Source organism: Carcharhinus amblyrhynchos, chromosome 19 (genome assembly GCF_965287045.1).
Source record: "Carcharhinus amblyrhynchos chromosome 19, sCarAmb.v2.hapA, whole genome shotgun sequence".
Classification (NCBI taxonomy): Eukaryota; Metazoa; Chordata; class Chondrichthyes; order Carcharhiniformes; family Carcharhinidae; genus Carcharhinus; species Carcharhinus amblyrhynchos.
In genome coordinates, this window is record NC_137342.1 from 30,487,052 (window position 1) to 31,603,539 (window position 1,116,488).

At 40.7% G+C, this 1,116,488-nt stretch overlaps 6 protein-coding genes, 1 long non-coding RNA gene and 1 pseudogene across 22 annotated transcripts; 3 read left to right on the forward strand and 5 right to left on the reverse strand.

The window, feature by feature from the left end:
- Positions 1-1,288: 1,288 nt before the first annotated feature.
- On the forward strand, positions 1,289-13,265 carry LOC145355642 (T-kininogen 2-like). 2 transcript variants are annotated; one of them, XM_080207885.1, is made up of 6 exons: positions 1,289-1,362; positions 4,957-5,062; positions 5,559-5,716; positions 7,604-7,714; positions 7,863-7,976; positions 13,045-13,265. In XM_080207885.1, exons 1-6 carry the CDS (start codon positions 1,300-1,302, stop codon positions 13,258-13,260), a joined length of 768 nt encoding a protein of 255 aa, XP_080064011.1. In that variant the 5' UTR covers positions 1,289-1,299; the 3' UTR covers positions 13,261-13,265. The 2 variants fall into 2 exon arrangements, with proteins under 2 accessions (XP_080064011.1, XP_080064012.1); XM_080207886.1 differs by lacking the exon at positions 7,863-7,976.
- Positions 13,266-14,830: 1,565 nt separating this feature from the next.
- reln (reelin) lies at positions 14,831-333,600 on the reverse strand. 2 transcript variants are annotated; one of them, XM_080207461.1, is made up of 64 exons: positions 333,153-333,600; positions 307,165-307,275; positions 267,216-267,351; positions 236,665-236,735; positions 225,463-225,495; positions 222,162-222,240; positions 218,456-218,552; positions 210,198-210,249; positions 201,832-201,928; positions 201,126-201,366; positions 190,921-191,066; positions 185,896-186,047; positions 185,024-185,136; positions 182,877-183,085; positions 181,831-181,959; positions 180,958-181,067; positions 179,920-179,986; positions 176,432-176,665; positions 172,492-172,653; positions 162,739-162,975; positions 150,446-150,638; positions 147,777-147,889; positions 145,886-146,023; positions 145,119-145,305; positions 142,948-143,153; positions 142,113-142,284; positions 132,101-132,295; positions 119,188-119,423; positions 116,760-116,917; positions 114,197-114,404; positions 112,936-113,012; positions 111,608-111,766; positions 103,789-103,977; positions 103,252-103,525; positions 99,359-99,499; positions 91,950-92,127; positions 88,868-88,952; positions 84,884-85,066; positions 83,506-83,677; positions 81,634-81,736; positions 79,939-80,165; positions 77,726-77,946; positions 75,892-76,039; positions 72,851-73,109; positions 70,779-71,028; positions 66,941-67,109; positions 60,978-61,118; positions 56,094-56,271; positions 53,618-53,811; positions 51,432-51,685; positions 47,533-47,696; positions 43,514-43,728; positions 41,306-41,483; positions 36,180-36,355; positions 34,257-34,363; positions 32,515-32,757; positions 31,271-31,446; positions 28,342-28,415; positions 26,108-26,269; positions 24,577-24,734; positions 22,273-22,492; positions 20,908-21,105; positions 16,378-16,476; positions 14,831-16,146 (listed from the first exon to the last, which is right to left on the reverse strand). In XM_080207461.1, the coding sequence occupies exons 1-64, from the start codon at positions 333,379-333,381 to the stop codon at positions 16,050-16,052; spliced, it is 10,380 nt and encodes a 3,459-aa protein (XP_080063587.1). In that variant the 5' UTR covers positions 333,382-333,600; the 3' UTR covers positions 14,831-16,049. The 2 variants fall into 2 exon arrangements, with proteins under 2 accessions (XP_080063587.1, XP_080063588.1); XM_080207462.1 differs by lacking the exons at positions 307,165-307,275; positions 333,153-333,600 and adding an exon at positions 275,768-275,848.
- A 15,562-nt stretch (positions 333,601-349,162) lies between these two features.
- Positions 349,163-452,754, reverse strand: orc5 (origin recognition complex, subunit 5). 4 transcript variants are annotated; one of them, XM_080207470.1, is made up of 15 exons: positions 452,720-452,754; positions 447,047-447,195; positions 442,217-442,309; positions 436,807-437,010; positions 434,911-434,985; positions 420,343-420,454; positions 416,407-416,537; positions 408,679-408,727; positions 404,885-404,975; positions 402,659-402,711; positions 400,936-401,048; positions 397,938-397,985; positions 392,056-392,166; positions 357,002-357,114; positions 349,163-349,625 (listed from the first exon to the last, which is right to left on the reverse strand). In XM_080207470.1, exons 2-15 carry the CDS (start codon positions 447,155-447,157, stop codon positions 349,580-349,582), a joined length of 1,350 nt encoding a protein of 449 aa, XP_080063596.1. In that variant the 5' UTR covers positions 447,158-447,195; positions 452,720-452,754; the 3' UTR covers positions 349,163-349,579. The 4 variants fall into 4 exon arrangements, with proteins under 4 accessions (XP_080063596.1, XP_080063595.1, XP_080063597.1 ...); XM_080207469.1 differs by lacking the exon at positions 452,720-452,754 and adding an exon at positions 452,630-452,665; XM_080207471.1 differs by lacking the exon at positions 452,720-452,754 and adding an exon at positions 452,545-452,655.
- LOC145355613 (protein LZIC pseudogene) lies at positions 448,279-452,746 on the reverse strand (annotated as a pseudogene).
- Positions 452,755-472,110: 19,356 nt separating the features above from the next.
- lhfpl3 (LHFPL tetraspan subfamily member 3) lies at positions 472,111-765,758 on the forward strand. Of its 3 annotated transcripts, XR_013888978.1 has the most exons (5): positions 472,111-472,859; positions 685,362-685,598; positions 746,347-746,432; positions 755,038-755,064; positions 764,943-765,758. XR_013888978.1 is itself a non-coding variant. In XM_080207483.1 (4 exons), exons 1-3 carry the CDS (start codon positions 472,457-472,459, stop codon positions 755,052-755,054), a joined length of 657 nt encoding a protein of 218 aa, XP_080063609.1. In that variant the 5' UTR covers positions 472,112-472,456; the 3' UTR covers positions 755,055-755,064; positions 764,943-765,758. The 3 variants fall into 3 exon arrangements, 2 of the variants coding, with proteins under 2 accessions (XP_080063608.1, XP_080063609.1); XM_080207483.1 differs by lacking the exon at positions 746,347-746,432 and having other exon boundaries at positions 472,112-472,859; XM_080207482.1 differs by lacking the exons at positions 746,347-746,432; positions 755,038-755,064; positions 764,943-765,758 and adding an exon at positions 752,584-753,826.
- On the reverse strand, positions 761,345-783,158 carry LOC145355414 (uncharacterized). Its single transcript, XR_013888979.1, has 3 exons — positions 783,052-783,158; positions 767,061-769,127; positions 761,345-766,127 (listed from the first exon to the last, which is right to left on the reverse strand). It is a non-coding gene; the product is annotated as an uncharacterized LOC145355414 (long non-coding RNA).
- An 87-nt stretch (positions 783,159-783,245) lies between these two features.
- On the forward strand, positions 783,246-890,665 carry kmt2e (lysine (K)-specific methyltransferase 2E). 5 transcript variants are annotated; one of them, XM_080207486.1, is made up of 28 exons: positions 783,246-783,544; positions 804,844-805,028; positions 820,766-820,970; positions 825,358-825,472; positions 828,450-828,679; positions 829,764-829,844; positions 829,937-829,995; positions 840,812-840,880; positions 842,486-842,658; positions 851,271-851,309; positions 852,919-853,158; positions 854,771-854,901; positions 856,175-856,292; positions 857,223-857,332; positions 860,346-860,610; positions 860,763-860,861; positions 863,076-863,237; positions 869,830-870,198; positions 871,050-871,295; positions 871,985-872,138; positions 874,462-874,715; positions 876,220-876,276; positions 879,109-879,672; positions 879,883-880,208; positions 884,406-884,494; positions 885,520-885,663; positions 887,127-887,227; positions 887,421-890,665. In XM_080207486.1, exons 3-28 carry the CDS (start codon positions 820,894-820,896, stop codon positions 889,257-889,259), a joined length of 6,111 nt encoding a protein of 2,036 aa, XP_080063612.1. In that variant the 5' UTR covers positions 783,246-783,544; positions 804,844-805,028; positions 820,766-820,893; the 3' UTR covers positions 889,260-890,665. The 5 variants fall into 5 exon arrangements, with proteins under 5 accessions (XP_080063612.1, XP_080063616.1, XP_080063615.1 ...); XM_080207490.1 differs by lacking the exon at positions 887,421-890,665 and adding an exon at positions 886,203-886,287 and having other exon boundaries at positions 887,127-887,211; XM_080207489.1 differs by lacking the exon at positions 860,763-860,861 and having other exon boundaries at positions 887,421-890,664.
- Positions 890,666-912,021: 21,356 nt separating this feature from the next.
- On the reverse strand, positions 912,022-1,112,715 carry LOC145355416 (SRSF protein kinase 2-like). Of its 5 annotated transcripts, none has more exons than XM_080207491.1 (17): positions 1,111,850-1,112,715; positions 1,111,567-1,111,627; positions 1,000,488-1,000,627; positions 996,355-996,463; positions 978,464-978,551; positions 972,488-972,575; positions 970,014-970,120; positions 967,593-967,758; positions 959,944-959,969; positions 950,241-950,478; positions 948,674-949,159; positions 936,525-936,625; positions 933,739-933,846; positions 928,756-928,825; positions 925,189-925,281; positions 924,507-924,599; positions 912,022-913,832 (listed from the first exon to the last, which is right to left on the reverse strand). In XM_080207491.1, exons 1-17 carry the CDS (start codon positions 1,111,863-1,111,865, stop codon positions 913,648-913,650), a joined length of 2,175 nt encoding a protein of 724 aa, XP_080063617.1. In that variant the 5' UTR covers positions 1,111,866-1,112,715; the 3' UTR covers positions 912,022-913,647. The 5 variants fall into 5 exon arrangements, with proteins under 5 accessions (XP_080063617.1, XP_080063619.1, XP_080063618.1 ...); XM_080207493.1 differs by lacking the exon at positions 1,111,850-1,112,715 and adding an exon at positions 1,024,898-1,024,961; XM_080207492.1 differs by lacking the exons at positions 1,111,567-1,111,627; positions 1,111,850-1,112,715 and adding exons at positions 1,024,898-1,024,961; positions 1,025,088-1,025,173.
- Between the last annotated feature and the right edge of the window lie 3,773 nt (positions 1,112,716-1,116,488).

Consider the following 1,116,488-nt stretch of genomic DNA (forward strand, 5'->3'; position numbering starts at 1 on the left):
AGTTTTTCGCCCCGTAAGTAATAGTCCTTCCTACCATTCTTCCTACCAAAGTGGACCACCTCGCACTTGCCAACATTAAATTCCATTTGCCATTTCCTGGCCCATTCGCCCAGCCTATCTAGATCCTTCTGCAGACTCTCCACACCCTCCGCACAATTTGCCGTTCCCCTAATCTTGGTGTCATCAGCAAATTTCGACACCCTACACTCGGTTCCCTCCTCCAGATCATCTATATAAATGGTAAAAAGCTGAGGCCCCAGCACCGACCCCTGGGGCACTCCACTAGTCACCATCCGCCAATCCGAATAGCACCCGTTGACCCCCACTCTCTGCCTCCTATTTAACAACCAATCCTCTATCCACGCTAACACCCTACCCCCAACTCCATGTCCCTCGACCTTCTGCAATAACCTCTTGTGAGGCACTTTGTCAAACGCCTTCTGAAAATCTAGAAAGACCACATCCACCGGCTCTCCTCTATCCACCGCCCTAGACACATCCTCATAGAACTCCAGTAAATTTGTCAGACACGACTTCCCTTTAATGAAACCGTGCTGCGTCTGCTCTATCAAGCAATTCCCTTCAAGATGCCTCGCAATTTCCTCCTTAATGACAGATTCTAACATTTTACCTACCACAGATGTTAAACTAACCGGTCTATAATTCCCCGCCTTTTGCCTGGCACCTTTCTTAAACAACGGCGTAACATTAACCGTTTTCCAATCATCCGGCACTTCCCCGGAATCCAGCGACGTTTGGAAAATAACCTGGTGTTATAAATTGGAGGCATTGTAGGAATTGGGAGCCACCTACGTCAGGGAGCACAGGGTGATAGGTGATCAGTGTTGGTGCAGGTAAAGATAAAGACATCAGAATTTTACACTGTTTAAATGTCCTCACGTTCAGACAATAAGCTGACACTAAAAGCTAAATCTTTGTGGGATGCCTATAGCTGGGCGTTGGACACATAGACTGGAGCTCTGTCACCTTGCCTGCCATGGAATTGGAGCAGGCAAGGGTCCAACAATGGAGATCTCCATTGATCTCGGGCGTGAATTTCCAGTCTCACCCGAGCAAGCCCGTAAGATCCTGCCCACTGATTCCAGTGAGTGAAAAATCAGTCACCACACCGTGTTTTTGCAATCCCTGCTGGCAGTGTGAGAGAGTCCATTCCTGACGCACAAATCCAATTGCTCAGACTTGACTTCATAGGAGATAAAAAGAGCTGACGTCTCTGATTTGCTTTTTCAGGTGATAATAGGAGAGAGATACTGGGTGCATTTTCAAATTCAGGAGACAATGTGTCGAGAGGACAAAAATGAGCTTTCGTCTGATTGTCCACTTAAAGCCAAGAATGAAGCAGTAAGTTAATGTTCATTAACACACGCAAAGCTGCTGAAGATGAAGAGGAATTTATATTTAATCAGCTGTGAATAAGTAATAAGCAGCGCATTATATCAGTTGAAAGAAAATAGGATGGGCTAGCCAGCATTGTAGCTATCAGCAGTAAACATGCAAATGCTGAATGATTCTTTTAAATGTTACTGCACCCATCAGAGAATAAGAAAAATGCTGTTCTAAATGTGATTCACTCTGAAGGTTACTTTTGACAATACAATACAAGCATTCATGCAATTCATCATTGGGAAATCAGTCAGTCCAGGATTTCTCAGACAAATATCACTTTTAACTTTTCAACTCACACACTGCAAGATGATTCATGTTTCTGTAATATTCAGATATCAAGAGTAGCTTTGTTACTAAACTGAACAGATTCAATCATCTAAAAGCAAACATTGGCACTGCATATTTGCATGGGGATGTATGTAGAGCCATGTAATGCCATGCTCACCAAGAACTCCAATGTTGACCGCAACAAATTCTCTGTGGTCAAGAGAGTCTGTCCCTAATGAGCCTTATAATGACAGGTGCGACATCCCATGGCATAGAGGCCAGAAGTCTAGCTGAAGCCTTCCAAACTTCCAATTCCACAACCTCTACTACTCAGAAGGACAGGGGCAGCACATACATGAGAACACCAGCATCTGTGTTCCCCTACAAGCTACACATCATCCTGTGTTGGAACTATATTGCCATGCTTTCACTATTGCTGGTCCAAATCCTGGAACTCCCTTTCCTAACAGCATTGTGGGTGTACCTACAACACTTTGTAACAATCCAAGAAAGCAGCCCACTGCCATCTACTCAAGGGAAATCAGGGATGGGCAACAAATGCTGGCCTAGCCAGTGATATACACATCCCATGAAAGAATATAACAAAAACCTGCTGTTGTCCAATAGCAGTAACACCATCCCTAGAAAGGAGATTTCTGTATGTCAAAATAAAACTTTAAAAAATGACCTTTGAATATTCATGTATCTGGAACATAATGATCATCTTGGTCCTGATTTGGTCTTCATGTGTCTTTTGGCACATAGGTACATCTGGTATGCAAGCAAATATCCGCTGACTGCCAGCAGGAATTCTTTGTGTGTGGGGACCAAGGCCCCACTCACTCTCCATGCCCTCAGTCTTTATCCTATCCTGCCAAGAGGGCAGGGAGAGGCCCTGCCCTTAATAAGCCATCCCAGAAATCCAACACACCCAGCTCCGGGCCTAGTTTCAGTCCCTTCCAGAGACTTGCCAATTTCCAATGGGAGTACACATTCTCTCTTCTTACCTATTCTTTCCGTTCCATATTTATTTTCACCTTAATCTCAGTTTATTCCAAACTAATGTACTTTCTATTCTATACATTTAAATTAACTTTAAATCAATCCCATTTATCTGTTCCTTCTGCCTTCCCACCATCCACTTTGCAGGTGAATTCCACGTTAAAATTAAATCATACCCTCTGACAGTAAACTATCTCCTAAGGTTTTCTTCAGCTGAAGATAATGTTTCAAAATTGATGCTGCTATGCCTCTGTGGAAATGAGGTGTAATTAGAAATGCTACTGATGGTTGAGTTAACTTGTCTGTTGTGCTGACAGATCATCCCTGCCCAAAGCAGCAAATCTGTCTCCATACTCTTAGTTCAGACACCCTGGGCAGAATTTAATGCAACATTACCTCAATGAGTTTCATGGTGAGGGGCCATGGCGGAGGATGTGGAAAAGTCAGAATGCCCAAAGGTGGAGACTGATGGCAGAATGAAACAACTGTAGGAAAGTGGCAAAGTGGCACACCCATTCGAATGGACCAGGAAGCCAACTAAGATGGTTAAGAAGGCAATTAAGAAAGATTTACAAGCTGCTGAACAAATTAAACACACCCATTTCGGATTAAGAGGTGAACTTGGGACTGTCTCGTCCCCTACAGAGAAAGATAGTGGTCTTGAAGTGAGGTGGCTTTCTGAAGTGGGTGTTTAGCCATTTTGAAGATGCTTTACAGAGGAGCACAGAAGGAGTTCAAAACAGACTAAGGATCACAGATTGGAGAGGAGGGATTGGCGATTGATACAGGAAGGAGGGCATACATTGGCACCTTAAATCTGAGGCAGCAGTTAGTGAAAGAGCTTATATCAGACCCATGGTAATCACAAATGATTTTGGCTGGGTACATGAGGGGTGGAGGACCAGTGCTGAGGGAGATGTCTCCAAACCCTAGAGCTACCATTCTTGAAGAGGCAAGAGTAGGAAAAAGGCCATTCCTAATATGTAAGTGGATGGGCCCTCATTGGTCAGCTGCTATGTGGTTGTGGTCACCTGGGTCCTTCCTACCTGCTTGGGACTCCTGCCAAACCACACACACATGCCCACACCATCATTCAATTGAATGATGGTGTATCTGCATGAATACCTTGTGTGCACTAGGGTTCCAGCATTGCACATGGCACAGTTCATTGAAATGTTTGGTTTCCATCTTTTTGCAAGAGACACAGATTTGAAATTTTCAAATAACACCAACCACCTTTTTTGCTAACCTTTGTTAAGCACATGCTGCTTCTAAAACACATTTGGATAGTTTTGTGTCCAGAGTTGCTAGCTGCTGTTTTGTAACTAGATGGGTTAAAAGAATAAGTGAGAAGCTTCACTAAACAGTAGTGGACTCACCAACATTAAGGCCATTTAAATGATCATTGGATAAACATATGGATGATATTGGAATAGTGTAGGTTAGATGGGCTTTAGATTGGTTTCACAGGTCGGCGCAACATTGAGGGCTGAAGGGCCTGTACTGCACTGTAATGTTCTATGTTCTAAATATATTTTGGGTTGCAGCACTTGTGCCTCATTTTTCATCACTGTTTTTCTGGTGACACAGAGGTTCTCGCGTTGTGTCAGTTATTGTCCCCTGAAGTACTCCTGGAACCAGTCAGTTTGCCAGCAGTAATTCCCCTTTCTGAGGAGGCAATTGATGGCATGCCTGAGAAGTTAGGCTGTCTGAGAGCTGCTCTGTGACCACCTGCTGATGCCCATCAACCATAATCTGCAAAGAGTTCACCATATTGCATCTGCACAGATGATCGGCCTCTCAAGATAGGTTTTTACACCAATGGCACAGGTCAATGTGAAGGACTTGATCAACCATTATCTGCTATTTCTCAGAAGCAACCTTGTCATACAGTAGAGACAATAGACTTTCTATGGAGCTTTACCAAGATTTTTCCAGAAGATAATTTTTAAAAATGATGTTTCTTTTCAACAAAAAAATGAATATGTTCTAGTTTCCAGAAAGGAAACTATTTGTGCACAGAATGATTAGCGCAGTTGGGTTGAGCTGAATTGCCAGTTTCCATGTTGTCATTTGATCTGACTTATTATTGTCACGTGTATTGGGATACAGTGAAAAGTATTGCTTCTTGTGCACTATAGACAAAATATACCATTCATAGCGTACACTGGGGAGAAGGAAAGGAGAGGGCGCAGAATATAGTGTTACAGTCGTAGCTAGGGTGTAGAGAAAGATCAGCTTAATATCTATGTAACGCTGTGTTCTGTGTACATTGCCAAGGTGCTGGGAGACTGCTATGCAGAAACTCTGTTTCCAGTTGGTGAAACTAAAGGTCAGCTGAGAGGATTACCCGAATGTCAGCTATTCCAGCTGATAGTGGATGAAGGTAACATGCAACAATAAAGAAATATTTTTCCTTTCAGACAGGTATTTTCCCTTTAGTGCAAACTTTGAATATCAATAATAACTTTATATATAATTAGAAAATTCAGCCATCATTTCCCCCCTCCTCCACGTAGGTCTACAAACACCCTTTCCCAGGTTCAGATGTTAAAGGAAATTGCTGAGCTGCAAAGTAGCAGATGTTTAGGACTGTCACACAGTAATGTATGAGAAATCTATACATACAATAAATATGATGTGTGTCCTGGCACACTCACATGTTAAAGTGTTATATTTGAAAGTATCATATATGCAAAATGCCTTTAATACTTGCATCTGATTAGCTCACATCATATTAGTAAAACAGGAGCAAGTTATCCTAGCGTATGAAAAAAGCACTGGCCCATCTAGCCTGTTTCGTAATGATGTGCCTTTAAGGGTAAAGAATTATTATTTTTTCAAATTATCAATACACTTTTAATGCAAGTTTTGTTTTCTAGATGGTGATGGGCTGTCATGTGCTGGTTGCCTTCTGCCCTTGCAGACTAATGACCCCAGAGTTTACAGGACTGTGGAGCATGCCATTTCTACATTCAATGACAACAGTGGGCAGCTTTACAAATTTGCTTTGGCTCGAGTTCTCTCAGCAGAACATGAGGTAAAGCATGTAGCTGTGCATTTGACCTTGACTTTATCATTGACTTACTTACAGATCAGTGAACACAAATCTGACTGTGTAAATAAACTTCAAAATTCCCCAACAAGATCATTGGGTTGATATTTTTTATAATATGGCCCTCAGATGTAAAGACACTTAAAGTGCTGGCTACATGGCTCGTATTATGTAGAAATTCACAAATACTCAGAAAGCTTTAATGACTAGAGTATCTGTGTTCAATAGTTAATCAACTTTGAAGGAAGTTGTCTCTATTATGGAGGATTTGCTATCTTTATTGATTTTTGAATGTTAATGGTTAACTGCAAACGTAGAAAGGTGTAGGCTGGAATCTTATCACCCTTCACGCCAGTGGGATTTTCCCATCTGCAACAGTGAATGGAGATTTCGCTGGTCACCAAATTCTCCCGACCTCGTTGCAGCGGGAGTGGGACATGAACAGACGGTAAGATTGCGCCTGTAGTATTAAGCACACTTCCCATTATATAAATCCTATCTAGTATTTGATGTATAGACCTTGTTTTAGTAAATAGCATAGCTGGAATGTTCTGGCCATTCACGCCCCATCACCACTATAAGTGAGGAAGAGAATTTGGCAGTCAGTCAAATCTCTGTTCACTGCAGCGGGATCAGAGAATCCTGCCGTTGTGAACAGGCAGAAAGTTCAGGCCATGCATATCTTTGACTTCTATAAACATTGTCAAAGGAAACTTTGTAATATGACTTATGCCAATCCATCCCAATGCACATCACAGGGACTTTAGGAATGCCAGTAAACATCTAGACAACCAAAAATTGAGCAGAAGCGGAAAATTATTACAAGCAAAGGGAAATAAATTCCTTAGTCTTTAAAGTTATTGCAGATACTCTGATAAGGCATTAGAATCTCATTACTGTTCCTGTATGAATCTTCTCACTGTGAATTGATAGGGTGTCATACCTAAGTCCGCTCTTGTCATGATCAGAGAGCCACCCACATACATTACCTTCAACAGTTCTGCAATCAGAAACAAAAATTATAGCAATTTGCCCCTTGCCTATGCTATGGCTGCAACCCAACTAAGTTCTGTTAACCTAATGCAGAGCAAGGATTCAGTCTGAACCTTCAGTGTTTGCTTGGCTCTTTGTCAATCGCAGTGGACAGGATTTTCTGATTTCTGACAGAGTGGCACATCATTTGGTAAAATAGGAGGGGAATTCGCTGGCCCCAGAGGTGGCTTCCTCCACCATATTTTTAGCCAACCATGCAAAAAAAAGTTAAAGGGCGGGTTCCAGATTTAATACTGGCAGCACTGGGGTGTCTGACTGAGTGGCCCCCCACGGAAACAGAACTTTCACCCATGCCACGCACACACACCCCCCACATACCCTTGCACTGCCTGGGCTTGGCCCCCTCACCCCCCGGAATCAATCGGGGAAATCCCATCGATGCAAATTGTGTTTTCAGTCTCTAGCAAGATTTTGCACAACCCCCCAACATTTTGCAACCCCCCTCCCCCACCCCACTCATCACTATTTACACCCGCAACAAGCAGGGGCACAAATCCCAGCCACCGCTTTCACTCATTGAACCAGAGTTTAAGGAACAACAATTTTATTCATACAGCAGAATTTAAAACTGCGTAGTCCAGCTGATTTCAAGTAACAATATAATAAAATCTATAACCTCTTCTAACTAATTGGAAGCTTATCTGACAACATAATGCAGCAACAAACAGTTCAAACTCAAGCTAGGAATAAGGTATTTATCTTTCAAGACATGCATGCAATAATGAGAAAAGTCACATGAGCCGATATTAAACTACAGCTAATGATATTTCAATAATAATCTTTGAAACATATTTCACTTCTGCATTCTTGTATTCATAGATTTCTGCAGGGGAGATCATCACTCTGAATTTTACACTTATTGAGACCACCTGCCTGAACAATAATGACACAGCACAAGACACGTGTGGACCAAAGATTCCTGCCACAGCAGTTAAGTAGCTTGCCCTGTGGGTTGTACTGCTGATTATTGAATTTTGTATTTGTTAACAAGGATTGTTATTTCAAAGAGAATTTGACGATTCACATTAAAATCTCTAGTCAATGTCAACCTCTGTTCTGAAATACTTATTTTGTGTAGGGCTCAGCTGTCTGTTTAACCAAGCAAAACTATGACATCTTTGGAGAACTGTTATACCACAGATTAATGTGCAATATGACTCAAGATTGGATAATGTATGCAATTGACGTCACGGTAAGCACCAATCTATTCAATGCAATACATCATATTTATGTGTTTCCCTCACAGTTACATCCAGTGGCTCAACTGGTTAAAGTAATAATCACCATGTGGACCAGGAGAATCCTGAGTTTGATCCCCAGTTTGTGTTCAGTTAGCTGTTCTCAGCAGGATGTTAGTTGGGACTCTACAGTTGGACTTTGCAACCTTTGGTTTGAGTTGGCAATTGGCTTGCAGTCCATTCCTGATCATTGTCTAGTAAGCCCTCTGGAAATGTACCTCTATGAACAATGATTAAGGTAGGATCAATCCTATCTGTGATGTACACCATATCCCCCAATAAAGTCAAAATCAAACAATGGAGAAAAATTGAATTCAGAATTTCGCCAGCTATAGATAGAATAGCAATATCCCAGTAGCTTCACCACTCAGATTTTGCTCTGTTCTTATATAACTCGAGGATGATTGGATCCTTTAGGTCAGGCTTGTCCATCATATAGCTGGCGATGCCCCTCGATGTGAGCCTTGGGGGCCATTTTTCAAAACCCCATTCAAATGGTGGAGTTAGAATGGATGATTCAGGAATTAGTGCTCCTCCAATCATAAGCTGCTTCTCCCCTATGTTTTCTGCTGTTAGGCTCACTAGTGAACATCAGCAGCAATGAGTTCAGGATTTGGGGGAACAATGTGAGGCGAATAGTGTGCGAGGGAATAGTCCTGGTGAAATATTGTGACAAGGAGCACGCTGAGAGAACAGTGTGACAGGGAGTGAGGACAGGGAACAGTGTGACAGGGAGTGAGGACAGGGAACAGTGTGACAGGGAGTGAGGACAGGGAACAGTGTGACAGGGAGTGAGGACAGGGAACAGTGTGACAGGGAGTGAGGACAGGGAACAGTGTGACAGGGAGTGAGGACAGGGAACAGTGTGACAGGGAGTGAGGACAGGGAACAGTGTGACAGGGAGTGAGGACAGGGAACAGTGTGACAGGGAGTGAGGACAGGGAACAGTGTGACAGGGAGTGAGGACAGGGAACAGTGTGACAGGGAGTGAGGACAGGGAACAGTGTGACAGGGAGTGAGGACAGGGAACAGTGTGACAGGGAGTGAGGACAGGGAACAGTATGCCAGGGAGAGGGGACAGGCAACAGTATGCCAGGGAGAGGGGACAGGCAACAGTATGCCAGGGAGAGGGGACAGGCAACAGTGAGCAGGGGAGAACATAAAAACATAAGAAATAGGAGCAGGAGTAGGCCATCTAGCCCCTCGAGCCTGCCCCACCATTCAATAAGATCACGGCTGATCTGTCATGGCTCAGTTCCACATTCTCGCCCTCTCCCCATAACCCTTAATCCCCTTGCCCTTCCTTGAGCCCAAGGAACAGTGTGCTGGGAACTGAGGACAGGAACGGTGTGCCGGAGAGTGGGACAGTGAACTGTCTGCTGGGGAGTGAGGACAGGGAACAGTGTGCATGGGAGTGAGGACAGGGAACAGTGTGCTGGGAAGTGGGCCCAGGGAACAGTGTGCTGGGGAACGAGCCCAAGGAACAGTATGCCGGGAAGTGGGCCCAGGGAACAGCGTGCCGGGAAGTGAGGACAGAGAACAGTGGGACAGTGAACTGTCTGCTGGGGAATGAGGACAGGGAGCAGTGGGCCCAGGGAACAGTGTGCCAGGGAGTGAGGACAGGAACAGTGTGTTGGGTAGTGGGCCCAGGGAACAGTGTGCTGGGGAACGAGCCCAAGGAACAGTATGCCGGGGAGTGGACCCAGGGAATAGTGTGCCGGGAAGTGGGCACAGGGAACAGTGCCGGGGAGTGGGCCCAGGGAACAGTGCCGGGGAGTGGGCCCAGGGAACAGTGTTCCGATTGAGTGGGCTTGGGGCATTGGGGGAGGGGTGTGTGAGAACATATGCACCTGTACGTGAGAGTGAGAGAGTGTGTGCCTGTGCACAGAAGTGAGTGTGCAAGATTAGATGAGCATGTGCCTGTGCATGGTAATGAGTGTGCATATGAGTGGGTGAACATGTGCCTGTGTGCAGGAGTAAGTGAGTCTGCGTGAGAGTGAGTCTGTATCTCTGTGCTGGAGTATGAGAGAGTGTGTGTTTGTGTGTCAGGAGTTTGTGTGTGATTGTGTGTCGGTCTTACTCTCAGCCTCAGGCTTCTCACTCACCACCAAACACCAACACATGTACACACGCACACGCACACACACACACACTCTCAGTGGGTGAGCACCCTGTGTCTGGGAGTGAGCCTGACACACACACACACACACACACACACACACACACACACACACACACACACACACACTGACCGTCTCACATCCTGGTCACTTTTACTAATTACTTTGGTTTAAACAACTTATTGCTATGACATTGCTTTAACTTTGTTCAGCAGTAGTTTTTTTTTAGTACCTTAAGTATTTTTGAAAATTCAGTTTAATTATGTACAGAACCTTATCGTTCTAAAATTTCCTCATTGGTCCCTTGAGTGAGGAACGAATGGCGATGTGATAGTTTTGCACTAACACACAACGTGTATTTATGTAACATCTTTAATACAATAAACTGTCCCAAGGTGCTACAAAGAAGCATTATGAGGTTTGCTAGATACCTGGAATGAGTGGGTTTTCTTATGGGAAAAAGTTGCACAGACTGGACTTGTTTCCACTGGAGTTTAGAAGAGTGAGGGGTGTCTCGATTGACGTGTATAAGATCCTGAACAGTCTCCACAAGGTGAACGTGGAAAAAATATTTTGTTGTGTGGGTGAATCCAGAACTAGGGATCGCTGTTTTAAAATTAGGGGTCACCCTTTAAAACAGAAATGTTTTTTTTTTCTCTGACGGTTGTGTGGCTCTGGAACTGTCTGCTCACAAAGTGATGGGGAGGGGGGTGGTCATTGAATATATTTAAGCTGAGGCAGATAGAACCTTGTTTGGCAATTAGTTTTAAGGAGCATCTTAAAGGAGGAAAGAGAGATGGAGAGATTTAGGGAGGGAATTCCAGAGACTAGGCAGCTGAAAGTACATTAAAGGTTGTGGAGACTGTACTAATATTGTAAAAATGTCATTTAAGATAATGTTTCTTGGTATCTCAATAATTCAAATATGCCATTGTTATTCTCTAGACTTGACTATCCCAATGCACTACAGCGAGCCTCTCATCTTCTATCTTCCATAAATCTAAAATGCTACAGCCCATTTCCTAACCCACATCAACTCCCATTCAGCTCAGTTCTTGCTGACCCTTTTGGCTACCAGTCCGGCAGTACATTGATTTTAAAATTCTGGTTTTTGTGTTTGAACCCCTCAGTGGTCGTCCCTCTCCCTAACATTTGTAACCTCATCATCCAGCTCTACAACATTCCAGATATCTGTGCTCCTCCAATTCTAGTCTCTGGCAACATTCCTGATTTTAATCACTCCATCATTGATGGCTGTGACATCATCTGTTAAAGTCTTAAGCTCCTGGATTCCGTCCCTAAATCTGAATCTCTCCATCTCTCTTTCCTCCTTCAGATGCTCCTTAAAAACTACATCTTTGACCAAGTTTTTGGTTATTGACCCTCATATAACCTTATACGGCTCCATGTCACATTTTTTGTTTGATAACACTGGTTATCATGGAAGGTGCTATATAAATGCAAGCGGTTGTTATGATCAAGATAAGAGTAATCAAACTGTCCCAGGGTGGTGAATTACGCTGTACAAATGCAAGTATTTTTTTATTTCCTTAGTTGCTCTCCCAACTTTCAAACTATACATTTATCATCACAGAATCCCTACAGTGCAGAAGGAAGCCATTCGGCCCATCCTGTCTGTACCGACCACAATTCCACCCAGGCCCTATTCCCGTAACCCCACACATTTACCCTGCTAATCCTATGACACTAGGGATAATTTATCATGGCCAATCAACCTAACCTGCACATCTCTGGATTGTGGGAGGAAACCGGAGCACCCGGAGAAAACCCACGCAGACACAGGGAGAATGTGCAAACTCCACACAGACTGTGACTCGAGGCTGGAATTGAACCTGGTTCCCTGGCGCTGTGAGACAGCAGTGCTAGTCACTGTGCAACCCTATCATATATTAGGAAGTGATTCTGAAATGGTAAACATATTTAGGACAGAATTACAGAACTTCTCCCTCTTAATTTCTCCTAATGGCACTTTTGCACAGTGAGCTGTATTGACGTTGAACTCACTGCACAAGAGGGTGATGGAAATCAAAACAACCAGTGACTTCAAAAAGAAATTGGATGGGCACTTGAAGGAAATAAACTTTCAGGGCTATAAGGATCAATTGGAGGAGTGGGACTGACTGGAAAATTCTGTGGCGAGCCAGGATATACTTGAAGAGCCAAATCGCCTCTTTCTGTGCCATAAATGACTTTAAGATTAATCTTAATTTGTACTTTGGAACCTAAAGAGCTGCAATTTACTTTGTTATTGCAGTCAGTGGTGAGTAGTGTAAACTGTAAACACCAGTTGAGATGATTAAGTATACGGGGTAATTGTAATGGTGAAAACTATTCACTAAGCCTGCCAATTATCCAGCAGTGGCATCTGACCCAGATCACGATGAGATTGTGAGGCGATATCTGTAATCAAAGATACTGTGAAGGATTCCCTGTACATAGTAAATTGATAAAAAATAGCAGTCCATTTTTTACTGACTAACCTGGATCTGAAAATAGTCAAGCAATTCATCATTTTCAAACTTACCTCACAATTAACCTCCAGTTAATATCCAGATGTCCTACTTCAGCAAGTAAACTTTCTGGCATTAGAAGTCTGAAATATAGTGGCAGCAGCATAATACATTATATATTAGGTGGCATAATGAAATTCTTGTTATGAGACAATAAGGCATTATATGCCTTAGCTTGAGCAATGCCACAGCTGATTCAATAATTGTTCTATTGATATCCCAGTGTTGTCATTAAAGAAGTCAGGAATTGCACATCATACTTCGTGGCTACTCCACTGAAGCATACACTTTCCTGATATGAAGGTAAATTATTAAGCTTCAGGAATGCAATTCTGAAAAATCTCATGTACTTATTGATTTTGTGTCTTCAGGAAGTGTTCCGAAATGAAACAGATTCCTTAGGATTGCAGCCTGAGATGCCAGGAACATTTGAACCCACAGTGAACTCCCCTGTTGAGCCTACAATTGAATACCCAACTGAATCAGTCGCTGAGCCTCAAAACCCAGAAGAAATGATGAGCTTGGTGAATGAAGCTAAGCCCAGTATATCAACTGAAATCAACAAATCTGATCTGTTAGATGAGTAAGGACAAGGTGTACACCTTCCAAAAGAGCTGTCAATTATGTTTATTTTCAACCACATCTTTTGGTCTGATTTTGATTTTTGTTCTGATGGTGGTATATATCAATAAAATGCAATCCTCATGGTATCAATCCTAATTGCTTACAGTTTTCTAACCATCTGATACTGTATAAACACAAATAAAATCTGCTAGAAATAGGCAGCAAGTCTAGAGCAGCTAAAAAGAGGAAAATACATTAATATTTTCTATATCGACCCTTTAAAAATCTAGAATATCTCAATGAAACCAACAAGTAGAATTAGACCACACACTACCTGGATGATTTATGGCCTCATGGAATGAAAATAATTATTGTTTGTGCAGCTCGAATTGTGGATTGTAATGCTGGAGAATAAATGCGTATTGCAGTCAATGACCATTAAACCTCAGCACGAAATTGAAAAGATTAAAATCCAGTGCAGTACCTCAACTTAAACAAAACATTATCTGATAACTGAAAAGTACTCTTCTTTAAACATGCTGGGATAGAATTTGGCACCCTCCCAATCTTTCACTGTAATTTTGGAACAGAGATTTGCTGGGTACAATGGGTGTAAGGGGATATGGGCCAAATACAGGCAATTGGAATTAGCTTAGCGGCTTTTAAAAAAAAGGTAGCGTGGCCAAGTTGGGCCAAGGGACCTGTTTCTGTGTTGTAAACAGCTATGATTCTATTGGCAGAATTCCTGATGAAATGGAGTAAATGGTTATTAATACCATTGCATTGACTTTTTTGCTGAACTACTGCCGAAATGCTGGTTGGCGGGCAGGGTAACCCATGCAGAAGTTCACCTTTAGTATCTTCCATTATAGCTTCATTATAGCATGTACCAAACATCTCTTCAGTTTAGGACTAGTGTGAAACAATGAACTGCCACAGTTCAAAAGTCAGAACAAGATTCATTGGTATAAGGACTGGTTGGTCACCCTGTTGCCAATCCATTAGGGTTGGCCTGGAGGCTCCAGGAATTGAAAATTAATCTCCAGATGTGCAACCTCAGAGAAAAATCATCAGACCATTGAAAAAAAGATAGTTTATTTTTGTCATTTTCTTTCACGATTTCTATTCACTAGATATTGAAAATAGGCAAAAGGTCTGTGTAGCTGACAGTCAAACATCATCCAATTAAGTGAATGGGACGGTCGCTCCAATTGGTGTAGGATGGCAGTACATCACAAGAGTGCGTGTGCTGGCCGACTAATGACAAGAACCTGGAGCAAGTCATATAATGAGACCGCCAGGAATACATTTAATCACATTTGGCAACACTTGTGTGTGCTGTAATACCAATCTAATCAATCAGGAGGAAAACATATTCTGATTTGGAATGACAGTAATAGGTTTTGGCGTTTTATAATCCAGTGCTCTGTTCTGAAATGATATACCATTTTGGTGAGTTTGCATTTACATAATATCTTTCCTAACTTCAGTTCCAAAGCATTTTACAGCCAATGAAGTACTTTTGAAGTATAGTAACTGTTGTAAAAAAGGAAAACTGCAAGAAAAACAATCTCAGTGTAATATTGATTGTATCTTTATTGAAAGTATGTTTGGATCTATCTCAGTAAATAACACTGTGATATATTAACTCACTCCATCTAGTTTTAGGTAACATTACACTGCAGTTATAACTATACTGGGTAAGTACAATACTCTTACTCAAAAGTTACAAACATGAACCAGTTGTTAATCAGTAGAAACAAATTCAAAATAATACACAAATAACACCAAGCTGTCATATCGAATAAGCATCATCACAAAAGAATTGTTGCAAGAGGACACGAGTGGCAGCTAGGAATTACATCAAAACCGTTAGTGTTTAATCAGAAAAATGCACATCTAAACTGCAACACAGTGTTAGCTGTAATGCTGTTAAAGGCTTTAAATGGCAAACCATTAAGAGTCACAAAAATCACCATCTTACTGTGTCTCCAAATTCTGAAGTTGTCATTCTTTGTTGAACATAAGTTAAATACAGTTTTTTTTTGTGGTTTTGTTAACTTTTTTTGATTATAGAAAGCAAAGACAACTATTGTTTGGCTTTTCAAATATACAGACAGAAATAGGCCATTTGCCTCAATTTTTGCTTTGAAATGTTGTTAGCCATGGCAAATCTACCTCTTCAGTACCATTCTTTCACAGTCCCTAAATCCCCTACTACTCTCAAGTAAATACACAATTTGTTTTTAAACATTTCAATTGATTTTGTATCTATGGTCGTCTGGAACAGTGCATTCCACATTGTTACATCTTTTGTGTGAAACAGCTTTCCTGTTGGTTCACTTTTAACTGGCTCAGTTTGAATTTTAACCTTTGTTCTAGATTCTCTATTAGGGGGAATGCATGATTTCCTATCTAACCTGCCAATTCCCTTATTTTAAACATATTAAACATACATTTCACACATTTGTATGTGATGAGCACCATTTGATATTGTTTGTGTTATTGTGTCACTATCCTATGAAGATTGATACACTGCAAAGTAAATTGTGCTTTTACATTTGCTTACAATACTATTACAGTAACTGACATTGCAACACATCACGTAGTACACAGCCACAAAGAATAAACGACAATACATCTCGGAATGTAAGCCACTTCATTTATTAATTCACAGTGTGTAATAGATGTTGTATTCTTGTAGTCTTCATACTAATTTATTATATCCCTATATCTGATATTGGCCCCTTATGAGAAACAGTGCTTTGTTTATTAGGATCATGAGTCATGACAGATGTATGCCTGTAATTCTTTACAGGTTTCGTCTGAGGGATCTCCGTCTTCTGCTGTAGTAATGCCTGAGTGTATGTTGCCTTGAGAAGTTCATCATGTAGTTTTGCTTACGAGTCCTACAATGAAAGAATAAAACAATGAAGCTGAATAAAGTCATAAAATGACACCAAAGAGCTCCGATAACCAACTTTCCAACTTACGCAGACTTCACTTTCAGTAAAATCTGGCTGATGGGTTTTCTTGAAGCTCCTCAGAATTTGCAAAATTAATCATAGTTTGTGACTATACTGGGAGAAAATGAGTACTGATAAATCATCCCTTTTACAACAGCGCACACAGATACTCACAGAACCACTTCTACGTGATCCAGAGCCCACTGGTCACGGCCTGCTCCATTATGACGTGGCTGCCACCACCGTAGCTGAACACCTTTAACTCGTGCCTCCCTATAGTAATAAATTTCAAGAAGTTAGCTGTTGAATTGATTGGTGGTCATTTTGTATGTTAAGCTTTAAGAAACTGTGATTTCCTTTGTAATGTATATACTATCTGTAAAAGGTATAATAAATCCCTTTGTCTCAGGTGAGATGGCATTTCTGTACAAGATTGGGGATCTCTAAGGCTTCATAAGGAAGCAAATACTTCCTAATAATATCAGCAGGGCTGTCCATGACTGCATCCTAGGATTTATACAAATTTATGCTTTTTTAGTGTGATCACTAGACACATTGAAAAAAAAACTTCCTGATTTTGTTCAATTTAGCAAGAGATTTTTCCACAAATACAAGTTCGTGCAGTACTATTTCCCTATCACTGGGTGGTGCAACTGCACTTTATGCAGTTCCTGAGTCTTTGATGAACAAAATCAAAATAGAATCAAATGCAGTTGTGGATTGGAGGAACAGGATCCACCCTCTCATGGACCTGAAAAGCGGTATATCAGCATTAATCACAACAAATTGGTATTGTATGCTGTTCCTGCAGATTCGATATCCATGAAAACTCTGGTTTCAACTCATTTTTCCTTTCCATACAATAACATATCTGTGCAAACCACAGAGATGCAGCAATGCATACCACATGATCAAACACGAACCACAAGACAAATCAGACGCTACACGCTACAGAAAGAGAGTGAAGAATCATATGAAGACTCATTTCTTTTAGCATATCTGCACAACTACACTATTTCCCTTCCTGAGCTGATTATCAGCCCATTGAACTGTATTATGAATACTCCTTTTTTGGCCAACATGCTCTGATATTGGACTTGAATCTGGAGCTTTTGATTCAGAGGTAGTGGTGCTACCACTGTGCCGCACGACTTCCAGACCCATCCATACTTCCATGATTAGCAAAATGGTTGTTCTTTGTCTTATCATTAGTTTGATGTGTCAATCAAACAGCAAAGTCAGGGTGAAAATTAGGATTCAATTACAGGGCAAAGAAGTTTTGTTCATTCTGATCTGATTTAAGGTAAGGGACAGGAGATTTAGAGCGGATGTGAGGGAAAAACCTTTTTACCCAAAGGGTGGTGGGAGTCTGGAATTCATTGCCGGAAAGTTTGGTGGAGACAGAAAACCTCATTACAAAGTATTTAGATGTGCACTTGCGACGCCAAGGGATACAAGGCTATGGGCCAGTTGCTGGAAAATGGGATTAGAATAGGTAGTTCGATTGGCGAAAACACAATGGACCAATGGGCCTTTTTCTGTGCTTCATACATCACTCTCAAGAGTTCTTCTTTTGAGCCCCAAAACATCCAGCTGGCTGCCATATCATTTAAGGTTCCCCCATAATGGCCTCCCCACAACTGCCTTCCCCATGCTTTCTCCAGTGTTATTTGCTGGTTGGCACAGTGTGAGAGTAGTTGATTGGTTGTCCCGTCCCCACCCCCCTGTAATTGGTGAGCTGCTGTGAGGTGCCCACTTGGAGCCCATAACTTGCCCCTAAACCCTTCTTTGTCAACCTCAAAATAGAGACCAATAATTGGCTACTTAAGAGCTTCTATTGGGGAAAGGGTGGCTGCCTTAAACCTTGCCCAGCCCATGTAAACTTTTGACTGGCCAGGGGCAGGTGGGAGGGCAGCGAGAAAACCACTAGGGAGTTTTATAGATCCCCCCCACTTCCAAACCTGATGGCAGGGAGCTTCTGCCTGAAGATACCACTCTGCTCCAGCATTTTCACAACATGTAATGAAATAATTCTTCCTTCCCTTCTCCAGCATGAGAGTAAATCAATCTGTGTACAACTTCCCATTCTAACGTAGCTTTGGCCTTTTCAACAGGTGGGTCTGTCGATGAGAGAGTATCTCACCTGTCTCAAATGTCTTTAATATGCAGTTCAGGATCCTCTGCCAGTTATCACAGTCTGATGAAAGCAATTTTCAGGTAAAACTGGGTGGAAAGTGTATTGTGCCATCCTGTCTATTTCCACCAGGTTTAACCAGGAGCCATTTAAAGGATGCTGGCAAGTACTCAAAGAATAGTTCATGAAACTGCAAGTTCTTTTAATGGGTTCAGGAGAAGGAGTGCATCTCTTGAGCCCTCAAAACAGTCCAGCTGGCTGCCGTATCATTTAAGGTTCCCCCATAATGGCTTCCCCACAACTACTTTCCCCAAGCTTCCTCCGGTGTTATTTACTGGTTGGCACAGTGTGGGAGTGATTGACTGGTTGCCCCCCTGTAACTGGTGAGCTATTGTGAGGTGCCCATTTGGAGCCCATAACTTGCCAACGGCACATTAATGAGGTCTCAAAATGGCTGAGCTCTTGGCTAACACTAGCAGGTTGCCAGCCCATATTGGGTGCAACTGAAATTGTGTCCTCTAATTCTTCTGTCTAAATTGATGAACAGAGGAACATATATTATTTCCCCTCTCCCACTGTGATCACCCCATCCCAATGTGACCAGTATAATAAGCCTGATGCTGTTTATCCATCAGCCCTGTGCTCTCTGATTTACACTATCCCCAAGTTAAGCAACACCTTGATTTTAAAATTCACATCCTTGTTTCCAAATCCCTCCACAGCCTCACCCCTCTCTATGTCTGTATCCTCCAGCAGCCTAATTACCCTCCAAAATATCATGCTTTTCCAATTCTGGTCTCCTGCGCACCCACGATTTTAATCATTCCATTATTGGAGCCATGTCAATGGCTACATTGGCCCAAAGCTCTGCAGTTCTTTTCCTACTTCTCTTTCCTTTTTTAAGATTTTTCTTAAGACCTATTGCTTTGACTGAGAAAAATCTGGCATATCCCCTTATGTGAGTTAGTGTGAAATACTGTTTGATAACGTTACAGTGAAACAACTCATATATTTACTATGCTGAAGACGCTCTATACATAAGGGGACATGGAGCATAGCCTCAGGATAAGGGGCCAATCATTTAGAACTGAGGTGAGGAGAAATTACTTCACTCCAAAGGTTCTGAATCTTGTTAATTCTCTACCTGAGAGGATTGTGGATGTGTCGTTATTGAATACATTTAAGGATGGGATAGATTCTTGGCGGGGGGGGGGATGATTCTCCCCAAAAAATTCTAAGTGTCGAATTCACATAAAATTGGAGTAAATCACACTGGTTTTTTCAGCAGGAGTTTCAAAATGAATCTCCCACATTCTGTGCGCTACACAGTGCACTAGTGTGAATGACGTGAAAAATCCAGGGGTAGAGCCTATTCCCAGTGAAGAGACTGAAATCAGTGTGCTGAGGGGGTCATCATGCCTGTGCCGATCTCTGGGAGATTGCTAAAAAGTCCTCCCAGCATAGATGTTGCTGACCTCAACCCCCCAGGCACATTGCTGGCCTAATCCTTCAGGGAATCAAGAAATATGGAGAGCAGGCAGGAAAGTAAAAGTAAAACCCAAAATTAGCCATGTTCATACCGAATGATGGAGCAGACCCGACGGGTCATATGATCAACTCTGCTCCTGTTTCTTGTGAGAGGACGAGTTAATAGATTGAAAAGGTCAGAATTGGATCTTTTCAGATAAGATAAGCTCCATTTCTCGACGTGTGGCATTTTACTTTTGGTCAAACAATAACTTGTATACTGAAGTTTAGAAAAATCCTACAGCGACAGTTGTTAATGAAATGATTTCCTTGCACACAATGAAGGATTTGTTTACAACATCAGCAACTTCCACTTCATTGATAGTTACAGTGGGGTGAGAACTGCTTTGGCTACTATGTGCAGTACTGGAAGTACATTCTGGATGATTTTCTGTGTTGCTTATTTCTGGAAGGATACATTTATAGTATTGCTGGGATTGCCCAACAATTCAGCATGACTGCTATGATTCTCACCATAGAAAGCATCCTTTCTGCATGTATCACAGCTTGGTATGGCTCCTGTTCTGATCAAGACCACAAAAAACTACCCAGGGTTGTGAAAGTAGCCCAGTCCATCACGCAAACCAGCCTCTCATCCATTGGCTCCGTCTACACCTCAGAAAAGCCGCCAGAATAATCAAGGACTCTACGTACTCTCTTCCAACAGGAAAAAGATACAAAAGTCTGAGAACACATATCAACTGACTCAAGAACAGCTTCTTCCCTGCTGCTATCAGACTTTTGAGTGAACCTACCATACATTAAACTTATCTTTCTCTACGCCCTATCTGTGACTGAAACACTATATTCTGCACCTCCTCCTTTCCTTCTGCCCAATGTACTCTATGAACAGTATGTTTTTGTCTGTTTGGTGTGCAAGATACAATACATGTAACACTAAATCAAATCAAATTCCCAATGGCATTGATAATTGTACCAATAGAGGAATTCTGAGTCCAGTATAACTGATACTACAGAATGACATCTTCTTATTTATGTTAGGCTTTTGAAAGATTTCTCAGCTCTGAAGATTATATACTTACAGAGGGACATTGTAAGATATTCTCTGGGCATGTACGAAATCCTTAGGTTGGTGCTGAGCTATAACATGCCATGTAATGCCTCCGTTCAGACTGTACTGTAGCAGAATGGCCTTGTCTGCAATGTTAGGGTCTGTCAGATCGGCATTGCAGCTCACTGTCTGTGATGTACTGCCAATCTGCAGTACAAACATGATTTTGCTAAAGAGAAAAGAGATTTTGTGTTTAGAAAATGTAGCGTCAAAACTAATAAATTAGAATAGCTAAGCTCAGAACAGCTAAGATTCAGTCCCAGGAAATGCTCAAGCGATTTTATAGAGATTAAGTTTTATAAAGAGAAAAGGAAGTCTGGCAGGATCACATTTTGTCCAAAGAGTTTTCATTTTTGTTAAAATAGAGAAAGTGATCCAGTTTCTCGCAGCGTTTTCAGTAACGTTTTTGAATCTTTTACACATCAGGCTGTTCTGATGATGTTGCTGTACCTGGAAGATACAAAGCAGTTATCTGCACTTTAGTGGGATTTGCAAACTTGAACCAGCATACGAGGTGATCTGGCACCAGGTGGCCTTTGGAAATATCTTACTGGACTGCAAGAGGGCAATTTACCAATGGCAGGGATCCAGTGCCCAGGCTGGTGTAATGATCCACCCTCAGCCAAAGTGGCAGGAGCCAGCCCGAGATGAAGAATTTCATCCATCAGGGAGTAGTAGCCTGAAGGAAGTGAGACTTTTCATGACAGTTCTCTGCTCTGGCTGGAAATTTGTTTTGCAAATTTATCTTCATGTAGGTAGACCTAATTCCTTAATCATCAATATTTCCATCATACAATTTACGATTCAATGATATACTCTTTCTTAACTGTTTGCAGTGTAGTTGGGCTTTAACTGACACTATTGCTCCTTCGATGTCATACACAAGAATGATTTTTAAAAAATTTTCTTAAAATCATAAGCTATTAACGGGTAGCATGGACGCACAGCACCAGGGACTCAGGTTCGATTCCCAACTTAGGTTACTGTCTTGTGTAGAGTTTGCACATTCTCCACGTGTCTGTGTGGATTTCCTCTGGATGCTCCAGTCTCCTCCCATAAACATGCAGGTTAGGTGACTGGCCATGCTAAATTGTCCCTTATTGTCGGCAGGACTTGCTATGGTAAATGCATGGGGTTATGGGGATAGGGCCTGGATGAGATTGTGGTCAGTACAGACCCAATGGACCGAATGGCTTCCTTCTGCACTGTAGGGGTTCTATGATTAATCATAGGAAATGTGGCATTGAAAGGTTTTCAATGGTGAAGAACAGAGAGGCTCTTTGCCTTTTCAGCAATGCTAAGCTCAATTCTCAGCTATTTCCTGAAAAACATGTACCTTGCCCTGGTCAGATCCAGAAGTTTGGTTACAGCCTGTCTCATCTGACAGCCATTGAAGTATAGTGACTCCCCGTGGGCATAGGGTGCCAGCTGACCACATCCACTGCCAATAGCCCCTCCTTGAATCACCTGCCAGTTTATTTCTGTAACACGCGGAGACTCAAAGTTGTCCTTGATGTAACTGGGCAGGTCATTGATTGGAACCGAACAGTCATCTCCTGCATAACAAAGATAAGCAGCTGTTAGGTAAAACTGAAAGAAAATGAAGGGGTTATATTTTTTCCAAGAGAATTTTTTTTAAAAGATTATTTTTAAAGTTAAAGTGGTAATGAATACACAGTTTCAACTATAATCTGCCCATCTGCAGCAATGGTAAATGTTGAGTTTTTATTTGGTCTTTAGTACTGTTCGTAACTTTTTTGGAATTTGTAGATGAAAGTAAACCAAGGGAAATTTAGTTTGCCTTCTACAATTCTGGTAGTTGCATGGAACAACAATAAAGAAGTTGTTGACAAGTTACAGCAATTATTATCAATTATTTTACAACACACTAAGGCATGGGAAACCTTCTGTGAGGAAAGGCTTTGCAAACCGTGGGTAGGATTTTCCGGCCTTGCTTGCCCCAAGGCTGGAAAATCACGTCCGAGGTCAACAGACCTTGGCATGGTCCATGTCCCACCTGCGACAATTCCCGTGGCAGGTGAGATGAGAAAATTTCGACTCATATGTTTGAAGACACGTTCCTTTAAATCTTGCTACACTCGCCACGTGTCAGGTCTCCAATTACTCATACATTTCATCCCAAAGTATTACTTTCTGAAAGATAGCAATTAGTTTGCATTTAAATGAATTAGTACTTCCACTGGGGATCTGGTGCCAGAGATTTAACGCTTCCTTACTGAAATAATAGGGATGGTTTTAATCCCTTAAAATGGGTGGTTTCGGGTCAGTTGGGAGATTAAAAAGTTCAAGATCTGAAATTGAAAGTAAATGTGCTTCAGACTTCCTCAATTCCAGAATTAACGGAGGTAGAAAGAAGAACTGGTAACCGATCCTTTATCAGGAGGCACGTCAGTCATTGAGACTTTTGAAGGAAGTTGCATGCTTCTTATTCCAAACAGGTTTCCCTGTTTTTCATTAAATTTATGTTGACCAGGTTAGCATAGGATCATCATAGAATCACTACAGTGCAGAAGTAGGCCATTCAGCCCATCTGCGGAATTTTGGAAACTCAGCAGATATAGAAGGCCAGGCATATTGGCTAGATTTGATGATTAACTTCTTATTGGCCAGGAAAAGCAGGGCTGTTTCCTTGAGACCCAACATGCTAATGAGTATAAACCTTCAAACCTTGATGACTTCCCGAGATCATCGCCAGCAATCTATCCGATTGCCCAGCTCCACAATCTCCTCTAATAGCTCTTTAGACTCCCTCCAGTCACTCCTAGAGCCCACCCTGATCTCTAATGCCCCCTCCAGTACCTTTTAGATCTCTGATCCTCCAGGCTCTGAGTACCCCACTCTGATTTCTCCATGAACCCCTGTCCTTTCAACTTCATTGTTCGCTCCCAAACTGCCACCATTGATTTTTGATCCCCAACTCCTGGTCCCTGTCTCTCCCCCACTGATCTCCATTCCAATAACCAAAAAACTTATCGGGTCCTCAGCTACAGCTTTTCCCTGGAAAATCAGACTGGTTATCCGTGCAGGATTTGCTTTTCGAAAACACATGCACAATGTAGAGTTTGATAACTCTTCCTTTCACCCGGCAAATATCAGGACCAATGTTTTCCTTGATCTACAGGTCTCTGCTGCTTCCTCACTTCCTATTATGTAGCTCCTAAATCATAGAATCCCTACAGTGCAGAAAGAAACCAATCAACCCACTGGCAGCAGTCAGCCAGGCCCTTCCCCTGATGCTAAGGGGCAATTTATCATGGCCAATCCACTTAACCCACACATTTTGGTGCGTGGGAGGAAATCAAGGCACCCAGGGGAAACCCACGCAGACATAGGGAGAACGTGCAAACTCCATACAGTCACCCAAGGCTGGAATTGAATCTCGGTCCCTGTGAGGTAGCAGTGCTTACCACTGTGCCACCATGCCACCCTAATCTCCTCTGGACTCTTTCACTTCTTCAGTGCTTCCTACTACATCTTTTTTCAGAATAAGAGTCTTGTGCAGAACAGCTACTAGGGTTTTAAATGAATCCAGTGGTGACATTGTCACCCAGATGTCAGATACTTCCTCCTTTGGCGGCATTGAACTGGTTCATTTTAAATAGCAAAGTTAGAGGCGTACCTTGATAACCTTCATCACAAATACAGACTGTTCCAGTTCTACAGTATCCATGTCCACTGCAGAGCCTGGTACAGGATTCTCCAATGTATACATTGTCAATTCCCCAGCTTTGTTTCTCTGTGATGCCCTCCTTCTGAATCCACCGGAACTGAGTCGCACTGAAAACAGAATCATCAAGATTTATTTAATTGGTTCATTGGTTGAACAAGTAACTAGCATTTGACTTGGTTCTGGGGAATGAAACAGAGCAAGCTGACAAGTTAAACTCACGGAAGTATTTGGGGACCCGTTTAAGATACAATAGAAGAAAAGGGAAATAAAAAGTGCGTATTGATTGGGAAAAAAGGCAGTCTATAATGAGATAAAGAAGGGATTTTGTCGTTGGACAGTGGATGGAAAGCCAAAAACAAAGACAGGATAAGCCAGGAAATCCTAGGCTAATTAATCTTATTTCACTGCCGGGAAATGTACTAGAATTAATAATGAATGATCAAACTTTTAAAGCATTTGGAAGAAAGTCAAGTTAACCAGGACCACTCAACACAGAGTTCAAAAAGGCAGATTATACCGGACCGTACCTTATTGAAGTCTTTGAAAAGTAACAGAGTAAACAAGAGAAATGCAATGGGTGAAGTTTAAATGGATTTTGAAATCTGTGCGATAGACGAGCACATAAGAGACCTATGATAACAATCGGAATCAAGGGGAATACAGTCACATGGATTGATGACAGAAAGCAAAGTGAAACATTAAGTAGGATCTGTACTGGGGCTTCTGGCCTTTACAATATTCATAAATGATCCATAAACAGGAATTCAGGACAAAGGCCTGTGGTGGCATGGCGGCACAGTGGTTAGCGCTGCTGCTTTATAGCACCAGGGACCTGGGTTTGATTCCTGGTTTGGGTCACTGTCTGTGTGGAGTTGGCACATTCTCCCCATGTCTGCATGGGTTTCCTCCGGGTGCTTCAGTTTCCTCCCACATTCTGAAAGATGTGCTGGTTATGTGCATTGACCTGAACAGGCGACTGTGGCAACTAGGGGAATTTCACAGTAACTTTGCAGTGTTAATGTAAGCTTTACTTGTGACTAATAAATAAACTTTAAGGCAAAATGTTGCAGATGCTGGAATCTAAAACCAAAACAGAATCAATGCTCTGACGAAGGGTCATCCAGACTTGAAATATTGGCTTTATTCTTTCTTCACAGATGCTGCCGGAGCTACTGAATTTCTCCAGCATTTTCTGTTTTGGTTACAGAAATTCAGGGACAATGCTGAAATTTACTAGTGATACTTAATTGGGAAACGTAACAACTTGCACTCAACAACATAAAACTATGGAAGGACATAGGCAAGCTAGTTTGATGAGTAGAAATGTGGCAGTGTTTAACTGGAGCAAATTGCAACTTGGATATTAGACCCGCACCTGACATCTCTCATCCTTTTAAGATCTAAAAAATTAGATGAAAAGCTAAGGGAAACTGTGAGAATAAAACGGGGAGGAGCAACCATTCCCCTTGCTGAACTGTACCTGGATGCAACATATTCCGGTAATTGGATGGTGACCCTGTTCCAACTGGAGCAATTGACGGAACTGTAAATGCTGGCTTCATGGAACTGGAATGGAGAGCAGCCAATGTTGCTGCTCGTTGAAGGAAGACACTCTGTTTGCACAAGTGACCAGGAGTCCTTCCTGCAAAAATAAACAGAAAGCCTCAACTGATTAAAGACAGAGACATGAATTGATTAGAAATGCTCAGCAGGGTCATGTTCTGCAGTCTTCATGGTGAGTAGGTGAGGCCCAGGATGTGGACAGAGAGGGTTGGTATGTCAGTGGAAATTCCAGCAGTGGGAGGAGGCAGCCTGCACAGGCGCTAGATCTTTTGGGGGTGGACACTGGATGTTAAAAGGAAGCTGCTGATGGAGGGGCCCCCACCTGCTTCCCACCTAAGGTTTGAATATGGTTAATTTTCAGACTCCCACCCTGCCCCTGAACTTGCCTCACCCGCCTGAAAATTGAGGCTGGGTGGGAAATGGCCTTTAAGAGGTTAATAATCAGCCACGTCCCTTACACCCCCCTCACCCTGGTCTCTGCATCAAGAACCCCCTAAAGCCTCATCTCTCCTCCTTGCTGTGAGACCCATTGTGCTCTCATCTAATCCTGGACTTTGGGACTGAGAACCTGGCACTTCTTGTATTCTCAGCCCTGGCCCCTGCTGGGAGAAGTCTCACAACACCAGGTTAAAGTCCAACAGGTTTATTTAGTAGTAAACGCCACTAGCTTTTGGAACGCTGTTTCTTCATCAGGTGAGTGGAGAGTTCCTGGCGAAGGAACAGCATTCCAAAAGCGAGTGGCATTTACTACCAAATAAACCTGTTGGACTTTAACCTGGTGTTGTGAGGCTTCTTACTGTGTTTACCCCAGTCCAACGCCGGCATCTCCACACCATGCTGGGAGCACAGAGCTGCCAGCCAATCAGATTAACCAGCTGCTCTGTGACGTGCAACTTACATCATTTACTCAGCCCCAAATCTCACCTCCAGCCAATGAATGCTCCTCAGAGTATTTACTGGCTGCCGGGCTGCTGTGATTAGTAAGGGGGCATTCCTTTCCTGATTTTTCAGAAAGAAACTCCACCATCCAGTAAACTCTGCCTCATAGAAATTCCTGACAAATACAATTATGATGGCTCTCTCATTCAGTTGTTAGAATGATGCACTATTTTATATGGATGGCACAGTGGTTAGGACTGCTGCCTCACTGTGCCAGGGATCCGGGAAACAAACACTTTATTCACATATAATCCATTTTTTGTGGCTCGCTGATAGGCAAAATGTACGAGTGACATATTTACTTACGTTTGAACTTCAAAACCTTGTTGATGAAAAGAACTTAAACATTCTTGAAATGTTACGATATTTACAAAGAAATATGAAACTTCTCATGCAATTGATAAACGAATGAATATGTTGTGGTAATACAGACAGCATGGTGGCAAAGTGGTTAGCACTGCTGCCTGACAGTACCAGGGACCCAGGTTCAATTCTGGCCTTGGATGACTATGTGGAATTTGTATGTTCTTCCCACGTCTATGTGGAAATCCTCCGGATGCTCCAGTTTTCTCCCACAGTCCAAAGATGTGCATGCTAGGTTGATTGGTCATACTAAATTGACCCTTTGCGTCAGGGGAATTAGCAGGGTCAGGGCCTGGGTGGGATTGCTGTTGGTGCAGGCTCTATGGGCTGAATGGGCTTTTTCTGCACTGCAGGGATTTTATGATTCTATGAATTTTGCTCACCCAGTTCTCTGAAGTTCCTTTACAAACTGTTACAATCGGGCAACAGAAGGGGAAGGTAAGCTTTTTTACTCTTAAGGTGGGAACTGGTTCTATCTTTCAACAATCAATGGATGGACATATAGCCATAAAAAATCATTCTGTAATACCAACATTTCATGCACCATATATCTTAAAGACACGCATTGCTCTCGTAGTGCAGATGCTATAGAATAAAATGGTGCCTACTCGTGAAAGTTGGGGGCAGGAGTACCAGCTTACAGGAATCACACTCCTGCACACTGAGTATTAGAAATCACAGCATGTGTTTTTTGCAACATAATGGTGAGGCTTTATATCCTAAGTTGCTGAGTTTTTGGACCTGCTCCCATTTGCAAAGTTTACCCATTTTGCTGAATTCACTCAAAGTTGATGGTAATGGCCTTTGTAGCAAATATGCCCATAAGCCTCTCTTGAGATTGCCACTTACCTTGGATCCTTACTGTATTCCAGCAGTACAGGCTGCAGATCCCCACAAGAATCAGCTTCACAACCGACTACAATCTGAAAACATATTAGAGAAGATAAACACAAGGAAAGATCCATTTAATGAATGTACAAGTATATACTTTGTGCTTGATTCCGACTTTGAAAATATGGCAATGTTGTTTCTTTGTCCCTACAACTAAACTAATAGTTTGATGGTCTAATTGATTGTCAGAATGAGTAGGATTCAGTAAAAGAAGATGGGATAGATCGATTGTATTGTTTGAAGAAAACACTCTGAGTGAAAACTGAATGTTTCTCCATTTGACAGATTTCAGAATCAGCCAAATGAGTTGAATGTTCTTTGGTGATTTGTATATTCTTATATCTCTTTCATTCAGCCTTTTACTGTTGCTTGTGTGTTGTACACTTTAGGAGCTTCTTCACCTCACTGAATCTATCCAATGGGATAGATCTAAAGTTTAAAGTTTACTTTTTGGTGTCACAAGTAGGCTGAAGTTAAGACTGCAGTGAAGCTATCAAATGGAGAAACATTCAGTTTCTGCCCAGGGCATTTTCTTCGAACCGTGCGATGTTAATCAGCAGAAACCCTAAAGAAACAACATTATTGGCCATGAGCTAAAAACAGTTGTTTCCATTGTTTCTCTGAGGTTCCATGCTTGCCTACCTAAGTTATGGCAGGAAATAGGAAGAACACTGTGCCAATATATTACTTCAAGATATTTGCCCTGGGGACAACGGAAGACTGTGGGGCATAACCTAAACAGTCTTAATATAAGGGAGTGTTATGATCCTTCACCCTACATTCTAACAATCTCTCATCAATTCTAGTCTTGCAATTTTTCATTTATCTTGTCTCTTATCCTCTCAAAGTTTATCTTGTCCATAATACCCATTTCCTGTTCCCTTGATCCCAATCTCACTCATCTCCTAACTAGCTTCTTCCCATCACTTAACCCTTCCATCCCACCCAACTCCATCCCTAGGCACTGTTCTTTCTAGGCAGTTTACCCAATATAGATTCTATTCTTCCCAAAGCATCACATCCGAAAGACGTGCTCGATAGATGCTTTGGCCACACTAAATTCTCCATCAATGTACCTGAACAGGCGCTGCAGTGTAGCAACTTAGGGATTTTCACAGTAATTACATTGCAGTGTTAATGTAAGCCTACTTGCAACACTAATAAATAAACTTTAACTTTAAAAGCTTTGAGCTTTAAAAAAAACTTTTAAAATAAACCAACTTCAGTTGAAGTCATAAATAACCCTCTGTGACAGCCTTGTATCATCACTCTTCCTCAGTCTTCCTACTGGAATTTGATATTGCTGACCATGCAACACTTCTCCACTGTCTAGTTCCACAGGACTTCTCCTTTCTTGGTTCCATTCATACCTATCTGAAGGCAGCTACTGCATCTTCATCAATGGCTTCTCTTCCCCTCCCTTCTCTGCACTATCAGTTCCTGGGTACCTTTGTGGTGCCACTCCTGGTTTGAATGGTCATTGGATGAAACTGGCAGCCAACCAAACCAAATCTACGTAAACACACCAATGTGCTCCACTTCCTTTCATCGCGACTTTCTTTCCCATCACTTGTAACATAGTTCTCCTGTCCAACTGCCTAGATCCTAAATCAATATTGAAAAATAAATTCTGTCTGTGTGTACACTCAACTAACACTCATTCATTTAAAAAAAAAACTGAAGGAACCAATAGAGAATCTCATTTGTGGTTCTTTAGAGAAACTGCCATCACAACAGAAGAGCAAATGGACAGGCAAAAAAATTACCAATGTCGATTACAAGGCAGCTCCTCTTAAAACAAACTATTCTGTCCAGACATTATGCACTCATCAATCATGAAGGAAGCAGTAGTGACATTGCTAAGATTTTCACTCACCCCCTATGTAGATTTGTCAGAAATTGGAACAGAGACAGAGGGAAGGGACTAACCTAACTATATTCCTTAAAATTTGTCAGAAAACAGACCTGGAAACCAGATGCAATGCATAGGAAAAACTTTTCAGCATTTTAACAGATCCGAAGGGCACTCATTTGGAAAAGTGTGTCTTGTAAAGGACAATCACCATGGATTCAGGTAACAGGTTACATTTAACTAAACTGCTTGAATATGCTAATTAAAAATTAGAATTAAGTACAGAAGTCAAGGCAGAACTTTTCTTTACACAATGAGTAACATGCATCACTGAAGATATGAATCTCTAAAGGTAATTTCTGTGAAGTAAGTTTGGAAGGATGAGAGGTGAATTCTTTGAAATGCATAACATTCATAAGATTCTTTAATGTGGTAGATGCTGAGAGGCTCTTTCCCTGGTTGGATTCTCTAAACTATAGGTCATAGCCTCAGGGTAATTTAAATTGAGATGAGGTGAGGAGAGGGTTGTGAATCTTTGAAGTTCTTTACAGAGGGCTGTGGCAACTCAGCATTGAATACATCCAGGACTGAGATCAATAGACTTTTAGATGAAAATAAAATCAAGGAACATGGGGTAGAAAAGTGGCACAGCCATAAAAATTCAGCCATGATCTTATTGAATCGCAGAGCAGGTTTAAGTGGCCTACTGTGTGCTGATATATATTATGGTTAGGGAACACAAACACAAGTGAATTCCAGAGAAAACTATGTTTTCAAGAGCGAGACAATGTTGAAAGGGAGAAAGAGAGAGATTGATAGTATTGAGATCAGTGGAAAGGGGATGGAGTAGGAGTGCCTGATGATCTTTTCATTTACAAATACTGTTTTATATTCCAGATACACAATATGTAATTCTTTTGGGACATTTGGGTTATGAAGACTGATTTACAGTGAATGTTATGGAGCCTGATTTTCAGTGGTGCCTTAGTATAACTGAGGTAGAAGAAGTATGAAATGACCCAAACAGAATCTTACTCTGAACTGTAGTATGTATCCTGGTGCTACAATCAGTTCTCGTGAGGCCAGGAAATTGTGTGTCTTATCTTTCTTCTTGTTTGGCCAATAGAGATGGAATGAAGGATTGCCACAGAAACCTGCTGTACGAACAGCATTTGGGTAGAAAATCCAGTTTTCATCATGGTTAACACCTTCTGTAGGGGAAAAGAAGGTCTTTAGGAGCAGAATAATAAAGCAGCCATTGATGTTTTATAGTTTAACAGCAATTTCCCTATTGCCCCAGCCATTCAAGGATAGGGAATATGTACCAATTATGTGATCAAAGCTCAGTTTAAGTTTCCCTGCCAGCACAAAGGAAGCCCACAGTGCAGTGAGTTGATTGCCTGCTAATTTGCAGATTACTTTACTTGAATAATTATTCATAGCTGTCTGTTCAACTTTGACATTTTGCAGGAAGCCAGGCCTGACGGGAATGTGAAAAAATCTTCTCAAATTTAAAGGGAAACTGGATGATTAAAGAGTAAGTGCCTACATGGAGGAGGACGATAGATATTGTTTTATCTTTTATAAAGCATCAAAATATATTTTATCTTTACCAGTCATTATCGAGGTTAGGCAGGTAAAAAAGTGGCAGGCAGAATGTGAAGGTGCAAAACGGTGTCTTTGACCAAGTGTCAGAGTGACGCAACAATTTGAACCATACTTAAGTGGATAATACTCTGTAAACATGAGCCCAGGATTTGGGATATGATGCAGAAACGTTCACTTTCAGAAAACTGGCAAGAACGATCCGAGAATACATACTACAATTTATTCCATGTTTACCCATGTCAAGCCTTCACACAACATTGCAGTTCTCTCATTGTATTTCATGTGCATCCATACTTCAAGTAAGGCATGCATATGTCTGTGATATATCATACTGGGCAAAATGCTTTTAACTTACAAAGTGATTGCCCCAGCCATTCAAGGATAGGGAAATCCTGCCCTCAGCTGTAGAATGATTGAGCCTGTAATAAGTGACAGAGTTGCGCTCCCATTTGGTACACTTGTACTCTGCAATGCCAGTGCTGAGCACATAAAAAGGCTAATTCTCGGATTTTCCAACCATCCTGTGCTTGTTAACATAAGTGATGGGCACTGGGCTCTACAAAACTTTCCTTGCACAGTTCATATCATCTGTTAAATCGTGACCAAACCCTCCCATTTACAATTCTTAACTGTCATCAGCACTATTTACCAAACCAATGTTTCCATCTTACCATCATCAAACGAATCCATTAGTTGGCTTGGGTTGATCTCAGATCCTCCAATTAAGATGTTGTCCAGTGCCCACTGAGCACGCTCTTTGCTTGCCACCATCAGGCCTTTGAGAACAGCAAAGGGCTGCCACCATCGCAGGCGAGTTGTGTTGGTGTGAGCTTCCTCTGGGAGAAGGACATAATCTTGGCGCACAGAAATATATTTCTGATAATCCATTTCATGAAGCAGGTTCCAGGTGATTCCTACAGTCATGAGAAATTAGTTAGTACCAGAATTCATTATTTCACCAGAAATGTGGCACAGTGGTTAGCACTGCTGCCTCACAGCGTCAGGAACCTGGGTTTGATTCTGGCCCTGGGTGACTCTCTGTGTGGAGTTTGCATGTTCTCCCTGTGTCTGCGTGGGTTTCCTCCGGGTTCTCCGGTTTTCTGGCACAGTCCAAAGATGTGCAGGCAAGGTGTATTGTCCATGGTAAATGTGAGGGGTTACAGTGATTGGTTGGGCACAGGAGTGGGCCTGGATGGGATATTCTTTCAGAAAGTCGATGCAGACTCAATGGGCTGAATGGCCTCCTTCTGCACTGTAGGAATTCCATGATTCTATGAAAGGTTTATCTTAAAGTTCATGATGGAGGTAGTTTTAATCAATGGCCGTTCGTGCCACTGGGATTTTCTGGACCTACCAATGGCGTACCCCGCTATGGACTGGGGTGCAGTCAATGGAAAATCCCATTGACAGTGACAGAAACTCAATATCCCACTGCTGGCCAATGGCGCAGCACCTCCTCCCGTGAGAAACACGCTGCGGGAAGACCAGAGAATTCCCCAATCTCTTTGCCTAATGGTGACTATGGTTGGAATCTTTCCACAAAATTTTACAGTAATCAGTCCAATGAGACTATGCTGATGTTTATGCTTCAGATGAACCTGCTCTCATCTTACTCCAACTCACCCCATCAGCAACTCTTTGATTATCTTTTCCCTAATGGACTTGTCTATTGCAAGGATATGAGTGGAGTATTTGAGAATGTGTGCACATGCTTCAGTAAAATGCTGCCATTTTGATAGTATTCAGTTACCATCATCAAACAAATCCATTAGTTGGCACAGAAATGTGTGAAGAAAATAACTATTCTGTTAAAGAAGTGGGATTAGGGAACAGTTCAGGGAAAATATTGCAAAGTGTTGAGATTGAAATGAATGGTGACATTTAAGTCTGAGATCAATTCATATTCTCACTGTTAAAACATTTACATTTGGGTGTTTAATAGTTATTTCTAACTGTTATAAGCTCCTCAATGGGCAGTTACAGTTTTACAACATTTAGAGTTAGAATGTGCTCAGAATAAAGTCCCAGCAACCAGTTTGCTGATTGAATCTTTTCAGCACTCTTTTGGCTAGTTGGAATAACTATTTCCTATTTGCCTTAAATAAAATGAGACTCTGGCACAGCAAAGTTGAATGTTATGGAATATGATGAAAATAAAGTACAAAGTATGGGTCAGTGGTGACAGTGTAAAGCAGAGAGAACACAGAAGGGATGGAATGCTCTCTGAATGCTCCCTAACCAGAATTGTAGCTACTACCTCAGGAAATTACTGAGTTACCACACTTTGTGGTCAGCATCTCTCTCCTTTCCCTTCTGATCTGCTTGTCTTGTTAATTAGTCTGATTTAAAACATCATTTTGACATGGTTAGGAGGCAGCTAATTAGTGTCACAAAAATAGAGAATAAGCCTCACCTCCATCAGTGGAGTAGTCCAACAAAACCCCTTCCTTCCTACAAGTTGGCTGATGACACGTGGTCATGTTGCTCTCACTGCCTATTCTGGCCCAATATTGCACAAATCTGTGAATACAAGACCAGCATTAATGTATACCTGAAATTGTAAAGGTGCCACTAACATACTTCTAAATAGCAGAAAAGTATTTATTGGCACCAAACAGAAATTTATTATTTAAAGGGAGCACAAAGCTTTTTTCTTGGGATAATCCAACCCAGCACTTTGAGATTTCACACAATCAAGGCACTACACCTAGAACAGTTTATCAGAAAATTATCTTGACATTTCCGAAACAGGACCTGGAAGTCACAGTTGGATTTTCTGGTCTTGTTGTGATGAGTCCCACCGCAGGAGATTTCAGACCCCTGTCTAAAGTCCACTGATTTTCAGGACTAGATGGTCCCAGCAATGGGCAGGAATGGATAATCCCACCCATGATGTGACTGCAAAAGAGCAAGGTGGCTGTGCTGCAACTGACTTAGATTCACAGTTTGCTTGTTACCCCCGCTCCAGACCTTTTTAGAGTCCATGGGGTCACATGTTAGGCAGCTATCTGTGTCAATGAGGGTGCCCATAGAAGCAGTGCAAAATGCACCATCAGATAGCCATCTGGAGCTGCTCGTCTCCTTACGGAAAGGTGGATCTGTACCCTAGAGTTGACCCTTTTGTAAAAGGAAATGATTCAGAGAAATTGCCATTCAGTTATTGGACCATAAGAAACCTGCCATGGAAGCCTCCATAAGCTCAACATCTGCGTGAAAAATGACCCAATCTTCTTGCCTGATTTTCAAGTAATTTTCTTCTGCCCAGGTGATTATTTCTTCCCGACTGTAGGGCAGAAAGGAGGTTGGAGCTTTAGGAATTCTACTGGGAGAAGCATTCTCACCAAGCCTGCCTTCCAATCATGGCACAAGTCACTTATCGGGTAGATCAGGATTTCCCAATCAAGCCACAGAACCTATTGTGATCTCCCAAGAGCATAGGGAAACCTCATGCATTCTCATAATCTCTATGCCTCTTTTTTGCTGCGAAATAGATGCAAACACAGAAATCAAATGCAAACAAGTCGTTTCTAGCTCAATCTCCGCATATATTAGAAATTAGGAAGAGGAGCACAGTCACAAATACATTCAACAGCAATGTGGACCCATCACATTAATCACTGGCCAAGCCATCATCTCATGGCCAGTTAACATTATCTCCTGGAAGTGGTAACCAGTTCAGAGTGGGTAATCTAAACAGTGCTTTTATTTAAAAATATTTAAGTTTTATCTTTTGACATTTTTAATAGGAGAAATAATGCTAGAAAGCTGATACTCATATTGGATCAAGGCACCTCTCTCTCCCTCACACATACCCAGGCACACACACAGGACACCAGTTTGGGTACCCCAAATTGGAGTAGATGAAAATTCAGACCCATTGGAAACTCTTGCTGATTCCTCTTTCAGGCAGAGTAAGTTTCCCTTATCTGTGCTTGGGCATAGGTAATCATTGGAATGGGGAGCACAAGAGGCTCAATTGTCAAACTTACTCACCCGGTTCTCAGCTCAGGTCATTATTTGTATCAATCACAGGAGGGAAAGATCATTCACTGTCAGCATCAAGAATTCTCAGCTCAGGAACAGTAAATATTGATGGAGAACAAACCTCTCTTTAGTCTCTAATGTAAAACGAGAACTATCTATTACAGCAGTGAAACATTTTTCTATTCCTCAAATGAACAATATTTTGGCCCCTCGAACGGTGTTGCTAGTTAAGTGCCATGTAATATTAAATTAGGGCCAGTTTTGTGATCCCAAAGGTGAAAGTCAATGACTGACTGACTGAAGTAAAGAATTACCTTTTTGACTCGACCAAATTAAATAGAGTTTGACTTACTTTGTACCCCGGAGATCGAGGTCTGCAGTTATTGCCTGCCTCATGCCTGCTCCACTGAAATAGAGAGGCAAATCTTCCACCAGCACACCACAATCTGTGCAAGCCTTTCCACCTTCCAGAGAAATCCACAAGTCTGATTTCAAGGCAACAGTCTCAAAACGTTCCTTCAATGAGGTCTGTAATGTATTAGACAAACAATCATTAAATGATTTGATTTATTATTGTCACATGTATTAGCATACAGTGAAAAATATTGTTTCTTTCATACCATACAGACAGAGCATACCATTCATAGAGAAGGAAAGGAGAGTGCAGAATGTAGTGTTACAGTCATAGCTAGGGTGTAGAGAAAGATCAACTTAATGCAAGGTAGGTCCATTCAAGGAAAGAAGCTGTTCTTGACCTGGTTGGTATGTGACCTCAGATTTTTGTATCTTTCTCCTGACAGAAGAAGGTGGAAGAGAGAATGTCCGGGGTGCGTGGCATCCTTAATTATGCTGGTTGCTTTGCCGAGGCAGCAGGAAGTGTAGACAGAGTCAGTGGATGGGAGGCTGGTGTGTGTGGTGGATTGGGCTATATTCACGACCTTTTGTAGTTTCATGGGTTTAAATAGGTCAAAGGCGGTGCAATTTTCCCATTTCCAACTCAGGCAAGTACCCAACTAAGTGGAAAAAAAAGTTTAAGCAGGTTTTATTTTCCTTCCATTTTCCCTTTCCCTAATTTGCATGGGCTGTGTGGCACTGGGAACTAAGAGAATTTCTCTCAGTCTTTAGCTGATGCTGCTCTATGACTGGCTGCTGGGAATAAGGTGACAGCGTTTCATATCAACTTCCCTCCTCTTTGGAAGTGCCCTGCCTCTGCTTGCCACCTCCCCACAATCAGATGTGTGAGATTGGTAGCCTAATGTGGAGGACTTAAAGACACAAATGCCTGTAGAGCTACTCAGATTGCAACATATTGGAACTCCATGTTCTGCCATCATACTGTGCCTCTTCTAGTTACTGCTTTGCCTCTATTCCTCAAATGTGACAATCCAATAATTTATTGAGTTCAGCATTTCATGATGAATTTGATATTGGTTCACTAAAACCTTAGAATAAAACTACCACTAAAGATATTTTAGGTAAAAGTAAATGTCAAATTCTAAGGAACCAACTGATTGTTTAGCAGTAACTGATGCATAATAATCACAAACTCCCAGCACATTAAGCTGTCACAACAGATATCATGGTTTGTACTCTTTGCCCCTCTAGAGATTTGCTGAGTAGAGCTCCATGCAGATTGGCAGCACTCCAGTGTCTTAACGTTTTCCCTACGTGAGCTTTGACAGTCAGCCCCGGCAGCATTTTGTGTCTACAAAATCTATCTTGTTTTCAGCCACTGTCCTACATCTTTCCACAGAGGTTACTGGTCAGTGACCAGGAGTGGGGAGGTTAGCCCAGATGCTCCTTCCAAACACTGCTGTGATTGAGATCAGCTACTCAGCAGAGACAAGAAATATAATCTTCTGGCCTGATACCAGTCTACAAAATTATGAGGCACAGATAGGGTGGATAGTCAGAGGCTTTTATCCAGGGTTGAAAGGCCAATTATAAGAGGGCACAGATTTAAGGCGAGAGGGGATATGTTTTAAGGGAGACATGCAAGGAAACTTCTTCACACAGTGTGTGTGCAATGCACAGAGTGCCTGTAATGCACTGCCAGTGGAGGTGGTTGAAGCAGGCACGTTAACAATGTTTAAAGAGTATCTAATTAATTAATTAAACTAATTAGGGGGGGGAGGGTGCGAGGGTAGGTGACCTTACGAGGTCTAAAGTTAAGGAGAGGGTACAGGTAAGGGAAGAGGCCGAGGATGTCCCAATAATAGAGGGAGTAGGGGGCGTGAGTATGGTTGGTGGCGTTCTGGCAAATAGGGTCCAGGTGAAGGCTGGGATGAAAGCGCTGTATCTGAATGCACGAAGCATTCGGAATAAAGTGGATGAGCTGGTGGCGCAGATCGACACAAATGGATATGATCTGGTGGCCATTACAGAGACGTGGCTGCAAGGTGACAGGGACTGGGAGATGAATGTCCAAGGGTATCAAGTGTTTAGGAAGGATAGGCAGGAGGAAAGGGGGGGGGCGTAGCTCTGCTGATTAAGGATAGTATCAAGGTGGTAGCAAGGGATGATATTGGAGCCAAGGAGCAGAACGTGGAATCGTTGTGGGTGGAGATTAGGAACAGCAAAGGGAGGAAGACGCTAGTGGGTGTCGTCTATAGGCCCCCGAATAATGATCTGGAGGTGGGGCGGGCTGTTAACGCGCAAATAAGTGCGGCGTGCAGGAATGGGACGGCCGTAGTTATGGGAGATTTCAATCTGCATATTGATTGGTCGACCCATGTTGGACATGGTGGGCTCGAGGAGGAGTTCTTGGAATGCTGCCGGGATAATTTCCTTGAACAGTGTGTGTTGGAGCTGACGAGGGAGCAAGCTATCTTGGATCTGGTGCTATGTAATGAGGCGGGTAGAATTAGGGACCTTGCGGTGAAGGATCCTCTTGGAGAGAGTGATCATTGTATGGTGGAGTTTCTGGTGCAGATGGAGGAGGAGAAAGTGGGTTCCCAGACACGCGTCCTTTGTTTGAATAGAGGGGAGTACGGTAGGATGAGAGAAGAATTGGCGAATGTGGACTGGGGGAGTGCATTGGAGGGAGGGTCTGCTGAGGAGCAGTGGAGGATCTTTAAGGAGATCTTTCTTGGTGCTCAGCAGAAATTTATTCCGATGGTCAAAAAGGACTGTAGGAGGAGAGGTAATAAGCCGTGGATAACAAAGGAGGTGAAGGAAAGTGTTAAATTAAAAGCGGAGGAATTTAGAGTAGCTAAGAGTGTTGGGCGAGAAGAGGATTGGGAGAGGTTTAAATGTCAACAAAGATTGACAAAGAAGTTGATAAAGGAGGGTAGGAGAAACTATGAAGCTGGGCTAGCGCTTAATATAAAAAAGGATAGCAAGAGTTTTTATAAATATATAAAAAGGAAGAGGCTGGCTTGGGTGAACGTTGGTCCTTTAGAGGATGAGAAAGGGGACCTAGTGGTAGGGGATGGGGATATGGCTAAGGTATTGAATAACATTTTTGTTTCTGTCTTCACGGAGGAGGACGTGAATAATTTGCCGGGTGTTAGCGATGGAAAGGTGGTAGGACTGGAGGGTCTTAATGACATTACTGTTACTAGAGAGGCGGTGCTCGACAGACTGGAGGGGCTGATTGTGGACAAGTCCCCAGGACCGGATGGAATGCATCCGAGGGTTCTGAAAGAAATGGCGGAGGTTATAGTGGATGCCTTGGTGGTTATTTTCCAGACGTCGCTGGATTCCGGGGAAGTGCCGGAAGATTGGAAAACGGCTAATGTTACGCCGTTGTTTAAGAAGGGTGCCAGGCAAAAGGCAGGGAATTATAGGCCGGTTAGTTTAACGTCTGTGGTAGGTAAAATGTTAGAATCCGTCATTAAGGAGGAAATTGCGAGGCATCTTGAAGGGAATTGCTTGATAGAGCAGACGCAGCACGGTTTCATTAAAGGGAAGTCGTGTCTGACAAATTTACTGGAGTTCTATGAGGATGTGTCTAGGGCGGTGGATAGAGGAGAGCCGGTGGATGTGGTCTTTCTGGATTTTCAGAAGGCGTTTGACAAAGTACCTCATAAGAGGTTATTGCAGAAGGTCAGGGGACTTGGAGTTGGGGGTAAGGTGTTAGCGTGGATAGAGGATTGGTTGTCAAACAGGAGGCAGAGAGTGGGGGTCAACGGGTGCTATTCGGATTGGCGGATGGTGACTAGTGGAGTGCCCCAGGGGTCGGTGATGGGGCCTCAGCTTTTTACCATTTATATAGATGATCTGGAGGAGGGAACCGAGTGTAGGGTGTCGAAATTTGCGGATGACACCAAGATTGGGGGAACGGCAAATTGTGCGGAGGGTGTGGAGAGTCTGCAGAAGGATCTAGATAGGCTGGGCTAATGGGCTAGGAAATGGCAAATGGAATTTAATGTTGGCAAGTGTGAGGTGGTCCACTTTGGTAGGAAGAATGGTAGGAAGGACTATTACTTACGTGGCGAAAAACTGCAGCAGGCGACGGTGCAGAGGGACCTCGGGGTCCTTGTGCATGAGTCGCAAAAACCCAGCTTGCAGGTGCAGCAGGTGGTCAGGAAGGCGAATGGGATGCTGGCCTTCATAGCGAAGGGGATTGAATATAAAAGTAGGGAGGTCTTGCTGCAGCTGTATAGGGCATTGGTGAGGCCGCAGCTGGAGTACTGTGTGCAGTTTTGGGCGCCGCACCTGCGCAAAGATATTTTGGCCTTGGAGGGAGTGCAGAGGAGGTTTACTAGTGAATCTCTGGAATTCTCTACCCGTTGAAGTGGTGGAGGATGCCTCGCTAAATATTTTCAAGAAGCGGGTTGATGGGTTTTTGATAAGAGAGGAGATTAAGGGTTATGGGGAGAGGGCCGGAAGGTGGAACTGAGCCACGACAGATCAGCCATGATCTTATTGAATGGCGGGGCAGGCTCGAAGGGCCAGATGGCCTACTCCTGCTCCTATTTCTTATGTTCTTAATAGACACATGAATGGGAGGCAGAGGGATAGAAACCGCATATTGCCGCAGGCTCGGTGGGCCAAAGTGTCTGTTCCTGTGATGTATTTTTTTTGTACAGCTTAAAACAATATCAGTCAATGCTTTTATCAATGAATTAATTAGGCAAGTTATGTCAAAATATTTTTTAGCAGATAATGGCTCAATATTTCATCACATTGTGATCACGGATTAACGTTGAGGAAGGAACATAATTATTTGGACAAGTGCAAATCAAAAGTAAGCATTGTTCACTGAAGAAACAGTTGTCCCATACAATCTTATGCTAATAGCCAAGGAGTTTTGTTTGTTAAATTTATTGTGAATCCAAATAATAAGAGCCACACAGAGCGAATGGCATTCATTCATAAAAATGGAAAATCATGTTTAGTTGGGCTGTGAATGATCACGTTAACTAGCTCCACTCCATTACTCATGATCCCTAAAAAATGCAATGTCTGCGAGTTTTCCAATAAATATTCTGCCCAATTTGAGATCTTAGGAAATCTCACGTAATCCAATAATACCTTCAGCGGCCGACTCAAGTAGCAATTTGACCCAGTAAAGCCAGGATCACAGAAGCACTGTTTGTTCAGACAGTCTCCATGTCCTCCACAATTGTCTGGGCAAGCAGGTCCCACATAGAAATTATCGATCGCCCACTGGATATCTGAATACTTCTGATAGAACCGGAATCTCACAGGACTGGAACAAAATAGCATGAGTTAGTTTTAATTCACCCGGAATCTGCACAAGAGTCTCCACACTCCAGAATGATAATTGTATGAAAATGCCAATGAGAACACAACTGATCAAGGACAGGATACAAATATATTAATAAAAGCATTTTGCTTTTCCACTTAAATTGATCGTGATGAAGGGTCATCTGGACTCAAAACGTTCGCTCTGTTCTCCCTCCACAGATGCTGTCAGATCTGCTGAGATTTTCCAGCATTTTCTGTTTTTGTTTCAGAATCCAGCATCCGCAGTAATCTGCTTTTACATTAACTCGATAATGTGTTTTTCGGTCTGCATTCTTTCTCAGCTGCAGAAATTACCCAGCAGTTCGAGACATTAAAAAAGTACAGCAGACTCTCCTCTGCTGCTTTCAGGGCCTATTTATTATTGGTTCAGATGGAAGTGACATAATTCCATTGCTTAGAGTAATATGGAGTCTGTTCTACTGCCACAGACGAATGATTCACTCATTCACTTGGCTGAAAGATGATTTAAAGCATCGTATGTACAGTGGACAATTTCAGGCACCTCCTTAGGCCAGTGCTGTTAACCTTAAAGGAACCAATCACTGAGTACTGACCTTTCAGACTTCAAAAGTCTACATAAAGCGGCTTACCATCAGATCCATCCATCTAATACTGGTTAGATTCAAGTGGGAACAGAAAGGGTACTGCAGATATTTAATGTCCTTCATGATGACTGGAGAATCAATTCAAAGTTTGTTCAGATTAAACTTCCACTTTTATATTTTTCATTTACATTTGTGAAGTTTGGTTTCAAACAATGCAGTTTAGCCTCTCCAGCCACATATTGGTGTTCAATTAAAGACACACTTTATGCATGTAAATTATTCTGCCATTGCATTTTGCAAAGGGAGCTAAGATCATCAGAGGCACAGTGATTAGCATTGCTGCCTCACACCGTTAGGGGACCTGGGTTCGACTCTGGCCTTGGATCACTGTCTGTTTGAAGTTTGCATGTTCTCTCCATGTCTATGTGGATTTCCTCCAGGTGTTCCATTTTCCTCCCACAGTCAAAAGATGCGCGGGTTAGCTGGATTGGCCATGCTAAATTGCCCCTTGGTGTTCCAAGATGTGTAGATTAGGGGGATTAGCAGGGTAAATACATGGGGTTCCGGGGATAAGGCCTGAGTAAATTGCTCTGTCAAAGCATTGGTGCAGACTCAATGGGCCGTACTTTGGGATTTTATGAATTAGCACTATCAAGATCAAAGGTTAATTTTTTAAAATGGAAGATAACCCAGACCCAGATGGGGAAAGGAGGAAGCAGAGAAAGTGAGATTGAGTGAGAGGAAGGGAAGGGAGATATGAGGGTGGAATGGGGAGTAGTGGTTAGAGAAGGAAGAGGAGAATTGGATAAACTAGATGACAAAAGGTAGAGGACAAGAAGTGGTTGTGGGGGAGTGAGTTGTATTTCTGCCACGGTTCAGATTTTACCTGGGAAAGGGGTTGGGGAGCTAGGCTCCCCTTCATGTAATCAGTTTGTCTTGTTATAATGGAGATGTGTAGAGATCTCCATTACTCTCTATAGACAAGGATTTTAATTCCTAATTTCTTGTGGGATGGGTAGGAGACATAGGCTCTTGTGATCTCAGGGTGCAGATTGACATCTGAGTTTAGCAGAAATTTTCCCTTCTCTCCAGTGAACTTGGAACTTCAGCTTTGATGGGGGAATTGGTTATGGTGAGCAGGTCAAGATGGAACTTGCAATTGGGGGCGCGGTTAGGGGTGTGGGCTGAGAAGATGGGTTGGGGCAATGTTCAACCATCAAAGTTTAATTGAGAGGGAGCAGGGAGCATGGTGCAGTCAGGTTAGAATTTGAATATTGAATAAATACACGTGCACCCATTTAGGAAGTCTGTAGTTAACAGTAATGGTACTCAAAAAGGAAGAAATATATCTTTGACAAGTCCAGATTTCCACCAAATTGAGAAGCAACTGAGTGAGATCACTTCACTACAAAAGCTCTTTACTCACTTGCCCAGTAGATTTTCTGGCAATGGATAAATGACTCTTTTCCACTCCTTCGCAGGGAAGAATACAGATGGCTGTGAGATATCGCCAGAGCACTGCGGGTCAGCTGGTAGACACTGTGGCACCAAGTAATGCCAGTTAACCCCAAAGTCTGTGGAATACTGAACATGAACCTGATTCTGAATGATCTTTTCGGTGGTTTTACAGCCCACTGATATCTGGAAAAATGGAATAAATTCCATTAGCAAGGAATTTCCACTTATTACAGTGTTTACCATAATCAAAATGACATTTCAATTAGATTGCAAAGTGAAGGACTGGCTCTTGGAAAAGAGCCAGAGCATTGCTGGACATTGATTAACTTGAGTCTGCAGTGATAATGTGAGTTGATAATTTAAATTACCATTGTACCCCCACCTCAGGGCTCCTCAGGCAAACTCTCTCCTTCCACAGCATCTGCCTTGATATAAGCGTGGAATACACCTTTCAGGTCTGAGGCGCTCACGCTGGCCATGCATTTAGGGGGAGATCTGCTTTGCCACACTTGCTTAGGTTTAATTACAGAACTATGATGTGGGTTGACATGGAGTGTATATAGCAGCACTGGGGGCCTTTTCTAGGGCCTGCTTGGTTCCTTCACCATTGCCTCCCACCCAACTCTGTGCTTCCCACCCCACTCTCTCTCACGGCTACTGCCATATCACAGGATCCAGAATTCATGTTCAGTTCACCGGGGAGCTTCTAGGTGATGAACATGTGCTTGACCGTCTAATTTCAGAGAAGCCTGAGGCCCAATTTTGCTGGGGTCTCAGAAATCCCTGTTCCAGTGAGGGGTTTATTTCCTCTGCCCAGGTTAGTGCTATGCAATGTCTACCCCAGTATTCTGAAACATTAAGCACATGGCCAACAACATCAAGGAAAAGCACTTTAGTTTCTCATATTTTTAGCCCCAGTGTTTTCATTGATGAGAAACCCTGGTTCATGACTGTCAACTTTGCTAAGTTATTGCACTTGAGTCAGAAGATTGTGTTCAAGCCTCACACCAGGGACCAAGATGCAATCTTTGCCGACACTCCAGTGCAGTACAAAGGGAATGCAGCAGTGTCAGTGGAAACATCTTTCAGCTGAGATGTTGAACTGAGTGTCCAGCTCCAGCAACTCACGCCATATAAAATATGCCAAAGAAGAGTTTCCCTAGAGTATTAGCCATATTTCTCTTTCAACAAACACCATCGCAAACAGGATCATCAAACATTCATCTTATTTACTATTATTATTTATTTTCATTAGTGTTACAAGTATACTAAAATGTGAAGAAGTGATTGCTGCTGTGTTACCTAGACAACAAAGGTGACTTCATTTGAAAAGTTGATTACAACAGTTTGGGATGTCCTAAGGACATGGTAGGGTTTTACCGAGAAGCAAGCTTTTCCTTCCATCTCCTATCTTAAGAAACAAATATTTTAAAAACTGTACAATGATTTGTGGCTAGTAATGTTTGCATGGAGTTTGCCCTTTGAAATGCTCTAAAATTACTGAGAAATTTCTTTTGGGTTCAAGTTTCCTGTTTAGGTTGTTCTAAACTGTTTCTGTAATGAGACTGTTATTGGCCTGCTCTCTTGTGCTAATGTATACTTTAAATTTTTCAAAACACTTAAATAAAAAGAAACTGTGTAAGATTTTACTTCTAATCCTTTATTGTGACTGTTCTGATCGTATATTTGAATTTCTCTAAACCCCAGAACTATTGCTATTTCACACTGAATGGGATTGGTTTTTTTGTAATGACATCAGCCTTTTTTAAAATGTATATGAGGTTCAACCATTTCCAAAGGAGAAATTTAGTTTGAAAATGACAAAGGCCACTATTTCTGCAAAGGAAGCATTAATCTTTTGAAAATAAAGTTGAAAAACAAAATGACAAAGTGTTTGTCTCGTTTAAACCCAGTAGCAGTGGCACTGTTTTCAACTGTAAAAAAAGAGATATGAAATACCAATGTGATAACTAAATATCAATATTAATTGGTGTGTATGTTAGGAATCCCAGCCTGTTAACAATTCCAGCTCTATACTGAAACAGCTTCAGCTAGCCTTGAACAGAGAATCCAAACGTCGCTGGATTCTGGGGAAGTGCCGGAACATTGGAAAACGGCTAATGTTACGCCGTTGTTTAAGAAGGGTGGCAGGCAAAAGGCGGGGAATTATAGGCCGGTTAGTTTAACGTCTGTTGTAGGAAAAATGTTAGAATCCGTGATCAAGGAGAAAATAGTGAGGCATCTTGAGGAGAATTGTTTGACAGAGCAGACGCAGCACGGTTTCATTAAGGGGAAGTCGTGTCTGACGAATTTATTGGAGTTCTATGAGGATGTGTCTAGGGCAGTGGATAGAGGAGAGCCGGTGGATGTGGTGTTTCTTGATTTTCAGAAGGCGTTTGACAAGGTGCCTCACAAGAGGTTATTACAGAAGGTCAGGGGGCATGGAGTTGGGGGTAGGGTGTTAGCGTGGATAGAGGATTGGCTGTCAAACAGGAGGCAGAGAGTGGGGGTCAATGGGTGCTATTCGGATTGGCGGTTGGTGACTAGTGGAGTGCCCCAGGGGTCGGTGATGGGGCCTCAGCTATTTACCATTTATATAGATGATCTGGAGGAGGGAACCGAGTGTATGGTGTCGAAATTTGCTGATGACACCAAGATTGGTGGAACGGCAAATTGTGTGGAGGGTGTGGAGAGTCTGCAGAAGGATCTAGATAGGCTGGGCGAATGGGCCAGAACTGGTAAATGGAATTTAATGTTGGCAAATGTGAGGTTGTCTACTTTGGTAGGAATAATGGTAGGAAGGACTATTACTTACGTGGCGAAAAACTGCAGCATGCGACGGTGCAGAGGGACCTCGGGGTCCTTGTGCATGAGTCGCAAAAACCCAGCCTGCAGGTGCAGCAGGTGGTCAGGAAGGCGAATGGGATGCTGGCCTTCATAGTGAGGGGGATTGAATATAAAAGTAGGGAGGTCTTGCTGCAGCTGTATAGGGCACTGGTGAGGCCGCAGCTGGAGTACTATGTGCAGTTTTGGTCGCCGCACCTACGCAAGGATATTTTGGCCTTGGAGGGAGTGCAGAGGAGGTTTACTAGGCTGATTCTGGAGTTGAGGGGGTTGAACTATGAGGAGAGGCTGAATAAACTAGGCTTGTACTCGTTAGAGTTTAGAGGAATGAGGGGAGATCTCATTGAGACGTATAAGATGTTGAATGGGATGGATAGGATAGAGGTGGAGAGGATCTTCCTGCTCAGAAAGGACAGTAGGACTAGAGGGCATAGCCTCAAGATAAAGGGGGGGGCGGTTTAGAACGGAGTTGAGGAGGAACTTCTGCACTCAAAGGGTGGTGAATCTCTGGAATTATCTGCCTGTTGAAGTGGTGGAGGCTGCCTCACTCAATATTTTTAAGACGCGGGTTGATAGGTTTTTGATAGGCAAGGGGATTAAGGGTTATGGGGAGAGGGCGGGAATGTGGAACTGAGCCACGACAGATCAGCCATGATCTTATTGAATGGCGGGGCAGGCTCGAGGGGCTAGATGGCCTACTCCTGCTCCTATTTCTTATGTTCTTATGAATCAGAAATAAAAACTTAAGATGCTGAAAATTGTCAACTTTTGAATAAGAAATGTAAGTTAACAGTGGTCATTAGGCTATTAATCGACAAAGGACTCAGCTAAAATGCTAACCAATTTGCTCTGAGGCATTGACTAATTCATTTTGTTACATTCTTGTTCTATTTCAGAATACCCTGCAAACTAGAGGAACACAAACATCCCAAAATGTGGACAATTCACCTGTTCCTTAGCACTGTGTTGAAGTATCAGGTCAAATTACATTAGTTCAAGAACACAGCTTTACAAATCAGCCAAACTTAAATGGGTATCTGAACACTAAATCTTTTGCTCTTCTATTCCTTTTAAAGTTTTGAATACAACACACTGAAATATTATATTCATTTTTACTTTTAAGGATGGAACGAAAGGCTTTACCTTGAACTGCACAATCCAGTCCTCACTGGGTGTTAGGTCATGTGTTGTTGCATCAACCTCTCGACCATCATGAGTACCACAGAGCATCACCCCATCAGGGGAGTCGCAGAATCTTTCCACAGAGCACTCATCATGAAACATCCAGTACTTGTTTAGTTTATAAGCTGCAAGTATATTCAGTTTCCAAAACAAATGCACATTTTAGTGAAATATCACTACCAGCATACACCAAACATTTTACACAGGAATCCATCCTGATAACCTCCTAGCAATAAATTGAGTTGTCATCGCAACTCAGATATCAATTGGATAGCTTTTGTGTACCATACATCTATGGATTCTTACAATAAGACCATAAGATGTAGCAGCAGAAATAGGCCATTCGGCCTATTCAGTCTACGCCACCATTCAATGCGATTATGACTGATCTGATGTAATAATCCTCAACTCTACTTTCCCGCCCTTTACCTTTGATTCCCTTACTGATTAAAAATCTCAAACACACCTAACGAGCCAGCCTCTCTGTGGTAAAGAATTCAACAGATTCTCAACCATCTGAGAGAAGAAATTCCTCCTCATCTCTGTCTTAAGTGGGTGACCCCCTTACTCTGAGATTATGTCTTCTGGTCCGGGACTCGCTCACAACCTCTCAGCATCTACCTGTGTCTTATTCTTCTAAATTCCAATGAATACTGGCCCAACCTACTCAATCACTCCTCAAAAGAAAATCCCTTCATAGCCAGGATCAAGCTAGTGAACCTTCTCTGGACTGCCTCTAATGACAGTATATCTTACCTTAGATAAGGGGACCAAAACCGTTCATAGTATTCCACCTGTGGTCTAACTTGGGCCTTATATAGTTGTAGCAAAACTTCTTTATTTTTATACTCCATTCCCTTTGAAATAAACGGCCAAAATACCATTGGCTGTGCCTGTTAACTGCTGAACTTGCACGTTAAATGTTAGTGATTTATGCACAAGAACTCTCAAATCTCTCGGTGCTGCAGCTTTCTGCTGTCTCTCTCCATTTAAATAATACTCAGCTCCTTTAGTCTTCCTCTCAAAATGGATAATTTCACATTTTCCTACGTTATGCTCCTCCTGCCAAATTTTTGCCCACTTTAAGAGTGATAAGTCTCTTCTTACCTACTAATGAAAGAATGTTAATCATATTATTTAACATCTTAGTATGGCTGGATCTGATGTACCTTTGTAATGTGATAGGAAAGACAAAACATTGTATAGCAGCTGAGGTCACTAAATATTTGACTGTAACCAAGATGCTATCAATATTGGTCTCATGACTATAATTAAAAGCTTGTGTCAGTAATAGAACTGTGAGAAGAATTTTGTAAATCTGGGGTAGGCCAGCAACTCGAGACTTGTGTCAGGATCTCAAGCCAGCCGTCACTTGAAGTTTGTGTCTGGGTCACAGGACTATAATTCAGAGTTTATGTCTGTATTAAAGACTATAACTGGAAGCTTGTGTCTGGGTCATAGGGTTGTAACTGAAAGCTTGTGAATGTTCTAACACCAACCAGACAGCAGGCTATATTATTGTGGTATTGAGCAATGAGATTAATTAATGACCTCTTAGTGGAGGCACCCCTAGGTAGTAGTGATCATAACGTGACTGAATTTTATGTTCAGTTCGAGGGAGAGAAGTGTCATTCTAAGACTAGTATTTTAAACTTAAATAAAGGCAATTATGAGGGAATGAAAGCAGAGTTAGCTGAAGTGATCTGGCAAATTAGGTTAAGGGACAGGTCAGTAGAGATGCAGTGGCAGACATTTAAGAGAATAGTTCGGAACACACAGAATAGATAGTTTTCAACGAGAAAGGGAAATTCCAAGGTGAGGACCCATCATCAGTGGTTAACTAAAAAAGTCAGAGAGTATCAAACTTAAAGAAAAAGCATACAGTTGTGCAAAGATGGGTAGCAGGTCAGAAGATTGGACAGAACAGAAAAAAATACAAAGAATGGCCAAAAGATTGATAGGGATCAAAAGTAAGAGCATGAGAGAAAGTTAGCTAGAAATATAAAGACAGACAGTAAGAGGTTCTATAGTTATTTTAAAAAAAAGTTAACAAAGTGAGTGAGTGTCTGATAGAAAGTGAGTCCAGGGAATTAATAATGGAAAATACGGAGATGGCAGATGAATTGAACAGATATTTTCACAATAGAGGATACAAATAACATATAGTATACTGTGTAAATTGTGAGAGATTGCAGAGTTGTGGGATGCACAGAGGCCTAGTGAATGAATTCTAAAAGGTTAGTGTGCAGCTACACAAATAATTAGGAAATTATTATGAGGTGAATTAAATACAAAAGTAGGGAGGTTATGCTTCAGTTATACAGGTCACTGGTGAGACCACATCTCAACTAATGATATAGTATTTAATGAAGGATGTAAATGCATTAGAAGCAGTTCAGACAAGGTTTAAACTAATACCTAGAATGGGTAGGTTGTCTCATGAGGAAAGGTTGACAGGCTAGGCTTGTATCTGCTGTCGTTTATATGAGTAAGAAGTGACTTGATTGAAATGTATAAGGACCTGGGGGTGTTAATGGTTGATGTGGAGAGGATGTTTCCTCTTGTGGGGGAATCTAGAACTTTTATAAAATAAGTAGTTGTCCAGTTAGGATAAGATGAGGGAATTTGTTTTTCTCTCAGAGTGTTGAAAGTCTTTGGAACTCTCTTCCTCAAAAGGCGGTGGATGCGGAGTCATTGAATATCTTAAAGGCAGAGGTAGAAAATATTCTTCACAAACAAAGGGATGAAAGGTTATTGGGGGTAGTGGGAAATTGGAGTTGAGGCTAAAATCAGATATGCCATGTTTTTATTGAATGGTGGAGCAGGCTCGAAGAGTTGAGTGGCCTATTCCTGCTCCTAATTCATATATCTGTATGTGTGTGGGTCACAGGACTGCTATTAGGGTCCTGTATCTGGGTCACAGGCTGCTTTTGGCATCTTTGTCTGAGTCACAGGAAGTCTTGTTTCTGAAAGCCTGAGTCTGGGTTACACTGGAGGTCTTGTGCTGCAGTGGGATAGAGTCCCTGCCTCTGAGCCAGAAGCTCCAGGTGGGAAGATCCTGACGCCCAAAGAAGGTGCGTTGATAATGCAGCCAAATTGGTTGGGTATCAACTTGCAAATCCTTCCAACACATGCCAATGTCAGGCAGTAAGAGAGGGAGAGACTTTGGGTCAGCCATGCGATGGAAAGAAAGTTAGAGCCTCTATCATCAGCACCCACAGTTCCAGACTACAAAACATGCGGGTAAAAGTGTATGTTGCCACGGCAACTTCAATTCTGAGTGAATGCTAAAACCAAACCTGACACATCTGGATCACAGGACCGTAATTAGAAGCTGATATCTGGGTCCCAGGATTGTAATTAGGAGATTGTATCTGGGGTTCACAGTGCCGTAATTAGCCTGAATCTTTATCTTGAGGCTATAACAGGAAACATGTATAACTGGTTCTCTGCAGTGGAAAAAAGGCTGCTTTCTAGTTTTACATTATATAAATCACTGCTTGACCAAGTTTGTGTTATGGAGTTTGAGGGTGTAACATGTAATAATGGTAGCCGTTAGTTTGCAGTTTCATCGTAGTTTTAACATTTAAAATTATGATTGCTATAAGAAATCACTAAGGACAGGCAACCTTAAATTTGAAAATAATTGGTCTTTAAAGTCAGTTTAATATCGGTGCTTCCGGTTCTAGTTAAATACGATCACACTGATTTAGGACCATTAACTGGTCTGCTGTCCCAAAGCAGAATATTCCGACCTTCAGGCAGTCATACGTGAAGCTTTCTAATTAAACATTATTCTCGAAGAGCAGACTGCCATTTTCAGCATTTTATTGACTATTGGTGACTGGAATATCATTTACCTGTGGGTCTTTCTTCAAATAGGTCGAAGATGATCCTGCCAACAGGTCCACTATCAGCAGGACTCCGGTCATGTGGTGGGACAGGAGTACTGCTGAATGTATCCAGCATGAAGGTTCTCTCGCCGGCTGTCCCAGATATCAATACGTTGTCAATAGCCCAGTCGCTCTGCTCATGTCCATTATGGGTAGGTTGCCACCAACGGAAACGAGTACCAACAACTTTGGCCTCAGGTGGTAGAAGAATACTCACAAAGCTACAAACAAACCACAAGTAGAGTAGAAATAGTTGGTTCTGACATTTTTCAAAGTGATAGTGTGGGCACTCCTAAGGTAGAATCATTGAACCAGCAGTTGCGGACAAATTTGATTAAATGTCAGTCATCATCAGCCAAATGATTCATTATTCAGTCCAAACCTGCTAGTAAGGAGTTAATTCCCCCTTTCACACAAAACAATTTCTTCAAAATCACTATTAATTGAGATTCTCCTGACCAACAACTCTTGATATCACAAGGGCAGATTAGGAGCAGTGATGCAAAGACCCCTCTTTCAGGGAATGAGGCAAAAAGGTCTGGAGGTTAATTAAAGCAGTTTTGTTCCAATACCCCCTAACAATTGATTTAATTGACACAGTGGAAAAGTTCTGTGCATTCAGAGAAAAATATAACCTAAGAGTGGGGCAAGTATCTGAATTTACCCAGATCATTTTAAAAAAATAGTCCAAAGGTGCATACCAGTTGACAATGGCATCTTGCAAAAACTGCATTGCAAACATTTGTGCTTGATGCCTGTTACTTTCAATATTGAATTGGGCCTTTCAGAGCAGGTTGTAGTGGACCCCAAGTGAAACTCTAAATTGCTCAGTTTGAGGACCATACCCTTTGAATGACTTAAAATGAAACAGACTCAACTGCTGGAATTTTACCACCTTGCCTGCCCAAGGCTCATAAGATTCCGCTCGAGGCCAACGGAGAATGCCATTCTGCGAGCCTCACCCGCCCTGATTCTGGGGTGGGCGATGTGGTGAAATTTCAGCCAACAACATTGATACTTGTTTTGCATTTAGAAATTTCTAAGGAAGTTGGTGTTTATTTTACGAGTTCAGGAGAATAATAACAAAAGAATTCCAGATCATTCATAGGACAAAGAAAACTAAGAGGAGATTTGATAGAGGTGTTTAATACCACAAAAGATTAAGCTGGAGTACATCAGACAAACAGTTTGCAATGGCTGAAGGATCGATTAGAGGGCCCAGATTTAAGATAACTGACTAAACAGCCAAATCTTTTTTACCTCATCAGTGGTTAGGATTTGGAACGTACTGTCTGATCAGGTGGCAGGAACACATTCAATAGTAGCCCCCAAAATGAAACTGAATAAATACTTGGAATACAAATTACGGAGCAAAAGGGAAAAAGTGAGGAAATGGGAGTAACTGGATCAATCTTTGCAGGAACTATGAAATTTTGATGGGCCAGGTGGCCTCTATCTGTGCTGCACTACTCTACAATTGCCAGTTTAAAAATTCTTTCCCTGAAAAATGACAAAACTTAACACTTGTGTGGCACGGTAGCACAGTGGTTAGCACTGCTGCTTCAGAATGCCAGGGACTTGGGTTCGATTCCCGGCTTGGATCACTGTCTGTTTGGAGTTCGCATGTTCTCCCAGTGTCTGTGTGGGTTTTCTGTGGTTTGCTCCAACATTCTGAACGACGTGCTGGTTCGGTACATTGGCCCGAACAGGTGCCGGGCTGTGGCAACTAGGGGAATTGCATGATAACTTCATTGCGGTGTTAATGTGAGCCTTACTTGTGACTAATAAATAAATTTTAACTTTTTAATTCAAATTTCTATTCTAGGCGCCTTAATATTATGAAAAGAGTAACAAGCAAAAGACCTTCAAACATGAACAGATGCTAATTTCATCTTCATGGTTCTCTCCTCAATACTAAACTTGGAGCATAAATCAGCTATAAAGGCTCAAACCATTATTTCCTCCAGGGAGTTTCACTAACCTGCCAGATGAGGCCCTATTTCCAAATTCCGGTTGCATTTACACTGCCTGTGTAGCACAGTATTTAAAATTGTACATGCAGCCTCTGTCTTAGACATTGCTTAACAAACATCCAGCAAATCCTTAGCCATTAAGGAAGTTATATCTGGCATTCAAGCCCTTGAGTCACTTACGAAGGTTTATTGTACTGATCAAAGAAGATTTCCATCAAGATGTTCCATGTGATGCCTCCGTTAACAGAATAATCCAGGAAGACTCCCTGATTACGGTTGCTAGGAGGAACAAGGCAGCCATACATGAAGTAGAACTGGATAAACTCAGCATCCACGAGGTCCAAATCCACTGTCACCAACTGACGACTGCAACCCTAAGGCAAAAGAATAATTTAGTCAGAAGCAGATTTTGCTTGCGTTCGAGGATTTTTGGATGCTGCTTTGTCTCTGCATCACACACATTCAAAACTTAATAGAAAGCAAAGTGATTATGTTATTTGGTAGGAGAGCCTGCAAACAAGGATCAACTTGAAAGCACTTTCATCCATTGAGAATTTAGAGTCATTTTTGATCTTTAGGTTCTCCATTCTGTAATATTTATTAACCAGAAGCATAGTGTCGAATTGGACGGGGTTTATGTTTGAAAAGTCAATAGGGTAACCAGGCTGTCTTTTAAGGCTTTGGTAGTGTATCATTGTTGTGTTTGAGAAAACTACTCCTTCAATGGAGTTCATTTGAAGCATTTGACATTGCAACTGGATTCTGATCAAAGTGTTGAACTTTATTTTAACTTATGTTTTTCTAAAATTTCCAATTCTGTAAATAAACTAATGGTCACCTCAAGAAACTGGCCTAAGTGAGAAGCTGGTACACTGACCATTCTGCACCAGACTTTGAATTGCTAAGTATTGAATTCTGCCTTCCCATCTTTGTCAATAAAATGAGAGAGTTGTGTAAAGGCCATTGCTGAGGTACTATCAAGTTGGTGTTGGTACAATTCCAAAAGGTATGGCACAAACACAACAAAAACTAAATTACAAAGAAAAGCCCACCAGCCGTGCTTTATTGTGAAGGGAACATTCATTAACAAGTGCGTTGCAAGATGCGCGAAGTACATGTGCACATTGCAAGGTGCTAACAATAACTTGCACTGTGCAAGTCAGAGAGAATTAGAACAGGGCAATTTCCTCGTTTACATGGGCTGAATTCCAAAGTGCATCCAGTCCAGGGTAAGAATCGGCGGAATACAAATTTCCCATTGATCCCCAATGTTTGGGTTCATTTTAAACCTGCTTGTTTGTTTATTTAGGCCAAAGCATTGTGTGATTTCAAGAATAAATTAGATATAACTCTTGGGTATAAAGAGATCAAGGGATATGGTGGGGGAGTCAGGATATTGAATTTGATGATCAGTCCTGATCAAAGTGAATGGTGGAGCAAGCTCGAAGGGCTGAAAAGTCTACTCCTGATTCTGGTTTCTATGTTTCTTATTTTATTTCATTGCTATACAGACAAGGTTCGTTCAGCTATTAAAATGCAAAATGACAAAGCAAAGCCAAACATCAGGAAATTCAATACAAGCCTCAGCCAATCCAGGAAAATACTTGGCTCATGTTCCTTCCTCTCTCTGTGCGATGCAGGATTATTCTGACATTAATATTTTATTCAAATGATGCTGCCACAAAGGCAGACCTTTAGAAAGATCTACATTGTCATTCTTTACATTTCATTCACCTCAGGCTGTTTCATAAAACACCCTGAGGAGCACAACACTAGAGTTAGTAACTGTTTAATGCCACACTGGCAAAATATTGACTCTTAAATTACAGAGTTGTGAGTAAAGGCTTGAAGGCAAATCAATTCTGTTTATTAGTGGTGGTCAGTGGAGGGGGGCGGGATGGGGGAGAGGGTGATGAGGAAAATCTAACAATCGATTTTTTTTACACTGAATTGGTGATGTGCTGTGAAGTTTGTGTGTGAGCAGCAGAAATGAACTAGAAAATCAATTCATCCCCTCGCAGGCAGGATTCTGACGCCCCCTGCACAGCCAAGAGGGATTTTATGTCGAGAATGATTTGAACTTGACCCAATGTTTAAAGGTGCCCTTTTTCAAGAAAGCATCTCTGGATAATGAAGAAGAATTGGAACTTCACCTGCTTCTTTGCCATTTTCTATCCCAGAAGGACTGAAGTCATTATAATGCTGACATTTGGTAATTTAACACCAAGCAGAGTGGTGTAGTGTTGGTGAAAGAGCATCCAGAGGATATGAGGTTAAAGTTGAAGGTACATAATGTCACATGATTGGGGCTCCAGTGATGCCAGCAATTTTTCTGCCAGCAGAACTGAAGCAAATTTTTTTACTTCACATTTCATAGAATCCCTGTGCAGAGTGAGGCCTTTCGGTCCATCGAGTCTGCACCAACTCTCTGATACAGTATTTTAACCAAGCCCTCTCTCCTGCCCTATCCCTCTAATCCCACACAGTTCCCATGGCTAATCCGTCTAATTTACACATCCTTGGACAATTTACAGTAACCAATCCATCTAACCTGCACACCTTTGGACTACCTACATAACATGTAGGTGTATGTGGATACCTACATAAAATGCAAACATACTGAAAGTCAGTAGCTTGATGGCAACAATATACTTACTCCACTGAAGTGAAGAGCCATTCCAGAGGCCACAACTCCACAGACAGTGCTGAGTTTGCCACCATTTACCATCAGCCAATTGTTGCTGGAGGGGGAGCGGTTGAAGTTGTCTTTTAGCTGTCGAGGTAAACTTGTTTCTGGCTCATCGCAGTAAACCCCATTCCAATGCTCATCACAGCTGAGGTCAAGAGAAAGCCATTAAATATAGCAAAATTGTAAAGACAGAGGGGGCTGAAACACAGGAAGAATTACAGATGTGAAGAAAAGTAACAATTTTCCAAAGAAAAGCTATCTTTTAAACTCTGAGCATGGGCATGAAAAACTAACTAGTATATTCTTGTATCCAGTAAAATGTCATTCAAAATTCAAGCCTCTCACTGTTAGTAAATTCTGGAACAGTGAGAGTTGGTGAAAGCGATTGGGCGTATGCTGTTGGGTTACTGATATCACTAAGTCACTTTTTCTAAGCTTTGATAACAAATGATAATTAATTTTGGCATCAACAAAATGCCCTTTTTTGGTTTACCTTGTCTTTACTCCTATGCTTGGTAGTTTGTGCACAATTGTACATTATCTAAATTTCTCAATTGCAGAAACATGAAGAAATAAATGTGAGTGGACCTGGATTTAGTGGTGCTGTGAGGTTAAAGACAGTGCGAGGGCACAACAATAGCACCCCACCCTAGTTTCCCCAAAATACCATTTCAATGCAGAATTTCATTACAACTGGCCAGGGATGAAACAGAAATGGTCAAGCTTCAAGATTTTTTTGGTGTCCAGATCAACAACAACCTGTCCTGGTTCCCCTCATGCCAACACTATAGTTAAGAAAGCTGACCAATACCTCTACTTTCTCAGAGGACTAAGGAAATTTGGTGTGTCAGCTATGACTCTCACCAACTTTTACAAACGCACCATAGAAAGCATTCTTTCTGGTTGTATCACAGCTTGGTATGGCTTCTGCTCTGTCCAAGGCTGCAAGAAACTACAAAGAGTCGTGAATGTAGCCCAATCCATCACGCAAACCAGCCTCCTGTCTATTGACTCTGTCTACACTTCGCCTCGGCAAAGCAGCCAGCATAATTAAGGACACCACACACCCTGGACATTCTCTCTTCCACCTTCTTCCATCGGGAAAAAGATACAAAAGTCTGAGGTCACATACCAACTGACTCAAGAACAGCTTCTTCTGCACTCATTCTGCACTCTTGTTTCCTTCTCTATGTATAGTATGCTTTGTCTGTAGTATGCAAGAAACAATACTTTTCACTGTATACTAACACATGTGACAATAATAAATCAAATCAATATCAAGCTGAGATCAAGAGCACTCAAAGACGATTCAGAACCGACAAATCTTCAGGTTTAATTCTGCCAATATTGGCAAAATGAAATAAAAACAGAAAGTGCTGGAAATATTCAGCAGATCTTGCAATATATGTGGGGAGAAAAATAGAGTTAAAGTTTTGAGTCCAATATGACTTTACTTCAGAAAATTAAAATACTGCATGGCGGAAATCCCACTACAACTGGATTGATGAAGTTTTTTTATTTATATCCAGTTCAATCAAAGCCCAATTCAAAGTCTCAGCAAATGAGACATTCCCGATCCAAGCTGACAAGATAGGGCTCTCACCTTCTGTCTTGGGCTTGATCTACATGATCCAAGCTGATTGGAGCAGGCATTGCACCTCCTCCAAGGTTTGATCTCATTTGCATCTTAGCCAAAAGGCCAAGATGTGCTTTTAAAAATTGCTTCAAATGAAGCTAAAATGTAACCTAATAACTTCAACTAAGTACAGCATGTCAATACTACACTTGATCTTAGTCAAAAAGGCCGAGAAGCCGTTACAACAGCTGAGTAGGGCTAGTGTTGCCAATTGCAATACCAGGATTTTTCATCACAGCCTCCTCCAGCCACTTCGCCTTCACACTCCCGCTATTTGCTATTGGTCGCCAGACACTTGCATTCTTCCCATGCCAACTGGAAAACAGTTAAACTCTTCAATTCCCAATCAGCTATAGCTTGATTGTTTTTATTTAATCAATCAGCCTCTTTTCCCCATCTTTTTACAACTAATATGTGTTTAAAGAAAGCCAAAAACAACACAGTTTACTATAATGCCCTCTTGATTTTTTGCCTGATTTACAGCAGTGTCCTGGAGATTAGTCCTTAATTCCTGTTAACACTAGGACAAGCGCTGAGGGTTGGCAATCCTAAACCAGAACAAGTCCATGAAAATTGTTGGCCATTGTTCTAGCACTCTATCTGGTATTGATGACAAAGCTTTTCAGGCTTGCTAACGGGAGAAGCTTGGCACACTGACATCCATGAAGTGGAGATGCTGGCGTTGGACTGGGGTAAACACAGTAAGAAGTCTGACAACACCAGGTTTAAGTCTGGTGTTAAGTCTTAAACCTGATGTTGTCAGACTTCTTACACTGACATCCAGCCAGCTCAGAGGAGTCAGTATGGCTTTATAAAGTTTAAAAAAACATGAAAATCAAAGATACAAAACTTACTAAAGAAACTCTGGTATCACCTACTGAAAATATTTAAGAACTAAAAATTGTTCTTGTCTCTTTTCTGCCAGTGACAGCCGGATACTTTACACAGAACTACAGAACATACAGCACATTCTTCTCATTACTAGTTTTTTGATGGCCTGATCCATAAAACCATTCTCCCTTCTCCAAACCAAATGTTCCAATGCTACTTTTATAATGTTCCAATGTTACTTGGGTCTCACAGCAAAATGAACATAGAAACAGCTTGACAGCAGAAGTCCAAAATTGATTTAGATCATCTACAATCCAGGTAGTCACATGATACATTGTTGGAGCTGCTAACTAATCATAGCAAACAATCTAAATCAATTGCTCTCAAACTTGTGATTTGAGGAAGACTTCAGTGATGGGGAGTTTTTTTGAACCACAAGTACCTCTACACCCTAGGTATGACTGTGACACTACATGCTGCCCCTTCTCTTTTCCTTCTCTATGTACTTTGTATAGCACGCAAGAAACAATACTTTTCACTGTATATTAAATGTGACAATAATAAATCAAATCAAATCACCCATTCCTTGCAAGCATGCTACACTTACTATACTCTTTGGGCACAAGTTGTTCATGCCACACTCCCGTTGCAGTGAGGTCAGAGAATTTGGAGGCCAGCCAAATCCCCGGTCACTGCAACAGGATGGGAAAATCCCACCGGTGTGATAAGATTTTGGCCACCATGTCTCAGATTACTCACATACAATGTGCCAAACTATTAATTTCTGAGGGAAATCAGTGTAATTTGCAAGGATCAGTACCAACTGCTAGCACAGTGACCCAAGGGATTGTTTTACAGGTTAATTAAAATAATTTTTCTGCACATTAGTTTTGAATTTTTCCACTTCAAGTGCAGGCGGTGACACAGTGGTTAGCACTGCTGCCTCACAGTGCCAGGGATCTGGGTTCAATTCCCAGCTTGGGTCACTGTCTGTGCGGAGTCTGCACATTCTCCCCATGTCTGGGTGGGTTTCCTCAGGGTGCTCTGGCTTCCTCCCACAATCCAAAAGATGTGCAGGTTAGGTGCACTGGCCATGCTAAATTCTCCCTCAGTGTACCTGAATGGGTAGTGGAATGTGGCAACTAAGAGACTTTCATAGTAACTTTATTGCAGTGTTAATATAAGCCTATTTCTGACACTAATAAAAAAAATTGTGTTTGTTCCCTGGTTCTAATGTTTGGGGCATGGTGAAACAGTTCGTCATGGCCAACATTATCAAATTCCTCTGGAATCTTAACAACAATATCATTCCACATCTTATCAGTGAGAACATGCCTAATTTGCAAAGTCACTCCTCATAATCCAAATGCTCGGTTTCCACAAACCTCGCAGGTTGCTCTCTTTTTTATCCGTAATAGCCGCAACCTCCTTTCTTCATTGTGATGACCAGAGCTGTACAGAAAGGATGGGCAGAATTTTACATCCACCCCCACCCGCCAGGGCAGACTGGCAAGTGAGTGCCATGCAAAGTGAATGGAAAGTGCCTTTCCCAGTGCCCCCCTGCCCGCACCTGGGCTTATCACAATTTTAGGTGTGGTAGGGGAGGCATCGGCTGGCTCACCCACTCTTGGGCCAAGCGAGGCCTTGATTGAAGTTAGCTAATGCCCACATAAGGGCCTCTTACTCCCAACTTCAATTTTCCATGGTGGGCGGAGACGGGAGCTAAGTTTACAATCCGTCAGGGCTCACTGCTCAGGTCATTAGCTGGAAAAGGGGGGAAAGGTGGGGTCTTTACTTACATCCCTCAAAGAAAAACAAAATGTTAGATTAAAAGGGCCTTCCCTTCATGAATCAATATTGGCCATCTTATACAATTCTGTTTCTATTCAGAGGCTCATTGACTTAAAGATTTCCACAACTTTATGGATGTACCTGGACTGTAGCTTCCTGGGCCACTTTTGCTTCCTTTTTCATAAAAAGGAGTAATATCAATTTTCCTCCAATCCCCACCTTTTGGGTGGTTTGTGCAGAATTCCTGTCAGATTCTCCCTGATTTCTTTAAGGATCTTCGGGTGCATTTATTTTGGCCAGTGAGATAAGATTACACGGCAATCAGACTCCCGAGACTATAACTCTTGGGAAGATGATTCTGATGTGATCAGGACTCACCCCAGATCTTGTCACAGTTAGAGGATTCCTACACTTAACTTTATTGACTTCTCCCTGCTGATGATTTTAGTGAATACAGGTTTACTTTGGTGATGCTGCAAATTTCATCAGACATGTGTATGAGGAGCTAGTGATATTAGCACTATAGTAATACAAAAGCCACTCCAGATTAATGTTTCAGATCAATTAGAAAAACAGTGAAGTCTTTCACTTACATGCAGGAACCACGTGAGCATCTTCCATGACCAGTGCACATGTCCACACAACTGTCCCCAATGTAAAGATTGTCTATGGCCCATGTCTGCTGCTTCTCAAAGGGTGCTGGCTGATACCATCGGAAACGGGTAGCTTGCGACCTTTGGGATACACATTGTTTACAGAGTCAAATACAAATATCATCATTCAGTAATGACACAATAAAACTTCTCAGTTGCTGCTGTTTATAATACTGAATAATGGATATTATCTGTCACAAATATATAGTTATGATATTACAGATTTCATAAAAGCTAATTTTTCTTTTAAATGGACAAAGGAGTCTTAAAAAACAGTTGCCAAAATTCATCTGACCTTTCACAAATATGATGCATGTCAAGTTTCTAGAAGGTTCCAGGCGGATTGCAAATAGAAATACCCAGCACGCGAAGACATTTGAAATTCAACATGCATTTTCACAAGGGTAAAAGAAACTCATTGACAACAGCTTCCCTGGGGATGTGAATAGCAATTTTCTATCTCACCAAACCTGGAAGAATGGGAGCCATTCAATTTAATGACCAAGACATTTTAAAGATGAACTACCTTGGCCAAAAGACAGTGGATGGGTCCATGTCCCAGACACGAGCTAATCTAATATCTAATATGGAAGCATGTTTCGACAGTTTGGGACAGCAGCCATTTTGAACTGTATAAAATCTGGCTGAAAACAGCCATTTTATGTAGAACCTCAGGAAGAACTCAGAGAGATATCATCTGACAGAGTTCTTAGCCAAGGTGGGGAAGAAAGGAGGGAGATATTCAGAAATCTATCGCTGCTCTGATGAAAGAGTCCAAGTAATTTGCAAGTGCAGTAACTTCAAAACTAGCGAGGAACGAGAAACCTTTTCTTTCTCTCTCTTAAAAACCTGCAGAGTTTACCTACAAAGGCAACCTCTAACTTTTTTTTTACAGAAGCTATTGCAGCTGCTGAACAAACCACTTCAACTTTACCCCCTCAATCTAGAACAAGAACAAAGAACAAAGAACAACCCAGCACGGGAAACAGGCCCTTCGGCCCAACGAGCCCGCGCTGCCGCATCCTCCTACACCTACCCTGCCCTGCGTGTCTGCGAGTGGACAATCTAGACAAGTAATCCTGCAATTGCAAGCTAGGGACCTGTAATGATATCTAAAAGGCCGAATTGAGTTTCGCCTTTATAAGTATCTTTTATCCCTATTTGTATTTAATCTTTGTATGCATTTAATTAGTAACTTTGTTACTTTTACTTAAATGACTTACAGCAATGTTTTGTAATAAATTAACCTTTATTTAGTCTAAGACAAAAGCTTTACTGCTGCTTATTTTTAAACGGAACCACTCAAGTTAGAAGGAGGCTTCATGCAAATTCTGAGTTTGGACCACATAGTCGTGACACTACCTTCCACTGTACTGGGAGGAATTGAAAACAGGCAGACAATCTGCATGGCAAAGCTGAAAGCCAAGTTATGCTCTTGGCCTGTCTCAGTTTCCCAGCACATTAGAGTGAAGGAGTGATCTATTACTACTATCATTCTATTATGACTATCTTTTTTGCTGTATACTGCTACTCTGAGTCACTAACTTGCCTTTCTACACTTTGTAGCTGCCGAAGTTCCCTTCATAGTAACAGAATTAGAACGAGAAAGCTTACTATTGCACTAGGAAGGCTGACAGTGGGGAAAGGGGTGAAAGGGGTTAATTATTAGAAAACGTAGTGATGGAATCCTCAAGTGGGTGCAAACATTAATGAAAAGTTATCTATTTCAGTGTAAGCTACATCCACAAAATAACCATCTGTGAATTAATGCCTTTATCAGTAAATTGAACCAAAATACTGGGAACCAAGCAGATTGGCCAGCTTGCTGAAATCTGTAAAAATAGGCAAAGGAAATTTGAATCATATTATATTAAAAATTACTGGTTTCGAAAAAGCAACTTTAAATTGTTTTCAAATGATATCAAACCCTGTAAACCTGGGAAAGATGCCGATGCACTGGATATTCTGATATATATATTTAGTTTGATTTTAGCTGCTGGTGGGAGCAGATGGCAATGTTTCAAGGCAATGTGAGTCCGAGCTCTGGCAGAGCAGGGGAGGATACCAGGCTATCAGAGGTGGAAGCTTCTCTCTCTGGAGCAGGAGTGCTCCTGTGGGCCCCACAAGGCAATGTTTCTCTCAATTTACCAAGATAGATGTTGCTGACTTCCTGATAGGTTCACCATGATCATCGCAGGGATCAATTTATATTTAAAAATGAAGTTCCACTGGTGTTTGGCAGGAACCTCAATCGCTGCTGAAGAAAGTGGCATTAAAATCCAAGAGGTAATAACATTGGGGGAATGGAGCAGTTCCATTTTAATCACCAATCTGCTCTGCTCCTGTCAATCAGGAGAATTTTATTCATCTGCAATGAATCTAGATTGGTCTAGAATTAAAGTAGCAGATATTCAGCAAAACTGAAATAAGGGCATACTACACTAGGTGCACAACTGTTTTAACCTGTGAATTTTGTTTCGAGCTTAAACTTTGCTTGAAAACGGTAAAAAAAGAAACATCTGGACCAGAAGTCTCCATGCTCTGCTGCTGCTAGCAAGACCAGGTTTTAGTCCAACCTATTTATTTGATAATATACTCACAAGCTTTCGGGTTAGTCCCTTCGTCAGGTGAATGGAGAGTTCTGGCCTCAGACAGAGCATATAAAGCACAGACAGTTTAGAGATTACTGATTAGAATGCAAATCCTTACACCTAACCTGCTGTTCAAGACCTGAAGTGGCTGATAATGTGAGTGGAAGGAGCACTGATCACAGTTTAAAGAGATGTGTATTGTCTCCAGACAGTACAGTAAGTGAGGTTTTGCAAACCCAGGCAAGTCACGGGGGTTACAGATAGTGCGACATGAACCCAAGATCCCTGTTGAGACCGTCCTTATGTGTGCGGAACTTGGCTATCAGTCTCTGCTCAGCGACTCTGCGCTGTCGTGTGTCGTGAAGGCCGCCTTGGAGAATGCTTACCCGAAGGTCAGAGGCTGAATGCCCGTGACCACTGAAGTGTTCGCCAACAGGAAGGGAACAGTCTTGCCTGGTGACTGTCGAGCGATGTTCATTCATCCGTTGTCGTAGCGTCTGCATGGTCTCCCCAATGTACCATGCTTCGGGACATCCTTTCTTGCAACGTATCAGGTAGACAATGTTGGCCGAGTTGCAAGAGTATTTACCATGTACCTGGTGGATGGTATTCTCACGTGTGATGATGGTATCCATGTCGATGATCCGGCATGTCTTGCAGAGGTTGCTGTGGCAGGGTTGTGTGGCATTGTGGTCACTGTTCTCCTGAAGGCTGGGTAGTTTGCTGCGAACAATGGTCTGTTTGAGGTTGTGTGGTTGTCTGAAAGCAAGAAGTGGGGGTGTGGGGATAGCCCTGGCGAGATGTTCGTCTTCATCAATGATATGTTGAAGACTCCGGAGAAGATGTCGTAGCTTCTCCGCTCCGGGGAAGTACTGGACGACGAAGGGTACTCTGTCCACTGTGTCCCGTGTTTGCCTTCTGAGGAGATCGGTGCGGTTTTTCGCTGTGGCGCATCGGAACTGCCGATCTATGAGTCGAGCACCATATCCTGTTCTTATGAGGGCATCTTTCAGGGTCTGGAGGTGTCTGTCACGATCCTCCTCATCTGAGCAAATCCTGTGTATACGGAGGGCTTGTCCATAGGGAATGGCTTCTTTAACATGTTTAGGGTGGAAACTGGAGAAGTGGAGCATTGTGAGATTGTCTCTGGGCTTGCGGTACAGTGAGGTGCTGAGGTGACCGTCCTTAATGGAGATGCGTGTGTCCAAGAATGCAACTGATTCTGGGGAATAGTCCATGGTGAGTCTGATGGTGGGGTGGAATTTGTTGATATCATCATATAGTTGTTTCAGTGATTGTTCACCATGAGGCCAAAGGAAGAAAATGTCATCGATGTATCTAGTGTATAGCATCGGTTGAAGATTCTGTGCAGTGGAGAAGTCTTGTTCGAACCTGTGCATGAAGATGTTGGCATATTGAGGTGCAAATTTGGTCCCCATGGCTGTTCCATGTGTCTGGATGAAAAACTGGTTGTTGAAGGTGAAGGCATTGTGGTCCAGGATAAAGCGGATGAGTTGTAAAATTGCATCTGGAAACTGGCAGTTGTCAGCATTGAGTACTGAGGCAGTCGCAGCAATGCCATTGTTGTGGGGGATGTTGGTGTAGAGTGCTGAGACATCCATTGTGACGAGGAGTGTCCCTGGTTCAACTGCTCTGTGTGTGCTGAGTTTCAGTAGGAAGTCCGTAGTGTCGCGACAAAAGCTGGGGGTTCTTTGTACAATGGGTTTCAGGATGCCCTCGACGTAGCCGGAGAGGTTCTCACACAGAGTTCCATTGCCCGATACGATGGGACGGCCAGGTGTGTTTGCCTTGTGTATCTTTGGGAGGCAGTAGAGATCTCCAATGCGGGGAGTACGTGGAATGAGAGCACGGAGGGTGCTCTGAAGGTCCGGATCAAAGGTCTTGATCAGATTGTTGAGTTGACGAGTGTGTTCTTTGGTCAGATCTGTGGGTAGTTGTCTGTAGTGTTCCTCATTGTTTAGTTGTCGGTACACTTCTTTACAGTAATCCGTTCTGTTCAGTATGACGATGGCCCCTCCTTTGCTGGTTTGATGACAATGTTGCGGTTTGTCTTGAGAGCGTGGATGGCGTTGCGTTGTGCTTGGGTGATGTTTGGGGCTGTCTTGTGAGTGCGGCTGATGAATCTGGTGTTAACTATCTGTAACCCCCGTGACTTGCCTGGGTTTGCAAAACCTCACTTACTGTACTGTCTGGAGACAATACACATCTCTTTAAACTGTGATCCTTCCACTCACATTATCAGCCACTTCAGGTCTTGAACAGCAGGTTAGGTGTAAGGATTCGCATTCTAATCAGTAATCTCTAAACTGTCTGTGCTTTATATGCTCTGTCTGAGGCCAGAACTCTCCATTCACCTGACGAAGGGACTAACCCGAAAGCTTGTGAGTATATTATCAAATAAATCGGTTGGACTAAAACCTGGTGTTGTCAGACTTTTCACTGTGTTTACGCCAGTCCGACGCCGGCATACCCACATCATGGCTGCTAGCAAGGACAGAGAATTTGACACTCAGACAAATATCCGTTTACTGCAACAGGATCAGAGAATCCCAGCTGCAGGCAAGGTCGGAGAATCTGGCCTCTGGTCAGTGAATCAGGTATGAAAAACAGAAAGTCAGTGCTTTGTAGTACTCATGTCAATCACTAGGTGACACTGTTTCCTGCACATTTTCTGCCAATAAAATGGATAGACAAACAGGAGTCTGTGGGAGGGAGTAGAGAGGTGAAAGTACTTCATCAACTTGTGATCATTGTGGACACTTGCATCTCTCTGATATCTTGCCTGGATCAAATTTATTTATGTGCGTGTCTGAACAGTGATTGTGGACTTGATGCAGGATTTGATCCGTGTGGGTGATTATAACTCAGTCTGATTGTGTCCTGATATACAGAACACAGCTCATTTACAGAAACGAGGGAGATGGCTTTTCCTTGTTTCTCGAGGGAATCTGGTCCAGGGGAGCTGCAGTGGGGGACTGGGGATGACTTTCCCTGTGGGAATTGTAGATCAGAGGGTGATTTTGACAGGGAACCTTGGCTGATTTTGTCTTTGTTGAAATATTTAAACAGGTAGTTTTTTTTTAAAGTGAAATTTTGATTGTTTGTTAAAAATTGAAACATGTTTCAAGTCCAGAATGTAATCACTTCTCTTTTGATTCCATCTCACCTGCCCACTCTATCATCCACTCACCTGACAAACAGCAGACATGTAAATTAGAATTATTTGTTTCTTTTTTTAATGCAAAATCGTTTGGAAGCTTTGTAAACTGAAAGGTGCAGTGTTAAGGTTACCTGGTGTAAGGTGGCAATGGAAGTGTGAGTCTGGTCCACTTGTTGAAAGTGTCTGACACCAGAACCCGCTGTAGATGGTATTTGTTACATTCCACGTTCGTTGGCAGACAGTCCGTCAGTACAGGTTGCCAGGTTAGCCCAAGGTCCACCGAGTATTGAAGTTCCACAGCTGAATGAACAGAACAGATTCAAATATTCATGTCCAATGTGCTTTACCCCTGAACCTTCTGTTCTATCTAAACCAGCTGACTGTCCCAATGCTCACTAATTCAGGTGTGTATACACAGGTGCTGACCCATTGAGCTTCTAACCGGCCATTGTCCTTCCTGAGCCTCCACTTGAAGATAGATACCAATCTTGTAGATATCACCATTTTGTTGCTAATCCTTTCTGTTGAAAGAATGCCTGAATAAAAATGGCACCCACCTGACCAATTTCCCCACCACAGCCAAAATTAAATAAATAAACTAGTAAGGAGCCGCTGCATTTACCTTCCAGTGCCCATGTAACTCTCAGCATGATGTAACTCAATCACCTATGGGATAGAGCTTGAAATTATCATAGAATCATAGAACCCTACACTGCAGAAGGAGGCCATTCGGTCCATCAAGACTGCATCACAATTCCACCCAGGCCCAATCCCCATAATCCCAAACATTTATTCTAGCTAGCCCCCTGACACGAAGGGGCAATTTAGCATGGCTGATCCACCTAACCCACTCATCTTTGGACTGTGGGAGGAAACTGGAGCACCCAGAGGAAACCCACGCAGACGCGGGGAGAACATGCAAACTCCACATAGACAGTGACCCAAACCGGGAATTGAACTCAGGCAACTGGCGCTGTGAGGCAGCAGTACTAACCACTGTGCCACCGTGTCACCCCTAATTAGCTGTGGGGCGTCTGTCAAAGGATTTTATTTTGCTGGAAGACTTGGCAACGAACCTAGACTATAGTTATAATTTAATATTCACAAAGGGTTTTCAAGAGCTGATGGCAATGTGTAAAGTAAAACTACCAACTTGACTGACTAATCTGCTCCGTTGTTTTCTAGTTGGGAATTGGGTTGGGAATGGATGAATACTTGAGAGATTTCCTTGATTAGCTTTGGAGATTGGGGAATAATTCTGAACTTTTCCTGAGAAGATTAAAAGGCTGATTCCCCCTCCCAGTTAAGGTGTGGCACTCGCAGGGATGTGCTGTCTGAATTTGCGGGAGTACAACCCATGACGTTTCATCCTTTGATGTCAATGAATGGAAAACGATTGGCTCAAAATTGTTCCCTGCAAACACAGCTCCCTGCTGAGGGAGTGCTGAATTAGCTTTTATATTGTGTGATAGATGCTACAATAGCAAAGGCTGTACACCACCTGGGGGAGGAATGGCCTTTCTAAACAGATCGGCCATCTTTTATTTAATGCCCAATTTACTGGATACCATATTTTGTAGATCACTACTGATTAATAAATTTGCTGACAAAATAGTCAATAGTCGTACACTATATGACTCCATAAAAAGAGGAATAAGTGAAACCTGTCCATAGCGACTGTCGTAGAGCCAGATCTAACATATCCATGAATATGTTAATAACTTTATTCTAACTCTTGGATAGAGCAAATATGAACCTATATTAGTATATGCTGAATTTGATTTCCTCTTCCATGGCTGGCATGAGTCTCAGAGTTGCTGAGCTTTAAGATATCAGGGTTGAATGTTGTACATATTTTATAGGATTAATTCTATGATCCTAGATTCACCAAACAAGTCACAGAGAGGCAACGTGAAATCTAGAAAGGGCTATATTTTGCATTCCTGGAGTCAGTGTGAAACACATCAGCTCAGTCAGTTTATACATTTTGGAGGAAACCTGATGTGGGGTCAGAAATCATTTGAATCATTTGACAGATAAGCTTAAAGGGACTGACTAATTTTGAACATTATGCTGCATGATAATTTGTGTGTTTATAATGCAGTATTTGACTATAGGGCTCAGTTCTTAAAAGATAAGTCATCATTAATTTGGCCAATGTTGTATAAATGTTCAGATGCATTAGAGTATTTTATTCAGTAGATAAAGTGCTCTTCTGCATTCAACAGTATTCAGAATCTAATACTGATATGTCATCTGGACTCCGTGTTTTGAGTTTTTTTTTTACATTGATTTGAAATTGAGACTACTATTGAACTTAAAGTGGCTGAACAGGTGCGTGACTTCTTTGATTGAAAGACCATCTCTTGGATTTTTAAAAAGAAGCAGATAAACTTGAAAAACTCCATTTTGTTGAGCTCTAGAGGGATTGTTTATTTAGTTATGCAATGAAAACTCATAATGCATGTCTGTTGAGTTCCAAATCCACTCATGGATTTACTCCAGCAGGGGTTGTTTGTACACATAACTGTGCACCACCATTCACAACTGTCATCATAGAATCATAGAAACCCTACAGTACAGAAAGAGGCCATTCGGCCATTCTGCACCAACCACAATCCCACCCAGGCCCTACCCCCATATCCCTACACATTTTACCCACTAATCCCTCTAACCTACACATCTCAGGACACTAAGGGGCAATTTTAGCATGGCCAATCAACCTAACCCGCACATCTTTGGACTGTGGGAGGAAACCAGAGCACCGGAGGAAAATCATGCAGAAACAAGGAGAATGTGCAAACTCCAAACAGACAGTGGCCCAAGCCGGGAATTGAACCCAGGTTCCTGGAGCTGTGAAGCAGCAGTGCTAACCACTGTGCTACCGTGTATATGGTGGGACTGCAGAACTTAGAGCTAATCTGTTGGTTGAGGGATCGCTTAGCTTTATCTGTGACTTGCTGCTTATGCTGATTGGCATGCAAGTACTCTTGTTTTGTAGCTTCGGCAGGTTTACACCTCATTTTTAGATATGGCTGGTGTTGCTCCTGGAATGCCCTCGTGCACTCTCCATTGAAGCAGATCCTCTAGCTTGGTAGTAATGATAGAGTATGAGGTATGCCAGGCCATGAGGTTACAGATTGTGGTTGGTGGCCCACAGTGCCTCATGTTGCCCAGTCTTGAGTTGTTACAGCTGTTCAAAATCTATTTATTTCAAGAAGAAATTAAACACAGCTCTTGGGGCTAATGGAATCAAGCAGTGTGGGGAGAAAGCAGGATAGAGGATCTGGATACTAAATTTGATGATCAGCCATGATCAAAATGAATGATGGAGCAGGCTTGAAGAGCCAAAAGGCCTATGCCTGCTTCTATTTTCTACATAATACAGCCAAGGATAGCGTGGAGCACTTTGTTAGACTGAGATTTCTTTGAACAGCTGATAATATTAAAGCTTTTTGAAGATATTTTTGAATGGCTCTATTTTGAGCACTTAAGGGGAGTTGGAATGGATGCTTGTATACTTTGTTATTTCACGAGCATTTCAAGGACTTGCTAATGATATTAGAGAGCTCACAAGTTCTATCCATGGTGGATACTAGGTGAGTGTGTATGGACGAGGCATGAAAGTGGCAGGGGTGATATGATGCATTATGGAGTGGGGCATGAGGGATTGGGTTGAGCCAAGAAAGACGAGGGCTAGTCAACTCTATTCCCATCTCAGGCATGCATGTGGAGGCAGTAGTGTAACTCCAGACTACCCCCGAATCCCTTAGGGTGAAAATTACATAGGCAGAACTTGCAAACATGACATCAACAAATGGCCCGGCTTGAGATTCCTGAGCTAAAGACAAAAATCCAGCCCAGCACCTTCAGGCTTGGGTAGGTCAGGGTTCCAGCCCAGCCCATCCCAGCTAAGCAGAGCCCCAAGAATCTTGGGGCCTGAATTCTTTGAATCAAAGAATCACTTACCATAACAAGAGTCTGTGACAGAGCAGGAAGCAGCAAAATCAAACTGCAGGAAAGAGTCCTCATTTACCACCACATCAGTGGAGATAACGTAACGGGTGTAAGCCTTCTCAATGAATACCAAGGCATCCCCATTCGAGCCACAGACAGGCATCTTTGTGCCTCCTGGGTGGAGCAGCCACTTCCTGTTATCCAATGTATTGAAGTTATCTTCAATCACTGTGTTACCAGTAATGCTCCCCCCAATCACAATCTGATTTTTTTTTGAAGAGACAGAAGAGCAAAGAGGAAAAAAATTAGACACAAAGAAATAATATCATTGAGGCAAGACATTGTGCTAAAAACATTCAGCCTAACTTCATAGAATCTCTACATTGCAGAAGGAGTCCATTCAACACATTGAGTCTGCACCGATGACAATCCTACCCAGGCCCAATCTGAGACAGAGGCTGTAAGGTATGATGAGGTGACTATGACTCAGGCCATTGCTTGACTAGTCTGTGAGACAGTTCTCCCAATTTTGGTATAACTTTACAGGATTGACAGAGGAGACTGCGGCTTTCAAATTCCCAGGTCAGTACCAGCTGGTCTATCCAGTTTTTTCCCTTCTTCAAGTTTTCTGGTGCAGTTTGATACAATTGAATAACATACTTAACCCTTTGAGAGGTAAACCACATTGTTGTGAAACTAGGGGCTGGGGAAGGAGGTGAGATTTCCTGAAGAATAAACAGATTTTTTTTAGCATAATCTGGCTACACCATAAGAAATGGGAACAGGAGTAGGCTGTTTGGCCCCTCGAGCCTGCTCCATCATTCAACAGGATCATGGCTGATCTGACATTCCTCACATCCACTTTCCTACCCTTTCCCAATAACCCTTGTTTAGTTTCTGATCCAACACTGGCATCTACCTGGCAATATGGAACATTGCTCAGATATGTCCTGTGCAATAAAAGCAGGAGAAATCCCACCTGGCCAATTAACCGCATTGAAGGGTTGGTGCAGATTTGATGGGCCAAATGGACTCCTTTTACATTGTAGGTATTTTAAAAGTGGAATGTTTGCTGATGATTGTACAATGTTCAGCACCATTCGCAACTCATCAGATATTGAAGCAGTCCATGTCCTAATGCAGAATGACTTGGATAATAACCAGGTTTGGGCTGTCAGGTGGAAAGTACTGTGACTACAGGACTATGTCAGAGGCTTGGAATCCTACAGCTAGTAACTCATCTACTGACTCCCCAAAGCCTGTCCACCATCTACAAGGCATAAGTCAGGAGTGAGATGGAATACTCTCCCCTTGCTTGAATGAGTGCAGTTCCAACAACATCAAGAAGCTTAGCACCATCCAGGGAAAAGCAGCCCTCTTAAGCGACACATCCACAACAATTCACTTCCTCCACTACCGACAAACAGTGACAGCAGTGTGTACAATTTACAAGATGCACGCAGAAGCTTGGCCAGGTTTCTTAGATAGCACCTTCCAAACCCATGACCACTACCATCTAAAAGGACAAGAGCTGCAGACACATGGGAACGCCACCACCTGGAAGTTCCCCTGCCAGTCACTCACCATCCTGACTTGGAAATATAACGCCATTCCTTCATTGTCACTGGGTGAAAATCCTCGAACTCCCTCCCTACCAGCATTGCGGTGCATCTACACCAAAGGGATTGCAACAGTTCAAGAAGGCAGCTCACCATCTTCATAAGGGAAATTAGGGATGAGCAATAAATAATACCCCAGCTCGTGATGGCTACATCTCGTAAGTGAGTTTCAGAAAATAATTAATTGAATTTAAATTCCTCCAGCAGCTATGTTGGGATTTGAAGCGAGTCTCCAGAATATTAATTCAGGTCTCTGGATTACTAGACCAATAACATTATCAGCCCCTTAATAAAAGCGGTCATTGAGTAGCCTTCAAGAGCAGAAATTCTGGCTATTATTTATTCTCCTTATCCTTATGGGTAATGAGCAACTACCTAATTTCTCACAACATTTAGACTAAAACCCTTGTCCACATCTGTTTGCCACAATTCTCTGAGCAGTGATTTTTAGATGCGAAGTCTCACCTCATCGATGGCCCAGGGACTATAAAAATGCCCATCTTCAGATGGCTGCCACCAACGCAGACGGGTGGAAGAGGACCGAGCCTTGAGTGGGATCTCAAGTGCAATGTATCGACCCACATTGCTTGAGTTGCTGAAGAGGAATTCCTGGAGAACGCCCCAGCTGAGGCCCCCGTTCAGTGAGTACTGTAAAAGCATAGGTTGGCTCCTGGGGTCTGGGGATGCTTTCCCACAACCCAGTCTCAGGAAGAACTGGACAAACCTGAATACAGAAATAATAGGAAATAAAACTAATAAAACTATCATCTGACATTTCATTAAGTTATAAAATAGGATGGCACAGGAGGCCATTTAGCTCATTCACACTGGATCAACGCTTTAGGAGAACAATTTAATAATGTCCACTTCCTTGATCTTGCTCCAAATCCCTGCAATTGTTTTTTTCCCTTACAGTATTTATTCAATTTCCTTTTTAAAGTTACTACTAAATCTGTTTCCACCACCTTAAATTTGGAATGCAGTGCATTCCAAATCCTAACCATTTGTATAAAAAAGTAAATCCATACGCCAACTTCGCAAGACCAATCTTAAAACATCTTTTCCTCAGGGTCCCTACACACCATCAAGTAAAGAGATTGTTCATGTAGTATGAATATGTGCTGAATCACCAACTTGTCTACTTATCCAGATACAGCATGGCATATTGAACCTGGCCATTTGTTTAGTGCCGTTTCCAACCCATGAATATATCCAAATGCAGATAAAGACACCAGAACTGTACGAGGCAATTTAAAACCAGGTCTTTTTTTGAGTGATGGGTAAGTGGCGCCGATAATGTTGCTGTTGCAACACGCTGTGAATGGGATGTGATTTTATCTGGCAACTTTCCAAAATTCTGGTGTTCCTAGCAGACATGTGGATCTGCCCCGTGAACTTTGGCTATTTGGATCACAAGAACACTGGCTCTTCTGCTAAGCCCATTGCATAGGTACTTCCTAGGGTTTGTGGGGTGCGGGGGCAGTGATCTAAATTGTGATCATCCAAGGTCAATTAGAGGCAAGTTGCTGAGGGCAGTTCCTGTACCGTGGTAGCTGTTTACAAATAACCAACTTCTTGGCTTTCAAGGTCGAAATAGGCAGAAAATAACTTGGTGTTTTTAGTACTTCTGACGTTTTAAATGTGGTGCGTGTTGTGATGTCTGAAGTATGACTGACAGACACCAATGCAACACTTTTTATATGTACAAATGTTTTGAAGGATATTCTGCATATTCAGCAGAAGAAGTGGAACTGCCACTTTAATCTGGATCGTTTGAAGATTCTGTTGTGTTATCTGAGAACTGTCCATAGATGCCCCTGTGTACTTTGTAATACTGAAGTATATTCTTTTAGTCACTGACAATTCTGACTTTCCAAAAGCTCCTCTACTTTCGTAATGAGAGCTCATTAACAGCACATCCGTAATCCCACAGGTCTGAGTGAAAGGAGGATTGACAGTGCCATGCTGTGAAAAGCATTGGGAAGTACATGTGTACTCAGCTTCAGTCTCTAATATTTGTATGTACCAGCCATCAGGTCTCAAATTTGTAGTCGCCCCAGCACCTCAGGGAGGGGATATTGGACTCTTAACTGACAAGACATTAAAGGATGCTCTGGCACGCAGAGAGTTGAAACCTTGTTTCTTAGGAATTATATGGAAAAAAGATGCATGGAATTCCTCTTATCTTCTCAACATGACAACCCAACACGGTTACCTGAGCTCACTGATTTGTGTGAAATAATTCATCCCTAGGATGATTCCTATATTTTTAAAATCAGCACCTTGGGAAGTGATGAGCGGAGGATGATGATTTTTTTTAAAAACATTTAGTGATTAATGCCAAAAACACATGATGCAAAAGAAATAAAAAAACTAATATTTCTGCACCTCATACGATGAAAGAGGAAGACAACAAACATTTTAAAATCTGTGCTTGAAACTCAGGGTCAACGGTGGGAGGGTGGTGAAGATAAAAGGAGAAAAGAAAAATGCAAACATTGATATGCTGAGTTTAGGAACCATTACGTGAAGGGGAGCTAAAGTTAAAGCTGACTTGGGAAGTAATTATTCCACATTTAAAATTGGCTGTTTCTTGGTGCATTGAATACAGCTTCAAACGAAACATCAATGGATGGATTAGTATGAGGACACTGCAGTCTGCGTGAACAGAAGGGAGACGCAAATTCTTTAGTTAAACCTGTACAGAGAGCTAAAGAGTGAGCTCTTTTGCCTGAATGAACTGTTCTCATTTACACTTTATTTCAGTCAAAAATTATTTTATATCAAATTTTTTTTGGAAAGCATTTAAAAAATAATCAATTTGAGGGATGTCAGCTTTGCTGGCGAGGCCAGCATTCATTGCCTATCCCTAACTGCCCTTGAGAAGGGGGTGGTGGTAAGCTACCTTCTTGAACTGCTGTGGTCCATATGGTGTAGGTACATCCACAATGCTGTTTGGGAGGGAGTTCTGGGATTTTGATCCAGCAACAGTGAAGGAACAGCAAAATCTTTTCATCTTTCGTCATGAAGTGATGAAACATCAGCCAGATTCGAAAAGTTGGCTCTATTCTCTCTCCACAGATGCTGTCAGACCTACTGAGATTTTCCAGCATTTTTCTGTTTTTGTTTCAGATTCCAGCATCTATATTTTGCCTTTATTTCCAAATCAGGAAGGCTTGGAGGAGAATTTCCATGGTGGTGGTGTTCCCATGTATCTGCTGTCCTCGTCCTTCTAGATAGTAATGGTAAAGAGTTTGGAAGCAGCCTTGGTGAATTCCTGCAGGGCATCTTGCAGATGGTATACGCTGCTGCTGCTGTATGTCAGTGATGGAGGGAGTGAATGTTTGTGTAAGGGGTGCCAATCAAGCACGCTGCTATGTCTTGGATGCTGTCAAGCTTCTTGAGTATTGTTGGAGCAGCAATCATTCAGGCAAGGGGAGCTATTTTTACAAAAGACTTCAAGTAATTGGTGAACAAGGGTCAATGATTAAACGTATTACAAATACCTTGCATGTGATAAATCCATATCCACAGTCATCAGCATGCGTAATCCCTCTTCACTGAAGAAGAGACTGTTTCCACTGGACATTAAGCCGCATTTCCTGGAAGGTTTTCCACCGCTGACCACTAAAAATTTCTCTGGATCTATTGGGCCTGAAAATGAAAGTGAGTCAAGTTTAGCAAGTGAAACCAGCTGTCACAGGTTTGAAACATAAACAATGCGTTAAAGTAGTTGCCTTGACAATTGACCTTTTTTTTAGCCAGTGTGGATTATAATTACAAGAGATTGTTGCACAGAAGATAACAAACTTATTATTTTCATATATTTGAGATTTTAAACTTTTATCCTTTGGATTTTCTTGAACTGAAACAATAATAAATTTAATTTAAAATGGATCATTCAGAACTTGTTCAATTACTATTCACACTCTACCCCCCACTTAGATTACTCAATCAGTAAAAGATAAATTTTGCATTTATATAGAGTCTTTCACAACCACTAGATGTCAGAAAGTGCTTTACAGCCAGTGGAGATGTTTGAAGTGTAGTTACTTTTGCCATATAGGAAGTGTGGCAGCCAATATGCATGCAGCAAACAGCATATGATAATAAGCAGATATCGATTGAGAGATAAATATTGGATAATTCCTCTGCTCCTCTTTAAAGTTGTGCCATGAAGTTTTTCACATCCATCTGAGAGAACAGACAGAGTCACAATTTAACTCATTTGCACTATGGGAGACCAATATTTCAAGCTAACCAATGATTGTAGCTCTAGTAGATGCTATGATAATCCCAGACATTTTTAATGGTGATTGGCAGTTGGCCTTGTTCAGATGTAGCATTATTGTCACTGGGTCAAAGTTTTATGGGTTTAAGCCTCCGATCCAATGTTTGGGTACAATAGTAAAGCACTGGAGGTTGCTGCATTGTTGGAGGTTTTGTGATTTGGGAGAAAAATTTGGGTGCAGGTTGAAAAACTCATGGCACAACTCAAACGGCGAGGACTCCTGGCCAACGTTCTTGTCTCCCAAAACTATTAAATCCAAAAAGGAGAATGATTGGCCATTTGTCTTTTACATTCATTAATGAGATGTGGGTGTCGCTGGTTAGGCCAGAATTTATTGCCCATCCCTAATTGCCCTTGAGAAGGTAATCAATGTAATCTTGTACTCATTTGTGGACTATTACTGGTGAAAATTGGTTATCATGTTTGCTTGGTAACGGGCGCCATATTGATAATAGTAATTCACTGCATGAAACATTTGGAAGGATATGATGCTATGATGGCGGGCCTTATAAATACAAGTAATTCTATTGAACCACAGAAGCATACAAAATTGACAGGTAAACACTAGCTAATCCAGCAGGCACCATACCATGATGTCTAGGGCATAGGGATTTAGCATTCTCCCCTCACTCCACCAATTCTAATGATCTTATTGACAGAGTGGAAATTAGAGTGACGTAAATATCCAGATTCCACAAATGGGCCTAACTTCCGCAACTCAAACTAGGCCTGTGATTTTCCACTCATTCACTTTAATGGACCAGAAAGCCAAGGGTTGGTGAGCAAACAGGTGGAAATCCAAGTGAACAGCTACAAATAAATGAATGAATGTCAAACAGGTGACCCCAGCAATGAGTAAATGAAACAAATCTTTCACCCTGTTTTAAACACCTTCATATTCCCTGTTCAACATGAAATACACTAGAATGCTTGTAATCAAGATACCAGCAAAAAAAATGGCATTTACTGTCCACGCCCACTGTTACTGCTTCAAGCCACTTCCTTCAATCCATGTTTCATCAACCTATAAATATATATTTTCAACATACCTTTAAAGTCTCCCTTCAAGAAATCTGGGTTCTTGGAGCTGATTTTACAGGTGGATCCAGAATAGCGAGAGTCACAAATACATTGGGTTCCACTGACACAACTGCCATGTCCGTTACACATCTCCTCACACTGTGGTCCAATGTAAACATTATCAATGGCCCAAGTCACTGGTTGTGTACCTGACCTGTAGAAGCCTTGGTACCACCGAAACCTCACAGATCTGTAAGCACAAGAAGCACATCCATCAAACAAGCTGTACAAAAATAAACTTAAAAGAATCAATAAAGCTGCTTTTCTGGAGATTATCTTGCTATGGAGATGCCGGCATTGGACTGGGGTAAAACAGAAAGAAACCTCACAACACCAAGGGGGAAGGATCTCCAAGAAGAAAATTTGTTGGACTTTAAGCTGGTGTTGTGAGATTTCTTTCTGAGATTATCTTACCATAGGAGACAAAACAAAAAGACTTTGTTCAAAAAAAAATCAGCTGCACTGGTGCAATTGAATTTGAAAATCAGTTTGTGAAGCGAGCCATAGATCTTCTGTTTGCAAAACAAGCAAATATGATTTAAAAAAAAGCTTCTTTACACAGCATATGGTTCAGGTCTAGAATGCACTGTCTGGAAGTGTGGTGGAGGCAGGTTCAATCGAGGTACTAGGTAATTTATTTGAATAGAAACAATGTGTAAGGTTATAAGGAGAAAACCAGGAGAATGGCATGAAGTCATAATGCTCGTTTGAACAGCCAATACAGAAATGATGAGCCAAATGGCCTTCTTCTGCGCTATAACAATTCTGGGATTCTTTGATCAATTACTACAATCTGTATGTGTGGGTTGTAAAGAACTCCTTTACGTATTGATGTCCAGACTGAAGCAGTGGCCTATTTCTTTTGGCAGCACCTTACCTGTCACTATTTTTACCTATGGCATGGTGCCATAGTGGTCTGATATACATCTAAATCCAAATCCAAGTAATGTGGTTGGCTCTCAAAGATCTACTGAAATGGAGGGCAATTAGGGATGGGCAATAAATGTTGGCCCAGCCAATGTTGCCCGCATCCCCTAAATGAATAAAAATCTGATTCAGATCACATAAGGGCCACGAGGAATTGAAGAATGGCACAGGAGGAGATAAGCGAGTTTGGTGCAGGCTTTGGAATTCTCCCAGCTCCCATGCTCTGAAGTTTGCAAGAATTATTAGAATAGTTTCAATGCTTAGTCAATTTCAAGCCAGATTCTTTCTGCTACCAGGATTCTCCGACCCTCGGGCACAGTGGGAACCCCTTGCGAATTACTATTGGTCTCCATGAACAGACACCAGGTCTAATGGCCACGCCAAAGAGCTTGGAGGCCACTGAAGTCCCTGGGCAGTCGGGATCATTGCTGGGCAGTGCCTCCCTGTGTGCTAGGCACTGCTAGGGTGCCAGATGGCAGGGCTTGAGGGTAGTGAGGCACGAAGGAGGGAACATGAAGGGGGACCCATTGGGAGGATCCCAATACCAGTGAGTTATGGCGGGGGGAGGGAACATGCCTTCAAATAGGGGTGAGGGAGGGGGGGATCTTCAATTTCACTTTGACATCAGGGCGCCCTTTAAAGTCAACACCTGATCTCTGAAAAATTAAGGCTGACTACTAATGTGAATATAGCTGGAAGTGGGGATGCTGAGTATATGCAAAAACACTATTTTGAGGCTGAAAAGATGGGGTTACCTTATATGCTGTGATATATAGTATTGTTGTGGAGAATTTATACAGTATTTAAAGTACAGAGATTGACCAATTGGTCCAACAGGAACATACTATTTTTTATACTCTACATAAGCCTCATCCAACCCTTCTTAGCTCATTGTTCCATTCCTTTCTTCCTTATTGTTTACATAGCCATTCCCCACTCTGCATCTATTCTATTCATCTGGTGGTTGCAAGATTATATATTCTAATCAGTCCTTTGTTTCTCCTGAATTCCATCTTGGATTTATCTTTGATTATCTTAGATTGATGGGCCATAGCTCTGGTCTCCTCTGCAAGTGAAAACACTTCCTCTATATCATCCTCAGTTTTAAGGAGTCTCCCGCATGTTCTATCTTTCTTGAATCTCTCCATTCTGGTTGAGTCCAATTAATAATGGATTGACACTTTTGAGTCCTAAAATAACCAGTCCAAGTGTGTGAAAAGAAGAATCACATTTATGTTCTGAAATAGGAACTCACCCACACAGATGGAGCCTGCCAAAGTGGATTACCTCTCTCTTCCAACCCTGGGTGGTTCCAGCATAGTATGTGCTGCTGGGATGGAGTTCAGTAGAACAGAGAGCACTGATGTGGCCACTACTGTAGCAGAGTGGCAAAAGTAAGTGCCATGTGGCTCCAAAGTCCCGTGAAAACTCCAACCTAATAGGATCTGAAGCTGAACTGTCTGTATTGCATCCAACGTTGATCTGAAATGAAACAGAAATAAGCAGCGTTATCGGAAATAGTTTTAAATTTACATTTTTGTTCACAGGGGAGGCGATGGCCTAGTGGTATTATCACTAGATTATTAATCTAGAAATTCAGCTATTGTTCTGGGGACCCAGATTCAAATCCTACTATAACAAATGGTGGAATTTGAATTCAATAAAAAATATCTGGAATTAAGAATCTACTGATGACCATGAAATCATTGTTAATTGTCAGAAAAATCCATCTGGTTCACTAATGTCCCTTTAGGGAAGGAAATCTGCCATCCTTGCCTACATGTGACTCCAGAGCCACAGCAATGTGGTTGACTCTCAACTCTCTCTGAACAAGGGCAACTATGGATGGGCAATAAATGCTGGTCAGCCAGTGACGCCCATGTCCCATGAATGAATCTCTGGAATTCTCTGCCCGTTGAAGTGGTGGAGGCTGCCTCGCTCAATATTTTTAAGACGCGGGTTGATGGGTTTTTGATAAGAGAGGGGATTAAGGGTTATGGGGAGAAAGCGAGAAAGTGGAACTGAGCAGCGACAGATCAGCCATGATCTTATTGAATGGCGGGGCAGGCTCGAAGGGCTAGATGGCCTACTCCTGCTCCTATTTCTTATGTTCTTATGAATTAAAAAAAAGAAAGATCTTGCATTACACTGTAGTTGTATGGTGAGCCTTGAACAATTACTCTCAAACTTTTTTCAATTGGAGTTCAAAAAGGTTTTGCTCAACAAATACAAATTGAAATTTCAAATTTTAATTGAAATTGCCCCAGCTTTTATTATTAAATCTCTCCCACCTGTGTTGTTGCCAGGCTAAAATATACATGCATACATACATATGTAGTATTCATTACTGTTTATATCTAATGTTATAAATGTATCAGTTTAAACCCACAAATTGGTAATAATAGCAGAATGATGCTTTATTTGTTTGTTTTTTTTTATAACAGGTATTAACTATCCTGTTTTAAATGGATTAATGCTTCTGTTACATCTTTGGGTTGATTCATTTCACTCCAGATTTTTTTGGGCTTTGTTCCTGGTTGCTCTGAAAAGCAGATCCTTTTATTCTCTATGTCTTCAAGCGTGTTTCATTTGCACTGGTAAAATAGAGAAAGTATGACGGTGCGTCCTGGATAATGAACAGAAATCCTGTTTTAGATTACTACCAGTCCTAATATGTTCCTTCTTGGGATTAGGTATGTTGTGCTATGCGAATTCTGCATGAGGCAAGTGAAGCCTTAGGGTGTTTGTAAATTGGAAACGTCTCCAGCATGACACCTAGGAGCTTGATTTAAATAACGTGCTGCGTGTTCGTAAAAATGGGCTTTGCACCGCTAAATTTCAAAGCCATGATTTCACCCTGTGCTGTCGTATCCTGAAAGCTGTGATGTGGGGAAAAAGGGGGTGAATTTAATAGCCCGAGGCAGAGGTTAATATATTAAACTGTCGTTACCTCAAATTGAACAATGGTATTCTCATTAACATCTAGATCACGTGTAGTGATGGAATGCTCCCCAACTACATTCGACACGAACACTATGGCAGAATTTTCCTCCCTGGACAATGGGAAAACAAAGCCGAAATATTAAAGCTGCACACTAACAAATAAATCAAATGACTGAATCTATACAGAAAGGATACAGCCACTGTGACACTGCTAATTGAGAGTAAACAATATTGTGCAAAACTAGGAGCAATGATCTAATAATCCTGCTTAGCACTTAAAAAAAACTTTTTTATGTGGAATTGAAAGGAAGACTCCTTCTCCTGCTGGTTTCATCACAATAAAAAGATAATTACAACTTTCCTTTCAAGAGTTCCCTTTAAAGACTATTGAAGGAGGCGGGGGCAGGAATGTGGGGTTAAGGTCAATCAGTTATGACAATATTGTGCCTTTAAGAAATGTATTTTAGTCAAGCTTCTGTGCTGAATATTTACTAGTCCCTTCTATTTTAACGGAGACATTTTTGTCTGGATCCAGCAGCACTGTATTGTCACTGATGCAGTATCTGTTTTGATCTGAATTAACACAGGGTCTATTGTTTTGTGTTTTCCCCTGGGATTGCAGAGTAGGGCTTGATTATGTTGATTGATAGGTGAGGTCATATGACTGGTTCAGCTAGGGTTTCACAGAGAACTCAAAGCAGGTTGCTGTCTCTGTACCTCTTGCTTTGTCTGTAATAGAGACTGGAATCTAACAAAAATAAGCCCTTTTTGCTAGAATTGTACTGTTTGGGGGTGAAGTTTTCTCTGGAAGTTGCTGCATGAGAATTAGAAGACAGATGTCTGTTTGGGTCACTCTCCAGAAGTGTCAAAACGCTGGAAATCTGGTACCTATGAAGCATCTTTGGTTTCTGTGCCATCTGGTTCTAAAGGAAGGATGTCTATGGGGGATATTGATGGAGATAGCTAGCTGCTAAAAATTGTATTTTGTCATGTTTAAGCATCTTAATTTGCAAAAACTCTGTTCACTCTTTTTGTTATATTCTGTACTCTTAAATAAGATTTGTTTTGATAAAAGCTTCCAAGTGAGTTACTTGAATCATACCTACAGTGAAACAACTTATTACCAAATCAAATGTAAAGTTAGGGTTTAGGCTAACTTCATAAAATACCTTGGAGTTTCTGACAGTTCAGCCACGATCTTATTGATGGGTGGAGCAGGCTCGAAGGGATAAGTGCCCTGCTCCTGCTCCTAATTCAAATGATCAAATGTACGTTCACACCACTGGTTTAACTGCTAAGTGCTTGAGAAAACTCAGTATATTCTGTGGCCAGTTGCTAAAATATTTTGTAAAGGGAGCCAGACACAAATTACTTATTAAAAGAACTTGGTGTACCAAGGTATCAACTATGATGTGATAGTTCACTAGTGTTCCTATTACTGAGAGAACCAACATACAATAGATCATTTAGTAACTGGATATAATTTGCTGAAGAATTACTTTTTGTTAAGGATGTTATGCTGAACAACAATTCTGGAATAGTCACATTAAATAAATCAACCTTAATCATCAACAATAACAACTTGTTATTATATATTGTCATTAACAGATGGTAACATCTCCTGGCACTTCACAGGAATGTAATCTGACAAAATTTGACAGTGAGCCATTTAAGGAGATATTAAGGTAGATGACCAAAAGTTTGGTAAAAGAGGTAATTTTAAAAAGTGCCTTAAAAGAGGAAAGAGATTGGAGAGACAGAGAGGTTTAGGAAAGACTTTCCAGTGTTTAGGATCTGGCTGTCAAGTTGTTAAACCTTTTCATTATTGTACATAGTTACAGACCAATATCCTCATCAACAGGAAAAGATTTCTTCTTACGTGGCTGCTTTTGATACATAGGGACAATAGAGGCCAATATTGCCACCGGGATAGAATAACCAGTTGTCTTCTTTGGGCCCAAAGTCAAATGTTTCCAACAAAACGCCAGGATTTTTCTGATTGTTCCCATCAATAATGAGGTCATCAATGATCCAGATTTCTTCCTTTTTCCCTTTGTTATTGAACGGAAAATCAGAATTAATTTGGCTTCAGTTTCTCAGCAGTCAAACAAACTGTTTATTGTGCAACATAATTCCAAATCCAACTTTCATTCTGCACAAATTTGCAGTTGTGTATTGGAGCATAACTATCTCTATTTCTACTCATCATCTTGTGTGAATCTATATTTCCATAAAAATAAGACCATTTCATTCAGCACTTTTTTAAAGATTCTTAAAAGCTGATACAAAATCTGGATTTAATTCCAATCTAACATTGCACAGTTTATCACAGAATAACCATTAGAATCAAAGGATAAAGCTAAAAAAGATGAAATAGTACAAATTGGTGTTGCTTTAAATAATCTTTAAATAATCTTATTTATTTTTAATCAGTGGTCAAAATGAAAGATATTACACAAGATCAAGGAACAATATTGAGCTTTATCATTTTCAATGTCAGTTGAAGAATCTAGAAATCAGACTGTCGTGTTTAAAAATAAATTTAATATTATTTACTGAATTGAGGAGGTGGCTCATTTGCTTCCTAGCACTACAAGGAATGAGGGGCTGACTGGTTAGAAGGTTACACTGCTGCTAATACTACCATTAGTTGCTTTCTGTCTCTGAAGGTGTCAATATAGGGTTATGTTATAATGTGCCTATTTAGTACAGGATAGAGTCAATTTTATGCATGACTAAATGCAGAGCTGAGTTGAGTCTGACTTGCAGTGTCTTCATGTTCTTTAGTGAACAATTACACAGTTTCAACAAACAATTCTGTACAATGTGAATTTCTGATTTCAGTCGGGTCACTGGTATGATTAATGGAAATGTCACAGGGTGGCTTTCGGAGGTTGGCACTGACAATAGTGAGACAGAATCAAGTGAGCTTTGCTCTGCATTTGTCTGTTCTGTTTGCCGACCGCAGATCATTTATTGTTGGCAATGAGGATAAGATGTATTAAAAGCTCCATTAATAGAATAAGATTGTCTGTAATCCTTCAATGTGTTCAACATCAAACATAAAACATTACACAGTATAGTACAACAGAATATCAAATGGTGTATGCATTTATATTTGAAATCAAACAGCGATTCTATAAACTTTGAAAATTTGATTGAATTAATTTATATTAAAAATGCAAATGAAATTCTCCAAAGGACTCCAAAAGCTATTTAACAATAGCATTAGTTTAAACATAATTTCAGCTTGTTACCTTCATTGTGGGGTTGCCAGAGGCGGAATCGAGTTGCATTGGTCTGGGCTGTGTGTGGTAAGGGGACATTAATAAAGAGGACTTCTGTTGTCTGAGGGAAGTAGAATTCATCCATCAAATGCCAAGTAATGCCACCATTGATAGAATACTGTAGGAGAACAGAATGTGACCGATCAGGGGCACCTGAATCAAAACACAGGATTAGGAACAATAACATTGTCATCAAATTATTTCAGTCAAAGGCTGATCTGATAATGAGATAATCATTATTGATTATCTCATGCAAAATGAGATGTATGCAAAATATCATAAAACTAAAATAATTTCATTTTTAAAAAAAGTTGTGCTTAATCTTAGTTTGACACCTTAAAATGTCAGTCATTCTCCTATTGAGAAGACCCATAAGAGCGGAGGAAGTTTGTCACATGTAATTAGCAAATGCAGGAGACTGGCTTTTGACACAGTAACCAACCTGACCACTTCACTCCTTCAATCATAAAATTTGCATGACTCTCGGTTATAAACTCAAGTAGCCTAATGAGGAGGGCATATTCCATGTCTTCATACAAATTCTAGAATCCTACCTCTTTGCAATGTCAAGAAAATGGTTTCAGAGACCTTGATGCACATATCACATGTCAATATCAACTCAATCAGGTGGAATAAGCTTCTCATATATCACGCCTGGGTGGAATAAACAGGATATAAAGTGACAGTTCTTGCCGACTCACTCTACCTATTAGAGGTGTTACACCAGGCCAATAATTCTAAGACCTGGACAGTCACATCTCCAAGTTCCTCCAAGTTAGGGTTGTGCAATTTTCAATGTAGTGCTTTTCTGTACTAGTCTGTATGGCAAAGGAGAAAGTTTGAGCCAAAGATAAGCACTGTCCCATAAGAAAAATCATCTGTGAGTGTTGCAGGAGGAAGAGAAATCAAGAGAGGGCTAAAATACAATAAAATAGGAGCAAACGAATGATTACATTTAGATTATTAAATGCAACTACAACTGTTGGAAATGCATTAAATGTTTCAGATTGCAAATAGAATTGAACGTTCCATGAGGAAATAGAAACAGACAGGATATTTCTCCACTTACGGATTCAGCATCTAGAAATCACACGAACTCTTTAATTTATATAAAAGAATTTCTGTTTGATCTTCATTTATATATAAACACAGAACAACAACAATCCACCATTGATGAGGCTGGCTAAAACCCAAGATGACACATGTAATTAAAATTGGTGAGCCACATTCTGACTGTGCTAATCCAAATTCTACAGAAATATTACATTCATTGGTGGTAGTGCTTTGGAATAATTGTGTGCAATCTGTGAGGTAGAATTCTTTCTAACCAGAGGCCAAAAAATCCACTAATTAACTTGTTGTCAAACATGCATTCAAGACGAATGCTTCCTTTTCTCTTAAGGACTAATAATATGAACAGTGACCGTGTGTTATCATAAAGAAATCCGCTCAGGAGTTCAAATGCTGAATTTTTTATCAGCTGAAATGATCCTTCTGTCATTTTAACTTGCTTGTCACTAGAACTGTTTCAATATTTACAGATTTTCCTGGATGCTCTCAGATGTCTCCTGCTATTACTGCAGAGGATGCTGTTGGGCATTTTCTTTTATTCATAGCCACATGTGCTCAGTACTCTCATGGAAGCTCTAACTTTCTCTCCTCACCCTTTCTGAGGTTACCTTTCACTCTGTCTTAGTGAACAGTCATAGGAAGCTGCTATCAATGCTTTGATCAAGTCACTAGGATATACAGGGAAGCAGCCTGGGGGGAGCCATCATCAAATGTTATCCTCTGCCTCAACGTCCCTATGAGGCAACATCTAATTCTTGCTCAATGCCTCTCTGTCAGCCCCAACTCAGAAACTCATCTCATCGGATGAGAGGTCAGGAATGCAAAATTACATCCTACCTTTCTGATATCATAAGAACATAATAAGAACGTAAGAACATAAGAACATAATCACATAAGGACGGGCTCCCTGTGTCACTGCATCACAGAATGGATATTGTGGCCTGGGAGAAGGGGGAGGGGAATTCAGCTGGTGTTGCTATTCGGATTCATCCATGATACTATGCATGGGGCCTCTGGGCACGTCTGCAATGCCCTGCACAATTGATTAGCATAAGGTTGTATTAGGCTCCATGTGAAAGACAGGGAGTTAAGTGAGGTACAAGAATGCACCTCAGTGCCACATTAGCCTTGCAAACAGCCAATGGCTTCAGAACAGGACAGAAATTGCTGTGGAAATAGTCTTTAGAGTGGAATCTTTCAACTTTTCTTTGAGTCACAACAACAACCAAAATCCATTGAAAGCATAAATCTGTCTTTCCCTTTCAGGTGTTCACTGATCCACTGTACAAATCCCACATTTACTGCTCCATTTCATGCATTTATTATACACGTTTGCCATTGTTCTTGTTTGTTTCTCGGCGACATAAATAATAAACGTTCCAATCAACATGCACTGCGACCTAGATTTTGACAGAGTCATGGAGACTCCCAAAACCTTTAAAAGTGGTAGGCGGGATCTGAATCCAGTGCCTCCCACCAAGGCGGAGGTTGGGGATATGACTCGCACATGTGGGAAACCTGAACTCAGCAGGACCATTTGAACCTAGTGCTGAATTCAAACAGGCCTCATTTTTGCAGGAACAAGGAAGGGTTTTATCTCGCAGCGTATGAATTATAGATTTTTAAAGTAGATGTAAATGCTCATGAAGGGTGGGTAATGCCTGTAGAACTGTGATGCTGTGAAGTTATTTAAGTATTAAATAGCTTGCTATTTAAAAATTGAAAAAAAACTATTCATTCATTATTGTCACTTACATTATTGTCAGCTTACATTAACAGTGCAATGAAATTACTGTGAAAATCCCCTATTCGCCACACTCTGGGTGCCTGTTCACATACACTGAGGGAGAATTTAGCATGGCCAATGCACCTAACCGTTGTGGAAGGAAATTGAGAGCACCCAGAAGAAATCCACGCATACACAGGAGAACGTGCATCTCCACACAGACAGCGATCCCAGCTGGAAATAGAACCCGGATCCCTGACTCTAAGAGGCAGCAGTGCTACATTGTGCTACTGTGCCACCCATGTGCTCAAATTGCCTGCACGTTGAAAAAGTATGTGCTTGATATTTTAATAACTGTTGACATAGGTTAATGTGCCATTAAAATAGCATTGTTACTGTTTGACCACTTTCCACAACCTATTATTACTGCATTGGGGTGGGGGTGGTGGGTGGGAGGCAGCTCAAAGGATGTTACTAACTTTATGAATACAAATCATTGTTTTTATAAGGGATTAACTAATTGAGAAGATTTAAATCTATTAAATCGGCTTTCATGAATGTGAGTGTTTTTAGATAGTGAAGTCTGTAATGGATACTTAGAACATTATTTTATTTAATCTCAGCAAGGTCAACTCATGGTGGATATTGGGTGAGGTGGTATTAAAGATGTATGGGCAAAGGGGAGCAATGAGTTAGCATCAAGTTGGCATGGGGCTTTGAAGCCATGGGATGTGGGGATCATGACTTGGCACTGTTTGAATAGGGGCTATAACGGGCTATGGGGGTGGATGGGGGGAATGGATTGGCATAAATTGGCATGTATGAGCAAGGGGAGTGGGCGGGAGATGAGGTCTAAAGATGTTAAGTGTGTGAGACAACAACTGGGACATCCCAGAGAACCAAGGTGGACCTTTCAACCAGCCCATTTTGCACTTGGCAGCCCTTTGGCCATACCATTTCTGCATCCAGGAGCGGCAGACCTTATTCTTGCACCTGTTCCATCCTCAGAACAAAGATCTCATCATTCGGGGCACTTTTTTTTTCCTGAGACAGGCATAACGAGCAGGAGGATGTCCCGGATCAGCATACTTGTTTTGGGGGTAAAAATCCAGGGTTCTATGTGGAATCATTGGCTGGGGAAAATAAAATAAACACACCTTTTGCTATGAATTTGAATGAGAACTGAATGTACAAAGTGTTTGTACACTCCAGATCCCTGGAAACCAGCATCCTCAGTCCCTCCTGCAAGAAACAAAAAGGTAAGTGAGTGGGTTGAACCAATGAGATTGTACATAGTATATAGAGCATACAAGATGTTCATGACATTCTAACAATGTGCAATTTCATTTAAGAATATGTCATTATTTTCATAAAAAGGACAAGTAATTGGACATGAACAAACTATCTCAATAAACTCCACTACACTGAAGGAACCAGACTGTCAGCTGTGTCCAGTAAAACACAGCTCAGTGTGTCAAGAGTATTAACACAATGCATCTGCTCTGTATTAATTAAACAAACAAAAAGAAAGTAATTTTATTACCTTTTAAGTATAATTCTTGGCAGTAATGTTACTGCAACCCACAGAGGATTATGCTTCATTTTCATCATGTTATTGCCTTCCACTTATGGTGAAAAGGACCATGATAAATTAGGTGTTATTTATAGTAAAATCATAGGCACTATTGTTGAGAGCATTAAGGCAGTTAAATTGTTTTGTTTCGGACAGAAGTCTTTAAAAGAGTGACTGTGTTTTATGCCTTTTGGGGCAGATACGTGACATGGATTAATACAGAAATGTACCATTGTTGGGATCTACCAGAAGTATACCATACTAATGCACACAATGGCTTTTTGTACTGGTAAAGAGCAAAAGTTGCAAATGGAAAATAAGCTTTTGGGACAGTTTTTTTTAACAAGAGGAAATTCAGCAGAAACAGCTGATAAAATAACAGCTTATATTTATATTGAAGTGGGAGCTGACATTACAGACTAGTCGGCATCATGAGAGTACTGGAGTCCATGTATAAAATTCAGTTTTCTTTTCTGGGTGACTTTGGCTTGTTTGTGAAAATTATACTGAAATTTGGACCTGTTAGGGTCTCTTTGGATGAAGTTAACAGGTCTGAGAGTATGGCATTGTACTAACAAAAGCTTCTTTGTCATAAGGTGAAGTACAGTGCAGATTTAGACAGCTGTCTGGTAAACACTGCCGCAAGGCAGCATGCTGATGAACAGAAATAAATCCAGTTGGGTTCAATTCAGTTCAGAATGTATTAACTCTACAGAGCTGCACAAGATATACATTTATTTAAAATTATGCAATACATTGACAGGCAAATCTTGTTTCTTCATGTTTAAGGAGGACAACTTCCTTTTGATGTTTCCACCAGTACAACTTCCAGCTGTTTTGAGACACATTAATAGGCTGGGTTTTGTGATGATAATGATAGTGAAACTGTCAGTGCTCACTGTCATTACTCTGTCGAAAACTGACAACAATTTCTGGAATCTGCACATGCGCAGAATAACGTAGAAATCCCGAAATTGCTGTCAGTGATTCCATGCTTTTCTATAGGATGAGCTGTCGAGGTTGTCCCCAGGTTGCAATTAATGAGATATCTATCCATTAATCGATGGAGAAAATTCACTCTTAGCTGTCTGGCTGTACAAACCCTTGAAAAATATATACATTGTGAATGAGATGTAACTGGATTCTTAACAGCTTGCTCACTTCATAATTGCTGCTGAACACATTCACTGGTCCTGAAAGGCTAATTTCATAAATGTGGAGTATCAAATTTCTTTAGAACAATAAAAAATTTCCATGTCTTTTTTAAATAAATATATCTTTAAAGTTTATTTTTATTTTAAGTTTCATATTAATCCAGTCAAAATCATTCATTTTGCCATGTGAAAATTTAAATTACAGGTGAAGGGATTCATTACTTTTAACTTCCTACCAACTGTCCTGGCTTAAGACAATTTAACCTGTGATTATCCCTCTCTCCAGTCACACTGTTTGTACTTGTAAAGACCTGATTATCTGTAAAGACTCGCATTCCAACCATTCTTCGCATTCTAATCTGTAATTATCTTGCAATTCTGTCTTTGCCTATATATGTCGTGTTTGTGACCCTACTTCCACTCACCTGATGAAGGAGCAGCCACCAAAAGCTCATGATTTAAAATAAACATGTTGGGCTTTAACCTGGTGTTGTGAGACTTCATGCTGCCCACCTTGGCATCTCTACATTTTAACTTCCTGGTTCATGACAGAACAAAGTACAAAGAAAAGTACAACACAGGAACAGGCCCTTCGGCCTTCCAGACCCGTGCCGATCATGATGCCCTAACTAAATTTTAAAAAATCTTCTGCCCTTACTCGGCCCGTATCCCTCTATTCCTTCCCTATTCATGTAGCCATCCAGATGCCTCTTAATGTAGCTGCTTCCACCACCTCCTCTGTACGTTACAGGAACCCACCACTCTCTACGTGAAAAACTTCTCCAGCACATCTCCCTTAAACTTGCCCCCTCACCTTGAACCTGCATTCCCTTGTAATTGACACTTCAGCAAGATCACCCAGAGGCAGGAAGATGTTGGGCACCAACATCCCAATCTCTGATTCTGTTCCTGGTCCTGACTTTAAATCTGTTTCCATGGACCCGGGAAGAGAGAGACTGAGGACAGGCAGCAGGAAGTTCTCCACTCTGTCACCACCCTATTACCTACACCCATCTGTCCAGCTAGATTCACTGCATTAGGCAGTTCAGATTTGGAGTTGACACCGGATGAGACTCAACTAAGACAAAGAAGTGGGAGGATAAGCTAACGGGTTCTTAAGAGGGGCGATGTGAATGCAAAATGGAAATAGAAATACAGCAGTCTTAGCTCTCCCTAGCATCATGCTGTGCAAAATCCAGCACCCCAATAGTAGGAGGGGCTTGATGTGCTGTGATTTAAGTGGTATCTGGCAACAAGATGCAAAGAAATAATTCTGGGTCAAACTTATCACTACAGGTTAAAAGATTGACACTACTGTACTGGCAGAATGCACACTGGCCAAGATCACAATACTGCGCTCCTAGCAAGGAGCGTTACTTGCATATCACAAAATCATGACTATGATCTCCAGAAAGCTCTACACAAGGTCTCACCGTTAACACACATTGGCAATTGGGCCTGTTGTTTAAACAAATGTAATCACTGTGAATGCATCAATAACAAATTCCTAACCCCTTTAAAGACCAGTGCTGTTCCAGATTTGATGATTTCCCCATCCAGGTTCCCTCGCTCTGCTCCAAGAACTTCAGGCCAAAGGTCAGAGTGTGGTTTTTCATTGAAGTCATCTTTGAGAATTGACGGCAATGGATGAAAGGGCACACAGTTACGACCTCCAAAACCATTGTCACACCTGAAAGTGAAAGGAAAGACCCATCAGTAAATGCAGTGAAATGCTGAGAGCTTGAGGTGCAGCAAGCAATCCAAAGTGGAAACAAATCAATGTAGCAAATATAACAGCTAAATATGTCATTTATTTGATGTACAATGTGGAAAATTATTTGAGTCATGTATTAACACCCCAAAAATCAAGAATATTCTCTGGTAATCCAGTTTTTTACCCAGACTAAATGATGCTGTCAACAAACAGAAACTGTTTTCCCCAACACACCATTAAATGATGAATAATTTAGATCAAACAGATCTCCAGAACAACTGGAATCCTAATTGCAGCAAGCAAATAAGTATCAGCTCCTGTTGCGTGACATTGCACTTTTCACGTGATCTACAGATTTTCAAAATGTAAGCCTGAAACCACCAAGCAGGTCACAGCTGGAATATTCGTTTGAGTGGCTTACTTCCGATTTCCCAAAGCTTCTCTACTATCAATGAGGCACAAATCAAGAGCGCGGATGAAAACTTTCCACTTGTCTGGATGAATGTAGCTCCAACAAAATGCAGGAAGTTCGACAGCATCCAGGACAAAGCCATCCTGACTTGATTGGCGCTCCATCCTTCACCTTAAACATTCACCACTTCCCCTACTGCAGCACCATGCACTAGCCACAGGACGTACTGCAGCAATCTGCCAAGGTTTCTTTGACAGCACCTCCCTAACCTGCAACCTCCACCACCTTGAAGGACAAGGGCAGCAGATATGTGGGAACACCATCCCAACTCAGACATGTGCTACTACTCCATCATTACCATTGGGTCAAAATCCTGAAATTCTCAATGTAACAGCACTGAGAGACCTTTCAGCACATGGACAGCAGTGGGTCAAGAAGAAAGCTCATTACGTCATCATTGCCATCTCAAGGGCAACACTCTGAGAATGCCCATTCCCCAAGAATTAATTCTCCTTTAAAATTGATTTATCTTGTCCAGTCCTGTTCTTTACAACCTTGTGCTGACCAGCACTATAATGCTTAGTCCTTCACTTAGAGCTGTATAACTTATAAACAGGTCATTGTGTTCATCAAGCCTGCGTCACTGTTTTTCTGCCATGAGCCAATTTTTATACTTCTACACTTGTGCACGGTCACTCTGCTCACAGAGTAACAGATTAAATAAAATCTTACTTCATAGAAAAAGCCCAGTAGGTCCGGTTTGCCTGTGCTACATCATTGAAAGAGCTACCAATTAGTCCCACTCCCCTGTTTTTTCCACACAAACAACCTCTTGCATTTATATCACATCTTTACAGTAGCAAAATATCCCAAAGGTCATATCCAATTCTGTTTTGATAGTTACTATCAAATCTATTTTCAACACTTGTTCGGACAGTGCATTACATGCCACAATTCTTTAATATTTCTCTTTTCAAGCAGCATTGCAAGCGTAGGGAGCCAGCTTTAGAATGACCTCAAGGCCATCCCGTGCTCTATTACTCAGGCCCTTTAATTTTTAAATCTTCCATGGCAGTCCTAGTATCCGGAATGGTGTTTCAAGTGTCCTGCACTCCTCAGACTTAAACTATAGGGGATGTGTTGAATTAAATATGCCTATCATTTGAATGCCATTGAAGTACAGCCATCCATATTTGGGCAGACTCCTATCCTGCTCCTACATCACTTCCATCAGGATATCATGCCATGAGGTGGTGGAGTAGTGGCTCCTGAGGATTATTGATTGCCTAACTCCAGTCTAAAATCATGTTAAGAAATTCAATATTCAGTCAGACTGATGTCCCACAGTCTTACTCAATACAACAATTACGAAGTTGTGAGGGGGGAGTTAAACTATATCTGGCCCCTGAAATTCCATACAATGTGTTGATTTGGATTCACAGAGTGTGAGGGAAACAGAGACTGGTGTTAAGGGTGTGCCTCCTCCTTAGTGGAGACTGAAAAGAATGCTGCACTGGTTTCAATTCAAAACTCAAGGGTTATCACCTGCAAATAAAGCTGCATCACATGTACTTGCAAACTGTGAGGTCAGTCTCTGAGGATATGCAGCAACTCACAGCTCTTATCTGCAGCCACATAGGGAAGTTTATTTCCATGCTGTAAACATTAATTCAAGAGTATTGCAGTTCCACTGGAAACTGAAGAAAGCCCCAAACTAAAAGTAACTGGAGACCAATTGATATCCCCTCCCCATAGAAGCACAGGCTACTACACTGGTGGCAGTGGGTGACTGATTAGCCAGTAGATTCACTTTCTATCTCCTGGGACATCTCATTATCATTGGACACACCCCTCCCAGCACTCGATACAAGATCCAGTGGAAAGGCAATGGCTGGAGTAGACCTGCCTGAGGCTGCCATATCCCAGCGTAGTAAAACAAGGCAGGGTCTCTGGCTTTTTCCCCTCCCACAGACCAGGGGAAGCAATGGCCTAGTGGTATTATTGTTGGATTATTAATTCAGAAATTCTGGGGACCAGGGTTCAAATCCCACCATGGCAGATGGTGGAATTTAAATTCAATAAAATTAGCTGGAATCAAGAATCCACTGATGACTATGAAATGACATGGTCGATTGTCAGAAAAACCTATCTGGTTCATTAAATGCCCTTTAGGGAAGGAAATCTGCTGTCTCATCTGGTCTGGCCTCCATGTGACCCCAGAGACACCGCAATGTGGTTGACTCTCAGCTGCCCTCAAACGGCCTAGCAAGCCACTCAGTTGTACGGCTGCGTTTCAAGAAAGCAGCTCATCACCATCTTCGCAAGGGCAACTAGAGATGGGTAATAAATGCTGGCCAGCTAGTGACACCATGTCCTACAAATGAATAAAAAAAAATTACAAGGTAAAATCAATCTACCCCGGTCATGTTTCAGAGATAACATATAATTATACAGAAGACAGTGAGAGTAAACTATAAAATCGGACAAGTCCATTTAAGGGAGTGTCTGATACCCATAAACCTAAAAAGATAACTTCCGCGGACCAGAATTTGTAACAATCATTCATTACTTGGTAAATACACTTCAAAAATATTCAAAGCACAGAACTGTATGTAAAAAAAAACTTCAGTCTTATTCAATAGAGATGGATAATATTGTACACAGTTGTAAAGCATCAGTCAGATTGAGCAGTTCAAACAACATTATAAACCATACCAGCTAAAACCCAAACAACTGAGCTAGAATGTTGCTGAAAATTATTGCCTGTATATTACCTCTACTATGTTCAGCTTTCATACAATCCTTTGTGTGCATTTTCTATTCCCCAAACACGAACTTACTTCTCATTTCCTCTCTGTATCAGCAGGAGTGACCCTTACATTTGTGTTCATCAAGATGAAAGATGCCAGCCATTGTCTCACACAGTGTAAGGTACAGAGTAAGATATATGCAGAGTATAGCTTCTATTGCTCTTCCCTGGTACCACATTCTCATTCCAACACCATCTCCCGCAGAATCATACATTTCAGAGCTTGAAAAGCATAAGTAAAAGACAAAAGAGAATGGAGACATTCATCCCAATAGTCTACGGGATTCATATCCATGGACTGGCCAAACTGGAGAATTTCATGCACATATTCCATTGTTGGCTTTGGTTACCAATGTCCTGAATATATTTCTAATTTGGTTTCTGAGACTAAATCCAAAGAATTCCAACCAAAGCTATTTCCCATTATATGGAATAATATAAATACGCTGCAGGTTGTACATGAGAAATGTAAATATCACACAAACAGCAAAGAGGGTTATTTCTTTTTCCACTGTTATATTCCAACCACACGGTATGCCCCTATGTTTGAAGAGTGCAGTTTGTTAAACGTGCTGTTGCCTTTCCTGACATTTTAACGAAGATGAAGTGAGACCTGCTCCCAGAAAAGCATCAATTAAAAGTCTGTCTTTTATTCATTCTCAAAACCACTCAGTCATTCAATCTTCATAAAGCCTTCAGGAACTGAAAACATTAAGCTCCAGGGCAGCCGCTGCTCTGAGCTCCTCTGAGTTTTGCTGCCTTGTTGTTCATCTAAGGGAGCAAGCTTGGTAAATGTAAAACTAATCTGAATATTGTTTTTAAAACAGATATAAAACTGTCATGATACAGTGAGGCAATTAAACTGAGTAGACTTACTGTACAGAAAATTATATGTGAACTATTAGTACTTAACCTTGTAACTGTGTGAACCTATACTTGTCCATCTTATTGGGTTATTTTGTGCACATTTAGATAGCAATTCTCATGTACAAACCTTCCTTGAAGAAGAGTACAAATAGGCAGCTAATCCATTATCAGCCAGTTAATACTACTGGCAAAAGTTATATTTATCCCAATTTTACTAATAAGCAAAAGCAATTCAAAAGGTTAAAACACCTTGAGCAAAAAGTGGTAACGTAACCATACATCAATTTCTTGTAAAAATTGCAACCACAGTTTGATTTTTAGTTACTCACTATGGGTAGAAATATATCATTTTTTGACTGTGACAACCTTTCCCCACCTTCCTTGCACCATAACACCCTGATCTCCGTCAGGCCAGCCCCCCCACTTCGCACTCAACCACCACGACCACCACTGCTGCCCCACTCTCCCCCAACCCTCCCGGTTAAACTTCGAACCTTTGTTGCAGTGACTACATGAATCCTGCAGCATTGCGCTGTCCAGATAAAACACTAGCGTGTGGCACTTGGGGAGCGGAGGGGGGGGAGAAAGGCCCCTGCAATCCCCAACCCCAGGTACAGTACTGATCCAACTCAGCAACACAGGAGGATCTATGGGTCCAATGCAGTTCATGAAGCCAGCTCAGCATGCAGATGGAGGCAGCAACTGGTCTGCCTGCCAGAGTGGTGAACAACGAACATAAGAAATAAGAGCAGGAGTAGGCCATCTAGCCCCTCTAGCCTGCTCCGCCGTTCAAAAAGATCATGGCTGATGTGATAGTGGGTTCAGTTCCACTTAACCGCCTGCTCCCCATTACCCATAATTCCCTTATCGGTTAAAAATCTATCTATCTGTGACTTAAACACATTTAAACGAGGTAGCCTCTACTGCTTCATTGGGCAGAGAATTCCAAAGATTCACTACCCTCTGGGAGAAGAAGTTCCTTCTCAACTCTGTTCTAAAATGACTCCCTGTATTTTGAGGCTATGCTCCCTAGTTCTTGTTTCCATTGTAAATGGAAATAACCTCGCTGCTTCCACCCTGTCTAGCCCCTTCATTATCTTATATGTCTTTACAAAATCTCACCTCAAGCTTCTAAACTCCAATGAGTATAGGCCCAGTCTACTCAATCTCTCCTCATAAGCTAACCCCCTCAAATCCAGAAGCAACCTGGTGAACCTTCTCTGTACCCCCTCCAAAGCTAATATATCCTTTCTTAAATAAGGGCACCAAAATTGTACACAATACTCTAGGTGTGGCCTCACCAGTACCTTGTACAGTTGCAGCATGACCTCCCTGCTTTTACACTCCATCCCTCTCGCAATAAAGGCCAACATTCCATTCGCCTTCTTGATCACCTGCTGCACCTGCAAACTGAGTTTTTGTGATTCATGCACAAGGACCCCCAGGTCCCTCTGCACAGTAGCATTTGTAATTTTTCACCATTTAAATAGTCCATTTTACTATTATTCCTTCCAAAGTGGATAACCTCACACTTACCAACATTATACTCCATCTGCCAGATCCTTGCCCACTCACTTAGCCTATCCAAATCTCTCTGCAGACTTTCTGAGTCCTCCACGCAATTTGCTTTTCCACTCATCTTTGTGTCATCCGCAAACTTTGTTACCCTACACTCGGTCCCCTACTCTAGATTGTCTATGTATATGGTAAATAGTTGAGGCCCCAGCATTGATCCCTGCAGCACACCACTAGTCACTGATTGCCAAGCGGAAAAGCACTGGTTTATATGCATTAGGAGAGTGCAGCATAATGGCAAAAAGGCTTTGTTGCACTCACCTTGAAGTCATTTGCAAATTGAAGACTTCCTTGTGCATGACACTTTTTATCAATCAGGTTTCAGACTGACATAACTCCACGCTGGCAAGAGGTGAGATTGAAAGGCCTGACAGGATGTCTGTGGGCTGCTATTTTAATAAGCATTCATGAAATGCAAATGAAGGCAAATGGAGTTCACATCACCAGCCAATGGGAAGAATGACCCCCCTAACTCCACACTGGCAGAACTGTGATTTTACACCGGCGGATTTCTGACTTTTTGGCACCTGCTAGATTCTCCACTTCTATTTGCCACCAAACTCACTGCAGGATGGATGGGAGAATTCCATCCTCTGTCTCTCTCATAAGGAATTCCAGTCTTCACCTTTGAAGATCTCACCTTGGAATTCTCTCCAAAAATTGCTGCACCTTGGACTGCTCAATGATTGCTCATTGTGCAGGCTTTTAATCTTGATGGCTGAGCCTCCATTCCTCTGGATTCCCGAATTTGCACTCAAGCACCAACTCACAAGCATAAATTCAGCTCTTTGCCACGCTGAGCAGAATACCACTGCTCCAAAGGGTTACCTTTGCGCCAATGGCCCACAGCATGGAGTTACCAAACTTCTACTGCTTTTTTCAACTGCTAGGACTTCTCCTGAGCCCTCTTTGATCACCAATGATTCTGCTGAACCCTCATCACTTAAAGTCTGCCATCCTAAATTGACCTTAGTGTTAGGGGGATTAGCAGTACAAATACATGGGGTTACGGGGATAGGGCTTGGGTGGGATTGTTTTTGCTGCAGGCTCGATGGACCAAATGGCCTCCTTCTGCACTGTAGGAATTCTGTGTTTGCAATCCTCAGTTCTGCTTGGAGCCAGTTACTCTTTTTTTTGCCTAAACCTGGAACTCTCCCTGTCCCCTCCCTTTTCGGATTATGATGCACTGCTCCTGGGGTATATGGCCCCATTTCCACCCGGTTTTCTCTTTGCACAGCTGAACTGGGCTTGTCCTCAGCCCAGAGAACTACAAACACTGGATTGTGCATGCGCTGCCTGTGCCAGGTTCAGCGTAACTTCTGAGGTATGCTGGGAGGTTTAGTTCTCAGCTCCCAACGGCAATGAAATAAGTTTCAATCACGTAATAAAAACATTTCTCAATTTTTTCAGACCCCCAATATAAAATTAGGTTGGATTCTAATAGGCTGCAGACAGCAGCTGAAAAATGTGATCGGTTTACAATATAATAGAGTCACAATTACAATTGGTTTACAATATTGTAGAATCAGTGTTTTCATACTCACACACAGTGACCCATGTCACAAATGCCATGGCCAGAACACATCCAGGGGCATGCTGAAGCAAGGATCACATTATCAATGGCCCAGTTACCAGTCCCATAAGAGTATTCTGCTTGAATCCATCTGAAACGGGTCCTTGGGGAACTAATTATAAAATGGAAGAGTAAATAAATATCAAATGGATAGGTACAGGGTTAAAATAACATTATCAGCATGCAGTAGCTTTAAAATTGACAATTTAAAATTAGCAACAAAACCCAAATCCAGTCTTGATGGTGTAATAGTATTGTCACTGGGCGAGTAATTCAGAGACCCAGGATAATACTCTGGGGACCTGGGTTTGAATCCCACCATGACAAATGGTGGAAGCTGAATTCAATATAAATCTGGAATCAAATGTCAACTGATGACCATGAAACCATTGTTGATTGTCCTAAAAACTTATTCTGTTCACTAATGTTCTTTAGGGAAGGAAATCTACTGTCCTTATCTGGTTTCGCTTATATGTAACTCCAGACCCTACAAATGTAGTAGGCCCTTGTATGTTCATGGCCTAGCAAGCCTTTCAGAACAGAAGAATTAGGGATGAGCAGTAAATGCTAGCCTAGTTAGCAACACCCACATAAGAACATAACATAAGAACATAAGAAATAGGAGCAGGAGTAGGCCATCTAGCCCTTCGAGCCTGCCCCGCCATTCAATAAGATCATGGCTGATCTGTTGTGGCTCAGTTCCACTTTCCCGCCCTCTCCCCATAACCCTTAATCCCCTCTCTTATCAAGAACCCATCAACCCGCTTCTTAAAAATATTTAGCGAGGCAGCCTCCACCACTTCAACGGGCAGAGAATTCCAGAGATTCACCACCCTTTGAGTGAAGAAGTTCCTCCTCAACTCCGTTCTAAACCGCCTCCCCTTTATCTTGAGGCTGTGCCCCCTAGTCCTACTGTCTTTTTAAATGAATTAAAAAAACAAGCACTGTTCTGGCAGAATCATTTTCTTGCACAAAATTGATTAAGCCAACCATAATAGGAGAGGAGTGAAGGCCAACACCAGTTGTTAACAAAATGCACTGTTTAACATTATATCCTAAGAAGTCTCACCACACCAGGTTAAAGTCCAACAGGTTTATTTGGTAGCAAATTTGCTACCAAATAAACCTGTTGAACTTTACCCTGATATTGTCAAACTTCTTATTGTGTTTACCCCAGTCCAATGCTAGCATCTCCACATCATAGCGTAACTGATACACCACATCTGCTGGGGAATTTGAGACAAGTTCATCTGTACAGTTCTCACGTCATCAACAATACTTTACAAATGCATAAATTCTTAGCTCCTAGAGATATAATTATGGAAGTTAGTACTCTTGCCTTGGGCAGTGATTTAAACAAGGATCTGACTGTTTGGGTTCTATGATCCAGACCAACAGAGGATCTAATGAAGCACTCTAAAGTTATATATACTTTGTTCAACAATTTAAAGATGCACTTATCCTTCACTCCACAATCTTTTCATGTACAACATTATTCCCTTGTTTCCAGTGTACATTTGTTTGACTTCAGTAAATACAAGTTAAATAGATTGAAGGCTCCATTAGAATCCAAATCCAACGCCCAAAATACTTCTGAATGGTCACTGAATTCAGTGACCGAGAGCAATTCTCTAGGAACCCAGATTTGAATCTCACCATGGCAAATGGTGGAATTTGAATTTGGGATAAATTCCTCCAAAATGCTCTCATCTATCATCTGCAATACTTGTTCAAATGCATAAATTCGTCCAGTTACCATCCTTATTTTCCACTCTGCATTTCACAACTTCTTGAGTATACTCTACCTTTGTATAATTAACAATTTGTGACATTTTCATAAGAACATTGATCCATTTGTATGAAATTACCCTGGGGTGTTAGCTTTTGCAGGTTACAACTCCTGGTCAGAATTGGGGATTAGCAGCTCATGCTGCTGATGTGGGAAATAGTTTCAGATTTATCAAACATTCCTTTGCTATCAGATGCCACCCAGAAGAAGAAGGCAACTCAGAATTTCTGAAAAAACGAATTGCTCGTTCACAATTTTGAACTGCCTTGAGGTTTTCTTTTAACTATTTGGTCTCCAGTATTTCTCCCAATACCCCAGTGAAGCTGGTAACTCCTGCTGTGTCCAGTTTTATGGGTGTCCATTCTTCAGGAGTGAGGTGCTGAGAAATAGAATCATATAATCCCTTCAGCGCAGAAAGAGGCCAACGGCCCATTAAATCTGCACCAACCCTTTGATAGAACATTTTACCAGGCCCATCCCGTCCCCATAATCCCATGCACTTACTCCACTAATTCCCCTAACCTATGCATCTTGGGATATTAGGGGACAATTTTGCATGGCTAATCCATCTAACCTTCATACTTTTGGACTTTAGAAATAGTTTAAGTGATCTATATTTGTAGGGGCGTTGGAAATAAAGGTGAATGTTTAAATTTAAGTTTTGTGTTTCGGCATTTGAGTGCTAAGAAAGGATTAACACTTCAGTTTAGCTTCATATTAAACAATGGTGCCAACAAGTTTAGTTTCATTTTAATCTTTGTCTGCATTGTAATGAAGATATTATGATTAAAAATAGGTCTGGATCAATAAGGGCTTGGGAAATGGTTCCCGCTGTGGGTGCACAGGTAAGTACAGCCTTCAGGGAGGAGAGGGTCATGTCCGGCAGTACCTTCACACTGCTGGGGGTTAGCACCAAGAGGGCTTCCGATGTTCGGGTTGGGAGTTCTCTGGAGACGGGAGACTCCATGGAGGTGAGGAGTGTGTGACCATGGAGAGAGGGGAATGTGCATGGCAGGATCTTTTTTCTATTTTTATCTTTTTCAGAACAGGGTGTCCTTTAAAATTGCGCCCCTATCTGTCAGGGACTTAAGGTTGGCTGCTAGGCAGCTTTATTCAAAGCTCACCCTGCCAACATTACGTCAGGGTCCCACCACTTCCACTGTTTATTCCAAAGTGCTTGAAAATTTGGTGAGAAAAGCTGGCAGGGAAGCTGGTGGATTGCTCTCCTTGTTACCCACCTGAGATAACACTGAAAACAAACATAAAATTCCTCTCAGAGGGACTGGACAAATATCTAACCCAAGGAAGATAGCATGGATTTATTTAGGATAAGTCATGCCAAATAAACCAATTAGGGATTTTTCAGCAAGTGAGTAATTTGGTAGATAAGGGAGTGTTATCTCTATGGATTCCAGAAGACAGTGATAAGCGAGACGTGAAAATATTAGAGATGATTAACAAAAATGAGGGCACACAGAATTAGAGGCAACCTACTGACATGATTAGGGAACTAGTAAGGATATAGTGGACAGTCAGGACAGTGGCTATGTACTCCAATTGGTAAAATTGGAGTTCTGGAGTTTTGTGTTCAGTTGTGGGTGCCGCATCTCAGGAAATAAATATTTGTCTTGGAGTGGATGCAGCATAAGTTCACTGGAATGATACCCAGGCTAAAAAGGATAAATAAATGAAAGGGGAAGGTTATAGACGAGGTTGACATCACCTTTAATATAGAATATTATTAGGTGAACTTAAGATGAATGAATGACAGGATGGACAGAAGCTAGTTCCTCAGATGGAGAGAGTCCAAAACAGGGAGGCTAGAGCTGGGACGATCAGGGGTCATATCAGAAGACACATTTCACACAAAGGATAATGGAAATTTGGAACTCTCTCCCAAAAAGTACCATTGAGACTTGGGGTCAATTGAAAATTTCAAAACCGAGATAGATAGATGTTTGTTAGGCAATAATATTAATCTGAAATTAGGTCAGGTATTTGAAGATAACATAAATATGCCATGGTCCAAATGGCTTGCGGGTCTTAAGAAGCTGGACTTTTTCCTAAAAACTTACATGGTTCCTGGAGATAGGTAGACAGTGACACGCTTCCAGTTCTGGAACCTCTGCGAGGTGTAGACTGAGCTTTCTGTGTAGTGCAGACAGCCAATGCTTGGAGGAACACATTCTTCTGTTACTAGGTGCCAGTCTTTGCCTGTGTTGAGGGAGTACTGCAGATGGATGCCATAGGAGTCTGGAGACTGACTGCCGCAGCCTAGATTGAGTTCAAACTGCAAGAACGTGGAGGCAGTAACATGGAAGTCCCAAGTTTCTGCAAACCGGGGCTTGCCTAAAAAGACAGGAGAAACAGAAGCATCAGAGATGAAAGACAGTTTGCGAGGATCTATGATTTGAACATTATTATTTTAATGCATCATGGTGCAAACATTCAGCTCTCAGGCTAATACTATTGATTTTCATATATAATTTATATTGACTCTGTGGTGTCTTTGTAAGTAATCCTTTGAAATGCAAGTTAATTGGTTACAGTCCTCTGAAAAGTTCTGAACTGTGCCAAGTAATTCATGTTTGCATTTTTGTTTGATAACATACCTATATTAGCATTAAAAACCAATGCTGTATCCTTTGAGAGGCAATACATTTCTGCCTTGCCCCCCTGAATACGGTACCAGTTGGTTTGCAAGTCGGATGAATCATCAAACGTATCCTGAAAATCGGTATGGGAGCTATCGTTCATTCCAATCAAGACATCATCTAAAGCCCACTGTGCACTGAGCCTTCCTAAAAAGAGACAAAATTCAAAGTTAGAGCACATGATAGGACTCAAAATATATTAAATTACATCCTGGCAATCTGATAACAAATGAATCAAATTAAAACAAAACATTTTGAAGGCCGTAAGATTAATGTTTTCTTCACCCTAGCAATGATATGTAAAAAGATTCAAGGCTAAAAATTGTTCAGCAGAAGTTTAAACAAAAACAGTCTCCTGTTGCCTATGCCAACTTTTTGTTCCAGCAATTCAAAACTATCCCACAGTTACACTCGGATCTTTCACTGCTTTTAATGTTAAATCAATTCTTCCCTCGAGAGTTTTTGCCTCAAATCTTCCTTTAGCAAAGCATTTCATGCCCAAAAGAAATTTCCTTTCCCTTTCCAGCAGACTAAAATTGTTAAAATAATGATCCACTCATCACTAATCTTACACTATCAAATTTCTCCTGGCTATTATAAAAGAAGCGTTGATCAATTTTAAGGAGCAGAAAGAGAAACTCAATGAGATTCATCTGTCCATACATTAATCTGTGCAATTGCTGATTTTTATATTCATTCGGTTGGTTTGTAATAACACAACTACTTTCCACATTGCCGCACAAAATGGTTAACTGCAGAATAATAAGTACAAGGTAATAACTTAACTGAGTTTAAATAGACTCTCATAGCAAAGCTTGATTAGTTTAATTCCAAGTGTAAAACAGAATCTTATCACTTTCTGTTACTATATAAACTAACAAGTACCGTTTCATTTTAAGTGATGTGGAAGAGGGAGGAATCAGCACAGATACCGACTTTCAGCAAGTTGCATGATTTTGGGTATAATAGTGCTCACTGAAGGATTAACAATTTCTACATTCTTACTTCAAACTCATTGAAAAAAAATCTACCAAGAAATTCCATGGCCAATATGCAGAAGAAAATGTCATATCTCAGTAATTCTCTGCAAACTAAATTTCAATAAATTTGCAGTGTTTACATCATTAATCTAATATTTCAGTCAAGTCATGAACAAGCAGAAGAGGATGAAATGTCACAGATGCCGATGTCAATTGAGATGCTCAACATTAAAATGTGAACATTTAACACGGTGACAGATCAGACTTGACAGGGGTCAGTATTGAGATCTTTTAGGATTTTCCTTTTTTAATGATCTAATTACAATTATCAAAAGTGGATGAGCAATTTTCCACCATGTTCCAAAAGCTGTACTCCTACTCTCTCACTACAGGACCAAGAGGAATCAGTTCCTCCTTTGCAACAACTTTATTACCAGATTGAATGCAGTTTTGCAAAACAAAACCAAATTCTCTTCAAATAGTGACTATTACCACTCAGGTGTACATATTAAAACTATTAATAACTTAATTTAGAAACAACAAACAATATCTAAAATGGCGAATGGTAGAAGTAAAATTTAAGTACAAAATAAACACAATAAGATTGTTCTATAATTGATAAATTTCAATTGATAAGAATGACTTCTGATTTGGTTCAAATATTGTTGTCAAGTGTTCTTTTAATATCTGCTATCAACTTTAGTGAATCAGAGTAAGGATTCAAAAACTTTGGGAGAGAAATTTAACAATGCTTCATCAATGATTTGGGCAAAAGCTTTGAACACTATTGTAGTATAATGGCTTAATAAACAGCAGCCATGTGCGAGAGACTCTGTGGAGCAGATGGGATAGTCCACCAACTTCTAGCTTTGCTTTCCACCTATTAGTGGCTGGTGTCAGCGCTGGGAGGATTTGTTCAGGTCTTGATCAATGAAGTGCAGCAGAATGTCCTTTGGGTGCCTGGAGATCACCTCTTAAATGCATATGGGGTCTGACCCTTCTGCAACCAGAGGCACTCCATTTTTGTTGTGTGATGTTGTCTGTGCCCGTATGACGTATAATGTAAAGATGCCTGGCAAAGCAAGGGTTAACTTGGAACGGATGTATAGAGTCACATGTAATAGACTGAGAGAACACTCTATATGCAGCCTGCATGGAGACAGCAGCCCCTTTTATCCCACAGTAAAGGGGATCTGTAAATAGTTAAAGATTAAGAATAAATGGTTCATGTTTAAACATTTAAGTCTCAAGATCACATCATTGGGACATCAAACGAACCCATAACGCAACAGCATTTATTCAGCTTCTATCATTAATTCACACATAAAGCATGGAACGGAAACACATCAGCGTGACATTAAATATACACTATACATTCACTGTGACTGAAATAAAGACAAATCACACTCATTGCTGTTAACATTTGCTTTCAAAAATTAGCATTTTCCACATAAACTTAATAATAAGAATTGTTTTTTGAAAAAATAGAGAAAATAGCCAATTAAATATGAAGGGGAACTTCAATTGGTTAAGAGCTTATTAACCCTTTGTTTCTTCTTCTGATAGCCACTCTATTTCTGACTGTTGGTCAGTTCCCTTGTCTTCCTTCAGCACCATGGCTTGTTGTGGTCTTCCTGCTTAAACCTAAATCTGACTGCTTCCACAGCTATCCTGTGTAACGTGAAGCGCACCAACACTGTTATGCGTGTCTCTCTGTGAGATACAGTAGGACAACTTTGGCACAGTTATAAACACTGCAATCATTGCTTTGGCCCACTATGTCTGCCTTAAAAGGTTGTTGCCTCATGTACTTTGGTTAGGCTGTTTGTAGAATTGTGGGGGTCAGTTGAATATTGATATCATAAGCCATCGTATAAGGTTAACACATATGTTTGAGTAGCCAAATACTGTTAACTTGGAGCAAGTGAGGAATTTATGTTTTCCTTAAGGTGTAGGTATTATAATCTAAAAAACATTTAATAACATTGAGAATTGGTCATTCATTGTCACTGAACATTTGGAGTTTTGTGCTAATGTGGAATATTTCAAACAAGCGTAATGGAGACTAGGATGTAGATTGATTATCCCCCTGTCCTTAGGAACATCAAAGAAACCGCCTGTGTCTCTTGTGCCCTGCTGCAACCTGATTCAGAATTCAATAGTTGTGAAACAGGGCAGCTATGACCTCAGCTTGGAGTGGTGAATGGCAAACTGCATGATTCTTGCAAAGTCTCCAGACCATGAAAGTGACTTGTGGCAAAAAAAAATCAAGTCTTGCTGCTTTGACAGCTACTGGCATTGTAGTTTGGCCATCACTCCTTCCAATGTCAATCTGGTCCCAGGATGGTGCATGGTCACAGAATCATTGAATCCCTACAGTGCAGAAGAGGCCATGCAGCCCATTGAGTCTACACCAACTCTCTGACAGAGTCTCTTACCCAAGACCTGTTACTCGCCCTATCCTCATAACATCACTCATTTCCCATTATTAATCCATCTAACCTACACATCTTGGGACACAAAGGGCCAATTTACCATGGCCAATCCATCTAACCAGCACATCTCTGGACTGTGGGAAGAAACCAGAGCAGCTGGAGGAAACCCACACAGACATAGGGAGAATATTCAAGCTCCATAGTAACCCAGAATTGAACCCAGGTCTCTGGATCTGTGAGGCAGCAGTGCTAACCACTGCTGGTCTGTGGATGCCTTGATGGGATGTAGTTCCCTTACTCCTTGGCAAGGTTAAGGTAGGCTTGGCTGAATGTGACAGATATCCTACTGGCAGTAGCATGTGGAACATGATGATACCCCCTCCTGTAACACTTCTCAGTAAAGTTAATGTGTTGATGAACCCATGTTCCTGTGTGAACTGAAAGAGTTGAGTTACTCTTTCAAATGCCTCTGCCCTGCTACTTGCTGAACTTAATACAGGCTAACACTTCTTGTTACCTCAGCTGGATCTCCCATTATGCTCTGTTATTTTTGCACCACCTTTGTGACAAATGTTATTAATGGGAAGTTGGCTGAGTAGAAAACATGAATAAATGTGCACCTTAGTTGACGATTAGAAATTTTAAATATGTTCAATTGTAAGAATGTGTAAGAATCTTTCTTAAACCAGATTATCTCCAGGAGCTTTGTTGGACCATGAACAAAAATTGAGTGAATTCTATAATATTTTGTTACTACACCAAAGTAGTCTCGATAGAGCACATGTGCATTATCTCTAATGTAATAATAGAATACATCCAATTCCCTCGGTGTCAGAAACTAAATACCTGGGAGCTCTAAAATCTTTTCTTTCCTTGATTAAATCAAGCATCACATTGCACAACTTTTCTAATTTAAGAAATTGCTGAAATAAATCAAATTAATACGGTACAAAATTGTGTAATCAATAAGTAGGTACGTTTTAAGGATTGTAAACAAGAATCGATTAATTCTGGTACAGATATGCACAGTGCTATTTGCATGTGCCCACCAGCTTTTAGTTAATTGCTATAACATCTCAGAATAGAACAAACCAATTCTTTATGGAACAAGGAAATGCTACTGATTAAATCAATGAGTCAATTTACAACTGAAATCAACAAACCATGTGCTTTGAATGTAATGTCAAGCCCTGCGGCCCCAGTTATTATGAGGCGTTGTGTGTGAAGCCAAGTGAGGTGAGTGAGGTCCTTAATGAGTACTTTGCATCAGTATTCACAAAGGAGGAGGATGTGGTAGATGGCGAGTGTAGAAAAGAAGATGCTGACATTTTAGGACATGTTGAGATAAAAAGGGAGGAGGTATTGGAGGTTTTGAAAAATATTAAGGTGGACAAATCCCCAGGGAAGGATGGGGTTTATCCCTAAAAACTGAGAGAAGGAAAAAATTGCCGAGGCCTTGGCCAAAATGTTTGTATCCTCTTTAGCCATGGACAAGATATCACGAGGATTGGAGGGTAGCTAACATTGTTCCTCTGTTTAAGAAGGGCAGAAGAGACAACCTGGTAAATTACAGGCCTGTGAGCCTTATATCAGTGGTCGGGAAATTATTGGAGAAAATTCTTAGGGATAGGATGTACTCACATCTGGAACAGAATGGGCTTATTAGTGACAGGCAGCATGGTTTTGTAAAGGGGAGGTCGTGACTCACAAACTTGATTGAGTTCTTTGAGGAAGTGACAAAAAAAATTGACCAGGACGGGGTAGTGGATGTTGTATACATGGACTACAATAAAGCCTTCGATAAGGTTCCTCATGGCAAGCTGAAACAGAAGGTGAAGTCATGTGGCATCCAAGGTGAGCTGGTAAGATGAATACAAAACTGGCTTGGGCTTAGAAAGAGAGACAAGCAGCGGAAGGGTACTTTTTTAACTGCAGGTCTGTGACAAGCAGTGTTCAACAAGGATCAGTGCTGGAGCCTCTGTTGTTTGTAATATATGTAAATGATTTGGAAGAAAATGTAGATGGTCTGATTAGTAAATTTGCAGATGATACAAAAATAGGGGAGTGAGGAGGATTGTCAGAGGAAATGGAAGTACATAAATTGGCTGGAGATCTGGGCCAAAAAACAGCAGGTGGATTTTAACCCGGACAAATGTGAGGTGATGCAATTTACTGCAGAAGGAAAATATACAGTAAATGGTAGAGCCCTTAGAAATATTAGCATACAGAGGGATCTAGGTCTGCATACCTAGCAATGCAAGACCAATGACCCTTAATTGGTCAGGACATTGGAATTGGAGAATCATGTAACAGCTATACAAGACTTTGGTGGGCCAAATTTGGAGTATTGTGTATAATTCTGGTTGCCACAATACTGGAAGGATTTGATGCATTGGAAAGGATACAGAAGAGAATTAGAACATAGAACATAACAGCGCAGAACAGGCCCTTCGTCCCACGATGTTGCACCGACCAGTTACAAAAACAATGACCCACTAGCCTATACCAATCCCTTTTCGTCCATAAACCTATCCAGAGATCTCTTAAACGCCCCCAAACTAGACGCATTTACAACTGCAGCAGGCAGGGCATTCCAATCCCAAATGTGAGTGCATATTGCTCATGACTTTTGAACTTGTGCTTGCAAACATGAAGTTGGAAAAGGACCCATCATATACTTTGAGCAGGGTTATCCAGTCTCAGAAAGTGCTGTCATGTTACCAATTTCACATAAATTCAAAATAGCTTCTGGCACACAGCACTTTGGAAGTGACAGTATAACTAAGTGTCACCAGCAGAAACTAATCTTTGCACAGGTTGCAGTAAAGACAAATGCTGGAAGATCTAGAAGATTATTGGCTGGATTTTCCTTCAATATAATCATTTGGATTTCTCTTCTTACACTCCAGTAGAGAAATATGTCCATTTGCCACTTCAAAACAAGTAAAGGTAATGGAGATGTGGGGCCTGGTAGCTTGGCATTCTGCTGTTGACATTGTTAAAATGAGCCGATACAAGATGGTTGGCACTGGTTCACAGTTAACTGTGGAAGACTCATGAAAGACCCATTTGTAGAGTGGCTTCTGAGTGAACACAACTCCTATTCCCCAAGACTGAATTCTATACCTTACTGAGACCGCAGCTCAGCACAGCAAAAATTGATCTGCCTCTTCTGATGTATTTTATATATTGCTCCATGGTACTGCTAGCCTCCCCTTAACTGACAAGGATCTTGCCCGGAACCAAAGCAATGTAGATAATCAAAGCCAATATAGAAAAATGTTATCAGGATGTTGCCTGGTTTGGAGAATATGGACAATGAAGAAAGGTTAAACAAACTTGGATTGTTTTCACTGGAGTGTCAGAGGATGAGGGGAGACCTGATAGAGGTTTATAAGATGATGACAGGCTTAGATAGAGTAGATAGCGTCTTCTTCCCAAGGTAGAAGGGTCAATTACTTGGGGGCATAGGTTGAAAGTGGGAGGGGAAAGCTTAAAAGAGATATAAGGGGCAAGTTTTTCACAGAGGGAGGTGAATGCCTGGAATGCACTGCCGGAGGAGGTGGTGGAATGAGATTAGGTAACAACAATCAAGAGGCGTCTGGGTAGATACATGAATAGGCAGGGATATGGACCATGTAGAGGCAAGAAAATATTAGAGAGGCATCTGTGTCGGCACAGAGTTGGTGGGCTGAAGGGCCTGTTCATTGCTGTACTGATTTTTGTTCACTGACTTCATGAAAGAGACAATTTCATTTTAATTTACTTAAAAGTGTAAAGAAAGTGACATTGCAATGCTACTTACACATACAAAAAGGATGTTATCGCCCTCCTCTGCCACCATAGCAAAAGATGTGACAACAATGAATTTCCCAAAAAGATAATAGCACTTTAATATTGTGGTTAAAACAGTACTTCCATTTATATTGTTAAATGGTGAGTGCATGATAGCAATTGTAATAAAACTAAACACTTGAAGTTCATGATTGTTGCTGATGATATTGTTTAGATTGAGTATTTTTGAGCTGTTCCTTCCAAACATGTATGATTTCTGGATGTTTGAAAACAACATGAGAGTGGCATGGTGGCACAGTGATTAATACTGTTGCTGCACAGTGGTTGGCACTGCTACCTCACAGTGCCAGGGACCTGGGTTTGATTCCTGACTTAAATTTACTCAATTTTTTCAAATGGGTTTTGATTTCAACTTGCATTCGATGGTATCTAGTTAGTGCACAGCCTCTGATTTCATTCCGGTATACCCTAAAATAAGACCTTGAAATTAGGTAATGTCTAGTTGGCCAGAACTATCAGTGAAAAGTCTGCTGCTTCAGTAAAACAAACTGTAGTTCTCCGACTTACCGTGTTGTGGCTGCCACCAGCGAAATGCTGTTGATATGGTTTTAGCTTCTGGGAGTAGTTCAATCGTTATTATTTGAGGCTGCAGAAACGACATGTAGTCCAGCTCACGCAGAACATGCCAGGTCACTCCATTGTCATTGGTATACTGCACAACAATTCCTAGATTTTGGAGATAGGAGGGAATAGGGTTATAGACGACGCTGGAATTTTGTTTTACTTTGGCAGATCTCCAGTGGCATTGCTCACCATGAGTCAAAGGTTGTTCTGTTGTTAGGGGTTGGGGTAGAGTTTGGAAGAATGAAAGAATTTGGGAACGAAGATTGTAAGAGATTGTCCCAGAATCATTAATATTAGCATTTTTAAATTGTTTGCTTATGAAGAACCAAATAGACAAAGAAATCATTTATCTGCCCTCTGCATGCATTGTCTGTGTGCAATATGGAGAAGTTACTTTTAACTTTCCTGTTGGTTTTACTAAAACAGAAAATAAATATATTCATAACTAAACAAACTAACCTACTTTCTGTCTTGCCTTCTTTATCAGCTAATTCTGTGACAGTATTCAATGCTACCAAACATTTATGCTTAAAGAAATATGTATGACTTAAGAACTTCAATTCATTTACTGCCTACAAACTTCACTATCCTTCCTGAACTCCCTATTGATTGCAAGGCTTCATAAGGGCCTTAACTGGAACACTGGTGGGTTTCCCACCTCATGCCCTATGTACCCAACTGTAAAATTACTTCTGGGTCAGGGCGGGCGGGATTCCCTCCCATGCTACTGTCAGGTCCCCCACCACCTTCAAATCTGCTGATGGGGTGGGAGAATACAATCCTGGCCACAGATGGAGGTTTAAACCTGGGGTTTCTTGGTTTTATGTCATGCACGCAAACAGAATGGGTGGCACAATGGTTAGCACTGCTGCCTCACAGCACCAGAGACCCAGGTTCAATTCTTGCCTCAGATCACTGTCTGTGTGGAGTTTGCACATTCTCCCCATGTCTGTGTGGGTTGCCTCCAGGCACTCCAGTTTTTTCCCACAGTCCAAAGATGTGCAGGTTAGGTTGACTGGCCATGCTAAATTGACCCTAGTGTCAGGGGATTAAAGGAAAACATGCGGGGTTACAGGAATAGGGCCTGGGTGGGATTATGTCAGTGCAGATTTGATGGGCCGAATGGCCTCTTTCTGCAGTATGGGAATTCTATGATTCTATGAAGAGTGATTATAATATTGTAGATATCTTCTTTAACAGCACTAAAAAAAATTCAGTTTTCTGTCCAAATAAACAAAAAAATTATATGACAAACGCTTCAGAATCATTACCTTCATTTCTAGCTCTTGGTTTGCTGCAAGAGGAGCCAAGGGTTTTGCTTCCAATTCGGATATAAAATTGAACCAACCTATGCATGAAACATAAAGATTACAAGGTTCATAGGAAGAAAGCACTACCCATGCCTTTTATTAAAAACAACCGATATCATCAGGCAGACCCACTGTACAGTACTATGGACAATATCAGAAACTCATTTATGACCAAAATTGAAAACAATCTGATAATGTCATGGTTATGAAACTAGATCGCCAAAGTCAAGCATGACAAGCTACAACACTGACTTCTGGAATTAATGATTATGGAACAGATAGATTGAGGGCGGTTGGGGGACAGGGATGGGGGTATGTGTGGATTTCAGCTGCACTAGCCCAGCTGGGACAGGCAGCAGTTAAAATCCTCAGTGACGTCCCTGCTGGTTTCCCACCTGGACCTGAGGTAAGAAAGTAAGTGCCCGAGGCTGACATTCTCTTCTTTATATTAGCAGTTTGTAACTCAGGGAAGCTGCTGCAGTTTGGAAATAAACTTAAATGCTGTCAGCCCTCAGTACAAGATATTCAGAACTCAGGACAATGTGATAACCTCTCTGTGAGAGGTGACTAGTGTGGGAACAGGATAAATTCACACTCGATACTAAGGAATATTCTTCAGAAGTGGGTATTAGGGAACAGTGGGAAAACAGATTTTCAGGAGTTCTACTCTGTGTAAAGTTCACTCTTCTGACTTACCTGTCCTTAACACGAAATTGAGTGACAAAACTAATGCATTTAACAGTCCTGAAAATCCTATGCTAATGAATACAAATCATTCATCCGTAAATGTAAACTTATTACTAGCATCATTATAAGGGTTCAGCACAATGGATTTGAATTAAGTCTGAATATCATTAGGGAAAACTCTTCCAAATAGGCTCAGATTTAGAACCCCAAATCAGGTTAGATTATTATTTCCTCCCGGTGCAACTAATTTAGAGGCAATTTCAGCCACTAGCTATCTCAATGGTTACGTTCATCTCAAATGCACAGAGTGGTATCCATGATTGTCTGAATTGACCATACCTGAGCAAATTCAGAGATTCAAACTGACGTAATTTGAATTTGCAGACAATCTATACTCTGCTTCATGAGATACAAATCTGACTGAAATATTGTTTAATAAAATAATTTTATTGAAATACAGTGCACTCAAACAATGCTAACAGAGATCTCTTAATGTAAAATTATTCTGCAACAAATATCAAATTTTGCTTTTAACCTGATGTTTGTTGTGTCAAGACTGACAGTCCTGGCCTCTCTTCCTCCAGGGCCATTGAAGTAGAGGGATTTCCCGTCATTCAGTATCCCGCAGCCTATACCAGTCTGTCCTCCAGTAACCTTGAACCAGAAAGGACTGAGCTTATCCTCAAAACGATCAGTCATTTCACTGGGGTTTGATGTATTCGGCACACAGGTTCCCTCTTCAACTATGAGAGAATGGAGCCATGCATCATCAGTAGAAACAGCTTTCTGCATTAAACAATTTCCATTAAAATAGGGAATTGTTTCTATTAGTTAAACTGGAAACAGGAACACAAGGAGAAGCAAACAATTGAACAAGTCTGGAAAATGCACACCAGTAAAACAATTGCTAAACATATATTACTTCTAAAATCCAATTTGAGGTTACAATTTATAACTCTTGGATATTATTTCTCCTTTGCTATTCCTGAGCACAATGAGAGAATGAGAAACACAAGACAGAAATTAATTTTACTGTGGATTGCTAAACCAAGTAAATGTGCTCAATGCGTTGAAGATAGAGTCCTGGCTGTGCAAGTAAGCTGTTTTAAGTAATTTAAACCATGCACATTCTAGTAAAGATGGAACTAGCAGCCAAATATAAGCTGCAAAGTCACTTTTTATTTTAGAATAAAAGAGCTTCAGTGTTCATTTTAAAGGAAAAATGTGCACATTTTTAATAATGCAGCACCCAACTTAACTAACAGTGTAATTCACGGTTTATCAATAGCCTTGACCTGTTAGCACCCTGGATGTAACTTCCCTGACATGGTTCACAACACGGGTGTCACACTTCATGATACCCATCACAGTCAATCACTGTCACCATTTTCATTAGACTTGGTGTAGATTCACACAATAGCATGAGGAGAAACAAAATCTCCATTTTTCACGCTAACCCAATCTTCGATCAGCCAATTGCTTTGGGCCTTGGTTCCTCAATTGTTTGCTGGGCAGTTCACATCATGGGCCACTTGTTATATTGTACACTTTATTAAAACACATGGAAAGTGGAACTCATCATGGGAGAAAGCCCAAAATGAATGATAATGTAGGGGGCACAGCATTTTACATTGTACTTGATATTGATTGGAAAAGGAAAATAATTCAAGTGTAAATCTCTCTCCTAATGTGTTTTGCCCTTTCATCCAGTGCACTGAATTCCTACATCTCACGCACCTTTTAAAGTAAGGCAGGTCTGATTTATAGCTTCCAGCCATATTTCTATCTGAATCATATTCTGAAATTTAACATCAGGAACACTTTAGAAGTTTGTAATTTTTAGAATCATAGAATAGAATCACAGAATCCTTGCACTGCAGAAGGAAGCCATTCAGCCCATTGAGCCTGCACTGACAACAATACTACCCAGGCCCTATCTGCGTAACCCCAAGTATTTATTCTGCTAATTCCACCGACACTAAGGGACAATTTAGTACGGCCAATCAATCTAACCTGCACACCTTCGGAATGTTGGAGGAAACCCACTCAGACACCAGCAGAATGTGCAAACTCCACACACTGACCTGAAGCCAGCATTGAATCCGGGTCCCTGGTGCTGTGGAGCAGCAGTGTTAACCACTGTACCACCTGCTGCCCTTATTATATATGAGCATAATAATGCTGCTTGGTGTTTCAGTTGCATTCATGAAATGGAAGTGGGTTGATTTCCAACATAGAATCATAGAATCCCTACAGTGCAGCAGGAGACTATTTGGCCCATCGATTGATTTGTTGATTAGAGGGTCAGAAATCAAAGCAATACTACTTTTCCTTTGTTGGATATTTCAAATATCCCTTCCCACTAGATATCACAGGAATTTCCATTACTTTCATTTGGAATTTGCAAATGTTTATTTAAAATCTTAGGAAGTGCAATGGAGGCACAAACATCCTTGACAAAATAATAGATGGCAAACTGCACTCATTCCACAGGATTCTGACCCCGCATGCTCTGTGCTCGGGATTGATGGAGTGGGGTCAAAATCCCATGAGTTCACTCGGCATGACGCACTTTCCGATTCTCTTTGGCCCTCGTTGATGATGTAATCAGATTCACGTCCATAATGGGTGAGAACGTGATTTCAAATAAATCCGAATACACTTGAATAAAATGAATTAGTTCCCTTGCCAAATTAACCCCCATCACAGTAAATTCGTACCAATGGCATTGCATGGTTAAGATACTTCTGTCCTGCTCAAGCAGAAGTACTAACTCTATATATCATACCAAGAAGTCTCACAACACCAGGTTAAAATCCAACAGGTTTATTTGGTATCATGAGCTTTTGGAGCGTTGCTCTGTCACCAGGTGAATAATGAAGCAGCACTCACCTGATGAAGGAGCAGTGCTCCAAAACCTCGTGATATCAAATAAACCTGTTGGGCCTTAACTTGGTGTTGTGAGGTTTCTTACTGTGCTCACCCCAGTCCAAAGCTGGCATCTCCACATCATGGCTACACATCATAGCAAACATTTAGCAAAGGTTAAAATCTTTTGCACTTTGATCAAATCAAGCAGCTTTTTGACATAACCTTACCAGTGTAGCCAAGATCACAGAAGCAGACACCAGAGATACAGTCACCATGTCCACTGCAGTAGTTAGGGCAGGGTTCAGAAATGTAAACTTCATCTAAACCAAATGCAGGTGCATTCTTGTGGGTGCTGGTCTCCTGAAACCAGCGGAATCGAGTCTTACTGTAATTCAGCAAAAGAATGAAAGAAATTGAAATAGTGCAGTGCGGTTACAAATATTTATTAATTATTACTGGAGCAGTAATAATGTTGAAGTGATTAATTGGTAGTTTTTAGTTTAGCAATATCAATTCTACTACAGTGGAAGGTTACATTGCTGGAATTGGTTTACTGGGCAAACAATAAATGCTTTGTATTTTTACATGATACAACACATGGCATAACAGGTTCCCAGGTGCAAATTCTTGGTAATGGGCCTTCCAAGCAGAAGGCTGCACACAAGACCTTGCCCCAGGCTCTCCTACAACATGTACACCACTGACTTCAGAGACAGAGAGAGAGGCAGCAAAGCTCGTCTTTCCTCCCAGCAGGTTATAATCAAAGTGGAAGTTGCTTTTCCTCCAGCAGTCTCAAACCAGGCATAGGCAGCATAGTTACCTCACTTACCAGCTGTCACTTACAAGTTGCGATCAACCACCTAGTGTTCACTCCTTTGTTTTTATGACAATCTTTCAAGCATGATGTTGAGACATTTGCACTGATGTTAAACCCAAAGCTCCGTCTACATGTTCAGATGAACATGCAATATTCTATGGCACCATTCAAAGAAGATCTAAATATATCATTAAAATCAGTGCAGATCACCTGGTCATTAATCTCATTGCTGCTTGTGGGACCCTGTAGTGTGCAAAATGGTACTCACACAAATATAGATCTACCTTCTACTCCTCCCTTCTGCTTTTGGAGTGGACACAAAGGTGTTATCCAAACGCCTGTTCTCTAACCAGGGAAATGAAAATTGCAAATGAATGTGCACTCAAACACAGGACAGAACTGTTCACTCACTAACGGATAATTTAAAATTAGAAAATAATGGAATATTCCTTCAGTTTTTTACCAAACATTAATCTTTAAATGAAGTTCAGCAGACCACTTGGGAAGTTTGAAAGTTCAGCCAGGTGCTAGCAGCATTTATGCAAGAAACAGTTACAAAGCCAAAGTGTTGTCAGAAGAAGGTCAGCAGATCATTTCAGATCACCGGAATGTTTGATTCATTCCTAGTTTGGTACTGGACATTTCAGTAAAACTACCCTATTCTGTGCTGAAAATCAGCTCTTCACAACTTACTGCTTTTTAACTAGACTATACCATTTCATGGAAAAGTTAGAGGACAATTTCCAAGTAGTGCACCCAAGAAGAAAAAGAATAGCAAAACTATGTGTTTTCTTTCGTTTTGTTAGAAGCCATCTCGTTTCCTCCATCTCTCTCAGAACACACTGGCTGAATCCATTTCTATCCAAACTGAGTACGTATACCCAAGGTGAACATTGGTTCTCTCGTAACTTTGGATTCAATAACTAGCCCAGGTTTTATTTAAAACTTAGTGAACAGAGATCATCTATTCACTTTTAATGCTTTAACTAGCCCGTTTCTTCATTGATGAACAGCAAATAATTTCTGTTTGTGTTTGGCTGTTGATCTTATGTAGAGTTATGTTGAACGCACAGCACAAGACAGGCCATCAGGCCCAATCCATGTTCCACCCATCCATCTAGCCATATCAGCACAATCTTAAATTCCTGTCTCCCTTTTTTTGTTCATCTGGCTTCTCCTTAAGAACATGAGAACATAATAGGAGCAGGAATAAGCCAACCAGCCCTTCGAGCCTGCCCCGCCATTCAATAAGATCATGGCTGATCTGAAGTGGATCAGTTCCACTTTCCCGCTTTCTCCCCATAACCCTTAATTCCTTTGTCTATCAGAAATCTATCTACCCGTGACTTAAATATATTCAATGAGGTAGCCTCCACCACTTCAATGGGCAGAGAATTCCAGAGATTCACCACCCTTTGAGTGAAGAAATTCCTCCTCAACTCCATTCTAAACTGCATCCCCCCCCCCCCTTATTTTGAGGCTGTGCCCTCTAGTTCTGTTTTCCTTTCTAAGCAGAAAGAATCTCTCTACCTCTATCCTATCTAGCCCCTTCATTATCTTGTAAGTCTCTATAAGATTCCCTCCTCAGCATTCTAAACTCCAACGAGTACAGGCCCATCTATTTAATCTCTCCTCATAAGCTAACCCCCTCATCTCATCAGGTATCAGCCTGGTGAACCTTCTCTGTACTCCCTCCAAGGCCAATATATCCTTTTGCAAATGCGGGGACCAAAACTGCACACAGTACTCCAGTTGTGGCCTCACCAGTGCCTTGTAAATACATCTATTGCTTCATTTATTCCTAGTGTTAGTTTAAAAATAACGTTTCTCCCACATACCTGGATGCAACAGATCTTGGGATAACTATTGTGATTCTTGTCCATGTTTCAAAGTCTCCTGTGTAGAAAATTGTCGACTTCCTCAGTTCTCTCGAGCTTCCCTCACAGCCTTTGACACCAGGAGATGCTGGGTAACAACCCTCTTTTACCAATGACCAAGATCTACCAGCATTATGAGAGTACTGAAGGAGAACAGGAGCGGCACTGCTGAATTGGCACTCGCATCCAATGTTCAGCTGGAAAGATCCAGATGTGATAAATTAAAACAATTCTGAGCAACAAATCTTAGGATGCTTTAGGACATGCATGTGTTTAAGTGTGTTTATGTGTATGCATGTATGTGTGCACTTACAGTAAAAGATGTCAATAGTTATATAACATTGTGATGACATTAGTCCTCAGTACACATTTCCTATGCTCACTTTTGAAGTGAGGAAAAATACAGTTCCATCGGATTTTGGCCTGTTCAACTTTGTGACTGTGGCAAGAAGTAGTGTAGTGTGAGGGACAAAGACCTCACATTTTCCACGCAACCTACTGTGTGTATCATGGTGGTGGAGGCCACCTGCCATTGGCCAGCAACCCACCACTGGCCGGCAGCAGGATCTTCTGGCCCTGCCGTTGTCAACACATTTGCCCATTGAATGCACCCCTTGCTGTCGGAAATCCACAGCAGGGATGTGCCATCAGCGAGACTGGAAGTTCCTGCCAGCCTGAATGGCCGGAAAGTTCTGGTCTCTATATTTCACTGAAACAGAAATTGATACACCCATTACTATTTCTAAAATGTTAAATCTGAATGGAGGCCTTTAAAGTGGCTGAACCTAAGTCTGTCTGCTACCCCCAAACAAAAGAAGCTACTAGGTAGTTTGGAAAAACTATCTCTGAGGAGATATTTATGACAACCCCCTGTGGACTGCATAGTCCAACTTCAAAAAGAGCTATACAAAGGCCATCTGCACTTACTAACCTATGCTGGTCAGAAGGTGATAGATCATCTACTAAGACAAAGGTCCCATAGCCTCCCTTTCAATTCGAAATGGCTGAGACATTTAACAGTCACTGGAATCCAGAAGATGGAAACACAAGACTTAATGGGGAGGTCAGAGTCACGTGACATGGACCTTTGGTTTGTGAAACAAGTAACATTGCTTTACTGAGCTGCATACCATCCAACTAATAGTTTCACAGAGAAGGAACTCTGCCCAGGTGGAATATTTGGCCCCCATCTAAACTGCTTCTGCTGGAAATTCAATACAGTAACCTATAACACTGATTCAATGCTGTGTCACCTGTCTCACCATGTGAAATCAACACCACCAGAAAGTTGAATTTGGCAGCAATGGTTTTTAGCCCACCAACCTGCATGAAGGAAATACCTCATTAGACTTTGATACTGGACGGTGGAACCCACATGAAACAATATTTCCTTTCTCTGTGGTCTTTGTCCTGGAAATCTTTCTTTCTCTGTTCCTCTTTTTGCTATCTGAATGCGATGGGGATATGGTGAACACCCTTTTTGCATTTTGAGTGTGTGCAGATAAACTTTGAATTCAATATACACACAAATTAGGTGCAGGAGTAGGCCACTCAGCCCCTTGAGTCTGCTAGTCCACTGGATAAGATCATGGCTGATCTGTTTTTAAACTCAACTTCATATTCCTGCCTGCCTCCCCCATAACCTTTCACCTCTTGCTTATCAAGAACCTATTATCCTTGCCTTAGAAATATTCAAAGACTTTGCCTCAACCACATTTTAAGTAAGAAAATTCCAAAGTCTCACAACTTTCTGCGAGGAAAACTATTTCCTCATCTTGGTCATAAATGGTGATCTTTCATTTTGAAACAGTACCCTGAACTCTAGCTTCTCCCACAAGAGGAAACATCCTTTTCACATCCACCCTGTCAGGTCCCCTCTGAATCTTATATGTTTTAGTCAAGTCATCTCTTACTCTTCTAAACGCCAGTAGATACAAGACTAGCCAGTCCAGTCTTTCCTCATAAGATGTCCCTTCCAGATAGTAACCTAGTAAATCTTCTCTGAATTGCCTCTGATGCATTTACATATTTCCTTAAACAAAGAGACCAGTATTGTACACAGTACTCCAGGTGTGGTCACACCAATGCTCCATATGACTGAAGCATAACCTCCCATCTTTTGTAATAAATAACAATATCCTATTAACCTTCCAATTACTTGCTGCACTACATACTAATGTTTTGCGATTCTTGTACGAGGACATCCTGATCCATCTGTATCTCAGAACTGTGCAAACTCTCAGTCTTGTTATTTCCTCATATTTTGCCACATTATATACCATTGGCCAGATCTTTGCCCACTCACACATTCTATGTCCTTTTACAACCCCCTTATGCCCATTTCCACAATTTACTTTCCAACCTATCTTAGTGCCATCATCAACCATATCATCAATCCCTTCATCCAATTTATCCATATAAATTGTAAAGGGTTGAAGCCCCAGCAGTGATCCATGTGGCACAATTACCCATCACGTCCTGCCAACCAGAAAATTACCCATTTAAGGCCTCCTTTTGCACTGTAGGGATTCTGTGATTCTATGTCTACTCTCTGCTTCCTCTTAGGTAGCCAATCTTCTGACCATGCTAAAATGTTACCCTCTACATTATGAGCTTTTATTTTCTGCAATAATCTCTGACATGGCACCTTATCAAATGCCTTTTGAAAATCTAAGTACAGTACATCCATCAGTTCCCCTTAATCCACTGCACCTGTTATTTCTTCAAAGAAATTTAGTAAAATGGTTAAACGTGATTTCCCTTTCATAAAACCATGTTGACTCTTCTCTGATTACCCTGATTTTATCTAAATGTCCTGTTTTAACATCTTTAATGATGGCTTCTAACATTTTCCCTCTGACAGAAGTTAAGCTAACAGACCTACAGTTTCTTGCTTTCTGTCTGCCTCCCCCGTTTGCATAAAGGAGTTACGTTAACAATTTTCCAAACTAATGAAATCTTACCGGAATCAAATGAATTTTGGAAAATTCAAACCAACGCATTAACCATCGGATTAACTACTGCTTTTAAGACCCTAGGGTGAAATCCATCAGGACCCAGGTGCTTGTCAACCCACTACTCCAATAATTTGCTAAGTACCACTTCAATGATGATTGTAATTTTCTTGAGTTCCTCCCGTTTTTGCAATGTCTGATTTATTTCTGGGATGTTACCCATGTGGTCTGTAGTGAATCACAGAATCTTTACAGTTCAGAAGAAGGCCATTTGATCCATTGAGTCTGCACTGGTTCTCTGAAAGAGCATTCTTCCTAGTCCCACTCCCCTGCCTTAACCCTGCACAAGTTTGATCCAGGTTCCAACCACTCTCCGGGTGAAAACATTTTTCCTTAAATCACTTTTACTCCTTTTGCCAATTATTTTGAATCTGTGCCCTTTAGTTATTGATTCTTGAGCGGGAACAGTTTCTCACTTCTTATCCTGTCCATTCCTTTCAGGATCTTGAATACCTCCATCAAGTTTCCTCTCAGCAAACATTTCTCCAAGAAAAACAGTCCTAACCTCTCCAATTTAGCTTCATAGCTACAATTCTTTATCTCTGGAATCACTCATGTGAATTCTTTCTGTATTCTCTCAAATGCTTTCACATCCTTCAAGTATGATGCCCAGAACTGGATGAAATACTCCAGATAAGGCCTAGCTAGTTTTTATGCAAGTAAAACATGACATTCTTACTCTTATAGTTACGCCCCTCTTAATAAAGCTTAAGATACTATATGCTTCAAGTGCCCTCACAACTTGCCAATAGTAATGGAATTGACATAAATATATATATGTTTAAGGGGAATGTTTACAATTCAGCTTTAAGCTACAGGCAGTCAGTATGTCTGATAGGAATGCAGTTCAGATTTTTGGAGAGCAGAATAACTACTTAGTTCATACTTGCAAGTGCTTATTTTATGTAGAGGTGATGGATTTTTGTTTACTTAAATTCTCCTGGAACTTCTGATTACAGTGATTGACAGGGTCATGTGATGATGTGATTAATTATGCAGAACTGAGTCTGTAGAAGAGAGAAAAAAGTTTTTGCAGAAAGTGGCTGAAATTAGAAGGATGTTGCAGGCTCCTGGAATTCTCTATCTCTGAAAGCTCCAAGACTATTAACAAATGTTAAGGCAATTATGCCTGGGTTTGCTAACTGTATTTATTTGAAAGTGGTTTTGATCTATACATGAATGGGGCTTATTTGGAACAGGAACAGTCATCAGCTAGAAAGTTGTTTCCTTTCATTTCTAAATGTTGTTTAATTATTAATTGTTAAGCTGATTCACTTGTTAGAGTTATATTTAAAATGTATTCTTAAATAAAATTTGTTTTACTATAAAAGATCCCTAATTTGTCAATGGAATCAATCCTGGAGCAAATTCACATTTATGCCAAAAAGGAAAATCGTTGGGACCTAGTTGGGTTTCATAATGTAATTTGGGATTCTGATCCAATACTCTAACATATACACTGAACTCCATCTGGTCTGGCATGGCCTTTAGAGTTTAGAAGACTGATGCAAAATACTTATTCAATTCATCTGCCATCTCCTTAACTTACATCTCAAGTTTGCTGTGGGATTATTAATAGAAAATTGGATTGTATCAAAACTGAGGGTTGGAATATTCTGCACCACTTATGAAGGGTGGCAAGGTGCCACAGTGGTTAGCGCTGCAGCTCTACAGTGCCTGTGGCGCAAGTTCAATTCCGACTTTGGGTCACCGTCTGTGTGGAGTTTGCATGTTTTCCACGTTTCTGCATGGGTTTCCTCCCACACGCCAAAGATGTGCAGGTTAGGTTGGTTGGCCATGTTAAATCGCCCCTTAGACGGACTAACAGGGTAAATACTTAGGGTTAAGTGACAGGATGGGCGGGATCGTGGTGGGTGATGACTCCTTGGGCCAAATGGTCTCCTTCTGTGCTATAAGGATTCTACGAAAGCAGGAAATAAACCAGAACACCTTTCTGTTCATGGACAGATGGTGTGAGAACAAATTTGTGGTATTTAAATTAACCCACTCTTTTGTCCATAACAGTAACAAACTGGAACAGGTGGGATTTCTACTCCCTTATTCAGTGTGGGAAGCTTTTAAAGAGTCCTTTAAAGTCATCTCAACCAATTACTAAGTTGCCTTTGACAAGGACAAAGGGGCCAGAGATTTAAAAAAAAGCAGGCAAAAATGAAGAGAAATGAACTGCTAATGGAGGCACAAGATAAAGGATCAATCCTCCATCCATAAATAGGATGCAGGACTGGGCGGCAAAGTGGCAGATGGACTTCAACGCGGATAAATGTATAGTCGTCCATTTTGGCAGAACCAACGGGATGAACGAGTACACTATCAAGGGCAGGAGTCTTAGTAGTGTTGAAGAGCAGAAGGATCTTGGGGTCCGGGTCCACAGGACTCTTAAATCGGCCTCGCAGGTGGAGGAGGTGGTCAAGAAGGCGTATGGTGTACTGGCCTTCATTAATCGAGGGATTGAGTTTAGGAGTCGGGAGGTAATGCTGCAACTTTATAAGACCCTTGTCAGGCCTCATTTGGAGTACTGTGCGCAGTTCTGGTCGCCTCACTATAGGAAAGACGTAGAAGCTATTGAAAGGGTACAGAGGAGATTTACAAGGATGTTGCCTGGACTGGGAGGCATGCCTTATGAAGTTAGGTTGAGGGAGCTGGGTCTCTTTTCCCTGGAGAGATGAAGGTTGAGAGGCGACCTGATAGAAGTTTATAAGATGTTGAGAGGAATAGATAGGGTGGATTCTCAGAGGCTATTTCCCCGGGTTGAAATGGTCGCTACGAGAGGACACAGATTTAAGGTGCGGGGAGGAAAGTACAGAAGTGATGTTAGGAGTGAGTTTTTCACTCAGAGGGTGGTGAGTGAATGGAATCGGCTGCCGTCAGTGGTGGTGGAGGCGAACTCGCTGGGGTCTTTTAAAAGACTTCTGGATGAGTATATGGGGTTTTATGGGATTGGGGGTTATAGATAGGTCTATAGATTGGTAGGTGTTGATGTGATCGGTGCAACTCGTGGGCCGAAGGGCCTGTTTGTGCTGTAGTGTTCTATGTTCTATTCACCTCATGAGCGTAAGGGGGAGCTGAATGAGTTGCTTCTGAGGGGATTTTTCCTTTAGGTAAATATTGGCAGGGCTAACGTACAATTGGTTCTTTCATCTGAAAGGGCAGGTGAGACCTTGGTTTAATGTCTCATCTAAATGACAGCATAATCTGCAATACAGCACTCCCCCAGTGTGCACTGGAGCATACTGTGTGGATTGATAATTAAAGTCAAGATCTTCTGATTGAAAAGGCAAAAAGCTGAACCAAGGCTGTCAAGCTGACAGTTGCCGCCCTGGACTCACACTTGGTCCTCACCTCAGGTTCACATCTTTGCATTTGTCTCTCTGCTGACCCAGATCCTAAACAAAACATAGGTCTCTCCTCCTTTCTGTCGCCAGGAGCCAGCTGGGCATTAGGTCAAAGCCATGCCCAGGAATCATGTGCTCTCCTGCCACACCTGTATCTGCAAAAAGAGAAAAATAATCTCCCTTTGGCAGACACAACTGGTGGGGGCTCCTCTTCCCAAAGCCAGCTGTGCTTGCAGACCTCCTGTAGCTCACTATTGTTTGACTTATATGTTATCCTGGAAGCTTCGTCAGAATTGCGCCAATTACAAATTTGGCACTGCATGAAAGAAGAACTGCCAGGTGTTCAACCAGTCCATCCATGTACCCCAGGTTATTGTGGGAGGTGAGGGAAGTGATTGCAGAGCCCCTGACGATGATCTTTGCATCGTCAATGGAGACGGGACAGGTTCCGGAGGATTGCGGATGTGGTTCCTGTTTTCAAGAAAGGGAACAGGGATAGCCTGGGAAATTACTGACCGGTGAGTCTGACCTCAGTGGTTGGTAAGTTTATGGAGAGGATTCTGAGGGACAAGATTTATGAGCATTTAGAGAAGTTTAGAATGATCAGGAATAGTCAGCATGGCTTTGTCAAGGGCAGGTCGTGCCTTACGAGCCTAGTTGAGTTCTTTGAAAATCTGACTGAACACATTGACGAAGGAAGAGTGGTGGACGTGGTTTACATGGAATTCAGCAAGGCTTTTGATAAGGTCCCCCTTGCAAGACTTCTTGAGAAGGTGAGAGGGCATGGGATCCATGGGGCTTTGGCCTTGTGGATCCAGAACTGGCTTGCCTGCAGAAGGCAGAGAGTGGTTGTGGATGGGTCTTTTTCTGCAGGGAGGTTGGTCACCAGTGGAGTGCCCCAGGAATCTGTTCTAGGACCCTTGCTGTTTGTCATTTTCATAAATGACCTGGATGAGGCAGTGGAGGGATGGGTTAGTAAGTTCGCCGACGATACGAAGATTGGTGGTGTTGTGGATAGTCTGGAGGGATGTCAGAAGTTGCAGTGTGACATAGATAGGATGCAAGACTGGGCAGAGAAGTGGCAGATGGACTTCAACGCGGATAAATGTGTAGTGGTCCATTTTGGCAGGACCAACAGGATGCAGGAGTACAATATCAAGGGTAGGAGTCTTAGCGGGGTTGAACAGCAGAAGGATCTTGGGGTCCAGGTCCATAGGACTCTGAAATCGGCCTTGCAGGTGGAGAATGTGGTCAAGAAGGCGTATGGCGTACTGGCCTTCATTAATCAAGGGACTGAGTTTAGGAGTCGGGAGGTAATGCTGCAACTTTATAAGACCCTTGTCAGACCCCACTTGGAGTACTGTGTGCAGTTCTGGTCGTCTTCCTACAGGAAGGATGTGGAAGCTATTGAGAGGGTGCAGAGGAGATTTACAAGGATGTTGGTGGTGGTAGAGGCGAACTCACTGGGGTCTTTTAAAAGACTTCTGGATGAGTATATGGGATCTAATGGCATTGGAAGTTACAGATAGTTCTGTGGCTTGGTAGGTATAGATGTGATCAGTGCAACTTGTGGGCCGAAGGGCCTGTTTGTGCTGTAGTGTTCTATGTTACCTGATTGTCTGCAGCCCTGAGTTACCCACCATCCATTTCTGCAAAGTCTGCCAGAACTATATGCCATTGTCCATGGCGTGGGGGGAGTGCTATCGTTCTAGGATCTGGGTCGCAGGGAGGCACAAAGGTGTGAAACCTGAGATGAGGATCAGTGTGATCATTTAAGGGCAGCAACTGTCAGGCTGGTGTCAGCCTTGGTTCAGCCTCTTGGCTTTAAATATCAACCCGCACACAATGCTCTAGTGCAGCACTGGGGCATTGCCGTAACTGTTAGTGCTGTAATTCAGATAAAACATTAAACCAAGGTCTCATTTGCTCTCTCAGATTAAAGAGTCAATAATACTTTTCAATGTCCTGCAAGTATTTAGTCTTCAACTATTTTTACTTAAAAAAAAACACATTGATCATTCATCTGATTATTGTCTGTGGGATCTGGCTGTGCACAAACTAACTCTGACGTTTTTCATTTCATTGGCTATGAATTCCTTATAGGATGACCTAAGTTTGTGCAAGGCCTATATAAAGGCAAGTTATTTTGCTATGTCTTGCAATTTATCTGCCTCTCTTTGTAGGTAGGATAATCTACTGTTGACCTACTGATATCCTAACGTGGAATGACAAAGGAAAAATCCCCTCATGCAGCTCCCTCTTGATTTCAGTGAGCACTGAAGAGATGGTTAGGTGGAGGGCTGATCCTCCAGGTCTGTAGATTCGTAACTTGCCCTTTTTTAATCCTTGGCAAATGCCATGAGGTGATTAGTTGAACTGTTTTTTTGAGGTTCTTCAAAAGCTGCCCAAATCTCCTCAATTTGTCAGTGTTCAGCAGGAATCTGGGGAGACAGAGCAGGACCAAAGACACCAGAAAACGTGAAGGCAATGTGAAACAAAGAAGCTGACATACTATATCTGTGCTGGCACAAAAACCAAAACCATTTTATATTTTCAAAGTTAATGTTTTCAGGCCTACATGAAAACATCCAGCTATCTGGTAGACTGAGAGGTAGTACATGCCAAACAAAGAAAGCAGAATTTGAATGTTGGAAAATGTATTATCAGTTATTTCCTAAGCATCAGCCAGCAGGAATCCACAATGGTTCTGGAGGCTCACCCCTCCAGCCATATGCCTTGGCTGCAAGATTCAAAAAGCAGAAAAAAAGGAAAAGTAATAGATTATTTCAATGTGCAATGCTTTGTGCCACAGCTCTCAATGTATTAAAGCTAGAAGTTAAAATACGAACATTTAATGCATTTTTGTGACAGTCCACAACCACTACATAAAGGGACATCTTAACCTATTTAAAAATAAAAGGGTTTAGAGAACATTTGTCAAAATACTGGAAGAGAAAAATCAATGGAAGCATATATCATTTGTCTGCCAATTTTTTTAGTCATTTATAATTAAAGTTCATCCTTTTAATTAATTTTTGTGTACACAATGTATTTTGGAATATGGGGAATGTACTTTCTGTGAAGAATAAGTAACAAATTGTATGTCAAAGCCTCCTGTCATCTTGTGGCCTCACACTGAAAACAATAGGATGGGGTTACAGACATGCAGAATGTTCTGAGTGTGAAATGTGCTTATTCATCATCTTTACTGTTTTCTTTTTTGTTGATTTAAGTTCGCTCGGGAGCACATTGAAGAAATACTGCCAGCATCTATGTGGTGAAAATGTTTTTTTCTCTCTCTTTCTCTTGTTCCACGGCTGTCAAACACAGGCTAAATGGAAAACCCAGTGTTTAACTTTATTGCTCATCATCCCAAGCTGTAATTCTGAACCTTGGGGAAAACAAATCTGTGGTAATGAATCAGCTGTTAACCTCTGAAACCTTTTATTATTTTACAAGCTTTAAATTATTCAGCTCTCACCTCTTGTACAACATTGATCAGAAGTTCTTGTACGGTTCATTAGTTTTAAATTACAAACACATGACCGATACAACCAACACCAGGGATTTATTATAGTATCAGTTTAAAAAGATCAGGCTGCGGTACAGAACTCCTTCTGACAGTCTATCAAAGTGATAATCCTGGAAGTTATAATATAAACTTACTATTATTTATAAAGACAAAAATATTTATGCTGGAGTAAAACACGCCCAGGGGCAGTGCCCCAAAATGTTCCCCTCACCCCCACGGCGGGGGGAGGGGAGCAGTGTTTCCTGTGTGCTCACCCTTCCCAGTTAATGTTGCTTCAGACTGTTGTAAACGTTGGGGGAAATCCCAACATGGGGGAGGGGGGAATCAACACAGCGAGGAAGCCTGCTAATCCATCACTAATGTATTTAAATGCAGTTCTTCACCTTCCTTGCTGACGGGAATCTTACTTTTGGCTATTCACAGTAAATGTGGGTGCAAAATCCTGACCTGCTTACTCTCCTTGGATTTACATATACATAGAAACAAATCAGCTTCTGTTGGTAGTTATATTCCACTTGAGTCTCCTCTCATTTTAATTATACCTTCTCATCCTGATCCAATAAACTTTCCTTCTCCTGCATGTGAGCATCAAACCTCTTCTTCAATGCATCAATTCTATCTGTTTCAACAGCTCCATGTGGCAGTGAATTTTGCATTCTCACCCCTTTTTGTACAGTGAAATTCCTCCTGAATTCTTTCTTTGTTCTATTGGTGGCGATCTTATTGTCGATTGTTCTGGATTGCTGCATCCATTCAATTTTGGGCAGCATCCTTGGAAATCTGTGTTGTACTTTTTCCGGTACTTCAATATCTTTGCTGTAGCTTAGAGAGGAAAACTACATACAACACTCCAACTGTATTGTTAAGCGTTGTGATATTAGCACAAAATTCCCTTTTTTGCTATTTTAACCCTTTTAAATAAACAAATTAAAGCCACTGTTAAAGAACTGGAGAAATGCATTTGGGGCAATCTTACTGGCTCATCTCACCATTCGATCGTGCAAGGTGAGCGGTAAGATCATGAGAGAGGCGAAAATCCAGCATCGTGCCCGGTTTCTTGCATCTTGCAACTATACCGGCACCGTGAAGCTGGCGTGATCAGCCCTGCACCGGGAAAGGACATAAGGTTGCTTTTAATATTTCTAAGACTTTCTGAATATCATTAGTGAGTCCTGGACGTAGTTGTCCAGGCTCACTTGCCTGAACAGCCTTGCTGATGAAGGTACTCGCAAATATCACATATGGTGTCCGTCAATGAAGACAAGAAGTGATGGCCTCGCTGGTGGGACTCAAAGCCATTGAGGTCCCCTTGAGCGGCCCTGGACACTGCCTACCAGGCACTGGGCAATGCCAAGGGGCAGGGCCTAAGGGGAAGCAGAGGGGGTCTGTGCACTTTGCAATTAGGGATTGGCCAGAGCGGCAATCGGCCAGGACTGAGGGGATATTGTGGCGGCAATTGGCCAGGGTGGGTGTACCAGACCAGTGATCAGCCAGGGGAGGCCAGTGATGGGCTGAAGAGGGTAGCAATGGGTGGACTGGCCAACAATTGGCAGGGGCGGCCAGCTGTTGGCTGGGGAAGCCAGCAACCTGGTGGGGAGGGAGTGTACACAGAACACTGAGAAATCAAGACAGATGCACTAGTTGTCATCAGCTGGCTTTCTGGCGACAACAGACTCTGTCCACATCCCCTATTGGCATGAATCACACTTCGCCTCTTTTTTTGCACCAAGTGTCATAAGATACTGTCTGAGACCTCATTGGAAAAATGAGCATGATTTTCTCCTGTTTTCAGGCTCATTTCCTACTTAGTATTTTTTGGTAAGATCAGCTCCATTGTGTTTGCTATGACTATCTCAATATGATTCAACCCCTTATTCAGTTACTTCAGACTTAACACAACATTGATTAGACCACAGTTTTTCTTAACTTCAGCCGTATTGTCACTGTAGAAAACAATTCAGTCCAAAAATATGTTAAATTTACTGCAGCTGAATAGAGAGAGAGACTGAATTGAATCCGTGTTCTTAGTTTAACGGTGGTTGTAAAAGATCCTGCAGCATTATTTTGAAAAAGAGCAATGAGTCTTTGTACTCTGTCTGATGTTATTCATTCAACCAATATTATCAAATTATAACATATAAGAATATGTTATAATTTAGCTTTGACAAAGGGTCATCTGGACTTGAAACATCAGTTCTTTTCTTTCCTTACAGATGCTGTCAGATCTGCTGAGGTTTTCCAGGATTTTCTCTTTTGGTTTTATTCTTCATTCATTTCATTTGTTGTTACTGTGCACAAGCTGACTTCTGCTCTCATCTCATAACACTGCACCTCAAAATTAATTCATTGGAAATGAACTTTAAGGCATCCATAGAACTGTAACCATAGAATCACATAAGGAAGCCCTGCAACCCATCATTGAAACATTCAACTAATACTCTTACCCTGCTCAAGACCCTACCCATAGCCCTGCAAATGTTTTCCCTTTTAATGCTTATCCACGATCATGTAATTTCTTTCTTTAATAAGCCAACAACAGGCTAATTCTCTCCCTCCCCACTGGAGCAATCTAACCAGTGGGAATGAATGAAAAAGTCATCGGAGTTAAATCAAACCTACATTTGTATTTTTTTTATTTTACTCCTTAACCTCCTCCTCTTTATGGCCCCTCACACTCTCTTCATCATTAGTTGTGGCTTTCTATCAATTATTCTCTTCAACCCTTTCCTGTTTCCCCCCTTTCTCACGGTGTCTGGATAAAACTTCCACATTTACTTACAGAGAGTGCAACGTAATTTATAATTGAGTGTACAGAGATAAGGAGCCTCAATGAACTGGTGGGACAGGCCATCAGGCAGGTGTCTCTTTTATATCTATCTTATATACAAGCCATAAATGAAATCTGGAATGATAGTGAAGGGGGAACAGAGGCCAATGCCTTAAAAAATGTAGAGCATCCGATGCAAAATAGATACCTTGAACTGAAGCAAATATCCAGGTTTGAGAGTCAGGTCCCGTGTAACAGCAACCCGGTCGCCATCCGATTTCCCAAACACCATGGCTGAGTGGGTCATGGAGCAGAAAGTTTCATTGCTGCCCATCCCCTCATTAGCCAGCATCAACCAAATACTCAGCTGGCTCAGTGGGATATCATAGGAGGGTGTGTAGTCCTGAAATGCAAGCAAGTAACAAAAATATATTAAATCTAACATATCAGCCCATCGTACTCTACAAAGAGTATTACAGGAGTTAGAAGTTTTATGAGTATATGAATACATCATTGCTACCACACAAGATTTTTTAAAAAAGGAGATATTTGTTTAAAAGTTAAAGGAGTGTTGTCATTCATTGCACAGTTTATGGTGTAATGATATACTTGTTCGGAAATGAGAATTTTCGATCCTTATAAAGTTTGTAAGTCTGAAGCAATGTTGCAATTAAGCAAACTGGTCAGGTTCAGTAAGTCAGGCTGCAAGATGGAGCCTATAAGCCAGCAGTGAGCTGCTTAATGTAAAGTTGCTTTCAAACGCAATAAATCCGGTTGAGTTGCCATTTGATGCTGGATTATTAGGAACCCGAAACAAGATAACATCAGAATAACACATGTGGAATGGATAGATAAGCTGCTTAGAACCTCACTGTTTATAACAGCTTCATACTCAGTGTGCGTATGGAACAGATGCACAAGTGTTCCAAGGACATCCAAGCTAGGCATTCCTGGAACACCCATCTCCATAAACTATCCTCGGATGTCACCATTGGCCCACTGTGAAAAGCAGGATGCGGTGTTATCTTTAAGCATGTGGATTTTGTAGAAGAATCTGTACGAAAAACAATCCCCTAATGTCATCATGTTACTGAAAGCAACAGTGTGTCTCAGCTCCAGCACACAAATGTTTCTGTCTTTCACTCACTTTCCCTGTATGGTAACAATCCTTTAAATTTGTTCTTCAAAATGTGGCTGACAGTTCAAATTACATGTAGTTTCAGAAATCTAATTTCAATAATTCTTCTTCAGACTAATCAATGCTAAGTTGGGCTTTCTTGAACAGTTGATCATAAGCACCATCAGGCTTTGATGTTTAAAATAGAGCTATTTAAAGTTTAGGAAGACTGCAAAATACAACACCAGACTACAGAAAGACCATGGAATCATAAACAGGCAAAGGCCAATACAGGTAATCTTTCTTTATCAAGATCTTTTCACCTGGACACAAAGAGCAATCACTCTGGAATGAATATGTTTTGTTATTGAATGATGTGGAGAAACAAGAAGGACAAATCACATGCTGGGATGGTAGATATAATTCCATTCTGTTTTTGTGCAAATCTTTACATAAACGGTTGTTTGTTCAAATCAAGGTAATGGGTGTCATTGTTATGGAATGAGAGTTTTGCACTTCTGACAAGTCAAGGTCAGCACTGAGCACTCTTGTATTAGGCTCAGCAGGGACAGGATGGAACGTAAACCTTCCTCACCTTTGCTTCATCTATTGAAACTCATCTAATGATGCCTCATGATGCATCATTATTGCATCCCCTCTAGCGGGACCAAACTGAAATGAGAAATTTTCAGTTGCAAACCATGTGCCTCATGCTCAAAGCAGATTTAAAAGCTTCATGTTGTGCCCATCACTTGGCCTATTGCAGGCGGAAGGCTTCGCTTTGTTTTCGGCGACTGGGAAGCATCATGTAGCTCCTGCATTGATTGTATAAACTAATGAGGAATCTCTAATCTCAGGAAACCACGTCACTGGCTGGTTACGCTGCATACCAGGTTTCCATGATATTAAAGGTCTCAGGCCTGATTTTCTGCTGTTATTTCTACCTGGGTTGGGCAGGCTGGAGAATCAGCATCCAGCCATTCACTGCCATATCTGGGATTTTCCACCACAAGTGATGACAAACATTAGATGCGCTCACCCAATTGTTGGAGTGCATTCAAAGCAGTTGGCAAAAATATCTTGATGCCAGACATCATATTTATTGGCTTCCATAGCAATGCTGACACGAGTGATAGATATATTCTTGAACAGTAAAGGAATCAAGGGTTATGGTGAGCAGGTGGGTAAGTGGAGTTGAGTCCATGAAAAGATCAGCCATGCTCTTGTTGATTGGCAGAGTAGGCTTGAGAGGGCCAGATGGCCTACTCCTCCTCCTAGTTCTTATGGAGCGTGTTACTAGTGCCTATGATGTTATGGTAGGCAGGAGAAGAGATATATTTGAAACGCACCCATAAAAGCAGCTGGCGATGTTTGGTTGTCACAAGCGTCCAATAGTTTTTGCTTTATTTGTGCACAGATGTGAGCATCACCAACAAGACCAGGCATTTGTTGCCCAACTCTTAATTCTCTTTTGGATGGTGGCAGTGAACTATCTTCTTGGACTGCTGCAGTCCATCTGGGCTAACACCCACAGTGCTGTAAGGAAGTAAATTCCAGGGTTCCTGCGCAAGGATATTTTGGCCTTGGAGGGAGTGCAGAGGAGGTTTACTAGGCTGATACCGGAGTTGAGGGGGTTGAGCTATGAGGAGAGGCTGAATAAACTAGGCTTGTACTCGTTAGAGTTTAGAAGAATGAGGGGAGATCTCATTGAGACGTATAAGATGATGAATGGGATGGATAGGATAGAGGTGGAAAGACTCTTCCCGCTCAAAAAAGACAGTAGGACTAGGGGGCACAGCCTCAAGATAAAGGGGGGGCAGTTCAGAACGGAGTTGAGGAGGAACTTCTTCACTCAAAGGGTGGTGAATCTCTGGAATTCTCTGCCCGTTGAAGTGGTGGAGGCTGCCTCGCTAAATATTTTTAAGAAGCGGGTTGATGGGTTTTTGATAAGAGAGGGGATTAAGGGTTATGGGGAGAGGGCAGGAAAGTGGAACTGAGCCACGACAGATCAGCCATGATCTTATTGAATGGCGGGGCAGGCTCGAAGGGCCAGATGGCCTACTCCTGCTCCTATTTCTTATGTTCTTAAGGATACAGTTCTGAGTCAGGATGGTGTGTGACTTGGAGGGGAACTTGCAGGTGGAGGTGTTCCCATGCATTTTCAGCCCTTGTCCTTCTAGTTGTTGAATTCACAGGTATGGAATGTGCTTGAGTTGCTGCAGTGCATTCTGTGGATGGTCCACACTACTGCCATTGTGCGTCAGTGTAGAGTGAGTAAATGTTGAAAGTAATGGACGGGGAGGCCAATCAAGCCAGCTGCATTGTTCTGAATGGTGTTGAGCTTCTTGAGTGCTGTTGGAACTGAAATCATCCAGGCAAGTGGAGACTCCAGACTTCATCCCTCACTCTCCTATACTCTCCCTATGCCCTATCCATGAAAATGCATGTCCTGCACCCACTTCCATGGTCCCTCATTCCTCCACATCCCCCATAACCCCACAGCGCTTTGTAGTCCCTATGATGGGATTTTCAGCATGATCGAGAGCCTCTATTGTGGTGAAAGCCCGGGCCAGGTATTGGTCAGTGCAACTCTGCAATACGAAAGGTTGGAATCCTCAGGAGACTCAGACTGCAGAAGCCTTGGATTGTGAGTTGGCTGGCCTAGGAGCCTTTTTTCAGTCTCATTAGTAAGATTGCCAATTTAATGCCCATTAGTGTACCCACTTTCTAAAACGATAAACTTGGACACTCAGCCTTATTTAACAATTAATTTCATGCTTCAGATCCCAGTCAGAATAGACTGATGCCTTGCCACAAATAACTACAATTATCTTTCACTTAAACCCCATTTGGAACTGCTTCCAATCTAACATGTCCCATAGTGTTACCCAGTTCCTATTAAAACAAGTTCAACACCTACTCAGGATTGAAAGAAACACTCATTTAATCTTGCACTTGTGCAGTTGCTGCAAGGTTACTCCAGGAGCATTGTTGTTCTGAATGTGGAACTTTTCTATAGTGTAAGAAATGTCCGTACAATATGAAATTCATATCATGTCATTGGCTATTATACTGAGCTGAGACCTTCTCCTGTTCTGATCACGAATAGAAAGTGTTTGAGAGAGCTATTTTCTTTTCTCCAGTAGTGTTTTGCCTCAGTGTCAGCAGCACTGCAATATAACTGAGCTGTTGAGATATTTCTTTGCTGTAATTTTGGATTGAACAGCACTAAACACAGTTCTATTTCTGACTCTCTTTTCTGTGTGCCATCAGTGGCACAACTGTCCAGTAGGCTGACACGCCAGTGCGGTACTGAGGGAATGCTGCACTGTCAGAGGAGGCAACTTTCAGATGAGATGTTAAACCAAAGACACATCTGCTCTCTCAGACAAATGTGAAGACTCCCATGGCATTATCTCGAAGAGGTGCAGGAGACTGCCCAGAGTTGTGGTCAACATTTGTCACACCATCAGCATCACAAAGCAGATTATCCAGTCATTATCACATTGCTGACTGCGGGAGTTTGCTGTGCTTCAAACCGGCTGCCACATTTCCTACATTACACATCAAAATTGACTTTACAGCCTTTTGGAATGTCTGGAGATTGTGAAAGGTGCTACAAAAATACAAGACTTCATTTCAATCTTTATAAATGAATCCAGAAATACTGGGTTATGCTTTTAAAGACCAATCAATCTCATTTATGATGAATAGTTGCTGATTACTGATACTCCAAATTATTCTTCTAGAGCCCAGAAGTAAAGGATTTCCTGCCCCAATCTTGCCTAAAACCTTGTCCAAGTTAAAATTGTCTGACAGCTTTAATAATCCTTGTTCAGAGTGACATGTCTTAGGCAGTGGCAGAAGAACATAACACTTGACAGACAAGGTGGCTGAAAGAATTGTCTTAGCGTTGGAAATGGAACAAGTTTTGTCTTTATTATTAAGTTAGTCCCATTTTAGTGTGAGACTCAGTCACTGATTTGGATTCTTCATTCAGCTTTTTTACTGCCAGGATAGAAGTTATGACCTTACCTGGAGATTCCACACAGTATCTGTCACACTGTTGAGCTGTCTGCCTTTGGGCATCCTGGCTGTTTAGCAATGGAACAGCTTCACTTGTGTTTAAACTCCTTTCTTCTGTGACAACTTCGAGAGCTTTAATGGCTCTGATGTAGAGGGAGGCCCTAGCTTTTACCTCTGGGTGCAGAAACCTATCTGAAGAAATCCATGTAACAGCACCCTTGCTGTACTCTGGTGTTCTGCTCAATTTATTGAGATGCACCTCTGTTACTCACTGGGAAATACTAGATTAGAAAATAACCCCAATATAGTATTCTGTCAGTGGAGTGGCTGTCTTGTCCATTTGTCACAGATAGACCATACTTAAACTATACAGTGTGTATGGGAGCAATTTCTCTACGGACATCAGTTTGCAATGAATTATGCTCTGTAAACAACATGGTCCTCAGAGAGAGATGTATTCACATTCACATCAGAGCAATGTGAAAAACTCATCATGGAGTGAGATTGTTTTAATCTACAACACAAGTTCCTAGGCAACCAGAGTTGTCTGCTGATCCCATCTCCAGAGGTTCTTATCTGGTTAAACAAGCCATTTCTAAATCTACGTAAATTCAAAAAAAAAACTGCCTTCCCCGTCAGATTCAACAGAGAACACTTTATACTGTTAATAATTAAACGGCAGGAACTTGCATGGGACTCTCCAAGATGCCTTTGCACCTGCTTATTTTACATTACAGGATGCCAGCATCTTTGGTATGGCTCCCCGGACCATTGTTGCTAGCACTTTGAAATAAAATCATAGACACACAATGAAACAAACAGCTTTAAAGGTGCTTTTTACGCCCATTTCTCCTGTGTCGCATACTGGAAATGGGTAATCTACATAAGCTGGAGCTCACTTTGTCTTGAGAATTTTCTCAGGATTTGAACAGTATCTAAAGAGCTACTGCTACCTGCTAAACATACAGAGATAGAAGAAAGGAGCAGGAGGAGGCCATTTGGCCTTTCGAGCCTGCTCTGCCATTCATCACAATCATCGCTGATCATCCAACTCAACAAACTTTAATCCTGCTTTCTCCCCATAACCTTTGATCCCATTCAACCCAAGCGTTATCTCTAGCTGCCTCTTGAATACATTCACTGTTTTGGCATCAACTACTTCCTGTGGTAATGAGTTTCACAGGCTCTTTGGGTGAAGAAATATCTTCTCATCTCAGTCCTAAATGGTCTATCCCAAATCCTCAGACTGTGACTCCTGGTTCTGGAATCCCCCACCATCAGGAACATCCTCTCTACACACTGCCGTGCATTATTTAGTTTCTCCAGACAAGTTAGTTATTGTATTGGCTAGGAATAGCTTCTCTGATCAGCCAGTCGAAATAGAAACATAGAAACATAGAACATTACAGCACAGTACAGGCCCTTCGGCCCTCAATGTTGTGCCGAGCTATGTCCAATCCCAAGATCAAGCTATCCCCTCCCTATAATTCTGGAGTACTCCATGTGCCTATCCAATAACCGCTTGAAAGTTACTAAAGTTTAAGGTGAGAGGGGAGAGATACAATACTACCATGCGTTGCTCAAAACTCGAACACAAAGAACTTGAAAGCATGTCATGCATAAGCAGGTTAATGCTTGAACCTAATTAACTTTCTATATCCCAGTGATTACAGAATCTCACTTTTCTGATTTTTCCAGATATCCCAGTTCTATATGGTCGGATGACCTTCATGAATTGCGGTCAGTATTTGTTACTAATGATGAAAAAATGCTCCATTCTAGTGCGTAGATTTTAAGGCAAGAGATATATTTGTGTAAAGTGTTACAATCCCAGCTGTTGTTACTACTGGACAATCAGGTCCCAGAAAGGAACCCAGCTCAATGGCTGGGACTTTTTCTTCTTGAGTCATGGATGAATAGAGTCACAGGACTGCTAAATAACTTTAGAAAATAATTAAACATTTATTAAACATGACAAGATACAGTATTCCTTCACTCTACCCTATCTGTGCACAGGTTTTTAAGGATAACACAGGGCGGCACAGTAATGCAGTGGTTAGCCTGCAGCTTCACAGTGCCAGGAACCCAGGTTCGATTCCTGGCTTGGGTCTCTGTTGGTGTGGCATTTACATGTTCTCCCTGTGTCTGTGTGGGTTTCCTCTGGGTGCTCCAGTTTTCTCCCACATTCTGAAAGACGTGCTGGTTAGGTAGATTGACCCAAGCAGCTGCCAGACTGTGGTGACTAGGGAATTTCACAGTAACTCCACTGCAGTGTGAATGTAAGCCTTACTTGTGACTAATAAATAAATCTTACTTTAATAAGTTACAAAATATATGTTTCATTCTAATGCCTTTGGTAAGTACATAGTCCATGTAAACTGATAGGTGAAATGCTGTCAGCCACACCGCACTCTGAAATTAAGTGAGAGGTGGCACCCAACAGGACTCCCGTGGATTTCTCATCAAATCCCTCCCCATTTACTGATCACCAGCCAAATGGTCACACTGGAACTCTGACTTCCACACAAGAGTTTCCAAACTCCACTCTCAAAGAACACACTTTGAAATCACCTTCCATGCAATGCTTTCTCTCAGATGCCTTCACCAAGGATTTTAATCTCACTTTTCTGATGCTACATGCAGTATTTCTCTGCTCTGGATTACCATATACATTCAAGCCTCCGCATATCCTCTCAGGTACCTAACCATGCTAATAGAACACCGCTACTTCAAAGATTGTATTAAGGTGTTTCCAACCTTGTAATTACTTCAGGTATTTGGCTTCTCACTAGCCGATTTCACCAGGCTTGTGCCTTTCAGTTCTGTCTTTAACCAAGAACCTCTCATTGCTCCTTCCTTTAACTTCAGTGAACAGTACCTTATTCAGATTCTAGTTCTTTGTTTCTTTGACTTCAGTCTTATAGGGGCTCTTCTTTTCAATCTTACTGGGATTCCTCTTTCCATTTCCTTGTTTCTAGAACAATCTGTTCTTTCCGTTCATTACTTCAGTGTCCAGTTTCTCTGCTGGTCGTTTCTGTAAAAGCTTCCCCCTTCCCAAGTACCTGGTTCCAACAAAATCAAGTGCTAATGCTTCTCAATGTAGGCCCCTGGTTACTAAGCAACAGTCTAGTGTATATTTAAACCCTGTTTGTTTTCTTGCTGCAAATCCTTCAATTTCAATGCAGGCACAATTTGAAATGAAACCAAAACCCATTGACATGCAGGCTCCTTTGTTTAACATGAAGCTAACTAAAGCTTCAACCTTTTTTTACACAGAAACCAGAGCACCTGGAGGAAACCCACACAGACACACGGAGAAAGTGGAAACTCTAAACAGACAGTGACCTGAGGTTGGAATTGAAACTAGATCCCTGGTGCCACGAGTTAACAGCGCTAACCACTGTGCCACCATGAGCACCAGAATGCGACTGGTATTCAGTTAGCAACTTCAATAATTAACTCCCTGGTAGCAACAGGCAGGGTTTCACTTGAGTCATCTGGCAGGGGATGAGATTTTAAATGGGCATCTTTCATCTTAGTGCCCAGTGCCTGGACTTTAAAAAGATACAATAGCTCAGCAGGCCAGTGCTGATAGAGATGTTCAAAATAAACATTTAACATTTACCAAAGCAAAAATGTTGGTTACAAATAGTTAACTGGCAGTACAGCACTTGAGTATTGCGAAAGAAGAAAGAGACATACTGTTGAAGCTTTTCATTTCATTTTGCACCCATCAGGACAGATATAAGAATACCAAATTTCAAAAGGAGGATCAATTTAACAAAATTTAACAGTTAAATTACAGAAAAGCACATTGGACAATAATACCAATCATAACACCTCGACCAGAGTCAACTTGCTGACCAACCTACATCCTTTACTCATGCAGTATAAGTTGTTGCTCCCTTTGACGTTTGGCATTCTTGAATCTGTTCTGATGACTGCAAGGTGTAGGTTTACAGAAAAATACTATTATTGAAAGCTGCTGAATCTACTAAAAGGATTTTCACTCAATTTATTGATCTACTCTACCTGCCTGATGCCAGTATGTTACAGTTCCCATTACACTCACTCCCAAATAGAAAATGGGGTGAACTTTTAAAATGATCTCCAACGTTTTACTATTTTACAGTCTTTCACTATGTAAAGAGAAATCCGTTTCCATTGCTTTTACTGAGTCCTTGCTTTAAATTGGACAGCTGGAACACTGAGGAAAACTCAGGTCTCACTTGCCCAGCCAGATTTTGTGTCCAGCTCATTTTCTGGAATGTGGAAATTATGTTACAGAGATAAAGCTATTCAAACGCCAGGAATAACAATTAAGGGTGCACCACTAAAAGAAACAGGCTAATCAAAAATTGCACAAAAACAAAATCACTTAAATTCCTGAAGATATAAAGACTGGGATTTTCTGCCGTCCTGACTCCCAAGCCACCACCGGTGTATTTTCCGATGAAGGAAAAGACTCGCCATTGACTGCCAGAGAGAAACTCTGCTCCCGCCAAAGTCTATGGCTCATTTTATGGCTTGCCTACCATCCCGCCACTGGGGAATCTGCTGCAAAAAGGGAGTCCTTCACTTGGACCGGAGGATCGCATCAGCAGGAAGGGTCAGAAAATCCTGCTCAAAGTGTAAGTTGCATAATTCACATTGCTACATTGCAGCCAACCATAGGCTGACAGTTACCATGCTAATCTATGTCAAAACCCCTTTGTGCTATCTGGAACTCAGCTGTGTCTGGCACAGCAAATGTCTGAAGTGCTGGAAGGATTAATTTGCCAACCTGCTGAATGAGTTTGTCTTCCATTGTACTGTCCTTCATGTTGTATCTATGCACTGGTTGTGAATTTCACTGATGGGAATTCAAGAGGGATGCTTGATTTAACCCAGCAAGATCATCAGTAATGAAACAGTAATTTATCCGTGTGCAAAGTGCCAGATTTGGGGATGGAAAGGAAGTATTTTCTTTTTAACAGTGGGATTTTATTTCGCATTCCTGCTGGCAGGAGACTGCAGATCACCTGTGGTAATATATTTGTTTATTCGTTAACTGGGTTAAAGTGGTCACATTTGTTACCTGCTGTATTGTTGGTGTGATGACGGGAATAATCTGTTTCTGTCGCTCTGATAAGATGATGATGTCATCAATAGCCCACTGGTCATATCCCTCACCAGAATGAACAGGCTGCCACCAGCGAAACCGGGTACAGGTGGTCTTGGCAGAAGCCGGAAGCTCAAAATATACAAATCTGTCAAATGAAATGGAAATGATAAAAAAAAATTCTGTTCAGTTTAATTATTTACCAGTAAATTTCTATTCCCATGACTCTACAGGCTTAGACCACTCTCAGACAAAAGGGCAAAGAGACATCCAATTGCCAGGCTGGCCCTGTTGAACCAGATGTAGTTGAACTTTATTTTTGTTCCCTCCTGCTAGGAGTGAGTGTATATCCTTCACTTAATGCCTTCCTCCAGTGGAAAAGTCAAATTCTTTAACTCACTATGCAAGGGAGCATTGGCCCAAAACCACACGTTGCAGCGACACAGCACCACCGTTCAGCCCACTGCCTGAAAAATGGTGGCCTGTGGGACAGGAGGGTTTTATACTAGATAAGCACCATCTCTAAAGGAGTCAGGGAAAACCAGTTCAGGAAGTGGCCACACAATCTTCAGGCTGAAGCAACAGGGCTTAATTTGCTCGGCAAAGCTGATACGAGAGCTGGTACCAATGGCAGGATTTCAGTGTGATTAATTGGTGAGATTTCTATGACAAATCTAGCAAAAGTACTTTTGAAGGGCATCTTTGTTCTGGCTGATGCAATGGGACCCAAGGTTAACTTTAGTGAGTGTTTAATTGATTTAAGTCTAATAAACAAACCATGGAACGTATGTCCTCCCTCCCCAAGTCTTACCTGGGTTGACCGTAGTCAGAAAAGTACATTTCTGAGAGCAGGTGCCAGCTTATGCCACCATTGTTGCTGTACTGCAATAAAACACCCTCCTCTCTGCTGTCAGGTGTATTACAGGAGCCGATGTTCCCTCCAATCCGAACGTAGAACTGGATAAAGTCTACCCATTGAGTGTCAAGGTCCCAGCTGACGAGTTGCCTCTTTCCATGCTAGACGAGTAAGTAAACGGAACACACCTTGAAGATTACAGTATCCGATATCCTTGTTACAGGCATAAGCATGACGGAATTATTGGGAAAATGATTTTACAAAATGTGGAGGGTGAAAAGGATTAAAGGTCTTTGCTCACATGAGAAAGAAACCAAACTGTTATTTTAGACTGAGCCCACAGGCACATTTTTTCTCTCTAGTTTCAAAGACAAAAGGTGAAATTCTTCCATTTTGAAACTAAGGATGGGATATTATGGCCTCACTTGTCCCAAAACCATAAAATCCAGGCCAAGGTCAATGGAGCTTCCCACTGTCCACCCCACGTCCGCTCCGATTCCCGTGGTGGGTGGGACAGGGCGATAGAATCCTGGCCTAAGTGCGGTGGCAGGCAGCTCTGTGGCACTTGTCCCATTGACAGGGTTCAATGCCTGGAACCTCAATAATTATGCACAAGCACTTTCCCATCCAAGACACTTGGTTGGCTGGCAGCTGATTCGCCCACCCATCATCAGTTGGCAGGTTCAAAGAACCCAGCACCATACTGAAACACAAGTTCAGTATCCTATTTTTCACTCTCTCCAACTTACCTGCCTGCACCAGACCATGCAGAATGTCAGCAACTCAAAGGGACAAGGCTAGCAACCTCAGCCAGAAATCTGTTCCTTGATTCAACCGCCCTCTCCCTGAGCACATCACCAGCAAGGCACCCACTCCCCATTTGGACATCTACCCACTGCATGTGTGTGCATCCCCTTCCAGTTTCCTTTGAAACCCTCCCCCCTTATCTGTGAGCTTTTTATGTAGCTTTTTTGGGGTCCAGTTCTCCTCCATTTGGTATTCCATTGATCCTCATTCACCATCTTGCTTACCTGCGTGCCACCGTGGGCCTTTGCCCTTCACTCCCCCATGTTGTCAGTCTTCCTTCCACATTGCCCTACCCCCTTGTCTTTGTTAGGCTACACCCCAACCTCATCTCTCATCACCTCTCACCCCTGAATCAAACTTTGTTGCAGTGACTGCATGAATCCTGCAGCACAGTTCTGTCTGAATAGATACTAGTGTGTGGCACCAGGGGGAAGGAAATCCCTGTGCTCCTCGAAGCAAAGCCTATACTGATCTGACTTAGTGACACAGGAGGGTCCATGGATCCAATGCTGTCCATGAAGGCCAGAGGCAGTAACTGTTCTGCCTAGCACAGTGGTGAACAGCACATCATGAGCACTGTAGCACTATGGCAGAAAGTTGTTGCCCTCTCCCTGAAGTCTCTGGTGAACCAAGGACTTCCTTGTGAACACCACTCATCAGCAATCAGGTTTAATGGCTGGTAATTTCACACTTGTGATCGGAAGGCCTGAACGGATGCCAATGGGCAGTTGTTTTACTGAGCATTCATGAGAGGCAAATGGCATTTGCACCACCTGCCAGGGGAAAGTGTGGCCACCATTGACCTGCCATTGGGAGAACTTGCAATGTGATTTTATGCTGGTGTGCTTCCGATTTTTGTCTCCTGCCAGATTCACACGCCTGCCCCCACCACCAAACCAGCTGCAGGCTGGGTGGGAGAATTCCACCCATGGAGTGTGGTTCCATGGGTACATGTTCATCTCCAGCATCTCTGCCAAGTGATTATCTTTCAGTTGAAAGACTCAACAGTGGCTCCAGGTGCAAGCAACAGTTGGCAGTCAAGCTATCGTCACTTGGATTTTTCACATCCGCACTTTACAGAAGAGGTTATATGAGAATGAAGTAATTTTCCTCTTGCTTATGCTGTAACACTCTCATTGCTGCCTGACTGAGGTCACTGATCTAAACAAACAAGTTATTGGGAATCTCGTAGTTGTTTGTTTTCATTTCTGAGTTTCAAAATCACACACAATAAGCATACATCCTCACATCATACTAAAGCCACATATAGATCTGATAGACACTGGTTCAGGTTGTCTTGGATGAAGAAAAAACTGTACCTCAGAGAAGTAGAGTGATGAACCTGAGGAAATAACTCCACAGCCCTCCTCTGGTTTAACAATTTGTCCACCAATAATTTCCTGCCAATCATTCTTCATCACAGCCTCATTCTCAAAGTCACATGTCACTGTTGAAGGCAACATAGCCTCTGGCTTACAGGTAGATCCGTGATAACCTGAATCACATCTTGATAGAAAGAAATGACTATTTAGGGACTGAATTGTGATTGTAGAATTCTGCACTTTGTCGATAAGCTGAATTTGAAACTAATTTAGTTTAAAGGGATATTCAAACACATGCAGTTAAGGTCATGAATGTAAATATGGGCCACAATTCTTGTCTGTGGCTGGGATTCTCTGATCCCGCTGCTAAGAATGGAAATTTGGCTGAGCACCAGATTCTCCGTTCCTGCTGACAGCTGTGATGGGGTGTACGACATTGAGGATTCTGGCCACGGTGTTCTGGGCTACAAAGGCAATCACCTAATAAAATGGAATGAGTTAAAGACATTCGGTCCACCTATCGCATCAAAGTACAATGCACCCCATCATGGACTTTATTTTTGACATCAAGGACTAAAGAAAGTTTTGATCATTTCCAGGATCCTGTGCTCAACACTTGGAGTGAGCACCAAATGGAGTTGCAGCATAGATCATCCATGATCAAGCTGAATGATGGAACATGTTCAAAGAGCTGAATGGTTTACTCCTGTGCCTATGTATACATGCATCTCCTGATAAATCAATATTTCTATATTATTACATACTTGCATAGTCCATTGTAACACCAGCCGTGTCCATTGCACATTTCAGGACACTGTTGACCAATATAAATATCATCTAATGCCCATTCATCCTGAATCATATAGTAACTCTGGCTCCATCGAAAACGTGTAGCACTTGACCTGAATCAGTTTAAAAAAAAGATGTTAGTCTTAGGAATTTACCTTAATTAAAATGAGGACTGACTGTTTCACTAATCATTGTGACAAAAGTATGCTGGAGATTTATTGAAAGAAATGTTTATAACCCCTGAATTAGTTCAGTTGGCAAAAATATCTGAGCCGCACAGGCCAGAGGTTTCAAGATTATTAGCTAATCTCCTCCTGGGTAGTAGTTAAGGTGCCACAATGTAGGCCTGGATCTCCTAAACTAGAGAGGGAAGAATCAGCCATAGTCGTTGATGGAAAGAGTAATGTTTGGCTGTAACAACAACGCGTTTGATAAACCTGGCAATATTCATTGGTTCAGACATAAAGAATGGCCACTTGGGTAAAGTATCAAAGGACAGCCAATTAGCAATTGTATCTCAATATGAGTCAGCACCTCCCAGAGAGGAGGGTACAAGGAAATAGTTAGGCCCAAAGCCTCATTTTTAAAATACATGGCATACAAATAACATTGTAAATGTACGTAAAGAATATTCATGTTACTCAGTGACTCTGCTTCACAGTTATTGAAGTGGTGGTGCCAATGGAGCAGAGAAAATAATCTGTATCCTATCAGGGAACTGCGTGCAAATATCTGGCACAATTCACAACATTAAGACTCCATTTTTAATAGTCAAGCCCAATATTATGATTGAAGAGGTTAAGCCTCAATGAATGAATCTCAAGCTATGGTGCACTGGTCGAACACAGAAGATGTTAATTTATTTTATCAATGAGCCCATGTTTGTCAAATACTGCATTTAGCATCTGAGAATTTATACCACATTGGGAGAAAACGCCACTCTACTTTCATTATTTAGCCCATAAATCAGATTTTTGGAAGGCTGAATCTTGTCTTCCCACATGGTGCATGCTGCTCCCAAGACTACATCCCTTTCTGGAGCTCCTGTGTCACTTTCGGCATGCCTCTGTGGGCTGAACAGCAGAATATTTGGATTATTGACTTTAATGCAGCCAGGATGTGTCACACTGATGGTATGATCTCAGACTGGTTTTGAAGGTCAACCACTTAGGAAGTTCAGATGATAATCGGTGAATGTAAGAACAAGCTCTTCCCAGTCAAGAACCAGCTAATGCAATGACATTTTAATATTTATATTCCAAAATGCAAATGTGATAATTACACTGCGTTTGTTAAAAAAAAACTGTCCCCGACAGCTGCCTGCATCTCATCAGCAGTGCTGATATGCAAATATCTACACATAAAAACAAATTCATTTTCATAAAGCAAAATCCAATGTAATTTGTCTAAGCTGTGCTTAGTACATAATGTGATTGGAAGAAAAATGGCAAGCTCAGGGCAGCAGTTTTCATCAAATGTCCTGCAAATGCTTTATGAAATTGGTGCTAAGATTACCAAATCCCTTCTGACACACTCCGACATGTTTAAACACCAGTGTTCTTTGCGGTTTGAATGCATTCGCCTAAATACTGAAGAACTGTGCATATTCAATCAATGTTAAACAGAAACTTGTTAATTTTTTTATGGCTATTACGGAGATTAAAAATTCATTTGAGCCGATAACAGCTGTTAAGATAATTAAAACCATAGTCACAAGTTGGGGAGGAGCCAATTAAAGCCCAGTTACCTGGAGTCTTTGATTTCACATTCTGCAGATTTATGTGATGAGACAGTTGGTGGGAAGACAATGATTCATCTTACATTTGGCCCATTCCCAAGGATTAATGCCTGCAATGATTTACTTACCACGTTTTTTGTTGCAGGGACACGGTTACTCTTTTCCACTGTGAGAACTCCGAGGAATGATAAACACTGGCAGAGGTGAACTCCTGGCAACTAGGCATACTGGGAAAACATTCCTGCAGGAAAACACATCAAGCTAGAAAATAGGGTTACCAAAATTTTTAAAATTCCACATCTGCCTGTCAAAAGGCTTCAAATGTACAATTTGGGAATCAATGGATTAATGAAGATTGAGGACTGCAAAAGGCATTGGTGAGGCCACACCTGGATTATTGTGTGCAGTTTTGATGTCCTTATTTGAGGAAGGATGTTCTTGGCAAAGAGGGAGTACAGCGAAGTTTACCAGGCTGATTCCTGAGATGGCAGATCTGTCATATGAGGAGAAACTAAGTCGGTTAGAACTATATTCACTGGAGTTTAGAGCGGTGAGGGGGATCTCATAGAAACTTATAAAATTCTAACAGGGTTAGACAGGGTAGATTCAGAAAGAATGTTCCCAATGGTGGGGGAATCCAGAACTAGAGGTCATAGTTTGAGGATAAGAAGTAAACCTTTTAGAACTGAGGCGAGGAGAAATTTCTTCACACAGAAGGTGATGAAGATGTGGAATTCGCTACCACAGAAAATAGTTGAGACCAAATGTTGTCTGATTTCAAGATGAAATTAGATATAGCTCTTGGGCAGAGAGGGATATGGGAGGAAGGAGGAATCAGGATATTTATTGAATTCAATGATGAGCCATGATCAAAATGAATGGCAGAACAGGCTCGAAGAGCCAAATGGCCTAGTCCTGTTTCTACTTTCTATGTTTCTTTGCTTCTATTGTGAGAATATCTTCTTTGAGTTAGACATATTTGAAATACCTGCAGTAGTCACCCTAACTGGATTGCCAATGTTATTGATTCATATTCTGATAAAGTCATGGAAATGTATGAGGCCAAAACATGCTCAAAAGAATTTTCAGATTCAAAAGTCAAACAAATAGGTAGTTTTCTTCTTTCCAGATCACAATGAGGTCCTGCGACAAATGGAACTTTCAGTCAGTTATAACCAGAAAGAACAAGTGGGAGCCACTAGTTTGGGCTATGTTAATGTGGCATAGGAGGAGCTATTAGAGCAGAAATGTTAAAACAACAGAGGTGAGCAAAAGCAACCATCTATACAGCTCATTAGGTTATCTTAAAAATAAAGGAAAATAGTTAGCTTGAACAGTAAGATGTATGGCCCTAATTACGAATAGGGTAAGTTCAGTACTCTTAATAATGAACCTCACTGAAAGGGAACATTTGCAGCAGAGAAAGTTCTCTTCAAACACAGGAGTGCTGAATTTACCATTTAATAATTTCACTTTCCTCTGTATGATTTAATCTGTATAGAATTTACGTCTACACAGATGCTTGTGTGAAATGTTTGCTATGTTGAAGAATATGGTGTCTGAGTAATCCTTCAGAAAATCTCCACGGTGACAGTCCTTGGTTGAGAAGAAATGTACTGAAGAAGTTTGTGAATCCAAGTTATCTTCCCCAGGGAAAGCACTTCATTTGCACCAGTTTTAGGTGAAACTTAGGCACAAAATAAAGTCTTTACACTATAAAGATGGTACTGATAACTGGGAAAATCAAAACCTGGATCAAACCTAAATAAAACTTCATTGATGGCTGTGAACCTGTTCAATAAAGGCCTAAGCAGGAAACTGATTAAAGTAACTTAAACGCGTTAGTTCAAATATAGTCACAGGCAGGGGCTTTATTTATTGAAAGTTCACATTTGGTGTCATAGTGAAGATGATCTGAATGCAACTTTAAATAATGACTGCACATATTCATAACACCAAAGACAACAAAAATAAAGATTTGACGCTGACAGAAACAACATATGTAAATTGTAAACTGCTTTCTGACATCACTAAATGTAATATATGCCCAGATGTGGCACAAGTCTCAAGATTGAACTAGCATTGAACTATAAACTAGAGTCTGAACATTCATGTCACAACACAGGATCACTTTTTATTAGCAATGAATAAAAAAATGACCAGCTGTCTGCACATATTCCCTTTCCATTTGTATAAAATTTATCCAACAGTGCACAATTCAAAAAAAGATTGTGTCATTGATACAATCCAAACTAGACTGATTAATATGTGTAATGTTTAACATTGAGCTCATTAGGTTATTTTAAAAATAAAGGAAAACTAGTTAGCTTGAACAGTAAGATGTATGGCCCTAATTACGGATAGGGTAAATTCAGTACTCTTAATAATGAACCTCACAGAAAGGGAACATTTGCAGCAGAGAAAGTTCTCTTCAAACACAGGAGTGCTGAATTTACCATTTAATAATTTCACTTTCCTCTGTAAGATTTAATCTGTAGAATTTATACAACACTACATGCAGAAAAAGGCCTTTCAGCCCATTGAGTCTGCACCTACTCTCTGAAAGTGCATCTTACCCAGGCCCACCAGAAGGGTGGTAGGTGGAAGCATTGGGGTCAAGATGTTTAATTGTACAAAATTATAAGAGACAGACTTGTTGGATTAGTGGATCTTTACCCGCCCATCATTTTTCGTACTTTTATCTGTTCTTATAAGTTACAAGTTTCTGGCTATATCACTGTGTAAATTTAGCACTAAGCAAGTCCAAAAATCTTGTAAATCTTGCTCTCATATTTACCTCCTGTACAAGGTGCCACGTTAAGCCATGGTTTGTGGAATATTCTAGTCTTATTTGGTTGTCCACGTGTAGTGTAAAAGGCTTTCCACAGCCCATCACCAGGCTGAATTGCAGCATATATGAGGCCCCGATCTGCATGGACTGGGTTTCGACATAGCGCATGCTCGAACTTGTTTTAGAATCTCCAGTGAAACTGTAGCAATGACAAATAAAGAAATATTAAGTGGACATAATTGTTAAGATCAAGCCAAAGGCAGAATTCTTTAGTAAAGTAATGTGAGTGATTGGACTATGCAGTAGGTTAGTCACTGGCCTTTCACCTCGAGGCCATTGTTACAATCCAAACTAGACTGATTGATAAAAGTTTGATTATTTGCTGGTTACTCAAACCTAATTCCTGAAGGACAGAAGCCTAAATGCATAAAGTTGTATTATTTTGAGGGTACTTGCAATCTTATTGAGAGCGACTACAAGTTAGGTGTTGCAGGAAATGTAAAATCACTGTGCTGATGCAACAGTATATGCTTTTCGAAGATTGGGGCTGAAGCATGTTATTGGGCTGAACTTTTCTTTTGATGTCTTTGATGCTCTAAATTTAAATTACGATGTTTGTCACGTATTTGATGTAGCTTTTTGTCCCTCTTTTCCTGAAGTCATATCATCCATATGATCAATATATTTTACATGACAATCATTACTGAGTGCAAACTGGGAAGGATATACTTTGTTGATACGTTGAGGGTTGAGTAGGAACAATGTGCAACATTTTATAATTCAGGCCTCTGAAGTAACAATAACCTCTTTGGGATATCATATGTTTTTGGGGTAGACTATACTTCAGTGTGGAGAGGGTAACCCTCACAGAGCACGCAAAACTACGCTTGACTTCACTGGACTGGACATGGAACTGCAGTCAAATGGAGTGTTTATATCATACTTGAAATTTTAACAATAAAACCAAGTATCTCAAAACTGTTTCTGTATTCTTTGCAGCAAGAACAATGGTGTTTCCATTAGTCTACTGGATAGATGATTTATTCATATTTCCATGATGGAAATAATCCAAAATGGTCTTTTTGGTTGCAACAGAAATATGGTTGTTGAATGATTCTTTGGTAAGCTGGTTAGGTCAGTTGGCCACATGGTTAATGTTGATTCTGAATGATGCCAACAGCGGGGGTCAATTCCTGTTCTGGCTGAGGTAGATTTGGAAACTGCCTCCTTCGCCCTGCCTGAAAATGGAAGGTAATAGTAAACCACCAATCACTAACAAAAGAAACGGCTCAAACTGAAGCATCAATAGACAATGAGCCAAAGACATGTTTTTGGGCAGAGTCTAATAGGAGGGAATCATGTTTGACAGCAATCTGTTTTCTAATGCTATCACTTTGAAACAACAAATATGACATATATGATAACTGCCCTTTCGATAGTAAAGATTACGACCTCTACGAGAAATCTGATGCCTAGCTATTAATCAAAGACATTTTCATAACCCTTTTTTGTAAAGGTGATTTCTGAGAGAACTTTGAGAATGTTAACCATTTTCTTTCTTTTGCACAAGAAAAAGCAATGAAATAGAAATACAGCCAACTCAGCGCATCTTTCAGCTTCCAAAGATAAATCCTTTCAATTTTTCTTTGTTCCAGAAGTAGTCACATATGTATCGAAATATATGTGATCATTTGTATTATTGCTACTGTATATCCCTCTATTTTATAAACAGGATCCACATAGTTTAGTCCATTTGGGTTAAACTCTCCCAATATCCCAATGTGACAATATCACCCATCACATGAGACATTATCCTTTGAGTTCCAACACCAGGCTATGCCACCTACGTCTGTATTATTCATGTCTTTTGTGTTCACCACTCTCACCACTGAAGAACTAAGAAGAATGACAGTAGGCAACTCTAAACATAACCTTGCATGTTTCATAAAGAATGAAGAAAAAATCCATTTAAAACAAAATATCTCAGTTGTGAATTGTTCTAATATTTGACTGGACCAGTTGATGACATCATTAAAACCCCTTAACTCACTTACTACCTCTGTATCATTTCCTTTCATTATCCCACATTCAACATCATCATAAAGCTATCTTCTTTTATGGATTATTGAATTTGTCTTTTGCAGGAAGAGACGATGTGATTGATGAAGTGTGCAGCCACAACGTCAAACCCTCAGCCAGAAGAGTTCCAAACCCTAGCTGTCCCTAAATTACTCATAATGGAATGTCCTTCCTGCAAGGAGAGCATCAGGAGAACATCCTAATAAAGAATAATTTATTTCTAAGAAATCATTTTTTGATATCCAAATTCACAGCCATCTAATGCTATAGATTTACAATTAAACAGGAAACAGAATCAGACTGACCTCCTCCAGATGACTGTTGAGGTAAACCTTTTGGCCATTGCCTTGACATGTTACTGTGCTGGAAGTGTCTCTCTATGCAGGAGAGGCTGGGTCAACACATAAGCAAGGAATGTCCTTAGGGCCTAAATAGAGAAGTACTCACTGTTGCTTTGTTCCTTCCAAAAGGGAATTTGGCAGGCCGTTAACTGTTGTTCCAGAGTCAACTGCAGCCCTCTTCTGGCAGGTGTGTGATAAGGGTGCAAAACTTAAGGTGTACCACCTGGATAACCCTCTGCTAACAATTCAGGGCTACAAAGTGGAGGAAAATACAGCCCGGCAGTTTCTTTACGAACCTTTGACAAATCAATGTTTCTATCTTTCTTCGCTGGTTCATATCACCTCAGGATATGACTGGTATTATACTGATCTATCAAGTGCACATCTGCTATTTTCAAACTCACCTATTTAAAATGATGTTGAGTTTGATCTTAAATAATTTCTTAATTCAGTCATAAGCTGAGTTCAGTGTAATTTCAAGATGAGTAAATCATTTTAAGAAAATTATTCACAATAAAGTTTAATCTGCAAAGATGATTTTTGTTTCTGGCAGTCTCAGATAACTGTAAACTTGACTTTGTGTGAACTATCTGCTTGCAGAAGAGCTTTGTACTGTAATTATTTTATTATGACTTTGTGGTCTAAAATAAGCCCATGATAATTTAATCATATTTGTTTAAAATTAAAATAATTTATGAGCATTTTAACTGACTCCAAATTTGTGGCTTCTTATTTGGAGAAGAGAAGTGACTGATGGAAACATTACACATGATTAGACACGTTTCACTTGCTGCAGAAAATGAGATAGGGAATAGTCTGCACTGAATGATAAATCATCCAACCCAAATTCACACAATGAAGAAAACGTTGTCAATCACTCCCCCGTGACCAACAGCAACATTGCACCTAACTCATTGCTGTGGAGTTGCCAAGAGGAAACCAAATGGAAGCCCAGCTGAGATGAGCTAACATTAATTAATTTAACCACTAATCAGTTAGATAGTGTGAATTGGTCTGGAGATTTCCCATGGGATAAAGGCTGGCAAGGGCTCTGAAGGTCACCAGCCAAATTCAACACCTCTCCACCAGCTCCGTCAGCCTCCCCATTAACCTCTTTATGTATCTGCTTTTCCTTGAGGCAATTTCTAAAAGCATAGGCTAAAAAGTTAATGTTGGCATGACATAAATTCCTCCAAGCTACAAAATCTGAAATGTTTCCTGGCTCTGTTAATTATACAGAATTTATGAAGATCATATTTCTATCTTATTGGATTTTTACAGTATGCTAAGGCAAGTTGTTACCTGAAAATTGGTAAGGCAAGTGAGTGGGAAGGGGGGGGGGGAATAGATTTTATTCAAAATTCACCCCCTTTCTATTTGGATGAATTAAAAGTCTTTGCAAAAAATCCACTGAATTGTTTTTAAGAAGTATGACTTCTCACCATTCATACTTATCTGCAGCGACTCTGAAGTCAGATTTTGAAACTCTTCTAGGAGTGGGACAGAGGTGTGCCAGTTCCTCACTGCCATCCCACCCCACAGTCAGTTTTACAGAGATGAGATGGAGGGATGGGGTGAGGGGAGCAGGCTGCTTGCCCACATGGGGATGATAGCTGACAAGACCAGTTAAAAGACCTTTGAGATCAGTTAAAGGAAACTGTCTGAGATTTTTCAGTCAGTCTCCAGGTTCTTGTAGGTGACAAAGGGTCAGTTTAGATACGTGGAAGTAAATGCTCTGTAGCAGATTAGTGGATCAGTTCTCTAAAAGTAAGTGGAAAAATCAAAAGCCCTGACTTGCTCTTCAGCAGTGTCCACTGGTCCCTTTCAAAATGACTGATAAGACCATGATAATCCTGCAAAAAGTGAGCAGCACAGCTCTACCCAGTTTATGTCAAATTTGACATCAAGATCCTAAAAAAGGTGTGCGCCTCTGGAATATGCCAATCAGGAGCTATCATCCTCATAGGGAGTTGCCCCAATACTCTTTAGAAATCTTCAGTTACTACTTTCAGAGGAGACTGGATGCAGGCAATTCAAATTTCCAGCTCAGCAAAATAAATTGGGAATATTTGGCAAAGTTGAATGCAGAATCATGCTCCTGATATTCTGTTGTAACAATTTAGTTCAAAATCCTGCTTAAAAGTTTCCACTCCCACAACTCACAGCCTCCTTAAGCAATGGTCAGTATCATTATACCAGCCTGTGCGCTGGAAATCTGTTTGAAACTTCCCAACTCCATTTCATACCAGATTATTACAGCAGCCAGACGAGAAAGGAGACTTTCATTCTAATGGACTAGCTGGACTCAATCCCAGAATCTAAAGGTGAAAAGAGAGTGCTTAAGCCAGGGGTCAACTCAAAACAGCCTTACAAGAACTCAATTCGCCAAATACTTGTTAGCCATGATTCCTGCATACTAATAAACTGTTAGGTAGATTTCCATAAGAAGAGCTTTCAATCTGTCTTGAATTCAGAATGAAGCATAAATAGTGATCTCGTCAACAATAAAACTGGAAAAATCACAGCCAGTGTAACTTGTCAAATGAATAACACTAGAAAACCATAATCCATTTAGTTCCAACCAGCCGTTAAATCACTGAAGCATTAAATTGAGAGTAAGCTAACCAAAGTGTAACAATAGTTAAATGTGACTCATGTTTTTATAGGCGTAATGCCTGTTCAATTTATGTATAACAGAAGAAAAGTTAGGAAATAAGAAACACTATGATATTCAAAATGATCATAATTAATGACTGGAATAGATGGACTGACTGCTTTGCATTCAATAGATGCACTGAAATAGTTCTGTACTCACAGATGCAATAACTCATTCCACATACACTCCTGACTCAAGAAACCTGTCCCACCTTTAGCCTTTTAATGGATGGCATGCACCCTTCCTGCTGCTCCTGAAACAAATCCTTCAGGAGAAACATTATGTAACAGCACTTAAGAGGAAATAAATTACAACTTTATTCTTCATGTCATTTTAAAATTAAATTGGTGAAACCTGGCTGCTTGATTAATTCATCATTCTTGGCTAGTTATCTTCCAAACTCTGTCCAATTCCAGTTAGCTGTGATGCATCACTAAGCCAAATTGTGAAATTAAGGGAGGTGCCCATCTTTCCAACGCGACTTCAGTACAACTGATATTAGTTAGTTTTTGAAGCCGAAGGGAAAATGCCATTATGTCACCAATACAGTTTTAATATTTTAATTTAAACTTTAATATAATCGAATTTCCAACAGTGTAGAAAGTACAAGATAATTAAGAAAGTCACAAATTGGCACCAAATAAACAATGATCCTTCTGAACACTGACGTTGATTAAGCAATACATGTTCTGTTGTCACTGTTCTCTGAATTTTCCCAGCCTCATGATGGCGGGTTTGCCATATTCCCGCTGCCAGGAAACTTTCTTGGGATGGGCTGGAAATCAAATCAGCTGCCTCTCTAACTCAACCTTGAATAAATTCAATGGCCCATCCTCCACTGTCTTCTGGGAAGAGAATTCCACAGAGTAATGACTGTCAGGGAAGAACGTGCATTCTCATCTCCCTCTTAAAAGGGAGACCTTATTCTTGAATATGTTCCCATAATTCTAGCCTCTCTGCACAAGAGGATACACCTTCCTGGTATCCATTCAATCAAGTCCCCATAGGGTTTCAGTAAGATCACCTCAAATTCTTCACCTATGAATGCAGAACCAACGATTATTCATAAGATAAGTCCTTCGCCGCAGGAATAAGCCAAATGAACCTCCTCTGAAGCACTTCTAAAGGAATTGCATGCTTTTTTAAATTAATGCGTGGGACACGGGCGTAGATGGCTGGCCAATATTTGTTGCCCATCCCTATTGCCCGAGGGCAGTTTGAGAGTCACATGTAGGCCAGACCAGGTAAGGATGACAGATTTCCTTTAGGATTTTCCAAACAATTGACAATGGTTTCATCATCAGCAGATTCTTAATTCCAGATATCTTTTACTAAATTCAAATTCCACCAACTGTCATGGTGAGATTTGAACCCTGGTTCCCAAAACATTAGCTGAGTTTCTGGATTAATAGTCTAGCAATTCACCAATACTCCCTAGACAACATCTACCAAACATGCAACCTCCATCGCCTAGGCAGGGCAACATATGCATGGGAATATCACTACTTGCAAGTTCCTCTCCAACCAATGGACCATTCTGATTTGGAAATATATCCTTCACTGTCGCTGTGTCAAAATCCTGGAAATCCCTCCTTGGCAGCACCATGAGAGTACCTACACTATAGGCACTGTAGTGGTTCAAGAAGGCAGCTCGCCACTACCTTCTCAAGGGGGCAATTAGGGATGGGTAATGAAAATGCTGGCCTACCCAGCGAAGCCCACATTCCATTAGAACATAGAATATAGAACACTACAGCACAAACAGGCCCTTCAGCCCACAAGTTGTGCCGATCACATCTATACCTACCAAGCCATAGAACTATCTGTAACTCCCAATCCCATTAGATCCCATATACTCATCCAGAAGTCTTTTAAAAGACCCCAGCGAGTTCGTCTCTACCACCACTGATAGCAGTCGATTCCACTCACTCACCACCTTCTGAGTGAAAAACTTACCCCTAACATCTCCTCTGTACTCGCACCCCAGCACCGTAAACCTGTGTTCTCTCATAGCGACCATTTCAGCCCTGGGAAATAGCCTCCGAGAATCCACCCTATCTACTCCTCTCAATCTTTTATAAACCTCTATCAGGTTGCCTCTCAACCTTCATCTCTCCAGGGAGAAGAGCCCTATCTTCATAAGGTATGCCTCCCAATCCAGGCAACATCCTTGTAAATCTCCTCTGCACCCTCTCAATAGCTTCCACATCCTTTCTGTAGTGAGGTGACCAGAACTGCGCACAGTACTCCAAGTGGGGTCTGACAAGGGTCTTATAAAGTTGCAGCATTACCTCCTGACTCCTAAACTCAATCCCTTGATTAATGAAGGCCAGTACACCATACGCCTTCTTGAACACATCCTCCACCTGCGAGGCCGATTTCAGAGTCCTATGGACCCAGACCCCAAGATCCTTCTGCTCCTCTACACTGCTAAGACTCCTACCCTTGATATTGTACTCCTGCATCCTGTTGGTCCTGCCAAAATGGACCACTACACATTTACCCGCGTTGAAGTCCATCTGCCACTTCTCCGCCCAGTCTTGCATCCTATCTATGTCACGCTGCAACTTCTGACATCCCTCCAGACTATCCACAACACCTTCATATCATCGGCGAACTTACTAACCCATCCTTCCACTTCCTCATCCGGGTCATTTATGAAAATGACAAACAGCAAGGGTCCTAGAACAGATTCCTGGGGCACTCCATTGGTGACCGACCTCCATGCAGAAAAAGACCCATCACAACCACTCTCTGCCTTCTGAAGGCAAGCCAGTTCTGGATCCACAAGGCCAAAGCTCTTTGGATCCCATGCCCTCTCACCTTCTCAAGAAGTCTTGCATGGGGGACCTTATCAAACACCTTGCTGAAGTCCATATAAACCACATCCACCACTTTTCCTTCGTCAATGTGTTCAGTCAGATTTTCAAAGAACTCAACTAGGCTCGTAAGGCACGACCTGCCCTTGACAAAGCCGTGCTGACTATTTCTGATCATTCTAAACTTCTCTAAATGCTCATAAATCTTGTCCCTCAGAATCCTCTCCATCAACTTACCAACCACTGAGGTCAGACTCACCGGTTGGTAATTTCCCAGGCTATCCCTGTTCCCTTTCTTGAAAATAGGAACCACATCCGCAATCCTCCAATCCTCCAGAACCTCTCCCGTCTCCATCGACGATGCAAAGATCATCGCCAGGGGCTCTGCAATCATTTCCCTCACCTCCCACAGTAACCTGGGATACATCCCATCCAGAACTGGCGACTTATCTATCTTAATAGAATTTAAAAGTTCCAACACATCCTCTTTCTTAACATCCACATACTCAATCTTTTCAGTCTGCTGCAAACCTGTAGTACAACCTCCCAGATCACTTTTCACCGTGAATACCGAGGCAAAGTACTCATTAAGCACCTCTGCCATTTCTTCCGGTTCCACACAGACTTTTCCCCCTTCACCTTTTATAGGTCCTATCCCTTCTCATCCTTTTACTCTTCACATATTTATAGAAGGCCTCGGGATTCTCCTTAATCTTACCCGCTAAGGTCTTCTCATGACCCCTTCTGGCTCTTCTAATTATTGAAATAATAAAAAAAATTATCTCCATTTAAACAGTTTCTATTCTTCCTGCTAAAGGGGATGAGTTATTTTTCCATGATATATTCCATCAGTCCACTCACTTAACCAATTGAAATCCCTTTTGTAGACTCACAGGCATTTTACCACTAGCAGTGTGGCTCCCAATTCCATGCGGAAGTCACCAGTTCAATGGAGGTGGTCTTCCTGTGACAGACCAGATTGGGGATGGGGGTTCTTAAGGAAATACACTAAGAACAGAGAAACCTAATACAGCAGAGGAATTTTCCCTGTAACCCTGTCGAACTGCTGCCTGTTTATTCCTTCATTGATGTACAACCTGTTGAGGCATTCTTTCGGTCCTTGAGCTGCCTCACCAGTGCCTACCTTCTGCTGCTAAGGTTCTCTGTTTGAGTTGGCTAAATAACGAGACTGGCCACAATCCTTTATAGGTCAGTGAAAGTGGAGGTGGCCAATTAGGAGGCTGTCTCTCGGAAGATTTCTGAGTAGGTTTTGCTGCTGGCAAGTACAGAGTTGGGACCTCCATTTGGTCCCAATATCAGGGTCCTGAGGTCCGCAGGAAAAGCTAGATCTCTTGCCTTTAAAAGAGCAATGTTATATCATAGCAGCAGGCTATTAACACAGACAGGACTTCAAATTCATCCTTGCTAAGCAATGGTCCTGTCTGCTTCCTGCCATTGAAAAAAAGTCATATTCCATCAAAGTCAGAACGGGGCAGCTTTTGGCATATTTGGTCTTTGCGAACAGATCAGAAATGTTCCAACACTTGTCAAGTTAAGGTTGATTCTCAATTCAAGTCACTTGGGACCAGCGGACAATTTAGCAGGTACACAAGGCCTAAATATTTCAGCAAGTTAAATAAACTCAATGAAGTCATTGGTATGCAACGGAGCTATTTACATGAAATCATTTACTTTAGTTCGATTTAATCTAATATCAATAAAGCATGCTGTACTTGCTTTCACAATATCCTTTTTAGCCCTCATGAGACTCATTTTCTCTCTGAATGAATCTCGTTTGCTACCTGGTTATCTTCCCAAGCAGCTTTCAACAATCACTCCTTATGTCCACTGTTCATGCACATTGTCAAGTGCTCTCTTCCTGCAGGAAATTGTTATCCCATTAATACAGCTATTATCATCTGCCTTCTTAAAAATCCTATTGTCATCACTTTGTCCACTTTAACTTCCAGTCATAGAATCCCTATAGTACAGAAGGAGGCTTTTCGGCCCATCGAGTCTGTACTGATCACAATCTCACCTAAGCCCTATTCCCATAACCCCACGCATTTACTCTGCTAATCCCCCTGACACTGAGGGGCAATTTAACATGACCGATCAACCTAACCAGCACATCTTTGGAGTGTAGGAGGAAACTGGAGCACCAGGAGAAAATCCATGCAGACAAGGGGAGAATGTGCAAACTCCACTCAGACAGTGACCCAAGGCTGGAATTGATGCTGGGACTGTGGTGCTGTGAGGCAGCAGGGCTAACTACTGTGCCGCCCCAACCACTGTGCCACCGTGCCATCCCGTATAAGGAAGTTTAAAATATCATTGCAACTCGACAAAAACTTGTATATATAATGCAACTTTGACACAGAATTACTTCACACAAGTTTAATCAAATAAAATTTAGCACCAAGCCACAAGGATAATGTTTGACCAAAAACTTGGTCAAAAAGATTGTTTGGTTTTAAGGAACATTTTGGAAGAGAGAGAGAGAGAGAAGCAGAGGACGAGGAGGAGGGAGAGATTTCCAGAGTTTAGCACATAGGCAGGCGAAGGCATGACATCAATGGTGTAGTGAGAAAATCAGGAATACTCAGAAGGCCAGACCTGAATACTGCAGAGATCTCACAGTTGGAAGAGCTGGTGGAGATTTCAGAGATGGAGAGGGACAAGACCACAGATGGATTTAAAAACAAGAATGACGATTTTAAAATTCAGGCCAGCGGTCAGTATGACGGATGATTGATATTGGAGAGGATACGGGTAATGGAACTTAGGTTAAGCTCATACTTACTGAGGGTAAATATGAGGTAAGTCAGGCAAGCATTGGAATAGTCAATTCTGGAGGTATTAAGGGCAGGGTTGAGGGTTCAGTGGTGGATGAGCTGAGGCAGACATGAAGATGGGTAATGTTACAGGGGTGGAACAGCAAGGCAGTCCTCATCAATCATTCTCCCATTAATACTGCTATCACCACCTGTCTTCTTAAAATAGCCTACCTTTGACTCCTTTATTATTATGTGACTATGTCTCCTTTAACTCCCTGTAGTCTTCAATACAGTCACTTTCATGATTTTATTCTTATGCACCTCATATTCTCAAATTCTCTCTTCCTGGGTCCATATCATTATCTCAAAGATCCCACACTATCTTTTATAGATATTTCTTATCTATAAAAGGCTCTTGGTAATATAGTGGTGATCGTGGGATTAGGTTCCACATATATGCTGATAACATTCAAATCTATCACCATCCTTAATCTCTAACTGTTACCAAGATGTCTGATTGCCTATCTCTCAAGCGCTGGCTGTTCACGTCAACACTGACCAAACAGAGGCCACCTTGTTTTGCTTGTGGCAGACCTTTGCACCTCAAGCACCAATTCCAGCTTCCTCCCTTGATGCTCATGCAGACTAAACATGTAGGCACACATACCTTGATATCCTCTGTTGAGTTGAGCTTCAATTCCAGTATCTATTGCATTGCCAAAACCACTTACGTACACCATCAGGAACAACACTTGATTTCCACCATCAATAAACCATTCTCCACAGCTCAAACCAAGAATGTTTTCTTATCACTCTCCCCATCTTCAGCCTACACACATTTTTAAAACATCCGACACCCTTACAGCCTTGACCTAACTCTCAGGTATCCCACAAATTAGTCCTTCACAACTTCTATTGGTTTCACTCTTCAAGCACACTAACATCAAAATCCTCACTTTTATCCTTAAATCCTTCAGTGAATTGCTAGTAAAATTGTTTCCAGCTTTACAGTGCAGCATCGATGCTCTATTCACCTGACTTTCATCTACTGCACATTGTTCCCTTCTCTATTCCCTAGTGACAAAGCCTGAAGCCATCTTGCACCTTGCACTTTTATACAAATTTTTTTGCCTTGTGAACTCTATTCATTATCTTGCATCAATGGCTATCTTTTGTGGTGACCTATCCAAAGTTTGTAATGGTTCAAAGTTTCACGGAACCTCAGCAACATAATTGGTAAACTGTGTGTTGGAGTTTTCAGTCTTCTATTGCAATATAGAATCAACACAAACAGATATCATAAGGTGAGAACTTTTCAATTATTTCAACAAATCCACATTGTAGTTTTTCAGGGGTAATGCCTCCAACCTTTCCATGAAAGCTAACATTAAAACAGTAAGAGTTTTTCATCCAAGGCAGATTCATATTTAATGTGATCCAAATATTTTACTTCGTCTCTCAATTTAGAATCTAACACCAAAGAGCTTTGGCAAAACAAGTATGAATGAGAAGCAATCATATCATATCATTTGACTAATTACATTCATGTTTTCCAAACCTAAAAAAAATTCATTTAAGGTAGCATGAGAAATTGAAGAAAGTGCAATTCCTGGAGTATGCTTCCTACCTGAGAGACCAGTCGTGGTTACAGTAAGGTTGGACATTTCCCAGGTAGAAGCCCAAGGACTGAGTTACATCCACAAGATTGGTGAAGTTGAGACTAATACTGTTGTACAGGACTGAGGTCATCGTAATTTCATCAATGGCCCACACATCCTCTTGAGGCCCAGAGTGATAAGGTTGCCACCATCGGAACTGAATGCCAAACTGCTGGGCATTGTCTGGGAGCTCCACAGAGATAATTCTATGACCAAAAAGAGCTTTGTGTGAAACTTCTACGCAACATAATCAACGAATCATCCCTTTGTATCTACAGTATTTCCAACAGGTACAGAGTATGGTAAAATGTAAAGTCAAGCAATGCTCACAGGTGTTGTCCTGCAAAGAAGAATGATTTTGCAAGGTTTTAAAAACAGTGCTGTTGAGACAAGAAACTACACAGAAACATGCAGACAACATTTTGATAGACCTCATTCAATATTTATTAAAGGAACATTTTGAGATGGGGCCGTTCCTGCTCTGTAACAAAGGCAGGTAAGACTTCCAACACGAACCATAAGTTTTATAAGACAAAGCTTAGTAAGTAGTTTAGGTGAATTTCTGTCAAGAGTTATTACATTACTGAGCAATTAAGGTGGACTTCATGTGTAAGCTACAGATCGAAAGATCAGAAATTCCAGTAACATTCACCATGAAAAGAAACCCAGAGAATGATGCAATTTCACTTTTTGAGGTGAGATCATTTCTTACAGAGACACAAGTGCAGGTAACTTAAACTTGATTAAAATTTAGTCACGCATTTTAAGTTATTAAGGCTGTTGTCTTTTCAGGATCATATGATAACTGGCACAACAGAAACCTCCTTATGGGGAGACGGTGGAGAACGCCACTAGACTTGTAATCCATAGGTCCAGACTAATGCTTTGGGGACATAGGTTCACATGCCATAATGGCAGCTGGTGGAATTTAATTAATTTATTAATTAATAAATCTGGACTATAAAGCTGGTCTCAGTAATGGTGAACATGAAACTATCATCGATTATCGTAAAAACCCAACTTCTTCATTAGTGTCCTCTAGGGAAGGAAATCTGCCGTCCTTACCTGTTCTGGCCGATACACGGCTCCAGATGCACACTAATGTGGTTGACTCTTAACAGCCCTCTGTAATGGCCTAGCAGATCACTCAGTTCAAGGACAATTAGAGATAGCAATATCCCATGAAAGAATAGAGAAAATAAGTTGCTTAAAGGAGAGTCAGCGATTAAAATTAAATAATTAAGTTTGGATGCAAATCTGGATTCTGCTGTTGGCAACATTAATGGAAGAAAACCTAAAGCAGTTAACACTTCAGAATCATAGAATCCTTAGAATGCAGAAGGAGGTCATTCAGCCCATTGAGTCTACACTGACTCTCCAACAGGGCATTTTACCCAAAGCCTTTTACCTAGGCCCTATTCGCATAATCACGCTAACCTACACATCTTGGGACACTTAATGGACAATTTAGCATGGCCAATCCATCTAACTTGCACATTTTTGGATTATGGGAGGAAACTGGAGCACCCAAAGGAAACCCATGTAGACATGGGGAGAACATGCACACTCCACACAGATAGTCACCCAAGGATGAAATTGAATTTGGGTCCTGAGCGCTGTGAGGCAACAGTGTTAATCACTGAGTCACGTGCCACCCTTGATATCCTTTTCAATATTTTACCACAGCATGAATCCAAAAAAATGGATCAGTGGCTTTACTGAATTCGTGAAGAGTCAGATAAATCTTCCATTTGCAAACAACACCAACAATAATTACTAGTCTTAGATATTAATTATAAACAATACCAAAGCTCGATTTCCACCCACAAACTAAAATATATTTCTGTTTGTGCAAGAAGTATTAAAAATGGAAACAAGTAGATATTGACTCCCTTTCTATTAAGTCCGCAATATAGACTGAAGTCACCAGTTTACGCAGGGTTGCAAGTCATTATACTTAGGCACTAGAGAAAGTCAAATTTTCATCTCTACATGTTTTCCTAATTGCTAATACTAGTAATTAGTGCCAAGTCTAAATTTAGTACTTGGTATTTAGTCAAAACGTTCTTACCCAATTATGTATTAGAACAGTGCAAACCTTACAAAGTATGGAGCATTAATGAAGAATAATGTCATGTTTTTAACAACTGTCGACATATGGAACAGCAGGGAGGACATATTATCGCAGGAAAAAATAATTCTATCTCCATGATTAGCTCCATAAATCAACAACACTGTTCCCACCCAGCTCTGCACCTGACAGGATCAGCAAGCAACTGGATTTCTTGGCAAACTTGCTGGCCACAGCTACTGCACAGCTCTGGTGATCTTCCTATCTAAGAGTGCTTTCAATAGGCAGCATACTGAATTTCACGTCTGCTTTCAATTTACTAACAAATGTAAATCTTTAATATGAAACTAACTTCTGCCTGGTCAGCAATTTTGATTGGGCAACAATGTTACATCCAAGTTTTCTAAGATTAAATTTCAATATAAATAAACTATTGAAAAATAAAATTAATTTAGACTGCGATCATAGGCAGCTGAAATGTCACTGAATGGCAAAAACTGTGGCAAATGGATTGTAATGTTGGCAAGTGTAGGTCATCACATTGAATCTAAAAGAAAAGAAATGTAACTAAATGGTAAAATGTTAGACAGAGTGGCGATCCAAACAGACTTGGAGCAGCATTTGCACCCTGATGTGGGTGAGTACCGAGACAGGGCAGGAGAATTCACTCCACTGACTGGTATCTCGGGATTATCCTGTCCCTGTCATTTTTCCCGAGGTGAGATCAGCATCTAAAGGACTACTTGTCTGCAAATGGTGGGTAGGTAATTGAAGATAGTTAATTGCCTATTAAGTCTTATTATCAGAGGTCCACTGGAATTTTCCTGACATTAAGTTTAATTTGTGATTTGTTTTTGTTTAAGGCAGTATTCCTTTAAGAGGAATTTGATTTGATTTGATTTATTATTGTCACATGTATTAGTATACAATGAAAAGTATTGTTTCTTGCATGCTATACAGACAAGGCATACCATTCCTAGAGAAGGAAAAGAGTGCAAAATGTAGTGTTACAATCATTGCTAAGGTGTAGAGAAAGATCAACTTAGTGTGAGGTAAATCCATTCAGAAGTCTGATGGCAGCAGGGAAGAAACTGTTTTTGAGTCGGCTGGTATGTGACCTCAGACTCCTGTATCTATTTCTCGACAGAAGAAGGTGGAAGAGAGTATGTTCAGGGTGTGCGAGGTCCTTGATTATGCTGGCTGCTTTGCTGAGGTAGCAGGAAGTGTGGACAGAGTCAATGGATGGGAGGCTGGTTTGTATGATGGACCGGGCATTATTCATGACCCTTTGCAGTTTCTTGCGGCTGGGGCACAGCAGAAGCCATGCCAAGTTGTGATACAACCAGAAAGAATGCTTTATATGGTGCATCTGTAAAGGTTATTGAGAGTCGTAGTGGACATACCAAATTTTCTTAGTCTTCTGAGAAAGTAGATGCATTGGTGGGCTTACTTAAGTAGTGTTGTCATGGGCGGACTAGGAAAAGTTGTTGGTGATCTCGGCCATCTCTACTTCATCCCCATTGATAAAGACAGGGGCATGTTTTCCACACTGCTTCCTGAAATTGATGACTATCTCCTTAATTTTGCTAACACTGGGGGGGGAGATTATTGTTGCTGCACCAGTTCACCACAGTCTTTGTCTTATTTCTGTACTCCGTCTTGTCATTGACACCATGGTGTCATCAGCAAACTTGAAAATTGAGTTGGAAGGGAATTTGGCCACAGTCATTGGTGTATCAGGAGTATATTAAGGGGCTGAGGGCACAACTTTGTGGGAGACCGCTGTTGAGGATGATTGTGGAGGAGGTGTTGTTGCCTATCTTTAATGATTGCGGTCTGTGGGTTAGGAAGTTCAGGATCCTGTCACAGAGGGAGGAGTCGAGCCTTTAATTTCTTTAGTTTGTCCCTCAATTCACTTGGTGAAAATGTTCCAGCACTGGGCAGCCTTCACACTCAGTCCGGGGACCCCGACTCATCCCCTCGGAGCAAAAAAAACCCCAACTTCTGGGCCTCTTTATTCCAGATCAGATTTACGAAGCTGGGAAATGTCCCAACTCTGCTCTACTTGGAAGGGGAAATCTGGGCCCAAGACAGCAAAACATTGAGCTGAAGGGAATTTGACTCAGGAATCTTAAGTGGAAATGAGACTGATGCTGTGTTATAGAATATAAACTTTAAAACTCCTGCTCTATCTTTTGCTGCAAAAGGGCAGAAAAACAAAAACATAGCAGACAGGAAAAGGCAGCATATGTAGTTTTGTCCTCAACTCTGTTGGTTGCCTCCCTATTGATACTAAATCATCTCATGCAAGTGCACATGGAGTCATTTCTGCATATACAGATATAGTGTGGTTACATGATATATATAATACATATATACATATCTCCAACTCAGTTTTAAGTTCCAGGGAATGGTATTAACTTCCCAAAATATTGCAGTTCTTATAATTAAATCCATTGCACATTCTATTAATTCTCCCATCAGGTTGTGTTGTATGTTTCAAATTATTTGAAGGAAGCAACCATAATAAAATAAAATTACCTAAAAAATAAAATATCAAATCTGATCAAAAATTCATTAAGGTGACAGATAGTTATTTGTGGGTTAATTGCAAATTAGCATTGAGGGATGAACTAAATGATAGCATCATGCTCCGAGTGTGTTTTATTCAGCTGGCAGTGCTGTCACCAGGACAGGTGGCACACACCACAAAAATAGTGCACTTGGCAAAATCCTTGGGCCTTGCACAGCTGGGGAACAGTTAGCAAACCTGGTACAGCTGCCGTTCTAGTCACAATGGGCACTGCGGACAAAGCTCAAACAGTGGAGATACTTGGCAAAGGCAAAAATCTGGCCCAGCAGGCAGTCACTGCCTGCAAAGATCCCTGTCTTGTTTGTCAACTCGAGGTTGTTCCAACTCGTCAATGACAAGTATGCATAATTAGAGATCAAAAAATGGCCAAAGGAAGATGGAGTGTAATAGGAAGCAATACTTTTTGGAATGTTTTATAAGCTCAAGCTGAATACTTCAGGCATGTGTAATTCTGAAAATTTAAAAGGATTACAAGCAGCTTAATATGGCGAGGGCCTGAAGAATTATTTGTAAAGAATAGTGAAATAAAATCCTGTAATCTTGGCTGGAATTTGTGATAAATAACTTTAGTTCCAATGTAACTAGGGTGACAAATTAATTAATCACACCAGTTTGAAAAAAAATGCTGATTAGCACCCAATAGTTATTGATTATTCTATGCTGAAAAAATGTAATAGATTGCTACAAGATTTCAGTGTAGTTTTAAATTTGCTGTAACAGCTGAAGATTGCCAAAGGATTACATAATTTCCCTGCTTCCCTAGATCTCATATTTCCCCCGCAGTCTGACAGTTCATCCACTAACAATGTGAATAGTGACACATCAAGAGTTCAGAGAGAAAAGAACTGAAAGTCCTGCTCCATTGAAGAGACACAAATGAGTTTGAGCCTGCAGTTTATCTGAAGTGCATATTGATTATTTCTGTTTGGAGATTGTTTTACGATACTGATTAACTTATCTGATTACAAATTAACAAAGTAAAATATTGCACTGAGGTTTCTTTCAGTAATTTGCGGTACCATCTGAAGATTGCCAAACAATTATATAATTCCACCCCCAATGACATATTTCACCTCAGTGTGACACTATCCACCAACCACTAGCTCAGTCAAGTGAGTCAGACTCAATTGGAGTCAGCTTCCAGCTTTCATGCTGTGGCAAATACTTCCATTTTATGATTTATCCAAGCTGTCGATTGAAACTAATAGCATTTACTATAATATTCATTGTAATTAACTTAATTAATACTAATTATAGACAGTTACCTGATGGAAATTGTAGATGACTATCGCTGCCATTTGTAAAGACTATCCTTACCATCAAAACGTCATTGGCAAAGCTCTTCAAGAGCTGTTTGTGATCATGAGCAAAAACACCCCTAACACAGTACTGCCAACAATTACACCTCTATGAGGAAGCAAAAAGTTTACAAAAAAGCATTTGTAAAATATTACACTTCCTTACAAAAGTTGTTCCCAGTTGAAAGTTGCATTGCACGCTTGCGCTTCATAAATTTCTGCTTACAGTTTTCTGCCCTGCAAATACCTCTCAAATCCTGTAATCTCAAAGTGTTAAATAAGCATCATCAGGATGATTTATGATCATTGCTAATTGTTAGGCTAACGTGACTGAGGTCTCTGTAGCTTAACCACTACAATTTGTTCCATTAACTCAAAATAATGCAGAGGTTATTTTCCTCAAAAAATACTAAAAACATATTCAAATGTTGCTTTTGTTTCTCTCGTTTCCTCAAGGTGCACAGTCTGAGATCAAGTCCAGTCCAACTGAATTCAAAGTATTCCTGGGAACATTGTGTGTCTGAATCCAAAGGTGTTTACATGTATTGATACTTACGTACAATGAGTAATAAATAATCAAGACAATAAAATAATAATTCTATCATTTGGGAAAATGCTATAGACAATTGTGCAGGATTCAAAATGTCAAATGTAAATAAATGGCTTTTTGGAGAATCTTGAAGAAATTATATTGTTGCCACAAAACAGCAACGTGTGGTACTCGTAAAAGTAGCATCAGTTAGAAAACGTATGTCCATTTAGGGATGGTATAATCACTGTTGATTTCAATGGGGTGGAGCCATCAAATTGATTAATTGAATCAGCAAGAATAATAACAAGCAGAACAAACGGCCTAGAAACCTTTGGTGTGGTGTAGCTAATGGTGTAAATTCGCCTCACCTGATCTTCCTGGAAAACTTTCACTCCAAACGACAAACATGGAGTCCAACAATTTCTGATCAACAGCAGTGTTCCAATTTTATTCTGGCAGTATATTTCTTATAATGATTCCATTGTTGCCATTTACAACTCCTCCAGGCCCATATTTTGTTTCTTAACTTGACGCATTGCCACTCTTGCACCATTGTCCATTTTGTCGTATAATCTCTTTTTCCAGTTTAGTGCAGACCCCTTTGTTCTTCCCCAAGCCCTTTCCCCTGCCTCTGGCCTTGGTTCAAACCTGTAGCATCTGTAACATTTTCCAGTTCAAATGAATGGTCATTAATCTGAATGTTAACTCTTCTCTCTCCACAGAGGTTTTAAGTTTAAATTGATTTATTAGTGTCACAAGTAACTTTACATTATCACTGCAATGAAGTTACTGTGAAAATCCCCTAGTTGCTACACAGCAGCACCTGTCTGGGTACACTGAGAGAGAATTTAGTATAGCCAATGCACCTAACCAGCATGTCATTTGGACTGTGGGAGGAAACCGGAGCGCCTGGAGGAAGCCCATGTTGACACGGAGAGAACATGCAGATTCCCCAGACACAGGTTTGCTAGACTTGCTGATTATTTCCAGCACTTGTTGCTAATATTCCAATACATTGTCCATATGGGCACTTACAATGAATGTTTTTAAGCAAATTCATCATGAATTTCAAACTAAAACTTTCAAAGTGTTGGCCTAGAGGTATTATTAATTAATGACGTTCATGTCAACATGCAAATCAAGCTCAATGACCCAATGGGGTTGACCAGGGTGAGTATGGCAGCAGTATGAGTAACCTTGGTCCAGTGTGCCACTGGTCTCACTAGCAAATACAGGAGTTAATTGAATCTTGCTGCTCCTCAAGGACATGGTGCTTCTAGACCACATCATTGTACATTTCAAGCAATGGTCTAGTTTGCAGGATGACTTTATGACACATGAACATATCTCCATGCTACCATGCACTGAACTAATAATGGGTTGGAGGTAACATATGATAGTTTGAAATTTTTGATGAATGTTCTGTGTTAAATAATTTTAGAGGAAGTGAGCCCAGAATGTTCTTGAGAGACCGCTGACAGGTACAGGTGGGGATATTCCAAATTTTGAAGTCCTAACTCTTTTTGAAGAGGGAGTGCTCACACTGATGGAGTCCAATTCCTCCAGTAGTATAGGCGGAGACGAGACTGAAAGATGGCCAGGGTGTAGTGAGGTGGCAAGAATCTCAGGCTGATTGAAAACGGGAGATGGCAAGTGGAGGTTTAATGGAGGTTAGGCATTCAGCCTGGTTGGTGAATATAGTTCACACATTGGAGCCCAGACAAGCTCATCATCTGAAGCTTCACCTCATTGTCCAACGGTGTGCCTGCGGAATCTAATTAGTCTTGTCAGGCAGTGAAATGGTTGATGTGCATTGTGTGATAGGGCTGATGTGGCAAGGCATTTGACACCCAATTACTCCATTAGTGATATCTCTCTGTTACAGGAGAAACCTCTTCAGTGCAAGCTGTGCCAGAACCTCCTCCCGAGGATGAGGAGGAACCTTTGCAGGGGGCAGCGTCACTTCCTTTCCAGCATCCACTGCCATCGCAGGCACTGGCACGTCGGCATGGTAGGTTAGAAACATAGAATCCTACAGTGCAGAAGGAGGCCATCTGACCCATCAAGTCTGCACCAAACACAATCCCACCTAGGCTCTATCACCACAACCCCGTGCATTTACCCTAACTAGTCCCCCTGACACTAAGGGGCAATTTAGCATGGCCAATCCACATAACCTGCAAATCTTTGGACCAAGAGGTTGTTAGGCTCCCAGACCAGAACCCCAAGTTATCAGCCATCCATGTAATCACATCCATCCACATGATCACAGCCAGAGTCATCAACAGGAGCATTGCCGTGATCTCTCAATGCTTTGCAGCCCTTCTCTTCAGAAAATGACCCCCATCGTCTGGCAACCCTTCACCCTCCAGGTAATCTCACCTTTGGATAGTGAACTATGGCATGCACAGCAAACCATGACCATCGTGGACACGTGTGAGTGGAAGCACTATAATATTCCTCCAGGTTTGCCCAGGTACCGTGATCTCATTTTCAGGAGAACTTTGTTATGACTCTGGTGCTGCTGTGGCTTTCATTATACCTCCTTTTTACTTCAGATCTGGGCACCCTCACAGGTAGCACAAGCCATCTTCGCAGTGGCTAGTCCATGTCACCTTCCAAGGAATCCAGGCTGAAAATGTCTGAAACCTGCGAGTTCTGAAGGTTGTGGGAATTATGAAGGCTGCCTGGGTACCAGGTACATGATTGCACGATCTGCCAATTATGGTTGCACACCAGCTAGATGTAGAGTGAGTGGAAGCTCTTTCTATTGATGAAATGACATGACTGTCCAGCAGGAGCCTTTATGCAACATGGATCAATCAGTGGCTTAACTAAAGCAACTTGGAAACTTCCCTTCAATATCTTTTCAAAAATTCAAATTTACATGAGAATCACAGGTAAAATCCCATACAAAGCAACAAATTAAAAGTAGAAATAACAGTAAAACTGGGATACCTTTCAATTTAAAAAAAATCATTCTTCGATGTTGGCATCACTGGCTAGGCTAGCATTTTGCCCATCCCTAATTGTCCTTGAGAAGGTAGAGGTGATCTGCTTTCTTGAACTGTTGAAATCCATGTGGTATAGATACACCTACAGTGCTTTTTTTTCCTGATTTGATACAACTGAATGGCTTGCTAGGATGGTTGAGGGTCAATTCATTAATTAAGAGTTACTTCATTGGTATTAACGCAAGTCCGAGGCAGTGATGTTTATCTTCCTTACCGTGGTTCATGATAATTCTGATAAGAGTAGTGTTGCAGCAAGTTCCACGTGATCCCATTGTCAGCAGAATAGTGCAGTAGAATCCCTTCTCCCGGTTGGTCTGGGGGCTTGCATGTGCTTAATACAGATTTGCTGCCCAAGCGAAGGGTAAACTGCAGAAACCTGGGGAATAATAAGAGTGAGGCACAGGACGTTTACTATCTTACATAAACCCATCCTTAAAAAGCCTGGACTGAAACATTGTTACACGATTAGCAAGCTGTTAACAGTGAAATTGTTCAGAAAGTCTACTGTTTCTAAATTTTGGATTTTCTTGATTGTGGAATCCTCACCATGGATTCCAAGCCCTCCCAGCCATTCCTCAGTATATTGGAATTGAATTTACATTCAGATCAGCTATGATCTTACTTGAGCTACAAATGAGGTTTCTAGACCAAACTGAGATCTGATTTGGTGATTTACTAAGCTATGTAACTCAATGTCACAATGGAGGTTTAACTTGCAATTATACTTTTGTCAGTCTACAACTGTTCCTAGGGTACAACTTGGTGCAACAGGAGAGTTTGAACCTATCTGATTCTAGCCAGAGTATTTGCAGAAATGGCCCTCTCTCTGCTCCCCAAGAATTGATCTTTGCCTGGCTCTCCCTTTTCACTCCTTCTTTTAACACCTGCACTGCTCCTGTGTTGTCAATCTGCTTTTCAAAATCCAGTCTTGGATGTGCTGAGATTCCCTCCAGTTAAACATTAGGAAGACCAAAGCCATCATCATTGGTTAACTTAGCATTCTCACCATAGATTCCAAACCCTCCCCTGCCATTTCCTTAGGCTGAGCCTGACTGTTCAAAACTTCAGTAATATTATGCAATATGCCATATCTATGCCAATTATTTTTCATGATGTGGGTATGCCGGCGTTGGACTGGCGTAAACACAGTAAAAAGTCTGACAACACCAGGTTTTAGTCCAACCTATTTATTTGATAATATTCTCACAAGCTTTCGAGGGGACAGCCTCTTCGTCAGGTGAATGGAGAGTTCTGGCCTCAGACAGAGCATATAAAGCACAGACAGTTTAGAGATTACTGATTAAAATGCGAATCCTTACACCTAACCTGCTGTTCAAGACCTGAAGTGGCTGACAATGTCAGAACTGCTGTTCAAGACCTGAAGTGGCTGACAATGTCAGAACTCTCCATTCACCTGACGAAGAGGCTGTCCCCTCGAAAGCTTGTGAGAATATTATCAAATAAATAGGTTGGACTAAAACCTGGTGTTGTCAGACTTTTTACTGTAATTATTTTTCATACATACTCCCCTTATTAACCTTTACTGTTAATTATTTTTAGACTGCACAGCATGAACACCTCTAATCTGTTCTCATAACTCATCCTCTTTTTATTTGGATCAGATTTGTGGTTCTCCTCTGTACCCTGTCTATTATATTTATATATTTTTTGTGGCATAATGATAGACATGAACACAATATTCTGAGTATGATATGATTAGTACATTTATAGGGCTGGGTATAACTTGTTCAGATACTTAACTGTGCTAATTATGTGGGATGAGAGAAATGAAAAATGAAAAAGTTTCTAACAGGTGGGGAGCGATCCCTATGACCACTGTTCTATGTGGTTTGACTTGAATATCTCCAACTCTGGCTGGAGTTAAAATTGGGGACTGTCAGTGCCATGGGATCCCTATCTGCATATTTAAAGAAGGATTCAATGGCTACAAGTGGGTATCTTTGCCACCAGAAGAAGAAAATAATAAGTAAGTCATTTCTGGTATTTAACTGCCCACCCACCTGGTTTCTGTCATCCAAGTAAGGGTTTTTTTTATTCATTTGTGAGACATGGACATCGCTGGTTGGCCATCATTTACTGTTCATCCCTAGTTGCCCAAGGGCAGTTGAGAGTGAACCACATTGCTATGGCTCTGGAATCACATGTAGGATGGCAGATTTCCTTCCCTAAAGGACATGAGTGATCAAGATGGGTTTTTCTGACAATGGTTTCACGGTCATCAGCAGATTCTTGATTTCAGATTTTTTAAGCGCTCCCTTGATTGATATCCAAGGTTCGTAGTTTTCTTGCATTTTTTCCACTAGCATTAGCAGGAGCTCTTCAGGAGTAATTATAACATGCATATTACTGGCTTCTAAATGCCAAGGAATGTTGTACACAGCTGAGGAATGCTGTACCCACACTAACAGCAAATCCAATGCAAATATGCTTAATTTTAGTCAGAACTCTTAGAACAACTACTAGCTTGAAAATGACCAAGTCAATGACTGTCACCTTCCAAGCTCAAAGTAATTTTGCAGCTTTCAAATTTCAGGTGGTAAGAAAGGGCTAAAGTGTACTCATTACCACTGATCAGTAATTCTCCCGGCATTATGCTTGACACTAAACAGGATTCCCAGATTGTGTGGATGATGTTAGTTCAGCTGCTTCATCTCTCATGCTCCTTTTGGCTGAAATCACTTAGCATTTATGAGATTTTGGAAATAGCCTTGCACTGGTTCCTCCTGATTCATCCCTCAGCTACTCAACAGATTTACTCCAGTCGTATACCACATCTTGTGGCAGAAAGATCAACAGGATGCCATTTAATTATAAATTACATAATGTAGTTAGGTCAATTCATCTCAGATAAGAGGATGTCTTGCTTTAATTCAGTCTGCTCAGCTACAGAAATGTCATTGCATTTGCCATCAGTGTGTCACTCTAATTTGGAAGTAATTGGCTGCTGCCAAATAATGTCTTTCTTGAATAATTTTGCTACCCTTATGCTATGATTCAATATTTATAACACACAACCCTTAAAATCAGGATTATTCAACTTTGTAGTCCCAGAGACACATATAGGCTATGAACCCTGCAGCTCAATCCTCAAGATAGAAACCATTCAGATCTATATGTGTTAAAATATTTATCTGCTGGTGATCGGTATTATTTTTGAGCGCCTGGAGATTTAGAAATTGCTGATTTGTTCTCTGTTCCTATTGATGGATGAGCCACAAATATCTGATTGATTGTCACAGCAGCTTCAAATGTCTGCAGTTTAATGGGAACATCAATGTGACCTTTATATTTCAGATTTCCAGCACCCGCAGTACTTTGCTTTTATATCAATGTGATCTTTATGCATGGCCCCGAGACGGTTTACACCTATTGCTCCACAATACGTGGAACATAATGGATATCCCCATTTTAAAATTCTGATTGAAACATATAGGATCCTGAGGGGATTTGATAGGATTGATAGCGAGAGGCTATTCCACTTCTGGGAGAGACTAGAACCTAGGGACACAGTTTAAGAATAAGAAGCTTGCCATTAAAGATGGAGATGACAAGAATTTCTTTCTCTCAAAGGGTCATTAGTGTTTTGAATTTTCAATTCCCCAGAAAGTAGTAGGGGCTTGGCCATTGAAATAATTCAAGGCTGAGTTAGACAGGTTTTTGATAGACAGTGGAAGGAATCGAGAATTATGGGTGCGGTGGGGGTCAAGTTGAAACCATAACCAGATCAATCGTGATTTTATTGAATTGCAGCGCAGGCTCAATGGCCTGAATGGCCTACTCCTGCTCCCAAGTCCTAAGTTCCTGCGCTCAATGCTTGCGGCGTTAAAAATTGAGAGTAGACTAAACCCATTATCTTGAGCTACTGTCTTGCGGATATGAAGCAGGATGATAAAAATTATGCAGAGTTTGCCACAATGTTAGTCTCTCAGCCGTTTGTCAATAAATAGGCATTGCATCCCAAAGCAATTCAATGACTGAGGAGATTGATCTCTGAGAGCAATCTTTCTCCACAGAGAATTCTAAGATAGTGATCTAAACAATAATTCTCTCAGAGAATAAGTGCATAATATTTGAATGAGCACTGGTGCCATTTTTAATTCCTATTGTTTATTAAATACGTCCGTAATATTTACCTGGCTAGAGTACTGTCGAGGAAAGAAGTAATGAGCTCTCGCCTTCCCTCTTTGTTAAATACTAGAGCCTTGCCGCTCGAGAGGACACCACAGCCAAAGCCAAGTTCTGCACCGCGGATTGAGTGGAAGTTGTGGTAAGACGAGAGCCGGGAACTACTAAAACTTTCTGAAATTATGGTGGGAAATGTTTGCGAAGCCATGTCACATCCAGGCCCTGAAAATCCTGGATCACATCTGAAAGCGAATAGAAAAGCAGATAGGTTCACATCGAAAAAATATTAAAATAAAACAATAACTGGGCACAAATCTTTTACAATATATTATTATTTAATAGAACAGTTGAACTAATTGGTGATCAAAGCATTTAATGTATTTTAATGATATTAATTATATTCATTTATTAATATTGATTGGCTACCGACATCATTGGACTGTGATTGGCTCCTTTGAATTACTGCAGTCTTAACTTCAGGTCTTGCCAATGTCTATGGTGTTTTGCGTGGCTTCCCATCCCACTGCCAGGGAACCCACTGCCGCAGGAAGGGCTGGAAAATCCCACCCTAGCAGCCGTGCTATTAATTGATTCAGCTGTCTTAAGGTGTGAAGCTTTTAATTATGAATCACCAGAAGCAGCTTTGTGCTCTAGTCTGTAGACTAGACTAAAAGTTGTGAGAATTGATAAGGGACAGAAATATTCATTTTGTTTTGAAACACAAACATGAAACATTGTTGGAAAAGGTGATTTGACCTCACAGCCATGCCATTTCCTTGTGGATCTCATTTTCACATTCCTGTTTCCTCGCAGTCTTTTTTCTACAGAAACACGTAAATATAAATTCACCACAGTCCCAGATGACCATAGACTGTGATTGGTTGTGATTTAACTTCAGGATCACCACACCTCAGGTGCCAGGAAGGTTGAGAAGACAAGCCTTCATGAATAACCTCAGCTGGTACAGGAATTGAACCCACACTGTTGGCATCATTTTGTATCACTAATTGGCTGTCCAACCAACTGAGCTAAATCAGACCCCGTGTTGAGCATTTTCAGAGATCCTTTCTACAAAAAGCTGGTTAGTGCTATATAATAGGAATGGAGTTTAACTATTGCCTTGATATTATTCAGTTCCTCTTCTAATATACCATGGTGCTTGTCTTCACTGCTGTTGTCCAATATGCTGACGGAATCAGTGAATTCTGATTGTAACACTTAAATCCTTTTCCTTTGAGCACCAAACACCAGGCAGGTGAAGCTGAAAGGGTCATGTAGATGAGTTGGTTGGGGACTTGTGCACTTTTTCGAACCTCTTGACTTCAGTTGTGCATGTTCATGATGAAGTCTTTCGATAGGTTAATGCCTTCCCAAATTAATCTTCTCCATTTTGATCAGTTAAACTACTGTCATAAGTTGACAAGGATGTTTGACCTCTTCAAGGATACTTTGAGAACATCGCCGAAGCATTTTGCCTGTCCTTCTTGGAGTCTTCTGTCATGACGGAGTTCCAAGTGGAGCAGTTTCTTCAGTTGTCTGGTGTCAGACATATGAACAATAAAAATAACTCCACTGGACTGAATGTGAGCGATTTTTAAAAAATTCATTTTTATGGGATGTGGGTGTCGCTGCCAAGGCCAGCATTTATTGCTGATCCCTTGCTGTCCTTGAAAAGATGGTGGTGAGCTGACTTCTTGAATTGCTGCATTTCCTGAGATGTAGCTACAACCACAGTGCACTTAGGGAGCGAGTTCTGGGATTAGTGCCTTGATGCTGAAAAAGTAGGCTTGGGAGAGGATGTTGTCATTAGACCACCTTTGTTGCCACTGGATTTGGAAGATCTTGTGACAGCCACCACTAGTCAAACTTCTCCAGAGCTTTGAAGCTCCTGCTGTAGGTTGTCCAAGGCAGGTGAAGTGTGTCTTCTTCTACTGGGCATACAGCTTAGATCCTGGGCTATGGGACCCCTGCCTTCCATCATGCCTTCTGAAGTGGGAAGTCCTTTGAGTGAAGACAGAGACTTATCCTCAGATGAGGCCTGGTGGATATTAGCAACTGCAGATCAGGATCTGTATTTCCAGGTTCTGGCCTAAAACATAGGCCTGCTGTCCAAATTATAATGGAACTGTCTGAATGGGCAATACTGTTTTATTTTGGCTCCATGTTCCCATGCCAATTATGTTACATTTAATGGAAGATCATTGTTAAGTGTCGCTGTCAAGGTCAAAATTGATTGCCCACCCCTAGTTACTCTGACAAGATGACGCTGGACTTTTGCTCAGCTGCTTCAGAGATCAAAAAAGAGTGAATTACATTAATTTTGGGACTGGAGGCCCTGACTGGGTCTGGTGAGACGGTTCCTTCCCAGTAGGACATTAGTAAACCAGTTGGGTTGATAGTGATATTATAACAGCTTCATGATCACTTTTACTGACCGTGTTTTATTTCTGGCCCAGTTCACAATAAGAGCTAAATTCTTTCCAATCAACTGCAATAAATTTGGGGATATTGCCGATAATACCTTAGGCTATTCATATTTCTCTCTCTCTATATGTATAAGAGCAATGCCTGGGGCACATCATTTGCAACCACTCTTCAGCTCAAATATTACATTGTTTAGAATCGTACTTTACTTCCTGTTCCATCAGTATTGATCTGATGCTGGATCTCTGTACATGATTTTTGAAAACAATCAATTAACCTGATCATAAGAATTTAGAAACTCTTCAACATCAATTCATCTCGCTGGGTTGCTTTAAATTAATTTTGATATTAGGAGTTATGATCACTGACTGAAATTAGGCAGTCACTTCTCAAGTGTGTGCTGGAAGACAACTTAACTGATCGCTGTTATCAAAACTCCAGAGCTCATGAGTATTTTTCTTAACAGCGGGAGTGAGAGACAAAGTTTTCAAATTGTACGTATTGCCATACAAAAATGAAATTGTGATGTGTTCTTTACAAACATAGCACAGAATGTATAACACAGCAAATCTTCCCTCAATCCCTCCACTGATGATACCTTGGGCAATTGTTTCCTCAAATGCTGTGCGTGGGTTTACAATTATGATGTCTTGCATCTTGATTAATTTGAAGAGCAAATCACATGGCAAATAAGTTGCCACATACTCCTGCCACATATCCATTAGCAAGGTTAGAGCTTTGCCAGTTGTTTCCACAGTTGCTTTGCCATTTAACCTGACTTGCAGGCAGGATTGTGAAATTTTTCAAGATTAGTATTAAACTGCATCAAACAAGACGTTATCTACAGGAAGTTTATTTAAAGCCCACTGTGCTGTATTGGTAGACAGGTCCCAGTTAAATAAACAATTCTGTTTTCTTGTGCCTGTCATATGGGTGAGAGATTGCAGTTACTGCAGCAAGGTTAATTATCAGAGGGATTAGGTCAGCAAGAATGTTTTAATTTGTTGGTGATATCTCAAAGTCATGTTTAGACTTAGATGAAATAATAGAGAATAATGAGGCTTCATCTTACTTGCATCCGTTGGTGGTACATCGACCTCGACCAGAACACAATTTGTAACAGGCAGGGCCAATGTAGACTGCAGAAGGAATTAAACATTCCACAGGTCAGACTATTGCAATGTTTGGAACATTAGCTTACAAATGAATAAACATACTGGTATTGGGTGAACAAGTTACACTGAGAAAAGGGTTGCCCTACTTAACTGAGATAACCAATTTTGTCCTCATACTGACTGCTTGGCTAAAATTATGAACAGGAGGGATTTATTAATTGAAATACAAACAATGATATGGTTAATGCCAATTATACCTGCCACAATCCTTTCTCAATCAAGTTTTCACTTGTTCTTTAACCTCTAGTTTTCTCCAGTTACCATTTACCCACCGAATGGAGTCAATTAATTTGTGCTACAGTTTCACAGGCAGCCTCAGTTCTTAACTGCTTCACACAGGTGGCCACTGTTTGAATCTGGACTGTTATCATGGGGCTGGTAGGTCATGTGCAGAGTTTAAAACCTGAGCCCAGCACTGTCCAAATCCAAAGTCCATGCACATGGGCTTCAGGCAGGGGCAGCTGGATCAGAGCCAGGATTGAGAACCATGGCCAGTTATTTCCCAGACTAGGCACACTCCAACTCTCGGACACTAAATCTCATCATACTCGTACCCTGACTACGTCTGGTTAAGAATGTGAAACATTTCTGGTATATATGGCTAAGACTCAAATGGGGGAGTGCATTTACCCTGTGAGCCACTAGGAGATGTAACTTTATTTATTTTTCAAATCATTATTTAAATAAAGCACAATACAAGTTTAAAAAAACTAATTGTAAAAAAAATTGCTGTGACATAAAGCAGCATAAAAGTAAGACTTCAGAGTGGATTGTCTACATGAAATTAGTCATTGCTTGTAATGGAGTTTTCCAGGCAATCCAATAAAAGTCAAGGAAACAAAATGAAATGTGCAAGAGAATAAAAGATTGAACATGACTTGGTCATTTGAAATCATGCTGACTTTTTTTTATTCTAAATACATGCTGGTACTCACCATTATCAATTGCCCACATATTTCCTGCGACTGGACCCATCTGGCTCCAGCGAAATCTGGTCCCAGCGGTAAGCGCAGCATATGGTAGAGGAATGGTTATACGACTCCACCTTCAACACAGGACAACACACAAGTTATCAAATGGCAGCTTCAATATTGAAAAGTTTATCAGTTTATTCATTCAGTCACTTGCAGAGTGTGAGTCCGCCCCTATCTGACTGACTGATTGTTTTGCTTTATTGTTTGATTGTTTCCCTCTGTGATTTCTAGTTGAGTAGCCAACAGCCATCCCTCTCCCAATCCCACCCCACACCTTGCATAAACATACAGACAGCACTAACTATACCAGTGTATTCTCCTGTATGGTTCAAATGCAATATCTTTTTGTTTTGAGTGCATTCACACAAATGAACATTAAGGGAAACTGTCCATTAATTCTTCAAGACAGAAAAGTAGGATTTCACAGCAACCCTGCCCTGAAGAAGTCATACAGGCTCAAAACGTTAAGGGGGAGATGTTCCTCCCACTCCGTGGTGTGTTTCTCTTTCCACAGATGCTGCCAAACCTACCGTGCTTTCCCCAACATTTTCTGTTTTTATTTCAGATTTCCAAGTATTTTGCTTTCATAACCTTGAATTCTCTGCTGGAACTAAAAGGTCTTGGGACTAATCTCATGGGAATAAGAGGTACCCTCAAAAATATTCATGTATTCCCTTAAAAAAAGCATTGCTTTTTATAGAAAGGTTTCAAGTTGGTTGCCTTTGATAAGTTTGACTACTCAGTCTTTAAGTCATTCTGCTTTAGAATATAAATCACTAAAAGATACAATTTTTTAAAACGGAAATAATAATGGGATAGCAGTTAGATCCTTACCCACTATAGTTTTCAGAAGAATAGACGGAGCTGTGGGGATGATGTGGGCCTGAGCACAGATCAGGCAGACACTCCATGTGCAGTAGGGACCAGGAACGTCCATGATTCGTTGAAAACTCCAAGCTTATGCTGGTGTCACAGAAAGAATTCAAAAAAATTGATTATCACTTGTCTTCACAAAGAATGTGAATAAAATCCGAGAGGTCTTAAAAGGCTTCAGAGCAAACTAACTGAGGGCTGACACGAGTTCGGCAGAGAGCTTCTGAAAAGTCCCAAAATTCTGGAAGGGATGGGGAATTAATCCCGAAAAGGTTGAGCTGTTTTTCTGAACAGATGAAATGGCCGAAGACATCTTTTGCAGCTAGCCCTATAGATGAAGGAATAGCAGGTCACTCTGCCGCACAAAGGCACAATGGGGGTGCTGGGAGCTTCCAACTTCAGCCACACAAATGATTCTTTCCCTGAGACAGGGTCTCCAGTTTCACACTGGGTAGATGGAGGATTGCCTCATGTTCCAGGCCTGTGTGCTTGTGCAAATTTAGGCACTGTCCTAGTTTTCTGGTGACTCCCTGGATTTTCTGAACTATAATTTGTATTCATGAGGTCACTGGAGTTAAACTGATTTGAACAGAGCAGCAGGTCACTGAAAGCACAGACTGAGTAAATTTTCAATGCCAACAGCTTCAGAAGTCTTCATTATTACACAACTAAAGAAATTAACAATTTATCAATGAATATTTAACAGCAATGAAAAAATAGTCCCCAATGATGAAGCACAGCAGTAAAGATTCTTTATTACCTGTAGAAATGAAAAAGAATATTATTGCTTCAGTTGTGTGCCATTTTGAAATGGGAAATTGTTCAGGAATGATGGACAAAACTCAATCCAATGACCAGTGGATTAGACCAAACAGTTTTCTGCTCTGCAGAGCTCACAGTTACAATCAGTAACACATTTACCTTTGAACCATCAGGGGAGCTGTGTGCCATTTAAGAACTTGTGAAGCAAACTGAGAAAACATCAAGCTAATCGACTTGTTGTTTACCTGTTGCCTGGTTGATGAGACCCGCAGCCCATATTGATGGAAAACTCTGCTAAATGAGATGGTGATGGTGGCATCACAGGTAGAATGTGGAAGAAGTCCACAGCCCACACATTCCTGTTCAGTCCTTGATGACTCTTCTGTTTCAAGCAGAACCTTGTGGCTGACGTCTGCAGTTCTGGAGCGATGGCAACTGAAACCAGGGTTGTTTTCTGTAAACAATAAGTTAAACACGTAGTCCTCTCTTTTAATCTTTTAATTCTGCCCATAAGTGTGCAGTGAACATTCTCATGCATCTACATACACTGAAATTAGCCAAGAATGGTCATATATCAGATGTTCAGGTATGACATAATATTAAAAATGTTGACGACTATTGAGGACCTTGGTCCATTTCTGTTGGCACTAAAAAAACTTCTGGTTTCCTCTGACAGTCCGAATGACACGCTGGTTAGCATTGGCCATGCTAAATTCTCCCTCAGCCTATCGCCGGAGTGTGGCGACTGGGGGAATTATCACAGTCACTTCACTGCAGTGTTAATGTAAGCCTATTAGTGACACTAACAAATAAGCTTTTAAAAGAATTTCACACTTCACACCCCTCTTCAGCTCAAAGAGCCTTTTGGAAATAAGTAAACATGGGACAAAAGGGGGAACTATAACCAATCTGTCTGAGTAACTCTGCAAAGTGACTGGAGGCAAGGTGACCGGAAATTGTTTTATTTACACCAAGCAGCTAAAGAGGACTCCCAGAACTTGGCTTTATACGAATGGAATATAATGCTCCTGCTTCTAAAGTAAAGTTGAGGGGAAGTAACAACTACAATTTGTAATTGCAACATAGCTTTAATAGAATAAAACATTCCAAGGTTAAGGTTAGGGTACTTCACAGGAGCATTTTCTAACAAAATATGACATCATGCCACATAAGATGACCTTAGGTCAGGTGACCAAAAGCTTGGTCATCTCATAACCCAAGATAGAATATGCTATCATTACTATAACTCTGCAACTTGCTCATTCAGCTGCTGACTCTGACTGATGTAGAGAAATCGTATTTATGGGCTACAGTTAAACTAACAATGACTACATTTTTGTGATTTAGTCTCTTCATTCAGGTTGGTTCACCCAGTTGGCTGGACAGTTAGGGTGCAGTGCAGAATAAGGGCAACAACATGGGCTTGATCCCTGTACCGACTAAGATATTTCTTGGGGCGTGCCTCTTCACCTTGCCTCAGCAATATCATTAACAACCCTCAGAGAATGAAGATGCTACATAGAGAGCGGTAATTCCTTCACTCGTCCTAAACAACTATTTAAAGACTGCCATATGATAAGAAAATACGTATGTATGTACACAGATAAATATCACCGAAAATTAAGTATTCTTATCACTTAACATATTGTATTTTAAGAGCATGTATCTCCTTTCTGATCTCCTTTGGGGAGACAGTGGCATAGTGCCATTGTCACTAAACTAGAATCAAAAAACCCAAGATGATGCTCTGGGGACCTGGGTTTGAATCCCATTAGAGCAAATGGTGAGATTTGAATTCAGTGAAAAAAAGAATTGGAATTAAAAGTCTAATGATGACCATGAAGCCATTGTCAATTGTCGCAAAAACCCATCTGGTTCACTAATGTCCTTTGGGAAAGAAAATCTGCCATCCTTAACCAGTCCAGCCCACATGTGACTCCAGACCACAACAATGTGGTTGACTTTCAAATGCCCTCTGAAATGGAGAGCAATTAGAGATGGGCAATAAATGCTGGGCCCAACCAGCGACGCCCACAGCCTGTAAAAGTAAATAAAACTAAATACACTTCCCACCAATTTGTTGCCTGCATGCAGAGTCCTCCTAATGCCTGTCTTCCATGGCTGATAGAGATAGTGACAGCAGACAACTCTTTCTTCACTTTTCCACCTTCGTGGAGAAGCTGACTGCCACACCACAGTGCAGATGTGGTGGTGATTGGAAACGTAGCTGAGTAGAAGCTGGGGATTGAATCTATGCCCCATCACTTGGTCACACTACCTTTCCTGTCTTCGTCTTGATTGAGCTGGGGGAAAAACTGTTAAATGAAAGTGTTTGCATCATGGTTTGATGTGTCGGGATTTAGTTCTCCATAGATGCAACAATTCTACCTACCCTAAAGGATGAAAAAGGCAACACATCCAAAACATGCTCTTTTCTACCCTCAACCACGGCATAGAGTGTGACATCGTTTTCATGTGAATCCCCTGGATTACAGGAACCAGCCCCTGACAGAAAGAGATAGAATATTATTTCTTGTGTAAACATGGCTAACCGGCAAACTATCTGATCACACAACTTCTAGGAATACAAAAGATAATCTAAACTACCCCGTATTTAGTTACATTTTTATTTGATCTGGTTCATAGACACAATTAAAATAATACTGCTCCATCAGTATAAACACAAATATTGAGGTCTGTTTGCAAAGCTACGAGCTGTCTGTCGCTGCACTGAATAAAACAGAACAGCAAGATAAGTCTAAGGAAAATCTTGCTGCACAGATGAATATTTAAAAGGGGGCTAAAGGGAGTTGGCCTCATAATTCTGTGGCCATTCCTATGTGCTCCTAACACAGAAGGAGACACTTCCAGAAAAACTGGAGGAATAAGAAAAAGATTAATCATTATTTTGTGGTTCTTTATGGGTGCAAACTTAAGGTCCTGCCTTAAACATTCTGTCTGTTTAAACATTGCCATTAATTTCCAAAAGTGGTCTAACCATCCTATGTTAAAGGATATGGATGTACAGCCCAATATTCAATTACACAGCAGTATAATTCAGGACCGTAACAATACATTTCACACAGCTTTACGTTATTTCATTCACGTGGTCTGAACTGGACATTCAGGATGTTTTTGTATCCGCACTTCTTCAGGCTTCCCAAAAGTGACCACAAAAATATTTTATTTCAGAACAAGTGAACATACACAGCAAACATTTGTAATTAACCTCAGCCATGCTTCCTGTCTTTCCCCTTCACTCACCCATGCTAAAGTAAAACCTGAGATTTCCATCGTTAGTAGTGTCCAGAACTGATGTGCAAACACTTCGCTCTTCATCTTTGAGGAACACAAGAGATGAGCCTGACTCGACCACACCACATTTGGTGCCAATGATAGCTCCTGATATTTCCCAGCTGTAGAGAGAAAGAATGTGACAAACAGTCAACACAGCCTGTTTCTGCTTTGCACTTTAATTACAGTGGCGATAACACTTAAATCCCACTTTACTTTATAAACATCAGCAGCAAACATAGTATTGTTTTAACCCCATTGAGGATGCTGAACTTTGAATAAAGTTGTCTATTAGGCTCACTGAAAATAATTATTAGGAATGTTAAAGTAAACACACTTCTCTTAACCCCAGGGGAAGATATGAAACATTAATCTGGGGTTTAAAGGATACAATTTGTGGAATGTGACTTTGTTAACAGCCATTTGAATGAATGAAAGAGGTATTCCTACAGAAAGTGTTTACTACAAAGTGACATTGATGATTTTCAGGAATAAATACCTGTATTAGCAAGAGAGTTTAAATGATACAGTGAGGTAGAAAGGGATTGAGTTGATGATTCTCACTGTGAAACCAAGCACTAATTGGAGATCTGGTCAGTCCAGACGAAAAACATGCCGATTACCACAGGGTCACGCGTTTAAACACAAGATTCTGCCGCTGCCGCCGCCACCGCCACCGCCACCACCCCCCGATCTATTTAAAACCCTGACGGCAGTGGAGTCTCGGATACACAATCCGCAGTCATGGCTTGTATACTAATGCCAGACTGAGCACTGATATCAACTTTTGGCATTGAGGGGATGATGGAGGTAAACAAAACAATCTCAAATGCCAAGCACCAGAATCAAAAATTAGAAATCTTAGGAATGCACTGTGAGTTAGTTAATGTCTAAAAGAAAAAGGCACATTTATGTTTTGGATGGGGCCATTAAACAGATACTAAGCAACAAAGAATCGGCTTTTGTATAGCATCTTTCAGGTCTTTGAATAAAATAATGCTCATTCTGACCAAACAGATTGATTTAGGCCCAATATAAAAAAAATCAAAATCCATTACCTATTTGTCAATATTGTGGAGTTTTGTTTGAAATCAACAAGAATCCATTAAAATTAATGAGATGTCACTGGAATTAAAAGGGACTTATCTGGACAGTATTCGATGAAGACAATAAATACAAGTAACTGTGAAGAAAATCTGTAACGGGGAAGATAACTCTTTGTTGGGGGCAATAATCCTAATCTCTCTCTTCATATCTTCAATAATAATTTATTCTTACATAACACGTTTCATGCAGAAAATATCCTGAGGCTCTGCAGAGAGGGGAAGCAGTCAATAAGCAGCAATAGAAGAATTACATAAATATTTCAATATAGAAACAGGCTGTAGGCCCAACTGGACCACTTTGGTGTTTATCCTCCACACAGCTAGTACTCCAGTGTGCTCTCACTGTTTCCATATTCTTTTATTCAATTCTCTTTCAACCACTGATTCAGTCTATTCTTAAATGCTGACATTGGCAGATGAATTTTCAATTAACTGCAGAGGCAGGATCAAAGAATGCCAAACTGCAATTTCCCATTGGTTGGGATGTCAGTCTTTTGCTATGGCCTCAGTTTCAGGTCAGTTTCATTCCAAGATGGCTAATGAAAGATGTCGGGTGGGGGGTGATGGCTACCTGCCCGCAGGTCCATTAAAGGGTTTATTAAATCCACTCTGCTAAAGCTGACTGGAATAACGGGCCTGCTGTTAAGGCTGTAACAAGGCTGAGAGCCCTTCCACAAAGATGACTCAGTAGTAGTGGCCTCTTTGCAATTTTATCTGTTTAAAAAGTCTTAAAAGAGCACTCCACCTTGAGGTATCCTCCTTGTTCTTGCCTCCCCTACATTGCGGCTTCTACCTCTGAGGGTGCTGATGTGTTAGTGTTGGAGGGTCTCCTATTGGCTCACCCTAGCTGCTCATTAAAAATCATGTCAGACATCAGGCACTGACACAACATGGAGTCAAGACTCAGAAATACATCCAAAGTTGGTCCTGATCCATGAACAAAAGAATCAACCCCAAGTCAACGTAGCAATCACAAACTCCAGTTGTGTATTCCACAGTCTCACAACACTGGGTGTCAAAAACATAACAAGAACAAGAAGAAGCAATTGAAGGCACAGTTGAAGAATGAGATTTTGAGGAGGTTTTTTTTAATTTGACAATGTCCAAGAAGTCTGGGCTGAGACAGATGAAAGCTGTCATCAACTGGAGAGTAGAGGGAGAAGGGAATGTACAGGGGACTACAATCAGAAGGCTAGAACATAGAGCTGAACAAGATTGTGAGGTAGGATAAAGCATGAGTACAAAGTTAAGAAGGGTTAGAGGCCTCAAAGGGATACTGATAGGTTAAGTGAGTGGGCAAAGATTTATCAAATGAAGTATAGTGTGGGAAGATGTGAAATTGTCCATCTTGGCAGGGAGAGTAAAAAAGAGTATTATGCAAATGGTGAGAGATTGCAGAGCTTTGAGGTGCAGAGGGATCCAAGTGTCTTAGGGCAAATATAACAAAAGGTTAGTATGCTGGTACAGCAAATAATTAGGAAAGCTAATAGAATTTTGGTTGTTTATTGCAAGGGGAATTAAGTATAGAAGTAGGAAGATTATGCTTCAGTTGTACAGATTAAAAGTGAGATCACATCTGCAGTACTATGCACAGCATTGGTATCTTTATTTAAGGAATTATGTAAATGAGGTGGAAGCAGTTCAGAGAAGGTTTACCAGGCTAATGCTTGAAAATAACACCTAATAGACTAACATCTTCATTCAGCCTGAAAGCATGATCCCAACCTTTCTGTTGTGTGTTATTTTAACTCAGCATCTTGCTCTCCTGATGTGTCCGTCCTTGACCTGCTGCGATGTTCCACTGAAGTCCAATGCAATCTGGAGGAGCAGCAACTCATCTTCTGATTAGGCCCAGTACAGCCCTCAGGATTCAATACTGAGTTCTACAACTTTAGACTGTGACCTTTCCCCGCCATCTTAAACCCATCTTTAAATATTTCATACATTTATTGTCTCAATGCAAAAACCATCCCCTATTCCATACCAGGCCATCTGTCTCTTATTCTTAAGATTGCTACATCTTGTTACAATCTCTCCCAGTTACAGTATAATAACCAACACAGTTTCCCAATTTTTAGTTCTGATTAAGAGTCAAATGGATTGGAAACATAACTCTGTTTTCTCTCCCTACAGACGTTGCCAGATCTGTTGAGATTTTTCTGCATTCTTTGTTTTTGTTTCAGATTCCAGCAGCCACAGTATTCTGCAGCATATCTTGTATTATGAGTAAAGTTTGGACAAGGTAGGCTTGTAGCTTTGAAGAGTAAGGAGTGACTTGATTGAAACATCTAAGATCCTGAGAGGGCTTGACAGGGTAACTGTGGAAAGGATATTTTCCCTTCTGGGTCACTATTTAAAAATAAGGGGTCATCAATTTAAGTCAGATTTGAGGAGAGGTTTTTCTCTCAGAGGGTCATGAGTCTTTGGAAGTCTCTTCCTCAAAAGACAATTAGAAGAAGAGTCTTTAATTTTTTTTAAGGCAAAGATACATAGATTCTTGCTAAGCAAGAGGATGAAAGATTATTGGGGTACATGAGAATGTGAAGTCTAGGTTACAATCAGGTCAGCCACAATCTTATTGAATGGCAAAGCAGACTCTAGGAGCCAAATGGCCTACTCCTGTTCCTCTAGTACATATATGTTCATAAGGTGGAAATTAGAATCTTTTTCTTTATTCTTTCATAGGATGGGGGTATCTACGGCCAGCATTTCTTGCCCATCCCTCATTACCCCTCTATGGTATAACTTGTTAGGCCCATTTCAGAGTGCAGTTAAGAGTCAACCACATTGCAGTGGGTCAAGAACCACATGTAGGCCTGACTGGGTAAGGATGGTGATTTCTTTTCCTAAAGCTCATTCGTGAACCAGGTGGATTTTTACAACAATCGATGATGGTTTCCTGTTCACCATTACTGAGGCCAGCTTTATATTCCAGATTTATTAATTCACTGAATTTTCAATTCCACCAGCTGCCATGGTGGGATTTGAACTCATGTTGCCAGAGCATTGGTCTGGGCCTCTGGATTACTAGTTCAATGATAATACCGCTATGCCACCATATCCCCCAAATGAACGATAAAGTAGATGATGACTATGGTTGAAACATCAGAAAATCAAGGCTTAGCATGTCCAATTGGCTACATAGGAAGGTGACCTGCATCACTGACCATGGAGCGTGGGTCATTTGTATATATTGTACAGGAAGAGAAAAGTAACAATAATGGAAACATCTCCTCAAAATATTATTTGTAGAACAATCATGATATCCATAATTTATTCATGCAGTTACAAATAGAAAAGAGAACATTTTTTCCCTTTAAAAATATTGCAAATACTGGAAATATGAATTTTTCCCCTATGTTACACAAAGACGTTTCACAGCTACTCAGAATAAAATTGCTGAGATCTCAAATATTATGGACTCTTGTTGGGTTAACTGAAAATTGAACTCTCCAGGGAGGGTGTTGCATGCATATCCTTGAGCAGTCGATTGAATGCGGGTGAGGCACTGAGGATAGGTTCAGGGAATTAAATTCCCTGTGCTGTCAAGTGCTTTTTCTATAACAGCAACTGTACAGAAAATGTTTTGGGGAAACTCTGTAGCAGTGAACTGAGTGAAGATTATTTATTTTTCTAGTGCTCTGAAGAAAATAACTTTGATTAATACCATTATACGTTCAGAGGGAAACAAAGAGTTAAAATATTTTTTGCCAGTGCAGCTTTTACATCCCACTAGAAATATTTAATTCTTTCTCTCAGCAAATTTCTTTGACATCCAGCTGCACTTTAAATATGTATGTGTGGGGCTAATGCAACCCTTCTTTGAATCTCACTTATCCCCCAGATAGCTGTACACATATTCAGAATACTAGAGATAACAAGCACTTACCCTGCAGGCTGACTTTCAAACTCTTCCACCCACTGCGTTACAATGCCTTCGGTCCAAAGATCAACATCCCTGGTTGTTACAAAGTTAAAATCAGTGCCCTCAGTCCCATGGAAATACATGGAGTTACCATCAGATTGACAGCTATGCTGTGGGGAGAGAGAGAGATAGAGTGCATTACAAGGACTCAGGACACTAGTTTGTAACCACAACAAAATCTGGCTTCAACAAAGAGAATTTTGAAGAGAGTTTTTCAATTATTTATTCATTATTGCCTTAAGCATGAAGTCAAATTACAGTTAAACAACACAGCAGCTCCCCCTCAGTCAAAGTATCACCGTGATAAATAGAATATTTATTTTGATGAGTGTTTTGCAGGCTGATTATTTAAAGCAACGATAAAATGCAAATGTCTGGTTTTTATGACTACAATTGTTTTAGCAATACTCTTTAATGCTTGATTTCAGTGATTCTAAGTTTCTCATAACTGTAGTTTCTCACTTGTGGTTTCATTCTCCGTAATCTACATTAATCTCCATTTTTAATGGGGTTTTTTATATAGTGCTCTATCCACAAAATTATATACAGTAGTCGAACTAAAACCTAAATAAAATTACTGTTGTCTATTTGATCTTGTACTTTAAAGTCTCTATTTATAAAATCAAAAATTTCTGCGGCCTTTCTTATGGCTTTATTCAGTTGCTTTGCACATTCAAAGAAGCCACTCTGTTTACCCACACCCTTTGGTATCTTTCCATTGACTGTACACTTGGTTTTCTATCCAAGATATATTATCATGTATTACTCCACACTAAATTACCACTTTTGCTTTTTTTTGCTAACCTGACTATGCCCTCCTGAAGCCTCCTAAAGCCCTGATCTTTATTTGCCTAATCTCTCAATTTAGTATCTTCAACTAATTTTGATTCTGTGTTTCTAAGATCCATATCCAAATCAGTGATCTATCTTGAAAATAAACTGATCCCTGGAAATGCTACTTTTAACTCTCCTCCAATCCAAGCAAAATGCAATACCTCTAACTCACAAACCAACTTTCCATCCCTGCTGCCATATTTCCTCATGTCCCACATTGCTGGACTCTTGTAATAACCTTCTTGTGAGACACCCTATCGAAAGCTGATTGGAAGTTAATGATTGGAATTTTTCAGCCATTCATACCCTGTCGCTGCTGCAAATGAGAATGGAAGGGAAGTCGTGTCTGACAAATTTACTGGAGTTCTATGAGGATGTGTCTAGGGCAGTGGATAGAGGAGAGCCGGTGGATGTGGTCTTTCTGGATTTTCAGAAGGCGTTTGACAAGGTACCTCACAAGAGGTTATTGCAAAAGGTCAGGGGACATGGAGTTGGGGGTAGGGTGTTAGCGTGGATAGAGGATTGGTTGTCAAATAGGAGGCAGAGAGTGGGGGTCAATGGGTGCTATTCGGATTGGCGGATGGTGACTAGTGGGGTGCCCCAGGGGTCGGTGCTGGGGCCTCAGCTATTTACCATTTATATAGATGATCTGGAGGAGGGAACTGAGTGCAGGGTGTCGAAATTTGCTGATGACACCAAGATTGGGGGAACGGCAAATTGTGCGGAGGGTGTGGAGAGTCTGCAGAAGGATCTAGATAGGCTGGGCGAATGGGCCAGGAAATGGCAAATGGAATTTAATGTTGGCAAGTGTGAGGTGGTCCACTTTGGTAGGAAGAATGGTAGGAAGGACTATTACTTACGTGGCGAAAAACTGCAGCAGGCGACGGTGCAGAGGGACCTCGGGGTCCTTGTGCATGAGTCGCAAAAACCCAGCTTGCAGGTGCAGCAGGTGGTCAGGAAGGCGAATGGGATGCTGGCCTTCATAGCGAGGGGGATTGAATATAAAAGTAGGGAGGTCTTGCTGCAGCTGTATAGGGCATTGGTGAGGCCGCAGCTGGAGTACTGTGTGCAGTTTTGGGCGCCGCACCTGCGCAAGGATATTTTGGCCCTGGAGGGAGTGCAGAGGAGGTTTACTAGGCTGATACCGGAGTTGAGGGGATTGAGCTATGAGGAGAGGCTGAATAAACTAGGCTTGTACTCGTTAGAGTTTAGAAGAATGAGGGGAGATCTCATTGAGACGTATAAGATGATGAATGGGATGGATAGGATAGAGGTGGAGAGACTCTTCCCGCTCAAAAAAGACAGTAGGACTAGGGGGCACAGCCTCAAGATAAAGGGGAGGCGGTTTAGAACGGAGTTGAGGAGGAACTTCTTCACTCAAAGGGTGGTGAATCTCTGGAATTCTCTGCCCGTTGAAGTGGTGGAGGCTGCCTCGCTAAATATTTTTAAGAAGCGGGTTGATGGGTTTTTGATAAGAGAAGGGATTAAGGGTTATGGGGAGAGGGCGGGAAAGTGGAACTGAGCCACGACAGATCAGCCATGATCTTATTGAATGGCGGGGCAGGCTCGAAGGGCTAGATGGCCTACTCCTGCTCCTATTTCTTATGTTCTTATGTTCTTATGAGAGTTTGGCACTCAGCCAAATCTCTGTTCACTTCAGCGGGATCAAAGAATCCCACTGGTGTAAACAGCCAGAAGATTCTGGCCAATATTTTCCACAATAATTGTATTCCTTTCATCTACATAATTAATCACATCCTCAAAAGATGTGATTAAATTTATCAAGCATTTATCTCTAATAAATTCACATTGATTTCTAAATGACCACAAATTTAATCTCAAATTAAGTTTTGACCACAGAAGACAACTGGCCAATATTTCTACAATGACCAGAGATATCCCTCTTTCGAAGAAAGGTGCCTTACTAACCATCCTTTAGTTGCATAGTAAGGAGAACTGAAAAGTTATGATCAAAGCATCTGGCAACTCTCTTTGACTTACTTCAGCTGCCTAAGACGTATGCCATCACAATCCAGTGACATCCATCTTGAATTTGTTTACTTTTCTCAGAATCAATTAATTTGGTAGGCCTAGGTAAGAGTCAGTGTAGACTCAATGGGCTGAAGGCCTCCTTCTCCACTGAAGGGATTCCATCTCTCTATGATTTTTCTGCAGTTTACTTCTAATAATAATAAGAATGGAACATGAACACTGGCATAGACACGTTGGGCTGAATGGTCTGTTTCTGTGCCATTTTTCTATGTAATCCAATGTAATAATTCCATATCCTACTCTGAACATTTATATTCCAACATCATTAGTAAAGCAACGTATTTATATTATGCCATACTGTCATGTTCCACAAAGCTAATTAACCAAAGCTTTTTTTTAGTTATGAATGCATGGAAGGAACTGACTGAACCTACATATTAAATAAATTGTTCCTTTAACAGTTACAGCAAAATGATCCACCAACTTCCTTTGTTGTGTGATCCAATTATTAATAACACAAGACAACATGGAAGTTGGTGGATCATTTTGCTGTAACTGTTAAAGGAACAATTTATTTAATATGTAGGTTCAGTCAGTTCCTTTCATGCATTCGTAACTAAAAAAGCTTTGGTTAATTAGCTTTGACAGATGCATTAAGGTAGATCTGGATTGCTCCTCTATGTCTTGCATCTGAAATTGCATCAATGGAATGGTTACATCTTGCAGTGAAATGAAAATTCCACAGCAACACATGATTTTTTTGTGGAATAGCAGATGCAGTTGTGTCAGCCGTTGCTTTCACTCTGGAATATCTCTCTTCAATCTATACCTACCAGGGGTGTATGAATAATAGATCACTTCCGTCTGATGACTCTTAAGAACATGTCAGGGGTGAAATGAGTTCCAGCAGACTGAATTCAATGGTGAATGAGATAATACTTAAAATGCCAATAACATAAATATATGGGTTTAGGTTTTGGCAGATGAGAAAGGGTTCGATACTACCCCACACCAATCCATCTGCCTACGTATCAGATCATAATAATTCAAACTAACTTGCACAATAAAGTAAACTAGCAAGGCCATTTTGTGATTGTGAAATTAATATTTCTAACATAATTCAGATTTAGATCAATGGCTTATAGGTGAGTTAGTGCTGAAATCGTAGCAGGAGCCTCAGAGGATGATGTTGAAATTCAACAATACTGACAGAGGTAAGAAAATGTTTGATGAACTGACTTATGACCTCAAAGTTTCAGGGGCTGTTCGCACAGGAACAGAAGCCACTGATGGAATAAATACATCTGAAAGGTTGCAAGCAAATGACAGCAGATGGAGGTCAGACTTGGCAGGTCCACAGTTGATGATGTGAAGAAAATATTTTAGGTTTCTTTTTAACCTATTTTAAAATATTTCACCCAAGAAATATTCAAATCCTTAAGGTGTTGCAAAGAACAGGCGTGACTGATTCCTATTGCCATAAATCAAAGAATTGGTTGAGTAAACGACTTTTTTAACTTCAAAATGGAATGATTGAGTGGAGTCCTCATAGGTACATTTAAGATATTGCTGATATGGTGGAGACATATTAGTATATTGCTACAAAATAAGCTGTAGACAGAGACAGCATAGTATAATGACATTTAGGACAGATACTGAGAATTTCTTCTTCCTCTACAAGAAATTAACACACAGGATGGACCCCCAGGTATGAGGCAAAAAATCTTGAAATCATTTAAAAAGAGAGCTGGATGTTGCACTGGGGACCGTAGGTTATTTCTGGATGGATAAGCCAGGGTGAGCTTAATAAGCATCCTCATCCATATCCATCTTGTGATCATGGAGACAGAAAAGGTAGAACTAAGGTCACAGGAAGAAAATAGGCAATAGAGACAGAGAGAGCTGGAAGATCAGGAGGATACATAGTAGAAAAATATTATTGCAAAATGATTAAGAAAAATAACAAAAATAACATTTTTTTTAATTTGCAGTTACCTATTTATCCTGTACACAACTAGTTAAAATGAAAGATTTGGAGACAGGGAAAAGCAGTACTGAGCAAATTGGAGGATAGAATAGATACTGAATGACAATGCTCATATACAGCAGAGGTGAAGAAGGGTAAGTATCACAGGGAGCACCAAACTAAAGAAACCAATAAAGGATGTTTTCAAAAACTGATGATAAATTGATTGATATATCCAAGACAATACAAAGAATGAGAAAAAAAAAGTAGTCTTGGTAAAATTATAAAGGGCAGAGCAGGTGGATGTGAGAAATTGAAGATGACAAAAGTGAAAGAAATGAGATTTGGAAGAAATAAATGTTGGATAACAAATGAAAAGATATAGATACAAATGATAGGATATCATTTCTGATTTTTATTAAAATTGCACCTGGGTGAATGGGAAGAGACATTGGTCAGATTTTGTTAGACTGACAGGAATCTTGCCTGCTGGTTGGAGAACTGACTGCGAATCTGCATCAGTTCCATGAAGGTGCGACAATGGAATGAAGTGCTCTTCGGGCACTTAAGTGGCCATCACTGTGATTGAGTCCCAGGCTGTGGAAATCCTACTGGCCAGAGACCAGCAGCTTGTCATTGCCATCAATGCCAGTGGGAGCAGGACTGATGGTAGCTGGGGACACTGCAGTCACCTGAAATCTAGAATCATCATGGGTCTCCAAGTCAAAGATGAGTGAGGATGGAATGGGGTAATGGGTGTGATTGACAGGAAAACGTGTTGAGAGGTAGGTCAGAGCTAAGGGCAGGTTGTAGCTTTCTGCCTCACCCCGTCCCTCAATAGGTACTAATTAGGCCCGACAATGAAGAATGCCTTCAAGCCCTCACAGCCAGCAAACCTGACAGGGAAAGTGCGCAGCCTCCACTTAACCCCTGAGCCAGCATTACAATTGCAGTCTCAGGGTTAATGGATGTCAATTGGCTCATTAATGAATCTAATTGACATTCTACCATCGGCAGCCAGGAAATCAGCTCCTTCTGCACTTCCACTTAATTGGGGGAGGTTTTGCCACTGCCTGAAGACTGATACTTAGATTAAATGGGCCCAGCTACCATGCTTCCCACAATGACGGGTTGTAATAAATCCAGTCCTATGGATGAGGACTTAAAAGGAACACATGCCAAAAGTCCCAGGGCAGATAGGCACTTGAGATTTCCAACAAGTGACATTTTAGTTTCTGACTGGACTTCAATCACAGGGAATGCTTCCCATTGCCACTTAAGTGCCAAGGGTGCTTAATTCCATTGCCCTCCCTCATGGAACTGACGCAGGTTTCCTGGCAGGTGGGACCCCCATCAGCCTAACAAAATCTGGCCTTAATCTCTCACCCACTTAGCCAGAAACAATTTTAAGAAAAGTCAGCTATGATATTCTATCATTTGTACTTGCATCTTTTATTGATTAGCCAACATTGATTTATTTCAAATTTTGTTTAATTTACTTTTGTGGTCTTTGTTTTCTCACTCGTCACAGGGATTTAAACTGGAGAAGCTGCCCTGAGTTCAGAAAGTCTGCTGAGGTCAGTGGTTTAGGTTGGACATGTCAACAACCTTCCTCTCTCACCCCTTGGGTTTCCAGCCTTCCTGTGAGGATGAAAAACTGGACAGATAGCTATTCAATAGAAGCAGGAGGTTTGCATTAAAAATGCTGTCTTGAATTAGTATGCAGAGTCCACTTAGACATTAACTATTCGCACCACAGTTCCTCAACATTGTGCCTAAATTCCTACTCAGCATGGGGCAGGGGTGGAGCTGATCTTTGCCTTAATATTCTCCTTTAATTAAATATATGTATTACAGTGGGCTTAATTAAACCAAACAAGCTTGAATGTGATACCAAGCAAAGATTTTGTTTCTTTTTCTTGTCCAGATGCCAGTCCTGGGGACTGAAACATTTAAACATCCAGAGACAGCTACAAATCGCCATTAGGAAGTGGTTCGATTCGGTAAAATGTAAAGTGAAGTTCCCTCTAAGAAGCCTCATTCACTGATTTGTCACAATCTTAAAGCTGATAGCTCTGTGTTCATAGTTTGATTGAATGGAATATGGTAATTGCTTTTTTTTCAACAAGAGGTTTCCAGTTACTTGAGGATGATACACCAGTTCAGTTACATGAAATAAAGACTCAACTCTCTGGAGCTTGACTGAAATGCTAACAAACCTAATTAACTATGTCTGATCTGTTATTTTTTAAATTCCCAAACCAGTTACAAACCCAGCTGGTGGATCAAATTTCTCAGCTTCACTGTTGAGGTACAGCACACTCAGCTGGGTTGGTTTCAATTCTAGGGCAACAAATGGGAAGATTGGTCACTCGTACATGAGGCAAAGAGACGCTGACATTTTACATCAGGCTGCTAAGCAACGGTGATACAGCTTGGTGGATTATGGGTGGGCACTATCAGGCCAACACTAAGGTATGTCTGCAGGTGTCATGATTGTGAGGTGGGCATGATCCACCAGAGTCCCTGATCTACAGTGCAGAGTTTATCTTTGTGGGACTGTAGGTGCATCCTCCTGTTAAAAAAAAACACAAAGTTAGGCACATTTACACATCCATGCCAGCTGAAAAAGAGCTAATCCTGGCAACTCCAGCCATCCAACTCTTGGTTTGTAATCCTGTTGGTGACAACACCAAATGGATATCTAAGAGTATTTTAAACACAGTGACGGTTTCTGTCTCCACCACACTTTTGGGCAGTGAGTTCTACACTCCCACCACACTCTGGATGAAAACTTTCCCCTCAACTACCCTTTATTCATTCAATAATTACTTTAAATCTATGCATTCTGGTTATTGACCTTCTTATTAATGGAAATGGTGCCAGCATCTGTGGAAAGAGAAACAGATTTAATCTTTTGAGTTATATTACACTTCTTCAGAAATGAAGTTTGAGTTCAGAGGGAGTCATACTGGACTCAAAACGTTAACTCTGTTTATCTGTCCACAGATGCTGCCAGTCCTGCTGAGCTTTTCCAACATTTCTGTTTTTATTTCAGATCTTCATTATTCACAGTATTTGCTTTTATTACAGTTGAGCCTAATCCAGTTAGCAACAGATGTTGTTCACACATTCACTTCCAGCTGGTGGTCACTAGATGCCAGTCAAAAACAGTGATGTCGATTAATGTTTTTCCTCCTTTCCTAATCAGGGAATGATGCAGCCAGTTTGAATGTTCCTATTACTACCCAGAGCTTGTTTTTAAATTTCTTCTTAACCAAATATGAATCCAATTCTTAATTGTAACTATTATATCAATGGAATATTAAATGCTTTTGATTTCATTGGATCAAATCACTGGACAACCCTGTTTGCAGCAGATAACATTAATTAACCATTCATGATTGATTTTAATATCATTAACCACACTATAAAGTATAATAAAACAGTCAATTATTAGTATTCTTATCTGCATTAAATACATGGATTTAACTTTAAAATGTATTAGTATTAAGATTTAAACAAAACAAAAACCAGTACATTGCGGATTTAAACAATTCTGAAGACTTAAACAATCTTGCTTTAAGTTATTCTGAGTTCTATTTATAAGATGTTATGCAGAGTGGGGAAGCAGTGAGAGTGAGGTTAAAAGAAAGTGGTTCCATTTCATGCTCTATCCCTGTCCATTTGCGGTTTTATCACTGTACCATTTCACCATCCATCCTGGTAAATCCTGATTTTTTTTTACATGTCTCAACATGAGACCACCTCTCATTCTTCTAAATGGCAGAGAATATTGGTTCATTCCAATGTCTGATTTGATTTGGCTTGTTTTGATTTATTATTAACACATATATTAGTATACAGAGAAAAATACTGTTTCTTGCATGCTACACAGTAAAAAGTCTGACAACACCAGGTTTTAGTCCAACCAATTTATTTGATAATATACTCACAAGCTTTCGGGGTTAGTCCCTTCGTCAGGTGAATGGAGAGTTCTGGCCTCAGACAGAGCATATAAAGCACAGACAGTTTAGAGATTACTGATTAGAATGCGAATCCTTACACCTAACCTGCTGTTCAAGACCTGAAGTGGCTGACAATGATCTCTAATAATACAATAAGACAATCTAATAATACAATAATAATACAATAATAATAATCTAATAAGACAATAATCTCTTGTGAGTCTATTATCAAATAAATCGGTTGGACTAAAACCTGGTGTTGTCAGACTTTTTACTGTGTAGCATGCAAGAAACAGTATTTTTCACTGTATACTAATATATGTGTTAATAATAAATCAAAACAAGCCAAATCAAATCAGACATTGGAATGAACCAATATTCTCTGCCATTTAGAAGAATGAGAGGTGGTCTCATGTTGAGACATGTAAAAAAAAAATCAGGATTTACCAGGATGGATGGTGAAATGGTACAGTGATAAAACCGCAAATGGACTAACCCCGAAAGCTTGTGAGTCTATTATCAAATAAATCGGTTGGACTAAAACCTGGTGTTGTCAGACTTTTTACTGTGTTTACGCCAGTCCAACGCCAGCATACCCACATCTTGCATGCTATACAGACAAAGTATACTGTTCATAGAGAAGGAAAGGGGGAGTGCAGAAGGTAGTGTTACGGTCATAGCCAAAGTGTAGAAAAAGAGTGACTAATGTCAGCACATGGTGACAGGTAATGATAAAAATATCCAGGGAGTAGGGAACACAAGGTTGAGCTAAAGCAATTCCCATTTCAAGGTTGTCCCATTACTTGCAAATCTAAATGACCTCACCTTCATGTCCTGAGAATGTTTCCTGTCACATGTATTATCACACAGCTAGATGCACATCAGAGACCAATATCAAAATAAATTCTTGATTTTCTCCCTAAGGCTTCACTGTTGTGATGATATTTACCGACAGCTGGGCCTCACACTTTGTCAGGATTACTGCTGTTGGATTGCAGGCATTGGGTTTGGGAGATGGCAGATTGCAAATGGCTGGTGACAGATGGAGAGGAATCTGCCCTCAACACCTTCATTTCAGAACAAGTGAACATCATAAATTTCCCAAATTAAGAAGATGTCATTCAACCCAGCCAGACGGAAGGACATATTTGATAGCCAGACGGACCAAGGCATAATTGCAATACAAATTCTGTATAGAATGGAACTAAATGTCATTTGTAAGCACGTTTAAATTAATGTGCCCTTCCAACAGCGAAGACTTTCAATGACTCATACTTTAACAGATTAGTCATTGGGCATCACTGCTCCACAGAGGTATAAAGCTTATCAATTAGAATTAAGACATGGCAAAGAGATGAGTCTGTGCAAAACAGCAAATGATTAAGTTAAGGGAATTAATTGGAACAAACCTTTACTGTCGCTCCAGGGAAAAAAAGCCAGTGGCCTGTGTCGACTGGGTCTAGGTTATCTTCCAGAAGCATCTGTTTGTGGGCAGCATTGATGATCAGTATGTTATCCAGGGCCCAACAGGCCTCATACACATCACCTGCATGGAGATCTTCTTGTTTCCATTTAAATTTGATATTTTCCCCTTTGGCGTCTTGAGGAAGATAGATTATGTGGATAACGGTGCTGGTGTTAGACGGAGCTCTGTTATTTAAAAAATACAAATTATTTATCTTTGTGATTTATTTCATTTTATTCTTTACCTTTTATCTTTGCAACTTACTTACCATCACATTTCTCTTCACATAGAAAAGGGGTGATTATATATCCTTAGCTATTGCTAGAAATCTGTAAATGGTGCCAAGCAAGCAAACAGGGCAATGCAAGTATTTCCCTTCCTTACTTTCATCTCCTGCTTGTGTGCAGTATTCCATTTCGCAGCAATAAAAGTTACAAAGAATTTCCCTAGCTGAGCAAGTCAACTATAGGATCGAATTCGTAACATTTTGACCGGGGCTCACATGTTTAACCTCTGCAAGGGCACCCATATTACCCAATTTTGAAACCAAGGTACAGGGGCTAGAGTGTACTAGCAGTGCAGTATGATGACATGCTACCCACCCCCATCCCCCTTCCAGTTCCTTACCATTGATGTTCTTTACTACAAACCTAATTTTCTCCAGAACAATCCAATCAGCTGAGGTGTTCTTGCTGTAGGAGACGACAATGCCAGGATCAGTATAGCTATATCGACACGTACCAGACCCTGGAAGACAGATCAGAGGAGGAAAAAAGCGCATCAGGAAATGATCTGACAGAGGCATCAGCAACCAAAGCAGTGACCTTCCATTGCGCACGTTTGTCTTAAGCCTTTCTTTATGAAGAAATCATTGGCTGATTTGTGGTTAAATGTAAATATGGAATTTTGTATGATTTATGTGACATGTATGATATATAGATGATAAATCACAATCCTGGCAAGTAATATGTCACTTTTCCCAAGAGGGAAGGCTGAATAAATTTGTAGAAATATTAGGAATTGGTAATGCAAAGAGGTTCACCTGCACAAAAGTGCTTACTGACGTTTTAACAGCTTGGACACATAGTAGTTTTGCCATATCTATAAGGAGTAGTAAATAATAGTCAGGACAGAAACCTGATTTTTAATGTATGGATAGAAAACCATAATATGTATCTCTTGCTCTATCAGATGCAACACCTCGTCAGCACCAGTGATCTCTTACTACAGTGTTGTTCAGCTGCAATCAGTACACACATTGTACAAAGAATTACAACAACATGAGTTAATCAGAAGCAGTGTTTGACTAACTGAACCATCTCATTGCATTCATTGTGGCCTATAAACGATCCATAAATTTTATCAATCCATTGTAACAAAATTGCTGCAGGCTGGAAGTTAAGAACTATTGATCTGTTGACTATGAATGGAGTCCATGACTACAATTGTATTGTATTTTTTCCCTCTCAAAATCTTTTTTGTTCCATATTTAATAGAATTTTCTATTCCTCGGGTGGTTCTTTCACACCACGCAATCATCCACAACAAAACAGACAAGTAGAAAATCCCATCTCTGTCATTCCAATGTAGTTTTTAGGTGAGGTTTCAAGTATGGTCCAGAGTGACCCACTTGCTGATTCTCCCTCCAACTCTGTGGGGAACCACAATGGCTTGACCTGCTGTTTCTCCACAGTTTCACAATCTCAATCCCCTGCAAATGCCACAATTTATTCCTCTCTCTCTTTTTATTTTGTCCCATTCTCAGCTGTTGTCATTGAGCCCCTGCCTCCCCATGCCCAAGCCAGGACAGTATCATGGCCAGCAAGTTGTGGAGGTTTCCACAGCCACCCTCAAACATTCCTCTTCTATCATCTTTTAATACAAAATGCAATTTAAGTAAGGACATTTGGATGCTGCCTCCTCTCACCCAGTTCACCCTAACTGAGCAGTTTGCTTTCATGCAGTGCTCCACTTAGCTCCCTAGCTGGGAACTGACAGCAATTATGAATCAGAAAATCACCTGCCCAGATGAACGCAGGCAGCTGAGACTAGAGTAATCCACTGAGAATTTTTTTTATCAATACACTGCACTGGTTTTTTTAAAACCAGTCTCATTTTAAACAAGGTGCGACCGGTACTTGCTGCTAACCTTTCAGCAGGTAGAAATATTAAAGCTAGAACAAAAGATATTTTGCTCAGTAATTTAATCCAGCTAGGATGATTGCTCTCTGATTAACTTGCTTGATAGATTGACTGGCTGTAATTCCTATTAATATTGAGTGATGGTGTCCTGAAGGTCTAATTGAACACACATTCACTCACCACAGCTTCCTGACAGGAGCTGATTTCTGCCTGATTTATCTTACTTTACATGTTGACAAACACTTCCAAACTACAAGGCAGTTTTGTTTTTTCAAAAAGTACTCTTCCAATAAATCTCTCTGCTCTCTTTTAAATAAGGTTCCAGAGAGCAAAATGTTTTAATAGTGTAGTGATGGTTCAGACACACTTTCTAAAACACAATACAAAAAAAAATCTGGACTGAGGTACAATAACCTTACCAAAAAGAATAGAATGTTTTTGCACTGTACTCCATTACAACATTCACATTTTCCCTTCATTAGTTGTATGAGTAGATAATGGAGCAGTGAGGTGAATCTGTGCTTTCTCAGATCTTTCTTTGATTGCACTTCACTGTCTAATTGAGGACCTGACATTTGAAGGTATGATCACTGTTGCATGAACAATATTTTAATTTTAGGTATGAAATTTCTATATTCTTTCTTAGACACTGAGTTCTGTTTCACTGTGTGTAGCGATGCATATCGACAGGAAGAGATAGGTTCTTCCAGTTAACAGGGGGACAAGTAGCAAGTACTTTAATTGATATTCATCATTTTTTGATCACAAGTGCCAGAAGGGACTGATGAGTGATGGCTACATTACATCCTCAAAGGAAATGGCAGTTGTCCCCTAGACCTCTCTAATATAGCTCCTTGTAGTCTGCTGAAGAGGAACCACCCTCTTGATCAGAGAATACTGCAGCGAAGCTTCAGGTCTGAACAGAAAGTAGGGACTGAATTTTCATTTGTGGGTCCAGATCCCACTGTCAGGAGGAATGGGGAGGGCACGGTGGCACAGTGATTAGCACTGCTGCCTCAAAGCGCCAAGGACCCAGATTCAATTCCCAGCTTGGGTCACTGTCTGTGTGGAATTTGCACATTCTCCCCATGTCTGCATGGGTTTCCTTTGGGTGCTCCGATTTCCTCCCACAGTCCAAAGATGTGCATGTTAGGTGAATTGGCCATGCCAAATTTCCCTCAGGGTTCCCAAACAGGCGCCAGAGTGTGGTGACTAGAGGATTTTCACAGTAACTTCATTGTAGTGTTAATGTAAGACCAATTGTGACTCACAAGTAAATAAAAAGTACAGGTCAGGAACCCACACATGCCAGTGTTAGCTCCCAGAGGCTGTTATTTGAGGAAGCAGCCACAGCAGTGGATAAGCTCCCAGAAGCTCAAGATCCATCATTTAATGGGGAAATAGGAGACCACAGCTTGCAGGCCTACCAGCCAGTTGCCCCTCTGCTGTCAAGTGAAAATGTGGCCCGAGAAAATGGAGTGAAACTAATTTTAAAAAGTCAGACTTAAAGAATCAACATAAAAGGTTAACAATTTGTAAAACCATTCCAAGTAAATTGGATTAAAATATATTTGGTGAGTTGCCCTAGCGATAAAGCAATCAGGAGAAGAAGAGCACTCCATTCATACACAGAAAAAAGCAACATTAATTTTATTACCACGGGTCTTCCTGCCTGAAGAAAGTTAACGCCAAGTGGAAGAGGCTGATGTGTCAATCCCAAAAAGGAGCATTCAGCAATGGAATGGTTAACTATCTTATTGAAGAGACATTCTGTTGATGGGATGACATTAATTTTATGCAAGGGATATATTTCAAATAATTGCTCTTAAAGCCATAGCTCATTAGAAATTTGAACTGCAGCCAGAGTGAGGGACCAGTTTCAAATTCCATCTATTTTACAAAAGGATCTGAGAGCCTAGGCTGTTCCACTGTCTGCTGACCTGGAAAAGAAAGTGATACAATCAAATATAATCCTATTCAATTTTCTCCTCAATTAATCTCTGTTCCTTACATGAAAGATTGCTATTCAAAATGTTTTATTTGGGCACTGTCTCTAAATGCCACAAAAGAATTAAGAATTAAAGGCCCTATCTGGATATGTCCCGATCCATCCATTATCTTCATGAGGTACCCTTGTGCATCACTTACCTTTAATTTTCTAATATAATCTTTGACATTTTTACCAGCATAAAAAATAATTTGTGTTTTCCATCAATAGCTTAGCATATAAAACTAAGTCCTACAGCTTAATATGAATGAGTGATTAATTTTTATTTTTACATGTAGCCCCATCTCAAATATTGCATCACTTGTGTGGCCCATGCTTTAGGCAATACTGCAAATGACTGATTGTTGTTAAAACAATAAGTTATACTGAGATTAACTTTAAGCTTAACTTCTGAGTGATCAACTCAGCATACAAATGTAAACGAATGAGTGGAAAAAGTGAAATGAAGAAAAAAAATAAAGAAGATAAAAATAATTGACAATGCTTTCAAATTCCTGAGGGTTCTGCCTCTCATTATAGTTCCAGTAGGAATCCGAAGAACCCACTGGAAACAGGGAGGAACCCGGTAAGGCTGGATTTGCAGCAACTCCATCTATTCTTGGGACCAGATTTTTATCCCCCAACGGAGGTGTGAATCGGATTGTCAAACACTGCTGGGATAAACAATTTTCCTGTGTCTTCCCGACCCACACCATTTCATGTGGCCTTTTCACAGGTTGGAAAGGCCTTGAGCCAAAACACACATCAGTGTCACCATTGTGTGGACCACAGGGAAACTGTATTTCCTCCTGACATAATTTTCATGTACTGGCGTCGATTTTGGAAAAAAACACACACACACCCCTCCGTGGAGCATTTGTGACCATTACGAGAAACTTGCTGAGGAGACAGGAACATACTGAAAGGTAAGTGCAAAATACTGTGACATTCAAATATCATTATTGGATGCTGTGTTGTAATGAAAGTGTGTTTTAAGGAAGTAACTTATCATACGAACTGACCTACAATGGTAGGTTGACCCTTACATTGAGCAGCATCATTTCCAATTGTCAAATGTGTCATATTGCATTAACAAATGTAAAAAAAAGTCCTGTCTGATTCTGCTGTCATGTTTTGTTCTGTGATTTAATTGGTTGACAGCTCTGGTTATGAAAACAACCCTGCTTTTGAAAGTTGGACAAATATCTCCAACTACTCCCCTCTGTTAATTTTTCCAATGATTTAAAAATAATTCCCATTGCTACTGTATGGCTCCTGAGGTCTGTGCAAAGTGCTGTTAGGGGGAGTTAATATATTTAGTAAAAGGAGGTTGGGGTTAACACTCCTGATTCACCAGGTGAGATTTGCCTCTTCTCTCCATGGTACATTTCGCATCATTGGAAGGTGATGGACTGTTTGCCGGGATCTTATGGTCCTGCCATTGTTAATGGGGTTTCCCATTGAATATACTCCTAGTCACCTGGAAACCCCTGGTGGGGGTATGTCACTGATGGGACCATAAGTTCCTGCCAACATATATAGCAACAAAATTTTGGTGACCATCAGAGCACAAGCTAGTCAGCTGGTGAACTCTGAACACTTGTGAACATTGCACACCCTAAAGACCCATTTCAGTAATGAGTTGCCAGACAAATGTTGTATCCCTCAAGAACCTCAACTAACAGCAATCTCCAGCAAGGTGCTAGGAATAAAATTTGTTTACTTTGGGAAAACAGACATTGAATCAGAGCGTAGTAAGGATAACCATGAAGTTCTGCTTGGTGAACTATGTAACTAAAACTAAAGAAAGGCTTACTGTAAACCTATATGTAGACAAGGTTGGAATTTAAACAATGTTCTGTGTGCATGACTAATAAAATACAGTGACTTGGCAAAGTGCTGTATGAGAGGAGAAAGCTGTTTCAGGGGTTTCTCAAAGATGGTGCTCTTCTTGCACGCTTGAATAAATGATCGTAACCTGTACCTGAGTCTCCTGTGGTTGTTAATAAATCACAACAACAGTCCACACGTGGTGAGTGGCTATGGAGGGCACGGAGGTATAATGGGGTATCAGAGGGACCATGGAGGTGGCGTGGATAATCCGAGTTGCAGACAATATGTCTACCGTCTTGACTAGGAAATGCCCTCTCTATAATAAAGTAGAAAGGAAAAGGAAATTGAAAATGGGGGTTGGGGTGAGGATGGGGCCACCAGGGTGACATGTTGGTCTTATGTCTCCCTTGCAAAGATCATTGAGATGATAAACAAGTATAGAAAATAACCATATGATTAGTCTTTACATATAGAGAGCGAGAAAATATGTTTCAGAGATACAAAAGCATTGGTCAGACCCACCTGGAGTACTATAAGACCATGAGATACAGGAGCAGAATGAGGCCATTCGGCCCATCAAGTCTGCTCCACCATTCGATCATGGCTGAAATGTTTCTCACCCCATTCTCCTGCCTTTTCCCCAAAACCTCTGATTGCTTACAACAACCTATCTACCTCGGTCTTAAATACAGTTAATGGCCTGGCCTACTTTACAGCCTTCTGTGGCAATGAATTCCACAGATTCACCACCATCTGGTTGAAGAAATTTCTCAGTCATCTCGGTTCTAAAGGGTCATCCCTTTACTCTGAGGCTGTGACTTCGGATCTTAGTCTCTCCTATTAATGGAAACATCTTCTCTGTGAGCAGTTCTGGGCCCCACAATTTAGACAGGATACATACAGGCCTTCATAGAAGTGAAGCATATGAGAGTTACCAGAACGATACCAAGGGTTACAATGTTCTGATAAAAGGAAATTACACTAACTAGGGCTGTATTCCCTAGGATTTAAAAAGTAAAGTAAGAAGTTGATCAAAGTTTTCAAGATATTAAAACAAATAGTTTCTCTCTATCTACACCATTTCCACTGGTGGAGTACAGAACCTAAAGATTAGAGCAACACCTTTCAGTAGTAAGCACGTTGTATGATAGAAGGTTGGAACAAATGACAATTGATTCTCGATCAATTTTTAATTTTAAAACTCAGTTAATAGATTTTTGTTATCTGAGATATTAAGGGATATAAAGCAAATGCAGGTAAATGGAGTTAGGTCACAGATCATTAAAAGGTGGAACAGCCTTCTCCTGTTCTTATGAGATGCAGAACTTTATGACAAAAATGACAGACATGCCCATGTTGCTGCAGTTCCTGGATTGGTCAACAGAGTTGCACTCACAGTTGATGTAGAATGACTTTGGGTGGAGTTCTCCCAAAAAAATTCAGTGTTGAATTCACAGGAAAACTGGAGTAATTCAGAATGATCCACACTCTGTGTGATGTAGAGGCCACCAGAGTGAATGTCATTAGATTTCAGGGGCTGGGGCCTATTCCCACCCAAGAGGCTGAAACCAGCAGGCCTATGCACATGCGCAGTGGTCCCAAGCTGTCAGCGTCCTGTTTGCTGGCCAGCTCGATTGCTGGGTAACCTGGGACTCCTCCAACAACCCCATGGTCCAATCGCGCTCCCCTGACTGTTCCAGGGCCAGCCTTGACACCCCCCATCTCAGACTGCCCCAGTCTCCAGCCCCCTCCCCCAACCAACCTGCCCCAATTGCTGGCCTCCGTCCTGCTCCCATCGATCCCAATGCAGAGTGGTAGTGGGACGCCCTATTCCCACTGTGTCCCTAGGTCCTGCTACCCCAATATACCTTGGCACTGCCATGCAAGGAGCCCCCGGGCATTGGCAGCTTGCCCCTGGCACAGTGCCATGGGCACAGGCTGGCACTGCCCAGGGGGCACCCCCACCCTCCCCGAAGGGTCCCCAATTGCCCCCCCCCCACCTTCACTCCAGCGAGGTCGGGCCACTAGCTCCCAGAAAGTAGCTGTAATCCCTGTCTCTGCCAGAGTGAAATACTCCGAGGGGTGGGAGAGGCTAAAGAGCCCGGAGACTTCAGTTCTGAGTCTGCCAATAGCATTAAAATTAGATTTAAATGAAGATTTAAAATGACTTACCTGTCTTCCCACCGGTTTCCAGCGCAGATTTCTGGCGCTGGGAGATGCATGTGCGGTGGGAATGCATGCGTGAATCCCATGCATGCCTGGCCATGAGATTTCTCAATCCGTTGTACTGGAAAATTAGCATTGTGGGGTGGGATAATTGCGCCCTTTATCTTTGATGCATTAGTGTTTGGCTGTGAGGTGATGATTGAGGTCATCAGATTCCTGTCCAATTTTCATCTGATGCTGCAATTTGCTGACATAGTGGAATGTCCTTTTTGTGGCAGCACATTAATAAGGAATCTTTCTCCACTGAAAGAACTGTCTTACTATGAGTAGCTGGCCTTGTCCTATAGAAGTCAGGATAGAAATCTTTGGATGTCTGCTGGATTTGAAATAATACTTTGTGGGTGTATTAATATTGATGGGGGGACCATAAGAGCATGTTAATAATTGATGGGCAATCCTCTCACACAGAAGTATGAGACTTGGGAAATGCTTCATTTTCCATCTTCGCTTCCATATGCTGACTCGGATGAAATTAAAAATATGCCATTGAGACAGAGTGTGATGAAATTTCTTCAAATTCCCTGACAGCATAGCGTTTATGTGCACTTACTTGTTGCTTCAACATGTACTCCCCCCAACAATACTGATAATAACTTTTCCATCGTGGATGGAAGGTTAGAATAACAGAAGTTTGCTTCCACTGCCTTTGTATTGTCTTTCTATTATGTTCTGCAACATGCTGAAGTAAAAAACTGTTTCAGTCTGTTGTAAAATGTTTGCCTTATTAAAATGGAAGTTACTAAATCGCAAAGTTTTCAAAATGCTTCTGCAATGCTGCTTCAATGCTGATGAGGCTGGATAAGTGAAGAAAAGGTTAATGTTGCTTACCGATAGAGAACTGAAGAACAGATGCTGTGGTTGTATTAAGCATAACGGTGGTCTAGAAAAAAAGACAAGAGGATTAGAAGAGGAAACATCTTGACCTCAACTGCTGAAATAATTGAATTAGAATGCTCTTTGGTTGATGTCACTTTAGAAGGAGCCCTCTCTGATCCCGCCTGAGAGCAGTGAAGCTTTCATACAAGGAATTTGGCTGTGAGTGGTATGAGCAATTGGGATAAATGAGAAAGTGTGAATCAGAATTCCCACTCAGATCATCAGAATCACACTCAAAGCTGAAAGTGAATCTGCAATGAAATGTCAAGTGGAATTTAAGGATGCAGGAATAGTTAAAGAGCTGATCTGATTATTTTTCATTTATTCTTACCTCAATCTTACAATTTTCAACTTTCCGCCAAACCTGGAATTGATCCAATTCATTTTTTAATTAGTTTAACTGAGTCAGTCTGTACTTTATGAGGTAACAAGTTTTTCTTTGAATTGATACCCAAAGTGTGTTATGTTCACCTTGATATTTCTTTATGTTATAACTTGAAAAATGCTGAACTATCATTAATATATGTCCAGTTGAGAAATCCTCATGAACACTGGTCACAAACAAAGCCAAAAGAACAGTTTAAATATTTAAACAAGAAATTAATACAATAGCCTGTGTAGAAACAGTAACCAAAAGTTGAAAATGCCTTTAACAAAGAAGGTTGACTTGTTGCTGACAGCTGGGCATTTAAACTCAACATAACTGTCAAATGAAGCCAGGCGTTAATAGTCAATTAATTAGCAATGTAATCAGTGTATCTATGATGTTTTGCATCCATCTATCCCATAGGCCCCACAATTGCTTTATTTGTCATTTGAAATGGCTGCTATTCATAAAATAAATTGGATGACTCACGATCCAGATTGTACCCAAATTCTGATGACTGATTAATCATCAATATTTCACATGCTTTTCGCTTGTGCTTTGTTAATCGTGAGGACAATTTTGTGCAGAGAATTCCATGTCCATTTAAAATTGGATTGCAGCTGTCCAAGCCCATCTGACTTGACTTCGTTGACAGCTGTTAAAGGAAGTCTTTAGCAAGAACAAACTTGAGTTTTTGAGTTGTGCTTGTGCAGAGCTGTCTTACAGCTCTGTAAAACAAGGTCTCAATCTTAATAAAACTTCAGCTAACTTAGCAGGAGTAAAGAAGCTAAAGAACCATCCTACCATGGGATTAGAAAAAGACATTTCTGTCTCTTTATATCATATTGTACAACTCTGCATTTGAACATCAGAAACCACTGAACAGGTCACAACTTTACTCATCTCTGCTCCTGAAGTCTAGTTAGGAACACATGATCTGTGCAGACTTGGAGGGCCAAAGGGCCTGATCCTATGCTGTACTGTTCTTTGACTAGTCTTTGAAATCACAACCATGTACGTTGGAAGACAGGATGTAGATTAGGATGAAAATCAGGATGAAGATGTGCGGGTTAGGTTGACTGGCCATCTAAGTTGACCCTTACTGTCAGGGGCATTAGCAGGGTAAATGACGGCTACGGAAATAGGGCCTGGGTGGGATTGTGGTCGATACAGACTCGATGGGCAAAATGACCTCATTTGAAACTGTAGGGATTCTATACAGCTGCTTAAAACATATACCCCATGCTTTTCTATAGCCCACTCTTTAGAAATGAAAAGAAAATTGTATAATTTTTATCTTAGGATCAGAATTCCACTGATTTGAAAAGAATTGTCATACTAAAATGGTTAAAATGATGGTCATTAAGACTCAAGGGTGAGAATGTAACTAAATTAACAGTTAAAAAAAGCAAATTAACAGTAAAGAAAGCAAAAATGAAAAATTATCTGAATGCTTGCCTTTTGAAAGTCAGCGAAGGAGTAATTAGAAAGTATTTTGTTTTTATGTCTTTCAAAATGTAAGAACGCTCATTGCTCCATGGTAAATCTGCCTATTCTTAAACAAAGTATTATATATTCTTATCGTTGTATCATTTTAACGACATTTGGAAAAAAATGTTAGTCCTTTCAGGTCAAACACCTGATTGATTTCTCATTGCTTCTGCTGCTTCACATCATGAGGACAAAAAAAAAGGTCAGTATATTACTGAGGATCACTCCCTGTGTATATGATGTGGAGATGCCGGTGTTGGACTGGGGTGGGCACAATAAGAAGTCTGCAACAATAAGAAGTCCAGCAGGTTTATTTGGTAGCACAAGCTTTCAGAGTGTCGCTCCTTCTTTGAGTGAGGACTTGTGTTCACAAACAGGGCATATATACAGACACAAACTCAATTTACAAGATAATGGTTGGAATGCGAGTCTTTACAGGTAATCAAGTCTTAAAGGTACAGACAACATGAGTGGAGAGAGGGTTAAGCACAAGTTAAAGAGATGTGTATTGTCTCCAGCCAGGACAGTTAGTGAGATGTTGCAAACCAAGACAAGACATGGGGGTTACAAATAGTGTGACATGAACCCAAGATCCCGGTTGAGGCCGTCCTCATGTTTGCGGAACTTGGTTATCAGTCTTTGCTCAGCAATTTGCGTCGTTGTGTGTCGTGAAGGCTGCCTTGGAGAATGCTTACCTGAAGATCAGAAGCTGAATGCTAAAATGTTCCCCGACAGGAAAAGAACACTCCTGCCTGGTGATTGTTGAGTGGTGTTCATTCATCCATTGTCGCAGTGTCTGCATGGTCTCCCCAGTGTACCATGCCCTGGGATATCCTTTCCTGCAATGTATTAGGTAGACAACGTTGGCCGAGTTGCAAGAGTTAAGTACCGCATATCTGGTGGATGGTGTTCTCACGTGAAATGATGGCATCCATATCGATGATCCGGCATGTCTTGCAGAGGTTGCTGTGGCAGGGTCATGTGGTGATGTGGTCATTGTTCTCCTGAAGGCTAGGTATTTGCTGCAGACAATGGTCTGTTTGAGGTTGTGTGGTTGTTTGAAGGCAAGAAGTGGGGGTGTGGGGATGGCCTTGGTGAGATGTTTGTCTTCGTTGATGACATGTTGAAGGCTCCAGAGAAAATGTTATAGTTTCTCCACTCCGAGGAAGTACTGGATGATGAAGAGTACTCTGTCCGCTGTGTCCTGTGTTTGTCTTCTGAGAAGGTTGGTGCGGTTTTTTGCTGTGGTGCTTCAGAACTGTTGATCAATGAGTTGAGCACCATACCCTGTTCTTATGAGGGCATATTTCAGTGTCTGTAGGTGTCTGTTGCGATCCTCCTTATCTGAGCAGATCCTGTGTGTACGGAGGGCTTGCCCATCTTCCACAAACCCTAACAGGCCAACAGCGAACACAATGAGACAGCCAATGACAGAGGGTAGCTGACAGAGAGATCCGCAGTGCAGCAACCAAAGAGGAAAGAGTCGAATTGGACTCCTCCAGAAGGCCACTGCCCTCGATGAGACATGTATGCCCAAGCTGTCAGGTGTGTCAATGCCAGATTCATCAGCTGCATCCACAAGACAGCGCCGAATGTCACCCAATCACAATGCAATGCCATCTGCACTCTCAAGACCAACCGCAACATTGTCATTAAACCAGCAAAGGAGGGGCCACCGTCATACTGAACAGAACGGATTACTGCAAAGAAGTACACCGATAACCGAACAACGAGGAACACTGCAGTTACCCGCAGATCTGACCAAAGAACACACCTGTCAACTCAACAGACCTGATCAAGACCTTTGATCCAGACCTTCAGAGCATCCTCCACGCTCTCATCCCACATGCTCCCTGCATTGGAGATCTCTACTGCCTCCCGAAGATACACAAGGTTAACACACATGGTCGTTCCATTGTATCAGGCAATGGGATTCTGTGTGAGAACCTCTCCGGCTACGTCAAGGGCATTCTGAAACCCATTGTACAAAGAACCCCCAGATTCTGTTGCGACACTATGGACTTCCTACAGAAACTCAGCACACATGGAGCAGTTGAACCAGAAGCACTCCTCGTCACAATGGCTGTCTCGGCACTCTGCACCAGCATCCGAAGATGGCATTACTGCAACAATCTCAATACTCTAAGCCGACAACTGCCAATCTCCAAATGCAACGTCTTCATCTTCAACAACCAGTTCTTCATCCAGACACATGGAACAGCCATGGGGACCAAATTCGCACTTCAATATGCCAACATCTTCATGCACAGGTTCGAACATGGCCTCTTCACCACACAGGACCTTCAACCGATGCTATACACTAGATCCATCAATGACACTTTTTTCCTTTGGACTTATGGTGAACAATCACTGAAACAATGACATGATGACATCAACAAGTTCCATCCCACCATCAGATTCACCATGGAATACTCTCCGGAATCAGGTGCATTCTTGGACACACGCATCTCCATCAAGGACGGTCACCTCAGCACTTCACTGTACCGCAAGCCTGTGGATAACTTCACGATGCTCCACTTCTCCAGTTTCCACCCTAAACACGTTATAGAAGCCATTCCCTACAGACAAGCCCTCCATACACACAGGATTTGCTCAGATGAGGAAGATCACAACAGACACCTACAGATGCTGAAAAAACGCCCTCATAAGAACAGAATATGGCACTCGACTAATCGATCAACAGTTCCAACACACCATGGTGAAAAACCGCACCGACCTCCTCAGATGACAAACAGAACATGGCAGACAGAGTACCCTTTGTTGTCCAGTACTTCCCTGGAGCAGAGAAGCTACGACATCTTCTCCGGAGCTTTCAACATGTCATCAATGAAGAGGAACATCTCGCCAAGGCATCTCCACACCCCCACTTCTTGCCTTCAAACAACCGGACAACTTCAAACAGACCATTGTCTGCAGCAAACCACCCAGCCTTCAGGAGAATAGTGACCACAACACCACACAATCCTGCCACAGCAACCTCTGCAAGACATGCCGGATCAATGACACGGATGCCATTATCTCACATGAGAACACCATCTACCAGGTACACTGTACATACTCTTGCAACTCGGTTAACGTTGTCTACCTGATACATTGCAGGAAAGAATGTCCCAAGGCATGGTACACTGGGGAGACCATGCAGACATTACGGCAATGGATGAATGAACACCGCTCGACAATCGCCAGGCCAGACTATTCTCTTCCTGTTGGGGAGCACTTCAGCGGTCACAGGGATTTGGCCTCTGATCTTCAGGTAAGTGTTCTCCAAGGCGGCTTTCACAACACACAACATGGAGTCGCTGAGCAGAAACTGATAGCCAAGTTCTGCACACATGAGGATGGCCTCAACCGGGATTCACATCATACTATCTGTAACCCTCACAACTTGCCTGGGCTTGCAAAATCTCACTAACTATCCTGGCTGGAGACAATACACATCTTTTTAAACTTGCTTAACCCTCTCTCCACTCACATTGTCTATACCTTTAAGACTTGATTACCTGTACAGACTCGCATTCCAACCATTATCTTGTAAATTGAGTTTGTGTCTGTATATACCCTGTTTGTGAACACAAGTCCTCACTCACCGAAGAAGGAGTGACACTCTGAAAGCTTGTGCTACAAAATAAACTGTTGGACTTTAACCTGGTGTTGTGGGACTTCTTACTATGTGTACATCACAGAGCTCCCTGAGGATCATTCCCTATGTACATCACAGAGCTCCCTGAGGATCATTTCCTGTGTATGTCAGAGGGCTCTCTGAGGATCACTCCCAGTATACATCACAGAGCTCTGAGGATCACTCCCAGTGTACATCAAAGAGCTCCCTGTGTATATCACAGAGTTCCCTGAGGATCATCCCCTGTGTACATCATAGAGCTAGCTCCCTGAGGATCACTCTGTGTGTACATTAGTCCACAAAGCTCTCTGGTCTGCAAACACCAGCAGTTCATGTAGGTACACACTGAGCAATTTATTAAGGAGTCTTCTTCGTCAGGAACACACCAAAACAAAGTACATTATTAATACATAAAACTAAAAGTGTGAATTGTCCTTTCAGAAGCAGTTTAACTCTCGGAATTTTGGAACCTTGTGCTAATCTTTCCCATGATTGTGTTCCAAATTATTATTGTTGGTGCAGACTTGATGGGCCAAAGGGCCTCTTCTGCACTATATGATTCTGTGATTATCCTGTGTGAACTATCATTTTACAGAATAATAGGAGACTTCTTCTATCTCTTCCTCTGAGACTACATAAATTCAAGAAAGGGTTAAAATACACGTTGTTAGTGGCTGAATCGGATTACTGATAATCTAAATAGACCTGTCCTAGCAGTAAATGGTCTGGGATCCACACTGTGAATTAAATGTAGTGAATCAGATTTTATCTATAAAGCACTCAAAAGTTCAAGTATATGATGTGCGGTAAATTCAGAGTACAATACTGGTTTCTTTTAGCATCCTTTACTGCGACTAAAGGCAGCATCATAATATAGCCCTGACTGATCTCTATATTCACAACCTACAGTGGGGGGTTAGTTAGAATTTGAAACATGATAACATTTTGAGTAGTAAAGTTAAATTTTCAGTCTCCTACTCGTCTCATCTTTATCTTCACAATGCTTGCGAGACAAATTCCTCTACATCTGGCATGGTGACTAGTAATGGCCAAGGGAGAATGGATTAAGAAATTGCAATTAAGCAGCACTTCTGTGGATATTTGTTAAATCCTTGCTATCTAGTTATTTTCTCCGCTTATTCAGCTTTTCCTCTATCATGTCAGATGCAAATCCCCAGAAAAGGTGGCAAACAAGTACCTTATCTCTGTCAATAGTTTCTGTGATCTGCCACTGCCAGATTCCATTTTTATGTAGGAATTTGTCTAGCCTGTAAAATCTGCATCAATTCCAAGTATTAGGGAAAAGTCTGGGAATTCATGTTGTGGAGACCAGAAGTAGAAATGCAAATCGAAACATAGTACTGAGGTATAGCAACAGACTCTACACTCAGCACCCAGCATAGTTCCCAGAGGATCACATCCCGCAGTTATTCAGTTTTATATTTTTATTTTAAATTAAGATTGTCGGGTGTTACTAGGTTTGAAAAGAGACCACTCATCCTTTCTGATAGGAATGTCGTGTGGTGCAGTATAAGATGCAAACATAATAAAAAGAGAATCAATGTACATAGGTAAGAAATCTATTATCTGTGAGTTAGAACACCAGCCATATTGTGGGTAGATTTTTAAGGTTATTGGGTTGAATTTGCCCCTTGGTTTGCCTCAATTTTTGAGTTGATGGTGATCAGGAAGAATAGGAATGCTCCCCCCAAATCTACATTGTTCCTGACAACTGCCATCAACCCCATCTTTGTTTTTTTCCAGCCACTACACCACCCAAAATTCAAGGCCCTTATCTGAGAGCTGCTGCTCACTAGACAAAGAGCCTCAAAATTCATCCTTTTCAATGGGAGAACTGTCTGTGGAAATGTGACAGATTAGGCAGATGCTTAAATCAGTAAAGTGGGGCCTGAGGCCTAGCTTTGACAAGTCTAAGACAGGAGCTGGAATTCTCCGGCCATTCACGCAGGCGGGATTCTCTAGGCCCGCTGGCAGCGCACTCCCTCCAACGGATATCCTGGCAGCATGGGGTGACATCAGTGGGAAATTCCATTGACATGACAAGACCACCAGTGTATGGCTTGCTGCCTCCCACGACTAAGAAACACGCGGCTGGGAGGCCAGAGAATCCCACCCCATGTTTTTCAAACTGGGGATCGTGGCTCGTGGGTGGGTCATGGGAGGTTGAAAAATGCATTGTCAAAAATGATGCCCAAAGATTGCTTGACCTTTCCCCCCCTCCCCTCCTCCCCCCCATTTTCCCCTGGGTAAATTCTCACTGCAGTACAGAGTATGAACACATGAGGCAAGAATAAACAGGTCTGTGTGTCCTACACATGTACTTGCCATCAATTCACTTGGTGCCAATTTTGATTCACTTTCTAGTAAGCCAATTGTAGATATGGATAGTTTTTCACACGAAAGAGAGGGCGAAAGTGAACGTGGTATGGGCCACGAGGGTTAGCCATTTGGTAAATGTGAAACACTGGTCTCGGATGTCCTGGTGCCTGTGCAATCTGAGCTCTAAACAGGTCAGGATAAATTTCTGGCCTGTGGAGTATATTATATTATTTGAAGAATATGCAGTTAATGTGAGCTCCTTTCACATTCAGTGGCTCATTGCAGTTTCCTGTCATTGTTCATTGCAGAAAGTATAAATCAATCAGTTTTAATTTCATGAAGTAAATACTTTCACATTTAAAAGCAATTTACCAGTTCTCGTGGACCATATGGCTCGCAGAATGTAATTGCATTGCCATGCATTATGATGCCGCACTGATCCCCAACCAGACAGTGGCTGCATTCAAACCTCAAAGAAATAACACAAAAATTACTTTAATTCATTCACGCCTGTCTATTAAAGAAGGACAAAAGTAAGTAGTTTGCATTTATATAGCATCTTTCACGTCCTCATGCTGTCCCAAAGCTGTTCACAGCCAACGTTTGTCAGGAACGTAGCAGTCAGATGCACACAGGGAAAGTGGTGGTGCAGTGGTATTGCGACTGGACTTGGAATCCAGGGACCAGGGTAATGCTTTCGGGACCTGGGTTTGAATCCCAAAAGATGGAGTTTGAATCCAATAAGAACCTAATGATGACTGTTGTCATGAAAATCTATCTGGCTCACTGTTGTCCCTTAGGGAGTTAAATCTTCTGGCCTTGCCTGGTCTGGCCCACATGTGACTCCAGACTCACAGTAATGTGACTGATTGTTAACTGCCCTCTGAAATGGCCTAATAGGCCATTGCGTTCAAAGGCCATTAGCGATGGGCAACAAATGCTGGCCTTGCCAGCAAGGCAACCTGTAAATGAAAAAAAAGGAAGATCTCACAAGCAACAAATAACCCAATAGCCTGTTTTTGCTGACTTTGATTAAGGGGAGAATAATACCAGGGGCTTATTTAATGGAAAGCTAAGGAGGCAGACAGGGCTTTGCTTTGTCATCTTATCTGAAAATGCACCTTCAACAATTCAGTAGTCTTAATTGTAACTACTAGAGCCTAGACTCTGTGTTCAAGTGTACGTTGGGACTGGAACTCATGAACTTCTGACTCAGACTTAGAATGCTGCCAACTAAACCAAATACAGGAAAGAAAAACAATACAGAATCCAAATCAACAACACTCTAAATTTACTTGGCATATTTAATACAACAAAGCAGTTTAGATGCTATACAACTTGCTACTTAGTAGTACTATGAGTATAGTTACATCACATGGACTGCAACAGTCAAGAAGGTGAATTGACCACCATTTCAAAAGCAATTAGTGATGGGCAATATATACTGGCTTGGATAGTGACACCCACATCCCCCAAGGAACTGAAAAAGATGAAGATTGATGGGGAAGGCAGATTCCATCAAAACATATCTTTCAGAAAGATAACTTCTGGTGAAGGGCTGTATTTAAGAGATTAAGGCTGTGATTCTCTGGAATAAAACTAAGTGCCCATGCCAGTGGGAAAATTGGAGTGTTTCCTGCTAGTAGCACGTTCCAACTGGGATGCTCCCACCTTTAGCATGTAAAAATATGCCTAACGGGAGGCACGCCAGCCAACCTGCCTTCACCGGGATCAGGGTGCCATTTTTATTGAGTGTCCCGATCTCTGCGTTCAGAGAGAGGCCCCCCTGACCACGGAATTGGTGACCCCCCGATGACAAGAAGACACCACCAACCCTTCAGGAAAGAGAGTCATCCTTCCCCGACCACTAAAAGGATAGGTGTTCCCACCCCATGTCATGTTAGTACTATAGCTTCCTGGCCAATCCCATAAATATACGCTGCAAAGATCATGCTGGGATTTATCAGAACAAGGGCCGTCACTAAAGTCCTCAAGTATTCGATCCATCCTGCTCAAACGCTTTTAACAAAATTCACAATAATCATATTTTGAGATAAATGAACACTATGGAATCACTGGTGGTTTCAGCGTAAGGGATGTTCTTTGGAAGAGGGTTTTACTGTTGCAAATACACAACTGACCCACCAGCATTTCACACTGATAATCAGATCCAAATAGCTAATATAATGAATATAAAAGTAGGGAGGTCTTGCTGCAGCTGTATAGGGCATTGGTGAGGCCGCAGCTGGAGTACTGTGTGCAGTTTTGGGCGCCGCACCTGCGCAAGGATATTTTGGCCCTGGAGGGAGTGCAGAGGAGGTTTACTAGGCTGATACCGGAGTTGAGGGGATTGAGCTATGAGGAGAGGCTGAATAAACTAGGCTTGTACTCGTTAGAGTTTAGAAGAATGAGGGGAGATCTCATTGAGACGTATAAGATGATGAATGGGATGGATAGGATAGAGGTGGAGAGACTCTTCCCGCTCAAAAAAGACAGTAGGACTAGGGGGCACAGCCTCAAGATAAAGGGGAGGCGGTTTAGAACGGAGTTGAGGAGGAACTTCTTCACTCAAAGGGTGGTGAATCTCTGGAATTCTCTGCCCGTTGAAGTGGTGGAGGCTGCCTCGCTAAATATTTTTAAGAAGCGGGTTGATGGGTTTTTGATAAGAGAAGGGATTAAGGGTTATGGGGAGAGGGCGGGAAAGTGGAACTGAGCCACGACAGATCAGCCATGATCTTATTGAATGGCGGGGCAGGCTCGAAGGGCTAGATGGCCTACTCCTGCTCCTATTTCTTATGTTCTTATGTTCTAATAGCTAAAGACTCACCTGATGAAGGAGCAGCGCTCTGAAAGCTTGTGCTACCAAATTAACCTGTTGGCCTTTAACCTGGTGTTGTGAGGCTACTTAATGTGCCCACCCCAGTTCAATGCCAGCAGCTCCACATCATAGTGGAATTAAAGGAAGTGAGAAAGCAGAAAAACAGGAAAGTGAGGGATAGAGAGTGAAAAAAAGTAAGGAAAAAAGTCAGTGATCCAGTAAAACACGAGAGGTATTTTTGGAGAGCCAGCTGTTAAAGCAAAAAGTAAAACTTGGAGAAAATATCAGATAAGCTTATTTAGATTTTGTGTTAAGTGAGCCATGAGCAAATGTGGTTATAAAAATATTGAAGAATGCAATATAATTTTGCTCTGAAGCTTGGTTTCAGGCATACTCCCCCTAGCAAAAGCTATACATATTTCTGGGTAAATTTGTAGATCTCCGCACTAGTGCAAACGGTGAAAATCTGCATCTGTGCCTGGGGCTGGAGCACTTTCTATCCACTTCATGCCACCACTGGTGGCATAAACTTGAGTTGTTTGAGAAACTTGATCTTTCTCTGCACCCTAGCTATGACTGTAACACTATATTTTTGCACTCTCCCATTTCCTTCTCTATGAACGGTATGATTTGGCTGTATAGCGCGCAAGAAACACTACTTTCCACTGTATGTTATTACATGTGACAATAAATAAATCAAGTCAAATCTAACACTTCAATAATTTCTGCCCTATTCTCTGGAACTTCCTCCTTAGACCTTAGCAGAAATAGAACATTCAGCTCATTGAATCTGTTCCACCATTCAATGATTTGATTTATTATTGTCGCATGTATTGGGATACAGTGAAAAGTATTGTTTCTTGCAATGCTATGCAGACAAAACCTACTGTTCATACAGTACAAGGGGGAAAGGAAAGGAGAGAGTGCAGAATATAGTGTTACAGTCATGGCTAGAGTGTAGAGTAAGATCAGCTTAATATATGGTAGGTCCATTCAAAAGTCTGATGGCAGCAGGAAGAAGCTGTTCTTGACTTGGTTGGTGTGTGACCTCAGACTTTTGTATGAGATCAAATCTGACAATTTCTAAGAGTTTTGAATATTTTACTTGGCTGTGCACTCATCAGTGTTCACAACGGAAATAAGGCTGATTCTCCGTGGTTCATTGCAAGTGTTGAAATAACCTTATTGCTAATAAGACCTTCAGCTTCTCTTCAAAGTACCAAGGTTAAACACTTTGTTTATATTTACACATACACCTACCAGATGTCTGGATTCAGTTCCAGTTGTGGATACGAGTCAAAGTCATCCCGAAGAATAATACTGGCACTGTGAATTTCAGCTAAGAAAGGAAATGAAGCCTAATTAATAAACAATCTATCACAAAGCAATTTTGTCTGAAAACATATAGGCTGAGCTTGTCCAACAATGTCTCAGGAGCTCCATCAATTTTTGTTTTATTAAGAGAAAGCATGAGTGTTTGTCACACAATTCATATTACACTCAATACTCTGGAGAGTCAGCCTTGCCTCACTTTGGCCTGTGTTCAAAGCCACTTCTTTCAAGGACAGGATGCATGCAAATCTTCGCAATAAAGGGTTAGAGATATTTCATCACCATGGCAACATTAGTTTGTTGTGGTTTTATTCCTTTAAAATTTAAATGAATGCTAATGGGAACTCCAAATGATAATGCCACACTGGACCTGGAAAATGACTATGCTCCATTAAAAACTGCAGTCTGCCAAGGGATGCAGGTTGTACTTTCACGTCTTATTATGCACCGCTGCATGCCTATATTAGCATCCAATTGTGTGTTTAGTCCCTCTCCTGATGCCTGTAAAACATTTATTGAGCGTGGCACTGGATATAGTCTCTCAGAGTTGCCAGGATAACCAAGCTTGTTATTCATTTTTACAACTCTGCCCATTCAACACACATCAACAAAGTTTTACTTAAAAAACACAAATATCTTTTAAAATTTGCTCTATCTTTTAAACATAAATACTTAAAACATGAGCTGGAACCTTGCTTCACTGCGTATGCTGGAATTCATACAGGCAAGAAAGTCAGTTTTAAAAGAAATCACATGGGAATTCACATATTGAAATCACTGGAGCGCCGAATAATTCTGCCTATTTATATTCTGGCGATATTATTTTCTTGAACTATTGTGATTTTATCACTTACAAATGTAAAGTGTGTTAGTTTTGTTGTCTGGAACCTTCCCATTTCAGATGCCCAGTGTCAGTATTTAGTAAATTCAGGTATGACACTGCCGGATGCAGATTAAAGCTCTCTTTAGCCACAATGATCTGTTCTGATCCACTTTCAAAAGGACACTCTCTACTCAGTAGTTTACTGTACCAGAATGGTATTTTCCTATTTCTCCCACCAAACCATCCTGTGGTTTGTCTGAATGCTGTTGTTGCCTTAGTGTCTAACTAGATGAAGTACTTAGTGCTGTGAAACTAGATAAATATTTTAATGAAAATTTTCTTGCTTTGTGTACCTAAAAGGTAGAACACTTGCTCGTCAAAAAGGCAGTACTACAACATATTCTAATGCTGTTACAAAGGTTGCATGAGTTTAACTAATGGTAAAGATGCAAGAGTAGTATCTTCTAATCTTTAACATACATTTGTCAAGAAGCTTACTGTAATAATTTCTACCATCTCTGCTGATAACTCTGCAGAGGAAAATGGTGTCTCATCAAGCTATGGCCTAGCACACTTACATATCGCAACCTGCACTATAGCATATCTGTGTACTATTCATTTACAACATTGTAGGCACCACACAATATCCATATATCACTAAGCCAGACCTTCACTTGAGCTCAGATGTGATTCTAGGGGTTGATTCCTCTTTTATGGCTCTGACCTTATCTTCCATGGGGAGTAATCCTTATGCATCTACACAGTAGCCCAGGTGGGCTATCTAGCTGGCTTAAAAAATACATTTCTTTTACTTGAGGCAAACTCCAGTCTCTTGAATTCTCTTTAGCCTCAAGGGATGCTATTGCCACTTATATCACCAAGTTGAAGGAAATCTTGGAGTTGTGTGATTTTGGAGCCACTTTGAATGATATGCTATGAAACAGATTAGTCCGCGGGTGAACGATGAGGCTTTTCAATGGAAGATACTAGCAGAGGCATATATAAATTTTAAGTGAGTGTTAGAGATAGCCCTAGCAAAAGAGAGAGCTGAAAAGGGTGCACAAGGGTTATAATGCACACAAAATGACACCTTCACCAATTAGGTTGGGAACCTGCAGTTAGCAGTGATGCCAAAAATGAAGATGTTGTAGTGCAGTTGGAAGTGAATTCAGCCACAGATAAAACAGGAAGATTTAGAACAGGAAATCAATTAGCAAAGATTGAAATAGAATGTTATCATTGTGAGGGTAACCACTCCCCTGAATTTTGGGGAGTGAGGTATGTCCTGGGCTTTTAGGGCAGGAAGGGATTGTCAATTTCAGTACCCGTCCACTCATCATATTATGGGGATGAGCTTTGGGTTGGGAGGAAGCTGGTGAGCTACCAATCTGTCATATATTACATGCCCACCTGCCCACTCCCTACCAAAACCATACCTGGCAGTAAAATCAAGCCCCCAGACACCAATGCCTCTAGACTGGGTCAGAATACAGGGCTTTACTTTAAAACTCCAGTATATAGCCTGGTTAAATACCATACTAAAGGATACAACACAGAAATATTTTATAACCTGTCTCAGTATAGAATCATATTTCTCTCCATTAATTAAGAGTGGCACAGTAGCACAGTGGTTAACACTACTGCCTCACAAGCACCAGGGGACCCAAGTTTGATTCCTGGCTTGGGTCACTATCTATGTGGAGTTTGCACATTCTCCCCGTGTCCGTGTGGGTTTCCTCCAGGTGCTCCAGTTTCCTCCCACAGTCCAAAGATGTGCGATTGGTGGATTGGCCATGATAAATTGTCCATTAGTGTCAGTGGGATTCGCAGGCTAAATATGCAGAGTTACAGGGATACGGCCTGGATGGGATCATTGTCAGTGCAGGTTTGATGGACTGAATGGTCTCCTTCGGCACTGATATTTGCTGAAGGTATCCTCCATTTGTAATGGATCTACAGGTTGTTAAAGCTACAAAAAACAGTCTCCCAGTCCATTTGATGTTATAGTTTTAATAATATTGTTTTTGAAAGCGCCCTCCTTTATCTGAGTATAGCCATCCAGTTGTAGTTGCCTGCGCCGTTGTGTATGATTGACCTCCCAACAACATGAAAGATTTAACAACATTTTTATACAATAGAAGAGATCCTTTATGATTAGTCAGCAATAATGCAATGACAGACTATAAGATTACATACAATTGATGAACTCCTGCTAAACACGACACAAGTTAAATCGGCACAGAGGGAGAGGGCAACCAGGGCCAAAGTGAAACAAAGTGTGGAGAATAACAGCTCAATAAAATCTTCAGATATGTCTGAAAAGTTGTCAAGAACACATCTTGATAACATAGGGTTACTGAAGAACTTCAGACAGCATTTGTGCTGTGTTAAAATATCCTCACTTACCCAACTTAGGCCGTAGGGGTGATTCAGTGGGAGCTGTGGGATGAGAACAGAACAGATAAGTTATGTTAATTGTTAGGCAAATGTTATTTTGTTTCAATGTAATGGTCTCATGTGTAAATAATTTACAACTGAAAAACTTTCAAGTACAATATTCTCTAGGTGAAATGGTAATTTTAGGATATGATGCAAATTCATGATGAAGCTAATTTTTTCTGAAGAATTTGGCTGATTGACAATCCAAATTAACTTTAAGAACAGCTGTTAATAATTAAGGAACTGCAGATAGTTTGCATTTTTGTTTCAGAGAATCACTTTTTGACTTAACTGCTGTATAAATCTGGACCATTTTAAGTTGAAAGTTGGTTAAAAATCCTAAACACTGTCCCCTTCACCCAAGATCAGGAATTTGCCAAGTGGAGAAATCATATTCTAGTGACCTTTTGGCAACAACATCACCAGGCTGCCTTCACACAGCAGCTTCCGAATGTTACGTAATTGTTTAGTAAAGTAAAATCCATCAATCACTTGTACAATCAGGCTTAAGTAGTGTTCTCTATTCATGAGGGTATGAATTACTCTTAAGATTCAATCAAACTAAGTTGTAAATATGTTCAACTCTACTTCTGCAGACAAAGCTGAAAGCTATATAAAATATACATGAAGGCACTCTTTAATGGAAATCCAATTTTGAGAATGCTCCCCTCTCCTTTTAAAGTGCAGTTGCTTGCTGGAGTTGAGATCTATTAATATCTATAAGCCACGAGGACCTCACTCAAACCTATTCTTCATGTATCAGTCTATACAGTGAAAGCCACTAGGATATTTGACTGTGAACAGCATCACACATGGGTGGCACAGTAGCACAGTGGTTAGCACTGCTGCTTCACAGCTCCAGGGACCTGGGTTCAATTCCTGGCTTGGGTCACTGTCTGTGTGGAGTTTGCACATTCTCCTCGTGTCTGCATGGGTTTCCTCTGGGTGCTTCGGTTTCCTCCCACAGTCCAAAGATGTGCGGGTTAGGTTGATTGGCCATGCTAAAATTGCCCCTTAGTGTCCTGGGATGTGTAGGTTAGAGGTAGTAGTGGGTAAATGTGTAATGATGTGAGGGTAGGGCCCGGGTGGGATTATGGTCAGTGTAGACTCGATGGGCCGAAGGGCCTCTTTCTGTACTGTAGGGTTCTATGATTCACACCAGAGTCACTTCATCTGATAGTGTCAAAAGCAGGCACCTTCTAATAAAACTTACTGGGCAATGATCACAAAGAGCATAGATTCTTTCCCCTGTTTTCTTTGAAGTAATGTCATGGGATCTTTTACATCCAACTGATGTAGGCAGATGGTGCCTCAGTTTAACATTACATCCAAAAGGGGATACTTCCAACAACACAGCACTCTCTCAGTGTTATGCTAGAGAGTTAACCTTGGTTTTTTTATGCTGAAACCCTGGAGTGTACTTGAACCCAGAACCTTGTGACTCAAAGGCAAGTACAATGCCAACTGAGCTCCAGCTTGTGTCAGCTATTAGCTCTCCCATATTATCAAACCTTATTATCCAAGCAGAACTCATTGTGGGAGCTTTACTCTGGATGTGGCTCATGCTGTATCTGCATTGAATTATTAAACTGGATAGTAGAGTACTTTATTCCTCATTACTAACATTCCTCATGTTGAGAATCACAAAGTAACACAAAGATATATATTTTCAAAGAAAGAATTGTTGAATTGAAAATAAATACAAATCAAAATGCAATCGATCAACTGACAGTTACCAGCACCATACATTAAAAATTAATAGTCAGGTTATTGGACCCCTCAGGCAAACTGAGAATTGATTGTTCTTGGTACGTTTTGTGCGTATCTAGTGTCGAGGTGTGGGAGAATATTGCATTAGTGACTATCCATGCCTGACACCATTGATAAAAGAGGTGATTTTGGGAAGAGGCTATGCTTGCCTTCGTGTGCTTATCTTTAGAATAATGTGTAGCTGAAAACTGCAGCAGGCGACGGTGCAGAGGGACCTCGGGGTCCTTGTGCATGAGTCGCAAAAACCCAGCTTGCAGGTGCAGCAGGTGGTCAGGAAGGCTAATGGGATGCTGGCCTTCATCGCGAGGGGGATTGAATATAAAAGTAGGGAGATCTTGCTGCGGCTGTATAGGGCATTGGTGAGGCCGCAGCTGGAGTACTGTGTGCAGTTTTGGGCGCCGTACTTACGCAAGGATATTTTAGCCTTGGAGGGAGTGCAGAGGAGGTTTACGAGGCTGATGCCGGAGTTGAGGGCGTTGAGCTATGAGGAGAGGCTGAATAGATTAGGCTTGTACTCGTTAGAGTTTAGAAGAATGAGGGGAGATCTCATTGAGACGTATAAGATGATGAATGGGATGGATAGGATAGAGGTGGAGAGACTCTTCCCGCTCAGAAAGGATAGTAGGACTAGGGGGCATAGCCTCAAGATAAAGGGGGGGCGGTTTAGAACAGAGTTGAGGAGGAACTTCTTCACTCAAAGGGTGGTGAATCTCTGGAATTCTCTGCCCATTGAAGTGGTGGAGGCTGCCTCGCTAAATATTTTTAAGATGCGGGTTGATGGGTTTTTGATGAGAGAGGGGATTAAGGGTTATGGGGAGAGGGCGGGAATGTAGAACTGAGCCACAACAGATCAGCCATGATCTTATTGAATGGCGGGGCAGGCTCGAAGGGCTAGTTGGCCTACTCCTGCTCCTATTTCTTATGTTCTTATGATAATGCAGTACTTTGATAGCTTCCACCAATTTTCAGGTGATGCAAAGATGTGGCATTGCTTCTGAATTTGTTTGTGCACTAACATCTTGCATGTGTGGCATCTAATCCAAAAGCTTTAAAATTCTGTGAACCCATTCAGGGTAACTTGAAGTGTCACTAACTGGAACCTCTCCCTACTGTACAGGCCTTTCTATAACTCTGTCCCAAATCCCAGGGAAAGGATCATTTCATTATTTAGGATGGACACCCTGCATCTGTAAAGCAATATAGCACCTGCCCCACTCTGTCATGTTATCTATCCCACCAGTACCAGGACCAGTACCATGTCCCATTGAGGGGGTAACAGCATGGAGCACATGGCCTTGCAAAATTCAGGGATAGTACTTGTTTTTAAAAATCCCCTGTTAGGAATACAGTGGGCACAGTAAGAAGTCTCACAACACCAGGTTAAAGTCCAACCAATTTATTTGATAGTAAACTCACAAGCTTTTGGGATTTGCCCCTTCGTCAGGTGTTTGGAGAGTTCTGGCCTCAGACAGAGCATATAACAGCACACACAGTTTACTGATTACTGATTAGAATGCAAGTCTTTACAACTAACCTGCTATTCAAGTCTTAAAGACGCAGACAATGTGAGTGGAAAGAGCATTAGGCATAGGTTAAAGAGATGTGTATTGTCTTCAGACAGTACAGTATGTGAGGTTTTCCAAGTTCCACACACTTGAGGACGGTCTCAACTGGGATCTTGAGTTCATGTCGCACTATCTGTAACCCCCATGACTTGCCTGGGTTTGCAAAATCTCACTTACTATACTGTAACCACCTATGACTACCGCACAGTTTTGGTGAGAATATTCTCCATTGTGCAAAAAGAGATAGATTCAGAACAGATAATGTTGATCAAAACTGGGCATCCACGAGGTACTGCAGGCTATTAGCAGAATTTTATTCCACCAAAATCTGTAACCTTACAGTCCAGTTTATCTCTCGCTCTCTCATTACCAACAAGCAGGTGATCCAGCCTGGCTCTATGAGGAGCACAGGAAAACATGCTGGGGCAGTACTAGAGGCGGACATAAAAATAAGGTACAACCTGTTATAACACAGGATTATATGCTTTCTAAACAGCAGCATGCTCCAGAGTTAAGCAATCTCACAAATAAAAGGTCAGATCGAAGCTCTGCAATCCTACCTCATTCAGTTGTGAATGGTGGTAGCCAATAAACTACTAATGGGAGGTGCAGGCTCCATGAACATCCTCCCCTCAACAATGGGGTGCCCAGCTCGTTAGTACAAAAGGTAAGGCTGAAGCTTTAGTCAGAAGTGCCAAATGGATGATCCATCTCGGCCTCCTCCTAAGATCCCCATCACCACAGATGTCAGTCTTCAGATGATTTGATTTGCTCCACATGACATCAAGAAATAGCTGAGTGCACAGCAAAGACTGAGCTTTAATAACGGCCTGACTGTAATGCTGAAGACTTGCGTTTCAGAATTGGATATTTCTCATGGTAAGTTGTTCCAACTACTAAACTGGAATCTATTCAACAGAGCACACAATTCCCCAAGTTTGCCCTACCTGCAAGAGGCAGAACAAATTTAATCTGGTCAATTACCCCACCAGCAGCCTAATCTCAACCATTAGCCATGGCTTAGTTGGTATCATTCTGGTCTCAGGGCCAATAAATTGTGGGTTCAGGACCCACCCTGGGACTTGAGCACAAAATTCCAGGAAGACACTTCCCCCTCAGGTGGGCATAAAAGGAGAAGAGTTATTACAGTGCCCTGGCCATTATCCCTCAATGAAGGGGGAGGGATGTCATGATGGCCATGGATTACCCCTCAATCAACATTGGTCATTACTGTATCACTGCTTGTGGGAGTGTGCTGTGCGCCCATTGCTTCCACATCACGACAGTACCATGAAAACCCTTAAAAAAAACCATATGGTACTTCACTGCTTATCATTATCAGCGTTACCAACCATGTGAAACAAATATAAACATCTTTATTACAATAGTGGACAATGTGGTAGCAATGTAACAAGAACTCGTACATTAATATTTCAAAAAGTAAATCCGAGGTGTGTTCCATTATAAGATTTAACACAATCCCATTAAATGTTCAAAATTAAGTCCTTCACTGGGTTTCATGAATTTTAAAGGCATGTTAACATTTTCTTTTTCATTTATCACAAATGATTCATTTTTCGTAAGGTTCAAAGTGTGTGGTTATTTGAAACATTCTTTAAAATTGAGTTCCCCATGACAGCGTCCAGCACTCAATCCATTCACACTTATCATGGGCAATCCTCAAAATCAGATAACTGGCACTAACCATTTCCAGGGAAGGCAATGGGAAAGGCACTGCTTAGATCCCAATTGCCACCTATTTAGTTTCAGAAGTCTGCTGAAGTTTTGGTTGGGTGACAGGATCCCATGTATTTACCCACCATTACTAAGCCTGCCTAGTTCCATTATCTTTACTGGACTGTAGAGTGGATACAGAAGGATGTGCCCTGCTAGCATTCATTGTCTCCCCATCACAATGTCCTGCAGGTGCCTCTGACCTGTCCTTTGTGGCACTTCCTCAGTGAAGCGGTCTTTCCATATGGTGGCCAGTTTCTTAATGTAAGGCAGTGCTGGTGAAAGAAGTGAAATTTAGGTAACATGTTTCACTGGTATGTACTGCAGTTGGTACTACTAAGGACAAGTAGAATTGCAGCTTCATGGCCATGTTGATGGTGTTAGATGCCCGCAGGGATGACCTCAAAAATATGGGCAAAGGGGACAGGGACCCAATATTTTGGTTTTCTGCCCTTGTACCTCTCCCTAGAATTTCATAAAACGCTGAATCTGGGATATTTAGTATTGTGAGATCAGTTCCCTCCATATTAAACTGCTATCACGTGTACCCAGGGCATATCGTTCTCTCAAAATGGCATGTAAAGTGATATAAATAAAAAACAGTGTACTAAAATCTTAAGAATAAATACCTGGGTAAACAGAAAGATATACAAATGAAGCTCTGTTCATGCTTTTCATTCTATCATTGTGTTGTTAAGTTTGCACACTGCTTTCTTTTGTTGTCCCAGTCAAATACTATATAACAGTGTTCTCAAGGTTCTCAGATAAACTAGTTTCAGCAGTGTTTTGAATTACAAGGCAAGTCTGCAGAAAATTCCAATGTAATTGACAAGTGATCCATAAAACATTAGGTGAAAGGAAGTGGCATTGGTCCCTGCAGGGATTCAATCGCCAATCAATCCTGTTGGAAAAACCTGCCTCTTGCAACAAACCCTCTCAGATGTAAAACATGCCTTTGTACTGGATATCGAAATTCAGAGACATGGTTTGTTATTTTCAAGTTTATTTGAGAAAGGTTTCTCCATCGGTAAGTTTTACAATAATGGGATCTTCAGGTAACTGCCGAAAGCTGTATAACTATTAAACATAAAAATTCCCCACATTCTGTATTTGCACAGTCATTAACATGGAGGGAAAATGATTAATCTTTTATTAGATGGATTTAATAATCATGTTCAGAGAATCTATACCTCTATTAAATAATTAACTTTGAAATTAACTATTATATTCAGGGAAAAATGAAACATTTATGTCCGAAAAAAATTACATCCAGGGCTGAATACATTTATTAAAATGCCAAAATATGAGAGACAGCCTTGGTATAAAAGTTTAATGTTTCAAGAATAAATGTTCCAAATCTTTTTTGTTCTCAACAGACCTTCAGAAACTTGCCCTGGGTTATTAGCCTGAATGAATTGTCATTCTGATTCATTCAACTGCTTGCAAATAATTTAAAAAGTTATTAAGAGTCAATGGGTTGATCTTTAATGAGCTACGGACTGAGGCACTCATATCCTGAGGTCTACTTTGTTTCTGCGCATTTCAATTTTGCTAGCAATTGAAGAAAATTATACCTAACCTTAATCATTATTCTGCTTGCAAATGCTATAAATCTAGGGAACATTCTTGGCCTTACACAGACTACAGATTAAAGTATACGAGATAGAAATGTTTTCTCTACACCTGGAAAATACTCAAAATTTCTCAAATGTTGTGTTTCAATTCAGCAGGCAGCTAGTGCGATGGTCTTCTGCACAGGTTCTATTCTTGTCCTCTGTAATAGTTTACAAATTAAAGATGCAAATATAATAGCATTTCTCTAAATCCTGAACCATAGTTTCACTTATCCTTTAAAATGTGCATTTTCTTCAGGCAAATCTCAGCCTATGCACTAACTGGGAAATTACTTTGCTCATTTTTGAACCACATGGTTGATTAATAACTTTATTTGCTTATAAGTATGATAAAATTGAATAACTGTGTCCATCAATTCTGCACTGATGGTGATACAGTAATGAAAACTGTAATTTTAGCATCATCCGTCTGTCAAATATTAAGAAAGGCAAAGTAAATGTGTTGAAATATTTGTTTTCGATCCTTGGATTGCCAGAAGTCCAGGGAAACTCTGGTCTCGATTTTTTTTTGAAAGCTCTCAGTTCTCAGAGCAGGCTCAGTACTTGGGACAATCGTGCATCAGAATTGTGCAGATTGTCTGGCTCATGCCTTTCACGTAAGCAGCTCAATCAATGACGCACTTTAAAACTTCAAATGGTGGCTTATTACTGCAGGATGACTTAGCTCATCTGTTGTGTCAGCAAGCTACCTACATCCACTCAGCACAAGAAAGGTTTCATTAAGAATTTTTTTTTACCCTGTCACTTCCCTAGATGTGAGTAGGCTGAATATTCCTGCCCACTAACGATGACTCTCTTGGCAGAACTGGCATCAAGGCAGACACAAGGAGTATCAATTGGTAATCAGGTGTCACTATTTAATAACAGAATCTAAAGCTTGAATTATTTTGGATTCAACAATCCATTCGGGAAAACAATAAAGATATTGAATTTTATGTGAAAAAAATGTACGTACTTCCTTAAAAATGTCAGATTCTTATTGGTATCTTAAATCCCCTACTTACTTCTGAAGGGCAAGAAATAGAATACATCACTATTTTACATGAGACACTGGGGACAATGTCTAAATGATAATAAAAACAGTGTTACTGATGCATTATTATTGCCATTATAAGATAGATATACTTGTACTGGAGATGATTCAGAGAAGCTTTACAAGGATAATATCGTAAGTGTGTGAGTATACATTCAGACAATCAGACTTATGATAATATCATAAGTGCGTGAGTAGGCATCAAGACAATCAGGATTCACCCAACCTGCACTGCCAGTCCCCATTGGATTCCCACCCACAACGGGCAGCAACCTGTTAATTATGCAAACCTGCTAATTGACAACCTATTCACCAACCCCCCACCATTCACCTGAATCCCCCTGGAAAGACTTTGAGGGTCCAGAGGAGCACCACCAACACCTCAGAAAAGAGGGACAGTCTCCCCCATCATCACTAAAATCATGGGTCACCATTCCCCACATTACAGAGGCATGAGGATGCCCTGACCCAACCCCCAATTCAGCCCCCTCTCCCCTCAAAATCTCTCCTCCCTCAGACCCCAGTGGAAATGTTCCAATGCTCAGCAGATGCAAATACAAATTTACATAGGCAATTTCCATTGTATATAGGAACACAGGAATTTATAACGGAAATATAAAATTAAGGAGAGAAATGAGGACCGAATATCAATGAGGTTGAAAAATAGGCTATTCACAAATACATGTAATGAAAGTTGAAATCACTTGTTTGGCAGTTTTTAAGTTGCATACTTTTTAGTGCCAAGATCTTAGTTAGTTTAGAGTCTGTTTTAGGCTTCTGACAGCACAAGGCTGATGATTATATGATTAACAATTGTGATGTAGTTTCCTGAATGTTTACCAAGAAATAACTTGCACTGACTGTTAGGAAATTCTATGGCAGTGTGTTATTTATAGAATAAAACAATGGATGGGAGCAGGAATTAGCAGTGTAAACCTGTCCCCATACTGAGCTCTGCTGGCTCGGAAAGGGTGCTCTAATATATTTACATTTCATCCAAGTACAAACTCACAGTTTGGAGCTGAGCCAAAATTTCACTTTGAGGAGAGCTAATGGATGTAATAACCCTTTAATTGAGTTGGATTAAATGATGAGTCAATGGAAGGCCATTTACCGATCATTGTAACATATTGCAAATTGTCCAGAATGCTGCAATAGATTAATACATACATTTCAAGAAATAATTGACAGAGCAATCAGGAGTTCCACTTGAATTTGTCTCCTTCTCCATGACAGATGAGAATGCTTTATCAGGCATTTTACTGCCCTGTCTACACCTTGACAGAGTTGAACTGAATTTATTTATGTTCAATGCATTCCCAGCTTAACCGCAAGGCAAAGGCTTCAGGATCATCACTTCAATTCCAGTATTAAATCATTTCCCTCCTCCGTTTCTCTGTCATTTCTTCCTTAAAGTATACCTTTGCTGAGATATGGTTCCATACCTGGAAGTTCTCCACTACCTTGAACAAGTAGCTATTCGTCATAGCTGATCTGACATTTTTCATTAATTCAGTCTCTGAGTTCCCCAATATTAATTGTGCAATATTGTCCTGACATTTTTAGTGTGAGACTGGCCATTTATAGACAACATTGACAACTGGGCAAGGCTTGTGGCATGCATGAAGAAATATCGCTCTCTTTGCTGTACAGCATTCTAAGGTGTGCAAACCCGTTACCAAGCTTAAGGATCCCTAACTATCTCTACTCAGAAATCCATATAATTGTCTGTTTATTTTACAGTGTACCTTGTCCCTCTCCGTACCCTTAAGCAACAACTAAGGCTAGGAGACTCCAGATGCAGTTTAACTAGCTCGAAGCATGCAGCATATTAGCTTAGGGCTTTGCTTCCCACTGAAGTAGACTCGAAACGTTAATTCAGTTTCTCTCTCCGCAGAGTTTTTCCAGCACTTTCTGTTTCCCCATGTAATCCCTACTTCAGATTTCCAGCATCCACCGTATTTTGTTTTTACGCTTCCCACTATAGTCCAGATAGGATCACCCTAACTCCTCATGCAGTTTCAATCATTATCTGATCCTATCTGAATGATCCCCATTCCCAATGCAAGTTCTATCCTTGCAGATATCATCAATGAACTAATTAGCTATCCAGTGGTATGCTGTCTTGTTCCATTATCTGAATGCCAAATATGTCCCAGATAACAACTCAGTTCAAATCTCCCACAGCGGAGCATGTCAGCAAGATGCCAGTTCAATCCTAAGGAAAATCTGCTTAAAGAACAAAATTGATGGGTAACAGGTGTTCTGAAGTCAATTTGCTCTGGAATTACACTATCATTTACAAAATACAAAACCAATGTGTTATGGTTTTTGCTTCTTTTTTTCCCCCAACCTCCTAAAATGTTTGCCACTCAATTTCTAAAGGGCAGTCTGAGCTTTCACTTAACCTACATCCTTCATTATAAAATTAGCATAAATAATTCACAAAAGCAATCAGGATTTCAACAGAAGTAGTTCATATTTATGTGGATTAATAATCCTCATTGAATCATAATTGTTATGATTTGAACTCTGTTCAGATTTCACACTAAGTTACCAATCATCACTGCTGAATATCATGATGGGACCATTCACTGGAAATCCATTGAAATACCATTTGCATGGTTAAGGTGCAGATTTGAGGTATTAACTGTTCACCCTCCCAGTCCCTGATTTCAGCCATATCACTATAATACCCTGCCAGTAGGAAAATCGGAGGGCAAGTTAGGTTGGGCAACTCTTACAGATCCTCTGGCAACCAGACTCAGCATGGCACTGAGTTATCATCTTATCTGTGGCACTACTTTCTGCAGGGGGTGAGGGCTCTGTTGGGCTCAAGCAAGCAGTAAATACCTTTAAAAATGGCATGGAAGCACTTCTTCAGCAAGTTAGTAATAAATAGTTAAGCTACATACGCCACGGAAATGTCAGGGTGAGTTCGCAGTCAATGGTGAGATGGTTGATATGTCGAGGTAGCAGCACACCAAGCCACAAGTTAGGAAGAGGAAATGAGCTGCACTTGCTGCTTTTCGATCATTACTGAGTTTCTATGGAGGTGTATAAGTGGGAATAGAGAAAGTGCTATTGTGATGCCTCTTGTTGTGAAATAGCCAGTTTCTAATAAAGTTCAAGCATGAATGACCACAAGAAAGTCCTGGAGGTGGCCTGGTGCCCATGGATTCCAACCCAACAAAGATGCCACACCAAAAATTGGTTGCGAAGCATCCTGTGGAAAGGCTCATCAAATGAACAATATAGCTGGAGTCGAGTTTTGCTCTCCACATAATTGAAAGAAATGAGTGCAACTTCTTTAAAGCAAAATAAGGTTGAGAACTTCCATGAGCTGTAGATGTACAAATTCTGCTGCTTGATCTAAAATAGGAGAAAAGGCAGTTTATTTTCCAGGTAACAACATGAACTGGTTTTCTCTTACCTCCTTGCTCACACAGCTGCTGAACCAGAGCATCCTTGAATATGACTTGACCTCTCTGTGTAGCTGTAGCCCTTGTAAAATAAGATGAAAGAGAAAGTATGAGTGACCATATTTTTACACTTCCTAAGGCAGTGTAGTAAAATCTTACTTGATAAGTAAAGCTCAGCAGTCAGGACATGTGCCACCATCCCCCATTTGTAGTCAACCGAAGAAAAGCCATTCATCCTTGAAGCACAGAGGGAATTTTAAACTGTTTCTGATTTCTTGTACGTCTAACTTTATACTTGTTTGTGAAGAGGGGCAAAAGTGAAAGTGATCAATTTCTCAATATGGCTTAAACAAAACTGAAGTTGCATTAAAGTATTAGCAATGTATAGTCAATGTGGCTAAATAATGCTTCTACTGAACAAGATGGCAGCAATGATACCAAATATTTCATCTCTAGATTAGGATACTGCCAATTGGTGAGTTGGGACTGGTCTAGAGTCAAACAATTTGGCACATCAAAACATGGATCCCTGCAGAGATTCAATCCAGAAACCCGCAGCATAAGCGAGCAGGAAGAATGCGACTCAGATTTTGTGCGTGTGCGCATGCACATGTCTCTAACTTCTCTCACACTTTGCCTATGCACATTCGCCACTTTTTCAGTTTGGATTAGCCACATTTTTAAAGTACTGAGCCAGTTAACAAAATATGATGGTGGAAATGTGACATTAGAGGAAATAAGAATTAGATAACTCTTAAGAGTGCGCACAGAAAAGGATCTCAAGAACGTAAGAAATAGGGAGGCTATTTGGTTCCTCAAGGCTGCTTCACCATTCAATAATATAATGGATGATTTGACATTAGCCTTAAATTCACTTTCTTGTCTGTGCACGCACAACCCACAATCCTTAACTCATTTGTAGATCAAAAAATGTCTAATTCAGTCTTGAACACATTAAATGACCAAGCTTCTACTGGTATCTCAAGAAGAAAATTCCAAAGATTAATGCCGCGCTGAGAGAAGAAATTCTTCCTCATTTCTATCTTAAATGGAAGACTCCTTAATTTTAGGCTGTTCCCCTTAGTTGTAGACTCTTCCATAGAGGAAACATTCTCTTGGCAAATACCCTATCAAACTCCCTTAGAATCTTATCATTCAATAAGATCACCTCTCATTCTTTTAAACTCCAATGACTAGAGGCCTAGCCTGGGATTTTCTCATGTTGGACATCCCACCCTTACTGCCAGTGAAAACTGAGGATTTGATGCTCAGCCAAATCTCCACTCACTGCTGCAGGACTGTAGAATCCCAGCCACAGGCAAGATTGAATCCAAGCCCTAAATTTTCCTCAGAAGTCAACCCCCTCGACCCAGGAATCAGCCAAGTGAACCTTCTCTGAACTGCTTTCAATGCAGGTGTGCTCCTTCCCAAGGAAACAAACTATACACATTACACTAGATATGGTCTCACCAATGCCCTATTAATATATTTTTTTAATTAAGTAATTTAATAATCAGTATTATTGAAAGTAAACACAAAAACGCTAGCTTACCTAAAAGTACATAATATTAATCCCTTCAAACAATGATTACAATTACATAAGCAGATTTCAGGAAAATTACTGATTTGAAATGGCAGGTTTTTATAAATTTAATATTTCATGACAAAATACTGAAATACCATATTACAAGATCTATGCAAAGTCACTAAAAAAATGTAAATGGTCTTTAGATAAACTGATGGTCATTGCTGATGACACAAAGATGACTGGAAAAGCAAATTGTGCGGAGGGTGTGGAAAGTCTGCAGAGGGATCTGGATAGGCTGAGTGAGTGGGCGAGGACCTGGCAGATGGAGTACAATGTTAGCAAGTGTGAGGTTATCCACTTTGGCAGAAATAATAGTAGGAGGGATTACTATTTAAAGGGAGAAAAGCTGCAGCACGCTACGGTGCAGAGGGACCTGGGGTTCCTTGTGCATGAGTCGCAAAAACCCAGTCTGCAGGTGCAGCAGGTGATCAAGAAGGCGAATGGGATGCTGGCCTTTATAGCGAAGGGGATAGAATATAAAAGCAGGGAGGTCTTGCTGCAACTGTACAGGGCACTGGTGAGGCCGCAGCTGGAGTACTGTGTGCAGTTTTGGTCGCCGCACTTGCGCAAGGATATTTTGGCCTTGGAGGGAGTGCAGAGGAGGTTCACTGGGCTGATACTGGAGATGAGGGGGTTAGACTATGAGGAGAGGCTAAATAGACTGGGTCTGTACTCGTTGGAGTTTAGAAGGATGAGGGGGGATCTTATAGAGACGTATAAGATAATGAAGGGGATGGATAGGGTAGAGGTAGAGAGATTCTTCCCGCTCAGAAAGGACAGCAGGACTAGAGGGCACAGCCTCAAGATAAGGGGGGGTGCAGTTTAGAACGGAGTTGAGGAGGAACTTCTTCACTCAAAGGGTGGTGAATCTCTGGAATTCTCTGCCTGTTGAAGTGGTGGAGGCTACCACGCTAAATATATTTAAGTCACGGGTAGATAGGTTTTTGACAGACAAGGGAATTATGGGTTATGGGGAGAAAGTAGGAAAGTGGAACTGATCCTCTTCAGATCAGCCATGATCTTATTGAGTGGCAGGGCAGGCTCGAAGGGCTAGATGGCCTAATCCTGCTCCTATTTCTTATGTTCTAAACATTATCTCACGGCTTTTAAATATTTCAGTCTCAGAAATGGCTCGTTTTTTTAAATCAGAGGTCATGAATTTCCTTGGGGCTTCTCCAACGGCTACCGTGATTTTGGTAGAAGTTCAGTGAAATTCCAGCTTATGCATAAGGGTAAGATTTCCAAAGAACTTCTGCCAAAGTTACAGCATCGGAGAGGAAGGGGTCCTGAAGAAACTTACAGCGTGTGATAGCTGAAACCAAGCAGAAGTTTTAACACAAACAGGTGGATTGGGAAGTGGAGGTGGGGTGGGGTGGGGGATATGAAAATTTTAAAGCTCTCAACCTTGACCCCAGTCAGCCTCTAACCCACCCACTTCAGGACTTTATGGAGGCAGGACAAGAGACAGGGAACCAACCCTCTCCCATGAGGCAGATTGTCAATTTAAATATGTTAATAAGGCTGGCAGCCTTAGATTTGTAAGCTTCATAATTGGCAATCAGGATTCATAAGACTTGGGAAGCCCAGCAAATGAAGGGAGGCAAGGATAACTTCAGGGAGAAAGTAAATGCCTTCACAGCACTGCTTGTGGGTCAGGAGAAACAGGAAGGTTTCCTTGACTGCCCAAGTTCCACCTATTAGACCACACCCCCCCATATAAAAACCTCTGGAGTCGGGGGCAGGGCCTACCTGATCCTGCAGCCCATTTCGGAGTGCTCCCCACCCAAATAGAAGTCAAACTTGTTAATCACTCGACTCCATAGTATGCAAAGGAAACTCAACCTTCTATACCTTTTATCCAATGCTCTGTTGCCCACCTTCACCCCTGGTCTATATTGTATCCAGGTCCTAAAGTTTCCACAGAGATATATATTAAAATCGTTACCACGTGGAGGGAACCTTCTTGCATACAATTCCACAGAATCATGAGTCACTGTTCAATATAGAAACCCACTACAAGCTCTCATTAATTAAATAGCTGGCGACAATTATCTCTAACCACTACTTATAGAGAAGTCCTATGTGCTGTTTTCGAATTATAATAATAAATAATGGTTTAGGACAGTGAATCTGGCTATTTGTACTTGTTAGATTCTTGGATATGGACAATAAACTGATTAACAATGAACAAATCAGCTGCAAAACCAAAAAGAAAAATTATTCTTATTCGCGTATTCAACAAAACAGATCTCCATGGTGACAAGCAGTGGGAGCATCAACCAAACTCTGCAAAATGTACTATGTTAAAGGTACATAAACAGAACAAATACATACTTAACATACATCACAATCCTAGTGACAGTCACACTGACGACAAGAGTAGCATGTCAGGTTAAAAACAGTAAAATATTACATTTTGGTAACTAAACTTCTGTTTTTAATTTATTTCTGCAGATGGAAAATGCTCTTTCCGTTCATGTTTTATTCATCTATCTTCTAATACTTGGCAACCGGTTTGAGTACTACTTGAGTTTTATAAAAACCAAATGTTAAAATATCAAATAAGAAGCATATGTCGCTGTGGACAGTGACTGAGATTGCCTGTGTATAAATAGCACCCTTTGATACATCTCACCCTCTCTCCTATTCCTTTTTTTTGTAAAATCTGAGGTGGTATCTGCACTATTGACTTGTACTTTTCTCAATAATAAAAAAGAGATATAAAAACCTTTGGCCAAACAACATCTGAATTATCGAGGCACTAACTGAGGACCATCAAACCTTATTAATGTATCAGTGCTTTGGGATATACAAATGTATTCATATTAGCATCAAAAACCTAATGTCTCTCGATTCCTCTGATTTTCAAAATTGCAGGATACTGCACTTTTGCATCATTCTATGCTTTTGCACTTGCTGGGATAGAGTGATTTTGTAGGGACGTTGAGGTCAGACAAGCTCTTAAAGAATCAGGAGCCCTGTCACAATGGAATTGTGAGTTGCTTTCTGTTCATGTAACATCAGTGAACTGTCCCTGAGTCACTACTAGCAGAAATACCCGAAGCTTCACACTAAACCGCTGAAAGTGGCAAGGAACAAAAAATTGAGAAGAGAATTGCAGAACTATTTGACAGAAGTATAATTTTCAGTGTAACTTAAATCATCTGGTGATATGTCTCTAAATAAATGAAAAAAGATTTGTCAAACATACTTTCATGAAAGCAATACCCCTTTAATTCTGATAGCCATTAAGAGCATTCTGAGATTACTTCTAAGCAGTGCTGTCATGGACAGCAATGGATTGGAACACAGTTGTCTACTAATGGCTGCAGTAACTGAATCTGCAAGCTCTTCTCTCTGATAGGCGTCTGTGAGCTGATTAAAGCTGTGGCCATCAACTTGCGCTTTAATCAGCTCAAAGACCCCCTAATCCACTACAGAACCTGCATCTTTAGATATCATTGCTAGATGCAGTAATATTGTAACTCACAGGATAGAACAGGCCTCTCCTCATTAGGTGCTGATAATCTCAAACTGTAGAACAAAGGCTGTAACATTTCTGGCTAATATTGCACTGCATTAATTTTGTGTATGTTTTCTTTGTTGCTCCTTTTCATCAATCCATATGCTAATACTCAATTATACACTTGAATCGTGATGTGAAAGCTAAAGGAATAACATTATACAATAGCAACATTGGTAATACTCCAGGCTGGCATTGTGGCTTTGACTTACTACAGCTGTTGTACCACACTAATAGTACACTACACTAAACTCATGCAACATGGTTCCAAAATACTACTCTGACTAAATATAACTTTATAAAAAGAATAAATTTACATTTGCATAGTACCGTTTAACAACAGAAAAGAGATGATGAATGATCAGTTAATTGGGTTTTGGAGGTGTTGATTGAAGACATTGGGACAGTTCGCTTCAAACAATGCAAGGGATTTTTTATACCCCGCTATCCAACAGGAACAAGCAGATGGGCCTCAGTTTAACATCACATCTAAAGTAAGGGTGCTGAGGAAGAGCCATATTGCACTCAGAATGCTAACTCAATTTTCCTTTCCTGCTATATTTGCTGAGTTTTTCCAGCACTTTATTTTCATTTAAGTTTTCCAGCATCTGGAGTATTTTGCTTTTATATCACATCTACAGGTTGGCTTTTTCGATATTGCAGCAATAAAACGTCTATCTTGATGACGTGCTTATATTTTGGAAGATGGAAAATTTGATTCAGACACTAAAGTATGATCAACTGAATCAAGCTATTGCGACCTAAGAACAGGAAATGCTGGAAATACTCTGTGGAGAAAGAAACACAGAATTAACATTCCCAAGTTAACCTTTCAGGTCAGTGACCTGTCATCAGCACTGAAGGAAAGTCAGATTTTAAGCAAGTATAGAAGTCAAAGTGAGGCAGAAAAGAGCAAAAGGGATGGTGTGTGAAAGAGTGAAAGGCAGAAGAGATTAAATGACAAAAAGGTGCAATGTAATGGGAGAAAAAGATAAACAAAAGATAGGCCCAAAGGAGATGTAAATGGCAACAGCAGTTTCATTACTAACAACTATTGTCCAAAAAAATACAACCAATTGTTTTGATCTGAAATGGTTAAATTCAAACTGATGCTGTAGTTTGTTACGTCTATTCCGAGACCTGATATTGACTTGGAAAGTAATGTTTAAAGTACTTACTCTGACAGAAAAACCATGATGTTGAGGTATGAATTTTCTACTCTAGGCATGGTATGAATTGTACAAAACATCACTAGTATTTAAGAATTTATGTAAGCCTTTAAAATAAACATCCTCACTGCCGGACGTTCAATATGTGACTTTCAACAAACCAGGGATCTGAAATTGTATGATGCAGTTGCTTTATACTTCAAATTTTATTCACTTAACAGATGACAAACTTTTCTTTGCCTTCTTGAATGTTGATTTACCCTTGACTCCATGAGAGAGATGGCAAAAAGAGAGCATGAAAAGAGATTGGCAGATAACATAAAAGGGAATCAGAAATCTAAATTGTAAAAGGATAGTAAGAGGGGGATATGGCTGATTAAGGAACAAAAGTGGAAGCAGAGGGAATATCTGAAACTAAACTCAATGCTTTGCATCTGTCCTCACCAAAGAAGATACTGCCAAAGTCATTGTGAAAGAGAAGGTGGTTAAAACACTGAATGGACCAAAAAGTAATAAAGATGAGATAATGGAAAGGAAAGGGTGCACTTAAAGATAATAAGTTACCAGTATCAGATGGGATGCATCCAAGGATGCTGAGGGAAGTAAAAAAAATGTGGAGTTATTGGCTATAATCTTGCAATCTTTTCTTTAGATACTGGAGTTGTGCCAGAGAACTGAAAATATTGCACCCTTATACAAAACATGATATTATCCATCATGAAACTATCTCCAGCAAATATAGACCAGTCAGTTTGGTATTGGGAAAGCCTTTAGAAGCAATACTTCAGGGCAAGGTTAAAAGTCACTTGTACAATGTGGATTCATTAAGAAAAGCCAGCATGAACTTGTCAAAGACAAATCATGCCTATCTAACTTGATTGAGCTTTTTTGATGAGCTAACAGAGAGGGTTAATGAGGACAATGCAGTTGTTGTGTAATGTGATAAAATGCCAAGCAGCAGTTTGTCAGCAAAGTTAAGGTCCATGGGATAAAAGGGAGAGTGGCAGCAGCAAGGCAAAGTTGGCTGAGTCATAGGAAACAGAATAGTGGTGAACAGTTGTTTCTTTGTACTGGAAGTTGGTATTACAATGGTGTTCCCCAAGAATTGGTATTAGGATCCTGATTTTCTTGATAAATGTTAATGGTCTGTATTTGGATGCATGGGGCATCATTTCAAAATGTTCAGATGACACAAAACTTGGAAATATTGTGAATGGTGAAGTTGTGGGTCTAGGCTTTAAGATATAGACAGGTTGGTTGGACTGGGCAAACACATGTCAGATGAAATGTAATGCAGAAAAACGTGAGGTGATACATCTTATTTATTTGTGTTACAAGTAGGGCTTACATTAACACTGCAATGAAGTTACTGTGAAAATCCCCCTAGTCGCCACACTTTGGCGCCTATTAGGGTACATTGAGAGAGAATTTAGCATGGTCAATGCACCTAGCCAGCACGTCTTTCGGAGGAAACCAGAGCACCCAGAGGAAACCCATGCAGAGACAGGGAGGACATGCAGACTCCACACAGATAGTAACCCAGCCGGGAATTGAACTCTGGGTCTCTGGGGCTGTGAGGTAGCAATGCTAATCACTGTGCCACCATGCTGCCCAGTAGGAAGAAAGAGAAGAGGCAATGCAAAATCATGTACAATTCTAAAGGGGTTGGGATGTGCACAAATGATTGAAGGTGTTTAAAAAGGTATTTGGGATCCTGGACTTTATAACAGAGGTATGGAGTATAAATGCAAGGGTCTTATGATGAACAATTATAAAATGCTTAGCCTCAACTAGAATACTATATCCAATTCTGGCATCACAATTTAAGAAAGATGTAAAGGCTTTATAGAGGTTACAAAAAAGACTTACAATAATGGTTTATGAGCTGAAGGACTTCAGTTATGTGGATTGACTGGAACAGCTGATGTTGTTCTCTTTGGAGAAGCGAAGGTTGAGAAGATAGCAGGTGGCTATCATGTTTTCAGAATCATAACGGGAGTAGATAGGGAGAAACTATTCCCATTTGTTGAAAATCTGAGGACAGTAATTTAAGGTGATGGGCCAAAGAATCAATGGTGACATGAGGAAAACAGTTCTACTTAGTGAGTTGTTAAGATCTAGAATGCACTGCCTTATTGTGTTTTGGAGGCAAATTCAATTGTGGTTTTCAAAAAGGAATTGGATAAACACAAAGAGAAAAAATGCAAGATTACAAGAAAGATTGAAGGAGTGGGACTGGGTAGATTGTTCTAGCAGAGAGCTGCCAAATGCACCCACAGGACTTCTCCAGTGCTGTAACTATTCCATGATTCTAATACTACGTGTCATAGCGACACAGGGAAAGGATATTCATTTCTAAAATACTCCAGATTCTGAGTCATGTCACTCTGCACTTTCAATTCATTTCCATCTCTATAATATCATTCCACCATTTACATTTGGATTTCTATCCAACTCCAGGCCATGTATTTGCCTAATCCTGTTGTATCCACTGCATTTACTATAAGAGCCATTCATGTCCCATTGCCGCTGCATGTGAGCTTGGAGAATCTGGCACTTAGCCAAATCTCCATTGTGCACAGCAGGACCAGAGAATCCTGCCAGCATGAATTAGAACATAGAACACTACAACACAAACAGGCCCTTTGGCCCTCAAGTTGTGCCGTTCATATCCATACCTACCAAGCCTATCTATAACTCTCAATCTCATTAAATCCCATGTACTCATCCAGAAGTCTCTTAGAAGACCCCAACGAGTTTGCCTCTACCACCATCGACAGCAGCCGACTCCACTCACTCACCACCCTCAGTGAAAAACTTACCCCTGACATCTCTGTACCTGCTCCCCAGCACCTTAAACCTGTGAACTCTTGTCGTAACCATTTCAGCCCTGGGAAATAGCCTCCAAGAATCCACCCTATCTATACCTCTCAACATCTTATAAACCTCTATCACGTCGCCTCTCAATCTTCATCTCTCCAGGGAGAAAAGACCTAGCTCCCTCAACCTATCTTCATAAGGCATGCCACCCAATCCAGGCAACATCCTTGTAAATCTCCTCTGCACCCTCTCAATAGCTTCCACATCCTTCTTGTAGTGAGGTGACCAGAACTGCGCACAGTACTCCAAGTGGGGTCTGACAAGGGTCTTATAAAGTGGCAGCATTACCTCCCGACTCCTAAACTCAATCCCTTGATTAATGAAGGCTAGTACACCATACACCTTCTTGACCACATCCTCCACCTGCGAGGCCGATTTAAGAGTCCTATGGACCCGGACCCCAAGGTCCTTCTGCTTCTCAACACTGCTAAGAGTCCCACCCTTGATATTGTACTCCTTCATCCCATTGGACCTGCCAAAATGGACCATTACACATTTATCTGCGTTGAAGTCCATCTGCCACTTCTCCGCCCAGAATTGCTGGAAACCTCTGGCCAATGGACGGAATTTTCCCAAAAGTGTCAGGATGGTGAAAACAATTGTCATGATCCACACTCCGCACTGCAATCATGGCACACGTAGACTGGTCTTTTACCGGCATGTCCGCCCCAAGGTTCGGAGAATGGCACTCTCCCTTGGCCTTGGGTGGGGCCGTACAAACCTCGGGTGGACGTGCCTGTAAAATCCCGCCCACAATCATGTTTTGGGAGAGTGATGAGTGCCAGTACTAGATAGACAGGGCCTAAACATGCCGGTGAGCCCAGCTTCTGAGCGCTCGGGAGCTATTCTGCAGAGTGCCCCAATACCACAATGCACTGGGAGATCCCCCACCACACCCCAATGGATATCGGGATCCCCTTCCTCATTGGTGGCATGTTCTGCCACTCCTTCCCTGACATGGGTCACCGGCATCAGGACATCGGGGCCCTTCCAATGGATCTCCTTCCCTGACCTCCGTGCCATGCCCCCCATCATGACCCCCGCTGCATGGTGCCCCCAAAGGAGTCCCATTTCATAGCCTCCATGGTCCATCCCCTTGGCACTGCCCTAGCACATTGGCGGTGCCCAAATGCCACTGACGGAGTGTCTGGTGGCCATTGCCAGGGTGTGCGATGCCCACTGCCAGGGTGTGTGATGCCCACTGCCAGGGTGTCTGATGGCCACTGCCATGTGGTCACTACTTGATGCCCAGCTATGTCACAGACCACCCAGCAGCTTCAATGGCCTCTGAGTTCCTGGCATGGCCGTTGCACCAGATCTCCACTGGTGGAGACCAGTACCGATTCTCGCTGCTCACGTGCTGTGTCCAAAGCCCAGAAGATCGCATGTGCTCGGTGTCAAACAGGCTATGCATATTTAAATGCTACTTTAAATATACTAATTGGCTCGTGCCCTTTCTGAACTTGATCCAGTTAATGCCACTGCAAAGGGACTGGTAAGACTGCAAACTGCATATGATTGCTAAGCCAATTTTTAAACCCACATGCTAATTTCCACTGTGATTTGTGTCAGGTCTACCATTAAAACATTTCTTTAAAATTGTTAATTTGCATACAGGTAAAGTTGGAAGTAAAATTAAAACTAGCTTCAGAATTATGTTGAAACCTTACACCAGGATTTTATGCTCCTCTCCCCCCACCCTCACCACAACACTGCAGCGGGTCACAATTTGTCATGGGCTGGATCTCCCAGTCTTGCCAAAGTCAATGCCCTTTGCGTTGCTCACCAGCCAGGGAACACACCGGCCAAAAACGACCTACCTCTCTTGCTGGAAAACCTGTTGTGGGTGGGCCTTGGTGTTTTACGTATTGAATAACAACGAGTTTTCAAAATTGAGCAATCAAATTGCAGACAAAAGTATGAAAAAGAGCAACAAGAATAATTCTAGGGTTTTGTTTCCCAAACATTTTCCCCACGAGACCCCATTTTATTGCCTTGAACCAAGTGGGACTCCAAAGATGTTGAGTGGTAGGGTTGAAGATGGCCTTCAGGTTTTAAGTTGCTGAGCCCAGTGGGTGGGGGTGGGGGGCACCAAAATGTGACAAAACAGCATGATAGTAACCTTCATTATTTCATTACTGAAGTGCCGAAATCGAAAAAAGAACATGATCTTCACTACTGTATTATTAGTGCAAAAATAAAACAGGATAATGACCATCTCTACTGCATTGTTCATGCCAAAATTAAACAAAACATCAAGATAATAACTTCACTACTGCATTATTAAAGTGCCAAAATAGGATAAAACAGCTGGATACTAATTTTCGCTGCTGTATTATTAAAGAGCACTGGACTTGACGAGACGCACAGACATGCATGTTGTGACACAGTCCCTCAAAACTGGCAGTCTGGTGATAGTCTATATCCATATCTCCAATGTGACATCTTATGAAGGCATGATCAATATCGAGGTTTAATACAGAACAGTGTCCTAAATCCAGCTTCACAAAAATACGTACTGAGAAAAGGAACCATCATTCGCCATGTAAGCAGTGATCTGGGTTTGGATAGTCAGTTTTTACACCAAATCAGAATTCTGTCAGAAAAGTGTGTTTTGCAAAGATCAATCACGTAACATTTCAATAAGTTGTGTAATTTCAGCTGTGGGCAAATCCAGCCGGTCAAGCTGACACTGAAGAGTTTGGACCCAAACAAATGTTGTCATATCCAAATCAGGGCAAAAGGGTTCAAAGTAAGGTGGTTGGTCTTCACAAGGATGGGGCAACTTCAGTATATTACTCAAAACTCAATTTTCCTCACGAATGTTATGAGCTGATCATTCAGTTGCAGGATGTTTGGGTTTTTTCCTTGCAATCTTTCATTTAGTTCATTTAATTTTCCAAATATGTTTGTGATATAGGCAGGAAGCCCATCATATTTCAGTTGCAGGGAGAATCAATAAAGTCCAGATTTTGGCAGTCCATTGATCCATCAGTTCAAAAAAATCTTCTGTGATATCCCTCCACTTGGCATCAGCCACCAATTAGAAAAGCATCATGCCAATAAGGAGATTAGGAGTTTCCAGCAGGCAGGTAGAGGCTACTTCCTGGCCCCAGCCTCTCAACACAACCCTCCAACTGCAACATGTCCTTCCTCCCCCACTTACTGGTCCTCCAATCAGCATTCCCATTGAGGATGGCCTGTCATTCCCCTTCAGTGAGCTGGAAAATAAAAATTAGGTGCATGCATGGGACCTTGGGACAGAGTCTCCTTTTCAGTTTCGGTTTTGGATATTACATCCCACAGCCTCATCAAGGATTGTGAGACAATTTGGGAGCCCCTGTTCAAGAAAACATTCACAAGAGCTGCACTTGTTATTGTCTTGGGTTTTGAGCACAAACTGGACACCTGGTTGGGCTGAAGGTTATAGGCATAAATGTTACTGATTTTACTGCATAGAGTCAGATGGTCAAACATGCTGTGAGACATTATAGTTACTATACTATTGGGGCAGCAAGCCAGAAATGAATAGTGTAATTGTTTGAATAGTTTTGTGATGGGAATGTTCTCTAAATTAAATGGAAGGGGTAAGGAAAATTTATGTTAGGGTAGAATGTAAACTGGTGGAAGAAGCAGGGTTCTGAGTTAAAATCCTTTTTTCATTCCATGGACCTTTATTTGCAAATGATAACCTCATGGATCATGGAGTAAATAAATGGACTAGCATAATACTGAGCCATACAGGGAGGAGGAGGTTTTACATTTGATGTCATCAAGTTGGTTACTGTTGTCCAAATTGACATAAGGGTGTTATAATTAGCCTCAATACCCTAGGTTATAAAGCAGAAAACCATTCCATACCTATTTCCAATTGCTAACTAGGAACTCCTGCTGGATATGTTCATATGTCAGTGCTTGTGGTAAGGATAGTGTTGGACTTGGCTATGACAATTAATCATTTTGCCAACAAGTCAATGGTCACACATGAACAGCAGCCAACTGGACGAGGTACCAGAGGGAAACCACTGTATTTGGAGCCATGAAATTACACTGAGCAAGGAATCCATGTCAGCAATGGAGGAAAGCATATCAAGTGTTTTAAATATTTTTGTACAGGGCCTGTTACTCAGTTTTAGACATGATCCTTAGACTTTTTTTTTCCATTCACTGTTTGCACTTGTTCGTAATTGTTAACACTGTTCCGTGGACAGCAGTGAATAAAAGTCTAATGGTAATGTCCTTAGTGTCAGTACTGAATAGTGTTAACAATTTACTAAAAAATGCAAACAGTGAATGGAGTTTTTTAAAAAGATTATCACACATTAGCTTCAGTTCATGACTATAAGGCCGACATAATGTTGGAAGGGGTCCTGCCATTGATCATTCTATGTTTCTGACATTTGCCAACAAGAAAATCAGTCACAAGCTGGTTAAAAGGATCATCAACTCTTTTAAATCAATTAACTGTGTCATATTTGATGATGTGAGTGTTTTCCCACTTGACTCATTATCAATGCACTCACAACTCCCTCTTTTTGCAAAATAACTTGGAAGAATTAACTAAGCATTTTTTCTATTATTTTTCAAGAAACCACATGTGAATGTGAAGCAACATAATCTGAGCTCAAACAGCAGAGAATCCAAAGAGTCCACAAGACTCACTTTCTGGGTTGTGGAAAAAAAATGTAAAGAGACAATGTGCTCACGGGGAAGTCTTGGTAATCCTTCCTTTATTAAAGATGAGACGGGAACCCAAATAATTACATACATTATTATAGCGATGTCAGATGAAAGTGTAACAATCGTGTTTTGCTTTGGCTTGCATTGTTGCATCATATGTTTGTAAGAATTTTAAAAAATACAACTTTTTGATGATGATAACACTTCTTTGCTGTGTCTCAATTGGCAGCACACTTACTTCTGAGTTAGAAACTTGTGGGTTCAAGTTCCCACTCTGCAGACTTGAGCTCAAAAGTCTTTGCTGACAATCCAGTGCAGTGCTGAACAATGCTATACTGTCAGAGGTGCGGCCCTCCAGATGAAACATTAAAATTAAAACCTGCTCTCTCTGGTGGCCATAAAGGATCCCATGACACTATCTTGAAAAAGGGCAGGGGGTGAGCCTCATTGAGCTGATCAACATTCATCCTTCAGTCAACATCACAGAAATGGATGACCTGATTATTATCTGACTGCTGTTTGTGGGAGCTCATTGCATGCAAGATTAGCAGTCACATTTCCTTTGTTCCAAAAGTGACTACACTTAGAGTCATAGAGGTTTACAGAACAGAAACAGGCCTTTCGGCCCAACTTGTCCATGCTGCCCCTTTTTTTAGAGCCCCTAAACGAATCCCAATTGCCCGCATTTGGCCTATGTCCCTTTATGCCCATCTTACCAATGTAACTATCTAAATGCTTTTTAAAATATAAAATTGTACTTGCCTCTACTACTACCTCTGGCAGCTTGTTCCAGACACTCACCATTCTGTGTGTCAAAAAATTGCCCCTCTGGACACTTTTGTATCTCTCCCCTCTCACCTTAAAAGAAAATGTTTCATTTGGTGTGAAGTGCTTTGGGTATCCTGAAATCATGAAAGGCACTACACAGATGCAGGATTTTTTATTACTAATAAGTGGTGGCGAGAGCTTACAGATGTGTTTAAAGTGCATTTTATTGTTGATATGAATGGGTTGTATGTAATAATGAGTAATTAACATTAATCAAGACTTGCAAGGGAACGTTCAACACTAATATTGCCCACCACAATACTGACATTTCAGTTTGGGAGTCACCCATAATGAAGGCCATTGAACAATGCCCCGATAACCAGGGAAGAGAAGCAGAAAAACTATATTGCAGCCAGTGTGAATAGCCTCCCAACAAAATATGGCAGGGTGCACCTATTAATTTTTTCTAAACATTTCCACTCTGCTTCTGACTGTGCGTCAACATGTGGTCCACTACTGAGACTTTTCACCAATTGACTGAGCATTCGATTACAACAAATGAAAACCCAGCAGTTCTGCCCGGCTGCATCTTTAATGATTTTAATAGTCTTTCCCTTTCATTTCTTTCACATGGGCTATTATAGATGACAGCTGCAAAGAAGAGACTGGTGGTGTCAGTAATCACTGGCAGTCACCACATAACTTTTCACCTGCTCTGCTGCACAGCAGAACAGTCATCAGTGACAGAGATAATAAAAGGCACAGTTAAACCCTTTCATCTGTCAGAGCAGTAAAACTGTTTTAATAACTGCCAAATTTCCCAACACCTTATCATAAAAATCGATAAAGTCCCAGAGGACCCACTGGCTGCTCTCCCCCTTTTTTGAGGGAGAGAGACACGCAGCTGGTGATTTAACTGAAGGGTTACCACACGTTAGGCGAGGACTTAAGTTGAGAAGAAAGGGCCTTATGAATAATGCAATTAATCATAATGTTGAAATGATTCCTGAAAGAATGGTACATGAATTTGAATAGATGTTCACCTTAAGATCTAGATTATAGTTGTTCATTTTTATAATAATCAGTGTACAGTTCTAGTATCTTGGAGCTGGTTCTCACCACCTCCAAAAGAGCATCGTCACCAGCACCAAAGCTACTAAACAGAGAATCAAAAACTAAGATCACCCCCAACACAGTCACTGAGCTCCAATATGCTACAGTAAGTGCTGTCTTAGAAACAGATGCCCAGAGAATTATTAATGTATTTAATGTGGCATATGAGAAAATGGGGCTTACATTCAACACTCAGAAGGCCATGGCACAGTGGCACAGTGGTTAGCACTGCTGCCTCACAGCGCCAGGGATCCGGGTTCAATTCCGGCCTCAGGTCACTGTCTGCGCATTCCCACCATGTCTTCGTGCTCCGGTTTTCTCCCACAGTCAAAACATGTGTGGGTTAGGTTGACTGGTCATGTTGCTTAGTGTCAGAGAGACAAGTAAGGTAAATAGATTGGATTACAGGTATAGGGCCTGAGTGGGATAGTTGTTGGTGCAGGCTCAATGGGCCAAATGATTTCCTTCTGCCCTGTAGAGATTCCATGACCAAATCCCTCCATTACAAATTTCAAATGCACATGCCTCAGCCCCGTTGATTAGGATTTATGATAAGTGTCTGAAAAACGTACAACACATCTAGTGTTCTAGGAGTTATCTTTCACAGAAGGCTGACACTAACAAAGAAATCCAGCATTTCTTGGAATTTTCCGGTCTAGCCTTTAGTTGCCTGATGAAGTGAGCACTTGAAGATTAGGATATGAAAACTGAAGCCAAATTCATGGTCTACTATGTGGTCGTGATCCTCATCTTAATGTATGGGGTTGAAACTTGGGCAACATATGAAGCACACCTGCATTGGAGTCATATCATCAATTGTCTATTAAGTAGGAGGACAGACACACAGCATCAGTGTCCTCTCACAAGCAGGAACCACAAACATTGAGGCATTTGTCATCTGCCATCAGCTTTGTTGGGTTAGTCAGGCTCCTAAAGCATGTCTTCTTCTCCCAGCTCAGTCAGGGCACACACACCAAAGGAGAACAGAAGATGCATTTCAAGAATGTGCTGAAAGCCAACAAGAAGAAATGCAACATTGACATCAACAACTGGGAGACCATTGCCTTGTACTGGCAGCAGGATCTGTGGGGAAGAGGATCCCAGCATTTTGAGACCCAGCATTGACAAAAGCATGAGGAAAGAGAAAGCAGTGAAAAGATTACACCATTTCTTAAACAGATAATACATGTCCCAGGCATCTCACATGATAACAAATGTCATAAAATTTACAGATCCCAAATTGGCCTTATCAACCATCTTCAGGTTTGTGAAAGACAATTATCCTCTCTGGTGAGGGATATCTAATAACAATACTACATAAGGTATTATCAATCACACTGGGTTAAAGTTACTGCACTCTCCAAACCAGACATATCCTGGCTGGGTAAAATGAAAAATTCCGTTAACTGTTCTGAAAACAGGGGCAGATTTCTACTGAGCTCTAAATGTTAGGCACATCCTAAAAATATTTGTTAAAATAATAAACATTTAAAAAATTCTGACTAGGTTTACAATGTCAGTAACGCAATGCACTTTTTAAATGTTAAGCTTTTCCCCATAAGATTAATGGCAAGTTAAATTCACATGGATGGAATAAAATGAATGGGCAGGGGCCTAACTCTTGGAGAATGAATGGGACTTGGGATGGTCTGCTGGCTGAAGCTAATAGCATCTTTTTAATGTCAATATTTGTAGAACTGGAGAAAATCTTTTCAAAGTTCTTATCATTGTCTTCTTTCTTCTTCTTGAGTTCCCTGCCTAAAGGCAGGCCCAACCCACAGCGCCACAAGTTCCACTACAGGTAGGACAAGGAGGCCAGTCCCAAATCTATCCCAAGCTGGAATGGGGATTGAAAACCATGCTCTAAATTGCTGGCAATGTACACTTTAACATGCATGTCGTAGTCTGGAGATATGGATAGTAATGGTAAAAGCTCCAATTTCCTACCATCAACCTCTCCCACTCTTATCATCTGCTATTGGCGCATGTCAGAAGGATTTGCAAGTTGATATGCAACCTGTCTAACTGTGTTACGAACTCACCTTTTTTGGCCATCAAATCTTGGCCTGGGATTTGAGCCCCGGTTTTACTGCACAGAAATAGCTATCCACTGCTCCACAAGACCTCCTCATCATTTTTAGTCAAATGAAACGTGATTGTAGATTAAATAGTGGATACACAATGTGTTCTGGTTAGGTCCAAGTGATGAACTAAAACATCTATATCTCAATGTCACAAGATACTTTTTGGAAAGCCCATCTCTCATTGGACTCTTGTCCTCTTTTAGTTGACATTCCCTCTCAGTTTATTTGGACTGAACTGGAGAATGCTTTGTATATTTTTAGGAGAAATTGCAACATGAAATGTGAGAGTTCTGTTCATCTGTTAAGTTCCAGCAGACTGTGAGTTACTGCCAAATTGGTGAGATACAGAGGGCCCATTACATAACTGTTAGTTGCAGAACTCCTACAAAACTATAGAGGAAAATGACAAGATCAGAAAAAATAGACACAAATGGATAATCATAGAATCCCTATAGTACAGAAGGAAGCCATTCGGCCCATTGCGTATGTACTGACTACGAATTTACCAAGGCCCTGTTCCCACAACCCCACACATTTACCCTGCTAACTCCCTGACACTAGGGTCAATCTAGCATTGCTAATCAACCTAACCCACACATCTTTGGACTGTGGAAGGAAATCAGAGCACCCAGAGGAAACCCATGCAGACATGGGGAGAAAGTGCAAACTCCACACAGACAGTGACCCGAGGCTAGAATTGAACCTGCATCTCTGATGCTGTGAGGCAGCAGTGATAACCTCTGTGCCACCTGAAAAGGGAATTGTTATTTTTATTTCAATAAGAGAAAATGAAAATGCAGACAGTGATATGGTAAGAGGATAAACTGCCAAAAAAGATTCTCAGCTGAAGGAGATCATCCAACAAATGTTCTCACTAAAACACCTAAGATGGCACAGCTTCAATTAAGTTTTGAAAAAAAATCAATGTAGGGTCACTTTCTGGAAATGGTCCGACTGAAACTGAGGATCCATTTTCCTCCACAGTATATTAATACTTAGGTGATTTTTAATTTTTCTTTTAATCATATTTCTCAGGACGCTAAGGAAATTCAGCATGTCCACTATGACTCTCACCAACTTTTACAGACGCACCATAGAAAACACCCTTTCTGGATGTAACACAGCTTGGTATGGTTCCTGCTCTGACCAAGACCACAACAAACTACAAAGGGCTGTGAATGAAATCCAGTCCGTCACGCAAACCAGCCTCCTATCTTTTGACTGCAAGTACACTGCCTCGGAAAAGCAAACAGCATTATCAAGGACCCCCACGCACCCCGGACATGCTCTCTTACATCTTCTTCTGTCAGGAAAAAGATACAAAAGACTGAGGTCACATACCAAGAGACTCAAAAACAGTTTCTTCCCTGCTACCACCAGACTTTTGAATGGTCCTACCTCATATAAAGTTGATCTTTCTCTACATCCTACCTATGACTGCAACACTACATTCTGCACCCTATCACTTCCTTCTCCCCACATACTCAATGAATGGTATCCTTTATGTCATGCAAGAAACAATAATTTTCACTACATACCAATTCTTGTGACAATAATAAATCAAATCAAAACCACCAAATCTGTTATGGTATTGCTCTCGAGTACTGAGAGATGTGGAGAATACCTGTGGCCCTAACTTGTTTTTTTAAATTTGTTCTTGGAACAAGAATATCATTGTCAAGGCCAACACTAATTGCGCATTCCCAACCACCTTTGAGAAGTGCTGGTGACCTGCCTTCTTACGCCAGCCTCTCAGTACTCAAGAGCAATACCGTAACAGATTTGGTGGTTTAGATTTGATTTATTATTGTCACAAGAATTGGTATATAGTGAAAATTATTGTTTCTTGCATGACATAAAGGATACCATTCATTGACTATGTGGGGAGAAGGAAAGGGTAGGGTGCAGAATGTAGTGTTACAGTCATAGGTAGGATGTAGAGAAAGATCAACTTTATATGAGGTAGGTCCATTCAAAAGTCTGATGGTAACAGGGAAGAAACTTGCAGTGTAGGTACACCATGGTGCAATCTTTCTGTGGTGGTTTAATATAACTGAATGGCATTCTACCCCATTTCAGAGGTAGTTAGAAGTCAACCACTTTGTTGTGGGTCTGGAGTCACACACAGGCCAGATTGGTTAAGGATGACAGATTTTTTTCCCCTCAAGGACATTACTGAACCAGATGCGATTTTACAACAATCAGTAATTTCATGATTATTATGAATGAGATAAGCATTTCATCCCAGATTTATTAATTAAATTGAAATTCTCCCAGCTGTTGCAGTGGAATTTGTCCGATCCTTTGAAGGCACTGTTCAATTTCTCCCAGTTGGGAAATGTTGTGAACTCTAGTGTTGAATGAGGGATGTTTAATCACAAAACTATTTCTAACTATATTTTTCTAGCTTTACGTCATTAAAGAAGCCATTTTTGGCTAACTGGCTTTTTCATGTATTTTTTAAAATTATATTTTTGACACCGTAACAGTGTGACTCTTTATAGATTGTAGTATGGCATGTGGATTGTGATAGAAAGGCTAGTTACAAGTCTTTTGCATAGAATCATAGGTTTATGGCACAGAAGGGGGCCATTTGGCCCATCAGGTCTGCACCAAACATTGATATTGTTACCAGTAGATTTCCTCTAGTGTTTTCACAGGTAAGTCTGGAAGACATTTTCTAACTTGGTCTGTCTTAATCAAAGCACCTGCAAATGCCTCAGGTTGTTCTGTCACTAAAAGTCCTCATAAATTTCAGGCTCCAGAATGAAACGCCTGGATCATTTTTATTATTTTTAATAAAAGGTGATTTAGCCAATGTAATATAATGTGACATTTCTCGTATGACAGATGCACACTAATGTGTACCTGAAGAGGCGCCAGAGTGTTGCGAGGGGATTTTCATTGTAACTTCATTGCAGTGTGAATGTAAGCCTACTTGTGACTAATAAATAAACCTTAAAGACAAAGTTTTTTTGAATGTATTGGTGGATGTTTTATCATGATAACTTGTTTATAAGGGTAGGAATATTGTACAACGCAATGCAGTGAGTAACATTCTGCCACTGAATAGAAATAACAGTCTTGTACCCTGGCACAATCCATTCCTGTGCTGTAACCTTCTTCACTTGAAGAATACAAAGAATGTCAAAGTTTGCAGATGACACTAAGATGAGTGGTAGAGCAAAGTATGCAGAGGACATTGAAAGTCTGCAGGGGGATATAGATAGTCTAAGTGAGTGGGCAAGGGTCTGGCTGATGGGGTACAATGTTGGTAAGTATGAGGTCATCCATTTCGGTAGGAAGAACAGTAAAATGGATTTTTGGTTAAATCGTAAAAAAATTGCAGCATGCTGCTGTGCAGAGGGATCTGGGTGTCCTTGTGCACGAGCGGCAAAAAGTTGGTTTGCAGGTGCAGCAGGTAATTAAGAAGGCAAATAGAATTTTGTCCTTCGTAGCTAGAGGGATGGAGTTTAAAAACAGGGAGGTAATGTTGCAGCTCTATAAGGTGCTGATGAGGCCACACCTGGAATACTGCGTACAATTTTGATCGCCTTACTTGAGAAAGGATATACTGGCACCGGAGGGGATGCAGAAGAGATTCACTAGCTTGGTTCCGGAGTTGAGTGGGTGGCTTACGAGGAGAGACTGAGTTAACTGGGACTGTACTCATTAGAATTTTGAAGAATGAGGGGAGGATCTTATAGGAACATATAAAATTATGAAGGGAATAAAAAAAGGATAGAAGTGGGGAGATTGTTTTTATTGGCAGGTGAAATTATAACTCCCCGAAAATAAGCAGGAGCAGATTTAGGACTGAGTTGAGGAGTATCTTCTTCACCAAAAGAGTTGTTAATCTGTGGAATTCGCTGCCCAGTGAAGCAGTTGAGGCTGCCTCATTGAATGACTTTAAGGCAAAGATAGATAGCTTTTGAACAGTAAAGGAATTAAGGGTTATGGTGAGCGGGCGCATAAGTGGAGCTGAGTCCACAAAAATATTAGCCATGATCTTACTGAATGGCAGAACAAACTCGAGGGGCCAGACTCAAAAACAGTTTGAGTGTCTGGTGCTGCCTGCTCCTGCTCCAAGTTCTTACGTATTTGAGGATGCTTTGTGCAGAGATAGACGGAGGCCACTGTTGCATGCCTACTCAACTCATTTTATTGTACAACTGTGCACTTGAAGGGGCTGGTAAAGCTTTACTCCCATCTCCTCAACCTGAATCACGCACTGTAAGTTTCTCATTACATTTAGTAACTAAATTACCTTGTTCATCCTTCCACATGAAGATGGTCATGTTCATCAACTGTGGTGTTTGGTAGGGTTCCGGAAGGTATACAAGTGATTGCTAAGGCCAATATGATTATTCACTGCAGTTAAAGTCTACAAGCATTTTGTAATTAAATTATTCACTACATGACTGACATTCTGAGTCCAGGCAGTGACATGGTACGCTCTGTGCAGTCAATATCACTTAATTTTCCATATTTGATTAGAATCAATGAAGCAGTATTGTGGAAATTATCCTTGCAATTTTCTAATGCATGGTGGCAGTGGGTGAAATAGTTTACAGTGGGCCTGAGCTTATATTTAAAATGATCCATACCGCTAATACATTTTATAATTCAGTAAGTTTCTCTCTCTAACTAACAGCAGTTTGGTAAAAATGTAATCATTTAATTTCAGCTCTGTTATTATAAGCTCATTCACCTCCTCTCTGATTAACAATATACATCATTTATTTTATTTTAAAGTTGCATTGCTTATCATTTGTATTTATAATTTTCTGGAATGTTTAAAATTTTTTTCCTTTTTCCACCTCTTCTCCCATCAGTTCTCCTGAATTCATAATATTCCCTTTATCCAAATCCACAGCAATGTAGTTGACTCTCAACTGCGCTCTGAAATGGCCGAGCTGCCACTCAGAAGTGTCATGAAGGCAGTTCACCACCAACCTTCTCAAGGACAAATTGGAATAGGCAATAAATGCTCGCCAGCCAGTGATGCCCATGTCCCACAAATGAATAAAGAAAATAAAATCCAACCATAGGATATTTTCATGGATCTTGTCAAAGCCAGATCTTGACTGAACAGCAGGTGTTTTTATGTTGCTGAGGGAAGTGACTGTAAGAATAATGTTCCACATTATCAGTATGTTGCATTGTCACGTAAAGTTTATCTATCCGGGGATTATGCAGAAAAAGGTAATTGCAGCAGCACCGTCATACAATGTTTCTAAAGTGAACGGAAAGTGTTCTTGAAAAATCTGTAATAGCAACAGCATTCCCATTAAGCAACAGACTCAGCGTCAGGCACACTTGGAGAGGCCCATCTTTCATTTGGAAGCCAGCACCTTGTCAAGTCTAGCTGTTTGATTACTGTGACAGCTTTTAGATTACACAACTATATCTCTTCAGGAAAAGGACAGTTAATTTTATACAGAGGTCTATGCTGACAGCCCAACAGAATGATTACTTCATCCTGGAAGGATTGATATTGAAAGAGAACATCAATATGATTGCTAGGTCACAGCCCTGACTTTGGTGATTACAGTGAAACGTAAATGAGCGAGGCCTCTGAAGACAATTCTTCCAGTCTCAGGATGGTCGTACCCTAGATGTACCCCAGAAAAGATGCTATTGGGCCCCTCGCAAGTCCCAAAATAAGGACACCATGGGAACTGGCCAGGAAGTTTCAACTTCTGTTGGGCAATTCCCCTGCATCCAGAATCCTCCAAAATAGTCTCCAACTTTGTGTTCTTTAGAGAATATAACTCACTTCCCTGGTTAGGTACCCAGGAATGTTAGCCAGAAAGAAACGATGGGCACAAATCTCCTGAAACATTTCTAAGTGTTGTCCTCAGCAGGAAAACTGGTGAGATTCCTGCTGGATGAGTTGGCATGATCCAGATCATAATACACACACACATTTTTTTGGAGCTTAGGAAAATTTCTGCTGGCAAAGAGATGCATGGTACCTAAAGCCCATTTTAATTGGAGCCCCAATCTTCAGACAACTCTATAGTCCCAACCCCCTCCTATTCGCCAGCAATCATAGTTGTCACTCCCAAGCTCACTGGCATCAGGCCCCCCCACCCCAATTGTCACTAGCAGTGGCTGCCCCTCCTCCTCCCCCAACTTAAGAAACACCACTATAGGGTCTCCAAGCACCCCCCCTTCAGGTCTCCATTCATGACTCCCTTCAGACTCACCCCACCTTCAAGCTCACCCTCTCATACTACTCCCCTTCAGACTCTCTACTTTCAGGGCCCACTTCTGGCTCCACCCCTTCACGATGCCAACCTGGCAGTGTCTCTGGCACCCTAGAGGTGCCAACTTGGCAGTGCTAGGGTGACAAGGTATTGTTGGGAAACCATGTCCCTGTCCACTCAGGGGCCCCAATGGCCTCTGTGCCCCTGGCACAGCCATCATGCCTAGTTTCTGATTGTGGAGACCAGTAGTTATTCCTACTGCCTTGGTGTTGCACTGGTGTGTCAGTGAACCGGAAGAAAGGAGTAGATCCCATTAAAGTTAAAAGAAGGGAGCAAATAAATAGGCTCTGAGTAAAAGAAAGAATGGTAGATAGCAAACTGACTCTGAACTGTGAAGCAATAGTGTCTTGCTTGGCAAGGCTATACATCTGAAAATGTGCTTGTAAGCCTATTTTTGAAAGTACTCAAGAATCCAGGGAGAAGGAATCTCAGAAGGCAAGACTGAAACCCCTGCAGGTAGCTTCTAATTGAGAACAGTGGGAGTGATTCTTGGACAGAATTTCATGGGGAGACCAAAGGTAAAGTGCAGAATCCCTTGTGAAATAGAATTTCAACAATTTTATTTTACTTTGTGCTTAGTGAAGTGTGGGCAAGTTCTTGACTAATCCATGGACTCTGTCTTGGTTTCAAGTGCCATTTACTCTGTATTGTGGTGTTTTTGACCACATTTCATATGTTATTCCATGTGAACTTCATACTTCCCTGAATATTATAGTACAAGATATATACTGTAAATTGTTCCGTCTTTCTAAACTTTCTGTAGTAAAGTTTGCTTTTGTTTGTTCAAAACCCATGGAATCTTGCGGCTTTATTTCAAAAGCAGGTATCTTGAATTTCAAACTTTATTTATTTTAAACAAAATGTTATTGATCCCTAACCAGATCTCCCCATGTCCCTGGGTCTGGCCAAGGACCGTAATACATACCAGTCCTATCCACCCAATTCACCCTATCCACTGACATCACTCACACTCAATCACTAACACAGTGAAAAGAAAGCTATTTAATTGTCCCAAATTCTCTCAAAGATCCTACACTACAGGGAAGGACGCCCAGAAAAGGTACAAACTGCGTCTCTGAAAAGGGCCATTTCATAAGTCTGGGCCAGAAATGCAGCGCTCTGGTGTGCTTAACAAAATAGGAGCAAAGTGGCAATCTGATTGCCACTCTTTGGAAGATTCAGGCCAGGATGAACAAGAGCCTCTCTAAGTGCAGCAATGTTAGCAAATATAAATATCGCCACCAACTTTGACCACCGTTTTCCTCACCCCAAATGTGTTGAGTGATGAAATAGCCAATACAGGCCAGGCCTTTTCCTTTAACATTTATGGACCATTCTAAAACATCAGAGACAGAGGTTGCATTTGGAAACTTTAAACATCTCTGCTGCCATAGATGATATATATTCCTCTCCACAATGCAGTAAATGGGGAAGGTTCCACATCACTGGGAATTCCAGTGTATTCAAAAATCACTGTTACTTGAAACTGGCCCGTGATACTAAGGATAAAGGATAGTTCAACTTGCCTGTTTCAGCTATTAGACATGTTGCGGAAACAGAGGGGAATTAATAGTGGTTTTGGATGAGGCCATTAGATTTATCCAACTGCCACACGAGACAGCACAAAGTGGCGATCAATTTGTACCATTGCTGGAGAACTGAGTTATGGAGAGCAAGCTTCTAAAAGATAAAAAGAAATTCCATACTCCAAAAGACTGGGCAACAGTGTGGCAGTGTTACAAGAGAAAGAACGGTGGATATTGTGGAAAATGGATTGATTCTCAGAGGGGCAAATGTAGATGCCCCTAACTCACTTTTGCATGGACCTTTCACCTCATTATGGGGACTGTCCTACTGGCTATCGGACCACCACACTGTTCTGTTCTATAGATTGGTTGGTTTATTGTTACATTCTTGTGGTCTCTCAGGACACACTCAAAAACTAGAAAACAAGTTAATAATTAAAGCAGTGCTTAAATTGCTGCAATTATCATTTAACAGAAAGGTGTCTCGAGGACTATAAAATGGGCAATAAATGGCTTTGTAAAAGACTAATAGCTATTTTGTTCTAATCTTTCATGTACCAGACTATAAGTACCACATTGTTTGCCTGGATTTAGTCCAAATGACAACCTGTGATGGCTGCAGTGTATTAACAACAAGTAAAGGTTTAAGACACTATGAATGAATGTCTGACCAGAAAGTTGTAACTTATTCACATAATACAATAAGGCATGTCTGTCGTAGATAATACAGCTCTTTTAACTGTTGTATTTCTATGCTTCACAGTTTTCTGTCATTTGTTACACATGTAGCCTTCTCACCACCTGCCAGGAAGCTGAAGAGGTTGTGAAAGGAGAGAGAAAAATAAAGGTACCACGAGTTTTGAATGTCCTCCCCAAGCTACAGATTTTTTCCGGATTGTTCTTCTGAGCAAGTGATTTTGTGCCAGCTCTCCTCTATGCTTTGGCTCCTTTCTACATCCTGTTGTGAAGTCCATTATTTTGCTGCTTTCCTGGTTTTCTTGGATGTTGTGATGCTCGCCTCTTGCTGCTCCTTTGTTACAGCTCCATTACAGCTTGTTATGAATTGAGGAATTGCTAGTCACTTGTTTCTATGTTGCAAAATCTATTCCAAAAAAATTAAGGTTGATTTTGCAAGAGACCAGCAAGATTCAAAGGTTAGGAGAGAAGATGAAGTATACCAAGAAGTAAAAATAAACTGATGTCTGATTTGGGTTTTTAAGGGCTGAAAACTGTCGAATGGGGAAACAGTAATGGAGATAACGACCCAGGTTTTCCAGCCTCAGGGTCATTGGAGGCTGGACATAACTCCCAAGATGCCTGCTGGGATCCTGAGGAAGTCCCAATGCACTGACTCCATGGGAATTGCCCCAGAATGCTTGGTCTTCCGATGGACAATTCTTCTGCTCCATGGGACCCTCTAAGTTAGAGTCAGAGATTTTGGACTGCTCCGATTTACTTACCTGGATAGTTATCCAGGATATGTTAGGCAGAAAAATTCTAGTCTAACTTCAGGTAACTGTACAAACGTTGTACAACTGTACAACATTTCTGGCCTAGTACAACTGGCTCTCCAATCACTCACATTGACACCCCCAAAGACTCCTAACAACCACCGCCCCCCCCCCCAACTATCCTACCAACCTGATCCGACTAGCTTCCACTATCCGACCAGCCTTTTACCTACCTACCCACTCATCAGCACTCTACATTAGCCAGCTGCCACCCTAGCCACTTATCTCACTCACTTACATACTCACCCATTCACTAACACACTGAAAAGCTTTGGGGCCTTTAAACACTTACCAGAATATGGAAACTAGTGGCATAAAAAGAGGATTGAGACTTCTGTGTTGATTCTCTTTCTCCTCGCTTGATGAATTCTTGCGCTAAGGGAGTCCTTCTACATTGTGAATCAGATGTTTGGCCAGAAAAATTGTATCCAGGTAAGCTGGTATTTTCCTGTCTGATCTGTGTCAGATAAAGCAGTTCTGACACCAATTGGAAAATTTTGGCCAACAGAGGCCAATTTCCTAATTGGAATTCACCACTTTTGCCAGGACACTCCCATGAGAAAAACAGCCCAAGGCATGGATTCCATGGAAGTGGGGGATTACTAGTGACAGATCCTGCTTTAAACAATGGTAGAATGTCTTGCCACATATATGATGCAGAAGCACCGTTTCAAGTCCTCACATGTCTATTCCCACATTTTACCCAGTTTCCATGTTCCATTGTCAATAATGATCATTGTAACTGACTATCCAGGGTTGCTAGGCAACAAGTTGCCAGATAGATAAGTCAATTTATAGAGCTGTAAAGAGAAAAGCAATCTTTTTGTTGCTTTTAGGTCATTTCTAGCTCACTTTAAATGTTTCTGTTCATGTTGTCTAGGTTCTTAACAAGTGTTTCTACCAATTGTTGAACTTTCTGCCAGCACTGCTACAAACACTAATAGATTTTTCAATGGGAATTACCCTCCCCAGGTGAGGGATTGGGAGGAAAAGAAGGATACCTGGTGATATGGCAGGTGCACCAGAGCAATTCCATTGTTATTCCCAACACTGCAGCATCTGTAGACAGTGTTGGCCCAAGATCACTGACTGGCAACTGGTGCTTGCAGTTGGTTCTAACTCTCAGATTGCGGCAGCAGTTACTCCACCTAATCACAGTATGACATGACTTACGTGTTACTACATGGAGGAAGGTATACCAGACAGCAAAGCCTGATAAGCCAGCATCTGCCAAAATGCCACCAATTTTTATTCCAGGTATCGTTATCCTGGCAGCGGCTGTGGAAATTCTTTTCCACAGCGTTTGGAGCAGCAGAGAGCCAGATTCAGAGTTATGCCATCTGTTGAGGACACGCTGCTAGAATGCACCATACGGCTGGCAGAGCAAATAACAGAATCAATCTGTTGCAGTCACAAACCTATACAACAGGCTTCTCTTCACTATTTCTGACTATCACAATTCTTAATCTTTTGCCTTTTTGCCTAGGCCTTTTGAACCGTTATAAAAGCTTTCAGAATTTCTATCCTCCCATTGTGACTCTCCCCTTTAACTGTCTCCATCATTTTAAATTACACATTCTCAAATTTCCTCTCCTTATCCTAACATATCCTCAAATTTCCACCGGAATCTATGAATAAAGTTCAAAACGAACTAATTTATGAAATTTGTCTAACACAATACCATTCAGGGCAACTACGATGAACCTGTAAACTTTTAGATACGGCTGGCAGTAAAAGAGGAAAACTGGCCCCTAAAAATTCCAAATTATCGGCCCCCTGGAAAAGAATGTGTCAGAAAAGAGACAAACACAATGGGGCTGATATCACCGTGAAGTGGGAAGTTGGCGAAAGCAGATACCACTCCTGGCTGGAAACGTAGGATACATCCCTGAAGAGTTTACTGTGTTACTTGAATCACACAAGTCAATTGTTCGATTATTTCTGGTAGCTAAAGTCAGTTGGGGAGGAAGAGGATGGGGCAGCCTCTGCCGTCACATGTTGCATCTGGGGAGGTGGGACCATGTTACATAAGTCTCATTCTGGGAAGCACAAGTCAGTGCAGGCCCTGACTCTCATTGCAGGGTAATAAGGAAAACTCCTGTCACTCATGGCCCCACTAAGAAAATATCTTAACTTGCCTTCACTGCCTCGTCAATGGACATACCTGGCAAGTTAGTTATGGTTGCCATCCCATTCAGGAGAGAGTTAAAATACCTCAGAGGATACCTTAAGAGCAAAAGACCACTGCATGATAAAATTACTAGAATGCTATAGATTAAAAAAATCTATAAGGATTATTGTCAAGCAGAAAAAGGAAAGTTAACACTGAGTGTAGTTTAAGTTAAGATCTTTTGGAATTGTTTTAAAGTACTGTCAACTGTGTGAAGCCATTGTTGTGTTTACGTGGAACTTTTAAAATTGGCTTCATGTCTTAGTAGACCTTTATATTAATATAAATGGTCAGAGACATAATTTCCTGATTTCAGAACCTTCCTTCATAATATACAAATTTCAAAAATTGTTTTGGCAGTTGTTTCAAGTTTCCTTTTTGGAATTTGGGCAGTTCGGCAATTACCACCATTACCACTTTCTTCAAGGTTGACTCCCTTTGAAGGAGAGAAAAGGTGAAATGAAGAGAGAGATATGCAAAGCACAACCTATCGCTAGGAAGGAAAGGCAAAAGGATGGATCCTGATGTTATATCCTGTGATAAATAGTCAATTACCACACATGAGTTTACAAAAACTTACAATGGCAGAATGCCAGAATTTAAAAAGGAGGGCAAAAAGGGTGAAGATTAAGGGCAGTACTTGCTATTACCTCAAAAGTTTAAAAAAATGTGAATGATATAAGACCAATGATCAGCTATTTGCTGCTGTACATTTATCAAAGAGAAATTTTTTTCACTTTAGACTCGCACAAACGTTCTGTTGAGCTGGTTTGTATGTCCAGGGGTACTGAATTCCACACACCTGAGCCAATGCGTCTTATTGATGTATACCTCAAAGCAGCTTTTGGGCTAATCAGATGTACACTACATGAATTTCTATTGTGAATGGCAGAGTTCAATTGAAACATTTTGTTGAACAAAGATGGAAATTGATTGGTAAGGAATCAAAACAGAACGAGTACATTTTGTTATAAAAAAGCATACCATCAATTTTTAAAGTCTTAAAGTGAATAAGTAAGAGTTTTGTCAAATTAGCCTGTGCCCGTACAAATTCATTTCGCTTTTATTTGGTAAAAAAGGGAAATGATGGGCTCAACATCCAAATAGTGTTCATTTTTATACTGTTTTTACTAACAGATTATAAAGCTATACAATACAACTGAATAAATTCATGCCAGTTATAAGAGTTTAAAATACAGACAGAAGTTAACATTCAATTCAGATCATGGAGTGGCTGTCTGCAATCGCTGCCACTCCTTGCAGTATATGCTTACTCACATAAAATTCACACAGCCGGTTCCTGCAGGTGGAGCGATCCAGACAAAGCTGAGATTTGTCTGTGGAAGGTGACTGACATGAGAAGCTACAACACTGCACATGAACTGGGATCCGAAGGGTTGATCAGACATGAATCCTGTAACAACACAAAGAAGAGCATCAGACACTGGAAGTGAATAGCAAGGCTTATTTGCATAAATGGCATTTTGTGTGATTGCTCGGTGGTGCTTTGGAACAGATTTTCTACTGTTGTAAATGCTTCGCAAAGACCAGCTTCAATCAGCAATAACCAGGCTGGGTTAAGAGGGACCATTCCATCACGTGTCTCTCATCTGAACACAGTCAATGTTTGGCAAAGTGTGAGACTTGTTATCTGAGGGGAAGATACAAGCTGGGAATACCACATAATGGTTCCAAGTGATTTTTGTACTATTGCAATACCTCTTGATTTAATATTTAGTTTGGCAGAGACGATCAGGGAGGCTGTTAAATTTGTTAAAGTAACCTTAGTACTGTACAGGATGTTCTTTTCAAACCCAAGATAGAGTAGAGGGCAGTGTGAGGGTAGAGGGTAGAGAGTAGAGGATAGTGCGCAGCATCTGGTCTGGACTACACTTGATCTGGGACTGCATGATACTAAATAGTGTCAAAAAACTGGTCAAAACATTCAAATTCTCGGCATTGACAGCTCTCCAGTAACAAAGAAATGGACAAAACATGTCCTGATTTTACTGCTCCTTGTCACATGCTTTGTGTGGCACCTCACTTCAAGACTTCAATCTGCTCACCTCTGATACCAATCTCCTACAGAAAACTTCAAGATGCAGATCTGTTGTCTCAACGCAGCCAAAAAATATTTCCGTGCCCAACAACACGTCACCATATGCTTTGGTGTCATTGTTGTTTCTGAATGAAGTGCAGTGCAAGGCTTTATGTTCCAAGAAAGTGTCTTAAGTAACACATTTTTAAATGAGCTTACTGATTTCTACAGTATGTTACCCATATGCTTAAGTGTCAGTGTGGCAAATATATGCAGTGTAGTATGGGACATTGAATCAAACAGTGTTTCTAGATATATCCACATGAAAACAAAAACTACAACAGGTGTGTAATCTGAAGAGTGAATTCTTTCTCTCACACTCTCACTACCACTCACACACACACACTTGCATACTTTCCTCAGCCGCACGCCAATTGCAGCCCACAGCCTTCTCACAGATTGCCACATCACAAACCACCTCACATCCAAAAGGGAAAAAAAATACAGAAAGAAACAAAATAAAAGTTAAGGGAAAAATACAAAAGGGAAGAAATAGAAACACGAAGAATGAGCAACACAGATTGGAAAAATTCGTGCAATGCCTGTCGTGTCATGGGTTTGCCATTGTCATGTGAGTTCTAAGTCAATGACCTCTGAAGTCATTCCTTCGTGAATAAAACTTGAGGCAGAAGCCACCACATGGATGCACCTCTCCAAGTGCTACCGGAATCAGTGATGAAAGGATGGCCTGAATCCATGAAGGAAACACCTGTTGCCATAAGGGAGATTCAGAGGTCAAGTGATTTACCAAGAAGACATCTTGCACAAAGAAACATTATCATTCAGACTATTGGGAGTTAGACAAGCTGATGTCAACAACTGCCAATGCCTGAAAGCACACTTTAGTCATTATGGCATTCCTGACATTGTGATGAGCGACAATGGCCCTTAAGTTGACAAGTTTAAAATTCAGGCAAATTAGGAATGAAGGGAAAATTTAACTCTGTATGTTAGCTCCACACTATCCGCATCCAAATGGGGAGACTGAAGCAGCAGTAAAAATTGACAAGGTGATCATCATAAAATTGAGCAGATTCAGCACAAGTAAGTACAAGGTGATCTGAGAAAGGGGAAACACACCTACTGAAGGCATGGAAAATAGTTCAGACCAGCGACTAATGTCACAGCACACGCTGACTACTCTTCCAACAGCTAAAAATCTACCAAAGCCAAAGTATTAACAGGAATGAGTGACAATATCAAAGTGAAATAGTATAAAGCAAATTTAACTTTGATAAAGCAGCCAAAGCAGCCAAAATATTGCCAGAGTTGAGAGTTGGAGGGCCAGTCAGCCCACAAACATTCAATGCACTTGACAAATGTCAGCCCATTTGGCACTGTTGAACCTGTGCAAAGCAGTGTCACTTCGTTCACACATGGTAAAAGTGAATGGCCAGGTATATTGTTGCAACTGCACATACAGGCCACTTCTGTTCAGCAGATAACTGGTGAGGAGGAGTTAAGTTTACCAAATGAACAAAGGACAGAATACCATCAGTCCCAGAGGTCGACTACTCCCCAACAAATGCAATGGATCAGCAGCAACCCTCGCCGTGGCAATAACTGTTCCAGGCCTGTTCAACATGTGCACAAATCCTATTATGGTCGCTAACTCTCATGAGACCTCTCATAATGGGATTTTTGCCAGGGAGATCTCTGAATGAGATCTTCCCCGATCCTCATTGGCAATGTAATCAATGTAATTATATGCAGTAAGGCCAAGAACCTGATTTCCATCAATTTAAATAGATTTAAATATGCATACCCACACCTGATGCATAGCTTCTGGGTTCCCCATATGTTCTTGGTGTAGTTACCCAACCCCCAACCCCGCCACCTCACTTTAGTGTGATATCATGCCAACAGGAATCACTGCTGATTTCTAAAAACGAAAACCAGTTGTGGTGACCACACTGGGGGCCTGGAGGTGAGTATAGCCCCTGAGTGGTGAGGGAAGCAGTCTGGCAGCCCACTGCCAGGTTGGCACTGCCAGTATGGCGCTGCCAGGGTGGGGCCTTTAGGGATCCCCATTGGTATTCTTATGTGGGGTGGCTGGTAATGATGGAGGGGGAAACAAGGATAACTGGATTGCGAGCAAGGGAGGAGTTGGGGCGGGGGGCTATGCCTGCATTGATGACGGGGATTTGGTAGGGGTAAGCACAACCTCCCTACTTTTGTACTGAATCCCCCTGTCAACATTCTATTAGTGCTGCTAATTGCTGCACCTGCATATCAGTCTTTTGTGATTCATGTACTAGCACACCCAAATCCCTCTGCGTCTCAAAGTTCACAATCTCTCATCATTTAGGTAATATGCTTCTTTTTCATTCTGCCAGATTCTCCTCCATGTGGCAGTTTTTGCCCACTCACATAACCCATCTATATCTTTTTGTAGCCTCTTTATGTCGTCATATTTTCCTACCTATATGTCATTATCAAATTTGGCAACCATCCCTTCAACCAAATCTTTTAGGGGAGGGAGTGGTGTAGTGATATTGTTGTTAGTAACCCAGAGACCCAGGGTAATGTGCTTGGGGACCTGGGGTCAAATTCCACCATGGCAGATGGTGAAATTTGAATTCAATAAAGATCCAGAATTAAAAGGCTAACGTTGATCATGAAACTATTGCTGATCATTGTAAAAACACATTTGCTTCACGAATGTCCTTTAGGGAAGGGAATTTATCGTCTGTACTTTGTCTGGACTTTATGTGACTCCAGATCCACAACGATATATCTTTGACTCTTAACTGTCCTCGGGTCTGGGCAATAAATGCTGGTCCAGTCAACAATATCCACATCCCAAGAATGAATAAACATTTTTCAAATACAAATTTCCAGCAGTTGAGGTCCCAACACTGGTTCCTTTGCACATTTTGCAAACCTGTAAGAGACCCATTAATCTACTTCCTGTTCGCCAGCCCATCTTCTATCCATGCCAATATGTTACCCTCATGCCATGAACTTTTATTTACCACAATAACCTTTGACGTGGCATTGTATTAAAAATCATAACAACAATGTCTAACCTTCAAAAGTGCTTAACTGGGTGCAAATTGCTTTGGGGTGTCCTGAGATTGTGAAAAGCACAGTAGAAATGCCAGTTCATTCTATTCTTTCTTATTGCTGCTGGTTAATACAGGATAAACATTTCACATGAATATGATTAACATCTAATGTCCTGCATTGGCACAAGCCTCTTAACCTAAACAAATATTCCAATTACAATGTTTGACTTCCTATGGTTGAATATGAAGATGCTAGCAGAAAATGGAAAGGTGTGAAAGTAAGTGGAGATCCAATGTCACAGGACTCAGCCTCCATAGGCAGCATGAGGTTCTGCAGAAAATCCCATGTTTGATATCCTGTTGGTTGCCACCTTTTATTCTGCTTAAGGAAAATGCAAAAACAGATACAAGAGAACAGCAATTCCTGTCATCACAGAATCATACAATTCAGAAGAGGTCCTTGGGAAACATTTGACCTACTTATCTAATTCCATTTACCAGCACTTGACCCATAGCCTTGAATGTTATGACTTGTCAAGTGCTCACCGAGGTACTTTTTAAAGGATGTGAGGCAACCCGCCTCTACCACCCTCTTAAATACCACATTCCAGACCTTCACCAACCTCTGGGTAAAAACGTTTTTCCTCACATCTCCCCTAAACATCCTGACCCTCACTTTGAATTTGTGTCTCCTCATGATTGACCCTTCTACCAAGTGGAACAGCTGCTCCTTATCCACCCTGCCCAGGCCTCTCAATCTTGTACACCTCAATCAGCTCATCCTTCAGTCTTCTCTGCTCCAACAAAAACAACCCAAGCCTATCCAACTTCTCTTCGAAACTTAAATCTTCCGTCCCAGGCAGCATCTTGGTGAATCTCCTCTGCACCCCCTTCAGTGCAACCACATCCTTTCTATAATGTGGTGACCAGAATTGCACAGAATACTCCAGCTCACCAGAGTTCTATACAATTCCAACTTGACGTCCCTGTTTTTGTAATCTATGCCTTGATTGATAAAGGCAGGTGTACTATATGCATTTTTTACAACCCTACTAACGTCAAGTTTTAAAGTTTAAAGTTTATTAGTGTCAAAAGTAGGTTTACATTAACACTGCAATGAAGTTTGTGAAAATCCCCCAGTTGCCACATTCCAGCACCTGTTCAGGTACACCGAAGAAGAATTTAGCATACCAATATATCTAACCAGTCTTTCGGACTGCGGGAGGAAACCAGAGCACCCTGGAGGAAACCCACACAGACACGGGGAGAATGTGCAGACTCTGCACAGACAGTGACCAAGCTGTGAATTGAACCTGGGTCCCTGGCACTCTGAGGCAGCTGTGCCAACTACTGTGCCACCATGCTGCCATCACTTAGAACTAGACCTAGGAGACATGCAACGATACAGCATTTTGTGATAATTAAATAACATTTTTATTTTGTGACGTTGCAATCCTTAACTACACTATAAATCACATCAATGTATGGTTAAAAATAAATGGAAAAAACACTCTTTACTAGAATTGGTTCTGACTTAATTTTCGGGACACCAGCACATGAGTGTCCTTAAAATGCAGCCTCTGGAAACTCTCAGCTATTTATCTCATTCGCTGGCACTGTGATAACATATGCAGAACACTTCCCTATCATTGTTGTAACCTCTAATTGGAATTTAAGAGTTGAAATGAACCAATTACTAAGTTAACAAACTAAACATTTTTATCACTGCATGCATAAACAATAAACATTACAAGAATTTTGCTTCACTATCTAAACAAGTTCTGTTTTAAAAGTCCTTTGTCACGCCTCCACAATCAACAAAGATAGATTTGTTTGAACCTTGTGTAATAACAGGAATGACTCGAAACTACTGGTGTATCCTAAACTGTGGGAAAGAGATGAAATACTCTGTAAATAATTAACATATGGGATTTATCACTGAGGAGGTCCTGTCAGCTTTGGGAAAGCACAATCATCATAAGATTTATTTTCTTGCATGGCTTTAATAGTTTTAATATTATAGTTTATTCAAATGTACAATTTCTATCAACTACCTCCTGTATATAGCTTTCGGAGTAAGAAGCATCACAACACCAGATTAAAATCCAACAAGTTTATTTGATAGTAAACCTAGTAAAGTTTATTTGATAGTAAAGGGTTTACTATCAAATAAACTTGTTGGACTTTAACCTGGTGTTGTGAGATTTCTTACTGTGTTTACCCCAGTGCAACGCTGGCATCTCCACATTATAGCTTCCCAATGCAAAGATCACAAAAAAATTGGATTGTTCAGTATAAAACCAAGACCCACAATCTGGCTTAAACACAAGATGATAGTGGTGGACCTGCCACTGCCTTGTAGATTGGAGCAGAAAAGAGAGGTGAGAGGGTCAGCAGCCTCATGGTAGATACAAGTGGTCAAGCGGTTAATAAGTTATATCCAGAATACTGGTGCTGATTATTCGCCTACTTTTAAAAAAATGTTTTTATTGAAGATTTTCCATTTTACCAAATAACGCAACAAACCCCAAAATCCTGGCCAGCACATAATAATCATCATTCCACATAAACATACAGAAAAGGCTGGCAAATATCATTACAATTTGTCTGGATTATCAATTACAATTCGCTGTAATTGTTGTAATTGGAGCCTGTCTTCGCATGGATAATGAAAAGGTATTACAAAGAGTGGGGGATATCAGGATAATAGGATAAAGCCACAAGCACATGGCACAATGGTGCACACCGTCACCCACAGGATTACAAGAACCGAGCTAGACGGCATAACGGAACCTCTCTGGGGTCAAATACAACTAATCGAAGCTTAAAACAACATCCCAAAATCTCTGAATAATGAAAGGATACCACAAAAAGAGGGGAATTTGCCTATTTTTTAAAAGATCTGTTTTCAATATCTTTCATTCCTTCCCTGAAGGCGGTAACTCATTTTAAGACACATTTTTCTGGGCAGTGGGAGCCTCTAGTACCACTTCAAGTAATCATATTTCAGCTTTGAGCCCAAGAGTGGGGGGAAGCTGTTTGCCACATGGCATCACATACATAGATGCCTCATTCTATCCAGGCTTGCCATTTCAAACATAATTCGATGGAATGTGTTCTCGAGAAGTGATTGTGTGGTACAAACCATTCAGGGAGTCTGGATTGCTGTGGCAACATGCACTTGCACATGCACGTCGCAATCACATGGCTAATCAGGAATCTCTCCTGCTCTTACCTCTTGCCATTGCAAGTGTTGGAAGGGCTTGAAGGTTGGTACTCAACTTTTCTGGCCATGTTATGAATGCATCTTACTTGGCCTGCAAGTTCTGGGGTGGGACTCAAACATGGATCTTTTGGCTCAGAGGATTGGTGCTACTCCTGGTGTTAGATAACCTACTCTCTGGAGAGGTAACCCTTCTTAATTTTAGCCTAACTTGAGAGCACCAAGCCCAATTATAACATACCCACCATTACACTTGCTATGATCAGCAAATATCAGGAACTGGATTTTCAAACACCAATGGGTTGAAGTTTGGTGCTTTCAAAATGGCACTTCTGGATGGACTGCCATCTGACTTTAGGTGTTGCATTCCAGAACCATGCCCTGCCTCCACGGAATGCCCAACATTGCTAACCAGGCACAGCTTGCCTTCAATCCAATTATGGGGTTTACATATTGAAATAGAGTCACATCAGCGACTACATGAGCAAAATGGGATCAGGACCTGAAAATGGGCTGACAAGTGGCAAGTAACATTTGTGCCACACAAATGCCAGGCAATGACTATACTGTAAGAGATACTGTAATCACCGCCCCATAACATTCAATGGTGTTACCACCGCTGAATCTCCTCCCACTAGAAACTCAACTGTACACGCCACATAAAGACAGTGGCTACAAGAGCAGGTCAGAGGCTAGGAATACTGTAGCAAGTAACTCACCTCCTGACTCCCTAAGCCCTATCCACCAATTACAAGGCACAAGTCAGGAGAGTGATGGACTACACTCCACTTGCCTAAATGGGTGCAGCTCCAACAACACTCAAGAAGCTTGACACCACCCAGGTCAAAGCAGCCCGCTTGATTGGCACCACATCTACAAATATTCAACCGCTCCAACACTGACGCTCAGTAGCAGCAATTCACAGAAGATCCTTAGATAGCACCTTTCAAAACCACAAACACTTTCATCTAGAACAAGGATGCAGATAAATGGGAACACCACTACCTGCAAATTCCTCTCCAAGCCACTCACCAGCCTGACTTTGGAAATATAATGCCGTTCCTTCGCAGTTGCTGGGTCAAAATCTTGGAATTCCCTCTCCAACAGCATTGTGGGTGATGACACCTGGACAGCAACAGTTCAAAAAGACAGCTCACCACCACCTTCTTAAGGGCACCTAGGGATAGACAGTCAATGCTAGCCCACCAGCAATACCCATGTCCCATGAATGAATACAAAAAAAAAAATCTAGGTGTTGATTTCCGATACTGGATTGACAAACCAGTTCCAAGAGTCAAATCTGGGACCTTCATCTGTACCACATACTTTATTTACTTGTGGTATTTCCTACTGCACTTCAAAAGTACTTCAGTGGCTGTAAAATATTTCGGGACATTTCTGTGATTTTGAAAGGTGTTATATAAATGCACGTTTTTCACTTATAATCTTTGGGTCATTGCATTTTTATAAAAACAAATAGCTTACTTCTGGTGGTAATTACCTGGAAATCAGCCATCCAAGGTCCAGAAATGGATATATCAACTAATTCCGTTGCATGTTTTTGCTGCTTGGGCTTTATAAAAATGTTTCCAACTCTCCAGAGTTCAAGTAATGTCCTTGGCTCTTATTTGAAAAGTTAAGCCACTTGAGAGGTACAAAGTGAATATTACTGCAGATCAGTTCACATCATTTGGGTTCTGTCGATAAGGCTAAGATAAATCTAAGTCATTACATTCCTCTTTGTTGCTAAAATAAACAAATAAGGATAAGATTAATAAATGTTTTATAATGCAGAAAACATCTTTTTTTCCATTTCCTATTCCATAGTCTGCATCAGTATTGAGAGCTGGTCCCAATGAAGTTATCAGCAGCACTTGATATACAAATAGCAATATTCAAAATCTCTACAGAAAAAGGACATGAAAATAAGCTATAATCATCAGAGTTTATAAAGGATGGAAAGTACTGCCTGAATTATTGGATGCGCTTAGGCTAGATGCAATTTATCTTAAGATTTGCTGCAGCGATTGGCTATTGGCATTAGAACCAGTCGTAAGCATCTCTGTTATGCACTCCTAATCTCTTCCTGAACAACGATCACAGCGTGCAGCTGCTGCATATGATAAGTATGCACAGATCTTCTTATCAATGGAATGCAGAGTCAATACCCAAACTGACTGGACCCATGCTGAAAATTATTCTAAACGTCAGTGTGTATAAGTACATTTTCAGAGATGAATTTACAGAGAACTGAGAGAAAGGGTTTGAGGTCAAAATGAATCGCTACAATCTTACTTGGCATTTTAGTTACATTCATTTCTTCTCCCATATTGGTGTCATGCATGTACCTCGTAACAGGCAATACCAAGAATATAGCAAAACTAACAGTTTAAAGTCATCAGCGTTTAAAAAATGCACTTCATAGGATGAGAGTCTCCCAGGAATGAGATTAGCAGTTGTAGAATGTATCGTTCTGCTAATAGAAAACACCTTGGTCAGACATCTGCACCACCCAGGGGAGACATACATATGTTAATCTTTTAGAGTCACAGAAGTAGCCCAGAAGAATACACTGTCCTGCTAATAGGAAACGCCATAGTTAGATGATTACACTATCAAGAGGAGGCACATATATGTTAATATTTTAGAGCCATGGAAGAAGTTGAGGTGACAGACAGGAAGTACACAGAGAGAACCATCTAGGGGGAAATGGTATAATTGCCAACTTGTCTTGAAAGTAAGGAGGCAGATTCCACCTAGCAGCTTGTAAGTGAGTTCCAGCAAGCAGACTAGAAATAAGACTGCGGAAACCTTTCTTGAGCCAGTTAAAACGATATCTTTGCTCAACCAAAAACTTTCTCCTCAATCGTATACAGTTTCAGAATCCCTATAGTGCGGGAGGAAGCCATTCGGCCCATGGAACTTTCACTGACAACAATCCCATCCAGGCCCTATCCCCATGACCCCAATATTTCCCATGACTAAGTGTCAGTTTGGCATGGGCAATCAACCTAACCTGCACATTTTTGGACATCACAGCAGTGTGGTAACAATAAGCTGGCCTTTACTTATAGCCTTTTGAAGTGAATGTTGTTTGGGAAGAGGGTAGTCCTGAAAAAGTTCAGATCTCATAAATGTATTTTGGATCAAAAAGGATAACTTCTATATAAACTGTGTAGGTATGTTTAGTAGTTCCTATACATAGCTGTTTTAGATCATTATAGTCTTGTTTGCGTACATGCATCTTTTCTTTATCATAATAAATAGTCTTTAATAAGTGTTACATTACGACTGGACTGGTTACTGTTCTCGTTGGGTCTCACACATGGCTCCGTGTACCATTCCTGTAAACAAAACTATACACCACCATGAACCAGTGTTCCAGCTTGGGATACCCTCACATATTACATCAGCTGCATTCATGACACCTGGTTTTTGCTCAATTTAGAAATTCATTAGCAAAGTTGGCTTTCTTATTTGAAATAATACAAGTTAAATAATCAGATGTTAAAGATGAGTCTGCACTTCATAATTATCTGGGACATCCTGGAACAGAAAAGGAAACAGATTTCTTGCTGACAAGATGCACGACTTGTAAGTAGCAGGCAGGTCATGCTCTTTACAAAGTCCACATCAGACTTCCTGGCTTCCCGTGACAGACCTCCAAAGCTTCACAGTAAGAATTTTAATAAGGTCACTTTCACACATTTCACTTACCTGCATATATTGTTTACACAGCCTCAAGCAGAATCACTTTGATATATACACTTATTGTTGGAAAAAGTTCAGAAGGCTGCTGCCTCAATGTTGCCATAATGTAGAGATTCAACCATGTCGAATTTCCAGGACAGTGGACTCTGCCAATGTTTTATGAGGATAAGCTCCCAAACAAAGAAAATATTCTCTATAATTAAATTCTGATCTTCTGGCGCATTATCAAAATACCAACCAGAAAGGAAAACCACAGAACTCGAACTTATACAGCACCTTTCACATGTTTGTCTACACATTCTTCAAGGCTGAAGTAGATAGATTTTTGAAAGACAAGAGTGTCAAGGATTATGAGGAGGCAAACAGGAAAGTGGAGGTGAGACCACAACCACAATCAGCCATGACATTTTTGAATGGTGGGGTAGGCTCGAAAGGCTGAATGGCTTACTCCTGCTCCTTCAAAAATATAATTGGCATCCTAAAGCAACCAACTGAGCTACTCCTTTGAACACTAATCAGTGACTCTGACTAGAATGTACGTGTGTGAATACAGGTGGAGGATAAGACGGGGTTTTGATATTGTCCGACAGAAGAAGAGTCTGTTGACATTGGCTTCTAATACATGAAGCTGAGTCAGCAGCTCCATGAAAAAACAAAGGGAAAAGGCCACACACTGAATCTTTCGCTTTCATAATATTGACCACACAGAAACGAAAACTCATTCTTTTAACTCGAAGGAATAAAAAGTGATACTACCTGCAAGAGAAATAAAACAGGAAGCATGGAACTACTTTACAAATCAGTCAACAGCCATAAAAAGGCATTGACTGCAGATGTACTTACAAATACACTGTACTTTTTAAAAGTAGAAAAATTAAGTTTAACTTGTTTGTCAGTGAAGAAAGGATCAAATGAAGAGTAAATTAATCTTGAGTGTTTGTGCCTCAGCAGGATTTCTTTGCAGAGTAAGTGTCTGCAAACTCCAACAGTTCACAGAGATGGGCAAATGATAAAAACACAGCTTACATTTTACTTTCTTACGTTCTGAGTAACATATTTTTGCTGGTAAGTCCAATTACCACAGACTGTTTGTTCCTGGAATGTTTGCTTGTGTTAAGAGTTTGTAACAAATACATCAGCAATCCACAGGAGTGTTAAAATCACAATGGTAGAGAAATGGTTTGTTGTAGAGATCGTTAACCCTTTACAGAAAACAAATTGCATCACAATTTACTGAAATCTGATTGGTTATCTAAGGGACTGCTGAGTTATATTAAGCACACCTGATGCTCTAATCGGGTGTCACTGAATTTCAACACAGCCAACAGAGAGAAACAGATATAACAAAATGGGTGCATTGTCAGTTTCTATCTATGAAAATATGGAATAAACTTAACATTTTTAAATGAAATTAACAGGAATATAATAGATTATTCAGTTGCAATACATTTAACTGGTACGCAGATGTGGTTTCCTTTGATTGTGTTGTCCAGCCTTGTTTCACATCATTTTCTTCGGTTTAACCTGATTTTAGATATAAGAAATACAATATTTTGATTGGCTAAGTATTGCACATTAAATTCAATACTATGGTTCTCTCATCATGGGCTGCAACACATTCTACACACCAACTGATAGGGTATAATGTCGAGTGAAACTGAAGATAGGTAGGTTTCAATACGTACTCAATCTAGTCTTTGAAAGATTGCTATTTAATTCCAACAGGAATGAGGGTAAGACCTGGAGATGGATAGGAATCGGGTGAAGTATAGGAAGCAGTTGGCACTGCTTAAAGATTAATGGGGATGTTGGGATGCGGATTGCAACTAATGCTGGGATTACTATTTTGAATGCCACGGCTGACAATGATGTTAAAATAATCAAGAATGAATTTGAAACAGATTTTGGGGGCGCATTAACATATTACCTTACATGTCCAATTAGGGCAAAACAGCATTGAATAAAGGAAATTGAAAGTTGAATTATATAGCCAGAACTGTAGAATACAAGTAAAATTGTATAATGCGCCTGGTCAGCCTATACCTTGCATGTTATGTCTACTTCTGGTCACTGAGACACAAAAAAGCTATTTAAGCACAGAAGATGGTAAAAGCCGCTGATCTGGTCCCCAGAATCAGAATACATAGGAGAATGGTTTTGCTTGTTGGCCTTTACTTGTGCAGTCTTCTGGCTGGATGAGATTCCTCTTAACTGAGTGACTTAAAACTATCTAATTGCAAATATTTGTCAGGTTGGATCTCAAACAATGACAAGACGGAGTACAGTAATAAGATAGAGAATCTGATGAACTGGCACAGCGACAATAATCTCTCCCTCAATGTCAACAAAATGAAGGAGATTGTCATTGACTTCAGGAAGCGAAGAGGAGAACATACCCTTGTCTACATCAATGGGGACAAAGTAGAATTGACAGCTTTAAATTTTAGGTGTCCAGATCACCAACAACCTGTTCTGGTCTCCCAATGCCGACATTATAGTTAAGAAAGCCCACCAATACCCCTACTTTCTCAAAAGACTAAGAAAATTTGGCATGACAGCCACAACTCTCACCAACTTTTACAGATGCACCATAGAAAGCATTCTTTCTGATTGTATCACAGCTTGTATTCTGCTCTGCCCAAGACCATATGAAATTACAAAAGGCCATGAATGTAGCCCAATCCAACACGCAAACCAGCTTCCCATCCATTGACTCTGTCTACACTTCCTGCTGCCTCGGCAAAGCAGCCAGCATAATTAAGGACCACACGCATCCCGGACATCCTTTCTTTCACCTTCTTCTGTCGGTGAGGTCACATACCAACAGACTCAAGAACAGCTTCCTCCTGCTGCCATCAGACTTTTGAATAGACCCACTTTGCATTAAGTTGATCTTTCTCTACACGAGTTGACTGTAACACTACATTCTGCACACTCTCGTTTCCTTCTCCATGAATGGTATGCTTTATAAGAACAGTATGCCTAATATATGAAATCTTTTATATTCAGCAATAAACAGTAAAGAAAGCTGAACAAGATTTCTGTTGGAGTTGCAGCAGTTGCTGACATACCTCTGGTGGAATACGAAGGAAACTTCTGCAGGAGTCAATCCAGCAGTCACACACGTGAGTCCACCATTTAGAAGTGACATCACATTTATAATACATCTGTCCACATACTTTATAAGACATGTTCCTAGCATTTGGCCTCGTTGTCATTACTGACAACGTAGCACATCTCAATATGGCCATCCTAGATTATGTGGTCAAAAGCTGAAGCAGGAGTTAAAACCACAATTTTGTCTCAAAAACATTTTGAACTAAGCCAAGTTGACATAATGGACGATCAACACGTTGATTGGAATTCCAAATGTGATCCAATTGACAAATGGTTGGGGTAGATGGGGATGGGTTCAAACCTCTTTCTGGGTGCAGGAGGCAAAACATGTCAACTGGCATCCTGATTTTCTCTGATTTGTAATCTAGACCTGTCCTTCAGTAATTCTTTTTTCCTTCAGTTCCCCATTAGACCACATGCACTCATCCATTATTGCCTTAATGTGACAGTTATGAATTCAAACCAACAGAGCTTTCAATCCTCTTCCCAGTTTTTTTCCAACAATGATTAAGTATCATTAGTCTAAATCACTGGAGCATGAGTAACATTTTGTTAATGGTGACAACTTTAATCAGTACATCTGAGTAATGGCTGTACTACTGCTTTATGGAGGAGCTATTTTACTAAAGTTTCAAAGTTATTTTGTGCCCTGTTTCATATCAGTCAAACTAATACAACAAACTCCCTCAGATTAATAGTAACTATTTCTTTCCCATCCAATGAAGAAAATGCCTTGGGAATAGGAATTAGCATGAAAAAAAATCCTGTTGTCTCACACAAATGTAATAACATAATTTTTCTTGACCATTAAGGACGTGCACTCAGGACAAGTAATGATGATAATAGCCATACAAAACTGTAATATGCTGTTAATTCATCTGAAGTGGCATTAATTCTATCATTTTTAGTGCTCCTGTGTTGGCCACTGATGGACCATTTTAGTATGAAGTTGATGACCTTTCTGCACCCTCTTCCCACACATGTAATGTCGTCACCTTTCCTTGCACACCCAGAAACTATTATATCTGGCTGTCTATGGTACAGAAACGAATACAGTAATCTTTAGTCAAAATCTGATCAAATTATTATTCACAAGATTCAATTCAGCATACCATGACTCTATTGTTACTGATTTCGTGAGAGAGCATGTGAATGGATTTCAACAAGGAAACTTGAGGCAATAAGATATGGGCTGTGATTCTCTCATCTCGCTCCACTGAGAAAGTACTGCAGCGGGCTGGAAGTATCATACGTCAGTTGATTTGCCGGATTCTCGCGAGCGTTCGCATTTCCCAGGCCTGAACTTCTGGCGGTGTCTGCGGGGCCCCAGAAATTAGCTGGGAGATGGGGCTAGTACTTAAATATTATTTTACATACTATTTAAATGCTATTAGCGGGCCCGGGACTGAATTTTCTGGGCCCATTAATATTTCCCACAGTGTTCCACTCCAGTGGGGATCAGAGTAGCTCCCCACTTTCCAGTTGGAGTGAGAGGGAGGGTAATCGGGGCCCCGCAGGTGGTCGGCGAGGTGGGGGGTGGTGTTGTGCCCCCTAGTCTTGGCAAGGGGCAAAGTGCCAAGAGGTCAGGGCCTATTAGGTGCAGAGCCTAGGGTGCAATTGGTGGGGGTTCCCACTGCCACTCTGCATAGGGATCGATAAAGGGAGGTTGATGATCGGGGCAGGCTGGGGGGTTGAGGGGTTCTGCCTGAGGGGGATAGGTAGATCATCACTGTTGGGGGAGAGGGGCGGTCCGGGACAGGCAGGGTGTTTTGGGGCTGGCCCCTGAATGGGAAGGAGGACGTTTGTGGGGACAGCATTGTGGAGATCCGGGCTGGCCAGCAAATGAAAGGATGACACTTCGGGGCCACTGCGCATTCGCAGAGACCTGCTTGTTTCAGCCTCTCCAGCATGAATAGGCTCTACCCCCTGAAATCTAATAGTATTCACACTGGTGGCCTCTGCATTGCACAGTGTGTGGCAGGCTCTAGTGTGAACTCCCACCGAAAAAACAGCGGGAATTACTCCAGTTTTCGCGCAATGTGTTGATGGAGCTGCAGTTATCCAGAGAAGCAGAGACTATTCCATCAAACTCCTGACTTGTGTTTTGTGCATGTTGGACAGGCTTTGTGGAAGCAGGTGGTGAGCTATTCTCTGCAAAATTCCCAGCCTCTGACCTGCTTTTGTAGCCACAGTATTTATATGGCTGGTCCAGTTCAGTTTCTGGTCAATGGTAGCCCTCAGGATGTTGATCGGTGGAAGGTGGTAGATGGTATCCAGTAAGAGGATACCTTGTCAATGTTTGACCTGATGCCTTGAGACTTTATGGGGTCCAGAGCTGACGTTGGGAACTTTCAGGGCAACTCCCTCTCAACTGTGTACCATGCAGTTGATACCTCATATATTTTTACCTTTTGATACCTAATATGTTTAAGTTGAATTGCCACCTTAGTGTTACAGGACATACCCAGGGATGCTGATGTTGGTGTTTTAGACATTGCCTGTAAGGTATGGTTCCATGACTATGAATATGTCATGCCTGACTAGTCTATGGACAGTTCCACCAATTTTGGAACAATCCCCCAGATGTTTGCAAGGAAGCCTTTGACATTACCACCAGATCACCCCAGCTTAGAATGTTGTCAAAACTTCATCAAGAAATATTTCTTTCAGAAGAGGTAGTTTTAGGATTTCTCCATGACAAAAGTGATAGAGCAATGATTGCCAAAGGGTATGACTTTATAAACTAGCCTTTACTTCATTGGTTATGATTTACTTGTTTTTTGGCTGCAACACCAGGCAATAGCACAACCATATAGTTCAAGGGAAAGAAGAAATTGATGGCACACCATCACCTCAATTTTGAAGCATCACTGACAGGAGTTATGGACATTGCCAGTGCTCAAAGCTTCCTACCCCACTGGCCAAGATGAATGTGCAGAGGGTAAAGACATTGGAAAGAATAGTATTTCAAAGTTGAGAGAAGTAGGTGCCTGAAACAAATCGGGTGCCTAGTAACAGGCACCAAGTCAAACATCTACTTATTATCAATTGCAGCAATATGTTGATGCCTCAACAATTTGCATGCAGTAGCAATTTTTGTAATAAATCTGCCTACTCAGTAAGAATTTTATATTACAAACCTATGCAGCAATTTAGCATTTTTCCAAATCTCCCATTAAAACATACTATTTAAATATTTAAGTTGAACTGTTAATTTAGCTGGACAAACTCCTTTATTTGAAGCCTAACTGAAGACATGCTCATGTTTGCTCACAAACCAATTACTAAGCTATGTTTCCATGTACTTTAAAGTAAACATTTAATGCATTAGATTGTTTATTAGTTGCAGATTAGTTTTATTTTCCCCTTTGACAACTTGTAGCATAATTAGAAATACTGTACTGTATTAAACAGCAATAATAATGCTAATGCTGTGAGACTCACACATCCAGGACTTACTAGTACAACGAAGCATGGCACAAGGGACCCTCAATTCTTTCTAAATTGTTGAAACAGGATATAATCAGAGGAATGAAAATTCTACGATGGTCCTAATTATTCAAGTGGAATTATTAATTATTTTTGTTCAGACTGAAGGGGAACATCAAAATATTTTTCAAACACGAAAGTCAACTTGCACTTGAAAATTTCCAATGAATGCTGAGAAACAGTAATGAGTCCTCTGTAAGTATGATTCGCACAGTTTCATCCAAACTTTCTGAACGTATAAGGAGGTATGAATATGTAGAATTACACCAAGATACCATTTGAATGTGGCACTTAATTGAATGAGGAAAAATGCCTTTTAGCCTCAGAAGATTGGCTCAAGAAGCAGCAAAAAATTTGGACATAATTAACTTATTGCCAGTTATTCCATAATAGTTGAGAAATGTACTCTCCAAATGAGGATTGTGATGTTCATCCAGTGAGAGGCTTGGCATTCTGTCGTGTTTTTGTGTAGAGTTGAATTTCCTTTAAATTCACTAATTATAAATTGACATTCAAAATTCCAAATTACTGGGCTCAGTACCTCAAATGGAGAAGCTGCAAAGCCAAAATGGACACAAATTTAAAATAAAAAGCTGCAAAATATACAAAAAAAATACATTATTTTTGGTATGGTAAAATTTCTGTTATCTGGCACTGTACCAAGCACTGTGCTCTAGTAACCCGATTTGTTTTTGACTGGAGATGTCTTTCATCACTGGCAGTAACATTTGTTGCCGAGTGGTTATGTTCACTGCTCCCCATCACTCTCACACAATCACTAATAATTGTGGACATCACGAGTAGTTGCTATCTGCAGCTAAATTTCTTTTACCCTATTCTTAAAGTTACAAAGTTGATGCTCAGAATGGACCAGGCAAACCCAAATCCATTCCTTGCTTGCTCCAAAAACCAAATTCAAAGTCCCAATGCTTCCAATTCATGATTCCCACAAGGGAGACAAACAAGGTTCAAGCTGACAAGATGAGGCTTTGTACCCCACATTGGCTTGATCTGACATTCTCACTCTGGTCTCTACCCCACACTGTTCTGCAGCACCAGGTTCCCTTGGCACCATTCACTTAATTTGCGTGCTCCTGCACTTCTCACGAGACCTCAACACCTGTATCATCACAAGACCACAAGAACTTTCTGATTGGATGAAAATACAAAACTCATATTATATTCTGGTTAACCAGTATTTTTGATTAACTGGCAGCCTGCAACATACCAGTTAACAGACATTTTTACTGTATTAATAATAACATAGAGAAACATTCTGTTAATCCCATCTATTGTTAAACTTCAAAACAATCTGCTACATTTCCCTTTTATTTTCCTCCTATTGCTGTTAACTTGATTGTACATTAAACGTATCCTTAATCAGAATCTGGGGAGCTCTCCAAGGCAGACAAGAGAAACCTACCTATAAACGTAACTCAAAATCTGGCCTGAAGGAAGACTGGACTGAAGGAAGAAAGGCAGACAGGCAGCCTTACAGGGAAGGAAGGAACAAAAGATGTGCCAAAGTTTTTCACATTAACTCAACTGTGAAGTGTAGTCACTGTCTTTTTTTCGTTCGTGGGACATGGGCGTTGTTGACTGCCCAGCATTTATTGTCCATCTCTAGTTAAGAACATAAGAACATAAGAAATAGGAGCAGGAGTAGGCCATCTAGCCTGCCCCGCCATTCAATGAGATCATGGCTGATCTGAAGTGGCTCAGTTCCACTTTCCCGCTTTCTCCCCATAACCCTTAATCCCCTTGCCTACCAAAAACCTATCTACCCGCGTCTTAAATATATTTAGCAAGGTAGCCTCCACCACTTCAACGGGCAGAGTATTCCAGAGATTCACCACCCTTTGAGTAAAGAAGTTCCTCCTCAACACTGTTCTAAACTGCCCCCCCTCTTATCTTGAGGCTGTGCCCTTTAGTCCCTCTAGTTGCCCTCGACAGGGTGGTGGTCCACCACCTTCTTGAATTGCTGCGGTCCAGGTGTTGTGGGTTAACGCACAATGCCGTTAGGGAGGGAATTCCAAAATTTTGACCCAGCGGCTGCGAAGGAACGGTGATATATTTCCGGTTCAGGATGGTCAGTGGCTTGAAGGAGAACTTGCAGGTGATGATGTTCCTATGTGTCAGCTGTCCTTGTCCTTCTAGAAGGGTTTGGAAGGTGCCATCTAAAGATCTTTGGTGAATTGCTGCAGTGCATCTCGTATTTAGTATACACTGCTGCTACTGAGCCTTGATGCTGGGTGGAGTGGGTGTGTGTGGATATGGTGCCAATCAAGCCAGCTGCTTTGTCCTGGATGGTGTCAAGCTTCTTGTGTGTCCAGGCAAGTGGGGATTAGTCCATCACACTCCTGACTTGTGCCTTGTAGATGGTGGATAGACTGTGGGGAGTCAGGGGCTGAGTTCGTCGCCGCTGTATTCCTAGCATCTGACCTGCTCTTGTAGCCACTGTCTTTATGAGCTATTGAGTTTCTAGTCAATGATAACCCCAAGGATGTTGACAGTGGGGGAATTCAGTGATGGTAACACCATTGAATGTCAAGGGGCGGTGGTTAGAGTGTCTGTTATTGGTAATGGTCATTGTCTGGCATTTGTGTGGCGCGAATGTTACTTGTCACTTGTCAGCCCAAACCTGAATATCATCCCGATCTTGTTGCATTTGAACATGGACTGCTTCTGTTGTAACATAAGCAAGCACAACAACCAATCAGAACACAAAAAGATTCCACAAATTGCAATTAGTTAAATGGCCAATTTTTCTTTACAGGTTAATATTGGTTGAAAGGAGAATTGTGGCCAGGTACACAAAGAACTTCCTTAAGGGTTACTTCAGGTGGCAAACGAGTCCTTGGATTAACATCTCCTCCAAAAGATGGCACTTTTATCAATGCAGCACACCCCCAGCACTGAAGTAACATCCGAGATTATGCGCTCAAATCCCTGGAATGGAGATTGAATCTGGAACTGTCCCTGCAAACTGGAGGGTAGCTAATGTCACTCCAACATTCAGAAAGGGAGGCAGAGAGAAAACAGACCAGACCAGTATGCTTAACGTTGGTAGTGGGGAAAATTCTTGAACCCATATTGAGGACTTTATAGAAGAGCATTTAGAAAGCAGTGGCAGGATCAGACAGAGTCAGCATGGATTTATGAAGGGGAAATCATGCTTGACAAATCTGTTGGGATACTTTGAAGACGTAACTAGTAGAGTTGATAAGGGGGAGAGCCAGCCGATGTGGTATATTTGGACTTTCAGAAAGCATTTGACAAAGTCCCGCACAAGAGATTATTGTGCAAGATTAAAGTGCATGGGATTGGGAGAAGTGTATCAAGATGGATAGAAAACTCTTGACAGAGAGGAAACAAAGAGTTTTAATGGGTGCTTTCCAAATTAGCAGGCAATAACTAGTGGGATGCCAAAGGGATTGGTGCTGGGACTCCAGCTTCACAATATATTAATGATTTGGATGGGGGAATGAAATGTAACATCTCAAAGTTTTCAGGTGATACCAAGTTAGGTGGGAGGGTGAACTGTGACAAGGATGCAGAGATCCTTCAGCATGATCTGGACAGGTTGGATGAGTGGGCAAATCAATGGCAAATGTAGTATAATTTGCATAAATGTGAGGTTATTCACTTTGGAAGCAAAAACAAGAAGGCAGATTACTACCTGAATGGCTGTAAATTGGTGGAGGGGATTATGTAGCAGGACCTGGTATCCTTATGCACCAGTCATTGAAGGTAAGCATGCTGGTGCAGCAGGCAGTAAAGAAGGCAAATGGTATTTTGCCCTTCATTGTGAGAAGTTTCATGTACAAGGACAGGGATGCGTTATTGCAATTATACCAGACAGGGCCTTGGTAAGGCCACACCTATTGTGTGCAGTTTTGGTCTCCTTTTCTGAGGAAGGATGTTCTTGCTTTCAAGGGAGGGCATTATCAGGCTGATTCCAGGGATGGCAGGGCTGATGTAGGAGGAGAGATTGATTAGGTTAGGATTGTTTTCGCTGGAGTTCAGACGAATGAGGGGGGATTTCATAGAGATTTATAAAATTCTAACAGGACTAGATAGGGTGGATGCAGGGAGGATATTCCTGACGGTGGGGGAGTCCAGAACCAGGGGTCACAATCTAAGGATTCAGGGTAGACCATTTAGGACAGAGGTGAGGAGACATTTCTTCATCCAAAGAGTGGTGAGCCTGTGAAATTCATTACTACAGGAAGTAGTTGATGCCAAAACATTGAATATATTCAAGAGGCAGCTGGAAATAGCACTTGGGGCAAGTGGGGTCAAAAATTATAGTGAGAAAACGGGATCAGGCTATTGAGTTGGATGATCAGCCATGATCGTAACAAATGGTGGAGCAGACTCGAAGGGCCAAATGGCCTCCTCCTCCTATCTTCTATGTTTCTATGAATCCACCTCCTCTTTACTCAGTGCTGTCATTGATCCAAGGCTAATACCTCAGTCAGAATTTCCTATCAAGAAGTCATCTCTACCATTCAGGTGGTTAAAAGATTCTATGGCATTATTCAAAGAAAGGAGTGTTCATCCCTCGACCAATGTCCCTAAACATATTACCTGGTCATGTACAGATTGTAAGACTCTAGCTGTACAGAAATTAGCTGCTGCAATTCCTACAAAACAACAAAGGCTATGCAATAAAAGTAGCTGATTAAATTCTGGAGTTTTGGTAAGTGCTAAATAAATTAAAGTTCTTTCCACCATTGATGTATTTAGACCAGTTAAAACCTACCTAACACTGCACTAAAATTATTTGACAATATTAAAACAGTGTTTGCCCTGCTGAGAGTTACCTTTGATGGTACTATTTCTATGATAATATTTTAAGAGCTGGATATATAATCTTGAGCAAAGATATACATTGAGAGGGGGCATATAAGCCAAGAAAAGAGTTTGAAGTCCGACCAGCTATAGTAAGAATGTTTAAGACATTAATAATGTCTTTATAAGTGATATAGAGGCTATACAATTGATAATGTTTCAGTTTTTTTATTCTGATTGAACCTTGCAGGAATCAATCATCACAACTAATTCGAAACTGACACTATAAGGAAAACAAAGAGTCACATTTAAAATATTCTCCCCTGTAGGAGTCAAAGTTACACCCAGATTCAGCACTTAGAATGAAAATGGTAAAATCAGGCCCAGTGTTTAGAGCAAAGCCAGCTCGAAAAACCAGTTGTTCTATCCCAAGTTGAAAGCAATTCCAAAAAATACAGGTGTGGTAACTATTACTGGATTTTGCCCATAGTTTTGGAACCTATGGGATGTTGCTTGGTGAGGTTTAGCTCAGGAGTTAATAAACTGCAGCTGTATAGGGCATTGGTGAGGCCGCAGCTGGAGTACTGTGTGCAGTTTTGGGCGCCGCACCTGCGCAAAGATATTTTGGCCTTGGAGGGAGTGCAGAGGAGGTTTACTAGGCTGATACCGGAGTTGAGGGGGTTGAGCTATGAGGAGAGGCTGAATAAACTGGGCTTGTACTCGTTAGAGTTTAGAAGAATGAGCGGAGATCTCATTGAGACGTATAAGATGATGAATGGGATGGATAGGATAGAGGTAGAGAGACTCTTCCCGCTCAGAAAGGACAGTAGGACTAGGGGGCACAGCCTTAAGATAAAAGGGGGGCAGTTTAGAACGGAGTTGAGGAGGAACTTCTTCACTCAAAGGGTGGTGAATCTCTGGAATTCTCTGCCCGTTGAACTGGTGGAGGCTGCCTCGCTAAATATTTTTAAGACGCGGGTTGATGGGTTTTTGATGAGAGAGGGGATTAAGGGTTATGGGGAGAAAGCGGGAAAGTGGAACTGAGCAGCGACAGATCAGCCATGATCTTATTGAATGGCGGGGCAGGCTCGAAGGGCTAGATGGCCTACTCCTGCTCCTATTTCTTATGTTCTTATAAACTAAAGGGATTTGGAACTGGATATATTTAAAGAATGGGATTTTCCACATCCCCCGCCCCGCTGTGGCATGTTTTACGTGTGGCAGAGGCAGCTTGACATTGGTTGGCGGTGGGATCTTCCAGCTCTGCTGCTGTCAATATGTTTTCCATCCGCCACTGGGGAACCGCAGCAGAATGGTCACTGTCAGTGAGACTGGAGGCTCCTACCAGTGGTAATGGCCAGAGACATTTGGCAGCAGTGTATTGCCATTAAGTTAGTTAAGTGTATTTCTAGTTTACTTTCCTGTTATGTTTTAGTTTTAATAAACATTTATTTTGTTTAAAATCATCACAAAAACACCTGGGACATCTTCATGTCATTCCTCACATTGTACCAAATTGTAAAGCATAGTTGGGAGCACACATTCTAAGTTTCCCTTCTGGATTTGGAATACCTTGCTTTTAACAGGTTGATCTTTTAGTCATTATACTGTTGTCATCTGTATCCCCCTCAGTCTTAGCAACTCCCTTTCTTTATCAAAAGTCACTAATAGTCCACTCTTTTTGACTCTGCTTTTAGCTCCACTTTTAAGCATTTTTAAATCCCTTTCTGACAACATCCAGCTTTTCCCTCTGCTTGGTAAAACTAACGAAGATGCCTTATAGCTAAGGTGCTTTTTGTGCTGGTTGTAGTACTCTTTGAGACATAATCAGATTCCCCATGAGTCTTTCCATAAAAAAATCATTGGAATCCAGTTACTATTTCCATAGTAACACTACAAGTTCTCTGCAGGTGTTGCTGTGGCAACATGTTAAGCCACCTGTTACTATTTTAACAGTGTCACCGTGGGTCACCCTGTTAATATTTGCAACATCATGAGACACCTAATCAGTATTTCCATTGTAACATCAAACAATCTAGCAGTATTTCCACTGTTATGCATAACCAATACAGAAATGGGCAGCATGGTAGCACAGTGGTTAGTACTGCTGCTTCACAGCTCCAGGGACCTGGGTTTGATTCCCGCTTGGGTCACTGTCTGTGTAGAGTTTGTACATTCTCTTTGTGTCTGTGTGGGTTCCCTCCGTGTGCTCTGGTTTCCTCCCACAGTCAAAAGATGTGCGGGTTAGGTTGATTGGCCATGCTAAAAATTGCCCTTAGTGTCCTGAGATGCATAGGTTAGAGGGATTAGTGGGTAAAATATGTGGGGATATGGGGGTAGGGCCTGGGTGGGATTGTGGTTGGTGCAGACTCGATGGGCCAAATGGCCTCTTTCTGTACTGTAGGGTTTCTATGATTTCTATGAAATAAGAAAAATGTAAGGAACAATTTTTTTTAAAAAAGCTGAAACAGACCCACCCCACCTGTAAAACAAAACTCTCACTTCGAAAATACCCTTAACTGTTGGGATAGTGTTCGTTGCAAAATGTGTCTGTTAAAGAAATCGTCATAGTCTTCCATGCAAGGGTTTACCAATTGCTTTTAACTATATACAACTATATGGTAAAAGGGTTCAAGTCTGGAGCTTCTCTATCTTTGGTCTTATCACATTTCTGGCCAACATCACACTGGCTCTAGGTTATGTGCCTTCTTACACCACTGTGAGGGCAGTTCTGTATTCAGTCCCACATTAACCCTGTATGTACCAGATCCTTCTACTACGCTAATTATGCATAACACTGATTGTTATACCACTGAGTGAGAACATTGATTCTGAAATGGGTTATGTGCTTATAACTTATGTGGTATGTGCCCCAAATTTCCTTCACTTATAGTGTTTGAAATAAAACAATATAGAGTAGAAGAGTTTAAGGGGAATAGTCAAAGCTTTATATTTTGGCTTTGATGAAAGGTCAACTTGAAACATTGGTTCTATTCTCTCTCCACAGATGCTGTCAGACCTACTGAGATTTTCCAGCATTTTTCTGTTTTTGTTTCAGATTCCAGCATCCAGAGTGTTTTGCGTTTATCTTTATATTTTAGGGTGATTTTGACATTTTATTTGGTGCATTTGAGTATTTTGGAACACATAATGAACAACAGCTTTGCATTTTTTAATGTTGAAAGGGCAATGCTTCCATGGGAAATGTAGATTTTTTGCATTAAAAAGGGACATTTCGGAAAATTTTAAGTATTTGTATACTTTGCAATAATTGGATTTTTGATTTACCAAGAGGAAAGAATTAAGTGACAGTTAGGTCTTCAAGTAATCAATCAGCTTCCCCAACAGTTACTGTTGAGGCCCCAGTGTCCTCAACAGTTACTTACACACTTCTAAGCCACATCTGCTCGCGTCACAGAGACCATTTATCCCCTCTCTATTGTCACAAGATCAAAATCTTGGAACTCCCTTCCTACCAGCACTGTCAATTAGTAGAATCATAGAAACCCTATAGTGCAGAAGGAGGCCATTCGGCCCATCAAATCTGCACCGACCATAAATCCACCCAAACCCTACTCCCATATCCCTACATATTTACGCACTAATCGCTCTAACCTACACATCTCACGACTCTAAGGGATAATTTTTAGCAAGGCCAATCAACCTAACCCGCACATCTTTGGACTGTGGGAGGAAACCGGAGCACCCGGAGGAATCCCACGCAGACACGAGGAGAATGTGCAAACTCCACACAAACAATGACCCAAGCCAGGAATCGAACCCAGGTTCCTGGAGCTGTGAAGCAGCAGTGCTAACCACTGTGCTACCATGCCGTCCTATTACACTACACGGACTGCAATGGTTCAAGAAGGTGGCTCACAAGCACTTTCTCAAGCTCAATTTGGGATGGGTAACAAATGCTGGCTGTGTCACTGATGCCCATGGCCTATGAAAGAAAAGAAAGCATTGTAACTCATCAAATACCCATGTCCTGTCCACAGAAACTTTCTACTTTCTATCTTCTCAGAGTTCAAGCTGGTATTCTTCTTCTCAAATTTAAGTTGCCACTATATTTCCTTCCAAAATCCTCTTCCATTCATAATGCATTCTCCTTTTTATTGCCTCTTCCTGGTTAATGTTAGAAATCTCCTTTCTTCCTAACCATCAATGACAGTGTCTACCATGAAGCATCAGCTTCTTTCTCAAAGTCGCATCTTTTACTGCTTTATTCCCCTTACAAAAGTGCTGCTCTCACCTCCTCCCTCCTTAGTGGGCTACTCTTAGGCTCTCATTTTGCTCCTTCAAAAATGTTGTTCCTGGCTACTCCATCATCTAAAGTACTATCTCTTATTTATCCCCTCTCTCATGTCCAAAGAACACTCCAGATCTCATAACTCCTGGTACTCCTGCTTTGCGATTGATGTTGCTGCAGTGGTGGGTGGGAATTTATGATCTGATGAATATTTTGACCAAAAATGTGCAATGATTTCAATCAATTCATTCAGGAGTGCCAGGAGATAGGTGCTAATGATACATGGGCAAGGGTTTGGTCCCTGCTGAAAGTCAGCACATACGAGGGCATACTAACCAAGGCCTCCAAAAATGCTAGCTGTCTGTGTTAATGCAGCTAGTTCACACTGATGTTGTTACACCACTGGATACCATGCCAGCATTCTCATTGTAACATTAACAGACACTATAATGAAATTTTTAAACTGACATTATCCTGATCCCATCTTTGCCCAAAATCCATATATCAGCACTTTTCAGTAATGATCACTTGTAGGGGGAATGAGGATGAATTTCCTCTGTGCTTGAATTCATAATTGTGGTAGTGTGGCCTCTTTAATGGACTACGTGACCAGGCCAGAATGGCGTGCCAGTGCGCAAACCTGAGCCCATAGAGAGTGAGGGCAAGCATCCCCGAGGCTGGGAGGCTGCAGGTGGAGTCAGGGCATTGTTGGGATTAAAACTGTATGGTTGTACTGTTAAACCCTTCATTGTACATGTCTCTTCTCAATCTTGCCACATCAAGGTGCCTCAGGTTACTACAATAGCAAATAAATCATGTTACAATTTTGCAACATGATAGCTGACAGCAAAAGCATGGAGACTAATCAAGAGCTGTAAACTGGACCTTTCAGTCTATAATATGTACATTTTGTAAACTGTGTTCCTGTGGGGTTCACCGTAGTAACCTTCACATAATCTGCTTATTGAATGCAATATTGTTTCTCACAATCCTTCTAATAAAAGTAAATCACACAAATGAAAGGTTTACTGGTGAAAATAACTAATATTTTTAATTACAATTAAAAACTAACAAGCAGCATAAAAATCAGCAAATACTGGAAGGCATAAAGCAGTAAATAATGCCTATCCCTCCAACAGAACTGGCTCAATGAGTGTGTTTAGCAAACAACGTAAAAACGCCGGCATATCCACATCATTTAGCAAACAAGGCAGAAGTTGAAATTCTCAGATTACAGAGTCAGTGCGCAGAGTGGATGGGACCAACCCCATGCTATCTCCTTGCTTGCTCCAAAAATCAATTCAAACTAAAATTGAATCAAATTCATGGGCCCCTCAAAAGATGCACACTAGGCCCAAGCTAATACGAACAAGCAATTCACCAGATCTCACGCTTGATGTTAGCCAAATGGCCGAGAAGCGATATCAGTTGCTGTCAACTGAAAAGAGTAAACTTCCATTGCATGGAGTGCCACTGATTTGTGTGGGATGCAACATCAAGATTTAGCAGCACTACTTTAATGTAAAAAATGCCTCCCATTTGGAATAAGCAACACATTTCAAAAGAACTGTTATCCTGTTCCTAACTCCTGTTTTTAACTTCTCAAGTGTCAAAACCAACACTTCTGTTAAATCCTGCAATGTAGAAATTCTCTGAGAAACTTAAGAAATATTTTATTTGTGGAAGCAATTAACAAGAAAACAGGCGTTTACAATGCATGCTCTGAAAAATATGAAACGCTGCCAATCATATAATGAAATAAAACAAGTGCCTTGCTATCAAAGGAACAACATTATTAGTTAAATCAAGGAAATGGGTCACTTTCATTTTATAATAAAACCAGCCAGTAGGGTAAGAGACTGGAGGGTACCTGCAGAAATGCACAGAATTAACCCCTTTTAGGAGAGAGAGAAACTAGATTAGAGGCATAGCTTCATAATTTCCGGCCACTCATAACTGAATTTGCTCCAAATATTATTGGTAATCTGAAGTGAACATGAAGTTTATATCCCACGTTAAATGATACAATTGGCCAGACAAAACACTAATGTTAAAATATCTTGAGCTAGCAAAATTCAAGGAGACGTTAGTGAGAAGAATCTGGATACTTTGATGTGTTATGCATCTTTACATGTGATAAGTGGTTGTGTTTTAAGTTCAATTACTTTCATTGAACCCCAAAGAGAGTAAACTATCAGTCCCTTCAAGCACATCTGTCTCACATTTCTAAAAGCAGCAGCAGTTTAAAGTGTTCTAATTAACAGTGCATGAAATATCATCAGCTGGGTGAATTCTGCAAGATAATTCATTTTTAAATATATATGCCGGTTGCTGACTTGCAAAATAATGCATTGGTTCAAAGGGTATTTGATACAGACAAGACAGAGAAAGGCCTTTTAAAAACACGCCAACTGTTATAATGAGGACATAGAGAGCGAGGCCTTGATAGACAACCATCTGTTTGCTTTCAGGCATTAACTCTTGTGGGAATCATGAATCTCAGATACACCTCCCCCAATTCCACCCCACCATCATCACCACATTATCACTATCTAAAATGTCTCACAGCAATTGTGAGCAAACCTAGTTTGCACAGAAACAGTGAACTTGGTCAGGAAATGTTAATGAAATGCCATTACAATTTAAGTTTGGAAGGAACAAATTTACCTCAGATGGTTGGTTCTGAGAGTGAATTACCAATTTCATTTCTGTAATAGCGCATAACATAAAACTCTGAGGCTTCATTAATTTTGTGTAAAACTTATGAAGAATGTGTTAATGTTACAGATCTTCCACGCATGCAAAAGGTATAGATCAGGTTCCTGCCACATAGCATTGCCTCAAGTTCAGAGCATTGGTGGGGGGAGTATTCCCAAGCAAGTGGAGACAGGTTTGAGTGTAATGCACACAAGGACACACAAACCAAGTCTTCCAAAAATACTGTCTGTCTGCTAAAGATGCCATTGGGTCAGGATCCTGACATTATCCTGTCCTCTCTGCTGGGTTTCACCCTGCTGGATGAGGGAATATCGAAGGAGAAGGGGGCAGTCCCTTGGATCTAAGATAAAGGTAAAATACTGTGGATGCTGGAATCTGAAACAAAAACAAAAATTGCTGGGGAAACTCAGCGGGTCTGATAGCATCTGTGGAGAAAGTATAGAGCCAACGTTTCGAGTCAGGATGACCCTTCATCAGAGTTGAAGGCAAAGAAAATCAGACAAGATTTATACTATGAGGGTATGTGTGTGTGTGTGTGTGTGTGTGTGTGTGTGTGTGTGTGTGTGTGTGAGTAATTGGACAAAGGAATGTAAATGGTGATGATATAGGCTGAGAAAGGTGCTATAAGCGTCCACTAAATGATTGGAACGCAGGAATGTCAGAACAAAGGTACAGATTATTTGGGGATTACCTCAGAATGTGGCAGTTGGCCCTGGGTGGGGGTGGGGGAGGAAGGTCTGCAGTCAGGATGGAGAGCAGGATTTCAGAAGTGCAACAACAAAAGTAAGACTAAAAAGTGACAAAAATGGATGAATGAGGTGAAAAGAAAAACATGAAATAAATGAAAATGGGTTGAAGTTGGGGAGGAAGTTCATACTCTGAAGTTGTTGAACTCAACGTTCAGAGTGGAAAGCTATAAAGCGCCCAAGTTGTAAGACGAGGAGCTGTTCCTCCAGTTCTCGTTGGGCTTCTTGGGTCCCCTTAGATCTGTTTGGAGGTGAGTTAAGATACTTAAACTTCAGTTCTGGATATCCCAGCCAGGTACCCACTTCCAGCAGCACCAGCTACCTTCTCTTTAGTCACATGCTAGTCTACAAGGCAGAGGGGATGGACACCGTGATTCAGTTCAAGGGAGGCAAGGTTCCCAACATAAGGTTAACAGCTCATCAACTTCTCCATCATATTTGAGCATTGTGTCGCAGGGTTTTTAACAGCAGGCTGCTACTGACACCTGCAGCCTCCTGAAAAAAGGCCTTTATACTGAAGGGTCACTCCATCTCTATTCTACCTGTAGAGTAAAGCATTAACAACAGGAGCACTTGACACTGATGTAACTATGATGCAACATCACATGATCTGGTGGAAAGCAGAAGTACAACCTTGTATAGAGTATGGAGATGTGCAAGACCTGTAAATAAATTGTTGTTATGAATAACAGCCTATGGTAGCATTCTTAGAGTAACAGGGTAAATCCTAAAGAAACCCCATATCGTACTTGACCGCAAGACAAAACATATTGGCAGTGAATGAGCATAAAGACCAGAAAAACTCCAGGAGAAGATGGCAGATCTGAAAGATCTGCAAACCCTTGGGAAAAGGACAATATGAAGAAAAAGGATTGAAGACTCACCTGAGTTTGGAGCACTGAACATCATGGGCAGACACACAGACCCTGAGTCCAGACAACAGTGAGTGCAGGTCACAATCTAAAACCCAGCTCATTGAAGCAGCAGAAGATCCAGAGATTAAGATATGTATGGAGTCTCGATTGCCAGTCCCAGAACTGTTCCGAAATGCTTAAGCTCACAACAGCTTAACACTAGGAAGTTGGAAAAAGAGACTCTCCAGATATAGAACCGCTTCAGATTTGCATAAGAAGGAACAAGGAGATCAGGTCAGTACTTATTCTACGAAGTAGGGACTTTGCAGATGATTGCAGGAAGACAGGGGGTTTGGATTTTTCGGCCATGCTCACCCCAAAACTGGAAAATCCTGCCCGAGATCAACTGACCTTTGCGTGGTCCACAACCCCCGCCCATTATGATTCCCATGGTGGGCTGGACTGAAAAATTCCCCCAAGAAGTCAATGAGACTTCAAGCTCATGTTCAAAAGTCTTTGAACACTGATCAAGCAAAACTTAGTCAGGGGGAAATGACCTGTACAGACTTAAAGAGAATTGTGACTGTGGGTCCTCAGGATGAATTAATACACAATTGTATAGCAGTTAGTGTTTTAGATGAAACCCTATCAGATCTCTTGCAAATGAGGGAAGATTTGCCTCTTTTTACAACAGACTAAGCTTAGGAAGCTAAAGATAGTAGTTGGTTGCAGGGAAAGTGATGTCCTTTGGGAAAAGATGAGTGAAGCCTTTCGACATGTCAGGCAAAAATGAGAAAATGCAGTGAAGCAAAAGACCACAAAATTGGAAAAAAGAGCAACAACTGCCATCTTAAAGTGCTCTTAGCATGGCAAGAAAACCCTGTACAAGCAGGAAGAATGTCCAGCATGAAGAGCAGAGTGCCACAATTGTAGAAAATTAGGACATTTTTAAAATTGCCTGCCAATCTAAAACACAAGTTGTTTAGAGTGGAAAGAAAAATTAACAAGACTAAGTCAAAGCCACAAAATGAAAGAATACAGGAAAACACAACCACCTTTTTAGGAGAACTTAATGAAACAGAAAATTATTGTTTGAGCATTAAATTAGAAGTTGATGGTCATCCCACATTCAAGCTAGATACTGGAGCAGGTATTTCAATTTTATCTGATGAAGTAAAGTGGCTTAAAAATATTACATTACAAGCAGGCCTCATTCAGTTGCACAGTTCAGGAGAGACTGCACTGAATGTAATAGGCCAACACTTGGCAAGATTAAAATATAAGAATAAAGAAATTATTGAACCTCTATATGCTATACAGAACCAAGAATCATCATTACTTAGCAAAAGAAGATGCCTGCAGTTGAGGCTGATTTAAAATGTTGATGAAATTGCTAATGAGCAGTTCAGTAATATATTCAAAAATGAATTTCCATCTTTATTTTTATGCTGAGGAAAGCTAAAGATGGATTATCATGTAACCCTAAGGGAGGATGCTCAGCCTTGATAGCTCTTCATGGCAAGGGGGGTCCATTACCCACTTTTGGAAAAAGTCACAAGTGAGATTGAACAGATGTAACACGAAGGGGTTATCTCTCCAGTAACAATACCACTGAAGTGGTATCTGGAATGGTCAAAGCACTAAAGCTTCATAGCTCAATTAGAATCTGTGAATTAAAGAAGTCAGCAGAGCACAAAATCTACCTGATGACATCAGTAGATGAAACTCTGGCCAAATTAGCAAAAAAAATCACTCTCTTCACAGAACCAAGTGTCAGCAATGGCTTTTGGCAGTTACTTTGGACAAAAATATTCAGATTGCTAACTGCTTTTATCACCTCAATGGTTACCATTTGGAATCACTTCTGCATGAGATATTTCAAAGAACATCAGGCCTTGGAAGGCAGGGATGGAGTAAAATGCCACATGGGCAACATTCTTGAACATGTTTCATTGAGGGAAGAACAAAACCTTTGAGTGGGAGTGGTCCTCAATGTTCAACAAAAACCAGGTTTGATATTAAACAACAAATGTGACTGGCAAAATTCTTAAGGCACATTGTGCAAGTGAACTATCTGGGTTTACCAAACCTTCATGCATAAGTGTTGATTTGCTGAAAACCAAGGGGGGAGAGAGTGTGTGTGTACAATTTATGGAGGGTGACTGTGAGGCATGGGTGCAAGCAGGTAATAGGACGAGTGAGAGTCTTGGTTACTGAAATGAAGGTATGGGATTCCTGTAGAGAGAAGAAATTAGTAGAACAGTGAGATGTATTATCCTGAGCACTGATGTCCTGGAGAATATTTTGAAAATCAAAGTGTGGGACTTGGCACCTTAAAGTGCTGTGCCACTTACCTATCATGCCCTCCTGAGGCAAAAACAGAAAATGCTGGAAGATCTCAGCAGATCTGACAGCATCTGTGGAGAGTCTGGATCATCAGCTGTGTGGGCAGATGGGACGTGCAGGCAGTCTTACCAGGGCACCTCTCTCTTCCTGTAGTTGTTGTAGCCTCAAAAATCAAGAGTTGGTGAGCCTTTGTAACTAAGTTCATGGATCCTTCAACCGGAATTCCTTCCCTTGAGAGAATGGACACATCATCTCACTTGCCTTCTCTGACTGGACACAGGACCCTGGAGGCAGGAGCCATGGCTCAATAAAAAAGCTCCTTTACCATCCGTGTTACGCTACTACAGATGGTGGTGCCATTTTGGCTGAGATTAATTCTGAAAAATTCTGTCTGTTATTGCTGAAATATTCATTCAAAAAAGTAGTGGGCTGGATTTCACAGTCAGCAGTGAACTGTCTGGATTTGCTATGATCTTCAAGAAGAGCTTCCCACAAATACCTAGGAATTTCTGTGGATTTTCTCTTTCTTAAAGACAGTCTGAATTTACCGTCAAGTTGAGGGCATCTTCAGGGATGTTTCATCAAGTAGCCAATCACAATGAAGTATTTTGACACACAGAGTTTTTAGAAAGTAAAAACCATTGATTATCCTTCATTTTTGATTCAATTTTACAAAGAGAAAAATAAACATATGGAATATACACATGATACTAAAGTAGAAACTGAAATAAACTTCACCATTATAGAGAAATTTGAGATTTCAAAGTGTAAAATTTTCTAAGGACACAGTTGTTCAATAGTAAAACGCTGTTAAAAATGAGTTACTCTTCATTCAACAAGGTGTGACTTCTTCAAGAGTCTTTACAACAAGACTAATAGTGTAAAAGGGTCTCATCAGTACTGTGATATAAAATTGATTGGGGTCTGGAAGGCCTTCAATACAGCGCCTTGTGGGAAATTGTTGAATCACTGACAGCAAATTCTGGATTTCCATGTTTAGCTGTGCATATACGGACTCCAGAGGTTACTGTCAGTTTCAGAGAAGTAATGATGATAAATGCTGGCAGTTTTACCACCATAGCTATGACAAAATACAACCACTAAAAAAGTATTCATGTTTTGGAAAGATGAAATAAAACTTTTTAAAAAATCAACGTGGAAGTTATTAGAATTCAATTATTAAGTCTGCAAGTGTTAAATATCAATTTCAACATTAGATGCTGGTACTTGCAAAAATGATTTTATCACTACATAAGTTGTTAGTAGCAAATATTTAATTAAGTCTGAGAATGTGTGGAGCCAGTGAGAAATCCTTTTAAAAGCAGAATTCTCAAAAAGAAAAAGAAGTGTTTTATTTAAGTAGTTTGGTGCAAAATTCTCCAATAGTTTTAAAAGTGATTTTGTAAAGCAAGAATGCTGCATATATTAACATTTAACATTCTGTCAGATTGTCCTCATATATCATCTGTTTGACAAATACTCTCAGCATAAATCGAAAGCCCTGAGGAATACTAAGTAAAGGACAGAGTTAAATAGATGTTCACATCTCTGCAGGTAAGATCAATTGTACCATTACTCTCAGAATTGGTATTCGGGTTTTAAAAATGTTCTACGTTTACTTTTGAGTTTCTGATTGAAGACTGATTGCAAAGTGACATATAAACAGAATCAAACCAGTTCATTATATATTCTACAACAGGATAAAACATACTGCAATTTTATGTCACTTAAACAATTTGAGTGTCATGTACTAACATTAGGCAACATATAACCTGATGCAGACTGCATGTACTATCCAAATGCTGTTCATATATGATCTACAGTCACCCACAGCCCAATTTATCAGTTATGTATTTGTTCAACCCTAACTTAAAAATTCATCCCTCTGTAATCTATTGGTGATGCTGCTACAATTTGTTACATTTCATTCATTTCTACAATGTCCTTTGTCCTTCTAGTGCATTTAAGGTGTGTATTGTGGGATTATTTGAATTAAATACATATTGTTTACAATTCTGCTCTGTTGAAATTGGCCAAGGAGTGTGTTTCATTCCATTAAAGATGCAATTTCAATGTCCTCAGCTTTTATCTTGGACACTGATAGCTGTTAGTTATTGTAAAGGAAATATGTGATGTGATGGTCTATACAATGGTCATGAATACTAACAGCCAAATTAAGTAAAGCAGTTTTGTGATAGATTTCAGTCATATAGTTTTACTTTGTTAAAAAAGAAAACTAGGTTTCTTCCATTTTATTTATTCATTCATGAGACATGGGCATCAGTAGCTGGCCAGCATTTCTTGCCCATCCCTAGTTGCCCTTGATTGATACAACTGAGTGGCAGAGGGCAGTTAAGGGTCAACCACATTGTTGTGGCTTGTCAGACCAGGTAAGGATGGCGGATTTCCTTCCCTAAAGGAAATTAGTGAACCAGATGGGTTTTTCTGACAATCAACAATGGTTTCATGGTCATAAGTAGATTTTTAATTCCAGATTTTTTTATTGAATTCAAATTCCACCATCTGCTGTGGTGGGTTTGGAACCCAGATCTCCAGAACATTAGCTGAGCTTCTGGATTAGTAGTCTAGTGATAGTACCACTAGGCCATCGCATCCCCATGTGCAATGATTTAAGTTAGACTTTGACTAATTATTCCTGTATTATTCATTTTCTTGTACTTAGTAGTTGCTTCTGGCTTTAATCAGCTCTCTGTCTTCAATTCCAGCTTTGAACAGATGGAGATTACTTTATCACCATTATATATACAAGATAAGATTCTCACTGGAATAAAGTGCATGTGTAGCACAAGTTTTATAAACAATACAACTAATTGTGCGTATCACAGAGGCTTGTAGTCTTTTAACTACTGACTTTAATTTGCAACTATCCTATGTAGCTCTTCATACACTTAATTCTGAATTTGGAACTTTTCTGCAAATAGCCTCAGTAGTTTGCTCTTCTCCAGTGCACATAAATAGACTTCAATATTCAATTTTTAAGTGCAAGAATGATTTTTATTAACGCACCTAAGAGCTATAATTCATTACAGCTGAACTTTTGGCAGATTACACTCCTGTGATACACTGCAGGATGTTCCTCTATGTTAAAGGTGTTAATAAATGCAAATTGCTGTTGGTGTATACAACTAACCCATTTAAACCCAATCAGTTTTAAGTAAACAAAACATTTTTCCTTTTTACTGATTAACAACTACCTCATAGTTATTTCAAAGGTAAATACATATAATGCATGGATGTCAGCAAATGTTGGTATCTTAAACCGGGCGCGGTTGACAGAGTAAATTATAGATTAAATTATGGAAGGATCAAGCTTGCTGGATTTAGTTTCCCTTTTTGTGTGATTTCATTTCCAAGGTTTGGAAAGTTCAGGAAATCAAATGAACAATATGCATACTGATCAGTCCAGATGACACAGTTTCCTATTAGTAGACCCAATTTAAAAAAAAATCATTACAAATAATAAAACCAAATCGCAGACATTTTGCAGCTAATCAACACTGGGTCTTCCCAGGAGATTTAGCCTACCACATGCTTGGGATATTTTCCATTCCTTTTTACGGAAGTAATAGATTCATGTTAATCTGTCATTCTGCACTGTAGTGTTAGTAACATGCAGACAAATGTTACAATTGAACATTGAGATGTGATAATATCAGTTCTGAAGACCTTAGAATTTTCTGGAATCAATAACCACGGTTCAGTACTTGGATAGCCAAATAGATGTCTTTGAAGTGCGCACTTAATTAAAAGGGGGCTGTCAGCTGTGATTGATTTTAGTGCAGGAATGAATTGTGGTTCCAAAGTGCATTTGCCTGAAGAGTGATTGGGATATATAACTAGCATGTAATTACTGAAATACTAATGCACACAACAAAATTCAATCATCTTTGAAACGGGACTGATTTCACAGTGTGTTTGTAACCATTCCTTTCCTGAAGAGTCTGACAATACTTAATATAAAAAGCTGATTGAGTACTATATATGTTAGCAGCTAGAACATTTTTTTTATATAGGTCAGAGATTAAAGAATCACAGTAATTATGATGCTTCCATGCCGTGCAGGAATAGCAAATGTGCACTACTGTTGAACTACACAGAGACAATACAAGCCAAAATGTTTCAAGTGTCACACTTGCATGTTCTGTAAAGCTAATTTTTTTAATGAAAGAACTACCTTACACAGAAATGACATGGCTAGCTGTCTAAATGTATTCATTTGCAGCTACCCTAGCCTATGGCTAGTAAATATGTAGCTGAGAGAATGAATATTGCAGCATGAGAGACATGTTCCCTGCGGCAAGGTGTTTTCAAACATATTAACTATGAAAATGAATTACTGTAAATAAACAATCACTGGCATTCAGATGGGAATTGCAAGCAGCCAGTATTTTCTCTTGGCAATTTTTCTTTTACCTTGTCCTCTCACTAGCCCCAAAATGGTAATCAACAATAAATCAAATTCTTTATTTCAAAGATGTATGTATTTAATTGATTACCATGTGTCATGACTGGAGCTGTGCCCTTCCCTCCTCCCCCACCTCCTCAACATTATGCCACATTAAGATTTAAACAGTTTTAACTCAGCCCTCCTGAACAACATGAAGGTTTTCAGTAAGCATGTGTCTTATGGGCACCTTTCATCACTGTAGTGTGAGGAAAAAATGTAATTTCTCCAGTCATTATTAAGTGATAGCACATGTTAGACAAAGTAAGAGTTCTGAATTAAGTACTTTTAAAATAAACATCAAACATGCAAAACAAAAGTTTACATAAATTACATTCTTGTTACTTGACAATGAAAAAGGAAAAATCGATCCAATCTGCTATCACGTACATATCTGATTGGCTCAATCTTTCTAAAAGGAAGGTTTTTTAAAATGTTCCCTCCCAATTTTCCTTGCAGGTTAGGTGCATTGGCCATGATACGTTTTCCCTCTGTGTACCCGAATAGATGTCAACTAGTGTCAGGGGATAAGCAGGGTAACTTAGCATGGCCAATGCACCTAACCAGCAGGGAAAGTGGCAGCACGGTGACACAGTGGTTGGTACTGCTGCTTCACAGTGCCAGGGACCTGGGTTCAATTCCAGCCTCAGGTCACTGTCTGTGTGGAGTCTGCACGTGGGTTTCCTCCAGGTGCTCAGGTTTCCTCCCACATTCCAAAGATGTGCGAGTTAAATTGATTGGCCATGCTAAATTGACCCCAGTGTCAGGGGATTAGCAGGTAAATAGGGCCATGCTAAATTGACCCTAATGTCAGGGGATAGCAGGGTTATGGGAATAGGGCCTGGGTGGGATTGTGGTCGGCGCAGACTCGATGAGCTGAATGACTTCCTTCTGCACTGCAGGGATTCTACAATTCACTTTCCCTTCTGCAATCTCCCTTCATGGTACATTACCTCCAACAGAAAAAGGTCACGTGAGAACAGGTCAGTGAGACTCACCCTCCAAACCAACCTCCTCCTGCCCGCTGCCCCTGCCCCATTTGGAAGTTCCCCATCTTTATTACATCATATCTGAGGTCAATAACTCCATCCATGGGAGTTCATGTTCCCCAGTGATGATTGATATCTATTCTTCTGCCACATGAATAGCAATTGTAAAACCAATTTGCATAATTAATACACTTCCATTAAATGTGAAAAGTTAAGTTAGGTACCCGGAATTAGAAACAACATGTAAATCAATGCACTTCACATCCTAAAGCAGATGCTGGAAATCTAATAGAAAAACAGAAAATGCTGAAAATACTCAGCAGGTCAGGCAGCATTTGTGCAGAGAGAAACAAGCTAATGACCTTTTGATCAGAACCTTTCTATTTCGAGCATTTTATTTATTTTTCCTCACATCCATGTCATACATTTCAGTCATAAAAGTGGGACAATGTTTTTAAGTTTATTTATTAGTGTCATAAGTAAGCTTGCATTAACACTGCAATAAAGTTATCCCCTAGTTGCCATATTCCAGCATCTGTTCGAGTACACTGAAGGAGAACTTAGCATGGTCAATGCACCTAACCAGCACATCTCTCGGACTGTGGGAGGAAACTGGAGCACCCGGAGGAAACTCACACAGACACGGGGGAAACATGTAGACTCCACACAGACAGTAAGCCAAGCCAGGAATCAAACTCGAGTCCTTGGTGCTGTGAGGCAGCAGTGCTTGGTGCTGTGAGGCAGTAATGCTTGCCATTGTGCCACCATGCCTTGCAGTTGATAGATAACTCAACAAACAGGGCCAATGTTTTGAGTTGGTTGATATCTGAGAAGGTAAAATCCTGCTTTCTCTCTAGTATGTACACAGCTGAGTCTAGTGAGAGTCAACAATGAAGAATCCCAAGCATGAATAATGGATGAGACTTCATCTCATAATCAACTCCAAATTTTTGACATTGTACAACTGGGTAGCATTGAGAAGGAAGTGGCATTCCTGGTTCATTTTAAACTGTTTCTCATATCCATGTATGAGTTGATCTGCTTCCAGGTTACATGGTGGCATGCATTATCAATATCCCCAAATTGAAATATGACTTCAGCAAAGAACTCGCCATCGTGTACAAGATTTCAATGTTGGCTTGAGGTGTTACACTTCAGTAAGGCAGCCTCTTCTTTATTACAGCTTAGTACTCCTTAATGCACAAGAAATAATCAAATTACTCTCTCCCATACTCTGAAATTGAATGGAATCAGAGAAATAATCATTGTGGTAATTGTTTGCAAATACAGCTATGGGATGCAAACCACTTTGCACTATGTTCCCTTTCTTTTCCAATCATATATTAACATTTCAATTAAAGTTTATTTTTGATCTTGAACGAGAAACAATTTAAGTTTAAAGGGTAGTGAAACTTACCAAGACCAAATGAACCGGGACCACTGACACTTTGTGGGGCTTGGATGCTTGTCGATGTGTAGAGACCAGTTACCAGTAAACCATCAAAGTATGTGCTGGTGGAAATAGTCACTGAAATACATTAAAATAGAGGTTTGATCCATTAATAATTGTGAAATCAGATAAGACACACAATATAAATCATTAGGAGCATATTTTGGGATATGATGGTCTCATCTCGGCCTACTATAGACATAATTGCTATTCCGTATAAAAGTGGATTACATATGCAACTCAACAACTTGACAAGATATATGATTATAGTTAGGGTACCAGATCAGAAACCACAAGGGATATTATGAAGTCAGACTAGACCCCAACAATTTTCTATTTTGGCATTAGTGTGAGAATAAGATGTTTCATTCCAGGCATGATTCTATTCACAAACAAGGAAGCTTTTATCAAAACAAACTTTATTTAACAATACAGTTCAATTATAATACATAACTTAGCTTAATTTTTAACAATTTTACAATACTTAAACATAACAAGAAACAATTCTTAACTGCTAACCCATCACTAAGAGTCCCAACAGGCAATATTCCTCTTATCGACTTAAACCTCTCTTTAAAATTAGTTAGCAAAACACAGGCATACTTGCTTTAACTTAGGTTACCAGGTTTGGAGCTTTTAGAGAGCGAGAAACAGAGACACTCTGTGAAGATGCCGGCCTTGGACTGGGACTTCAGGCAGCCCAGGCAGAAAATACTTGTATTTTAAAATAAAGATAAAACTGAGCTTTCCTGTAAACTTAACTCCTCCCACTAATCATCTGACTCTGCCCCTGTCAATCAACCTAATCAAAAACTCTCATGACTAATCTTGAAGGTGGGGACATGTTTGGCATAACTTTTTGGGCCGAAGGGTCTGTACTGTGCTGTAGTTTTTCTATGACATAAGAACATAAGAAATAGGAGCAGGAGTAGGCCAACTAGCCCTTCGAGCCTGCCCTGCCATTCAATAAGATCATGGCTGATCTGTCGTGGCTCAGTTCCACTTTCCCACCCTCTCCCCATAACCCTTAATCCCCTCGCTTATCAAAAACCCATCAACCCGCGTCTTAAAAATATTTAGCGAGGCAGCCTCCACCACTTCAATGGGCAGAGAATTCCAGAGATTCACCACCCTTTGAGTGAAGAAGTTCCTCCTCAACTCCGTTCTAAACCGCCCCCCCCCCCCCTTTATCTTGAGGCTGTGCCCTCTAATCCTACTGTCCTTTCTGAGCAGGAAGAGTCTGTCCACCTCTATCCTATCCATCCCATTCATCATCTTTTATGTCTCAATGAGATCTCCCCTCATTCTTCTAAACTCTAACGAGTACAAGCCTAGTTTATTCAGCCTCTCCTCATAGCTCCGGTATCAGCCTAGTAAACCTCCTCTGCACTCCCTCCAAGGCCAAAATATCCTTGCTTAAGTGCGGCGACCAAAACTGCACACAGTACTCCAGCTCTGCATACCTAGTCTAAAATCCCACAAAGAACCTAAATAAACAAAAGGTCCATTAACTCTACGCAGCAGCACATTCCTAAAATCAGTTATTGGTCGACATTCTTGGCATCTGCTACATGTTTACCAGACCAATCGATTCTTGTAACAAAATACTTCCTTTTAAAGTAACCCCATCTTACACATAAAATATATCAAAATAGCACACTCTTATCAAGGCTATCATGTGTAATAACATCATCTTTTAGTCACTATGTGTGCTGAACCAATGTTACCAGGCTAGCCAGACAGTAATCAGTGATGGTTGTGCTACCCTTCAATATATTATGGACAAAACATTATAATGAACAAAGATAAATGCAATAGATATGTTACTACTGCCTTCTCAGGTAAACGTGAATGCTCGTTCTAACAAAATCTACAACAAAATTCTGTGAACAAATGCACTTAAGTGTTAATTGAATTCAGTGAAATTGCCAAATAAAAAATGCCAAATCTTTTCAAACAATGCTTGTCAGTCACCATCAACAGTCCCCATGGTAATGCCTCTACCAATCAGAGTCCATTTGCTGACAATTAGCACTCTCTTCTCAGGCAGTATAGAATTGTTGTATATCCTGACATTTCTTTGGTCAGGAGTTTGTTTTTCTTAATCCCTCCAAGAAGAATCTTGTTTTTTATTGTTAAATGCACTGTATAAATGCTGTTGACTGTGAAAGACTGGAGGGGGGCATACATATATAGCAAGGTGGGCAGATGAAGAAGTAATGTAGTTTGATTTTGATAACTTCATTTCTCAAAAATAGGAGCAGGAGTAGACCATTTGGCTGCTTGAACCTTTCCGCCATTCATTAAGAGCATAGCTGATCTGATTGTGACTTTAACTCCACACTCCGTGACTTTGTAGATAAAAAGTTTGTCTAAGTCAGCCTAGAATTTATTCAAAGCCTTAGCCACCTTGACCCTCTGGTGTAGGGAATTCCAAACCCTCACAAAAGAAATTCCTCACCTCCAACTTAATTGGAAGAGCCCCTAATTTTGAAACTGTGCTTCCATGTTCTATAATACATTTTGCAAATAAAAGAAGAAGGAAGTATATCTTAAGTGCCTGATTTCAAAGTATGTTGAGAAGCAGAAGGACTTAGGAGTACAGATACAAATGGTATTAAAGATAGCAAAATTAGATAAAGCTACAGAAAAATGAAATCCTTGGTTTTCTATTTAGATATGTACAATTTAAGGCTAAGGAGGCAATGTTGAATTTAGTTGAAATTTGCTTAGTTAGCTTTATGCTCCATTAACTTCAGCTCATCCAAAACTGCCTAAATCCTTAACACCAATAAAATTCACCCAGCTCTTTGTTCTTCAGTATCTTAAATTTTAAATTCTCACCCTCATGTTTAAATCCCTTCATTGTTCACCCCTTCCTGACTCTGTTAAAAAACATTTATTTGCATAGAAGATGGAACTGTCTTCCACAAATCATTGTTGAAACAGAGTTCAAAAAAGTAATTTTAATAATTGCTTGAAAAAGCAGAACATTAAAAGGTTGGGGAGGAGAAAGAGCATGAGATTCAAGCAGGTTGAAGTGGAGAGAAACATCTGTGCAAGTTTGATGGGTGAAATAGCTCTTTCAATGCTACAAAATGTCATATAGTATATCATGACTTCATGTGATTGATATCAATAGGAATAAAAATCAGGAAGGCATAAAACAGGCTGCCAACTTCTATCACCCTTTTCACACCATTGCACAATGTCAAGATCTACTGCTGTGTATCCACAAGCACAGCAATTTCATTGTTCAGTGTCACTTAGTAGCTAACAGGAATAGTGTGAATATAAAGTGAAAGACTGTTAATAATCCAGGTATGTGAGAAAGTGATACTTCAGAAGTGCAAACAGCATGGCTTGAGATTAACATAATTGTTGGAAATCTGTTTGCTGTTCTTCATTTATTATGTATTTGTTCACAGTAGAACGACAGAGCACTTTCAGATGTTTAGACTTTCACAACACCACATACTGACATTTGTTCCTGTAATCTGGGTGAGGCAACAGAAAGTATAGGAATACAGCCTACTCACCCACATGTTATCAAACTAAAGTTAACAAGCTAGATTGGAATTCAACTTTATTATTAACTAGGCTGATTATTCAGGCAACAGGTTCCATTGTAGAGATTGATGAAGTTGCTGGATTGACATTGGAAGAAGGCATATGAAATGAACCGTGTATCATCAATTATTGTAACTTTTCTCAAAACAGGTGCAGTAAAACACCTTTGATGCAAAGTTATGGAAGTGACAATCAGAGGTTGTTTTTCGCATTATGAATTAATCTTTCAATTAACAACAGAACTTATGTAACAATCATTACGCACAGAATCAAAGTTGTATAAATCCTACCATGTTAACAAGGATGGTGTTGATTGTCCCCTGTGCTCTGTTAGTTGGATATCACTCATTCATGTCAATATCAAGTATTGTTCAAACAGTGTGAAATGCTTTTATGTTGTTCCCATTAAGACTGCAGCAATCCAACTTGTACTGGGATTTCAACTTTCGATTCATCTATAGAACAGGTGGGGTGGGTGGGCAGAGTACTTATTCAATAGCATGCCTGATCCAAAAAGCAAAGAGTGGAGGTAAATGGGTATCTTTCTGGTTGGCGATCGGTGACTAGTGGTCTGCCTTTGGGATCAGTGTTGGGACTGCAATTGTTTACAATTTAAATAGATGATTTGGAGTTGGGGATCAAGTGTATTGTGTCAAAATTTGCAAATGACACTAAGATGAGCAAAGTGTGTAGAGGATGCTGCAAGTCTGCAAAGGGATATAGATAGTTTAAGTGAGTGGGCAAGGGGCTGGCAGATGAAGTACAATGTTGGTAAATGTGAGGTCATCCGTTTTGGTAGGAATAACAGCAAAATAGGCAATCATTTAAATGGTAAAAAAATTGCAGCATGCTGCTGTGCAGAGGGACATGGGTGTCCTTATGCAGGAATCTGAGAGATGGTTTGCAGGTGCAGCAGGTAATTAGGAAGGCAGATTGAATTTTGTCCTTTATTTCTAGAGGGAGGGAGTTTAAAATCAGCGAGTTTATGTTGCAGCTGTATAAGGTGCTGGTGAGGCCACACCTGGAGTACTGTGTACAGTTTTGGTCTTCTTGAGAAAGGATAAAGGGCACTGGAGAGGGTGCAGAAGAGAATCACTAGTTGATTCTGGGGTTGAGAGGGTTGGCTTATGAGGAGAGACTGAGTAGACTGGGGCTACAGTCATTGGAATTCAGAAGAATGAGGTGAGATCTTATAGAAACATACAAGATTATGAAGGGAATAGAGAAGCTAGAAGCAGGGGGCATAGCCTCAAAATAAGGGGAGGCAGTTTTAGGACTAAGTTGAGAGCAAATTCTTCACACAAAGGATCGTGAATCTGTGGAAGTCCCTGCCCAGTGAAGCAGTTGATGCTACCTCATTGAATGTTTTTAAGGCAAGGATAGATAAGTTTTTGAACAGTAAAGGAATTAAGAATTATGGTGAGCCGGCGGGTAAGTGGAGCTGAGTCCACAAAAAGATCAGCCATGATCTTATTGAATGGCGGAGGCAGGCTCAAGGGGCCAGATGGCCTACTCCTGCTCCTAGTTCTTATGATCCATTTTAATAATTGTACCCCACTTAAATGTAATAATTGAGGTACCAGCAATATACGAGTGCTGATGGGCAGCTTCCCAATAGGAGACCATGGGAAATTATGGTAAATGAAAGCCAGACTAGCAATCAGTCATGGAGGCTGAAGATTGGGGTTGCTGATTCAATCTTTGTGGGGCCAGTAGCATCATTCTTACCTTTAACATCGTTTGAAATAGCTTCCTTGAAGGGCCACTTGTTAAACCGCTTCTGCTCAAGTACCAATGAGCATAGCATGCCTGACTTATGCTGTGTCCTTTGAAACTTCAAAATTGCATTGGGTTCCACAGGCATCATAGGACCCTGATTTACATAACTAATAAGGTGCCTGCCTGTTTCCAGCAGGAACCTGGGTTGCCCACTTCAATATGGCACCAGGTGAAGCGGCAGGTCAAAGCTTTTATAGTTTGAAGTAATTTTCATTGTATTCTCACCCCTTTTCCACCCACTGGTAAAGGCAAATATCAGTCCTCTGAAAATGGTTAATTTATCGCAATTTCTTCTACTTGCTGTTAGCTTTATTTTTACAATTCTCAAAAAACTTGAGTACATCCCAGGGGGTTCAAGTGCAGTTATGAAATGAATCCTGGAGTAAGGGCTTTAATCTAATCTCTAAGTGCTGCTTAAAAAAAGTGTACCATTTTTCAGTCTCAGGGTGAGATCTTTTAATTACTTGAGAATATTCCATAACCCCTGTGCTTGATTCTACTTTCTTGTTTGAGGAACAATGCTAGTCAGATCTTTATAACAGTATTGCATATTTCCACAAAATACCCCATTAGATATCCTGATATAAATTATTCTCCACTATGGTTTTGAATATTAAGAAGTGACACTTTGCACCTACAACTGAGATTTGCAAATATTTTTGTAAAATGATAATATTGGAATTAAATTGCTTAAACTACAATTCAGAAACCAATAGTTCTATAATCATAAGCATTCTGAACTGCTAAGATTTTCCCTGATGTTAAAGAAAAATAAAAAAAATTAGTTATATTGGCAAATAGTTAAACGCAACATAAATATGTAGTAAATCGTTCATAATACAACAAGAGGATGGGTATGGGGGGAGGGCAGGAGTCATGGTAGTGCGATTGCCACCACAGGCCTCATTTTGGGCCATGGAGTATTCATGAAGGAGGGCCCGGCTTCAGGGACCCACTGGTAATCTGCCAAAATTTACCTGATGGTTTCCTCGTTCAATGTGAGTCAGGTGAAATGCCCACAGGGGCAGGAAGTGGCCCTTAATTTGCCACTTAAGCAGTTCAATTGGCTGCTGGGTGCTGAGCCAGGAAATCTCAGCCCATCATGTCACCTAAACATTGCTTTCTCTGCTATTTGTTAACCAACACAAGTGGTGGCCTGCACCACAGTATTCCCCTTAGTTTCTCAATAATAGTTTTTTTTAAATGTAGATTATAAAACTACACAGTTAAGATCGCACAAAAACAACCTCCAAGCACAACCTAATAAAAATCTTTTGCCAAAATTGAAGCGCTGTTGGGCTGAGCAAGGTGGTGAGACTTTGAGCAATAAAGCAACGTTTTATTACGTGCAGTTTTATTTTAATTTTTCAAATGTTTTGGAAGAAAACACTTCAGTCCTGCAAGTTCATGTTAAGTCTGGAGACGCTGACGTTGGAGACGTTGCCTTTTATAGTTCAAAGAAATTTCATCTTGCAACTGGATTGTGTAGGGAAATAGAGGTGAAAATCAGGAATAAAAGTATAAAGCTCAACATTAACGGCAGGCTCCATAAATAGCAAATAAAATAAGATTCTTCCGATAGTAATGATTTCTTATCTGAGGACTGAATAGCATTTTTCTGTAACTTTGCTTAATTCATTTAAAGAATAGACCACATTAGAAAGTCTTGCCTCAGTGGTAGTATTCAGAATGTTGCAGGTTTAAGACCTATTCCTGAACATCTAATCTCAGCAGGCACTTAAGGGCCAGACTGAGTGTGCTGAATTGTCACAAGTGCTATTCAGATGAGACATGAGACTGAGATCCTGTATGCCCTCTCACGGACATGTATGATCTCATGACGAATATTCCCTCTACGCAACATTGCCACACAGCAATCCAGAAATTTCCATCTTGGTTGCACAACAGTCTTTCCTTTGAAGTTACTGATTCTGCACAGCTGCACAAAAGAATTTAAAAGAGATGTGTATTTAAATAAATCAGCCACACACCCAGAAAAAAAGGACAATTGCACATGACATTCTTCAAAGAGTAGTTAAGTTCTCCCAATACCCTGGACAATAATTATTTTCACTCAATATCCCTTTATTAGTTTATCCAATCATTTAACAAATCGTTGTTTATGAGACTTTGTTGTGAGAAAATTGTCTGCCCCATTACAATAGTGACCACATCCCAAAAATACATAATTGTCAGAGGTGTTTTGGGACATCTTGAGGATGTGGAAGATGCTATATAAATTTGGGATCTTCCTTTTACGTTGCAGAAAATTCACCAAAATGCACGAAATTGGCATTGCATTGCAACTCTCAAATGTGTATCTGTGCTGCTTGGGACTGAATAAGATGATGAGACTTTGAACAATCCAGTTTAGCTTTGTTACATTGAGTGGGAGAGGGATGGAATCAGTAGCAAGGGCTAACGGTGATAGTTTAGGTCTGTTCAATTGTTGGCTGGAGGAAGTTACACCTCATCCAAAACTAAATACCAATAGTCTCAGTTCAGAGCTGTGTTAAAGACACAGTAAACAGTTGGAACTGGGTGTCATGGCTGGAGTGGAAGCAATTATTAAAGATATTCCATGATCAGGTTGGTAAGTCTGGAACCAAGCCAGGCAAGTTTCATTTGAGTTGGACATTGGAGGCTGAGGAGCCACAGTTGTGCACTGCTGGCAGAGAGAATTCATATTCAATGCTTACTCAAAAAATGAACATCTTAGATTGCATTTTTATTAAACATCATTATTAACATAGCAAAGTAATTGCTTTGAGATTATACCGTTACTCATGAAGCCAAAAATAAAACATTCAAGAAGAATAACAGTGAAACTGCAATTAATTCACTCATCACTGGAATGTTACAGATGCAATTAATATTTTTTTTTCATTTTTGGATTAGTTTTTCTAACAGCTCCAAGTTAACACATTCAAGATATGTTCTAGAATAACAGAAGCACTCAACCAGCTGAACAATATTAAACATTGCTGATTTTTTGATTAAGTGAAATTGCCCCCGGCAGGTCCTGTCAAAAGCTAATAAAATTCTTCACAGAAAAGTTGTTCTCGGTACACTAATCATATCAAGTCCTACAATTTGTATGGTAGACCTTGTCGATTTGATGAAACTCAAATTTTTTTACGTCTTTAATAAATGTAATTTGTTGAAATTGTAAAGGTTAATTATTCTTGAGGGAATCTAGCTTATTGGAATTCTTAAATAATAAAATGAATAAATTATGTCATGAACAAATTAAAATCAGACCAGTTTATTTTTAATTTAGACACAGTTATACATGCTCTGGTAATCAAGATATATGGATACACCAATTACTCTGATGTCAGTTTATTCAGGGGCCTTGTAACTGGACCAAAATAAATCACAAAAAGGGTAAGTGAAGAAGACATTACAAGCTTTGCTTGTGAAAAGTTTTGGAAATCATATCCACTGTCGTCACTACACTACAATGAATCTGTGCAGTTTCAAAGCACATGAAAACTTCCATTAACTTCTGCATCCTTGCAGGATTCCACCGAAATGAACAAGATCAACTATCCAAACCATTCACTTCATTCATACCAGGTGCCAATCTTTAGCAGGTTGACCTAGAAATGAGCCTTTCGTAAACTTCAAAGTAATATAGAAGACTGATGATATGACAGGTTGATGTACCAGTTTTCTGAGCAATAGGGTGGGATTTCCCCTCCCAACCCCTCTCCGTTACCAGAATTATCTGCTCCTGCTGAAAATCAATGGACCTTTGGCTGGGCCAATGAATTTCCTGCAGTGAATGCCCCCATGACTGGGCACAGAAAATCCCCATCACAGTTGGAATCTCTTCTGTCCATGCACTTCTGGATAATTATTTGTAGAATGGCTTGAGGCCTTGAGTGTCCTGTCCTGTCTGGGGCTATACACAGAAATGAGAGGAACTGAGCATACCTTCCTATTGCTGATATTATTTAAGTCATTTGGCAACAATAAAGTAAAATGAATTGAACTACAAATCTGTTAGAAATCAAATAAATTCATGATCACCTTTACTATATTTAAAACAAAAAGCTGTCTGTTCAAGGGAAATCTTACCATCGGGCAATGGACTGCTAGATCATAAAGGACACAGAAAACTGTTTTGCCTACATCCCCCCTCCCCCCACCTTCTTTAAAAGAAAAAAAATAAACAGGAGGTGGCAGTGGCATCTTATTTCACTGGACTTGTAACCTAATGGCCCAGCATATCCCCCACTCTACCATCACCATCAAGCCAGGGAAACAACACTTGTTCAATGAAGAGTGCAGGAAGACACGCCTGGAGCAGCACTAGGTATTTCTAAAAATGAGGTAACAACCTGCTGAAGATATAATGTAGATGACGTGTGCCAAAAAGCATAAGCAGCAAGGATAGACAGAGCTAAGCGAACCCATGACCAATGGATCAGATCTAAGCTCTGCATTACACAAAAGCAGGATAGATTCTGCTCAGCCAGTTACTGCCCCATAAGTCTTAATCTCAACTAACAGCAAAGTTATGGAAGAGGTAATCAACAGTGAAATCAAGTGTCACTTGCTCAGTAATAACCTGCTCACTGGCACTCAGTTTGGGTTCTAAGGAAGATGGTTGTGGTTGTTGGAGGTCAATGATCTCAGCTCCAGGGCATCACTGCAGAAGTTCCTCAGGGTAGTGTCCTAAGACACTTCAAGTTTCCTCTAAGTTTTCCTATTGTCATCAAACCCTTTTAGTAATGACAAAGAACACACGTCCTTACTTCAATTGAAGATTTAAATTATTTATGTAGTTACTGGATGAAGGAAGCTAAAAGCTAGTAATTCTGAGCAAAAGGGTCATAAAACACTATTAGCGATATAAATTATTCATTTGGGTCACAGAATAAAAGAGTTGCACTAAAGGTAAAACTTGGATTTCTGTCTGAAGTGGCCCAAAGCATGCTATGTTATCATGGAGATGGGCTGTGAGGGTTAGAAGAGTAATTTGTTTATTTGATCTGGGTGTTTCTAAAAGAAGGCAGTTGCAGTTTGGTCTTGTGCAGGCTGCAGTTCACTTGAGTTGAGAAAAAAGATATCTTTACAAACTATAGTATTAACTTGATGGTGTTTGCTTTGTTTAATTTCTCTTCATATACAATCACATTTGTTTTCATTTAAAAACATGAAATCTTGTGGCATAATTTCTTTCAGTTAATCACTGGGTGTTCACATTTCTCTTTCAAACGTTAACAACTTCTAACAGAATCATAACAATACTAGGAATATAAGACTGATAAGCTTTCCCAGATAGCTAGTTAAAGAACATGGAAGACTTTAAACAAGGATTATGACCCTGGAACCAATTTGCTTAGACACCATAGACCAATGGAGCTTGGCAAAGGATGGGATAGGGCGGGGGTGGATAACATTGGCTTGCAAGATTTTATGAAGCTGAGGAACTGGATTAGCTGAACTCTGTAAAGGAAAGGATAGGGAGACTGATGAAATGGGAAGGGTGGGGGGTAATGTTCTTTCAATTATATCACTCTTTTTATAACCACATGATGTTCCAAAATGCTTTATGGCCAGTGAGGTACTTTGAAGTGTGGTCACTGTTGTAATGCAAGAAGCATAGCACCCAACTTACCCATGGCTAGGTCCCATAAGCAGTAATCAAATATTTGATTTGATTTATTATTGTCATTTATCAGTATACAGTGAAAAGTATTATTTCCTGCACACTATACAGACATAACATACCATTCATAGAGAAGGAAAGGAGGGGCTGCAGAATGTAGTATTACAATCATAGCTAGGGCTTAGAGAAAGATCAACTTGATGCAGGATAGGTCCATTCTAAAGTCTGATAGTAACAGGGAAAAAGCTGTTTTTGAGTCGGTTGGTCCTCAGGCTTTTGTATCTTTTTCCCGACGGAAGAAGGCAGAAGAGACCCCAGGATATGTGGGGTCCTTAATTTTGCTGGCTGCTTTTCCGAGGCAGTGGGAAGTGTAGACAGTGTCAATGGGTGGAAGGCTGATCATTTTCTTTCACATCCATTGGAAAGGGTTTACAGGTTTAGCATGACCCTCAGACAATGCAGCAGTACTTCAGTACTGCATTGAAGTGTCAGCCCCTGTTATGTCATCATGTTTTTGGAGCATGACGTAAATCACCTTTGAGCCAATGCCGATCTCTTGAATTTTGAGTAATTGATGTGATAAAGGGCAGTGAAGCTTCAGGGGCTGTCAGTTAAGGGATGGGCATAATCAGGCAATGTTCAGGAGTTTGAAGAAGACAGTCTTTATAAAAGGTAATGTGGGGCTTAAGCTTGAACTTAAAATTAAACAGACTATCCACCACTGGGTTTAGCATGAGTGAGAAGCCAGGGAGATCAACAGTCAAAACCAATGGTGTTCAGATAATAGTTGAATACAGGTTTGATGTTGTTGACATAGGACTGTAGGAAATCATAGAATCCTAGAAACCCTACAGTGCAGAAAGAGGCCATCTGGCCCATCGAGTCTGCACCGACCACAATCTCACCCAGGCCCTACCCCACATCCCTACATATTTACCCACTAATCCCTCTAACCTACGCATCTCAGGACACTAAGGGGCAATTTTAGCATAGACAATCAACCTAATCCGCACATCTTTGGAAATTTCATTTAATTCAGGGCTGTTGGCAACAGAAAAGTGAATAGCACAGAAACAATGCTCAACAATGGTGAAGGCAGGGAGGTAGAAGTTAGGTGCCATTGGCGTTCAACTGGAATCTGCTGTCCCATGGGACACTGCACAGGTGATATACAGGAAGGGCTGGGGGATTTGCTTTGGAGCTCACCAGGGATGATTAGAAAAAGACTCAAAAATTAATACACTAGGACAAGAAAGAGTGAAGTTGAGATTGGCACCAAAAAAAGGGTACAGTAACTGGAATTTCTACTTTTTGCAGTGCTGTCCAAGGATGCTATTCCAACCAAAACCTGGCCACCACTACATCTGCAGATCCTAAAGAAAAGTCTGATGATGAGCAATTCTGCTCATCACACCAAACCAGGTGCAATTAAGCAAAGAATGTCTCAGAACACTTTTGGCTGCCTATTTACTGCAAGTGGGAACAGCAAATGTGATTTATTTCCTAAAGTCCAAAAGGGGAGAGTTGGAAAAAAATGGTTACAAGAAGATAATTAGAATGTAACATTCTTGCAGTAGGGAAGGGTATGGGAAGCAAGGGGGGAGAGAGATTATGTTAGGTGGCTCAAGTGGAGGAAATCACTGGCATGCACCTGGACAGCTTGTTTCTGTGTTGTACCATTCTATATTCAAAATCTGTATTATCATACAATCAGAAGGCCCACATCTTACAGTAACACTTGTTCTCCTAGGTGCACCACCTCTTGAAGACCTGCAGTTGTTGCCTTGTGACCCACTTGTGTAATTCAAAACATCTAACTCTATCTCTGTTCCTTGCGTTCTCCTTGATAGTGCCAAGATAGGCTCATAACTAGTTTAGTATCTCAGCATGGACAATTTGGCGTTCAACTTCCCTCCCAGCTGATGTCTTGCCGTTCCAATCAAGCAACTGTGCTCCTGGATTATTTGCAACCAATTTCAAAATCTTCCACATTAATTGATGTGGTTCCTCAATATCAACTAACTGTTTCTTATCTAACCACAACTTCTGAATAGCCTTTAGCTCTGTGCCTAATCTTCAAAAAGTCCCATATGGAGTTTCTGTAGTTATTTACTTCTTCACTGGCATGCTTCAGGCATTAAACCATAAACAGTAAGAACAGCACATATTACCATTTCATAGACTACACTGTTTACTGGATCCACATGAGAGAAATCCATGAGCCCTTTACTGCTAAATGATAGTACAAGCCAGCCTACCAAAACATCTGTATTTCAGTTATAATGGCTTGTTAACAAATCAAACACCCCGTTAAAAAATTGATTTACATCATCTCCTTTTTTAAAATGTAATATGGCTTAATTCAGCCTTGATGATGATATGCATATCTCCACCAGCTCAACTGTGCATTAGGGCATCTTCTCTTTTATCCTAACTCAAATTTGTACCAGCACATTTCTCATTAGCCCTGACTTGAAGCACTTGTTCTTCTCATGTTTGTACTGTTTCCTTTCCCTCAAGCTTCTCCTTTGTAATTTCCAACTATAGCATTTTAACAGGTGGATTTTACCTTGTTACTGTCTCTGGCTCTCTTTCCAAGTCACTCTGATGTACTGTATTCATTTTTTACTACCATTTTTGGCTGTTCAGTTAATATTAACTTAAATAATTTGAATAGACTTTTAGATGTCAGATACGCAGTCAATCACACAGCACTGAATATTCTCCTTGTTTACCCCACCATAAGTGGACCTTGTGCTTCCTGTGAATCAGACTGTGATTTTACCTGCCCTTTATTTAGATAAATGTGGCAAGACTAAAAAAACAGAGAACCTTTGCTCCTGTTCTCTGGAATCTAACACGCAATCCCCTTGAAATCAGAAGATGGAATAAGACAGACTCTATCTGGCTGTAATGTTGTTTAACATTAGATATTGTTTATTTAACATTAAACAAACTGTTCCAATACATCTACAACTCTGGCATCTACCTACTGTTGTACAGGTATATCTGTCCACAAAAAAGTAGGAAAAATCTGGCCAATTACTGTCCTTTAATGGTGGAAGAGGTCTTTGACCGTGCTAGCAAGCAGCACTTATTCAGAAACAATCTATTCACTGATGCTCAGTTTGGGTTCTGCCAGGTCACTCCACTCTTGATCCTATTACAGTCTTGGCTCAAACATGGACAAAAGAGTTTTACTGCAGGCTGCATTTGACTGAGTATGGTATCAAGGAGCCTGGGCAAAACTGGAGTCAATGGAAATTGAGGGAAAACCTCCCACTGGTTGGAGTCATACCTAGCACAAAAGAAGATGGTTGTGGTTGTTGATGTACCAAGACATCACTGCAGGAATTCTTCAGAGTAATGTCCGAGACCCAGTCATCTTCACATGCTTCATCAATGACTTCCCCTCCCTCATAAGGTCAGAAATGGGGGTGTTTACTGATGATTGCACAACATCCAGCACCATTCAACCTCCTCAGATTCTGAAGCAGTCCATGTACGTATACAACAAGACTTGGATAACATTCAGACTTGGGCTGATAAGTGGCAACGTAACATTCGCACCACATAAGTGCCAGACAGTGACCATCTCCAATAACAGAATGTCCAACCATTTCTCTTTGACATTCAAAGGCATTACCATCGTGGAATTCAACACAATCAACTTTCTAGAGGTTAACATTGACCAGAAACGGAATTGGACCAGCCATACAAATACTGAGGCTAGAAGAGCAGGTTAGAGGTTAGGAATCCTGTAGCAAGTAAATCACCTTCTGATACCTCAAACCCTGTCCACAAGATACAAGTCAGTACTGTGATGGAATATTCTCCGCTTGCTTGGATGATTGCAGCCTCACCAACACTCAAAAAACTTGATATCATCCAAGAGAAAGCAAGCAGCTTGATTGGCACCACACCTACTGCCTCTACTATCCCTTCCCTTCACCGGTGGTATACAGTAGCAGCAGTGTTTATCAAAGATGCATTGCAGCAAGTTACCAAGGTTCCTTCAAAAGCACCTTCCAAATCCGTGACCTCGACCACCTAGAAGAATACGGGCTGCAGCCACATGGGAACACCACAACCTGCCAGTTCCCCTCCAAACCACACACCAATCTGACTTTGAACTATAGTGCTGTTTTTTCACTGTTGCTGGGTCAAACTCTCTCCCAAAAGCATTGCTGGTGTATCGACAGCGCATGGACTGCTGTGGTTCAAGAAGGCGGCTCACCACCACCTTCTCAAGGGCATTTAGGGATGAGCAATAAAAGTGCTGGCCTCATCAACTCCCATGAAAGAATAAAAAATGCAAGTAACTGAACAATCCTCAATACAAACAATCATTAGAAACTTTACTATTTCTCTTGGTACCAAAGACATTTCTCCTAAACTGTTTCTCAACATTAAATTGAGCCTTGAACTGTTAATGCTTCTTACATGGTGAAAAACCACCATGAGGGCTTTGAACAGTCTCTATTAAAAGAGGAATTTCTCCCCCTCTTCTTTTCAATTATATTAGATGATAGGTTGCCAATACATAAGATGTTGGAACTGAACAGAATGGCTTGGTGCACAGACCTCTATCAAATAATATGAATGGCCAATCTAGTGGATTTCAGTCTAGTATGTCAGCAATAAAGTCATGGAGACTATAGTTTTTCAGAACAATCCGTGATTCTGCTTTTCCCTAACATACAAAAATTAACTCGACTGTAATATATCTTCTGTCCAATTTGCAGAAGTAAATAGCACTAACAGATAGCATTAACCTGTGCACTGAAATAAAAACAGAAAATGCTGGAAAATCTCATCAGGTCTAAAGCGTCTGTGGAAAGAGAATAGGGTTAATGTTTCGAGTCTAGATGACCCTTTGTTTTCTGTTTTGTTTCAGATTCCAACATCTGCAGTATTTTGCCTTTACCCTGTGTACTATGTGAATAATGCAAAAGAATCCAACTAGAACAAGAACATTTCCAAATGATTTGGCTGATCTCCATGCTGGACAATGTGCTTACCAACAGAGCCACAAGGGAAACTTTTTAAATTAGGACAGTACTGGCACAAATGTATCAGTATAAGTGAACAATTGTGATTAATTTAATTGAGCTGCTTGTTCAAATAATTGTCAAGTTAAATGTAATTTTACTTTGGAAGTGGAATCCACCTCAACATCAAATACTGTGATACTGGCATTTCCAGACATGTACTACAATCAAGAGATAAACTAAAATTAACAACCTGCTGCAACATTATTAGAATACTCCTAAATACCTATGAAAGTAAAATCCTGCCACTGACTTTGAGGGCTCAGATTCAGGATATAAATGAGTCATGTTTGGCCCCCATGGTTTACGCTGGACTTTTTGACTGGATCTAACTTACTCGTAGGAATGTGTGCTAAAGGAGTTTTCATTACAATGAAAGTTCAGGAAACCAACAAATAATATTTTTCAACAGTGTGTAGTTAGTGTGACTTAGAAAATGTTTATAGCAATTCCATAAACAGAGGAAATATATATGCAATGCCTTCCCTTTGCAGAATTTGCTTTTCTTTCTTTTGCCCCTTTGTATCTAAAGACAGTCACTGAGCACAAATTCAGCTCTGTGAACTATACTGTTCTTTGTCATATAAAGTAAAATGGAAACTTGAAATTAAGCAGTGCTGCCTTGTTCATTGTGCTGCTACAGCATTTTGAACATTCCTGTAAGTGTTTCCTCATCAGTTTACAAAAGCCTTGTACAAGAAGCACTCTACTCTTCTGGAAGTTGCTTTGCATTTTTCTGACAAACTTACTGGTATTGTTGTTAATGCAAAGGGACAGGAGATTGAATATCTAGGACTCACGAAAACAACATCAGCTTGGTTCACAGAGACTTCTAGGGTTTACGTTCACTGAAACAGTAAAATGAACTGACAAGTTTCGCAAATTGCTGAAGATCTGAACATTGATCATGCCGACAGTCATTGTGCATGTATATCAGTATTTTAAAATGAAAAGAAGTTAATGCTGCTCCAGGGTTGCCAATCTGCTGTTAACAACCAACTGGAGTATTGTAACTGATGCATAGATAGCACCAAAACAAAGCACCAAAAGATAAAGGGATGGAAATTGTGGATTGTTAAAATCAAATTCATGCAGACACCCAGTTATTTAAAACATATACAGAAAATCAGCAATGTAAAATCTTTATTTCAGATTTCCAGTTTCACTTTGTTTTTCCATTTGAATAGCAATGTAAAGGAAAGTTGAATGCATTCTGTTTTCTAAGCATTTAGCACATAATTTCCAGTATTTATCCGTTTGAATAGGAGAGAATATTAAATGTATGGTCATAATCAACACAATCTAATTGAGTTATGATATGTTAACTTCAGCAGAGTGGTTGTCAAAAATAATTTCCATGAAAATGAGAACAAAATTGAGAGGAAAATAGAAGTAGAGACACAAATCTGCAAACATTCTTGAACATTTATCTAACTGGACAAGTGATGAGCCTAATGAGAAATAAAAATTAAAACAAGAACCTTAATTGAGGAAATAAATTTAAAGGAACATTATATTCATTAAAAAGGTATAGAGAAAACGATTTCATGTGGTGATGGAGAACAGCTAGAATACAAATTTGAAGGTTATCATCATGCTAATATTATGTATAAATTCTAAGTCTGAAGTGATTGACATTATTTCATTTTGTTTATAAAGGAAAACATTTTCCAACACGCATGTAGAAGGGGTGACACAGTGGTTAGCACTGCTGCCTCAAAGTGCCAGGGACAAGAGTTTGATTCCCGGGTTGGGACACTGTCTGTCATTGACTCTAGCCAATCTATCAAATTTCTCAAACAATGATTCCCAAAAGCTTCATTCTGTCCCTCAGAAAACGCAAATCCACCAAACTTCCAGAATATTGGCATCCTAAGTTCCATCAGTTCAGGAAATATTATATTCCGCAGCATTCAGCGTAGCACCTAAGCACCAAATACTTTGAGTGGTATTTTATAAATTTATTTTGAAGTCTTACCTCAATGGGGAAAGTAAAGGACAGCCCACCTGCTGCCTTGCCAGGGTTTCCCACCAAATTTTCAAGCACTTTGGAAAAAAAAATGGAAGGGGTGGGACCTAAGTCGAGCCCACGCTGACAGCAACTTTGGCACCTGACCAGTCAGGAGGCCGATCAGAAAAAATAGTGCTCAAAGCCATTTGAGGACTCTCACTGGCTTCCCCATCTTGACAAAAATGGGGAGAAAAAAAATCCCTATTTTTTTTCGCACCCTTCACCTTGCTTGTATCTTCAATCTATTGAAATATAGAACTGAATTTCCCTCCCATTTAATTATCTGATCTAAAATGATTCTAGCCAACCAACCAAGCACAAGTTCTTGATGCTGAATGCAAGCTCAATATTCGTCATGATTCTTGGTGTTCTCTAGACAAACAGTGATACTAACCCTAAAATTGCCAAGTGATAGATTGATCAATGTTGTTGCGAGTTACCATTCTCTTTTTCTTTCAACTCTTCCAATACTCATTTTCTTTCTCCAACTGAATTGTGCTTAATTCTCAAAGCCATTTTTGCTTGTACATTTTTAAAAGAGCATCAGGTTACTTTTGATATGTACAAGACCACTGAAATTTCTCAGATAAACTCCTATAATTCTATGCAAAGCTTGCAATCCCACGAAGCATTAAAATCTGAAGCTTTGATAAAAAGAAAGTTTTGTGTGACACTTGAAAAGAGTACCAGCACATAAAGAATGCAATCCAGTTACTATCATAAGAGTCTTCTCTCATTAACCCACGTTATTAAAATGCGATGTCTGTGGTACTGTACGGTTAATGTAATTTTGATTGAGCTACTAATGTTGCAAGTTAATCTATGTTAACCATATAACACCATTAAAAAATCTGATCCCTTCTCTACATTTTTAAAATTATTTCTTTACATTTTAAAAATTATTTCTAACTTTTTTGAATTATTTTTCTCCCTACAGTTTCCAGCTGCTCTGTCTTTCTGATTTCCAACCTCATCTCTCATCCATACTCAGCATGATGTTGAGTCTTGTTCAACCTGTGTCACATTTGGATTCTCTGCTTGACTCAACTCCATTCAGCCTTTTCATGACCTAGCAACCAAACCTGGCACCTGCCTGCCCACTCAATCTTGAATGACATCTGGTGTAGCTTCCAGCCTCCCCTCCAGCACTCCATGGCTGATCCCCACTTCAATAAATTAGTTTTTCTGCCCATTTTTATATGTACTAGGAAATGAGAAGCCCAGTGGGTGTGAGTTTTTGTCGCCTTTCCCTTTTAGATGTGCTGGAATACAACAAAAAGGAAAATCATAGATGCAGAAAGAAGCCCTTACAGGGTGGAAAGAAAAACTAAAACAGATAGAAAACAAAGGCACAAGGTAAATGGAAAAGAAAACAAAGTGTGGTGAGTGACACTGGATTTTTATAATGATAGAGGCAGCTAAGATAAAAAGATCATTTGTGCCTTTATGGTATCAGGGATTATTGAGGAGTTGGTAATTATTCTGTTTTAAGATCAGTAGATAAGCTACATACACTATCAATGGTTATCACATTTCTAGGAACCTATTAATTACAATAAAGCATTAGTATTTTGCAGCTAATATTCTTATTTACGTAAAAACAAAACTGGTTTTATAGTGCAGGTCTGCTTTCCATTCCCCTCCTGCAACAAATTCAGTAGCAGCATTTTCAGCCGTTTTGTTCCTCCTCTGTAAAACCCTCTTAAACTTAGTTTCATTATTCCTTATTAACAAAAGGTCTCTTCAAAACCTACCTCCACAACCATGCTTCAATTTCCATTAAGTGTTCTACCAATGTAGTATATGCCGCATATGGGAGTGAGTAAGTACCACCCATACAATGGTGTAAGAGATCACATGACATGCACCCAGGTTAGTCTAGTTTTGGACAGATCTACGTGTAGCAGCAAGCATGGAGACAGTTCCTAGCTTGTATCCCTTTACTGTATACTTGTAAATAGTTCTACGAGTCAATAAAGATTTAAGGTTAACCTATAGAAAGACTTAATCAAACTACCAAACTGTAGCCAACACCATACAACACTGCCCAGTAATTATTCTTGAATACATTATGCTTCTCGGTCATTTTCTTTTCCTCACTAAGGTGCTAAAAATGTGTATTTTCTTTCTTCTTGTAAACTCAGTAATTTTTGATGGGCCTGCTTTTACTTCTAGCACAAGCTTTGAATCCAATCAGATTAATGGGTTTCAAGTCCCCATACCATGCCGTTATAACAATTCATATGAAATGTTTCTGCGATACGCAAAGCAGTTTCTATCAATTGCAGTGGACACAGCCCAAAATTTGGAATTTTACTGAGACAGGCTGCAACAGTAGCGATGGGGAGGAGTGTAGGTTCACATGCGCGCAGTGAAGGTACAAGCCAAAGTTTTCCTAATAGTTAACAGAATGCAACTGGAAGTACGGGAAGAGATCGTGCTCACCCTCAATGCCACTGAGTTACTTTGCTTGGAAAAAGAAGCTCTCATCAAAAACTGGCAAGATGTTCATTTAAAGATAACAAGAATTAAATATACTGCATGTATGACTTTTGCAAGAAATGTGACATACACAGCTAGTCATCTTCATATAAAAAGGGTTTGGTCCACTGGAAAAAGCATGGGAAGACAGATCTAATAGAAATAATTTCCCTTTCACTTGCCAATACCAGCCCTCTTATATGGTGTTTTGTTCTTGCTACCAAAGTATCTATATTTCAACCCTAAACAAGCCTGAAACCTGTTAATAACCCTACTTATGCAACGCAGCAAAATCAATTCAAGATTTATGAAGCCCAAACTATTTATAGGTGTAAGCTCTGTAATTTAATTAGATCTTTGGAATTTGTGATTTCTGAATCCACATTGATTCAGTGAGTAGCACATAAGGTCCCATTATCAGATTTCAAAGCAAAGTTCAATTGGTAAATCTCATTCTGAAACCACTTGGTTAGAATTATAATCTAACACTTTCATTTCTATACACATTTTAAGTTAGAATAAAATTGGAACTTTTACAATTCCAATGGAAGATGATTTGCTACTTAAAACAATATGATATTGGAACACAATCAAGTGTAACAGTTTGGTTTCAGGAATTAAGCTATCTGCACAGAAACTCACACTATGTCACACCTATCAAATCTGTTCTAGAGTTGAAGCACTTTGCTGATAGAGTATCATAGGGACATATTAAAAGATCATAAGGGAGAATATTTTCTTCCACAAATATATTGGACAAGACCCAAGTTTCCCATTTAATAAGCCTTCAGATGGTGAAGACAATATTAAGAAGAACAGTATTGTTCTTCAATAAATTACTTTAAGATTTTTGATGAATATAAGCAGAAATGTCCAATTCATGTCATAAGATATTGATAGTCATAGCATCACAGCTGCATCAGAACACGTGACTGAAATCTATTGTCCTACCACGCAATCTTTCCTTTCTGAAATCTTATTGTTGTGAAATGTTTTCATTCAATAAACAAATAGTATCATCCATCTGACTTCATCTTAAACCCATCCTATATATTTTCAATATTTTGACACAGAGTTGATAAAGACAACACAGCAAATGTGGGTCAGCAATATGTTTCCACAAATATCACCTTTAAACAAAAGCTGAAACACCATGATTGGGATCCTCCCAAAAAAAGCCAAAGTGCCCAACAGGAGGAAAAATGGGAGATTTTCCCACAAACTTTTGGATGTACTTAGTTTTACGAACCTCCGGTACTCTGTGCATTAAAGTGCCGCAGTGAGACTTATGCCAGAAAGTAGGAGGCAGAGGCTCATCCCACTGGAGAAGCTGGCATCAGCATGCTGACTGGGACATCTGTCAGTGGGGAGATGGTGCATAAACACTCCCCTCCCACCCTCTCCCCAATCACTGGCTTCCCTGATCACTAGCTTTCAACTTCCCAAGGTTATCCCTGACCTTCTCCCATCCTCAGGCCTGCGCTCATGGCTAACCCCGATCTCCTCCCCACGTCCCCCCCTCCTTATTGGCCAACCCCGACATCCTATTCCCTATCTCCCTGCCAGCTCCGATACCTCGATATAGCAATTTCCATACGGTAATAGCCCCTTACGTTAGAAAAAAGGGGCCTGGGCTACTCCCAATCAGCTGGATGCCAGAGGCAAGTCCTGCTACATATTCCGTGCTGATGTCTCCTGGCCTGCTGCACTACTTGAGGATCCTGACCTATGTTTCTTACCTGTGAAACATCAATCTTAACTTTCACATCAAGTGTTTGTCTCATGGTCAGCAACCATGATCACACTTGTAAAACAAAATATCCAGTAATCAAATGCTATGTTAAAAATGTTAAACTCGTGACCTGATCTCAAGGGCTCTGAAAAATTGATCACAAGATGATTATTTTTCTACAACAGTGACCACACTTCAAAAGTACTTCACTGGCTGTAAAGTGCATTTAAATGTCCTGTGATCATAAACAGTGAAATATAAATGCATGGCTTCCTTTTTGATATTTAATCAGGTTTATACTGGCGTGTATAAAACAGCAGCTTATGTTTAGTTCTTACGACTGAGGGATTAGTGCCAAGGCAGAGTGGGAAAGCCAGCCAGTGGAATGAAAGTTGTTAATACAATGCATTCTAAAATCATTACCAGTGAAATATTTTATACTAAATGTGGCCAAGCCCAGGAAAAATAGTCAAGTCCAAACCAGCTGTCTGGCCTTGTTTTATTTAGGATGTGATAACAGTTTCGTTGCTTCCTACTCACAAGGAATTGGTAGTTCATGCTATAAGGTTTGCATTACAGAATATTTAGAAATTGAACACAAAATCTTTTGTTTCTCACTCTCCTCCTCTGTTTAACAAATTTTTACTCCCCTTCAATGCCCATTCACATTATTTTTGGCTGAGATATAGAACCAAAAATACTGCGCTTCTAGATACGCACAATATCATTACACTTGATTGTCAAAGCGTTGACATAATGGCCAGGAGTTTACTTTTCCTCCAATATTGCCCTCTTCCTACAAAGCAACATGCGGGTCAGGATTCACCACTTAACCAGCCCACTATTGGCAGGCGGTGGGATTGGTCTTGTTGCTGTCAATGGGGTTTCTCACTGAATGCACCCCTCACTGCCATGAAAACAGCAGCGGGGTGTGCCTTTGGCAGGATAGGAGGATCCCACTGGCATCAACAGCTGGAAAGTTCCAGCCCTGATCAGAGTTGGAACTGTGGAGTGGCAACTCAAATGTGCACTATATGATTTGCAGATATGATAGTGAGTTTTATGGTGTGTCTGGACAAGTGCATGAATAGGATGGGAATAGAGGGATATGGACCCCAGAAGAGTAGAGGGTTTTAGTTAAGTCGGGCAGCATGGTCGGTGCAGGCTTGGAGGACCAAAGGGCCTGTTCATGTGCTGTAATTTTCTTTGCTCTTTATACTGCATGTTAGTATTAAAACAAGCTATTCTCTAATTCAGATGGTCATAATTTTGGTTAAAAATATGCAACTGAAAAGCAGCCTGTTTGATTTGTTTCCTTTGAGTGATATATCAAGCACAAAACATACTAAAACTGAAATTTTGGAAGAGCATGAGGATAACACAATGAAAGGAGTACATTCATGAACTATCTTGTTCTCCCTCCCATTTCCCAGATTTGAGGTGGAGATACCGGTGATGCTGACTACCTCCTGGATAGTCAGCTCTCTATCTTAGCCAGGTTAAGGAAGACATTGGCCTGAATTTTCCAGCAGTTCATGCCCTGCCGCCGCTGCAAATGAGAACAGAGAATTTGGTGCTCAGCCAAATCTCCAATCACTGCAGCAGATCAGAAAATCCCGCTAGTGTGAACGAGTGGAAAAGTCCACTGAGTAAATGGAACAAATCTGCTTCTGCGGGGAGTGGTAAACAATATGGAGAATCATTAGGAGATTCCAATTTGTACAACTCAAGACATTGATAGGAGTTTGTAAACAGATATAGTATCCCCAACCTCTTCCTGAAACTTTTGAATGGCAATATAATTAGAGCATAACTGCCATTCTAGTGTGAAGATAATAAGTGAAAGTAACTCTCTCAAACATGCATTGTTATCTATTGTGCTCAGTAATAAAATATCTGCTTCATTTCAGAATTTCACTGGCTTAATCCCAGAATCACAAAAGTTTCAAAGGCAAAACAGTTTAATTATTAACTTGGTTTTTTAATCTTGTGGCGCAGCAGAAACAATTACAGACAGCAACATGTTGTATCTAATTACTGAAATCAAGTCTTATTGGCGGTCAGCCCAGCATTGAAATAACAGTAGTTAGCATGCCTATCATATGTTTAGATGAGTTTAGGTGTTAAGAAGCCACTTTTTTTCTATTTGCCCCCTATAACTTTGCATAGAGTTGGTTGGTATTTTAATTCTAATTTCTAGCCCCAAACTAGACACCTGACCTGGCTAAATCTTGAAAAAGGTCTGGCTTCCTTGCCCACGTCAATATTGTGAAGGTGAACCACAAGCTATAACATTTTAACCTTCATTTAAAAAAGTTTTCACAAAGCCAATCTCTCTCAACTTTACAGCAGTATGTATCCTGAAAGCTAATCAACCTGAATCTGGGTTCTTTTAGAATGAACTTCAATACTTAGCTGTAGATTGGCTCATGTGCCAGAAGACATTTACCCTCATCAACTACACCGGACAATAATGCAGTCCAGGTTATCATTATCAGTTGTTCCCCAAGTGAAGATTGTACAATTGTCTGGAATGCTCTCCAATCTTTATTTACTCTGCCTATCCTCTAATTGTACTGAAATGGTAATTGAATAGGGAACTATACATGCTTCATGTTTTAAAATAAAATATTACAACCTTTCAGGAAAATTGCAGTGTGTTCATCTTACAGTTGTTTCCCACTAATTAGTCCCAGTGGATGAACAATTGCCAGCACTTGAACTGAATTGGTTAATATTATGTTTGAATACAAATAAATCATCTGATTCCATCACCTTAAGGCAACCAGTATGTAATGAAAGGGACACCTTTTTGCAGGATTACACTTTGAAATTTAAATCACTGTACTTTCTTCTTTCAGTAAAATTATTTTAAAGTGGATAGTACAATAATTTAATTTTTCCTTTTGAAGATTGCCAGAATCTCCTGTGCAAATACAAGATTGACACTTTTGCTTCCTAATGCTTTAGTCAAGCTGGTTTTTCCATGTTAATTCAACCCCATGCACAGCTGACCTGAACTCTCACTTTTGGCTTACAGGGAGCAGTCTGCTGTCTTTCACACATGTACAGTAGAGATACTGCACTGGGCATTATGTTATCTTCTCACTGATCACGAACATAGTCGGCAGGATAGAAATGACCTGCAAGTACACTGTACGCTCTCACATTAGAAATGTATCCACTTTATTTTAAAACATAGACTGGCCTGGGACTGACAGCTGTCCCAGCAAAAGGCTTTTACACTTGAGTTGAGCCCACACACAAAGCATACTCAGACCTGCCAGCTTAGTTTAATACATCCTAGTACAGACCCTCTGAAGGACAGAGATTTAGAAACAGAAAGGGAATGGTTCACAACAAAGGAGGAAACCCCAAAGGATTAATTTGTCTTCATAACTCATATCAGCAAGCATGCTGATGGTCAAATAAATCATGTTAATATGATTGATTCCATTTTTAACCTTGCTTTTCTTGTAATGTAAACATTAAAATATTAAATACTCCAGTGTCTCTGAAAACAAAGAACTGCTTATTTTAAATATGCAGACTGTAACCAGATGTATGCCAATTTTATCATATGTATTTTACACATCACATCATGTGAAAGGACGATACTTATTTCACTCAGGAAATGACTATTATATTGTTATGTTAAACTGGACACTAAAACCCAAAAGCAACATCCAGTTAATTGTAAAAGTGACCTACCATGATATTCTTGACCAGGCACATAATATCCTGGGTTTCCCACAATATGAAGTGACATCAACACCTCTCCCTGTTCTCCATCGCCCTCCAGCTCTCCATGGTGGGTACAAAGGAAAAAGAATGGGGCAAACCTTGGGTAAAACCCCACAGATCCATACACAAAATCTGGCAAGAATATTCCAACCAGAAACAGCAAAGTCCAAGAATTAAAGCATCGTTGTTTATCCATATCCCCGTTCTCTTCGTATTCCGTTCTGCTGGGAACCCGGTTCTTGTGAATGAGAGTTTTTTTTGCTGTATTAAAGAGATTACAAGTTTAATGTCAGGGAGCTTCTGTTGGGAAAGTCATAAGCCAGGAACTGTAGGAACTGCCAGCTGTCAGCTGTTTCTACTGCATTCTAATACATCAGCTTCATAAGCTGCAATACAGCTTTCGAACACGTCTTCTTCAGAGCATATTGTATTCCACTTTCCAGCCCCCTCCCACGTGCCTCAAGGCGCGTCTTTTTTTGTTAACTTTGTTTTAGGAGGCAAACGCCTTCCCTTCAGTTAGAACACTGACTAAAACTGGAAGCTGATCAGGCATAAGATTCAGTCACTGGAAATAATTTATTTCCCCTGCCGTTTTTTCTGGAGTGCTGGAAAACTCCACCTTCTCAGATTAACATCAGACAGAGGAAGCCATTCCTCACTCATTCTCTCTGACTGTCCAAAGCTAGAAATCTCTTATTTACGCCTTGTCTTGTTACTAAATAAATAGACAAATGGTTAAATCTGAAGTGCAAACACCAAGCATTGTTAGTCCAATGGCATACACTGAGAGGCAGCTTAAATGCTATTTCAGTTCTAAAGTGCTGACCACCAAAGACCTTTATTAATGTAATTAATGGTTTAATTTCACTTTTGTAAAAGCCGCACAATGGTCAAAAAGCTCTTGAAAATCAGGATTTGCACCGGGCACTTAAAACAAATTAAACTATTAGTAGTTGTAGCAATTGTGGACATTTAAAAAATGCTAACTTCTCTTGTTCTTAGATCATTTTTTAGATTGAATATGGAACTGCCAAAATAATCATATGATATTAAAATATTAACCCTTCCTGCACCATTACAGAAGCAGTACAACTATATAAAATTGCTGTTTTATTACCTATATAAAGATCTGGAATTCAAGTTTTATCTTCTGTCTCGGCATTAGCTCAGAATATCAAATAAAATAACCAGTGGATATCAAGTATTAGGAAAGGAATTCTCTGTTGATTCAGCCAGCATAATATTATGGATGATCACATAAGGTAATAAATTAAAACATTAAAGCTCCATATAGACATATCCAGTGGATTACAAGCCATATGGCCACTCAAATTAAACCACTTAATGTGTTTCTAATTAAACATTAGGCCCACCTTATTTTGTTTTGAGAGAGCTAAGTTTAGCATAAGTACCTGCTGAGGAAAAGTTTACATTTTTGTAATTCATGAACTCAAAACAGCATCCTGAAACAAAAGTTGATAAATGGATTTGAAGTTCAGCTACTCTGACACATTCCACTGGGGGTTGAGGGGGTGGTTAATGTTATGCTAATTATTAATGCCATGTCAACAGAACTTTAACCTCACAGCAAATAAGTTTGCACAAGTACTAGTACACATTTCATAGTCAACTATTTAGCATGGCTGAATTAGTCATAACAGCTTCATTTAAAAAAAATTCTGTTAATTTGCATCATAACTTCTAGGCTGGACAGACAGTTCCTACATACAAGGTGGTTCACTTCACATTACCTGTAGAATAAATAGATAACTGGAAAAGTACCTGTAGAGTTGTTTGCAATTGTACTTTTTGTAATAAAGACTAACTAAGAGAAAATCAGACTGTTCTCTGTTTGAATGCTTTCTCCAGTCCACCTAACAAATTCAAAAGATATTTAACCATTTCATTGGCCAGACATTTTCTTCCTCCTATGCTGTGGACGGTTCTAACTGAGGCTCATCAACAAGGTCTTGTACTTGTTTCATGATATTACTTTACAGATGCTGCAGAATGTGAAGTCCAATTAACTGAACGTTTTTGTTAACTGATACAAACTATAGAAGGATCTGGATTGAATTCATGTTAGAAACTGATCAGAAATAGGATTCATTTAAAAAATCTCTCAGTAAAGGGGCAATAATTGCACTGGGCAAAAACAATTGTTAATTCAATTGTCTAATAAAGGTGGTTAGTTTATTTCCATTTGTGTGTTAACGGTTACAAACCAACTGACAACTCGTAGGCTATATTTTATAATTGTGTGCAAACTATTAGATGGTACTTGAAAAAGTAGCTAACTTTTTTTAAGCAAGCACCATAATCACCAAGTCAGGCAATAGCTTCCGCAGTAGTGAGATGAAGCAGATGGATTAAGTGGTTAAGAATGCATATGGTATACTTGCCTTTAATAGTCAAGGCATAGAGTTTAAGAGTAAGGTGGCGCTACTGGAAATGTATAAAGTGTTGGTTATGTCACAGCTAGAAAATTATGTGCCGTTCTTGAATGCACATTATAGGAGGGATATGATCACACTAGAAAGGTGCAGGGAAGGTTTACCACTATGTCACCTAGGCTAGAGAGTTTTGGTTATGACAAGAGATTGGATAGATTGGGGTTGTCTTCCTTGGAGCAGGAGACTGAAAGGGAACATTACTGGGATGCATAAAATTAGTAGAGACAAAGATAGATAGGAACAAACCTTTCCCCTTGATGGAGGGATCAATGACCAGTGGGCATTGATTTAAGGTAAGGGACAGGAGGTTTAGAGGGGATATGAGAGAAAACGTTTTTCAAAGGGTGGTGGAATTTGGGACACTGCCTGAAAGGGTGCTGGAGGTAGAGACCCTCAGAACATTCAAGAAGTATTTAGATGTACACTTACGATGCCAAAGCCATGGGCCAAGTGCTGAAAAATGGGCTGTCAATGAGTCTCTGAACTCTCCACTGAACTTTGCTAAGAGGCAGTCTTCAATGATGTCAGTCATTGATTGGTGTGCGTCACAGCTGCAGTCGAGTTCCCTGCAAGGCCCCACTTGTGCCAATTTGCTACACAAGGGCTTTGGCTATTGCAGAAACAGTTGAGAAGTGCTCAATGTTGACGGCAAGTTGAATCCAGGTGGGTGAGCTGTGGGATCTGCGATGAGGATATGGTTTTTAATGGTGGCGTGTTGATTCCACTCCTGCTGCCATAGTGGCTCTGCTGTTATTCCTTGGCAAGGTGATGTTAGGCATACAGGCCGGCATGATGGGAGCAGAGCACCAGGTGGATTGGTAAGGTCCTAGCCTAGCAGCAGACTTGGGTTCATGTAATCTTTCTTCAGGAGCTTTCTTGTTGCAATATCCATCCTTATGCATGCACGTTGCTCAGGACTGGGAGCCAGAGGGATTAAGTTGACCTGCAGGTACCCGAGATGACATGCATTGTTGAGTTGGGTATTGACAAATCTGGTATGGGATGAGTTGTACCATTATGGTGCACAGTTCTATGCAGTCAAGCAGACGATGGCAAAAGCTGAGGTTCTTCAGGTGTGTGTATTTGCACTCTATGAAGAATCAGCAAGTTTACTGAGGAGTTTATTTCATGTTTTGACCTTTGCTGCTGTCTTGTTCATTTATATGAGAGTGTTCAGTCAAGGGTAACACCAAGACAAATGGGATGTTTGTGATTCAGTCCCTTGAATTCAGCATACAAGGGGATGCTGAATTCCTTCTTGGCCTGGCATTGTGGAGGTGGAATACACTTGAGACTGTTTGGTTGTTGCTGGGCTGAAATCACCATGTCTTGCAGTAATTGGCCAGCTTCGTGACATCATTGTTTAATGTTGCCTCTGGTTTAGAAAATGTCCATGCCTGAGAGACACAGCACATGTTTTCAGCATAGATGAACGTTTGAGACAGATCGTTGATATCGAGATTGAAAAGGGTTGGGTGTAGAACAGATCCCTGGGGAAGCCTGTTGGACTGTTTCCTTCATGTCATCATGCACGTGCACCCTCAACAGTCTGTCTTGGAGTAATAGTTCGAAGTCATCAGTAACCCACAGAAAGAGAACTCCTGAGATTTCGATAAGGACACCAGTGTGCCAGACGTGCCATATTGTGCAAAGAGATTGAGAAAGACAGCGCCTGTTTTCAACACCATTCTCAATGAAGACTGACTAACTTGTTTTTGACAAGCGTCATTACGTAAATATTTTGCACTTTGAGAATAACTGATGGTACAATGATGGTGTGTCTGCAGAAGCAATCTTACAAGCAGAGCACTAGAGATAGCTAACTTGTTGGTCACCAAATTGTTGGGACATAAAATGGGCTGGTTGCAACAGTACTGCTCTTTTGTTTCAGCAGTAGGTATTTCACACACTGCATAGATCCTTCCAAGTTCCCTAGCCAAATGTGAGATACTACCAAGTAATATCCGTAACACTGCTCAGCTTTTCTATATTTATTTTTGTCTGCTCGGGAATTCTTTATTATTCTGCACTATCTCTCCATCATCACATTTTGAGAATATAATGCAGCATCTATCTCTTCCCTAGGGTACACTTTTATTTGTAATTGAGAAATTTGAGATCTTCATACATGATACTGCAGAACCAAGTTTTCATATCAAATAAAAATAGACGAAAAAATAGGTTTTATTACCTCACTGGATTTGTAATCAAGAATTCTAGTAGAGCACTTAATGCAGGAATGTTCAGTGGAATGTATTATTTTATTCTAGATGGACCATATATATAGCTCATAACTGAAGGACTATTTCACTCTGTGCATCAACCCTTCAGTAACACAATTTCACTTCCAGCCTCTTGTATGATTGTAATTTTCTGTGTAGCGTTTAAGACAATGCAGCACAACGCAATAAATTTTATCCATTTTTGCCAACGTATACAATAGTGCGTCACTTCTTTTGATCAGAAAAAAAAATCATTTTCTAGAGTGCAAGAATGAGGAAAGTGAAATTAGATACTACTGTAATTAATTTAAAAGTTCTCAGGATCTGGATACTGCTGGCAAGGCTGCTGTTACCCAACACAATTCACCCTGATACAACCAAGTGATTGGCTGGAAACAGTTAAGAATTCAACATTAGTATGGGAATAAGATCATAAGTCTTATTTTCCGTAAAAATACTGTATGCATTTATAAAAGTACATTACGTGATCATATTATGTCAGGTGGAAACCCAGTCAGTTTCTTCCAATATGGTCATTACTCACTACATTTATTACAAGAGTCATTACATGTCAAACATGCAACCCAATGGGTTTTACAGTTTCCAGACCCTCAGTGTACTGTGGCTGAAAAGCCTTAGACAGTGGCCTTTTCCCATTGATTCTTTGCTGCAATTGCTTCATGCTTTAGTGTGTCCCTTAGCATGTACTATTGGACACTGGAATATGCTAGCCTGCAACACTCGGCCATGGACAAATCTGCACTGGAAGATGCGCAAACCACAAAGCATCTTTCACTTTCAGCAGCAGTTGATGTCCATCTCAGTGTGTGTCCCTGGGAACAGTCCACAAGAGTCCTGCGACATAGAGCTGCTCAGAATGAACCTTGACAAAAACCATTATATCTCTTTACAGAGGTGACAAATAAGGTAGACCAGGGAAGGACGGCAGATTCCCTTCTCTGAAGGAAATTAGTGAACCAACTGGGCATTAACGACAATCTGACAGCTTCAAATTCACATTTATTGAAGCCAGCTTTAATTTCCCAATCTAAATTTGTTACCCATTTATGTCCAAAAACATTAGCAATGATGATTAATTCAAAAGCCACTAATAAAAGGGATACTGTATTTATTTTTAACAATGCAAAATTTAAATTACTAATTCATGTAAATGTTCACTTGCTCCACAGTGTTGAGCATTAGCAAATCCTGAACTGAGAGCAGTTCAAAGACAAGTAGCTCAATCTCAGGTTGCACACAAGAACAAGCTGAAGTCCCAAAGGACGTGTTACTCAATTCAATCGCAGTGACTTTTTAATCTGCACAGTATGCAGTCACACAACATGCATTTGTTAAATTTTCATAGGCTATAAAACAAGCAAGCTGAATGAAAAAGTACTGTTACCTAGTTGCCAAATCATTAGAGTATACACCATGTAGAAATGAATGCTCTGATCGGGTCACATATTGATTATTATTCGGAGCTTGGTCACCAAGTTGCAAAAGAAACATCCGAGTCCTGGATGCAATGTTCAAAGGATTATTAATTGACCTCAGGTAAAATGACTGATTAATAGGATAGACTGAAGAAAAATACAATTACTATCCTGAAATAAGGAAAATGAGAAGGAAATTCTAGAGGCATACTAGGCAGATGAATGACGGTAGGTTGGAAGCAATATTTTAAATTCAGATCCTGCTAACGGGACATGAATAAAGCAAGTGACTGACTGACATCAAGCACATCTCCACATTGTATGTGCGAGGTATTGGAAGAATGTGCTCATGAGACCTTTAAGAGTTGTATGTATACACTTCCACCATTTTAATAATTGTTCAATGCTAGTGAGCTTGCCAGTTCATTTATTGTTTCCCCTTTCCCTGGTTTCAAATTGTTTTTGTGGTGGAATCCAATTTAACAGTATAATGCTAGTTATGCAATGAAACAGTGGAGGCAATCTTACCAGAATTTGCTGAGTGTTATTTCCAGTGTGAAAAATGACATGTTTCTCTCCAGAAAAACAGTTCAGATTTCTCTCCAGATCTTACCACACTTCATCAAAAAAAATCCTGGGAAAGTTTCATGACAGATGTAGGGAGCTGGGCTTAAACATAGCAACAAAACCCGGCTGTACTGAAATCGGGGCACCATGTTTAAAGGGTGTCCTGATCAGGACATGAATAAACCACACACCCTATCCTCAGGGTCCCCAAACCATGCCGCTCCTCCCCTTCAGAGCCGGCACTTCTCCCTCCAATCAGAGCCGACACTGCTCCCGCCACCTCACAATTTTCACCTCTCCCTACCACCCCACAACAGTCACTGCCGGCACCCCTCTTTGTCCAGGCACCAGACCCCTTCGCTCCATCCAGAATCACTGTTGGTAGGACTCCCTTCTCCCTGAACATTAGACCACTGCCCCGCCCCCCCAAAACCACACCCCCACACCACACCCACACAATCATTGTCAGCACCCTTCCACTCCCCAAATGGCCATCACTAGCTCCCAAACACCACCACGCCACATAAAGATGAATTCTGTCCCCCACAAGGCTTCCAATGGGATCCACTCCTAGCTCTGTCCCTTGCCAGGGGGCATTGCCAGGACACTGCCTGACCATATCGCTCTACCTCGGGAGCTTTATTTACCTTTATACCCCTGGGCGGCCTCCATGACAGGTTCACATCTAACTGAATCTGTTGTAAAACCATGCAAATATATGGTAGCGGGTCAGTACAGCGATAGGGTGTGTTAATTATATTTAAATCTATTAAATGCATTTAAATCAGGTTCTTATCCATCATGGGTGTGAACCTGATTACGACACCAGCAAGGAGTGACGAAAATTGGAAACCCATGCAGACATGGGGAGAACGTGCAGACTACAAACAGACAATGACCCAAGCCGGGAATCGAACCTTGGTCCCTGGCGCTGTGAAACAGCAGTGTTAACCACCGTGCCACTGTGTACATCTGTAATGACATACTGTATTTGAATTCCCTCATACAGCTTATCTGTTGCATTTGAAATTAATGGGGCACAAATGTGCTGCTGATATTCAAAAATACAATCTACGAACACAAGAAAAACCTCAGCCATTGAACAGAAATACCAATGTTGTGACCAGTATTGGATCACAGCTTTCCTGATGACCCAAAAAATGTAAGAAATAGCAGTAGAGCATAGCATTATAGCCCCTCGAGTCTACAGTGCCTATCAATATGATCATGGCTGATCTTGTGCCTCAACTCCACTTTATGGCCTGCTTCCCATATCCCATGATTTTCTGAAATTAAAAAAAAACACAGCCTTGAATAATTCAACGATGGAGCATTCACAACCTTCTGGCTAAAAAATTCCGAAGATTCACAACATTTTCAGAGAAAAAAATGTCTCATCTCTGTCCTAAATGATCAACCCTTTCTCTTGTGTTCTATATTCCCCAAGCAGAAAAGTCAAGCACCTCTGGAATGTTTCAATGATGTAATTCTTCATTCTTCAAAACTCCAGAGTAGGCCAATTTATTCATACTCTCATCATAGGATAACCCTCTTGTCCCAGGAATCCATCTAGTGCTCCTTATGTCCTGAGCTGTGTAGGTTCGAGGGATTAGCGGGTAAATGTATAAGGACATGGGGGTAGGGCCTGGGTGGAATTGTGGTCATGCAGACTTGATGGCCCCAATAGCCTCTTTCTGTACTGTTGGGTTTTTATGATTTCTAGTGCAGCACGGTGCAGAAAAGTTACTGGATAACTTTATAGACTAGAAACCTGTAAGAATTGTTACCATCAAAAGGGGGTTTAGGTCGGAGTTTACTTGAGCTAAAATATTTTGGAAAATGTTTGGAAATACTGTTGACTGTGTAAAGGTGTTCTTGTAAGTTTTCAATAAATTTTAATATAAAATCATCATAATTGGTCTGAGAGTTACTTATCTTGACTTCGGAAAACCTCCTAACACAAGTTGCAAAACTGTTCTGGCAGCTGTTTCAACTTTCCCTTTGCGGATGGCACTTACCACCTGCTGTTCCATAACAGTGGTAGCAAGGCTTCCTCATTCTTGTACTCCAGTCCTTTTGCAGCAAAAGCCAACAGACCATTTTCCTTCCTAATTGCTTTCTGTGCCTGCATGATAACTTTGTGTTCCTCGCAAAAGAATCAGTGACACAACATTTTTTCTCAGCATGAGGTTAGAATGCAATGCTTGAGACTGTGGTGGAGGCAGGTTCAATTGTGCCTTTCAAAAGGGAATGGAATCAGCACCTGAAAAAAAAACAATTTTCAAGGCTGCAAGGATAAGGCAAGGAAATGGAACTAGGCTGAGTTGTTCTAGGAGATAGCCAGCGCAGACACAATGGGCTGAAAGACCTCCTTCAGTATTGTGATCAATCTACAGCCCAATTACTTTATAACTCTACTTAGAGTTGGGTGGCATAATAGCACAGTGGTTAGCACTGCTGCTTCACAGCTCTAGGGACCTAGATTTGATTCCCCGCTTGGGTCACTGTCTGTGTGGAGTTTGCACATTTTCCTCATGTCCGCATGTGTTTCCTCCAGGTGTCCTGGTTTCCTCCCACAGTCCAAAGATGTGCGGGTTAGGTTGATTAGCCATGCTAAAATTGCCCCTTAGTGTCCTGAGATGTGTAGGTTAGAGGGATTAGTGGGTAAATATGTAGGGATATGGGGATAGGGCCTGGGGGAATTATGGTTGGTGCAGACTCAATGGGCCAAATGGCCTCTTTCCGCACTGTAGGGTATCTATGATCTTTGAGTTACGATGAATAAGAATATCCAGACGCTAACTTATTTTGACAGCTACAGTATTTGCATGGGTGGTCCAAGCAAAGTCTCTGGTCAATTGGTAATTCGGGATGTTAATGGAGGTGGATTCCGTAATTGTAATGCCAGTGAATGACAAGGGGAGATGATTAGATTTTCTTTTCATGATGATAATTATTGCATGGCTGTCGTGAAATACTAACATTACTTGCCACTTATCAGCCCAAGACTGCATGTTGTCCACATCTTGCTACAAACTGAGGAGTTGCATGTTGAACTGAATACTTGAGCCATCATCAACAGACATCACCTCTTCAGGCCTTATGGAGGAGGGCAGGTCATTGATGAAATAGCTAAAAACAAATGAGCAAAATTCATTACCCTATCAGAACTCTTACAGCAATATCCTGGGGCTCAGTGATTGGTCTCCAACTACAACCATTTCCTTTTAGGTGAGATATGATTGCAGCTGGAGGAGAGCCTGCCACCTGATTCACACTGACTTCAATTTCACTTGGACTCGTCATTGCCACAGTCGGTCATAATCTGCCTTGATGTCGAGGGCAGTCACTCTCACCTCAAATAAAAGCAAAATACCATGATGCGAGAAATCTGAAGAACAGAAGATACTGGATAAACTCAGCAGATCTGGCAACATCTGTGGAGAGAAACAGTTAATGATCTAAATGATCCTTCCACAGAACTGTAGAAGGATTCAGAGTCATTCAGACCCAAAACATTAACTCTGTTTCTTTCTACAGATACTGTCAGACTTGCTGAGCTTATCCAGTATTTTCTATTTTTGTTTCCTTCTCCCCTTTGATTTGGTTTATTACTGTCACGTGTTAGTATGCAGTGAAAAGTACTGTTTCTTGCGCACTATACAGACATTCACAGAGAAGGAAACGAGAGAATGCAGAATGTAGTGTTACAGTCATAGCTAGGGTGTAGGTAAAGATCAACTTAATGCAAGGTAGGTCCATTTAAAGGTCTGATGGCAACAGAGAAGAAGCTGTTGTTGAGTGGTCAGTTTGTGACCTCAGACCTTTGTATCTTTTTCCCGAAGGAAGAAGGTGCAAGAGACAATATCCAGGGTGCGTGGGATTCTTAATTATGTTGGCTGCTTTGTGAGGCAGCGGGAAGTGTCGACAGAGTCAATGGATGGGGGGCTGGATTGTATGATGGACTGGACTACATTCGCGACCTTCTGTAGTTCCTTGTGGTCTTAGGCAGAGCAGGAGCCATACCAAGCTGTGATACAGCCAGAAAGAATGCTTTCTATGGTGCATCTGAAAAAGTTGGTCTGAGGTGCAGCTGACATACCAAATTTCCTTAGCCTTCTGAGAAAGTAGAGGCATTGGTGAGCTTTCTTAACTATAGTGTTGGCATGAGGGGGACCAAAACAGGTGATCTGGACACCTAAAAACATGAAGCTCTTGACCATTTCTACTTCACCCATATTGATGCAGACAGGGGCACGTTGTCCACTATGCTTCCTGAAACTGATGACAATCTCCTTTGTTTTGATGACATTTACGCAGAGATTATTGTCACCGCACCAGTTCACCAAAACTCTATTTCATTCCTGTACTCTGTTTCGTCATTGTTTGAGATCCGACCCACTAGGATAGTGTTGTCAGCAAACTTGAAACTCAAGTTGGAGGGGAATTTGACCACATCGTCATAAGTGTATAAGGAATATAGTAGGGGGCTGAGAACACAGCCTTGTGGGGCACCGGTGTTGAGGATGATCATGGAATAAGTGTTGTTGATTGTGGTCTATGGATTAGGAAGTTCAGGATCCAGTCACAGAAAGAGGAGCTGAGGCCCTGGCCACGGAGTTTAGAGATGAGTTTCGAAGGAATAATGTTGTTGAAGACTGAGCTGTAGATAATAAATAGGAGTCTGCCATAGGTGTCTTTGTGACCTAGGTGTTCCAGGGTTGAGTACAGGGCCAGGGAGATGGCCTGTTGCGGCTGTGGTAAACTGTAATGGATCCAGGCAGTCTGGGAGGATGGAACTGATTCGTGCCATGACTAAACTTTCAAAGCACTTCATAATGACGGATGTCAGAGCCACCAGACGATAGTCATTAAAGCACGCTGTTTGGCCTTTCTTTGGTACTGAGATGATGGTCATCTTCTTGAAGCACATAGGGACTTCAGATTGTTGTAAAGAGAGGTTGAAGATATCCGCGGGTATCCCACAGGATCTGAATGCTCGTCCAGGTACCACATCCTGGCCAGTCATTTTCCATGAGTTGTCCTTCAAGGAAGCTGCTCTGACATCTGCAATGACGACGCCAGATACAGGCTTATCCTAGGCTTCCAGGGCAGAGGGTGTGCTCCCGCTGATTTCTTGCTCAAAAAGGGCATAGAATGCATTGAGCTCATTAGGGAGGGGTGCGTTAGAGCCAGCGATGTTACATGCCTTCATCTTGTAGCCTGTTATGTCTTGCAGATCTTGGCATAATCGGCGGGGTTCCATGTGACTAACCTGGGACTCTAGCTTGATCCAGTACTGCCTTTTGGCATCTTTGATAGATCTCCTTCGATCCATCTGGCTTTCTTGTATAGGTTAGGGCTGCCTGACTTGAACATCTCAGTGGATATCCCTTTTCATCCATGGTTTCCAATTAGGAAACATGCGGATCTGCTTCCCCATCTCACCTCTGGAATTCAATTATTTTGTCTAGGTTTGATTTAGGACTATAATGAAGTCTGGAGCTGAAAGTTACTAGTGGACCCTAACAAAGAGCACAGAAAATTACAGCATAGGAACAGACCCTTCGGCCCACCAAGCCTGTACTGACCATGCTGCCTGACTTAAATAAAAGCCCCTACCCTTCCAGGGACCATACCCTTCCATTCCCATCCTGTTCATGTATTTGTCAAGACACCCATTAAAAGTCACTATAGTATCTGCTTTTACTACCTCCCCCGGCAACAAGTTCCAGGCACCCACCACCCTCTGTGTAAAAAACCTGCCTTGTACATCTTTTAAACCTTGATCCTTCACACCTTAAACCTATGCCCCCCAGTAATTGACTTGTCCACCCTGGGAAAAATCTTCTCACTAGCCATTCTGTCCATCCTTCTCATAATCTTGTAGACTTTTATCAGTTCTTCACTCAAATCTCTGTCATTCCAGTGAGAATAAACCAAGTTTCTCCAATCTCTCCTCATAGCTAATGCCCTCCATACCAGGCAACATCCAGGTAAATCTTTTCTGTATCTTCGCCAAAGCCTCCACATCCTTCCGGTAGTGTGGTGACCAGAATTGAATATGATATCCCAAGTGTGGCCTAAGGTTCTATAAAGCTGCAACATGACTTGCCAATTCTTAAACTCAATGCTCCGGCTGATGAAGGCAAGCATGCCGTGTGCCTTCCTAACTATCTTCTCCACCTGCGTTGCCACTTTAGTGACCTGTGTACCTGTACATCCAGATCTCTCTACCTATCAATACTCTTTAAGGGTTCTGCCATTTACTATACATTTCCTACTTGACCTTCCAAAACGCATTACTTCACATTTGTCCAGATTAAACTCCATTTGCCATCTCTCTGTCCAAGTCTCCAACCGATCTATATCCTGCTGTATCCTCTGATGGTCCTTATCACTACCCGTAAATCCATCGTTCTTTGTGGCTTCTGCATTCTTACTAATCAAACCATTTACATTTTTCTCCAAATCATTTATATATATTACAAACAGCAAACATCCCAGCACTGATTCCAGAGGAATGCCACTTGTCACAGCCCTCCATCAGGAAATGAACCCTTCCAGTGCCACCCTCTGTTTTCTTTGACTGCGCCAGTTTTGTATCCACCTTACCAGCTCACTCCTGATCCTGCGCCACTTCACCTTCTGCATCAGTCTGCCACGAGGGACCTTGTCAAAGGCCTTACTCTCATCAACCATCTTCGTCACTTCCCAAAAAACTCGATCAAGTTAGCGAGATACAACCATCCCTTCACAAAACCATGCTGCCTCTTGCTAACATGTCCACTTATTTCCAAGTGAGAATAAATCCTGTCTTGATGAATCCTGTCCAATAATTTCCTTACCACTGACGTCACTGGCCTGTAATTACCTGGATTATTCTTGCTACCCTTTTTAAACAAAGGAACAACATTGGCTTTTCTCCAATCCTTTCGGACCTCGCCTATAGCTAGTGAGGATACAAAGATTTCCCTCAAGGCCCTGGCAATTTCCTCCCTTGCCTCTCTCAGTATTCTGGGGACTTGTCAACCTTAATGTTTCTCAAGAACCCCAATACCTCCTCCTTTTTGATCTCAATATGACTCAAACTATCTACACACCCTTTCCCAGACTCATCATTCACCAAGTCCTTCTCTTTGGTGAATACTGACGCAAAGTACTCATTTAATACTTCGCCCAATTCCTCTGGCTCCATGCATAGATTCCCTCCCCTATCCTCGAGAGGGTCAACCCTCTCCCTAGCTACCCTCTTGCTTTTTATAAAGCCTTGGGATTTTCCTTAATCCTGCTGACCAATACTTTTCATTACCCCTTTTAGCCCTCCTTACTCCTTGCTTTGTGTGTTCCCAACCTCCTAGCCTTGACAAATGCTTCCTTTTTCTCTTTGACTAGGCTCGCAATATCTCTCGCTATCCAAGGTTCCCAAAACTTGCCATACTTATCTTTCATCCTTACAGGAATGTGTCGATCCTGAATCCCTATCACTTGAAAGCCTCCCACATGCCAGATGTTGATTTGCCCTCAAACGCCTGCCCCCAATCTACATTCTTCAGTCCTGCCTAATATTGTTGTAATTAGTCTTCTCCCAATTTAGCACCTTCACACGAGGACTACACTTATCTTTATCCAACAGTACCTTAGAGTTTACTGAATTGTAGTCACTGTTCCCAAACTGCTCCCCTACTGAAACATCAACACCTTGCTGGGCTCATTCCCCAATACCAAGTCCACGCCCCTAGCATTAAGTGAGTCTCAATCAATATAGGGGAAAAGTTAAAGTCTTCCACCAAAACAGCTCTGTTACTTTTACGCCTTGCCAAAATTTGCCTACTTATCAGTTCTGCTATCTCCCACTGGCAGTTGGGCAGCCTATAGTAAACCCCTAACATTATGACTACATCCTTCTTATTCCTGAGCTCTACCCATATTCCCTCACTGTATGAACCCTCCAAGGTGTCCTCTGCAGTATAGCTGTGATAGTGTCCTTAACCAGTAGTGCAACTCACCCACCTCTTTTACATTCCCCTCTATCCCACCCGAAACATCTGTATCCTGGAATGTTAAGCTGCCAATCCTGTCCTTCCCTTAACCAAGTCTCTGTAATGGCAACAACATCATAGTTCCCAGTACTAATCCAAGCTCTAAGTTCATCTTCCTTACCTGTTACACTTCTCACATTGAAACAAATGCACTTTAGTCACCAGACCCTCATTGATTAGTAACCACATCCTGCCTGCTCTGAGTCATACTGGGCCCACTCTCTGCTTCCCCTTCAGCTAATTCACCTTTGCTTTGATTTCCAACCCCCTGCCAAACTAGTTTAAATCCTTTCGTGTGACACTAGCAAACCTCCCAGTTAGAATACTTATGCCCTTCCAGTAGAGATGCAATCCATCCTTCTTGTACAAGTCCCACCTATCTGGACCACTGGAGAAGGCCCCAGTGGTCCAGATATCTGAAACCCTCCCTCCTATACCAGCTGTGTAGCTATACGTTGAGCTGCACTGTCTTCCTATTCCTAGCTTCACCAGTGTGTAGCACAGGAAGTAATCCTGAGATTACAACCCTAGAGGTCCTGCTTTCTATTTTTCTACCTAACTCCCGAAACTGCTGCGGCAGGACCTCATCACTTCTCCTACCTATGTCATTAGTACCTATATATACCATGATGTCTAGCTGTTCACGCTCTCCCTTCAGAATGCTTTCTGCCTGTTCAGAGACATCCTGGACCCTGACACCAGGGAGTCTCTTTCATGTCCACAGAAGCAGCTATCTGCACCCCACACTAGAGTCCCCTATAACTATTGTTCTAATGCTCTTTATCTCTCCCTGCCTAACAGAGCCAGCCTTGGTGCTGCTGCTTTGGCTGCTGCAGCTGTTGTCCCCTGATAGGCCATACCTCCCCCAACGGCATCTTGTGGGCTATTTGTATAAACAGACAGCATATACCTGAGCAATTTTCTCTCACTGTTGGGTAGATGCCAGGGCTGTAGCTGTACTGGAAAAGCTTGGCCAGGGGTGCAGGTAGTTCTGGAGCACAAGCACAGTTGGGAAGTTGTCAGCACGCACAGACATTGCTGTATCTTCAATATGTACTTAAATTACTGAAACACAGACATGAATTAGTTTTATTATCTTCTAAAGCTGAAAAAACATACCCCTGGATGGGTATTTCTCTTCAAATGTTTAATAAGATGAACAACAATAGAACACAATTATTGCATTGTATTTATTTCTATAAACTAAAAATAGAAGTTTTTTTTACAGAATGAACAATTACCACAAAATCCCTCAGAGTTATTACAGCAGTCAACTCAAAAAAAGACCCATCACAAATAAATGACTGCCAGACCACATTTTGAGAAAAGGACACTTCACAAAGGAAAATAATTGCAAGTAAATATATTTCAGGTAGCATTTGTGCTAATATAATGTTATTATGTTGGAACAGATTGTGCTGAATTCCTGCTGCTAATAATTAACACTTAGCTCCAAAATACTGAACAGTCCCTGGTAAATAGTTCATTGTAAAGATCCATTCTGACCAATCATGATATTTTCATCAGATCCCATACTGTGCTAACACCTGCTTGGACAAATCCAATGCAGTCAAAATGCCTCTATCACTTATCCACGGAGTAGATAGATCAGTATGAATTGGTGCAAAAGCATTGATCAAAGTTTGCAGTATCCATATGGTTGTGCATCTGGTCTCACAAGAAATCATACAGGTATCGCACTATGTCAAAATTCACAGTCCTAGAAGGAAGAAAAAATGAAACAATAGGTCATCAATCACCTCACAAGGTTTGACCAGTTAATATTGTAATGAATTTAAATCTTACCTACATTAGAAATTAATCTTGTGCATGCTATAAACCTACCTGTTATTACTTGGTCCAGTTACATTGCACCTTCTGTGTTTTCTTAACATCGGATGCATATTACTTGTTGATCATATATTATTGGTTTTGTATGAAGTAAAAGGAAGTTCTCAGAATTAAATATTTTAACCAGAGCCTAATTTTCATGTCCCTGGTAAACATCTTACACAGAAAGACGCATTGAAATTGGCCACATGCCAGCATTCAGGTCAAGTGTGCAACTGATACTCTGGTGATGAAGGGGTATCATAATTGAAAATCAGGGGAGTGCTGAGGTTGAATCCACAGGCAAGAGGCCTAAATTTCCCCGTCAGGCCTGAAGAAGTACATAGTTTGTACAAAGAATAGGCTGCCTCTGGTATGTTCCTTTGCAGATTCAGCATTTTGATAAACAATGTTATCCAACTATCAACACATGCCACTTGATGTTTCTGTCATTCATGCCTACTGGTGGCCACAAGGGTGTGGTCTGTTCAAAACATTTCAGAATTCAGCAAGGCTGTTGCTTGACACAAAACGATCTGTAATACTGCAATGGATAATTCAGTTTGCCGCATGCAGTATCACTATCTTGCTAGCCAGCTATAAGGCATGTTCATCCTTGTCCACCTTAGTTAGAAAAATTCTCAAATTGCTGACAGGCCACTCTGATTTCTTGTATTGTGGGTGATGGTCCATTCATAGAAAGTCATTTTACAATAAAACATTTTAATGCCTACAGTTGTGTTTTTTTTTATTGACCCTTTATCTAACTATTCCCTTGCCCCCAACCCCGCTTCTCCAACATCACCACCCCCCCCAACCCCACCATCATCTGGATTATTTGCAAGACAAAAATAGAAAATGCTGGAGAAACTCAGCTGGTGTCACAGCATCTGTGAAGAGACAATGGAGCCAATGTTTTGAGTCAGGATTTTCAGTTCCAGCATCCGCAGTATTTTACCCTTTATCGTGTTTGTAAGACACTTTCATACGGAGAAGTGCCCATCCACATTGAGAACAAAGCACAGAATTGTAACAATAATTGTAAATATTGTCTGTGAGATAACGGATCTTTGGTTAATTGTATGAAATGTACTAGTTTGACACATATACTGAATATCCTGGGAAATAATGTATTAAAATGTTTCTCCTCTTGAGGTGACAGTAGTGGTTCATTGAAAAATAGAGGTCAAATGAATGAAGAAAAATGTAACCCTTTATTTCAATCACTAAATTACCTTAAAGAACTGCTCAAATGGAAGTTGCTTGCTTAAATATTTCCTAAGAGTTAATACCTCAACGTTCAGAATCTTGCAAGTACCTTAACTAAAGCAGTTCAATTTGAAATTCAATTACAAGGGTAGACAGAACCACATTTATTTTTTCAAGTGATAAAACAAGAAATTTAGCATATCTCTTCATGCCATGACTACCTAATGAGACTTAGCAGTAATATTATTACAGAAAATTTGAACTAAGCTCATAATTGGGTATTATGTAAATGTAATTTGCATTCCATCTGTTTGCAAGACAAGTCCAAGCAAATATTTAGAAGTTCTCTTGAGGCATGATCTGTACCTGGTATCAGCCAACCAACTTTCTACTTGGTGCTGAAATCTTACACAAATTGGCATACATAATGCTTCCAAACATCAACAGGCTAGATTTAACGGTCAGTGGTGAACTAATGCCACCTACCGTACATTACACTTTCCCACAGACACTGCATGAAATTTACACTGGAACTTGTGATAAGAGTCACTTCAGTACAACATTCTCTACAACTGATTTATGACCTGTGAGAACAGGGCAAGCAACTATCTCCTTAAAGGAATATTTTATTTAGCACCCAGATTCTGAACTATGAATTAAATATTTTAATTTACACTTCCATGTCAAATCCTGCACAGAAAACAAAAGAGACCTTGATGATTATTTTCCAAACGTCGCTGGATTCCGGGGAAGTGCCGGAAGATTGGAAAACGGCTAATGTTACGCCGTTGTTTAAGAAGGGTGCCAGGCAAAAGGCAGGGAATTATAGGCCGGTTAGTTTAACGTCTGTTGTAGGTAAAATGTTAGAATCCGTGATCAAGGAGAAAATAGCGAGGCATCTTGAGGAGGATTGTTTGATAGAGCAGACGCAGCACGGTTTCGTTAAGGGGAAGTCGTGTCTGACGAATTTATTGGAGTTCTATGAGGATGTGTCTAGGGCGGTGGATAGAGGAGAGCCGGTGGATGTGGTGTTTCTTGATTTTCAGAAGGCGTTTGATAAGGTGCCTCACAAGAGGTTATTACAGGTCAGGGGACATGGAGTTGGGGGTAGGGTGTTAGCGTGGATAGGGGATTGGCTGTCAAATAGGCAGCAGAGAGTGGGGGTCAATGGGTGCTATTCGAATTGGCGGTTGGTGACTAGTGGAGTGCCCCAGGGGTCGGTGCTGGGGCCTCAGCTATTTACCATTTATATAGATGATCTGGAGGAAGGAACCGAGTGTATAGTGTCGAAATTTGCTGATGACACCAAGATTGGTGGAACGGCAAATTGTGCGGAGGGTGTGGAAAGTCTGCAGAAGGATCTAGATAGGCTGGGCGAATGGGCCAGGAACTGGCAAATGGAATTTAATGTTGGCAAGTGTGAAGTTGTCCACTTTGGTAGGAATAATGGTAGGAAGGACTATTACTTACATGGCAAAAAACTGCAGCATACGACGGTGCAGAGGGACCTCGGGGTCCTTGTGCATGAGTCGCAAAAACCCAGCCTGCAGGTGCAGCAGGTGGTCAGGAAGGCAAATGGGATACTGGCCTTCATAGCGAGGGGGATTGAATATAAAAGTAGGGAGGTCTTGCTGCAGCTGTATAGGGCACTGGTGAGGCCGCAGCTGGAGTACTGTGTGCAGTTTTGGTCGCCACACTTACGCAAGGATATTTTGCCTTGGAGGGAGTGCAGAGGAGGTTTACTAGGCTGATACCGGAGTTGAGGGGGTTGAACTATGAGGAGAGGCTGAATAAACTAGGCTTGTACTCGTTAGAGTTTAGAAGAATGAGGGGAGATCTCATTGAGACATATAAGATGATGAATGGGATGGATAGGATAGAGGTGGAGAGGCTCTTCCCGCTCAGAAAGGACAGTAGGATTAGAGGGCACAGCCTCAAGGTAAAGGGGGGGTGGTTTAGAACGGAGTTGAGGAGGAACTTCTTCACTCAAAGGGTGGTGAATCTCTGGAATTCTCTGCCTGTTGAAGTGGTGGAGGCTGCCTCGCTAAATATATTTAAGACGCAGGTTGATAGGTTTTTGATAGGCAAGGGGATTAAGGGTTATGGGGAGAGGGCGGGAATGTGGAACTGAGACACGACAGATCAGCCATGATCTTACTGAATGGCGGGACAGGCTCGAGGGGCTAGATGGCCTACTCCTGCTCCTATTTCTTATGTTCTTAACAATGGTATTAAGAGATAAAAGAATTTTTTAAAAAAAACAATTTTTTAAAAAAATCTCTAACAATAATTAAACTCTGAAGGGAAGAGTCACCACAATCATAGCTCGTTTTTTCAGTACCAGAGAGGTAGTTTAGTAAGAATTAAGACTTCTCATGCCATTAAAAAATTATGTGGAGAAGTCCTATCATCATTCACCTATTTAGAATTTATCTATCGCCTGCATGCAGCAACATCACAACATTCCAGGCATCTCAATGCAGAATTTCTCAGCAAGCTACTACTGTAGGGCAGTTTCTGGGGAAACCTGATAAGTTAAAAAGCAACTTCCGGTATGGTTGTAGAATGTTACTCTCCAATTTATACTTCAGTAGCAATGAGTCCCAATAGTCTAACTGCTATTTTTATTGCAAACTTCATGTTGAAGTTCCTATTCATACATTGAAATTCTTCCTTAAATTTTGGAAAACTCCCACAGGATTGGAAAACTACCAACATATCACTCTTATTCAAAAAGGCAGACAAAAAGTATAGGCCAGCTAATTTAACATCTGTCACTGGGTAATGTTAGAGTCCACTATAAAGGATATGAAAGCAGGACTTTTAGAAATACATGGTATAATCAAGCAGAATCAGCATGGGTTCATGGAGGGGAAACCATACGACAAATTTATTAGAATTGTTTGAAGTGGTAATGAACAAGATAGATAAAGGGGAATAGTAAATGTAACATACTTGGATTTCTGAAAAACATTTGATATGTTACAGCACAAAAGGCTACTTAATAAGCTAAGAATCTACGGTGCAGGAGGTTGTATATTAGCATGTAACAGAGGATTGGCTAACTGATAGATTGAGAGTTGGGATAAGAGAGGCATTTTCAGGATGGCAACCTGTACCTAGTGGAGTGCTACAAGGACTATTGCTGGGGCTAGAATTATTTGTAATATATACTAATGACTTGGATTAGGGAAGTGAATGTACTATTGCCAAATTTGCAGACGACACAAAAATTGGTCGGAAGGCAAGTGGTAAGGATGACACAAAAAGTATTTATAGGAATATAGACAGGTTGGATGAGGGGCAAAAAAAACTTGGCAGGTAGAATATAATGTAGGAAAATGTGAAGAAATGCACTTTGGTAGTAAAATTAAAGGAGCTAAATATTATTTAAATGGATTAAAACTGCAAAAAACTACAGCACAAAGGGTTTTGAGGGCCCTCATGCATAAATCACAAAAGTTAGCATGCAAGTTCAGCAGATACTCAGGGGAGGCAAATGGAATGTCAGTCTTTATTTCAAAGGGAATGGAGTTTAAAATTGACACTAGTTAGACCACACCTGGAACACTGAACAGTTTTGGTCCCCTTCTCTAAGGGGAGACATACTGGGATTGGAGGCAGTCCAGAGAAGGTTCATTAGGTTGATTCCAGGTGAGGAGGGATTTTCTTATGAGGAGAGGTTAAATAGTTTTGGCCTGTACTTTTTGGAGTTTCAAAGGATGAGAGGTGATCTTATTGGGGTATATAGGGTAGTGAGGGGGCTTGACAGGTTAGAAGCTAAGAGGTTTTTTTCTTCTTGTGGGATAGTCTAGAACCAATATCTCAGAGGGCAGCAAATCTGTGGAATTCTTTATCACAGAAAGCTGTAGAGGCTGGATTGTTAAGTAAGTTTAAGGCTGAAGAAGACAAATTTTTAATCAGTATGGAATCAAGGGTTAGGGGGATATGGCAGGAAAGTTGAGGATTATCATATCAGTCATGATCTCATTGAATAACAGAGCAAACTGGTGAGCCAAATGGCCTACTCCTAAATCGTATGGCCCTGATTTGATTTAATTTATTTTATTACTGTCACATGTATTAGCATACAGTGAAAATATTGTTTCTTGTGCATTACATTGACAAAACATACAGTTCATAGAGAAGGAAACGAGAGAGTGCAGAATGTATGTTACAGTCATAGCTAGGGTACAGAGAAAGATCAACTTAATGCAAGGCAGATCCATTCAAAAGTCTGACAGCAGCAGGGAAGAAGCTGTTCTTGAGTAGGTTGGTATGCGACCTCAAAAGTTTTGTATCTTTTTCCCCGAAGAAAAACAGGCTGTCCAGCTCAAGGACTAAACTCTCAATCACGTGACTGTTAAAGAGCTCTCGGAAATATTATTTCAAATCAGCCACAATAATTAGTTTTCCAATTCCATCAGATATTTTAAGCTGCAGAATTAAAAGGCAAACCCATTCGCTGAAATTGCTTTAACCCAGAGTATTACATTTCTCCTGAATCTTTTAAGCTAAATACAGAATTTCTATTTATTACATAATACTGACCACACGTGCTATAAATTTTCACTGTATTAAGTTCTGGTGCTATATGAACTTAAATTCTAATCGAGTTCACTTAAGACTTTAACTAGACATTTTAAGAAGTAACTCAGGAAATGCTAAATAACTTTAATTTAAAGATTACAGGGTAGGACTTCATTAACAGATGACAGTACCAACTTTCCAGCTCAGCCTTGGGCACTGGTTGACACTTGGTCTCGGCTCTCTCCCCATAAATTCAGCTGCCCTACGGACAGTAGGGTCTTTGACAAACTTATTCTGCAACTTGCTCAGTGAAAGCTGCTGCTTATTAACTCTTTCCAAGCCACAACCCACAACATGATCAATTCTGTTATTGCATTTTGAGTGGCCTAAATGAGGCACGGTTAATTTCTTTGGTTTCAGGGATGCGTGATCAATTTATTATTGGCTTCTCGAGGGCAATGGCCATCTATTGATTGCATTTCCCACTGTCCCCTGACTGGCCCTCCAAGGCTTACTTGGTGCTTTACTTGGTCCAATTACTTGTGGGACCATCCCTCTCATTAAAGTCTGTTTCTGTTACTTCTTTTAATATTAAAATATTTAGCAATTTTTCAAAACAATTAGTGTTTTTTAACAAAGGATGTTTTTCAGAATGGAGATCTGTATCAAGTGGTTTTAAATTAATGCTTGAAACTGATTGGTGTGCTAAATATAACAACTCATTCAACTAACACATTAAAGTGTCAAAGAACAATGGAGTAACAAAAACTAATTATAGAACTTAATTCTAAATTTACTAAATCAAACATTTTTTTGAAAGAAAGTGACTTATTTTAAACAACACAAGTTAAACTGCACTAATCTAATGCACAAGGCAGAATGTTTTAACACTAGTTTTTCTTCGCAGAATAGGTCTTTACATTACAGGATGAAGCTGATAATTCTAATTGCTAGGGAGGTGGCTGGTTCACATAAGTGTTGTTCAACCTTGATGTCTTGCATCATTGGCTTAAGGGCCACATGTTTTTCTCCCTTGTCATGTTTGACTATGCTGCTAAGACAATGTAATGAGCTAATGTCCCAGAATTCAGCATAAAGTCATACTGGGTTGGCATACAGATTATTTGACTAATGTCCATAACTAAGCATAAACAAATAGTAAATAATTATCAAAGTTAAACTTACTTACGCTGTGAATACTGAACACAAAAATTAGGCAGGTGTATTGTACCAAAGTGCCTTGCACCCTCCCTACCATTATACTCTACATAAACTGAAATATTATCTAAAGCATCTAACAAATATATTTTTAATATTTCATCAGCAATTTAAAGACTGAGCATCATTTTTAAAGTTTATGAGCCGAGGTAAAATAAAATATCTAATGGCAGATAAATCATCAAAACTAACATATAGAATATACTCATCATACCTAGTGCCTCCACAGTGCAAAAGGATAACCTGATAATTTCATTTAAATACCTCAGTTCAAATGTTTACAATTCAGCAGAAGACTTGGTCATATACCTGGCAATTGCTCTGATGAAATCAAGACTTGCTGTGCATTTATATTTTGGCCCATCCAGCTGATCATCATGACCAACTTGAGTTAATAGTTGAAGTGCCACCAGCGAAGTAATCTGAAGATGCAAACAACAATAAAGATTGTGTTTTAACAGCATTCCATATTATTCTATAAATATTAGTTAAGTTGATAAACAAAAAGCTTAGACTATGCAATTAAAATATTTAGTAATTTTTCAAAACAATTAATGTTTTTTAACAAAGGATGTTTTTCAGAATGGAGATCTGTATCAAGTGGTTTTCAGTGCTAGAACCTCTGTTGTGAGGTGCGAGTAAGCATGCACCTGCAAGCGTGAGTGCACTTGTGAACGTGAGCATGCGAGTGAGAGGGTGCATGAGTCAGATTGTGTGTGATCAAGGGTGCGTGTGCACGTGCGAGCGTGTGTGCATGGGAGCAATGAGTGTGCGAGTATGTGAGTGAGGGCAAGCAAGTGTGTGTGTGTGTGTGCGAGAGCATGAATGTGCATGACTGAGAGAATGTGTGACAGACCGGGAAAGAGAGAGCCTGGCTCACTCCTAATCTCAGGGCTCACGCTCACTCTCATGTAACAACATACACTAATACACACGGCATTTTCCACAACTGTCTGAGAGGCAGGATTGGAAACGAGAATTCCTGTGGGCAATCTGATTTAGGTTGGCAAGATTTAGTGTTCCGATTTTCCCAGCCGCAAACCAATGACGTTGAACATCAGGATCCCTATTTGAATGTAGTTAAATGTAATTATCAGGCCTTTATGCCTGATAGCTCCCCAACCACCCCTCCTTCAATCTCTGTTGCACTGGGGAGGGGTGGAAGTTTGTTCTATTTTTACTTTTTTGTATTAGCACATCCTTTTCCTCCGATCTTTGAGCCTGCCTCACCAGCGTGATGTCTTCAGACATGGCCCAGTGCCTAACAATATGGTAATTCCGGTAGTGTCCAAGTTGTTTTTCCCACATGCTGTCACTATTTGAAAAATGAGAAAATTCTGCCCAGTGGGCACGGGTGAAGACGAGTGAATATGTATCCTGAGACTGAGCCAGAAAAACACAAGTTGACCCTCATACTCCATTGGTCATCTTTATTACACATAATTTAAATTATCAATTTAAATTGCTTTATTTTCACTCAGCAAGTTATTTTCTTCAGACCGTAATATTTTAATTGAAATTCATATTTAACGTAGCACCAAATCTTATCTTTCGAAATTTGTTCATTAACTTGAGTGAGAAAAAAATTGAAATGTGAGCCCCACACAAAAATATTGGGCAAGCCGACCTCAGATGCATTGTTTTCTTCTGCAACAGTTTCCAACTAAGGGTAGTGTACTCATTTTGATCCTAGTCACTGACAGTTGCACTGTTGTCCTCTTGGTAATTGCCAAGCATTTAGAATAGTCACACCATCCCACGCAGCAGTACCTCCACTTTATCAGCTTGCAAATTTTTATCCTGGAGTCATATTTTGGTATTCCTTTCAGGTTCTGCAGCCACTGTGCTTCATTCAATCTTTTAAAAGATTGAAAAAGACGCACAGACTATTTGCTACCAAATTTTGAATAACGATTTTTGACTCCCATTTACATTTAAGTGCTCAGTTCCTCTTACAAACTTCCCAAGAGCACCCTGTAACCTGTTGTCTCAAGCAACTTCTGTATTACTCCCATTTGGTGATCTCCTCGTGGTCCATAACATGGTCTGGGAGTTCATCCAAGTATTTAGTTAAGGCCCATCACTGAACCTTTCAGAAGATTAGCCCACTTCCAAATGAGCAAATGTTATGTTCACTGACCTGTTTTAGTCCCTTTTTTTAAAATGTACTTTGCCAAATATACTTTATAGTGGAAGTAATCCATTTGCTAGTTCAAAGTACTGAAAGTTATCTAGTCCAACCTTGAGTTTGCTTCTGGGAGGGCAGCAGAAATGCACAGAGCAACTATATTCCCTCTGCTGGCATTCCTGCCTCAGTGAAAGGAAACCTCCATCCATGTTTATGAAAGGAATAGTGGGTTAATGAGGTTACAAACTTGGATTATTAGCTACGACTTCACTCTTCTCCCTGGCCAACTCTGAAGCTGAACCTAACCACTGAGAACCTTGGCGTTGTATACGACCCCTGCACGTGCTTCCTACCACACATCTACTCCATTATTAAAACTGCCTATTTCCAACTCAGTAACATAGCCGAACTCTGCACTTACTTCAGCTCATCTGCGGCTGAAACCTTTATACCATGTTGACATAGCCAGTCTACCATCTTCTACCCTACATTAACATGAATTCTCCAAGACTTTGCTGCTTGTATTCAAATTTGCATCAAGCCTCCTCACTCACTTGTTCCAATGCTCGGTGTACTAAACCGAGGTCTAGTCCAGCAACACAGATTTTAAAAATCTCATTTATCATTTCAGATCCCTCCATGGCCTCACCCCTCCTATCTTTGAAACCATCTCCAGCTTTACTATCCTCCTACATTTTGTGTTCATCCAATTCTGGTATCTGGTATATCCCCCAGATATAATTTACCCACCATTGACAGCTATATCTTTAGTTGCCTAGGCACCCCAAGCTCTGGGATCCCCTTCTTAAACTCCTCTACTTCTCTCTCCTCCCTTTAAGATGCTACTGAACATCTACCTTTTATCTGTCTTAATATCTCCTGGAGTGGCTCAAAGGCAAATTTTGTTTATGTACCTGTGAAGCATTGATATTTTACTCCATTAAAAGTGCTATATATATGCAAATAGCTGTTAAAGTGCAGTTAACGATGTCTGTATGTATGCAAAAACCTCTGTCCTTGTTCGCAGCTGTCTCTGGCGCTGCTGAAAGTCACAGTTTTGGCTGAAATGACAAATTCTCCATTATCACTTGCAGCAGGGTGGGCACAGACAAGATCAGGGGATCCTACCCATAGCTGTTGCAATGTGGTTGACGATGTGTGTATGTATGCAAAAACCTCTGTCCTCACTTGTGGCTGGTGTCTGGTGCGCTGCAAGTGAACAAAGTTTTGGCTGGAATGCCAAATTCTCCATTATCACTTGCAGACGGGCGGGCACAGACAGGATCACAAGATCCCGCCCACAGACTTTCAAAGGACGTAGACAATCTTATTTACAAATTTGAAGTATGTGGACTAAAGGTCAGTGACAGTGAGGACATGAAATCAACTAAGGGACAAAAACAGCGTCATAGTGAATGGTTGCTTTAAAGGTTTAAAGTAATAATATGGTTTTCTCTGGGATCAGTATTATGACCATTGTCCTTTTTAATATATATTAAGTGACTTGGGCTTGGATAAACTGAATAATTTGAAAGTTTTCAGATGGTGTTAAACTCAAATGTAGTAAATAATGAAGAAGACAGCAAAGAGCGTCTGGTAAAATTTGCAGACATATGGCAAATTAAATTTTACGTACTGAAATGCCAAGTGATGCATTTTGAGGGAACAATGAGTACAGAAAATATAAGCCCATCAATGCACCCTTAAAAGGGGTGCTGGAACAGATAGCATGGGGCACGGGCACACACACACATCTGTGAAACTGCAGAATAAGTTTAGAAGACTGTAAAAAGCATGCAAGATTCTTGGCTTCTTTAGTATAGGAATAGTGTTAAAAAAAAACCAAAGCAAAATACTGCACATGCTGGAAATACTCAGCAGGTCTGGTAGCACATGTGGAAAGAGGTACAGAGTTAACATTTTATGTTGTCAACCTTTCAACAGAGTGACTGGACTATTCCCTGCACTAAACTTTTAGGAAAGATGATACGGTCTTAATCAGGATATTGAAGGAGATTTACGAGAGTGTAGCAAATGTGAAGGACTTCAATTATGTGGAAAGACTAGAGGACTTGGGGCTTATTCTTCCTATAGCAGGGAAGGTTAAAGGAGATTTGATCAAAGTGTTCAAAATCATGGAATCATTTGATGGAATTTATAAGGAGAAACTGTTTTCAGTAGCAGGTGTCCAATAACCAGAGGACACAGATTTAAGATAATTGGCAAACGGCAGCGACACGTGGAAATGTTTGTTTTAGGAGCAAGTTGCAATGATTTGAAATGCGCTGGCTGAAGGGGTGGTTGAAGCAGATCCAATAGTAGCTTTTAGAAAGAATTGGAATAAATATTTGAAGGTAAAACTTTACAAGGCTATGTGAAAGGTTCAGTGATTGGATAACTCCAAACAATGACTAGCACAGGCCCAACCGACAAAATGGCCCCCTTCTGCACTGTATCATTATGACTTTAAAGACCAAAAAATGAAATAAAAGATCTCAAATGTAAAATGCATCTGTTTACCAGTTAAGACTGCAGGACAGCATGGTGGCACAGTGGTTAGCATTGCTGCCTCACACTGGGTTCAATTCCTGCCTCAGGTAACTGTCTGGAGTTTGCACATTTCCCCCATGTCTGCATGGGTTTCCTCCCACACTCCAAAGATGTGCAGGTTTGGCGGATTGTGTGCCAGGGTGATTTGCACTGTTAATACATGGGGTTACGGAGATAGGGCCTGGGTGGGATTATGGTGAGTGAAGACTCGATGGGCCAGATGGTCTCCTTCTGCACAATAGGGGTTCTATGTTGCACCATTTGAAAGTTGCATCCTTAATTTATCCATTGTATTTTTCAGGTGTTTAGTGAAGTGTGTTCATCGGGTTAACTGAACACATTTTCCAGAAGGTGTCCATTTGAAAATATAGCAGTATAAAAAAAATTAAAAATAAATGTTTCAGAGATTTTATTACTACCATCTTCAATGGAAGGTAGAGAAACCTTCCTTTACAATATTTAGATCAAGAGCACAAAACATTGAGCACTATGTTCCCATAACTATTTGAAATGCCTGCAATTGAACACCAAGAAAGAAAACTCTTGACGGTTATCGGCAGCCCCCAAAGTACACAGCATTCTTTCAAGTCTACATTCCAACATGTTTCCACAGCAACAAATTTTAAGAGTTCATCTATTTAAAAATAAATATGTTAGGATTGTTGTGATGCAATACTCTGTGACTCACTAAATGACAAGATACAAGATTTGTATAACAGAAGAATAAACTGCAATGTTTTAAGTGTGATATCAAAATAAAAATTCAGGGAGTAAAAGAAAACTTGCATTTGTATAGCACCATTCATGATCACAGGGTGTCCCAAAGAGCATTAACCAATTAATCACTTCTGAAGCGTAGTCAATTTGGTGATGTAGACAAACATGGCAGTTAAATTTGCAGGTAGCAAGGTCGCACAAACAGCAGTGGCCAGGTCATGTTTTCTTATAGTCATTAGTTATGAAATAAACAGTAGCCACCCCCTTTAGTGCAAGAGAGAAGGTATGTTGACTTTCCACCTTGGTGGAATATCTTGGTAAATCTTTGGCTGTCATCCCTTGCCACAAAGCACTAGGATTTACCCTGAAGCAAGCTTTCTCCAGGGTAATGAGGAGTTGCGTACAATGGGAAAATGAAAGTGACTCGGGCCCATATTGAGGTCAGGATCAGTGTCATGCAGTGTATCACACTCAGCACCTGGTCAAAGGGGAACGTGTGAAAATTGGCTTCTTCATTTCAGAAGTCTATCAGCCACAAATTCTATTGTCAAATGGCAATAGTGTGCCAATTCACAAATGTAAATAGTACCAAACAAGATGGTGACATTTAATTAGGGAAATTTGTTGCATAGATAGGGTGCTTTGAACGTACTGTAATTGCTGCCTTTTCTCTACCTCTGGTTTCGATGGTCAAATTGAAAGGTCAAAGACACTTGGTTAAGGTTGGATAGTGACATCTACTCTCACACAGTTATGAAAATTAGGTCATATAATTTTCTTAACTAAAATTCTGTTCTTCCCTTATGTGGAGCTGGTATTTCTGCTCAATTATTATTACTTGAGTTGGGCCTCAACAGCGAGCATCAATAGGCTATTCTGGCATGGAAAATCATAACCTAGCCAATGATAGCACTTTCACTGCTGTTCTGGCTGAAATTACTCAGAATAGGACATGGGCCCGTCCTGGGTCCTTCAGGGGAAATCCATAAATGTCTCCATACATCCAGACAGTCGCATACCCTTTATATAAGCCTCTACTAATTCTTATGCTATTTCACTCAAGTCTGATTGTAAAATAATAAAACTGCTTTAATTAAAAAAGGGCTAGTGATGTCTCTAAACATAGAGGTTCATCATACAACAAACCCACACTGCAGAGATTCTGATGTGTGTTCAAGTGTTGAAACAATTTAAATAATTTTCCAAAAATCATATTCAGAAATCACCGAATCATGATCTTAACAAAAACAGATATAATCTATCGCAGCTAAATCACTGTGCTTAAAACTAGGTGAATGATGATCACAAATAGATCGCAAATTACAAATGGAGACAATTTCACTCATGCATGCCCAGCTGTTGAATTAAGTCTTTTTCTTTTAAATCTGCACTTTATATAACATTGCAATCCTCTAGCTTCATAGAATCAGAGAATAGAATCAGCTGGGGTGCTAAACACAGTTCTGGGCATTGCACCTTAGGAAGGAAATGAAGGTATTGGAGATGGTGCAAAAAAGATTCAGGAAAATAGTTTCAGGGATGAGAAACTCTAGTTATGAAGATAGATTGGAGAAGTTGGGGCTGTCTTCCTGATCTGATAGAGGTATTCAAAGTCATAAAGAATCGGTGCAGAGTAGATTAAATTTAGACTGTCTTAGAGTGCAATGGAAACAGATTCAATCAAGGCATTTAAAAGGAATCTGAAAAGAAAACGTGTGCGTGGATATGAGGCAGAGCGTGGGAGCGGGGCAGCATGCGGGAGTGGGGGGAAGAGAGAGCAAGTGATTTATATTTGTGTGTGTGGAGGTAGCTGTGAAGCACTGTTGGCCCAGAGCAGAGGTCTATTAGAAACTAAGGGTGTTTCTTTTTGAAGCTACCAAGCAGGAATGCAGTAAGGTCCAGGCTCAAGATGGAGAGTCACCAATTGTGAGGTATTGAAGGGAGAGTTGGCAGGTCACTCATCAAGATACTAGTGAAAGGACTTCAAAAGATCCTGTATCTCAGAATAACTGGAACACTGAAGAAAATCCGAAGTGAATTCCCAAAAACTGTGGCATCCTCTGGTTTGGTTTCAAAAGTGAATTAACTTTTAAGACCGTGTAAACTACAGGGAAACTCAAAGTTGAAAGGGGTTAAAGGATCAATACTTATCTTTTGTTCAAATTTGAGTCTAAAGTATAAGTATTTACAAACTGCTGTTAATTTAGTGCTTGCAAAGTTTAAGTCATGTTGAGTAAAGTTTTGATTAAAATGCAATCTTGGGGATTAATTCTTCTAGTTAATAACTTCCAGTTTGAATTCCTCTTTAAATGTAATGGTTTTTACTGGAAACAAAACAATATAAATCAAAAACATTTCTATTGAATATGGAATTTTGAAAGCAGTATGTATATTCCTAAAATTTAAATTTAAAGATACGAATTAGGAAATGGAATGCATGATTAAGTTGTTTTCTCTTTCTTTGGACTGTTCATTTTATCACTGAGGTATTAAGTTAAATGGTATTTTCATCATGTTCCTCTATACTTTGAAGACATCCATATGATGGTTAAAGAATAACTTTTTTTCAGTGTCTTTTTTGAAGGCTCAGTGCCATTTACCCAGGGATTATCCACACTCTCCCAATTCTGCATTTGATCATAGCTCACAAGCACAACATGCCCGACGATCAGGTTATTAAAGGGCTGCCAAAAAGTTAATAACCAGATTATGCTAAATCTTAAATCTATGACAATCCAGTTGGATGAGGATTGGTAAGTGGTGGAGGAAAGTAAAAGAGCTGATATTTGAAAATTACAGCAAAGACATTATGCTTAAAGGAAGCCATTTTACCTCTACTTATAATTAAAACGAAAGCCTGTAATGCTGAATCTTGCTGACTGCAGCATGTAACATTTCCAGAAGTGTACACATGCTTTAATAACTATAAATCTCCGTTAAAGATATATACTTTGACCATAATTGAAAATGTGATGTTTCAGCAAAATAACTGCACCAACCAGTTAAGCTATTATCCTTCAAGTCATTCCTCTATCTGGCATTTGAATGAGAATACAGGTGCAGTTGGATTCCCTACCTAATACACCTTTTAAAAATACAGAGCTCTCCCTCAATACAATTCCTGTCTTGAGTAACAAATAAAAATAACATTACACTAACAGCAGTGTACAGTATATAATATTCACTAAGGAATAGAACTGGAGTAAAGGGACCACTGTACATGGCACTGTACATGTTCTTGGAATGCTGCAGGATAGTTTCCTCAAACAGCGTGTGTTGGAGCCGACGAGGGAGCGAGCTATCTTGGATCTGGTGCTATGTAATGAGGCGGGTAGAATTAGGGACCTTGCGGTGAAGGATCCTCTTGGGGAGAGTGATCATTGTATGGTGGAGTTTCTGGTGCAGATGGAGGAGGAGAAAGTGGGTTCCCGGACACGCGTCCTTTGTTTGAACAGAGGGGAGTACAGTAGGATGAGAGAAGAATTGGCGAATGTGGACTGGGGGAGCGCGTTGGAAGGTAGGTCTGCTGAGGAGCAGTGGAGGATCTTTAAGGAGATTTTTCTTGATGCTCAGCAGAAATTTATTCCGATGGTCAAAAAGGACTGTAGGAGGAGAGGTAATAAGCCGTGGATAACGAAGGAGGTGAAGGAAAGTGTTAAATTAAAAGCGGAGGCGTTTAGAGTAGCAAAGAGTAGTGGGCGAGAAGAGGATTGGGAGAGGTTTAAATGTCAACAAAGATTGACAAAGAAGATGATAAAGAAGGGTAGGAGAAACTATGAAGCTGGGCTTGCGCTTAATATAAAAAAGGATAGCAAGAGTTTTTATAAATATATAAAAAGGAAGAGGCTGGCGAGGGTGAACGTTGGTCCCTTAGAGGATGAGAAGGGGGACTTAGTGGTAGGGGATGGGGATATGGCTGAGGTCCTGAATAACTTTTTTGTTTCTGTCTTCACGGAGGAGGACGTGAATAATTTGCCGGGGGTTAGAGATGGAAAGGTGGTAGGACTGGAGGGTCTTAATGACATTACTGTTACTAGAGAGGAGGTGCTCGACAGACTGGAGGGACTGATTGTGGACAAGTCGCCAGGACCGGATGGAATGCATCCGAGGGTTCTGAAAGAAATGGCGGAGGTGATAGTGGATGCCTTGGTGGTTATTTTCCAGACGTCGCTGGATTCCGGGGAAGTGCCGGAAGATTGGAAAGCGGCTAATGTTACGCCGTTGTTTAAGAAGGGTGTCAGGCAAAAGGCAGGGAATTATAGGCCGGTTAGTTTAATGTCTGTTGTAGGTAAAATGTTAGAATCCGTCATCAAGGAGGAAATAGCGAGGCATCTTGAGAGGAATTGCTTGATAGAGCAGACGCAGCACGGTTTCGTTAAAGGGAAGTCGTGTCTGACAAATTTACTGGAGTTCTATGAGGATGTGTCTAGGGCGGTGGATAGAGGAGAGCCGGTGGATGTGGTCTTTCTGGATTTTCAGAAGGTGTTTGACAAGGTACCTCACAGGTTATTGCAGAAGGTCAGGGGACAGGGAGTTGGGGGTAGGGTGTTAGCATGGATAGAGGATTGGTTGTCAAATAGGAGGCAGAGAGTGGGGGTCAATGGGTGCTATTTGGATTGGCGGATGGTGACTAGTGGAGTGCCTCAGGGGTCTGTGCTGGGGCCTCAGCTATTTACCATTTATATAGATGATCTGGAGGAGGGAACCGAGTGTAGGGTGTCGAAATTTGCTGATGACACCAAGATTGGAGGAAAGGCAAATTGTGCGGAGGGTGTGGAGAGTCTGCAGAAGGATCTAGATAGGCTGGGCGAATGGGCCAGGAAATGGCAAATGGAATTTAATGTTGGCAAGTGCAAGGTGGTCCACTTTGGTAGGAATAATGGTAGGAAGGATTATCACTTACATGGCGAAAAACTGCAGCAGGCGAGGGTGCAGAGGGACCTTGGGGTCCTTGTGCATGAGTCGCAAAAACCCAGCTTGCAGGTGCAGCAGGTGATCAGGAAGGCGAATGGGATGCTGGCCTTCATAGCGAGGGGGATTGAATATAAAAGTAGGGAGGTCTTGCTGCGGCTGTATAGGGCATTGGTGAGGCCGCAGCTGGAGTACTGTGTGCAGTTTTGGGTGCCGTATTTACGCAAGGATATTTTGGCCTTGGAGGGAGTGCAGAGGAGGTTTACGAGGCTGATGCCAGAGTTGAGGGGGTTGAGCTATGAGGAGAGGCTGAATAGATTAGGCTTGTACTCGTTAGAGTTTAGAAGAATGAGGGGAGATCTCATTGAGACGTATAAGATGATGAATGGGATGAACAGGATAGAGGTGGAGAGACTCTTCCCGCTCAGAAAGGATAATAGGACTAGGGGGCACAGCCTCAAGATAAAGGGGGGGCGGTTTAGAACGGAGTTGAGGAGGAACTTCTTCACTCAAAGGGTGGTGAATCTCTGGAATTCTCTGCTCGTTGAAGTGGTGGAGGCTACCTCGCTAAATATTTTTAAGACGCGGGTTGATGGGTTTTTGATAAGAGAGGGGATTAAGGGTTATGGGGAGAGGGCGGGAATGTGGAACTGAGCCACGACAGATCAGCCATGATCTTATTGAATGGCGGGGCAGGCTCGAAGGGCTAGATGGCCTACTCCTGCTCCTATTTCTTATGTTCTTATTATGTTCTTATATCTAAATCAGAGAGGGAATCATTTCCCATTTCTGTAACTCAGAACAGAAAGCTAAAAACAAATTGTAGTTTTGTCAATCACCCACAACTCAAAGAACATGACGCAAAATCTGCTTTCTCTTTAGAAGTCCCAAATGATTTCTCAGGATAAGCTGTGATTGTTCAGTATTATTGATAAAGTATGAATGATAGACACTATTAGTGGTACCATTTAGATGTAAAGTTTAGATAAAAAGATAGTTGAAGCTACAGCAAAATATTTAACTACCAGGTAGCAACAAATTCTCTCAAACTGACCAATTATGGTCTGCTCCTACATGCTGTAAGTGAATTCAAACTGACATCAATTGTTTCTGAAGATTACAGTACCAATGATACATAAAGTGTTGTTGATTAACTACTGCTTAACCACAGGAACGAGACAGTAAAAACATGTACTTGAATTTTGGCAACCAAATGAAAATAGTATCTTGAAAAAAACAATGTAGGCAACAATGTAGACAATGTACAATAATGTAGACTGTGGAAGTATTTGAGAACCTGCAAGCAGTTCACAATTTTAAAAAAATGCCTTTTCACTGATTGCACTGTATATTAAATTGTACTTAGTTTGATTTTCTTGTAAATTTATTTGATCACATTGTTTTATAGTGTAAATCAAAAGTGGCTATGAAAAAGGAACAAACTTAAATTTCAATTCCAAATGTTCTCAATAAATCTGGTAAATTTCAACAATTTGTAACACACCCCACATCTTAAGAGAGGTGCATTTTATCAGCCAAATGTTACATAGCATCGACTGCATACACATAAAAATTGACAGCATGGGACAAAGAAATGCAAATCCTAACCAGCATTTTCAACTCATCATGAGGACCCAAATGTTATAATAAATTTGCCACATTTTAGATATATTTTATCAAAAGGCTACAGCAAAAGGAAACAGTAGAAGTCTTGGTACAAATGCAAGGAACAATATTTTGAAGCTTCTGCTGTGAAGATGCATACAAATTATGTGTCAGGAACAGATGTTCACCTCAGGATTAATAAAAGTGTGAGGAAATTAAGATAATTAATAACAGATAAAAAGTACTGAAGAAACTCAAAGGACTAACATCCGACAAATTCCGAGAACCTGATGGCCACATCCAAGGATACTAAAGAGATAGCTGCAGTGTGGGTAGATGTGTCAACTATGATTATGAGTGGTGTTTGCACATTCTCCCTGTGTCTGCGTGGGTTTCCTGAGTGCTCTTGTTTCTTCACACAGTTCAAAAATGTGTGGGTCAAGTTGATTGGCCGTGCTTAATTTCCCCTAAGTGTCAGGGAGATTAACTGGGTAAATACATGATATTACGTGATCGGGGCTTGGGTGGAATTGCTGTTGGAGGAGCAATTCCCAACCGTCAAATACGAATGCACTTGGGGTAGATGCAAAGTAAAATTTTAAAATCTCAAACCTGATTGTTTACTGTGCTAAAGGAAAAAAAAACTCCACTGACTGGAGTTGTACCTTATGCGGAGGAAGATGGGTTATATTGGAGTCCAATAGTCTCACCTAGGGCATTGCTACAGGAGTTCTACAGTACAATGTCTTAGGTCCTAAGATGTTTTGGCTCCAGTCAAGATAGATAACGTTTTATAGATACTTGAATTCCAGTGACTGACTAAAAAGATCTGTTTTTGACGTCAACTTATACTCTAAACCACAGAGAAGATTCCCCCATGTGACTTCTAACATGACCAACAATCCCATACTTTACTTCATCATTTCAGTGGAGATTTTATTATCCTGAAATCAGTCAAAAGCAGTTCTTTACTCCCAATGCCTTACTTTTTTCCTTTCCTAGTCAGGGCACCTCTAATCCTAGCACATCTCTGGTGAGTATTACCCTGGAAATTCTTGCAGTACGACCTGTCCCGAGAAATTCAGGGATATCTTAAGAAAGCTGCAACCCAATATTACAGTAGCTTTCGACTGACTTTTTCTTCCTAAAAGTCACTTCCATGACATCAACTGCATGGTATCCAAGTAGAAATGCTAATTAGCAATCCGCTAGAGCTCACATAAGACAGTCTGCAATATAATCATTTATAAAATCTGATATTCCTAATGCTCCATGAGAGACCTGGAAACTAACAGTTTACTCAGTTAACACAGATGCTCTTGCCATTTTCTACAGGTGTGAATATCTCGCACCCGCCTCCAAATAAATCAACTTAGGCCTCTCTTTAATGTTTAACCACCAAATCACTCAAACGTGTAGATGGACAGAATCCAGAATCATTTAATCATTTTACCTCAGCAACGGTGCCAAAACATAACAATCTTATAAATGTTGTATTTGTGTCAGAGATCTGAAGTGACAATGTTCGTTGATGATTGCACAGCATACAGCGGGATCTGAACAACATTCAGACTTGTATGGCAAGTGCAATTAACATTTGCACCACAAGTGCCAGGGAATGTCCATTTCCAACAACAGGATCTAAACATATGTACTTGACATTCAATGGCACTGCCGTTGACAAATCCTTCAACATCAACAGTCTGACGGTTACCACTGACCAGAAACTGAACTGGACCATCCTTATACTGTGGCTAGATCAGAGGCTGGGAATTCTGCAGGGAGTAATTCACCTTCTGATTCCCCACAGCCAGTCCATCATCAACAAGTGTGTATACTTCATTTGGCTGGATGCATGCAGTTCCAACAATACTCAGGAAACTCAGCACCATCCAAGTCAAAGCAGTCCTCTGATCGACAATCCCCTCACCACCAACATCCATTCCCTCTACCGCCAGCACATGGTGGCAGCACTGAGTGTGCCAGCTGCAAGACAAACTGCAGCAACTCACCAATGCTCCTTCAACAATTCCCAAACCTGCAACTTCTACCACCTAAAACCAGTGTAGTAGATGCAAACGAATGCCACCATCTGCACCATCCAAGTCACACATCATCCTGATTTTAGAACTAAATCACTGTCCCTTCGCTGTTGCTGGATCAAAATCTTGGAATGTTCACCCTAATAGAATTGTAGATCCACTGACACCACTTTGAGCGTGGCAGTTCAAGAAGGTGGCTCACCAATAAGGAAGTAGAAAGTTTGAATAGGACAAGTTAGGAAAATAAAACATGGAGATGCAAAGGAGGAAGAAATTGCAAAACTAAGGGATTTAGAGTGAACAAGGAATCAGGTGTATTACTAGATATATTACGGGCTAAATATCAGAAGGAAAATGGAGGGTGACATTTGAAAAGTATTTAATCTTCAGCAGAGTTAGTATGGAGCTCTAAAGTTAGCTGCTTCAACAGCCTTTTGATCATGCGTCTGAAGAGATACGTGCATTTTGCCTCCTTTCTCTCTCTACAATTAAGACCTTCACCACAGCATCTGAAAACCTTGGTGTCTGTTCCCTCATACTGTCATTTTTGACCACCCCAAAAGGTCAAATTCATTAAATTTGTGTATCTTCTGCTGTTGTATCCAGCCAATGAATGTGTGGTTAATGCTGGTTGCACACACAAATCATTACGCACAACCAGCATGAAGAAGTGCCTGCATGAAGTACTTCAATTGATGGGCATCAGCTAATTGTGCATTGTTATCCCCATGCCTGTTTTCAGGGCTCTCCAATTTAACACTCAGAGAATTTTAAAGTCATGTTAATCATTGGCCCTAGTTATTGGAATGTCTCCAATGTATTTGAACTGACACTTAATTCACAGCATCAACTCTTATTTCTGATGAGATCTTGCATATTTTGCAACATTAGTGAATATTTTTGATGGCCAACTAGGCAATTACATAAAAATCTACGTGCAGCAGATATTTCAGGTCCTTAAAATATTCAAACTGACTATGAAAACAGTTTTTAATAAAACAAATTAATGCTGCTTTGGATATTTTCAGGTCTAAAATCAGATACAATAAAAGGAAACATCTTGTAAATTTATAATTCAAATAGATCTGCTCATTAAACAAACCAGCTACAAATCTGATTTTAGTGGCATATACTCAAAATCTATGAACCATAAGAATTATACTTGCTATGGGATCTGCAGATAAGTAGGAAAATCTTGTTTTGTTTACTGGTAATTAATGATCAGGTAATGACAGATTTTTCTTGCAGCATCACATTTCTATAACTCTCTTTGTTTGGCATATTTCCTGCTCCATGTAATAATTTAAAGGTATCTGAACATCTCAGTACATTTTTTAAAATTTTATATCTCTTCAAGGACCCCATGCATTCCGGACATATTCCATCTTCTTCCATCGGGAAAAAGATACTAATGCCGAGAACATGCACCAACAGTTTCTTCCCCGCTGCCATCAGACTTTTAAATGGACCTATCATATATTAAGTTAATCTTTCTCTGCACCCTATCTGCAACTGCAACACTATATATTGCACCCTCTCCTTTCCTTCTCCCCTAAGTACTCAACGTATAGTATGTTTTGTCTTTATAGCACACAAGAAACAATACTTTTCACTGTATCCCAATACATGTGGCAATACTAAATCCATTAAAAAATTCAAATCCATTCTTAAAAAGCACTTGATTATTTGATCCTGTTGAACTGTTGCCTCATTTTCCTTCCCTTTCTCAACAGCATGCTCAAATGTACACTAGTATCCAATTCTCTCCCCACCTGAATCCCTTAGGAGCTTCCACTAGTTGGCAGTTTAAAAATCACCTTGATCAAATTTAGCAAGGACTAGGTGGCTGCAAATGTGATGTATTAATCCTCTTGATCTTGCCATGGCTTTCAATGAAGATGATCACTATCTTCCTAAGCAGTCTTTTCTACGTTTACTCCTCTACTGTGATTTCATCCATATTTGTCCCATCATAGTTAACACAGTCTTGAATAGTTTCTTCTGTTAGTTCCAGAACGTTCTAATGCTCCATTACTAGTCCACTTCTTGGATTGATTTATTTGCTATCTCAGGCCTGGAAGAAAAATTTCAATTATGCACTGATATCTAACCTCATGAATCCTCCACTGCCTTGATGCCATGGCTGCAGAGTTACATAACAATAAATGAAGAATTAAACAGGGCTTTCTGCATCTCAACACTTACAACATTGAAGCCATTTTATTTCTTACTGGAAGCTTTGCGCCTTAGGTACCATTTCAAACCCTCTGAATTTCTATGTTCAATCCTTAACTGAGTTTCAAACCACACATCTGATCCATGATTAAGGTTTTCTTATGCTAAATCTGATGTCTGAAGTTCACACTACATAAAGTGCAGCTTGAATCAGAAATCTAATGAATCCTAAATCCTGCACACCTCCCACTACTGTCACCTCCATTGATTCTCATCCCCAATTTGTAACATGTTGGTCTAACGTAGTCTGGCTATTAATGAAATTATTAGATTTTGATTTAATGTCACATATACCGAGATATAATGAAAAGTACTGTTTTGTATGCTATCCATACAAATCATACCATATATAAGTACGTCAAGGAAATAGAACAGAGTGCAGAATGTAGTGTTACAGCTACAGAGGTGTAGAGAAGATCAGTTCCGTATCTGAGAGGTCCGTTCAAAAGTCTGACAATAGCAGGAAAGAAGCTGTTCTCCAGTCTGTTAGTATGTGTATTCAAACTTTTGTACCTTTTGCCTGACGGAAGAGGGTGTAGAAGACAGCGTAAGCTGAGTGTGAAGGGTCTTTGGTTATGTTGGCTGCTTTCCCGAGGCAGCGAGAAGTATAGATGGAGTCAATAGATGGAAGGCTGGTTTGCCTGATGGTCTGGGCTGTGTTCGTAACTCTCTGTAATTTCTTCCTGCCTTGGGCATCCAGATAAGATGCGTTCTATGGTGCATCTTTAAAAAGTTGCTAAGAGTCACTGTAGACATGCTGAATTTCCTAAGTCTTCTGAGGAAGTAAAGGCATTGCTGTAATTTCTTGGCACAGTGATTAGCACTGCTGCCTGACAGTGTCAGGGAATCGGGTTTGATTCCTGGTCATTGTCTGTGCGGAGTCTGCACATTCTCCCCTTGTCTGCGTGGGTTTCTTATGGGTGCTCCAGTTTCCTCTTAACAGTCTGAAAGACATGGTGGTTAGGTGCATTGGCCACACTAAATTCTCCCTCCCCTGAACAGGCGTCAGAGTGTGGTGACTAGGAAATTTCCCACAATAACTTCACTGCAGTGCTAATGTAAATCTACTTGTGACACTAATAAATAAACATAAACTTAACATATTACCATTAAAAGGCTCATATTATTTTAAAGGCAGTTCAAGGACAAGATTTATTTGTCAATACATACTGATCCAAAGCATTTCTTTTGGTGTAAAGCTATTTTTTGAGTGGTGTGTGACAGGTAAGACTGCCACTTGGCCATGTGAGGTACTTTGGAAGAGCATGTTCTTCCACAATTGGCTTTCAGACATAATCTTACATCTTCTGAAATGCTCTGAATTTTGTTGAGTTCTAGTATACGCAACATGTTTAACAAAAGAGGAAGTCTTGCGCACAAGACAGCTCATCAGACTCATCTGAAAATCTACAAGAAAATATCTGACAAATAAAAAGCTTTGCCGTGCAGCATGCTGCTACTTTAAATCTTTTACAGTATGCAAAATATTATTTACTAGTAGGGATGCATTAAGTTTCATAAAGGCTTGGTTTCTCCTAAACATGGACAAAATCAGCCAAAGTACAAATTTCCAGTTAGGCTACAAGTTTGGAATAAGTCTGAGGCAACATCTTCACCTTTGCCCCACAGGACTCCGAAACAGATGGTCTGCTTTTCCACAGATCATTGACCATGCGTAGCCAATGCCCAATTCTGCTGGCATATTAGGGACGAGCATCAGGTTGATTACCTATTCTTTCAGCCAAATATTTAGAAATTTAATGCACTAAACTCATCAAAAGATGTGCTCAGGAGAAATTATACATTTATCCTTTCCCTTCTTAACCAGATTTCCAGATGGTTATTTGAAACCTCCAAACAAGAAAGCATACGGAACAAACATATGTTCACTGGACCTGCCATGGAATAGTGGGTTCTTAGATACCAGATTATACACAAGAGATTTAGTACAGAGAGTAGGAAAAACTTACTTTTAACATAAAAGAGGATTGTGAGACTGTGGAATGCAATGCTGGAATTAGTGATTAAAGCCGAGATCATATCAAGTTTTAAAATAGTTTGAATAGCTGCTTGAAAAAAAATGGGGTTAAGAGAACTGGGTGATTGGTAGATGAACATGCATCAAATGCTTCCATGTTGTAATTTCTATCGACTTAATTTTAAGCTCTGCATTGTTAGATAGCTGACAATGCATTATTACGCAAGATTATGGCAAAAAGAATAAATGTTGATAAAAATTTAACTTAAAGTTGAGATCCATCTTTAAAGCAATTAGTCTTGTGGAAATTGCATATATCGGGTTTTACTGAATTTTATGTCTGTACCTATGAAGGGTTTAGATTTAGACTAATCATTCCTGATGGTAGATTCTTTATCACCAGAAAGCTGGATCTTTTCCCAGCTAAGAAAATTTATAAATTATAATGTTTTGTATTTAGAAGAGTCTTTCATACAAGTTAACAAGCTCATTTTTTGTCGAAAGCAAACCAGAAACAAAAGTTTCCTTCATCCAGGGAATAGTTTCAAGTAAAAATGCATGATGGATTTGATGGTCTTGGATAAAAAGCCAAATAGTTTTTAAAACTGTCCAACCGAATAAATGTAAAAATATCAGATCTTTTGGATATAGAGTGATACGCAAGGTAATGTCTTGATCATAGCTGGTTTGCAGATTTGACTGCAATCAAATCTACCTCTGAAGTCACACTTGACAATTAGAGAGCTATAACATAATGGTTCCTCCAAATCAGAAGAAAGGAAATTGGTACAGCTTCAAGAAGACATTTTGCAAAATTGCTCAAGGTCTTGGAAATCATTAAATTTATAACGCTGATGGAATTTATAGCAATAAAACTATATTTTTTTTTACTGATTGCAGCTGCAGTGGGGGAAAAGTAGAAAAAAGAAACTTCTCTTCAGTTGGCCTCCTCTACAATAAAACAATGCCCAAAGAAATGACAGTGCACCTTCTTGTCAATTTTCTCAGTAACTTCATTGCAGTGTTAATATAAGCCTAGATAAAAGCAATCTGATGCTGGAATCTGAAACCAGAAGAAAAAATGCTGGAAAATCTCAGTCTAAGCTTTGATAACGGGTTGCCTGGACTCGCAACATCAGCTCTTTTCTCTCCTTCCAGATGCCGCCAGACCTGCTGAGATTTTCTCTTTTGGTTAATGCAAGCCTACTTGTGACACTAAATTAAACTAAACTAAAAAATGTGCAGGTTTGGGGGATCGGCCATGGTAAACGTGTGGGGTTACGGGGATAGGGAGTGGGCCTGGGTAAGATCTACATATCGATTGGTCGACCCATGTTGGACGCAGTGGGCTCGAGGAGGAGTTCTTGGAATGCTGCCGGGATAGTTTCCTTGAACAGTGTGTGTTGGAGCCGACGAGGGAGCGAGCTATCTTGGATCTGGTGCTATGTAATGAGGCGGGTAGAATTAAGGACCTTGTGGTGAATGATCCTCTTGGGGAGAGTGATCATTGTATGGTGGAGTTTCTGGTGCAGTTGGAGGAGGAGAAAGTGGGTTCCCGGACACGCGTCCTTTGTTTGAACAGAGGGGAGTACAGTTGGATGAGAGAAGAATTGGCGAATGTTGACTGGGGGAGCGCGTTGGAAGGTAGGTCTGCTGAGGAGCAGTGGAGGATCTTTAAGGAGATCTTTCTTGGTGCTCAGCAGAAATTTATTCCGATGGTTAAAAAGGACCGTAGGAGGAGAGGTAATAAGCCGTGGATAACGAAGGAGGTGAAGGAAAGTGTTAAATTAAAAGCGGAGGCGTTTAGAGTAGCTAAGAGTAGTGGGCGAGAAGAGGATTGGGAGAGGTTTAAATGTCAACAAAGATTGACAAAGAAGTTGATAAAGAAGGGTAGGAGAAACTATGAAGCTGGGCTAGCGCTTAATATAAAAAAGGATAGCAAGTTTTTATAAATATATAAAAAGGAAGAGGCTGGCTAGGGTGAACGTTGGACCCTTAGAGGATGAGAGAGGGGACTTAGTGGTAGGGGATGGGGAAATGGCTGAGGTCTTGAATAACTTTTTTGTTTCGGTCTTCACGGAGGAAGACGTGAATAATTTGCCGGGCGTTAGCGATGGAAAGGTGGTGGGAGTGGAGGGTCTCAATGACATTGTTGTTACTAGAGAGGTGGTGCTCGACAGACTGGAGGGACTGATTGTGGACAAGTCGCCAGGACCGGATGGAATGCATCCGAGGGTTCTGAAAGAAATGGCAGAGGTGATAGTGGATGCCTTGGTGGTTATTTTCCAGACGTCGCTGGATTCCGGGGAAGTGCTGGAAGATTGAAAAGCGGCTAATGTTACGCCGTTGTTTAAGAAGGGTGCCAGGCAAAAGGCAGGGAATTATAGGCCGGTTAGTTTAATGTCTGTTGTAGGTAAAATGTTAGAATCCGTCATCAAGGAGGAAATAGCGAGGCATCTTGAGGGGAATTGCTTGATAGAGCAGACGCAGCACGGTTTCGTTAAGGGGAAGTCATGTCTGACAAATTTATTGGAGATCTATGAGGATGTGTCTAGGGCGGTGGATAGAGGGGAGCCGGTGGATGTGGTCTTTCTTGATTTTCAAAAGGCGTTTGACAAGGTACCTCACAAGAGGTTATTGCAGAAGGTAAGGGGGCATGGAGTTGGGGATAGGGTGTTAGCACGCATAGAGGATTGGTTGTCAAATAGGAGGCAGAGAGTAGGGGTTAATGGGTGCTATTCGGATTGGCGGTTGGTGACTAGTGGAGTGCCCCAGGGGTCGATGCTGGGGCCTCAGCTATTTACCATTTATATAGATGATCTGGAGGAGGGAACCGAGTGTATGGTGTCGAAATTTGCTGGTGACACCAAGATTGGGGGAACGGCAAATTGCGCGGAGGGTGTGGAGAGTCTGCAGAAGGATCTAGATAGGCTGGGTGAATGGGCCAGGAAATGGCAAATGGAATTTAATGTTGGCAAGTGCGAGGTGGTCCACTTTGGTAGGGATAATGGTAGGAAGGACTATTTCTTACGTGGTGAAAAACTGCAGCAGGCAACGGTGCAGAGGGACCTCGGGGTCCTTGTGCATGAGTCGCAAAAACCCAGCCTGCAGGTGCAGCAGGTGGTCAGGAAGGCAAATGGGATGCTGGCCTTCATAGTGAGGGGGATTGAATATAAAAGTAGGGAGGTCTTGCTGCGGCTGTATAGGGCATTGGTGAAGCCGCAGCTGGAGTACTGTGTGCAGTTTTGGTCGCCGTACTTATGCAAGGATATTTTGGCCTTGGAGGGAGTGCAGAGGAGGTTTACTAGGCTGATGCCGGAGTTGAGGGGCTTGAGCTATGAGGACAGGCTGAATAAACTAGGCTTGTACTCGTTAGAGTTTAGAAGAATGAGGGGAGATCTCATTGAGACGTATAAGATGATGAATGGGATGGATAGGATAGAGGTGGAGAGACTCTTCCTGCTCAGAAAGGACAGTAGGACTGGGGGCACAGCCTCAAGATAAAGGGGGGGCGGTTTAGAACGGAGTTGAGGAGGAACTTCTTCACTCAAAGGGTGGTGAATCTCTGGAATTCTCTGACCGTTGAGGTGGTGGAGGCTGCCTCGCTAAATATTTTTAAGACGCGGGTTGTTGGGTTTTTGATAAGCGAGGGGATTAAGGGTTATGGGGAGAGGGCGGGAATGTGGAACTGAGCCACGACAAATCAGCCATGATCTTACTGAATGGCGGGGCAGGCTTGAAGGGCTAGATGGCCTACTCCTGCTCCTATTTCTTATGTTCTTATGTTCAATTCACCTGAATGTAGCTGGTATTTGGAAGCAGCCAACATAATAACAACCTCAATACACATTAAACTGGTAATCTCTCAACTGATGTTGGGAATTTTTTTTTCAAAATGGGTAAAGATAGGAAAAAGAAACCTTAGTAATTTAATTTTTTTTCACAACTATTCTCAGAATACTACTGTGCAGAAGAGGCTCTTCGACCTATTGAGTCTGCACCGAGGCATGAAATGCCCTGTCCAGCCCACCTAATCCCACTTGCCAGCACTTGGCCCATGGCCTTGAATGATACGGCGTGCCAAGTATTCACTCAGGTACTTTTTAAAGGATATGATGCATTCCTGCCTCCACTACCCTCCCAGGCAGCACATTCCAGACTGTCACCACCCTCTGAGTAAAAGATTTTCCACAAATCCCCCCTAATCCTCCCACCCCTCACTTTTAACTTGTGCCCCTCGTAACTGACCCTTCAACAAGGGGAACGGCTGTTCCCTATTCACCCTGTCCATGCCCTCATAACCTTGTACACCTCAATCAGGTCATCCCTCAATCTTTTCAGCTGCAGAGAAAACAACCCAAGCCTATCCAACCTCTCTTCATAACTTAAATGTTCCATCCTAGGCAATATCCTGGTGAATCTTCTCTGCACTCCCTCCACTGCATTCACATCCTTCCTATAATGTGGTGACCAGAACTGCACACAGTACTCCAGCTGTGGCCTTATCAAAGTTCTATACAACTCCATCATGATCTCTCTGCTTTTGTAATCTATACCCTGATTGATAAAGGCAAGTGTGCCATATGCCTTTTTCACCACCTTATTAATCTCCCTTTCCACCTTCAGAGATCTATGAACAAACATGCCAAAGTCCCTTTGTCCTTTGGAACTTCCCAGTACATTTCTTTGTCAAATTACCCCTTCCAAAGCGCATCACCTCACAGGGTTAAATTCTATCTGCCACTTATCCACCCATTTGACCATCTCGTTTACATCTTCCTGTAACCCAAAACACTCAACCTTACTGTTAACCACCTGGCCAATCTTTGCGTCATCAGCAAACTTACTGACCCCACTTCCCACATAGTAATTTATGTCATTTATATAAATGAAGAACAATAGGGGAACAGCACGGATCCCTGCGGTACGCCACTGATTACTGGCCTCCAGTCACTAAAGCAGTCGTCCGTCACCACCCTGTGTCCTACCACTAAACCAATTATGAATCCACCTTATCAGATCACTCTGTATCCCATGTGCATTAACCTTCTTAATAAATCTCCCATGTGGGACTTTGTCAAAGGCTTTGCTGAAATCCATGTAAACTATATCAACCACACTTTCCTCATCCATACATCTGGTTACATGCTCAAAAAATTCAATCAAATTTGTTAAGCATGACCTCCCTGACAAAACCATGCTGACTATCCTTGATCAAACCTTGCCTCTCCAAATGGAGATAAATTTTCTCCTTCAGTATCTTCTCCAGTAGTTTCCCAACCACAGATGCGAGACTCACTAGCCTGTAGTTCCCTGGTTTGTCTCTACAACCTTCCTTAAATAGTGGGACCACATTAGCTGTTCTCCAGTCCTCTGGCACTTTCCTGGTGGCCAGGGAGGGATTAAAAACTTGGGTCAGAGCCCCTGCAATTTCCTCCCTTGCCTCTGGATCTGGAGATCTGTCAACTTTTAAGCCTACAATACCTCCAATACCTTATCACTCCCTCTGATAATTTTCTCTAGAGCCTCATAGTCTCTCTCCACGAGTTCCATAACTACCTCCTCCTTTTCATGGATGAAGACAGATGTGAAATATTCATTGAATACCCTACCAATGTCCTCTGCCTCCACCCACAGATTTCCCCCTTGGTCCTGAGACGGCCCTACTCTTTCCGTGGTTATCCTCTTCCCATTAATATACTGAAAGAATAGTTTAGGATTTTTCCTACTTTTACCAGCCAGAGCTTTTTCATAATCCTTCTTTGCTCTCCTAATTGATTTCTTAAGCTCCATCCTGCACTTTCTATATTCCACTAATTCCACCACAGAATTACACCTCTATACTTGTTAAAAGCCTTTCTTTTCCTTCTCATTGTATCCTGAATGTCTCCGGTCACGCATAGTTCTCTGAGTTTGTTACACTTCCTATTACCCTAGAGGGAACATGTGGGGCCTGTACCTTCCCCATTTCACCCCCACTACTCTTCTCTAGATTTCCCACAAGTAACTTGTTCTAGTCTACCTTGGCCAGGTCCTGCCTAATTTTATCAATATGTACTCTCCCCTGATCCAAAATCTTTTACTGCAACTTGTCAATATCTTTGTCCATAAATTTGAATTGAACCATGCTGGTCGCTATCACCAAAATGCTCCACTGTGAGGAGAGATTGAATAAACTGGGATTGTTCTCCCTGGAAAGATGGCGGCTGAGGGATGACCTGATAGAAGTTTATAAAATTGAGAGGTATAGATAGGGGGGAACAGTTGGAAGCTTTTTCCCAGGGCAGAAATGAAAATTATAAGGGTGCACAATTATAAAAGGGGAAAGGTGGAGATGTGTGTGGGAAGTTTTTCTTTTTACACAGGGGATGGTGGGGGCCTGGAATACATTGTCAAGTGAGGTGGTTGAGGCAGTTGTTAACCATATTTAAGATTTATCTTGATACGCATATGAACAAATGGGGAAGAGGGATAAGTGGTTGGTCTAGGTAGGACAACGTGATCAACGCAGGCTTGAAGGGCCAAAAGACCTGTTCCTGTGCTGTAATGTTCTTTGTTCTATTGCCTCTACTATTCCAGTAGTGCATCTAAAACAATTTCCATCCAGTTTCCAAGAACATAAGAGGGAAGTAGAAATGTGCATCATACACTATGCCCAATTATCAAATTTTATTTCAATAAATTAGAAGTTAATCAGTATTAGCCATCATAATCTCAAACTACTAATCTTACTGTCAGACTATGTTCAACATCTCAAAATAAACAAACAATCAAAAAAGGTTCATTTCTACAGATTTTGATCAACAAAATAAGTTAACTTCTCTATGCAAGCTGCATTCTAAACAAGAAATTAATCTTTTTAATCCCTTACTCCAGTGAGTATAGTGATATTTCTGCATTAATAATCAACAATAAGTTGTGTGGATCACTCTGGTGTCAACAGATTTCAAACTTTGTTAGGAGCAAAAGGTCTTTATTGATTAAAAAAAAACTAACTACAGGACTTGCAGCTCTAGGCTATTCAGTGCAGTGCTCCAGTCATATATTACCTTGGATAGAAGACTGGCTAATTGACAGAAGGGAGAGAATCAGGATAAATGGGTCTTTTTCTGGTTGTTAAAATGCAACTGAAGAGGTGCTGACGAGCTTGGTTCTCAGCCCTAATTATTCATGGATAGTTACAAATAAGGAAAGCAAATGGAATTTTGACACTTACAGCGAATAGAATATAAAATTAAGAAAGTAATTCTGCAACTATACAAGTGATTGGTGAGACTGCAGTCAGAATGCTGTGTACAGTTTTAGTCTTTCTACAGTTGTACCGAGTTTTGATGAGTCAGCATCTAATCTAGCATGTGCAGTTTTGGTCTCTGCATTTAAAGAAGATATACTTGCATTTAAGGTGGTACAGCGAGTGTTCACTAAATTAGTTCCTAGAACGAGAGGGTTGTCTGAAGAAGAGAGCCCAAGTAAATTGGATTTGTATTCACTGGAGGTAGAAGAATGAAAGTCAACGTCACTGAAGCCCACAAAATTCTGAAGAGGCTTGACAGAGGGTAGATACTGAGAGATTGTTTCTATTGGTCAGGGAATCTAAAACACAGGGGCACTATCACAGGATGAAGGACTGCTCATTTAGGACTGACATGGGAAAAAGTTTCTTCCCTCAAACAGTTGTGCATCTTTGAAATTCTCTACCCCAGATGGATGTGGATGCTTCTTCATTCTTGATTAGACAGATTTTTGGTCTCAGGGAATTAAGGCATATGGAGAATGGAGGAAAAATGGAGTTGAAGCCCTAGATCAGCCACAATCGCAGTCAATGGCAGAGCAGACTGTGTGAACTACTCCTGCTTTTATTTTTTAAGTTCTTATGGGCAATATATGCTGGTCAAGCCAGTGACACAAACATCGAGTGAATGAATAAATAAAAAACTGTGGAATACTAATTCTTGAAAACTATTATTCAGGGTGATGCCTGATTCTTTAGACTACAGGTAATAGTCTACAGATAATAATTTAGCACGTAACATTGAGTCTAATCGTGACCATCAAATTCAGGCAATTTTCTACATTCTCACTGAGCCTTACTGTAGTCTTGAAAGTTAATTCATATTATGCATTTTAATGAGATCTCCTCCCATTCTTCTAAATTCCAGTGAAAACAAGCCCAGTCAATCCATCTCTCATACGACAATCCTGCCATCCTAGGAATCAGTCTGGTAAACATTTGCTGCACTCCTTCTATGGCAAGTATATAATTTCATAGCTAAGGAGACCAAAACGGCACACAAATCCACAGGTGTGGTCTCACCAAAGCCTTGTATAGCTATGGTAAGATGTCCTTGCTACTGTATTCAAGCCCTTTTGCAATTAGAGCCAACATACCATTTGCCTTCCTAACTGCTTGCTGTACCTGCCTGCTTTCTTTCAGTAACTGGTTTATTAAGGAGGCCCCTGTTGTACATCAACATTTCCCAATCTACCACCATTTAAATAATACTCGGCCATTCTATTTTTCCATCCGAAGTGGATAACTTCGCATTTATCCACATTATACTGCATCTTCCCTGTATTTGCCCCCTTTACTCATCTTGAAGTTTCTTACCAATCTCCTCACCACTCACATTCCTACTGTTTGCATCATCTGTAAACTTGAAAAATTACTTTTGTTTTCCTCAAAGCAAGGTTTCAATGGGTAAGTTACTTTTTTAAAACAAATTAAGTTGTGATGTGTATTTATTTTTCTTGTCCCTTCTTTCTTGCTGAGGCACGCATTAACCTCCATTCCAAGTGGTCCCACAGATTTGAGGTAATTGGAAAATTGGCAGTGACAACATTAGAAAAACATTTTCACACAGTGAGTGAAGATCTGGAATTCATTGCCTGAGAATGTGGTGAAGGCAATTCAATCAAGGAATTCAAGAGGGAGTCGATTATCAGAAAATAAAGTATATGCAGGGCTACAAGGAGTAGGCAGGCTATCTAAGATCCAATACAGTCGCGACAGATTGAATGGCTGCCCTTCGGTGCTATAACCATCCTGTGATTAACTATTTTAAGCACATTTCTCAACCACTTTTATAGAGATGTTTTTTACCATCAGATTCCAGCTGACTCCAAATATTTACACTACTAAAACTACCTTTCCTATCCCAAAGAGACTCATAAACCCAGGAAAAATGAATTCTCTCTCCAGGAGGAAACCAATTTAGAATGATGACATGTTAAAAGCCAGTTCCTGGAAGCTGACACAAAAGTCTCAATAAATGGGCTTTAAAGAGCGAGTTACAAAAACAAAACTTGGAGGAATTGGGTGCCACACTGTGGTGTGAAGGAATATGACATGTCTTGTAACACGAATAAGGACAAATGTGAAAATTTACACCGAAAAGAGAATGAATCTGAAAATTCACACTCATGATTATTAACGCTGCAAGCTGAAAGTGAACATACAACACAAGGAACCAGTACATGTCATGGCATTAAGGCGGTATTGCAGCACAAAAGCTGGCAGAAGTAGGAAGCAGTGATCAAGGAGACCAGATTTTACATTACTACACAAAGACATCTCCATGAATATTATGTAATCTATGTAATCCATGTAATCTAACTCAAAATATTGAATTAATGTTTACTGGAGAAACTGTGATCTATTGGGACACCGAATTGACTGATCTACATCAGATGATTCACATACAATAGACAAAGAGTTGATCTTCTGCACATATTCACCATCAATAAGTAGAACATCTAGTCCATGTGTTTATCTTCACATCCTGTAACCAGTAATACACGGCAGCTTCCACAAGGAATTGAACACCTATCACAACACGTGTGCAAAGAGAGCGCAAATGTACTGAGGTTGATTGAAGGAAAAACAAGCAACTAGGGTTAAGGTCCCACAACACAGCTCCTTGCTTTGGTCTTGCTTCTTCCCTCTCTGACATTGCAGCAAACACAATCCCTATACTTTACCATCCTCTCCTTTTGTCAATCTCCACTTGCCTCCCTAGCCCACATTCCTGAGTTTGTTATGTTTAATCTGATCTTGCCTTTGTTCCTAACCACAGGATTTACAAATATTCTGCCTTTGAGTGACAGATTGGATCAAATTATAAGGTTCCACTTCCTCTTTTCTAACCCTAATGTTTACAAAGCACTTGATATACTCCTCCCTCAGAGGTTTGAGCATGACTGCCAGGGTGCCACTTTCAAGGGGTGGGACCTGAAGGGGAGGGCCTGAGGGGATTTGTCTCAGAGAACCTCCCTCGTGTGCATGTGTGCTGGGCCCGGTCACCTTCAGAGTCTATGTAGCTATGTGGTGATGGTGGGTGATCTGGTCTTTCAGTGATGGTTGGGGACTGTCTCTCAGCTCTGGGATCGGAGTGCCCTCTGATCGCTGTAAAGCAGGGTATGTTTTGCACAATGCATTAATTTAAATGCTAAAGGTGGGCAAATCTCACCTGACAAGCGCTGCCAACGCCAGCAGGAAACACTCCGGTTTTCTTACTGGCGGGAAAACTTAAGGGTGCAGTTGGGTGAATCCCAGCCACTGTATTTTAAATAAGTAGGTGCTGTCAATTTAATTATCCACACTTGGATATATTTTTAAACCGAAGATGAGTTAAAAATACACAAATATTTCAGGCCAGCGAGTTGGGTAAATTGTTGGAAGGAATTTTGAGAGACAGGATCTACAGGCATTTAGAGAGGCAACAACTGATTGAGGACAGTCAGCATGGCTTTGTGAGTGGAAAATTATGTCTCACAAATTTATTGAGTTTTTTGAAGGGTAATGAAGAAAGTAGATGAGGGCAGTGCAGTTGATGTTGTCTGCATGGACTTTAGCAAGGCCTTTGATAAGGTACTGCACGGTAGGTTGTTGCATAAGGTTAAATCTTACGGGATCCAGGGTGAGGTATCTAGATAGATTCAAAATTGAAGGTGGTTGTAGACAGTTGTTTTTCAAACTGGAGGCCTATGACCAGCACTGTGCCTGAGGGATCAGGGCAGGGCCCACAGTTATTTGTCATTTATATTAATGATTTGGATGAGAATATAGGGGGCATGGTAAGTAAGTTTGCAGATGACACCAAGATTAGTCGCATAGCAGACAGTGAAGAAAGTTATCTCCAATTGAAACGGGACCTTGATCAATTGGGCCAGTGGGTTGACGAATGACAGATGGAGTTTAATTTAGTCAAATGCGAGGTGATGCATTTTGGTAGACTGAACTAGGACAGGACTTGATCAGTTAATGGTAGGGCACTGGGGAGAGTTACAGAACAAAGAGATCCAAGGGTACACGTTCATAGCTCCTTGGAAGTGGAGTCACAGGTGGACAGAGTGGTGAAGAAGGCATTCGGCTTCCTTGGTTTCATCGGTCAGAACATTGAATACAAGAGTTGAAGTTGTACAAGACATTGGTATAGAACATACAACATTACAGCGCAGAACAGGCCCTTCGGCCCACGATGTTGCGCCGACCAATTAAGAAAAAAGCAATGACCCTCTAACCTAAACCAATCCCTTTCCATCCATAAACCTAACCACGGACCTCTTAAATGCCCCCAGACTAGGCGCATCTACAACTGCAGCAGGCAGGGCATTCCATTCCCCCACCACCCTCTGGGTAAAGAACCTACCTCTGACATCCGTCCTATATCTACCACCCCTTAACTTAAAGCTATGCCCCCTCGTGCTAGCTTTCTCCATCCGAGGGGCAATGGTTTGTTAGCTCATTTAAAATTCACCATAATTTCTACACAATCCTGTTGTTACAAACCAATTATAACAAGAGGTCACAATATTACCCTGTCTGTGAAGGCCACTGGCTCTCTGATATAAATTATTATGTTTGATTATGGTGTAAAATGGCCAATATTGATTGGAAATCAGTTGATGGAGACTCTGGTGCAGCAAGGATTTGGAAACTGCGCTCCCGGGGAAGGGAAATGTGTTCACATTCGAACACCTCTTTCAAAACTGCAATGACAGGTGCTGAGGAAGGCTGCTCTCAAAAACACTTTTAGCTATGTTCAGTAATTTGCTTGGGAGAGATTAGTGGGTCTAGGAAGAATCCCATAACATGAAAGCTGTCAGCTTCTCAAAGTTGATTATTTGTTAGAATTTGCTGCATAATAATGGTTTTAAATTCACAAAGTTCCCAAAATCCCAGATGCAATGCGGGTTGGGCAGTTAGCTCATTTCACCTTCCAATAGAATTGGAAGGTGATCTGACTTTAGGTTGGGAAGGAGTAAGAATATCGATTGAGTTTAACATTTGCTATGGCCACTCTTGGAATATGTGCGCAATTCTAGTCACCCTATAATAGAAAGGATATTATTAAACTAGAAAGAGTGCTGAAAAGATTTCCTAGGATGCTACCAGGACTTGATGGTTTGAGTTATAAGAACAGGCTGAATAGACTGGGGCTTTTTTCTCTGGAGTGTAGGAGGCTAAGGGGTGATCTTATAGAAGTCTATAACATAATGAGGGGCAGAGACGAGGTAGATAGTCAATATCTTTTCCCAAAGGTAGGGGAGTCTAGGTTTAAGGTGAGAAAGGAGAAACACAAAAGTGTCCAGAGGGGCAGTTTTTTCACACAGTGTGATCAGAGGCCAAATGCCCGTGACTGCTGAAGCGTTCTCCAAGACGGCCTTCATGACAAACAACAACGCAGAGCCGCTGAACAGAGACTGAGAGCCAAGTTCTGTACACATGAGGACGGCCTCAACCAGGATCTTAGGTTCATGTCACACTATCTGTAGCCCCCACAACTTGCCTGCGCTTGCCAAGTTTCACTAACTGTCCTGGCTGGAGACAATACACATCTCTTTAACCTGTGCTTAATGCTCTCCACTCACATTGTCTGTATCTTTAAGACTTGATTACCTATAAAGACTTGCATTCCAACCATTATTTTGTAAATTGCATTTGTGTCTTTATACGCCCTGTTTGTGAACAGAGCTCCCACTTACCTGACGAAGGAACTGCACTCTGAAAGCTCATGGCTTTTGCTACCAAATAAACCTGTTGGATTTAACCTGGTGTTGTGAGACTTCATTGAATCAGTGCAATAAAGGAGTAGGCTATTTAGTCCAACAAGTTCCTGTCAGATGTACTCATAAAAGTAACAGAAAATGAAGCATGCAGGTATAGCAAGCAATTAGCGAGGTAAATGACACATTGCATTTTATTCCAAGGGAATAGGAATACACGAATAAATAATCTTATTGCAATATATACTATAATGATATAGAGCTTTGGTGAGATCACACCTGGAATACTCCATACAGTTTTCATCTCCAGGTCTAAAGTAGTAATTGCTTGACTTGAAGGTAGCACTGTGAAAGTTTGTTTGATTAGTTCCTGGGGTGAAAGGGTTGGTCTAGGGTGAGAGGTTGGGTAAATTGGGTCTACAATCTCTGGTGTTTAGAAACCTGAGGTTATCGCATTGAAACATACAAGATTCTGAAAGGGCTCGACAGGATAGACATACAGATAGATTTTCCATGGCTAGGGGCTCTTTTTTTTAAAAATTAACTCATGGGTTGTGAGCGTTGCTGGCACAGTCAACATTTATTTGCCGCCATCCCTAAACTACAGCCTCAGGCTAAAGGGCAGATCATTTTGGGCTGAGGAGAAATTTCTTCACTCAGAAAATTGTGAATCTTTGGAATTCTCTACCCAAAAGGATTGTAAATGGTCTATTGTTGAATACATTCAAGAAATTTGTGATCTCTCAGGGATCAAGAAATATGAGTGGCATGTAGGAAAGTGGAGCTTGAGGTAGGAGATAGGAACATTCTGAATCGTGAAGCAGGCTCAAAGCGACCAAATGATCTATTACTACTACTATTACTTACATTCTTCCATCACCAGTGTTTTAAAGATCTTTACTTGAATAGTTGTTGTCATCACAGACTTTCCATTTGAGGTCCTGTCAACCTCTCTTGCTCAAAAAGTTTTCAAAAGTTAAAATTCTCCTCCTTCACTGTAACTACAAACAGAGGAGCTGGGGAGGGGAGCAGAGATAAGGAAGAAGAGCATCAACACCTCTAACCCAGGCACTTCTGCTGGGCTTTCTGGTGTATAACATATGGCAGGAAGCTTTGATGGCAACCACAAGGGAGCTACTAACTGATTTTGGAAAACCTTCTACGGTCAGCCGTATAGGCTCCCAGTGGCACAATTCCAAAGTAGTTGCCTGGATTGCTGGCTCATAAATTTCCTTTCTACATGTCATTTCAAGATGATTTTGTGTGTGTGTGTGTGTGTGTGTGTGTGTGTGTGCGCGCGCGCATGCAGGGGGGAGGGGGCATTGGTAAAAGAGGATTCACTCTCAGAAGGTGGGGGGAGGGGTGGAAATCGGTGGAGTGGGGTCAAAATCTCTCAAGATTTGAAAAGCGTGGTTCATTCTGGTGTTAATGCACCTTCTGATTTTCATTGGCCTTTGCCAGCGATGTAATCAGGTTCAAGGCAATAATGAGTGAGATCCTGATTTTAATAAATCTCCATATAATTTAGTACTCCCTTGCCAAATTATCCCCCCTCACTGAATATTCATACCTTGTTGACGTGATGTGCGCGAAGTTCTTTACAAGTTTTAAAAATGTAAATGGGGTGTGCAAAGTATAACTCTCAGGGGAAGGGGACAAGCCCAGGCAGTGCCCTGGTAACTCCCCCCGCCATCATGGAGGTATCCTTTTAAAACAAATCCCAATCTCTGTGCAGCTTGCTTTGTCAGTTCTAAGAGTCCCCTACCTGCCAGACTGACAGGGTAGCCCTGCAAACTTCAGCCGTTCAAGTGTGACTTTTCCAAGAGCAAACAGGACAGTGGAGCTGGAGAGCTCCCCACTGGTTTTCTCGCCAGAAATGACACTTTGACAGATTCTGGTAAGATTTCCCCCTTACTTTGCAAATCTTAGCACAACGCTGCCACCCAGTGTTAAATTTGTTTAATGCACTAGTATAAAATAGTTATAATCATTAAAAATAGCCAACTCTAGTCCCAAATTTTGTCTGCTTCCCTATTTCAAACAGATTAAAGAATTCATGATTTTAAAGAAAAGAAAGTTGCTTGTAAAACAGCTTATTTTCTATTCATGAAAGAATGGACCAGCACCCATTTCATTGAGTATTCAGGAAGTATCACTCTCAGCTGAGACCTTCCACTCAACACTGTTGATTGCCCAGGAATGATTTCCAGAGAAAAAGGCTTTGTACTAAGATAGTTCCACCACTTGAAGGAAAGCCATTATTCCAGGAAAATATAATTTTAATGCCAACTATGCTATATGTTTTTGCCCAAAACCTAAGGTTTCCTGAAGATTCTGGTTTCTGCCAACCTATTTTTCTGGATTGGGATACTGGTGGTGGTGAGAGTGCTTTTCGTTAATAGTCGTCATCTCATTCATTGTGGCTCTGGGTAAGCAAACATCAGGATATTCTTCAGAGTGAGGAGTTTGCTGGAATCCTCTTCCATGGAGCCGGAAATTAACGTGTCTAATCTTTCAAGTTCCATTGCATCTTTTCCCACCAGTAGTCACAAAGTGTTAAAAACACAAGAGTATGGAAGAAAAAGTGAAAGGCAAGAGGGAAAGCAATAATGGCAGGGTGCAAAGAAATATGCATATGGATGCACACATAAAGAGTACTATGAAAAAAGACGTCAATTTTTAAAAAAAGATATATAATTTACAAATAAAGTTAGAACAGGTTAATAGATACCAGAAAACCAAGAAGGGGAATGGGGATGTTTTAATTTAAAATATTTACAGTAATAAAGCAATTTCTGATGTCTGAAATGTTTTATTACTATAATATTAGGTATTGTTTTTGTGACTATATTGCCTGAGAACATAAAAACTGGCAGCCAAGAGGGACCTGGAATTCAGAGTTGCTAGCAGTCTAAATGTTATTGTGGTGCAATTTCAAGGTAATTGCACCTGTAATTGTGATCCTATTGTGTCCACGTCACTGAACGTTTATTCTTTTACCAAAGGACACTGTGCTTGAAAACGTTTTCATTTAAAGCACTCCTCCCTATATTGAGTACATGTACCCATGGCTTCCAATTAGACTCTATAAACAAAGTTAATAAAAACATGCGTTCAATGGCAAAGGCTAGCAGCTTGTCTATTAATTTTATTTTTATCTTATTTTAAATAATTTAGCAAAAATGTAGACAGGAGCTTGGAAGTAATCAGGTGCATAAATTTATCAAAACATTGGGTTTCCTGCCATATATAATTAAGGACTACCCTCTTTAATCGTAAATACATTAGTTCACCATTTGCAACTTCTGAAGCGTAAAAAGATAATTGCGCCCAAACCTCTGCTCAGGTTGCCACGCTGCTCCAAATTTCCTACCTTCAAATCAGGACGATCTTTTCCTGCCTGTCCTTTCAGTTTAGGCTAAGCAAGGGCCATGTGGGGGGTAGTATGCTCCTGAGGTCATCTGTCAAAGCTGAGGCCACGTCACCCCCTTTTTACAGCAACTTGTTGCCTTAAATTAGTTAAGTTTAAAAATCCAGGAAGCATCCGAAGTTAGCAACTTAAATCGTACTTTTGAATGATTCCAATTGCAGGGCAACTGCCCAAATTCCCTGGCAATCCTTACCTGTGGACTTCTGTGGGATTGGCAAAGAATTCTGCAATGCAACTTTGTGGTACCCCCCAGTTGCAACTCCTGGAAGCTTGCAAGTTACAGAAATATGTTTCCATTTGTTATAGGGATGCAAGTGTCTATTATTGATACAGTTTGGGACACTGAATCCAGAAGACTGCCTCTACTTGTCAAACACCAATTCCATTAATAGACACTGACATCTTCAAAGTAAACAAATACATTGTATTGGCATAACCAATCTACAGATCGCATAGCTAATTAAAGTTACGAGAGAAAGAATCTGCAATGCCAGCACTGCTTCAACAGATATAGAGCATGGAATTACGCAGACCACAAAAAAGTTTGTTAGATTAAATAAATTTAATAAATGTATTGCAATACTAAGTTTTCACACCATTAGCATCACAATACGTTTGAAATCAGCATTCTCTGCGTTTTAAAGGATTGTGACCAATTCATTTCTGATTCCTAGAGTGGGGCAACCTTTTAATCTCTGAAACAGCAACCTTTTCAAGCTTTTCCCCAATGAACCAGTTAACATTGATATATTCTAAACTCACCTGAGAGAAAATATTTTCAGTGGGAATCACTCTACTGTCGACAATGCTGTAGAAAATTGCCAACAATCTATCCAGTGGGAATGGTTTGGGGCCAAGGAGGTGATTACTGGTCTGTAAAAGACAAGGTTAATTAGACCGATCTGTCTTAGTAATAGTGCATCAAGGGACATTATATGCTGGCAAGCTAATTAAGTGAACAACCATTCATTTGTGTAATTCATTTTCTTAAGCTGTTGTGCATTATGTTTTCAAAAAATAGCTGCCGTTAATTAATGAGATGGATGTTGCAATAATTGAGAACAGTAACTTAAGGTCTGCAGTCAACAGTGACAACACGATATGACAACAAAACATCAATGTTCCTCTACACTGATTTCTTAAAACACCCTAAAAAATGTGGCAATGAAAACCCATGCAGGAAAGGAAAGGAAAGGAAAGGAAAAAGCTCAGAAGATCCCTATTTTCCTGAGACTGGACCCATCTTTCCCATTGTAATTGGTCATTTAAATCTTTGGACATCCATGTCTATTTACAATACTACACGAATCACCAAATGTTGTAGACCATTTTTATTTTCTCTTCTCAGCTCTGACACATCACCATAAAGGCTTGCTGTTAAGCTTAGGTTTACACTGTTGCACTTTTAGATTTTCATTTATCCCAGGCTGTTTGTTAAAAATCTTCCTCAGGACAACTCTCACTCAGTATCTTACCTGCTCCCTGATTAATATGAAATTCCTAACACTTATGGCTCAATTTTGTTGTGAACTTGGGACAAAATAGAGATCCTGAGAGCGCACTTACTAGCAACACAATCAGCGATTATATTCCCAGAGGAAACCTCCAAATAGCTTGTTGCCATAGGCAGTTGCCAATGTTGCTGACCCAATCACAGGGCCGATAGCTCTGAAGCCTCAACGTTTTCACCAGAAATAGGCGCTGCTAAGGCAGGTTAAGTTTGGAGAGGGTGTCACAACATGGGCCTACCCTTATAGAGGCAAGTTTAAAATTTAGAGAGGCAAAGCAGGCATATCCCTTGTATATGAAGGTGACTCATTTTCAGGCCATTTTATTAATAATTGAGCAAAACGTGCATGCAAACTAAATACACACCAATTAAAAATGCATAATAATAAGTTCAGCATGAACAGTTCTCTCCAGGTTGGTGCAAAACCCCAAATTATTTCCAATAACAACTGACAATTTTATCCACCATTTCCTGAATGAAGCATAAAAACTGAAAATTTTAATAGTGAATTTTCTTCTACTTGGCGACCAGTTAGCTCTCAACATTTTCAGCTTTTCAGCAGTGTAAACTGAGTAAGAGCTTCCAACGCTTAGATTTTCTGCAGAAAGCATACAAAAAACCAGGTTTATTTGGTAATTTTATGACCCATCTGGTCTTACTCCAAATATATGAACACAAATCATGCTATGCATCTTTTGTCATCACTCACATCATTTATCATAGAATCCATTATATAAACCTCACATTCTGCAGCGCAAATAATTTCTGCTTAAGAAACAACCAAATATATCACAATGAAGTATGATTTATTAGCAGAGTTAAGATGACATCCACAAACATATTATACCAGAGAACACCCACCATAAATGCAGCTGTCTTTAAAACTCTGAACACGGTCAACTTTGTTTAAACGTTTTAGTACCAAAGTTAGAAAATACGATAGAGAAAATGTTGTGTTATGCAAAAGAAGGCCTAATGTTTTGATAATCAGGACTTTCAGCTGCTGTAACTTATGGGATCAGCAAATAAACATGCAGTTGGGAATTATGCTTTGAGGGGGCTATAATATACTGGGATGGAGAGCATTTGGAGAGGGGAGGGAAAAAAAAATCTGGAAGAGAAGCAACGACCTGTTGCATAGTGTGTGCATAAGTACACACACTACCATCACCATTTATATCAGAATATATAACATAGCACCGTCTGTCAGCCCACCCCCCCAAAAAAAGCACAAAGCTCTGTAATGTATCTAACATTGCGCCAATGCTGGAGGGTTCCTGGAAGGGAACATGATCAGGCTCAGCAATGACAGCATATCAAGCTATAATACAGGCAAATCAATGACTGGTTGTAGAATCGTACCTCATGAGGTACAATTTCAGCAGAAAAGTAATAAAAATAAAACAGAATTCTGATCTATGATGAAGCGGCTACTTGTTACTGAGAAGCTGGTGATTGCACAAACATAGGGCAGGATTTTTCTTCCTCTCTGCTGCATTTGGTGGTGGTGGTGGGAGGTAGCACACCATTCACTGGTGGCAGGATCTTATGGTCCTGCCATTGTTAATAGAGTTTCCTACTGAATGTACCTATTGCTGCCGGGAATCCCATGGCAGGTGCTTCAATGGAGGAATCGTAAGATCTTGTTGGTGTGAATAGCAGTAAGATTTCGGCGATCATGTAACATTTTTTAAAAAACAGATTTTATTGATTTTGTGTGTGAAAGTTTCAGAAGCAGCCCTATTAATTTGGTCGATATTGTGCATATCAGTGAAGAGCAAGTAATGTAATATAAACAGGGCCTGGTTTTAAGGCAGATAAAATTGGATATCCTAAATTAAAGAATTAGGCATATTAAAAATCAAACACAGTCAAACCTCAGGCAGGCCAATTGTACAATACACAAACCTGTCTGGGCCTGATTCATCAAACTCCCATCAAAGATCATTGCACCCTACTGATATTTAGCAGCAGCTCATTGCACCCCATTGAAATGCACCGGCTGATTGTTAGAAGCCCAGATTGGGCCAGGCTTCTGTCACCGAGAGTTCCTGCAGTTGGCTTAATCTGATAACAGGTTACATGTTAGCAGCAGCATGGAGATAGACACCTGGGGGCGGGCCCTGTGTCCTGTCAGGCAGATATCAAGAAACCCACCGGGTATTAGAACCCCCTCCTGGGACCTCATTGGCCAGAAGCCAGAGAAGTTTCTGGAAAGGCAAGCGGGCAGGGGATAAACAGACATATTTTCTGACACCAGTAGCGAAGGAGGTGACCCTTGACCATCCGGAAGACAGACCAGAGAAGGAAGGAAGGAAGGAAGGAAGAGGCTGCCATCGAGGCTCACCTTCATGACGACAGACCAGAGGGACTCAGAGAATTGAGCCTGCTGTTTTAACCAAACCATCTTTGCGGGTAGTATATCTGATTTTGGGGTATCCTCTTGTTTTACGTGAGTAATTTAAGGCTTAGTAGTGTTATTGTTAATAAATTTGTTGAACCTTTACTTGTGTTTGTCCTTTGTCCATCTTGCAAATAAAGGCACTGGGGTAAAACTTTACAGTAAGCAAACTGGTCAAAAGTATCTGAGATTTTTAAATTCACAACACATGGCAGGTGCTTCAATGGAGGAACCGTAAGATCCTGTTGGTGTGAATAGCAGTAAGATTTCAGCGATAATGTAACATTTTTTAAAAAAACAGATTTTATTGATTTTGTGTGTGAAAGTTTCAAAAGCAGCCATACTAATTTGGTTGATACTGTGCATATCAGTGAAGAGCAAGTTGTGGATACTGTAATTAGTTGCGCACACTAGTAAAGAAGGACAAGATGGAACTGAGGCACTACAGTTAGAGGTGCAAAAATCTCAGGTGTTCCTCCTAAATTTCAAAAACCTGTGGAGTAAAATAGATAGAAAGTATGGTCATCACCTTTCCGATTACGGAATAATGAAGGAAATGGGCAATTTATGATTGTAAAAAGAATTGAGATACACATGTCATGGAATAGAAACATTCACTGGCTCTGATGTTGGCGACTCGTGCCCGAGGAACAGGAATATTAACATGGAAACTATCTTACAATGGATAAATACCTTTATTATTTGGGATATTAAGATTTTTTAAAATTTTATTCTTTCATGGGAAGCGAGCATTGTTGGCAAGCTAAGCATTTGTTATCCATGAAAAAGTGGTGAGACACCTTCTTGAACAATTGCAGTCCATTCCAGAGAGTTGTGTGACTTAGAACACTCTGCCTCAGAAGGCTACAGAAGAAGGGTCATTAAATATTTTGAAGGCAGAAGTCGATAGCTTCCCTTGCCTAACGACAGTCTAAGGTTATTGAGAATAGATAGGAACGTAGAATTCAAAACACAAGTAGATCATCCATGATCTTACTCAATGGCGAAGCAGGCTCAAGGGCCCAAACGTATGTCCATCTGGTGCAGGTAACTCCAGTGCTGTTAGGGAGGGCTTCCAGGATTTTGATCCTGAGAGGTAGTGGCAACGTAGTTCTAAGTCAGGATGGTGTGGGGCCTGGAGGGGAATTTGCAAGTGGTGGCACGTCCATGTGTCTGCTTTTCCTAGTCCTTCTGGGTGGTAGATGTCACATGTTTGAAATGTGCTATTGAAGGAGCCTTGAGAAGTTGCTGCAGTGCATCGCAGGCTATACACTCTGCTGTCATTGTGTATTGATGACAGAGGGAGTGACTATCTAAGGTGGTGGATGGGGTGTCAGTCTAGTGGGTTGCTTTGCCCTGTTTGGTGTTAAGTTTCTTCCATGATGTTAGAGCTGGATTCAGCCGGACAAGGGGAGACTATTCCAATACACTTCTGAACTGTGCCCTGTAAATTGTGGGGAGTCAAGAAACATAGAAGATAGCAGCAAGAGAAGGCCATTTGGGCCTTCGAGCTTGCTCCACCATTCATTACGGTCATGGTTGATCATCCAACTCAATAACATAATCCTGCTTTTATAGAAACATAGAAGATAGGAGCAGAGTAAGAAGCGAGTTACTCTGTAGAATTTCCACAGTCTGACCTGCTCTTGTAGTCATAATATTTATGTGGCTGGTCCAGTTCAGTTTATAATTTTTTTCAATGTTTTGGAAACTAAATCCATTATGGAAATCCTTTTAATTTGACAAGCATAGAACATTTCAAGTAACCTACATTCAACACTTAAAATTTGATCACTTAAATCAAATTCCAGCTCCGTTAACCATTCGTGCGCAACCTAAAAACTATGTGGTCAAAAATACAAAGCAACCAAAAAGAAAATTGATTGGTTTGAATTTTGGCACAGAAGAAAAAAAATTAACTACAAACGTATCAGGGTATAGAAGGCATTGCAAAATGTTTGATCTAACCAGTCTCAATTGTGCTTGGCCATACAATGTTCTAATGCATATTGCAGCAATAGCATTCAAGCTGTTTGCTTGAAGTTCAATAAACTAAAACAGCATAGTTTTCAGCTTTACACTGGAGACACAGATCCAAATCAGCCAAAAAAATCACTGAAGTGTTGTAAAACAGAAAATGAAAGAAAAACTTATCAGGTCTGGCAGAATCTGCAGAGGGAGAAACAGGGTTAACGTTTTGAGTCTGTATGACTCTTCTTCAGAACTCTGAGTCAGAAACATGAAATTCGACCTCAAAAATATCACGATACCCTGAAGGGGACAAGTCACTATGAAATGGGAAGAGAGGAAAACAGCTCCTTACCACAAGCACTGAAAAGAATGGCAATGAAACATTAACCAAAAAGCAAAGTATGAAAGATTCCAACTATCCCTTTAACTCAACTGCCGACAAAATATCCTGTTGGTAAAACTTAACTATATAAAACTATGCTAAGATCCAATGAATTTTCCTGCAGTGATCATAAAACATGAAACAAATCTATCAGTATAATAACTAATAAAAGAGAAATATCTTGCAGTTTCATCATGGAAGAACTGATTAGCTTTCTTGAAAATGAAGCATGCTTTCTGAGGAATGTTATGAAATTTGAAATAAACCACATCAGATTATAAATTCCAGCACCTCTAAGACTAGTCATTTGAGTAATGAATGCTGTAGCACAGATACTGATCCAATCCAATTTAAATACAACACTGAATATCAAAAATCACCTTTTCATGTTTCTTCAAAAATGAGGTTTTCTTAATTTTCCCATGATGCTGGAAATGAAGCAAAGAAGAAAGAAAAGTTAAAACATTGTGTTGATCTATTTGAAGCAATTATTTATTGTAAATGAATTACTGTTCAAGTACTGGCAATCTTGAAATGTGGGTAATTGCAGCAACACATTTGTTCACAAGGTCCTGCTAATATTAACTAGATAAATTGCCAATCAGTCTGTTTTCAAAAGATATCTTCCCTGGCGTACTTAGGCTGTCAGAAAAAAAAGTGACTGAGTGCTGGAAGATTATATGCCAAGCTTGGCCCAAAGGACAGTGTGGAACACTCCTGTTTTCATACTTTTATGACATTTAGAATTTTTGGGGGAAAACTCTGCCCATGATGTTGGTTAGAAGTTCAGTATAGGCCAGAAAAGCTTGCGTGCTTATTGATATCTCCAGTAAAAAGGATGATCTGTTTCTCAAATTATAAATCTATTTTACACACAAACCTACATTTGTGATTACAACTGCTTTGGAGTAAATTCAAAATAATTAATTCAACAGCTACCCTCAGGCTAAAGAAAATATTCAGTTAAAACAAAAGATTTCATTACTAAGTATTAGTTGCCCACCAATACAAGTTTTCTCCAGTAAACTAAATGGTTACCCATACATACCTTCACAAACAAAAATGTACTACTTTGATCTGAAGCACCAATAAAATAATTTGTGTAAGCCAAAATATTAAGGTGTCAGGTGTGCCAATGGAATGATTCTCACCTTTAAATCAGATTTAGAATCACAGAATCCCTACAGTGCAGAAAGAGGCCACCCAGGCCATCAAGCCCACATCACAACAATAATCCTATCCCCTGTGTATTTACCCTGCTAACCCCCCTGACATTAAGGTCACTTTAGCACGGCCAATCAAACTAACGCAGACATCTTTGGAGCAAGAGAGGAAACTGGAGGAAAATCATGAAGGAATGGGGAGAATGTGTAAACTCCATAAAGACAATCACCCAATGCTGGAATTGAACTCAGGTTCCTGGCGCTTTGAGGTAGCTATGCTAACCACTGTGCTGCCCTGGTGGGTGCAAATTCCACTCTTTCATAAACACAATCTAGGCTGATGAGAGAGATATCTGAAACAACAAAAAAATGCTGGAAAATCTCAGCAGGTCTGATAGCATCTGTAGGGAAAGAATAGATTCTACATGACCCTCCATCAGAGCTGACAGCAAAGAGAATCAGGAGAGATTTATACTATGAGGGCAGTGGTGGTATTGATGGGGGAGGGTAGAATGGGACAACAAGAACGTAAGTGAGGATACAGAAGGCTGAGAAGGTGCTATAAGTGATCAGAATGCGTGAATGGTAGAACAGAGGTACAGATTGGTAAAGGACTGCCTGAGGAATGTGGCAGTTGCCCTGGGGCAAGGAGGAAAGTTGGAATGGAAAGTGGAAAAATGGAAGAAAGAAAGAAAGACGATAAAATGAATAAATGAGATGAAATAAAATGAAATAAAATAAATGGAAATGGGGTGAAGGTAGAGGGAAGAGTTTGTGCTCTGAAGTTGTTGAACTCTTCAGTCAGGAAAGCTGTAAAGGGCCTAATCAGAAGGTGAGGTGCTGCTCCTCCAGTTTGCGTTGGGATTCGCTAGAACATTGAAAAGGCCAAGGATGGACATGTGGGCAGGAGAGCAGGGTGGTGTGTTGAAATGTCAAGTGACAGAAGGTTTGGATCCTGCTTGCAGATGGACAGAAGATGTTCAGTAAAGCGGTCACCCAGTCTGCGTTTGATCCATTCATGTAGAATAAAACGCATTGGGAGCAGCGAATGACATAGACCACATTGAAGGAGGTGCATGTAAAGTGCTGCTTCACCTGAAAGGGGTATTTAGGACCTGGGATGATGAGCAGGGAGGAGGTAAAGGGGCAAGTGTTGCACCTTCCATGATTACACAGGAAGGTGCTATAGGCAAGAATATTGGCAGCGCTATTTTGGAAAGTGGCATCATTAGAACAGATGTGGCAGAGGCAAAGAAACTGACAGAATGGGATGAAGTCCTTACAGGATGTGAGGTGTGGAGAGCTGTAGTCAATGTGGCTGCGGGAGTCAGTGTGCTTGCATTGGATACTGCTGGACAGTTTATTACCAGAAATTGAGACAGAGAAGTCAAAGAGGTCCACTAAACGGTCTACTAGTATCCATTACAAGCCCACTGATTCCCACAACTGCCCTGACTATACTTCTTCACACCCCACGTCTTGTAAGGACACCATCCCATTCTCTCAGTTTGTTTGCTTCCACCGCACCTGTTCTGATGAAATCATTTCCAAAGTAGCACTGCCAATACGTCTTCCTTCTTTGTCAATCATGGTTTTCTATGTTATTATTCTGGTTCATTAGATAAGTCACTGGGATAGCAGGATTGTTTTATGAGGAGACATTGGACAGACTGGGTCTGTATTCCCTGGAGTTTCGAAGAATGAAAGATGACCTAACTGAAACTTGCACATATCCGACAGAGTGTGATTGGGTGGATGTTGATATTTCCTCTGGCTGGTGAGTCTAAAACTAAGGGACATAATCTCAGGATAAGGGCTAGAGCATTTAAGGCTGAGATGAGGAGGAATTTCTTCACTGAATCTTTGGAACGCTCTACACAAGAGGCCTGCAGAGACTTAATCAGGGAGCATGTTCAAAGCATGACATCAAGTGATACGGAGATAGCATGGAAAAGTGGTATTCAGGTAGAAGATCAGTCATGATCTAATTGAATAATGGAGCAAGCTCCACAGGGTGAATTGACTAGTCCTGTTCCGTTCCTATTTTCTCATGGTCTCGTGCTCCATTATACATAGGACTTTTGGTGAAAGATCACAGGCCTGAAACAAATGCTGCCAGGCCTGCTGGCTGTTCCAAATACTTTTTCTCTGTTTACTCTACTCCATTCAGATCAATTAAGACTTAAAATTAAGAAAATCAATTGAATTACTGTACCTTCAAGAAAAACCTTTTGTCTGTTCTAGCAGGATTATAGGAGGAGAGGTAAGCAGCAATCAGCAGGAATTTTGAGTAATACGGAAGTTCAACATGTGCGTGGGCAGAAAGTCCTGAGCATTCGAACAAAATGAAACCAAATGTTTGCAAAGTTATTAAAATTTAAACCTTGAGCAAGGAGAATTCTATGAATACAGATTGACTTTGCTGAAGTATATTTGTAATAGTGAATTTCAAGATGAACTGTTTAGCACAAATAAATTTATTTGACAGTTTTTTATCTAAAATTTCTCTCCATTTTTGGATATTTCATTCCAGTGAAGTACTGGCTTCCCAGACCCTTTTCTTCAGAATCTGGAAATCTCATGTACAATGACCATAGTGTTAGGATAGTTTGACATTTTACTGATTTGTTGCATTAATATGAAAGTGAGTTGCAATATGGTAAGAGAATGATGTTAATCAGTAGGCACAAATTTAAAATAAACAGAAACTTCAAATGGAGGCCTTTGAAACATAGATATTAAGATGATTATTTAGCAGGACCTTTTCCCTCTTAGTTAATGAAGAGCATGATCGAACTGAAATAACAATTCATCAACCCAAATGATCCATACTACAAGTTTACCTAATGAAGTTAACATGTCACTTCACTATACTACAACTGCTTGATTTCCATTTTCCCATGCCCAGAAGCTGCATTTGGCTGATTGCCAAACCACAGTGAAATTTTTGATTTTCACATAAGGTGTTTTCTTCATTTAAAGTTCCTATCATACTGCTACATCTGAAAACTCAATTCTACAATGACAGTAATTAATAATTTCTCTCATTCTTATTGCAGTTTTATTTTTCAAGCATTCACTCTGTATAGCTCAAAGCTTCTCATTCAATCTGTTTAGCTCCACATTTCTTGTTTAAGCAACTATGATATGCAGGAAGCTGCAAAGTAGCATATGGAGTTTAAGGTGCAATAAAAAAGGCTGTCAAGAGATGCTGCAAAATATACAACTGAAAATGAGGGCCAAGCTAAGAAGGCAGAAAAGCAGTGGTGAGTCTATGGCCGTGATTAAACAATGCGTTGATGTTCAGGGTGGAATGGGAGAAAGCAGGCATAATATAGATGGAGGTGAAGGAGTTAAGATAGGCCCTGGGATAACCAAGTGAGGTACAGGTACGAAACCATAAATGTACAAACATTTGATGGAATTCCGTTTTGGTATTTGATAGCAGCTAGCTTCAGGGCAGTTAAGGGAGCAGGAGGGCCCAAGAAAGAAACCATTAGGTATAAAGCAATAGGCTGGGACTTCGAGCATATTATTGAGAAACATTCATGGGCATGTAAATCAATGCACCGAAAATGATCTCAGGTGGGAAGGAATACTCCACAGCCCAGTCTGTTTCAACTTGTCATTCTTGTTTCCTTGTCTCTTGTAGTTCCTGCCTCTAAGTGTCTGCTCAATCAGGACTACATAACTTTGTAATTCTTTGGTCTGTTAGAATTGCAAGAATATGGTGCAAAGTGGCAACATGCTGAATTGCTAATTATAATGAGGGTGGATCAACAATGCATAGTATCCTGCAATCCTTAAAACTTAGTTAGGATTATAAATTTAATTTCATTTAAGGTTGCAATCCACAGTCATCTACAAAAATTCAGAATCTGATCAGAGCAAATAAAGTACAAAGATTCTTCTGGTCAACTAAACCAGGGTTGGCTCACCTTTCACATACCCAGCTTCTTCTTCATCTTGCTGCAGCCTCTCCCACTGAGCGCTGGAACATAAGAATGTAATTTGCAAAATAATATTTCTGTGTACAAAATCAATTAAGTTTATAGTTTTATATTCTCTTAAAGAGCATCATATTTTAAAACAAAAAAGTTTTACTTCAATATCAAAACAATGAAACAAATACTCTAACTTTTTCAATGAAGGGACTATTCCCCCTTTAAATAAACAACTTTACTTACATAATTGGATGAAGTAAATCTTGGGCTATTTTGCAACATTTTTCAAAACACCACATTCACAAAGTTCAAACAGAACAAAACCTCAGGTAAGTGCAAATGGCACAAGTTGATTAGGTTTTACTAATAAGAGGTTGGTGATTAGCACTGTATTCGGTACCGAAGTTAAACCCAAGTACTTCACTCCGATGTGTTTTCATTTGCTGGCAACAATAAATTAAAACATCTATTAGAATAGAACTTACTGCTCTGAGGAGAATAAATAAGCAGTGTGATTTGCACAAACAAAATGCTGTTTTTCTGTATTTTATATCAAAGTTTGGCCGAGTGGTTAACAGTGAGGTTGAGTGTCTCGGGCTTCAGGAAGATATAGATGGGCTGGTCAAATGGGTAGAATGGTGGTGATAGAATTTAACCCTGAAATGTGTGAAGTGATACACTTTGGAAGGAGTAATTTGACAAGGAACAATATTCAATGAACTGCATGGCACTAGGATGTTCTGAGGAACAAAGGGAGCTTGGCATGTTTGTTCATAGATCTCTGAAGACAGAAGGGCATGTTACTGGGGTGGTGAAAAAGGCATATGGGACACATGCCTTATCAACCAAGGCAAAGCAGGAAAATCATGCTGGAGTTGTATAGAACGTTGGTGAGCTCATCGCCAGCTGTCTGGAACTGTCGCCATATTATAGAAAGATATGATTGCACTGGAGGGGTTGTAGAGGAGATTCACCAGGATGCTGTTGGAACATTTAAGTTAAAAGAGTTGGATAGCCTGGGTTACGTTTGTTGGAGCAGGGAAGACTGAGCTGCGTCCTGATCGAGGTGTACAAGATTATGAGGGGCATGATCAGAGCGCATAAGGAACAACTGTTCCCCTGAATTGACGGGTCAGTCACAAGGGGACACAAGTTCAAGGTGAGCGGCAAAAGTTAAAAAGGAATGTGAGGAAAATCATTTTTTACCTAGAGCATGGTGATGGTCTGGAATACGCTGCCTGGAGAGTGGTAGAGATGGGTTGCCTCACATCCTTTAAGTAGTACCTGTATAAACACTTGGTACATCATAATATTCAAGACCATGGACCAAGTGTGAATAAATGGGATTAGGTAGGTAGATCAGATGTTTCTCATGCGTCAGTGCAGACCTGAAGGGCCGAAAGGCTTCTTCTGCACTGCGTGGTACTGTGATTTCGTGAAGCAATCCACATAAAACAAACATGTTTTTCCCACAAGAACAAACATTGCTCAGATCAATGGGACCCTTGAAGTCTTGACAGTTCATTTTCAATTTAGTCTTAATAACGTGGCCTCCAAACCATAAAGCCCAAGTTTCACAGTTCAACAAATTGTGAAAATTCAGCCCATTATGTCAAGACAAATAAGGCCTCTTTACAACTGAACTACATTTGCCACTTTACACCGTTTGCATTGTGGATCTGTAAGCTTAGAAAATGTTGTTAGAGCCATTGCCTCATTTAATGAATAAATCCTAAATTTAAAAAAAACTTAGACTAATTTTATCTGCAGTTTGAGGCTGATGAAAAAACAGGAATATAAATTAAACTCATTACCTGACCCACCTTTGCTTTAAAGAGGCAAGTTATCAGCTAAACATTGACATCATGCAATGGGTGGCACAGTGGTTATTACTGCTGCCTCACAGCACCAAGGACATGACACAACATGAGCCCAGATCTGTGACTGGGAGCCAAATTCTTTGATGCTACCAGATTAACAGAAGTTGACTGACTTTTTTAAAATTAACATTAGAGTCAGGAGCATTCTGCTCCCAGCAAGGTCTCAGGTATTTCCTGCCTGAGAAGAATAATTAATTAGAACAATACTGCTTATATATTCAAGAACCACAACTTTTGACTCTGGCAACATTATGGAATGCTCATGCTCACGCTCACTTCTCCAATTTTAGATGCCAATATATAATTAAGTGGCTGTATTTTTTATTTATCAACTAATTACCTTGATATTTCTCGTAGATAAACTGTTTGCATTGCTTTTTTCAAGTGTGGTTCAATGTTTTTCCATAGCCGATGAGCATCCTCTTCTTTGGCTTGAAGAAAAACATTATTTGAATGGTTGTACCTGCATTTTCTTTTTGTTCTCTGTATCTTGCTAACTGTATTTCCCAACATCAGCAATATTCCAATGACATTCAAGCAAAATGAAAAGTCAAAAATAAGAAATCTAAACATGCATTTTCATTCCTTCGGCGTCCACGTACAAATAGATTATACCAAAACTGCAAACAAAGCTCTGTTTAAGCAGAATTTCAAACACGGTAAAAAGAAATTGCTTTTCAGGTTGAAACGTTAAACTGAAGACAACTGAACATGCCATGTAGCTGCTTGCTGTCATGCTGAGATACTACGTACACATGCAATGCTGAAGTATTTACCTGAAAGCCACAAACTCTGTGAAGTAAATTGCTTAAGGGCTGCTCATATAAATTCACCAGAAAGCAACTCAAGCACAACTTTACTTTTATGCCCTATGTTGCCCTTTCTCAAAGTTTTTTTAATAGATGCATGACTTGCAAGAAATCCTGACCTCAAAATCCACATGAGCAGAGCAGTAAAATAGGCTCTAGATTTAGTACATTTGGTATCCTTGAAATGATGATGTCAAAAATTTCTATGTCTGGCTTTGTGATTCAAAATCCAGTCTTCGGTAAAAGAGGATTTAAAAGATAGAATAAGGGGCAATTTTACAAATAATGAAGTTAGCTCATAGTGAGCAGAACTTGATAACGTAACAAAACTCTTTTTATATTTGTGTGGCGGTTAAATGATGATAATACGCAATTAAGCAAATTCAGTGAACAGGGTATTCAGCCTGACATGACAAGCAAATGTTCTCTTTAGGGTCATTTTTATGGTCCAGAAAGATGAAAAATGTAGAAAAATGCAAAACTGAGAGAAATTATTAGCATGACAACAAGTAATAATAGCAATCTATAGTTTGCTTTTCTTTTATTTAGCATATTTGAACCTGCTAAGCATGCATACATTTTTCATCATGATCAGATAATGACAGAATTAGTTACAAAGGTAATGCATTTCTCATTACCATGAGCTATGTATATGGCAGAAATGAGAGAAGCATCTTGATGAATACACCAAGCACATTACTGATCGGATAACACACTTTGCAATTCGTGCCTTCTCACTAATCATTGCTCTTGATGAGCGAAGGGTTTTTTTCTGTGCTATAAAACCCTTTGAGTGGCAGAGTTTTGTATTTAATTTTAGCAAGTCAAATTCAGAATTGATACCAACCAAGAAACAGGAGTCACTGAATCGGAGGTAGTGCCAGGGATCAGGGGACTCAGAAAATAAATTTCTAAATGGGCAAAATTATAACAAAACTGTAATGAGCAAGTTCAGTGCAGAACCTCGGGCCAGTCGTTTTAGCTGGGGGAAGGGTAATTATGAGGCTATTAGGAGAGAATTAGGAAGCATAGGTTGGACTAGGAGATTACAGGGACTGGGAACGTCCGAAATGTGGAGTTTTTTCAAGGAGCAGCTACTGCGAGTCCATGATAGGTATGTCCCTGTCAGGCAAGGAGGAATTGGTAGGGCTAGGGAACCGTGGTGCACCAAAAAAGTTGATTCGTTGGTTAAAAGGAAAAAGGAGGCTTATGTTCGGATGAGACGTGAGGGCTCGGGTAGTGCACTAGAAAACTTTAGATTGGCTAGGAGGGAGTTGAAGAGTGAGCTAAGAAGGGCTAAAAGAGGACATGAGAAGACTTTGGCTGATAGGGTTAAGGAGAATCCTAAGGCGTTCTATAGGTATGTCAAGAACAGAAGGTTGGTTAGGGCAAGATTAGGGCCAGTTATAGACAGCAGAGGGAAGTTATGTGTGGAACCGGAGGAGATTGGAGAGGCATTGAACCAATATTTCTCTTCGGTGTTCACGCAGGGGGACATGGATATAGCTGAGGAGGACACTGGGTTGCAGGGGAGTAGAATTGACAGTGTTACAGTTGATAAGGAGGATGTGCTGGATATTCTGGAGGGTCTGAAAATAGATAAGTCCCCTGGTCCGGATGGGATTTACCCCAGGATTCTCTGGGAGGCAAGAGAAGTGATTGCAGAGCCTCTGGCTCTGATCTTCAGGTCGTCGTTGGCCTCTGGTATAGTACCGGAAGATTGGAGGTTAGCGAATGTTGTCCCATTGTTTAAGAAGGGGAACAGAGACTTCCCCGGGAATTATAGACCGGTGAGTCTCACTTCTGTTGTGGGCAAGGTTTTAGAAAAAATTATTAGATAACTGAACAATTATCCTGTTATAATGATCGGTACTTTTTTTTAAATTGAGCTATTACAAGAGATTAGTTACATTTTCTTTCAGTTCCTCTACATTATTATAGCACACAGCATAACTTCAATAATGGAGCAAGCTCTTTATTTACATAGGTCCTTTACATTTTCTGATTATCAAATAATCTTACAATGGTAAGAACCAATTTAATAATTAAGACTATTTTTAAAATGGAAGGCATGTCCATTACATGGGGAACCAGTGGATGTGGTGTATCTGGATTTCCAGAAGGCATTTGACAAGATGCCACACCAAAGATTGCTACATCAGATAAAGGTGCATGGTGTTACGGGTAATGTATTAGCACAGATAGAGGATTGGTTAACTAACAGAAAGCAAAAAGTGGGAGTAAATGGGTGTTTTTCTGGTTGGCAATCAGTGGCTAGTGGTGTGCCTCAGGGATTAGTGTTGGGACTGCAATTGTTTACAATTTACATAGATGATTTGGAGTTGGGGACCAAGTGTAATGTGTCAAAATTCGCAGATGACACTAAGACAAGTGTCAAAGTGTGCAAAGAATGCTAAAAGTCTGCAAAGGAATATAGATAGTCTGGCAGATGGAGTACAATGTTGGTAAATGTGAGGTCATTCATTTTGGTCAGAAGAACAGCAAAATGGACTATTATTTAAATGATAAAAAAATGCAGCATGTTGCTGTGCAGAGGGACTTGGTTGTCCTCATGCAGGAATCTCAGGGAGTTGGTTTGTAGGTGCAGCAAGTAATTAGGAAGGCAAATAGAATTTTGTCCTTTATTGCTAGAGGGATGGAGTTTAAAAACAGCAAGGTTATGTTGCAGTGTATAAGATGCCAGTAAGGCCACAACTGGAGTACTGTGTACAGTTTTGGTCTCCTTACTTGAGAAAGGATATACTGCCAGTGGAGGGACCGCAGAGGAGATCCACTGGTTTGATTCCGGAGTTGAAAGGGTTGACTTATGAGGAGAGACTGAGTAGACTGGGGCTATACTCATTAGAATTCAGAGAATGAGGGGAGATCTTATAGAAATATAAGATTATGAACAGAATAGAGAAGATAGAAGCAGGAAAGTTGTTCCCACTGTCAGGTGAAACTAGAACTAGGGGGCACAGCCTCAAAATAAGGGGAAACAGCTTTAGGACTGAGTTGAGGAGGAACTTTCTCACACAAAGGGTTGTGAATCTGTGGAATTTCCTGCCCAGTGACGCAGTTGAGGCTACCTCATTGAATGTTTATAAGGCAGGGATAGGTAAATTTTTGAACAGGAAAGGAATTAAGGGTTATGGTGAGCAGGCGGGTAAGTGGAGCTGTGTCCCCTAAAAGATCAGCTATGATCTTATTGAACGGTGCAGTAGGCTCGAGGGGTCAGATGGCCTACTCCTACTCCTAGTTCTTATGTTCTCATTAATGCAATAATTTAAAAACAGAAATTATATCCCCTTTTTCTAAGGCTTACCATCTCCTCTTCGTACTGGCTCACAAAACTTCGGAAAATTAAGTGCAGCCTGAAAAAGAACAGATGAGCACTTCAGTAAAAGTATTAGTTCAATTTGTTGCTATTAATGGTTAAATCAAATCTCATTGCCTGTAAGTGAGCAAAAGTAGACATTTTAGTTTTAAATGAATCACATTCAGACGGTGTAAACCCAGTCTCTCCAATTCACTGCTAAATTAACAATGTCCAAGTGATCAGAGGAGGATTGGTATGAGAAATGTAAACATTTTGCAACAGTGCAGTAAAGGTTGCTCTAAGTTTTGAGAATGAGGCACACTGTTGCAGCAGAGCATTGGAGCCACAGACCCAGGTTTGAGTCCAGCTTTGGGTGCCTGACCTTGTGGAGTCGGAACATTCTCCCTGCATCTGAGGGTTTCCTCTGGGTGTTCTGGCTTCCTCCCACAGCCCAAAGATGTGCGGGTGAGGTTGACTGGCCATGCTAAATTGCCACTTAAATGCAGGGGGATTAGCAGGGTAAACACATGGGGTGAATGGGGCCTGGGTGGGATTACTGTCAGTGCAGGCTCGATGGGCCAAATGGCCTCCTTCTGCACTGCAGGATTCAATTCACAATATGCAGGCTCGATTGGCCGGATAACCTCTTTTTGCTGTTGGGATTCAATGGTGCCAAAATGCTCAAAAAAATTGATACATTTCATAAGAACATAATAAGAACATAAGAAGTAGGAGCAGGAGTAGGCCATCTAGCCCTTCGAGCCTGCCCCGCCATTCAATAAGATCATGGCTGATCTGAAGTGGCTCAGTTCCACTTTCCCGCTTTCTCCCCATAACCCTTAATTCCCTCGCCTACCAAAAACCTATCTACCTGTGACTTAAATATATTTAGCGAGGTAGCCTCTACCACGTCAATGGGCAGAGAATTCCAGAAATTCACCACCCTTTGAGTGAAGAAGTTCCTCCTCAACTCCATTCTAAACTGCAACCCCCCCCCTTATCTTGAGGCTGTGTCCTCTAGTCCTACTGTCCTTTCTGAGCGGGAAGAATCTCTCTACCTCTACCCTATCCATCCCTTTCATTATCATATACGTCTCTATAAGATCCCCCCTCATCCTTCTAAACTCCAACGAGTACAGACCCAGTCTATTTAGTCTCTCTTCATAGTCCAACCCCCTCATCTCCGGTATCAGCCTAGTGAACCTCCTCTGCACTCCCTCCAAGGCCAAAATATCCTTGCGTAAGTGCGGCGACCAAAACTGCACACAGAACTCCAGCTGCAGCCTCACCAGTGCCCTGTACAGTCGCAGCAAGACCTCCCTGCTTTTATATTCTATCCCCTTCGCTATAAAGGCCAGCATCTCATTCGCCTTCTTGATCACCTGCTTCACCTGCAGACTGGGTTTTTGCGACTCACGCACAAGGACCCCCAGGTCCCTCTGCACCGTAGCATGCTGCAGCTTTTCGCCCTTTAAATAGTAATCCCTCCTACTATTATTCCTGCCAAAGTGGATAACTTCACACTTGCTAACGTTATACTCCATCTGCCAGGTCCTCACCCACTCGCTCAGCCTATCTAGATCCCTCTGCAGACTTTCCACACCCTCCGCACAATTTGCTTTTCCACTCATCTTTGTGTCATCAGCAAATCGACACCCTACACTCAGCCCCCTCCTCCAGATCATCTATTTAAATGCTAAATAGCTGAGGCCCCAGCACCGATCCCTGCGGCACTCCACTAGTCACCAACCGCCAATCAGAATAGCACCCATTGATACCAACTCTCTGCCTCCTATTAGACAGCCAATCCTCTATTCACGCTAACACCTTACGCCCAACTCCATGCCCCCTAACCTTCTGAAGCAAGCTTTTGTGCGGCACCTTATCAAACACCTTCTGAAAATCAAGAAACACCACATCCACCGGTTCCCCTGTGTCTACCGCACTAGTCACATCCTCATAGAATTCCAATAAATTTGTCAAACACAACTTCCCCTTAACGAGTCCGTGCTGCGTCTGCTCTATCAAACAATTCTCCTCTAGGTGCCTCACTGTTTCTTCTTTGATGACGGATTCCAGCATTTTTCCAACAACAGACGTTAAACTAACCAGCCGATAATTCCCTGCCTTTTGCCTGCTACCTTTTTTAAATAGCGGCGTAACATTTCTTCTGGGACTGCTTGATGTTAACAATTAGGTGCGTCACTTTTTAAAAAATGGATAATATTCCATTCCCCAGCATGAACAATCAACCCTGGTAAATTGAAAGCAACCTTAAAATGAATAATTTAATCACATTGGCGGTTCAGTTAAACATACCAATGCTGAAAACATCAAGACAATACATAAATGAATAAGTGGTTCACATTTTAACATTACTAAAAGATTCTATTCAATCTTAAACCAGTCTAAACACAGACACTAAGAAGTTTTAAATATAGCCACTAAATATGATCAACTTAGTTCAATTGTGTATGTCATTTTTGGACTACTGCACCTCAAACACTGCCTGCACCTACATTCCACTGAGATAACTTTATAGTTCTGACAAAAGGTAATGGGTCTCTTCTTGTGTTGATCATAGATCATGGAATCCAGCAATGCAGAAGGAGGCTAATCGGTCCATCTAGGCTGCACCAACCACAATCCCACCCAGGTTCTGTCCCCATACATTTACCTTAGCTAGTCCCCCTGACACTAAGGGGCAATTTTGCATGGCTAATCCACCAAACCCATACTTTTTTGGACTATGGAAGGAAACCAGAGCACGGTGACCCAAGCCAGGATCTGCTCCCTCTTATTTTGAGGCTATGCCCTCTAGTTCTAGTTTCACATAGACAGTGACCCAAGCTGGGAATCGAACTCAGGTCCCTGGTGCTGTGAGGCAGCAGTGCTAACCACTGTGCCACCCAAATGTTAATGGAATATTGTCAGAAATCAGAACCATTATCAGGTCCCAACCCTGCATCAGTCTGTTATGTCTGCTTTGCTGACCTTATTGGGAAGCAGCTTCCTAATCAGTTGTCTCGAATTTAGGACAGTTTGTGGGTAACAAAAAACCTCCAACTTTGGACAGCTAGCAGGCCCAATGGGAGTATGTGTATAATTTCAAAATTAGAGGTCCCAAGCCAGGAGGGTCATTAGACTAAAGGGAAACAGTACTAAGAGATTCATCTGGGCAGCAGGGGCAGCCTTTCATACCTGGTCATCATTGAGTCATGGAGACTGTGGCTTCATTGGCCACTGACCTACATCCAGGAGGCCATGTTCATGGATCTGCTTGACTCCACACTCAGCAGGAATGTGCTTCAACAACAGTACGATTCAGATGGACGCTGCCCATCACCTGTTTATTGCCTTAATTGATCATGACTTCTCACTGCTGCTATGTGGGCAGTAAATTTTGATATTCATCTGCCTCCAACCCGAAAAGATTACTGAGAAGTGGAATGTGTCAGGGCACTAACCTGATGCCCTTATTACAGGGAAGGCGAAGGCTTAGTGGTATTATTGCTAGTCTGTTAATGTAGAAACTCTATAAATGTGCTGGGGACCCCAGGTTTGAATCCTGCCATGGCAGATGGTGGAATCTGAATTCAATATTAAAATAATCTGGAATTAAGAATCTACTGGTGATCATGAAACCATTGTTGATTGTCAGAAAAACCCACCTGGTTCACTAATGTCCTTCAGGGAAAGAAATCTGCCATTCTTACCTAGTCTGAGCTACATGCAACTCCAGAGCCACAGCAATGTGGTTGACTCTCAACTGCTCTCAGGGTGGGCAATAAATGCTGGAAAGCCAGTGATGCCCATATCCCACAAATGAATAAAAAGAATTCCAATATTGCTCCCAATTGCCTTTAAACTAACCTTTGCAGGGGCTACACTGATGCTGCCTAACCTTGCTTTCCAGCATTTTCTATTTTTATTTCAGGTTTAATAAGAACTTACAAAAAAATGAACTAAGAGCAGGAGTAGGCCACCTGGCCCTCAAGCCTGCCCAGCCATTCAATAAGGTTATGAGTGATTTTTCGTGGAGTCAGCTCCACTTACTCGCCCTCTCACCATAACCTTAATTCCCTTACTGTTCAAAAACCTATCCATCTTTGCCTTAAGATCTTTAAACGAGGTAGCGTCAACTCATTCACTGGGCAGGGAATTCCACAGATTCACAACCCTTTAGATGAAGAAGTTCCTCCTCAACTAAATCTGTTCCTCTTGATTTCAAGGCTATACCCCCTAGTTCTAGTTTCACCCACCGGTGGAAACAAGCTCCCTGCTTCTAATCTATTCCCTTCATAATTTTATATATTTCTATAAGATCCCCCCTTCATTCTTCTCTCAATGAGTATAGTCCCAGACTACTCAGTCTCTCCTCACAAGTCAACTCTCTCAACTCCAAAATCAACCTTGTAAATCTCCTCTACCCCACTCCAGTGCCAATATTTCCTTTCTCAAGTAAGACCAAAACTTACACAGTACTCCAGGCGTGACCTCGCCAGCACCTTATACAGCTGCAACATAACCTTCCTGTTTTTAAACTCCAACCTTCTAATAATGAAGGACAAAATTCCATGTGCCTTCTTAATTACCTGCTGCACCTGCAAATCAACCTTTTGTCATTCACACACAAGGACACCCAGGTCTCTCTGCACAACATTATGCTGCAATATTTTTACCAGTTAATTTTGCTGTTATTCTTACCAAAATGGATGACCTCACATTTACCAAAATTGTACTCCATCTGCTAAATACTTACACACTCACTTAGACTATCTATATCCCTTTGCAGGCATTGTACGTCCTCTGCACATGTTGCTCTACCATTCACCTTAGTATCATCTGCAAACTTTGACACTATATTTGGTACCCAACTCCAAATCATCTATGTAAATTGTAAACAAATATGGTTCCAACACTGATCGCTGAGACACACCACTAGGCACTGATCGCCAACCAGAAAAACACCCATTTACCCCCACTCTTTGCTTTCTGTTAGTTAACCAATCCTCTATCCATACATTGCCCATAACACCGTACAGCTTTATGTTATGCACATCTTTGTCGAAAGCCTTCTGGAAATCCAGATAACCACATCCACTGGTTCCGTATTATCTACCACACTCATAATGTCCTCAAAGAATTCCAGTAAATTAGTTAAACATGACCTGTTTTTAATGAACTCATGCTACATCTTCCCAGTAGGACAATTTCTAACCAGATGTCTCGCTATTTCATCCCTGATGGTAGATTCAAACGTTTTCCCCACTACAGAAGTTAACCTAGACTGCCTATAGTTACCTTCCTTTGTCTACCTCATTTTTTTAAGTAGAGGCGGCACAGTTGCTGTTCCAATCTACCGGAACTGCCCCAAAGTCCAGCAAATTTCTTCAGTATTTTGCTTCTGGTTTGAAAAAAATAACAAAACTCCAGTAAAACATTATTGTGGTATTCCTGGCACTTCAGGCATTCCTAGCATTTCCAGCAAAATCTACTTGCCATTATTATCAAAAAGATTTAAAATAAATGTATGTGACCTTGCATGGTATATGATACAAAGAATACTGGAATACAAAACACCTAATCTAAACACTAATGGAGCCTCGGGCAGCAGACTACATTTATCTGCCTTTGTCATCAAGATGAAATAAACTGTTCTGGCATAACGTTGATTTAGCATTCAGAAGCCTGCCAGGCCCTTGTGCCAGTGATGAAGGTGGTAAACACTGTGAGACATAACCCATTAATATCAAACTCCTCTCTGCTTTTAATGCCAGAGTTCTTAATGTTTGCTGACACCATCTTTCGATTTCTGCCATGTTTTATTTCAGAGATGAATAATGCCCTGGATGCTCAAATCTTTGCATATTCCTGTGCTTTCAAATAGATGTCTCCTTTTAATGCATACCTACCTTCTGCACACCATGAATTTTTTTTTTAAACAGCTGATGAACTATCAGCTAAATGGTGAGTACAACCAGTGTGATTTAGGGTTCAAATTCTGTAGTTACCCAGATGTTATTTTTTAAAAATTGATTTGTGGGAGATGGGTGTCGCTGGCTGGCCAGCATTTATTGCCCACCCTAGTTGCCCATGGAGGGTAATTGAGAGTCAACCACATTGCTGTGGCTCTGGAGTCACATGTAGACCAGACCAGGTAAGGATGGCAAACCTGGGTCCCCAGAACATTAGCTGAGTTTCTAGGTTAACAGCCAAGTGATATACCACTGGATATCACTTCACCTCCTCGTTATTGCCTTAATTGATTCTGACTTTGTTAGAAAAGGCTTTAATCCATCTAACATTTCCGAGGTGGCTATCTAGATAAGTAGTCAGAACTGTCCAAAGTGAGGGTCCGGGAGAGCAAGGAAATTGTCCTTCTGAAGCTCAAAGTTCACAGGCAATTTCCATGAAATCTTTGTATTGGAACTTCAGAGGAGCCCTGCAACATATGTTGGGAGGTACATTCGGTCCCCAACTATCCAGAGACTGGAAGATCTGGGCTAATTTATGAAGATTTTCTTTGGCATTCCAATGTCAACATGTATCTGCAACAACGAACTGTCATAACATTGAGGCCGCCCTTATTCACTTGCACAACTACAGTACCTCTACTTCAAGCCCACATTTACTTTGCACTATAGTGTTTAGAAAATAATGTCATCTGCAGACCCAAAATTAAGTTTATTTTTACTTCCTGTCATTCCCTGAACTGCTATCACACAGCAATTCCAGGTCATTCAAGCATCCGGTCCTAGGAACTTGCTTTTAATAACCTTTGGCATCCAGTTACTCCACTTGGTTGCTCACTTTTTAGTCTTATGTCCCATTCACCAGATAGCTTCATATTTTAAAATCACAGCTCCACTCTTTCCCTTCAGCCTCTTCCCAACCCTATACATCAACTTCTTGCACCTTACCCTCTGTTTGTAGATGAGCACTTCTGTGAAAAGAAATCGTTAGTCCCTTTCCCACAATAATGTCAATGCTTCAGTCTTTAATACTGTCCCCAATCTGACATTCTGTCCATAGTCCGAACCCTAGCCTAAATAATTCTCTAACAAAACACAATCCTCTATAACACAGTGCTGGCTGCTTGCCCAACCAGAATCATTACTCATACAGGCAGCAAATTATGGAGTTATCTGTAGCAGGAAGAATCCAAACCTCCAGTGACTGGCTGACCATTCCAAGATTCTAATACTAAGCCAGATTTTAGTCAATTACCAAATGCTCACAAGACCATACCCCTTACAGTCAACCTCAACACCATCGCAATGAGGATATGCAGCACGGTGGCACAGTGGTTAGCACTGCCAGGGCCCTCATTCAATTCCTGTCTGTGTGCAGTTAACACATTCTCCCTATATCTGCGTGGGTTTCCTCGGGTGCTCTAGTTTCCTCCCACAAGTCTGCAAGATATGCTGGTTAGGTGCATTAGCCATGCTAAATTCTCCCTCATTGTACTGAGCAGCTGGAGTGTGGCAATGATGTGATTTTCACAGTAACTTCATTGCAGTGTTGATGTAAGCCTATTTGTGACAATAAATACACTTAAAAATACTTAATGAAAACAGAGGGAAAGGTACCACACACACCAAATTGGTGACCGCTTAGAGCAACACTGTCAGACATTTAACTCTCATAACGCATTTAACATTACATCCAGAAACACAAGGAAGGACGGGGAAGGAGGAGAAAGGGGGAACACATAACACATTAAAAACTTACTAAATGTCGCAGCTCTTTTAAATCTCGACAGACTGTGTAGAAAACTCCAAGTAGAATGTTAATATAAGAGGCATAAAATTCGGCAGAGAATTCTGGAGGATGATCACTTGAAAGAATTTTTTGGAGATCGGCTGAAGTTAAAAATAAGTATTTTCAGTAATAATTGTCATTACATATGTTAATTTACTTCATGTGTTATTCCCTTGTTCATAAGGTCAATAGTGGGGATGTTCACTGATCTTTGCACAATGTTCAGTACTCTGTAACTATTTAGATTCTGACACAATTTGTGCCCATATGCAGCAAGACCGGACAGCATCCAGACTTGAGCTGAGAAGTGCCAAGTAACATTCACTTCATACAGGTGCCACACAATGAACATCTCCAAGAAATGAGAATTCAACCATGCTGAATCCCACCCCCCACCAACAAATCAACATTCGGGCAGTTATCATTGACCAGAAACTAAAATGCACCAGCCATATAAACACTGTGGCTACAAGAGCAGATCAGAGACTGGGAATTCTGCAGAGAGTAACTCCCCTCTTGAGCCCCCAAAGCCTGTCCAACATCTTCAAAGCACAAGTCAGGAGTGTGCTGGAATACTTGCTTGAATGAGTGTAGTTCAGACAACACTCAAGAAACTCCACACCATCCAGGATAAAGCAGTCCACTTGATTGAGACATTATTCATGACCTGCAACATCCAATCCCTCCATCACTGAGGTACAGTGGCAGCAGCGTGCACTGCAGCTACTCACTAAGGCTCCTTCAACTGCATCTTCGAAACGCATGACCTCTACCATCTAGAAGGACAAGAACAGCCAATGCACGGGAACACCAGGATCTGCAAGTTCCCTTCCAAGTCGCATATCATTCTGACTCAGTATATTACCATTCCTTCAGTATTGCTGGGTTAAAATCTTGGAACTCCCCCTTTTAACAGCAGTGTGGGTGTAACTATGCCACATTGACAGCACTGATTCAAGAAGGCAGCTTACTCAAAGGCAATTAAAAATGGGCAATAAAATTACTGGTCTAGCCAGCAATGCCCAAATCCCATGAAATAACAAAAAGAATATTGGTCATTTACCTAGATCATTGTTCTGCTTGTTATTTTGGACATGTTACCAAAAGTTTCAGCTGGAGGCTGATAGTGTTCTTGTCAAAAGGCACAGGGAGATAGAAAACAACGAGACCAAAAACACATGTACAGAAATACGCAGACATTATAAGATGTAAACAGGCCATATTCACACTCCCCATGAATGAAGGCATAATCACATTTACCATCTTGCTCCCATTATTTCAAAAAAGGTACAACTGCCCGAAAGCATTTGCAGCACATTAAGTTTCTTGTTCTAATGAACCTCTCTATTAGTCTGTAAATGGATGAACTTTGGGAATCATCTGCCACAACCTGCATAATTGGCAATCCCTCATTGTTCAAAAAGGCACTAAAAACCCTCTGAAACCTACAGTTACTGGTCCAAGTTCCATGGTTGTAAGCCATTTCTGAAGCACTGTTACGTTACTCATTCCAGGTATTTTGAAGACAAGACATTTCATCTGTTTGGAGGGGTGCTAGTGTTAAAAATACAACTGCTACCCATTCACTCATCATCTTTATTGTGTGGACCAAAATAACTGCTCTTATTCAGTTAAGGCTAAGAACAGCATGGATTGGGACAGGGTGTTCTCTGGCAAGGATGGGATTGGTAAGTGGGAGGCCTTCAAAGCAGAAATTTTGAGAATGCAGAGTTTTTATGCTCCTGTCAGGATTAAAGGCAAAGTGAATAAGAAAAAGGAACCTTGGTTCTTGAGGGATATTGCAACTCTGATAAAGAAAAAGAGAGAGAAGTATGAATGTGTAGGCTACAGGTAGGTCATGTTGAACCAATCTATTAGAGTTTTTCGAGGAGGTTACCAGGAAAGTGGATAAAGTGAAGGCAGTGGATGTTGTCTACATGGACTTCAGTAAGGCCTTTGACAAGGTCCCACATGGGAGGTTAGTTAGAAAGGTTCAGTCACTAGGTATACATGGAGAGGTGGTAAATTGGATTAGACATTGGCTCAATGGAAGAAGCCAGCAAGTGGTAGTGGAGGGTTGCTTCTCTGAGTGGAGGCCTGTGACTAATGGTGTGCCACAGGGATCAGTGCTGGGTCCATTGTTGTTTGTCATCTATATCAATGATCTGGATGATAATGTGGTAAACTGGATCAGCAAATTTGCTGATGATAAAGATTGGAGGAGTAGAGGAAGGTTTTCAAAGCTTGCAGAGGGATTTGGACCAACTAGAAAGATGGGCTGAAAAATGGCAGATGGAGTTTAATGCAGACAAGTGTGAGGTATTGCACTTTGGAAGGATAAACCAAGGTAGAACATACAAGGTAAATGGTAGGACACTGAAGAGTGTAGTAGAAGAGGGATCTGGGAATACACATACATAATTCCCTAAAAGTGGCGTCACAGACAGATAGGGTCGTATAGAGTGCTTTTGGTACATTGGCCTTTATAAATCAAAGTATTGAGTATAAGAGTTGGAATGTTATAGTGAGGTTGTATAAGACATTGGTGAGGCCGAATTTAGAGTATTGTGTGCAGTTTTGGTCACTTAATTACAGGAAGGATATTAATGAGATTGAAAGAGTGCAGAGAAGGTTTACAAGGATGTTGCCAGCACTTGAGAAACTGAGCCCATTGAAGTGGTGGAGGCTATCTCGCTAAATATATTTAAGTCATGGGTAGATAGGTTTCTGATAGACAAGGGAGTTATGGGGAGAACGCGGAACTGATCCACTTTAGATCAGCCATGATTTTGTTGAATGGCGGGGCAGGCTTGAAGGTTTTCTCCTGCTATTTCTTATGTTCTTATGATGGGTATGGATAGAGTGAATGCAAGCAGGCTTTTTCTACTGAGGGTAGGGGAGAAAAAAAACTAGAGGACATGGGTTAAGAGTGAAGGGGGAAAAGTTTAAAGGGAATATTAGGGGGGGCTTCTTCACACAGAGTGGTGGAAGTGTGGAATGAGCTGCCAGATGAAGTGGTAAATGCGGGCTCACTTTTAACATTTAAGAAAAACTTGGACAGGTATATGGATGAGACGGGTGTGGAGGGATATGGTCCAGGTGCAGGTCAATGGGTCTAGGCAGAAAAATGGGTCGGCACAGCCAAGAAGGGCCAAAGGGCCTGTTTCTGTGCTGTAGTTTTCTATAGTTCTAACAGAAGAAATTTAGAAAAGCAGCCCGACTCAAAAACGTCCATTTTGGGGGAAAACCTTATGTAGAATTTCAATTCATTGAACTGCAGTGACTGAAAACACACAATTTAACTTTGATTCACATAATAAGTTTGTAAATATGCATCATGTGCATGAGCTGGAGCTCAGGTGGTCATGTTCTCAAGACCATAACTTTCTAACATTGATGCAGATCTTACTCCAGAGACTTCCGTAGAAAAATCTAGGCTAAGACTCCAGTATCATACCAAGGGAGTATTACACTGTTAGAAGTGCCATCTTTCAGGTGACACTTTAATCCAAAGCCCAATCTGTCTTTTCGGGGGGAAGTAAAAGTTCCCATGGCACCATGAAGTGACCCCTAGTGTCCTGACCAATATTTATCCCTCAGATAAAGGAATTTTATTGTGGATGCTGGACTCTGAAACAAAAACAGAAAATGCTGGAGAAACTCAGCAGGTTTGACAGCATCAGTTATATACTTATAATATTATATTTACCCCTCAATCAAAAATCACAAGAAGAACTGATAAACTGGTCATTAACATTGGAGAGTTTGCTGTGTGCCAACTGCCATGTTTCCAACAAACTTCAAAAGTATGCCACTATGCTTTATAAGTGCAAGTTTTTTTTAGAACGTTTTCTACAGTGTTATTGCATATTACTAATCAAAGAATGAAAACTAGTGTTCTTTTACCTTTACTGTAGTCAGGAAAATGCAAGATCAAAGGCTCAAAGCAGCCTGTATTTGGTCGAAATTTTTCCCAAACAATCTCACTGAGGAAGATAACAGTTGCATTTACTTCAGCCTGTGAATGAGACAAAATGAACGCTATTAAAATACATTTAGTTAAACATTCTCATCATTGCACAACTTATTCCTAAAGAGGAAGGAACATGTAGGAAGCATTTTTATCCCATTTTGTCTCAGTATGGTTTTAATATTAATTTTATCAACTTGCAATTGTTACAAAAAGATGTCACAAACGGCTAGTTGCTTGACTATAGACAATCTGTCAGGCTACAATGAGCTAGTCTGACTCTCAGGAAAGAAAACTGTGAGCTAAGGAGACCTTTGCTGATTCTAAAAAAGCATGCTACAAGGGCCTGAGGAGTATTTAAACTGATCTGCAGCTTTATCCATATTGCAAGAAGTAATTCCATGGGATACATGTGATTCCTCATATTTTTGATCACCAGAGCATCTTAGAAGGGAGAGATGCTCTACTTTAACATGTTCATAGCAGTGTTACAATTGAAGTGCTCTTTTTTAAAAAGTGTCATCTAAAAGAGCACATTTTGAAGAAAAGAAATTAGCCTCCTTTGTCACTTTGTCATAAAATCATGAGACATACAGTAATTAAACTGAACAGATCAAACAACTTAAACTCTATTTGAAATGGATATTAACATTACTAGCAGTCACTGGAGTGGAAATACAGTCTCATCTCATCTAACTTCACATTTATTGTTTCACTATGGAGTTTCCCCTTGATCTGCCCAGAATCAATACAGGGCAACTGAAATCCCTAAATGGTATGGGAGTGGCATATATTTAAAGACTCTACCCTAAGCCCCTTCCTTTTAGATATCTTGTCCACCTTGTCACCTCTTTGATCTTTACATGTTGCAGGCTTTCTGTGGGTGAGAAAGCAAATAAACTGTTTACTCTTATCCACCACTATGATGAGGTTTCTACATTTGCAAAAAAGCTAAAACTTGCAGATGCTGAAAATTGAAAGTAATAAGACAGTGCTAGAAACACACAAACAGGTCAGCCAGCATATGGAATCTACAGATAACTTCTCTTGCGCAGACTTTTCAGAACTGAAGAAATTGCAGATCAATATTTCAAGGAACAAAGAGTGGAGTGGAAAGAGAGTTACAAAAACAAACTAAATGCAAGGACCAAAATTAGGTGCGAAGTACTAAATTATAAAACGGGAGATACATGAATGGCTGAAATAATGGTTGGAATGCTCCAGCTATTCACACCCTGCCACCACTGCCAGAGGACTGAGAATTTTGGCGCTCAGCCAAATCACCATTCATTGCAGCAGGACAGGAGAATCCTGCTGGTGTGAATGGCCAGAGAATCCTGCCCATTAGCTGTGAGTGTGAAGAGGCACAATAATCAAAATTAAAACCACTTAAAGACAGAAAACTTATAAATCGTTAGGATGGGGAGAGGGTGATGAGTACAGGTAGAAATGGAAGTACAGAAAAAGTGGTCCAAGAGCCAAGGAATTCTAATTTTTCCTGGTACTTGTAGAAGCATAGCTTTGGTGCAAACTACAAAATATAGATATGCAAATGCAAAGTAACTCCTACTACCCAAATTCTGACATTCACTTAAAGTAATTGCCTAATAGCACATTGAGCTGGTTTCTGGTCTAAAATCAATACAGTCTAATCCAAGTGACAGCGTGACATATTGGAATCATTTACATCTACTACTTTGTGTTTTCTGAGTCAATAGGTAGATGTAACAGTTTACATCCTGCTACACTGACACATACTAAACGCTCTCATTCACTCAGGAATCCAGAGTAACTCTATACACGCACAATATTTAGATAGTGGTGCTCTGAGCTTCAGAGGAAGCCCGAGCACACAATTACGTCCAAAACTTAGAAAGCCTCATTCAAATACACTCAACTTGTACCAGCAGGTTAACAATTACATCTTATACAATACCATTATTGTAGCAAAGCATTTCAGGGTGATTGACAAGAGGGTTATTAAACAAAATTTGACACTTAGCTGCCCAAAGGGATACTGATCTGGTGACTGAACAAAAGCATGGTGAAAGAAGTCAGTTTTAAGGAGCACTTTTAAAGGTGGGGAGCTTTAAGAAGAATTCTACAGCTTTAGACAATGGCAGCTGAAGACAAAATTATGAACGGAGTAGCGAAGAAAATTATTGATACCCAAGAAACCAGAATTGGAAATGTGTTGCAATCTTGGAGGGCTGGAAGAGGTTTCAGAGTGAGTCATAGAGGGATTTAAAAACAAGAATGAAAATTTTAAATTTGATTCACATTGGACCAGCAGCTAATGCAGGTCATCAAAAGCAGGGGTAATGGTTGAATGAACCACATGCAAATTAAGGGGTACACTTTTGGGATATGCTTAAGTTCACAGAATTTCACTTACTGCAAATGGATAATTGGCTAGCCTGTTAAAAAGACAATCTGTACACAATACTCCAAAGTACATATATTTGAATTTTGAAAATGAATGCAGCATAATCCAAGTGTGAAGAGTAGAAACAAATTCCTCTTAAGTAACAATTTTGAAATTCTTCAAATGAAAATTATACTTAAAAATTCAAACATTTATCTTAAATCCATGTGGAGGTGTCCAATACTTTCGTGCTGAGGTTCAGCCACTGCATTCTAAAAGAAAATCTTCAGATGTTATGGTAAATTTTTGATTACCCCAAAACAATTTCTATTTTTTTTAAATCACATTGCTTTGGGATGATTGGAAAATTCATCCTTTTGGACTATGTAATCTATCAAGTTTTCTAAAGGCACAGATGGCTCACTATACAGAATACATAGATTAGTATTCCACTTTCACCATACTTACTGGCTGATAACTGCAAACAGAAATAAGAGAGGCCATGTATCATAATTGCGCAAAGGTACCATCAATCTCCACTGAAATGGAAAATATTCAGCCATTGTTCAAAAGTCATTAAATTTTAGATTTAATTGACTTAAGTGATAAACACTACTTCTGAATGTTGAGTAATCCTGTCAAGATATTTCTCCAGCGATTTGAAGAGGCTAACCATTAGCACAAAGGACAGTTGCGAGGTCCTAAATAACAGAATGTGCAATGCTGCATTTACTCACTTTAATGGAAAACTGACAGCCTGATTACTGGGATCATTGACAACAGTTGGATGTATATGACACTAAGATCAGGTGCCGATTAAATATAGAATTAAGCAATTTATCAATGCTGAGCTGTACATTTCTTGTACACCTGCAGCACAAGTACTAGCCTTTTGTTATCACTCTGAAGTTCAAATGCTGAATTTGAGAAACAAGCTTTAAAAGGAAAAAACATAGCATGAAAACATTGTCAGGATATTTTTATATTTTAATAAAAAGCATTTTAAAACAAAGGACATTGTACTTAGTTATTACAGATATAGGTAGGGCAATACCTTGAATTGTCTGGGATAAATTCACCATCTCAATATTGGTGAGCCAAATGCTTGACCATTCACAAAAATGCTTTCTTCCTACGACTTGTTGCTGTACCTGTGACCTTGTTCCTCTTCACATAATTTAATGATTTTTCTATATTATTAATATAGTATATTAGAGCATATTAATACTAATATACTAGTTCTTGCATGTCCTCCTTTATGGTTGAAAGCCCATATTTCCTCAATTTTTTCCCTCATAGTCCAGATCTTTGACACAGGAACCAGCCAGGTAATTTTGCAACGCACACCTCCAATGCATGAACGTCTCCCTTGTTTCTCAAATGACAATACGGACACATTCCATACAGTATGGTCTGATTAGAGCATTACACAGCTTGACCATGATGTCTTCACATGTATTTAAATTGTTTGGATTATTTAATTCAATAGATTGAAATTGAGATACACCAATTTCAACATAGTCCAGGGAGTTCTCATCCACTTTACTGCATGTAGTTTCTCACTTCTCTGCGTGAAAATTCACAAGACGTTGATCTATTTACATGTTTTATCCAACTTCGTAGAATTGTAGAATGATACAGCACAGGAAGAGGCCATTTGGACCACTGCACCTGGGGCAGGGGTTTGACAAAACTATCTAATTAGTCCCTCCTGCACGTTCTTTCCCTGCAGCCCTGTAAACATTTTCCCTTCAATGACTGGCAAAAGAAGCAACAATAACATGAGGAAAAATTGCTTTCTCAATGAGTCATTAGGGCCTGAAATGCATTGTCTGAGCGTGTGATAGAGGAAAATTCAATCATACCTTTCAGAAGAGACTCTGATCGTTATCCAAAGAGCAAAAACTAAAATGGCTGTGGGGAAAGGCAGGGAGTGGCACTAGGTGCACAGTTCTTGCAAAGCTGCCGCAGCCAAATGGCCACCTTCTGTGCTGTAACCATCTATGCTTCTAATAATTTACCCAGTTCTCTTTTGAAAGTTACTCTGTTTCCACTATCCTTTCAGGCAGTGCAATCTGGCTTTCATAGAAACAATTTCTTCTACTTACTTCATCAAAACCCTTCACGATTCTGAACATGGTTGTCTAATCTCCCCATAACCCCTCAGTTCGAAAGAGAATAACCAAGGTTTTTCTAGTCTCCCCACATTTTGAAGTCTTTCATTCCAAACATAGTTTTAGTAAATCTGCTCTACACTATCTCTAAAGTCTTTACATGTGTAACGTTTGGCACACAGAGTTGGCGATAATACTCCATCTGAGGTTTTACAAGTGAATTATAAAGGCTTAGCAGTGAACTTACTTTTGAACTCTTCTGTATTTAAAAAGCCAACAATCTTGCATGCCTTTCTCAACACATCCTTCGAGCTTCAAAAAGCATGTGGGTAGACAAAATCTCTGTTCCTGCATCTGCTTTAAAATAATCCCAATTAGTGCACATTGCCTTTACATTCTTCCTACCAAAATGAACCAGTTCAGCTAGAGCTACATTATTTGTAACTGCTATGCCCATTTCACCAATCTACGTTCTCCTTAAGTTTATTCCTATCATCCACATTGCTTGCTACATTTCCACACTTCATGTCAACAATAAATGCAAGTAATCTCTAAATAATATATTCAGGATCATTAAACACCTGATAACTGACTCCAGTTAGTGCAGAAGATTTAATACAAAGTATAATACCAAGACATCAGGATGCCCACTTCTCATATCCTTTTGATTTTTTAAATTCAGTTGTGGGACATGGGCATCACTGGCTGGCCAACATTTATTGCCCATCCCTTGTTGCCTGGTGGTAGTTGCAGGTCAACCACCTTGCTGCGGTTCTGAAGTTACATTTAGATCAGGTAAGGATAGCAGATTTCCTTTCCTAAAGGACATCAGTGAATCAAATTGGTTTTTCTGACAATCGACAATGGTTTCATGGTCATCGGTAGATGCTTCATTCTAAATAGTTTTTTTTTTAATTGAATTCGAATTCCACCATCTGTTGTGGCAGGACTCAAACCCAGGTTCCTAGAACATTAGCTGAGCTTCTGGATTAATAGTTAAGTGATAATACCACTAGGCCGTTCGCTACCATAACGAGAAGCTCAATTTTAAAACTCTTAAAAGCACATGCACGGGATAGATAGTATCAAGTAAATATAATAAATTGCATCTTTGATAGTAGTTTCTCCTTACTGTCATAATTCCCACAAGAAAGTCTGGTATAATCCAGGAGGAGTGTTAGCCTCCCAGTGGGAATTCATTCATAAGATCCCTGTGAGGTACTTTCCTACAGTAGCTTGGCCGAGATCAAGAGCTTACTGTGTAGATAAGAGCATTGATTTTGAAAATGAAGAACTGATATGATCCATTTAAAGCTCTAAACGGCTATTGCATCAAGTGAACTCATTTTCAAAAATCAGATATCATGAGTATTTACTTGTTAAAATTCAATTAAGTTCTAAATGATAAACAGACCACAACATAAGGGAACATAGATGGTACTTTTAACATCATAAACTATTCCAACGTGCTTCACAGAAGGATTACTGAATATTTGACACCCAAGTCACTTGAGGAAATATTAGGACAGATAGCCAACCACTAGCTTCATCATAGAGAGAGGTTTTAAGTATTGTCTTAAAAGATAGAGAAGTGGGGGCCAAATTGGACAACTTCCTCAACCTTCCCTCAAAGGGATTGCTGTGCACGATTAGCCCACACTCAGCTTATAAGGCAGGCAAAACACTATCACTGTGATGCCTGGTAAGTAGCATGTGAGTACACTGTTCATCGACTGAGGACATCAGCAGGTGGCTCAAAATTGTAACTTCCTATCACTTCTTCAAGTTAACCTACACTTCTTTAAGATGGAGATGCATTCCAGCTGGAGGTAATGTAGGGAATCAAACCAGAAATTAAATTTGACCTAGGAAGCAGAGAAGAATGGCACATGGGGAGAGGAATAACTCTTAAGCAGCTGTCAAGGTTTTGGAAAATAGGTAAAGATTTTTTGTATCTGACGAGGGACAAGCTCTTCAGAATGGTAAAGTGGCATTGAGAGCAGTTGGCCATGAAGGTCGATGCCAGGAGTCTAGCCCCTTGAGATGCAGTGGCGCAAGAAATTGAATGACTTTACCACATCTTCAAATGCCATATCCAACCAACAGTGCTAATAGCCTCAATGACTCAATTCATCATTCTCCCAAATTGTTCACCTACCTAACATCTTTATCAGTCAGAATTTCATATCTAATAGCTATATGTTCCACAGTGCCACACACAGTTAGCATGCCTACAAACCTCAGTAGTGCCAGTTATCCAATCCATAGCAGCCACAATACCTAAATAGATTCCATGCCACTCATTGGCAGCTTCATCAATGCCACGCAAGGGCAGCACAGTGGTTAGCACTGCTGCTTTCAGTGCCAGGGACCCGAGTTCGATTCTGGCCTTGGGGACTGTCTGCGTGGAGTTTGCACATTCTCCCAATATCTGGGTGGATTTCCTCCAGGTGCTTTGGTTTCCTCCCACAGTCCAAAGACATGCAGGTTAGATTGATTGGCCATGCTAAATTACCGCTTAATGTCATGTGGCTAGCAGCGTAAATAAATGGGGTTAAGGAGATCATGCCTGGGTGGGATTGTTCTCAGTGCAGACTCGATGAGCTGAATGGCCTGCTTCTGTACTGTAGGGATTCTGTGATTCAATTTTTCTTTGAATGTTGTCAAGGTCTTGCTGCATGTGGATTTGGGCTACTTCATTATGGAGGAGTTACAAACAGGGCTGAACATTCTGCAATCATCAGTGAATATCCTCACTTCTGACTCTATGATAGAGGTAGGTCATCAATGAAGCAGGTAAAAGATGGTTGAGCACTGCCCTGACAAAGTCCTATAACAATTGCCTGGAGCTAAGATAATGTGGTTGTTTAAGACCAAACCAAGTTTTTTGCGCTGGGTTATCATTCCAATCATTGGTTAATTTCCCCAGTTTCCATCACTTTCAATTTTGCTTGAATTAGTTGATGCCACAGTTGGACAAATGCTGCCTTGACTTCAAAACAATGTGCTGATTGTCCATTGCATTTCTTAGATGTCCATTTCTGAACTTAGATCTATGGAGCGTTGTAGCGTTGAACAACATGTTGTAGGGTGCAGACAAAGTGATAGCAGAATTGGTTTCCACAAGGACTGTGTAGAGGCCACTCAGCCCAATACCATCTTGAATAGGTGCATCTGTGACAGGGTAGATTGGCAAGAATGAGATCAGCTAGAATGAGATCAGCTAGATTTTCCCCTTATGCTGGCTATTACCACCTGTTGCAGGCCCAGTCTAGCTGCTATAGAAACACAGAAAAACTACAGCACGATACATGTCCTTCAGCCCACAAAGTTGTGCTGAACATGTCCCTACCTTAGAGATTACTAGGCTTACCTATAACTCTCTATCTTACTAAGTTCCATGTACTTATCTAAAAGTCTCTTAAGACCCTATTGAATCCACCTCCAACATCATTGCTGGCAACCCATTCCACGCACCCACCACTCTCTGAGTGAAGAACTTACTCCTGACATCTCCTCTGTACCTACTCCCCAGCACCCTAAACCTGTGTCCTCTTGTGGCAACCATTTCAGCCCTGGGAAAAAGCTTCTGACTATCCACTCGATCAATACCTCTCAAAATCTTATACATCTCTATCAGGTCACCCCTCACCCTTCGTCTCTCCAAGGAGAAAAGGCCGAGCTCCCTCAACCTATCCTCATAAGGCACGCTCTCCAAACCCAGGCAATATCCTTGTAAATCTCCTCTGCACCCTTTCTATGGCTTCCACATCCTTCCTGTAATGAGGCAACCAGAATTGAGCACAGTACTCCAAGTGGGGTCTGACCAGGGTCCTATATAGTTGCAACATTATCTTTCGACTCCTAAACTCAATTCCTTGATTGATGAAGGCCAGTACGCCATACGCCTTCTTAACCACATCCTGAAGCTGATTTGAGAGTCCTATGAACTCAGACCCCAAGATCCTTCTGATCTTCCACGCTGCCAAGAGTCCTATCATTAATATTATATTCTGCCATCCTATTTGACCTGCCAATATGAACCACTTAACACTTATCTGGGTTGAACTCCATCTGCCACTTCTTTGCCTAATCTTGCATCCTATCAATGTCTTGCTGCAACTTATGACATCCCTCCACACTATCCACCACACCTCCAACCTTTGTGTCATCAGCAAACTTACCAACCCATCCCTCCACTTCCTCATCCAGGTCATTTATAAAATTCTTCAGGAGTTGGCTAGATCTATCAGTGACACTCCTACCAAGCCATTTGGTAATGGTCACTGAAGTTTGACAAGTCTATGAGGCATTTTTCACTTTGACACAAGTCCTCAGTTGTTAGTATGAAGGAATTTGCTGGATTGACTGCAATAGTATGTTCTGGTTCCTAGGTATGTTCAGTTATATTCTTATTTGACTTTTTCATAACATCAAAACCACAGGATTGTTATAGCACGAGACCATTCGGCCCATCATATCTGCACCAGCTCTCCAAATCAGCAATTCACCTAGTATCATACCTTCTCCCGATAACTGTACTTCCATTTCAGATAATAGTCTAATTCTCTTTTGAACGCATTGACTGAGCCTGCTTCCATTACATCCTTAGGCAGTACACCCAGACCTTAACCACTCACTGCATGAGAAAGCTTCTCATATCAATTTTGTTTATTTTGCCAATTATTTTAAATCTGTGCCCTTACTCACGATCCTTTTGAGTGGGAACAGTTTCTCCCTAATGTGACATTAGTGTACCTTTAAATTGTTTTTAAAATCATATTCTCTGCAGCTCTCATAACTTCAGGTTTTTTTTCATTATGGCACCAGCTGTCTGCTAGAAGTCCTTTCATTGCTACTGCAATGGCTTAATTGGAGTTTTGTTTATTTTTATTCTGGGATTTTTTTTGTGACCTTGCATTGTGAGGGGGAAGATTGATTGACAAGTCAAGGTCAAAGGAGATAGTTCCTTCCCAGGGGAAAAAAAAGCTAAGGATTCATTTTTCAGTTTTAGTTTAGAAGGGGGTGGACATCAAGTTAGAAAGCCGTGTTCTTCTCTCTCTTTCTCTCCTTGGTTTCAGAAATTCTGCTGTTAACTGGAAGCAAGGTTCTTGCCTTCCTGGAGTAGAAAATCTGCTGTGGTGGTTGACTTGCCTCGAGTCTCTCTTTCTCTCCCTGGTGTTTTGGAAAGCTATTCTGATTCCAAATCTGTCTGTGCATGCCTCAAGAGAACGGCAGCATTCAAATGAAGTACTAAATTCCAGTAACACATCAGCATTAGTATTTGCTATGTTAAACCTGTGGCAAAGGTTTTTTTTTAAATGGGATTTGTTTTGTTGGAACAGTGTTTAGCTGTTAAGGTTGATACTAAATCATCGTTTTTTCTTGTTTGTAATTGGTTAAAAGTATCGCTAATTTTCTTTCTATACATGTTAATTGTATTCTTAAATGAACTTTGTTTCATAAAAACTCCCTAGTGGGTCATTTAAATCATACCTGAAATGAACATACCATGCTTACCCTAGCCAAATTCAAAATGCAAAACTCATGATCCAGGCAGACTTCATAAAACACTTTGGAGTTTCTGACTGAATTATAAACTATCTACTCTGTCCAGACCCCTAATATAAGAACATAAGAAACAGGAGCAGGAGTAGGCCATCTAGCCCTTCGAGCCTGTCCCACCATTCAATAAGATCATGGCTGATCTTAAGTGGGTCAGTTCCACTTTCTTGCTTTCTCCCCATAACCCTTAATTCCCTTGTCTATCAGAAATCTATCTACCCGTGACTTAAATATATTCAGCGAGGAAGCCCCCACCACTTCAATGGGTAGAGAATTCCAAAGATTCACCACCCTTTGAGTGAAGAAGTTCTTCCTCAACTCCAATCTAAACTGCGCCCCCCCCCCCTTATTTTGAGACTATGCCCTCTAGTTCTGTTTTCCTTTCTAAGCAGGAAGAATCTCTCTACCTCTACCCTATCTAGCCCCTTCATTATCTTATATGTCTCTATAAGATCCCCCCGCTCAGCCTTCTAAACTCTAACAAGTACAGGCCCAGTCTATTCAATCTCTCCTCATAAGCAAATCCCCTCATCTCCAGTATCAGCCTGGTGAACCTTCTCAGTACTTCCTCCAAGGCCAATATATCCTTTCGCAAATAAGGGAACCAAACCTGCACACAGTACTCCAATTGTGGCCTCACCAGTGCCCTGTACAGTTGCAACAACACCTCCCTGCTTTTATATTCTATCCCCCTCGCTATAAAGGCCAACATTCCATTCGCCTTCTTGATCATCTGCTGCACCTGCAGACTGAGTTTCTGCAATTCGTGCACAAGGGCCCCCAGGTCCCTCTGCACTGTAGAGTTCTTGGAATGCACCCACCAGTGACTTTCTTCAAAATCAATGACTTTGAATACCTCTGATAAAATCTACTCTCAGACTCTCTCTTCTCCACTCCCAAATTATCCAATCTATCTTCATATCTGAAATTTCTATCCCTGGAATCATGCTCATAAATCTTTTCTGCATTGAAATGCCTTCACATCTTCCTTACAGTGCAGCCCCCAAACTGGACACAATACTACAGCTGAGGCTGAACTTGTATCTTATATAATGGAAACATAAACTCTTTGTTTTTGTACAGGATGCCCCCATTAATAAAGCCAAGGATACTGTCTGCTTTGTGAACTGTTCTCTCAACCTTTCCTACCAACTTTAATGACTTATGTACATCTACTCACAGGTCTCTCTACTCTTTCAGCTCCCCTATAGTTGTACCTTTGACTACAAGTGACCACACTTATGAACCCAGTCATGATACAGTGTCTGGTGATGGATATCTCAGCTTCCATTTCAAAACAAGCATCATCCAACCAACATTCTAGTGTCGGAACGAAAGTTCAGTCCTCTGCCATCATGACTCTGGAAATTGGAATGTCAAGGGACTTTAGGGAGATCATAGCACTCGTGCAATGCGTTATTGAACGGATCTTCTCCTTGATGACACTCTGTAGTTAAAGGACAAATGCTGTGAGCCTTTGCCTTTCTCCTCCTGCTCCGCATGGTCTATGCTCATCCTTCTTGAAATGTTCAATACTATGAGGAAGTTAGCAGATCATCCACATCTAGAAGCAACTAGATTGAAATTGGCAAAAAAAATCCTTTAACATCGGTCACAGCACTCCCTGCAAAGTTCTGCAATTTGAAACTACAGAAAAGACCCAAAAATTTGAAGAATTATATCAGCTAGATGAATTCAACCAACAACTAATTTGTAAGCAAGTAATTGTTTAATCTTTTAAAGCAATGGCAGAAAGAGGTAGTCCTTCTTGTTGTTTAACACATGTTCAGTGCTGTGCAACGTGAAAAAAGAATGCTAGCTGTGGTACGGAGCTACTAACTGGCAGTACAGACAATGCAATTCAGCATTGCATGCTGATTCATGATTGCTCTCCTCTGCATCCAATCAATCCATCATTAGCCATAGTCCATGAGGGGCTTTAACTTGATTTGATTTATTGTCATACGCATTAGCATACAGTGAAAAGTATTGTTTCTTGTGCGCTAAACATGCCATTCAAAGAGAAGGAAATGGGAAAGTGCAGAATATACTGTTACAGTCATAGCTAGGGTGCAGGGAAAGATCAACTTAATGCAAGGTAAGCCTACTTAAAAGTCTGATGGCAGCAGGGATGAAGCTGCTCTTGAGTAGGTTGGAACTCAACCTCAAACTAATGATTTTTTTTGGAAGATGGAAGCAATGAGGCCCTTGAGTATGCTGACTGCTTTGTCAATATAGCAGCAAGTGTAGACAGAATCAATGGATAGAAAGTTGATGGATTGAGCTGTGTTCACAATCTTTTGTAGTTCCTTGCGGTCTTGGGCCAAATCAAATTGTGATACCACCAGAAAGAATGCTTTCTATGGTGCATCTGTAAAAGTTGGTGACAGTCGTAGCTGACATGCCAAATTTTTCCTATATTCCTTTTTCAAATTTCCTATAAGCAAATCTTCTGTTGACTGCTATTTTGCATACTGCTGTTGTTCTTCCCTCCATCCATTTTCTGATGTTGTCCATTCATCCAAACCTTCTCTGACCTGGGCTGGTTTTTCCTGATGTTTCACTTCCTATTGTCATCAACACTAGACTCTCCCCTCACCTTTCCAACATTGGACTTTCTCAATTTCCACTTCTTCAATTCAGCTCAAAGCCCACAACATGACAGGGCTCTGATTTTCCTTTGAATAAGTTCATTGGTTCTTCACTCCATCCAACTGATTCTAAGTATCCTTGGTGTGGAGCATTGCTTTGTATGAGTGCAAGAGCCAGGCCATAATTAAAATTGAAGAAAACTACAACTTGAATTGAAAACAAGGATAAGAACATTAAGAAGAGATCTTGCTGGACTAGAAATCAATGTAGGCCAGTAGCATAGGGACAATAAGTGAAAAGAACCAGGTGCAAGTAATGAGAGAGAGAGCGAAAGATTTTTGATTTGTCACATGTATTAATAGACAGTGAAAAGTATTGCTTCTTGCGCACTATACAGACAAAACATACTGCATTTGTATGTTTTACAAATTTTTTATATATATTATGTATAGATAGAGAGAAATACATATAGAGAAGAAAACAAGAGCGCACAGAATATAGGCTGTAGTTAAAGATCAACTTAATGCAAAGTAGGTCCATTCAAAAGTATGACAGCAGCAGGGAAGAAGCTGTTCTTGAGTTGGTTGGTACGTGACCTCAAACTTTTATATCTTTTTCCCGAAGGAAGAAGGTGCAAGAGAAAATGTCTGGGGTGCATGGGTCCTTAATTACGTTGGCTGCTGTGCTGAGGCACGGGAAGTGTAGACAGAGTCAATGGCTGGGAAGCTGGTTTGCTTGATGGATTGGGCTATATTCACAACCTTTTGTAGTTCCTTGCGGTCTTGGGTGGAACAGGAGCCATACAAAACTGTGATACAACCAGAAAGAATGCTTTCTATGGTATATTTGTGAAAGTTGGTGAGAATCATAGCTGACATGTTAAATTTCCTTAGTCTTGAGAAAGTAGAGGCACTGGTGGGCTTTCTTTACTGTAGTGTCAGGGTGGAGGGACCAGGGCAGGTTGTTAGTGATCTGGATACCTAAAAACTTGAAGCTCTTGACCCTTTCTACTTCATCCCCATTGATGTAGACAGGGGCATGTTTTTCTTTACAATTCCTGAAGTCAATGAGCATCTCCTTCATTTTGTTGACATTGAAGGAGAGATTATTATTGCCACACCAGATTCTCTATCTCATTCCTCTACTCTGTTTCATCATTGTTTGAGATCCGACCCACTATGGTGGTGTCATCAGCAAACCTGAAAATCGAGTTAGAGAGCTTATGTAGAGACCAAACAATGGCTCCAAGAGATTTTTAATATAATCTAATCAAACATGGTGGATTGAATGCTATGAACATAACTTCCTATGATAAATTTCTGCTTTCCAATGCTCAAAAGTAATTAATTAAATTTCCAGAATATTTAGCAATCCTCTCTAATGCGTTTCAACACCACAGCAATTATTCTCCAAACCTGCAGTAACTCGGAAGCAATTATTCTTCATGGCAGTTGCTGTTTCATGGTCCCAAGCTGCACAAATCTGGTCATACTTGAACAAATAGGACAAGGATATGTTATATAGCATGTTGAGGTATACTGTTTAGAAAAGTGCCAAAGGTGCCAGAATTTGCAAAGAAGAAGAATTTATAGTTAGCATGATAGTACCTCATTAACGGATGTATGTCAACTGCACAATTCTCTTCTGAGTTATAGCCGGCTACTGATACGAAGATATCTGCTCAGCAGCAATATTAGCAATCTTCCATCTAACATTGCCAGTTCAAAACAGTCCCTTTTTAAAAACTGTGCCATTAGTTTTACTAGCTGCATTTTAAGACTTTGAAATAATATCTTAAGAAATTAAAAATAGTACAATGGTGCTTCTTTCAAGATGTTACAACAACCATGAAGTGGTTAGCTACATACCAATTCTTGGAACCGCAGAAATCCTGGCAGCAGGTTTGCATCCATTTCCCTTAACTGTTCTGCTTTATCCAACACCTTGAATTAAGATATTTAATTATTTCATGTAGCACTTACAAAAAATAATTTCCCACGTCAATAATGATCCCTTCTCCCACTCTTGTCATTTTATTCCTAAGAATGGAATTTTCAAATCATTGTATAAAAATGCATAACTCTTTCTATTGCTAAGCTAAAAATATTTATAACAGTAACTAACAGGACAGAGGTACTGATTTGTCACCAAACACTCTCATGCAGCTAGAGATCATTAGAGAAAGCAAATGGGCTTCTCATCAGAATTGCTAATATGGAAAAGATCAAATTAGATTACATTAACTTTGACTATGTAGTTTTGAGTCCCACCTCCACTGATATATGTTGAGGCTTGAGAGCATGTAAAAGAACACCATATTTGTTATACCTAGAAATATGTCCTTTAATTACTGGCCACAGTTAGTGATATTTAGTTTGAAAAAATGTAGGCTCAGCGGGGAGTACAAGGTTGACTCGTAGGTATGAATGTTACTTGAAATGGATAGAAACAATTAAAACTAACGGACATGCCTACAAAATATGTAGGCAAATAATCAGGTTTGTTCCAAAGGAAAGAAATGCTTCCTAAGATCCATTAGCAGAAAAGGAGGCAAGTATAGATACCTAGTCATGTAAGAATTGGCCAAAGTTCCTGTAGGAGATGGATATTGAGGTGCAAAAGGTTCAGTAGGCAAGTTTGTTTAGTGACAAGTCATGGTAATGACATCATCCTGAAATGCGATTACGTCCTGGAGTTTTTGGAAAACTCTCTCCCCCCATCCTGGGTTTTTTTCTTACAATTGCTAGATTCCCCACCACCCTAATTTCTTCTGCTGCTTCTCTGAAGAGTTAATAATGATTGTTGATTGTCTTTTTTCTTCAGCCATATGTCAAATCACTCTTGGAATCTGTAATCCAATATGTGACATAGAATCATAAAAACACTAGTGCAGAAAGGTCATTTGGCCCATCGAACCTACACTGACAACCCACCTAGGCCCCATCCTCATCATCCCACATATTTACCCTACTAATCTCCCTGACGCTAAGGAGCAATTTATCATGGCCACTCAACCTAACTTTGGACTGTGGGAGGAAACCAGAGTACCCGGGAGGAAATCCATGCAGACACAGGGAAAACGTGAAACTCCACACAGACCATGACATGAGGCCGGAATTGAACCCAGGTCCCTTGGCACTGAGGCAGCGGTACTAACCACTGTGCTACCGTGCCATTCCAAGTGAAAGCAAGGGATGCCCAAAAGGACCAGTTGCTGAAGACAGTGAATATGCACCTCCTCAATGATTCAGTAATTAGCTGAGCCATATGAGGGAAGTTCTCAGTTAGTTCCTGGAACTGTACTGAGTTAACTCTCTTGGATATAGTAGTAGTTCCTTCATTGGATTCAGCAAGAGTAATTAGGAGGGAAGAAAAGTACAAAGAAAAGGCTTTTACTCATCATTAGTATTTCATAATCCTTCTTACAATTAAATGTGTGGACATTGAGTGCAAGAAAATTTAAACCTGGTTGCAACGAACTCCATGATATAAATCACCCGCTGCAAAAGGAATGTACAGAGATCAAGTTGGTAAAGGGGTGGAATGGGTGGAATAGTGACACTTGATTTTTCATGAGATTAGTTATCATTCACAACCAAACCAACCATAGAACTGTACAGTGCAAAAACAGGCTACTTAATCCAATGCGCCCATGCCAGTTCCTTGGTACAGTTGTTCAGTTAATCCTTTTCCATCAATCTTTCCCCACAAATCTTAGATGCTAATTTCCAAAAGGGTCTATAATTTCATAATCATTTACTTACAATGCTGATGGTTTGATTGTGCAAATTCTTCTCATGGACCACTTGTTTAAACAATAGAACAAACTCATTGAGTGTGTTACATTGCAAATATGAAGAATATTCATTCTCAGGAGACAGCGAATGACCATGCAGTTGATTAAGTATTTGTTCAAAAAGCATCCTTGAAGAAAAACATTCCACACAGCTCACAATTACATGAGGAAGCTGCAAAGAGACAAAAATTGTATATTAACCACAATACCAGCAGAACACATAAAACTGCATGTACTCATAACGTATTATCATGAGCAGAATGTACCATGCTTCAGCTATCAATGGACTAACAATACTGCTTTCAACACTGGGTGCTAGATTTTTCTATACATGCATTTGCAAGTTCAACCTGTTACCCTAACTCAGTTTCCTGAGTCAGGGGTCATTATGAGACCAAAGCATTCAGTAAGTAAGCAATCTGAACAAAAAGGAAGGGAAAGGGCCCTTTCCTTCATTTACAGTATTTGGGTCCACTTTCCTCCATTTACAGTATTTGGGTCCACTTTCCTCCATTTACAGTATTTGGGTCCACGATTAATCCAAGTCTAACACCACCTTTCAACTGGCAGTCCCAAGGAGCGAATGTAGGCGAAGTTGGTGAAGTGAAAATGGTAGGGAAATTAGGCATCCTCCTCTCCATTCTACATCCCACTCTCCCACCTCCACTGCAGTGGCCAGCAGCAATTCTGGGCAATGTACTCTCTGTTGGTTGGGATAGAAAGCATGATGAGCCTTGCCATTCAATTTATCCACTGTCATGCCTATTTAGAGGCAGAATGGCAAAAGAAATTCCAGACTTGTGTATAATGCTTAGTGACCTGTCCTTGATTTCGAGAAATGAAAAAGCTGCAGCTCAACCAACTAGTCATTTAAAAAATCATTTTCGTGAAGAGAATCTTTTAGAATACATTTGTTAAAACCAGTAAACAATTTCAATATAATACTAAAGGCAAAAAACATTTTCATTTGAAAATAAACTTTTTCATTAATATATATTGGTGCTCATCTTCAAATGCTCATTCCTTTCAAATGGAATCAGTTAATTTAAAAGATTTATTTGCTCATTTTCTTCATGCAAGTGATTGCCACTATTGCAAAAAAAAACTTACAACAAAACAGCTAAGGTGAGAAAGTCTGAACACAGACTATTCCTCATTACAGCTCCAAGCTAGCAACAAAAACATACACCTTTTAAATACAATTTCTTAATTTTCTTTGTTTCCTTTGTGCAAAGAGAACAAAATTGAGGCGCAAGTATTATCTTAGAGCACCAATATCTTCCATACTAAGTAAATGTCTTTAACAGTAAACTGATCAGTTTCACTACAATATACATCATGCTTTACTAATTGAAAGTGAATATAAATTAATATTTCTATCTTGTTACAATTAAGACATGAATAATCATATCTCAAAAGCTGATGAAGAATGGCCTCAAATTTTGAAACCAACCATTTTGCAAAGAATTAACATCCCTAGTTATCTTTACTAGAATAAAATTTGGTAGAACTTATTTCATTTATGCTGTTTGCTGCCATTCACTTGCCTAATTGGTTGACAGATTTAAACCAAATAGTGGATCTCCCCAGTCAGGGGCATGCAATCACTTGCCTATTTATGTTATATTATTTATATAGACTTTGTTGAAGTTTTGCTACCTCCATCTTGTTTCTTATTCTAACTTTGTAATTCCAGGTGGTAGGTAGCCATATCATTAGAGCTGCCAATGGCCTCAATTTTCTATGAAGGGTGTGGTTGAGGGAGACTTCTGGTTACTGTTGTGCAGAAAGATTATGAAAGCCCTCTAGTTTAAACAGTCAACATGGCTTTCAAAAATAAAGAACTGGGGTCTAGGAAATCAACTGACTATTGCATTTCATCGTGTCAGCTGTGGCTCAGTAGGTTCTCACCTCAGGATATTTTGGGTTGAAGTTTCGCTCAGGACTAAAGTATGAAGACCAAAGCTAATGTTCCAGTGCAGCAGTAAGCGAGTTACTATTGTCGAAGATAGGGCCTTTCAGATGAGATGCTTAAATCAAGGGCCAATCTGTGCTCTTAATTATCATAGAATTACAGAATCCCTATAATGTAGAAAGAGGCCATTTGGCCCATCAAGTCTGTACTGACCACAATACCACCCAGGCCCTATCACCATAACTCCATGTATTTACCCGTCTAACCCCTCTGAGACTCTGGGCAATTTAGCATGTCCAATCAACCTAGCCTGCACATCTTCGGAGTGGATGTAAAACATCCCATGGCAGTATTCTGAAGAAATGCAGCAACCTACCACAGGTGTCCTAACCAATATTTATCCCTCAAATCATCACCACCAAAAGATTATCTGTTAATTATCATACTGGTGTTCTAGAAGCTTGCTTGAACAAATTGGTTGCCATGTTTACTACATTTAGTGACTTGTAACAATTAAATCCAACTAAAGTATTTAATTTTAAACAAAAACTCCCCCCACCTTTTATAACAAAATAGAAGGGAGATATATGGGACAAGTCTATTCTAATCACATAACATCTATACCTGCTTTTGGTAGCTCATTGGTCTTCTTTCATTGAACATTATTGTCTTCCATATCACCTCCTCCTAGATTTCAACATTTGTTTTTAACTCATCGTTCTTTCAGCTGGAAAAATTGGACGATAGGGGCCAGACCCCCCAGTAGTTGTTAGTTCACCACAATCAGTCAAAAGGAACTTGAATTTTGAGGGACAAGGCAGTTTGGAGATTAAACATGCAAAAATTACTTTTTTGCTACTACTCTTAAAGGTGCTGAACAGTAACATGTGTCAAAACCAGCAACCTGGGAATGAGTTCACGCCAGATTTCGGACCTTACCAGTTTTTGGCGTTTCAACCTCATGCATATTACAACATGTGTACTCCTCCTATGTGTTTATGCCTCCCTTATGAATCTTGTCTGGCCCAAGAGACTGCATATTTCTCTCTGCTATGTTGCTTTTTTTCCCATTTTAAAGGTCATGAAAGATAGTGTTTATAGGGTGGTTATAGGTATAGTTTACCTGTTAGTAGCACGGGACACTGCAGTACTATACTTTCATTCATCAGCAATACCTGCAGAGGGGCACTTATGGTGAACCTGTTGGGCAGAGCAGGGTCAAGAGTTGCTCTAACCACTCAGATGAAAGGCAGACAATACTGCATGGGGTTCATTTTGTTCTTCATTGTACCACTGACCAAAGAGCACATTTGGAATTTTGCCTTTTGCTGTGGATTTGTGGTTAATTAACTAAAATTAGCAGAATACAAATCTTTTGGGGATTAAATGCTTAAATCATTAAAATTATTACTTATACACTTCTCCCCATGGTGTATTCCTTCAAAACCTGCTTAAAATAAATTCCGGTTTTCTGACAGCTAGATTGATGGTACTGTATCTGCGAACAGAATTTTATGACCATTCACACTGGCGGGATCGTCTGCCGACAGCGCACCCCTGCTTTAGGTTTCCCAGCAGCATTGGGAAATCCTGCTGACAACAGCAGGACCAGAAGATCCTGCCATCAGCCAATGGCGGGCCAACTCCACTGCTCGGAGGTAGACTGCATGAAAAATCCCACCCAAGGATCAAAATGGCCAATGGCCACATCTCTCCAGGAAAGCAGCAACTTCAATTTCCTGAACTACTTGAAAACTGTAGCCTTATCAAAAATTCCTCATAGTAATTCTCATTATGGGAAAATGCATTGCTTCCTGATCTTAGAATGAGTACAAAACTGACTTGACATTTTACAGTGAAATTCTAAAATCACATCAACATCCTAGTTGATATGGTGATGCTCATTTTCCAAATAACTCACATTAACATTTCTGTATCAGATGAACTAAAATTAATTTTGTGACTTCAATAATTACGAAATCAAAAATAGTAATCAAATTGACTCCACCCTCAGAACTCCATGCTGAAATTGTGGCAAAGCCTGCAAATTTAAAAAATATAAATGCAAAGCAAGTTATAAAGAAATATCAAGCAAGCATACACCATTGAAGACAAGGTAATTTCATTGAATTATTCAGTTTAGTACTTAATTTGTGCAGGGTACACAGTCATTCCTTATCTTCTGAAAAACACATTTTGAACTTACAATAAATGTCACTTTTAACCTCAACAACTCACTAAATCCCACACATTCCCAAGACTTAATGCTGCTTTGGACAGACAGGCTTTCTGTCACTCTCTTGAACCACTTGAAAGAATACAAAGAAATCTGAAAAGTGATCCTTCTACCATTTTCAACTTCAACCTTTCTCTAGCCAGTGCAACCTTTCATATTGCCATTTACTTTCTCATTGCTTCCAAGCTCAAATTACGTAAATTTGTGCAATGGAGTTTCATCAAATGGCCTGATATTTAACTGAGTTTTGAGGACCTGGACAATACTCAAAAGTTATTTTCCATGTCATTGGCATTAAATAATTACAAGTTGATAGAAATCCACAACGTCAGTGAGGCATGTCAACATTTTAAGGTTCCCACGTTACTGCACTCTGTAATAATCCTGTGTAGCAAATGTGAGGTTATCCACTTTGGTAGAAATAATAGTAGGAGGGATTATTACTTAAAGAGCGAAAAGCTGCAGCATTTCACAGTGCAGAGGGACCTGGGGGTCCTTGTGCACTAGTCGCAAAAACTCAGTCTGCAGGTGCAGCAGGTGATCAAGGCGGCAAATAGAATGTTGGCCTTTATAGCGAGGGGGATAGAATATAAAAGCAGGGAGTCTTGCTGCAACTGTACAGGGCACTGGTGAGGCCGCAACTGTAGTACTGTGCGCAGTTTTGGTCCCCGCATTTGAGAAAGGATATATTGGCCTTGGAGGGAATACAGAGAAGGTTCACCAGGCTGATACCGGAGATGAGGGGGTTAGCTTATGAAGAGAGATTGAATAGACTGGGTCTGTACTCGTTAGAGTTTAGAAGGCTGAGGGGGGATCTTTTAGAGACTTACAAGATAATGAAGGGGCTAGATAGGGTAGAGGTAGAGAGATTCTTCCTGCTTAGAAAGGAAAGCAGAACTAGAGGGCACAGCCTCAAAATAAGGGGGGGGGGGGCAGTTTAGAATGGAGTTGAGGAGGAACTTCTTCATTCAAAGGGTGGTGAATCTCTTGAATTCTCTGCCCATTGAAGTGGTGGAGGCTACCTCGCTGAATATATTTAAGTCACGGGTAGATAGATTTTTGATAGACAAGGGAATTAAGGGTTATGGGGCGAAAGCAGGAAAGTGGAACTGATCCACTTCAGATCAGCCATGATCTTATTAAATGGCAGGACAGGCTCGATGGCCTACTCCTGCTCCTATTTCTTACGTTCTTATGTTCACAAATGGAATTCTCTCTTAATCTTACCTTCAAGGTCTTCAACAGTGTTTGCACCACATAAGTTTTCCCTGTGGCAGTATGTCCATACACAAAAACAGATGGGTAACTGTGATGATGGGGCTGGAAAGACAAGAAATATTGGCAAAATTATTAAAATAACAGGTATACTTTTCTCAAATTATCTCAAAGTGTTAGAAAATCTGCTTTAGCTCTCATTTTCACATGAACAATGAACTGATTAATATGGAATACTTATAAAAATATAGAGAAATATTCTAGCAAATTTACATTGCAGGCTAAGAAAGAGCGTCTACCAGAAAATAAAATTAGTTAGGGTCATGGTTCAACTGATCTAAAAAATGAAGGCTGCAACACTTCAGGCCAAAAGCAGCATGAAACGTTCCAAATTACAATGAACTACAAAAACAATATATAGATTTGGGGAGGGATTGAGATTTTACTATTGGGCATAAGTTTAAAAGAACAGTACGAGGAAATAAAAATTTAGAAAATAAAACATTACATTTATACAGCACCTTTTATGACCTTGAGTGGTCCCAAAGCACTTTATAGCCAACACTGTATTTTCTGACGTATAATCACCATTATACAGTAGGCAATGCAGCAGCTAGTTTGCATATACCAAGGGTATACAAACACCCAACATAACAAAAATACCCAGTGATAAAAAACATCCATTTTGAAGTGTTTATTCACAGGGAAAAATACTCAAAAAATAAAAATGGAATTAACAGAGGAATTAAAAGATTAAGACAGCAATCTGCATTTTCACTAATTGCATCAAATACGTCACGTCAATCTTCAGACCACAGGGTCTCATCAGAGGACACATTTTCCAACGTGAATCTCCTACAACGGCTCTCAAGAAACTAAAAAGAATAAATATATTCAGGCAAACTGAATAAGAAAAACTTATAACATGAAAAAAAAAGATGAGGAGAGTTGCTCCAAAATGAGAAGTTGCTGCAATCGGAAGGTTTTAAGGATGGTTATGTTTTAAACAGGGGAGATTCATGTTATCTACAAGTTCTGCCTGACAACAAACCTGCGTGATTTGGTTACCATAGGGACCATTGTGACCAGATCATGTTTTAATCCACATGCCAGGTTTAATGCCGTTGTTTGAGAAGGGTGCCAGGCAAAAGGCAGGGAATTATAGGCCGGTTAGTTTAACGTCTGTTGTAGGTAAGATGTTAGAATCTGTCATCAAGGAGGAAATAGCGAGGCATCTTGAGGGGAACTGCTTGATAGAGCAGATGCAGCACGGTTTTGTTAAGGGGAAGTCGTGTCTGACAAATTTACTGGAGTTCTATGAGGATGTGTCTAGGGCGGTGGATAGAGGAGAGCTGGTGGATGTGGTCTTTCTTGACTTTCAGAAGGCGTTTGACAAGGTACCTCACAGAGGTTATTGCAGAAGGTCAGGGGACATGGAGTTGGGGGTAGGGTGTTAGCGTGGATAGAGGATTGGTTGTCAAATAGGAGGCAGAGAGTGGGGGTCAATGGGTGCTATTCGGATTGGCGGTTGGTGACTAGTGGAGCGCCCCAGGGGTCGGTGCTAGGACCTCAGCTATTTACCATTTATACAGATGATCTGGAGGAGGGAACCGAGTGTATGGTGTCAAAATTTGCTGATGACACCAAGATTGGTGGAACGGCAAATTGCGCGGAGGGTGTGGAGAGTCTACAGAAGGATCTAGATAGACTGGGCGAATGGGCCAGGAACTGGCAAACGGAATTTAATGTTGGCAAGTGCAAGGTGGTCCACTTTGGTAGGAATAATGGTAGGATTATTACTTACGGGGCGAAAAACTGCAGCAGGCGACGGTGCAGAGGGACCTCAGGGTCCTTGTGCATGAGTCACAAAAACCCAGCTTGCAGGTGCAGCAGGTGGTCAGGAAGGCGAATGGGATGCTGGCCTTCATAGCGAGGGGGATTGAATATAAAAGTAGGGAGGTCTTGCTGCGGCTGTATAGGGCATTGGTGAAGCCGCAGCTGGAGTACTGCGTACAGTTTTGGGTGCCGTACTTACGCAAGGATATTTTGGCCTCGGAGGGAGTGCAGAGGAGGTTTACTAGGCTGATGCCAGAGTTGAGGGGCTTGAGCTATGAGGAGAGGCTGAATAAACTAGGCTTGTACTCGTTAGAGTTTAGAAAAACGAGGGGAGATCTCATTGAGACGTATAAGATGATGAATGGGATGGATATGATAGAGGTGGAGAGGCTCTTCCTGCTCAGAAAGGACAGTAGGACTAGGCGGCACAGCCTCAAGATAAAGGGGGGGGCGGTTTAGAACGGAGTTGAGGAAGAACTTCTTCACTCAAAGGGTGGTGAATCTCTGGAATTCTCTGCCCGTTGAAGTGGTGGAGGCTACCTCGCTAAATACTTTTAAGACGTGGGTTGATGGGTTTTTGATAAGCGAGGGGATTAAGGGTTATGGGGAGAGGGTGGGAATGTGGAACTGAGCCACGACAGATCAGCCATGATCTTATTGAATGGCGGGGCAGGCTCGAAGGGCTAGATGGCCTACTCCTGCTCCTATTTCTTATGTTCTTAATACCTGGTAAAGAAAGGTAAGAGCAGATGTTCAGGGGAGACAGAGACAGAGACAGACAGAGACAGACAGAGACAGACAGAGACAGACAGAGACAGACAGAGACAGACAGAGACAGACAGAGACAGACAGAGACAGACAGAGAGAGACAGAGAGAGAAAGGTGACCATGACAGCTACCAGGCAGAATACTGGGTACTCTAATCAAACAGGAGGAACTGACAGGAATTTAAGAATGCCAAAGATTGGTGCTGGCATGGCTAGGAGGAAAGAACCATCAGAGTGAACTGTGCTGCTGCAGATCAAATCAGCAATTCTCAGAAGAATGAAGGGAATGGTTTTTGATGGTCATTGGGTACAGTTCAGCAAAACAAAAAAACAAGCCCATTTGAAGCTGGGACCAATTTTAGACCGTTTCCTGAAAATACCCAGAACATTCTCCATAGAATTGTAATGTGCAGCATGAGATAATTGGTTGCGTTAAGACAATAATAAGGCTTATCATTTCTGCAGTTTACTTAATAGGAAACAATACCAAGCTTAAGACTTTGACTGTAAAAAAAAAATGAAGATTGAAATCTTATCCAATTCCTTTAGGTCAGCCATTGGAATTTTAAGTATCTGTTTCTTTAAAGATGTCACTTGCAATGATTGTAACAGACAAAAAAGTTATCTTAAACAAGGTATCTAAAAAAAGTTGTTAAATCATTAAGTAACTTGAAGTTTAAATCTTTAAACATAATAGAATGGGATATAAAATTACCCCAAACTTCAATTACATTCAGGTAAGAAGCCAATCTCTGTAAAAGTCAACCCCAAGACTTGCGTCCTAAATGAGTAATTTTTCTCACACCACACAGAAGAGTGTTTTTTGAGCATCAAATCGCATTGTGATTATTAATTGATTATTGATTGGTTCCTAAATTTAAAATGTACATGCAGAAATCTTAGATTTTTACTTGCCAATTCGAGCAGCAATCTCCCACAAGACTAATGTATACCACATGATCTGTTAGGGTGACTTCAACAAAGAGTAACAAGTACACACCTTAATTTAAACTGGAGAAAAAAAAGTGGCAAAATCTTTAATGAGCATCAACAAAATGGTCACTCACAAGAGCCTTCTGACCTTACAGGTTTAGAGAAGCAGAGAGAGATAGTGGGTGGGATTTTACAGCCTTGCTCAGGCGAGATTGTAAATTCCTGCCCAAGGCCACCAGAGATTTCCATTTTGAGAACCTTGCCCGCCCCAATTCCGGAGCAGGCGAGGTGGTAGAGTTCCAACCAGTAATTCAGAATCCAGGGCCAGTGTCAGGTGGTGCACAAGATTCAAGAAAGGGCTCTATTTAGCACTTCTTCAGAAAATGAACATTCCACAGCATCTGCCACCTCAACTCAATGATAAAACCATAATGTTCCATTATTTTGTCAGAGATCAAGAGAATAATGTACATTGATTGACTTGCATTGGAAATATGGTTAAAACACTAATGAACTTCTACACGCCAGCAAACAAGTTACCAAGACTGGTGAAAATAAACACCCTTGTTAAGGTTACCAACCACAAGATGATGTAGTTCACCATGGTTCCATCACATTGGCCAAATGACACTAAATTTAATAGTGATATTCAAGTATAAAGCTCACTCCAAAGAAAAACTTCAGAAAGGCACTGTTGCCCGTGTTCGGGGAAAGGCTGGGTGAAAGCTTGCAAAAAAATAGTTCAAAGAAGTGAGGAATTTGAGACTAGGAAGACTATACAAAGAAAATATCATCTGGGACAGGTTCAAGTCTACTTTGTTAGCAATACAGTTGATCTTGTGAGATCAATCAACACCAACATGGAAGTTATTCTCACAAATGTTGTTCAGCTTTTTCAATATGTGTATAAATAAACTTCTCAAGGGCAGTAATCAAAAGGCGAGGAATACCTGGATGTTGGAAGGTGAAAAAATTTTGAGCAACGGTGGAAATATGCAAGTTACCTCACAATATTATGCCAATGGGTCATAGATGTGTGGAATGAACTTGACTGCAATATTATCATATCATTTTAAAATGTGGAACAAGTGCTCCCAATGGTTCTGAGGGTGATTATTTGTTTAACGATCATTGATCTTTCGTGTTGTTCATTTTTACCTTATTCCAATGCAATCGTCTTTTATGTGCCCAAATCACACATGCATGTCAATCTTACAAAAACATTACCAATGTAAAAGTCAACACCATGACTTTTGGTCTAAAAATTTGCTTTCAAAAATTCAACTAATGCTTTTTAAAGAATTACCTCTCCCAGTATTGACAGCAGTGTAAACATCTGAGTGTCCCGACAAATCAGTTTCTCTTTCAGGAACAGGATTCTGTCTTCTGGATATTTCCCATAATCGGGAATGGACATCTTTACACACAAATATGCAACAAAGTTCTCCTGTGGGACTAAAAAGTAAAAGCCAAGTCTGAAATTTGATTATCTTATGATACACATTTCATATATGTATCAACTAACCTTAGTAGTGAATAATCTTTTGAAAACAGTGTTCTCTTGTTCACTAACACAACACATATTCTAAATAACGTCCAAGGCTTATTATCAATGAAAGGAAATAGACCTATCACACTTGCAACACATGGACAATGAAACCTCCATTATCTAGCATAATGAAAGGCATTGCCTTTTGGAAATTAAAAAATGACATTGTAGGGTGGGATAGGAAAAACAGACTCAAGTTTTGGTCTTATACATATCATGCAGAAATATCTCAACCAACAGGAATGAAGACAAACATAATACCAATGGCATAAATAACTTGAATATTTCTTAGGCTATGATACATAGTCAGGACATAAGTATCTATATCCTGCAAATATCTTGCTGCCTAATTTCACATAGCACCATTTAATTTCTAGATTTTTTTTATTTGCAGCCCAGTTACTCATTGCTTCATAATTACAACTATTTGCATGCTTAATTACCAATCTTTTTTGGCAAACCAAGTAAACTAACTCAAAATAACGAGGCATAGAAAAACAACCTAAAGTGCTCCCTAATGAAACATAATCAGTAAAAATACATTAATACTTTGCCAGAGATAAGGAGGGCTGCCTGAAAGATAAAGTGACAGGTTTTAAGATGCACCCCAAAAAGGGCTGCAGTTTAAAGAAAGGATTTCCAGAGCTGAGGACTGAAAGTGATCCACCAATGCTTGCTGAGGGAAGAAACTGCACAAGAGTCCATATTGGAAAGGACACATATGGTGGAGCAAGGGCATTTCTTCTTTACATGAAAAGAAGGATTTTGTTTATAAAAGATTCAAAGTTCTGGTGTTTAAAGTTTAATACCTACAGAAAGATTTGGAAACATTATGTTTATTTATTATGAAACATTATGAAATATTAACATTATATTATACAAAGAACATTTTTACATTTTGTTCAGGATTAAGCAAAAAACAAGCAAGACATTAAAATGTAAACAACAAATCTGAATGGTCTGCAGAAAATGGGATTGTAAATCACTCCTCACTTGTTTGTGATTTCCACTCTAGAACTGGCAAGGGCCAGGGCTTTATCTTCTGTCCTGAGGTCTCAGGAAACCTCAAACTGACTGAGTGCGCCACTCACATTTGTCGGAAGAAAAGTTTCTTCTTCTGGCGTAAGTTTTTCTTTCAGCTTCTTCATGGCCATAAGCACCTCAACCTTCTGCTGCGTGTTGACATCCCTGGGCTGTTTCCCTATTACATCTATGCCAGTTTAGTCTGCAGCTGTCCAGGCTGCTTCTTCATAAACATTTGGATAACCTGTGGAATTTTAAAGGTCTGACTAGTAGCTGCTTGGACTGCAAGCTGCATGCCACTGAATTCATTAACTAAAATCCTATCGCCAGACTTGATGTTCTTCCATGACTCGTTGAATTCAGTCAGCTGTTCCAATGTTTCTTGTTTTGTATCTTCATATTCTTCTGGCTTATGTCCTCTCTGCAGATGTCAAGATTCTGCTGCATCAATTTGTCTATCTGCTCCTCTAATTTTGCTTGTTTCACTTTTCTCTCAGTGCAATCTTTATTCTCACCGCACTGAGCATTATGGTTTTCAAACACAGGGATCAAAATTTTAAACTGGAAGCACTGGCAGCTAATTTAAAACAGTCATAGATGATTGGAGCCTAGCAGTGTACAGACAGCAGAAATTGGGATGAGCTGATGTTTTTGGAGGGTACAGGCAAAGGCATGGATAACATGTGCACAGTCAAACCTGAGGGCATGCAATGGTCCAAGGCAGGCACATGACAGGTGAAAGTAATATGTCTTTGCATTGGAGAGGATACAGTCAAAAGCTTGGACAAAAACAATATATGATTACTGGGGAATAGGATAGAATTGGTGGACAGGATATAAAGTTTGTGGCAGAAGTTGAAGGCAGTGGTCTTCCGAAAGCTTAACTGAATGAAACTGAAGAAGATGTCAGGTGAGTAATCTGATAACACAGTGACACTGGATGGGTCGAGACAAATGATGCAGCTATACAGCTAGGTGTCATTAGGTTACATTTGGCACTTGACAATGCTAATTTATTTGAGGGGACCAAGGGGTAAGAGGTAGATGCAGAAGAGGAGCGATCCACAGGTAGATTACTAGGGGACTCCTGAGGTAATAACGCATGCAAACAATTAAGTTATAAACGTGTATTTATCCTAACAATACAACAAATTTGAAAAAATGCAACTGTTAGCTTCCTGGTTCTGTGATTGAACAGGTCACAGTTATGTTGCTACATGGTTATTCATGAGCAGAATTCAGAACACTAGTATGCAACACTGAAACCGATGCATTTCATGATTTATTGGGTATGCAATTAGCCAGGTATCAAGAAAGGTAAATATACAAACATTTAATTTTATTTTGGGTGGAACTTTCCCAAAAATGGCAAAGAGTCAGGCTCTGACTGAAAACCAGTGTGTTGACAGGCAGGTTTTCTCTCCAGCTTTTATGACACTTTGCCATTTTAAAGCAAGGATGCGTGCTTTGCATTGTCTTTGTGAGGGGCATAGCCTAAAGATGTTAACAAGGCACTCTAATTTCATTAAAGAGACCCTCTGCCCCCATTGGGATTTTATATAACAGTGCCCTGCCATGTTGACTACTCAGGGGCTACACTGGCCTTCACACCCCCAGTGTGGTCATCATGGCAGGTTTCCATTTTTAGTGATTCCAACCAGTGTGGCATTACTCCAGTGGTGGAGTGGCATGTGGCAAACCCAGAAACAATTGCATAAAGCCATTTTTGAATATTTAAATACATGTTAATCCACGATATCACGGGTAGGAAAGATCCCAAAAGAGATTCTGGCCATAACGAGGTTTGCATCCACTGCAAATAGAGCCAGAAAATCAAGTAACGTAAAAGTTTGTTATTAGTCGCAAATAAGGCTTACATTAACACTGCAATGAAGTTACATGAAATTTCCCTAGTTGCCACAGTGCAGCATCTGTTTGGGTCAATTTTCCTAACGTCTTTCAGAACGTGGCAGGAAACCAGAACACCTGGAGGAAACCTACACAGGGAGAACATGCAAACTCCACACAATGGCCCATGGCAGGAATCGAACCCAGGTCCCTGGCACAGAGAAGCAGCACTGCTAATCACTGTGCTACTGTGTCGCTCCTCCCTTTATCTATCAAAATTTCCATATAAGAACATAAGAAATAGGAGCAGGAGTAGGCCATCTAGCCCCTCGAGCCTGCCCCGCCATTCAATAAGATCATGGCTGATCTGTCATGGCTCAGTTCCACATTCCCGCCCTCTCCCCATAACCCTTAATCTCCTTGCCTATCAAAAACCTATCTACCCGCGTCTTAAATATATTTAGCGAGGCAGCCTCCACCACTTCAACGGACAGAGAATTCCAGAGATTCACCACCCTTTGAGTGAAGAAGTTCCTCCTCAACTCCGTTCTAAACCGCCCCCCCTGCCCTTATCTTGAGGCTGTGCCCTCTAGTCCTACTGTCCTTACTGAGCGGGAAGAGCCTCTCCACCTCTATCCTATCCATCCCATTCATCATCTTATATGTCTCAATGAGATCTCCCCTCATTCTTCTAAACCCTAACGAGTATAAGCCTAGTTTATTCAGCCTCTCCTCATAGCTCAACCCCCTCAATTCCGGTATCAGCCTAGTAAGTCTCCTCTGCACTCCCTCCAAGCCCAAAATATCCTTGCGTAAGTGCGGCGACCAAAACTGCACACAGTACTCCAGCTGCGGCCTCACCAGTGCCCTGTACAGTTGCAGCAAGACCTCCCTATTTTTATATTCAATCTCCCTTGCTATGAAGGCCAGCATCCCATTCGCCTTCCTGACCACCTGCTGCACTTGCAGGCCGGGTTTTTGCGACTCATGCACAAGGACCCCGAGGTCCCTCTGCACCGTTGCATGCTGCAGTTTTTCGCCATGTAAGTAATAGTCCTTCCTACCATTATTCCTACCAAAGTGGACAACTTCACACTTGCTAACATTAAATTCCATTTGCCAGTTCCTGGCCCATTCGCCCAGCCTATCTAGATCCTTCTGCAGACTTTCCACACCCTCCGCACAATTTGCCGTTCCACCAATCTTGGTGTCATCAGCAAATTTTGACACCATACACTCGGTTCCCTCCTCCAGATCATCTATATATGGGAAATTTAAATCACAACATGGTTTGTTGCCTGCCATGTGCCACGGTCAGGGTTAAAGGTGAAGGGAGAAAAGTTTAAAGAGAATATTGGGGGGGGCTTCTTCACACAGAGTGTGGTGGGAGTGTGGAATGAACTGCCAGATGAAGTGGTGAATGTGGGCTCACTTTTCACATTTAAGAAAAACTTGGACAGGTATATGGATGAGAGGGGTGTGGAGGGATATGGTCCAGGTGCAGATCAGTGGGACTAGGCGGGAAAATGGTTTGGCACAGCCTAAAGGGCCAAAAGGCCTGTTTCTGTGCTGGAATGTTCTATGGTCCATGCTACATCATCTGTAGTGGGCTTGATGGATCAAATTTTCATTTGAGCAAAAGCAAAATACTATAGATGCCATAAATCTGAAATAAAAATGGAAAATGATCAAAATATTCAGCAGGTCTGCTGCATCTGTGGAGAACAAAAAAGGGTTAACGTTTCAGGTCTCTGACCTTTCATCAGGACAGGAAAAAAGTTAGAAATGTAATAGCTTTTGGACAAGTGAAAGAGGAAGGGTGGGATAGGATGGCGAGCAGGAGACACACAAAGGAAAATAGAATGGAACGTAGGATGACCAACGTAGAGTGGACAAGTTGAAATTCTGTTAGAGAAAAAAACAAAAGTTCTTCAGGGTAGGCATTCCTGGAAGAACGCCAAGTTTTCTCAATCACGAGGAAAGATCACATCTGAAATATCAAATGTTTCTCTCTCCACAAATGCTACAGTCCGACTGAGTATTTTTAATGTTTTATTTGTTATAATTTTTTTTATATCCACAATTTAATGCGTCTTTGCACCTAATTAATTATATTTGAGACACATCTATCCACTTAAAAACAATTCCCAAATGTGTGCAAACTGAAATAAGTCTTTTTTTAAGACTCCACTTATTGAATCCATGGAAGATACCCAAGTGTTTTGCTTAAAAGACTGAACAGGCGACACACATCGGTGATGCCATCAGTCCAAAACGCCACTAACTTGGCTTCGTTTGCTTGTTCTCCTCACCTGCGCAAGGTATTTTTAGTTTAAAACGCTATCGTTAAAATAAAAACACCTGAGAGTTTAAAGCCAACTCACTGAGTTCGAAATCAATCGCGCTCTTTTCAAATCCTAGGAAAATAGCGTTCCCTGTTCCTCAGCCTGGTCGTCCAGCTTCACTCACTCGCAGTGAAAATGATGCCAGCTCCACTGCACTTTGTTAACCCTTCCTCTGTCCGCCGCACCCCGGCCGCTGGGATCCGTTAACACACACCTTCTCTCTTTCGGGTCCGCCAGCCATTCGCGCGCCAAATCCTCCATTGGTGAACTCCGACCCCAGGCCAGGAGCCTTGTGCGCAGTGCACGGCGGGACTTGTAGTTGGCAGGTTAAGCAACCGCCTTGGTGACAAGAGAAAAAAACTCAAGAAAATAATGGAAATATTCAGCAGCTCTGGCAGCTCCTGCGAGGAGAGAAGCAGATTTAACCTTTCAGGTCAATGACCTTTCGTCCGAACTGGGAGAAGTTAGACACCTGAACAAGGGGAGGGTTTGAGAACAAGGACAAAAGGAAGGTTTCTGATTGAGTGGAAGGCAAGTGAGATTAATGATGGAAGAGCTATACACAGGACTTCTTTGAGACAATTCTTAGAAATGTCAAAATTAATTGGTTTTAAATACAGTTTGACTTCTTACAATGACTACCATTGAAAACTACTCTTTAATTTTATTCTTTCTTTTGTTATCCTTCTTAGGCAATATCTTGGAGTCAAAGATGACTTGCTTCCATTCCAATTTTGTGGATTCTGAAATGGCTGGTAAGTCTAATGTGTGATCTACAAATTCTGACACATATGGGGTCAGTTGTGGAGGGTCAAGTTGTCGGGAGATTTGTGTGCTCTGATGCTTCAACTTTGTCTCTGCTTGTTCTCAAGGAAGTCTCTCAATGATTTGATTTATTATTGTCACATGTATTAACATACAGTGAAAAGTATTGTTCCTTGCACATTATACAGACAAAACATACCGTTCATAAAGAAGGAAATGAGAGAGTGCAGAATGTAGTGTTACAGTCATAGCTAGAGTGTAGCGAAAGACCAACTTAATGCAAGGTAAGTAAAGTATTGTTAGAGAGTTTATAAGAGTTAGAACAAAGTTTTAGAAGCATAGAAAGATAGAATTAGACGGTATGCTGGACACAGCTTGCAAAAAGTCGCCTCGCTCTGGCGCTATCTTGGTGTCTTCTGGGATGCACCTTCTTAATTTTGGTCGGTCACAAACCAAGGGTTTCAATATGTTGGCAGTGATGTTCAGCTGCTTTGAGGATATCACTAAACTCTTTTTGTGCCCTGAGGGACTTCTGTCACAATCGAGTTCCAAGTAGAGCAATGCTTCAGGAGTTTGGGTGTCAGACACATGAATGGCATGTTATGCCCAACACAGTTGGTTTTGAGTGATTAGTGCCTCAAAACTGGACATGTTGGCTTGGGAAAGGATACTATGATTGGAAGTTTCTTGTCACTGGATGTGGAGACTCTTACAAAGGCACCACTGGTTCTACTCCTTCAGTGATTTGAGGTGCCTGCTGTGATTATCCAAAGAAACACAAAGATCACTACTGTCTGGTAAAGCATCTCCTTGGTCAGAGGTTTGAGATCCTGGTTTGCAAATACTCTTTCCCCAATCAGCCAAAGCCTGAGCTGGAATATTGGAGGCAATAATGGTTTCATTGCCTATGTTTGCATTTGTCAAGAGAAGATTCCCAAGAAGTGAAAAAGGTCTATATTTTTCAGGATCTCAGTGTTGATCTTAATCAAAGGGGTGAGAGCTGGATGGAAGAAGACCTTAATTTTGTGGGTGTTCAGCGTTAGAATATTTAATATTGAAATTTTAAAGTCACAACTTCAGTCTGTTGCAACATTTTACCTTATTAGAATCTGTCTTAGCTATATCCAACAAATGGTTCAGCATGATTAAAAGACTTCTGGATGAGTATATGGGATTTAATGGGATTGGGGGTTATAGATAGGTCTGTGGATTGGTGGGTATTGATGTGATCGGTGCAACTTGTGGGCCAAAGGGCCTGTTTGTGCTGTAGTGTTCTATGTTCTATGATTAGTTAGCACAAACGGACTCCATGCAAATTTACATTATCCTGACTTTGCATCAGCAGTGGATGTGTTCGCAGTGTAATAATACGAGGCTGAATGCATTTTTGTATGTAAAACAATACTTGAGGTATACAACCAAAATCTGAAATAAATCCTGTATTTTAATGACTGTAATTCAGTCTGGGATTAGAGGCGCACAAATGGTTATCAACACTCAGTACCCCTGTAGCTGATTAATTATATTGCAGTGTCGTAACTATAGCAATGTAAGAAGTCCGATTTCATACAGCAATGTCTCATAAACAGCAATGAAACATATGGTCAGATATTTTGGGTTTTTGTTATTGATTGAGAATATTAAAGTAAACACCAGTGCCAAAAGTTCCTTTACCAATCTCAAACACCAATATTTTCCTATAATTTGGGAGAAAATGTTTTTTCATTTACCCTGTTTCATTTTTTCACCCTCTTCGTAACTTTTATTTTTGCATTAATTTTTATTTTCACATTGATTTTTATTTCCACGTTGATTTTTATTTCCACTATCGCCAACTTAAAATTTTCCTAAGAAATTGCAATAGTTGCTGTAATAGCAGATTTTTACCACTGAATGGCACTGTAATAAGCTTCTATGTAACACAGCAGAGGATTTTGAGTACCTAGTATTTCTGTAACACCGTACTGTGTTTACAGTACCACTGCAAAACAAAATAATCTTTCCTTTTTACTGTGGAAGATTTCTGATGTTTTGGACTAAAATAAGAAATAACAAATCTAGCGCCTTAATGGAATTCTTTACCTTTTTTTTAGCTATCGTCATCAAAATTGCTTCATGTGTTGTGATTAGATCCGAAGTGGAATTGTTTATTGAACGGGCATTTTGACAAGCATTTTAGTTTTGACCTGAAATTATGCCATAATACACATATTAAATGATTGACCCTTAAGCAGTGTGGATGTGCCAATACCATATGGATTGTAGCTGTTCAAGGTGGCAGGTTATTACACTCACCTACTCAAGGGGAATTGGGTTATAAATGTTGGCCTTGCCAGTAAAGCTCACATCAAAAAAACATTTTTTTTAAAGAAAACCTAGGACATATGTCTATCAGATGCAATCAGATAGTGCACTGCTACCTATTCCATTCCCTTTTTTTCTCCTCATGCTTCATAATCTGTATTTCCATTTTCTCCTTCTTCTGAAATACTTCCCTCTATATCATTTTTACTTGGTCAATTCTGGTTGCTGGCTGCCAGGCAGCATCCACAGTTTAATAAGATCATTAAATCGATCTGTGCTAGTAAGTTTTTCTTCTTTGCGCAGAATGAAGCTGCAGGTCACGGTAGTATAGCTTTCAACTCTAATGAAGAGCAATGCTTTCCAATTTTCTTCAATGCATTTGTTTTTCATTATTTATAATCTGCACTGCATCAAAAAGCAGGAATGTTAATAATTGTATGATGCTATGTGACATGTGACAATAATCTTTTTATGATATACACATAATAGGAATGGGTGAGCTCCTAGACAATCACTGAATCAAGAATTCAAATTAACAACATAAATTTTGAATGTGCGGCTGAATTCATAACACGGTTGAAATTTTAGCAATTTCTTAAATTAACTTTACTTTATGAAACCTGAAAATGATAACATCAGACAGCAAAGGTTGGACATGCAGCAGTATGTCACCAGGGAATGCTCTTACTCAATTGCAAGGAACTGAATGCAACCACAAATTTTACAGGACGTCAACCTGTTAAGACCAGTTACAATCAGATGTCATTATCAGGGATTAGAATAGATTACTGAGAATTTAATACTGCTCACTAGACTGCTAGTTTTTAAAAAGAAATCCCAGCAGAATAAGTGTTAAGTGTTTAGAGTTGCAGCACTTGAGGGCCCGGGTCAGGCAACTAGAGGTGCGCTTCGAGGATGCGTTTCTGGTCAGGGAAAATGAGGAGTTAATGGCTAGGACCCATGAGCAAGAGGAGGTCCCAGGGGCTGAGGAGCAGGATGGGTGGACAACTGTTAAGAGGAAGAAGAAGAATAGTCCTGGTCCTCAGACCTCCCAAGTGGCCCCCCAAGATTCATCGACAGGTGCACAAAAGGATAGACAGGAGGGCCAGAATGACTTACAGGGACAGAAGGGGGCTGGCAATGTGATAGTGGTAGGGGATGGGAAGGTCAAAGGAATTGACAGGAGGTTCTGTGGGCAGAGGCGTGACTCCAGGATGGTGGTCTGCCTCCCTGGAGCAGGGGTACAGGACATAACGGAAAGGATAGAGGGAATTTTGAAAGGGGAGGGGACCCAGGCAGAGGTAATAATACTCGCAGGGGAGAGGGACGTAGGAAGGCGGAATAGGGCAGATGTACGTAGTCAATTTAGGGAGTTGGGGTCCAAACTGAAGAGCAGGACCTCCAGGGTGGCATTCTCTGGGCTGCTGCCTAGTACCAGCAGGGCTAGGAATAACGAGATCATGCAGCTGAATGCATGGTTGAGGGATTGGCGCAAGGTAGAGGGCTTTACTTTTGTAGACCACTGGGAGGTATTTGTGAGAGAAGGGCAACTGTACAGGAGGGATGGGGAAAATTTGAATGGGAGAGGGACAAATGTCTTAGCAGGGAGATTAGCTGGAGTGTTTAGGCAGGGTTTAAACTAATAGCGAGGGGGGTTGGGGATGTGACTGATAGCTCATTAGACACTGGGGTCGGGAGTGAGTTGGGTGATAGGGTAGGTTTGGGTGAAAGGAAAATTATCAGGGAGAAGGAGGTTGAGTGACCCTGGTGGGTTGGACTGCGTCTGTTTCAATGCGAGGAGTGTGACGGGTAAGACGGATGAGCTTAGGGCCTTGATGTTTGTGAGGAAGTTAGATGTGGTGGCAGTAACGGAGACGTGGTTACGTGAAGGGCAGGATTTGCAGCTGAATGTTCCTGGGTATAAGTGTTTTAGTAATGACAGAGGAGGGTTGAAGAGAGGTGGTGGGGTGGCGTTGTTAGCTAAGGAGCACATCACAGCAGTGCAGAGGGAGGACAATATGGAGGAGTTAGGGATTGAGTCGCTGTGGGTGGAGTTGAGGAATAAAAAGGGAGAGATTGCGATGCTAGGGGTATACGATAGGCCACCCAACAGCCCGAAGTCAGTGGAGGAAGGTATTTGCAGATGCATTTTAGATAGGTGCAGAAAGAATAAGGTGGTTGTAGTGGGTGACTTTAATCTTCCTGGAGTGGATTGGAAGGTGCCTAGAGTTGGGGGTATGGGGGGAGAGGAGTTTGTAAAATGTGTGTTGGAAGGGTCCCTAAAGCAGTACGTAACTAGCCCGACTAGGGAGGGGGCTATACTGGATTTAGTGTTGGGAAATGAGCCGGGGCAGGTGGTTGAGGTAGGCGAACATGTGGCTAACAGTGACCACAAGTCCGTCTACTTTAGGATAAAAATGGAAAGGGACGAGTGCCGTCCGAAGGGGAGGGTTCTGAACTGGGGGAAGGCGAGCTATAGCTGGATTAGGAGGGAGCTGAAGGACACTGATTGGGAGGGGTTGTTAGCTGGCAAGTCCACGGTTGGTAAGTGGGAGGCTTTTAAGGGCAAACTGATAATGTTGCAGGAAAGGCATGTGCCGGTAAAGAGGAAGGATGGGAAAGGCAGGATTAGAGAGCCATGGATTACAGGGGGTATCGAAGACTTGGTCAGAAAGAAGAGGGAGGCATGTGTTAGGTCAAAACAACTGGGAACGGAGAGTGTGCTGGAGGAATATAGAGAGAGTAGGAGGGAGCAAAAAAGGGGAGTTAGAAGGGCGAAAAGAGGGCATGAAATGGCTTTGGCTGATAGGATTAAGGAAAATCCAAAAGCATTTTACTCTTATATTAGGAGCAAGAGAGTGGTTAGAGGGAAAATTGGTCCTCTTAGGGACAAAGGAAGGGAGCTATGTATCGAGACTGAGGGAATGGGGGAGATCCTGAATGAATACTTTGCGTCGGTATTCACGAAGGAGAGGGGTTTGGTGTCGTGTAGTGTCTTGGAGGGAGCTGTAGATCAGTGGAAGGAAATATCCATTACGAGGGAGGAGGTGCTAAGGTTTTTAGGTAGCATAAAAACGGATAAAGCTCTGGGGCCTGATGGTATTTATCCCAGGCTGCTTAGGGGGGTGAAAGATGAAATTGCTGGGCCTCTGACGCAAATCTTTGTCTCTTCTTTGGACACAGGTGAGGTCCCAGAAGACTGGAGGGTAGCTAATGTGGTACCGCTGTTTAAAAAGGGTAGTAGGGATAACCCTGGTAATTATAGACCAGTGAGTTTGACATCGGTGGTAGGGAAATTATTGGAAAAAATTCTTAGGGCTAGGACGTATGAGCATTTGGAGCGTTGCGATCTGATTAGGGATACGCAACATGGCTTTGTTCGGGGGAGGTCTTGCCTTATGAATCTGGTGGAATTCTTCGAGGAGGTGACAAAAATGGTTGACGATGGGCGAGCAGTTGATGTCATCTATATGGATTTCAGTAAGGCGTTTGACAAAGTCCCTCACGGTAGGCTGGTAGAAAAGGTTAAGGCACATGGGATACAAGGACAGGTAGCTAGGTGGATCAAAAACTGGCTGGGCAATAGGAGACAGAGAGTAGTTGTCGAGGGGACCTTTTCTGGCTGGAGGCCAGTCACCAGTGGTGTGCCGCAGGGCTCAGTACTGGGACCTTTCCTCTTTGTAGTATATATAAACGACTTGGAAGAGGGCATACGTGGTGTGATCAGCAAGTTTGCGGATGACACCAAGATGGCAGGATTAGCAGATACTGAGGAGGACTGTCAGGTGACACAGCAGGATATAGATAGGTTGGTATATTGGGCAGATAGATGGCAGATGGAATTTAATCCTGACAAATGCGAGGTGATGCATTTTGGAAGGAATAATGCAGGGAGGAGTTACGTGATAAAAGGTAGACCGATTAAGAGTATAGAGAATACAGAGGGACCTGGGAGTGCAGGTGCACAAGTCTCTGAAGGTGTCGACACAATTAGAGAAGGTTCTAAAGAAAGCTTATGGAATGCTAGCCTTTATAGGAAGGGGTATAGAGTATAAGAGCTGCTGTCTAATGCTTCAGTTGTACAGAACGTTGGTTAGACCGCATTTGGAGTACTGCGTCCAGTTCTGGTCACCTTGCTACCGGAAGGACGTGGAGACCCTGGAGAGGATGCAGAGGAGGTTTACCAGGATGTTGCCTGGCATGGAAGGACTGAGTTACGAGGAAAGGTTGGAGAAACTGGGGCTCTTCTCCTTAGAAAGACGGAGATTAAGGGGGGATATGATAGAGGTGTATAAAATACTGAAGGGAATAGATAGAGTCAACAGTGGTAGGCTTTTCCCTAGATTGGGGACAATTACGAGAGGTCACGATCTAAGGGTGAGGGGGGAGAAGTATAATTTGGATATGAGTGGAAGGTTTTTCACGCATAGGGTCGTGGGGGTATGGAACGCGCTACCGAGTAGGGTGGTGGAGGCAGGCACGTTGGACATGTTTAAGGTTTACTTAGATAGACACATGAGCGAAACAAGGATGGAGGGTTATAGTAGAGGGTATTAAATAGCGACAGAGCCTCAGGGCGACACCGGAAATGTAGTATTACATGTTAACGTTTTGTCTTTTTATTCCACAGGTGTCGGTCCACCTTGTTGTCAAATGAGGGGCATGCACATGGTGGGTCGTGCGTGGGCTGCTCTTGGAGGTTCCGGGAGTGGCCTAGTACTTCGTGTCGTTGTGTGTGCTTAATCCTGGACCAGCAGACGGGCACCGCAACAGCTCAGTGACTATCACTGCTAGCTGTGCAGATACATGGATTTGGGCCTGTGTCTGTGGGAGTTTGCGCATTCTCCCTGTGGTTGCGTGGGTTTCCTCCCAGCGCTCCGGTTTCCTCCCACACCCCAAAGTTGTGCTCTTAGGCTGATTGGTGTACCAAATTGACACTATTCTCCCCTGAATCTGGCTACGTTAGGGGTTCCACTCACATACACACAGGGCAGGATAGGTGTAGGAAGATGCGGCGGCGCGGGCTCGTTGGGCCAAAGGGCCTGTTTCCCATGCTGGGATGTTCTTTGTTCTTTGTTTGTTTAATATTCAAACCTTTGAACCAAGTGATTCAATTAGTTGGAGAATCATGTTGAAATAGTACCCTGTAAATTACCCAAAAAATGCAGATGGAAGAAGTTACATAAATGTACCTCAAAAGCTGACCACACACAATGGAGTTCAGCTGTTCAATTAAACGCTGAGAAAATATATTTTACACAAATAAAGTTAACCATAATCCAAGCATTAGGCAACGGTTCTTCTTAAATAATTTGGCCATAAAAATCTTATAAGCTGAAGACCATAAAGGAATTAAGGTCATAAAAGATCTTAGGTAATGACCCCAGAAAGGACTGTGTTTATACTATAGGGATCCAATACTACAATGAGACACCATCATTGCTAACACAAATCACCTTGTTAATACCTAGTGGAACATAAATATATCACCTCTCCACATTTGTAATGAAAAGCTCAAGAAATGCAAAGGATTGTGTGCCCTCTAAAAGACAATCTGAGTTCTAAGAAAAAAACCATGCTGCAGTGATTCAATGATAATATAGGGATCCACGTTTAATGGCTCTTATTTGGGTAAGTAGTGGAGGAGGAGAAGGCAACAAAAGGTTCTGGTGTCAGTGTTTCTTTATTGTTTAATGTATTTGGGGTGACCTCCCTTTAAAGTAAAGATGTAGAAATAAAAGATTCTGCACCCTTCCAATTGGTTAGTAGACAGTCTGGGGTAATCTTTTTTGAGATGACAAGCTTTTGCTTTGTAGCTGTCGGAATTTCATCTGTTCAAGCAGATTCAGAAAGCTCCTTAACATGATAGTTAATAAAATACTGAGCCAGCTTGCTAGACTCGACAGTTAATTGCAGGAGAAGCAGGTATCCTTTAAGAATTCAAGATTGGAGCAAGGTGAGCGTGAAGCCAGTTCAGATATTATTGCTTTGACCCCATTATGAATGGGTTCATCAATGCAACATTCTGGAAACTAACGCATAAAAGAGAAAGAATGACACCATGTGGCTCATGAGAATTCAGTCATAAACGTTGATGTTCAATAATACACGGTCTTACCAAGTTATAGCATCAGATTCTGGTCACTGCTACAGTTATGTTCAGTGCCTCTTAGTGCTGACATACATAAACAAATCATGATCTTATTGAATGGCTCAAGGGCCCAAATGGCCTACTTCTGCTCCTAGTTTGTATGCACATTGGTCCATGGATTTGCTGGCACAACCTTTGCTACTGAATTTCAATAATTATGTCTACAACTAATTTTCCATTCAACTGTTAGATAACTCTGGTTACCTTTACATCCATCAAAAATTAAAATACCCTAAGTTGCAATTTGCAACCAATAAATCTTGTTTCATGCTTGATTTATGGTTTGACTTCTTGGTGATTTGGCAAGAAATAGTTTATTCACTCATTCAATAGCTTGGGGGTAAGACAATTATGACTTAAATTGGGTTAAATGTATGAGATCAGCAAGCCGCATTGAGGCATCGTTTATCTCTACATCTAACTAGAAGATAAAACCCCAAATGGTTTCTTGGCAAATTAAAGAAAGGAATTTGATTCCTCAGTACATTTTTGCCCTCACTGTATCTACCTTTATACTTCACTGCATAAATCCAAAACTATTTTTGCTCAATTAAATGGTATATCTACAGGTGTAACTGAAGACAACTCTGATAAAGAAAGATGTCTCATGAAATTAAGCATAGCAGTTAACAAGAGCACAAAATACTTGGAAATTTGTGCCAAGGTGTTTGTGAGTAGACAAACTAGAGCCCTTTGTTTCTAAATACCGGCTCAAAGAGTGGTTTAATGTATGACAATGTAATATTGCATTGAACCCCTGTTTAGAGTAACAAGAGTGTTGGGTGATCTGTCGTTATTCATTCCAACTTTGATTCCATCTCGTAGGGATTTGCTGTTTCATCCTAAAATGATTCAAGACTTGATGTTAACATCAGATGAACTTGGAGAACAGACATTTCCTACCTAAAAACACAAGAAATTGCAGCAGGAAAAGGATATTCAGCCCATCAAGCCTATGACCATCATTAATCTTCTACCTCAAAGTCGCTCTCAGTTTCAGTAGGATCACTGCTGATCCTTCTAAACTTTAAGAAATATAGGCCTTTTCAATTTCTCCCCATAGTACAATCCCTTCAGCCTAGAGATCAATCTATCTATTGCATTCCCTCTAATGCAAATATAATATTTCCTTCAATATGAAACCAAAACTGTATATAGTATTTCTAGTGTGGTACTCCAGTACTCCACTGAAAACCCAGGAGCTATGTTGTTACTGACTCCATGAAAAATCTTAGCCCGAAAGAACTCTTTGAACTATAGATGGTACATATTTCAGTAGCTTATTTTTTTTGGGACTTTACTGGAACCTATTTTCTACTGACAAGCAGGTCCATCAGCACTATCTCCAGACATTTATTTTTTGCTACTAAGTTTGCTATCCAGTAGGAGAACATGGTAATGTAGTTTTTCTGCTAAGGCTGACCTAATTGTTGCTAAAACAGCTAATGCTCAATTTGTGAATGTTACAAATTCACAGAGAAGCTTCTTCGAGATTCTCCTTGCCCCATACCTTCCATCCTATTGCTTCAGTAGATAGGAGGCCCTGTGTTCACCTCTGCTGCAGAATAATTCTCTGCTTCATGGTCCAGCAGCTGCCACACAAAGATTGTGGACATTGAGCTAAATGGCACCATGAGGACACTGTCAGTGGTGCTCACATCCACTTCATCTGAGTGGCTCCCAGTGTCATTTCATATTGCTCTATATGCCATCATGCTCCATGTTGGAAAAAGTGATGAACAGCACAGACCTTCCCATTGATAAAATCTTGAAAACTCATCTGTAAATAATTATTTCAAACATAGCCCTTTTCTCTATAAGTTAAAACTGGAATGGTCGGCAAATGGCATGTACATTGGGCTGCCCACATTTTTATCTTAGCCAACAGCATTTATGCAGGGGACTTATCCAACTTTTTTTTAGCTCGTTAAGTGTCTGATTATTAGCTTAACACATGGTTCTTTATCACATGATAATCCTATTGGCTTCTCAGTTAAGGTTTAACTGGGATTGGTCTGTTTATAGAGCTTGTAATGAGTAAACCAGCACAATCTGTTAGAATGCTACAAATAATAGTAAAAATCATTATTTTTAAAAATTCATTTATGGAATATGGACATCACTGACTAGGTCAGCATTTATTGCCCATCACCAATTGCCCTTGAGAGATGGTGGTGAGCTGCCTTCTTGAACTGGTGTAGTCCAATTGATGTAGGTACAACCAACAGTGCTGTTAGCGAGTAAATTCCAGGATTTTGATCCAGGAATAGTGATGTATTTCCAAGTCAGGAATGGCTCGAAGAGGAACTTCAAGATGGTGATCTTTGCACGTGTCTTCTTCCCTTGTCCTTCTAGATGGTAGTGGTTGCAGGTTTAAACAGAGCCATGGTGAGTTCCTGCAATATATCTTGTATATATTTGCAGGATCTGCTGCCATGGGTACTGATGTTGGATGGGATGCCAGTCAAGCACGCTGCATTGTTCTGGATGATGATGAGCTTTTTCAGTATTTTTAGAGCTGCACCCATCCAGGTAAGCAGAAGTATTCCATCCCACTCCTGACTTATGCCTTGTAGATGGTGGACAGGTGAATTACTTGCCATAGGCTTCCTAGTCTCTGACCTGGTCTTCTAGCCACAGTATCTATTTAGTTGGTGCAGTTCAGTTTCTCATCGATGGTAACCCCCAGGATTTGATAGTAGGGGATCCAACGATGGTAATTGAATGTCAAAGGGAGATGATTAGATTCACTCTTATTGGAGATAATCATTATCTGGCATTTGTATGGTGCAAATGTTCCCCACCATTTGTCAGCCTGGATATTGACCAGGTCTTGCTGCATTTGGTCATGGATTGCTTCAGAATCTGAGGAGTTGGCGATGGTGTTAAACATTGTACAATCATCTGTGAACATCGCCACATCTGACCTTATGATGGAAGAAAGGCCATCGATGAAGCAGCTGAAGATAGTTAGGCTCAGAACACTACATTTCATGTTTTCCATTCTTACACCATGACTGTGACGTTTTGACCTTGACTATTCCTGGTATATCCCTGATTCCACCTTCACCCCTCCTTGCAGCACTAAGCTATCTCTGAACTATAAACTAATCAACATTTTTTAGAATGACCTAAATTCCTTATATTTTGCAAAAAATTAGCTTTAACTTGTGAACGCTCCAGCAAACTAAAAAGCTTATTTTTAGATCTGAGATTAAAGGAATTGTCTAGCTGCAAATTATCTGACAAGAGCCTTAAAGGCCTTTATCTTGCAATAGCTAATGGTAGTACAACTCTTTGAAGAAGCAGGATGAATGGCTGCTAGGGAACCAAAAGTATCCCTTGGTTATTGATACTAGCCTGCAACTGCTTTTCCAACATGGAAAGAGATATTTTGAGACACGTACCACCACTTGAATTCTCACAGAACATATTGTCAACTTATAGTTTCTAATGTCCAGCCATAATGAACAGTTCTGACAGGATCCTAGAAAGAATTAAGTATCATTTGCATAATGTTATCATTAGAAGAGGGAAACTGTGCAATCACATAACTAGGGAGTAAATTCCAGGATTTTGACCTAGGAATAGTCATATATTTCCAAGTCAGGAATGGCTCGAAGAGGAACTTCAAGATGGTGATCTTTGCACGTGTCTTCTGCCCTTGTCCTTCTAGATGGTACTGGTCGCAGGTTTAAAGGGAGCCTTTAGTATGTGCAGTATATCTTGTAGATGGTACACACTGCTGCCATGGGTGCTGATGTTGAATGGAATGCCAGTCAAGCGCATTGCATTGTTCTGGATGATGTTGAACTTTTTCAGTATTTTTAGAGAGCTGCACCCATCCAGGTAAGTGGAAGGCATACATCATTCAGAGAGATTAAACTTCATAGAATCATAGAATCCCTACAATACAGAAAGAAACCATATGAACCATTGAGTCTGTACCAATCACAATCCCACCCAGGCTCTATTGCATAACCCCACACATTTATCCAGCTAATCTCCCTGACGCAAGAGTCAATTTAGCATGGCCAATCATACTAACCTAGTTAGTTAATGCAAGATAAAGAAGCAGTGGTTTGGATTGTTACAAGGTCAGGTAGATTATTGTGATAAGCATTGATTGACCAGATTTTAGTTAAAAGCAGCCCTGTAGGCCAACATTAACAGCATTTTTGTACTCCACTTGTTCTGTGCCAGCGTGTTTCTCTCAGCAACATATCACCAGCAGACATTCTAAAGAAGGGACAATTGATCAGTATTTCCATTCCACATATGTGTCCCTGCCGTGATGTTTGATTCCTAAGGGTTTTTCTTGTTGGAAGTGTTGTGTGTGTTATTTAATTCCTGGACTGCTTTTTCGAAGTGTTACTTCAGTTGGAAGATCAAGTGCTTCTGATCCTCAGTGGGAATCCATGACTCATCTACAAGTCTGATAGGTGTTTATGTGATGAAGATGCTTCATGCTCCTCCTCTGGTGTCAGTTTCCTCTGGCAGGATCTGTACACGTAAAGAAGGGGAATTGTTAAGATGAGTTATGCAGCCAATGGTTATGCATACAACAACAATTCGTATTTATGTAGCATCTTTAACATGGTAAAGTATCCCGAGGCACTTCACAGAAACATATCAAACAAAGTTTGACACTGAGTCACAAAATGTTGGAGATGATGACAAAAAGTCGAAGACGAATGTCTTGAAAGAAGAAAGAGAGGCTGAGACATTTATGGAGGGAATTCCTGTGCTTACAGCTTTCACATCAGTGGTTGAATGATTAAAATTAGGGCTGCACAAGAGGCCAAAATTGGTGAAGTGCAAGATTAAAAATTAGATTTTAGATGTGGAAAAACAAAAATAGGAATATAAAAGTAATAAAAGTGGATGAATAAAGAAATTAAATAAACTGAATAGAGATGGAATGGAGTGAGTTCATGCTTTAATTGTTGAACTAATGTTCAGTCTGGAAGGCCGAATCAGAAGATGAAATGATGTTCCTCCAGTTTGCATTGGGGCTTCACTGGAACATTGCAAAAGGCCAATAATGAACATATGGATAGGAGAGCAGAGTGGTCTGCTGAAATGACAAGCACAGTAAGAAATCTCACAACACTAGGTTTAAGTCCAACCAGTTTATTTGATAGTAATCCCACAAGCTTTCAGAAAAGCTTACCCCATAAAGTGACAGGCATAATTGGGACCCATGTGGGTACCCATAGCCACACCTTTTATTTGCAAAAAGTGAGATGAGCAAAAGAGAAATTGCTAAGTGAGCAAACAAGTTCAGCCAGACAGAGGAGAGTGGTGGTGGATAGGAATTGTTCAGGCCTCTCTTCTTCTCAAGGAAGAAGAGCTCTCAGGCCATCCTGGTGGGGAATGGATGTGTTGAAGGATCGGACATCCGTTATGAGGAGGTGGTTTGGGCCAGGGAACTGGAGGTTGTTAATATGGTTAGGGCATCAGAGGAATTGCAGATGTAGGTGGGAAGGGACTGCACAACAGCAGAGAGAATAGAGTCAAGATAGGAAGAAATGAGTTGAGTGCAGGAACAGGCTGACTGTGTGCAGATCCACAAGAGATGGGTGAGATCCTAAATAAGTATTTCTCATCAGTATTCACTGTTGAGAAAAGCATGGATGTTAGGGAACATGAGGAATTAAATAGTGATGTCTTGAGGAATGTACATATTACAGAGAAAGAGGTGCTGGAAGTCTTAAAGCACATCAAGGTAGATAGATCTGTGTGACCTGGTGAGGTATATCCCAGGACGTTGTGGGAGGCTAGGGAGGAAATTGCGAGTCCCATAGCAGAGATATTTGAATCATCGATAGTCACGGGTGAGGTGCTTGAAGATTGGAGAGTGGCAAATGTTGTGCCTTTGTTTAAAAAGGGCTGCAGGGAAAAGCCTGGGAACTACAGGCCAATGAACTTCACATCTATATGGGTAAGTTGTTGAAAGATATTTTGAGAGACAGTATCTACAGGCATTTAGAGATGCAAGGACTAATTAGGAACAGTCAACATGACTTTGTGAGTGGAAAATCATGTCTCACAAATTTAATTGAGTTTTTTGAAGGGGTAACCAAGAATGTAGACGAGGGCAGTGCAGCTGATGTCCACATGGACTTCAGCAAGGCCTTTGACAAGGTACCGCATGGTAGGTTGCATAAAGTTAAATCTCACAGGACCAGGGTGAGGTATCTAAATGGATACAAGATTGGCTTTGTGACAGAAGCCAGAGGGTGGCTGTAAAGAGTTGTTTTTCAAACTGGAGGCCTGTGACCAGTGGTGTGCCTCAGGGATCAGTGCTGGGCCCACCATTATTTGTCATTTATATTAATGATTTGGATGAGAATATAGGGGGCATGGTTAGTAAGTTTGTGGATGACACCAAGATTATGGCATGGTGGACAGTGAGGAAGGTTATTTCCAATTGCAGTGGGATCTTGGTCAGTTGGGCCAGTGGGCTGACGAATGGCAGATGGAATTTAATTTAGACAAATGCGAGGTAATGCATTTTGGTAGATTGAACTAGGGCAGGATTTACTCAGTTAATGGTAGGGCATTGGGGAGAGTTACAGAACAAAGAGATGTAGGGGTACATGTTCATAGCTCCTTGGAAGTGATACATAGCTCCTTGAAAGTGGAGTCACAGGTGGACAGAGTGGTGAAGAAGGCGTTCGGCATGCTTGGTTTCATTGGTCAGAACATTGAATACAGGAATGGGGACCTCTTGTTAATGTTGTGCAAGACATTGGTAAGGCCACACTTGGAATACTGTGTGCAATTCTGGCCACCCTATTATAGAAAGAATATTATTAAACTAGAAAGAGTGCAGAAAAGATTTACTAGGATGCTACAGGGGCTTAATGGATTGAGTTATAAGGAGAGACTGAATAGTCTGGGACGTTTTTCTCTGGAGCGTAGGAGGCTGAGGGGTAACCTTATAGAGGTCTATAAAATAATAAAAGACATAGACAAGGTAGATAGTCCCAAAGGTATTTTCCCAAAGGTAGGGGAGTCTAAAACTAGAGGGCACAGGTTTAAGGTGAGAGGGGAGAAATACAAAAGTGTCCAGAGGGGCAATTTTTTCATACAGAAGGTGGTGAGTGTCTGGAACAAGCTACCAGAAGTAGTAGAGGTGGGTACAATTTTATCTTTTAAAAAGCATAGTTACATGGGTACGATGGATATAGAGGGATATGGGCCAAATGTGGGCAATTGGGATTAGCTTAGGGGTTTTTAAAAAAAAATAAGGGCGGCATGGATAAGTTGGGCCAAAGGGCCTGTTTCTATGCTGTAAACCTCTATAACTCTATGACATGTTGGGGCTACTAGGGCAGTCCTGTTTGTGGATTTTGAGAAGGAGGTAAAAGTGGGCTGTCCATGTTTGGGAGACTAAGATGTTGGATGGGAAGATCTCCGGAGGAGATGAGGTCAGTGACAGTCCTGAAAACAGTGGATTGATGTTCAGTGATAAGGTCATAGCCTGGGGGAGGTAGGAGGAAACGTTTGTGAGTTGCACTCAGCCTCAACATGGTAGAGGTCAGTATTTCAGACAACAACACTGCCTCGTCGATGGGTTTGATGACAAAGTCAGTGTTGGACTTGAGAGAGCGAAGTGCAGCAAGCTCAGAAGGAGACAGATTAGATGGATGAAAGTAGCAGAGAAATGGAGACAGCCGATGACAGTTTTCAATGAAAAGATCAAGAGCTGGTAAGAGGGCAAAGAGTGGAGTCCGAATGGAAGGAGAATGCTCAACGTGGCTGAAAGGATGTGCTGAAGCGGGGGAGGATTCCTGCCCAAATAAGTGAGCAAGGCGATAAAGACCACAGAAGAAGAGTTTAGCATCATGTCAAGCCCAAAATTCATTGAGGTGAGGACATAAGTATGCAAAGTCCTTTGCTGAGTACATTCAGCCTCAGAGAGAGGAAGGTCAGAGGAAATGGTGAATACCCAGCAAGAACTGGGATTAGGAGGGTTGGGATCCAAGAGATGGGGAGAAGGGTCTTCATCTGTGTTGATATTGATATTGTTGGAACTTGCGTTCTTTAACATTTGAAAGGAACATAAGAACATACATAAGAACATAAGAAATAGGAGCAGGAGTAGGCCATCTAGCCCTTCGAGCCTGCCCCGCCATTCAATAAGATCATGGCTGATCTGTCGTGGCTCAGTGCCACATTCCCGCCCTCTCCCCATAACCCTTAATCCCCTCTCTTATCAAAAACCCATCAACCCGCGTCTTAAAAATATTTAGCGAGGTAGCCTCCACCACTTCAACGGGCAGAGAATTCCAGAGATTCACCACCCTTTGAGTGAAGAAGTTCCTCCTCAACTCCGTTCTAAACCGCCCCCCCTTTATCTTGAGGCTGTGCCCCCTAGTCCTATTATCCTTTCTGAGCGGGAAGAGTCTCTCCACCTCTATCCTATCCATCCCATTCATCATCTTATACGTCTCAATGAGATCTCCCCTCATTCTTCTAAACTCTAACAAGTACAAGCCTGGTTTATTCAGCCTCTCCTCATAGCTCAACCCCCTCAACTCCAGCATCAGCCTCGTAAACCTCCTCTGCACTCCCTCCAAGGCCAAAATATCCTTGCGTAAGTACGGCGCCCAAAACTGCACACAGTACTCCAGCTGTTAAGGTGTTGCATGAGATGAAGAATGAAACAAAACTGGGGATGAGGACAGCTTTAAGATAGAATGAGTTGATGCGGCTGGAGAGAGTGATCAAGTGTGTGCATATAGCAGTCCATGGCATTGAACGTGGATCACAGGATGTGGCAAGAACAGCAGTCCGAGGAACGTTGTATGTCCTGGAGATATTTGTACACCTGGGGGGATTCGAAAGATGAAGGATGGAACTTCAGTTGGAATCCATGTGCAGTAAGTCAGAGACAGTTGCTGAGGTAGGCAATATGTCTCTAAGAGCAAGTTTTCATAAACAGACCAGGATGGAAATGGAAAGCAATGAGGGTGGACAGGGTAAAAGAGACAAACAGAAATTCTATCGGAGAGAAGAGCAGTACTTCTTCGGGGTAGGCATTCTTGGAATAGAAATTACAGTGAGTTAACCCATAAAAAAAAGCAAATTACTGCAGATGCTGGAATCTGAAACAAAAATAGAACATGCTGGAAAATCTCAGCAAGCCTGATTGTTTAACTTGGGGAAAATATAGGCTAGTGACCACAGAGGTGAATTAGGACAAAGACAAGCCTGGAATTTTAAAGATCCATGTTGAAGATGATTTATAAATGCAAGTTGTTGATGAGGCAGGTGCATTTATCATTATTATACATGTCATTATATTGTAATCCCTAAGCTATGTGAAAGTATCACTTCCAGAGTTGACTATTTCAGTGCTCTCTTGATTGATCTCATACTTTTCACCCTCCTTTACCTTTGAGCTTATCAAAAGTTCTCATGCTCATAATCTAACTTGCACCAAGTTCGATTCACCCATTACCCTGCGCTTTCAATGTACATCAGTTACGAGTCAGCCTTGCCTCTCACTATCTCTATGGTCTCATCTGGTCTTACAACTTTGAGTTCTACATATTTTTCTAATTCTAGCCCCTTGTGTACCTCAGATTTTCTTTGGTTCATCTTTGGCAGCCACACCTTCAACTGCGTAAGCTTTAGAATTTCCTCCTATACTATCCTCCCTCTCCACCCCACTCTCCACTTTCAATCATTCTTTAAAATGTAGTTCTTTTGATTAAACTTTTGGTGTTCTGTCCCAATATTGGGCATGGTGCCAGATTTTGCAGGATAAAACAACTTGCACTAATGTCCTGCCTTTTACATTGTTAAACTCCCAACGTGCTTCTCCAGAATGTTATCAAGTAACACCCCTGTGAATAGCCTTGGGATATTGTTTTTAAACTATGTTAAAGGTGCCATATAAATGCAAATTGTTGTTGCCTTCCAGTGAAATGCAGTGGTGTGGCCTCTTGAAGCAGCTGATTAAGAATATGTTATGCAGATACTAAGGCGCCTGTTAGTGCCAATATACATGGCAAAGAGCCACAGTAGAGAAAGATATAAATGTATTCTGCATATTCAGAAAACTGTTAATGAATAAATTAGCATTTAGAACTGAATTGGATAGGAGAAACATGATCCAAGATCCCGATCCCTCTGGGTAACTGTTCATTTTTTTCAAGTATATTTGTATATATCCATTTGCAGTGATTTACAGCGATCGTATTATTTTAGCTTGACAAGAACTACATATCCCAACATACAGTGCGTTTGGCTGTGCTGTGTTCGAGGTACCGTCTCAGACCGTCCTTGGTGGAAGGGGCTTTGCAGCTCGCAAACCAGTCACTGCTCTGCCATCCTTAAATAATTCTTCAGCACCAGAGGCTGGACTCAGGAGCTGCCAGCGTGAGCTATGCGTCGCTGATCCACGCACTTTGCACAGAGACCGTACCTTGTGGGAGGGGAAGAAAATCCTCCTGATGAAAAGAGGCAAGAGTCACAGCTCGGAAGCCGAACTCCAGAAATAAAGGAATAATGTCAAACTGGGAACACGATCAGGCGATCTCTTTATTTGTTTTTTGCATCAGAAGGTAACCTTTTTTTGGGAGGGGAAGACTGAAGATTATTCCTGGCGAGTTGGCTGACTGTTTATCGCAAGGTCCAGTGTGACCCAGAAAATCAAATATCTTCTGGCACCAGAAAGTATTTTTCGCGGATCGGGTAAGGTTTGCAACACCGGCGATGTTGCCAGCTCAGGAGGCAGCCAAAATCTATCACACCAATTACGTGAGGAACTCAAGAGCGATCGGTGTACTCTGGGCTATTTTCACCATTTGTTTTGCAATAGTGAATGTGGTGTGCTTCATCCAGCCCTACTGGATCGGGGATGGGGTGGACACCCCCCAAGCCGGCTACTTCGGGCTCTTCCATTACTGCATCGGCAACGGGCTCTCCCGGGAGTTGACCTGTCGCGGCAGCTTCACCGACTTCTCCAGCATTGCGTCCGGGGCGTTCAAAGCCGCCTCTTTCTTCATCGCGATGTCCATGGCGCTCATCATGGGCTGCATCGCCTGCTTCGTCCTCTTCTTCTTCTGTAACACGGCCACCGTCTACAAAATCTGCGGCTGGGTGCAACTTACATCTGGTGAGTCAACAGGGAGAAGAATCAGCTCTTGCTCTCTCTCCCTCTCCATTTCCCCACTGCCCACTTCTCGAAAAAATACAGCTTTCCGCTCAATGCATTTATTAAGACCAACTTTTTTTTCCAAGAACTGCGAGTTTCTACATGGATAAGAGAACGATTCCCTCCAAGTCAATGAATGTCTGATAGATTCGAATTAATCTCAGCAGGTCTTTCTTTTGACTTGAGTGGTCAAAGATTCATGGTATCTGATTGAAAGATAGGTGGGGAAAGAGAGAAAAGTGATACCAGGCTGTACATCTTGAACACAAGAACACATTCTTAAAGTGTTGCTGTTAATAGCCAAGGGGCTCATTTCAGGGCTCACAATAATATATCCTTTTTTTTACTGAATAGCTGTCAAACAGATTTTCCTGTGTGACTGAAATAAAGCTGTGTTTGATATGGTTAGTATACATCAGGTCAGTCTCGGTTCTGCGTCTCCATCACCCTGTTAACCATCCATCATGCATCGCTGATGTCGAAAGGCTTTTTTTCCAGCATTATTCAGTTTGTACGATAGCAACAGAAATAATGGAACTCCTTTCTGTGATAATATAGTTGCAGTTTGGTCAATTGAGTAATTGCCCATTTTTAATCTTCTGGATCAAATTTGGACGATTTCATTGTGTCGTGAGAATCCACGGATGACAGACTTTCTCTGAGAGCTAATTTCTTTATACATCTAAAGTTCGGGTAGCTTTAAAAACGCGGGTTCCGTGTATTGACATGTGGAAGCTTTTAAGCAGCTACGTAACCCGACTACGAGTCAGTTACAAGTCAAGCCAGCGCAAGACAAACCTACCAATGCGTTTGAGCAGGAAGTAGCTCAAACTCAAACCACAGTTTTCAACCCTTTCACCATTACTTTTTAAACATGGGTTCGTATCACCTAAATATAACCTTCTAACGTAACATAACCCTAAGGGAAAGCCAAAACTTATTTACATGGCAGTTATTGTTATTTTCAGTGGGACAACTGATATTTTAATTTGATTGTGTTTCAATTCACTTGTGTCAGATATTTAAAATAAATGATCCACTTTCAGACTTAATTTAATTTACACCTTTTCCTGTAATGGGAGTGCAGTCTAGCACATGGATGAACACGACCTGCTGCTGCTCCAACACTTAACTCAAGTGGTGGGTCTTGTGAAATAAAAACAGAAAATGCTGGAAATATTCAGCAGGCCTGCTGGCTCATCAATTATGAGGGAAACACAAGAGTTTATATTTCAGACCCATTACTTCTTGGTTGTGCATTAGTAGATGTGAGGAAAGGTTATTGACCTGGAAAATTTGTTTCTTTGGCCACCAATGCTGCCAGGTCTAGTAAACATTTGCATCATTTCCATTTTTATTTCAGATTTCCAGCATCCACAGTATTTTACTTTTGATATTGGTGACCCTTGTCTGTTGACTGAAGGATAGATAGTAAGTCTGCACTTAGTCCCTGATCCCAAGTGCACAATGAGATGCTCTAATCTGGAATTTAACAAACACTTTAACATGTGGGAGAATACAGAGGCTCAGCTTAAATTTTTTGAGAAAAGTATTAATTAATAGATAGGAACAATTACTGTGTTACGAGGTAATGGGATTGTGGCTGGTCCATGATGGTGTCTCTGTAATAGTAAAAGTTAAAACAGTGGAGATAAAAATATTGCAGAAGAAGCATGCATCATTAATAATTTAATAATAAGTTACTAAATTTCTGGGATGAATACTTATCTAACCAAAATCTACCGTTATTAAATGTAGAGTATTAGCATATTTATTATCATAGCATATTATTTAGCATGAGTGCATATGTAATAGCTTTAATTTATTCCAATACTTTCTCAAGTAAGCCAGAATATTTGATGAATCTTGATTTAGCTATCTTATGAATGATCATCAGCATTCTGGTGACAAGTGAAATTATAATTGTTGTCATAACAAAGAGCAAAGAAAATTATAGTACAGGAACAGGCCCTTCAGCCCTCCAAGCCTGCACGGCCATGCTGCCTGTCTTAACGAAAACCCCCTACCCTTCCAGGGACCATATCCCTCTATTCCTATCCTATTCATGTATTTGTCAAGATGCCCCTTGAAAGTCACTATAGTATCCGCTTCCAATATCTCTCCCGGCAACAAGTTCCAGGCACTTTGTGTGTAAAAAATCTGCCTCGTACATCTCCTTTAAACCTTGCCCCTTAAACCTATGCCCTCTAGTAATTGACTCTTCCATACTGGGAAAAAGCTTCTTACTATCCATTATGTCCATTCCTCTCATAATCTTGTAGACTTCTATCAGGTCGCCCCTCAATCTCTGTCATTCCAGTGAGAACAAACCAAGTTTCTCCAACCTCTCCTCATAGCTAGTGCCCTCCATACCAGGCAACATCCTGGTAAACCTTTTCTGTACCCTTTCCAAAACCTCTGTCTGATTGTGTGGGACCAGTTGAACACTATATTCCGTGTATGGCCTAACTAAGGTTCTATAAAGCTGCAACATGACTTGCCAATTTTTAAACTCAATGTCCCGGCCAATGAAGGCAAGCTTGCTGTATGACTTCTTGACTATTTTCTCCACCTGCATTGCCACTTTCAGTGATCTGTGTACCTGTACACCCAGATCCCTTTGCCTATCAATACTCTTAAGGGTTCTGCCATTTACTGTTTATTTCCTATTTGTTTTAGACCTTCCAAAATGCATTTCCTCATACATGTCCGGATTAAACTCCATCTCCCATCTCTCTGCCCGTCTCCAACCAATCTATATCCTGCTGTATCCTCTGATGGTCCTCATCATTGTCCGCAAATCCACCAACCTTTGTGTCATCCACAAACCTACTAATCAAACCAGTTACATTTTCCTCCAGGTCATTTATATATATTACAAACAACAATGGTCCCAGCACAGATCCCTGAGGAGCGCCATTTGTCACAGCCCTCCATTCAGAAATGCACCCTTCCACTGCTACCCTCTGTCTTCTTTGACCGAGCCAGTTTGCCAGCTCACCTGTGATCTCATGCGACTTCATCCTCTATAGTCTGCCATGAGGGACCTTGTCAAAGGCCTGACTGAAGTCCAGTTGGACGCCGATCTATCCTCATCAATCATCTTCATCACTTCCTCAAAACTTTATCAAGTTAGTGAGAGTCGACCTCCCCTTCACAAAACAATGTTCCCTCTCACTAATAAGTCCAGTTATTTCCAAGTGGAAATAAATCTTGTCTCGAAGAATCTTGTTCAATAATTTCCCTACCACTGATGTAAGGCTCATCAGCCTGTAATTACCTGGATTATTCTTGCTACCCTTCTTAAACAAAGGAAAAACATTGGCTGTTCTCCAATCTTCTGGGACCTCCCCTGCAGCCAGTGAGGATATAAAGATTTCCCTCTAGGCTCCAGCAATGTCCTCCCTTGCCTCCATCAGTATTCTGGGGTATATCCCATTAGGCCCTCTGGTCAGTGCAGGCTTGGAGGGTCAAAGGGCCTGGTCCTGTGCTGTAAGGCACTTGTCTACCTTAATGTTTCTCAAGAACCTCAGTACTTCTCCTTTTTGATCTCAACATGACTGAATCTATCTACACACCCTTTCCCAGACTCATCATCCACCAAGTCCTTCTCTTTGGTGAATACTGACGCAAAATACTCATTTAATACCTTGCCCATTTCCTCTGGTTCCACGCATAGATTCCCTTTCTTGTTCTTGAATGGGCCAACCTTCTCCCTCGCTGCCCTCTTGCTCATTATATATGTATAAAAAACCTTGGGACTTTCCTTAATCCTGCTGGCCAATGCTGTTTCGTGACATCTTTTAGCCTTCTTTACTCCTTGCTTAAGTTTCTTTCTACTTTCTTGTATTCCACACTTCTTTTGTGTGTTCCCAGCCTCCTAGCTTTGACAAATGCTTCCTTTGTGGAATAAAAATTAAAGTACAATATACATGCTATTGTAGGTCATTTCTGTGTTTGCTACCTTTGAGGATGCTAGTTTTTAACCTAATCTGATCTTCAGACTTTTGTCTCATTCTAATTTTGTCATTAATTTTACCTACACAAAATAGTTACATTTAGAATAGGTACCCTACTGGAAAAAATATGAGGATTACATAGCAAAACAAATGAAAAGCAAGGATCAATTCCCCGAGTTTCCGTGTCACTTGACTTGAAATGGTATTGTTTTGTGGATACGTACTGAAAATGCAACCAGAATAGTGTGGAGTAATGTAGTGAGTTTGCTTCATCTACATATTATCTACATGCAGTATTATTTTACAAATAGGAAGGATCATATGAATGAGACTATAATTGATCCCCTCCATTTCAACCGTGCTGTCTGCGTTAGTTGATCCTCCTTACAGAATGCAGATGACTTATGTTAAATATCTAAAGAGATTGAAGATGGCAGCTGGGTCAGGTTATTACAGAAGAGAATGAGAGCACTTCAGCAGCATTCAGTAACTAATAGGAAAATCTTTTAAAATAATACCTTGCTGAAAGTTAAAATTGAGTTGCCATTTGGAATTTAAAGCAACGCAATACAATTATTTTAATATTTGCCATTTGAAATTTGGTAATGACAGATTATTTTGTTGCCTAATGTAAACCTTACACTCTTTGGAACTCAAATATTTAAATAAATTATCTATTTAGGTAAAATTAGAAGACAATGGACTTAGATATCTAGGATTTTTAGAACATTCAGTTGGCAGACAGCTTGCAAGCTACCATATAGGTCCTTCCATCAAGCTGAGGGCAGATGTCCTTCATGTAGCTTACACATAAAATTACAGGAGTGGATGATATCTGCTGAAAGGGCATATGAATACTCGCCCATACGTATGGGAGTTTTGGCAATCAGAGGACAGGCTTGTGCCTTCAAGACTCATCAATAGCCAGGCTCATTAGTTAAACCACCTGAAATGCCATGTGCAATAATGAACAAGTATCGCTCTGACATTAGATTGCCAGGTCTGTCACAGTGTGAGTTCTTGAGTGGATGTTCAAGATCTCAAAAATGTCAGTCACTTAATTTATAGGAGTAAGTTCATCTGTGATTGCTTTCTTCGTTCTTAGAACTCCCTTGCAGATGACCCTGAAGGTACTACTTATTCCATTGAGTCCTGCATTTGATTTAAATCATTCATACATGACTGCATAGAGGTGCACTATTAACTGCTGCAGGCTATTCATGGCAACTTGAAATGATATCATAAAAGTCTTCAGCTCTTCTGTTAACTGTTGCCTGAAGGTCGGTCTTATAGCAAACAAATAATCAGTTATACAATACAAAGTTTAACAGATTTATGAAATAAACACATGGACTTGTATGAACCAAATGCTCGTTGATATGACAGGCTGGGTTGAAAGTAGCAGTGATGATTGGCTTCAGCTATGTGGGAGACACCGTGAAGGTTGTTCCAAAGTGGATCATTTGTCATCCAGCTGGAATTCCCAGCACCACTGCATTCCTCTCAGTTTACTGTCTTCAAGACTTTAAAACAAATAATATAATTAGGTTTAAGGGATAATAATATATACTGTTGGAGAAAGAGGAAATGAAGGTCTATGCCAATCACAATATGATTGGGTTTTTAAGTGTTGGCATATGATGAAGACAAAAGTGAGGACAACAAAGTCTTCCAGCTTAAGACTGAATTTTGAGAAGAAAAATAAGACAGCCAGCCTGTAATGCAAAGTTAAAGATGAATATTTTAATAGCTACATTACTAAGTGACCAAATTCCCCTGGTAAAGAGTAGAAGAAGCAGGAAACTGACTTCAGCAACAAATGACATTACGTGGCAAATAAAGGCGTAAAAATTCGATTTTCTACAATGTAAATTTGCAGGTAGATTATAGTACAAAGATTAATATAATGATAAAATGAAGGAATTAGTAAATTGGTCCGTGTTGAAAATATAGAAAACAAAGTAAAGGGGATCAGTTCAAGCAGCATTAATTTTCCTCTTATTGCCTATCCATAAACAGAAGGGGCAGAATTTTGCCATCCCACCCACCGCGGGAATTGTAGTGAGCAGGAGCAACCATGCAAAGGTCCGTTGACCTCGGGTGGGAATATCCAGTCTTGGGGCAAGTGTGGCTGGAAAATCCCGCCCAAGGTGTGTTTGTTTTAAAGAATATGCAGTGGCATAATTTTTCCCAGCTGCTTGGTTTTTTACGTGGTCCATTTTTACTAATAATCCACAGCAAACAAGAGCTAGGATTAACTCAGATGGGTAGTTTATTTCACACATTCAGAATTTGCTAAAAGAACATCCCACTCTGCATTCTCATAGTAAAGAGTGGATAGAGAAAAGGAGATTTATAGTACAAGTACCACAGAAAAATTGAATATTGGTTCATGTGAGTTCCAGAATCCCAAAGGCAGAATCCAATGAGAAATTCTTTCATGAAATCTTTCTATTCTGGCTGGAGACCAGTAAGATTTGATTTTCAAGTGGTGTTCATGTCACAAAATGAAGTAGCATGCAGAGATTGAGTTGATTCTGTTGGAAATGGTACAAAATCCTCCAGCAGAGTCAGATTAGATGGGCTGGTTATTCTGTATGGACAGAGCCAGCTTCTTTGTGGCTTTCTGGGTAGAACAACAAACTGGGTGTGCAGCTCAGAAAGATAATAAACTGCTCAAAAGACCACAGTCTACAGTCATGTCACTTCAGAAAGGGATGTTTATCCAACATCTAGAATTGGATTTGTTTTCAGGACTCATCATGTCTCAGCCATTGTAGGTTGAAAGGGATGCAATTTGTGTTGAGGGCCTGGCATTTGGAAAGTTACTGCCTCGATAGACCTACTGACCACCACCTCCCCCAACCCCAGCAAGTTTGGCTTAATAAATGGAAATAGGCTTCCTGTAGCTCCCTTTGAAATTGGGCTGACCAGTTACGCTGATTTAGGCATAACAAGGTGTGTCATTCCTGAAATTGAGAGGATAAATCTTTATTTCAGGAGACTTTCAGGGGATAACTCCCAGATAGAAAGTAAACCAGCTTAATCGTTTTTGTTCAGTGGAAAAGTCCAGTTTGAAAATAAGAAAATAAGGATAAAGTTTTAAAATATATACAATAATAGTAAAGTCACCATAGTTCCAAATGACCATAGGCTGCTCCCTCCTTTGATGGGAAGAGTTGACTGGTGGTGATTTAACCTGAGGATCACCATACCTCAGATGAGATTGAGAAGACAGGGCCTCCATGAATAACCTCAGCCAGTATGGGAATTGAACCTGCGCTGTTGGCATCTCTCTGTCTAACGATGCAGCCATCCATCCAAATGAGCTAACCAACTCCCTATATACAGTATTGAGATTCGGTTCCATGTCGGTGGAATCCATGAAAGATTGTGGAAAATATAAAGTCACAATTTTAAGCGTGACAAATTTTTGAATTCAGGTCCACCTCCCATTTGGGGGGGGCGGCAGAGGGGTGGATGTTGTGGGATTAGGCGGGGGGGGTGCAAGGAGCTGAAGATTCGGGCACTTTGGGATGGAGTGGAGGTGGGGGCTGACCCGGGAATGGTTGTGGGAACCGCAGTCTGGCCATGGGCGGGGTGGGGGCTGGACAGCATGTGTCGCGGGCTGGCCAGCAAACTCAGGCTGACAGTTCAGGACCACTGCAGAGGCCTGAAACTGTCAGACTCTGCCTGGCATGAATAGGTCCCACCCCCGAACTTGTAATGATATTCAGAATTATAACCTCTGCATTGCATAGAGTGTGGGAGATTCTATGGTGAACCCCCACTGAAGAAACAATTATGATTTACACCAGTTTTCCCGCGACTTCAGCACTTAGAACATTTTTGGGAGAATCGTCCCCGGGAGTGAAAACCCACCCAAGGACAGATCAGGAATTCTCCAGTTTTCGTGCTAGCTGGACACTTCAAAAAAATCTCAAAAAATTCCACCCACTGTCTTAGCTGGGGGTAGGAATTCAGTATGATAACTTGTCACAGCATAAGTGAGGGAAGTGCCAAGAGGGAGCTAAATTTATAAATGTTGCTCCCTTCACTGGAAGTCAGTTTAACCACAGCTTTCAGGGAACCAGCCTTTCAAGTTTTAAATGCTTCCAAAACAATTAACATTGCTTCATTCAAGGCTGCCCAGCTTTCCCAGGCATCTAAATAAAAACATCCTGAGTCCCTGGTTAAGGATATGACCAAGCATTTTGATAAATATCACTCTTGGGACTGTCCACAAGATTACCAGGTATAGAATAGCCAAGAACCTTCTTTAGTGGACAGAAATTGGCTCAAATCAGCAGAAGCCAAATTATGCTGCACCATAATGGAAGAGTGAGATTATTGTCTCAGAGGCCAATTAACCAATTTTTCTGGTAAAAACTGAAAGATAAACAGTAGCATTTTTTAAAATATTGACACCAGACAAATGGATGTAATGGATTTTCTAACCTTGTACATTCTTATGGTGAGAAAATGAGCTTGTGGTTGGTCAGAAGCATGAATCTTGGACCTATCAGCTCTTTAATATTCCTGAAATTTCCAATGCATTCTGTGTTCTTAATAAGAATAGTTTTATCAGTGTAATATTAAATGATTGTTGTAATAAAATAAATACTGGAAATAGGTAGCATTTTTCAAAAGATTAATGTTTGGGTATAAAGCATCATCCAAGCAATGCTCACAAAGAAACTATACCGAATCAGCACCGTTTTAGATGCTGGCTCACCTGTATATTTCCACCATTTTTTATTTTTATGTCAGACTTCCTGCATTTGTCAGGAGTATAAGGAGTCTGCCATATATCATTTTCATTTAAAACAAGATCAGAAGTTGCTTCAGAGGATGCCTCTTCCCTATAAGCTGCCCTGAATCTGTGCACTTCTTTGAGTCTATCCCCAACATGGCAAAGTGTCTTTGCAACCTGCTTAAGCAGCAAAATATTCTACAATGTAAATAATCATGCTATTTAAAATGTATATTGTAATTCCTTCACCCAAAGTTTCTGTCATAAAATGCAAGTTAGGCTTCCTCTGCTTTTAGAAAGGCTTACACTAAAAGCAAGCCAACTACCTCTTTCCATAACAACCAATGCTGGAGGTGTGAGAAGTATTAAATACAGTTGTATTAGACCAATTAGATCTTTCAACCACATGAATGAAATGTGCTTTCTGATACCTAAACAAGGGGGAACAGGATAAAAAAAAAATTCTTTTCTCACAAGAAAACCAAGTGGAGAAATTGCTGTACAATCTGCTCGTTTTATTTGGTCTCATACAGTTGTTATTATAGAGTGTGAAGATTGACTCCCACTTAAAGATCATTTGTTTAAAATATTAATACTGCTGTGACCCCATAGCTTGGACAATTTGTCAAATTACTTGCTTACAAGCACTTGGAAGAGCTCAGGCAAAAAGCCTTTGGCTGCAGTCTGTAGTTGGAGTAGATTACTCAGAGTTGGCATCTACCGAAATAGACCATTAAATAGAACAGATACAACAATGACATACCTGTGGTTTATGATGTGGTAAGTGTTTACAGATAAGATTACATTGTTTATCAAATCCATTATTCAATCAGAGAATTTTATACAGTATGAATGCTCATAAGTAGAGCATTTAAGACTAGCGCATCATACTGGATTGTGAGAGTTATATTTCAGGAATGAAACATTTGTATGTTACTCATTTTGAACAAAAAATACTTCTTTTTGTTTCCAGAGTATTATGTTCATGCTTATAAAAACTTTCTTTTCTTAATGGGTTATCAGAAAAAGAGAATCAAGCGGAATATTTTGCTGAAAAATACTTGAGGAATAAATTGCCAAAGAAGGCAATTGAAGCATGGAATATAAATGAGTTGAAGAGACAGAAAGATTTCTGAAGAGAGCAGAGCTGGAAGGGTTTTGTGAGAAAGTATGGAGGTAGAGATGAGATCTATCAAAATTGGAGAGTCTGGTTCAGTCAGAAGGCATTTTTGGATTTATGATGAATGTTAATATTTATGCTCTGGCACTTTTATGTCTGAGGAAAAAGAAGTGTTTGCTATAACATGAAAGTGCTTAAAAGAGGAACAGAAGTCTCTTTGAAGTGGCAAAAATAAAAGACTGAGCTTAGCACTTCGAATTTTGAAGCCAGAAGTAATTTTCATCTTTGTCAGAAATTGAATCTTGGACCCTGTATGCAACAAGGCTTATCAGAGATCTCATTGCACAACCACATCCTCTTATTTACCATTTTTCTCTTTTCATTTAGACATACATGATTTACTAGAGAAAGATCTGTTTCAGAACGTGAAAATTAAATATCCAGTTTATTTCTAGTATAAAATTGAAATAGTGTTAGATATGGGCATCAGAAAAGAATTGTAATCTTCCAATAAAGCTTTCACAACAGGTCAAAGATTAATGGTTTATCTTAGTCTTATTTCTCTAACATTTAATGTTAAACAGATCTGTGGAAGCATCAATTATTGTCATTGCTCAAATCAATGTTTACATTATTGGTTTATCTATTCAGTGTATTAAAAGTTATGTGAATATACATTCCTTTTCTGGTGTATGGCATCATAGCTAACTACTTCTCCTTGACACTCAAGGATATTACTATCGTTGAATTCCCCCACTATCAATATTTGGGTTGTTAATTCCAATATTTGTATGTTGAGGAAAGAATGAGCCTGAATCTGTACTTTAAGAGAGGTTTATTTCCAAGCTGGCAGACTAAAGACAGACTCTCACAATTCCTCACACAAGGATGTGGTGGTGTCCTTTGACATTTAAGACGAATGTCATATTCAGCTGTAACTCAATCAGGGCATTGTTTTCTTTATCAACTATTCCAGCATCACACAATGGAGCTTTCAATTTTTGTGATGCTGGATATGCAAATTGTCTGCATAACCTCCAGATAATACTTCTCTTGTCCACAAATCTTTTATCCCCTGAAATAAACAGTCCATCTTGGACTCTCTGACAAGTAATGTCTGACTTTCTCAATGGCAGCCATGATGTGGAGATGCCAGCATTGGACTGGGGTAAACACGGTAAGAAATCTCACAACACCAGGTTAAAGTCCAACAGGTTTATTTGGTAGCATAAGCTTTCAGAGTGTTGCTCCTTCTTCAGGTGAGTGAAGAGCTACAATACAGGAGAAGGAGCAACACTCCGAAAGCTTGTGCTATCAAATAAACCTGTTGGACTTTAACCTGGTGTTGTGAGACTTTTTCAACGGCAGGTAGTAATATCTAATCAGGTAAAAGAAGATCTATGGTTTTCCTGAATACAATTACTTTGTCATTTTCCATGTCTAATTTAATTTTTTTTTAATCAAAGATTTTCTCCACAATAGAGGTATCTCATTAGGGACTACAGTGATGAAGAGACTGATCCCAGTTATCTTGCAGGGGAGACTTTTTTTTTGAAGATGTTAGCACATTGACATCTCTAAACCTAAAGTTGGTGGAGTTTCCATACTCCCTAAATTTCCACCAATCAACCTCATTGAAGCAGATTAAGTCAATTCACCCCACATGCTATGGAAGTGCAACTGCTATCCAGCACTACACAGTTGAATGAATCAGCAACCACAATACTCATCACTGGATTCAAGCTATCAGTGACCAACACATTCCTTCATTGCAGTCAGCATCATCGTTTAGCATTGAAATTGTCTGTTTCGTGCATGACTTAACGGCATGATTCTTTTATTGAAGGCAGTTCATTTCGTAATGATATTTAGAATCACATTGATTAATCATTCCCTGTGCATTTTTAGGTTCAGGCACCTACATTCACAATCACAGATCTGTTTTTTGCCTTGGTTCTCAAATGGCTAACAATGGGTTCATCTTCAGACAGCCTATCAACAATCTCTTCTTTGTACTAAAATCTACATCTAATATTTTGGGGGATCTTTGGTAACCATGGAGTCTTCTATTCTTCACTTTAGAGCATTGTCTATATTTGATAGGAAGGTAGCTGCAAATGACGGTTTTTCCAAAACGTTTTTAGGGCAGTAGCCATTTGCTCTAGGAGCAAGTTTTTGCTATGAAATTGGAGCCTTGTCAAAACCAAAAGTCTAGCCATATGAATCATTCTTGCACAGTCCAGTAATTTGAAAGTCAGTACACACTCTAGGATTTCAAGATTAAACATTTTCAGTCTCTTTTGCCACTTAAAGCTCATAACATAATCCTCCATGGATTGATCATCTGATTTCTTAATTAGATCAAACATTGACCATACGTCATAGACTTCAAACAAATGATCATTTTTGTTAAACTTGTCCAAAAACTGTAACAGAAGGATTATTCCATCTAAGTTGTTCAAGTCATCCACATCCAATCCTGAAAATATTTTACTCCCAATTTTACTTTTTGCTGGTAATGACAAAGCTAAGGCCATACCTTGCTTCCTGTGGAGTAATGAGGTAATCTATGTCCACATTTCAACTTCATTTTCCGTTGCTGATATGGTTCCACCTCCCCAGGGGGAAAAAAAGTAGATCATCAACGTCTGAGATTTTGCAATTTTTTTTGCCATTTTGTAACTGAGATTGTCAGGAATAATGTGCGTGAGACAAATGTGTAATGAGACAAAAAAAATTCTTATTCAACAATCAACAAGTATATTTTACTTTTGGGAAAAAAAAGGGTGGCATGGTGGCAGTGATTAGCATTGCTGTCTCACAGTGCCAGGGACCCGGGTTCGATTTTGACCTTGGGTGACTGTCTATATGGGGTTTGGACGTCCTGCCCCATGTCTGCATGGGTATCCTTTGGATGCTCCGGTTTCCTCCCACACTGCAAAGATGTGAGGGTTAGACCTTCCTAAATTGTTCCTTAGTGTCAGGGGAATCAACAGGGTAAATATCTGGAGTTATGGGGATAGGGCCTGGGTGGAATTGTTGTCAGTGCAGGCTTGAAGGGCCAAATGGCCACCTTCTGCACTATAGGGATTTTATGAATCAATCACCAAATGCTAATTCCAATAATGTATATTGAGGAAAGAATGAGTCTGAAGCCAACCTTAGGATTCTCCCAATTTGTTGCTACATGCAGTGTGAGTACCTTTTTATACTCTTATAATGAAGCCCTAATACTTCTGCAATTGGGGACAATGGTTCTTGATCACCAAAGTAAGCATGTACTGTGTTACAGCACAATATTAACATGGATGTCATGGATGTTTTTGACCCAAAAACTTAATTTGATCAGCCATACAAATACTGTGGTTGTAAGACCCATGTCAGGGGTTGAGATTTGCAGTAAGTGATTCACCTGTTGGCTCTGCAAAGCCATTACAACATCTACAGGTCAGGAATGTGATGAAATACCTTTCACTTGCTTGAATGAGTTCAACTGCAACAACACAAAGATGCTTGAAATCTTCCAAGACAAACAGCCCGCTTCATTGGCACTCCATCCATCCCTCCACATTCATTCCCTCCACTACTGGGCACATGTGACAGCAGTGTGTACCATGGGCTGCAGCAACTCACCAAATCTTCTTTGACAGTACCTTCCTCTTACAGCTATAACCTAAAAGAATAAGGGCAGCAGATGCATAAGATCCTGTGACCACAGTGAGTCATAATACGTTGCTAAAACTCTGTCTCTCTCATAAGGGATTTCACTTCCACATTTTTGAAGATTAAGCCTCTGAATTTCCATCAAAATTACTCCGACATGGACTGCCTCAACTCCCAATGGTTCAATCTCCTCTTCTGAGATTGTGTTTCACAGGATTCACAAAGCTGCAACCTCACATCTAAGTAGCAGCAAAATTCCAACTCTTTCACAGTTCACTAACTTCACTAAGCTAGCAATACCATTGCATTTCTCCAAGCTATAGACTCCTGGCTGCATCAAGCTATAATTGGCTCCCAGGGCTTCACTGATGCCTAACTGCCTCCAGCACTGAATCAATGAAATTCTGTTGCGTTCTCAGCTATTCTGAGCCCTAAATGCACTAAAAAGCTGCAGGATGTCTGTGATCTGAAAACCACATGAGGTTCAAACAGCAACCCTCAGCTGCACTGAATGGCTCCCAGGGCTTTTCTAAAGCCTGCCTAGAGCCTGCTAACAGCAGTGCCCTTTTGGTGTGGCCTCTTTAGCTGCAACAGATTACTTAGACAAATTGAAACTGGAGAACCTATTTAAGCTCAACCCATCTCCATGATGACACAGACTTTCAGAGATCACTAATGCTTTTAAACTAATTTCAGTGTTCACTGAATGCTTTTGAACGGACTTAGCTCTAACTCCAAGAAACAGCTCTCTGGACTGCACTTCTTCACATGCAGTGTAGTCGTCACTTCTTCTGCTAAGTAATCCCACCTATTTGAGAATCTTACCATTCTATATTTTATCCCTATATTTTATTTCCTTAGCATTACCCCAGTCTTCTAAGTGTAATAGACTCAAAGCTGCTTTAAATGCATTTACCTCATTTTCTACTGTTAAACTTTAATCTTCCCAGAACTAAACATTATCAGTAAAATATTCACACGAAGCATGATCGAGATATTTGTAACAACTGTGGGTATAACTTCACTACACAGACTGTGATGGTTTAAAGAGGCAGTTCATCACCACCTTATCAGGGGTAGTACATTTTTCCTGCCAGTGACGCTCACATCCTGTGAATGAAGACACAGCCTTGTCAGTCTTTGAAGTACTATATTTTGCTACTCAATTACATACAAATGGAAGAATCAAGTCCTGGTTTTCTGAGTGCAAATGTACCCTGTTTCTTGACCATTCTGCCACAAATTCTTTATCTGCAAATTTCTGAAATTGATCATATAATTCAAAGATTTGTATTTGTAAAAGCATTTACAGACTGTTTCAGATATCTGCTTTTAATCTTTTATGTGTCCAAATCCTTAGTTTTGTGAACTGTTTATCCTTTTCTCAAAGCAGGTAAAATAATGCAATATTCTGATTAGTCTTACTAAATACCTTATGGATGGAATTTTATAGGATCATTTATAGGATCAAGAGAAATGAGAGTATACAAATATATATATATTTTGTATTTTGAACAAAGAATAACTATTGCATAAATTTAGTCAATATAGAAGGAACAATCTATATACAAAAAGTGCTGGGTATTTGCTTGATCTGAGATAAAATGAAAGAAAGTTTCTTTAATCGAAAAGAGTATCTTGCAAAATGTTCTTGATGATTGAAGCCTTCATTTAACACTGAAAGCAAGGAGATAGAACAATTTGACCTCCTGATCAATAGGTACAATTTGTTCTCCGATCAGGTATCATACCCCCAACATTAAAAAAGCAAACATTATTTCACCAGTGAGAATTTTCTATTTCCCAAAGCAGCAATCCTGTGGCTGCTATGATCAAACTGCCAGTTCATGACCAAATTATAGAACCAGGCTCAGACTGAACAAATAATGTCTCATGTGATTTTCTGATTAATCACAGGAGATTGCTGGCAACTGCTTTCTCAAACAGCAAGGCTGGCTACTCACAGACTGTGCAGGGTAAAGCTCATTTCACTTAAGGCTCCAATGGTTTGTGGAAAGACTTTTCATTCGGTCTTGCTGGAATTGAAATTTGGGTTTCAGAGGTTAGAAATTGCAGTTAACCCACTATATCATACTGCTCCTTTGACATTAAGCTTAGGAGAAATTTAATAGGATGATAATTAACTCAAATGAAGATAGGTTTATTTTGAATGCATGTGCTTTAACTGCACAATTTTATAGCACTAGTATACAACAATAGCTTGTGATTCCACTTTGAAACACATTTTATTCTTTAGCTGAAAGACACACTTTTCAACACTGTGCTGAAAAAGCAGCATTTGCCTTTTTAAAAATATGAACTGTGCCATATTTATAGGATGTTACACATCAAAGTAGAAAAGCTAAATGTGGTTATTAACATGGATGACATTTTGTGTTCAGATAGTGAAAGTCCCAGATCTAAAGCCTGGTCTCTGCTGAGTCACCAAGTTTTTGGGGGCGAAGTTAATTGACTCGGCAGCCCTCCTGGATAAGACAGGAGGAAATTAGGTAACTTACTGCTCTTGTTTGTTATTTGGTGATGCAAACTGGAGGTACTCATGTTTAGACATTGGTTGTGGCAGAAACTGGCTTGAATAGCGTGCTGCTTATTGAGAAATTGTTTGTCAGTTATTATTATCAAGGCTCACAAGTGAAGCATGGCTAATTGATTAAAGTACCAGAAGATAATTAGTTCCAGAGATGGAACTGTTTCTCAAAGGTGTGCTAATACACTCCCAACAGTATGGTAAAGGAAACAGGAATATTATTAATACCAGTTGTCTCCCATGATTTTACTTAAAGAAATTACAAACAGTAGTCATGAATATAAATGTGTATATTTAAGCAGAATCTTTCAGATACATTGAACACTTGCAAATACACTTGTTTAAAAAAACACAACATTGCAACTCAGTTTTTTTTTAAAATCAAGTTCTTTAGCCTGAATTTTATGGTAATAATGATGATGAAACTGCTGCAGTTGTCATCATTACTCTGAAACTGACAGCAATTTCTGGAGTCTGTTCATTTGCAGTAAAATGCAGAAATCCAAAAGTTTCTGCAATGATTGTACACTCCTGCAGAGGAAGTGCTGTGGTGACCTTCTCACAATGCAATCAAATAGAAATAATTGAATTGTTAAGAATGTCCATTATTTCATTATTAATCCCATTGGAAAAGTCCTTCAAAAAGTTACAACCATACTCACTTTTTTAAAGAGTAATTTTATATTTGTTTAATACAAAATGTTTCCATTATATTAAAATTTATTTTTAAAATATTTTTTCAAAGTTTTCAGCTTTACATTAATCCCATGTATATATCCTAATTATTTATTTCGCTATCTGTAATGCTTAATTCAAAGTGAAGGGATTCAGTGATTTTAATTCTTAGTTTGCTGTCTGTGAGAATCCTTTAATGTGATTGGCTGCTTGATGACAGCAGTGCTGCTGAATGCCTGGAAATCTCCAAAATTTGGCACCAGATTCAAACTGGAAAGGGAAGGGAGAATCAATGTGTCAGAAATGGCTAGATCTTTGTGGGCAGCTTTCTTTGAAGTCAGTGGTGGGCAGCTTTCTTTGAAATTTTGCAATTTTGCTTCAAATTCAAAATTCACCATTGCAAAAGTCCAGCGCTTTCTTTGTGAACCTGATTTCTAAAAATGGGGGTCATTAGCCAACTTTATATCTTAGGTAAAGAATTGCTTCCTCCTTGTTAATATTGATACTATTCCAATGCAGAAATAGCAGGTGAAGGGAAGATAATTATTTAAATTTGTGCCTGGATTGGATGCAATATTTATTTTCTAGAAATACTTGCTGTGTTCTTTCTGAGGTGCTTCTGCATCAACTTTCTGAATCCTTTCAGTGGAGGTGTGCATCACATTTTTTGTTTTTGTTTCTGTTTCAATTCCTGAAGGCAGGATGTGAATGTACAGATCATCACTTTTATCCATAGAGAATAGGTGGCAAAAACAACCATGTCAGCATCTTGACAAAAGCAAAATCCATCAGTAAACTAGTCCTGTCAAAGCTGTGGCAGTGCCAGGCTGCAGCTTTAGACACATTCTTATCTTTTTATTTCCTGCTGAGTGTTCAATATTATGTCAACAAGTCAGACACCATTTCTCCTTTGTGGTACAGTTAAACAATACTTTTGAAAATTCAAAAAGACCCTTATCTGAAATCCCCTGCCTAGCAATTGTAATTATTTAATCTGAAGAAATATTACTCAAATTCTGAATGTTTAATCATTCTGAATTCTAATGCTGCATTGCAGACAATGAATATATTACACTGTTCCAACAATGGTTGTTGTTAGTTTACTTTTAAGTGGAATATTATAATATTTTTCAAGTAATGCACTGAATCATATCACAAAAGAGTTCTGTTTGGATATTAAAGGTGAACTTGAGGTTTCATTCAGCTTTTAATTTTATGTTCTGCTCTCATCAGTTTATTTATTCAGAGTGAATATTGACACCGCTATGTCAGCCAATGAACTGGAGTTGGGGTGGGACTCGTAGTTTTTATTTACAAAGTCTCTGAACTCATTGTAATTTCAGTTGTATCACCTGAGTAAAACAGGACAATTTCTCCAGCTAAATGCATTGTATCAATATAGAGTCTTTTCATAGTAAAATGTCCCAGGAAGCTTCACAGAGCATTAGCAAACAGAATTTGACTGGAAATGTTAGAACAAAGACGTAGGTTTAAGGAACATCTTAAAGGAGAAGGGAGAGTAGAGAGATTTAGGGGAAATTACAGAGCTTAGAGACTTGGTAGCTAATGACACAGAGCAATTAAAATCAGTAAAATGCAAAAAACCAGAATTGCAGATGTGCGGAGATCTCATAGGGTTGCAGGAGATTTGAGCAATAGAAAGGGACAATAGCGAAATTTGAAAACAAGGATGACAATTTAAAATCAAGGCATTGCCAGACTGGGATTCAGTGTAGGCCAGAGAGCATGATTGATGCATGATGGAAATTGTAGTTATTTTTCATTTTTTCAGAATATGTGAGTGTTGTTGCAAGGCCACGAATTGCTGCTCATCCCTAATTGCCCTTGAGAAATGAATCCAAGTTAATCACAGCAGGGTTATCTCCTAGCTTCATTAATGGAGTAATTACCCAATCATTTCCATTTTGGCCAGGAACAAGCTATGGGGGCTAGTTCCAGGATCCAAGACACCTACACCAATTTTCAATGGTTCAGCCAACTAAAGACCAAGGGGAGTTCATCAACCAATCAGGAATAGTGGGTGGGCTCCTGATGCTGGAAGTCAGTGGGAGGACTTCCAGTACTCTGTGATTGACAGCCCCACCAGCTGAGGTAGGAGCTGCTAAGGTGTGGAAGGCAGGTAAAATTATTTTGTTTCCTAAAATGCCACAGCTGCTTGGGCTGTAGTTATGGAGGAGCGCACCCCCTCCAAGCAGTTGGCCAACAGCTGCAACTCATCAACCGTAATGGCTTGCAGGTGGAATTTGCTCATTTGAACCATTATGCCAGTCTCCTTTTCCTTCCTGCCCTGAAGCCTGTATGTTGGTATTTGCCTGAATATCGTTCAGGCCACTGCTGGCATTGCTGATTGTAAATCCAATTTGATGTGGGAGCAGGATTTATACAGGCCCTTTAATCAAAAGTAATTGAGCTAAATTGGCTATTTGCTACTTGCTGGCTGGCACTGATTCAACACCAAGCCAGCCCTTTTCAAAATGGCTGGGGATCAAGATTGTAGTGGACAACTAGCACGGAGGCCGGCAGCACCAAATTGCGGGCCTGCCTACCTCTGATCCCAACCCAAATGTGTTTTAAAAATCCAGGTCATGAATTCACAACATACAGTTGTATTTATTGTGAATCATTATTTGGATGCTGTTGAATTCATTGAATGTTCTTGATTTCACCTGGCTATTCTTTCCAACTTTGTGGCCCCATTTCTTGCAATTCTACTTATCTCTGCTGGTTTGTTTTTGATTTTGCTATCTTCAGACTCTAAGCAAAATACTGACTTGGGTCATTGTTTATGTTGCTCTGCAGGCTTTTAAAATTGGGGTGCAAAGATTGAGATCAAACTGATTTTTCCATTTCTGCCTCCTCTCTAATGAACTATCAGCCTTCTTTAAGACAGTCTACTAGTACTGCATTCATAAAATCATAAAACATAGGATCAGAAGTGAACCATTTGGCCCATCAAGTCTACTCCGCCATTCAATGAGACTGTGACTAATCTGATGTGATAATCTTCAGTTTCATTCTCCTGCCTTATCCCCATAACTGTTGATTCGCTTACTGATTAAAAACCTATTTCAGCCTTGAATATCCTCAATGACCCAGAGTCACTACATTGAGAGAATAAATTCCTCCTCATCTCTGTCTTCTCCATTCACCTGACGAAGGGGCTAACCCCGAAAGCTTGTGAGTCTATTATCAAATAAATCGGTTGGACTAAAACCTGGTGTTGTCAGACTTTTTACTGTGTTTACGCCAGTCCAACGCCGGCACACCCACATCATAAATGGGAAGCCCCTTATTTTTTACACTGGTCACCCTAGTCCTAGATTTCTCACGAGACAAAATACCTTCCCAGCATTTCAGATCATCAGAGATTAACTCTGATAATTGTTAGCAGTATAAGCAGATTCTCTTAATGTCATTCTTTCCAACATGGCTAATGATTTATGGCTAATCTGTGAAACTCAAAAAGGGAGTAACCTCTAAAACAAATGTTAATTAATGTGTATTTGCTGAAATTACATGGGTGCCAATTACAGCCACAGGGAACTGTCAAAAACGGTTTCATCCACATCAAAGGAGTACAATTTGCTATCTTGAAAAGTGATGTAGACATTTTATACTGTGTGATGGGTGCCTAACCTAGAACTATTTGCTTTTTACTGAGACATTAGAGTAGTTATAGGGAAACAAAATGGCCCATCTCTTGGAGGATTTGACCCACTTTGTTAGATGAGCACTGAATAGTGGAGCTGATATAATTATTGTTAAAATTTAACCTAACCTGAATAATTAATCCATGCTTGCCAAGAATGCATCCCCTTTTGCTACCAAGTAAATTAGAACGAAGCAATGTTGCATAGAAATAATTATTTACTGTGCAGAAGAAAAACACATTTGTCATCTTTGTCTTGTTTAAAGGTTCAGTAGCACAATAGCAGCTTTTTATATTCTGCGTTGTGAATGGCCTTGATGAATAGTAGTGATACTGAAATTTCTGAAGAATTGCTTGGGAATTGGACAGACACATGCCAAATGGTATTCACTGTACAGAAATGCAAAATGCTTCACCTGAGCACAAAAAAATCCAGGGAGAGACTATTACTTTAATGGAAAGAAAATAATGTCCATGGGAAATGAAAGAGATCTGGGGGCCCTGATTGACAATAAATTGAAGCAATCACACCAATACTAGGAGGCTGTGAGTAAAGCAAATTAGATATTGGGATGTATTAGGTGGTCAATATTGAACTGAAGTAGCAAGGCAATCTCCTGCCACTTTAAGTCAGTGGTGTGACTGAACTTGGAATACTGTGTTCAGTTCTGGTTATGATAGTACCAAAAGGATATCGCAGCTATTGAAAGAATCCTGAACACTTAAGGATCTAGAGAGAGAGAGTGTATTACTTTCTTGTTCTTTAGAATTAAAAATACTTGTAATTGTTTGAAATCCTTAATTCGAGAGTGTTGGCTATGAGAGGTTGAATAAATTAGGATTATTTTTACTGGAAAGACAGAAGCTGAGGATGGATGTGATAGAGGTCTACAAAATTATGAGAGGCATAGATAGGGTGGATAGTCAGAGGCTTTTTCCAAAGGTGAAAGTGTCAATTACAAGGGAAAACAGGCTCAAGGTGAGAGGGGAAAAGTTTAGGCCGATGTGCGGGGGAAGGTTTTTCACGCAGAGTGGTGGGTGCTTGGAATGCACTGCCAGAGGAGGTAGTGGAAGCAGGCATACTAGGAACATTTAAGAGGTATTTGGATAGGCAGAGAATAGAGGGACATGGACTGAGTAAGGGCAAAAGGTTTTTTTTAGTTTAGTTAGGGCATCATGATCTGCATGGGCTTGGAGGGTCAAAGAGCCTGTTTCTGTGCTGTATTTAGTTCAATAATTCCACAGTCTCGGGAGCTTCTTTTAAACATCTCAAAGTACTCTTCTTTCTTGTTTTCTTGTGTTGTTTAAAAATATTTTATTGCAACAGTACATTGTATTTTGAAGGTTTATAATTTATTTTTCAGAAAACCTATTAGCTGCAGTCAAATATGAGTAAATTTGATTTGTGGGTATGCAATAATATTATCTTCCTTTCCACTGCCACATTAATGAATGATCAATTATTTAAATGTAAACAACATAAAAACTAACGAACTATTAGATGGATTTGAAGTTAAACTTCAGTCTCTATTGTCATTTGAACCTTCTTTACCATCCTTTTAGATGGTGACATCAGTGATGAGCCTCCATCAGTATAAGTACCTCCTGAGTTCTCTTCTCCTTTTAAGTTCACCTTTCATGCAGGCAGCTGTCAAAGAACAAAGAAAATTATAGCACAGGAACAGACCCTTCGGCCCTCCAAGCCTGCATAGACCATGCTGCCTGACTGAACTAAAACCCTGTATCCTTCTGGGGATCATATCCCTCCATTCCCATCCTAATTATGTATTTGTCCAGATGCCTCTTAAAAGTCACTATCCTATCTGCTTCCACAACCTCCCCCGGCAGTGAGTTGCAGGCACCCACTACCCTCTGTATAAAAAAAAACTTGCCTTGTGCATCTCTTTTAAACTTTGCCACTCGCACCTTAAACCTATGCCCCCTTGTAGTTGACTCTTCCGCCTGAGAAAAAGCTTCTGACTATCCACTCTGTCCATGCTCCTCATAATCTTGTAGACTCCTATCAGGTCGCCCCTCGACCTTCGTTGTTCCACTGAGAACAAACTAAGTTTCTCCAACCTCTTCTCATAGCTAATGCCTTCCATGCCAGGCAACATCCTGGTAAATCTTTTCTGTACTCTCCCCAAAGCCTCCACATTCTTCTGATAGTGTGACGACCAGAATTGAACATTATATTCCAAATGCAGCTTAACTAAGGTTCTATAAAGTTGCAACATGACTTGCCAATTTTTAAACTCATTGCCCCAGCTGATAAAGGCAATCATGCCATATGCCTTCTTGACTACCTTCTCTACCTGCATTGCCACTTTCAGTGACCTATGTACCTGTATACTCAGATCCCTCTGCCTATTAATACTCTTAAGGGTTCTGCCATTTACTGTATATTTCCAATCTGTATTAGACCTTCCAAAATGCATTACCTTACATTTGTCATTGGACTGGCTCACTTAATTCTCACATCCCTTGATCTCAATGGATAAATCTGCTTACGTCTGGTTGGCATACCTGTATAATCTTAGCTTAGTCAGAGATACACTTCGATTTTCCAGAGATACCCTTCAACATGCACAACTAGAGCTAAACTTAGAGCAAAGGATTAAAGACTAAGAACTCAGCCTGAACATTAGTATCAAAAACAGAGAGTAATTTTCACTTTAACTGCCTACGTGGTAATCTATATGAACTGACTACATGTCCATTGTAAACCAGCCTGATTTTCATCACACTGAAATCAACAGAATGAAATTGGCCATTTCCTCAAGTTGGATGATCCATTCTGCCAGACCACTGCCCAAGGGCTAAAGATTAAAATCTTAAAAATTCTAATTTCCAAAGAACCTTCTTCGAATCTATTGAATAAATGCATTTAATCCCTCCAATGCCAAACACATTATCAGATCTTCTATGTACCTTGATGACTTCTCAGTCAATGAAGCACAGGCACCTAAATACGCTAGATCAGTAATTAACACCCCACCTTCCATTCTTTGCTAACATGCAAGGCATATTTATGCCTTTCTTAAAGAACCATCTCCGAGCCTGCGGTCTAGAAAAGTTGTCTTCTGTCCCTATTCGTGAATGTTTTGTTTATATAACCCCTCACCATTAAGTTACTTCTTTCTTCTCCTCACATATAGTCTGATTACTAACTTTATTTTGAAAACACATGTAAGACAATTCCTATGAAATTTTCTACAGTGCAGAAAGCATTTACTTTCTCCATTCTACCACAAAGTAAGCCATTCCAGCTTTTGGCCTGCAAGTTATTTACTTTCTGGATCTTTTCTGGCCATTTTTCTGCTGCTCCCAACAGGTTTTACCTGACAGGGATGCCATCACTGCTCCCTCTCTCAGAATTAGAACGTAAGAACATAAGAAATAGGAGCAGGAGTAGGCCATCTAGCCCCTCGAGCCTGCCCCGCCATTCAATAAGATCATGGCTGATCTGTCGTGTCTCAGTTCCACATTCCCGCCCTCTCCCCATAACCCTTAATCCTCTTGCCTATCAAAAACCTATCAACCCGCGCCTTAAAAATATTTAGCGAGGCAGCCTCCACCACTTCAACGGGCAGAGAATTCCAGAGATTCACCACCCTTTGAGTGAAGAAGTTCCTCCTCAACTCTGTTCTAAACTGCCCCCCCTTTATCTTGAGGCTGTGCCCTCTAGTCCTACTGTCCTTTCTGAGCGGGAAGAGCCTCTCCACCTCTATCCTATCCATCCCATTCATCATCTTATATGTCTCAATGAGATCTCCCCTCATTCTTCTAAACTCTAACGAGTTAAAATGACATAAAAATGTCATTATGTCAAATGACATTAAAATGTCATAAAACGACATTAAAATATCAGAGGAGGCCAAGATTTTTACATATGTGCCAACAGATGTCCATTGTGCATTTTAAGCCAAAGAAAATAGTAGTCTTGTGCAGACTGGAGCAATACAATATACTGCAGTGTTGATGAAGTGTAGATGTGTGCCTTTTTGATATTATATCATGCTACTATTCTGTATTGAGTCAGATCAAAAAGGTCAATACTGGAACAACAGGCATTTTGGCTGCAGAACTAAGTATGATACACAAATTTGCATTCAACAGTGTATGGCATACACCTGACACACACATTTGGGGTGATCTTACCAAAAGAAGTCTTAAGTGCCAATTGAGCGTGACAACGAGAGAAATTTGCACTGTCTTTTTGAGTGACTTAAAAATTGAATACCCCCCCACCATCCACGCACAGACAGGTCACTTGATCGTCGGTTGCTCAGCGGTTCTTCCCCGCCATACCATTTGTTGTTACAGACAGCACAGCAGTGTTCCTCCCACCCCTGATCATTGGTGCAGAGTATGCAAGGTGCTCACCACCACCACCACTGTAGAGTGCACAACGGTTCCCCGCCCGAATGGCCCTGCATCCTGCAGACCCTGCTCCCTTGGCAGTGCTAGGGTGTCTAATGGGCAGTGCCAAGTTGGCACTACCAGGTTGCCAGACTGGCACTTCCTGAGAGGCACCTTCCCTGCCCCCTGGAGGGGCCTCAGTGGCCTCTAGTCCAACTGCGGAGGCTATCTCGTCTCTCCTTGTTGTTGAGGTGCATATGTGATCCTCACTGGAGAGAACCTTCATTGCCGAGGCCATAGAGGCAAGTGAGTCCAGACGATTGTGATGAAGTTTACATGTAATATTTAAATGCTATTTAACATAACATTTAAATATTCCAAGCAGCCTCAAAAAGCCGGATATCCAGTGCTGGTAAGATCATGAGAGGTGAGAAATCGGGTGCAAATCCAATTCCTTGGCTCTCTCGTGATCTTATCAGCTTGCCCCGTACATCGGCCAGTGGGAGGAGAAGGTAAGATCACAGCCATTACCTTTTGTAAGTATTATTGTGCTTATAGAGTAACTACAGGACAAAGTAATGTCCAACTAAAGATCTTCTTTGTCTTGATTTTGCTGATTCCATTTCAGACGCACCTTTCTCATTTTCTCCTAAATTCTCCCTCTAATTTTGTTCCTCTGTTTATAAACTTAAAGATCGCCCAAAAATTTCAAACAGCCTTATCAACTTGCCCTTCCAACTTGACCTTCAAAGATTTGCCTGTGGAGAATCCCCCTGTCTCTTTCCTCCGTCTCCTTTAAAGTTGTAGTACTTAGTTTATATTCGCTCTTCATTGTCTTCTTTTCAAGATGCATCACTTCACATCTCATTTGTTAAGAACCCTACTGATGTTAAATGTGAGGCTTTTTCAAAACCCAGCAAGGTAACTTGGAACACCAGTTTCTCGTGGTGTATATTTTCAATTTGGTATATTATGAGAAAAGATATGCCAACCAGCTGGAACATTTAATTTGCTATTTAACATAATATTTAGCCTGGATAAAAGTTCAACCATTTTGTGATCAATCAATAAAGAATATTCATTAATATACTACAATAGTACATTTAACTACTCTGATGACTATACATACATGAAGAATTGCCTTCTGAATCTTGCCCTACGCCTAAGGTGTGGCGACCCCTGGGGCACTCCACTAGTCACCATCCGCCAATCCGAATAGCACCCGTTGACCCCCACTCTCTGCCTCCTATTTGACAACCAATCCTCTATCCACGCTAACACCCTACCCCCAACTCCATGTCCCTCGACCTTCTGCAATAACCTCTCGTGAGGTACTTTGTCAAATGCCTTCTGAAAATCTAGAAAGACCACATCCACCAGCTCTCCTCTATCCACCGCCCTAGACACATCCTCATAGAACTCCAGTAAATTTGTCAGACACGACTTCCCTTTAATGAAACCGTGCTGCGTCTGCTCTATCAAGCAATTCCCTTCAAGATGCCTCGCAATTTCCTCCTTAATGACAAATTCTAACATTTTACCTACCACAGACGTTAAACTAACCGGCCTATAATTCCCCGCCTTTTGCCAGGCACCCTTCTTAAACAACAGCGTAACATTAGCCGTTTTCCAATCATCCGGCACTTCCCCGGAATCCAGAGACGTCTGGAAAATAACCACCAAGGCATCCACTATCACCTCCGCCATTTCTTTCAGAACCCTCAGATGCATTCCATCCGGTCCTGGGGACTTGTCCACAATCAGCCCCTCCAGTCTGTCGAGCACCGCCTCTCTAGTAACAGTAATGTCATTGAGACCCTCCAGTCCTACTACCTTTCCATCGCTAACACCCGGCAAATTATTCACGTCCTCCTCCGTGAAGACAGAAACAAACCATGCTGGGGCCTCAGCTTTTTACCATTTATATAGATGACCTGGAGGAGGGAACCGAGTGTAGGGTGTCAAAATTTGCTGATGACACCAAGATTGGGGGAACGGCAAATTGTGCGGAGGGTGTGGAGAGTCTGCAGAAGGATCTAGATAGGCTGGGCGAATGGGCCAGGAAATGGCAAATGGAATTTAATGTTGGCAAGTGTGAGGTGGTCCACTTTGGTAGGAAGAATGGTAGGAAGGACTATTACTTACGGGGCGAAAAACTGCAGCAGGCGACGGTGCAGAGGGACCTCGGGGTCCTTGTGCATGAGTCGCAAAAACCCAGCTTGCAGGTGCAGCAGGTGGTCAGGAAGGCGAATGGGATGCTGGCCTTCATAGCGAGGGGGATTGAATATAAAAGTAGGGAGGTCTTGCTGCAGCTGTATAGGGCATTGGTGAGGCCGCAGCTGGAGTACTGTGTGCAGTTTTGGGCGCCGCACCTGTGCAAAGATATTTTGGCCTTGGAGGGAGTGCAGAGGAGGTTTACTAGGCTGATACCGGAGTTGAGGGGGTTGAGCTATGAGGAGAGGCTGAATAAACTGGGCTTGTACTCGTTAGAGTTTAGAAGAATGAGGGGAGATCTCATTGAGACATATAAGATGATGAATGGGATGGATAGGATAGAGGTGGAGAGACTCTTCCCGCTCAAAAAAGACAGTAGGACTAGGGGGCACAGCCTCAAGATAAAAGGGGGGCGGTTTAGAACGGAGTTGAGGAGGAACTTCTTCACTCAAAGGGTGGTGAATCTCTGGAATTCTCTGCCCGTTGAAGTGGTGGAGGCTGCCTCGCTAAATATTTTTAAGACGCGGGTTGATGGGTTTTTGATGAAAGAGGGGATTGAGGGTTATGGGGAGAAAGCGGGAATGTGGAACTGAGCAGTGACAGATCAGCCATGATCTTATTGAATGGCGGGGCAGGCTCGAAGGGCTAGATGGCCTACTTCTGCTCCTATTTCTTATGTTCTTATGTTCTTATGATCCTCGAGTTAAATCATCACAAGTCAACTTTCCTCTTCAAAGAGAGAGCAGCCCCCCTATGGTCATCTGGGACTGTGGTGACTTTACTTTTACACACAGTATCACATGAAGTTACCCTTTGATTCCCAACTACCTATGTTTCCTGAGCGGAGATGCTCCTTGTTCCCAAACACCATCCAATATTATATAACTCAATGAGCTAAATCTAGCAGGTAGTTACCATCCACAGGTTATTTGTCCACGTTTGGGGAAAACCATCAGTTTCAGCGGATACATAAACGTCTCAGTTCAAATTTTTGATTTTAACCAGCCAACCTTTTAGCAGTAACTTGTTTTCAGGAGAGCCTGCTTTCTATAGCTGCTTCAACTGTGTCCCTTTCTCCAATTATCTTGCTATGGGTATATCATTCTTTACTTTTGATGTTACCCACGCTGTGGACCTGTCTTTTAGCATGTAAGTGCCGATTCCCTTATCTCCACTTTGAAGTCACTTCTTCTACACCCCATTGTTTTCCCCTAATCACATAGTAAATACTTGCTTTTCTCACTAGTATGCTAATTCACATGTCAAAACACCCTTTAGTCGCCCTTATCAATCCCTGTTTTTATCCCAATTTCATTTTTTAATTGTAATTTTCCCAGTTCTTAACTTATTTCATTAAATTCCATCTGCAATGTTTCTGTGCATTTCCCCTGCCTGTCTCTGTCTTCTTGAAGTCTGTGGCTATGCTCCTGAATGTTTACGACATTTATTAGTACTACAAGGTTTTAATGGCAAATTTCTTCAGTATGCCTATATTTCTGTATTATGAACTTATGGATAGTTTACAACATTTTTAATTTGTCTTTAATATTCCTATCTTTGTTTTCAAATCACTCCATCACTTTACCTCTCCCTGTCACTGTGATGACCTTTATGACAACCCTCCAAAATGTCTGCGTTCTTCCAACTCTGGCCTCTTGCACATTCCCAATTTCCATCATTCAACTATTGGAGACTATGCCTTCAATTGCCTTAACCCTAAGCTCTGCAATTTCCTCCCTAAATTTTTAATCTCTCTACTTGTCTCCATTAAGATGCACCTTCAAACATACCTCTTTGGCCAAGTATTTGGTCATCTATCTTAATATTCATGATGCGTCTTGGTATCCAATTTCATTTGACAAATTCCTGTGAAGTGCTTTGGGATGTTTTACCATTTTAAAGTGCCATATAAATGTATGTTATTGTTGTAGTTAGTTATAATGTGAAACTTAGTTCATGGTGTCACATGGGATCCCTGCTATATTTTATATATCAATGATTTTGATGAGGGAACTAAATGTAATATTTCCAAATTCACAGATGACAAAGCTGGATGGGAGGATGAGTTGTGAGGGGGATGCAGAGATCCTTCAATGTGATTTGGACAAGTAGAGTAAGTGGGCAAATGATTGGCAGATGCAGTATTATTTGGATAAATATGAGATTATCCACTTTGGTAGCAAGAACAGAAAGGCAGATTACTATCTGAATGGCCATAAATTAGGAGAGGGGAATCTGCAATGAGACCTGGGTGTCCTCGTACACCAGTCACTGAAGGTAAGCATGCAGGTAGTAAAAGTGGTATGTTGGTGAGAGGATTCGAGTACAGAAGCAGGGATGTCTTGATGCAATTATACAGCGCCTTGGTGAGGCCACATCTAGAATATTTTGTGCAGTTTTGGTCCCCTTATCTGAGGAAGAAGATTCTTGCTGTGAAGGGAGCGCAGAGAAGGTTTACCAGACTGATTCCTGGGATGGTAGGACTGACATATGAGGAGAGATTGAGTCGGTTAGAATTATATTCGCTGGAGTTCAGAAGAATGAAGGGGGATCTCATAGAAACCTATAAAATTCTAATAGGACTAGTCAGGGTAGAAGCAAGAAGGATGTTCCTGATGGTGGGGGGTGTCCAGGACCACGGGTCACAGTCTGAGGATAAAGGGTAGATGATTTAGGACAGAGATGAGGAGAAATGTTTTCAGCCAGAGAGTGATCAGCCTTTGAATTTGCTAACACAGAAAGTAGTTGAGGTGAAAACAATGAATGTTTTTTAAGGAGGAGTTAAATATAGCACTTGAGGTGAAGGGGATCAAAGGATATGTGAAGTAAGTGGGATCAGCCATGATCATAATAATTGGTGGAGAGGCTCGAAGGGCCAAATGGCCTCCTGCTGCTCCTATTTTCTATGTTTCGACACTAGCTCTTATACTACTGAGTCACTTGGCAATCAAGTTTCTAATTCAATACACTTGTGAAAATAAATCTTTAAGTCTATTCTTAAATGTTTATTATTTTGTTGTGGTCTACTTCCTTCTTTAGGTTTGTCCAGAATATGCCCAATTTTACCAACGTTTTCACACAACAAAGTAAGAATATAGCTATAATTATATTTACCATGGGATTAAATATTGACAGAAGTGTACTGCATTGTGAAAATGCTGTAAAGGTCCTTCTTAATAACCTTATTACATGCACAGTCAACTGTGACATTATTCCCTACTTAAAAGAATAGTACTGGAGTAAGTATGTGCTTTGCAAAAGCTTTAAAGGGAAAAAACAGTAATTACAAAATATAGTAGCTGTGGTAAAATGGATGAGCAATTATATTAAGAAGGTGCAATTTATTTCAATTTCCATATAAATGCCGATGGGAAAGAGTTTTCAAGCAATCCTTTTGAGAGTATTTCATTGAGCACGTTCAAATTGTGTGTTCTCAAATGGAATTGAGTAACTCATAAAGTATTGGGTAAATGAAAACATTGCATTGTGCAGAAATCCTTGAAATGTTACATCTTAAGAGCGTAAATGACTTTTAATACAATTTTAATGTATTGTTTGCTTGAAAAGGCAATTAAGGCTGATGCATGCTATTTACTTGCCCCAGTAATTCATATATAGTTAATAATAAAGTATTCTTTCATCATTAATTTTGTTTGAAAAAGGAAAATTGTATTTGCTCAATAGAGATTTACTGAACTGTGTAAAGCAGCAAGTTTAGAATTTTTGTATTTTCAATTTACAAACAAAAGAATGACTAATGGTTATCCGGCCAACTGTCTGTAAATCAATAAATCATGATTTGGCCCTTTTTCAAAAGTGAATTGTAATTACTCCATCAGCGAGCTAACCACCTTTACATATGAAGTAGCGATATCTTAATGCACAGAAGAGACATCCAGGAATTGAGAAGTGGAAACAAACTTCATTCAGATTAATTAATAAACTAATAACATTGAAAGGTCCAAAAATAGGGCATAGTGGTAGCAGCATATGTTGGATTATGTGAATATCACAAATATACTTATTAAACATATTTATTTATTGGGACGTGAGTGTCACTAATGAGGCCAGCACTTATTGCTCATTCAGTCTGCCCTTCAGCAAGTGCTGGCAAGCTGCCTTGCTTAGCCACTGCAATCTATGTGGTGTAACTACCTGTGGTGGATTACTACCGAGCCATGAGCTAATTGGCACAAGGACGATAAGATTAAGGAGGTAAATGGGTGGCACAAAGATTGGTATGGGAGGAATTGGTTTGAATTCATGGGACATTGTCACTAGTATTGTGGAAGAAGGGACCTGTTCCAATGGGATGGTCTTCATCTGAATTGTGCTGAGACCACAATCCTGGCGAATCGTATAACTAGGGCTGTAGATAAGGCTTTGAACTAAATAGTTGGGCATGGGTTCAGTTGTAGGGAGAATTAGAAAATCAAAGTTAAAGGAGAAGTAGAAGAGTAGGTTAATGGAGCTGAGGGCTCAGGAGAGGTTAGTAAAGTTCCCAGACCATGTAACAGAACAGAGTATAGAAGATGGCAGGAATCTAACCTCAGGCAAAGCAAAAAAGGTGACAAATATGAGAAGGGAGGTGGTCAATGCAGGACAAGGTGTTGCACCTAAATGTGTGCAATATATGGAACAAGGTAAATGAGCTTGTTGCGCACATTGAAATTGACCAGTACGATGTTGTGGGTATTACAGAGATGTGGCTGCAAGGAGATCAGGACTGGAAACTAAATATCCAAGGATATGTGTCCTATTGGAAGGACAGGCAGATGGGCAAAGGGGGCAGGGTTGCATTGTTAGTAAGGAATGAAGTTAAATCGATAGCAAGAAGTGGTATAGGATCAGAAGGCATAGAATCTCTGTGGGTAGAGTTGAGGAATCGTGAAGGTAAAAAGACCCTGATGGGAGTTATGTACATACCCTCTAGCAGTAGTCAGGATGTGGGGCAGAAAATAAATCAGGAGGTAGAAAAGGCATATAAAAAAGGCAATATTACAGTAATCCTGGGGAACTTCAATATGCTGGTGGACTGGGAAAATCAGATTTTTGATTTGATTTATCATCACATGTATACAGTGAAAATTATTGTTTCTTGCACACTATACAGACAAAACATACCATTCATAGAGAAGGAAATGAGAGAGTGCAGAATGTGGTATTACAGTCATAGCTAGGTTACAGAGAAAGATTAACTTGGTAGGTCCATTCAGAGATCTTGACAACAGCAGGGAAGAAGCAGTTCTTGAGTTGTGACCTCAAACTTTTGTATCTTTTTCCCGAAGGAAGAAGGTGGAAGAGAGAATGTCCGGGGTGCGTGAGGTCCTTAATTATGCTTTGTCAAGGCATCAGGAAGTATAGTGGATCCCAAGAAAAGGAATTTATGGAACATCTAAGAGACGGTTTTTTGGAGTAGCTTGTGACAGAGCCTACTAGGGAACAGGCAAATCTGGATTTGGTGACATGTAATGAGGCAGACTTGATTAGGGAATTTAAGGTGAAGGAACCCTTCAGGAGCAGTATACTTCCTGCTGCCTCGACAAAGCATAATATGATAGAATTTACCCTGCAGTTTGGAGGGAGAAGCTGGCATCAAATGTAATGGTATTATAATTAAATGAAGGTAACTATAAAGACACGAGGGAGGAGCTGGCCAAAGTTGATTGGAAAGGGAGCCTAGCAGATAAGATAGTGGAAGAGCAATGGCAGGAGTTTTTGAGAATTGTTCTGGAGGCATAACAGAAATTCATCCCAAGGAGGAGGAAACATGCTAAGGGGAGGATGAAGCATCCATGGCTGATGAGGAAAGTCAAGGACAGCATAAAAGCAAAAGAAAAAACATACAAAATGGCAAGGATTAGTGGGAAGCCAGAGGATTGGGAAGCCTTTAAAAGCGAGCAGAGGACAACCAAAAAAGCAATAAGTGGGGAGAAAATGAAATATGAGTGTAAGCTAGCTAGTAATATAAAAGAAGATAGGAAGAGTTTTTTCGATATATAAAAGGTAAGAGAGAGGCAAAAATAGCCATTGGACCACTGGAAAATGAGGCTGGAGAAGTAATAATAGGAAACGAAGCAATGGCAGAGGAAATAAATAATTACTTTGCATCAGTTTCACGATGGATGACACCAGTAGAATGCCAGAGCACCAGGAGAGTCAGGGGGCACAGGTGAGTGTAATGGCCATCACTAAAGAGAAGGTTCTGGGGAAACTGAAAAGTTTGAAGGTGGATAAATCACCTGGACTAGGTGGACCACACCCCAGGTTTCTAAAAGAGATAGCTGAGGAAATTTGAAGGCATTGGTGGTGATCTTTCAAGAATCACAGGAGACAGGGAGGGTACCAAAGGACTGGAAAGTAGCTAATGTAACACTGCTGTTTAAGGGGGAGGCAGCATTGGGGAAATTATAGGCCGGTTAGCCTGACTTCAGTCATTAGCAAGATTTTAGAGTCCATTATTAAAGACAAGATCGCAGAGTACTTGGAAGCGCATGATAAAGTAGGACTGAGTCAGCATGGTTTTGTCAAGGGAAGGTCATGTCTGACAAATCTGTTAGAGTTCTTTGAAGAGATAACAAGGAAGTTAGATAAAAGAGAGCCAATGGATGTGATTTATTTAGATTTCTAGAAGGCCTTAGACAAGGTGCCACATAAGAGACTGTTAAATAAGTTACGTGCCCATGGTGTTAAGGATAAGATCCTGGCATGGATAGAGGATTGGTTGACTGGCAGAAGACAAAGAATGGGGATAAAGGGTCTTTTTCAGGATGGCAACTGGTGGCTAGTGGTGTGCCTCAGGGCATAGTGCTGGTACCACAACTTTTCACAATATACATTAATGATTTAGAGGAAGGAACTGAAAGCACTGTTGCTAAGTTTGCAGATGATACAAAGATATGTAGAGGGACAGATAGTATTGAGGAAGCGGGGGAGCTGCAGAAGGACTTGGACAGGTTAGGAGTCTGGGCAAAGAAGTGGCAGATGGAATACAATGTGGAAAAGTGTGAGGTTATGCACTTTGGAAGGAGGAATGGAGGCATAGACTATTTCTAAATGGGAAAATGCTTAGGAAATCAGAAACAGAAAGGGACTTGGGAGTCCTTGTTCAAGATTGTCTTAAGTTAACGTGCAGGTTCAGTGGGCAAATTGGGAAGGCAAATTCAATGTTAGTGTTCGTGTCGAGAGGGCTAGAATATAAGAGCAGGGATGTGCTGTGAGGCTGTATTAGGTCCTGGTCAGACCTCATTTGGAGTACTGTGAACAGTTTTGGGCCCCATATCTAAAGAAGGATGTGCTGGCCTTGGAAAGGGTCAAGAGGAGGTTCATGAAAAGATTGCTGGAATGAAGAATAAAGAGCTTGTTGTATGAGGAACGGTTGAGCACTCTGGAGTTTTAGAAGGATGAGGGAGGATCTTATTGAAACTTACAGGATATTGCGAGGCCTGGATAGAGTGGACATGAAGAGGATGCTTCCACTGGTAGGAAAATATAGAACCAGAGGGCACAGCCTCAGGCTAAAGGGACAATCCTATAAAACAGTGATGAGGAGGAATTTCTTCAGCCAGAGAGTGGTGAAACTGTGGTACTCTTTGCCACAGAATACTGTGGAGGCCAGATCATTGAATGTCTTTAAGACAGAGAAAGATAGGTTCTTGATTAATAAGGAGATCGGGGTTATGGAGAAAAGGCAGAAAAATGGAGATGAAAAGAAAATCAGCCATGATTGAATGGTGGAGCGGACATGATGGGCCGAGTGGCCTAATTCTGCTCCTATGTCTTATGGTCTTAACTAAACTCAACTATTAAGGAGGAGATTCCAGGGTTATTGGCCAGCAAGTGAAGTTCTGACCCTTTGACCTGATTCTCCCAAAAAAATTCCATGTGCTGAATTGGCGAGAAAACTGTTGAAAATCGCAATTGTTATTTCAGTGGGAGTTCAGACTCGAATCTCCCACACTGCAATACAGAGGTCAATACAGTGACCCTGATCTGTCAGCCTCCCGTTTGCTGGCCAGTTCAATCACTGACCAGTCCGGGATACTGCTATCCTTCCAACCACGGTCCCCACAAGCATTTCCGGGCCATACCTGACCCCCTTCCCATCATAGAGTGTCCCAATCTCCAGCTCCAACTCCCAGCAGTGACAATCATTGCCCCACCCTGCAGACCTCTTCTCCTCTACGGGAGGTAGAGTGGCAGCGGGACCCCCCAAGATCGAACCCTTGGCCTCACCCACAATAGGCCCCACTCCTTGGCCCCATCCACAATGGGCCTTGGCCCCAAGGCCCCACCCCCTTAGCACTGCATGATGCCCAGTGGGCAGTGCCAAGATGCTCCCTGGGCATGGGCCTCTTGAGCACTGTGAGGGGGCACAGGCCGGCATTGCTAGGGTGCCCATCTCAAGAGGCACCAATCCCTGCCACCCAACCCTCCAAAGTTCCCTGTTGCCCTCCCTTCATTCTGGCAGGGTCTCCCGCTAGTTCCTGCAAGTCGGGAGCCACTCTAAGCCCTGCCAGAGTGAAATATTGCGGGCAGGGTGGGAGATGCTATAGGGCCCAGAGGATTCCATGCCGGGCCCAATAATGAGATTTAAAATACATGAAAAACAGATTTAAGTAACTTGCCTCACTTTCTGCCAATTTCTAGCGCGTTCCCAACTACAGCTGTGGGAGACAAGCATGCGTCAGGAATACACGCGTGAATCCCGTGAAATGGCTGACAAGCGATTCTCCCATCCCAGCCCCCCAAAAACTTGCACGTCGGGTTGGGAGAATCAGGCCCTTTATTTCCAAGTAGAATGGTGTGTAATGTAGAGGATAATTTGCAGGTGCTGCTGTTGCCATGCTACTGCTGTCCTTGTTCTGGAAACAAACATTTCAATAACCACTTGAAGCTGTCAATTAAGCTGCTGACTTAACAGGCACCTCATTATGATCGTGTTAGATTGTAAAATCAGTTATAAAGCACAAATCCTATAATGATAACCCTCAGGCTTATGTCAGAGTGTCAACAAACTAAATTTAAAGCCCAAATTTAAATATTTGACTTTTGATAATTCCATTGACTTTAATCAGCTCTTTGACAGCTCTGATGAATTTACGTACTTTTTAAACACATACACATCTACTTTTAGCAATCTCAAAGAGTACTTAGCTACCTCACGGGTGCTGTACCTCTACCAAACAGCACCTGACCTCTCCCAAAGATGTTCTGGGACCATATCCAAAGGGCTACTTTACCTCTCTGAAAGGAAGAGTGAATATCCAAACAAATCCACAAAGATGAGACCTGCTCCCACTGGATCAAATCTGCACATTGTTATAAAGCAGAGGTTGATCCCCCTCTCTGAGAACTAACACTGAAACACCCCAAGAGGAGTACATGGCCCTATAATCTTTAAAAAGTGTGCGTGAAGTGGTACAACCTGCTCTTCAACTTCTATTGGTTAAATAAAAATTAATCCCTTACATTCCCAAATAATACAAGATCCTAATGGTATGCTGTTCCAATAAGTACAATTCCCACTCATTAACAAAATAGAATTTAGGCACTCTCTAAATTACAACCGAGTTTGTGTCTTCTGGAATATTCTGGGTCTTCTCTGTTAATGCTTCTGTCTGGAACTTTTCTTTTTTGGTACCTTTGCTAAAAGAACATAAGAAATAGGAGCAGGAGTAGGCCATCTAGCCCTTTGAGCCCGTCCCTCCAGTCAATAAGATCATGGCTGATCTGAAGTGGATCAGTTCTACTTTCCTGCTTTCTCCCCATAACCCTTAATTCCCTTGTCTATCAGAAACCTATCCACCCGTGACTTAAATATATTCAGTGAGGTAGCCTCCACCCCTTCAATGGGCAGAGAATTACAGAGACTCACCACCCTTTGTGAAGAAGTTCCTCCTCAACGATCTAAACTACCTCCCCCTTATTTTTAGGCTGTGCCCTCTAGTTCTGCTATCCTTTCTAAGCTGGAAGAATCTCTCTACCTCTACCCTATTTAGCCCCTTCATTATCTTATATGTCTCTATAAGATCCTCCCTCAGCCTTCTAAACTCCAATGAGTACAGACCCAGTCTATTCAATCTCTCCTCATAGGCTAGCCCCCTCATCTCCAGTATCAGCCTAGTGAACCTTCTCTGCACTCCCTCCAAGGCCAATATATCCTTTCGCAAATGTGGCGACCAAAACTGCACACAGTACTCCAGTTGCGGCCTCACCAGTGCCGTGTACAGTTGCAGCAAGACCTCCCTGCTTTTATATTCTATCCCCCTCGCTATAAAGGCCAACATTCCATTCACCTTCTTGATCACCTGCTGCACCTGCAGACTGGGTTTTTGTGATTCGTGCACAAGGACCCCCAGGTCCCTCTGCACCGTAGCATGCTGCAGCGTTTCGCCCTTTAAATAATAATCCCTCCTACTATTATTTCTACCAAAGTGGATAACCTTACATTTGCTAACATTATACTCCAACTGCCAGGTCCTCGCCCACTCACCCAGCCTATCCAAATCTCTCTTCAGACTTTCCGCGCCTTCCACACAATTTGCTTTTCCACTCATCTTCGTGTCATCAGCAAATTTCGTTACCCTACACTCAGCCCCCTCCTCCAGATCGTCTATGTAAATGGTAAACAGTTGAGGCCCCAGCACCGATCCCTGCGGCACTCCACTAGTCACCAACTGCCAACCAGAACAGCACCCATTGATTCCAACTCTCTGCTTCCTGTTAGACAACCAATCCTCAATCCACGCTAACACCTTACCCCCAAATCCGTGCACCCTAACCTTTTGCAGCAACCTTTTGTGAGGCACCTTATCAAACGCCTTCTGGAAATCTAAAAACACCACATCCACCGGTTCCTCTCTGTCTACCGCACTAGTCACATCCTCATAGAAATCCAATAAATTCACTAAACACGATCTCCCCTTCACGAATCTGTGCTGTGTCTGCTTGATCAAACTAGATGCACTATCTAGATGGTGCTCTCGCTAAGACATAAATGAAGCTATGAGAGCCAGCAAAGAGAGAATAAGACAGAGAGAGAGTTGAGAGCTGTTAGCTCTGGCAGGTGGCAGTTGCTCTACTCTTTGTCCCACTGCCCTTCTTTTATACTCGTGATGACATATCAGTATTTCCCACAATACGAATGGCCCTAGGTTGTCAAAACTATCAGATTTAAATGTAATAGGTTATTATATTTGTATTTATAGTTTAATAGGTTTTTAAATTTAATAGGTTTTTGGTATCTAAGTGCCTGATTCAAATTGAGTGGCTAAATTCAAAAACCTGTTGTCTTGGTAAAACTACTGCTTGGCTTTTTGATACAAATGTTTGAGCTCTTTGTGTGCTTGCATTTTAAATTTCTAAGTATGGAAAAAGTACCACCTTTTTAAAGGGGCCATGCAATGCTTACTCCCCTAGCATTTTATAATCACCAAATTCTGACATTCTACCTCCCTATCTACAATTACTCTACCTAACTTGGCAACAACATCAAGCGTAGCCTTTTATGTTAACCAGGCAGGCACCCACCTAATCCCAAACGCACAACACCATTACAGGTGAGTCTCACCTAATGAAGGAGCTGCATTCCAAAAGCTCATGATTCCAAATAAATCTGTTGGATTTTAATCTGGTGTTCTGAGACTTCTTACTGTCTCCAAATAATGTTTGACACCCTGAACATCTCTGAACAGGTAATAATGATGCTGGCACCAATGCAGCACATGGTGAGAAAATTAATATGAAACTAATCAAAGCAAATCTCTCAGACCATTAACATAGTTCTTTAAGTGAAATGAAAACAATAACACTCCGTATGTGGACCCCCGATTATGACTAATGTGTTTCGAGCTTTCATTTGCTGGTGCTATGTCTAGGTGCGACCAGAACCCCCCTCCCCCCAGGCGGCAGATTGATGGTTTCATTGCCCAGTTGACACAGATGTTCTTGCCAGTCTTCCTAAAGAGATCTCTCACAGTTGTTGGGGCTTCTTTTCTCCTGCAAGTCAGTGTGGAGCTCTATTGAGTGCTGAAATTTTCACTTTCAACACCATACAATGCTGCCTGTCAACTCGGCACATTCCCAAGATGGCTGAGAATGTTACCACTCCTTTGAACACCTGAACCTTTGGACTAAAGGTTGCTAATTCATCTCTCTGGTGTTGAAAAGCATTGGCATATTTGTGCTCTGAGGCTTATCGAAACCTGCATACTCCCTAGTGCCCCATTCTGTCCAGTGTCAACTTAATACTCACCTGTGCCAAGCGCAGAAGTTCGTTGACTCCTTTCCAGCATGGGATCCAGGTTCATCAAACAAGGTCACAGCTGCTGACCTCTGCTACCATCTTAGTCTAGGCTTTCTTGGTGAGGTGGGTGCATCCTCTTTCCTTCTCTTGGAGCCAGGACAGCCTTCCTTTCTGTCACTGCCCATTAGGGTCCTCAGGCAAGCTAGCCACTGGCGCTCTCCTCCTTTCTGCTCATAGCCACTCTGCAGTCATAGATCCATTAGTGGCCTGTGGATACCGCTTTTAAAGTTCATGGCTGGCTGCCATTGGACATGGTGATTGCTGCGCCCACCCCACTCACCCAGTGCAGATATGATTGCACATGATTTTTATTGGAGTCAAGCGAAGCTGGAATTCCTGGCCACTTCTGGTTCCATCTGTCGACTATGCATGCCAAGTGTGAAATTTTACCTCCACGTTTCAGATGTCTACCTGACCAAAATCACATGAGTGATTGGATAATAATTGAAAAACATGAACATGTTCTGATCAGAAAGGTTAACCTTATTCCCCAAAGGACTTAATGATATTACTTTGATCTTTATTCCACTGATCGCACAATATATTGTGGTTTTGACAAGAGGTTTTACATGTCATCATGAGGAACTTGCAGCTTTGTTTGCTAATTCTGTGGTGTAGGCCAGCTGTTTTTTCTTAAAATTAAGCTGTTCCTTAACAGAAAGGTGGTCAAAAAAATTGCTGTAATGGACATTATTACCAAGTGAACATATGGGCATGCAGACTGATGTATATGTGCTGGAGGCATTAGTGCTACAGGTAAGCAGGAGGAAAGATGTGAGTGGCCAGGAAACTCTCAAGCCATACCCTGCAGAAGGGAGTGGGAGCTTGTAGCCAAGAAGGAAAATTCCCAGGGCTGAATTTCTACTTTGAACATGGGAAACGGGAACTGGAACTGTTTCCAGATGCTAAACCTGCTCGCGGAACAAAGAAAATTACAACACAGGAACAGGCCCTTCGGCCATCCAAGCCTGCACTGACCACGCTGTCCGACTTAACTAAAACCCTCTACCCTTCTGGGGACCTTATCCCTCTATTCCCATCCTTTTCATGTACTTGTCAAGATGTCCCTTAAAAGTCACTACCGTATCCGCTTCCACTACCTCCCCTGGCAACGAGTTGCAGGCACCCACTATTCTGTATAAAAGATCTGCCTCATACATCTCCTTTAAACCTTGCTCCTCGCATCTTAAACCTATGCTCCCTAGTAATTGACTCTTCCACCCTGGGAAAAAGCTTGGGATTTTGACTGGGGTGTCCTCTTAATTGACATGGAGACAGGTTCCCTGTCCAATTAAGGTTGATTGGTGGGTTGTCAAAACTGGAGAAGCCTTTCATCTTCATGGAAGCATCTGACTGCAGTAAAGGTCAACATGAAGATGCGATCGTGCAGCTTTTTAAAAACTGTAAATTAAAAAATAGAAAAAACAAATCTTTTTGATTTGATTTATTATTGTCACTTGTATTAGTATACAGTGAAAAGTATTGTTTCTTGCGCGCTACACAGACAAAGCATACCATTCATAGCGAAGGAAAAGAGAGGGTGCAGAATGTAGTGTTACAGTCATAGCTAGTGAATAGAGAAAGATCAAAAGTCTGGCGGCAGCAGGTAAGAAGCTGCGCTTGAATCAGTTGACATGTGACCCCAGACTTTTGTATATTTTTCCTGTCAGAAGCAGGTGGAAAAGAGTATGTCCAGGATGCGTGAGGTGTTTGATTATGCTAGCTGCTTTTCCAAGGCAATGGGAAATGTAGACAGAGTCAATGGATGGGAAGCTGGTTTGCGAGATGGACTGGGCTTCATTCACAACATTTTATAATTTCTTGTGATCTTGGAGCCATACCAAGCTGTGATACAACCAGAGAGGATGCTTTCTATGGTGCATCTGTAAACGTTGGTGAGAATCGTAGCAGATAGCGTAGAAGGATCAGGACAATCAGCCACCATTACGGGGTGTAGAAATCCATGCACACGGCAGTTTTTGACTGCACTTGCATCCAGAAATACAGGAAAGGCTTGTAGGTCTGTTCAGAAAGCTGGATTTCTGGCCTGCTGCTGGTGTCCACCTCCAGGTCAATGGTCCTCCCTTGGAGTAATAATTCTTGTTCACTAGTTAAGGGAAAAACAACAAGATGTAAAGGCTGTATGGAAACTTGCAGCCTCATGATTGCAGCCAGCTCCGGAGAAGGCTCCAGAATAGAAACCCAACCTCATCAGGATGGTCGCCCACCTGCTCCTCAATTCATTCCCTTGGTCATGTGAACCTTACTCTACAAGTTGCTCCCCCTCTATGTCCTTTTATACAAATGACAATATTCAATTTACACAAAGATAATTAAACCTTTAATGGATAAATGTTGTCAGTTATAAACGAAGTCTTTCAGGAGTATCCAAATCCTTGTGGAGTTGCACAATTCCTCTGTCTGGGGCACTTCCACAGGATTTCTTCAGCCAGAACTACAAAGGCAGGTGCCTCTTCAGGCACAGGCAATTCAGTTCTATCTGTTTCCATTGAGATGTTGCTTGTGCCTGCCACAGGACAACCAGATACTTCAGTACTTTTTTGGTCAATAATATTCCTAGATGACAGTATAGCTCCTCGTGGCAATACTGGCTGCTGGGGTGACTCAGGCTCTCTCAGATGGTCTACATGTTTCTGGACGATTGTTCCTTCTATGTCCACTTGATAAGACAGGGGTCCAGTTTTGGATACAATGACTTCAGGTACCCAACTCGATCCACTTTCAAAATTCCTCACACACACGTCTTCATCCACTAAAAATGACTGCATTGACTTCATGTAAGTCAATGCAGACAGCACGGTGACACAGTGGTTACCACTGCTCTCTCACATCTCCAGGGAGCTGAGTTCAGTTCCCAGCTTGGGTCATTGTCTGTGTGGCGTTTGCACGTTCTTACCATGTCTGCGTAGGTTGCCTCCGGCTGCTCCAGTTTCCTCCCACCGTCCAAAGATGTGTAGGCTAGGTTGATTAACCATACTAAGTTGCCTCTTAGCTCTCAGGATGCTTAGTTTAGAGGGATTAGTGAGCGAATATGAGGAGTTACGGAGATAGGGCCTGGATACGATTATTGTCAGTGCAATCTTGAGGAGCCGAATGGTCTCCTGTACTGGAGGGATTCTATGATGTTAAGAGATGGGTAAAAGAACCAAATGCGATTCTAAGCATCGTTTGTCTTCTGACTGTTTTGACTGGCCTGCAGCCTCCCCCGCAAATTTGGAAACACGAGGCTCAGTCTCGTTCTGAGATGATGGTTCATTAACAACTCTGCTGGTGGCACTCCCATTGTTGCAGGTGGAGTGGTCCTATTACTTACATGGCGAAAAATTGCAGCATGCGACGGTGCAGAGGGACCTCGGGGTCCTTGTGCATGAGTCACAAAAACCCAGCCTGCAGGTGCAGCAGGTGGTCAGGAAGGCGAATGAGATGCTGGCCTTCATAGCGAGGGGGATTGAATGTAAAAGTAGGGAGGTCTTGCTGCAACTGTACAGGGCACTGGTGAGGCCGCAGCTGGAGTACTGTGTGCAGTTTTGGTCGCCGCACTTACGCAAGGATATCTTAGCCTAGGAGGGAGTGCAGAGGAGGTTTACTAGGCTGATACCGGAGTTGAGGGGCTTGAGCTATGAGGAGAGGCTGAATAAACTAGGCTTGTACTCGTTAGAGTTTAGAAGAATGAGGGGAGATCTCATTGAGACATATAAGATGATGAATGGGATGGATAGGATAGAGGTGGAGAGGCTCTTCTCGCTCAGAAAGGACAGTAGGACTAGAGGGCACAGCCTCAAGATAAAGGGGGGGCGGTTTAGAATGGAGTTGAGGAGGAACTTCTTCACTCAAAGGGTGGTGAATCTCTGGAATTCCCTGCCCGTTGAAGTGGTGGAGGCTGCCTCGCTAAATATATTTAAGACGCGGGTTGATAAGTTTTTGATAAGCAAGGGGATTAAGGGTTATGGGGAGAGGGCAGGAAAGTGGAACTGAGCCACAACAGATCAGGCATGGTCTTATTGAATGGCGGGGCAGGCTCGAAGGGCTAGTTGGCCTACTCCTGCTCCTATTTCTTATGTTCTTATGTCCTAAAGCCCAGAAGGAATCATGAGATTCTAGTTTCCAGAGTCCCTTCTGACTGCTTCTTCAGGCCAGATTTAAAGGTTTGGATGGCTCATTCAGCTTTCCAGTGGATGCTGGGTGGTAAGGCACAGTCCTAATATACTCGATACCATTGAGGACAGTGAAGTTCTGAAAGTCAGCAATTGTGAACGCTGTTCCATTATCAGATACTATGACTTCAGGCATTCTGAAGGCGGAATAACATTGGCATGATTTTTCAAATGTAGTGTGTGATGTTGGAGACTTCACCCCAAACACTTCCATCCACTTTATATATGCAGTGACAAGGAACAAAAACATTGTGCCCATCAATGGACCAAAATAATCATATGGACTTGTACCCATGATTGGCCAGGCCACTCCAAAGGATGCAATGGGGCTGGAGCAGGCAACCTTTGTTGCAGTTGGAACTGTTCACAGTGCTTGACTAGTGTCAGCATCAATGCCAAGCCAGCAGACATCATTTCTGGCAAGTATCTTCATCATAGACATACCTGCTTAGGTACTGTGTAATTCGTGTTACAGGAACAAATATTTTTGCTCCCCAAAGAATGGTGCTATTTATGCCATCGTGGCAACTCAGCACATCTTTTCTGTTCAGAAACTGGCTGATTAGATCAAAGCATTAGTACCCTATACCACTTTGACAGTAGTGGATTCCAGCTGGTTCAGTACTTGATCTGTTCACCGAGACTGACAACTTATCTGAGAAGTTCAATGCCATAACAATTTGCTGTGATATTGGTGGAGGTGTAGCAGTCACTTGCTATGGTAGGTGACTAAGTGCATTCATGTTCGCTGTGCGTTCTAAAATGGTGCTTGAAGGTATATCAGTAGGTGGAGAGGGTTAATGCCCAATGTTGAATTTTTGTTGATGCAATTGGAGAATTGCCTTGTCTTCTTTAAAAAGACCCAAAAGCACTTTGTGGTGGAAACAATGGGTAAGTGCCTACTGTACAAATACTGATAGAATTTCTTGACACCAAAGTCTATTGATAATCCTTCTTTCTCAATTTGTGAGTAGCTTTTTTCAGCTTCAAGGAAGCATTATCCAATACAAGTTACTGATATGCAGGACTCGTATTCAGTTTTGCATAAGATTGACCTCCAACCTGCTTTGCGTACAGGTCTTTAATCTTCAGAATTGGATATTTATCCAATTTAGTAGCCTGATTAACTGTCAACTTGTAGTTCTCACTAATGTAGATGGCTTTGTCTGGCTTTATAATGGTGACTCTAGATGCTGCCCCTTCCACAAACTGAACTGGCTGGATAATGCCCAGTTCTTCCAATCTCTTTAATTCAATATCCACCTTTTCTCGTAAGGCATTTGCCCTAAAGATGGGTCACCTCTGGATTAACATAGATCTTCCCCTGCATGCCTTTTATCTTGCCTAATTCGTCACTGAAGGTGCTCTCATATTTCTTCATCAGTTTGAGTAGTAGTCCTTCCTGCACTTGGAAAATCTTGATCCAGTTTAATTTGATTTCCTGAAGCTAATTGTGGCCCAGAAGGCTTTATCCTTTGCCTGACTATTATTACTGGGAGCTAGGTACAGTTGTCGTGCCCATTACTTTTATGGTTTCTCCTGTGTAAGTTGTTAACTGTGGTGGTACTTTTTAAATTCAATGGCTGGGCTCCTTTTCCCAAGTACCAAAACATATGTTGATCTTTCATCGTAGTAGATGCCCCAATGTCTACTTCCACTTGAGAAACTTTCCATTTACCAGGGAGATTACAATAATGGGGTTATTTTTGTCACATTAAACAGGAAGTGAATATCTAAATTATTGGTGCTAGTTTCTCCACAATATATACTTGTGACTCTACTAAACTGGGTAGACTTGACTTATTTTTACACCAGTGCCATAAATGGCCGTTCCTGAGACAGAAAAAACATTTAGCCGCTTTATATTTCCATGATTTAGAGGAGTGGTTACCCCCACAAAGTTAACATTCTGCATCAGTTTTTGCTGATTGATTTCCTCTTCTAAATTTTCTTGTTTTATTTGTGGCTGAATTTGCTTCCTGCTGCACTACTACACTTTTGTTTTTGGCAGAGGTAGAAGGAAACAGAGCTGACCTAGTGGGAGACAAGAACACCGGCATCTGCTGAGCCGTAGGAAGAAAATGGTTCTCAGCAACATTATGCTGGCTGCCAAGCGGTCCAGAGTATGCAACTTATCTGAGAACATAGGGGATGGTGGCATTTTTCAGTCTGATGCCCCTTAACTCCCAGCTTGTCCTCATTCTACTATCTGAGAAGCTACTAATGGCGTGACTATAGACCTCATGCTTTGCACCCTTTCCCTCAAAATCAGCCTTCTCCTTCTGAGTTCCTGCTTTCAGATCCAAGAAATATTGCTTGCCCAGCCAGTGGAACCTTGAAGAAAAAGGGCAACAGCATAGCACTGATGAAGAGGCCCATCAGTTAATCTGAATCTGGCAGCCATCAGCTGAGACACATATCTTGGAGGCCGGCTTTGGGTTTGGATCAGCACATGGTGAGTTTTGGGCACTGGTGAACTGCAAACAGGCCAGAGTGAAAGGATGATTCATTCACCAGCTCAACTGAAATTCTGCAGCACAGTGTTCAGATGAGGACCTAAATGGGGTGGCATGGAGGAGACCACTGAATGGGGTCATACCAAAATTCTAGTTGCAATGATGGTACTGTCAGACAATCCCCTGTCACTGTTAAGGAGCATGGAAGAACTCAGCTTGGCAGAGGGCATGGTGCAGAGATTTTCCTCACAGCAGCCTCTGAACTATCTTCCTGCTATGCTGCTGATCCAGGCAGGAGTGTTCTGTTCCTGCTGGGGAACACTTCAGCAATCACGGGCATTCAGCCTCTGATCTTCGGGTAAGCGTTTTCCAAGGCGGCCTTCATGACACACAACAACGCAGAATCACTGAGCAGAAACTGATTGCCAAGTTCTGCACACATGAAGACGGCCTCAATCAGGATCTTGGGTTCATGTCACACTATCTGTAACCCCCATGACTTGCCTGGGCTTGCAAAATCTCACTAACAGTCCTGGCTGGAGACAATACACATCTCTTTAACCTGTGTTTGACCCTCTGTCCACTCACATTGTCTGTACCTTTAAGACTCAATTACCTGTAAAGACTCGCATTCCAACCATTATTTTGTAAATTGAGTGTGTGTCTTTATATGCCCTGTTTGTGAAGAGAACTCTCACTCACTTGATGATGGAGAAGCGCTCCGAAAGCTTGTGGCTTGTGCTACCAAATAAACCTGTTGTACTTTAACCTGGTGTTGTGAGACTTCTTACTGTGCTGATCCAGAGACAGAGTCACTACTTCCTCCTCCCTACAGCAACCTTTATGTGAGCAGGTCACCTACTCTTCTGCCTCATGGGAATGGATATGGCCAGTCTCCGGGAAATGCACCAAAAAATTGGTGATTTAATCCCCTTTCTTAACTCTCCTATTGCTGCTCAGTTCTCATTCTTTATTTGTGAAGCACCTTGAGACATTCGACTATGTTAAAGATGCTTTATAAATAAATGGTGTTGTTTATGTGTGGTTTGCCTGTCGAGGAGAGAAAGAATGAGGGAAGTCGTAAGTGGCTTCACCTTCCCTTAATCTGTGCTTCTATCTGCAAGAATATTCATGAAGGCTACCTTCAAGAGAATCAAAGCTTGTGATTATTAAGTTCATTGTAAGTTCAGATCAGCTTCCAGTGTATATGTTCTTGTGTAACTAATATAATCTTGAAAAGTGCCCAACCTGTAGCTATCTGTAACTACTCATGCAACATGCATCTATATTGTGTTAAGATGATTTAAAGTGTGAAGCTCTTTGAAGCTGTCAGTGTGTGCTAATGCTTTTAGTTGTAAGTCACAGTATGAATGTTCCCAGAACCAGCAGGTAGGATACACAACCTGGATCCTGATTGCTTTCTCCTACCAGGCATGCTGCTCTGCTGACCTCTGGAGAAGGTGCTCTGAAGTACCGAACAGAGTGACTCTCCTTGAACCTGACTCACGCAGTGCTATCGCCAGATTGTCAGACATGAAATAGAGACTTTGGATGCTGTGAAACTCTTTATCAGCTGCTGATGGACTTTGTTTGCTGTCTTAACAATTGATTTGTCATTTACAAGTTTTTATTAACTACATCTCTGTTCCACTGATTGTTAACACACATGACCATTCAAAGATAATTCTAACCTCCGATCCATATAACCCTGATGATGTGCCAGATTTCCTTAATTTTTCCATTCAGCATGCTCTCTGCAATAGGGCCAATCCAGGCCAGGAGCTAAAGTCAAGGAATCAGAAATGTTTTCTGTTCCACGTATCAGTGAAGAAGGAGGAAAGTATCGAAGAGGAAGGGGAATAAGAACATTCTTCAGATTATCTACCGGGTCTTAATTACACAGTGCAGCAGTTGATGCATGTGGCATATTGTGCCAGAGATGCTCTCATTGACCTGTGCTACACGTTCATTGAATACAATCACCGTTTCTAATTGCTAAAGTCTCACCAATTACAGTCGTGGTTACAAATGTAATCAACTTTAATGTCTGGTATTTTCCTGTCAACAAGAATGGATTTTGTAGTGTAGCTCATTATAACAACATTTTTATACCATCATTGGATTTTGTAATGTCCTTGGAGTGGTAGACTGCATGCAGATGAAAATCAAGGCCCAAGACAATTAGGCAACCTGCTACATTGTCTAAAATAGATGCTTTTCTCAATTTCCAGGCTGTCAGCATTGCAAAATCTGTTATCTTGCAGACAATTGCTAATGCTTTGACCCAACTCATGACACTGTTTTTTGGAATAATTTGATCTTGTGAATTTCTCTTCAATAAGGGGACTGAGTGAATCATTGAATTTTTGGAGCCTGCTGCTGTGGTCTGAAATCAAGGCTTGCGACACTTCCTCATTACCTCAAAAACCACAAAAGTTCTTCATGCATAAAGAAGTTTAAATCATGCTACACAAAATATCATTGAAAAAAACTTTGGCAACTTAAACAAAGACTCAGTTGTTCAGAATACTCTCGCGGTACTTTCTTAACATGTTTATTGTGTGTTTCCTGGTTTCACAGTCTCACCGTGTAGCGGGGCAGAAAAATCAAAGTCTCTGAGGAAAGAATGTACTTTTGATGTAAACTTGGAATTTCAGCAGCTACAAATACGAGGTGATGCCCTGGAAACAACAAGGGAAACTGAGGTCTTCCATGAATTTTTCAATTGAAAATAAAAGCGTTGAACTGGAGATTCAGGGCGGCACAGTGGTTAGTACTGCTGCCTCGCAGCACCAGAGATCCAGGTTTGATTACCAGCTTGGGTGACTGTGTGGAGTTTGCACGTTATCCCCATACCTGCATGGGTTTACTCCAGGTGCTCCAGTTTCCTCCCACAGTCCGAAGATGTACAGGTTAGGTGGATTGGCCATGCTAAATTGCCTCCTGGTGTCAGGGAACTAGCTAGAGTAAATGCATGTGGTAATGGGGATGTGATGGGGAATTACTGGCCTGTGTGGGATTGTAGTCAGTGCAGCCTCAATAGTCCGAATGGCCTCCTTCTGCAGAGATTCTATCCTACGATTGAATAGGAGAATGATATGAAGATGCCCAGCATCCCGATATCACTCTGCTAATCAAAGCCCTCGCAAAAACGATTATTTAGTTACAAAACCATTTTTCCCACCTTGGTTGACATAATTCAATAAACATTAATACAAATCATCAATAAACATCCTGTCATTAACTCTAGCCAATAACAATACACGTCATGACCTAATGGAATCTCATTTGTTATAAATGACAAACATTGCCCTTCTCCTGTTGTCTGGTAACATGAGATGCTGAACTTGAAACAGGAGAATGAATTGAACCTATGTTACTCTCGTCCGACCCTGAGAAATCTCTTACGTCTACTCACCACCTGCATAAGAACATAGGAGCATCTAGCCCTTCGAGCCTGCCCCGCCATTCAATAAGATCATGGCTGATCTGAAGTGGATCAGTTCCACTTTCCCGCTTTCTCCCCATAACCCTTAATTCCCTTGTCTATCAGAAACCTATCTACCCGTGACTTAAGTATATTCAGCGAGGTAGCCTCCACCACTTCAAGGGGCAGAGAATTCCAGAGATTCACCACCCTTTCAGTGAAGAAGTTCCTCCTCAACTCTGTTCTAAACCGCCCCCCCCCTTTATCTTGAGGCTGTGCCCTCTAGTTCTACTGTCCTTTCTAAGCGGGAAGAATCGCTCTACCTCTACCCTATCTAGCCCCTTCATTATCTTATATGTCTCTATAAGATCCCCCCTCAGCCTTCTGAACTCCAACAAGTACAGACCCAGTCTATTCAATCTCTCTTCATAGGCTAACCCCCTCATCTCTGGTATCAGCCTAGTGAACCTTCTCTGCATTCCCTCCAAGGCCAATATATCCTTCCGCAAGTGCGGCGATCAAAACTGCACACAGTACTCCAGCTGCAGCCTCACCAGTACCCTGTACAGTTGCAGCAAGACCTCCCTGCTTTTATATTCTATCCCCCTCGCTATAAAGGCCAACATTCCATTCGCCTTCTTGATCACCTGCTGCACCTGCAGACTGGGTTTTTGTGATTCGTGCACAGGGACCCCCAGGTCCCTCTGCACCGTAGCATGCTGCAGCTTTTCGCCATTTAAATAATAATCCCTCCTACTATTGTCAACTCAAAGTTGTATAACTCTATTCATAAGTTGACATTGGTATAGAACATAGAAAAATTATAGCACAAATAGGCCCTTCAGCCCTCAAGTTGCTCCGAACATCTCTGTCTACTAGGCTTACCTACAACTCTCAATCCTACTAAGTCCCATGTACTCATCCAGAAGTCTCTTAAAATACCTTATCGAATCCGCCTCCGCCACCACCGCCGGCAGCCGATTCCACGCACCCACCACCCTCTGAGTGAAAAACTTACCCCGACATCTCCTCTGTACCTACTTCCCAGCACCCTAAACCCACGTCCTCTCGTAGCAACCATTTCAGCCTTGGGGAAAAAGCCTCTGAGAATCCACCCGATCAATACCTCTCAACATCTTATACACCTCTAACAGGTCACCTCTCATCCTTCTTCTTTCCAAGGAGAAAAGACCAAGCTCTCTCAACCTATCCTCATAAAGGCATGCCATCCAATCCAGGCAACATCCTTGTAAATCTTCTCTGCACCCTTTCAATGGCTTCCACATCCTTCCTGTAATGAGGCGACCAGAACTGAGTACAGTACTCCAAGTGGGGTCTGACCAGGGTCTTATACAGCTGCAGCATTATCTCCCAACTCCTAAACTCAATTGATGAAGGCCAGTACACCATACACCTTCTTAACCACATCCTCTATCTGCAAAGCCGATTTGAGAGTCCTATGAATCTGGACGCCAAGATCCTTTTGATCTTCCACGCTGCTAAGAGTCTTACCCTCAATATTATATTCCTTCATCCTATTTGACCTGCCAAAATGAACCACCACACCCTTATCCGGGTTGAAGCCCATCTGCCACTTCTCCGCGCAGTCTTGCATCCTATCTATGTCTCGCTGCAACTTCTGACATCCCTCCACACTATCCACAACACCTCCAACCTTCATGTCATTGGCAAACTTACCAACCCATCCCTCCACTTCCTCATCCACGTCACTTATAAAAATCAGAAAGAGCAAGGGTCCCAGAACAGATCACTGGGCACTCCACTGGTGACCGACCTCCATACCCCCATCTACAACTACTCTTTGCCTTCTGCGGGCAAACCAGTTCTGGATCCACAAAGCAATGTCCCCTTGGATCCCATGCCCCCTCACTTTTTCAATAAGCCTTGCATGGGAGACCTTATCGAATGCCTTGCCGAAGTCCATATAAACCACATCCACCGCTCTTCCTTCGTCAATGTGTTTACTCACATCTTCAAGAAACTCAACCAGGCTCGTAAGGCACAATCTGCCTTTGACAAAGCCATGCTGACTATTTTTGATCATACTATACTTCTCCAAATGTTCATAGATCCTGTCTCTCAGGATCTTCTCCATCAACTTACCAACCACTGAGGTTAGACTCACCGGTTGATAATTTCCTCGGCTATCTATACTCCCTTTCTTGAATAGAGGAACCACATCTGCAATCCTCCGGAATGTCTCCCGACTCCATCGATGACGCAAAGATCATCACCAGAGGCTCTGCAATCTCTTCCCTCGCCTCCCACAGTAACCTGGGGTACATTCCATCTGGTCCCGGTGACTTATCTAACTTGATGCTTTTCAAAAGCTCGAACACATCCTGCTTCTTAATGTCCACATACTCAAGCTTTTCAGTCCACCGCAAGCCTGCGCTACAACCACCAAGATCCTTTTCTACTGTGAATACTGAAGTAAAGTATTCATGCACCTTGTTCCCGATCACTGTTGATAATATAACTGCTCTTCAGTGGAACTATTGTTTCTTGAATACCTCTCCCACCAGGGTCTACAATATTTTGTCAGTGACTGAATTTTCACAAAAATCCCAAAACAGACTTCATACATTTCATAAATTCAAGATGTATGTTTTAAAATTAAAAGTACTTGTTAATCATACAGAGCTGTCTTCAATAGCAACAGCCCACTCTTGCGTTCCCATAGTCCAAGATCATCCACTCTTAAGTCTGTGTTGTGTTAGTTTTCCTTAACCTATGGTTATGTGTTCATTGGCTTTGTCTAGCCCCCTACATCAACTTGCAGATAAATTGCATAATCATTTTAGCTCTTCCACATCATCATGCCAATATGGTATGAACTACATTTCCCAAGAAAACAGAACATGGTGGACAATCTATCCAATTTCTCATGGCCAATATCACACAATAAAAGGATGGTCATTAAGATGACTATTTGGGCATTGAGATAACCATAGCCTCACAGCAAAAAAATTTGGGTTAAAACTAAATTATAACACCAAGCATCAGAACTCCTTTCAGCATTCTGTCTATTGGCTGCAGTTTCTAACTGGTAGTATTAATCAGTGAGAAGTTTGGATGTCAGTAGAAATGTTGTTTCCTTAATTTACCATATGAGAATGTGAAAAATAACGTATTTGTGGGACAACAATTTTTTAAAAAGTGTACAAAATGAAGGATATTAAACTTACAAAAGCTATGAAAATGCTTATAAAGATGAATTTATGATCATCATAAATGTATTGCAATCTTTCAGCTTAGTTATTTTGTTTTCCATTCCATGGCTTTGTTTAAGAGTGGCTGAATAACCCACTGTAAGTTCACTCATTGCATAATTAACAGCAAATCAAATCAATTTTGTCTTCTCATAAAACATTTGTAATAACCCTACAGAGGTGTAGATCCCATCACCAAGGTTTATTTACAAGAAAGTACTATACAACAGAGCTCTCACTCTTGGATGCTTTCTGCTTCAGCAGGCAGAGAGACTGACACACCTGCTTTAAATAGTGAACATGAGACTCTCTGGACCATCAATTAAAACTCATCAGGGAGATCACACTCAAACAGGCCAGCTCATTAGCATGACTGAAGTCATCACAACATTCTTGATTAGTTTAGTGTATCTTTCAAGTACGGAGTAATAACTGATTCATTATGAGCTAAAAAAAACTTGCATCTGTATACTGCTTTATTATTTCTTATAAATACGTACAATACAATTTCTGAAATACTGTAACTATAGTTATTTAGGAAAATATACGAACATATGAATTTGGAGCATGAATTGGCCATTTGGCCCCTCAAGCCATTTAAAATGATCATGGCTGATCTGAATGTGATCTCAACTCTGTTTCCTGTCACCTCCTGTAACACTTGACTCCCTTGTCAATCAAGAATCTGTCTAACTCAGCCGTGAATATATTCAATCATCCAGCCTCTACTGCTCTCCGAGGAAGCAAATTCCACAGACCAACGATTCTCACACTCTTCAAAAATTCTTCTCTATCTTAAATGGATGACCCCATGCTTTTATACCGTGTCTCCTAGTTCTAGTTTCATCCCTAAATGGAATGATCCTTACAGCAGTCACCATGTCAAGCCCCCTCAGAACCTTAAATTACTCAATAAGATCACCTGTCATGTGGTTGCCATTTTGTTCACAAGAAGATCGGTAAGCTGAATGACCAGTTTATCAATTGTTTGGATGTTATTTAAGTGTGAACTTTGGTGAGGGGAACAGAAGAACCTTGCTTTATTTGGATTTACACCATGGGCAGTATATTTTGGATGCTGAAGTTTCTTGCCCATCACGCAAATTGTCAGCATCCCTGCCGATACCAACTGCCTCACAGCCATTTAATGCTCCAAAGAGAGTTAATTTGCATGGAGGTGGGATTACTGCCCCACATTTGGGAGAAAGTTCCACCACAGAGAGCTGTTGGCCAATCAGATTGACATGTTTTGTGGTGCCAGCAGTGCCAGTGATAGCAGTGGCCAGAACAAAGACCCAGAATCAACGTCTCGGACCAGGTGGTCTTATGGTGAAGTGGGTGGTGAGGCCTCGGGAAGTAGGGAGAGAGGAGTGTGAGCCTGCTGAGTGTGACAAGTAAACATTAAAAGTAAACTCAGAAAAACCTACTCTTCTTGATAACCTAATGACTTTATAAGTTTTAAAATGTCTAGGAAATTTCAAACGTTAAAGAGATGAGTGAGTTTTGGTCAATAGCTTGAACTCAACATGGATTCTTTATCTTGATATTTATTAAACAAGAACTGTGGGCCAATTCTCCGACCTCACCGTGCTTTTGGTAGATCGCTCCAGTCCCAGGGAATAGTGAGTAGGCCTAAAAATCCATTTTGTGCATGGTGCCCAACAGTTTGCAAGTCTCCCGGCCCCTTCCTGATGGCACAAACTAGTTTGCGGCCAAAAAGGGCACAAGTCTGATTAGCATATTTAAAGTAGCATTTGACTAAGCATAGCCCATTAAATCCCAGCACACAAATTCACCAGCCTTCGGGTGTGGCATGATAACAGTGAGGATCACTACTGATCTACATTAGCGGAGACCTGGCACAATGGTCATGCCTTGGAGGTCACCTGTGTCAGGGAGGGGGTTGGGTAACGTGCTACTGATGAGCAGGGTCCTGATGTCCCTTTGGTGAGGGAGGGAGCCTCCCAGAACACTGTCAGATCATTTGCAAAACAGTGCCCAAGTGCTCAAAAGCCAAGTTCACTGGCGTGTTGAGGCCTATCCCCACCCTCCCACAAAACCTCCAGTGTCAGCGCAAAACTCCCAACACTCAAAAAAAGTGACTGCTTGTGGGAGGTTGCAATGCGACATGCACCTGAGAGATCGATACACATCACTCCATTATTTTCAGTGTTAGACACTTTGAAATGTTTTGGCAGAATTCCGCCCTATGTCTTTGAATTAAACTTAGGTTTGCTAATCCTTCATCTATTTACCATATCTGTAGCATAAGAGAAAGGTCTTGTGATGCATTGGTAACATCTCAACTCTGGTTCAGACATTCCTGATGACTGTGAAAGGTGCATTACTAATGTGGCCAAAAAGGTTGATTATCAATCTGTAAATCTTTCCAATGTGCCTGATAGTAGTTGGAAAGAGTGGGAGAGTTTCCTGGTCAGCGATTCTGCAGAAGACAATGGTAAATCACTGCAGTACTTTGCCGAGCATAATCATGGACCAAACCACTGGAAGTCAATGGTTGCCCAGTCCCTTTTAGGGTGTGGTACCTGCAGGAGATTAACATAGGACCATCTGTGTGAATTGTCTACAATAGCTTGTATTATTTCTAAGATGATGCAGCATTGTTCCTTTTTAATTTTTACTCCATTCTTAAAGTTACAAAGCCTAAGCTCAAAGTGGACCGGGCAGACACAAATCCATTCCTTGCTTGCTCCAAAAGCCAAATTCAAATCGAATCCAATTCATAGTCCCCACAAGAGAAACAAATAAGATCCAAGCTGAGCATTGCACCCCACCTTGGACTTGATTCAACACTTGATCTTAATCAAAAAGTCAGGTGATGCAGCATTGTTTGTACAACTGCAGTCTATCCAAAGGATGTGTCATTTGTTCACAATGCAATGTAACCTCCTGAAAACCAAAAATAAAACATACACATTTATCTCAGTCTTGTGACTTTAATTACAGATAGGTGGAGTGACCTATGATCCTCACCCTTAGCCAATAAAAAGAATTAATTTGGTTTATTTCCTAGTAAGGAAATCAGAAACAGAATTAAGACTTAAAGTTGAAAACTCACAACCTTCCTTGGCACAGCCCCAACATTGGTTCAGTGATGTAATTTTTCTGTTCAACATTGCTTCAGATAGAAGAAGACAGATTTCACTGTGCTGTGAGCACTCATGTAACCTAGGCCTCAAGGGTTAAGAAATTTCCATGCTGTCTTCACTGCTTTTAGTTAAGTAGATATAAGATCTTGCTTTAATTCTACTTGATCCACAAATACTGGTCATTCATACCTTGTTAGCTGAGAATACCAATGTTATAAATTCAGGGGCTAGCTATTTTAATTAAAGGGTTTTAATACCTCAAAACCCCTTGCTCCTCATCCAACTTCCCCATTCCTGTTAAAATTGAGGCTGGGTGGGAAAGGATCCTTGTGGTCATCACTTGTCCACTTACGGGCCTCAATTGGTGCAAAGATGAGCAGGCTGGCCAAGGATTCCCTTGTCCTCCCCTGACAAGTGAGGACGGGCAGGAAGGAAGATCATCTAGGAAATTTTACCCGCCCCCACCTGCAGATCCACCAGTGGGGAACCATGGAATTTTGTGATGTGTATTTTTAACACCTTGTGAAAAGGGGAAGAAACTTTGTCTCAGACAGTATTTCTCACAAGGCTGCACTCACTCCATACTCAGAATTCAAAATGCTTCCATTCCAATTACTTTCACTTGGTCCCCTGGGCAAAGCCAGTGTTTATGCAACCTCCTTTGATGAAACAAAATTTCTTAGGCAACCTTATCAATATTTCATGCATATGTAGAGTTGTTAATAGTAAACATGTCAGAAATAAAGTGAATCATACTCCAGGTAGAAATGACCAATTTGTAGATCAGCATCAAGAATTCCAAATTGACAGGTTACATAGAATATAAAACATAGAACAGTACAGGCCCTTCAGCCCTCGATGTTATGCCGAGCTATGTCCGAACCCAAGATCAAGCTATCCCACTCCCTATCATTCTGGTGTGCTCCATGTGCCTATCCAATAACTGCTTGAAAGTTCCTGAAGTATCTGAGTCCACTATCACAGCAGGCAGTGCATTCCACACCCTAATCACTCTCTGAGTAAAGAATGTACCTCAGACATCCCTCATATATCTCACCCCATGAACCTTAAAGTTATGCCCCCTAGTAACACCCGAGGAAAAGGTCTCTGAACGTCCAGTCTATCTATCCCCCTTATCATCTTATAAACCTCTATTAAGTTGCCTCTCGTCCACCTCCCCTCTAAAGAGAAAAGCCCCAGCTCCCTCAACCTTCCCTCATAAGATCTACCCTCCAAACCAGGCAGTATCCTAGTAAATCTCTCTCCAATGCTTCCACATCCTTCTTATAGCGAGGTGACCAGAGCTGCACACAATATTCCAAATGTGGTCTCTCACCAAGGTGCAATTGCAGCATAACCCCATGGCTCTTAAATTCAAACCCCTGTTAATAACGCTAACACACTATAAGCCTTCTTCACGGCTCTATCCATTTGAGTGACAACCTTCAGAGGTCTGTAGGTATTTTGTGCTACAGGACTAATGCTACTAATTAAATAGGGAAATAAAATCACTTTGATTTGTTAAATGGATGAAAACACAAACATCTATATTTTACCCAGAGATGTTTTCAAATGTTGAAAAATTTTATTGAAACAACCGGAAAAGTTTCGTAATTTTGCTGCATTTGGAAGTAAAGGAAATGTGAATGTGAAGCCTATAGCATAGGCTTAGCTCGATTTACACAATAATTCTGTAGATAAGCACATAATGATTCTGCATGTTATTTGTTTATTTTCAAATTATGAATGATTGGTTGCTAGCTAGCATCCATTGTGTTTCTCCTGATTGTAATTCAACATACTCTGGTAAAAGTGGAGTGAGGGATGGAGTTAATCACCTCCCTCCCACTAAACAGGCACATTTAGTTTCCAAGTTACCTACTTCATGTTTAAATGGAGGTGACCATTCAGCTCGCTGGAAGAGGGTTAGTTTTTCCAATATTTTAATGAGGCTGCACATTTTCATTCTAACAGTGGTTTTATTTTTATATGTAGTCAACCAAGTTTCCCAGAACTTTGGAAACTCAACAATTGTAAATAGGTGAGAAAGAATTTATTTCCTGATGTTAAAGCCATAGCCCAACCGCTCCCAACTCCCTCCTTCCTCCAAACAAATAACCAGTAACAGTCCAATATTAATGTAATTCCAAACAAATACCTTGAATTAATTCAGGGGATGATCTCACCAAACAAAATTCTATCTGAAGGGCATGAAAATGGGAGAGAATCATGCCCATTTTCTGGGCAAGTTCCCAGATGCAATTGTACAGCACTTAGGAAAAAAGGAGGCCAGATGTGATTTTCACCAGCAGAGGGAGTAGGCAGAGCCTATATATTCCAGGAAGCCAGCTGTTGAGTCCCAGGGGCACCACGGAGCAGGCAACCTGTACATTCCCCCTCCCTTGGCTATTGCTGTCCCCAATTCCCCTCCCCTTGGCCAATCATCAACCCCCTGCCACTTCAAGGATTGGCGCCCTATCCAATTCCCACCCCCACCCTGATACAGAATTCCCCTTCTGCTTCCCTGTTATGGGCCTGCTCCTTCAGCCCCTACTTCCTTCAGGCCCCGTCCCCTTAGGCCTCACCCCAAAGGGGCACTGCTCCTGACCATCAGTGGCCTCCGCTGCCACCGGCAAGGCCATCCCATCAGATCTCTGTTGGTGGGAAGCACTTGTGATGCTCGCTGGTGAGGACCTCAACCGGCAAGCAGGTAAGTTTTAGCGAGCCCAGATAATTGTGTCCAGGACTCATGGATCACATTTAAATAATCTTATGATCATTTAAATCAACCTTCACCCTTCCTGAATTAGGATGAAGACTGCCATTGGTGGGTTGAAAAATCCCACCCATTTTCTTTGTTTTACTGGTCAAATAGAACATCCAAAAAAAATTCGAAAAACTATTAAAATGCACAAATATAGACCAGTTGGGCCATATAGCTTGTTTCTGTGCTATCAATATTAAGTAAATTTTGCTGTTATGGTGACTAGAATTTACATAATACTCAAATGGTGAGCATACCAATAACCTTAACAAATGCATTAAACACTTACCACTTTACTGTCATTTAAACTTGAATTTTTTTCAGCGATACTTCCATGAATCCATTAACTTTCCTTACTACAATGACTTGGCTATTAGTTTTGTTGAGTTAACAATCATTTTTATTCCTGTGTTACGTCCTGTCTCCTGGAGCTCTTTATTTCCATTCTTTTTCCTCCCGTAAGTCTCATTATTTTGCATTTGGATACTTTAATTGCCATTTGCCAGTCATTTGGCCATCTACAAAATCTGTTCTAATGCCTTTGTACCTGGCTTTCTTTCTTCCATTTTATTTGTGCTGTGATGCAATTTGGCATCATCTGCAAACTTAAAAAGATGCTACTGGCTGTTTGGAACTTCAAGGTACTTTTGAACACTTGCAACACCAGAAACTGTGTGTAGGTTTCTTTGCCACAAAGGATTTAGATGGGAACTGGAAGGAAAAGAGGTGGTGGGTTTCTCATGCCCTAGAAAGAAGAGAGAAAAAATCTCTCTTTTATAAAGAGTCCAAATTGTCTAAGAGAACTTGTCCCTTTAAGAGTTCAGTCCCAAACCCAGATCTGGTTCCTCGGGTAGAGCCCACATTTACAATTCTATTGGTTACTGCACTAGTTTCAACCCACATACAGGATAATCTGCTTTGTTGCTAACTCAGTGGCATCCACAGGTCAACATTCTTGCCATGTTGTTGCAACTCCCTAGCCTACAGTTCCAAATAGGCAAGCTAACACATCCATTCATAGTTTTTATAATTCTGCTTGTAAATATTAATCTTAAGTAACAATTAAACTAATTTAAATAATTCCTTCTTCATAGACTGGGTCTGTTCTCATGGGAGTTTAGACGGATGAGGGGGGATCTTATAGAGACGTATAAGATAATGAAAGGGATGGATAGGGTAGAGGTAGAGAGATTCTTCCCGCTTAGAAGGGATAGCAGGACTAGAGGGCACAGCCTCAAGATAAGTGGGGGGCAGTTTAGAACAGAGTTGAGGAGGAACTTCTTCACTCAGGGTGGTGAATCTCTGGAATTCTCTGCCCTTTGAAGTGGTGGAGGCTACATCGTTAAATACATTTAACTCACGGGTAGATAGGTTTTTGACAGACAAGGGAATTAAGGGTTATGGGGAGAGAGCGGGAAAGTGAAACTGATCCACTTCAGATCAGCCATGACCTTATTGAATGGCGGGGCAGGCTCGAAGGGCTAGATGGCCTACTCCTGCTCCTATTTCTTACGTTCTTATGATATGTGTCATTAACAATACTTAGCGCTGCCATCTGTCTGAAAAATTAACGTTTACATCTCAGAATTAAGCTCAGAGCATCCCTCCAAATCTGAATGATAATATATTTCTTCCTGAACCTTCTGGTCTTACATTACCATAAGTCTTTTACTGCTGATTATTGCTGAACTGTCTCAGAGATTCATGTTTCTATAATAACTACCCATCTTTTAAGCATTTAGAATACAATGCAAAATGAAATAGTGGCACCAATTATCACAACTGGTTTACTTGCCACTCAAGTAACCACTGAATTTGATCATTTGCATTATTTTTCCTGGCAAAGTTCACCTTCACCCTGATTGATGAAGTTCAAAAGTTGACGCCTTATGTTGTTTTGATGTTTTACGGAGAACGAGCAAACAAATTTCAGTTACCTACACTGCTACTGACAATGATTTCTTGGGTTCTTGGGGTGCTAGTACTCAGTACTTTTTCAAAGCACTTCTTCAGTGGGTCATGCTCAGTAAAAGCATGAACATTAGTTCCAAACTATATTTCATAAAGTGAATACCAAAGCTGTTAAGCCGGCTGCAGTATACAATGTAACATTTGGCATTTGAGCTGTAGACAAGGACTGCAGCCAATACCTGATTAAATATGGATTAAAACTTAGAGACAGGTTGTCTCCGTGTTTCACTAAGGACATTGAAACTCAATCAGTGTTAGATGAATGTGAAAGGCTCCCATTAACCTTTCATTGTGTTGGCTTGGCCTCTCCTCCAAAACACAAAGATCTTGGTTGTCTCAAACTCTAAAAATGTGAAAAGCCACAACACATACTAACATACTGCCTTATTTGGGGGAGAACTTTGGACTTGTGACAGGTCACATGGGTAATATAGCAGTGTTTGTTGCCTGCTTTTAAATCAGCTCTAGAGACAGAGACCATCATAAAGCCACCACCAAACCATCAAAAGTCAACTAAGCAGCCAATATAATAAACAGCAATACTTGAAAGTCGGGAAAGGTCTCTCTTCAAAGTGTTCTGACTTCATGTTCAACCTCCTGGCCCTTCAACTATACAAAACCTCACCAGCTTACTGAAAATCCTTTGCTTTTCAAAACCTACACTCCTGCCAAAGCAGCATGTTATCTAAGCAGCTATAGACCTGCTATGAAAGAGACTGAAAGAATCCCATGTTATAACTATTGTTTTTTTCGTCGTCTGTATCTAAACTTGGTGTGAATGAGGCATTGAATTTTTAACCTCTTGAGGTAAGTGTGGAATAATAAATAACCTTACAAAAAAGCTTGCTGCCGGAATTATTTAAATTGGGACAATTACTTTGAGGGTGAGAAAACACTTTACAAACAAATGCCTTGATTTCATTCACAGATAATAGTAAAACAGACAAAATCCATCCATGACAAATGTTGAACTGAAAAAGAGGGACAGTGGTTACAAAGAGCAAGTTCTGATTTTTTTTAATTCATTTACGGGATGTGGGTTCATTGGCTAGGCCAGCATTTATTGCCCATCCCTAGTTGCCCTTCAAAAGGGTAGTTTTCTATTAGTCACAGCACAAATCTTGAATTTGTAGGGACTGATTGTTTGTGAGAGTGGCTTTATGAAGTACGTTTTCTGAATTCATCTGAGTGCATACGCAAAGTATGCAAACTGCATCCTCGAAGTTGTCCGCCAATTTGTTGAGCCACTTCATTGGGCTGATGGAGTGATAACTATTGAATTCCCCAGGGAGGCACAGGGCTCCAACAGAAAACCTCTTTAGAACTTTTCCAAATGCAGAGAATATGTAGTTTTCATATCTTTAAAAGGTACAAAGTTTTATTTCCTCCAATCCTGTTTTGCTCAGTGTTGTGAAAACCCAACATGGCAACTAACCTGTGCATCTCGGGCATTTTCTGAGGCAAGTTTACTTCAGATTTCCAACATTTCCTGTATATTGCTTTTGGCAATTGAAACACTCTTCAGAGTACTTGGGGCATTTCCTTTGGTAGCTCATTTGCTTCTTGCATGCTAAACATACTCCAGAGTCTCTCCATCAATATATATGGGAGGTAGAAAATTTGGTTGACTGGGTGTTGGTTGATATATGAGCTTCATTTTGGTAACATTCAAGGGCAAGCAAAATTATATTCATTATTGAAGAGATTGAGGATGGCTTACAAATACAGTAAAGAACCGACAATGATATTACAATAAAAGCAAAATATTGCAGATACTAGAATCTGAAACAAAAACAGAAAATGCTGGAAAACCTCAGCAAGTCTGACAGCATCTGTGAAGAGAGAATAGAACCAGTGTTTCGAGTCTGGATGACTTTGGCAAAGGGTCATCCAGACTCGAAACATTGGTTCTATCTCTCTCCACAGATGCTGTCAGACCTGCTGAGATTTTTCAACAGTTCCTGTTTTTGTGAGAATGATATTACAGTCACCTGCAAACTGTAGATTGTGAATATCTATAGAGATCAGTTTAATTTGGGCACAAAGGCCACTGAGGTTAGTGTTTTTCATTTGGGTTATCTTTAATACTGAAACCAAGGGCAGTTGATTTTAGCTGAGGTGAATAGCCATTGGCCAGTGGATTGTAAATAGTATGAGGGCTATCAGACAGCCTTGCTTGATGCCAGTCTGTATTTTTAAGGTATTTATTTTAGATCTCCCATTCAAGATGGTTGCAGCCATATCCTCATGAAGCCATTGCAGGATTGTATTAAAGTCTCTTGGACGTCCAAATCTTTGGAGCACGATCCACAGAGCCTTACCATTTACAGAGTCAAATACTTTGCTTCTTGAATATTTCAGGTGACAGCTGTAATACCCAGTTTACATGGCTTATTTGCAACCAAAACTAGAGCTATGCAAACTAAAAAAGTAAATATAGCATTAAGTGGCATTTGAGTCCAGCATAGTAGCAAATAAGAGAAAGAGTAAAATTGTCACATTATGAACAGCAATTGGAAACCGCACACCCCTAAGAATTCTCGTAAGGTCACAGATGTCTGAGATTATTTAGATTCTTACGATCGTCAAGATCAAAGCATCTTAAAATTTTTCATTTTTAATAATGGAGTTCTTTTATTCACTCCTGAAAAGAATTTGGGAGCGATTTTGTTGCATGTTTGGCTTTGATCCTGCAACTCTACTCCTGATATTTGATAATAGGACCTGAGGCTGCAGAAAAACAGGGGTTTTTTTGCACCTGCTGAAGGGTTTGGAGCAAATATTATTTTGTAAGAAATAGGCTTGATTTGTTTTCCAGCTTTCTTCTCAGCAATCCTGAAGTATCCCCTATAGGTATTGGCAGTCATCTCAGATCGTGTCCCAAGTAGCCATTTTGGAGTGTGAATGAGCATCAATTCACTTTATGACCATGTAGTAAACTTGGACAGGAATTTTCTTGATTGCTGTCCTAAATTTGGTCGCTTGGTGAAACCTCTAACAAAATGGTGGACATAAATAAAAATGACCATCTTTCAGGATTCCTTCCAAGCTATATTGGCTCCTGTATTATTAAACCTCATTCTTGTTTCCAAATTCCTCCATGGCTTTGCCACTCATTATCTCTGTAATTTTTTCCAGCTCCATAATCCTCTGAGATAAGAGTACTGTGCTCCTCCCAGTAGTCTTAATTTTAATCACTTCATCTTTGATGGCTGTGTCTTTAATTACTTAGGCCTTAAGTACTAGAATTCTACCACTAGATTTTACCTCACGTTCCTCCTTTGACAGCCCTTAAAACCTACCCTTTTAGGCAAGCTTTTAGCCATCTGTGGCTTCATGCTCCTGTGAAGCGATTTGGGATATTTTACTATGTTCATGGCGCTATGTAAATACAGTCACCTTCCCTATCCTTCTTCTCCACAACAGGGAAATCACAGGATCATAATCTAGAGTGGCATTCTTAATCACTCGCTCAGCCAAGACACTAAGGGCATTTTAGCATATCAACCAGTAGCCTAGCTGAGAAAATTTAACTCGATCAAAATGATGACAGCTAGATCTTTCCTGGTCTATATGACATAGAACTAAACTGACGGAATCATTTGCATACCATCAGGAGAGCTAGAAAGAATATTTAATTAAGATAAATGAACACATAGGTTAGTCCTCATTGACATTATCCAGAAGCATTGGTGTAACCTTTGAATTTGTATGTCTGCAGCACCTTTCTCTATGTTGACAAAAACTACAGATCATCAAGGGAAGACTCAAGAATTGTCTCCGCATCCTTGCAATGATACCGTAAAATGTTTTAAAACTATTGTTTTAGTTAATTTGAATATTGTTATAATAGGGATATTAAAAAGTGGGGGGAAATTTCAAAGCTTTCATAAGAACGTAAGAACATAAGAAATAGGAGCAGGAGTAGGCCATCTAGCCCTTCGAGCCTGCCCCGCCATTCAATAAGATCATGGCTGATCTGTCGTGGCTCAGTTCCACATTCCCGCCCTCTCCCAATAACCCTTAATCCCCTCTCTTATCAAAAACCCATCAACCCGTGTCTTAAAAATATTTAGCGAGGTAGCCTCCACCACTTCAACGGGCAGAGAATTCCAGAGATTCACCACCCTTTGAGTGAAGAAGCTCTTCCTCAACTCGGTTCTAAACTGCCCCCCCTTTATCTTGATGCTGTGCCCCCTAGTCCTACTGTCCTTTCTGAGCGGGAAGAGTCTCTCCACCTCTATCCTATCCATCCCATTCATCATCTTATACGTCTCAATGAGGTCTCCCCTCATTCTTCTAAACTCTAACGAGTACAAGCCTAGTTTATTCAGCCTCTCCTCATAGCTCAACCCCCTCAACTCCGGCATCAGCCTAGTAAACCTCCTCTGCACTCCCTCCAAGGCCAAAATATCCTTGCGTAAGTACGGCGCCCAAAACTGCACACAGTACTCCAGCTGCGGCCTCACCAATGCCCTATACAGCCGCAGCAAGACCTCCCTACTTTTATATTCAATCCCCCTCACTATGAAGGCCAGCATCCCATTCGCCTTCCTGACCACCTGCTGCACCTGCAAGCTGGGTTTTTGCAACTCATGCACAAGGACCCTGAGGTCCCTCTGCACCGTCGCCTGCTGCAGTTTTTCGCCACGTAAGTAATAATCCTTCCTACCATTATTCCTACCAAAGTGGGCCACCTCGCACTTGCCAACATTAAATTCCATTTGCCAGTTCCTGGCCCATTCGCCCAGCCTATCTAGATCCTTCTGCAGACTCTCTACACCCTCCGCACAATTTGCCGTTCCACCAATCTTGGTGTCATCAGCAAATTTCGACACCATACACTCGGTTCCCTCCTCCAGATCATCTATATAAATGGTAAATAGCTGAGGTCCCAGCACCGACCCCTGGGGCACTCCACTAGTCACCAACCGCCAATCCGAATAGCATCCATTGACCCCCACTCTCTGCCTCCTATTTGACAACCAATCCTCTATCCACGCTAACACCCTACCCCCAACTCCATGTCCCCTGACCTTCTGCAATAACCTCTTGTGAGGTACCTTGTCAAACGCCTTCTGAAAATCAAGAAAGACCACATCCACCAGCTCTCCTTTATCCACCGCCCTAGACACATCCTCATAGAACTCCAGTAGATTTGTCAGACACGACTTCCCTTTAACGAAACCGTGCTGCGTCTGCTCTGTCAAGCAATTCCCCTCAAGATGCCTCGCTATTTCCTCCTTGATGACGGATTCTAACATTTTACCTACAACAGACGTTAAACTAACCGGCCAATAATTCTCTGCCTTTTGCCTGGCACCCTTCTTAAACAACGGCGTAACATTAGCCGTTTTCCAAACTTCCGGCACTTCCCCAGAATCCAGCGACGTCTGGAAAATAACCACCAAGGCATCCACTATCACCTCCACCATTTCTTCCAGAACCCTCAGATGCATTCCATCCGGTCCTGGGGACTTGTCCACAATCAGGCCCTCCAGTCTGTCGAGCACTGCCTCTCTAGTAACAGTAATGTCATTGAGACCCTCCAGTCCTACCACCTTTCCATCTCTAACACCCGGCAAATTATTCACGTCCTCCTCTGTGAAGACCAAAACAAAAAAGTTATTCAAGACCTCAGCCATATCCCCATCCCCTACCACTAAGTCCCCCTTCTCATCCTCTAAGGGTCCCACGTTCACCCTAGCCAGCCTCTTCCTTTTTATAAATTTATAAAAACTCTTGCTATCCTTTTTTATATTAAGCGCTAGCCCAGCTTCATAGTTTCTCCTACCCTTCTTTATCAACTTCTTTGTCAATCTTTGTTGACATTTAAACCTCTCCCAATCCTCTTCTCGCCCACTACTCTTAGCTACTCTAAACGCCTCCGCTTTTAGTTTAACACTTTCCTTCACTTCCTTCATTATCCACGGCTTATTACCTCTCCTCCTACGGTCCTTTTTGACCATCGGAATAAATTTCTGCTGAGCACCAAGAAAGATCTCCTTAAAGATCCTCCACTGCTCCTCAGCAGACCTACCCTCCAAAGCGCTCCCCCAGTCCACATTCGCCAATTCTTCTCTCATCCTACCGTACTCCCCTCTGTTCAAACAAAGGACGCGTGTCCAGGAACCCACTTTCTCCTCCTCCATCTGCACCAGAAACTCCACCATACAATGATCACTCTCCCCAAGAGGATCCTTCACCGCAAGGTCCCTAATTCTACCCGCCTCATTACATAACACCAGATCCAAGATAGCTCGCTCCCTCGTCGGCTCCAACACACACTGTTCAAGGAAACTATCCCGGCCGCATTCCAAGAACTCCTCCTCGAGCCCACCGCGTCCAACATGGGTCGACCAATCAATATGCAGATTGAAATCCCCCATAATTACACTTATTTGCGCGTTAACAGCCCGCCCCACCTCCAGATCATTATTCGGGGGCCTATAGACGACACCCACCAGCGTCTTCCTCCCTTTGCTGTTCCTAATCTCTACCCACAACGATTCCGCTTTCTGCTCTTTGGCTCCAATATCATCCCTTGCTACCACCCTGATGCTATCCTTAATCAGCAGAGCTACGCACCCCCCTTTTTCCTCCCGCCTATCCTTCCTAAACACTTGATACCCCTGGACATTCAGCTCCCAGTCCCTGTCACCTTGCAGCCACGTCTCTGTAATGGCCACCAGATCATATCCATTTGTGCCGATCTGCGCCACCAGCTCATCCACTTTATTCCGAATGCTTCGTGCATTCAGATAAAGTGCCTTCATCCCAGCCTTCACCTGGACCCTGCTTGCCCGAACGCCACCAACCATACTCACACCCCCTACTCCCTTTATTATTGGGACATCCTCGGCCTCTACCCTTACCTGTACCCTCTCCTTAACTTTAGACCCCGTAATGTCACCTACCCTCGCACCCTCCGCCCCCCTAATTAGTTTAAAGCCCTGTCTACAGTCCTCTTTACACGATTCGCCAGGACTCTGGTCCCAGCACGGTTCAGACCAACCCCATCCCACCCGAACAGGTCCCACCTACCCCAATACTGATGCCAATGCCCCATAAATTCAAACCCATTCCTCCCACACCCCGAGCCACCCATTCACTTCCTTAATCCTATCAACCCTACGCCCGTCGGTTCAGGCAGTAGCCCAGAGATAACCACCTTGTCGGTTCTACTTTTTAATTCCATTCCCAGCTTATCATACTCCCTCCCCAGATCCTCACTTTGCATTTTGCCTACGTCGTTGGCACCCACATGTACCACAACGACCGGATTCTCACCCTCCCACTCCAGGTTCCTCTGCAGCCCAGATGCGACATCCCGGACCCGAGCACCAGGCAGACAACACACCCTTCTGTGCACTTTGTCATTGTGACAAAGGACAGTGTCAATACCCTTCACCCCACTATCCCCAATTACGACTACGTTCCTTTTCACCTTCTCTTTGCCTATGTCCTGCTGCATCACTGTACCGTGTGCAGTTTGCTCACCGACCTCACCTCCCTCTTCCTCGTCCAGACTGGAAGCAAGAACCTCAAACCTGTTATGCAGATTGAGAGGCTGAGGCCTCCACTCCCCACCCCCCTTCCTCCTCTCCCCACCCCCCTTCCTCCTCTCTGCAGCCCCCTCTTGTTCCTGACCCTTAGAGTTAGCCAGTCCAGGGGGGGTGGATGTCACTTGCACCCCATTGACAATGGCACCCTCTCTCCCCCTGATGAGCCTCAGTGTCTGTAGCTCAGAGGCCAGCTCATCTACCTTGAGCTGGAGCTCCTCCAGCAACCTGCACTTACTGCAGACATGGTCACCGGGAACGACCCTGGGGTCCACCAGTTCCCACATCATACAGAAACCACACATCACATGCCCCTCCATTATTCACTGTAGTAGTATCGAAAATTTTCACATGAACTTACCTGGCCCTTTTTCTCCCGAGCCCTTTTGATCTTAAGCCCTAATAGCTCACTCTGCTTCCCTCTCACTCCGCTGCCCGCTGTCTGTACCAGGCCTCCTTTTAAACCTGGCGCTGATTTAAAGCCTGCTGCCCCACAACTCCCTTCTAACCACTCCCTCAGAATTCTTAAAGCGGTAAATACAAAAAGCCCGCAAAAATGCTTTTAAATGATTTAAACAGTTCTACAAGGTAAGTTCTTACTACAAAGTGCTTTAAACTTATTTAAACAGGTTTTTAACAGGTAATTTCTTATCTGTCCAGCAGCATCCGTAAGAGAAAAGAGCTGACGTTTCGAGTCCAGGTGACCCTTTGTCAGTTTTAACAAAGAGCGATCTGGACTGGAAACATCAGCTCTTTTCTCTCCTTACAGATGCTGCCAGACCTGCTGAGATTTTCCAGCATTTTCTCTTTTGATTTCAGATTCCAGCATTTGCAGTAATTTGCTTTTATTCATCTTTAGTTTTGCTTGGAGTCTGCCATCAGTCTCATCAGTTGGCAAATAGATAGATATTATTTGTTAATATCCCCAAATTGCATAATCTTATATAAAATGACGTTGGACCGTAAGGACATTCATAAGTACACATGATATATGGTTACATAAATATTGAAAACCCTACAAACGTTGCAACAAATACCCAAGCTATTTGCATTAAAATCAATGCAGTTTGAAGTGGTTCAGCAAGTCCCCTGATAGACCAGTTTTCAGCCCTGTTTTAAGCCAACTGCCTAATCTCAAGCAAAGCAGCATGTTGACCTTTAAATGAATGATAATCGAAAAGAATAAAAAGGATTTCAAGATTAAAACTGAAACCAGGATAGATGAAACACGTCCTTACAAAGAACAGATCTGTAGATTTTTCTTGTCTTTTTGACTTTGCTAAATTCACTGTCACAAGCCCTAACCTCAATCATCCAGACCTTTGTACTGATCAATACTCTATTATTGTACTCCTGCCCCTGTGGCTTCTCTATATCTAGTAGCAGAGTTCCAAACTGAACACAGTCTGACAGGTTGCAAACACTGCTTCAAAACGTACATTTCTGCCAATGTTAAGAAAAAGATGAGATTATGATCTGTAAAATTACACCTTTGCTGTAATGTGTTGTAAACATATTTTACTGAGCCTTTGAATGTTACTCACCTCAGCTAAATATTTGTTTAATTTTTCACAGAGGTTATTCTCTGAAAATATTAGCAAACCAGTGGAGGAACTAGTTTAAAGGAATCTTCATTTAGTCACAATTGTAATATAAAATATCAAATGGGATTTATACACTTGAGAGAGTAGATTTATATGATATAAACTGTAATTTCTATTTTGAAGAAAACCCATTGTTGATTTAAAACACCCTGAACACATGACAAAAGTAGCATCCTACGAAGCATCAGAAATTACCAAGTCTCACCTGCTCCAAAATTTACAATTTTTCAGTAATGCTGAATAGGTTCTTATGTGATTCCGTTCTAAATGTATCAAAGAACAATGCTGCAAAACTTTACCAAAACTGTTGTATCACTGAACTTGTAGCATTAAGATGCTGCATCATTGTTAGAGACAACGTAGAATTTCAGAAAACAATTCAGCATGTTCTAATATTGAGCGGAAGGTTTTCGTGGTCAACCATGTGATGGAAAAAGATATTCATAGCCCCTGGGCTATAACATGCATGTAAGAGTGTGCGGACGAGTTCTTGTGCCCATGCTCAACGTCTGCATGTTTGCCGGCTGAGGATCAAGATGTGGCGAAATCCAGAAGACGCTGATCTCACAGCAGATCGTGACTTTCAATTTTTGCCACCCCTTACTAGTGACATAATCGGGTTCACACACATCTGATTTAAATACATTTCAATGGATTTAAATGATGTGATGTCACGTCCGCACAGTTTACAACAAGTTTACTCAGCCGTGAACCTGTCGTAGGGATACCCTCAGGGGCATAAAGGTGAGTAAAGCTCCTGTGGGAGAGCAATATGACCAGGCATTGGCCCCAGCATAGGTTGACACTGCCAGCTTGGCACCATGCCAATCTGGCAGTGCCAGCCTGTGCTCAGAGGCAATGCCAAGGACAAACCCCATTGGGAGCCTCATGGTGGGGGATGCAGAGTTAATTTGTATGTGGCTGGGAGCAGACGTGGGAGCTGAGGATGCCAGCAAAGGCTGTATAAGTAGGGATCTTAGGAAGAGGTCTGAGGTTTGGGAGGGGAGTGATGCTAGCATTGACCGTTGTTTGGATGTTGGGGAGGGGTGCAGCCAGTTCTGATGGGAGGAGAAGTGCTGGCTCTGAGGGGGGGGAGAAGTGCTGGCTCTGAGGGGGGGGGGAGAAGTGCTGGCTCTGAAGGGGGGAAGAAGTGTTGGCTCTGAGGGGGGAAGAAATGTTGGCTCTGAGTGGGGGAAAAGTGCTGGCTCTGAGTGGGGGAAAAGTGCTGGCTCCAAGGGGGGAAGAAGTGCTGGCTCCGAGGAGGGGAGAAGTGCTGGCTCCGAGGAGGGGAGAAGTGCTGGCTCCGAGGAGGGGAGAAGTGCTGGCTCCGAGGAGGGGGAGAAGTGCTGGCTCTGATGGGGGAGCAGTTTTGGCTGTGATTGGGGGGGGATGGGGTGCGGTGCTGAATACCAGTTCTGATCAGGAGGAGATGGGGCAGGGTGGGGTGACCTGAGACCTCTCCGGTGGGCTAGGGAAGTGGAGGATCATTCATGCTCAGATCAGGGCATCCTTTACCTGACGCCTCGACCTCAGTGCAGCTGGGTTTTGCCGGCATGCCGCCCCACTGCATGACAGCATAAAACTTGCCCAGTTTTTTTTGGACAGAGTGTGGTAAGACCTGGAAAGAAAACTGATTTGTTTCTCTGAAACATGTTGTTTTTCTCACTGGAGCCAACACTGCCAAATTATTTTTTTCACAGCAACCCAGACTCCTTGGGAGTCCTTAGCTCAGTTGGCTAGATGGCCTGCGTGGATCAGTTAGTGTCAGCATGGGGTTCCAACTCCAATCCAGTTGTCATGGATTGAGGAACTGCCTCCTTGCCCTACTCGTGATGAAGGTCTTAGTGCTGTAGATTTGACCTGCCTTCAGGCAGAGGACTCAGAAAGAAATTAATAGAGAAGTGGAACACAACAAAATATAGGAGAACATTAATAAACTTGTAGAATGGGCATATAATTGGCAAATTAACTTAATTATAGAAGAGTATACTGTTCTGGGAAGCATAAACAGTTTACACACTCCTAGAAACGTGTCTAAATGAGGTTAGATGAACAGGGGGATCTAGGGTACACATATACAGATATAAAAAGTAATGACACTGTTTAATAAGGTTATAAAAAATAAATAAAGCACTGCAGTTCCTTTTCAGAGCAGTAAATCTGAAAAGTGGGGAAATTGTATTATTGAACTTGTATAGTAGCATAGTTAGACCACAGTTGGAGTAATGAGCTACCTTGCCTCTATATTACAAAGAAGATATTAGAGGCAGTGAAAAAGATGCCAAAAAGATTTATTGTGATTGTTAGCGTGGCCACGAAGGACACAGGGCATCATTAATGGATCGCCCCATGGGCTTAATGGAAATGAGTTTCCCTATTGAGCGAGCAAGGTTCGCCCAATGAGAGACGAGTGGCAGGAGTTTCAAACCTGTACTCGCAGCTTGGACTTGTACAGTGGAGGTCTAGAGCACAGGCCGTCTTTTGTTGTCAGCCGTAGACATGGCCTTTGTTTTAATAAAAAAAGTATTGTGCCGGAGGAATAGTCTTGGGGAGATTATTACAGTAATAGCTGAACTGAGAAGTGTTACAGACAAAGAAGGAGAAATAAACTTAAATCTCCCATTCCCTTATCTTACTGTTTGCAATCAGTGTGGTTTTTGTGGAAGGATAAATGTATGTGTGTCTGTCACTTTTAGCATATGGTCAGTTGAAAAAACCAGCAGCAGATATCTGTGGGTTTAAGTGAAAATTATTTATTCACATATTCACCCCAAAAATCTGAACATTGTATCAGTCACATACCACACAATCAAGAAAATACAATTAAAGAATACACTCCTCTTTGTGTTAAACTAAAAGAATAGTTGACGGTTCACATATTTGGCTTTTGTGGGAGATCAATGATTGTAGGCCCAATAAACTCTTAAACTGTAGTCCAGATGGGTTTAAATAGCTGAAGTCAGATTGTTGCAGGATTTCTTTGAAGAGGTGAATGTTCAACTGGTTGCAAAGCTGGGCCCTTGCAGTTTTCGTTTCGGGAGATCAAATTTCTTTGCAGATAGACTTGGAGTTTTGGAAACACAAAATAGCAATAACAGTCTGCCATTTATTTCTTGGGACACAGAAGCAGGATTTCTTCAATGTATTAAATTCCTAAGTAAGTGTGAAGTAAGGAAGTAAGGAAAGGGCAAATCACTGGAAGGGCCAACAGTTGAATTTTTTGTTTTGTTGATGAGGAAATGTGATTGAATCCATCAGTAACAGTAATAACATGCAATAAGGTAGAGAATTAAAGTGTTAACAGTGGAGTTCTATGTAGATAGTCAATCCTTTGAGAGCTGGTTCATAGCTTAATAGATTTTGGAACAGCCCATTTAAAACAATTTCGGCCTCAACTCGAGCATTGGGCTGGATTTAATGCAACCCTTTGCCACAGGAACCATGGAGGTCAAACCCACTTAATAGCCAGTTTCCTGTCAATGATAAAACTTCCTCCAATTAAAGCAGAGGGCAATGGCGGAACGGGCTAACACAGATTTCCTGATGCCAACTGCAGGATGTCAAGTAAGCTCATTGATTACTCCTGAACCCACCACAGTTTAGTATTGGCCTCGGGATTAAATGGGCATTGTGTGGTTTTCCAGTGCCCTTGGAAGAACACCCAGCGAGCACTGTTGGATGTGCCATTGTTGGATAGGCTGTTGGAGCTCTGTTGGCGGATGGGGTGGGTGGGGGTGGGGTCCCTCATTGCCCAAAACTCTGTGCTTGATCAAGGAACCCAGCATCAGCAGGGGCATGATCTCTGAAAGCCATCCACTTGCCTTTGCCTCCACCTCCTGTGACTACATCCCTCCCTCACTCATTTTTTACCTAGGCTCCCATGGTGATCCTGGACCTCTGCATTCCCACTGGTGCTGGTGATGAATTGGGAGTGACCCCACCCACCAGAGACCTCCAGTGTTTGGGAAGGCCCACCAGTGGCCACTTGTGTGCCTAAAGGTGCCTTGATTCTATTCGGCTTCCTCCATGCAACTGGCAGGGCTTCCCCTCCAGGTTTCCCCTGCAGGGCTTCCCCAACCAGTTCTCCAACCAGTGAGTGAAACATCCATTGGTCTGAAAAAATCCTGGCCATTGTGTTCAACGTTGGAGAGATCATGTGAAGTTTTCGGACGGATGCAGAAAGCATTAATGGGAATGATTTCAGGGATGAAGGACATCAATTGGTAGATAGACTGGAGAAAGTTGGGTTGTTCCTTTGTGAGAACAGAACGTTAAAAGAGATTAGACAGAGGGAAACAGCTCCCAAAAGCAAAAGGGTCAAGACCAAGAGGATACAGCTTTAAAGCTGTTGGCAAAAGAATCAAAGCACCATGAGGACAAATATGTTTACACAGTGAGTGGTTACAATCTGAAATGCAACCTGGAATGCATTTAATCATGGCTTTCAAATGGGCGTTGGATAAGCAGCTGAAGAGAAAATAATTGCAGGGCTATTGGCATAGGGCAGGGTATTGGGACTAGCTAGTTGTTCCTGCAGAGAATCGGCATTGGCTCAAGGGATTGAATGGCCTCTTTCTCTGCTGTAGCCATTCTATAATTCCATAATTGACAGGCTCAAAGCTGGACGAACAAGACTGTGCTGAGAAGGAAATGTTTCTGTCCACATAAAAAGAGGTCACAAGAGACAACAGAACCTCACTAAAAGCAAGTGCAGTGCACAATATTTGTTGCCAAGCCTATCTATTACAATGGTGCTGATTTAATTAAAATAAGTTGTTTCATTCACTGAATTATTGTTGTTGACAAGAAACAGAGCACTGCAAATGAAACAAGCAAGGTTTGGTGTGAGCAATTCAGGACAACAATACAGTTCAACAGCTCCAATAAATTTCTTCATAAGTACAGACACGATTAACTTAACATCTCTGGGAGGCCATTGACTTGCACCTTGTCTGTGATTTCTATTTATAAGATTTTTGTTATAACTCAAATGTTTATTCCAGCTTACTTTCCCCTTGATGATAATAAAAAGCTTTCTGTACAATTACCATCTTCCACCATTTCAATATTAAATTGCACAGCTGAATAAATTCTTACCCATCTGTGCCTACAGCCATAGCAATCAATAAAGCTCAATTAAACTTTGCAGTGACGTGGTTTGAGGCCGTCTTCCCCATTGTTTGGTGGCACTAAGAAAGCTGGATGGCGCATAATTTAGGATAATTTAGGTCTATCGTTAATTGAGCTTCTGCCGTACATGATTGTATTTTTTTTACATGATTTATTTTAATTCAATTGCAACAAAATTTGAAAAAAATAGAATCTGGATCTTATTATTGAATTAATGAGATGGTAAGTACTTTTTCATGAGGTTTCTGCAGATGGTATCTTAATTTTTTATCATTTAATAATCTAATGATAGTTCTAATGATCGATGTGAAGAATAAGCAGAATAATGAACCTGTGCGCGATATGTAATTATTAACACTGAGTAGAATATAGTTCAGCAACTAAATTAGATGAGTCATTTATGGCCCAGAAGAAGGCCATTCAGCCCATTGACTCTATGCCAGCTCTCCCTGGAACAATAGAGTCAGTCCAATTCCCCTTAAAAATTACGATATGTATTATAAAACTATTCCTTTTAAAATAAGAACATAAGAACTAAGCGCAAGAGTAGGCCATCTGGCCCCTCGAGCCTACCTCCATCATTCAATAAGATCATGGCTGATCTTTGTGTGGACTCGCTCCACTTACCCGCCCATTTACCATTAGCCTTAATTCTTTTACTGTTCAAAAATTTATCTATCTTTGCCTTAAAAACATTCAATGAGGTAGCCTCAACTGCTTCACTGGGCAGGGAATTCCACAGATTCACAACAGTTTGTGTGAAGAAGTTCCTTCCCAACTCAGTCCTAAATCTGCTCCCCTTTATTTTGAGGCCATGCCCCCTAGTTCTAGTTTCACCTCATAGAACATCATAGAAACCCTACAGCACCAACCACAATCCCACCCAGGCCCTATCCCCATATCCCTAAATATTTACCCACTAATCCCGCTAACCTATGCATTTCAGGACACTGAGGACAATTTTAGCATGGCCAATCAATCTAACCCACACGTCTTTGGACTGTGGGAGGAAACTGGAGCACCCGAAGGAAACCCACACAGACACAAGGAGAATGTGCAAACTCCACACAGACAGTGACCCAAGCCGGGAATCGAACCCAGGTCCCTGGAGCTGTGAAGCAGCAGTGTTAATCACTGCTACTGTGCCACCCTAAATGATTAATGATCCCCCTGCCAGTGAAAACAACTTCCCTTCTTCTATCTTATTTATTCTCTTCATAATCTTATATGTTTCTGTAAGATCTCTCCTCATTCTTCTGAATTCCAGTGTGTATAGCCCCAATCTACTCAGTCTCTCCTCGTAAGCCAACCCTCTCAACTTTGGAATCAACCGAGTGAATCTCCACTGCACCCCCTCCAGTGCCAGTATATCCTTTGGATGCTGATAGTGGCCGTCAAGAGCGTCAGATGACCTTTTCCAAATTCAACAAGCTTCCAAAGAGTTTGCAGTTGAAATATAATGGGTGGGGGGTCTCCCACTTGGATAGACATGGATAAACAGCACTCCCCTGTGGAACTTCACGTTATTGTCAAAGCTAACTCTAAAGCACAGAGACCCTATGATTCCAGGTTTGTGATCAGTCATCTCGAGTAAAGTATGAAAGACCACCATTTACCTTCTATTGAATATCAATGGCCTTTAACCATGTGACGGAAACTAACTGTATACCACTGAAAGACCTTTATTAGCCTTCTGTTGTGTATTAATCGACATTAATCATGTGATTAAAACTGTTCTGTGATATTTAAAACTTATTATTCCAAAACCCAGAAGAGCTCTGAGCAGTCTGCAAACCAACATCAACAATATCACAGTTGCAGGGGAAGGCTGTGCCACTCACCTTACAAGCATCATGAGGCATGAAGATCTTTTAAAATCTTCCCCCGGCCCTTTTCAGAAAAGCTCACTTGTAAAGAAATTGGATCCCAGTTTACATCAGCCACCAGTGCCAGTCTAGATGATATGCTGAGCAGTCTTCCCATCAAAAGAACCCTGCAGTTAATCTTAATCTGACTCCAGCCATCTGAATTTAGCTCCCCTCATCACTGGACTCTCAAAGACATGTGAACTATTAATTAGTCTGCTTGATTTTAATACTTGGAGAAGTGCATTACCTTCTTTAATTGTGAATTAAATTTCTTGGGTGTGTGACATGTGATTTACATAGGATAGGATGTGTGTGTGAGATTAAACAATCTTCTGTGTTTAAATCCATGAAAATCTGCTGCTGGTGTCTTTCAAATCGACCACATACTATTGGGATTTTCAGAGCATGCACACTACCCTTTTCAAAAATAAGCCACACAAACAGACAGAAGGGAAGAGGAATTGGGAATTCCAGTGAATCTCTTTCCCTTGTCTGTAACACCTCACTCTAACCCCATTGTCCTGCAAGTTTACTTCCTTTAAGTAACTATCCAATTTCCTTTTGTTAGAAAATCGTGATAAAATGAAAAATTAACAAATCCAATAATTTAGAATGTGCTCTGGTGGTGGTTGTTAAAAAACAAACTATTTTAAAATGGAAATTGTAGAAAGATACATAGACTGAGTTGATGGAACTCATGTCTTTGATATGCTGATTAGCCTAGCAAAACTGTAAACAGATGTTTACCTAAAGAGGGTTGGGTAACAATGGGAGATGGAATGTCAAGAGTTAAAGTAAGGATGGTAAAAGTTCAAAAGGGAAGATGGGATGAATTTCACACTTGCATTCTATAAGATGAATTAATTTAATCAAGGTAATTAAGATTATCCTCTGAAAAGGTTAGTTCAAATAAAGGAAGGTCAAAAGGAAAATGTTATATCAGAGACAATGTTTACCTGATGCAAGAGTTGAGATTGCAGCCCCAGCAATAAGCAATGTCCATTTCCAGCAAGTATGACTGGAGAAATCCTGTATGGGTTTGCCTCTATCTTAGGTCAGAAGCAACCCAAAAATAAATGCCCACTGTGGTAGTTATTGCTGGTTAAGGCTTATAGTTTTAACACCTGTGGCATGTGGTTTAGCTCTGAGGTTAGGAAAATAGAGGGATTTGGAACAGGGTTAGTTTAAAGATATTGAGTACAGCCCTTATAAGTAGTTAAATACATTTTTAATTGACTTTCTTGTGTGTTTTATTGTTTAATAAACATCTGTTTTGTTTGAAATCATCACAAAAATGTCTGGTACATTCTCCACTGCTCTTCACATCTTTCCTCACATCATTGCAAATTGCAAAATACTGTACAGTTAAAAGCAGGCATTCTAAATTTCCCGTCAGAGATTTGGACTACCTTAGCATTTAACATCAGCTGTGCTCTTAACACTTCTGAAATTGTTGATCATCTCTGCTTCTACCACCCTTGCGGGCAGGAAATTCCAGATCATTAGTGAGATAACAGAAGAATATTTGTAATAACAGAATAGGAGAGATAGTCTTCTACCTTGTTTTTTATACCCATCCTGTATTATACGCTTCTTGCAATTTTTTATGATGCACAAAAGTGGGTAAAAATTTGAACATTGTTATTCTAGGAGAACAAGAACTGAGATTCATGCCACAAATAATTTAAGTGAGAGTGTAGTGCTGAAGGGAGTGCTGTACAATTTTGTATGCGAGTTGTTTGCACCGGCTTTTTGAATGTGTATTATGACTCAGGAGAATGGCACTAAGACATAATGCTCTTTCAGAGAGCTGGTGCAGACATGACAGACCAAATGGTCTCCTTCTGCACCGTAACAATTCTGTGCAGTTATACTGCACACAATTATATGAAAATAATGCAATGCTGTAAAAAAAAGTTTAGTAAAAGATGGAGGAGGTGATAGGTCATAACCTACAATAGGTTATGGGGAACAAATGATTTCTGTGACAGATTAAATCGTGGACCTGGCCCGGTATCTGTATTTGAATGTAACATTCAGTTTGATAAGTGTGATGTGTTGACAAATTCTAAAATGTAAAACCAGGAGTCAAAATTCTGATTTTTCAGAAGTTTATTTTTCAGTTTTTTTTTATGTTGATGTTGGTAATGCCACTAAATGTAAAGGGAAGACAATTAGTCTCTTGTTGGAGATGATCATTGCCTGACATTTGTGTGGCACCACTTACCTGCCCAAGTCTGGATGTTGTCTAGGTTGTATTGTAGGCAGGACTGGACTGCTTCATTATCTGAGGAGCTGCGAATGATATAGAACACTGAGCAATCATCAGCGGACATCCCCACTTTTAACCTTATGTTGGAGAAAAGGTCATTGATGAAGCAATTAACCAGTGTTAACTTTGGTGATTTTAATTGCTTACCCACCTGGATTTTGCAAGGCAGGTTTAACATAGAACATAGAACATTACAGCGCAGAACAGGCCCTTCGGCCCACGATGTTGCGCCGACCAGTCTTTTTAAAAAAAAACACTGACCCACTAATCTAAACCAATCCCTTTTCGTCCGTAAACCTATCCACAGATCTCTTAAACGCCCCCAAACTAGGCGCATTTACAACCGCAGCAGGCAGGGCATTCCAATCCCTCACCACCCTCTGGGTAAAGAACCTACCCCTGACATCCGTCCTATAACTACCCCCCCTTAATTTAAAGCCATGCCCCCTCGTGCTAGCTTTCTCCATCCGAGGAAAAAGGCTATCACTATCCACCCTATCTAAACCTCTAATCATCTTATATGTTTCAATAAGATCCCCTCTTAGCCTCCTTCTTTCCAGCGAAAACAACCCCAAATCCCTCAGTCTCTCCTCATAGGACCTCCCCTCCATACCAGGCAACATCCTGGTAAACCTCCTCTGCACCCTCTCCAAAGCCTCCACGTCCTTCCTGTAATGTGAGGACCAGAACTGCACACAGTACTCCAAGTGCGGCCGCACCAGAGTTGTGTACAGTTGTAACATGACGCTGCGACTCCTAAATTCAATCCCCCTACCAATAAACACCAAGACACCATATGCCTTCTTAACAACCTTATCTACTTGATTCCCAACTTTCAGGGATCTATGTACACATACACCTAGATCCCTCTGCTCCTCCACACTATTCAAAGTCCTCCCGTTAGCCCTATACTCAACACATCTGTTACTCCTACCGAAATGAATTACCTCACACTTCTCTGCATTAAACTCCATCCGCCGCCTCGCGGCCCAGCTCTGCAACCTGTCTAAGTCACCCTGCAAACTATGACACCCTTCCTCACAATCTACCACACCTCCGACTTTGGTGTCATCAGCAAACTTACTAATCCACCCAACTATACCCTCATCCAGATCATTAATAAAAATTACAAACAGCAGTGGCCCCAAAACAGATCCCTGAGGCACACCACTCGTAACCGAACTCCATGACGAATATTCACCATCAACCACCACCCTCTGTCTCCTATCTGCTAGCCAATTCCTGATCCAAGTACCTAGATTACCCCCAATCCCATACATCTGCATTTTCTGCAGAAGCCTACCATGGTGAACCTTATCAAACGCCTTACTAAAATCCATATATACCACGTCAACTGCCTTACCCCTATCCACCTCTTTGGTCACTTTCTCAAAGAACTCAATAAGGTTAGTAAGGCACGACCTACCTGCTACAAAACCATGCTGACTGTCTAATCAATTCATTACTCTCCAAATAACTATAAATCCTATCCCTAATAATTCTTTCTAAAACCTTGCCCACAACAGAGGTAAGACTCACCAGTCTATAATTCCCAGGGAAGTCTCTGTTCCCCTTCTTAAACAATGGGACAACATTCGCTGTCCTCCAATCTTCCGGTACTATACCAGAGACCAACGATGACCTGAAGATCAGAGCCAAAGGCTCTGCAATCACCTCTCTAGCCTCCCAGAGAATCCTAGGGTAAATCCCGTCCGGACCAGGGGACTTATCTATTTTTAAGCCCTCTAGAATATCCAGCACATCCCCAGTATCAACTGCAATACTTTCTATTTTACACCCCTGCACCCCAGTGTCCTCCTCAGCTACATTCATGTCCCCCTGCGTGAACACCGAAGAGAAATATTGGTTCAATGCCTCTCCAATCTCTTCCGGTTCCACACACAACTTCCCTCTACTGTCTGTAACTGGCCCTAATCTTGCCCTAACCAACCTTCTGTTCTTGACATACCTATAGAACGCCTTAGGATTCTCCTTAATCCTATCAGCCAAAGTCATCTCATGTCCTCTTCTAGCCCTTCTTAACTCCCTCTTCAACTCCCTCCTAGCCAATCTAAAGCTTTCTAATGCACTACCTGAGCCCTCAAGCCTCATCCGAACATAAGCCTCCTTTTTCTTCCTAACCAACGAATCAACTTTTTTAGTACACCACGGTTCCCTAGCCCTACCAAATCCTCCTAGCCTGACAGGGACATACCTATCACAGACCCGCAGTAGCTGCTCCTTGAAAAAATTCCACATTTCGGACGTTCCCAGTCCCTGTAATCTCCTAGTCCAACCTATGCTTCCTAATTCTCTCCTAATAGCCTCACAATTACCCTTCCCCCAGCTAAAACTACTGACCCGAGGTTCATGCCTATCCCTTTCCATCACTAAGGTGAACGTAACCGAATTGTGGTCACTATCACCGAAATGCACACCAACTTCCAAGTCTAGCTCCTGGTCTGGCTCATTACCCAGCACCAAATCCAATATAGCCTCACCTCTAGTTGGCCTATCTACATACTGAGTCAAAAAACCTTCCTGCACACTTTGAACAAAAACTGACCCCTCTAACGAGCTAGGTTTGGTTAAATTCTTGGTCTTTTTGACAGAAAAACATAAATATTCTTGGTCTGATTTACATCCTAATGGCCATTTGCAGATACTGAATGGAAGTGGGCTGTTTGCATCAAAATCTTCCAAGTCAGATCATTAACTGAGCTTGAAATGTTGATTTGGATGTGTGTGATAAATTTAGCTTCTCCATTAGATGTCACTGCTTGAGTTTCCTTTTTCTTTATTTTTGCCCATATCCCCTTTGTTCTCTGCCCCTTGGCAAAAGCTGCTAATTTGTTAAAATTACATTTGATGTCCACCATTATTTTTCTCTTTTAAGACATTTCCCCCTTTATAGTTAAATCTTTAAATTTTACTTGCACACAATTTTCCACTCTGTCACCATTCCTTCCCTGAATATGCTATGCATTTAGTAAATCCTGGTGTCCTTGCAGCCACTTTCATACGCCCTGAAAAGCAGTTCCCGTGCACATTGCCAGGAAGCTTTTACATTGAAGTGGTTGATGGCATCTTGGCAGGTACAGTTATTGGGGATGCAGTGACTGTTATTGAACAAGGACATGACCTTTTCTGAGCAGTGCCACTAAAATCACAGCATACATGATTGAGATCAGGAGTGGACTGGCTATATGGGAAATTGGGAGATTTTCTGAGTGTCCCCATGAATGCCCTATTATGCTGAATTATTGGAGAAACTAAAAAAATCCAATACTAATTTGGAGGAACCACACTACCTTCGATTGAGCTGTTTCCCAGCAAGTGGTCAGCCAGTTTGAGTGGTACCACTGATTATATTATCCCAGCTTTCTTTGGGAGCAAGAACCTTCATAATTCAAAACATTGTCCGTTCTTACCTATCTACAAGTTGAGGTGTGTGGATGGCAGTGCATGAGCAAAGAGTACCCCTCAAATGATGTGACCTATCTGATATTCCTCCATCATGGACTTCGCCTATAGAAGAATTGTCATTGTTGCTGCCTTATCAAAGTGTAGTCTAGTGAATCACTGAAAACATGGAGTGGATTCATATGACATGGCCATGGAGATGGCATCGTCTTGCCACCACTACCTGGTACAGATGTAATGCAGTCATGTAGTTAGCTGCCAAGACACAATGGGTGGATGAATGATAAACTGTGCCATGCTTATTACCCCATTCTCTGGACCTCTTGCCCCCAACAATCAGGATACACCCACACTGTTGACTTTTGACTCAGTCCCTCACAGCTGCCAACTGTCAGAGCTTAACAGTGGGACTAAGGGTGGAAACTTGGAGGATCATCAGTGGCCACAGAGTACAACACACTACCCTGGAGTTACAGTCATAACATACATGGCACCAAGCATTTACAGAGACATTTTCTCCACCAAATCTTACTCATATTCACTGATGATATGTCAAAATAGTTAGGACATGTAAGCACAAGGAAGTGAATAGGAGCATGGTAATCTTAATGGCTCAACATCCTTTTTGCCTTACATTTTTATTCATAGAATATCACACAGTGGAAATCACAGGGAAGGAATTGGTCCAACTACTTTTGACTCTAGTCAGAAAAGCACTACCACTAGTGCATTTCTGACTAGAACCTTTACACTTTAGTGGAATAGATCCAGAAAATGAAACCAGACTTTCACCCTGCTGACCACAGTAAGGCTCCTGCAGCAACCTAGAAGGCCTGGATTCAAATTGCGGCTGTAGTGAGCGCAGCTGGAATGCATCAGTGCTCATGGTTTCAGTTCAGAAAATGGTCCAATGACCAGCTGCATTCCAGCAAGTTGGGAACAATGGCTCATCCACACAGAGCTCCATGGTAGGATCATATCTGCAAGCTGCAGCCAAGTGTAAGACGTGGCACATACCTCTACTTCAGCATTGAGGTTAGTATGTGTGCACAGCCTGCGTGTGAATGAGCACCATGGGGCACTGAAGCAGTGAAGAGCAATATCCCTCTCTGCACTCCATACCAGGTGAACATAACTTCATGTCGTCATTGCATTCAAAAAGGATGGAAAATGCCACAGAGATGGCCCGTAATAGGGGTGGGCTAGCCTGGCTGAGACACATCCATCCCATTGAACAGCTGGCCATGGAGATTGCCAAGGTGCCTGAACAGCTCCCTGTTGCGGAAAGTGAATCACCATTAAACAGCTGATGGAGGAGGTGTTGAAATCGCCACTTGATGGTAATTATGGAGGACATACTGTCATTTTGCTGGGCACAAGAGAATGTTGGCATGAGAGGGAGTGCAACAATGAGGTTGTGTCATAAGGGAAATGTGAACACGGTTAAGGACAATCATGTACATCACAGAGTACTTCCAAAATGAGAAGGGCGGTAACTCCTTTTGTGTCTCACATTGGGCCTAGCTCTGCTCCCTCACCCTTCTAGGCTAGATCATCCCATAGGAATCAAGGGGAGGGGGAAAAGTTCCACTAGTCCACCACACGCCAGCAACTCAGATACAAGCATTTCAGATGTAGCATGCATATAGAGTCGGTGACGCAGTGTGAAAGTCACCAAACCAGAGTGCAAGAGGAAATATCAGAGACATCTGTGCACAGTCCCCTTCAGCCAGGCATCCATCTACACTCCAGTGTTACATATATGTGCACAGTCCCTCTCAGAGGTGGCAGGGAAGTCACAATGATGCCCCAGTGAGCAGGAACATTGTGCCTCAGGAATCATCTGTTGGTTTGAATTGATTTGATTTGATTTATTATTGTCACATGCAGTAACAGACAGTGAAAAATATTGTTTCTTGTGCCTATTATGCTGAATTATTGGAGAAGCCAAAAAAATCCAATACTAATTTAGAGGAACCACCCTACCTTTGATTGAGCTGTTCCCCAGCAAGTGGTCAGCCAGTTTGAGTGGTACCACTGATTATATTATCCTAGCTTTCTTTGGGAGCAAGAACCTTCATAATTCAAAACATTGTCCAGTCTTACCTATCTACAAGTTGAGGTGTGTGAACGGCAAAACATACCATTCATAGAGAAAGAAATGAGGGAGTGCAGAATGTAATGTTACAGTAATAAGTAGGGTGTAGAGAAAAATCAACTTAATGCAAGATAAGTCCATTCAAAAATCTGACAGCAGCAGGGAAGAAGCTGTTTTTGAGTTGGTTAGTATGTGACCTCAAACTTTTGCATCTTTTTCCCAAAGGAAGAAGGTGGAAGAGAGAATGTCTGGGATGCATCGGGTCCTTAATTATGCTGGCTGCTTTGCCGAAGCAGTGAAGAGTGTAGACCGAGTCAATGAATGGGAGGCTGGTTTGTGTGATGGATTGGGCGACATTCACGACCTTTTGTAGTTCCTTACAGTTTTGGGCAGAGCAGGAGCCATACCAAGCAGTGATACAATCAGAAAGAATGCTTTCTAAGGTGCATTTGTAAAAGTTGCTGAGAGTCGCAGCTGACATGCCAAATTTCCTTAGTCTTCTGAGAAAGTAGGGCATTGGTTGGTTTCTTAACTATAGTGTCAGCACGGCAGGACCAGGACAGGTTGTTGGTGATTTGGACACCTAAGAACTTGAAACTCTTGGGGCATCGTATTTAGACATTCAGCAGCACATGTGCAGACATCTGGCCAAGTTTTGAGGCAGTGGGAGTTGTAGGCATGCGTTCAGAGGAATCCATCACCATTTTAAGCTCCACATTTTCCCAGGGCTTCAACTGCATGAGCTCTGACCATGAGAAATTGGCAAACATTTGGAATAGCAAAGGAGTAGCATATCTGCCAGGAAAGGGTGCAAGCCTCCCTCGATAGTCTGGATCAATCTGCTCAGAGTATGAGTGCCTACACCCATGGAATACATAGGAGCTGCATACTTATAACAGGGCAGTCACATTGTTGGCTTAGTGGTTGCTAAAATAAATGACCACTGTGAGCCAGAGGCCAGCCCCATCTGAAGGCCAGCTCACTGCTATGCAGGTCACTGTGAGGCAGGTGAAATATGTAGAACTCCTCCAACTCTCCAGCCCTTCCACCACAGCCCTTGTCTGCTGTGCGTGTACCAGAGACTATGGTTGCCCATGCAGAGGCTGGAGCCTGAGGGATGCCCCCAACCAGTCCTTGCATGACAAGGTAGGCCATCATGCTCCTCATTGCCATTTAGATAAAGTAGTGAACAGCCTGCTTCCAAATCTTCCGAGTAAACTTTGTGGGTGTGTGTGAGAGCAAAGGGCGAAGTCTCACCTAGACCTTTAATAGACGCAGTGCGGTTGTACTTTTTACATGTATAATGTACATTTGAGTATTTCTTGAATATACTCACTTACATTTGTACATGTCTCTGTGTGTTTGTATACTGGAGAACTCAAGAAGAATGGTAAATTATGATGGTGGTTTTTACCAATAACAATGAGGGCAGCCTGTTGAGATCCAAGTCAACTTGCTGTCAATAGGAGCAAAGTTTTCACTTGATCTGTGATGCTTTGGAGGGCTTCTTCCTTTTCTGTTGTATTGTGTAAGATTCCAGAGGTCAAAAGCTTAAACTTTAACGTGCTCCTTGTATCTTTCATTTTCCATCCAAGCTTGACTTTAATGGAGGCTCAATGATTAGACTCCATGAAAAGGTGCTGGGCAGCAATGCATCTCAAGAATTAGTGATGGGTGTAAGGCACTCACCAAAGTAAAAATCGGTCCTATAGCGTTACACATTGGCCTAGTTATAGACATCACAGCTCAAGAGACCATGTATCATGCTGGTAATATTGATTATTGCCTAATACTTTGTTACTCCCATCCTGGCAAAAATGGAAATGCCATGTTTGTGAGCAGTTTCGCTATTTTCATTATGATGGAGAGGCTTCCTGTTATGGAGAAAATCTGGGCCCCAATTTCTTCTCGCCACCATGGGATATTCCCAGAAGCAGGAGTCCAGTAGCTCAGCTGCCTGATGACTGGAGGCAGATGGTCAATTATTTCAATTAACTGGCCAATTAACAACCTCTTTACAGCTCCACCAGCATTTTACTTGTGCTTGAGGACACCATAAGGTACACTGAGATGATTTTGTAACGGCTTCTAAGGTGTGGCTGGGAGATCCTTCCTTTTGATGTTTTCATGGTCCACAAAGGGAAGCTCCCATGTCAATGGCCACTCCTGCAGGATGGTTGTCTCCTCCAATTGCCAGACTTGTCTGCCTGGCCTGAGCACATTAATGAAACTTCTTAACTATCCTTCAGGGACACCACCATCTTTCAATATTGGTTCCTTCCTTCCTGTAGAATTCTGGCTGATGTGTTGTACATTTGAACAGCAGGAAATACTAAGCAGGATGCATACAACCCACCTTTCAGAGCAGACCCGCTCTGATGAAGGGTCATCTAGACTCGAAACAGTGGTCCTATTCTCTCCCTACAGATGCTGTCAGACCTGCTGAGATTTTTCAGCATTTTCTGTTTTTGTTTCGGATTCCAGCAAGTACAGTATTTGCTTTTATCATTGTTTAATCATAGTCTTATTCACAAATCTGTTGGTAAATTTCTGCTGACTATTTTATTGACTCAGTATCCTTCTACAATGTATCATTAATTTTCTTTCATGGCTGTTGCAAATATGTGTGTAATTTATCCTTTTTACCAGTTCTATTTTTGTTGTTTTAATATTTCCAAAGACTGTACCGTATAATTGCATTAAAATGAAAACTGCTTTCGTCAAGCACTCATGAGAAAGCACAACCTTTGTAGAGATTCTCCAGTAACCTTGATGTTTGGTGGTAAATTACATCTCAAAATAGCATCCTACTTACTCTTGCGAAATATCATATTAATCAGAGCATATCTGTCTCTTTGAGATACGTATTTCTAGTACAGTGTGTTTGTCATAATGCTTAACTATGGCTAGACCTACAGGACAAATCCCTTGATGGAATGAAAAAGTAATTTAATCCCCATACAAACTACTTGAGTTTGTATTATTCTTTGGTAGTGCAATAATTTTTTTTGTTCATTTGTGGGACATGGGAGTTGCTAGCTAGTCAGCATTTATTGCCCATTTCTAGTTGCCCTTGTTCAAGGGCAGTTGAGATTCAACCACATTGCTGTGGCTCAGGAATCATAGGTAGGACAGACTAGGTAAGGACAACAGATTTCCTTCCCTAAAGTACATTAGTGAACCAGATGGGTTTTTCTGACAATCGACAATAATTTCATGGTCATCAGTAGATTCTTAATTCCAGATATTTTTCATTAAATTCAAATTCCATCCTCTGCTGTGGCAGGATTCAAACCCGGTCCCCAGAACATTAGCTGAGTTTCTTGATTAATAATCTAGCAATAGTACCGCTAGGCCATCGCCTCCCCTCATATCTGTACAATTACAGATCTGTACTAAGTTTCGATTTCCAAAATATCAGTTGTTAATTTAGTTACACACTCTATACAAAACCATTCAAAGAACTCAATTTTTAAAGAAAATTAGAAAGAATTGCGATTATTTAGCACTTTTCATTCCCACTGGACGTGTCAAAGTGCTTCACAAACAATGAAGTACTTTTGCAAGTAGCCATTTTTTCCCTCAACAAACTCCCACAAACAGCAATGTGATAATTGACAGATAATCTGTTTCAGTGAAGATGGTCCTTAATGAAAGTGAATTGGTTGTGCCCAATATCAGCTCAATAGCATAGCTACAAGGAACAGACATGGATAGATGCATACAACAGTTTCACTGACAGAAGAAACTTATGCACAAGTGAATAATATATTTGAAGTTTTGAACTTCCTAACAATAGAAGGATTCTGACATAATTCATGCTGAAATGTTATGTTCAAATTTAAGACACATCATAAAGATTTAAATCTAGTTTACAACTGGAGCTGGAAAGGTCTGAGGGAAGAGAAGTGTCATCAAACTAGATGGACCAGCTAGCAGAATATTACCTGCTCTCTTATCAAACAAGGAAGTAGACGGAGATTAGAGGTAGTTAAATCTTTCCTTTGAACCACCCAGACCCATGTTGAGAGAATGCAATTCATTTTGAAATGGCATAAGGCACCGTTCAAAATTGGATAGGGGACTGGTCGCTGGATCATTTAGAAGATCTCCTGAACTTCCTGTCCATGGACATAACAATGTTCTCTCAATGTTTAAGATTACAAGATAAGCTGTGGTGAGAAAGGCAGGGGCCAGGTACCTATGAAAATCGACCAGGCTCCTAGGAAACTTTGGTCTGATTCAGTGGCAGGGCTGACCAAAGGAATGTATTACTTTGGCGAAAAACTGCAGCAGGCGACGGTGCAGAGGGACCTCAGGGTCCTTGTGCATGAGTCGCAAAAACCCAGCCTGCAGGTGCAGCAGGTGGTCAGGAAGGCTAATGGGATGCTGGCCTTCATAGTGAGGGGGATTGAATATAAAAGTAGGGAGGTCTTGCTGCAACTGTACAGGGCACTGGTGAGGCCGCAGCTAGAGTACTGTGTGCAGTTTTGGGCGCCGTACTTACGCAAGGATATTTTGGCCTTGGAGGGAGTGCAGAGGAGGTTTACTAGGCTGATACCGGAGTTGAGGGGGTTGAGCTATGAGGAGAGGCTGAATAAACTGGGCTTGTACTCGTTAGAGTTTAGAAGAATGAGGGGAGATCTCATTGAGACGTATAAGATGATGAATGGGATGGATAGGATAGAGGTGGAGAGACTCTTCCCGCTCAGAAAGGACAGTAGGACTAGGGGGCACAGCCTCAAGATAAGGGGGGGGCGGTTTAGAACGGAGTTGAGGAGGAACTTCTTCACTCAAAGGGTGGTGAATCTCTGGAATTCTCTGCCCTTTGAGGTGGTGGAGGCTGCCTCGCTAAATATTTTGAAGACGCGGGTTGATGGGTTTTTGATAAGCGAGGGGATTAAGGGTTATGGGGAGAGGGCGGGAATGTGGAACTGAGCCACGACAGATCAGCCATGATCTTATTGAATGGCGGGGCAGGCTCGAAGGGCTAGATGGCCTACTCCTGCTCCTATTTCTTATGTTCTTATGTTCTTAATCTCCTAACTGGAGCAATGTGACATTGTTTTCCTATGTTTCCTGTTTGGAAACAGAATCTGAAGTGAAATTGTTGCTGCTATCACTCTGCACATGGGTAGTAAAGTTGTTCAGTAGTCCAAGAAAGACCTCAATGCACTAATTAATCAGTTCATTTATCAGAATATTAGAGGAGCACACATTTGGCATGTTCTGAGGATCAGACATTGTCTAACTGAATGGTGGAAGTGACTCAGGGGATCAATGACCTGTTCCTTTTTTTCTATGATCATGATTCCTGGTCCAGTGTTAAATCCCCAAGTCATGATAGCGCATGACTTCATGCTATCATGCCATCTCACCAGTCATGTTATTGCACAGCTAGTGAGCTTGCTCACAACTGGTAGGAGAGAGACTACAGCCAGAGTGAGATTCAGCCACAGTGAGAGTATTGGAAATTTGGAGCTGAGTGGGTAACTACTGGTAAGTATTTCTCTTTTTCTCTTTAAATTCAGTAGTCTAAAGGTCAATAAGCAACTGACCCAGTTAGCTAACTGGCAGTTATCTGTCAATCAACTGAAGCCTGATTAGAGCATCAATAGGTGCGAACACATAGGAATTTTAACTGATGTGTGCTCTGGTGTGTACAGCTCACCTTAGCAGGATTTAAGACAGTGGTTTTAGCAAGTGCATGATGAGTGAGCTTGCGCACAACCGGTGGGAGAGAGACTGCAGCCATAGTAAGATTCAGTCAGAGTGAGGTTATCGAGAATTTGGTGCTGAGGGGAAAGAGGTGCTCACCTTTGGGAGAATGAGAGGTGAATCTGTGAGGGAGACTCAAGGGCAAGAGAGAAGTAGAAAGAAACCTAACCTTGATGTCACAGCCAGCAGCTAAGTGATTGGCTGGTGACTGGTAAGTAGTTTTTCTTTTTTCTCTTTTATTTCTCTTAGCAAAAGAGTTGTTGTTGTTGAATTAACTTAAGTGTTAAGTCATGGCAGGAGATCCCAGACATGTATCATGCTCCTTTTGTGTGATGTTGGAATTCAGGGACTCTTCCTGTGTTCCCTGGCTCCTTCACATGCAGGCAGTGTGTTCAGCTGCGGCTCCTGTTAGCCTGCTTGGTGGCTTATGGATCCACTTTGGAGCATCTGCGATGCTGAGGAAATTGTGGATAGCACGTTCAGTGAGTTGGTCACACTGCAGATAAATATTACTGAGGGAGATAGGAATGGGTGACAACCAGACAGAGGAAATTAGGGGGGCAGTGCAGGGTCCCCTGCAGCCATTTCCCTCCAAAACAGATGTAGAGTTTCCAATGCTGTTGGGGGAGATGGCTCACCAGGGAAAGATGGCAGCAGCCAGGTTTATGGCATCGTGGGGTTGGCTCTGCTGCGCAGGAGGGCAGGAAAAAGAGTGACGGAGCTATAGTGATCGGGGATTCAATTATAAGGAAAATAGACAGGCATTTCTGCCAACGCAAATGAGACTTCAGGATGGTATATTGCCTCCCTGATGTAAGGGTCAAGGATGTCTTGGTGTAGCTGCAGGGCATTCTGGAGGAGAGGGTGAACAATATAGGTTTAAAAAAAACTGGATGACATCCTACAAGCAGAATTTAGTGAGTTAGGGGTTAAACTAAAAATTAGGACCTCAAAGGCAGTAATCTCAGGATTGCTACCAGTGCCACATCTAGTCAGAATAGGAATGTCAGGATAGTTAAGAATACATTGCTTGAGGGAAGGATTCAAATTCTTGGGACATTGGAACCGGTTCTGGGGAGGTGGGATCAGTACAAATCGGACGGTTTGCCCCTGGACAGGACTGGAACCAATGTCCTGGGGGAGTGTTTGCTAGTGTTGTTGTGGAGGGTTTAAACTAATATGGCAGGGGGATGGGAACTAATACAGGAAGTCAGAGGGAAGTAAAGTGGGGACAGAAACAAAAAGCGGTACGGGGAAAAGTGGAAGACAGAGAAACCAAAGACAAAAATCAAGAAGGGCCACAATACATCATAATTTTAAGAGACAATGAATGCTTAAAAAAAAAGCCTGAAGGCTCTGTGCCTCAATGCGAGGAACATTTGTAATATAGTGGATGAATTATTGCGCAATCGTTAACAAATATGATATAATTGAGATCACAAAAACCTGACTCCAGAGTGACCAAGCATGGGAACTCAACATCCAGGGGTATTCAATATTCAGGAAAGATAGGCTGAAGGAAAAGGGGAGTGTTGTAGTGTTGCTGATTAAAGAAGAAATCAACGCAATAGTAAGGAAGGACGTTAGCTTGGACGATATGGAATCTGTATGGGTGGAGCTGCAGAACATCAAAGGACAAAAAGTGCTAACGGGAGTTGTGTGCAGATCACCAAACAATAGTAGTGAAGTTGGGGATGGCATCAAGCAGGAAATTAGAGATGCATGTAGTAAGAGTACAGCAGTTATTATGGGTGACTTCAATCTGCATATTAATTGGGCTCACCAAATTGGTAGTAATATGATGAAGGAGGATTTCCTGGAATGTATAACGGATGGTTTTCTCGACCAATATGTCAAGGAACCAACTAGAGAACAGGCCATCCTAGACTGGGTATGGTGTATTGAGAGAGGATTAATCTACAACCTTGTGGTGTGAGATCTTTTGGGAAAGAGTGACCATACTATGGTAGAATTCTTTATTAAATGGAGAGGGGAATAGTTAAGTCTGAGATTAGAGTCCTGAACTTAAGGAAGGCTAACCTCGATGGTATGAGACATCATTGTCTAGGATAAGTTGGCAAAGGATACTTAATCGGTTTATAATGGATAAGCAATGGCTGACATTTAAAGAACACATGGATGAACTTCAACAACTGTACATCTCTGAGTGGCAGAAGAGTAAATTGGGGAAGGTGGCTCAACCATGGCTAACAAGGGAAATCAGGGATAGTATTAAAAGGAGGCATATAAATTGGCTAGAAAAAGCAACAAATCTGAGGATCAGATAAATTTGAAATCAAGCAGAGAAGGACAAATAGTTTAATTCTGATGGGCAAAGTAGAATACGAGACTAAGCTTGCAGGAAACATAAAAACTGACTACAAAAACTTCTATAGATATGTGAAGAGAAAAGGCCTTTGAAGACAAATGTAGGTCTCTTACAGTCAGAGTCAGGTGAATTCATAATGGGCAACAAAGAGATGGCAGACCAGCTGAACAAATACTTTGGATCTGTCTTCACTGAGGAAGATACAAATAACCTTCCAGAAATATTAGGGGACATAGGGTCTAGAATGAAGGAGGAACTGAAAGAAGTCCTTATTAGTCAGGAAAATTGCTGGGATTAAGATCTGATAGGTCCCCTGGGCATGATGCTCTGCATGTTAGAGTACTTAAGGAAGTGGCCCTAGAAATATTGGATGCATTGGTGATCATTTTCCAGCATTCCATAGACTCTGGAAGAGTTCCAGTGGATTGGGGGGTAGCTAATGTAACCCCACTTTTTAAAAAGGAAAGGAGAGAGAAAACTGGATATTGAAAGACAGGTTAGCCTGCCGTCAGTGGTGGGGAAAATGCTGAAGTCAGTTATTGAGGATGCAATAACTGAACATTTGGAAAGCAGTGGCAAGAGCGATCCATAATAGCATGGATTCACTGAAGGGAAAATGTGCTTGACAAATCTTCTGGAATTTTTTGAGGATGTGACCAGGAGAGAGGACAAGGATGAACCAGTGGATGTTGTGTATCTTGACTTTCATAACACTTTTGACAAGGTCTGACATGAGAGATTGGTGAACAAAATTAAAGCTCATGATATTGGGGGTAATGTATTGACATGGATAGAGAACTGGTTTGCAGATAGGAAGCAGAGAATGGGAATAAATGGCTCCTTTTCAGAGTGGCAGGTAGGGACTAGTGAGTGCTGCAAGGTTCAGTGCTGGGACCCCAGCTATTCACAATGTGCATTAATGATTTGGACAGAAAAATTGAGTACAATATCTCCAAATTTGCACATGACACTATGTTGGGTGGCACTGTGTGCTGTGAGGAGGATGTCAAGAGGCTACAGGGTAACTTGGACAGGTTGGTTGAGGGGCAAATGCAATACAATGTGGATAAATGTGAGGTTATCCACTTTGGTGGCAAAAACAGGAAGGAAGATTATCTGAATGGTGGCAGTTTAGGAAAAGGGGAAGTGCAACAGCACCTGGGTGTCATGGTGGAACAGTCGCTGAAGGTTGGCATGCAGGTACAGTAGGCGTTGAGGAAAACTAATGGCATGCTAGCCTAAATAGCAAGAGGATTTGAGTATACGAGTGAGGATGTCTTGCTGCAGTTCTACAGGGCCTTGGTGAGGCCACACCTTGAGTATTGTCTGCAGTTTTGGTCTCCTAGTCTGAGGAAGGACATTCTTGTTATTGAGGGAGTCCAATAAAGGTTCACCAGACTGATTCCTGGAATGACAGAACTAACATATGAAAAGAGACTGGATCGAATGGGCTTGTACTCACTGGAATTTAGGAGAATGAGACAGGATCTCATAGAAACATATAAAGTCCTGATGGGACTGGACAGGCTAGTTGAAGGAAGAATGTTCTCAATGTTGAGGAAGTTCAGAACTAGGGGTCACAGTCTAAGAATAAGGGGTAAGCCACTCAGGACTGAGATAAGGAAGAACTTCTTCACTCAGAGGCTTGTGAACCTGTGGGATTCTCTACCATCGAAAGCTGTTGGGGCCAGTTCATTAGATTTGTTCAAGAGGGAGCTGGATGTGGCCGTTGTGGCTAAAGGGATCAAGGGATATGGAGAGAAAGCAGGAATGGGATACAGAAAGTATATGATCAGCCACGATCATATTGAATGATAGCGCAGGCTTGAAGGGCCGAATTCCGTACTCCTAAACTATTTTCTGTGTTTCTGTGTATCTAGACTCTGGATAATGCGAGTAAACACCTGGATCTAGTTATGGAAGAGACCAATGACATTTAATTCTAGATTTGAAATCTGAAGTAATTAGAACAATTAAATGAAACTCATAAGAATACTGAAAACTTCAATAAGCACCTACACAGTATTTACAACAGGCCATTCAGCCCATCAGGCCCATGCTGATGTTTATAGTACACATGAATGACCTACCAACATTTTGCATCTAATCCCATCAAAACATTCTTCTATTCCTTTTGTGTGTTTGGCTAAGCCCATTTGCAACAGGTGAGCCCGGAATATTTCTCATACAGCCTTACCTGTATTATTGGTTCTTGCCTTCAAAACACTCCAAAAAAGGAGATTTTTATTCAGAAATCCATTCATAGAATCATAGAGTCTTGTCGCACAGAAGGAGGCCATTCAGTCTGTGCTGTCACTTTGGAAGAGCTATCCAATTAGTTTCATTTTTAAGTAAGGCATCACATGTTTGAATTGGGTCCTTCCACCACTGGTGTTCCCTGCTCATAGGGAAGTGAATATAGCTAATACAAAAGGAAAATACTGCAGAAGCTAGAATCTGAAACAAAACCAGAACTGATAAAGGGTCATCCAGACTTGAAATGTTGGCTGTTTTGTCTTTCCACAGATGCTATCAGATCTGCTGAGATTTTCCAGCATTTTCTGTCAATAAACTTAATATTTGAAGTGAAAAATGGGAGAGGTATTATAGGCGAGCTGCTGATTTGCTATCATCCATTCTATACTATTGCAAAGTTAAAGTCTACCTCAGTACAACAGGATGATTCTATTGATAACCAAAAAGCATACAAGGCTAGTAGACTACCTAAAAATGAAGAAAAATTAGAGAAAATTGTGGAATTAAGTAAATCCTCTTTGGTTTAAATAGATTCTAGACAGAGACCAAATACTGTTTCAGTTTGAATCATTCCAGCCTCTCAGGGATTACATTATCATGTCATGATTGAGAAATGGAGATTGATCCAGCGAATGCAATAAGAGAGTTTAAATTTAAAGGATAGGAAGCATTTAGACTTTTCGCATTGTGGCAATCAGATTAATGATTAAAATCCTACTTAATTCTAAATATAATTACAAATGTAATTAATAGAATTAACTTTCAACCATTAGGATAATATATATTAAAAAATCAAGATACCCAACAGGTTAAAGTGGCAACATCTGATAAAGCTCAAAATTTTCAATATAGTATTTGATTAAGCTTCACGAAATCAACTTTTTTGGCATTATTTGTTAACTTAATGTAATATAAAGGTGCGATTTGGGAATGTTAAACTCTCAAAATGATTCTGCATTGAGCAATTCTTCTATAAAACCACAGGAAAATGGTTTTACTGAAAAAATATTAATTGTCCTAATCTTCTGTGTTACTTGATTTAAACCTACAGGATTGTTTGTCTTGCTGATGTTAGCTAGTCTAAGCCAGGGCACGAATTGGTCCCTACAATTCTTTTAGGTACCCTGATTTTGGAAAGCTCAGCAATGATTTCCCTCTTCAGTGGAAAAACTTGCCAACAATCAACTTACTAGGCTTGGAGACAAAGAATGATGAGTTAGATTTCAGAGTTCATGATACGATACAGCTGCACAACATACTGGTATTAATCTTTCAGAATGACATGTATACAGCACAGGCTTCACACTTGCTACTTAAACAGCAAATTTATTTGGATACCTAAACTTTGGCTCAAAAATTCAGATATGTGCTATGTTGGGCGTAAATGGTGAGACCTGAGGCTCCCCAGATATTGGGCCTGGGTCATATGAATTAGAAGCAGAAGTAGGCCACTTGACCTTTCGAGCCTACTCCACCATTCAATAAGATCATGGCTGATCTGACTTTAACCTCAATTCCACATTCCCACCTACCCTGATAACCTTTCACCCCACTCTTATCAAGAATTTATTCAGTCTGCCTTAAAAATAGCCAATGAGTCTGCTTCTACCACCTTTTGAAGAAAAGGGTTCCAAAGATTCATGACTCTGAGAAAAAATTCTCCTCATCTCTGTCCTAAATGGGTGACCCCTTTATTTAAACAGTGGCCCCTACTATTAGAATCTCCAGCAAGAGGAAGCATCCTCTCCACATCGACCCTGTCAAGACCTCTCAGAATCTCAGAGTGGAGAGTGTTATAGGGTTCTTGTGGTTCCTTATTTTATCCATGGGTAGCACATTTTTACTAAGTGTTAGAAAATTGCAGTAGAGGATCATGCTGTATAAGAAGCAATTAACAAACTCCACATTATCAGAGAATATAAGGAGCCACTGCATTGTATTCTCGACAATCTGACTACTCAGGAGGCAACTGCAGCCAGTTTGAGACACAGGAATAATATAGTGTTAGAAAAGCGCAAGGTATATTTAGCACTATCACTGTACTAAATAGGATAGATTTCAAACTGATATAACTACATAAAAATGGGCATCCTATGTGATGCTGTCAGCCATCAGCATCAGCAGAATTGTAATCAGCCCAATCTATTATCTCATGGCCTGGCATACCTATTTCACTCTACCATTACCATCAGGCCACAAGGTCAACCCTGCTTCAGTGAAGAATACAGGCAGGCATGCTAGGACTGAGGTGACCTAAAACTGAGATGTCAGGGCCAGTTATGCCAAATAGGGTAAGCCACATGCAATAAACAGAGCTAAACGATCCCAACCCAACAGATCAGAACTTAAGTTCTGCAGTCCTGTTACACCCAGTCATCAGTGTTGGTGGACAATTAGACAACTCAGAAAGGAGTTACTGCCATAGAAGGGAATGCAACAAAGGGCTAGATGAGATGCTCTTTCAGAGAGTTGGTGCAGACTTGATGGGCTGAGTGACCTCTTTCTGCACTGTAGAAAGTCTAAGGAAAGCAAGAACAAGAGTTTGAAATTGACATGATGGCAGAAGGTTGGGAAAGGGATGATACATTTGAACATTGAAGAGAATAAGAATGATGGGGATTTAAGGTCTAATGCAGATAAGGACTATAGCACAAATTAAATTTGCTTGGACATTTTTTTTAAGTCTTCTAGCACAGTCAGTAGCATCCCTGCATCTGAGCCAAAAGCCCCAGGTTCAAGTCCCACTCCAGGACTTGATGGACTTTGAATGTGCATTCATAATTTGGCTAAGTGGGTTCAGTATCAACTTGTAAATCCTTTCAATATGCACCAATGGCAGGCAGTAAGAGCAGGAGAGAATCTTAGTCAGCCACGAGACAGACTACAACATGCATATAAAAATGCATATCATCATAGCAACTTGAGGGCTGGTTGGCTTAGTTGGTGGGATGGCTGGTATGGATTAGATTGATGCCAATAGTACTGGATTGAATTCCCATTCCGGCTGAGGTGGATTTGGGACCTGCCACTTCATCCTACTTGTGATGGCAATGGTGTTGCTGTGAATTGAACCTGTCTTGGGGCAGAGAGAAGAACAGTACGCTGTACCAAGAGAAAGCAATAGGCCATAAAAACCATTCCTGTGCACCGGAATTGCTACCTTCCTTTTGTGAGAAACTAAATGGTGTCAGAAGTACTACTAGAATTGTCAACATTAAGCAAGTATGTCTTGGATTGTGAGATGAATAAAGGGGAAATTATACATTGGTCATATTGTGCACTCTCTCTATGTTCAGAGGTAGACTTTTTTTTTCTGATTTGAAGATAATCTGCTGGTTAATCAATCAGTTTTGTCCAGACAACATGCCCAGTCTTCTTATGGAAATGGCTTCTGATGCACTTTACTATTTGTCTTCCTTATAAATTACATCTCTGCCAGCATTTTATGTATATTGTTTTATTGGTTCATATGTGTCTGCTTCTAAGTTAGCTGTACAAATTCAGAAATGATCAAGATCTGCTGTTTGAAATCCAAGCAGGCTCAGAATGTATTGTACATACATGCACACAACTCACACTCACACACCACCAAGCAGGCTCAGTACATACATGCACACAACACACACACCCCTAATCAGGCTCAGTGCATAGATGCACACAACTCACACGCTGCCAAGCAGGCTCAGTACATACATGCACACAACTCACACACCACCAAGCAGCCTCAGTACATACATACACACAACTCACACACCATGAGCAGCTCAGTACATACATGCACACAACTCACACACCCCCAATCAGACTCAGTACATACATGCACACGATACACACACTACTAAGCAGGCTCAGTACGTAATGGAAGAGTGGACCAGGGACATCCTGGTCCACTTTTCCATCATACCCACGTCCTGCCCACAGCACCTTCCCATGCAATCGTAGAAGATGCAACACCTGCCCCTGTACCTCCTTCCTGCTCACCATCCCAGGTCCTCAATACCTTTTCAGGTGAAGCAGCGGGTCTAATGCACCTCCTTAAATAAATTGTATTTGCTGCTCCCAATGTGGTTTACTCAACATGGGAGAGACCAAATGGAGACTGGGTGACCACTTTGCTGAACACCTTCAGTCCTTCCACAAGCAGGACCCAGACCTTTCTGTTGCTTGCCATTTCAACACACCACCTTGCTGTCCTGTCCATATGTCTGTCCTTGGCCTTGTGCAATGTTCTAGTGAACCCCAACACAAACTGAAGGAACAGCACTGCATCTTCCAATTGGGCATTTTACAGCCTTCCGGACTGAACACTGAGTTCAACAACTTCAGAGCCTGAACTCTCTCCTCCACCTTCACCCCATTTCCATTGATTTTATTTCATCTCATGTATTATCATCCTCCAATTTATCATCCTTTTCTCTCACTTCTATTTTTCTGCTTCTCCATTCCTGCTCTCCTTCCCCTCCCCATCCCCACCCTCCATGGCAGGCTGTGAGGGAGAAAAGGGAGATCACCATCCTGAAGGAGGCCACCTATTGTGCAGCAGGGGAACCTCTCTGTTCAGTGTGTTTCACTCAACCTCTTGTTCCTCCTTCTCTATGTTCTGCACCTCCCCTAATGAACTATCTCCTTCTAGAAGCTTGTTATCCTCAAGGTCCATCTCTCTCTGGAGAACCATATAATGGGCACTATCCAAACAGTCAGGGAATCGGAATTGCATCTTCAGAAGTTCAGTGGCCTGCTCGCTGCTCTTACTGACCAGGTAGAACTGGCTACATTACATCAGTGCCCAAGTTTGGAGTTCCTGTAGAAGCCTCAGGAGCCAGCTCTTCGAGGATATCTTTGTCCCTGAAGATCCGTAATACACCTTGAGGATTAGAGTGAAGATCTCAGGCAGCCTGGATTGGCGGAGGATGAGGGAGCCTTGACAGCTGCTGAGAAACACATATGGCGAAAGCCCTTCTTTTGATAGCAGACCATTTGAATGTTGAGGGACTAGAAGCCCTTCTTGTTGATGGATGTTACTGGCCCATTGCCTGATGCCTTGATGGCCACTTGGGTACAATCTATGATACCCCGCACCTGGAGAAATTCAGCAATGGAGTCTGAACCCAGTGCCCTCCGTCCCTGCAAAGTGAATGTGCTGTCCAGCTCTGGTTTATGAGAGGGCAGCATTGGCCAGCAAGATGCAATGTAGTGTTCAGCCATTTGCGAGATGCTCCGAAGATCAGCAACTGATCTTTGAAGAAACTAGGTGAAAACGTTCAAGGCCACCTTCACTTTGATGGCTACAGGTAGAGCATGGTGAGCAGTGCTGTGAAGTGTGAGGTTTTGGTGATGAAGGCAAAGATGTCTGTGACCAACTACCTGGAAAGTGACAGTCCCCTGAGGCACTAGGTTTCAGTCATCTCCAGGTGGATGTCCTGTTTCAATTAGGAGCTTTGTCTCCTGCCCTTTTATCCCTGTGATGCCAAGGAGGGTCGGTGATGATCTCATTCAATACCAGATTGCTATGCAATCCTCCTGTGCAATGCCAAGTTCACCCTCTCACTCAGGGTTGAGTCCCACTTTGCTATGCTGTCCCATTTATGGGGTGGAGGTTGATGCACTGGGCAGCCTTGACTGGCTCCAGATTGTGTACCTGCTCCTCTCTACTGTTTAACAACTGACAGCTTCTGAAATCTGTGCATGCCTTTAAATATTCCAACTTCTCCTTGTAGTAACCTCCTAATGAAGTTTTTAATTAGCTGAATTGGTCTTAATTTAAAGGAGAGCAGAATTTCCATCCTACCTTTGTGATTATTATGGTACCAGAATCAGTGACACATAATCCAGCACCAGTGTTATTGGGACACTCCCACCTCGGTTCCTGCCTTTGGGGGCCCCAAAAATTCTACCCACAATTTCTGGCTCGAGGGGAGCAAGACAAAATAACAGAAAAGGCAATTGCCAGTAAAGAATAAGAGCGAAGATCCTAGAAATGCAGTATTATATAATTTGCTGCTTATAATCCATCTGACAAATACATTTTTGAACTAATTACTTTTAGGAGTTCATCAATACCTGATATAGGAAATGCAAAATGACAGTATTAGTAAGAAGATTGCTGTATTTCAGTGGCCGTAATGACCTGTAAAAATCAACCATGGTATAAGGGTTCTTCCAAGCAGAGTTTAGTAGAAAATCCATTTTCAGACATATCGACCACTGAAAGAATTCTACAGCACAATATCCAAAGCCAATGTGGTTCAGAACCCCTGCATGCGAGTTTCTGTAAACTATAGATTATTATGAATTTTACTGAATGACACATCTCTTCAGTAAGTGAAGGGGAAACATGTTTCCACTTATATAAAAAAAAGCTCTGTCACCAAATTTTTTTTGACTTTTGCAGTCTCTAAAATAGGTTTGATAAGAAAAATACTCTTTTAGGGCTAGATTTTGTGATGGAAATGAATAGTTATTTATGTGGAAATCAAATAGTGACTTCTGTGGTCCCATATGTGCAGCTGTGCAATGGAATCAAGTAGTTGCTGGCAGAGATGCTTAGCTCCTCTAAAACCTGTCCAATAATAGCATCTCATCAAGATTTTCATCATTCAAATGGATTGCACAGCATGAAGTTCCTGTTACCTCATAGATACAAACTAAATATGCCAGAAAAAGTTAGGGCTTGTGAACTGCAGTAAGTATCCTTTTGGTAGCTTGGTAAGTCTCAATTACTTCCAAATGACCTCTGCAGCACTGAAAATTAACTTTTATAATTTATAAGTAGAATCCCATCCTTTGAGATTTTAATTTTTGGAGATATAAAAAGTAAAATTTAAATATTCATATTTACTTTTTCTTTCTGTATCTGATCTGCCTTCCTTAATTCAATCTTTCTTTAATTCTATTTCACTTTCTGTTCCTAATTTTGCACTGAATTCAATATTCTGACTCACACTTTTTGGTTCAGACTCTGCTGTTTGTTAACATTCTTCACACTGATCAGTTAAGGCTTGCTTTGTTCACATAGATTCCACTGCCCTGGAGAGGGTGATGCACTTTTTGGATAGTGGCTAATAGTATCTTCTAACTGTTCATTTGCTACTGACTGCGAAATTGCTGCAATGTACTTGGATGACAATGTAGCTGTTCTCTGTGAATTTGACATCAGTGGGTCAACAAAGGATCAATCATCTGTAGGTTGATCTCAAGAAGGTAATTAAAGACTTGCTGCTGAAATGCACAGGTTTCCCTGTATAGATCCTATTATGTCAATTTAACAGATGGCAGATTTGATTTCAGCTACACTGCGATTTGAGCAGTGCACTTTTCTTATCAGATCAGAAAGTCTTTAAGGTTGACTACTGATCACTAAACTGTGAGTGGGAATATCTCTCAAGCTTGAAAGGAATATAAATTAGAACATCCACTTGCAAAATCCACACTCAGGCCAGCAAGGTGGGATTGCACAATGACAGCTAATCCATCAACATGTTGGTTCACAGCTCCCTACATAAAACCACCACTTCTGCTCCCCGCCCCCAGTTGCATCCCCCACCACCCCCACAGACACACAAATGCTTCTCTCTTGGACTCATTCATAGAATACTATAGCTATAATTATGACTCCAGAACTTGACAAAACTATTGTTCAATAAATCTCATTTATCTGAATCCTTTTTGTGTCCCCCAAATTGATTAAGTTTTATAGAAAAGAATATATCAAATCACACATAAACCAGCTTTAGTGTTCCCTATTATTAGTTGTATATTTATTTTTTGAATTGTACAATTGAATTTCATAACAACTGGACCCTTTTACTTAACATTGATGTTGTTAATGGTACTATGCATAATGAGTGTAATTTGTAATATAAATATACTGTATAATTTATTAACATAAAGACTAATTAAAATGAATAAAACACAATTTCTGAAGTTCTGATTTTCCATGCTAAATTGAAGAATTAGTTGGTATAGTACTGTAGTAAAAAGCAGATGAGCAACAATAAAATACTTACTATTAAGCAAGACGAAAAGAAGTGTAGGATGAGGTTATGAACCCAGAGGCAATGTGCTACATGAGCAAATAATGTCATAACCTTTTTGTGATGCACTGACATTTTTTAGAAATTTTATTTGTTTCTTAAAGTTACAAAGCCAATGCGCAGAGCGGACAGACCAATCCCTTAACCCATCTCCTTGCTTGTGAAAAAAACAGTTTGAATTCAAAATGAATCTAATTCATGGTCCCTACAGAGAAAAATGCAAGATCCAAGCTGACAAGAAAAGGCTTTATGCCTGACCTTAGGCTCGATCTGATGCTAGATCTTAGCCAAAAGTCTGAGAAACACTGACATTTTTACTTTGCACTGTGAGTTATGCTGTGTCTGTATCAAGAAAAAGGAAAATCTTTCCGTTATATTAAAGCAAGAGTAGATTTAAAATAAAGGAGCATGAAACAGGAAAAGATGGAAGCCAGATGTTGATAGAAGATTGAAAGAAATGAAAGACAGATTTGTAGTTATATAACATCATATTGTATACCTCAGAAATAAGTCAATGTGCTTCTCATGAAATTAATACCTTAATTTTCCTCATCATCTTTGCAGCCCAAAATGCAGGCGAAGTTTGAAACCATTTTGTGTAAAGCAAGAGGTAATGTAACAGAAAGCCACTTGATTCACTTGGGTGGTGCTGTTTGTGGGAAAATACCTTGAATAGAGCAATTAGATGTTTTATTGTCCACCTGAATGTTTAGGGCCATGACTCTCCCATCCTGCTGCACTAATTTTTTAACAAATTGGTGCAGAAGATTCTCATGTTTCCCGATTCGCAGGGTTCACGTGCGCTTTCATGTCCCACTAATGTCTCCCATTGCTGGATTTCTAGCGGCGTCAGATCCATGCCAGAAATTAGCGGGGAGGCGCAAGGACCATTTAAATGTGGTAATTTGCATATAATTTAAATGTGATTAGCGGGCTTGGAACTGAAGTGTCCGGGTCAGCTATCATTTCTGCAACCCCTGGCCAGAGTGGTTCACTCCAGCGGGATTTAGAGTAGCTTCCCACTAATGGGTAACTAGCTCCCCCTGCTAGAGTGAAGGGGGAGTAATTGGGGCCTGCTAGAGGGCCCCCAGGCACTGCCCAAGGGGCAAAGTGCCAATGCCCATGGGGCACCTTGGCACTGCCCATGGCGCAATGCAGAGGTGGCAGGGCAAATGGAGGCAGCACCTGATGGGGTGGGGCTTAGGGGGCGATAGGTGGGAGTGGGGTGGTCCCGCTGCCACTCTGCATAGGGATCAGTGGGAGAAGGAGGAGGGGCAGGGATCAGCTAGGCACGGGGGGGTGGGGGTCAGTCAGCTTGCTGGGGGGTTTGGCACTGTGGAAGGGTGGGAGGTTGGGACTGCAGGGATGTCAGGACTGTAGGGGTGGGAATCAGAGGGAGAGGTTGGCTGGAGATCGGGGTAGGCCAGGAGGGGAGGGGTTCAGGGCTGCCCGGAAATGGTCAGGGAGTCCAGCGATCAGGCTGTGGCGGGGAGGGGGAGGAGAGTTGGCATTGCGGGGATCATGGGCTGAACAGCGATTGAGCTGACCAGCAATCGGGAAGCAATCAGTGCGGGGCCACTGCCATGCATTGATCTCAGCACTGACAGATCGGTGCGTGAACAGTAGCCTGCTCAGCACGCTGATTTCAGCCTTTCCAGTGGTGAAATGCCACGCCCCCTAGTTTTTAATAATAGTCACGTTGGTGGCCTCTGCAGGGCACAGAACATGGGAGATTCTTCTCAGAACTCCCACTGAAAAAAAAACTGTGTGAATTACTCCAGTTTTCACATGAATTCAGCACCTAGAATTTTTGGGGGAGAATGCCGCCCTAGAAGTTACAGACATGCAAATTTGGATTTATATCTGACCTAAAAGACAGGACCTCTGGCAACATCTTTTCTCCAGTGCTAGTATGCTAAGGGTTGGAATGGGACTTGAATCCACACCATTGCTGCTTAAAGGACTAGACAATCACCAACTCAGCCAGACTGACCCAAAATGACACGAAGCATATGATATTGTGATTACATCAGTTCCTAGTGTGAGTCTAGGAATTGATGCAATAATTAATTGGGTGGAATATAGGGATACAATCATACTGAATAATAACAACATGCAAGAGCAGGCAAAGCTAAGCACCAGTGGTAATGAATACCTCAGAACTTCCTGCATTGTTTGGTGATGATGATATAATCAAAGAAAATTTAAAATTAAAGAACAGGCTATGGTTGAGATTAATGTGAGGTTTACAGTGGAATAGAGGAAGAATACAACAGAAATTTAACAACTTTAGGAAAAAGGATATTACATGTCTTTGGTTCCGAAGGAAAAGTTTTCTACAAAGGTGGGAGACGGGGCAGGGGGATTCTCCCATCCGGCTGCACTTTTTTTTAGTGCAGTGGGCCAGGAGAATCATGCAGGGTTGATGCGTGGGGTTACTGTGAGTATTCGCGCCCTGCTAGTGTCTCCCAGTGCCGGATTTCCAGTGCGATCTGTTTCACTCAGGAAATCAACAGGGAGTCGGGGCTAGCATTTAAATATAACTTAAATGCTATTAGCAAGCCCAGGACTGAATTCTTTGGGCTTGCTAGCCTCTCCCGCCCTGCTAGAGTGATTCACTTCAGTGAGGCTTAGAGCAACTCCCCACTTTTGGAGAGCTAGTGGCAATCCTACTGAGAAGATCTTTGGATGGCTGGTATGCACAATGTATACATGTCACATTAGGGCAGCAGGAATGCTTCTTTTAGATTTAGGATGAAAGTACTTTATTAAGTAACTTAGAATAGCATTAAGTTAATAGGAACTTTTTTTTAAAACTCAGAATGCAACTTTTGGACACAATAGTATTATACATTTAAAATTCCTCTTAAATATCACTTTAGTTAAAGCCGTTATATTGTTACAAACTTTATTTGCAGCAATGACTTCCTCAGTTTGGCTTGGTTTTAGCTCAGTGGCAACTTCACTACTGATCAGTCAGGTGGTCATGAAACCACTAGCCAGCATCTTACTGTTGATTTTATCTCATTGAAATATACAGCATTTTTACAGAGCTTGACAGGGTAGACACAGAAAGGATGCTTCTCTTGACTGGGTATAACAATGGCTGGAATTTTACCATCCCACCCACCGTGGAATCAGAGTGGGTGAGGGGCAGACAATGGAAATGTCTGTTGAACTCGAGCGGGATTTTGCAGTTTTAGGACAAGCAAGGCCGTAAAATCCTGCCTAATGTATCAGCAATTACATCCTTTGGCAATTACATTGTTAAGTCATAAGAACAATTCAATTCAATGCATTGTTAAAAATGTGATGAGCATCAGCACATCTATAAATTGGATACAGCTGCAGTTGGGGTGAAAGGGAATAGAAAGGGTGTGTCTTGCTGAGTTGTTTGGAAAATAAACCTGCCTAAGACAAGTTTCAGACTCATTCTTACACTGTATACAATTATTGAGAATTAACATGGTAGCAGAGGATGAATATTAAGTCTTGGTGATTGGTTGTTGTAAAATAAGGTTTTGTCTCCATCCTCTGAAAGAAAAGAAGGATAGTACTACTAACAAATTTAAGTTACAGAATGGTAGAAGTATGATGCAAAATATCAGGCCTTGATTATTCACCAGTTTCCTCAGAGGTGGAACCAAATGATGAGTGGAAAACTGAAGTTGAAATTTGGACACAGGTTACTTCATTATCCAAAACGAAGCAAGGTATGGATTGGCAAAAAGTAAAATTAGGAGTGAATTGTTTTCAGAATGGAAATATTACTATGTAAAGGGAAAAGTGAGAAAAGTTTGCTCATAGAGTGCTATGTTGATAACAATGTCCATTCAGCAAAGTGTCCAGCTAGCACAAAAGAGATGTTGGAAAGAAGGGAGATCTCTAAGATGCAATGGGTTGACACAAGTCACCAATCCTCAAACTGTTTTATGAAAATAAATGCCTGTTCCAAGAAATTGCAAGATATATTGGAAGAGGGTGTTTTGTGTTATAACAATAAATGGAATACTCTTCTTTTGCTTTGACATGATGTGTGTATAAATGGATATACATGCAGGTAAAGGGAATATGTGATCTATAGTATTAAAGTGTGCTACTTTGTTTCCATTTAAAAAAAATTCTTGAATTTCTTTTAAAGATTTAACTTGATAGAAAGAAAAGGTAATCTGTCAATGTATCAGCAGTTGCAGCCTTTGGCCATTATATTGTTTAGCCAATTGCATTGTTGAAGACAGGTGATGAGCATTTGCTGGTGAAAGCCCTTGACTAGTGAACAGGAGATCCTGAATTTGAATCTCAGCAGTGCCTCTGCAAGGTCCTTCAATAGTTGTAATCGATGGTTCGGTCACGGTGCCAATAACACCAAGATCTCAGTTTCGATCCCTGCACCAGCCAATGTCTTTCTCAAGCAGCAGCCCTTTTCTTGGACTTCAAATATTGTTAGACCCCAGAACTTTTTTGTTGTTCTAGAAGTGGAGCTATATTGGCTCCGTGGTATAATGGTGAGCACCCTGGGACTTTGAATCCAGCGATCTGACTTTGGATGCTGGAACCTTGCTTTCTTTAACCAAAATAATATTAGTTGGACACAGCTGGAATAGTTGAGCTGAAAGAGATCAGAGTCTTTTCTGAGGTGTTTGGTGAATAAACCTGCTTAAGGTTTAAGCTTCCAACTTATTCTTTCAGCATATACAATTATTGGTAATTAATAGGGGGTGGGGTGCGGGAGTAGTTTCTCTAAAATCAGGGACACAGTCTCAGACTGAGAGATAGGTCATTTGGGACTGAGATGAGGAGGAATTTCTTCACTCAGATGGTGGTGAATCTTTATAGAGTTCTGTATCTCAAAGGGTTGGGGAGGCTCAGTCACTGAATGTATTCAGGACAGCAATTGATGCACTTCTAGATATTAAAGATGTCAAGGGCATGGAGATAGTTTGGGGAAAAATGGCTTTGGGGTAGAAGATTTAGTTGAATGACGAAGCAGCCTTGAGGGACCGAATGCCTATACACACTTCTATTTCCTATGCTCAGTTTAGTGAGACCAGGACCCAATTATTAGGAGTGATGTTTCTGTAAGTCCAGATGCCCAAAATCAGCTGAACTTTGTTCATCCACCAGTAATGGTCTGACGTTTCAAATAAAACCAGATTAAATCAAATATCCAATATTTCAACATTTTGATCTACAAAGTTGAAACTGATCAGTTCTCACTTCAGGCCAGAGTAAGCTGCAATATTCTACATGAAAATATTAAAATTGGACCACAGTAAAAATCAATCTTCAGCATTATTGTCCAGTAAAGTAACCATAAACAAGGGAATATGTCTATAGTAGAGTGGAGAATTATAGAAGAAAAGCAAAGGATAAGAGAGCTTTAAGAAAGAGGGAAAGAGTTGTCACATCTCCATGTTTATGGTTACTTCACTGGACAATAATGCTGAAGGTTGATTTTTTTCTTTGGTCCAATTTTAATATCTTCATGTAGAATTATTGCAGCTTACTCTGGGCTGAAGTGAGAATTGATCAGTTTCAACTTTGTAGATCAGAATGCTGAAATATTGGATCTTTGATTTTATAATTAAGGATGTGAATTATAGATCCCAGTTGTGACATTCTGGTGATAATTCTAATTTTAATACCTGAAGTCTTGGTTTCTGCCAGTGAAATTACAGTAATGCAGATAAATAAATCATAATTGTCAAAAGGCCATGACACCACTGCAGCATTATTAAAGTGGCTAAATTATTTTGCTGCAAACAGTTTGATTCTATTTTTAAAGAAAACTGTATGTAACTTATCAAATATTAGGTGTTCATTAAAATGTTAAGAACTACTCAAAGTAAAATAAATAATGCAACATTATAATAATGAGCAGTTGTATGTTGGTTAGGAGCTGCAAGTCCTTCAAATGATTTCAATAACGGGAACATACAGTAGTCATTGATTGACTCCATCTATTGTGAAACTTGAGAGTGGAGTCAGCTTTACAACTTCCCAAATTTAAGATCTCCTGAAGCTGAATGTGAAATTACATGAAATTTCCACTATTAATTTAAACATTGCACTGCTTCAATAGTTCCTACAAACTTATGAAATATAAACCAAAGAAAAGTGATAGTTGAGGACAGAAGAACACATTCGCATAGACAGAGTAATGAATGGCGGGTTCAGTAATTTCTGGCAACAGCACCTGCATCATCAAGCTACACAATCACAAATCATTGGTCCAAGCTGCTAAACGGGAAAGTATGTATCGTAAATCTTTATAAGTTATTTGCTACCACTTCTTCCCTTGCAACCCCATTCTATAATAACCCATATCACAGATCATGATGAAGAGGATTGTTAATCTAGTTAAGTGCATGTTTCTTTTGGATAAAATTTAAGTGATTACAAATACTGGACAATACATTTTCTTAAACCTTTAACATGATGACTTCACTTGCATAGCTTTTAAAGTTTATTTATCAGTGTCACAAGTAGGCTTTCATTAACACAGCAATGATGTTACTGTAAAAATACTCCAGTGCCTGTTCAGGTACTTTGAGCGAGCGCATGACCATTGCACCTAACCAGCACCTCTTTCAGAGGAAACTGGAGCACCTGGAGGAAGCCCATGCAGACACAGGGAGAATGTGCAGACTCCATACAGACGGTGACCCCAGCCGGGAATTGAACCTGGGTCCCTGGCGACGGGAGGTAGCAGTACTAACAACTGTGTCATAGTGCTGCCCTTGTTTTCAAGATGCAAGCTATTTTTTCTTTAATTGATCAACACAAATTCATTCCATCACAATCTATAATGGATTCCTGCTCCCTTCACACACTTGCCAAACCCCCAATTTAAGGAAAAAAAACCTGGGAGATTATAGACACTTTATCCAAGTGCAGGCAAGAAGATAGTCTCCCCTCTCTGGAAGGAATAAAGGTCATGAACGAGTGAATGAATCTGGACAATTAGTCCAATTCCCAGTGAGCACTAGTCTGCACTACAAAACTACTGATGTAGAGATGCTGGCGTTGGACTGGGTAAACACAGTAAGAAGTCTCACAACCCCAGGTTAAAGTCCAACAGGTTTATTTGATAGTAAACGCCACTAGCTTTTGGAGCGCTGCTCCTTTGTCGGGTGAGCGCAGTTCTGTTGAAAAATGGGGCATATAAAGACACAGACTCAATTTACAGAATAACGATTGGAATGCGAATCTTTACAGCTAATCAAGTCTTAAAGATACAGACAATGTGAGTGGAGAGAGCGTTAAGCACAGGTTAAAGAAACATGTATTGTCTCCAGACAGGACGGTTAGTGACATTTTGCAAGTCCAGGCAAGTCGTGGGGGTTACAGATAGGGTGACATGAACCCAAGATCCTGATTGAAGCCATCCTCATGTGTGCGGAACTTGGCTATCAGTCTCTGCTCAGTGACTCTGCGCTGTCGAGTGTGGTGAAGGCCGCCTTGGAGAATGCTTACCCGAAGATCAGAGGCTGAATGCCCATGACAGCTGAAGTGTTCCCCATCAGGAATCCTGTTGGGAAACACTTCAACAGAATCATTATTCTGTAAATTGAGTTTGTGTCTTTATATGCCCTGTTTGTGAATAGAACTCCCACTCACCTTACGAAGGAGCAGCGCTCCGAAAGCTAGTGGCGTTTGCTACCAAATAAACCTGTTGGACTTTAACCTGGTGTTGTGAGATTTCTTACTACAACACTACTGCCAGGTCAGCATACCTAAGAGAGAAGAAAGAAAGATGATGCAAGCAAAAAAATGACACACTGGCTTAGTAGAGATTCTTTTATTTTAACAGAACTCTGCACTGCATCTGACCAGAAAGAATGCTTGGGATTTATAAAAAATAAAATTAGTCTTCCACTTCAGGAACAAACACACCAATACGAGAAATAAACTCATATTTTAAAACCGGTGATATTATTCTAAGATCAAAACTGTATTTTTCTTCTTCACAGGCAGCTTATCAAATATGGGCAAGGCTGGCAATAGATCTCCATGATTAATGCTATTTTAAAAATGACCATCAAGCTTATTACTTTCACTCCACTCCTCAATTTCCAGTTAAATTTTGGGTAAAGTTTTCTGCTTATCCAGGTTAGGATTGTTCGTGTTGAAGATCAGGATGCCTGGTTCGAGTATAAGATAGCCAGCCGCAAAATAGAGCAACTTCAATTCTGCCTCTAGAATGGCCCCCAGCCCCTTCCTCAGGAGAGGATGCATCAACACAAACATTTCTTCTTCACATATTTAACCATCCGTGGCCAGTTTAGTTACAATTTCTGGACAGTTTGCACTCGATGGGCTGATGAATGTGACAATTGGCATAAAATGATGTTTCACCCTATTTAAGCTCCCATTACTCTGAGCTACATTCAGGCCTCATGGATGAAAGGATATCTTGTTAATCCACAATATCATCTCTGCCTAGCTCCTTGTTCACCCTACTTTTTCTTGTGTTTACTGTTTCTCAGCTGTTTTCATGTCTCAGTTCAGGGCCTCTTGCTCCATTATTTCGACCAGCTGACATAAATTGGCCTTTGAGAAACTGCAGGGAAGTGATAGTGCTGCAGACTTAACAATAAAAGAATCATGGCAGTTGCTAGGAAAGCAGTCGCAAAGCTGCACTATGTACTATTGGTGTGTGCAGGCCCACTGTACATAAATAGAGGGAAGCAGTGTGATTACGATTGCCAAACCTCCAGGATTGCCCTGTGGTGTCCCTTGGGAATTGAAGATTAACTTCGAGGACATTACTTGGAGAACCTCAGGACAAAAATTAGAGGGAAATTTAAAAAATTGCTTGCTCTTTGATCACTTGTTTATTATTTATATTAATGTTGGTTATATAACAGAAGAGGCTGTTTGACTGACGATCAAGAACCATCTAATTGGGCAGCAAAGTGTATCTTCACTTTCCAATTGAAAAATGGGATTATGCCTTGAGAATGAACATACTGGTTGATGGGGGAGGGGTTTGGGTGGTGCAAGGGCAGTTGAATGGTGAAATTCATGTCATGAAACTAGACTGAGCAGTAATGATGCAGCTATAAAAGAGGTCACATAGTGGGAGTGTGGGCAGAACACTACTACTAAATGTAGCTCTTTAGCTCCGGAATAAACTACCTTTGTTGGAAGTGCTTATTGTCGGTGATTTAGGGAACCCACAGCTTTCTGCAGAGATCTCCATGGACACATGGATACTGAGCTGACAGACTTGGAAGAAACCCACAAGTGATATGGGAGAAGCCAAAGATACTCAAGTCCTGCAATTAGTGAAAACCCTAGGGCCTTTTTTGTTGATTCCGGTTGTCCAGAGGAAAGGCAATAAAAGTGTGAACAGAAAGCAGTCACCAACTTCATGCAGACCTGAACTGCAGGCTAACTTTTACTGATATTGCCTGTGTCAGCCCTGATAGAGCTGGAGGAAGAAGGGAGTTGAGGACTGTACTAAACTTGACTGCAGCAGGAAATACTGTGCTACCTGTGGCAGCTGGTTTCTCATTGCAGAATGAATCATAACATTTGAGAAAAGTGAAACCCTCTTTTGAGCTGTTCCTCAGGAACAATAAGTATATTCTTCTGGGTCTGTACACTGTGTTCGGAGGGAGATTCCTGCGAGCACACCTTCAATTTGGTTTCCCTGCAGATACAGGTTAGTTTGCCTTTTCCTCTTGTTACTACTGCAGCTGCTCCTTCACCTCTTGGTAGAATGCTTATGAATAAAAAACATTTTGTCTGCACAAGTGTTCAGAACTATTCGAATTCATTAGAATTTTGAATATAGAAATTAAATGTGATCTATTGAGGTATCAAAGAAGTTCTATAGAAACAGAGAAACTGTTTCTTCTGATGGGAGACTCCAGAACTAGGCCATTCAAGACTTATGTTACGAATTAATACTTAACACAAAAAGTCTTTGAGGCTTCGTCAATTGAAACTTGCAAAAATACGATTTAAAATTTTTTTAAAAATTTAGCCAGATAAGGGTATTAAGGAAATGGAAGCCAAGCTGGATAAATGAAGTTGAGGCACTGATCAGCCCTGATCTTATTGAATTGCAGAATGGGCTTAAGCAGCTGATTGAACTGCCCCCCTCTTTCACAGCTATATTTGCAGCTGGGAGAGAGAATAAGCAATGACCACTGGCACAACTGGGGCCTTCTGTGATTGTGGGTGCCACAGGAGCTGCAGTGCAACGTTTTACTTTGATTTAATTAGAAAGGTTCCTTTAAGTGACTGTCAATTTGTTTAATGGATAAAGAGAAACTACTTTCTACAGCTAACAAGCACTGCCAAAGCTTCATCGGTCCCCCCAAACATGGTTTGATTTAGTTAGGTTTTGGTTATGTTACCTGGGAGGCTATCACCTCAATTTGATTTCCTTGAGTATAAAACGAGAATAGGATCCAGGAAGCCAGTGGTTGAAAGGAATATCCGGCCCAACTCTCCGCACCTCTCCCGTGACTATGTTCACAGCCAGGTATCTTTGGAGATGGAGCACATGGTGTCCACCAGCATGTTCGAGGTCTTCTGTGACCAGTGGACACTACGAGGACTAGAGTGTCTCTTCACTCCACTAAATGACTTTCTGATCTAATTTGGTAGAGGTTCCTTTAATTATTTTCCTTAGTTACAGCGCCCCTTACAGGCTGTCATTTGGTTTGTTGATTTAACTGACTTTTTAGTATAAAGAGAGTCCGAGATTGAGGCAGCAGCTGGTCAAGGGGGTCATTCAGCCCAACTGCATGACCCTCTTCTGTGGCTATGTTCACAACCGGTTGCCCTTGTAGAGGGAGCACACAGTGTCCACTGGTACACTTAAAGTTTTCTGCAGCCAGTGGACACCGTGAAGGCTTGAGTAAATCACTGGCCCCCAAAGCAACACTCTGCTTTAGTTTGTTATGATTCCTTTAAATCCTTATCCTTTCATTGCAGTGCCCCTTTAAGGGGCTGACAATTTGGTTAATTCAGTTAGTTTAATTAATTAGTGTAGTTAGTTTCATGGGTGAACCTACTGTTGAATATCTGGTTTGTGGGTGGGTAGGTACGGGGAGGTTGATGGGAGTCCTGGAGAGATTGCACACTAGTGACATGCTTAATGTTTTAAAATGAACTTTCTGCGGTCCCGTGGCGTGTTTCACACCACTCCACCGGTGAGGGGCCAGTAATATCAGAACTCAGAAACTCACGAATGTGAATCGTGCTCTTTGGATTTTGAGCACATGCTGCCATTCCCACAGATGGAGAATGCAGGCTCAAAACTGCCTCAATGTCTAAAGACTTAGACAACTCATCCACATAATTGCAATTCTATGACTAATATTAATTTTTCAAAGGGAATTGGCTTGCTGGAGAGAATATCAGCTTTTAACACTATTTGCCATGTGAGAAAATACATGTGGATTAAACTTCAAAGGTGGCATCATGGATAAGGTCTCCAGTCACCAGTAGAAATCTGAAAATCATAGGGACAGTGCCTATTACTTTCCATTTGTTATCCTTAATCAAATAATTACTGGACTATTGAAATTAAATTTCATGAAATATTATTGCTATTGGATTGCAGCGCAGTCATCACATTTAATATTTACATAAGGAATCACTGGTTTGATTTCCAATGACAATAACCTTTACTGCAAAGCTAGCACTTTTCATAAAACACAGCATTCAACTTGCAGTGAGGTGCAGAGGGCAAAGTAACCTTGCATTTTGTGCCTCAAGGTGGAAATATTCTGACATTTTCACAGTGAACAGCTTTTGCAGGCTGTTATATAGCTTCAAACCTACAAACCTAATGCATTCAGCGATAAGCTCAGAATGTTGTAGCAAATATGAAAGGAGGCTACAAATGAGCAAATCAATTAATCATAATCTATACTCCAAGCTCCATGTAGCAGTGTCACGGAGTAAATAAGAAAGCAGCCTAATGATGCCATGCAAATTAGCCCTGCATCCAATTCTGCATAATTGTAATACTTGAAGATGATGGACTATGCACCTAAATGAAACAGGAAAAAACACACATTTGATTATTTATGCATAACATAATAAAGCCATCTTGGTTTTATTTGAGAGTCTGTGCTGACTGACTACATCAGCAGGTTGTTCCACACTTTACAACCTCCAGAAATTCCTTTGAAGGTTTCAGCTCATTCACATTCACAGGACATTGAGCACAATATACTGCAGACGTATCCACAGTATGAAATTGTGGCAATGGTAGAATAGCAGTTATGGCCCAGTGTAATAATCAGGAGACAGGAGTTTACAATCTCCACCATGGCAGCAGCTGGGGAATTTAAATTCAGTTAGTTAAATACATTTGGAAGAAAAAGCTGTTATCCATAATGGTGACCATGAAACTACCAGTTTGTTGTAACTATCCATATCGTTCACCAATCCCCTTTTGGGAAGGAAATCTGTCATCCTTACCCATTCTGGCTCATATGTGACTCCAAACCCACAGCAATGTGGCTGACTCTTAAATCACCCTCTGAAATTCCCAAGCAATTGACTTAGTTGGATCAAACTCTGCAAAACAATATATAAAATGGATGGACCAACTGGGATTAACCTAGTTTCAAGACATCTGGTCAAATGTGGTCCAATGAATCAGTACTCCTCCAGATTGTACACCACTTGAAAGAAGCACTGAGGGTAGCAAGAGCACAGAATGAAATTCCTCTTCCTGAATACAATGTCCATCATTGAAAGTGGCCCAGTAGCGTTAACGGACATATCTGCCAAGCTGGGCTTGTAGCAGGTGATGAGAGAACCTAAACGAAGGAATAACCTTCTTGACTCCCCTAATCTACTTGTCAAAATGCATCTGCTCGTAACAGCATTGACTGGAATTACCACTACATAGCAAAATTCTGTCTTCACTCTCAGGTCACTGTCCATCCTGTTGTGTGGCATTACGACCATGTTAAATAGCATAGATTCAGAACTGATCAAGCTGGGCATCTGTGAGGCTATCAGCAGCAGCAAAATTACACTACACCACAATCTGTAACCTCCTGGCCTGGCATATCCCTCGCTCTGCTATGAGCATGAAGGCTGGGGATCTACTCTGCATCAGTGAAGACCGTTGTAGAACATGCCAGAAACAACACCAGGAGCATCAAAAAATGAGGCACTAACCTGGTGAAGCTACAACATAGGATTGCAAACATGCTAAACAGAGGCAGCAGCATGCTATAGTCAGGGTTCTGCAATTCCACAACCAAACAGATTGGATAAAAGCTCTGCATTTCTACCACATTGAATGTTGAATGGCGAGGGAGATGGGTAAGAGAAGGCTATATGAACTTTCCCATCCTCAGTGATAGCTGGGGCACCAGCTGAGTATTAAAGACAACGTTGAAATATTCTGGGTCAAAATTCTGGAACTCTCCCTAACAGCACTGTGGTGTACCTACAGCAGCGCACTGCAGTGGTTCAGGAAGGCAACCCACAAACATCTTCAAGGACAATTAGAGATGGGCAATAAACATTGGCCTAGCCAGTGACACCCACATGCCATAAATGAATTTTAAAAATTATAAACAATTTTCAGCCAGAAGTGCCAAGTGGCTGAACCATCTCGGTTTTTTCGGAGATCCTCACTATAATATTATGATTTATTAATGTAACATTCACGCCTCTGCTAATTCATTATTTCAGTGTTCCTTAATTATTCAAATATATATTTAAGCTTTGATTAGTGAATAAGTCTTGCACTGTCACTCACCATGCATGGAATTTTATGGACTTTTGAAAATATTCTTCCGCTGGGATGGTCTGTATTCCCACACCTGTGCAATCATCTGAGAGACAACCAATCAAGATTCCCTGTCTGCGAATCCGCCCAATTAGGAACAATAGACGAGCGTCTAAGAAGAGAGCAAATGTGGGTTGGCTGCCCCATTGGGATGTAGGAAGAGACAACAAGAGAGCCCACCTTTAAGGTGGAGATCGCTCTGAAGATGTAAAAATATTTTTAAATGGTGGCTGCAGATACTAGACCATCATTGCTGAGAAGAAACTCTCCACAAGATGCAGTTGGCCACAACTGTGGCCTTCTGCAAGGAGCTGGAGAGAGGAAATATGAGAGGTTTCACTGGCCCCCCAGCCTACCAACAGGGGGGAAATTCAAGGGACTGACTCAGATCATGGGGTCAATAGCTGATCAGTGTTGACAGATCATGAGATGGTAGGAAAAGTATTGGAAAAAATGATGAGGGACAGAATTAATCTCCACTTGAAGGGCAAGGATTAATCAAGGATGACCAGCATGACTTTTTCAGGGGGAGATCATGTCTAAAACAAATTTGATTGAATTTTTTGAGGAAGTGATTAGGTGTGTAGATGAGGGCAGTGCAGTTCCTGTAATCTACATGAACTTCAGTAAGGTCCCGCGTGGGAGACTGATTAAGAAGGTAAGAACCAATGGGATCTAAGACAACTTGGCAAGTTAGATCCAAAATTGACTTAGCGACAGGAGGCAGAAGGTAATGTCACTGGAAGCCTGTGTCTACTGGTATACAATATGGATCTGTGCTGGGGTCCCTTGTAGTGTGAATGTGGAGGAGTATGATCAGTAAGTTTGCAGATGACACAAAAATTGCTGGTGTGGTAAACAGTGAGGAGCAAAGCTTTTGGTTACAGGATGATGAAGATAGGCTTGTCAGATGGGCAGAATAATGGCACATAGAATTGAACCCTGAAAAGTGTGAAGTGATGCATTTTGGGGAGACTAACAAGGCATTGTAAATACGCAATGAACAATAGGAAACTAAGGAATACAGAGGACCAGGGGGAGCTTGGGGTGCATTCCATCAATCTCTGAAGGCAGCAGGACAGGTAACTAAGGTGGTTAAGAAGGGATTTGGGATAATTGCCTTTATTAGCTGAGGTATAGAATATAAAAGCAGGGAGGTTACGATGATCTGTATAAAATGCTTGTTAGGCCACAGCTAGAGTACTGTCTTAAATGCTGAGCACCTCATGATAGGAAGGATATGGTTACGCTACAAAGGGTGCATAGAAGGTTCACCAGGATGTTACCTGGGCTGGAGCATTTCAGCTATGAAGAGAGGCTGGATAGGCTGGGCTGTTTTCCTTAGTGCAGAGAAGGCTAAGGTGAGATCTTTTATTGAGGTGTACAAAATTATGTGATGTATAGATAGGAAGAAACATTTCCCTTTAGTAGAGAGCTCAATAAACAGAGTTAATAAACATTTAGAAGTTCCTCGATACCTTGTTTCCAGTGGTCTCCATTGCTGATGATACTTTATGATGACCGCAGTAAATTTGCTGAATAGCAAAGTTCCCTGATGTATCTGCTAGCAGCGGGAAAGTGAAAGCCATCAAGAATAAAGCAGTGAGGGAATAACTGCAGCAAAGAATTTGAAAGGAAAGTACCAATGGAATCTCAAGATAGTCGGCTAAAATAACAAAAAAGTCATGCGTAAGCACCAGTGGAACAGAAGATCACACCAGCAGCCAATGGCAAACACATCACAGGAATGAGGGGTGTCAGAAAATCCTGGTATATGTGCCTGTTCCCAACCTAATTTCCTCCAAGTCGAGCAACTGGACTAGTCACTCAACCAAACCAGGGAGGCTGTACCTGAACCAAGTCCCCTATTGCAGCAACAACTGCAATGCAACACCAGGTTATGCATAGCAGTGCCTATTACTGCAAAGGGCCTGCAACCCTCAATTCCTAACTTCCAGGATAATCCAGCCTGCAACAGGTGAAATTAGCATTATTGTTGTGCACTGCTGAATTTGCCAAATCACAGAGGTCCCCCTTGAAAAGCACAACTAACTTTATCAGCTTTTTAATGGATGCCATTACACAAATAGGGCTCCAGGCATTGCTAGAATTGCATACTTCCAAAAGGACCAAAATGTCGTTGATTGCACATACATTGCCTGGCATGTTCCATATAAATACTCAGACTATTCATGATCAGATAAAGCTATCTTCCCTTGAATGTTTAAGGGGTGCAAGCACAAGCAGATTGGGCACATCTGTGTCCACTTGCCTGTTGGAAATCCTGATGCATTTATCCTCCACCAGTTCTTCATCCCCATTCTCCCTATCAGGTTGTTTGTGGGTATGTCAACTGTGATTAAGGGTAGGATTTTACGATTTCACTCATCCCAAAACCTTAAAATCTCACCTGAGGTTAATGGATCTTCCCATCATCCGCCCCTCGCCCACTCTGATTCCTGTGGCGGGCAGGGCGATAGAATTCCAAAGTAAATATATTCATGGGGGTTTCATTATGTGACTCTCCCACCTGCTGCTCCAGTTATGAGTTGGCCAACACATCCATCCTTGTGACATACTGTCATCATACACCAATTGGAAAGCAAGAAGATTCATTGACCTAATTGGATGATGCTTGTCTGTCAGTCAAACATCACTTTTCCCCTATTTTCAATATTTTTATAGAAAATAATAAAAAGAACAACCTTTGTAATCTCTTGAATTGTCCCCAGGATTGTACACAGTGATATCCTGGAGATTGATCTTCAACCCCAGGACATTCCAGGCCAATCCTGGAAGGTTGACAGCTCTAAGTGTCAGGTTGGCTGCTTGGGATAGAAGTGCCCCCTAATCTCATAGCTCAGGACTCTTGTCGAAAAGCCAAGCACTGACACTTGGTACTGCAATCAGTACCACATCACAAACAGAGCTCTAATAGAATAAATTATTGCCATTTCAAAGCAGTGATTCAAATACCTGGATAGGTTTCTGTTGGTAAGTTTCTGAGAAGACCTCTGGGTTCCTTATGTTACATCACATGTTTTACAACTTGACCCAGGAAAGGGCACAATAAGAGCATAAGAACATAAGAAATAGGAGCAGGAGTAGGCCATCTAGCCCCTCGAGCCTGCCCCGCCATTCAATAAGATCATGGCTGATCTGAAGTGGCTCAGTTCCACTTTCCCACTTTCTCCTCATAACCCTTAATTCCCTTGCCTACCAAAAACCTATCTACCCATGTCTTAAATATATTTAGCGAGGTAGCCTCCACCACTTCAACGGGCAGAGAATTCCAGAGATTCACCACCCTTTGAGTGAAGAACTTCCTCCTCGACTCTGTTCTAAACTGCTCCCCCCTTATCTTGAGGCTGTGCCCTCTAGTCCTGCTGTCCTTTCTAAGCGGGAAGAACCTCTCCACCTCTACCCTATCCATCCCCTTCATCATCATATACGTCTCAATAAGATCCCCCCTCATCCTTCTAAACTCCAACGAGTACAAGCCCAGTCTATTCAGCCTCTCTTCATAGCTCAACCCCCTCAACTCTGGTATCAGCCTAGTGAATCTCCTCTGCACTCCCTCCAAGGCTAAAATATCCTTGCGCAAGTGTGGCAACCAAAACTGCACACAGTACTCCAGCTGTGGCCTCACCAGTGCCCTGTACAGTTGCAGCAAGACCTCCCTACTTTTATATTCAATCTCCCTCGCATTTGAAGGCCAGCATCCCATTTGCCTTCCTGACCACCTGCTGCACCTGTAGGCTGGGTTTTTGCGACTCATGCACAAGGACCCCCAGATCCCTCTGTACCGTAGCATGCTGCAGCTTTTCGCCCTGTAAGTAGTAGTCCTTCCTACTATTATTCCTGCCAAAGTGGATAACCTCACACTTGCCAACATTGTATTCCATCTGCCAGGTCCTCGCCCACTCGCTCAGCCTATCTAGATCCCTCTGCAGACGTTCTACGCCCTCCGCACAATTTGCCTTTCCACTTTGTGTCATCAGCAAATTTCGACACCTTACATTCAGCTCCCTCCTCCAGATCATCTATATAAATGGTAAATAGCTGAGGCCCCAGCACCAATCCCTGGGGCACTCCACTAGTCACCAACCGCTAATCCGAATAGCACCCATTGACACCCACTCTCTGCCTCCTATTTGACAGCCAATCCTCTATCCATGCTAACACCTTACCCCCAACTCCATGCCCCCTAACCTTCTGTAACAACCTTTTGTGCGGCACCTTATCAAACGCCTTCTGAAAATCGAGAAACACCACATCCACCGGTTCCCCTCTGTCCACCGCACTAGACACATCCTCATAGAATTCCAATAAATTCGTCAAACACGACTTCCCCTTAACGAATCCATGCTGCGTCTGCTCTATCAAACAATTCTTCTCAAGATGCCTCGCTATTTCATCTTTGATGACGGATTCAAGCATTTTTCCTACAACAGACGTTGAACTAACCGGCCTATAATTCCCTGCCTTTTGCCTGCTACCCTTTTTAAACAGCGGCATAAGATTAGCCGTTTTCCAATCTTCTGGCACTTCCCCGGAATCCAGCGAGGTTTGGAAAATAATCACTAAGGCATCCACTATCACCTCCGCCATTTCCTTCAGAACCCTTGGATGCATTCCATCCGGTCCTGGAGACTTGTCCACCATCAGTCCCACTAGTCTGTCGAGCACTACCTCTCTAGTGACAATGATCTCATTCAGGCCCTCAACTCCTACCATCTTTCCATCGTTAATACCCGGCAAACTATTCGCGTCCTCCTCCATGAAGACCGAAGCAAAAAACTTATTCAAGGCCTCAGCCATTTCTTCATCCCCCACCACTAAATCCCCCCTCTCATTCTCTAAGGGTCCAACATTCACCCTAGCCAGCCTCCTCCTCTTTATATATTTATAAAAACTCTTACTATCCTTTTTTTATATTTAGCGCTAGCTTAGATTCATAGTCTATCCTTCCTTTATCAACTCCTTTGTCATTCTTGAAATCACCTCAGAAAGAAGAAATGAGAGTGCAAGACAACTAAGAGGATGGCCAGGAAACCGAGGATTGATCGGACAATCAGAACTTAAAGGTGGAGGAATTCTACAGCAGCAAGTATTTCCCCCCCCCACCCCACAACCCTTCAATCTATCAGTAGTCCATCCTACCATCACACTTAATCCTTACATCCAGCTGATAAATGCTCTCCACATTCAACACCAGTGTAATGAAACTGCATTCATTCCAACATTTGTTACTGTAATCAGAATGTTTTTTAAAAACTGAGATTAAACAATGTTGGGTTCCCCCTCTCAAATTTCATCAGGAACACAAAAGGTATTTATTAATAAAAGAAAACAGTACAAAGGTAGGCAGTGCTCCCAGCCCACTGGCTGTCCCAGTCCCTGCATGTCTATTACACATTGTTTGGATGCCTTCTGCCCAAGTGAGGGCTCCACCCCCTCCCCCACCCCCCCACCCCAGGGTGATAACGCACTCTCACCCCAATTGGTCCAGTAAGCCAGGTGATCCTCTTCTGCCGTGTTGTCTTTAAAGAAACAATCACCACAAACGAGAAATTTCATAAACAAAAAAGGCTGCTTTATGGGTAAGTTTACTCAGGTTCTTGAAAATCTTAACTTATATCTAATTATTCCTTTCAAAAAGAGCTCTTTATTTACCGAAAAGGCCATGTTGCCCTAGGTGCAGGTATTTAGAAGATGGATCGAGTTTTCAAAAAAAAACTTGTGTTACAAACCTCATTTCAAATAGTAAGTCCTCAGCTTAGTAGAAAAGTTCATGGCTGAAAAAGCCAGCTAGAATGGTTGGATGGGTTCTTTCTTTCCTCTTTTAAATTGGTTGAGGGTATCAAGGGATTAGGAGGATAGAAGGTAATGAAGTTGAGGTACAGATCAGCCATGTTCTAATTGAATGGTGGAGCAAGCTCAGGGAGTGAATAGCCTACTCGTGTTCCTAGATTAACAGCCCGGTTTATATTAAATCAATCTGTTCTAAGGATGAAAAACTAGTTTTGTGCAGGTTTTCAACTTCAATTAGATGAGCTGGATAATCTTATATCATATCTAGCCTCTGATCACTTCTGAATCCTGTGGAACCCTCAATATCTATGAAAAGGTTTTATTGTACAAATTACTTTCTATAAAAATAAATAATCCCTTCCTTTAGCCCTAAGGCAGTCTCGCAGTCTACCTGGCAGAATGCTACAGGCAGCAATGTACTCACACAGACCATTTTGACACAGGATCACCATTTAAAACCTATGTACTCTATAGGCCTGTATGAAACAAACCTAAAATGGAAAGTTCCAAGAGCTAGTCTTCATAAATAAGCCACTGTTGCTCAACATCAGGGTTCAGTCCTCCTATTTTCCTTGTTGCTTGGAATAATTCATACCAAAGTGCTTTTCTTTATGGATCCTGGTAATGTGCATGCTTGAAAGATTCATGTCAACCAAACTGAAGTATTGCTTTGTACCTTTTTGCAGTATTGATATAACACCAACAGCGCTTAAAAGTGAAGATAGTAATTAGGAGAAGGATGGTTTCAATATGAGTCACATCAATGGACTATGATATGTAAGATTGTCCTGTAAATCACCTCAGAGCAGTTAAAACATGACTGGGAGTATTAACATTCCCTGAAAATGTGTCATTTTTAAATGTAATATTCCTGAAAGCTAGACTAATGCTATTTGCTTCTTACAGTAATATTGACTGAGGCTACTTAACCATGACTGATTCCTTAAGATTTTAAGATGCATTTTCATGGAGCCCTTGGGGACAGTGTTACAGAAACAGAATATTATGAGGGTGTTACAGGGCTGAAACAGTATTTTTTTTGTTGTGGTTAAAACTATTGTTCCCCTCAAGTAGCCAGATGAAGTCATTGAGTGGATTATGATGATTTATTACTGTAGCTACAGGACTCTTGACAGAATCTTCAAGATCAGCCAGAGTGCAGAATTCAGAAATACACGTGCAATTATAGTTGCAAATTCAATTACAAATAATTAGCATATACCAATAAAAGTATAGGAGGTATCTCTATCCACTCACAGTTATTGATTAAGTTTACACCATGCATATAAGGGTATAGTGTTCCATTATATCTTGTGCATTTTATATCATCAAGCAAATGATAGCCATATCTCTCTAACCAATGGGAATTCAACCTCCCTTCCATTGTTCCTGTTCTAATGGGCAAACATGAGCTGCAATTGTGCATGGTACAACTAAAGATGCATACAAGATGATCAAAGGATTGGATAGGGTGGACAGTGAAAGCCTTTTACCTCGGATGGTGATGGCTAACACAAGGGGACATGGCTTTAAATTAAGGGGTGGTAATTATAGGACAGATGTCAGAGGTAGGTTCTTTACTCAGAGGGTAGTAAGGTCGTGGAATGCCCTGCCTGCAGCAGTTGTGAACTCGCCAACTTTAAGGGCGTTCAAATGGTCTGTGGACAGGTATATGGATAACATTGGAATAGTTTAGGTTAGAGGGTCACTGGGTTGGTTCCACTGGTCAGTGCAACATTGAGGGCCGAAGGGCCTGTACTACGCTGTAATGTTCTATGTTCTATGTAGATGGCCCTTGACTCTTATCTGGATCTGCTTTAATCAAGACCTGTGGTTTTCACATCATTTTCCTTATGTGATTGAGATATAGCTTGCAGCTTATGTGATTTTTAAACTTGTGAGATTATTAGCCCTTTCAGGGGACAATATTTACCCGATGTCCGCCAGTTTCTGACTGAAAATGATATTTCTGTATGAATTGCAGCTACTGCTTGGAGATCAGAATCTCCATGGGTACTGCAATCTAAGTGAACCAACTAATTAGGATTTATTTGGTTTGCTAAATTGGCACTTATACTGGCTATCTAAACTGAGCCAGTTTATGTAAGGCATATTCTAAATTTGTGTCTATTAGATTGTCAGCCCTGTTGCAATTGCTTATTTGTATTTTCCAAATTTACAGATGTATATATTTTTACTCCGTGATCATGGCATATTTCTTAACACAGTAAAAAGTCTGACAACACCAGGTTTTAGTCCAACCTATTTATTTGATAATATACTCACAAGCTTTCGGGGTTAGCCCCTTCGTCAGGTGAATGGAGAGTTCTGGCCTCAGGTCTGAGGCCAGAACTCTCCATTCACCTGACGAAGGGGCTAACCCCGAAAGCTTGTGAGTATATTATCAAATAAATAGGTTGGACTAAAACCTGGTGTTGTCAGACTTTTTACTGTGTTTACGCCAGTCCAACGCCAGCATACCCACAACATATTTCTTAACAACATTCCCAGAAAGGCTTTTGTTAAAATAGTGTCATTACATTTTAAAACAATCTCATTCACAATTTATTCTTATTACAATCGAGGTCTTGATTATCTCAATGTATAAATTTTGCTCTAAGTTTGATTGTGAACATGAATCAGTTTGTTCCCAATGTTCCCTATATTCTTGTGCATTGCTGATTGCTTTCTAATAGCAACCCATAGATTTTAATAAACACTGAGATGTTCACATTATAATGATAATTATTGCAGTAAGGTTTCTGTTCTGCCAAACTCAGACAAAAAATTGTTTCATTTGAAGTTGGACTGGACGGCACGGCAGCACAGTGGTTAGCACTGCTGCTTCATAGCACTAGGGACCCAGGTTCGATTCCCGTCTTGGGTGTCTGTCTGCCTGCATGTGCTCCCCATTTCTGCATGGGTTTCCTCAGGGTGCTCTAGTTTCCTCCCACAGTCTGAAAGACGTGCTGGTTAGGTGCATTGGCCATGCTAAATTCTTCCTCAGTGTATCCAAACAGATGCCAGAGTGTGGCAACTAGGGAATTTTCAGTAACTTCATTGCAATGTAATGCAATGTAATTAATGTAAGCCTACTGATGATGCTAATAAATAAACTTAAACTTAAAGATATAACTTCATCCTCATAGTGGTTGGATGGCTTTTTTGGAATTCTTTTAAGAAACATTGCAATGGATGATGTCCTTTTCTTCAAATGAGTTCTGAAAGGTTACTTTTATTGCAGTAAAATCTCACTTATGCAATGGACAATAATTGTGTGCCACCATTTTCCAAAATTCAACAGAGCTAATGGTTTAACTTTACAGCAGGGGAGATTTTTGGAATCAGCACTTTTAAGGGCTCCATCATAAATGGCACAATGGAGCCCAGTTGGCAGCTAAAGTAATGCTATATTTAATAGATTTTTCACATTTCAGGTTTCCTAGTTCTACTGTAGGCGTAGTTAGTATATTGTGATTCTATTTCCACTACAATGGATAGGTTCATAAGTAAGCCATACATTCCTTTTGTCAATAAAGCAGTGTATTAAAATGTTTGTCTGGGGTAAACTGGTCTGTTTTTTTGTTATTATTAATAAGAGGTTTTGCAGAAAATGAGAGCTTGGGTCGAATGTTTTTGGGGTTACAAAAAAGGTTTTGTAAAAGCCTTTAAGAGGAATATAATTCTTTTGATATGACTGCACAGGCAGAATTGGTGGTGAACACAGAATAAAAGCAAACTGGAGAAATATAATAAGAGCCTCCTCAGCAACTCTCAGAGCAGTCCCTGATATCAAATTTGTTATGAAGATAGTGTGGAGTCATGATTACAGATGAATAAAAGACACATAAAGTTATTAATCAGTGCTTCTGTCTCTGCTACATGTGAACAAAATATACAGAATAAACAGATTCTATTTGGCATAACACTGAGTCAGGTAATGAAAGCTTTCACTAACAGAAACATCTGAAGTTCCTAAAATGGGCATATAATTAGATAAGTAGCCAATCATGGAATAATATCCCAAAACAAGTCAGTGTCAAATAAGAGAGGGAAGGGAAAACATTGGAGCACAAAAGTGCAAATTCATTTGATAGATCATAGCATTGACAGAAGATACAGCAGGAAATTTCAGATCCAATATCTCTCCAACTATTATCACTGGAGTCTTCTGCTGTATTCTTCCATTACACTTGTGATTTTCTTTCTGTCCCTTTGTTACGATTATTGTTCAAACCAAATCTGAAAGGGAAACTTGGCAAGCTTATCGCAACTTCTTTTTGTATTTTGACCATGTCAAGATGTATGTACTTAAGTCAGAAGCCATAAATTCTAATAACACATTGGGGGCTTCAGATATCAAATTAAAATATATATTTGAATAACAGAAAACTTAAACACACAAATTCACACTTATACATTTAAAATTAATCTTTTCCCCAAAAAGATTTCCTACTTGGTTAGATTCACACAATAAACACCCTTGTAGGCAATAATCCCTTATGTTTAACTTTAAAAGTTCCAGTAATATTACACCAAGGCAAACCCAATGTTGCTGTGGGGAAGAGATATTATAGGACCTCTCCCTCTTCCACTCTGCTGTAAAAATTCACAAAACTTTTAAACAAAGCCCTGCATTGTAAAAAACAGACATCTTTTGGATCAGATGAAAGCTGCTTTAATTTTCCTCCTCTGATTTCTTTCAGCACAGAGCAGCATATGAGAAAGTCTCACATGACCACACCCCACACAGCCTCTGCTGTCTCCACTTTCAGGGGAAAAAATTAATGACATTACCTTATTTACTTTTGACCTTTGTGAAGTTGTAAACACCTTTGTACTTTGAAGTTAAATAACTAAGCACAACAATCCTTGATCTCCTAATTAATGCAAATTCTGACCCATGGCTTAGTTACTTGTAGAAAATTCAAAGTGGCCATTTTTACTTCAAGTGCTTGCCATTCACACCTCCATTTCTTTGATGTCCTAAACCCTGCTTTTACACAGGTAATACTTTTGAGGGGTTTGCTTGTTTTCAATTACCAGTGCTCACATAGCCAACAGAAACCCTTGCTGAGTTTTCAGTGTCTCAGTTTCAGATTTTCACGCTCACAAGGAAGAAAATTGGAGCAAGAAAAATGTTTAAGAAATAATGGCCAAGATTCTCCCATCACGACCTGCAACTTTTCAGCTGGTCACCGGCCTTGTACCAGGATTTGTGCATGCGCAGGGAAGAACCCATGCGCATCTCCCAGAGCTGGTGAACAGTCGCTGGTCAAACCACGCTGGAAACCGGCGGGAAGGCAGGTAAGTAATTTAAATCTTTTTAAAATGCATTTTAAATATGTTTAGCAGGTCAATATCAGGAACTTTCAGGTCCCGATTGAAGCTCCCACCCCACCACTAGTTCCCCACATTCAGGGAACTAGCAGGAAACACTGTCAGAATGAAGGGGGCGCAATCGGGGGCCCTTCAGGGGGTCAGGTGGCGGGGGGGGCAGTGCCCTCTGGAAGTGCCAGCCTGTGCCCCTGGCACTGCCCCCAAGAAGCACAATGCCCATTCCTGGGGACATCTTGGCACTGCCCATTGGACATCAGGCAGTGCCAAGGGGGCAGGGCCTACTGTGGCAGGGCGTAGGGATGATCTACGTGAGTTGGAGGTCCAGCTGCCACTCTTGCAGACAGGATTAGTCCAGGATGCAGGGAGGGCAGCGATTGGGGCGGGGAGGGTGGTATGCTGGGAGGGCTGCCTCCAGGGAGGGGGGTCTGCTGGGGTACTCTTAAGAGTATTGATAGGCAAAGCGATCTGGGCGTACAGGTACACAGGTCACTGAAAGTGGCAATGCAGGTGGAGAAGGTAATCAAGAAGGCATACGGCATGCTTGCCTTCATCGGCTGGGATATCGAGTTTAAAAATTGTCAAGTCATGTTGCAGCTTTGTAGAACCTTAGTTAGGTCACACTTAGAATATAGTGTCCAATTTTGGTTGCCACACTACCAAAAGGATGTGGAGGCTTTGGAAAAGGTACAGAAAAGATTTACCAGGATGTTGCCTGGTATGGAGGGCTTTAGCTATGAGGAGAGGTTGAGAAACTGGGTTTGTCCTCACTGGAGCGACGGAGGTTGAGGGGAGACCTGATAGAAGTCTACAAGATTATGAGAGGCATGGACAGAGTGACTAGTCAGAAGTATTTTCCCAGGGGGAAGAATCAATTATTAAGGGCATATGTTTAAGGTGCGAGGGGCAAGTTTAAAGGAGATGTATGAGGCAGATTTTTTACACTGAGAGTAGTGGGTGCCTGGAACTCGTTGCTGGGGAGGTAGTGGAAGCCGATACAGTACTGATTTTTAAGGGGCGTCTTGACAAGGATGGCAATAGAGGGATATGGTCCCTGGAAGGGTAGAGGTTTTAGTTAAGTTGGGCAGCATGTTCGGTGCAGGCTTGGAGGGCAGAAGGGCCTGTTCCTGTGCTGTAATTTTCTTTGTTCTTTGCCTTCTTTGTGGGGGTTATTGCCACTGCTGGAGGGGTGGAGGGCTATGCATCGGGGCGCTCTGGGGCAGGGGATTAGGTCTGGCCCAGAAATTGTTGTGGGGACCGCGATCGGGCCATGCATGGGGCATGGAGGGGCAGCACTGCTGGAATCCCAGGCTGGCCAGCAAATGGAGTCTGACAGATCAGGACCACTGCGCATGCATAGAGTTCCAGAACTGTCGGACTGTGGTGTAAATAGGCCCCAACCCCCCTGGGTTTTAAATGACTGGGATCTCTGCAGTGCACAGAGTGGGGAGATTTGGGTGAGAAAGATGAATTAACAAAACAGTCGAGATTTAGAATGCTAATTTTTCCACTAATTCAGCACTTTTTTGAGAATCGCGGCTAACTTTTCCAGTGGGGCCATAGGATGGTTCATGACTGTTCAGTGCGTTGAGCTACACTTATGGGAAAATTCCATACACTTATGGCTTTCACTCACTTGGTGGAATTTCCCATGTCATCTGCAGTGTTTTTTGTGGCAATGGAGTCAGCTCATGCACACTGGGTGGGATTTTGCTGTAGCATGGTTTGTGGCAGAGAAGCCATCCCACCACTGGCCAGTGACGGGATCTTCCAGTCTTGCTGCTATAAATGGGGTTTCCTTTTGTTTGCACCCTCTATTACCGGGGAACCCATGATGGAGAATCACTGGCGGTAGGACCACAAGGTCCCACCAGCAGGCCAGAAAACCCAGCCAATTGACTATCATTTGTTCCAATCTTTACCTCTTTTTTGTTTCAATGAGAAATTAAATTTTCAATAACGTTCTCCGACATCTCGGTGGGAAAATAGCACTCTGTGACCAAGCATCGATGCAGAAAGATTAGAAAACTCCTGTGCTACTCTGGACAGAGTGGGCTGTGAGCTGAATGAGAATAGAGTTCCCTTGAAAAAGCAGGGGTCAGCATTTATATGAGGTATATGAAAAATTAAGATTTTACTGGCCAAAGTTAAGGTTTGCACAAGATTGACTACAGGATTTATTTTCTGCACCGTCCGTGAACCAAAAATGACAGCATTAAAGAATAGCAGTATTTCAAACCTCTAAAAGCAGGGAATATCTATAACCATTTTATACAGGCACTTGGACAAAGCAATGTGACATTTCTTACAATTCTTCTGGATCAGGTTTTAGCTTATAATGTGCAAATCAATCCACGTGGTATGTTCTCTTAGGAGCTGAACTATTGTTTTAATTGAAAGGGCACGTTGGAGTACCACGTCACTCATTCCCGCTAATGTTCAATTGTTCAGTTAAACATTTATGCCTCTTATGACTGGAAGATCATTACTTTAAATTGAATAAAATAATTATGGAACAGCCTGTTGTTCCAGTTTATGATGTAATTGCAGATTATGAAACATAAACTGTAAAGTGCAAATGATGCACTGTGCTATATTCAGAACTAAACTTCATTTCAGACAATAATTACCTTTATCAGCTGTGTTTACCAGGGCACCTGTTATATAAAAAAATAGTTTTTAAAGGTATAAATAGATAAAAATGAGTGCAGAGATACAAAGAGAAATTCAAGGGGGTGGTCAAATTCTTGTTTCAAAAGAATTGAGATTGATTCACAACTTGAGTAGGAAAGGAGGTGAAAGTGTTTAGGTGAGACATTGGAGAATGTACAGTTGAGACAGCTGATGGAGCAAAGGACGAGGGGAAATGTACAAGAGGGCAAAGTCAAAGCAATTGGGAAAGAGACTTATTTGTCTGTCTTAGTTTATCTTTCGCTTAATCTGTTCTGGTACAGCTCTAATTTTAATTTACAACAACGTTTCTATGGTACTGGTGTCAATATTGTCAATACGTACACATCCAATTGTAGTGACTTAAGCCTAACTGTTTTAGCACTAACATAAACGTGTTTCCGATTATTCAACACTACTATCTGTTATTTTAATCCCTTTAATGTATCCCTATTGCTCTCTTTACACGGTGAAACACTGTAATAACTTGGGGAGTATCTGACTTTTCAATATCAGTCAGTTATGGGTGAAAGGTACCTTCCCTCATACTGATGCATTCTTTTACTATTATCTTCCAATCCCACTGATTTTGTTGAATATATCAGGCATGTTTCAAGTGTAGAGAAATTAATGCTGCCCTGATCATGAATACATTGGAGATCTTACATAATGCACACTTAAAAATATAAACCATAGAAGTAGAAACGTTGGACATTCTTTCAGAACCTAAGGACTAATAAGGTAATCAATTTTTATGTCTGAGAGCTATGTGAGTTTGGGTGCAGGCAAGAATTCTGTTGGCCCCAAAATCTCATTTATAAAGCTCTATTTTTAGGAGTTGTTTAGATTTTCAGTTGGTAAACTCATTTTAACCCAGAATCTGTTTAATTTAAATTTCTTTTATATATTCTGTTCAGGTGATAGCAAATCTACTGGTATCACTTAACACTCAAAGGTAGAATTCACAATTCATAAGTCAGCATCCAATTTACTGGTTGACTGGCAAAGGGTTGTGTTTGTATAGACACAAATCCTGAAGTGATTGCTGCTCACTGCCTAGCACTGGTTGTTTATCCAATAAATAATTTCAGCTTTCATCTCTTGTCCTGAGTGTTTTACTGATGAGACTTTGGAGTTCAATTTATTTTTCTACAGTACAAAAAGATTGCACATTTCTACACCAGTGAAATGACCCTTAGGACAGACCTAAAATATTTACTGAGGAAGTCACTCACTTTGAAAATATATTTATCTGTACCCTCAATATTCTTCCTAAAGATACTCATTCCTGCTCGCTCTTAATAGCCCACCTACAGTACGAACCTGCTGCTGACCTCCTATAAATGTACAAAGTTGCTTTCAACTTTCGGGAGGCTTGCCTATGGGACTGGTCTCGAGATGTTGAAACCAGAGACTGGAGTTCTGCCTTCAGTGCCCAACTCAGGCAGAACCTGAAATCACAGGCAGCATAAAAACTCCCATGGCCTCACACTTTACAGATAGTGATGGTGTTTCACCGATAAGGAACTTGCTCAGCAGTTCAAGGAATTGGCAGAACCAGATAATAGTTTTAAATTTTTATCAATCTAATTGTATGTGCACAAGGCCCTGCTACTTGCACATACGCTACTTTGCGTTTTAATCCTTCTCGTAGACAGTCCCTTGGAACCAAGGATCGCTTGCTTCCATTCTAGTTTGATGGGTTCTGGAATCCATTGCACATTGTGCAGACTCTGAGCACAGTGGTTAGCACTGCTACTTCACAGGTCCTGGGTTCAATTCCCAGCTCGGGTCACTGTCAGTGTGGAGTTCGGACATTCTCCTCGTGTCTGCGTGGATTTCCTCCGGGTACTCCGGTTTCCTCCCACAGTCCAAAGATGTGCGGGTTAGGTTGATTGGCCATGCTAAGAAAATTGCCCCTTAGTATCCAGGGATGTGTAGGTTAGAGGGATTAGTGGGTATAATATGTAGGGATATGGGGGTAGGGCCTGGGTGGGATTGTGTTTGGTGCAGACTCGATGGGCCGAAGGGCCTCTTTCTGTACTGTAGGGTTCTATGATCTATGTGGGCAGCATCTGCTTAAAAGTATTTGGCAGATGAGGAACCGATAAGGAACTTACTCAGCAGTTCAAGGAATTGGCAGAACCAAATAATAGTTTTAAACTTTTATCAATTTAGTTGAACATAAGAACATAAGAAATAGGAACAGGAGTAGGCCATCTAGCCCTTCAAGCCTGCCCCGCCATTCAATAAGATCATGGCTGATCTGAAGTGGCTCAGTTCCACTTTCCCGCTTTCTCCCCATAACCCTTAATTCCCTTGCTTACCAAAAACCTACCTACCTGTGTCTTAAATAAATTTAGCGAGGTAGCCTCTACCACTTCAACGGGCAGAGAATTCCAGAGATTCACCACCCTTTGAGTGAAGAAGCTCCTCCTCACTTAATTGTATGTACACAAGGCCCTGCTACTTGTACAACTATATTTTGAGTTTTAACCCTTCTCGTAGACAGTCCCTCAGAATCAAGGATCGCTTGCCTCCACTGTAGTTCGATGGGCTCTGGAATCCATTGCATGTTGTGCGGACTCTGCCACGTGGGGCAGCCTCTGCTTAAAGAATTTGGTAGATGAGGTGTATGGAGGTTTGTGTGCTCTCTTTGTCTTGACTTTACCTCTGCACATTCCCAATAAAATCTCTCAATGTGTTAGGCCTCCTCCAGTTAAGCCTTCTCTATTTTGATTGATCACAAACCAGGGACTTCCATGAGTCGGTGGGTACATTTGATCACTTTGTGGATGTTTTGAGGACATCCCTAAAGCATTTGTACTGTCCCCCTGGGTGTCCCCCATTTTGACAGAGTTCTGAATAGAGAAGATGCTTCCGGAATCTGGTGTCTAAGAACTACGTATCCCTTCAAACACTTACCAACTTTTTTTTGACCCCTTATTCTACCTATCCTCTCATCCACATTTTGAATGTAGGTTTAATGTGGGGTGGTAGGAAGGAGGCTACATGGGTGCAAAAAACCATTTCTCGTGTCAGATGTGAAAGGATTGATTATTAATAAAATTATTTATTTTTGCAAAATATGCTTCATTCGTAAAGTATTTTAGCATAGTATGAAGCATTTCAAAATGGCCAATGCAGAAAGTACAGTGATATTCAAATTTTTCACATCAATCACGTTGCATAAAATAACAAAATACTAGACTGGTACACCCCAGCCAGAATCCCGAGAATGATAGGCAATTACCAGAGTACTGCTGTGTTTAACATATTTTGGTCTATATAAGTCATTGGTGTTTCATCCAAATATTCGAATCAAGTATTCAGAATGTACTTTTGCAGAATGTTGTCCTGGTGTTAATAGGCTTCACTTAATTAGACTGCAACGGAAGACAAGAAGTATCTTTACAAACTAACTGATTAGCAAACTAACAACCATCTCCATCTGTGCGTGGGCTTAAGGGTAACTTATAATTACAAGCTCTTTATGTAAGGGCTATAATAAACATCTTATCTCAAATGCTACACATTTGTGGAAGTGCTTATTTGGATCGCTTCACTTTAAGCACAGCCTGCCCCACGTGTGGCATTTGTATTTAGATGTAAATGTATATGGGTTTGCCAGCCAATTATTTTGTAAGATAACTAACTCCCCCCACTAAATAATTTGCATTATTTAGTTGTTAATACTTATGAACTGCTTGACTTGTTTCAAGGCAAATTTTAGTGTCAGCGTAATTTAAGGTACCCTAGTAACAAGATCAAGAAAAAGAATTGTAGAATTGATTCATTACAGAGCTACAAAGAAACTTTAGTCGGTGATGGAGTCCAGGCCACAATGTAAAAGGCAAAAGAACCAATTGAATTTATGCCAAATTAATTTTTTTAAACATGCAACTATATCTTATAGTCAGGCAACCCCACTCTATAGCTGTGCCATGGTAAGGCCTCCCACAGTCGTCTCCTTTCTGTCCCTCAGATAAATAGAGTTGAGGGAATGATTTTATTCCATGGAGAATTTTTGGAGACAGACCCATAATTCATGAATCTCAGCGTTTTGTTCAAACAGACTCCATGTTTTGGACAAATGCTGGAACTAGATTGTAAACCCTCTGTGGTTAATCCCATTTTGGATTCCATTGGAGGGGATTACCACATCAAAGAAAAACTGTCATCAGATATGACATAGTTTATTTTGTCATCTGAAAGAATGATAAATTCACTTTATGGTGTGTCCTTTCACCAATTTTAATGGAACATCCTTAGATTATCCCATACTATTGTGGCATTTCCATTTCCCACCCATATGAGTGCCAAATTTATGATGTCAACTTCTGCAAAAGGAGTTGAATTGAAATTGACAACTCTTGCTGGTCAAAAGAAGAAGCACGGAAGACACTACATTCAGCTGGACCCAAGTCACGTTTCAAAGGTGAAAGGACAGTGTGGTTATAACCTTATTCACATGGCCACATAATGTAATCTAGATGTTTAATTTACAAATGAGATTACAGGGAAAATTTCCTTATTTTTAGATTACCTGTGATGGTAATCTGCTCATTGAGTAGTCAGTTAGACTCTCTGCATGTTCAGTGTGGCTCTATCACCTTCTACCTATGTGTTCAGAAGACAACTGTAGATCGCACTCTTTCCTTTACATTCTGCACTGTGCCACATAGGTTATACTATTTTGCAAAAGATAACACAGTAAATCACATAGCATAATACTGTTGCAAGTATAAGGTCAACAGCCTTCATTAAATGTGTTTCTGTGAGAGGCTTTTATAGAACTGATCTTAAGATGTCTGCTTCCAGAGGCAGACTCATAGCTCAGTCACATGAACAAGGAAAACTGAAGGTGTGAATTAAACTGGTTACATTTCAAAACACAAACATTCTTCCCACCCCCTCTCCATATTGCACTACGAGATACAAATAAACATAAGCTTCATTCATTTGCAATTGAATTTCACATTCAAAATCCTACATTGACATAAGACCACAATTTGTACCGTTAAAGTGCCTCATGCCTGGGTCAGGCAGGCAGCTTGGACAATTAATGGTCACATGACCCAACTTGCAAACAAACTGGAATTCTGAGGTCTCATTGCCATTTTAAAAGTACATAATGAGTGATCATAAGTTGAATTTCTCCCATAATTTGTCCCTGTGTATACAAGTCACAAACCTCTACAAACTATAAAACAATGAGAAATCCTTTTAAGTGAATGTGTACCCAACTATATTTGTATACGATGTACAGATAGATGCAATAAAATAATATGCGTTCAAATAGGCACTAATGGTTGGGAACCTTGTCCATCAGCAGCACATAATACATTGCAAGCAAGGTTTCCCAGAAATTATCTTCTGAATGGCTGGGAGTAGGCTCTCTCAGTGCTTTCTCCCACTTTGATGGAATGATCAGAGGGATTTAAATCATAGTAAAAATAACACAAATAAAAATGTGAAAATGACTGTTGTGAAGAAAGTGGTCTGGGATTATCATTTATAATTTGTACAATCTCACTAATGCCAAAATATATTTTAAATGATAATCAGTAAATATGTATGCAAAATGTCACAACTAAACAAGACAGTTATACGAAACATTGTGGCACTTACTCATTTCTAATTGCTGGCTTAAGCTGAAGTGTCTGTGAGATGCTCATTGAAAGACAACAGTTCACATCAAGGGTAGTTCCTAGCTAACAGAATGGGGCAAGCGTCTGATCAATTAAACACATAAGATAATTAGGCTGAGTTGATTACCTTTTACTTTTAAGTAAAATAAAAAACACATTTACAAAATATTTGTAAGAAAGTCAGAGGTCAGCATTAATGCCAGAAATAATGATTTTCTCACATCAAATCTAAAGATGGCCCACTGATTGGACAAAGGAAAAAGGCATAGAATTCCAGACTGCACACAAGAAGAAGACGGAAGATCATGGATATGATCAAAGCAAACTTTATTTAAAAATCTGAATATAACACAGTTGGTGCAACCTTTTTTGCAAATAGTTTTTCTGTTCACTCTTATCATTGACTGTACATATAAAGGTTTTTAGGCCATTTCTGTTAGTTCATTCTCACTGATTAAGAAAAAAGCTTTAATCTAGCAAAGAAATCATCGGTAAGTAATACTGTTACCACTGGGAATGTTTGCAGCATATAAAGTTTGCAGAGATATTTCTTTATTTTCTTATTTTCGTAAAATAAACTTCATTATTAATTAACAGCACACCAAGGACATTTGGGGGGTAAATAAAAACTGTAACTGTAAGCTTTTTATTAATAACATAAGAACATAAGAAATAGGAGCAGGAGTAGGCCATCTAGCCCTTCGAGCCTGCCCCGCCATTCAATAAGATCATGGCTGATCTGTCGTGGCTCAGTTCCACATTCCCGCCCTCTCCCCATAACCCTTAATCCCCTCTCTTATCAAAAACCCATCAACCCGTGACTTAAAAATATTTAGTGAGGTAGCCTCCACCACTTCAACGGGCAGAGAATTCCAGAGATTCACGACCCTTTGAGTGAAGAAATTCTTCCTCAACTCCGTTCTAAACTGCCCCCCCCTTTATCTTGAGGCTGTGCCCCCTAGTCCTACTGTCCTTTCTGAGCGGGAAGAGTCTCTCCACCTCTATCCTATCCATCCCATTCATCATCTTATACGTCTCAATGAGATCTCCCCTCATTCTTCTAAACTCTAACGAGTACAAGCCTAGTTTATTCAGCCTCTCCTCATAGCTCAACCCCCTCAACTCCGGCATCAGCCTAGTAAACCTCCTCTGCACTCCCTCCAAGGCCAAAATATCCTTGCGTAAGTACGGCGCCCAAAACTGCACACAGTACTCCAGCTGCGGCTCTATATAGCCACAGCAAGACCTCCCTACTTTTATATTCAATCCCCCTCACTATGAAGGCCAGCATCCCATTCGCCTTCCTGACCACCTGCTGCACCTGCAAGCTGGGTTTTTGCGACTCATGCACAAGGACCCCGAGGTCCCTCTGCACTGTCGCCTGCTGCAGTTTTTCTCCACGTAAGTAATAATCCTTCCTACCATTATTCCTACCAAAGTGGACCACCTCGCACTTGCCAATATTAAATTCCATATGTCAGTTCCTGGCCCATTCGCCCAGCCTATCTAGATCCTTCTGTAGACTCTCCACACCCTCCGCGCAATTTGCAATAAGTAAACATTTCTACAGTACTGCAATACTACATCGAGCTGCAAAGTGATGAATAACTCCCGGCCTTTCTGCTGCCTTGTAGCAATTGCAATAATTGTGTAGCATTGCAGTAAGGGGCTTATGTTGTATATAAAAATAATCGTCCCACAGTCTCAGAATAAAATGTGTAGTGCCTCTGTTTTAATGCTGAGTGCATCATCATGTATTATCTGCTTGGAACCACAAAGCAGGACAATATGTTGTATATACAACATGCAACCACATCCTAATATCAGCATTCCACGTTTAGGCAGGTCTTACAACAAGATTGCATTATAAAAATTTAAAGATATACTAAAATATCAATTACTACTTGTGGTAACATGCCTTTTAAGGGGCAATCCTTTGCAGGCCAGGTGATCGGGTCCTATGGAGAGGCTGTATGGGAAGTCAGTCTAACCTGGGCGCACATCCTGGGAGGAGGAAGACCTTCAGTTGGAGCCAGGGAGGAGAAGAGAGTATTCTTTGTCAGACACCTATATTGTATACGTAAGTTATTATTAGCTAATGAACCCTTTGTTGTTGGAGCCACATTGAGTCGCCTCCCTCTATTACACTGGCAACGAGAAAAACTCAGCCGTTGGGAGATCGTAGTGTGCATTTAGAGGGGGAGACAGGTCCAAATGCCCTTCAAATGACTAATTGGAAGATAGAGTCTTTTGACCCAGAAGTTGAAAACTGAGGACATTATATATCGAAAGGGTGCATTATTTCTTCAGGATCACTACAGGTGATACTACTGTCTATGGCCCACAAACTTACAGATTGGCAAGGAGCATATACTCTGATGCCCTGGAAATAAACGTGGAATTTTCCCCTCCCACCCACCACAAGAATTGTAGTGTGTGGGACTTGGACGATCCAAAGTTCTGTTGACCTAAGAACATAAGAAATAGGAGCAGGAGAAGGCCATCTTGCCCTTCGAGCCTGCCTCGCCATTCAATAAGATCATGGCTGATCTGAAGTGGATCAGTTCCACTTTCCCACACTCTCCCCATAACCCTTAATTCCCTTGTCTATCAAAAACCTATCTACCTGTGACTTAAATATATTAAGTGAGGTAGCCTCCACCACTTCAACGGGCAGAGAATTCCAGAGATTCACTGTCCTTTAAGTGAAGAAGTTCCTCCTCAACTCCGATCTAAACTGCCCCCCCTTATCTTGAGGCTGTGCCCTCTAGTTCTGCTATCCTTTCTAAGCAGGAAGAATCTCTCTACCTCTACCCTATCCATCCCCTTCATTATCTTGTACGTCTCTATAAGATCTCCCCTCATCCTTCTAAACTCCAACGAGTACAGACCCAGTCTATTTAGTCCCTCTTCATAGGCCAACCCCCTCATCTCCGGTATCAGCCCAGTGAACCTCCTCTGCACTCCCTCCAAGGCCAAAATATCCTTGCGTAAGTGCGGCGACCAAAACTGCACACAGTGTTCCAGCTGCGGCCTCAGCAGTACTCTGTACAGTTGCAGCAAGACGTCCCTACTTTTATATTCTATCCCCCTCGCTATAAAGGCCAACATTCCATTAGACTTCTTGATCACCTGCTGCATCTGCAGACTGGGTTTTTGCGACTTGTGCACAAGGACCCCCAGGTCCCTCTGCACCGTAGCATGCTGCAGCTTTTTGCCTTTTAAATAATAATCCCTCCTACTATTATTTCTGCCAAAGTGGATAACCTCACACTTGCCAACATTATACTCCATCCGCCAGGTCCTCGCCCACTCGCTTAGCCTATCCAGATTCCTCTGCAGACTTTCCACACCCTCCACACAATTTGCTTTTCCACTCATCTTCATGTCATCAGCAAATTTCGTCACCCCACACTCAGCCCCCTCCTCCATATCGTCTATATAAATGATAAATAGCTGAGGCCCCAGCACCAATCCCTGCGGCATTCCACTAGTCACCATCCGCCAATCAGAACAGCACCCATTGATACCAACTCTCTGCTTCCTATTAGACAGCCAATCCTCTATCCATGCTAACACCTTACCCCCAACTCCATGCACCTTAACCTTCTGTAGCAACCTTTTATGAGGCACCTTATCAAACACCTTTTGGAAATCTAAAAACACCACATCCACCGGTTCCCCTCTGTCTACCGCACTAGTCACATCCTCACAGAAATCCAATAAGTTCGTCAAACACGACTTCCCCTTAACGAATCCGTGCTGTGTCTGCTCTATCAAACCATTCTTTTCTAGGTGCCTCGCTATTTCTTCTTCGATGACGGATTCAAGCATTTTTCCAACTACAGACGTTAAACTAACCGGCCTATAATTCCCTGCCTTTTGTCTGCTACCTTTTTTAAACAGTGGCGTAACATTAGCCGTTTTCCAATCTTCCGGCACTTCCCTGGAATCCAGCGAATTTTGGTAAATAATTACTAAGGCATCCACTATCACCTGTGCCATTTCTTTCAGAACCCTGGGATGCATTCCACCCGGTCCTGGGGACTTGTCCACCATCAGTCCCATTAGTCTATCAAGCACTACCTCTCTAGTGACAGTAATCGCATTCAAGCCCTCAACTCCTAACATCCTTCTATCTTTAAGATCCGGCAAACTATTCGTGTCCTCCTCCATGAAGACCAAGGCAAAAAACTTATTTAAAGCCTCAGCGATTTCCTCATCTCCCACCGCTAAATCCCCTCTCTCATCCTCTAAGGGTCCAACATTCTAGGGCAGGATTTTCCGGTCTTAGGGTGAGTGTGGCTGGAAAATCCTGCCCTTAGTCTTTTGATCAAATAGTGGGACTGGTCAAAGACCATTTTAACCCCCGAACCTCCATCATTATGTTGAGATATAAACTCCATTCAACTGTGAGGGAACCAAGGGAGACACTCTTTGGCTTTGTGGCCAGACTACAGTGTTTAGCAGCGCACTGCAAATTTGGCCCAGCTTTGGAGGAGAAGTTAAGAGACCATTTGGTTTGCGCCAATCAAAAGTCTCACAATATAAAAGAGCTGTCGGCTGAGATATAAATTTCTGGGAAAAAAGCCATTGAGATGACCAAGCAACTGAATGTGCCAAACCAGGTGCAAGTCAATTACAACGCATGCCCAACGAGATGAACCGTTTGTGGCGGGAACAGCTGCTGCGAGGAACAGCCTGAGTGAGGGTGCAGCTGATTCCGAGAGAGGTAGTGTGACACAGGGATGGAAAAATGTTTTTGGTTTGAGGGAGAGCACTCCCAGGAAATGTGTTGGTGTAAAAATTATTTGTGTTTTCACTACAAGCAAAAAGGTCATTTGCAGACTTAGTGCAGACTAAACAAACAGGACAGAACACAGAAAAAGAATGACAATTAAGACAACACTGTTGAAACAACTGGCTGAGGAATCCAACAAGGGATGCAGAACTTATATTTCAAACCAGTCCAACTGAACATGGAGATAGTACTGATGGTCAACAGCAGATCTCTAAAGATAGAAGTTGATGCTGAAGCCATGGCCGTAGCCATAAGCGAACAAGCATTCAGACACCTCCAGAAAGATCTGCAACCCTTGGCTTTAGAAGCCATTCCATTTACCAATAGGGAGAGAAACTGAAGAAAGTAGGTTAATGCTGGTGACATTCTTCATTGACAGCAAAATCTGGCCAATAAATTTATGCAATGTTTCATAGCATTTAAAGAATGTTGCATCTAATATTTTAATTATATTTAAGTAGTCACATGGTAGGATATCAGTTTTCTTCAAATAACCTTGGATTATATATACGATTTCAAGCAGCATGTTGATGCACAAAGAAACTCTGTTCTATTCAAATGATTTTATCAACAGCAACCTGTGATGAGTGATATTATTGAAGAATCTGGCTGAGAGAGTTAGTGAGCTGGAGAGTGTGAGACAGACAATTTAACAAATAGTTCTATATTTTCAACTGTGCATGTTAATTTAGATTCTTCATACTGTCAGGATCAATTATCCATTCAAACAGATTTCCCCAATTAATGTCATTTGTTGTAGATTACCAATTATAACAGTGATTATAGAGTCATAGAGTCCCTTCATTGCAGAATGAGGTGATTTGGCCCATTGAATCTGCGCCATCAACAATCCCATTCAGGCCCTATCCCACGACCCCATTTACCTTGCTAATCCCACTAACCTACACATCTGGGTCACTAAGAGACAATTTAGCATGGCCAATCAATCTAACCCACATATCTTTGGACAGTGGGAGAGCACCCAGTGGAAATCCATGCTGACACAGGGTAATGTGCAAACTCCACACAGACAGTGACTCAAGCCAGGAATTGAATCTAGGAACCAGGCACTGTCAGGCAGCAGTGCTTGTCACTGTGCCACCCTAATGCCATCAAAATTCACCCTGATACGCAGGGGATACCTTAAGGCATATTCCACATGGTGTCCATAAATGTTTCTTGCACAAGAAGCATGGCAACTTGTATGGCAGGTTCTTAATCCATGGTTTGAATATATTTTCTTGATTGCTTTCTGCACAATGTGATAATCCAGTCATTGTCCATTAAAGGATAATTTTAATGCCAGTTGGGATGGGAGATTGAGATTCACTGTTGACTAATATATGAATCTGAATAAAATTCTAAAAATAATTATAAAACCTGGAAACTTTAAAGATCTCTCATATAATCCGCATATCTATAGTCTTCTTTAAGAGGCAGTTTTATCGAAGTTGCGCTTGTTCATAAATCAGAGAGTAATAAAGAGGTATGATTATATTTCTTGTCATTTTATCTCTGTTTATAAGTAAATTTATGTATAAACACTGAATCTTGGTAACATCATTGTTGTAATTGATGATCTATAATAAATGATGTTAATTAGAGGAAATCTGCTTGAATGAATAATTGATCCTGGCAATTGTTTGTTCTACTTACTGTGAAAGCATCATCAGCGACGAAGACTGAATTTCGAGCTATCCTGTTGAGAATGGCCCTAGGCCAAGAGTGCTAACGTAGCAATCTTTATCAAAACACTATTGAAAGGAACGGGGAGTGATTCTGTTGGCCCTTCTCAAATTGTCCTAATCTGCTTGTTAGCATAATAATAGTCCTGATTTCAACTTAACTTGCCCAGTGGCTACTTCAAATAGCCATATTAATATCTGCGACTCCAACAGTATGGTGACCATCTGTCCTAGACATGCAGGGGTCCTAACTAAGTCTCAAATAATTATGTCATCAGCACCAAAAATCAATTTTAACTCCTAGGATTGACATACACAAATGAATTGAAGCTGACAGCAATAAGTATCAAATCAGAAGAGACCTCGTTGTTAAGTTGCTTGTCCACATTTTTTGAAGATTCCTTACATCCTGAGAAGGAATAAGAAAGAGTTCTCCTCCTGGTCCAGCAAGGAACCTTGGGTCTCTTCTGCCCAGGCTGCTATTTGGGAAGATATTTCAATATTCTGCATCAAAATAAATATCTCTTGACATTTAAGCTGAATTTGAAAACTATTGGTGATGCAAATAAAATAATAGAGCATTCTCCAAACTTGTCTTTAATAGCAACCATTTTTTTAAAAAAAACAGGCTTTCAAAGTTTAGAACAAATCTTCCTCTTATTTCACTTGATCTAAAGGATGTATAGGGAAAACTGTGCTCCACAAAGGAGCCTGCTCAATTTTACAATAGTTAATGCAAATGGACAAAATGTGAGTTTACAGTCTGTGCTACCCAGTATTTCTGTAAATGCTAAGTGCAAGTGCAAACATAGTTAAAAAAAAGCAACTAATACTTTTGTTATTTACTTGTTACAGACATTAAAACATTTGCTGCCTCTTTTAGCTTTTGTTTTGCTGTGGTTAGTATGCCAGGACTGTGCTAAATAATTGGACATTTTATAACAAGTCTGGTTAATCACTAAGCTTATACGAAGTTCAACAAATTGATTGTGCACAGTCCAATGTGTTTAGGGACTGACACAATGTTTTATCTTTTAGTTAATTTGTCACCTATGCTAGTGTTGGAATTGCCTAGCAACAAACAATGGTTATGGGAACCACACAATCTCTTGCACTGTTTTTTACTTTTAAAACTGAAGAAATGCTGGCCATCGCTTTCAAGTAACATTAAGATATTATGGGAAAAACAACGAACTAAATTTTACCTTTAGGTTCGAGCTGATATGCAGGAAGACTGGCAAAATGCAAGAAGGGAACAGGTGACAGTGGATGGTACTGCCATGCCATTTTGTCAGCAGTGGGAAAGTTGGCCAATGGGTCAACCACTTGGAGCCCTGTTGAGGCATTTTGGATGACCAACTATGCGTCTCTATGGGTTGGCAAAACCTCACTTACTGTACTGTCTGGAGACAATACACATCTCTTTAACCTGTGATCAGTGTTCCTTCCACACACATTGTCACCCACTTCAGGACTTGAACAGCAGGTTAGGTGTAAGGATTCGCATTCTGATCAGTAATCTCTAAGCTGTCTGTGCTTTATTTGCTCTGCCTGAGGCCAGAACTCTCCATTCACCTGACAAAGGGGCTAACCTGAAAGCTTGTGAGTTTACTATCAAATAAATCGGTTGGACTAAAACATGGTGTTGTCAGACTTTTTACTCTCTTCTACCTCCACAGGTATTTTAGTAGCTACAGGTGGGGTCCTGTTGGGTGCTGCCTCTGTCATATGGTTGAACAACTAAAACAGCACCAATACTTCTGAGTAAATCCTAAACCTTTCTATTTGAGTGAGTGATGTTGACTGCCTCTATAGCTTCATGTCACTTTTGTCGCCTGGCCATACCCAGAAATTCCAAGAGTTCGGTGCAACGTTTGGGTCCTCATTCTGTTTAACCAATCTCATCATTTTGCCACATGCAACCTAGCAAACATTCAGCCTAGTTAATATGCACTTGTAACAGAATACAAACTGGAACCCGTTCACTATTGAAATGTCATTTCACGCCAGAATCTATTCTTACACTAACTAATTAATGTGAGTTGTTAAATTAGAAAAAAGAAGTACAAATGGCTCTAGATTAAATAATTTCAGTTATCCTAGTCCTCTGACAGTATTAAATCCTCGTTTTAGAGAATTTGTAGTTCAATCAATAAGACTTTAAAACATCAAGAAATAGCGATAGTTTAGTTGATTGAGTTACATTTAACCATACGCAAAATATTTTATAGGTTTATGATAGAAACAATGGGCAATTTCTGCCATCTGAGACTAAGGCCCAGGGTGCAGATGGGGAGTGTTTCAGTGCAGAAGGAGCCACTTTGGCCTGTTGAGCCTACACTAACAACAATTCCATGCAGGCCCTATCCCCGAAAACCCAAATATTTACACTGCTATTCTCCCTAATACTAAGGGTCAATTTACTATGCCCAATCAACCTAACCCACACATCTTTGGAGTGTGGGAGGAAACTTGGAGCACCCAGAGGAAACCCATGCAGAGACAGGGAGAATGTGCAAACTCCACAGAGACAGTAACCCGAAGCCAGAATTGAACCCCAGTTCCTGGTGCTGTAAGGCAGCAGTGCTAACTACAGTGCCACTGTGCTGCCCCAGGCTAGGGTTGGAAGATGGACCTCCTGAAAAAAAGATGGAACTCCAGGGACATGTTTAGGCTGGAAGGTGGACTTCCTTGATGACACTGAAGCTGGTAGATCCACCTCATATATGCTCCTCCCCACCCAGTGCTGTGGTGTTGCAGGGTTTAGGATGCCTGCCAGTATGCATCCCAAACTCTGGGGGCAGCTCTATGCATTCTTCAGCTAAGTTCTGCACACCACGTTGTCCCAGACATGTTCTGGACTGGTGTGTTTTCTCACCGGCACCAGGGAGAATCGGTGTATGGGTGCAATTTGAGTCAGACCTTCAATAGCATTCCATTACTGGTATGGAAATCAGATTCAAGCTGGCCTCCAGCAGATTCCCCAACCCACCATAGTGGGTACCAGTGGTAGATGTTAGGAATGGGTTAATAGAAACCTTGCACTTTAGACCTAATTTGTATGTTAATTGTTTAATAGTACTCACTAAAATTTATAAAGGGATTACAGGTGGCACTGTGTGTTTGTGTGTGTGTGTGTGTGTGTGCGTGCGTGCGTGCGCGCATGAGTATTTGCACAAGAGAATTTGTGAAAAACCTGGACTTGCATCATCTTTTATTACTGGACTGCAACTGAGAGTCTTAACAGGAAATCTATGCCAGTGGGAAATCAATGTATAGACCCCAGCCGAATGCCACCCCCACCTGTCAGTGAAACTGTTGGTAGGGGCATGGGAGAATTCTGCCCAATATCTATGTTGCTAAGTTATCAGTGAAAGGTACTGCCTTTCCTTCAGGCCAAAATAGTTACCAACAAAATACAGATTCTAATGTCCGAGCACTGCCTGAACATTCAATGTTAAAGAATAATTTGTTGGTGTTTTCTTTGTATCAATCAAATGTGTTGGTCAAATTGTTACCCACAATGCTCTGCTTTTTTGTTATAAGACTGCATGATTGCAGAATAAGCTCTAAATTGAAGATAAAAACTAACATGGCTAAAAAAAATCTAACTGCCAAATGAGCATGAAAACAGGAGAAAACCTCACCTTTTTGGGGCGACTTAAAAGTCGAATCTTACCACACTCTGGCAAAATTTTTTGACAAACTTGAAATTTGCCAATGGAGGGAGCTGGTTAGATCTAAATTGCCCAAAAGCCAGCTGATAGCAGCCATTGCCTCTGCTGCTATATAGCAGGCCTTCGTGGTCCATGACCCAGCCCTGGCTGTCGCAGAATTCCACAGCCGATCCCAATCCCCCACCATACTAGGAGCAATTGCCATCCAACCCCCCCCCAATGGCCCAGAATGATCGTGACCCCCCCCCCAGTGATCATTACTGCAGAATGTGCAGCGGCCCTCTCCCCCACAAATCACTATTGCAGAGTGGCAGCAATCCCCCCCAAACCCCAACCAATCACTTCTGCGGAGTTGCGCAGCAGTTCCCCCCCACATGGTCTGTTCCCGATCTGACCCTTCCCCCTTGACAATGCCCAGTGCCTGATGGCACTGCCAGGGTGCCAGGTGGGCAGAGCAAGTATGCCAGGCTGACACTATCCAAGGGGCACCTCCCCAAGCATAGACCTCCAGGAGGGGCCTCACTGGCCTCTGGTTCTACTGGGGAAGCCATCATGTCTGATCCCTGTTGATGGGAAACATACATAGTCCTCACCAGAGAGAACTTTCCTTTGCAAGGTCACAGAGGCAAGTGAGCCCAGACAATTTAACTTTAAATATTATAATCAGCCTCGCACCCGCAGGGTGCAATGGTAAGATCAACCACATTGATTTGTTTTTAAAAAAAAGCAGCAGAACTCTATCAAAGAGAAGCTACTGTGTTATGAAAACAATTAATCAATCTCGAATGACCAGTTAGATTGGCATACCAATGAGTCACTTAAATATTTTTGAAAATGTTTCCATCTGACATTTTCCCCTTTGGTTTTTCAATTAAAGCTCAAAATTAAGAGTTGAAACATTTTAAAACAGAAATCTGCAAATTTCACAATTGAATGATCAAATTTACCAGGAAGCCTGGAGGGTAATTTTCTGACCTTCTTGCGCCTGGCACTGATTGTGCCGATCCCGGAAAATAGTATGCAGGCCTGAAAATTGGTTCTGCGTTGTTGATTCATCTTTTCGGAACCAACTTGATGAACATAATTGAATTAATTAGTTGGTGATTGGGCCAACAGTCATCGGCCCCTGTCATTGCTCTGGTCGTGTGGACATATTTGTAATTCCTGGGATGGATGATGGTGTATTGTCAGGTGCCAGTGCTTGGACCATGGGAGCGGCCATGACATTTTATACTAGTTCTTCAAACAACAGGGTATTAGTGATGAGAAGTCCATTTTCTGTAATGAGAGGAATGCTGTTGGAGTTGACATTCCTAATTCCTATCCTGCCAATAGTTTCATTCCAGAGATTGGAATCTTTTTCAACACTGGAATTGAAGTCTCCAAGATGACCAAGCCTGTCTACCTTCAGAATCCCACAGAGAATTTGGTCAGTTTTGGCATTGAAACCTTCCTTGGTTACATTATTGGTGTCCAGAGTTCGGGCATATACACTGATCACGGTAGCATTTTGGTTTCTGGCCAGTTTGAGATGAAGAGTCCAAAGGTACTCATTTCTTCCAAGAGGAAATTCATGAAGCTGGATCACAAGTTAATTCTTGATCAAACTACATGAATTCTGCATCTGATTTCTGTTTCCAGAAGAAAGTTTAGCTGCCTTGGGAGCCCCTTAAGCTGCTCCTTTCCAGCTCACCAGGTCTTTCTCAGAACAGTGATATAAATGCCTTGTCATCGGAGTTCTCAGATGACAGATGCAATACTCTGGGTGTTCTCTCATGGGTGTGTCTATAGGGGTCCTAATGTTCCAAGTACTAAACTTTACTACTTCTATCTTTGGTGTTTCTACTACAGATGGTAATCCGTCTGGACTGGCTATCCAGTTGGGAGAGGTGAGGCAGCCTATCTTTTCAAGCCTTCTCCGCAGTAAGGGATGAGTAGAGTGAATCCTAAAGAGGGCTTCTCAGTCACAGTTATAGCTGCTGAAAGTGCTCAACGACTATCTTGTAATTGGCACCTCAGACAAAACAATCCTCATATCACCATCTGCTGGTCTGAGAAAGACTTGAGAGATGTGGTTGCACAGAAAGACATTTGCGCATGACATCTTTCAGCATGGAGAAACTGCTGCACACCAGTTTCCACACGTGTCTTGGCAGAACAAATCCATGATACAATGGCATAGACACCAAGATGATTGGAGATTTTGTTTTGCTGTAACCTTCACCTGCCAGAACAGCTGCTGAGATAATCCTGATGGTACATCTTCCTCTGCCTGTTCTGCCATTGAGGATTTGTTTGCCAGAGTCCTGTTTGCTGAATATTCCTAAGGTTCCTAAAGTGGCTGAGAGCATAAAGAATCCCACTGTGTTTCACCCTGTTTTGATTGATCTTTTGGAACACTCTGGCAGGCCAAGGACAGAAAGGTCAGGGTCACCAAGTTCATGCGTATTCAACTCATGAGCAGAAAACAGTAAACATATATATTGCTGTTCTCTTTGCAGTACATACTAAGATCGCTTTACTATAAATGTGGAATTCCTTTATTGCAGAAGTATACTGAACATTTTTTTGAAAATTTACTTTCTAAGGGCTAATCAAAAAAATAATTTACTTCCAAGTCTCTGGGGAAATCTGTTCCAAAGTTATTTCATCGGAAATGAACTCACGCCTCCTCCGTTTCTGTATCCCAGCAATCAACACCCGCCACCCCCCCCAAACCCGACTCCACCACCCTTCAATCATTGACTAACACTGAACAGTTCTGAGCAATGTCAGGTTAGTTTTTTTCTAATGAGGAAACACATTTTGAACAATAGAATTCCTTTTGTAGAGACACAGTATTCGGAATTGGTGTTAAAGAATTGATTGATGGTGAATGTTACTGGGCAGTTCCATGCATTGCACAGAGGTGTCCTACCCCTCTGCCATGAGTGACATGGTTCACATGGCCACTTCACATTTGAGGTCTCACACACTTTTTATGGCAGACATGATAACCGCAAATATCTGTTCTCTACTGCTACAGGTGTAATCGCTATGGATGCCCAAAACTTTAAAAATTGTCAGCTGGAACACTTTGCATACTTGGCACTGTAGGTCCCACACATCAATGAGCAGATGTACCACAATCACAGGAGGTACCACTCCATCAATGTGCAGGTGGGTATGTCGCCATGCCCAGAACATTCTGGAGGTAATTCCTCCTACACTAGCACCAGAGACAACACATTCATCCTGTGCCTCTCTGAAGAACCAGATGCTGGGTGACGATGAATACCCGCCCTATACCTGGCTCATGACTCTTTTCTACCACTGACCACATTTGAACAGTGTGCCTATAAAGAGATCCATGTTGCCATCAGGAATGTTGTAGAATAAATTATTAGATTCCAAAAACAATAGTTCCGCTGTCTGGACCACTCAGAGAGTTGGTTGGAACATGGAGCATATCTCCTAGCTCTTGATGGTCTGCTGCATCCTCCACAATATTGCTATCATGAGGGTGTAGCTTTGTCACTGATCCTTTAGAGCTGGGGCAGCTTGGAATGAGGAAGAAAAGAAAGGGAGGGGAAGTAATGAAATAGGAGCAGGAGCAGAGTATATGGCCTATCAACCTTTCTCTACAATTCAATACAATTATGGTTGATCTTCAACGCCATTTTCCCATCTGCTCCCTATAACCATTGATTCCTTGAGAGACCAAAAATCTAAGTTTAAAGTTCAGAGTATAGATACTGTGCCTTAAAGAAATACATTTGTATTATATAACTTGTACAAGTTTTTTTTAGTAGGCAGTCCTAAGTATTGATATCATTGTGTCTGTACATGGCAGCATAATTGATCTTAATTGCTACAATATTTGTTTTAATCTGAACTACTGCAGGGTTATTACTTTAGTGTTTTCCCTTATGGTTTTCAGAGTGGGGCTTGATTAGATTGATTGGCAAGTAAGGTCATGTGAGTGGGCAGGCTAGGCTCACAATAAAAAATCCAGTTCCATTGCTGTTTGGGAGCTGTGAAGAAAATAAATAGTTGTTTCTATCTTTGAAGTTCTGCTGCTTTAAGATAGATTTCTGCTGCTTTAAAGTAGATCTGACTCTGTAAACAGCTGTATGGGAGTTGAAGACAGGTGCCTTACTGTAACTGTCCAGAGGGGTTTAAAGGGCTGGAAATCTAACATCCACATAAGCAAATCTGTTTTTTGTGCTAATTAGTTCTGAAGTAGGATTTATCTCTGGAATATAGCTTAAATTGAAACAATAGAGTTGGATAGCTGTTAAGAATTACATTTGGCCATGTTTAAATATTTCTAATTGGTAAGAGTTATGCTAATTATTTTGCTATGTTAACTGTGTTGTTTTTACATGAAGTTTGTTTCAATAAATGCTTCCTAGTGGGTCATACCTGGAGCAAAATACCACATGTTTGCCAGAATGCCAAAATCAAAAAAAGTTAGGGTCCAGGCTAACTTCATGATATACCTTGGAGTTTCTGATCTGCTTCCTAACATCAGCCTTTAATATATTCAATGATGGAGCATCCACAACCCTCTAGTGTAGTCTATTTCATAAATTTGCAACCCTTTGAGTGAAGAAATACCTCCTTATCTCGGTCCTAAATGGTAGTCCCCTTATCATGAGACTCTGCTTCTGTGTTAGCGTGGATAGAGGATTGGTTGTCTAATAGGAGGCAGAGAGTTGGTATCAATGGGTGCTATTCTGATTGGCGGTTGGTGACTAGTGGAGTGCCCCAGGGATCGGTGCTGGGGCCTCAACTATTTACCATTTATATAGATGATCTGGAGGAGGGGACTAAGTGTAGGGTGTCGAAATTTGCTGATGGCATGAAGATAAGTGGAAAAGCGTATTGTGCGGAGGGTGTGGAAAGTCTGCAGAGGGATCTAGATAGGCTGAGCAAGCGGGCGAGGACCTGGCAGATGGAGTACAATGTTAGCAAGTGTGAGGTTATCCACTTTGGCAGGAATAATAGTAGGAGGGATTACTATTTAAAGGGCGAAAAGCTGCAGCATGCTACGATGCAGAGGGACCTGGGGGTCCTTGTGCATGAGTCGCAAAAACCCAGTCTGCAGGTGCAGCAGGTGATCAGGAAGGCAAATGGGATGCTGACCTTTATAGCGAGGGGGATAGAGTATAAAAGCAGGGAGGTCTTGCTGCAACTGTACAGGGCACTGGTGAGGCCGCAGCTGGAGTACTGTGTGCAGTTTTGGTCGCCGCACTTACGCAAGGATATTTTGGCCTTGGAGGGAGTGCAGAGGAGGTTCACTGGGCTGATACCAGAGATGAGTGGGTTGGACTATGAAGGGAAGCTGAATAGACTGGGTTTGTACTCGTTGGAGTTTAGAAGGATGAGGGGGGGTCTTATAGAGACGTATAAGTTAATGAAGGAGATGGATAGGGTGGAGGTAGAGAGATTCTTCCCGCTCAGAAAGGACAGCAGGACTAGAGGGCACAGCCTCAAGATAAGGGGGGCGCAGTTTAGAACGGAGTTGAGGAGGAACTTCTTCACTCAAAGGGTGGTGAATCTCTGGAATTCTCTGCCTGTTGATGTGGTGGAGGCTACCTCGCTAAATATATTTAAGACATGGGTAGACAGGTTTTTAGTAGGCAAGGGGATTAAGGGTTATGGGGAGAAAGCAGGAAAGTGGAACTGAGCCATTTCAGATCAGCCATGATCTTATTGAATGGCGGGGCAGGCTCGAAGGGCTAGATGGCCTACTCCTGCTCCTATTTCTTATGTTCTTACGTTCATATGTTCTGGATTCCCCAGTCAGGGGGAGCAGGCTCCTAGTATCTGCCTTGTCAATCCCCTTCAGAAGGAATCCACGACTTCTTTGCTCTAGATGAGCTGTCCGTAAACAGCTGCCCTAGTCCTGTGAGATCTCATGCACAATCTGTTTCTCTACCTTTCAATCCTTGTGCTATGTACCTTCACAGAGTCCTCGTAGCAAAAATCCAGAAATAGAAGCCACCATCGTAAAACTATTTAGCCAACAATACTTCCCACAATACATGCCAAACAGAACTATTCACCACTGTGCACATTCCTTTAGTGCCTGCCTTTCAGGCGACCTTGCGTAGTGCTCCTGCCCAGTGCTACTCTAGTGGCTGCAGCATGCCAACTTTCAGTGGGAGAGACTCTAAATGGCTTTGAGGACAATCTCAAGCATTGAGGCTTGAGGGTTGGTTTTTGGACAGCACAACCTCATCATGGGTGGCAGTTATCTGAGCTGGCTGGCTGAGAGGTATCAGCAAGGGCCTGGTATTGCTGGGAGAATGAATGTTGATACCCTGTTTCATGTATTACAGAGCCACTGCAATTCCCTTGGGTCAGTGCCTTAGCAATCCTAATAATCTGCTGGAACATATTTCAGGACTGCTGTGAAAACATGCATACCCACTTTGAGCACTGAAATTTGCTGCCATAATACCAGCAATCTAAGTATGCATAACACCAAGCTGGGCTTGCAAGATAACTGATATGGCTGTCACCACCTTGAGCTACGCTGCAGCACTCAGACATTGGGTGGTTTCTGCCTGTGTTGCAATGGAGGCTGGGGCATCAGTCACCAGATGCTGCAACATGGTTGAGTCCATTGTGCTGCCAAGCAGTTGACCACTCATTGTGCGATGACAAGGATGAACTCCAAGGTCCAGGCATGTTCCTGTGACTAGTTGGAGCTAGACATCTCCATGCTCCGTGATAGGGGCAAGATGCTTTGTGGTAGGCCTGCCACTGGAACAAGCATCTCCATCAGCTTACTCTTCATCAAAGTCCTCATTTAAGTTGTCTGCAGCAGAACTGTGATCTTATCCTTTGGAAGCTGGCACACACATTATTTCCAGACTTTGTTGCAGCCTACTTGTGCCCAGAGACTAGCCAGATGCTGATTGTAATACCGTTATTCCTTTCCTGTCTTTTGACTGTCAATGCATTACCATTCCCTGTCTCTGCTAGTATTTTTTAAGAATTCATTCATGGAATATGGGCATCGCTGATCAGACCAGCATTTATTGCCCATTCCTTAGTTGCCCTTTAGAAGGTGGTGATGAGTTGCCCTCTTGAGCCACTGCAGTGCATGTGGTGTAGGTACACCCACACTGCTGTTAGAGCGAGAACTCCAGGATTTTAACCCAGCGACAGTGAAGGAATGGTGACATATTTCCAAGTCAGGATGGTGAGTGACTTGGATGGGAACTTTCAGGTAGTGATGTTTCCATGCATATGCTGCCCTAGAGGGTAGTGTTGTGTGTTTGCTGAAGGATCCTTGGTGAGTTCTTACAGTAAAAAGTCTGACAACACCAGGTTTTAGTCCAACCTATTTATTTGATAATATACTCGCAAGCTTGCGAGTATATTATCAAATAAATAGGTTGGACTAAAACCTGGTGTTGTCAGACTTTTTACTGTGTTTACGCCAGTCCAACGCCGGCATACCCACATCATGAGTTCTCACAGTGCATCTTCTGGATGATACACATGGCTGCCACAGTTTGCTGGTGGTGGAGGGATTGAATGTTTGTGGAAGGGGCAGCATTTGAACAGGCAGCTTTGTCCTGGATAGTATCATCTTGATTGTTACAGCTGCACTGATTTTGGCAAGTGGAAGATATTCCATTGCACTCCTGATTTGTGCCTTGTAGATGGTGGACAGGCTTTAGGGCATTGGGAGGTAAGTTGCCGGCTGCAAAATTCCCAGCCTCTGGCCCGTTGTTGGAGCCACCATATTTATGTGCCTAGTCCAGTTCAATTTCTCATCAATGGTAACCCCCAAGAAGTTGATATTGCAGGCTATTTAACTAGAAATATCACATTCATCTTGGAGTCCACATAAAAAAGCACCTCCCAGCAAGAGACATAGGATAATGATTAGCAGGCAAATCACAATGCTGATTTTGGTGGTCCTTGCATTGTAATGTTAGGGACAAATTCCACACTGTCCTTTCCAAATGGGCCATCGATTGAGTGCTGGAGTTATTTCAGATTGCCATCCAAAACCTGAGACTAGATTTCTGTCTGGTGATAATTTTCAGTAATTATATTTTGATGTATATAGTGAACCCTGCATGATGGTTTTATTCAATGTTGTTGATGTCTGTTGGCAGCATCATCTCTGGAGAATCGGTGATTGTGATGCAGCAAGTATATTTTTTCATGATGCAATTTGCTGTGAATTCTATGGTCAAATTGATTAAAAGCTGTCATCGCAGCCAACCAAGCTGTTTTACATGCTTTCTGTAGGCTGTCCTTTCAAAAATGCCAACATTTTGTTTGTAATAACATTGATCTGTTACATGCTGGTTTGATTCTCCCTGTGATGTTTGCAAAAATTCACACTTTGCAAATGTGATAATTAAGGTATCAGCCTCCTGTGAATACATTTTCAGATGCATTAGACCAATGGCAAAAGCTGCAGTTTCCCTCAGGACAGAACAGCAGAGAATCTAAATTGACATGATTCAAAGCCACGTGTGAGGAGCTTTTCTTGTCTTGCTCATTAACACTTAGTAAGATGCATATTCTCAGAAGAAGCTGATAAAAATCGCTCCAGCCTGTTATTTATAAGATTTTAACACTTTGCATTAAATTGCAGTAATGCTAATTTAATTTTCATTTGATCAAGTAGCCACCACCTATTGTCTAATGGTGTACAGTGAGTGACAACACAGCTTGATTCATTGTAATGCTGCAGAACCTTAAAATACATGTTGGGGTTTGCAATCTGGTTTATTTCACGAAGGGCATCATTTAATTTCAATACATTTGTAACCTATCGCTGTAATTGACACAGTTCTAAGTTTCACCTTGACATATGACATAGACATGACTTCGTGATTATAGCCTCTGACCCATTGCAAATGGTCTATATTTATGACATAGAAGCAAAAGAAAATAATATAAGATAATGTGAAAATAAGAAAGGGGGGTAGACTATTTGACAATCAAGTACCAACCCTGCATATGGAAGTACAATTTCTAATAATCAAAACATACCCAAACTCTCTTCAGTCTCCCAAAAGATTGGTTATACTCCTAAAATAATAAAGCTTTCTGAAATTTTTCCCAATCCTTGGAGTAATGAAGCAAAACTAGAGAATATTAATCTTACAACTCACATATATTCATACTCATTCATCATTCCGATAGCACAGGAACTATCATGGTCCATAGAGTGTTTGATCATCTGTGCCTATTTCATCCTGTTCTTGAACATTAATTCAACTCTCTTAAAGCATTCAATCAACACAAAATTAATTGCTTTTGCAGATGGTATATTCCACCTATTCACTAATACGGTGAATTGTTTTTTTCCAGTCTTTCGTCTCATTTTAAGTTTGCAAGTCGTTTGCTATTTCTGCACAAGCAACATGCTTGCATCTGAAACCATCTCAGCATTTTAAAGATTTAAATCATATTTCCCTTCTCATTTGTTTTCTTCATTAATACAAGTTGAGTTCAACAATTCTCCAAAAGCAGTGTGCTCAATTAGAATTTTTGTTGCACCAAACACTTCATTGTAGTTACTTTCCTTTCCTTTTTTTAGACGATTAGAATGAAGAGATTAACCATATTTGTAGACATTATCTCTGTCCATTGGCCAGCTGATTGAAGATCTCTGAATGAAGATTGCTAGGATAATGGATTGATGAAGTATTCATTGCCATGAAGAATTACATAGCTGGTATAGCAAGCAGTAGATATTAAGTGACTCAAACACTTTTCTCATGATATAGTTGTTTGGATGTTTGAATGGAGCTGTTATTATTGTATAGATCCCATTTATGCGTCCCTGCAACTGAGGAAATCAAACCAGTCAGTCAAACTGCAAGCATTCTTTGCTCTGGTGGGGCAATAGGAATAAAACTACAATACCACCTTCCTGAAAAAAACATCTATCACTGACCTGGTCTGGGTATCTCACTTCAAGATTCAGTAACTTCTATAATGCTGAATTAGCTCAACCCTTATTCCCATTTCATGAATGATTCCCATGATTGTACTATTGCTTCAATATCTTCAATCATTTAAACTTGACACTAGTATTTTCCTGGTTTAACTTCCAGAAGTGTTATGCTCCTCAAGTACAAAAGATTATAAAAAATAAGATTTACTTGAATTGCTTCATGATACAACAGTAATGAATTCTAAAATCTGCTCCTCCATCCAGCAGAAGCAGTACAATTGGCAAGCTACCTTCATAGTATCTGAAAAGCGGCAGTCCTGAAAGGAAACTGAGTGGCAAAGAAAAGCCCACCCACTCATTGGCAGCAGTGCAGGCAGTTACCATCTGCACACAAGAGAATCTGGCAAACCTCTTTTTGGGAGGAATGTTTTGTCAGATAGTCGTCTTCCTGTCCCATTACTGTCAGGACAGTAGGTAATGATTTGGAGGAATATTGCCCCCCTCCCCCTGACAATTTAATATAAAGACATGCAGGTAATTTTGAAACCTAGGTCATAAGCGCTGATTGTGTGTCAGGATTTAGCAGAAAGATCGTGATCTGTGGAAGAGTTGTGAAGAGTGATGAGGCAGAGTAATCTAGATCTCTGCATTCCACCAGTGTAAGCAATTTGAATATTTCTGATTTTAATCACTCCACCACTGGCGATGGGCCTTTAGCTGGCTGGGTGCTAAGCTCTGGAATGTCCTCCCATTATCTCTGCACCCCCCCCCACCCGCCTTCCTTGCTTTCCTCCTTTTAAGATGCTCCTTGAAAGCTCCCTCTTTGATCAAGCATCTGACCCAGTGTATGGGACTTTTGGCCTTGCTTGTCCTGTGGCGGGCAGGATGGTAAACTCCACTCCTTAGGTGGCTTAGTCAAATTTTGTTCCGCAATGCTCCTGTGATATTTTGCTACAACATGCTACCTCATTACAAATAGTGTTATTGAAGGGAAGAAACTGCAGCTGTATGCAAAAGAAGGACATTGTTGGAAGTTAGGTGACTGGCTGTGCAGTTTGTACATTCTCTCATGTCTGTGTGGGTTTCCTCTAGATGCTCTGGTTTCTTCCCACAGTCCAAAGTTATACGAGTTAGATTGATTAGCCTTGTTAACTTGTCCCATGGTGCCAGGGGGATTAGCAGGGTAGGTATGTGGAATTATGGGGATAGGGCCTGGATGGGATTGTTGTCAGTGGAAGTTCAGTGGGCCGATTGGCCTCCTTCTGCATTGTCGGATTCAATGATTCTATGAAAATACACAGAGAGTGACATAGAATAAATTAAATGCATCACATTATTCCTGCTAGTTTTGAAGGTTATGGATGAGTGTAAGCAGTAGGTGTAAGAAAGTGTCCCATTGTGCTGGAGTTAGACACTTCTGCAGCAATGAAAAGGATTGGTATTAATTAGGGTGAATACGATGATGAGAGGCTGCATTCAGACTGAGAGATGTCAAAGCATTGGGAAGGCCATTATAGTTTTTGCTGGCACAGACAGATCCTGAAAATAATGTTGCTGGCACTGACTTGTGCAGTCATATCTTTCACCATTCTTTCTGAATCATTTGTAAATTATCCTTGAAATTTCCTTTATCAATTTCTCTTGTTCCAAAAGAATTACAGTAAATTTAGGCGTGATGTGGAGTTGCCGGCGTTGGGCTGGGATAAGCACAGTAAGTAGCCTTACAACACCAGGTTCTCATCTGATGAAGGGGCAACATTCCGAAAGCTCTTGCTACCAAATAAACCTGTTGGGCTTTAACCTGGTGTTTTGAGACTACTTACAGTAAATTCAGGAGGTGTGAACTATTGTTTCTTACTTCCTGCGGTTATAGCTCTTTGCTTTGAATGATCATTAGCATCCCATAAAATGTTCTCAAGTACATTCATTGACCTGGCCTCAGCAACTCTTCAATATGGACCCAGATTAGCTTTTTATTTGAGTTTCAGACTTCAGCCACAACTGATATTTGGTCATATTGAAAATAGCAAGCTGATGATACAATGAACGAATCAGTTCTGATCCCTAAGGAAATCTGTTTTCCGTATCATTTGCGTATTTATCTGTTGTACATTTTCATCATTTTCTGCATTATCTCACTTCTAAAGAATCCAGTCTGTTGTTGTTGATAACAGTGATAAATCTGTCAATGTTCTAATCTTTATGTTTGCCCACAGCAGAATTAGTGCTGGAGGCTTCATGATGAGTGCTTGGTGTTTCTTTTGGCTTAAAGTTTTGGAAAGCATGCGTTGCTATTTGCATATGACACCTAGTAAATTTACACTATTATCATTGACACTGCTCAGTCAATGTGACTGGAGAACATTTCATTTTGTAGTCTGGATAACACACAGTCAGCAAAATATAAATCTGGTTAAGTTTTACATCGTAAACAGGGAAGGGTCAATCCCAAATGGCAGTGCCTAAGTTATCAGATGGAATTTCTGATCTTACTACAGTTACCAGAAACCCCAGTCTTCATAATAAATAGCATTTATAGACAACTAGCGAATTTCTGTATCCTACCAGCCTTCCTATTTGAAATTTATAGTGGCAGCTAACTGGCCCAATAACATATTTGTAAAAGAATATCTAAACTGTGGTATTAAAATATTATGCCAATGGCACTTAAAGCCTGATTTTTTTCATAGTTCAAATGTTAGTTTGTGATTTCAGAACATTAGCTCACTTTAAATTTTCATAAAGATAAAATTTGGAAAGAACAAAAACATCTGACAGTTTGGAACTTTGGTGTGTGTGTCAGCCCAGACTGTTTCAATCACCTATAAGCACCTACAGTTCCCCATTGCTGTATCTTATTGCGTCCTACCTTGCATCCAAGGTCTTATTATCCTGCAGGATAGTAAGCCCATTCCAAGTGTTGCTCTTCTTTTATATAAAGCACATCCTAAACCAGTGCTAAATTTATGTAACTTTTTTTGCAGATATTGACGATAATTCAGTTTTCTGTTTTTGTCTATGTATTTGGTAATAGTTTTAGCTCCAAAACTGCTTGTCTGTCTCTTGATCTGCTGGTAATCTGGTAGTTTATTAAATGTTATGGAAACGCTTAAGGCAGGGACATAAAAGGGGCAGAAAGTTAAGCCGAAGGACAAGTGGGTGCTAGGCTGCAATAAATTAAATATTTTTATTGTGCTGACCCTACTCTGAATAGCACATGGGAGCACAGAGTCAGAGTCTTACCATTCTGAGAACAAGATCCAGCTTTTAGATAGACCATTTAGAGAACGAAATACCAGTGCACAGTTAGTCCTGTGTCACTGACGTATATGTTGCAAGCTGGTAATCCCATCTCTAATTTCCCCATTACTTCCCTCATCAATGCCAACAGAAAGTTAATTTAATGCATCTGCAGGTCAAACATTATTTTTAAAAATTGCAGCCTTATCATCAAAAGAATGGCTTAAGTAATTAGATTTCAAACCTTGAACCAATATGCTTTGGCACCAATAACCTCGATAGTGGTATTGATTTCCTGTTTATGGCCAAGGTGTCTGTCTTGTACATTGTATGTTACAGTGTGGTAATTCAGTAGTGCCCTTTATAATCGTGGATGCTTTTGAATGCATTTATGGTGCTGCTGCACATAATGACCAGAGCAGTTCTTTCTCCATTTTCAGGGCAATGCTGAGAGAGTGTTACTCTCTCTTTATCAAGATCTGATTAAAGAGTGATTGATGCTAACTATGGATGCCCAAAATGAATTTCTCCCCCCGATGAACACAAACATAAATAACAATGTAATTTAAACTGAAAATATTTGTTGCTATGACTCAAACACTGTATCACAGTAGGAGTGTATATCGGTTCAATTCTCTTACGGGATGTCAGTGTCACTAGTTTGGCATTTATGGCCCATCCCTTATTGCCCTTGAGAAGATGAGTGTTCAGCTGTCTTCTTAAACTGCTGAAGCCCATATGGTGAGAGTATTTCCACAGTGATGTTAGGGAGGGCGTTCCAGAATTTGACCCAGTGACAGTAAAGGAAGAGCAATATATTTCCAAGTCAGATTGGTGTTGGGGAACTGTGGTGGTGGTGCTCCAGTTAGCTGCTCTTTCCTTTAAAGAGTATTTTGATAAGGAGAATTTTTACAAAAATGTAGGCATATGGTATGAAAGAAAATATAGACTGAGCATTCAATTCTTTTTCAACCTGAGTCTAGCTTTGTACCGACACTTATAGATGACTTGGACTTAGGTATATGAAGCACAGTATTTAAATAAGCTGATAACACAAAAGTAGGACAGCACATAAAACTACATATAATTTCCAAAAGGCAAATTCACGTTTGCTCAAACCTTCCATAGTTCTCAGCTGTTAATAAATCAATTATATGTTCAAAATGTGCCATTGCAATCATATAGCCTGTCTCAAAATATTTGAGGCCTTTTATGTCAACGTTCATAATAGAAAAACTCTATCTTTGGAGGTTAACATTTTATAACACCAAAATAATAACATTTACCTGTCACATTGTAATTTCAGCAGGCCCCCACCAACACCCCTCCCCCCAAATTAATGGGTCAAGGGCACCCCGTTTAATTTGGGATTGCGAGCAGGCTGTGTAACTGGGAGGACAACTCTGAGTACTTGGGGCTGTGGGCATTGGCTGTACATCAGATGTGGTGGGTGTCGGTGGGAAACTGCAACAGTGCTTTAAGATGGAGACACACTCTCAAAACTTCTAAAATTACTAAAAGTATAGCCACAGCTGCTGAACTAGCAGTGTGGAGGGCAATCTCCTCTCCAACCAAGCTGCATTTTGACAATCGCCCCACCTCTGGGATAGGGAGATTTATAGGAAGTGTCGCTAGTGCCCTGCCATGCTGCTGGGATTCCACCTGAGGAGGGCTGGCAGGCCTCCCACATGATGGAGGTTCCGCTCCAATGATGGGAAGACCCCATCTCCATCAGAAAATGGACCCTTGAGTGATATCATTTGCTGCTCACTTCATATGGGCTGTTAAATTTTCTCCCTCATTTCCCCAGGAAGTTCCCCAGGAGGCAGGAATGCATTGCAGAGTCATTGCAATGCATCCCCCTAACTCACCTGCAATGAGCCAGGAAAATTCAGCCCATGGCTTTCTCGAGGGCAAGTTGTGTCTAATTAATCTAATTAATTTTTTTGAAGCGGTCACTAATACAAAACTAAACCATGTCCACTGATGTTATCAACTTGGATTTCCAAGAGGTATTTGAATAAATTACATATGCAAGATTATTGGTGAAAATTAGAGTGCAGGGACTGAGTTATAATTGGGAGGTTGGGGAAAGAGAATGCGGATAAAAGTTATGCACTCCAACTGATAGGACATTATTAATGTTCTACAGGGATCCACTCTGGAACTTCAAATTTTCACCACATTTCTTCATAACTAAAATGAAGAAGTAGAATGTTGCATATGCAAGTTTGCAGATGACACCAGGTGAAAAGGTTGTGACATTATCATGCCTTTAAGAAGCGTATTTATAATCATGTTTCTCTATAATTCTTTTAAAAGGGCATTTTGTGCTTGTTGCCTACCTGTCTGAGTTGATGTCCTTCTATTGTTGTTAGAGTCATGCAACAGGCTTTTTGTTTAGTTTTAATCTGGGCCTACTGCTATGTCCTGGAGTTTTCAGAGTTTTAAAACCCTTTTGAATTGTTGGGGGCAAGAATGATTGACAGGTCAGATGAGACAGTTTCTTTTCCTCACAGGAGTTTTCTACTTTCAGTTTTGGTTGTTGGCTAGTTAGAAGGTGTTTGGACTGCAGGCTGGATGCATTGTGTTTATCTCTCTGCCTGGTATTAGAAATTCTACAGGCTAGTTAGAAGCAGTCTTTCTTTTCTGGAATGAAAATTTTGCCGTTGGTGGTTTGCTAGCTAGAGGCAAGCAGTGGCTTCATCTCTACCTCAAGGTGGGCTGGAAGCTCCAGGGCTGGGAAGTCAGAGCTTCAATTCTCTATCTAAAGGACTGATTCACAGCAGGTGTTGAAGAGCTAGAAAATTCAGCATCACATGACCATTCATATTTTCTGTGCTAAACCTGGGATGGGTGTATGTTTGTAAGGTTTGTTTAGTTGCAACAGTATTTGGTGCTGTTAAGGTATATACAATGTGATGGTTCTTTTCTTTGCTTTGTTTGTAATTGGTAGAAGTTATTGCTAATTGTCTTATCATATGTTAATACGAATCATACCTGGGGTGAATACATCTTATGCTTACGCATGCCGAAGTTCAAAGTGCAAAACTTATGATCTAAGCTGACTCCATAAAACACCTTAGAATTTCTGTCACATGGTGCATTTTGGAGCCATAAATTGAAAGGGGGCTTGGACAGATTCAATGAGTGTGCAAAACCAGTGCAGAGTTCAATGTGATCAAGTGTGAAGTCAATCACTTTGAATATAAGAAAGATAAATGGTAATATTTTTCTAACAGTGAGAAATTAGGAATTGCGGCAGAGCAGTGGTTTGAAAGCTTAAGTACTTACATCATTTAAAGCTGCCATTCCGGGGAGGTGGATTGGGTGATTGAAGCTGCTGGGGCAGTGGGAGGGGTGGGAGGTAGTGAAGGCTGGCCCGGACATGTTCGTGGGGCCAGCGATTGGGCCATGGGGGGTGGAATTGGAGGGGCAGCAATGAAGGATTGAGGGGTTGCGGGGCTAGCCAATGATTGAGCTGACCAGTGATTGGGAGGCAGTGCAAGGCTGCTGCGCATGTGCCTATCTCAGCGCTGACAGATCGGCGCATGTGCAATGGCCCACTCAGCATCAAGTTGCCAGCCTCTCTAGCGGGAATTGTCCCCATCCTCTGAATTTTTGCATGATTCATGCTAGTGCACTCTGCAGTTCAAAGTTTGGGAGATTCATTTTGAAACTTCCGCTGAAAAAAACCAGTGGAATTCCAGTTTTTAGGTGAATTTGACACTTCCTTTTGGGAGAATCACTCCCTTAGCATAGATACCAGAATGAGACTGAGTCTCAAGAGTTAAATAATGAGGACAGGTTATTATAAACATCACTGGTATTCCTTTTAATAGGGGATTGATTGGTAATCTACTTCAAGTATTTAACATGTTAAAAGGATTCAATAGAGGAAATGCAGGGAAATTATTTCCTCTGTTTGGGGGCATCAGGAACAAAGGGAGCATAATCTTAAAATTAGAACCAGGAGATTTGGGAGGGAAGTTTGTAATAGTGATAATCTTGAACTGCCTTAAAAGCTGTGGATGCAGCAATAGTTGGGGATTGCAAAACTGAGGTGGATGGATTTTTGGTAGACAAGGGGATCAAAGGGACCTCCTCCTGCAGGTTTCTTTCCCTAAGAGGGCGATGGTAACCATGAACTTCCATTGGGTTGTTCCATGATTATGTTTGGCAATATACTACAGTGGCTTGCAATTGCCTTCTGCAGTATGGCTGACCAAGAAACTCTCCACTTTTAGCTCCCACCGTCAGATGTATTGGAAGGATTTACTGGCTGATAATCACCCTGTTTGGCCACATTATGAATATGTCTTCCATGGCCATCATGTTCCAGAGTACGACTTGAATCTGGATTCTTTTGCCTAAAGGTATGGACACTATCACTGTGACCCAGCTTCCCAATCAAGCAATATGCCGTTAAAATGAGTAAATGAAGTGGAGGTACAACTCTAATTGAATGATAGAACAGATTTGAGGGGGTATATGGCATGAGAAATTCACAAAATATATTTGAAACATCTTAGCTTTGTCCTTGGTCTTAAATATATTTTTGAATGTATACAGGACAACATTTACAGAATGGGAATGGTTGCTGGTGTGATGAAAAGGGGAAGACAGGCTTATGGCTGATGATTAATTATATCCCACAGTTAAAGTGTACAAGCTTTGTAAGATTCCTTTGGATACTGGAATATTACAATAGATGAACCATGTGGGATTTGCTATCAGTCAGACCAGCAAAAATGTTTTTCATCTCCATTTGTGAGAGGAAGGATTTAGATTGGGAAGGGCAGAGCACTTAAGCTTTTAACCAAACATATTGGCTTCACACTGATGTGTTTTGCGCTGCTGTTGCCAAGGTGCAGTTAGTCAGTGAGAAATAGGAGAAGCCAAGATTAGGTCCTTGAGGTAACAGTGTGAGAATGGGAAATGAATCCATCTGGCTATGACTGACTGGCTAGATAAGAATAGAATCAGGTGAATGCAGTTCCACCCAGCTAGACAATGAAGGAAAGTCATTTGAAGAAGGATGATAGCTGTGTCAAATGATCCAGTTGAGAAGAATGAGGAGAGATGGTTTATCATGGACACAGTGACTCAGTGGTATTGTCCAGAGATTCAGGGTCATAGCCTGGGTACCCGGGTTTGAATCCCATCATGGCAGATTGTAGAATTTAAATTCAACTGGAATTAAAAGTCTAATGATGACCATGAAATCTGAAACCATTATTGATTGTCATAAACACCCACTGGTTCACTAATCTTTAAGAAATTTGCCTTCCTTATCAGGTCTGGCCTACGTGTGACTCCAGAGTCACATAAATGGGATTGAATCTTGCGTGTTCTCTGAAATGGCCTAGTAGTTTTCAATCACTACAAAAAAAAGGAATTTAACTGGATGAACCACCTGACATCGATCTAGGCACTGGAAATGGCAATGGTAAACCTAATCTTGTTGACCCTGCAAAGTTCATGTTAACATCAGGGTGCTCATGCCAAAACTGAGAGAACTGTTTCACTGACTAGTTAAGCAACAGCCTGACATAGCATACTCATAGAATCATACCTTACAGATAATGTCCCAGACACCACCATTAGCGTTCTTAGGTGTGTCCTGTCTTAAGGGAAGGACAGACCCAACAGAGATGGCGGCACAATGGTATATAATCGGGAGGGAGTTGTCCTTGAAGTTCTCAACATTGATTCTGGACCCCATGAAATCTCATGGCAAAGAAACCTCCTGCTGATTACCATTTGGAGAAGGCACTGAGGGTGGCATGGGCACAGAATGTACTCTGGATGGGGGACTTCAATGTCCTCACCAGGAGTAACTCTGTAGTGCCACCACAGATTAAACTGGTAGGATCCTAAAAACATAGTTGCTAGACCATGACAGTGGTAGGTAGTGAGGGACAAACATACTCGATTACATTCTCACCAGTCTGCTTCTGCAGATGCACCTGACTTTGACAGTATCAGTAGGAGTGATCACTGCACAGTCCTTGTGGAGACAAAGCCCCATCTTCACATTGAGGATACCCTCTATTGTGTTATGTGAGATAGACTTCAAATAAACTGAGCAATCAAGACTTTCTTGAGGCACTGTGGGCCTTCAGCAGCAGCATCATACTCAACTACAATCTGTGACATCATGGCCAGCCATATCCCCCACTTTGCCATTACCACACCAAACCAGGGATCAACCATGGTTCAATGAAGAATGCAGAATGGCATGCCAGGAGCAGCACTAGCTATACCCAAAAGTGAGGTAGCAACCTAGTGAAGCTACAACACAGGAGTACTTGTGGCCAAACAATATAAGCAGCAAGTAATAGACTGCTAAGCAATTCCACAACCAATGAATGAGGTCTTAAGTTCTGCAGAGCTGCTATTTCCTGCCGTGAATGTTGGTGGACAATCAAACAACTCAGTGAAGGAGGAGGTTCCACAAATATCTCCATCCTCAAAGATAGAGGAACCAGCACATCAGTGCAAAAGATAAGGCAAAGCATAATTAACAATCTTCAGGGAGAAGTGCCAAGTAGATTATCCATTCCAGCCTCCTCTGGATGTCCCCAGCATCTCTGATATCAATCTTCAGCCAATTCGATTCATTCAATATTAGATAATGCAAAGTTTATGGGCCCTGTTAGTATTGCAGCAATAATATTATAGACTTGTGCTCCAAAATATGCCATGCCCCTAGCCAAGCTGTTCCAGTACAGCTACAATACTGGCATCTACCCAAAATTGCCCAAGTGTAACTGTACGCAGGAAACAGGACAAACCCAACCCAGCTAATTACCGCCTTATTAGTCTACCCTTGATGATCAGTAAAGTGGTGAAAGAAGTCATCAGCAGCACCATCAAGTAGCATTTACCAATAACCCTCAGCTTGGATTCCGCAAGGGTCACTCAGCTGCTGACCTCATTACAGCCTTGGTTCAAACATGGACAAAATAGCTGAATGCCAGAGATAAGGTGAGCATTTGACCGAGTGTGGCATTAAGAAGCAGAATAGAAGTCATTATGAATCAGGGATAAAACCCTCTACTGGTTGGAGTCAGACCTAGGTTATGATAGTTGGAGGTCAATCATCTCGGACAGCACTGCAGGAATTCTTCTGGGTAGTCCTCTGGCCAACCATCTTCAGCTACTCCATCAGTGATCTTTCTATCATGAAGTCAGGTGGGAATATTTGCTGATGACTGGACTCCCTCTCTCAGTCCCTCTTTCTCGTTCAGTCCCTCTTCCTCTCTCAGTCCCTCTCTTTCTCTCTCAGTCCCTCTCTCTCAGTCATTCTCTCAGTTCCTCTCTGTCTCTCCCTATCCCTCTCTCTCTCCCCGTGCCTCTCTGTCACTCCCCGTGCCTCTCTCTCTCTCCCTGTGCCTCTCTCTCTCTCCCCATGCCTCTCTCTCTCTCTCTCTCCCCATCTCTCTCTCTCCCCGTCCCTCTCTCTCCCCGTGCCTCTCTCTCTCCCCGTGCCTCTCTCTCTCTCCCCATGCCTCTCGCTCTCCCCGTCCCTCTCTCTCTCTCCCTCTGCCTCTCTCTCTCCCCATGCCCCTCTCTCTCTCTCTCCCCATCTCTCTCTCTCCCCGTCCCTCTCTCTCCCCGTGCCTCTCTCTCCCCCTCTTGCTCTCTCTCTCTCTCTCCTTCCCTCTCTCTCTTGCTCCACCCCTTTCTCTCTCTCCCTCCCTGTTTGGCACCATTCATGACTCCTCTGATACTGAAGCAGTCCATGTCCAAATGCAGAAAGACCTGGACAATATTCAAGCTTGGACAGGGGCAAGTCACAAATAACATTCATGCCAGGCAATGATCATCACCAACAAGAAAGGATCAATCCATCACGCCTTGCCATTCAGTAGCATTACCATTGCTGAATCCCCCCACTGCCAACATCCTTGAATAGAAACTGAATTAAACTAGCCAAAGAAATACTGTGGTTGCCAGAACAGGATAAATGCGAGGAATCCTTTTGCAAGTGTCTCACCTCCTGACTTCCCAAAACCTGTCCAATATCTACGAGGCACAAGTCAGGAGTGTAATGGAACACTCCTTTTGCCTGGATGTGTGCAGTTCCAACAACACTCAAGGGGTTCGACACCATTCAGGACAAAGCAGACTGCTTGATTGCTACTCCTTCCACAAACACACACTCCTTCTACTATCAATGAATAATGGTAGCCATGTGTGCCATCTACAAGATGCACTGCAGGAACTCATCAAGATTTCTTAGGCATCACCTTCCAAACCCACTACTAGTATCATTTAGAAGGATAGGAGCAGAAGGTATCTGGGAGTACCACCACCTGAACATTTCCCTCCAAGTCACTCACTATCCTGACTTGGAAATAAGTCACTAGATCAGTTCCCTCTCTAACAGCACTTTGGGTGTACCTACATCTCAGGGACTTCAGCGGTTCAAGAAGGCAGCTCACCATCACCTTCTGAAAGGCATTAAATGCTGGCCTAGCCTGCGACATCCACATCCTGTAAATAGACTTTTTAAAATTCCTGGAGAGTTGGCATCATTTCAATGTTTGTTTAGTTGTCATCAGACTTTTCAACAGTAAAGGAACTAACTCAGAAAAAGTCTGTGGAAAAATGCAAGGCAGAAATAGCTCTGAATATTTCAGCTCGTGTAACATCTGTCCTATTATCTTTTATCTTTCTCACCTCTCTGAAGGAAAGCTAGTGAGGAAACTCCCTTGAGGCTTTTCCATTCAGATTGTTATTTAATTGAAATTTTAGCCTGAGTGTGAATTCCTTGTATCCTTCACCATCCTGAGGGGACTTCATTCAATTACCTTTCCTTCAGAACACATTTGGTTCTTCACTGTAGAGAGTGACCAGCACCACACACAGTCCTAAAGGAATGAATATTAATATAATTAGTCAAGAATTATAAATATCTGTGGGATGATTAGATCTTAGAGACATCTTTGGCTTGATACAAATTCTAGTAGTGGAGGCTGCAGAATTATTTTGTATTTGGTGTAAACATTATTGGATCGAAACATACAGACACGGTGCAACAGAACAAAACAACTTGAAATAAAGATTCATGAATGATACAAAAGTAAGTAAAATAGAAACCTGTTTCTAAGAGCAGTATTTAAACTGCTGACAATGACTGTTATGGCAATAACCCCAGGATCAAAGCCATGTTTTTTTTGAACTTTGGGCTTGTAATTGGCTGCTTTTCTCTGTCGATTTTTATCAGCAGTTTTTCACCTCCTAAGGCCCACTATGTTACAAACAAAAGTTAAGTATTGAGACAGCTGAAGTACTGAATAGCTGGAATATCAAAGAAAGCTTACTCACCCTGTTTAATGAAGGTGGTGCTTTGAGCCAATGTAGAGTTCCTGTACTCTCCAGAAATAGCAAGTCAATCACAATCCTAAGGGGTCAAATGGACAGATTGGTTGTAAATCTGAAAGAACGTATAAATTTGCTGGCCATCAAAACTAGAATATCTAAATTATATTTTCCCCACTCTACCATGCACTTATACCCAAAATTCTCAGCTGGGTTGATGTAGTAGCATTATTGCTTGTTTTAGTGACAGCCCATGAGTTTCCAATTGCAGTAACAAACTCGCCTCACCTGGGAGAGAAAAGCATTGGGCTGAGAAGAAGAAAGAGGCTTTGAAAAGATAAGGTGTGAAAAGAAACTGCCTGGAAAATTAATTTCACAGGGGAATGTAAAAAGAAAACCTCTGAATTACTTCAGTGATATTGAAATATTAGGTAGAAAATGTTATTAACTTTGTTAGGGTGCTTCAGTTTCACTGCTGCAGTCCAGAGTGTTTCATTTATATTCTGTTAAGATGTTAATTATTTGTAAGATAATAAAATAGCATCTTAAAACTCGATGGCCCCACTATCTAATTTTGAAGTACTTCCTGAATTAGTTCATACTTGGGGAAAAATCAATTTTCAATTACATTGAATTACCGAAGTGTAGCAAGGTAAGCTGTCTCTAATATTTTCAAATGATTTGCTTATTAAGTACAACATCAGCTTGGATACTTTCCAAGTGTAGGTGATACACAATAAAGTTTTGGCAATTCTCAGTCATTTTGTTAAAATAAATAATTATAAGGAAAGCAGCAGTGATATTGTGTCATTATCTCCATTATCTTATTTGTTTTATTCTTTCATGGGATGTGTGTCAGCAGTAAAGTTAGCATTTGTTGCCCAACCATGATTGCCCTTGAGAAGGTGACGATGAAGTGCCTTCCTGAACCACTGAAGCCATGTGCTGTAGGTACACCCACAGTGCTGTTGGGGAAGAAGTTCCAGAACTTTGGCCCAGTGTCAGTAAAGGACTAGTGATATAGTTCCAAGTCAAAATGGTGAGTGAGTTGGAGGGAAACTTGCAGGTGGTAATGTTTCCATTCCTAAGAGGTAGGGCCTGCGATACAGCCCGAGAATCAGAAGCAACAGGACAGGAGCGTACTAAGAGAATTAGCAAAAAGGGGGGGATTGTGCTTACCGTGTGAAGAAGATAAATGAAGCCCACAAAATTCAACCTATTGCTGGTGCTACAAATCAGTACTGGGTCACACCACTACCAGATAGACAGCTGGTAAAGATGGAGGTGAACTCTGCTCTTGACATACCTCTCTCAAATTGTTGAAGATCATATTAAAAACTTACATGAGAGAAGTAGTTCCATTCAGGGGCTGAATTGATGTAACAGTACAATTGAATGGACAGACTGCAGATTTGTTCTTGTATGTAGTCAAAGTAAATTATCCATCTTAATGGGAAGGCCAGTCATCTTTTCATGCTGTCAGTCATAAGAACATAAGAAATAGGAGCAGGAGTAGGCCATCTAGCCCTTCGAGCCTGCCCCGCCATTCAATAAGATCATGGGTGATCTGAAGTGGATCAGTTCCACTTTCCCACTTTCTCTCCATAACCCTTAATTCCCCTGTCTATCTAAAACCTATCTACCCGTGACTTAAATATATTTAGCGAGGTAGCCTCCACCACATCAACGGGCAGAGAATTCCAGAGATTCACCACCCTTTGAGTGAAGAAGTTCCTCCTCAACTCCGATCTAAACTGTGCCCCCCCCCCGTATCTTGAGGCTGTGTCCTCTAGTCCTGCTATCCTTTCTAACCGGGAAGAATCTCTCCACCTCTACCCTATCCATCCCCTTCATTATCTTATACGTCTCTATAAGATCCCCCCTCATCCTTCTAAACTCCAACGAGTACAGACCTAGTCTATTTAGTCTCTCTTCATAGTCCAACCCCCTCATCTCCGGTATCAGCCTAGTGAACCTCCTCTGCACTCCCTCCAAGGCCAATATATCCTTCCATGAGTGCGGCGACCAAAACTTGTGGGAGTGACTAGGACCATGGTATCCGGGCTGCAGCAACTGCCAGTTTGAGTGATTGCTGCTGCTGTGCCTTCTTGGTGCCTTCTCACTCCCCATCTAAACCTGCAAGCAGACCTGATATTGCAGCCGTGCAGATGTGAGCACCTGGCGTGATCCTAATCCTGGAGTATGAGCTCCGTTCTCTGAAAGCAGCAGTGTTAGCACACCTAGAGCCAACTTGTCCAAACCACATGCATGAATATAGAGAGCCTCTCAGTTGCTGTTCTTGTTTGATATAACATTGTTGTTTACCCTTCAGGGAGCAGTTATTAGGATGCAAACACAGTTCTACTTCTGTGTAATTTGGATGTATTTTTTTACCATAATTTTTCTTACTCAGTTGAGTCCAACATAAAAATAAGACCATGAAACCAGCAGTCTTTAAATAGATTGACCCCACTGGATGAGATCCAAAGAAAAAACATCCAGGCTGACATCACCTCTAATACATCAACTTGGAGATTAAGGGAAGTTACTTGGTGCTTCAGGGAATAGAAAATATGAATGCTTGACAAACAAAAGAACTAGACTCCGGAAGTTCTTTATATTTACTAGGAATAATTAAAAGCATTGGAAAAACTCAAAGACAAATAGCCATTTGGTCCATCAACATTCTTCCCAATAATATCTGTCCCCTTATTTTAGTATTCAATCATACTTTGAATGTTCTTAGTGTTTTTTATTTATTTTCCAGCTGTACTGATTAATCCAAATGTTTATCACTGATTATTGATGAATAGGTTAGTTCTACTACATTTACATTTAATTTTCTTTAATTTATATTGTGCCTTCCAGGATGTAATGACTCGGAGATACCCTTACATTAGCATCTATAATAACATTTTTAAATATAATTTGCCATACTCTGCCTCATTTATCTTGCAATGGATTTGCTCTTAGGACAGCAGATTGGTTGAACGCATAGTTTGCTAACATACCGATAAGCAACAAGCTTAAAAGTGATTTATGGTGTGAATTAGTTTGAAATACTGCAACGCAGAAAGTTGCACAGAGAAGATTTAATAGATTTTAAAATTATGAAGCGTGTTAATGGGGTAAATAGGAGGGGAAAAAACTAATCCTTCTGGTTAGGAAGTCAAATATGAGTGGCCATCAATTTTAGATTTTGTTAATGGAAGGAAGAGAGATGTCAGGGGAATTATGCAGGGGGTTTCAGGAGCATGGAATGATGCTCGATTGTGAGTAACTGAGGCAGAGTCCATTATATAATTAAAGGAACAGTGAATGAGCATGTGAATGATAATGTAGGACAATGGGGATCGTAGATTTCACTTTGGATTACCATAACAAAAAGCACGCAAGGTTCTCACACCTATGTGGCTGCAATATCAGGTCTGCTTGCATGGTTTAGGTGGGGAGTGGGATGGTTTCCCCAAGAAGGCACAGCACCAGCAATCACTTTGGAACTGGCAGCTGTTGCAGCCAGATACCATGGTTCTAGTCACCCCCACAAGTTGACTGACAGCATGAAAAGGTGACTGGCTTTGTGGTTGTCTGTTGAGATTTGTGGGCTCCACTTATTTTCTCCATGTGATAAGTACAATCCCCTATTTTTCCACTTCTTCTAGTACCTGATGGGCTGAATGACCTCCTTTTCTGTAAATTTCAATGGTTCTCTGAAGTAATGCTGTAGAATGGTATTCATAAGGACTGATCTTACCAGAATTTGTCCAAGTGGAGATTCCAGTGAGAAATATGGAGTGAATCCTGCCGGCATAATTTCTGACTGAATCTTAAGCCTCAATGACAAAAGCTTTTATGGCCATGAGAATCATGCTGCACCCAGAGTGGCCTCCCTCTGATTTGCCCCCCATGGCTCAACTTAACTGTGCCAATCAATGGGGAGCTACATTCAAACAGCTCCCCAGCCCTTGTTCCACAGCTACTGCAGGGGATAGCAGCCTGGAAGGTCGTACTGCAATTCTCAGAGGGAGCCTTGACAAGACTTCTCAGACGAGTGCAACACACATGGGATGCACTCTACCCCAGCTCCAGGAAAAGGCCTCACACCAAGGTCACCACCCCCACCTGGATGAAGTGGCAGCCCTGGTGAGTGCCAGCTCACTGTAAAAGAGGACGGGGTAGCCAGAGCACAAGAAGATAAATGATTTTCTATGCTCAGCCAGGATAAATGAGACTCATGCTGTCTTTTTCTGGCCCTCCTCACAGTTCCTCCTTCATCCCTCATCCAGCCACTTCAGGCTTTGCCAACACCTGTAAGGAGGCCCTCTTCCATGGTCCCCCAATGGCCATGTTGTCCCCTACTTGCTGCCACGCTCCTCCCACTCAAGACCAACGCCTACCACACCTCATCACCATCTTAAATGTCAACACTGCCACGCACACTCTCCCTATGTGTGTTATTGCAGGACAAATAAACCACAACAAGCGTGAGCAAGCAAGCCCAGCTAGAGTTATGCTGGAGTTTAGAACCCTAATGCCATTTGAGCAGAGAGCCTTCGAGCTGGCCGAGCAGCAACTCGCTACACTGGTGAAGGCAGCAGTGCAATAACCGTAATGCCCGAAAGCAGGCCAGGGCCCTAAAGGTGCAGGCTCCCAGGGGACACCCACCAAGGTCACCACAGGCAACAGGGCATGGAAGTTAGCAGCAACAAAAACAGAGAATGCTGGAAAATCTCAGCAGGCGTGGTGGCATCTATGGAGAGAGAATCTCTCGAGTCAGGATGACCTGTCGTCAGAGAGAAAATCAGATGAGACTTATACTATGAATTTGGGAGGGGGTGCTGCTGCAGTTGGACAAAGGAACTGTAAGTGATAATGAAGAAGGCTGAGAAAGGTGCTAAACATGTCCATTAAGTGATCACAATGTGTGAATGGCAGAACAGAGGTACAGATTATTAAGGGTCTGCCTGGGTAATGTGGCAGTTGCCCTGAAGAGGGTGGTGTGGGGTTGGTGGGTGATTGTGTTGGGGGCAAAAAATTAGCTCATTGAGTTATGCAGTTTGCTGCAACATCAGCTTTTCGGCAAAAATGATTCAATGGCAGTGAGAGCCACTATGGAAACAAATGTGGAGCCAATCAAAATGCTTTACTCATTGAGATATGCACTTTGCTGCAATTTCAGCTTTTGGGCAATAAAAACTCAATGGTTGTGAGTGTCATTGTCCACCTTCTTCCGTCGGGAAAAAGATACAGAAGTCTGAGGCCACATACCAATTGACTCAAGAACAGCTTCTTCCCTGCTGCCGTCAGACTTTTAAAAAAACTTACCTTGCATTAAGTTGATCTTTCTCCACATCCTAGCTATGTCTGTAACACTACATTCTGCACTGTCTCGTTTTTTTCTTTATGAACGGTATGCTTTGTCTGTGTAGCGCGCAAGAAACAATTTTTTTCACTGTATACATGTGACGATAATAAATCAAAGAAGTGAGGAGTAAGCCAAAATGCTTTGTCGTTGAGATATGCACTTTGCCGCCACATCAGCTTTTGGCAAAAGCTATATTTGTCTTTGCTATTGGTCAATCCTGATCAGTAGAAAGCCCAAATCAAGAAGCTCAATGATTGTCCTGAATCGTGAACTGAAAGAGCGAGAACACCACAGTGAGCAGTGAGGAGTCCTAACAGAGCCGTGACCTGAATCGCTCTGTGCAGCTGTAACTTGCACCCAAATGTTTCCCAATGTTGTGGCTGCCTCCTGCCTATTTTGCACACTGGCCCTGCCAAGTGCTCACCTCCAATATCCCCCACGGAGGTGACGGCACGAGGGTCATGCATATGTAGACCTCTTGTAAATGAAGTGATGTCACACTGGCACCAGCTAAATATTCAGTGTGGCCTTAATATCTGGCGTGAGTACTCGTTAATGATATGCTGATGTATAACAGCCTCCAGCCGTTCCCCGATACGTTCTCTATTACTCTGCTGGCAAGGTTCATTCAAAATCAGAAAATGCGATATTGCCAGCGACAGTCATGTTTTTCTGAATTCTCCACATTTTGAACCTGCTCCACCATTCCCAAGGATGGAGAGAATGGGCTCAAGATCCACCCATCCTCTCCGTCCTTAATCAATAAATTAATGTAGCCTGAAATTGGTAATGAGTCTGCCAGTGGAAATACATTTTCAGTTTCAAAGTAACTGCCATTGTTGTTTGTGCATGTCAAAGTTCAATATTTCGTTTGGTAGAATCACAGCAAATACTCTTGTCTGCATGAACTGGCTTTACTGAGGATCCTTATCATTGTATTAATGGAATTTACAGGGTTTGGACAAGGTAGAAATGGTGAGCTTTCCTTAAATAAGATAATCTAAGACTCTTATATTTTATATATTTTTACAGAATACAACTATTATGTGGACTATCAATTTGTTTGTAAAAGAATCACAGTTTTTGATAACATTCTACGCTTCTGTTTTTAGTTGAGATGTGGCTGAGACGCTTTAATGCCAAGTGAAACCCAACAAAGTCACACCATGTACATTCCAGCAGTTGGTATTAATAATCAGTAAGAGTACAATAGTCTCTCCAGGTGGGAGACAATTGGTTAGATACATCTGAGATCATAAAATTCAGCTGTCTGTTCCTGGTAGCAATGTTATTGTTCACATTTATTTTTTTTTCATGGTTGTCTTTTATTGTTGTGGGTCCAAGCTTAGGCTGTCCTTGGTTAGGATCAAATAGAAATGACTCAAAGCAAGGCTGTCAGTAAACTTAATCTTTTGTTAAACATCTTTCTAACTAGATACAGGAGAAGGCTTAGTGCGAGGCTTCTCACAGAAGGCTCTGCTGTCATGTAATCTTGCATCACTGATGATGTAGACTGCCTTTTCACATATTTAACAGTAACCCTTTACAATACATCTTCCCTCCAGTCTTTGCTTTGATCCTCGATAACCATTGTGGTGGGTTCACCAATCTCCCCAACCTTGTTTTCAATTCTCTTGGAGGATGGATAGGCTTCAAGTTTGCATAGTCTCTTTCAAACTCAGTAGAGTAGCCTGTGAATCATCAGGCTTGCTGTACAGGTTGTCATCCTGATCTTCTGGATAACTGGTCCATTTCATTGAAGGTTATCTTATTATAGATATGAGTGCACTTCTGTTGCTTCTCACTCTTCTATTTCAATCTCCACAAGATAAGATTGTGAATGAGGTGTTTTTTTCCAAAAGCTAGCCTTCACAATTTTGGTCACGAATCTATACTGACACCCCTCCCTGGAGTTCTGGTAAGTTATGTACTCTATGGGATTGATTTACATAATACTCATCATCCTCTCACTTCCTTCTCCCTCAGGTACCATGTGCTAAGAAGACATTGGTGACCATGGACTTGCATTGAATTTGACACTGTTTTCCATTGCCTATTCCCTTACACTCCCTATACCTGATTTCTTGAGGTGCAGCAGAAGCACTTACGAAATAATATAAAGTTGAGTCCACAGTCATCTTTGCCCTAAAAGTTTGCATGGATCAAAACTATTCTGGAGCAGTATGGAATGCTTGCTCAACAGTGGCAAGTTGCTATTGTCATTTTGTCAAAGCCTTAACATCCTCATTCTTCTTTCGGCCTCCACTTGCAGATATTTAGGTGAGCTGGTCATGTGGGCAAATCCATAGGCTTTTGTGAGCTGCTTAAGACATCCATTGGCAAACTGTGGAACCTTGTCTGAAAGCCAGCATCAGACTGCTGAAGAGCAAGTACTGGTTCACATGCACCGATTGACAACTCAGACATCGCTGGCTCTGACGCCATCCCCACCATCTGGCTCCAACCTTGCATACCCCGATGGCTGGCCCCAACCCCCCCCGCCCTCCCTGATGGCCAGACCCAGCCTCTGAGTGCCGGCCCCCACCCCACCCCCTGGTCTGGCTTTGCCCATCTGACCCTGCCCCCTTCTGGTCCCACTCCCTTGGCACTGCTAATGTGCCAGTCTGCAGTGCCAGGGTACCAGGCTGGCAGTGCCAGACTAGCACTGCCCTAGGGCTCCCCCTGGCCCTGATCTCTTGGAGTGCTTCAATGGCTTCTAATTCACCAGCGAGGCAATCAGGCCTGGTCCCTGTTGCTGGGGATCATATGTGATCCCCATTGGTGTGAAGCTCTATCGGCTGAGTCAGAAACATTAGTGAGCCCAGACATTTGCATCCCAGGTCAGAGAGGGAGGGGGAGAAAAATAAATAAAATAAAAAAGGTGGCACAGTGGCACAGTGGTTAGTACTGCTGTCTTACAGCGTCAGGGACCTGGGCTCAATTCCAGCCTCTGGTCACTGTGTGTGGGTTTGCACATTCTCCCGATGTTTGTATGGGTTTTCTCTGGGTGCTCTGGTTTCCTCCCACAGAACAAAGAAATGCAAATTAGGTTGATTGGCCATGCTAATCGCGGGGATTGGACCTGTTTAGGATTGTCAACAGTGGAGGCTCAGTGGGCCAAATGGCCTCCTTCTGTATTGTAGGAATTCTATGATTCTATTCTATGAAAAAGAGATGCAAACAAATATTTTCATATTGTAATAGCCTTGCGCTGTTCCCCGGCATGAGGCTGATCATGTGGAAAGAAAATAGCTGGGAGGATTGCGACTGTCCAGATCCCAGTCACAATTCCTACTTTTGACCACCCGCTGACATTTCCTGGTCCTCTGCGCTACTCTGTATAGGGCATTGGTGAGGCCGCAGCTGGAGTACTGTGTGCAGTTTTGGTCGCTGTACTTACTCAAGGATATTTTGGCTTTGGAGGGAGTGCAGAGGAGGTTTACTAGGCTGATATCGGAGTTGAGGGGCTTGAGATACGAGGAGAGAGGAGAGGCTGAATAAACTAGGCTTGTACTCGTTAGAGTTTAGAAGAATGAGGGGAGATCTCATTGAGACGTATATGATGATGAATGGGATGGATAGGATAGAGGTGGAGAGACTCTTCCCGCTCAGAAAGGACAGTAGGACTAGGGGGCACAGCCTCAAGATAAAGGGGGGGCGGTTTAGAACGGAGTTGAGGAGGAACTTCTTCACTCAAAGGGTGGTGAATCTCTGGAATTCTCTGCTCGTTGAGGTGGTGGAGGCTGCCTCGCTAAATATTTTGAAGACGCGGGTTGATGGGTTTTTGATAAGCGAGGGGATTAAGGGTTATGGGGAGAGGGCGGGAATGTGGAACTGAGCCACGACAGATCAGCCATGATCTTATTGAATGGCGGGGCAGGCTCGAAGGGCTAGATGGCCTACTCCTGCTCCTATTTCTTATGTTCTTATGTTCAAGCAGCGTAGCGGACCGGGAAAATTGCACTCTATGTCCTGGAGAACCCCTGCACTGATATCCTAGGATTGAGATGTTTGATCTACTATGACCCCAATCATCTTTATTTATGTTGAATATGATTCCAATCAGTGAAAGATTTTCCTGTTGATTCCCATTGCAGGGATTGTACATAGAGTATTGTGGAAACATAAATATACAATGAAGCAGCTCAACCAGTGATGCTTAAACACAATTGGGTGAATTCTTTGTGTCTGCTGTTAGTAATAGTAGATACCTTGGGTCTCCTTCCATGTGTTCTTTTGATTAAATGTCTAACAACACAACATGAATCATCTTTTAGCCATAAGCTCATGTGCCTTTCAAATCTAATTTGAAATTTTTAATTTTTTTTTCTAATGCATGTCGATTTCCAAATCTGACCAATACCGAGGCTGTCATGTCACATTAGAACTGAGTGACAGATGGCATTTAAGTAGTGGCATCAAGCAGGAATTAGATAAATGTGAACTTCCCTCAGCTGGTGCGGGGAGAGCTCCATATAATCCCATCCTCATTAGATCTGCAGGCCCAGTGCAGATGCTCAGTGATATAACATAATGCAGTGCAATAGACACCATGGCCCGAATCTTACTGCCTCGCCTACCCCAGAAAGGGGAGTGGGTGCGAGGCCCACAGAACAGCATTCTCTGTTGGCCTTGGGTGGGATCTTACAAGCGCTGGACGCTTGTAAGGGGTGTTAATATTATTTGCTTAATTTTGACAATGCAAGCTCTTGTCTATGTGGGACAATGATGCAGAATTATCCTTAAACAGCTGACCAAACCAGCAAGAGAGCAGTCATGACATTTTTTATGTGAATTAATTAAGCATTTTAACATGCAGTTGATCAGGAAGACCAAATGGCTCAGTGCTTGCTGCAATATTGGAGCTGATTTCTTGCGCTCCAGCAGAGATATCATCAGCGCAAAGTCCATAATCGCCCGTTCCTGGGTCTGAAAATCACAATTTCCTACAATGCCTCCAAGATTTGTCACGTGTCTCCAGGAATTGAATAGCAATTTCCAGGGCTGAAATCTGCGCCCATGATGGAGAAAAATCATTTGGATATTAAAATGATTGTTTATGTTTGTCATCTTCTTTGAACATTTCTCTCTCCCCATTTTCAATAGTTTTTGCATCTGGTAAAAATAGGCTGTTTGGTTAACAGACTACCATCATTCAGTGGGATCTTTTTGCTTTTCAAATGGCATAGAAGCAATGTGTCACAGGAATGGAAGTGCTCGTGCAGGAGGAGAGTCATATATGAAACCTCCAGGAATACATGTAATCACTGTTGGCAATCCTATATGGGTTTGGGATCATGGTTAGCAGGGCTATAGAACATTAAGGTTTCTGCATTTGTCTGTGCTCAATCAACCAGCATGACAGTGAGATAGAAATTTTGTCGGCATCTGCCAACTATAGAGAGGAACACTAACAAGATTTCACCACTTCTGATTCCTTTCCAGTGACCCCACTGAATGTGCAAGGAGGTCAGGTGATACAGCTGGGATAATAGAGTAACATCTGAAAAATAGACACTTGAGCTGTCTTGTCAGAGATGAGATAAATGTGGCAGCAGTTAACCAATTGTGCTGTTTCAGGGACCAGTTGGAAAAAAATGACAGTGCCAGAGGGATCCTCCTGACTTTGGAAGTAAGATCAACACTTCCTCTAAATCACACTCCAGTAGAGGGTCCTCCCTCCACAACGATGGTCTGCCAGCTGTGCTCATTCACCAGTTTTAAATTTGTTAAGATTTCAGTGAACACTTCCATCTTGAGGTGTGCTTGCAGGACCCTGTCTGCTTCAGCAACACCCATCACATCCAGTGAAGCTGCCAGCTGTGCATTGGTTTGGCTCACCTGATTGGGCTTCCTGCCTTGTGAACCCATCCACTGGCTGTCCTTACTTGGCAATCTCAAGTAAGTTCACGACATCCACCATCCATCCAACATTATTGGGCCGTGGACCCGCTTTTGGTTCTGACAGCAGAAAAGTTTCAAAGGTGGTAAGATTCCAGCGTTTCTTCATGTTTGGTGAAAATATGCTCAAGTAGGACGTGTTCTGAGGAAATTCCTGACAAATGTGCCTCAATGCTCAGTGAAGTGTTTTTCTACTGAGGAATAAATAATCAAGAAAGGAATGAAAGGAATGGATGAGTGCACATTGGGGTCATAGTGCTCTGCATTCGAACAACTGTTGCAAATTTGGATCTGTTAGTTTCCATTATGTCAGTCATTCTCAAGAGGTCTGAGCATCTTAGTTGTATGGGATTTGACTTGGACTACCCAATAGCTATCTGTATAATGACATTCCAATGATGTAACCTTTGTGATCTGAATCGGGTATTTGTGTAATTTTCAGGTGTTTTCCTTTAATTTTGGTGAAGATGGGCTGAGCAAATGATGAAGCCAGACATTATTACACCACTTTATTTCACATCAAGTGAGAATATAGAACAATGAGTGAAGTCAGACTCAGTCCATTCAACTTGACTTTACTAATAAATATAACATAATGAACATTTGATTGTCCCTATGATACTTCACTCATACCGAATAATTTCGACTTTCTTACTCCAACCTACTCACATCCTTTGCTGTCTGACTGGCTTGCTGAAATCCTTACTGATGTCCGTACTGACCTCTGCACCAACCTCTGTTTATCTCTGTGTTCATGGCCAGAAAGGGATTGATGATTTTCCAGTCGAAAGGGTGTGAGTTGTTTATTGATGATCAGATACGATTGTCAATCCTTCCGTATTGTCCTGGAGTTTAGCAATCTGAAAGAAAAATCATTGACTAGTAATGTTTTTTCTTAAAATGCATGTTTTGTGAACGGAACATGTTTAGTAATCTGTTATAAAACATAGAAGATGGAGGGAAGAATGGTTTGTTTGCCTGTGTGGGGAAGTCAAAACATGACATTTCTAGGAATATATCCAAATAGCAATCCTATTACCAAGACAAATTAACTTATTACTTATTGTGAAAATTCTGTTACAACAACGCAACTAGTTTTTTATAAAGGTGCATTTTTAAAATGTTAAACTGAAAAGTTCTAATTTAAAATACACGCAAATAGAGTTTTCTCATGGCTAATAAAACAAATAAAGAGAATGTGACTTCATATTACCTGCTTACTCGTTGGAGTTTAGAAGGATGTGGGGGGATCTTATAGAGACGTATAAGATAATGGAAGGGATGGATAGGGCAGAGGTAGAGAGACTCTTCCCGCTTAGGAAGGATAGCAGGACTAGAGGGCACAGCCTCAAGGGGGGGGCAGTTTAGATCGGAATTGAGGAGGAACTTCTTCACTCAAAGGGTGGTAAATCTCTGGAATTCTCTGCCCATTGAAGTGGTGGAGGCTACCTCGCTAAATATATTTAAGTCACAGGTAGATAGGTTTTTGATGTGGATATGCCGGCGTTGGACTGGGGTAAACACAGTAAAAAGCCTGACAACACCAGGTTTAAGTCCAACCAATTTATTTGATAGTAAACTCACAAGCTTTCGGGGTTTGTCCCTTCATCAGGTGATTGGAGAGTTCCGGCCTCAGACAGAGCATATAAAGCACAGACAGTTTACAGATTACTGATTAGAATGCGAATCTTTACACCTAACATTGTCGGCCACTTTAGGACTTGAACAGCAGGTTAGGTGTAAAGATTCGCATTCTAATCAGTAATCTGTAAACTGTCTGTGCTTTATATGCTCTGTCTGAGGCCAGAACTCTCCATTCACCTGACGAAGGGACAAACCTCGAAAGCTTGTGAGTTTACTATCAAATAAATCGGTTGGACTTAAACCTGGTGTTGTCAGGCTTTTTACTGCAGATTGGTTTTTGACAGACAAGGGAATTAAGGGTTATGGGGAGAAAGCGGGAAAGTGGAACTGATCCACTTCAGATCAGCCATGATCTTATTGAATGGCGGAGCAGGCTCGAAGGGCTAGATGGCCTACTCCTGCTCCTATTTCTTATGTTCTTATGCTTTAAGACATGCCCACAATATAGAATTTCTGTTTGTTTTAACAAGTAAATTGGTTGCAGTGAACTGCTTTTGGGCAATTGATGCTATCAGTCATACAATAAAAGTGTGAAGGACTAAAAGTTGTACTGAAAATGAATTTTAGTGCATTTAAGTGCTTTTCTCTGCTTTTTTTTTGCTGCTTGTGTTTGCCCCATGTGACTCATGCTGTGCATGTTCCATTTTTCTAATTGTTTCTCTAGCTGAGGAAATTGTGCTGGTGGTTGGCTGCAGTCCATTGGCAAGCTAGGTAACTGTATCAACAACTAACCCTGATTATAATAGAATCAAACTTCCTTTGCTGGAATCCCTGTGGGCTCATTTGTTTTTAAAGGTTATGCTTATAGGAACTGGTGCATGGCTAACTGATAGCGTAGAATTCCATTGGGGCAAGTGGAATTAACTTCTTCTGTGTTCCTTTGTACATGCGGCAAACAGCACGTATCTGCCCACAATGCTTACTGATCTGATGGAAGCATACAACTTGTGTGAAGTCTTGGAATTCAACCCCTTTAGCATCCTGAAATGAGTTGAAACCAGTCGTCACTCCATTTGGTAAAGAGGCAGTCTGGCCTTGCCAAAGAATATTTTTCAATCTGAAATTTTCCATTAGTTCAGTTAAAACTTGGTTAATGGCAATTAAACAGCTGTTGTGAAACACAGTGGTGGACTCCATGCAGGTCCATTTTAGATTAAATATAGAATCCTAGCAGTGCAAAAGGAGGCCATTAAATCTGCTTACCCAGAATTACGCTGTAACCCCACATATTTAGCCCGCTAATCCCCCTAATCTATATATTTTGGGACACTAAGGGGCAATTTAGCATGGCCAATTGATCTAACCTTCACATTTTTGGACTGTAGAAGGAAACGGAAGAACCCCAGAGGAAACCCACACAAACACAAACAGTCACCTTCAAGGCCAGAATTGAACCCGAGTCCCTGGCACTGTGAAGCAGCAGTGCTAACCTCTGTGCCATCATACTCATTGGAACTGGTTGAATCTGCATTCCGTCCGTCTTACAGTGCTGTTTTGGTAAAGGGAGGGGCAAAATGGAAGATCGGCAGTATTAGTCCAGTTCTGGGCATCACACTTTTGGATGGATTTGAAGGCATTAGAGAGAGATTCGGAAAAGATTCACAAGAATGTAGATTGGAGAATTTGGGACTGTTTTCCTTGAAGAGAAGGTTTGATAGAGGTGTTCAAAATCATGAGGACGTTGTCAGCATAGATAAGGAAAAACTGTTCCCATTGTTGGGGGAATTGCAAATGAGAGGGCACTCAAAATAATTGGCAAAAAAAGCATTGGTGACATGAGGAAAACCTTTTTTGATGCAGCAAATGGTTAGGATCTGGAATGATTACCCGAGAGCGAGATGGAGACAGGTTTAAGTGAGGCATTCAAGAGGGAATTGGATTATTATTTGAAAAGAAAGAAAGTGAATGGCTACAAGGAGATGGCAAAGGAGTGGCACTGTGTAAATTGTACCTTTGGAGAGCCAGCACAAAAATGACAGACTGAATAGCCTCCTGTGTTGTATTCATTCCATGATTCTGTGAAGAAGCGCACCTAAAATAGTTCCATCCTAAATTCCCCCTCTCCCCATCACCCAGCTTGTGTGATATCCATGCTAAAATAAGCTATAATTTCCAGGTGTAGAAGGGTGTTAATTGAGACAGGGTGATTTAGGTCATTGAAATTCCTTCATACCGAATGTTCTCCTTGCCAGCGTGAAATGGATAATGTAACTTGCAGAAGCCTGCTATTTTTACTTCTCTATTTCTTGTTATATCCTTGCAAACATTTCCATGTGTGAGTACAACTCTTTTGACAATGTTGACACTTGTCTCTCTCCATATGTGTCCTGTGTTGCAACTCTACGTTAATATTCTTTCCTTATCATTAAGATTTGTTTTTGCAATTGTAAAACTCTATTTCCTACCAGCTCTGAAGAATGGCTTTTCCTGGAGTTCACATTGTCTATGATGGATTGCTATACTTATTATCTCCATGCCTGGACTCATTCTCTCACCGTCATGCTGTTTCTCTTTGATGCAATTCAGAATCAAATTAAAAACTCAAAAGGTACAGTGGGGCTTTTCCAAACCTATAGCTCAGCCATTGTTGCCCGTATGCTCTTGCTCCACAGCTGGAGTGCACCACATTTTATCAACTATCTTGGTGAAGTATCTATTTGGAACCTCTGTTTTGAACCTGTGTTTTAGGCTTAAATTCATAGGCACATTATGATCAGTTTGAGTTTTTTCCCTCACGAAAAAAATATTTTAGAATTGTGCTGGCGGTGAATAATGATGAAAATCTGCATAAATTATTATTTTAACAAAAATGGGAAAATGGAAAACAATTTGACATAAAATTTGCTTCATGTAATAAATGCCTCCCTTCATTTTCAATTCTTCCTAAGCATCAAGATTCAATACAATGGATTTCTGAACAATTTATTTGCCCTAATTCCCATGAATTACTTCATGAATTACACTTGTAATTATATTGCAGTGACCAACTTGTACTGCTCTGATTGTTTTCCCCTCATTATAATGCCCCAACTGAGCACACAAAAATGTATTTGTTGTTTTGTTTCATCACTATGTTAATCCTTCTGCCACTGTTTCATGTTAAAAGCTTCCTTGCCAGTGAGCATATGAACCCACTTTCAAAAACAATTGAGCTAATAGCAGCTGGTACATTAAACAGGTGGACAGAGCTGGTTATGGCTGTAGAAGCGGAAACAGTGGGCCAAAAATGTGGCTGGGTCCATGCCAGTACTATTCTGGCGCTCTGCCTACAAGCTCAGTTTATCTGAATACATTTCTGTTACAGTGGGTGGGTTGCTCATAACACACTGAGATCATTGAGGCAGAGGTCCAGGTTGGTGGCAGTCAAGTCTCAAACCTTGAGGGTCAGCAGCATGACCAGTGGAAGGCTGCTGGCTGTTCATGAGAGCTGACAATTTCATCAGCCACTGGATGAATAAGGAGATGATAGGGAAGCAGCTGTGGGTACTGGAGGTGCAGCAAAAGGAGGGATATGGAACCATGTAAGAAAGAGAGAAAAAATGTTAGCTTTATTACAATCCTCCCCTTTAATATCTTTCCATCTACATTGCGAGGCAGATCGCAATGTAAGATTTTTTCAGACCTTGTGGACGCGGCAGCACTGCTTATCCATGTACAATGTGCTGGGTGTTTCAAATGCATTGCAGGCCTCAAGCCTCAGGCCTGCAAGCCAATTCTCCAGGGGTGGGCAATTTTTCTGCCTAGTCCATTGGATGCCCATCACATTATCAGGCCCAGTGTATTTGATATTTGGCAGTCACCTATATCCCCATGTTTTATTGAACACATGATTTTTTTTATATTTCAATTTTCTGCACAATTCCACACACAGTAACTCCTGCTGAGATATGGTTCTGTCAGCACCAGGAGCCTTCCTGCAACTTGCCCGATGGCCATTTCTGATGGTTGTGTCTCAGATGTCTCAGTCGGCTGCTTGGCAGAGTGAAGGTATTTGCATTCTTTCAAATTCTCACAGGAATGAGAACCTAGGCTGATTCTATGTGTTTAGTCTCGTATCATTTTTAGGAATAGGAACAATCCATTAGTCTTAACAAACCTGCCTGTCTCAGCTTGATTTTAACCTGTATAGATACCTCAGGACACTAATACCCAACCGCACTGCTTCCAAGACTTCTGGCTAGGTCTGCCATGAACAGATCTAGGATTTTCCTTTTGTAAAACTCGAGCTTTGACAAAGGGTCATCTGGACTTGAAATGTCTGTTCTTTTCTCTCCTTATGCTGCCAGACCTGTTGAGGTTTTCCAGCATTTTTTCTTTTGGTTTCAGATTCCAGCATTTGCAGTGATTTGCTTTTGTCTAGGATTTTCCTATTCTGTGTGGCCCAGCATAATGCTACAAGGTCTATGAAGTCAACAAATTAAATGAACGACATCTATACAGAGGCACTGTATTATATTTCATTGTACATATGAACTATAAAACCCATGGAAGATCAGTTACAGTTCAAGAAGATTGCACATTGTTCACCAAATCTCCTAAGAACCTTTTAGAATATAATAGAACTCTTATAAATACAGAAGAGCTGTTTCCTTCTACCTCTTTTTGTTTCTTGTTCTGATCTGAGTCCAGTCTGATCCTTGCTTCAATATTTTTTCCATCTTTGCTTCGGTTCATTAAGTTTGGAATTTAACTTTTGCTGAGTTTTGCAAAAGAAAATTTACTTCAGTCCTCTTCAATATCCTGTGGATGATAGCCAAAGCTTTCTTAGAATGTCAAGGCACATCATTGTCTGAGTCCTGGCACATGAAATAGGGGAAACTTAGTGCTAAATGTAAGCTATAAGTCTGCTGTTCTTCGCAGTCTAAAGTTGTGATATTTATTTTAGCTACAAATTTTTGAATTAATACAACAACCTGCATTTATGTAGCACTTTTAAGGTAGTAAAACATCCCAAGGTGCTTCGCAGAAGTGTTATTAGACAAAATTTGACACCAAGCAATGTGAGAGATGAGGACAAGTGATTGAAATTTTGGTCAAAAAGATGTTTCAAGATGACAGCCCATTCTCAGAGAAAATGGCTGGGATTCTCCCCCCACCCCACCCATGGTGGGTTTTATGGTGGCAGAGATGGCTTGCCATTGTCCGCTGGTGGGACCTTCTAGTTCCACCAAAGTCAATGGCTATTTGTATTGCTCGCCAGCTGCTGGGGAAACCGCTGGTGTGGGGAGTGGGGGGGCGGGGGTTGCTTTTGGCAGGACTAGAAGATCCTGCAGGCATGAAAAACTGAAAAATCCAGGCCCAAGTATTGGTAAAGGGCCTAATACCTGCTGCTGGCAGCAACAGGACAGCCATTTAGGTCAATTTGGAGATGGCAGGAGTGCAGATGGACAAGAGTTAGAATGTTTATGAACAAGCTAGGCAGGATATGTGAGTGTCCAAGGAGGAATATCACCTCCAACTAGAACAATTCACAACTGGACATAGCTGAAAGCAAGAATGAATTTTTTGTGGGAATTATTCTAATTGGGTGCAGAATGTTGATCCTCAAGATTTGTTATTGTTACATTCATTTTATTTGTATTTTTTAATATGGGAAGAACAATGTCCAATTTCTATTCCTCTGACTCTTTAAAGCTGATTCTCAACTGGAAGACAAATACAATGATTTCACCACCTTGCTGTGGCTGGTGATCAGTATAGCGAGCTGAGAAAATACTGTGTAAATCCAAAAATCCAATTTGTGTCTGGCATTAAACTGTTTCTGATCTTCCCAGCCCCATGCAAGTGGTGCAAACCACCGGGCATGAAACTTATTAGCTGGATTGACTGGATTTCAATATCATTAGGAAGTTCCCCCTTCCCAAATGCTTCCCACCTATCTGGCAAGACGACATGCCAGCGCGAATCATAACTGGTCTGCACTAGCGCAGACCTGGTGAGTTGGTCATGCGAGGGTCTCAAAGGCCATCAAATCCCTGGAACAGTCGGGGGCATGGCTGGATAGTGCCCATCGGGCAATGCCCATCTTATGGTGCCCACCTGACACCCTGGCAGTATTCACCAGATACCTCAGCAGTGGATATAAGGCACCACAGAAGTGCTGGGGGTTGGAGTCTGGGTGCGAGCACTGATGGGGTGTGCAATGCAGAGAGACTATGCAGGGGGTCATGATAGGGGCGCGACATGTCGAACATTACAATAGAGGCGCAACATGTTAGGGGTCATGATGCGTGCGGGACATGTTGGGGGTCATGATGAGAGTGGGGCATGTCAGGAGTCAGCAAAAGGACCTAGTGGGAGGGCCCTGATGCTCCGATGCAGACGACCTATGTCAGGGTTGGGGGAGAACATGCTGCTGACAAAGAAAGTCTCCCAGTGTGCTGTGTGTTCGGGATGCCCTTGCAAAATGTCAGCCGAGCACTTTGAAGTCCTTTTTATCGACATGCTCAGGCTCTGCAACCACCCCCTATTATGGTGCCAAGTTCCCAACTCCCCAAAAAAGTGACTGAGCGTCGAAAGATTGCGATGCGGAGTGCACACAAGAGACCGGCACAGTTTACTCCATGTTTCTCGCCGGTGTGGCACTTTGAACTTTTTTGGGAAAATTCCACCCACGGTACTTTATATAAAATTCTTCAATATCACCTACATTGTTTCTGTTTGTTTCTAGAAAGTGGTGTTGTCAAGGCAATGAAAACCTCCAAAAGATCTCAAGTCTTCAACACTACCACAACAAGCCAAGAATTCACTTTTAGTGAATCATTGATAATTTGCTTTGTGCTTTGATCCAAAGTGTCTATGTTTAAATTTATTATTTCATCTTTAAAACACAAAAACAGAAAATGCTGGGAAATCTCTGCAGGTCTAACAGCATTTATGGAGAGTATAGAGCTCATAGAGTCTGGTCATCCTGACTCGAAACATTAGCTCTATTTCTCTCAGGTTGGAACCTGTTGGACTTTAACCTGGTGTTGTGAGACTTCTTACTGTGTTTACCCCAGTCCAAAGCTGGCATCTCCACATCTATTTCTCTCCACAGATGCTGTCAGACCTGCTGAGATTTTCCAGCATTTTGTCTTTTTGTTTCAGATTCCAGCTTCCGCAGTAATTTGCTTTTACCTTAGTATCTCCTCGGTATCTCTTCAATACTCTTGCAGAAGTGATTTATTTAGCACAAAGAAATTCTATTTGTTTTGCAAACTTACTGCTGATTTGTTGTAACACAAAGATGCTTTATCACGCTGTTGAATGGAAAGCTGAAAACATACCAGAGTATGTTTGAACTAGGCTACTGAGAAATATATTGGGCTCTTAAAAGGTCCAACTTTTAGCAACTTTTTAGTTCCTGGCTAGATAATAGATTAATGAGGGTTCAAGGATTCATGAAATAAACTGCTGTCTGCAGTGAAAGGAAACATGATCCTGGAAAAATGCAAATAGCCCAAGCCAGTTTATCTTTTATTTTCCAGTATGTTAATAATGCATAATCTGTAACGTATAGTTTATATTTTCAAAATATCAAATTTCTTATTGACGTAATATTGGCCAAGATATTAATATTTGACTTAATATAATTTTGCATTGTTCATCAAAAATAAGCAGGAATACTAACTGTTTACCGACACTATAAATAGTTGGGGCCTATAATAAATCATGTTTCAAATTTCTACTTCTGCATATGTCTTATTGGATATTGTATACAACTACCTGTACAAGCTGAATTATGTATTTTATTGCAGCATTTTCAAAACCCATCCTCACCAGGACTTCATTGTCTTCCTTCAGAGTTTGACCTTCAATAGCTGATGAAGAAAATTCCATAAACGTTTCATTACACTGCAGCATGCAGAGATGGAAACAGATTTTGATGCTTATTTTCTTAGAAGTAGCAAATTCTGGGATGGAATTTTCCCCCTAAAAAAAATTAAAGCAGGAATTTTTTGGTCATTCACGCCAGCAGGATTCTCTGGTCCCACTGCAGTGATCGGAGATTTGGTTGAGCACTGAATTCTCCATCCTTGCTGCGGGTGGCAGGGTGTGAACGACTGAAAGATTCCACCCTAAGTGTCATCATGATGAGAATACCAGAGCAATCTGCTCGGTCTGCCAGGTGTGGTCCAGACTGAAATTGCCCTACACTCAGGAGGTGATGTTACCGGCGAGTCATGCCAGTCGATTGGTGTGGTGAGCTGGTAAGATTGCACCAAAACTGGCAAAAAACTGGATTTGCGCCCGGTTTCTCACCTCTTGCGATATGACCAGCTGTTCTGCCTGTGTAATTATTTGCTTGTATCACAAGTAAGCTTACACTGCAGTGAAGTTACTGTGAAAATCCTCTTTTCACCACACTCCAGCGCCTATTCAGGTACACTGAAGGAGAATTTAGCATGTCCAATGCACCCAACCAGCATGTCTTTTAGATTGTGGGAGGAAACCGGAGCAGCCAGAGTAAACCCATGCAGACATAGGGAGAATGTGCAGATGCCATACAGTCAGTGATCCAAGCTGTGAATCGAACCCGTGTCCCTGATGTTGTGACGCAGCAATTCTAACCACTGTGGCACCATGTGTGATTTAATCTTAATATTATTAATGTGCCCAGGACAAAATTGTCCAGACTCATTTTCTTAACAGTCTCACCGGTGGATGTCCTCACTGGTGAGGATCATGTACGCTCCCTCACCAATAGGGATCCGGTGTGATAGCCCTGCTGGTGGGACCAGAGGTCATTTTGGCCCCGTGTGTAGTCTGGGGAAGGGGGCACCCTGGGGTCCCACTGGACACTTTGGCATCAGGGAAGGGACAAGGCCTGAAGGGTTTGGGGCCTGAGGGGGTCAGGGCCTGAAGGAGTGGCAGGGCCCGGGGAGCTCCAAAGTGCCCTTCATTGGTGATTGCTGGGGGGTGAACGGGGGCAATGACCAGCTAGGGGTGATTGGGGTGGCAGTTGGCTGGAAGGGTCAGGGGCACAATCAAGGGTGGATATTGGGGGGGTTGTATTCGGGGAGGGGGGTGATTGAAGGAGTGATCTGAGGGGTGGGATGTGATGTTCAAGGTGGAGGTGGGTGGTGGAGTGACAGATTCCCAGGGGGAGATTTGGCCTTTGCACCCTGCTGGCTATAGTACCTCTCACAATCTTCAGCTGGCTTCCTGGTCTTAATAAGCTTCGTCCACTCCCTTTACTAATGAGAATCACACTTTGCCTCATTTATTTTCTAAGTACCGTAAGATAGCATCTGAGAACTTGTCCAAAAAAATGGGTGCAATTCTGTTTTCACACTTGTTTGACATTTAGAATTTTTTTGGTAAGATCACCCCCTCAGTCATTTTTGGGAGATCAGTGAGTTGTGTGCTTGTTCTGGGAGGTCTGGGCCAGGAGCCTGGCTACGAAGCCTCAGGCGCCATTTTGGAAGGTTGCCCCAATCTTTCAGTGCACTGGGAGACCCACCCCCATGGATATTGAGCCTGTCCCCCCTCATTGGTGGCATCTTTCCCCACCCCCCCTTCCTGACACATCATCTGGATCTCCCTCATGACCCCCCGACATGCCCTCCCATCATGATCCCTGACATGCGTCCTTTCATGCCCCACCCCTGCTCAACAACCCCCTGCATGAACATCTGTCATAAAGCAACCCCTCCCATCCTAGCCCGCTCTAAGGCCCCACCCCTTTGGCAGTACCCCGGCACACTAGCAGTGCTCAACTGGCAGTGCTCAGTCATGTCCCTGGCCTCCCAGGGGCTTCAATGCCCTCTCAGACCCCCACCATGCCTAGGCTCTGTTAGTGAAAGCCAGTAGTGATTTTCACCGATCTGGCACTGCATCCAAAGGTTGAGAGCTGGCAGAATCCAGCATCAAACAGGCTATGCCAACTTAAATGCTACTTTAAGTATGTTAATTGGCCTTGCGCCCTTACCAGCATGATCCAGTTTGCGCCATTAGAAAGGAACCAAGACAATTGCAAACAGTTCAGCGCCAAGCGTGAAACTTATTTTTAGACCTGCGGCCTATATTTCTGGCACAATCTGCGCCATGCGCAGCAAGGTCGGGAAATCAACCCACCCCCACCGATCTCCATCATGCCATTGCAGAAGAGTCCCCTCATACACCTCCCAGTGGCCAATTGTGGAGATGTATGGTAGCTGCATGGATCTGATTACCTCAATGGAACTTTTTCAAAGTTAAATTTTGATCTTTTTAATGTTAACAAGGGCCAAGAAAAGGATGTCTTTCTCCCAAGCTCCCATATCCATTCCCCTTAATATCTTGTAAACTGTGATCAAATCACCTTGTAACCTTCTAAATTTCAGAAAATATAACTCTAATTTTGTTCTTTGTAAATTAACTCTACTTGGAGTCCTGGTAAATTCATTCTGGTGAATCTATGCTGCACTCTCATAAGAGCATAAGAAATAGGAGCAGGAGTAGGCCATCTAGCCCTTCGAGCCTCCTAGGCTCTCCCCCAAGGAGAATACATCCTTCCTAATGGATATTTGACATTCATTCATCCAAGTTACTAATGAAAACGGTGAATAGTTGAGATCTCCACATAGATCCTTGTGGGACACCATTAGTCTTGCCAATTACAGTAAATCATCGAGGTTTACAGCATGGAAACAGACCCTTCGGCCCAACTTGTCCACGCTGCCCATTTTTTTTAAACCCATAAGCTAATCCCAATTGCTCGCATTTGGCCCATATCCCTCTGTACCCATGTAACTATCTAAATGCTTTTTAAAAGACAAAATTGTACCTGCCTCTACTACTACCTCTGGCAGCTTTTGTCAAGAAGCCAATTTTGTAACCATTTAAATACCTCACCCTGGATCCTGTGAGATTTAACCTTATGCAACAACCTACCATGTGGTACCTTGTCAAAAGCCTTGCTAAAGTCCATGTAGACAACATGAATTGCGCTGCCCTCATCTAGCTTCTTGGTTACCCCTTCAAGAAACTCAATCAAATTTGTGAGACATGATTTTCCAGCCACAAAGCCATGCTGACTGTTCCTAATCAGTCCTTGCATCTCTAAATGCCTGTAGATCCTGTCTCTCAAAATACCTTCCAACAACTTACCCACATAGATGTGAGGTTCACTGGCCTGTAGTTCCCAGGCTTTTCCCTGCAACCCTTTTTAAACAAAGGGACAACATTTGCCACTCTATAATCTTCAGGTACCTCACCTGTGACTATCGATGATTCAAATATCTTGGCTAGGGGACTCGCAATTTCCTCCCTAGCCTCCCACAATGTCCTGGGATACACTTCATCAGGTCCCGGGGATTTATCTACCTTGATGTGCTTTAAGACTTCCAGCACCTGTTTCTCTGTAATATGTACACTCCTCAAGACATCACTGTTTATTTCCCCAAGTTCCCTAACGTCCATGCTTTTCTCAATAGTAAATACTGATGAGAAATATTCATTTAGGATCTCACCCATCTCTTGTGGATCCGCACACAGGTGACCTTGTTGATTCTTCAGAGGCCCTAGTCTCTCCCTTGTTACTCTTTTGCCCTTTATGTATTTGCAGAAACTCTTTGGATTCTCCTTTGCCTTATCTGTCAAAACAATCTCGTGTCCCCTTTTTGCCCTTCTGATTTCTCTCTTAACTCTACTTCTACACCCCTATACTCTTCAAGGGATTCACTTGATCCCAGCTACCTATGCATGTCATGTGCTTCTTTCTTCTTATTGACCAGGGCCTCAATATACTGAGTCATCCAGTTCCCTACTTCTGCCAGCCTTGCCCTTCACTCTAAGAGAAATGTGTTTACCCTGAATGCTGGTTAATACACTTTTGAAAGCCTGCCACTTATCAGACGTCCCTTTGCCTTCTCACAGACTCCCACAATTAACTTCTGAAAGTTCCTGCCTGCTGCCATCAAAATTGGCCTTGCCCCAATTTAGAATTTTAACTTTTGGGCCAGACCTATCATTCTCCATAGTTATCTAAAATCTAATAGAATTATGGTCACTGGTCCCAAAGTGATCCCTCACTAACACTTCTGTCACCTGCCCTTCCTTATTTCCCAAGAGGAGGTCAAGCTGTGCCTCCTCTCTAGGCGGGCCATTCACATACTGAATGAGAAATTCCTCCTGATTACACTCAACAAATTTCTCTCCATCCAACCCTCTAATACTATGGCTGTCCCAGTCAATGTTGGGAAAGTTAAAATTTCTGACTATTATCACCCTATTTCTCTTGGAGCTATCTGTAGTTTCCTTATATATTTGCTCCTCAATTTCCCGCCGAATATTTGGGGGCCTATAGTACAAATCTATCAAAGTGATTTCTCCTTTCTTATTTCTCAGTTCTACCTATACGGATTCAGTGGCCAAACCCTCAGATATATCCTTCTCAGTATGGCCATGATGTTTTCCCTAATCAAAAGTGCAACTCTCTCTCCTCTCTTACCTCCTGTTCTATCTTTCCTATAGCATCTGTACCTTGGAACATTGAGCTGCCAGTCCTGTCCCTCCCTTAGCCATGTTTCAGTAATTGCTAGAATATCCCAGTTCCATGTACCCATCCATGCCCTGAGTTCATCTGCCTTGCCCGTCAGGCCTCCTGCATTGAAATAAATGCAGTTTAATCTGGACTTCCCTTGCTTTCTGTCTTGCTTTTGCCTGATCTATCTGGTACTAGGATTACTAACACTGCCTTTACTACTTAATGTGCTCTCTTTAACTTCTGTGCTGTCCTCAAACTTCTCTTCTGTCTCCCTACTGCTTTGGATCCCATCCCCTTGCCAAACTAGTTTAAATCCTTCCAAGTGGCTCTAGCAAATCTCCCTGCCAGGATGTTAGCCCTCCTCCAGTTCAGATGTAACCTATCCCTCTTGAACAGGTCAGCCCTTACCCAGAAAAGATCCCAATGATCCAAAAATCTAAATCCCTGCCCCCTGCACCAGCTCTCAGACCACAAATTCATCTGCCTAATCTTCCTATTCCTACTCTCACTAGTACGTGGCACCGGTAATAGTCCTGAAATTACTACCTTCAACGTCCTGCACATTAGTCTTCTGCCTAACTCTCTATATTCACATTCAGGACCTCATCCGTTGTCCTACCCATGTTGTTGGTGCCCATACTCTCTCTCCTTTACTAAGCCAATTTCCTCATCAGGTCTATAATTTACCTTCAATTCCACAAGCTGTAGCTAACAGTTTCGTGCGAAGGACTTTATCAAATGCCTCTGGAAGACAATGTAATTAATGCCCATACACATACCCTTGTCCTTTAGTCACCAATTCAAAAAAATCAATTATTTTTGTCAGGCATGGCTTATCTTTTACAAATCCATGCCAGATTGGCTGAAAATTTCCAAGTGTTCAGTCATCCTGACGTAAATTTAGATTCTAGTAATTTCCTGACAACAGATTTTAGGCTAACTGGTCCTTAAATCCCAGGCTTCCCCCTTCTCTTTTTTATTGGCTGAAGGGTGTAATTACAGCATAACAACTTTACGTAGGCTGCTTTCATTATACATGTGGACATAGGATTATAACGGAAAACTTTGGCAGTAAATTGCAGGTAGATATAATTGTTACAATATGTTAATCATTGGCTCATGTTGCTGTACATTATTGCATCCATTTTATAACAGAGGATGCCAATGTTTGCATGCTGTGTTGTGCAATAATGTTTTTAAAAAAATGATAAATGAGTTTGATAACATGCTGACAGATCGTCTGTTTTCCACTTTGACATTAATATTGGTATAAAGACTTCAGTTCGTTTTGCAAGAGGAAGAGGCAGTGATGTTTTCATGATGTTAATCTCTCTTGATGTCCTGCAGTATTGATGTCAGCAAGATAATTAATCAAATTGTTATAATCTTCCAATTTGCTACCTTTTGAAGTAAATAGAATTTGATGAATGTCAGAAAAGGGCCAGATATGTTAACAACGGACAAAAGAAGGAAAGTCTTGAAATAGTGACTTCTGAAATGATTGATGATTAGAGGTGTATATTGCTTGAAGCTAATGAAGATTTGCATTTGGAACACGTTGCTATCTTCCACCTGTTGGCAGCATCATGTGTGGCAAAAATTCAATATAATACAGAGCTCCAAATAACAAGTCTCAATCCACCATCTCCAAAGAATGCCCCTGTCAAATCAACCCAATAGTTCTATCAGTTGGCCCCTATTTCTGTAACTTCTCTGAACAAGGTTGCCAAATCGGTGTCAGTTGTGTTTGAATTTTCAAAGGCATTTTGTTTTATTGATTGATGCAGCCTGGGAATAGGACTGTGGGGAGAGAATCCTTTTTCAGCTTGGACCTTTCCTGGCTGTCAGAGAGAGTGACAACTGTGTCTTAGCTGGATTAGTCTCCATAGTAAACACCAGATTATGTCCAATAGGTTTATTTGGTAGCAAAAGCCACTAGCTTTCGGAGCGCTGGCCCTTCGTCAGGTGAGTGGGAATTCTATTTACAAACAGGGCATATAAATTTACTCAATTTACAAAATAATGGTTGGAATGCAAGTCTTTGCAGGTAATCAAATCTTAAAGGTACAGACTGTGAGTGGAGAGAGCGTTAAGCACAGGTTAAAGAGATGTGTATTGTCTCCAGACAGGACAGTTAGTGAGATTTTGCAAGCCCAGGCAAGTCGTGGGGATTACAGATAGTGTGACATGAACCAGGATCCTGGTTGAGGCTGTCCTCGTGTGCAGAACTTGGCTATCAGTCTCTGCTCAGCGACTCTGCGTTGTCGTGTGTCGTGAAGGCCACCTGGAAGAATGCATACCCGAAGATCAAAGGCTGAATGCCCATGACCGCTGAAGTGTTCCCCAACAGGAACAGAACAGTCTTGCTTGGCAATTGTCAAGCAGTATTCATTCATCCATTGTAGTAGTGTCTGCATGGTCTTCCCAATGTACCATGCCTCAGGACATCCTGTCCTGCAGCGTATCAGGTAGATAATGTTGGCCGAGTTGCAAGTGTATATATCATGTATCTGTTAGATGGTGTTCTCATGTGAGATGGTGGCATCTGTGTTGATGATCTGGCATGTCTTGCAGAGGTTGCTGTGGCAGGATTGTGTGGTTCCATGGTCGCTGTTCTCCTGAAGGCTGGGTAGTTTGCTACGGACAATGGTCTGTTTGAGATAGTGCGGTTGTTTGAAGGCAAGAACTGGTGGTGAGGGGATGGCCTTGGCAACATGTTCGTCTTCATCAATGACATGTTGAAGGCTCCAGAGAAGATGTGATAGCTTCTCCGCTGCAGGGAAGTACTGGACGATGAAGGGTACTCTGTCCATCGTGTCCCATGTTTGTCTTCTGAGGAGGTCGGGTGGTTTTTCGATGTGGCATGTCGGAACTGTCGATCGATGAGTCGAACGCCATATCCTGTTCTTATGAGGGCATCTTTCAGCGTCTGGAGGTATCTGTTGCACTCTTCCTCATCTGAGCAGATCCTTGTCTGTAGGGGATGGCTTCTTTAACGTGTTTAGGATGGAAGCTGGAGAAGTGGAGCATCATGAGGTTATCCGTGGGCTTGCAGTACAGTGAAGTGCTGAGGTGACCACCCTTGGTGGAGGTGCGTATGTCCAAGAATGCATCCGATTCCAGAGAGTAGTCCATGGTGAGTCTGATGTTGGGATGGAACTTGTCAATGTCATCATTTAGTTGTTTCAGTGATCGTTCACCATGAGTCAAAGGAAGAAAATGTCATTGATGTATCTAGTGTATAGCATCAGTTGAAGGTCCTGTGTGGTAAAGAGATCTTGTCTGAACCTGTGCATGAAAATGTTGGCATATTGAGGTGTGAATTTGGTTCCCATGGCTGTTCTGTGTGTCTGGATGAAGAACTGGTTGTTGAAGGTGAAGACATTGTGGTCCAGGATGAAGCGGATGAGTTATAAAATTGCATCTGGAAACTGGCAGTTGTCAACATTGAGTACTGAGGCAGCTGCAGCAATGCCATCGTTGTGGGGGATGTTGGTGTAGAGAGCCGAGACATCCATTGTGAGGAGAAGTGCTCCTGGTTCAACTGCTCCATGTGTGCTCAGCTTCTGTAGGAAGTCCGTAGTGTCACGACAAAAGCTGGGGGTTCTTTGTACAATGGGTTTCAGGATGGCATTTAGTCTGCATACTTTTTTAATGCACTGTGCCATTGCTTTATTTACTTCCACACTTGTTAGACTTTGCTCTGGCTGTGTTTTTTTCCACTGTGCAAATGCGCCTTTTCCATTGAAGAGACCTTACCAGGACATGCCCAACAACTGCCCCAATCCCTGTCCACAGATCTTGAAGAAGAATCCTTCAACAAGCTTAAGGATGTTAATTTGCATATTTAAGGAGCTGAGCATCTTTTTCTGGCATCTGTCTGCCCACAGATGTAACAATGGGAGCAGTGTCTTTGCAGAGTGGCTGAAGATTGTCTCACAGTTAATTGGTGTGTTTTGCCTCAGGTTTATGCCCAAAACACAGGCACAATTCACATCAATTTCTAATCTTTTCTCACTGAACTGTCAAAATGGCACAGTGGTTAGCACTGCTGCCTCAAAGCGCCAGGGACCTGGATTCAATTCCGGCCTCGGGTCACTGTCTGTGTGGAGTTTGCACATTCCCCCTGTGATGCGTGAGTTTCCTCCAGGTGCTCCGGGCTCCTCCCACAGGTTATGTTGATTGGCCATGGTAAATTGACCCTAGTGTCAGAGAGATTAGCAGGGTAAACATTTGGAATTATGGGAATTGGGTTGGGTGGGATTGTGTTCGGTGCAGATTTGATGGGCCAAATGGCCTCCTTCTGCACTGTAGGGATTCTATGATTCTATAAATTTTGCTAGCTGCTCTTTTTAGTGTACAAATCACACACAACATAAATAATTGTGATCGTAGCATTTAAGAATTGAAAGATTCAAATACATAAGCACATTTGAATTGCTTCTACATGTTTGTATGGGAGGGGGATTTTGTAAGCATCATTAGTTTTTTCCAGAGTATTTTTGTATTCTAGCTATTTGTTAAATCCTTTACCAATCTGGATGTCACTAGCTGGGCCAGCATTTATTGCCCATCCCTAGTTGTCCTTCAGAAGGTGGTGGTGAGCTGCCTTCTTGAATTGCTGCAGTCCCTGAAGCGTAGGTGCATCCACAATGCTATTAGGGATTGACTGCCTGGATTTTGACCCAGCGACAATGAAGGAACGGTGGTACATTTCCAAGTCAGAATGGTGAGTGACTTGGAGAGGAACTTCCATGTGGTGGTGTTCCCATGTATCTGCTGCTCTTGACCTGGTGGTCATGGGTATGGAAGATGCTGCCTAAAGAACTTTAGAAAGCTCCTGCAGTGCATCTTGTAGATGGTACACATTGCAGCAACTGCTCATCAGTGGTGGAGGGTTTGAATGCTTGTGGAAGAGCTGGCAATCAAGCGTCCCAGATGATGATGATGAGCTTTTTGACTATTGTTTGAGCTGTGTGATCCAGGCAAGTAGAGAGTATTCTATCACACTCCTGACTTGTGCCGTGTAGATGCTGGACAGCTTGAAGTTTGATATCCTTTTCAATTATCTGTTATTGAAAAAAAAATTCCTTTAGCTTCTAAAATAAAACTCTTAAATGAGATGATGACATTCAGCTCCCATCTGCAGCTTTAATTTATTTATTTTTGTAAATTAATTGTGACCTTTTCTGCTCTTTAATACATTCAGTAAGCAGTCTCACAACACCGGGTTAAAGTCCATCAGGTTTATTTGGTAGCATGAGCTTTTGGAGCACTGCACTGTTATCAGGTGACTCACATTGCAGCAACTCTTTCTGGGAAGATACTGGAACACTTGTAGGCAGTCATTATTTCATATTTAGCTTGTTTCATCCCTTGTATGCATAAACAATTAATTTTATCTGTCTTAGTTACTAATTAAAGTTCTCTTCTACCTATACGTTGACTAGAATTTAAATTTACATTAATGTAATTATACTGTTTCAATGTGTTTCTTTCGGGTTCATTTTAGTGACAAGAGTATTGTAGTTATAGTTTGTTCATTTAGCTAAAGTCTCACAAAGAACTGTGGCAGTTATACCACCTTTTAAATTATAATTCTAAATTCAGTGACACAGAATGTATAATTATTCAATAACCACTGAAAAAGTTCAATGCTTTCATCATGAATATTGATTTTTATAAAGAAAAATTGCTTTTATAAAACATATTTTCAGGCCTAAAATGGATAGCTTTTTATTAGTGCAACATGTGATTTAAGCACACTGATTGCACGTAGGTTATAAAACAGGGATTCTTTATTCCACTGGCTTCAAGTCTTTATAAATGTTTGGCTGTTCATGCCAGTGGGATACTCTTGTTCTGCTGCTGCGAATAGAGATTTGGCTAAGTGCCAAATTCCCTGTCCTCATCTGCAATGGCAACAGGGTGTGAAGAGCTGAATGATTAACTTGGAGGAATGTATATTCATGATCCACACTCCATATCCAGGAGACCATCAGGATATCAAATCCTGATCTTTAGCCAGTCATGTAGCAGAATTCAATTGGTGCAGCTCCCACTGCTAATTTCCCATGACTGTGTGAATCGGGGGATCTTCCTCTCCTCGGGGCCTCTTGGACTCAGTAGTACTGCTCAGGTAGTCTCACTAACTACATGCCCATTCCAGTTCCACTTCCTGGTTCTCTAGGCATCATCAAGGCTTTGATGTGTCCTATTTGTGGCCTTGGCTCTTACCACACTGCAACTCAAGTCCTGGCCTTCTGCTCCCAGCGTGACAAACTAGGATTGTCCTGAGGGGCAACTATCTCATATCCCTGGTTGAATGCCACCAGGATTTCCTGTAATTCGGATCTTTGAATCTCACACACACACAGTACCAGCTGTCCCCTTGATTGCATGTTTTGACATTTCTGCCAGTCTGCAACTCTGCTGTCACAGTTCTGAGAACACTAACACCTATCTTCATCTATCCTCCCCTCTCGTTTAAGCAGCTCTGGAATACATCCCCCCCCCCCCCCGCCCCACCAGATCTAATGTACCCCCACTGCAGAATTTCCATTAATTCTCATCACCCTGCCAGCTCCTTGCTCTGTTCCTCATCTAATTAAACTGTGCCTGCTTCAGATACAGGGCCCTCTGCAGTATCGTATGCAGCATAATAATGCACAACACTGACTGCTGCATATTGCAAGGCTTGATCGTTTCTAGCTACGCTTTGGCTTCAATTTTACCTGTAATGCTTGAATGTGGTGTAGATTTACCTTCAATGGGTAGTTCTTGCCCCCAGCAACCATCCTGACATATTCTTCACAGGGATGTCAGTGCTGAAACACATGAAATGTTTAAGTATTAAAATCCCCTAATCGGATACAATTTGACAATGGTCAGCTTGCAATTGAGTGATTTTTTTTAGGCTGCCCAAAATGTATATTAATTGCATCAGTGTGACAATTGCTGATTAGTGTCTGGTACAGTTCTGTGCTATCGAATCACATCTATTCTGAACTGGGTTCTGATTACAGGTTCTTTCACTTATAAAGTATTCAATCTGGTGAAGTAAGATATTTATTCTGTCAGTCTCAGCTCCATTTCGTTTCCATTTACCTGTCAGCAGTCATTCACTACTTCTGCAGCGATCATTAGCAACATTTTGTCACCGAGATACCTGCTGTTTTTCGAAGTACAGGGAAATGTAGTTTCAAATCTGTGCTCCTCAATGGGTTGCCAGATGATAATCACAAAAAACCTCTGTTGTGTTTGATTAGATGACTGAGCAATGGCATCCCTGATTGTGGTAATGACCCAGGCCATTTTCTTAGCCTTTTAAGCTAGAAGATTAGACTGAGGTTTTGTCATTTTCGAACATGCAGCCTTTATCTCCATCCCCCGGCCCTAGTGATTATAATGATTAGCAATTGATTGTTTATTCTGAAGTACCTCATATTTGTTTTTTTTTAAATTGACCATGTTCTGCCTTATCAAAGTGGCCTGTGACGCTGTCCCGGGGTTTCCAAAATATCCACATTCTCAAAATTGGTAGCTGATCCTTTTTACAAGGTGCTAAAAATTAATCTAATTGGATGTTCATCTCAGAAAACAGAACTTCATTGTTAATAAGTTAGTTCCATTTAGATCAAATTCTGTGAAAGTTTAGCTATTGGTTGTCATTGCTGAGCTGTTACAGTGGGAATTCACAGGACCCTCTCCTCCACCTATGTTTCCTGCAAGCTAACACTCTTTAAAAACAGATCCTGAAATTTAAACAACAACTTTCATTTATACAGTGCCTTTTAATGTAGTTTAAAAAGGCCCAAGGCACTTGACAGAAGCATGACCACACAAGTACTGACACTTAGTATAAAGAACAGGAAAATCTATCATTCAAAGGCTGCTCAGTGCTGTGTTAGCTCATCCCAACTGGAATAACAATGGAATGTAATTGCTTTCTCTCTTGGTCTAGTGAGGGAGAAATTCAAAGTGAAAAGTCAATTACCAGGAGTATGTTTCAATCCATGCCCCAGATGAAAAATAGCAAATTCTGTAGGAGATAAAATTGTGATTCTACACAAGTACTAAAGTCTTGAGCAATATTACCTAACCTATGCCAACTTTGTCCTCATAGTCATAATAGGAAAAGTCAGATTGGATTGTGTCCATCTGAGGAAGCCCAGAACACTGGATATCAGAGTTGATAAAAAGTTGATTTCCCTCTCTGGGAAAGCTTCACAACCAATTATTGTTGAAGCTTGTTTCATGGTTGAAATTAATTAAATTGTCACATGTTTCTAGTGATATGTGGCCAGAAAGCTAAGTTACTCTGTTACAAAGGAGCATGTGCATATGCTTTTCAAAAGGAATAATGGAGAAGACTGGATATTTAAGCATTGAGAACATGAATGTAGTTAGATAATTTTACAATCAGTACAAACAATGAAAATCTTGTAATCTTTTAGTTTTTCTTGAGAATCTCATTAAAATTGTCTTGTGTGCTGTAAACCTCGGTGACTCTGTGACTCTATGTGACCTTTGGACCATTGCTATGTCTTGTAATAAATTATAGTCTTCAAGTTCAGTAGTTACAGCATTGGATTTTCCCACCAAATGATTGTCGATTCAAGATAAGACGCAATCTTATTAATCTATGCAACACATCTGCTTATTGGATTACACAGTTGGTGGCAGTAGTGGAGATATCTGCAGCTGGAATTCTCTCGCAGGTGAATGAGATTGTATGAAGCAACAAAGAGAAAAGAAAAAATATCTTAAATAGACTTAAAGACAATTAAAGTGAGTGAAATGCATTGATACTTAATAATGTAAGCAGTAGATATATATGGTGAAGTGCTTAGTCATATGGATCAGGAAGAGGCAACGTTTGACATTAGGTTTACACTGAGTTATGAATGGCCTGTATTCAGCACCTTTTCAGACCAGAACGACCAAGCGAACCTACCAAAATAACGAGTGCTAGCAAACCTTTATCCTATAATTATGGCATTCATTCCATGCACTTCATCATCACAACACACGAAATGTCATTGTTGGTGCAGCATGGGGAAGGGAGAGGATAGTTAACAATATAGAATTCTGGTTTTACAATGCATTCAACCCAGATTTGAAAAACAATGCTCTCATGTTGTTCAAGCATGAGCCAGTTGAGTTACAAAATGATTCCTTTAATTGACGAGTAAAGATTTGATACAATTTTCCCCTATAGTATGAATTGTTGTAATACTTTCAAATTTGCATTTTTGCATTTGTCCTGATAAGTGCAGAACAAAAACTGTATATCATTTTAAAATATGTACAATACTGGTAAATAATTTCAAGACTAAAGGGAAGCAATGGCGAAGTGGTATTGTCACTGAACTAGTAATCCCGAGATTCATGGTAATGCTTTGAGGACCAGGTTTGAATTCCACCGTGGGCGATGGTAAATTTGAACTAAATAAAAATCCACAATAAAAGTCGAATAATGACCCTGAAACCATTGTTAACTGCGTTAAAAACCCATTTGGTTCACTCATGTACTTTTAGAGAAGGGAATCAGCCATCCTTACTAGGTTGGTCTACATGTGATTCCAGATCCACAGCAATGTGATTGACTCTTAACTGCCATTTGAAATGGCCTAACAAGCCACTTACTTCAAGGGCAATTAGGGATGGGCAATAAATGCTGGCCTAGCCGGCGACGCCCACATTCAGTAAATGAATAAAAAAAGTGGATGGCTTAAATTTTAACATTCAAAACCATGCCTTTCTGGCTTGGTGTTTGTGAAACTCCCAATAAATGGAACAGAGAGCTAGTTCAAAAGGCTGTAACAACTGATTCAGGGCATCTATAGGGATCTATTAGTGTAGTTACTGTCAATGTTCAGCAGGAAGACAATATTGAAAATTGTGCCATGGCTGAGTAATGGCACAACAGGGATACATAATACTTCAGCTACGGTTTTCTGTTTCAAATCAATATTCATGATTCTGTAAAACTACAGCTTTGTTCCTGCTGCATACCTTGTTCGCCATATCTTTTACATAATTCCTAAAACCAGTCAATTGTTTTGACATACATTTCTCTTTAGTACACCTTCTGTGCTTTCAAATAAGTGAAGTGTTTGAATTGTAGAATCTAATCTATTAGCTATGGTTTAGTTTTGGCCTTATTAATTAAGCGAAAGTAATTTAAGAATTCCTTTTTAGATCATTACTAGAAATGGTTTCTGCCTATAATTTATAAGTATTGGAGTAGGAAGTATTGAATTTGCCAAAGATATGTTTTTAAGCTGTAGTCTTTTCTGTCAGATTGGAGGATTTTTGCAGTTCTTATTCAACAGAAGCCATGATGTGGAGATGCTGGTGTTGGACTGGGATGGGCACAGTAAGAAGTCTCACAACACCAGGTTTCTCCACTCACCTGATGAAAGAGCAGCATTCCAAAAGCTCGTGATTCCAAATACACCTGTTGGACTTTAACATGGTGTTGTGAAACTTCTTATTGTCCTTATTTAACAGAGTTTTTCTCCAAAACTGATCATTTTTTTGGATGTGAGGGATATAGGAAGGATGGAAACTGATTTATCACATCCTTTAAAAAATCTTTTGTAAAGTCTGGCTGATGCCATCAGTTACTTCTAGAGACTTGGTTCACATTCTTATCTAGAGCAAAATCCTGAGGATCCTGGGGAGACATGATTGAGGTGTATTATTAAGGATCCCACGCACCCTGTCCATACACTCTATTCCACTCTTCTATCAGAAAAAAGATACAAAAGTCTGAGATCACTTACCAACCAATTCAAGAACAGCTTCTTCCCTGCTGCCATCATACTTTTGAGTGGACCTACCATATATACACTCTAGTTATGACTGCAACACTATATTCTTCACCCTCTCCTTTCTTTCTCCCCTATGTACTCAATGAACCATATTATTTGTCTGTATAGCGCACAAGAAACAATACTTTTCACTGTATCCCAATAATGTGACAATAATAAATCAAAGTAAATCAAATCAAAAGTATAAGATTATGAGGGGTATGGACAGGGAGTAGCTATTCCCCTTGGTTGAGGGGTCAATCATGAGGGGGCATAGTTTTAGAGTAAGGGGCAGGAGATTCAGAGGACATTTGAGAAAAAACTTTTTTTCACTCAGACTGTTGTAGGAATCTGGAATGTGCTACCTGGAAGGTAGTGGAGGCTGGAAACCTTACAACTTTAAAAAAAAATTTGGATCGGCTCTTGAAATATCATAACATTCAAGATTATGGGATGTGCAGGAAAATGGGATTAGTACACCTTTAGTGGTAGTTACTGTCAGTGCATACTCAATGGGCTGAAGGTCTTTTCTGCGCTCTATGACTGTCTGAAGAAGACTGATAACCTGGCAAGGATGGCCCAATAGTTCCTTTTGTGAACTGAAGAATTGTGCAGGTTCCTTTACTGTGAGGCCTCCTCTGCTGTGTCAGATCAGCATTGAGCTGTTCCTACCTTCCAGGCCTCCTTTAGATGGCTCATTAAATATGACTTTACAGGTGGAATACACCAACTCCAATCATACTACTGACTCCATTATCACAAATGAGGATTCGGTTAGCATCAGGACAACTGTCAGCAGATCAGTCATTTATATGAAAGATTATTTATGTTTGATTATGCTCAATTGAGTCATTTGGTAAGTTTCTGTTAGAAAAGTTGAGGGTGTCAATGATAGGTGCTTGCATTGGTACATGGGCTCCATCCATTAATGCCCTGGGAAAATCAGCAATCTGCCAAACTGACTGAATTTCCCAGCTCTGCTAAAACTTGTGTGAGTTACCTGTATCTGTGGCCAGTATTTATAACCCTTGGGTAATATTTCAGACATCCTGTGGCTTCATGGTTAATAAGTTCAATGCAGTTGCCATTTTCACAGACATGGGCAGATTACCTTGGTTATGGGTCTTAATGTAGCCATATTGTCTCTATGATGAAGTCATCTCTTCTAATGCAGGGCTCCTCATTAAGGTAGTCATAGGATATGTATAGCTTCTAATACATTTTTCAGAAGAGATAATTTCTTATATGCCCATGCCTCTTCAAAAGCTTCAAAATATTTAGTAAAAGCAGAAAATGCTGAAAATACTCAACAGATCTGGCAGCATCTGTGACGAGAAACAGAGCTAGACCACGATCTTACAACCTTGTCCTGCCTGACCTTCGGTGAGGCAAAGTGCTAAGATCGGATGGGAGGCGAAAAATCAGGTTCATGCCTGGTTATTCACCTCCCCTGATCAGAAAAGGTTTGAAGCTGATTTAAATATTTAATGGTGTGCTTTGCATGTCATTAACAAGCCCCAGATGCTATTTGGGCTCTCACATCTCTACCACCTCATGAAACTCATCTGTTTTCTCATTCGTTTGGCACTAAGAATTTTTTTGTAAATTTCCACCCATAATGTTTCAGGTTGACTCTTTATTGGAATCTTTTCTGTCTCTCCAGTTATTGCTCTTGAAAATTTCTTTGTGCTGTAGGCTCTAATGTAGATGTAAAGCACTTCACCTCTTTTATTTCTTCCTAAATCACACTGTGCAATGGAACATAGATCATGCTATTTGGGGATTTCAATGCTGCTGCTGATGCTTTTAAAGTGTTCATATCTTCTTGGCAATATCAGTGAGCAGACAGGGGAAAGCCTGAAGTTGCATTGAGAATGTCACCCATAGCTAATCCAGAATAGAAACCCAGGGTGGCACAGTGGCATAGTGGTTAGCACTGCTACCTCATAGCGCCAGGAACCCGGGTTTAATACCGGCGTCTGGTCACTGTCTGTGTGGCGTTTGCACATTCTCCCCGTGTCTGTGTGGATTTCCACCGGATGCTCTGGTTTCCTCCCACCTGCACATCCTCCCTACAGATGTGCAGGTTAAGTTTACTGGCCATACTAAATTGACCTTAGTGTCAGAGGATTAGCAGGGTAATTATGTGGGGTTGCAGGAATAAGGCTTGGGTGAGATTGTGGTCAGTGCAGACTCAATAGTCTCCTTCTGCATCGTACAGATTCTATGATTCTGTGAGAAATGGTCACATCCAGGACCCTACCACAGGATTGCCAGTACACTCAATGATCAAAACCCAGCAAAAACAATGAGAAAAGTCAAGCCATGTTAAAATAGGCTAAATGCCCTTCTCACACAAGACAAGGCACCTTGTAACAATTAATTGATTAACAGAGATCTGAGCGAAGCCCCCTGACATCACAACTAAAAATGTTGCATGACTTGGAGACCTCTAAAGATGAAATAAAGAAACATCTTATGAAAGTAAAAAAAATGTAGAAGTATAATTTGACTATTTCTAATTTCAACACTGCAAAACATTAAACTAGTTGATACCAATCTAACGGCTCACTGCATGTTATTTTTGTTGGTGAGCTATTATAGCCTGAAATGGCCACAACTGTCAGTGATAAATGTTGATCGATGGAAATATTATTTCATTTCAAGCTTCGCTAAAATGAAGGGTGGTTTGAGAAATATTGTGATTTAGAATGAATTTGAAAAAGTAGAGGGTATCTCACCAGCGACAGAAGTATGACAATTGATATGAAGGATTGATGATACAGCAAGTGATCTGATTATCTTGTACAGAAATGAAAGAATGCAGGGGGCTCACTATCACTGGTGAGATAATCTGTTCACTGTGTGTCAGGAGCCTAAGTGAACATGTCCATGAAATCTGGAACATTTTGTAATGTTACTGACAGCTAAAATATGTTGTTCCACATGTGCGATTTACATAAAGAACAGCAGGTCTTATGTTTATAAAGCATCTCTTACAAGCTTAGGATGTCCAAAAGTGCTTTGTAATCAATGAAACACACTTTGAAATATAGTTACTGCTATAATGTAGGAAATGCATTAACCAATTTGCATAAACAGAATCCCACAAACAACTATGTGATAATGGCCAAATAATCAGTTTTTATGATAGTGATTAAGGGATATATGTTGGCCTGGACACCAGGGAAAACACCCTTGCTCTTCTTCGAAATAGTGCCATAGGTTCTTCATCCCCTAGGTTAGAAAGAAGGCAGGGGCATGGTTTAACATCTCATCTGAAAGATGGCTCTTCCGAAAGAAGTGCAGCAATCCCTCAGTTCTGCACTGTAACGTCTGCCTAGATTTCTTTCTCCTCAAGGCTCTGGAATGGGATTTGAACCCACAATATTGTTTCTCAGAAGCAAGAGGGCTGCCAACTGAACCACAGCTGACGCACACATATCAAATAGTTCTCATTTGGAAAATAGCAGTTTCATGAGCTTGGCTAAATAAATGTACTTGAGATGCTGCTGTAACATTCCTACTCTTTTTTATAGCATGTGGTAGGCTGGCTTATCATTAACAGTTAGATTTGCTAAATGGAAAAACATAGTTTTGAAGCTATGAATAAACTGAAGTGAGTCTTTAAAGGTTATAAATTTCATGTCCCAATTAAAGCATTTCATTCGTATTTCATATAAGCTATCGTAGAAAATTTATGAAACCAGATTTAACAGAATCTTCAAATGATTTAACATGGACGTGATGGACCGAATTGTCTCCTTCTGTGTTGTAATCATTCTATAACAGTTAGTACAGTAATTGGTAAATGATCTGGAAAATCGTTGATCAGGATTTTGTTTTAATGATCAGCTTCTGTGCCTTTGCAGTTAAATTTACCCAAAGAGTGATAAGAAGGTGGAACTCACTGCCAAGTGGTGTGCTTGAAGCAAATAGTTCTGATGCGTTTAAGGGGAAGCTAGATAAACATACAAGAGAGAAAGGATCAGAAGATTACAATGGTAGATTTAGATGGGGAAAGCTGGGAGGAGGACCAAGTCAAGCATTAACACTCACATAGATTGGTTGGGCTGAAATGCCTGTTTCTGTGCTTTAAGGAGTTGTTTTCAATCATTCCCTGCTTCTCCGCAGATGTTGCTGTCCTCATGGATGACCATCTGTCACTGAATTGATGAGAACTTCCATTTTACATTACAATTTTGCTGTTAGAAACCCCTGAAAAAGTTACGTTCACTGTAAAATTAAATTAGAAGTTAAGGAAATCAGTGCCTTTTACTTATTGGTTTGCTGTCTGTGAAAATTCTTCAATGTGATTAGCTGCTTATCCTGTTTGATGACATCATTTTTCTTGGACATCCCTTGACTTGGTGTCAGATTCAAATTAACATTGGAAAAAATGAAATTCACGGCACAGAGATCATTAAATCTTCGTGGGTGGCTTTCTCTGAGGTTAGAAGTGCGCATCATTCCTTCAGTGCTGTGTATAGAATCTGAGCCATCGCGTCATTATTGTAGGATGCCTGATAAAATATAGATATCATTGAAAATGTGTTTATTTGTTTCAGTATACCTGAGAGGCACCTAACAAATAATTGTTTCATTTCTCACTGAGAGAACTTATGTATTGGGCTCACATAACCCTGAAAACATAAATATTTAATGCAAAAATAATGGGGCACGCTTGCACAATGACTTTACTCCCACAAAACCTGGCAGAAAAAGATGTTATTATCCTCAAGAAAGGTTTTGAGGACAATAACATCAAAGAAACATTGGGTTTAAATATCCTCATAATCTTTAACACTGTTCCCAAGTTGTAACTACTAGACCCCTATTTAGTTCATTAACGTAACTCCACACTGATACAAAAGCCTTAGAATATAGACTTTTGAACAGGCAAAAATGTACACCCATAAAATGTGAAAGCCACATGACACATTCATTCACTCTTGGTCCCTAAAATTTATTTCCGATGTTTGGTGATTTTTGTTTTTAACTTTCGCACTGAGACCTATAATGTGTTTTATGCATCTCTTAATGCTTTATAATGGCCTCAGAGTCTCTAGTATTAAAATCCTCAACCTAATTCAATTTGAGTTATGGGCGGAATTTTGAGGGGAGCTGGTAACATTGCGTGAGAGCTGAGAAGTCAGGATCACGTCCAATTTCTCCCCTTTCACAATCTTACGAGAACCAGATTTCCAGTGAGGTCAGCCTCTCACTGAAAATGGGTGAGAGACTAATTCATTCAAATTTATTTTAATCTTCATTTACATGGTAGAAGTGAGCCCGGCAGTGAACTGTCTGGGCTCACGCCTTTATGGCTTCACTGGGAGTGGGCATTATTCTGCCCACTGGGTAACGCCTGAAGGGATGGCCCAATCGGGGAGGGGGCAGTGCCCATTGCCACTCTGCAGATGATCGGATCAGGGTGAGGGGGGCTGCTGCAAACTCTGCCTGATATCGACTGGGGGGTTGGAGCGGCTCCCACTCTGCATCATGATCATCGTGAGGGGGACACAATCAGTCTGGGTGGTGGGGGCTGCATTTCGGGTGATGTGGGCCTCGCGATCGGGGAGAGAGGGGAGAGTTTGTTAAGGCTGCCTGCAACAACATGGGTCTGACAGCTCTCTCTCTGTCAGATTTCTGCTGCTGCTATTGTAGATGTACAGAATCAGAGATCTGTGCACATGTAATAGCTGCCTTTGCAGTTGCGACTGGACTTGTGTAGACACAGAGGCTAGCTGATGAATTAACCCAGCCCACTGCCTGCAGCAGCCAGAAATAGTCTAGACCATTTTTCCAAGCGCTATGTGCACAAGATTGGGCATGAAAACACCCAAAAAACAGATCTACCCCTCTCCCATTTTCATGCTAGGTGGATACTTAAGAGCAGAATTGTATGAGAATAATTCCGTATAATTTTTAAAAAATTGTATGGATAATGTAAAAGAATAGTAAGAATAAAAGAAAACGACCTCATGACTGAGATCTGACTTTAATTAACTATGTATGGAAAACAATCCCAACACGCTGAAATAATCAGAATCCCACCCTGAGTGCAGATCCTCATCCATACATCAAATTCATGTTAAAAATTCTCATAGAGAAGGGCTCGAACACAATCAGGAATTGATTTGCCCTGTATCTGAGAGTTTGTAACCTTTTCTCTGAATGCAATCAGGAGTAATACTGAAACAAGGGGACAATTCTCATTATGTATGACACTCTTTTGTCAAAATTCTTCAGCAACGTATTTCATCTAGAAAGATCTGCTCATCAAATACCGCCCCCTGCCTGGTTCACTGGTCTCTATACCCTTAAATTCTCTGCTTTTTTAAAACAGTGTCAGGCAAACCATAGCCATCAAGAAGGGTTTCATGATTGTAAGATTTACTCCAAAAGATTTTTTTAACTTTGAGGTAGGATAATTTTGTATATCGCTTGGCCACTGCACCTCTACACTGTTCCTTCCAATTCAACATATCATTTACTTTGACACCTAGACATTTGTAGTTAGTAACTATTACAATGTCCTCATCATGAATCAATACAGGAACAATATCATTAATTGACCCTAATTATATCTATAATGTGTACAATTTAAGAGAATTGTTAAAGCACCATTTTACCAATGCCTCCCCATTTACTTTCTTATTCCGGATAAAATCCACAAGTCATAAATCATCAGCAAACTTCAAGATCATGATGTCTTTAAACTCTGACAATCATTTATACAGAGGATGAGAAGTAAAAGTGACAATACACAACCCTGAGGAGATCCAGAATTGCATTTACTTCATCATACAGTGGTGATTAAAGCACATAAATGATGGTTTGAAATTAATTCTCAGGATATTGAAAATTGAGAGAGCAAAAAGAACTACTTGGGCCCCCAAAAGGTTATGCTGAATTTACGCTTGTGTTACACCAGTTTTAATGCTCAGGTGTATGCAAATGAGATCAATTGGAAAGTTGCCAATGACAAGATCAGCATAGACTTTGGTAATCCTTCAGTGTTAATCTGGGCCTGTGCTGAAACTCTACCTTTAACACATTTCTATTTGACGTGAGTTTTTGACATTGATAAAGACGTAGTTATTCCCTCACTTTGGCATTTGCTGTCATCTATCATGTTCCATTGTATTTCTTATGGTAAAGCAAATTATCTACAAAACAGTGAATCCTGAAACAAATGCCAATATGACAGACAGGTCGAAGTACAAGGGCACAGACATGTAAAGTTCAGTGAGGGGTGGGTGGGTGAGGGGTGGGGATTGAGCTTTGCATCCCAAAATTGAGTAATTTTATTTCTGACAAGTTTACATTAAATTTTACGAAGGAACCATGAATTAATTAGACCTGACCTTTGGAAACTATGCACTAACACTAAATCAGTACATTATATCCACCTCTCGAGACCAATGGTATGGGATGGTGTTATCACTGCATAGCAAAAATCATCCAAAATTCAAATATCTCAAAGTGGAATTAAGAAGGTGGAACATAGTCAATATAAGTAAACTAAATTTAATACAAAGTAAACCGATCAGGAATTTGTACTGGATTGATATCTGCATCTATTGTGCGGTCATTGCGTTCTAAAGTTTGTGTTTCATAAGTTGCCGGCTTTGTGGTATGTGTTTTTTTGTCACTTTTTGATTTCTTTTCTCAGCTGCCTGCTTGATCCTGGGCTGCATGATCTTCCCAGACGGTTGGGATTCAGATGAAGTAAAGCGCATGTGTGGTGAAAAGACAGACAAGTACACACTTGGTGCCTGCTCTGTCCGCTGGGCCTACATTCTGGCTATTATTGGAATCCTTGACGCACTCATCCTTTCGTTTCTGGCATTTGTCCTAGGCAACAGGCAAGATGGCTTACTGCCAGAGGACTTCAAAGTGGATACCAAAGGTAGGATTTCTTTTCGCAGTCATATTAAACCACTGAGAATTATGAAGATAATTTTATTCAGTTGACCTGAATAAATATTTAAAGCATGATTTATATCCTCATAAAAGTAAATCTGAATCTAAACCACAAATACCCATTTGCTCAGTTCTGAAAATTAATTGATCCATTACTGAAAATATTTAAATGTTTTGTTTTTAAAGTCCAAAATATATATCCATGAATGTTATTGGTTAATATTAATAGCAAAAAAATTATAGTTCAGAGATTTGAACACCTGAGCACTATATTTTAATAAGGAACTGATAATGTAAGCCAATTGCATTCATTATAACATCTATTTCCATACTTTCAGATTTCTTCAAAAGGAAGTTTTGTTGTTATTTTGATGTCTTTTTGGAAGAAGAATTTGATTTCTTAACTAATCTAGATCAAACCCGTTTGGTTGCACAATGCAATTGCAATGTTCCTTAAGATGTCATTCTCCTACGACAGTCACTGATTTATGAGGAATGTACCAGTTTCTGTTCTAATCCATTGACAAAGTATTCATGTCATCTGGGCTGACCTGTTTGGAACCGACACTAAGTGTTCCGAATGTCAGGCTTCATTCGTATGAGAGGTGCCTACAAGTTGACTAAGAAATGTGAAAACTCTACCACCCAAAAGTGTGGACCCAGTAGGTTTGCTAATCTGTATATTTATGCAACATTTTGATTGCAGATGAAAGCTGCCAAAATGGTATAAACATCTATCGTCAAAGTGTGAAGTATGTAGTAAACATGATGAATATTCAGGTCCTTCTTAGGAAAGTAATAAGTGGAAATACAGACTAACGAAAGAATGGTAAAACAGACTTGTAATAATGGTAGACCTTTTTTTTTCCAGATCATAAAATTCTTAAAACTGAGGAAAGACCATTCAACCCATCTATTCAATCCAGTGCCATTTACATAACATAAGAACATAAGAAATAGGAGCAGGAGTAGGCCATCTAGCCCTTCGAGCCTGCCCCGCCATTCAATAAGATCATGGCTGATCTGTCTTGGCTTAGTTCCACATTCCCGCCCTCTCCCCATAATCCTTAATCCCCTCGCTTATCAAAAACCCATCAACCCGCGTCTTAAAAATATTTAGCGAGGCAGCCTCCACCACTTCAATGGGCAGAGAATTCCAGAGATTCACCACCCTTTGAGTGAAGAAGTTCCTCCTCAACTCCGTTCTAAACCGCTCCCCCCTTTATCTTGAGGCTGTGCCCCTTAGTCCTACTGTCCTTTCTGAGCGGGAAGAGTCTCTCCACCTCTATCCTATCCATCCCATTCATCATTTTATATGTCTCAATGAGATCTCCCCTCATTCTTCTAAACTCTAACGAGTACAAGCCTAGTTTATTCAGCCTCTCCTCATAGCTCAACCCCCTCAACTCCAGTATCAGCCTAGTAAACCTCCTCTGCACTCCCTCCAAGGCCAAAATATCCTTGCATAAGTGCGGCGACCAAAACTGCACACAGTACTCCAGCTGCAGCCTCCCTACTTTTACATTCAATCCCCCTCACTATGAAGGCCAGCATCCCATTAGCCTTCCTGACCACCTGCTGCACTTGCAGGCTGGGTTTTTGCGACTCATGCACAAGGACCCCGAGGTCCCTCTGCACCATCGCCTGCTGCAGTTTTTTGCCATGTAAGTAATAGTCCTTCCTACCATTATTCCTACCAAAGTGGACCACCTCGCACTTGCCAACATTAAATTCCATTTGCCAGTTCCTGGCCCATTCGCCCAGCCTATCTAGATCCTTCTGCAGACTCTCCACACCCTCCGCGCAATTTGCCGTTCCACCAATCTTGGTGTCATCAGCAAATTTCGACACCATACACTCGGTTCCCTCCTCCAGATCATCTATATAAATGGTAAATAGCTGAGGCCCCAGCACTGACCCCTGGGGCACTCCACTAAGATGGATACTAACCTATTCATTTAACCTTCTAAGGCGAGGTTTTGCAAATTGTTTTATTTGTTATTGATGGAAAAACTTTGGAATGCAGATCTAACTTTGCATCCTATCCCCTAAACCATTTTAAACAAAAAACTATCTTTCTTCTTATTATTATTAATTGTATAGAGCCTGTGGTCCACAGCAATATTCAGTAAGGGATAGCATTTTGCTTTCCTTCTGTTACAATCAAATTCACCTCTCCCAAGGTGAGCTTCTATAACTAATTAATTACCTAAAGTGTACCTGCACTCAGCCTTCTAAGCCTGAGGGTTAAGGAGATGTACTATAACCAATCACCTATTTTTATTAAATTCCATCCCTCTCTGGATGGATGTCCAGTTCATATATAAAAACCATACAATAAACCAAATTGTTTCTTCTTCAACTCAATAATGATTCAAGCGCTCCTACAATATTTTGATCACATACCTATTTTACAGAAAGCATAGCAGTTAAAACTTATACTATTCCTGAGTAATATAGAAAACTCATTTGTACTGTTCCCAAATCATTATTATCAAAGAGGATTTTCTTCTCTATTAAGGAGTGTGGTTATTTTAGTCCTTCTTTAATTGCTGAAATATTTAAGAGCATTTTAAGTACAGGAACTGAAATTTTGTATTGTCGACATGAAAATATGAACAAAAGCTCATAGATAATTTGAGTTGAAAATTTGAACATTACTTTTGAAAACTAGTGCAGATAATGTTAAGTCACACCATTTTTCCCCTCTTTTTGGCTATAGGAGAAGAATAATGTTCAGTAAATTAAAAATTAGTTTAATACTTCACCCATTAAACAGCAGTTTTGTTGTCAGCTTTTGAAAGATCTTAGGGTAAATTTTCTGGTCAATAACACAAGATTTTGGGGTGTAATGCGGGCATTATTGATCGTTTGAGTGTAGTTATAATAATCTAGAAGGCCAGTTTGTGGCTAAAACCAAAATGAAGTGATGATGTTGTACTTCAGTTATGATGATTACATCAGTTCAGCACAGTTTCCAGTATGTCCGTACAGTTTTTTTGTCCAGAGATGCAAGGGACTGAGATCTGTACATTGTGAATTTTAGAGGCCCACAAGAAGATTTTTAGGCCACTTTAGATTTTCTGGAATCCTGGTGGCAGTTGAGCCACTGTCTCTTTTTGTACATGTAGAGTCCTGGTAGCAGTTGTACCACCGTCTCTTTTTGTACAATAGATCCAATATTGCTACAATGGTTTTCCCGATGGAAATTCTCCTGGGTTTTGAAGGAACAGGATGGTGAAGGGAGCCATGTCAGGCTGCACCAGAAACTTTTTGCATCTACCTGATCTATTTGACACCAAAGCTTTTGGACAGAGGTGTACAAACCTCTATTAGTCATAGAAACAGTGTCTGCAGTGACTGCAATACATGAAATATGCTGTGATGTCTGAACTAAAATCCAGCTCTGTCATAGAAACAACATTGCTGGTTGCTGCTGAAATCACAACTACCCTTATTTTTGATGCTTTGGGGTAGTTTTAGGTTACCCATTGGCAACTTCGCCAACAGTCATTCAGTTGTCCATAGATGTGTTAAGCAAGTAATCTATGTGAAACAATTCCATTTATCTTCTTCACAGAGAGCCAGGAAAGACTGCAGTTCTATAGAATGGCAGGATTTCTGAATGTCCAGAGGGTTATAGATTGTAAGCCATACATGCTCTCTTACACACTGCCATTATTTACATAAATAAGAGAGGATTTCATTCTCTTGATGTTGAACATAGTTGAAATCTAGACTAGTTTATGCAAATTAACGCTTGCTTGTCAGGCACACATTGGAATGCTAAATTTTAAGGAATCATATTTCACATATGAGACCAACTCTCAAGGTAGCTTATTAGAATTTGAGGCTCTCTAGAGCCACATATAACAGCTGTTTGGTAGCCCAGGATACCAGCTAAGCAGAATTATAATGATTTGATGAATTTACAAGAATTATCAATGAGCCTATGTAATAAAAGTGTGCAAATAATATACACATATATATTTATATATATATATAAAATGCACACAGCGTTTTTATGTTTCAGGAAAATGTTTTAAAGTTCATCTTCTACATGTAATCAGTCTGGAAGGAATACAGCTCTGATGCAAGGGGAAACAAGATAATTACTAACTTAATTTTGCAAATGAGTATGTTATGTTAAATAGGGTTAATGGACTTTTGTTTACTTCAAGCTTCCCTGAGATTTCAGATTTGAGTGATTGATAGGGTCATATGATGTTGTGGTTTATGTGTAGTCCTAAATCTACTGCAGAGAAAGAAACAGGCTTTTGCAGAAAAGGAATAGGAGTTTAACTGTTCTGGTTGAAGTTAAGAGTTTTGCAGGCTTGTGAAAGCTCATTATCTCACTGAAACTCCAAGGTTGTATATGTTCATCATAAGTATACTTATGATTGCTAACTATATTTAAAGTGGGTTTTAAGTCTGCAAGAAGAATGTTACTTATTTGGAACTAAAATGCTGATAAGTTAGAAATGAGAGTTATTTCTTTTCATGTTTTAAGAAACATGGCTTAAGAATTAAGCTGTTTCATTTTATTGGGAGTTAGAGTATCATAGAATCCCTATAGTGCAGAAGAGACCATTCAACCCATTGAGTCTGCACCAACTCTCTGACAGATTATTTTACCAATACCTTATTCCCGTAACCCCACATATTTTACCACGGCCAATCCATCTAACCTACGCATCTTAGGATACTAAGGGGCAATTTACCATGACCAATCCACCTAACTTGCACATCTTTGGACTTAATATACTTAAAACTATGCTATGAATGAAGCTTGTTTTGATAAAAAAAATCTTAATTTGTCAGTGGAACTACTCTTGGAGCGAATTATCCTTCCCTCATATTTATGCCAAAGTAGAAAAATTGTTGGGATCTAGTGTGGCTTCATAATGTACTTTGAGGTTCTGGTATGGGACCCTAACACATATCAACGCATGTTGAAACAGCTTTAGGAACTTGGTTTGAGCTGGTATGTTCTCTAAGTAAGACCAAGGTTTCAAAGATTATTCTTATTTGTTGCACTCTAGACATCTTTGCTCTGCAATAAGTTATCTTCAAGGAAGTCCCGGAGGAGAAAGAACCACAAGAGCATAAAATGGGCAGTCAGGAAAAGCATGCAGGGGCTGAAAATCTGCATGCAATGGCATTGCTGGAATAATTCTGCACAGTCTCTGTAGAAGATTTGTTAGCTTGGAAATGTGACCACTGTGTTAACAGTCTTGTCTACAGTTTCCCATATCCTTAAAAATGTACCTTATTCTACACTGCATTAAATCACATTCATGCACTCCACTAAAGCAGGCCTACAAACTAGTAAGAATGCTCAGTGCACTGATCTCATACAACCAAGATTTTATTTTCAGGTATAAAAATTTACACAGAAATCACAAAATGGAAACAAGCCAGTTTGTTTAGAAGCCCTTAAGTAAAATAAAGTTTATTTATTAGTCACAAATAGGCTTACATTAACACTGCCATGAAGTTAAAGTGAAATTCCCCTAGTCGCCATACTCCGGTACCTGTTTGGGTAAACGTACCTAACCAGCATGTCTTTCAACCTGTGGGAGGAAACCAGGGCATCCTGAGGAAACACATGCAGACATGGGGAGAATGTGCAAACTCCTCACAGTGAACCAAGCCGGGAATTGAACCCCGGTCCCTGACGCTGAGGCAGCAGTTCTAACTACTGTGCCACTGTGCCGACCATGGTGGTGCTTAACCTCCACATGGCAGTTTAGTTCCTATGTGGACCCAGCTCATGGACTGTGCTCTTTGTTTATTTTTAAATAGTTCCAAGACTTACAGTTATACTGTGTATGACTACAAAGACTTCTACAGACCTACCGAACTGTAGTCAACACCCTTCAACATGGCAGTAGCTTATGAAAATACCCAAAATCTCTCAAAAAAAACCTCACTAATGCAACTGGAAACAAAATGCTAGAAGAGATAAACTTTAACAAAGTGTTCTGACCTGAAAAGGAACTCTAGAAGTTTCATTGGTCAGAACATTGAATACAGGAGTTTGGATGTCTTGTATAAGTTGTACAAGACATTAGTAGAGGCCACACTTGGAATACAGTGTACAGTTCTGGTCACCCTATTATAGAAAGGATATTATTAAACTACAAAGAGTGCAGAAAAGATTTACTAGGATGCTACCAAGACTTGATAAAAGCAAATTACTGCAGATGCTGGAATTTGAAACCAAAAGAGAAAATGCTGGAAAATCTCAGCAGGTCTGGCTGCATCTGCAAGGAGAGAAAAGAGCTGAGGTTGCGAGTCCAGATGACCCTTTGTTAAAGCTCAAAACTTTAACAAAGGGTCATCTGGACTCAAAACGACAGCTCTCTCCTCTCCTTACAGGTGCTGCCAGACCTGCTGAGATTTTCCAGTATTTTCCCTTTTGCTACCGAGATTGATGGTTTGTGTTATAAGGAGAGGCTGGATAGACTGGGACTTTTTTTCCTGGATCATAGGAGGCTTAATGGTGATCTTATAGAGGTCCATAAAATAATGAGGAGCTTGTATAAGGTAGATAGTCAACAGCTTTTCCCGAAGATAGGGGAGTTTAAAACTAAGGGCATAGGTTTAAGGTGAGACAAGAGAAATACAAAAGGATCCAGAGGGCAAATTTTTTCACTCAGAGGGTGATAAGTATCTGGAACAAGCTGCCAGAGGTAGTAGAGATGGGTACAATTTTGTCTTTTAAAAAAACATTGAGACAGTTTCCTGGGTAAAATGCGTATAGAGGGATCTGGGCCAAATGTGGCCAACTGGGACTAGCTTAGTGGCAAAAACTGGGCAGCATGGACAAGTTGGGCCAAAAGGCCTATTTCCATGTTGTAAACCTCTATGACTCTATCTAAGCGAGGCGCAGGGGAAAAATCTCCGGGAAAAAGCTCCAAAGAATGGCTTGGAAGCTGAAGGCCGGAATTTAAAATTCCTTACTGCAGTAGAAGACTTTCATTTAAAAGTCCAGCTTCACATTCCAGAGCACAGAGTCAGCAGACGTAACAAGAGTGAGCCGAATCTTTTAAAATTGCAGGCTACAACAAATCCTTAGAAATCTTTAAAAAATTTCAGAGTCAGAAGTGCAGTTCAAAAAGAGCCATCTCTAAAAACCCAATCCCTTGGTCAGTGCCCAAGCTCACTCCACAAATATATATTTGAATAATTAATTGAATACTCTAGAAGAATAACTATTTAAAACCCAGCTAAAGGCAAGCAAAAGCAGGGATTCAATGAATTCACAACTTAAAAACAAAAAGCTGAGAGAGCAAACTCTACAGGCAGCTATTCCAGGCAGTCATTGTTGAAATTTATATTTTCAAACTGACTGCAATCGCTGTTGTTTTGGAGCCAGCCAAAACTGGCAAGTGTGGGAAATCCCTTTGTCAGCAACAGGTCCACAGCTAGCACCATGACATTCGATGGCTGAGCTCAACTGAAGGAAGGACAAAGTTTTAACACTGAAGGCAGAGCTTAGTAATTGCCTTCCAAAATATTCTCCCTGATTTTAAAACTCCACTCGAAGGCCCAGGCCTCTTGTTTTAAAGGTATTCTGCGGAGAGAATACATTTTTAAGTGAGTGCAATGGGAGTTGACGTGGTTAAGGGAAGGGCAGGACTGGCAGCTGAATGTTCCTGGGTATAAGTGTTTTAGGTGTGACAGAGGAGGGTTGAAGAGAGGTGGTGGGGTGGTGCTGTTAGTAAAGGAGCACATCACAGCAGTGCAGAGGGAGGATAATATGGAGGAGTTAGGGATTGAGTCGCTGTGGGTGGAGTTGAGGAATAAAAAGGGAGAGATTACGATGCTAGGGGAATACTATAGGCGACCCAACGGGCCGAGGTCAGTGGAGGAAGGTATTTGCAGAGGCATTTTAGATAGGTGCAGAAAGAATAAGGTGGTTGTAGTGGGTGACTTTAATCTTCCTGGAGTGGATTGGAAGGTGCCTAGAGCTGGGGGTACGGATGGGGAGAAGTTTGTAAAATGTGTGCTGGAAGGGTCCCTGGAGCAGTACGTAACTAGCCCGACTAGGGAGGGGGCTATACTGGATTTAGTGTTGGGTAATGAGCCAGGGCAGGTGGTTGAGGTTGAGGTAGGCGAACATGTGGCTAACAGTGATCACAAGTCCGTCTACGTTAGGATAAAAATGGAAAGGGACAAGTGCCGTCCGAAGGGGAGGGTTCTGAACTGGGGGAAGGCGAGCTATAGCCGGATTAGGAGGGAGCTGAAGGACACTGATTGGGAGGGGTTGTTAGCTGGCAAGTCCACGGTTGGTAAGTGGGCAAACTGATAATGTTGCAGGAAAGGCATGTGCCAGCAAAGAGGAAGGATGGGAAAGGCAGGATTAGAGAGCCGTGGATTACAGGTGGTATCGAAGACTTGGTCAGGAAGAAGAGGGAGGCATGTGTTAGGTCGAAACAACTGGCAACGGAGAGTGCGCTGGAGGAATATAGAGAGAGTAGGAGGGAGCTAAAAAGGGGAGTTAGAAGGGCGAAAAGAGGGCATGAAATGGCTTTGGCTGATAGGATTAAGGAAAATCCAAAAGCATTTTACTCTTATATTAGGAGCAAGAGAGTGGTTAGAGGGAAAATTGGTCCTCTTAGGGACAAAGGAGGGGAGCTATGTACGAGTCTGAGGGAATGGGGGAGATCCTGAATGAATACTTTGCGTCGGTATTCACGAAGGAGAGGGGTTCGGTGTCGTGTAGTGTCTTGGAGGGAGCTGTAGATCAGTAGAAGGAAATATCCATTACGAGGGAGGAGGTGCTAAGGTTTCTAGGTAGCATAAAAACGGATAAAGCTCCAGGGCCTGATGGTATGTATCCCAGGCTGCTTAGGGAGGTGAAAGATGAAATTGCTGGGCCTCTGACGCAAATCTTTGTCTCTTCCTTGGACACAGGTGAGGTCCCAGAAGACTGGAGGGTAGCTAATGTGGTACCGCTGTTTAAAAAGGGTAGTAGGGATAACCCTGGTAATTATAGACCAGTGAGTTTGACATCAGTGGTAGGAAAATTATAGGAAAAAATTCTGAGGGATAGGATGTATGAGCATTTGGAGCATTGCGATCTGATTAGGGATACGCAACATGGCTTTGTTCGGGGGAGGTCTTGCCTTACAAATCTGGTAGAATTTTTTGAGGAGGTGACAAAAACGCTTGACGATGGGCGAGCCGTTGATGTCATCTATATGGATTTCAGTAAGGCGTTTGACAAAGTCCCTCACGGTAGGCTGGTAGAAAAGGTTAAGGCACATGGGATACAAGGACAGGTAGCGAGGTGGATTGAAAACTGGCTGGGCAATAGGAGACAGAGAGTAGTAGTGGAAGGGTCCTTTCCTGGCTGGAGGTCAGTCACCAGTGGTGTGCCGCAGGGCTCAGTACTGGGACCTCTCCTCTTTGTAGTATATATAAACGACTTGGAAGAGGGCGTACGTGGTGTGATCAGCAAGTTTGCGGATGACACCAAGATGGCAGGATTAGCAGATACTGAGGAGGACTGTCAGGTGACACAGCAGGATATAGATAGGTTGGTATATTGGGCAGATAGATGGCAGATGGAATTTAATCCTGACAAATGCGAGGTGATGCATTTTGGAAGGAATAATGCAGGGAGGAGTTACATGATAAAAGGTAGACCGATTAAGAGTATAGAAATACAGAGGGACCTGGGAGTGCAGGTGCACAAGTCTCTGAAGGTGTCAATACAGGTAGAGAAGGTTGTGAAGAAAGCTTATGGAATGTTAGCCTTCATAGGAAGGGGTATAGAGTATAAGAGCTGCCGTCTAATGCTTCAGTTGTACAGAACGTTGGTTAGGCCGCATTTGGAGTACTGCGTCCAGTTCTGGTCACCTTACTACCGGAAGGACGTGGAGACCCTGGAGAGGGTGCAGAGGAGGTTTACCAGGATGTTGCCTGGCATGGAAGGACTGAGTTACGAGGAAAGGTTGGAGAAACTGGGGCTCTTCTCCTTAGAAAGACGGAGATTAAGGGGGAATCTGATAGAGGTGTATAAAATAATGAAAGGAATAGATAGAGTCAACAGTGGTAGGCTTTTCCCTAGATTACGAGAGTCACGATCTAAGGGTGAGGGGGGAGAAGTATAATTTGGATATGAGAGGAAGGTTTTTCACGCAGAGGGTCGTGGGGGTATGGAACGCGCTACCAAGTAAGGTGGTGGAGGCAGGCACATTGGACTTGTTTAAGGTTTACTTAGATAGACACATGAGCGAAACAGGGATGGAGGGTTATAGTAGACGGTATTAAAAAGGGTCAGAGCCTAGGGACGACACCGGAAATGTAGTATTATATGTTAATGTTTTGTCTCTTTTAATCCACAGGTGTCGGTCCACCTTGTTGTCAAACGAGGGGCATGCACACGGTGGGTCGTGCGTGGGCTGCTCTTGGAGGTTTCGAGAGTGGCCTAGTACTTCCTGTCGTTGTGTGTGCTTAATCCTGGACCAGCAGACAGGCACCGCAACAGCTCAGTGACTATCACTGCTAACTGTGCAGATACATGGGTTTGGGCCTGTGTCTGTGGGAGTTTGTGCATTCTCCCTGTGGTTGCGTGGGTTTCCTCCGGGTGCTCCGGTTTCCTCCCACACCCCAAAGATGTGCTCTTAGGCTGATTGGTGTACCAAATTGACCCTGCACTATTTTCCCCTGAATCTGGCTACATTAGGGGTTTCATTCACATACACACAGGGCAGGGTAGGTGTAGGAAAATGCTTTGTTGAAAAGGCGGCATGGGCTTGTTGGGCCGAACGGCCTGTTTCCCATGCTGGGTTGTTCTTTGTTCTTTGTTTCCAAAACCTGACCAGAATGGGAAGACAAGGAGCAGAAAAATTCAGTGGTTTGCATGATCTGACTTTAAAAGAAAAATTTAAGGAGGTGCTCACCTGTTATGAAAACAGCCATGAACAATTTCAACTTATCCAAGGGCCAAACCTAACAGGAATAGAATACAATTTCTAAACTACCAGAGTGCATCAGGTAGAGGTAGGAGGTCAGCAAAAGTCCAGATTAATAACTTTTCATAATGGTTTAATGAACTAATGAAAGAAGAAATCCTAATGCAAGGCATAGATTGAAGCCTTAACCAACTTAGATTAAATATTCAAAGCCTTTGATGAATATTTTATTCTTCAGGTTGTGAAGGGCACAGAGCTTTAAAAGAGTGATAGAAAACCCCCAGTAAAGCTATTAAAGGGAAAAAAAGACATTCCTCGAGAAACACAAAACATTATTCAAACTGCAACAGCAGGTTGTGTTCTCTAAAATGAACTTACTTCCGAAAGTAAATCAAACAAAATGGTTAAATAAAGAACCTTCATTACTCCAACACCTGAGGACACACCCTGGACCATACAAGTTCCCCCCATTCCCAAACTGCTTCTTATTCATACTGGGTCAGCTGACCACCACATAATTTTGTCATTGGTTACACTGTCTATAATTCATAATACCCCCGAAATCCTACAAAGGGAGGCAGTGCACATGTGCAGGCCTCTTTTGCTGCACAGGTGCATTAGCAGTAGCAGGTGTCTAAGAGAAAAGAGAGAGCTGTCAAACAGGCTGCCTGAAGCAGCTTGTTTGCCCCCTCCCACTGCAATTGCGGGGACCCACAGCCCAAGATACAGCCCCCACCAGCCACCGCTCGCTGCCTAGACCAATTATGGAGCGCTGCCCTCTCCCCACTGATCCTTGCAGAATGGTAGCGGGCTCCCTATTAGCCCCTCCCCATTGGCCCCTTGCCCTGGCACTGCCCAGACTGGCATTGCCCAGGGGCCAGAGTGGCATTGCCAGTCTGACACTGCCCAAAGGGGCCTCAATGGCCTCTGGTTCCACCAATGAGGCCAGATCTACTGCTCCCTGTTCACGGGGAGCATGTCCATTCCTTGCTGGCAAGAACCTTTCTCAGCAAGGTCATAAAGGGAGGCAGGCCCTGACAATTGAGCGCTGGGATTCCTAAGCAGATGTAAAGCTGCATTAAAATTAATTTAGGTGCCTTAACCTGCCTTTCGCCCATTTCCGGTGCGAGCCTGACCATGCTGGAAATCCGGCACTCAGAAAATGGCACCAGTCATGAAAACGCTTTATGCCCACTTTACCACTGCGTTCACCAAAAATGAGCATCACGCAATGGTAAAATGGTCCCCTAAGTTAAAAGGAATCTCAAGGTGAAGTAATTACACTTTGCAATGAAAAGGAAAACCTACTGCAGGATCTTCAAGCTACATGGATCCCTCAGATCAAAGTATATTCCTCTGGAAAACTATGAAGTGAAGCAAATTTAATTTAATGTCACTCCGAAGGAACTGAAGAACAGTTGGCAGAGAAGACTCAGGAATATTTGATATTACTGGCAGAAGCCTAGAGTAGAAGAAAGAGACGACAGAGCTAAGGAATTAAACTTAGGCAAACATTATTTCCAAAGAGATATATGAAGAGATGAAAATTAAGAACATAGAATGATGAATGCAAATAGAACTTCTCACAAAAGAGCACAAAAAGTCTCAGAATTGTTGGCAGTAAGCAGTTACAGAATGTGAGCTTGAAGGATAGTGCAGAGGGATTGTGCTCTGTTGAAGCAGAGTTTATTAGCATAGAGAACAGTTTTCACGTATGAAAGATGAGTCTGTATAGAAAAAAACAGTGAGAATACTGGAATGTCAGACAGGAAGTGGAAGACTTGAAAAAGGACTGGAAATGGTTAAGTGCCAAACTTGTAGAAGCGCATTCAACAAAAATAGATCTTCAATTAAAATTTGATGAACTTCAAATATCAAGAGTGTCCAGTAGGCATCGTGCAAAATGCCTGGAACAGAAGAATTGCTGATGCTTCTGAACAGTAGCCTGAAAGCAGAACTAACAACCAAAACTGATGGCCCAATTTGATCAACATGAAGGTTGAGATGCACAATATGGAATAACAAATCCAGACTTTGAAAGCACATGTGAGAAGTTCTGGGAAACAAATTGATAATATAACGAATGAATTGAAAGAGTCCAAAGAGAAGTCAGTGACCATGGAAGAAACATTCCAAACAGAATGGCCAGGTGAAGTTAGAACATAGAACACTACAGCACAAACAGGCCCTTCGGCCCACAAGTTGCGCCGATCATATCCATATCTACCAGGCCTATCTATAATTCTCAATCCCATTAAATCCCACATGCTCATCCAGAAGTCTCTTAAAAGACTCCAGCGAGTTCGCTGTAAAAGTTGTCACACTTTTATAGAAGAGTTCCTCATATAATCTTGAAACAGAGTCATTGCTGAGCTGAATGCAAAGATTAATAAACTCGAAAAACAACCGGGAAAGAAGAAATCACTTAAATTTAGGTAAAATTGTGAAACAAGTGGGAATGAGGATTCCAGGATTGAAATGTAAACATTGTGACAACCCACACAATGACAGAGCAAAGTAAGCAATAAGTAGATGAGCACAATATTTGTCCAACAAGTCAGAGTAGCAGCCACAGACAGCACAACAGCTGAACTGACCAAATATGGCTCAACATAAAAAAAGGAAAGAAAAAGATCAGAAATACGCAGATTCCAGAACAATCTCATAATCTATAGGAAGAACCAGCAGCAACAAAGCCTATACTCCTCACAAAGATGTGCTCTTAGGCTGATTGGTGTAACAAATTGTCCCTAAATTATTCTCCCCTGAATCTGGTTTCCAATGGGGGTACCATAAACATAGACGGTGGCGCGGGCTCGTTGGGCCGAAGGCCTGTTTCCCATGCTGTGTTGTTCTTTGTTCTTTGTTCTAAACCTTTGAATTTAATGACAGATAGTGATAATGTAATACAGCACTAACAAGGTAAAACTCAAGGTAAACTACAATCACTTATACTACCTCCCCACAAGTCTTTATCCAATTCATTCTCAGAGTCTGACGTGTATAGGGCTAATCATAGAATGCCTACAGTGCAGAAGAAGGCCATTGGGCCCATCGAGTCTACACAAACCACAGTCTCACTCAGGCCCTACTCCCGTAACCCAACATATTTACCTTGCTAATCCAGTGACACTAGTATCAATTTAGCACAACCAATCAACTCACACTTCTTTGGATTGTGGGAGGAAACAGGGCCACCCGAAGGGTGCTAGAAGAAGAGCTAGAAGAGGACATGAGAAGACTTTGGCGGATAGGATCAAGGAAAATCCTAAAGCTTTCTACAGGTATGCCAAGAATAAAAGATTGGTTAGGGCAAGATTAGGGCCAGTCAGAGACAGCAGTGGGAAGTTGTGTGTGGAGCCTGAAGAGAAAGGACAGGCAATGAATGAGTATTTTTCATCAGTATTCACGCAGGAAAAAGTCAGTATAATCGAGGAGAATACTGTGATACGAGGTAGTAGACTAGACGGGATTGAGGTACATAAGGAGGAGGTGTTAGCAATTCTTGAGAGTATGAAAATAGGTAAGTCCCCTGGGCTGGATGGGATTTACCCTAGGATTCTCTGGGAGGCTAGGGAGGAGATTGCAGAGCCTTTGGCTTTGATCTTCATGTCGTCATTGGCTATAGGTATAGTGCCGGAAGACTGGAGGATAGCAAATGTTGTCCCCTTGTTCAAGAAGGGGAGTAGAGACCATCCTGGGAATTATAGACCAGTGAGCCTTACTTCTGTTGTGGGCAAAGTTTTGGAAAGAATTATAAGGGATAGGATTTATAATCATCTAGAGAGAAATAAATTGATTAGGGATAGTCAACACAGTTTTGTGAAGGGTAGGTCATGCCTCACAAACCTTATCGAGTTTTTGAAAAGATGACCAAAGAGGTGGATAAGGGTAAGGCAGTTGACGTGGTGTATAGGGATTTTAGCACAGCGTTTGATAAGGTTCCCCATGGTAGGCTACTGCAGAAAATGCAGATGCATGGGATTGAGGGTGATTTTGCAGTTTGGATCAGGAATTGGCTAGCTGATAGAAGACAGAGGGTGGTGGTTGATGGGAAATATTCAACCTGGAGTTCAGTTACAAGTGGTGTACCTCAAGGATCTGTTTTGGGGCCACTGCTGTTTGTCATTTTTATAAATGACCTAGATGAGGGTGTAGAAGGATGGATTAGTAAATTTGCTGACGACACCAAAGTCGGAGGAGTTGTAGACAGTGAGGATGGATGTTACAGTTTGCAGAGGGACATAGATAAGCTGTAGAGCTGGGCCGAGAGGTAGCAAATGGGGTTTAATACGGAAAAGTGTGAGGTGATTCACTTTGGTAAGAGTAACAGGAGTACAGAATATAGGGCTAATGGAAGGACTCTTAGTAGTGTTGTGGAGCAGAAAGATCTCAGGGTACATGCGCATAGCTCCCTGAAAGTTGGCACCCAGGTTGATAAGGTTGTTAAGAAGGCGTACGGTGTGTTAGCTTTTATTGGTAGAGGGATTGAATTTCAGAGCCGTGAGGTCATGTTGCAACTGTACAAAACTCTGGTGTGGCCACACTTGGAATATTGTGTACAGTTCTGGTTGCCGCATTATAAGAAAGATGTGGAGGCGTTGGAAAGGGTGCAGAGGAGGTTTACCAGGATGTTGCCTGGTATGGTGGGAAGGTCTTATGAGGAAAGGCTGAGGGACTTGAGGTTATTTTCATTAGAGAGAAGAAGATTACAAGGTGACCTAATTGAGGCATACAAGATGATCAGAGGGTTAGATAGGGTGGGTAGTGAGAGCCTTTTTCCTTGGATGGTGATGGCTAACATGAGGGGACATAGCTTTAAATGAAGGGGTGGTAGTTATAGGATGGATGTCAGAGGTAGGTTCTTTACTCAGAGGGTAGTAAGGGCGTGGAATGCCCTGCCTACAGCAGTTGTGGACTCGCCAACTTTAAGGACATTCAAATGGTCAGTGGATAGGCATATGGATAACATTGGAATAGTTTAGGTTAGAGGGTCATTAGATTGGTTCCACTGGTCGGTGCAACATCGAGGTCCAAAGTGCCTGTACTGCGCTGTAATGTTCTATGTTCTATGAAACCCACGCAGACATGGGGAAAATGTGCAAACTCCACCCAGACAGTGACCCAAACCAGGGATTGAACCTCGGACCTTAGCATTGCTAACCACCATGCCACTGTGGAACTGGGTACTGTACCCTCCCACAGTGATGTAAGAGAGGCACATGACCTGCATCAAGAATTGGTTACATGTTGGACTAAGCCATTTGTACCAGCAAGCATGGACACACTTATACATTTTACATATAGATATAAATAATTCTAAGAGTCAATAATGAATTATAGTTAATTTCATTATGACTATAAAAACCTCTTCAGAATTACCAGACTGTCACTGACAGCTTAAAACACTCTGTAGCGTAGTAACCTGATCATAACCTATTGTAAAAATGTTGGCCGGAATTCTTACCCCGGCAATGCAACCCCACCCGTGGGTTTCCTGCCGGCATGGGGTGACATCAATGGGAATTCCCATTTTCAGTAGGGGGACCAGAGAATTCCACTGCTGGCAAACAACATGCCATCTCTCGCCGGCGGGAAACACGTGACTGGAAGGCTGGAGAATCTCATCTGTTGATTTTGTTTCAGCTTCAATCAAGAACTCACACTGTGGATTCTACTGCCTCTCAATTTTCTTTCTAAAGCATTCTTCAATTTTAAAAAATGTGACAACCTTCTGTCTTGGAAAACAATGGTTTGTGCCGTGATGGTGAACTCTGGTGTAACTCAGGAGCTCCACTCTGGCATTGCAGTGTCTGCCCAATTTGCTGCAGAGAAAGACAGTGTGCAGAGAAGATACACCATTCACTGACCTGTTTTCTCTGTGTCCTCTTCCCAGTTAGCTGTGATTTTCATTTCTGCTCACCTGTCTAACGTCCTTCCTGTCAGCCTTCAGAGATCAATGTCATTGTCTATCATAAGAACATAAGAACGTAAGAAATAGGAGCAGGAGTAGGCCATCTAGCCCTTCGAGCCTGCCCCGCCATTCAATAAGATCATGGCTGATCTGAAGTGGCTCAGTTCCACTTTCCCACTTTCTCCCCATAACCCTTAATCCCCTTGCCTACCAAAAACCTATCTACCCGCGTCTTAAATATATTTAGCGAGGTAGCCTCCACCACTTCAACGGGCAGAGAATTCCAGAGATTCAGCACCCTTTGAGTGAAGAAGTTCCTCCTCAACTCCGTTCTAAACTGCGCCCCCCTTATCTTGAGGCTGTGCCCTCTAGTCCTGCTGTCCTTTCTGAGCGGGAACAATCTCTCTACCTCTACCCTATCCATCCCCTTCATTATCTTATACGTCTCTATAAGATCCCCCCTCATCCTTCTAAACTCCGAGTACAAACCCAGTCTATTCAGCCTCTCTTCATAGTTCAACCCCCTCATCTCTGGTATCAGCCTAGTGAACCTCCTCTGCACTCCCTCCAAGGCCAAAATATCCTTGCGCAAGTGCGGCGACCAAAACTGCACACAGTACTCCAGCTGCGGCCTTCTTCATATCTTCATATCTCACTTGCAGGAGTCATTGTAACAGAGTTATGGACGCCTAGGAGGTTGTGACCCAGTAGTCAATTAATTGTACAGAAAGCCTATCCATGTTTTGCTGTCATTCACCCAGTGAATGTGGCAGTACCAGCGCTGTCACTATTGGCTTAGCAATGAATGCATGCTGATTACATTAGCACACTCCAGGACCTCTGAATTGGTACCTTTGTCCTGCCAAGAGATGCCAAGGATGTGTCTGAGACAGCAAAGGTGGAAACTGTTTAGTGTTTCTCCTGCCCAGCCCATATTGTCCAGCTCTCATCACTGCAGAGGAGAGCACTGAGGACGCAGCCTTGGTAGACTCGCAGATCCTTGCACTCAGTCAGGTTGCTGTTGTTCCACACACTCTGACTAAGAATAGACATAACAGCCACAGCTTTTGCCATGCGTGTGTTGATTTCAGCATCAAGTGACAGATTGCTGGTGATTGTGGGACCTAGATTATGTAAAACTAACCACAGACTCCAGCATCACATTGTCAATGCTGATAGATAGCTATATGGCAATGTCCTTGATCATGACATTTGTCTTCCTGTTGTTGGTGTTAAATCAAACTCTTTACAGGTGTGAGAGAAGGTTAGTGTGCACGGAGTTGGGGGTAAGGTGTTAGCGTGGATAGAGGATTGGTTGTCTAATAGGAGGCAGAGAGTTGGTATCAGTGGGTGTTATTCTGATTGGTGGTTGGTGACTAGTGGAATGCCGCAGGGATCGGTGCTGGGGCCTCAACTATTTACCATTTATATAGATGATCTGGAGGAGGGGGCTGAGTGTAGGGTGTCGAAATTTGCTGATGACACAAAGATAAGTGGAAAAGCAAATTGTGCGGAGGGTGTGGAAAGTCTGCAGAGGGATCTAGATAGGCTGAGTGAGTGGGCAAGGACCTGGCAGATGGAGTACAATGTTAGCAAGTGTGAGGTTATCCACTTTGGCAGGAATAATAGTAGGAGGGATTACTATTTAAAGGGCGAAAAGCTGCAGCATGCTACGGTGCAGAGGGACCTGGGGGTCCTTGTGCATGAGTCGCAAAAACCCAGTCTGCAGGTGCAGCAGGTGATCAGGAAGGCAAATGGGATGCTGACCTTTATAGCGAGGGGGATAGAGTATAAAAGCAGGGAGGTCTTGCTGCAACTGTACAGGGCACTGGTGAGGCCACAGCTGGAGTACTGTGTGCAGTTTTGGTTGCCGCACTTACACAAGGATATTTTGGCCTTGGAGGGAGTGCAGAGGAGGTTCACTAGGCTGATACCAGAGATGAGGGGGTTGAACTATGAAGAGAGGCTGAATAGACTGGGTTTGTACTCGGAGTTTAGAAGGATGAGGGGGGATCTTATAGAGACGTATAAGATAATGAAGGGGATGGATAGGGTAGAGGTAGAGAGATTCTTCCTGCTCAGAAAGGACAGCAGGACTAGAGGGCACAGCCTCAAGATAAGGGGGGCGCAGTTTAGAACGGAGTTGAGGAGGAACTTCTTCACTCAAAGGGTGCTGAATCTCTGGAATTCTCTGCCCGTTGAAGTGGTGGAGGCTACCTCGCTAAATATATTTAAGACGCGGGTTGATGGGTTTTTGGTAGGCAAGGGGATTAAGGGTTATGGGGAGAAAGTGGGAAAGTGGAACTGAGCCACTTCAGATCAGCCATGATCTTATTGAATGGCGGGGCAGGCTCGAAGGGCTACTCCTACTCCTGCTCTTATTTCTTATGTTCTTATGAGTATATCCATTTGCTGCTGCAGATGTTCCTCAGTACGCAATGTTAGTGTGGCAGAGTCAGCAAAGAGGAGTTATTTGAGGACTTGGTGCACCTTTGTTGTGGATCTCAGGTGAGCATGGATGTATAGTTTCTCCATCAACTCTGGTGTGGAAGTAGACAGTCTCCTGAGCTGACTTGAAGGCATAAACTTAAATAAGAACATAAGAACATAAGAAATAGGAGCAGGAGTAGGCCATCTGGCCCTTCGAGCCTGCCCCGCCATTCAATAAGATCATGGCTGATCTGTTGTGGCTCAGTTCCACCTTCCGGCCCTCTCCCCATAACCCTTAATCCCCTCTCTTATCAAAAACCCATCAACCCGCTTCTTGAAAATATTTAGCGAGGCAGCCTCCACCACTTCAACGGGTAGAGAATTCCAGAGATTCACCACCCTTTGAGTGAAGAAGTTCCTCCTCAACTCCGTTCTAAAACGCCCCCCCTTTATCTTGAGGCTGTGCCCCCTAGTCCTAGTGTCTTTTTTGAGCGGGAAGAGTCTCTCCACCTCTATCCTATCCATCCCATTCATCATCTTATACGTCTCAATGAGATCTCCCCTCATCCTTCTAAACTCCAACGAGTACAAGCCTAGTTTATTCAGCCTCTCCTCATAGCTCAACCCCCTCAACTCCGGTATCAGCCTAGTAAACCTCCTCTGCACTCCCTCCAAGGCCAAAATATCTTTGCGCAGGTGCGGCGCCCAAAATTGCACACAGTACTCCAGCTGTGGCCTCACCAATGCCCTATACAGCTGCAGCAAGACCTCCCTACTTTTATATTCAATCCCCTTCGCTATGAAATAGACTATCTCTGTTCACATGCTCAAATGTCTTGGTGAGATCAATGAAGGTAATATATCGTCTTTTATTCAGAGCATTTCTCTTGTAACTGTAGGACTGAGAAGATCATGTCAATGTCATGGGCAGTATGGGGACACAGTGGATAGCACTGCTGCCTCATAGCAACAGGGATCAGGTTTAATTCCTGCCTTGGGTGACTGTAGAGATGGGGAGAATGTACAAACTCTGTCCAGTCAACATTTCAGAGGAGACCCTCTAACAAAATTCCACGAAAAGCTGGAACCTGATGTATTAGGTTTTAGACTATTTTCTGGACCTATGAAACTCCAACTGGATTTATGAGACCAACATATTTTCAATACAGCATCTTGTGGCTTTTCCCTGTTTTCTAGCTAGCTCTATGAGATTAATGTTTATTATAGACAGCTGCATGTTCATAACCTGCATATCGACCCAATGTCAGTGAATCCAAATCAAACCAACAATATATTTTGTATCAAAACTGATTACTATAGCTGAAATAAAATTTCTGTGCTTTATTAAATTGTTTCTTGAGATCTGGATCTCTGGTACTTGAATTCACTGAGCTGGAACATTGTCAGACTTTGGCAATCGAGCAGCTATTCATTTCACTTTCTTGTCTTATCTTAAAAATATTCATTGATTTAAGCAGAACAACCCAATTAAGTTAACTTATACACAAAACCTTAAAAACTTGGTGACTGTCAACCAGGAGTGTAAAACATGGAGGAATATCTTATTAATTGTTATTTGCAGTGAATTTAATGACATCCAGTGGATTAGGTCTATTGAGATGCTGTCTGATCAAAACATCATTGTCATCATTTGGAAGCCAGGTTTCTGGGATTGCTTATCATTCAACAGAGAGATCTGGAAGCGACAGTGCCTGTATTATATGACATCAATATATCTTTCCCCAGAGTGATGGGCACCATATGTGATCTGTGGGATGCTTAATTTATAAAATGAGAAGCAGAGCTCCCTGGGTAGCAAACTCGGCCTACTGCCTTGGAGCAACAGTGCTTCGAGCATGTGTGCCAATATCCAATGAATCTATAAGTTATTTAAGAGCAGTATTGCATTTTTAAAGAACACAATGCCAAGATGGTTATTCAACAGAGAAGTAGAAAATTGTTGAAGATTTATTGTGGTTTTTTGTTGGTTAGCAAAATAATCAAACCAAACATAATAAATAGAAAGAGTTAAAGAGAGACTCAATTTAATTTTTTAAGGAACCAAAATGAACACCCATGGTCCATCATCAGGACAACAGCAAGATAAAGTGTCACAGAAAAAATTGGCATCAAAATTCTTGTCCTTTTTTTCAATCAAGGAATGAAATTCACATCTGGTCAACTGAGCCAGACAGCTACCAAGCCATTATTTGTGATATAAATTGAAGTCCCCCAGCGCCCCCATCCTGTATCCTTTCTTCCTCGTCCAAGTGATGTTAAACATCGTCCAAGTGATGTCAAGCCAATTCATCAGCTGAGTGAGGGCAGTGAGTGGAACTCAGCAGGAAGTTTCCTTCCCCATCTTTGGTCAAATAAAATTTTCTTAGGGTACAAATTCAATGTTAAAAAACCAGGGTCATTCCCTCCTGAGTGTAAAATAATGTGCCACCATCTCTGGTTTTATTCCTATTCACTTTGGTACAGTTGAGTCTTGCTAGACCATTTGAGCGGGCAGTTAAGAATCAGCTTCTGTGGATCAGGAGTCTCCAGTAGGTTAGACTGGACAAAGATGGTAGATTCCCTTCCCTCAGGAACAGTAGTAAGATGGATGGGTTTTTTTTTATAAAACAAACCAGTAGTTTCACAGGTGAAATTTAAATTCTTCAGTTGCGTTGGTGGGATTTGAACTTGCATCTTCTGGTTATTAGTCCATGTCTGGGTTACTATTTCAGTAACAATTGCTGTGTGACTGTACCCTTCCCAGAAACTGATGATTTGATGTAGTTTGTGCCCCCAGGTCAGCTTTACACATAATAGAAAGAAAATGTATATTGATTTTAATTCATACAACTACTCCTTAAAAGAAGTGGTTGGCACTATTCAAAGGTTGTGGAGGTTTGCATTGTATTGCGGTTGGTATGAAGTGATTATTTTGCTGGATTCACTCTGTTTCTTGCAGTGTCTCAAAGGGAAAACAGCTAGGTTTTATGTTAACAGTGTGTAGTTTATCATCCTTTCCAAGCTGGAAGAGTCTCTGACTCTGATTGATACCAAAGCAGAGATAAAGAAACTTAGTATAGCAGAGGTACAAAGCTCTGAAAGTGAAGTGCCGTGGTAAACTACAACAGACCTCTTGTCATTTCCTCAGTTGATGGCACTGCATTTACATTTTTTCTTCCACCAACTTTTACATTCCAGTGAAGATAAATGCAGGAAATCTGAATGCAAGTTTCTATCGGCAAGATTATTTTAGAAAGAACTTCAAAAAGATTGATGTCATTTCTATGCAAAGTAATTAAGAAAGTTTCAGGTCAGTGCTGTCAGTTAGCTGACTCTGAACATAGTTGTACGTACTGTTATATATTGCCCCATTATAAAGAAACTTTACAATATCTGAGACCTGATATTTAAATACTTGATGCATTTATCTGAAGTTCCTACCTCTGCTGTTAGTGAAAATTTAATGTAGTTATTTTAAATAAGTTTAGAGTCCAATGTGATTTCTTTGGAACGGTATTATATTGGACTCAAAACATTAGCACTGTTTCTCTCTTCACAGATCCTGCCAGGCCAGCTGAGTTATTCTAGCACTTGTTGAGAATATTATTATACTAAATGTACATTTGCAATGTTCAGCAGTTTTCACAGGTTATGTGCTAGAGAAAATACACGTTACAATATGCCACACATGATATAATACTACGAGCTGGATTTTCCAGCATCCCCCCCCCCCCCCCCCCCACCCCCCCAACCCCACCCATGGGGGTGGGGGGTTTCTGGTGCAGAAGGCTCACTATTGGCTGCTGGTGGGATCTTTTGGTTCCGCCAAAGTCAATTGCCATTTGTGTAGCTTGCTGCCACACCTCTGGGGAACTTGCCATGGCAGGACTGGGATATCCCATGAGGGGAGGGGTCAGAACATCCATTCCTATAAGTTTCTGTAATGGTTACTCAATGATTCAGTGACTAGTGGTGTGCCTCAGGGTTCAGTGTTGGGACTGCAATTGTTTACGATTTACATAGATGACTTGGAGTTGGGAACCAAGCATAGTGTGCCAAAATTTGCAAATGACACTAAGATGAGTGGCAGAGCAAAGTGAGCAAGGGGTACTGAAAGTCTACAAAGGGATATAGATAGTCTAAGTGAGTGGGCAAAGGTCTGGCAAATGGAGTACAATGTTGGTAAATGTGAGGACATCCATTTTGGTAGGAATGACACCAAAATGGACTATTATTTAAATGGTAAAAAACTGCAGCATGCTGCTGTTCAGAGGGACCTGGATATCCATGTGCATGAAAAAGTTGGTTTGTAAGTTCAGCAGGTAATTAAGAAGGCAAATGGAATTTTGTCCTTCATTGGTAGAGGGATGGAATTTAAAACAGGGAGGTTATGTTGCAGCTGTATAAAGTATTGGTGAGACCCCAGCTGGAGTATTGTGTACAGTTTTGGTCTCCTTATTTGAGAAAGGACATACTGGCACTGGAAGGAGTGCAGAGGAAATCCACTAGGTTGAGTTGGCTTATAAGGAGAGACTGAGTAGACTGGGACTATACTCTTTGGAATTCAGAAGAGGAAGGGGAGATCTTATAGAACCATATAAGATTATGACCTAAAAGTACCCCCCCCATACAAGATTATGAAGGGAATAGATAAGATAGAAGCAGGGAGGTTGTTTCCACTGGCAGGTGGAACTAAAACAAGGGGGCATGGCCTCAAAATAAGGAGAAGCAGATTTAGGACTCAGTTGAGGAGAAACTTCTTCACCTAAAGAGTTGTGAATCCGTGGAACTCCCTGTCCAATGAAGCAGTTGAGCCTACCTCAATGAATGTTTTTAAGGCAAGGATAGATATATTTTTGAACAGTAAAGGATTTAAGGATTATGGTGAATGAGCAAGTAAGTGGAGCTGAGTGCACAAAAAGATCAGCCATGATCTTATTGAATGGTGGAGCAGCCTTGAGGGGCCAGATAGCCTATTCCTGCTCCTAGTTCTTATGTTCTTATTTTACATATAATTTACAAAGTCGATAATCATTGTGACAGCGTGGACTAGATTAAATTGTAAAGTTTGTTTATTAGTCACAAGTAAGGCTTTCATTAACACTGCAATGAAGTTACTGTGAAATTCCCCTAGTTGCCACACTCCGGCGCCTGTTTGGGTTAATGCACCTAACCAGCACGTCTTTCAGACTGTGGGAGGAAACTGGAGCACCCGGAGGAAACCCACGCATACATGAGGAGAACGAGCAAACTCCACACAGGCAGTGACCCAAGACAGGAATCGAACCCGAATCCCTGGCATCGTGAGGCAGCAGTGCTAACTACTCTGCCACCGTGCCGCACACATGTTCTTACTGCTTCACAGTTTTGGAATAGTCCTATAGATATACAAATTTGTAAAACTGTCACATAAACAGAATGAAAAATACAATACAAGTCTTTGGTAAAAACTGCAATGTAAATTCATGGAAGTCTTTTCATGGGATGTGGACTTCATTGACTGGGCCACCATTTATTGCCCATCCTCAAGGGGACCTTTAAGAGTCAACCACATTGCTGTGGATCTGGAATCACATGTTGTCCAGACCAGGTAAGGACAGCAGACTTCCTTCCCCAAAGGACATAAGTGAACTAGATAGGTTTTTATGATAATCAACAATGATTTCATGGTCATCATTAGACTGTTAATTCCAGATCTTTATTTAAATTTCACCATCAGCCAGGATTCAAACCTGGGTTCCCTGAGTATTATCCTGGTCTCGGGATTACTAGTCCAATGACAATATCACTATGCCACTACCTTCCCTAAATGCAGAAAAAATATCATTAGATCTAGACCTTTTATTCCCACTGCTGAAGCCTATTTACATATATTGTTTAATGAATAGTTGATTCCAATTTTTGCCCACTCCCACCACCACCACCAAATATTGCTGCTGTAGGTGACCACCTAATTTTCTTAGTGGTTGTTCCAATCCTCATGACAGATCCACTTAACATTTAATTAAAGCTAGTTTAAAAATTAGCAAAATTAAAGCTTGCTTAGTCAGTGAAATGCTAGAGCAAAGGCTGAGGTATCTATTCACAGTCACTGGTGACATTGTGCGCATATCTCTTGTTTCATTTGCCTCTCTAACAATCACCACACTTCAAAGCAATTAATTGTAGGTGAAATATTTTTAGATGTTTGAGAGAAAAATCTAAAGCCACGCTCCCTCCCATTGAGAACAGGGAAGGTCTGTGTTGGACTGCCATTTGACACCCTGATCGATTTTTATAGAAAACAGAAATTACAAATGCTTACCAGTATTCGGTTCAAATCATCCATTTTTGACACAAGAATAATATAAATCTAAATGTGCCAAAAAAGCAAAAAACAAGGTTAAACATGGTACACATACATAAATCTACAATATATTAACTATGGGGCACATATTCACATCTGTTTTAATATGGTCCACATCTATAAATCTATTGTACATTATGTTTGATGTATACCCACAAATCATCTGTACACTAAAAATTGTGTAGTTCCATATATCGACTGTATATCTGGAAGTGCAATTCATACTCTATTGTGTTTGTAACAACCCCAAAGAGACCATTAATATTTCAACAGAAAGCTGAACACCCAAGGATCAAGTGGAAGAAATTGCACTATACAACATATAGATTAGCAGCAGGAGTGGGTCATTTGGGGAGGTGATGACCTAGAGTTATTATCACTAGACTATTAATCCAGAAACTCAGACTTGGATTCGAATTCCACCATGACAGATGGTGGAATTTGAATTCAGTTAAAAAAAACCTGGAATTAAAAATCGACTGATGACCATGAAACCATTGTCGACTGTCAGAAAAACCCATCTGGTTCACTAATGTCCTTTAGGGAAGAAAATCTGCTTACATGTAACTCCAGAGTCACGGCAATGTGGTTGACTTTCAACTGACCTCCAAGGGCTACTAAAGATGGAAAATACATGCTGACCAGCCAGTGAATGCCATGTCCCACAAATGAATAAAAAAAAATCGGCTCCTTATGCCTGCTTCGCCATTTCATAAGATCATGGCTAATCTGATATGGCCTCAACTCCACATTCTGCCGATCCGGATAACCTTTGACTTCTGCGTTCATCAAGAATTTGTCTACATTAAAAATATTCACTGACCCTGCCTCCTCCACCAGTCTCCAAGGAAGAGACTTCCAAAGGCTTGCAGCTCTTTCAGAGAAATAAATTCTTCTCATCTCCATCGTAAATGGAAGCCCCCTTATTTTTAAACTTGGTCTAGTCTCTCCGACAAAGAGAAACATCCTTTCAGCATCCACCCTGTAAAATCCCCTTAGGAGCTTATACGTTTCAATAAGTTCACCTCTCATTTTTCTAAACTCCAATAATAGTTAGTTCAATCTTCCTTCATAAGATAAATCTCACATCCCAGGTCAAGTCATGAAACCATGACTTGGTTTCGAACAAAAGCTTTGTGCTGCCCCCACTATGTATGAGACTGATTCATTAGCTTTTGCCTTTTCTCCAGAAACCTGCAACCAAGGGCTTCTTAGCTCATGATTAAACTTCACTCAGAATTCTTGTGCTGCAACACCCCTAGTTTCTCATAGCTTTATTCTCTTGGTCCCTGGCTGCTTCACATTTCCTGGCCGACATTATTAGTTCTCTTTCCCTGATTCAAAGTTGAACTGCTTGATTTCACCGAGAATTAATGTAGATTTCTTCCTCTAGCTCAAACCTGGCAAATCTTTCAACCTCTTTTCAAACTCTGGGGCAAATTTTCCCATTCTGCCAGCCATGGGAATTGTAGCAGGCAAGGAGCGGACCATGGAAAGGTCCCTTGACCTCGAGCTGGATTCTCTGGTTTCAGGGCGAGTGTGGCCGGAAAATCCAACCCTCTGTCTCCAAACTGACCTCAAGCTCCCACCTGCATTCCACATAATGAATAATAAATTAATATTTTCTCTGTTTAAGGTGCAGGTCTCACTAACATTTACTTCTTTGCTTCCTCAACTTGGTGAGCTGCAACAGTCTGTTCCTAAACTGAAGTGCTGACTTGGCCTGCTTCTGTGAGTACATGCATACATGCACATCTTTCATCTGTGGACTATATTAATAATTGAAACCTTTTATGAAGATAATGATAGATACCCTACTTTTCCAGAGATGGACCATTCGTCATTTAAATATTCTCACTTCCACCTGTAAGATATAGATTACCTTTTATCTGTAATTACCCAAAATCTGTTTATCAGTTCCTCAACTGAGTGTTTCCATTATCATCATTTAACACGTTAATTCCCAAACTAAAAGTTATATTCCTAAAACTAAAGTTAAAGCTCTAAAACACACAAATTATGGAATTAGATATTTGCAATATGTTGAACATTTATCTGTCAGACTTTTAACCAAATCCCCTAAATCATTTAATTCATTTTGTTAACTAGTTGGCATTAGAATGGATGTAATAAGATTCCACTGAAAACTGACAATATTTGATGAGGGTGTGGTTAATCATATTGAAATATCTTTAAATTAAATTAATGTAAATGAGGGGCTGCGAAAATAGGAAGTTGCCGGCGAGATCCGCAGCTTCTGGGTTTTGCTGCATCTTGAGCCCGCTCCGGCAATCTCATGAAGAGAGAGAATGGGCTCAAGATCCTGTGCTGGCTTATTTCCTATCTAATTTTTCCTGGATAACTATTCAAGTAAGTCCCATGACCTGTCAGATGAATCCTATATAAACTCAGAGTTGAGAACTTTTGCAGAGGGTCCTGAGATTCAGGGGAATTTCCTGTCAGAACTTAAAACTTCACAAGCAATCCCTTCGGACCTCAAGGAGTTGGAACTTCCATATGAACACACAGATTAGGAGCAGGGAGCAGGAATAGGCCACTCGACCCCCTCAAGCCTGCTCTGTCATTCAATAAGATAATGGCTGATCCGATTGTGACTGCAAATAAACATTCTGCCTACCCTTAATGACTTTTTATCCCCTTATCAAGAATCTATCTAACTGTACCTTAAAAAGTATTCAAAGATTCTGCTTCCACTGCCTTTTGAGGAAAACAGTTCCAAAGACTCTCAGTCCTCTGAAAGAAAATGTTTGTCCTTGTCTCTCTCTTAAATGAGTAACCACTTATTTTTAAACAGTGAACCCTAGTTCTAGATCGTCCCACAAGAGAAAACACCCTCTCCAAATCCATCCTGTCAAGGTTCCTGAGGATTTTGTATATTATAATCAATAAAAAGACCAAAAATGTACACGGTACTTCAGATATGCTCTCACCAAAGCCCTTTATAACTGAAGCATAACTTCCATGCTTTGTGTTCAATTCCTCTGCAATAAATAATAACATTCTATTAGTTTCCCTAATCACTTGTATCTGCAGATTAATCTTTTGCGATTTATGCACCAGGATGCCCAGATACTTCTGCATCTCAGAGCTCTGCAATCTCTCACAACTTAGATAATATGCTTTTTCATTTTCCCTACCAAAATAGATAGTTTCACATTTTCCCAGATTATACTCCATTTTCCAGATCTTTGCCCATTCACTTAATCTATCCATATCCTTTATGTTTTCTTTAAGACTTACTTTCCTATCTTTGTATCATCAGCAAATTTAGCAACAATACCTTTGGTCCCTTTACCAAGTCATTTGTGTAAATTGAAAATGGTTGAGGCCCCAGCACTAATTCCTGTGGCACACCACTCATTATATCGTGCCAACCAGAAAATGATCCATTTATACCTACTCTTTGTATCCCATTAACTAGTCAATCTTCTATCTATGTCAATATGTTACCCCCTACACCATGTGCTTTTATTTTCTGCAATATCCTTTGATGTGGCACCTTATCAAATGCCTTCTGGAAATCTAAGTGCAGTACATCCACTGGTTCCCCTTTATCCACAGCACATGTTACTTCAGAACTGTAAAAAATTGGTTAAACATGATTTCCCTTTCGCAAAACCATGTTGATTCTGCCTGATTACCTTGAATTTATCTCAGTGCCCTTTTTGAATAAAGGAGTTATATTCACTATTTTCTGATCTAATAGAACTTTCCCCACATTTAGGGAATTTTGAAAAAATTAAAAGTATTGCATCAATCATCACATTAGCTACTTGGGATGTAGTCCATCAGTCCAGCCCCAACAATTTGCTCAGTACCATTTCCCTGGTGATTGTAATCTTCCTGAATTCCTCTGTCTCTTCCATTTCCTGATTTGCAGCTATTTTCTACTTGTAGGATGTCACTTGTACCTTCTATAGTGAAGACCGATTCGAAAAACCTGTTCAATCCATCTTCTGTTTTGTTATTTTCCATTATTAATTCCCCAGACTCACTTTCTATGGGACCAAAGCTTACTTTCCACAGGTTCCAATATGAATCTTGCTTTATTCACCTGTTCTCCCATAATCCGTGGACTGGAATATCTGGGCCTATGTTTCATTCCAAGGTAGGACTGGACAAGAGGGTGTTTACTGCCACTCTTAGATTGGTTATTTAATATCTGATAGCTCAATTCACCTATCAACTGAAAATAAGGAAATATATTATTTTTGAATGACATCCATCTGATTTTAATCAGAAGTTGCAATTTTATAGGTGGGGATGGTGGTGAAGAATATTGGAAAATATCAGCTTTTGTTAAAGAAACATCTGCAGAGGACCACTGTAAACATTTACCTGCTGTTTATAGAAATGTGTTTGTGAACCTACTGTGTGTGTGAAAAGTGATGGATCTTTGCTCCTTAGAAGACTGGTTTTCAGAGTAGCATACACATCCAGTTTTATCTTTTCCACCTTGGTACTGAGGTAAATGGAGGGCACACAAGATTAAAAGAACAACAAAGTTGAAATCCAATAAAAGTTGTGCTTTTGTTTGTACTGACAAGGTGGAAGATTTAGGGAATGGAATATTTTCTCAATTCAGCGACCTGGATTGTTGTGAAAGGATTTATATAAATGCAAGTTCATTCATTGGGCCCAATGTAATAGCAGTAAATTATTCCCAATTTCCTAAATATGTCAACGGAAGTTTTCAGCACTCCATCCGATTGCTAGCAATCTCATAAGAATGCATTCAGCTGTACCATTGTGACGTGTTCTCTGACAGTCATCGCTGTGGGATCTCTCTCTACCACTTATAATTTAGGCATATCTGTAGTCATGGTCAGTAGGATTGTTTGGAAACCAACTGTTCAAATTTTGTTTTCGCTCAGTGAAAACAAATTGTTTAGAATTTATTCTCATCTTGAAATGGATGATCGAAGCTAAGAGGAAACAAAACATTTTGAAGTGTGTTTGTTATTACAGCAGGACAGAGAACTTGTCCATCACAAAAGCTGAAACTAAATTTTACATCACAAAAACAGGCAAGAATTGGAGGAAAAATAGGAAAATCAAATTAGAGTTAGATTATATTTGCTAATTTTCTAAAACTTTGTAATATTTTTATTGTAATTCCCTGTTTCAGTAATAAAGCTGTGCCTGACCGTATTTATTACTGTAATATTAGCGCTGTTTTAAGTGTCAAGTGTGTGAGCTGAATACCAAGGCAACCAATTAATCCAGTAAGATGTCAGTTACATTTAAAAAATACTCTTTACAATGGTAGGATCCCTGTTTATAACTTGCGCTTCCATCACTGGTGGCTTTAGATTAATGAGGGAAGGTTTGCTTCACAAATGGACAGTCATGGAGCTGGACTGGCAGGTAGCTGCACAGTAAAGATGGTTGACATAGGGCTGGATTTTATGCCTTCCCCATTAGGCGTAGTTTCAGCAGGTGAGTCACCTTCCTGCCCACCCCTGACCTGGTTACCCAGCCTGCATATTATGAGGAAGTTGCCCACTAAGCCTCACACCCTTGGGCCAATGAGGCTCTTAACTGTCCAAATAATTAAGGGCTTCAATTAACTTCCATTGCCTTAAAATGTTGGGCAGTGGCAAGAGGGCCATTGTGCAGAGATTGCTTTTGCACAAGCTTCTATGAAAAAGTGGGAATTAAGGGAGGACATCCCTTTTGCACATCGGGAGCACTGTCAAAGATGTTCCTCTATTCCCCATCAGATGTCAAACCCCCTCCACCCCAACCCCTTCATCCCTCACCACCTGCCCTTCAAAATACAAACCCCCACCTTCTCCTTAGGCTGATTCATCCCCGGTTAAACCCCAGGACTTGCCTCTCCCATCAACTGTCATTCTTCTTCCTGCACTTCCTTACATGCTAACACTACATGCTACTGAGCTCTGTTGGCCAGCTTCCTGTCCACGGAGGGCTGGATGCCTGATCTTGAACATGTTTATTTGGCCTCCCTGTATGTTGGTGGTACGGGGCAAGTTTTTTTAAAATTCACTCATTTGAGATAGACGATCATTCCACCCCACCCACTGTTTCCACCCTGTAAAAGGCATAAAAGGCAATCCATGGAGTTTGGGACAAGATGCTAGGTCCTTGTCATCCTTTTCTTTACCATCATCACAGAGCCACATGTGCATCAATAGCTGTATAATTATAGATTCCATCAGTAACAAAGCCTCACATCAGTGCACATTCTATTTTTATTACTGTGAATTCCAAAGTGCATGCAATCAATTTACTCTTTTTAAACGCTGTGCTTCCCTGAGTGTCTAAACATGCCCAGCACCTACTTTTGTGTTTCTCTGAGGTTGTCATTTGAGCATCAGGTTTGTAGGAGGTGGTTGGCTCCTTGTTCCACAACAGGCTCGATAAACTGAAGTGGTATCTCTGCCTGTGTCTCTGGAGATTGTTCCTGGACAGTTTGCTGTCACTCCCACATTCCACTGGTGAGGAGAAAAGCCAATGATCTAATATGGATTGCTGTCCAGGGAGACAGTCATATCACATGACTGAGACTCATGTGCAGTCTAATGCTCATTATCATTTTCCTTTCTTGCTTTCTGCTAGAAGGCTGGCTGTTTCTCTTCTTCATCACTATCTATCACTTTCTACTTTTCCAATTGCTATGGTGGATTTGCAGAAAATGTCAGAAATAAGAATGGACAAACATTATCCCTTCAGAATTACGGAGACCAGGAAGAGGGTGGGGCAGCATAGTGGCTAGCACAGTTGCCTCAGTGCGAGGGACCCAGGTTCAACTCCGGCCTTGGGTAACTGTGTGGAGATCACACATTCTCCCCATATCTGGGTGGGTTTCTTCCAGGTGCTCCAGTTTCTTTCAGGTGCTCCAGTTTCTTTCCACAGTCCAAAGCTGAGTAGGTTAGGTGAATTGGTCATGATCAATGCACGGATTATAGGATTAGGGTGGAGAATTGGATCTGGGTACGGTGCTCTTTCAGAGGGTCAGTGCAGATTCGATAGCCTCTTCTGCACTGTAAGGATTCTATTATTTATGATACCACAGGGATAGCAAGATGGTTGTTCAGTCATGAGCCCGGTGCCTCATGTTGCCACTTGAGTCATCTACTACCATGCACTGACTGTGCCCTCCCATTGTGCTTCATGGTCTTCTGCCCACAAAGGGGGAGGACTTATAGGGTAGAGATGGCCTCTATGGTGACCAAGTTTTGCATAATTTGCCTTGAAAGGAGACTGCACTGCAGTTTCCATGTACTTTAGTTACTCACACTCGTTTTATTTGGAATTTGTACTGATGCCTACCCCAGTGGATGTGTAAATGAGCTGGACTCGAGAAACTTTGATGCAAATATTTTTAAATTGCCAATTCACTGCACAGAAGTCCCGGGCCTTGGAGAGTCACTGTTATTGAAAAGAATGTTGGAGTTCTGGTGAAAAATAATTTTAAATTCAACATTCCAATTGTAGAAACTAAATATGCAACATCAGCTCAAGTGTATACACACAAATTTGATTAATTTTTTAAACCATGTTGATGAGATTTGGAAGAATTTTTAACAGCCAAGCAACAGAACACTTGAATGACTGAGGAGCAGATGGCAAGAGGAGAAACAGACTTAAAAGCCATGTTACACAAGTAGAAATAATGGTTGTACTTGGCCATATGTCTCAGCATTGATAACACCAGTTGTACTGTGTGGAAAATCTGAAGAGTAACATGAAGGTTGAGAAGAATCTGTAAATTGGCACTGCAAAGGACCAAGCACGGAACAAAAGAGGCTGGAATGTAGATACACACATGGAGAGGGAGAGGGGATCTTGAGTGTTGAAAATGGGGAACAGTAAGAAAAAGTGCATCACCAAACTAAAAAATGAACTAGAAAAGATAAGTAGCAAAAAAACTGGAAGGCTGCAATACTGGCATGCAAATGTGCTAATGGATTATTGATATACAATTTCAGTTTGCATGCGTCTTGCATAATTGTGGTCGTAATTTTATTTAAAGATAAAGTCACCAAAGTGCCAGATGACCATAGGCTGCTTTTTCCTTTGGAGGGAGGGTGTGGAAGGTGACTGGTGGTGATTTAAACCTGAGGGTCTTCATCAATAACCTGAGCCAGTACAGGAATTGAACCTGCACTGTTGGCCACACTCAGCCATCACAAATCAGCCATCCAGCCAACTGACTCCCCATTCTGGTTGACTAAAATATGCTGAAGTAAATCCAGCACAACTTACTGGTTGACATTAAAAGGAATCATAAGGAAGTAGAAAAATGTTATACTGAGTCAAAGATTGCAGACAGTGGCTAACTCATTCTGAGATTCAGGTAGGATGCACTTTCGGAGTAATAAAGAGGAACTCTGCAGCTTCTCAGCCTTTTGGTTAAGATCAAGCATAAGATCAAGGGTGAGATCAGATTTAATGCCCATTGTTAGCTTGGACCTAGTATGTCTCTTGTGGGACAATGAATTGGATTCAATTTGAATCTGAATTAGTTTTTGGAGCGAGGAGATGGATTAGGGGTTTCCCTCCATCCACTCTGCGCATTGGCTTTGTAACTCTGACAAATAGATTTTTTAAAAATGTGGAATGCAGTCCATTCAGAAATGTTTTCTAACCATAGAATCCCTACAATGCAGAATGAGGCCATCTGCACCTACTCTCTGACAGAGTATCTTACCCAAGCTCAACTCCCTCCCCACCCTATCTTCCATAACCCCACACAGGTTTAGATATTTTATGAATAAAGTATATTTTTGCAAAAGAAAAGCGGAATGCAGTGGTGGTGTTATATTCCATGGGCTCTTTTTTATTACCAGTCAGCATCTGCTGTCTCGGCACGTTATACTTTCATTTCTAGGATGAGAGTTTGAATTTCAGCTTGAACTGATGCATTGACAAATAGCTTGGGCAACCTTAATTCAGTTCCTGGTGGTTCTAAGTCTATAAAATTGTACAAGACAAAACACTGCATTGAAATTTATCAAAGAGATCATGATGATTGTTGTGAGAAATGGAAAAATCTACATGAGTGAACAGAGGACTGAGATACAGACATAGTTCTGGGCTAGAACAGAGAAAGCTTTCCCAGGCTATAATCAAAGCAAAATGCTGCAGATGCTGGAAATCTGAAATAAAAACAGAGAATGCAGGAAATACTTAGCAGTTCTGGCAGCAATTGTGGAGAGAGAAGTTAATGTTTCACATCTGTACAATTCTTCTTCAGAGTCATAAAGAGTCATATGAATTGAAACATCATGGGCATGATCTTACCTGCTGTTCGCGCCACTTTCTTATTGCAGCAAGGTCAGCAAATTTGGCAGTCAGTCAAATCTCCGTTCACTGCAACGGGATGGGAAAATCCCACTGGCATGAATGGGGATAAGATGCCGGCCCAACTCTCTTTCCCATGCCTTGTCTGGTATAGAATCATAGAATCCCTACAGGACAGATCAAGCCAAAATGATACTTCTGCCGGCTTGCCAGCTACTGCTTTCTGCCAGTTCCAATTGAGAAACTGACCAGAGGATATAGATGAGGCCCAGGAGTTGTATCTTTGGTTTTTACTGAAATTTCAGGGAAGAGGCCCCTTCCCAGCTGATTCCTGGCAAAAGTTAAAATCAAGCTTATGATTCCATGATCTAAAATACACATACAGTACAGGTGAACATTGCCAAACACAATAATACAAGAATACATAGTTTTATTGTGTGTGTACATACATAACACTAACTGCTGTTCATGGTGCATTCTGATAGAAGTCAGACATTTTCATTCATTTGAATTATTTGGAAATGTGGTACAGAAATGCCACAGGAATCTTTAGTTGGTGAATCTGAAAGACTAGAATAAATGTTACAAGCATTGGTTATTTGAGTTTATGGGAACATAACTGTGGAGTGATATTCATGACAAAGTTAGGGCCTCTGGTGTACAAAAAGCATCAAACAACCATAGTCGTGGTACATTATGGAATGCTAAGCAGATCTGAGACAATTTCCCCAGAAATCCAATGAATAATAAATACAAAGTGCTTTGTTGCATAGCATCTACGTGAAACCTAGAGGAGCATTAAGTAGAAGACAGGCTTGGAATACATAAAACATGAAACAATTCATACATAGTGTAACACCTCAGCTTTTAAGCTACTGTGCACTTTTGTTAAATGATCATTTTTATTCCAAACATGGACGTGGCAACGCATAGTTTTAATTTCAAAACCACCAGGCATCTAATTATCATCCTGTCACAGAAGCTATGAAATTTGTGTCTCAATGCAGATTTCTGGCTTCCGTTGCTTTGCTGTTCATCTGAAAATTAATCTTAAGTATCATTATCAATACATTGAGGGGAAAAAGGGTCAGAAGCATGAAATGCTTGATCAATGTGTAATTAAAATGTCCATCAGTGAATGTGGTTCAATCTCATTTTACAAATTACTTATTAAATTTCAATAGAAACAGCATTTGGAATTAACAGAAACCATTCTGCCAGTGCAGCCTGCAGCAAGTGGCGTATAAACTGAATATATTAGTCTCAGCTGAGTTAAATTTTCAGCTGAAAAAGTGTAGAATCAACTGATAAACAAAAAATGGTCCTTCTGATGGTACAGTGCGTTTATTCAGTAAACAACAGACCCATGCAAAGTACAAAATTTCAATTACTAATCGGTGACAATGTTAGCCTCTATGCTTCTGATTTGAGAATGGGAAAATTGCAATTGTGATATCAATTGCTAGTTTGGCAAAAGTGGGGGGAGATTCACGTGGAGCATGAAACACAGACAGAGACCAGTTGGACTGAATGGTTGGTTTCTGTGATGTATGTTTTGTGTAAGGCGAAAGTGCAGAACTCGGAGTTCACAATGTTTTTGATGCAGATATCAAAGATAAAACAAATGAGGATGCACTGGGAACTACTGCAGGGGTCAGGAGCAGCCAGATACAAGTGGCAGCAGCTGCCACCATTTTCATCTCCAGGGCAGACCTGTGCAAGAAAAAGTTGAACAAGCTGACCATAGCAGCCATGGTGAAAGAACTACCACCTTCTTCCTTTCGCTTTGGTACACAGAAAGTAGAAACAGGAATAAGCCATTCGGCCCTTCGCGCCTCCTCTGCCATTTGATCACGGCTGATCATTGAATTCAATATCCTGATTCCCCCTCCCACTCTTTTCCCCCATATCCCTTGATCTCTTTAGCCTCGAGATCTATATCTAATATAGAAGCCATGGGACTTTGCCCACTGAGCATCCTGAAAACATAAACTAGTCACCTTGCAGAATTGCGTTTGCAGTGGGAGGGGCTGGGAGTTCTCAGGGATGTGGCTGAGGGAGGGGATGTGGGGGTGAACACTATCAGCTGTGTGCAGACGTAAACATTGTCAGGAACGGATGTGAACATTGTCAAGGGCTGGTGTGAACATTATCGGGAGACAATGTGAGCATTATCAGAAGGAGGTATGAAGGGTCTGAACGTTGTCAGGGCCAAGGTGAGGATGAGTTCAATAGCTCTTTAAAACTTACATCTGGGGCCTATGTTTGGAACTCCTTCTGCAAGCCTCTAACATGGCAGTGTCCTTGTGGTTCTTGTCCTTCCTGTTACATTGTTGTCTCCGACACCTGGAAGATATTATTCACCTTCATATTAACTTCACTGTTTATAAAAGACAAAAAAAATGAATGCTCAAAATCTGAGATTTAATCAGTAAAAAGAAGGGTGGGTTATGTTTTGAGTATGTTCCCAATATCACTTTGAAGGTTAATAAAGTCCACAGCATTGAGGTGTGACTGACCTTCTGTTATGGCAAGCATTTTCTGCTGTTAATCTTACTCCAGGGGGAAATAAAACACTCTGCCCAAATAAGGCAGGATATTCCTAACATCTAGTAAGATTTCAGTGCTTGCAGGAGATTATTCAGCTTAGATGGATCCAAGTGGAGGAGGAAGACGCAAATAGGAAACCTAGCAACCAAAAATCAAAATCCCTGACCCCATCCATCCTCCAACTCAGTTGGTAAGTTTAACATCCAAGGAAAGACTTGTGTCTGCCCCATTATCCCTCAGTCAAATCATCTCAGCTGGGATTAAAAGTCCAGGTTTTCCTGATCAGTGGTGATGCCATGGGCGGCACGGTAGCACAATGGTTAGCACTGCTGCTTCACAGCTCCAGGGACTTGGGTTCGATTCCCGGCTTGGATCACTGTTTATGTGGAGATTGCACATTCTCCCCGTGTCTGTGTGGGTTTCCTCCAGGTGTTCTGGTTTCCTCCCACAGTCCAAAGATGTGCAGGTTAGGTTGATTGGCCATGCTGAAATTGCCCTTAATGGCCTGAGATGTGTAGATTAGAAGGATTAGTGGGTAAATATGTAGGGATATGAGGGTAGGGCCTGGGTGGGATTGTGGTCAGTGCAGACTCAATGGGCTGAGTGGCCTCTTTCTGTGCTATAGGGTATCTATCTATGGTTATTGTCGATAATCAGGATTAAAACAATGTGGCCTTAGCTTTTCACTCCTTCCAGCTGGAACTTCCTGTCTCAGAATGAGGAGACCTCATTGCAAGGTTCCAACAAGCTGGTGAGGAGAGGGAATGGTGAGACCACACTCTATTTGATATCAACAGCTCAGGTAACTTTACATAAGGTCAGCATGGTTGCTGTGTTACGGTATTTATGGGTGGGGGTGGGAATATGGGAGTGAGCATTGTTGAAAGGGTATGTGAGGAGGTGGTGAAGCATGTTTGGTGATTATCAGGAGGGGTGAGAATTGTTGAGAGAGGGGTGAGGGGGATATACAGGGTGAGCACTGTTGGGATGCAGGGGATGAATGGTATCAGGGATGTGAGAAGATGAGCATTGTTTGGGTGTTGTGGGTTGGGGGAGCAGTGTTGGGCATGCACAGATGAGCAGTGTCAGCAGGCCTGGAATATGAGCATTGTCAGGAGGATTATGAGGGTGAACAGTGTTGAGGGGGTAGGTATTTCTGGTATAGCTCTCACTGTTAGTTATTGTCCTATTCTTGAGATTAGCAATGAGTGAAGAATGGAGCAGATACCTGGGTAAGTTTGGACATCAAATCCAAATCTCTGACACGGGGAGGTGGTAGCACAGTACTATTTTCACTGGACTAGTAATCCAGAGACCCAGGTACTGCCCTGCGACCCGGGTTCAAATACCACCATGGCAGATCGCAGAATTTAAATGCAATAAAACTTCCGACTTAAAAATGAAATGATGACCATTAAACCATTGTCAACTGTCATAAAAAACCCAATTGGTTCACTAATGTCCTTTAGGAAGGAAATCTGTCATCCTTACCTATTCTGGCCTACATGTGACTCCAGATCCACAGCAATATATATCTAACCACGACAAAGAAAACAAAAATAATCAGAGTGAGGCATCGGAAACAACAATGACAAATCCAGCACAGTTGAACCTGCAAAGTCCTCCTTACTAACAACAGGGCTTGGGCCAAATTTTTTTTTTATTCATTTATGGGACATGGTCATCACTGGCTGGCCAGCATTTATTGCCCATCCACAGCAGCGCTTGAACTGAATGGCTTACCAGGCCATTTTCAGACGGCAGTTGAGAGTCAACCACATTGTGATAGGTCTGGAATCACATGTAGGCCAGACCAGGTAAGGATAGCAGATTTCCTTCCTTAAAAGGCATTAGTGAACCAGATGGGTTTTTCCAACAATGGTTTCCCACTCATCAGTAGATTCTTAATTCCAGATGTTTTTTATTGAATTCAAAATCCACCATCTGCCCTGGCGAAATTCGAATCCAGGTTTCCAGAACAATAGCTGAGTTTCTGGATTAATAGTCTACCAATAATATCCTAGGCTATTACCTCCCCTTAATTGGAAGAGCTGTCTCACAGATTGGTCAAGTAACAGCTTGATGTTATCAGACTCATAGAATCCTACCTTACAGATAATATCCCAGACACCACCATTTCCATTCCTGGGTATGTCCTTCGTCACTAGCAGGACAGACCCAGCAGAGGTGGTAGCACAATGATATACAGTCAGGAGGGAGTGGCCCTGGGAGTCCTCAATATCAACTCTGGACACCGTAATGTCTCGTGGTGTTAGGTCAGACATGGGTAAGGAAACCTGCTGATTACCACATACTGTTCCCCCCTCAGCTGATGAATCCGTACTCTTCCATGACAAACACTGGAGGAAGCACTGAAGGTACCCTTGGGTGGGGGACTTCAATATCCATCATCGAGTAATTCAGGTACTATGCCACATCCTAAAGGACTTAGCTGCTGAACTGGGACGGTGGCAGGTGGTAAGGGAACCAACAAGAGAAATAAACAAACTTGATCTCATCCTCACCAATCTGCCTGTCACAGATGCAACTGTCCATGACAGTCCATGTCAAAATGTAGCAAGACCTGGTCAATATCCAGGTATCTAGGCTTGGGCTGACAGATGGCAAAACACAAATGTGCCACGTAAGTGCTAGGCAATGACCATCTCCAACAAGAGTGGATCTAATCATCACCCCCTTGACATTCAATGGCATTACCATCACGAATCGCCCATTATCAAATTCCTGGGGGTTACCATTGACCAGTCAGTTCAAGGACAATTAGAGATGACAATAAATGCTGGCCCAGCCAGCGATATCCACATTCCTTGAATGAATAATTTTTTTTTTAATGAACTAAACTGAACTAGCCATATAAATACTGTAGCCACAATAATCGGTCAAAGGCTAGGAATCCTGCTGCAAGCAACTCATAGAAACATAGAAGATAGGAGCAGGAGGAGGCCATTTGGCCCTTCCAGCCTGCTCCGCCTTCATTAAGATCATGGCTGATCATCCAACTCAATAGCCTAAATCCTGCTTTTTCCTGATAACCTTTGATCCCATAAGCCCCAAGTGCTATATCCAGCCACCTCTTGAATCCTTTCAATATTTTGACATCAACTACTTCCGGTGGTAATGAATTCCACAGACTCACCACTCTTTGGATGAAGAAATGTCTCCTCACTTCTGTCCTAAATGGTCTACCCTGAATCCTCAGACTATGACCCCTGGTTGTGGACCCCCCCATCATTGGGAACATCCTCCCTACATTTATCCTGTCTAGACCTGTTAGAATTTTATAAGTCTCTATGAGATCCCCCCTCATTCATCTGTACTCCAGCAAAAACAATTCTAACCTAGTCAATCTCTCCTCATACATCAATCCCGCTATCTCTGGAATCAGCCTGGTAAAGCTTTGCTACACTCCCTTGACAGCAAGAACATCTTTCCTCAGAGGAGACCAAAACTGCACACAATACTCTAGGTGTAGCATCACCAAGGTCCTGTATAATTGCAACAACACATCCCTGCTCGAAACCTCACGCAATGAAGGCTAACAAGCTACTTGCCTTCTTTACTGTCTGTTGCACCTGCATGCTTACCTTCAGTGACTGATGCACAAGGACATCCAGGTCTTGCTGCACACTCCTCTCTCCCAATTTACAGCCTTTCAGGTAGTAATCTGCCTTCTTGTTTTTGCTTCCAAACTCACCTCCTGATTCCCTGTAATAACTTGAAGGCAACTCGTTGTGGCTTGAAGTTATAAAGGTTTATTACCAATGATAAATAGATATTTACAATTAAGTGTCTGTCAGAAGTAAGTAAGCAATTATTCTCCTCTCGTCCCTGGCTTCAACTGAGGATCCATCCAGTCTTCCAATTGCTCAGCTACCTGCGCTGCCATTCCATAGAATCATACAGTGCCGAAGAGGCCCTTCGGCCATCGAGTCTGCACTGACACACGAGGCTCCATTGGGTCTGGCATGAGCACATGGCTTTTGGGGATCGCTCCAAACTCCCCAAAGTCAGTCTACCATCTACAAAGCACAGGTCGGGAGTATAATGGAATACTTTCCACTTGCCTAGAGTGGAAAACTCCCAACAACACTCAAGACACTCAACATAATCCAGGATAAAGCAACTCAGTTGATTGCTATCTCTTCCACAAACATTCACGCCCTCCACCACCAACAAACAGTGTGTACTATCTACAAGATGCACTACAGGAATTCACCAAGGTTCCTAGGCAACAACTTCCAAACCCACAATCACTACCATTTAGAAGGACAAGGGCAGCAGATATCAGGGAACACACCATCTGGAGATTCCCCTCCAATTCACTGACCTTCCTTCATTCCTATATTGCCAAGTCAGGATGTGAGTGATTTGGAGGGGAACCTGCAGGTAGTGGTGTTCCCAGGTATCTGTTGCCCTTAACTGTTACTGGATCAAAATCTTAGAATTCCCTCCCTAATAGCACTGTCAGTGTACCTACACTCCAGGGACTGCAGCAGTTCAAGAAGGCAGCTCACCAACACCTTCTCGGCGGCCAATAGGGATGGCAATAAATGCTGTTCTAGCCAATGACAGTCATATCCTGTAAATGGATTTTTAAAAAAGCTTGCTACTTTAAACTTCCTGGGTATATACCACTCATCTGCATGGGTTGGAGGTCTGGACTTCCTGGCATGTGGGCCCTCAATATTTGCCACCTTTGCCATTGGAAGAACCAGGTCAGTGTTAAGGGCACTATAGTTAGCTTCAATGTCCTCAGGGAAAATTAAAAGAGAAAATGAGCAAGGGTGTAACAGTTACCATGTTCAGCTCTTTACATGATTTGTGGAGTTTTCCAACATTTTAACAGCCTCTTGATAATTCAAGCGTATGTAGATACTGAAATTCCACACTAGCTTTCACAGGATTTATACTGGTGAGTTTGATTTGGATCTTCACGCACACATTATTTTTCTTTTGGGAATAATAGGGAATTGTTGGAAGGATAAGCAGGCCAATTATAAGCTGTTGAACTGCATCATGAATGTTCCTTCCATGGCCAATAAGTCCTGGAACAGACTTGAACCCAGAGCTTCTGGCTCAGAGGCATTACCTAATGAGCCACAAGATGGCCTATTTGTACTGGTGATTGATGAATTGCACAGAAACATCTTTTCTGCCCAGAAGTGGTGAATCAAAGCTTCTGCTTGAGATACTTCCAATTGGCTTAATCATCTCCTAGACTCTTTGACAAGCAATAAATTTATAAGGGGGGGGGGAAGAATTCTTAATGGTACGGAAGGAATAATAATGTGAAGTGCCTGAGTTTTCATGATCTGGATTAAATTATCTATCAGTTTAAAGGTTGATAAGGCCACTCAAATAAATCACAACACAAAGGAATATATTAGCTCTGACATTCTACATGGTGGGGTCTGCTGAATTTGTACTAATTTATCTAAAGGATGTGAATTTTCTAACCTTTCATGGGTGGTCTCTTTCACAAACCAGTTGAAAAATTGATTGATGTAACCCCTGTGTAAAAGAGGAGTATTATGCTAGGGGTGCTCGAATATTAGAGTGCAGTCTTTAGAAAAGCAATTTTGGCTTAAGTTTGTAACTGCTGATTTAGGGAGCACAGTAAAAAGTCTGACAACACCAGGTTTTAGTCCAACCTATTTATTTGATAATATACTCACAAGCTTTCGAGGGGACTGCCTCTTCGTCAGGTGAATGGAGAGTTCTGGCCTCAGACAGAACTCTCCATTCACCTGACGAAGAGGCAGTCCCCTCGAAAGCTTGTGAGTATATTATCAAATAAATAGGTTGGACTAAAACCTGGTGTTGTCAGACTTTTTACTGTGTTTACGCCAGTCCAACGCCGGCATACCCACATCATGATTTAGGGAGCAGCAGGGAAGCAGCTCAGTATTTAGATCGCCAAGTTCCCTGTCAGCGAGCCACACTGTTAGGGTTGCCAACCTTTCAGGATTAGCCCATTAATCTCCTGGACACCCATGCAACCAACCCAAGAGGGTTTAAAAGGAAATGCTAAATTCACTTCTGTAAAAGTTACATGTTTTGAGTACTTCAAGTTTTTATTCCTTATTATACAGTTAAGGGGATATCTGAAACATTCGCAGCTTAGGTCAGGACTGGTTCATATCCTACTATAATCCCATCATGGCTACCTCTTATATACAAAATATGAGGCCACTGGGTCTCAGCTTTCACAGAAAAGAAAGGAATTGTACAATGTGATGGAGACAATTATAAAAATCCTGAATTGAAATGTGGGTAATAAAAAAGAATGCAATATTCTGCTGCCTTGAAGCAATGGCTGTAATTTAGGACTGTCTTTCAGCAAGCAATACATTGTTTTTCAGCTGTCAGCTTCTTTGAAATTGCTAATACTTTTTTCCAGTAGTTTTGTAGATTGGCTGTGTATTTCAAAGAGCATATAGGCAAGTATAGGGTAAGTGGTCGTGCACAAAATTCAGCACATAGCGGATCCTTCCTTGGATTCAGCTACAGTGTGACAAACAGCATCACCACAGTCTCAAAGGGTGCTTACATTTAAGTGTGGAAGTAGCTACCTCTTTGGACACTGCCCCTGCAGATTATGTCTAAAAGAAGTACAACCATTGAATATAGGAAAATGTGTTCAGGCATCGTGATGAGAAGAGCCTTATATGAATGTAAACTTGGTATTCAGAACGAAGTGAATATTGATGTTTCATTGGGCCTGCTGTGCCAGGAAGCTTACATTTTTGAGGAATTACGAAGTTAGTAGTGAGACATGAAGACATTGTTTTTCACATGAAGGTAGGAGTAGCCCTAAGACAGCATAGGCTTTGGAATTTGTAGTCTGTGTGCTGCTAATCCGTTGAGAATATTTAACCAATAATCAATTACACAGCTTCCCGGTAACTTGAAAGGTAGTGTTCTCCGGGCTCATGGTCCTGCTAGTATTGAGACAAAGAACCTCTATCCAGTTGGGCTGTCCTTCTCCAGGAAGTCTGTTTCATTCGGAGTGAAATTACTGCTGTTTTGAAGCCATTGTTAATTGTTGTAAAAACTGAGCTGGTTCACTAATGTCCTTTAGAGAAGGAAATCTACCATCCTTACCTGGTCTGTCTTACGTGTGACTCTGAAATGGAGGGCAGTTAGGGATGTGCAATTAATGCTGGCCCAGCCAGCAATGCCCACACCCAGTAAATTAATTTTAAAAAGATTTAAGTAAAAATTCTCCTCTGTACTTGGCATTCCAAAAATATGCAGGTGACATTCTAAAGGTAGTTCCCCGTGTTTAGGGATAGCACGGTGCCTCAGTGCCAGGGAGCTGTGTTTGATTCCAGCCTTGGATGTCTATCTGTGCAGAGTTTACGCGTTCTTCCCTTGTCCGGGTGCTCTGGTTTTGTCCTACAGTTCAAAGAGGTGCAGTTTAGGTGGTTCGGCCATTCTAAATTGTCCCTTAGTGTCCCAAGATGGGTAGGTTAGGGGATTAGTGGGGTAAGTACGTGGGGTTATGGGATACGTTGGGGAGGGGGCCCAAGTGAGATATTCTGTCAGAGTTGGTGCAGGCTCAATGGGCCATATGGGACGATTCTTTTAACCAATGCATAATTTCAGACGCAGAATATCATCCATTATTTGAAAGCCAATTCCCCCGTCTTATTAATATCCCTTTGCTGCTTCCTTTGGTTATGTAAAGAATTAACTTCCATTGACAGCAAGCTTGTAGGATAAGTCTTCTTGATACTATTGCTTTCAGTTTTCCTACAGATAAAAATGGGAGCTAACTTTTTCATTGCAGCACTTCTCTATAAAACTTAACACCAAAGCAATCAATCCCAGTGAACAGTTACACCATACAATGATTCTGCTGACAGCAAACTGAATTCATTTCACTTTCAACTGGATAAAATGTCAGCCTCCTGCATTTTATGAAGAATTATTCTGAAATGGTGAAGATTTATTAGACATGGAATCTTTGAAATATATACAATACAATTTAGCTGTAGCAAAATGAATGAATTTTCTTAAACGGAGGTACAACAGTTTTTTTCCATGAAGCACGCTGCCAGAATCCATCGGAGAAACAGATACCATTCAATATTGCACGTTGATTTTATGACGCACAAGATACTGGTTACAAAATAAGTCCCCACACAGGCCCCACCATTATATTTGGAAAAAGGAGAGAAAATCTCGTGCTAGGGAGCTTCATCCAAAAAGTTACCCCACTGGTAACTTCTTGACACCTGGAAAAAGTGACAGGAAGGAAAGGAAAATTATAGGCCATGTTATTAATATCACCACTCTACACATGCAGATTTCTGGTTACAGACTATCAGGAAGCCCTGGTGAAAGGCTATCTTAATATCTCTTGATGGGAAAAGCTTACTTAGTATAGGAGAAACTGGAGGATATTTTTAATGAAGAGGACAGCGTAGTGCAGGATCCGAGTATTCTATTTCACTGTGCCATAGGATGCAAGCTCGTGAATTGCAGTCAATGCCAGACCATCATTAACAAGTGCTGGTTGGAAATTGGTGCTGTGTTAGGTGTGTAGGGAGGGATTAATGATTACTCTCCTTCACTTCTTATTGTTCAGCTGCATGTATCATTACTAGTGGTAAGTGAATAAGCTCTCATTTGCTCTGCAACCAGGAAATAATCAGTTATACAGTTCAATTAAAAGGCAAATCCCTTTTTTAGTAAGGCAAGGAGCAAAATTAAATTGTGAGAAAGTTTAAAATATATTATTAGCAAATGTGCTCAATTAAAAGGAAGATTGTTTTTCAGCGACTTTTGTCTCCAGTGGTGGTGCAAGAAAGACAAGGGAACAGAATATTAGGTGCTGCTATAGTGAATGCCAATGTTTTGAAATATTAGCTCTATTCTCTTTCCACAGATGCTGTCAGACCTGCTGAAATTTTCCAGCATTTTCTGTTTTTATTCACAACTTCAATTGTTTTCTCAATGCCTGAGGGTAATCTTTCTCCTTTTTCCTGAAATATCAGTCACATCTTTGTAATGTAACTGAAGTTTAAAGATTAACAAGATAGCAATTCAGAACAATGGATTGATTCTCACGGGCACTTTAGAAAACAAAAGCACAAATCTAGCAGCTCACATTCTGTGTGTTCTTGAATAAACAAATACCGCCTTTTAAAATTAGATGGGAACAAAAATAAAAGTATTTTTAAAGCCTACATAAAACAATCCTGTCAGTCAGGATAAAAAAAAACTATGGTAAATACTCTTCCACGTCCATGGATCAGACAATTCTAAGGATAATCACTTCTCCTAGCAACCATTGACTCTGTCTGAGAATTAGAGCTATAGTGTAGGTTGATGGGTTTTTGATAAGAGAGGGGATTAAGGGTTATGGGGAGAGGGCGGGAAGGTGGAACTGAGCCACGACAGATCAGCCATGATCTTATTGAATGGTGGGGCAGGCTCGAAGGGCTAGATGGCCTACTCCTGCTCCTATTTCTTATGGTCTTATGTGTAAGGGTATCTGGTAAATCAAGGGTTAAAGTGGGACTGGAATCAGTACTGCCCACAATCTGGTGCAAAGTGTCACATGATCAGAGTCCAGAGAGAGTTGTGGACTGGATAAAGATCTGTGCAGAAGTCAGCATAGAGTTATCTCCCAACTTGGTGTATACTCTGTATATATGGACATTGTTATGTGCTTTCAATTAAACACTTCTGGGGAACTTTTCCCATCTCGCCCACCATGCAAAGGCCCATTGACCTCAGGCTGGATTTTCCGGTTTTGGGGCGTGCATGGCCAAAACATTCCACACTTAATGTGTAACAGACAAAGCTCAGAAGCTTTTCACAAGACCTACTGAATATACAATATACAACAGGCTGCAGTTCTACAAGCAAAGAATAGTTGAGAGAAATGAAAAACATTTATTGGGTTGGATTTGGGAGTGTGAGAAGCAGGCATGCAGTTCTGAGGTGTACTAGACCTGGTGTATGACCTTGAGCACCTGTGGTTGTAAACTGTTCTTTAAGTTGCAGAGAAAATTTCACAGCACCATAGAAACATAAAATAATTTCTTCAGACCACATTTACAGCTACAAAGTTGACCCATTAAGTTTGAAACTTTTGCTGAGAAATTTGACTTGCACTCAAAACAAGTACAAAGTTATAGCGAAGTGAATAGTCCCATTTGGTGATCCATGCAGGCCTGAACCTAACTTGGCTTCATCCCTCATTTAAATCCCATCAACAATACCAACAAGACTGCAAGAAACTACAAAGCGTTGTAAATTTAGCCCAGTCTACCATGCAAATCAGCTTCCCATCCAATGACTCTGTCTATATTTCCCACTGCCTCCAGAAAGCAGCCAGGATAATCAAGAGCCCTGTGATAACCCCCCAGGACTTGCATGAAGAATCACTGATTGACCTCCCTGTAGGACTTGTTGAATACAAGTTCGTTGGGAATTGGCAATTAGTTCATTAGGTGGAGCTCGTATGTTGAGCCCTCTATAAAGCAGGCCCCCGAGTGGGTCCATTGTTGTATTCTCTGGGTTGGGACCTGTTTGTATTCACCACAGGCTTGTGGTTTTGTTTTCCTTTATTTTGTGCAACAAAGCACCATTCTTTTACGGCTGACTCCTGGATTATTATGGACACCATACACCCGAGATATGCTCTCTTCCATTGGGAAAAAGATACAAAAGTCGGAAAACATGTACCAACTGACTCAAGAACAGTTTCTTCTCTGCTATCATCAGGCTTTTGAATGGTCCTATCATAAATTAGGCTGATCTTTCTCTTCACCCTACCTGTAACTGCAACACTATATTCTGCACCCTCTCCTTTCCTTTTCCCCTAAGCATTTCATGAATGGCATGCATTGCCTGTATAGCATGCAAAAAAAATACTTTTCACTGTATCCTAATGACAATAATAAACCAAATCAATTCCCCTTGATTGAAAGTAGGCCTGATTACCTTCAGATACTTCCCTAATTGTCCCTGAGAAGATGGTGGTGAGCTGTCTTCTTGAACCACTGCAGCCCATGTGGTGTAGCTACACCCACAGGATGTTGACTCAGCAACAGTGAAGGAATAGCGATATATTTCCAAGTCAGGATGGTGTGCAGCTTGGAGGGGCCTTCCAGCTGGTGATGTTCCCAGGTATCTGCTGCCCTTGTCCTTCTAGATGGTAGTGGTCATGGGTTTGGAATGTGCTGCTTGAGGAGCCTTGATGAGTTCCTGCCATGCATCTTGTAGATAGTACACACTGCTGCCTCTGTGTTGGTATTGAGGGAGTGAATGTTTGCAGATGGATGCCAAGCAAGCTGCCTGCTTTTACTGGAATGTGTCAAGCCTTTTGAGTGTTGTTGGAGCTGTATTCATTCAGGCAAGTGGAAAATGTTCCATCATACCCCTTGAATCATGCCTTTTGATTGTGGACAGGCTTTGGGGTGTCAGGAGGTTAGTGACATGCCACAGAATTCCTAGCCTTTGACTTGCTCTTGTAGTCACAATATTTCTATGCTAGTCCAGTTGAGTTTTTGATCAATAGTAATCCTCAGGACTATAAAATGGAGCTAATTCTAGAAATACTGCCAACAGTCCAGTCACCAATCATCAACCAAAATTTTCTGACCATTCACACCAGTGGGATTTTCCCATCCTGCTGCAGTGAATGGAGATTTGGCTTGCTGCCACATTCTCCGTCTTTGCTGCAGCAGAAATGTGGCATGAACAAGTGGCAAGATTGTACCTATCATCTTAACCTGCAAGAGAACAGCTATATTCAGGTCTGTGGTTGAGGCCTTTCCCAGTAGTTTCTTTGTGTAGGCCTATGTTTTCCAGATCCGTCACCTTGCAAACTATGAACCACCCTCTCTGGAACATCAGTTTCTATTCCCCCTGTCTCCAATGATCATCATCTCTGTATTTAACCATTTGGTTCCTTTTTTTTGCTGTTACCTGACAATCTTCTTCCTACTTTGGGTGGAAACTTGACCAGTAATAAGTTACTGAAGAACGGCCATTAAAATAACCTCGGCTTCCCACTGCTGCGTCTGGCTGGGTCAGCCCTTCGCTCGGCTGCTTTCCCTACTGGAAATTAAACTTCCCATTTAAGATTGAGCAACAGAACCTCTGGTGCCTTTGAAGGAAAGCAGCATGGCAAAAGCTTGTATGAATTGGTTGCGGAGGTTTTAGTGAGAAAACAGATGCGTAGAGCTTTCACTGCATCAGAATAAATGATGAGACATCTTGTGGTCAGAAGTTGCTCTGTAGATCTAAGTTGGGCTTCCAGAATCAAAAAAGTTTAAAGTTTATTTATTGTCACAAGTAGGCTTACATTAACACTGCAATGAAGTTACTGTGAAATTACCCTAGTCGCCACATTCCGGCACCTATTCAGTACATTGAGGGAGAATTTAGTATGGCCAGTGCATCTAACCAGCATGTCTTTTGGACTGTGAGAGGAAACTGGAGCACCTGGAGGAAACCCATGCAGACACGGGGAGAATGTGCAGACTCCGCACAGACCAGCAACCCAGGCCGAGAATCGATCCCAGGTCCCTGGCACTGTGAGGCAGCAGAACCACTGTACCACCATGCCATTTGTTGTCCTACTGTAGAGATACCTGGTCTGATACTATCAACAGGTGAATTCCATCTCCTAGAAAGAATCAACAAAGTTGAAGACTCACAAATGAGGATTGTCACAAAGTAACACCAGCAGTGGTGATGAAGATTTTCAATCCCAACCTGGATCTTAAAAAATAAGAATACATGTTTGGGCTTTGAGGTTATAAAGCAACTTTGAAGAAATCCTAATGGCATTGTCAGTTACCTACACCACATGGCCTGCAGTGGTTTAAGACAGAGATTTAGCACCAGCTTCTCAAGGGCAATTTGGGATGAAGGTAGCAGAGCCTGGTCTCCAGTCACCGTGGACCCCCTTGCCACCTGACCAAAGCTTACTCTGTCAAGTCCATATGGTAGCTGGAGTACAATGGCCACCCCACTTTAAAAGAACTCATACATGGGCATCTTCCATTCCTTAATATGGAGCTTGGGACCGTTAATGTCAGGACCTTCATGGACAATCCTAACAGCGACAGACCAGAGCCATATACTGCTTTGGTTGCCTGGGTGCTCAGGCATCTTGATGTTGACATTGCCATTCTAAGCAAGACCTGGTGGGTAGGGGAAGGATAGCTCAAAGAACCAGGTGGCAATTACACCTTCTGGAAAGGTAAACCAGAAGAAGATGGCCACCATTCACGGGTTTGGCTTCACCATTAAAAATAAGTTAGCTGGCCGTCTCAGAGACTCCCCTTGCAGGATAAATGAATGCCTCATGACCCCTCAGCTCACCCTCGCCCAGCACCAATGCACTACTACAGTCCTCAGCATAAACGCCCCAACATTGGAAGGTAAAGACCAGTCCAAAGAGGAATTTCACTCCTGCCTCAAGTTATCCTTAGCCCAAGTCTCAATGGGCGACAAACTGATCCTCCTTGGCGATTTCAATGCTAGAGTTGGAAAGGACACAGACCTATGGAGAGGTAAAATTGACAGAGGGGGGTTTCGGAGATCCAACATCAATGGTACCCTGTTTCTGACAAAATGCCTAGAACACAGCCTTGTCATGACCAGCCCCTTTTTCTGTTGGAGATGCAAGTACCAGGCTTCATGGCAACACCCTCCCTCTGAACACTGGTATCTGCTCAACTACATCATTGTCCAAGCAAGGGACCAGAAAGACATGCGTATCACCCATGACAGGATAGGAGCTGATGACTGCTGGATGGTCCACTGTCTAATCCACTCTGTGATCAACTTCAGTGTGGCCCCAAAGCAGCAACAAAAACAATTTGGCAGGAAAATCAATGCTGAGGCACTCAAAGAACCTGATAAGACAGCACTATTCAGCCAGCACCTCACTCCAACCTCAACTCCTGGTGACCCAGAGATCCCCAAAATGCACCACATTGTATGCCCTCAAAGGCCCCATAGTCAGCACTTAGAAAAAACGCTTGTTCAATCAGGAGACATCGAGAATGGTTGAATAAAAATGACCAGGAGACCCAGGAACTGATAAGCCGCAAGTGCACAAACTTTTCTGAACCTGAAACAGCAGCCCAACCCGAGCAAGAAAGCAGCACTTCAGATAGCTGATGGCTGAGTTCCAGCAAAATCCCACACCCTAAAGAACAGATGGTGGATAGAAAAAGTGCAGGAGATCCAGCAGTTAGCCAACCAAGTCATGACATGCAAGATTTCTCTACCATAATCAAAACCACCTATGGCCCAAGAACCCAGCTACAGGGAAGGTTATCACAAGAGTAGGGTTGCAATGGTGTAGTGATATTGTAAGCGGATTAATAATTGCAAGACCCAGGATAATGCTCTGGCGACCTGGGTTCAAATCCCATTGTAGCAGATGGTGAAATTTGAATTCAGTTGAAATCTGGAATGAAAAATCTAATGATGCCCATGAAACCATTGTCGACATATGAGGGGACATAGCTTTAAATTAAGGGGTGATAATTATAGGACAGATGTCAGAGGTAGGTTCTTTACTCAGAGGGTAGTAAGGGCGTGGAATACCCTGCCTGCAGCAGTTGTGGACTCGCCAACTTTAAGGGCGTTCAAATGGTCAGTGGATAGGCATATGGATAACATCGGAATAGTTTAGGTTAGAGGGTCATTAGATTGGTTCCACTGGTCGGCGCAACATCGAGGGCCAAAGGGCCTGTACTGCGCTGTAATATTCTATGTTCTATGACTGTTGTAAAGACCCATCTAGTTCACTAAATGTTCTTTAGGGAAGGAAATCAGCCATCCTCACCAGGTCTGGCCTACATGTGACTCCAGAGCCACAGCAACATGGTTGATACTTAACTGCCCTTTGAAATGGCCTCGTAAGCCACTCAGTTCAAGGGTAATATGCTGGCCCAATCAACAATACCCACATCCCATGAATGAATGTTTAAAAATCTCTTGACAACTTTTAAGGCCTTTGTGAGGTCAAAGAAGGCCATGCACAAGGGTTGCTATTGTTCCCTGCATTTCTTCTGTATTTGCCATGCAGTGAAGATCATGTCAATAGTACCACTTAGTGGGTGGAAACTGCATTTGGACCCTGAGAGGAGTTATTCAACCCCAGGGAGAAGGTGATTAAACAGAACTCTTGCAAGATTATGGAATGTCTTCCTCCAGTTTGACTACCCCCAAAGGTTTGTTACCATCCTCCGTCTGCTCCACATAACTTGCAAGCCATGGTCCTGACAAATGGATTCACCACTGATCCAATTCTGGTATATGGACTGGGGTCAGCAAGGCTGTGTCATCACACCAACACTCTTGTCAATCTTTCTTGCTGCATGCTCCATCTCTCCCGCAGCAAGCTAAAGTACAGAATCTGTTCAACCTCCGTAACTTGCAGGTCAGATCCAAGGTCATCCCATCCTGTCACTGATGTACAATGTGCAAATAATTCTTGCATCTGCGCACACTTGGAGACAGAGCTCCGAGCCATTGTCAACACCTTCACCAAGGCATTCGAGACCATGGACTTTATACTAAACATTCATAAAAGAAAGATCCTCTACCAACCTGTCCCCATCACATGGCCCCCTGCCCCTGGTTATCCAAATCCATGATGACGCCTTGGAAAACATGGACCCCTTTCCATACCTTGGGAGTCTGCTGACAACAAGGGCAGACATCGACATCGAGGGACAACACTCCCTTCAATGTGCCAGTGCAGCCTTGGGTCACCAGAGGAAGAGTGTGTTTGAAGACCAGGACCTCAAACGTGGCACCAAGCTCATAGGCTAAGGAGCAGTAGTGACATCTGCTCTCGTATGGCTCAGAGATGTGGACTATGTACAGCAGGCACTTCAAAATCCTCAATATTGCCTCCACAAAATCCTGCAAATCCATTGGCAGAATAGGCACATCAATGTCAGTATTCTCAATCAGGCCGACATCCCCAGTATCAAAACATTTGACTCTGCTTGATCAGCTCTGCCCAGTGGGCCACATTGTCTACATGCCTGATACGAGACTCCTGAAACAAGTCCACTGCTTGGAGCTCTAACATGGCAGGCGTGCCCTGGGAGGGCACAGGAAACATTTCAGGGAAATCCTCAAAGCCTCCTTGGAAAAATGCAACATCCCCACCGATATCCTGGGAATCCCTGGCCCAAGACCACCCGCAGTAAAGGAAAAGCATCCAGGAAAGAGCTGACCTCACATTTCATTGCTGAGAGAAAGCTGGAGCCAAGCTTTGACAGCGAAAAGAGTGCTTGGCAACCTGGGCACCCCACCCACCCACCTACCCATCTACTCCAACCATGATCTGCCCCACGTATGACAGAGACAGTAGGTCATGCATTTGACACCTGAGAGCTCATTTTTAACATGGAAGTACGTCATCTTTGACTCAGAGAAGGTGGTGAAGAAAGGGTGATCAATAATTCCTGCCCCAGCTAGTGACACCCACATGCAATGAAAAAACCTTTTTTAAAAAAGTCACAACTAAACAAACTTACAAATTTTGGGTTGATGGAAAGGGTCTCTTTACCATACTATAATCAGTTTATAATTTATGGCAAATATTTTGATGTATTTTGTAACTAAATTACTAAATCATGGAGCAAGTTACGTGTTTAAAAAGGCAAATATTAATGAGGATACCAGAAAGAACACTTGGGTTAAATTTCTCTGTCTACACAAACTCAACTTAAACAGGGATAATGATGAGCTCACTGTATCAATCTGTAATCTTTGCAGTACATTAGTTTTACCTGTCTCTGCATTTTTTCTGATGTAAATTAAGATTGGTCATATCGTCAACCTGTGTAGATAGGTTGAGTAGTTCGACCCATCAGCAGCCAAAAACAAGATTTGATGGCCTTTGTCTCTTCAAATTGCCACTGGAGGCAGTAGAGCAGGAAAATGCATCTTGTTTACTGTACAACATTGCTATCAAGGTTGTGAAGAGTGGCAGCTCTGTGATGTAAACACAGAGGAAGATATTGATCTTCTGTCTGTGCAGACAGTCTAGGTATATTTCAAATTCTTCAATAAACTGAATGCACAATCTGACACATTTCCATAACAGATGGATGTGTTCCTAACACTTAACAGCTTTCATTTTATTTAATGCTCACTTGAATAAGTGTTTATTGAAATCTGCTCAAGATGACTGTATATGGGTTGGTAATCTTTGGAACCAACTAGCTTTTCAGAATGACCATTTGAAAGTATATATTTGTATAATTTGTACATTTTCCTGTAAAGTGTTTTTCTACATTTAACTGATTATGTCATCATTCAATTTCAAACTGCGTCCAAAATGCAAACTCAAATTGATTAAGGATGAAGCCATCAGATGGTGTCCTCTAAAAATACTGGAATCAGTTGTCACACCTATATTAATTATTATTACTGAGTTTGAGCGAAGATTTGACCTTTTAAACAAAGTGCAGATAGTCAAGGTGAGGAATTGGTGAGAACGCTGGTTACAGCCATCCGTGGAATCAAACTGACTGCTTGATTTTACATTTTCCATTGAAATTTCCCAATGGCCTCATAGAAGTTGACTGCTGCCTGCTTGCCATGTGCTTCCCTGACATGTCGGCTGGAATTCTATCAAAACAATTCTAAGTCCCCAAAGTGTGAGAAAATGGGAGTAACTCCTGCCAGTTTTTTTTAAAGTGTATATACCAGAGGGAATCTCCGAAACTCTGAGCGCTTGCAGAGTGCCTCGGTGGGATTCACTCTGGAAAGTAGGGGGCAGGGGTCTATTCCGGCCTGAGAGGCTGGCAGTGTAGTGCTGAGCAGGCCACTGTGCATGTACTAATCTGTCAGCGCAGTGGCTCTCCATTGCCAGCCTCCTGATTGCTGGCCAGCCATGTAGCCCTCCAATCATTGATTCTCCCAGCACCTCGATTGCTACATGAATAGTGCAGTGGGCTGGGAAAATTGCCCCCATCATTTCTGTCTGTAGCTCCGAATTGAACACGCTTCTTGCCACAAGTTTGTGGTAAAGGATATTTATTCTATGTCAAAATATTCTGTTCAATTAGGAAAAGGTATTAGTCTTCTCCTCGTCTTAAAAATGCAAATATTGAATAAACTAATTTCCTCTTTGCTGGACTGTCCTTGATGCATAATGAAACCGATGCATGAGAAGGTAAAATGAGTTATTTCAGCTAGGCTTCCTAGTCACAAAGTATGTGTTTACCTGTCCCAGCAATGGACAGGAGAAGTGCGTTCATTGTATCACAAAGAACTGCCAGCACAAAAGGCAGAGAAAGTTGACAAGTAGTTTTTGTGCCTATCTTCATGCATGGAAAAGATTACAAAAAAACTCTCTAATACTAAGGAACTAAGAGAGATCCAGGAAGCCCGCGATCGGTGGGTGGAGGGCTCTGCAAGGCCAGTGATGGGGGGTTGTGAGGCTGGAGGCTGGCAATGCAGGGCCACTGTGCAATCGCTGATCTCCTTGCTGACAGAGTGCATATGAGCAGAAGCCCACTCAATGCTATGCTGCTGGCCTCTCAGGCAGGAATGGGTTCCAGCCACAGATTTTCAGAGTGAATCCCACTAGGGCATTTTGTGATGCACAGAGTGTCAGAGATTTGCTTGCATGCTGAAAAAATCAGCGGGAGTTACTCCCATTTTCCCGAAAATTAGGGACTTAGAATTTTTTGGGAGAATCCCAGCCCTTGTATGACACCATTGTGTAGTTTGGTTTACAGATATTAAAAGTCAATGGGAATCAGAGGGAGAACTCTCCATTGATGGCATCATACCTAGCACAAAGCAAGTTCGTTGTACTTGCTGGCAGCCAATCATCTCAAAGCCAAGACATCATTGCAAGGATTCCTCAGGGCATTGTTGTAGCCACTTTCATCTGCTTCATTAATAGCCTTCCATCCATTCCAAGATCACAAGAGGGAATTTTTGTGCAGCAAGAATAGGATAGTATTCAAGTTTAAGCTGAAAGGTGGCAAGGTGCATCTTACAAGTGTCAGGCAGTCGCCAGCTCTAACAAGAGAGAATCTAACCATCTTGTCTTGGTATTCAACAGCATTACATAAGAACATAAGAAATAGGAGCAGGAGTAGGCCATCTAGCCCTTCGAGCCTGCCCCGCCATTCAATACGATCATGGCTGATCTGTTGTGGCTCAGTTCCACTTTCCCGCCCTCTCCCCATAACCCTTAATCCCCTCTCGTATCAAGAACCCATCAACCCGCTTCTTAAAAATATTTAGCAAGGCAGCCTCCACCACTTCAACGGGCAGAGAATTCCAGAGATTCACCACCCTTTGAGTGAAGAAGTTCCTCCTCAACTCCGTTCTAAACCGCCTCCCCTTTATCTTGAGGCTGTGCCCCCTAGTCCTACTGTCTTTTTTGAGCGGGAAGAGTCTCTCCACCTCTATCCTATCCATCCCATTCATCATCTTATACGTCTCAATGAGATCTCCCCTCATTCTTCTAAACTCTAACGAGTACAAGCCTAGTTTATTCAGCCTCTCCTCATAGCTCAATCCCCTCAACTCCGGTATCAGCCTAGTAAACCTCCTCTGCACTCCCTCCAGGGCCAAAATATCCTTGCGCAGGTGCGGCGCCCAAAACTGCACACAGTACTCCAGCCGCGGCCTCACCAATGCCCTATACAGCTGCAGCAAGACCTCCCTACTTTTATATTCAATCCCCCTCGCTATGAAGGCCAGCATCCCATTCGCCTTCCTGACCACCTGCTGCACCTGCAAGCTGGGTTTTTGCGACTCATGCACAAGGACCCCGAGGTCCCTCTGCACCGTCGCCTGCTGCAGTTTTTCGCCACGTAAGTAATAGTCCTTCCTACCATTATTCCTACCAAAGTGGACCACCTCACACTTGCCAACATTAAATTCCATTTGCCATTTCCTGGCCCATTCGCCCAGCCTATCTAGATCCTTCTGCAGACTCTCCACACCCTCCGCACAATTTGCCTTTCCCCCAATCTTGGTGTCATCAGCAAATTTCGACACCCTGCACTCGGTTCCCTCCTCCAGATCATCTATATAAATGGTAAATAGACCATTAGTTAATTCCTAACAACAACATTCTGGTGTTACCATTGACTAGAAACTTAACAGGACTGGCTACATGAATACAGCTATTTGTCAGAGATTGGGAATTCTGTGGTGAGTAACTCTCCTCCTGGTTCCCCAAAGCCTTTCCACCATCTATAAGCTCCAATCTTGTGTGATGGAATACTATCTACTTGCCTGGGAGAGTGCAGGACCATTTGAGGTGTTCGAGCTCCAAGACAAAGCAACATGCTTGATTGGCATCCCACCCACCATCTTAAAAAAAATTCCCTCCAACACTGGCATGCAGCAGTAGCAGTGAGTACCATCTACAAACTGCACTGCAGAAACTCACCAAGCCTTCTGCAATCACACATTCCAAATCCACAATCTCTAATGACCACCTGCAGGTTCCCTTGCTACGTCCCACACATCCTGACTAGGAAATATACCACTGTTCCTTCACTGTCACTGGCTCAAAGTTCTGGAACTCCCTCCCCAGAAGTACTGTGGATGTACCTACACCACAGGGACAGCAGCTGTTCAAGGCAAGCATCACACCATCATCTTCTCAAAGACATATTAGGGATGGGTACAAATGAAGGTCTCGTCATCAATTTCTACCCAATAAGCAATCTTACCGGCCATTCACACCACGCTCCCACTGCACCAAGATCAAAGGATTCGGCAGCCAGCCAAATCACCGTTCACCGCATCGGTATGGGAAAACCCCATCGGCATGAACAGTGATAAGATTCTGGTCATGATCTTTGGTTAAGATCTACCAAGGATTAATTCTTACCTCTAAGAAAATATGAAGTTGCTGCACCCATGATTGAGCAGTGAATGATGAACTGAGCCAGACAAACTCATATGTCCTAGCATCAATCTCAATGGCCGGAATTCTCCCACAAAAATTTGCTGTGTCGAATTTGTGTGAAAACTGGAAGAAAAAAATCATGTTTTTTTCAGTGGGAGTCCAGAGAAGAATCTCCCACACTCTGTGCACTGCAGAGGCCACCAGTGTGTATATCATTAAAAACTACAGGGCGGGGCCAATCCCCATTGTAGAGGCCAGCAGCACAGCGCTGAGCGAGCCACTGTATATGCACCGATCTGTCAGTGCCGAGATGAACCATGTGCAGTGGCCCTGCAGTGATCGCCTCCCGATTGTTGGCTAGCTCGATCACTGGCCAGCCCCGCGACCCCGTCAACACCTGCTCTCCGCTCCCCCACGGCTCGATTGCTGACCCTTGACCATTCCCGGGCCCAGACCCAAACAGCCCTGATATCCAGCGTTCCCCCCCACCTCCACTCCAATCCCTGGCCTCCCTCCTTCCCCCACTGTTCCTGTCTGCAGAGTGAAAGTGTGGCCCCGCTCCCAAATGCCCTGCCCGCTTGACAGTGCCCCATGCCCAACAGGCAGTTCCAAGGTGCCCCCTGGCCATTGGCACTTTGCTCCTTGGGCAGTGTCAAGGGGCACAAGCTGGCACTGCCAGAGTGCCAATGCCCAGGGGGCACCCCCTTGGCACCCGACTCTCGGGGGGGGGTCCCCGGCCCCACCCCCCTCACTCCAGTAGGATCAGGCCATCAGTTCAGTGAAAGTGGGGAGTTACTGTAAATCCCACTGGAGTGAAATACACCTGGCCGGGCCGGGGCGGAAGAGGCTAGCTGGCCGGACACTTCATCTCGGCCTGCTAGTTGTATTTAATTTACATTTTAAATAATATTATTTCCTGAAAAGATTTCCGGCATGGAGCAGCCGCTACTGGAAATCCAGCGCTGGGAGATGCAGCTCGGGCGGGAACGCGTGCACGAGTCCCACACATCGACCGCCGTGAGATTCCCCCAGACCACTGCGTTAATTTTTTAATTGTAAAAATTAATGCAGCAGGATGGGAGAATCACAGAATGTGTGCAAAAGTGACCTGAAGCAATTGCAGCTATCAATGACTTCAATGCTCCTGGGAACAATGGAAAAATCATGCATTACATTGCAGTATTACACAATAACACAAATCAAAATGGATCAGCATATAATTTGCATGGGATATCGGGATGAAAATAACACTTAGTTATCCCGGCTATTGTGACTGTGCAGCTTTAAGATTTTCACATTGTTCCTGAGCACGTAACTGCAGTGCAGCTGTAATAAAATTTAAATCAGTAATCCCTTTCACCTTGGCCTCAATCCTGCAGGCTCACCTTTTGGATTATCTGCTCATAAAGTAAACCCTCTTGCTGCTGCTACTGTGCTGCTTTTGTAGTCAGTGAACCTGATCTCCCTCCATATTGATAATGGAGCTTGCGTTTTCACTCTGCACAAACTGATCTTTGCAGCCATCTGGTGGTGCACAAGCGTTTGCCCTGACAGGAAATTGCGCAGCACTGAGTCTTAAAGCGCTGTATAAGAACATAAGAAACAGGAGTAGATTACAAGACTTGTCGAGCCTACTCCACTATTCAATATGACCAATCAAAGCTGGAGCTGTTCAATACTAATGTTCTTTTTGCTTGTAGCAAAACAGTTAAAAGATATGAGTATTGATCTGTGTCTCATTTCCATCTTGTGGTTACAGGGGCTGGTACATTAGATTTCTGCTCTTTTATACAGAACTAGATCTTCCAGATAAATTAATTCTTTAAATATTTCATACCTGTTTTCTTCTGAAAAATATGCCTCAAACATTTTCTGTATTTTGTTTAGACTGCAGCAGTATATGGGGACATTGGGCGACATGGTGTCACAGTGGTTAGCACTGCTGCCTCACAGCGCCAGGAACCCCAGTTCGATTCCCGACTTGGGTCACTGTCTGTATGGAGTTTGCACATTCTCCATGTGTCTGCATGGGTTTCCTCCGGGTGCTCCGGTTTCCTCCCACAGTCCAAAGATGTGTGGGTTAGGTGGATTGGCTGTGCTAAATTGCCCCTTAGTGTCAGGGGATTAGCTGGAGTAAATGTGTGGGGATGTGGTCTGGGTGGGATTGTAGTCAGTGCAGGCTCGATGGGCTGAAAGGCTTCCTTCTGCACTGCAGGATTCTATAAGTTACCCAAGTTTATTTCATATTGTGGTATTTTTACTTGTCAATCGTCACAAGATTTTCCATATGCAGATCTAAAGCACAGAGATTTTTGTTATCAGTTCTCAGCATTTGAGGATCTTTATTTCTTTCCTCTTTCTCAGATCTCCCCAGACCACAAGAAGATAGTGGGATGATTTGCTCCCAACTCCCTGCCAGCCACTAGGAGATGCAGCCTAGCCATCAAGGGGTAATTCTCTCTCTGATTTTCCCTTTCTCCCTGCAGAGTATCACCTGGCCTCCATGTGGAGACGCATTCATGTGTCACAGGTCATGCAGGGAATTTGGTGTAGGACAATGTGAATAGCCACCAGGCCCCCCAGAGGGTTGGGCGCAGGAAGGGTACCCCCTGGGCATTGGCACTTTGGCAGTGCCACCTGAGCCCCCAGCAATGCCCAAGGAGGCACCTTGGCACTGCCCAGCGGGCATGGGGCAGTGCCAAGGGGACAAGGCCTTAAGAGGCGGGGCCTGGTCAGCCAATCAGTAGGGGTGCGGGTGTCCCGTTGTCACTCTGCAGACAGGATTGATGGGGGAAAGGGGGTGGCCAGCGATCGGTGCTGTCTAGGAGGGGGAGTCAGCACTACCGGGGTGGGGAATCGGGGCAGGGGGTGGCTTGAGATTGGGGCAGGCCTGGGGGGTGGGGGGGGATGTTGGGGCTGGCCTGGGAATGGCCCAGGGGAGGTAGCAATCAAGCCATGGGGGAAACAGAAGGCTGGCATTGCGGGGTCGCGGGACTAGCCAGCATTCGGGAGGCCAGCAGTGCAGGGCCACTGTGCACATGCCGATCTCGGTGCTGACATAGCGCAATGGCCCGCTTAGCACAGGGCTGTCGGGCTCTCCAGTGGGAATAGGCCCCGCCCACTGATTTTTTATGATATACACACTGGTGACCTCTGCAGTGCAATGCACAAAGTGGGAGAGATTCTTCTCTGAACTCCCACTGAGAAAAACAGCGCAAATTATTCCAGTTTTCACACAAATTCGACACTTAGAATTTTTTTGGGAGAGTTCTGGCCAGCACTTCTGTTCACGAAAGGAGGGAGATAGACCCATGGACGTCTGCCATTGGGGAAAACGCCATTAGGCAGTCAACATGGTTTTGTGATAGAGAAATCATGTTTGACAAATTTATTAGAATCCGTTGATGAAATAACAAGCAGGGCGAATAAAGGAGGATCAGTAGAGTTAGTGCATTTGGATTACCAAAAGGCATTTGATAAGGTGCCATACAAAAGGTTACTACACAAGATAAAAATCATATGGCATGGATAGAGGACTGGCTTACTAAAAGGAAACAGAATTGAGATGTGTGTCATTTTCAAGATGGCAAACTGTAACTAGTGGAATCCCACAGGGATTAGTGCTGGGGCCTTACCTATATGATTTACATTAATGACCTGAAGGGAGTGACCGACTGTATTGTAGCCAAATTTTCTGAATTTAAAAATAGGTAGGACAGCAAATTATAAGGAGGATACAAAGCCTATGGATAGGTTAAGGGCAAATAATTCGGCAAATGGAGCATAATGTGAGAAAATGTGAGCTTGTCTGTTTTGGCAGGAAGAATAGAAAAACAGAATATAATTTAGAGAGGAACTGCAGAATGCTGCAGTATAGAGGGATCTGGCTGTCCTTGCACATTAATCACAAGAAGTGAACATGCAGGTACAATGAGTAATTAAGGCAAAATGAAACAAGAATAGAGGAAGGGTGGCATGGTGACACAGTGATGAACACTGCAGCCTCACAGCACTAGGGACCCAGGTTAGATTCCAGCCTTGGGTGATTGTGTGGAGTTTGCATGTTCTCCCCATATCTGTGTGGATTTCCTCCAGGTGCTCCAGTTTCCTCCCAAAGATGTGCAGATTAGGTGGATTGGCCATGCTAAATTGCCCCATCATGTCCCAAGATGTGTGGGTTAGGGGGATTAGCGGAGTAAATTTCTAAGGGATAAGGCCTGGATAAGATGCTCTATCGGAGAATTGGTGCAGACTTGATGGGCCAAATGATCTTTTTCTGCACTGAAGGGATTCTATCATTCTATGACACTGGAAAAACTCAGCAGGTCTGAAAGCATTTATCAGGAGAGAAAGCTAATGTTTTGAGTCATTGACCCTTTGTCAGAACTGGAAGGAGGGAGAATGTGTTAGGACAAAAGAAATTGCAACAAAAAGCAGCAACTTTAAGAACAAACAACAGGTGACCTGGTGCAAGAGAGAGGGGGTTTGCATTGAGGTAATACATGTATGGAATATTTTAAATAGCGAGAAGAAAGGTCATAATCTAAAGTCCCGAGGACTGCAATGGGCCCCACTGGAGGATGAGATGTTGCTCCTTCAGTTCACGCCAGCCTTCAATAGAGCTTGCAGCAGGCTGAATGTTGGCCTGTATTGCAGGAGGAGGTGTGAAGTATGAAAGTAGGGAATTCTTACTACAGCTGTACAGCACACTGGTGAGAAGACACCTATTGTATTTTGTGCTGTTTTAGTTTTCTAATTTAAGGGATATACTTGCATTGGAAGGAGTTTAGGGAAGGTTCATCAGGCTGATTCTTGGGATTGTCTTATGAGGTTGAGCAGGTTGAGCCCAGACTCACTGGCATGAGGTGTGATCTTTTTGAAACATAGAAGATTTTGGAGCGGGGATAGGCTTGAGAGGGTAGAGGTTGAGAAGGTGCTTCCCCTTCTGGGCAAATCTAGTTTAAAAATGAGGGATCTCACATTTAAGATGCAGATGAGGGGGAATTTCTTTTCCCAGAGGGTTCTTTAGGCTTTGGGCAACCCTTCCACAGAGAGCATTGACAGCTGGGTCTCTGAATATATTTGAAGCTAAAATTCAAGGCTGAATTAGGCAGATTTTGATTGGCAAATGAGTGGAGGATTAAGGTGGACAGGCCAGAAAATGGAGTGAAGGTCATAATCAGATCAGCCAGGACCTTATTGAATCGTAGAGCACACTTGAGGGGTTGAATGGCCCACATCTGCTCCTATTTGTTATGTTCTTATGTTAATACATCACATTCCAATTGCATGTTATACGTAGATATTTATGTCTTGGAGTCTGAAATTTCCAGCAAGAAGCTTTAATGCTGTCACAGTTTTTTCTCCTTGTAAAGTAAGTGAATGAAGCCCAAGTGTCTATGTCTAGTACAATGGGTCATTTTCCAATTTATTTCCATTGTGAGTTATTAACAAATCTGTGATCAAGTACCTTGATGAACCTCCAGAATGCAGCAAGACCGACAAATTTCATTACAGCCACTAGGTAAGCTGCAGATTTTGAATGATGCATTCTGATGCCGATTAATTTGTCAGATTTGATGATATTCTTCACTTGTAAAATTGTCAGAATTTTTGTTTTATTCCACAGTGGAAATGAAAAGTAATACAGATTTATTGCCAAGAACTATGGCATCACACAGCACCACCTCCGTACAGAATGTGAATGATTGTATTTGTTCATTCTGTTTAACTCCCCTAAACCACATCATAATTTCTTTAAATGATATCTACCTCCCAGGGAGTCTCAAATACGATTCCTGTCCCATCTCTACATTGTACTTCATGTAGTTCTATATCCCACTGCTGCTGAAGATGCAAATCAGGAAGAAAAAATGTATTTTCTGCATTTGTAACATTGCTGTTTACAATAAAAGCAAAATACTGTGGATGCTGGAAATCTGAAATAAAAAGAGTTTTTCCAAGTGCTGGAAAAACTCAACAGGTCTGGCAGCATCCAGGCCCAAAGAAGGGTGGTATTGGACTCTTTTATCTCTCCACAGATGCTGCCAGACCTATGGAGGCTTTTTTTAGCACTCTGGGTTTTCATTGTTGTTTTCAAGATCTGTTCGTGAGACCTGTGAAATGCTTCCATCTGCACGCATTCTTTCTAAAATTACTTTTTAATTTCTCATTCAGTTCACAAAAATAGGTTTTTCTGGTAAGGTAAAGGTTCAAAACTACCTGTGCAAAATCATAGGAAAGGTTGGAACAATGGAGGCCCATATATCCATGGGAAGGCATGGTAGCAGTGTGGTTAGCACTGTTGCCTCACAGCGCCAGGGAGTTGGGTTCGATTCTGTGTGGAGCGTGCATGTTTTCCCGGCCAATTTCCTCCCATGGTCCAATGATGTGCAAATTAGGTAGTCACGACAAACTGCCTCTTAGTTTCCCAAGACATGTAGGTTAGATGGATTAGGCATGGTAAATGCGTAGAGTTACAGGGATAGAGCAGGGTGGTGGGCCTGGGTAAGATACTCTGTCAGAGATGGGTGGCACTCAAGGGAATCTATGATCCCACTTAATCTCATGCTCTAAGGAAAAAAAGCTCCTGTCTCACCATTACAGCACCAAACTGTAGGTTAAATAAATTCAGTGTCCTCACAACTACTGCTTCAGTTGTTGATCATCCGCTATACAAAGATGTCTTTCCTGATGCTTGTCTGAACTGCATCATCCTAAACCTATAGTCCCTTTGCCATGGTTTATTTACACTATCCTGTTTAAGTATCTCTCTGAAAGGTCTTCACTGAAGACATCTTTTTTCAAGAACAGGAAGCATAGTTGGATGAGATGTAAGATATGATGTGTCATGATAAATTCATTATGACTTCTATAGTTTTCCTTTTACATTTATGTGATGTTTGAGAATTACAATGACAAATAGAAACAGCTTGCACGCCTACACTGAATAAAGGGAGCTCTGTAGTTAAGAGAGATTTCTCATTAATACCTGTTGTGGATTCTATCAACACAAAATTGCTTTTCTGACTGTAAGTTGCCTTTACATGATCCATATTTGTTCACACATTAGTGATAGATAACTTCTGCTGTCACTCAATGATGCAGTTTCCCCATTCAGTACTTCACTTACAAACTTATAGCAGATTTCATATCCTTAGATTGCAGAAAACATTTCACACCAAATTGACTTGTTATTGTGTAGGCAGATGCAGCAGCCAGTTTGTACACTGTGACGTTCGTTGTAGGATAAATTGCCTAGGAGCCCAGCAGAAATTTTCTTTACATCTGCGCCTCAGTTTAACATCACATGAAAAATTTTTCTAATGTGACTATTAGCAGTGAGGTAAGAAAATTACGGTTGTAGGAATCTTGACTGTGAAGAAACTGACATCTTAGTGTAGTCCTACAGGCCAATAATGTACACGTGGCAACTGGGAAAACCCCGGTCACAATCTCATTGTGCACAATTGCTTTAAGTGTCGTATTTGCTACTTCAGGGTAACTGGATATATAGGAAATTTGCTCATTTGCCATTATCCACAATTGCCAAATTAAATAGGGCCGGCTCGATAGCATGGCTAATATTTACAGGGTAACTTCTGAATATAAAAGACGTCATGGAATTCTTTGACTCGCCCTGCTTTTTTTTTGTGAACAAAGATGTTTCTTCTTCCAAGATTGCAGTGCTTTGCAAAACTATACAATTTTCGCTTTATTTCTGTTGAAAGTCTTGCATCTTGATGATTTATGTGATGATTCTCCACCTCTTTTGTCATGTTTGCCTAACATTTAAAAAAAAATTTAAATTAGTAAATTTTTTAAAAATTAGTTTTTTTTTAAATTAGTAACTGGTCTTGAACACAGGTTAAGTGAACTTCACTGGTGCACAGGATCACAGGGACATAGAATGTACAAAACAGTGCGAATGGTCAGTGCAAGTATTTAGACTCTGCTCAGTCTTTCTCTGATTCTTATTGTTTTTATTCAAGTACAAGTATTGTAATACATGTACAAGTATTAATAAAGAACACAATCTCCTAAAGTGCTTCAAGGCACTTCTACAGAAATTGGGGGGTGGGGGGAGGGGGAAATATGGCAGCCAATTTCTGCATACGTAGGTATCACAAATCATATTTTTCGTTGTTTGTGTTAAAAGCAACAATGTTTGCCTGTTTAAATTAAAAATCAAACCATCTTCTCACCAATTAGTTTAACTTATGAAATCAACTCAGATTATTTCTCAAACTGAACTTCATTTTCATCGCCTCCTATATGCCTCCAAAGCATTTTCCAATTTATTTCCTGATTCTGTTCAGGCTCACAAAGTTATAGCTCAGTTATTACAGGCAAAAGCAGAATCACAATGTCATTCATGTTTAAACAGAGGACCCTCATTGGCAACATGTTAAAATGGAAACCATACTCTGGTTATCTTTATTTTTGTTGCATGTATAATATGGTTATGAATGACTTATTCAGATTCTTGTGGTTAAATAGAATCTGAAATTAGAGTTTACTTGAATTTCTCTCGGCAAAATTATTGGATTCCATGGTTACTAAAATCATTTCACTTTTTCTCGTTGCTTGTGCTTTCAACAGGACTTTTAAAGGAAAATTACAAAATAGAAGACTCTGCCACCTTATGGCGATTATCTCAAACTACAGCTCAATTGAAATCCGTTTTGCATTTCAGAAAACTTGTATTTATATAACATCTTCCACGATTATCTTCCAACCCAAGGTCCTTTATAGCCAATGAAATACTTTAAGTTTAGTTACTGTTGTAGGGAACTGTCGGTCCTGAGGTCGGGAAACTGATTTATTAATGTATGTCCTTGGACAAAAGCAGTAAGAATGGGAGGAGGACATCGTGTGGAGCATTAACACTGGCATTGGAGAGAAAGAAAGCAAAATACTATGGAAACTGGGAATCTGAAATAAAAACTTGCTGAGTATTTGCAGCATTTTTTGTCCCAAAATAATTCACAGCCGATTAAGTGCTTTCAAAATATAGTCATCTTTGTCATGTAAGCCAATCTGCACACAGGAATTTTCTATGTAAAAGTGCTCGGGCTAAATGCATTCAATAGAAAATAAAATGCAGGTTCATGTTCACGCGGGGATGGAAAGCGGGGTAGCTGAGAGCAAGTCACTTTGGATTACTTTCCTCGACCTCCCAACAGTTTGTGAACAAAGAAAAATGGCAGAGGCTGGATCTACCAGGTTTTAACCTACTGGTTGGATTGTAAACTGAGCAACCCATTCAGAAACAGGGTGAAACTATTGTAATTTACGATGTAACAAGTTGAGCTTGGTAATACATAATACAAGTCTAATGGAGACGACCACAACACACAAACATACAAAAGTAGTCAATTTTTGGAATTAATTCTTTAGATCAGTGCATTTCACAGAATGATGTCCACTTGCCCATTGTTGCTGTTCTGGAATGATAATTTTTTTTGCGATGAACACTCCTGAACCATGTGGTACTATTCTTCACAACCACTTTCTGCAGTGCATCCGACTAAGCTTTGCTAAATAATAGCCCCATTAATTTCCGGTATGACAGACCTTCTGCTTACTGTTAGCCTTTCTATGTAGGCAGCTGTAAAGCATTAGGAATCTTTACGCAACAAATCCAACATGTCAGATCTCTGCTATGGCAGCGACTGATGTTAATGTTTGAATATTGTAATACTCCAGCCTTTGTGATTCTTATATTTTGCTGTTAAAGGGAGAGAAGCTCGCACCTTGTAAAAGAGCTGTGCTTTTTTGTTGGAGCTTTTACTGTTTACATTATTGTTACATCGGATTTCAGCGATTTAGATCGAATTCTCAAGTCACTCTGCTGTTCGCATATTGGGACAAATCTTCAGGACTTGAAAAATAAATAGTCGGAATTTTTGCGGGGGGCAAACCGAGTTGGATGCAGCAGCATGTCTCAGCGCAGGTTGGCCAGTGTATGCAGCGAGAGCTGCTGGTGCGAGAGGCAGGCGGAAGGGCTGCTGATGTGAGACAGGGCTGAACAAAATGGGAGGGGTGCAATGGCTGGAAGCAGCGGCAACCAAGTCAGCGTCAGTACTCAGGCTGCAGGAGGTTGGAAGGAAAGTGGAAGGCCTTTGTGCGCGGAAGGTTTCAGATTTGCCAATTTGCATCCGAAGGCAGATTGAATGCATTTAGCATGGCACTTCCTGGTATCGTATGCCAAGTGGGTAAAATTTCACTCGCACTGACATCCTAAGATTCTCCCCACTAATTGTGTTGATAAGGTGATTACATAGCAACGGTTGCCATGTTTCAAGATTCGTGTCCTTTATCATTTTGCTAACTAAATAATCTGGGAGCTCTCTGTTTAAAATGAGCGTTTAAAAGTAAAGTTGGTTTGAAGGTATTAAATGCATAAGACAATACAGCAAGCAATTGTGTGAAAGATTTCCGACAGACTATCTTAAGCTCGCATTCTGAAGTAGTGAAACATCATTTGACATTCCCTATTCATTAAACTCTGCAGGGGTCATTACCAAGTTAGACTAAGGGAACTTGTGTGTTTGGGGAGCGGTAGTGGCCAGTTCTGTCAAGAAGCTGCTGCTGAGATCAAGCTTTTTTTTAAAGAAAAAGAGATGCAAAGAGCAAGGGGAAGTGCAGCTTTTGGATAAAGAGTCTGCAAACTTAAGCTAATGGGAGCGGCTAGTGTTACTTAACTGGGAAAGTACCTCAAAAGCAGATAATGTGAGGTGTGACATCTCATTTCTTCAAATTCTAATTATGACTGGAGATTTTTAAAATCTTTTCCTTTCGCTCTTTTTAAAATCCTTCTTTATTTCCCCCTCTATTTTGCTTGTTGTATATGATCTTACGTTGAATATTCTAACTCGCACTTCCCGGTTTCTCTCTCTATGTTTCAGTCTGATTGGTTCAAGATCTTGACGTAGTCCAAGCTGTCTTGTAGAGGCTGCTGCAAAATGTTTGCGGATGATTGAACGTGAATACAATAAAAGCCAACACAACATGGCTCGAAAATAAATCTTTTTATATCTTCTTGTTTTACAGATGATGGAAATGCTTAACGTAGATGAGGTATGTATGTTACAAGTATGATTCTTCAGGTCAGAAGAGCATAGCATTGCCTTTATATATTAGCCTTTTATTTGCTAACAGTCTGCTGACAACACCAAAACAGAATATGTCGATGTTTAATCTGGAAGATACTAGTCTGTGGAAAAATATCTTCGCATTCTTTATGCGCACAAGCAAAATCAGCAATTTGCTGAATAAATAAAATAACATAGGAACAGGCCCTTTGGCTCACAAAGCCTACATCTATAGTTTCTGTCCCTCTGTTTGCCTCCTGTTCACGTGTCCAGCAGAATCTACGTGCCTGCTTCCACTACCTCCACTGGCAGTACGTTCCAGACAGCCACAATCCTATGTGAAAAACTTTCCCCACACGTATCCTCTAAACTTACAATCTCTCATCTTAAACCTGTGCCCTCGACAGTCGACCCTTCCACCCATGCCCTCAATTTGGTTGACTTCTCAGGTTGCTCTCAGCCTCCCTCTTTTCAATGAAAACAATCCAGGTTTATCTGACCTCCAGACCAAACAACATCCTGATAAACCTTCTTTGCACACTCTCCAAAGCATTCACAACCTTCTAGTAGTGTGACGGCCAGAACTGCTAACAATATTTCAAATGTGGCCTAACCAAAGTTTTATACAGCTGTAACATAACTTGCCAACTTTTATACTCAATGCTGTGGCCGTTGAAAGCAAACATACTGAATGCCTTCTTGACCACTTTATTCATTTGTTGCCATTTTCAGGGATCTGTAAACCTGTGCATCCAGATCCCTTTATGTTAATGCTCCTAAGGGTTATGCCATTTACTAAAAATTCACATGAATTTAATCTTCCAAAATGCATCATCTTGTATTTGTTTGGATTAAACTATCTGCCATTTCTCTGCCCAAGTCTGCAATCTGTCAACGGATACAAGAGGATACAGATAATCTGTCACTATCTGCAACTCTGCCAATTTTTGTAAGTTTGCAGATGATACTAATCAGACCATCTTCATATTCCTCCAGATTATTTACACATATATTACAAACAATAGAGTTCCCAGCACTGATCCCTGAGGAACACCATTAATTACTGATCTCCATTTTGAAAAACACCCTTCCACTGCTACTCTTTATGACCAAGCCAGTTTTGTATTCATCTAGCAGGCGCACCCCAGATCCCATGAGACTTGACTTTTTTTTTATAAAACCAGCTTGCCATGAAGGACCTCGTCAAATGCCTAAGATACATGTGGACAACATCAACTGATTTTCCTTCAATCACTCATCACCTCCTCAAAAAACTCAAATTGGTGAGATGTGGCCTTCCCCACACAAAACCATACTGCCTATCACATGTCCATTCACTTCTAAATGTGAATAACTCCTGTCTCAGCATCTTCTCCAACAGCTTACCCACCACTGATGTCTATCTCACCAGCCTGTAATTACCTTGATTATGTTTCCCTCCTTAAACAAAGGAACAACATTGGCCTTTCTCCAATCCTCTGGAACCTTGTCTGTGGCCAAAGAGGGTACAAAGACATCTGTTAATAATAATTTGTTCTATCAGTGAAACTGCTAATGATAAATGATTGGCATCATGTTTGCAGTAATCGAGGAAGTGCTACACTATCAGAGGTGCCATCTTTCAGATTCAGATCAGAAACCGAAGATCCATTCACTCTGAAGTGGACATAAAAGATCACACTATGTTGAAGAGAAAAGTGGTCGCTGGTGACCTGGCCAATATTTTTCACAGTAAGTCTGACAACACCAGGTTTTAGTCCAACCGATTTATTTGATAGTAAACTCACAAGCTTTCAAGGGGACTCCCTCTTCGTCAGGTGACAAAGAGGGAGTCCCCTCGAAAGCTTGCGAGTTTACTATCAAATAAATCAGTTGGACTAAAACCTGGTGTTGTCAGACTTTTTACTGTGTTTACCCCAGTCCAATGCCAGCACATCCACATCAATATTGTTCACTCAATCAACATCACAAAAACAGATTATCTGGTCATTATCATACTGCTGTTTACTGGGGACATATTGGTGCCAGATTTCCAACAACGGTGATTTCATTTCAGTAGAACTTAGCTGGTTGTAAAGTGCTTTGGGACATCCCAAGGTAGTGATAGATTCATGTAAATAAATTTTGTTTACTCATTTGCAAATGCATGAACTGAATTTATGATGTTGTACCATTTTTAATAGGCATCTCCTTGAGAAGTATAACTCATATACCCAAAAGATTTGCCAAACACTTTAAAATACTTATAGGGGCTCTAGGAGACATTTGGTCAGTGGACTTTTGGATGCTGGTATCTTTCCCATGACGGAGTAGGATGGGATCTGTACACACCAAGTGCCTGTCATTTTCCATACATACCTCTATGTTGATATGTAGACTGTAAAACTGTTTTAAGTAGTAGTTGTGCAGTGCTGTCTGAGGCTTTGCTGCTGTGGGAGTTCATCCTGTTTACGTTCTGGGTCAGACTCTGTAGCTGCAGACCAAAATAAAAGCAACTGCATACAGGAAGTTTCTTAGTGATGGTTCCTGATATTATTCTTGGCCAATGAGCAGAGAAGGATAATGAATAAAAAAAATCATTGCAGGGTCCTGCTGGTGGCCAAAAATAATACTGGAGGCAGAGATCATCATTATATTGGTACCTGAGATTTTCTCGATTTGGGAGTGAGGAAGATTTGAGGATTATTGCGATGAGGGGAGAAACAGGCTGGGTGCTGTGCCAAAAAAAAGCCCATTTGAGTGTCTGCTTTTAGCATGCAATCTTGGTCCTAATAGCTACAATATGAACTTGCATGGAGAAACAGGCTTCTGGGTTTAGCACTCAAACTCTGTTTAAATGCTAATTCTAAGGAGTGGTATGTGTGGGTTCCTTGCACTGTGGCAGACGTTTTACTTCCACTAAAGTTATGGATTGTGCTGGCTGACACAGCAGCACGTTTCAGGATGGCTCAGCAACCAGAGGAACAGATGCTCACATTCTTGTAAACAATCTTAAAAGATTCTGGTAGCGGTTTCAGAGCAGGAGTGGGTGAGGTATTCATCTCACCTTCCTGCCACAGCTGACACTGCACTATCTGGCCTTACTCCATTGGTTTCTTCTGGTGATATTAAGGTGTCTAAGAGTAGCACAACACTTAATGCTTTAAGAACAATCCTCAAAGAATTTCCAGAGTAATTAAGCGTTGGCGAAATCATAACAAAACATCCCAGAATGGTGTTTTAGAAGTTCTGTTCAAGTCTCTACCAGCAAGCAAATATAGGCAGTTGTTTGTTCGTTAGTACAGAACTTAAATATTACTGAAGAGAGAGACAAGTCGCCAAAGCTTTTCATCAAGACAAACAAGAATGCCAAATTATAAACAATCTCAATTTCTAGTACAGAAGAAAAGGGTGCTGACTGATTGGCAGAATCTTTGCCATGGAGAAAGCAACAGGGAACTATAGGTTCTGCAAGCTCTCTGGTAACTTAAAAAACAGGCTTGAACATACTGTCTTTGTTTGCAGATAATTGGTGTGTGTATGAACATGTCACTTCTAGCAAGCATAAACCTTAGAAGTGCAACTGATTTTTAATTTTGTTGTTAGTGTAGATATTACTACAGTCAGGATGTCCTTTTAAATAATAGGTGATACTTCAAGTCGTGCTCCATAATCCTTTGCCAGGATATTAAGATAAGTGCAATCTTAATGAGCAGTGATAGGTAACTTAATTGGCAATCACCTGTTTAACCTAGGTGGCTGTTCCTAGTGCAAGTATCAACTCCTTTAACAAGATACCACTGTACTAAACACAAGTTAGACTGGTGTTTCAGATTAAGAACCCATTTTGAAAGCTTTTAGCACCTAGTGTACAACAAAAAATCAGCTCCTTGCATTTATAAAACTTTTAATGACTTGAGCATTCCAAAGTGCTCCACAGCTAAAGAAGTGCTGTTATGTCAGTAAATATCACACATGTATCAAAATCCTATAAATAGCAGCAAGATAGAGAAATTTTTGAAAGCTGAGGATAAATGCTGACAAGGATGCCTCCCTTCAAAATTATTGCAAAAGATCTTCTGGATCTGCTAGAAATGGAAAAAAGGACTTGATGTCTAACCCAAATGGAAAGCCTTTTCTAAGTCAGTGTAGATTTTTCTAATATATTCATTCAAGAGATATGGGTATCACAGACTAGGCCATTTATTGCCTATTCCTGATTGCCTTGGTAGTTTCTTTTTTTTTTCAAACTGCTGCATCCACCATGCTGTTACAGAATTCCAGGATTTTGACCCAGAACTTGATGAAAGTGATATGGGTGTGTGACAATTGGAAGGTGGTGGTGTTTCCATGCATCTGCTACCCTTATCTTGTAGGTTTTGGAATGCTCTGAGGGGGGGGGGGGGGGGCGGTGTTGGTGAATTGCTGCAATGAATCATGCGGATGGTACACACTGCTGCCACTGTATATGCGGTGGAGGGTGTGAATGTTTAATGATTGCTACCCCTCTGTCAAGATTGGTAATGACATAGTAGCTGCAGGACATTCTGTGGGGGGGGAGGGGGGGGAGAGAGAGAGAGAGGACGACCAACCAGAGATTGTGGTCCACATTGGTACTAGCAACTTAGGTAGGAAGGGAATTTAGGGATCAAAGCAGAAAAATACCAACAGGACTTTAAAAGATATTAATTACTGGATTACTCCTATTACAGGATAATGAGTGTACAGAAATAGGAGGATAAGCAGATGAAGGAGTGGCTGGAAAGATGGTGCTGGAATGAGGGCTTTAGGTTCCTGGTACAGGTTGTGGGAAAGCTGGCACTTATACAAGCTTGATGGGTTTCAACTGAACTGAGCTGGAACACAAAGTTCCTTACAGGGTGTTTTGGGAGATATTTTAAACTAATTTGAAGCATGTGGGAACCAAGAGAAAATATTACAGGGGAATATCGGGGTGGGACAGAAACCACTGGTAGGCTCATAGAACCACTGCAGTGCGGAAGGCCATTTGGTCCATTGAGCTTGCACTGACAGCAATCCTACCCAGGCTCTATCCTTTTAATCTCATGTATTTTACTTGCTTGCCGCCCCGACACCAAGGGGCAACTTTTCATGGTCAATCAACCTAACTTGCACATCTTTGGACTATGGGAAGAAACCACAGCATCCAGAGGAAACCCACAGAGATATGGAGAACATGAAGTTTGCAAACTCCATTCATCCAAGGCCAGAACTGAACCCAGGTCTCTGGCACTGTGAAGCAGCAGTGCTAACCACTGTGCCACCCATATAGAAAATATTAATTTAAAAAGGGAACTCAAAAGGGAGAAAATAATGATCAGCATCTACGTAAATTCATGAAGAATAGTAAAAAGGCACAAATTGCATTGTGGAAATATGATATTGTGACAAAATATGATACTGTGACAAAACAAGAGATCTGGCTCAAGGCAAGGCAAGACTGGGTGTTAAATATTCCTAGGAACAAGATGTTCAGAAAAGATAGATGAGGGGTATTAGTTAGAGAGAACATTGCAGTACTGGAGAAAGAGGATTCAATGACAATCAATTTGGCTTAAGCTCAGGAACATACAGTGCAATTATATTACTTGGTATAGTCTACAGACTACCAGCTACCGAGGAGAATAAATCTGTAGGGAAATGACAGATGCGAAAGTTATAGAGCAGCTTTATTTGAAGATTTAGCCCAGCCCCACCTCATGATTTTGAGCATCTTCATCAAATCTTTCAGCCATCTTCTCTCCAATCTGTAGACTGGAACTAAGATGTAGTTAAAGAAGGCATTCAAAAGAGTGCCACCCAGACTTGTGAAAGAAGTTTAGTTTGTGGATTAAGAGGGGTAGTAGCAACATGGATACAAACCTGACTGAGTGATAGGAAGCAGGGAATATGATTAGCAGCTATTTTTCAGGCTGGAGGAAGGTTTGTAGTGGTGTTTCCCAGCAATTGATTTTGGGACCCTTGCTTTTCCTGGCATACATTAATGATCTAGATCTTGGTATGCAGGGGACAGTTTCAAAATTTGCATATGATACAAGACTTTGAAGTATTGAAAACTGCAACAAGGACTGTGTAGTACATCAAAAGGACATGGACAAGTTGGAGTGGGCAGATGAAGTTCAATATGGAGAAACGTGAGGTAATGCATTTTTGCCAGGAAGAACATGGCGAGACAATACAAAAAAAGTTTTTATAAAAAGGATGCAGGAGCTGTAAGGGGAAATTATAATTCAGCTGAACACAGCAAACAGACTTGCAAAAAAATATGCAATTAAAAAGATAATTTATTGAACACCCACTGGGAGAGATAGAGGATTCTAGCCCCTCTCTGACATTACATCACATGGACACAGCAGATACACACTTCTGAAGATTTGATCTTCCTGCCCCACCTGTCATCCAAACTGAATGGCCCAATTACATTAATATACTTATTACTCCAGCCAATAGCATTGTACCCTTTAGCTAAATTAATTCACTGGTCAACTGAACCCACACTTTTCCCCTCCTTGTCTAGTAACTTTACCTATGCAAATCTGGTAGGTTCCAGGGTTGCCCCTAACAGTAGTACTTAACAATAAGGGAGCCATTTTCCTTGTCCCCTTTATCAGTAGAGGCTACATCACAGCTATTCATTTCAAAAACCTTGCTGCTACAGCTGCCTAGTCTGCCTCTGATAATAGAGCATACCACTCTATATTCCAAACGAATGTGGTCTGTCCCATTATGCCAAAGGGTAAAGTGCTTGTTGACCAAAGCTTACAGTAAAATACAAAAATACAGTTTAAATCTATACTTGTTCAAAAATGATTCTTTGTGCTCATATGGAGAATATTTTCATGGCATAAGTGAGGCTTATTGTGTTACCTTTATGTAAGACGCACCGTGATCCCTATTTAAATGTCAGAAAAGAGATTTCCATATCCCCTGCTACAGGAGCGGAGGGACCTGGGTATATACGTACATAGATGATTGAAGGTGACAGGACAGGTGGATAAAGCAAATTAATAAAACATATAGTATTAGGGGTATAGAGTCAAAAGCAAGGAGGTTATATTGAACTTACACAGGACACTAATTAGATCTCAGCTAAAATAGTGTACAGTTGTGGGTGCCATAACATAGCAAGGATGTGAATGCATTGGTGTGTGCAAAAGAAAGTTTACAAGAATGGTTCCAAGGATGAGAAACTTCAGGTGTGAAGATAGTTGGGAGAGAAGATAAAAGCAAATTACTGTGGACAATGGAATCTGAAACCAAAAAGAGAAAATGCTGAAAAATCTCAGCAGGTCTGGCAGCATCTATAAGGAGAAAGAGCTGATGTTTCAAGTCCAGATGACCTTTTGTCAAAGCTAAAATGGGAGATATAGTGAGGGAATGGAAGATGAGTCATAGCCATAGAAACCAAGGGAAAAGACTGCTAAAAGCTGTTCCACAGAGAGAATAAAGGGTGTGAATGACCAAACAGCAGAGAAGCTGTAAACTGACAGATGAAGATGTTGGGAGAAGTAGAATGTAGAGCATGTAGGGGTGAAGGTAAGGGAAGGGATGAAGTAGGAAGAAAGAGTGGGGGGAGGGTGAAGAGTGGGGGCAGAAAAAAAAGACAGACAAGAGATAAATTAAAAAGGTAGAACACAGTAAAAAAAATTAAACAAAATAGAATGAAAACAAAAGGGGGCCAAGGTGGGGTCGAGCAAATCATCTGAAGTTGCTGATTTTTATGTTGAGACTGGAAGGCTGTAAAGTGCCTAACTGAATGATGAGATGCTCTTCCTCCAGTTTGCATTGAGCTTCACTGCAACATTGCAGCAAGCCAAGGACAGTAGCCATGGCAACAGGACTGTGTTAAAATGGCAAGCAACCAGAAGGTCAGGGTCCTGATTATGCACAGACCGAAGGTGCTTTGGCTTTGCTGAGCACCTTCGGTCTGTGCGCAATCAGGACTTTGACCTTTTGGTCAGTGAAGCTCCAACTAGTTTGGAGAGATTGGGACTGTTCTCCTTGGAGAGAAGGCCAAGAGGAGATCTGACAAAGATGTTCAAAATCATGAGCAGGCTGGACACAACAGGTGGGGAGAACTGTTCCCATAGTAAAAAGGATCAGGAATAAGAGAGCACAGAAGTAATTTGCAAAAGCAAATGTGATGTGAAAAACAATATTTTCAAACGAGGGGTTTGGGTCTGGAATGTTACACCTGGAAATGTGGCAGAGGCTAGTTCAATTGAAGCATTTAAGAAGGACAATAAATTGCCTAAATAAGAACAACATGCAGAGGAAATCAGGAAAAGGCAGGGGAATGGCACAAAGTCTTAATCTCATTTGGAGAGCTGGGTGCAGACATGGATCAATGGCCTCCTTTATGCCATAACAATTCTGTGGTATAAATGCCTTGACAATATAAACTTACCTCTTCCTTCTCCACATGGCTCAGTACCTTTGCATGCATCAGATTGAGAGTTTATTAATTTCATGTTACAGAACAATGAATTCTGACAACCAAATTTGAACGATAAGCCTTTAAGTTGAGGTATTTGACTACAAAAGAGATCACTACCACTTTGGTTTAACCTCCCATAGTTAAACAAACTAATTTCTATAATGGCCGGCATGTCTTTTTAAACTTTTCATCCAATTTCCTTTCTTACTACTAACTCATGCATGGATGTGGCACAGTGATTGATGGCAGTCCTGTGCCTCAAAAGTTGATTCAATGAATTGACACCAAGAGTGAGAAGCCTGTTAACAGTGGTGATTAAATCTTGCAAGAAGGCTATAATGGAATTTGCACCGCTGAGATCTTGGCCTGAGACTGCCCCCTCTGAAGCAACAAAATCAGGTTCATACCCTGAAAGGGCAAACCTGATTTGCATGAATTTAAACATAATTATACACCTTAACACAATAGCATCCAGCACTCAGGGATTCTCCCCTGGTGACGTCACGCAGCACAATTTCCTACATTTTTGATAACAAGTTGAGATGACCACGCCAGGGATGTGGAAGTGCCAGGAGGTCCTGGCTGTTAAGGCCAATGCTGAGCATTGCCCCCCACATCTATTATTTTTGCAGACTGGAATCCTGAACTCCGTGGAGCCAGGCTTGCCAGCTTTATCCGTCCCCATCCTACCAGAGTGACGGCACAAACTGTGCCAAAAGATCTGGTGAGAAAATCCGGCTGTGTATGGGAGAAACATGCCTGTTTTCAGTCAGAACCTGACAGGCTTTTTGTTTAAACTGCACGCTATAAGCACAGATCAGAAAATGCTCATTGCACATAATACTTTTATTTGCATTTAACTTGATCCCATCTGACATGCAATGCAATTAGTATTTCTTTTATTACTTGGTATTATGATCAGCTCATACCATATCCATTTTATAACTTTATTTGCTAAATCCTGCACTAAAAGAGATGATGGTTGATTAAAACAAATGGGTAGAACAGCTTGGCTTGCCTACCTGAGAAAAACAAACAGTGGAGATGAAGCATAACCATGAATGGAAGTTATTTGGTAAAAAGAGAGTTTAAACAGCATTTTGAAATTCCATTGTTAGAATGCAGGCCATTACAAATTAGCTGGTTCTACTTCAAACACTAAATACTGAAAAAGTAAAACTTGCAGGTCATGAGGAATCAGGTGCTGATTTCTACTTCATAAAGACTGAAAAAAGGTTGCAGGTATGCTTTTTCCCCACAATTTTTCATTTTTGTTGAATATTCAACATACCTTTTAAAAAGATGCATTATGTGGATCCCTGAATCCAGTAACATTACAAGTTGCATGTGCAACTGAAGTGTATATCATAACTGAATTCAATGTATTGTTCACAAATATTGATCAATCTTTGTTCTTCTTGTGCTAGCCAATGAAGGTACTTAAGGTAACTGCTCATTTTATCCATACCAAATTAAAAAGCTCTACTGGAGATTTGAGAGCTCTTCCTGTAAAATGACAAACCACTGTATGAAGAACAAGATATGAACTGTGGATTTGCAAGAATACCATCAACCTCTGTGTACCACAGGAAGTCACATTTGCGTTCCATTGAGTTATAAAGAGTCCCAAGCAACATGCTTTTTGTAGAGAAACTTTGTTCCAGAAAAGAGAATGCATTTCCAGCTTCCTGAAGTTGCTTCTCAGATAAACAGCCAAGCTGGACTATGAATATTTTGTAACACATGTACAGCAACAAAAACAGGAGCTGAAAGCTTGAAATACAGATTTTTTGCTCTCCTTTGCAGTGATTGTAATATGTATTCATAATGAATATAAACTGGAATTATTTTCTATAGTTGTAACAGCATCTACATTTGTCACAAGATTAATTTTACAGTGTCCTTACATAAGCTATTGACTGAATGTCTTAAGATGTACATATTAGAACAAACAGATGGCAAGTTAGAGGCAATTGCATATTATAGCTCATTTGTCATTCACAATCAATATTTCTGGAACTATCTTGAACTAGCATTGATTTTTTTTAAATTTTGACTATTTATTCTTCAATGTTTTTCTAAAATATACCAACTTACTTGAAGAGGTCAGCCTACTTCAATAGATTGTAATCAGAATTCTGATATGTTACCAGAATTGAGATGCCAGGCCATTTGACAAATAGCACATACTACAGTTTGCTCAATTAGTAAAGATTAAAATAGCTGTTTGTTCAAGTAAGTTATTCATTATATTGTAATGTGTATTACTTTAGGTATATTTTGAGTTTGGAAATTTGTGAAGCTTCCGTTAGTACAACACATAATTCACAATTATCCAGACATTTTTGAAGCATTTCTAGGATTAAACACTGGAGTTTTCTTGACGTCAGCTATGTTAATCATAATCCAACCCCACCAAAACTTCATAACCTATGTGAAAATTTTTAGTATGACGTTCAATCCTTAATAAACAGCGCAACACCGATGTATAAAATGGAATTATGTTAATACAGGCTATACCTTAGTAAAGAACAAAGATCTGATGGAAAAACCCCAGCAGTTGTATCCAGTACTATAGGTTCCAACTTCTTCCACATTCAAGTTGTAAAGATCTGTGTTCAAAAGTCAAAGTTGAGTTTGGCTGTTCCAACAGAAAACTCATCCACATTATTCAATACAGAGATTGTATTAAGTGAGCAAGTTAGAAACAATGTGGACTACATCAGAGAATTATGGTGTAAATTAGTTTAACAGGAAGGAACTGTATACTCAAGATTAGAATTAAAATATACAATAGAGAGGAAATAATGCACAATACACAAATTACATGCAGCTCAATACTTGAACTTATAACCTTATTGCAACTTGTTTTGGTTGGCTGATAGTTAACTGTTTACAAAATGTAACAGTATACAAGTGTTGTGTCAGTAGACAAGGAGGCAAAATGGGGGGTAGCAATATAAGAGGGGGAACCCACATTGTGCCACCAGATCAATTCACAATATCATTAAAGAGAAACTTGCCACCTAGCCATGTGATTGTAAGCAAAATGCAAGAGGACAAAAAAATGTGAATGGAAGAAAGTGGTTTTTGATCATTCTCCCACTGTTGTTCAGCAATACAGAATGTTGAATCTTTATGAAAGTGCACAATGTAGCACTGAAGTTTTCAAAAGGATCAATATATTTGTTGCAGACTTCAACCATGAGCTCAAGACTTTGCCTTTCAAGAGCTGCATTCACAACCAACCTTTTGTGCCCTTTTAAAAAAATCTGCTTCAAAATAGAGCTTTTGAGTGTATGCTGTTTACCTGTGCAGTGGCAGAAATAGAAAATGCTGCTGTTTTGTGCCTGTGATGTGTTATGTGCCAAAATGTTTATACATTACTGTTACATCCTGTATAATTATGATCAGTTTTCTGCCAGCTTTTTGTTTAAAGAAATGCCTAGAAGCTATGCCTAATTTTCTACTAGTGCTGTACATTAATCATATATCCACTGAATAAGCAGATATCTACTTAAGATGTGGCAAATAATCAAACTTACCATTAGTTTTACTAAAGCACAGATTTATCCAATATAGTTTAAATAGTGATCTTCAAACTTGTGTTGTAGCCTAAATACTGATACATTTCCTCGACCAGACCTCTTGTAAAACTTATGAAAAGATTTGAAAACATAATACAGCAGCCTAAAATATTGTACAAAACATCAGCACTTTGTACTTACTAATTGTTTGCAAAATCCAAACTTCCACGTTGTCTTTCATCCTGCCTGTTCTCTCATTTTAACACCTGTTAATTGTGTTCCCACTCAGCTCTACCAAGTACCTTGCAGACATCTGCTTCATTAGAAGGGCTTGTGTATACATTTCAAAACAAATGGCCAAATCAAAAATGTCAAAGCTTTTTAGTTGAGACAGTGAAGAAACTTCTAAAACCAGGGATGGGTTGGTGATGATCTGGTCAATGTTCAAATTCTCCTTTAATAGGACTGAAATATAAACTGACCAGTTTTTAAAAAAAATTTCGAGGAGGAGGTCCATTTTTGTTTGCATACTGATTTAGCAAGAGGAGAGGTGAACAGTATCCCCACACCCGCCCCCCCTACCCCCCAAATGATTTAGTAATGCCAAAGAGAGCAAATGTTACCTGAAGACATTTTTGTCATGTGTTTGGTTACTGAATTCAAAGTATCACATCCCACTAGGTAGATTCCTTTAATAGAAAGGCTGATAAACTAGAGGCCTTTGAAAGTTGTGCATGCTTTTGAAAAGCAGAAAGCATCTCCTGCTAAATTAAATCATGTGTACTGTGCACTATATACTGTTCTTTGCTAAATGTCTGTTTTTCAAATTTTCTGCTGTAAGTAAAGTAACCTTGTGAATGAAATCCTGGCTTCCCTATTGCTTTATAACTTGCCATTTTACAGCATTTGACTTTTTCCTGCTGGGGTGAAAGGGTTGGAGGAAGAGAGAAAAAGTTGATGATTGCACAAGATTGTTTCTTGTTCCTCCCTCAAGGCTTAACGTACTGGAAGCAGATGATTTAGAGACTTGAGGCTGCCAAGTAACAAGATTTCAAGTACTCTCCATATACTGGAAAAATAAATGAACTGAAAAAGTTCAGTCTGATGACCAGCAATGCCCATTTTTTAATCTTTCCTCCACTTCTGATAGCAGTTAATCATTGTGGTACTCAAGTACCACATCCAATTCCTCAGTTTAGAAAAAAAATTGGGCCTGAAGGAATCACAGCCACAATGAATTCTATCCTCAGTTCACGCATGTACTTTTCAAATAGTAATTTTTCTCTTCCCCAGCTAGCAGATTCACGTGTTGTGATTCAGTTGCAAGCAGAATTTCTAACCTCATACACGCTCTTCAAAAAATCATACTATGTCTGTCTACAGCTGAAAACATTTACACCTCTGGTACTGGACATTCAATCACACTCCTGGCCAGTTTTCCATCTTTCAACCTTTAAAACTAAGTTGACCCAAGATTACTGCCCATTCCATCTTGCTTCATGTGAGTCAAGCCTCAAATTTGAAGTTATCTTCCAAATACAAGTCCCTCCAATCCCCTCTTTCTCAACACAAATTCACATCCTGCCTCAGCCTGTCTGCTCGTATATCATCCTCTTTCTTCCCCTGCCCCCCTTAACACAGATGTACTTTTGTCATCTAGGCCACAAACCCCCAAATTTCACTCCCTAAACCTTCCCCCCAGCCTGGATTACTTCTTACAACTCTATTTAAGTCACCCCCCTCAATTGATCCTCCTTTGACATGCCGCTCAGTTTTCTTTATGCTTCCGAAGTGTTTTGCATGCAAGTGTTTTGCAAGGAACCATAGTCATGTGAATTCTATCCTCAGCTCAAGTACATTTCAAACAGCAGTTGCTATTTTTCTCCCCACCTAGAACAGAGTCACATGCTCCTAATCAACCCCAAACAAAATTTCCAATCTTATCTTTGCAAAAATGTTTGTATCCACCATGCTGTTTCTCGGCATTAAAATACAATGCAAATTATACTTGCAGTACTTGCTGAACAGGTATGCTGGTTTGGAGATCAAATATTTGCACACAAAACATCTCTGGGAAGGGTGAACCTAGTAAGTTAGAGATAGACATTTGAAATTAGTGCAATTTACTCAACATTTTCATATACTTTATGTAAACTTTCCTTCGGCATTTAGAATGCACGTCTTCAGTCAATGGAAAGCATCAGTTTCAAAACTAAATATCACCAATTCAACATAACATTTACTAAATTAATAAATGAATTTGTATCAAATTCTTGCAAGAGGCACAGTAACGAGGGAAAGTTTGTACAGTAAACCTATTGTTGTTAATGTGATATTGTCTTTCATTTGTCCATTATCAATGGATAACTAATTTGAGCTAAAACTTTACACCATATTTACAAAAAAAATCAAACTGAAAAGGATGGAATTCAGAGTACCTAAACTTCAAAATGCATTCAGCCATACTAGAAGCAGTGACTTAAACTCAGCAAGAGAGTTAATAATAATTCAAAATAAAAATGACAAACAGAATTTTCTAGCCAAAACAAATTCATCTTTAATCTTAAAAACAAAAACTTTAAAGTTCACTGTCACCCAATGAGATACTGAGGACGTAAGTGGTTAAAAAAAGGCTTTTGGTACACAAGAATTGACAAACTAGTTTAATTTTTATTAAACATTGAAAAGCAACATTGCTAGACATGTGATTTTAACATTAATGCAGTTAACATGTTGCTACTTGTACATTTCCTGGATTCAGAATTTTCAGCTCCACAGGGGTCCAAAAAATGAAAAGATTGAGCGCTAATGCGTACAATAAACTAACATAAATCTGGAGTCTTGCCATTTCTAATGGATCACACTAATGGGCATGAATCCAAAACATTCCCCAATTTTCAATATTGCATTGTGTGGATTGCATTTCTGGATCAAAGTGAGACTACTCAATTCTGATAAAATGTGGAGATCACTGCTTCCAACTCATTTTCCTCAGGTTACAGAAACTGATTTCATTGAATATTACGTCACTGACAAAGCTTAAACTAAGGAAATGTGACTTCAGCATCAACTTGCTGAGATTTCTAGTTATGTATTTTAAACAATACTTTTGTAGGTTTAAACAACTAAAATTGGTTTCCTACTGTGTTGGCAACATGCCTCTATAAAGACCCAAGGACCACATGAAGAATATATTTCACTCAAGATGACACCATGACAGGTGGTTTGTTATTTCATTAGATTTGCAGTTCATGCCCGAGGAAAACAGAAATTGAGCCTACAATAAAATTTAACCAATATAGAAAGGATTATAGATTAGAAGTTGTATACTTTCAAAGCTTTTATGAGGCCACATAAAATGCATAACTTTAAGAACACAGGGTAAATCTGTTCAAAGGCACATTCTAGATGCAAAGCAATCTTGAAGCGTTGGGCAATTTGAACTAGAGTAGGAGATTTTTGCAGTAACTTCATTGCAATGTTAATGTAAGCCTGCCTGTGACTAATAAATCTTTAGCTAACTGCAGTCAGAATTAGACAAACTTCCAACATGGAATACGCAAAACAAGACTGACTATTAAGCTTGTTTATTTATAACAATTAGACTCTCTCGAAAATAAATAAATGAACGTTTGACAAACTTTCAGTTTCCTCTGCTGTTATATTAGCTAATGCATCTTTGTGCGATTTGTGGTGGTCTACCAGAGGAAACAATCTAAAATAAGAGACGATTGCCCTATAGATCATGGCTGAAAGAGGTGAAGAACTAAAATCAAGTAGCAAAAAATCTGCTCAAGAATGAATATGAAAACACCAAACTGAAGAAAACTGGTGGCTTTTTTAAGCTGTATAGAACCAGTAGCTGCGAAGGTCTAAATGAGCTCTATGCAACTGCTGGTATTGTATTTGCTTCAAAAATCCAAGAAAGCCAATGCATGTATGACTTGCATGCAACTTTAAATGTGCCGGATAGTTATTTGGTTAAAATACGGTTGCAATTTCTATTTTAATAGCGCATCTGCTACAGCTATCTGCAAAGTAGAAAAGTAACAAAATGGTCTACAATCAAACTATGCCCAATTATGCATTAAAACAGCAAATCACAGATTGTATTTCCAGCAGGTGGTGCTCATGTTTTCAACTCAGTGTTATACCAAGGCACTTTAATTCATCAAAAATAATATGCCAATGGTTAGCAGCGTACCATCATGGCAGTTGCTCTTGGTCAATTATTCAGTTGTTAATATCCACCACGTTTGAGGTTGCAAATATTTTTTGACATTTTATTGATATTAAAATTAATCTCACGATACTTGCAGGAAAATTTTATTTACATGCATAAAAGTTATTAGATTAAATGTGTTTGTATGTTAGTGATTTTTGCACAGCCAAGTTTCAGTTATTAGCAAGGGGTTTTCCACTAATGAATGTTTTGCTGGAAAAATACTTCAATCACTAGTGTACACGAAGTGACTTTGCAATACTCCTTAGAAATGATGAGGATGCAAGTTACCAAAAAGATGCATGGAGTTTTACCTTTGGTACTGATCAATTAATTAGGGCATTGAATGCACCCAGGCAGAAAGCATCCTTGATATACAGACTGAGTTATTTACACAATGGATCAGACTCCCCTAAGCTACCATAGTGAACAAATGATGGAAAACTTAATACATCACCTCGAACAACAAAAGATTTCGCATTTTTGCAACGTGCTTGTAGTGTCTCAACTGCACATTGCTAGCATAGACCTTGTGCTTATTTTAAAAGGTCAGGTCCAGGGGTAAGATGGCCATGAACTACTATTTTGGAAACTTTCAAATCCTATCCCAGCTCGCAACATGAGCAGATGACAAGTAGTCACGATGTTTACCAAAAAAACCTCTTGTAATTAAGTCACATAAAACTTCCATATACACATTTGTACATACTAAATATTTGAAAAACTTCAGTAACAGAAGGTGAATTCATTTTAATAATTATCCCATTTTGGACAGGTACATCGACAGGAATGGTTTAGAAGGATATGGGCCAAATGAAGGTCAGTTTAGGAAATCTGATCAGTGTGGATGAGTTGGGCCGAAAGGCCTGTTTCAACACTGTAATCTCTATGACAAATGATTCAAAGGTCAGGTCAGTTGCCAGATATTTGAAAGAGATAAAGATTGTTGGAAGAATGGAGAGTATCCAAACAACTAATTTTTAAAGGAATTTTGAGATTCATTTGCTGCCCATTAAGACAAGAAACTGGACAATACAAGTTTTATTTAAAAACCTTCATAATAAATTTTATTTCATCATTACATTGAGAACTCACTTCAAATAAAACTTTGCATGTGATCAAATTTATTACAAGTAAAAACTGCAACATAACAAGTACAAAACACCCAGAAGCAAAAAGATCTTGCAGAAAATGCTTCTGGCTCTGTGGTATTACTATTTTCCACAATCCAGAACTTTGGATAGGAGCTCATTGTTGGGAGTTTACAGCTTTGTTTCACCAAATAAAGCTACTCTTCAAAATATAATTTAAAGTTAAACAATCACCTGTCCACTATATGCATTAATTAGGAATGAAGCAATTCTATACCTTTCAAATGTGCTTCCATTATTTCTGAAGATAAAAACCAGTTTTTTTGAAGTGTACATGTACTTAGCTCCTTGCTGTAATCAATTTATTTGCAGATGTATGTCAAATTCAGTGCAGAAGAGATATGCCTTAGCATATTTCCTGATGTAACTTTTTAAAAATCAGCAGGGAGGGAATTAAATACACATTGAAATGCAGCTCAAATTATCAGCAAAAGGCAAAATTTTGCAGATTCAAAAAAAAAGGCCCAAGAGTGAGCATGTGGACGAGAATGTGAACTGCAAGACCTGGATCTTAAAAAAGCTAAATCACAGGATTGTTACAGCACAGAGGCACCTAACAGGCCTATTATGTCTACACCAGCTCACCATAAGAGGAATTTATCTGGTGCCACTCCCTTGCTTTTCCCTATGGCCCTGCACTTTCTGCCTTTTCAGATAACAACCCAATTCCCTCTTGATTACCTCAATTGAACCTGCCTCCACCACAATCTCAGGCAGTATATCTCAGATCCTAATCACTCACTACATGGAAAAGCTTTTCCTCTTCACCATTACTTATTTTGCCAGTTACATTATTGTTTTTGATCCTTCTAACAGGAAGTTTTTCCCAATCTACTCTGTCCAAACCCATTATGATTTTGAATACTTCTATCATATCTCCTCTAAACTTTCCTTTCTTCAAGTAAAATGGTCCTGACCTCTGCAATCTATGTAACTGAGGCGTTCCATCCCTGAGACCATTGTCATGAATCTTTCCTACATTTTAATGCCTTCACATTTTTCCTGAAGTGTGACACCTAGAACTGGACTCAATATTCCAGCTGAATCAGAATCAGTGTTTGACACAAGTTTTTATATTCAATACCTTTATTAATAAAGCCTAGAATACTATATTAAATTCTTCCGATCTGTTCTGCCGCATTCAATGACACACACACCCCTCGGTCTCTTTGCTCTAGAACCCCCTTTAGAATTGTAATTCATATTGCCTTTCCGCATTCTTCCTACCAAAATGACTTCACATTTCTCTGCCTTAAACTTAAAGTCTGCCACTGCAACATATGTCCTTTTAATTTTTTAAAAACAGTGTTGTCCCCACAGTTCACAATGCTTACAAGTTTTATGTCATCCATCACCCACACATTTTGAAGTTATACCTTGTATATCAAGGTTTAGGTCATTAAACAGTTCCAACACCAATCCCAGGCAAACTCCATTACCATCCCTCCTCCAATCAAAAAACGTTCAGGTAGCTTTACAACAAGAGGAAAATTGTGCTACACTGGAAAGAGGGGGTGCAAATAAAGCGTGGAATACCAAAAACTTGACATGACAGATTGTTGTGTTCCCTCAGTGCATTAATTTGTTTTCTACAGTGACACAAAGCAATGCAAGACAGAAGTGTGTTCACAGGAGATTCTGAAATAAACTAAGATTCAAGTGCAAGGTTAAAATTATGCAAATAAGCATTTGATTATTTTGCTTCTGGATAACTACCTAAAATTTTAATTTTTAACCATAGTACAGGAACATGGGTTTTCTGAATACAACACCACATCAGAGACATCCAGTACAAAATCTCAAAAAGGTTAGTTAAATCAATGAATAGTGTGTGCCTTCAAACATTATGTATGAAGAATATCACGTTCAATGCAGTCATAAATTGGATGACTTGCTTTCAACAGAACTCGATTTTGTACAATTTTTGTCTTAAACTTGCTAAATACGCATGCAACATGGATGGTGATGCAGAAAGGGGCGTGCGGATACCAGGCCATTCCTGAATGAGACAGATCGAGTGAGGAGTTGGTACAGGTGGGAATTTGGCGTACAGGGAGAAGTGGTGTTCTTTCTTTCGGCCCCCAGTAGTTGTTGAGTTTCCTTCCTTGATTCCAGCTAAGTGAGTGAAACTTTCTAATACTTCAGCTGTGTAAATTATTTATGCTGGATAGAAATAGCAGGGGTGGTGTTCCAATGACTGCAGCATGTGAGAATCCATGGAATGCACTGCAATCCCAACCATATCTGCAGCAAGTGTCTGCGACCATCTGTGACTTCAGCTCGAGTTGCTGAGATTGAGCCTGAGCTGTGGACACTGCAGAGAATCAAGGGAGGGAAAGTTACTTGTTCACTTTGCTCCAGGAGATAGTTGCACTCCTCGTGTAGGCACAGCCTTAAGAGCTCATCAGTAGTCAGGGACAGGAGTTGTGATGGAGGAAGTAGGAAAAGAGAAAACAGCATGTAGTGATGGATAAGCCTCAGTCCCTGGCTCTATCCAATGGTATGAAGTGCTTACTACCTGTATGGATGAGGAAGATGACTTCCAAGATTAATTAGCAGACTATGGCGAAGGATACAATTCAAACAAGGGGGCAACAAAGGAATGTGGTTGTGATGATACTGTATAGTCAGTGGGATAGATACCATTCTCTACAGTTGAGGGCATGAATCTAGATGGCTGTATTCCCTGCCAGATTTAAATATCTGCTCAAACTAGGAGGAACTTGCAGTGCAATAGGGAGGATTCCACCATCATGGTCAATGTAGATACTAGCAATATAGGTAAGAATAGGAAAATGATTCAGCACAGATGTCATGAAGAGCTAGGCACTAAATTAAAAAACAGAATCGCAGAAGGTAATTACTAGATTACCCAAGCCATATGAAAATTGGCATTCAGCAAATAAGATTAGAGAGAGGAATGCACAGCACAAAGATTGGTGTGGGAAAAATGGATTTTGGTTCATGTGGCACTGGTACCAGTGAGCTGTACTATTGGGACTGCCTACACTTGAACAGTGTTGGGGCTAATGTTCTGATGGATTATGTAACTAGAGAAGAGATAGCTTTAAACTGACTAGAAGGGGGATGGGAATCCTGTAGAAGAATGAGTAAATTAAAGTGAAATATTAAGGCAATAGAGCAAGGTAACAATCAAGCTAATGATAATCAAGATAAGGCCAAATTTTACATAGAGCCTTTTTTTTAGTTTATGTAAACGTTGTTAAACTGTGTTTACGCCAGTCCAACGCCAGCATACCCACATTATGTAAACATTCACAGAAATTGCAATAAAACAATGCTCAAATAGAAATTTACATGCATCAGATAATAGCCATTACAGAGATGTGGCTACAAGAAAACCGAAGTTGGAATGAGTGACATTTAGGAAAGACAGGAAGCTCGGAATAGGTGGTAGAGTGGCCCTGTTAATCGAGGGCATTAGTACTGTAGTAAGAGTTGACAATAGTTTTGAAGATAGTGATATAGAAACAATTTGGGTGGAAGACACAATCAGCAAGGGGCAGAAAACATTTGATTTGTGTTTACAGGCCAAACAGTAGTGGTGATGTAAATCACAATATAAATCAGGAAATTAAAGGTGTATGTAATGAGGCTAATTCAGTAATCATAGGGGATTTTAGTATCCAGTGTATATGTGATTAATGTTGGGGAGGACAAATTCTTGGAACGTATGCAAGACGGTTTCCAGAGCAGTATGTTGAAGAGCCAACGAGGAAATGGGCTATTTTAGTTCTAGAACTGTGTACTGAAAAGGGGCTAATTAATAATTTTGTTGTAAAGGATCCTTTTGGAAAGAGTGACCATTAGGGGGGGGGATTTTAAATCTAAATAAAGGAAACAATGAAAGGACAAGCGACAAATTGGCTATGGCAGACTGGGAAACTATGTTAAAACGTATGACAGCAGACAGACAATAGCTAATATTTAATACAAAGTGTATTAAAAATTCCTTTAATGCACAAAAACCCAGCAAGGCAAGTGTTCCAACCATGGCTACAAAACGAAATCAAAGATTGTATTAAATCAAAGGAAGACGCTTATAAAGTTGCGAAAAAGGTAAGCCCGCGAATTGGGAGCATTTTAGAATTTTGCAAAGGAGGGCCAAGAAAAGGACTAAAAGAGAAAATAGAATCAGAGTAAACTAGCGAGAAACAAAGGACTGCAACAACCTATTGGTATAGTAAAAAGGAAAAAAAACTCAAAAACAAATGTACGTTCACTACAAGCAGAGTCAGGAAAGTTCACAATAAGGAATTAGGAAATGACAGAAATTAAACAAACTGTGTACTATCTTGAAAGAGGAACACACTGAAACCACCCAAAAATAATGGGCAAATCAAGGAACTAGTGTAAAGAAATGTACTGCAAGATATTAGTACAAGGTACTAGAGAAATAACTGGGACTTCAGTAGATAAATTCCCTTGACTTTGTCTACATCCCTGTGTTCATAGAATCCCCAAAGTGTAGGAGGCCAATTCAGCCCAGTGTCTGCACTGACTCTGAGCCCTATCCCAAGTATTTACCCCACAAATCCCTCTAACCCACACATCCTGGGACAACGAGGAGCAATTTAGCATGGCCAATGAACTTACCTGCATGTATTTGGACAGTGGGAGGAAACTGGAACACCCAGGGGAAACCAACACAGACACCAAGAATGTGCAAACTCCACAGACAGTCATCCAGAGCCCAAACTGAACCTCAGTCCCTGGTGCTTTGAGGCAGCAGTGCTAACCACTGTGCCATCACTGAAAGAGGTGCCTATAGAAATAAGAGATACACTGGTGGTCATCTTCCAAAATTCTAGAGACTGTGAAATATTTCCTGTTGATTAGAAACTGACGAATGTAACCCCATTATTTGAAAGGAGAGAAAAAACAGGAAACTACATGGCCTAGCATCAATAGAGAAGATGCTAGAATCTATAAAGGATGCAATTACAGGAGAAGATTGGGCAGAGTCAACATGGGCTCATCAAAGGGAAATCATGTTAGTGAAACCTGTTGGGAGTTTTTTTTTTTGAGGACGTATATAGCAGAATAGGTAAGGGGGTACTGGTGGATGTGGTATATTTCAATTTTCAGAAAGCTCTGAATAAGGTTCCACACAGGGTGTTGGTAAGCAAAATTAAGAGCACATGGAATTAGTGGAAATATACTGACATGGACTGAATATGTTAACAGACAGAAAATAAAGATCAGGAATAAATGGTTATGTTTACTCTGGCAGATTGTGATTTATGGGATACTGAAAGGATCAGTGCTTGGGTCAATGATTTGGATGTGGGGATTAAATGTAATATTTCCTAGTTTGCAAATGATAAAACTAGGTAGAAACATCAGTTGTGAGGAGAATGCAAAGATTTTTCAATGGGATTTGGAGAGACTAAGCAAGTGGACAAAAATTTAGCAGATGGAATTCAATGTGGAGAAACACATGGTTATCCATTTTGGTAATTAAGAGTACTTATTAAATGGAGGGGGGCTGGGATCTGTTAAAGCTGGGTGTCCACGTTCATGAGTCTCCAAAAGCCAACGTGGAGGAACTGTGGCTGCTTTTTGTAGCATTTGAGAATAAAATACATTTTCAACCATTGGTAGTCCAAAAATATGCAAGTTAGGTGGACTGGCTATGCTAAATTGCCCTTTAGTGTTGGGGGATCAGCAGGACAAATACATAGGTCTGGAACCTGGGTTGGATTGTTGTTGATGCAGGTTGATGGGCTGAATGTCCTCGTCTACTGTAGGGATTCTATGTATCCCAAATAATTAAGGGGGCAAATGCTGTGTTGGCTCTTACTACAGAAGGATGAGTATATAAGTAAATACGTCCTACTGAAATTATATGGAGCCTTGAGACCACACCTGGAGCAACGTCTGCAGTATTGGTCTCATTACCCAAGGAAAGATATACTTGCCGTAAAGCATGTGCAATGAAGATTCACTAAATTAATTCCTGGGATTAAGGGATAGTCCTATGAAGAAAGGTTGAATAGACTGGGGACTTTAATCTGGAGAATGAGGGGTGATCACATTCAAACATATGATTCAGGACAGATGTTTGCCTTGGTTGGCAGGTCTAAACTAGGGGACACAAACTCAAAATAAGAGCCAGGCCATTTAGGAGGAATTTCTTCACTCAAGAGGACAGTAAACTTCTGGAATTGTCCACACCAGAAGATTGTGAAAGCTCAGAATATGTTCAAGACAGATTGATAGTAAAGACATCAAGCGATATAGGAATAATGCAGAAAACTGACAAAAATAAAAGATCAGCCACGACCTCACTGAATGCCGGAGCGGGCTCCTTTTTTAAAAAAATCTCTAATGGGTATGATTGACTAAGCCAGCCTTTATTGCCAGTCCCTAAATTCGAGAAGATGGTGGTGAGTTGCCTTCTTGAACCACTGCAGTCCGTGGTGCAGGTACACCCACAGTGCACTCGTGTTCTGAAATGGTAGAGCACATTATACTTGAACTATAAAAGACATGAAATTCATTGAACTCAAGTACCAACTTCATAAATAAAAGCTAGACTAGAATCGTTTAGTCTATTAAGCAAAAAATATCACTATAACTACAATATTTTGAGAAGCACAGTTCAGTCTCAAATACCTTTGCTTTTTTAAATATTTAAAACAGGACATGCAATCCCATACATTGTGTGATGTGATAAAGCTCTAGTTACAAGGTAATTATGGATAAAGCAATTTTATTTACCCATTAAGAGATTTTTACACTGCACCTAACCCCCAACCATTGAAGCAGCTGACTATTTTCTAAATGAATGTAAGGTTTTTGTCTCCACTATTTATCTGTTCCAAGATTACCCATCTTTGCTTCAAGCTTTCATCAACGTTTAACATTCCAGGTTCATATCCTTCAAATCTTATGCAAGTCAACTTCACTCAAAGGGTGGTGAATCTCTGGAATTCTCTGCCCGTTGAAGTGGTGGAGGCTACCTCGCTAAATATATTTAAGTCACAGGTAGGTAGGTTTCTGATAGACAGGGGAATTAAGGGTTATGGGGAGAAAGCAGGAAAGTGGAACTGATCCACTTCAGATCAGCCATGATCTTATTGAATGGCAGGGCAGGCTCGAAGGGCTAGATGGCCTACTCCTGCTCCTATTTCTTATGTTCTTGCATCACCTCAATGCCTCCTTTCCAGACTGAAAAGCCCATGTTTATTCAGTTCCTCATATGGTGATCAGTCTTGTGGGTTTTATGTACTACCTCCACTGTTTGAATGTTTTCTTGGACACCAAAGCTGGACATAGAATACAATGTGCTGTCTGGTTAAGTATTTCACAGGTTGTTCATTACTTCTTGACATTTTCCACTTTAGAACTGCATTTGACATACATGTCAATTTCTACAGCCTAATTCATTACCCTGTCTGCAGGGGGTTCCTTGGGGCAATAGCATTCTAGGCCCAACTATCATCAGCTGCTTCAATGCATTAATGACCAATGGTCGTATGTGGGTTATCTAATTGTTTGTGGGAATGAGCACAGCAACAACACCTGCGCAATACAGTGGCATATACATTAGGCAATAAATAGTTCCATCAAGAACCTGACCATCCTTTTGACCGGTACCAACATTATCTGGATCCCTCACCATTTTGGAGGTGAGGGGACACAACTGCCTAGGAACAGAACAGGATGAGTCACAAGAGCAGCACAGTAACACTGCCGCCTCAACGCCAAGGGCACGGGTTCAATTCTGGCCTCGGGTGTCTGTGTGGAACTTGCACATTCCCCCTGTGGTCTGCATGAGTTTCCTTTGGTGCTCTGGTTTCCTCCCACATTCCAAAAGATGACAGAGTTAGGTTGATTGTCAATTTAGCATAGCTACTTAGTGTTAGGGATCATAGGGTAAATGTGGTGTCACAGTGATAGGGCCTGGGTGGGATTGTTGTCAGCACAGGCGCAATGAGCCAAATAGCACCCTTCTGCACTGTGGGGATTTTGTGAAATACCATGGCACGGACAGCTCAAAAGTTGAGTATTCTGCAGCAAGTAGCTTGACTGTCTTCCCACCAAAACCCTACCATCTAAAGGGGCATGCCATGAATGTCATAAATTTGCTTACTTCTACACTGCAGTTACCTAGCTGTTCAATTCCAACAACATTCAAACTCAATACTATCCAGGATAAAGCAATCCACTTTATCAGCAGACTTGCCACTGGCTTAAACATCCATAATTGGCTGCAGGATGCACTGCCAACTTATCATGGCTTCTTCAGCAGAACCTCATATACTCCAACTTGGATGGAGATATTTATCACCTTCAAGTCATACCATCCTGAATTGGGACATGTAAGTCACTATTTTTCCATTTTTGTTGGTGGGGGGAGGGACTGGAAATTCTCTACATTTACAGCCTTGTGGGGGGAGCACTTCAAGGTGATGGTGTGAAAGTAGGAGATACAATAAGTACTTTTGCAGATGACAAAATATGACAAATCGTGAGGAGGAAAGCTGATATTGATGGTAGAACAGGAACAAATGGAACTTAACAACGAAACATGCAGATGTGGGGAGTACACAATGAAAAGCATCGTACAGAGCAAAGGGACCTTAGAGTGCATGTCCATAGATCCCAGAAGGCAGCAGGACAAGTAGATAAGGTATAGGAGATACTTGCTTTTGCGAGATGAGGCGAAGAGGAGCAGGGAGGTTATGATGGAGCTCATTTTGACAGAAGAGAAACAATGATCTGATTGAGGTGTACAAAATTATGGTGGGACATGTAAGAAAGAATTTTTCCCCTTAAAAAAGGGTAATATCCAGAGGGGATTGATGTAAGGTAAGGGGCAGGAAATCAAGAGGGGATTTGAGGAAAAATGTTTTCACCCACAGGATAGTAGAAATATGGAACCCAACAAGGGTGGGGGGCAGTAGCACACAGGGCTATGGACTAAGTGCTGGAAAAAAGGTGCACAATATACAATGGCCTGGAGGTCCTCTTAGTGTTGTAATGCTCTATGGCAGCTGGAAATAAACAAATGCTAACCATGCCAACACCACCCAAAGTAGTATACAAGTGTTAGTCTCACTTATTATTTGGGTAAAAGCATTTTATAATTACTTAAAATTTACCTCCATTGTTTTGCCAACCTGATCCTAAGGATGCATTTCATTTTCCAAAGACTTTGTTTGACATCTAACTTTGAGCACCTTTATGAATCTTGATATTTGCAAGCTCAAAACAGTAACGGCCTCAAGCACAGATATAAGACAATCAGCTCAGTACCCCTTGCTGCTCTGGTGTTTTTATACTTTACTTTCTATTTGACAGTTCAACTATTCCAAACATTTAACCCACTCTCCTGCAGCTTTGTTTAAATTACTACCTTTTCACATGGAACTTAAAAGTCCAGTCACTTTTCTGTTTAGTTATTTTAATTAAAAATGCAAAAATTAAATCAAGAGACAACTCAGCAATACTTGACCCAAAAATCACAAGCAAATTGACTTTCAGCTATGATACACAAATTACTTTTCCAGTTATGTGACTTGCATAGAAATTACATTACATAAACCACTCATTTAGTCCAACGATTTGATGGTATTGACCTCTTGGAAACCCTACGCTAATCAATCTTGAAAACTTGGGAGATTGTACATTTTATCAAGAATATGCTGCAAAGCATAGTAAGTGCAATTCACTAAATGCTGGAGTATGGTTCACGTAAAGGGGATTTTAAACTACAACCACAACGTTCAAAGTTTATTAGATACGAATAAGTTGAGACAATAATCAGTGAACTACATAGTAGCCAATTAAAACCTTGGACAGTAATTTCAGTGCACTCGCAATAAACGGTCGAATCGAGGAAAAAATAAAAGTCGGCAGGTCGCATAAAATTGATGCGACGAATACGAAGCATATGCAACAATACGCAAATTAAACAAAATTATATTTCCTGTCAATAAACGTTACCCCAATACAAGAAATGTCATGGAAACTGCTTGGACGTCAGCCACCCCCCAGTAACTTCCTTATACAGCAGAGGAATGTGCCGACCACGTGACCTGTAACTCGAGAACAGTCAACCTGCGACAAACAAGAAAACCCAGCCACCGCCATCTTGTTTTGACGCATCTTTTAAAAAGACGACTTTAAAACAAACGCTGTTATCATTTCCAGTTAACGTTTCGCTCGGCGGTGAGGCTAGCTTAAAACAACCAGCACAACAAACAATCCTCCCCCCTCCCTACCCCGATGTTCACTAATCAAATTCACCAGGCAGGCGTTCCTTACTGCACATCACACAGCCCTCTCCCTATAATGGCGTCTACATTAACAACTTCCTAAAGCCAATTGATTTCGTGGGCTTGGCTCCACCTGCCTGCAGCAAGATAGCGTCATTAACAGCCAATCTGCGCGGGCAGGGAACCACACTGCACCCAATGGTTTGTCGAGATGGACGTCACTCACAGAGACACATCAAACACCAAGACAATGTTCGTCTTTTCCGACTGAAACGTGCGCCATTTTATAGCATCTAATCTCCACAAAAATACACCTCACGTTACCTCAAAAAAATGTAAACCGTCGAAATACTCGCGAATTAGGTTAAAACTAATACACTATCTTTCACCTCTAACCAAAAAGAAGCGCCACTTTACGTTAACCATAGTTGATATTTTCTTCAACCCGCTCGCACCGCAGCCAAAAACGAACTGCCAATGCTAGTGAAGTCCTTCACGGATTTCTCTGTACGCATGCGTGCTAAGCTCCCCGCCCTTGTCCACTACCCCGTCAGCCCCGTAGATCGACGTTCCGTAGCCGCCATTTTCCAAAGAAGGGGAGTAAATGGTACACAGATAGCAACAGATTCCACAGAGACTGTTCAAAAAGCTAAAGAAATCTCCTCAGCGTGGCATTAAATATTTTGTAACGGTTAACCTGCTCTTTTGTTTTGCTGAGGGGAGACTATCGAATTTAAAATTACAGGGCTAGTGCTGTGGGGGGTGATCAAAATACATAGGGCTATTTGTATATTTACGTTGTGGTGGAGATTATATTGCATTGTTTTGGTTTGGCAAAACGAGTTAAACGGAGTCTTTCTGTCGGCTCGGTGGACTCTTCAGGTAAGATGGTGTTACATGGCATCTGTCAAAAAGTATTTTGTGAGAAAATGTACAATTGAAGGAAAATATGCGTTGATTCCCTCCCCCTCTCCTCCCCTCTTTTGCGACCAAGGTGGTAGGTTTGGTTACGGACTGACAACGCGAAATATGGCGGGTTTAGTGAACCGTTTTTTTTAATTTAGAGGATTACAGCCCGTAATAACACTTTCTCGTTTTGAGTGTCTGTGTAATTCATTTATCAGTATGTACGAATGTTTTAAAATACAATTATGTCAAATTTTGAATCCCAGTATTCTTCAACTTTGGTCTTACTTGGACTTTTATAAATAAACATTTCCGTTTTACTCCATTTTAGTTCTCAAAGTGAAAAGAAACGTGCCTGCGATATATTCTCTGGTTAGCATGTACTGTCATCTCTCTGATTATGATAGAATACCTAGCAACGGGTAATGTTTAGATATATAATGTGACGTTAATGCTTAAGTGTCTCTTAAATTTTAGCCCTCTGTCCGAAAGATTCTTCAGTCTTTATATGCACATTTTAGTTGGTCAATAATTTTTAAATGTAGCCTGACTTTTGTCAATGCGAATTACGTAAAATAATTACGTTTAAAAGCTTTGTACCACAGATAACGTACTTCGAATTCGAGAGGGGACGGTGGACCACTGCAAACGTGGAACCAAAACATCTTGAGGGAGGGTGGACTTGTTTATCTTCGGAATTTATTGGGATTGGAAACTTTTCCTTGTATAACTGATTTTAATTCATATACATAGTTTCTAAGTAGACATTTTAAGTTCTGAATAGGTTCCAAACATCATTCCTTTTTTTGAGCGGTGGACAAGGGGAGATTTTTAAAATTTAAGTCAAGGAAGCATGCTAAAATAAAGAATATATTACTTTCCAGCTCCCGTGTGATTTGCTGAAAATTATATTTCATGACAAGTGACGAGACTGGTCATTTAAAGAAAAATGGATTTGATTTTCGTTTTCTTCAATTCTTTGAACAGTTTATGTTCAAAAAATAGGTAAATTTTGTAAATCATCACGAAAAGTGCGTGAGGAAATCGGTTGTTACAAGCGTATATCTTTAAAGTATGTGAAGCTACTCTTTTGTCCTTTGCTCTGTCAGGAAAAATGGCGGACATTTGGTATTATAGTAAATCTAATCCACTTGGGTTCTCCACACCCCATGCGGCGCTCGTTTCGTCTATCTCAAGTTATTACAGTATTGGAAGCCGATCGCAAATTTAAAAAAAATCTTTTGGGTTCATTGTATATATGACTTCAGATTAGCATTCATTTCCAGAACACATATCAATCTTTTAAAGAAAATTATTAAGATTTTGAGAAATATATTCCATAATTCCAATCTGAATCTAAATTCTACGTTTGCTGATATGAATTGTAGGTCTACCATACATTCTGATTAGTCTTGGCTATCTTGTTAAAGATGAATGTTCATTGGTTACTTGAATGCTGAAAGCAAGGTGGCCTAATGTTTACAGGTACTGGAGTGGCCTAATATGTTGAAATAGTAGCATAGGAAATTGCATTGTAATATAATATTTGATGATTAGGAACTCTTCTGTGTGGCTGATAGTTATGTTGATTTCCTGCATGGGTAAATAAGTATAGGGATCAAAATCATCACTTACGGGTTAATGTTTTTGATCATGAAAGTACTAAGACAGGCTCTGCTATTTGCACCACGACATATACGTGTTGATATTTTCAGTGAATTGTTTTGCAGTTTTATTTATATTCTTAGTTTTATTCTAATGCAAGTTTATATCAGGCCAAAACTTACAAACTGTGAAGATGTCACAGGGTCACATCATCGTAAGTTATTGGTCTAACAGTTTTGTACTTTTATTTCTGGAGATGGAAATATTACTTCTGGTTTGGAGTATTGTAAGATAAACACTTATTATTGTAGATGCTAAAGTATAACTAAAATTGCCATAGCATGATTAGATTTTGGACCACACATTACTATGGGTTGTAGGCCAGTTGACACCCAAAATAGGAAACCTATTTCATGATCATCTTAGACGGAACATAAATAATGTAAATTCCATACAATCAGAAAAGTTCTAAATGCTGTAAATATTAACATATGTCACATTGTGTACATGAAGTGTTTAATACTAGTTAAGAATTGCAACTCAACTTTTTACATATAAGTATACATATAGATTATAATATGACTTTTTGGCTAATTAAATGGCTGTTATTGTAGTTCAGTCAGCTTCTTGTGCCTGTCAAAATCTCCAAATGCACACAACGCTTTTTCAGATGATTGGATTGGTGTTTCTAAAATCCTACCTCCTGTAGTGAGTTTATTAATCATGACCAGATGTGGGTGATGCTGACAAGTACAGGGTTTATTTCCCATCCCTATTATTCTTGAGAAGGTAGAGGTGGTGGGTGCCTACTTGAACTGCTCTTACAGTGCTTGGAGTGAAGCTGCTCCCACAGTGCTATAAGGGAGAGAGTTCCAGGACTTTGATCCAGTAAGCTTTGAAGGCACCGTGACATATCAGCATTGTGTATGACTTAGAAAGGAGCTTGGAGGTAGGAAAGCTTGGAAATACTGTTTTATGCATGCCTGAGGCCCTGTTGTAGGTATTCGAGATCACAAGTTGGGAGATGTTGTCAGCGAAACTTGGTGAGTTGGTGTAGTGCATCTTGTATTTGGTATACACTCTTGCAGCCATGGTGCACCAATGGTGGAGGAAGTAAATGTTTAAGGTGTGAAGTTTCTTGTGTTGTGCAAGCTATGTTCAGCCAAGCACACAATCCTGATTTGTGCCTTGCCCTTTCTATTATGTGTTTTATTCTTACTATAATAAGACCAATATGACACAAGAAGGCACTGTTGGATCTGTTTAATGCAAGAGTTTGTACCATTAAGTATCTAAAGATTTGGCTATAGGAAGGGGTGGTGGTGAGCTAGATCCACTGGCCACTGAACAGCAATTGGTGAGAGCTCTGGCTGATTTTCCTCATTGATCTGTGATGTAAATGTCGATTGTAGCATTCTAACATCATAAATACAGTGGCTACAATGGCTGGGAATTCTGCAATGTGAAACCTGCCTCCTGATATTCTAAAGCCTGCCCACCATCTATAAGGCAAAGTCCAGGAGCATGATGCAATACTCTCCACTTGCCTAGATCATTGCAGTTTCAATAACGCCCTAGCCTAACACCATCCAAGAAAACACAGTCCACTTGGTTGGCAACTGACTTTAAACGTGCACTCCCTCCACCACAGTTGTACAATAGTGGTATTGTGAACCATATAGGAGACACACTACAACAACTCACCAAGGAATTTTTGGTATCACCTTCCAGCTGTGACCTCTACCACCTAATAGAACAAGGATTGCAGATGCACGGGCACACTACTACCAACTTCCCCTCCAAATCACACACCATTTTGACTTGGGAATATATTGCCAGTCTTTCAGCATCAAATCCTGGAACATGCTAAAAATGTTATATGTATTCCTACAATGTATGGACAAGCTCACCACCACCTTCTCAAGCAGTTGGACATGGGCAACAAATGCCAACATCAAATCAACCAATTAAGAAAAGCTGCAGCTCTGATTAAGAACATAAGAACATAAGAAATAGGAGCAGGAGTAGGCCATCCAGCCCTTCGAGCCTGCCCCGCCATTCAATAAGATCATGGCTGATCTGTCGCTGCTCAGTTCCACTTTCCCGCCCTCTCCCCATAACCCTTAATCCCCTCTCTCATCAAAAACCCATCAACCCGCGTCTTAAAAATATTTAGCGAGGCAGCCTCCACCACTTCAACGGGCAGAGAATTCCAGAGATTCACCACCCTTTGCGTGAAGAAGTTCCTCCTCAACTCCGTTCTAAACCGCCCCCCTTTTATCTTGAGGCTGTGCCCCCTAGTCCTATTGTCTTTTTTTGAGCGGGAAGAGTCTTTCCACCTCTATCCTATCCATCCCATTCATCATCTTATACGTCTCAATGAGATCTCCTCTCATTCTTCTAAACTCTAACGAGTACAAGCCCAGTTTATTCAGCCTCTCCTCATAGCTCAACCCCCTCAACTCCGGTATCAGCCTAGTAAACCTCCTCTGCACTCCCTCCAAGGCCAAAATATCTTTGCGCAGGTGATTGGAAGCCAGTAGCTGATTGACTCTGACCTATCCTGATGTTTGTGGCTTAATATCACACCCAAGGTTGCTATTACTCATCTGGTCAAATGGGAAACCACTGTGGGCGTTGCCTGTTTTCATTTAATATTGACATTTGCTTGAGTGAGGTAGTTCTTTTATGTACCCGAGAAGTAAACAAACCCAAATTAACTTAAGGACAAATTAAGAGGGGCAGCCCCCCAAAAGGAAGGGGGGACAGTCCAAAGGAAACTTAAAACATTAAATCAAACTGTGATTGTAAGGGTCTATAATACACCTCAGTCCCTGCGGTGCCCAGCGGGCGCGGAAGGTGTCATTGCTTGAGTGAGGTAGCCCCTAGACTATATTATGAGTTGGATTTTCTTTTTGCTTATTCTTCAATTCCAATTTTCTTTTGCATTACAAATTGCTGTAAGTGCAAATTGAAAGTGAGATCAATGGGCATCTTTGAATTTGGAGGCCGACTGGACCGAAAGTCTTCCTCTTTAAAGAATGAAATTTAAGAACAGAGAAACAGTAGGACACAAGGTGAATTTGGGTCAATTTAATTGCTGAATGATAAATTAAGGGGGAATAAGAGAGAGGTTGAATTAAATTGCAAGAACCTAAATCTTTTCATTAAAGGGGTTCTCAAGTCAGGTCATGAATAAGCAGTCCTAACTTTGGTGAGTTTAATTTGCATTTACAGTGCAAATCCAGCAACTTCTTGAAATTCATTGAGAGAATGATGGCAAGCTCTCATTTTTGCAATATTAACAGCAGAGTCGTATAAATTGTCAAGCACCTCGTGTCATTTTCTTTTGTGTGCCACAAATGATCTTCCCAAGAAATTTAAGACCATTGAATTCCTTGTCTTTATAGTGGAATAATAAACAAAATCTTTATTTGTTTGAGAGTCTTTTCAAGTCTGTTTTCAAAAGTTGAGTTTTCATAAATCTTCTTGATTTTAAATGTTTTTGTTTCTTTAATTTCAGTCTTTTATAATCGTCACTGATATGAGCTATTCGTTTTTGCATAAAATATACAAGCAAATTCCCTGGGCCTTTTGACAAGGGGAATCAAGGGCAAGTGAGTCTTCAGAAGTTGGGGGATAGGTCTAAGTAGACTTGGACATCTAAAAGTCATATATTATGCTTATTTTATAAAATCCTTTGGTTTAATATTTGTATTTAAATAGTGTATGGCAATTTAGGAAACAGAGAAGTAGAATTGAATGGAGCCTAGCGTTTGCAATACAGGCTGAGGAGTGGGACATGTAAAACAGTATTGCTATTGATGGGAAGGTGTCAATATGGTTAACACATTTACATTATAAACAAGAGTTTGGGAATTTATGCTGGAAAGAGCTGACAGGAACTGTGTGCAAATATCAGATTTTAAAATATGCGCAGGTAGTTTTCCTCCAGTTATCTAGATGCATATGATAATAGCTAAGTTCAGCCAGATAAATATACTCAAAATAGTTATTACATTCATGGATTTTGGATGTCCACGTGCAAGGAAAATAAACATATTAACTTGATAAAACATGTAGCATATGCATTCAAATGAATTCATTTTTACTTATGCTGCAAATACTAAGAGTTTATTGTATGATGTGACCAAACAACTATTGAATTTTTAACTGGAGTTATGTAGGTGATGCATTTCCATCATCATGAATGTTTAGATAAACAACACTTTTAGATAAACAAACTTCTCGAACTAAAGGAGGCTGATATATTATTCTTGGAAACACTGATTCTGATAGAATGAATTTTACAAGTCAGGGTTTGTCACTTGTGATGAGTTAACACAGAAAATAAAAGTTGTATGTTACATAATAGCCAATGTTCATTATTGATATTACAGCAGTGCCAACAGGTAATATTTTAATTCCAGTGTTGTAAGAGACTACATAGATGTTATGTAGGATGTATGACACACAAACATACAACCCAACTAACTAGTCCATGCCAACATTTATGCTCCACTTGAACTTGCTTGCACTGTTCCTCACCTGATTCCATCATTGAAACTTTCAATTTGCTGTACGCTGAAATGCTTCTTTAAGTGCACGTATACAATTCACTTCAACCACTACCTGTGATGATAAGTTCTACATTCACCATTCTTTCTTCTGTATTCCCTGTTGGATCTCTTGGCGACTTTCTTATATTGATGGTCTCTAGTTGGACGCTTCCCTACAGGTAGAAACAACGTTGCTGCATCCACTCCATCGAAACCTTTGATAATTTGAAATTCCTCTGTCAGATCGACCCTCAGCCTTTTTTCAAAAGAAAGTACAGTATTGGATACTATTCTCAGATATTGAAATCTGTGAAGATTATGGATATAAGGTTGTGAATCACTGCATAATAATTCACCTGAGTCTTTTGGGTTATCTTCTAAACCACAAGAACAAATTGAGCTGTTACATTGCTCACTGAAATTACTCTGTTGGAATTCTGTGTTGTGGATCCAAACCACCAAAATTGCCAGCATTGGTCAGAACCATCATATTTATTGCAATTAAATACCAGTACCAGCAAAACATAATTAGACACCTTTGCTCTGGCTGATTTGAATTCTGTTCCAAGTAACACTATTGTCTAGAATTCTGCACTTTATATGCAGAAGTTCAAATAATCAATTAGCTGTTGAAGCAGAGTTTGAGTCCATAACAGGTCAAGACCAGTGAAGAGAAAAGACAAGTTGCGATCTTGAACGTGCAATCTTAATGCATATATGTCTGGTGAAATATATATACATATATTATAGCGTCACAACTTTTCTCTTTGTAAATGCTACCTGACCTGCAATGTATTTTCAGTTCTGCTTTTTAAGGCCAGTAATATCTATGGTCTAATGCATGGGAATCCAGCATTAGTTCTCCAGGTGTTTGTATTTTTACCAGTCATCTGCTCATCTGTACTCATTACTTTTCTCAGGGTATGTTGTGTTATCTTGTGTGGTATGTCTGTACTCCTGCTTCTAGTTTCTAATTTTCTATTGTGTTAATTTATTGTGGTTGTTCAGACTTTTGTTAACTTTGAGCATGTGACAGAGGAAGTGGGTTAAAGAAAAACATGCAGAACTGGCAGGTTGTATACAACAATTTTCTGTAATTTTGACATGAAATAGTGATGTAATAGTTCTATAATTCGATAAATGTTATTATTTGAACATAATCTATACTGACATTCAGTACTGTGCTGAAGAAGTACTGCATTGTTGGTAATGTCAACCTTTGAGACATTATCATGAGTTCTTTCCGAGTTAAAAGGTCCTGTGACACTATTCAAAGAAGGGCAGGGTGATGTAGTGTCTCTGCCAAAAACAGGTCAACCGGTTATTCATCACATTTTTTATTACTTTCTGCTTTGCAGGAAGTGGTTACCATGCTGCCTGCATAACGATTTTCAGCAGTTTGTTGCATGTGATTTGTGGAATGCTTCTTAGAAGTGATGTATTTTTGGCAAAGTACAGATGGATCGTTTTCCACTGATCCCCCACACCCCCACTTGTCCATTTTTCTCCAATATATTCTCCTGAATTCACTGTCCAATTTGATTTTCAGTATTGACAAGTATCTGTCTCCATGCTATCAAAGTGAATTACATATCTTTACAACTTTCTGTGTAAAACAAGACTCTCCTGCTCTATGTTTTAAATGGCTTTAAATTTAATATTCTATCCATGATTCCTTGTGCTTTACCTTTCAGTTATTGGAAACAATATTCTACTTCTCTTAGACTGCCCCATCCTTTTCAAAATTTAAAGTACATCTGTTATTCAGTACACACTGTCTTGTAGCCTCTTGATGCAGCATCAGGCAAAAGGGTAGGTTGGATGTGCAATTGTTCCATCATTTCTGAGTAAACAAGATGGTTTTCTGCAGCCATATGTCCTAGAGCCACCATGGGGATGTGCCATTATTAGAGTTAATAATGAGTAAGGAGCCCGATTTAGTTACGCAAATGGTGAATAAAATTTATCTTGAGCAATGGTAATATAATTGAGTTCAAGTAGTGATTCGGCTACTGTGATTTGGGTAAGATTGACTTCAGTGAGATGTTACAGAGATCACCCACATTGAACAGGACAAATCAGTTAGATAAAATGATGGAAGGTTAGTGAGATGGAATAAAAAAAAAGTTAATGTGATACAGAATGAGTTTATATCCCTAAGAGATAAAAGCTCTGCTTTCCACAAAGACAGCCATAACTAATGAAATACGAGACAACAAAAGTGCATAAAAATCACACATCCTGGCAAAGAGGAAAAATGTAAAGGATGACAAAGCAGAGCTATTAAAAAAAAGTGTGAAAAATCTTTTTTTTCTTCATTCATGGGATATGAGCATTGCCAGCTAGGCCAGCAATTATTTTCCGTCCCTACTCGCCCTTGAGAATGTGGAAGTGAGCAGCTGCCGTGACCCACTGCAGTCCATGTGTTGTAGAGACACCCATAATACTGTTTGGAAGGGAGTTCCAGGATTTTGACCCTGCAATGTTGAAGGGAAGGTGATGCAGCTTCAAGTCAGGGTGGTGTGTGACTTGAAGATTAATTTGCAGGTGATATTCCCATGCATCTGCTGCTTTTGTCCCCCTAGGTGGTAGGAATGTGCTGTCCTAGGAGACTTGATGAGTTGCTCCAGTGAACCTTGTAGATGTTATTAATGAAGGGAGTGAATATTTAAAGTGGTGAATGAGCTGCCAATCAAGTTGGCTGTTTTGCCCTGGATGTGGTATGGAGCTTCACTCATCCAAACGAGTGAAGAACTCAAGTGATTTTAAAATCAAGGCACCATTATTACAGTTATATTATGAAAAAGAGGAGTGATCAGTAGTAGTGTGGGTTCATCAAACTAATGAGTGTTGCCAATAAAAACAAGGAAATGGCAGATGTTGTGAGGAGGATGCAAGGGGACTTGGATAGGTTAAGTCGGTGGGCAACGATATGGCAGATAAAATATAACGTAAATAAGTTATTCATTTTGGTAGGAAAAACAGACAGGCAGGGTATATCTTAAATGGTGAGAGGTTGGGATGTCCAAAGGGACTTGATTGTCTTTGTTTATGAGTCACTGAAAGCTAGCATGCAGGTGCAGCCAGCAATTAGGAAGGTAAATTGTAGTTAGGCCCTCTTTGCAACAGGGTTTGAGTAGAAGACTAAAGAAGTCTTGCCTGAAGTTGCAAAGAGCCTTTCTGAGACTGCACCTGGAGTATTGTGTACAGTTTTGGACTCCATATCGAAGGAAAGACATACATGTCACAAAGAGAGTACAATTGAGGTTCAATGGACTAATCCTTAGGATGGCAGATTTGTCTTTAGAGGACAGATTAAGAAAACTGGGCCTATATTGTCTAGAGTTTTGAAAAATGAGAGGTTATCTCATTCAAGTTTAGAAAATTCTTAAATGGTGTGACAGGGTAGTTGTGAATAGGATGTTTCCCCTGGCTGGTGAATCTAGAACCAAGCAACACAATTTCAGGGTAAGGCCATTTAAGACAGATGAGGAGGGAGGTGAACTTTTGGAACCCTATGCCCCAGATGGCTGTAAAAGCTCAACCACAGAGTCTGCTCAAGAAAGAAATTTATGGAAAACTAATGGCATCAAGGCATATGAGGATAGTGGGAAAAATATCATAGAGGTAAACGATCTGTTTGAATAGTGAAGCAGACTTGATGGGTCGAATAGGCTACTCCTGTTCCTATGTGTGAGTAATTACTTTGCACAAGTATTTAGTGAGGGAAGTAATCAGCATGCCAGATCTTCCAAGGAAACCAATACCGTATCAGAGATTTGATTCAGGAACCATTTCTTTAGATTAGAAAGCTACATGTGGTACTTTGCTATTTAAGAAAAGTGTGAGGGAAGCCAGGAAGTTATAGAACAGTTAGCCTAAAATCTGTTGTTGGGAAATTGTTAGTAAGGGTAGGGTGACTGAGCATCTTAAAAATGTTCTCCTGATCAGAAAGGGCCAGTGTGGATTTGTCAAGAGTAGATCAAAACTGATGAGTGAGATTGCATTCTTTGAAAAGTACATACAAACTTTGAGAAGGCATTTCATAAAGTCCTTCAGGACAGACTGTTGGCTAAAGTTGAAGCCCATGGAATTGAAGGCAAATTATTCATGTTAGGAAATTGGCTAAATAGAACGATTTGTATTGATTTCAACTAAGAACGGCTTGCAAAAGATGTATGCCTAGTCCATCACCCAAACCAGCCTCCCATCCATTCACTTCCCGCTACGTCGGAAAAGCAGCCAGCATTATCAAGGACCCCACACACCCCAGACTTACTTTCTTCTGTCAGGGAAAAGATACAAAAGTCTGGGGTCACATAACAACTTACTCAAGAACAGCTTCTTCCCTGCTGCCACCAGACTTTTGAATGGACCTACCTCGCATTAAGTTGATCTTTCTCTCTGCCCTAGCTATGACTGTAACACTATGTTCTGCACCCTCTCCTTTACATCCTGAAGGATCACCCTGACTTGAAATGTTGGCTCTATTCTCTCTCCGTCGATGCTGTCAGACCTGCATGATTTTCCAGCTTTTTCTGTTTTTGTAAGCTGTGTAGTTGGAAGCATACAGGGTTGGAAGAATACAATTGCAAAGATGTAGCAAATTGGAGATGATCTGCCTTTAACCTAAAAGGACTGAACAGGGGGGATACTTTTTAAATCGTTAAAAACTACAAACCAGGGATGAACAAAGGGATCTAGGGACCAGATACATAAATCATTAAGAATTTCATAAACAGGTATGGAAAATAATCAAAAAGGCTAATGGAGTCCTGGCCATTTAGAAAACTGGAATACAAGTCTGATTCACTGTGTGGGCATCAGACCTCAGAAAGGATATATTGGCTTTTAAGGGAATGTAGATAACATTTTCCACAATGCTAACTGAGCTTCAAGGGTTAAGTTACAAGCAGCCTAGAAGGTTATGTGGTCATCTGATTTATATTGTATGAACATACAAGTTATGAGTGGAAGTAGGCCCTGTTGAGCCAAGGGGAATAGATGAGGTAGATAGAGATGAGCTATTCCTGCTGGTTGTGGAGTCTAGGACTGAGGGCATAGTGTAAAAATTAAAACCAACCTTGAGGAGTTCTACACACTGAAGGGTTTATTTCCACTTCATGTAACATTTGATTCTAGATTAATTGGTAATTTAAAATTAAGATAAATAGATTTTCATTATTCATGTGTATTGAGATATGAACAAAAGTGGATATCTGGAGTTAGATCACCGATCAGCCAATATCTCCTTGAATGATGGATCAGGCTCAAAGTACTTTATGTCCTACTCTTCCTACATCATATGCACACTAATGCCTTTCCTTGAATCCAGTTTTCCTGTAATGGTGTCTATCTTGGTTTGAGTGCAGCCCCCTTTAAATAGATAGCTGTTAATAGTGTTTTGTGAATATGTTTGTCACATCAGGAATAGTTAGGGGACTTATGTCCCAGAACAGAAAACATCTGTATTTTAAAATGAAGCAGACTAAATTATAACAAGATATGGCTGATAACATTATTTTCCGGTTGTATATCTTTGATCCTTGTTACTGACATATTGTTAACATAAATTTACTCTTTATTTGGTTGTATAGTTGCCTTTTGTATTAATAGTTGATGTACAATAAATATTCTATGCTGTTGTAGAACCAGATCTAGGGTTGTATGTTCTAAGACCTCTAATTCTAATATCAAGATATTTAGACAATATATATATTGGTCTACGACTTCTTGTTTATTGCAGTTAATTATTCTCTTAACCCACATTTTAAAAATGAATAATAAAATATTTATAAGTAAACTTTGGATACAAGTAATAGATCAAACTAATCATTGGTTGAAAATGTGATTTAGTCAAATAATATACCATTAAATTTTTTCAAGTGAATATTTTACATTAAATATAGCGGAGACTAGTGTAGAACTATTTGTTTGGCTATTATGTCACAAAATCAGAGAATGAGCATTTGATTTCTTCCACTTGCTTTAGTTTTCAGTCTCGTGATTAAGCTTGTGTGGTGGGGAAGGAGTAAGTGGTTTGACTGTCTATTGAGTAATTCTTATGCATCTCCTGGAATCAAGGCATTTGCAATATATGGAAGTAGGTTGACAGCTTGTCGGAAGGTGGGAGATTGAGTTTTTGTAATAAAAGCCCTTTTAAAAGATGTGATTTCCAGAAGTATGCATTTGAATTATAATTGTATATTTAATTGCAGGTGTTGTGAGAATCTTTTGGCCTAAGTTTGTCTTTTAATGTGAAGTATGCAGGAAATTTGATACTGAGTTATGCAGCATTTCTTTCAACTCTCAGCTCAATTAAAATCTGGTTGTGATTGATGGGATATTGTCTCTCATTGCAATCCAGCTTCATAAACAGCATTGCATACATACAGAACTTCTCGTTTGTTTTGTGTTGATTAACAACCTTCCAGAGGGACCATGTGGATGATTACATGTGAAGTGGTAATGTGATTGGACTATGATGTTTCTGGGAAGCTTTACCCTGTATCTGATCTAAACTACCAATGACCCGAGATTTATAAAAAACTTTAGTAACTATTAGCTAATATATTAGTAGTAATAAGCAAGTGTTTATGCTTTACACAAGCCTCTTCACACCTTCGTTTTACCCCACCAAGACATCCTATTCCTTTCTCCACCACCTATGTATCTAGCTTCTACATAAATGTGTTTATGCTGTTCTCCTCAACCATCTTGTTGCAAGGTCCGTATTCTTAAAATTGAGCCAAAAAACCTTTTTCAAAAGTTTTATATGGTAACTTTAACATAGGAAATGTCTCAAGACATAAGACAAAAACATAATCAGTCAAAATATGGATGTTCAGCTGTAGAAGGAAATCTCAGAGAGGTGAAGAAGGCAATAGGAAGGATGAATGCAATTTTAATAAAGAGATGGATTTTAAGATAGGATGTTATGGAGTGGTAGACCACTTCTAGAGCGTTTAGACATTTAATGGGGTAGAAAGGTTAGGTGCATACATAAACAATCACTGTCAACACCCTGGAGATTGCCATGGACCAGGAACTGAACTGGAACAGCCATATAGTTAGCTACAAGAGCAGGTCAGAGTCTGGGAATTCGGTGGAGGGTAAGTCACCTTCCCAAAATGTGCTATCATCTACAAGGCCTACAACAGGAGCATGATGAAATATTCACTACTTGCTTGGATGAGTTCAGCTCCAACAGCACTCAAGCTCAACATCATTCAGGACGCACCCATATGCCTGATTGGCTCCCTATCCACCACCTTCAACATTCAATTCTTCCACCATTGGCACACAATGACAGCAATGTGTACCATCTACAAGATGCACTGCAACAACTTACCAAGGCTTCTTTGACCTCTACCACCCTTGCTACGAACACCTCTATTCCCCTCCAAGCCACACCACCCTGACTTGGAACTATATCACCTTTCCTTTGCTGTCAGTGGGTCAAAATCTGGAAGTCCCTTTCTAACAGCAATGTGGGCACACCAATGCAACAGAACCGCAGTGGTTCAAGAAGATGGCTTACACCACCTTTACAAGGGAATTAGGGATGGGCCTAGCCAGCGATACCCATATCACATGAATAAATAATTGGAATCTATGATTTGTAGTTTGTCATTGGTGCCTTGCAACTCACTGTTAGATGCAGTTAGCACCACCAAAATGTGTCCAACCAGTGTTTGCTTTGGCTGTGGTCAAAAACAAGGAGCTGAGTGATTATGGACTCTCTTGTCTGTGCCTGTTCCGAGTCAGTGAAGCAATTTCAGTTTGTCTAACGTTCTGAAACCTTCCAAGTTACTGGGAAGAGAGAATTTCTAATGCATTAGTTAGTGCTAATGATATTAAAACTATGCTGATCCTGATGCTGTAAAAATTGCTATGCGACATGTACGGTAGTTAGACAATGATTGGTTAGATTAAGCAGTGTTATTAGGTGACGATGAGTCCAGGCACTGGCATGGTCATGCAAAGATCACTAACTATTCCGTGAACTTGTATAATGCACTTCTGCATTCATAGATGTTTTTGCCTATTTTGCCATCAGAGTTTATTTACAAGTAGATTGAACATAGACAATAAAATTAAAGATGAATTGTAATATTAAATCTTGAAGTGATTAGAAGATTGTGCATTTGTGCCAGTGTGACCGTGTACGTGTGCCAGTGTAGCTGTGTGACCCATAATGATGGATGCTTCTGACGCTAGGTTATATTAGAGTAACTCTGGTGAATGAGATTCTGTTTGCCTTCCCTGCCAAGGAGATGGTCACTAAAGAAGCTGATGAGTACAGGTTGATGTTTCTATAGGCAGAGAGTAGTTACAGAACATGATGAACACTAAAACTGATCAGTCTGGTCACACTCAAAAAAGTCGGAGGTGCGGAGTCTCACCAACATCTGCTTGCCTTTTTGCAAATGAATTATGTGATCGTATGGTTGCGTATTGATTGTGTTCCACCATCTTTTCTCCTAATCAGCTATTTTGACATCTTTGCGGTTGAAGAAGTGTGTAGGACACTTTGTTGACCCATGTGGGTATTACAGACATCCAGATCCATTGTTGTGTACTAGGTTCATTTGCCATCTACTGCTTAATCCAAGCTCTCGTCAGATGCTTTCCAAAGAGGTCTGCCAACTACAAGACTGATTTCCTCTTGTAGGTACTGGATGATGAGGCTGAGCTTCTTACTTTTTTACTGTGTCCCTTTCTTACCACAAATATAACTGAGACTTAGGTCTGCAATTTCTTGGTAGAGAATTTCTTAGTTTTGCATGTTAGTGTACTCTCAATTGAGATTTGTAGCTCAGTTCAGTTGGTAACAAAGCAAGATTGAATTAAGTACAGGCATGCATACATACAGTAAACTATCTGTGAGAATTCAGTTTTCAATTTTACTTCACTAATTCAAATGTTTTCTGAAATAGGGCATTTTATACTAACAATCAGATTTGTATACTGAATGGAATGAACTTAGTGTACTGAAATTCTGAAATGTACAAAAAATTTATTTTGGTTTTGGACTACAAGGCACTTTTTATTAAATATTTTTATGGTGCCTGAAGGTTGACAAACATTGCAGAATTCTCCTTTGGAAAAAGCGGTGGTCTGATAGGAGTTGAATATTAATTTTTGCTTCTGGTTAGGCTATTCGGATTGGAGGCCTCCATGAGATCTGCTGTTTTCAGAATGTTTACTCCCATTCACATCTTAAAACTTGTATCTAAAAGACCTTGAGGAACTGATTTTAGATAGGAAGACCTATTTTTTTGTGGCACCCCAATCTTAGACAAGATCTTCTGTGTGGCTTGATTTAATGAGCATTCTGCATTATCCATTGATCTCTGGAATTCTTCATTTTATGATAGATTTGAAACTTACCGTCCAGCACTCGTGTCTATTCCTGTTTTTAATCAGAGGGAGGCGATTGTGTTGTGGGAGTCTCAATGGATTAGTAATGCAGAGACCCAAATAATGCTCTGGAGACATGGGTTCAAATTCCACCACAGTAGTTTGTGGAATTTATTTAATAAAATCTGGGAGTGAAAGTTAGTTTCAAGTTATCACTACTGACACTATCATCAATTGTTGTAAAAACCCAGCAATGCAGTGGCACAGTGGTTAGCACTGCTGCTGCTGCACTAGCCATTAGCACTGCAGCATTAGGGACCCAGGTTCAATTTCGGCCTTGGGTAATTTTGTGTGGAGTTTGCACGTTCTGCCCATGTCGATGTGGGTTTCTTCCAAGTTCTCTGGTTTCCTCCCATAGTCCAAAGATGTGCAGATTAGGTTGATTGGCCATACCAAATTGTCCTTTAGTGTCCCAAAATATATAGATGAGTGGGGGGAATAGATGGGGTTACGGGATAAGAGTCGGTGTGCATTTGATGGGCTGAATGGTCTCATTCTGTACTGTAGGGATTTTATGATCCACTAATTTTTTTTTAGGGAAGGAAATCTTCTGTCCTTAACCTGGTTTGGCCTACCTATGATCCTGACCTAGACTCTTAACTACTCCCTGAAATGGCCTAGTAAGCTACTCAGTTCAAGGACAATAGGGATGAATCACAAATACTGACCTAGGCAGCGACATGCACATTCCATAAAATAATAAAGCGCAAAGGAACTTCAGTACAAAATCCAAGAGCTATAGTGGGTATTATGGGGAAGAATTACACCCAACAGTATTTTTACTTAGCGCTATGGATGCCGTGGATATAGAAGCTTTCTCTTTCACAATATCACTGTTCCTTTCTCATTCAATCTATCTGTCTCTCTCTGCCTACATATATCCACTTTAGTACCTGTATCTATCTTTCAACATTTTTTGAACTCGTCCTCCTTTTTGTTAGTTTGTCCTTCTTCCATCTCATTCAGATGTCTTCCACTTTCTGTAATTCCATCTTGCATGTTTCTTTGATTTGCAATAGGGCACGCAACAAGATAGAAATCTTTTATTCTTTAGTCTGAAGAGGGTGCTGAATCTGATGAGGAAGATGCTACAGCATGAGAGAAATCAGGGGCTAGGAGGGCAGCTAACTGGAGAGAGCACTCAGCACTCCCTCGACCTGTAATCTTAGACTTCTGCCTGACAGATTTTAGTAGACCGCAAGAGCAGACCCACCCTGACAGATTTTAGTAGGCCACAAAAGTAGACCTACTCTGTGGTCCTTAGATCCACTCACACTCAAAGATAATATGTGTTAACAAAATTTGAGGAATAGCTCCTTTATGTCACGCTATGTTAGCAACCATTTCTGCTGGCTCCTGGGTCAAATGATTGACCTTGGTTTTTTTAATATTTTCAAATAAGATACATGAGGTATAAAGGACAGGTAGTGAGTGCAGAGATGATCGTTTTAAATAAACTACGGTGAATCCCAAGTTTAAGTCCCATTCTGAAGGCTTGGCACTTATGTGCAGTATTGAGGGAGTGCCACACTGGAGGTGCTTTCTTTTGGATTAGACATTAAACTGAGGCTCCTTCGACCATCTTGGTGGATATAAAGATTTAATTTTCAGGAAGAGCAGGTGGGTTTTCTGTATCCTGGCCAACATTTATTCTTCAATTGGAGTCACTAAAACTGATCATCTGGTATTTATCAAATTGCTGTTTTTGTGAAAATCCAATGTCATGTTTGTAAGCAGACCAACCAACAGTGACTACTGTTCAAAAGGTACTTAATTGACTGGGATTTAGGACATCCTGAGGTTGTGAAAAGCACTATAATTTCAAGTTTGTTCACTTCTAACTGGTCACTTAAGCAAAAAGACAGAGAAGTAGTTGTTAAGTTTCCCAGTTGCAGTCCAGTAATAAAAGGTGATGATGCAAGTCCAGCTTCTTCACAAATTCATTTGATTCACCTTTACAACTCCACATACGCACACTCCAACACCCAGTGCCACCTTTAACACCTTTATATATCCCAGTGAGTACTGTTGTTGTTTGTCCATTGTCATCGATGAGGACCTCGACACCATTAATCATTTTGAGGCTGGTTGTGGTGTGTCCGAAGATGACTGATCAGGCCAATTCAGGCATGGAATGTCCTGGCACATATTGGACAGACTTGTGTAGGCATTGTAGTTGCGCTGGTGGCTCTGGACTTGCGCAGCTTGTGCTTAAGTTGTGCTTTAGCAATGCACCTTGCTTTGTAAGCTTGATAGCCTTTGTGGATGGGGCAGTGCCAGGTAGGGCAGTTTTGTGCCAGCGATTCCCAGGTGGTTGTGTCTATGTCAGGCAACTTCAGGGAGGCCTTGAGTGTGTCTTTGAAACGTTTCTTCTGCCCTCCATGTGAGCGCCTTCCAGCAGAGAGTTCCCCAAAAAGGAGCTGCTTGGGTATGCGCTCATACAGGTGACATGACCTGCCCACCAGGTCTGCGCTCTCATCAGCAGTGTGTGGACTGATGGTAGACTTGCTCTAGAGAGAACTTCAGTGTCTGATATTTTGTCTTGCCATCTGATGCGTAATGTTCTGCAAAGACAAGTCATATGGAAATGATTGAGCTGTCTTATATGCCTTCGATACACAGCCCATGTTTACAGGCATACAGGAGGGTAGTGAGTACCGCAGTGCTGTAGACCTTCAGTTTTGTTGCTGGGCTGATTCCTTGATGTTCCCATACAATGGAGTGCAGTCTACCGAAAGCAGAACTTTCCTTTGCTATTCTGCAGTTAATTTCTGTATCAATAGTCAGTGCTTGGGAGAGGATCTGCCAGGATAAGGGTTATGGGATGAGGGCGGGAAAGTGGAACTGAGCCACAACAGATCAGCCATGATCTTATTGAATGGCGGGGCAGGCTCGAAGGGCTAGATGGCCTATTCCTGCTCCTATTTCTTATGTTCTTGTAAGTAAATTGGTCCACTGCCTGTAGTTTCTGCCCTTTGATTGTGATTATGGGTTCTGTGTACAGTACATGAGGAGCAGGCTGGCGCATGGTCTTTTTAATGTTGATGGTGAGTCCAAAGTTGTCACAAGCTACGGAAAATTTGTCCATACTGACTTGCATCTCTGGCTCTGAGCTAGTACAGTGAAAAGTCTGACAACACCAGGTTTTAGTCCAACCTATTTATTTGATAATATACTCACAAGCTTTCGGGGTTAGCCCCTTCGTCAGGGGCTAACCCTGAAAGCTTGTGAGTATATTATCAAATAAATAGGTTGGACTAAAACCTGGTGTTGTCAGACTTTTCACTGTGTTTACGCCAGTCCAACGTCGGCATACCCACATCTGAGCTAGTATACAGGGCGCAGTCATTGGCAAAGAGGAAGTCTCTCAGAACAGTCTCCTTCATTTTGGTAATAGCGGTGAGTACTATTAAACAATTAACATACAAATTAGGTCTAGAGTGGAAGGTTGCAGTTAATCCATTACTAACGGTAGTCGTTGTCAAAACTCCAAACCAACTTGTAATACTACTTTGGAAGCGATATTAAATAATCATAGATGATTTCTGACTAATCAACAGTATTATTAGCAACAAACTACCATCAGAATATGGAATTCTTATAGGCATCTTCAGGTGACATACTTTTAATTGGTTTATACGCAAATACAAGAATGAATTCCAAAACAATAAATTAATTTGAAGGCCTTCTCTTCACCATTTATTTTCGTATGTGAGACTTGGGGTGTCTCTGGCTGGCCAGCATTTATTGCCCATCCCTAGTTGCCCTTGTTCAGAAGGAATTTGAGTGTTAACCACGTTGTTGTGGCTCTGGAGTCACATGTAGGCCAGCCAGATAAGGATGGCAGATTTCCTTCCCTAAAGGACATTAATGAACTAGCTGGGTTTTTCCCAGTAATTGACAATGGTCATCAGTAGATTCTCAATTCCAGATTTTTTTCAAATTGAATTCAAATTCATTATCTGCCGTGGTGAGATTCGAATCCAGGTCCCCAGTACATTAGCTGAGTTTCTGGATCAGAATCTAGTGATAAAACTACTAGGCCAGCACCTCCCTGAAACATAAATTTACTATACAAGTATCTATTTTTAAGACCTCAATGTTTGTCAAGATGTAATCTGGAATAAGGGTACAGGAAATCTGCAAGATGGACTTAAAAGATTAATTAGCTACAGCGAAATAAAATAACAATATGAGGGGCAATAAACTGTATCTTTTCATGTAGTAATTTGAGAAATGAGGGAGTGAAGTTAGTGCACCATGGTTTCACTCGCATCATGCTTGGAGAAGCTCGAGGTCAGTTTAACTCAGTTGGCTGGACCGCTGGTTAGTGATGCAGAGAATTGCCAACAGCACTGATCCAATTTCCATCCTCACTGAGGTTATTTATGAAGGCCTTGCCTTCTCAACCTTGCCCCTTGCCTAAGGTGTGGTGATTCTCAGGTTAAATCACCATCATTTAGCTCTCCCCCTCAAAGGAGAGAGCAGCTTATGGTCATCTGGAGCTATGGTGAATATGCATTTGCTTGGAGAATAATTTATTAGTTTTGTGAGGAACTGTGGAAGTCCTGGTGACTTACCTAACCTTTATTAGACCTGTTCGACTATTTAGCAAGTATGGGAAGCAATCTGAAGATGCTATGAAATTCACCTGGATTGAAGTGGCGATAGACCCTACATGTTGTTCTCTTAGAAACAAACAACAAATAAGTTTCAGCTGGTTTTTCGAGAATGTACATTCACAAGAGTAGAAAGGATCAGCGTAAAAGTTGATAAATAATAGCTATTTTAAAAATTTGGGGAGGATTTTTCTGTTTCAGCAAATTTGAATGCAGGTGATCATGATTTCAAAAAATTGAGTTCCTTTATGCTGCCAAGTATAATGTCTCACAAATAAGTCAGATATGAACTTTGGAAAATGTTATGCTATTTTCATAAATAGGCATCAAAAATCCTACAACAGTATTTTTAAGAACCTAACATGCTGGCTTTTGACACCAAAATCTACGTATGCTGTGGTTTGTTTATTTTGCTATGTATTGCAATTGGACTTAATCCTGCAAAAGCAAAGATATTTGTTAGGAACAATGTATGGGATTGGAATATGCCTTTTTATTGTGTACCTTTATCATTCTTAGTGGAATGGCCAATTTATGCTGAATTGTGGGCAGTTCTGAGATGTGAATTGCATCAAGTAGGAACATCCTGCCAATGGCACATAACTTATATAATGACTTGTGGAAAAAGGAAATTTCACATTTATGTAGAGCAGAATGCTCCCAAGTCTGGGAATTTGGCACACTTTGGAATAGAGTACAAATAATTTTGCTCTGTGATTACCTATGCTGTACTTTGCCCAGGAAAAAGATACTGTGTTCAAACTGAAGACACATTTTATTGCCACAAGTGTGTTTAAATATCAAACTCTGTGAAGTCAGACCAATCATTTCACCAAGGACCATTAAACTAGTAGAAATATTCATACCATTGGCTGGAGCTGGTGTTGATCCTAAGCCCCAGCAGTGAAGGGGCAATCTATTAACTCCTTTTTTAAATACATTATGAATTTAAGATGGTTTTGTGGTAATAGTGCAATAAATTAATAATTTGTTTTATGACCTGTGTACAAGTTATAAATTAGTACAAATGCTATTTAGTTTTAATATATTTTGTGTTTTTTTTTTGCAGGCTTTGTGGATGCACTTAGATGTTTGCAATGAGCACTGTGGCTGGCATGCCCCAGTGTTTTGGATGCCAATGTATAGGACTCCGTAGAAGTCGACTTTATCAACAGCGAACGTCATGAGCATAGTGTTCCCAAAAAGGTTTGACACAACGGAGACCTCATATTTGGAAATGGCTGCAGGCTCAGAGTAAGCAATTTTATCGTTGATATCTATATATGTATATATATCATATATTAGATATATTCATATACTTTTGTATTAGAATGCTATTTTCTCTACATAATCATTTAAAATGATATTAACCTAGTGTTTCTGGTTGACTGGCTTGTAGAAAATACACCTTGATGTCCTGTGAAAAACCAGTTAAGAAAGATTTTTTGTTTTAAGTTTCTGCAACAAATGAATTTTAATTATTTAATGCATATGTCACTTTTTATGGCAAGAGATTTTCTGTGTTGCTGGTGACTCCTATCAGCTGTTAGCTTGGTGGGAAGCCAATAAGGCTGAGCAGCCATGAAGTCTTTATGGGTCAGAAGGGAAGCATTTCTGCTTCTCATGGCCCTTGAGGTGTGAGAAAATTAGTTGTGAAACCATGCCGCTTCTGGCCATCAGTTTGTACCAGCTTGGTTCTGCTGTCAGACTGCAGACACTGTAGTCTCCTGCTGACATTTTGTTCAGATGACATTGCGGTGCTGCTATTGTAATCAGGTCATGAGGGGAGTCTTGACCGTCTTGAAAGTCGGCGAAGGTTGGATGGTGCCCTTCAGAAATGGAGTAACCTCAAATGGCAAATTGATACAGTCCGTTCAAATGCATCGCTCTAGCTGGTGAGGGGCATCAAAATTGAAGTCTTTATGTCTATGACTTAAAATTTTGCCCATTGAACTATCAGTCAAAGGGTCAAAAGGACTCTGACCAATCAGTAAACTTGTCTTCTTTCCAGATATCTGCCAATTGAAATTCCCACTATTGATTTCAGCAACTATTTTTTGGAACTTTATCAGGAGATAACTATTCCCTGATATTTAAACCATATTTATCAAATGTTCCATCAAGTATTAACTCCCCTGATCAACTAATTAGTGCAGTTGAGTCCCAGATGTGGTTAATACCAGAATTGCTTCAGTGCAATCACGTGTAAACTTATTGAGAATCATTTTCAGCACACATGGAATGTTTTTGGTGTTTAAGGTGGTAAATTATGCTTCTCCACACCCTCAAGTAGAGAACATGGGAATATCAATGGATCTTATTTTTATGGACTTGCAGAAAACATTTGATCAAGTGCCTCATAGCAAACTGTTAGCTAAAGTTGAGCTTGATGGAATTGAAGCAAGTTATTGATCTGATTAGGAAATTGACTGAGGGACAGGAGACAGAAGAAGAATAATGGGCAGATTCTGATTGACAGGATATGATTACTGGTATCCCTGAAGGATTCTGTTGGAGTTTTGTCTATTTACTGTATTTATTAATGACTTACATGATGGGATAGAAAGCCACATATCCAAATTTGCAAACAACATATAGTCAGGATTGTAGGCAGTGTGGATGGAAGGGTAAAATAACAGAGACGTTGTCATCATTCTTTAATCTATCAGTGTGACAAATGGATTTCATTATAGGACAAATGTGAAGTTATTCATTTTGGACCTAAATCACAATACGTTCTACGTGGCTAGAAAAGCTTAACTAATGAAAACAGACCTCTGGGTCCAGATACATATTTGTCACATACATACATAATCAAAAAGGCTAATAGTTTGCTGGCCTTTATGTCTAGAGGACTAGAATATAACGGGGCAGAAATCATGCTTCAACTGTACAAACCCGTGATCACATCTGAGCGCTGTGAGCAGCTCTGGACACTACATCTTAGGAAGAATGTACTGACCTGGGAGGACATGGACCAAGTAAAGCATTAATTTCTAGATTGATGTACTGTCTGGTGTACTGCAATTAGAAATACTACAATGCAGAATTATACAATCATCACTTACTACAGATTTTATGATGGAAGAAGCCATTTTGTTTGTTTTCCCTACTAAATTTTAAAATATGTTCTAATTTTTGTACTGCATTCTAAGTTAAAGTATGACACAAATTAGATGCAGAATAAAGTAAAATTTTGCCTGCCACCAAGTCAATTCCACCTTACAAAATTCAAGTTGTATTCATATGATATGCATGAGTACCATTTGATAGGAGGTCAGATAGTTCAATCACGTATTACTGGCAACAAAGGAAAGAAAAGATCAGTGTTGTTATGTGTTTCCATTCCAATCATTTCCTAGTGCAGTAATCAAAAAATGCAACCCTGTAATTCCAAGCAGTATTTGTCCGCTTGTTATTGCATAAAGCTGATGGAAAAGTTTGTGTTGCAGTGGTTTCTTTATGACTTGGTGTTTTGTGTGGGCTGGCTTTTCAGTTGTTTCATGATCTGAAATGTAATCTTTTGTTTATAAATTTGATCAATCGTGTGTGTCCCTTAAATATATTTTTGAATAATAGTGATATTCCAAAGGAGGAAATTGCTTCCCATCTGTCATGGATGTACTGAAATTATAAAGCTGTTCTTTTCAAATGTGTGGGATACTGCCATATCTTATACATGTAGGAAGCCTGTTATTCTGAAGTTGTTTACTATGAATAATTTGCTATCTTTTTTTATGAAAATGCCTTGTGTCATAAGCTGATCTATACTAAAATGTAAATGGTTCCTTGAAATTTAATATTGTGGAAACTGTTTGTCCTCTCTTATTTATCAAAATACATCATAATTGTCAACACTATTAAATCTTCCTTTAGCCACCCTGTTCTGTGTGTGTGTGTGTGTGTGTGTGTGTGTGTGTGTGTGTGTGTGTGTGTGTGTGTGTGTTGTGGGGGGTGCAATTCCAGTTTCCCAGTAGTTGTGCACTTCCCTGATATTCTAGTGAATATCTTTAGTTAGTTTTAGTTTATCTAGTCATGCATGTTGGTGAACAGTTAAACAACTGATAGGAGGAGGAGGCACCACAAACATTCCCATCCTCAGTGATGATGAAACTTAGCACAATATTGTGAAATACAAGGCTGAAACATTTGTAGCCATCTTCAGCCTGAACTCTAAGTAGGTGATCCATCTCAGCCTCCCCCTGAGCTCTCCAGCATCACAGATGCCAGTTTTCAGTCAACTTGATTTGCTGTAGGTGATTTCAAGAAATGACTGAAATCATTGGATGCAACAAAAGATTATGGGTGTTGTAATGTTGTAACGTTCTGTACAGCACTGAACATCTGAGCTCCAGAACCAACCATACCCCAAGTCAAGCTGTTGTGGTATAGTTATAAATTGGCATCTACCTGATAGTGCGGGCAATTGTCTAGGTGTGCCCAATCTACAAAACGGACAAACCTAATCCAGAAAATTGCCACTCCATCAGTTAGTTTCCATCATCAACGTATTGATGGAAAGTGTAATTGATATCTAGCGACAGTTACTCAGCAATAATCTGTTCACCAGAATGCAATTTGCAGTCCTTTAGGACACTGTGCTCCTAATCTCATTCCAGTCTTGTTGCAGACATGGACAATAAAGCTAAATTCGAGAGACAACGTGAGTGTGACTGCCCTTAGTATCGAGTCAGCTTTTGACCAAGTATGGCAAATAGGAGTCTAACAAAGCTGAACTCAATGGAAATACAATAGCATACCAAGCACAAAGGAAAATGGTTGTGATTTTTGGAGGCCAATCATCTTTGGATGCTGCAGAGTTCATTTGGAGAAGTATGCTAAATCCAACCATCATCAGCTACTTCATCAAACATATTCCCTCCATCATAAGGTCAGTAGAGGGAATTTTTTTGATCAAGATTACAGTGTGTAATAGTCCACCCCTGTGTATAACAAGATCGGGACAACACGCAGGCCATGGCTGATAAGTGACGATTAACGTTAGTACCACTAAGTGCCAGGCAATGATCATTTCCAACAAGAGAGAATCTAACCACCTTTCCATGACATTCAACAGCGTTACTATCACTGAATCTCCCATCATCCATATCTCCTGCTTACAATTGACCAGAAACCTAATTGGACCATCAGTATAAATACTGTGGCTACATGGACAGAGTAAGAAGTTTCACAACACCAGGTTAAAGTAAAAACTTGATGTCTGTGTCAATATGCGCAATCTTCTTAGAGATCCTCTTCACTTGGAGCTGGCAGTTTGTGGTGTCGATGGTAGTCATGATGTGGACAGGTCAGAGGCTGGGAATTCAGTGGCAAATAACTCAGATCCTGATTCCCCAAAACCTGACCTGCATTTACAAGGCACAAGCCAGATGTATGATGGAATACTCCGTAGTTGCCTGGATGACTGCAGTTCCACAACACTTGGTAAGCTCTACACTATCCAGGACCACATTCTGGTTGATTGGTACCTCATTTCTTAGGCACCCATCAAACCTCCTTTCACACCATCTGAGCATGGAACCTCCACTACTAGATAATCAAAGGAAGCTGATGCACAGAAACACTGTCATCTCCAAGCCATATGCCATCTTGACTTAGAACCATATCATCATTCTTTCACTGTTGCTGGGTCAAAAATCTGGAACTCCCTTATTAATAGGATTGTGGATGTTCATATATCACATAGACTGCAATGGTTCAAGAAGGTAGCCAACCATGACCTTCTCAAGTACAAGTAAGGATGGACAACAAATTTTGGCCTGGCCAGTGACATGCACAAGCAATCAAACATTGATTGGTGTTGTCACTGGACTAGTAATCTGAAGACCCAGGGTAATGCTGTGGAGACCCGGGTTCGAATTCCACCCAGAAGATGGTGGAATTCTACTTTAAAAATCTGAAGTTAAAAACCTAATAATGAAATTGTTGTTGATTGTCATAAAAACCCATCTGGTTCACCAATGTCTTTTAGGGAAAGAAATTTGCGATCCTTACCTGATCTGGCCTACATGTGATTTCAAACCCAAAACAATGTGGTTGACTCTTCAAAGACTCCCTGAAATGGCTTAGCAAGCCACTCAGTAGTATCAAACCATTAACAAATCCCGAAGGAATGAAACTGGCTGGACCATGCAGCATTACCTAGGCACTGGAAACAAGAAGGCAAACTCAGCCCTGTTGACCCTCCAAAGTCCATCTTGTGTGAATACCACTAAATGGGGTAAACTTCAGACAGATGTGGAAACTCGCGATTGGGTAGGCATGAAGTGCATCGGCCATCAGCAGCAGAATTGTACTCAATCACCACATGTAACCTCATTGTCCTCCTCCACCCCCCCTTCCCCCAACTCTATCATTATCAACCCTGGTTCAATAAAGAATGCAGGAGGCCATGCCAGCTGCAGCATCAGGCTTATCTAAAAATAAGGTGTAAATCTGATGGAATTACAACACAGGACTACTTGTGTGCCAAACAACATAAGCAGCAAGTGATACAAAAACAGAAAATGTTGGAAAATCTCAACAAGTCTGACAGCATCTGTGGGGAGAGAATAGAAGCAGCATTTCGAGTCTAAATGGCCCTCCATCAGAATTAGTCTGCCGCTATGATGAAGGGTCATGCAAACTTGACGTTGGCTCTATTCTCTCCCCACAGATGCTATCAGGCCTGCTGAGATTTTCCAGCATTTTCTGTTTTTGTTTAAGATTCCAGCATCCACAGTGTCTTGGTTTTATCTTAGCAGCAAGTCATAGTCAGCTAAGCAACTCCACTGCCAATTGATCAGATCTAAATTTTGCAGTCCTGTCACATCCAATGGTGAACTATTAACCAATTCACTGGAGGAGGAGGCTCCTCACATATTCCAACATCGATGGGTAATCCAGTACCTTCGTGCACAAGGATAAGGCTGAAGCCAGAAGTGTCAAATGGATGATCGATCTTGCCCTCTTCCGGAGGTCCCCAGAATCACAGATACCAGTCTTCAACCAATTTGATTCACTCCACTTGAAATAGCTGAAGGTACTGGATACTGCAAATGATAAGAGCCCCGAAAATATTCCAGCAATCATGCTGACACCAGAACTCACTGTGCCCATTGCCAAACAATTCCAGTACAACTACAAAACTGGCATCTACCTGTGTCAGTGTGGAAAATTGCCCTGGTCCTGTTATGTCCTGTACACAAATACAAGACAAACCCAACTGTCCGATTACTGCCCCTCAGTCCACTCTCGATTGTTAGTAAAGTGATAGAACGGACTATCAACAGTGCTTTCGAGCAGCACTTGCTTAGCAATAACCTGTTCACTGATGCTCAGTTTGGGTTCTGCCAGGACCACTCAGCTCCTGATCTCATACAGCCTTGGTTCAAATATGCACAAATGAGCTGAACTCCTGGAGTGTGATTGCCCTTGACATCAAGGCTGGACTGAGTGTGGTATCAAGGAGCCTTAGCAAAACTGGCAATTAGGGAGAAAACTTCCTGCTGGTTGGAGTCACACCTAGCACAAAGGAAGATGGTTGTGATTGTTGGAGGTCAGTCATCTCAGTCTCAGGAGTTCCTCAGGGTAGTGTCCTTGACTCAACCACCTTCAGCTGCTTCATCATTGATCTTCTTTCCATCATGAGGTTAGAAGTGGGGATGTTTGCTGCTGATTGCACAATGTTCAGCACCATTCATGTTGACTCAAATATTGAAGCAGTCCATTTCCAAATGCAGCAAGACCTGGACAACATCCAGGCTTAGGCTGTCAAATGGCAAGTAACACACAAGTGCCAGGCAATGACCATTTCTAACGAAGGAGAATTTTACGATGGTCCCTTGACATTCAGTGGGAGTACCGTAGCTGAATTCTGCAAAGTCAACATCTTGGAGGTTACATTGATCAGAAACTGGTATGGGCTAGCCATTTAGCTACTGTGGCAGGTCAGAGGCTAAGAATCCGGTGGCGAGTCACTCACCTCCTGACCCCCTAAAGCCTGTCCACCATCTACAAGGCATAGGTCAGGAATGTGATTAAAATACTCTTTCTGGGATGCAGTTCCAAAAGCACTCAAGAAGCTTGACACCATCCAGGATAAAGCAGCCTGCTTGATTGGCACCTCATCCACAAACATTCATTCCCTCCACCACCGTGTATAGGAGCAGCAGGGTGTATACCATTGACAAGATACGCTGCAGGAACTCACCAAGGCAACACCTACCAAACCCATGACCGTTACCATCTAGATTGACAAATGGAGCAGATGCATGGGAACACCCACCATCTAGAAGTTCCCTCCAAGCCACTCATCCTAACCTGGAAATATATCACCATTGCTACACTGTCACTGGATCAAAATCTTGGAACTCCATCCATAACAACACTTGGGTGTGCCTACATCACAAGGGCTTCACAATGACAGCTCACCGTCACCTTCTCAAGGAGGCAATTGGAGATTGATAATAAATGCTGGCCTTGCCAGCGAAGCCCACATCTCTTGAATGATTAAACAAAATGAATACAGTTTGTCGAAAGAAAGCCAAGTGTTGGCTGTTAGTTATTTACACAGTTTATCCAAGTGATAATTTTATCATAGATTGTGGAACTTTGTCACCACTGACAGTGTGTTGAGAAGCATGTAATTATTGGATTTATCCCTTTCCCGTGTTTGAACAGGGGTATAAATTTGCAATCTACATTACAACAGTGCCCATACTTCTAAAATATAGTGTTTTTAAAAGTCCAGTAATTGTGAAAATTGCTAGTCTCACCTTGCCCTGCCCCCCCCCGTCTTGTTCTCTCTCCCTCTTTCTGTGTCTCACCTATCTGGTGTCTGCCATAATCTTACATGCATTCCATCTGAACCAAATACTTTTCCTAATTTGAACATTACCAACATTTTAATGTTTCCTTAGTATCTATTTATTCTCTCCAATTTCTCTGCTATCATATCACAACATACTCTTATGAAGACAGTATCTCAGCAACATCCTCAGGGTTTCAACAAGATTTTCTTTCTGTCCTGAATCACAGTCACTCTTTATTTGACTAAACTTTCACTCTAACATTAGTGCTCCCTTTTATAAGATCCATGAATGTATTCCCGTACTCTTTCACTCATTTCCTTTTTCAATTATCCTTTGCACTTTCTGTATTATGAACCTGACTTTTCTCATAAGCCTCTGTTTTTCTGTGTTGATATCTTACCCCCTTGAATGACTGAAACCATTAGTTTTGGATGTTCTTTCTTTCCCCTGAGGGAAATGCTGAGACTAGTTCACATGGTACAGATTAGATTAAACCTGGAATTTCTCTGAATGAATTTATGAGGTTGTGCTTAGACAGCTCACGTTAAGGCTTTTTTGTTGTCTCCTGATATCAAACAGTAGAAACATTATAAATGATCTATCACCCCCTTGATTTTTCCACACTCTGCTCAGAATCGTACACTGTAATATTTATTGGACTGCGATTTCCAGGCGACATTTGGTGGGACCGCAGGGGTGAAGTTCACGTCGGGAAACTGGGGTTCCCCAAAAGCTGTGGAGTTTTAACTTGACCATGTGTGTATTTTCATTTTAAATGGGTTCCCTATTGGGAGCCAAGTTGATTGACTGGCTTGGCACCTCTTTGGGTGGGCAATGCCCCAGAAAGGGACACAGCCCAGGAACTAATAGGTTACATCATGATGTAATAGAGAGGAGGTGGATACACTATGGTCTGAAAGATTGGGGATGATCACGTGGGACCAGAAAGTGGTTGGTGCGGAGATGGGAATTTGGTTCTGTGGCCTGGAGTGCTCAGTGATCATTGGTACTAGGGTAATATTATTTGAAGTGGAAAACAGACTTTCTTGTGCATTCAGGAGGAAACTCCTGGCACAGAAGCAGGGCCAAAAAAGTACTTGCCTTTTCCTGCAATATCCTTACTCCTTTTAAATGCTGGATTTCCTGGGAGTTGACAAACCAAGCAGGCACAGTTAAGGAAAAATAATATTGTAGGCATAAAGCCTCATTAAAATGAATGATCTGCCTTTAGGTAGAGGGTTGGCAGTATTTTTCCACTTACTGCCACCTCCATTAAAATTTAGTGAGTATGTTGGATGTGGTCTTGAGATTTTTAAGTTTCAATCTCCCACCTGACCCAAACTCATCTATTCTTGGGTCAGAATTACCTCCAGTTTTCAAAACCGATAGTGCCTGTGGAGAAGTACTTTCAATGGCATTCCTGTGTGTTACTCCTGATATTTGCTGCTCAGATTACTTCTTAGTGAGGTATAACACTGCAACTGTCATGCAGCTTTTTTGGGTTCATTGCAAATCCTGATGTTGAGAATTAAGTGACAGAGGGATCCATTGGTTTAGATGGGATTACAGCTTTGAATAGAAAATGGTGTTTTATCTCTTCTCATAATGTTTGCCTTTTACATATAATAAATTTTAAATAAGTGTATGGGTAGATGGGTGTGATCAAAACAAGCCTAAACACAAATGTATGCTTAGATTTTTTTCTGGAGAGTGACAATAAGGAATTGTTAATTTTTTTTCGGCTGTTCAAATGCTGTTGAAATAACCTGACTCTTGCAATTCAAATACTTCAATCAAACAGCTGTTTTTCAGATCCAGTCTTTTCAAGTTTGTAGCTAACCCAGTATGATTCAGAAATTGAACACTTGTTGCTCTGTTAAAACAGAATTAACCACAATATCCTCTTTTCAAAATAATTTATTCATTTTGTTGAACAATTTTTCTGTCTTAAAATTTGTAATTGAGACATTGGAAACCAATGGAGCAGAAGTGAGTGGTCAACATATTTTTTAGTCTGTGTATTGCAGCAGGATTACTGCTATTGTCTTCTCGACTGCCAGCTCTGTCTGGGTGCCTGCTTCTATTGATTTGGTAAGAATCTTACAGGTTGGAAGAAAATCACTGTAGCGCATGACATTAAGTTTTTTAAGTTTATTTATTAATATCACAAGTAGGCTTATATTAACATTGCAATGAAGTTGCTGTGAAAATAGGCGCCTATTCGGGTATACTGAGGGAGAATTTAGCATGACCAATGCACCTAACCAGCACATCTTTCGGAATGTGGGAGGAAACCGGAGGACTCAGAGGAAACCTTTGCAGAAACCCACAGGGGAAATGTGCAGAATCTGCATTGACAGTAACCCAAGCTGGGAATTGAACCCGGGTCCCTGGTGCTGTGAGGGAGCAATGCTATAACCGCTTTGCCACTGTGCTGGCATGTCAGCATAGAAAATAGCACTACTGTTCAATGATATCCACTAGGTAATTGATAAGGTCTTTGGGTCTGATGTTGTTTCTTTCTTGTGGATAATCATGGTGTTGCTGCTGAATAGATCTGTTGGACTTTAACCTAGTGTTGTGAGACTTCTTACCGAATAGACCATCAGCAGGTTAAGGGCATGGTTATAGAACATAGAACAATACAGCACAGTACAGGCCCTTCGGCCCTCAATGTTGTGCCGAGCTATGTCGGAACCCAAGATCAAACTATCCCACTCCCTATCGTTCTGGTGTGCTCCATGTGCCTATCCAATAACCGCTTGAAAGTTGCTAAAGTGTCTTACTCCACTATTACAGCAGGCAGTGCATTCCACACCCCAACCACTCTCTGAGTAAAGAATCTACTTTGGCCACCCCTCCCCTGGTTGAGCCAGGGGAGCTGCTGGCTTCTTCCACTGATCTTTAACAACAAAACTGATGTTCCTTGCATTGATAATGTGTCAAGAAATAGAATTTTTGAAAAGAGCTATGTTTCGGTGTTGGATTATATTTGACTGAACATTTGATACTTTGAAGTTTTGATCACTCCATTATATCTGACTTTATAAGGGAGAGTAGAAAGTTGCTAAAATCATTACAAATATTTGGAAATCATGCAGTTTAGAGACTTGTACTTGATAAGCTGGTAAGATTTTACATTGCAACTTAATGAAACTTAAACAACCAGAGGAAAATAAATGACCTCTATATGAGCTAACCACTTCCACACTGGAAGTGCTTAAGCTGCAGTGCAACTTTTTTTAAAACTTTGTGGACAGGATGTTATGCTTGTCTGAACTCTGAGGAGATCTTTGCAACAAAACATTTATATAATGTCTTTAATGCAGTAAAATGTTCTGAGGCAATTCACAAGAGCAATTCAAAAGATGTTGCCCATCCCTAATTATAGAGGGATCTAACAATCAGCCACATTGCTGTGAATCTGGAGTCACGTAGACCAGACTAGATAAGAATGTCCTTCCATAAAGGACATTAGTGAACATGAGATACAACAATTGACAACGTTTTCATGGTCATTATTAGATTTTTGATTTTTTTTATTATTGAATTCAATTTTCACTATCTGCAGCCGTGGGATTTAAACCTGATCTTGATCTGGGTCTCTGGATTACTAGTCCAGTGATTGACTCCCAGGTATATTCAGAAGGTGTGGTAGGTTTTAAGGAACAACTTAGAGAAGAAAAGAGAGGTAGAAAGATTTAGGAAGGAAATTCAACAACATAGGGTTACAGCAGCTAAAAACTGTCAGCTGGCATACCTATATGAGGTAGTGACTTCATGTTTGAGATCATTCCAATTAGTCATCCAGCCAGACTTCAAATGGTGCTTAAGCAGGGATAAAATGGTCAAGAATGCCAAATGCCGTTTTACCAATTTGTGATGTAATGGACAAGCCAGTCAATTCTTGGCCTAAGTAATTATTATATCAACTTGGACAGTGAATGGTGTGGATGCAGCTATTACTAGTCACTTACTAAATGAATACAAGCATACATGTGACTGTGTATACATTTTTTTTGTAGACTGCCCTCAGGATAATTGAAGTGAATGATTAGGGCAACCAGAGTTAATTGAAATAATTCTGCATGCTGTTTAACAGTTAGCTAAATTGTAGTTAACATATTAGCAGTTAAATTGTTACAAGGAGCAACCCGATATGATTGGATTTTCCGTGGCAGTGCTCAGGGTGACTTGGAAGATCGTTCTTGTGTATTATGTAACCTATACTTTATCACTATTAATTTATAGCGATTGAATATGTGACATTGTTTTAATTACAAAATGTTATCAGTAGTTGAGATCAAATATGTGATGGTGTCTACATTTTTGTTGAAATTGTAAATTAGTAAACATCATTATTTGTTTTACACATCCTGAAACTTTATAATCATACCTTAATTTCAAGACCTGGATATACAGGAAGCTGAAGTCGTAAAAAGCACTATATAGATTGGTACTGTTGGGCATTTCGTATATGGAAATATTAGGAGGTAGAATATGGAAAGAACAAATGGGATAATCTTCGGAAGTGTGATCCTTGGGTATTGGAATTGTGTGAGACTGAGAAAGTACTTTTGAAATCTGGGTGTCGTGTGTTAGTGTGTGAAGTGAGAAGGGGAAGCTGCTGGGTTGTGGCAAAGGTAAGTGATTTCTGGCAGTGGATGTATGGGGAGCTGGATTCTGAGATGTGGAATGGGTAAGGTGAATGGTCACCATGTGTAGGTTGCCATTGAGAATAGTGGTTTAGCCACATTACCAACTGGCAATCCTCTTGAGTTTTTAAAATGTTTTAAAACCTCATAAATAATTTCAGATTTAGAATTGATCCTGTGGTAACAGGAATGTGACAGCAGAGTTTTGGGAGCAGGCTGGAATGGGTAGTAGAAGGAAGAGACATGGTTTGGAAGATGAAATGGGAAAAACAGCTGTTTGGGGAAGATAGTGTAAAGAGTAAATCTAAGCTGCTTCTGTTCTCCATTCTTAATGTTGTTTAGTATGGTGATATTTAACTAGATACTGAAATTTTGTTTAAGTAATAGAGGCTTCTTAGCCAAGTTTGGTGTTGGTGAAATGCTTTTTGGAATCCTACAGTTCATGCCACTTGAGGAAATCCCAAGTAACATCTAACCAAGATAGGGGTGTGGATGGGTTGTGATGGCAGCTGAAACTAATGGGTAGAAGAAGTCAGAATTGTCTTCTGCTGGTGAACTCTGATGTGGTTTTTCAATGGAGCAAAAAAGCTCGCCATCCCTAACGTTAGTTTTAAAAAAGGACTTTGCTCAAGGTAGAAAATCTATTAAGTTTACAGTGAATTCTAAGCTCTTAACAGAATAAGAGAAGTTGTGATTAATGGTGACAGTCAGGAGTGTGTTCTTTATAACTTCTTAGATGCAGGGGCAATTAGCAATAAGCAGTTAGTCTTCTGTGGATTTGCTTGCTAGTTGGAGGATGTGGTGTCTCGTGGTTATCTTACTGTTTTCATTGTGTCCTTCATATTCTATCTTCTTCCTTTTTTGTGGTTCATTTTCTTATATTTGTGCCTTTACTCTTACTCTACTTATCACTGTCTTTGTCAGTTGTAATCTCCCTCCCAACCAGCATGGCCATTATTATAAATTACTACTTCCCATTCTCTCCATCCTTATTCCTTTTGTCTGTCTGACATTCTTGCAATTAACAGTTTAAAGAATACAGTATTATAAAAGCAGTGGGGCTAGCCAGCAACAGCGTTTGGTAGGAGCGGAGACTGGGCCAGAAGATCTTGGAATAGAGTACTGAAGTTGCAAGCAAAGTTCTAATTGCCAATTTCATTTTGAAAAGCTCTCCATGCGGTGCTAAAGCTTAAAGAGTAAGAAAAGGTAGCAAGCCACATAGAGGAGGAGGAAGGTGAAAGTTGGCAGGAACTACGAATGAGGGAGAGATGGCACTTGCTGGCTGTAAACCTATGAAAAAAACAGCCAGCAAGATTGGAAAGGTGGCTGGAGGTGGTCGGAATTAGGGACTGCAAGAAGAAAAAGTAATCTCGCCAAGATTAAGATGAAAATAAATTGTATTACATAAGATTTGGGAAATAAGATGACAGAGAGACACAACTTGTAGACCAGTATAATCCAAACCAGAGCACCATCTTGTGGAAGTAGATCTACATTACAGCTTCATATGACAGTACTGCCTTGTTTTAAGGGTCTACAATTATGGCTAAATGTTGGCTTAAAAGCGTTACTCAAGAATTATAACATAGGAAGTAAAGGCAAAATGAACAGGAAATGCATACTGTATGTGAAAGTTTTAATATATACCTAGATATCAGTTGATTGTATGTAGATATAAAATAAAGACCATCAGACTGTCAAATGCTTTTTAAAAACTGAATTATGTTTAATCTCAGTTAATGTTTTTAATGTTAATCTTTTTAATTATGTATTTAATTGAAACAATTACTGTATCTAATTTCTTTTAAGTTTGCTTTATGTATATTTTTGAACTGGAATAAAAGCCTTTCAAATTCATGCAGTGTTGCTACAAACTCTAGTACAAAGCGTTAATAAATGAAGAAATAAATGGGAAATGGATCACGTTTAAACAGTGAAAAATAAATAACTGGCTTTGGTTAACTGAGGACATCCTTCACTCAAAATGTTGAACTGAGCCATTAAGCAAACAGGGTATCTGAAATTCTGGTGTTTGCAGTTGGATACATCACAAATCAACAAGTTTAACATTTTTCAAAATTAACACTCAATGCTTGCATTCAGAAGCTGTGTAACTCAAACACCATAGGTTCAAGCCATCTTTATTGACTAGAAACATAGTCCTAAAGATCTACTATAAGATCTGCCCAGTTTTCTGTAACTGTCAGTTTTATTGCATGCATTCCTTTGTTACATTTTTTTCTTCATTGGTACAAACAGGAATTGGTGCCAATCACAGAATGGTTCACTTTGAATGGAGTAAAAATTGCATGTTTATTTAGTGATGCCACCAGCACAAAGAAAGAAGTTCAGTGTGTTAATCTTTAAACTGATGATCAATATAATCTTATTCTGAATGTAGTATTTTCCATATAAGTTGCATGCTTACATAAAGTTAAGCTCTATCTGGACTGGGCAGGTTGTCTTGTAAAGAAAGTTTGGACAGCCTAGGCTTTTATTCACTGGAGTTGAGAATAGTAAGAGGTGACATTATTGAAACATATACTGAAAGATCTTGACAGTGTGGATGTGGAAAGTATACTTCCTCTTGTGGGAGAATCTAGAACAAAAGGTCACTTTAAAAATAAATGGTCGCCCATTTATGATAGATGAGGAAAAACAAATTTCTCTGAGGATTTTGGTCTTTGGAATTCTGTTTCCTCTGCATTTTGGGGAAAAGCATATTTTTAAGACAGAATTAGTTAGGTTCTTGATAAGCAAGCAGGAGAAAGGTTCTTGATGGTAGGTGGGGATGTGGAGTTGAGTTGCAATCAGATTAACCATGATCTTATTGAATGGTGGAGCGAGCTGAAAGGGCCAAGTGGCCTGTTCCTCCTAACTTGTATGTTCATACGTACACAAAGACTGATTGTGATTAATTAACAATCACAATTTACTGACTTACCCTCAGAAATCAAAATAAATGTTTACATTAAAGACTTTAGGTTCAACTTCCCTGCCACCTTACTGTGGATGTAGATACCATTAAATATGTCCTTTGTTTGTAGATTAGGGAATCTAATTTTAAGCAGTGCCATCTTTAAATGGTTGACAGGTGGAGCACATTAGCTGTCAGAACAAGTTATAATGGTATGATGGTACAAGTCATAATTCTCCACAGTCAGGCAGACAAGAGGAAGCAAAGCGTTTTTACTTGGCCAGATGGGAAGGATCAAAGAGCCAGCATATCATCTTTATAATAAATACAATTTCATATAAATTCTGCACAATCTTGATTATTGTGAAAATAATCCACCATAGTTTATGGAAATATAGATAAATGATTTGCACTGAAACTTGAAATGTTTTTAGCTGATTTCTGCACTAAACAAGAGTTTGTTGATTAAATGTGTATTGCGCTGTATTTACAGTATGTATACAATTTGATTACTGTTGATACAAACCAAACTTTGTTCTGTTCCCATTTCTCTCTTCTTTTTCCCCCCTTTCCCCCTGCCCCTCTATTCTCATACCACTGGAATAGCATTTCTGCTGGAATTTGTTCAGTGTCTGTGTAATCTATAAGGCAGTGAAAGAGGAACCCTCGTGCAGCTACTGTAACCCAGATGACTCAATGACCGCAGTGCTCACTACTTACCAAACAAGAAAGAAATGTATATTAAACCACATACCTTAAATGGGAAGGTCATCAATGTGTGTTGCAATTCAGCTTTCCAATGTTGCACAAGGTGAGGCTTGTTACAATAGAAAGTTATTCCTTTTATACATTGACCACTATATGTCATTCAGCCAAGAATTGGATCTGAAAACAGAAAAAGATGATGGCTGTAGTTTACTTTTTGCAGTTCTTGAGAAGGGAGGAGTCAAAGTTTTAAAACCATCAGGAAATAAGCTTATGAATTTGTTGGTGCTTACCAAGCTTTAAAGTTTTAGCTATCCTATGCATTCAAGCAATACTGAGCAACAGAATGGAATGTAGAAATCCAAGTTTTAATTCTGAATTGTTCACCAGTTATGTGTTGAGTGCACATTTTTTTCAGTGAGTGCATTACTAATGAGAATGGGCACCAGTCTGCTGATAACTATGTTCTTAATTTTGGGAAAATTGCCACATTCGTTTATGAAGCTTTTGTTAGTACGTTCTTACTAAGAAATCAGTATTGTGTTGCAATATTTGTTTCTTTCTCCAGCAGTTGAATAATTTTTACTTTGGGCGGAATCATTTAGCAGTGTAAAAGGATGTGAGCTCACTCACGTTGGTGGCCACAACGAGGTTATTGTGCTTTTTGGCAGTTGGATATATAAGCAAAACATGTGCTACAGTAATTTTCTGCTGCTTCCGTGTTGGTTGATTGCTTTTCTGCTGCTGATCTCTTGACTTAGACCGTCTCAAGTTCAAAATTCTTCATGGTTTTTGCGGCAGGTCTGACTGTTATCTGTTCTTAACTCCATTTTTATAAATTTCTGTGGTAGTTGCGTAAATTATAATGATTGATGCTCCTTTAAAGAACATATAGCTAACAATAATTGTCAAACAACGTGCGAATCATTTGAAGGAACAGTATCAGTGTTAAAACAATTACATCAATGCTAAGTTTTATTTATTTGTACAGTAATGTACACACTGTCGTGGAGTAAAATTGAATTTTATCATTCACATTAAGAATCTGTTTAACCAAATTTTCTTTAATTATTTTTTCAGTTAACTGATTCAATAATATCTAGAAGTTTTTAACTACTTGTTCATTTTAACAAGCACTTTCCTGTTAAATTATTAAAGAACAAAAAATTCCTGATATGATTAAAACTTTTCACCATCACCAAGCTTTGTTCACTGGTACAATTAAATGCTCCAATAAGATCTCTTGGAAACAATAATGAGAATAAGTTTCAGAATATATATACATTGCAGAATATATTAATACATTTCATTATTATAGAAAAAGTGCATAATCACTTAATGGGCTGTTTAGTTGCATTATCTTAATGATAGCATTGATTTTCAGAAGCAGGTTTGTAAAAATTCTCCTAATTGCTTGGTGAATTGTTGAATAAAGCAGACCATCATAATCCTAGGTTTGGCCTTTAGTTCTTTCCTAGAATGGTATTAGGTGGACTGCTGTTTGCCTCAGTGTTTCTAGTTTAGGGAGGGAACATACTTGCTAGTGGTCCTCTTCCTGATCTTGCTGATCATGATACTTCCAAGAAATATACACAGGCTTAACAGTCTCTTGACATTCAATCAGGGCTCACAAAAAAAAACCAGCTATTCAAGTGAGGACAGAGTGCTATGGCTTCTGTGGAATTACATCTGAACAGGAAGTTGATGCATTCAGAAGGAAATGAGAGAAGATTGGCAGTGATAAAATCCCCTAACAGGCTATTTTAATTTAATGGTTTTTAATTCAGACAGTTTAGTAAATGGAGAAACAGAATGTTTTGATCATCTTTTGCATATGAAACTAAAATACTGTAAGTATGCAATATTAATTTTTTAAAAATGAAATTGTCCAGTCATTTGTTTTCAGTGATTTTAATGAAACAGCATTGAGGGTGTTTAACAGAAGGCCATTGAGCCCCTCGCACATATTCTGCCACTTAATTAAATCATAGCTGAACACTCGAAAACATTTATAATGCAATAAAATATTAAAGCAGATCTTGAAATGCACACGATCAAAAGCTGATCCTTAAATGAACTGCACATTGGAAAGCTCAGTTGTTTCATTCTGTAATGCATTCTGTCAATAGCACGATGATCCACAAACTAGGGAAGAATTTCATCAGGTTATCTACGTTTGTTGAGTACTGTAACTATTTAGCTCAAAAAAAACTTGCATCAAGACACCTAGATTAGCTGTTCACTACAGATTTGGATTCCATGCTTTTGGTGAGGATTGGTACCTACACCACCATTTTCTCTAAGTCCAAACATCTCTTTGTCCTTTACACTCCTATTAAAGGCAGCTTGTTTCCACATAGCAACATTAGTTTTCATGACATTCAGCAGTCTGGACTTCAAGACTTTCTTATGAACACAAAAAATGCTTTTAAATTTTATTTAAACAGTCGCGTCCAAGAACGCATACTGAAAAGAGTTCTCTCTGAGGATCAACCATTTTTACCTATGTGTGATCCCAGTTCATGTTGGCTGCAGGTGCTGCATCCTCTGATGAAATTAATTTATAGTGATGTCAGCATTTAGCAATAAATTCTGGTCTTAGGTACTTGAAAATAGTTCCAGTTATCAACAATCAAGGTGCATTTTTTTGTTGGTCAGAGAGACCCAACCATTCACTGGAGAGAGCTCTGGTCATCCACACAACATTGTTTGGCTAAGAGACAAAATAATAATGACCACCACAAAATATTGAGAGCTTTCAAATTTCGGTCTCTTTTTTACCTAGTCATGCTGGTCCAAACCATAATATAATTTGCTGCTTATCTTCTTTCACTAGGGCATTTTTGTTGATGAAAGCTAGCATTCAAGCTGAAAACAGCTTGTAGAAAATGTCAGTTTCATCAACATTAAAGATGTCTTCAAGCAAATAATGGGTATGTTTCAGAATGTTATCATGCATTCACATTTTTGTGCCCATATTTTGTGTGACTCAATATCCCAACTAGGAATTATATCACCGTTCCTTCATTGTCACTGAATCAAAATCCTGGAACTCCTTCTGTGACTGCACCATGGGTGTACCTGCACCTTAGGAACTGCAGTGATTCAAGAAAGCAGTTCATCACTACCTTCTTGAGGGCAACCAAGGATGAGTAATAAATGTTGGCCTAGCCAGTGATGAAAGGCATCCCATAAATTATTTTTAAAAAACTTATCTCCCTTTATGCAAACTTGAACTGATTGCATGGAGGTTTTGAAACAGCTGATCCACAATGAAGAAAACATCATTTGTTCTGTATTCATTTGCCATTTCCAACAAACGAAGTGATGATAACCTACAAAATTTAGCAGCAAAAAAATGCAGTCTTCACACACTCCTCACCCCTTTGGGGAACCATGGATAAATTCTTGAACTGATTGTCAGCCTGTTGAATTGCGTCATGAATTTTTTAAATTCATACATGGGATGTGACATTGCTGTCTAGCCCAGCATTTATTGCTGATCCCTGACTGCCCTTGTACAGAGGACATGTAAGAGTCAACCACAATGCTGTGGGTCTGGAGTCAAATGTAAGCCCGACCAACTAAAGATAGCACATTTCCTTTTCTAAAGGAGATCAGTGAACCAGGTGAGTTTTTACAACAATTGTCAATGGTTTTGTAGTCACATAAGACTTTCTAATCCTAGGTACTTTTTAATTCAAATTTCACCATCTGCCCTGATGGGATTCAAACCCGGGGCCCCAGGACATTGCCACGAGACTGTAGAATGTTAGTGCAGTGACAATACCACTTTGCCACCTCTTTCTGTCGCCATCAAGTCCTGGTGGGGATTTGAACCTAGAGTTTCTGGCCCAGAGGCCAGACCACTACGCTGCAAGACCTCCCATTTTTCTGCAATGAAATGAAGTATAGGCATAAAGTAATATCTTAAAGTAGGGAAAAAAAATCATTTTGTGTTATTTATTTTCTATAATTATAAGTCAAGTTTTTTTTACTGATCTGTACTTGAGTTTGTTACGCTGTACTGAAAATAGTGTAGTAATTTCCTCTTTTTGTTTTGCCAAAACGTGGTTTGGCTTTATCGGAAGTGCCTGTGTGTGTTTATATATACATATATATATGTATATATATATATGTCTATACTTCTCATGCACACAATTTGACTCAGTATACCTCTATTTATTATGTAAAATAAGAACTAAATCGTGCCTGTGCTATATTCTGCTGGATTTTAAAATGCTCCTACCTTTCATTTTGTAGCAGTGCCCCAATGGCAGTCAATGTTTCTGCAGCATTGTAATGCATCACAGAATAATAAAACAAATGACTTTGAGATAAATAAATCTAATTCTAATAGAAATCTAGTTTATGTGTGGGCTATTTATAATGGAGGTGTAACATGAACTAATTATTTGCATTTTAACAAATTATGTACCTAGCAATGCATCTAGAACTTAGTGAATAATTCAATATATTTTCTCTTTTTCTAGACCAGAATCTGTAGAAGCAAGCCCTGTGGTAGTAGAGAAGTCAAACAATTATCCGCACCAGTTATATACCAGCAGTTCTCATCATTCACACAGTTACATTGGTTTGCCTTATGCAGTAAGTTTTTGAATTAATAAAATGGCTACCTGTTTTGCTTAAGTTTTTTTCTAACAGATCAGATCTGAATCACTACTTTAAAAAATATTACCTGCCACTGTACAAGTTATATTGTTGCTTCATAAAGCAGCATTATTGACTTTCTAACCAAATACTGCATCATTTCATCATGTAAAAAATCCACTGTTTTTCTTTGCTTGTTATTATTACTTGAAGTGTTCATTTACTTAATAAATTGGTACATTCTGGCTTAATATCTATTATTGAAATATAACAAAGCGGCTGTGCTTGCTTTGTGTGATTTTTTTGTGACAGAATGGGCATTTTTTTTTGCAATTCCATTCAGCCTTGTTAGCTTCAAAATTAATTTGCATTTAAATGCATTTACACCTGCCTTAACTGAATATTACTTCTACCAATCTGAGTATACAGTTATTTTCTACCAACACAGGAAGTGAGTTTCAACATAGACTGACAATGCATTAGTATTTTTTTCAAAGTTGAATTGGAGGTTAATTGCACCGATTGTTAAAAATGAAAGTTATGCATTAAACATATTTTCTTTCATTATAGACACTACTAACAGTAGTATTTATAGTATTTTAGTTTTGGGCTGATAACACAATATTTGTGATTGTCAATAACTGTGCCAGTTTTGCAGGACAAATTTAAGTTCTGTGCTAGAAACTTAATTGTTAGAGAATGGGTTGTGCATTACATTAGGGGTTCCGAAATTGGGATCTGCGAATCCTGGGGCTCTTTTCAAGGATCTCCAAGATGTCCGAAGTGCTGGAGGCCACCATGGGACAGGCAAATGCCAGATTGAATGTGCATAGTTTAAAAATGATTATAGAATTGAAATGGGCCAATTAGAGCAAAACCCCTTGGGATCAATGGATGATGCTAGCCTGATTCTGAAGGGTGAGTGCAGTGTGCGAGGTGGGTGAATGCGTGAGAGATGCCTGTGAGAGTTTGAGTGAAAGGTGTGTGTGTCTGTCTGTCTGTGGGAGTGAGGGGTGGGTGAGTGTACGTGTCTGTGGGATGGGTGATGTGTCTATATTTGTGTGGGAGGGATGAGTATGTATGAGAGGGGTGATATCTGTGGCACAGTGGTTAGCACTTGCCTCCCAGCTCCAGCGACCCGGGTTCGATTCTGGCCTTTGGTGACTACCTGTGTGGAGTTTTCATGCTCTCCCCATGTTTGCATGGGTTTTCTCTGGGTGCTGCTGTTTTCTTCCACAGTCCAGCGGTGTGCTGATTTGGTGGTTTGGCCATACTAAATTGCTCCTTGGTGTCCAGAAATTTAGGTAGGTAGATTGACCATTGTAAATGCGTGGGGTTGCAGGGAGAGGGCAGCTGAAAGGGTCTGGGTAAAATACTCAAAAGAGTTGATGCAGACCCGATGGGCCAAATGGCCCCCTTCTGCACTGTAGCGATTCTGCGAAAGTGATGTATTAGACTGGGGTGTGCATGCATTTACTGTTAAGGGGACATGGGAAGGTGACTTGTCTTGAGGTTATGGTGATGTGTTCCTTTAGCTGGTGAATGTATTTATGACTGTGTGTCTCTTCCTAATTCTAATATATGCATAGGTATAGCTAGAAAAAACTGGTTTACATTTGATTTTTGTGTTTAGACCTATTTCATGACAAAAAAAGGGTGTTGACACTATGAGAATGCTTGGGATTTCCCAAAGCTCTTGGAAGCTCACTAGGGGTTGCGTAGCTCGTTATGTTTGAGGGACCCTGGATTAGCAAAATGCCTTTTCAACTCTGTAACCATCTAGGTTTAAATCTATTACAGAGTCAGAGAGGTATACAGCACAGAAACAGGCTCGTTGGCCCAACTCATCCATGCCAACCAGGTTTCCTAAACTGAACTAGTCCCATTTGCCTGCATTTGGTATATATCCCTATAAACTTTCCCATCCGTGTACCTGCCCAAATGTATTTTAAATGCTGTGATTGTACCTGCCTCTACCATATTGCCTGGCAACTCATTCCATATGAGCACCATCCTCTGCGTGTAAAAGTTGCCCTTCAAGTCCCTTTTAAATCTTTCCCCTCCCACCTTAAACCTATGCCTCTAATTCTAGACAACACTACCCTGGGGAAAAGACCTTGGCTATTTACCTTATCTATGCACCTTATGATTTTATAAACCTCTGTAAGGATACCCCTCGTCCTCCTACGCTCCAGGGAAAAAAAGTCCCAGCCTAAACAGTCTCTCCTTATTATTCAAATCCTCCAGCCCCAGTAGAATCCTTGTAAATTTTTCTTGCACCCTTTCCAGTTTAATAACATCCTTCCTAAAGTAGAATGATCAGAATTGAATGCAGTTCTCCAAATGTGGCCTTACCAATATTTTGTACAGTTGTAACATAATATTCCAACTCCTGTACTCATTGCTGTGCTCTGACTGATAAAGGCAAGTTTGCCAAATGCCGCTTTCAGTACCCTGTCCACCTGTGATGGCCATTTCAAGGACCTATGTACCTCCACCCCTAGGTCTATCAGTAACTATGTAGGCCCTGCCCTGGTTTGTCTTACCAAAATGCAACAACTCGCATTTATCTGAGTTAAAATCCATCTGCCATATCTCAGCCCACTTGCCCAGTTGATCAATTATTATTGACTTAAGCTATTCTAAGCTAGTGAAATACATCTTTTAATTGATGATTTTAAGGATCTTTCTAATTGCACGGTAATTAACGGTCTTAGCTCAACCCATAAGAGTGTTTAGTTTGAAATTCGAAATGACACACACATACAGTTGGGGTTGCTATTCTAAGGTTTTGTCCAACATGTATTGATGGAGCAAAATCAAATGAATTTTGCTGTCTGGTTGGAAGTGCTTGATGCTAACACAGGGTACATTCTTCAGCAGTAACATCCATTCAAAGTAAATAATTTACCAAATCAATTTGGAGGGAAAATAGCATTGTGTACATTGAAATCTCACTTTTCAACAATTACAGGACCATAATTATGGTGCTCGTCCTCCGCCAACGCCCCCTGCATCCCCTCCTCCAACAGTGGTGATAGGCAAAAATGAGGTGAGCATATTCACCACCGCTAATTTTGATGAAACTTCCAGTGCCACGACGATCAGCACTTCTGAGGATGGGAGCTATGGCACAGATGTTACCAGATGCATCTGTGGGTTCACCCATGATGATGGATACATGATCTGTTGTGACAAATGCAGGTAGGAATTTGTGTACATTACAGTATGATTTTATTTTTGAAAGTATGTTAAAGGGATTCTCCAAAGGGGAGTTTATCCAATTTAGCCAGACAAGATTGAATCAGGTTCATGCTATATTGCAGACATCAAGTGGGGCACTAATGAGGATGCCAGTCTTCACTTCAAGTAACCTGGTTAGTGTGATAGGCCAGGATTACAGATCCTGATCACTATCTGGCCTCCCCTGTAGAAATTACTGCACTAAGAACAGTTACAGCTTAGCTTTAACACTCCTAGCAGTTGAATAGTCTAGTGGTACAGTGTACGTGTTCATACAGGAATAAAAGTCACTTTGGTGAGATGATGGACAGCAACTAGTAGCCAAGAAGCTGTTTAATTGACGATGAGGGAAAATTGTTGAGAAAATTAAACACCCACCTGCTTATTACTGTTATTTTTACGAGGAGTACGTATCCTAAAATCTTAGATAAGTGACTTGCCCAAGGATTTCATACAGTATTTGGGGATATTCTAGTTTAAAACCTCTTCTGTTTTTTGTAAGTTCCTTGACCTTTATAACATTGTCTCTAGGATTTCCGTTCAAGATAAATGATAAGTACCTCATAAGCTTTTTAGATTGAGTTGAATTTAATTGTTTTCATTAATTTTGTCATGAGAATCCATGTAAACTTGTCCAACTTTAGCTGATTTTTTGTGATTTATGCAAGAGTAGTCCTCAGGAATAATTAAGGAAAGTATGACATTGCAAAAAATGGTAAGTGCCTCTTTTAGCAGCTTGCACTCTATCTAAAACCCTGAATTATTACAGTAAATGACTTCAATTTTTCTTTTGTTAGGGAAAGATGTTACATGGTTATGCTTCTTTTTCTCAAATATAATAAGTATTCAAAATGACCTCTGATTTTTTTAAAGTGCAAACAAGTAGCAGTTAATAGCCAATTAGTTGCATTACAACTAAAATAATCAAAGACAGAGGTAATGGTTTGGAATAAAATACTTACATGGGTAATTTATAAATTATGCCTGCAATTTCAACAGTGACGTTTTCAATCTGATCTGTTCCTTTCATTTTTATTTTTCTTAGTGTTTGGCAGCATATAGATTGCATGGGTATCGATAGACAGCACATTCCAGAAACTTACCTGTGCGATCGTTGTCAGCCTCGGTGAGTGTAATATATTTCAATAAAAGACTTCCAAAATAATTGTACTATGTTAGTTCATAAATCTCATGACAACCGTAATGCTGTAATTCCAGGTGTTTGGATAGAGACAGAGCTGTGTTGCTACAGACAAAGAAAAGGGAAAATATGTCAGGTATGTGTGAATCTATGACAAAGAAAGATGCTTTAATAGGACTTTATTATTGAGAACTACTTGCACTCTGTTCAGAAAAAAAATTGATCTAAGAGCTAGCTTCAATTTGAATCCCAAACAGCACAACTCAAATAATGACATGCTTTTCTCTTCCTAACAAAGTGGTTTCGTTCCTGGACCTGATCTGGATATGTGTTCAAATTGTAGCTGGGTAACTTGAATTTGTTAATTAAATACACTTGACATTTTTTAAAAGGCTGATATCGGCAATGGTGACCATGAAACTACTGGATTGTTGTAAAAACCCATTCAGTTGATTATGCCATTCTTGTCTGGATTAGCCTATACTGTGACCTTCGACCCATAGCAATGTGGTTAAGTCTTAGTCCACTTCAGTTAAGGGAGCAGTGATCAAGCAACATCCACATCCTGTGAATGAATAAAAATAAAAATCACGTGTACCAACATGCAAAATATATTTTACAATATACAGTCATGATTTGTTTCTCTGCTGTGCGTGATTTGGAACTAGAGACAAAGCCCTTATTTTCTGTTCAGGATTCCAAATTGATATCAGATCAAGAAGTGAGGCTGGATCTGGACTGGTTTGGAAGTTTGCAGGAATTCGGACTTTGGATTTGGCATACTATCATAAACAATGAATCCCACCAGCAAAAGCCTCTTCCTTCAGCTATACCCTTCAGAGAGTTTGTTGCATTAATTGGGCTAGGTCTTGCTGTAAAACAACAGCGTGTTAATGATACATTTCACAAGTAATGTCCAAATCAGGCAGGGGATTAAGCAATAAATTGTGAGCTGCAAATTGCTAGAATTTGCCACACAATTTATGATGCTGCACTGTTTTTATTTTGCATAAATGATATTTCATCCTTAGTCCCTGTTATTTTTTAAAACTTGTTGCATTTGCCCATTAATTGCCCACTCAACTCATGACAGAAGGTTAGGGCTAGAATTTAACATAGTTTTTCTTTTCGAATCTGATCAATTTTAATGCAATGCCAAAAAAAAATCTCTGGCCTACAAAGGGAGAAGTTTAAACTGTGCAATCCAATTCCTGCATACAGTAGAGATTTTAAAAATGTCAAATTTTATTTACTTTTTCCCTTCATAATCCTATCTCTCCTTTTTGAATTCTCTTTCTATATCCAATTTCATTAATTCAGTCATCCTCTTTGTCTATATTCTTTGTTTCATTCTCAGTTCATCAGTTTTGATGATTAAGGAGATAACAATCTCACCATTCTCTGAAGTTCAAGATTTCTCTTTAACTTCATCAAATTATTATCAGCTTATACAAACAACAGGGTACATACAAACATTTTTTTGAGATGAATGGTGAAGAAAAATATCTATGTAACAGCACATGACATGAGATGACCCATTCCAATAAGATCCAGCTATTGTAATTTTCTTTTTTCCTCGTGAGATCTCCCACCCACTCCCACTCAATTTCATTTTAATTTTTCTATCATTTGAAACAGCTGCCAGTTCACTTGTTCAGTATAACCAGTGTTAATTTTATTTTGCATTTTTGTTAGTTGTACTTTTGCTATACTTCTGGTTTCCATCTACAAACAAGTAACTGCTTATCTAATTGCTAGAAGAAAAGGGCATCAGTTGACTTTAGAATCGTAGAATCCCTACAGTGCTGAAGCATTAATGTTTCCCTGTCCTCAAGTAATATCTCCTCCCTTTCAATGACATTTTCAAAACTCCACTGTAATCCATATCCTTCCAAATTACCTTCCCTAATTCCAACCTCCTTGCCTGTTCCTTCAAAGTCTTTGAACATTTTGTTACCTCCCATATCTTTGCCTATCTCTCTTTCAGCTCCATTTGTCTACTCAGGCTTCTGCTCCTCTCATGGCACCAGAACAGCTTTAGAAGTCACAAACACTCTAATTGTGGCCTCATCCTCCTTGACTTCTATGTAGTCCATAGTTGCCCATCCTATTCCAATTCCTCTTCACCATTGTTCAGTTTGATGGGACTACACTTGTTTGGTTCCTCTCTTATTTATGCAATTTTGACTACTGGTTAAAATGCACAGACTTGTAGATCATCTTTCATTTATGTGCTGTTAGTGCGAAGCTCTATTAGAAATTTATGGATGTTAATGCATTATTTAAAACAGGCTGGAGAAACTTGGTTTAACCACAAATTAGCCAATCTAACTTCAGTTGTGGGGATGATACTGGAATCTATCATTATGGACAGAGTGACCAAACATTTGAAGAAGTATGTGCTGATCAGAAAATCTGTATCAATTTGTGATGGGTAGGACCTATCTGATGAATATTGTGCAATGTTTTGATAAGAGCACTAATAAGGTGAGTTTGGAAGTGTCCGAGGACATTGCACATGGACTCCCATATGCTATTTGATGATATTCAACACGAGATTATTTTAAAAATCAGAGTTTGTGGAATTAGTGGTAATTTTGGTGTCATGGATTGATAATTGTTTGAGTCAGGAGACAGAGTGTGGGGTACTCTTGGTTAAATGTGTCAGGTAGCATCCCTTAGGGATGGGTTCTGTACTGGGGCACAGCTTTTCACCATAAATATCAATTATTTGAATGAAGGAATAGGGAGTTGTACATTTGCCTTTGGAGATTACGTTAAATTGGGAGGACTCAGTAAGATTTGTCAATGGGAGCAGAAAGTTGCAAAGTGACATAGACACATTAAACGTATGGACAGAAGTGACAGTAGAAGTTCACGCTGGAAAGTGTAAGATAGTCTGCTTTGGATTCAAAAAAGAAAAATCAGCATTGCTTCTTTTAAGAGCGAGAGACCAGAAATATAAAGAGCACAGGAATTTCGATGTTCTCACACACAAATCATTAAAAGCTAGTGCACACATACAAAAAATAAAGAATATTGCTAATGGAATGTTGCCCTTTATATCCAGGGGATTGGAATATAACATTTGAGAGTCCTACTTTGGGGTATTTGGGGATTATAAAATATATTCGCCATGGAAGAAGTATAGCAACAATTAGCCGGAGTTATACCAGGGACCAAGGGTTCAATTAGGACAAGTTGCATAAGGCTAGGACATTGAAACGGGTTTTTTTAGGTGTTTACAATGATGTAGAGATTAAAAAGCTGGGAATACCCAAAACATCACTGAGGAGAAGGTCCTGGGGAAACTGAGAGGTCTGAAGGTGGATAAATCACCTGGACCAGATGGATTACACCCCAGGGTTCTAAAAGAGATAGCTGAGGAAATCGTGGAGGTATTGGTGGTGATCTTTTGGGAATTACTGGAGGCAGGGAGGGTACCAGAGGACTGGAAAGTAGCAAATGTAACGCTGCTGTTTAGGAAGGGGGGGAGGCAGCAGACAGGAAATTATAGGTTGGTTAGCCTGACTTCGGTCATTGGTAAGATTTTTGAGTCCATTATTAAAGATGAGATCGCGGAGTACTTGAAAGTGCATGATAAAATAGGACTGAGTCCACACAGCTTTGTCAAAGGGAAGTCATTTCTGACAAATCTGTTGGAGTTCTTTGAGGAGATAACAAGGAAGTTAGTTAAAGGAGAGCTGGTGAACGTGATTATTATTATTATTTAGATTTCCAGAAGGCTTTTGATAAGGTGCCACATAGAAAACTGTTAAATAAATTAAGTGCCCATGGTTTTAAGAGTAAGATCCTGGCATGGATAGAGGATTGGTTGACTGGCAGAAGACAAAGAATGGGGATAAAGGGGTCTTTTTCAGGATGGCAGCCGGTGATTAGTGGTGTGCCTCAGGTCTCAGTGCTGGTACCACAACTTTTCACAATATACATTAATGATTTAGAGGAAGGAACTGAAGGCACTGTTGCTAAGTTTGCAGATGATACAAAGATATGTAGAGGGACAGGTAGTATTGAGGAAGCAGGGGGGCTGCAGAAGGACTTGGACAGGTTAGGAGTCTGGGCAAAGAAGTGGCAGATGGAATACAATGTGGAAAAGTGTGAGGTTATGCACTTTGGAAAGAGGAATGGAGGCATAGACTATTTTCTAAATGGAAAAAGGCTTAGGAAATTAGAAACATGAAGGGACTTGGGAGTCATTGTTCAAGATTCTCTTAAAGTTAACGTGCAGGTTCAGTCGGCAATTAGCAAGGCAAATGCAATGTTAGCATTCTTGTCGAGAGGGCCAGAATACAAGGGCAGGGATGTATTTTTGAGGCTGTTTTTCGCACAGATCCTCTGATATGTTAAGTAATGGGATTTCCCACAAAGAACAATTTAAATCACTTTTATACACACCATCTGTGTTACAACCCAGATCACTTTAAAGTAGAGCTTCAGAAAAACCTGCCATCCAGAAAACCTGATGCAGCCACAAATGATAGGATCTTTACACATTTGTTAACAGTAGGATTTCAATGCTGGCATGTTCAGACCACATTTGGAGTATTGTGTACAGTTTTGGGCTCCATATCTAAGGAAGGATGTGCTGGCCTTGGAAAAGGTCCAGAGGAGGTTCACAAGAATGATCCCTGGAATGCAGAGCTTGTCATATGATGTTGAGGACGCTGGGCCTGTACTTGTTGGAGTTTAGAAGGATGAGGGGAGATTTTATTGAAATTTACAGGATACTGCGAGGTCTGGACAGAGTGGATATGGAGAGAATGTTTCCACTAGTAGGAAAATCTAGAACCAGAGGGCGCAACCTCTGGCTAAAGGGACGATCCTATAAAACAGAGATGAGGAGGAATTTCTTCAACCAGAGAATGGTGAATCTGTGGAACTCTGCTGTAGAACGCTGTGGAGGCCAGATCATTGAGTGTCTTTAAGACAGAGATAGATAGGTTCTTGATTAATAAGGGGATCAGGTGTTATAGGGAAAAGGGCGGAGAATAGGAAGGAGAAAAAAATCAGCCATTATTGAATGGCAGAGCAGACTCGGGCTGAGTGGCTTCATTCTGCTCTTATGTCTTATGGTCTAACAAGAGGGCACAACTCTTGAAGAGGAATAGACTGTTGAGTCACTTGGGTCTTCCACAGCATTCAAACTATATCGTTGCTGACCCACACCTCTAAACAGTTTTCTCCAATGTTTCTTCATTTCCCTTGATGCTCTTATCTAACAAATACACTGATAAATAGATTTTTTTTACCAGAAAACTCCAATAGACTTACCATTTGTATCTTTTTGGGAAGAATGTTCTAGTTCTTACTACCATTTGTGTTCAAAAAAAAGTTTCCTGACTTCTGCTCCTGAGTGGCCTAATCTTGAGTTGAGTAACAGATTAGTCATGATCTAATTGAATGGTGGAACAGGCTCAAGGGGCTGTAATGTACTTGTGTTCCTATCTGACAACCGCACCGTGATTTTTCCACTATATTTGTGCTTTCAGTCTGCTTACCTGACATCAAGGCGTTGATATTTTCCCAGCTAGATATTGGGAAGACCAAGACCACCATTCCAGCCCTCTGTAAAATCCTGACTGTCACTACTGATTCTACCCCTGTTCCTGTCAATGTCTTGGCCTGAACTAGACTGCTCGTATGTCAAAGTTGATGCAGAGCTAAGTTTCTGACCCCCATGATCTCTCCATTGCAAAGTCTGCCTATTTCACCTTCCATAACAATGCATACTTTCCTCATTCTGCCATTAAAACTCTTGCCACCTCCAGTGTCAACTATTGCAATTGCTGGCCTGATTGGCTGGTCAGCCTTTCTCTCCAACTCTGATGCTCCACATAAAGTTCTGCTTACTCGCTGATCTACAGTGGCTTTTAAACCTTATTGCATTTAACATTCTTACATGTGTTTAAACTTCTCCATTGTCTTGCTCCACCATATCTCTTTAACCCCCTTCAACTCTATTCCTTGAATTCTTTCTTTCCTCAACTCTGGCTTCTTGTATGTCCTGCCTTCTTTCAGTTCCACGTGTCTTAATTGGTTTTGTGTTTGCTGCTCAAAATTCTTCCTTCTCCTTGAAAGCACATCTTCAACCAAGCATTTGGTCAGCTTCCTAATATCCATAATTTTAGATTATGCTTTAGTGAAATACTTTGGTTTAGTTTACTTCATTGATGATACTATAAAAATGCAAGTTATACAAATGGATTTGTATCTCAAATTAAGCTTTTTTATATAATTGAAAACAATGCTGTGCCAAACTAGCAAAAAGGTTTACCATTTAATCAGTAATTCTTAATGCTTATCTAATATCCTATTGGTGCATCAAAACTTTTAAAAACTAGTTCTTATTGGTTTTGAGTAATCCTCCAACCGTGACATTTTTATAATGTGGTTTGCTTTCTGTATTGTTGAGATGTGTGTGCAGTAGGCCCAGATCAAAGTTATATTCTTTCCTCAGTGTGCCATCAATGGATTAAAAAAAAACATAGGGGATTTTGTTTTGCAGTGATGAATCCTTGCCATTGAATTGTGTTGGGTTCCCAAATTGCACGACAATTATAGTAAATATTGGGTTTGAACTTTCAAAAGAGTTTATAAATGCCTGCAATGAAATATAATTTAGGATGGTTTCACTTGACTCTTCTCACGTTAGTAATGAGACTGCAGAATGCATATTGTTCGCAAACAAAATGAGTGAAACATAATGTGGGGCGGTTCTCCTGGCCTGAAGGAGGGGGCAGTTGGGACTGGACATAGTGGGAGAGTTCAGGCTGGACTTGGGGAGGAGGGGAGGGGTTGGGCAATAGTGCACATGCACTAGTCTCCCCACTGACAGAACGGTGCATGCACAGTGGCCTGCTAAGCGTGCTGATGCTGGCCTCTCCAGCAGGTTCAGGCTCTGCGCCGCCAACACACACACACACACACACACACACCCACACACACACACCCTCCGCCCCCGAAAAACCTCTGTATCCGCACCTGTTGGGCACTTAGTTTTTTTGGGGAGAATCAACCCAATATCTGAAGTCCAGCAAGTGAAACCTTTTCAAGATATCTTGGTTCATCTTTGGATAGTTGTATCACCAAAACACTATAATTGTTCAATGTTGGCTATAGTCAAAGTGCATTGACACAATTTGATCTTGGAGAAAGGAGATTCAGTTTGTAAAGCTGGTACTTGCATATTCATTGTTTTTTCTTCAGTAACTTCCTGGTTCATACTGGAGGATCTTGCTAAACCTGGCAGACTTATTATTTTACTTATCTCCATTGCTTTGATATGGTGATGGTATGGCAAGTCTTGCATATGAATTATTATTACAAACTGTAATTCATCAATTACTAAGGAAGAAAAAACAAACTGTCAGTTGTAACACACAATTAAGGTTTCACAGGACCCAACCTGATTTTCTTTAAAGTTTAAAATTTATTTATTAATGTCACAAGTAGGCCTACATTAACATTGCAATGAATTTACTGTGAAAATCCTCTAATCACCACACCCTGGCGCCTATTCTGGTACACTGAGGGAGCATTTAGTATGGCCAATGCACCTAATCAGCACGTCTTTCAGACTGTGGGAGGAAACTGGAGCATGCAGAGGAAACCCACGCTGACATGGGGAGAATGTGCAGACTCCACACATACAGTGACCCAAGCCAGGAATTGAACCCATGTCCTTGGCGTTTTGAGGCAGCAGTGCTATCTACTATGCCATCAAGCTGCCTGTATGCCCTCTGAGACCTTGACATTCTTCTTATTATTTGAGGCTGAAGAGTTGGGCAGAGACGGTTCAATCAGTTTTGACTGGGAAACGTTTCAGCAGTGAAACAAGCTGTATAATTGAATAGTTTGGGTAAATTATGTATGTTGAGTGTTCCTTGAAATATAAAGACCGGGATTGTTATGCATTCCATTTTGTATTTGGTCTAACCCATTAGTTCAAATAAATCTTCTGAAATGTATGAATTTGCTACCTCTGTCGTCGTCATTTGACATTTTTGCTCTAGTAAAGTGCTGAAGTAAATTGTTGATTGTTTTTCTCTTTCTTCACCCATCTCTTCCTCCTCTCCATCAGGCTGAACCAGATAGTGCATAACCTTTGCATGCTAATTGACCTAGACCTGAGCTTCCAACTCCTGTGTCCTCTCCATTGACCAGGATCTATTTAGAGTGAAAGTTGCAAGCTGCTTGGTATGATCCCCTTTTCAATTGCAGGGTTGATATCTCTGGGAATCTTTGGACTGCTACTGCCAGTTATAGAGTCATGTAACAGAATCATTACAATGCAGGAGGAGATATTTGGCTCATTGAGTTTGTATTAACTCTCAGACAGAGTATTGTACCCATGCTCTCTTCCCCCACCCTATTCCTGTAACCCCACATATTAACCATAGTTAATCCACCTAACTTACACATCTCAGGGTACTAAGAAACAATTTAACATGGCCAGTCCACCTAACCTGCACATTCTTGAACTGTGGGAGGAAACCAGAGCACGTGGAGGAAACCCACACGTACACAGGGAGAATGTGCAAACACCACACAGTCATCCAAGACTGGAATTGCACCTGAGTCTTTGGAGCTGTGAGGAGCAGAGTTAACCACTGTGCCGTTCAAATCTTCATCACAAGAATAGTTGTCAGCTCCCTTGGGCAAGATGCTGATCTGATGTCCAAAAGAAAACTGTCAAATTAGAATAGCTGATACTCCCTGTGTTATGAGTCCTCTCACTAATTTATTGGCAGTGATGTAGCCTTGGTCCAGTTTGTATGATTTACGAGTGGCATGAATCTGATTGCAAATGGTGTAGCCAGTGAATTCTTTGTCTCTGTAAGTGAGGATATAAAATGAAATGAGGTTGGTTTTCCCGTTGTGAGGAGTATGTAAAATTTGCTGTTATGCAACAGTGGGAAACGCCTCTTAAATTGCGTTGACCAATTTTCAAAAGCCTCATAAGATGAAATTGGAAGTTATGGGAATAGATTGTCAGATCTTGGAATTGGACTTGAGGTGACACTGTCAGAGAGCATTATCTGAAAGTCAGGAGAAAATGTGCATTCCATGTGGGCCAAACTGGGATTCAAGGTATAGCTTTTTCAGAATTTCAGTTTTGATTCACTTCTGTATGTTAATGGATTCCTGCACAAGGCTGACCAGAACTGAAACCAGCTTCTTTGTTTTGAGTGAATATTATTCAGGATCGGGATTTATGATATTCAGAAGCATGTCATGTTGTAGAAAAAGAGTTTGGAGGAAGAAATTATTTATATATTATCATAGGAATCCTGATACTTGAATGTAGAAGGAAGCTTTTGTTGATGTTGGCTGTCCAAGAACTGTATGTTGGTATTCCATTTGTCTGTTCTTTCCCTGTTTAATTATTTAAGGTGCTTACCTAGTTCAAGATTAGATATTGAGAATGATTTATAACCTTTAGATTACAAAAATTTCATAAGCTCTCCTTTTGTGTTATATTACTTGTTGTGTTCTGTGTTCCTTTGTCACTGATACATAAGCAATTGGAATTTTCCAATACTTACTTTCAGCCCCTTTTATAAACTTGATATCAACATTTTTTATCCTTATTTTCAACTTGCTCTATAGCCTCGCTTTTCCCTCTGTCTCACCTCTTCCAGCCACATTGTCGTCTTAGATGTTTGTGATGACCTAATTCTGACCTCTTAAATATCTCCAATTATAACAACTCTATCCCTGCTTGCCAGGCATCCAGCTTAAGACCTAGGCTCTGGAATTCCCTCTGTAAAACCTCTCAGACTCTGCCTCACTTTCTTGCTTTAAGATGCTACTTAAAATCTACCTCATTGATAAAGCTTTTGGCCATAAGCCCAAATGTAACCTTATGGTCCTTACTTTCTAATTTTGGTTTATAATGTTCTTGTAAAGCACCTTGGGTTAAAGGTGCCATAAAAAATGTGTTGTCCCATAGTCTGTCTTTTAACACTGTCTCCTTCAGTGAATACAGCCAGGTTTTTCAACACATTTGTAACTATAACCTATCATTCCTAACGTCTCTACCAGATACATAGTGAATCAGCATTGTACCTTGTCTATCATTCTGAGAGCCTTTTTATGGCGAAGTATACAAAACTCATAATACCCCAGCTATGTCTAACCAATATACCACACAAGTTCATCATTAGCTCCTTCCTTGAATATTTAAAACCCTTCATATTAAACCCGGAATGTATTGTCCTTTTCAAACTTTTTTCTACCTGCAATACCATTCTTGAAGATATGTATGTCTGGATCTATTTTGCAAAGCATTTTACTGTTTAGGATATAATTCTCCCTAATTTCCCTCAAGATATATTGTTTTCTATTTGTCTACACTGAATTGTATTTACTACATTTCTACATTCCCTTAACTTATTTATTTCTTCATGTGGACTTCTGCATTCTCAGTTTGTCATGTACATCATTTATCATTAACAATGAAGCTCAATATCGCTTCCTCTGTGCCCATGTCCCTTATCATTTATGTAATGAAAGAAAGATCCGACCTCATCTGTGAAGTAGATGCATCTTGCTAATATGAGAAACATCCTACCCCGCTATTTGCTTCCTGTCTTTTAGCCATTCCTTTATCCAGTGCTCCATTTTTATCTTTAACATCATGGCCCTTATCTTCACAGTACAATTTGAAGTTCTCTTTTTTCAATTTCGTCAGTTTCAAAAAAACATCATATTTACTGAGCTCCCTTTGTCCATGTATTGAGTAATTTTTTTTAGAATGAAATGAATTTAGTCAAGCGCAACATATCCCTTAAAATCCTATTTCAGCTATCCCTTTTCAATGCTCACTAATGTTATCCCTTATTATGGTCTCTGACAGTATACCTACAACTGATGTGAGGATAACTGGTCCATCATTATCTGGCTTATCCCTTTTCCCCTTTTTTGAACAGGAATTAACATTCGCTACCCTCCAGTCCTTTGGTACAATTCCTGTTTCCAACGAATTTTGGAAAATTATGGTTAGTACATCTGCTATTTCATCACTTACTTCCCTCTGTATTCTGGGATCGAGACCATTTGGGCCTGGTGATTTTTTTAAATTTTAATTCCTATAATCCATCTATTCAAAAACTATTATAACTGATGATTTTCCACATTGTCCACTGGTACTCCTGTACTTCCTACAACCTCTTAATAATGAGTCAAAATGCTTTTTGAGTTTCTACTATTCTTCCATCCTTTTATATACTGTTGATGAATATTCTAAGAAGTGAAGCAGATATAAAACAAAACTTTTTAAAGTGATAATCTTACACAGTTCCCTGCAGCATTGTGACTTCAACCCTAATTCTTAAAGTGTAGCATACAACTGTTTTGCCTTCTGGATCCCTGACAAAGTACTGAAGGCTTGCCTTTTAACCTAAGTGTTTTAAGATATAATGTGTTACCTTGCATATTTCTATCAAGTAATTGTTTCCTGTGTTGAACTTTTTGTTTCAATCTGATTTTAAACAGTAGATATGAAATAAAACCACATTATGTATGGTAAAATAATTGTTTTTTTTTCTTTCATTTAAACTTGCTCCATTTGACATTGTGTCAGGTCAATAACATTTGTAACTTGTGTTACAATGACACATCCAGAATTTTTTTCAGAAAAGTATAACCTTGATTATCCAGCATAATGGAGGCATCCTTTTTTTTTGCAACCCCATCACAAATAACGTCAACTGGTAGACGATTGAGACCCCTGTTATTTGCTTTGTCTTAGTCTCCTCCAGTGATATATATTATAGAAGAATCTCAACAGAGCAGGAGGCAGCCTTTCGGCCCATCAAAACTGCACTGACCACAGTCCCACCCAGGCCCTATTCCGTAACCCAATATATTTACCCTGTTAATCCCCTGACACTAGGGTCAATTTAGCATGGCCAAGCCACCTAACCCACACATCTTTAGACTATGGGAGCAAACCAGAATACCCCAAGGAAACCAATGCAGACATGGGGAGAATGTGCAAACTCCACACAGACAGTGACTCGATGCTGGAATTGAACCTGGGTCCCTGGCATTGTGAGGCAGCAGTGCTGACCACTGTGCCACCATGCCACCCCTAAAAGGCAGAGGATAATATACAGCAATATTAAATTGCCATTGCAACATTCAATTAATCCACTGATCTACTAACTCTCAGTTCTCTCCCAGCCTTGCTGGTACCTTCATCAGATAGATCCAAAGCAGATCAATGACACTCTCAGATTCAATGCTGAGCACTGATTCAACCATTTGGTTGGTAACCTCCGGAGCAGTTAAACCACTCACTTTAAAATCCATTCAGAAGTTGTATAAATGTGCTCTTGTATGAAAAAGCTGTGGGTTGACCGATCAGTTGATTAATCAGTTGTTGCAACAGTAAATGCTCTGGCCTCCCATCACCTGGGAACATTCTTACCAATTCTGGATGATGCAAATAATTGATGTGTAGGTAATTGAAACTCTATTCTATATTGTATACATTTTTTAAAAAGTCTGTCTCAATTCCTTATGCAAGTTATTAGGTGTTTTTTATTTTAAAAACAATGATATCAGTGTTGTAGAAGGTTTTGATTTTTTTTATTAAATAGATGGAGACACCAGTGCAACTGAAAGTGGAGATGAGGTACCTGTGGAACTATATACTGCCTTCCAGCAAACCCCTACAACTATCACGTTGACTGCCACAAGGGTAACAAAGGTAAATGAGAAAAAGCGAAAGAAAAGTGGAGAAAAGGAGCAGTTTGCTGCAAAATCTAGAAAGGCAAGTAGAATTTGTCTAATCACAATCTGCTTGTTTTGCTTGGTGCCACAGCTAGAGTCCTGTGCTATTTGACCTGGAGGAAACATTTATAGAAGAGTTTGAGTTCAACAGCTGATTCATTTTGTACTGGAAATCCTTGGTCATTGAAACATATTGCAGTGACGATAGAAACCATAGAAGGAGATTATTGTATATTGCGAAGGTCTTGAGTTCTATAAATTATTTTGTGTACTATTAATTGTGTTAACAAATACTAAGAATTTCAGCTTCCTTGGGCCAATTGCTGCATTAGTATAGAAATACTTATTAAAACTGTTCACACATCAGAAGGGTAAAATTAAACTGGATATCAAAATTTAAGCTATGTTGCAAACAGTTGGTTTGTATTCCTTCTGAATTTAGAAGGTTGGGGGTGGCCTAATTGAGATGTTTAAATGAGATAAAAGTTCAATAATGTAAATTTACAGAAGTTCTTTCTGTACATCTAATCAATGGGGAACAATCTTAGAGTTAGGCCATTCAGGAATGAAAGCTGGAAGCATTTATTTCACAGGAAAGGTAGCGAACATGTGAACTTTGCTTCCCCAAAAGCTTATGGAAGCTGAGTTGTTTAAAATGCTCAAAGGATTCAGATCAAAATTGGATAAATGGGAGTTGAGCTACAAATGCAACCTTGATCTAATATTCTAATGTAAATTTCTCCTGCTCACATAGTTGCTCATTTTCGTTGTTTCCCCTTTCTCCCTCCTTTCAATTTTTATTAGATCTTCTTCAATTATTTAACATTAATATAGGTCACTTACTTTATTTGCTGAGTTATTTGCTCCTTCTGTCAGTTTTGGAAGTGGGAGCAACTTTGAAATTATCATGCAGCTGAACGTCTACACCAAAGGCAATTTTGTACAGGTGAACTAGTGTCAGGAAAGCATAAAAATTGCCATTTCTGCAAAGTTAATATGAAACTCATCTATACACAGAAAGTGTTTTCTTTAAGATTAAGTACCAGTGCTTTGAATGCACATGAAATCTTCTCCAATTCCTAAAATACAATTATCTATTTTGTCAGCTGTATTGGTTTATTTCAAGGTACATAACATGACCTTTATGTACCTATTCTGACTGGTACAGAAAAGTTTCATAGTACCTTGAGCTTTAATGGAGAGTTTTAGAGTCTTTAAGCTCCACACTACCAGAATACTTAGCAACAGCTGAGAATTTTGATGGTACCCTGAATGGTATTGAAGGAATAAGAAGTAAACTCTTCACATTCCCTAAGTAATGTTAATGAGCCATTACTAGTTGGTAAAATCTTCATGTAAGTATGTGTATAGTACTTTGACCACAAATTGGAAATTGCAGAAAGTGATACTGTTGGAAGGGAAATAAGACCTTTTTTTCCTTGTATATTTCACAGGATGCAAGCATCACTGTCCTGCCCAGTATCTGTTGCCCATCCATAATTGCCCTTTAGAAGGTAGTGATGAGCTGCTGTATTGAACCACTGTAGCCCATCCAGTTTCGATAACACACAATGCTGATATTTTGCTTTGCAAATAGTGCCAAAAAGTGGTTTGTTTTCACCATTTTCCTTCCTCCCATAGTTTTACACTGAAATGCAAAGTGCCACATAAGTGATTTTCTGCTATTGCCACTTTGGGTTTGTTTCTTTATTAGATCAAGCATTTATTATGCTGGAAACATGAAAAAACCTTTGGGTTTCATTGCTGCAGAATCTGATAGGGCAACCAAATGAGTTTCTGTATTAAATTGCTTTCTGTTGCTGTACCTAATTGTAGAGATTTGTGGTGGAAATTTTCCATCCCACCTGCTGCAGGAATTGTAGCGGCGGGACAGGGCCATGCAAAGGTCCGTTGATCTCGAGCAGGATTTTCTGGTCTTGGAGCAAACGTGGCCGGAGAATCCCACTTGGCGTCATAGCACGTAGAAAGTCAATATCGGTATCATTAGACCTGCAGTTCTGTTATTTTTGGAAAATCATCAGTCGAGATATAAAAGCCTTCTAATTAAAATCTCTTAAAATTCAGATTCTTAATTTTAACACCAAGTTCCTCAGTTGTGCCTGACCTAACAAGGTACAAAAAACTAGTATTTGTGAATCAAGCACAATTCATTAAGCTAGATTTTACATATATTTAACTAAAAGCAGTGAAGACAATGTTAAAAATTCTCAGCTCTCAGGTTCCTAGGATTCGTTGAGCATTGTCAGCACAGGCAATATCTTCTGTTTCTGAAGTGATGACGAACTATGTGCAGAAGAATCATACCCCAGAAACCACGTGCGAACAAAAACTCCCATTTTCCAACTTTTATTATTCCAGAGTCCCTTATTTAGAAATAGTTCAGATTCACCTTTTCTGCAGGGTGGGAATTATGCCATCTTGTGTCACCCCCACCTCTGTACCTAGAGTTAGTGTTGGTTAAGGATGAATGTCCATCCCTGGAAGGCAGTTGGAAGAGGCCTTCAGTTTTCCAAGTATTCAATGAAAGGTCCACTAAAGAAAGGTGCAAGGAACAGCATCTACTGTTGTACAAGGTCATTTTTGACAAAACCCTTTGACTCTCATCAACTGTGAAGGCTTATGGAGTATCCTCCTCAAATTTGACTGCCCAATAAAGTTTGTCACTAACCTCTGCCTAAACCACGATGACATAGATGTTGTAACCCTCATCAATGGAGCTGCCAAAAATTCTATCGCTGAAAACTGGCGTCAGATGAGCAGTGTCATTGCACCTCTGCTCCATTTTCCTCATTGAAATATTGTACCTCATCATCAGCATATTACCCACGAATTACCCCATAATCAACAGACTAGATGGGAAGCTGTTCAAGCTGTTCAACCTATGCCACCTTCAAACCAAAGCCACTCCAACTTCAGTCATGGAGCTCCAGTGTGCAGATGATGCTAGTTGTGCATCCGCTCGAACTGAATTCTCGACATCTCTAAAGCGTATGGATGTGTCTTGCTATTGAATGGTTGACATGTGTAATGAAATTACTGTGAACATCCCATAGTTGCCACGCTTCGGGTACACTGAAGGAGAATTTAGCATGGCCAGTGCACCAAACCAGCGTGTCTTTTGGAATGTGGGAGGAAATCGGAGCACTCGGGGGAAACCCATGCAGACACGGGGAGAACACGGAGACTCCAAAGACGGGAAGCCAGGATGCAAGCAGGGAATCGAACCCGGGTCCCTGGCACTGTGAGGCAGCAGAGCTAACCACTGTGCTACCATCAAATGCAAAGTTGTGTGCAAAAGGTGACCAACAAGAAGGAAGGGCTGACACTGTTTTAGCTTCCTGCATTAACTTTAAGAGAAAATTCCATACATACAATATAAGTAGAGAATCATAGAAGAAACCCTACAATGCAGAAGGAGGCCATTCAGCCCATCTTGCCTACACTGACCACAATCCCACCCAGGTCCTATCCCTGTAACCCCACATATTTACCCTGCTAAGTCCCCTGACACTAAGGGGCAATTTAACATGGTCAATCCACCTAACCCGCACATCTTTGAACTGTGGGAGGAAACCTATGCAGACACGGGGAGAATGTGCAAACTCCACACACACAGTCACCCGAGGCTGGGATTGAAACTGGGTCCCTGGCTCAATGAGGCAGCAGTGCTCACCACTGTGCTGATTTCAGTGCAAACCTTTGCAGCCCTTTTTTTGTCAGTGAAGTTTGGAGGTCTGGCACGCCTGCATTGGAACAATACAGTTTAGTATAGCTTCGAGGTTTTTGTTTGGAAGTTGTGAGCTATGCTTTGACTTCATAAGAAAGATTCCTCAACATATTTACCTGCTGTTCAGAATGCACTTGGATGCTGCCAATCCTTTGTTTTGATGTGTTTTGTTTGAGCTTTTGTTGCCTTCTACTGACCTAATTATTCCACCTGGTCACACTGACCCCAACACTGACTTGACTCTCCCTCTGCTGGAGTATGGAATTGCCCCCATTTTACAGCGAACCAACTGTTGAGCAATGCTGATATAGATGTGTATTATTTATAAAGAATTTTTCTGCGCAAGCTTCCATCTCATTTTATGCAAGTGCTTTGCCTGGCTTCCCCAACATGCTGAATAGTTATTGTGCAGCATACTTCTCCATTGCCATCAGTGTTCCTTGAGCAAGCTACAAAGGGATTTCAGGGATTAATGCGATAACCCCACAGTTTCACATAACGTAGCACTGATGAGAAAGCAGTTTTTAGAGTATTGAATTGTAGAGCCATTCTGGGTATTTTTTTAAAAATTTCAGTTGGGCCTTGATATTTCATATAACTGCTATTTAGAGACAGTAAGCATTGAAATATTAAATTGAGTTTACTGTGACTTTCACATCAAAGGGATCTCAATAGAAAAATCTTCATATATGCTGTCTGCCTGCAAATAATGTGTTGTAACGCATTTGAAACAGAAATTTTGTATTTAAAAATGGAATACTGCACAAATCTTCAATTAAGGTGTCTTCAGACCTTCTTTAAAAAAAATGTATACAAGATCTTTGGTTTTAGAAAAATATAAACAAAGAGGAGAAAAACAAAGTTCTGCTAATAAATTGCTAGTTAGACCTCAGCTGACAGTCTTGTCTCCAATTCTGGCATCAGATTTTAGAAAGGATGTCAAGGCCTTACAGAGAATGTAAAGGAGATTTAATAGAATGATGCCCAGGAACAGAGGAATCCAGTTATGTGGAGAGACTGCAGAAACTGGGGTTGTTGTCCTTCAAACAGAGAAGAGAAAAGGGAGATTTAATAGTGTTGTCCCAGTGGGTTTTGAAAGAATAAATAAAGGTGAAATTGCTTCCAGTGACAGAGAGTCTGTAACCAGGGAACAAGATTTAAGATAATTTGCAAAAGAACCAGAGGAGAATGAGGGGAAATTTGTTTCTTACACAGCAAGTTGTTATCATATGTATAAATAGAAGCTAGAAAGTAAATCAGAGCAGCTTTAGTTGTTGACCTACTTTTCTTTGCTGTGGGCCTTTGCTTATCCCCTCTTTGATCATGAGGCAGGGGTGCAACTCTAACTACTTCCATAATCTGTGGTAATGATTGTAACTGCTTTAGTGTTCTGATGAATACGTAGGTCCTCAGAATCTCATGGTTTCTATTTTAATACGTTTTAATACCTTCATTTGAATTTGGAAGCTTAATTAGTGTAAAATTACTTAACGTAGCTTAGATCTTCCTGATTCCCACCATTTCAGCCTTTGCAGCCTCCTTGTCACTTTACTTCAGCTTGGCACAGCATAATGTTTTTATTAGGTGTCACTGATTTTGCTGTTAAGTGGTGTATCAATGATGATTCCATATGACATATAAAGATGTATTTTAAATGAGCTGCAGACATTAGTATTGTGATAAGGACATCTGGCTATCTATGTTACACATCTCCTAGGGAGAAACTTTAAGAAAGTGTCAACCACAGTTGGCAAGACTTTTAGATATTACAATGTGTTATTTACTGATGTGCAAGATATCTAAATTGCTAAATAGATGAACACAATATTAAATGAAATAGTGAAATCCAAGGATAGAGGAAGTGGTAACACTTGGGGTGGGATTTTACAGTCTCGCTCATCCTGAACCTGTAAAATCCCACCCAAAGTCAACGGACCTTCCCAAGGTCCGCCCTTTGCCCAGTGCAATTCCCGTGGCGGGCAGGGCATAAAATTCCGACCTTAGTGTCAAATGATTTCAACTTTTTTTTGCTGAGAAAATACACTCTTGCACTCATCAGGACAATTGCAAGAATATCAGTGTTGGAGAAAAGAACAACTTTATACAGTATGAGAAAATGCTACTTGGCTGGCAAGTGGATTCTGGTAGATATACTGCAGAATAGAGTGCAGTAGTTAATAGTGAGAGTTAACTGCCAAGTATTGTTTGAAAATTTGAAAACCAATCTGCCTACTTTAAATTTTCAAATAATTCTTGGCAATTAACTGTCAGTCCCACTAACTGGTGCATTCTCCATGGTAATGCCTCTACCAATCAGAGTCCACATGCCAGCCAATCATCACATTCTTTTCAAAGCTTATGAAGCTATTATTTCACCAGCGTTGGTACACTTGCAATTGTCTTGATGAGTGCAAGACAAAAATCTTTTACAAAATGTATTTTTTCAGCACTATTCAAGCTCTGTATTACCAAACAATTAATCATATTTATTACTTGTAAATGGCATTTCAATTGAATATTATGTAATTAACAAACCAAGAAGTAAATCAAGGAGTTAATCTAAACATTTGTCAAAAGCTATTCAAGTAATAATGCTTTTGAAAAGCAATTCACAGTAACAATCATTCACCAAAGCAATAAATGGATATTTATTTATTCTGTGGGTTTATGTTTTATTTTGAACACAGCTCCTTTGTTTTGTAATTTTGCACCATGTCCATTGTTTGAGTTTGTTACCTATTTTTTGTATTGATGATCTTACCTGAGTGGTAAAACAACCATCATAGGAGGGTGCAAATTTCATTATAAATGGAGGCAAAGGAATTGGCATATGGAATTATTTTCCCAAATATAACATGAAGTGCTGGAAAACTGCATCTGGAGAAGAGTCATGTTGGACTTGAAACTTTCACTCTATTTCTCTTTCCAGAGATGCTGCCAGACCTGCTGCGTTTTCCCAACAGTTCCTATTTTTTATATTCAGATCGCCAGCATCTGCAGTACCTTGCTTTGATTTTATATTTATTTTCCCTTTTTAACTTCATATGAATTGTTATGTTTGAGTGACATTTATTCTGTACATTAAACTGTTTTGGCTGGTACAGTAAATATGTACAACACAAGGTGATCATATTAACTGGTATTTCTTAATATATGTAAAGTTGTCCACAGAACAGGCACTTATTTTTCATTTGTCAGATTTTTTAAATGATTTTTGCAGAGGTTTGCAGTATTGCTTTCTGCAGTTTGCTCTCTGTCCTTAAGATTTGAGGAAATAAGTTTATTTCAGTTGCTGGTAAAACTAAGTAACGTCTTTAAGGATGTGTTCTATATGGTATTCTTAATTAGTTATTTGGCTTCATAATTTCAAGATTTAATACTCTTCAAAGTGCTGGAAAACTGCATCTGGAAACTTTCACTCTATTTCTCTCTTCAAAGTGTGTTTAAAAGCAGGAAATGTAATTGAACAAATCAATTATTTCTATCTAGTTAGAAATTATACTTTTCACTGTAGGTACTCATAAGGAATGAAGGACAAGAAAAAGGGAAGGGTAAATATTAAGTAAAAAATTTAATGCTTAAAGATAAAAACATAACTGGTAAGAAGGTGATAAAATTAGAATATAAAAATGGTCGATGAAAAAGACAAATAAAATAAAGAATGTTTTGCTTTTACAAAGCTGTTTACTCTCATGATCTTGGCAATTGCTTAGAATTTTGCTGAGATCATTGGAGGTGTGACATTTTGGATTAGCTTGCAAATTGAGGTCTCAAAACCTCCCTCCCTGCAAAAATGGAAGATGAATGGCAGACTTTTACATGGTAAGGTGGTGTTTCCAAATCTGGCCACCAATGTTTGTAGGTGATATAAATTGAATGAATGAGAACACTGCCCAAAAAAATGAAAAATTAGCAAATAAAAAGCATTTATGGGCATTCATGTGCCAATGGTGTTCACAGGATGGCTTTACAAAATTTGCCAATTTTAACTTGCGTATCGCTGAAAAAAGGCATTTTGTCTAAGCTTTACATCCTGCAATCATCAGGACAATCACAATATCAGGGGATACCAATGTCAGGGGAAACAACAGTTTTATACTTGAGGAGAAAATGCTGATTGGTTTTGTTGCTGAAGTAGTTGCAGTTTGTCTACATCTTCTTTCTGCCTTATATGTTAGAATATGTAGCTTCCACTGCACACAAATGTGCCACAAATAAATGATAGCCATTCACTGACTTATTCCTCAGGGCAATGCGTTGACCAGTGACTCAAGCTGCCTGGTTTAAATGTTCAAACAATGCTTGGCAGTTAACTATCAATCATAATTAACGCATGCATTCTCTGTGGCAGTGTCTCTATCAATCTGCCAAGATGAAAAGTTTCAACAATGCTATTTTGAGCAATGCTCAAGTTCTTTGCTACCAAATGGTCATTTTAATTTAGTTGGGCGCTCTCTCTTTTACGCATGTTCACAACTTGTGGGGGAAGTGGTGAAGGATTTCCAAGCTGATTATTAGCCTGTTGAACCACTTTGAACGCTCTTTCCATGACCAGCAGGTTCTGGCTTTGTACTCAAACCCAAAGCGCCTGGTTCAGCGCTGGGGGCACAAGGCTCCTTCAGGCATGGTACTGAGCAAGCAAAAGTGAAGCATAAAACCAAAGGGTGGAGAGACTATGAAGTAGAATTGATTTCATCCCACTCTGCTAACTAACTGAGGAGTTGGAAGAGACTGTGAAGACGTTGTAATGGCCCATTTCTCCTTTGCTGGAATTTTTGAAACTTAGAGAAGTTCTAGTGAATATTTGCAAAACTAAAAATTAAGCATCAAGAATTTCCAAGCAACTTACATATTCTAATACATTACCTCAGTTAAGTAAACGGATCAAATTTTATATCTTTCAGCCTTTCCGGGAAGGATCTAGAAAATCTTCAAGAGTAAAGGTAAGAAGAATCTTGTGTATTGAGTATTATAAAAGAATGTGCAGTTTCACATGCAAGTGAATGATCCTTTTTCACATAAAGTATTAAATTGTATCCCTAACTGGGCTATCTTTTCAAGCAATGTATTTCAAAAAGGATAATATATTGCTTTTTACATCATCATTCATGAAAAGAGAAGGATTAAGAAGATAAAATGCTGGGGAGATGGTGGCATAGTGATAATGTCACTGAACTAGTAATCCACATAAACAGGCTTACACTCTGGGGATGTGGGTTCAGATCTGGTGGAGCTTGAATTCAATTAATAAATCGGAAATATAAAACTAACATCAATAATGGTGACCATGAGAACTATCATGAATTGCTGTAAAAACCTATCTGCTTTACTAATGCCTGTTAAGAAGGTAATCTGCCATCTTTACTTGGTCTTGCCTACAAGTGACTCTTGATTCATAGAGATATGATTGACTTTTAACGCCTTCTGAAATTGCTAAGCAAGCCACTCAGTTCAAGGGCAATTAGGGATGAGAAACAAATGCTGGCCTTGCTAGCATTGCCCACATCCCATGAAAGAGTGAGTATAAAAGTGTTTTTTTTTCGTTTTTAAAAGTGAACTGGCTTTTTTTAAAATTTATTACAACTTATATAGCTACTTATTTTACTTAATATCTGTCCTACAATGATCCAACTCAGCTTCACTTACATTTAAAGTAGTTACTGATTGACTAACATTGAAAATACTTTTTTTTAGCTGAGTCAGAAGACTAAGTAAAATACTTTGGTCCAGTCACATGATTAGACTAACCAGATCAAATTATTAAATTAAAAGTGGGTGACATTCAGAATTCTGAGCTGGCTTAAATGCCAAAAAAGATATTAAAAACAGAAAATGCTGGAAAATCTCAGCAGGTCTGTCAGCATTGGTAGAAAGAGAACAGAGCCATGTTTCAAGTCTGGTGACCCAATGTTGGATCTGAAGAAAGCTTTTTTTAAAAAAAAATGGTTTCTTTGCCTTCAACTCCTGACTTGAACTGTTGGCTCTAGTCTCTCACCATGTGTGCTGTCATACCTGCTGAGAATTTCCGGCATTTTCTGTTTTTGTTCCAGATTCCAGCATCCGCAGTATTTTGCTTTTATATTTGACAAAAAAAAAATTCATCAGTGATGCAGACAGTACAGAGCTCCTTAACTAAGTTCTCATTGGTGGCGATATATGATTCATGGACTTGTTTATGTTTAGAGGTTTTGGATTATTAGTCTTGTAATGCTCATATTTGTATTTTGATATAAAAAATATATTTTGATTCTGTTTGGAAATCCACCTCTTTCGTTCAAAATTATTGTGCCTATTTAGTTCAACCTGTATATTACTTTGTGAAACTTACTTGAGAGGACATCGTTAAAGTGGTGAATTCTTGCAAAATTTTAAATGCACGCAGTTCTCAAGTTTAAAACGTTTTTATTGTGAATTGAGATCGTTGAAGCCATCATTTTATTGATATATTTGTGCATCTGAGATTGGAGGAGGAGGGAGAGAAACAAGAATTAAAGCCCTATAATTTAAAGAAATTAAAATGCATTGATTGTGCTGACGCTTTCTTGTCCTTAGCAAAGTTCGGTATCAGAAGCCGATGTTGTTGATAACGCAAGTTTTATATGGGAGAACAAAATCAAAACATGGATGGATCGCTATGAGGAAGCAGATGGGAATCAATATAGTGAGGATATCCAAAATATTCTCGAGGCACATCGGCTAGCATTAGAGATAACTGATGGACATGAGAAAATGGAAGTGGTCAGTAGATCAGACCTAAACACCAACCTTACAGCCTTTAAACCTCCAGTAGAGGTAAGGATTCGCCTTCACATGTAAAATAATTGATTTTTTTCAGTCCAAGCAGCATTTATTTCCACTTTCTTTTTTCCCTTCGTTGTTTTTTAAAATTCTCCATTTTCTTTCCATTCTTTCTTGTTCATTTCAATCCCCCAACTCAAAGATGCAACAAACTGTCCCCCAGGTAACCTTCCTTTTCCCCCATTCTTGCCCATTCACCCCAGATCTCCAAACAGCAAATCAGCTAGTGCAGCTCAAATTAGATATTCATTTCCATAATTCAGCCACTATATAACCTTTGAGCTGCAGTCTCCCACTCTACAATTTGATCAAAATCAATCTGCTTGCGTAGCCATCAAAACTTGTCACCAATGTGAAACAGTTCTACTATCAACTCACAATTTGGCCATTCAAAGTGTGTTTTCTGGGCACCAGATGGCATTCATTATAATAAGCAGGATACATGCTTCTTACAAGTCAAGAATTCATCGTTTATTATGTTGATAAAGGCCAAATAATTGTGTGCAGCTCTCACACTTGGAGCAAATTTTAGGCTCCAAGTTAGTATATGTAAATGACCTAACATCGGTCAAGATTGGGCTGGATGAACTCAGGAAAACTGGGTCTATAGGCTGTCCTCAAACCAGAAAGTTAAGTTTTGAAAGTATATCTAACTGAATGTTGAACCCGGAGAGGGAGATACTTCTCCCAACTCAATTCAAAGAAGTTTTTTTGATTTTCTCAAGAATTAACTGGTAAGATCTGCAAATTACAACAGTGTTTTCATAAGAACATAAGAAATAGGAGCAGGAGTAGGCCATCTAGCCCTTCGAGCCTGCCCCACCATTCAGTAAGATCATGGCTGATCTGTCGTGGCTCAGTTCCACATTCCCGCCCTCTCCCCATAACCCTTAATCCCCTCTCTTATCAAAAACATTCGTTTTAGATATATTTACATTTATATACATGTATATAGATACATTTCGTTATAGATATATATCCAAATCATTGATGCACATTGCAAATAAAATTGTCCCCAGAATTGAACACTGTGGGACATAATTTAGTTACTTTCAAGCACTCTCCCTGCACTGATTTCTCTTAACCGTTCTTTTGTTCTGGTGTGCTACTTTCCACTTCCCTTAATCCTCCCTAATGATCTCCACAAAGTGGTACCTTGTCAATATTTGCTAAAGTCCTCGTTACACCACATCTTTAACAATTCCCCCATTTATTAGGGTGAATTTTATGGAAATCGAAGCACCCCGAGGAAACCCACATAGGCACAGAGGGAACATGCAAACTTCATACAGACAATTATCCAAGGCTAGAATTGAACCCTGGAACTTTGAGGCAGCAGTGCTAACTACTGTCCTATCATGCTGCCCACACCAATTTTATATTTTTACCCTTCTTTATGTAAAGGATAGTGAGAATGTTAAACTCGCTGTTATATGGAATGATTGAAACAAATATTAGGGAAGAGGTAATTATACTGGGAGGGTACTCTTAAACACCAATGTAGACAATTGCCAGTTTTCGTGCTATAAATCCTGTGTTTCTATAATTGTAGACATAAGCAACAATAAATTATATGGTATAAAGTTTGCTTTTTATTTCCTTTTAGAGTCAAGTGCAGAAAAATAAAAGAATATTGAAAGCTGCCAAAGATTTGCTTCCTGATACTTTCATTATTGAATATCGAGGAAAGTTCATGCTGCGGGAACAGTTTGAAGCAAATGGACATTTCTTCAAAAGGCAAGTTTAAAAAATTGAGTTCACTTATTTTTATAACCTTAAATTCTAAAGCTTTTAGAAATTTCATAATTGTCTAGATTTGGCTATCTGCCTTTGGTTTCAATTCTCCAAATCCTCTGGCTGAAGTTAATTCATGAAGTAATGTGTTTGAATTCTTCCCATTCAAGGACGTGAAAGGAGCCACAACTAATTGGCCTATTGAGCCTACTTTTTTCTCATAATCTGTGCAATCAACTTTATAATATTTTGTGCCTCATCCGTTTAATCTCTCAAAGCAAAAATCTACTAAATACCCCTTGGTCCCAAAAAAAATTCAGCAAAGGTCAAAATATTTTTCCATGTTCTAGACCTTGACATTTTTTTGCACAGCTTCATACCATAGAATTTTGATATGTAGCTGAACATAAATTGAAGACATTTGCATTTGAAAATATTCTGGGAGTATGAGGGAATAATATCTATGAATAATGTATCCAAGAGGTTTATTTGTAAATGAGAAAAGGAGAAAACTTTCAATCTTTTTTGTTGATCAGTTAAGGAGATATTCGGTTGCTTATCCTGTTCAGTCGGGTCTCATTTTCCTTGCCAACTCACAGTTCCTGCAATAAGCCACAATAAAAATTTTAACATTTAAACCTGCCAGGGCAAATGTAACCAAGGGTAGATGCCGTTAGATTCAAACTGTGGCTCAGGTCAAGTAAGTCAAAAGTGATTTCATTTATTAAGGTGAAAATATTTCCATAAGAATGAAGAAAACCATTGCAAACATCATCATTATTTTGATGATTTGCAGGACAGTGCCCTTTCTGTTACACAGTCAAGCGCAGAAATTAAGTTTAGTGTGTTGCATCAACAACAACTTGCATTTATATAGTACTTTTAATGTAATAAATGTTTAAGATGCTTTGCAAAAGCATATTAAGACAAAAACTGACACTTTTCCAAAGAAGGAAATGTTAGGATCACTGACCTAAAACTTGTTCAAAGAGGTAGGTTTTATAGAGGAGACAGATAGAGAAGTTTAGTAAGGAAATTCCAGACCTTAGGGCCCAGACAGCTAAAAATGTGACTACCTACCTATTCTGAGACAAAGGAATTGCGGAACAACCAAAAAGGTTATTTCATGCCAAGATTGCAAAATAAATGAGAAAATAATGTTTGTAGCTACTTATGGAAAAAGTTAATGAGGGAACTTGTTAAATTGTTGAAAGCAACAAACCTCTAGCAAAATTTCGAGCATTGTGTTACTTAAAATTTACTATTTTCCCTCTAGACCTTATCCCTTTGTGTTATTTTATTCAAACTTTCGTGGATTGGAAATGTGTGTTGATGCAAGAACATTTGGAAATGAAGCACGATTCATCAGACGATCTTGTATACCAAATTCGGAGGTGAGTTGTTCTTGATAAAACGTTTGTTATTAATTTGTGGTTGGATTTTGGTGAATCTCTGGAATTCTCTGACCGTTGAAGTGGTGGAGGCTGCCTCGCTAAATATTTTTAAGACGCGGGTTGATGGGTTTTTGATAAGAGAGGGGATTAAGGGTTATGGGGAGAGGGTGGGAAAGTGGAACTGAGCCACGACAGATCAGCCATGATCTTATTGAATGGCGGGGCAGGCTCGAAGGGCTAGATGGCCTACTCCTGCTCCTATTTCTTATGTTCTTATGTTATGTTCTTAAAATGTGCATGCTGTGATTTGGAGCTACTGCCCAGGACCTTCTACAGAGGTTCCCTGATCTGTTTGAACAAGGTCAGCAACTCTGTCTTTTTAGCTAATTAGATTGAAGAATTATTAATAAAATGTGCAGAGTCTGAACCTAGAGGTTAGATAGAACATTATTTTCAGAAAGTAAAATAACTTTAATATTGAAATAAGAGATAAAAAGAAAATACTTTTTAAAATCTTTTGTATTTTTACTTAATTAAATCGCCAACAATAATTAATCTGAAGAAATCAGACTCAATACTTACAAAAGCCAATTTTCAGTGCTGAAGAGATTGTTGATGGTCATTAAGACTTGGCACACCATTAGAATTTTGCTTACATTGGAATGATGAAACCATATCTATTTCTGATTAGTTTCTTGCACATTTATCATGTAAGTACAGCAAAGTCCTGCTATTTTATCTATTTCACTGGCAAGACATTGGTATAGTGCAACTACAGGAAGAACAGCAAAACCTGGACAGCAACATCCTTTGCCAGAAATCATTGTCTGATTTATACTTCAGTAATAGTAATACTGATGGCCTCACCAATATTTTTATTGCAAAACTCAGGCCAATTTATTTTTCTGTATTGATTTTATGCAATTGTAGGTTCGACATGTTATTGAAGATGGTATGATTCACCTTCATATCTGCTCCACCAGAAGCATTCCAAAGGGAGCGGAAATTACCATTGGATTTGACTTTGATTATGGGAACTGGTAAGTATATGTTCTCTAGTTTAGGTACTGCATACATATAGCTAAACTTGCTATTAACTTGCAGAAGTATGAAGTAGTTTTCATCAGGTTCAATTTGAAAGTATTTTCTAACCCTAACTGCAGCAGTTTGAAAAATTAAACCAAGACACATGACCTGCAGTGGCATCAGTATGAGTACATTGCATTGCCAGTTTTTCTTTGCAAGTTGTCTTGCATATTGCTTCTATATCAACATTTAAAAGTGTCATTAGCTAAAAATAATATTCAACATATTTCTTAGAATATTAAGCAAGGTTTCCTAGCAGTTAATTTTTTTTATATATTAAGTGTAAAGTTAGTGGCTGTTTGGGAGGTAAAGACAATATTCTCTGGTTGGTGGGATATAATAAGTGATGGACCCCAGAGATGTGGTTCTGAGCCTTGGTTTTTTACTGTATATCTATATCAATGACTTGGATGAAGAATCAGAGCAATGTACGTCCAAGTTGTAAATAACGCAAAGCTAGCAATTAGAATAAGTCATACAAATGGGAGTAGAGCGTTACTAAGGTACACAGATTGAGTGAGTGACAAAACTGTGGCAGGTCGAGTTTGATGTGGAAAAGGTATGAAATAATCCACTTTGAATCAAAGAAGGATACATAAGAATATTTTCTTAATAAGAGACTATAAACTGGAGCAGCAATTAAATTTGGGTGTTACGGTGTACATACTATTAAGCATTACTAATTGCAATTTTACTGTGTGCAATTCTTAATCAAAAAGACTCATGGAATGTTGGTCTTCAGCTCCAGGGCATTGGATTACAATGGAGGGTCGTTAGTTGTAGTTGGTTAAAACCATCTAGAACACTGCATTCAGTTTTAGGCACTGTGCCTCAAGAAGGATACATTTGGCCTGGTCAGAGTCTGGCGCAGATTCAGTAGAACTATATCAGGGCTTAAAGAACTAACCTATACGGGTCAGTTGCATAAACATGGCTTATATTACCGTACAAGGTGATTTATTTGAGCTGTTTAAAATGATAAATAAAATAAATAAACTATTTCCTTAGTTACATGGATCAGAACAAGGGGTGCAAACTTAAAATTAAAGCTAGGCCTTTTAGAAGTCAAATCAAAAAACACTTTTTTTTACACAAAGAGTAGAGGAAATGGAATCCCATACTTGTCAGCCCATGGTGTGGTGCTGAGTAATTGAGATCTTCAAGCCTGAGATTGAAAGATTTTTTTAATTAAGATCACGGCTATCAAGGTATAAGGAATAAAGGCAGTTAAATGGAGTTGAGGTTCATGTTAGCCATGATCTAACTGAATGCTAGAACAATTCTGAGAACTGAAATGTCCACTGCTTATTCTATGGTAACAGTATCAAAAGCAAAATATCTACTCATTTCATTAGGAGAGCAAACCAAGGGACCTGAAGAGGCAGAAATAAAGGGATAACACAATTACCATAGATGTTAACATATTAGCCAACCGTTGAAGCCTCAAAATCACTCCAAAAATGAGATTGACTTACTTGCCACATATAAAAATGAATTGTGGATGCTTGCTATTTTGAAATGCCATTGGCATCTGATACGAAGAGTGAGTGTGCTCTAAACTGCTGCCCATCTTAGCTACTGTATTGTTTATTGCCTATTTGTACCTTATAACTAAGTGCAAGGGATCCAATAAGTAAAACTTGCATTTGTGGGGTGAAAAATTGAGACTGACTACTAATGCAAGTGCAGCATGTTGCAGCTGAACGTGGGATCAGAAAATAAGTTATTTTAAACATTGGATCAACTTGTATGCCATGATTTATGGTAAAGAAGTCAGTAGTTCTTAGGAAAAGAAAGTACATTTAGAGACAGCAATTCAGTGAAAAGGATCAAAAATACTCATTATACCAATCTTTAACTTGTCTCACAGCAACTTCTCTAAAGAGCATTTGGAAGTATTTGCTATTCAACAAATATGATAGCACCTCAAGTCATTGTCATAGCAACTTTTTCTTAATTTTCTTAATTTTCTTTGTGCCAGGAAAGAGAATGTTTGATTGGAACTATATGGTCAGATTGCAGAGAGGTTGGAGAGATGTGTGAAAGGTGCAATACCTTTTGTTGGACAAATTGAATGGAAGAAACCTCCTTTGCATGCGTAGTTTCCTCTGAAACCAAGAGGATCTTTTTATTTCTTCTTCACGTAAATGTATTGCTCTAGCATCCCTAAGTACTAAACCCCGAAAGTCACTAATTCTACTTACAATTTAGTTGCCCATATGAGTATTGATATTATGGTCTAACCCATCTATGTCCCAGTGCCGCTACCCTTTCTGGTTGAAAATTGTGGATGTAAATGGAAGGAGGGGGTTGTCAAAAAAAAAGGAAAGGGTGGAAAAACACATTAAAGTTGAAAGAAAATAGTGTAATGGAATAAGAAATAAAGGACAGTCATAGAAGTAAAGCAATGAGAAAACAAGTGTTGGGTATAAAGGGATTGAGAGAAGAAGTGTCAGTGTAAATGAAAAGTGAGACACAGGTGAAGAAAGTGAAAAGCAATAGAGTCAGAAGGAGGTATGAGAGCAAGGGACAGAGAAAAGGATTCTGAAGCAAAGGAGCCAGGACGGGGGCAGAAACAGACAGAATCCTAGAGGTTAAGAGAATGAAGTGGGAGAGAAGGAGTCAAGGGACTGGGGGAAGTGGAAGAGGAAGACAGAAGCAAAGTTGATAATAGAGAGCCAGCAAAGAAGGCAAGGGAGAGACATTGAAACATCGGTGGACAGAGAGAAAAGCTTCAGTGCACATTTGCAAGTAGCATTGACCAAAATGTAACTACATAAATGTCTGATCAGAAGTTGGTGAAATCCTTTTCAGTTCTTTCCCAATCAACACGTTAGTTGCATTGTTAAAAGTTGCCACATAGATTTGATATTTGTTTGTGAATGATGGCCTCTTTTTAAATAGAACAGCTGAAAGTGCCTTCTTCTTAAGGCAGATGAGATTATGATCTTCTGTTCTTCCACACAGCAAATACAAAGTGGATTGTGCATGTCTAAAGGGCAATCCAGATTGTCCAGTTCTCAAACAAAACTTGGAACCAACTGAAAACATCAGCACTGGATATGAAACAAGAAGGAAAAAAGGAAAGAAGGAAAAGGACAGCATGAAAGATAAGGATGCTCAAAATCAAAATGTATCTTCAGATACTGAAGGAACAGCCACCAAAACTAAAGGACTGGATAATAAACAGAGAAAATTGTCTCCTCTCAGGGTATCCCTGTCTAACAACCAGGTAAAATGTAGTAGCATTTGATTCAGGAAATAATCTTTACTTGACAGCCAGCTATGTACCCCTGTAGCGTCTGATCTAGCGAGAACATAGCTCTCCATCATCTGTAGAGAGAGTAGTGCAGATCATGTAAAGCAGTCATTTCCATCTTGCAGGAGCCAGATATAATTGAGGAAATAGAAGAAAAACCTCCAGTTAGCAATGAAGTAGAGATGGAATCTGAGGAGCAGATTGCAGAGAGAAAAAGAAAGATGGTAAGTTGACAGGCAAATAGCTGCTTCATGCTATCACTAGACTTCAGGCACAGTGATAACAGCTTTAAACGAATGCTATTTATTGCTGCTTTAGACATTAGGTCTCCATTTGTATAGTTGTGTAAGTATTTTATATTTGCGTGATGAGTTCCCTCTTAAGAGTCACTAGTCAGGTTTTAGTACCTAAAGATGTTGCATCTGTTTTTAGACCAATGCTGTAGTTTTTGCGTTCATGTAGTAATCCAGTTTGCCTTGCTATGCTGCTTCTTGTGAAAGCTTATATTGTTTTTTATTTAGCTGTCTTGATTTTTTTTTGAAATATGTGCTTTCAGTAATTATCATGTCAAGTTAATAGTTAACTGAAAAAGAGCAGTCAATCCTAATTTGGCCGAGGATTTGAGCTCTTCAACAGCATTTATCACATTGCCAAGAGAATGTGGTAATTTATTCTATAATCTTCACCCACCTTCTCCATTCAATTTTTCCCTTTCCTCCTGCCTGGCTATCATAGTTGTCCATGTTTGTGACAACATAGCTCATTGTTGCTTCTTAACATTCCACTGAGGAAAATAAGAGGACTCTAATATGGTGAGAGTATTTCTTGATAGTGCATTGAAAATAATATATTATCCAATGTAATGAGTTCCACGTAGCACACTCTAGTATTCTTTAATTGGGGAGCATGGGCAATTAAAGTTGAATCCATTATGTTAAGTGGGAAAGATGAGAGTGGAAACAGATTGGGTATTTTTACTTGATGATGTTATGCGTCTTCTGATATGGTGTCCTCACTACAGGCACTGGTGTTGTGGAGTTGAAATAGTTTCTGACCCAACTGATACAATTATGTACAGTTGGAAAAACCTGATCTTATGCAAGGAAATAAGGCTGTTCTAATGAACAAGGAAAAGACTAAATATATGTCAAGTGGGGGCTTTTGGGGCCCTGAACATGTCAGTGATTGGAATAGTTGCTGTGCTTTTGTACCTGTCTAGCCTAATAAATACAGTTAGGAAGAGTGATTTGCTGTCATTTGATTACTTAATGTCTAATTATATCAATGTGTTCACTACCCTTGTTCTCAATTTTATTCTTCTTGCAAGTACAGATTAAATATGTATAGATGTAAGATTTTGTAAATTAATTTATTTTGACATTTTTTAATTTGCTTATTTTAAACAATCATGCCCAACGTAATAATGATACACAAGTTTTGTACAAGGGCCTGCTCAAATTCAGGTTATAGTCAATTGACAATATTAAAAACTGAAGGGACATAGAATTTGAGTCCCAAAAGATGAACACTCGAAAGTTATTATTTCATCAAAGTGACCCCAAATCTGAACTTCAACACAAATTTTGACGGTAGAGTACAGTTTATTGCATCTGTTATATGTAGCTAAAGGTATGTTGGTTTTAGCTAAAGTTACAGATATTACTTCCTGCGTCTTTCAAGATGTGACACACTCATGGTTGAGGTGCGTAGAAAATTTGATAGTTGTCCTCATTATATTTAATGTTGGTATGCCACTTGTATTGCCACCAGCATGGAATAGTAATGGATGCAGTCTAGTTGCATGTGAATATAAACTCCCCTGAAAAACCTTGAAAGTGGTTAGAAAACTTGTTTGAGTTCTTTTGCAAGCATAAACCATGTTACAATTTTCCTCAAAAATCCCTCACGTGCATTTGATCTCACCTGTGAAACATGGGATAAAGTAAGAATTGTTCACAGCATGCCGGGGATGTATCTGCTACCATTTTCACGTGGTGAACGCAGATAGATGGGAAACTTTTTATGAATAATATACAAGCACAGAAACTTAATTGACATATTTAAATCAGGCTCTGACAATGCAATTGAGAGCCTGATTTAAAATTCACTGCTGCTATGCAAATTTCCCAGGGATCAGGAAAGCTTATGGCATTTGTTTACAGTGCTTAGATTCCCCTTATAATTTAAGGCTCTTACTTATGTCACTCAAAAAAATCTGAACTGACTGCTTATTTATCTACTTAAGTGTGGATTTGTGTTTATGAGCCATTGAGGATAATGCTTTATAAATGGTTTAAATTATATTCATAAAGCATTTTTATGAATCAAAAATACAAGAAATTGCAGTTACTGTAATATTTCAGCAAGCCATCTTAACTTGGTGTACTTTTACTGAAATATTTGAAGTTCATACTGCTTTACTACATCTATTTTAACAGACCAGAGAAGAACGGAAAATGGAAGCGATTATGCAAGCTTTCGCAAAGATGGAGAAGAGGGAGAAAAGAAGAGAACAGGCTTTAGAACGAATCAGCACAGCTAAGGATGTCAAAGTGGAGAGCAAAGATATACAAGCGGTGACTGTCACAGATTCCACACAAGTATGTATTACCATAATTTCCTCAAACCAAAGAAAACTTGATGAGGGGAATTTCCTTCCTGCAAATTCATGCTTCATTGCTTGATTTGTCATCAATTGCATCATCCTTTCTTCAGGACTGAGAATGATAGATTTCTACATGTTAAAAACATCAAGGGATATGGGGATAATGTTGTTTCATTATCCTTTACATCAGTGGATATGAGGATAGTGCAGGAAAATGGTATTGGAAGTAGAAGATCAGCCATGACCTCCTTGAGTGGTAGAGTGGGCTCAAAGGGCTGAATGGCCTACTCCTGCTCCTATTTCTTATGTTCAGGATAATACGGTATTAGAGTGCATGAGCTAGGAAAAAAATTGTTTACTCTTAAGCTTGTAACCTTTGGTGTCTGTACTATCTTATCAAAAGTTGTTTCTATGTTAGTTATTTTTATAATTCTTGGAGACTAATCCGATTCTTATAATTCCTTCAAGATAATGGCATGAGCATGATAATTTTGCAAGCCATTCCCTACTGTGTTGTTTTCCTCCAACTTGTCGTTGGTCTACCAGTGACCGCCTTGTTTTGAAATTTCTATTTCTTTAATTGCACCCTCTTTGACCCTTCCCCGCCAGAAATGCAATTTCTCTGTGAGATAGTTGATTAGGCTTGTCCAGTCGGTAGTCCACAGAGCCATTGTTTAAAAATGCCCATAAAACAAGTAACTAAAATTCAAGATTTTGCTGGGAGCAGCTCCTCCAATCACAGGCTGTTCCTTTCTTACATTTGCTGCTCATAGGCTATCTCGTGATACTTTCAGCAGCAAGTAAGAGTGTGCTGAGGGCAGTCGGTCCCAGGGCTGTAAAGGTGCAGCAGGGCCTGGGGCATGTGGGAAACTGTATGGTTATGAGAGACTGACTGAGTGAGAGTTTGGGTGTAAGAGGGAAGGAGGGAGAGAGTGCGTGGGTGCAAGGAAGGGAGGGAGTGAGTTTGTTGGTGTTAGGAAGGGAGAGAGTGTGCAAGTGTAAAAGGGAGGGAGGGAGTATGTGAGTGTGTGGGTGAAAAAGAGGGACAGAGAGAGTGCATAGGTATAAAAGAGCAGGGAGGGAATGTGTGGGTGTAAGAGAGGGATGGAGAGAGTGCATAGGTGTAAAAGGGAGGGGGAGGGAGTGTGTGTGTAGAAGGATGGTGGGAGTGCATAGATGTAAAAGGGAAGGAGTGTATGAGGGAGGGAGAGTGTGTATAGGTGTAAAAGAGGAAGGGGGACTATTGGTGTAAGAGAGCGAGAGTTTGTGGGTGAAGACGGAGGGAGTGAGTGCAAGTGTAAGAGGGAGGGGATGTGTTGGTGAAAGAGGGATTGAGAGGGTGTGTAGATGTAAAAGAGGGATGGACAGGAAGAGAGTTTTTGGGAGTAAAAGAGGGAGAGAGAAAGCGTATGGGTGTTAGGGGGAGAGAGTGTAGATGTAAAAGAGGAAGAGAGACATAAAATGGCCCACTGTGATGGGTGTTAGAGAGGTTGAGCGAGTATGTGTGTTGGAGAGAGTGGGTGAGAGTGAGGGGGAGAGAATGGATGAGTACATGTGTCAATTTCTTTGCTAAGTACATTTTTTAAGTTGTGGAGCTTAAAAGAAGGGTTAGAAAACACCCAGTAAATCTATGAAAAGGAAAAAGGTATTATCTGAGCAAACCATACAAGAACTCCAAAGAGGCCAAGAACTTTCCAGAAGTCCCAAAAAGCCTGACATGGTGTCTGAACTTTAACAGCTGGTGGTAGTGTGGTGCAAGCTGCTGACTGAATAAAGAACAGCTCTTTGATAAAATCTAAAATACAAAAACATCGCAAAAAGAAAATGAAGTAAGATTGAGAAAGTGTTTGCATGAAAGCTTAATTTTAAGATTTAAAGTATAAAATTCAAGCTGAATACATGTCTTCAAAAATGCATAATAACTGGGAGTCATCAGTAAACCAAACTGCTTGAAACCTGAATAAACACATTTTTGAGGTGTCATAAAGATACTGGGGGCAATAGCAACTCTGGAATTCCATTGTTGATAAATCGGAACAGGAGTTGGGAATGCTCAACCATAAGTACAGCTGAACATAACATCTGGCAGAAAATACACTCAGAGGTTGTAGCCCTGAAAGACTCTTTGAGGAACCAATACATGTTCCTGGGAAGCATAAGTTTAAAAAGTTGAATATTCAGAAAAGGCTGCATTCGAACTGTCAGCAGTAAGAAAGTAATGCACTGAAATGCAAGGTGAGAAAGGTAGGGCTGAACAAGAAAGAATAAAGTTGAAAGAATAACCAACTGCCTTTCAGGATTAAATTTAGAAGCAGCGTGAAGGAATGAAGACTACTTTGAACAGTAGAATGAAGGAACAGGAGAAAAAGACACAATAATTGCAATTTGCAAAGAGAATGAAAACCTGCTAAAAGACCGTCACAAGCTACAAGGATCCTTCAGGTCAAAGATTGTAATTTCCAGAGAAACAATGTTACTGCGAAGAATCTGAAGAACCAGTTGGCAGAGGAGACTCAGGAATGTTCTATATTCCAGGTGGAAGCCACGAGTTGAAGAAAGAGACCTCAGAGCTGAAGAAAATGATTGGACATTTGGAAGAAATATACAAAGAGATGAAAATCGAGAACCTAGAAGGACAAATGCAATTATAACGTTTCACAAAAGAGCACGAAAAGTCTTGGAGTCAATTGGCTTTAAAGCAATTACAGACCGTGAGCTCTGCTAAAGAAGAATTGATAGGCAACTTTCACATACAAAAGATGAGTTTGTAAAGGAAAATGATAAATGACAATGATAACGTCACACAGGAAGTAGAATACTTGAAAGAGGACTGGAAATGATTAAATGACTAACATGTAGAGGCACATTCATCAGAAGTTGATTTCCAATAAAATTTGATGAACATCAAGCATTGGCGGTCTCTAGTAGGCATCATTCAAAATGTCTGGAACAGGAGAAAGAATTGCTGACACATCAGAACAGCTGCTTGAAAGCAGAACTAACAACTAAAGGTGTGCAGGTTAGATGGATTGGTTATGCTAAACTGCCCCTTAGTGTCCCAAGATGTGTAAATTAGGGGGATTAATGAGATAAATGCATGTGGTTAAGGGAATGGAATGAGGGTGGGCCTGGATGTGATGCTCTGTCGGAAAGTCAATGCAGACTCAGTGGACCAAATGTTGGCCTCCTGCTCTGTAGCAATTCTGTGATTAACTTTTTGAACTTCTGTCCAATCTGAAGGAAGTGAAGGTTGATGTACACAATACAGAATAGCAGATCCAAACTTTGAAAGCTGATACGAGAAGTTCTATGAAACATTCATAATATAACAAATTAATTGAAAGAGTCCAAGGAGATGTCAATGACCATGGAAGAATAGCCAGCTGAAGTTGCCACACTTTTAAAGAGTTCCTCAGTTAACTTCAAAACAGAGTTGTTGCTGAGCTAAGTGAAAAGATTAATAAGCTTGAAAAACAACTGGGAAAGGACTTATTTGGGTAAAATTATGAAACAAGTGTGAATTCACACACACATTGCAACGACCTACACGATGATAGAAAAAATGACAAGGGGACGTGCACAATGTTCGTCTGTCCTGCAAAAATAAGTTGGCTAACTGTCACCAACCAGTGCAACTGCAGAACTAATCAAGTGTGATTCAACATAAAAGATTAGAAGAAAAGGATGAAATCATAACCCAGTTCTAGAACAATCTCCATACTTACAGAAATAATCAGCAGCAAAAGAGTACTATTCCTCCCAACAGTAATGCAAACTAAGATATGGAAGGGTTTTAAGGTCTCCAGACCACTTGAACTTTTTAATTCAAGAACTTGATGGGGGGGGGGGTGGAATGGGATAGTGATAATATCGTAATGGCCATATAAATGTAGGACAGTAATAACAATGTAAGATATAAGGTAAAATCACTTAAAATACATTGGAAAAGGACTTGAAGTAGGTGTAGTATATGGGTCTGGCACATATAAGGCTAATGCGGTACTGAGTCCAATACTACTCTCACACTCAATGATGCAAGAGAGTAAATGAACTGCATTCAAAGTCAATCAAGTTTTGGACAGAGCTGTATGTAATGGCAAGCATGGAGACCGCTCCTAGTTTGTACCCTTTACTGTATATTTGTAAATAGTGTAGACTTACAGTTAACTTGAATATAATTATGAAGATTTCTTCAAACCTACCGACTCTAACCAACACCCTACAACAAAGCTCAGATTCCACAATTACACAGAGCACAAATGTGAGAAAAGGGCAGTGGGGGGAGTGACAGGGATTCTAATGCATGGGATGAGCTTGAGCACATTTGCAAGGAAATGGGAAGATGATCTGGGAGTACAAGAGACTGATGGGATTCTACACAATGAAATAGAAAACAAATAGAATACCTTTCATAACCTCAGAATATTAAACTATGGTTGAAGTGTTGTCACTATGGTAATGCAGGAAATTATAGATGAAATGTTTACAGAATCATTGGTGATGAGAGTCAGCACAACAGCTGAAAAGCATAAGCAATGTTAAAAATTGTTGGTCAAGCAAGTGCCACAATACAACAGATTAAAGTTAGAAAGAAAGAGATCTAAAGCAAGCTATTAAACCATAAGGGATAACAAAGGGACTGAAAGAAACAGGTTTTGAGAAACAATGATAAGTAACAGTTGCTAGAAGAAGCATTAAACTTCATGGAGCAACTTTAATAGCAGACTGTTATATGGATTACAAGCAGTTAGGCGTGGCTGAAATCATGTTGAGAGAGGTTCCCCTGACTCTTCTGGTGGCACTAACGATGTGTTCCGAAGCAGCCAAGGCATTCGTTTAGGAACAACACAGCTACCAATTATCTTTGGTTCACTTGCAGACACTGCGAATTGAATTTTTGCATCTCCAGACACACTACTGGAACCATCCAAAAACCTATAGGAGTAAGACTCTATCCTCTCTTCTGCTCAAAAACCATTGAGAATCACATCCTTTTAGAAACTGATTTCAAAGTGGGCATCAGTGTTTCTGATAATAGATTTAAATTGTATGTTCACATTTGCTCCCTTTGCAAAGGATTTGCTCTTAAATTGTCTTGTCAAATATCCCATGTAGACTTGAATTTTTTTTGTGGAAGCACTGGCAGTTGAGGGGAGATGTCTGCTAGAACAAGGCCTTTTGGTCAATATCTTTCTGGGGTCTCAAAACTTAAACAATTACAACTTGGAACTGTATCAGGATGACATGCCCTTGTAGGAGTACTCAACAGAAGCAATTCAGATGTAAATCTTTTGTTAAATTAGTGAACCAGAACTTGCTGGTAGAATTAATTATGTAGTAATGACTCACATTGTTAGTTGACCAGCAAATTCAGGGGATTAAGATAAAAGCAAAATACTGCTGTTGCTGGTAACCTAACATTAGGACAGAAATTGCTGGAAATATTTAGCAGGCCTGGCAACATTTGTGGAGCAAGAAACAGATAACATTGCAGGTCTGTGAACTTTTATCAGAACACTGGATTAAGAGATCAATTGTGAACCTTTAGAACTTCTGATTAATGTCACTCTACTGTTTGATTCACACAAGCAACATCTTGCCCTGAGCTTCCTTGTTTTAAAAAATTTTGATTTGCAATTAATTTTCCATTACACTCATCAATTTTCCATTGTACTCACCACTGAAGGTTAATTGAGTGTATAATGCAATGCCAATCAACCTCTCAGAATGCAAACAATTTGAAATTGTTTCAAATTTGAGGCACAGCCTCAAAATAAGGGGGGGGGGGGGGGTCAGTTTCGAACAGAGTTGAAGAGGAACTTCTCCTCTCAGAGGGTGGTGAATCTCTGGAATTCTCTGCCTATTGAAGTGGTGGAGGCTACCTCATTGGATATGGTTAAGTCACGGGTAGATAGATTTCTGATCGATCAGGGAATTAAGGGTTATGGGGAGCGGGTGGGTAAGTGGAACTGATCCACATCAGAATAGCCATGATCTTATTGGATGGCGGGGCAGGCTCGAAAGGCTAGATGGCCTATTCCTGCTCCTATTTCTTATGTTCTTATGTAAATGTTTAATCTTATTCCCGTTCTCAAATCCCATGGTAGAGATTTTTAAAAGGTCAAGTTTTTTTTTAATCCTTTTGCTTTTTCTTTGTTTACCTTTTCTCTGTTAATCAGTTTTTCTTCCCCTCTGTATTTTGAAGCTGATTGGTGTCTAATTTATCTTCCTTTTCTGTTTCTCTTGAAATCATTGGAGATGCACTGTTGGCCCTGTCATTAACTAAGGTCACAAACACCTTGTTGCCCTCAACACTGTTTCCAGCTTGTACTTAAACATATAAGAGTGCAAAGAAATTTGATCTGCCAATGGCAGAAAAAGTCTTAATTGATAGTATATGCTGCAGGATGTTGTTTCCCACAAAATCCAGCCCAGTATTACCTTGAGTAAAACTTAATAAAAGCAATGTGTACTTACTGGTTTTTTGCCTTACTGTTAAATTTCAGGAAAATTTACTCACTCAACTCAACCAGAGATGCATGGTAAATTTAATTACTATATCATCAAGATGTTCATATTTCTTCCAGGAATCAGTAAAAGAAGAAGTTTTAAGCAAGCCAAATCCTGCCAGAGTAAACAGAGCAAAACAGAGGAAAAGCTTCTCCCGCAGTAGGACTCACATAGGACAGCAACGTCGGAGGCACAGAACTGTCAGTACCTGCTCTGATATTCCTCCATCTTCTCCAGAAGTCGATGTCTCGGGTAACCAACAGAATGAAGTTGAAAATTCTTTTCCTGAAACAATGCCTCGGTCATGTGATGCTAATACGGAGGATGAGACTATCGAAGTGGAACCAACAGCAGCAGTAGAAACCACCACAGTGACAGAAGAATCAACAGGAACACCTTCACCAACTTTCAATAAAACAGCATCTAAGTATCCCAAAACAAAAAAGGTGTGCATCTATTTGATTGATGTATTTGTCTACCTTATTAAAATTTGTGTACTTCTGTTCCTTATCATCAAATGTTTGTAAAGTCTCCAGCATTGGTAATGTGATCACATAGTTCATGATTCATTGCTTAACCATTTGTTTCAATTAACATTAGGTCTTATGAGGAAAGGTTGAGGGAGCTAGGGCTTTTCTCTTTAGAGTGGAGGAGGATGAGAGGCGACTTAATAGAGGTTTATAAGATGATGAGGGGAATAGATAGAGTGGACGTCCAGAGACTATTTCCTTGGGTGGATATAGCTGTTATTAGGGGGCATAACTACGGTGGGAGATATAGAACATAGAACGTTACAGCGCAGAACAGGCCCGAGGGATGTCCGAGGTAGGTTCTTTACTCAGATAGTAATTGGGGTGTGGAATGGACTGCCTGCTGTGATAGTGGAGCCGGACACTTTAGGAACTTTCAGGTGGTTATTGGTTAGGCGCATGGAGCACTCCAGAATGATAGGGAGTGGGATAGTTTGATCTTGGTTTCAGATAAAGCTCAGCACAACATCGAGGGCCGAAGGGCCTGTACTGTTCTATGTCTATGTAACATGCCAATGTTTCATTTATTTTGAACTATATTTGCCTATATTTACGAAAATCTACTTCCTATTTTTAGTTGCCTGATTTACAAGGTAAAATTTAGTACTTCTTTGGTTTTTTTGATATGTTTCGCTCCTGCAAGGCCTGACTAGGAAAATGAGATGCAAAGCAAAAACAAAAGATTTAAATATAATATATGATGTGTGTTTAAAATTACTATTGGATTTTTAGCAACATTAATAGTTTTAAAATTTGCTTTTCTTCAGCACTTGGTCAGTGAATGGTTGAATGAGAAGGCTGGTAAACCAACAGACAACCCTTTTGATAGACCTCTGCGGATAACAACTGACCCTGAGGTTTTAGCTACACAGTTGAATTCATTACCTGGTCTTACACATAGTCCTCATATTTATACAACCCCTAAGCACTATATTCGTTTTTGCTCTCCGTTCTTGTCTGAGAGAAGAAGACGGAAAGAACCTTTGGAACCAACAGCTGGATCCTGCAAAAAGGTAATAAAACTTTATCTCCACTTTTCATGGTCATGTAAATGTATTTTTAAGTAGCAATTTTATGAATTAATTTAATGTCATATATAACCCACTTAAAGGATGGATCACTTATTTATTGAACTAATGTTAAATTAGTAAAGGATCCTATCATCTTACAGCGCTCTGCTGGTTGAATTTTCTTTGTTCTTTTAGTTTAGTCGACAGCATGGTTGGTGCAGGCTTGGAGGGCCGGAGGGCCAAAGGGCCTGTTCCTGTGCTGTAATTTTCTTTGTTCTTTGATTCACACAAGCAGCATCTCGTCCTGAGCTTCCTTGTTATTAGAATTTTGATTTGCAATTAATTTTCCATTAAACTCACCACAAAAGGTTAAGTCTAGTAATTGAGTGTATAATGCATTGCCAATTAACCTCTTAGAATGCAAATAATTTGAATTATTTGCATTTGAACTATTTAATTATAATCAGTAGCAACTGAATTTCAAACTTAACTGAAGTGTTTTTGATGGATTAAATCTATATCATTTTACAAAGGCAAGCATTTTTATTATTAGTCTTCATAAACTTGGCAGCTACCTGAAAAGTAATAGGAACCCTGAGGAAGTGAGAATTTTAATGTTGGGTCTTACTTTTTCCCTTCTTCTCTGTAATTATGCTGGTGATTAGCATCTAATTCCATGTTTGTTTATGAAGCGTTGGTTAAAGCAGGCCTTGGAGGATGAAACGTCTTCAACTGTTGCTGATGCCTTTGACTCCACATCGTACGATGGCTCTCTGAGTCCAGCAATGAGTGGAGAAACTCACAGCCCAGGCATGACTGCGCTCAGTGGGAATTGCTGTTTAACAGGTATTGAAGTATACCAAAGTCATTATCTACTGAAACATTAGGAATTGTAACAAATGGATACTGTTCCTCATTTGCTCAACCTCCACATCTATGGAATTGTCACTCACCCTGCTTGGTCTTCCATGGCCAAAGGGCCTGTTCCTGTGCTGTAATTTTCTTTGTTCTTGGGATAGGTCCTTAAATATTTTTACATAAATCTCAGGTTACATGTCTATAAGCTCCCGCTAAAGAGTGCCTTTAGTTTTTAGAAAATGGCATCAGTTTTCCATTTGACTTTTAACCTTGGAGTAATAGAACCTTGATGCTGTCTGAGTCCTTCTTTGAGAATCTAAAAGATTTTCTATTGCAGTTTTGGCCATGGGTTTACCAGTACCTAATTGTATTTTTTGTTCAAAACACCATAAAACCATTCCACCATACCACAATTATAACAACTTACAGCAATCAACAAAGTCACAGAAAGATCCAGGTACTTTTTTATTAGGTTTTGACATATAGGGAGGGGTAGAAATTAGAAATAGGAGTTGACCATTCAGCCCTTTGGGCCTGCTCCGCTATTCATTATGATCATGACTAATGACCAAATTCAATACCCTGATCCTGCCTTCTCTCCATATTCCTATATCCCTATAGCCCCAAAAGTTTTATCTAATTTTGTCTTGAAATCAGACAATGTTTTGCCTCATCTACTTTCTGTGGTAGTGAATTCCATACATTTACCACACTCTGGGTGAAGAAATTTCTCACCTTAGTTCTAAAAGGTTTATCCCTTATCCTCAAACTATGATCCCTAGTTCTGGACTCCCCTACCATTGGGAACTTTCTTTCTGAATCTACCTTGTCGAACCCTGTTAGAATTTTGTAAGTTTCTGTGAGATCCCCTCTCACTCTTAACTCTCCAGTGAATGTAATCCTAACCAACTCAGCCTCTCTTCATATGACAGACCTGCCATCCCAGGAATCAGCTGTACTCCCGTTATAGCAAGGACATCCTTTCTCAGATAAGGACACCAAAACTGCAGGTGTGGCTTCACCAAAACTCTATACAAATGCAGTAAAAAATCCCTATTCCTATACTCAAATCCTCTTGCTATGAAGGTCAACATAACATTTATCTTCATTACTGCCTCTGTAACTGCACTCTTATTTTCAGGACTGATGCAAGAGGACACCAAGGTCTCGCTAAGTATCCACCTCGCTCAATTTACACCCATCCAAGAATAATCTGTCTTCCTATTACTGCTGCCAAAGTGGATAACCTCACATCTATCCACATTATACTGAATCTGCTATGCATATAGCTTAAAGTCTTCAAATTTCTTATGTTTGATAGTTGATTTTAAATCATTTCAGCCCTACCTTGAGCATGTCAATCTCTTAATTCATACAAAAGCAAAAAACTAAATGTGCTGGAAATCTGAAATAAAAACAGAAAATGCTGGAAATATTCACCTGTCAAGGCAAAAGATATGGAGAGAGAAACTGTTAACATTTTGGGTTGATAACCTTTGTCAGAACTACAAAAAATCAGATGTTACAGATTTTAAGCAAGTTCGGAGGCAGGAAAAACAGGGAGGTAAGAAAGAGCAAAGGTGACAGATGAAGGAGCTGGAGAGATCAAATAGCAAAAGGGATGATGAGCAAAGCAAAAGGAGATGGTGATGGGATAAGAAACAAAAGATAACACCTAGAGGAGGTGTAAATTGGAATATCTGAAATCACCATCCCGGATGCTGTCTGAAAAATGAAGACACAAGTTTGTTCAACTAAAATCGTTGAACTCAGTATTCAGCCCAGATGGTTGAACAATTATTGAAATATGTGTTCCTTCCCATTCTTAAATTGAGCTTCATTGGAGTAGGAGGAGAGAATTAAAATGACAAGCATTCGGAGCTTAGAGTCAAGCATATGGGCTCCATGGAAATGTTCTGCAAACTGGCCACTCCTTTGGTCTCTAAAGTAGAGTACATTATGATTAGTAAATAGTGTACCAAATTGAAAGATACAAATAAATTGCTGTTTCACCAGGAGAAGGTTTATGGGAAGAGTTAAAAGGGCAGGTGTTGCATCTCCTACTCTTGCATGAGAAGGTGCTTTGAAAAGGAGAGAGGTTGTGGGAATGATTGCAGACATGTGGGTGTGCATGTATGGAGGGAGAGAGTTCGGATTTAAACTGTATTGTTTATAGGTCTTAAACAAACTGTGTGCAGTTTGACATTTTTTTCATTTTTGATTTATTTGATCAAATATTTTGTTTTAATGTTCACTCATTCTGGCTCCTAAATGGCTTTCTGTTGATCTCATCTTTCATCTTGTCTTACAGATTTAATTACTCCTTTAAAGAAGAGAAGATTACGCCATCTAATAGATTCTGGTTTACCTGAACCCTCCACTCCAAACCCTTCTCCACAAACAACTCCCCCATTTATTGATATCACTGCCTCAGATCCTTCCATGTGTAGTACTCCAACAAAGGGAAAAATAGAGGATGAATCTTGTAAAAATGGTTACAAACCTGTTTATTCACCTGTGACACCTGGAACACCCAATCTTCAAGGAAATTCCCTGCAATTTGAGGTAAGTTTGTTTTTTTAATAGGAGAGCAATGTAGGAACCATAATAAAACTGAGCCTGCTTTATTTTGTTCTAAGTTAATACTAGACAAGGGACAATCAATACAATAACTTGTATCTTGCATAATTAAACATTTCCACATTTCAGACTTAAAACCAAATTAGTGGATTCTCTTACAAAAGTGAAAATTAAAGAACAATTTGATTTGTGCTAATTATTTGTCTAAAAACCTTTTCTAGAAAGAACAGTAGTCTTCAATAATGCTTAGATAATGCATTATAAGGGCTTCTGGTTAGCTCAGTTAGTTAAATGGCTTGCGTGTGAATCAGAATAATAGCAATAGCACAGGTTTAATTCCTGTTCTGGCCAAGGTAGACCTTGTCCTATCCAAGAGTGGAAGGCAGTAACAAACAACCACTCACAAAGACTGCCTAGAAAACCACCAAGGATAAAGCAACAGCAGACAGTGAGCCAACGGCCTGGCTTAGGGCAGAACACACATGATGGTAAAGGTGAAGAATTATAACTATAAAATTTTGTTTTCTGGGGATCCATATTACCATCTTAAGGGTAATAGAAGGATAATCAGACTGGTCACCAACCTCTTGGAGGTCGTGTGGCGCAGTGGGCAGCCTCTGAACCAGAAGTTCCGTGTTCGAGTCCACCCAATACTCTCACAAAGATAATTGGATAATGGATCATTTGAAACATTTAAGACTAAGGTTAATAGATTTTCACTCAGTCAGGGTATGAAGGATTATGATGGAACAAAATGGAAGATGTAAGTGAAATTGAAGTACAGATTAGCCATGAGTAAATTTATTAGTGAACTAGAACCTAAATGCAACATGGTCCCCATGTTACTCAGGGCCCAAGATGGTGTTGAAATGGAGAAGAAAAATCACATACCGTTCCAGCTTCCTGTCATCTCGATTGTAATGTAGTAATGTCAACTTTTTTATCGTTGATGTGCATTACTAAATATAGAACTTAATGTAAAATTATTTTGCTGGGAAAATGAGAGACAGTAACAGGATGAATATCATGGCTGAGATAAGGTCATGGAACCAAATTGCATAATTCTTCCCAATATTTTGGGTTTATTCTATTGACATGTAAAATCAAAGATGACATGTAAGATCAAATTCATCCTTAATAGGGAGATTTATTTATATTAATATTGCTGTTTATTACAATAAAAGAGAAAGAAAGACATACATTTATATAACACTTTTCAGCTGATGATTCAAAGTGTCTTATGACCAACAGACCACTTTTCAAGTGTAGTTACTGTTGTAATATAGGAAAAGTGGCAGCCAATTTGTGCGTAGCAAGCTCCTACAACATCAAGTGATAGTAATAAAAATAACTTGTTTTGAGATGTGTTAGAATTTATTCAATAAACATTTTTTATATAAAATATTATGAACTAATCAATCCAGTTCAATTTTAAAATCTCTATTGTTTACCTTGAATTTTTTTCTTTTTTCCTTTGGCCTGTCCAAAGAACATTTCATCACCTGAAAGTTCCCCAGAGGTTAAGCGAAGAGCATACAATCACGAGGTAAATTTAGTGTTAATTTTATTGCATGCTGGACGGACTATAGATTTATTGAAATTCAGAATTGGCAGAAGTGTTCTTTTAGTCAATGTAACTTATAAATGTTTAACATTTAACCGTATGACTTGGGATTTGTGGGATTGTGGGTATATTTAACTTTTCAAAGATACATCTCCATCTAATCTATACGTCCTCTATTTTGCATCTCAGTGCTCTCCCCTTATCTTCAGCGGTCCTAAAGTTCCATAGCAGAAAAATATATTTGTTATTTTAAATCAGTTATTTCAAAATAATTTATAGGTTGACAATAATCACTTACTTGCTGAATCTTTTGTGTAAGTTTACTGATTTCTTTATGAATTCTCTGCTGTAGTCTTTGTTAGTATCCTAGTTTCAGACTGCTCTTCATTTTCTTATAGTTAAATCATGCATTGATACCGTATCATTTAAATTTCCCACTTTCTACTGGCAACCAGTAAAAGGTTTTTTTTGCTGATTATTTTCTTCTCCCCAGTATCAGATGTACACCAGAATTGTTGTGTGGTTTTCCCATATCACAAGCTTCTTGTATTGTGTGATAGGTTCAAGATTCTGTAATTTGGTGTTTTGCTTCATAACCTTTCCTTGAGGGACAAGACATCGAGCCAGCAGCAGCTGAAGATCAGTCATTATCATAGAAAGGAAAGCTCCAAGAGGAAGAGGATCCAGGAGAAACTGAAGTGTGATTGTACAGCAGGCAGCCAGGGGGGTTATTTAGCAGCAGCTCATAGATGAATGCTTTCAGAAAAGGATTAGGACTAGTGCTTTCACACTACTTTTATATACTGATCCAGCTTAACATTCCACATTGCACGAAATTCTCAGATTTTGGCTGTTGTTTGCACATATGCCACCAGCCATTGATGCCTGAATACCTTAATGTAGCTCCATCAAATTAACAAACTTGGGCCTTTCTGCTGTTATAATTTTTAATGCCTTCACTGAACGCAGCTTGTCCATAATCCCAGATATGTCATTGCAGCTCCTAGATAAGCAGTTTGATATCTCTAACAAGTGCTGGTGCATGCCAAGGAATTAGACTTTATAGGCCATGCCTCCTGAAGTTTGCTTGCCGATCTTCCATTGCAGTTTTAGGACACAGTCTTTGTCCTCTAATGAACCGTGTGGAGGTCTTCTCTGTCCACTTGCTCTTGATCTTGAAATTCTATTCAGATCTTCTTGTGCATCCCCTTCCATCTCATTGTCTATCCCAACCGGGCTGCAGAACTCTGACCTGGTGCTTGGAAGAGAGAAAGAAGTGGCATTGTTTCTTCAGGACGGTTTTCCCCTCCAAAGCTCCTGCTTCATCTTCCAAAACAGAGAAGGGGAGAAAACGGAGCCACTGGCAACTAAATTGCTGAAACAGTCTGATCTAAAATCCAGGCAAGCTGACTGATTCCTCCTTGAAAAGGATACAAGGCTAAATTTGCAGCATTGTATAAGATCATAATTATCATTGCAATGCATGACCATACAAGATATATTCTAACTTTCTATACAATGCAGTTTAATACTAGTTTGTCAGGGAAAGAAAATCAGTTTTTCATATTTCTGATTAATGTAAAAAGATTTGCCTGTTACATAAGAACATAAGAAGTAGGAGCAGGAGTAGGCCATCTAGTCCTTCGAGCCTGCCCCGCCATTCAATAAGATCATGGCTGATCTGAAGTGGCTCAGTTCCACTTTCCCACTTTCTCCCCATGACCCTTAATTCCCTTGTCTGCCAAAAACCTATCTACCCGTGTCTTAAATATATTTAGCGAGGTAGCCTCCACCACTTCAACGGGCAGAGAATTCCAGAGATTCACCACCCTTTGAGTGAAGAAGTTCCTCCTCAACTCCGTTCTAAACTGCTCCACACCATCCCCCCCCCCCGCCCATCTTGAGGCTGTGCCCTCTAGTCCTGCTGTCCTTTCTGAGCGGGAAGAATCTCTCTACCTCTACCCTATCCATCCCCTTCATTATCTTATACGTCTCTATAAGATCCCCCCTCATTCTTCTAAACTTCAACGAGTACAGACCCAGTCTATTTAGTCTCTCTTCATAGTCCAACCCCCTCATCTCCGGTATCAGCCTAGTGAACCTCCCCTGCACTCCCTCCAAGGCCAAAACATCCTTGCGCAAGTGCAGCAACCAAAACTGCACACAGTACTCCAGCTGCGGCTTCACCAATGCCCTGTACAGTTGCAGCAAGACCTCCCTGCTTTTATATTCTATCCCCCTTGCTATAAAGGCCAGCATCCCATTTGCCTTCTTGATCACCTGCTGCACCTGCAGACTGGGTTTTTGCAACTCATGCACAAGGACCCCCAGGTCCCTCTGCACCGTAGCATGCTGTTCATTTTTATATCCATAAAATCCCTACAGTGTAGAAGGTCATCATTTGGCTCATCAAGTTTGCACTTACTCTCCAAAAGAGCATGTTACCTAGGCCCACTTCCTTGCCCTATCCCTGTAATCCTGCGCATTTACCATTGCTAATCCACCTAATCTACACATCCTTGGACACTGAAGGGCAATTTAGCATGGCCAATCCACCTAACATGCACATCTTTGGAGTGTGGGAAGAAACCAGAGCATCTGGAGGAAACTCACTCAGACATGGGGAAAACATGTAAACTCCACACAGTTGTCCAAAGCCAGAATCAGCCTGGTGCTGTGAGGTAGCAGTGCTAACCACTGCTGCTGCATGTCGCTCTTTTGACATGATGAATTATATATATGGTTCCTTTAAGTATCATTGAATTTAGTAGCATAGAATAAATTACCAATAACTTCATTCTTTTTTACTTGCAGACTTCTGACAGAGTACCCTCCCTTTTGGCACTGAATTCTTTCAGAAGCTCCAACCTAACAGAAATGGGACTACATGATGCAAAGACTATTGGAGATGTTAGCCCAAGGAGCAGGACAGATATTAGCCAGTGCATCAGTGGCATTGAATCTGTAGTAGAACTACAGGCAGGACATGAAGTATGTGAACAGCATGCACGGCACAAAGATTTAGAATGCCCTATTCACCATGATCGGACTGACACAAACAGCCAATCAGAACCTATTTACGGTGGAATGGGCACTCTTTACTCTTCATGGATGAAGAGTCCGGAACGACCCAGCTTAAATTTCTCACCTTTGAATTCCAATCTTCGGGATTTGACACCTTCACATCAGTTGGAAGTAGGAGGTGGCTTCAGGGCAAGTGAGTCAAAAATGCTTCAAGAGGATAACAGACTATCATTTCCAGAAGGAGTTGGTTATTACTGCTCTGAAGATAGCATAATCAACTTTGGCAAGGGAATTAATGGGGATGGTATGACAGAGGGAAGCTGTACTCCACAAAATCCACCGCAGAAGAAGAAGGTAAATGTTAATGATCAAAATTGACAGAATTATTTTCGGGCTTCTAGTACAAAATGCTCAGTATAAGAAAAACATACTGATCTACAATAAGATGTGGATCACACTTATTTGAAACTAAGAATGAAAGAAGAAATTTAATTTGTACCTTAAAGTGGAGCAGTGGTCAGTAATTGATGTGAAGTACACTCAATAGTTGCCCCTTTTTTTCAGGTGTCTTTATTGGAGTATCGTAAAAGGCAGCGGGAAGCAAGACAAAGTGGTTCCAAATCAGAAAGCATTTCTCCAGTTGCCACATCACCACACAGTGTTATTGGTGTTGGTGGTGGTGTTGGTATCAGTGTGGCCAATAACAATGACAATGGCATCAGTAACAGCAGCGTAACTGCTAGTGGAGAACAAGGCGAAAGTACCGCTAGTCATTCATCATCTTTGCTTGCTACAGTGGAATCTGCAAATCCCATTGAAACTGGCAACAAATCTCCAAATAAGCAGACCCCATCAACAGAAAAAAAATTGGATGATGCGGATGTCCAGTGGTAAGTCTATGCCCATTTCTTCTGGGAATAAAATGTGCATGTTCTATCTGGTATAAACATAACATGTTATTCACACACTGTATTTTCAATTTGAAGCATGACCTTTAAAAACAAAATAAGAATTTTTTGAAAGTTTTTGAGTAGCATCAGTCTAATATTTTCAATTGAAAATAATACAACTTGTAAATCAATTTTCTTCTGTGTAAATATATTCTGCAGTTGTTTATAGTAACTTGCAATTTATGGAAAAAGCGTAGGAAGGTACAAGAGCTCAACAAATGAATTGCAAAAGGCAGACGGGCTTAATTTTTTGCCAACGTCAGTGGAATGGTGAGTGGACCAGAAAGTGAAAGCTGGGACTTTGGGCTGGAAGAGGTTGTAGAGGTAGGATGGAAGAAAGAAACAGAGCTGTAGTGTAGGTTGAGAACCAGTGAAGGAAAATGGATATAGCGGTTATAAACAGGGAAAAGAATTTTTAATTAAGTGTATTTTGAGGCATGGAACCAGTAAAGGCTGCTGAGGACATGGGTAATTAGTAAGTAGGATTTAGTACATGATAAAATGCACACTGAAGTGCTTTATGTGCATAGTTCTCATGATAAAGCAAGCCACTTGATTGACCCCCAATCCACTATTTCCAACATTCACTTCTCCCAACACAGGCACACCCTAGCCGTAGTGTGTGCCATCTGCAAGATGCACTGTGCAAACTTGCCAAAGCTCCTTCCATGACATCTTCCAAACCCAAAACCTTTATCATCCAGAAGAATAAGAACAGCAGGCACATGGGAACATGTTACTGTCCAAGTTGGACACCATCCTGAGTTGGAATTATAAGTTGTTCTATTATTTTCGTGAGGCCAAAATACTGGACCACCCTCCCTCCTTGCAGTTTGGGTGTGCCTAAACACAAGCACTGCAGTTCAAGGTGGCAGCTCATCATAATCTGCTTAAGGGCAGTTAGAACAAGCAATAAATACTAGCTTTGCAAATGACTCCTACATCCTGTGAATGAATTTTAAAAAAGATTGGTGAGGAGGTGTTTGAGGTGTTTAATTTGAATGATCATTTGATGTAAACAGCAATATTTCTTAATTATTCTTTATCCTCTTCTCAACCATGGAGAAAGCCTGGCCATGAGGTAGGATCCAGGGGGAAAATTACAAATATCAATATCCTTAATTTTCCAATTGGTAGTATTTTAATCCTAACATTATTATTAGTACAATAAGTTATCAGAAAATATTGGTCTCTGGCTCTTTACATCAGAGTAACAGGCATATTTTATGCCATTTGTCTGCATGGCTCTTCCATGCTTATCATGGTTCTGGAACTGATGTCTTTCCTTTTACTAATGTTACGCTCCCTGCAGAGACCAATAATTTCCAAGAAAGAGATGAGTTTCCCAAACAATCAACGGAAATAACTGAAGAACAAGATTTCATGTTTTAGACTTATCGTAACAATCTAAAATCAATATAACTCAGGCACTCATTAACAAGCAACAATACATCAAGCTAAAGCATTAATTGACCAATGCAATCAAGATATGCCTCACAACCCCTTTTGCTGTGCACCGACTGCACTACAAGCAGATGTGCAACATTATAAGAACAAGTACAAAGTCACTCCCACCTCTCTAGCATGCTCACATTTTGCTGTCTGGTTAAATTGCAACTTCTAATGCCATTTGAAAGTCATTCTGAAGTCACTTTGAAATGTACCAGAAGATCTGAGAAACACAAGTTTTAGTGAGGATCTGAAGGAAATTAGTTTTTGTAGCGAAATGGTTTTGGGGAAATTAATGGGATTGAAGGTGGATAAATCTCCAAGGCCTGATAATCTTCACCCAAGTACTTAAGTCGTGGCCATAGAAATAGTAGATCCATTGGTGGTTATTTTCCAAAATTCTTTGGACTTTGGACTGGGTTCTACAGGATGGAGGGTAGCTAATATAAGCCAGCTATTTAAGAAAAGCACAAAAACAGGGAACTATAGACCAGTGAGCCTAACATTGATAGTAGGGAAGTTGCTGGAGTCCATTGTCAAGGATTTCATATAGCACAGCATTTGAAAAGCAGTGATATAATCAGACAAAGTCAGCATGGATTTATGAAAGGGAAATCATGCTTGACAATTCTACTAGAATCCTTTGAGGATGTAACCAGTAGAGTTGACCAGGAAGAACCATTAGATGTATCTTCAGAAGGCTTTCTCATAGCAGATTACTATGTAAAGTTAAAGCGCGTGGGATTGTTGGTAGTGTCTTGAGATGGATAGAAAGCTGGTTAGTAGATAGGAAGCAGAGAGTTGGAATAAATGGGTCTTTTCCTGATTGGCAGGCAGTGACTAGTGGAGTACAGCAGGGAGCTGTGCTACAGTCCCAACTGTTCATATTACATGTTGATGATTTGGGCAAGGGAACTAAATGTATTCTCTCCCAAGTTGCAGATGATTCAAATTTGGGTGGGAGGGTGAGCTGGATGCAGAAGATGCTTCAGCATAATTTGGACAGACTGAATGAGTGGGCATACATATGGCAGATATAGCATAATGTAGATAAATGTGAAGTTATCCACTGTGGTAGCAAAAATAGGAAGACAGATTGTTATTTGTGAACGGATGTAAATTTAGAGAGGCGGATACTCAGCAAGACCTTGATATGCCCGTGCATCAGTTGCTGAAAATAAGTACACAGGTACAGCAGGCTGGGGTTGCTAGTTTCACTTCTGGTGCTTAGGTCATTGCTGGGTGATTTGTCTGTTTTGTTCCTTTTTGTAATCTTCGAAGTGGTTTGATTCAACTGAGTGGCTTGCTCAGCCATTTCAGAGTCAACCACAGTGCTGTGGAGACACATATAGGTCAGACCAGGTAAAGAGAGCAGATTTCCTTCCCTAAAGTGAAGTAGTGAACCAGATAGATTATTATGACAATTGACAATGATTTAATTTCACTATTACAAAGACAACTTTTAAATTCCACCAGCTGCTGTGGTGGGATTCAAACCCATGTCCCCAAAGCATCAGCATAGGCTTCTGGATTGCTAGTCTGTTGGCATTACCATTAGGCCACCATCTCCTCTAAATTAAAATGTGGAATTTAATAAATCACTAAACTGCTCTCAGTAAGAAACTAGATGAGTAGCTGAGCGGAAAAGAAAGATACACCGAGAGACTGAGATGTGATTGACTGAATGGTACATGACTCATATCGAATATACACACTAGTACAGACTGGTTTGGCCAAATATCCTGTTTCTGTGTTGTATATTTTATGTAATTCTAGAAGTTACTTGGGAACATTGTGAAAATCCTTAAGCCATCCAAAAAATGATAACCTTTTTGTAATAAAATCCAAAATCTTTTTATGTGTCTGAAACCTAACATGTGGAAATCACATACACTTAGAATCAGCTTGCTGGATTAGCAACTGGGCATTTTGCTTGAGAAAGACTTCTGTACTCTAATGCAGTATATGCCTGTATGCATACTAATTTATCTAATTGGGTAATGAGTTTCTGCTGAAGCTCATTTGTACATTGAAAACTCAAAATCTAGAATGAATCAATGCAGTTGGATGCCTTTTTTATAATATTTTTAGAAAAAATTGCCTCATAAGATATTTCTGGATATGTTTGAGTAATAAATGGGTTTATTGCAAAAAATATATGTTTAACCAGTGTCAATTCTCCATCCCAAAGTAACCAGATTGTAAATTACTGAAAAACTATAGAGAACCAATTGTTCATGGGGTACAGTAGTCAGTTTCTTAATTTAAGTTAAAAAGAAACCAAAGCCATTTAAAACACACCTTTTAGCATCCTTGCACCCAAGTATCAGCTTTATTATTTTTTCAAACCTCCTGATGGCCTGCAAACAAATGCAGTTAGTAAAAACTCCCAATGCTGATTAATTCAGCCTGGAAGCATGACCAGTTTTATGTACTGGACTGCTTCCAGCTCAAAGTTTTTTAAATCAATACAAAAACCAGATTTACACTTAAAACTCGAAGATACTTTCCAGCAGATACCATTATTCCTCTCAAATTATATCTTAAAAAATAAGATCAACCTAATGAAAATTCTACCCCATGCTGGAAAATGCTGTTAACTATTGTTTTATTGGCTAATAACCTTTAAAACCTTTAGAATGTTGCATGGTACCAGTTTCTTGATGACTCCCTATATTTTGTTTTAAGGACTGCTTCAACCTCAGTTGAGAAAGTAAGAGAAAGAAGCTATCAGAGAGCGTTGCTTTTGAGTGATCATAGAAAAGAAAAAGAAGGTGGTAAGTGTTACACATCTTTTTAAATTGGTCTGTATAGATATAAGGGAACTGTTGGATTCGAATGTCAATTCAGAAACTTCGCAAGGATGTGATTTTTCCCTTGGCATGCTACAACCTGTCATAAGAAAGGAATGGTCATACATTGATGCTAACTTGCCACTGCAAACTTGACAGTATGATTACAAACTTGACTGTAGTTGTTAATGCACTAATAGAGCAGATTCAGGTGATTGGAATTATCAATCAGGGCTGCAGCTAGGAACTATCCAACCTGTCAGCGGTAAGGCTTTTGGTTGTTCAAGTTTTATAAGTGGTCAGTGTCATGGTGTAGGAAAGGCAGGGGTTGAGTTCTTTCTGCACAGCAATATCATGCTCAATTCCTTACCTTAGGTGTGAGACATTGTATGTTCTACAAAACGGTAGAGAAAGTTGAATTAGAATGATGATACGCGTTTTCTAGAGGCTGCACTAAGAGTGTATGTGCAGAGATTTGGAGGTGGTGTATTATTTTCCCAAGTGTGTAAATAAGCTGGACAGAAACACTTGGAGAAAACTGAAGGCACATGTCCTTCATTGGAAGATGAATACCTGAACAATTTTTAAGAATTGCCATGGAGCTCTCTCAATGCTGAATTTGAAGTTGCAAAGTCTGTATAGTGTGTTACTATACCATGTGTTTTAGATATTAAGCAACTTATGGCACTTTTTAAAATCAATTTAAAGAAAAGCGTTTGGGACATTGGGTCCAATTGCCTGTCTTTTGGATTAACTCATCAGATTGACCAGAATTGTCATTTTGTTTACAAATATATGATTCATATTAAGAAATTTATAAAGATATGGCCCATCTACAGTAGTGTCCACATATGTTTAGATTGAAATTATTGATTTATAATAATCAATAGTCAGTGACAGCTTTAATGCTTATTTGAAAGTACATTTGAAAGGGTTTTTTTCTGTAAATTACTCAATAAAATCAAGTCTATCATTTCTAATACTCTGTTATTGGGACTTCCCATCTGTAGGAATGATTTCACCCACACATAGCCCAACATCAACTCATTGGCCACAGTCTCACCTTCAAACTCCATCTTCATCCCACTGTTCAAAACCCATTCCACGTCTTCAGCTGAAGATCCCAGCCATCTCTCCCAGTGAACCTAACATAGGTCAGTAGAGAAGACATTTCATAATCATTCCACCATTTTTGTGACCTGTAACTGTTATATACCAAAATTTCTATTGCTATACAAGACTGGAATCCCCTTGTTGTTCCTCCATATTGCCTGCATTAATAATTGACTGTTTATGTGAACACAGTTGAAGAAATGAACTGGTTTCATACCTGAAATGTAAAATTAATTTTAAAATTATACATCTTTGTACTTATAAATAAAATAATGTATGTGGCAAAATGTATATAATCTGCAATAAAAATGTGTGCACCTTGTGCTTGTAATTTCTCTTGTATTTTGGAATTTATATTACTACCTCTGCTTCAGTATAACTGTTAGGTGTGTGAATATTGTAGGACAAATGTCTAGTAGTTTATGCCGTTCCGCTGGTATAAGTTTAAAGGAATACTCCACAGTAAGGTTGTATAATGGTCTTATAAAGGCAAAGATATGGGATGAAAAAGTTATTTGCCCTTCAAGTCTGCTCATTCCTCCAAGCAATGTACAAGTTAAACATCATGCATCTTCCCCAGTTTATGTCTTACCTCCTGAGGAGGTGTCTGAACACAAGTGTAACTTCAAGAAGAGAACTGTGAAACTTCTACCCGTCTTCTAAAGGTAATTGATCAAAACACTTGGATATCTGTCTAACGTTGAAATCTCCATTATTCAGCCTGAGCAATTTAGATCTTCATGTGGCTTTATCATGAATCCTAGTAGGAAAAATAATTAAGTATTCCTGAGGAATATTGGAAATAGTGACCAAGCACTGAGAGGTATCATGCATCAACGCTGCTAGCTTATCCAGTGCTGATCCAAGGGAAAATATCTGGCTTTCTAGGAAACCATTAAAAATATTTCTTTAAGGAATATTCTGGTATAGTATATTATGATTGTAGAGTATTCCTTTAAAAGCACTAGCCACAACAGTCATTAGTTATGGCTCACAAAACATCCATGACTTTACATAGTTTGAAGGATATATTTGATGTACAGAGGAATACTGTTTACTGTGAGTTTTGCCAGAACCTCATTTCTACATAGAAGTTACTGAAAATAAGTCGCAACTCAAAGCCCCACCTTAATGGAACTCAATGTTCAACTGATATTTTCTGAAGAATTAAGAGTTGCTTAAGTATGCTAATTCAACCAGATTTTTGTGTGTAGCTAATTTTGGTGAGAGTTTTGCCTGTAATTTTGGGGGGAATGGTATAATGATAATTGCTTAATGAGTTACTGCATATTGGAGACAAACAATATGTCTTACTTATATTGTTTAATGTTATATATAACATTTTATTAAGTGCCGTAGCAGAAGAAGAAATGGCTGTTGTTTATAAATTTAGGGTAACAACTTTGTGTTGCTTTAGATTGCATTTTCAAAATTAAGTATGCAATTTTAATACTGCCTCATTGATTTAAGAGTGCATTGATTAATTTTCCTACTACTTCTGCAGAAATTTCAGATGCGGAAAACCCAGAACAAATTGCTGAAAAGGAATGCCCATCTCCAGTGAGTTCTCAAAAGCATAATATAAGCCCTTCAAAATTAAACAAGGTAATTTGCAGTTGTTTAGTTTAGAATGTTATTGTATTAAGTGTACTGCCATTTCAATACTGCATGCAATTTAGTAGCTTGTATAAAAATTATGACTCGGTATTCTTAATGGATAGTGAAATTCATTATACAGTTTATTTTTGTTGTATTCAGTTCAAATGATATGTTCAAACTTTTTCTTTTAAATTAACAGCCAGCACAAATGCCTTCTCCATCGTCTCCTGCATTTTCATCCCAGCCCCAGGTAAAGTTGCAGGTGAAGTCTCAGACCCTGCCACAATCTCATCCTTCTCAATTAGAAAGTGCAAGTAATATAACAGAGACTTCTAATCAGTGTCAAACTAAATCTGAGACACAGCAAAAATTGCATTTTCAGTTTGATTCCCAACCAATTTCGAAAGTTAATTTTAATGGCCAGTCTGGAAATCCACATTATTCACAGCATCCATGTCCATCACAGTCCCAGAGTTCGATAAAACCATCTAATTCTCAACCAACTTCGCTTCCATTGAAGACGCAATGTCCAGTGCTCCCAACACATCCTGAGCATCCTCTTAAATCTCCAGCCCCTCATACGCCTGGACAGACCAACTATCTTCCATCAAGTTCTCAACCACAGCCTCAAATGCACTTACATTCACCAAAGTCTCAGTCACAGCAGCTGGGATCACCATACAGGACAATTCATTCGCAGTCACCTCAAATGGGAACTGTACAGGCCACATCACACAGAGGATCTTTTTTAACCCCTGTTACTGTGGGGCAAGTGTACTATCAGGCAGCGCAGCCTGGGAATTTAGCACAACAGCAACAGACAAGTGCAACATTTTATCCTTCATCGACGGCACCATCAGGTCATCAGCCTAGTCTGAGTCAGTTCAACCAGCAACATTCAAGCAGCAATGTGCCCCCACCACCTCCACCGCCACCACCTCCGCCACCGCCACCACCTACTTATTATCAAAACCAGCAACCTTCTGGGAACTTTCAAAGTTTTAATCAGCCGAGAACAAATGTTCCCCAGCAGGGAACATTCGCTCCTGCACCAAGTCCGACCCAGACCCTGTCTGGAGCATGCTTGCTTCAACCTTCTCCTGGGTCCATTATACATCAAGGACCCCCAAAATCTCCAAGTTCGGCTTTATTACACACTCCTGGGTCGTTACCAGCAGCAGCTGCCTCTGTACATCATGCATCTTCTACGGCGCAGTATCTGACACCTTCGAGTTCTGGTCTACATCACTCTTCCTCAGCATCTACAACACAACCCCCACAACCACCTCTGGTATCTCAGTCACCTGGATCAGGACCACACCTTGTGCCTCTCCCAGGACCGCATCACCCTCCACCTCAAGGACAGGCCCCACATCCACCACCATTGCCGCATGTAACTAGTCCAGTTCATCCCATACCACCAACCCAAGGGCCACTGTTACATGCTCAGCCTTCAGGACATCATCCACCACCACCGCCACCTCCTGGGCCAGCACCTGTTCACCCTCCTCCACCTTCTGCAACAGGACATCAATCACTTTCAGCCTCTGGAACTACAACATCGCATCAAATTGCACTTAATTCAGCACACCCTCCTCCGCCCCCTCCTCCACCACCACCACCTCCTCCTCCTCCACCAGCTCCAGTTCTTGGATCAGGACATCATGTTGCTCCAGGACAAGGATCTCATCACCCAGCTCCTCAAGGACCACACCATCTTCCTTCAGGGGGCCATCAGTCTTTGAGTCACCATCCTTCACATCATACTCCTCTAGGATCTCAGCTTCCGCCTGCAGGATCAGGATCTCACCATTCTCTGCCAAGACAAGGCTCTCACCACCCGTCTCAAGGAGCAAATAGTATTGCATCGCTTGCAAGCCCAGGATTCCATCCACCATCTCCCAATGTGGTTCCACTTGCACATGCAGGTCAGGGACTTAAACAGATGCCTGCATTACCCCCACAAATTTCTGTTCCCAGACCACAATTGCCACCGTCTTTCCAGCAAAACAATTTTCACAGCTCAGGATGGCACTAAAATGGGGCTGTGCTGACCCATTTTGAACATTGTTCTGTAAAATATGATGTAAATATTTTACGTACTGTATCTTTTAAAGATACTTCTTAAGTCAGACATTGTAATAAACTTATCACCAGTGCTCATCTTTATTTGTCTTTCACACAACTTCTTTAAAAAAAACATTTTACTCCTGTTGGAGCTGTATATATGTGTTTGTGAAGCCAGTGAGAAGAAAAACATTTTTCAGATTTTATTTTGTAAGTAGACATTCCAGCCATCCTAACTGACGTTGTAGTGCACAGGTTGGCTCAAAATTGTAATTTAGTATTTTATTGTTGCATTTAAAAATGCATTTATTGAATGTTTTGTATAAATTTTTTTATTCAAGTATGTTAAATATAACTGCACTTCTAAGGAGTGTTGGCACTCATGCAATTTACTTTTACTTTTTTTGTTCAATCCCTTTTCTGTAGTAAAACATTTTATTTTCCTTTGTATACTATTAAACAATAGCAGAACAATGCAATATAGGTTTTGAAGCAGTTGCGGTGTGAAACATGGTTCTTTTACTTGATTGGTTCTTGTAGAAAAGTAATTTAATGTATAGATTATTTCTAATTTCTTCTGGCAGATGTTTTGTAAATAATTGTGCATTTACTTTTTCCTTGCTTGTAAAACTTGCCAATGCTTCTATCCCATTTTTGAATACTGTTGTACATTCAAGTCCCTTTGCAAATATGTGTATGTTCTCTGTGAGCTTAGTATAAGAATTTTAATTTTTTAAGATACTGTCACACTGCAGCACTGGTTGGGCATTTTAATCCATGTTAATAAATCACAGTAAATTGCATTTTTTACAAATTATAAATACAGACTCCTAGGATTTTGTCTGGTAATATATATTTCATAGTGTTTTTTAAAATAATTGTGCTTGAACATTGATTATTGTGCAGGTGGAGGAGGAAAAAATGATTAGGTAGCAAGTGAATCCAGCAGTGTTAAGGTATTGCACCAACATGCAAAGTTAAAATTCCATGATTGCAGAAACAGCAAATCAGTTCATATTTACGGTTACATTAGCTCATGTTTGTTGAGCCCTGCGTCTCATGCATATTTATTTATTCCTTTGATCTCATCACAAATGATCAAAATATAGATACACACAGACACACTATTTGTGAAGTTTGAGACTGTTGTGGAAAATTATCAGTTGGAGTGATGCCACTGAGAACATTGCAGGTTTATGTAAATTTAGTAAACACCAGTTACCAGAAGTTCACTGGTTTTAAGTTTTGATTCTTCTTTCCAAACAATGGCTCAGTATTATTGCGCCATAACTGTATGAGTAAAGATAACTGATTGACTAAAGCATTTAAAAACCTTAAAATGTCCCTATTAAGTAACATTATTGGAACAATTTTTTGTTCAAAACAATCTTTTGTTTAAAACAATCTTTTTAAAATGTTTTTCCTGTTGTGTTCCAAAACTATAAGGACAATTGATTTTCATTTCACAAGCTGATATGAACATTAAAGCAAAATTGTTCATCACTCCTTGTGAAAGCTATTATAATTTATTTATGGATGGAGAAACATTGCCAATGTAAAATCTTTTTCAGATCAAGTCTCACGATACAGATTCTTGCCACCCCTTGCAACTAAATAGTTGTGTTGATTTATTAAATCGATAAAGCTAATGTTATAATTGTTTTCATCCATTTATTTAGTTATTTTTCTCTTCTCATTGTTCTTCAGTTCATCATTTGGTTTATCTTATCTTAAGAGCACAAATTCCTACAGTGCAGAAGGAGGCCATTAAGCCCATCAAGTCTGCATCAACTACAATCCCATCCAGGCCCCAATCCCCATAACTCCATGCATTTACCCTAGCTAGTCCCCCTGACACTAAGGAACAATTCAGCATAGCCAATCACCCTTTCTCACTTAGAACATTACAGCGCAGTACAGGCCCTTCAGCCCTTGATGTTGCGCCAACCTGTGAAGCTAATCTAAAGCCCGTCTAACCTACACTATTGCAATATCAGCCATATGTTTATCCAAAGACTATTTAAATGCCCTTAATGTTGACAAATCCACTACTATTGCAGGCAGGGCATTCCATTCTCTAAGTAAAGAATGTACCTCTGACATCTGTCCTTTATCTATCACCCCTCAATTTATAGCTATGTCCCCTCGTGCCAGCCATCTCCATCTGAGAAAAAAGGTTCATATTGTCCATCTTATCTAATCCTCTGATCATATTATATGCCTCTATTAAGTCACCTTTTAACCTTCTCAGTAACAAAAACAGCCTCAAGTCCTTCAGCCTTTCCTCATAAAACCTTCCCACCATATTAGGCAACATCCTGGTAAATCTCCTCACCCTTTCCATTGCTTCCTATAACGTGGGAACCAGAACTGTACACAATACTCCAAATGTGGCTGCACCAGGGTTTTGTACAGCTGCAACATGGCTTCTGAACTCAGTCTCTCTACCCATAAAAGCTAACACACTGTACACTTTCTTAACAACCCTATCAACCTGGGTGCCAAATTTCAGGGATCTGTCTTCCCTCACTCTCTCTTGCAAAGTTTCAACAAGTAAAATTTCCCTTTCCTGATTAAATTGTATTCATGATCATTTAAAATGATGCTGAATCTCCATTCCTGTAAGCACTGAGAAACTTTGGATTCTGCCTTCTACTAAGAAGTGTATCTTCAGGTAGTTGCAACAAGTGGAGACTGGGCTTGGCATCATAGTATTTTGGTGATGAAGAAGGAGTCGACTTTCATATGTTTATCAATGGTATCTACCTATCTTGGCAGTGCTTTTTCTTTAATAAACCCTTACAGCCTGCTAATTCAGCTTTGCTATCTAGACTTGTAACCAGCTAAACAATTGGGAAAGCCAAAGCTAAGATTTCAGCCTTACTACTGACACTTCTCACACCCAACCCCACCCCATCCCTATCAGACTGACCTGAGCTTCTGTTCCTGCATCCTCTATCATGAAGACTCCTCACTTCACTGCATTTACAACTAGTATCTTCATTCGTGCCATTGTCACAATCATACTCAAATAACCAAAAATCTTCTGGCTGCCCTCCACTGCCCATATCCTAGCCTATCTCACCATGTAATTCTTTACCAACACCCTTAAAAGCAATTTAGGTTTTGTTTCTCTATCTTCTGTAGCTCAATATTTTTTGTTTCCTCTATTTATGAACCAGCTTGGACCATTTTTTCTAGAATAAAGATGTTATAATAAGTGCAAGTTGATGAATTCATTATCACAATTAGTTTTTGAACTGAACCAATATTAATAGGGAGCAAGCTAAACAAAAACATTAGTTGACAAAGCAAAATAAAATCAGAATAGATGGCGCTTGCTTGGGCAACCTTTTGTTCTGAAATTTCCCTGGTCCTCTGTCCTAATAACACTTGCAAACTGTTCAAGAAATGAAAAATGCCACAGGGATACAACAAAGATGCATATCCAGTTTGTGATGCTTTGAGAGTTTTCACGAAGTTAAAAATTCCAGTGGGTAAGAGAAGGTAGAAATAAGCAATAACCTCCAGTCACTGCTCACTTTGTTAGAGCTCAAATCAAAATTTTAAATATTGGGTGGAATTTTCCCCAAAAAAGGGAAAACCGCTGTGAGTGGATATGTTGGTGTGAATCAGATAGCAATTTTCCCACACTTAGACAGTTTTGGGGAGCATGGCGAGCTGTGCACTAGGTCGGAGAGGGGCAGGGCCTAAACATGCCAGTAAACCTGTCTCCATGGCAAGCAGGCACCATTTTTTAACAGGCATCCTAATCTCAAATTGAAATTGAGGACCCCCACCATGAAATCAGGGACCTCCCTTCCCACCCCAACAATGATCACTGGCATTGGAATTCCTCCAGTGGATCACCCTTCATGCCTCCAGCACCCTGGGAAGTTGGCAGTGCCAGATGGGCGATGGCACACCATGTCCCTGACCGCTGACAGCTTCAGTGGTCTCCATTCAAGTATGCTGATCTGCTTCTTGCCCTTACTGGACAGGAACCAGATTATGGCTGGGAGGGAGAGGTGGGTGGGATTGAAGATACTGACAGGGTTTTTAAACTACTCACCCATGACTCCGTGGATGCAACACAGCTGGAAAAATCACAGCCATTATTTCTTCAAATTCGTCAGTATGGTTGTATTCTACATCATATGGTTTGTGGTAAGTAATGCAGCACAACTGCAGGTCAGGATGAATGGACCAGTAAGTATATCTTGTCTTTTCGTGTGTTTAGAAGTGCAGACTGATCCTCTTTAACCCTTTGAAATTAGACATTTAATAATCAACTTAGAATGGTTGATTTTGTTTCAAGGTATTACAGGTCTAGATTATAAAAATATCAAAGAACTACCTGAATTTGAAAAAATGCTCTTATAACTTGAAGTATTAACACTGATTGTAGAATATTGCTGCAGCACCTTATCAATGGCCTAGGCTCAACTTTCTTCAACTGCTTCAGCAACAACCTTCCTGCTATCATAAAGTCAGAATGATGATTGTGTAATGTTCAGCAATATGCACAATTCCTCATACTGAAGCAACCCTTTTCTCTATGCACTAATAGCTATAGATCATTCAGGCTTTGGCTGGATAAATAGCAAGTAACATTTGCGCCACACAAATAAGAGGTGCTGACCATCTTCTTTTCATATTCAATGGTATAGCTATCACAGAATCCAGCACCAGCCAGTGACCATAGAAATCTAATTAAACCAGCCATGTAAATACTACATAGCATGTTAGAAGTTGGGATGTTTGCAGCAAGTAGCTCACCTTCTCCCTCCTCTGACTGTGATGGAATATTCTTGCCACGAGTACAGCTCCAACAAGAGGAGAAGCTTGAAACCATCTAGGACAAAGCAGCCCACTGGCACACCATCATCTGAACCATTCAATCCCTCCACCACCGGCATACAGTGGTAGTTGCATAGAACTATAAGATTCCAAACCCTCAATTTCTACTACCTGGAAAAACACACTAGCTGCAAGCTATCCTCCAAATTACAACATCTTGCCTATCAGCCATATTGCTGTTCCTTCACTGTTGCTGGGTGAAAATCCTGGAATTCCTTCCCTAACAGCACAGCTGTTCAACCCAAAGTATTAGTTCACAACTCTATACATATTCCGTGCTATCATTACCTCACGCTCATCTGTCTCAGCCTTAGTTACAATTGGCCACCAGTCTTCCTGCACTTCCAGACCACTCCTAAGATTCTATTCTGTATTTCCTCAACTGAGGAAATAACTTCTGTTGAGTGCCTTATCATTTAAAACATGTTGATTAGATCATACCTGAACTCTAAGGAAAACAGAACAAATTTATGCAATTTGCCTTCATAATTTAATCCTTGAAACCCAGTTATCATTCCAGTCAATCGGCATGCTCTCCATAACAAATATATATTTACTGCAGTGCCCAAAGTGGAATCAACTGAATAGACAGAGTCTGACTGAAAAAAAGATAGAAAGAGATGAGATCAACAATCCTAAGCCCTTGAAAAAATTAACATTTTAATCTTTCTCATTTGCAAAATGAATGATCTCACACTTATGACATTGAATGCCATCTGCCGCACTTTTGCCCCCTTACTTGGGCTTGTGTTCTTCCAGCCACACAACTTAGTACATAATGTTTCCCCCCATAAGTGGGGAAAGCCTAAAATCTGTGTCATAAATATACACTAGCCATTCATAAATCCAATTCTTTAACCCAAAGATTAGTAAGATTGTGAAATTCACTAGTGGGTGGCTCTAAGGGCAAGTTAGATACATGATGGAGGAGGATAATATTGAGATTAGAATAACAGGGACGTGCCTTAAAGTCATACAGCTCAGAGACCTCAAGATAATTCTATGTACTGTGTCACCTAATTTAATATAATCTTCAACTTAGATATACAATTCTTTATTCCTTTATGAGAGTCATTGATGCAAATTTTTAAAACCTGAGGTATCAGTACAAAGCTCTGGCAAACATTTGCAGCTGATCAGAGAACATTATCCCAATTTTTGTCTCCATTCAACCAATTATCAATATCACAAGTTCCACATTCTCTTATTTCTTGCAATAATCTTTGTGGAATCTTAATGATTAGGAGTCTGGGAGAAATCCCTCCTTTTGTTTTATTAGTATTAGCAGTTCTTTTACAGGCAGGCTGGGTTTAGTTTTAACACCTTACCCAAAACATAACATCTGACAATGCACCACTATTTCAGTAGCATGCTCCTTTTGTAATATGCAAATTTTAGGGTTTATTGGGTAGGAGGGCATTGTGATACATAATCAATCCATGGCCTTCTGATTCAGAACAAAATGTGCGAACCATTAATCCAAGAGGAAAATGAATGGGAAAAACATAGACTAGTCAAAGCACAGAATGCTCATTGTTGAAAACATACATAAAAATTTGTAGAAAACAAAATTTAAATCTCATATTGGCATTGCAGAACAGATTAACATTTGGGTGTGTAAATTGGTTATGCTTTGTTTACATATCCATCAGCAATGCTGCATCAACAAATTTGAGCTGCCTCAGGCCTCTTAAATTAGTGCTCAGGCCTCAATATTTGCATGTGCTGTCAGTGTCTTATGAACTATAGGCAACTTGCACGTTTTTCTAAGATAAGAGGAAAGTGGCCCAAACGAGAGGATCTGAAGCAACAAGGGGCAGGGATGGGACGGGGTTACAATTGGAAGGACTGTCATATTGGGAAAACAGTCCAGCTTTTCCTAACTTTAATATTTATTAAATTATAAATGAAACTTGGTGGCTAAGGATTCTCACTGTAGCCAGGCTCAGCACCAATTTCCAAGAGAGGCACTTAAACATTAACATAAAGCCTGCAAGAATTTAAACTAAATTAATAACTCTGGAATAAAACACCAGATAACAGCAATTTGGTAATTCCACTAACAGCCCATCTGGTTCACTAGTGTCCTTCAGGGGAGGAAATCTGCCGCCATTACCCAGTCTGGCCTACATCTGACTCCGGGTCCACAACAATGCAACAGATGGCTAATTTTCCTCTCAAATGACCTAGCAAACTACTGAGTTGTGTCACATCACTACAGAGAAGCTGAATAAGTATAAAAGTAGAAGGACCACCTGACACTGACCTAGGTACGGCAAAGGACAAAGTCAACTATAAAATCTTCCGAACTAACATCTAGAGAGTTGTGCTGAAATTGGCAGAGTTGTCTCACAGGCTAATCAAGCCCGACAGTCAAATTCATCAAATCATGTTTTATAGCCAATCCCAGGCTCCACCATCACCATCCCTGGGTGTGACCTGTCCCACCAGCAGGGCAGACCAACCAGAATATAGTCAGGAGAGATTGACTTTGGGAGTCCTTAACGTTGACTCCAGGCCCAATGATGGTCATGGAACCTTTCCAGATTAAAGAGGTGGTGGTGCTAGCTGTCTTGAGGCAAACCAGAGTGGATAAATCCCCAGGACCGGACAGGGTATTCCCACGGACCTTGAGGGAGGCTAGTGTTGAACTTGCAGGGGCCTTGGCAGACACATTTAAAATGTCAATATTCACGGGGGAGGTCCCGGATGATTGGAGGGTGGCTCACGATGTTCTTTTGTTTTAAAAAAGATTCCAAAAGAAATCCTGGAAATTACAGGCCAATAAGTTTGACGTCAGTGATTGGCAAGGTATTGGAAGGTGTGTTAAGGGATAGGATCTACAATTATTTGGATAGACAGGGACTTATTAGGGAGAGTCAACATGGCTTTGTGCATGGTTGGTCATGTTTGACCAGTCTATTAGAGTTTTTCAAGGAGGTCACCAGGAAAGTGGATGAAGGGAAGGCGGTGGATCTTGTCTACCTGGATTTCAGCAAGGCCTTTGACAAGGTCCCTCATGGGAAGTTAGTTAGGAAGGTTCAGTCACTAGGTATAGATGGGGAGGTTGTAAATTGGATTAGACACTGTCTCAATGGAAGAAGCCAGAGAGTGATTGTGGAGGATTGCTTCTCTGAGTGGAGGCTTGTGACTAGTGGAGTGTCGCAGCGATCGGTGTTGGTCTATTGTTGTTTGTCATCTATATCAATGATCTGGTTGATAATGTGGTAAATTGGATCAGCAAATTTGCTGATGATACAAAGATTGGAGGTATAGTGGACAGTGAGGACAGTTTTCAAAGTTTGCAGAGAGACTTGGACCAACTAGACAAATGGGCTGAAAAATGACAAATGGAATTTAACGCAGACAAGGGTGAGGTATTGCACTTTGGAAGGACAAACCAAAGTAGAATGTACAGGCTAAATGGTAGGACTCTGAAGAGTGCAGTTGAACAGAGGGATCAGGGAATACAGGTACAGAATTCCCTAAAAGTGACGTCACAAGTGGATAGGGTCGTAAACAGTGCTTTTGGTACATTGGCCTTTATAAATCGGAGTATCGAGTATTATGTTGGAGTATTACGGTAAGGTTATATAAGGCATTGGTGAGGCCGAATTTAGAGTATTGTGTACAGTTTTGGTCACCTAGTTACAGGAAGGATGTAAATAAGGTTGAGAGTGCAGAGAAGGTTCACATGGATGTTGCCAGGACTTGAGAAACTGAGTAAGAGAGAGAGAGAGAGATTGAATAGGTTAGGACTTTATTCCCTGGAGCGTATAAGAATGAGGGGAGATTTGATAGAGGTGTATAAGATTTTGATGGGTATAGATAGAGTGAATGGAAGCAAGCTTTTTCCACTGAGGCTAGGGGAGAAAAAAAACCAGAGGGCATGGGTTAAGGGTGAAAGGTGAAAGGAGAAAAGTTTAAAGGGAATATTAGGGGTGGGTGGGGGGCTTCTTCACACAGAGTGGTGGGAGTATGGAATGAGCTGCTGGATAAAGTGATAAATGTGGGGTCACTTTTAACATTTAAGAAAAACTTGGACAGGTTCATGGATGAGAGGGGTGTGGAGGGATATGGTTCAAGTGCAGGTCAGTGGGACTAGGCAAAAAATGGTTCGGCACAGACAAGAGGGGCCAAAAGGCCTGTTTCTGAGCTGTAATTTTCTATGGTTCTGTGGATGGCATCAGAGCAAACAAGCAAGAATAACTCCTGCTGATTCCACTGATCACCCTTCTCTCCCATAGTTGATGAATCAGTACTCCTCCATGTTGAACACATTTGGAAGAGGCACAGACTGTGGCAAGGACATAGAATGTACTGTTGGGGATCTTCAATGTTTTTCATTAAGAGTAGCACAGTAGCATCACTATTGACTGAAATGGTTGAGTTCTGAAGGACATACTGCCTGTGGCAGCTAGGAAGAGAACAGAGAGAAAAACTTACTTGACCCTGTCCTCACTAATCTACATGTCACAGATGCATCTGTCCATGATAGTATTGGAATGAGTGACTGTTATACAGTCTTTGTGGAGACAAAGCCTGTTTTCACATCAAGGATTTCCCCTTTGGTATGTGTCATTACCACCATGCAAAGTGGAATAGATTCAGAACAGATATAACAGTACAAAACTGTACATCTGAGGTGTTGTGTGCTATCAGCAGCATAAAAGAATTCAATGCAATCTGTAATCCCATGATCTTTCATGTCCTTCAGTCTACCATGAACAGCAAGACAAGGGACCAATGAGTTCAATGACTGCAGGAGAGCATGCAAATAGCAGAATCTGTCATAACTAAAAAAGTGGGGTGCCAATCTGGAGAAGCTACAGCATGACACAATGAGTTAAGCAATCCCGTAACTAACAGATTAGATCAAGGTTCTGAACTGTTGCCTTGTCTAGTGGTGAATGTTGATGGACTATTAATGGAAGAAGGAGGTTCCACCGGGTTTGATTTCCAGCTTGGGTCATTGTCTGTGCAGTCGGCACATTCTCCCCATGTCTGCATGGTTTCCTCCAGGTGCTCTGGTTTCCTCTCACAGTCCAACGACGCACTGATTAGGTGCACTGGCCGTGCTAAATTACTCCATAGTGTACCCGAACAGGCACCGGAGTGTGGTGAGTAGGGAATTTTCACAGTAACTTCATTGCAGTTAATATAAGCCTACTTGTGACATTAATAAATCAACTTAAATCAATATTTGCATCCTCAATAACAGAAAGCCCAGCATATTAGTGGAAAAGATGGGGGCATTTGCAACCATCTTTGGACAGAAGTGCTGAGTGGGAGATCCATCACAGCCTGTTCCTGAGGTTCCTACTATCACAGATATTAATCAGCCAATTCAATACACACCAGGTGATATCAAGAAAACAACTGAAGACATTGGATACATCAAAGGCTCTGACAACATCTCATCTGTCATGAAGATTTGTCCATAGCCAAACTTTTAACTGTATAGCTACAACACTGGTATTTATGCAACAATGTGGAAAATTGCCCATAAGCCCTATCCACAAAAAACAGGACGAATCAAATCTATCCAAATATATCCCTTCAATTTACTCTCAACCATCAGCAAAGTAATGGCAGATGTTGTCAACAGTGTCAGCAACAACCTGTTCACTGATGTTCAGTTTGGGTTCAGCAAGGGCTATTCATTTCTGACCTCATTATAGTCTTGGTCCAAATGTTGACAAAAATGTGAAATCCCAAAAGGGAAGAATAACCTTGACATCAAGGCAGCTTTTGACTGAGTGTGGCATCAAGGAGCTCTTGATGCCACACTCACTATCGAGTCTGCACTGACAAAAATCCCTCCCAAGCCTAAACCCATACCTCCACATATTTACCCTAACACTAAGGGTAATTTAGCATGGCCAAAGTCTCCAGTAGTTGGAGTCATACCTAGAACAAAGGAAGATGGTTGTGATTGTTGGAAGGCAACAACTTCAGCTGTAGAACATTGTTACAGAGGTTCCTCAGGGGATTGACCTAGGTCCAGTTGTGCTTCAGTGATTTCCCCTTCAACATAATGCCAAAAGTCAGGATGTTTGCTTACAATTTCAGTGTTCAATATCATTCGCAACTCCTCAGAACAATCAGGCTTTATCTGAAAAGTGACAAGTAGCATTAGTGTCATACAAGTATCAGGCAATAACTGTCTCCAACAGAAGAGAATTTAACTATCTCCCTTTAATATTCAACAGCATCACCTTTACTGAATCCTTCACCATGAACATCCTAGAGTGTTACCATTGATCAGAGGTTTAATTGGACCAGCCATATAAGTATTATGACAACAAAAGCAGGTGGGGACTCTGACACTTCCGAATTCCAAAAGTCTGTCCACAAGGCACAATTCAGGAGTGAGATGGAATACTTCCACTTGCCTGAACAAGTGCAGTTCCAATAACATTCAAGATTCTAAACACCATCTGAGAGAAAGCAGCTGGCTTGATTGCCACATTTTAAATATTCACTCCCTCCATCACCATTTGAAGATGCCCTGCAGCAATTTGCCAAGGCTCCTACAACAGTGCCTTCCAAATGTGATATCTCTACTTCCTAGAACAAGGGCAGTTGATCTTTGTGAACATCACCATCTGCAATTTCCCCAAGTCACACACCATGCTAACTTGAAATCATATTTTCATTCCCCACTGTCCACTCCATTAGTCCTTTTCTAATAGCATTGTGAGTGTGTGTACACCACCTGTTCAAAAGCAATTAGGAATCGGTAATAAAGACTGGTCTTGCCAGTAATTGTTTAAAAAGGGTCAGAGGGATAACCCAGGGAATTATAGGCCGGTGAGCTTGACTTCAGTTATAGGCAAGCTAATGGAGAGGATCCTCAAGGATAGGATGTATGAACATCTGGAGCGCTGCAATCTGATCAGGGATACGCAGCATGGCTTCGTTACAGGGAGGTCGTGCCTTACGAATCTAGTGGAATTTTTTGAAGAGGTGACAAAAACGGTTGACGAAGGACAAGCCGTTGATGTCGTCTATATGGATTTCAGTAAGGCGTTTGACAAGGTCCCTCATGGTAGGCTGATAGAAAAGGTGAAGGCTCATGGGATACAAGGCCAGGTATGTAGATGGGTGGAGAACTGGCTTGGGAGGAGGAGACAGCGGGTAGTAGTGGAAGGCTCCTTTTCCAATTGGAGGTCTGTCACCAGTGGTGTGCTGCAGGGCTCGGTACTAGGACCTCTTCTATTTGTAGTATATATTAATGACTTGGAAGAGGGGGTAGGTGGTGTGATCAGCAAATTTGCTGATGACACTAAGATGGTTGGATTGGCGGGTACTGAGGAGCAGTGCCTGGCAATGCAACAGGACATAGACAGGCTGGTAGATTGGGCAGATAGATGGCAAATGGAATTTAATCCGGAGAAATGCGAGGTGATGCACTTTGGCCGGAATAATGTGGAGGGGAGTTATACGATAAAAGGTAGAACTATCCGGAGTATAGATACGCAGAGAGACCTGGGGGTGCAAGTGCACAAGTCCCTGAAGGTGTCGGTGCAGGTGCAGAATGTGATGAGGAAGGCGTATGGTATGTTAGCCTTCATAGGAAGGGGTATAGAATATAAGAGTAGGAGTCTGATGTTGCAGTTGTATAGAACGTTGGTTAGGCCTCACTTGGAGTACTGCGTCCAGTTCTGGTCGCCGTACTACCGGAAGGATGTAGAGATCCTGGAGAGAGTGCAGAGGAGATTTACCAGGATGCTGCCTGGTATGGAAGGGCTGTCTTACGAGGAAAGATTGAACGAACTTGGGCTGTTTTCCCTTGAGAGACGTCGGCTGAGGGGGGATCTAATAGAGGTTTATAAGATTATGAAGGGGATAGATAGAGTAAATGGTGGTAAGCTTTTTCCGCTATTAGAAATGGATAGAACAAGGGGTCACGGGCTTAGGGTGAGGGGGGCTAGGTATAAGACAAATATTAGAGGGCAGTTTTTCACGCAAAGGGTAGTGGGGGTGTGGAATGCACTGCCGAGTAAGGTGGTGGAAGCAGGCACGCTAGGGTTGTTTAAGAGTCACTTAGACAGCCACATGAGCGGTCTACATATAGGGGGATATAGCAGGCCTTACTAAACATTGTAGGCTTGGGATTCCGTTTTTGCCTCAGGGATGTTACAGTCTTTGCCTGTTTAATAATGAATTTTTTGTCTCCACAGGCATTTAAGCCCACCTTGTTGACCAGCAAGGGGCATGCATGCGGCAGGTTGTAGTGGGCTGCTCTTGGATGTTGCTTCGGGAGTTGCCTATTGCTTCATGTCGTTAGTGTGCTTAAACTGGACCATCTCGAGGGCAACATGACAGCTCAGAGACTATCTCTGTTGCTGTGCGGACACATGGATTTGGGCCTGTGTCTGTGGGAGTTTGCGCATTCTCCCCGTGGTTGCGTGGGTTTCCTCCGGGTGCTCCGGTTTCCTCCCACATCCCAAAGATGCGCTTTTAGGCTGATTGATTGGGTAACAAATTGTCCCTATATTGGACCTCCCTGATCCTCGCACATTAGGCGTAGACTAAAATCATGAATAGGTCACTGAGACAATGGAATGGCAGTGCGGGCTCGTTGGGCCGAAGGGCCTGTTTCCCGTGCTGTGTTGTTCTTTGTTCTTCTTTGTAATGTTCATATCATAGAATCCTTACAGGGCAGAAGGCCATTTGGCCTATCGAGTCTGGACTGACAAAAATTCCTCCCAAGCCTTATCCCATAACTCCACATATGTACCCTAACACTAAGGGTAATTCAGCATGGCCAATCTACCTAACCAGCATATCTTTGGAGTGTGGGAGGAAACTAGAGCACCTGGAGGAAACCCATGCAGGTACAGAGAGAACATGCAGACTCCACACAGTTACCCGAGGACAGAATTGAACCCGGGTCCCTGTTGCTGTGAGGCAGCAGTGCTAACCACTCTGCCATTATGCATATCCTAAGAAAACAAAAAAGTGACCTATTTATCGACTGTAACAGACAATTGCCCAAGGTGGCAAAGAATGGACTCAAAGCTTTAAGCAGTAGCTGCACGTGTAGATTGGGCACAGGTTATCCCACTGACACTTGTTTTACATCTGAAAAATCAGCGTAATTCTCCCCAAAACAACCCAATTCTGCAGGCATTTTCATACACCGACAGCAGAGGGAGCCTTTCTCCAATTTGTTTTCAAAGCAAGTAGTAGTGAAAATAGTGGTTTGAGGCTGACGTGAGCATTACCAATTAACCAACTAACCAATCATATCAAACGTATGGCTAGGACATTACTCTGCAATTATATAACATCGTTTTTTTTTCACTTTTGAGTGCAAGATCCTCTGTATAATGCAAATGCTATAAAAAATAAAAGTAGAAAATCTTCATCTAACAGCCATCTATTAGGAAACATAAAAAGGTTGAAGAATGATGGGTGACCCTCAATTCTGCAAGTGGAGGACAGGTCAGCAGTTGCCAGACTGGGATCATTTGTTCTGGGTATATTAGGGATCTTTTCTTTAAATAAGGTATTTATGAGGTACTGGATTCCATTCTAAAAGGGAGGGGCAAGACTGGCAGTTCAGTGTTCCAGGGTACAGATGTGATAGGAAAGATAGAACAGGAAATGAGGAGGAGGAGTTGCATTTTTGATAAGGGAGAACATCACAGCAGTACTGAGAGAGGATATATCCCAGGGTTCACTCAATGAGTTTATTTGGGTAGAACTGAAAAATAAGAAGGGAAAAATCACTTTGATACGATTGTACTACAGGCCTGCCAAATAAAAAGAGGAGCAAATATGTAAATAAGATAATGCAAGAAAAGTAGGGTGGTAATAGTAGGGGACTTTAACTTTTCCAACATTGACTGGGACAGCCTTCGTATTAGGGATTTGGATGGAGAGAAATTTGTTGAGTGTATTCAGGAGGAATTTCTCATTCAGTATGTGGATGGCTCGACTAGACGAGGCAAAACTTGATCTCTTGGGAGAGGGATCACTTTGGGACCAGTGACCATAATTCTATTTAGTTTTAAAATAGCTTTGGAGAATGATAGGTTTGGCCCAAAAGTTAAAATTCTAAATTGGGGCAAGGACAATTTTGGTGGTATTAGACAGGAACTTTCAAAAGTTGATTGGGGAAGTCTGTTGAAAGGCAAAGGGACAGCTGGTAAGTGGAAGGCTTTCAAAAGGGTGCTAACCAGAGTTCAGGGTAAGCATATTCCTCTTAGAGTGAAGTGCAAGACTGGTAAAAGTGGGGAATCCTGAAAGACTCAGGGTATTGAGGCCCTGGTCAAAAAGGAGGAGGAGGCATATGATATGCTTAGGCAGCTGGGATCAAATGGATCTCATGAAGAGTATAGAGGTTGTTGGAGTAAAATTAAGAGAGAAATCAGGAGGGCAAAAAGAAGACATGAGTGCTTTGGCAGAGAAGGCAAACGAGAATCCAAACAGCTTCGACAAATACATAAAAGGCAAAAGAGTAACTGGGGAGAGAGCAGGGCCTGTTAAGGCGCAACAAGATCATCTATGTGAGGATCTGCAAGAGATGGGTAAGTTCCTAAATGAATATTTCTCATTAGTATTTAGTGTTGAGAAAGGCATGGCTGTTAGGGAACTTAGGGAAATAAATAATGACATCTTGAAGAGTGTACATGTTACATAAGAACATAAGAAATAGGAGCAGGAGTAGGCCATCTAGCCCTTCGAGCCTGCCCCGCCATTCAATAAGATCATGGCTGATCTGTTGTGGCTCAGTTCCACATTCCCGCCCTCTCCCCATAACCCTTAATCCCCTCTCTTATCAAAAACCCATCAACCCGCTTCTTAAAAATATTTAGCGAGGTAGCCTCCACCACTTCAACGGGCAGAGAATTCCAGAGATTCACCACCCTTTGAGTGAAGAAATTCTTCCTCAACTCCGTTCTAAACCGCCCCCCCTTTATCTTGAGGCTGTGCCCCCTAGTCCTACTGTCCTTTCTGAGCGGGAAGAGTCTCTCCACCTCTATCCTATCCATCCCATTCATCATCTTATACGTCTCAATGAGATCTCCCCTCATTCTTCTAAACTCTAACGAGTTACAGAGAAGGAAGTGCCTGAAGTCTTAAAGTGCATCTAGGTAAATTCCCAGGACCCAGTGAAATGCATCCAAGATATTATGGGAGATTAGGGATGAAATTGCGGGTCCCTAGCAGATACCTGAATCATCAACAGCCACAGGTAAGTTGCCTGAAGATTGGAGGATAGCAAATGCTATGCCTTTGTTTAAGAAGGGTTGCAGGGAAAAGCCTGGGAACTACAGACTGGTAAGCCTAACATCTTAAGTGCGGAAGTTGTTCTAAGGTATTCTTAGAGACAGGATCTACAGGCATTTAGAGAGGCAAGGACTGATTAGGGACAGTCAGCATGGCTTTGTGAGTGGATAGTAATGTCTCACAAATTTGATTGAGTTTTTTGAAGGGGTAACCAAGAAGGTAGATGAGGACAATGCAGTCAACATTGTCTACGTGTATTTTAAACAAAGCCTTTGACAAGGTACTGCATGGTAGATTGTTGCATAATGTTAAATCTCTCAGGATCCAGGGTGAGTTAGCCACTGGATACAAAGTTAGTTTGATGATAGAAGACAGAGGGTGGTTGTAGAGGGTTGTTTTTCAAAATGGAGGCCTGTGACCATGGTGTGCCTCAGGGATCGGTGCTGGGTCCACTGTTAGCTGTTATTTATATTAATGATTTGGATGAGAATTTAGAAGGCGTGGTTAGTAAGTTTGCAGATAATACCAAGATTGGTGGCATAGTGGACAGTGAAGAAGATTATCTCGGATTGCAACAGGATCTTGATCAATTGGACCAATGAATGGCAGATGACGCTTAATTTAGATTAATGAGAGGTATTGCATTTTGGTAGACTGAATTGGGGCAGGACCTATTCAGTTAATGGTACGGCATTGAGGAGAGTTATATAACAAAGGGATCCAAGAGTACAGCTTCATTGCTCCTTGAAAGGGGAGTCGCAGATGGAGAGGGTGGTGAAGGCAGCATTCGGCATGCTTGGTTTCATTGGTTAGAATATTGAATACAGGAGTTGGGATGTCATGTTGAAGTTGTACAAGACATTAGTAAGGCTACACTTGGAATACTGTGTACAGTTCTGGTCACCCTATTATAAAAAGGGTATTATTAAACTAGAACGAGCGCAGAAAAGATTTACTAGAATGCTACCAGAATTTAATGGTTTGAAGGGCATAGATTAGTTAGTCAACATCTTTCCCCAAAGGTAGGAGAGTCTAAAACTAGAGAGCATAGATTTAAGGTGAGAGGGGAAAGATACAAAAGGGCCCAGAATGGTGAGTATCTGGAATGAACTGCCACTGGTAGTAGTAGAATACCTTACTGGTGATCCAGTCCTCAATAAGATCAACATGCATATGCTTCTATGTTTCTCTGGAGCAATGTCCACACCCACAGTAATCAGGAATTTGGTTCGCCTCTTCACTTTTAGAATCTAGCATTCAGCATCTTTTTAATTTTACTTACTTTAAAAAAACAACATAAATAAAACCAGAGATGCTACCATTGGGGATCATGCCTAGGTCTCCAAACTGAACATCTTGTAGAAATCATCCTGATCCTGAGGATCATAACGCAGAGGGATTTCATTAAAAATATAAATTTCAACATGCACTAAATTCTATTGTTCATACGGATATTGGAAAACTATCTTTTATAAGGTAGTAATGTTGTCTTTTAAAAAGCATTTAGACAATTACTTGGGTAAGATGGGTATAGGGGGATATGGACTAAATGTGAGCAACTTGGACCAGCTTAGTGATAAAAAAAACTGGGTGGCATGGACAAATTGGTTCAAAGGGCCTGTTTCCATGCTGTAAACCTCCATGACTCTATATATGTTCTAGATCAGGGAAGCCTGGAAAGAAACATTGTGAGCAAATAAGTGGATTTAAAAGGATCAGTAAAATAAATGTGTTAGGGCTTAAGAACATTGAGTATTGTTAAACTCTTAAAAAAGGTGTAGACAACAAAAGAAAAACAGATTCTTTACATCCAAATTTTCAAGTACAACTCATACTTAATCATTATAAAGGTCTCATTCATTAGTTTTAGACCGATGCTTTGAAGGAACTGTCTCTGGAAACTTTGTTTTGTGACAATCACAGGTACAACTTTTAAGAATAGCTGATAAATAATTTACCTTACTGGTGATCCAGTCCTCAATAAGATCAATGTGCATATGCTTCTACGTTTCTCTGGAGCAAGGTCCACACCCACAGTAATCAGGAATTTCGTTTGCCTCTTCACTTTTAGAATCTAGCATTCAGCATCTTTTTAATTTTACTTACTTTAAAAAACATAACTAAACAACATAAATAAAACCAGAGATGCTATCACTGGGGATCATGCCTAGATCTCCAAACTGAACATCTTGTAGAAATCATCCTGATCCTGAGGATCATAAGGCAGGGGGATTTCATTAAAAATATAAATTTCAACATGCACTAAATTCTATTGTTCATACAGATATTGGAAAACTATCTTTTATAAGGTAGTAAGAACTCAGATTACTTTTCTACTCACCATAGGCTCATTTTCAAATTTTGGATCCTGTCTCAAAAGAAGTATGAACTTCAAAATACGCTAAAGAGTATAGAAACTATAAAGGATCAATATAATAAAAGCTATAATTATCCGTGTCAGACAGAGATGAAGGTACCTGGATTGTGAAACTGTGTGGTGAAGCTTGAACTTTAATCAAATAAAGAGGAAAATGTATACCAAGATACAGTTAAATCAACTTCATGCTAAAATTCAGTAGGGTCTTGGATGTGGGTTTTCTAACATTCAGGTTTTCAGGACATCTTCGTACATCACTATTTCAAACTGTTTGTCTTCTGATATGCCAAAATGCTTGGTGTGTACTGATTCAGGTTGCTACCTTACTTGATAAGAACCTTTTGTGCAATAAGTGGCTATTCCAGTATGTCTCATTCAATTTTGGGTTAATAGAAGGACATACGTCTACCATCCTAATCACCCCTCTCCCTCAAATGCATATCTAGCTTCCCCTTAAATATATCTATACTATTTGCCTCAACTACTCCCTCTAGAACATAGAACACTACAGTGCAGTACAGGCCCTTCGGCCCTCAATGTTGCGCCAACCAGTGGAACGAATCTAATGACCCTCTAACCTAAACTCTGGTAGCAAGTTCCACGTTTTTTCCACTCTTTCAGCAAAAGAAATTTCTTCTGAATTCGCCAATGGATTTCTTGGTGACTATCTTATAGTGATGGCCTCCAGTTACACTCTTCATCACAAGAGGAAATATTTGCTCTCTATTCATTCTTATCGAACCATTTCAGAATTTTAAGCACTACTATTAGGTCACTCCTCAGTCTTTTTGAGAGAAATGAGATCCAGTCCAGCCTGTCAATCCTTTCTCAATAAATACAACCAGGTATTTCTAGTATCATTCTTGAGTCCTCTTCAGTGCCTCCATATCCAATTCACAATATTGCAACCAGAACTGCACGCAATATTGTAAGTGTAGTTTAACAAAAATGTGATACAGATCTAGCATAACTTCCCTAATTTTGAATCCTATCCCTCTAGAAATAAAGCCTAGTGCTTAAGTTTGTTTTCTTATGGCTCGCCAATCTGTGGCACAGCATTTACTGGTTGATGTATTTGCACTGAGATACCTTTGTTCCTCAGCCCCAACCAGATGTGCCCCTTCCAATAAGCGATCTTCATGTTTTTGCTCCCAAAGTGTACTAAATATAACCTCCACTTTGTTATCTTTTAGCAAAGCCAGATAATTGTCTACATTATTGAAAAGTTTTTGTTCTTTTGATAGAAAATTCTAATGATCCATACAGATTTACACTGAAGTTCATTCATTTCAGGGGAAGAAACAGGAAGCAGTAGGTAAAACTTTATCATCTTACAAAAGCAAATGAAATACTTTTATTTATAAATGGGAGCAAAACTCTCATCAACCTGAAATGTTAACCTGATCTCTGCCTTTTCCACAATGGCTCTGTATAACATGCAGATAATATATCACTAGGGCACGTTAAGTCTCTCGACCCATCAAGCTGGGGCAAAGGAAGGGACAATGTACAAGGTAGTTAAGGGAGGAAGGAGACCAGGGAGAGATTTAATGCTGAAGGAGATAATATTAAATTTGAGGCCTTAGAGAACCACACTGAGCCAGAGTTTATTGGTGCAATTAGCAAATCAGATTTGTGCAGGATAAGGTAGCAGAGAAAGTTTTGGAGTGAAGAATGAAATGCCAGTCAGGAGTGAATTAGGATAATTAAGTCTGGAATAGACATGGGTAAGGATTTCAGTGGCAGATGAGCTGAGGGCAGGGCAGATGTGGGTGATGTTAGACATGGACATAGGAAGCCTTTCTGATGGCACGGTGTGGGGCGGGGGGCAGGTGTGGAATGTGGCATTAAAAGCTCAGTTTGGTGTTGAATAGGATGCCAGAATTGCTAAATCTGGTTCAATTTGAGACCATGGCCAGGAAATGGAATGTAACCTCTAACAAAATAAATCTTTATCGGAATTTGAGGCAGGGGCTAAAAGGGAATTTTCTTTTGAAAATTTAAATGTTTAGTTGGACGAAATTAAGGTTCATCAAGGGCTGACAAGCAGTCTGATCACAAAGGTAAAGTAGGAAGTCAGCAACATCCACATGGAAGTTGACTCCATGCTGCATCTGTCACCAACAGTACCACAAAGAGGAGGTGGTGGCGGCCATGGATGGATCATTGGTGCGACAAAAACTATTGATGGAGGGCTGAAAAGATCTTGTGGTGAGGAATGAAATAATGGATAATGGAAGTGACATGTTGTAGGAGGATGGTTTGTTCAGCCAGGGAAAGGACTAGAGCTGTCAACAATGAAGATGGCATTGTGTCAAAATCAGCTATTCGCGTCTTTAGTTGGGGTTATTTTGGTGCTGTGACAAGTGTGTAAAATTGAAGATGTTCAAACAAAGGGTCATGTAAAAGATGGGCAAAGAGCAGCTCTACGTCTTGAATGATTTATTTATTGGAGGTAAATCAGGAAATGTCCACAAAATTGGATGCACTCAACAACCAGGGATGTTAGATCCTCAGTGGTTAGTGCTGCTGCCTCACAGCACCAGGGATTCTAGCCTTGGGTAACAGTCTCTGTGGAATTGGCACATTCTCTGTGTTTGCATGGATTTCCTCTGGGTTCTCCAGTTTCCTCCAACAATCCAAAGATGTACAGGTTAGGTGGATTGGCAATGCCAAATTGTCCCTCAATGTCCCAAGATGTGGAGGTTAGGGGGATTAGTGAGATAAATAGATGGGGTTAAAGAGATAATGCTTGGGTAAAATGCCCTATCAGAATCGGTGCAGGCTTAATGGGCCAGATGGTCCGCTTCTGCACTGTAGGGGTTATATGATTCTATAATTAAAGGCTCAATGCATACATAAACCTGAACTCTCAGAATCTCCTTGACTTTCAAGGAAATTAACCAATTTAAAACAGAAAATACAACTGACCCACCTCAACAACAAACCGATGTGGAAAGAAAAACCCATCTTAACTACTCAAATAAATACAAGACTGATTTGGGCAACAACAACAACAACTGTCTCTTATTTAACCTCAGGAGACTAAGGAAATTTGACATGTCCACTATGACTCTCACCAACTTCGATAGATGCACCACAGAAAGCATTCTTTCTGATTGTATCACAGCTTGGTATGGCACCTGCTCTGTCCAAGATGCAAGGAACTACAAAGGGTCATGAATGAAGCCCAGTCCATCAGTCAAACTAGCCTCCCATCCACTGATACTAATTAACTTCCCGCTGCCTTGGAAAAGCAGCCAGCATAATCAAGCACCCCACACACCCGGACATACTCTCTTCCACCTTCTTCTGTCAGGAAAAAGATACAAAAGTCTGAGATCGTGTACCAACCAACTCAAAAACAGCTTCTTCCCTGCTGCCATCAGACTTTTGAATGGAGTACCTTGCATTAAGTTAATCTTTCTCTATACCCCAGCTATGATGGTAACACTACATTCTACACTCTCTCCTTTCCTTCCCCTTGTCTATATAGCTATCTGTATAGTGCACAACAATACTTTTCATTGCATACTAATACATGTAACAATATTAAATCAAATTCAAATTCAGCAGAGAAACAGGGGTGGTGGGTGAGGGGGAGGGAGGGAAGATGTTGGAGTGTAAAAGGTCATGTCCAACAATTCGGAATGCTTGGCAAGTGCATCTTCAGGCATGACCAGCCAAAGAATCACAGCCACACCTCCAATACCCACAGCTCCCCAAAACAGGAAGGTTGAATCAGGCTTTCCAGTGTCAGGCATTACTGCTTCTAAGAAGCCCAACTCTTCAAGACCATGGTTTGAAATCTGGCCAAACCATACAATTCAAGGTTGGGAACAGGAGCCGTTCCACATCTGATCAGAAAGCAATCCAGAAATACAGCATTTCAAATAATTAGTAAAGCGAGCTGGCAAAGAGTTTATGCTAATAACAAAAATAAAATCAAAGTCAAGAGACTTAGAATAAGGCTGTAGTCGTATTGAAGGAGTAAAAGGTTACTTAACCTTTAAAAGGAAACAAATGTTCCAAATGATTGTCCCTTGGTGGATGATGATGCATTTCCTATTACACGTGGAAATTGGCTGAATCAAGACATTATCAGAGTGGGTGGAGAGAAAAATGTCATACATTTTCCAAATATATATTATTCAAGAACAATACATCTAATGTTCTATATACAACTAAATGCTGTTGTGAAAGTTCAAATTGTAAAATATTTTGTCATTGTCATTCCAATGAGCAGCACAAGTTGTGGAAACAAAACAGTTTAATTAGACCGTTACAAGCACCTCAAACAATTGGCTATTGTTACAATACCAGAATTCTTTTGTCCACAATCTAGTTATTGCAAAGGCAGATGGAAAAACCAGCAATTGGTAGATTTAGGAATGGTGGCACCATAATTCATGTGGAAAATGGAAATAAAACTAGCCAGTTCACTTTCACATCATTGACTGTCTAGTGCACACTTGAAGATCTGACAAGTAGAAAATGCAATGAGATGGAACATGCCAGAATAGCATTTGACCACAACATTCTGTTACCTAATAAGTCTTTCATTATACACAGCAACTCAAGAAACATTTAAACTTACATTTCAAGAATGCAATGCTTACATGGATGATTAAAAAAAATACTTCCTATTTACATTGTTAATCCCTGAAAAAGCTACAAAGACCAGTGCAATTTATTACGTCACTGTCTGATGCTGAGAAAGCAATGCTGTTAATTGACTAAGATCAACTTTCCCTTTATACTAAAGTCTGTGGGGTCTGCTGTATTGCAAATTGTTTCAAACAAGTTTGATCACGTCCACTTTTATTTTCACTTTCATATCAATGGCTATCATTTCTGACACAGCAAAATATTTTAACATATAAATTTTTGTGACAAAATAGTAAATCTGCACATAGAAAAGTGACCTTTTTTAACTCTCTTTTGCAGGCTTTAATACAGGATATCGCAAATATTTTTCTTGGATATATATCTTACAATGCTGAAGCACAGTAAGGATAGTTTAATTAAAAAGAAATATTTTTTCTAATGCCAAACTTTGTGCAGGGCCTATTCTTGCAGGTATGTTTTCATAAATAAGGAAAGGCGATTAAGGGACTTTTGCAATGACATCAAAGTGTACTGTGGGGGCAGGCAACTTATCTCCTTTAAAGGACTGTTTTAGGACAAATCTGTTGGTCATCTGTATGGCTGAATTCAGCAATTCAACACTAACTGAAGCAACAAGTGTGAATTTTCCAGTCTCCTTTGTAAGTAGACAAGCTCCAAAATGTGCATTCTCTTAGCCACATTACAGTTTAAGTCCCGTTTCTGTATTTTATGGAAAGATATTTTACAGGAAAATCTACAGATTTTACAAGAATAATGCTTCTTTCCTATTGGATACAATTGTACAGCACTTTGCAATATCTCAGCTACTTCCTTACTTGATACAGTAGCTTCTCGCCTTTATCTTCTTGTCATTCAATATTAATACTCATCAGCTAAAACAATTTTCATAAATAGGTACAAAAAATATCCAAACACGTGAAAAAAACTAACATTTTTCTCATTACTTTCAGTTAGGAAATTTAACATGAGAAGGTCAGGCAACACAAGAAACAAAGCATCAAGACATGTTAAGTGTTTTCAGCAGAGTCAGTTGGCCAACTACCTCTTGCTAAGGACAAAAACTACCCTTCCCAAAACACAGTGCACAAAAGCAAAATTTCAAACATTAACAGTACTTCCGAGTGAACAATGGTCTGATGTTGGAGCCATCTGATTTACACCACTGATGTTTGAGAGTTTGCCACTTTGCTGGGTCCACGATGAACACTGGAGTGATCGTTGGCTCCTTGAAGAAATCTGGCGAATGCTGCTAGGAACCAAGCCAGGGGTGTCTGAGGCATTCTGCTGCAGAAGCGCGTTTCTCAGGGACCATTTCTAACATGGGCAGCAAGAAGTCAGTGAACTGTACAGCTTCTTCATGAGGCCATCCGTATTTCTCTATTAGCACATCAAATAAGCTCCAGGGTTTCAGTTTTGTAATGTGTCGTAGTTCACCTATGCACAAAGTACAAAACAGTCAGGAAAATTCATGTGTACACTGAACCTAAGGGTTTATTAGGGTAAGAACAGATCCTAAAAGCAAGTCGTGTCTGGATTTCGGATTTTTGCAACTCTATTGCCTAACATTTACAATAAAGGTGCAGTTTCCATAATCAGGTGGGTTTCTATAAACTAAAACCTGCAGCCTTTACCCTGAAATGGGCAGCGTAGCACGTCACGGATTAACAAATATCTCTCAACAATGATGGAAAGTGATAAAAACTACATGGAATACTCACCAAATTCTCCCACCTATTTGAAAAGGAGATAAATAGCACATCACCAGCCTGGTCCTTAATATGACTGAGAGGAAACTAACTAAAGTTGAGCACTTTTATGCCAAATGAAGCATCTGTATTACAGAATGCTGAAAGTATTATCTTCTTCTCCAGTATACTCACATGCTGAACAGAACCTTTCTAGACATGCTGAGGCAGCTTTGATGACAGAACTAGGATAAAGATTGGACAGGAGGATCGGTTGGCCAATGAGTTCCCACTCCTGGCTGATTATGCTAGAGGCAGGGTGGAAGTGGTGAGGACTACCAGCCTGGAAGTGGCATGGGCTACCAGCAGGATAGTGGCAGGCAGGCAAGCTGAATACATAGCTGACCATTGGTGGGCAGATCGGGAATGTTGGAAGTGGGGGGCAGCCTGCCACTGCCCTTTTCGTAGTCCTTGCCACTTCCAGACCAGTAGTTGTTGCCACTTTCATCCTGCCTCTGGGTCAAAGTCCAGCAAATGCTTGGAGTGGGAATCCTGTAAATAGAACCCCAGCCATAGTTCACCTTGCAAACTCCATGTATAAATAGAGCATATCAAAGCCATCCTGCAGGACAATGGCTATCCAGATCAGATAATTGTTCATTCTGCATTGCACAAACTCACAAATGTGCCAAAGGTTACCAGTTTCCGACCTGAAAACTGCCTGGTCTACTTCAACCCTAGAAAGGCAAAGTATCCCAAATATGAGAACAATAGGTTAAATAAGCCAGTTCAAGCTGCTACTATGTAATGTCGACTTGAGTGGCATTTTCCACTAACAGCCCTTCTTAAACAAAGGCACAATATTTGCTACCCTCCAATCATCAGGCACCTCATCTGTGGCTGTCATTGATTCAAATATCTCTGCTAGGAGACCCACAATTTCCTCCCTCACTTCCCAAAATGTCCTGGAATAAACTTCTATGACTCTATTTCATCAGATTCCAGGGACCTTGATATGCTTCAAGACTTCCAACACCCTGTAATATGTATACTCTCAAAATATCACTATTTATTTCCCCAAGTTCTATGCCTTTCTCAACAGTAAATACTGACGAGAAATGTTCATTTAGGATCTCATTCATCTCTTGTGGATCTGCACATAGATGACCTTGTTGATCGTTAAGAGGCTCTACTGTCTTCCTAGTTACTCCTTTGCCCTTTATGTATTCAAATAAGCTCTTTGGATTCTCCTTTGCCTTATCTGCCAAAACAATCTCATGTCCCATTTTTGCCCTTATGATTTCTCTCTTAACTCTACTCCTGCAATCTCTATACGCTTCAAAGCATCCACTTGATCCCAACTGCCTATGCATGTCATGCGCCACCTCCTTTTTCTTGACCAGGGCCTAAATGTCTCAATTTATCCAGGGTTCTCTACTTCTACCAACCTTGCCCTTTACTGTAAAAGGAATGTGCTTACCTTGAACCCTGGTTAACACACTTCTGAAAGTCTCCCACTTTTCAGCCATCCCTTTGCCTATCAACAGGCTCCCCCCAATCAGCTTTTGAACATTCCTGTCTAATGCCATCAAAATTGGCCTTGCCCCAATTTAAAATTTTAACTTTTGGGCCAGGCCTATCATTTTCCATAGCTATCTTAAAACTAATAGAATTATGGTCACTGGTCCCAAAGTGATCCCTTACTAACACTTCTGTCACCTGCCTTTCCTTATTTCCCAAGAGGAGATCAAGTTTTGCCTCCTTTCTAGTTGGGCCATCCATATACTGAATGAGAATTTGAATACACTCAACAGATTTCTCTCCATCCAAGCCCCTAATACTATGGCTGTCCCAGTCAATGTTGGGAAAGTTCAAGTACCCTCCAATCAAACCAACCAATATTATCAACTTCTGTGAAAATTGCCAGCCTCAGGCTACCAAGAACATTTAAGCAAGCTTAATGAAAGTTTGTTCAACTTTACAACACAGCCTTATTATCAGACCATCTGAATTCTTATGTAACCCATCAGTGTTTCAGAGGTACAAAAACTCCATGTTGTATAACCTCTAGACAATAATACCTTCTAAATGTATTTAATAATTCCCTCACTGTTCTTAAATACTTACGAAGGGATGTAATTTATTTAAGAATGCACATAGCATCAACCACTTTTGCTGAACGTCTATTTCCGATACTTACTTTTAGTTGGAAAACAATTAGTAGTCTAACTTAAAGCTGGTTAATTCCATACTCCTGTTCCATGATCATCTCCAAGTTAAATTATTTATTTGCATCTATATTATCAATATTTCCTATTATTTTAAAGGGGAATATTATTTAACTTTCCTAAATTTTCTCCAACATGAACATGTTCAGTTCTTGGTCCCTTCATTGCTTCCAGCCAAAAACAATATCATCCTATTTTTGAAGCCACAGTGACATGGCTTTTGGAGGTAGGGCACTCAAAAGGGTATTTTAAAAGTCACCTTGATAATAGCTATCCAGAGTTTTACACAGCCTTCTTTGGTTTAGAATGGAATATCCTTGACTCACATCCTAACGATTGATACCATATCAATAATTAATTCCTATTAGATACTTATAATAATAATTACACATTAATTTCATTTCCTGTCTTTGATAATGCACAGCTAGTGTAAACTTATATTCATGCTTCATGTTCCACTGTGCGTAATCTTGCATATTTAACATATTTAACAAATTTAATAAAAACCTGAAAGCTATCACATAACTAGGTAGCAACGCATCAATAGCCATTTTTTTCCCCATATACTTAGTTTTGGTTCTATTTTCTTACCATTCATATATAATGTAAACAGAGGACAAAGAAGGCTCCTGCAGAACTCCAATCCAATTTCTGCTTCTTGCCAAGGCTTTTCCACTTAGTATCATTTTCCCTTACTAAGGTATTATCAATCCAGCTCTGAATTGCTATTAATTTCGTGAGCCTTAATTTTCTTCTAAATTTTTACAAGCTCTGGAAGTATTATTCACAACCATGTCTCATTTCTCACTTTAAACAAAATAAACAACCACTATCTTCACATTCACATACTAAATCTAGGAAAGCCGGGCAATTCTGCAAAACATTTAGGAAAGGTTTTAGCTATAATGCTTGCCTGAACTTGGATTTATATTTGTTTTATGATTAGCATAATACTGTCTTAGCTTTCCTTGTGACTAAATGAAAAACATATCAGAGTTAGCTTAATACAACATGACCATCTTGCTGAAGTTCATTTCAGAATCCCTTTCTTATTTTCTGAAAGACCGAATATTTCTATAAATTCTTTAAACTCTGCACGTTGAATGTTTGACCTTTTTGAAATATCTTTCCAATAAAACTTTACATCACGTGCAAATAAAAGGATTGCTTTAGAACTAGCTCATGGTAAACGATACAAAGTGCATTTATCCGGTGGATAGCTAAAGCATCAATGGACCTCCAAAAGTACCTTACTATTAAATACAGAGTTTAACAAAACAGCAATGCTGCATTGCCATTATTCCATAACCACATTTCCTAAACATGGATAAAGTGGTTATCAAATGATTTTAATTTTGAATAAAACTTGATGGCCCAAATTTTCAGATCCCAATAGTGGTGAATGCTGAGCCGATTGCTGCTATTGAGGGTTGCAATGGTATTGGAAATTCTTGGGATCTGATTTAACCCCAAACTTGCAACTTCTGCTATGCCAGAAACAGCGTCATGGAAGTCCTCACAGATGGTCCTGTCAGCACCTGCTGCCACATAAACATGGGCTGTTTGCCATATATACACAATGCTGTTTATTTTACACTGATCCTACTTGGCAGAAAGCCTGCTCAAAAATGCAAGTAAATCAGGTGGAATGTCAAAAGCACTCAAGCACACGTCAATCCTGACACTGTAGATAGGCCAACTAGAGGTGAGGCTATATTGGATTTGGTGCTGGGAAATGAGCCAGATCAGGTGTTGGATTTGGAAGTTGGTGTGCATTTTGGTGATAGTGACCACAATTCGGTTACGTTCACCTTAGTGATGGAAAGGGATAGGCATGAACCTCGGGCCAGTGGTTTTAGCTGGGCGAAGGGTAATTATGAGGCTATTAGGAGAGAATTAGGAAACGTAGGTTGGACTAGGAGATTACAGGGACTGGGAACGTCCGAAATGTGGAGTTTTTTCAAGGAGCAGCTACTGCGAGTCTGTGATAGGTATGTCCCTGTCAGGCAAGGTGGAATTGGTAAGGCTAGGGAACCGTGGTGCACCAAAAAAGTTGATTCGCTGGTTAAAAAGAAAAAGGAGGCTTATGTTCGGATGAGACGTGAGCACTCGGATAGTGCACTAGAGAGCTTTAGATTGGCTAGGAGGGAGTTGAAGAGTGAGCTAAGAAGGGCTAAAAGAGGACATGAGAAGACTTTGGCTGATAGGGTTAAGGAGAATCCTAAGGCGTTCTATAGGTATGTCAAGAACAGAAGGTTGGTTAGGGCAAGGTTAGGGCCAGTTATAGACGGCAGAGGGAAGTTATGTGTGGAACCGGAGGAGATTGGTGAAGCATTGAACCAATATTTCTCTTCGGTGTTCACGCAGGGGGACATGGATATAGCTGAGGAGGACACTGGGTTGCAGGGGAGTAGAATTGACAGTGTTACAGTTGATAAGGAGGATGTGCTGGATATTCTGGAGGGTCTGAAAATAGATAAGTCCCCTGGTCCGGATGGGATTTACCCCAGGATTCTCTGGGAGGCAAGAGAAGTGATTGCAGAGCCTCTGGCTCTGATCTTCAGGTCGTCGTTGGCCTCTGGTATAGTACCAGATGATTGGAGGTTAGCGAATGTTGTCCCATTGTTTAAGAAGGGGAACAGAGACTTCCCCGGGAATTATAGACCGGTGAGTCTCACTTCTGTTGTGGGCAAGGTTTTGGAAAAAATTATTAGGGATAGGATTTATAGTTATTTGGAGAGTAATGAGTTGATTGGAGATAGTCAGCATGGTTTTGTGGCGGGTAGGTCGTGCCTTACTAACCTTATTGAGTTTTTTGAGAAAGTGACCAAAGAGGTGGATGGGGGTAAGGCAGTGGACGTGGTGTATATGGATTTTAGTAAAGCGTTTGATAAGGTTCACCATGGTAGGCTTCTGCACAAAATGCAGATGTATGGGATTGGGGGTGATCTAGGGAACTGGATTAGGAATTGGCTAGCGGATAGGAGACAGAGGGTAGTGGTTGACGGTAAATATTCATCATGGAGTTCGGTTACAAGTGGTGTGCCTCAGGGATCTGTGTTGGGGCCACTGCTGTTTGTGATTTTTATTAATGATCTGGATGAGGGTATAGTTGGGTGGATCAGTAAATTTGCTGATGACACCAAAGTCGGAGGTGTGGTAGATAGTGAGGAAGGGTGTCATAGTTTGCAGGAAGACTTAGACAGGTTGCAGAGCTGGGCCGAGAGGTGGCGGATGGAGTTTAATGCAGAGAAATGTGAGGTAATTCACTTTGGTAGGAATAACAGATGTGTTGAGTATAGGGCTAACGGGAAGACTTTGAATAGTGTGGAGGAGCAGAGGGATCTAGGTGTATGTGTACATAGATCCCTGAAAGTTGGGAATCAAGTAGATAAGGTTGTTAAGAAGGCATACAGTGTCTTGGCATTTATTGGTAGGGGGATTGAATTTAGGAGTCGTAGCGTTATGTTGCAACTGTACACAACTCTGGTGCGGCCGCACTTGGAGTATTGTGTGCAGTTCTGGTCCCCACATTACAGGAAGGATGTGGAGGCTTTGGAGAGGGTGCAGAGGAGGTTTACCAGGATGTTGCCTGGTATGGAGGGGAGATCCTATGAGGAGAGGCTGAGGGATTTGGGGTTGTTTTCGCTGGAAAGAAGGCGGCTAAGAGGGGATCTTATTGAAACATATAAGATGATTAGAGGTTTAGATAGGGTGGATAGTAATAGCCTTTTTCCTCTGATGGAAAAATCTAGCACGAGGGGGCATGGCTTTAAACTAAGGGGGGGTAGTTATAGGACAGATGTCAGGGGTAGGTTCTTTACCCAGAGGGTGGTGAGGGATTGGAATGCCCTGCCTGCTGCAGTTGTAAATGCGCCTAGTTTGGGGGCGTTTAAGAGGTCTGTGGATAGGTTTATGGACGAAAAGGGATTGGTTTAGGTTAGTGGGTCATTGTTGTTTTTTTTTTAACTGGTCGGCGCAACATCGTGGGCCGAAGGGCCTGTTCTGCGCTGTAATGTTCTATGTTCATTGGGACTCCACTCCCCACTGACACTGCTCACTCTCTGCATACCATCCAACACTGTTCACAATCTCCCCAGTGTGACTCACCATACCCAATATGACCCAAAACTGCTTATTGTCCCCACCACCCGACACTGCTCACCCCCTAACCCACATTCCTGACACTGCTCACCCCTTCTCACAACATTGCTCACTCCGCCCCACTCCAGCTTACCATCCGGAATCCCTAGCTCCTTAGTCCAGCCGATGCCAGAGGTGAGTGGGTGAAGATTACAGGTTGTTGAGAATTGCCGGTGGGGTGTATGTCACTACAACGCCATTTTCCCATATCCCTCCATTTCCTGAGACATCAAAAATATTTATTTCTGAGCGTTAACTATATTAAGGATTGGAACATTTACTATCCTCTAGGGGTAGAGAATTGCGAAGTTTCACAATCTTTGCAATGAAGCAATTTCTCCTTGTCTCAGGACTAAATGATCAGCTCCTTGTCCTTAGACTGTATTCCCAATTACAGGAAACAAATTCTCAGTATCTATCTTATCAAACCTCTGCAGAATGTTGTATATTTCAAAGAGATCATCTCTCATTCATCAAAACTACAGAAAATATAAGCCCAATTTATTAAGCTTCATCATAGAACAACCCCCTCTCATTCAAGGGACCAGTTTACTAAATCTTCACTGTACCACCTTCTACACTTCCTTCAATATGGAGACCAAAACTGTGATCTCACCATAACTCAGTACAATTGTAGCAAGACTTCCTTATTTATCGATTCCAATTCCCTTTCAAAAAAAAGGCCAACATGTCATTTGCTTTCCCAATTGCTTATTGTATTCACATGCTAACTTTCTCCATTCCTTGTACTAGCATACTCAAGTCTCTTTAACCATCAATATTTATAAGTTTCACATCTTTTACAAAATATTCTGCTTTTCTATTCTTACTACCAAAGTAAAGAACCTCACACATCCCCACATTATACTCCAACTGCTATCTTGCCACACACTTACTTAAGATGTCTATATCCCTTTGCAGCTGTTCCGTTCTCCACACAGCTTACCTTTGCACATAGCTTTGCATTATCACCAAACTTCAATCTGTCACTTCTGTCTCTTCATCTAAGTCATTAATATAGAATACAAATAGATGAAGCTCCAGCACTGATCCTTGTGGTACTCCACTAGTTACAGCCTGCAAACCTGAAAATGCCCTGCCTCCTGTCCATTAACCAATCCTCTATCTGTGCTCATATTACCCTCAACTCCTTATACCCTTACCTTGTGTTTCAACCTTTTGTGTGGCACCTTATTAAATACCTTTGGAAATCCAGGTACTGGCTCTAAAGCTTATTTAAAGTAAAACTAAATTTATTTATTAGTCACAGGTAAGGCTTATATTAACACTGCAATGAAGTTACTGTGACATTCCCCTAGTTGCCAAATTCCAGTGTCTGTTCAGGTCAATTCATCTAACCAGCAAGTCTTTCAGACTGTGGGAGGAAACCAGAGCACCCAGTCACAAGTAATGTTGCAATGAAGTTACTGTGGAAACAACCCCCCCCACCCCCAAACCTAGTTGCCACACTCCGCCAACTAGGTACACTGCAGGAAACATTAGTATGGTCCATGTACCTGATAGCATTTCTTTCGGACTGTGGAAGGAAACCCATGCAGACACAGGGAGATCATGCAGACTCCGCACAGACAGTGACTCAAGCCAGAAACTGAACCTGGTCCCTAGCGCTGTGAGGCAGCAGTGCTAACCACTGTGCCACCACTACTGTCTACTGACCTAATGTCTACCCTTCTAGCTGCATTCTCAAGATAACCCTAAAAATTTGTAAAACAAGATTTTCATTTTGTAAAATCACACTGACTTTTTCTAATCATTGTATACTTTGCTAAGTCTATTGTTAAGACTTCCTCAATAATAGATTCCAGCATTTTTTCAATGACTCATGTCAGGCTTATAGCCCGTAATTTTGTTTTTTTTCTCTTTCTTTTCTTGAAAAGTGGTGTTACACTTGCTGACTTCCAATCTGATGGGACCGTTCCTGAATCTAAGAAATTTTGCTCTTACAAACACTCTCTCTGTAGATATCTATTCTGGAACCTTGGACGATTAGGCCCCGGAGAATTGTCGGATTTTAGACCTTAGAGTTTCTTCAGTATTTTATTCTTCTGTTGATATTAATTACCTGAATTTCCTCAATCTTTTGAGCTCCCCAAGTTATCCTTTATTTCTGATATGTAACATGTGTCTTCTACTGTGATGACAGACACAAAATATTTGTTCAATGCATCTGCTATTTCCTCATTCCCCATGATAATTTCTTCTGTCTCTTCTACCCAGGGACCAACATTTACTGCCATACCTTTTCAATCTATTTACCAAATCAGCCTTAGCCAACTCTCCCCAGATTCTTTTCTGCGACTGGAGTATGTCACTTGCAAATTTAACTTGGAATTCAATGGTATTATGTTCACTATTCCCAATGGATCTCTAACAACGATATTACTAATTAACTCTGCCTCTACACAAAATAGATCTAACACAGCTTTGTGTTAGATCTCTACACAAAATAGATCTAACACAGTTGGTTCCACGATATATTGCTTTAGAAAACTGTCATAAAAGCATTTTACAAATTCATCTTCTAGACCACCTTTACTAATTTGATTGTCCTAGTCAATATGAAGATTCAAGTTCCTCACAATTATTGCACTGCCTGTGTTACAAGCACCAATAATTTCTTGTTTAATGTTCTGTCCAATGGTATAACTACTAGGTGGCACAGTGGCAAGCTTCCTAATTTCCACCCATAATGATTTCATTTCATGTTCTTCTGAAGCCAGATCCTTTCTCACGAATGACCTTGGCCAGAATTTTCCCATTCTGTTCACCACAGGAATTGGAGTGGGAGTGACAGACAATGGGAAAGGCTGTTGACTTAGCGTGGGCTTTTACAGTTTTGGGACTTATAATCCTGTTCCTTGTGTCATCCTTTACTATTTCCCACCTCCTTTAACATTCAGTCTGTCTTTTGAAAATATTGTGGACCCTGAAATATTTATTTCTCAATTTCATCATCTTGCAATCATGTCTCTGTAATGGTGATCAAATCAAAATAATTATCTGTATTTGTGCTATCTATCTCTTATTGCAGATGATTATGCATTCAGACAAAGAATGTTTAATTTTATTTTTTAAACTTCTATTCCCTGTATGGATCTTATTTGCTGGTGTACATTTTTTTGTTAAATTCTCTGTCACTTCCTGTTCCTCTCAGCTGTTCTTTACTGACATTGCTGCCCTGTTTTGATGCCTTGACATTTCTGTTTAGATTTTTAAATCTCCCTTCACATGAGTCTTCCCCCACCAACTCCCCCCTGTTGGTTTAAAGGCTATGCAATTGGCCAGGATACTAGTCCCAGCCCGGTTTGGGTGGAACTCTTCCCAATGGAATTGCTCCCACTTCCCTGTATGCTGATGTCAGTATCCCATAAATTAAGACCCACTCTTCCCACATCATTCTTTGAGCCAGGAGTGGATCAAGAATTAAAAACAAACCCAGGTCTGTTTAAAAGCAGTGAAATTCAATGAACTGAAGACAGAGCTTAAACTTCTCTGCCATTGTGCTTTGCCACTGGGCCTCCCAATTCACCGATGGATTCAAGCTGGAGCCAGGACAGGAAGGTTCTGGCCCTTCAGAGTATAAAAGCAAGGCAACAATTTTAAAGAGGTTCACCAGTGTGCGCTCTTTCTCTCTGCACCTGACCAGGTCCACCTGATCTATTTAAAAGGTTTAGCACCAAACTATTGAGCTGATGCACATTTAAATTCTGCCTAAAATACTTGAGATAACCATTTATTTTACAATTCAAATTGTGCACAAAGCCACTGATACTGAAATGCAGTACAATGGCCAGTGCGATTTCCCAAGTATGCAACAAATCGCAAAGGCACTCAGCATTTCAAAGAGCATCCATCAGCTTCTTGACAGACGCCTCTGACTTCTGCAGCCATCACCCACCTTTAAAAGTGCAGGGTTAGATAATTTATTCAATCGTTAAAAGTTGACAAGCACATTTTTTTTATATGCTCCCTAAGCAAATTGCCTCTGAACATTTAATATAGTTGAGTCAGTGCTTCATAACTATCGTTACCTTTTTTGGTGAAAAACTCCTTGGAATATTTCCCAGACATTGCGAACTTTCGAGGGATTTTCCCCAGCAGTTCAATGATCAAAGCTATGTGATCTGCATTGAAGAATATTGCCAGCAAAACAAAAACAGTTTAATCAGTACAATGCATGCATCATGTGATACTAGTCCTGGTACAGACAAGAGTGTTTCATCCTTGGCACTGAAACAGCCTCAGAATCATTTGGGCTTCTATAAACATTAAACCTTTATCACACTTCTACTTTTGTTTCTTTGGGATTATTATTATGAACATTTTGATTTTAAAAAATCAATTAAATTCAAAGGAACATAGCAAGATTTTTCTCTAAAAAGTTAGGCTGATGTTCCTAGTTCCTGTATGTCAGTCAGCAGGATACTTTTCTGGTTTAGCTGTGTCTGCTCACAGCATTTATAATTTAATGTATATTCTGCAATGTTACAATTTAAAACTGATTACAGTGCAGGAAATACACTTCTGGCAACAGATCGTTGTAATCTGCATTATATTTGTTTTCAGTGGCAGACTACTTTGAAATTTCACCACTGACATCAAACATTAGCTTTAGCTGAAGATCAGGACAAAATTATCATAATTCAGTTGCCATGGAAATCTCCGTCCACTTCTGCCTGTGTTACAGGACCTTCCAAAGAGAAGAGGTACTACCTCTGCGATTGAAGAATTCCCGAGAATATTTCCCAGAAAGAGCAAAGTGTCTTGGGATATTGCCTAGCAGCTCTATGATGTGTGCTATGTGGTCTATGAGGGAGAGAAAAAAGGATACAGGTGTGGGTAAGGACAGGGAAGGAAAAGGGTGGGACATAAAAAGAGGAAAAGAAGCTGGAATTAGTAAAATTGGAAAACAGATTCAAATCACCCATGTTTGCAGCAATCCCTGGCAGAAGATTTTAGGTTAAATCTGGTCTACCGCATCATAAACTGCTGCAAGACGTAGAAGACATTGTGCCTGTGGGTCTACTGCAAGGGGGTGCTATAAGCAAATAGACTTGGAAATGAAAAGGTTGGAACACAGATGAAAACATGAACACCACCAGTGAAATTAATAATCAAACATTCACAGTTTAAAAGAAAATAGTGTTAAATTACTTCAACAATCAAGTATTAAGAGACATCACAACACCAGAAAGTATCAGAAGCAGGTAGGTCTGCCAACGTATTTTATAAAGTCATGTCCAAATTCACCTTGTAAAAACAAAAGGTATGTTTTAACTAACACTATCAATAAGATGTTCAAATAAACGTGTTATGAGCTTTAAAAAAAATCTATTGCATACATGTGTTGGTCTTTTATTATTTTAATAGAAAATACATTTTAAAAGTATTTAATCACAGCTGCAGCATTTACAAAATAAAGGGCCTGAACTTCCGCAGAGTAGCAATCAAGAGTCAGGTTGCCATTCTACTTCTAGTTTTTTTTAAACTTTACATTTTTAAAAAAATCCTAACTCATCCAACATTCAGACTCAGGCTGGGTGAGATCTAGGCAGTGCAATGTGGCACATCCCCATGCCTAATGTTGAGTGCAGCTCTGTTGGGCGCAAAGAGACTATGCTCTCTTTTTTAAGGCACCAGCTACTGTAAACCAGGCAAGTTTAAAGACTGTTTACAGGCCATGGAGAAGGTGAATATGTAAGATAAGTGGGTAGGATTTGAAGAGGGAAATCGGGTTATGCCTCCAGACAAAGGATGGCAGGAGGTGGGGTGTCAGGCCTTGAGAGGGCCTGGGGAAAGTTGGTAAGGGTCCCTTTGGAGGAATTCCCATGGTTATGGGGATTCCTGTGGGAGGGGGCAGTCCCACAAGGGTGGAGAAATTCCATAGGATGGTAGTCAAGGATAGACACCTCAGGGTTTGTGCGTGTACGTGGCGGGGGAAGGGGGGTGTGGCTTGGTGGATCCCATTTTTTTTGGCAAGGTGGCAGGGGCGGTCTGCCACCTGCAGTAGTTACCCAGAAGTTCGGAGAGATTTTAATTCTTCTAATTTTTTCTGTGTAAGTATTGATATAACCCAGTTGGAACCGCCCAACATTTGCAATTTAAATCTCATTTTTGGATGGTTACCAGCACAGGGAAATTGCTCTGGGGAAGTTGGAATTTCTGGGCTAATGCTATGCAAACTGTATCTGGGAACGTCCGGGTAGGGTAGGGGCTCCCTAATGCACCTTTGGGGTAGCACCCAGTAGGGTGCTCTGGAGCTTGGAAGTTATGGCCCAAGACTTTTCTTCCATGCACAGTGCTTATGATATGCTCAAACATCCTCCCTACTTTGTCTAACCCCCAACTTTCCATTCCTTTCCCCTGTGTGCTTGTAGCTTTTCCTTAAATGTAATTATGCTATTCATCATAACTTCCATTTGCGGTCGCAAGTTCCATATTCTAACCACTCTCTGGATAAAGACATTTCTCTTACATTCCCACTGGTGTTTTTAATATTCTTCAACATGTGGCCTCTAGTTTTTGGCCTCCCCACATGACAAAGCATCCTCTCTACTTCTATCCAATCAAAACTTTCCATAACCTTAAAGAGCTCTATTTGGTCCCCTCTTGACCTTTTCTTTTCTAGAGAAAATAATCCTAACTTGTTCAATACTTCCTAATAGGTATAACCTGTCAGTTCTTACATACTCCTCATGAATCATTTTTGCACTATCTTGAATACTTCTATATTCCATGATATTGAGATCAAACTGTGCACAATACTGGAAGTGTGGCCTAGCCAAAGTTTTATACAACTATGTTTTCAATTCTCTACTTTTCAATTCCAATCTCCTAGAAATTATGCTACTTTTTAGTGGATTTATCAACCCACATTATTACTTCTGATGAATTGTGATTCTCTAATTCATTTAGACTCTAATTTTCCTAGGTGTATATATGACCTCCTTTTTCTTCCTACCAAAATGCACAACTTCAACTCAATAAACATTGAAGTTCATTTGCCATTTACACACGCTTTTTAAGTTTATTCTTGCATTTTCTCGCGACTATCTTCCCCCTGTTTTGGCGTCAGCCACAAATTATTAAACTATACTTCCAATCTGGTGAGTAGTATTGGACTACCACCGATCCTTGTAAAACAACACATCACATCTGCCTGTTGGAGTAACCGCTACCTCTGTTTTGCTTTATTGCCAGCTTGCTGTTGATTCTGTTAATTGTTCCCGGATTCCATCTGCTTTGATCACAGTGATGAATCCAATGTGTGGTCATATAGCGCTGATATTATACTTTAGTTTTCTAGATGTTGTAAATTACAAGTACTTTTCATTCACTAAACTTAATTTAACTGACCTTAGTTCTGTTATTATTTTTCTATCTCTCTTTTTAAACCTAGATATTAAATTAGTTGTCTGCCAGTCCTTTTGCAGTGCAGCCTCTGCTACCTCTTGCAGTGCAGCCTCTGCTACCTCTTGCAGTGCAGCCTCTGCTACCTCTTGCAGTGCAGCCTCTGCTACCTCAGTATGTTTAGAATGAAGTCTTCACCATAACTGGTTGGCAAAACCAACTAGCTGCAGGTGACAACTGCATGGCCCAAACTATTAATGGACTATGTGTCTCAGAACTCTTCTCCCATACCCACCAAACCAACGAATAACATTTTAGTTATTTCTTTGTGCATGTTGAATTTGAAAAATATTAAATGGTTTTAAATACTTATTCTTCTTGTAACACTGAAGAAATATTACTTATATCAATTTCCTTACCATTTTATTCCTCCAATTGTGGGGTTGAAAGTCAAATTTCTACACTTTAAAAATTAATATCTGTATCTCTATTAATAATTCAGAATAAACATTCATAGGAATTACCATTTACTGCTGCACAATTCTTCACCAATCACCTAAAATACAAATTCAAGATCGTTGGGACTGCAGCCACTTGGTCACAAATTAAGTCAGTGAATTTGACTCACAATGAAAAGTAGAACTTCTAAAAAATTACAGCTATCATCAAATTGGGGAGAACTTTATGCAACAAAGTAACAGCTGCTGTCAACATCAGTTATCAAGACATAATCCTTAAATTTGATAGATCTTTTGAACTAATGGATAATGAATAAGCAGATGCAACAGCAAAAAGACAAATGTGCTGAAGGCATGAATCAGAAAACCATACAATTTATTTGGTGCTGAAATGATCTTTGGGAATTAACTTTCAACACGAGGTTTTAAATTAAACTATTGAAGTTAACATCGCAAATAGGCATATACTGACCTTCATCTCTGGAATAGTCTTCACCAGAATGAGGTTCAAATAAATAATCTCCAGTTGCAAGTTCAAAGGCCTTTAAGGGGTATAAAATAAAGATCCAATAAAGCAACATCCCATACAGCACTCAGTCAGAGATATATTTATCTACTTTGATTCAGTAGAAAGTGTTGCTAAGCTTTGAAATGCAAAATATGTATTAACTATACAATGAAATGCTTAGAACATCCAACTATAAAAGCCTTATTTGTGTATTCAGTTTAAAAACCACAGTCCTATGAGAGGTTCACAAAAATCTATTTAATTAGTTTGAAAGCTCATTGGAAGGCCACTGCCTTCCAATCGGAGCTACAATCTACACTACATTTCTGAGGCTAGGCGCAGATATATAGTACCTTCTTCACCTAACTTTGGTTTCCAGCAATTCCACAATTCCGTGTTGTAAGGAGAGCGATAAAGGTATGGAAGGGAGTTCATGTTTCAACACATACTCAGAAATAACAAATAGTGGCCTGAAACAATAAGCCAGCCACCTTTAGCAACATTTACACTTTTTTAAAAAATGTGTCACATTTGAAAATGAATTGCTCTCCTATCTCCCAGAAAAACTAGAAAAGAAAGTGAGTTGTTTCTTCGAAGTATATATTTATTTATAATTACAATTTATTATTCTTCAAACCAATACAAACAGATACTTCAATGAGGCATGTTTAAAAGCAGTCAGTTAGAAATCCATCATGTTGGGTCACCTCACCCAGAAGACCCACTTAGATCAGGGCCCATTATTCGCTGTAGCAGGGCATCGAATGGTATTTGCCATTGTCATATGTAGTTTAGATGGATTAGCCATGGTAAATGTGTGGGGTTACGAGGATCTGATTGGGGAAGGGCCTGGGTAAGATACACTGTCAGAGAGTTGGTGTAGACTTGATGGGCTAAATGACCTCCTTCTGCACTATAGGAATCCTATAAGTAATTAGACTTTCTCCTGCATGTTTAACCTTTTAAATGTTTTGCATAGCAAGTAGCTAAAATCAAGCTGGTAACTGCAGAAAGGGAAAATGGCATCTGGGACATAAGTGAGCAGAGCAGGCTACAGTATATCTCCTTAACCAATCACCATAGAAATCCCAATAATGCGGAAAAATAGTCATTTAGCCCATCGAGTCTGCAGCGATTCTCCGAAAAAACATCTTATCCAGGCCCATGCCCTTGCCTGAGAAAGAAACGTAAGTTAGAATGTGCAAATTCAATAACAAAAGTCAGGTACAGAAAGAGGGAAATAAAAATTGTCTTTTTTTAGCTCAAAGAGAAGACTACAAAACAAAGGTAAAATGTAACATTTTTATAACCTTCAACAATTAAAACTTGACGAGACTTGTAGTAGCTAATAAAAGTAGGGAGGTCTTGCTGCAGCTGTATAGGGCATTGGTGAGGCCGCAGCTGGAGTACTGTGTGCAGTTTTGGGCGCCGCACCTGCGCAAGGATATTTTGGCCCTGGAGGGAGTGCAGAGGAGGTTTACTAGGCTGATACCGGAGTTGAGGGGATTGAGCTATGAGGAGAGGCTGAATAAACTGGGCTTGTACTCGTTAGAGTTTAGAAGAATGAGGGGAGATCTCATTGAGACGTATAAGATGATGAATGGGATGGATAGGATAGAGGTGGAGAGACTCTTCCCGCTCAAAAAAGACAGTAGGACTAGGGGGCACAGCCTCAAGATAAAGGGGAGGCGGTTTAGAACGGAGTTGAGGAGGAACTTCTTCACTCAAAGGGTGGTGAATCTCTGGAATTCTCTGCCCGTTGAAGTGGTGGAGGCTGCCTCGCTAAATATTTTTAAGAAGCGGGTTGATGGGTTCTTGATAAGAGAGGGGATTAAGGGTTATGGGGAGAGGGCGGGAAAGTGGAACTGAGCCACAACAGATCAGCCATGATCTTATTGAATGGCGGGGCAGGCTCGAAGGGCTAGATGGCCTACTCCTGCTCCTATTTCTTATGTTCTTATGTTCTAATGTTAGTACCAAAAATGGATGACAACATATTGTCGTTAATTTAGTTTGTATCTACCATGCAAACTTCATGCTGTAAAAATCATTTCGATAGTGAGGCAGCCAGTGAGATGCCATTTCACAAAGGTCACAGTGGAGCAGCAAATAATGTTTAATTATCATGTTTAATCTTATTTTGGTCCTTAGCTGACATTGCTGTAGTATCTGCACATAAATAATGGTGAGGGCTTTCAACTATACACCATTATTTGACAGAATATTATGGGCTGAAGCCTGAGAAGTTAATTCCCAATTTAATTTGGCTGAAACTAGCAGGGATTAGGATCATTCCTACTTCTTAAAAAGCAATCAGATTTTACACCCAAAAGTTAATGCATAGACTAGGGAGGCGAGCTTATCAAAAATATTCTAAGTTCAGAACAAGCGTGAAAACAGGAGAGTTTCGGAGAGTCTTGCTTTATCAGTGAGTCCAAATCCGAGGGGTGATTCTCCCAGCCTGCTGCGCTGCCGGGATGTTGTGTAATGAGCTTCCTGTTGGGTGCCACAGCTGTCACGCATCTCCACCCGCCAGATTTCCAGCGTTGTCAGTTCTACGCCAGATATCAGCATGGAACTGAATACATTACGCAAATACTGCTTTCAAAATAATTAACATATCATAGCAGGCCCGGGATGAAGTCTCCAGACCTGCTAGCATCTCCACCCCCACCAGGAGTGTTTCACTCCAGCAGAGTCAACAACGGTACTTCACTAGTAGGGAGCTTCCAACCCAACCCTGCTGGAGTGAAAGGGGGGCTCATGGAAGCCTGTCCGGGAGGTCGGGATAAGGAAGGGGGTACTCCCCTGGGTATTGCAGCTTGGTAGTGCCAGCCAGGCCCCCCAGGCTGTATCAGACAGTCCCAAGGCAGTGGGGCCAGATGGGCTGGGGGAGAGTGCCCCGCTGCCATACTGCACTGGGATCAGGGACAGAGATTGGGAGGCCCGCGATCAGGGCTGGCCATCAGGGTGCATTTAAGTGCATTAAAAACCTGAACTCTGATTTCTGTCTGTTGGAGGAGTGGGCAGGGCTTAAACTGTTGCTGGAGGCCAGCTGTGATTCTCACCAGACAGAACTTTTCCGGCAGGGTCACACATGCAAATGAGCCCCGACCATTGAGTCCAGGGTTTGCTAATTTAATTTAAATTATATGCTAACTCAATTTAAATAATTTATTCAGCCTCGCACCAGAAACCAACACAAAGGTGATCGCACCGGATAAGCGGAGCCAGTAAGATCACAAGAGGTGAGAAATCGGCTGCAAACCTGATTTCTTGGCTCTTTCACGATCTTACTGGCTCACTCCACCCATCAGCCAGCGGGGCGCAATGGTAAGATCACCCCGAAGTCTTTACAACCATTGTGACAAGAATGCAGTTTCGGTCACAAATATGTGGACTTTCTTGAATTTAGAATTAATATTTATTTGTATAAAATTGAAGTCATTATAAATTTCATAATTTATACTCTAAGGCACAATCTAATAATGCAATATCTTTCACCTCAGTTCTGATTGGGGTGCCCTTTAAAGATAGTGTCCCAAACTCTGTGGAGCTAGTCCTGCTAGCCTAATCAAGCCCTGCCTTGCCAGACCTTCAACTTAAACCATGTCCCTCAATTTATTTTTGTCAGAGTGGATCAAGATCTGGTCAGAAAATTTGGCAGTGAATCTGGAGAGATACACATTAGTTTTCAATCAGAGCCTGAAACTGACAAATTATGGAAAAATTTCACCCAATGTAACAAATTTCAAAGAAATCAATAGATGCTGAAGAGTCACCCTCTGGAAGTTATTGAACTATGAATGGAAAGCAAATAGTCAAACAAGCATGTATTTTTGAAGTGTAGTCACTATTGTAAGCAAGGAAATTTGGCAACCATTTTGAATGCAGAAAAATCCCACAAAAATAGCAGAGGATTATCATAAAATCATGGAATCCCTACAGTGCAGAAGGAGGCCATTCAGCCCACTGAGTTTGCGCCGACCACAATCCTGTAACCCCTCATATTTACCCTGCTAATCCCCCTGACATGAGGGTAGTGTTTGTATACAAGCACTTCCTTTTAACTTAATTGACTATTTGCAAAACAAAGGAAGTTCATGTGGTTTTACAACTAAGGAAAGATCAAACAAACTTGCATTTTTGCTCTTCATTATATTGATGGGGCAATTGAAAGCTCTTCGTGCTCAATGAATGAATTATGCAGTTTTACAGGCAGAAGTGACAGCCTTTGTGCAAATAACAAGGCCCAATGCATGAAATGAAATCAGTGGCATGTTACTCTGTTTTTGTTAGTTTTGGCTGAGAGAAGAATGGTGGTCGCGATGTGGAGATGCCACGTCTCCTCGAATAGAAGAATGGTGACTAGACCATGCCAGGACTGGATAGATTTTGTCCTGGTCTCTTTGTTATCGATGAACAATTTTTATTGACATATTTGTTCATTGGTTTATAGCCTAAATCACACTCGGATGAGGTATGCTTTTTACTACTTCTAAATCTTTTGAGATTGCAAGACAATTTCTAATATAATCCAAGTAGACCACAGTGACAAAGGCTTCTGGATTACTCTTTCTTTTGCTGCATTTCTATCTATTTTATGCAAGAATGCATCTTTAACAATGAAGCATCCCCTCAAGTATTCCCACAGTATTGCATCGGTCTAGATTTTGTATTCAGCTACCTAAAGTAGGGCTAGAGCCCACAATCTACAGGAATATGCTTCCAGTGAACAAAGCTGATACTTAAAGAATACAATATTTATGATTGGCTAGATATTACATGTATAGAACATGCAACACTAAGATTGTAAGAAATAATTCAAGTTATACCATCACATAAATGTGTGCTGCAAAATTTAACATAAAATAGAGCTAGAAGAAATATATTACTTATTGTCTCTTTGAAAATTTATTTATTTAAAATGTAAAATTCTGAGCTTACCATGCAGGCTGTACTCCATATATCAGCAGGTGTGCTATACCCAGCACCAATTAGAACTTCTATTGATCGATACTGTCTTGTTTGGATGTCTTCTGTGAAATGCTTATGCTGTAATAAATGTTTTTTGCAAAACAGAGATGTAGAAAAGGTTGTTTGCTCTATATTACAAAACGTATGACAGAAGCACAAAATACAGATTTGAAGAAAATGATTTGATACAACAGTAAACATTTGTGCCCATCACATAAAAATTACAGCTGATTTTCTTAATATTTGATTGAACTTCCAAAGACCAATTTCATTTTATAACAAGCATATTATCTGCTTACATAAATGGGCCATTTGGCTCTGCGCGCTTACTCCACAACTCAATAAGATCATAGCTGATTTGACTGCATTCTCAACTCCACTTTCCTGTGTCTCTCCCCCTCACCACAACCCCTGACTCGCTTGTCCATCAAAAATCCATCCGACTTAGTTTTGAATAAAAAATAATTTTAGCTTGCATCAACCAAGTTTGGTCTTTCCAAAGCAAAAGGAAATACAATTATGGAGTAGTAATTTCAGTTTAAAATTGGGTTTGAAAGCTAACGAGGGGGTCAAAGTTAATGGGGATAGGTGGGAATGTTTAAATATTTTAAAGTTTATTTATTAGTGTCACAAGTAAGCTTACATTAACATTGCAATGAAAATTCCTGAAGTTGGGAGCTATGATGACACACCACCTAAGCATCATCTGGAGTACTGTGTCCAATTCTGAGTGCCATACTTGAGGAAATATATGAAAGCATTGGAGAAAGTACAGAGGAGATTCAAGAAAATGGGCAGCAGGGTAGCACAGTGGTGAGCACTGCTGCTTCACAGCTCCAGAGACCTGGTTTCGATTCCAGGCTTGGGTCACCACTGTCTGTGTGGAGTTTGCACATTCTCCTCGTGTCTGCGTGGGTTTCCTCCGGGTGCTCCAGTTTCCTCCCACAGTCCAAAGATGGGCGGTTTAGATTGATTGGCCATGCTAAAATTGCCTCTTAGTATCCTGAGATGCATAGGTTAAAGGGATTAGCGGGTAAATGTATAGGGATACGGGAGTAGGGCCTGGGTGGGATTGTGGTCGGTGCAGACTCGGTGGGCCAAATGGCCTCTTTATGTACTGTAGGGTTTCTATGATTCTATGGGAACGATTCCAGGAATAAAGAACTGTACTTGTGAGGATAGATTGGAGAGGTTAGGACTTTTTTCCTTGGAGAAAAGACTGAGAAAAGACTTGATAGAGCTATTGCAAACAGTACGGACAAAGTACAAGAACTGTTTCCACTCAAAGAACATTAAGAACTAGAGGGCACAGATTTAAAATAATTGGCAAAAGGAGTAGAAATGATGTGAGGAAAAGATATTTAAACCCGGAGGGTGGTTGGGGTCTGGAACACAATTCCTCAGAGGGTGGTGGTGGTAGATTTGGTCGAGGATTGCCAACCGAAAATAAAGAATGTGCAAGATTACAGGGATCAGGCAGGGGAATGGGACTAGGTAGAATGCTCATTCAGAGATACAGTGCTGGCTCAATGGGCTGAATAATCTCCTTCTGGACCATGAAGATTCTGTGATTTTATGATCAGATCAGCCATGATTTTACTGAATGGAGGAGAAATGCTCAAAAGGCCTACTCCTGCTCCTCATATGCAAGTTCTGTTCAGATTGAGAAAACATAATTTCAGTTTAAGCAGTGCAGATCCAAATTTTTTTCACAAGTCATGAATATTTCCCAATCTCACTTTCAAAAATGCATTTTTAAGTTTAAAATAAATTTGCATTTGCAAGTCACCAGACATCTCAAAGTACTTTAAAGTCACTGAAATATTTTTAAGTGTAGTTTGTTGTAATGCAGAGAACATGGGGACAATTGGAAATTAAACTAGACTGTTCGCAACTTTGATGTCATATTTGACCCTGGAATGAATTTCTGACCACATCCCATGTCATTACTAAGGATGCCCATTTTCAATCACAGTCACATTGTTGATTCTGCTCTTGCCTCAGTTAATCAGCTGCTGAAGACCTCATCCACGTCTATTAACTCCAGACTTGACTCCCAAGACACACCTGGTTGGCATCCCATATTCTACTCTTGAAAACTCTGCTCTCTCTGTCCTTACTTGCACCGAGTTCCATTCACCTACATGGACACATGGCTAAGCAATGCCTTCAATTTTAAAATTCTCAACCATGACCTTGCCCTTCCCCATCTCTGTAATCTCCTCCAACCCCAAAATTCTTCAAAAAATCTGTGCTCCTTTATTTCTGGCCTGATGGGAATCCTTGATTTTAATTACTCTACCACTGGCAAAGTGTCTTCAGTTTCCAACGCTCTGTGCACTGGAAATCTTTCTGAATTTCTCCTGCCCTCTAGCTCTCTTTTCTTCTTTAAGGCACACCTTAATCCATAACCCTTTGGCCAAGCTTTTGGCCACCTGCCTTTATATTGCCTTGTGTGGTTTATAATTACCTGTGAAGTGCCTTGGAATATTTTATTAAATACATTGTTGTTGTCAGGTCATTGTCAATGTATGCACAATAGCCCATATTGGAGAAATGATACATTGGTCAGTGTCTTAATCAATACCAAGTTCAGGTGATTTTGAAATAAGACTAACAGAACATTTCTGTTTCTTAACACGTCACATTGAAAGCATTTTTAAAAGATCTGCACTCATTCAAACATTTCTAATTTTAATTTTCAGCACAGACAATTAACAAAAGTTAAAACATTTCAGAAAACATTATGTACTTACAACCCAGCAAGCGTTTCCCAAGTCAGCTATTTTAACTCTAATTTTCTCTGCATTTCTTGGATCAAGTGGGTTTACCAACAAGTCCGCTGCCCGAACTTTTACTGTAAGATAGAAAAATCATGTTCTGGTGATACAAGGATAAAATATTAATGTTGCTGCCAAAAAATGAGTGGGCAGCACAAACCATGTTGTTCAATTAACACACACATACAACACCCACACATACACATACATCGCCCACACACATACTACACCTATACACACCACACACACAGTTGTTGCTGTAATCTTCACCAATGGAATCTGCAGAGAGATCACTAAATGACATGATCTTAAAGTAATAACTATTAATTTTGCACTAAAAACCAATGTAGAAGTGAGGATGAATACGAATATAATCTATGGTGCACTAAGTGATACGTATTGCTGAACAACTGTCCTAGCGCAAGAAATTAATTTAACAAGTGTGGAGATATTCACTCAAAAGAAAATCAACGTTGAATATTTTTAAAAAGTAACAACTACAATTTTCTTTTAATTCTTTCTAAATTATTTGTTTTAAGTGGGTTCTTTCACACTATAGCTATGTTCAAAATTTTGGCTTGAATTTTACCCCCAGGGTGTGCCTGAAGTAGGCAAATACAGGAGTGGATCTGAAACCTGCTCCTGCCTGAGATTAAGTTGTTAATGCGATATTACACTGGATGGGTGGCCAATTAAGTCTCACCCAGCATGCAACATACCTGCTGGTTGGGTTTCTGTGTGGGTTGGGTTGGGAACCTGGTGCGGTTGTTTAATACCAGAGGATGCCACTCCCAGAAGCCTGCCACGAGTTTTGGGGAAGACTAAGGGGTGCTGAGTGGCTTGGAAGCAATAATGTTAGTGCTGTCCAGAAATGTCAGCAGCACCAGGAAGCCATGGAAAGTATGAAGCCAAGTTGGGTGGGCTAAGTGCCTCCCCCCACTGCCATCTCAGATGAATGCCCATCAGTGCAGGTGGTCAGTGCCAGGAGCAACATCCTGATGACAAGAGAAGTCTGCCCCACCGAGACCGAGGCCACCTGCACGTATAGTGATGATAATGGGTGAATTCACCAATGTTGGCTTCCTTCCACAGATGAGCCAACCACACTAGCCAGAGGAGACCCCTGTCAGGTACCCAGGATGTCATTGCTCCTGTACCCGCGTCACGTTTTTTTTCCAATACTAGGCACCAGCATTGATACTCACCCATCAGTCGGCATTAGGTCATCATCTCTGCAGATAGTGCAATGGTGAAAGAACATTACACTTGTGTGAGGATATGATAGAGGCAGAGAGGTTCCCATGCACTGACTTTGGGAGCACTGTTAGAGATCAAGACCATACTGAGTCGGAGGCAGATGACAAGCCTTTGCAAATATCCATCAGGTGACAGATGTGTTCTGTCCAGTGGGATGCACGGGAAGATCTGGCAAAGATTCATGAGGATCTGCGTGTCATGGCATCTGACATCCCATGTGGAACAAGAGCACTGCATTGACCCTGAACACCAAGTGCATGTCCTCCTCCATTGGCAGAGTGGCAATTCTTGTAGAGAGGCTGCTTGAGGGACACCCTCTGGGGTTCCAGAGTTATGCCTGGATTTGCAAGCCAGCACACCAGCTATGACCTCTGGAGGTTGCTGCTAATGTGAGAGCTGAGTGAGGCATCTAGTCTCTCTCGCCCTCTCTACTATGTGTGGTAAAACATTTCTGGGCTAGGCTCTTAAGGAAATTTTTATTGCGAGCGAGACATTGTCATTGTATTGAGTTGGCCTCCATGCCTCGCTGAACTTTTGCCACATCAATCCATCCCTCACATCCCTGTCCCCTTGAATGTTCATTTCATCCACCCCCAAATCCTCACTTTGTGAGCTCGCAGTTTCATCCTCAGACCCATTGTTGCAGTCATCCTCCCTGACCCATGGTCCTGGCTCACTCTCTTCTGACTTCACTGGTTCCCTCCTTGTCAGAGCAAGATTGTGCAGGGCACAGTTGCAACAACTATGAGACACACTCTGGTGAATATTGCATTGATCCTCTGAATTGGTCAAGCATTGGAAGCGTATCTTCAGCAGCTTGATGGTCCTCTTCATCACCACTCTTGTGGATGCACCTCTCTACTTCAGTTTTTGGGTGTTGGAGTGAGTCATCAGCTACCTCTTCATGGATAGCCCATGTCACTCAGGAGTCATTCATCCAAACTTCCAGGAGCCATAAACAGCCTTGGTACCTGGAAGTGCCACAAGATGTATGAACTGTGAGAGCTCCTTGGATAACAGGAACATTCCTGCAGAATCTATGACCTATGGTCATAGACAATCTGCACATTCATCAAATGGTCCCTTTTCCTGTTGATAAAAGACCCTGGCTCTTTTGCTGGTGCCCTGATGGCTACTTCCCACAATCTGTAGCACCTCAGGATGTAGGGAAACCCAACCATTGTTAGGAATCCTCATGCTCGCTCCCCTGGCTTGTCTGTTTGTAGACGAATATGAGGGCAAGTCTGAAAATGACATCAGACTCTAGCTTGACTGATGCACGTGGCTGATTTAGTGACACTGCACAGATTCCCCCTAGAGTCCCGAACTGAACTGGAGACATAGGTGTTGAGGGCCACTGTGTCCTTTAAGTCACTGGCATGGGGTTACCCACTCATGCAGTTGGAGGTGCTTTCGGGACATATGCCACAGATTGATGTTACTGTGTCCCTGGAGAGGTGGAATCTCTTGTAGTATTGGACCTTAGACATCTGGAACTATTGGTGTGCTGCCTCTGTTGTCTAGCCACTAGAAATGGGGGCTTCGGCATCCCCTCTCACCTTGGCTTCCCTGCTGGTCCTGCACCAGTCGAGCCCATGCTTCTCTTCTTACAGGTCTCTGCCTGCACTCACCTCGCCTCCTCTTCCTCCTGTTGCTTTCTTCCTCTTCAGAGGATATCCTACCAGCATAACACACCAATCCCACTGGATCAGATGAAGAGGACCAGTGCCATGCAAATGATGAAACTGTCCTCCAATCTTCAGGAGAACCTTCTAGAGGAGTCTGAAATTTTGGAAGTCATGCCTCAAATGCTAAACGATAACTAGCAAACTCAAGCTAAACTCTAAACTCACATGAACTCTATCAGAGAAACTGCTCTGAAGGTTTTTTATCCTGCCCTTAGATGAGGAAATGCAAGAAACGTAATGCCAATGTAATGCCACCCCGCCCCCCCCCGCCCCCCTCCCCCACCTCAAGCTAAGAATCACAAAGGCAGCATAAAATCATCATCGATTGGACTTTTAAAGGCCTTAATTAGTCCTTTAATTGTTGGTGAGTGCACGTCCAATTCACAGACACACACCTACCAATCTCAATGATGAGGGGAAATGTTCCACGTCTTCTTGTAAAATTCTACGTTCTTCCAGGCAGAGCACATACACGATCCAGATACGTAAAATTCTTGCCTTTATTTTATTTTCCAAATAGTAATTAAACTACAATCTGTAGCCCTTATTTTTTACTTCCTGCTTTGCAGTCTGTGTGCCTCAATGAGGATTCTTCAGTCTGGTTCAAAGTCCTGCCAGTTACTAGGTCTGTTCACAGATGCCATAGAGCCCCTGTGAAGGGTGAAGGATGCCACTTTGGATCAGAGGCTCAAAGATTGGAAACCTCTGCTGACAAAAAACACGAAAAATCTCCATGTACACAAATGTACACAAAGCGAATAGTGACACTTGCAACAAATTTCTGGCCATTAATCCATTGCTTTTGCAGGAGGAATTATGAAGTGATACAATTAAGTCAGAAATTTTTGATATGAAAAAGTGATATCAAAATAATATTATGATCTAGGAGGAAATACCAGATGCATATTTAAAGCTGCTTCCCAATGAAGATTATAAAATCAGAACTTTGGCAGAGCTTGAATACTAAAAAGTGTCCATAACGACACATATGTATTATGGAAGTGATGCTTATTTGGCAGCCTAGACACTACCAAAGTTCCAAATAGCTTCAACACAAGTGACAACTCAAAAACTGCTCTGAATAAAAGCCTATGGTAAGGGAAAGCAAATCATGACACATACTACAATGGACATTGGCTTGTACATGATGTTATGGATACATCTAAAAATCATTCAGCTAAGTACATGACAGCTAAAGGGAAATTCATACTTAAAAAAAAATACATTTTATTTTCTATAGTGGTTTTTAAGACTTCATTCCTTACTCCCAGGTACTCCCATCTATAAACACCTTAAAATAATTTTTATTTAAGTTTTTGAAATCCATCATGAACATGGGCGTTGTTTTATCTCCGAAGCAAGAACAGAGGATGCTGGAAAAACTCAGCAGGTCTGGCGACCTCTATTAGGAGATAATGCAGAGTTAACATTTTTGAATTCTCTGATTCTTTGTCAGAATGGAAGAGAGGCAGACTGTATTAGAGCAAAAGGTAGCAACTTTAAGAACAAAGGACAAATGGCCTGGTGGGGAAGATTTTTTTTGAAAGGGGTTTAAGATGCAGAAGAAAGATTACAATCTAAAGTTGCCGAACTCAACATTGAGTCCCAAGGACTGTAACATGCCCAACCAGAAGATAAAATGCTGCTCTTCCAGTTTGCTCTGGGCTTCGTTAGAACATTGCAGCAGACCAAGGACTGACATGTGGGCATGAGAGCAAAGTGCTGAGTTAAAATGGCATGCAACAGGAAGGTCGAAGTCATGCTTGCAGATCACGCAAAGGGGTTCCGGAAAGTGGTCACCCAATCTACGTTTAATCTCCCCAGTGTAATGAAGATTGCACTGGGAGCAGTGAATACAGTAGACCACATTGAAGGAAGTGCAAGTGTAACGCTGCTTCACCTGAAAGGAGTATTTGGGGCCTTGAACGGTGAGGAGGGCGGAGGTAAAGAATTGCACCTTCTGCGATTGTAAGGGAAGATGTCTTGGGAAGGGGATGGAGAGTTGGGTGTGATGGAGGAGTGAGGGCAAAGGTGCCTTAAATGGATTGCACCTGGTTGAGTGCCCTGTTAATCACAGGTGGGGGGAGCTTCAGTTAAGAAAAAAGGCAGACATGTCAGATGCACCATTTTCGAAGGTGACATCATCAGGATAGATGCAACAGAGGTAGACAAATTGGGAGAATGGGATTGAGTCCCCACAGGGAGCGGGTTGAGAAGCTGTAGTTGAGGTAGCTGTGGGAGTTGGTGGCTTTGTATTGAGTATTGGTGATCAGTCTATCACTGGAAATAGAGACAGAGAGGTAAAGGAAGGGAAGTGAAGTGTTGAAGATGAACCATGTGAACGTGAGAGGGGGTGAAAATTGGAAACAAAGTTGATAACGTATTCAAGGTCCAGATGAGAGCATGAAGGAATACTGATACAGTCAACAATCTAACAGAAAAAGAGTTGTGGGAGCAGGCCTGAGTAGGACTGGAACAAAGAGTGCTCCACATAACCCACAAAAAGAGACATAACTGGGGCTCATGCAGGTGCCCAAGATCACACCTTTTTTTTTGCAGCAAGTGGGACAAATAAAAAGAGAAATTATTTAGTGACAGAACAAGTTCAACCAGGTCGAAGAGAGCGGTGGTGGACATGGATTGATTGGGCCTCGCTCAAGGAAGAAGATTTTTTAAAAATTTCATTTGTGAGGCATTGGCGTCACTGGCTGGCCAGCATTAATTGTCCATACCTAACTGCTCAAAGGCAGTTGAGGATCAACTATATTGTTGTGGCTCTGGAGTCACATGGAGGCCAGACCAGGTATGGATGGCAGATTTCCTTCCCTCAAGAACACCAGTGAACCAGATGGGTTTTTCCGACAATTGACAATGGTTTCATAGTCATCAGTAGATTCTTCATTCCAGATATTTTTTATTGAGTTCAAATTCCACCATTTGCTGTGGCGGGACTTGAACCCAGGACCCCAGAACATTAGCTGAATTTCTGGATTAATAGTCTAGTGATAATTCCACTGGACGATTGCCTCCTTCAAGTCTAAGGAGAGCCCTCAGACCATTCTGGTGGGAAGTGGTAATGTAAAAAGATTGGACATTCATAGTGAAGAGGATGCAGTTTGGGCAGGGAACTAAAATTGTTGATGTGAAGCAAGGCATCAGATGAAACATCAATGTAGGTGGGAAAAGACTGGACAGCGGAGAGAGGATGGAAAGAAATTAATTTTGTGGGATAGGAAGAGGCTGATATGATGGGTGTACTACAGCAGCCCCATTTGTGGGTTTGGGAAGGAGGTTTCAGGTCCAGATGAGAGAATGAAGTCAAACTGATATAGTCATCTGTGTAACAGAAAAAGAGCTGCAGGAGCAAACCTGAGTTGGAGTAGTTGTTTTTTTTCTGTTTGGCTTCATTGAGAACATTTTAGGAAGGAACTACTTTTCATTTTATTTTAAAACTTCTTTCCCCAATGTCATCAGATAAACTATCACCAGGGGCAGGGGAAGGATTTTTTAAAACAAATACCTAATAGTAAATTAGGAATTCAAACCACTCTTGACCACATTATTTCACAGAGAGTTAGTGATAGTAAAAAAAATGTGTAATTAGTATTACAAATGCTTCCTAATGCAGTCTCTCATCTCATTCAGGACTACTACTTACAGGGCGAAAAGCTGCAGCATGCAGAGGGACCTGGGGGTCCTTGTGCATGAGTCGCAAAAACCCAGCCAACAGGTGCAGCAGGTGGTCAGGAAGGCAAATGGGATGCTGGCCTTCATAGCGAAGGGGATTGAATATAAAAGTAGGGAGGTCTTGCTGCAACTGTACAGGGCACTGGTGAGGCCGCAGCTGGAGTACTGTGTGCAGTTTTGGTCGCCGCACTTGCGCAAGGATATTTTGGCCTTGGAGGGAGTGCAGAGGAAGTTCACTAGGCTGACACCGGAGTTGAGGGGGTTGAGCTATGAAGAGAGGCTGAATAGACTGGGCTTGTACTCGTTAGAGTTTAGGAGGATGAGGGGGGATCTTATTGAGACGTATAAGATGATGAAAGGGATGGATAGGGTAGAGGTGGAGAGGTTCTTCCCGCTCAGAAAGGACAGCAGGACTAGAGGGCACAGCCTCAAGATAAGGGGGGGGGGGCAGTTCAGAACAGAGTTGAGGAGGAACTTCTTCACACAAAGGGTGGTGAATCTCTGGAATTCTCTGCCCGTTGAAGTGGTGGAGGCTGCCTCGCTAAATATATTTAAGACGCGGGTAGATAGGTTTTTGGTAGGCAAGGGGATTAAGGGTTATGGGGAGAAAGTGGGAACGTGGAACTGAGCCACTTCAGATCAGCCATGGTCTTGTTGAATGGCGGGGCAGGCTCGAAGGGCTAGATAGCCTACTCCTGCTCCTATTTCTTATGTTCTAAATGATACTACATTTTAAGGGGGTTAAGGAATGTATCTCTTTGGAATTACTGCAGTTCCACATCACAAATGGTGCTTCTGATTAATTTTCAAAAAATTAGTATGTCACTACTGATTAAAAATTGAGACTTTATTTTCAACAGATCAGTTTAAAAGCTCAACAAGAACTTTGATCCCAGCTTAGCTCCCCCTACCCCAATTGTCTCCCCTTCTTCTATTGCTGATTTTTAAAAATTTTTTAAAAACTTTATTCCAGTCCAATCCAATCAAATCAAATCCAATTCAGAGTCCCAACAAGTTGGGACATTCCCGATCCAAGCTGACAAGACAGGGTTCTCACGTCCTGTCTTGGCTTGATCTACATGATCCAAGCTGATTGGAGTAGGTATAGCTCCTCCTCCAAGGCTTGATGTTATTTGCATCTTAGCCAAAAGGCCGAGATGCCACTTTAAAAAATTGCTTCAAATGAAGCTGAAATGTAACCTACTATTGCTGATGCTATTCTCATTCCCTTTTTCCAAGTCCTTTGCTGCTTCTCTTTTTTCCCTCACTTTTCATGCTGCCAGCTTCTCAATCCTCAGTATGCTGATCCTTGCCATCCTCTGCATTTGCAAGCAGTGTGGGCAAAACATTTGGAGTTATGACACAATGTGATTATTTAGGATGTGGGAACAGCTGGTGCTTATTCAGGCTGACAAAATACTCAGGCTAATAGGTGATCAGATAGTGTTATGCGTGAACAAGATTTTCTTCAGGACTTTAAAACAGAGGGCAGAATTTTCTGTTCTGGAGTATAAATTTGGAGGCGGAGTGTAAGTGACAGTGATCTTCACTTGCATGTTCCTACATTACATACACCCTTTGCACTGACATTCAATCCTTCTGCAGGAAAAAAACACTCACAATAGGTGGGATTAGTCCCAGACACATGCAGAATGCAGTTCTCAAGCCTCACCATTTGAGGAGGGGGCTTCAGAACAAGCAGGGGAGGACCGGAACTGGATGTAGAGATAAAACTCTCGCAGTGAGCCAGTGAGTATGCCTCCAATCTACAGTTGTCAGATGATCTGACAGAGAGAGAGACATTCTGTTTAGGTAACAGAGTGTGCATAACTAACAGTTAATTCTTTCTCTTCTCCACTCCAAGTACCAGCAAGCAGGCCAAGCAGAAAGAAATGAGGCATTCTATTCCAGCTCCACTGCTACCTCAGAAGATAATTAATCTCAATCCTCGGAGGTAGCACCCATAGTGGGCATCCCCTATACCCACCACCAGCGTGGAGACATTCATCTCAGTGGGTGGGCTTGCTAGATTAGGCTCAGGGTCTCAGTTTCAGGGTCAAGAAACTGACAGCCATTTGGGTCTCTGACACTCAGATCTGCGGCAGACCAAGCCTTTGTTGAGCCCCATGCAGATGTGAGCCTTTGGACTTGTTCCATAAAATAACTGTTGGACGCAAAGGCAGGCAGGTGAATATCAGGCAGGGGGGCCAAAGGTTATCTGCAGACTTCAGCAAAAGATGGAGGGGGCCATCCAAGTTCTGACTGTTGCAGCACATGAGCACTTGGCTGTTTTCGTAGAATGGTGATTGCCTTGGAAATCTAGTGGCTGTTGAATATGCACATGACCTGCATTGCTCCAGCCATTCGTACAGTATATCAATGGCTAGGCAAGGAGGGGAACAAAGCACCTCAATCTCCCTCTAGATGCTCCTTCTCCTCAAGGAGTCAGGAAGTGCCATTAGGCACCCACAGGGATGAACAATGCCAGCCAGGTGTCTTATGAGGATGTTTTGAGGAACTTTGATCATTAATTCCGCCCAAAGTATAAGCTGGTAATTGAAAAGGCAAGATTCAACCAAAGGAGCTAAAAGCCAGGTGAGTGCATCGATTCATTGATTAACAACTCTGAGAGGCTGAACAGTGACAGCTGCTATTGAGCTTTAAAATGCAAGTTAATTCAAGGGTGGTGCTCTTGGATTCTTGCAAGTCCAGGAGAATTTAACATTAGAGAAGACTAACTGTTGGCAAAGCTATGGAGCTGCAAAAGCAGAATCGGGGTGTACCTTGGGGAGATCAAGGCTAGGGAAGAGTCAATCGAAAATGCAGGCCCAAAGTTGAGAGACCTACCCACCAAAGAGCCCATGAAAAAGCCCACCAAAACTGCCAAAGGGGCAGGAAGGTCTCCTTCCAACTAATTAAAAATATCCCAGACGCAGTGCCAAAAAGCAGCATCATCGCAAATAATGCTCAACAGGGGGAGCTGAATGCTATCCATAATTCCTTTTTTTCTCTATCTCCCTTTTCAAATAGAGGAGTTACATTAGCTACCCTCCAATCTGTTTGAACTGTTCCAGAGTCTACAGAATCTTGAGATTACCATCAATGCATCTACTTTTCTGGGGCCACTTGCTCAAGTGCTCTGATATATAGATTATCAGATCCTGGGGATTTATCGACCTTCAATCCCATCAATTTCCCCAACACTGTTTCTCTATTAATATTGATTCCCTTCTGCTCCTCCCCCTCACAAAACCCTGTGCTCCCCATCATTTCTGGTATAGTATTTGTGTCCTCCTTTGTAAAACATGTTCCACATTACATTTCACACTTGTTCCACCACCTTCCACTCTCCCCTCAACACATTTAACCCTTCCAATATAGACCTTCCTTTCCCCTTTGTTACCCTTAAACTACCTAGTTACTCATGAGCCTATAACCATCACCCTCCACATGCCTTCTCTCCCCTTTGAGCCCCACCCCACCCTCAGCCCCACAAGATGATATGCTACCTGACCATGCTCCTGGACCTGTCACATATTGTATCCCATTCCCTCTTACTGTGATGTTCAATCTGCTACACAGAACCCTCAGATGACAGCATCAACCCTGCCCTTAAAGATAATCTCTCTCTCACCTTCCCTGCCCAGAAACTTCCCCAAACAGGACCTCCACAGCCAAGATGTATGGCCTTTCCCACCCTCCCAAGACCCTGCACCCTCACGTTACCTCCCCGGCTTCCTCCATGTCCTAAAAAAGATCTGCCTCCCTTCCTCCCTAATTCAGGCAACCTGCCTCGCAACCTGTTCCAGATGAGACGGCTTCCTTCTCTGGACACTTTATTTATTGAATTTTTAATCTAGCTCTAATTCCACCCTTCCCTTATCCAGCCTTCTTGATCCTTGCCCAGCAGATTGCATCCTTCTTCCCTTGAACATGCACCTTGAACAACTAACAGGCTCAAGCTCAATCACAACCTGCCATAGAAGAATGGTCCTGAAAGAGGAAAAAGTTGCAGCTACGCATTACAAAGAACAGGAAGATAAGTAGGTGAATTCCTTGCCGGGTGCACGCCACTAATATGCACTCAAGAATCTGAAGGCATGTTTTTCTCACTTGCAGGTGACTTAATTTTGAAAGAGAACTTAATTCTGGAAGGGGAGACAACTGGCTTTTAATGGGCGTGCATGACATGCAGGTGCAACTAAAAAGAGCTTCCTGATGCTTGGCATCAGGAAGTTCAAACCACCTTTAAGCTCCAAGAATTTAATTACAAAAGTTCATGCCGCAGTCGGGATTCTAAATTTTGACGTCCTGCCTTCCATGAACAAATAAAAAAAAACATTGCAGCCTCTGGCAAATAGGCAGAACTTTGGAATGAATTTCTGAAGTCTCCTTCTGAGCTATGCTGCTATCTTACATATATTGGCTCTGAATTTGCTAAACAAGTAACACTGAGTTAATGGCAAACAACGTTAATTAGCGCATGAAAAAACAGCAATCTGGGGCAAGGAGGAGTTACTCCATGGATTGCAAGTCCACACAAATTGCTGTTAGTGTTTCTTCATTGTTCGTCTTGCAAAAACAGGAATTCACCACCTGACAGTATATCAAGAAAAGGTTGGATTTGCACTGTAATAAATTAAACCTGACCAGTGAACTAGTATTTCATGTAGTAGGATCCTCTTAATTACGTGATTTATGCTCCTGACATGTCAGTCAACCTCAGAGATCCAGAAACAGAGCAACTGGAAATGTAGTCTTTTTCCTGCAAATTGTAAATATTAAGGGCTTTTTTCAAATTACTTCAAAAAATTACTTTTGCTTTCTTTTTTCCCCCCTTTTTAATCGCATCTTTTTCTCACTCTTTTCATTCCTTTTTCTGAAATGAATTTGCTTCTAATTCACCCCATTTCCTTCATTCAATATCTTTCTTTATCTTTAATTTAATTGGTGAAGGAGATAAGGTTGTTGGCTCCAGATACTCCACTATCAACTTGTACTTCCAATAATCTGCAGCACAAAAATAAATGGAGCTGAAGCGAAAGAAGAAATTCCAATGTCATACAGCACACCATAAGGGCACACCCCAGCAAATTCTGGGCCACTAAAACAAAAATCAACTGATTATGAACTATGCCACAGGCAATTTATCAATAGTTTCAGATTTCTTTCATTTCAGCATGAAAGTGCTCCTATCATTGTCTAAATTGATTGTCTCATAAATCTTCACTCAGATACAACTCTAAAATTATGTTATCATGTGGCAAAGTCCTAATATAGGCCAAATACATTAACTCATTCACCCAGAACAATCATTCAACACTGTTTATTGGAGTGATTTTTTTTTACAATTAAATTTTTATATGTTCATTTGTATTAATTAAAACCTATGGCAAATCTCAAACTGACAAGCAGTATGAATTAAGAATATATTTATATAAATCAACTTCTTTATGCACTTCATAATAAAAAAGCAAATATCTGTAGACTTACTTTTTGGCATGTCTCCAGTGCTGGATGCAGACACAGTTCTACTCCTGTCTTGTGATGGACTGCTGTCTTCTCGCTCAGTCACTGTTGACCCATCTGATCCACAAGCTGCAGATTCTAAAAGCTTAGAAAACACAGATTCAGACATTTCAGAGAACTCTGACTCAGGACTTTTATTCTGTCCATTCTGTAATTCTCCATTAAACTGTCCATAAGGGTTACTAAAGGTTAAATTTTCAGCATTTGGTCCATCAACAGGACTATCTTCTCCATTTGGGCATTCCTCATCATCATCCTCCTCCTCCTCCTCCTCTTCTTCCTCTTCCTCACAAAGCTGGTCAGGTGAAAATGGACCATTTTCAACATGCCCATTTGTTTTTGGTGACTCATCGCATTCCAGCTCTGTCCTGGGAACCACATTTTCAACTTCATCTTTTCTCACATTTTCTTTTTCAGTGTCTTCCTTTTCTTCCTGATTATCAACTTTATCTAGCAAATCAATAAACAGAAAATTATTCAAAAGAAATCATAGTAACAGAACAGAGCAAATAAACCAAAAATTATGAAAAATAAAAAAAAAAGGAAATGTGACACTGCACCAACTGGATAAAACAAAACTGAAAGAAATCTTGAACATGAAACATTGGTTCACCAATGCAAACATGACAGGCCTAACCATTATGCAACTCTGATTCACAAGTATTTGTTTTTAATTTATTTGTTCACAGGATGTGGACATTGCTGGCTAGGCCAGCATTTATTTCTCATCCCTAATTGCCCTTGAAAAGATGGTGGTGAGCTGCCTTCTTGAATTGCTGTAGTGCATTTGGTGTAGGTACATCCATAGTGCTGTTAGGAAGGGAGTTTCAGGATTTTCACCCAGTGATAATGAATGATTGGCAATATAATTACAAATCAGAATGGTGTGCAGCTCAAAGGGAAACTTGCAGGTGGTGATATTAGCATGCATGACTTTTCCCTTTCAGGTGGTAGAGATTGAAGATTGGGAGGTATTGTTGAAGGAGCCTTGGTGAGCAGATGGTACACGCTGCTGCCATTGTGTTAGTGGTGTGGGAATGAAAATTCAAGGTGGTGGATGGGCTGCTAATCAAGCAAGTTGCTTTGTCTTGCATGGCATTAAGCTTCTAGACGCTTTTGCAGTTGCATGCAAGTGAACAGTATCTTAACACACTCCCGATTTGTGCCTTGTAGATGGCATATAGGTTTTGGGGAGTTAGATGTTAAGTTATTTACTGCAGAATTCCCAGCTCCTGAACAGCTCACGTCACCAAAATATCCATGTGGTTATTTCAGTTCAGTTTCAGGTCAAGGGTAACCCCCAGAATATATTACAAATCAATATGCAGATTTGAAATGTTAATAGGCTTGAAAAGTCATATGAAGCATTTACTCTTGTGATACAAGTGGAGCTAAAAATAAATTCTATAACTGACCACAGAAGCTTAAACATATCAAATTTGGCAGTTCTTGCAATGCTCGTAAGTACTTAGACAAGACTGCCATGTTTAGGAATACCATTCATGGCACATGTCTTTTTCAGAACACTTACAGCATTCATTATGTTGTTCCTCATCTACCACATGATCTATCACTGTTTCTTTCAGTTCATTTATTTTCTCTACTTCTGGGTCATTTGATGCAACAGTTGTTAAAATCTCTTCCATCTTCTTCCTCTCTGCCTCCCTCTCCAACTCTTCTATCTCTTGCATACGTTTCTCCAGTAGCTCCGCCTGTCTCTTTTGTTTCTTTTTCAGTTTCTTCTTTTTGTTTTTAGACATTTTTCCTCCCTGAAACATGAAAAAAAATTGCTAATACACAATACTCTAAAATTATTGTACAAATAATCAATAATTGCAAGGAGCTGTGAACTATAAATTTTGAAAATACAAAAAAAAACAAACTTCAGTTTATTTAATTTTACCACTGCATAAATGCTCACTTGCTTTCTCTTCCTTTTTCATTAGGGAACAACATTTAAAATATAGCATGGTTTATTTTCAATATGTCTAAAGTACTTTCAGTATTTTTCTTAAAAGAAACTATTAGTATACGTCAAATCTACATAATTACAGAGTGGGACAAATTAAGTGATTTCAACAATACCAAGTAAATTCATTGGTCTACAAACATTATAGCAATGATTTATTGATCTCACATTTGATGCTGAAAATTATGTATAACAAATGAAGAATTTGCATTTCCACACAACCGTTTTTATAATTTCAGGAAATCCCACAGCTAATGAAATATTATTACTACGTAGTCACTGTTGTAAAGTAAGAAATGTGACAGCTAATTTGCACACAATGAAGTCCCACAAACAGCAATGTGGGAAATGACCAGACCATTTATTTTAATAATGTTGATGAATGATAGTGGAACAACTCCCCTGCTCTTCCTAAGATAGTGGCACAGTGGTTAACACTACTGCCTCACAGCGCCAGGGACCCAAGTTTGATTCCTGGTTTGGGTCACTGTCTGTGTGGAGTCAGCATGTTATCCCTGTGTTTGCGTGGGTTTCCTCCATGTGCTCGGGTTTCCTCCTACAGTCCGAAAGATGTGCTGGTTAAGTGCACTGGCCATGTTGAATTCTCCCTCAGTGTACCCAAACAGGTGCCAAACGCAACTAGTGGATTTTCACAGTAACTTCATTGCAGTGTTAATGTAAGCTGACTTGTGACACTAACAATAAACAAACTAATGCATCTACCTGTTAGGTTGTTAGTGTCATAGAGACATGTGGCCCCTCGAGTCTGCTCCGTCATTCAATATGATCGTGGCTAATCTTCTATCTCAATGCCATATTCCTGCTCTTGCCACATATCCCTTGACTTACAATGTCTAGAAATCTATTTCTTTCTTAATTATATTCAGTAACTTGGCCTCTACAGCCTTCTGTTTGAGAATTCTACAGGGTTACCATGCTCAGTGAAGAAATTTCTCCTCATTTAAGTCCTAAATGGCCCAGCCCATATCCTGAAACTGTAGCCCTTTGTTCATCCCTGCATCCAGTCTGTCCAGTGACTCCAGTAAACTCCAGTGACTACAGGCCTAATTATTTATGCTTATATGATAATCCTGCCATCCTCAAAATCAGCCTGATGAACCTTTGCTGCACTTCCGCTCCGGCAAATAAGGAAAACACAATATTCCAGGCCTGGTCTCCCCAAGGCCCTGTATAGCTGCAGTAAGAATTCCTTGCTCCTCTACTCAAATCCTCTTAGAATGAAGGCCAACATTCTATTTGCCCCTTCTTAATTGCTTGCTGTACTTGAGTGCTTGCTTTCAGACTCATTCAATGGTTAATGTTCTTTATTTCACCACAATTTAATTCATATCCTCTAAATATGACAATACTCAAATTCAAAATATCTTGCAATGATAATGAAGGAAGGAAGAAAACCTACATTAAAAATGCATGGTGAAGAACTGAGAGTTAGGTTCCAAACATTTTTCCCAATGCCAGTTTCCAATTTAAACCTAATACCATTTTGGCAAATATCCATTGTATTTGCTTGTTAAACCAAAATAGTAGTGTGTTAGACAAATCAGCTGCCACTTAACATGCAGGCTTTTCACATAGATTAATCACTCTCCTATGTGTTCTTTGCATTTTCACTGTACAAAATTAGCTTCATTAGGTGGTAAGTTATTCTCAGATTGTCTTCCATTTCATTGTGATGGAATATTTAAACAGGCAGTTTTGCCAAATTTTCAGACTCCTCTCGAAGACCAGCAATTTGATCTATCACATGTCAAACCTATGTGCTTGAAGATTCCCAAAAGTGCTGAAATATCAGATGTCTGATGGGAAGCCGAATAAGCCCACCACCTGGCTACAGATACAAGTCACTGTACTCACAATATAGGGAAATCCAAATTTAATGATTCTAATAGTTTTAGTTAGTTATGTGCAATTATTGAGGAATCAAAATTAATCAACGAACTCAACATTTAAGTCACTTCTGAAGGGCGATTATGGATGGGCAATAAATGCTGGCCTAGCCAGTGATGTCCATAATCCTGTAAATGATTTTTAAAAGAAGTATCATAAGATGTGAAATTTTTGACTACAAGTGCATTCCAACTGATTGTCTCAGCTTTTCAACTTTCAAAGTATGTTCAGGAGGAACAGTCACTTCCCTTTAAATTATACAGACTTATGCATTGCTGTGGTTTTTATTATCAGGTACTGTTGTCAGTGTTGTATTTATGTAGCTTCTATGACTTTCATTTCGTATGAATATATATTAATAGAATATGGTATTCTGTAATCTGTAATTTGCTACCTCAACTTTAACAGCTTTATGATTTTATAAGTATTGTAGTCATTTTGAATTGCTGTATTACTTTAAGATTCTGTGCTCTTGGACTTTTTTATTCAGGCATCAGCAGTCACTAAGAAGCTACATTTAGGTTTTTGAACTTTCCAGTACACTCAAGACGTATTAGTTCTGTCTTTTGGGCCAGATGAACATCAATCATTAGGAAGTGACACAATCAAGTCTTCACAAGTAAGATGATACATAGACTACCTTCTGATGTTCTGTTATCTTAATGGAAAGCTATAAAGGTAACAAAATAACAAGAAAAGCTATATAGAGAAGTATGTTCCCACAATGACTTACATCTTAGGGAACCAGTCAAGAGTTAATTGGAAGTGACATCAGGAAGATAACTTACTGGGTGAGGTGCCTGAAGATCGGAGAGTGGCAAATGTTGTGCCTTTGTTTAAAGGGGGCTGCAGGGAAAAGTGTGGGAACGACAGGCCAATGAGCCTCACATCTGTGATGGGTAAATTGTTGGAAGGTATTTTGAGACTCAGGATCTACAGGTATTTAGAGATACAAGGACTGATTAGGGACAGTCAGCATGGCTTTGTGAGTGGAAAATCATGTCTCACAAATTTAATTGAGTTTTTTGAAGGGGCAACCAAGAAGGAAGATGAGGGCAGTGCAGTTGATATTGTCTACATGGACTTTAGCAAGGCCTTTGACAAGATACTGCATGGTAGGTTGCCACATAAAGTTAAATCTCATGGGATCCAGGGTGAGGTATCTGAATGGATACAAAATTGGCTTCTGGGTGGTTGTAGAGAATTGTTTTTCAAACTGGAGGCCTGTGACCAGCAGTGTGCCTCAGGGATCAGTGCTGGGCCCACTGTTATTTGTTGTTTCTATTAATGATTTGGATCAGTTTATAGGAGGCATGGTTAGAAAATTTGCAGGTGATATTAAGATTGGTGGCATAGTGAACAGTGAAGAAAGTCATCTTCAATTGTAATGGGACCTTGATCAATTGGGCCAGTGGGCTCACGAATGGCAGTTTAATTTAGACAAATGTGAGGTGATGCATTTCGGTAGTTTGAACCAGGGCAAGACTTACTCAGTTAATGGTAGAGTGTTGGGGAGAGTTACAGAACAAAGAGATCTAGGGGTACATATTCATAGTTCCTTGAAAGTGGAGTCACAGGTGGACAGAGTGGTGAAGAAGGCATTCAGCATGCTTGGTTTCATTGGTCAGAACATTGAATACAGGAGTTGGAATGTCTTGTTGAAGTTATACAAGACATTGGTAAGGCCACACTTGGAATACTGTGTGCAGTTCTGGTCACCCTATTATAAAAAGGATGTTATTAAACTAGAAAGGGTGCAAAAAAGATTTACTAGGATGCTACCGGGACATGATGGATTGAGTCACAAGAGGAGGCTGGAGACTTTTTACTCTGGAGCATAGGATGCTGAAGGGTGACTTATAGTGGTCTATAAAATAATGAGGGGCATAGATCAGCTAGATAGTCAACATCGTTTCCCAAAGATAGGGGAGTCTAATACTGGAGTATCCAGAGGGGCAATTTTTTCACACAGAGGGCGGGTGAGTGTCTGGAACAAGGTGCCAGAGGTAGTAGTAGAAGCAGATACAATTTTATCTTTTAAAAAGCATTTAGATAGTTACATGGGTACAATGGGTGTAGAGGGATATGTGCCAAATGCGGGCAATTGGGATAAGCTTAGGGGTTTTAAAAAAATAAGGGCGACATGGACAAGTTGGGCTGAAGGGCCTGTTTCCACACTGTAAACCTCTATGACTCCGGTAACTTGGCACTGTGACATTCAATCTTCTTCATTGATAAAAATACTGAAATACAGTACAGCATGGACTCGGAACTGGAGCCCGTTACACAAGTGCCCTGTGGCAAGACTAAATGTGTGAAAGCTCATGTTACTGTTGACATCATGCATGCATGCTCATACCCACTAAATTCATCAGTATTTACACTGAAATAGGAAGATGCACACTATAACATTTCACCCCTCTTAATTCCACTTCCCCTTAAGGAAAGGAGCTATGAAACTCATGTCTCAACTAAATGTCAGTCTTTCAGGAACTTTGCAACTATGCTGTGACCCATGGGTCCCACTGGGTAACTCAGTAGACACTAGGTGAGGATTGTTTCAGTGGAGCTGGACCTTTGTACAAGAATAGGTTAAATGTCAGTGTGTGAATGTCCTTCATTTTCTCCTGGAGTAGAGTCCATTGGAAATCCTTGTACACAAGGTACAATTCCCTATCAAATGTCCACAGCAGCATTTCCTTCCACTATGTTATCTGAAACCTTGGCTATCTCCAAGTCGTGGTATATACAAATATGATCCTGTGTCTGTGAACAATTCTTCCAATGGTCAGTTTCATTCCCAAAAATAGACCACATCAATTGAGAATAACTCCAGGCAGCCATCATTGGTTACTGTCAAAATTCCTTACATAGACGCAATCAATCATTCATTGTTGTTTACGGCGTGATATGATATTGGAACAAGAACCATGAGAGCTTTGTTCCCAAAGTATCACCTGTCTTTCTCCTCAATCCTTCTTTCAGTGTCCGAAAAGTTCACTCTGCTAAACCATTTGAAGTTGGATGAAAAGGTGAAGTATTCGCATGGGGCATTTCATTCTTTTGCATAAACTCTTAGAACAAATCACTTGTAAACTTTGGACCATTATCAGAAACAAGAGAATCCAGTAAACCATGGGTTGCAAAAACTTGCACTAGCTTTTCTGTCATAATGGGAGCTCTGGTGGTGCTCATGATGCATACTTCTAATGACTTAGAATCTGTTCGATGATGACTGGAAACATATGAACTATAAAAAGGCTCTGCAAACTCCACATGGATTCTAGACCACAGACAATCAGGCCACTCCCACGAGTGTCGTGGTGCTGATGGCACCAGCTGCTGGTTGCTCTGACACATAGAATATGATTTTACCCTGATCTCCAGGTTGTGATCCACATTTGGCCACCAAACATACAACTTGGCTAAACTTTTCATTCGGGAAGCACCCAGCTGAGCCTCACAAACTTCATCCACGATGTGCAAACAACCAGGACTGGGATGACCACTCTGGACCTCCAAAGAATACAACCATCCTGCAGACTTATCTCATCTTTTTGCTTTGCCTGGGATAGAACAGAATCCCGGTCCACCCGCTGCTTAATCTGTTCCGCATTTTCCACCAAATTGACACTATTTCTTCCCTGAATCTGACTGAGTAGGGTCCCATTCGTAGACATGCAGGGTAGAATAGGTGTAGGGCGATGTGGCGGCGCGGGCTCGTTGGGCCGAAGGGCCTGTTTCCCGTGCTGGGTTGTTCTTTGTTCTTTGTTGTTCATTCACTGGAAAATGTGGAAGTCTCTCAAGCAAGAAAATTGTCTCAGGAGGAAATAACGTCTTAGTGGACATGTGTGGTAAAGACTCGCTGTATCTGCGTTTGCATTGTCCTTCCCTGCCCTGCAAACAATGTTATACTTGTAGGCTGACAATGCGAAGGTCCAGCACTAAAGCCATGGGAGGAATGCACTTGGATTCACTGAAAAGATTCAACAGCTTGTGATCAATACATATAGTGAATGAATGACCATAAATGTATTGATGAAACTGTTTCACAGCAAAGACAATGGCTAGACCTTCCCTGTCTAATTGCGAATATCTCTTCTCAGCTGTTGTCAGCGTACATGATGCAAAACCAATGCACTTTTCTGACCTGTCCCCCATCAATGGAGACAGTGCTGTCCCAACACCATAGGGTCAGGCACTGCATGACAGAATGAATTTGCTGTCTTGATCAAAGTGAACCAGATTAGCTGATTGTAGTAGAATTTTCATGTCCTTGAAAGCTTTCTATTGTGCTGGCCCCCACTACCACTTTGTTTCTTTGTGAAGTATAGGTACAGTGGTGCCAATACTGTTCAAAGGGCTGGCAGAAACTAACTTACTATGCTCAAAAATGACCTGAGCTCAGACACACTTCTGGAATTTGGAGCTTCCTTGAGAGCTCTGACTTTGTCTTCCACTGGGGACAGATCCTGCACTGTGATTTGTGACCCAAATATTGTCCACACTATACCTAGGAGATGCACTTGTTATGATTCAGGTGCAGCCTTGCGTCTGAAAACCTCTAATACTTGATCTATGTTGTTGTTGAGGTGTTCCTCTTCAGTTTATCCTGCAATCAGAATGTCATCCAAGTAATCTGCTCCATGAGGAATCCCTGTGATAGACTGTCTATTGTCCTCTTAAAAATCACCAGACTGGAGGACACCCCGAAAACCAGATGGCTGTGCTTGTGAGTGTTAATTGTGACATACTGTTTTGAGTCCTCCTCTAACCAAAGCTGCTGGTAGGGGTGGCTGATGCCAAATTTTGGAACATCTTGCTTCGTGCCAGGATTGAAAACAGATCCTTCACCCATGGCAACAGGTAACTGTCCAACTTGGAGGCCTGAAGAATGGTAGGTTTGTTACCTCCGCATGCATGCATAGTGCCATCATTTTTAAGAGGAGGAACAACTGGAGCTGCCCTTCATGAAAACTGAATAGGGTCAATAATTCAAAGCCTTTGCAGCAGCTCTAACCCCTCCACAACTTTGCCTTTCATGGCGTAAGGCACTGTCCTTGGCTTGAAAAAGTCTGAGGATCTACTAACATCTTAAATGTAGTGCCGCACAATGCACCCTGTTCATCTCATGAATGTTATGGAGAACGGGTCAGAAAGTGGAGTTGAGGCTGAGACAAGATCAGTCATGATTGTATTGAATGTTTACCTTTGAAAACCTCAGAATATTTGGGAATAACTTCCTCTGTCACTTGTGTGTGGTTTAACTCATCCCAGTTCAACTGAGCCAGTCACATCTTAGTAAAGTAGACCCTTTTCTTGTATCACCAGGATCAGTGTTTTTGATTGCATGCTACGTGTTAGTTTAGTTTGACATCACGTTTGGCACAACATTGTAGGCCAAAGGATTGGTTCCTATGCTGTTCTGTTCTATGTCCTAATGTGCACCTCAAATGCTCCAAGCATTTGAGGTGCACACCTTTCTGGTGTACATTTGAATTTGGATTCCTGCCTGAGTAAGGGCAGGCGCCTGCTCAGAGCTGCAAATCTTTCTGTAGGTCTCCTTACAAATGCAAAGGGTCCTATGTCCACCTCAGTCTTAATTTCCTTTCCACTGTAACAGAGATAAGCTTCACGTAAACCTCACTCACATTAAACATGTTGTAGGAGCACTCCTCTTTCTGCGCTGTGCTTTTTAGGTGATGCACAACTGACTGAGGACATTTTCAAATTCAAATGTCCCTACTCAGCCTTCAACCTGCTCTTAGCACCCCTGCGTTTCTTAGCTAAATGACTCACTTAGTGCAACCGTGATAAACAGCGTTCATAGATTCCACTGCTTTCACCTTTTTGCTTGCAGTCTCTTTCTTTATTTGATGCATTGTACCCCACCCCATTGTACCACTGGCCTTTTGAATATCTTTTTCATGGCTGGTAGCCATTTCCATTCCCTGAGAAATTTAGAGCCTTTTGAAAGTCAGTGCGGCTTCTCCCAACAAATAACTCTGAATGCTGACCTCTTTAATACCACAGACTAGGGATTCTGAATGAATGTAACTAAATCCACAAATAGAATGTAGCCCAGTCTCCATGGTGTTGATAAATTCCTCACTAACCTGGAAGTCTTTGTCCCACACACACTCATGAGAATTTTAACCTCGTTTGTAACTCCATTTACCAGCAAAAACTGTTCTTACTCACTAATAGTCCCGAACGTAGTCATGGTGCTGCTAACTGTTTTTCAGTGGCAAACTCACAAATCCGCTAAATCAAAGCTGACAACTGCTGCTCATGTTGCAGATTAGCTGCTCACTGTGCAAGCCTTCATAGCACTGTGCTGAACCTCAAATTTTTCTTTTCATTTATTTTGCCCTTTTCTCCTCATCACAAAAAGATGTGGTAACTTGGTCCAAAAAGGTCATTGAACATGTTGTGAAATTCAAAGTTCTTTACTCGCAGTAATATTGAAATACAGCACAGCACAGACTTGGAACTAGAGACAGCTCATTACACAGGTCCCTCATGGTCAGGCTAAATCTGTGAAAGCCCACGCAATGGAGGGGTGGTGCGTGTGGGGTGCACCGAGGGGCTGGGGGCACGCGAAGGGCCACCAGAGTGCTGAAGGGAGAGAGGAGAAGGAGGGAAAGAGATAGAGAAATCAGGGGAGAGGTAGGGTCTGCACCAGAGGGATTGCTTGCTACAGCCTGAGCGAGTGGTACTGCACATGGGAGAATGAGAGAACCTTGTAGAAAAAGTGAAGCATGTGCCTGAAGTTGAGGTGCGTGGGGGTGCAGAAGAGGGTTGTGGCTCATGGAGGACTGGAACTGGGGATGCAGTGGAGGGTTTGGAGATGTTGAGGAGAAGAGAGTCAAAGACCCTGTGAAATCAAGTGATAACAAAATGAAAAAAAGAAGAATGTGAAGCTAGATATAATGAAAAGAAAGAAATGTTGTGAGTAATAAAACATTAAAATATCTGATGCACAGGAAGGTAGAAGCTGATCAACAGAAGAAACCAGATGGGGGTGAGACAAAATAAATGAGCAAAGAGCGGAGGAAGAGACAGGATAAATGAAATTATGCAGTGTAGTTAAGCAGTTGGAAGGAAATGAACAGGAAACAAAAATTGTAATAAACATGGAATACTGGACCCAGTAAATCACAAAGTGAAATGTTTTGGTATGCCTATTGTAAGAATTTTCACCTAACAGTCCTCTTCTAAAGGAAACAAATTGAGTGTTTACAAATGTCTCGACTGCTGAGTTCTATTTCTGGGAGGCTGATAATTTAGTTGCAATTCTGAAGGGCTGCCATCAGTATAAATAATCTCTGCACAGCAAAACCAACAAATTACTCACCGATTTCTGCTGCGGGGCAGTACTCACTGCAGAAATAAAACAAAAAAATAGTCAGCATCATGAAATGGAAAGCTACATAAAACGGTGCTGCTTATTTCACATTTTGTTGATATCCTATCATCAAGGATACTGGAGGCAATGCAAACTATGAACATGCAACCGCATTAAAACATTATTGCATTAAGGAAACCTTGTTTTGAGATTATAAACTTCAAAAAGAGTTAAGATTTTGGTTGTGTCCTTGATCATAGTAAATTATCCCCATCTCATTTGCAGAGTGTGGGTACGCCAAAACATGCTGCCAGCCATCCTACTAACTCTCCCTTTTTGATTTGCTCACTATCTCCTGTGGTGGAGCTCGTGAAAAGAGTAAAGATTACATCAACAATCGTTCCACTCTGTGGCACTGGTTGTATGACAGCTTGATATGGCTCCTGCACTGTCCAATAGCACAAGAAACTTCAAAAGGTCATGAACAAAGCCCAGTCCATCATGCAAACCAGCCTCCCATCCACTGACTCTGCCTACACTTCCCGCTGCCTCAGAAAAGCAGCCAGCATAATCAAGGACCCCATGCAACCCAGACATACCCTTTCCACCTTCTTCCATCGGAAAAAAGATACAAAAGCCAGAGGTCACATACCAACCAATTCAAGAACAACTTCTTCCCTGCTGCCAACAGACTTTTGAGTGGACCTACCATTTATTAAGTTGATCTTTCTCCACACCCTAGGTATGACTGTAACACTACATTCTGCACTGTCTCCTTTCCTTCTCTGTGTATGGAATGCTTTGTCTGTACAGTGCATAAGAAACAATACTTTTCACCATATACTAATGCGTGTGACAATAATAAATCAAGTCACTTGAGCTTTACCAATCTTATGTACAGTCCAAAAGCAAGCCTTTAAAATCTTGACTATTTGTATACAAATATATAGTTTTGGTCTCAACAAATCTGCCCTCTATTCAGAACTAAGTATTGATACATATTTTGTAGATGTAACATGTACAGTCCAATGTCCCTTTTGCGCACAAGACCCCAGCTCCTCTCAAAATGAACTTTCCCTTCCATTGGGACTGTCAGGCAGCTACCCAGAAACCACCAGGGAGAATATCTACCTTGAAGGCTTTGATTTTCCTGATGGAGAGCTGGAAGTAGTTCTGGTTTATCTAAGATTTGGGATAAGATTTTTGCCTTAGATAATTCTTAATTAGATGATGAACATGCTGTTCTGCCATTAATTGGCCAATCCAGCCCAAATCAAAGTCATCTTGCTGCTCCTAACTCAGTGTAGAGTGTGGACCTGTGTTTGATGCAAATACCATGGTGCCAATGCAAAATGGAAAATCTTGTTCTTGATGCCCATCAGACTGATGGCATGGAGGCAATAAAAGGCTCAAGACAAATAGTGAAGAAACAAAGCTTTGTTCCATCACAATATTTAAGAAGTCATAGGTATGAGTATAATCAGGGGATAGATGGTGTTTCTCTGTGCTGCAACCAAGAATTCCAAAGGTTGTATCATCTATTCAGAGGTTACAAACACTTATAGCTGGAAAACAACTTAAGAAGAGGAGGGCGAGGATCCCGGTGACATTGTCCACTGAGTAACCAATGAATAGGCAAAACTAGGAATGCTCTTCTGATAGAGTTGGAAGAGCTGGAGTTCAAACTAAAATGGAGAATACTGCAGGATGGTTTCTGAAATACCCATAAATTGTCACAGGATAAACAGATTAGAAGGCTAAAGGCAGAGTTGAGAGCATAGTATGAGAGACAAGGGTTTTGATTCATGAGGCATTGGCACCAGTTCCAGGGAAAGTGAGAGTTGCTCACTGTGTAACACAGTGGGGCTAGGACAAGTGCCCCAACAAACTGACAACCCAGGGTGTAGATAAGACTTCAAACTAATGAAGTTGGAGAAGTCAGTGAAGGGTAAATGCAAAAACAAGAAGAAAAATATCAAGGCTGTAGAGCAGAGGCGCAATTTGGGTTATAAAAGGAAGAATGGGTCAGGAAGGAATGGACAGCTTAGCAAAATAATTGGACATTGCGGACTAAAGTGATATCATAGAAAAATAAACAGAAAGCATTATATTCAAATGTGCAAAGCATTCATAATGAAATAACAGAATTAATTGTACAGCTAGAATTAAATAGGTTTGATCTAATAGCCTATATGGAAGCTTGGCTGCAGAGTGACCAAGGTTGGGAACTAAATATTCTAAAATACTTGATCTTGAGAAGGGAAAAAGAAAATGGAATGGGTTGGGGTAACCCTTATACTAAAGGGTGGGATAAATACAGTAGAGATAAAGGATCTTAGCATGGAAAATCAAGATGTACAATCAGTTTGGGAATGGCTAAGAAACAAGGGGCAGAAAACCCAGATGGCTGTAGGTTACTGGCCACAAACTAGAAGTTATAGTGCCAGGCAGAACACAAATCAGGAAATTAGAGATGTATGCCACAAAGGTTATAAATGAGAAAAACAGGAGTTTAATCTTCATATAGACTGGGGAAACCACATCTGCAGAAATAGCCTGAAGAATGAATTCATGAAATGCTTTCAAGATCCTTTTCTAGGCCTGTCAAGTAACCAACTAAGAAGCAGGCATTTTATTTCAACATTGCACAATGAATCAGGATTAACACAACATTGTACCGAAGGACCCTCTGAGAATGATTACAATATGATTAATTCTATCTTGAGTTTGAAAAATTACGGTCTTATATTGAAACATGGTAAACTATGCATGTATGAGTAACAAGTCAGCGAAGGTAGGTTGGAAAAGCAGATTAAAAGATATGATAGTATATAAACAATTGCAGACTTTTAAAAAAATCTATAATTTGCAACTCATGGCCAGTAATAATGAAAACATCTTTGAGAAAAAGTGCTCCAACTGTGGCTAACAAGAGAAGTTGAATATATGCCCATAATCTCTTAGCTCTCCAGTATTGGATTTGGGAGTACTCTAAAGATACCCTGTGCAATCTCCCACCCCCCACTGTCCAACTCCATCCCATTCCACAAGATTCAAACATTTAAAATCTGTATCAATGACGTAGATGTAGGACTGAGATGTATCCAAGATTACAGATAATAAAGCTAGTTGGGAAAGCAAACTATGTGGAGAACGCCAAGAGGCTGCAAAAGGGATACAAATAGGTTAAGTGAGTGGCAAGAATGTGGCCGAAGTAGATGTGGATAATTATTTTATTTATCTGCTTTAAGAAAAACAGAATTTTTTTAAAAAGTGAAGGACATGGAAATGTTCATATTCATTAGATTTTGAATGTGAAGGGCTATGGAGGTAAGACAGGAGAGAAGTTGAAGACAAAGATCAGACATGGATTTTATTAAATGGTGAAACAGACATGAAAAGCTCGAACTCTGCTCCTATTTATGTTCTTATTTTGTGAATTGGGCTGGATATTGTTGCTAATCTTTAGTTACTTGTTTAAACTTTACAGTGGAATAGAACTTAAAGGAATCTGAAGTCCTGATGTTATAGGTTTCCAAGGCAAAATAACAAGAATTTGGACACACTTAAGAGTATTGCGTTCAATTCTGGCTGCCCTGTTACAGTAGAGACTTTGAAGAGGGTGCAGAAGAGGTTCACCAGGATGCTGCCTGGATTAGAGGGTATGAGCTGCAAGGAGAGACTGGACAAACTAGGGTTGTTTTCCCTGGAGTGGCAGTTGCTGAGGCAAGACCTGATAGAAGTCAATAAAATTAAGAGAGGCATAGATAGGGGTTGACAGTCAGAATCTTTTTCCCAGAGTTGAAATGTCTAATGTTAGAGGACTTGAACTTAAGGTGACGGGGGAAGTTCAAAGAAAATGTGAGGGGTAAGTTTTGTTACATACAGGAGTGGTGGTGCAAGCAGGTATGAAAGGGGCGTATAAGGGGCTTTTAGGTAAGCACATGAATATGCAAGGCATAGAGGGATATGGACCAAGGACAGGCAGAGGGATTATTAATCTGGCGTCATGTTTGGCACATCATGGGCTGTACTGTTCGAGGTTTTGAAACATTTATTATGTTGCAAATAACTTCAAATATTTCACTGCATTTTATCTGCTGATTTATCTTGCTTTACAATTTTGCGCCTTACAACAAACTTAATATTTTTAGCCTGAATCATATGGTCTTCAAATGTGATGCTTTTCTGCCTATTTGAAAGATCAAGAATATACAGCGAACATTTAATGCTATTTTTCAAATTTAAATTCCATTAAAATAGTAGAGTGCTAGCTGTAAATTCCATTCACTGCATGCCTGCTTTCAACTCAAAGGAAGCACAGGTTGCCTATGAAGTATTGGTAGACAGCCCAAACATGGATGAGAGAGGGAATTCCAGTATGTAATCTGATTTGAAAATTAAAATATCACCAATTGCTTAATTTTAGCAGTTGAATATTTTCAGTTAACAACTACATGAGATTTTGCTACCTTAGTATCAGTCCCCAGTAACCATTAATTCAATTTTTAAGGTTTAAATACATGAATTTGTTCTTAAATAGAACTAAAGTAGAAATCCTACTCTACTATAGAACTTAGAACATTACAGCGCAGTACAGGCCCTTCGGCCCTCGATGTTGTGCCGACCTGTGGAACCAATCTAATGACCCTCTAACTATGGTGCAACTCTGAATATACAGGACAGTCCCAATTCTTGTAGCCTGACCTAAAATACAGGATAGATAGATTATGGAATAAATTCAATAATTTCAGAAATGTCAATCAAGTCATAGCATCAGAAATGCAGATATATTAAATTTTATATTGCAAACATACAAATGAAATGTATCTTTTTAATTTCCTGCCATAAACTGTACATACTAATCATAATATTGGTTCCTTAAAAGCTTTGCTAATACACAAAATCCACTTTTCAAACCATAGACAGACCAGGTCAGGCAACATCAGCAGAAAGAGAAACCTTTCATGTTGGTGACCTTTGCTCAAACTAAGTGAAATACCTGGTCAGTGTTATAATCCCTGTAGAGGCCAATTACTTGTAAAATAAACAAATTCCCCAAGACTCCAACAGAAAGAACTCTGTTGGACAAGATATAATTTTAAAAATTTTTCTTATAACAAACCAACTGAACTCAACATTAATTAACAGGTGAAGGAGATCTCAAATAAAAAAGATGTTTCACCTTAAATACTCTGTAAAACAAAGATATGCCTAAATAGCTACAAGCACACACATTACTTCCCTCACAAATGCAGTACTGTGATAACACCCATGAATTCCAAGGGGAATCTCTAACTGATCTCCCCGTAGGGCTTGTTAAGTAAGAGTTCCCTGGTAACACGTAATGGCCTGCCCAGGTGGAACTCATCATCTTGAACCCCTTATAAGGCAAACACTGGGAAGGGTCTGCAGAACTATTGTCTCAGTGGGGACTCTTGTGAGAAATGCTGTGCAGGTTGGGGACTTGTGTGAAAACTGTTGTTGCAGTTGGGAATTGAGTGTCCTAGAAAGCGAAATCCCAGACAGCAACAGATGACATGACTTAAAATGAATTCCATTTTCACTGGAAGGGAAGTTGTTTGCTGCTGTATCAAGGAAGCTACATTTGCCATTGATATTGTGTTATATCAGCTTACTGTTTTAATAATGTATCACTGTGAAATTATAATGTATTTGGATTATAATTTATGATGTATTTGAATAATTGTTTAAATGAAAGTAGGGGCTTGTGAGAGAAATAATTGTCCCGGTTGGGACTTTGGAAGTTTCTAGATATCCAGATCACCAACAATCTGTCCTCGTCCTTCCACACGGGATGGGAGTCTGGTTTGAGTGATGAATTGGGCTTTATTCACGACCCTTTGTAGTTTCTTGCAGTCTTGGGCAGAGCAGGAGCCATACCAAGCATTAACCCTGTCTCCATTTTGTGCTGCCACAGAAAAGCAACCAACATAATCAAGGCCCCCACTTAACCTGGACACGCTCGCTTCCACCTCCTTCAGTCAGGAAAAAGATACAAAAGTCTGAGAACATATACCAACCAACTCAAGTATAGCTTCTTCCCTGCTTCCATCAGACTTTTGAATGGACCCACCATATAGAATTGTAGAATCTCTAGAGTGCAGAAGGTAGCTATATGGCTCATCGAGCCTGCACCAACAACAATCCCATCCAGTGCCTACCCCTGTAACCCCACGTATTTACCCTGCTAATCCTCTGGACACTAACGGACAATTTAGCATAGCCAATCCACCTAATCTGCACATCTTTGGGCTGTGGGAGGAAACTGGAGCATCTGGAAGGAAACCCATACAGACGCAAGGAAAAGGTGCAAACTCCACATAGAAGGTCACCTGAGACCGGAAGTGAAGCCGGGTTCCTGGTGATGTGAGGCTGCAGTGCTAACCATTGTGCCACCATGTCGATCTTTCAACATCGTTCTATACACCCTATCTGTGACAGCAACACTATATTCTGCACCCCCTCCTTTCCTTAACCTCCCCATGTATTCTATGAACAGTACATTTTGTCTGTATAGCGTGCAGAAACAATACATTTTATTGTATCCCAATACATGTGACAATAATAAATCAAATCAAAACTTGCATGAGAAATGTTGTCCCGGTTGGGAGTCATGTGTCCTAAAAGGTGAAACCCCAGAAGATGACAGATTTATAACGGACCCTATTTTCATTAGAAGGGAGGCTGTTTGCTGCTATATTAAGGAAGGCATATTTGCAATTGACTTTGTAATTATATCAGCTTGTTTTAATAATTTACCATTGTGAAATTATGTGTTTGGATTGTAATGTATTTGGATGAATTGTTTCAATAAAAAGAAAGTTGGGACTCATGTATGTACAAAACGTCAGCATAAAGTAGTGAGTTTATTTTGTGGTTAATAAATACCATTCCTTTCCAGATGAGCTTCCTGAGCTGTTATAAGTACCATGTGCAATCTTACAGCCTTTCTAATTCAGCCTCCATTATGTAGGATCTCTCACTTTCCACCATCATTTTGGCAATTGAGTTGCATTTACCTGCAGCTGTATTTCACCCAAAGTCCCTGGACACAGTTAAAACTGACCAGATGGATGATGTCAATAGATCCTCTCTCATTCAAGTAATGACAGTCCTGATGGCACAAAATCCCCACATGGCCTTTTCTCCAGCCCATTTTAATGGTCAGGTATGGTCTGGCAATACAGGCAGCAGCAGTGGGTTGTTTTAAAATCCTCTGCTCTTCTTATCTTTAGCCTCTATATCCAACTGTATAACACATTGCAGTACAGTCTCTGCTGTATTCGCAAAGACCCGCTTCAACACCAGGATCTGTTCTAAAATGCAAAACAGTAAATGGATCCACTCATTGAGAGTCTTGCTTGATTGCACTCATACCATGTATGTTCTGAACTGCCTGCCAACACACTAGCTGGAAACCTGCCACTGCAGTTAGCTTAGTAAGCTTTCTTTTTTTGCTTAGCTTTTCATCCCCATGGCAACCTCAGATCACAAGGTAATTTCTGTCATAATCAGGAAACCAATTAATCCTCTTTCAAAATACTCAATTCACTTTGATTTTAAAGGGGCAACTGCATGAAAACAAAATACAGCTTTTCCCAAACCACATGGTTCATCATGAAAATATGACTTACCTGCTGATCCAGAAGGTGGTGGAGCACCAGCTTTTTGCCATTCTGTTGCTTCAACAGCCATTCGTCGAATATAGGATTCATCTACACACATTAAAATATTTTCAGGTTTTATATCTGTATGGATAATCTTGCACTTGCTGTGTAAATAATCCAAACCTTGCAATACCTGTTAGCAAACAAAGCAAAAGATATATGGAAGCAAAATAAGTTTTATTTTCATTCACTGAAGTACAATAGCCAAATACAAACTGGATTTTGTAGTGTTTCAGTGGTGAGATACTGTAATATGCTGATGATATTTGACAGTACTTTGTTCAGTCCTCATAAGTAATGCTCAAAGTTACACACCCTAAGAAAACAATAACTTGGTCTAACATTTTACCTTAATTTCTCACTTGCACAAAATTTAATTCAGGCCTGCAGATCTGCTTCAGAATAAAGGCAAAGTCACATATATCAACTGTTGATAAGCAGTCATGGGGTCAACTGCTATATATATTTTTCAATGCGAGGGGCTGTGTTTTCAATTTATAGTGTGGTCATTACTTTAATCCAAGTTCTGCTACTACACCATGAACCTGGACTGAAGGAGACAAGTGGAAATCGTTCAATCGGTCATGCAAAATGCAGTTTATATTTCAATCAACAAACATGCATTGTTTAGAGTTATGAGACAAGTCATCACTGATTGTAAGTAAAACCCACTCTGGTGAAGCAAGTGAAGCTAATTTTTGATTCATCACATCTTTAAAACAACAGGGGATAAAAAAGTCAGTTCTGAGGAAGGACCTGAGATACAGAATAAGCTATCTAACTGATGTGGCATTGTCTTCCCTGTCGTAAACTCTTAACTCTGGCAAATTAGGTTCAGAATGTTAGAAAAAAAATTTAGTGAAGTTAAGCCCAAATCTGTCCAAATCTCAAATCTGTTTCCTTAGAAGTAAGGCTAGTCAGATCATTAACATGCTTCATGATCATGCAATGGCAGAGATCGCCAGAGTGTAGTCTATAGCTCACACTGGGGCTTTCTTCCCCATTCAAGAGTATTTGGGATAGTAACTGTGCCAGTTGAGAAGGGAAAGAAAAAGACAATAATGGGAGAAACAAAATATACAACAGGGTAGATTTTACGAGGGACAAATTACCCACATCCGCCTCTGACCTGAATGTTGGCACTTTGCAGACATCTGGTTGTCTTGCAGCGATATTACTCTTAACTAATTCAGTTAGCCCCCAGCGTAACAGCTCTACCCCATCGGAAAGGAAGACCTGCCCAAGAGAGCTGCCAACCAATCTGATTGGCCGCCATCTCTGCATTCTCAGCAGAACCAGAAGAGAGCACTTGGCCACTATTTGGACTAAAGTCAGTCCCTAATAAGAAGGTAAAACGGCTACCGGACTTATGCTAAGCCTGGGGATTTTGACTGGATATGGCTGCGATATGCCGCGAGGAGTTGGAAATGGGTCGAGGCATCAAGGAGGTATCATCTTTGGAGGTGATGTGCTCCAAAGGGGGCCTAGTATTTTAAGTAAGGCTGAAAAGGCAAATAATTGACACCTGCAAAAAATTTTAAATTTGAGTCCTAGGATCCCCCACCAATATAAGTAATTTGCTGCATAAGTGCAGTATCCCTTTGCTCATGCCTCTGCATGGGAAGAAAAATGTCTCTGAATGTTTCACTTAATTTCTATCATTTTGCCCTATTCACTGACCACCAAAGTGGCAACTGTCACAGCTTTGCAGAAAACCAGAGTACAACACTGTGAAAAATAGCAGCTGAAAAAAGTCACTCTGAATTTATATCTCAAAAAATACACGCTGGACAGCACAGGAGGAAAGTATATTTACTCATCTTGATTTAATAAAACAAAATTGGCATTCAAGAAAATGAATTTTTTAACAACTTGAAAAGAAACAATCACACTAAGTTTTCAAAAAGTAAATACATTTTTATAATGTAATTACAATCTTGATCATTTTTTAATAATTAGTCAAGGCATGCCAAACCCACAGCATGTGTTACTTGTGTGCAAAATAAATAGCTGGATCTTTGAAAATTATGCATGCTACAGTTGCAGAAGTACAAAATAAATGTGCCTTGTAGGATTATGACAAATCCTGAGCTGTAAGGAAAGTAGAAAACAGAAATAAATAAAATGCCATCCAATAGTCCGCTATCAACAAAGATGACTATCTTTAAATGTTTATACGTCTAGATATAGTTAAAAATTACGAGCAAATGCTCACACTTCTTTTTTTCTCTGCACAATTAAACGATAATGTCAAAAAAATTCAAACATAATTTTTAGGCCTATTAAATCTGTAAAAGGTGAATAAAGCCAATACTCGATGATATACAGCACTTTTAAAGCATAGAACAGCTTTCTGTTCAATATCCAGTTCACCTTTAATTTACTTACCTGTTGAATAATGCTTTTCACACAAAGGATAGGCAGGCCCTGATAATTTGATTTGATGATCCATTTCAAAAGATGGTGACCCAGCACTTCAAACACCATGCAGACATCTTTAACATAGTCAGGGAAAAACACTTTGATACAGACTTTTCGTATATCCAATTTATAAGTAAAATTAAGTCTTCATTGTTGCCAATAATCTTACCATTTATCATTATTAAACCAAGGAGGAATCCAATTCCCACATTGTAAACATATTTGTGCTGGATAAATTACTAGTAAAGGCTCCAAAGAGGTGGAGAGTCCAGTCCAGACCCCTCATACAGCACCCTGCAAACCCAATGACTGCTACCACTTAGAAGAACAAGGCAGAAGACACCACCGCTCAGAAGATTCCCTCCAAGCCATATGCCATCCAGACTAGAAACACTTTGCTGTTCCTTCACTGTTGCTGGGGCAAAATACTTTAATTCCCTCGCTAACAGCACTGTGGGTGCTACATTCCATGCAATGCAGCAGTTCAAGACACGACTCACCACCAACTTCTCAAAGACAATTTGGGATGGACACAAAACGCTGGTCTAGCCAGTGACATCCACATCCCATGAATCAATATTTTTTAAAAAGCAGCACAATGATGAATATTATTTGCATGACAATAAGGTAAAATTTTGCCCATAAAAATTAGGAGAGTACCAGTGGACCAGTCTGACTGAGCAGCAGGATTTGTTGTAGCTCTTTAACTCAACCATGACATTAGCATACTGTTTTCAGATTTCTTGACCAGTGGGGAGCAGATAGGATAACAGATCAAATTTGTCAAAGCAACAGTTCTCAGTTAAAGGAATTAAGCAGAGGTCAGAAAGATTGAACTGTGCATTTATCCGTGAGACTTAAGCAACCAGAGGAATAGAAACAGACCCTCATGCCTCGAGATCTGGCTGGATAAACCCCAAAATAATCTTTCCAATAATAAATTTAAAAAGCTGTGAAAAATGAACTTGTGTTAAGGCTCCAGACCAGAACCCAAGATATATTATGAAGCCAGACTAGGCCCCAGCAATTTTTCTATTTTGGCATAAATGTGAGGAAAGAATACTTCCTTCCAGGGATCATTCCACTAACAATGTAGGGATTTTTTTATATAGTGAAACAAACTTTATTTAATAACACAGTTTAAATATAACTCTAGCAAATGCAGCAATTTAACTACTAACAGTTGAACAATAATTGAAAATGAAAGGAAGCAACTTTACTTTCCAGCTTATGACTGTTCCAGTTTCAAAAAAGCCCCATTCAAGCATAAATCCAATCCACTTTCAAATAATACAGTTAGCAAACAAAAGCATACTCGCTTCAATGTTTGTTAACAGTCTTGGAGCTTTCAGAAAGAGATAGCATTCCAGAAGTTTGCAAAGTCTTTTGATCTTAAATTAGGTTTCAGCTGTAAACTAACTTCCACCTGCAAAAGCTTTTATCTCTGCTACAAACCCAGCACTGCACATAAACCACATCACCACATGATCCTGTCAATCACTCTGATCAGAAATCCCTGAGAAACTTAACTAAACAAAAGTCCATTAATTTTACTTCAAATAATGACTTGCAAGGCTAAAGTGAGTAATCATTCTACTCTCCTAGTATCGGAGTTGACCAGACAAATTGACTGCCTGTAGCATAAAGCTGAATTCTAAAACATTCCCCTTAAACACAAAAATAGGGGAAGGCAATGGCCTAATGGTATTATTGCTGGACTATTAATCCAGAAACTGAGTTTACGTTCTGGGACTTCGGTTCAATTTCTGCCATGGCAGATGGTTAAATTTGAATTCAATAAAAAAAAAATCTGGAATTAAGAATCTACTGATGACCATGAAACCATTGTCAATTGTTGGAAAAACTCATCTGGTTCACTAATATCCTTTAGGGAAGGATATCTGCCATCCTTAACTGGTTTCCAGCTTATGACTTTTTGTATATCCAATTTATAAGTAAAATTAAGTCTTCATAGTTGCCAATAATCTTACCATTTATCGTTATTATCGTGCACTGGTCTGTGACTCCAGAGCAACAGCAACATGGTTGACTCTCAACTGCCTTCAGGCAACAATGCAATAAATGCTGACAAGCCAGCAACACCACGTCCCATGAATGAATAAAAGTATACGTAGATCCACCTCAACTGCACTTCTATCAATCCACTCAAGGCTTTCAATCTAAAAATTCTGAATAATCCAGTAAGCAGTACCATCCCAGAAATGCTACCATCTCATGAATACAGACATGTATTTGGAAGGGGTGTACAGAAGTCTCAATTTGCTACCAGTGTCATAGAATTTACAGTGCAATCTTAACACCACATTATAACAGAGTGGTGGAGTAACAGAAATTAGGTGTGTAATTTAAAATATTTCTGAAAGTCAAATACAGGGAGACAATATATGCTGCATTATTAAAGTAAGTCAACTGAAGGATACGTATACCATTCATGCCTGAAAGTTTGAAATCATCGATTAGTTGTACCACCATGTCTTTATTTGGATCACAGGGATCACTTTCTCGCACCTGAGAAAATAAAATCCAGGATTAATTAGAAGGCTCCAATTGTTGGATTAATTGTTAGTTCTTGAATGCATTCTAAACAAAATTCATCATATGCAAGTTAATCATGTATTTTCAATTGTGAAATAGCAGAGACATCTACTTTTCTAACAGGAAATCTATATGTTCCTTTATTAAATTCTTAAAGTATAGAATCTGAATTTCAAGATCACTCAGATAAGAAACACTGGTTGGAATTTAGTGGAGCCTGCTGACGTGGGTAGAAGGCAGAAGGGCCTGGAGAATAGCATGTGAACCCATGTGTCTGACTTATAATGGCTGGAAATCTATCCTAATTAAGAACATGGGGGGGGGAAAATAGGTGAGCTTGGGAAAATTGTATGCTAGTGGTGGGAAGTGAATTTGGGTCTTTAAGGAATCACATAAATCCACTAGGTTATCACTGAGTCCACTGGGGCTTAATGGCAGCTCAGAAATTAAATAATATGTGCACTGGTCTGTGCCTCCAGAAAGTGACCCAGCAGCCTACCAGGGTCGGGGTCACACATTCAGAGGCACTCAATACCCTGTTGAGGGGCTTGCTATCAAAAATGGGGGGTATCCACAAAGGCAAATCTTACCCCTTGCTTTCAACCCTCATCTCTCACCTGCGGTCCCCTCCCGATGACTCTAGCTGAACTCCGTTTGACTCTCTCCAGGGACTGAGCATTAATTTGGAATGAAGGCCCCTGTGTTTTTACCAGGAATGGTCACTGCTCCTGGTGGCATGATTCGTAGTTGGGCACAACCGGTGCTGGGGAGTTTCCAGCCTCTGATTGGCTAACACCTCTCAGGAACAATATTTCCATCTGACTGGGGGCCCAATGCTGTCCACATAACTGCCTAATTACTATGTAATTTTAATCAGCGTCCTAAGAAAAAACGATGTGGTGGTTCCCAGCGATTCTCCAAATGGTAGGTGGAACCCCTGTCACAAACATTAAATTCTGACCATTATAACTTGAAAGTACACTCAAATTAAGTGTGGTACAATGTAGCAGTTAAAAATGAGAATTAGTTTGTACTGTACTTTTTCGAGCCCTTTCTTACTTTGTCAACAATCTGAATGCAATTTGAAAATAATTAGATCCTATGTAAAGTCACATTTCATCATTTTTACATCGAATAATTTCCCATCATTTATACCTGTTTATATTTATTAGCTTCAACAGCACAGACAACAGAATTTTCAATTTCACTCACTCAGTCTTTCATGTAGAACACACTTCTGGTATAACATTATCCCTATTTTCAATTACTATGATTTTTGTAGCACTCTTTTTATGTCAATGTATGCAATGGATAAACCCCTTCTCAATATTTAGCAATAGAAAACAATTTATTTTTTCTAATATTCACTAGGTGGCACAGCAGAACAAGTCACCCAAACCCACTTACTGCCTCAATAAATGCTTTTTTCTGCCTGCTTTCAAACTTGTATTTTCCCACTCACCTAGCTTAGGGCTTTAAAAAAAGGGGGCAGCATGGACAAGTTGGGCCAAAGGGCCTGTTTTCATGCTGGAAACTTCTATGATTCTATGATTCTATGTTCACATGGTGCTTAAAAAAACTTTTAGTCACCTTCAAATTAAAGTCGTCATTCACTTGGTTATAACTGCCCTTCTCATTGTTTGTCTGGCACGACTCAACTGTAACTTAAATTTCCAACTGATCACCGTGCTCCACTCTTCTGCCGTATTGATCTTAATACAGATGGCTCTCTCCCAGTTTGTCTCCAGCAGATCATCTCCTGCAGAGTCTCATCACACTAGCATTTCACACTTTTTCTTAACTTTCCTTTGCCTTATTTTCATGATTCTCTCAACCTAGTCACCCATTTAAGAAGTTTTCTTTCAGCGGTTCTTCCCTGCCAGGCTTCCGGCATCTTACTTCTATCAGCCCTCCCTTCTCTGAAATTTATCTTCTAGTTAAAAACACAGTTTGACTTCTGCAGTGCGTCCCTTAATTCACCATCAGCAATGGCATGGACGATCTACTATTAAGCCAATAAAATTAGATATATGGATTTCTAAGCTGTAATTATTTGAAGGCAGAAAGCTATTACTTTGTACTAAAGTTAAATTTAAAATTTGTTGGAGGGAAAATATTTAAAAAGATGCTTAAACGTCCATTGAATAGTCACAGAAGAAGTCCACAATGTAGGAATAAATTGAGTGAAGCTTTATCTCACACAATAGATGTACATCGTTAGACCAAAAGGCAGATGAATCCTTGTTCAATACAATGCAAATAAGAACAATTACTGGAGCACAATCCTTTCCATCCGAAATAGCACAAGTCTAAACAAAGCGCTTTTCCACATCAACAGTCTCTGTGGTGGCCACTGATTTGAAATAAAAGTGCATCAAATAGAAATTTCAAACTGATCTCTGAGGATTTGTTATTTCTTAAAATATGAGATATGGGATGCTTACCTCAGGCAATCCGGCTTTTGTAATCTTTGTCTCACATTTCCCTATGAGCTTATTCCAAATTATTTCTCAAATTCTTATTTACTATTATCATTTGAAGCCAAATACAAGGACTGGGCAAAGATTTATCCATGAGGGGTATTATCTCATCATCATAATTAACATTTTGCACCTCAATTTATGACCTTAGAAGTAAATCATATCCAAAGTACTACATATAAAAGCAAAATACTGTGGATGCTGGGAACACAAAATAAAAAACTGAAAAAACTGGATAAACTCAGCAGTTCCGACAGCAATTGTGGTCAGAACAGAACTAACATTACAGAGTCATCCAGACTTGAAATGTTAGCTCTGTTCTCTTTCCACAGATACTGTCAGACCTGTTGAGATTTTCCAGAATTTTCTGAGAACAGGGGATAATTTGTTTGATGCAGTGCATGTTGTTCTGATCTGTAACATACTGCCTAAAAAAATATATGTGGAGATGCTGGCGTTGGACTGGGGTAAACACAGTTAATAAGTCTCACAACACCAGGTTTATTTGCTAGTAAACCCACAAGCTTTCAGAACGCTATTCCTTCGTCAGGTGAGTGAAAAGTTTATATGGTGTTGTGAGACTTCTTACTAAAAAAAGTCAGCAGATTTAATGCTAAATTCTAAAAAGGTAACTGGATAAATACTTGAAGGATAAAAATGTTCAGGTCTAAGAGGAAAGGGCAGGAAAGTGGCACTAATTGGATAACTCATTCAGAGATTTTGCACAGGTAGAATGGATAAAATGGCTTCTTTCTGTATCATTCTGTGACAAGACCGTGAAAAGATAAAATTGAGCAAAAGATACCAATGAACCAGATGGATAGCAATCAATTCTTTCTCCCCACCCCCCTGAAAATAACTATTTACAAAACAAGCATCACAGAAGTAACCAAATTATTATTTGTTTCTACCCTGTTTTCACTTGTTTTCCTTTTTCATTTCAATAGCAGTATGTTGGCAAAAGATATCTTTAAAACATGAAATATAAAGTTTTTTTTAAAGAATTACTAAACTTGCCCTTAAAATGGACCATTTGTTAGAAACATCTGCAAGAGCTTTCCTTTCTTGACATGTCTTCTCCTTACATTTGGGGTTTAAAGTTGAAATTCACTTGAACTTCAGGTGCTGAAGATTCCTAGCTATGTTCATATACTACATGTTTGACACAGAAATATAGAATGGAAGCTTTCATCCTATTCCTGTGGGATTAAAATACCTAGTGCTTCTTGTCATGACACTGATACATAGTCTGAGTTCTCACCACACTCTTGATGCCTTCCACAAGTGTGATCATATCATTAAAATAAGGTATTGCAGATAATAGATGCTGCTCAATCTGAGACAGCTGCAGGCAAAGACATGGTCTCCCAGAACATACTTGACAATATTCTGTTTACTGATGACTCTGCACTAGCTGCTGGTTCAGAGTTGAACATGTAATGTGGCATTGACTTGTTCTCCAATGTATGCAAAACTTTGGCATTATATCAGAATGAGGAAAACTGAAGCAATCTACCACCCTACTCCAGGTTTGTCCCATCTTGAGCCTAAGGCTTCAGTCCGTGACCAGAATCTGTCTACAGAAGTGGATAAATTCATTTATTTTAGCAGCACACTCTCATGAGTCTCTACATTGATAGCACGTCACATGCAAGAATTGACAAAGCAAGAATTTGAACATAGAATCATAGAGGTTTATAGCATGGAAACAGACCCTTCAGCCCAACTTGTCCATGCCACCCAGTCTTTAACCATTAACCTGGTCCCAATTGCCTGAATTTGGCCCATATCCCTCTATACCCATATCACTCATGTAATGTCTAAACACTTCTTAAAAGATAAAATTGTCCCCGCTTCTACTACTACCTCTGGCAGCTCATTCCACACTCACTAACCTCTGAAAAAATTGCCCTTCTGGACCCTTTTGTACCTCTCCCTGCTCACCTTAAACCTATGCCCTCTAATTTTAGGCTCCCTTACCTTTGGAAAAGGTGTTGACTATCAACCTTATCTATGCCCCTCATTATTTTATAGACCGCTCCTAAGCCTCCTACGTTCCAGGGAAAAAAGTCCCAGACTATCCAGCATCTCCTTATAACTTGAACCATCAAGTCCCAATAGCATCTTTCCTGCACTCTTTTTAGTTTAACAATATCCTTTCTATAATATGATGATCAGAACTGCAAACAGTATTCCAAGTGTGGCCTTACTAATGTCTTGTACAACGTCAACAAGACATCCCAATTCCTGGATTCAATGTTCTGACCAGTGAAATGCTGAATGCCTCCTTCACCACTCTGTTCTCCTCCTGTGACTTCACTTTCAAGGACTGATGAACCTGTCCTCTTAGACTTCTTTGTTCTGTAACTCTCCCCAGTGCCCTACCATTAACCAAATAAGTCCTGCCCTGATTTGATCCACCAAAATACATCACCTCACATTTATTGAAATTAAACTCCACCTGCCATTCATCGGCTCACTGGCCCAAATGATCAAGATCCTGTTGCAATCCTAGATAACTTTCTTCACTGTCCACTGTGCCACCAATCTTGGTGTCATCTGCAAACTTACATTAGCCTGCAAACATAGAGAAGTCTGAAACTGAAATTTATGAGCAACAGAATGCCCACAAAATAGTTTTTTTTACAAAACTAAGTAAATAGATTTACAAATAACATATTTATGATACATTTCAGTATTATTGAGGTACGTAATATTTTTACCTGGTCAGTCTGTCATTATGCTATTGCCTTTATGTTTCAGCGAAACTGTGGTAAACAACAGAAACCACAGTCCAGACCACAAAACACCATGTTGCAGGAGATCTGCTATTTTTAAAAACAAATTTCAAGTTCTCCAAATGAAAAGTTTCAACAACCGCCAGTCCAATTCAAAATCACAACATGGGAAAAGCCCTAGAATTGCCAATCTTCCAGAATTTTCCAAGAGCCCCTGGGAATTAAGATCTAGTGCTTCAAGCAGCCAGTGAAAAAAGTCATAGGAAAATTCAAAGAATTGTTATTTTCTTGAACACCATTGTTTATTAGTTACAAAACTATTGAAGATGGGGGGAAAGGGCTGTTAGACAGTCAAGAATCACTCAATTGGGTAATGAAGAATTCGTTTATCTTCTAATTGGCGAGGTAAAATAAGGACTGTGACAACAGGTGCGCTGGATGACAAAGGGCAGGTGGGTGGGGACAGGGTTGTTGAAAACAAGAGGTTGTGTGATGAAACTTCCAGAAGTATGTCTGACCAGAATTGGCAACCCAAGAAAATTTAGCATTAAGTTATGAAGATCCCAGGTTATAACATGAAAAATAATTTTGGTCAAATAGAAGTGATAATATGTTTCAGCATTACTAATTACATCATACTTACACACTTCAATAATTTAATTTCATCCAGGGCTGTTTCTGTGTAGTGTTGAGCGCTCTTTACCACTTTCATGGCAACAAACCTTTTCCCTCTTTAAAAAAAATAAATAAATTTTAAAAGGGGAACATCCAAACAGAATTCAAAAGAACAGTAATCATTGGAAGTGTGAAACAAAAACAGAAATTACTGGCCATACACCAGGTCAGTGAGCATCTATGAAGAAAGAGACCATGTCTTTTAGAACAGACAAATACAAAAGGATCAAGTATCTTAATTGAATTAGCAAAAAGAGAAAAGGAGGAAGGAGAATCAAAACACAGGCAAAACAGATGGCGAGGAAGAGAGTGAATGGTTGAATGAACTGCAACCTGCTTGAAACAAAAGAGGGAAATTGTTAGAAGATGTGAGGAGTCCTTTCAGACATGTTAAAAGGTGCAGAAATAAACACGCAGATAACTTGTCAATAAGATGCTAATAGACAAACAGAAAATGTTGGAAATACTCTGGAGTATCTGTGGAGAGAAATGGTTAACATTTCAGGTCAATAACCATAGCACCTTAGTAAAATAAGAGAAAATAGTGGATTAAAAAATTGAGGCAGAAAATCTTCAAATTGAGTTCTGGAACTAAAACCAAATACTTTAGGAATGTCCTGAAGAGATCGAACATATCTGCCAAATTATGGGTGACCCTGGCCTGTACCAAACTAAAATGGAAAAGGTTCAGAACACATTGAGAGATTTCAGCATGAATGAAAGTCAAGGGGTCAGGGAGAGGGGGGAAGAAGAGGCATGTGGGGTCAGCAGGTGTGAGGGGGCCACAGGCTAATGAAACAGACTTGGTTGGGCTGGTCCCCAGGAGGCCTGCTGTGCAACCACAGGTGCCTCGCACAGTGGGGCTGGAGCCCTGGGTGCCTGGCACAGCACAGCTGGAGCCCTGGGTGCCTGGCACAGTGAGGCCAGGGAACATGAGAGCTTGGCAGACCAGGGAAGACACTTTCAATTCCAGTCCAGAGAGGTTGAAGTTTTGTCATTTTGGCAGGACTGGGGAGGAGACGCTGACTAACCAGATGTGTGGGAGTGAGTGGTTGAGTGAGTATGTGGACTTGAGTGTAAGAGTGAGTGACTGAGGGTGTGTGCATGCATATATGAGTGAGTGAATGACCAAGTGGCAGGGTGGATTGTGGGGGGTGAGTGACAGCCTTCCTCGTGTCCAGTGTCAGGTTTCAAACTCCTTCTCACCAACACATAAACACACATGCACTCCCACATTATCACACACATAGACCAACCATTCAATGTTCTGGTCATCAACAGTTTATTTTATACTTCATTTTACATTTGTTCAGCTACTGCTTCTTCCTTTAAAACCTCAATTAAAAAAAAAATAAATTTATTGCTGTACCAAACCTCATCTTTCTGAAATTTGCTTGTTGGCCCCTTGAGCAAGGAAAATATGCAAATACAGCCCCCTGAGCGACAAGGTTGGACAAGCCTGATTCAAGGCCACTCTCACGGAAAAACATCCCAAGGTACTTCGCAGGAGTGTCCTAAAAATGGCCAATAACTAAATAAACATTAGAATGGTGACCAAAAATTCAATTTCAGTTTTAAGGAAGGATTTAAAGGATGAAAGATTGAAAGGTGGAGAGGTTTAAGGAGGGAATTCCAAACTTTAGAGCTTCAACAGCTGTCAGTACAACCAGTACTGTCAGTACAGCTGTCAATGGTGTGATGATACAAATACAGAATCCTTGGAAGTGTTGTAAAGTTGGTGAAGGTTACAGGTCAGGACGGGCCAATGTCATGAAATGATTTGAACACATGGATGAAAATTTATTTCCCTTTTCTTTATTCTTTTAGGGTTGTGAATTTCCCAAATGGAACGCCATGAAGCATTCACTATAAAAGGTAATTAGAAGCCACTACCTACCAGTCGATTGCAATGTATAGTGCTCCAATATTTGATGCCACCTAGCATATATTCTAACAACTTAAAGATAAAAATGCTTTGTTGAAACAATTTTTTTGCTGTTCAGTAAAGTATTTTCAAGTTACCTGCTCTTCATTTTTAGTTTTGAGGACACATAAAATTTCAGTAAGTTCACTTTAAAAGACTTCAATGCCTGATGAATGAAAGACTTCATTTAAATTTATGCAATTTTTACATCAAGTTGTCAACTCTGTATACAAAAAACAGACTGCTTACAGACACAAGGTTGGTCTCATTAATGGTTCACAGTAGAGTAATTTTAGAACTCTGGTGAGAACTGAGGTAACAAAATCTGGAGTTGCAAACAGGACACATGAATAGCTCCCAGCATGGCAAGATGTCAAGAAACACAAATTAACAGAAGATAACATTAACTATTTTCTTTACTATTTAAACAATAGTTCTATTGCTTTTGGTATTCCTTATTTAAGATATTTTGCCCACAAAATAGGCATTGAAATGTTAGAAATCACAACCATTGTTCTGTGCAATCATCATTTGTTCCTGTTGCTCCTCATTTTCCCCAAGCTATTCAACCATTTTCAACACGACTGATCATTCCAACTTCTCTTATCTAGTCCATTTCTATGGCACTGCTCTTGCCTAGTTTTGTTCACACGTTTCATTTTCCAGCCACTGCTTCATTTGATGGTTTCGCCTCTGTTCATACTTCAGAGTTACTTTTCTCCACTCATCTTCACCGTTCCTCCTTGATGATGCCATTTAGTAGCATGGAATCAGCATTTACATGCATGTTGACAACACCCAGCTCCACTCCATCATCAATCCAAAAACTGTTGCTATAACCAACCAGTGCCAATTAAAAAAAAACAGCTAGACAAATCAAAATGTTCTCTAGCTTAATGTTAATATGCTGTTCCTTTTGGTTTCTGCCATCTCGTAAGTAACTCTGACTTCACCTAACTTGGCTGACACCTCAGGAGGTGCAAAACTCTGGCATACTGCTCTGCACTTACTTCCTCCCCCACGTCCACTCAGTACCTTCCATCTCCACAACATCCCAATCTCACCCACTCCACCACATTCAACATCTTAATGCTCGTCTTCACAAATTTTAAACTGGCACCAACCTCCCACAACTTCAATCCATTCAAAATATTGAAATTTTTGATTTCAACACTATGTGTTACATTCCAATTATCTACACCTCCAGTAGTTCCAAAATTATTAGGTTCTTTCAATCACTTAGCCTTCTGCTGTCCCATTGTTATACACAGTTGCAGCAGAATCCTCCACTTGTGCTGCAGAATTCTCTACAGTTTCTTCGATCTCTCCCTCAAGTCCACTTCATCTCGATGAAGCCTATCACCTTGTCCCTAATTCAACATAAAATTTATGTTGTCCTTGTTTTAATAAGCCCATTCTCAAACTCAGTTTTCTGGCCAATATCCAATCTGTTTCCGTCTATTGTGTCTTTCAGCCTCAAACAAGTCATTGCCATCCAAATCGACACCAGCTTTTCTCATTTCTTTGTTTGAAAATCAAGTACTCCCTTTTCTGGTGATGTATCTCCATGTCAGCTCATCTGTCAAATCACTCAACAATGACTCAAAATTGGCACGTTAAAAATACATTGCATAGAATCCCGATAGGGCAGAAGAGGCCATTCAGCCCACTGAGTCTGCACCAACTCTCTCACAGAGCATCCTATGCAGGCCCTCTCCCTCACCTCAACCTGCAACCCCACACATTTACCATGGCCAATCCACCTAACCTGCAAATCTTTGGACAGAGGGGGGAAACTGAAGCACCCGAAGGAAACCCATACAGACATAGGAGAATGTGCAAATTCCACATAGACAGTCACCCAAGGCCAGAATTGAACCCAGGTCACTGAAGCTGTGAGGCAGCAATGCTAACCATGTGCCACCATTTTTATTGCTGCAAGCAGGGAACTTTTAATCCCCGATTGTCAGCCACTGCATTCCAGGTCCATCACTGAAAGCAACGGGCGGGATTTTTCTTCCTCCCTGCAGCATATTTCACAGCGATAAGAGGCTTCATGCCACTCGCTGATGGTGGGATCCTACAGTCCTGCTGTTGTCAATGAGGATTCCTGCTGAACGCACGGTTTGCTACTGGGAAACCTGCAGTGGGGATGCACTGTTGGTGGGATCATAAGATCCCATTGGTGTAAACAGCAGCAAGATTTCAGCGAACATATTTACTGATCCTAAAATGAAGCTGACGACTATGATGCCAGCAACACAGGAAAAAGTACTGTTGTTTTTCTACTTGTAATTGAGACTAAACAAATATTCCATGGTGCAATTATGAGACCAAGGTCAATGTCACTTCTAGATTCTTCTGATTCTTTTTCTAAATGTAAATACTTGTTGCAGTTATAAACTTTGTGATAAGTTTTCATCTGACTTCATGTCCACATGCTCTACATTATTTGTCTTATTCAAAATCAGTAATGATAGCCATGCAGCTGCCGCTTTTAATATTGTTGATCACTCAACTGTCCTCCATTTAGATAAATTGAACCAGGGCAGGACTTACTCGGTTAATGGTAGGGCGTTGGGGAGAGTTACAGAACAAAGAGATCTAGGGGTACATGTTCATAGCTCCTTGAAAATGGAATCACAGGTGGATAGAGTGGTGAAGAATGCATTCAGCATGCTCGTTTTCATTGGTCAGAACATTGAATACAGGAGTTGGGATGTTTTGAAGTTGTACAAGACACAAGTCCCCAGGACCGGATGGAATGCATCCGAGGGTTCTGAAAGAAATGGCGGAGGTGATAGTGGATGCCTTGGTGGTTATTTTCCAGACGTCGCTGGATTCCGGGAAAGTGCCGGATGATTGGAAAACGGCTAATGTTACGCCGTTGTTTAAGAAGGGTGCCAGGCAAAAGGCGGGGAATTATAGGCCAGTTAGTTTAACGTCTGTGGTAGGTAAAATGTTAGAATCTGTCATTAAGGAGGAAATTGCAAGGCATCTTGAAGGGAATTGCTTGGTAGAGCAGACACAGCACGGTTTCATTAAAGGGAAGTCGTGTCTGACAAATTTACTGGAGTTCTATGAGGATGTGTCTAGGGCAGTGGATAGAGGAGAGCCGGTGGATGTGGTCTTTCTAGATTTTCAGAAGGCGTTTGACAAAGTACCTCACAAGAGGTTATTGCAGAAGGTCGAGGGACATGGAGATGGGGGTAGGGTGTTAGCGTGGATAGAGGATTGGTTGTCAAATAGGAGACAGAGAGTGGGGGTCAACGGGTGCTATTCGGATTGGCGGATGGTGACTAGTGGAGTGCCCCAGGGGTCGGTGCTGGGGCCTCAGCTTTTTACCATTTATATAGATGATCTGGAGGAGAGAACCGAGTGTAGGGTGTCGAAATTTGCTGATGACACCAAGATTGGGGGAACGGCAAATTGTGCGGAGGGTGTGGAGTGTCTGCAGAAGGATCTAGATAGGCTGGGCGAATGGGCCAGGAAATGGCAAATGGAATTTAATGATGGCAAGTGTGAGGTGGTCCACTTTGGTAGGAATAATGGTAGGAAGGACTATCACTTACGTGGCGAAAAACTGCAGCAGGCGACGGTGCAGCGGGACCTCGGGGTCCTTGTGCATGAGTCGCAAAAACCCAGCTTGCAGGTGCAGCAGGTGGTCAGGAAGGCAAATGGGATGCTGGCCTTCATAGCGAGGGGGATTGAATATAAAAGTAGGGAGGTCTTGCTGCAGCTGTATAGGGCATTGGTGAGGCCGCAGCTGGAGTACTGTGTGCAGTTTTGGGCGCCGCGCCTGCGCAAAGATATTTTGGCCTTGGAGGGAGTGCAGAGGAGGTTTACTAGGCTGATACTGGAGTTGAGGGGGTTGAGCTATGAGGAGAGGCTGAATAAACTAGGCTTGTACTCGTTAGAGTTTAGAAGAATGAGGGGAGATCTCATTGAGACGTATAAGATGATGAATGGGATGGATAGGATAGAGGTGGAGAGACTCTTCCCGCTCAAAAAAGACAGTAGGACTAGGGGGCACAGCCTCAAGATAAAGGGGGGGGCGGTTTAGAACGGAGTTGAGGAGGAACTTCTTCACTCAAAGGGTGCTGAATCTCTGGAATTCTCTGCCCGTTGAAGTGGTGGAGGCTGCCTCGCTAAATATTTTTAAGATGCGGGTTGATGGGTTTTTGATAAGAAAGGGGATTAAGGGTTATGGGGAGAGGGCGGGAAGGTGGAACTGAGCCGCGACAGATCAGCCATGATCTTATTGAATGGCGGGGCAGGCTCGAAGGGCTGGATGGCCTACTCCTGCTCCTATTTCTTATGTTATGTTCTTATTATGTTAAACTTGGAGTACTGTGTACAGTTCTCGTCACCCTATTATTGAAAGGACATTATTAATCTAGAAAAAGAGTGCAGAAAAGATTTACTAGGATGTGACCGGGTTTGAGTTATAAGGAGGCTGGATAGACTTGGACTTGTTTCCTCTGGAGCGTAGAAGGCTGAGGGGTGATCTTATAGAGGTCTATATAATGAGGGGCATAGATCAGCTAGATGGTCAATATCTTTTCCCAAAGGTGGGGGAGTCTAAAACTAGAGGGTACAGGTTCAAGGTGAGAAGGGAGAGGTACAAAAGTGTCCAGACGGACAGTTTTTTCACAGAAGGTGGAGAGTGTCTGGAACAAGCTGCCAGGGTAGTAGTAGAGGTGGGCACAATTTTGTCTTTTAAAAAGCATTTAGAAAGATAGTTACATGGGTAAGATAGGTATAGAGGGATATGGGCCAAATGCAGGCAATTGGGACTAACTTTGGGGTTTAAAAAAAGGTGGCATGGACAAAAGTTGGGCTGAAGGGTCTGTTTCCATGCAGTACCTTTATGACTCTATGACACTGCTTTTTCTCCATGATCCACTTGCATTGTGTATTCTCTTAATAATTCCTTTCTTATTCTCGAGGTAGCCAGTGCATCTGCTGCAGCAGATGCACCAACAAGATCACTTCCAGCATGACCCAAGATTTCAACCTAGCTCTTCTGCAATTTCTTATACGCATGCTGTCGCATAGAGACATAATCCACATGTATGAGGTCAGCTTTCTTCTGCACGTCACTGATGTCCATCTTTAACTGTGACACAACTCTTGGCAGATGAACACAAACATCAAGTTGTGGCTGAACTTACATCTCCACAAATCAAACTCTGACAGGCCAAAACCAATCAATTTTGTACTCCACAAATTTCCACATGTTAGTTCCCAATTTTATCTCTCTTCATGCTCACCACCCTGAACCCAACAGCACAAACTTTTGGTGCCGAGCAGTAATAAAGAGAGCTTCAAATTTCACACATCTTCAGTCCAAAATCCTCAGTCATATTTGTCACCTCCAAGCTTAATTTTTTTTTAATGTTCTCTCTGTCAGCTTCTCAAGTTCCACCCTATACAAATTCCACCTCATTCAGAATTCCAATGCCTACATTCTAATCTAAACTGAAGACTGATCACCAATCACCTGCCCCCACTGTCCTTCACTAGCTCACCATCTGCTAATACAATTATTTCAAAATTCTTTTATGGCCTTACTCCATCCTGTGAAGACCATAATCAGCCAGCTCCACATACTCCGTAGTTCATATCCTCCATATTAGAGATTGGCGTATCATGTGCCCTTCCTCTACTGTCCTTATCTGCAGATCCTTTAGCTATCATGGATTTATTTTCTGGAATTCTTTCCAAATATATCTCAATCTTCAAAAGTCTTTGCTAATCTATCTCTTCAATCTTGTTTTTGGTTGCCTGCCAAGTTCTGTTTCAAAATTCCTGCCCCCAGAGCGATTTAGAATAAAGAAAGCAGCAGGGTCTGAGGGAACAGGGAAGCTATTACAAATCAGGTAGGACTGAAAGGAGATGCAAAGTCTTTTGTGAACATACAATTAAACAAATTTTGTCGGGGTCAGTTAAAATGCGAGTGTGATCGGGGCTAATAGCATGTAAACACCACCACTTGCGAATGCCCCTCCCAGGTGCACACTATTCTGATTTGGAACCACAAACACCTTCACTGTCGCTAGGTCAAAATCCTGGAACTCCTTCCCTAACAACACCTACAACATATGAACTGTAGCAGTTCAAGAAGGCAGGTTATCATCATCTTCTCAAGGGCAATTAGGGGTGGGCAATAAATGGGGAGGAAACTGGAGTACCCGGAGGAAACCCACGCAGACACGAGGAGAACGTGTAAACTCCACACAGATAGTGACCTGAGCCGGGAATCAAACCCAGGACCCTGGAGCTGTGAAGCAGCAGTGCTAACCACTGTGCTACCGTGCCGCCCAAGGCATCCCATGAATGAATAAAAAGGGTAAAGTTTTCTTTTAAGTTTACTCTTAGGAGATGGATGATATGGTCTCACCTATTGTCCATCCTTATTTCCCAATAAAGGTGAAATTTTTCTTTTTAAAATTTTAATTTTCAACTGAAATTAATGACAAAATTTTGGCTTTGAGTTTTGTCAAAGAAACCAGAGGTGCTGTGTCTGTCTGTAAAGAGAAGCAGTCGTTAAATGTCAGATTTGTCTGACATGAAGCTTTAAGAATTTAATCTTCAGTTATTTTCAGATTTGCTTTATTGGCTTTTATTTGTTATTTTCAGGGAAAAAAAACAAAATTTCTCATTGGAAGAAGTAAATCATTATTCTACATCAAGTCCTACTGAGCCACAGATTGTATACAGTGGAATTTAACAAATTACACATTTTCACAATGCAGAAATGTAGTTGGAAGCATATTCAAACTGTTGGGGTAAAAAAATCCATTTAAACCTGGGCTTATGTGACAAATTTGAGGCCTTGTAGTAACAGAAGTTTTTTTTTCAATTTTAGTTACTGTCAAAAATTGTTGGGAAAAATACCTTTCAATTTATATTTTGAGTGGCTCATTTGCCCATAATTTTTTTCTCATCATGAAATATTGACATGCAACTGAACATTTCACCCATTATAAGTATTGACATGAAATGTTTTAATAATAAATCATGATACTGGGATGTAAAGTTTACAGTTAGGAAGCATTGACCGTAGGTAAGATTTTTGATATCTTGCAAATGAACAGATACAAAATGGAGAACTATTTCTTCACTGAAGTGCACATGCAATCAACATATACAAGTATTTTCATTTGGGATGCATAAAAGATTATGTAGGTCAGGAATTTTTATTAGAAAAAGAAAAACCTCTGAGCAATGCAGACATGCTTACTGGTTTAGATGGAGTTAAGTCACAGTGGCTATAGCCAAGTTTTAAATTTTCTCTAGCAAGCATTTATATATTTAGTTGCAGTTCATGAGACAAACCTGATGGATTCAGATTAATCAAAAGAAATCTTTTCAATAGATGGAAAACCAACCTTTAAAGATATTTACACCAAAAATAAAGTAGCAGCCACTTCCAAAATGTATGACTGCTATAGACAGACAAACAAATAAAGGTTTTAAACTTGAATGAAGTAGCAAAAAAATCAGTCTTTAGAAGAGAGCTGAACAAGTTGAAGAGTGAAATAAAGAAACAGAATAGAATAAAAATGGATATTCAACTTATTAAATTTTAATGTCAAATTGTATCTTAGGGACATTACAGTATTAGGCTACTTCAAATATCACAATCGATGATTTACATCTTAAATATTGGAAAGGCATAAAAGGATTGATGAAAGAAAACTGTTTGCTTTATTGAACCAGCTCAATCAACAGACATGTTCCATTTCAACAAACATGATCAAATTCAAAATTATTTGTGAGATCTGAAAACAAACAAAACCACCAAAAAAATGCAAATGCAAAACTTTTCCCAGAAACTGGAGCATAATCAAACAAAAGGGCAACAATATTAATGTGTTATTTGTTGTCAATTTGTTTTGCATATGGTTTCAGCAAGACAGGAACATATCAATAATTGATTATTTATGCACATGTAAATATATTAACTTCAAATCAGTTATAAAACAAATATTCTTTCAAATAAAGAATAACAAAGATAATGTATAGATGAAAGTTGAGGCAAATCCAAATACATTAACTTCTACAGTACTCTGCTTCTAATATTTGCTCAATGAACCTGATAAATGGCAAAGCAGATTTGAAAATTCTTCTTCAAAATATACTTCATGTTCCTTAAACCGTACATCTAGACAACAATCTGGATTGCTGGAAGATGACAATTTGCTTCTTGGATTTCTAATTTCAGCTTGCTGGCAGCCTTTGATTAAATTCAAAGATATTCTACTAGACTGGGGCTATACACAACTAATATGTCAAATACAAATGTAAACTTTCCCTCAACAGCTAAAGCAGTGTGCATTCTGCCATGTCACCGACAAGAGGTAGAAAAAAAGCCTGATGAAAAGAAGGCATGGAGTCCCTTGTGATTAATTTTCCTATCAGATTGCTAAATTTACCCAGGAGATAGCAAGAATAAATAGTCTGTTCTCTTATGGAAACATGATGTTTACCATGCTGTTAAATTATTCAGCAATTTCAAACAGAGATGGGCAGAGATGAGTCTTAAGCCTTGTGAGCCAGAACACTACAAATATACCACCTTAACATGTAATACATGACAGTTGGACAAAAAGACTGAAATTATAAATACCATAGGAATAGACAACTCTTATTACAAAAGCCAAAATGAAAATAATTTACATAATATTAATCACATAAAAGAATGTCCTGAATTTTGGATGCTAAGGAGGGTGGAAGAGAGAAGTAGACATTGAATGCAAGCTATAAGTATGAGGTGGAAATATAGATTACTAACACAATTGAAGAAATAAGATGAAAGATTGGTGCACTTATGGAGGTGCTACTTTTCAGATGAGCTGTTATAGAATGATAACAGGAGGAGGAGCCATTTGGCCTGTTGCATCCATACCAAATCTCTGCAAAAACAATTTAGCTGGTCCCACTTTCTTGCTTTTTCCTTGTAGCCCTACCAACTTTCCTTCTTCAGATACTTGACTCATTCCCGTTTGAAAGCTACGTGCAAATCTGCCTCCATCATTCTCCCAAGCAGTGCTAGATATGAATCACTCGTCATAAAAAAGATTTTACCTGTGTTGGCTTTGGTTCTTTTGTCAACCATTTAAAATCTGTATTCGCTGGTTCTCGATCCTTTTGTAAATGGAAACAATTTCTTTCTATCTTGTCACCTAGATCCATCACGACCTTGATCGTCAAGGGCAGGATGTTCCATGCCGCCCTTGACATGTTTTGCAGCTGTGGAGGAAACCTGACACTGGCTGTTGTCAATGGAGTTTCCCACTGGGGAATTCCCTAATGGGAAAACCACTGGTGAAGGCTTGCTGTCAGTGGGTTTGGAAGATCCCGCCAGTGAGAACAGCTGGAAAATTCTGACCCAAATCTCCTCTCAGCCTCCTTCTCTCTAGAGAGAATAACCATAGTTTCTCCAATCTATACACACAACTAAAATCCCTGATCATTGGAAAGATTCACTTAATTTCTTTTCTGCACCCTCTCCAAAACCTTCACACCCTTTCTAAAGAGTTGTACCCAAAACTGGCAGTTGAAGCTGAACCAGTTGTTTTGCAAAAGTTCATTATAATTTTCTTGCTTTTGTACTTTACATCCAGGATTTTATATGCCTTTCAAATCATTTTCTTAATCTTTCATATCACCTTTAATGATTTGTACACATATACTCCCGAGGTCTCTTGTTCTTAAGAGAACTGTACCCTTTATGCCTCTCTTCATTCATCCTGTCAAAATGTATTACTTCAAGCTTCTCTACATTTAATTTCATCTGTCACATGTCTGTCCACTCACCAGCTTGTCTATGTCGCCTTGAGGTTTCCTATTATCCTTGTCACAATTGACAATACTTGCAAGTTCTGTCATTGCAAGCTTTGAAATTTGCTCTACATTCCAAGCTTGAGTTATTTATATACCCTTTGAAACCCCAATGTAAACTTTCCAACTGTCCAATTGTCACTGTCATTTCCGGTCACTTAGTCAACTTCATATCCAGGTTGACAGTATCCCATTTATTCCACGGGCTTCAACATTGCTGGCATCGTTGTGGCATTTTGTCAAAAGCCTTCTGAATGTCCATATACATCATACTAACTAGGTTACGCTCATCAATGCTCTGTTACCTCATTTAAATTCAATCAAGTTAGTTACACAGAATTTGCCTTTCACAAATCCATGTGGCTTTCCTTAATTAATCTACACTTCAAGTGAGTGTTACTTTTGTCCTGGTTTATCATTTCTTAAAGCTTTTCCATCACCAAAGGTTAAATTGATTGGCCTGTAGTTTTGGGGTTTTTCCTTCAAGCAAATTCACATCTGCTCTAGTCATGCGAAAAAAATCTCTCAGCATTTTTCAATGAGGCTCAGGGAGTCCAAAATTGTCATCTTTTTGTCCACAAAACCATCAATTTAAACATATATTTAACACTGTTACAACTCGGATCCCAACAAATGAGCCATGCATCCCACCAATCTGAGCTGGGATTTCAGCTCTCATTGGATGAAAATCAAAGAACTCCAATCAAAATTAAAGCCAAATATGAATTGAAAATGTAATTTGAAGTTAGGCAAATAAGTAGCAAAGTTAATTAAAAACAAATTTTGGAAGTACTCAGCTGTTCTGATAACTCTGTTTCTCTCTCCACAGAAGCTAACACTTTGAGTCCAATATGATTCTTCTTCTTCTGCCAAATTTGCTGAGTATTTCCAGGATGCTCTGGTTTATTTCAGATTTCCAGTATCTGCAGGATTGTATTTTATTTAGGTAACATAGCAAATTGCTTTTGCATGAGAATTCTGGAGAGAAGGAACATAATGGACAATTGATCAATTTCCATTGATAAGTACGGGATTATTATTAACTAAGCAGAATTGGCTTGGCAGGTAAAGTGTTGTAGCTGTATGATGTGGGAGCTGGCAGATCCCATTGCGAGCTGTAGTGATCACATCTGCAGCAAGTGCTGGTTGCTCTAAGGACTTTGGCTCAGAATTGATGAGCTGAAATCTGAGCTTCAGACGCAGTGGCACATCCAGGAAGGAGAGAATTACCTGGACACTCTGATTCAGGAGGTGGTCACACCCTGTAGATTAAGTACCTCTAATTTGGTCAGTGGTCAGGGACAGCAGGGTGTGACTGTAAGTGAGGCAAGTAGAGGGAACCTCAGCTCTTGACCTTGTCCAAAAGCTATGAGGAATTTGCTTCCTGTATGGATGAGGAAAAGACTGTAGGGAGGATGAGCTAGCTGACCGCTGCACCATGGTACAGACGCTATTCAAGAAGTGGGAGCAAAAAGACACGTGGTAGTTGTAGGGGATTCTATAACTAAAATAATTGATAGCGTCCTTTGTAAGCAGGGTCAGAGTCCTGCAACGTATGTTACCTGAACAGTGCCAGAGTTAGGGACATCTCAGACCAGCTTGAAAGGATATTAGAATAGGAGTCAGAGGATCCAGTTGTTGTGGTCCACACTGGGACAAATAACATAGACAAGACTGGAAAAGAGGACCTATTTGGGGATTATCAGGCACTAGGAACTAAATTAAAGAACAGGTTCTCAAGAGTTATAATCTCTGGATTACTACCTAAGTCACATGCGAATTGGCACAGGGATGAGAAAATTAGGGAAGTAAACACATGACTAAAGAAGTCATGAGGGGTTCCATTTGATGGGGCACTGGTATTACTATTGGAACAGGAGGCATCATGTAAGTTTGGGATGGTCTTCACCTGAACTGATCTGGGACCAGTGTTCGAGTGAAATGAATAAATAGTGTGATCACAAGGACTTTCAACTAGCAAGTTGGGGAGTGGGTGGGATAAACTACAGGAAGTACAATGGTTAATGGAAAACAAAGCAGCAGGTTAGCATGTGAGGAGAAGGTTCAACAACGTGGAAAACTTTGAAAACTGTTAAAAGGAAGAACTCAGGAGATGTTATTAATGAAGTGTTAGGATTCAAAAAAGGTATAAAAACTAGCATAAGGGCCCTTTACCTAAATGCTCGTAGTATTCAAAACAAGCGAAATGAGTTGACGGGACAAATAATCGTGAACAAGTATGATTTAGCGACCTTTATAGAGATATGGTGGTTATGACTGGGAGTTAAATATCCAGGGGTATCAGACTATTCAGGACAGACAGGAAGGTAAGGATTTTTAAGGATGACATTAGGGCATTAGTGAGGGATGATTTGATTCGAGGGAGAAAAAGATTGAATCTATTTGGGTGGAAATCAGAAATAGTAAGGAGAAAAAGTCTCTGATAGGCTTGGTCAATAGCCCAGCAAATAATATCATGATGGGACGTACAATAAACAAAGAAATAACTGATGCATGTAAAAATAGTACGGCAACTATCATGGAGGATTTTAATCTACATGTTGATTGGTTGGTCAAGGCAGCCTTGAGGACTTCGTAGAATGTGTCCATGAAAGTTTCCTTGAACAGTATGTAATGGAACCTACGAGGGAGCAAGCTATCCTAGATCTGGTCCTGTGTACTGAGACAGGAATGATTAATGATCTCACAGTTATGGATCCTCTCGGAAAGAGCAATCACAATATGGTTGAATTTAAAATACAGATGGAAGCGGGGGAAGATAAAATCCAATATCAGTGTCTTGTGCTTAAAGAAAGACAACTACAATGGGATGAGGGAGGAGTTTGCTACGGTAGATTGGGAGCAAAAACTTTATGGGGGGAGCAATTGAGGAACAGTGGAGGACTTCTAAAGTGATTTTTCACAGTGCTTAGCAAAAGTATATACTCGTGAAAAGGAAGGACTACAGGAAAAGGGATAATCAGCCATGGATATCAACGGAAATAAAGGAGGGTATCAAATTGAAAGAAAATGCATACGAAGTGGCAAAGATTAGTAGGAAACTAAAGGTCAACGGAACACCACAAAAAATAGCTTTATATAAAGAAAAGTAAGGTACATTATGAGAGTAGACTAGCTCAGAATATAAAAACAGATTGCAGAAATTTTTATAAATATATAAAATGAAAGACAGTGGCTAAAGTAAACATTGGTCCTTTAGGGTATGAGAAGGGGGATGTAATGACCAGAAATGTTAAAATGGCCAAGGCATTGAACAGATATTTTGAGTCGGTCTTCACAGCGGAAGACACAAATAACATGCCAAAAACTGATGATAGGAAGGCCATGGCAGTTGAGGACCTAGAAACCATCATTTTCACTAAAGTAGTAGTGCTGGGCAAGCTAATGGGGCTAAAGGTAAGCAAGTCTCCTAGTCCCGATGGAATGCATCCCAGGGTACTAAAGGAAGCGATGGGGGAAATAGCAAATGCACTCGTGGTAATTTACCAAAATTCACTATATTCTGGGGCAGTTCCAGCAGATTGGAAAATAGCATATGTGACACCACTGTTTTAAAAAAGGTGGACAAAAGGCAGGTAACTACAGGCTGGTTAGCTTAACTTCTGTAGCAGGGAAATACTTGAATCTATCGTCAAGGAAGAAATAGCAAGACATCTGGATAGAAATTGTTCCATTAGGCAGATGCTGCATAAGTTCATCAAAGGCAGGTTGTGTTAAACTAGTTAACAGAAATTCTTTGAGAACGTTACAAGCACAGTAGACAATGGGGCATTGGTGGATGTGGTGTATCTGGATTTCAAAAAGGCATTCGGCAAAGTGCCGCACAAAAAGCTGCTGCATAATATAAAGATACATGGCATTACAGGTAATGTATTGGCAAGGAAAGAGGATTAATTAATGAACAAAGCAGAAAGTGGGGATAAATGGTTGGCAGTGACCAGTGGCGTGCCTCAGAATTCAGTCTGGGAATGCAATTGTTTACAATTTACACAGATGATTTGGAGTTGTGGATCAAATATAGCGTATCAAAGTTCGCAGATGACACAAAGATGAGTGGTAGAGCAAAGTGTGCAGAGACATATAGATATTTGAAGTGAGGGGGCAAGGGTCTGGCAGATGGAGTATAATGTTGGTAAATGTCTGGTCACCCATTTTGGCAGGAATAACAGCAAAATGGACAATTATTTAAATGGTAAAAAATTGTAGCATGCTGCTATGCAGAGGGACCTGGGTGTCCTTGTGCACGAATCGCAAAAAGTTGGTTCGCAGGTAATTAAAGCAGCTAATGGAATTTTGTCCTTCTGTACGAGAGAGATGGAGTTAAAAACAGGGAGGTTATGTTGCAGCTGTATGAGGTGCTGGTGAGGTCACACCTCAAGTATCGTATGCAGTTTTGGTCTCTTTAGTTGAGAAAGCACGCACTAGCACTGGAGGGGCTGCAAAGGAGATTCACTAGGTTAATTCCGGAGTTCAGGTGGTTGGCTTATGAGGAGAGACTAAGTAGACTGGGCCTATAGTCATTGGAATTTAGAAGAATGAGGGGGGATCTTATAGAAACATATAAGATTATGAAGGGAATAGATAAGATAGAATAGGGAGGTTGTTTCCACTGGCAGGTGAAACTAGAATTAAGGAGTATAGCCTCAAAATAAGGGGGAGCAGATTTAAGATCAAGTTGAGGAATTCCCTACCCAGTGAAGCAGTTGAGACTACCTCGTTGAATATTTTTAAGGCAATGATAGATACATTTTTGAACAGTAAAGGAATTAAGGATTATGATGAGTGGGTGAGTAAATGGAGCTGAGTCCCTGAAAAGATCAGCAGACTCGACAACCAGATGGCCTACTCCTCTCCTAGTTCTTAATTATCCAGAGGCAGTTGAATGCACAGCTGAAGATTTCCCATATAATGTGGAAGATGCTATGGAAGAATTTGATAACAAAGACATAGATCTTGAAGTTGATTTCCTGGCACTAATAAAGCCAGTGAAGCTACACCAAGAATGGATGTCCTAAATTGCTCGCAGCTAATAAAGTACTTTTGAAGTGTAGAGCAAGGTCCCCAAAACAGCAGATCAATGACCAGTTAAAGCTTTTGGTTGATGAATAAATGTTAGCCAGGACACACAAAGATTCCCTGCTCATCAGTTAAAAACAAAACCTACAGTCACCTTCAATGACTAAAGCAGATGTGGACTTAGTTTAATAGCTTATTTGAACAACAGAACCTCTGAAGGTGCAGTGTTTCCTCAGCACCAAGCTGACATTTTATGCTCAAGTCTTTGAAGTGTGGTTTGAACCCGTGTCCTCATGACTCAATTTCACTACTACTGACTGATGACTGAGAGCTGGCAGAGTAACATGTATGGATTTTCTGCATGAAATGATGCAGGCTGATAATTCGAGATTTGATGTCAATAGGCAACAGCTCAAAAGTTAGTGGTGATGGCAGAGGATAGAATTGGGCATCACTGGCACACACGTTACCTCACATTTGCTTGTGGGCAATGATGGCATGTGAGAGAGGACCAAAGATGGAATTGTGGGCCATAAAAGCATAGGAAACAAACATATTTTAAAAGGTGTCAACATGTGTTGTGACAATTATGAGTGAAACCATGTAATAGTAGAACAGTGATGAGTCATGGCAGGGAAAGGGCAGATTAAATTGAAAGCAATCGGTGTTGACAGCAGGTATCAAGGAAGATTTTGAGTCATGGCCACTCATACAGGATTGGGCCAGGGGTGACTTTAATCAGAGCAAATCTCCATTCTGGAGCTAAGTGAAAAACAAGTAGATACTTCAGTGATAACAATGTGCTCAATGACCTATAAAAAAAAGTTACAACACAATAAGTAATAGTTTAATGATTGTAGATAAAATTAACTGTCAACTCCCACAATACAGTAGCATCTTGACTGTCCAAGATCCCTGGCTCAGGCTTTGTTCCGTTTTTGTCCCCGCACACTGTTCCCACATATCCTCTACTCTCAAAAAAAGTGCTAAGACTCTGAATTCACATCAACTAAATGAATATCAATAACATATCAAAAATGTTCACTTACTGAATGTCCCAGCACAGCCATACTGTAGAAAAATGCCCCCATCCTAGCTTCCTAATTACATGATATCGTGCATTAAACAGGTCCCCTATTTTCACAGCATGGTAGCCACCTGAAAGACAAGCAAGGAAAAGAATAACTCTTCAGTGGCAAAGCCATTATTTTTCTTAAAAGGTATAGTGGAGATATAGGATTGTCCAAAATTGTAAGAGCAGCCATGAACTTGAAAATGCAAAATCTCACGTTGAAAGCAAAAGAACATTTTAATAAAGCAAATATTCGCAATCCAAAATCATAGCATTCATGAGTAAAACCAAGTTATATTTTGTATTCTTTGAAGCACATGACCATATAAATGAGACACAGTAGGGGAAGTGGAGCTGAGGTAGATGAACCAAGATCTTTCTGAATGACATGCAGGCTTGAGGTATCCTGTCGTCTCCTCCTGCTCTTATTTCTTATGTTTACATATGCCTGAACAGCTGTAGTTTGAAACTAAGTTTTCTAATAAAGTTATGTACCAGACTTTGATAATATAGAATGATTACCAATTGACTCTCAAATGCAAGAGTTTACATGAATAGTTGAGTCAGAATGATTATATTTTTTCTGAGAATAAAAGCATAAAATGGGCCTGAATAAATTCTTGTATTTTCTCAAGAATCCTTTGAAAATAAGTATATACTATATCTTATTTTTCAATTTTTAAATACAAACTCCTTCACATACCATACAAAGCTCAGGATCAATGCAGGCTAAAGGTCTCTTGAACACACATTTATTAACATAAGCATCACAGAAATGGATATGCTTTCTCTCTGACACTGACACCCTAGATCACGCAAGGATGTCACACCATGGCAAAAGCATTACTTTTCCAGGAGAATGACAAGAAACTAGAAAGGCAAAGCTTAAACTTTCAATAATTAACCACAGAGAACAAAATATCACAATACAGGCAAAGTACACCAGCTTAGTTTCTTTATCTCGCTTGTATTGTTTGTTACTAGAATGTAAAAAGTAGCTTGGTCAAATACATTAGGAATGCACATCCTTCACACAAAGATAAAAGCAAATTACTGTGGATGCTGGAATCTGAAAAAAACAAAAATGCTTGAAAATCTCAGCAGTTCTGACAGCACCTGTGGGAGAGAACAGAGTTAACCTTTAAGTCCGGATGACTCCTTGTCAGAGCATTCAGACTTAACAGTCATCCAGATTCTCTCTCTATGGATGCTATAAGACCTGCTGAGATTTTCCAGCATTTTCTGTTTTAGTTGTGTGACACGTTTTTCACAAGGTGACAACACAAATTAATTCTACCAAATGGCAAGTCATGGCACAGTGACACAGTGGTTAGCACTGCTGCCTCACAGAGCCAGGGACCCACATTCGATTCCCGGCTTGGGTCACTGTGGAGTGTGCATGTTCTCTCAGTGTCTGTGTAGGTTTCCTCCCACAGTCCGAAAGACGTGCTGGTTAGGTGCACTGGCCATGCTAAATTCTCCTTCAGTGTACCCAAACAGACACTGGAGTGTGGTGACTGTGAGATTTTCACAGCAATTTCATTGCAGTGTTAATGTAAACCTACGTGCAACACCAAGAAATAAACTTTAACTTTTAGACTTTAAGTCTTCCATAGAAGAAATATGCAATCAGTACTACACAATAAATTATCAAAATTTTTGAAAGTGTTATCTTCACATGGGATCAAGGTAGCCCATGTAAATGGCAAATGATGTTCTCTTGGCAAAAAAAAATCAGCCGTTTAAAATGCATGACAAAAGTTATTTAGCAAGTGCTTGCTTAAAACTTTGGTTCAGAAGGCACTTATTATGTCAGATGGCAACAATTGTTTAGTTTCATAAGCTAATTCCAGCAATCAACACTCAGTTTTACCTCTGAAAGATCAGAAAAATGTTATAGTCCTGATCTCAAAAAACAGGTGGGTTTTCTTAACCACTGGAATTTTTACAAAATTACTTAAAATACTGACCATAACCAAGGCAACAAGAAGATCAAATTTCGATTCCGCAAAGACAATGTGTGATTTTTCTTTAAGATGTTTGGGACTATTTTAAATGTTTCTTCATCAACTATGAAATTCTGAATTGAACAAACTTTCAAACTGGAAGATCGTATGAAGAACATTGTATTAGTTTTTGCATACCGGCTTATTCAGTTTTATTTCAGATTGATACTGAAATTGTTTATGGTCCACAACTGTTAATGAGCCAAGCAAAGCCTGAATCAGGAAGTGTCAGTTAAATAGTTAATTTAATGCCAATTAGAAAACAAACTAAAGAGAGGGAAAGAAATGTGGGGGTTAACAGAAAAAGGTAAAGAGACAAAAAGATAAAGTTTTTTAAAAATCATCAACAATAATTAAAATTTAAAGGAATGAGACTCCATTTCTACAAGTTTATTTTCATGACCTTCCACAAATTTGAATAATGAGTCAATCAGTGAAATACTGTTAGAGCAAAGACTCAGGGAACATGGTGGTACAATGGTTAGCACTGATGCCTCAAACACCAGGACCCAGGTCCAATTCTGGCCTTGGGTGACTCTCTGTGTGGAACAAGAACAAAGAACGGTACAGCAGAGGAACAGGCCCTTCGGCCCACGAAACCTGCACTGGTTACATTTACCTATCTGGACCAACTGCTTCTATCCCTCTATTCCCCGTTTGTTCATATGTCTATCAAGGTAAGTCTTAAATGCTGCAAATGTAACTATGTCAACCACTCACTTAACAGCGCATTCCAGCCCCCACCACCCTCTGTGTAAAAAAACTTCCTCGGCACATCTCCACCGAACCTTTCTCCCCTTATCTTGAACTTGTACCCCCTTGTAATTGTCATTTCTGCCCTGGGAAAAAGTTTCCAACTGTTCGCCCTATCTACACCTCTCATAATTGTATAAACTTCTATCAGGTCACTTTTCAGCCTCCATCCTTCCAGGGAAAAAGAATCCCAGTTTATTCAATCTCTCCTTATAGTTAATACCCTCCATACCAGACAACATCCTGGTAAACTTTTTCTGTACTCTCTCCAAAGCACCCACATTCTTCTGGTAGTGTGGTGACTAGAATTGGACACAGTATTCCAAATATAGCCTAACCAATGTTTTATACAACTGCAACATAATTCATCAACAGCAAACTTGAGTTTGCATGTTCTCCATGTTCTGCATAGATTTCCTCCGGGTGCACTGGTTTTCTCCCACAGTCCTAGTACGTGCAGGATTGGGTGGGTTGGCTATGCTAAATTGCCCCAACGATGTGTAGGTTAGGGGGATTAGCCATGGTAAATGTGTGGAGATATGGGATGGGTGGGCATGGACATGGCTCAGATGCACTGTTGGGAGAGTCAGTGCAGACTCGGTGGGTGATTAGCTTCTTTCCAAGGCAATATTTCTCCCTCTACCATTAGAGGGTATCTCTCTAATAAGCAGATTATTATCTCTTCATTAATTAATCTGCTGCTTGTGGCACTTTGCTATAAGCAAATTGTCTAATTACCCAATTAATTACTAATTAAGGGTTATGGTGGGTAAGTGGACCTGAATCCACAGAAAGATCAGTCATGATCTTATTGAATGGTGGAGCAGGCTCGAGGGGCCAGATGGCCTACTCCTGCTCCTAGTTCTTATCATCTTACCTGTACGATCTATTTACTCAACACTGATTACACCTTAGAAGTAATCAATAGATGTCAATGTCTGTGACATGCCAATGTCAATTTAAGTTTCTTCATAATCCTAGCCTTACTACTTGTGATATGTGAACAAGTTAAATAACAAAAGGCATTTTATACATCATGTCTGTGAAAGCCTTGTAGTTTAAGTACGTACTTTTCAGGAAATATAAATTGAGAGTTTTCCCAGTAGTATGTAATTTGTTATATGACCATATATCAAATCTGTGAAATAGTACCAAGTTCATATTTTATAATGCTCACTCAATGCCATTTCAAGTTCAATAGCAAATGGACATATTCTTCAGCACACCAGTAGAAATTCAAAGTAGATACAGAAAAAAAAATGCTCAGCCAGAAAACTGAGCAGTACATCAAGTCTATCCATACAAATCAGTTGTACTGTACCCTATTGTAGTTCAGTAAACTGGAGTTTACCTTTACAATAGTCAGCAGGGTCTTCTTGCTCTTCATCATCAGATCCAAGGATTTCCTCCTCAGGTTCTGGAGGAACAGGTTCTGGGAGAGGTGGTGGTGGAGGAGGGGGTGCCGCAGGAGCTTTCTGTTGAGCCTCTGGCCTTGAGGAGAAAGAGGACAATGAGCAAGTACTGTTTAAAATGTCATACTGTAAAAAGTACTACGTATAATAAAGTACACCTTAAAAGGATACAATTCATTTTGATTGCTCACATAGAAACAAGAAGCAGGAGTAGGCTATTCGACCCTTCAAGCCTGCTCCACCATTCATCTTGATCATGGCTGATCATCGAATTCAATATCCTGATCACCCCTTCCTCCCATATCCCTTGATCCCCACACAGAAACACCTTCAATATTGGGCTAAAACACTTAATTCTAAAATCCTATACATATGATCTAAAACTTTCATTGTTTTAGATCTTATACTGGGTCAGTGCTAAATTAACCACCTTGTGGATACTGAGACATACGAACCAGGAGAGTTCTGAATCCCTGGTCTCTGCTGTTTAAACTTAATAGGCACCAGTGGCAGAAAGACACAATAACAGTCTTCAGCAACCAAAACCAGGAAAAAAGGCATCTATGGTTACCCCCTTGATTCAAAGACCACTTTTGGAGAAATCTGCATGTATATGCACTGAAGTGGGTTTAATCAGGCTCAGTTGTGAAGACACAACAGAAGATGCTAAGCAACATGATTGCCTATGTTCACACTTAACAAGGAGGCTGACCCCCTTGTGCCCATGCTCCAACAGTACTTACGGTCTTCAAGAGTGGAATATGCATGACAATTAACTTGATAAAAATGTCACACTAATAATTGGCAAAATTCTCTTATGAAGTCATCTGGTGTTGTGTGTCAAAAAAACATAGAACAAAGGTGGATTCTTGGCAGCAAGAGATGACCACATTTGTCCATATGACAAGAATCCATCCTGGATCCCCAAACTTCAAGTGGTCAATTGCAGGTAGCATTCAACATTATTGTAGAGATTTCAATAAAAATGGGATACATGTGAAACTTTCATGCAATAGCATTTTAGGCATTTGAGAAAGAGTTTGTGGAATGTGAGAAGGGGCTGTCAGAAAGTAGATTTATAATCCACAAAGATGATTAGGAATTTGCTTGTTGAGCTATATGGCAAAATTCACTCTTTAGCTAGAAGTCATGCTACACCTCCATCTCATGGTGACATTCCAAACAAGCAAAGGCAATATTGATGATGAGATTTGTATATTAACATTGGTATTATAATAGTAACAGCATTACAAATGTATATTGACACAATATTGAAAGAATACCAGTTAGAACATAAGAACATAAGAAAAAGGAGCAGGAGTAGGCCATCTAGCCCTTCAAGCCTGCCCCGCCATTCAATAAGATCATGGCTGATCTGTCGTGGCTCAGTTCCACTTTCCCGCCCTCTCCCCATAACCCTTAATCCCCTCTCTTATCAAAAACCCATCAACCCGCGTCTTCAAAATATTTAGCGAGGCAGCCTCCACCACTTCAACGGGCAGAGAATTCCAGAGATTCACCACCCTTTGAGTGAAGAAGTTCCTCCTCAACTCCGTTCTAAACCGCCCCCCCTTTATCTTGAGGCTGTGCCCCCTAGTCCTACTGTCTTTTTTGAGCGGGAAGAGTCTCTCCACCTCTATCCTATCCATCCCATTCATCATCTTATACGTCTCAATGAGATCTCCCCTCATTCTTCTAAACTCTAACGAGTACAAGCCCAGTTTATTCAGCCTCTCCTCATAGCTCAACCCCCTCAACTCTGGTATCAGCCTAGTAAACCTCCTCTGCACTCCCTCCAAGGCCAAAATATCTTTGCGCAGGTGCGGCGCCCAAAACTGCACACAGTACTCCAGCTGCGGCCTCACCAATGCCCTATACAGCTGCAGCAAGACCTCCCTACTTTTATATTCAATCCCCCTCGCTATGAAGGCCAGCATCCCATTCGCCTTCCTGACCACATGCTGCACCTGCAAGCTGGGTTTTTGCGACTCATACACAAGGACCCCGAGGTCCCGCTGCACCGTCGCCTGCTGCAGTTTTTCGCCACGTAAGTAATAGTCCTTCCTACCATTATTCCTACCAAAGTGGACCACCTCACACTTGCCAACATTAAATTCCATTTGCCATTTCCTGGCCCATTCGCCCAGCCTATCTAGATCCTTCTGCAGACACTCCACACCCTCCGCACAATTTGCCGTTCCCCCAATCTTGGTGTCATCAGCAAATTTCGACACCCTACACTCGGTTCCCTCCTCCAGATCATCTATATAAATGGTAAAAAGCTGAGGCCCCAGCACCGACCCCTGGGACACTCCACTAGTCACCATCCGCCAATCCGAATAGCACCCATTGACCCCCACTCTCTGCCTCCTATTTGACAACCAATCCTCTATCCACGCTAACACCCTACCCCCAACTCCATGTCCCTCGACCTTCTGCAATAACCTCTTGTGAGGTACTTTGTCAAACGCCTTCTGAAAATCCAGAAAGACCACATCCACCAGCTCTCCTCTATCCACCGCCCTAGACACATCCTCATAGAACTCCAGTAAATTTGTCAGACATATGGGCACTAACATACTAAGAATTATGTTTCAACAATGTGGTCATTGATAGAGACCTAAAAATCATGCTGAGCAATGTTTGGCTGAAACCCTTCTCAATTGGTAAACAATAATTGTGTTAAGAGGATTTCAGAACTGTCAAAAGCTTTGGAGGAGAGAAGAGAAAAAGAAGAAGAATGATATTGGCATTACAGTATATTCCTTTAGGATGCACCATCAAATTTGTACACTCGTCATCTGAAATGTCAAATATTTCAATCTTTGACATTATGAAAAAACAGATGTTTTTTGACAGTTGTTTCCAGCTCACATAGATGTGCTGTATGCAGGAATGCTACTAGAATCCCAAATTTAAATTAATGAAAATTGACTTCAAGGGAGATTCACCACAGGTCAGATCGAGAAACAACAGCATTCTATGTTGCTCTCCATGAGACCTTTTAAATCAGAGCATGCTATTTTTAAAAAAAGTTTGTCAGTCTCTTCAATCCCATTATTTGTAAGCTGTAGCTGAAGGCAAGATCAATGACGTACACTTGGCTTCCAGATTCCGAGAGCCGCTTTTACAAAGGAATAAATGCACAAGTATAACAAGCTTTAAGCCAAAATATCAACCTTCAGACAAACCTGCATTATGCTCTAACATCTCTTTGCTTCAGTGCCTGAATTCTGATGCTTCATCATTATATAACATCAATAAGCATAAAGGAAGATGATGAATCTTTCATGCTGTAATAAAAATAAAGGATAAAATGTCCAGTTTTGATACCTGCCAGCATTAAATATCCTGATGTGTAACAGCACAGTAAATGGTTCCCATAGAGACAGATTTTGCATTTACGGGCAACTGCTCAGGGAATGATCACCAACATGTTTTTCACTGCCGGTCCAACAGTACAACAAAATACCGCAAAACTGAGAATTTTATGATGCTGGGCTACAGGCACCGTTTTAATTCTTTTCAAAAATTACATTCATAATATTCTTCTTTTTTCCATTTAGGCTGGAATGCTGCAAGAAACACTATTATTTTTGCAAGTGTATCCATCTACACATTTTATTTTCTAAGAGCTACTTTGCATGACTGGCACACATCAATTTTACACCAATATCAATTTCATAAAAATATTGCCATAAACGTCCAGCTTAAATATAGTTTGAATTAAAATAAAAATTTCACCTTCTTGGAAAGGCTCCAGTTAATTAATCTTTTTGTTATCAATTGGTCAAAAGGACAAAGCAGCAGACTATACACTGCATTGCATTTTAACATTATTGACCGTTTTTTAAACTAAGCCCCAAGGTGCATTTAATTCAATTTTAATATTCACATCTTACAAAGTCCTGACCTCAGATTACATTCATGTGCTATCAATAGAATCATAGTTCAGATTATAATGGAGTATATACCCTGTTCAACAGAAAGAAATAGAAAAATCTCCTTCCAAAATTTGACTCAATAATCAATGTGGTCCCAGAAGTAGATAGAGACCTAAAAAATATGCTGAGCAATATTCATGTAGATTTTTCAGATATATAAACTGTGATGATTGGGTATTGATGTACCGAAATGCAACGTGGCTGAGTAAAGGGAGAAGCAAGTTAGGGACTGCTCAGTTTCCATTCTGAACCGTAGCTAATATGGAGATACTGAGCAAAGGCTGTGCTGTGCTCTGAAAGGGTGAAGCAAATATTAGAGGGTGCTGATGCCTTGCAAGTGCCTGGAGGACACCAATACTCTCTAGCAGTTGAGCCATTTTTAACTGACAAAGAGATGGATATAAAGTTAGTGGTATGCTTCATCAAATGGCCATCTCCAATACAAGGAAGTTAACAATATGAAAAATGTAAGCTCTCAGTCTTGCTGTTTTTGGTATTATTCTAGGAAAAAATATCACAACATGCAGTGGAAACATTTCTTGTGATTTATTCAAAATGTTCAGACATGCTAGATAAAATTAGTATTTGTTTTTTTCAGTACATCACAGTTTTTACAATCATATAGTACGATTTGTATGATTTTAACATTAATGTTCATTGCTGCTGTTAATTTCATATTAACCATGTTGTCAAACTCAAATTTGATCTATAAAATGGCAGATTATCAGTGTCATAACGCTTTGAATAAAGAATAATCTAACAAGACATCAGCATAGTTTTTTAAAAAGCAACTTTCAGTATATCTTGCAATTCTAATTCACATGATAGTACATGTGCTGCGAGGTTACATAAAGCCATAAATACAAATTAAGATGCAGCTACACCTCGCAGAGAATCAGTCCTTGAATGAATCTTGTGAATTACCTCAGTGTCCTACGCCTCCAGCTACATTCTTGAGTTTTTGCAAAAATATGAGTTCGCGCTGTACCAAATATTTCTGTAGTGGAATCTACCTCAAATATTTGGACAGGATGTTGCAACTCTAGTCATGCCACAATTGATATTACGGATGTGAACTGCAAATCTAGTACAGCAATGCATTGACCATCCACTAAACAAGACCCATCACATCTATTTAAAACTAATGTGTCTACAGCTATGGTAAAAAATAAAGACAATGAAGTATATTTCAATGCTGGCTCAAATATTCAATCGCAGCAGCAAAGAAATACATCTAAATTATTCAGATCTATGTTAAACAGCAAAGAAGCCAAAATATTTATTTTAACTGGATGTCAGTGATATGGCCAGTAATTATTGCTCATACTTAGTAACAAGATTGGTAACACAGTATTCATTCATGGGATGCGGGCATTGCGGCTGGGTCAGCAATTATCACCCATCCCCGGGCATTTAAGAGTAAGACACATTGTTGTGGATTTGGAGTCATATATATACCAGACCAGGCCAGATCAGATGGTAGATTTTCTTCCCTACAGGACATTAGTGAAGCAGATGGAGTTTTATGACAATAGTTTTGTGGTGGTTATTAGACTTTTAATTCCAGATTTTTATTGAATTCAAATTTCACCAGTTGCCATGACGGGAATCGAACTCAGGTCCCCAGAACATTACTGTGGATTTCCACCAGTATGCCACTGACTCGCCTTTAGAAGGCAGTACTGAGTTAAGCACATTGTTGTGGGATTTGCATAATACTTAGGCCAGACTCAATAATGTCAGCAGATTTCCTTCCCTCAAGGACATGAATAAATTACTTTTCTTGCACCAGCTTTTTATCTCCAGATTTTCAAAACTGAATTTAAATTCTCAACCTGCCTTGATGGGACTCTATTTATTTTGCTGGATTGGTGAAGGCCTCACGATCACTCAGACTGTAGCATAACAACAATGCTAGTTAACCATATCCATTAAGATATTCTGTTACCATTGCTAATACAGAGGACTATGCATATATTCAGTACCAACAGTACCAACTACATAACCCAGTCAGAGGCATAAAAATGACACTGGCCCAACAGCACTGACAACAAGTCTCATAATAAACATTGCGTACGGAGATCTTTATATTTATCTCTGTTAATGGGGCATGTAAACATGTATCAAAATAAGACTGTGAAGTGTAGGAGTTCCCATACTGAGATCTGCAGCAGGCCAGATTGAGCGATACAATTTTGACACAAGGGAGGGGAGAGCCTGGGGGACCTGCGAGGGAAGAGAGAGCGGATTGGTGGTGGGGGGCATGGCCTATGAGAGGGGGGAAAAACAGAAATTCCAAGATGAGGTTGGGTGGGAGCGACAGAGAGAGGAGGGCATGCCAGGTGGGGGCAAGGGCGTGAGAGGGGTTTTACAGTACGAAAGCAGTGGCACAATGGTAACGTCACTCAACTGGTCAGATCTGGGGACCTGGGTTAAAATCTCACCAAAGCAGATGGTGAAAATGGAATTCAATAAAAATCTGAAATTCAAAGGCATGAAATCGTAAAGATTCATTGAGCTCACTAATGCCCTTCAGGGAAGGATATTTAATTCTAGACTCTCTATGCCTTCTGATTGAGGATAATTAGGGGTAGGCAATAAAGGCTGGCTGGGCCAGTCAACGATGCTCATGTCGTGTAAAGATAAATTAATTTCATCACAACACAAAAAAAGTACAACACACAGGGATGCCATTTGACCCATCCTGACTGTACTTGCCAGAAAAGGCTATCCAGCAGTGTGTCCAATCTAATTACACTTTCCAGCTCTCACTCCATAGCACTTTTTCAATACAATTCTGGCAGAGGGTTCCAGACTTCCGCCATCCTCTGATCAAAATTGTCAACTCTGCTCAAATCCTTCTGCCAATAACTATAAATCTAAGTTCCACTGATAGATCTGCTGCGAGAAATAAGTTCTTCCCATTCACCCTATCTAGGTCCTTCACAATTTTAGACACACCAACAAACTCACTCCTCAGCTTTCTCTGATCCAAAGAAAACAGCAACCTCATAACTATAATTCTCCATTCTTAGCAACATGCTAATAAATCTCAGCTCCCTCTCTGTTGCAATAACTTACTTCCAGTAATGGGGCAACCAGTATTCTAGTGGTCTAACTACTGTTTTGTATTATAGCAGAAGCTCCCTGCTTCAATTATCTAAATACATATTTCATTAGAATAGAGAAGGTACAATTTTTCTTGACCAAACTATACCAAATAGGCTATTCATAACAGTACTGGACTATTCACACAAATCATTTAAAAGATTACACATTAACTGATCCAAGGGCAGTATGGTGGCACAGTGGTTACAGCACGGCTGCCTCACAACTCCAGGGACTGGGATTGATTCTCGACTTGGGTCATTATCTGTGGAGTCTGCACATTCTCCCTGTGTTTGCATGGGTTTTCTTTGGGTGTTCCAGTATGCACCCACAGTTCAAAGATGTGCAGGTTAGGTTGATTGGACATGCAAAATTAACCCTTAGTGTTCTGAGATGTAAAAGGTTAGAGGGAATAGCAGGATAATTAGGCAGGGATAGGCCTGGGTGGGATTGTTGTTGGTGCAGACTTGATGGGCCAAATGGTCTCCTTCTGCACTGTAGCGTTTCTATGATTCTATGAAGTAGTCATAATTCTGGATAGCATGGTTTTTTTTGTGGAGATAGCCAAGTTGTATTTTTACAGTAGACTTTTCCTGTTCCGTGAAAAGGCATATTTACATATTTAGTCAGTAATCAAGTCAGTTCCAATGAGTAAATAGCACCCCTCATTTATTGGACTTGTCCTTGCATTTAGATTTTCTATGGGATTTTGCATTCAAATTGCTGTGGAACATCCAAACAAGACATCTAGGACCGGTGTGAACTAGACAGGTCAATGTCTATTCTTTAACCAACCAGACTGAAAGATCCTAAATGAGAATAATGAAGTCAGCATCATGAAGTACAGAAAGACAAAGAGCAAAGAGATTGGATTGAGAGAGAAATATGGAACTGAGAATAAAATACACATACATGCCACTCCCCCCCTCCCATTTTTTATTGCAATTTTAGTTCGTATCTATGATGTCAGTTCCGGGACTTCATGCTGTCAATACATTTGACTAAGGAACACAATGTTATTTTATATACATGCAGCTTCTGGAAAAGCACTGAATATCAGACAACTTCCAGATTTTCACTTCCAACTCTGCATGTGTGGTAATAATGGTGAGTACTATTAGCTTAATTATTATTTACACAAACAAGAATGGGACATATTTTGTTTTGATTCACATCTCTATCTTGCTGAACCTGGTTGCTATTGAAGTCTTGTCAAACTCTCCAGTCACTTGTATTCAACCTGGCAGCTTCCTTGAATGACATTTTGAGTAACATAACTTGACATCAAAATAAATACCATTTTTACCAGCATGCTGGGTATGATCATTTGAATTAAGAGTAGACGGTTTCTGCAATTCTACTTTCTTAGTACGACTCATTCTTTCAATAATTTGAAATAAGATGGTGTACATTATAGAACATACTCATTACATATTTTATTCCAGTTTATCTTTCCATTCAACACAGTATCAGTCATTATCACCCCTTTTTTGCCTTATTGGAGGCTGGCCAGCTCAAAGCCTGAAGAAAAAACTGCATACAAGAGCTACAAAGTATACAGAACTAGTATACAGAACTTGTATGCTCAATGACACATCTGGCACAAATTGCAAATGAGCCAGAATGGAAGAAATGCTGCCCATTTCGATCTCATATTGAGCCATGCTCATTGCAACTGGATTGAATCCATACATTGGTACAATGAACCAGTCCCATGCAATAAAATCTGATTTATAATTGTCACATGTATTAGCATAGAGAGTGAAAAGTATTGTTGCTTGCGCATTATACAGATAAAGCGTACCATACATTGAGAAAGAAAGGAGACTGAAGTTTGCACTGTTACAGTCATACCTAGGGTGTAGAGAAAGATCAACTTAATGCGAGGTAGTCCGTTCAAAAGTCTGATGGCAGCAGGGAAGAAGCTGTTCTCGAGTAGGTTGGTTTGTGTTCTCAGACTTTTGTATCTTGTTCCCCGACGGAAGAAGGTGGAAGATACTATGTCCAGGGTGTCTGGGGCCCTTAATTATGCTGGTTGCTTTTCCAAGGTAGCGGCAAGTGTAGACAGTGTCAATGGGTGGGAGGCTGGTTTGAGTGATGGATTGGGTTTTGTTCACAACCCTTTGTAGTTTCTTGCAGTCTTGGACAGAGCAGGAGCCATGCCAAGCTGTGATACAACCAAGAAGAATGCTTTCTATGTGCATCTGCAAAAGTTGGTGAAAGTTGTAGTGGACATCCCGAATTTCCTTAGTCTCCTGAGAAAGTAGAGGTGTTGGTGAGCTTTCTTAACTATAACATCGACATGGAGGGACCGGGACAGATTGATGATGATCTGAGCACCTAAAGACCAAATGCTCTTGATCATTTCTACTTCATCCCCATGATGTAGGGGCATGTCCTCCACTACACTTCCTGAAGTCTAAAGACCATCTTTTCTGTTTGTTGACATTGAGGGGGAGATTATTGTTGTTGCACCAGTTCACCAGAGTCTCTATCGCTAGTCATTGTTTGAGATCTGACCCACTACGGTGTGTCATCAGCAAACTTGAAAATCCAATTGGAGGGGAATTTAGACACACAGTCATAGGTGTATAAGTATTATAGCAAGGGACTGAGGACACAGCCTTGTGGGGCATTGGTATTGAAGATGATTACAGAGGAGGTGTTGTTGTCTATCCTTACTGATTGCAGTCTGTAGGTTAGGAAGTTCAGGATCCAGTTGCAGAGGGAGGAGCCAAGCCTCAAGCCATGGGCTTTGGAGAAGAGTTTTCTAAAAATAATGGTGTTGAAGGCTCAGCTGCAGTCGAGCCTGATCTATTGCCAGGAAAGTTTCCAAATCAATGAATTTAGCATCAACTCTGAACCTTACGTTTCTTCAACGAAGTCATCTGAAACATTATTAAATGCTTTTCAAAAAATAAAGTTAAATTGTGCAATTACAACAGCCTATATTCATTAGTTAGCTTCTCAAAAACATAATAATAAATTATGCTTCAAGTCCATGCTGATTGCTTTTATGGTTTGTACTCAAAAAGTAAATAAAATGAGTTGGACAAATGAGTCCATCTTAGAAACTACAGTATCCAATTTTCAAACACTGAGTTTTACATCCATTACTCTACCCAGTGATTCCATCTCAGGTGCTTTTGGCCATGTTTAGGATGGAAAAGTGGAAAAAAAGATTGGAGTCAGATTCTAAACATGTTGTAAAATAAATTAAGTGCAATTCCAAATCATGAAATCACCTGTTTCACACACAAAAGAAGTTACCTCAATGCTCTGACCCTGTCTGCTCCTGATGACAGTACAATCATGCTAAGGAACTTGGGACACCTGAATCCATTTCTCCTTCAAATATTACAACTGAAATGTACAATGGGTTGGTAAAATATAAGTAAATATATGCTATCATATCTATGAACATGCATGCACAATGGTCCAGGTATATATTCAAAACTAGTTTCTTGGTAACCCAATAAAAACTGTACCACCGTAACTGATCTGTGTCACTGCCTTTTATCCACTATCAACGTGAAAGAAGATTTGCAACAAAGTGGTGATTTCCAAATGGGTACCTAACCATGAATATCAATGAAAAAAATGCAACACAAATTATATGTAGAGAACAAAAGGATCTATTTTGAGATATGTCAATGCATTTCAGGAACAACCTCATCAGGATTATATTAGCATGTAGACATAGAGGAGAGCACAACCAAAAAATAAAAAAGCATCAAAAATAATTAAATTAATCTAAACCAGGAACATCAAAATAAAGGTGCCACGTAATAACCAACAACTGCATGTGAACTGTTAAACATCACATGCCAATATGCAAGAGTTACTTGAGCACAAACCAAAGCAGAAAATTTATGCAAGCAATTGGACAGCCTGCCAGATGATGATACATCTTGATCCTCAATGACAGCCCTTTTCTGGACTAAAGGCGAACCACAAAGGTAAAAACACAAAGGATTTTAAGTTGATTAGAAGAAAACAGTACAAAAGCCAAATCTAATTCATTTTCAATTATTTAAGGTCACAATTGGGATATTACAAAGAACAAAGAACAACCCAGCACGGGAAACAGGCCCTTCGGCCCAACGAGCCCACGCCGCCGCATCACCCTACACCCATTCTACCCTGCGGTTCAGCCCATCAAATCCATGTTGGATCTCTGAAACACCACTTTAGAGAATCCCATAAGCCCTAAAAGATTTTCCTTTTCAGATACTTTTCCAATTCCCTTTCAAAAGCTATGATTGAAGTTGTCTCCACCCAGCCTCAGGCAATGCACAACACATTCTAGCCACTTGCTGCATAAAAATGACTTTCATGTTTCTTTTACCAATCACCTTAAATTTATGCCCTCTAGTAGTAGATGCCAATTGGAACAACTTCTCTCCATGTACTAAGTCTATATCCCTCGTGATTTTGAGCACCTCTGTCAGTTCTTCGCATCCTTCCTAAAATGCAGTGCCTTGAATTGGACACAACATTCCAATTGAGACCGAACCAATGTGTTTTATAAAGATTCATCATGACTTTTATGCCTCTGCTTATGGAGCCCAGAATCCTGCACGTCTTTTTAACTCAAACTGTCCTGCCAATTTCAAGTGATTTGTGTATATATACCCCAGGTCTTGCTTTTCCCACAGTCTCTTTAGAATTGTACCCCTTATTTTATGCTCTCCTCATTCTTCTTAACAAAATGTATGACTTGACACTTCTCTGCATTATATTTCACCTGCCACGTGCCAGCCAATTCCACCAGCTCATCCATGTCCTCTTAGAAGTCTATCACTATCATCCTAACAATTCACAATATTTCGTAGTTCTGTGTTATCCACAAACTTTGAAATTGTGCCCTGTTTGCCAAAATCCAAGTTATTAATATACATCAAGAAAAATAGTAGTTCACTTCCTGACCCCTAGGGAAATCCTACAATATTCATTTTTCCAGTCTGCAAAATAACTGTTCACCACTACCTTTGGCTTCCTGTCATTCAGCCAAATCTGTGTCAACATCGTTACTGTTCCTTTTATTCAAGAGGATTCAATTTTCCTGGCAAGTTGATTACGTGGCACTTTATCAAACACTTTTCGGAAATCCCTGTACTCCAAAACAATCATTTTATCTTCATCAATGCTTTATTACCATATTAAAGTGTTTAATCAAGTGGTAGGGTCCTGGACCTGAACCCCAAGGTACATTATGAAGTCAGGCTAGGCCCCAACATTTTTCTACTTTTGGCATTATATGAGGAAAGGGTACTTCCTTAGACTCACACACCTACACACACACACACAATTGCACTATCACACAAATTAATTAAACAAAATCTATCTTTAACAAATCAGTACTGGCTTTCTTTAATTCACATCTGTCCAAGCGACTGTTCTTTTTGTACTGGATTATTGTTTGTAAAAGCGTTAACACCGTCGAGGTTAAACTGACTCATTTAGTTGCTAGGCTTACCTCCTCTTGTGAACAAGTATATAATATTTGCAATGTTCTAGCCCTCTGATACCACCACTCCAAATCAAAGGAGGATTGATTGATAGATTATGGCCAGTACTACTGCAATTTTCACCCTTACTTCCCTCATTATCCTTGGATGGTCAGTCTTTTTATTACCTCTTCTTTACCACTTTTTTGCCCATCCTGTATCTGAACTACCTCTCTCATTGTGACTTGGGTAGCATCACCATCCTTGAAGACAGATACAAATTATTCATTTAGTACTTCAGTCACGCCCTGTGCCTCATGCCTAAATCCACTTTTCAGACCCTAATTAGTCCCACTTCTTCTTTTAGCTTTTTTTACTATTTATATGCCGACAGAAAACTTCTGAATTGCCTTGTCAGCTGAAAGTCTCTTCTCATATTCCCCCTTTGCTTCCTTTCCACTTCTCCTCTGAATTTCCAACATTTAGTTCAGTTCTCGCTTGTATAATGAGCCTGACACCATCATATGCATCCTTTCTCTACATCTTATGCTATACCTCTTTTCTGGCTTTGGCTGCCTTTCCTTTCTTTTGGAATCTGTCAACTATGTGCAAACCATCTCTTCTTTAAAGCCAGCCCACCTTTGTTTCCAATTTACACAGGACAGATTCTTTCTCAACAGAATGAAATTGGCTCACCGCCATTTAAGTATTTTTACTCTAGATTGCTCTTTGCTCCTTTCTGTAGCTAATGTATAACTTCTGATACAATCATTGTTCCCTAACTATTTCCCTTATGACATTTGATCTACTTGATCCACCTAATTTCCCAGGTTTCTTCCTCGCTGGGCTGCAAACATACTAATCAAGAAATTTCTCCTGGACACAATTCAAAAACTCTTCCCCTTCTCTGCCCTTTACACTATTATAATACCAGTCTGTATTCGGGAAACTGTGAACTGTTCTCATACTTTTTTCTAAAAAAAATTAATACATTACAGGGGAAAAAGGAATGATAAAGATAATGCTCTAAGTTAAAGATTCAAGGAAATTAACTGCTTTTTACTGAATAAGTATTGTTGGAAGAATAAAAGGCTCATGGTCTTCCAAAATATATCTATGTTATTTATGGCCTGAATGCAATATAACAGGAAGGACAGAAAAGAAAAAGGATGAATTTATGTAGCATCTCATCAGTAGTTTTGAAAACATCCATCAAATATTTGGCAGAACACCGGCAGAAATTCCTGATTGTGAACACGTCAACCTGAATGAATCATTAGAATAGGAAGTACAAATTTTACATCTCATCCATTCTTCATTTTAGTTGAAGAAAAGGAAAACCAACATTCTTGCTCACCAATAATCTGGTAGTTCATGTAAATTGCACCATCCCCTTTCCTCCCATACTGGGAGACCATTTTCAACCTGAATTTAAGATTTTTACTCTGAAACATTGGACAGTAAACCATCAAATTGGTGATGAACAAATCTATTTTTAAAGTGAAGGTAGCATACCACATCTTGACATGAGTTTGCAAATATATATTTTTATGTATAAGTGTGTTCCTCACCTTCATGCTCTCATCTCAATTGATCCTATGTATTTACTTTATACTGTACATTCCACTGCTACAATGAATAACTCCTTAATCTCAATTCACGTTGCATTTGTCTCCTGGGTTAATTGCCTATTCTGCTCCCTTGATCTCCTTTGCCACACAAAGCACCTATAAAATTCATTGTTATCCACTAAACCTTGCCAAATTCACCTGGTCTCGCTTTCGCTATTATCTCCATCTCAAGCCACTCTGAGCCACGGGTTCATATATAGCTATTCACAGAAGTCTGGACTGTTTCCAGGGACTAGAAAAAGGTCCATCTGGTGCCTACATTTAAAAATAGAAATAGGTCTGAATTAAGAAATTAGAGACAATAAATTGTAGGTAAGATGTTAGATTGTGAACAGTTTGGTTGAAAAATAGCATTAAACAATCTTTGTTTGGCTTTAAGAGAAAAGGTTGCCATCTCATCAACTTAATTAAATTTTCTGGCAATTTCTCCCCCTGGAAATTGATCCAAGGATTTTTTAAAATCTCTCCAAAAGATTGTGTGCAAGAGAATGGGAGCAGGATAGGTTTAACAGTGTTAACAGGTTGAAACATATGGGGCAGGACAGGCTTGAACCAGCTAGTCCTTTCTTGTTTTGGACGTTTTTATATTTTATTCAAATGTACCATTCAATCTTTAATTGTGGAATACTATTTTCATAAAGTTGTTTTTCTTCACTGGGTTAGAAATAACATTCTGGGGAAACATGTGCCACATATCCTAGCAAGACATTCTATAGATGATGAGCTGTTAAGATTGTTGCCCAATTAGTAGTGGTTATTACAATTTAAAAAATTAACTCAAATGCATTGTAATGTTGGAAAGTGCAGATGGTTACAGTCTCAATCTTTTCAACTCTGGGACCTGGGTTTGAATTTATGACCACAGAATTGGAATTTTTTTTATGGCAGCTGTAAAAAAAAATTTAAAAAAAATAAAAAAAAATAAAAAAAAATTTAAAAAAAACTGCAACAACAAACAATTAGCATACCACTTTTAAAATGCTAAGTATTTCCAGACACCATAGAGGCTTTAACTAACAGCAAACAGAAGCATAAAGTTCAGTGGAAGTGACTAAAAGCAAGTAAGGTGAAGAGATGAGTTTAAATGAGACATTAGCAAACTATTCAAAGATCACTGATGGTACAATGGGAGAAGGGGGAGACATAATCACAGAATTCCTACAGTGCAGAAAGAAGCCATTCGGCCCATCGAGTCTTCCCCCATTACAAAAAGAGATGCAAAGGATGCCACAGGAATTGCTCGTGTGAAAAGGAAAAGTTTTGTGTTATTGCAGTAGGGAATGATACATGTATTTGATCTATTCCAATGAGCATTGATAAGCAAATAGTTATTGCTAAATAACAAGGATAAAATAATGGAGAACGGCGAGATTTCAAATGCCTGTAAGAAGATGCTTTTCTTTGATCTTTTCTCAGGATTAAATATCTGCAACTTCTGGTCATCCTTCAACTGCCTGATGTGACATGTTTCATGCATATTGCCGTATCCATTGAATCACCCTCAGCAGTTGTGCCACACCCAAGTATAGCTCCATATGAGCTGGCAAGAATTAGAAAGGTTCAGTGGAAAAATCAGAGTCAAATTTGTATAGGTTTTGTTTTGCATTATGGGGAAGATCTTCAATGACATTAACCAGAATATCCTCTAAAATATCTAGTAAATAAAAATGGTAATACTTACCATGAAACAGTCCCAAGAAGCAGACAACACAAAAGAGCAAAAAATGTGGAGTCTTTGCCCTTCACACTTAAAAGGGAAAACCCAATCTCACATGTTCTTGCATGTTTGCAAATGCCATTTAACACCTTTCCTTGACTACATAATAAAAATATACAACAAGACAAGGAATATACACTTTTTAAAAAGGCTTTAAAACACTAATTCTTTGCTTAATGCTGTACTTGCATTCCAGAGAAGTGCAGCTATAAATAAAAAAAGGTTAAACAAACCAGGTTTTCATATTATAACCAGTGCAAAAGCTTTAGTTCAGCTCTGTAAGACCTTTCGTGTCAGGAAAACGTTAAAATATTATACCCTACAAGTTAAAATATAGTAAATTGCCAACTTGTTTAGTTTAAAATCTAAAAGAAATCATAATTATGAATAACCACCAGTTAGCATGCAGGTAAGGCAAGTAATCAGGAAAGCAAATGGAATGCTGACCATTATTACAAGGAGGAGTAAGTAGAAAAGTAGGAAAGTCTTGTTAAAGTATACAGGGCATTGGCAAGACCACATCTGGAGTAGCATATACAGTTTTGGGTCTCCTTTTGTAGAAGGGATATACTTGGATTGGAAGCAGTTGAGGAAAGGTTCACGAGGTTCATTCTTGGGATGAAGAGATTGTCTTATGAGGACAGGTTGAGCAGGTTCGGCCAATGCTCATTGGAGTTTAGATTAATAAAGTGTGACCTTATTCAAAGATACAAATTTCTGATGGGGTTTGACAGGGAAATGCTGACAGGATCTAGAACTGGGGGCACAGTTTCAAAATGAGGGCTCTCCCACTTAAGATGGAGAGGCCATTCTTCTTTCAAAGGAGTGCTCGTCTTTGGAATTCTTTACTCAAAATAGTGGTGAAGGCTCAGTCATGGAATATATTCAAGGCCGATTTGGCTTTTTGACAAGCAAGTCAAGGGTTATGGGGAACAAGCAAAAAAGTGGAGTCAAGGCCACAATCAAACCAGCCATGATTTCATTGAATTGCAAATCAGGCTAGAGGTAGCATGTGGTCTACTCTTAATCCTATTTCTTATGATCTTACAAAATATATTAATTCTTATTGCCTGCCCACCACCTCTTCTGTTCATTTCTGTGAGTCACCTCTCTCACTTCCTGATCCTCTGGCTCATCACCATCATGCTCTCCAACTGCCCACTCCCCAACCCTCCTTATGGCTGCCTCGCCCACTCCGTGACCCTCCTGTCAACCAATGCTTCTGCTTGGAAGCTTCGCTCTCCAAAAACCTTGTCTTGAGCTAGAGCTCTGGAGAAGAGCAACAAGAGGCAGGAAGCAACCTAGAGAGTGAGAGCAACTTTAAGTTGCTGGCTGATGGAAATAAGCTGCAAGCTGGAAGTAAGCCGGCTGCAAGTGGGGGTGCCTGCCAAAATGGCATCAATTGGAGCATGCAATCTTATGTCACACATTAATGCAAACCTAAAGTTCTGAACATGAATACCAGTCGCATTAAAAATGCAACAATAAATTGAGATGACATAAAGCGGGGCATCTTAGAATGAGGACTAATTGTACATTCTTGTAATAAGAAAATAAGACAAAAAATTCCATACAAAGGGTGGTTCTTTTGAACTCAACTAACTTATGGGTAATATTGTCTTAATTCTATTGAAATTAAAATATAATTTAAACTAAGAGCCATCTTATTTACTTTGTTTTTTTTTTAACCTTCATGATGGTACAATGTACAACAATGCTGATATGAAACTTCTAATCCCAAAATATTCTACCAGGGAAAACAAAGTGACTGGAAAATGAAACAAAATTGGATCAAAAATCAGGAAGCTCAGTTATACAATTTTTTTCAATATAAAAATTAGGTAAACTTCTTGTAATCCCTGGAAATGGTGGTTAAGAAATGCTTTGATAGAAACATTTAAAAAATGAAGGGTACAGCACAACCTCAGAGACAAGAATTATAAATTTAACCTGATGGGCAATTAGGAGCTTGTAGAGATTGGAGTGAACAGGTGAAAGCAGTGATACAGAACTTAATGGGTAATAGGGCACAGACTACAACATTTCAGAAAAGCAAAAGCTTGCAGAACATTAGAGGTCAAACTTCAAGGTGAAGACAGTACAGTGTTAGTGGTATGGTGAGATAGACAGGAAGAGGGGCAAAGCAACATGGCAAAGATGGAAGAAAATGGTCTTGATAACAGTGCAAATGCATGTAAGGTGATGGGCATGGGGGTTGAGCAATATTCAAATGTTCTGGACCATCTGACTCAGACAGGCTGTCAACATAGTTTATTGAATAGAGGCTAGAGATACCTCTGTGTTAACATTAAGCCAGATAAATTTTAACTCTTCAGATCTCAAGGTCAGACAAACTGTTAATATATTCCATTCAGGAAGAAAGACTCTACCAGAGGATACACCATCTGTAGCTAACTGAGGAAGTTAATGATGGTGTTAAATTCAAAGAAAATGCATACAATGTTGTGAAGATTAATGAGAAGCCAGAAGATTGAAAAAAGTTTAGAAACCAGCAAAAGAAAACTTTAAAAGTGGGAGAAATTGGAGAATGCGAGAAAACTAGCAAGATTTAAAAAATTTTTTTTTGACTGTTTGTGTGTCCTGCTTTTGTGGACTATTATTTCTGGGGCCTTTTCATTCCCTGGAATTGCCTTGATGACATAGGTTATCAATTTACTCCCCTTATAGCTCCAAAAATCAATCTGGGATTTAATCAAGAGCTAACCTATCAGAAAGAGCACTTTTAGATCTGCATGCCATCAATCACAAACATCAATTTCAGAAGTAACCTTTTGAGCTGTTCTGGGAAAAGTCAGTGGTTGTACAGAATAATAGTGAATAGAGGCCTGAAATAGTTGGTTGTTCAAAGTAGAAATTATAACAACACCATAAATGTACACTTTCTAAAATTTATAGTTGGGAAAATCATTTTTAAAATCTACATGAAAACTTCAAAATAAAGGTTAGATTAAATCAAAATTGTGAAGGTACAGAGAACTGTGTTACTTTGCTATTAATATGCACACAGGTTAAAGAGCATGCCATCAAAATCACAGCTTTCAATTAGAAATTGTAGTTTCACTGGCTCACTAATATCAATAACAACCAATAGTTATGCTAATAGAAAAAAAATGTAGAATATTAATCTAAATTTGATTTATCTGATTTACTGATACATAGGCTGCACAGATTTCCTATTTCAGCTTGGAGAGCAATTATCAGACATGTCCTTTTCAGGCACCATCAGTTCCACCAGACACTAGGAATCCCTTTACAAAATGAAACATACATTCCAACAACCAGTACTTCCAAATTGTATGTCATAGTGCTGGCAAACACAGGATCAATCTAGAATGTTCCTCAGCTTCAGAAACCCCATATCAGTGCTGCTAAACCCCAGAAACACCCTGGCCCAATGTTACAATTCCTGAGCACTCCTGCCTGTGCTGAAATTCCACAACCCTTATCCATGACAAAGCCCAATATCTCACTCAATGTCCAATAAAATATAGCATTGGTAGCACTGCCTTTAAAACTCTGAACAACCACCTACCCTCATCTCTGCACAAATACTGCTGATCACTTGGTCCCCATTTCCAACCTGATACACATTGCCTGCTATATCGTGGGATTAAAAAAAACATTAAAATTATAAGTAAATGAACACACTATAAATAAAAAGAAATCCAACACATACGGAGGATCTCAAACCTGAAACATTAACTGATTTCTAATTTGCCACAGATGGTTCCTGGTCTGCTAATTATTTCCAGTTTTTGTGTTTGGACAATAAATCAAAGCTACTGACTTAAAAGTTTTAAAACTGAAAAATGGATGAAGGAAAAACTGAACTGAGGCATCAATATAAAAATCATATTTAAAAATGCAATCTTGACTTAGTCCCTATGAATCAGTGACCCCAAAATTCATTGTATGCTACATGTATTCCCTTTAATAACAAAACATCGCATCTTCCAACTTATCACATAGACCACAATGGGAGATCCACTCATAAAAATGAAGGCATAAAGTTTCTGCTTTGGACTCAATTGGCAATCGAGGACCAAATTGTTTTTTTTTGGTCAAGTTTTTCCCTCAAATTTTCTGCATTTCAATGAACATAAATTCTGGAATGAATCACCATAACTAGGCAGTTTTAAAACATTTATATAAAAAAAAATCACTTTGTATACTCTGTGCCATTTGATGAATACAGCTGAAAACTGGTCTATTATAAAAAATGAGCATTTTTAATTCTAGCTCACCAGCTGTGCAACTAAAACAATAACTATTTACTAGTGATATTGGTAAAAAATTGTAATTTCTTAGTTAAGAAAAATTATATTAAAAACGTTTAAAACATGTCAACGTGGCACAGTCTTCCAACCTCTGGAAGGTTATATACTTCAGGGCTCCCTTGCAAGACTCAATGCAAGGCCTCTGCAGGAATTGCCCAGGCACTTTCAGCTTCCTGTTGGCAATTCCACAGCTCCCTGGGCCCTCGAAAAAGTCTCCAGTCCTGAGTTAGAGTCGGAGACTTCAGAGGATTCCAACTCACCTGAAGAGTTGCCCAGGAAATATGGGACTCAAAGAAGCCTAACTCCCAGCTATCTATATAACTGATTTCATGACATTACCAACCTTATGCCCCCTCCATCCCCATGATCCAACTGGACTATCCTACCACCTATCTACCCAGCATCCTGTTGGACTTAGCTTCAATGCACTCATTCACTAACTCACTGAAAGGCTACTTAAATGCATTAGTGAAGAGAGAGTTAAAAGAATAGGGCAGTTAGCGCTGTAAGAAAGCAGCATGGGTTGGTTTCGCCTGATGGCCCTGCTCTACAAACAAGGACTACCAGAACTACCACACCCTTTTTCTGAAGAGGTGCAGATCAGAACACTGGACCAAAGCTCGGGCACCGGGTAAGTAATTGCAGTGGAATGGATTGCCACTTTTCAGAAAATTCCATCTTCGTGTCTTTGTAGCCAAACAACACAGCTTAATTTAAAGACCTAGTTTGAAAGCCTGCTGATATGAATAATTAGCATAAACCTGTGATGATTAATTCAAGCTTGGGGGTGTGGCCAGTGTTGGAAGCTTAGCCAGTATCCAATATTATGTGTGTACATGGGCTTGGACAATTTTGAGTGAATTGTATTCAAACAACAGCTTAACTGAGCAGAAATGTCAGGCTAAAATGTTTTGCAGATTGCATTGCATGGAATCAAAATTTAAAATTTTCCTAAATGTTTTTCCAACATCTCTCCAACAGCATAACTCAAGGATTGGGCAGCACCTGCCAATCCACAGATACTAACTTTTATAGTTAGTAGACAAATGATCTCATGGCATTCCTATGTAGTCCACTTAAGGCTAAGGTCTTCCAACTGAATTTTTAGAACATTCTTCTTTTTCTGCATAAATATGAACAATGCAAATATTCAAAATCCTTTGCAGTTACATGCTCCAAGTCCTACACTTGATCCAGTTATTCAAGACTGAACTTTCACATTTGCAAAGCAAATATTAAAGCAAGTTTCCAAAAGAGTAAATTGTGCACAACAGTTTTTAACTATAATAATCTTATTCCATAAGTTGTGGATATCACATTGGGGAAGATTGTAATCTTGACACATAAAATAGCACTAAACAGTTCAAAATTCTCTATTTCCTTTAACATGTAATTGTTTTTCCATGTACTTAATTGCTAAGGTGGTAATCAGCTATTAAGATAAAGCCTGTACTTTACAATTGACTTCAACCCCATCAAACCTGTCTTTTAATCATCTTTCAATCCTTCCTCATCTTTCCAGAGGATATTTATTTGTCTTTTTATATTGTTTCTAGCTTTCTCTGATAATTTATTCCAAAATTCTAATAATGTGTGAAAAAGGTTCTATCCGTTTTCTCAGGTATAACATTGCCACACAATTTACCCAGATCAACTTCATCAAGCCCTTTTTAAATTTTGAAAATCTCAATTTTGTCCGTTTGAAGTCTTTTCTGAAAGGCAAAGAAGATCCAGGTTCCTTAATTTATCCTCCTCAGCACATCTTGGGATGCTGGTCTGTGGATCCTCTTGACATCCTCTCAAGCTTAATATTCTTTTTATGAGTCTCCTTCTTCCTCTTCTTGAGTTTTTTGCAAATGCCAGGTCCTTAGCAGTCATTTGCTGATCCTCTGAGTGCTATGATTTGTACTACAGTTGGGGTGAGACAGCAGGCCCCAAATCTATCCAAATCCAGAATGGGGTTCAAACCCCATGCTATTAGCACCAATATGATCCACGTTAGGCATCTAGCCATTGTTGTGCTGAGTGGCGAATTTGCTTCAGCTGCCTTATCATAATACATATATATCATGATCATAAAATCTATTCGAAATTGATGACAACCTGTGCACTGATGATGGCATTTCAATTAGCAACTCCCAAGTTAAAGAAACATTGGCGAGGAAAGAAAATAAGAACCAAGCCACAATTGCTGGGCCTGAGAGCTATCAGTAATTCCTGCTGAAAGCTATACATCTGGACGTCAATTGAGCACAAGATTGAAGCTGTTTTGTGATGCTAGTCAAAAACAGTACCAATGCAGTCTAGGTTCAGACATAAATAATGGCCACTTGGACGCCATACCAGAGCCCTAACGTTACACGTTACGAATTGGTACCTACAGGAGAATGTGGGAACAGGGAATTAAATTGAAGCTTATAAATATGCATCAACTTCAGATCAATATGAAGTTTTTCATTGTGTTATTGTAATATCTACATGAAAATTGCTAAATCTAGCACATCACCCAATAGAAGAACATCTATCACATCACCTGAAATGGCAAAATGCAGCAAAAAAATGATGGGGTACAAGAGATTGAATAGAATGTGTTTCCTTTACAATGGAAATAGCCAGACAGATGATAATGTTTTCTGGCATAGATGTGGACATACATCCCCCAATATATAAGTTTTGCATAAAGCATTTAGTGGACATACAATGCTTGTTCGCAGTGACAGTTATCTTGTCACACTGTTGGTAACACTTCATTTGCTATAAAACAATCCCATTGTAAGCAATGCCAGGGGGATCCACCTGCAATACATCAAATGTCTTACATATGTTGAAATGTTAGCCAAATACTGTTCATTCTTTCAAAAGATGTACCCTCTATCAAAGAGAGGAAGGGCAATTTTTGTATTTCTTTAAAACATGGTAATCTTCAGACTCAACAACAAATCATAAAAATGCTTTGCACAAGCACTGGTACTGGAAAGCGAACTTCAGTCTCTCTGGATGGCCATAACTACCAACTTAAAATAAGCCCATTTACATTATTTTACTGAACAATGGGTGTTGTAGAACCTTAAAACTGAAGTCAACTATTTTCTATGCATATAACCATGCTGGCCAAAAAGACAAAGTAAGATTTCCAACCACAGGTGAACAATTACATATTCCCCTTTACTGTACTTCAATTCACATTTCAATATAGCATTTGTTGCAGCACTCTCAAAGTAAAATGGAACACGGATATATTTTTCACAAATGAGCTGCTTTGTGATATCCAGTCAGTGCCTCGTGCAATATGTTAAACTAACTTCTTCTGAGAGTTGTAAAGATATGCCTTTTACCTAATGGCTAGTAATAATGTTAAATGTGCTAATATACTGAACATATCTTAAGCAGAAATGCCTAAAATGTAATTAACTAATTAGGTACAGAAAAACTGAAGACTAGTAGTCATGGTTGACTGAAAAGTAGATACGTACTTGACCAATTTTGAGATTAGGCTCCATAATAATCTAACTTCAATGTGGAAGAAGGTACAATTATAAAATTGAAGTGCTGGTAAATGGGTAATGCTACATGGACTTTTCAAAATCACTGCAATTAATTATTCCAATCAATATTTATTTTGGATTAGCAGATATAATACCATTGGATAAATACTACAAGTAATTTAACCTAACCTGCAGTCATGAAACATTACTGCATCTGCTGAATATTCTCCTTCAGAAGTGAAGCATGAAGCAGCAGCATGCCTGCCTCACAGAAGGTGGCTGACTAATCCGTGGGTTAATGATTTCAGATCCTAGAATACAGACATACTTTCTTAGAATCAGCACCTGAACGGAACTGAGAAGGGTTAAAATAATAAACGAGATGCTTCTCATTTAGTGTATGTCACAGCAGGAAAGGAATTGGGGCGGGCGGGGGGAAACGACCCTCTACTTAAATAGAACACTGACGCTCAGCACATTAATTGTCGCTATTTGGTTCACGTTATGGTTCTATTAAGCAAAACACGTAAGAGAGAGAAATCAATCAGCCTCAGAAAAGCAACAAGGCTTCAGAATAAGATTCTGAAAAATATGTTAACCAATGCAGTGAAGCTTTCTTTGCTGACGTTTGAATATTGGCAGCCCCCTTCCCTCCTTCTTTCAGATTTCTCACTGTTTTTAGCATCAATGCTGGGTGCAATGCATGTTTGCTGTACCTTTCTGAAGAGGACGACTTCCCAGAGTTAACTGACATCAGCAGCTCAATCTTCTGCTTCGTTTCTGGAAAAATTAGAAAACGTTCAGAGCCGAGCACCTTTAGTTTCTCTTTAAATACCTAATTTCAATATTTAGATATTTTGGCTAAACTAGGATGAGGCCACAGGTTTCAAATGCTTCTGCACGTACTGCAATTCACTGCTTCGGAAAAGAGAGAGAGAAAGACAGCAAAAGCTCCAGAGGAATCAGGCTTCACTAAAATATGCACACGACCGTTTATGAAAACAGGAAGTACAGTACCACTTTTTTCACAGTAGGGGTAGCTTTCCAGGCTGTACCAACGGACGACTTATATCATACCAGATGGAGTGATTATACACAGGAATACAAGTGCTGTCTTGATAGCTGAATCAGATGAACAGCTTGCTAAATTTATGATTTCTTCTGACCTCAATCTTAACCAATGAAACCAACCATTTTACATTAGTCCCCTCCCCTCTGCTGCTGCAAGTATTTCGTTGTGTCTTTTTTTGCAAATTGTGGGCAGCCAGTCATATTTTCAGTTTAGATAATGTGTTACAAGTACAATCTCAAGTGCCTGGTTAAGTAGGTAAGACAACACAGGCCTTTCAACATTTCACAAAGACATATGGAAATTACACAATTTCTGAAAATCTTGGGTAATTTATAATTATTTGCCTTGGTTTGCAGAATCATATTACCGGGAAAAGAAGAAGCTCTTCTTCCATTGGTATTTGCCAGAAAATGACAAAAGGAAGAAATCAATTAATGTATATTAAAATTAAAAACATGGTGGAAATTTCAAATAAAAACAGCAATTTAGTGAAGACGGAAGGTAACTGAATATTCAAAAAAAGGTTCACATTTCAGGTTAGATATCTTTAACTGAACTAAAATAGGCAGATGAGCCCTGTATATTGTGCTAACAAAAAGAGAGGTTAGAAGTATTGGAGTAATAGTAAAAGTCACAATCCATAGAACAGTCCCTGCTGAAACCCTTCCCCCTTCATCCCACCCCTGATAACGTCCAAGGTTAAAAATGCCAATAATACACAAAGATTGTGCCAGTCAAAACGTGCAAAGGCATCAGAAATATATTAAAAAAGTTCAAAATATTCTGAAGTCAATAGACTGAAATATTAATTTGTTTCTTTTGCCAGAGATGCTAATAGACCTCCTGATTTTTTTCCCAACATTTTCAGTTTTCATTGCAAATTTCCAGCATCCATTGAATTTTATCTCTGAAAAGGTGAACACTTAATTTATTTACTTCCAAAAAGTGAAGTAGGACAAACATATGATGAGATTAGAAGATCAATTGGGAAATGGCACTTCCAACATAGTTAATTTACATAGTTAGGTCCATTGTGAAAACAGGAGAGTGTAACAAAGAGGTACAAATAAGAGTGTTGGATTCGAAAACAGAAAATTTTTGAGAGGCAAGAAACGATCGGGCCCAAAATAACCGAGAAAAAAACTCAGCAACAGGATAGCAATAAGCAAAACTGAATCTTCAACTACACAATGTGATAGGAATGTATCTATTTTGCATGCTTCCCATCAGGTGAAAAGGAAATAATTGATGGGCATATTTGCTCAAAAAGACCAAAAGTAAATTAAAATTCAGATCCAATATACTAAATAAAGTAATATTCATAGTGCAATGAAAATTGAATAGGGAGATTAAAAGGACAAAAAAGACTTGTGGTTAATATAAAAGGGAACACAAACTACTTTTTATAAGAATGTCCTAAATAATTTTGAAGATAAGACTCCTCAGGGATGCAAAATTAATGTATTGGCAGAGTATGAAGATACTGTGTAGATTTCCATAACCAGGAAGAAAAGCAACAGGCACTTACAGCGGTTTGAATTACTCAAGGAGAGGCAGTATGGACTTGTAAAATGCAGATAGCATTTTATTAATTTAGTTGAACTTTGATGAAGTAACTGAGAAGGTTGATGAGGGGAATGTGTTGGACTTGTCAATATGAATTTTAAGAAAGTGATTGACGAGGTATCACAATGGACAGTTTAACAAAATTGATGTTTAGGAATAGGTGCGTCAGTATTCAAAAACAGAAAATGCTGGAAAATCTCAGCAAGTCTGACAGCATCTGTGGAGAGAGAATCGAGACGTTTCAAGTCAGGATGACCTTCATCAGAGCTGATGAATAGCTGACGGATCAGTAAACAACTGGATTAAAAGAATGACTTAAGGACAGAAGGGTGGATGGTTGTTTTCTGACTGGAGGGGAATAGACAGTGGTGGTTCCCCAAGGATCAGTGCTAGGACCGTTGCTGATTTGGATCTTAGAATACAGAGTAAAATTGCAAAATTTGCTGATGATATTAAACCTGAAGAAATGACAAACAGTGAGGATGATGCAAGTTAGTTGTAATAGGTTAGAATAATGAACAGACAAATGGTAGATGGAAATTTAAAACAGAGGCAATGCATTTAGAAGGGATAAGGAGAGGCAATGCAGATTTAAATGGCACAATTCTAAAGAGCATACAGGGATAGAGGGGTCTGGATGTGCATTGATCGTTGAAAGTGGCAAAACATATTAATAGAGTGGTTAGAAAAGCATATGGCATCTTGGATATCATAAATAGAGACATGGAGTACAAAAGCATGGAAGGGAGCAAAGATTTACCGGAACGGTTCCAGGGATGGGGGAGTGGGTTAGTTTTTTCCCTCTCATGGCCGTCACATCTTTCCCAAGTGTGGTGATGAGAACTGGACACAAAACTGTAATTGAGATTTAACCAGAGCTTTATAAAGGTTCAGCATAACTTCCCTACTTTTGTATTCAACACGTCTATTAATGAAACCCAAGATCCCATTTCTGTGAGTTGAATAGGCTGAATGAGCTTCTTCTGTGCCAGCAAGGGTCATAATCTTATCACAAATTTTTGCATCAGTACTGACAAATAACAAGTGGACCACTAAAGAGCAAGCTTAATAAACTCACTAGTAATACAAAAATTAATTAACTCACTTTACTTCAACTTTTACAAAGAAGGCAGTGAAGTAGGCATTGGTTTTTAAAAGGATAAGTACAATTGAGACAGAAAGGGAGAAAATAATTGACAAATTAGTAAACCAAAAAAAGGATAAAAACCTCAGGTCCAGATGGTGTACACTCAATATACTTTTATAGAAGTGAACTAATGTTGAAGGCTAGTAAATGTTGTTCCTATGTATTTATACGTATATGTAAAAAAGAGATGGGAAAATCCTGGGAACATAACTAGGAGCAGGAATAGGCAATTTAGCTCCTCGAGTCTATTCTGCCATTTGATACAATCATGGCTCTCTCATCTCGGTCTTAACTCCATGTACCTACTCATTCACCATAGCCCTTTAAATGCTTACTATTAAAAATCTGTTTCACCTCTTCCTTAAACTCCCAGCATCCACTAACCTCTCAGGTCATGAACTGCTCAGTCCAATAACCATCAGAGTAATTTCACCTCATCTCTGTTTTAAATCTGCCGCCCCTTATCCCAAAACCATGACCTCTTGCTCTAGATTGTCCTTCAAGAGGAAGCAGTCTCTCCACATCTACTTTGACAATCCCTCTTATCATTTTGTACACAACAATTAGATCTCTTCTCATTCTTCTAAACGCCAATGAGTATCGGCCTAAACTGCCCAATTTTTGTTCATAAGACAAGCCCCTGACTGATGGAATAAATCTAGCAAACTGCCTCTCAACTGCCTCCAATTCTCAAGAAAGGGGGCTAAATCTGTACACAATGTTCAAAAGCAAGTCTCACTCATACTTTATAGTAAGTAATCTCAACACCAAGTTAAAGTCCAACAGGTTTATTTGGTAGCACAAGCTTTCGGAGCGTTGCCCCTTCATCAAGTGAAGGGACAATGCTCCAAAAGCTCATGCTACCACATAAACCTGTTGGACTTTAACCTGCGTCTACCCCAGTCCAACACCAGCAACTCCACATTTTGCTTTATACAGTAGCAACAACACTTCACTTTTATATTCTATTTCTTGAGCAATAAATGCCAAGATTTCATTCAACTTATTACCTGTTGAACAGAATAACAGTTTTCGGCGATTTATGCACCCAATCCTTCTGCGCTGAAGTACTCCAAAGTTTCTCTCCACTTAGATAATACTTTTCCTTTGTATTTTTCTTAACCAAATGGATGACCTCACACTTAGCCACGTTGAACTCTATCTGCCAAATTTTGACCCATTCATTAAACGATCAGTGTGGGGGGAGGGCAGGCAACCCTGAATGAAGGGGGGTTGGGCAACCCCGAGTGAAGACCAGAGTAAGTGGGCTAGGAGATGCAGAAAAACAGGGTTGGTCAGAGAGACAGGGAGTGGAAGTGGAACAGGACAGGAAAGAGGGAGTGGCAGCACAGAGACAGAGACCAGGCTCAGAAAAGAAGGCTAAATGTTCTTAGTCCTGCAGAGAGACATTTGGTGGCAGAGTAGGGATAAAAATGAGAAGATCACGAGTTTCCCAACAATTCCACTGATGAACAATCTTGTCAGAGGTTGGGTCTGACCAGGACCAGGCTGCAAGCCTGGCTGAGCTAAGTTAAATTGACTATGCCACCACATGGTGGATCAGCCCTCTATTGAAGCCAAAGCCAGTTCATTGCCTGGAGGTGACTTCCTTGAATATCATAACAGAGGGGAAGGGGCCGTTGAACAGCAATAGTAATGCTTCCTTCAAATCTCAAACTCTAGTGATGAAGGTGCCAGAAATCTACAGCTGCAGGCTGTCTAAGGAAAGATACACCTTCCACATTGTTGGTCTGGTAGCTGTGTCTCCTGGTGGGGTTGTTGGTGAACATTGCTGAAGGTTGGACTTTCCACTTCCCTGTTCTGCCTGCCATACTTAATTGGACAAGGTTCCAGAAATTGAACCCAATGTTGGGGTCCTGACAACGTAAGCAAATGTCATACCCGAGAGCATAAAGAGATAGCAACTGGAGAGGAAAACAAAGAGAGAACATGCACAAGGGAGTGGATAGCAGGGATTTGTGGGTAAGCAGGCTTTTAAACAGCGCCCGGTTTAAAAGGAGGTCTGGTGTAGACAGCGGGCAGTGGAGTGAGAGGGAAGCAGAGTGAGCTACTAGGGCTTAGGATCAAAGGGCTTTGGAGAAAAGGGCCAGGTAAGTTTGCGTTGAAATCGGTGTTCAGTAGTACTAAAGGGAATAATGGAGGGGCATGTGATGTGCTGTTTCTGTATGATGTGGGAGCTGGTGAACCCCAGGGTCCTTCCCAGTGACCATGTCTGCAGTAAGTGCAGGTTGCTGGAGGAGCTCCAGCTCAAGGTAGATGAGCTGGCCTCTGAGCTACAGACACTGAGGCTCATCAGGGGGAGGGAGGGTGCCATTGATAATGGGGTGCAAGAGACATCCACCCCCCCTAGACTGGCTAACTCTAAGGGTCAGGAACAGGAGGGGGCTGCTGAGAGGAGGGAGGGTGGGGACCGGAGGAAGGAGGGTGGGGACCAAATGCCTCAGCCTGTCAATCTGCATAACAGGTTTGAGGTTCTTGCTTCCAGTGTGGACAAGAACGAGGGAGGTGAGGTTGGTGAGCAAACTACACATGGTACAGTGATGCGGACATAGGACATAGGCAAAGAGAAGGTGAAAAGGAATGTAGTGGTAATTGGGGATAGTGTGGTTAAGGGTATTGACACTGTCCTTTGTCACAGTGACAAAGTGCACAGAAGGGTGTGTTGTCTGCCTGGTGCTCGGGTCCAGGATGTCGCATCTGGGCTGCAGAGGAACCTGGAGTGGGAGGGTGAGAATCCAGTTGTTGTAGTACATGTGGGTGCCAACGACGTAGGCAAAATGCGGACTGAGGATCTGGGGAGGGAGTATGAAAAGCTGGGAATGGAATTAAAAAGTAGAACCGACAAGGTGGTTATCTCTGGACTACTGCCTGAACTGTGTGCAGACGGGCGTAGGGTTGATAAGATTAAGGAAGTGAATGGGTGGCTCAGGGATTGGTGTGGGAGGAATGGGTTTGAATTTATGGGGCATTGGCGCCAGTATTGGGGTAGGTGGGACCTGTTCAGGTGGGATGGGGTTGGCCTGAACCGTGCTGGGACCAGAGTCCTGGCGAATCATGTAGATAGGACTGTAGATAGGGCTTTAAACTAATTGGGAGGGGGAGGGTGCGAGGGTAGGTGAAATTACAGGGTCTAAAGTAAAGGAGAGGGTACAGGTAAGGGAAGAGGCCAAGGATGTCCCAATAATAAAGGGGAGTAGGGGGCGTGAGTAAGGTTGGTGGTGTTCCGGCAAATAGGGTACAGGTGAAGGCTGGGATGAAGGCACTTTATCTGAATGCACGAAGCCTTCGGAATAAAGTGAATGAGCTGGTGGCGCAGATCAGCACAAATGGATATGATCAGGTGGCCATTACAGAGGCGTGGCTGCAAGGTGACAGGGACTGGGAGCTGAATGTACAGGGGTATCAAGTGTTTAGGAAGGATAGGCGGGAGGAAAAAGGGAGGGGCGTAGCTCTGCTGATTAAGGATAGCATCAGGGTGGTAGTAAGGGATGATATAGGAACCAAAGAGCAGAAAGTGGAATCGTTGTGGGTGGAGATTAGGAACAGCAAAGGGAGGAAGACGCTGGTGGGTGTCGTCTATAGGCCCCCAAATAATGATCTGGAGGTGGGGCGGGCTGTTAACGCGCAAATAAATGCGGCGTGCAGGAATAGAACGGCAATAATTATGGGGGATTTCAATCTACATATTGATTGGTCGACCCATGTTGGACGCGGTGGGCTTAAGGAAGAGTTCTTGGAATGCTGCCGGGATAGTTTCCTTGAACAGCGTGTGTTGGAGCCGATGAGGGAGCGAGCTATCTTGGATCTGGTGTTATGTAATGAGGCAGGTAGAATTAGGGACCTTGTGGTGAAGGATCCTCTTGGGAAGAGTGATCATTGTATGGTGGAGTTTCTGATGCAGATGGAGGAGGAGAAAGTGGGTTCCCGGGCATGTGTCCTTTGTTTGATCAGAGGGGAGTATGATAGGATGAGAGAGGAATTGGCGAATGTTGATTGGGGGAGCGCATTGGAAGGTAGGTCTGCTGAGGGACAGTGGAGGATCTTTAAGGACATCTTTCTTGGTGCTCAGCAGAAATTTATTCCGATGGTTAAAAAGGATCGTAGGAGGAGAGATAATCAGCCGTGGATAACGAAGGAGGTGAAGGAAAGTGTTAAATTAAAAGCGGATGCGTTTAGAGTAGCTAAGAGTAGTGGGCGAGAAGAGGATTGGGAGAGGTTTAAATATCAACAAAGAATGACGAAGAAGTTGATAAAGAAGGGTAGGATAAACTATGAAGCTGGGCTAGCGCTTAATATAAAAAAGGATAGTAAGAGTTTTTATAAATATATAAAAAGGAAGAGGCTGACTAGGGTGAACGTTGGACCCTTAGAGGATGAGAGGGGGGACTTAGTGGTAGGGGATGGGGAAATGGCTGAGGCCTTGAATAACTTTTTTGTTTCGGTCTTCACGGAGGAGGACGTGAATAATTTGCCAGGTGTTAGCGATGGAAAGATGGTAGGAGTGGAGGGCCTGAATGACATTATTGTTACTAGAGAGGCAGTGCTCGAAAGACTGGAGGGACTGATCGTGGACAAGTCCCCAGGACCGGATGGAATGCATCCAAGGGTTCTGAAAGAAATGGCAGAGGTGATAGTGGATGCCTTGGTGATTATTTTCCAAATGTCGTTGGATTCCGGGGAAGTGCCGGAAGATTGGAAAACAGCTAATGTTACGCCGTTGTTTAAGAAGGGTGGCGGGCAAAAGGCAGGGAATTATAGGCCGGTTAGTTTAATGTCTGTTGTAGGTAAAATGTTAGAATCCGTGATCAAGGAGAAAATAGCGAGGCATCTTGAGGAGAATTGTTTGATAGAGCTGATGCAGCACGGTTTCGTTAAGGGGAAGTCGTGTCTGATGAATTTATTGGAGTTCTATGAGGATGTGTCTAGGGCGGTGGATAGAGGAGAGCCGGTGGATGTGGTGTTCCTTGATTTTCAGAAGGCGTTTGATAAGGTGCCTCACAAGAGGTTATTGCAGAAGGTCAGGGGGCATGGAGTAGGGGATAGGGTGTTAGCGTGGATAGGGGATTGGCTGTCAAATAGGAGGCAGAGAGTGGGGGTCAATGGGTGCTATTCGGATTGGTGGTTGGTGACTAGTGGAGTGCCCCAGGGGTCGGTGCTGGGCCCTCAACTATTTATCATTTATATAGATGATCTGGAGGAGGGAACCAAGTGTCGAAATTTGCTGATGACACCAAGATTGGGGGAACGGCAAATTGTGCGGAAGGTGCGGAAAGTCTGCAGAAGGATCTAGATAGGCTGGGCAAATGGGCCAGGAACTGGCAAATGGAATTTAATGTTGGCAAGTGTGAAGTTGTCCACTTTGGTAGGAATAATGGTAGGAAGGACTATTACTTACATGGCGAAAAACTGCAGCATGCGATGGTGCAGAGGGACCTCGGGGTCCTTGTGCATGAGTCGCAAAAACCCAGCTTGTAGGTGCAGCAGGTGGTCAGGAACGCTAATGGGATGCTGGCCTTCATAGCGAGGGGGATTGAATTTAAAAGTAGGGAGGTCTTGCTGCAACTGTACAGGGCACTGGTGAGGCCACAGCTGGAGTACTGTGTGCAGTTTTGGTCGCCGCACTTACGCAAGGATATTTTGGCCTTGGAGGGAGTGCAGAGGAGGTTTACTAGGCTGATACCGGAGTTGAGGGGGTTGAACTATGAGGAGAGGCTGAATAAACTAGGCTTGTACTCGTTAGAGTTTAGAAAAATGAGGGGAGATCTCATTGAGACGTATAAGATGATGAATGGGATGGATAGGATAGAGGTGGAGAGGCTCTTCCTGCTCAGAAAGGACAGTAGGACTAGAGGGCACAGCCCCAAGATAAAGGGGGGGGGGGGGGTTTAGAACGGAGTTGAGGAGGAACTTCTTCACTCAAAGGGTGGTGAATCTCTGGAATTCTCTGCCCGTTGAAGTGGTGGAGGCTGCCTCGCTAAATATATTTAAGACGCGGGTTGATGGGTTTTTGATAGGCAAGGGGATTAAGGGTTCTGGGGAGAGGGCGGGAAGGTGGAACTGAGACACGACAGATCAGCCATGATCTTATTGAATGGCAGGGCAGGCTCGAAGGGCTAGATGGCCTACTCCTGCTCCTATTTCTTATGTTCACTGGAAATGGGTTGGGGCTGCTTGGGGCCCAAGTGAAATTCAGGGAGGGAGTGAGAAATAAATAAAACTTTAAAAAAAGTAATAATATTGGAATTGGCCTATTTGAAACAGCAATGAATTTGCTCGTCATGCAGGTTGAACTTTGCATGATTACCTGGTAACAAAATATGTAAATTAAATAATTTTACTCCAGTGCTTCAAGATTTCTTCCACAAAATTAAATGTGCCCATCCACATATATAGTTTATTACTTAATATCTTCAGTAACACTGCACTGGCAATAACTCTCCATTCCTACCAGCTAATCATGAGGCTATTGAAAATTTACTTGCTGAACTAAGTTTCCAAGGCATTACATAAGCAGGAGTGGTTCTTCAATGCTGAAAAGCCAGTAACCAGTCAACATGGGAAAATCAGGGTATGAGGTATTACACAAAGATGGGAACATGATCCCTGAATAGGGAAAAAAATCCTATCTGTATTAAGATTCTGGCCTTCCAAATGAAATGCTCTATATGCCAAGCATCAACATATAACGTATTGAAAATAATACTGGAAATGCTGGACCGAGATTTGATACAGGTTTCTTTTTAACAATATTAAAATTTTAACAAATAGAAAAACAGTTACTTATTATATTTTATTTATTGAGAATCCGTAACCAGGGATTTTCTATTTTAATTTAACAAAGCAAGGAGACAAACCTTCAAACAAGGGGCGTCTGGAGCATGGAATCCTTTGCCAGAGAAAATTGAATAAATATTTAAAACAGGCAAATGTGAAACCCTGTTTGAATCTTTCCATTCATAGCCAGTGTTGTTTCTCAGTGTTATTTTTACATAATTGTTTTTGAATCATCATCCATGTGAAGCACCACGTAAATCCAAACAGGAAATATCTACCCGATTTCTTATTGGAGCCTGACAATATTTTTACAAAGAAGACATGTCAACTGTATTGCAGTTTACCCTGAGCTATTACATATTTTATGATAAGTATTTGTATACTTAAATTTAGATTTTACTGGGTTTTTTTCTGATCTTCATTTACTTGAATAATTTTAAAATCTAATTTGCAACAGCAAAATTCAGCTACTTAGCTGCTAACAAGTTATTTATATTTAGCCGCTTAAATTAATCTCATTGACAGCAGACAAGCAGAATCGGCTTCCTGCCATATCTGGCCTAAATTTTCTGCAGATTTTTTAATGTTAATCTACAACGATGTTCTAAGGAAACTTTCACCTTGCAATCCAAATTAAGCAAATCCAAACAAGTATGCTTGACTCTCCCTCAACGTTCATTTGTAATTTAACTGGACGCAGACTCAAAAAAGATTCCTCCATGTATTTTGACACATGAATAGGAGAAGATAATAGTCATTTGTCATGTTTATTTCATGCAAGTTCTTACTAACCAACAACAGATTGTTCATCATCTAATTTTAGGATAGAACATTTTAAACAATATATTGAATTACAGAATTTTAAAGCACCACAGGCTATTAAATTCACTGCGCCTCAGAGTTCTCTGAAAGAGAATTCACTTAATCCTAATCCCTGGCCTTTCTTGGTGATTGTTGATCTTCAAGAATGCAACACTAATGTTAACAGCTTAATTTTAAAAACAGTTTAAGAATTCCAAGCATATCATTGCAAAAATATTGAATAAGTTTAAATTTTAAAGGAGTTATTTTAAGCCTACCAAAGCCAACTTCAAAGCATTTTAAAAAAATAATGGGACAGGGGTGTCACAGGCAAGACAAACATTTCCTGCCAAGCTGTAATTCCCAGAGCAGGTGTGGTGTGCCTCCTTCTTGAATTAATGCTGTTCTTGTGGTCTTGGGACGCCAATCATGCAGTTAAGGAGGGAGTTCCAGGATTTTGACTCTGTGCTAGTGAAAGAACAACAATATATTTTCAAGTCAGGATGGTGCCTTAGAAGGGAACTTACTGGTAGCTGTGTTCCCATATTCTTGTTGCCATGCCCTTGTTTTTCTATGTGGTAGAATTCACAGTTTGGAAGGGGCTGTCAACAGAGCCTTGGCAAGTTGCTACAGTGCATTTGATGCCACTGTGCAGCAGCGGTGGAGGGAGCACTTGGTCAAGGCGCCAATCAAACAAACTGCTATGTCGTGAACAGCGTTTGAGTTTCTTGAGTGTTGCTGCAGCTATTTCATCACACTCCTTGTGTTTTAATTGGTGATGGACAGGCTTTGTTTGGGCAGTGAGAAACTGAGTTCCTCATTAGAATTCATAGCATCACAGTCATTACAGCATAGAAAGAGGCCATTTGGCCCATCAAGTGCACACTAGTTCTTTGTAGGGCAATCAAGTTAATCACATCTGCCATTTCTTTCCCCTCGCCCTGTAAGGCCATTTCCTTTCTGTCCATTCACTCCTGGGCTAGACTCACCATAAACAGGGTCCAGGCAGTGGATGACGGACGAGGTCGTCCAATCTGACTGTCTGCCCCCCACCTCCCCGCTGCAGCTACATTCGTGGCCAGGTGTCCTTGGAGAGAGAGCATGTGGAGTTCACAGGCACTACTGAGACCTTTTGTGCCTGTTAGGCCCAGCATGGGCTGGGGTGTATCACTGATCCTTCTAATCGTCTTTTGATTTGATGTTTTAAGTTTCTTTTACATTTTGGTTTAATTTGCTTTGGAAGGTTCCCTCTCTTAAGGGCCGCCCCTTTTACTTTGTCCCTCGGTTTATCTGATTATTTGTTTGGTTTGCCAAAAAGATGCCTTTGTGTCCATCCAGTGTTCATTGGAAATCATTCTCCACTTTCACCACCCTCTTAGGCTACCAGCTCCAGAGCGTTATCACTCACTTCACTCCAGTGCATTCCAGATCCAAATCACCCAAGTGAAAAGTTTCTCTCACAACACATTTGCTTCTTTTGTAAATCACTTTGCCCTCTTGTTCTTGATCCTTTTACAAGCAGGAACAGCTTCTCCCTATCTTCTCTGTCTTGCCTCTTCATGATTTTAAACATCTCTATCAAATCTCCTCTTAGCCATCTTCTGTCCAAGGACAGCAGTCCCAATCTCACCAATCTATCCCCATAACTGAAGTTTCTCACCCCTGAAACCATTTGGAAAGGAAGCAGGAGCTGTTCCAGTGAACAATAAATACAGTAAAGAAAATAAAATTGGTGCAAAGAAACTAGAATGTTCTTATTGCTATTACATTGGAAATTTCAAAGCCAATTGTTAAAAGCTGAATGGTAAAATGGTGGCAATAATATGAATGCTTAAAAAGTCCTTAGAGAAAGCTGTACCGGAAAAGGAAATGGGTGTTAAAACAGTGGCGGTGGTTTTAAGTAAAACATGTTCCCTCAGAATCTACTAGAAACCTATGATGGCAAATGATAGTCAAGGTGTTTTTTCCTTGACTAGTATTAAAGCGAGGCAAGGTTTTGAAGATTATGTTGGTTTTGTCTTTCAGGAAGAAGTATTCCTTTACCCCCTCAACAAAATAAATAAACTCTTTCCTGATTGTGCAGTAAAGCCCAAGTTTCTAAAGTTAGACAGGATGAAGTGGGAAAAGTCACTAGCCCAGGACCAAGAAAAGTTATCAGAAATGCAAGAATGTGAAAGGTTGTATGACAAATTAGGTTTTAAGGAAAAACTGATCAGCAAAGGGAATCAACTTTCATGTAGGCAAGAAGAGTTTGCTGATTAAAAAAGAGAACTGGTGAGAATATTGGACTGTAGGTCACAGGAAGTAGAACACTTGAATGAGGGCTTGAAACATCTTAATGACAAACTTGCAGACGCAAATTCAACAAAAATAGATCTTCAATTAAAGTTTGATGGAGTACAAGTATTAGGAGTCTCCATTATGTCTTGGGAAAATGCTTTGAACAGGAAAATGAATAACTTATGAATCAGAACAGTTGGTTGAATGCAGAATTAAAAACCAAGATTGATGAAATGTTGGAAGCTTGTTGTGAAACAAACAATGAAATTCTTAAATTCCAATGCAATGTGGAGAACAACATGGACAATGTGTGTGGCATGGAAGAGTGGATCCAAACTTTAAAAGCAGGTAGGGAAAATCTTAAAAAACAGATTGGGGATTTAACGGGTAAATTGATAAAGTCTAAGGAGCAATTAGCAACCATAAAATAAAGATTCCAAAATGAAATAATTACCCAAATGAAACTGTTAAGCCTGCAAAAAGATTCTCCAGATGAACTGAAATAAAGATAACAGAACTCACCAGAGAAATAGCTGAACTGAATTAAAAGATTAATAAGCTTGAAAAAGAATTGGAAAAGAGAGTAAACACATTTAGAAAAAGTTGTTGAAGTAGTGCAGATGATAGTTCCGTATTTTAAGCATCAACAAGAGGAGGCTAAAAGTGCACAGGCTGTAGCATCTCTCTTGATAAGCTAGGAATTTATTTTTACTCATTTTACAGGACATAAGCGTCACTGGCTGGGCCAGCATTTATCATCCATCTTTAAGTGCCCTCCGTTTCAGAGTCAACCACATTTCTGTTGTTCTAGAGTCATAAGTATAGCTAGACCAGGTAAGGACAACAGATTTCCATCCCTACAGGACGTTAGTGAACCAAATTGGTTGTTAATTTGTGAATTAATTAGTGAACCAGATGGGTTGTTTGACTACTACTGAGAAATTTATGTAAAGCTATGAATAAAAACCTTCCCTATGTTGAAGCTTTCTTCCTATGGGGATTTAAAAAAACTGTAACGAAACCCGACTTACTGTACTGTCGAGAGCAGAGGTCAGGAACTGCTAGTCCTGGCAGACCTTGGAATTTTCACACGTGCAGACTGAGAGCAGGCTGCACATGCCCAATTCAGCATGTTAAATTCACGGGACTGAGAATATGTTAAACACGCCTGCGCAAAAGGGAGCTGGCGCCATTGTAGACAAGAGACCCAGGCATGGGACAGAGAGAGATCCCACAAGAAGAGCCCCAGACAGGGGACAAGGACGGGAAGATGATTCATTAAGTTAAGAGGGCAGCAGAGAAGAAGGTTCCAAGTGGAAAAAGGGCTGCAATTTGCAAGCTGCAAGTGAAGAGGGCCCAGAAGATGTGCTGGCTGTCAGACAGGACTCGGGAAAAGTCTTGGCAATTGAGAGACATAGCAGAAAATTGGTGACTTCGTGCTGTGGGCTACTGAAACAAAGGTACTCCTTTGGATCAATAATATTCTGCTCGGCATAGCCAAAGAACTGAAGTGGTGCTTGTGGGTTGGTGCTGGTGTGCATATTCAGGAATTCAGGGGAGATGAAATTTAAATCCTGCGAGGTGGGCCACTGTTGTTGCCATCCAGGTTGGAGCGATTATTGGAGAGAATCCTAACATTAGATCTTCAAAGGTAAAGGTTGTAATCCCTGGTTAGAGAGACGAGTTCCAACAAGATTGGTTGACCGGGATGGGGAACACATGTGGACACATACACAGACACACCCTGTTAAGGCCCAGTCCAAAAACTCCAAGGTCTTTTGTGCCTAAACCCAAAGATGTGCATTTGATTTTGGCATTGGTGAGCATCTGGTATTTCACTCCAGTTACGATTCGAGTGACCCACTAGAAAACCCTTATCAAACAAAATTTATTTAAGAACACTGTTAGAATATAACAAGAATGGGCACAACTTTGTAAAAATTTCATTTGAAAGACATGGGCATTGCAGGCTGGGTCAGCATTTATTGTCCATCCCTGAGGGTAGTTGAGAGTCAACCACGTTGTTGTGACTCTGGAGTCACATGTAGGCCAAACTGGGTAAGGATGGCAGATTTCCTTCCCTAAAGGACATTAGTGAACCAGATGGGTTTTTCCAACCATGGTTTCATGGTCATCAGTAGATTCTTAATTCCAGATTTTTTTTAAACTGCTGAATTCAAAATCCACCATCTGCTGGCGGAATTTGAACCTGGGTCCCCAGAACATTAGCTGACTTTTTGGATTAATATAGTGTAGCAATAATACAACTTGGCCATCACCTCCCCAGTTACAAAACTTAAACATGACACACTCTAATTCTTAATAGCTGGATATTTCTGGTATTTCAATTTAAAGCAATAACCTATTGACATATACCCTTCTTCAGAATCAGTTAACAGCTAAACAAATATGCTCACTTGATACCAGATTTCTAACTTTTTAACACCTCTGGACAGAAATCTAAACAGTAGCTTTCAGAGAAAGATATATCCTCAAGACCGCAAACCAGAGAAGTAAACCCAGTCTCTAGCAGCTTCCGGTCTTCAGACTTCAGAAATAGAAAAGGATACCTCACTCTCTGCAGCTTCCAAAACAGCAACACTCAGACAGCAGAATCTCCAATTCCAAAGAGAGGATAAAAAAAAGAGATACTGCTCTCTTTCAGCTGCAAACAGCATCTAAAACAGCAATTAAGCTGAAATTCTGTGAAAGACTCGCTGTCTCCAGTCATATGACCTGATCTGTCAATCATCCAAATCAAGCTCTACTCTGCCATTCCAAGGGAACACTAAAACATGTAAACACTGCATTCTTTCAGATTAAAATAAACATGATATTAATCATATTGCTTCAGTAACAAGACAGGATACTGGTTGTCGACAAAGCAGTTCTGATAAAATGTCAGGGACAGTTAGAAACATCCTGCAGAAAAACATGATTAAAATACATTTCTTAAAGGCACAGTGTCATCACAACATACACATGCCCACACAGTGTGCTATAAAAGTCAGATCCTAGACACACATACACACACAGAGATTGTGCTACTCAGGGCTTATGTGGGTTATTTAATGTTATCTGATTTAAATATATATCATAGTTATGTTATATTCAGTGATTTATTCTATTTTGCAATCTATTGCATCTATGAATGTATAGGGCTGCACAGTATATCAACTTGTACATTATTTATTCCAGGCAAGAAATATCTGAAGCAGCACTAACTCAGGTGCCATAAGAATCAATGTTAAATCCAATGACTCACAAAGCTACTTCACTTAAAAGTTATGATTTTCAGGAACACCATCAATTTATCATCAGAAGACTTCAGTGTAAACTGCCTTAAATGAGGAAAGACTGGCACATAGCATCTGTGGCACCTGGCACTATTCTAATATGCATCATGGAATTCTTGCACTTTCTTCCTTTACTAACAAAGTAAAATGCCCCCATCAATTCAGAAATCATGGCTTCTATCCTATTCATCATGTACTCAAAATCACAAATCCATGCAAATTGACATTGCTGACCAACTTTCATTTCAAAAATAATTTCATTTCAACCATCAAGCACAAATCTAGGTCAGTGGTGCATTCATCATCTCCGTAGTAATTGAGGTAACCATAGGATATTAACTGAAAATCACACAGGGTACTATGGGCATAATTAGGACCAGTTATTGCACATCCACTTGTTAACTTTTATTAGTGATGCTCAACACTATGCATCAGGGACAAGAAAGATCCATAAAAATCAACCAAAAGCTAATTTGAATCGACTCATATTACAGACTACCAAGTGGCTTTAGTATATATATTTTTTCTGTACAGCCAAGAAATTAACATTTTGTTACCCATTTGAAATGCTAATATCTTGTAGATATCAGATTTCATTTATACAAATACTCATGAATTGTTTCAGATAACTAAGTTTTTTTTTACATATTCCTGCATTCACAGCATGGTCAAGTTATCTTTGCAATTAGCTTTTCAATGGTTGCACATCAGTAGTATTCTGGGACCTTGATTCCAAGGCACAATCCTTAAATGGTAAGCTATGCACAATAAAGAGGACTGATTACAAATTATCATAGATTGCACTGTAACCTAATTAGTTGGTGAGAGTGATGTGAATGAGAGTTGGCTTAAAGACAATACCTTTGGCTATATAAATTGCAAGGTGTATGGATTGTACATAGTCCAAGAGTCTTTAAATCATAAATCTTTATTTGACTATTTGTATACAAGAAAAATCTCTCTCCTTTTGCATTGGATCATGATTTTTTTTAAAATTGCAATTATGGAGCATTTTTCACAATCTCAGAATGTACCAAAGTACTTCACAGCCAAAGAAGCACTTTGAAGTATAATCGCTCTAATATAGTGTAGGGGAATCTGGCAAATTTGTTTACAGCAAACAACTACACCAGCAATGAGATAAATGCCCAGATAATATTGTACTGATATTGGCCAAGAAATGTGTGATGGACTTTAACCTCACATTATACTTTTTAAAATATAACATGTGTTAAAAATTATATATATTTACTCATTGCCATTTCAAAATTTTAAAGCTGGACCTTGGCTGAACATGATCCTTAAAATTGTTGAACCAATGTTCATCTGTGACCCCAGCACCACTTTGAAGTTTCAGGAAAACTCACCTTGTTATCTGAGGAGACACTAATCACCTGTTGCCTACACAGCCCAACTTTATATAAAGGGCATTTCCATTTGACAACTAGCTGGCCCACAGGAGACATAGGGTCTACTTTGACAAAGGAGCCTCAAACATTCCTTTCAAATCAATAGCTGAAACTTTGAGCAGTCGTTGAGATCCACCAAATTCTAGATGATGGGTACACATCCTTTGTTGAAAATCTGGTGGAGAGGTAGGATCATGTGACTATTCCCCTGGATTACTGAACAAGTTAATATTGCCTTGCCATGCTAAATAACTCAGTCTGCTCTTTAACATCTGATGAGTAGCCATACAAAAAAACAGCTATGTACAGAGTAAACATCTGTTGGAAGTTCTGTACCATCACCTGCAAGACTGATTCATCTCTATGTACCTATGTTATCTTGTGAAAACTGAATTCTACAATATTGGTTTTCAGCCTGCCAGCCTCTGTAAAGGAATACCTCATTGGACGTTTGATTCTAGATTCTGGAACTCACATGAACCTATCTTTATTTTTTCTGTGGAGATTGCACCAAAAAATCTTTTCTTCTCTATTGCTTTTTTACATTTATTGATGTTACGAGTAGGCTTAACACTGCAATAAAGTTACTGAGAAAATCCTCTGGGCACCACACTCTGGCACCTGTTCGGGTACACAAAGGGAGAATTTAGCATGGTCAAAGCACCTGACCAGCACATCTTTTGGACTGTGGGAGGAAACTCACAGACGTGGGGAGGGTGTGTGGACTCTGCACAGTGACTCAAGCCAGGATTGAGCCCAGGTCCCTGACACTGTGATGCAGCAATGCTAACCACTGTGCCAATGTGCCACCCACAAAAAGAACAGGGACGCTCTCTTTACTGTCGCAATGTGAAGGTGATATTATGAACCCTCCTTCCCACATTTTGAGTCTGTGCAACTAAACGAACACTTTGAGTTCATTCTATCTTGAGTTTACTTTGGGGAGATTAATAGAAATTTGAATCGTGCAACAACCAAGGGGTTGGGGAAAAACACCACCACTTACAAAGAGTGAATCAAATGAAAACGTCTTTCTATTTACAGATGAGTGCTACAGAAAGAAATTAGTTTGAATGACATGCACAAACGCACTCTCATGCGCTGTCTGTAACAAATAAATATTGACCAGGATACCAGAGGAACCGCCTTGCTATTCTTCAAATAGCCCCATGGACTGTTTATATCCAGTTGAGAGCAGTTGGAGCCTTGGTATAACATCGCATCCAAAAGATACAACAATGTTAAATTTTATTTATTAGTCACAAGTAAGGCTTACATTAATACTGTAATGTGAAATTCCCCTAGTCGCCACAATCCGGAGCCTGTTCCGGTCAATGCACTTAACCAGCTCAACTTTCAGAATGTGAGGGGAAACCGGAGCACTCAGAGGTAACCCACGCAAACACGGGGAGAACGTGCAAACACCACACAGACAGTGACCCAAGCCAGGAATTGAACCTGGGTCCCTGGTGCTGTGAAGCAACAGTGCTACCCACTGTGCTACTGTGCCACCCCCTCAGTATGGCACTGCAGCATTAGACTGAATTATATTATCAAACCTCTTGGGTAAGGATTGCTCCTGTAACCTCATAACTGAAAATTAGAGTGTGATCAAACTGCATACATACATGATGGTACATGGCAGCACTAGACACATCCTTCTTTGTAGCGTTCCAAGCCATATGCTACGTGGAGGTAGCATTTTTCTTCTCTCAGGAAAATCATTATTGATTAATGGAAGTAGAATCTTTGGATACTCCATAAAATTCTTACTTCCTACCCATCTCCCTTGTGACAGCAACACAACAATGGCAAAAATTCTGGCTAGTCATCATGTGTGTTTTGGGATGTTTTATTATAAATATACAATTGAAGTCTAGGTTGTTGTAGATAAAATAATCATGATGACCAGAAAATATTGTATTGACCTGAATACGCATGGGAGGAATGCAGTTGATAATTTGCGTGTTATAATAGATTACCACATTATCCTGAATATGCCAAAGCTACTTATCTGGATCCTTGCGTACACAGATGAATCAGTCCTGTAGGCGATGGTATAGAACATCCAACAGAAGAAATGTTCCAAAATACATGACTAGGTTCTAATCAGCTCATAATCGAACAAAAGATTTTTCTCACTAAAATTACTTTGAATACCTTAATCATTAAGTAGTTGGAAGGGGGAATTACCCAGAAGAGTAGGGGGTTTTAGTTAAGTCGGGTAGCATGGTCGGTGCAGGCTTGGAGGGCCTGTTCCTGCGCTGTAATTTTCTTTGTTCTTTCTACATCCTTAATATCAGGAAGCACAGGTCAGTTTAAATAATGTTGATTTTATATGTGGGTATTAGAAATAAGGCATAACTTCAAGCAAATTTAATTAATGTGTTTCTGAACTTGAAAGGGTTAATGACTTCAGGTTGGTTCAGATGCTTGCATGGTAATGAGGGGTTATGAAAGCAATAGGGTTTAAAGAAAAATTGGGATGTTGCTTAGCAACCAGGGACCATGCTGAGACAGGGAGAAATTTTGAGTGAATAATAAGAGAGCACCAGAAAAAGCTGGACACAAGGCAGGAAGCTGCAGAGAACAGATTTTCCAAAAGAACAAGAGAAAATCCCAGAAACCCGGAAGTGGGAACAAAAGAATGCCTCAGGAAGACAGTTAAATCAAAAATTCAAAGAATAAGAAGTTGAACAAGGTCCTAATTGGAGAAATTCAAGTTAAAAGCAGACAGCTGCAGGAACCAATTTTAAAGTCAAATAAGTAAGAAGCCAGACGTTGGAAGTAATTTGCCTGTGAAGCAGTGGTGCTCTGTTGGTGTAGCTGGGTATCTTGTATGGCAGTCTGAATGCATATGGTGATCCAAGGCAGAGGACAACTAAATGGAAAGATTGAATTTCTGGAGATGGATTCTTAACCCAAGAGAAAGTGTTCACTGGGAGAAGATTCCAAGAGGTGCTCTTCGAGAATGGAATTTGGAAACGCTTGTGTGAAAGCCAGAGTTCCAGTAAGACCAGTTGGCTCAATTACAAGAAAAGCATCTGGAAGATTTGATGAGAAATCCACAGAAGTTGGATTGGGTGGCATCTGTACTTGGTTTCAGGGTGTGATATATCTGACCACAATTTGCCTATCAATTTACATCGACTGTGCTTACTGAGAATATTATGGGGGAGGCAATGACCTAGTGGTATTATCACTAGACTATTAATCCAGAAACTCAGCTTAAGTTCTGAGGACCCACATTTAAAACCCACCACGACAGATGGTGGAATTTGAATTCAGTGAAAAAAAATCCTGGAATTAAGGATGTATTATGACAATGAAACCATTGTCAATTGTCTGGAAAACCCCATCTGGTGCACTAATGTCCTTTAGGGAAGGAAATCTGTCATCCTTACCTGATCTGGCCTATACGTGACTCCAGCAATGTGGTTGACTCTCAAATGCCCTCTGCAATGGCCTAGCAAGTCACTCAATCACTACAAAGTTTCAATAAATAAATGAACCTGGATGGACAACCTGGCATTGTTCTAGGCACCTGAAAAGACAACGGTAAAAGAAACAGCCCCGTTGATCCTGCAAAGTCCTCCTTACTAACATCTGGGGGCTAGTACCAAAATTGGAGCGTTGTCTCACAGACTAGTCAAGCAACAGTCTGACATACTCATACTCTCAGAATCATAACTTACAGATAATGTCCCAGACACTTCTCTCTCTCAAACTACAGCGTAAATTTGATCATATTGTGGTCACTGCTCCTGAAGGGTTCCTTCACCTTAAGTGCCTAATCAAGTCTGCTTCACTCCACATCACCAAATCCAGAATTGCCTGTTCCCTAGTAGGCCCTGTCACAAGCTGCTCGAAAGAAAACATCTCTTAGACATTCCACAAATTCCTTTTCTTGGGATCCATTATCTACCTGATTTCACCTGTCCACCTGCATATTGATCTCCCCCATGATTATTGTAATATTGCCTTTTTTATATGTCTTTTCTATCTCCTGATTTATTTTCTGCCCCACATTCTGACTACTGCTAAGCAGCCTGCACATATTTCCCATCAGGGTCTTCTTATCTTTGTGATTCCTCAACTCCACCCACAGAGATTCTATGTTTTCTGATCCTATATCGCTTCTTGCTATCAATTTAACTTCATCCCTTACTAATATCACAACCCCACCCCCTTTGCCCATTTACCTGTCCTTTTGATAGGACACATACCCTTGGATATTTAGATTCCAGCCTTGATCTCCTTGCAGCCATGTCTCTGATGTCCACATCATCATGCTGATCAATTTCAATGTGTGCAACAAGTTCATTTACCTTGTTCCGTATTATGCGCGCATTTAGGTAAAACGCCCTCAGTCCTGCATCAACCACCTCCCTTATCATAGTTGTCAGCTTTTTTGCTCTGCCTGAGGTTAGATTCCTGCCATCTTCTATAATCTCTGTTCTGTTACGTGGTCTGGAAACTTTACTAACTTCTCCTGAGCTCTCAGCACCATTAACTTGCACTTCCACCCTTTCCTTTAACTTTGATTGTCTTTGTCTCCACATGGTCACTCTTACAGGTACTGTCGTGGACGGCAGCTGGCAGATTGGTAAGGATGAGATGAAGTATATTTTTCTCTTGTTGGCTCCCTCATCACATGCTGCAGAACTAGTCTAACAGTTATACTCGTTTGATCAATATTGCTACTGATGAGCCATTTTGGTGGTGGATGTTCAAAGCCCCCCTACCAAAGTATATTTTGTGCCCTTGCCATGCTCAGTCCTTCCTCCAAGCGCTGTTTACCATGGAGGGTTACTGACTCATCAGCCAAAGCAGGGACAGGACATATCCAGGGATGATAACCAGATGTAATGGTATTACAATTCCAGGGATGGGATCAGATGTAACAGTATTACAATTAAAGGTAACTACAAAGACATGAGGGAGAAGCTGGCCAAAGCTGATTGGAAAGGGAGCCTAGCAGGAAAGACAGTGGATCAGCAACGGCAGGAGTTTTGGAGAGTTATTTGGGAGGCACAACTGAAATTCATCCCAAGGAGGAGGAAACATGCTAAGGGGAGGACGAGGCATCCATGGCTGACAAGGGAAGTCAAGGACAGCGTGAAATCAGAAAAAAACATACAAAATGGCAAGGGTTAATGGGAAGCCAGAAGATTGGAAAGCCTTTAAAAGTGAGCAGAGGACAACTAAAAAAGCAACAAGAGGGGAGATGATGAAATATGAGCATAAGCTAGTAAAGAAAAAAGATCGGAAGAGTTTTTTCCAATATATAAAAGGTAAGAGAGAGGCAAAAATAGCCATTGGACCACTGAATAGTGCAGGAACTGAATAGTTACTTTGCATCAGTCTTTATGGTGGAATTCACCAGTGGGATGGCAGTGCACCACGAGAGTCAGGAGCACAGGTGAATGTAGTGGCCATCACTAAGGAGAAGATTTTGGGGAAACTGAAATGTTTGAAGGTTGATAAATCATCTGGACCAGGTGGACTACACCCAGGGTTCTAAAATAGATAGCTGAGGAAATTCTGGAGGCATTGGTGGTGATCTTTCAGGAATCACTGGAGGCAGGGAGGGTACCAGAGGACTGGAAAGTAGCTAATGTAACACCGCTGTTTAAGGAGGGAAGGAGGCAGCCTGACTTTGGTCATTGGTCATTGGCAAGATTTTAGAGTCCAGTATTAAAGCTGAGATCGCAGAATTCCTGGAAATGCATGATAAAGTAGGACCGAGTCAGCACAGCTTTGTCAAGTGGAGGTCACTTCCAACAGATCTGTTAGAGTTCTCTGAGAAGGTAACAAGGAAGTTAGAACCAGTGGACATGATTTATTTAGATATTTAGAAGGCCTTTGATATGGTGCCACATAGGAGACTGCTAAATAAGTTAAGTGCCCACGGTGTTAAGGGTAAGATCCTGGCATGGATAGAGGATTGGCTGACTGGTAGAAGGCAGAGAGTGGGACTAAAGGTGTCTTTTTCAGGATGGCAGCTAGTGACTAGTGGTGTGCCTCAGCGGTCAGTGCTGGGACCACAACTTTTCACAAATCACATTAATGATTTGGAGGAAGGAACTGAAGGGCTGGTTGATTAAGTTTGCAGATGATACAAAGATATGTAGAGGGACAGGGGGGCTGCAGGAGGTCTTAGACAGATTAGGAGAGTGGGCAAAAAAAGTGGCAGGTGGAATACATTGTGGAAAAGTGTGCACTATGGAAGGAGGAATAAAGGCATAGACTATTTTCTAAATGGGAAAAGGCTTAGAAAATCAGAAACTCAAAGGGACTTAGAAGTCTTCGTTCAAGATTCTCTTAAGGTTAATGTGCAGGTTCAGTCGGAAGTTAAGAAGGCAAGTGCAATATTAGCATTCATGTCGAGAGGGCTAGAATACAAGAGCAGGGATATACTTCTGAGGCTGTACAAGGCTCTGATCAGACCCCGTTTGGGAGTACTGTGAGCAATTTTGGGCCCCATGCCTAAGGAAGGATGTGCTGACCTTGGAAGAAGAGGTTCACAAGAAATTCTGGAATGAAGAGTTTATTGTATGAGGAACGGCTGAAGGCTTTGGGTCTGTACTCATTGAGTTTAGAAGGATGAGGGGGGGGGACCTTATTGAAACTTATAGGATACTGCAAGGCCTGGATAGAATGGACGTAGAGAGGATGTTTCCACAAGTAGGAAAAACTAGAATCAGAGGGCACAGCCTCAGGCTAAAGAGACAATCTTTTAGAACAGAAATGCAAAGGAATATCTTCAGCCAGAGAGTGGTGAATCTGTGAAACTCTTTGCTGCAGAAGGCTGTGGAGACCAGGTCATTGAGTGTCTAAGAGATAGATAGGTTCTTCATTACTAAGGGGATCAGGAGTTATGGGGAAAAGGCAGAAGAACAGGGATGAGAAAAATATCAGCCATGATTGAACGGTGGAGTAGTCTCAATGAGCTGGGTGGCCTAATTCTGCTCTTATGTTTTTTGGTCCTGCCACATTTAGCCATGAATGGTGGTGGACAACTAAACAACTGCTGAGTCAATAGTCCTCCATAATGAACAGTGCTTGGAGGAAGCACTGAGGGTGACAAGGGCACAAAATGTACTATGGTGGGGGATTTCAACATCCACCACCAAAATGGCTCGCCAACGGCACTACTGATCGAACCGTTACAACTGCTAGACTTGTTCTGCAGCAGGTGATGAGGGAACCAACAAGAGGAAAAAGCATACTTGACCTCATCTTTACCAATCTGCCAGCTGCAGATGCATCTGTCCACAACAGTACCTGTAGCAATTTCCACGTGGAGACGAAGTCCTGTCTTCACACTGAGAATAATCTCCATCGTATTGTGGCGCACGATCACTGTGCTAAAATGGGACAGACTTCGAACAGATTTAGCAACTCAAAACTTAGGCATCCATGAGGCAGTGTGGGCCATCAATAGCGGCAGAACACCAACACAATCTGCACCTTCATGGCCCAGCATGTCCCCCAATCTACTATTATCCTCAAGCTAGGGTATCAACCCTGATTTATTGGAGAGTGCAAGAGAGCATGCCAGGAGAAGCGCCAGTCATACCTAAAAATGAAGTGTTAACTTGGTGAAGCTGCCAAACAGGACTACTTGCTTGCTGAGAAGCATTAACAGCAAGTGGTAGAGCTAAGTGATCCCACAACCAATGAATCAGATCCAAACTCTGCAGTCCTGCCACATCTAGTCATGAATGGTAGTGGACAACTAAACAACTCACTCAAGGATGTGGCTACTTCATCAACGACCTTCTCTTCATCAGAAGTGGAGGTGTTTGCCAATTATTGCACAATGTTCAGCACTACTGGTGACTCCTCAGATACCAAAGCAGTCCATGTTTGAATGCAATAAGATCTGGAGAATATCGAGGCTTTGGCTGACAAGTGGCAAATAACAAATGCTAGGCAATGACGATCACCAATAAAAGACAATCTAACCACTAACCCTTGACATTTAATGTTGCTATCATCACTGAATCCCCAACTGTCAACATTCTTGGGGTTACCATTGACCAGGAACTCAACTGGACTCACCACATAAACAAAGTGACTGCAAGAGCAAGTCAGAGGCTAGGAATATTGCAGTGAGTAATTCACCTCTGGACTTCCAAAAGCCTGTCCACTATCTACAAGGCACAAGTCAGGAGTGTGATGGAACACTCCCCATTTGCCTGGATAGATGCAACTCCGACAACACAAGAAGATTGACACCATCCAGGACAAAAAGCGCACTTGATTGGCACTACATCCACTTCCTCCACCACCGATGCTCAGTAGCAGCAGTGTGTGCTACCTACAAGATGCACAGCAGAAATGCAAAGATCCTTAGACAGCACTTCCAAACCAACTATCACTTCCATCTAGAATTACAAGGACAGCAGATACATGGGAACACCAAAAATTTGGTCAAAAAAATTAAAAACTAAGTTTTGCAGAAAAAAGATAAGATGGAAAGGTTTAATAAGAAGAAATTGTAGCTAATGACTGTGGTTTATATGATTGATTATTTACATAAAAGAACAAAGAGTTCAACGAGAACTGCACAGATAGAGGAGGTTCACAGTGTAGAGGAAGACAAGTTCATGGAGGAATTTAAAGGCAAGAAAAATTATATACTGGCATTGGACAACAATGTAGGTCAGCAAGGATGGGATAATGGGCAAGAGCATATTAAAGATTATATGTGAGAGAGAAATACTGAAAGGACAAGACTTTATAATTTTGACAAATGGGTAACAATGTCATTGAAATTTCATTTTGTTATCCCTTTCTTGCCACAACATGTTAATTTGTATTTTTATCCTTCTTAGGTCTCCACAAAACATTCTCCAGGCAAAACACTCTCAAAGTAAGAGGGAAGACTGCTCTTATTCTTGGGGCAAATAGTTTGTGCTTACCACAAAGCACTAACAAAATCAGCACCACAGAAAATAATTTCTTCCTGACTGAAGAACATAAGAACATAAGAAATAGGAGCAGGAGAAGGCCATCTAGCCCTTCGAGCCTGCCCTGCCATTCAATAAGATCATGGCTAATCTGAAGTGGATCAGTTCCACTTTCCCACTTTCTCCCCATAACCCTTAATTCCCTTGTCTATCAGAAATCTATCTACCGTGACTTAAATATATTCAGCGAGGTAGCCTCCACCACTTCAACGGGCAGAGAATTCCAGAGACTCACCACCCTTTGAGTGAAGAAGTTCCTCCTCAACTCTGTTCTAAACAGCACCCCCCTGCCTTATTTTGAGGCTGTGCCCTCTAGTTCTGCTATCCTTTCTAAGCAGGAAGAATCTCTCTACCTCTACCCTATCTAGCCCCTTCATTATCATGTAAGTCTCTATAAGAGTCCCCCCTCAGCCTTCTAAACTCTAATGAGCACAGACCCAGTCTATTCAATCTCTCCTCATAAGCTAACCCCCTCATCTCCAGTTTCAGCCTGGTGAACCTTCTCTGTACTCCCTCCAAGGCCAATATATCCTTTCGCAAATGCAGGGACCAAAACTGCACACAGTACTCCAGTTGCGGCCTCACCAGTGCCGTGTACAGTTGCAGAAAGACCTCCCTGCTTTTATATTCTATCCCCATCGCTGTAAAGGCCAACATTCCATTCACGTTCTTGATCATCTGCTGCACCTGCAGACTGGGTTTTTGCAATTCATGCACATGGACCCCAAGGTCCTGCTGCACTGTAGCATGCTGCAGCTTTGACCCTTTAAGTAATAATCCCTCCTACTATTATTTCTACCAAAGTGGATAACCTCACATTTGCTAACGTTATACTCCATCTGCCAGGTCCTCACCCACTCACTCAGCCTGTCCAGATCTCTCTGCAGACTTTCCGCGCCTTCCACGCAATTCGCTTTTCCACTCATCTTCATGTCATCAGCAAATTTTGTTACCCTACACTCAGCCCCCTCCTCCAGATCGTCAATGTATACGGTAAATAATTGAGGCCCCAGCACCGTTCCCTGCGGCACTCCACTAGTCACCAACTGCCAACCAGAAAAGCACCCATTGATTCCAACTCCCTGCTTCCTGTTAGATAACCAATCCTCAATCCACACTAACACCTTACCCCCAACTCTGTGCACCCCAACCTTTTGCAGCAGCCTTTTGTGAGGCACCTTATCAAACGCCTTCTGGAAATCTAAAAACACCACATCCACCAGTTCCCCTCTGTCTACCGCACTAGTCACATCCTCATAGAAATCCAATAAATTTGTTAAACACGACTTCCCCTTCACAAATCCATGCTGCATCTGCTTGATCAAACCGTTCTTTTCTAGGTGTCGTGCTATTTCTTCGTTGATGGTGGATTCTAGCATTTTTCCAACTACAGACGTTAAGCTAACCAGCCTATAATTCCCTGCCTTTTGTCTGCTACCTTTTTTAAACAGCAGCATAACATTAGCCATTTTCCAATCTTCTGGCACTTCCCCAGAGTCCAGCGAATTTTGATAATTAATTACGAAGGCATCTCTTGGTAATCTCTAATATAGGCATATAAAGGCATAAAAGGTAATAAAGGCATCAGCAATTATCACCATTCAACTGCACATAAATATATATAGCACTGAAAATGTAAATAGCACACACTGCAAAGGAATAGGTATGGCAGAATTGCTGAATACAGTGAAGAACAAATGCAAATCTTATAAATGGAGTGCACGGTATAGATTCCATTGGGTTGGTCCAATTAAGCACAAAACAAAACACGAAATCCAGTTGTGCAGGTCTTAACTTTCATCCTCTCTTGTCTTTTGATACTGGTTTATTTTTAAGTCCTGGCAAATCTCTATTGGTTTTGCTCATACGTAGTCTTTGACCCTGAGCAGTTGCACTGTTGCTAACCTAACATGTCCCTTTAAGGCCATTGGTGGGGTGGCACGGTAGCACAGTGGTTGGCACTGCTGCTTCACAGCTCCAGGGATCTGGGTTTGATTCCCAGCTTGGGTCACTGCCTGTGTGGAGTTTGCACATTCTCCTCATGTCTGTGTGGGTTTTCTCCAGGTGCTCCAGTTTCCTCCCACAGTCCAAAGATGTGCAGGTTAGTGGATTGGCCATGCTAAAATTGCCCCTTAGTGTCCTGAGATGTGTAGGTTAGAGGGATCAGTGGGTAAAACATGTAGGCATATGGGGGTAGGGTCTGGGTGGGATTGCGGTTGGTGCAGACTCGATGGGCCAAATGGTCTCATTCTGCACAGTAGGGTTTCTATGATTCTTCTGATGATTCTATGTATATCCTGTGCAAATAGTCCAAATAGGTACATCCTAAGAGCAACAATTTTTTTAGAAGTTTGGCAGCTACTTCTACAAAAAGGGGGAAACAAAGTTACTTCAAGTTCATAAAAATCAACAGGGAACTATAGGCTTTGCACAAAATGTGATAGACTTGCTCAACAATTCTCTCTGAAAATAGGCTCAGTTCCAAGGCAACAAGCTAGGGCAAGAAGAAAGGGGACGGTTTTTGCCCTCAATGTAAGTTAATTATTTTGCAGAAAAAAATGTTAGTAATTTATCACAAATTGGAAAGTAAAGCACAGGAGACACAGAATAAGGATGTTCCACTTTATAGTTTGTGATTCATTTCTGCGCAGTATATAAAATGTAGGTTGATAGCCAATGCTCCATGGCATGCCTCGTAAGTATTCTGATTTTTGACTTTTAAACATCCTGAGGTCAAGAGAGTCTAATAGTTGAGAGCAATTGCTTATAAATCCACTTGCAAATGCTTGGGGACCAGTCCAGGTCATAAGGTCATTAAGAAAAGTAGGAATGGCTGGCAGTCTCTCTTTTTAAAATATTTTGAACACCCAAAGTGTTGCAGGCAAGCACAAGATGAAATAGGAAGATAATCAGATTAATATAATTTCAGATGGATGATGAGATATAAAATAGGAGCAGAATTAGGCCATTCGGCCCATTGAATCTGCTGATCTGATTCGCATCCCCATTCTCCTGCCTTTTCCCTGTAACCCTGATCCCTTTATTGATCAAGAATCTATCAATTTCTGTCTTAAAGACACTCAATGACTTCATCTTTATAGTCCTCAGTGGCGATGAGGTCCACAGATTCACCACTCTCCAGCTGAAGAAATTCCTCCTCATCTCAGTTTTAAAGGAGCGTCCCTTTACTCTGAGGTTGTGCCCTCAAGTTCTAGTCTCTCCCATGAGTGGAAACATCCTCTCCATGTCCACTCTTTCGAGGCCTCTCAGTATTTTGTAAGTTTCAATTAGATTTCCCTGGGTCCTTCTAAACTCCAGAGTATAGGCCCAGATTTCTCAACTGCTCCTCATATGACAAACCATTCATTCCTGGGATCATTCTTGTGAACCTTCTCCGGACCCTTTCCAAGGCCAGCACATCCTTCCTTAGGTATGGGGCCCAAAACTGCTCATAATATTCCAAATGGAAATCATATCCAACTACTCATTACAAGACAGTACAGAGATCAGAGTTATTTCTGTTCAGATTAACTCAGTAAAAAGTCTGACAACACCAGGTTTTAGTCCAACCTATTTATTTGATAATATTCTCACAAGCTTTCGAGGGGTTACCCTCTTCGTCAGGTGAATGGAGAGTTCTGGCCTCAGACAGAGCATATAAAGCACAGACAGTTTAGAGATTAGAGAACTCTCCATTCACCTGACGAAGAGGGTAACCCCTCGAAAGCTTGTGAGAATATTATCAAATAAATAGGTTGGACTAAAACCTGGTGTTGTCAGACTTTTTACTGTGTTTACGCCAGTCCAACGCCGGCATACCCACATCAGATTAACTCAACCAGTGACATTTATAGATAAACTACACTGGGACTCTACCATAATGCAGCCTGCAATATCAGGGAACTCAACACAATGCCGGTCTGCCTCGAACCTCCAAATTTTCATTCAGATTTATCCTTTCAGATCATTGTTGAAGTATAAATGTTCCACAATTAACTTCAAACCAGCCAACAAATCTCAGGACTAATTAAGGTATCATTTTTCCCTTACATCCAGATCAAACTTGCACTAATACCCATATAACCAAAGCGAAATCATGTGTACAGAGTTACAACAAGAAGTCCGACACCACTGTTGAGAAGTTGAAAATCATTACCCTGATCAAGGAAAGCAAGCAGCAATTTTGCAAATAATAGAGATCACTGAATTAGTGCTTTGTAGACAATGTAAAGATGAAGTGAAGTTGAGACTGGTGTCAATGGAGATGGATGAAAGCGGCCAAGAAAGACAGAAATGCTGACAATACACATCTCAACAAAACAATATATACACACTTCATCCAGCAGACAGCTGAGGACATACAAATATCTGATCCTGTTATTCAAGCTTCAGCTTTTGCCACCAAATGAATGAAAATACCATCATGGTAGAGTTTGAAGACAGCAAAGGATGGTTGGAAAGATTTAAGAACTAGCATGGCATTTCACAAGTTCATCTAAGAGAACAATATCTGTGGATGATCCAGCCATTACATCATTCCCCACTAAATTAAAGGATGAGTTTACACAGAGTGAAATGTTATAAGTACCTCCCTCTTCAAACAACCAACACCTCATCAGTAAGTGTCTCTGTTATGTGCTCAAGTAGTCATCCAATCAATGCCATCCAACTTTAATTTATATGATTAACAACTGATACAGAGAATTGTGAGATCCATGTGATAACTCATCTGAAGAAACTCAATGTGAAAGAGACTATGCCTAGCAAGAAGTGATAAATCAACCACATCAAAAACTTCTGGAAACACACTGGGTGTTGCATTCAAGATTGAAGTGACTGCAAGGAGAGTTTTGAATACTTCATGGAAGAATATATATTTGAAAGTGAGAAACATATTATGGTCTATGATGGATTAATAACTGGTGTAAATAACAGCAGATCCATACCTGGAGCCTAATTAATACTGGCAACAAAAATACATGAAAAAATATCAATGGCAAGAATCTACCAAAACAATGACAGATGAAGTATTGGTGCAAAAGATCCAAATCTAGTAAACTGAAGATGATAATGAAAAGAAATTAAGATAACATTAAACTGAACAAGAAAGTGTATAATTCCACAAAGATGAATGGCAATTCAGAAGATTGGACAGAATTTAACAGCAAAGAATCATGAAGATTAACATGGTGCAAGAAATTTGAGCACGAGTGAAAGCTAGCTAGAAGTATGAAAAGATGGTTAAAGCTTCTACGTGTACTTAAAAAGGAAAAAAATAAAATAAGTATTTGGCTTCTGCAGAGAGAGAAACAGAATTATTCATAGAAAATGAGGAAACAGCAGGTGAATTGAATACATATTTTGCACAGTCTTCACTGCAGAGCAGGGGTTCCCAAACTGGGCTCCTTGGGACCTAGGGGATCCAAGGGAGCCTTCCAGGAAAGACAGGCACATTTGAAAAATGCTGGGAACTGCTTGTCTAATCAGAGGACAGCAAAGGGAACAGAACTTGCAATGGGGCAGGGTGTGGGCATACAAGGGGCAGGGGATTGTTTGTGAGCAAGGGGAGGGTGGGAGAGCTAAGGGGGATGGCAGTGGAGTGGAGTGCAGGTGGAGATGGTGGTTCATTAGAGTGGTCATTGGAATAATTATCCAGCGGCCCAGGCAAATATTCTGGGAAAATGGGTTCAAATCCCACTATGGCAGTTGATGGAATTTGAATTCAATTAAATTTGGAACTGAAAATTAATAATGGTGATTATTGATCATCATAAAACACATCTTGTTCATTAAGTCCTCTCAGGAAAGAAATTTGCTGCCCTACCCTTCTAGTTTACATGTTATTTCAAACTAACAGCCATGTGGCTGACTCTTAACTGGCCTTGGAAATGGCCTACAAGCACTCTGTTCAGGGCAATTAGGGATGGGCAACAAATGCTGGCACTGCCAGTGAAAGCCACATCCCATGACAGAATAAAAGGATATAAAAGTAAGGATGTTTTTCTCCAGTTGTACAGGTTGTTGGTGAGACCGCATCATAGAGTAATATGCACAATTTTGCTCTCATTTTTACAGAAGATATAAATGCATTAGAAACAGTTCAAAGAAGGTTCACTTGACTGATAGTTGGCATGGCAGCAGGGGGGGGAAGGGTGGTATCCTATGAGGAAAGGTTGGACGAGATGAGCCTATATCTATTGGAGTTCACAAGACAGGTAATCTTCTTGAAGCAAATAAGACCCTAATCAGACTTGACAGGGTGGATGCTGGAAGGGTGTTTGCACTCATGGGAGAGATGACAACAAGGGGACACAGTTTAAAAATAAGCTGTCTCAAGCTGGAGATGAGAAGAATTTTTCTCTTGGGATGTTATGAATCTTTGGAACTCTTCCACAGACAGTGGTGGAGGGAGGCAGGGTCAATGCATATTTTTGAAGCAAAAGTAGACAGATTCTTGACTAACAAGAGAGTTGAAGGTTATCAGGAACAGACAGAATGCGGAGTTCAGCCCACATCAGATCAGCCATAATCTTAATGAATGGTGAAGCAGGCTAGAGGGGCCAAACGGCCTACTGCTGCATGTAATTCATACATTCGTATAATGGCAATGTCAAGACCAAGCCATCATCTCATCTCATCCCATCATCCACTATCTAGCAGAATCACTGAGATGGCCAGAAACCAATGTAAAAAATCAACTACATCAAGTATGACATTACTTCAAAACTTTCTATATCTAGCAAAGACAGTGGGGAGTAAATATACAGTTAAAAATTATTGATTTCTTTTCAACACACATCCATCATCTCATTAATTACTAAGTGGATTTAAATAGTTCAATCATATTCATATTTCTGTTACAAGAATAAAGTTTACCTGAATTGTCTTTGTTCACTTCAGGTCAGAAGGTCTGCCCCTTAATGACCTCATTTTAACCATATTTTCCGGAGGTTCTGCATTATTTTGGCTATTGACCTGGTGTTTTTGAAAGAAGATTACAAAGAGTTTCACTGACAACATGGTCTTGAGAAATAGATCCTATGGAACAGGAGAGGCACAGGATTGGGTGGTGAAGAGTGCAGGTGTAAGGCTATCCTTTAATGAGGAAGGGAACTCCACGGAAACCTTGGCAACATGGATGAAATAGGATTTGCAGGAATGATTACTTCTGGGTATGATTCTACAAAATGTCAGGACGGGTGCACATTTACAGAAGCAAAATACTGCAGATACTGGGAATCTGAAATAATAACAGAAACTGTTGAAAACACTCAGCAGATCTCAGGCAGCATTTATGGAGAAAGAAACAGAGTTAATGGCCTTTCATTAGATGCTGCCTAATGGCAGAGAGTCCCCCAAAAATGGAGGGCAGAAGAAACGTTTCAAAGACACACTCAAGACCTCCCTGAAGTTGCTTGACATTGACACGACCACCTGGCAAACGCTGGCACAAAACCGCCCTACCTGGCGCTACAAAGGCTGTCAAGCTCACGAAGCAAAGTGTATTGCTGAAGCACAACTTAAGCGCGAGCTGTGCAAGTCCAGAGCCACCAGCGCAACAACTACAGTGTCTACACAAGGTGTCCAATATGTGCCAGGACATTCCGTGCCCAAATTGGCCTGATCAGTCATCTTCGGACACACTGCAACCAGCCTCAAAATGACTAATGGTGTCGAGGTCCTCATCGATGACGATGGACGAACAACAACAGCCTAATGGTAATATGCTGTGTTTTTCCGGACTTATTTTACACTAGATTTATATGGTGGCTGCTTTTGATTTCATATTTATGCAAGAGTTATTGATTTTATTCTAACAATTCAAGAGTTCGATGAAAATACTTTATTCTCATTTTTAGTTACAAGTGTATTGCTTCAGCTCAAGATATTGCTATGCTGCCATCTAGTGTCTTTGCAGTAGAACTGCTTTACGGAATCTCAGCCAAAATACAATTCCAATGATATGTTTTGCACCTCGTATTATGGATGGGCATTTAATACTAAAACAAACCTTATCACAAACAGATCAGATGGCATAGGAAAATGCTGACTCTTAAAATGGATTTATCCATTAACAAAACCTAATTTTTTAAAAATGTTTTGAGACAGAACGTTGTAACATCATTTTTAATATATCACAGATATTTGTCAAGACCAGTTTTATGTGCATCACATTATTATGTGTGACATTTAGTTAATTTCTCTTTAAGCTTGAGGGCAGAAACATGGGTTTTCCCCTTGTATTAATTAAGACATTTACAATAAATTGCTAGAGAACTTTATAAAAGTCCAAATGACTGTTTCTTTATTTACTTTCTCAGATAAAGTATGACTTAAATTTGCAGTGGAGCCATGAAATGTTCCAAATGCATGCTAGACTTCAAATTATACAATGATGTCACACTGTTTGTAGGTCACTAGTGTATGCTACTTTGTAAGGCAAGGAACATTGAAAATATTACAACTGTAATTCCACCATTTAATGTCAATAAACAAAAAGTCTTCTTTAAAAGAAAGTGTAAAACTGATCAAATTAGACAAAAATTTATAGAAAGTAAAATTAGATGAAGTTTATACTGATTGTTAGTTGTTTTCCTAACTTATTTCAATCTTATCACTGATTATCATTTACTTTATTAAATTTTCTTTTTTATGGATTCTCCTTTTGGGCATTGGCTTATCATGTTCCATCATTCACTTCCTGTTTTACTACACTTTTCTTTGCACCCTTTCTTTATTTCTCACATATCATGCATCGCATTGTATTATTGCTCACAATTATTTGAGTTAGTCCTATTGCTTAAAACTCAATACAAGAAAGTTGGGGAGTTAAAGGAAATGTTGCAAGTTCAAAAGTCAATCTTTTCAAAACCTGTAGCTGAAGGCAAAGCTAGCAAAAAGGCATAAAAGCATAGAAGATAGGAGCAGGAGAAGGCCATTTCGCTCTTCTCGCCTCCTCTGCCATTCATTATGACCAAGGTTGATCATCTAACTCAATAGTCTAATCCTGCTTTCTCCCCATAACCTCTGATCCCATTCTCCCCAACTGTGATATTTAGCTACCTCTTGAATACATTCAATATTTTAGCATCAACAACTTCCTATGGTAATGAATTCCACAGGCTCAATCACCACTTTGGGTGAAGAAATGTCTTTTCACTTCAGTCCTAAACGATCTACTCCAAATCCTGAGACTGTGACCTCTGGTTTCTGCACTCCTCCACCATTGGGAATATTCTCCCTGCATCTACTCTATTAGTCCAATTAGAATTTTGTAAGTCTCTATGAGATAGATCTTCCCTCATTCGTCTGAACTCCAGCGAAAACAATCCTAACCTAGTCAATCTCTCCTCATACATCAGTCCTGCCATCCCTGGATCAGCCTGGTAAACTTCTGCTGCACTCACCCGAGCACAAAAACACCTTTCCTCAGAAGAGGAGACCAAAACTGTACATAATATTCTAGCTGTGACCTCACCAAAGTCTGTATAATTGCAACAACACATCCCTGCTCCTGTACGTGAAATCTCTCACAATGAAGGCCAACATTCCATTTGCCTTCTTTACTGCCTCTTGCACTAGCATGCTTACTTTCAGTGACTGATGCACAAGGATACCCAGGTCCTTCTGCACACTTCCCTCACCCAATTTATAGCATTCAGGTGGTAATTTGCCTTCTTGCTTTTGCTTCCAAAATATAGTGCATCTGCCACTGATTTGTCCACTCACCCAACCTGTCCGGATCATGCTGAAGAATCTCTGCATCCTTGTCACAGTTTACTCTCCCACTCAACTTGGTATCATCTGAAAATTTTGAGATGTTACATTTTGTTCCCTCATCCAAATCATTAATGTATACTGTGAATAGCTGAGGTCCCTGCACTGATTCTTGTGGCACCCCACTAGTTACTGCCTGCCAATTTGAAAAGGAACCATTAATTCTTGCTCTTTGTTTTCTCTCTGCCAACCATTTTCTATCCATCTCAATACATTTCCCTCAATCCCATGTGCTTTAATCTTGCACGATTATCTCTCATGCGGGACTTTGTCAAACGCTTTCTGAAAGTCCAAATATACTACAGCAACTGGCTCCCCTTTGTCAACTCTACTAGTTACATCTTCAAGGAATTCCAACAGATTTGTGAAGCATGATTTCCCCTTCATTAATTCATGCTGGCTCTGCCTGATCCTTCCACTGCTTTCTAAATGCTCCGCCATGAAGTCCTTGATAATGGATTCGAGAATTTTCCCCACTACCGACATTAGGCTTACCGGTCCATAATTCCCCATTTTCTCTTTACCTCCCTTTTTGAATGTTGGAGTGACATTAGCTACCTTCCAATCTGCAGGGACCGTTTCAGAATTTATAGAATCCTTGAAGATGACCACCAATGCATCCACTATTTCTAGGGCCATTTCCTTATGTGCTCTGGGATGTACATTGTCAAGCTCTGGGGATTATTCTGTCTTCAATCCCATCAATTTTGCATCAGCTATGGATGGTACAACATAAGAATCTGTTCATTGATGGCATGGAGGAGGCTATGATGATTGCTGCCAACATTTAGTTCAAAGACTTCAAAAAAAAATGAAATTATGACAGCCATCAAGAGCATGCTGCTTGGTGTTTTAACAGTACAGAAAGGAATCTCACAACACTAGGATAAAGTCCAACACATTTATTTGGTAGCACAAGTTTTTGGAGCATTGCCCCTTCTTCAGGTGAGTGGGAATTGTGTGCAGAACAGATCATATGTAGATACAAACTCAATTTACAAGATAATGGTTGGATCGAGAGTCTTTACAGGTAATCAAGTCTTAAAGATACAGACAATGCAAGCAGAGAGAGGGTTAAGCACAGGTTTAAGAGATATGTACTGTCTCCAGCCAGGACAGTTAGTGAGATTTTGCAAGCCCAGGCAAGTCATGGGGGTTACAGATAGTGTGACATGAACCCAAGATCCTGGTTGAGGCCATCCTCACGTGTTTGGAAGTTGGCTAGCAGTTTCTGCTCAGTTTTTCTGTTTTGTCGTGTGTCATGAAGGCTGCCTTGGAGAACGCTTACCTGAAAATCAGAGGACTGCTGAAGTGTTCCCCAATAGGAAGAGAATACTTCTGCCTGGTGATTGTCAAGTGGTGTTCATTCATCCATTGTCATAGAAACCATGGTACATGGTTTCCCCAATGTACCATGCCTTGGGACATCCTTTCCTGCAGCATATCAGGTAGACAAACCGAGTTGCAAGAGTATGCACCGTGTATCTGGTGGATGGTGTTCTCACGTGAGATGATGGCACCCGTGTCAATGATCTGGCACATATTGCAGAGGTTGCTGTGCCAGGGTTGTGGTGTGTCACAGTCACCATTCTCCTGAAGTCTGGGTAGTTTGCTGCGGACAATGGTCTGTTTGAGGTTGTCTGAAAGCAAGAAATAGGGGTATGAGAACTGCCTTGTTGAGATGTTTGTCTTCATCGATGACATGCTGAAGGCTCCAAAGAAGATGTCATAGCTTCTCTGCTCCAGGGAAGTACTGAATGACGAAAGGTACTCTTTCCGCTGTATCCCATGTTTGTCTTCTGAGAAAGTTGGTGAGGTTTTTCGCAGTGTGGTGTCAGAACTGTCGATCAAGTCGAGTGCCATATCCTGTTCTTCCAAGCGCGTCTTTCAGCATCTGGAGGTGTCTGTTGCGATCCTCCTCATCTGAGCAAATCTTATGTACACAGAGGGCTTGTCCATAGGGGATGGCTTCCTTAACATGTTTTGGGGTGAAAGCTGGAGAAGTGGAGCATTGTAAGGTTATCCGTGGGCTTGCAGTACAATGAAGTGCTGAGGTGACCGGCCTTGATGGAGGTGCACATATCCAAGAATGCAACCAATGCTGGAGAGCAGTCCATGGTGAATCTGATGGTGGAATGGAACTTGTTGATACCCTCATTGTTGTTTCAGTGATTGTTCGCCATGAGTCCAAGGGAAGAAAATGTCATTGATGTATCAAGTGTATAGCACTGGTTTAAGGTCCTGTGTGATGAAGAGATTTTGTTTGAACCTGAAGATGTTGGCATATTGAGGTGTGAATTCGGTCCCCATGGCTGTTCTGTATGTCTGGTGAAGAACTGGTTGTTGAAGGTGAAGATGTTGTGGTCCAGGATGAAGCGGATGAGTTGCAGAATTGCATCTGGAGATTGGCAGCTATCAGTGTTGAGTACTGAGGCAACTGTAGCAATGCCATTGTTGTCAGGGATGCTAGTGTAGAGTGCTGAGACATCCATTGTGATGAGGAGTGCTCCTGGCTCAACTACTCCATGTGTGTGGAGTTTCTGAAGGAAGTCCGTACTATCGCAACAAAAGCTGGGGGTTCTTTGTACAATGGGTTTCAGGGTGCCCTCAACGTAGCTGGAGAGGTACTCACACAGGGTCCTATTGCCTGACACGATGGGACAGCCGGGTGTGTTGGCCTTGTGTATCTTCAGGAGGCAGCAGAGATCTCCAAAGCCGGGAGTACATGGGATGAGAGCAGGAAGGCGCTCTGAAGGTCTGGATCAAAGGTCTTGATCAGTCTGTTGAGTTGACAGATGTGTTTTTGGTTGGATCTGCAGGTAACTGTCTGTATTGTTCCTTGTTGTTCAGTTGTCAGTACACTTCTTTGCAGTAATCCTTTCTGTACAGTATGATGGTGGCCCCTCCTTTGTCTGGTGGTTTGATGACAACATTGCAATTGGTCCTGAGAGCGCGGAAGGTGTTGCGTTGTGCTTCAGTGACGTTCGGGGCTGTCTTGAGTGCGGCTGATGAATCTGGCATTGACGCACTGCCTGACGGCTGAGGCATACATGTCGAGTTGAGGGCAGTGGCCTTCTGGAGGAGTCCAATTTGACTCTTTCCTCTTCAGTTGCTGCACCGTGGATTTCTCTGTTGGCTGTACCAGTTCATTGGCTGTCTCATAGCGTTCGCTGTTGGCCTCTTGGGGTTCTTTGGAATTGAGCATTCCAAAGTGTCTCAATCCTCAGCCCTAATTTAAAAACAGTGCCCCTAGTTCTGGCCTCTCCCACAAGAGGAAACATCCTTTCAACATCAGCCTTATGTAAGATCCTGAATGATCTTGATATGTCTACTGAGTCACCCCTCACTCTTCTAAACTCCAGTGGAAACAAGCCCAGTTTGCCTAACCTTTCCTCATAAGAAAACCCGCTCATTCCAGGTATCAATCTAGTAAACCTCCTCAAAATTGTCTACAATGCATTTACATCCTTCTTTATTTAAAGAGACCAAATCGGCACACAATATTCGAGATGTGGTCTCCCTACTGCCCTGTATGTCAAAAGCATAACATCTTTTAAAAAAGGCAAAATTCTGCAGATAATGCAACCTTGAAAAAAATAGAAAATGTTGTAAAATCTCAGCAGGTTTGACAACATCCGTGGAAAGAGAATCGAACCAACATAGAGCCACCCTGACTCATTGTCAGAGCTGAAGAGTGTCTTTTCTTTAGAGCTTAAGATAAAGGCCCCATACACCTGCACAAAAAATAAGAACTCACAAAAGGCACAAAAACCTGGGAGAGCGGACAGGGAGGTGTTAAAAATGAAGCTCCCAGTAAGGGAAGCAAACAGAGGAAATAGGAGGTGTGCCTCAATTTTCTTTATGGTATAGATATATGCTATGACATATGAAAGATTGGGAACCACTGCACTAGAAGCAGACTTCACAAACACACTTTCTGTGAAGCTATGTAGAATGCTGACTGCCAAATAATAATGTTTCAGAATGGCTCGGTAACCAGGGATAGGATGTACAGAATGTCAGATCAGTATTGGAACTCCTGGTGGAGGAGGTCCAGAGAAGGAAGTAAGGATGTTCTATACCTGTCCCTCACTCTCCTACCTCTGTCCCCAGGTGGAGCTAGGTCTGCTTGTTCTGGCTGAATCTCCTATCCCTCTCATCTTGCAAGCTATGGGAGACCACCAGGAGGCTCCCCCTTTTATCTAGTGATTCTTATAAGGTCGCCAATTAGATGGACTCATGTAGCACATTTTCTTTTCCGATGAAGTCCTCAGAATGTCTGTGAAAAACACTGCTGGAGAACTGGCAAAATCTTGACAAGCGGTTCCAAAAAGTCCAATTTTAATCTAATGTAGTCCATCTTCAGTAACAAATGGTCAAAATTCTCAGCACCAACTTATTTATTCCTGTTCTGGTGGTCGGTGTTAAAGAGGTAATTAATTGACTTGCCAGTGACCAAAATGGTGTGTAATCTCTTCTAATAAAAACTGGCAGGCAATTTGATTATCGAAGTCTTATCAAATCTTGGGACAGCTATTCCTGGAACATGCACCAACTCTTTCATCAAGATGCCGCCTTCTGCTAAAAGTGTTGCATCCACAATTTCAGAACAGGGGAAGGAAGATTATGCATCTCACTGGCTGACGATGTGGAAGAATTAGCTTGACATGTCACCGAAATGAGGTGTCCAAACCATCCAAACCATCGTTGTGCGAACAATGATCCCCAACTGAACAAAAGCATGCACAGGCTTCTACCAGGGTCCATTTGGCAAGTCCCATAGCAAAAGCACACAACCTTAAGTGAACATCATCCTCAGCCACTGCTGCTGCCAAATCATAATGAGAGCTTAAATCTGCATCTGGGCTATCTTTGAGGCTTATTAGTGCTAAAAGTATATGGATAAAATTGCTCCCATAAACCTCAAGGCTAAAAAGCTTCATCTTAAATGGGTTAGAAACAAAATTAACAGAAACTTGTACACCGTTACGTTATTTGCTCCAGAGGAAAGCAAGACAAAAACCTGCATTATACAATGGTTAATAAAGTAAAAATCTTCCATTAAGATTAAAACAGAAGATAGCAAAACACTGCATTCACTGACCGAGCAAAAATATATCCTCTAAATCTCAACAAAAGAGAGGGGGATAATGACAATATGACCTGCAATCGCAAACTTTGACAGACTATTTTTGGCATGAGTGCAACTGTAACTGGTTGACTGAAACATTCTGCTTTAGATGAAATACTTCAATTTTACTAAGTAATCATAGCAAATACTAATTATACAATTGGCAGTTTCTCAAGTTCTATTCCTTCTACAGGCATTGCAAATTTGGAAAATTCAATTCTGTTTTATTTATTACCATGCTTTCTAACAAAACCCAGATTCATTAAAAGTTTAAATGTCAGATATTAATCCACATGTTAAATGATGAGAGTATGTTTCCAATATGATCAACAATTGAGAATCAAGAGTCAGGTGTCAGAAAATTCCCCAACAAACCCTTACCATGTCACAGAGAAAACTGTGATTCCAAGGATGTAAATGTACATTCATAGCTTTGACTTTGTTTAATCCTGTGAATCCAAAAATGGAAACTGCTTTATTCAGAGTATAATAACAGGCAACGAGAGAAAAGCTTGCATTTATAAAGCAACTCTAACATAGAAAATATCCTCAGGCACGTCACAGAAATGCAAGGAAAATGGGGTGCCAAGCTAATATAGCAGATATTAGGAGGAATGACAATATGTTTGCTCAGGGAGTTGGGTCTTAAAAAGGCCTATAATGGAGAAAAAGGACAGAGGTGTTAAGAGAGGGCCTAGAAGTGTGAAGCTGTGGTAATCAAGGTGAATCAAAGAGAAAGGGAAGGATTGTGGAAATCTCTGCATCACACTGAGCTGAGAGTTTGGGTGGTTGCCTGGAGGAGGATACAAAGAGAAGAAGGCTTATAGGAAGTTACTGAGATAGAACGTAACGAGGCATAGAGGGTTCTAAACACAAAAAAAAGAACATTTTAAATTGGTGGAAGAACCAGAGGCCAAAGTAGTCAGCTAAGATAGGCTAAGAGCTGACAGAGAAAATTGTTGAATCAGCTTCAGTTCAGGGAAGCCACATGTTGGGTGTCTGCAGGGGACAATGGCATGAATGAGGGTTTCAGTGTTAAGACAGGCTGAAAAGGGGTGGTGACAGTGGTTATGGAGGTGGACAATCTTGAGAGATAATATTATGAGGAACAAGAGGATTACATTTATATAGCATCTCATTTCATTTTTCAAACATCTCAAAGCTTTCCCCATGCATCATAACTTGCATTTGTATAACACCTCAACATAGCAAAATGCCCCCAGGCACTTCACAGGAGCACTGTCAAACAAAATCTGAGCCACACAGGATTATTAGGGCAGGTCAAAAACTATGCCAAAATGGAAGCTTTAAAGAGCATCTTACTGGAAGACAAAGACAAAGAGAATGGCAGAGAGGTTTAGGAATAGGATTAGGATTCCAGAGTATAGTGAATGCTTCGAACTTCACTTGATGTTTTAAAAAAATGCACCTTCCATTGTGTGCTATGCATATCAATTTGATTAAAGATAGATCATTTGTTTTTGTTGATTAAGAAAGGAATAGTACATAGACTGTCAGCCTGGACGATGTGCTGGAGTGGGGCACAAAGTCAACATTCTTATTCAAATAAATATGCTATCAACTCAGCCAAGCTCCATTACCCACTGTCAAATTCCACAAATAAGGTGGCTTGGACAATTCACAAACAGAAATGTCAAGTGATGTTATTTGGATTATAATATTTATCATATTTCACTCCCAATCTATAAACCCTGAACTTAAGTGTTAAATTTTCCTCAGTGTTGACTATGAGGCGATCAGCGTCTTTATCTCCTCATCTCTCCCCAGAAATATATGGATAGTTATTTTGTCAAGTAAGAACTGGAGTCAACTGCTAAAACAGATTAACACCAAAACTTATAGATAGATAAAATGTTCAATGACAGTTTAATTAAGATTTAATTGAAACAATATAAAATTAAAAATTGAGGGATTAAGAGTTTTGTGAAAGTGAATAAAGAGGAGCAAGACCAGCAAAAGTCAACAGTTGACGGTTCATTTCTACTGCAGGACATTTCAACCAGCAATATAACATGTTTTTTATATTTGGCCATTTAAAAAAGGGAGTTAAGTCCCAATTAGTTATAAATATATTTAAGAGTTGATGGGATGACACTAGATATGGCTGGATGTGGACAATTTGTCTAAACTAGTTTATTCAAAGAACATCCCTGGCACATAATAATATTTCAGACGAGGCTGCAACTTTGAGACATCACTGAAGTAACTAGTTAACAGGTATGGTTTGCTACATTAAAAACAGACACTAAATACATAAAACAAAAATTCTTGAATGCACAAAAACACAAACATGCTAGAATCAAAACCAAAAGGAGAAAAAAAATTGCGGCTTTCAGCTACTCCCAAAGGAATTATCCAAAATAAGAGAACATGAAATGCTGAACAGTGGAATAAAATTCTTAATTAATTTGTACATAAATGATCGATTGTACAAATATGAAACAGAAGCAAAGATTTAAAGCTTTCATCCATGACGACACAAGTTTAAAGAAAGCATATATATGTTTTTAAAATCATTATGGAATTATAATGAAATTATATATTATTGACATTTTCTCTAAATCCCTAACAGCATGCTGGCTAATTGCTGCAAAATGCAGAAACAAACTTCCAGCAATAAATATGTAACAGTAAGCATTTGGCAACTGAAGCTCCTTTCTAGAAAGCACGACCAACAAAATAAGCCTTTTTGTTCCACACAAAAACTCCCAACGATAGCTAGAGCACAAAAAAAACAAACGTCAGTACTTCTGCCTATAGAGCTTTATTCATTGTCATCTGCTCCTTTGGTCACATCCTAGTTTACTGTTAGCAACCAATCAAGCAACTTCTAATGCTTATCCACAATCAAACAGTATAGAAGTACCAATTGATGAAAGCTTGCAGTGGTCCCTTGATTTATCCAGGGTCCAGATATTCTTGGCAAGGGGTCAACTTAAAAATTTGCTTTTATATACCCAATCTATCATCTGTACCTGCAAATACTGCGGCAAAGAGTTTTAAAAGATCGGCAACATTTTCTCAAAACAGTCAACTCATTTAAAACATTTCCAGCAACTAGAACAATACAAATCTCACAGGTTCTGAAGCTCAAAAGAAAAATTAGATGATGACAATCAAGTTGGAAAATCGAGCAAAATTTTGGCTCCCTGATTTCAATTCAATACTACAATTGATTGTAGATTAAACAAACAATGTGTCTATATTATGGTTAAAAATTCAAATCCATTGAGAAATTCAACAGTGTTCTCCCTCTCTTATTCCGCCAATTTTAAATCTCAAACATTTTTTTGCTAGAACTTCACAGGATGAGGTCAAGACCTCTGAAAACTCTGTCACCAAGTGGAAATACCTCGAAACTGGTAGAAAATACTTCTTGATTTTGCAACTTTAAAGAAATGTCAAGGAGCTTGCGCTTTAAAATTAAACACAGATAAAACAGTTAAGAAAGACACAGAACATTACTAAAAATATCAGCGATATGATCTGTCTTGAATGCAGCTGAGATCTTAGGTCAAGAACTAAATTCTAGATTGATGTTATTTTTCATTCAATTGCATTCAGAGAAATTTAATTTCATAGTTTTCAAAACTTAACTTCAATTACTTTCATCACTGAGCAAGTTGTTGTTGCGCAAGAGTCGCTTGACAGCGTTGTTGACAAAACCTTCTATCACACAGCAATTAAATTAGTCCTTTTTCATGGATGGGACATAGCTAAGTAATTTTCCTTTTTATTGGATAGATGCCAGTATTTTACTGGTCACCATCAATTCTTTCTTCAAAAGAGTGACTCCTCCTCCTTTCTGACTCCAGCCTCTCTTTCCTCTCCAAAGTTTTATACGTGCTGTTGTTTCCCAACCTATGACCATCATTTTTCAGAAGTACATATTGGGATCCCTTCAATCAGGTTTCTACTCACCACATGAGCAACATGACTCTCAAAGTCATAAATACAAACAAAGAAAAGATTTGAAAGATAAACTATCAGTCCTTATCTTACTTAGCCTGTGGTCTTTGACATAGCTGACCATACAACATCCTTCAGCACCTTTCCATTGTTGGGACTGCTGTCAGGTTTTATTCTTGTCTACGTAGTTGTAGTCATAGAATCACATGTAATGCTTTGTCTTCTGCTCTTGCACTGTTATATCTGGAATCCCTCATCAATCTATCTTGGCCTTCTTCTATTTCTTATCTATACGCTGACAATTGGCAAACAGATCCAAAAATTGCCAGTTTCTACACGCATGCCGATGACACCCAGATCTAGATTACCAACCCACCAGACTGTTGATCCAACATCCAGTTCTGGATAGCATAAATTTTCTTTAACTAAATATTGAGAAAAATGAAGTTTTCTTTAGATCATGGCACAAACCCCATTAGCTAGCCACTGATTCCATCCTTCTTTCTTGCCCACTGAGGCTGAACCAGACTGTTGGCAACGTTGGTGTCACATCTGGTCCTGATACAAGCTGCCAGCCACAAATCTGCACTACTGTGAAGGAAATCTACCTACTGCTGAAAGCCTCATTCTTGCCTCTCAATTTGACTTTCCAGATGCACTCCTGAAGGCCTCCCACATTCTAAACTCCACAAACAAAAGGTGATCCAAAACTCTGCTGCCCTTGCTCTAACTTTGAAGTCCATTCAGCTTTTACCATGTGCTTGCTGACTCACACTGACCTGAGATTAAAAATTCTCACCCTTATTCTCAAATCCCTCCATAGCCTCACCCTCCCATCTCAAAGCTCCTCCAGGTCAGAATGACAGCATAGAATGGAAAAGATGAAGTCCAAGTGGCACGAGGAACAAGTGCTAACATGGGAATTTGGTGCAAGTGAGTATTTCTATTATTTCGTAAGCTACAATTTAGATTTAATTTGATTAGTCCCGCCAAAAGACAGGTTAAGTGGATCGGCAACAATCGCAGATACAGTTTAAAAAGAGAAAAGCTGTGATGTTAGTGTGTCTTTAAGAGATTTCTTTTAAAAATTGAGCTCACAGCCTTAGGTGATGTCATTACTGTAAGGTGGGGAAAAAAAACCTATGGACAGGTCAGGTAACCCAAGTTCTTCAGCTTTCAATTTTGTTTTGGCTGCAGTGTGAGAGGCAGTCTTGGAAGCAAGCTGGAAAAGAAGTCTCCTTCTCAGTTTTGCTTTGAAAATTTTACCAGTTAACTGCAAGAAAGGCCTTTCGCTACGCTGCAGTATAGAAACTGTGTTTTGTTGTTTTGGGGAGTGGATCTGACTAGAAACTGCTCTGCGTTTTCAAAATCATTTGAAATCAGCATTCAGCCCAGGGAACCGGATTCCAGTATCATGTGAGCTTTAGTTTGCAGTGATAATTCCGTTTAAAAGGATTTTGTTTATTAGATATTAGTTTTGATTGAAACATCTGATATATATTGGTTAAGGATTATACATTATTGTGGTTGTTTTGTTTTTGCTTGTAATTAATAAATGTTATTGCTAATTTTCATTCCATATATGTTAACAATATTCTTAAATGAACTTTGATTAAAAACTCCCTCATGGGTACTTTTTAAATCATACCTGAAGTGGAACATATCATTGTTTATCCTAGCCAAGTTCAACATGCAAAACTTATGATTGAGGCGGGCTTCATAAAACACTTGAGTTTCTAAGCTGAACCATAATGTTGGGGGTTTTAGCTGGATTAAAATCTATATTTTTAGACTGATTTGGGATTATTAAACTCAGAGATAGTGAATGGTGAGCAAAATGGTTTATTCAGGTTTAAACAGGGAGTGCCCTGTGGAACAATGATTCTTTCAAGGGTGGAGGAAGCCACGCAAGGTGGTTTGCAAAAGGTGACTAAAATAAAACTTTTGGAATTGGCAAAAACATTGCGGTTGATATTGTCTGACACAGTGTTTGGAAAGGGGAGATAATTGTGGCCATAGCTGAGCATTTAAAATTGCCAGAAACACAGTCAGAATCATTGGAGTTGGCAAGAATTCAATTACAAATGAAACAGCTTGAACATGAAAAATAATTAAAACAGCTTGAATTTGAAATAAAGCAAAACACAGAGAGAGAGACTTCTTTTCCAACTTGCTTGCAAGACTGCCTCTTACACTGCAGCCAAAACAAAACTGAAAGCTGAAAAACTTCAGTCACCTGACATGCCCAGTTTTTTATTCCTCCTTCCAGCAATGATGTCATCCAAGGCTGTGAGTTTGATTTTTTTAAAAATCTCAAAGGCACACTATCATCACAAAGTACAATATTTTTAATAGGCATGCAACTTGTAAATGTCAATATGCAAAAGGCTTGGATGTGTTTGTTTAAGGGACACAAAAAGTTAACATGCAATCAGAAAAGCAAATGGCATGTTATTTTTTATTGTAGTGGGTTTGGAGTGCACAAATGAAAAAAAATTGCCTTCAATCCCTGTATCCAAGCCATTAATACAGACTGCAAATAGCTGGGGTCCAAGGACCAAACTCTGTGGCACCCCACTAGTTACTTGCCATCCAGAAAAAAAAACATTTATCCCAACTCTGTCTTGATTGAAAAACAGCTAATATTACGCCGCTGTTTAAAAAAGGTAGCAGACAAAAGGCAGGGAATTATAGGCCAGCTAGTTTAACGTCTGTAGTTGGAAAAATGCTAGAATCCGTCATCAAAGATGAAATAGCGAGACACCTAGAAAAGAGCGGTTTGATCAAGCAATCGCAGCATGGATTCGTGAAGGGGAAGTCACGTTTAACGAATTTATTGGATTTCTATGAGGACGTGACTAGTGCGGTAGACAGAGGCGAACCGGTGGATGTGGTGCTTTTAGATTTCCAGAAGGTGTTTGATAAGGTGCCTCACAAAAGGTTGCTGCAAAAGGTTAGGGTGCACAGAGTTGGGGGTAAGGTGTTAGCGTGGATCGAGGATTGGTTGTCTAATAGGAAGCAGAATCAATGGGTGCTGTTCTGGTTAGCAGTTGGTGACTGGTGGAGTGCTGCAAGGATCGGTGCTGCGGCCTCAACTGTTTACTATTTACATAGACGATCTGGAGGAGGGGGCTGAGTGTAGGGTAACAAAATTTGCTGATGATATGAAGGTGAATGGAAAAGCGAATGCGTGGAAGGTGCGGAGAGTCTGCAGAGAGATCTGGATAGGCTGAGTGAGTGGGCGAGGACCTGGCAGATGGAGTATAACGTTAGCAAATGTGAGGTTATCCACTTTGGTAGAAATAATAGTAGGAGGGATTATTATTTAAAGGGCGAAAAGCTGCAGCATGCTACAGTGCAGAGGGACCTGGGGGTCCATGTGCACAAATTGCAAAAACCCAGTCTGCAGGTGCAGCAGGTGATCAAGAAGGCTAATGGAATGTTGGCCTTTATAGCGAGGAGGATAGAATATAAAAGCAAGGATGTCTTGCTGCAACTGTACACAGCACTGGTGAGGCCGCAACTGGAGTACTGTGTGCAGTTTTGGTCGCCGCATTTGCTAAAGGATATATTGGCCTTGGAGGGAGTGCAGAGAAGGTTCAGTAGGCTGATACCAGAGATGAGGGGGTTAGCCTATAAGGAGAGATTGAATAGACTGGGTCTGTACTCGTTTAGAAGGCTGAGGGGGATCTTATAGAGACATAAGATAATGAAGGGGCTAGATAGGGTAGAGGTAGAGAGATTCTTCCCGCTTAGAAAGGATAGCAGAACTAGAGGGCACAGCCTCAAAATAAGGAGGGAGGGGGGCGCAGTTTAGATCGGAGTTGAGGAGGAACTTCTTTACTCAAAGGGTGGTGAGTCTCTGGAATTCTCTGCCCATTGAAGTGGTGGAGGCTACCTCGCTGAATATATTTAAGTCATGGGTAGATAGGTTTCTGATCGACAAGGAAATTAAGGGTTATGGGGAGAAAGCGGGAAAGTGGAACTGATCCACTTCAGATTAGCCATGATCTTGTTGAATAGTGGGGCAGGCGCGAAGGGCTAGATGGTCTACTCCTGCTCCTATTTCTTATGTTCTTATGTCTTCCATCCATCAGCCAGTCACCTATCCAAGCTAATAAATTACCCCTAATCCCATGTGATCAAGCCTTGAGAATTAATCTTTTGCATGGCACCTTATCAAATGCCTTCTGGAAGTCCAGATATACGACATCTACAGAATCCCCATTATCCATTTTGCTTGTTACATTTTCAAAGAAATCTAGCCAATTAGTTAAACATTATTTGCCTTTCATAAAACTCTGCTGACTCCGACAGATAGTGTTTTGACATTCCAAATGTCCTAATATTTTCTTCCTTGATAATTGATTCTAAACACTTTCCTAACAACAGCACTTAAACTAACTGACTTGTAATTTCCCACATTTTGCCTCCCTCCCTTTTTGAATAAGGGTGTTACATTAGCATTTTTCCAATCCATTGGAACCTTTCTTGTGTTCAGGGAATTTTGGAATATTATAACCAATGGGTCCATTTTAAGTACATTGCTTGTTTGTTAAAAGATTACTTAAAAATTAATGATAACAATAAAAGAAAATTGTCCAGAGACCTAACTTTAATTAAAATTATTCCAATACATTGAAATAATCAGTCAATGCATTCCACCCTGAGCACATGTCCTCATCCATACATCAAACTCCTGTTAAAAGTTCTTATAGAAAAGGGCACAAACAAGTTCAGGAATTGATCGGCCCTACATTTAAGGGACTGTAACCTTTTCCAAGAATGCAACCAGCAGTAATGTTGAAACAAGGGATGATGATTTTCATTGTTCACAACACTGTCAAAATTCTTCAAGAGCCGATTTTGTCATAAAAGATCTGCTCATCAATAACACCCCCGCCTTATCTTGTTGTACTCTGACAGTACACAGCCGAGGGGATCCAGTATTCATAAACATGGGCTTCGAGTAAATCCCAGAAATTAACACCACATGGATCCTGTTGTGAAGGGGATCACTGATTAAAATAGAACAGTAGGTAGGATCAAGGTTTTTCAATAAGCTTGAGTTGTTAGTGTTAAAAATTGAAAAGAAATCCAAAGGTAGTGTGAGCATAATTGCTTAATCTACCCGTATGCTATTGAATCAGATGGACAAGCACAACATTGTCCACTGACTTATGAGGTTAACAGCCAAACTGGCATTGATCAATATGTGGAACACAAGGACCTAAAAGATGCTTTGACACAATGAGCTCAGATCACTTCATGACTATTGATGTAAGAGCAGCTGGTCAGTAATCATTCTGCTCAGCAGGTCATAACTTCTTAGCAACTGGGATGATAATGGCTGGTTTCCAAAAGCAAGGACAGTATGCATGTGGAACATATTCTGAAAGACCAGAGAGAAAGGAACTACCAATTGAAGATCATATTCCTTAAGATTTTTTCCCCCGATCTGATCTGGGCCATACGTTGTCCATAAATTCACTTGCTTGAATTGCTTCTCTCCCTCCAATTTGCTGATAGTAACCCAGGATTCTTCTAATTCACAAAGTGAAATCTGTTGCAGGATCACATGTTCATTTAAACTGGCTAAAAAATCCATTCAATTCATTTGCAATATCACGAGGCTTATTTGTGGACGGAAAAGGGGGTGATCTCTCACTTTCAATCAGAATCTGACAACATTTTATACATATACTTCCATGCATCTCTCAGCTTATTTAAGCTGAAAACATTACGCAGCCTGATTCTACACAATTCCTTCACACTCTGAATTTCTTTTCACACCTTTTAGTTTGTCAAGTGTGTCTTAGTCCCTTACACAAATGTAATTTGTCTTTCCTTCACCATCGCTTTCAAGTCTTTTAAAATCCAGGTTTTCTTGTTTGGATGGAAGTTAGTCATTTTTGTTTGGATATGAAGCTGTTAACAGATGATATAATCATTTATAGAATCCGTACTGTACAGAAGGAGGCTATTTGGCCCATCGAGCCTGAACCAGCAACAATCCCACCCTGTACTCGTAACCCCACATATTTACTCTGGCAATCCCCCCAAAACTAGGGTCAATTTAGCATGGCCAATCAACATAACCTGCACATCTTTGGACTGAGAGGAAACTGGAGCACCAAGAGGAAACCCATGCAGGCATGAGGAGGTCGTGAAACTCCACATAGACTGACCCAAACCACAAATCTAAGCCAGGTCCCTGGCACTGAAAGCAGTGCTAACTACTGTGCCACCGTGCCGCCCAAATGATATATACGATATGATATCTGTGCTCTTATTTAAGTCTTCATCCTCCATAAAAAAAATTCTAGTTTTTGTTACCAAAGCAAATTTGCAGATCTTTAATGGCCAGGTAATTCCAAACTTCAACCACTTTCCTGCCAGGTTTTACCATTTTCAGTTTTTGTTGATCTGCATCTTCAATCCTTGGTTGAATCAAAGACTTCTCAGAGTCAAAAATAGAACAAAAAAAATTAAGAATCATAGAATCCCTAAATAGAATCAGGCCATTCAGCCCATCAGTCTGCACCGATTCTGACGAAGCATCTAACCCAGGTCTATGCCTGGCTCTATGCCCATAACTACTATTCTCCCTAACTACATATCTGGGGACACTAAGGGGCAATTTAGCGTGGCCAATCCCAGTAACCTGCACATCTTTGCAATGTGGAAGGAAACCAGAGCCATTTCTCGCTTCAAGGCAGATCTAACTTACAGCACTGATCAAGTTCTTGGCAGCTCACTATCAACTTTTGTTCAATAACATTTCTTAGAAGAGCCTTGCTACACTTTATCTTAAACACACCATGTATATGGAAGCTGTTGTTATGTTCATTTGAAATACTGGCAATTTTTGCAATTTCAAACATGTTTGAAGCACATCTTAAAATTACTTCAACTGCTTCTAGTTAAACACAATGCTGAAAGATAAGATCTCTTATTATGCAAGATCATAAATGAAAACAGCTTTATGTGGCACTAACGGAATAAAAGTTTGTTTGTTCAGATGCCTTTGAAATATGATGATCTGATTCTTCATTGTTCAGTGGTGAACTCTAAGCCCATAGAATGCCCAACTGTTTAGTCTGTTGTTGGCAGAAAATCCAAAAGGCAATGTTATAGACTAAAATATTTTTGTTTTGTGAGGAACTCCAAGATGTTCATGCATGTGGAATATTTCACATGCATTACTTTTGAAACAATGAGAGAAGTTTACTATTACAATGATCTGAAAGTGTTTTCATCTTTTCATCCAGTTCCCCAAGTATCCTGAAATCTCATCTTAAGCAGAGCTTCATGGATAAAAGTTCCAATAATACACAGGTTACTTAAATGAATATCATTCAGAAAGAAATCATCCTAATTTTGTGACTTGGGCAATTATCTTGGCCAAGAACATGCAATAATGACCAGTACAGGACCACAATGATACACAATGTTGTTTTGAATAGAATTTACTCAAAAATTGGACTATAAATCCAGAAATATCAGACTAGCAATAAAAATGAGGAAACAACTGCACCAATAACAACAGACTAATCTGACAAGAATGAACATTTTATCTTCCATTCTGACAACAAAAGTATAACTGAACATATCTTGCATTAACTAAGTTTAGCAATTGCATTAGTTTCTTCATCTATAGTGGAGTCGCATCACTACTTATTACTCATTCATTTTAGTGGCTCTTTAGCCATTCTGATAGAGTGTAATAAATGTGCTAAGTACATGGTGGAATTTAGTATTAGTCATAGAAAAAAACCTCTTCCAACCAGCAAATTGAAAGAGGATACACAACAGGGGAGGTGGTGGGAGCATATAGCACACCCTTTGATACAAAGATACTTTTAGATGTTGTTACTGCCCACTTTTATTTGCCCTTGAGAAAAAGTGGTGGCGAGCTGCTTCCTTGAACCGCTGTACTCCATGTGGTGCCAGTACACAAACAGTACTGCAGGGAGGGAGTTCCAGGATTTTGAGCCAGTGACAGTGAAGGAACGGCCATTTAGTTCCAAGTCAGTACACTGAGTGGCTTGGAGGGGAACGTCCAGGTGGCAGGAGTTTCCAAATGCCTGCTGCTCTTGTACTTCTAGATGGTAATGGTTGTAGGTTTGGAAGATGCTGTCCATTGAGCCTTGGTGATTTCTTGTGGCACATGTTGTAGATATTACACACTGCTGCTACTCTGTATGGGTAGAGAATGTGAATGTTTGTGGATAGAGTGTCAGTCAAGCAGGCTGCTTTGTCCTGAATGATGTCAAGCTTCTTAAACATCGTTGGGTTTGCACTCATCCAGGAGAATGCTCCATCACACCGCAGGATCCCTAGCCAACATACTCTTGTAGTCACAGTATTTACATGGCTAGCCCAGTTCAGTTTCTGGTCACTGGTAACCCCCAGGATGTTGATAGTGGAGGATTCAGCGATTGTAATAGCATTCAATGTCAAGGCACGATGGCAAGATTCTGTCTGGTTGCAGAGGGTCATTGCCTGGCACTTATGTGGCATGAATGTTACTTGTCACTTGTCAGCCCAAGCCCAAGCCCAGATATTGTCCAGGTCTTGCTGAATTTGGATATGGGCTGGTCCAGTATCTGAGTCACCGCAAATGATACCGAACGTTGTGCAGTCTTTAGCGAATATCCCCACTTCTGACATTATGGTGGAAGCAAGGTCACTGATAAAGCTGCTGAAGATGGTTAGACTTAGAGCACTACCCTGAAGGACTCCTACAGTGATGTCCTGGAGCTGAGATGACTGACTTGCAACAATCACAACATCTTCCTTCTGAGCTAGGAATTCCTGACAAGGCAATGGCCCAGTGGTATTATCACTGGACTATTAATCCAGGGACCCAGTTAATGTTCTGGGTACCCAGGTTCAAATACTACACAGTGGAATTTGAATTCAATGAAAAACATCTGGAATTATGCATCCACTGATGACTATGAAATCATGGTCAATTGTCGGAAAAATCCATCTGATTCACTAATGTCCTTTAGTGAAAGAAATCTGCCATCTTTACCTGGTCTATCCTACATATGACTCCAGAGCCCCAGCAATGTGGTTGACTCTCAATCGCCCTTAAACAACAAGGGATGGGCAATAAATGCTGTCCAGCCAGCGACACCCATATCCCACAAATGAATAACAAAAATCCCCAATTCCCATTGACTCCAATTTTGCCAGGGCTCCTTGATGCCACACTGGGTCAAATGTGGCCTTAATTTCAAGGACAGTCACTGTCACTTCATCTCTGTAGTCCAAGTTACTGCTAAGCAAGTGCTGCTTGATAGCACTGTTCCATCACTTTACTCAACATTACGACAGATTGATGGGATAGTAATTGACCAGGTTGGATTTGTCCTGTTGTGTGTACAGAACATGACTTGGCAATTTTCCATGTTGCTGGGTAGATGCCAGAGTTGTAGCTGCACTGGAACAACTTGGCCTTTGCAGTCTCCAGTGAACTCGTGGGGAGTAAATCAAATAGGCTGAAGACTGGCACCTATGATGCTGGGGACCTCCGAGGAGGCAGAAATGGATCATTCACTCAGCAATTCTGGCAGAAGATTGTAGGAAATGCTTTAGCACTTGCAAGATCCCACCAGTAACATTGCCCGAAAACACTTAGGGCAGGATTTTCCCCTCCAACCCCACCATTGGTGAGCAGTGGGATAGTCTGGTTTAATACATTTCTCACTGCCAGGAAACCCACTGTGTGGATGTGCCACCAGCAGGACCGGAAAATATCACCAGAATAAATGACCATAAAATTCCAGCTTCAGTTTTCACATGTACACAGCTCTACCTCATCACAATCAATCATTCTCAATTGTGTGATAATACTGTGCCTTTAAGAAATGCATTTTAGTCTTGTTTTTGTGCTGAATATTTTACTAGCCCCTTCCATTTAATGGGAGCCATGTTATCTGGCTCAGAACTACTATATTATTACTGCGGCAACATTATAGATCTTATTTATTTGTAAATGCAGAGCTCTGTTGTTTTGAGTTTTCCCCTGGGATTTTGCGAGTAGGCTTGATGTTTGACAGGTCAGGTCATATGACTGGGTACATTTCAGCCTTCACACAGAACTCAAGACACTCTGCTTTTGGGATTTTGAGAGAGTTTGCTTTTTCTGTATCTCTTGTTCTGTCGGAACTGGAGACTGGAATCTGCGAAGAAATAAGCCTTTTCCTCTGAGATTCTACTGCTTGCATGGAGCTTTCTCTGAAAGTTGCTGCATGAGAATTAGAAGACCAGTCTCTGTCTGGATCACTCTTCAGAGATGTTAAAAGGCCAGAAATCTAATACCCACATAAACATTTTTGGTTTCTGTGCTAATTAGTTCTAAAGAAGGGATTTATGTCTGTGGGGAATGCTGCTCAAGTGGAACAATAGAGACAGCTAGCTGTTAAGAATTGTATTTGTTACGTTTAGGTATTTTAATTGGTAAAAGTTATGCTAACTCTTTTTGTTACATTCAACTGTGTTCTTAAATAAAGTTTGTTTTAATAGAAGTTTCCTAGGGGGCATCTGAATCCCACCTGGGTGAAAACACCTTATGCTCACTCCAATGCCACAATCAAATGTAAAAGTTAGGGTTTAGGCTAGCTTCATAAAATACCTGGAGTTTCTGATCTGGTCCTTAACAATCCCTTCACTGTTGCTATATTATCAGATTGCTTGTCCAGTATTACTGTAATGAGCAGAAATTTCCTTCAACTAAACACTGGCAAGACTAAAGCTATTGTCTTCAATGCTCACACAAAATCTGTTTCCTAATTACTGACTTCATCACACTCCCTGACAGTAGTCCAAAGTCGAACCACATTGTTCATAGTCTTGCTACCATAACTGACTCGAAGATGAGCTTCCAAACACACATCCCTGCACTCACTAAGATAGCCTATGTCTACTTCCATAACATCCCCTGACTCCACCTAAGGCTAAGCTCAATTGCTGCTGAAAACCCTTATCCGTTGACTATTACAGTGTAACCCTAAGCTAGCCTTCTACATTCTACCCTCTGTAAAGAAGTGAGGCAATTCAAACGATGCAGTCTGCCTCTTCGTTCACACCAAATTCATCCAACATTCCTGTACTCACTGGCCTACCTTGGCTCCTGGTCAACAAGTTCCTCGCTGTTAAAATTCTCATCTTGTTTTTAACTCCGTCCATGGCCTGTCTCTCCCTCATCTCATCGAGCTCCACAAATCTCTGAGATAGATGTGCTCATCTAATTCGGATTCTCTTGGGTAACTCTGCTTTTTAGTTGACCTGCCTCGTGGCCATTCCTTTAGTTGCTGAAGCCTTAAAATTCTGTGATTTTCTTCTCAAACCTTGTGCCTCTTTACCTCTCTTAATTCCATTAAAATGGTCCTTAAAACCGCCTCTTTGACTATGCTTTAGGTCATCTGCCTTCATATCAGTATTCAATCCTGCTTCATAATGCCCCTGTGAAGCATCTGATATTGTTTTACTACTTTACAAGGTACTAAAGGTCAGATGACGTCACAGCAATTCACTCCTCCCAGTGTGGGAGTCAGTTGGCCAGTCTATGTCCTGACTGTGGGACAGAGCACATCTATTACAAAAGTGTTCAAGTTACCAAGCTTACCTCGTGGTTCTTTATGCAGCATAGGTCCTTACGTTCTATATTTCTGTATTAAATCAATTAACAGTATCAGTTTTGTTGCTGTATTTAAAAAAGATTTTCACACTAGTAGCACTATTGTATTTAGTAGTCAATGTGGTCCAGGTGTGGTCTTTCAAGTGCCTAGCATTTGAATAAATTTTGAAACTCAGTTCAGAATCATCTTATCACAAAAATATTATACTGCAACCAAGTATCCTACTGCAGTAAACTATTTTGAAATGATGATTATTCTGCTTTTCAAATAGAGAAATTAACATTAGCAAATAAGGTGTTACAAGGCATGGATTTTCATCTTTATACAAGAGAGAAACATAGTATATGTTTTCTGAAATAGGATTTTGATAGAATAACTACAATCACCTGCATCAGATGACAACACTGAACTAAAAAAAAAATCAGATGTTGCACATTGGACCAAGGTTGCATCAATGCAGCTCATTTTTATTTAAAATTTGTCAAAACAAAACAGAAACATTTTCTATTATTCAGTTATGGGATGGGGGTATCACTTGTTACCAGCACTTACTGCCCATCCCAATTGCCCTCGAGAGAAAGGTAGTGTGCTGCCTTCTTGAACCACTGCAAACGATCTGTTCTAAGAAAACCCACAGTGCCACTTAGAAGAAAATTTCAGAATTTTGACACCAGGAACAGGAATGAAAGCCAATTTATTCAATATAATTTAAAAACCTGCAGTTAATTTCAAACATCAGGAAACTCATCTTGCTGACTAAACAACTAAGAAAAATTAGGTGCAGGAGCCTGATTCATATAACGAGGTACTGCAATAATTATTTGGCAGTAAAGAAGTTGAATATAGTTCTTATTGCCTAATGTGTAAAGGTAGATTCAGGGTGCTAAATTCTTTATACCCTGAGCTAATTTTTTGTTTTGTATCAGTTTTGCTGGTCTCAACCAAGGAAGCAACCAAGGCACTACAATTTGACTCAGTACCCTGTGCTAAAACATTAGCCTGGATTTCACCTTCTAGTTGTGCTGATAAATATGTAGTCACATGTGTAAGATCAAATGAGAACAGAAGTAGACTTAACTCAAACAAGTCACTTGCCAACGTTCAATGTCTAGCCTCAGACACAAAGAATGAATAAGTTAAATGATAGCTGGTGGTGATTTTCAAACTACACCCCACATAATTTTGACTGCTGTTAGATTATGATTTCAATATATTCGACAGAGATTAGGTGAGAAAAAACTTGGCAAAAATATGATATGGCTTTAAATTTATACTCTTTACAGATGAAAATTACTAAGACATTTTTATAAGAGGTAATAATATACCAAGTTGCATATGAACTATTTAAAAGTAATTGGTATTAAATAATTCTGCAATGGAATATAGAAGAGCCACTGCCGTTATTTTGTGTTCAATAATAACGTTGAGTACTTTTCATCCCTCAAAGTTCCACAAGATCCACTGCAAAGACCTAATCATACTGCACTGAAGTCTCAGCTTAACTTGTAAGTAGGGTGTTCTTTTTATACTGTAAAAGGTATCTCTTTGGTTCAGATGTAACACCGTAGTTTGATCCTTCCTCTCGGGTGGCACTATTTTTGAGGTGGTGCAGCGGAGTTCTCCCTACATCCTGGTCAACATTTACGGCTCATACCTAACATTTAAAAACAGATGATCTGGTAGTTATCTTATTGCTGTTTATGAGACCTTGCTGTTGTGCAAATTGACTGTCTTGTTTCCTCCGTTATGATAGTGACGACACTTCAAAAGTACTTCATTGGCTGCAAGGCACTTAGGAACATCCTATATTCAAAAAGTGCACATCATAAACACAAGTTCATTTTTTTTCACATCCTGACTACTGTCTTTCATGATCTCAAGGTAGCCTAAAGTACTTGATTTTGATTTCATTTATTATTGTCACATTAGTATATAGTGAAAAGTATTGTTTCTTGCACACTATACAGACAAAGCTACTGTTCCTAGAGAAGTAAGCGAGAGAATGCAGGATGTAGTGTTACATTCATAGCTACGTTGCAGAGAAAGATCGACTTAGTGCGAGGTAGGTCCATTCAAAAGATTGATGGCTGCAGGGAAGAAGCTGCTCAAGTCGGTTGGTATGTGATGTCAGACTTTCGTATCTTTCTCCCGACGGAAAGTGATGGAAGAAAGTACCTCCAGGCTGCATGGGGTCCTTAATTATGCTGGCTGCTTTGCCAAGGCAGGGGGAAGTGTAGACAAGAGTCAATGGATGGGAGGCTGGTTTGCGTGATGGATTGGGCTACATTCACAACCTTTTAAAGTTTATTTATTAGTCACAAGTAGGCTTACATTCATAAATGTAATGAAGCTACTGTGAAAATCCCCTCCCTCATCACCACATTCCAGCACCTATTCGGGTACACTGAAAGAGAATTTAACATGGCCATTGCACTTTATCTGCATATCTTTTGACTGAGAGAGGAAACCAGAGCAACAGGAGGAAACCCATGCAGACAAGGGGAGCACATGCAAACTCCACACAGACAGTGACCGAAGCTGAGAATCGAACCTGGGTCCCTGGCGCTGTGAGGCAGTAGTGGTAACCACTGTGCCACCATGTAGTTTCCTGCATTTTTAGGCAGAGCAGGAGTCATACCAAGCTTTGATACAACCAGAAAGAATGCTACAATACAACTGAAATGTAGCAAATGTAACAGTCAAAATACACAATCTAAGGCCCCAAAAAAACAAAGATCCATAAACAACAACACAATAGTGACCAAATAATCTTAAAAAGTAATGTTGATTAAAAAGATAAACATTGGCAAGACACCTGGGAACACTTCCTACTTTTCAATACTGCATGGGATCTTTAACATTCATCCAAGAGGGCAGACAGGGTCTTGGTTTAACTTCTCATTCAAAAGTCTTATTCCGATAGCCAGCGCTGCATTGGAGTGTCAGCCTAGATCTTGTGTTTAATTTCCTGCTTTGAACTCAAGCTTAGATGATTCAGAAGGTGAGAGTGATAATGATAGCTAAAATAGCCGAAATTGTTGACACCGTGATGAACGTATTTTGAGAATAGTTGCATTAATGTGTACCAGTTTGATTATTTCCACATCAAGTCAAGTTCAAGGTAACTTAAGTCAATTAAACAATTTACAGTTTTAAAAGTAGTCAAGTGTTTTAGGTTTAATGAAAGAATGATTATTCCAACCATAACTGCAATAACTCTTCAAAATGTTCATTAAATTAGATGAACATTTGTTTAATTTTATCATGTATATAGAGGAATCATGAAAAGTTAATAAAATTGAACAATTGAAGCAATTTTTCTGTGAGAATGAGTAATTTCCAATGACATTATTTACAGTTTGAAACCGTACGATGAATTAAAGGCATTACCTCAGCGTGAAAGCTCTTTTCCTACAGACACAGGTCGATTTGGGGGGGGGGGGGGGGGGCATCCGTTGCCACTCTGCATGCGATCAGTAGCAGGGGTGTGAGGAGATAAAAGGGACAGTTATGTTGTAGGGGTAGGGCAATGTCTGTGGGGGACCAGGGGGAGGCTTTATCTGGCCCAAGAGCAATGTAGCAGTTTTTCTTTTTTTTTAAACTATGCATGTGCAGTTGAAGGCTCTAATTGGAGTTGCAGTGTTTCAGGCGCGTTAAGTTCTGCCCATCAGCTTCCACAGCACGATTCAGAATCGCTAATTTTTTTTCAGACACCACGGAGAACGGGTCGGAAAGTTGGATTTGAAACACTCCCAGATTCAGCACTTAAAATCAAAACGGTAAAATCTGGCCCAATGATATGGTATAATGGCATGGATTTGGCATATCTTTTTGTCATCTAAAAGCATTTTGCTCAATTTTGTCAAATACTAAAAGGAGAAAAAGATTCAAATTTATAAAGTATATTATCACAGAAACATATCAAAATTATGGACTAGACGGATTGGTTATGACCAATTATGTAAACTGGGCATGTCATCACTGGAGAAGATAAGGCTAAGAGGGGATACAATTGTTGTTTTAGAATTCTAAAGGTATTAGATAACCATATACCACAACTAATATCACTTGGCCAGCACAATATATCCAAAGAACAAGAGGGGTAAAATTTGAAACTAAACTGCAGAAATAATATTTCAGGTGAACAAGTGGATGTTCAGAATAAACCCCATATGGAAGTGATGGAAGAAACTAGTGTTAATTAAAATGCAAATCAGGTAGCTTTCTTTCAAAAATTAACACTTTGTGGTGCAGTATGCGAGTATTTTGCCACGTGACATGCAGTATGCTGTATATCCTGTGTAAAATGTAGCATACTTGGGAAAAACATGCGAGTTTGAACCTTTGATTCCCAAAATATTAGGTTTTCCTGCAAGTCGTGAATGGGTCACCTCTGGACAAATTGATTTGTAAGATTAGAGTACAGTTGTATTTTTATTATATCTTGTGACTACCAGAATGGTAGGAGAATGAGGCGGACTTTTTTTTAAATATAGCAATTCCTGTATTCTTATCTTGCCACAGCACTGCTTTTATCTGCTCCCAATGAATTTAAACTTACGCATGGTTGTGGAAAGGATAGGGGAAGTAGAGAGACAAGGGAAAATGAAAGAAAATAGGAGGGAAGGCAGCGTGCATGTTGCAATCAAATCTTGTCACCTAGACAACAGTATGATACACTTTAAAATCAGCAAAGGCTGCCTCAGTTAAAATAATTTTTATCCTATGACACTTCTATTGTAATGTGAGGTATCAAAGCAAGGTAGCTTTGTATCACAATAGTGATTTATTAAAGGATAATAACAACCATATACAAAAACGCTCAGTACAAATACAAGTCTAGTCCCACTGACTCCCAGGCTCACAATGAAGGTTCCTGACTACCAGGATTCGTGCCCTAACACCTGACAGCCAACAGTTTGCATCATTCTAGTAGGCCCCAGGAGGTTCTCGTGATCCATTAACAACGATCCCTAAAAGGGCCACGCGACCACATTCCTCCACGATTTTGTTCCCTTACAATCATGGAAACTCTTATAAACAGTTATATCCAGTTGAGATCGAATCTTCAAAAGAGGGCACTTGGTAAAGTTCACAAAGTCAATCATTCTGGAGACTTCCGGACTCACGGAGCATCGCAACTTCGCAACTAGGGTGTCCAGTCTACACGTGGTAGGTGAATTGACAGATTCTGAAGTTGAATTAGGACCAGTGCCCTCATCCTCTGCTCCCACTGATAGTCTAGATTCTTCTTGGGGAACACCAAGTGCTGCTTGCACTGACTCAGCTGCATAGTAGACTCTATTACTGAGTCCTGATGACTGGTGGTGGGGGCTGCAGCTTCCTGCCTTCTGATGTGATTGGCGTGCTTCCACACTTCACAGCCCTGCAGATTGATGATATAAGATACAGGGTCTGTCTTTCAAATTGTCTTTCTGGGTACCTAAGCTGCCCCTCTGTCCTTAGTTCCAAACAAAAACCAAGACATTCAGGTCAAATGACCTGTCACCCCTGGCTGAAGTGTGATGTTTCTTCTGTGAGGCTTGCTTAGCCTCCGCCCTCTGTCAAATTTGGGAAAATGAGGTCAAGGCAGATTCTTGGTGTTAATCAACCAACAATTCAGCCAGCATCACCCTTGTAACAACATGGGGAACCTTGTTATATTAGAGCAGAAAACTGGTTAACCAGAGTGGCAACAGTCTGTTGGATCGTTTCCACATCGATGCCTCAAAGGTTTATATTGCCCTTTCTGCCAAACCATTGGAAGCAAGGTGATATGGGGCTGTGCATATATGTTGGATGCCATTCGTTCTGACAAAGTGCTGAAAGTCTTCAGTTGTAAAAGGGGTGTTGTTGTCAGAAACACTTAACTCTGACATGCCACGTGTTGTCAACATTTGTCACAGCTTGTCTTTGGTGGCTGATGAGATCATAGAATGCATCAAGCCACTTTAGAGTGGACATCCACCAGAATCAAAAACATCAGTACCATTAAAGGGCCAGTGAAATCAACGTGAAGCCTCATCCAAGGGTAGCTGGGTCACTCCCAGGAGGGTAAATTTGCTGCAGGTGGAAGGGTCTGCTGTGTTTGACATTGTTGAGAAGAGTCGGCCACATCCTTCATCTCCTTGTCAATTCCAGTTGTCACACTTTTGTAAATCTGACAAAATCAGCTCTAATGAAGGGTCATCCTAATTCGAAAAATCTATTCTCTTTCCACAGATGCTGTCAGACCCGCTGAAATTTTTCATAGAATCCTTACAGTGCAGAAGGAGGCTATTTAGCCCATCAAGCCTGCACAAACTCTCTGATAAAGTATCTTACCCAGTCCCTATCCCAGTAACCCCACTTATTTACTGCCTAATCCTCCTAACCTACATATCTTGGGACACTAATGGGCAATTTAGCATAGCCAACCCATCTAACCAACACATCTTTGAACTGTGGGTGCTTTGTTCTTCCCACAGTCCAAAGATGTGCAGGTTAGGTGGATTAGCCATTTTCCAGCATTTTCTGTTTTTATTTCAGATTCTAGCATCCACGGTATTTTACTTTTATTAGTAAATCATAACTGAGGACTAATTTAAAACAATATACACAAGATTCAAGAAACAAACCAGTTTTCCTGACCTTGAGACAGCCTCATAAAACTATTCAGGTAACAGGAATAAAGAAGCAATCAACTCCCAGGATCCAGCTGGCCACTTTCCCAAAGGAAATATATAGTAGTGGCCTGAAAGAGTTTCAGTTAAACTTCACAGATCTGGTTCACATGTTCTCAGCTTAACATTTTGTATGTTTGAACCAAAATAAACTTCTTGAAAATACCTGAAGATTATCAGCCAGCCCTCACACTCTGAAACACAACTATAGGATGTCAACTGACATTCGTATAAATAAAAAGCTTTGAGGACATGAAACATATTTTGTCACTGTTGCAAAATTTTGTGTTAAAAAGAGGAAAACACTTAGCTGAATTTTTTCTTTCAGAAAGACACAGATTCTACAGAGTGCACAAGGAGGCCATCGAACACAATCCCACCCAGATCCTATTCCCGTCACCCCTCATATTTACCCTGCTGATCCCCTGACACTAGGGTCAATTTAGCATGGCCAATCAAACTAACCATATCTTTGGACTGTGGGAGGAAACCCACACAAACATGGGGAGAATGTGCAAACTCCACAGAGACAGACCCGAAGCCGGAATTGAACCCAGGTCCTTGATGTTGTGAGGGAGCTGTGTTAACCATTGGGCCATCGTGCCACCCCTATTATCAGGTGCTTGTGAGTCTATGGGGAAATATGCTGACCAGCAGTAAATTCTCCTAACATGTCTGAGAACATAGGTAAACAAGGAAAAGGAGCTGAAGAAAGCTATTTGGTTCTGGTCCACCATTCAACAAAGTCATAGGTATCTCCTACCTGAACTCTGCCTTCAATACATCCTTTAGTACCCAAAAACCTACCGGCCTCGGTCTTGAATAAACTTAACAAGCATTCACAGCTCTCTGAGATAACTAATTCAAAGGTTCACAATGCTTTGAAATAAAGACTTTTTTTCATTTCAGACCTAAAATACACCTCCTTATTCTGATATTACGAACTTTAGTTCTAGTCTCCATAACGAAGGGAAATATTTTTTCAGCACTTATCCTTTCTAGTCCTTAAGAATTTTATATTTCATGCAGATCACCTTTCATCCTCTAAACTGTGGGGAGTACATGGTTAGTCTATTCAAAGCCTTCTTCATAGATCAAACCTCTCATCCCAAGAACCAATCTCATGAACCTTTATTACATTATGCTCTTCCTCAGGTGAGAAGATCTAGTAGAAGATCTACCACAGTCACAAAGAATGTTATTTGTGCCTTTGATGAGAGTCGTTTTGGTACTGTGGTGGGGCAGAAACCCAATTGGAGGGAGTCAAACATGGAATTCTGGGTTCAACGTAGTCTTAAAGGAATGCACTAGTAACACACACCACCTTGTGTGGCAAAACATGCTGTACAGTTTACAGCATAATGTTCCTGTCCTTCGTAATAGATTCTGACTGAAAGTAACTTCACAATAAATGTGTGATGTGTTGAAAATTTAACATATATTGTGACACAACTTTGAGTTGATAGCACAAACAAGTCAGTTACATTTCTCTGATTGGATCCTTTAAACCACACAAAAATTACTTTACCACTAATTACTCAATGCACAGAAGCATCAGCCTTGATTACTTGAAGTCACTAAGGGGGGTTTGAACTTAGGACCTTCCACTGAAGAGAGGGATCTTACTACCAGCTAAATAATTTTGTTGGTACACTTGCTCTTCTGTAAGCATAAGTGAAGATATTTCCAATAATAATTTTGAATGAAGTAATTCCAGCTCTGTTTTGAGTCTCATAAAAGTCATTAAAATAAAGCAGAATGTATACATACTGCCCAATTACTAAATAAATATCAACGAAGTTGGCAATTTTCTGGAATGGGGTGTAAGAGAGGAAACATTTATGAAGATAGGAAATCACATAATTATGACAGGCTGATTCACAGCTCTCTTGATTATATAGCATAAGTAGCAGCCACTCAGATGACTCAGCAGCTTATCCAATAAGTAGCTAAGCTACCCAGCTAACAGAAATCCCATGTTTAACCTTCAATATTTGCTAAATTAACTGGCCTTAGGCACAGAAGGAACAGTGGTGCTACAATTTAGTTTGGAGTCCCTAAATTAGGGAAGAAGGCATAAGATGGCCTGTAATTGCTATCCAGTAACTGGCACTACATATATATGTAAAAAAAAGACAGGGATTTCACTGTTATTATCCCACAGCTGAATAGCCTGTCAAGATTCCCGGTCAGGAAAATATGGTATCTGCGGTTAGACAGCATCAATAAAACCATATTTAGCAAGAGATGATGTTTTGCCAAGAAGAAACAAAAGTATAAGATGATGCTATGTTATTTCAGCAAGCAAAGTACAAAAAAGGAGATAAAGACAGGTTTAAACTGCACCATAGTATGCCTTTTTGGATAACTGCTGCATGATCTTTATGATCTCTATATTGCAAAATTAATTGTGCCCAATGGAAAAAGAACAATGAACAAAGAAAATTACAGACAGGAACAAGCCCTTCGGCCCTCTAAGCCTGCACCGACCATGCTGCCCAACTGAACTAAAACCCCCTACCCTTCCAGGGACCATATCCCTCTATTCTCATCTTATTCACGTATTAGTACTGGCGCCTTTTAAAAGTCATTATCGTATCCTCTTCCACTACTTCCCCCCCACAGCAAGTTCCAGGCACACACCTCCCTCTGTGTAAAAAAAAACTTGCTTTGTACATCACCTTTAAATCTTGCCTCTTACACCTTAAACTTATGCCCCCTGGTAACTGACTCTTCTACCCTGGGAAAAAAAATACATACTCTGTCCATTCCCTTCACAATCTCGTAGACTTCTATCAGGTCACCCCTCAACCTCGGTTTGTTCTCACTAGAACAAGTTTCTCCAATCTCTCCACACAGCTAAGGCAATATCCTGGTAAATCTTTTCTGCACCCTCTCCAAAGTCTCCACATCCTTCTGGTAGTGTGGTGACTAGAATTGAACACCATATTCCAAGTGCAGCCTAACAAAGATTCTATAAAGCTGCAACATCACTTGCCAATTTTTAAACTCAGTGCCCCGGCCAATGAAGGCAAGCCTTCTTGACTACCTTCTCCACTTGCATTGCCACTTTCAGGTCCCTTTGCCTACCAATACTCTTAAGCGTTCTCCCATTTACTGGATATTTCTTATCTTCATTAGACCTTCCAAAATGCATTACCCCACATTTGTTGAGATTAAACTTCATCTGCCATCTCTCCAACCGATCTAGATCCTGCTGTATCCAGAGGTCCTCATTGCTATCCGCAAATCCACCAACGTTTGTGTCATCCGCAAACTTACTATCAAACCAGTTACATTTTCGTCCAAATCTTTTATATATATTTTATATATTACCAATAGCAAAGATCCCAGCACTGATTCCTGGGGAACAACACTTGTCACAGCCCTCCATTCAGAAACATACCCTTCCACTGCTACCCTCTGTCTTCTATGACCAAGCCAGTTTTGTATCCATCTTGCCAGCTCACTTCTGATCCCATGCAACTTCACCTTCTGTACCAGTCTACCATGAGGGATCCTGTCAAAGGCCTTACTGAAGTCTATATAGACAACATCCACGGCCCTGCCCTCATCAATCATCTTCCATCAATTCCTTGAAAAACTCGATCAAGTTAGTGACACACGACCATCCCTTCACAAATCCATGTTGCCTCTTGCTAATACATCCACATTTTCCAAGTGGGAGTAAATCCTGTCTCGAAGAATCCTCTCAATAATTTCAGTATCACTTCGCAAGGCTCACTGGCCTGTAATTACCTGGATTAGCCTTGCTCCCTTCTTAAACAAAGGAACAACACTAGCTATTCTCCAATGCTGTGGGACCTCCCCTGCAGTAGTTGTGATGTAGAGATGCTGGCGTTGGACTGGGGTAAACACAGTAAGAAGTCTGACAACACCAGGTTTAAGTCCAACCAGTTTATTTGTTAGTAATCCCACAAGCTTTCGGAAATGGTGTTCCTTTCTCTGATCAGAATCTTCCAACACCTGACAAAGGAACACAGTAATCTCACAAGCTTTCAGAATAAAGGGGGGGGGGGGGGGGGGGGCGGTTTAGAACAGAGTTGAGGAGGAACTTCTTCACTCAAAGGGTGGTGAATCTCTGGAATTCTCTGCCCGTTGAAGTGGTGGAGGCTGCCTCGCTAAATATTTTTAAGACGCGGGTTGATGGGTTTTTGATAAGAGAGGGGATTAAGGGTCATGGGGAGAGGGCGGGAAGGTGGAACTGAGCCACGACAGATCAGCCATGATCTTATTGAATGGCGGGGCAGGCTCGAAGGGCTAGATGGCCTACTCCTGCTCCTATTTCTTATGTTCTTCGTCAGGTGTTGGAAGGTTCTGATCAGAGAAAGGAACACCATTTCCGAAAGCTTGTGAGATTACTATCAAATAAACTAGTTGGACTTAAACCTGGTGTTGTCAGACTTCTTACTGTGACCTCCCCTGCAGCCAGTGAGGATACAAAGATTTTTCTTAAGGCCCCAGAAATTTCCTCCCTTGCCTCTCTCAGAATTCAGGGGTATATCCCATCTGACCCTGGGGGCTGGTGTACCTTACTGTTTCTCAAGACCTACAATAACTCTTCCTTTTTGATCTCAACATGACTCAAACTATCTACACCCTTCCCCAGACTCATCATCCACCAAGTCCTTCCCTTTGGTGAATACTGACGCGAAGTACTCATTTAAACATCTTGCCCATTTCCTCTGGCTCTATGCATAGCTACCCTCCCCTGTCCTTAAATGGGCCAACCCACGCCCTGGCTACCCTCTCACTCTTTATATGTATAATTCTGCTAATATTGTAGAAAACAATACTAGGTGATGAGTGTAACTTGAACAGAGTAATGGCAGCAGGTTCCTACAGTGCCCCTGAAAACCACCTGCACAATAAGTAACACATGAAGAGCGCAGGTATTTTTCCACAGACAAATCACATAGCAAAAGCACATTTGAAAGGATTCAGGACGATAATTAAGAACATAAGAACATAAGAAATAGGAGCAGGAGTAGGCCATCCAGCCCTTCGAGCCTGCCCCGCCATTCAATAAGATCATGGCTGATCTGTCGCTGCTCAGTTCCACTTTCCCGCCTTCTCCCCATAACCCTTAATCCCCTCTCCTATCAAAAACCCATCAACCCGCGTCTTAAAAATATTTAGTGAGGCAGCCTCCACCACTTCAACGGGCAGAGAATTCCAGAGATTCACCACCCTTTGAGTGAAGAAGTTCCTCCTCAACTCCGTTCTAAACCGCCCCCCTTTTATCTTGAGGCTGTGCCCCCTAGTCCTATTGTCTTTTTTGAGCGGGAAGAGTCTTTCCACCTCTATCCTATCCATCCCATTCATCATCTTATACGTCTCAATGAGATCTCCTCTCATTCTTCTAAACTCCAACGAGTACAAGCCCAGTTTATTCAGCCTCTCCTCATAGCTCAACCCCCTCAACTCCGGTATCAGCCTAGTAAACCTCCTCTGCACTCCCTCCAAGGCCAAAATATCTTTGCGCAGGTGCGGCGCCCAAAAATGCACACAGTACTCCAGTTGCGGCCTCACCAATGCCCTATACAGCTGCAGCAAGACCTCCCTACTTTTATATTCAATCCCCCTCGCTATGAAGGCCAGCATCCCATTCGCCTTCCTGACCACCTGCTGCACCTGCAAGCTGGGTTTTTGTGACTCATGCACAAGGACCCCGAGGTCCCTCTGCACCGTCGCCTGCTGCAGTTTTTCTCCTCGTAAGTAATAGTCCTTCCTACCATTTTTCCTACCAAAGTGGACCACCTCACACTTGCCAACATTAAATTCCATTTGCCATTTCCTGGCCCATTCGCCCAGCCTATCTAGATCCTTCTGCAGACTCTCCACACCCTCCACACAATTTGCCGTTCCCCCAATCTTGGTGTCATCAGCAAATTTCGACACCCTACACTCGGTTCCCTCCTCCAGATCATCTATATAAATGGTAAAAAGCTGAGGCCCCAGCACCGACCCCTGGGGCACTCCACTAGTCACCATCCGCCAATCCGAATAGCACCCGTTGACCCCCACTCTCTGCCTCCTATTTGACAACCAATCCTCTATCCACGCTAACACCCTACCCCCAACTCCATGTCCCTCGACCTTCTGCAATAACCTCTTGTGAGGCACTTTGTCAAACGCTTTCTGAAAATCTAGAAAGACCACATCCACCGGCTCTCCTCTATCCACCGCCCTAGACACATCCTCATAGAACTCCAGTAAATTTGTCAGACACGACTTCCCTTTAATGAAACCGTGCTGCGTCTGCTCTATCAAGCAATTCCCTTCAAGATGCCTCGCAATTTCCTCCTTAATGACAGATTCTAACATTTTACCTACCACAGACGTTAAACTAACCGGCCTATAATTCCCCGCCTTTTGCCTGGCACCCTTCTTAAACAACGGCGTAACATTAGCCGTTTTCCAATCATCCGGCACTTCCCCGGAATCCAGCGACGTTTGGAAAATAACCACCAAGGCATCCACTATCACCTCCGCCATTTCTTTCAGAACTCTCGGATGCATTCCATCCGGTCCTGGGGACTTGTCCACAATCAGCCCCTCCAGTCTGTCGAGCACCGCCTTTCTAGTAACAGTAATGTCATTAAGACCCTCCAGTCCTACCACCTTTCTATCGCTAACACCCGGCAAATTATTCACGTCCTCCTCCGTGAAGACAGAAACAAAAAAGTTATTCAATACCTTAGCCATATCCCCATCCCCTACCACTAGGTCCCCTTTCTCATCCTCTAAAGGACCAACATTCACCCTAGCCAGCCTCTTCCTTTTTATATATTTATAAAAACTCTTGCTATCCTTTTTTATATTAAGCGCTAGCCCAGCTTCATAGTTTCTCCTACCCTTCCTTATCAACTTCTTTGTCAATCTTTGTTGACATTTAAACCTCTCCCAATCCTCTTCTCGCCCACTACTCTTAGCTACTCTAAATTCCTCCGCTTTTAGTTTAACACTTTCCTTCACCTCCTTTGTTATCCACGGCTTATTACCTCTCCTCCTACTATCCTTTTTGACCATCGGAATAAATTTCCGTTGAGCACCAAGAAAGATCTCCTTAAAGATCCTCCACTGCTCCTTAACAGACCCTCCCTCCAACGCGCTCTCCCAGTCCACATTCTCCAATTCTTCTCTCATCCTACCGTATTTCCCTCTATTCAAACAAAGGACGCGTGTCCGGGATTAAGGATATAGAGTTTGAACATTTTGTAAATTTTCAATCAATCAGAGACAGCTAGCATGAATTTATAAAGAGTACATATTAAAATTTTTTGACAAGGTTACCAAAATAATGGACAAAGAAATGTCCGGAACTTAGTTACCAGGAGACATTCAATTAAATCCCTCATAAGACATTGTTAACTAAAGTTGAAGTCCAGAGAAATGAGAGCAATTTACTGACCAGGTTGTGGCTAGTGGTTTCCCATAGGGATACATGTTGGGATCTCAACTACTCACTGTATTTATTAATAATTTAAATGTCAGAATGGAGAGTCAGATATCCAGATTTGCTGAGGGCACAAAGATAGATGGCACTGTAAACTGTAGATGGAAGCACCAAGTTACAAAGAAGATTTGATAGATTAGATGACTGGGCAAAACTGTGGCAAATGGATTTCAACGTAGGCAGGTGTGACTAGACCCAAAACATCACTTTTGAAAGAAAAGATATGTTATCAGGTGGCACGATGTCATAGTAGTTAGCACCACTGCCTCACAGCGCCAGGGGCCCAGGTTCAATTCCGTCCTTGGGTGACTGTCTGTGTAGAGTTTGCATATTCTCACAGTATCTGCATGGGTTTCCTCTGATGGTCTGGCTTCCTCTCACAGTCCAAAGATGTGCGAGTTGGTAAACTGTCCCTCAGCGTCAGGGAGATTAGCAGGGTAAATACATGAGGTTATGGGGATAGGGGCTGTGTGGGATTGTTGTTGCTGCAGGCTCAATGAGCCGAATGACCTCCTACTGCATTGTAGGGATTCAATGAAACTTCTTGGCTTGCACTCATCAGGGCAGAATTGCAAAAATACCAAATCTCAAAGGGAACGACAACTTATGACGCATGAGAAGGGGTGCTGATTGATTAGCAAGTGAACTCAGATTGGTAGAGGCATGGCCATGGAAATGCATCAAGGAATTGCTTAACAGCAGCTTGGGGTAGTTACCCATTTCTTCATGCATTTTCCATGGCAGCTTCTGAGTTGTATTCTTCAGATTCTATCGTAATGAGTGCAAAAAGTTTTGACAGCATGTCACTTTTCTCAACAATACTCAAGTTCTGTACTACCAAGCAGCTAAAAGATAGACCAGTATGTTTTCTAAATGGTGAAAAACTAGAAGCAGTAGTGATTCAAGTCACACCTCCTAAAGTGTCTCAAGATAGGTACAAAAAGCAAAAAGGCCTAAATGAAATGCAGACCTTTAAAACTAGAGGCCAAGAATACAAGTTGTGAAAACTCATGTTGCAATTAAGGAAAGTCCAGATTACCTCACATCTGGAGTGGTGTTCAGTTCTGTACACCGTACCTTAGGAAGGATATAGTGAATGGAATGGTTCTGAAGAGGAGTATTTTTGAACTCAAAACATTACCTCTGTTTCTCTGTCCATAGGTGCTGCCAGACATATTGAGTTTTTCCAGCACATTCTACTTTTATACTGAATGTCATTTAGTTTTAGCAGGATGATAAATGGACTCTAATGACTTACTTATGAGGAGGCTTGCATTTCCTGGAATTTATAAAATTAAGCAGCGTTTTGATCAAAATTTTCAAAAGGTTAAGAGGAATAAATAGGCTAGATAGAAAGAAACTATTTCCATGAATTGGGGAACCTAGCACTAGCAGAAATAATCTAAAAATTAGAGGCAGGACATTTAGGAGTAAAATTAGGAAACACTTCTAGACACTTGTGTGGTAGAAGTTTGAAGCTTTTTTCTGCAAATGGCACTTTATGTCAGTTCCATTGTTTGTTTTAAACTGAGATTGATAGATTTTTATTAGCCATGGTATTAAGGGATATGGAGTTTAGTCACAGACTGCGTTTAAGGTCAAGATTAATAAGTTTTTGACTAGCAATAACGTAAATAGGTTATGGAAATTGTGTGGGTAACATGCATCAAGTGTCTGATCAGCCATGATTGCATTGAATGATGGAGCAAACTCGATGGGTTAAATGGCCTACTTCTATTCTTAGATCAGCTACAATCTCTTTGAATGATGGAACAGGCTCAAGGGGCTAAATGGCCAATCCTGTTCTATGGTTTTACATAACCTCTGCCATTTTTGCAAGCTACTTTTACAAATCAAATTTCAGACAATCAGCATCTAGGCCAGTTTCCAAAATATACACTAATAAATCTAATTTTCTGTTTTCAATTTCAAAACCAGAAACCAACAGAAAAATTGTCCATCATTTTTGACAAGGCCAATTTAGTATGAATATATAAACTTCTTTTAGGAACAGGTGTTAGACCCTTAAGCACGTTTTGCCATTCAGTGAGATCATGAATGATCTGTATCTTAGCAGCATATTCTTTTATACCCCTACCGAATAAAAATATTTTGGGATTTTAAATTATTGAATTCGCTTTCCGTGGGACAGAGTTCCATACTTCTGCTATCCACGGCATGAAGACATGTTTGCTAACTTTTCACCTAACTCTGATTAGCTATCTACACGATCATCTTCTTTCAAATTTGTGAAGTCTCAATCAAAACCCATCTCTACTATTCCAGGAACTATAGTTATCCTATTAATTTTTTGATTTTTTTAAACCGAATATTTTAATGATCAGAGTACACAGGCCAATGAATTTCTCTAGGCCTCCCCTGTTCCTCGCTTGCTACTTTTATAAAGGAAACTCAAAATCTTTTCTTTCTTAATCCAAAAGGAATGACCTCAAATTTGTCAAAATCCATCACAACAGAGATCCATTTGCACATTTAATCTCACAATGTATCTTTTTGTATCTAAATCGTACTCTCGACAGTACCTAATATACTAATCACTTGGCCCCTTCCTTGGGGAAAACCTGGCTTGGGAAGCAACATCCCTCTTTCAAGTGGCTGCTGCACATCCCAAGCTCAACACAAGCACGCGGTGAGGACTATGAGCCTTAAATCCAGGTCAAATTTCTGTAGCAGAAGCACTAATTGCAGCAAGAGCCTGAATCCATGTGGCCAATTCTTCTGACAGCAAGGCTTCATCTTGGATAATGGAGTCCTCCCCTGATCGGACTCTTGTCCTCCTGTCCAGATGTCAGCCCAGTACTAAAAAAAATACACAAGTCAAGACAATGGAGTGGACTGGCGTGGCCAGGAGAAGAAACGATCGTAGCAGTAGTAAGAGCTGGGAGTGTTAAGACAGGACGAGGAGGAAATACGTCTTGTCACCTTCACTGCCATCCCAAGCTCCGCCTCAGCGATAAAATCTCTAAAGCTCCCAGGCCCAGGAGCAGAAAGTATGAGAGTGTCCCATGACTGGAAGTAAGCTGACAAACAGACAAGCGCACACCCTCCTCCACCCTCCCCCAAAAACAATCTCCACACCAGATCAGGACAGGAGGAAAACCTTTCTGAAAGGTAACCTGCTTTCAATCTTCCACTTTCATTCAAATTCCACCAAGGCCAGCCTAAAGTGTCCATCACCAGAGGCAAATGCTGGCTGGTGTTAGTTAAACCGAACTACTTAACTCAGTACCAGTTTTCTCTCTCTTTCCCTAATGACCAGGGCTTGGGCCTAGTCCCTCTCTTTCTTGTTCTGCTTCTCAGGTGCAAATGTAAACAGGTTTTATTAATTAACTCTGCTACTTGGAAATTTATAAATTACCAGTTTATTGGTTTAACGTTGTTTATGTTTTCTTGACACCTTAAACTTTTTTAAAATTCAAGTTCAATGTTGAGCCAAGCCAGATCTCAGGCAGTTGCTGCTGGGTTTCTCGAACAATAATGAGGGACTCACAAGAAGTCTGACTGCTTCTGAATGGTTGCAAAAGGGTTTATTTTACTCCAGTAGAAGCAGGAATTGTTGGAAACGCTTAGCACATCTGGCGGCATCTATGCAGAGACAAGCAGAAGTAAAAACTAGCACAAATTGCAAACTTGAACAATTAACTTGGTTTCTCTTTCCACAGATGCTGTCTCAAGTAATTCCAGCATCTTCTGCTTATGTTTTAGATTTCCAGCGTCTACAGTATTTTGCTTTTCTATTATATGCTCCATGCTAGCATTTGCAAGTGTGGTTATTGTCAATTTAGAATAAAAAAAATTTATCACTCAATGCAAGGTGTAATTTTTCTGTTTTAAAAGACCACGTGCATGGATAGAAATAGCACATGATGATTTCAGGCGAATAGATTGGTGCTAATTTACTAGAAGTTTTTTTTATTTTTAAACTGGGAAGTGAAACAAGTCATGTACCAACAGAATAGTTCAGTGTAAGTTCAAGATATTGCCATTTTCACATGGGATTGTTTGTGCTGCCTGTGAAGATCAAATATTTTGGATGTTGCTGTCCTAACTTTGCATAGCGCTAAATTCATAGAAGTGGGGCTGTTTACATAATATGAATGACCAAGTTGTGTGTCATTGTCTCACAAAGCCATGGTTGATGCCACAGTTGTAAAGTGCATCATACTTAAACCTGATTTTTAATGGGCTTTATAAATTGAGGCATAATGTACAAAAGCCAAGTTTTGCTAAACCAACATAAAACTGTATGTTGAAACAATGATTCCCAATTTTGAGCAGCCAAATGAGGTAAGGGGAGGGTTAAGGTCAGAGGGTGGTCATGAGATAAGGGGCCTAGAAACAGGTAAAGCACCAGGGCCCATGATTTTTCTCCCCACCCTGACAACCAATCACTGCCAAACTTTAACATGATGGTGTTTATTGTGCTATGTTAAAAATACGAATATATGAGACCTTAGCACAGATTCTTGCTTCCTTCCAATTATCCCTACTCTCTCTTCCACTGCTTATCTAATTTTCTAAACAAGTGAATAGTTTGTCTTCTGTTCCTTCAACTTTAACTTCAGCCAATAGTCTCTTACTTGGAAGCCTTCCGGCAGTCCATCTCAACTACATCCATAAATATTCCAATCTTATGTTGTTAGGACTTTTCTTTAAACAAAAAATTATTAACTTTGGTTGTCTATTCATAAAAGCTGCCTGACCTGTTGCATAACGAACATTTTTTGTTTTGTTTTACAAACCTATACTGGCTCTCTTTAATTAGACTTACTTTTTTCTAAGTACCCAGTCACTATATCCATAATTTTAGATTGCAATAACTTTCCTACAACAGAGGTTAACCATGTCTATAATTTTCTGGTTTCTCTCACCTTCCTTGAATTATGGAGTTACATTTCCAATTCCCCTATCTAAAAGGATAATTCCTGAATCAAGAGCTGGTCGGAAGATCATGGTTAAAACGTCTGCATTTTTAAAACCAACTTCCTTTATATCCCTGGGTGTAAACCATCAGGTTCTTGGGATTTGTTACTATCAGTGCCATTATCATTTCTAATCCTGTTCACTGACATCAGCCATTCAGAATCCAATCTGAACAGAAAACGTTAAAGCAGCCAAATAGCAGAATAATCTCGAGGAGATAAAACAATACATGAAGCAAACTTCACCACCTAATTACTGGCTGTTGCTAGTAACTGATTACTTACTTTGTGCTTTAATAACAACAACTATAGTGGGTACTTACTAGGAACATAAAAAATAGTGTAAAATTCACTTCCGGGTCAAACAAAAATGAATCAAAAGTAATCCAAAATCAAATTCTCTCAGTTTGTTGCAAAAGTCCAGGCCAAAGAGAGTTCAGATTTGACCATACAAAATCCAGCTTTAACAATTATGTATATCCTTGTTAAGTATTGATATAGATTGATTAGCCATAATCAAAGACCCTGACTCACTTTGGCATTCTCCTGGGTGGCCCTCATGACACACGACAGCGCAGAGTCGCTGAGCAGAAACTGATAGCCAAGTTCCACACACGTGAGGACGGTCTCAACAGGGATCTTGGGTTCATGTCGCACTATCTGTAATCCCCATGACTTGCCTGGGTTTGTACTGTCTGAAGACAATACACATCTCTTTAACCTGTGCTCAGTGCTCCTTCCACTCACATTGTTAGCCACCTTAAGACTTGAATAGCAGGTTAGGTGTAAAGATTCACATTCTAATAAGTAATCTGTAAACTGTCTGTGCTGTTATATGTACTGTCTGAGGCCAGAACTCTCCATTCACCTGACGAAGAGGGAAACCTCGAAAGCTTGTGAGTTTACTATCAAATAAATCGGTTGGACTTAAACTTGGTGTTGTCAGACTTCTTACTGTGTTAACCCCAATCCAATGCCAGCATCTCCACATCATCACTTTGGTCTGCCAGTGAATTCTGTAATACAAGCAAACCTTGTTTCTTTGTGACTTTCACTTTTAAGAAGTTTATCATGATCTCTTATGTTCAAAAGAGGAATTCTGACAAATGATTTACATGACAGAGTCTCTTTCCAATATTCATGAGATACATTATGCAGTCTCTTTACAACAGGACCAATCACAAATTTCTCATCATTTCAGTGGTTTTTATCATGACCTTCTGACCAGCACTGAACTCTCAAGTTTCATGCTTGGTATATCATGACTTCTTCACTTTCTTTTTCATAGCTATTCATGTCACGCTTAAGAAAACTAAACCTTGTCCTGGGTAAACAGTAACTCGTAAAGTAAGTGATCTGCTGTAGACTAGGGTTATTCTGTAAGGAAATACAAAAAGGCCTGGCCAGCGTCAAAAAGAAACATGCAAATTATTGCCTAACTTGTCACCTAGCAAATACTTCTGCAAAGACCATTTTTACGATTAGCACAGTTCTTTCTGCAGCACCATTTGATGCTGTTGTTTGTTTACTTCATTCTTACTGAGAAATATTTCAAACTCTTCTCACATAAACCGTGGACTATAATCTGACACCAACACCTCTGGCAATCTGTAAATTGCAAACCAATTTCTCAAAATCTAAATAATTTTGGCACAAAACATTATCTATTTGCTACAAAAATCATACAATCCCTACACTGCGGAAGCAGGCCAATTGGCCCATTGACTCTTCACAAGATCATCTCAACCACACCTCCGCCCCGCCCCCCCCTCCACCCCCACCCACCCACCCCCATTACCCTGTACATATTTGAACATGAAGGGACAATTCTTCATGGCCAATCAACTTAACCTGCACACCTCCGGACTGTAGGAGGAAACCGTAGCCATCGACCAAAACTAAGTACTCTTTTCCTTCCACTTCAAAGAAATTGACATGTATTCATTCCAATGGTTTTTTCCTGTTTGACCATGAAATGAGAGAAACCTTAGCTGTATCATTTCTAATTCTAAAATACACTTCATAACTTTTCACCGATTCTTCAATATCTCTATCAAACTTTGTATCCAAAAATAACTTCTTGCTATTGTTTTATACAGAGGCTCTTGCTTGAAGTTCTGTCACAACCACTCTCTAAACCTTGGCAGAATAATGACTCTTCAACCCTATGGAAGACAGCCTTCCTTGATCTACACTTAGTTTATTTCTACATGTGAAATATTCTTGCACTCTCATAATCGCTCTTTAGGCCAGAAATTCAAGACATAACTGAGCACTTCATGGAGCACCACTAATTTCAGGCAGATGTTGGCATGCTGATTATGTATGTACAGTAATTTAAAGGTAACTCTGTGGTTAGAAACAAATCATTCTTCATGGGAAATCGCCAAAGAACATTCCTATTTGCATGATCTGATTTACAATATCTAATATTCTACTGATGACTAATTCTATAATTTTGTCCTCCTTGATCCTGATCTCTTCGCACTTCCTCAGTGATAGATGTTATCCTACCAATTCCTACTGTAACTAATTCAGTCCAGTTGAACCTCAAGACAATTGCTTCCCTAAAAAGAGAATCTGTTCCCTCCTACTACTACAAATGACAAGTAGTAAAATCATTGTATTCCATCCTAACACCAGCTTGACCTAACACTGGGATATTGTTCTTGAAATAACTAGTCAGTTTCAGATCAGTTCTGCACAACAGAATGTGATTTGGGGATTTCATGTAATCTCCTTCTGAAATAATCACTGCTACAGCTGTATTAATGAAGAAATTAAGTTGAGAATCTCTGACTTATATTTTTACCGAGTGCTGGAATTACATTTTTCATTTACATTAACATCTATTTTTCTTGCTCTCCAAATACAACTCTTGATCTCTGATTTGATATCAACTTATGCTTGCACATCCATAACGTGCATATTTGAGGACTTTCAGACAACAGAATTAGATCTACTACATTTGTCACCTTGATGCATGGCTAAAACCTGGAGCTTTAATCACAACTTGCAGCATTATTTTTCATCTACTTCCAAATGCTGTCTGGATATGACTGACTCTACCATGGTTATAGCACTTTGACTGGAAATATCCGCAGTTAAATGATTGGTGACTACCATAGCAATGGTAACATCTAAATTTCTGAGCCAGAAATTGTGATCTTGGCTGTTGTATCTTGGATCTTGCCAAAATCTAGTAGATTGCCTTGTCAGCTCAGGAAAATAACTCCCTTGCAATTTGCAACTCTCCTTCTGCCAGTTCCATGGTTGTGCCCTCATCCACATCGTTCCATATCAAAGATTATTTGCACAAAAGCCTGGCCTGGATTTTATTGTTCTTTAGGTCTCCTTCCAATGTCTCTCTAAAGTTGATTTCTAAGTTTGTGACATTGCCAGAGTGACAAGAGTTTCTTTAATTCGAGAAGATAACATGCAAGTTTCATTTGGCAACTGCTTCCTCTGACAGAACTCTGTGCAATCTCATTCTTAGTTATGCAATAATAAAAGTACAGAACAGCAATAATTTCAGAATAGTCCATACTACTGGGTGTCGCAGAAAACTCAACTAATTTTATTTACACCTCCCCAACAGAGAAGGCAGCAGAGAGGATAATATAACAAAATGCATTATACAATAACCCTAAATATCGGTTAGAAGGTCATTACATTGGTTCCACTGGTCGGCGCAACATCGAGGGCCAAAGGGCCTGTACGGCGCTGTCATGTTCTATGTTCTAAACATAATTTGTTTAAAAGTAACAACCTAGTAAAACACTGTTTCAATTTACAAACCCAGAACATTATAGAATTAAGGCAGTGCTAACCACTGTCATCATGCTGCCCCATATCATGGATATAACTTTAGAAAGATTACACATGTTCAGTTTTTTTTTGGTACTTATTTCCATCTGGATCAGCAACGCAAGAACATTGCTTCTTGGCCTTTTGGCTAAGATCAAGTGTCAGATCAAGTCCAAGATGGGGTTGCAATGCCTTGTCGGCTTGGATCTTGTGTGTCTCTTCTGTGGGGCCCATAATTGGATTTAATTTGAATTTGGTTGTTGGAGCAAGGAAATGGATTTGGCCACTTTGTGCGCTGGCTTTGTAACTTTAATTAGGCAGTAGAAATATATGTAAAACTCTCAAAGAACATATTTTATTTAAGAAAGATAAAGTTTCTGTGAGATTCACTTCTTAATACCTGTTAGTCATCACAAAAGAAATGCCAGAATGAGTCTAGGTGAAGGCCTGATTTTAGATTTAACTCATTGTATAGCATTCTCTCTCAACATAATCATACAAACCAGGTATTATGCTCTCACATATCAGATTTTGGCTCAGCATTAGGGAAGGATCTGTCAAGGGAAATATATCGTAGAATCATCAAATCCTTACAGTGCAGAGTCCACTTGACCCATCGAGTCTGTAACAACCACAATCTCAACCAGGCCCTACCCCACATATTTACCCTGCCAATCCCCCAATACCATGTCAATTTAGCATGGTCAATCAACCTAACCTGCACATCTTTGGACTGTGGGAGGAAACCAGAGCACCCAAAGGAAATCCACGACACACGGGGAGAATGTGCAAACTCCACACAGGCAGTGACCCAAGGCCAGAATTGAACCTGGGTCCCTGATGCTGTAAGGCAGCAGCGCTAACCACTGTGCCACCATATAACTTTAGAAAAAATACACATGTTCAGTTTTTTTTTTAGGTACTTGTTTCCAACTAATGAACTGCTAGTGCGCAAGTCTTGCGAACGTGCATCTAAAATGTCAACGTTCCAAAATTTACACGATAACCAAGAGAGGAAAATAAATTCCCAAAGACAACGCAACATCACACTGCAGATACTCGATATGCATGAAAAGAATGAAAGGTGTGAAAAAGTATTAAAATATTTTTAGATAATCTAAACTTTTTTTGACATAACTGGCTACAGGAGAATTTGTTCATTACCAAGATATTTTAATTGTGTTTCTACAACTGTATATTTTACATTAATATTGTATTATATATAATACAAGCCTGCATTTGTATTAAAACCAAGAAATTTCAAACTACAAAGTACTTGCAATTTACTGACTCAGTTTCCCTACATTGGTCTATTATTTCCCCATGAATTATAGTCATCAGCAATGAATATCTGTCAAGATCATAACCAATGAACAAGAAAGTACACAAAAATTGCCACAAACCAAGTCCACTACGAAGCGTTGAAAACCCCAGAGTTACAATGCTCCCTGAATATAGTTGTCGTTTGAATTTCAAAACAGTTTCGATGTAGTCTGCTAATGAAAACCCACAATAAATCTTTAAGTGAAGGACTTTACTGTAAATCACAGAAAACGCTGGAAACACTCAGCATATGGAGAGAGAAACAAAGTTAACGTTTCCAATCAATGACTTTTTGTCAGAACTGAAAATAGTTGGAGATGTAATATGTTTTAAACAAGTACAGAGACAGGGAAATGTGGCAAGGGGGAAGTCAAAAGAGAAGTTGGTGGATAGAGTGAAAGCAGGAGAGATTAAATGACAAAAAGGGAATGCTGGTGCAACACAAAGGGAAATTGAGATTGCACAAGGCAAGAAACAAACAACAAAAGGGCCAAAGACAGGTGTACATGGGAAAAACAGAATTGTCATGAATAGCCAACCAAAAAAAGGTAGAAATTGTGATTTGATATTGCTGAACTCAATGTTGAGTCTGGAACATCTAATTGAAAGATTTTGCACTGTTCCTTGAACTTCACTGAAATAGCATTGGAGGCTGAGGTAAAGAGATCAGAGTGGGAATGAGGCAGATAATTAAATGACGTACAACTGGAAGTTTGCGGTCATACTTTCAAAATAAAATTGTCTTGAAAAGTTCTCACCACATATATAGGATAAAAGTAAAATACTGCAGATGTAAGAATCCGAAGCAAAAACAGAAAATGCTGGAAAGTCTCAACAGGTCTGGCAACATCTGTAGGGAGAGAATACTGCCAACGTTTCAAGTCTAGATGATCCTTTACAAAGATTGACAAAGAAGTTGATAAGGAAGGGTAGGAGAAACTATGAAGCTGGGCTAGCGCTTAATATAAAAAAGGATAGCAAGAGTTTTTATAAATATATAAAAAGGAAGAGGCTGGCTAGGGTGAATGTTGGTCCTTTAGAGGATGAGAAAGGGGACCTAGTGGTAGGGGATGGGGATATGGCTAAGGTATTGAATAACTTTTTTGTTTCTGTCTTCACGGAGGAGGACGTGAATAATTTGCCGGGTGTTAGCGATAGAAAGGTGGTAGGACTGGAGGGTCTTAATGACATTACTGTTACTAGAAAGGCGGTGCTCGACAGACTGGAGGGGCTGATTGTGGACAAGTCCCCAGGACCGGATGGGATGCATCCGAGAGTTCTGAAAGAAATGGCGGAGGTGATAGTGGATGCCTTGGTGGTTATTTTCCAAACGTCGCTGGGTTCCGGGGAAGTGCCGGATGATTGGAAAACGGCTAATGTTACGCCGTTGTTTAAGAAGGGTGCCAGGCAAAAGGCGGGGAATTATAGGCCGGTTAGTTTAACGTCTGTGGTAGGTAAAATGTTAGAATCTGTCATTAAGGAGGAAATTGCAAGGCATCTTGAAGGGAATTGCTTGATAGAGCAGACGCAGCACGGTTTCATTAAAGGGAAGTCGTGTCTGACAAATTTACTGGAGTTCTATGAGGATGTGTCTAGGGCGGTGGATAGAGGAGAGCCGGTGGATGTGGTCTTTCTAGATTTTCAGAAGGCGTTTGACAAAGTGCCTCACAAGAGGTTATTGCAGAAGGTCGAGGGACATGGAGTTGGGGGTAGGGTGTTAGCATGGATAGAGGATTGGTTGTCAAATAGGAGGCAGAGAGTGGGGGTCAAAGGGTGCTATTCGGATTGGCGGATGGTGACTAGTGGAGTGCCCCAGGGGTCGGTGCTGGGGCCTCAGCTTTTTACCATTTATATAGATGATCTGGAGGAGGGAACCGAGTGTAGAGTGTCGAAATTTGCTGATGACACCAAGATTGGGGGAACGGCAAATTGTGCGGAGGGTGTGGAGAGTCTGCAGAAGGATCTAGATAGGCTGGGCGAATGGGCCAGGAAATGGCAAATGGAATTTAATGTTGGCAAGTGTGAGGTGGTCCACTTTGGTAGGAAAAATGGTAGGAATGACTATTACTTACGGGGCGCAAAACTGCAGCAGGCGACGGTGCAGAGGGACCTCGCGGTCCTTGTGCATGAGTCGCAAAAACCCAGCTTGCAGGTGCAGCAGGTGGTCAGGAAGGCGAATGGGATGCTGGCCTTCATAGCGAGGGGGATTGAATATAAAAGTAGGGAGGTCTTGCTGCAGCTGTATAGGGCATTGGTGAGGCCGCAACTGGAGTACTGTGTGCATTTTTGAACTTCTTCACTCAAAGGGTGGTGAATCTCTGGAATTCTCTGCCCGTTGAAGTGGTGGAGGCTGCCTCGCTAAATATTTTTAAGACGCGGGTTGATGGGTTTTTGATAGGAGAGGGGATTAAGGGTTATGGGGAGAGGGCGGGAAAGTAGAACTGAGCAGCGACAGATCAGCCATGATCTTATTGAATGGCGGGGCAGGCTCGAAGGGCTGGATGGCCTACTCCTGCTCCTATTTCTTATGTTCTTATGTTCTTTACAATAGTGACTTTTAAGGGGCGTCTTGACAAATACATGAATAGGATGGGAATAGAGGGACATGATCCCTGGAAGGGTAGGGGGTTTCAGTTAAGTCAGACAGCATGGTCGGTGCAGGCTTGGAGGACTGAAAGGCCTGTTCCTGTGCTGTAATTTTCTTTGTTCTTTGTTCAGCAGAGCTGTGACAAAGGATCATCTAGACTCAGAACATTGGCTCTATTCTCCCCCCATTGATGCTGCCAGCATTTTCTGTTTTTGTTTCTCACCACATATGTTTGACTTCCACAGCACAAAGGAGGCCATGTCACAATCAGCAAATACATTGAAAGTACAATTAAATTGCTGTTTCATCTGGAAGGATCTTGGATGGTGAGAAGGGAGAAAGTAAAAAGGCAAGTGTTGCATTTCCTACCCTTTCATGAGAAGGGGAGGGGGTTTTGGGGTAACTGAGGAATAGAGCAGGGTATCACAAAGGGAACGGTTCCTTCAGAATGTTGAAAGGAGAGGGAAATTATATATTTGGTAGCATCAGGCTGGAAGCGACAGAAATGGTAGGAAAAACGAGGAACCTATCATTGGTCTGAAAGGGAGGGGGAGGAGTGAAGCAATAGTGTAGGAAATGGAACAGACACAGTTAAAGGCCCTGTCAAAAATCTTCAGTTGCGATCAAACAAAGGCATATCAGAAAAACTGATAAGGGAAGATGGAATCACCAGACCAGATTCAGAGAAGAAAAACGGAACGTGTTTGTAGAGGAAGCTGTAAGTATAATGAAGATAACAGTGGGAATCAGTGGATATTGGTCATTAAGGCTACAACACAAATAGAGACAAGTCAAGGAAAGAAAGGGAAGAGTTGGGGATGGACTATGTGAATTTTTAAAATTTATGCTTTATGTGCGGAGAAATTGCGCTCATGTCGGTGACAGTGAGCCACCTTTTGGAACCGTTGCATTCCATGTGGTGTTGGCATGCCCACAGTGCTGTTTGAAAAGGAATTTCAGAATGTTGATCTATAAGAACATGCAAAAGAGAAGTAGGCCATTTAGCCCCTCAAGCTTGCTCTGCCATTTGATATCATAACTGCTCTGTTCATGTTTCAAGTTCTACATTTCCATCTACTCACGATAATCTTTCCTTTTTCTAACAAGATTCTACCTACCTCTCTGAGTTTTCAATTTCTGCAATAACCTTTGATGTGACACCTTATCAAATGCCTTCTGGAAATCCAGATACAGTTTGGCTATAAGCTCCCCTAATCCACAGCACATGTTACTCCTTCAAAAAACTCTTTTGAAGGTCCAATGACATTGAAGGAATAGTTCCAATCAGGATGGCATGCAGCTTGGAGGGGAACTTAGAGGTAGCTGTGTTCCCATGCACCTGCTGTCCTTTTCCTTCTAGATGGTAGAGGTCACAGATTTGCAAAGTGCTTTTGAAGGAGCCTTGTTGAGCACATCTTGTAGGTAGTACCCGCTGCTGTTACTGTGCATTGGTTGTGGAGGGAGTGAATGTTTAAGGTGGTGGATAGTGTGTCAAAGAGTACTGCTGTGCCCTATATGGTGTCAAGCTTAAGTGTTGTTGGAGCTACACTCATCCAGATAAGTTGAGAGTTTTCCATCACACTGCTTTTAATCAACTGATAAAATGTTTTACGGCACTACAACAACACACATGCATGAGGAATAATTTTAAGCTGTTGATATGGAACAAATAAGAGCTCACCACTAAAATGTGAACACAAAATATTTCACTGAAAAAATATATTCCCATTGTTGCTTTATAAGCAAACAGTTCCACAATTCACAAATGCCACTAGTACTGCTTAATTTGCATGCAATGTTGGCCTAGAGTTTAAAATCAAAGGATTAAACTTAAGTTACTGGCATCAAACAATATACATGTGACATCATTTTGTTATCACAAGAGTGAAATGCCATCAGTCAGGCTTGACAACTACACTCGTACTCAATGTTTCCAACAGATCAGAATCACTTCTTTGTGCTGCTTGATCTAATGATATGTTCAAAGCACAGAATGGATAAAAAGTTGGAAGCGTAAGCATCTGAATCAGTATCAGACAAAACACCATCAGTCATCAGTAACTGGAAATTTAAACCAAATCCCTTTCAAATACTGTAACAAATGTGATCCCTTTCCAGTGGCTCAGAGGGCAAGTACAATATGAAGGTACAGTACAGAGCCATATCGATCAGAAAGGTGATAGATCATATATTAGCAAAACACAAAATATAATGCAAATTAGCAACTTGAGCCATTATGCTTATGGGACAAAATCTCCATCAAGTACCGTCATACCAGTGACATTACATGCACATTCTATTTGAACAGTTTACATGCCTCCAAACTACTCGTCAATTAGTTCACAAAGAAAACTTCCACTCACACAGAAAAAAAAACTTCAATCTTGCAGAGGGTTATAGTTCGTGGCACATTCCTCAGAAAATATTTAAACCAACAGTAACCACAAATTAGATCTTTTTAAATAAAATTTAACCAAGAATAAATTACAGAAAATGGCAACAAAATGACCATCATTTCTGAGAATAAATATTTCAGTACAAAGTAACATCTGTGACAGATGCATAAACACAATTACACTGTTTTTTAAAAAATATCATACCAGTGCTTTGCACCATCAGCCAGTGAATAAAGCCCTTTCTTTCTGCCGAAGACCAAACTGCCGTTACCAGATCCAGCAACAGCAGCAAGAGGAGGAGCTGCATCAATTTACACAAATACACACACACACACCACTCTCTGCACTACTCACTTTTTATGAGCCTTCTCTTTCTTTCCTTTGGGTCTCCTCTTTCGAGCTTGAATGGCCAGGACTGACAAAAGACAGCAAAATAGATAAATATTTTTTTAAAAATCTACCCCGCAACACGATCATAAAAACACATACACACACCCCGGTGATTAATCGTGGAATAATATAACGAGGTTTGCTCTTTTTTATTCTCAACGTGTTTCTTTTCTCTGCCAAATGAAATGGACAGGAGTAAGTGAGTGTGGTGGTGGTGGTCGGACGCCTTGTTTGTATTTTTCCTCACCTTTCCTGGAACTCATTTTCCAGCCGGGATTGTCCTCGCGGAGCCGCGCGCAGGCGCAACCGTCAACTTCCCGGCGCTCGAGCGCAGGAAGCTGGGCGACCGGTACACAGCTGACGTCACGTGCCGCACACGGGACCTGTCCAAGTTAAAGGGCCGGACAACCTGAACTGAGGCATCGAAGAAAGGCAGCACCACAACCTGAAGGTTTTAAACACAAATATTTTCGGTTCCCTTCGTAAAAGCAACATCCGTAGAGAGGGAGGAAAAAAATATAAAAGTTATCGTTTATTTATTAGTATCAGGTTTAAATTAACACCGCAATGAAGCGACTGTGAAAATCCCCTGGCCGGCGCCTGTTCGGGTACACACTGAGGGAGAATTTAGCACAGACAGTGCATTTTTTTTGGACTAAGAGAGGAAACTGGAGCACCCGGAGAAAACCCCATGCAGACACACGGAGAAACGTGGAGACGCTGCACAGGCAGTGACCCAGGCTGGGAGTCAAACCCGGGTCCCTGGTCTTGTGAGGCAACAGTACTAGCCAATGTGCCACCTTACAAACAGACTGACTTTAAAAATCTATTATTTTGGACCTGATTGCAATGTTTCAATATAATGAATTAGAATTATTAATTCATGTATTAAATACACATTTTAGAAATATATATACATTTCAGCATTTGATGCACTTGATATCACATTCACCTATGTTTTTCTTTTGATAGGAAACACTGGTCGGTGCAATCAGGAGTGTGGACCTGTTGTATAAATCTCTTCTTCAGAAGTGCTTTTTGTGTAACACTGCAATGCTTAGTTTTTGTTTCTGCCCCTATAACCAACACACCTGCCCCTCTTTACCTGTTCTTCAATATAGAACATAGAACACTACAGCACAGAACAGGCCCTTCGGCCCACGATGTTGCGCTGACCAGTTAAAAAGCAATGACCCTCTAACCTAAACCAATCCCTTTCCATCCATAAACCTATCCACGGATCTCTTAAACGCCCCCAAACTAGGCGCATTTACAACTGCAGCAGGCAGGGCATTCCAATCCCTCACCACCCTCTGGGTAAAGAACCTACCCCTGACATCCGTCCTATAACTACCACCCCTTAATTTAAAGCTATGCCCCCTTGTGCTAGCTTTCTCCATCCGAGGAAAAAGGCTATCACTGTCCACCCTGTCTAAACCTCTAATCATCTTATATGTTTCAATAAGGTCCCCTCTTCGCTGCCTTCTTTCTAACAAAAACAACCTCAAATCCCTCAGTCTCTCCTCATAGGACCTCCCCTCCATACCAGGCAACATCCTGGTAAACCTCCTCTGCACCCTCTCCATAGCCTCCACATCCTTCCTATAACGTGGGGACCAGAACTGCACACAATACTCCAAGTGCGGTGGCACCAGAGTTTTGTACAGTTGCAACATGACGCTGCGGCTCCTAAATTCAATCCCCCTACCAATAAACGCCAAGACACCGTATGCCTTCCTAACAACCCTATCTACTTGATTCCCAACTTTCAGGGATCTATGTACACATACACCTAGATCCCTCTGTTCATCCACAATATTCAGAGTCCTACCGTTAGCCCTATACTCTACACATCTGTTATTCCTGCCAAAGTGAATTACCTCACACTTTTCTGCATTAAACTCCATCTGCCACCTCTCGGCCCAGCTCTGCAACTTGTCCAAGTCTCCCTGTAAACTATGACACCCTTCCTCACTATCTACCACACCTCCGACTTTGGTGTCATCAGCAAATTTACTAATCCACCCAACTATACCCTCATCCAGATCATTTATAAAAATTACAAACAGCAGTGGCCCCAAAACAGATCCCTGAGGCACACCACTTGTAACTGAACTCCATGACGAATACTTACCATCAACCACCACCCTCTGTCTCCTATCTGCTAGGCAATTCCTGATCCAATTACCTAAATCACCCTCAATCCCACACATCTGCATTTTCTGCAGAAGCCTTCCATGGTGAACCTTATCAAACGCCTTACTAAAGTCCATATATACCACATCAACTGCCTTACCCCCATCCACCTCTTTGGTCACTTTCTCAAAAAACTCAATAAGGTTAGTAAGGCACGACCTACCCTCCACAAAACCATGCTGACTATCTCCAATCAATTCATTACTCTCTAAATAACCATAAATCCTATCCCTAATAATTTTTTCTAAAACCTTGCCCACAACATAAGTAAGACTCACCGGTCTATAATTCCCGGGGAAGTCTCTGTTCCCCTTCTTAAACAATGGGACAACATTCGCTATCCTCCAATCTTCTGGCACTATACCTGTGACCAACGACGACCTGAAGATCAGAGCCAGAGGCTTTGCAATCGCCTCTCTTGCCTCCCAGAGAATCCTAGGGTAAATCCCGTCCGGCCCAGGGGACTTATCTATTTTCAAACCCTCAAGAATATCTAGCACATCCTCCTTATCAACTGCAATACTGTCCAGTTTACAACCCTGAAACCCAGTATTCTCCACAGCTACATTTATGTCCCCCTGCGTGAATACCGAAGAGAAATATTGGTTCGATGCCTCTCCAATCTCTTCCAGTTCCACACATATGTTTCCTGTTTCCTGTTTACTGATATAGCCCATTAAAAGTATTTTACAGGACAAGTGATTTAAGTACATGCTATATATTCTTTAACATTTGATTTACAAGGTTTTCTACCACATACTTTTTTGATACTTTATACATATTAAGGGGGTGATATGACCTCGAAAAATAATTGGGCAAACATTTTCTACTCCATTTTTACCATAGTGTTATAATCAATTCTATTTCTGTAATCTCTTCCTGCCTCACATCCCTCTGAGATATCTGTGCTCTTCTAATTCAAGTCTCTTTGAGCATCCAAGTGTGAAATCATTCTGCCATTGGTGGCCATGCCTTTAATTGCCTCAGAAATACCTTTCCTACACCTTTCCCTCTCACTTTCTGCCCCTCAGAGATCCCTTAAAACCTGCCTTTTTGACCAAGCTTTTGGTCAGCTGATCTAATATCTCTTTATGTGGCCCAGTGTCATTTTGTTTTATAATGCTCCTGTTGAAACATTTTGGGATGTTTTATTGCTTTAATGGTCATATATATTTTTAAATATTGACATTGCCACTGCAGGTCACAGGAACAGGAGTAGGCCATTCAGACTTTGGAGCCTGCTGTGCAATTCGGTGATATGGACCACAGAAAATATGAGTGCATCATCCATGCTTTCTGTTGTCGGTTTTTTATGTTGAAAATTACTGTTTTGAAGGCCAAAGCGTATCAAAATTTCCTAACAAAGATCAGCAGAATCAGGCTTACTCAGCACTCATCCCCAACTCTTCAGTGCAGTGATCATTGAACAAAGTTAATTTCTCCATATACTCTGTGTTAATCACTGTTTGCTGTTGGACTGGGGTAAGCACAGTAAGAAGTCTCACAACACCAGGTTAAAGTCCAACAGGTTTATTTGGTAGCACAAGCCACAAGCTTTCGGAGCACTGCTTCTTCATTAAGTGAGCGGGAGTTGTGCTCATAAACCTCAACTGGGATCTTGGATTCATGTCACACTTTTTGTAACGCCCACAACTTGTCCAGGCTTGCAAAATCTCACTAACTGTCCTGGTCAAAGACAATACACACCTCTGTAACCTGTGCTTACTCTCTCTCCACTCACATTGTCTGTAGCTTTAAGACTTGAGTACCTGTAAAGATTTGCATTCCAACCATTATCTTGTAAGTTGAGTTTGTGTCTTTATATGCCCTGTTTGTGAACACAACTCCCACTCACCTGATGAAGGAGCAGTGCTCTGAAAGCTTGTAGCATGTGCTACCAAATAGACATGTTGGACTTTAACCTGGTATTGTGCGACTTCTTACTGTGCAAATCAGTACCATTACTCCACTTAATTTCCTTGGTTCCATACTGTTAATATTCTTACCCTTTGCAAGTGCATCCCCATTTCCTTTGTTACTGCCCTTGAGTTTTGGCCCACAGCATACAGTGATTAACACAGTATATGGAAAAATTAACAGTACCCTTTGAGTTTCAATGGTCACTGCAGTGAAGAGATGGGGATGAGTGCTGAGTAGGCTGATTCTGCTGACCTTTGTTAGGAAATTTTGATATGTTGCCTTGGCCTTCAAAACACTAATTTTCAACATAAAAAACCCACAACAGAAAGCATGGATGATGCACTCATATTTTCTGTGGTCCAACTTTAGAAGTCTAACACATTGGTTTTGAGCAACTTGTAAGTAGGGCTTCTTCATAAGGAACCCACACTGAAGAACCCTAATAAAGTTTTTTTCAAAATTTTGATTAGGTTGAAAAATATGGATGCGGAATGACAAGTGCAACACGCAATTCTTTAAACAACATATAGGGGTCAAAAAAATGAGCACTCGCATAGTTTGGTCCTAGCTTATTGTTTTCATAAGATCCGCTTTCTTTTCCCAATCCATACCTGGTCACTCAGCTATTTTTCATTGCCTTTACACCTCTCAACATTGCTGATAGCTCTCTTTGCTCAGGCATCATTCTCTCCTCCTTTCAGAACTGTTCTTTCAAAACCCTCCTCAAAATTAACATTCTATCTATTTGAACTATCATTCCACCTTTCACG

What these genes read in the sequence shown, in the direction of transcription:
- LOC145355642 (XM_080207885.1), top strand. Translation starts at nt 1,300, where the DNA reads ATGTGTCGAGAGGACAAAAATGAGCTTTCGTCTGATTGTCCACTTAAA. An exon ending in TTAAAGCCAAGAATGAAGCA is followed by an intron (nt 1,363 to 4,956) that starts GTAAGTTAATGT and finishes TACATTGCCAAG; the next exon opens with GTGCTGGGAGACTGCTATGC. An exon ending in CAAAGATTCCTGCCACAGCA is followed by an intron (nt 7,715 to 7,862) that starts GTTAAGTAGCTT and finishes TATTTTGTGTAG; the next exon opens with GGCTCAGCTGTCTGTTTAAC.
- reln (XM_080207461.1), bottom strand. Translation starts at nt 333,381, where the DNA reads ATGGATAAACAACGATGCTTTAATTCTTGGACTTTGCTGTTTCTGGTT. An exon ending in CATATGGTCCACGAGAACTG is followed by an intron (nt 210,250 to 218,455) that starts GTAAATTGCTTT and finishes CTTTTTTTCTAG; the next exon opens with ACCACCGTTATGCTTAATAC. An exon ending in TCTGACTACGGTCAACCCAG is followed by an intron (nt 142,285 to 142,947) that starts GTAAGACTTGGG and finishes TTCATTTGACAG; the next exon opens with ATTTGTATATTTTGAGCTTC.
- orc5 (XM_080207470.1), bottom strand. Translation starts at nt 447,157, where the DNA reads ATGTCCATTCCCGATTATGGGAAATATCCAGAAGACAGAATCCTGTTC. An exon ending in TAAAAGAGCTGCGACATTTA is followed by an intron (nt 408,728 to 416,406) that starts GTAAGTTTTTAA and finishes GTTCTTTTTCAG; the next exon opens with GCTGCACTTAATTTTCCGAA. An exon ending in GCCAGTACGAAGAGGAGATG is followed by an intron (nt 404,976 to 408,678) that starts GTAAGCCTTAGA and finishes TTTTTCTTCAAG; the next exon opens with CCAAAGAAGAGGATGCTCAT.
- lhfpl3 (XM_080207482.1), top strand. Translation starts at nt 472,457, where the DNA reads ATGTTGCCAGCTCAGGAGGCAGCCAAAATCTATCACACCAATTACGTG. An exon ending in CTGGGTGCAACTTACATCTG is followed by an intron (nt 472,860 to 685,361) that starts GTGAGTCAACAG and finishes TTCTTTTCTCAG; the next exon opens with CTGCCTGCTTGATCCTGGGC. An exon ending in CTTCAAAGTGGATACCAAAG is followed by an intron (nt 685,599 to 752,583) that starts GTAGGATTTCTT and finishes TGCTTTCAACAG; the next exon opens with GACTTTTAAAGGAAAATTAC.
- kmt2e (XM_080207486.1), top strand. Translation starts at nt 820,894, where the DNA reads ATGTATATTAAACCACATACCTTAAATGGGAAGGTCATCAATGTGTGT. An exon ending in TATCCCTGTCTAACAACCAG is followed by an intron (nt 860,611 to 860,762) that starts GTAAAATGTAGT and finishes TCCATCTTGCAG; the next exon opens with GAGCCAGATATAATTGAGGA. An exon ending in TGGGAATTGCTGTTTAACAG is followed by an intron (nt 872,139 to 874,461) that starts GTATTGAAGTAT and finishes CTTGTCTTACAG; the next exon opens with ATTTAATTACTCCTTTAAAG.
- LOC145355416 (XM_080207491.1), bottom strand. An exon ending in AAATTAAATTATTGAAGTGT is followed by an intron (nt 972,576 to 978,463) that starts GTAAGTATGATG and finishes TTATTTTCTCAG; the next exon opens with GTGCGAGAAAGTGATCCCTG. An exon ending in TTCAGGCATGAATGGTATAC is followed by an intron (nt 970,121 to 972,487) that starts GTATCCTTCAGT and finishes ACTATGTTAAAG; the next exon opens with ATGTCTGCATGGTGTTTGAA.